At 43.8% G+C, this 1,140,090-nt stretch overlaps 30 protein-coding genes, 1 long non-coding RNA gene and 1 other non-coding gene across 123 annotated transcripts; 17 read left to right on the plus strand and 15 right to left on the minus strand.

Moving 5' to 3' along the window:
* Window positions 1–83,008: 83,008 nt before the first annotated feature.
* Window positions 83,009–102,839, plus strand: C1QTNF4 (C1q and TNF related 4). The gene is made up of 2 exons (XM_072864384.1): window positions 83,009–83,409; window positions 101,324–102,839. Exon 2 carries the CDS (start codon window positions 101,329–101,331, stop codon window positions 102,430–102,432), a length of 1,104 nt encoding a protein of 367 aa, XP_072720485.1. The 5' UTR covers window positions 83,009–83,409; window positions 101,324–101,328; the 3' UTR covers window positions 102,433–102,839.
* Window positions 102,840–105,287: 2,448 nt separating this feature from the next.
* On the minus strand, window positions 105,288–108,319 carry FAM180B (family with sequence similarity 180 member B). Its single transcript, XM_072866081.1, has 3 exons — window positions 108,253–108,319; window positions 106,288–106,367; window positions 105,288–105,731 (listed from the first exon to the last, which is right to left on the minus strand). The coding sequence occupies exons 1-3, from the start codon at window positions 108,317–108,319 to the stop codon at window positions 105,288–105,290; spliced, it is 591 nt and encodes a 196-aa protein (XP_072722182.1).
* Window positions 108,320–114,270: 5,951 nt separating this feature from the next.
* On the minus strand, window positions 114,271–121,197 carry NDUFS3 (NADH:ubiquinone oxidoreductase core subunit S3). The gene is given in 8 exon segments (XM_072863796.1): window positions 114,271–114,521; window positions 116,761–116,880; window positions 117,170–117,295; window positions 119,196–119,345; window positions 119,616–119,713; window positions 120,703–120,768; window positions 120,911–120,965; window positions 120,967–121,197. Coding segments are annotated over 8 exon segments (1,014 nt in total). The 3' UTR covers window positions 114,271–114,353.
* KBTBD4 (kelch repeat and BTB domain containing 4) lies at window positions 121,050–129,038 on the plus strand. Of its 2 annotated transcripts, none has more exons than XM_072863771.1 (4): window positions 121,050–121,214; window positions 123,358–123,978; window positions 126,373–126,479; window positions 127,057–129,038. In XM_072863771.1, the coding sequence occupies exons 1-4, from the start codon at window positions 121,196–121,198 to the stop codon at window positions 127,915–127,917; spliced, it is 1,608 nt and encodes a 535-aa protein (XP_072719872.1). In that variant the 5' UTR covers window positions 121,050–121,195; the 3' UTR covers window positions 127,918–129,038. The 2 variants fall into 2 exon arrangements, with proteins under 2 accessions (XP_072719872.1, XP_072719873.1); XM_072863772.1 differs by having other exon boundaries at window positions 121,057–121,121.
* PTPMT1 (protein tyrosine phosphatase mitochondrial 1) lies at window positions 121,509–131,541 on the minus strand. Of its 2 annotated transcripts, XR_012042917.1 has the most exons (6): window positions 131,371–131,541; window positions 131,224–131,304; window positions 130,468–130,659; window positions 129,037–129,169; window positions 121,833–122,015; window positions 121,509–121,605 (listed from the first exon to the last, which is right to left on the minus strand). XR_012042917.1 is itself a non-coding variant. In XM_072863797.1 (5 exons), exons 1-5 carry the CDS (start codon window positions 131,539–131,541, stop codon window positions 121,990–121,992), a joined length of 603 nt encoding a protein of 200 aa, XP_072719898.1. In that variant the 3' UTR covers window positions 121,519–121,989. The 2 variants fall into 2 exon arrangements, 1 of the variants encoding a protein (XP_072719898.1); XM_072863797.1 differs by having other exon boundaries at window positions 121,519–122,015.
* Window positions 131,461–200,753, plus strand: CELF1 (CUGBP Elav-like family member 1). 19 transcript variants are annotated; one of them, XR_012042915.1, is made up of 17 exons: window positions 131,797–131,984; window positions 148,558–148,598; window positions 162,552–162,631; window positions 164,727–164,914; window positions 165,707–165,789; window positions 166,204–166,252; window positions 169,496–169,630; window positions 169,819–169,898; window positions 170,303–170,464; window positions 171,854–171,935; window positions 174,995–175,123; window positions 180,828–180,941; window positions 181,109–181,294; window positions 182,150–182,293; window positions 183,897–184,065; window positions 194,824–194,995; window positions 200,619–200,753. XR_012042915.1 is itself a non-coding variant. In XM_072863787.1 (16 exons), the coding sequence occupies exons 4-15, from the start codon at window positions 164,737–164,739 to the stop codon at window positions 184,022–184,024; spliced, it is 1,470 nt and encodes a 489-aa protein (XP_072719888.1). In that variant the 5' UTR covers window positions 131,461–131,615; window positions 143,504–143,590; window positions 148,558–148,598; window positions 164,727–164,736; the 3' UTR covers window positions 184,025–184,065; window positions 190,175–193,203. The 19 variants fall into 19 exon arrangements, 16 of the variants coding, with proteins under 16 accessions (XP_072719888.1, XP_072719878.1, XP_072719874.1 ...); XR_012042914.1 differs by having other exon boundaries at window positions 194,849–194,995; XR_012042916.1 differs by having other exon boundaries at window positions 194,877–194,995.
* Window positions 196,472–207,707, plus strand: RAPSN (receptor associated protein of the synapse). Of its 3 annotated transcripts, none has more exons than XM_072863793.1 (8): window positions 196,472–196,581; window positions 200,619–200,957; window positions 202,240–202,398; window positions 202,738–202,836; window positions 202,934–203,056; window positions 205,753–205,806; window positions 206,444–206,643; window positions 207,414–207,707. In XM_072863793.1, exons 1-8 carry the CDS (start codon window positions 196,501–196,503, stop codon window positions 207,484–207,486), a joined length of 1,128 nt encoding a protein of 375 aa, XP_072719894.1. In that variant the 5' UTR covers window positions 196,472–196,500; the 3' UTR covers window positions 207,487–207,707. The 3 variants fall into 3 exon arrangements, with proteins under 3 accessions (XP_072719894.1, XP_072719895.1, XP_072719896.1); XM_072863795.1 differs by lacking the exon at window positions 196,472–196,581 and adding an exon at window positions 197,868–198,083 and having other exon boundaries at window positions 207,414–207,622; XM_072863794.1 differs by lacking the exon at window positions 205,753–205,806.
* A 232-nt stretch (window positions 207,708–207,939) lies between these two features.
* Window positions 207,940–217,300, plus strand: PSMC3 (proteasome 26S subunit, ATPase 3). 2 transcript variants are annotated; one of them, XM_072863792.1, is made up of 12 exons: window positions 207,940–208,143; window positions 208,261–208,341; window positions 212,769–212,894; window positions 213,670–213,774; window positions 213,869–213,931; window positions 214,388–214,525; window positions 214,653–214,796; window positions 215,022–215,170; window positions 216,299–216,395; window positions 216,544–216,689; window positions 216,877–216,958; window positions 217,081–217,300. In XM_072863792.1, exons 1-12 carry the CDS (start codon window positions 208,117–208,119, stop codon window positions 217,189–217,191), a joined length of 1,269 nt encoding a protein of 422 aa, XP_072719893.1. In that variant the 5' UTR covers window positions 207,940–208,116; the 3' UTR covers window positions 217,192–217,300. The 2 variants fall into 2 exon arrangements, with proteins under 2 accessions (XP_072719893.1, XP_072719892.1); XM_072863791.1 differs by lacking the exon at window positions 208,261–208,341 and having other exon boundaries at window positions 207,976–208,143.
* Window positions 217,301–217,757: 457 nt separating this feature from the next.
* On the minus strand, window positions 217,758–230,542 carry LOC140652688 (transmembrane protein 178B-like). Its single transcript, XM_072863798.1, has 4 exons — window positions 229,893–230,542; window positions 222,624–222,737; window positions 221,226–221,363; window positions 217,758–219,427 (listed from the first exon to the last, which is right to left on the minus strand). The coding sequence occupies exons 1-4, from the start codon at window positions 230,269–230,271 to the stop codon at window positions 219,183–219,185; spliced, it is 876 nt and encodes a 291-aa protein (XP_072719899.1). The 5' UTR covers window positions 230,272–230,542; the 3' UTR covers window positions 217,758–219,182.
* Window positions 230,543–231,256: 714 nt separating this feature from the next.
* Window positions 231,257–254,689, minus strand: SLC39A13 (solute carrier family 39 member 13). 2 transcript variants are annotated; one of them, XM_072863898.1, is made up of 11 exons: window positions 254,487–254,689; window positions 248,889–248,997; window positions 247,372–247,671; window positions 246,828–246,941; window positions 245,027–245,148; window positions 243,650–243,802; window positions 238,257–238,346; window positions 237,836–237,886; window positions 237,491–237,623; window positions 237,258–237,357; window positions 231,257–235,729 (listed from the first exon to the last, which is right to left on the minus strand). In XM_072863898.1, exons 3-11 carry the CDS (start codon window positions 247,637–247,639, stop codon window positions 235,654–235,656), a joined length of 1,107 nt encoding a protein of 368 aa, XP_072719999.1. In that variant the 5' UTR covers window positions 247,640–247,671; window positions 248,889–248,997; window positions 254,487–254,689; the 3' UTR covers window positions 231,257–235,653. The 2 variants fall into 2 exon arrangements, with proteins under 2 accessions (XP_072719999.1, XP_072719998.1); XM_072863897.1 differs by lacking the exon at window positions 248,889–248,997 and having other exon boundaries at window positions 254,487–254,688.
* Window positions 254,493–309,764, plus strand: SPI1 (Spi-1 proto-oncogene). 3 transcript variants are annotated; one of them, XM_072863901.1, is made up of 8 exons: window positions 254,493–254,973; window positions 255,613–255,766; window positions 255,899–256,004; window positions 289,922–290,021; window positions 296,621–296,714; window positions 304,072–304,259; window positions 308,184–308,340; window positions 309,043–309,764. In XM_072863901.1, exons 4-8 carry the CDS (start codon window positions 289,977–289,979, stop codon window positions 309,357–309,359), a joined length of 801 nt encoding a protein of 266 aa, XP_072720002.1. In that variant the 5' UTR covers window positions 254,493–254,973; window positions 255,613–255,766; window positions 255,899–256,004; window positions 289,922–289,976; the 3' UTR covers window positions 309,360–309,764. The 3 variants fall into 3 exon arrangements, with proteins under 3 accessions (XP_072720002.1, XP_072720001.1, XP_072720000.1); XM_072863900.1 differs by having other exon boundaries at window positions 254,493–255,766; XM_072863899.1 differs by lacking the exons at window positions 254,493–254,973; window positions 255,613–255,766; window positions 255,899–256,004 and having other exon boundaries at window positions 289,735–290,021; window positions 309,043–309,763.
* Window positions 309,765–320,732: 10,968 nt separating this feature from the next.
* MYBPC3 (myosin binding protein C3) lies at window positions 320,733–385,615 on the plus strand. The gene is made up of 34 exons (XM_072864264.1): window positions 320,733–320,831; window positions 329,775–330,041; window positions 332,623–332,718; window positions 332,981–333,067; window positions 333,215–333,363; window positions 334,358–334,475; window positions 335,873–335,921; window positions 337,196–337,240; window positions 341,028–341,084; window positions 346,171–346,194; window positions 346,939–347,105; window positions 347,939–348,071; window positions 348,304–348,306; window positions 348,748–348,872; window positions 349,497–349,602; window positions 353,638–353,804; window positions 354,193–354,358; window positions 355,308–355,414; window positions 355,734–355,763; window positions 355,928–356,064; window positions 357,623–357,700; window positions 358,931–359,090; window positions 360,267–360,371; window positions 363,082–363,270; window positions 365,336–365,470; window positions 366,697–366,864; window positions 368,224–368,312; window positions 373,061–373,256; window positions 378,503–378,642; window positions 379,411–379,570; window positions 380,135–380,271; window positions 382,566–382,752; window positions 383,849–383,891; window positions 384,419–385,615. The coding sequence occupies exons 1-33, from the start codon at window positions 320,807–320,809 to the stop codon at window positions 383,857–383,859; spliced, it is 3,813 nt and encodes a 1,270-aa protein (XP_072720365.1). The 5' UTR covers window positions 320,733–320,806; the 3' UTR covers window positions 383,860–383,891; window positions 384,419–385,615.
* A 10,021-nt stretch (window positions 385,616–395,636) lies between these two features.
* MADD (MAP kinase activating death domain) lies at window positions 395,637–468,885 on the minus strand. Of its 19 annotated transcripts, none has more exons than XM_072863562.1 (37): window positions 468,866–468,885; window positions 457,796–457,988; window positions 454,426–455,040; window positions 451,423–451,726; window positions 450,953–451,084; window positions 449,580–449,693; window positions 448,798–448,878; window positions 446,964–447,020; window positions 446,034–446,212; window positions 445,208–445,443; window positions 444,682–444,838; window positions 443,582–443,688; window positions 442,502–442,695; window positions 441,566–441,897; window positions 440,780–440,919; window positions 439,424–439,525; window positions 438,521–438,559; window positions 437,414–437,473; window positions 436,852–436,954; window positions 435,621–435,807; window positions 435,296–435,446; window positions 432,623–432,829; window positions 424,455–424,552; window positions 424,024–424,107; window positions 420,875–421,033; window positions 419,061–419,169; window positions 418,445–418,507; window positions 417,955–418,075; window positions 416,684–416,789; window positions 414,097–414,207; window positions 413,064–413,171; window positions 412,816–412,980; window positions 411,451–411,523; window positions 409,441–409,547; window positions 403,970–404,039; window positions 399,026–399,072; window positions 395,637–397,275 (listed from the first exon to the last, which is right to left on the minus strand). In XM_072863562.1, the coding sequence occupies exons 2-37, from the start codon at window positions 457,855–457,857 to the stop codon at window positions 397,168–397,170; spliced, it is 5,088 nt and encodes a 1,695-aa protein (XP_072719663.1). In that variant the 5' UTR covers window positions 457,858–457,988; window positions 468,866–468,885; the 3' UTR covers window positions 395,637–397,167. The 19 variants fall into 19 exon arrangements, with proteins under 19 accessions (XP_072719663.1, XP_072719668.1, XP_072719664.1 ...); XM_072863567.1 differs by lacking the exon at window positions 468,866–468,885 and adding an exon at window positions 468,400–468,467 and having other exon boundaries at window positions 441,566–441,846; window positions 443,582–443,685; XM_072863563.1 differs by lacking the exon at window positions 468,866–468,885 and adding an exon at window positions 468,400–468,467 and having other exon boundaries at window positions 443,582–443,685.
* A 1,919-nt stretch (window positions 468,886–470,804) lies between these two features.
* NR1H3 (nuclear receptor subfamily 1 group H member 3) lies at window positions 470,805–502,006 on the minus strand. 8 transcript variants are annotated; one of them, XM_072865566.1, is made up of 10 exons: window positions 499,615–499,757; window positions 499,328–499,439; window positions 482,952–483,199; window positions 479,826–480,092; window positions 476,676–476,884; window positions 476,249–476,428; window positions 475,754–475,853; window positions 474,053–474,166; window positions 473,135–473,229; window positions 470,805–472,733 (listed from the first exon to the last, which is right to left on the minus strand). In XM_072865566.1, the coding sequence occupies exons 3-10, from the start codon at window positions 483,067–483,069 to the stop codon at window positions 472,587–472,589; spliced, it is 1,230 nt and encodes a 409-aa protein (XP_072721667.1). In that variant the 5' UTR covers window positions 483,070–483,199; window positions 499,328–499,439; window positions 499,615–499,757; the 3' UTR covers window positions 470,805–472,586. The 8 variants fall into 8 exon arrangements, 7 of the variants coding, with proteins under 7 accessions (XP_072721667.1, XP_072721664.1, XP_072721668.1 ...); XM_072865563.1 differs by lacking the exons at window positions 499,328–499,439; window positions 499,615–499,757 and adding an exon at window positions 501,686–501,993; XM_072865567.1 differs by lacking the exons at window positions 499,328–499,439; window positions 499,615–499,757 and adding an exon at window positions 501,314–501,501.
* Window positions 502,007–502,160: 154 nt separating this feature from the next.
* Window positions 502,161–511,787, plus strand: ACP2 (acid phosphatase 2, lysosomal). Of its 3 annotated transcripts, XM_072865558.1 has the most exons (11): window positions 502,166–502,381; window positions 502,476–502,571; window positions 502,651–502,737; window positions 505,218–505,370; window positions 505,728–505,826; window positions 505,990–506,079; window positions 508,378–508,510; window positions 508,586–508,674; window positions 509,293–509,399; window positions 509,612–509,787; window positions 509,870–511,787. In XM_072865558.1, exons 1-11 carry the CDS (start codon window positions 502,271–502,273, stop codon window positions 510,004–510,006), a joined length of 1,278 nt encoding a protein of 425 aa, XP_072721659.1. In that variant the 5' UTR covers window positions 502,166–502,270; the 3' UTR covers window positions 510,007–511,787. The 3 variants fall into 3 exon arrangements, with proteins under 3 accessions (XP_072721660.1, XP_072721659.1, XP_072721663.1); XM_072865559.1 differs by lacking the exon at window positions 502,476–502,571 and having other exon boundaries at window positions 502,161–502,381; XM_072865562.1 differs by lacking the exons at window positions 502,166–502,381; window positions 502,476–502,571; window positions 502,651–502,737 and adding an exon at window positions 502,870–503,104.
* A 357-nt stretch (window positions 511,788–512,144) lies between these two features.
* Window positions 512,145–541,850, minus strand: DDB2 (damage specific DNA binding protein 2). Of its 5 annotated transcripts, none has more exons than XM_072864484.1 (11): window positions 541,831–541,850; window positions 525,622–525,805; window positions 522,641–522,771; window positions 521,352–521,543; window positions 518,466–518,632; window positions 517,258–517,357; window positions 515,676–515,853; window positions 514,840–514,985; window positions 514,397–514,561; window positions 514,034–514,079; window positions 512,145–513,349 (listed from the first exon to the last, which is right to left on the minus strand). In XM_072864484.1, the coding sequence occupies exons 2-11, from the start codon at window positions 525,791–525,793 to the stop codon at window positions 513,099–513,101; spliced, it is 1,548 nt and encodes a 515-aa protein (XP_072720585.1). In that variant the 5' UTR covers window positions 525,794–525,805; window positions 541,831–541,850; the 3' UTR covers window positions 512,145–513,098. The 5 variants fall into 5 exon arrangements, with proteins under 5 accessions (XP_072720585.1, XP_072720581.1, XP_072720582.1 ...); XM_072864480.1 differs by lacking the exon at window positions 541,831–541,850 and adding an exon at window positions 531,898–532,406; XM_072864481.1 differs by lacking the exons at window positions 518,466–518,632; window positions 541,831–541,850 and adding exons at window positions 520,349–520,494; window positions 531,898–532,405.
* Window positions 531,387–557,813, plus strand: PACSIN3 (protein kinase C and casein kinase substrate in neurons 3). Of its 3 annotated transcripts, none has more exons than XM_072864485.1 (11): window positions 531,387–531,794; window positions 545,887–545,970; window positions 547,266–547,365; window positions 547,801–547,957; window positions 548,742–548,977; window positions 549,385–549,540; window positions 550,098–550,273; window positions 551,106–551,226; window positions 551,700–551,836; window positions 553,093–553,253; window positions 554,856–557,813. In XM_072864485.1, exons 3-11 carry the CDS (start codon window positions 547,312–547,314, stop codon window positions 554,969–554,971), a joined length of 1,314 nt encoding a protein of 437 aa, XP_072720586.1. In that variant the 5' UTR covers window positions 531,387–531,794; window positions 545,887–545,970; window positions 547,266–547,311; the 3' UTR covers window positions 554,972–557,813. The 3 variants fall into 3 exon arrangements, with proteins under 3 accessions (XP_072720586.1, XP_072720587.1, XP_072720588.1); XM_072864486.1 differs by lacking the exon at window positions 531,387–531,794 and adding an exon at window positions 531,999–532,136; XM_072864487.1 differs by lacking the exon at window positions 531,387–531,794 and adding an exon at window positions 535,719–535,741.
* A 7,278-nt stretch (window positions 557,814–565,091) lies between these two features.
* On the plus strand, window positions 565,092–575,173 carry ARFGAP2 (ARF GTPase activating protein 2). Of its 2 annotated transcripts, XM_072864119.1 has the most exons (17): window positions 565,092–565,383; window positions 565,656–565,774; window positions 566,724–566,796; window positions 567,315–567,446; window positions 567,540–567,620; window positions 568,460–568,562; window positions 569,217–569,273; window positions 569,844–569,888; window positions 571,009–571,061; window positions 571,501–571,637; window positions 572,171–572,302; window positions 572,791–572,919; window positions 573,000–573,128; window positions 573,513–573,639; window positions 573,762–573,852; window positions 573,971–574,089; window positions 574,511–575,173. In XM_072864119.1, exons 1-17 carry the CDS (start codon window positions 565,216–565,218, stop codon window positions 574,529–574,531), a joined length of 1,716 nt encoding a protein of 571 aa, XP_072720220.1. In that variant the 5' UTR covers window positions 565,092–565,215; the 3' UTR covers window positions 574,532–575,173. The 2 variants fall into 2 exon arrangements, with proteins under 2 accessions (XP_072720220.1, XP_072720219.1); XM_072864118.1 differs by lacking the exon at window positions 569,844–569,888 and having other exon boundaries at window positions 565,094–565,383; window positions 574,511–575,167.
* On the minus strand, window positions 575,112–663,693 carry CSTPP1 (centriolar satellite-associated tubulin polyglutamylase complex regulator 1). Of its 2 annotated transcripts, XM_072864120.1 has the most exons (11): window positions 657,766–657,897; window positions 657,591–657,673; window positions 653,271–653,373; window positions 632,673–632,803; window positions 626,500–626,589; window positions 591,580–591,664; window positions 586,000–586,085; window positions 583,281–583,476; window positions 581,480–581,589; window positions 578,134–578,197; window positions 575,112–577,608 (listed from the first exon to the last, which is right to left on the minus strand). In XM_072864120.1, exons 3-11 carry the CDS (start codon window positions 653,348–653,350, stop codon window positions 577,428–577,430), a joined length of 1,023 nt encoding a protein of 340 aa, XP_072720221.1. In that variant the 5' UTR covers window positions 653,351–653,373; window positions 657,591–657,673; window positions 657,766–657,897; the 3' UTR covers window positions 575,112–577,427. The 2 variants fall into 2 exon arrangements, with proteins under 2 accessions (XP_072720221.1, XP_072720222.1); XM_072864121.1 differs by lacking the exons at window positions 626,500–626,589; window positions 657,591–657,673; window positions 657,766–657,897 and adding an exon at window positions 663,492–663,693.
* A 164-nt stretch (window positions 663,694–663,857) lies between these two features.
* Window positions 663,858–760,504, plus strand: LRP4 (LDL receptor related protein 4). Its single transcript, XM_072864202.1, has 39 exons — window positions 663,858–663,871; window positions 674,117–674,187; window positions 717,643–717,789; window positions 728,147–728,263; window positions 730,318–730,431; window positions 730,878–730,994; window positions 733,503–733,631; window positions 733,970–734,089; window positions 734,220–734,345; window positions 736,677–736,802; window positions 737,251–737,385; window positions 737,554–737,679; window positions 738,746–738,976; window positions 739,278–739,434; window positions 739,797–740,014; window positions 740,354–740,530; window positions 741,108–741,230; window positions 741,942–742,150; window positions 742,784–742,865; window positions 743,531–743,636; window positions 744,610–744,811; window positions 745,138–745,327; window positions 745,581–745,712; window positions 746,390–746,530; window positions 747,257–747,343; window positions 747,557–747,728; window positions 747,812–747,974; window positions 748,220–748,445; window positions 749,837–750,140; window positions 750,478–750,696; window positions 751,006–751,140; window positions 751,341–751,449; window positions 751,777–751,921; window positions 752,470–752,583; window positions 752,892–753,015; window positions 753,978–754,045; window positions 754,672–754,759; window positions 755,292–755,433; window positions 757,206–760,504. The coding sequence occupies exons 1-39, from the start codon at window positions 663,858–663,860 to the stop codon at window positions 757,539–757,541; spliced, it is 5,742 nt and encodes a 1,913-aa protein (XP_072720303.1). The 3' UTR covers window positions 757,542–760,504.
* A 1,450-nt stretch (window positions 760,505–761,954) lies between these two features.
* Window positions 761,955–818,435, plus strand: CKAP5 (cytoskeleton associated protein 5). 6 transcript variants are annotated; one of them, XM_072863917.1, is made up of 46 exons: window positions 762,019–762,051; window positions 767,571–767,657; window positions 772,421–772,512; window positions 773,049–773,242; window positions 774,364–774,570; window positions 777,061–777,232; window positions 778,264–778,396; window positions 778,691–778,794; window positions 779,170–779,283; window positions 779,523–779,627; window positions 782,239–782,328; window positions 782,436–782,600; window positions 783,418–783,546; window positions 784,428–784,610; window positions 785,572–785,685; window positions 786,902–787,012; window positions 788,322–788,414; window positions 789,048–789,233; window positions 789,705–789,799; window positions 791,225–791,282; window positions 791,371–791,496; window positions 791,839–791,975; window positions 792,128–792,302; window positions 792,845–792,958; window positions 797,325–797,453; window positions 798,091–798,285; window positions 798,942–799,077; window positions 799,840–799,928; window positions 800,752–800,862; window positions 801,144–801,269; window positions 801,976–802,125; window positions 802,538–802,741; window positions 804,000–804,135; window positions 804,950–805,143; window positions 806,793–806,965; window positions 808,113–808,286; window positions 808,724–808,844; window positions 809,549–809,728; window positions 810,184–810,371; window positions 810,786–810,861; window positions 811,663–811,851; window positions 811,953–812,090; window positions 812,617–812,700; window positions 812,794–812,953; window positions 814,646–814,800; window positions 816,002–818,435. In XM_072863917.1, exons 3-46 carry the CDS (start codon window positions 772,456–772,458, stop codon window positions 816,254–816,256), a joined length of 6,225 nt encoding a protein of 2,074 aa, XP_072720018.1. In that variant the 5' UTR covers window positions 762,019–762,051; window positions 767,571–767,657; window positions 772,421–772,455; the 3' UTR covers window positions 816,257–818,435. The 6 variants fall into 6 exon arrangements, with proteins under 6 accessions (XP_072720016.1, XP_072720020.1, XP_072720021.1 ...); XM_072863916.1 differs by lacking the exon at window positions 762,019–762,051 and adding an exon at window positions 767,138–767,209; XM_072863915.1 differs by lacking the exon at window positions 767,571–767,657 and having other exon boundaries at window positions 761,955–762,051.
* LOC140653780 (small nucleolar RNA SNORD67) lies at window positions 808,894–809,004 on the plus strand. Its single transcript, XR_012043219.1, has one exon. It is a non-coding gene; the product is annotated as a small nucleolar RNA SNORD67 (small nucleolar RNA).
* Window positions 818,436–819,968: 1,533 nt separating the features above from the next.
* F2 (coagulation factor II, thrombin) lies at window positions 819,969–829,881 on the minus strand. Its single transcript, XM_072863922.1, has 14 exons — window positions 829,803–829,881; window positions 828,705–828,868; window positions 827,669–827,693; window positions 827,411–827,461; window positions 826,792–826,897; window positions 826,582–826,712; window positions 824,592–824,888; window positions 824,096–824,209; window positions 823,682–823,808; window positions 823,012–823,179; window positions 822,511–822,684; window positions 822,167–822,345; window positions 820,526–820,596; window positions 819,969–820,112 (listed from the first exon to the last, which is right to left on the minus strand). Exons 1-14 carry the CDS (start codon window positions 829,879–829,881, stop codon window positions 819,969–819,971), a joined length of 1,830 nt encoding a protein of 609 aa, XP_072720023.1.
* Window positions 829,882–834,066: 4,185 nt separating this feature from the next.
* Window positions 834,067–839,495, minus strand: ZNF408 (zinc finger protein 408). The gene is made up of 3 exons (XM_072866119.1): window positions 839,110–839,495; window positions 838,743–839,035; window positions 834,067–838,256 (listed from the first exon to the last, which is right to left on the minus strand). The coding sequence occupies exons 1-3, from the start codon at window positions 839,349–839,351 to the stop codon at window positions 836,359–836,361; spliced, it is 2,433 nt and encodes an 810-aa protein (XP_072722220.1). The 5' UTR covers window positions 839,352–839,495; the 3' UTR covers window positions 834,067–836,358.
* ARHGAP1 (Rho GTPase activating protein 1) lies at window positions 838,973–866,578 on the plus strand. Of its 2 annotated transcripts, none has more exons than XM_072866121.1 (13): window positions 838,973–839,101; window positions 844,735–844,944; window positions 845,755–845,847; window positions 856,735–856,822; window positions 857,066–857,197; window positions 857,697–857,783; window positions 858,419–858,517; window positions 859,268–859,375; window positions 860,545–860,621; window positions 861,019–861,096; window positions 861,648–861,776; window positions 861,953–862,056; window positions 862,741–866,578. In XM_072866121.1, exons 2-13 carry the CDS (start codon window positions 844,806–844,808, stop codon window positions 862,918–862,920), a joined length of 1,314 nt encoding a protein of 437 aa, XP_072722222.1. In that variant the 5' UTR covers window positions 838,973–839,101; window positions 844,735–844,805; the 3' UTR covers window positions 862,921–866,578. The 2 variants fall into 2 exon arrangements, with proteins under 2 accessions (XP_072722222.1, XP_072722221.1); XM_072866120.1 differs by lacking the exon at window positions 838,973–839,101 and adding an exon at window positions 839,372–839,510.
* A 6,168-nt stretch (window positions 866,579–872,746) lies between these two features.
* On the minus strand, window positions 872,747–894,246 carry ATG13 (autophagy related 13). 8 transcript variants are annotated; one of them, XM_072865052.1, is made up of 18 exons: window positions 893,816–894,242; window positions 888,157–888,238; window positions 887,238–887,318; window positions 886,470–886,589; window positions 885,981–886,027; window positions 885,279–885,419; window positions 884,159–884,199; window positions 883,526–883,622; window positions 883,078–883,176; window positions 882,225–882,315; window positions 879,721–879,819; window positions 878,511–878,594; window positions 877,250–877,383; window positions 875,925–876,042; window positions 875,124–875,201; window positions 874,701–874,817; window positions 874,119–874,247; window positions 872,747–872,896 (listed from the first exon to the last, which is right to left on the minus strand). In XM_072865052.1, exons 2-18 carry the CDS (start codon window positions 888,223–888,225, stop codon window positions 872,819–872,821), a joined length of 1,623 nt encoding a protein of 540 aa, XP_072721153.1. In that variant the 5' UTR covers window positions 888,226–888,238; window positions 893,816–894,242; the 3' UTR covers window positions 872,747–872,818. The 8 variants fall into 8 exon arrangements, with proteins under 8 accessions (XP_072721153.1, XP_072721152.1, XP_072721154.1 ...); XM_072865051.1 differs by having other exon boundaries at window positions 878,511–878,621; XM_072865053.1 differs by lacking the exon at window positions 875,124–875,201 and having other exon boundaries at window positions 878,511–878,621; window positions 893,816–894,246.
* Window positions 894,247–894,268: 22 nt separating this feature from the next.
* On the plus strand, window positions 894,269–897,157 carry HARBI1 (harbinger transposase derived 1). 4 transcript variants are annotated; one of them, XM_072865063.1, is made up of 3 exons: window positions 894,269–894,369; window positions 895,059–895,791; window positions 896,369–897,157. In XM_072865063.1, exons 2-3 carry the CDS (start codon window positions 895,122–895,124, stop codon window positions 896,743–896,745), a joined length of 1,047 nt encoding a protein of 348 aa, XP_072721164.1. In that variant the 5' UTR covers window positions 894,269–894,369; window positions 895,059–895,121; the 3' UTR covers window positions 896,746–897,157. The 4 variants fall into 4 exon arrangements, with proteins under 4 accessions (XP_072721164.1, XP_072721162.1, XP_072721163.1 ...); XM_072865061.1 differs by lacking the exon at window positions 894,269–894,369 and adding an exon at window positions 894,428–894,565; XM_072865062.1 differs by lacking the exon at window positions 894,269–894,369 and adding an exon at window positions 894,613–894,849.
* Window positions 896,158–900,050, minus strand: LOC140653216 (uncharacterized). Its single transcript, XR_012043055.1, has 2 exons — window positions 899,873–900,050; window positions 896,158–896,659 (listed from the first exon to the last, which is right to left on the minus strand). It is a non-coding gene; the product is annotated as an uncharacterized lncRNA (long non-coding RNA).
* A 108-nt stretch (window positions 900,051–900,158) lies between these two features.
* On the plus strand, window positions 900,159–1,036,830 carry AMBRA1 (autophagy and beclin 1 regulator 1). 9 transcript variants are annotated; one of them, XM_072865044.1, is made up of 20 exons: window positions 900,159–900,357; window positions 901,029–901,108; window positions 903,017–903,179; window positions 911,303–911,558; window positions 911,813–911,871; window positions 912,608–912,791; window positions 913,464–913,636; window positions 914,409–914,475; window positions 915,062–916,521; window positions 933,851–933,937; window positions 941,642–941,821; window positions 956,646–956,729; window positions 957,298–957,398; window positions 985,328–985,438; window positions 993,945–994,133; window positions 994,587–994,741; window positions 1,007,870–1,008,009; window positions 1,024,012–1,024,104; window positions 1,025,717–1,025,910; window positions 1,035,230–1,036,830. In XM_072865044.1, the coding sequence occupies exons 4-20, from the start codon at window positions 911,424–911,426 to the stop codon at window positions 1,035,718–1,035,720; spliced, it is 3,903 nt and encodes a 1,300-aa protein (XP_072721145.1). In that variant the 5' UTR covers window positions 900,159–900,357; window positions 901,029–901,108; window positions 903,017–903,179; window positions 911,303–911,423; the 3' UTR covers window positions 1,035,721–1,036,830. The 9 variants fall into 9 exon arrangements, with proteins under 9 accessions (XP_072721145.1, XP_072721143.1, XP_072721147.1 ...); XM_072865050.1 differs by lacking the exon at window positions 903,017–903,179 and having other exon boundaries at window positions 900,161–900,357; window positions 915,062–915,208; window positions 916,367–916,521; XM_072865042.1 differs by lacking the exon at window positions 903,017–903,179.
* An 18,098-nt stretch (window positions 1,036,831–1,054,928) lies between these two features.
* Window positions 1,054,929–1,071,470, plus strand: CHRM4 (cholinergic receptor muscarinic 4). 3 transcript variants are annotated; one of them, XM_072865117.1, is made up of 3 exons: window positions 1,054,929–1,055,059; window positions 1,068,557–1,068,598; window positions 1,069,146–1,071,470. In XM_072865117.1, exons 1-3 carry the CDS (start codon window positions 1,055,005–1,055,007, stop codon window positions 1,070,621–1,070,623), a joined length of 1,575 nt encoding a protein of 524 aa, XP_072721218.1. In that variant the 5' UTR covers window positions 1,054,929–1,055,004; the 3' UTR covers window positions 1,070,624–1,071,470. The 3 variants fall into 3 exon arrangements, with proteins under 3 accessions (XP_072721218.1, XP_072721219.1, XP_072721220.1); XM_072865119.1 differs by lacking the exon at window positions 1,054,929–1,055,059 and adding an exon at window positions 1,055,833–1,055,890; XM_072865118.1 differs by lacking the exon at window positions 1,068,557–1,068,598.
* A 1,003-nt stretch (window positions 1,071,471–1,072,473) lies between these two features.
* On the minus strand, window positions 1,072,474–1,078,540 carry MDK (midkine). 3 transcript variants are annotated; one of them, XM_072865120.1, is made up of 5 exons: window positions 1,078,399–1,078,540; window positions 1,074,165–1,074,251; window positions 1,073,912–1,074,073; window positions 1,073,644–1,073,805; window positions 1,072,474–1,073,197 (listed from the first exon to the last, which is right to left on the minus strand). In XM_072865120.1, exons 1-5 carry the CDS (start codon window positions 1,078,421–1,078,423, stop codon window positions 1,073,172–1,073,174), a joined length of 462 nt encoding a protein of 153 aa, XP_072721221.1. In that variant the 5' UTR covers window positions 1,078,424–1,078,540; the 3' UTR covers window positions 1,072,474–1,073,171. The 3 variants fall into 3 exon arrangements, with proteins under 3 accessions (XP_072721221.1, XP_072721223.1, XP_072721222.1); XM_072865122.1 differs by lacking the exon at window positions 1,078,399–1,078,540 and adding an exon at window positions 1,077,738–1,077,871 and having other exon boundaries at window positions 1,074,165–1,074,247; XM_072865121.1 differs by lacking the exon at window positions 1,078,399–1,078,540 and adding an exon at window positions 1,077,738–1,077,871.
* Window positions 1,078,541–1,081,415: 2,875 nt separating this feature from the next.
* DGKZ (diacylglycerol kinase zeta) lies at window positions 1,081,416–1,127,018 on the minus strand. 3 transcript variants are annotated; one of them, XM_072864843.1, is made up of 32 exons: window positions 1,126,690–1,127,018; window positions 1,119,099–1,119,197; window positions 1,105,109–1,105,217; window positions 1,104,313–1,104,408; window positions 1,103,425–1,103,502; window positions 1,103,025–1,103,081; window positions 1,100,738–1,100,806; window positions 1,100,216–1,100,287; window positions 1,099,778–1,099,894; window positions 1,099,614–1,099,685; window positions 1,099,227–1,099,322; window positions 1,098,863–1,098,945; window positions 1,098,129–1,098,189; window positions 1,097,613–1,097,726; window positions 1,097,070–1,097,210; window positions 1,096,493–1,096,571; window positions 1,096,140–1,096,195; window positions 1,095,005–1,095,067; window positions 1,094,702–1,094,775; window positions 1,094,478–1,094,589; window positions 1,093,999–1,094,198; window positions 1,093,607–1,093,707; window positions 1,093,391–1,093,470; window positions 1,091,866–1,091,935; window positions 1,089,917–1,089,957; window positions 1,089,130–1,089,320; window positions 1,088,533–1,088,564; window positions 1,087,720–1,087,763; window positions 1,087,229–1,087,349; window positions 1,086,656–1,086,692; window positions 1,086,264–1,086,363; window positions 1,081,416–1,083,861 (listed from the first exon to the last, which is right to left on the minus strand). In XM_072864843.1, the coding sequence occupies exons 1-32, from the start codon at window positions 1,126,881–1,126,883 to the stop codon at window positions 1,083,745–1,083,747; spliced, it is 2,976 nt and encodes a 991-aa protein (XP_072720944.1). In that variant the 5' UTR covers window positions 1,126,884–1,127,018; the 3' UTR covers window positions 1,081,416–1,083,744. The 3 variants fall into 3 exon arrangements, with proteins under 3 accessions (XP_072720944.1, XP_072720945.1, XP_072720943.1); XM_072864844.1 differs by lacking the exon at window positions 1,119,099–1,119,197; XM_072864842.1 differs by lacking the exons at window positions 1,119,099–1,119,197; window positions 1,126,690–1,127,018 and adding an exon at window positions 1,106,037–1,106,818.
* Window positions 1,127,019–1,140,090: the final 13,072 nt, after the last annotated feature.

Genomic DNA, 1,140,090 nt, shown 5'->3' on the forward strand with positions numbered 1-1,140,090 from the left:
AACTGGGGTGGGAGGGTGTTATGTTTTTTTCCCTCATAAATAAAGACTATATATTGGGGAGGAGGATGAGTTGGGAAAGAATATAGACATCTAAATTAGTCCATTTATCCTCCATTTAGAAGTCAACTTGTTATGAGTACCCAGACACTGTACCAGTCAGGAAAGCTGTATGCCTTTATCTGCAGAAATGCAACCAAAACGTAAGAATTAAAGAAAACATGTCACTAGGGTTCAAGGAAAATCAAGCCACAATCAGCAGGGAGATTACAGAAACTGCCAATGTTAAATACAACTTTTTTAACAATGCCTAAGAATATTACCAGTCATTTAATATAAAACCAAATTTCATAAATTCTAAGGAATGTTTTAAAGGGTCCATCAAATATTTATTTTCTAGCCCTCAGAATTTTTCCTGCTTTTTCCACTGGTTTGAAATCTGATCTTGCACTTGTTAAGTCTCAGTTTCAGGTAAAACAGAATTTAAAATAATTGAAAAAAACACAAGTTAGTAATGTTATAAGAAACTTTTTTAAACATTTAACTAAGACTTAGATCTATGTCCATTAAAGAATATCACCAAAACCCGTATTTTTCATTTTCCAGGAAATGCCAGCAGGTACAGCCAGTCATTGTAAGTGCAGTACAAGGTAATGGCTCCTCCTCTGTGGAAGAAAAAAAGAAATTGAATTACTGAGACGTATTGCTGTTACAAGATGTAAGATAGTGCTTCAGCATAACATACAGAAGTACCTGCAGCTGCAAGCAAGTCAACAAACTTTTCTGTCCCATTTATCAAAACACTTTCAGTTTCCAGCTTAAAGCAGGTGAAACCATAACAAATATTGCACAAGGACTGTTTATCTGTATCCAAAGCATTTGAATAAAGTGTTTATATAAATCAGTGTAAACTTACTCTTTCTTGACACTTCCACTTTTACAATGCTTCGCTTTGAATTCTGACAGGGTTTGATGTGGCATACCATTTTGTTTCTGTCCACACACTGGTTTTATAGCAACCGAAGACTTAAAGGTCAAAAGGAGCAAAGTGCAAACACTATTAAAATGAGCTGGGCAGTTCATGTAATAAAAAAATCACATTGTGGATGTTCAATAAACGTCAGAGATGCCTGTGGTTATGTGGAAAATACTGCTGCACAGTGGTATGTCTTCCACGTGAATGAAGCAGGGACAGCTCTCCTCTATCACAGCAGCAGCCTGTGCTCAGCAGAACGGAGGCGATGCCTTCATAATATTGGAAAGACAGTACTGTAAATGCAAAGACAAAAGGAGCTTCTCCATGTATATTTTTAAAAATTGAGCCACAAGTAGTACAGCCATGTAAACACAATCATTTGTCCCTGCAGATAAGTAAGTAAAATACAAATTATCCAAAAAGTGTGTTTTGGATCATCCAAAATTATGCACAGTAAAAGCTGCTTCGAGATTAACATCCAACAATGCAACTTGCATTACAAGCTGGGCTAGCAGCAGCGTGGACACTGCCACCTGAAGTCGGCCCAGCACTTCCCACTTTAAGATCCCATTTCAGTTGCTTATAGCAGAAATACTTGATTTCATAACCTGTCAGCCATTTGGACCAGCATTTCCAAAGCTCCGTCCCATTTCTTTGAAGTGCCTTAAGTTTTGGAGTAAGAGTTTCAAACTTGTCAGGATTACTCTGGTGATAAGAATGTGCCTTTAGCTTTTCCTCTAAAAATCTGCTTGTATTTAGCCAGGCTATTTGTATAAGGAGCAAGTGGAGTATACAACTTTAAAAATCAGATCTTTCACACACTCAGAACTGTCATGTAAAATAATTGAGTTTTGCAACTATGTTTTCCAAACGAATTTCCCAAAGATGCTAAAGGTATTGCATATGATCTACTATTCAGCAGAACCTAATCTGAAACTGAATTTCTGGTCTAGGTGTACATGGAGACTAAAAGAAGGAAGTCTTCTCTCGCATGTTTCAGATCATCTCCGTGCATCTCTTACTCCTGGAAAAGCTAACACATCCTTACAGACAGACAAACTCATCTCTTTTCCACTGTAAAAGACTAGGAGAGGCAGCATGTGTAGAACTGAGTAGTGATTACAAACATCTAAATATGTTAATGTGGTATTACTAAGATGTTAATTGCTACAACATTTGAAGGTTTCCTTGTTCAGATTTATTTTATAGTGACTGAATGCATGACACTCAAAAGAGTTCTGGTGTCTACCTTATTTGCAGAGTACATTAAAGCTGTATTAATTCTCTCTTCTAGACACTCTTTCTCCCTACGAAGGAGATGTGCTTGTTCATCATCAACACATTTTTGCATGAAAATTTCCTAGCTTTACTCAGCTCCTATTTCTACCACCAGAGGGAAGGGGAAAGTGGTGATTATTACTGAATGCTTAACTGTGCAACAGCATTTCTTTGGAGTAGTTTTTTGTTTGTATACACGCACAGGCAAATAAATAAAGCTACTGGATTGTCAGTGCTTTTGTACACCAGGTCACTCTTTTCCTTTAAGAAGAACTTGGCCCTTGGATTTGGGATTCTTGCTAACTTCCAGTAATTTATTCCAGATTGATTTGTCTTTGCATTGGTCTGGACATTACAATTGCTACTTGCTAATTTTCTTCCTCGCTCAGATCAAGTTCCCTACCCCAATAAATTAATGTAAATGAATTTATCATTTCTTGTAGGATTTTCAATATTGGAACTTTAACAATAACATTATCAGATAATTTCTAGGTATTCATGTCCGTTGGAGAACAAAAACTTATCGGAGAGCCCCATCTGTGTGCACACAGGGGTGTGGTGGCTCCATTAGCTTTCCAAACAATGGATTTCCTGTGAAGGTAAACTTACACTCAAGAACAGCCTGGTCTGGTTTCCAGCCTGAAATAGAAATGCGGAACTTTATCTGTGGCTTATAGGGAAAATACTATCGCTTTTTCAAATAATGACCCCAGCTGTCTTCTTTCTCAGCATTGTCTTTGCAAGTGGTTTATGCACACACTTTCAAAGGATGATCAGCCAATAAAAGATCTGCCAGAGAAAGACAGTCTGTAGCACCAGCCTGGCATGCCACATGATACTCTGCTGAGTTCTGGACATAAATACTTCTGTAAACCAAAACCAGACAAGACAAACACATTTTATTCAATTAAGCTTTCATTAAGCTTGATTATTTTATTTTGCTTTGGACTAATTTCTGTGAATTTATTATTACATCAGTAGCTACAATTGAAATAGTTCTTAAATGTCCCAAGGGCATTTCATTGTTATTGCGTCTACCAGTATTTGGCACAAATGGAAAAACAGCTAATAAGCAAGCAAAATTAATTCATCAGTACCTTTTACTTATCAGCCATTCTCAAATCACATCCCACATGTAACTTGAACGACCAGTTTTTCCTTCCATTAGCAAGTACACTAAGAAAAAGGATCTACCTCCTAGCAAGTGCCTGATACCAGATACTGTATCTTACCTGGAAATTAAAGTTATATGCAAGGCCTTCAGTTGAATTTCATTCCTGTTTCTAGCAGCATTAGCACAAAGCAAAGGCTGTGGCTAACAAACAACTATAAAGCATGTCTTTGTATCTCATAAAATAAAATAACCTCCCCGCAGTCATAAAGTATCTACCAGAAAAGAAATACAGCCTTCACTTCCCACCAACAGGAACTAGAACAAGTCCTTCTCCTGCAATTGAGTAAAACATCTACCTGCATCTCTGGAAATGGGTCTTGCTACAGTGATAGACGTACTCAGGACTTTCTTTCTTACTTATTAAACTCCATTATCCCTGGGAAAAACTCCAGCTGGTTCAAAACATACCAGGCTCTTTGCTGGGAATGAAAGGCTGTTGGGAACGAAGGGCTGTTGTGAGCACGCTACTCTGGTATGCCCGTCTGTGTTGGTTCTCTGCCAAATGCCAAGGTTGTTCAAGGTTTTGCTTCTAACATCCAGCATTCCCACTTGGTGGGAGCTCCCTTGGTGTCCCACTGTAACCAGGAAACTGTCAGCCAGTAAGGAGAAACAGCGCTTTTGTCAGTAACTCTCAGGGTCACTGCACTGTTACCAGGTTTCAGAACTGGCTATCTCATTTCTTAATTTTCTCTGGATTCTTTTGATAATCAATTACTTCTAACCTTAAAGAAGGGAAATAAGATTCAATATAGTTAGAAAAGCCAAATTACTCAGACTTCTCTAGTAATTTTGAAAAATGTTATGTTATGTAATATGAAGGATTGAAACTGACTTTTATCGCTAACCTTTCACCTTTCTTGAATTAATATTCAAGTGATGACTTCATAGCATCTCTGACAATCAGCCAAATTTTTTTTCAACATTTGTACAGTTACTGTTTTTGAAAAGTCTGATAGTTTGTAGGTGAAATATTTAACCATTGTTTGAGGTGGCTTTCTCTTCTGCCAGTTAGGCCGGATTAAGCTGACTTGCTGCAATGCCTTTTAGCAACAGGAAAAGCAGCAGAGCACTGTCCAGTTTAGGACCTGGTTACTACCAAAGGCAGTTACTGATTTGGCCATTGCTGAAAGAGGGCTAAAAGACCCACTTTTGCTTTCTAAGCAAATCTGTGTTTGACTATTGTAGTAGTGTTTTGTTTGTACTAATAATAAGCTATCATCTACTGTATGCAAGCTTTTTTCAATTCTGAAGCAAAATTTGGATAGGAAGCTGGTGCATGTGTGCGATTAAAATTCATCTTATCTAAAATGGTAGCACAAAATTTTCATTTGCACAGGGAATCTAGGGAGAAGTGCTTTATTAATTTGAGAGTTATGCCCAAAAGCATGCTGTATGTAAGTGAGGATCCCTATCTCATAAGGACTCAAAATAGGAGAGCCTCTTTTTGTGCTCTTCTCTTCCCATGTATACTGCAGGTATAGATAGACTGAACTAGAAACATATATAATCTATCTAGTCTTATATTAGCAAAGGTAAACCAACATTCTTTGCCAATTCCACCTAACTGAATTTACCTTTGCAGGGTGGCCACAGAACAGCTGATAGGTGGCAACATATTTTACACTACCCTCTATCATGGTTAGTGCAGCAAAGCAGTCTTACACAGTCTACACAGCATATATTTATATCATGTTCAGATGAGTCTTGCTATTTGTTTGAACTCTGAGTTGCCTCCAGGGAAGGGTTGAAGACAGCTTAGCTCCTCTGTCATTGGAGACACCAAGGATGAAAATTTTACATATTCTTTTACAAACATATTTTAAAACAAATCATTATTTTGTTTTGATGTTTCTATTTCCTGTTGATCCTATAGCCAAGTTCATATGTGGTAACAGAAACAGGAGTGCCATGGGAGGGAACTGGTGAAAACTGACATATGTAGATACAGCTTAACCACTGAGAAGTCAAAAGCATGTTAATGGTAACACAGATCTGAGAGCAACAGGATGTATAAAGCAGGTTTTAATCATTCCAGGGTTCCTCTGTAGCCACTCCATAAAGGACAGTAACTATCCAGGACAGCTTCAAACCTGTAATAATTATTATAAGCTTTATTTTTTTATTCTCTCTTTCACACTTGTATAACACAAAACTTTACACAGATAAAATAATGCCATTAGAGAATTAAATTATAAATTGTATTGTTATGAAGTACATATACATGTATTTCTACATAGTGCAAACATATTAACCAGTCAAAACCCGAAAAAGATTTGGAGGCATAAGCAACTAAGTATTTTCTAGAGGCAGAGTCCTAGAAGCTGACCCACAGCACCTCTTGGAAAGAAATGTGTGTGCCCATTGGACTGACAGAATATTCTGCACGTTCAGGAAGAGCAAAGCAGCTTCTGTTCCCACCTAAACAAATTATACATGGCATGTCTCATCTGCCAATGACTTCCTCTGAGTTCTGTGTGGCAGCCAGCCATACGTCACTCTCTCAACATCAATACAGCTATAAAAATATATACAAAACCTTTGACCATTTCACCTCTTGAAACGGTAGGGCTGTTGTCATGAACAGACAACTTTCTAAATACTCTTAATCAGAACATGCACATGTAAAAGAACATGTTAAATCTCTACTGTAATAGTTTAAAATGTTTCAACATGTCCACTGAAGTGAACCAAATAGCTACTGTTGCCAGAAATTATTATTGGTGGCTAGTGGAGAGAAACCATCATGCTATTTTGTTACTCTAAGTGTTGGTAGTGTCCTTCCTACAAGAAAGAGAAATATATGAGGTGCCTGAAAGATAAATACGTGAGGTGGCTTTTGCTAGTTTTGTGGGATAATAATGCAATCTGTCTTTCAGTAAGACCAACTCCTCCCTTCGGTTGTAGTGCCTATCAGCTCCACCAGCACTGTAAAACTGACCTGGATTTCCTGTCCTGATACTTTTTTCCAATCCACTCTTCTCCAACTTATTCTGTCCAGATTTTAAATTCATTTTTTGGCTACTGTTGAAATTTTGCACAAAATAAATGGTAAAATTCAACTTCATTACTCTGAACAAGTGCACAATGCTATGCTATAGAAGTGTAGCTGTGCTGGATTAACCCCTACCTCTGTCAGGGCAGCTTCACAAAACCTGACTCATTTTGTACATATTAGCCTGGCAGGATAAACTCAGTGTTAGATATACCTTACAAATGTAGATGAATACATCTACAGTAGATGAACTGGAATTAAGATGTTTCTCCTGTCAGCTCTGCTGTCGATTTGTTGTGTGAACTTTATCAGCTTTATTAGTCTGTTCACTATTACCTCTCCCACTCTCATCTGCAGAATGGCAAGATAACTATCTATCTCAAAGGGAGTGAGCCAATGTTTGCAAAAAAGCTCTGAGATCATTAGATGGTGGCTTTCAGAGGACAGCAATGGGATGTAACAAGTACTGATGCTACGGTTTCTTTTTAAATAATATTGGACACTGGATTTTTGTCAGAAGTTATTGCAAAGTTTTATTTCTCTGTTGGCATGACAAACTTGTTTTTTTATTGGTATCTTGGGGGGGTTAATTGCATTCAAGTTTTTTGTTTTAAAGTTTAAATTTTCAGTGAATGCAGGTAAGCTGCTTTTTTATCGTAAGATTTCATCACACACCCTATTCCTGGGGGCTCTTTCCAGCTGTTAACAGATCTATTGGTTCAAATTTCATTTCAGTAGATTTTTTATTCTCTGGTAATGCCAACTCTCTTCAACTCTTACTGACACCCACCCTATGTAGGCTGTGACTTTAAGTTTTATTGAATGGGTGGAATATTTACTCAGCTGTAAGATTCAGATGTTACTTATTTAATAAGCCTCATACAGTGCTCAGTAAATGGCACTTGTATATTGTTTTGGAAAATGCTCTGGGATCCTGCAGGGCAAACAGTTGAATATATTAGCTGTTACACAGATGGCATTGCATAACAGACCTCAGGTACTACTGAGTCAGTTTAGAAGTTGAAAAAGAATACAAGGCTACATTTCCCAAAATGCTGCTGTGTGCACACCAAGGGAAAACTCCCTGGCTACCAGCTGTCTTAAGAAAAATGGCAGAAATGTGGATGCAGAACAACGTAAGTATAATCCCCGTGTTCATATAAGTGTGAATGGCGCTGAGCTCCATGCAGCTGTTTTCACCTGGCACACCATGCATGATTTAAAATAAGGTCTCACAAATTAAAAGATCAGGTAGCACAGAAGGCAGTCATTGCAGGAGGCTACCCAGCTTACTTCCAGCTAATGGTATGCTATTGGCAGTACTTTTGTAAAGAATTGGTACTATTCCTTGACATCAAGAGGAAGATATGGCTCAGAATCCACACTGAGGGGTGTGAGTGACAAATAGTTTAGAAAATTTTTGCACTCTGTGCCCATGCAGAATTGAGGGAAACTGGTAGAAAATAGTATCATTTGATAAATCAGCTGGTTGTCTAAGTAACTAGTGGACAGCAGCATAGGCACCGATGTCCAAAGCTGGCACTATCAAATAGCACAGAAGTAGTGCAACTATTCTGGAAGCATGTTATCCAGCATCCAGTGCTCTGCCTGTGCTGTGACTTGCTGTAGACTCTCGGCATTCCTTGTGTCTGCTGAAAACAGTGCTGGAGGCTCTACGGTTCCCTGTAAGCTGAGACTAATAGAGCTATTTAAAAGAAACATACTTGTTCTGCCTCTGCAACACAGAAATATATTTCATATTTCTAAGGAGCACAGGAATTGTATGCTAGATACTTTATAGAAAAGCCTAAGAAGGTTCTGCAGCTAGCAGTTACCAAATAATCTGCCTTCCACAGCAAGTGTCTCATTCAATTTTGTGTAATTAAAGGTATTTAATTAGTGAAGTATGAGAGTCTATATCCCTGATCAACCTTTAATTTCATTGCTTTAACAAAATCAGCTGATTGAAACTGGACCTCTGGACCTCTGAAGGAGAGGAAAGTACGGTATGTCAGCAAATTCTTCAGGCTGCCATCTTCTGCCCGAAGTTTATTAGGCCAAAAAGAAGCTCAAATCCACTCTCATAAAGGCACAAAATTTGACTCAAGAGGCAATCAGGAATGGTAGAGTTGTTCAATATCTTAAATGTGAAATATAGTTTTGTCATGTGGCAGGTTTGAACATAAAAGTCAGCTATGTGACTTGCTTCCTGTTAAATGCTATATTGCTCGGAATTTGTAAACAAACTCTTTATTGCATGATTGCCTCAGATGACTCATCAAACTATTGCAAAAGTGCACAAGTGTAGATCAGAGTTAATATTTATATACTGAAAGCATGCAATAAGAGTGTGACCAGCTCTACAAAGCAGTGTAAGCCCAGCTACATGCTCCATGTGTTGGTTCATTAGCTGGTGCTTGGATTATTGCAACATTGACTGCAATGCTAATATTCCCTGAAGCTCTCCCTGGCAGTTTTAAGGCATGATGTAACAAGTCTTGCCTGGGTGGAATACTGCCCAGCTCTGAGGTAGTTTGCTTGGTTTGGTTTTGACTTCTGCATAAACAATTTGCATGTTGATTTTTAACACGGTAGTTAAAAAGGCAGGCTGCGCCTACACCTTTTCCTGTTTCTTCCACAGACTCCTTGTATTAAAGCATTTAGTTACCTTCACTGCTTATTTTACAATCTTTCTTTGTTTCAGTTCATAAAAGTTCACATTTACTTTGAATGCTACTGAATGTTCCTCCTAAATGTGCACAATTTAAAGGATTTTTCATTTATAGAGGTTACTCATCCACCCTAGCCATTGCTGTCATACTCGCATTGAAGTATTCACTATTGAAATATTCAGTGTTCTCATGCTATCCACGGAATAAGCTATATAAGGTACTTCTAGGGCAAATACTGTTTTCTTAATCCCAGTTCTCACCAAAGCAGTAATATTGGACCAAATTCAATTGGGAAGTAGGCCTACATTCAAAAAGGAAAAAACACAGCTCTACTTTCTTTTACAAACTACTCTTTGTCATTTAATTCTGTAGAGAGAATTTTTAACATTTAAATCATTGAATATTTTTAAGGTAGGCTACAAAGTTTGTAAAAATCTTCAAATACCTATTAAATTTACATCACTGGCAATAAACAGAAAGACAAATCCTGGATCACAGTTTCATTTGGTCTAAACAAATAGAGCTTCTTTGAAAGCAGCAAACTTACAGATTTGCACCAGTTCAGAATCCAACAGACAGGTACACACAAATTAAATGTTTCCATGTAATAGAAGTTGTGGGGTTAACTTTGAAAAGCTACTAAATAATTTATATTATCAAAGGGCAAAAGGGTCCAATTTAGCAGTAATGTTGAAAGGTGAAAGGAAAGATTTACATTTGGGGAATGATTTAAGTTAGCTAGGACTCTTCAGTCTGGAAAAGAGAAGAAGAAGGCAGCAGCCAGGTTCAAAGCAAACAAGGTGGTTCTTTATGTGACAGGTGGCAGACCTGTGCAACTTCTTGCCACAAATACATTGTAGATAATAAAGCTCATGTGAGCTCAAGGAGAGGTCTTCTAAGGGTTAGTAAACACCTCAAAACCACATCCAGCCCAAGGAGTGCCAGAGCTGAAAAGAGCTGGAGTGCAGGAATGTATTAGGGGGAAATATCATTCCTGCTTGCCTTGTTATTCTTCCCTAGGCATCTCTGTACAGCCAGTGCTGGACGTGGAGCACTGGGCTAGCTGGGCCTTTCGTCTGACCCAGTACCCCCAGTACAGGTTCTTAGGTGAAAGAAAAACATCAGTGATGCATTTCAGAGTAAGTGAAGCCTTACCTCCTCCACTCCTTGTAATATTAAGCTTAACCATCTCTCCCTGCCTGTTCTAGAGCAGCACACTACCAAATAAACCTGTTTTTCAATTTGTGGCTAAATCAGCCCTCACAATCACAGCATGGTAAAACGTGGAAATGCTAATTTTTTAATTACATTAATTACCTTCAATTGCCAACTTGAAATACCAGCAAATACCTACCCTAGTAGTCTCACACCTTTACAGTCTGGCTAACTGATTTCTGTGTAACCCCAAAGAGTTAATCATACTTTATATGATACACAAAATACATAACAGTTCAGTATTGAAAGATGTCATCACCCTGAGTTTATCTTGGTTACATTATTCATGACTGAGTTATGCAATTATGCAAATATTGGCAAAACTTACATGGTGGTGTGGTATAAAATCATCTTCAGGCACTGCCAGGAGAAAAGAGTGAGGAGGGATAAATAGTTGTTCTAGGAAAGTTTTGGGTTGGTTTGGTTTTTTTAAATGCACTGGGACTGATTTTTCTAATCGCTTCGCTTGTAAAGTGAGGTGACTCCATTATCACAAGTCCTGCTGCAGAGTGTTCTGGGGAAACCATAAACACACTAGCGGAGACTAATAGGCTTGTCCACAAGGGGTAATCAATGCACAATAAAAGAGGGGATAAATTCAAAGCATGCTAGCCAGCTTGCAATAACTATTATGGTCTATTTCCACACGCAGGAAAAAACTAATGTCACAGTATCTTATACCTGACAACTTAGGCTTTTGCAAAGTTATAAGTAAATGACAGACACTGTGAGAAACATCATGATCTCTCCTTTCCAACTGCTAACCTTATCTCTATTGCCTAAAAATCATCTTTAGTCACATAAAGTCTTTCCATCTTCACACACAGAAAAGATTGTAGTTGCCTATATGAGGTACTGGGCAGAGGTAATTTTAAGAGGAAATTCCGCATATAAAGGGGAAGCATTTTTCTTTGAAATACATATGCAACTATTAATTGTAAAGTTCAGGGGGCTGTGCTGGGTTTAACTGGAAGAATGCACATGTCTTTAAAAGTCATCGAGCTTGTCTTCCATAGACCGTTCTTCCACAAGTAGCATATTACTAACCAAGTGGTTCCTTGGTTAGTAATGTGGGGGAGAAGAATAACAAGAACATCTAGTAACAGCACCACACTGAATTTACATCACTAGGAACAGGTAGAAAGACCAGATCCATTAAGTCAGTCTTTGTGGGTGAACTTGCCTCTGCAACTCTGGGTGAGTTTTCAGGGGAGCTGCAGACTCAGGATCTGCCTTCTGCCAGTTTTATGAGGTAGACAATTTCCATTCAGCATGTGCGGTCGGACACACATGCACTCTGAATAAACAGATCTCCCACAGACTCTACGGTGTCTCTTGCAGATATCATTGAAACCAACTGATTAGCTCAAAATGGAGATTACACAAAGAGATGTTGTGATGATACTGAAGCAGATTCAGTGGTCTGCCTGGTCCCCGTACAGTCCTATGTTCCTGAACAGTCCAGACACAAGCAAGAACAAAATAAACTGTGAATTAAAATCTTTGCCCTTCTTCTGGTACAAGCTGATATGGACCATAATCTTATTTATAATTATTAAAAAATTAAAGCCATTTCAGTCATTTTACCTTCCATTCAGTGTCCATTTGCAGGTTAGCTGTCAAATAAAATCAGTTTTACAGAGCAGATTTTGTTAAATCTGTGCAAACCAGCACTATACCTTTACTATTTAAATAGGCTTGAGCCTTGTTCTTGCTCGAACTGTCAGGTAAAACAGGAGCTGACAGGGATGAAGTGCCATAAAACTGATTTTTTTATACATCCTTTTAGCAATTTGTAGTCCTAAATTACATATAGACACTTCATCTTATTATGGCCCTGTGTAGGATTATGACCCAGAGAACCCTTGTTGTGAAAGAAATACATGGCATGCAAAGAGACGAGGGCAAAACACTGTAGCTTAAATACTGTTAAGTGCCCTTGAATTCACCACATTTGGCAACATCTTTCAACAACCTGGGTTACACTGTAGTTTGTAGCAATAGTTATTAGACAGAGATTATGTTTCCTACAGTGTCTTAATGTATTATATTGTATTAATACATTAATACGCGTGAAGAAGACAAAGAAGGGCTCATTGCCAAAAAAAGATAGAGGTAGTAAGCAAGAGGAGAACATGGCCACAAAATGCTGGGTCACAAATAGGAGAGATGAAATACACACAAGGCAGAACGTACTTGAAGAGACAGAGCTGCCTGTAAGAGAAAAACCTACTGCGGGGAATAATTTAAAATCAGGCACCCAGACAGCATTAATTTGTGGAGTCCGAAGTCCTGGAAGAGAGTCAGTATATCAAGTTTTCTTGTATGTACACTAAAATAAACTATAAGCAATTTTGTATACATAATTTCTGGCTTCCTCTAGCATGCGTGTTAATTATTGCAAGTGTTTTTAATTAATCAATCACTCAGAATTTTAAATCTGGAAAACATGCTTTATGCAATAATAATGGAGTTCTACAGAAGCTTAGGCTTTCAACTACTCTAAGTTCAACATAAAAAGGTTGTGTTCCATTTTAATTTACTGTTCAGGGTTTTGCTATAATTTTGTGCAAACAGGCAATGAGGGACCACTAAAATGCAACTAGTCCTGCTGGCACAACTCTGCAATGAATTTAACACAAAGGTCTGTTCCTCTAATGCTAATTTAGTGAGACTATAAGCTGAAAGCAGAAACAGATTTTAATGAGATAATGGCAGAGCTTTACATTGCTTTTATTTTCTGCTACTGAAGATCTGGGGGAAAATACTCCACCTAAGTAGTGGTCACATTTCACTTGATTTCCTGGAGATCTTTTATTGAATAAAATCCCATATATTTAAAAAGAAATGTTAGCAAATTGGAATCAACAACAAACAGACAACTGAAGAAAAGCAAATAAATCAAATGAGGGAAGGTTTGGCATTTAATCCAGGGGCAAGGGAGGTTTTGGGGAGACCTAAGAATTTAAGGTAATAGGGCAAGTGTGCTTCTAAAGCATTCTCACTAAAATGGTCTGGAGGAAAGAATGAACATTGTGATAATTGAGGTACAAAATCAATGCTATTGAGATGATATGAAGCAATTTACACTTTTCTCCCAGTAGTTGATTCAGGCTGTCTGCAATGTCTGGTGGATTTCACTTGAGATGTTCATATTTGGAAGATTCTCATTGACAAAATAGGTAGACCTTTTTTTTTTTTTTTAAGCTACATTTAAATGTACCCATAATTGCTTTCCCTTTCTCCTGCATGTTTCATATAGTTAATGTCTCTTGTAACTGAAGTAGGCACTTTTTAACTACTTGTCTGTACAGTCCCTAGAAAAATAGTGACCTGATGAAGCTCTCTAGACTTCACTGCAATTATATAACCATTACTATTAGCCTCAATTGCAATCCACTTCCATAAGCTATTTTATCATAGACTCATAATTTCATAGTTCCCTACAAACAACACATAAGAAGCAGACTGCAACTTAACAGCAAATAACTATTTGACCAAAACACTGAAGTTTGATTGCAATTACATGAACAGTAGTACACTGCAAGGCAACCAGCTATTACAAATTTAAAGCATAAACTGCTATCTGCACAATAGGTTTTGACACATATGTTAAATAACATTTTTTGAGAAGCTTTCTTGTCCTAGCCTAGGCATGACATAAAGACTAAAATCCAGGTAACAAAAATAATATTTCAAAACTCTTCACCTATTGGTCAGAATTGAGGTTATTGCCTGCCAAGTATGATGTGCCCATTTATCTCATATTAGTGTAAGAGTCATGATCTGATCTGATAGTACACAAGTAAGCTACAATTTCATTACTCCTTTTTGCTTGATTTCTTTTTGCTCGATTTAGGTCTGAAACTGGGAGCTGTACCTACTGTCACTCAGGAGCTGTTACTGGTTGTGGAAATGAAGCTGTCTGCTGTAGTGCTATACCTGTAATACTTCACAGGCTGAAAATTACTAACAAAGTCTTCTGCAGAAATTGCTCAGGGCAAAATCAAATTCTCACTTAGTACAGTATCTTAATTTCACTCCTATGCAGGCAACTGCCTGTGTGTGGTCTCTGGGATTTATGAAATACAGTGATTGAAACCTCTGCTGGAGAGATGGCTCTGTATGCTCCTGGATTGAAAATGAGGAGCATCCCTCACAATCAGGCCTGCTAGAGAGCACTTTTCTTCTCCTCTGCCTCTCATTATCTGTCACTCAATTATAAAAGACTTCTAACCTTGATTTCTTGCATCAGTTGTATTTTTATTTAGGGATGTAAGAAATTCTCTCTGCAAGTATGTGATTTAGGATCTTCTGAAATGCTGACTTCAATTTGTTATTGGTATTTCTGAAACAATTCGGCTGAAAGTCTAGGGTGAAAGAACAATTTATCCTGCTTTTTTTTTTCATTTCTGTTCTTGTTATTTTTTACTAGAAGTATTTCCATGCCAAGTGCTAATATTCTTCTGTTCAGAAGGTCTCAACATCATTGCCCACTATTTTTTTTAAATATTAGCTACTAATGAAAGGTAATTGAGAATAAAATAAGCAAAATAAGATTTGTATGACTTGTAAGCCATGCAGCCTTTTCATTGCATGAACTCTAGTGCAGAATAACTTCACATGGCTCAGAAATAAATTTTCATCTCAACCTGTAACAAGAGAAAGATTTCTTGTATATGTGACAGAAATGTGAACATTTACATGAAAATTTATCAAGGCTGATAAAAGGGCAGCTGAATTTTCAGTGTGGCTATAAATTAATTTTATGAAGTTTCAGAAAGATACTATATTCTTCCCTTCCCTTCTAGAAAAATCGAGTCTTTTTTCTTTTTTTTTTAGTTCTGCATTAAAAGAAAATTTTCTCAATTACAGAGGACCAGATTATAAGGAGAGTGCTCAGGGACAATGGCAGTCACCAGCAGCTACAAAACTAAAGAACTGACATTCATGAGAAGAGTGCTCAGATAGAAAACAAGAGAAAAGGAAGAAACATTAAGGGAGAAGACATTGTGTAAAGGAGAAGTTGGAGTCATGAAGAGTGTTACCTTGAAGAAGACAAAGTCAAGATGCAGAAAGAATGGGTTCACAAATGGAGGTCAAACCAGAAACCTGAGTGACTAAAAATTTGTGTGAGACATTTTGATTAAGGAAGTCAACCAAGATAAAAGTAAATTTGAAATAAAAAAGAAAGATAGACCTCAAAGTTAAATAACAAAACGCTGAGCATTAGATCACATGAAAGAGTGAAAAATGAGCAGTTCTGTGAGCAACAGAATTCATGATGTCTGGTTTCTTACAAATTTGTGTCTTGTGATTTCATTTTCTGTTGTCCAGGAAAATGTAAACTCTGACCGAAGTTTTTCCTGGTGTTGAGCATTAATAATAATTAATAATTGTGCATTCACTGGAGGGAGCACATGCTGCAGCCTTTCCAGCAGTAAAGGCAAGTGCAGATCTTTCTTCTTCACCCAGTCATCAATCGTCATGAAAACTGCAGGAAGTTGGTATTTTTAAGACCTTTACTCTGTTATCACTGAGGTTTCAGCTTACCATTGGGTGCAAAAATGGGTCATTAGATTTAGATGCTCACATAAACATACACATAGCTGAATCAAGCCTTAAGAAATAAGACAAATTGGGTGGAACAAATCCCAGAAGAAGAAGAGCTGTGGTTATTGAGTGGAAAGGAGATGAATGAGGCAAGACAAAGAGAAAGCTGACTTTGTCATGGCTTCAGGACAAATGGTGAAAGAGGAGGTAAGATATATTGAGACAGCATTGAATAGAAGGAGAACTGGGAAGAAGGCAGAAGAGAGCGATGTGTTGAAAAGCAGGAGATTAAGGGATAGGATGTGAAAAGACTGTGGCTAGCAGGTTCTGAAGAAGGAAGGGGAAAAGGAAGCTGTGGCTCCCCAGTGACAGGCAATATGGAAAAAGAGGTTTGAAGGCAGGAGAGAGCTCAGTAAACTGAAGGAGGAGATGATGAGATGAGAAGATAAGTGAGCATATGCAGCAGTGGGAAATACAGTAGTGCCATCTGACTGAAGGGACAGAAGGCAGCAGGCACAGGCAGCCAAGGACAGAGATGTGGATATGGGGAAAGGATAAGCTGACATAAGGATGAACTGTGTGAAGAAAATTGAGTAATGGGCATTAGATCGCTTCTGCCTTGCAACCGTGTGCCAGGGCTTGAGGAGGAAGGCCGGAAGGGGCTGGCAGGCTTGCTCAGCTATTCTGTGTTGTGGACATTGCCAAAGGGGCAGGTGGAGCATAACTGGTAAATGCTTTGTTCATGAGAGAAATATTGAATTATGTCTGGTAATTATAAGCAAGGGAACTAAAGATAATGATGTGTCTGTGCATCAGTGTCTCTGGGAGTATCAATTAATCATCGTTCCAGTCAAAGCTGGTTGTGAACTCTCCAACAAGACATGGCTTCATCAGAGCAGGCTGGTATCAGCACTGGGATCAGCATCTTTGATGAATCATGGGGCAGGATTCCAGGGGACCGCCAGGCATCCAGATGCTGCAAGCAAGGGAGCCAGCTGGCTTGGGGGCCTAGAAACTCTGAAGCCACAGGGCAACCCAGAGGGCAGACCCATCCCAGCGATCCAGACCTGGGAAGGGAGCAGATACTGAGCAAAATTAACACGATTGTGAAAGTCACAGCTGCTGTTCAGGAGGTGGGCAGCGCTGAGCCTGATGAGCACCATACCAATTTCAGCCAGCAGCTGCCAGGGATCATACTTCATTTCAGAAATCCCATGTGTTGGTATTTGCAGACTATCTTTTCAACAGAAATTCCAGCTTACAGGAAACATCAGAAAATGGTGTCTTTCCCAGTCTGAATAAAACGTATCTGTATTTCTAAGATTTGGCCAACTTTGCTTGTCACATAAATTTGCTACTTGCAGGATCATAGGTTTCCCAGTCATGTTGAATCGTTAAAAGGTTTTTGCACTTGGCAATTTGTGCATCATCCTCCCACACATATCACTGATTTGATAATGGACATAAAATCTTTCTGTCATGACTTGAATCTTCTGAAACGAAGTTCATGTAGAGGGGAAAAGACCCTCTGCCTGACTCTGGGCCATATCAGCAAAAGTGCAGAACAGACACAACTACAAACTGAGTCAATAAGCTGCAAACATTCATCAGTGATGCTCAGTGAGTGAATATTTGTTCCTTAATTCAAGAGAAGTTTCGAAAATTTCAACCTACAACTTACGGCACTTCCATTTCACCATCTGTAAATGGGGAACCAGACTCTATACTCCGAGAGGCAATGCCAATAATTTGAATGTATACATAGGCCAGAAAATGCCTATGGATCTTTTCTGGGAAACAGCATGGAGGAGAAAAATAATCCTTTGTTTGGACACAGCTTCACTAAAAACCAAACTTTCTGAACATGCAAAAGACAACGCAAAATGAAAAAGAGTTACTTTTCTTCTAAAAAGCTTTCTTCAGCTAATTTGTCCTCCCTCTCCCTATTTATAGTATCCTGTTGCTTGACTTTCTCTGTCATGTTTGTCTGTCCTGAGGTTACTGGAATGTCCTGTCCTTGACACAATCAGAGGTTAGCCACAGTGACGTTACAGCAGCCTGCATGAGGACGATAAAAAATATATTTGCTTCTCTGTCAGCCACTGCTGAAACACAGATGTTGAAAACTGTTTAAGAACATAGGGATTGTTTCTTGTAGTGACAAGCTGGCAGGAGCACCTCTCATTGTTACTTATCAGAAAGAAGTTAGCTGCTTTTAACACAATCTCTCCTTGCTGTTGTCTTAAGTGTTCTTTCAGTGTCTTTCTGACATAGACCAAGTCTAAAATGTAATCTTATCATGTCACATGTTGTAATTTAGAAAGAAATATTTCTATTACAAGAAAAAAATGGCCCTCTATCCGTCCCTTTAGGATGTAGGCACAAAATGGAAAAGATAGAAAAAATATTCAACCCTTAACTGTGAGTACTATGTAACTGTAAGCTTATCATACTAGTACCATCTAGTGCCTACCATTATTGTCTCACATTTCAGGTATCTATAAGATATAATCATTCTTCTGGGTATAAACATTTTCCCTATATTATTTATGTGTATAGTGTTATATATAGATGACCTCTGGGACAAGGATTTTATAGCAAGTTTCTGGTCTATGACAAAACAGAAATAATGACCAAGCATACAGTCCCTTGCAGAAAGTGCCATTGGAAAGAGATCAGTTTGCTGAAATAACCACTTGTGCTTTCTTTCATGGGTCTCACAGACAATTCTAGTAATGAATCTGCAGCTCTCAATTGCATACACATGAGACAGGTGTTTAACATAGAAAAAACCAGTATTTACCAGTAGTTAGATAGCTCAGAGAAACACACAGTGCTGGATGCAGTCTTGACAATCTTGTTCAGTACGTAGCCTTGGATGGGGTAACTTCCCAAGGAAGCTTATACTGGCAGGTCAATCCAGAATGCTCTAAGAGGGATGTGATGGGTATAAGTGGACTAATGACAAAGACTTTTCAGCTGTAATTGGACAAAAGTGTTCCACCTGCCACTGACTCTGCTGTTTTTCTTCCTGTTCCCCAGCAGTGTGAATCTTGTAATCAATAAATAGATAGGACTGTACAGATCTTTCATCTGCAAGAAGCACGCACAGCTGTGCAGGAAATGGAGGTGGAACAATATAAAAACCCCAACTAAATATAGCTAGGACTATGGACATTTGGATAAACTGGGTTAAGCTCCCTGAAGAAAGTTGCAAGTAGCTATTAACAAGTCTGCAAAATTAAACAGAGAACAGATGACCACACAAGCCAGTGGCAAAAAAAGTGAGTAATTGTGTGCAACCATGACATTTAATAAACAGCACGTTAGAAGAGAATGTGATTGCTAAACAGCACGTTAGAAGAGAATGTGATTGCTAAATATAATATATTAGTGGCACACCTGCTACTGTCTATATTGCTTTTCTCCTTGTTTTCAAGATGACATTAACTGTATTATCTATTTATAGATTAAACTGTAGAAGTCCTTTACCTCCAAATAGCACACACAATTCTGCAAAAAGCACCTTGCTCACACTGGTCTGAACAAAAGAAAAGATGTATTGTGTAACGGTGGAGAGGATGGCAGTGACAGTTGGTGGTTGCTGAGGCTGAAATCTTCCACATAACCACAGACCTGTGACAGCAATGGTACAAGCTTCTCTCCAGACTTTGCCATTATTGTTCTTCTACACTGATCTGCATGAGATAATTCTGCAGGTGAAAGATATACGTGTAAACCTTGCCATCTTCTTTCCTTGGTTACCAAATGTAATCTTGATACTACTTCTAGTTTCTAGCCACTAGAAAATGCATTGCATAATCATATACCAAGATAAATATATGCCCTCAAGTAATCTAACCTGCTGGAAGAAAATAAAGCAGTTGAGAACATACTGAAATATTTTCCAGCAGGGATAGGGAGCCACTCCTAGCAGTGGGCAAAAATCACTTAGAAAAAAAGCAGTGTTTACTTTTAATCTTGCACATATCTTCTCTATCAGCACTTTCTGTGATTCTTCTGCTTAGTTGGGTCTCATATTCAGCTCCACACAAGATCCTCTAATCATTCTCTGATAGCCACCATTGTCAGAAGCCATGAACCTCTTTAAGGCTAAGTTTCTCCCTAGCAATATTATTCTCTTTCCCAGAATCATACAAGAGGCTTGGTTTGCATTTCAGCTAGCTGATGCTTCAAGAATGACTTTCTCCTTCATCAAAACAACAGTAACATTTGCCTCTTACCCCAGTGTGGGGCAGTTCAGAAATCCGTCCTCCCTTTCTCCTTCCTACCCTGTTCAGCCCTCTTGGTCTCTTTCCAATATTGCAGCAGGCTGCATTCAGAGTCCAGTAGTGCGGGGCAAGCAACTCTTGGCCTGCTGCACTCTGTGGCAGCCTTTGAAGAAAGCCTTTTTTACCCAATGCAGTGGTCAGCCGGGTTGTGCGCATTCACAAACAGAAACAACCCCCACCCCTTCAGAACCCATCTGTGGGGCTGAGGAAAGCTGTCAAGTCAGACATGTAGCACGCTCGGTCTCTCACAACAGCAGGTAGGTTGTCAAAGCGCAGGATGCCTGGGCTTTGGCCACATGCATCTGATCAGGCAAAGACACTGGCGTTTCATCTCCCTGCTACCCGTCTCCTGCAGAAATGCTGAGATGAGCTTCAAACGCAGCATTTGTACTGGTGCAAAATTCTTCTTAACCTTTGTCTCATTGACATTATGCTGTGCTAGAAAAATATTATGTTTATTTTACAGTTTAATTCTAAAGGAAGTCAGGCAAATTTTCCTGAAGAAGCACAGATACTCCTTCACTTTAAAAATCTGTAAGAACAGTAAGTTCTTACTCGTTGGAACAAGTATTTTTTCTAGAACAAAGTGCTGTCTATTTTTATTACTACTTTCAATATGATGCAAACAGAAGATACTCTGATCTAGAAAGCAGATAAAATATTTCAAAGATTACAAAGTAGCAACCTCAATTCATTATCTTTGAAATAAATACAGCTCTTTTATCTGATCATGGCACATGGCAGTAGTAACATGAAATTTTAACTAGCAGTTAAAAGTTTAGGAAACAACAAAAGTATTAAAGTAAAAACATTCTACGCTAAGTGAAATGGCTAAATTCTGAAATGAACTTATTCAAAACGAGTCTTCATCTTATTCAATTTTCCTGAGGAGTATTTACTGTAATTTGTAAGTTCACAAAAAATGTTATTTTGAAACATTTTTCTGACATGCTGTTTTAGTTACACTTTCTGGCCAATTCTATACATTTATAGACTTCTCTGGTATTTTACTTCAGAGATCCTTATGTGAAGTATCACATCCTGGATGGAAGTGGAGAAATCCCCAGTCAGCTTTCTAGTTGTATTGAAATCAGCTGTTCCAAACTTAGAGGTTACACATGTCACTAGAAGCTCAATGGCATTTCTTGCCTCTTAAAGGCAAATGATCAGTAACAGCTCTTGTCTCATGCCAAGTTCAAATCCAGGTACTGGGGAGCATCTACTACCTACAGATGCTTCTCTGAAGATGGTTAAGCTCCCAGCCTTTGGTTCTGTAGCAGCTCAGCTCTGTACCATTTAAAGTATGCCTCCATACTCCCGTTAGCACCCATCTTAGAGGTAGACGACCTGTACTGGAGGTAAACTGAGGCATGAAGTAGTTACCCTTCTGAGGTGGTGAACAATATCCTGCAATTCCAGAAGTCTAACAATATGAGTGTTCTCTTTGGAAGAAGATTTCCAAATTTGGTATCCCTTGAAGCTGGAATAGAGATGCAGTCTTCATATCTTCTCTAAAAAGTGCACACAAGCTGACCAAACAGTAAACAAGAGTCTAAAGGTCAGGACATGTGGCGGACAAGATGGGATTCAGGATACCTACTCCTGCCTACTTGTATCTATCTTCCTGCCCCTTAATACCTGGTCAATGTGGGATGTCAGGAAAGCAAACAAGCTCCAAACTTATCTGAGCTCTAGGCACTGTCTCCAGCAACTCAGGCTCCTAACACTGGCGATCTGACTGACTGTCCCTTGAGCAGGGCAGAATTTTCTTTACAAAACAACATTTAAATAGAAAAATTATCATTCATTGATCCCTGAATAGTTGCTTGTAAACATTTCAGGCTCTACAGATGCGCACCAATCCATGTCTGGACTCCTGGAGGTCTTCAAGTGGCCTCAGTGCTCCCAGATTCATAGGTACAGAAGTAGCAAGCTGTGCCAGAGCTTGGCATAGCCTGAAAAGCCTGAAGCCATGGGTCAAGATCCTAGGTTTCACCGTGGTCTCACAGGGCAGACCAGAGATACCCAGTCCTGCGGACTCCTGGTCTATCTGGAGAGCCAGATGAACAAGGATTAGGGGAGCTCAGTGGTTTTAAACCTTGTGCTGTTTTCAGGGAAGACAACCACAATCTCAGCAGCCTTAGCAGCAGCTGAGTAGAACTGACATCCTTGTCCCTTACAGAGAAGTGTATCACTGTGAAGGTTTTCAGTAGCCCTGCTTCTTCAACTGGGATATGTCTCTCTGAATTTTTCTACATTTTGAGTAACTACACTGACAAAACTAGTTTATGGTTTAAATCAGGCCTCACTCCAAGGCAAAAATATATACTGAAGTAATCCCAAGAGGTCAAGGAACTCATTTGCTGGATGACAGAGTTACCAAAGGCTGTGTGTGTGGCTGCTCTTTTATCATTTTTAAGCAGGTTCTCTTGCTTTCATAAAGATCACTGCACCTTCTATTTAATGTAATGATCTTTACAGAAACAATGGCAGAATTGCATAAGGGCACAGAGGCATTCTTGCCTTTAACCATTTTGGGAGAGTCTTGCAATAGACAAACTCACCAATCCGAAAAATAAGACTAAGCTGATGCACAGTAATATTAGCATAATAACATTCACCATTCTGTGTCCTCAAAACTCTGTTAATACACTCTAAGTAGCATTTTTGCCAGCTCATGGTGGGCTAGGGAAAACATTACCCTCACTATGAGAAGAGGAAACTAGAAAGAGAGTCACAAACAGAGCTGAAGGGACCTTTTCCACAGGAAGTCTGTGGAAAAAAATGGCTGGATGTCCTGAGGTTTTATTCTCAGCTAGTGCACTACTAGTTCGGGACTTTACAACATTTAAAATAGCATTGTATAATGTTCCACTGTGATGTCACTTAATGACATCAGTCAGGATTTGTGAGAGGCTCTGTATAAATGCAGCAGCATTAGACCACCAATTCAACCATCTCTCTCAGACCTATGAAATTTTTGTTTTGCTACGTATTCTCATTCACCAGGTAATTGTTTTCCATGCTATTTCATGTAGGAGAACATGAAGAACAAAGCCACAAATTTAAGACAGTCAATTATTCTTTATATATCTCATAATAACTGTACATCAGCTTGAGAATCTATTACACTGCTTCCATACCAACATAATTTATAATTTACTTATTTGGGTCAAGAATTAACTGACTTCCAGTTCATAACATCTCTATTACATTTACCAGTGTACGAAGATGAAAACATTACTAAGACCTAGACGGATTGACAGTTCCTGACACTTTGAGTCTTTGCTGTGGTAGGAACAGCAGTAATACAACTCCAGAGTCACCCTGTCAGTATTCCAGTTTACTGGATTTACCACAGGGTTTTGCCCTCACAAGAGTGAGAGGTTGCTTTGTTACCTGACCTTCTGCTGGGAGAGGACGTTGTCTTATGAACCAAAAGCCCATTGAAGAATGCCCTCCTTGCTTGCCCTAGCCCTGGCCCTGGTCAGGTCCCAGGCACTGCAGCACTGGTCTTGTTTTTGTTCCCTGGAAGGCGGGGAGTTGATGTAATTCGTGCTACAATCGCTTCCGCTCTTGGGTGAGGTTTTACTGCCTTGGCCTTGCTCTACAGCTTATGTTGACAGAAGCTGACTTAAACAAGGATTAAATATAGTTGTGCCTCTGTGTGACTATTCACACGTACAAGGAAGGTGATGAAAAATAAATGAAGAGTGCATTATAGTTATTTTACTTTGTAATGTATTTAAAAGCTGTCTCCCACTGCTGTTCCCATTTTCCAAATTTGACTGGAAGCTGGGACCTAATTCTCCACTGCTTTGCATTTAAGAGGGAGAAAATGCTACTGTCATGATAAGGTAGGATTCTGCAACTCCCAGTTTTTAAATATGTAAATACAAGGGCATAGCTGAGAATCAGACCAGACAGCATGATTTTTAACTGAAGTCAAATGAGCTCTGCTAATTTACCCAAACCGATTACCCAGATTCGGTCTTTACTAGAAGCTTAATGTGCTTCTTGTTTGAATTTCCCAAAGAAATTTGACAGTAACTGACTGACAAGCCCACAGCTGCATAACAAAGCAGCTTGCACTTTTCATTTGAAATCATATTTAGTTAAGAAAAGCAAATTCTTAATTCATATAAGCTATCCTAAAGAGGCATAGAGAAGCTAATACAAAGAAAATCATGGATAGCTTTTGCCACATATTGATTGAACTGTGACTTGAAGACAGAATCATGTTTAATTACCACTACAGTGATTACTGATTAATGCTAAATATTGTCATTTCAGCCTTCTGGATACTTTTGATGGTCTTTGTCAATTGTGAGTAACCAGATATTTGTTCCAAAATACTAGATACCAATGAACTCGAGTGCTTCCTGTTCATAAACACTTTTTTTCCCTGTTGGTGCTCACCAACTCTATTTAAGTAAAGCTTCACCACTGTATCATACATAACAATTCACAAAAATTATTTCATTGTCTGTATGCAAGAAAGCTCAATAATTTCTCAGGTAAACAGTAGGGCTTAATTTTAACCTCACACATACTAGTATTCCGTATTGCTTTTCTTGATCTTGTCCTATTTTGTTTCTCTAGTTGAGGGAGGGGTGCTTTCTGAGGACCTCCCAGTACCTCACTATGGGTTGCATAAAAATGCAAGATGACTACAGAATGATACAGACTTATTCCAAGAGATTAAGAACGTTAAGATAGCGTCAAAAACACTGATATCAGGAAAATCCCAGACAGCTCACCTATTTGGCAAAGAAAGACTCTGTAACTGGGGAAGAAGTCACAGAGGTTATAAGTTTGAGTGATTTCAAACAAATGTCTCCAGCCAACCACACTATATTTTAAAGACAAAAATGGGATATTAAAAAAGCAAGGCTATTCACAACTCTAGAGCATTTTAGGAAATAAGCTCTAGTGAACAAGCAAATCAAGAAGGTTTGTTATGCTGCAAGAGCTAGTATGAAACAGAATTCAAAATGTCCTGATTCTAATATAATGAAAGAGGTACTATGTGACCTCAGCAAGACAATGAAATCATTAAAAACAGAGGAGATTCTCGAACAAATGGGTATGCTGGTAAATGCTGTAAAATGTTGGAGATACAATCAGCTCCCTGGTTGTAAGAACACTTCACTCTTTGGTGACAGAAGGGTTGCTGATCATCAACTTGTCACAGAGATGCAATTTTAAAACTTAAACCAAACATAGATTTTTTTAAAATCCAGAGTCTTATATGTAAAACTCCTTCTTTAATGTAAATGAGAGAGTCTAAAATGCTGCTATTGAGGATTGTACATAATAATACTTACACGGGTGAAACAGCACCCAAACAACTTTATAAAAGAAAGAAGCTCTTTGGTTAATATAAAAGAGGATTTGTCCATATGGAACAGCACACCTAGAGTATGAAGAAGAAATTTTTAAGAGTTTAGCTATCAGTGCTAAGTGCTTCATATTTTGGAGAAATTATTTTGGGAGACATTTTCAAATAAGGATCAAAATTATCTATAAAAATCCCCTGGCTTATCCTGGAGGGGAAAAAAGCTGAAAAACTAAACAAAAATCATTGTACGGGAAAACAAGATAAAAATGACCCTTATTATCTCCATGGTTTGATTTGGTTACCAAACCATTATCATTAAAATTCAGAGATACTGAACAAAATTTTGACATAAGCACAATAAGCACGGAAATAATTCTTAAAAGGTTGTAAGTAATAGTTGAACAAAACACTCTCAGCAGACATATATTAGAGTACTCTTATCTTGGGTCCATGAAACACTTAAAAAAGCATGAACATTTGCTGAATGTAGTCAATAATAAAATGAAATATTTAAGCAGCAATTGACTGTTTATAGTGAAGAATAACTTAAGTGAACTATTAAGCCATTAATTAGAACCCTGTGTGGTAGCTCAAGCAGGTGGAATTATCTGGTAAAATCCAGAAACTTTAAAATGAACTTCTTGTCCCTCTCTGGTCAAAACCAACCAACCAAGCCAATAAGTAAAAAGAAATTTTTCAGAAAAATTCCAATGGCCAAGAATAAAAGACAATAACCTAGAACACGTAAAAGGAGAGGGGATAGGATGGAAAACCCAGTGGTAGCGTATTTCAAACAATATGTTAGGGTCATGTATATCAGATCCTCTGTGGGATGAGGCATTAAGAGGCAATTATGACTGGATCATAAAATGGCAAACTAATTCTCATTATAGAAATTACAAGACATTTCCTCCAAAATTCTGGCACCCATGAAATATTACCTGGTAAGTAAAACTGTATTTACTAATTAGTCACAGAAGAGACAAGCTATTGAGTAAAAAAATAAGATCAGATCTCAGAAGTGTATCTTAATCAGACAGAAAATAAAAATACTTTCATATCTTGATTGAAAGAAACTGTAGTAAATAGATGATTTCTTACCAGAAGGAAGGGGAAAGGCAAGGGAAGGAGAAAGGGGGAGGTTCGATAGAAATGTATACTCTTTGCTTATGTTATTTATAATATTTCCAGACAAGAAACAAACTAGGCTAGCTTCATTAGAAAGTATAATGCAAAGGCTGAATTTTCCATGATCAAGATTATGTCTAGAATATATGACTCATAGCTGTTTTTAAAAGACAAACTGCATAAAAACTATTAAGTTATTTAGTCTAGACTGTAAATGTGAAATAACAGCAAAAGACTGAGATGAGATCATCCAGATGATAAATACTTGCTCCCAAACTAACTGTCACACAGGATTCAGTACTATCTAGTTTACAGAACGTGTATTTCTCCGTTGTTATCTCACAAAATACATAATATTGCCCCAGATGTCTATATGAAATGCAAAACAGTCTGGTTTTCCTTCGTACATACAATATGGGAATACTAGATGGTAAAAATATTTTGAAACTCCATCTTGAAAGCAATAAAAAATTGCTAGAGACAGAACTTGAACAGGACTTATAGACACGTGTATTGGGATTTGGTCCATTCAGAAGATTTAAGATGGGCATGAGGAAGCTACTCTTGATTTAAGATGGGCATGAGGAAGCTACTCCTGTTGTTGCTCTTTGTAGGAAAAAAAAGCAATCTTAAAACCATGGACCCAGGCAACAGCTCCCACTATATATTGCTGGAAAAAACTATTAGTACCGTATCTAATAATGGAAGACTTGACATACTCTGTGAGAATAGTGCCAAGCAAACTCTCCAAAGTGGACAAAAGTAGTGGTATACCTTGCAAAGAAAAGACAACACAGCAGAAATACTAAGCTTATGGAGAAGCTTTGATACAGATAGTATAATCTTGTGAAACGAAAAGAAGCAAAGAACATTCCAAGGGAAAAATAGTTTAATTGGATAGACTTCCTTTCTAATCTTCTATACTGCCTCTCTTCCAAAGCATTTTCACCTCCTCCATACTAGCAAATAGTCAGCTCCACAATAAAGGTCTCAGAAAGCTAATAGAAAAGGTTAAATATTCATACCAAGTTATGGTAATATTCATATAATTTGAAAACAGAGGACAGCTGCACTCAATATACAATTATGTATTCTTAATCATGTAGAAAGTTGTCTTAATGTCTGCCACAGTGACTACAATGGAAATGTTTTATTGCAAATGGCTAAAAATATATACTTTTTATTTTGAAAACATTTTCTTTTAATTTTTCAACTAAAACATTCTTCTCTTCATTTCTCTGTTTGTTTTTCCTACTCAAGTGCTTCAGTTTACAGAGGACCAATAAACAGTTAATATGCAAAGAGATGCAAAGAAAAATGAGTTTAGTGGGGCAGATCAAAACCAACTTCCTTCCTTCAGCACCTTGGCTACTCAGATTAATTTAGGACTACATTATCACATGGGTGAAACTGTTCAGAGGCACAACATCCTTATTTATCCTGAGATTTGCAGGTATAAATTGCAGCTGTATATATGCTTTCAAAGTAGCTAGTGCAAGTCAAGTCAGTAAAAGCTCTGTAATTATTTAAGAAATTGAGATGATCTTTAAGGTCTCTTCCAACCCAAACCATTCTGTGATTCTGTGATGCTGGATGAAAATAAGGAAGCAAACACAGCCTGGCCAAAAAGCTAGACACATGCCAGGAGAAAGAAAACTCTAATTTCTGTCATTAGAAAGCACATTTGACAGAAACTTTTGCTAATTTTTGCTAAAATTCTCACTTTAGAATTAACCTTTGCCAGCTGTGGTCTTCCCTTGTTTGAGTCAAGAGAGGCAGAAGTCTGGACCTGGGTTGGAATGAGAGCAGAGATGAGTGGAAGCCCTTTGTACCATGTCCAGCTTCTCTACCTGTGAATTTGCTTCCCAGAGGCATGAAGAGGAATTAAAACAGGTGAGGCACCTCTGCTCTGCAGCTGGTCCATGCAGGCTAAATGCCGTGCCATTAGTATGGCTGCAAAATCTTGTCATCAGTAAAACCAGGAATTGGTATCCTCTGCACATTTTTTCTATACAATAATGAACTGCACTGAGAATAACACAATCCCATACAGTATTGACGTAACCTTCCAAATATCTCCTGCTTTTACAGGCTACAAATTAAGCATCGATACCAGATTTTAAATGTCGCTTTTCACACCGAAAGAAAACAAGAAGAAGAAAACAATAGTGATACAGTGTGGGACTAGGCAACAAAATATTTATCAATTTCAGACAGTTTCCATGTCTTGAAGTATTTTGTGTTTCAGTGCACTGCTGAAGGAGCACTATTAATGGTAAGGAAAAAAATGCAGTTCTGTCCAATAAACAGTTCAAAATTAAATGGGAAATAGTTTATGTTCTCTTTTCTGCAGCTTCTTTCTGTTCAGACGAGGCCAAATGACCTTGACATTAAGACTCCAAACCATATTTGTGAGATCAGGTTTCCATTCCCAGCCTGTGCTGAAGCACTGCTGTATCATCTTGAGCAAGTCACTTTCCCTCTTTGTGGCCTCAATTTCCGTCTGAACACAAGGGGTAATATGACAGTCATACCAACTTCGTACAATTTATTACATTTTAAATTGTAAAGCAGAGACTGAGTCTTGCTGCGTGTTCATGTAGACACAAAAACAATCCTATTTTTGTCTTGCTGCTATTCAAAGAATTTTGTTGTCTGTTGTGCCTCCGTATTTGTGCTTAGAGCCTGAACTGCAAGTGCCAATATACTGGGATGAAAGCTAATCTCTCAGCATTGCCAGCCTGTCTAGAACTAGGCAATACCTAGAATCATATTAAAAACCCTGTCCCTCTCTTTCCCTCTCTCCCTCTCACACGCATGCACGCTAAGCCACCTGTCTGCACCACTCTGACAGCCAAAGGAAGTTCCAGAAAAGCTTCCGAATTCTTCTGGGATTATCTGAACCATATCTTGTGAAAGCTTCATTTCACTAGTTTTATTACAAGCACAAGGATTTATGAGTGCATAAACTGCAAGTTGCCTACTGTATGGCCTATCAAAAATAAAAAAGGAATCAAAAAGGTTTATGAGATCACCATCCTGCAAGCATAGTGCATTCCCCACCTAGGCACAGAACTGATCTGCTTCAAGCAATGAGACACATCGTGGAAGCTGCATGTCTCCCATGCAAGGGATCCAAACAAGTAAAATGGCTGTGGAAAATTGCTGCAGACAGCAAACCCATGTCTTTACCTCATAAGTCATATTACATGGCATAACACTGCAAACTATGCTTTGGAAAACAACCCTGCACTAGTAACTCGAGTGTGCCAGCATCTTTCCTGCCCAGCTCTACTATTTTAATGATCAATGAAGGAATCTAGTGTCATTGTCACTCTTCCACTGTGTCATCCTCAACTCTTGGACTAAAGACCATCCATCAATATCCTTCAAGAAAGCTACCAGTAATCCTATTCTACACAAGTTCTTGACATACAGAGCTAAACCAAATTCGTACAGAGCTTAGAAATATCTAGAGTAATCTGATATAATTAATTCAGGACAGACCTCCCAGCCATTCTTCAATGCAGAGTTAAGAATAGAATACCTTTTCAAAGGACTGCTTCAAGACAACTCTTTGGCAAGAGCCTGTTTATAGGACTGCTATAGACCTAATATTAAAGATGAGGGAGAAAAAATCCCTTCTATCCAATAAATGGTCAAAAATAAAATAGAAAACAGTTTTGTTTTTTTTTTTCTGCAGTTTCTTTCTGTTCAGGAAAGGCTGAATGACCTTGACAACAAGGCTCCAGACCATATTTGTGAGATCAGGTTTCCATTCCCAGCCTCTGCTGAAGAATTGTAAGACTTAAGAAGCCTCTGCTGTTGCACAAAGATTGAATTTCATTAACATGAAACAAACAACCCAGGGTTCAGAATGCTGCAAAGTAGATCAAAAGGTTAATTCTTCCTTTGATGGAACAAGAAAGAGCTTTTAATACTTCAGCACACCCACAACGCGGACAGTAATACGGGATTGTGAGTTTGTCAGTCACAGATGACTGAAAGGTGATAGCATTAGCCACTTAGAGGAGAGCTGGGCCTGAGTCCTGCCGGGTGACAAACGTGTGATAAAGCACTTTCACTGACAAACAGCAGAATGCGTAAAACACATGAAGATTTCATTGCCAGAGCACAATATTCTCAAACAGAAATAATAGCTCTCTGAAAGAAGCTCTGTTCTGAGGAAAACAGCCCCACTGGGTTTGGGTTACTATGCTGGCGCTCCATCAATGTCTACAAGATTTCATCCCATGCAGACAAAACCTGATTACAGGCCTCCTTTTTCCTTTTACCTTTTTTGGGGTTTTGGGGGGCTGGTTTGGGGGGAGGCGATGGGATGCAAAGTTGCCAGACTTTTTTCTAAGACCTGCCTATTAGTTCTACAGGTTTCCCCATAGTGCTTTTGTCCAAGTTGCAGAAACACTTTCTGATGGTTGAAAGACCTTTAGCTCATCTCTTACTCACTTGAACACAAGCTAACATAATGGTCTCCTACTGGAATAAAGGCTGGACAGAAAATTGTTTCCTCTTTGGATAATTTTCTACAAACATACTGGGTTTTGTTTGTTTTTTTTTTTACATGGAGAACTCGGACTTTCAGAATTGCCAGACTAAGAATATCCCTGCTTTTTTTTCCTTAAAGATGAAAATATTAAAAGTTTCAGTGTTCCCAAAGTGAAATCTCAGGTTCAAAACACAAAGCTGAAGCAGAGTATTTTGCTTTGCCTCAGCACAATATCAAACCACAACTCCCTAAACTAACACATGCTTCATGCCCACAGCCTCCCCTGGAGGCAGAGCTCTCCATCAGCCTACGCCTTCTGTGAGGCATGGTGACCTCCCTTCTTGCTCTTTTCCATAGTGCAGGTACCGTCAAGTTTGAAAGACAAATCCAGGGACTGAAAATAACTTTCTCAATCCTTATTATTGCTTGAAAAAATGTTCAACTGTTTGCTTTTTTCCCTTCAACGAAACCTGTCTGCAAAAAGAAACTCATCAAATCTCTTCGGCAGAAAACCTCTTTCTCTATCAGGTGTTTCTTTTAGACTTCCTATTGGAGTCCTACATTTATTTTGTTATTTCTAGCAAAATAAATATAGTTATTTCTGTTTTATATTATATAAACCCTATTTAGATATGGGCATTAACTGCTAAGCTGTCAGAACAGCTAGGGGACAGGACAGGACAGGACAGGACAGAGGGGAATTCTGCTTTACCAATACATCAAGCTATTGGCACACAGAATATTTAGATCTTACATAGCAGTTTGGAAACCAACTTGTAAGCTTCCATTGGGGTTATTGAAAAAGTGCTTCTGTACTTGTGTGGTGTATGTGGCTGCTCCTTCTCTGTTGTACTCTAAGGATCCTTCACTTGAACATGTATGTGATACCGCATATTGGGAACTGTAGTCTTCGCAAACTGCACTTTATAAACACAGTGGATATTGCCATCTGCTTTATTTTTTAAAAGCACTAATTCTTGCAAAGTAAAATGTTAGTTCATATGCTGTCTGCCAGTCTGTGAAAAGGTAGAGAAGAGGGAAGTTCTCAGACAGTAGCTTACCACACTGCCATCTTTTTGGAGTCTTCAAATGGCTGGTACTATCACCCAAAGAGTTACTATACCTGCATTCATCTTCATGTAAGTCTGAATGATCTCCACCTGTAAACTGAGACCAAGATTTCCGTGTTCATTTAAACTGTATATCTGTCAAGACAAAACTATCTCTAGCATCTACTGTAACAAAAGTCCAAATTTTTTTGCAGCTCCCTGATAACAATGTAACAGATACGCTGTTTCTGAAAGTACTATTCTCTTCAGGATGCTATTCCTATTCATTGCTGAATCTAGGTTGTAGACGACACTAGCACAACATTTTGAGAATAAGTGCAATCCTTTATGAGGAAAGATTTATTCTATCGTCTCCTTCATCTTTACCATCACCTTTGAGGGATTTTCCCTCTCTTTTAGTATAACTTAGTCAGATACCTTCATCTCAGCTCTCAGTCCAGATCCAAAGAAAGTAAAACAACTAGGAACTATCTCACTGTGGAAATGCGGTACACTAAAGAATACACTGGCTTCTATTAGAGAGGAACAGATCTGAAGAAGAGGTTTGTGGGTTTGTTTCATTGGTAGCAGATGCCAGTTTTCATTCAACCTGATGTTTCTAAATCATATAAAACAATGAGCTATCCCCTATCAGAATCATTTTTTAAACAATCACTTTCACCCACTGGCCTCTTACAATCCCATAATAGCAAAATACCATTTAGGAAATAACCTGGCTCTAGTTGTTACATTTATAGACAAGCACAGGCAATGAGAATCTCTGCCATTTTAGCCAAACTATTGAGTCTGCAGGTGCTGTTCTGCACAAAATAGGATCTGGTTCTGAAACTAAAGGCTCTGGCTGAGTGCATAAGCTTTCACTTTGGCAGGGGAATCAAAGGCAGATAATCTCCTTTCTAGCTTTTAACCCTGGAGTGAGCAGGGGTCAGCTCCTGTTCGAAAAGCTTCAGGGCACTCTGTCCACAGATTCCTTTCAAACCATTCTTCTAACCTGGGACTGCTAGACCGCATTGTGTCCTAGCTTCCCTCACTACTACCTTCAATCTATTCCTCAAGCCAAAAGCAGCAACCTGAAATTAAGTAAGTCTATTGTGCTTATTCAAGCAATAATGGCACAGGAACCACAGCTGGCTGTGAGGCTGGTGTGGAGAGCACTTCCACGTCACTACTCTTGTTCAAAGGGATCTTGTTGGGGACTGAAAATCTGGCCCTTCATTTTCAGGTGTAATTAATTCACTTTTGAAATACAGTATTTCCCAGTGGAAAGATTTCTTACCTAGATCAACCTTCACACTGCTGGGACCAAACAAACAGGGATCAAAAGAAGAGCTTCTTACCATAAGAAGGGCTTAGCTCAAGCACAGTATCTGATCATGCCCCAAACTGTGCTGGGCATCTTACAGTACTGACCCTGTGCACCAGAGGTTTCAGCTGTACACCACACTAGGTACAGCAAAGAGGCAGGAAGCAGTGGGGAGAAAATAAGACAGGAAACAACAAGAATACAACAGCAATACATCAGACAGGATGTGGGCACGGCAGGGCTCGTTGTTCCTAATGAGGCATACCAGAACTCTGGTTGCGTCCTGTTTGTGGCAGATTCTGTTCTCGTGGAGAGGTCTGAGCACAATGAGTGGCAACAGGAAGGTATTCTTGCCATGCTGAGTATACAGCCATCCCACTGACTACTGTATAGCACAGAGATAGATCCAGGTTTAAAGTTAGCTACATTGGGTACAGCGTGCAATATTGATCTCACAGAGTGGAGGTCAGAATGGGAGCAAAACCCAGCTAAGGAGCTGAAGAAAATGAGCTTATGCTGGGGTCTGTGCCGCACTGGACTAATGGCAAAATGAGGCAGTTTAAACCTAGCTAGGATGGATCTCTGAACATGTCACTAGTTTGAGGGCAGCGTAGACGTATCCTGGTTGGGGTACACCCAACGGACAAAGAGACTTCACTTCCTCCCCTCTCTCACACACAGATGCACATGTGGTTTGAGAAATTTCCATCTTCCTTCCACAGCTCCTCCTGGGTCACTCTGCACCACTCGCTCCACAAGACAGAGCTCTAGTACAAGTATGTCTGGAAATCAAGTTTTCCTCATATGTTTGCAGAGAGGCCTCTCTGGGACTGGGGAGCCTCACAGGTTTTTTTTTTTACCTCAGCAGGTTTTATTAGGCAGGGCACAGACATATACCACTTCCAGTTCCAGGGTTAGTACAGTTGTTATGAAATGGGGATCTGCATCACACTCTGTTGAGAAGTATGTACATACCCTTAGAAGCTTCTTAAAGGGGATCTCACACAGCACATGGGGTACTGTTATCCCTGGCAGATTGTTTATTCATTCAAGTAGAGTCAGCTTTGAGAGGGGAAGCCCCTAATGCCTGGAAGCCCCTAATGCCCTTGAGTTGTCTGAGCCAGGGTAGCAAGTTATTTCTCCAACCCTAAATCTGGCCAAATGGCAATTATTCAAGTAATGTCATCATAAATCTGAGTGGACTGTGAGGAAAAAATTATTTGTGCCAATAATAACAAAACCTAGGTACCTACCATTGGTCTTTAAATCTATGTGAAGGGCTTCTACGTAAAAGTAGTAAGAGTTCCATGCAGCAGACTTCTTAAAATATGAATGTAGGTTGCTTAATGTTTGTTTCTGACTTGAAAAATGTTGACCTCAGATTGAAAACTCAGAGGCAGAATCAAAACCAAAGTGCAGTATTCACATTTTGCTGATGAAGTATTCACATCTGGACATTTCCTCCTGGCTACTGCATACCCAGTAAAAGTATTATGTAAGACTCCCAAGCAATAGGACTACAGGCCTTTTACTGATTAATCCTGCAGGGGTTTGAAGGACACTGTCAAAGAATCATAAATTTACAAGCCCTATTAATTAACATCCTGCCTATATGTCTGCCAAATAAGGGATTATTTTCTTCATTCCTTTTTCTGGGCTTTGACTCATCCCATTTTAAAATGGATGAGGAGATCCCATTTTATTGCAAAGGAGCTTTAATTAATGTTCATTTACAGCTCTGGAGAGTTAATTCCAATTCTGAGCTGCATCTACAGCATTGCAGCCATCAACTCAAAACCAGCGAAAGACATTTGAGCTGAGGGGCAGCTATGTCTCTTTCTGTTATATTCCCCTGTTTTACTCCTTGTCCTTCTTAATTTCTGATACCATCTACAGGAAAACAGGATCTGTTTAGCAGTTCATCTGCTCCTGCTGCATAATCCTCTGCAACACACAGCTGGCAGTTGCGGGGATAATTATGTGACCAGGAAGGTTCTGGCAGCGGGTAGTGCCCAGTGGCAGGAATGAATGAACTTGAAAAGAATAGTCTATTTCCATGCAGAGTCCTTCTAGAAAGACAGAGGAATGCTGAGAAATCAGCGGGAAGGAATGCCTTTTCAAGAAAACCATAGAATTTGCAGGCAGTATCCCAAATCTGTCTACCCAGCTCAGTCACAGTACTTTGACCAAGCCATTTAACATCGCCATATCTCAGGCTTCTCAGCTGCAAAGCAGGGACAAAGTCCTCCTGACAAGGGTGTTCTGTTTCCATCTCAAGACAGACCTTATAACTTGGGCACTGCTAAAGCTTTTTCAGACTCCCAGAACCAGGTTTAAGTGTTATTAAATACAGAAGACAGCTGAATTTCTTAACAGAATGTGCTTCCAACAGGGCTCAGTGTTTTCTTAAAGGGTCTTTGTATGGTAATGTGACATTTTACAGCCTACATGTAGGCAATTATCTTTGAAAGAAAAATGACCATTATTTTGGTTTGGATTTTTTTGAGAAAAGGCTTTGATTAAAACACATTTCTGGGGGAGCTGATATGCAAGGACGGAATGTGGAAACAAAGCTGATTCAAGAGCTGGAGCTGTTATTAAAGGTACTAGAATTAAGGAGCTTGAGGAGGCCTTAGCTAGAGGCATTCAGACAGCATCCGACTCTGACACCTACTGGAACCAGTGTAGTCTGTTGTGTCTATAAAGTATTTTTCAGTATGTCCTAGAAAGTCTTCCACAACTAGACTGATGCACTCCAACATAATTCTAAGTGAATGACAGAAAACAGTAATTAAAAGGCTTGTTGTTGCTGCTTAGCATCTCAAAATTGTTTGGACTACTGTGTAAACAGGACATGCAGAATTAAGCATTAATAATATCTGGTTATATTGGTTTGAGTGCAAATTTACTGATAATTCTCATTGTCCTCAGAAAGAAGCTGTTATTCCTGGCTCCTACAGCAATGAAGTCGGTAGAGTTTTTACCACAACTATAGTGGGAGCAGGAACAGGTCTTATGGACAGAGGCTTTGAAACTGCAGTCCAAAACATGCATATCATCTCCATCCACATAGCACCTTTGCAGTGTGAGCAGAAATACTTCTTTTGCTTTAATTCACAGCCAGCACCAAAAGTTACACCTGCTGTCACACATACAGCATTTCCATGCGCTGTATGCATGGTGTCATTGCCTACTCAGGATACCGGTGATCAGCTGCATTCCCAGATCATAAAGACCTTGCTAAACAAGACTTCAAGATGCTTGATAATCTCCAAGCCAGGAACATACAGCCTGTATTCACAAGCATTCCTACCAAACCCATTTGGTTTTCCACCTACATTCTTTCAGTTATAATTTGACATTCACCTACCATTCCTACATTCCACAGTTACACCAACAAAAGAATAAATTTAGGTTCCTTCAAACACTTCCTTTAACCACTCCTTCCTTCCATACTCTCTCTCCCACATAACAGTCATACATTTATGAGTTTAAAGTTGAGAGCGTTCGCCACAGGGATAAGGAGGCAGGAAGACAGGCTGGGCAGCAAACTGAAAAGGCACAAATGCAAGTGTCTTCAGGATTCAACATTTCAGTTTCTGTGCTGGATGTCAGTGCCTTTGAAGTAATGTTTTCTCCATCTGCTTCCCTTGGAGTAAAGTCCAGGAGATTTGAAAAATAACAGAGGCTTCGTTTAAAAGCACAAAAAATGACAACCAGACCCTTTCTGGGATTTAGGCTAGGACCACGTGAACTTAAATTGCAACCAGTCATTGTAAATTAGAGGTAAATTAGAGGAGACAAACCCCAAAATCAGTTTTTTAAAGGAGTTATTTTTGATTCAGAATGAAAATGCAGCCAGCTTCTGAGCAGCTTCATTCATGAGCCTTTGCTTGTAAGTAATAACTCAAGTCAACTACAGTAACTTCATAATTTCTTCTCCTTCCACCTTGTATTTCCTGGATTGTGTGTTTCTTAGCCCTGACGATAAAGCGCGAGACAGAGAACAACCAGTATCACTCCTTCTCTTTCAAGAAAGCAAGCTACTCAGCTTTATTATGGAATAGTTCGCTTCTTCCTGTGCATCTGAAGAGCAAACCAGATTAACAGAACAAGGACTCCAGTGGGGAGCAGTAGGCTGCTTACAGAATTTCCCATTACCAGAGAGTCTGTCAGAGCAGTGAGGTGTTTATTCTACTGGAAAGCAAATCGGGTCTGCTGATGCTTAAGCCCTCCAGCTGAATCACCCCAACATAAGAAATCCGTTCCCCCAACAGCTTTGGGGTTTTGGCCTGTTTTTCAAAGGAAATGAGTCATACTGTTACACATCTCTTCATACTGTTCATACTGTTACACATCTCTTCATACTGTTACACATCTCTTCCAAAAACCTATTAGCCAGTTTCAACCAAATTCATCAGAGGGCACAGATTTCTTACTAGTGTTGCAAAACTAGGCAGCCAGGTAGAGAAATGCAGGAATGCCCCTACTGGGGGATAGGCAGCAAGTAGCCTCTTTTCAGACATCAAAGGGTCTACAGGAGAGTCCTACCCCAAGACAAAAACCTCTGGGAAACCAGGTTTCATTGGTTCCACTGTTACTGGAAACACTTATTTGACCTTTTAATGTCAGGTGAGAGATAAAAAGGCTGTTAATGATCCCTGTTATTGCAAGAACCATAAAATACAGCCTTCTCCTAAACTGATCACAGTCCATTGTAAAACCATTTGTTCTTCTTGTCCCACAAGTCCATTTGAAAGGCTGTCCCAGAATGTCACTGCTCTGATTGTCAGTAGTCTGGAAATTAGAAAGAAGTTCAGTTTTTCTTGGTGAGTTTGCATTATCTGCTCCAAAGCCAGCATTGCCCTTTGGCTGGAAGACCTCTTCTTCTCTCACTTCTGCCTTCCCCAGACTCCACTGAGGGTTTCCAGAACCTCTGTCCTCTCACCCTTGGCTTACAGAGGCTAAACCAGACAACTCTGTTAATCCCCTTTGTATTATAAACTCTCTATTCCCATCATCATCTGTTCTGCTTTAATTCTTGTCTCCTGAACATGCTTGCTCAGAAGTCTACACAGTCATGCCTTGTACCTTACTTCTAGTACTTTATTTCTTCTTTCATTTGCTTGATACAAGTCCTAAGACTGCACTTACTTTTTTAATGGTTCTTTTATACTGACAGCTCACAGATATCCTACGTCTTTCTCCCCCTTTGTCATTTCCAACTCATGAACTCTGAGCATGACCAAAAATTTCTGGTTATTAATTCTACACATGATCTTAATACTTTGAAATATTAAAAAACAACCTGTTCCTCAGACTCAGATCCTTAAGATCATTTGGTTCTTTCTGTACCATATCCCAGTTTGTCATCTGACTGTATCTCCCTACTTTGGGCCACCAGTAATTTCATCAGCATAATTTTGGTTTTGTGTCAATATCATAAGGAAAACTATAAATTGGATTGGTCCCAGAACTGATCCTTTAGAAGCTCCATCACTAATCTCCCTCTAAGCTGGTTCTTCCATCGCAATACCTTTTTATCCTAATTTTAATGGATGTACAGTCCAGTTAATCAGTCTCCCCCATCTTGCAAATTTTTGCATATTCAAAGATTTGTGCCCTTTTCAGTCTTTCCATTTCATACCATGATGAATTACTCCTACATATTAACACTTACAATAGTCCCAGTCTGTATCTTAGAACTACATCAGTCACACTGGCCAGTTTTACATTAATACGATCCAGCACGATCTCCTTGCCAGCCACAGACGATAATTAACATTTTTCACCTCCACAGCTATTGATTGTGTAGTACAGGCTAAGAGGACCCTAAGGCTTGCATTCAATGGGAGTGATTGTTATTGGGGAAGAGCATTTCCATCTGAGCACTTCTTCTCCATAGCTTCATTACTGTCTTATCTAACTTCAGCCAGACCCAGCTGCTCATCTCTTCAGGGCAACCGAAAGCTATGAGATCATGATGGTTTCAGTTAATATTAGGCAGCCTAGAATTGGGTGTCATCCACAGAACACTCGGACTTCAAAGTCTCACCACCTTTCCTGATGTCCCTATACACATACTGATAGAGAAGCTGAGCTTTCAGGCTATATGTATGAAAAGAGAGAAAAATTTTATTGGTTATAAGTTTTAAGCTCAGAATCAGTATAGTCTTCCTGCTGTAGCTCTGTTCCTATGGGGTCTGAGAAAGAATGGGCAGGGAACAGAACACAGGCAATGTATCTGACTATCCAAAAATGAAAGGTGAAAGCAAACATACATAAAGGACATGGATAATAAACCAACTAAATAAAAGCAGAATTACTTTCAACATTCTTCAGTATCATTCAGTTTTAAGAGTCCTAGGAGATGCCTACTAAAGATTGTTGATTTAGCCTCCTAAACAGAGTAGTTTTGAGGTTATGATGCCTGCTACCCATAAGATCAGTTATCTTGCTGAGAAAGAGAATAAACAGGTGCCCTTCTCAAAATTTCACATGATAAGGGTAAGCCAAAAGGTTGGTCAGACTTCTTTTGATAGCATTATCTTTTAACCAAACATATACAAGCATTCCTCTCACAGTAGTTGTTCTTGGGAATTCACACAAAAAGTAAATTCATAAAGAGGATCTATCTTTAATACTTTTGGACAAAACCAGAATGCTCAGAGGTTGGGATTGCAAGGCACTTTTTTCCAACAGTCAATATTCACTGATTTCCTCCAAAAATTCTCTTAGCACCCAGCTTCTATTTCTAACCACAGAAGCTGACTACTATCTCTCTATAAAGTGGGAGCTATACATGCAGTCAAGAATTAAAGGGGGACATTCTGGTAAACTACCCTTTGTACAGGTTTTCAATGATCAATTCATTTGGGATCACAATTAAAACACTTTTTTCCCTAATAGGAAAACACATGAAAAGATGCTCCTCTACCAAACATAGTTCTCTAAACAGAGGAAAGAATTTTTTAAATTTATTGCTGTAAGCCATTTATGTTGTCCGGTCACCTACTGCCTCCAAGCTCACTGGCCGTGTCTTTTAGCCTAAGTAGCACTTATTTGTGACCACTGTTGAAGACAGGATGTTGACCTATATGGACTATTGGTCTGACCAGGTATGGCTGGTTTTATGTTCTTATATTTACATTATTAGACTCAACACTTTATATTCAGACACAGCAGGCTCCATCCCAGTGGAGCAGGAGCAACATTAATGCTGGAATGCTGTAATATACTACATCAGCAAAAAGCCTCTTTGAGATGAAAGACAGCAGACTCACAAACCAGATTTGATCATGTTGACAGAGTTACACATTGTCTGAGAAATTAACACACTTGCAACTTAAATAAAACCCTCCAACTTATGTTCTGTAGAAAGCCTGATTAATATTTTATGGTTTATTACCATTCTTTTGATAAATTATTCAAAAGCATAGCTTGGCAAAGCACACGGGAAGTCCAGAGTGTCAGGTCAATTAGTTGTTTAAGCATTATATAGAATTTCAAGTATTTGTTTCCAATTACAGAGTATAAATGTTATGATTGGGGAACAAGAGGAAGTGAGGTAGTTTAGATATATTCCTTTTTTAAAAATCCACTTAAATATTTAGGGATTAGTACCCCAAGTGTTAGACTTCTCCCTGTCACTACAGTTCTTGTAGCAATGGTAGTTCTGAGGCAAAACTCCATGCTGCTGTGTGCTAGCTGAGAAAAATTAAGACATGTAACTGAGGATTTAATTTCTGCATGCCTTTATCATGATTAGGTGAGCAAACTGACTAGCTACAGAAGCAACTACGTAACTACTCTTTTAGAGATCGTTTAACAATCTCTCCCAAAATTTGTGGGCAGCTTGTAATTTCAGAGAGTGAGAAAACAGTCATTTGCTGATGCGTTCCAGCTCCCTGCTACTGTGAGATTGTTCTCTATTGTACGTTTCCAATTGATCCCTCCAGACCACTGAAGCTTTTTAAGTCCTATATATAAGGAACAATGCTTCCTTTGAACGCTGCTTACAACACAGCAGAGCTCATCAGGAAAGACAGCCAGCCTCAGTATTACTCTTCTTAATTGAGTCTAGTGTCTCCTGTACATCTGTCCCACTGTGGAAATAGTTCTGGTCTTTTGAGCTGTATATACATATCATTCTGGTATGTAAACACCCTCAACTCACTTAGCTCTTAATTATTCCGTCAGTTTCACTGTAACCTTGGCTGCTCCAGTTTAGGGGCATGAAATGTTTCAGTATTTCATGGGCAAGAAGATCTGTAGTTATTCACAGTTTTCCTTAATGACTGTTGTGGTAGTCCCCTCATTTTTCCTCAGTCCTTGGTTACTCCTTTGACAACATATGCACAGCTACCCACACTGCACTGAAAATTTAATAAATAATCCTGAAGCAATAAAAGGGAATGAGAGGGTTAAGATCCTCAGTGTCATCCTTCAAAGCTACGGTTAGGCTCCAACCCATTCTTCTAGGTGCTATTTAATGTTCTCCTGTGCAACCCGTGCCTTTGTCATTGTCTTGTCCTGGAAGGAGGCAACTTTGCCTTTCAAGCTGGAAATCTGAAGAAGCCCTATCAGTGCACATTGGATACATCGAAATACCATGTTTTAAAATGACCACTTGCCCTCACACCATCACAATCATCCCAGCTGAGTCAAGGGACCCTCCTTTTAGACTTGCCTTTGCAGCTTGACAAAAGTCAGGGCTAAATCAATATGTATATTCCACAGCATCCTGGAAATTCCTGGGTCTCCCAGGTTTCAAAAGCAAGAACCTCTTAATTCCTGTCCCCAATGACAGCAATTCCTACAGCTTTCTGCTTCTTCTACAGAGATCAGGGATGGAAAAGCATTAGTCCTACAACGATGCTGTCTGTGATTACACAGTCACATTAATGTAACCTAAATCCGTGCCAGTGCTGAATGGGATGGTCCTGCCCACCTTCACATCACTAAACACTTACTCCCACTATGTCCCTTGTCTTGGTATAAGAGCCCATGCAGGCACACGGTGAGCTAGATCAGGTACCCAGTCTGGCAGAAAAAGGATGGACAAAGAAAAACATGGCAAGGCAAAACAAGGGAAGAGGGAAAGGAGACAGAAGAGAAGAGAGTGGAAGAGGGTGGAGAGGGAAAAGACTTTAACTAGATGGCTTTCCTGATTTAGTTTATGTGGACACACAAATGCTAGTGCCTTATCAAGGAAGACAGAGAAACACTTCCAGAAGCAGAGAAGATGGGGGGACTACCACTCTCCATGACAAGCACGGCCCTGTGCTAGCTTGAACTGACTGCATAACCACAGCTCATAAGTCACAAAAGTCCAGGCTTTCTGACCAAGTCAGCAAACCCACTACAGAGGAGCATCCTGACTTCATAGCTGAGACACCTTCCCTTTACCTTAGGGTCAGAAATGAGTAGGCAAATGAACTGACATTTCAACTAAGAAGCAGAAAATACATTTAAGACAGTGTTGATTATAGAATGAAAGAGAGGAAGGAGTACCGAAAATGAATGCTTTAAGGTACATCAGCACAAAGGCAAGCTGACAATACCATTCATTGACTAACTAAATAATTTCCAGACATATTTTGAGCAAGAGAAGCATGCAGATCTCACACCATTCTCCATTGCCATTTAACAGGGACATTATATGTTGCTCTCCAAAGCATTAGGCACAGACCACAGCTAACAACCAAATTGGCAGCGCAATGGTGTGATAAAGTAATTAATGTAAGTATTTCTAATACCTGGCATTTCTTCAGTTACTCCAAGAGACTCTCAAAGTTCTCCACACAAAGAATGAATTATGGTTCACCACAAGCTGATAAAGTACAAAACAACCGTATTGCACAGTTGGAAAACAGAGGCACAGAGCGTTACTGTCTGTAACCACATAGTAAAGTAGTAGCATCATGTGGGTTATCTATCTATATCAAAATGTAAAATCTTTAATGTCAGATTCAGCACCAGCAGTGGTCATAGTGGCAGTTACCACCGCTGGCTGTTGCAGCTTTTGGATGGACAGACTTCATGCCACCCTGAAATGGCTTGCTCCATCTGCCACCTCCCAGGCTAACATTTCAAATACTGGCACGAAAGCATTATCTATGAGGTATACAAAGTAACTTTATGATCCAATGTTTATGCTTTCCCCAAAGGCAGGCCCTGAAAAGATAGTTGGTTAGCTACAGAAATGTCACTGAAATATGGAACCTACCAGGCGATCACTGATTAGCTCAGGGAACAACACAAAAAGAAAACAAATGTTCTTATGAGAACCTGTATATTTTTCCTTTACTGCTTTCAGAACAGTACGACAAGCCATGCATCCTTTGGCAGACTGCTTTCTGCTTTGCACCATGGTGAAATAAGTACATTAGTATCTGCTCCTAAGGTATCAGCTTTTCAAATTGTGGGAACCTCTTGGTGAAAGTACTGAAGCTCAGCTCTGCTAGTCTGTTTCCACCCGCCAGCTGGAGATAAACTTATACATTAAGAGATAGTGGAAACCTCCAGGAAGAAGTCAAATTTCAATCTCTTCTGACTACCCTTGCAGAATCTGATACGCCCGATGGCTCTGATCAGGTGGGTTGTGGGTTTCCTTTTTTCCATTGCCTGGGTCTGCAGGACATTTAAGTCCTTTCAAATCATTTAATAATACTGTTTAGTACTTCGAAGGATTATCTATTCTCATTTTTGGCATGTGCAAGGGAACCAACATTCTCAATATGCCAGTTCAGCAGCTTGGCTGCTGTTAGATAACTATTCTTTACATTTTCTACCTTACTGCTTTTCAGTACATGTGACAGCTTCTTTAAGTAAAACTGTTCTTAAGCTACAGTGGAACATGAAACATCCCACTTGAATGCAGGGGGCAGCGAATCAACAGGTACGAAACCAAGCCTTTGCCTTGCTACATAATACAGCTACTGCAATGTGACTGGACTGGGCCAAGCTGCAGCGTGTTACATTGCTACAGAAACCACCCTGTGCCAAAAACGCAGCATGCACTGCTGCATAATATCCTCTGCAAACGCTGCAGAGGATCATTTTACCTACCCGAGAATTTCCTCTAACTTCCCTAAAAGAAGGACACAACTTTCATGATGGACTTTCTCACATTAACATTTTCAGTTCATTCTAATTTCTCTACCCTATACAAAAACAGATGTCAAGTTTTTGGGAGACCTGTGCACAGTTTTTCTTGACAATGACTCACTGCAGCTCCACAGGGATGCACATCTTTCCCCACAGAGTCAGAGCATACTTCACGCATAATTTAAAAGGAAGAGATCTTGAGAGTAAATAGGGACAGCAGAAGGAGACTCATATTCTAGAAAAATAATTTGTTGATTTAATCTTATGTTTTCTAATTCTGGATGCTTAGCTTTGCAACTCTCAAATTATTTTTCATGGAAAACTGACATTAAAACAAAGATTGCATACACACACATCTCCTCATGAAACTGTAGTAAAGCGTGATGGCAGGGGACAAATGTAAATTAAAGGCACCTAAACCAAGCTGTAATTTTGAAATAGTCTACCAAAATTTTTGAGGGCACTGATGCAAAGGAGCTCAGCTCCAAATTTTCACATGGTTTTCATTTCACAAAAAATAAAACCGATTATGGTTCTACAAAAGCCAAAACCACAATATCCTCTGTAACACAAAGTGTTTGGAGTATTTCTTGATGCCCTTAAAGGGAGTCTGTTATCCTGATCCCCAGTGAACTTCATGTTGCAAGACCAGACACATTTCAGGCATTTCACTGGTTCCTCAGTCTCCTTGTCTAACTTCTGGCTTTATTGTCATTTTTCTCACTACCTTTAGGAGGCTCACACAAATGAAAAAGCAATGGCTTTTTTGAGACATAAAGACAAATGACCGTATAGGTCAAACAGTAAGGATAATTATATTTCAAGTGTTACCAAACTGGAGGAGGAAAAGATTAGTGAGAGGAAGTACTTTTTAGTAATAACCTCTCGGTCAGTTTGTACATTATTTTTAGCATCAGGTGAAAGCATTCAGGTAAAGTTGTATAACCAAATTGTTCTTGCAGTTCTGTGGAAGTAATCTGGATGTATAGTGGGAGTCTACATTTGTCTTTCCAGATCACTGCAGTGATCTGGAAATCCCAGATCACTTTGCTTCCGCACAACAGAAAAAAAATTAATGAGCGGTCAGCAGTTCTTCCAGATTCATACCAGAGGTGTATGTGGGGAAATGCTGATATCATATAGATGACCTCTTGGTAGTATGCCCTGTCAGAATTGGCATCATCAGCATGTCACTGGCAAAGCACTCCACAGATTCTTGCACTCAAGTTTCTTATTCTATAAATTCCTCCTGGAGCTCTTGCCAGCATGTTCTCTGTACTACCAAAATCTTACATACACCTTTGAAACATCTGTTAAGGACTTTCCCTGACAGGTAGCCTAAGCAGTTTGTTTTTTAGCTTCAGGCTACTGCTAGTTGTCGTTGCAAGTTCAGGGACTGTGAGCAACTTACTTGCATCTGTTATTATGCCTTATCATATACATGTCACTTTAAGCATACATGATCGTTTAGAAAAAATAAATGCAATCCTTTCTCCAGAGTTACAAAGCACACATGCGAAGTTCTCATTCAGGGATAAATTAATGTATCACAAAGGAGGTGAAGGGAGTAGTGGAGCCTTCGCCTTTGGGGAAAGATGTCAATTTTAAGCAACAATTGAAAGAGAGATCACATTTTGTATATGCATATGATAATACATAAATATATAAACTATAACAATTTGTAATATATATATACATATATATATATATATCACAGATGTTGGAAGCCCTGGGGTGGGGAGGAACCCCAGCACAAAGTCCTGTGTGGGAGAGACACAAAAGGAGCAGTTGAGAAACAAGATTGGCAAAAACAGCGTGTGGACTTGTGGGCAGAAAGATGTGTGGGCAGAGTTGTTTACAGCCTTGAAGACAAGGACAAGGAATATGAATTTGATGTGGATTTTCAATAAAATATATTGAGATTTTTTACAATTACTTGGCTAGCATTTCTAGACTGTTCTACTCTCTAATATCTTATAGACTGCTTAGCTTTAGCATCTTCTGAGTCCTTTACCTTGAAAAAGTCAGGGCAAGGGACTGATACAAGGGAGGCAGTACTGCAGTGGGAAGCCAAAATGCCTGATACATACATGGAAAACTCCATCAGCAGAGATTTCCCAAGCAATATGTGTCACTCCAGGTGATCTCTGATTTGCTCAACTTATTATTTTCTAGCACAAATGTCTGGATACATTTTTTAAAATCATGCAACAGGCAGGTATCGGAAGGGTGAATGACAGCAGGTTATTCACCCTTAAGAAACACATTTGATAAAGTTCTGGAAATAATGATTCAGTTTTTTGTCAGAATGGGTAAAAGACAGGCTGCTGACATACAGAGATGAGAATAAGTCAGGCAAAGAACAATGATCACACTCCTGTTGCCACACTCACCTAATGGAAAGTAAATATTGCAAAATTATGCCCTATATCTCCAGTGCACTAAACTGCCATGTCAGCAGGGTGCCACGAGCCATCTTTTCGCTGTACATGTTGCCTCCCTGGCCACCAGGGATGAGGTTCGGAGGCACCACACCCCCAGGTGCCACTCTGATGGCAGGCAGACGGGTGGCACGGCAGTGCCCAGAGGAGGAAGCAGAACTTCCTACTGCCAAGTGGGCATGACCAGGTAAATGTGTGCTCGTGTCTTAATTCAGCTGAGCGTGCAGAGGTCTCTTCATACAAGTTAGGCAAGCAATCATATATGCCTAAAAATACAAAAAGCAGAACAGAAATACAGATCATTTTCAGTTAGACATTCCATTACCCTGGTGCCAGCTCTTCAAGTGTTATAAAAAAAGTCTTTAACACATGGATCAGGATCAAAATCTCACAGACAGATTTTGCCCTAGTTGAAAACAAAGTCAGAAAATTAATCCACGTCTCTCAGATATCACGGTAAGTCTAGGAGACCACGCTGCTTCTCTAAACTTTTCCATGCTGAGACTTGGAATGGGTTGAAAGTGTTACTCTTACAGCTTTGGGACGTGCTGACAGCTGCAGCTCATCTTTGGTGGGACCACAATGATGGGTGGAAAAGGAACCCACAAAAACGCTTTCTGCGTAAAAAGTCTCCACCAGCGTAAGCCAGTGTAACCAGTGTAAGCCTGGCCTGCTGAATCTTCACCAGCTCCCTTGACCTAGGTTGGGAGGCAGAATATGGCCAAGGTAAGGGAAGATAGTATTACAGTAATTCCCTGTTCCTGCAGGCCTGCAGGAAGCTTAGTGTGGGTGACAGCAGCCCCAAAGCAGTGCTTATTTATACCTATGGAGGTAAAGCCAACTGAAGTCTTCCTGCGCCCACACAGAGCACGCTCACCTCCATCAACAACACAGGAATAAAATAATTGAGATTGCAGGCTTCTAGACACAGCAGGAACTACAGGAGTCTAAGTTTGCCTCCCACAGAGAACCTCACCTGTCATTTGACTTAACTAACTTCAGAGGCAAGAAAGCAATTCACTCTCCATAGTGCCTCGAGGACTTTGCATTTTTTGAGATAATTCTAAAAATTGGACTAAATTGTCATATGTGTAAGACATGAATGAATGTCCATCAGCTGAGGCTCAAATGAGGTCATAATCTACTTGTTCTTGTTCTTTGGAGGCACATCTTGTGCCCAAGCAGTGCAATAGTTGAGACACACTAGTTTTTACAGCCAGCAGCACAGAAGGGACCATTTTAACTACCAGCTTGTCCAGTCACCTTTGATTTCACCTTCTGCCCCACAAATAACTAAATACGTGTCTGCAGCTGGGCTGACAGGAGACCTGAAACCCAAAGACAAATGTAGACTCACACTATACATCCAGACACAAGATGCCTTAACTGTATCAGGTCTTTTTGCTAAAACAGATAGTGAAATTACTAGCCTCTACCAATGGAAATCAATATAAAGCTCTCCCACTGTTGGATAAAAGCCAGTCTTCCCACAGCATGGACGTCTCCAGCATGTTGAACGTAGTCCAGACATAGCCCATTCACATGACCAACATTCATGTCCATGTCCTTATGTGTTTTTGCCAAGTGCGTGCACCTCTCCATAGCGTAAGGTGGGGTGCATTCCCACATCCAAGGGGTCCTCAGGAAGGAAATGTTAGGGATGAGCTTGCAAGCCAAGTAAATTGTGCTGAGAGGCTGAATCTGGATTGTAAATCATCAATTGCATGTTTTTTGCCAACACAGCGCTGAGCATGTTTTTGCTTGTCTGCGCCAATCAGCTGCACAAAGCTTGCAATCAAACCTTCAACTCGGTCTAGAAACATTTTTTGCTTTGTACTATAACACTGCCATGTTTTCCTCTCTGTGGGAAAGCAGCAGAAAACAAATGACAATTACTTTTTAATAGGAACTCATTTAGTAAGAAGCAGCTACCTCTCCTAATCTCACGTTATTTGAAACTACTCTCTTGCTGGGCCTGGTTTTATTCAGATTTGCAATAGCCTAACCAAGTCCATTTCAAAATATCTACCCACTCTTGGCCGTTCAAAGCGTTTCTTTCTTAGCACAAATTATTATAGCACACTTCTGTAGTGTCTCTCAAAATATACTCCTATTTTCCTCATAGCTGGGGAAAGGTGCCTGCCACACCAGATCAACAGAGCTCATTTAATCCTGGCCCAGCGTGCTCAGCAGCAGCCAGGAGAGGGTGACTGGTTTCAATCAGACACTGCTAGCCTGCTACAAGGGCAGCAGGAGCAGTGGCACTATTTCGGTCACATTGTCACAGGGTTAGCAATGAAAAGACATGTCCTCAGAATTTGTGAAGTGAAAATCCTAGTGCCCAGAAGTAATCTGCAAGCCACTCGGAAAGGCAGGAGGGTGGCCAGGCACATCTTGTTTCAGGCTTTCCTCAGAGAAACCTGCTCCAGGAGCATCACAAAGAGAGGAGGAACAGCAATGAAACTTCATCTGTGGCTTTAATTATGTCTGTCCCTGTCTTTGTGATTTTTACAAAGGAAAAGGATGGCTTCAGATCCGCCAGGAAGGGAAGGGGTCAGGAGGCTCAGCGATGCAGAGGGGCTGGACGGAAGGGTCCGGGAGGTGCCTTCTCCCCTCCCGCCACCCCTGTCCCTGAGGGAAGGGGTGCAGAGTGCACTGACCTGCTTTGCTGGATCTCCCCATAAACTAGACAGTGGTCTTACCATTTCCACAGGGATCTTGCCCCGCTCCAGCCCTGCCCTGCCTCCCCACTCCCCCGGACAGCGCCTGTGGAGTGGAGGAGCATTTCCACCCGAGTGGTGAGGGAAGGGAGACCGCTTCCCTCTCTCTTCTCTGGTAAAAAGGCATCGGCTCTTCTCTCCCTCTCACTGCCTCTTCATCCTTGCCTCTTCCTTCCCTCACACTGCCACACAACTGAGAAAAGAGGGGTCTTCCCAGAGCGTCAGTGCTCCCCTTCCTCCCTCCCACCCCAGGCCAGTCCTACAGCCGGCCCTGAGGAGGATGAAGCCCCGCCGCAGTGGTGGCAAGTGAGTGGGACAGGGCACACCAGGCACACCATGGGCACTGAAGCAGTTGATGGGGGAGAAGAGAGGCAAAAATGTGCTTTGGGTTGGCAGCACATCATGAGTGGCTGTGCCGAGTGAGCCGAGCAGATGTGGGGACAGCACAGCATAAGCTAAATTAATTTTTAAAGCTGGGAGGAGCACAAAAGGTCCACTATGAGGCACTGCCATAAAGAGATTGGCACAACTTGGTCTCGGATGAGTTCACGGCAGGGGCTGATGTTACATTAGTTGCTGTGCTTTTCTGTGAGTAGCACCCTGCCACCCTCATCCCTCACCAGCGTGTCCTGGATTGTGCTGTTCCAGGGAAAATGTTCCCTGTGGGGTCTCTTCTGCATCTGCCTGAGCGGGCGTGGCACCTGTGGCATGTCTCACACCTTTATGTTCCCCCGTGGGCTGGCTTCCCTGATACGGCTGCCTACGGGTTTTGCACTGAACTGATCACGGGAGTACAAAGGTGATGTTTGCAGACAAGGATCCCTGTCCTGTATTTCACCAAGGAGGCATGAGTTAAACTCCAAATAGATGTATTTCACTGTCAGGCCAAGCCACACCAGAATGTTTCAGTGTTTGTGTATGGAGACTTTTTCAGAACTTTCTGTTGCACAAAAACCACACAATAGCAATTCTTTATTACTATTTGAGATTTATTGTTGGGAGGGGTTTTAACTATGCAGGTATTTCCCATGGGTGGGGAATCCCATTTTCAGGCTCTGAGCAACACAATGGCCTTCATTTCTACAGGGAGTCTCTCCCCCAGCCAGCCCTAGCTGTGTCATGTCACCCTGGTGTCCTTCTATGCAGACTCAGGATGCTCCAAACGGCTCTTTAGCTTTGTTATACAGGGTACCTGGGTACCCTGCTCTAATTGCTGATATTATAGAGTTGAACATGTCGTGACATTTCTCCTGTAGATTTACCATTCTTTGTAAAAGAGGAGAATGAAAAGTAACCCCTGCACCACTTAATCAGTTTTCAATGCAGTTTGCATTCACTATAAATAATGTAAGGTAGGCTGTTCCCCATCCCATGGTGGCTGTCACCTTTACTTCTCTCTGGAGATGACAGGCAATGATTTACTAACACCAGTACAATTGCAATGTCAAATTCCAGCTCTTGAAATACAAGGCTTAGCTCTGTGAGATACAGCAAGACATCTAAAAGTATGTATATCACCTCTACAAAATCTGCCTGGGACCAGTCCTTTATAAAGTCAGGTATCAGGGTACTTCATTAATACAAACTACTAATGGCTGAAGTTTTAAATACAATCACTCTCCATTGGATAATGTTAACCAGTCATGAACTTCCTTTATTTTCACTGGTGACTCATCTGGTAAATCCTGAATATTCTTCTTTTGGGGGAATTCAGGAGTAATAGAAAAGACTTCTTCAGTTAAATATTCTTTAAAGTAAGAAACCGAATCAGCTGTAAAAAATTCACAAGTGACCTGTGGACAGTAGAATAGTAATTTATTAACATGGTATTTGACATTCAGAAAATTCATGTAAGTTGTAACAGTCCTCAGTATAACTGGAAGGTAAGCAACATAAAACCTACTTATTGGAACAGTTCTTGGTCAGTCAAGCAATGTTATGAAAGTGTGATAGGATGATGCGTGCATCCCACTACAAAATTCCTTAAATTTCTGTAGGAGTAACAGCCAAGGCATCAACTGATTATGTTAAACTCTTTCTTTCCTACGCTGCCTGTTCCTCCGAGCAGTAGCTGTAGGGACTTAACATTCATAATCAGCTTTTTTCAGTAATGTCCTTGGAGTGAAAAATGATCTTTGGCAAGAATGCGAAAAGGCAAACACAAACCATTGGCACTTATTGTAGCTTTTCATATAGTTATGCAGTTATATAGTAAGCATTTTGATTGCTGTTCCTACAATCTGTTCCAAGAATCTCAGGAATTTGCAAAGTAGGCTGTTGGTTTTTTTCCTACAGTCAGGAATCTGAGGAATCAATTCTTATTCCCCGTGTACCTAATAATCCTTGACGTTCTCAATTAACAACAGGAACAATAGCTGATGTTACAATATTTATGATGATCCAAGATTTTTTTCAACTCCTTCCCTAAGCTGCTTGTTTGCCTTTTAACCCATCTCCCACCAATTATTATATAAGCTGGGACCCAGGTTTGGTATCATCTAAATTTAAAAGAATGGTGGAAGTATCAGGATAATTACATTTCTACATGTCTTGTGCTAGGCAGGAGAAACCCAAGGGAGAGGCAGGAAGAACTGAACCATTATACATTCTGTTTGTCAGCAAATGGCTCAAAGCCAGCCAGTCTCTGGGCCAGACACCAAGCCTGGGGACAGCTAGGGCTATTGCTGGGGGGAAGAGGTAGTACTTAGGAGTACAAAGTATATAGATACATGAGAAATGAGACTTTATTTATTCTGTAGCTCTTGGAAAAACTGATTCTGATTCTGTGTTTTACTAAAAGGTTTGGTGTATCTGCCAGGATAAGATTCCTGTGTCTTTTTTTGCCTCTATTTTTATGTGCACATCTAATATTTGGAGGTCTCTTGCAAAGTAAAATCCATATTAATCTTGCAGATCTACACAGTAGTAAATCTGAATTTTCTATTGTCATGCTTAGTTTTCTTTCAGTTATGTTTCTCTCAGCTCTCTCATTATTCTGAGGACACCTTGACAAGGAAAGGCTGTGCTGGAACCGGCAGATCTTACTGGATGTCTGAAACTCTGCTTGAGAGTTGGTACTCCCTGTCAGTCCTCAGAACATTCCAGTTTTCCTGCCTTGCAAACTCTGATTTTATCTCAGAAATCAGCATTCAATAGTTCTGATGGCTTCATGACTTTAGAATATAATTCAAATAGCCATAAATACATTTCTCTGTCATACTCAAGGCCCCCTCTCCAGATTTTGCTATGATTTCTGCAGGTATTCATTACTATGGATCAATTCTTTGTTTATTCTCTTCAGAAGCAATTAAGTGTATCATATTGAATTGCCCTGTATCTTATCTGAATGCTCCGTCCAAGTGGAATGAAACACTACTTCTCATTTGATTACATTTTTCTTTTCCTAGATGGCTAGTTTATATGTCAGCAGTTACTTTTCTCTGTGCTACTAGGATAGTCACTCACTCTTCTTTTAGTAAAATGCCCACCTTAATAATTTCTTCCTTAAAGTGCTGAGATCGTACCAGTTTGTGCTCTAAATCTCTGCTTTCTTCTGACCATCCTTGTAAAATTTTACTTTATGCTAAATAAAATCTCTCTATGTAAGTTCCAGTGTGAAATTCTGTTAATTTTGAAATTATAAAAGGAGCATGCTTCGCTACATAAATTTCATACCCATCGATACCTCTTTCATGTAGTATTGATCTGTTTATCACCCTACTCAAGAAATCCATATTTCCTCCCTTATTTATATTCTACAGAAAAATCATGTCCCTGTAGCTTCAGCATCATATGTACAACTTTAGCTTGTCGTAAATGGAAAAGTTTCTTCAATGTGAGCAAATCTGGAATTCTTGCATGTTTCATAGGTACACTTCAAACAACCAAACTGGAACCAGTTCTTACTAATTCCTTTTCAAACTAGAAATTGTTTCTTCCACAGCAAAAGAGATAGCAGGGAATATACAATTGACTGTTCTTGAGAACACTCAGATCTGTATTTCTGGAAGATGCCTTTGCTGAAAGTATACCTGACAGGGGCAGATCCTTTGCATTTGCTGTTTGCTAGTGTGTTAAGTAAATCTTCCATTTGTCTTCCTATTGTCAACAAAGCTCCTAATACGGCATGTGATGCCTCCATTCTATGCAAGGATGTGAAGAATTAATTTATTAAACATGCTTACGAACATATAGTACATAAAATGGATCAGATAAGTGAAGCTTACCCTTCCAGTAGCCTATACGAAAGGGCAAATAAATATTCTTACCAGAAAAAAAAAAAAAGTGTTTCAGCACTTCCATCACTGCTTTACATACCATGTGAGATTGTCACTCTTGCTAAGATTAAAGACTTCCCCTGCACAGACAAATCTGTTTCAATATTACTTTTGAGAGGGGACTGTTATTTTTGTTTTCACAAGCAAAAGTTTTTGAGCACCAGGGGGTTTAGTTGCTGCTCAACTACACAGAAGCTTCTAAAGCTACTTTGGCTCCTTAGATTCCATGGGCAAAGTGACTATCATTGAGTGGAGATGATTCAAAATAGTTTCTGTGGTGCTGTCCTTGTGGTGGGAACCAACTCAGTTAGTTACAAAGGTGTCAAGGCCAGCTGCAGGACAGGCAGAGAAGAAAGTGAGAAGATGTGTTAAACTAACAAATCAGAGGAAAAGATTTCAAGAGTAATCACCCCTCTTACCTGCAGCTCTCTATTATTTTTCTTTCACAGCATGCAGAGAACAGCCAGCAGACCTAAGAGAAGAGATGCTGCTCCAGGCAGCCCCTGACATAGTTAGTTTTAGATCAAATCTACATCTGCAACACCAGCCTATGTCCCATCTTTTTCTTAAGATCAGAAATGCATTTCAACACAAACAGAGATTTCATAAGCCATTTGTAATAGCCCAAAACTCACAGGTGTTATTGCCATTTTGGTTTACTTGGCTGGATAAGCCCCCACTACACAGCCAAGTTGCTACTGAAGGTTTAGCATTTGCAAGCCAGATTGAAGATATAATTAATACCAACCTGGACTGAGGCATAGATTATTCTGAATGAGGTACAAGCTTGTGCTCAGTAGCATCCAAAGGAAGTGGAACTTCTCATGTAGACACTCAATCTCACAACTCAGACACATACAACAATGTGTCTCGTACATACACAGAGACAATTTTAAAATGTATTTCACTTTACCTTTGTTTTCTTTCCTCTGGTACAATGAAATAAACTAGCTACAGGCAGCTGGCTGCACCTTTTGGATGATAATTTAAAACTCAGTGTTCTGGTAGAACGCCAAGTCTTTGGTTCTGTAAAACCCAAAATATACAGAACAGTCTTTCGGAACTAGCTCTTACTCTGTAATTCCATGGAGAATCGAATGCGAATATAATTTTCTGCTGTGTTTGCAGCCTATTCACAGTAGCCTTGTTCTAATGCAAAAGAATATAAAAGTGAAGTCTTAAGCAGAAGTGAAACTTACTGGTCTATTTTCAGCATGCATGCCCCAAGATGAGTGAAAAACCAAACACTGCTAATGATAAGAAGTAAATAATTTTCATTCTTTCAGTAGTAGCTGGTAACTTTAACGTTTTAGCATGATTTTTATAGTGATGGCATCCTCTTAAAATAAAATAATAGCTTAATTAAGAAAGTAAATGTGTCCATAAATACATGCATAAAAAATTAAATGGCCCCATATTTCTGTGTAAGTAGCAAGTAGGGAGAAAAAAAAAAATGTACACGAAGAGGTTGGTCTGTACCATTTTGGTAAGTTGGTACAAGGTGGAGGAAGAGGAAAGGGGACAGCATCTATCGTAGTGCATGCATTTATCCAACCCATTGGGTAAAAAAATGCTAGTAAAAGAGTTTGTTGAACCAGATGTTCATATAGCTGGGGCTTTCATCTTTAGTGGAAATAAATGAACTCATCTGACATGAGAGGAATGTTTGATGAGGGTGGAAAGAATGCAGGGGCTTTTTGAGTAATCAGGGTTTAAGCTTACAGGAAACAAATGTCAACTTGCTAGAGGTCACTTCACCTCCATATGACAGGCATTCATTGCGGAGGAGTCACAGTCTAAGCTGTGGACAGTGAATGCTGTAAAGGAGTGGAAGGTTCCTTCCATTAACCAGGACCCCAAGAATAATCTAAGTGATAATGCATAGCTTTGTATCAGCAAGCAAGCAGAGGTGGTTTGCATATAACTAGGCATCTAAAGGTTTTGTGTGAGATCAGTTAGAACTTGAAATTGGAAATAAAACATAAATGAAAGTAAATCTGCACCATAAATTTATCATAACAGAACTGGAGATGAGCTCTGAAAAGGCGTTCTGACAACAGTGAGTTTGGCTACAGAAATGACCTGTCTGTTGGGGAGAAAAGAGGGCAACTTACAGGAGAAGAAATCTTGGGAAGCAAATAGATGGGGCAGTTTCAGATGTGGAGGGAAGATAACCTGACAACACCGGGAACAAAGCTTTCAAGCACTAGCTAAGTAGTCTTCCTTACACTCACAAAGAAACATAAATTTACTAGCAAAACACAGAGTTAGAAAACATTATGAGCTCATGGATCCAGACTAGCCCACAGCTGAGTCCAGAATCAGGAGTCTCTGTCCAAACTCAGGTCCAGAGATAATGCTTCTCATTCCTGTTAAACTTCTAAAAATAATTCCCAATTATTTCAATACTATCCCATTTAGAATTAAGTTGGTGCCAAAAAAAGGCTGCACCTAGAAATCCTTGGAGTTCTTTGTTTTTCAGGCATCTACAGTGTAGATACAAGACAAGAAATGTCACAGCTTGCTTCCTTGTCTCAGAGACAGGGAACTGCTCATGAGCACAGACACAAAAAGTCCCTTTACTGATCCAAAGTTCTCAGATGCACTGTGGCATTCTTTTGCCCCAATATACACATACCTCTGGTCCCTGGTGCACTTTGCTGTCTTTGTACAGCTATGACAGCAAGTTGCAGAACAGTACCGTCCTGCAAACTGTTCACACTCTGCTGCTCTCCTGTGCTTGTCCACCACAGACAGAAGTGTTTCAGGGCTTTGAAAAAGACAGAAGAGGGAATGGCATCTCCAGGATGCCCCACCAGGAAAGCCCCGGGCTTTCCCTGCCACTGAAATAGAGAATAGGATTTTTGAGCTGCTGCCTCCCTGCCATCCTCCTGCGAGGTAAGGAGGACTTCCCATTTCCTCCAAAGGGCAGAGAAGCAACTGGGAGGTTCCTGTCTCACAGTGTCAAGACAGCACCTACGACTCTTGTAAGAAGGCATACTGATGTCTTCTGGATCCTCCCTGCCACCTTGGGGTTGAGAAGGGTGTCTAATGTCTTCTGAGTTCAGAGGCGAGATAATGGCATAGGGAACATTTAAGCAAATACCTCCCAGTTCCCTACAATTATTCTGGCTGCCCCTCCAGCTGCTCCCAAGGAAGCTAGCTTGAACCTTAGCTTGGTGCATGTAGTTTCACTGAATATGCCTGCCCAGCTCTCCCCCAGGTTATTCTGTTTGGCCCTCAGGATGGCAGGGCCCCACATCCAGTCTTCTTCAGCCTTTGCACCGATCTGGAGAGATCACCTGGAAGAGCATGAAAGAATTTTGTTCTCCAAGATCTGTTAAAATTCTGGCCCCTGCCAAGAGCTGTTATAGGACTAATTGATACCAACTTTGATGATAGATTTCAATTTAGAAATTGGGCAGTGACCTGTCAGAGCACTGAGGTGTGAAAATTTAACATAAATTTATTAGTCCTTTCTCTCTTGCATTTGTCTGTAAATATGGCCTTTCCGGTCCCCTCAGAGAAAGTGGGCTGATTTGCCACAGTCTGTAATTATCACTGGAGGAAGAGCAGACAGCTTTTTGAAGCCTCGAAAAGTTAAGGGAATAATTTAAATCGCCAACAGATTCAGTTACACTCTGGCATATGAAGCTGAAAACACAAAAACTTTCTGTAATGTGCAATCATTATCCTCCTCTGATGGTGGTGTTAAATTGTGCACAATGGCAAGAAAAGCAAAGATCCCAAACCTACCGACTGCTGTGATAAGAGAGAAAATCCTGAAGTGAACAGGACTGCAGTGGGATTGTGACATTTTAATGGTAGTTTAGAAATACAAAAATGTCTAAAGTGGAGATAGTCTTCTATTCATCCTCTGTGTGAATAACAGTCCTGATGGAAGCGTAAGGTGAAATTCATCCACTAGCCTTTCAGTTTTGTAGACATAGATTTAAGAAACTATTTTAAATCAGAAATAATTTTTGTCTGAAAAGAATGTATTGAGTTTTTAGGTTTGCTTCTACAAAGATCTATCTATAAGCAGTGATACATACAAATACATTGCACATGGCCCTGCTTTCTTCTGTTTTTTTCCCCCAAGTTCACACAATCTGAGCCATACCTAATGACTCAAAAACCCCCCAAATAATGTCTTCCTAAATTTTTAAGATTTTCCAGTAGATATCGTGATGTAAGGTTAGAAATGCTGTCAGTCTGACACAAAGCTGTTATCATAGGCTGTTCAATACAAAATTGTACCTATCTGGCTAAATTAGTAAGTATTGCTTTGCAATGGAAATTGGTGGAACTATGTAGGTAGATCAAGGTGGAGAGACAGGGAGAGAGCTTGAGTATAGGTGAGAAAGGTTCAGGGTGGAGAGAGATATCACAGCTAGATTAACGAAGTCAGTTCTGTTAAAAATGTGATGTTTTGGTCAGTGCAGCCTCTAGGCTGCCTTCACGACTCATTAACAGTTTCCCCCACTTCCACTAGGCTTTAGGAAGCTAAGTGTTTTGAAAAAGTTTTTAAAAATACATCTTGTACCCAGGCAAACTGTAGTTTTGAGAAAGTAGCAGAAGAAGAAACTGTGGAGTAGAGGGTATTTCACAGAGTGTCAAAGGAAGGAAATTAAATATGCATGTAAGGGTTTTGGGGAGGATCTGTAGCGTGAAGGCCTATTTGTGGAACATTTTATTTGCCTCACACCCAGTCATACCACAAGACTGCTTGGTTTAGCTCAGGAAACAAAAGGTTTTGTAATATCTGGTTGCTTGATATAGTTGCATAAAAATAGTAAACCTGAGATAATGGTACCGAGTCTGCAATTATTAGAAGGAATCAGATGACTGGCACCAAGTCTGCAAATAGGTAACATGCATCTGGTCAGGCCAAAATGGTCTGGCTTTCATCTATGAGAAGAAGAAGTAACCCTTTGGACCACGCTTGTCCTGGCCCATGCTGAAGGGCCTACAAACAGCAGTGATACACCAGGGGCTAGAGGTCAGGACAAGACGTCTTCTTCATTTCCAGCCTTCTTCATCAAACAGTTCTCAATCCAGGCTAGCTTAATCTTGGAAAATAAGAATGAAGACAGTGGCCTCCAAGCCAAAATGGCATCATATTCACAGTATTGTATTCTGAAGACTTATCTAACGGGTTTGATAAGTGCTTGAACTTTAGTTGTTAACAGAGGAACTGCCTAGTTCGCGTTTTGAGACTTCATAGTGTCTCAGTCTCGCAGGTGCTCCCATCATATTTTTATCATCTCAATTACATGTTTACAGTTGCAACAGGTCCACTACGAGGAATTGTGAGGTTTTTGGGGAGACAGCTCCCATGTTTGAACAGACCGTGAGGGAATCTGCATATATTTGCTTGATTTTGAGGGACAAGCTTTAGAGTTTGAAAGTACTATGGCTAGAGACCTGTATGGCTTCATTAGAACGGAAGAGCTGCAGAGCTGAGAGAAATAAATTTTAACCAGTTGTCATGCTTTAACCCCAGTAAGCAACCAAGCACCACACAGCCGCTCGCTCACCCTCTCTGTCCCGGTGGGATGGGGGAGACAATCTGAAGAGCACAAGTAAGAAAACTCATGGGTTGAGATAAGAACAGTTTAATAATTTAAATATTATAATAGTAATAATAATTAATAATTAATTGTAATGAAAAGGAAAACAACAAAAAAGAGAGAGATGAACAAAACCCAGGAAAAACAAGTAATGCAACCGCTCACCACCCACTGACCAATGCCCAGCCAGTCCCCAAGCAGCAATCGCTGCCCCCCAGCCAACTCCCCCCAGTTTATATACTGAGCATGACACCATCTGGTATGGAATAGCCCTTTGGTCAGTTTGTGTCAGCTGTCCCAGCTGTGGTCCCTCCCAGCTTCTTGTGCACGTCCTTGCTGGCAGAGTATGGGAAGCTGAAAAGTCCTCAACTTAGTATAAACACTGCTTAGCAACAACTAAAACATCATGTGTTATCAGCATTATTCTCATGGTAAATCCACAACACAGCACTATACCAGCTACTAGGAAGAAAATTAACTTTATCCCAGCAGAAACCAGGACACTGGTGCCTGCCTGTACGACTTGGTGTACCAGGCAGCAGCCAGTAGCTTCCTGAGCTTACAAGTCATTCAAAATTTAATAGAAATTCAATAGTATAATAAACATGACTGTCAGTGATTACACGTCCCAGGAGAAATACCATCGCTATGTATCAGAGGCTTTTGAGGTCTGCCTTCAGTTCTACTTCACTGTATCATGTTATCAACTCTTCCTCAAATCATTCTCTCCTCTTCAGAAACTCCTACATTCTCTTGCTAAAGCTGATAATGCTCATAATACATTGAAGCTCTAATAAATTTATCATATAGGATTTAAACAAAATGCCTCTTCCCCCCCAGAAAAGGTTAGAGGAAGAGTAATCATGGCTTTAAACATTCATCTTTTGTTCCCCTTTGCCTAGATGAAATATATTACAGCCTCTTTATGCATATGAATGAGAACATGTACCTTCCTATGCCAGAGAGAATGTAAATATATTTCTGCCTTCAGCAGTTGAGCAACAAAATAACCAAAACAGTACTGGGATCCTGCTTGGAAAGCAATGCAGTCTAGGATTATTCAGTTTATTATGGAGATTTAGCAGAGTCAGCCTAAGAAGAGCACTTCCAGCAGCTTCTCAAGTGTTTTATTAACACCAGTTTGCTCTGGTACACTGTTGAAACTATGTCAGATATTAGATATAAGTGACTACACTTTCTGTAATTGGGATTATATTTGCATTTCACTGTCTCACTAGAAAAGACCCTTAAGAATTGGCTACAGTGACCTGGTGTGAGGGAGCAGCAGAAGAGGGCTGCGCTGCAAGGGAAGGTGAGCTGGGAGTCAAGGGTGACAGGAGGACAGGCAGGGCAGTGCCCTCACCCGACAAGGGTATAGTCCCACCCTACACAAGCAGGTCCGGTGACACTAAGCAGGGTCAGCCGACAATCCGGTGGTTGCCAGACAAGTCTTCAGGGATGTAACAGATCAAAGGTAACCCAGGGATTCAGGTCAGTAAATCTGCCTCAAGAAGGTACATGGCTAGGCTACATAGCTGCAACATAGCTCAGGCAAGGACCGAAGAACAGCCTGAGCCTAAGAGGATGCCTCCAGTGAGGCTCCTCACAGCTCTGTCTCACAGAGCTGCTTGCACAGCAGCCTCACCCCAGGTTACAGCTGCATGTATCAGAGCTGGCCATGGGCACAGGCAGCCAAAGCCCTTGCGGGGGGCAAAGGCTGTGTCCAGGGCCCTGACAACAGAAGCCCAGGAGGGCTGGTAGAGTGGGCTTGCTTATCTACAAAAGTGCAAGTATGTTTAATAGAAAGTATGTTTTAAAATTCTGTACTTAGAGGTGGAAATTGTTTCTTTTGAACTCCTCATTCACATTAAACCAGATTTATCAGTTAAGCTAGCATTGGCAAATTTACAGTAACAGTCAATCCCCAGGTAATCCACTTTGATGGGAACTTCTGTTTATTCACAGAAAAAAGGGGTGGTGGTAGCTCTTCTTTTTAGCCAGATGTTTATGTGAGTCACACCTGAGATAATTGGTAATCCGGACAGTGCTAGCTGGAAGTAATGGCATTACAGGACTTCCAGGTTCAGTTAAAGTAACACTAATTTTAATCCTTGCCCGGTTCCACATTTGCACAATTAACTACCTGTTCTCTGATGTCTTAAAGCAACACGGTTCAATTCCTCCAGCAACACAGGACAGATGGCAGTTTCACAGGCCACATGGGGGTTATAAGTGCTGGGCCATGCTCCTGTATGTGAGGAGGCATGGCTGCAGCCTCACTCTCTTCTCCCATGGAAACTCAGTCTTAAAGCCCCCAGCTTCTGCAAGCACAACTAATATGTTCAGCTGGCTGGGCAAACCGCACACGCTATCAAACACCCACTTGTCTCCTCTCAGGAACCAGAGATGGGCTGTGTGTATTGCATCGCCCCTGGACTGCCAGCTGGACCATGCGGAATTCAAAGAAGAAATTCTCATAATCCTTGTTTATGTTTCTTTGCTAGATCTCTTTGGATTGCAAGACATAATGAGCAACTGATTCTGAGAATAGACTGTTATATTCCTCATAGTTACAAGTTTGTTCATCACTTTTAAAAAAAAATATTAAATATTTCATTAGGAATCTGGATTGGTAGTCAGAAAGTAAAATATTTTCTTTTTTATTAAACTTGGAGGGGTTCCTTCCCAAAATTAGGGGGGGTTCATCCTTTGCAACTGAATATTTGGACCTATGCTTGCTATGATTAGTTCTGATATGTTTTTTATTTCTCTTTTTTTAATGCCTTAAGCATGTTTCTCTTCTGCTGTTTGTGGTATGACTGATGGAATCAAATGCAAATAACAGGGAAGTAAATATTTCACATCATAGAACCAGAACCTTAAGTGTAGTTTAAGTTAAGAAATTTATGAAACTTATCTAGTAAATCTCTGATCTCATAAAAAAGATCTGAAATACCAACACAATTTTGAAAGACTAATCTTTTAATAATACAAGTTACATTAAAAAGAAATAAACCTTACAACAGGAGAAATATTACGTGCATTAAGAATGTCCAAAAATGTAAAAAGGCTGCTGTAAAATTATTTTAAATTAAACATGGGAATCCAACAAAGATAAATCTGATCAACTTATTTCCTTCTACCAAAATTGCAGCGAAATTTTTTGATTGACTCCTGCCATCTACTGCATGGTGTAGGAAATGCATAGAAATGTGAAAACCATGCAAAGTGTATTTGCTGATGGTTCCACTTAACAGAAATGGTCCCTATTTTCTAACACTTCCAAAGCTTAAATACCCTGCATGACATGCTTTCCGCACCTCTGTGGATTCAGAAAACAGTTTTCCAGTGTCTCATCCATTCAGTGCATCAGAGTCACTCTGGTACCATGATGTGAGGTGCAGCTCAGTGAAACCATGTAAAGGCTGAGCTTCCTCAGTAGGAAACGGTCTGCAGTCTTTAAGGCTGCACAAGTCCTGCAGAGAACAGCAGTAATCTCAGATTATGCTTGGGGCTCAAAACTTTGCAGATTGACTGCACCTGATCTGCTTCCCACTGTGAATTAGCAGTGTAGTCTGAACAAAGCTGTCTTGAAGGCAGAACTTAGCCTTTGGTGTAGCAAGGCCGCTTAGAGCCATGTCTCTTCTTTTTGGCACTGGAGACAGAGCACGCAGGGGAAGAAGGCATCTGCTTCTTTTGTTAAGCAAGCTGATGAAGTTTAATTCCAGAGATCTTGCTCTAAGGAAGCTCTCATGTTGCATGTTATCTGTCTCAGAAATATGTCAACTATTAAGGGAAGCACCTGTAAGATCAGTTAACATTTTTTTGTTCAGGAAACCATTGCCCCAGTGAATTCTGGTTTTAGGAAAGAACGCAACATCTGTGTGCTGTTTAGACCCACACTATCAAAACAAATGGTGTTCGCCTTAGGCATCCAGGATTCATTTTAACAATTTTTGTCATCTAGTTAATGGTGATCCAGCCTAATACCCTACCCCTCAGCAGATTTTCATATTCTTGTGAGCAGCCTTTCCATAACTGTCCTTATGTGACACCCACTCACCTTCAACCAGCTTTAACTGATAGTCATTGTGAAAGGCAGAAGATAGTTTCCAAGGTTGGTAGACTGATAACCACCCAGACAAACATGCAGAAGGACACAATAGAACCTCCGTTGCCTGTATGCGAAGTGCTGATAAAAGGACATCTGTTTCCAGGGAAATACACTATAAGATTCAGGTGTCTCCTGTGTTGACGAGGTTAGTTTTGGTCTGTCAGGGCCAGTGCACTATTAGGCCTAGAGCACTATTAGGCCTTAATGGCTCTGACAGGCTTCACCTGGGGTCTCCACCCACAGCCCTGCCCCAGGGCCGGAGTCTGCATTTAATCTCGGGCCTGGGCTTTCAGTCCTGGCCTGGGCTATGCTGTAGGTGCGTGTCTTCCTAGTTTTGCCATGCCTATGCGCAGTGTTGTTCCAGGCCATGACCTGGCAGACTGACTTTCCAGCTCAGCTTTGGGCATGTCTTGTCACTGTGAGTTCACTTGGTGCTCTGGGCTCTCAGCCATCAGTCAGGGTCTGATTCTGACCCTGACTGTTTTCTCTGGCTCTGCCCTGCTTGCTTGGCTTGGGTGCTGTGGGGCTGGACCCTGGCTGGCAAGGCCTCTGCCCCATGGGCCACCTGTGTGTTTGTGCCTTGCCCCCTGTCCCGTGGTGGGCGGGCAGCCCTGACTGCTCCACTGGGCCGGGGGCCACCTTGCTGCCCTGCGCAGGCCACACGAGCCCTCGGGAGCTGCTGTGCTGCACCTGCTGCCTGTTCCTGTGAGGAAGCCCTTACAGGGAGGAGAGAAACCAGCATGCTACTCTTAAAGTTCAAAGAAAGAAATGAAGCTTGATTTCTTCAACTTGGAAGTCAGAAAATTCTCACCTAACCTTTTGTTTAATTATGTTATGCATGATGGAAATACTCTGCGATAATATCACCTATTAGCATTAACTGTTCTGCTGTAGGTGCCTCCTCTAAAAACTTGCTCTAAGTCTGTGGATGAAATTTTAAAATATTTTGGCTGACTACAACCCCTAGACAACAGATTCAGTTAGAAAGGGCTACATGCTACGTTCTGGAAACAACTACAGATGTGGTTCTCCTCAGGCAGAGATTAGACTCTGTTGAAGGCTCCGTTTTGTCCCCTGGCTCTGGCAAAATTAGACCCCTATGAGCATAGGACAAAAAAGGACTTCATGGCTCATCAAGTCTTTGCTATTGCACATAGCCTTGTCAGAAAATCCTATTAATAAACTAAAGTTCTCTCAAGACTAAGGAAGAGGGAGAGATTAGAATATCCTACCTCCCGATTTCCTCTACATTTTGAATTCTCTTTGCCATGAAATGGCATTTCAGACTAAATTTTAAGTAGTTGATTAATAGCACACTTTTGCTAGTTAAGTGAGTTTCTAAATGAGACATCCAATACTGAATCATTTCTAACATCCACACTTGCAAGGCCCTCTCCAGGTTAAAATTTGTTACATGAAATTGTAGTAATTATAAGCTCCTTTTTGTATACTGTTCTTAAAATGTCAGCATTTCAAGTATTTAATCAGACTATAAAACTTGTAAATTCTGTAACTGCTTAAAATTAATAGCCATGCAAGAATCATTATTGGAGCTTGTCTTCAGACCTATTGACTAGCTTTATATAATTGGGAACGGGTCGCTACTAGGAAAGTCAATTCAAAACCCACCACCATGATAAAAAAATGTAATATAACGCAGAAGTTAGCTACTGCTTTGATTCAAGAAAATGTAATATAACTCAGAAGTTAGCTACTGCTTTGATTTGGTGTATGAAATTCAAACAAGAAAACAGTATATATGTGTTAGTGTTGCAACAGAGTGTGTGTGTCTGTGCAGATCTGCCTGCATGAATGTATAGCTGTCCTCTAATGGTGGGAGCATTTTTGGATCAGGTCAAGTCTCATATATTTGCAACATATTTACCCAAGGAACTGGAGGACTGAAAGGAACAAAACACAAGTTGCAATGTCAAAGGTAGTTCACAGTAATTGTCCTGCAGTTCAAGAGGTAATCTGGTTGCTTTGGGATTTCTATATGTTTTTGGCTGTCAGTAAGGGCCATCCATTAAGCACAGAATATGCTTTGCATTGCTACTCACTCCTCTGCAAGAACTCTAAAATGTGAGAGGAGTGCCAAGAAAAGCCCTTGGCTTGCTATCTTTTTAGCAAAGAAGTTGTTTTATCAGTAGCAGAAATAATGGGGCCTAGTGACCTACAGAACTGTGTCCCCGGATTTTCCTCATTTCTTCCGCTCCCTCAGTACCCCCAGATAGATTGCTCCCCCAGTTTCTACTTGCTAAGCTGAACAAAGAGCAGCATGGTTCGCTGGGTTAGTAGTTTGTAATTACATTTGAGCCAACTCTCTGCTCAGGACCTCCAGGCCAACTCCCTAGCCAGCTAATACCTCTTAAATGGGTAAGGGGATGTCTCTCTCCTCATGACCATGTGATCTTTGTTGCATAAGAAAACCAGATTAAAAAAACAAGAGCAGGCACTAATTCGGAGGCCTCTATCTGAATTACTCCACCCTGGAACTTGGCCCTGTTGGATCAAATGGAGAAACCTTGCTGGTTCTCTATTTCCTCCCTTTCCAGTAACTTGCAGGGAAAGTTGCTACACAGTTTTAAATTTGGGTTGCGCTGGGAAGAATTCCAGTGAGGCAAACCCTAATTTCTGTCCTTCATAGCACTCACAATGTGTGACTTGAGAAATGTTATTACACTGACTAGCATTTGCATAAATAGGATTTCCCCCTCAAAGTCGCCACAATTGTAAAAGACAAATGAGGAGCAGCAATATATTGGCTTGATAATTCTCTTGGAAACCTTCCTTTTCTTTTACAACACACTGTGTGTCATCTGGCCACATAGTTTGACAAGAAATATTAATTGAAGGAGACAATATGTGGGAGGGTTTGCAACAATATTATGTGACTGCACAGGGTAGGAAGAAGGCACAGACTATCAAAGTTTGTGAGAATCTTAGCATTTCACTTCTAATGTACTTTGAAATATTAACATCTGACATGTTTCTCCAATTTCCTTATATGTTTCATTATGAAAAGATGGCCACGACTGGAAGTTTAACCCCAGGATCCCTTCCTGGTAGTCCTGGACAGGTCTTGCATCACGTACTGTAAGCCTGGGAGGGATTGGGGGATGTTTAATTTTGCCTGACAGCTCATAATCCTCCAGCATTAATGGATGCTTACTGTGCAGGGGAGTTGGAAAGATGAATTTAAATGCAAGATGACCTCTCCCTCACCTTTTAGGAACCTGGATCCAATGCTCATTTTAGTTTTCTGTGTTAAGGAGACATTTCTTAGACTTTATTCCTAGGAAACAGCATGTGTGTAGGCACTGGAACAATAAGCCACTGTATATCAGCTGCTCAAGAGTAACTGAACTTTCTTTGCGAGTAGATGTGAGGAAATTTGAGATAGCTTACCCCAAACTGACTTGCGTAAATATGTTTAGAGAGAGGTTTGTAAATATAAAAGATATGGAATATTTTTTCCTAACCGAAAATAAATTTAGTGATTCAGAGCTGACCTACTTGTGGGTGTATACCATAATTTTCCTTTGAAAGAGCTCATGTTTGAATATGCTTCTTGCTTACAACTTTTGAGATCTTTCGTTTTTAAACCTTTCCAGTATTTTATGAATTTTTGTAACCAGAGCTCAGTCAGTTTCCTATTCTCCATAGTTTCTCTCAGTCTACAACTGTACACCTGTATGGTGATACCAAATTCCCTCACCAAAAGAAGCACTCGTACAGAGAATCTTTCAAGGGACACTATACATATGTTTTGTGCAGCTGCTCTCTCTTCTTGTTTTATTGCACACTATTTGATTCCTACCAGGTCTTCCCTGATACTCATTTCTTGTACATGTTTGCATGTTTGTTTATTAAGGAGAAAATACATCTTCACTTTCAGAGAACTTTCTGAGTTCCTCTTTACCATCCGGAAGGAGGGAGTAGTGACAAAAGGAAATTACTGACCCATTTTGTAGATGAAACACAGTAGTTTATGATTTAACCACAGGCTCATCAAAAGTATGATGTAGCAGCAAGAATTAAATTTCTGTTACCCAAGATGAGTTTATGTAGATAACTGAGTCATATTTTAAGAGGTTAAGAGCTTTGACTCCAAAAGCTCTTTGTACCAGAAGCACTGCCTTCAGCTCTATTTTTAACTTGGGGGTTTTTTTTCTCTCAAAGCAAAAGAGATTACATATCCATTGTACATCCTTTTTGCATTTCTGTGTGTGGTGGTGGCAAGCATGAAAGTTTCCTTCTGCATCTGATGACTCAAAGTTGTTTCTTTGACTGGTCAGCCTTTGGCTTGAGATGCTCAAGAATCAAGCCAAACCGTAACTTCCTGGGTTTACACCCAGTTTTTTTTCCCTTGTCTCTAACAAGCTGGTATTTCAATTGTCACAAGAGTTCTCCCACAAATGGTTTTAATCTTCCACATGAGTACATTATTGGCCCTTCTAGATGTCCACAATCATCCTATTTCTCCTCCTAAATGAAAAATGAGAGGCATTTGTTTTTTACATTCTGATCAGCTGTGTCAGATGGAGAAAGTGAACATCTGTCTGTTTCCAAAACCTAAAATATAGTCTGGTTCTGACCATCACAGTTTCATGATTCATTGGCCAAAGGATGCCAATTAGAGGATACCACTTAGCTCATGAGCCTGTACATCTGCCAGAAGGATATCAGTCTTTTAGACATGTTTCCACTTCTGGATGGAAAAGGCCAACAGCATTGCTCTGCAAGAGTGACACTGCATCTGTTTCATTGTGCATTACCAAGCAGGCATCAACAGCAATGGTGAACTTAACTCACAAAGTTTTCCCAGCTTTTTTAGTCAGATCACCTTCTGTTGTGGCACTATACATTACCTATGCTAGTCTTCTGAAATTTCCACAAAGTAAGAGAAAAAAAAAAAAAGAGGACTAGTTATACATACCTGAAGGCAGAACACAAAGCTCTGTTCCTCAGAGCACACATGAAATGCAGCTCTGCAATGTCTGAGAAAGAAACTGTCACCAAATAAGTCCATTGGTTGAGTCCCCTTCTTTCTTTATAGTTCCTACCCTTCTCAGGTTGGGGATTGTTATCAGGGTTGGAAGCTGTTAGTTTTGGAAAATAGTGACGGACAAAGAGGTAAAGTCTCTTTTCATGTTCCCTTTCACGCTATTTTTTACTTTCTTGCTTTGTGATATATGGTGCTGTACCACTGACGAGCTAGACTTTTTTATTAGATGGAATGAGAAAAATAAACAAAGAAAGCAGCTGTAAGTAATACCTCATTTTCCAACAGAGGATTACATTTCACTGACTTGGAAATCAAGAGTCAGAAACCTAACAGCCTATGCAAGTCCTACTGTAAGTCCATTTGCATCTTTGGCAAAAGATGCCTTTGAAAACTCTTCCCTAAAGAACTTACCTCTTAAAAAGGGGAATAAAAGGGGGAGGTGGCAAAAAAGAAATAGAAGGAAGCAATGTGAGTTCTCAGAGTTACTCTTTATTAAACTTCATGTTGAAACCAAACTGAAAATTGGCAAAGCCTCCAGGAAAATTTAGCAAAGAAACAGCTTGCAGTAATCTAGCAACCAGGGTTACTATGGCAATAGCAGTACACTGTGAAATTTAGTAGATATAATTTTTGCATGATTCATTGTATATTTTTAGCTATTTTTCTTTTTGTTCTCTCATGCTAATTGCCTTTCTGAAGAAAAGGAAGGACTGAATAGTCAGGTCATGCCCTCAGGTGTCAGTTGGTGCTTAAGGGGAGCCTTTGTGTTCTAGCCTCAAATGATCAACCGTCCTAAGGAAATCTTAGGGTCTCAACTCCTACGCCATTCATCTTGTCTTGAGCCTTTAAGACCACTGTTCCCTGCTTCTTGAAATCCTTCCATCCCGTGTTCACCTTAATTTCCTTCTCTAATGCTTCTCCCTGCTAATTCACAGTCTGAACCATATGCATAATTTTTCTCCTTTCCTTCTTCTTCAGCTATTATCCAACATGATTCCTTTCCATAACACCACCTTTTTCTTTGTGACATGGTTTCAACTCAGGGACTCAAAAACCTAGCTCCCATCTCCTCCCTCCCTCTGTGCAGTCCTCTCTTTAGCTTCTCTATGGCTTGCTCATAACCTGAGCTGATCAAGACTTAAATGTTCCTTCATTGTCAGTCACACTGATTCAGTCGCTTTCCTATCCATTTAGATATACAGTCATGATTTTATGTATACACCATGATTTTTATATGGCTCTGACACGCAAGCCATCATGCGCTGTTTACCCTCATAATATCTCTAAGATCTGGCCTCCTATTCTTTGACCAAATGTCAAAACTTGTCATACGAGTCCTTCTCTTGTTCCACTACAACTAGAGTCTCTGCTCCTGGGCCACACATGCTCAGAGTCATTCAAAATGTTGATGACTTCATGATCTTCCCTGTTTGCTTCTTCAGCTGCTTATCTCCTTTGTGCTGTTCTTCCTCTGCTATGCCAGGTTCTACTTCTATTTCTCAGCTGCATGAACTTATAACTAAGTGCCCTTCTGTATAATGGTGCTTTTATCATATACCATCACTGATCAACCCCTTCACTTTACCATTGTCTCCAACTTCTGTTATTTTATTCAACAACTTGTACTGGTATCTTTGTTACATTGACCTTGATACATGATAGATGGGTCATGGAAAAAGTAAAGAATATCTCCTTTAGCTCCCTTTTTGCAATTCACCTCTGCCACCTTATATGAAACAGTAGCATCTAAGTACATTTAGGCAACTAGAAAACTACATAGAATCACCGGCAGTCACCAGAACATACTCATGCTATTATTACTTGACCTTCGTTACTCTTCACCTCTAACTGTTTGTTTGTTCAATTCACTTCTGTATTGTCACCCTGTATTGTCAATAGAGCTCTAAGTGTTTTAAGGCTGGGACTGTCTGTCTGCTATATTGCTGTATATAAACAGCTCAAAAGAAGTGAGGCTCTGTGAAGACTTCATGAAGTTTGGAAGGAAGGCATAAATGGAAGCAGTGGCAAAAATGCTGAAAAAGAGCAATTCTTTAAGTCAGTCAAGGCTGGGGAGGCTTACAAGGATCTCTGGAGGACTTAATAAAGGACTGGAACTTGGATACCCACCATTCTCAACTCCTACAGATTTTAGTCTTAGCTGCTAATATCAGCATACATAAATACAAATAAACACATAAAAAAATAAGGAAATATTCCTAGAAATTAAAAGTTAAAAACATACAGAAAAATCATTTTGTTAAAGTATAATATATTTATATAGTCAAACTTCCTGCTGCAAGATATAGAAAAAGGCTATGTATTTGCTTATGTATACTCATGAGTATTTAAAAGGACCATAGTGCTTCACCTCAAGACAGAGCTGATCAGTAGCTGGGGCTGTGGTGCAGCGTTATATAATGCAAGTTTATGACTTTGTAAGATGTCATTTTCCTTTCCAGCATTTACGCATTTGCTTTTTTCTGTGTTTAGAAAGTAAAGTATTTCAAATAAATACTCGCTTTATGGGGTTTTTTTACACTATGTAGGACATACTAGATGGAATCACAATATAAAATATAACCATACTAATTGTCTTCTGTCACAGAGGATTGTAGACTAAAGATGTCCTCATCTGTTTTGTGGTAATATCCCTGTGTTCCTGAAATTACATTTTTCTTCTCCCTGAACCCCCATGAACCATGGCAATATGGGCATAAGGAAAAGCCGAAGGAAAAGCTTCGCAGTTCTGAGTGACTCTCTGTGCATGAGGAAGAAGGAAATGCCCCATCCCTCAGAATTACCTGATTTTAGACAGGTGATTAATGCAAAACCCAAAGAATAAGTATTTCTCTCACAAGAATCAGCAATACTGGGGCTCCACTGGCTCCTCTGTAGTATCAGAAGACTCTTGTGTTGCAGCAGGCTCAGCTCGTGAAGGGTCTGCTCTAGTGTGGCAGACGGCACCGCAGGGTGGTAACTCTTGTTCAGTCCACAGCACGGCTACCCTTCTGCAAGGCACAGGGCCTTCTGCTGAGAACACAGCATTGCCCTTGCAAAAAAATATATCCAGTAATAAAATAGTAACCGATCTGTGTCTACTATAGCTGTTCATGATTCTCAACATCTGTTCAGTTTTGGAGAGATTTAGAACAATCCCTGTAGAGTTCTGCCGATGTTATCTTTTAACAGTCTTTTCCACGCACGTGAATTGCATCCTTCTTTCAATCTGCCAAATTAACGTCTGACATCGCTTACAGCCAAGACATTCAAGACTTCTATTTCCCACCACGCTTTGTATTTTTCTGACACAAACCAATTTCCTTTTTCCTCTCTAAGGTGACTTGGACTGCTGCCTTCTGACTGTGAATTGTTTTTCTGTGTCTCTTTGTAAAGATGCTCAAATTGTTCTACAGCTAAAGTAATTAACTCCCTTTTAGTAAATGTTACATTTGTCATTAAATGCCAATATTGTAATTTCAGAATGTCTCCTGTTCCTACAGTTATTGCACAGCAACTTTCTGCTACATGAAGCTAGGACTTTTTAGGCAGAAAATCCCTATTTAATCCCCATGTTTTACCAGAGAAACATCAAAGTTCCAGAAAGAAAAGCAAATGTGAGATGTTATAAAAAATAGGAGTTTGAACTGTTTGCCTATTCTGGATGGCTTGCCAAATACAATAATGCTATATATCATATTTAGTATTGCAGTTTCCAAACTGTATTCCCTGCACTATCCAGCAGATGATGCTAATGTATTACAAACTATTCTCTGTTCAATTTTAGTCAGAGGAAAGATGACCAGCTAAAAGATGCAGTTTTGTCACATTCCAGACATTTTAAAAAATTTTCAATTGCCCTCTTCAATTCTCTTTTCTAATATGGGTAATTCTGAGTCTCAGAATGTGTTGTTTTTCTGAACCAGTTTTGTTACTAAAGGTTGACCCTTTCAAATACCTACCTACCAATCTTTCATAACCCCCTGACATTCCAGTGAGTTGGACATATAAATGTCACCATTTTCAGAAGTCCCTTGCCTATATTTACCATCTATTTATTCATATTTTGTGACATACAGGATTAGGTTTTGTGCTGTCAAGCACTTATTCCTGTTTCCAGTCTGCATTAAATATGTGAAGCCAAATCCTTGCACTAAAAATATAAAAGCTAGAAGGTGAAATAAAATATACCATTCACGTATACAAAGAAAAAAGCAGAACTGAGTTTCCATGAATCTTCCAGGATCCTCAGCTTTCTAATCTCTTTCTCTAATGTAAGCATACCTTAATTATAGACTATTAAAGGAAGTTTTATAATCACTTCTACTTTGCAATGGATTCTGATTTTCTGACTCAGGGAGACTTGCTCCTAATTTCACAAGAAGCCTCCAGAGAGGCCTTTGGAATTATTTGCAGAATGAGCGTGCTACTAATCAGATATATCAGAGTCCCAGATTTTTCAGAGTGACGGTGCCTGCATGGCACTTATAGACATTGTTTATATTTTGCTGCTGAGAGGAAAGTAGGGTATAAAGAACAGGTTGCCAAGGTGGATGCAGAAAAAACTTGAGTTTTCTCTGCTTACTTCAGTCTCTGAAGTGGTGGGATGCCACCCTCTCCAGAAGGAAGGGTGGAAGGGTGCCAGCCCTCTCCAGAAGCTAGGCAGCTAGTGACTATTTCTCCTGTGCTAGCAGACTAGCACTTGTGGTCCTTCCAGCCTTTGGATCCTATTGCAGCTCTTACCTGCTTGCTGAATTGCTGCACCAGAAGGAGACGAGCCAAGAGGAACAAATCCCAACTTCTGAGGAGAAAAGAAAAAGTACAAAAGAGGAAATTGAGCTGCCTTTCTTTGTCCTTTATTTCTTTCTCTGTCTCTTTTTTTTTAACTCTGCTCCCTTGGGAAAAGTATGAGTCCCTGAGGAGATGGAGAAAGAACCTTCTTGCTTCCTGCAGCAAGCAGGTCTGATGTCTGTCCTTTCCAGACTCTGAGGCTAAGGCTAATTAGACCATTTGGCTTTTCTTATACTTTTTTCCCCCAGGAGGGCTGAGTTATATGAGAAAGTTGAAGCTTCTCGTGTCACTGTGCAGCAGGCTCAAGGACAGGCAAAATCCATTACTGATAATTGTATTGCAAGAGTTGGCAGCATAGAGGACATCTAAGAATAGGCTGCCCAACCAGCAGCTGGGACATGAAGTAGACAGGACATGCAGGATTCAAAGTGTAGGCCTTAGGGCTTATGTGCCTTAAGTTAACAGCTGGGGGAAAAGTCCCAGAACTTAGAAGTAAATCAGCATTAAACACTTCAGCAGAAGCATATTTAGTCATGTAAGTCATACAGGCTTAGTTGTGTGGTTAGTTGTTGTGTAGTCATTAAAGCAAAGAAAAACAAGAAGTCAGTGGGTGGGCAAATTGTTTGAACAGAGAACACCCAGGAGTCACCCTGTTCTGTTTCCCTGGCATCAGTCACCAACAAACACACCTTTGTCACCATGTGCAAGGAGAAGGGGAGAGAGTAAGAGAGGGAAAGAGAAAGCACAACACTTCAGCCAACAACACATGTCCTTCCTCTTGAATAGCAACCACTTGCCTGGCCAGAAGTCTGCCTCAAACCTGGTTTTGTGATGTGTGGGTCTCTTTGGATGTGAACTTCATGCAAGTGTATCAGAAGACACTATATTAATGTTAGAGATAAATCACTGAAGTACATAATAATTTGTATTGGTAAGTGTTGAACACTTACCTCTAACAATCCAAGGTACTACCACATGAAATACCTGCTTTTCTCCTCAACGTCCTGTTATATAGAGAGCTGAAGGGCATAATAGAAGTACCTGGGTTCCTCTGCTCAGCAATTGTTTCTGAAGCAAGAAAGGGAAAAAAAATTTACAGAAATCTAAAGGAAAGGGAAATGATTGAGAAAACACAGACCTTAGAGCGAGGTTGCCTTCGGCTCTGGCAGGCAAAAGAGCCATTGAACTGGACAGACACATATTGAAGAACTGAATGTGTTTTGGTTTATTTTGAACTTTGATACACCCTGGAGAGGGGCAGACTTTTTATGTAATTGACAGGAATTTTAACATAGAAGTACAGCTGGATGATGAGAAAGAAGCTGCTGGTTGCCGTAGCTTAACTTGATAGAATTCATCAAGAATGACTTTGCTTGCTGCGATGAGTAGGCACAGGAGACATTTGATTGCTACTGTGGGGGCTGTTTTTAATTCATTGGAGACATTTGGGTTGGGAGGCTGAGCTTTATGGGCCATCGTATTTAAGTAATTTGGCGCAATAGTTTGAAGTATTATAGAGGAAGCTAGGTTTAGAGTATGTTGATAATCAGGAAGAAACGTTGAAGTCAGCCTGTATAGAGCTTTGGTCGGAGTAGTATGCGTAGCTTTGCGTGTGTGCTGCATTGTATACATTGAGATGGGTATTTTTTAGTTTAGTAGAGCAGATTTGCTTTAAAATGGTTTAGCTTTAGGGTCTACAAGCATGTATTTCTGGGCTGAATGCTTGGATCTGGAGAAACCTTTATGTATAATAAAGGTACAACCAAGGAAGATAGATGGTGGGAAATGAAATTAATTTCCAAATGATTAACGGGAGTGCAGATGTCCAAGAGATGTCATCTAGAATGGCCATAATGGGAAAGACATTTCTCTCAAGGTATTAGTTATTTCTTTAAGAGAAACTGAATTTTTACTGAGAAAAAGGTTTGCAATAAACATCCAGTTCATGCAATATTAAGCACTTAGCATTCTGAAGAAATACCAGGTTCTTTGTCATTTTAAGCAGTGCACAGAAAACGTACACACACTGTAATTTCTATCACTTCTTTGTATGCAATCTCTGCATGTCTAAATTGCTTAGAAGATTATATAGCTAACAATCTGAGACTGCATGATTCACATGTGAGATTTCGGGGGGGTGGAGCATACTGCATAAGGAATAAAACATTTGAATGTGAAGGTTTGGGATCTTGAGAACTGTAAATGTTCTAAACAGCTTAATGCAAGGAAATATTATGTACAGAGTTAGAACCTACCAGATAGAAGAAATCTGATCAAGCTTCCTTTTCCTATGGCAAAGCAGATAAAAATCATCGTACTCTTTTGCAGGGGGTGGGGGGTGCAGGCAGACTTGCAAAGAAAGTAGGGCATGATGACAGTTTCTGTCCAGTTATGTAGGGTATTTAGAAGAAAACTGAATACAGTTTGTACTTCAATATTTTTGCTTCAATAAGTAACAAGAAAAGAAAGTTGTTCATAAATTATAATTAATGGAATGTGTGTTAAGTTCATCCTGTGATTTCAATTAGAGATCTGAATATCGGGAAAATATTTTGATTCAAATACTGAAGCTCTTTGTTTGCAGAAAAAGGAGCTGGCACAGATGGAAAGACAAAAGTGCCCTCTTTTGCCTCTTGAGTTAAACACATATAACTTACCACAGATAGCAGTTGTGTAGGAAATTTTTTGAAGGAAAACTATTTTTTGAGTGAAAAAACTGACTTGGAGCCATCTTCCATAGCACCAAAGTCTCAAGAATGAGAAAGAAGGTGGTTTCCAAATGTAGATGTCTTCAAGAAATATGCTGTTCATTTTTAAAAAAAAAATTAGTTGAGGACGATGCTGCCCTCTGATCGCCAATTCTTTTCAGAAACATAGATGTAGTGAATGCCTTGGACTTTGTTATGGAGATCTGGGGTTCAAACAAAGTTAGCTTTAACAGGGAAGGGAAAGAGAAGTCTGCTATTCCATAGCACTGTTTGAAATCAAAAATAGTGAAGAAATCATCACTCAAGAAATGAGACTTTATGGCTGTGTTCTGTTGAGTGGGCAGGGTAGTGTAGAGGGGTGATTTATTGCAGACACTTCTGTTGTGTCATTATTCACTCAAAATAATGTGACTTATCACACATGCAGACTGGTAACTTATTTCAACAGACACAGTTAAATGCTAAATTGAGAACTGTGGAAGTGAAAAAGGCTATCTTGAAGAGCTGGAGTGTTTATGTGTGCTGATCATTGGCCTGGGATCAGATTTAGGGAAAGGGGAGTTTTGCAGACATATAAGACAGTTGAAGAAACTACCTAAGCACATCCAGAAGGTTTATATAAGCCTGATGAAGAGACCTAACATGATATTTGCAGGAGGCTGTGTATGTGTTTGAGGATGCCAGTTGACAAACATTTCTTCTATTGGCAATGCTGCCTCAGGGTGTCCTTGCCCATGCCTAATTTCTGACAGATGCCAGGACAACAGTTTGTGGAAATGCAGAATGAACAGGACCAGGGAACTCATCCAGGTGATGAATTACATTCTTTTTTTTTCTTGGTCTATTTTCCAGACAAATCCATTTCCTAATGTGGGTTACCACATGACAGCTTAAATACTCATCCTGAAACATTTAAGAACACATTTGAGGGACAAGAAAAAATTGCAGAAGGTTAGTTACTGCTTAGACCAGCACTGCTTACCTTTGTTCAGTTATATTCGCAGAGGTTCAGAAATTCCTAGGTGTATTGTTATCAGTAAAAATAGTTTGGCAGGGTGTTTGTTTTATAATTTCAACTAATAAGAGATCTTGAATCCCAAGGATGCCTAAAGGACAGTTGCTAATAAAAATATGTCAATTTACAGAATTTTTAAAAATGTGAAGAATCAAATCTTAAACCCACATAGGTGTGAGGAACATGGCAGAGTTCTGATAATATGCAGATTGTCAAATTGAAGTATTGAAGAACTTAGTTACTGAAAAGGTTGATCGATCCTGTAAAGACTTTTCTCAGCTTCTTTGACTCTTCTGTTCTGGTTAGTCTCCTGGAGTGAGGATGAAGAGTTTAACATTCAGGTTTTCAGGAAAACAGCTCAGAGTTGAAAAGTAATTTTAGCTGTTGTGGGTAAACGCCCACATAATTCAGAATTTAGTTCAGGACACTTGTAGGAAAACCAAAGGTACCTATATATATAGGTATGCACTGAGGACAGGACAACTTCAATATGGTTTTATTGTGTGCCTGAAATATAGAATTATACTATCTTCATTTGGATATAAAAGATAGTTTTGTAAAAAGATCTATGAGCTCTTAATAATTTCAAGCAAATTTTATTACCACTAAAGAAACTCTGAACTTAGCTGTCAGTGGGTACCATTTTAGTTAAGATATGTATGCATTAAGGAAATAGTTGCCTCTCTGTTTTTATAGTTACCATCTACAAATTGTGGGGTGTTGTTTGGGCTTCTGAATGGATGCAAGTACAATGGTATTGTTAATCTTTCCTACCTGCATATGCTAACTGATGTTCATCTTTAGAAGCTGATACTGGGACAATACTATAGAATGTAACCATTTAAGACTTGGTTATGATATTCACTTGTATCCTACTGATATGTGAAAGGGCTAAATTTTCCAGAATATTTGTAAGGAAAAGGGACAAAGACTGAAAGTGAAAGGGGAAAGCCAATACCGGGAAAGGTGTTGTTTTCTTCTTTGGTAGTTGGATAAGAATTAGTTGTTAGGCAAACTGTTTCAAGGCAATTGTTGTTTGTTTGTTTGTTTGCTTGCTTGCTTGTTTCTCCTAACTGAGTTGGATAGATTTGATCATGGTGTCAGTTAATCTGTTGTTGAGTATATACAAGGCCTGTATACTTGTCTGTGGGTGTCCCAGTGGAATTCAGAGCTGTACACCTTTCTGACATTTGTTATCTTCTTCAAATAAAAGGGAAAAAACTTAGGATCCTTCAGGAGGATTTTTGACGTTCTTTTCCCATTTGGTCATAGTGAAAGGCTTGGCAGAACTTTAAATTTCATTGAATTATACCACACCTTCCTTCCTACACAGGTTATGTGAGCCCTCAACATTCCAGTCATGAGAATCAGTCATGACAACATTTCAGTGTTGTCAGTTATATCAAATTTCTTTTTATCGTCAAGAATTGTCATTTTTTTAATCCTTGTTTCTCAGGTTCTAGCATTAGGAGATAAACAAGTGAAATATTTCTTCTCTTTCAATTCTTTGACACCTTATGTGTGCCATACACTGAGTTCGAACAATATTTTTTCTACTTCCTTCTTCTGTTGTCATTTTTGTGTCTTCCTGGCTGCTTCTCCAGTGAAAAAGATCAGCACTCGTGTCTATCAAGTAAAGCAAAATTGCAGCATGCTGCCCTGTTATCACTGTGCTGTTGGCTTCATCTGCCTTTTTTGTCATGGAGTCACCAGCAGCCATTGCTCGCCTTCTTGCAAGAACTCCCATCAGATATCTCCTGCAATTTTCTGTTACATTCTGCCAGACAAGTTCCTCAGTAGGTGACTTGCTGGCAGTCTAACACCTATTTGATAAGTTCAGTGTTTTCCAGATATTTTTTCACCTTGTGTCATAAGTTGCTAGTCAGCTACATAGGTTTCTGCATTTCTGTGGTTTCCTGCTGCTGACCGTTTTCTCTGTGACCCCTGCCAATGATTCCCAATCTAGTCATTCAAGGAATATTAATTTGCTCCAGGATTTCTACCCAGGATTACAGTTCAATCACATGAAGATAATTTATGCTGCATTTCTCCTGGCTTGCACCACATGCACCCAAAATCTCTTTCAATTAGCAGAAAAGGAAAACAGCACATCCAACACTGGTCACAACTGTTGTTCCCTCCTCATTCATGCACATGGCATAGAACTACTCCTCTGCAGAAGGAATCATAGTTTCCCTCTGACCTGCCTTTCTAGATGGACCTACTCCAGATTTCAGCAAACCCAGAATATCTCCCCTCTTGGCTTTCTTCGGTTACAGCACACTCCAGATACCTGATATGATCAATGACCCCAAGGCTCAAGCTTTGAATTCTTCTAAAGGAAATGACATGCATATCTCTCTTAAGTAGACTATTCAGAATCATAGAACCCCAGACCATGAAAAGAAACAAACCAAACAAACAAAAGCTCTCCAAATCCCTTCATTTCCAAGAACAGGATTTGCAGGTGGGCTCTCAAAAAATCCTGTTAGTTATTCACCCATTATAGTCATTGATGATATATTTTCTTTGCTGTTGAGATTTCATTGTAAGTCAAGTGATGCCATCTGCTAACAGCTGATCGTTCCATTTCCGGGTTAGTAATAAATATACAAACCAGCAGCAGCCTAATACAGAATTTTGAGGCACCTCACTGTTAACTGTTACCACATCAAAAATGGACCACTTTATTTCTTTTAGCCTTATACTGTTTCACGATAAGTTGGTTTACCTAGTAGTGAGTCTTGACGTATTCTTGGAGTATTCTTTTTAATCCTTAGGCTTGTTTGAATCACTACTTACTCTCACATTTCTCATCTTTATAGTGGTACAATACAGATCAAGGATTAAAAATACAGCACATATTGATTACTAAGGGTATGATCAATAGCAATAAAACTGGTAATAAGGAATATGCATACATCAAGACCAGAAGTTCTGCACTCCAATAAGGCCACATCAAAGATGTCTTAGCAGCAGAAAGCCTGAGTTCTGATAACAGGAGGATGGGAACAAAGTTTCAGTATGTGACATGGGCCATTCCTGTTCTCTCAACAGGAAGGCAGCAGTAAAGATACCCAGAATGAGAAAAAAAAGACGATGGGCAGCAGCCTTGCTAATAATTAGGGAGGATGAAGAATGCAAAACAGAGACCATAATCATGTCATAATGACTGCTTAACTCCCAGAGGATAAAGGGCTTGTCCAAATTATAGTTTGTTGTGCCTGATCAAGAAAAACCTAAGAGACATACCAAGGACTCAATAGCTAGTGTCTCCTGTCCTTTGTGTCACACACACACGTGGTCCTGAGCAGATCACTTAGATACACCTCTTGGTGCTTGTAAGTATGAGTGAATGAGTGAAATAGGAGTGAATGAGTTCAAGAGACTGAAATCAGTTTTATTTAAAATAAATATGAGCATCCTCTTCCATGGAATCTTGAACTGAGTTTTGTAACACTGATTCTTACACTTCTAAGGCTGCCATTCATTAATGAGTTATGCCATGAGAATTTTCATGATACAAACACCAAAAAAGCATTCCAGTACACCCACAGGGCTTCAAGGGATATGTCCTTGTGGGGAAGACTTTCATCTGCAGTGAAGGCAACAGTATGAGATGGCACTAGGAGGTCTAGCACCTTTCCTTCCCTTCTCCATTTTTGGGAAGTGTATTCATTTCCCCTCACAAAACCGCTGCCTCCTTCTGCCTCCTTCCTAGGGACCCACGGATAAGGCAGCTCTGCCCTGTTTCAGCACTTCCAGGGAAAAGGAGTAAATCCACTGGCTGCTACTGGGTAGAAGCACAGTCCACTTCCCAGCCCTCTGCCTCCCCTCAGCTGGGGCAGAGAAGGCATGTAGCAGTATTGCCCCAGTGAGAAAGAAAAACTGGCAGAGGCATAGGCACAACTGGCAGAGGCAGAGCAGAGCACAGGATTAGGGTTTGTAATCATCTGGATTACACAGGACAATGCAAAATATATGCCTAGTTTATAATACTGTAGTATCTTAGTACTCAATCATTTTGACCCCAGTGGCAACATTATATTTAGAATGGCAATTCTGTCATACTGTTGATAAATTACTCATCGCTGTTATCATTGCTAGATGATTAAAAGGAATGCATTTGTCTGGGCTATGCTCAAGATGAGCATTCTCATCTCCTGGGAGTCAGTGGTCCATTCATTCCTCCAGGAGCAGTAAATGGGGTGTTGAGTAATCTGTCCTTTGAAATGTGTAAAGAAGCTGTTAAGAGAGCACAAAATATGTTTAGCCAGCAGTATCAGCTGGATGTGAGCCCATCCAGGATACTCTGTTCAGCTGACAGCTGTTACCAGAACCACATGAGGGTTAGTCTAACTCTCTCATGTCTCATTCTGCTTGTCATCGTCCCCTTTGTTTTGCTCTGTAGGAGGGAAGAAGGAGAAAGATATAACCTAGAGATGGATGCAGCCGCTGGTGGGTAGAGGGCAAGGGAGGATTTGCACGGTGGCAGGTACTTAATATGATATGCACACCACATTAGACATGCTGTTGGGGGAAAGAGTGGAAGGAAGGTCTTGTTATGCCATAAATTGCATCCTTGCACTAAAAAGGAAATTACTTTCTGGTCATTCCATCAGTCAGTCCTCTTCCTCTCTGAGGAAAACTGTTCCTTTTTCTTTTTTTTTTTTTTGGTTCTCTAACTGTCTATTGTGGGGGTCAGCCTTGTGACTGGTACATAGGTGCACCTGAGCTCTCACACCTCGTGAGGAAGGGAGGGGAGTGGAAAGGAGTTATGTGAAAAGTGATTCAGATGTGTCAGTGCACAAGTCCAGCATTTGCTGCAACAGGAGAAAGGCCTGGTGCCTGCCACAAGAGGGGTAAGTGGAGATGGAAGTTGGAAAGCAGAGCATGCCAACACAGGGCAACAAAGGCTGGACCATCCTCTAGGAGAAGCATTACTAGGTGCCCCATCTGTACGCTGAGATGAGTACACTGGCATCTAAATTTCTCCCAAAGCAGGTGAAAGTTATAGGAGAGTGAAAGACCTTTGGCATTGGAGAGCTAGAACTTTTTTTAAACATTCAGATCTTTACATCTTCTTTCTGTAAGTCAACATTAGATTTTACAGGGCTAACAATAAACATGCTTTACAAAACCCCAAATTTGCTCTTCAACATAGAACAGTAACGTGAAAAGCCTGCTATTTTGCTGTCAGCAAAAATCAATGCCGACCTTCAAAGGAACAAGTGGTAGCCTTGTTGTTGTTAGGTGATGATCTAAGGCAAGTCAAGCTTTCTAGAGAGAGATACGAGCTTTTGTTGGACCAAATAACACAGCTAGTCTATAGACAAGCTTTTGGACTCGCAAATCTCCAGAGCAGAAGGTCAGACATGAACATGGCCTTCAGTAGCCAAAAGCACGTCGTTTCCCCCAGTTACATCGTTTAGCCTAACTAACGCGATTACCTCTCCCTCATCAACCTGCCCGACACCGCCGGCGTGAGAGCGCTGCCCCGCGGGTCGCTTCGCCCGGGACTTGAGGGCGCTGCGCTCTCGCCCCGCCACCCCACGGCGGCCGGGCCGTCGCCCCCTCACCGCCCGGTCCCCCGGCCGGTGCCCCCGCTGGCGGCCTGCCCCGGGAGGGAGCAGGGCAGGGCGCTCCCCACGCCTCCCTCTGCCGCCGCAGACGCCGCCGTGGTGACTGGCTGGTGCGTAATCCCACGGCACCGGTTTCCAGCGCCCTCTTCTCCCGGGAAGGCAGCGGGGAGCCCAACCCGGCTTTCTCATACCGCCGCACCGCCCCGCCGCCCCCTCCCGTGTCGGCGCTCGCACTCCTCCCCCGCCCGCAGCGCCCGCGGGCGTCGTCGCCTGCCGGAGGCCGACCTGCTGCTGGCTGTGACAGGGGCGCCAAGCCCCTTCGCCCCGCCGCCCCCCTCCCCTTCCCCTCTCCCGCCCGCCCCCGGGCCCTCCTCCCGTCACTGATTCGGCGCCGGAGCCCCGGGTGCCCGAGCCCCCCTTCCCAGCCCCGGCCCCTGCCGCTGCCGCGGCTCCCGAGCTGTCAGTGCGCAGGCAGCGCCGCGGCCCCGCGCACAGCCCCGCGCCGCCAACGGCCGCCAACCGCCGCCAACGGCCGCCAACCGTCGCCGCGGAGCCGCCACCGCGGGGCGGCAGCAGGTACTGTGCCGGGGGAGCCGCTGCTGGCGGGGCCGGGCTGCACCTGAAGGGGAAGGGATTGGGATTGGGATCCCCCGGCCGGACAGGGGCTGTGGGAGGGGGGCCGAGGGTGGGCCTGCCCCGCGGCGGCGCCTGTAGGGAGGCCGTCGGTGCGGAGCGGTGCCCGGGCGGCGGCAGAGGGGCCGTCGGGGCTCTCACGGCGGCCGCCGTGGTTCTTGCGAAGGCGGGCGCTCGGGACACGCTGAGGTGTCCGAACCCGTGGCCTTCGGGGGCGGCGGGTAGGGCGCGGACGGCCGCCCGGGCGGGCTGCGCTCCCTCTCGGTCCCCACTGAGAGGCTGAACAATAGCAGGAAATGCCTGAGTTACCCCTCTCCCCTTTTATTTCCAGTATTAAATGGGTAGACTTTATGCGCGAAAGGGTATGAAATTTTGGCCCCGCTTAGCATGGAGCCGAGGTTGGAGAACCTCCCAGGGGCTGGCCATGGAGAAGGGCATCCTGGAAAATTCCCACAGGGGCAGTTTCTCAGGTGGGAAATAGCAGTAAGCTTGCATGGATCTCTAGTTTCCTGGGGGAACTGACTCCCAAGGGGCTTTCCTGAGACTAGCATACATGACTGATTCTGTAATGTACAATTTTCTGTCAGATAATCTAGCTTAATCTTTCTCTGTGTATGTGGCAATCCCACTGTCATCTCCTCAACCCACTCCCTAAAAGCTCCCAGGGAAGTGGGTCAGCATCTCCAGATGATGTTTCTATCAGACACTCAGTGAGTTTCTGCACTGCTGGCTGACTAGAAGGCAGCATTGTGACCCTTCAGTTTATGCACATACTGAATGAGCCGTGCTTCAATTATTCATTCTGATGCTATTGCAACCTTCTGCAGTTTCTCTTCTCCAGGGACATGATGTGTAACAAGACTTTGAAATACTTTGCCAATGAGGCTGCGATCCTATCTAGGCATATGGCAGCTGTTTGCTTCTCTAGCCATTCTTAAGGGTTAATTTATAACAGTGAAAGGTATGTCAAGGAAGAATAAGGATTCCTAGTAGGGCAGCATTACCCTCTGCATTCCTTCTGTTCCCCTCTAAAAAGCTGAGACCAAAGTACTGAATGGTTAGTGGACTAGGCTCTACAAATGAGTTTCGTATTTTCCAACTGGAAGAAAAAAAGCCTTCAAAGTACATTTGGTCTCCATAACAGAGAATCTATGGCTTCGACATGGAATTGATTTAAATCTGGTAATTTGTCAGTGTGATAGACATTCACTGTTTTGTAGATGAAGAAACTGGTGCAGAAATGAAATACATTGGAACCAGAGATTTGGCGGCAAAACTTGGAATCCCATTTGTTGTTATTTATGTTTTACTAGTGTGATCATCTGTCCATTGTGCTGTGCTCTCCAGAGAGTGGTCATTGATAAACTGAGAACCATTAATATTTTCCAAATGCAGGAGGCTGGGTGGACTCACAATGGCAGCAGCTATACTTATGGAAATACAGGATAACTATACTGTGACCTGTAGTCAAGCAGGTGTATAATAGCTTTTATATTCTCCATTTTAATGATAGACATACTTCCAAACAGCAGCAAGGCCGATTGTTGATCCCCAGTTCTTGGAATACTCACTCTTGTATCAAATCATAATGTAGATGAACACAGGCACACAGAGAAATACTGTGTGTCTAAGGTGTAAAAAGCCAAGATAATTTGAACCTTCTGTGCATAGCACCCAATAATATGAAGACCAAAAGAAAAAAAGGCCAGTGCTAGTGCAAAGTGAACATGCAGTGAGCCTCCAAGTGATCACTGTCATTCTGCCAAAATTTCCACATTCTTATGGTTGGCTATAGGCAGAGACCATTGAAATGAACTAATCTGATAGTGAAGGTAGATTTCCAAGGTGGAGAGTACCTCTGAGAATATAATATTATCAGCTAAGAAACATCTCCCTCCAAGAGGTACTCATCTCTACATTGACGCTAAGGCATGACAATAGAGAAAAAAATAGGGCTTAAAAATCCTAGAATCTTAAAAATGCTGAAGTCTAGAGCTTTGTTACCAGCATCTGAGGTCAGATGTTAGGATTTGGTGGGTTTTACTCCTGAACTCTTCCATTCACCTATCCTTTTAAATGACCGAAGTATGAAGTGTATGTTCTACTCCAAGGTGCACAGTTAAGGAAAATGATGTTCCACTTGCCTTAGAATTACAGCTTACTGACTAGTCTGTAGGGGCGAGGATCTTTGTACTGTCTTGGAAGACACGTTAAGGCTTGGCAATTTGATGGTTCATCATATGTTATTTCAAAGAATCTACCTGACTGACTCAGATTTTCACCCAGTAGAGATTAAAAGCTTCAGCTCTTACTTCTTGATTGACACCCAGAAATTTAGTATAGATCCCGTTGCCCAGCAGAGCCAAGCTGAAGTAAAGTCAGGACTTCTTATTTCCTTTCAGCTTTCCTTTACCTTTTCGCTTTGCCCCTATCCCAGGAAAGGAAATTTGCCTGATGCTCAAATGAAATAAGCCAGTAATACACAACTGCTGTGCTGCTGGCTCTCTTATCAATCCCTTGTCTCCCACCCAGTGCTTTCTTGTCCCTGTAAAGTCTCTCCCTAGTTGCATACTTCCTCCAGACAAGTTAGAGAGCAAAGGAGGATTTCCTGCTGCATCTAATCAAAGGTCTGAGGTTTCCAGCAGAGGTAACACAGCCAGAATCAGGAGATGATCACAGAGCAAGCAGTAAGTGGTTACTCCAGAGGCTAATAATTGATCACTAGGGCCCCATTGGGAAACAGTACAAATTCGTAAAGTTCTATTTCTCCCTCTTCACCCTCCAGCTGGTTAATTCAGCCCATGCATGTTTTCTGCTGTGCCAGGGCCTCAGCCGCTGTGCCAGGTCCTCAGCCACAGTGCCAGGAAAACAGTCCATGTTGGGTTAAGGAATCTGGGGAGACTATGGAAGTGGTTACTGGAATGAGAGCCAGAGCCAGATGTGAGAGTCAAGCCACTGTTGTCAGGAGGAATACCAGATCATCTTTATTCCTATGTACACAAAGGCTTACTATCTGCAAGTGCCTGCTTGTGACCACCACTGCTGGCGTTTGAGCTCTGAGGAAAGGAACCTGCAGTCCTTTGCTCAAGGGCAGATGCAAAAAAAATGTTTAGTCCATTGAAATCAACTAGCTGCCTTGGTGGACCCCTTCCAGTGTGTGCTGCTGGTGTAACTACAGTGAATGTAGTAAATGCTGAGATTTCTAATATATCCCTAAGTCTATGAAGAGAGCTGGTCACATCTTTCCCATTCATTGTTTCAGTATTCCAGCAGATTCTAACAGAACTGGCTTTTTTTCATTTTACATATTGAAAGATTTTTTTTGTGGCATAAGAGTGAGAGATTTAATTTGTTTTTTTAAAGTAAAAGTTGAGATTCTTGATCATGGTTCTACATTAATTTTAAATATTTGCTTTGGTGAGGCACAGGGCATAGCAGGTGAAGGAGGCTATAAACTGAGTAAACATGATTTTCTGAACAGGAAGATCTGTTTTAAATAATATCAGAAGATTCAGAGCTCATAATCTGTGTGCTTTTAGTCTGTGCCAGTCCTTCAGACAGGCCACAAGCTGCTTAAAACTGATATGATAGCTGTGTCGGTGTGTCCTGGATCTGCTTCTGTTCAGTGTTTTCTTAGATGACCTGGATGGTAATATAAAGAGTGGGTGTATCACATTTGCCAGGGACATAAAACTGTGAGACTCGAAATATGCTGGAGGAAAAGATTAGAATTCAAAATTATTCCAACAAATTGGAAGAACTGCTAGGAAAATAACTGGATGAAATTCCATAGGGATAAATGCAAGGTACTACAATAAGGCAGGAATAATCAACTGCATAAGCACAAGTAAGAAGCAAATGACTAGGATGCAACTCTGCAGAAAAGAATCTGAGTGTTACGATAGATCACAAGCTGAACATGAGTCAATGTCATGCTGTTGCAGATGAAGGCAAACATCTTGCTAGGATATATAAAGGACATATAGCCTGGAAGACATCTGAAGCAATCCTCCTGCTCTGTTCAGCATTGCTAAAGCCTCGGCTTGGAGGCTGTGTGAAGTTTTGGTTATTACACTTTGAGACAGGTGCAATTCAATCAGAGAGAGTCCAGAGAAGGGCAGCAGGACTCATCAGAGGTCTGAAAAATGTGACCTGCAAGATGATTTGAAAGAACTGAAATTATTTAGCCCGAAGACCAGAAAACTGGCAGAGGAATATTACAGTCTTCAGATACAAAATAGAGGAGGGAATGATCTTTTCTTTGGGCTCATGGTGAATGGAGCAGAAAGCAAGAAGTAGCAGAAAGAAAGATTATTTTAGACTACAGGAATAATTTTCAAGGACCTAGGATAATAAAAACTATTGAATATTTGGTTGGGGGAGGTTGTAAAGACTCCATCATTTTAAGAACAAGTTAGACAATTATCTCTGAAGAATTAAATTAGACTACTGATCCTATCATGGGAAAGTACCTTGGACTATTTGACATCTTAAGTTCTCTTCTAGACCATTCTATCATTTTATGAAGGCAACATGGTCATTTAATGTAAATGAAATAAAAGCTGTCTGCTGCCCTTGTTCTGATGTTTGTCTGATATCCAAGGGTAGCACAGCACCAAGAACACAGTGCCGCTCTTTCTGAAATGAGCCTGAAAGAAAAGTAGGAGCTTAATAGAAGATGGTTAAAAGAGGTCTCTGTTTTTGGAGAAGACATAGGGAATGGGACATTCTGATTTCCCTGGAGCAGATGCTTGACTGAATCTATGAATGCTGAAAACAATGATATGGAAGAAGAAAAATTAATGAGGATTAGCAGTCAGCAAAATTATCTGTACTGAAAATACAAACTCTTCTAGTATTTTACTCCTAGAATGAAAGACCATAGTCCAAAAATGCTTTTTTAGCAATAAAATGAAATAAAATAATGGAATTCAGAATAGGAATAAAATAAAGCATAGTTCTACAATTGATGTTTTTAGGCATTTATCCAGGGAGAGAAAATCTAGGTCCTGTAGTATTCATGGCTTAACATACATTGTTTAATATAAATGGAACAGACGGTCCCCTGTGCATGGCGAAAAAATGCTGGATCTCTGTGAGGAGACAGGTAGAAAGAAATAAGAGAGCAATGATCATCTTTTGGATGCTGCAGTGGAGAGCTGCACATAAGATCCTGAATAGAACACATTTTGAGTCCAACCAAAGAATTTTTTAGTCCTCTAAAGGGAGAAGGATTTTCATCTCTCCCCAGGCTTTAGACCTTTCCACTCAGACAAAAAGAAAAGCTCTTAGAGAAGTTAAAGACATACTGGGAGTAGTGGAAGTGGTTCTTATACCAACCAGGCAATAGGGAATTTTTTCTATGAAAACAGGTACTCTCTGGGACTGAAAGGCTGCAAAGCAACTGCTGGAAAGAATCTGTGTTGAATGAACAAGACAAGGAGAAAATGAAGAGTTAGGCTGTGCTTTTTAGAAGGCTGTTTTCATGGAGCTGTTGCTCAGTGAACTGTAGCATATTAGCATTATAATCTGTTGTCATTTAAACACTCTTACACTGGAATTATTCATAAATTGATGGAAATCCTCATATTTTGATTTACTCTGGGACATCTGAGCACAAACTGTGACACTATATAAGCTCTGATTGCTTTTCCCCCTGCCCCCATCTTCCATTGCTGCTTGAACACTTTGGGAAAAATAATGATTTGCTTAGAAAGCCAGTCGCTAGATGCCCCACATATTTCAAATTAAATTCACATCCCTTCCACCCAAGGACTGACCAGTGTTTCACATTAGCTTGTATTGCTTTGCCTGAGTTTATTTCATTGCTCCTTCTCCCATCCTTCCCTTTGCTTTCTTTACTTCTCATATGAGTATATGAAAACCAGCCTTTATTTGGGAGACAGAAAGGGTATCCAAAAGAAGGCTTACTGTCACCCAATGATAAACGAGGTTCAGCTTTGGAACAAGGTGGTTCTGGAAAGAGATAAAGAAAATGATAGCTAATATAAAAAATCTCCTTTTTACTAGTAGGAGGAGGCAACAAGGTGGAGGGGCTGTTCTCTAGGAAACTTGGGAGGAAATCTGAGACAGGCTGGGCAGAAAACTATGGAACATGCGGGAGGGGGTTCTGCAGACGGTAATCTGTTGGAAGCTGTTGATAATTGTCTTGAAAAGGAAAGGTGTTAGACAGAAGTAGCTAGAAGGAAAGTAGGGACTGAAAGAGTTTGAGTAGAGGGAGCACTGGCTTGAAATATGAACTGAATATGAACATTTGGTTTTAGGGTGCATGGCTGAAATTTCTTAGTCTGGTTGTGAGGAAATTGTGTAGGCTATTGCAAATGGCACTTCTGTCAGTATGAGCTGCATATTTAATGCAATGTAACAATATCCAAGCCTGCTTTAAATAAAGCATCTGCATAACAGTGTTCAGAGCAGCCATATCCTTCATGTTAATTCTTTTTTTTTTTTCTTTTATATTATGTCCAGTTAGGGTCTAAAAGTTACGTAAAATGTGCCAGTGGGTTGCTGCAGTCATTATTTCAGTATTTTAGCAAAATTCTTTTCCTATAAGCAAAAATCAGAGGCAGCAGCTTCAAGCTGTCAAAGACAGTTTTGCCTAGGAGGGAACTGGCTGGTCACGCAGATGAGCCTGGAATCTGTGAACACTTGACAGGCTCTGAGCGCTTTCTCACTGTGAATGAGGAACTGATGAGTGAACAGCAGTGTCCAGCAGCGCTTTTTGATGGTAATGCCAAAGCCTTTTACCAGCAGCTTCCCGGTGCAGATGGAGTTTTACAGAAATAGTCACACAAGCATTTCTACTGCCATTATGAGGGGACTGGCGTTTTTTAAATACTGGAAACAATATAAAGCCAGAAAGCAGATATGGGAAAACTTTGTAAAACTGTGTGTCTATTGCGGAGATTCTTCAGCAAATGCTTCTCTCTGTCCCTCCAGCCAGGGCAGTAGATTCTGTGTTGTGGGCAGCAGCACCTCTGTGTCAGATTGTCACAGAAAAATCCAAGTTCAAAAGCACAACTGTGAAAACTTGACTTGTACAGTGTTTAAGGGAGGAACTTCATACCTCCCTGTTGAAGAAGAGGACAAGCTGATTAAATCCATGGACCAATATATACTCAAAGTTTAAAAAGTGGAAGCAGAAACTGGGGTTTTCCTGAAGATATCAGCTATCAATTCACAGCCTTGGGATGTCTCATTTGCACCAACTATAGCTTTCTGATAAATAGTTGTTAGTAAAATGTCTAAAAAATTGAAAGGGCCCAGGTTCCAGCTGTCTATAGGCATTCCTCAGAGAGGTGTCATTACAAGGGATTTGGCAGGAAAGACCACTGGAAATGGGGAACTGCACATTGCTGATCTTGAAGGGTTGGTATTAACAAAAATGACAATGACTAACTTTGCTAACTTACTTTGCTACTTTTAATGGTGTATCTGTAGACATAAAAGAAAGAATGCTACTGGGCCAAGAATTTTATAAACCTGATTCATCAAAAGCAAATGATACTGAAGAGCACTATGTGTATTGCAGAATTTCATTGTTAATCAAGAACTTCTGTACCACCCAGAGTAAGTCTGGGTCTCAAGAGACTGGCCAGTAACAACAATGGGGGTAGTCACATGCAATGATTATTCTTTAAATGATTGTTTCTTGACCTGCCTACCAATTTACTGGGTATGAAAGCCACAGGATTGTCATGTCAGACAATTAGAGAACAGGACCAGAAAAAAGACTCATTAGCGTATCTGGACTTTGACTGACACCTCCCTTTCCCCAAACAGAGTTTGGCAGAGCAGAGTTTTAATTCTGGAATAATACAGCTCTCTGCTTTGGTGCTGAGCACATGATGCTGGTTTCTTCCCCATTCTCTAGCTCCAGGCCTGTGTCCTGACCCAGCAGGAAGAGGAGCAGAAAGGAAGATGCCAGAGCAGAGATGGAAGAACACAGATCTTAATGCCTTTTACCACCTTCTTCACTAAACTAGGGCTCAGTGAATTTCCAAATGGAGATGTTGCAGCATGTTGGCAGTGAAGAGCAGCACTGCAGTGCAATTCACAGTGTTCTCTGAGTATCTAAACAGTAATGAAACAGCAGGGCATGAAAATAAATGAATGTGATTTTTTGGCTGAGTGTGATGGCAGATGTTAAAAGACAGCATGCTTTCCTGCCTTACCTGTCAAGACAAGAAAAAAAGCTCCCAAGGAAAGCAGCACTCCTGTAGGCAAATGCCCTAGTACAGATAGAGTTTTTTCAGATGGATTTGCACAGCCTGCTGTCAGAAAATACCAGTCAATAGCATCTGACATTTCTCAAAGTATGTTATAGTGCAGCCTTTGATGGATAAAAAGACCAAAGCAATTATGTTTCCATTGATGAAACATAGTGTTACAAGTTGATCTATCAAGCAAAGGGAACTGAATCTCATCTGTTCTGAAAGTTTTCCATAAGTGCAGGTAATCAAGAGGGGGACCAGAGTTACGCAACTTGTGAACATCTTTGGTTGCGTTGCTAAATCAACTCTTAGCAGTCAGTGAGCTCAGACATGACTAGGAAACAAAAATGCTTTTTGTTGTTGTTGCATGTAATCCCAGCTGGCACTCAGCTATCCATTAATTCCCTAGGGAAAACTACTGGACTCCACAGGCTTATGCTAACTTGTGATTTGATGATCAGCCAGCAAGAACCAGCATATTCCCTCTAGCTTTTACCCAGGTGGGTGATGTGGCAGGTCTTAGAGCAATGACTGCAGGGCAGCATTCCGGTGAGTGGGGGAACAGGTTGGCACAGAGTTCCAGGGGAAATGAGAATTATGTGCCCACTCAAGTGAGAGAGAGAAAAAGAAGGTGTGTCTGTGCAGCTAGAGAAGAAAACAGACAAGAAAAATCTAAAACTTGTTCCTTTTTTTGATTAGGACCTTACATAGCAGTGAAATTAAAATCATATATTGGCTGATACAAAGTGCAGGAGCACAGACTCACAGAAAGGAAATTGAGGACATAAAACCATTACAGAGAGGACAATGAACAAACCTTAAAAGTACACCACAGCTTCCAATATCTCTTATAATATCTCCACAATCTCATGTACAACAGTCTTCAACAGGAAGGTATAACACAAAAGTTGTGATTCCTGTAATGTGCAGACAGTCAAAATTACTTTCCTATTTAGTGCACCTTCATGGGTGGCAGGTTCCACAGGTTCCTATTAATTCCTGGACAAATAAACTACTATTAACTGATGCTTTCATTCTTAATGAAGGGATGAGAGGAGAACATGAAAGAGTCACTGCAAGATTTTTCCCAACTGATGGTGCTGTACCTGACATCCAGGTCTGCTGGATGGCTGGGCATGTGAATGAAAGTGGCAGTATAGAACAGGAAGGAATGCCAGTACAGCCTGTGTTTAACTGGAACACTTACTCTCATCCTGATGAAATTTCCTTTAATGTCTATAAGTATTTGTTACAACTAAGGATTGAAAGAAAATTGACAAATAGGGCATCAACTCTGAGAACAGCATAGGAACCTCCTCTTCTGGTCTGCATGGTTGGAGGATTGAAATATTCATTCAGCTGCACTGAAGGAAACTGCTGCTTAGATGCATAGAGGAAAGTGTGGTTTAAAAAAATCAAACAATAACTACCTATACTGTAGATACCTACCTATACTCTAGATACCTACCTATAGTCTCTGAACTGTTGCTAGACTTTCATTTGTTAACAGAAAGAGTGGGGATTATCCCAAGAGCTAACCTTTCCTTCACTGGAAGGAAGTGGGGTAGAAAAACTGAGCCATGGTATGTAATAAAAAACCAGAAAGAATAAAGGAGTTAGAATCTGAGTTGATTCCAGAGTACTGATTCTAGCGTCATTCTGCCCACCTAGAATTTCCACTTTGTCACTCACAGGTCAGTTTACCATATTGATTATAATGCAGAGATTTTTGTTTTTTTAAAATGTCCCTAAGGATGTGAGCTACACCACCACTTCAGGAAAACCTGAGAACAAGCTTGTGTTCAGTGTGGCTGTCTAAACAGCCTTTTCATTCTTCATCAACCCTTTAAAGTCTCCATGCTTCATTAACTCTTGGGAAAAACATTCATCTTTTTCCTGCCCAAACTCTTGCTAAAAGAGAAAAATTACAAGAGTAGTCTGTGATGCTGAACCCATCTGCGTCTTCCTTAGGCTCCCAATTTTTGTCTCCAACCTGGAAATGTCTTCTGCAAACACTTCTAAACTTTCTACTTCATTCCCTCTTAAGGGAGTCTCTCATGGTCTGTATAGCCGTTATCTTCCTTTTCACATTCTTCTTTAACACGGCTGTGGTACTAACTGGATCTTGCTTGTTGAGTCCAGCTGGTCAGATGATGAAATGGAACCACCTTATTTGCTGATTCTCTCACTTTAACACCTTTAATACTGCAGGGTTTGGGGTTTTTTTTCCAGACTTTATAATACCATAGTAAAAGTAAGAAATCTTATGCTACATTTGCTTGTTATTACCTATGTCCCATATCCTATGTCTTCTAGACTGTAAGCATCTTTTAAAAGCTCTTCTACAGAGTCCAGCAATGTGCAGTTCAGCAGGCTACCAGCTTCTTTGCAGACTACCATGGTTTAAATATCTTAAGCCAGGTGAGAAGTTTAAAGTAAAATCATCCCTGTAAAATCATCCCTGTCTTGTTCATTTTTAAATAATAATTTCCCATTTGCCTTTGGAGTAGCCTGAGTTGTGCTGCTTGTGCTCAGCATTCTTCCTCATAAGCTGTCTGTCACTCCAGTAGGTCTGTTGCTGGGGCAGTCTGTCTAGCAGCGTCCCTGTGCTTCATATGGTTTTCCCTCCACAGCCAAAGCAAAAAAACCAGGACTTCTGTGAAAAAGTCCTCCTGCTACATGGCATCCAGCCCAGTCACCTGGAACAATGAAATTACCCTCTACTCCATTCTCTGAGGTCTCTGTGCCTTTCTGTCTCTTTAGAGCTAGCTTTTGCACTGGCCAGTCTGCCTTTTGGAGCCTTTCTCTCTCTCTGTCTTAACTGATAACTTTATGGTATATGCTGCCAAAGTGTCAGTTACTTCCTTGTAACTATCAAAATATCTCTTGGTATTCCAGGCCAGACTGTCTCTGTTAATCCTTTATGCCAGTGTGATCTGCCTTCTGGTGCAGCAATCTGGTTCCTCCTGGAGAGGTGGGACACTTCAACAAAGCCTTGTTCAACAGGCTCAGCATCTCTTGTGCACACCAGGAGAAAGAAATGCACACATAAACCAGGCTAAAAAAGGAAATTAGGTTTGGGGGTAGGAAAAAAGATAGTTTAACTTTGGCATTGCTGTAACTGTAACTGGATCCATGCAAAAATTCCTACTATTGAAATGGTATTTTATGTCTAAAGGTAGCAGTGTTAAATAAACACTGCACAGCAACAGACTTCTGGCTTTCTCAAGCTGTGGTTTCCAGTCTTCTCTGGCCTATGCTTTCACAGAAACTGTTCATCATTGAACTTATTCCCAGCAATGGCTAGTTTTTTTCACTACTTAACGCTGGTGTGATTTCAATGACAGCTTATCAACAGTTTGTTTAACTGCATGTGCAGAACAACTTTATAGTATTCAACACATTTTATGAACTACCATTTAAACTCAAATGTTCTAATGATCTTCTGATCAGTGCTAGAGTATGTTTCTTTGCTTTACAGTTTTTAGTCTTGTTTGCTTGAGGAGTGTGTATGTGGTGGAGAGTTGGGTTTGTGTAATTTGTTCATTTAGAAAAGGACGTAAAAAAAATTATGTTATGTTTTAAAGCATTAGTCTGTTAGAATAACTCCTTGGTCCCACCTAGGGTTTATTCAGCCATCTTCTCTACTAAAACACCACTTTGTCTGTCTAAATTAATATATTTTTAAATATACATAGTAGCCAAAACAGAAGACACAGTGTGTCACCCTGGCACTTCAAATGTGTATAACAAATTTCTTTGAATGTTGTTATAGGAAGAAAAATCTTAATGTCAGAACTATCGTGTTTCCATTTTGATCAGTGAATATACATCATCTTATATATCATCATTTTAGCTTAAATAGAGTTGTTAGGGCTTCGGTTGAAATATAGCAGGTTTAATTAATATTGTGAAGTGCAGGCTAACTTTAGAGGCTTATGCCAAAATACAGTCTCTCCATTTCCTTTTCCTGAGTATGGCTGGAGTTGAGGCACTTCAAAAGAATTTTTGTCTCCACAGATCTTTGAGTACACAGAAGCTGGTTTATTACGTTAAAGGACTCCCAGGACTCAAGGAAACATTTAAAATTAAGTACTTTCTGTATTAATGCCATACAGTTCTGTCATTCAAATTATGGCTTATAGCATCCTGAATGCTTCAGACAATGTTTTACCTCTCAGGATTGTTCCAGAGTTCAAAAAACCACATTCATCAAAAGCAGAGAAAGGCCAAAGCCATAAGTGAATCCCTAATTTTGTCACACAGTACTCTTTATACAGATTTTGCTTTTGAGGATCTGCTACAATTTATTTCTCCTTGATGTTGGAAGAAGTGATGCATTTGCATCATTATCTGATGCTCTTAATCTGTATCAGATGAGTGGAACAGACAGTATGTAGTATCTGGGAAAAAAAAATCTTGCTAACTGTAGTCCAAGAAGGCTGTTCATTATACAGGCTTTCACTGATTCAAATAATTGAAACATTTGCAGCTGTCCTTAAATATTAGAGTGAGAGCTAGGAAGAACAGGGCTTTGCTCTTGTAGCTTACAGGATTTTAAGAACTTTTACTAACAGTTAATTCAACTGCACTGCTTCACTTTTGTTTCATATGTCATTCTTAAGTGATCCTCTGGGTAAAACTCCCAGTGAAATTAAAGGACTCTTGCCTAAGGTAGGACTAGGGAGTCTAGCTTATTAATATTTTGGAATAAAAAGAAAACCCTTGTGAGTTTTACAAGAAGATCTGGCCTGCAAGGCTAAAAATGGGGTGACCTTTCTATTATTGAAAGTCCTTTTCTAAATCCATGGATATCAGTAGAAGAGTAAAGCTAATTGTCTTTCCGCTGGTGGATTGATTCTGTTCCAGGCCAGCACAAAGCTATTAAAGTTTCCTGGGTCATGCAAATGGTGAATTCTGTCTCTTTCTTTTCAAAACAGATTTGCAACTCCTGTTCTGCTATGTGAGTCACTGCCATTTTAGCCCCTTCTTTTCAGGTCATTAATTTAATGTCAGTGCCTTTGAGAACTGTTTAGCTCCATCATGTGTTTTGTGCTTCCTATTCCAAAATTAGTTTCTTGACTTCTTCCCTGTGGGCTGCTGTCCCTATTGGTACTGCCTAGTGTAAAGGCAGTAGCATACCTTGTTTATCCCTTGGGTCTGCTTAGCTTCATTGCATACTTCCGTGGTGTTACCACAATAAGGAATGGTAGGGTAGGGGACAAAGAGCCCCGATTCATATGTAGATATAATGAGAATAACACAGCTGCTATGTATGACACATGCATGGCCCGGCCCGTGCTGAAGACCCACTTTTCTCCTCTGGCTTGGGTCTTTCACCTCACTCTGTAGTTTTAAAACTTATGCCATAGCATGAACTTAAGGCTGATACCACCGTGTCCATGGCCAGCCTCACATCCCTGGTGCTATCTCTTCCCTGCTGGAAGAAAGCTATCCCAGTAAAAGACTTGGGCACCAGAAGCATTTGCTGGGGGAGCAACAGAGCATTTTGGAAGCTTTACCTTTCAGACCTACTACGCTAGATACTCAAGTCCAAGAGTTGTCGTGAGTTGCCTCTGTTTATGGCAGCTCTGTAGCTAGCTGAGTCTTCCTAATGATTGGCAAATTATTGTCAGACTGGTTTAGTGTGAGAGGCAGTTATTAGATACTTTCTAAATTATTTTAAAAAGATAAAGAACCTAAATAGTCCTGAAAGTGGTGAGTGGGAGCTGTCAAGGAAACAACTTGCTAATGGAAACACAGCATAATTAACTGCCTTATTTAAATGACTTGCCAGTAAGTTATTGGGAAGAGCTGATAAATAAGGGACTGCAGCAGCAGAGAGTCTTTGCAACTATAACTGAGTGATCCAACCTTTTTCAAAGTGACCTTATTGCAAAGAAATTAGCTTTGGGACAGAAGCAGGGATAGTGGCCATTTGAAGGAACATAAGGTCAGATTCACTACAGAGTTTATTAAACTGTTTTGTCTTTTTGTGGTTTTTTGGCCAGCAGTGACATGCTTGCAGTATATTCCCTGACTCCCGGATACGCTGAGCGAGCTATCGAGCACAGGCAGCGCTTTAGAACCAGGCTGGTTAGTGTGGCTAAAAAAGCAAATGCCAAATCCTTTCCTGTCATTTCTTGTCTCAAGAGCGTGGAGCCATGTCACAGTCATCCTGGTTCTCCATGTGGCCACACCATGGTGATCATTGGAATAACAATGGATGAGTATGAATCAGAAACATCTAATAGCCCTTATAAGTTTGCCTTTAGGGCTTGGTTTTCTAAGCTGGAAGCTGAAATGAGCCTGCCGTGCTAGATGTAGCACTCTGCATTCTGCAAAAATAATATTGCTGAACCAGAGGCTGAGCTCACAGTGTGACAGTTTGGGATTTAGGTCTTGGTGGGATGTTAGGGCCTATTAGTATTGTTTAAATGGTAGCAATGGCCAAAAGCTGTACAGACATGGGAAGAGAGAGAGTCTTTGCCCTGAGGAGCTCACAAACTAAATGGCCAAGTGAGCAAAAATAAAGACAGCATGAAAGGAGATGCATGGCAATTAGCTGTGGCTTAATAGTTCCATTGAAAATGCTTTCTTAAATTAATTTTCTGGATGAAAGATAGTCCATCAGACCTGCCGTTAGCTGGTTAGTTCAATGTAAGTGTCATGGCTAGGGTTAGTAGCAAGTTAATTTTCAACTGTGAGAAGGCAGTAGCTATGGGAATCAGTTACAGAATCAGGAATCATGATTTAGGAGGTCTCTAGTCCGACCTCCTGCTGAAAGCAGGGCCAACACCGAATGCAGACCAGGTTGCTCACAGCTTAATCCAGTCTGGTCTGGAAAACTTCCAAGGATGGAGATTTCACAATCTCTCTGGGCAAACTGTTCCATTCTTAATTGCCCTCAGTGTGAAATTATTTTGCTTATATCCGGTCTGAACCTTCGCCTTTGGATTTTATGACCATTGTCTCTTATTCTCCCACCATGCACATCAGTGAAGAACCTAGCTCTGTTGTCTCAGTAACCTTTTCATGGGTACTGGAAGGGTACTACTAGATCCCCTCAAAGCTTTCTCTTCTTCAGGCTAAACAAACCCAGTTCTCTCAGCCTCTCCTTATAGGGCAAGTGCTCCAGACCCCAACCATCTTGGCTGCCCTCTTCTGGAGTCACTCAATTGTCAACTAAAGGGGAATAATCACTGCCTGTGGTTACTGGCTACATTCTGTTGATGCACCACAGTGTGTTGTTAGTTTTCATTACCTGCAGGGCATAGCGCTAACTCGAGTATAAATTATTGTTCTCCAGGACTCCTAGATCCTTTTCAGCAGCACTGATCCCCAGCCAGTTAGTCACCACACAGGGTTAGTCCATCCCAGGTACAGGAATTTGCATTTGTCCTTGCAGAATTTCTTTTCAGTCCATCCCTCCAGCCTGCCTAGGTCTCTCTGAACAGCAGCCGTGCCTCCAAGTATATTGACAAACCCCCTGTTTTGGTGTCATCTGCAACCTTGATGAGTGAGCATTCTGTCTCCTTCTCCACGTCATTGATAAAAAATATTAAAGAGGACATCTGAAATTAAATATTCAACACTAGCTCTTGAGCCTGACAACCCAGACAGTTTTTCACCCATCTAGTAGTCCACCTATCTAGATTGTAACATCACAACTTGGATACAGGAATGCTCTGGGATGCTGTAACAAAAGCCTTGCTAAAAGGTAGGTGACATCCACTGGTCCCTTCTCACAAGAAGGCAATCAGTTTAGTTAGACATGATCTACCCTCAGTTGATCAACATATGCTAAATGTCATGTCCTTTGCCTAGAAATGTGTTCCAAGAACAGTCCATGATTTTCCCAGGGACCAAAGTGAGGGGCTAACTGGCCAACCATCCTGTAGTTCCTCAGTTTGTCTCACTTGTCCTTTCTGAAGAGGGGTGCAACATTTGCCTTTGTCCAGTCACCAAGGACCTCCTATGATCTCCGTGACCTTTCAAAGATGATAGAGAGTGGCCTCAATATGACATCAGTCAGCTCTCTCAACACCCTTCAGTGCAGCCCATGGGGTCCCATGAATGTGTTCAGGAGAAGCAGGCTAAGTTGGGAAAAACATTCTAAATTCAGGGGCATGGAGGAAAATACTGAGATGTTTGTGAGAGAAGTGATCTAATGTGAAATTAGGACATGGATGGATTTTTCTTTTCGTCTTTGCTAGTGTGTCACTTTCATGTAATTAGGTGAGAATATAATTCATTCTTGGGGTCATATCTATTAGAGCTGCATTTCAGATTTCAGTTTTACTCTCAAGTGTGAAAGAGCAGGGACTGTAGGTCAAGCTGAATTCCTGTTGGTGAGTGATTCTAGGTATCGCATCTTGACAAAACAGGATCCCATTGCCATCTCACAATCTATGTGGATTCCATCTGCTTTACTTCTATTACTAGGTCATCCCAGTTGATTCAAGTATTTACCCCTTTATCCTTTTTAATTTAGGATTTGTCTTCACCCCTCCCCCCAATGAGTAGCATGTTTTGCTCCTGTTCTGCTGGTCTGTGAATTCATTGTTTGCGGGCTGGCAAGGCACCAGTTCTGGGGTGACAGATGGGCCAGACTGCAAACCAGGCAGTTGCCTCCCAGCCTGAATGATATTTTAATAAGCACAGAGAGGTGACAGAGAGAGGCGCTTCTCACTGGAATGACTGGCAGTTTTGTTTTCAGCCTGAAAGCACTAATAGATGATTTTTGGCCTCAGTCCAAAAAAAAAATCACAGAAACCAGAGGCAGAAAATCCCATTAGCTCCTAACTTATCCCTCTTTTTTAAGGGTCAAAGAAGTTTTTTCTCTCTGGTCTATTATCCAGATAGGCAGTTGTTTCCCTGGTTTTGGTATTTCAGTTGTCTCTCAGGGATTCTATACTTTGGGAGACTTGCCTTTTATTTATCTTTTGTTTTCCTTCTTTTTCTCATTTCATTTATTTTCTCCATTGTCTTCCTTCCTTCCCTAAACAACCCCTCTTCTTCTAGTTTCTTTACACTCTTCACAGATTCATGGTGAAGTCTGTCTGAATAATGGGGTCTACCAAGGTACTTGGCTTCCAGCTTCCACATCCCATGAAAGAGATAGTGCAGTGCTAGGCAATGGCATCTGCACAGAAATCTCTAGAGCATATGTCCTCTTCTCCCTGCCCTTCAGCTGTATCTCAGTTGTATAATACAGGGTCTGTGAAGGGCTTTTTTTCATCCTTGGTCTTGTGAATAAAAGCACTACAAAAGGGAGCTCTGGCAAAGCCCCAGAAAGCTCTGAGATCCCTCTGCAGTGTGAGCAACACAGTGTTTTCCAGACAAGTTGTAGGACAGCCAGGCTTTCAAAGGAGAAGATTCTTTTTCTTCCCACGAGTACAGGGAAAAAAGGTCCAGCTCTTGCTAGGAAAATATCAAAATGGTGCTGGGATCTGAACTGAGGTATGGTCCTGTACACTGATCAGAGAATGCACTGGAAAATTCTCAATATTTGGACATAGACCTTCATGTCTATTTAGCAAGATTCAGGTCTGGGTTTCAACTGGAGTATGAGCTGGAAATTAATGAGATTCCTGATAAAATATGCTTCTTTTTCCTTTCAGATACAATGATGACACTGAAGGTTCAGATCCTGTTTGGCTTCCTTTGCTACATGATTTTTCTGCCTACAGATGGCTTCCCAGCAGACACCAGTACGGAATTTCGCTCTGCTTTCTCTGTGGCCAGAACCAGCAGCATGGAAGGGAGCTCTGAGATGGTCATTACCTTTGACAAAGTGTATGTGAACATTGGCAATGACTTTGATCCCAAGACTGGATTGTTCCGCTGTCGGATCCCTGGAGCCTACTACTTCTCCTTCACTGTTGGGAAATACCCAAAGAAAAACTTGTCTGTCATGCTGATGAGAAACAAGAATGAGGTGCAAGTGATTGTGTATGATGAACATCACCGCAAGGAACGGAAGGTAGCCAGCCAGAGTGCCATGCTGCAGCTTGACTACGGTGACACAGTTTGGCTGCGTTTACATGGAGACCCCAAATATGCTCTTTACAGCAACGTGGGCCCCTATACAACTTTCAATGGCTACCTAATCTATCCAGACACTTCTGCCTTCTTCCAGAATGCTCTTAGCTCTCAAGAGCTGGGGCCACACCATCACACTATTCAGCAGCTTCCCGGAGAGCAGAATGAAGCTTCACAGCGACACGTGTTATCTGATCAACCAAACAGAGAACAAGACCCTCGTTCTGCATTTTCTGTTGCCCGCTCACAAAGTCTCCTGGGGACAGATGACAAGCAAACCCAGCACGAGCCAATCACATTTGACACAGAGTTTGTGAACATCGGAAAAGATTTCAATTCCTCCACTGGCATCTTCTCATGCCGTATACCTGGTGCATACTATTTCTCCTTCACCATTGGCAAAATGCCCTTCAAGACTATGTCAGTGAAACTTATGAAGAACCACAATGAGGTGCAGGCCATGATCTATGATGACAACCACTCCAAGAGGCGGGAGATGCAGAGCCAGAGTATCATGCTGCCTCTGCAGTATGGGGACACTGTTTGGCTCTACAGCCATCAGCACGATGGCTATGGTGCCTACAGCAACCATGGCAAGTACATCACCTTCACAGGCTTCCTGATCTATTCAGAGGCTCAGCCAAAGTGGCTTCCAGGTGCCAGCTCACCCCAAGGGTCAAATAATTAAACGCAGATGTGAAAGGAGCATAAGAAAAGCCAAGGTGCCATGAACTTGGGTATAGCTCCTCTTCGGATATCATCCTCTACTTTGAGCATGCTATCATGTGTCCAGTGCTTTCCCTATGCTGCACGCTTGTGCCCTGTCCGCAGGGCCACTGCTGTGTCTGCCATTCATCCATAGAAAGGTCTTTACAGGTTGTATGTGTGTGTCCTGTGTTGGTGTCTGATTTAAGCATAAAGCATGAGGTAGTTTTGGGGCAGGGGTGGGGCAGTGTAGTGAGATGCTGAGGATCAGGGAACCACTGCAGTAATGTTACTGCAGATCCCCATCATGCAGAAAGCAAAGGATGTGGTGGCTTTCCTTGCATATCTGGGGAGGGAATAAATGTAATGAAAATGAATGTAATAAAAATACAAAAGATGTAAAATTTTCTCAGATTGGAATTTGTTGTTATTTGTGAGACTTGTGTGCTTGTCACTGCCTGAGGTACCAGCTCAGGAAGGAAAGGAGCATGGTGATCGTACGAGCTGCAGTATGTGTTACTGAGCCAGTCTGTCTGTGTACACTCTTTTTTATCATTCGTGTGTGTAAAGTGTTGGTACCTCTTATGATTTTATTGCAAGTTTCACAATATTTGGTGCTTTTCTTAATCTGAAGTTGCTGAAGTCAGGAAGCTGTGTTTGAGAATCTCAGCTTCCATTTAATGACAATAATACATTTAGAAACAAACAAAAAAGTAGGCTTCTGGCCCTTGTTGTAAAGGATGAGGGCTCAAATCTATGAACGGGCCATCCTCTGAAAGCTCAGAAGCAAGGTAAGTAAGAAGAATAAAAAAATATATTTTTAAATCTCTTAATATTTGGGTCAGGAGCAGGCTCATAATGTGTAAGTGTGGCGTAGTATCATGCTGTGCAAAGGCAGTGTTGACTGCAGGGGCATTAGATTCTCCAGAAATTAGCTCCTTGAATGCAAGGGTATGGCTAGCCTGCCATATGCTGTATCGGTAACCTAGTGCAAACGGGATCAAAGGTACCATTAAGTGATGTTTTCAGCATCTGTGTTCCAGTGGTTTCTTACACACTGTGTTCCGCCGAGCCGTACCGCTGCCGTAGGGAGACTGGTATGGCTGTAGAGGGCACTGGTGTGTTCCTGCAGGGCGGTCGGGGCTGACGGCAGGATTCACCCGGGCGGGTAGTAAGAAACCGGGAGGCTGGGGGCTTCATCGTAGTGCGCTTGGTGCTGTTTCAGTTGAGCTAAACTCTGGTTTGTCTCCCAAACTGCATAAACTGCAAGTGTGCATCATCCTGAGCGTGCACGAAACTTTGTGACAGCACTTGAGTTTAATTTATAGCCTGCTCAACACATAGCAATGCTCTTAAACTGATCCTAACAAAATCCTGGGCTCAAAACAGTGCATTTGCATCCGAGTCACCAAGCCAACCCCTCAACCTTTACCCAGACATTCATATAGCTCAGACCGTATATTCTCCAGCAAGACAATATTTTCATGCGCTAGTGCCATCCCAGCTCAGCCTTTTGATGTTCTCTGCTCAAACTGAATGTGTCTGCAGCCACTCCCTGCCTCTGTCACTCCATACATACCCTAGACATTAAAGATCTATCTTCTCCTGGCATAGCCCTAACCTGACCTCTAAAACCATTCTCTGTGATATCTTGCTTCCAGGCTTCTTATTCCTGCCTCACCATTTCTCCTTTCCATCTGTTGGGCAACAACAGCTTGGAAAAAAATTAACTACGTCAAAGCTAGCAGTTCCCACTTTGAATGTCACACATGCCTCCTTTGTTGAGCATGGAAAATTAAGAGTATATGGATAGAAAGGGAATTGTGGATCCCATCATGTAAGCACATGCAATGAATCTTCAAAATTAATGTACCTATAATGGCAGCGGGAAACCTAGTAGAAACAACAACAACAACAACAAAATCAAAACCCTCCCAAGTAGAGAATTACATTTGTTTAATTCCACATTGCAATGTGTAAGACAGAGAAAAGGTAAAGATCTCTTTCTATAAAATAATTGTATTTCTGATTTTGAGGATAGAACTTGTGCATTTATTATGTTTGGCTTGTAAAGTGCCATAGCTGTACAAAAAAACTTCATAGAAGAGGTAAAATCTGCTGAAGAAATAACTAGGTCATGATCCTTAGGAATTTAACTGAGATTTAAGGAAGTATATTCCAAATCGATAACTGACACAAAGCAATGTACGTGTGTAAATATGATATCCAAATACTAGAAAGCTTCATGGAATACATACATTTTCAGGTTGCTTTTAAAGAAAAATGAATACATGAGATGGGAAGTTACTATGGACACATAAAATGTGATGCCACGTGAGCAGAAAGATGAAATTAAATATGTGACCTATATCATGAAACACAACAGCATCTGCTTGGCTGATTACTGGAGAGGAGAAAAGGTACTGTATTTGGCTGAAACCACAGGGGGAATATAAGGAGGCTGAATTATCTGAAATGAAGTTAGCTAGGACACCAGTGTAACATCCTGGAAAAAAACTGCCAGGGCATCTCCCTAGTAAGCATCAGTGATCAAGATAGATAACACATCTAAACAGCACTGCCCCCTTCAGCACAGCTCACTTAAAAAACAGAAATAAAAAACAGGAAAGGGTGAAATGCATTTTTTAGTTGTGTCCTATTTCATTTAAAAATAAAAGCTTGTGCATAAATCCTTAGAGAGTTGCCAACGCAACACAGAAAGCGGGATAAAAAGGTGTGGCGTATTTGTACAAAGTCCTGAATAATGTGGAAAGCATTCAAAATAACCAAGGATCCAGCTGAAGTCAGGTGTGTCCTTTCCTACGATGGTTTCCCTTATTAAGTGTCTCTCTTGGTCCTGGCCAGGTTAGAACGATATAAATGCTTCAGGGATGCTAAATGTGAAGGCTTCTCCTTCCAGGGCCAGGAAGCCAGGAGGAGAGTGGTATTTGCAGGGCAGAGCCCCTTGCACAGATCACGAAACATTTCATCAGCCAGCTGAGAGAAAAAGCTAATCCAGAGATTTTTATCCAGACCCTGCATGGAGCGAACCTGATAGGCACAGTAAACACTGGTGAAAAGGAGACGGTCAAACTCTGTTAGAGGTAAAGGGGTGTCGGTCAGTGAATAATATCTCAGTTGCTGCTCGATCTCTGTCGGTGTTTTGGGAACTTCATCCTCTAAAATCTGCATGAACCGTCGTGCCGGGCGCAGGGAGGCCAGCTCTTCATCCTGCAGCCGGATTGTCCTGTTGGCCTGAATATCCAGCCCTCCCCAGAGCATCTGGAAGATAAGAGCAGCATGCGCACGGGAAGCCCAGCACAAACCCTCCGCCAGTTATAACTGAGCTCTAAAGCCATCTGCAACGCTGCCAAATCTCAGGCCGGACCAAGAGGCAGCCGCTCCCTGAACTCGCTGTCCACGGCCCGCCTAGTCCCACTCCATGTCCTTCTCCGCCAGCCCCACACCCCTTTTCTGACCAGCCCCACACTTCAGTTTCCCTGTGGGACCCGTCCAGCTCTTGCCTCCCACCCTGCCTCTCCCACTGCAGTCCTGCCTGCAGCAGCTCCCCGGCACAGCCGCCTTGGGTAGGGGGAGTCCCTTGTCCCACCCCAGAGCTGTGAGCTGCCACGGCAGGGGGTCAGAGCCCCCTTCAGCTGCACCCCATGATGGGAAGGAGCACAAATGCAATTAGGGGCATCGCTGAGGCGTTTTCCAGGCACTCCTGAAAACCGACAGGGATGAGAACAAGCAGAACATGTGAGTTTTTACGTGCGGGCAGGTGGGAGCGCAGGCGCTAACAGTGCCTCGGCCCACGGGCCCCCAACGCCCAGGAGACCTCTAACATGACGTCGGCGTCCTCTGGGCCGCGATGGGGTGCGTTGGCACTGGCACCATCCCTGCTGTGAGGATGTTCATCTGGAAGACATCAGGCAGAGTTTGTAGCGCAAGACCACAGCCCTTCTTGTTTATTTTTGTCATTTGGTTGTCAATAGTGTCTTCAATATTTCTGAGCTGCTGCTCATAGTTTGCCAAACATGACAGATGCTGACCACGGGATTTTGATGAGCAAAACAAGCTTTTTAAGAGAAGCAGAAGTGGTTAAGGGAGGCAAGTGTAAGTTTTGGATATGACAGCCCTTAATCCTGCCAACAGAGCTAAAACGTACGGCAGCAAAGGCACTTGCTTTGGCAGGCAGCACGAAAGCCCCTCATGCCGAGTATGGGTGGGTTTTGAACTGATGGGCTTTGGTTGCTTGGCAGTTTTTGCTGGAGAAAGTAATGCTGCCCAACGGAAGGAGGGTGCTGGGAGGCTCCTTGACCTGCTGGTGGAAACATAACCTGATGCTTATCCTGGTTTTATACTTCCCTGAGCATCTGCCGTTGGCGGAGGCAGAGTGTGAGGGTAAAAGAAACCTAGTTGGATCCATTATGGCTCTTCTCATGTCCAGCTAATTCCTTGCTGGGCCACCCGACATCATTTAAACTGGGAAAAATGGATACAAGGCCAGAGGAATGGGAGTTTATTAATATGAGAGTCACATTAATCCTAATGATTCTTCAATTTTCATTTACTAATACTTCTAGTGCTTTAACCTTCTGCATTTATTTTGCCTTTATTATTTCTTTCTTTGTGAAAAAAGGAGACACAAGTAGCCTTGGTCCAGGACTGTGAGAGGGAGGCTGCGTCCCCTCCCTTCTCTTGTTGATCAGTGTAGTCTTGTAGCCAAGACCCTCTTCTACTTACAGACTCACCTTTTAGGTCAAGAAACATGAAATGGAAAAAGCTCGTATAAGATAGTAAGCTCTCTGACACTTTTTTAAATTTATTTTTTATATAGATGAAGGCTTTTTTATATAAAAAAGAGGGAGAATTTATGTTGAGTACGCCAGAGTTAGGGTCAGCAGATACTTATAAAAAGTAGAAAAATTATTTAATACTGTATGTGTGTGTTGACTACTACCAAATCCCACTTCCAACTTTCCATTCTTTATTAAAGCTTTTCAGGGAGATGTACAAGCTGCCTGAAGAAGTGCACTACCACCCCCCAGGCTGCAGAAGTTTGTTTTTCTGCACAGCTGCAGGCTCCCTAATCCAAGCCAGCTGTGGCTTTGGAATGTGAGCGGGGATGTAGCTGCTCTTTCCTACTCCTCCATGTATGTGCCAGCCAGGCTTTTAGCTCAGGTAAAGATACTACATCATCTGAAAATTTCTTTGCTGGGCTTCTCTCTGCTAACTGATCTGCTAGGTTCACAGATCTCTCTACTGAGAGACGTCTGATTGGCTGCAAAGTCAGGGAATTTGTTGAATAGCGACCAAACTGCTGTTGTTAGTAACTGCCTTATAAATATATGCAGTGTTAGATTTTCAAGTAGAGTAAAACAAAAATTAAACAAAGCATAACAAATAATGTATTGAAATAATAATGTAAATAACCTCTGGAGATGGGAAAATGGTCCCTTACTAACCTTATCATTCAACAGGATGGGTTTTTTTCCCAAAAAGCATCTAGAAAATCCACAAACTTTATTGCAGGAGCAGACATTTTCAGCAGAGACCCAAGAAAACCCTCCCCCGAGCTACCAAAAATAGCAGCGGGTCTTCAACCTGCAAGTAGGTACAAGCGTCTCTCCCACTGAACAACCCCAGCTGGGACTCCAGCTACCGCGTTCTCTCTCGTGTCAGCACAGCTAGCTGAAGCGTTTGACCATACCTGAAGAAGCAGGCAAAGTGTTGCGCCACTGGCATTGTACGAATGTTTGCCAAGCCAAGAAGCCGCGTCGCTAACAGGTGCATTTCCTACCTGTCAGCCTCTGGGATCCAGCAAACACGCACAGGATCAGCCAGGCGTTGAACTGCACCTGGGCCATAGCAGCCCTGCCCAGTAGCAGCTGCCACCCTCTCCACGGACAGTGCCGTGTGTGAAGTGAGAGCGGTTTGCTGTGGCGTCGTCCCTTGCTGCTTCTGGTCCCAGCAGCCTCTGTTGGAACAGATCCATCTTTCTGTGTTTCTGGCTGCAGTCCTGGGAAGGGCTTGCTATTCAACTTGCTGACCCTGAAGGATATTTTCCATCATATTTTGGAAACTTGGAAGACTTTGTTGTGAAGTTTTTGGCAGAATTGTTTAAGCTTCTTTTCCAAAGACTGATTTCCCACTGCAATTTATTATAGGAAGCTATTAGTTGCAAGAAATTTCACTACACATGATTGCCTCTGAACAAGGGGCGACCTCCTGGTCCCTTCAGCCTCCGCACAGCACCTCTGTCACATCTCCGTGACACTTCTGCTCAGCTCCTTGGCTTCATTTTCAGTTTTCCTTTGTCCTGAGTTTGAAAATCTGCAAACAATCCTGAAATGTCACAAACAGATAAGGCCAGCAGTCTGTGCAGATTCATGGAAAGGCAGTAGCAGCCAAAATATACAAGCAGGCAGAAGAAATGTCACTTGTTCCACTCTGTCTCAAACCTCCCAGAGGGAGAACTCAATATACTGACCTAGCAAACAGCAAGGATCAGAGCCTGCCAGGCTTTAGCACCTCGTCGTCCTCTCCTGTGAGAAGATTTCTGGGTTACGATGAGCACGGTCTGCCTTAGATATTGTGAATTACATTGACAAAATTTCATCTGATTCCCTTCACAGCAGATATGTGTTCTCTACACATCTTTGCACTTTTATCAGTTCCCAATCCCCAGTCAAGCTGTTCTGTATTTCTACTCTGTATGGCACAGTATTGTCCTGGGTTCTCCAGAAGGTTGCCAGGATTATACAAATAAGTAATAATATGTATAAATAAGTAATAATACCATGTCCCTCAGGTTAAAGGTGTTCTTTGGTGAAAGAAGTTGCCTGGAAAAGAGAGGAGGTGGAGCTGAAACACATACCTTTCTCAGCAAGTTACAGGGTGTCAATTTGTAGTGATTACTGTCACCAGATAGTTTACTGAGGGTAGGGATGATGTTCCAGTTAGTAAGTTGTCAGTGTGCAAAGTAGCAAGTCTTCTGAAACTTCCAGGATCTGTAGTTGTACCTGGCAATATGTGGACTCACACCAGCTATGAAGAAAAGCAGCACAAAACGGAAGAGTCCCACAGATTTATCAAGGGAGGAGGGGCCCTCAGTATCTGGAGCCATTCTTACCCTCAGTTTGAATCAAAATAAGACCTTTGTTTCTGTCATAGCCTTGGCTACCTCCAAGTCAGACTATGTGTCTTTCAGTTTTCATTATTTTCTTCTGCTTATGCTTTAGTCGCATCCCTTTCTTCTGGGATGAGATATCTTTTATTAAACTGTGAATAATATGCTACTCAAGAGGCAGACTCTGATGACCCATCTGTGCAGTGAGATTGATGTGCCTTCTGTTTTGTGACAGAGTCCTTTACAATCCACAGTGTACACATGACTTTGTCTAGAAGTCACGATGCATAAAAGCCCTGCATCTCATGGGCCATGCAATAGCCTCCCTTTATCATGCAGGATGTGACACAAGGAGGAGTCCAGGATTTTGGCCAACATCTGTGAAGGCCATATATGATTTTGTCAACAGGAAAATTTCCTAAGAACAGCTTGCAGCTGAAGTGCCTAGAGAAGGATACGCGTGTTGGTGGGAGGGAGAATAGAGGAGGCTCAGAGGCTGTGCTTAGGTGACTGATAGAGTGACAGGCAGGGGACAAGCATCAGTGGTAGATGCTGCCTTGAGCTGGGGAGATTTTGTAGAATTGCCCCACTATCCTGCACAGTAAGGCAATTGCAGAGTGATAAGCATAAGCCTTAGATGTTTGTAAAGCAGCAGTAGTTACACGGTGCACAGAAACAAGCCTGAGTTTGACAGCTGCGCATAGTCCCTGCATGTGCAATTGCAATGTTAGGCAGTGCACCTGCTCCTCCCGAGGGATTTTGTCCTTGCCAGGTATTCACAGCTGAGTGTGCACAACCCTGCCCCTCCACACTCCCCCTGGTCATACCGTCTGTCGTAGGAGAAGTTTCAAAACATCACATCAAGCCAGGTTTGTGCAGGGGCACCTTGACTGGTTTCATGCTTTCCACCGTGACCTCCTGAAGCAAGAAGATGGGAAAAGGGAACAAGATATGAGGGATCAAAAACTGCAGGAGCTGGTTGGATGCTGATGCAAAATTTGCCCCAGGTGGCTGAAGCTTTGCTCATCACAGGGGAGCTGGGGCAATGGAGTGAGGAACTATTAAGGGAAGAGAGTAGTGAGGTGGCAGCCACCCTAACCTCAGCTTGCTGCAGTCACAAATGGCAGCTTCTACTGGGAAGAATTCCTCTGGTTCTTACATTACAGACTCCTGCAGGCCCTAAATCCTTGTGTCTGTTTGTTGGCTTATTTAGCACCTCCATCTACCATTACGTTGTTTGTACAGACATTTTATTTTGTTACCTTGTTTGGATCTTTGGTTTTTCAATTGTAAACATATACGTAGCAGCATTTGTACAGCTGAAGCTACCCGTCCTCTCAACACGGTAGATTTCTGCTGCTTCCTTGTCCCATTGCAGATTACGACTGTATGCTGGGACAGGCATCTTGCCATAGAGACCCACACAGGCTGTGCTTAAAGACACATGTGGTCCAGGGCAGTGGCAGAAGGCACAAGGTGTGGTTAATACAGCACCAGAAGAGCCTCTTTGGGAGTGAGGTTTCTTTGAGATGGGACTGGAGGGAGATAGGCAACATCTTCACAAAAGGGCAATTCTGCTTATAGAATTGGAGAAACCTCTTGCTTTGAACATCTTGCCCAGAACTTGGGGAGACCACAGTCCCCAGCCTGGGCCTGTCTGGCAGGTGCTCGGGGGAGGAAGATGAGGCTAAGGAAAGAGGAGAAGGAAGAAGGAGATAACTGGCTCCCAGGGAAGGTGAGGTTTGAGTCACAGGATGCGAAGAAGGAAGAAAACCTTGAGGGAAGTAGGAGTGAAGCACTGTCTGTAAGCAGACGGGGCCTCCACTGTTATACTGGTATTTTCCAGGTATGGTGCTGCTGGTCCTTATGCAAATACTTTGTCTTTTTGCTCTCAGTTTGTAAGCTGCATCCCCTGCTTGAAGGAGTAATGGGCTGTGTAACAGTGACAGGGAGGGCTCCATCCCACTGCACCTACTGCACAAAAGGACCCCCTCAGGCCTCACACAACTTGGAGAAGATGTAATGGGATGCAGTCTGATGGGTGCTATGGGGCATGCTGTCATCCAGCCTGTCCCTCAGCAGTCCCATAATCTCTGTTCTGCAGGAGTGGAAGGCCCAGCTGAAATCCCCATCTGGATTTTGACTGGAGATCAATCATAAGGGCCTATACTGACGGTGTGGCTGTGATGCAGATGGATGCCCTGACACCGTCAATAGCCACGTCCTCAGGGAGGAGAGTCTGCTTGCCCGACTGCAGGGAGAAATGTCAGAGTTCTGGAAAACACCAGCAAAACCTACTCAGCTGGGGAAGCTCAATATGGTGACTCTGAGTCATCACCTGAAGTCTATTTGTCCCTGCAGTACCAGAAAATTTCTCTTCTGAATAGTGTGACTGTAAGTCAGCTACATCTGCCTTACATCTCATCCAACGTCCTCCTACAGCTGGGAAATCCAACCCAGGCAAACAAGCCTCATGGAGGCTGGTAGTGTGGACCAGGCAGGGAGAGAGGATTTGGAAGACAGCTGTGTGCTTGCCCAAGCTGACGACAGCCTTGCCCAGCAGGAAGCAAGTGCCCACCAGCCATAAGGACCCCAACGCAAGCAGGCTCCATAGGCAAGGATGGCCCCTGGGGCTCAGGAGCAGTGGAGGAGGTAGTGTGCCAACACTGGCAGTACTTTGAGAGGCCGTGTAACCTCTTGTGCCCTGGCATAATGTGCCTGGGTGAGTAAATAGCACTCTTCACAAGCTCCCAGGCTTCTCTAATGAGAAGAGATTTGGGTCCATTAGCAACTATTCCATATACTAAAAACCTGCTGGAGCCAATGCCTGTCCCCCCACGGCTGGCTACTTTGACTCTAGTACACACATTCTTCAGCAAACCTTGCATTTTGTCTAACTTGACAGGGCATTGTGTCTTACGTTTCTTGATGTTACGTCAATCAAATTCTCCCTCTGCACAAACATTATGTCTAAATGGCAGATTTCCTTCTGCTCCTGCTACCATCAGTCTTCTGACTTACTGTACTGGGAAATACATATTTTTTATGATACACAGACCATGAGTCTTGGCACAGTGCCTCAAGCAACCTGGGATGGGGAGGGAGAATGGGGGGGGGAAATGTGCTTTATAAAGAATTTTCACAGTAACAGAAGTGGTGCCAGGAACTTTTCTGTCTTGTGCAATAGGCATCGGCATGCAAAAAGAGCCACTGCAACAGAAAACAGAACCAGCTGTGGAACACATTGTAGGAAGGACTAAAAGTACATTTCCCATTTAATCAGCTCAATTGATGGCAGATCCGAAGTGGAGCTAAGAATTGTATAAAATCCCAAACTTCTGCTGATTTGTGTTCCCTTCTCTTCCTCTTTCCCATAAACAGCTATAACTTTTAAGGTGAGTGGCAAATACTATTAATTTTAACTAGAGAACACTGTTCTGAGTCACATCCCATACACTGCCGGCCATAGCAGCCTGAAACAAATTAAAGAAAAAAAAAAGTAAGAAGCCCATGCTTACAAGGCTGGGGTGGAAACAAACACACATGAAAACCTCGTTCTTACCATACAGTTCAGCTCTTTACTCTTGCAAAGAGATCAAATTCTAGTCACAATGAGTACTTGTCCCTTTTTTTTTTTTAATTGCATTTATTACTGTCCTATCCCTTCCTCCATCCCATACTCTAATCTCCCCCAAACCCCTTTTCTAATTAGTGCTCTTACAATTTAAGCACTTAAGTAGTGATTCAGGGAATCTCTACAAACAGCTTGTAAATTATTTTATGAAATCTCTTATACAATAGTTTTCAGATCTTAATGAGGTCAGTCAGCTTTCTGATGCAGAACTGCATTATGCATTTTCTGGACTAAGGACAAGGGACATAATTAATTGATGACTGCTGTAATGTAATCCCATTCAAACAGGTGGTGGGTGGACTGAAACTGTTTTTCCAGCTTTTTTGGAAAGAGACGAGATTTTCCACAAGAGCAAAGATAGTGGTAATGCTGTTATATCATACAGCTCAAAATAATTGGAATAGTGACAAAAAGGCATAGCCTCTTGTCTGTGGGACAAAGGAAGGCAGATATTTTTGATTGCAGGAAAAAGCACAATCTGGAGAAGCTGGAGAAAGACTGCTTGATTGTGAAGAAAAAGCCAGCGTGAGGGAGTCGCACATGAGAGGTTACCTGCAACTCCTTCTTCTGCCAGGAGAACAGGCACTGACCTAATTCCCAAGGAAACAATGCAGAGATTTCCGCAATTGTTTTGGTCTGGATCCAGGTGCACCTTGTGTTGTCCTAATAACAACTGTATTAGAACCATTTACAAAAGCTTTGCCTGTTCACCATATTATTACTGTCTTCCCAACAACCATCTTGGAGCTGAGATACTGCTATCCCATTGCTTAAGCCACACAGCTGCTTCAGTACAGCCTCCTAGTGAGTGCTCAGGCTATGATTTATGCCTGCAGGGACAGCTAGCAGAAGCAGCGTATATAAGGCACCTTAGCCACAGGGAATGCCTGGACTCCATTCAATTTGCAAACCAAAAAGACAAATCCAGTGTCTTACAACTCAAAGCAGCAGATAAACATCTACCAGTTGGAATAACAGGATTGTAAATTAGCATCCCTCACCCTGTGCTTTTCATCTAGTTTGAAAACAACATTATTCATGTAACCACAACAGGCTAGAATCTCATATCAATTTTTATTATTATAAATACTATGTTACAACAGAAAGGATGGCACTGTGCATCCGCTCCATTCTGCTGCTATTTTGCTTCTTCTTTCTTGGCTCCTGCTTCTATTTTCAGGGGTTCTGGAGCTGCACGATAGGCAGGAAATGCCTCCCATGGACTGTTCAGATCAAACTTGCGAAATTCCTGAGATAGCTCCACAGGCTCCGCCACTACCCGTTTCACTTCATCATCATACCGCACCTAGAACAGTGCAAAGAACACAGGCCAGTCATTTTTATACAGTCCTCATAGCATCTCTGCTGTTAGCTGTACACAGTAATGACCCAGACCACCCTCCAGTACAGGCAATCCTACTTCTTATGCCATGGATAGGCCACAGGCCTCTGCCACAGCTTCAGTTCTCCTCATTATTAAACAAGAGCCCTCCAGATGCCACCAAGGCTTCTGGACTGTCCAGGAAAACCCTCCTCTTTGCTACCATGTACTTCAGGTGTCCTGAATAACCACCTTGAACTAGGAGTGCCCAGCCTACAGTCCATATGAAGTCCACATGGAATAACACATTTAGTTTGTCACATGACAAAGGAATTTATCCTGAGTCACTTAAATAAGGTGGCCCATCCACCTGGCATAGCTGGGAACTACTCATGAATATTCATAATACGGCAGTTTGTTTGGTTTTAGTTGTGCTTCTTAGCGTAACACTCAGAACATGGGACACAAAGACAACCAGGGTGAAGTGCAGGTGAGTACCAGACACTTCTGATTGGCTTGATTTATCCTCACTGTGCCAGTACAGATCTCCAAACCACAGCTCAGGAGATGCTGCCTGCTCCTCACTCGCAGGATTTGCTGTTATTTCTGTTTTTCTTAAAACCCTCTGTTGCCTGCAGAACCCCACTGTTTTCTCCTGAGACTCAACTCGTCTTAGAACTGCACCAAATATGACTGCTTCTGCAAGGCAGTTATTTGAAACTAGACAGATATCAAACACACTCATTTCACTTGTGGTCTGACATACAGAGGTAAGTATTTGATAAATGGCAAGAGTCAGTTCAACTGGAGTTTTATAACCTTGGCCTACAAAAAAATCAAAGCGGAGTTCCAACTGCATTAAGTTGCAACTGCATTCAGTCCTTTATTCCTCTGGGAATCTCCAGTTTTGCAGCTGAAAGTTTAATCTTCCAGAAGACATGCTAAAAGCAGATGCACTTTCTCTGCCTGACAAATTTCTTGGGTATAAAGCACATGAAATTTGCTCAATGTCTCTGGCCTCAGGCTGCCTTATTACAGATGATACTTTGTGATGACTTCAAATTTCCATGCAGGAGATCTATACAACTCCTCTGGAATACACACAAGTGAAACATCCTTAGTGCCTTTCAGACAAAGGATTGTAAAGCAGTCACACCTCTGTACCAAAACTCAGATCACAGAATCATAGAATAGTTTGGGTTGGAAGGGACCTTTAAAGGCCATCTAGTCCAACCCCCCTGCAATGAGCAGGGATGTCTGCAACTGGATCAGGTTGCTCAGAGCCCTGTCCAACCTGACCTTGAATGCTTCCAGGGATGGGGCATCTACCACCTCTCTGGGCAACCTGTTCCAGTGTCTCATCACCCTCATCGTAAAAAATGTTCTCCCTTATATCTAGTCTGAACCTACCCTCTTTTAGTTTAAAACCATTACCCCTTGTCCTATCACAACAGGGCCTGCTAAAAAGCCTCTCCCCATCTTTCTTAGAAGCCCCCTTTACGTACTGAAAGGCCACAATAAGGTCTGCCCAGAGCTTTCTCTTCTCCAGGCTGAACAACCCCAACTCTCTCAGCCTTTCCTCATAGGAGACATGTTCCATCCCTCTGATCATTTTTGTGGCCCTCCTCTGGACCCACTCCAACAGGGCCATGTCTTTCCTGTGCTGAGGGCTCCAGAGCTGGACACAGTACTCCAGGTGGGGTCTCACCAGAGTAGAGGGGCAGAATCACCTCCCTCGACCTGCTGGCCTCGCTTCTTTTGATGCAGCCCAGGATACGGTTGGCCTTCTGGGCTGCGAGCACACAGTGCTGGCTCATGTCCAGCTTTTCATCCATCAGTACCCCCAAGTCCTCAGCAGGGCTGCTCTCAATCCCTTCATCCCCCAGCCTGTACTGATACCAGGGGTTGCCCCAGCCCAGGTGCAGGACCCTGCACTTGGCCTTATTGAACCTCATGAGGGTCCACTTCTCGAGCTTGTCCAGGTCCCTCTGGATGCATCCTATCCCTCAGGTGTGTCAACACACCACTCAGCTTGGTGTCATCTGCAAACTTGCTGAGAGTGCACTCAATCCCACTCTCTACATCGTTGATGAAGATATTAAACAGTACTGCTCCCAGTACAGACCCCTGAGGGATGCCACTTGTCACCGATCTCCATCTGGACATTGATCCATTAAGAGTATTGGAGGGATTTGATAACTTTAGACATGAGCATATCTCCTACCTCCACATAACCAGAGAGTGGAAAGTCCTTCCGGAAAGGATGGCCCTCAAATCCATAGTCTGTGAGGATTCGCCTTAGATCAGGGTGGTTGGCAAAGAAAACACCATACATGTCCCAAACCTAAATGAAAGGGAGCCAAGCAAGTTGAATTAGATTAGAAAAAAAAAAACAACCCTTCATGTATTATGTCCATAAAATTTCAGTTACATGCACAGCTTTGTGCAGTACCAGCGAAACTGATGCAGGAAGTCATTCAAAAGCAAATCAAACACCCTTTTATCTCCTATTCTGAAAAGGCAGCCAGGGAAATACTTCTCTCTTTCTTCCTGAGGGCCTTGGGAATCAGTTTAATCAGGAACACACAGCCCCTCTCCCCAAAGACTCTGCTCCCAAGTACACTGGCACTCACCTCTCTTTCATACCAGTTTGCTGCCTTGTGCACAGACACTGCTGAGTCAACAGGTGTCAGCTCATCAGTATATGTCTTCACGCGGATCCGACTGTTGAACCGCAGAGACAGGAGATTGTACACAATCTAAAGCAGAATAAAAGAAGGCATCGGCCTTGTACAGCATTTATGGATCTCTTTGCAGTACAGTACTGGCTAAGCAAAGGTACACGAAGGCTATTTCAAATATTCTTTACCAGCAGAATCACATTCAGCACTTCAGAGCTGGGCACTAAAAGACACTATTACAACTGAGGTTCTAATAGCTTACCACTTTGATCCTTAGAAGTGTAACAAAACGGATGTGAGATTTAGAAAACATGACTGATGAAGAAGAGCTGAAGTAAAGAGGGATACTAAATCTTAAAAAAAAAAGAGAATACTGAAGGGATGGAGACACTTGACAATAGTCTTTCAATAGTCTGTCACAAAGAAAATGGCTATCAATTACTCTCAGCATCCAGTGGGAGAAAGCTAAGAAGAAATACACTTAATTTTCAGCAAAGAAGTTGGATACAAGGGAAAATTTCTAACTCTTCTGCTGATGAAGTACTAATAAAAAGGCTGCTTATGAGGATTACTAGAACCTTGGGCAGGGGGGAAATACTTACTACAAGCAGACTGAAATAAAAACCCAAACCTTTGTGAGAAATTGTGTAGCCTTGTTTGATACTGCCTCTTTGAATATGGCTGGAAAAGGTGAATTCATTAAGGTCTATATTTCTATTATTTCTATGAACCTACTACCCTGATTTTTAAAAGAAAAATCCTAAATTAAAAAATCTTCAACTTCTTCAGAGACTGGAGGCCTTTGAGTTAAAGAAACTCTCTCTACAACTCTCAGGATTTTTGCCTAATCATGAGTTACATTACTAAAAGTCAAAGCTGTTATTAGCAAAGCCAGAAGGAGCTACATTTGAAACAACAGACATCTGAATAGCTAATATAGATAAGGCAAACCTGCCACCCCTCGCTTTCTGGGCAGCTGTTGGTAAGTGACTTAATACCGCAAGATAAACCAAAGGGGGAAAATAAATCAGCTGCTTTTCATTATCCTTGTTATTTGCTGAGAAATAAAAATCTACCAATTCACTTCTCTTGTCCAAAAGACACTCTGCCCAGATTAGAAAAGGGAAGACAGACATCTCTTCGTCCATAAGGCTGCCTAAACTGTAGTCAGCCTCCTACAGCATGTGAGCCCTAGGGATTTTCTGCCACTGTCTTTTACAGATCTTCCTAGGTTAAACTACAATAATGTCTTTGCAACAATACTGTGAACAAAGCTTTCTAATAGTAGGTGAGAAGGCAATATGCTGAGTCTGTGGTTTCCCCAAAGATGTATCTTTCCTTTTTCTATTTGCAGCTGCAATTTTTCTGCAGCTGAAAAGCTGTATGGTGAGATTTTCAAAAGCATCTGTGGGAGTGAAATCTCCAATATCCACTGAAAGTCAGTAGAATTTCAGTGCCCCAAATCTTCTGAGAACTTTGAGAAAATCTGCCTCATCTTCTATTTGGTCCCGACGTTCAGGGAATGTTCTTAAAACAACTAAACAGCTTTTTGCTTTGTTTTTTAAAAGGTGAAAATTGTTAAGAAGATTGATGGGATTTAAAGAAAATCATGATCAATTGTATCAACAGCAGCTGACAGGCCTAAGTGGAAGAAGGAAGAGCACCAATTCACATCAGGCCAGAAAGAAGTCTCCAGACACTTTGGTAAAGCCAAAACAAAACAAAAAAAAATAAAACAAACAAAAAAAAAGGAGAGAGACTTTCAGCAGAGCACAAAAGGAAAGCCAGACTAGCAACCCATGCAGTATCAGTTCTGCTACTGCTTCCACGACCAACAGATTAAACAAAACCCAGCATTTCAGAGTGGATTTTCTTTTCACTGTCAAAAAGCAAACAATGTGGACAAAGCTGCAACAGCACCCACAGCCATCAGCATCTGTGAAACTTTCCGAGCCCTGCACCTATGAGCAGTTCTTACCTCAAAGCGGTACTGCCGAGATGGGACATCAACAGCAGTCAAGTCAGCCAAGGATTTGAACTGGGCATTAGTGTGATCTCGAAGGAAGGTCAGAACTGGAATGATGCCATCTGGATGGATCAAAAGTTCCAGCTCATTGAAACAGGTCACCTGATGAAAACAGTGGAAAAAGTATGAGTACAAACACCAACAGGACTGAACATTACACTGAATCCAGCAGGACACCTAAACAAAGATAGTATATTGCACAGCAGACACATAATGACATCAGATAAAGGGGCTTAATAATAGCAGTAACTTTGATGTAATTCTGACAATCTTTCTTCCCCAGAACAACTTCTGAAAACATCTAACAAACAAGCAGTGTGTTCACTGGGTCCTGCCCCCCCCCCCAAGAACAATTTATTGAACAGCACCTACCTGTACTTGCTGGATATACTTGGGCAGAATCTCAGCCACATACTCCCCAAAAGCACATAGCTGCTTCTGTTCTACTTCATTTTTTGGTCTGACAGTAGCTAAAGAGAAAATAAAGTCCCCAAGATTATGGCAGGGAATACAGAAAGAAGAGTAGTAACTCCCATCCCTGACTTAAAAATCCCTTTAACCAGTCTAGCTGCCTCTTAGTAGCTCTGGCAGAAGTCAGGCAGCTCCAGGTTCAGGTAACCTGCAAAGTTTATTTATGGTAAATCCAAAGCTAAACATAACATATATGTATAGTAGAATATATAGGATGCTGTAATAGAGACTAGACCACAGCAACATACATGTGTTGTGGTACACAGAACAAGATGGAACTAGAGACTTTGATAAGGAAGGAAGTTTGTGTCAGTACTAGACAGAAATGTTTTTGTGCACTGTAAATACAGCAGGAGGAACAGTCCAACAAGATGACAGAAAAGCAAATAACAAGATGAAAAAGATGGAGGCAGAGATAACAGAACAATCTGAACTTAGACACTGCTCATGACATTCAGCCTGTGTCTAGAAAGGATCTTTTTTCTAGACAAAATAATCCTGGGTTTGTTTGATGTGCCAGCATCTAAGCGACCCCCTCATAATCAAAACATCCTAGGATCTCATGTTGCTTTTTTATTGTTGTGGTTACGATTACAAATACTCCTCAAGATCCAGGGCAATGAGGGGCTATGAAGCTGTTGCCCAGGCACACCTTTGCACAGAACAAGCAGGCAGGGCCCCAAGACAGGATGCAGAGGGGAACGCAGAGCAAGCACGGTTATCAACAGAGCCGCTTTTCTGCACAAAATTCAGGTTTATGGATGACAGGCGTCAACCTTTTCTGAGGCACTCACTAAAAAGGTTCTACAGCACAGAAACTTCGTACGGGCAGTCAAATGCCCTAACGCCGAGCCGGGAGCTGACGGACACAAGCACACACCTCGGTCTCTCCGCCCGCCCGCCCCCCCCCGCCCCAAACCAACGGCCCCAACCGCAAGACTAGGCCGGGGCCTCCGCCCCGCTCCCGCCGCCGGCCCCGCTCACTTACGGCGAGTCTCCGCGGCGGAGCTCCCCGCCAGCCGGGCCTGCGCCGCCGCCGCCGGGCCTGCGCCAGCTGCAGAGAGAAACGGACACGTCTCACCGACCACCGCCCGGCCCGGCCCGGCCCGACACGACCCGACACGACCCGACCCGCCGCCTCGCCGGGACAAGCGGCGGCCGGCACCGCCGCGCCCCCTCGCCCCGGGCGCCCTCACCTCGCAGCACGGCCCGCGCCAGCCCCCGCGCCGCCGCCGCCGCCGCCAACATCCCCGCCGGGACACGGACGGGCAAGGGCACGGAGCGGAAGCGGAAGGTGCCGCCGTCGCCGCGCTTCCCCCGGGAGGCGGAAGCGCGCGCGGGGCTTCCCGGGGACGCTTCCGGGTCGGTATCCGGAAGCGGCGAGTGCCTGGCGGCGCCTGGCGCAGGGTGAGGGGCGCGGAGGAGCCGCTGGGGCACTCTGGGGCGGCGGCGGCGGCGGCGGGAGGCTCCGGGGCGGCGGCATGAAGGGAGGCGCCGCAGGTGGGTGCCGTGCTGCGGCGGAGCGGGGGTCGGGGCCGGAGCCGGAGGAGCCCCGGTGCCCTGGGGCGGGCTGTGAGCCCGGCGGGGCGGTGGGACCGAGCCCGAGCGAGGAGCAGCCCTGCCGCCAGCCCGGCCGCGGAGGCAGCGAGCGCTGTGGAGACGCATCGGGTGCGGGCGGGAGGGGCCTGGCGGACCCCCGGCCTGAAGCAGCGCTGTGGGGGCGAGGTAACTTTCTGGCGGTTTTCATCGCGTTAGCGTGGCCCTAATGGGGGCCTGTACTTTTCCGAGAATTACCTTTCCTTTCCTCCGCCCTCGGCCCCGGCGCGCGAAGTCGCCGTCAGTCGTGTAGACGGGTCCCCTGATCCCAGGCGCTGTCAGGGCACCCGCGACCCTGTCAGGAGCAAGGAAGGACGTAGGTGTGCCAGGTATTGGTTACGCCGTCAGCACCTATAGCCTGGCATACGGCAGGTCATTGCTTTGGTAACGCAAAATATGCATGGAGTGTAAGGTTTTGCTTTATGGGACACTTTACTGTCGTGCGCGCCTCTTTCTTCATAGTGGAGATGCCACGGGTGCAAAGGGGAACTTTCTGTTTACAAAGAAGGATGCGAGACTTACAGTAGTCTTCAGCTGCTGTTGGCATTTCTTTTGTGACTTGGCACCAGTTCTCTAGAAATTGTGCAGGGCACTGGGGGCAGCTGGTTCTGCTACGCCAAGAGGGCACAGTAGTTCATCCATCCATATCCTGGTGCTCTGCGTGGTCACTTCGGCACTCTCAGCTGCGGCTTCTGAGCACCTTGACTGTAAGGATCAAGAGCTGTAACTGGAGTGAGGGCCCATTTGCACGATAGGCTTGTACTTGCTAAAGCTGGAAAAATAGTACCGATGTGTGCTGTGCCAATTGCAGTTCCTGTCTCTTACAGATTAATGTATAGGTACTTTTAAGACAGACCAGAACTACTGTAAAATAACAATAAGGGTATAATTAAGACAGGCCACCATCAGGGATGGGATGGACTTGTCCAGCCAATTAGGGATGTAGGCACTACTTCCCGTAAACAGAACTTGAGCAAAGAACTTAGGAGCCCTCCTGTGTCAAGCAGAGCTATTGTAAGAAAACGCATGTTTGACAAAATAAAGAATGGAAGAGTAACTATGAATCTCTTGGAAAAAAATCCGGTCTTTGTGAAAAATTGTACAGGAAATCACGTTCAGTATTAATTGAAGAAATTTGTGTTATCAGTCACCATGGCTGATAGTTGAGGTGTAAAAGTAAGTTTAAAGTGAATGCAAGCAGGCATCTATTTGCTCCTAATGCTGTCAAGAGCCATGTTAAAGAGGAGCTCTTTTCTACAGCAGTCCTTCTCTGGTTCAGAACCTTTTTCGACCCACAAACTGCTTGGACCTCTGCAAACAATCTCTGGTACCTACTAAGAGGCATTATCGTTTAAATTGAGTTCTTGCCACTTGGGAAACAGCGGTTAACAACATCTGGCAGCTTATTTGCATGCTGAAGATATCTGGCACATTAACAAACTGAGTATGACCATCAGTTATCTCATGTGGTTCGCCTGAAGGACTGATGGTTATGTCTGGCAGACTTCTCGCACATCTTTTTGGTAAAAACAAGTTCATCTTACTTGATAGCACTGCAAAGATTTATCATGTTGGGTTTGGATGGTAATTAACTCCTCCTGATGATATGAACTGCTGTCTGTGCTCTTTGTTAGTATGATACTGTAATCCTTTTTCCATCTAGCCCAGCTATGGTGCTGCCACATTATTTTGGCTTTGCGAGTTTCCTAGTGCAGTTGCTGGACTTTCCACTTGAATAACTGTTGCTGCATTTCTTTGTGTCAGTGAAATGAGTGGTGAAAAGACATGCACATCTCCCAGTTCTGCTGGGATGTGATGCTCACTGTACTGGAAGTTTGGTATATATTATAATTTTTAATTATGCCAGCTTCTCATTTGTTGTTTGAGATTCTGAAGCTCAAGCAGAAGTTTCTGGCTGTGCTATTTATAGTCAGTCTAAAATATGCTGGTCTCTCACCAATATGTTTGATTTTTTCCCTGTACCCTGAAGTACTGCATAATCTTGTTAGTGAAGAGAGAAAGCCATATAATTATTGTGATTTTACAGATTGCTGGAGGTCTGATCTGTGCAGCACCATGGACTCATCAGAAGAGACTGGAGGCTCCTCTGCAGAAGAGAACTACTTTGTGAACTACACCTTCACCGACCGCTCCCACTCAGGCCGCGTGGCCCAGGGTATTATGAAATTATGCTTGGAGGATGAGCTCTTTGCTGATGTTACAATATCAGTGGAAGGCAAAGAATTCCAGCTGCACCGTTTGGTCCTCTCAGCTCAGAGTTGCTTTTTTCGTTCTATGTTCACTTCCAACCTAAAGGAGGCCCACAACCGGGTGATTGAGCTGCAGGACGTTAGTGAGAGTGTCTTTCAGCTCCTTGTGGACTATATTTACCATGGGACTGTAAAGCTGAGGGCAGAGGAGTTGCAGGAAACCTATGAAGTGGCAGACATGTACCAGCTGACTGCCCTTTTTGAAGAGTGCTCCCGTTTTCTGGCCCGTACGGTGCAGGTTAGGAACTGTCTGCAGGTGATGTGGTTGGCAGATCAACACAGTGACATGGAGCTCTACACAGCTGCCAAACACTGTGCAAAGTCACATTTGTCTCAACTGCAAGACACAGAGGAGTTCCTACACCTGCCTCTCCGCCTACTGACAGACATCCTTACAGGTAAGGAGTTCTTGAGACTAGCCAGGATGTGGATGTAGACTTCCAGAGAGTCTATCAGGGACTGAACAAAATAGCTGGTAATTCCCAGCAGTTCTTGAGTCAACAGGTCAGAAGTACTACAGGTTTTTTAAATGTAACTTAATAACTTTCAACAATTTGTTGTATATTTGTTTGCATTAAAAGTAAAACAAAGAAGCCTTACCAGAAATGAGGATCTTATGAAAGTCTTTTTTTTCCTTTAGTTCTTAATCATTTAACATAGTAATGCAACAACTCAACATTTGTAAGAAGGCTTAAGCACAAGCCTTATTTTTAGACTATGTTAGTGTTATTAACAATTGTATATAATTGTTAGGATTATTTAGGCTAGGCATTCAGCTGACTGAAATAGAGGCATTGTAACATCTTAGGTAATACAGTAATTACCCTTCTTGTAAAGGTAATAGCCTTCCACAGTAATGGATGCAATGACTCAGGGTTGTAAAGGATGTGACAACATATCAACAACTTCGTCCAACTGCCTCCAATCCTTAAAGATTCTCTACTGCCCTAGTAAGTACAGCCAGTACTTGAAAACCTCTTCATGATGCTGCAGTCACAACTCCATTTTTGTGCATTTATGTATCATTGCTGCAGGAAGCAAGAATGTAGAAGCAGCTCATACATTCAAATGTACTGGACTTGGGACCAGAGAGATTGCCCCTTTCTTGCTTTAAGTAAATAATTTTGTAAATGAGTAAATAACTATACTTTGTGTGTCATGTGTTTTATATACTGTTACAACAATAAAACTACCATGACTGGCTTCTTTGGAATACTGGCAAATCTGTCCATAAGACTTAAAATAGCCTTTAAAGTTGATGCTATGCATATGAGAGTCTTTACAGATATTGCACGGTATTATCCCTGTTGCATCTAAAGAAATTCATTCAAAAACCTATTGAGAGTATGTACTGATAGCTCAAAAAAACTATGATAAAATTAGACTAATTTTTATAACTATCTAGTGAAAGTTTTTAAACTAAGTTGTGACTTCATTAAAAAAAATAAATTCCTAAAATCATGAAATAAAGCTATAGAGGTCAATCACCCTTAACTTCCTAGGGATTCCATGTAGTAACCATCATTTTAGTACTATGACCTTTAGTGTTTGTGGTCATAAATTAGAATAATTGCTCAATAAAACTTTTTTTCCATGCTTCATCTATTTCCATAAATAGAATCACATTACTCAATATTTATGCCGAAACTTAGCTCATAAAATGGATTATAATCTGAAATACACTCCTGCTGCTGGCAGGGAAAATCTTTTTCTTTTGCAATTCCTCCATCTTTGTTTAGTTAATGGACAATTAAATAGAGGAAGCTGTTAGTGGCAAGGATTAAAATTAATTTCATGAAATAGTAATTTATTAAGCTTACCTTTTGTTGCACTCTAGGACCCATTTCAAAGTCAAAGTTTTTCCATTTAACCACTACATGTGACGGATAGCTTATGGAAATCCCTTTTACTAATAAACAGAGTTGAAATACTTGCTTTTGTTCCACGCTTTTCCTCCTCCCTTCCAGTATAGAGAAAAGTGTTGGAATTTGTCTGATGCCTTCAGCATGGTTGAATTCAGGGTTTGTCATGAGAGCAGACTACAAAATCAGAGCGCTTTCATAGGGAAGCTTCCCTAAATGAATACAGGCATAATTGCTGGCTTTCAAACTGGAAGTAAACACCTAAAATCTTGTAGGTCATGTACTGATGACGATGATGCTATAGTTTGTGGCATAACCAAAACTTCCAAGTATGTCTGGAAACAAATCAATCTGATGCAGTCTGTTGAGTATTTTCTACTGTCACACTGCTAAGGAAAGCTACAGTAGCTCATTGGGGATTTCCAAATGTTAAGAGGATAGCAGCAACACCAGATGTTCAGTCTTGAGGGTCAGCTGTCTGACAGTGCTCAGAGAAGGAAAATTTCTGCAGATGACTTTTGCTAGATTGGTTTCTAGGACCAGCCAGAAAGAAAGGCAGCTGCTGAGACTGTCACATAAGAGAATCTTTTTGCCTAAATGCTTAAATAAGAAAATATTTTTTGTCATCTCAAAGCATGTAAGTTCTCTTTCCTGCCGTCTTTCTCTCAGATGCAGGCTCCTTTGTTGAAACTCATCCAAAGTGCTTAAGATCTGGCAGCTCTGTCTTCTGATATTTATGCAAACCAATTTAATGCAGATGCCTGGCTGGCAGTGCTGATCATGCCTGCCAAAATCTATAAACCTCTGTATCTTTTTTTCCTCTCTGGAAAGTAGGGTTTGTGAGGGGAGGGAGTTGCAGGAAAAGGATGTTCCTGAGTACACACACCTTTGTCTAGATATCATAAATGCCTTTCTGTCCCCAAACCGCAGATGGCGTTCCATGTTCTCAGAATCCAACGGTTGCCATAGAAACCTGGATCAACTTCAACAAGGAGGAGCGAGCGGGCTTTTCAGAGACACTGCGATCAAGTCTGAAGGTATAAAAAGACCTTCTGTTCCGGGGTTAGTGTAGCACTTGCTGGTTTCACACTTCCCAAGACAGGGTATTTTGCTCACAGGTGTGACTTGAAAGTCACAAAACACAAATGCCATGGTGCTTGTGTGAGAAATACTTTCATTGTCATAAATAGCAACCCCACTGACAGCTTTTTTAATTTAACCTGAGGCTGCTTTCACTAGTGATTTGAACAGTGCCACAAATAACTTTTTCACCAGATGCTCCGTTACCAAAGAGACCATTCAGAAATCTGAATCTGGCATTCCCCTTATAAAAACTCTACTCCATCAGTGATGTAACCAGCCTTTACCTAAACCGCAGATGCTTGGGTTCCAGTGAAGTCTGTTGCTATTCTGCTATGTCAGATATGACTGGTATCTTGAAAAGGCTTTGAGGCTCCAAATCCTGAATGCTGTAGGGTGGCAGGACTTGGGAAGCAGGTCACAAACCTCAGGCCCACAGGTGGGTCCTAAAATGCTGAATAATTTGGTCTTAGGCATCACTGATGTTTGTGTAAACAGGCCTAATTCTGCTGACACACTCCTCCTTTCTCTCAGGTGATTGGAGAAAATGTTCACATCTACCTGATCGGAAAGGAGTCATCACGTACACATTCACTCGCTGTCTCTCTGCATTGTGCTGATGATGACTCCATAAGCGTGAGTGGCCAGAACAGCCTGTGTCACCAGATCACTGCAGCCTGCAAGCACGGTAGTGACCTATACGTCGTTGGTGGCTCCATTCCACGACGCATGTGGAAATGCAACAATGCGACTATAGACTGGGAATGGTGCGCCCCTCTGCCCCGTGACCGGCTCCAACACACCCTTGTCTCTGTGCCAAGCAAGGATGCAATATATTCACTGGGGGGTAAAACTCTGCAGGACACGCTCTCTAATGCTGTCATATATTACAGAGTACGAGACAATGTCTGGACAGAGACCAGCCAGTTGGAAGTGGCAGTCTCTGGAGCTGCAGGTGTAAACCTTAATGGTGTCATTTACCTGCTGGGCGGGGAGGAAAATGACTTGGACTTCTTCACCAAGCCCTCTCGGCTAATTCAGTGCTATGATACCAACACAGAGAAATGCCACGTGAAACCATACGTACTGCCTTTTGCAGGGCGCATGCATGCTGCTGTACACAAGGATGTGGTGTTCATTGTAGCTGAGGGGGATTCACTGCTGTGCTATAATCCCCTACTGGATAGCTTCACCCGGCTATGCCTGCCAGATGCCTGGAGCTCAGTACCATCCCTCTGGAAAATTGCCAGCTGCAATGGCAGCATCTATGTCTTTCGCGACCGCTATAAAAAGGGTGATGCAAATACTTTTAAACTTAACCCAGCCACCTCTGTTGTAACAGTCACAAGTGGCATCAAAGTGCTGCTCACTAACCTGCAGTTTGTCCTGGCCTAAGCAGGAAAAACAGGTCCAGCGATAGAAAGGGCAGAAACGGTGTTCTGCTGTGCAGCTCAGAGGCACCCACCACCCTCAGCACCAGTCCCAATTACTACGAGTTCACAACATCCAGTAAAGACCCCATCCTCTATACTTGCGCAGAGGAAATACAGGCTTTCTGGCCGTGGGCCTATTCTTTTTACACAGCATTATTGAAGTTGAATTGCTGCATCTTAGATTTCAGATGGACTAAATGCTATTACTTTGATCCCTTGATGATAAGTTGCTTGCGTTTGAGGCCCAAACTGCAACAAATGGCTTTCTTAGCCTGGAACCAATCCGCCAATAACAAATCCTATAGCATATGGACAATGTCCTCCTTGGCCCACACTGCTAGTTTTAACTGCCATGGAGTTAACAACACATGGAAGACCATGTGCTGCTGCCATGTCAGTCACAGAGTTAGATGTGCACCGTGTCCTCCAGGGATGTCCCCATTTAAACATTCCTGTGTCCCTATTGCTGAAGGAGGGACTGGCAGAAATATTTACAGCAGACAGATTCCAGAGCTGACCCCGAGACCTTTAGTAGGTTGTATTATTCAGCACTTCTCCTAGAGGAGTGGTAACAAACTGGGAACTTGCTTACTGCTCTGTCATCACCTAGCATAAAGAGGGAGATCATTTTTATGAGCATTGGCTTCCTTTACTGTACAGGGAATCCCCACCTGTAATCATAACGTAGCGTTGGTGAAAGATGGAATTAAGACCACTTCCTCCTACCCCTCTCTGTTGGCACTGTAACCCTTTGGGTAAGAATCTGAATAAAGTCTCTGCTGAGACAAAGTTTTCTTTTCCTTTGCTGCAAATATTATAGAACTTCCTGGGGATTGCAGTTTGGCTCAGCACTGATACTGTGTATGGGAGAGAAGAACTATGGAGCTCCAAGAGAACTAAGAGATTAGCCATAAGGAAAGAAAGCTTTAATGAAACAGCCCAACCTCCCCTTTACTGTAGTTTATGTAAAAACTTCTTTACTGATGGTCAAGAAATACAACGCTTAAACCTTCATTAGATCATTAAAATGTAAGGGTTTTTTAAAGCAGCCAAGACAGAGATTTTGATAGTTCTTACTGACACTCTGCAGTTGTCCCAGCAATCATGTTCCCGTGAAATGTCTCCAGGACCTGGACTTGCTTGTGCCGAATGAGGATGTGGGGTCGGATCTTGGCAATAGCCTCTATTGCTTCCTGAGGGCTCCAGTGATGCAGCTGAAAAGGCAGAAACCCTGCAAGTGAAAATCCATTCCATCCCTGCACCAGTTAATGGAGCCTTCCTGGAGGCTACAGGCAACATTAGAGTTGTTGGAAAACTTGCTGCTTTGCCCCTTCTGTTTATTTCATGTTCCTCTCAGAGGGGCCTGAATGTCAATGCACGTTCATTAAATGAGCCCCTCAGTTAAAGAGGGATGGTTGTTGCCTGGGACCTCCATTTTCTGTCTCACTCATGCTTCCATCATGTTGTGAATAGTTTCCTGTCCTAGTCCTACCAGACCAGAGCAAAAGTGTAGCTTGCTTTTTTTATTTTTTTTAAACTTTACTAGTACTCCCATTGCACTTCAGCACTTAGTGAGAAAATTTTCTCTTCAGCGCTAAGGGAAAGTTTTCCAGGGAGCATTTAATAACACCAACAGAAGAAGCCACAGGTGGGGTTTTGTTCTTAGTGCTGGCTTACCCAGTTGGGCCTGTAGAGGAACTCAAAAAACCAAAGTCACTTCTCTTGATCCTGAATTGTAGTTACTGAAAAGCTTAGAAAGGCTCACCATTTCAGTTAACCAAGGAGAAAATCTGAGCAACAAAAATGGATGTTTATCTGTTCAGTGAGCCTACCCTCACGAGTGACTTGTTATTCCCATCTCAATCTGTTCCTCCATAGAAAGAATTAAGAATGGCAGAATCATTCCAAACCTGTTGAGAACTTACTGTATAAATGGCCCAGAAAACTGAGCAGCTTCCTGAAGTCTGACTGATCTGCCAGAACCAGCAACAGATACTATCAGACCATGTGTTTCAAAGCTTTGTTGCAACAACAGTTTCTCTTTCCCATAAGATCAGAACATCTTTGCCAGTGCCTGTGCTAATAACTGAGCAGGCAGAGGCAGACTGCACAGATGAATGAAAAGACTACCTACAATGGCAGCTATATCACAGCTTCACCACTATCTCACTGCCAGGAAGCATTATCTTGACAGTATCATAAGCGCAGATGAACAAGGCGCGCAAAGATAAACTAGATTATCAAAGAAAGCTTAGACTGCAGTTCAGCAAACATTGTTTCACTTGTTCATTTACCTTGCATTTGCCACATTCTACAAAACAGCAACATAATTTTGGGGCCTAGCTATCTACCTCTTTTCAAATGGGTCTCTGGTCCAAACTCTGTAAAATCATGGAATAGTAATGCACCTGTACATGCTTAGGTTTCTTGAGCAAAAGCAAATTGCAAAGGTTGGCTGTGCTCTTCCAGACTGTATGAAAATAAACCCCATTTAGTATAGAAGCGTTCTTACTTGAATTAAATATGCTGCCACCATGGTGGCACTGCGGGAGCGTCCTGCCTTGCAGTGCACATAGACACTGTTACCGCATGCTCGGTGTTTCAGTATGAATTCAACACCCTTGTGGAGGTTTTCCAAGGTGGGGACTCCAGTTAGATCCACGGTGCTGAGACGCAGTTGCTCCACTCCCATTGCCTCCCATTCCTGAAATTGAGGTAGCAGATGCGATCAGTTAACTTTTTGTGGTTTTTTTCCAGAAAGAAAACCCAGAACCTGTCGAGACGGTTGGGAATTTCAGTGGGGTTGTAAGCAGACTTTGAAAGATCCATCCTTTAGATCAGATGTATGAAAACTTTCGTGCTGGCTATCAGAAAGGAGAAGTTAAAGGGAACTGGAAAGATGTGGTTCAGCTAAAGGCAAGGAGGTGAGCTGGGATCTCGTCCCGAAAAAAGGCATTCTTGTACGAGCATAGGGATGTGCGTGGAACGAGTGCTCCCCTTCCCCCTCCCCTCCTCTCCGCCGCCGTAGCTGTAACACTACTTGCATCCTCACGTTTTACTGGTTTGTCGCATAGTTTTAAAAGTCAGCTTAGGTACGAAGAAGCCACGTGTTCGCTGTCAGAGGACTTGGCAGTCGCTGCCAGGATCACGGCAGGGGGCGGCTAAAGCCTCACCTGCGCCGGGACAAGCGACAAGAGACCCTTCCCGGGGGGGCACCGGCAAGCTCCCCGGGCCGGCACCGGCAAGCTCCCCGGGCCGCCGGGCTCACCTGGGCGGAGCAGCAGAGGAAGCGGGTCTCGTAGTCCTCGTTGAGGGTGACCACGGCGCGCACGTTCTCCTCCGCCACCAGCTGCGGGCAGAGGCACCGTCAGGCACCGCCGGCCCGGCCTAGCCCGCCCCGCCGCCCCCGCCTTACCCTGCGGCTGCGTCCCCGCAGCGGCAGCGCCCCCAGCAGCACGGCGCCGTCGATGCGGTGGAACCAGGGCCGGCGGGACCCGGGCAGCCGCGCCCGCGCCGCCGTGTACAGCAGCGTCGGGTAGAACAGCAGTCGCGCCACCCCGGCGCCCAGCGCCGCCGCCACCCCCATCGCGGGCAGCGCGACGCCGCGCCGGGCCGCGCCGGGCGAGGGGCGGGGGAGCGCCGCGGACGAGCGCACTAAGCGTGAGGAGACGGGGGAGCCTGCGGCGGGCTCATGGCGGGAGCGGGGGGCGCCGGGCGGGCCCGTCGCCGCCGCGGCGGCTGGAGCGGGGCGGTGTCAGGCGGGGCGCGGAGGGGCCGGCCGGCCGGGGAGGGCGGGCGCGCGGCGTCGGCCCCTCCACCTCGGGCCCGCCGTGGTCTCTCCCGGAAGCGCCGCCATCTTGCGGAGCCGGCCTGAGGCGGCGCAGGGAGCCGAGCGGGGCGCGGGTGGATCCCCGGGGGCAGGTGAGGGCGGCGGCCGCCAGGAGGAGCTCGGGCCGGGCCGGGCCGGGCCGGGACGGCGTGGAGCGGAGCCGAGCCGAGTCCGCAGAGAGCGCGATCTGCCTCGCGCAGGTAACGGCTCTTCTTCTTCTCCCACCCGTTCCCCTGGGCTCGCGCCGTGAGGTCACTCGTGCCGGGCCAGGGCGGCAGCCTCTGCGGCGGGCGCCTCGCTCCCGCCCGCCCGAGTCTCCTCGCAGTGGCGCGGAGGGGCTGGGGCCCGCGGGGCAGCCGCCGCCCTGTGAGCGCCACCCCGGGGGCGGTGGCCGGCCCGCTGGGAGACCCCTCCGGGGCCCGGAACCGGAGGCCGCCGGTTGTCGTATCTGATTTGAGCGCTGACAGCGCCTCGGGCGCCGCCGGGCCTCGGGGCGGCGGCGGGGGGCGCTGCAGCTGCGAGCGCAGCCCGAGGTGGCGTCGCCATTGGGGGGGGGGGGGGGGGGCTGCGTCGGGCCCGGGGCGGCCCTTGGGGCGGGGGAGCGGCTCCCCCGGGCTACGTCCGCCGTCAGCCTGCCGGGCTGGGCGGCTGAAGCGCCGCGGAGCGGCCCGGGGGCTTATCCCAGGAACCTGGGGTGCGGTTACATGTCGTCGGGGGCACGGTAGGGCTGTGTCTTTGGACTAGTGAAGCGTGTACTGGTATACGAGGGGATAGAGGCAAGGCTGGTATATGAGAAGCACAAGCAGGGTGTGAGGATTTGCAGTCTCAAGTGTGAGAAGGTGTGATGGACGCTAGTGGAACGAAGTAGGAAGAGAAATACAAAAAACTAGGAGAGACTGAACATAAAATGAGTGATAAATACATGAAGAAGTAATAAAGGTTGATAACAGCATGAGATTTTTATTTATGAGTAGGAAGTTTAGAACCAGCATTATAATAAAGCATGGAACCTTCACTCCTTTAAATTCCAGAGGAATCGTGGCCCAGACGTTTTCACCTTTATGGCACAGGCATTCTCTTCTACCAGAAGTTGTTGAGGAGCATTTTTCAGATGTTGCAGCTTTCTTGTATTGCACTGGTTGACTGTAGTCATTGGGTGTGTTTTATGGGGAGCTCACTTGATTTAGAAAAATATTTGGTGGGGATTTACATCTTGAAATGTGCTTTGCTTCTGGTCTACAAGAGCTTGGACTTTATGAGTATCTTGAATTTATATATTTTTTTTTTTATTTTGTGTGTGTGTCTGTCCTTCTAGTCTTACTCTTTAAACTAGTGATCACAATAATTGCTAAATTATCTCCTGGTGTCTTTAGCTGTCTTCTTTGTTGTTTTTCTATCGATTAGTTCATCAGATTTTACTGCACTGACTTGACATTGCAGTTGAGTATATCCCTAATAAACCCATTACTTTTTTTTTCTCCCCCTCAGCTATATTCTTGGGAGCTCTGCATAATGTGAGAGAGACACTGTACTTCCTAGAGAGGTGTCTGGACCCATATCTTTAAGAGACAACTTTGCTGGAAATACTACTGCTATGGTAGATGTTTAAAAATACTACTTATGTCTTTACATTGTGATAGGAAATGTTAAGGTGGGTGCAGCTTGCATCCTGCAACTTAGTGTGTTCAGTTGCATTCCTGCTGATGAAGAGTCCCCTGGGCAGGAGCACAATTCTTATATCTGCTCAGGGACATGGGTTCAGATGTATATACCAGTAAAATCCCTACATAGGGATTTTAAAATAATATAATGTAAAGGATTTTTTTTTCTTAAACATGCTTACTGTTGTCTTCCAGCCTGTGCTGACTTTCAAAATTATTGCTGAAATTTATTCTTGGAAGGTATATGCTGTTTTGTGGGGTGGGTTCACCCTTTCTCAATGATCACTCTTGGATGGCTGTGTTTTTCCTTTCCCTGTCAAAGTTTGTGATGTTACATTAGAGAAAAATCAGTCCCAGATACTACCTCTGTAGTTATGTGCTTGCCCTTATGTATCTGTTTCTTTTTTGTATATGAAACAAAGTAATAGATGCAGGCTTAGGAAATTGTGTTTACATGTGAAAGAAAGCAGGAGCACAGCATCTGTAGAAAAGTAGACAATTGAAAAGTCACTGTCATAAAGTCATGAACACAAAAACACGAAGACTTATGTGTTAGGTAGTTTTGTTTTGAAAGTTTATGGCTTACAATAATGAGAAGAACTTACCCATCTTTAACAGTGGGAGATATGGTAAAGAACTCCGCAGTAGTACTGTGTACTTATTACTGTATCCACCTTCTCGCTAGTCCTTCAAAACTAGATGTGCTTGTAAGATTATCATTACATGGTGGGAGGAAGGTGTCTTTAACTTTTATTTCTTCTGATACGAGTAGGGATACTGAAGACACGCTGCCTGGTGCTACTTCTCTAAAGGGAAAAGTAAGGAAGGTGACTATATCATAGATATGCAATAATTGTTTATTTCATCAATAACAAATCTGTAATTTGCAAGGTCCTTTGCAGGTACCCTTTACATCAATTGAAAAATCATTAGATGAAACACAAATTATGGCGCTCTGACATGAGAAAAATTTATAATATTGTGTAATTTTTCTTTTGAAATCATTGCAAACAATATTATGCTGAATTAGTTGAAATTTCATAAAAGATAGATGTTTATGTGGTTCTTTTTAAATATTCAGATTCACATTGAGTTAAGTAAAATACTACCTATAATCTAGTCTCTAACTGAACTTAGTAAGAAACTTTGTTATGAGCAGGTTGTTCCTTAACTATTTCTTGCATCTTTTTCTGAAATGTGGTTTTTGATTATCAGTTACTATGTTTTTTTATTTCCTCTGTTTGCCTTCTGGCTCTTCAGCTGCAAATCTCTGCTCTAATTTCTTCTTTAGTGCTTTTTTTAGGCTAGGTGGGAAGTGATACAAATTCTCCTTGTTTGAGATTTCCTGATTATTAGTCTCTAACTCTGGTATCTAAGAAGAACCCACTGTTCTGGCTGTTGAAAGAGACACTGTTGTCCAGCAATATGTGCATGAGGCAGTCCAGTTTTCCGAGTCATAATGCGAGTTTTCCTACTGAAACAGCAGCAATAGTCCAACAGACTCAGATTTATATTTCTGCATTCTTATTTATCAGTCTTGCCATGAATGTCATAAATGTTTTATTTCAATCTAGGCATGTTCAGTATTGCTTCTTGTCCTTTAGTTTACCATTCCCCAAGACTATGTGCAGAGTTATTCACTACCTTGGTAACTGCCTTCAGGCAAGAAGGTATCATTTTTATCCATTGATCAGTTATTTGGCAGAGGAAAAACAATATAAATCAAAGCAGAATAAAACACTTAAGGGTTTATTAGAATGGGAGTTGTAAATTGAGAAAAGTTATCTAGGCCCTCTAATGGGTGTTTCTCTTGAAGTATCACAATACAGTGTCTTGAGTTGTGATCCTGTTACAAGATTTCTTGAGGCAAGAGCGATTATCTTCATCGGAAAAAAGTAACCAGTAGTTTTATTGCCTTTCCTCCTGTCATTAGAGATGCTTGTGTTATATGAAAAAATGCAAGGTACCACCTTTTCTGCTGTTGCTGTCTACACCTGTTTCAGAATGTCCTGCCCAGACACTTTGTGTTTGGGGCATAACAGTGAAAAGAGAGAGCTTTAGCATTCACATTTTCAAGAGGAGATTTCTCAAACGTCAACTGAACATCATCTTATTTGCACCTGGTGTGAGATTCAAGCATGTAAAGCTAAAATATACGTTAGTGTCAAAGCAGGAAATTTGGATAGAGATAGGGAGAAAAATGTAAACTGCCTTAAAGCTCCTGTGCAAATTAGTCTGCAAATGCTTTGCTGTAGGGATGAATAGCTCACAAGCCGGAACTGTGATAGACGGAGCAGGCTTATTTGTTTGATAGCAATATAGTAGGGCAAAGTCATCATCCCAGGTAAAGGAAGTCTTCTTTCTGACATCTTGAGTAGCATAAAACTTCCAGCCATCTTAGCCCTGTGCATTTTAAAAGAAAAGGCATTGTTGCTAACTGAATTCAGGATGAACAGGGAGCAACTAGATAGCTGAACAGAAGTCTTCAGTAGTTTTTAACTCTTAGCAAAGAATTTCAGTTTAGGTGATGCAGCTTTTACACACATATAGCATGGGTATATGTGTGTAAAAGCTTTATGCCAGAAGTAGAATAATCATCCATAAGCTGTCTTCTCTGTCCCATGTATGCATATTGCTGTTCTGTGTTCAGTATTCTCAGTATATCATGGTCTGGTTTTTTTGTTTTGCTTTCAGAAAAGATATGCTGGTTTACTGGCTGCTCTGTTAGAGGCAGAGTACCAGTGGCAAACTGACAAACTGCAAGTTTTGGTAAAGAGTCTGTACTGATTTAGAGTAGATCTAGAACTGATTTTATGACTTGACTTGCAGTGGTCAAGTTCCAGATAGACTAAGATTATATAAACTGGGCTTAAAATCATATCTCTCTGGGATTTTCACATTGAACTTGGAATAACTGGTTTAGATATTGCTGAAATTCATGCAAATGAGCAGGCACTTTGGGTTCTTTGTCCTTTTCAGCAGCACACCAGCACACCTCAAGGAGATCTTGAATGAGCACGTGGATAAGAGGATGAGTGTTTGTTGAGTATCCAGTGTCATGCTGTTATGATATCTGGTGGGCTTTGCAGACAAACGTTGTTGGGGTTGGTTTTTTTTATGGTTGCATATTTGTGTTCTCTCAGAACTGAATTCTATCCCAGTTCTCATAAGAACTCAGGTGAAGTTTTGTGATGTCTTACATTATTTTTACTTGAAATTAATTTGAGTTTGTCAGGACCTTGGCTTTTTTTCACCTCCATCAAAATTGTTCTTTCTGGTAGCTTTCACTTCTGTCTGCAGGCTGCTTCATACTGCACCTTTCACAAAAATAATGTAGTCCTTATCCACTAGATTTCAGTTTTTCACATGTCAAAGTAAAACTATTGTTCTTCAAACATCATTTAAAATTCAGGTTTTCACTGAATCCATGAATATTCTGTGCTATTTTTGCCTCAAACTATGCAGTTCAAAAGATATTCCAACGTATGCATGCTATCCACAGATCCTTCAGAATCTGTTGGAAAGGGTTCATTCATGTCTTTTTTTTTCACAGCAGAGGAGGTGGTTATTTATGAAGTCTGTAATTCAAAGGAACTATTTAGCAGACAATGTCCAAGTCCACATACAAAAATGATAGCATGTTCTTTAATTTACTGTATATAGAGATTTGCAGGATGGACACCAGGCATCTTAATATCTCTGCAGAATTTTACAAAATAGAGCTTTGATAAATGATTCTTCAGAAGGCAGTGAAATATAGGTCTTCCAGGAAGAGAGAATGTATTTTGAATGTCATGTCTAGCTATTGCATTTCCTGTAGGCATAACAGTGTAACAGTAATTCTTCTCTCATTTATAGTGTTAGATTCCTAAGCGGAGCACCATCTCAAAATCTTTTTGCCAACTCACCTGTGCCTCCTTGTTATTTCCCTTCCAAAAATTCCTGTTTTCCATTTAAACTTTTAAATCAAAAAACATACATCTTGATGACAGGTCAACTTAGCAAAGAATTGTATTTCTTCTGGGTTTTTTGTCTTGCCTGTCATTGTGTTATGACTGTACAGTGTCCAGCACAATTTATGAGCAAAACAGTAAGGATTCCTTGCACAGTCATAAGTGATATTAGAATTTACTGTTGAAAATTATCAATACGCAAAATCTTTGGCGGGGGGAGGGGAAGGGTTGTATATTTACTTCTCTAAAGCACAGTTTTGACTGCTTAGAAATCTGTGATCATATGCTTGGTGACTTAGGAAAAGATAAGTGAGAATATTCTGATATTTATGGAGTAAAGCCACCCATATTACATTTTGGATTGTACATTCAGTGCCAGTATTTGATCACTGTCTAAGACTGGCTGTAGGTGGTATTGTCTATATGTCACATTGTAGAAGCTGCTGTGACACTAATTCTCTGCTGCAGAATTTGCTTTAGAATTTCTTTGGGTTTTAAAGTATCTTTCACTTAATTCAAAACCAAGTTTATTAGGCATTTCATGACTGCTTTCAGGGGAGCAGGACTAGGACACATTCTTGATCCTTTTTGTAAGGAAGATAATTCAGGATATGCTTAGGCATACAGCTAATTCTGAGTAAACCAGTGTCTTCCTGAATTTGCAGGGAGCCTAAACCATTATCTCAGTCATGAGAAATTTGAAAAATATTGAGATTGTTGGTTCAAATACTAGCGCTTTTATATCTACTTGCAAGTCACGTTAACAGAACTACCTGACTAGTGCACTTCTCCTAGTTCTGAATTGGTTACTACATTCCTGGTATAGCTGAAAGTTGCAACTTCCACTTATTTGTGTGGGAGAACTTTTCTGGTAACTTCTGTAAGATAGTTATATATCACCACATAAATGTGGGATACACTAAATATAAGAAATAGGCAGCAGCATAGGGTAATAAATCTATCTTATGAAAAATTATGCTTTTGTATATAAATGAAACTGCTTTTGAGTTTGCAGTGTGTCATACCTGTGTACCAAAAAATTCAGGGACCATGCCACTTCCCCCCCCCCCCCCCCCCCCCTGAATACCTAGGGATTTGGGTTTTCAGTTACACTAATTTTACTCTCTCTCTGTGCCAGAACATGAAAAGGTGGGGGGAAAAAGGGGAGGAGGGGATGCTGCATAGGGGTGGATTTCTTCTGTTTTTAGGAAGAATGCATAGAAAAATTCAGTTTGTGTTTAAACACTGGCATTAGAGGACTGCTGGGAAAGCAGACGTGGTATGGCAGGTCACCATAGTAGTTTGTATCAGCCAATGGGAAAGGTCATGCTTACTGGTTTAGGGAAATACTTAAAAAGGGAGAAGGGTTTAAAAAGATTGCTATAGTTCAGTTTGGGGGAGGGAAGTCAAACCAAGAGCTTAGTGTGTGGATGTGTGCATCCAAAAGCAACAAGGAAGACCTGGCCAGTTCAGTAGTTCTTGAAATGTTTGTGGATGTGGGGATTCCCTGGAAGGGAGATTCTTGTCTTGTGTCTGAATTGCTGCCTGTATTCTGTTGGATGAAGAGTGTTGGACATTTCTGCATTACTAAGGTGGGCTCAAGCAAAATGAACTTGGAACTCATTTCAAAACAGTAACTCCTCCTTTAAGTTTGTACACTTCAATTTTTTTCTTCCCCTGCACCGTGTGACAGTGAATGGGGGGGGGGGTGTGTGTGTGTGTGTAAAGGAACTTGTCTTAGCAATGGTCTCTTTCAGAGGCCATGTATGGGTAAAGCAGTTCGGCTGGTTCAGCTCCCTGCTCCTCCCTCTCGGAGAGCTGAGCAGAATCTCTTCTGCTGAAACGGTTGTTCTACTTTCTGCTTTCTATATTTGTACAGCAGCAGCACGCTAGCAAACTAGGCGGTGTGGCCAGCCTTGTGTGCATTCGGCATTTGCTGAGCAGAATTGAGAGCCAGGGCTTACAGTCTCTGTCGTTTCGTCCGTCTGTCTGTCTGTCTCTGGGGAGGACTGGCATTCCAAGTGAAAGGTGATCTGTTTGTGGATGTTTTCTTTTTTTGTAAAATGCAGTTCATCCAAGTTGGGAGTCTAGGGACTGGGAGTGGAGGAGGGAAGGCAGTTGTCTTGCAGGGAGAGTATGCAGTGGGTGGCAGTGGCATCAGAAGGGTATAGTTTTAACCTCCAAAAGAGCTGCTGTCTTCTGGGATGAGGGTTTTAATGTCCCTGCCTGCTTTGGGGAGTGATTAGCGAGGGCCTTTGTCTTGCTATAAAAGGTCTGTTGTCACTGTCTGCCATGAAGATTAATGAAAACTAGATCCTGTCCTGGAAGAACTGAGTGCTGTCTTTGCTTGTTATGAGCAAGGGGGATTAATGAGGAGCTAGACTCTGGCCAGCCTAGTTTGGAATAAGGAGTTGGTGCTGAGGGATGGGGTTGTAGGAAATACCTTGTTAGGAAGAGCTGGAAACTTGTAACTAGGATTTCCCAGGGGGTGCATTTGCATAAACTTTGTATTAAGGCCCTGCACACATTGTGATGACTATTCACAATTGCTTAAGTAGTAGATCAGGTGAACAAATAGTGCAGGAAGTCTGTTAGCTGCTGACGCTGTTGTAAACTGTTGATATGATGTTCTTTGAGTAGCAGAAAGGAGCTCAAAATAGTGGCAGCAACTGGATCCACCATTAACATTGGTAATAAATTTTTTGAGAGGGAGAAAGAGGGAAATAGGTTATAGGGTACTTTTTCTGTCTTTTAGGGGATGCTGTCCACTTTCAAATTACGCTGCCTTTCGAGTGTCTATGCAAATAGGCATCAGGCCTTTTGTTTCTGGAATTTGAGCAATGAAAACATTGTTTCATTTGTGAAACAGAAGGCAGCATCTTGCTAAAATCATTCTTGAGGACCATGTTCCATAAACTTAGTCTGAATTATTTTTCTTTCCTACCACTGCAGTGTCTTCAGTGTATTTCCTCTTGAGAAAGCTATGTGTATCTTGCATTTGGAAGAAGCAAATTTTGGATGCAAATTGGGGCATCTCAGCTGCCCAGCAATGTCTGAATTGTACTGTGTCTGCAGGCAGGGAACTGTGATTGATGTGTGACATAGGGTCATCTCATTCTTGAACTGCTTGAACTCAAGCAACTTTGTTGTGTGGCTGTTTTCTGATCATTCTTTGTGTAATGAGGACACACTGCAGTAGTTGTTCCATCTTCATCTGGAAAACCTATAGAATTCATTGTGAATATGCAGCTTCTGGTCCATCAAGCTTGTTGTCTTAAGTGCCCTGCTACGTTTCCCAGTTCTCCTATCCTCCTAAAGCCCTCTGCCTTTCTTCCTACTTTTCCACTTCCTGACTCCCCAGCTGACATCTTTTCATTTATACTAGCCAGAGCAAAGTGGCAAAAATATAATCTAAACTGTTTCTGAGTTTACAATACCAATTAAAAGCATATCTTGGTGCTGTTTGATGCCAGTGATCGGGGTTGTACAATTCATCTACTTTAAAGTGTTTTCTGGTAGCATACTTAATTCTTTCTTGTAGCAGGAATATGATTAGGCCGTTTCAAAGGCCCCTTGGAAGTTTACAAAATATTGTTTGTCCATTCTGTGAAAGATGTCGTGAAAAGTGAGTAGAACACTGAAGAAATATATGTTCACCAAGTGCATTGAGCAGATGAAAGATAAAGCCAGGCTGTAGAATGGCATTAGGGGATTTAAATCTTCTATTTTGTAAGAATCTTCTTAAAGGCAATATGTAAGAAAGTGACATTGTTCAGAGCTAAGCTAAGCTGTCAGTTATGTTTCTTGGAAGGCAGATGCTTTGAGCTACATATGTAGTAAATTTGTCTTGTACCTATTGCCCACTACTGCAAAAAGTGGTGTTCTGCCTATTTCCAGGAGTTCAAGTGATTCATGTACCAAAATATAATGCTTTAGATGTATAAGGTCAGGAAATAATATTTGCCATATATACTTTGAGTTTAAGGGAGAATACCCAGTAATCCATTCTCGATTGACTGCGTTATCCTGTTTGCAGAAAAGGTTTCATTAAGGTTGGAGACAAGTCAGAAATTAACTTTTGTCTGACATCCTTTGAAGGTCCTGAAAGTCCACAGGAAAGGGTAATTTTTTATATTCTTCTTACCTTATTTCTTTTATTCTTTATGAAAAGAATGCCAGTATTGCTCTGAAAGAGGCTTATTCCATCTCTCATGTGTTTCCCCTTTCCCTTGGGCTGCCAAGAGCATCTGTGTGGTTGTGCAGTGAAATGAATCAGGGAACACATCTGGGTTAAAACTATTATTTTCCTGTTGTTGGTGTTAGGCTAGATCACACCTGGATCATTTCCTTTCTCAGGCTTGTTATACAGAGGTGGGGATGGCTGGCTGGTGAGGAAAGAGTTGTGCTCTATTCTTTTGGCAAGAGTATCAGCTTAAACAGATCTACAGTAGGAATATCTTGATCTATTCCTTTGTATTTCTGCCCCATTTCTATCTAATCTTTATGGAGAGCTTATATCCAGTCTTCTCTAGTAATATAACCCAAAAAAATGAAGTAATAATTGTTTGCATGTGTTACCTGCTTTGACGCGTCATTTGGTTCTAGACAAGGAGGTACTAAATGTTGTCATAACATATTTCTTTATGAATGCAGTGTTTGATACATGCTGTGCTTGATCCTGCTGTACAGAGAAGCCTGCTGTTTGTTTGGGAAGAAATTGGTGAACTTTCCTGATGTGAGGACAGAGAGAAGATAATGTGCCACATAGACTGTTACATGTGAGGTTTTGATTCAGGAAGTATAAGGTACCTCCAGAATCTAGATATGAGGTATAGAAACCCTGAGAATCCAGCAAGATATATAAGAGGATTTTGTGTCTATTTTGAGTCCTCATGCAGCCAAAACTGTATTTATAGCACTTGTTTTTGTCACAAAGTTTCTGGAGTTTCCTCCTGCTAGCAGTGGAAACCAGCTGATGTCATACTGTGCCTTCCAGGAAAAGTGAATGGAAAGAATTGATGGAGAAGTGTGTAAGTGAAGAACGTCTGAAAATATGTGCATAAAACTACAAGCAAGCACTCAGTCTCTCTAGTTCTTGGCAAAGTGCGTTGACGCTCTTGATCCTTCCCACCCCTTTCTTCCCCCACCCAGCTAAAGTCTAAGATTTGTGTGACGGATCCAGCCTTGTACAGCGGGGAGGGTTTCTTGGGCCTTGGGAAGAGAGAGCAGCAAGCGAAGCTGCGCTGGCACAAGTCAGTGAGCCTTAATCACCACAGGCAAGCAGCCTGGAGGGTGTGTTTCACGGTCAAAAAAGGGCCGTGAGGGTAGTTTGCGGAGTAAAAGGCTGCTGATATCAGTAGGAAAGACATTCTATTAGTCGTCTTTAGATGTTCGTAACTAAGAATGAAAGTTAGGCTTCTTCAGACAGAGAAAAGTTCATCTTAAGTGTGGCATTACATTTGTGAATGGTATTAAGACAAAAATAATGCTTCAGGGTGCTGCATGTGTTTATGCATTGATGTGTTTTCAGTAAGTATTAGGTTGTAAATTAATGCAGAATTTTTTTCTAGTTTTTCTGTATTATTTAGTGTTTTGTATGCTTCAGATACTACATAAAGATATTGAAGCGGGGGGTATATTGCAAAAAAGAAACCAAAGTATATGTAATGATGCTGCAAATGATGACAAATGAGAAACCTTCAGAGAGCTTGAGTAGAAGCTTAGGAGGAACTGCTTTGCAGTGAAATGGTTAGATTTTATTTCATTTGGGTTTTTGAACAAAAGTCAGGACATTCCTAAGTTAATGTTCCCACAGCAACGCCAGTGTTTGCCTCTGATGAAGAAAAAGAAAGTACGAAATTTTTTTTTAAAGCTTCAGCTGTACACACCCAATATTAAATCTCTTGAAGTGTTAATGAAAATTATTTGCTGTTGAAAGTGATTTGAATCAATATTCATCCCTTAAAATAGAGCATTGACTCCAGTTCTTTGCAGATGTCAATGAGTGTAATTTGAGACTTGTATCCATTTACTTCTGCAAAGGTTTTGACCGTGTGCCTATTAAAAAAAAAAAAAATTGAGCATATTTTTACTCTTTGGTTGCAGGCGTGGCAATGGCAGATTCTGCACGGTAGAGTTCATGGCAAGTATTTGTCTAATATAAGCTGAGCAAGAGACACATACAAGCTTAAGGTAAATCAGTTTTTCTTAGTTGTGCTTCTTTGAAATAAAATATAAATGTTTATACTTCAGGGTTTTGCAAATGCAGAATTTCAGGTCTACTCAGAATTTTGTATCCAGTTCAATTCTGATCTTTCAAAATTGGGACACCTCAAAATTATTTTCCCTCTGAAGCTGGCAGTAGATGCTGGAAATGGTCATGTCTACTGTGTCCTCTTTTAGTATTTAGGTGTAATAGGACAGAATAGTGGTTGCATTTGAGGATCTTTGTGGGGAGACCTGCAATACATCATCATCTCTGTTTGGATTTGAATCTGTTCTCTTTTGTGCGATCAAAAGAAAGAAGTGTGTAAGTACCTTGATACCATTATAAAAGACTTATTTTAATGCAGAGCTATGCCAACTGTGTCTGTCTAAACACTGTACAGGGATGATTTTCGCATTGAGATTTTTTTATCTTGCCTTTAATGATAGGTAAGTGAAAGTGTTAGTATTTTAATCTTGTGGCTGAGATGGATGAGGTTGTTAAAGTTCTGCTAGTGTTGTTGCTTCTAGAAGTAGGCTTAGTGGTTAAACGGAGAGTACTGTTTCTGTTCACTACACCTCAATCTTTTACCCAAAAGAAGACATAAAACTCTGGCTACGTTTGATAGGTCTTCCTGTGGTGTGTACAGTATCCGTAAAGCAAAGCATGAATGCGTGTTTTCTGAATATTTTGGATCCTCATTCAAAAAGTAAATAAAATATTGCACTGGTGTGTATTTGCAATTCTTGAGATATTTTGAGAGTCCCTTAATACCGTAATCTGGAAGGATATGGCAAGCTTTAATCTTTTGTTGGTGAGATTCTTTGGTTTTTATTACCAGACAAATGTTTTGTGGAAACTTTTTTTTGTATGAAGTTGTCTACTAGGTTTTCAGCTGAGCTGCAGCTCTAACAATATGATCATACTCTCTGACTCCTGTTGAATACATTCTGTCACTAGATCTCAAAATATCTTTTCACAAAGAAAACAAATAAGATAATACTGTACAAATGGAAACTCTTAGGACCATAAAGTGACTTGTCCAATGCTATTCAGTCTCACAGTCAGTAATAGAACTCATGTCTTCTAAGCCCCAGTCTCATGTTTTCAACAGCAGACCATAGGATTGTCTTGCATTCTCAAAGTGTGTCTCTTGACACTTTCATTATGGGTTGTAAGACTAATGATAGATCTTGGGAATGTTTAAGCTGTAATTGCTGACTGGGCATGGAACTGACATTGCAGATATGGTCTACATCCCAAATCTTAAGTATTTTATGATGTTCTAGTTATAGTAACTTGAAGCATGGCATTTAAAATGTTTTCCTCTCTCTTTGTTTGTCTTAATCTGCAGCGGTCCCAAAATGTGCACCTCTTCTATTCTTCATTCTGTGTTTCCTATTATATCTTAAAGTTGAACAAACTTACATTCTGATAGACAAACATACTGTTGTGAGTAATTCAACTGGTCTGCTTACTAACTGTACAGATTGTCTGCTAACCTGTATGTACATTAGTACTTGTGCTGGCAACACTGAGGAAAACAGTGACAGCTCTGTCTGCAAAACGAAAGTGAGCAGTCACAGTGACTAGGAGCTGTTGCCTTGCATTGAGCAAGTAGCTTCTGGTGCCGAGAGGTTTGGGTGGTGGGCATTTCTCAGATAAGAAAGTATATCTGCTTCCTTGGTAAGGTTTTGGCGCTATAGGAGTTTCTTGTCGCTATCTCTGTTTTTTTGCTGTATCATAAGTAACATTTACTAGAAAGTGACATGCTTTCTGTGGGTTGTGGCCTAAGCTGTACAGTAATTGAAACTTCATCTGATTTGTATAGGCCTCTCTATTCGTAATCTGACTTACCTAGTGCACTTGCTCCTTCAGTCTCTGGATGCATCATTATCTCCCTCCTGCACTTCCTCCAGGGAAACAGTTATTTTTATATCTACAAGTTTTTATTTTTGGCCACATTGGTGTTTAAAAGTATGTAAATCCGCAGTGAGTCCAGACTAAATGTTGATCTATGTGAGAGACTGTTGATGCCAGGATATATCTGAGGTTGTGCTACGTGGTCTATTTTATCTGTTAGCCTCTTTAATTGTCAATGGTAATCTTGACATCCCACAAACATTAATTCCTGGAAAGCGTAATGAGAAATCAGAACTAACTGATCTAGACAAGTGCTGACTGTGACAGTAATTTCATCAATCAGAATCCATTAAATGATCCGGTATTCTCTTAGAGATGGTCCTGGGTGCTGGTGAGACTGAAGTTTTGCCAATAAGTATCAAAGCAGTATCACTAGATTTATTGGGCTCATATCCATTGTCTAGTACTTAGTGGCTAGAGCCACTTGTTTTCATTACTAGCTGCAGTTCTATTTATATTATATTGCATACCAGGAGTTACAACTGTTTGTTCATCAGTGAGAGTGTATTTTGTCACTCTCAGATCTGGCAGGGCTAAGTGTTAAATCTAAGTATTAAACCTTCATTTTTCTACATGGAATTGTCAGGTGGTGTCACAGTTCCTCCCAGCTTTGTACAGAAGAAGTTGGGAGTGACATCTATACTCAGATGCAGCACTTCAGTCAGGGGCAACTTCAGGAAGAATGTTCTTTGCAAAAGCTGTGATGAGACGTCCCAATTTACACCTGTTAATTGTTTTGCTGTCCCCACTAAAAACCTACACTCATGCAACTATGAAAACAGCTCACTATCAGCATCTAATGCTGGGCTGGGGTGAATCTGCAGTTTGCACAAGAGCTTACTGCCATATCAGTTAATTACAGAAATGGCTATGATACACACCTTGCTAGCAGCATACCAGCTGTATATACCTTGATCTGGGGTATCCAAGTCCTGATTTCTTCTGAGAAGAAATACAGTTGTCAGATTCTTTGGCCTTTAGGCTAGGTTTGTCTGATGTATAAACTTGGATAAAGTATTCGGTGTATTTATGTTCTGCATGCAATTAAATGAACCATACTAAAACAATTTTGTTTTGAGAAACATTTATGATGCAAGAGCATTCTCCCAGGCTTTCTACAGGTGGTTGTCAGATTTACTGCTTGCTTTTTAAAGTTTTTATTGTCTTGGATTTTGCCTTTGATTCAGTGAGGTGTATATTTTTTTCCCAAAGGTATCCAAGAGTTATGGGTTCCTCTGGCTGTTAGCTGTACTTTGGGTTCCTTTGAAGTTTTAAAATTAATTCTCTATAGTGTTACATAGTTACATGTGTGAAGGGAAGATTTTCTTTTTAACATTAAAAAGTTGTTTACCCATTGTATTCTTAAGCATTTACAATGAGCTGTGTATTTCATTTTTTTCTGAAAGCTGATTATCACAGAGAGATAACTTAGAATTCTATCACAACTTCCATAGGGCTTAAATATCTGGCAAAGATTGGGTTTAAAAGGAAGAAAACAAAAGTTTTGTGTTACGTGATGTTTTGGAACCAGTTCTGTTAGCAGGAATCTGAGAGCATTTTTTGGCCATAAACAAATATTCTTTAATTAAACTTCAAAAAAGCAAAGGAATGCGTGTGAGGTGGAAGGAGGTGTCCTCAGATAACATGTTTGCCTGAATCACTAGTAGGGGCTTCATAATCCAGAATGTTGTTGTGAAACAGAACAAAAATAAGTATGTAAAGTGTTCCCTGACCAGTAGTCGGTTTTCAGTAATATTCTAGAAAAGATAAATTCATAATTTTGAAAATACACATTTTGGATAACTGAATTATGTTTCTCAGGATTCATTGATTGATTTTTATTGTTCTTAACTAGTATTATAAGAAAATTATTTTTTGTTGTTGTGTTTAGGATTCTGTGTTCCTTTAGAGGGTATATTATTTTATTAAATCAATTGAACAAATTAGGAAGAAATTAGAACAATTAAAAATTACTACACAATATGGATAAAAAAATTCTCAAGAGATCTCCTTCCGGAAAAGAGGGCATAAGTACATGTGATAAATATCCAAGTATATTACAAGACAAGTTAGAAGAGGATATGGATCACTTATCTACACTTCTCAAAGAATATAGAAGAAAGGTTATGAAGGGGCCCGCAAAGCAGTGAAAATGCAGGAACTCAAATAGTCTTGCATAACTCTTCTCCTTGCAGACGGATGCAGTTTTTGATTTGGTACCTATAGATAAGCAAACGGATTTGGATTTTCTGTAAAATACTGCTAGACAACCATGAGTGTAGTTCTGCAAAATAATCTAGGAGGAAGCAGAGAAGAAATTCTTTAAAACAAACAAACAACAAATTAAAAAATCCAAAGTTTGTATTTAAATATATGCTAGCTTGTGTTGTGGGTCAATTACTGAATCTGCAAAAAAGAACCCTGAATCAGAGAGTAGCGTGCCCTAGTTATGAGGTGCTAGTACAGAAAGTCTGTATGATTCCCAGTTGATGATTTGCTTAAGATGTAGAAATAACATTTTTTTTTCCCTTGTGTTGTTAGTTGTTTGTTCCCTAATTCAGAGCTTTTTCATACATTTCCATCTATGCTATCTTACATTAGAGTTCCCATCTGCAGGTTAATTGTCATCTGGTAGTGCTGCTGCTGTTAAAATAATGTAATATAGGAGTTTAGGATTGTGAGTACTGCTGTTGGTAACTCTGCTTCTGTCATGAGAGCCAAAAAGCCAGACAGGTAGGATAAGTCCACTGAATGTTATTAGGAAGCTACAAGACTTCTGTTTGCAGCCATGTTGTGTTTGCAGTCCTTTCTTTTGCACCCTTTTATTTATTCTCTGTATTTTTGAAATGTGCAGCTTCATTTTTGAGTCTAATGAGGGTTGTTACCACCTCATGATGACTTCTGTTATTAGAAATATGCTTTACTTTCACAGTCCTCAGCATTTTACAAGATGGAGTTCATATTGTAATGATTGTTATTATCTGATTTTAACTCTGGAGTACTCAATGTATGGTTTTTCCTTATCTTTTAGAGTGAAGACTGGAACGGCTAGAGGGAGGTGCGTAGCTGCAGGTATGAACCAACTACAATTTGTATCCGTCAGTTGCATATCGGAGCTTCCTTTCAATGGTTTAGAGAGAAGTTGTTTTTACTTCCAATGATGAAAGTGGCCATTTTCCACTGCAGTGAGCAGTGTTCCCTGAACCTTGAACTCTTTGCAGTTTCCTGCCTTTGTACTGCTGAAGGGGGCTGGGAGCGTTAACAACTTAGGACTGTGAGCACCAAGCCAATAGGCTTCTTCAGCTCCATCTGTAATTTAATAATTTTAGAAACATAACTAACTACAAAGTAGAAATGCATGTCTTCACAGTAATTTCTTGACCAGAACAAGTGTCAAGTACTCTGTAGTACATGAAACCCTAAAGGTGAGTATTAGCGGAATAACTCCCTATGGGCTGAGACAAATTTGATTATGTGCAGCAGAAAGGGAACATAGTCTAGTGTGAAAATGCTTGGAGCCAAATGCAAGGATCTTCTGTTGCAATTTTCTTAATACCTGAAATCCAGTAAGGGTGTAGTTTCATGAGACAGCTGAGACAATTCCCCCTTCCTCTCTTACTCAGTTTCCAATTGGGTAGTCCTGTGTCCTTTGGTTATGCTCAGTTCTTGTGATAGTTTGACTGCATGGTAGACAAAGTCAGCTTGACAACCCAATAAAAATCCCTTCTGTGATCAAGTTGTTATTTCTCTGGTTTAGCAAGTTCGAATGATTTACTGTGTGGTCAGAGGAGTACCAAAAGAATAGATCAAACTGTCTGTAACTGTGCACCTTAAGAGTTTCAGTTCACTTCTAAGGACAGTTGACCTGTAACTGCTGTGTTAAGTAACACTATCATGCTCAGAGTATGATTGTTGCTCTTCTGATGAATCACCTCTGCTGCGGCAGAAATATTTAAGGTGTGCTTCAGTCTGTAGACAACCAGGGAGAATTGAGTTTTGATATTGTCTTGAGGAAACACTTGTTTTCTACTGTGGTCAGACATTTGCTACAGTTTTCATAAATACATTGTAAAGGATTTAGTCATGTCTATGTCAGAAAGAAAATAAAATTTGTCTTTAAAGTGCAGGATATCCTGTCTCCCTATGTTACTCATCAGGGTAGAAAGAGCTAAAGTTGGATTAAGAACCACCTTCCTTTTCAAGTGATTTTTAGAGAATTGGTAATTGACCTCTCTGTTTGGAAGTACCGGTTTGAGGGCATTGGTCTCCAGGCATTGTGGGTGTTACAAAACACTCAACTTCTTTCCTAAATAACTGGTGCTTTGTACTTTGCCCTTCCTGCTCCTTTGCCGTTCCATTATGACCGTACGGAAGATGGGAAAGAGAGAATACTGGTCATTATATTTGTGGTTTTGACTGAAGAGTTTGTATCTCTTGAGACAGACTAATCTGTGATTGGACCTAGTTTTTCAAACTCATTTGGATTCTGCCAATTACAAAACACAGGTCCAGAATCAATAGATTTGGATTACTTAAATAACAAAATAGATTACTTAAATAGCGAAATAGTCATTAAGTTTATGGTTGCTGAAAAGAAGTCACAAAATGGAATACTTCCATTTGGTGCAAGACCCATGGTTTCTCATCTTAAGAGGAATATAAAGTTGAATTCATCTGCCTTAATGTGAATGTGGAAAGGTATCCAAATGAAAGAGGATTGAGTCTTTTCTTGAACATCTGATAACAGTATATAAAATTGTTTGTATGTGTCCCAGTATGAAATGTCTCTTATGAAGATTAACTCTATAAATTAACTCCACAGAGATGTATCAAAGTAAAACTGATGGCATTCTGCTTTTGGTCTGGTACAGAGAATAAAACTGAGGAGGAGTCAGCTTTGCTTTGAGATAAGGAATCAATTGGCCTTTGAAATAGCACTTGGTTTTGTTCCCCACTTTTCTGGTAGCTGCTGTCTTTAACCAGACAAGTTTTTGAATAGAGAGTTTACTGAGAGACTCAGGATTGCCTCTTGTATTCCGAAATTTATATGCCACACTTTGCCAAAGCAGGTTAAGCAGTTATTCTTCTGTCAAATATTATTGTCTTAAAAGTGCCTTATGAGCATTGACAGTTTTCAAGACTGAGGAACTCCTACCTCTGTATTGACAGTTGTCATATCCACATTCACCATGCTGATATTCCGCTGGAGGACAAAAATGCCTTTATACTGTTTAAATGCTCTGTGAATAGAGAGCACTGTAGTGTTCATATTGTTCTTACTGCCCTGCCCCTCCTTTAGGGTAATCCTGTTGTTTTCCTGAAGCTAAGCTCTAATGAAAACTCCATTGGGGCAGATCTGTAGGCATGTTGTGTGATGAAGAATAGCAACTTACCTGTTTTTACCTGAAACATGTCTGTGTTCAAATAAAATTTCTGCAGATCTGAGCCTCTTCCAAAATGGAAGTCTTTGGCATGGAGATGAAAATGGGCATTAAAAAATTGTAGATTTGTCTACTTAGAAGGAACTTCAGTTCTGCCATAAGAGAAGTTAATTCTTCCTCAATACTTCTAAAGCCATTTATAGTTTGGGAAAGTAGAAGTAAATTTTTTTGTTATAGATTGATTTGTTTGTTTGTTTAGAGGGACTGTTCTGGATCAGAGTATTCTTCATTCTTTCTGGGTTTAGCTTTTCCTGAAGTTGAAACCTACTATAGTATCTGATCTAATAGTAGTTAGACCTTATTAAAGAGGAAATTTTTGGATGGTCATGGCTGTATTTTCTTAGCTGATTAGGAAAACTGAGGCACATATATCATACTGTTTCTCTTTTGACTCTAGAAGCTTGGAAAGTTTAGGTATTTTTCAGAAACTTACTCTGACATTTTGATTATGGTCCTGCATGCGTAGCTTAAAAGCTAGTGAAGTTTTGCAGATGGCTGCTTGTACAAAATATGGAGCAGGAGTCTAAACTTTGATTAGGAGACAAGATAACGAACTAACAACTTCCTAAATTGGTCGCATTTCTTCTGTGCCAGGAGTGATGCTGGAGCTTCCCTTGTTGCATTTGTTAAGTCTTTTCTACTCCATAATGTATGTGGTAGCTTGAATTGTTTGCCTTTCCAGGGTTACTACATCCCATTCCAATCTCCTCCACTCTGCTCATGGACAATACTGGAGCTATACTGCTACCTTTGCAGCCTTGTGCCAAGAGCCAGGGGAAATCATGCCTTACCATGTTCTAAGTTGATGCACTACATAGTAATCACTGCAATAATAATTTCTATCTCCTGGAGCTGTCTGGGCTGCCTTTGAACTCTGTTCAGGTAACATGCAACAAAAAACTCTCATTGGATAAAATGAAATGAGACAGAAATAGTGACTGAATTTTTACCGTAGTATAATATTAACTGATTCTCCTTTCTATCTGGTACTATTAGTAGAAACAATTTGAGATTAAAGGACCCCTCAAAACAGCTTGCGTGGCTGTTCTGACGGCTGCAAAGGACAATGAAACTTGAGACTTGTTGCTTTGTTTAGTCCAGAAGGTCTCTTGAAACTTAACAGGGGAAGAAAAAAAAGCCTCTATCATACTTCAGAAAGATTTTTTTAACCAGGTCTGACTGCTATTCTAAGACATCTCAGAAAGGAAAGGTTTTAAAATCATTTAATAATATAAAGTTTGTTCCTTTGAGTTAGGATTACATGTTAACATTTCATAAGTAAAAAAAGTAACTCTGACCAGTTCTTTCTTTAAGGTTTTACTTCACACATGCACAAGGTATGTTGCTTGCAGTAAACCTTAATTAAAAGGCATTTTTGATTCACTGTAGTTCTCATGTAGGGTAGTACAACAATCTTCATACGTGGTATTGTCCTGGAATTGTATAGCTGGTTCTGTAGTCTCCCCTGGGTCCAATATACAACCACACATCTCTGTGTAAATGTAGTTGCTTTGCCCATTATAGTGCTTTGTGGCATGTTTGGCTTGAAGACAAGCAGGCTGTTCAGAGCTTTCCAGGACCCAGTGGATTTCCAGCTCCTTAGCAGAAGAGTAACTTCTGGCTCTGTTTTAGTGGCAGAAAACTAAGCTAAAATGCGTAGTTGATTCTTTAAAAATCTCTCTAGTAAATATTGCAGAGATGACAAAATGTTTGTTTCCAGTGCATCTTTCTGACTAAGTACAGAGCTGCAGATTCCTATAATGTAGGAAAAGACAGCAAAATACAAGCCTATTTGAAACCAGATGTCTAGGTCTCGTGTTTGTATTTACAAAGTAAAAAAGTTGGAGGAGTATTCTCCAACAGTAAAGTATTCTGTTTCATAGAATTGCTTGTAGGGTTGTTTCTTACACAGAAAGCTGAAATACCTGAAGGTAAACTTCTGGCCAATCTTAAAAAAAAAAAAAAGATCATTTTTATAAACTCAGAGACAACATTTGGGGAGAAAAAGAGGGGAAAGGTGGTGTAAGTGGATCTATACCTCTGCTTTCAGGGCATGACAGCTTGTAAGCATTAGTATTCTTATTCTCTTCTACTGAAGATTTAAGTGTTGAAGTGCAAGTGTGACTTATCATCCATACTTTCTGTGTGTCTCATGGTCTGAATTCAGTCCATAAACAAAAGAAGGGGGGGAGGAACCCTCAACCCTTTTTGCTCCCTTGCTGCCTTAAATGTTCCATTCTGTCTCCTTTTAGTAGCTTTCTGTCCTTGCACAGGGTAGAAATGCATGTCCCCACTTCTTATACTCTCATTTCCTGCCTTGTCTCCTGTTCTGTGTCATACTGCTGCCTTTATTTCCTCTTACTATTGTTGTGACCAAGCCACTTTTCCTACTTTCTCAAGAACTTTTTTCTATCTACGGGTCTTTCAGATCTCTCTTAGGTACTTAAGATTTCCATAGTTTGTCTCTTGCAAAATATAAGCATTGTTGTGTTCTAGCACTGTAATGATAAAACCTCAAAATGCTTCCCAAACTATATGTGCTGGAATGTTGGCAGATGTTTAAAAAAAAATAATAATCTCTAACTGAAATTTTCTTTTGCATACCTTCCCATAGAGCTTAAGGAGTACCTGAAATACACATTTTATATCTATTTACCAAAAACAACCCCCACAACCTACAGATAAGGATAAAAGGATTAAATCTTTTATGGTTTTTTGTTGTTGTTTTTGTTAACATTCATATGTCTTCCTAGAATGAGAGGAAGAAACTATATGCTTCTGCTTTAAAAGAAGTTGCCTTGGGATTCATACATCAATGCTTCTTCCTCATAACAATTATTAATTGCAAAATGTCTTGCAAAGAGGGATAAGCATGTGGTGATTACTCCTTGTCTATGATTTGCCAAAATTAATTATTCTAGGGAGCCTGCAATAAGGCTTGTTGTTATCTGTTCTACAAGTACAGATGCCCTGATAGGTTGTCATGCATTAATTGCTCCAAATTCATTATTTGGTCTTTTGGCAATTTGTTAATCTGCTTATTTGCTTCCTGTCTAGTATCTTTCATACAGTGGCTTCTCAGACAGGTCTTTGCTGTCTTCTTTGCATCACAGTAAGTTTTACTGTATTGTGGTTTGGGGGGGGGGGGGGGTGTTGTTTGTTTGTTTTTGTTTTGTTTTTTTAATTCATGACTACTACCAAGAAAGAGCTGATAATGCTGATTTTTTTTTGTCTCCCTCTCCATTCCCTTAGTCTGAAAAAAATAAGGAAGGATGCAAGATAAAGAAATAAAATTTAGCTGGGAAGGACAGAAATTTAATATACATTTCAGATCACTATTCTAAAAGTCACAATTGGGTACTTTAATTACAAAATTGAAGTCTAAAAGTAGCAAAAGAAAATGTCTTACACTATAAGGGAAAGACAACAATCCAGGTACCTCTCTTGTGATATTTCTATGAAGATTAATGGAAGTGTTTAATGTATCATTGGGGAACAGGTGTAAGAAGGAGATAATTAAATACCAAAGAGAAGATGGAATTTCTAGGAAAATATTTTAATTTTAAGATTTTACGTACATGGACATCTTTTTTATTTATTTCACTGTGCTAATATAGTAGACTATTATCCTAATGCTGCACAGGTACTCTTCTTGAAAACAGGGTGGTCAGGTACTGGCTGCCTTTGGAAAAATCCAGGTAAATACTAATTGAAGTTATCTGTCACTCTTGCAAAGTATGGTATTTGAAGTTCTTTGGAGTTCTTGCCTTTGTGTAAAAAAATAATTTAAAAGATACAGATTCTGTAAATAACAATTGTGATACACCTCAGAATAACACAAAAATATTTGAGTAATCTCAAACCAGAGGGTAATGAGAAATTTTATGGTCAGAGATGGGTGTTTGAGGTCATCATCAGGAGGTGGTTTCATGCCCAGTCTATTCCATTTTTTTCTCTTTTTGGTAATGCCTGTGCAAGCCTTTGTAGTATCATCACTGCAGTAGCAGACACCGCTGCAGCAGGTCAAGCACTGGGTTAGCAGCCTCATGCTGCTGTGTTAGCTGACAGCTACACACCAAAAAAGTAAAACTCAGGGTAGCATCGTGCAGCTGTTCTGCCCTAGAGAAGATCACTGTCTGCAGAGCTTTGGGTCGCTTGCATTGCAGAATTCTGATACCCAGAACCCCGTCAGTATATTCACAGCACGCTCATGTGTCCCCTCTCAGGCAAGCAGATGAAGAGGCAATGTGTCAGAGGAGCTGAGAGGAAAATTGAGGAAGTTTGGAGGCCACTGTCTTAAAGTCTGTGAACTTCATTCATCTGCTGTAAGAGGGTCTTAAGACTGATAATTTAGCTTCTGAGTTCTTGTTAGATGTCCTGTTACTAGCAGTTATTGGCAGAGCAGGACCTAGTTGCAGGTTTTTTGGCTTCTTGGATTTGAACAAATGTTGCAGCCTGTTTCCTGGTAGATAAGCTCTCATGTTGCAGAGCTACCGTTTGCCATTTGGTGTAAGTTGTCCTCAGGAGTGAGCCAGATATTGAGTATACCACAGATTGAATTTGTTCATCAGTTATATGATGGCACGTTGAAAGCAATTGCAAGGCGTTTTAAAAAGAGGGGAAGGTGTATATACTGGTTACTATCTGTGCTGTAACATATCCTGAAGTCCAGAGGTGTGTTTGGGGGGGGGGGGGGGGTGTTGTGTAGTTGGGGGCAGTGGGGTGGGGTTGGTGTTACTTACTGAACCAATTTAATATAATGCTGATAATAGCTCAACATTTTTAATTAGAATTTACCTAGCATGTGTGTAGTTCAGTTCTTGAGTAGTTTTAACAGGACAACTCTTCTTTTTTCCATAGTGCTTTTTGTTTTGTCCCAACACAAATGCATAGGCATCCTCCTGCTCCTTGGCATGTTCCAGACCTATCTTTGCCATTCACAAAGGCTAATAATCGATAGTGTTGGTTTTCACCACAAAACTGACTCAGTGGTCTCTCAGCCTCTCTGTTTTCAGTTCAGGAGAACCTAACCTGTTGTGGTTTGTCTGGTAGCCTCTGGTGGGTCTCTTCTTCCAAGTACTTGTCCAGTCTGGTTTTGCACTTGTGTAAGTTTATTGTATCTGCACTATGCTGCCAACAAGGAGTTCCAAAAATCCACTAACCTTTCCATAAAATACCATCTCCTTTTCTTCTCAGAGGAGGAATGCTGTTGTATCAGTCATTAAGATTTTGCTTCCTTAGCTGTCATTTGAAAAGTTAGTTTGGAGATACTAGCTGCTTAAGAAGCTAATAGCCACACATGACCTATTACAGTTGATATGTGCATTCACTTCATTGCTTGTTGTTTGAAATAAAAGCAAGAGGGACATCTAGACTGAGCAGACAAATAAATGTGTGGCAGTCAAAGCAGAACTGTTTGGCATCATGTTGGTATGCGGATAATACTGTAGGTACAAGTCTTCCTTACTTGTTTTTACTGCTACATTAAGGTCAAAGATGTTTCTGTCGGAGCATTAGTTGATTCCTGGACTTTACTGTTTGTACTTCCAGCAAAATGATGGCTTAAAGTCACCAGCCTGTCTAAAGACCTGGTGTTCTAGACTACTTTGCTGGTGCCCTTGGAAGTGCCTTTGCACTAATGCATGCAGCATGGGGAACAAACAGGAGGAGCTGAATGTCTCCGTGCAGTCTGTGCTCTAATCTAGAAGTATTTTGATTAATAGAAATAATAGATATCTGCTGCAGAGAGCTCAGCTGGATTTTTATTGGCCTGTTTTTAAAGGAAACAATGCACAAGCCTTATACTGTCATTCCTTCCTGAAAACTTTTGAATCCACTGTTCATATTCATATAAGTTTGTCAGAGCAGTAAATGTCTCAAGGCATTAAGTTCCTAATAATTTAGCATTAAGTGAGGGGGAGGTGAAAATAGAACATTCAACTCTTGCCCTTTGCCCATCAGTGTGCAAGTAGCTCTGAACTAGTCTGGCTATTGGGTGTGGTCTGCACAGCTAAACAGGTAGCAGTCACTGAAAGATCTTGAGACTCATTGGATTTATTGTAAGGAGGTAAGACACATCTGTAGGAACAGCCTTTTTTAGTTCTGCTTTTGGTATGTATTGGCATACTTTTGTTAAGGGTTACCTCTCTAGCATATAGGTTTATTGTATAGCAAACAGTATTATCAGTTCTCTGTGTCCTGGGAAAGCATCACTGCCTCCTGGTTTACCTCCGTGACATCTGGAAATTGAGGAGCTAAGGGAATGTGCAGAGCTGGGAACAGAGCCTTCTTTTCTACCACAGCTTGCAATCCCTTCATGCCTCTCTGAAACAGCACGTTCAAGCGATAGGTCTTTTCTGACCAGCTTAGTTCAGAATCCCTTCATACAACAGACTTACACAGGTATAGGACTTTATATAGGACTGTTTTGCCACCTCATAATTACCATCTCAGTTGCTGTAGAGAAGTAACTTTTGTGGTTTTAATCCAAACAATGTCTTCCATATCTATTTTCACATGAAGATTTTGCACTGGATGTGTTGATTTAGAAAGGTAAAAAGTTGTGACTGAGGAACTTGAGAATTGCCACACTGGACGCAGTCTAGTTTGTGGTTTCCTTCTGATAATGCCTGGTACTATATGCATTAGCCAAATAGGTCTAAAATCTTAATAGTTATTGATTAGTCTGTGTTTAAAGATGATGATACTTAGTTGTTCCGTCCTAATGTTAGCTACAAGATGGTGGTTCTTATGTGCGGTATTTTGATGCATATAGCCCATGGGTTATCTGTCTAAAAAAAAAAACCAAAACCCACAACCAAAACAACAACAACAACAAAAAAACCAAAACAAAACCAGTGGGATTTATATATATGTGCAGTGAATAGAAGTGGAAAAATATATCCCTACAAGAATCCAGTTGTGCTCAAACCCTGTCAAGCTTTGACAGGATTACAAAAGTCACCGCCACTAAATATTTACTTTACCTGTGAATTTAGTAAGAAGTGTTCCCTCTTTCAGTTTCAAATTTGCCTTTGCCAGTCTGCTGTTTTACTCATATGAACATAGGAAACTACAACCGCTTTGTGAATTGTGTGGCAGTAGATTCTGTTTCAAGTGAATGTTGCATAGCAGTAAGAAGGCAGGAAGAATAGAAGTAGAGCTTTCAAAAGAAGCATATGTACTTGAGGAAGCCCATAGACAATTTAAAAGAAAATGTACCTGTATGTGTTTCTTGTCTATCTTTTTATAAGCTCCACTGTTTAGAATTCATTAGAATAACAAATTTGTTCACTTCAGTGCAAAGTTTTATCTCCTTTTCCAGAAAAATAACCAAATTCCCTCATTTTAGAAAATAGGTTTTGTGTAATTTTGTTTGAATCGTTTGTCTTTACTATCAAATAAAAGGGTAAGTTTAGCTGCCATTTTATTTTTCCCTTTCTAAGAGTCTTAGCCAGAGAAAACATCATCCTGTAAGCCAGAGGGATAGGTGACTTGCTGCTTCATCTGCTGGCAGAGGGCTGGGAGTCCTGGGGATTCTTCAGTCAGGCAAAAGTTCAGAATCCATTTTTTTTGAGCTTTCACAGAATGAATTGGAGTAGAAGCTAGAGGTAAACAGGACTTCATTCACAAGCCAGAGAAGTAGGTCCAGAATGTATTGATTTACCTCAAATATTTTTTTTCCCAGAAATATGTTGAGGAAGAGGAAGGGAAAAAAAGCTTATTATAAGCTATTTTTAGAATGAAATTTATTTACGTGATTTGTGAAAATCCATCTAGGTCTGGAGAGTATGGAGGAGTTAAATGCTCTCAGATAAATGCGTAAGACAGAGCACCGTGAAACTTTGCTATTTCTGAGATAAAAGCAGTTGTCATCCCCTCCTATCCTTTTTCTCCACCTGGGAATGTGGAGAAAATTTCATATAAATAAAAATGTTTTTCAGTTAATTTAATCTGAATTGTAGACAGCCCAAAACTTCATGTATTTTGATGGTAAAGTCAACATTTTGAATGTGACAGATTTGTGTACTCATGATGCATAACTGTCATAGAGATTGGCAGAGGAAGAAACTGCAGTTTTTGGCAACTAGGTAGGGGGCTTTTTGTACCCAAAGAGGCATGGGGAGACAGTTTGGATTTCAATATAGGCAGAAAATGTTCTGCCCACATGCTTACATGATCAACAATGAAACAACAAAATATTGACAAGTAGTTACTGTATTTTGATGCATGTAACCTAGGGGTTATCTGTTTAAATACAAAACTGCAATTCAGCAACACTGTAGAGATCTGGATATGCATAGATAATACGAGGGGAAGTTTATTCTAGGACCTGTCTCCTTCAAAGCTTCACAGTATCTGATTTCCCTATAGCCTGCATCCTTCCCCATAGTTCGCTCTCACCATCCCAGTAGTTCCTCAGCTTCAGATTTGTATATGTTGTCTGAGGTTCAGACTGTATAAAACAAAAGATGGTATTATCTTTAGCTTTCAGAGTTAATTGCTCATTGAAATGAACAAGGCTTTTTTATAGGAAAGAAAATATGACACAGGTTTTTTGGTTTGTGGGGTTTTTTAGGTTTTGTGCTCCAGGATGTGATGTAATTCTGTAAAATTAAAAGCAAAACTTTTAGCATTTATACTCTGCAATCTCTGAGGAGCATATATAGTGATATATTCTGCAGGATAATCTGGGGCTTCAGAATTGTAAAAAGTGAGATTTAATCTGTAGTGTAGAAGTGTTTAATGTTCGTATTGTCAGATTAGCACATTTAAATGTGTAGCCACAGCCCACAGAGCTTGGAATTTCAGACATGGTTTCTATTATCCTTTGAATAGAAACAGTCAAAGAATGGATCTGGAAGCCAGCAGGAATTTGACATCTGAGCAAAAAATAAGTGTTTATCTCTCTTATTTTTCTTCCTTTCTTTGTGAGTAATGGCTAGGATGACTTTTGTGGTTTTTATAATTCTAAAGAAACACTGCTTCCTCACTTGATTCTTCTTATTTCTGTGCAGTAGCGAAATACCATCTTTTTCCACTCTTTCTGATATTTTCACAAGTGAAGTCTAAGTCTTAATTTCACTAGCTTGATGCCTTTAACTAAATAATGTTAAAACAAACCTGTTTGTACACTAGCGTTTTGTCACTGAAATTGCCATCATTACTGCAGAAGTATGGTACCCTGAGGGCACTGAGTCTTGGCTAACATACCTTCAGATATTTACTCACCATTCTAGTATTGATTCTTCCTTTCCCCCAAATTGTACATAACAGCATGTGAAATATTTTTGGCACTGTTCATTAAATGAAGTGAGCACGTAAGTATATGAGAGTAAGTATAACAAGAATTAAAAATTAGTATGTAGCAGGATAGTTGCTCAAAACTAATTTTTTAATTATCAAAGCCAGTAGACTGAATTTGACATGGAATATAACAGTATGACAATGCCTGTAACTTGTTGCAGTTTTGTCTTAGTGGAATAAGCAGATATGAATTCCATTTTGGGGAGCAGAGAGATGAGGGAAGGAGTGGGCGTAGGATCATATCATAATGACTTAGTGATTTTCTTCAGTAAAGTAGTCAATCTTGGTAACCTCTTTAAAACCTTTTCTAGAATATCTGTTGCCAGCACCATATTTCATCAAACCTACAGTGAGCATGGCTGCTGGGGTATTTTACTGGCTGCTTAAAAAAGCTAAAGATGACTGGAAGACCAGAAGGAATTAATTCTGGTCTTCATAGGTGAGACCAGAATTCACAGTGTTGGTCTACAGATTTATGTGAACAGTGGCAAGAACCCCACCGTATCTTCTGCTGTTCTAATCGTATAAATCTGAAGTGTTTCTCTCTGTGGGCTCTTTTTAGATAAATCCATAAAGTGAGCTCCAGACTCAATTTAACATTTGAATATGATGTGTTTTACACAACATGGCATTTTTCAAGTGGGAAGCCTGTAAGATGTGTCTGAAGGTAGATATGAACAGTTTACTGAAAGCTAATAAATTGACCTGTGCTCCCTACTGCCTATTTGCATGCTCTTAACAGTGGTGCTTAGCAGGTAGCTTACACATTAAAGAATAAGCTTTCTTGTGTTTACCACGTAGTAAGAGCATGTATGAAGTAGTTACTGTTGAGTATCTGATGTGTGCTAAATTCATGTCCTCTCTTATTTTGCAGTAACATACATATCTCTTTGTATTATGAAGCCTAACACCTTTTAATAACCTCATAATTAACCTCGCTGTAGGCAGAAGATCAGAAATCTTCTTTTTTCAGAGGTTGGAAATGGTTATTTATGAAAAAATAATTGACGTGCTGTAACTGTGCAAGCATAAAGAAACCTGTATATACTGGCCAGTCTAAATAACTGCAAGTACATGTTGCAGTCGTTGACAGACAAGAAAGAAGTGATTGCAGCTGCCCCAGCATGCATTCCTTGATGCTCTAAGAGTTTATTTTGTGGTTATATCCTTATAAGATATAACCTGGACTTACCTGGATTCATGTTGGACTTGAATTAATCATCCCTCCTTGAGTGCTTGGGCACACCAGCTGCCTCTGCAGCACTCACTCTCTGCAATCAAATACTTCTGCATCTCCCAATGCATCCAGTATTATCCAGATTATCTCCCCGTTAGTTTGGGTATTGGAGATTTAACAAGAGGTCTGTATTGTGTGTATAAATACACCTCACAGTTCCTTGATCAACATGTTATTCCTGTTTTAATGATGAAGCAGCTAGGGTGTTCTGATCGGTGTTTTCAAAGATTATAAAACAGTTTTCAACAAATCACTCTGTTTTTCCCTTTCTTTATCACGTATAGGCTCTGTATATCTCTGGATTTATAGATGCATGATGGGCAAAGTACTGTTTCCAGAACAATGTATGTTTTGCTCCTATAAAAGGAGTAGGTTTTGATGTTCTGTGGTACTTAAGGAATTTTTGAGTAATCAGATCTTCTTAGCTTTGATTTTTTGCCAGGTTCAGAGAAATATTTTAGTTGGCATTTTTCTCCCTAGAAGTTAAGAGAGTGTCAAAAATGGTGCACAGGTTGAAAAGAGTGAGATCAGCCATTGAAAATGTTTATGGTGAAGGAACCTCTTGACTTTACACCTTAATAGTGTGATATGGGAAGTGTCTGTCTGAACCTCAAGGCCTTGGACTACCATTTTGGGAGGCAAGGAGTTAGTTGGGGGTGGAAAGACTGGAGTTTGTATTCTTTCTGCTCTGTTACCCATTGCTATCTTCATGGATCTGACACTCTGTTTATCTGACAGTGCACTCAGTACTGCTTCGCCAGGGAAAATTGCACAAAACAAGCCCAGTACATCAGCATTTTCATTGTGTATTAAGCTGAGCCTCCCTTCACATGGTCACATCCCCTTTTTAATCTGGGATTCCATGTCCCTTTCCCAGTCCAGCCTGTTTCTGTGGTGTCTATTGCTGGTCTCCCTGAACTTCTGTTTCTGTGGTTTGAGTGTTTTTTGTGTGGCTGAGTGTTAAGACCTGCAGGACTTTTGGAAGTGGTGGTGTTTGGGGGTTAGGCAATACACTGATTTAGTGTTAGTGGTTTGTCACAGACTGAGGTGATGGCTGCGTTCAAGTTGGATTTCCTCCCAGAGATGATGGTGGACCATTGCTCCTTGAATGCTAGCCCTGTGTAAGTATTTTGTCTTCATGTCTAAGTTTGTAATCAAAGTGATAGTTGGAATTGCTGTCTCTGAAGCCTCTGCTGTCTGAACTCCCTTGGTGGGGGGAGCGGGCAGGGAGAGATAGGAGAGCCTGCAGTTTTTCTTGAAGAAATCCTAGTGGGCAATGACAATTGATGTTGGATTCTGGATAGGGGGAAAAAATTATCTGATAATTTTGGGGATGAGGGCTAAGGAGGAATAAAGCTATTTGGCAGTACTGTTTATAGTATGCTACAGGTGCTGGTATTATAAAATCAGTTATTTAAATCAATTGTTGGGAGAACAGTTTCTGTTCTTCCCTATTAATGACTCCAGACGTTTAGTTAGGAATGAAATTTTTAATTAGGAATGAAAGATTCTGTGAATACTGTTGAGGTCATGTTAAGACTTGCCCAGTTAACAGGAGCCATGCTATGCTCTTGCTACCCATGGCATAGAAGGCAGGGCTGAAAACTGGAAGAGGGTTAATGATTTCCAGTTGTTCTCAACTGGAAGGAAAAGACATTGAATGAAAAGAGGTAGTTTACCACTTTGGAAAAGATATTGTTTGCCTTGGATATTTGGAGAGGTGCTGACCCTTTCTGAGTGGAAAGGTAGAGAAGAGTAAAAAGATTTATGATGATTCCCTTCCCTTCTAGTATGAAGCTTTGTTGTTTCTGAGGTCTGTTCATACAGTTATAAAATCAAGAGCTTTCCCAGCATCAGTTTTCCATTAGGCTCTGAACAGCAGCATATTGAGGGGAAAAATTAACTAAACATTACCTGGTTTGGCAATTTTATTTTTTTTTTTTTAATTCAGGGCAAAATATGATTGCAAATAGACAGTGAGAGGACCACTGTTTACTGTAATGTGCAGTTAATGAGTCATTCAAAAACTAACTTTAAAAGAAAAACGCAGAGATGGAGAGCAGACTACTCTGGAAGAAGGCCACCTGTATTCTTCAACAAAGAGTTTGGGGGCGGGGGGAATCATTGTATAGTTACTATTCCACTCCCCATGTCCTTTCTAGATTATGCAGACATTGGTCAGCAATTTCAACCTACTAATCACTATAGCTGCAACAGGATGTCGTTACAGTCAGTCTTCCACAGAGATAGGTCCTGTGGTATACCAGGCTGTGACTACTGATAACAAGACCTCACGTTGCACTTGGCAAACAATGAGGAGTCAATACAGAAAGCAGTGTATGACTGTCAACTAGCTGGATGGAGTATAACACAGTTTCATTAATAGGCTCTAAACTCTTCGTATGGCTAGATGTAATGCCTTGAAACCTATTGAAGATTCCCATACTCAAAAATTCTGTGATGTTGTAGTCTGAAGTGACTTTTTTTCTATGTTAACACCCTACCATTACTCAAGTTGATTCAGTCTGTGACTAACTAGATTGTACATGAACAGGTTGGGATTGGACAACCTAAGCCTGTTTTTTTGCCAAATATTGTTGAAAGCTCCCTAGTTTCACAAAGAGCTATTGCCTTGAAAACCTTTAATGAAACTTCTCATCTGTTCAGTTGTACCTGTTTCTCTGTTTTAAGATGGATCTTCTCCCTGGGAAACAGTTCCAGATAGTCACATTTAAAAACAACAACAAAAAAAGTTATCTTCTCATTTTCACTGGTTACTGATAACTTCAGTAGTCTGTGGGTAGATTGAATTTAGCTTCCTTCCTGTTCTGGTTTCTTTTTCTGTAAAAATTTTACCTGCTTGAACTAGTGATATTTTTCAGTTACCTTAACAGATTTATGTCCTGAATCCCAGATGTTGACTACATTATAGGAACAAACGTTAGAGAAGTTTTAAACAGCTGTGTAGAGAGTGTTTGGTTTCCAAGTACACAGCTTGCCAATGAGTGTGAATGATGTTTCTGAATATTCTCTGGTATTCAGGACTGGGAATGTGCAAGAGTCTCTCTTTATATGTATATTTTAATCATACACATTTATATACGTATAGAAATATAACTTTTTTTTATGTCACTGTAAGCATGCTGCTTCTAGCTGCAATAGCATCTAGAATCTATGGAAAGATGTAAACCAGAAATTTCTTCTTGTTTTTCATAGCTCAAAGAAAATGAATGGCACACTGGATCACCCAGACCAACCTGATCTAGATGCTATCAAAATGTTTGTGGGTCAGGTCCCACGGAGCTGGTGTGAGAAGGATCTAAGAGAACTTTTTGAACAGTATGGTGCTGTCTATGAAATCAATGTCTTGAGGGACAGGAGCCAAAACCCTCCTCAAAGCAAAGGTGAGAACTTCTGTACTTCTCATGTGAGACTTGGGGTCTCAGCTGCTTTCACATAGTTACAGTCTTAGCTGTTTGCTTATTTCAAACGCCCCTGTGTGTTGGAGCTCTGCGTGACCAGGTGTGCATGCAAGCCCAGGCTTTATAGTCTTTAAGTGTATGTGTCTAATTATACTCGGACTATGATCCAATCATTAGCCGAGCTGAGGAAAATCAGAATTTTTTCTTTAGAGTTCAGAAGTAATGGGGACGCTTGAAGAGTACAGATTATAATTGCAAAGCAGAACATCAAATTAATATTGTGTTGCTCCGGAGCATCATTGTGATGCTATGGTATGACCAAAATGTTGCTGGAAGTGTCACAGTTTCAGATAAAATATAAAATTGAGGTCTTAGTTATTTGTGTACATCAAATCCTAAATGCTGTACCTGGATTTGCAGTTCAGTTATATGCAATATCTTATTTCCTGTGAAACTAGATAAGTTTTTGGTAGTAGCAAATAATTGTTGTTTGATAATGGAAGTAGACAACAATGATTTGGCAGATGTATCTAAATGGTTGTTTTAATAGTGTATTGGTGATGTTGGGTCAGTTCTGAATATATCCTATTTTATTACACTTAGAAATCTTTTTTAAACAGTCACAATCAGTAGTACCTACCTATTTCAATGTCTAACCTCTTCTACTTGTCATACATTTTGCATTGGAAAGATAAAAGTGGGACTTGCAATTTCCATACAGCACGTCAAGATTCATAGTGATCTTTCTTCGCTAGCATTTTGTTTCAATTGCAGGGTGCTGTTTTGTTACATTTTATACCCGTAAAGCTGCACTAGAAGCACAGAATGCTCTTCACAACATGAAGATCCTCCCAGGGGTAAGAGAAGAGCCATGCTTTCTTCACAACTCTATCTTGCTTTTCTGAGCTCTGGCACCACTGATGTACAAACATATGTTATCTTGCCCTCAAATCATGTTTTAAAAGAACTGTTCAAAAGATCATACAAATCTCATGACATTGCTAACAGACCTTAAGGGAATTTGGAGCATTTGGGAGAATAATATGGTAGTGAAGTGGGTGGGCATGGCTCCTGTAATACTCTCTGAGGAAGAATGATGGCATATCATTAGGAAAGCTTTTCTTTCTTCTAGAAATTTATGTATTGTTACATATGCACTTCTGTAGAGGCAATTTAGGCTACCACTTGTTTCTTGCACAATCCTTATGGGATGTATTTCGTATAGTATAAAGTGAATGCATCTAGGATTAAATAATCTTTTTACATTTCAGATGCACCATCCTATCCAGATGAAACCAGCTGACAGTGAAAAGAGTAATGGTAAGCTGTACTAAAGTCTGAGTTTGGCATCATTTGTGCTAATAGGGAAGCTTGAGGATTTTTCTTTTGTTGAACAGCTTCTGATGAAGTCTTCCTGAATTGGAGATGTGATTATTTTTTTTAGGGGGGGGGGGGGGGGGGGGGAGGTGTATTTTCAGTATAGTAGGTAGTTTAAGTGATGTCTCTAAAATTCCATTACTCAGTGTCTCCCACTGCTGCTGCTTGTGGTAGAACCATGTTGTCAGTTAGGGAAACATCCAGTGAGTTCTTCTTTGTACTAAGGTGGTTTAAATCTTTGTTGGGGGCGTGGACAGTGGGATTGAGTGCACCCTCAGCAAGTTTGCGGATGACACCAAGCTGAGTGCTGTGGTTGATACTCTAGAGGGAAGGGATGCCATCCAGAGGGACCTGGACAGGCTAGAGAGGTGGGCCCACGTGAACCTCATGAAGTTCAACAAGGCCAAGTGCAAGGTCTGGCACCAGGGTCAGGGCAATCCCAAACATGGATACAGGCTGGATGATGAGTGGATTGAGAGCAGCCATGTGGAGAAGGACTTGGTGGTATTGGTGGATGAAAAACTGATTGCAAGCCAGCAGTGTGTACTTGCAGCCCAGAAAGCCAGCCATATCCTGGACTGCACCAAAAGAAGGGCTAACTGGTTGAGGGAGGTGATTGTCCCACTCTGCTATGGTGAGACCCCACCTGGAGTACTGTGTTCAGCTCTGTTCTTAGGCCCCCAGCGTAAGAAAGACAGACCTGCCTGAGTAGGTCCAGAGGAGGGCCATGAAGATGATCTGGGGGCTGGAGCACCTCCCCTGTGAGGACAGGCTGAGAGACTTGAGGTTGTTTAGCCTAGAGAAGAGAAGGCTCCGGGGAGACCTTATAGCAGCCTTCTAGTGCTTAAAGGGAGCCTAGAGGAAAGATGAGAAGGGATTCTTTATCAGGGATTGTAGTGGTAGGACAAGGTATAATGGTTTTAAACTGAAAAGGGTAGATTTAGATTAGATATTAGGAAGAAATTCTTTCCTGTGAGGGTGGTGAGACACTGGAACAGGTTGCCCAGAGAAGTTGTGGATGCCCCCTCCCTGGAAGTGTTCAAGGCCAGGTTGGATGGGGCTTTGAGCAACCTGATGTAGTGGAAGGTATCCCTGCCTATGGCAGGGGCTTGGAACTAGATTATGTTTAAGGTCCTTTCCAACCTAAATTATTCTATGATTCTATGAAATCTAGAAATGCTTTTTCAAGTGTTTGACCAATTTGAAGCAAGGCCTGTTGCAGCTAGGGTGGGAATCAAAAAACTTCTTGTAGTATACAAGGGAGATTGAGAATTCACAACAGTTCAGTAGAGAAAAAACTATGAATATTTCTGCACATTGGTCATTTCAGATGGATTAAGCAGCTACCATTGGGGAAATGATCATTTATCCATGTATTTCCATGATGAGTTTACATACATACATACATACATGCTCAAATATATGTGTGTCTATATATATTGCTGCAAGATAAGCAAGGAAAGTGTTTAGCATCTTGTAGTTTCAGCCTTTCTAGGCTTGGCTGAATTCTGTTTTCTTCATTTGCCGTAGTTACTATAAGATTAGCATTGCATCATGAAGAAGATAATCCTGGTTCCAGAAAGCTTACATCTTAAGATAACTGAAAACAGAAGATGGGCTATATGGGTAACATATAGTAGGAGTAATTCCATCTGCAAATTCCTCCATGTGTATACAGAATATGTTTCTGTGTAAATATATCTAGAAAGGAGTAATTAAGTATTGTTGGGAGGAGAACACAATAGGTTCTCTAAGCTAAAATTGATCTTGCATTATACACACACACGAATATCCTGGGAAAATAATGGAAAGAGGAAAAAAAGTATTTAATGGAATTTTAGGGTGGCAGTTCTGAGGCTATTATATAATTATATGGGTTTTAGTAAAAGGTGTAGGTGAAAATATAAGTAAGAAAGCATCAGTTAAAAGTATTTTAACTTGCCATTAATAAAAGGGATTCTGGATGTCTTGAACTAAAAGAGACTGCAAAAAGGATTTGAAAGCAGCTTTCTGCTCTAAGAACTTGAAAGTGAACTGGGTACAACATTAAGATTTAGTACTCGGTTAAAGTCATGTCAGCTGGAATAGTTTGGAATTTTCCTCTTCAACACCATAGAAGACTCAGCAAATAAGTTCATTTCCTCTCACCATGACACTAAATAGGAAAATACTTTCTCTCTTGAAGCTTCAAATTGTGCTACAGCCTTCATCGGATTTGATTTTATATTGTGCTGAATGTTGTATTTCCAAAATGGTTTATATTTCCAAATAGTATGCTGCATAATTTGCTTCATCCTTTAAAAGCAAGTATTTCAGAGGTGATTAGCATCCTTAAATAAGTAAAAAGGGAGGTATAAAGTTCTGCTCTGGATTCAAATTCACCTCACTCCCTTAAGTGACCTTAAACTGACATTAGTAACCACTAACTGAAAAGTTAAGAGAAATGTCTTTCTGGACCATTTATTTTAAAATAGTCTGCACACTGAAAGGTATTCTTCAACTCTAATGTAGCGTCAGCATTTAGAGGCAAGATACAGTAACACAGTCCACGGTTCTGATTTGACGTGTGATTTTTTTATGCTTTTGGTACAGATCAGAATGGATTAATCTGAAACAGAACTAAAACTGTTCTGTTTTAGCAACTGCTGTTGCTTCCACTGTTGACACAGGAGCATGAGAAAATAGGCAGGTCTAAATTTAAAGTGATTGGCATGATAAAGAGGCTAGAAAGAAGCTTTCTGCAGCTCACTTGCTTGTTTAGATAGAGTTAGGTATGTTGGTAGTTTAAAGATAGAAGAGACAGAGGAGAGAGGATGAAAATAGTCCAATAAAATACATATAAGTCTTCTCTCACTCACCCAGAACTGAATATAGGAGATACAGGGAAGTGTTGAATCTGATATATTTTTTCCTTTTCTTACATTCTTGCAGTTCACAGGCTTGCAAGGGAGAAACAGTCAGCAAAATCTAACATAAAACATCATAAAACAGGCATCCTTCAGGTTCATTGAGGTATCTCGTATGCATCCTCTTAAATTGAAGAGATTCCATTATTGGGAATCTGGTTTTGACAAACCCCTACCCTAAATACAAGGGAAATAAATGCAGTTGATGGAGAAGACTTGACAAAATAAGATCTGGTAAGTGCATATTTGCTGGTAATACTCTTATTCTTTGATTTCTTAGCAGTAGAAGATAGGAAGTTGTTTATTGGAATGATATCCAAGAAGTGCAATGAAAATGATATCCGAGTGATGTTCTCCCCCTTTGGGCAGATTGAAGAATGCAGGATATTACGGGGCCCAGATGGCCTGAGCCGAGGTAAGCAGGAAGCTTTTCCGACAGTTCAAGGTTCTCCACTGGATGCTGTCTTTTGCAACTCAAGGTGGCATTTCAGCTCTTTCTGTGGTTCCTCCCCGCCCCCCCCCCCCCGGCATTTTCATTGCTTTATTCATCCCAGTAATTGTGGATGTAGTGAATGACTTGGTTCCTTTTTGTTCTTTCCCCAGGTTGTGCATTTGTGACTTTTACAACAAGAGCCATGGCACAAACAGCAATCAAAGCAATGCATCAAGCACAAACCATGGAGGTAAAACAAGTTAGTGGGTGTCAGGGAATGATGTAATTTGTCAGGCAGTCACTATGGAGTCTGGAGGACTAGAGAGCAGAGAGGAGGATAAGCGCAGTGTGTGTTTATTCGCAGATACTACTCCTGGACCTTTGTGTTTGTTCTGCTCCTATTTTTAGAGCTCAAGATAGAAACTTCATTTGCAGAGAAAATACCAAAACACAAAATAGAATTAAAAGCAAATGAGATTTTGAACCTTTAATGAAATGTGCTGTTTGAATATATATATATATATATATACACACACATATATGTATGTATGCATGTGGAGGGAGGAGAATGCTTCCAATTACTGGGACTTAATGCAGTATTTTTGTGACTGCTGGGGATAGCAAGTATGTAATTATTTTAATTGCTGTTTGCAGGGTTGCTCTTCTCCCATTGTGGTAAAATTTGCAGACACACAGAAGGACAAAGAGCAGAAACGAATTGCTCAGCAACTCCAGCAACAAATGCAACAGATCAGTGCTGCCTCGGTATGGGGAAACCTGGCTGGTCTCAACACACTTGGACCCCAGTACTTAGCAGTGAGTGTCTGATTTGGGTTCTTTTCATCTCTTCAGGGATTACAGTGTCTGACTGTATTGTAGGGTTTAATGTATTCATTTTTAGAAGGTCCTGATAGATAGGAGCAGGGTTCTTAATCCCTATTTTGTGGATGAGGAGGCTGAAATTACGTTATGTGCTAACAGCTAGTCAGGATACATTTAAGTGAGGATTTCAACCCCATTCACTGTAGGCATAACTACTGAAACTTTTTTTTTTCCCCTGTGTTCTGTAGAATGACATTGTGCTGGGAAGATTTTCTTAATATGTTATGTCCTCAGTGTTTTCCCATATAAATGCCCTTTTCATGTCTATCTGATGACATAGTTCTTGTATTCCTCTTCCATTTTTCCTTTTTCAGCCTTTATTTCTCTCATCCCCTTCTAGTGAAACCTAGAACAGTACTTAGTGCTGTCCAAATAGAAAAGGTGATCAGGTTGGAAACACCAAGCAGCTGACAATGCACAGTTAAAAAAAAAAAAAAAAAAGCCCTCAGAAAATAGAGAGAAACTATTTTCTTTATACTCCCTTTAGCAAAAATGACACAACAGAAGGTAGTGTGCTGTTTGTCACTGATTTTAGTTGATTTTGCTGGGTCCCTAAAGGGTGAACTCTTCATAAACTGATGTGCTCTGGCTCATGTGGGTTGCCAGAGTAGCTATGAGAACTGTATTCACGCAATATAAGGTCTGGGGAACAGAAAAGGAAAATTTCATCTCATTCTCGGTATGGTGTACTGTTGAAGTGGGGGCATTCTCTCTTTTACTACTGCTTTAGGTTTGGTAGATTGGAATTTTTTTGTAGCAACAGCTAGTTAATGGAGAAAGGAATAGGAAATCCTAAATAGCTTTTGAGATGAGGCTTGAAATTTCTCTCAGGGCTGCTGTGCTTAAGGAAAGTGGAGGGGGTTCCCTCTCACAGTGGCTCCTTGGTTTTGGTATGGCATTTGCCATTTGTCCTACGCTGGCAGTGTCAGCTGTAAAGTCTGGCTTGAGGTAGTAAATCCTTAGGGGTGGCAATCCTGCCTGACATGCTTTGAATAGGAGTTTTCTCTCGCTACTGATTCTACTGGTTTTGTCTTGGTGTATTAGCTATGAACTTCCCTCAACATTGATTATGTTGAGTGGGGAAAGCATCGTGCTGTTGCTTTGGCTGCAATGTGATGCATGGGCAACGTGGATTTTCACTATGGTAGTGCTCTGGCTGTATTGTGTAAGGGGAATTATCTTTACGCTTCGCTCCAATGTGGTGCATGGGCAATGGGAGTTCCCTTTGTGACGGCGCTCTGGCTGTGGTGTGATGCAGTTTCTCCCAGAAGCGGAGCCAGCCCTCACTCTCACTCTTGTTTTGTTTTTTGGTGTAATGTCTAGCTTTATTTGCAGCTCCTTCAGCAGACAGCAGCTGCATCATCTGGGAACCTGAACACATTGAGCAGCCTCCACCCAATGGGAGGTGAGTTTTTTCCACCAGAAGACAAGTTCAGTGCCAAAGAAAAGAGGAGGAGGGTAGAGAAAGTAGCCAAAAGGCTGTAGACACATTAACCCCATTTGAAATAAGTAGTCCTGAGTTTACCCACTCCTTTGGAATGACAGGAATCCTCTGCTACAAGTGCGGATGTTCCTTCTTAATCTTAGTTAACCATTGTCCCCAAGGTAAGTTGTGGTATGCTGGTAATCTCCCCTACCTCTGGCATTTAAAATTATCTTCCCTTATGGGTACAAAAAGATGGCTCTGTGTATTTATTTTCATCCAAACAGGTGTAAATTTGAAACATTGTGTTTTGAAGTAAGCACTAATGCATGTGTTTCAGTGATAATGGATTCTTAGGTTTCCCATTTAAATTCTTTGTTCTTAAATACATCAAAGTTCAAAATGCAGTGTTGGTAGTAATGTGAACTAGTCCTTCATTCAGGTTCTTTAATTCCTTTGTTTGAATTACGATTGATTACGCCATTGCTGTTAGGGAAATATCAGCTTAATAGGTATGAGCCAAAGTCCTTGCTGTGGACTGCTAGTCAGAACATTTACTAAGTATAGCAGTACTGGGGTTGCAAATTGATTGTCCCTTCTGTCTTCACAGGGTGGGGAATAATAAAACACATTAGTAATTCCATTCACCACATTCTCTAAATTCTTCTGCTGGCAGAAAAACTGTAGTTTTGGTTTTAATACTGAACATTTTAAGCTTTTAAAATTGCCTCCTGGAGTTGTATGCTAGTTCACAATATTACATGCCCTGTCTGTGCAGAGGCTGATCTAAAAGTGTTAAGAAAGTAAAGTGTCTTTGTGCATCTGACTTGTGTTGGTACACCCATCAGTAACAATTACAAGCTTTTGCAAAGTGTTATGTTTTCGGTTGTAAGAACTTTGATTTATACTTGAGGTTGATTCTAACCTTAGCTTCTTATGTTTACTTTTTTCATGTTAGACCTCTTCAGAGCTCGTTAGATCTAAGACTCTTGCCAAAAGCAATTTTTTTAAAAATCAGTTTCACTAATATCCTGCGTGGTGGTGATCTATAATAGATTTTGTTATGCGCATGATACTGTTTTCTCCCCCTCTTGTGTCTGTTTTAAAACTAAGTGGTAATAAAGGAGAAAAACAGTACAGCAGTTCATGTTAATTGTTACTACAATAAGGATTGGGGCAGGGGGAAGAGGCTAAGTAGCTGAGGTTGCCTATGAAGTTTCCAGGGTAATTCTGTCTTCACTATTTAAAAAAACACCTTAAAAATTGAGAACACCGATGTATAAATAGCGCATTGCATGGTGTTTTGAAAGAATTATTCCAAGTCTGTGATTCTTCAAAGAGTTTTAGTTTCAAAGTCCTGTTAATATCTCAGCTGATCTCCTTTCTTGAAATTCATAGAAAGAAAAATTAAGTAGGTAATTAGATACCAAACTCTATCAGACTTTGTAGACAAAATTTAATCTTGACCCTATTTGAAGGCAGATGGGAAAACAATGTGATGACAAGAGGACAGGTGCAGTGCGCACATGCCAAACTGCTTCAGAAAGGAAGCAAGCTGCTCTGTTCTTCACTAGCTCTAACATGTGTACTTTTAACCCTCTGTAGCACAATAAAAACAAAAATTACAACTTTTTGGTTTTAACTTCATGCTTTTATGTTACAGTGGCACCTTGAGAATCTAAATAAAGGTAGAATCCTCTTGTTTCAGGCACTAAATGTAGTTAGGGAAACAGACCCTGTCACAAAGAGAAAACAATTGGAAAAGATTAAAAAAACCAAACAAACTATGCTAAAGGCAGTAGAAGTTTTTTTAGAAAATAGTTTATACTGCATTGTCACTTGCATTCTGATGTTGTTTGTTTACATACTTAAATTACAAAACTGAGATTTTAATTTTGAGATGTGTGCTTTGTCACCAAGTACTTACTAAGCATCCAAAAGATGAGGTGTCACATCTGCCTAGGATGTTTCGATGTTGTTATATGAATGGTGATTAATTTAATTTTGGTTTTAATTTTGTAGGGAAGAATTACTAGGGATTGTCTGAATTCAGATGAAAAGAGGAGGAATTGTTAGAATAAGCAAAGGTAGAGACAAAAAGGGGAAATAAGGGAAAAGGGAAGAGAGGCAGAATTGGAAGAATGGAGCTAGCCTACCAAAGGATGCCTAAAGTACAGAATTCAGAAGATCATCGATATTAATGATAATCCCATGGCAGGAAAAGAGGGCAAACTACAGTGTCAGTACTAACCGAATGGTTTCATTCAAAAATTATGACTCAAAATTAAGGTGAGTCAGATGAGTAAATTGACCAGTAAAAGTTCATCAGCACAGGGATACCTTCCTTCTGCTGCAGTATTCCTGGCTGCTTACCCACAACATGCCTGTTGTTTCCCATTTTCCTTACTACTTTTGTTTGACCAGCTGACTGGCCTACACATACATTGGCTGATCTTGTGGTCAGGTGTTGCCACTTAACATTGTCTCACAACTGAGTGTTGCTTCTTGGCTGCCAAGGGGACCAAACAAAATGTGCTGATACTCAGCTGATAGTGGGTTAAAGGTGTGACTTTGGCCACTGTGCTGTGTAGGCCTTCTTGAAAGAATTCTGCAGTTATTGCTGTTCCCATACAAAGAGAGTGGAGGGACACAAGATGAAGAGGTTATTGGTCTGGTGTCTAGACAAGTTCTCTGGCTTGCAGATGAGCTGTCAGACCCTGGCTTAACTCTCAGTTAAAGCTGCTGTGCTTTTCTGACTGGAGAGAACACTGCTTGAAAATTTCTGTACTCTGGAGTCTACGTCTGGGATCAGGTCTACCTGGTCTTTTATGGAAACTCATCTATCTGGGCAAAGAAAAACTTCTTTTTTAATTATAACAAGGAATCACAATGTAGAAAAGATCAGTAACTAGTATTAAGCCTGTTGTTTTTAAGCTCTTTCCATTGCTCCCTTGTGATGTGCTGACGTTGCTGGATCTGTTAAGCTTGGATGATGGTGACTATTATAGGAGAAACTCTGTGCATTCTTCAATGTGTTGCAGGACTGAATGCGATGCAGTTACAGAACCTGGCTGCATTAGCAGCTGCGGCCAGTGCAGCTCAGAATACACCGAGTGGTACCGCTGCACTCACTTCCTCCAGCAGTCCCCTGAGTGTGCTCACCAGCTCAGGTAAGAGACTGCCTATGCTGTAGTGTGTTATGATATGGATTGCCTTAGGAGTCGTTTACAGATAGATGTCACCTGTTTTTTCTGTCCCTTTTTGTCACTTTCATGTTGATTCTTTAATAGATAAGCAGTTTTACTAGTAGATTCTCTGGCCTTTGTTTAGGGTAGATATCTTTGCCACCAGCAAAGGCGCTTTTACCTGCTGTGTTGCTTCCTCCAAATGGTCAGATTAATTTAGAGTAAAAAGAATTTTTGAGGTCATTATGAAACAGAAAGGTAGGTGACCTCTTTCCAGTCACGTTATTACAATCTCATCACATATTTGGTTTATGTGTGATTTTAGGCAGGTACTGTGGCAGATGTACCCTGTTCCTCTGGACATGGACATAGAAGATACCTTAAGCATGAAGTAATGCATTCTGTGCACTAGAACAGTACAGTTTATGTTCCTCTGGCATTAATGAAGACAAGGATACTATAACTACCTCATAGAAGTAGAATAAACGGACCCCTAGCACATTTATTGGAAAGCATTGTCTAGACCTGAGTGTATAAGTTGCACATAAAAATCAGTATCTTGCTCTTCTAGGTTTTTTTGTGGCTTGGTTTTGTTTCTGTTGGGGGGGGGTGTTGTTTGTTTGTTTTTACTTTAGGTTATGTACATTATCCAGAGAGGCTAGAATGTCCAAGTAGCGTTCTTTTGCTGCCTTATTGTTAAATGTGATTATTAAATGCAACAAACAAGAAAACAAAAAATAAATTAAATTGTGCTTACATCAGACATGCTCAGTTTTTACCACCAATGAGGATCAGTATCCTACTCAGAAATAACTGAAAATAGGATAGAAATAACCAAGTCCTGACATGGGGAGGAAGACGCTATATTTTCAGGGTGTCAGTTTCCCAGCATCTGCAGTGTGATATGTGGGCTTGGTTTTGGTTTTTTGGTTTTTCATAACAAGCCAAACTGCTTATCCAGTTTTGAAATCCAGCCTACAGAGCTGACATCCTTACTTGTGATTGTGAAAGACCAAAAGGGGTTGGGGGGTCTTTTAAATTTCCACAGGTAGCTTTTTGTGTTGCGTAGGAGAATCAAGGAGCTGGACTAAGAGATTATAAAGAGATTACAAGGAAAAGCTGTTTAGAAAACCTTGTTTTACACGATCAGGAGTTAAACCACGGGTGCTTTGTACAGTTTTCTACTTAGAGAAATCCCCAAGAAAGAATTGAGTTCAAAGAGTGTTCTGTTGCTGGACAAGGTTTTTTTACATAAAAACTTTGTGGTCTGCAATCCTTAGAGATTAAAATTTCAAAATTTATCTTGACTACCAGCTGTGGTATCCTATTCTATAATTTAAAAAAAACAACAAAGAGTTGAGGCTATAGAAGAGCTGCATTTATAACCCACTAATGCTTCTTCATTGTAGAGAAAGCATGAAGGTGAATATATCTGAGAATTTCTCCCATATTTCCTCATGTGGTAGCAGAGCTGGAATTGTCAGGTTACAATTTTCTGTGACTGGAGTTTAGAACTAAGATCTCCTTGTTGGCGCTCTCATCTGTGGACTGGAGCAAGTTTGTTCTCTGATTTGTTAAGGTGGAGAAAGGGCCTGGCAGGTTGTGAAGTTCAAATACCAGACGTGCTAGAAAAGGCAGAGACAGCCTTTTCTCAGAAGTGTATAGTGAAAGGACAAGGGCAATGGACACAAGTTGCAAGAGAGAAAATTCTGACTGGATATAAAAGAAAAATAAAATTAATGGTGAGAGTGATTAAGCTCAGGAACCAGGTGCCAGAGGGGCTGTGGAATTGGAAAGGACCCTGAACAGGCTGACCTAACTCAGAGGTTAGATCATCTCTGAGCAGACCATTAGACGAAATGATCCACAAAAGTCCCTTTCAACTGAAGTTATGCTACTATTGTGTGATTCTTTGGGATTGGCTTCCCCTCCGTGAATTTTGGCTGTTCCGCAGCACACTGCAGGTTCCTTTTCCCTTGATGAGAGATACATGTCAGGGCTCTGTTCCACTTTTGATCACACTGGTGGAGGGCCTGGAGCATGGGGAGCAGTCCATTTTTAAGCACCTTCTGTGCTGAATCCAAGCAACTTTCTGATCGCCAGTCATATCAATAAATGATTGTGTGTCAACAAACAAGTAATCATGATGGCTCATTTGAATTAATATCCTATACAGACATATCAGTCAGTTCACTCATCACAGGCTTGTAACATGAAGCAGTCACTATTGCTGTTTAATTTAATTTCAAGTATAATTTTAAAGAGTAGAGATTAGCTTTGTTCAAAAGAAATAAAAAGTTCTGGAGGATATGTGGTCTATATGTAGTCACTGACATCAAACTCTGAAACAGTTTCAGTGTTTTTCGTTAGAGGTATGAATATGCTTCACCTTTTAAAACTGTACTTAAGTTGGGAGGAGGGGAAGCCTCAATGTGTACACACAGCATTGTCTCATGATATTTCCTGAAATTGTACAGCTTTTTAACTCTTTGCTCTGAACTAGCTATTATCTCTTATAAAAGCAAACTTGAAATTCTCTTTTGATTAATATTTATATGTGCATTCCTACTGTATGTATTCACATAGAAGGCTGTTGGACTCCACACATTCAAAGCTTCCCTGCTGAACCATACCTAGACCTTGAAAAAGCTCAGTGTATAGCTGTTCAGTACCATGTGTTAGTAAATGCCTTCCTTGTCTGTGGCACATATGGCAACATCTACTGTGATAACCTCTTAAACCTAACTGCAGATGAGATGACTACCGGCTTGACTTCTATCCATCTGTCATCCAAATGTTCACCTGATGCTTATTTGGACATCTCTCCCAGATTGTCCTCAAATTGCATAATTGGTGGAAAAATCCAGACAATCATTATGCATAGTTACCTTTTTTATTTTCTTTCATCTGCACTGGTATCTTTTATGTTTGGGGAACTTGGAAGTCCACGCAGTGCAGAGTCTGTGGACTATGCATAGGTTACATGTCAGAATGGTTGAACTCAAGAGGTGTTAAGTATTGTGGTTGTGCTGTCTTCCTACCCATTTCAGGGGTAGGATGTTTAGATGTTTCCAAGCAGTATTGTGTATTTTGACGTAGAATAGGGTGGAGCAAAGTCTTCAACATTGCAGTAAAGCAGCTGCTCTCTAGAACTGAACAGACTGCTGCTGCATCCACCTGTAGGTAGTGCATGTTACAGAGACTGTGGCCTTAGATAAACTCATTTAAACTGCTAGCTTGTGACAGGGACATTCAGAAAATATTATAGAAGTATTTCAGGATTGGAGTGTCTTGTCTGCCATATTTGCAACTCAGACATCAGTAAGAATTGTCCGCTCCAGAGCAAACTAGAATGGTTGCAAAAGCTGATGTATGTTTCCATTTCTCCTTTCAAAGGCAACCATCAAAGGTTCAGCAAAGAGTAGATGACTTTGCTGATCTTAGTGTGCCTCCAGCAAAATAGTTTTCAGAAACATCATAGTCTTTCTGCTTTTACTGGAACAAATTCTGGTACAGTTCAGTCAGATTCATTGCCTGAATTTTAGTGCTCTTTAGCTCATTGCTTGGATGCTAGATGACTGAATCAGAACAGACCTACTGTTCCCTCAGTTTACCTACCTCCACAAGTTGGTAGTTGATGTCCTTGTCCAAGTTTCATTATCTTTCCTAGCTATTCTTTACTACATATTCACACTTTCTGAAAACCTTTTTAAGTATTTTCAGCTAGTTCTGTTAGAGTTAGCCTTTTTGACTAGATATAACTCAGTAGATAGATCTAAGAAAACATAACCTCAGTAGCAAGCAAAAAAACCCAACAACCCACCAAAAACTGCACAGAAGCAATGTTAAGAATTATGGGTAAAGAACATGTATAAAGCTATATTGGTTTTCAATCCCTATTACTGTGTACTGTTTTCCGATCTAAAATACACAAAAAAACAGAAGAACAGAAAGGATGACTAGAACTGTGGAACTCCTTCCCTGTGATACTCTAAAATTGCGGCAGCTGTATAATTTCTGAACGCTGGCTATTCAGCCAGCTGTGCTATTTTTTTTTCTACCAACTTGACGGTTATTCTGTAACTTGTTCTCTGTATTTTTCCAACATTTAATATGCTACCGATAGTAAGACGGGAATTGTCTCCTTTTCTTCAGAGTAAGCATCTTAAAGTATAGTTTGGGATGCTGTCTTTCAATTTCTGACTTAAGAGGGTTTGTCTAGAACTTTTCCTAGAGGAGGTTTGTCATTTCCTCTGTCACTACAAAAAATAAACAGTGATATGAAGTGCAGCTCCCTGGGTTCTCATGCAGCTTTTGTTAGGTACAACTACTTTTGTTAGGTACAGCTTTTGCTGGGGCTTGTTAGACAAGTTTGCTGTATTCCATTTAAATAGTTACCATATTCCACTCCAGCAGAGGGTTTGTGCCACATATATGAAGTGGTGAATATGTAGTGTGTGTGAATCTGCTTGAAAGATGCTAACAATTCTTTTCAAAGTTTTAATGGATGTACACAGCATAACTGAGAATCACAAAAACATGAAGGAAACTGAAAATGCCTGAATTTCAGTTCTTCTGTTACCCACTTGGTCAGACAGATAAATTGCTCTTGAAAGCAGACTACAAGATGCCTCTACAGCACCAGTCTTCAGTATCTTTTAATTTGTAGAAGCCATAAATATTTTCCTGTGCATCTTGTGCACTAAATTTAAACTTCTGCGTTAGTAGCAATATGCATAGCTTTTTCTTATTTACCTTCTTCAGATTTCTAAGTAGTCCACAAACCTGTTAAGAAAACCACTGCTATATAATCATAAAAATACTATTCTTTTCTTATTTTATCATGTCTGTTATCTTTGTAGATGACCTAAATTTGAACTTCTGTTTCTTTTGATATACCAGCTTGGCAAAGTTTTGCCAAGTCATTTTGATGTCTGTTTCCATAGAAGTAACTCTACCTGTTGTAGAATTTGGCCGGCCACATAAGCTGTTAGTCTGCTAGGTACTGTATCTGTAGACTTCTCTTACGAAGTAAACATGGTTGAAGATGTTAGTGACACAGTCAACAGGGGATAGACTGTATTTTGGATGTACGTTCCAAGACTTTTTTTGGCCCTAGCTGCAGTTGCTGCAGCAGGATTTTTAATGGAAAATTATTTCATGTGTCAGAATAATCTGGGGATCTGCTGTTCCTGTTCTGGCAGTATGGGAAAACCATATGTTCAGTTTGACTGAAGCTTTCTTTAATGTCCCTAGTATCTGTGTTTCAGGTCTTTTTCACCTTGTGTGATGTTTCAAGGATAGATATCGGTATGTAGCAATTCTTACTTACTTTAGTCAGCAGGAAACGGGCATTGCTGCTGGTCACCTTATGTTGAGGTACAAAGTTTAGCTAACATTCATATATTGTCTGAGTCTTAGGTGTCTTACACTTAATGAAATTATTGCTACAAAGAGGAGACATTAGGATGAAGTAGAAATTTTTCAAAGACGTAGGAAGGGATTGGAAGATAGAAGCAGTATGATCAATCAAGTTGTATGGGTTTCAGATTTTTTTTCTGACATAAAGTATACTGTGTTGCCTTGATCTGTTCCTTACTACCCTTTTCTACAGAAATAATTTAATGAAGAAGTTGAATTATCAGGACCAAAAAATACTGCTTGAACTTTAATTATCTTATTTTAATAGCAGGTTCCTCACCTAGCTCCAGTAGCAGCTCCTCTGTTAATCCAATGGCTTCTCTTGGAGCATTGCAGACGCTGGCAGGGGCTACAGCAGGCCTCAATGTTAGCTCTTTAGCAGGTAAGCTAAGTGTTGTGGTGGGTTGGGGGAATATTTGATTATCATTCCTCAGGCTGTGCTAGTTCTGTGAGGGTGTTTTTCTGCTCCCCGCCTTTATGTAATAGTGCAGAGTATTTGAAAAGTAATTGATCTGGCTCAGTCATCTTTATTTCCTCTTTCTTATACAGGAATGGCAGCCTTAAATGGAGGACTTGGCAGTGGCGGTCTCTCAAATGGGACAGGTAGCACAATGGAAGCCCTCACACAGGCTTATTCTGGAATCCAGCAATATGCTGCTGCTGCATTGCCCACGCTCTATAACCAGAGTCTCTTAACACAGCAGAGTATTGGTGCAGCGGGAAGTCAAAAAGAAGGTAGGCAGACAGTTGTAGAAACAACTTGAGAGGAGTTTGCAAAAGTGCAAGCTCAGCCTTTGCAGCTACCTTATCTGCAGAGGTTTTATTTGGCGGCATTTTTTAGAATCTTAAAGTTACTGAAGGTAAAGAAGGAAAACCTGTGAGGTCTCTCTGTTAAGGGCTGTTCAAAGTAGGTTTTATACAGGAGGTTTCTCCCTGTATAAAATCATACTCCTCCATTTTCTCGGAGGACAGGAGAGTGTGAGTCTGCAGCCTGATACATCCCACTGTCAGAGAATCAGTTGTGGTTTTGTTAATTTTGTTTTCTTGGTCCTTCACCTCTTCCCACAGATGCTTAATGCTGCTCTCTTCACTCGTCAGATTCAGAATCAATTTAACATGCAGTGTAAATAATGAAGAATGTAGGAGTAAGGTTTTAGCAGAATGTAGGATGATGCTTAGAAAAGAACCTGTCAGATTACAAGTAATGTGATTGCTTGTATTTTGTATTGCAATTTACTTGGTTTCTTTGGGACATAAGCTTTGCATAGCCTTTTTTGTTTTAGTCAGCGTCTGGGGCTCAAAGTTATTGTTCAGCTTATATTACAGCAAAGATCTGTGAACCAGTTCTGGCACAATGTGGAAATTACAAGCAAAAATAGTGAGAAAGAGCTAGAATTATTTCAATGATCAATCCCAGCAAAGGGTCATGCTGATTTATTCTGGAATCAAGTACTCTGCAGAAGTGCAAACAGCAGTTTTATTGTTTTATCTAGAAAATTTGGCTTGAATGGCTCTTTTACCTTTTTTTGTGAAGTGGGCTGATGTTATCCATGCTCTTTCTGAATTTATATTCCTACTTGTTGTTTGAAGGTCCAGAGGGAGCCAATCTGTTTATCTACCATCTCCCCCAGGAGTTTGGGGATCAGGATCTGCTGCAGATGTTCATGCCATTTGGAAATGTCGTCTCTGCCAAGGTTTTCATTGACAAGCAGACCAATCTAAGCAAGTGTTTTGGTACGTTGGTTCTAATCGTTACCTGTAGAAGGGTGGCTTTCTTCTAGTAATCTCTCTTCCAGTATATTGTTTAGTCTAGCTATTAAGTCAAGTAGTAACTCTTTCTCTATATCCCTGAAAACCAAATAAATAAATAGGAACTCTTCCAGCAATGAACTGTATTTTCCTGATTTTCATTGTGACTTTTTGCTTTTCCTGATTTCGTACTATTATGCCTCATTATACTGTTACGGCCCTAGATAATTCACTATGATTCGTGTTTGCAAACTGTAATCATGGTATAGTTCCTTCTCATCTGCCTTTCTATCTTTTCACTAATTGTTTACATTGCTGTATATACTACTTACTACATTATCATTATGAATGGTTTCTATTAATATTTTTATATATAATTATTATGGCTACCATATAGTACAGGAGCATTTGACTCTGATGTTCTGTAAATGCTCTGAAGGCAATTTTTAAAGCTTCCTCCTAATTCTTGAAAACTTTGTAATAGAAAAACCATTTCACCTGTTGCTTACTACCTAACTTTGGTTGCATCTCTTATCCTAATTTTGCTCTGCTTATTGTGTATTTAGATGGGAGGCACATCAGGGTGGGAAGTGTATCCTAAAACTAAATCAACCTGTTGCGCTACTGCTACTATCCAGATAGACTATTTTCAGTTAACTGCTAAAGTCTGTGATGCCAAAAGAGCAAAGAACATATTCTTCCTTAGCTTGTGTAGTAGGAGGCTGTGCATGTGGACTGCAAGATTCATGGTTTTATTTTCCTCACTTTGAAACCCCAGTGCAAGCAGTTGTAGCATTTTTGTAGTGCTGTAAGCTCTCGTGACTATTTTGATAGATGGAGTTTTCTTGTGATGGAATAGGAGAGGTGAGACATTTTGATAGCTTTGTGCCTACATAATATCCTGTATTTTTTAGTATTCGAGCCAAAAGATGTGGACAATCTGATGCTTTGTGAGAACACAAAAATATTCTGAGCATCAGGCTGTAACACCTGCACATGGAATGATCTCCCCAGGTAGTGATACCAGCCATAGACTCGAGTTATTTAAAATGGGTTCCTTCAAAATCCTGGAGAAGTTTATTTTGAGGATGCTCTTTCCCTGGAATGATATACAACTTTTCATCCAAGAGAGACCTAAACATAATAGTGGTGCAAGAGCAACACTGCCTTGACAGCTACTTCACTCCAAACAAATCTACTCCCATAATGCCAAGAGGGTGATCTCAGTCTTGTATCTTTAATGAGCTTTCATCTATAGATTAACATTTTCCAAGCTTGGTTTTCTCCCAGGTGTGAGTTCTTATAAAACAAACAGCAGTACTCATTTTTGTTGGAAGACTAGAAAATGTTATTTTAATTTCCTGAGCTTTGTGTATCTTTTGGCCAAAGTTCCATATGTCAGAAAGCAATGCTTTGTCTGAGAGCCCTTAGTAAGAAATTTTTATGAAAAGTCTAAAACAGTTGTGAGCTTCTGAAAATGGCATTTCATCCAAGCCTCTCTTACCTTGTGAGTACCTGCATTTCCAGTTGTGAGTAACTGTTCTGGACAGCTTTGGCATGGTGTAATTATGTATTTTCCTTTCTTCAGGTTTTGTAAGTTACGACAATCCTGTCTCTGCACAGGCTGCCATTCAGTCAATGAACGGCTTTCAGATTGGCATGAAGCGTCTGAAAGTACAGCTCAAGCGCTCTAAGAATGACAGCAAGCCATACTGAGCGCCCCTCACCTCCAGGACTGGAGTGAGAAGGATCTTCTGGTAAGTTGGAGAGGAGCGCACTTAGTGATTCGAAGCCCTAAGGCTGTGTTTTTACAGTCCTGGAAGCTGATCCATGCCTTCTGTCTGGCACATCTTCCCCTGAAGATTCGGCTACAGCCTCTGCTGAGAATCCCGCTTCGAATGGAGGACAAGTTTGTGCTTTTGTTTCCAGTGTTTTACTTTGGAGTTTAGGTGCCATATTGCTGAGGGGGTGTTTTTGTTGGGTTTTTTTTTTTTTTCCCCTTATTTGAAGTTTGCTGTGTTTGTAACCAGTGTGTGTTGAGAAGGACCAATGCCAGCTCCCTGGGGGTGGGGAGGAAGGTTAAAGGGAGCAGCAGAAACTGACACCACACTGCCTTGGGGTAGAGAGGAGAAGGGGAAGCAGAACTGACACCACACCACCATGGGGGAGAGGAGAAGGGAAAGCAGAAATAACACAGAACAGCTGATGAAAACAAAGATGGGGAAGGAGAACTGAGTCCATCCAAGTTTGGGTGAGCAAAGAACTGACTCCACGTAGCCTTTGTCATGCCCCATCCACTCTTTGAAATTTCCTTAACTGTATGCCATGGTGGGGATTTAGTAAATCATCTCTAAAGCAGGAGACAGGCTAGAAGGGTGAACACATTAACAAGCCAAAGGAAAACTGCAGTGATTTTTTTTTTTTCTGTATATAAAGTAGTGTTTATATAGCACTGTGAATCTACACAGCACTTTATAAAATTATTAGATAATGTCCCTGCCCAGAAAATTTCACTGTCCATTTACAGTTGAATATTAATGAGATGCAGTGGATTTCTCCATATTTAAGAAAACTTATCCTATGTACTTTATCTAGGTTTTGTAGAAAGGTATAGAGAGAGACAGCTTAGTCTGGATGAATACGTCTGGGGCTGGAAACAAGAAACTTTTGATCCCTGGTAACCTGCAGAATTTTTTTGACAATTTTTCTTCTTAACAGTTCATCACATTCCCCATTTCTGTGGAATAATGTCCTTTTTGCAGAGTATTGCTTTGAATTCATTCTGATAAGCATAATGTAAGTGCTGTTTGTGTCTCTATTAAAATGACTGTTAAATTGAGATACAAAGCCCAGAGTTACCCTAACACAGCTCTTGAGGCTCCTGTTTCATACATGTTCTCATACGACTTGATTTCTCAGTCTTAACTCTGTTGCAAAGATAACTTCCTGTTTTTAAAAAAAAAAAAAAAAAAAAAAAAAAACAACCAAATTGTGTAGTGATTTGGTCTCGTAATTAGATATTTCTTTATACTGCAGTTTTCCTTTAAGGTGGTGTGTACCAGTGCAAAACAGGCTAACACAGGAGCTATGAAGCCAGAGCAGAGCATTGAGCCGTTCAGTCTTATTCTGCCTTTTGGTACTAGCTGTTATCTTCTATATTGAAAGAAAGTTGAACACACCCCTTCAATGAACACACACTTTTTCTGCACACTTGTGAAATTGCTAATGCGTTGCTAAGGGCCTTTTGTTATACACTGGTTTTAGGGGGCTCAAAGGACTTTTGACACTCTGGCCTGAGTTGTTTTAAGAAATCAGAGTAGAGTCCCATTTTATAACCACCAAAATCCACCTCTGTCACAAGAGAAAGTTTACAATTTCTGTGCGTCTTCAACAGAAGTTCCATTTACCTCATACTTTCTCCTTTTCCTTGTTTTCTGTGTATTCCTGTTTTGTGATGCTGTTTCCCAGGGCATCAGCTAACACTGCAATCTGGGAGCCAGCTGCTAAGTAATGTGTGTGGGTCAGACACAGGGTTGGGACTTTCTGTTCTGCTCCAGCAGGAGGAGCACTAAACTCATCAAACCTGAGATCATGTTCAGAATCTGCACTCATGTGCGGTAGTCTGTTGGAAATGTTGGGCATTGCCAGGGACTGGGTCCCATCCCCTGGGATCTCAAACCTCAGAAGTACAAGGCCTGACCCGTAGTATCCAAGAAGAGCCCTTTCCATCTGTAAATTGAAAATCAGTTGTTTGATGCCGGTCTGCCTATATTGGTGGCAGACAGGTAAATCTATCAGTATTATTCAAATAATTTTGTGGTGGCAAAGGTTCAAAGGCCAGATTGCCAAATTTCCCAGTTATGCTGGCATGTGGTACCCTTCTGTGTTAATTATTTGAATCTCTCTAGAAACGTAAACATACACTTAAGTGAACCATGTACACTTGAATTCTGCATGATGGGAAAGATGTGTCCTGGTTTTCTGAGAAAAGAGTGTTGGAGTGTGAAGGCCTCCAGGGTGATAATGGGATGGGTTTTTTTTATAAATAATATACTTTTCAAAAAAAGGAAAAAAAAAAAAGAAAAAAAAACAAAAAACAACAAACACATAGTTGGGAGCAACTGCTCCAAGTGCAACCTGCTGTAACCAAGAATGTTGTTTCTATTTTTATAGAAGTTTTATACCGCTCCAGGGTGGAGAATATTTATTACCTAAATTATTTCACTGGAAAAAAAGGCCAGGGTTTTGTAGAATCCTGAATGTGATTGTTTTACACACATAACGATGTGCATGATTGAAACTACTGATTTTCAGTGGCCTATTTGCAGCCCAGCAACTGCTAAATGGGGAAGACGAACGCTGTGAACCAGTGGAGGAGAGCACTGTGCTCTGGGGTCTCTACAGTCACTCTTACCTTCTTTGCACCCTACCCCACTGTGCTATCTGAGACCTTTGTCCTGTTTTTCTTTTAACCTGATGCTCTGGCCTCTTTACTAGTCATTTCAGTTGCCCAAAATTAGATATTTTAGCTTCTGCATCCTATAGTGTGTCCTCAATACTGTACCTTATGGATAAAGTTTGGCATTGATGCAAATAGGTGCAACTCCTATTGACTTTAGGAGATTCACCAGTTTACACTGTGGCTTAGTTTGATCAGTGACTCCTCCCAGACATAATCACCCTAAGACAGCTAACTGGGGCTAGCTCTTGTGCCTTACTGGCATAACTATAAGTATTGCCAAAAAGAAAAAAAAAATCTATGCAGGTTAAATTTTAAAAGATGTGATCCTCAGATGGTTTGAATCAATGCAGTTCTACTCTCTTCCATAGAGCTGCATCAGTTTTCACCAGCTGAAGATGTTGCCCTTTGTGTATTTGTTTCAGATTTCCCTTTCTTGGTGTATCAATGTATATGTTGCCAAAGTTAATAAATGTATCAAGTTTGTGACTTGGACAGATTTTTTTCTGATAACAGAACTGATCCGATCAAGTCAACATTTCTGTGTCTGTTTGGTGGCTGCCACTGACTCTGGAGATTTAGGCTCTTCTTGCCTTCCAGTCTTAAGCTAGTTTTCTTCCTCACTCATTGGCAGGAAAGTCTGGGATTCTGGGGACTTGGTGCTTTTAAATTTTATTTTATTTTTAATTCTTATCATGCTCTCATTCAAGTGCAAATCAAATCAGTGTCAAATGCTTTATTTCCTGGATAGTAGGATAAGAGTTGGGTGAGTTCAAATAAACTGCAGAAGGATTGGCTCAAGTAGCCACATGGACAAACTATTCTGTATGCTCATAAACCAAAGAATCTGAATTTTCTACAACAAAAGCTAGTAGGACTTCTGACTAAATGGAATTCCATATTACATGTGCCACCAGGAAGTACTTTCATATTTTTAGAAACAGGATGGAAATGGTCTACTTCATAGATTTATTTTTCTCTTGGAAGACATTTGATTTTACTAGATATGCGGTAATAAGATGAAAGTATTATGAACAATTGAAGTCTTGATCTGATGCTACTTAGGATCAAGTACTATAGTAAATGAAATCGTAGGTTCTTCAGTCCCCTACATAAACAACAGTCCAAAATAGGATATCTACTCATAGTTTGGTTTTTTTCTTCCAGTAATACAACGCTTGCATTATTAGAAAACACCTTTGATATATAGTGATTCAATTTTAATCCTAAGCAGAATGAGGACTGAAATTTTTCAAAAGTATCTGAGACAATGATGGTGAATATCTCTTTCATATTTTAATGGTGAGGCAGTTTACTATCTGTGGGCACTACTAGCTGGAAAATAGGCACCTCAGAAAATTTCTCACTGGCAAATACATCTATAAGGAAAAAGCTTTTCATCTGAGTACTGAAGGTCATATAGCATGATAGATTCTGCCTGCATGATAGAATTAACTGAAGTGTTTCTTGTTAATGGTTGTGAGTTAGGGAAGAACAGCCAAGCAGAATCAAATTATTCCTATTTCATTTGGAAATATCTAAAAGCAACTTGGATAAAGCAAATTGCAAATGAAGGGTGCAACTATGAACATATAAAATGCTTTGAGAGCTTCTTGTTGCAAACATTTAAACATAAGGATGTTATACATCCCTGAGCATACCTACCACAAAATGAAAAACACAGAAGGCGGAATTATCACAGTTGTGAGAATAAAACAAGGACAAACTAGAATAACTTTCCCCAAGTCATTAATTTCTTATCTAGCATCTCATGGCTCTGCTTTTGTAGGCCAGTCCTTCCTTAGGGCTTTAATGAAATTTAGTCTTTCCCCTCAAAATTGCTGAGTGAAATATTTGAAAAATCTCTATCAAAAAACCCCCAAACAATTCACACAAAGAATTTCTATGGTGCATGCTTAGAAGTCACTTGATTTCATGCCTCTTGTTTCTTATGCCTCAGTTCCTGATAAATTTGCCTTTCTGGTTTAGGACTGAAACCTTACAGCTATCTGCAAACTATCTAGAGGATTTCTAGAACTATAGAAATAACTGCAAGAGTTGCATTGTACTCTGTTTGTTGGAGTTGGTTTAAACTCCATACCAAGTCCTTTCCCTGAATTGGAAAGTATGAAGAGCAAATTTATCTCAGCAGTTCCAGTAAGTTGAGTGTTGCAGGCTTAGTGGACAACGTGCTTCTCGTTGCTTTGGAACTAGAATGCAACACTTGCTATTCTCAAACATGCTATAAGTGCTATAAGATAATATGCAAGTCTCACCTTGCTCTAGTCTCTAACCAGCAGCTTTGAGATGTGCTGAAGAATAAGGCCACAAATGGGGGGGGGGGGGGCAGGGGTGGCGCATGGGGAGGGAGGAAGAAAAAAGAAAAAACTTGCTTCCTCTCTCCCCTACCTCCCACATTCTTCCCAAAATGTTCCTTCTCTCTTGTGGCTCACAAACTGAGGGGAGGAAACAAGGTATTTATATCTTAATATAAGAATTATTTTATTTATAAACTCTTCAAGAAAACTTCAGGAAACACATTTTTTTTCTACTCATCAAACTGGCAACAGTGACTGTAGAGCTTCTCAGAGCCCAGAATCCCCTCCTCATGAAGCCAGGGAGCTGGGGGCTGTTTATGTAAAAGGCCAGGAAAGGAAAATCCCTGTGCAGGTCTAATGGTATGAAAAGTGCTCAGCTAGGACAAGTCTTAACTTGCAGTCAAGTCTTAAAGAATTCTTCTCTAATGTGTGGAGTTTTTGGTTCCATTTATTTGTCTTGTATAATCTCCCTCCCCCCCCGCCCCATTCCAAATCACCCACCCCGTTTCATGGGCTCCTAGGGCATGAGAAGGGACTGTAGCTGAAGGAAAGAACATGGATTTCCTGGGCTACCACTGCCTAAGAACTTCCCATGTTAGGATGCAACAAAAGTCTCAGCCATCAAACCACCTGTGAATCCCTTGTGTCCTCTGTCTTGTCTCTCATGGTCTTAGTCTCTGTGGGCAAATGTTAGCCCTGGAGCCATATTTTTTGGAGTTGGTCTCCTGGGGAGGGAGCTTGCTCTGTTCTTCTGCTAAACAGCTAGTGGAGACACTGGGCACAGGGCAAGGTGAATGCATGCTACAATGTGTCATGAGGCTGTGGAGTGCTCCACAGACTGGGTGTTGAGAGGGAAATCCAGGCCTCTGCTTCCATTTGGTTTCTGGCAGTTTGATGTTTACTTGGTGTCCTTCATGTACTTCAACTTTTACTTGTCCATCGTTGGCATGTGCTGCCCTTCCCTGTCCACTCCCTTCCCCAGGAGATCTCATTGTACAGTGCCCATTCTTGTTCTCTCTCTCCGTGTTTGGATGTACTGCTCTGTGTAACTCAGTGGGTCTCCCTCTTTCTGGTTTGTTTTTTTTCTAGATTCCTGCCGTTTGTTCATCGTTGTGCCTAAAGCATGTCGATGTGGCGTTCAAGTACATCGTCCAAATCCTTGTCTCTTCAGCTTCTCTGATGCTTGAACTCTCACCTTTGACCTTGTGTTGACCTTTGATGCTGATGTGTATTTTTATTACGTTTGTTTCTTTCTTTGGGTTTGGTTTTTTGTTTTTGGTTTGGTGGTTTTTGTTTTGTTTTTTTTTTGTTTTTTTGTTGTTGTTTTTTGTTTTTTGGTTTTTTTTGTGCTGCCAAATTGGTTTTGCTAGAAAGACTGCTGAAGGGGAATATTTAAACTTGCATTTGAATATAAAAGAATTTCTATTTTTCTAGACCTTCGTAAGATAACCACTTGATTTTGTGAATCTGATTCTTTGTAATTGTCTTCAGAGCAGCCTTGCTAGCATACCTTGTGGAGTATTTGTATTTCTGTGAACATACAGCCAATCACTTTCTAGGCTTAGTTTTTTCTGTGTGCTTAGTTTTAAAAACACAGTTTCGAAGAAAAAGTCAATTATATGGTGTGACTCAATCTTTCAGGAGACTTCCTAGTCACATTTTGCTGATCTGGTTTCTGTGCTTGAGGAGACAGCATGTGTTTCTATGAGTTCAAACTTGTGACTTGAGTGGCATCAGCAGAAAACACTTGAACTACATTTTCTTCTGATTGTAGCTACATTTTTTGCCCTGGCATTTATTGATTTTTTTAATTATTTTTATTTTTATTTTTTCCCCTGCTTCCCTGTGTGATTATCAGTCTGCAGTGAAAATTTGATCAAAGTTGATGTTGTGTTTTGTTAAGCCCCAGCATGCTTAGTTTTTTTGTAACTACAATCTCCTCAGCAAAATGTGATGTTTTTGTTTTAATCTTTCAAACTAAGATAGTGCCCAGAAATGTTTTGCATGTTTCCTGCTGTTTTCTTCACACCTCGTATATATCACCTTCACCTCTCTGTTTTCTATAGTTTGTGCAAAAACTGAGCAATTTAATGGGTTTCAAAGGTATCCTTTAAATTGGTGTTTTTGGTATGACAAATATCTGATCAGAAGCCACCTGAGGGCATCTACCTGTGCACTTAGACTGTCTGCCTGACAGAGCACCTGGACCTTGTTCCATCTCCAGTGCTGTCTGAGGCTCCCAGGGGGCTTGGTTGTACTGTTCCTGTGATGGAAGTTTGGTGGAAGGGGACAGCTGGGGAGTAGGAAGGTAGGGGAACTTCACAGTATTTCTGTTTCTAAAGTTATCTGAAGCCAGGGTTCCTTTGAAACACTCTTTATGAGCATTTTGTATAATTCAGGGCACATTTTTGTGAAGTCCAGCCCCAGTTTAATACCATCAGTCAGACCTTGGTGTCAGGATCCTGGAAGGATCTAGGTTAGCTCTTGATATAAAGTGTTTGAAATATCCCAGATAAAGCATTTGTAAACCTGGTCCTACAACTGCTGGCTCTTTTCCCAAGTGACAAGCACAATACAACAGCCTCTGAAGCTGTTACCTGAACAGGGTACCATCCCCAGCTCTCTTCTCAAGGGCCTTAGCTGGGGAATCTCTACGGAGATTTTTTAGTTTTCGTTTAGTTTTTAATTGGGTAACGAGCTAAGCAGTTTTTCTGGCTTGCAGTATGAACTAGAACAGGTTACTGCTTTCTGGGTAGCAGGCTTCCCCCTACCCTACATACCATCTGCACAGGTAGAAACTGGGATGTAGCTTCTAGATGAAGGCACCTGAAGAGCGTGTGCTGTGATGAAGTTTCAGTCAGAAGGAGAAGCAAGCTAGTGTAGGTATCTTAACGGTAGAAAATAATGTGAAATGAAATCCCAGGAGAAGGGGTTTTGCTGAGAAAACAAATCGTGTTTGATTCGGATAATGCAAAGGTGCAAAAGGGTTTTTTTCTATCCTACTCCTGAGTTGGCTGAGGATGCTATATTCTCAATAGATATGGCTAGACTTGTGTAGACAGTCTTTAATCTGCTTATAAGACAGAACATGTTTGGATATGGTACATATATCTGGGAGTGAAGTGTGAAGCTGGATGAAAAAAGGATAGAGACTTATTTGTTTGGGAGGTAGGGTTGTGGGCTGGCTGCTGTTAGTCCCACAGTCTGAATGCACAGGGCTCTGTGTCAGTGGGGGGCACTGATACCCTGCAGTGTATTGAGTAACTGCCAATACGTTTCTGTACATGCATTTGGTTCCATAAGGAACTTTGGGGAAACCTGTGGAAAAATATCTGAAGAAAACCAAAATGCCAAACATTGGATGTTTCTTTATTTTCTTCTTTCCTTTTCTTCCTTTGGTTGTTTTAATTGTTCTGTGGTGGTTTTAATGGATTTGAGACAGTGGAGCAGCAGCTGCCTTTCTGATTTTTGGCTGCTTTTTGTGAATAATTTAAAAAGAAAATTTACATTTTGGAGACAAACCTGTGGGCTTTTTTATTGGTACAAACATTGTATTTAACACTAGGGGTTTTGTACAGTTTTTTGCCTTTTCTACTAGAAAACAATGTAAAGTGATTCACAATGTGACGAGAAAACAAATTGCCACTATGACCAAATGTAGAGTCTGTTCTGCAGTAACGGGATTTAATCAACTCGAAGTCGTGGTTCAGTCGTAGAAATGCTTTTCTTTACCTTGTTTGAGCTGTTCCTTTTTTTCTTGTTTTGATTTGCAAAACAAAATGTCTTTTTGTGTGAAATTGTGTTGTACTCTGTAGAGAATTACGGATTTTACTTTAATGGTTTAAAAAGCAGAGGAGCACGTGTTGCTTTTCTGATCTGATCGCAGAGTTTGTGTAGTGGATTTAAAAATGAAAAGATTTGTTACAAGTTTGGAACGAGCGAGTATGTGTTAAAGGAATTTTCTTCCTTTTGTGTGTGTGTTTTTTTTTTTTTCTTTTTGTCCCAAAGGGCAACTTAAAGCTGTTTTAATTGCACAGACACACCGACAACAAGTCATTTTGTATATGCCAAGTGTGGTACCTTCCTTTGTTTATTTGCTATTAAACTGTTTGAGAAGAGTCCTTGTGTGTTGTATTTGTGTCTTAAACTTGAGGTTCTTTTTGGGTCCAAGTGTGGGAAGATGAGGAGAGAGATGAGAGAACTATCTTCCAGTTTCTTAGCTGTGAGCCACAAAAATTTTCATGGCCCAATACCACTTGTTCTGGATGTGCAATATAGCCCTGGGTTTTTACCTCTATGTAGATGAGCTACTTTGAGTAGAAATGGAAGAGGTTTTTTTGGTTGTGTAGCCTCCATTTTGTATCATTTGGCAGTCAAGTCCCCTTGACATTAGATACGGAAAGCTGAGAATCTGGGATAATGCAAGTGTGTGATACATGGGGGAGTGAGGTGTAGGCATATCCAGCCTCACAGAATTGGTGCTGCGTAGCCACTTGCCTGTCCATACACTGTGCTTCATGGTGTTTGAGAGGCTAAATAACTACAGCATAACACAAGGCTTCAGCTATATAGGAACAGCACGTGTGCACGGTGGTGTGTGGGATTAGATAGGCACCAGCTCATGCTACTCCTACGAGCCCCACACCCACCACTGCCTCCTTACCCTTTCCAGGAACACGGCCAAGCTTGCTGAACCTATCCTGGTTCTGCAACATGAAGGTATCTGCAGTCCCCAGTGCCCCTGGTCCTGGAAACACTACACAGGGAAACTCCAAATGGTTTGGGATTTTAGTAGCTCAGATTTTGTGATAAGCAAAAGTTACTGGCTTTGCTTTTAGAACTAAGATAAGTTAATAATTTGAAATAAAATGAGTTGTAAAAAAATAAATATTTTGTGTAGGTAAAGTATAATTCATTTAGAAACTTGCCACAAGTTTGACATTAGTATTGCCTCTCTCAGAAGGAAAGTACCACAATGGCCATGACTTTGCCACATTTCTGAAAGCTCCTAAAATTCAGTAATGTTACTCCTTCCTTCTGTCTTGCATCTCAGAGACTGCAAGCGTTTTCAGGGCAGCTATGTTTCTCCTCTCTGTCCTTTTCCTCTGTTATCTGGCATACTCTGTTTCACCCCATTACTTCCTACATGACTGTAAATCTGAGAGCACTTGCAAGCATCAGGATTCAGTGCAGCATTCCTTTCCCTGCAGTGCACCAATTGCAAAGCAAGGCGCTGAGCCACCTGTTGCAGAGTATGCTGGGATCCCTGCAGTTAATTTGCAGCTGTTGAGAAGGGAGGCTGGAGAGATTTCAGTTCAGATACATCTGATGTGAAGGATGGAGAGAAACAATTGAATCAGGAAAAGGGTTTGTTTAGGCAGGACAGAAGATTCCTGCTTGTGCAAAAAGTTGGCTAGCCTCATCTTACGCAATCAAAGCTCTGTCAGTTGCATCTTACAGAACTGATACTAGATCCCTCTGGGTAGGTGGCTTTATTTTTTGAAGGTTTTTTTCATTAATTTAAAAGGCCACCACCAATCAGTAGACAATTAAACTACAAATAAGAGCCAGTGTATGAATCTCTGAAAATAATCAGCATTTCACATGACTTGTTGTATTTATCAACATCAATAGGAAATACACAAACCTGTAGATTAAGTCCTGATGTTGAATGTTTTAGGATAAATTTTTTTCCTCTCACATCCACCTCCACCTTTCACTACTTGTTTTGACTCCAGTCTCCAATCTTCCTGACTTTACCAGCCATGTTCTGCTGTCTTCATATGGCCAGGAGTCACCGGGGATACATTATGAAGAGCAATGGGGAGGAGGACAAGCAGCTCAGTGTGGTCACTCTGAAGAAGTGACTACGTGATTAGCTACACTGCATATAGCTCCACTGCATGACAGGTGAGACTCCCTGATTTGGTGTTTCCATGCACCTTGCAGGCTTACTTATTTGCAGTTCCTGAGAAGAAACTGTGGATCATTTACTGTAGAAGCCATACTTCGATCTTGTACGAACTAGAGCTATCTTGAGCCACAAACTGATGATCACTCTGCCATTACTTTCTCAAAGCAGCACAGGTAGTCAGTGTGTTGATGATTCTACCCATTTATCCCTCCTTATTTAGGCAGCTGCATTGGGCTCAAAGTAGTATGTTCCATATCAGAGTATGTTTCTGTTTTTTTGAAAATGACCAATTTGAGCTTGATGGTTCTAGCCCTTATTTTACTAGGATAAGTTTTTATCTAGGTGGATGAGTTGTGAATTGATTCTTAAGAGACTAAGACACTGTTTCATAGGAGAACTCAAAAGCAAGGAAGTACAGTGTGATCAACAAAATGCAGGACAGATCATTTCCCTCCTGTTAGATGGGTTCTGTCAGTCTGAAAGGCGTCCTCTTCTCACTTTGCCTATTCGTTGTGGGATATGAGAGTGAATACTGAGGGGAGCAGTGCTTTGGTGAAGTGGTCCAAAAGGATCAGGATGAGTCTGAGTTACAGGCAGGTTACTTGTGGAAGGTTAATTTTGCAAAGTAGTCTGCTCCAGCAAAGAATGATGTGACTTCTGTTCTCCCCCTTCTTCAGTCCTCGCTTGATTCTTTTATGTAGCAGACTCCAATGGTTGCTGTCCCTGGCCTCCTAACTTCTCCAAATCCAGAAATCTGATGGCCTCACCATTACCGGTACTTTCCATGGGGATCAGTCTTCTGCATCCTGTGTTCATCCCGCCACCCACCTCCAGAGAGAGAGATACAAGAATTACTGCAGGGAGGAGAGACTTTTTTTAATTCCGAATCAGACTTTTATGGAAGCCCTAAAATCTATAAAGTACCTAGATAATAATTTGAATAGTGCTGCTGAACTGATTTTTGCACATTAACCAGCTGTGCCTCAGCATTACTTTTCTTTAGCCTTCTGTAGATTTTTCCACAGTTTCTGCTTCTAAAGTTTGAGAGTACACAGAGTCTATGCTGAAACATCATCTAGCACATTACCGCTCTGAAAAACAATGCTAAATTAAATAATGCAAATATCATGGAGTATATAAGCTCCCAAAAGAGAATCAGTCTGATTGTAGCAAGACTTTTCTACCATTTAAAATGCTTTTCTTTTTTAAAATACTTTTCTGAGGAAATTTTGGATAAAGGTATGGATGGAATCTCTTAAGATCATGACTGCTACGATGTAAAGCCTCTGGGTAGACTGTGGTTCCTTATTCTTTTATGTCCTGCTTTCCTTAGGGATATTACCTCCGGAAGGCTCCCTTGGGTTTGTGTTTCCTTAGGTAGCCATGACACAAGCCAGGATGGTCCAGCTGGTGGCCTGTGAGAAGATTCTGTTGGTATTTGCCTTTGCTTGGGGAAGAGCTGCCACCAAATTCACATAGAAGCAGGGAGGCAGCTGGACACATGTCTGCTTCTGCATGTGGGTCTGTTATGAAAACGCTGAATTGCCTTTTCTCTTTGGCCTGTAAAAGGATCCCAAAACAGGTATCTGGGACTTCTGTATCTGAAAAACATTAGACTTCCCTGAGGCATCCCCCTGCCCCACCAAGTTTGGTATCTCTTCTTATGAAGGACAGAGTAAATCTATAGATAACCAAGACTGGGCCCATTAAAAGTGTAGCACATCAATGGGGGTAAGAAACTTGACTCCTAGAGGAACCAGCCTAACTTTTACTCTTTCAAAGGTGTGTAGAAGAGTTAAAGCTGTCTTCTAATTGGGCTAACAATCCTCTTATGCAATCAGAAGGTGCAGAAATCTGTTGCTTTGGGTCATTATTGTCATTCATCATAAAAGATCAGCAAGTTCTGGGTGCAGAACTTAATCAGTGCCTTTGACAACTTCTGTTGAAAATTCTCGGAGGACTGTCACACATATCCCATGGCAGTGAGCAACAGTCAGTCATGAACAAAGTTTTTCAGGATGCTTAGCTTCTTATTGTCCCTGAAATTAAGAAGTCAGTGCCATATTTGCAGCAAGTTTGTGACAGAGCTGACCTTTGTCCACAGAAACAGTCAATATGGAGGTCCTCAAAAGGGAGGCTGAATTTTGTGCCTGGGAAAGTATCAGGCACATTGTTGCAAGTATAATACTGCACAGGTGTACATGCTGGAGCCTTCTAGTTCATACCTTACTTTTTAAGGCATGTATTGTTCCTAAAGCTGCTATCCTAGCTGAGGCTGCTACCTCCCAAGCTAGCCCACCATGACCAGCGCTTGTAAAAGGGGATGGCCAGAGAGAGAAGACAGAGACAACTGAGACATCTCTGTGACTGCAGTTGATTGTCTCTCCCTGGGGTATTTATAAGCTGCATACTGGCAGGCAGGGTGGGCAGTTGGCACGCTGTGACCTTGGAGCTGAGGAGCCTGCCTAGCATTCCTGGGAGCCATGTGAGCTGGACTGGCAGGCGCAGCTGTAGCCAATGGAGAGGAGACCAGCACTGGCTGCTCAGATTGAGTTTCACTCCTGTCGCTTGAGATTTTTCCCTTTCTCTCCCTGTTGTGCTTTTCCTCTTTGTTTATGGGACTGGAGAGGCGAATGCACTGATGGAGTCCTAGCGAGCAAGACGTTTGCCTAGTGGATTTGGGATTCTACCTTCAGTGCTGAGCAACCACTTTCTTGCTGTTGCCTACCACAACTCCAGCCCCCTGACGTGGCTGGGCTTTTATGGCTCCAAGCTTTCTGAGCACACAACCCGCCCTCCTCTATTAGGGCATTTTATGTTGTGTTTTCTTCTATGCACTTCCTTTTTGCTGTCCTTAGAGGTTAGTGTATGAGGCTTTTTAATGCATGGGAGATGGGTCAGGACCAGACAAAGCAACAGATAGAGAAAGGACTCCATCTTTACCAGTCTAATCAGACCGAAAAGGCCCTGCGAGTCTGGATGAGGGTTTTGGAGAAGTCTGCGGATCCTGCTGGCAGGTTTCGGGTTTTGGGTTGCCTCATCACTGCTCATGCAGAGATGGGCAGATACAAAGATATGCTGAAGGTAAGGCAAACTGGAGATGAATGCATGCCATTGTGTCGCACCACTACGGAGAGTGGCTGGAGATGAGAATCTGAAATCGGGGGGTTTATTTTGTATATAGTAGAACATACCAGCTATTGAGTGCGTATTGTGGGCTGCTGTAATCACTGCTGCCATGACCAATAAATAGCTCCAGCCCACAAGATACACAGAATACTACTTTTCATTGGGTCTGGTCCCTCAGGATTCCCAGGTTATTGAGGTTCTCCAGTTAATCATGGGGACCTTTCTTGATTTATTCCCCACATACAGGCACACCATGTTATCAGGCTTCAGAAAAAGGTATGAAAACAGGGCCTTTGCTCCACTTAAAGCTGTTGACAGTGTGTATGTCAGTGTAAAAAGAGACCTCCAAGTGGATTCTGTAGAATACGCAGCAGTCTTGTGGAGACATGTCTGTTATCTTGTTGTTCAACTGCTGTTTGATATCTAATATAGATCTTACATTGGTTTCTATTGCAATTATTTGTTTGCAAGGGGGCTGATTAAGAGGGGAAAGAGGATGCTTTTTTGGCAGAGGGGTTGAGAGATGTTCCAGGAGGGGTCTGCCAGTTGAGGTCAGAGAGGGACTCCCAGTTGTCAGGACAGCATAGAAGAAAGAAGGATATGGGGCTTGATGGAAGAGTGGTAAAAAGAAGCTGAAGTTACATTTCAAGAGCATGAGGATAAACATGTTTGATTAAATGAACAAAAAGAAGCTGATGTGTGGATCTGAGAAGTAACAGGATGTATACAGAGAGCAGCAGGCAGTGTTTGGGAGGGTGAGTCAGGAATCTGAAAGACAAGGCAAGAGGACGTTGTAATAGTCTTAAGAAACTATCCCAGCCTGAAATAGGGTCTTGCTAAAGGGCCTTGATATTCTTGTCCTGATGTTTTTGGTTGCCTTTTACTAGACTGGTAATCATTCAGCATTTAGCACAAAACGTGAAGGGGGTGCCCACATCTCATTGAAAAGTTTTTGGTAGCTCTGTTTAGAATGGGAGGGGCACATCTTGCTAGTAAACCCATGCACATGTCAAAGCCCTATCTTAAAGCCAAATACTTAGAATGAAGAAGAAAAGAGAGGTATTAATACACTTAGAAAACATTTACCCTTGGAAAACATTTGAAGAAAAACAGTTCTGATAAATGATGTGGAATTAAGCAGAAACAACAGACTGATTAGGGAAGAGAGAAGCAAAAATGGTAAGATGTGGCTACCTGAAGGAAATACTGAATGCTTCACAGAAAATAAGAAACAGGCAAAGGAGTGGCCTCAGTATACCTGAACCTTAATTTGTTACCTGAGAAGAGAACAGAAAGTGGGATCAGAGTAGGAGAATTTTAGTTCTTCCCGGTATTAGGAAGGAAATATGGCTTCAGTCAAACTGAAGATTTTACACTGCGAGTGATCAAAGATAGAGGAAGGAGAACTTTAGCAATAAACCACTGAGAGAGGAAATGCCGGGAGAAAAGGGGTCAGAATTCAAGGCATGAAATTAACTGTGATTTAAGAAAGGTTATGATGCTCAACCTCTTTTGGAGAGAAAAATTACTTCACACCAAGGAAAGAGGCTGTGGCAATCAGGAAATAATGAAGAACTTGTACAAAGGTAAGGGAATGTGGGGAAGCATGAGCTAATACACGTTACTGGGTCCACACAGCAGCTTTCCTAATGCTAAGGAAACTGAGAACATATATATCCAAACATACGCAATTTATGGTTGGTTGTTGGTTTTGGGTTTTTTTATTATTATTTTGTGAAGAATGTAAAATGTTGTAGTAGCTTAAATTATTATGTGTTGCCACTATACAAAAAGGAAGTAATTGGTGCCCTTGGGAATTGTTATCTATAAACCTAACTGATAATCTCTAATGAAAACACATACTGAGAAAATTGCTAAAAATTTACCTTTGCTACTGGTATTAATTCAAGCCAGCAGTGTGCTTGGTTCATCACAAAACACAAAAGAGTCACTGCTCAGAAGAGTTTGCAGTCTAAAAGAAAGAGACTTCAAATCATGTAAGAGAACTGTACGCAATGAATCCTGAAGGTTATAGAACCAAATCTGTCAAGACTGCAATTTGTTAGTAAAAAAATGATGAAAGAAGTAGCTTGCTTACTTTCTTTCATTAATAGAGTAATATCTTAAGAATTCCAGAGAAAGTGGAATAAATTAAACTGAGTGAAAGAAAACTGAGCTGCATTGTGTCAAACGTTTCCTGCTTCACCTGCTTCTTTTTAGGGCCATTTACAGCTTTTTTCCACTAGTTCATCTTCCTTGCCCCAGAGACTGTATGGAGAGAGGGAGAGGTTTCTTCAGACTGCTCATAGGCCTTTTAAACCACCAGATAACTGCTCAATGTATATGATGCTTCTCAGTCTGTGCTGCTGGACTTCTCTACCCTGCTCAGAGATGAGCCACTTCTCCAGTACAGGGTGCTACTCTGTGGGTGTTTGAGCTGTATTTAAATAAACTACACACTTTTATAAACACTGTCTTTTCTACTTAAAGTTTGCAGTGGTACAGATTGACACAGCACGGGAGCTGGAAGACCCGGATTACCTTACAGAGAGCTACCTAAACCTGGCTCGCAGCAATGAGAAACTCTGTGAATTCCAGAAAACAATCTCTTACTGTAAGACGTGCCTGAACATGCAGGGTACCACTGTGAGCCTGCAGCTGAATGGCCAGGTGAGCCTCAGCATGGGCAATGCGTTCTTGGGCCTCAGCATTTTCCAGAAGGCTTTGGAGTGCTTTGAGAAAGCTTTACGCTATGCACACAACAACGATGACAAGATGCTGGAGTGTCGAGTCTGCTGCAGCCTCGGGAACTTCTATGCCCAGATAAAGGTGCGGTAACCTAAGGGACGGAAGGGTGATTGTCTCATGGATTCAGGAAAGAATTGGAAATGGTGTGAATTTCAGCTTATTTCTTTGCTATAGAAAGTGAAGTACTGAGAGAGCGTTGTAAGCTAAAATCTTTTCTTTGTAAAATCATCGAGTACTCTCCTTCACAGTAAGGATGGGAGGATTAGTGTAATGTTTATATAGCACAGCAGAAGCAGCTGTGAATATTCCTGTGTGTTGAAAAGATCAAACTTAGCTTCAAAGAAGATCACATCAGAGGAGGTACTGTCTGCACACAGGGCTGGCAGCCAGAACTCATGGATTATCTATTTCTACCACTATTGCAGGCAAATAGCTATTTATATGAGCAAAACCAGGCAGGAACTAAGGATGGGGGTGATTTGCCAGTTCTAACTTCTATTACAAACAGCAACAAATGGGTTTTCCTCACAAAGTCTTGATTTTTGTCGCTAATGGAAGACTCGCCAAATGAAGTGTTGAAAACTGTCAGTAAACTTCCCTCACAGTACCAAGAATAAAGAAAAGAACATTGTGCTGGATACTTTTAAGGTATGAAATAAGAAGGGAGAAAGGAAATTTTAAAAGTTGTGGTTTCCTTTGTGCATCTTGGAGAATTAAAAAATATGAGGACTCTTTCATTTCTGCAGTCTCACGTAACTTACTTGAGAATGGTTTTAGATATTTAGATAATAGTTTTACATACTTACTGTAAAATAAGATTTCTTTCTAAAATGCTTTTAAGGCAGCAAGATGTTTAAAAATGAAAGTATGTTATATTATTACTTATTGTGGATTTGGTGAGGCCATGATTCTTTGTTCCTGTTTCCTGCAATGATGGATAACCAGCCTCTTAGAGATCCTGACTCACCATATGGAGAACATGAGGGCTCCATGTAGATGCTGAAAGCAGAGATGATGTAAGAGCAGAGAAAGCTTTCAGCCTTTGGTTACAGAGGAGGGTAAATGGTTCTTGCAGAGTAAAGCTGATGGCACACTATATAAAATTCATTTGCTATGTCATTGCCCCAGTGTCCTGAACCCAGGGAGTAGTACGAATTCAGTATATGGCAATTCCACCTACCACAGTTTGATATCCAGTGAAAACATCTAGTGAAATACAGCATGTGGAAGAGGAGCAGCAGGAGTTGAAAGGTGTACAGAAATCTGCTAGCTGTTGCAGTGTTAGTAAACAAAAAATGGTTGCTTTTTTTTTTTTCTTTTATTTTTGCTGTAACTGCTGTCTGTCTGCTTGTCTGCCTTACAGGACTATGAGAAAGCCTTGTTCTTCCCATGTAAAGCAGCTGAGCTGGTGAATGATTATGGAAAGGGCTGGAGCTTGAAGTACCGTGCAATGAGCCAGTATCACATGGCAGTGGCCTATCGGAAGTTGGGGCGCTTGGCAGATGCTATGGACTGCTGTGAGGTATAGGGTGCAGGCAGATGCAGAGCTGTCAGAGGTCTCTGCAAGGGGATCTTGCCTACAGGACTGGGAGGACGACAGACACCGAGGCATTCACACTTGACTCTAGATGTTCCTGCTGCCTCCCAGTCTTAGAGCTGTGGTTCAGTAGCCCAGGGGGCCTCAAAAGTTTGGGTCTATGAATGGCCCTTGGTTGGGAACGTGTGAACAAGACTTTACTTGCTTTAAAAAGATTGTGCCACTTCTTTGGAGCTGACCTGTCAGTGGCTGGAGTGCACATTCCCGGCCCTGCTGTTTTGAACCAGGAACAAGCTTTTACTGACCAAAGACAATTTCTTTCAGGAGTCCATGAAGATTGCCCTGCAGCATGGTGACCGGCCTCTGCAAGCACTGTGTCTGCTGTGCTTTGCAGATATCCATCGCAGTCGCAAAGATGTGCAGGTACAGCTCTTTCCTGCCAGGAAGGACAGAGGGGATAGCAAGACAGTGTGAATAGCAGGCCATAGCAAAACATGTGTTTTCCTCCCTGCTTCTGCAGACAGCCTTTCCTCGGTATGATTCCTCCATGAGCATCATGACAGAGATTGGAAACCGTCTGGGCCTGATCCAGGTGCTGCTAGGAGTGACTAAGTGCTGGATGATCCAGAAGGAGCTGGACAAGGTCAGTTACAAACTTGTTTCTACAGAAGATGGTTAGACAAGATTAGTGCGTACAGTCTTATTCTGAACCGTACGCCCATCAAAGTGCAGTAGAGACCTGTACCCCTTGGTTCTACAAACAGGGTCTCTTGCTTGTACAGTTACACTTCTCCAAATGGTCCCTCTCAGCCAGGAATTTGTTACTAACAGTATGAACATCCATTCTGACTCAGACTGTTAACTTACAGAATTGTCTCATTAGTCAATCCTGATGACTTTAAGCACTACCCTGAGAAACCAGCACTGAGGGAAGGAAGCCTACTCCTGCCATTGTAGGCAATCAGCTTATGCTTATGCTCAGAAACAGATTCCACTGCCTACTTTTTAGCTACATGACTAAGCTCATTGTTGTGACAGTGATGATATTTAGACAGCTCTACAGCTCCACCGTGTGCTTTGCAGACAAACGTGGCATCAAATTCCTAGAGAAACTTTGAAGTTATATAAACTGTGATGTGAAACAGATAAATGAGAGCAGAAAATTATTTGGGAATAGACAAACGGTCAATACAGTACAAGGGGGCGACATTACTTATTTTGAAAATGCTTAAGCAGTGTATGTGTGTTAAAATCCGGATTGCCCTGGATGCAGCAGATTGCACTGCAGGAACATTACTGGGCTGCAGAATGAGATGCTCAAAGGTTAGCCTTGAACTAGTGCTGAACAATCTGGAACGCCTGCACAGTGTCACATCAGGATGCTGGTTTGGGTGTAGGTATGATGAAGATTCACTCTTATAACTCATAAAAGACACAAAGAATTTTAGCTCAAATGAAGCATCCCGGATATTAGGAAATCAAGCATGTGTCTGTCAGAAAAGACAAGTTCAGGGTGCTGTCAGCATCTGAGTTGTCTACAGCAGAGAATCAGTTGGGTGAGATACACCTTGCAATCTCAGTGAGTAAACACTTTGTTTGCAATGGAAGAAGAAACTGTGGACTTAAAAACTTTGCTCAGTGTAATCCTTTCCCAGCCTCATATCCCATATTCAAAAGAATGGGACAGGACACAACAGGTAGGCCTCTACATAACAGAATATTCAGAGCACTCATCAAACCCTTACCATCCACTAATCCCACCTCTAGCAATTGCCACCCTCTGATACCACAAGCAGTTCTCACCTGTGAGGGCCTGGTGAGGGCTTTGCACAGAGTCCTAATCTCACCAAAACCCACAAAAGAAGAGAATGAATAGATGAATCTTGTATTCTGTTCCAGGCATTAGAGGGAAGTCTGCCCTGGTGGGTCAAGGACCCTATGCCCATTGCCCCACGTGTGACCTCCTCAAATGTCACAGCCCTGAACGCTCATCCAAGCCTGTTCCTCAACTTGCCAGTCCCAGTTTCCATTTCTCATGCTACTCATCCCAATATCAGTTACCTAATAAAGCAGTTTGCTAACTTTCCACTTGCAGATTCCCTGTTCTTGTCCTAGCTTCATCCATGTTCCCAGTCTCCTTGGCCAGTTAGTCCGTTTCCTTTCATTTGCATGTAGTCAATGCTATTGCAGATCCTCCCAGGCTGCTGTCACAGCCTGCTTGCCCAAACTCTTGTGCAGTCTCATATTCCTGTCCAAGACAAACTGTCCCCTGGACTTCTCAGCGTCTCTTCCCCCACCCTACATGCTTCACTTTGATTCTTAGACCTGGTCATTAATTTCAGGGTTTTCTGGTACACAGTCACTCTTCCTAGGCACAGCTCTCAGTTATGTTCTACCTGCTAGCCTTCAGTTCCTGCTTCCCTCTTCTACAAGTTCCTTTTCCTAGACTGTTCCTGCCACCACAGGTCTAATGCCATCTCCTCTGCATTCCAAGTACATTCTTTCATCTCATCTGGTCCCCTTCTCCTAGAATAGCAGTAATGCCAAATTATAGGGTAGAAATTTTTTAATGTTCCTCCTGAAAACGACTGCATCACAAGGGAGACCTCTCCTTCCCCTTGGACAAATCTGAAGCAGATCTCAATAGTTCTGGAAAACAGAGACTGATGATCAGAACAGTGAGGAACACTGTGGCATCTAGGAGAAAGTAGGGACTCATTTGGTATAACAGCTGCTATGCTAAACACTTTCCTTCAAATTGAGAAAGATATATAGCAGTACACTCCTACATCACACCACGTGGAAGTAAGACAAAGTGGATATATGAACAGCAGGGAAAAAAATGGAAGAGCGTGGGTGTGTCGGTGGTGCTGATCCCTTTCCTCCGCTCTTGTACAAGTGAAATTGGAGTTGCCCAACGATTATTGAGCCTGTAGGGTAGGATGGGGAAAAGGCTTGCTTTGCTTGTGCTTCATCCCAATCCCAACAAGCATGTGTGAGTGAGTTTAAATAAGTCTGTATTCTCTCGGCTTGGAAACACCAGCCTCTGCCAACATCATATCCCTACTTTGCACTGTGTGGCTGGAACAGAAATTTAGCTCTTGGATTATCGGTGGTCCTTCAGAAACCAAGCTTTTCTTATGGATGAACTTTTGGGAAGGGAGGGAAATCTGCCAGACAGCTATCTTGCATCTCCAGAGTTGCAGTGATGCTTGTTTATACAAATTCTACTCTGTACCTCTTTACCTCTTTCTTTTAATAACTCCCATAGGGCATTCATACAAGTCTGGTTTTGATACATCAGACTGAGAACTGATGATGCGTGCTCTCCGTTCACAGGCTCTGGAAAGCATTGAAAAAGCACAGGAGCTGGCAGAGGGACTAGGGAACAAGGTAGGATCCTACAGCTCCTCTTCAGCACTGGCCGTAGTCTTCTGTCAGGCAACTTAAGAAGCCAAGCGTTGAAGTATCCAGACTTGTTATTGCTTATTAACATGTCCCTATTAACCAGTCGATGCTTGGGACTTGCTTTGTTGTGAAGTGTTTAGTTGTGGGCAGTTGCACAGATGATCATCACTGTGCAAGTCTGGAAAGTGAGGGAGAAGTCACAGTGGGATAAACAAAGTGGAATGGGAAGCAGTAAAAATGGGGTATGAAACAAGCAGAGAGCTAGAGGATTTGGGGTGTCTTCTTCAAAAATATTATTGCCCTGAGTAGCAGCTGAACTGTGTGCTGGCTGGAGGCAAAGGGAAGTGAAATACAGTGATAGCTCAGGAAAAACATCTTGATGAAAAAGCTGCAGAGTGCCTCAAACCTGGTGTCCCCTTTTGTGATACAGAGAAGTAGGGTTAATGGCAGGAAGTGCTGAGAGACCACATGTCCTTATGACTGATACAATCCCTTGGGCAGCTTTCTGTGCTGATGTTTTTCTAGCTGGCTGATGGGGCTGTAGTGGTTTCCACTCCTTCTGTTGCTGGTCTGTCTTCACTTAGTTGTTCATTTTTCTTATGTTTCTGCCCTTCATGTGCAGCTTGGCCTGCTGAAGCTCCACTGCCTGTGTGAAAGGATCTATCGCACAAAGGGTCAGCAGCAAGAATTGCGTGACCATGTAGTGAAGTTCCATGAATGCGTGGAGGAGATGGAGCTGTACTGTGGCATGTGTGGAGAGTCCATTGGGGAGAAGAACAACCAGCTCCAGGCGCTGCCTTGCTCCCACTTCTTCCACTTAAAGTAATGAGCTGAAGTACTAAAGATCTTTCTCATGACATTAGTCATAGGAAAGAGCTGTTCATGCCCGGAGTAGGACAGTCCTATGCATGCTGTTGCCCAGGTCTAAGCACAGGCTTACCTGTGCCCTGCAGGATGCTATTGCAGTGCCATGAATGTTACAGCCCAGAAGGGTGAGATTTAGCCATAATATTTAGCCATCCCACTCCTACTTCTGTCCTCTAAATGATTGCTCACCAATGTCCTCACCTTGTAGGTGCTTAGCCCAGTTCACAGATTATGTGATTCCTCTTGGGAATCGGTTCTTCACTCCTAGAGGCAGTTTGGATTTTTCCCCCGAATCCTCCCACTTTCTTGTCTAGAGGTACACTGAGGTGAAGAAGGTATTCAGTCTGTTATTGTGCTACTGCCGTGAAAGAAGTTAGCCGTACCATCACTTTATTTTTAGAAGAAACATGAGTGTAACAAAACACTTTGGTTTTAAAATCTTAATTTTCAGAACTCAGCCTCACAATGAGCAAACTACTGGGCAGCGAGAGGTGCCTGATGAGCTCTGTGGATTTGTTTGCAGCTGTACAGGACCTTACTTTTGTAGAGGAACATGCTGAAGCACCTCCACACAATGGGTGGAAAAGAGATCAAAACTCAAAGCGGGAGGGAGCTTTTTCCTATGTTATGTGGTTAATGTATAGAATAGCAGTGGGAGCGGCCCTGGGGGAACCTCCGGCCGCAGGAGGTAGAGCCCCCCCCGAAACGACCTCCTCCTTTTGCAGGTGCCTCCAGACCAACGGGACCCGGGGCTGCCCCAACTGCCGCCGCTTGTCGGTGAAGCCCGGCTACGTCTGACCGCCCGTGGGGCTCGGCCTGCGCCGCCGGGACTGCTGGGGCCGCGGGGTCCCCCGCGCCTCCCGGGGCCCTTCAGGCTGGGCCTGGGCCTGGGCCTGTGCTGGGCGGCGGGGGCGGCCTCGGTCTCCTCTCCGCGTGGCCGGCTCGGCGTGGCCCGGCCCCGCTCCCTCCCCCCTCGCTCCTCTGTACGGGGATTGCCTGTAATAAACGCTATCGCTGCCGGTGCCCTCGCCTGCCTCCGCCGCCGGGCCCCGCGCCGCGGCCCCTCACGGGTGGGGCCGTGGGGGCAGCAGCGCTCGCTCCCGCCTCCGCCGGGCTCCGCCCCTGCCCCGCACCAAGATGGCGGCGGGGCCATCACTCAGCAGATTTGGCCGGTGGCACGTGACCGGCGCGGCGGCTTCCACATCGCTACCCCCGCCGGCAGATTCGGCACATCCGTCGGGCCGCTGTCTGGGCGGCGGGGGCGGAGGGGCCGCACGGGCCGCGACGGGGCGCCGAGGAAGAAGAGGGGGCGCGGGGCCCCCGAGCCGCCTGTCCCGCCGTCTCCCGCCCTGCTCCCGCGGCGAGGAGCGCGGAATCTGCCGCCCGGAATCCGCCGCGCTGTGCGCTCGCTCCCTGGCTGCGTGAAAGATGGCGTCGGTGTGGGATGAGTCCGAGGTGAGGGGCCGGGGGGCCGCCGCCGGGCGTGGGGGTGCGGTGGCGGGGCGAGGGGCAGCGGGGTCGGGGCGAGGCGCGGGTCGGGCCGAGGGTGACGCTGCCGGTGTGCCCCCGCAGGATGGCGTCGGCGAGGAGGTGCTGAAGATGTCCACGGAGGAGATCGTGCAGCGCACGCGCCTCCTCGACAGCGAGATCAAGGTAGCGGCCAAGGGCCGCCCGCCGCGGGCGGGCCGGGGAGCGGAGCGGGGCCGGGCCGGGCCGCGCCAGGCCGGGCCGCGCCGGGCCGGGCCGCGCCGGGCCGGGCCGTCTGCCTGTGGCGGGGCCGCCCTTGGGAGCGCTGCGCTGCTGGTGCTCGGGGGGGGCGGGCTTCGCACAGTCGTGGGGGCAGAGCCGAGGCCGATGAAAAATACGGTGCAGTTGACTAGATCGGGATTTAGTAGACCGAGGAACAGTAAGCCGCGAACGTAGGGCAGAAGTAGTAAATAAAAGAGCTAGGGCCTGGGGGAGCTGAGGCCGCGGTTGTTCTGCAGAGCCCTAGTAGCTCAGATGCTTTAGCTAAAGGTACACAATCCTCCCAGCTCTCGTAGGCACAGGGGAAGGGGTGAGCCTGTTCCATGGCCTGGGTGAGGTGAGATCATCGGGTAATTCAGATTGGAAGGGACTTCAGAAGATCTCTAGTCCAACCTGCTCAGAGCAGCGTCAGCCGTAACCTAGGCTGCTCAGGACTTTATCCGGTTGGATCTCGAAAACCTCTAAGGACAGAGATTGCACCACTTCTCTGGGCATTCTGTGCCACTGCTTGGCTGTCCTCGTGAGGATAAAGGTTTGCTTTACGTACAGCCTGAACCTCTTTTGTTTCAGTCTTTGTCTGTTGTCTCATCCGCCCACTGTGTGCTGCTGTGAAGTGTCGGGTTCCGTCTTCTTGATACCTTCCCCAGTAGTTCTCTTCTCCAGCTGAACAAGCCCACTTCCTTCAACTACTTCTCACAGGGCCTGTGCTCCAGCCCCCTGGCCATCTTGGTGGCCCTATGCTGAACTAAGTCCAGTTTATCAGCGTCTTTGCTGTATGGGGAGGCCCAAAACTGCACAGGGTGCTCTAGATAGGATCTAACAAGTGTTGAGTAAAAGGGGCTGATTGCTTTTCTCCATCTACTAGCTACACTCCTGTTAGTACAGCTCAGGATGGTGTTTGCCACCCTTGCTGTTAGGGCACATTGCTGGCTCATTTTCAGTTTATTGTCTACAGAGACCCCCAGGTCCCTTTCCGCAGAGCTGCTCCCCAGCCAGCCAGTTGCCAGCCTGTGTCATTGCAAGGTGCTCTTCCTTCCCAGGTGTGGGGTTTTGCATTTGTCCTTGAATTTTGTAAGGTTTCTGTATGCCTATTCATTCCTCCAGTCTCCCAAGGTCCCTCTGAGTGGCAGCCCTGCCCTTGAGCACAGAGTCTGTGCCCCCCAATTTGTTGTCATCTGCAAACATGACGAGAGTGTCCTCCATCACCTTGTCTAGGTCATTCATAAGGATGTTAAGTAGGACAGACCTGGGTAGACCTGTCCCAAGATAGAGCTATTTCACATAAAAGAGCACTTATAACTTTAGTATAAGTTTGTCTCTACTGCCTGATGTTAGCAATATTGAGATAAATTATTTCATAAATTCTACAGAGCAACTTCATCCTACTGCTACAGGCTTCACAAGTAATTTGAACTTGTTAACATACTTTCTTATTCTTTAAAAACGGCAAAGATAAATATGTGTCTTATTTTTAAATTATAGAATACAGTAAGGAGTAAAAGCAGCCTTCTCTATTTTATAGTAAGAGCATCATAATTGAGGTGGCAGAAATGTTTATTGGCACCCTTCTTTCATGCAGTTTTCCTTGAGTGTTTCCCAGACTGTGTTTATTAAATCAAATTTCTAAATTTTTAGCATTTTTATGTAACAGATTGTATATTGGCTCCTGTAATGGTTCTGTCCTGTGAATGTGTTACAGCTCAGTATTATGCTTAGGCATCAAAAGTTTTAACAAGATAGTTTTTTAAAGAAGAGTGGATTTCCCCATTAAACAGAATCACGTAAGCCAATTCGGGTGTAACCAGTTCTCCTGAGACCATTTGGTGCTACACTCGCTTCAGTGGGGATCACAGACTGTGTGTTTTCAAACTGTGTGACTAACCAGGAGAGGGAGGAAAACGTATGTGGGTGTCAGCCAGACAGCACTGGGAAACATCTGTATTGGGTGCCTTAGCCTTGGGTATAAATATACTTAGGGTTGAATGGTGAGTACAGAACTTCTTTTCTTATACATGTTTTCTGTTACAGTTAGTAGACTCATAGAATAGTTTGGGTTGGAAGGGACCTTTAAAGGCCATCTAGTCCAACCCCCCTGCAATGAGCAGGAACGTCTGCAACTGGATCAGGTTGCTCAGAGCCCCAGCCAACCTGACCTTGAATGTTTCCAGGGATGGGGCATCTACCACCTCTCTGGGCAACCTGTTCCAGTGTTTCACCACCCTCATCGTAAAAAATCTCTCCCTTATATCTAGTCTGAACCTACCCTCTTTTAGTTTAAAACCATTACCCCTTGTCCTATCGCAACAGACCCTGCTAAATAAGCCTGTCCCCATCTTTCTTATAAGCCCCCTTTACGTACTGAAAGGCCACAATAAGGTCGGCCCAGAGCCTTCTCTTCTCCAGGCTGAACAGCCCCAACTCTCTCAGCCTCAGCCTTTCCTCATAGGAGAGGTGTTCCATCCCTTTGATCATTTTTGTGGCCCTCCTCTGGACCCACTCCAAGAGGGCCATGTCTTTCCTGTGCTGAGGGCTCCAGAGCTGGACGCAGTACTCCAAGTGGGGTCTCACCAGAGCAGAGTAGAGGGGCAGAATCACCTCCCTCGACCTGCTGGCCACGCTTCTTTTGATGCAGCCCAGGATACGGTTGGCCTTCTGGGCTGCGAGTGCACATCGATGGCTCATGTCCAGCTTTTCATCCACCAGTACCCCCAAGTCCTTCTCAGCAGGGCTGTTCTCAATCCCTTCATCCCCCAGCCTGTATTGATACCAGGGGTTGCCCCGACCCAGGTGCAGGACCCTGCCTTTGGCCTTGCTGAACCTCATGAGGTTCACACAGGCCCACTTCTCCAGCTTGTCCAGGTCCCTGTGGATGGCATCCTGTCCTTCTGGCGTGTCAACTGCACCACTCAGCTTGGTGTCATCTGCAAACTTGCTGAGGGTGCCCTCAATCCCACTCTCTATGTCATTGATGAAGATATTAAACAGTACTGGTCCCAATACGGACCCCTGAGGGACACCACTCATCACTGATCTCCATCTGGACATTGAACTGTTGACCACAGTAGCAGTAAAAGCCTCAGAAAAATTAAAATTACATAAAGACGTAGGATTTTGAGCTTTCTGTCATACTACTAATATACGTTTGATTTGTTTCTTTTTTTCCTATAGGAAGGCTTTATATCTTATTGAAGCCTAGGCTAAGGTTAATTCAAACCATAAATTACTGGTCATAAATTGAAAAAATTAGAGATTCCACAGGGATATAAAGATGACCTTGTAACTGTGAGGACACTCAGACAGTGGAACAAGTTGTTCCAGAGTAATTGTATAGTCTCCATCCTTGGAAGTTTTCAAGATTCAGGTGGGCAAAGCCCTGAGCCACCTAGTGAGAGCCCACGGCTGACCCTGCTTTGAGTAGGAGGTTGAACTAGAGACCCCCTGAGGTCCCTCTCAACCTGAGTTGTCCTATGAGCCCACGCTCCATTGTTTTCCACAGGACCTGGCTATCTTTGTGGGGAACAAGTACTGGATATTACTCCAGTGTTGAATGTTTTAAGGAGAACAAAAATTATTTTTCCCCTACAGAGACAGCTGATATGTTTGTTTCTCAGATGTAGGTCTTGATACGTCTGGTCTTGTCAAATGTAACAGCTTTATAAAAATGGCACCTCTGTTTCTCTTTGTTCCACTGGAAGCAGTGGTGGTATGTCTCTTTGCAAAGGTGCTGCTAGTCCTACTGCTCTTAGTAGACACAAGCCTCAGTTCTGCCATTCCCCGTTCATAGTTTCAGTTTACTTTGATTCTGTATGGTGATACTTTGAGTTTAGGGTTTTTCTGGCTGTTTTTCTATGCTATTGCTTGTCATCACTTCAGTGTTCCAGCACACAATTCTTCTTTAAACCCAGCAAAACATAACTTTAAAATGGGTGTGTGTACATGGATGCATATAGATATGCACGTGTGTGTGTATCTAGTTACCTGCATATCCATATATATTAAAAAGGAAGACCACACAGTTGCCTTATCTAGGTCATATCACATGACCTAGTCACATGGTGCATTGATCAGGCTAACATTATCCAGTGACACTGGGAAGAAATTACTTAGGGATATTGATTAGCTGGAGACCATAATGGACTGCATAGCCTTGATTCCTAACCAGTTTTGGCTCATTTGCTGGCTTTTCCTCTTTTGCTATTACGTTTCCCTTTATACCCACTGTTTCCTCACTTATGTTTTTATAACTGTTTTACTTTAAGAATACTGGATTAATTTTATCTTGCCTTAGTCTTCTAATATTATTCTTGTCTCTTCCTTCTGCGTCCTGATTCCAGATCATGAAGAGTGAAGTACTGAGAGTGACCCATGAGCTTCAGGCCATGAAAGATAAGATCAAAGAGAACAGTGAGAAGATCAAAGTGAACAAAACCCTGCCGTACCTTGTCTCTAACGTTATTGAGGTGAGAGCGGTGCACTCTTCTGCAGCAATGTGAGAAGTGGGAGGGAGAAGGGCAGAGGAGGTCATCAATGAGGAAGGAGAAGGGCAGAGGAGATCATCAGTAATTTGAGACATGGCATATTCTCAAACTACTGATGCTCCTGGAGCCAGGACTTTCGGGTTTTTCTGTTAGTTTTGTTTGTGACCTGGAAGTGCAGATCACTTGTCCACTTCTTGTCTGGGTCATTCCTTAGGTGTTGGCTACTGTTCATCTGTAAGTAACATAGCCATCAGAGGGTGACACAGCCTCGCTTAGCGTAGACTTGGGCATGTGAAATTTGGTACGTGCTTTCTGAAACTTGTGAGACAGTGAATGAAAAGTAGTGGCTCTGTTACTACCTCACATTCTTTCTGTAATTCAGTAATTTTGCTGATCTGCTAAAAAATGCTGACAGTTTTCTACTTTTAAAAAAGGGTGTTGGTTTGTACTAGTGTTTTAGAGCTTAATGAACTTAAGGCTTAAGGTGAGCTGCCATAATGGGAGGAGAAATCGGTGTCATTAGCTGCTACTTTGGTCTGGCCTTTATAGCGTTTTTCTATGCGCTCTTGTGTGCTGCTTCATGAGGAAAGGAAGAAATTAATTTTTATAGGAGGGCTTTAATGCTTTCAGGATTCTACTGCTGATGGATGCTGGGAAGTTTTATTTCTCCTACTGCAGGTAATTTAGAAGCGTTAATCCTGGGGTCATCCTGCTAGCCTGGTTACATTATCATGAAATCTCTCACTCTGGTTTTCAGCTGCTGGATGTTGACCCCAATGACCAGGAGGAGGATGGAGCAAACATTGACCTGGATTCCCAGAGAAAGGGCAAGTGTGCTGTGATCAAGACCTCTACACGCCAGGTAAGACCCATGTGCCCAGCTAGGTGTGAGGAGTGCTGAAAAGGACCTTATCCTAGTATGGCTGGTTTTGCTTACTTTGACTCCTTTCGTACAGACATATTTCCTGCCTGTTATTGGGTTGGTTGATGCTGAGAAGTTGAAGCCTGGAGACCTAGTGGTGAGTGATGCTGTTGTGACTCTTAGATATAATGTTGGCCAGAAAATTGTATACGTCTGGCCCTTTAGAAAGGAGACAAATCTGTCCAGATTTCACCAAGACTATTTCTGTACTAAAATTTTAATAAAAAGATATTATGGGTTCAGTCATATCTGTAGTACAGAAAAGTAGTTGGGGGCGTGTCTTTATACATACAATTAGGTGCTGAAAATTTAGATATCACCTAGTAAGCTTCCTAAACCCAATCTTTTGTATCATAAGTAAATTGGGCCCCTTCTTTTTAAAATGTGCTAGGTTAGCTGTGGCATTGTCCACTGTACCAAGCTGTGGTGCTTTGATGAGTGCCAGTGTCAAAGCTTGTCCTGCATCCTTGAGGTCTAGTGAATCATCTTTGATTGCATGTTTACTAATTGCTATCTGAAGGGCCTGTTAAAAGCAAAGGACTTGTGTTTACAGGGAGTGAACAAAGACTCTTACTTGATCCTGGAGACTCTACCTACTGAATACGATTCACGGGTGAAAGCCATGGAGGTGGATGAGAGACCCACAGAGCAGTACAGTGACATTGGGGGGCTGGATAAACAAATCCAAGAGGTGATACTTTATGTTATAGTTTCTGGTCCGACTGAGGACAACAGTCTTTGAACTTCAGCTCAAAGCAGGCAGCCTGGATCTGTGGAGTAGAATGAGTTTATGTATTAATATTTTTCTTTTGCTGTAGCTCGTGGAGGCCATTGTCCTGCCAATGAATCATAAGGAGAAATTTGAAAACTTGGGTATACAGCCGCCCAAAGGAGTCCTTATGTACGGGCCTCCAGGAACAGGGAAGACACTTTTAGCTCGAGCATGTGCTGCCCAAACCAAGGTAAAAGGAACCTTTGAAAGTGTGTGCTGCTGTAGAATAGTACCTGAAAAAGAATAAGAACACCTCCAAGGGGAGAGGTGTCATACATATAAACTAGTGGTACAGAGGCTGGGATTTTCTTGTCTGTCTGTTTGCTTGCTTGCTTGTTTTAATTAAGGGCTTCTTGTAGTACTCAAAACTGACCCTATTGAGAAATGAGGCATAAGATTCTCTTTCACTTCCCAGGCTACATTCCTGAAGCTTGCGGGTCCACAACTTGTGCAGATGTTCATTGGCGATGGAGCTAAGCTGGTACGCGATGCTTTTGCTCTAGCTAAGGAAAAGGCTCCTTCCATCATCTTTATTGACGAACTGGATGCCATTGGCACTAAAAGGTGAGGTGTAGGCCATGTGGCAAAGCTCTTGGGAGCTGCCTAGCAGCCCTCTTTGCCTGTGGATGTGAGGGAAGCCTAGCTTAAAGCATGGCCTATTCAGAAACAGTGTAAAAGCCAATCACAGATAGCAGTTGCCACAATTCTTGGGCTCATGAGCGAAGTTCATGAGTCTCAGGATCTATCTGATGGTCTCCTGCTGTATAAAACTGTCTTCTGATAACTGCATCAGGCACGTGGAGATGTTTACCCTCATTTACTGCTTGGGCCTGGACAACAATAGCCCCATTCAGCTCTAAGGACATAATAAGAATATTATTTTTATAATATTAAGGACATAATAAGAATATTATCTCAGCTGCTGCTGAGAGTTATTCTAGTCGCAGTCCTCATCAAGGTAGGACTTCCTGCAGTTTCAAGGAGGAATTTGGAAGACCTTGGCCAAGGAGTGTGAACTGCAGTCTTTCTGTCTTTTTATATGATTAAAAACATAGGGGCAGGGTAGTGTCCTGGTTTCAGCTGAGATAGAGTTAATTTTCTTTATAGTGGCTGGTATGGGGCTATGTTTTGGATTTGTGCTGAAAACAGCGTTTATCTGTATAAACAGCGTTTATACAGGGATGTTTTAGTTGTTGCTGCACTAGTCAAGGACTTTTCAGCTTCCCATGCTCTGCCAGGTGCAGGAGAAGCTGGGAGGGGACACAGCCAGGACAGTTGATCCAAACTGACCAAAGGGATATTCCACACCATATGATGTCATGCTCAGTATATAAAGCTGGGGAAGAAGAAGGAAGGGGGGACATTAGGAGTGATGGTGTTTGTCTTCCCAAGTAACCATTACACGTGAAGGAGCCCTGCTTTCCTGGAGATGGCTGAACACCTGCCTGCCCATGGGAAGTAGTGAATGAATTCCTTGTTTTGCTTTGCTTGCGTGTGTGGCTTTTGCTTTACCTATTAAACTGTCTTTATCTCAACCCTCGAGTTTTCTTACTTTTGCTCTTCTGATTCTCTCCCCCATCCCACCGGGGGGGAGTGAATGAGCGGCTGCGTGGTGCTTAGTTGCCAGCTGGGGCTAAACCACGACAGGTAGTCAGGCTCACACTGATAGTTTTACCCTTTTTTCCTCCTCAGGTTTGATAGTGAGAAGGCTGGTGATCGGGAGGTGCAGAGGACCATGCTGGAGCTGCTTAATCAACTTGATGGTTTCCAGCCCAACACACAAGTCAAGGTTGGGATCTAGCAGAGAGTGCTACTGAGGTCCAGGGCGCTCTAGCAGGGGATAGAAAACAATGTCCAGGGAAGAAGCTTGGTGGATCCTTGGGGAGGAGAGGCCTGTCCTCCAAGTGCCTCAGACTGATGACCCTACTTCTACTTAGGTGATTGCTGCAACCAACCGGGTTGATATCTTGGACCCAGCTTTGCTCCGCTCTGGACGATTAGATCGCAAAATTGAGTTCCCGATGCCTAATGAGGAGGCCAGAGCCAGAATTATGCAGATCCATTCACGCAAAATGAATGTCAGGTATGGAAAAGGCATGGCCTTCTGGGGCTATGTTTGTCACTCATCGTGGTACCTCAGGGCTGTGGAGTGGTAGGTGCTCTCTTTTGTTGAGAGCTCACTGTTGGGTTTTAAGGAAGCTCAATACCTTGGTGTTTCTATTTGGTACATGTTCTCAGACTTTTTTTCCCCCCCCTCACGCTCATATCAGCCCTGATGTGAACTATGAGGAACTGGCTCGCTGCACAGATGATTTCAATGGAGCCCAGTGCAAGGCTGTGTGTGTTGAAGCGGTAAGTATTGCTCTACAGCAGCCAGCACTGATAGGAGGGAGATGTGAAAGCTAGCATGGAGTAATTACTTTGAACTGATATGGTGCTCATATGCTCTCCCTAAATACTGTCTTGTTGGGCAGGGGATGATTGCCCTCCGCCGTGGAGCTACAGAGCTTACCCATGAGGACTACATGGAAGGAATCCTGGAGGTTCAAGCAAAGAAAAAAGCCAATCTGCAGTACTATGCCTGATCTCTGCCCAGTCAAGGTTGTGGCCTTGGCAGAGGACAGGACTAGACTGGACTGTACCACTTACTTTCTGTCTGGAAAAAATAAAGCGTTTTTTCCCTCTAAAAACAAATCCATGATGTGTTGGGGCTGTTGCCCTTGCTTGGTGGTTCTACATCTGCAAAAGGGAAGGTGAGAACTTCCTGTCCACGGTGCCCATCATGCTGCCTTTGGAGCCTCCTGCTAGAACTGGATTAAATCCCGCTCTGCTACTTCTGGATGAGGACCAACAGGTTAACCTGCAGTAAGTGTACTTTGAAATTGATGATCTGCAGCTCATACAGCATCCCCTGTTTTTACCTGTGCAGCCAGTGAACACACTGTGCAGCTTTGGTAGAGTCTTAGAAACTTTTGAACTAACACTCATTTTGCAAGGGAGAAGCGAACACAATTCACACATGAATGATGTTTTAACTTTGTCTTTTAAACTTAACTCTGGAAGCTTTAACACCGTTGCTGATATGTATGTGAGCTCTCTGGTGAATCAGTCCGGTAATTAGTCAGAAAGAATTCAAGGTTTCATCCACTGAGCAAGTCTTTCAGTACTTTTAATGCCAGTTGAGAATTACAACTTCCATTTAAAAATTACACTTTTCATAAATACACTGACTTTAGCATTAAGTATCTTACATGCCACTGTATTGTATTTTAAATACAATGTAAACATCTCCAAATGCTGGCCATCTCATCTTTACCTGTGCAGTTTTTGGACGCTTGGGAGAGGGGCGGGGATGTGAGGGAAGAAAGAATAGATGAATGAAAGAAAAATGCACCCCAGAGTACTTTGGCTGATGTTCCTGAGTTAGCCCTAGTACTTGCACTGGTTCCAAGGTCCTTACTGCTCATTTTGGAGAGGGAGCTTGTTCCAGCGGAGCGTGCATGTTCTTGACACACTGTGCTCGGGGCATTTGACATTAGAAAGGGGTGAGTGGTGAAGTGAGCAGAAGCCACGTGTTCCTGAGGAAAATACATTGCGGTTCCTTTGGACATTAATATTAGAGGGGGCTGTACATCTTCTGCTATTTTAGCAGTACGGCTGTTTGAGCTCGGGGAGAATTACTCATCTCCTTTCACACAATAGGAGTTGCACCCACAAGTTAGTTGGGGGGTGAAAGTTGATCCCGGCAGCTCAAACTATGACATACTTTCAGAAATATATCCTGTCCTCTAGGGGAATAGTTACAAGCTGCATGTTGCATACATGTCCCCATTAAAACAAGGGTATGTTTGTTAGTTAGCCAAATGAGTAACCTTACCTGTGTAAGCAGCTGAGGAAAACTTTCCCCTCCTTTCCTAAAGCCAGTAAGAGTTTTTTTTGGAGTCTTGCTGCTCAGTTACATCCGGCTCTTTTTGGAAACAGCTTTAGTAGTGAGTAAACAGCTGATACTACAGCATGGAATAGCACAGATTTCTGATTTAAATGAATTAATACTAAGAATGGGCTAATTCTTTGGCCTAAACCTCGGCTTAGATCAAGGTTCTTTTGGGAAATGATGGCCTGAGCCAACACTAGACATGCCTGTTGCAAAAGTGTTCAAGCCAACTTCACATAGCTCCTTGCCCTCATTTGGGTCTGAATTACACAGACCTGCAGCAATAGAGTTGGTGCGTAAACATCCCTTACAACTGGACAATAACAGGACCATGGAGGTACAGTTCAAAAAACAGCACAAAAAAAGACACAGCCTTGGACTTAATCCCTTGTAAACAGAAGAAAAACAAATCAAAAGAACTGTTCCCCTTAAACCATCAATGAGCAAATCGGCAATAATTCAAACCTGGAGTTACTTGCAATGTCTATGTCCATGACTAGAGGCTGTAGCAGCATCTCACCGGCTGGTATTTCCACAGCTATGGCACTGCTCTCCACACGCTGACATGCCATCTCTTCCTGGTGTTAACCCACAGCTCTGCCCAGGCTGCACTTCCAGAGTCTCTCCTCGCTGCCTCCAAGGTCACACAGCCCCATTTTCTTGTCTGGGTTTTTGTACGGACGCCCGAGAAGTGTTGAGTGATGGGGCCAATGTGCAGAGGAACCCAGCCAGCAGGGTGAGGCCCAGGCCTCCCCAGGCACAGAACATGGACCAGCCATAGCCATGACTGATGTCCTCTGGCAGCCCATAGACGTAGCGAGGATAGCGAGATAACTCAAAATTGATCCCAGCTACGCATGTGCAGAGTGAGATGATACAGCATGTACCTGCAGGAGAAAAGCAAGAGGGTTCTACACTGCCCTCAGGTTAATTATGCTCTGTATTTTTCCCTAGGTATTTTCAAAGTCATGAATTTTCAAAATTAAGAATTACCTTTTTTTTTTTTTAATAGTCCTACCAGTCACTTTTCTTACAAGGCAGGAAAAAAAAAAAGGCAAAATATGTAGGCCTACAGGATACGTCACTTCACAAATAACCAATATTGCCTTAGCTCCCTCTGTTGCTATTTCGAACTCAGTCACATGTAGTTCATCATGCTTCGATTCTCCTGAGACTTTATTTCCAATGACTATGTCATCAGGTTCCTGACAGTGCTTGGGCAGTATCTCCTATGCAAGGTAAATAAATGAAGCCCGGGGCTGCAAAGTGCAGCACTGCTTGGTTTCTACTAGGACCATCCAGACTCCTGCCAGCTGTAACCTCGGCCCATAGAAAGGGCCCAGGTTTTTGTCATCTGCTGCACATTCGCTAAGGACCTATATAGACGAGAAAACCGAAGAAACTTATAACCTAGGCACTCTAGTATGTCTAATACACACTAGTACACTAGACTCAAGGTCAAGGTGATCATTTTATTCTCTCCAGCTCTGGATCTGTGTCTACTAGTGACAGCTCTAACTGCTGACAGCATGCCCATCACGGTAAGTGCAGAAGCACTCGAAGGGGACCCAGTCTACCTGTTCCACTTTTAATACTTTACTCTTTCACTGCTATGCAATAAAGAAATGAAAATGTTCCCAAAGGAAACTGCAGTTAGGCAGCACGTAAGATGATCAAGAACAGCACAAGCCTAACTTACAGCCTTTCTAGCATCACACCGTGTCAGCAGGGTGGTTTTCTGTGCTGCTGCCCAAAAACACTCCTTGACAAGGCTCACTTAGGGCAAGGGAAGATTCACCCTCCCCTCCCCCCCCAAAAAAAGTGGCACCAAACCAGTGTCACACCTACTTGTTTAATTGATATAGATGGTGTTATATCACCAAGTTCCTTGCTTGCAGCTATTACAGATGCTGACACTGGGCCTCTAGAGTAGCAGCTCTGGCTTTTAAGTAGAGCCTCATTTTTTCATACTTGAAAATTGTTGCCTATTTATTGCTTGCAGTTTAAGAATCCCCATCCTTGCAGCATTTCAGTAGCTCACCCATTTGGTGCATTTGTTGCTACTATGCCCCTTTCAAATAAAGATGAAACACTGCCCATTTTTGAGCTGAACAATCAAAGTTCAGAAGAACCTTTGGCCATGCAGAAAGTCTGCTCCCAGCCAGAAGGAACAGATCTAACACCCCGGGCAAGCACTGAGCTCATGTCCTTACCACTGGGCCAATGTTCTCCAGGCTTGGCTGGGTTTGGACTTCATTGTTACCTAAAGATGTGAGCATCTTTGAGCAGCAGAAAGGTGCTTTACATATTGGGTTTTTTTTTTTCTTTGTTACGATTCCCTAGGGAAAACAGCTGAGCTGTCTGACAGGAGCCACAGGCTCCATACATGCAGAGCAGGCAAGAAGACTGTGCTCATTGTACACATGGTCCCTGTGGCTACACACCAGCTCTCCAGAGCAGAAGGCTCATGTGTATATACAGCAGGGTCTACACAGAAACACGCAAGTACCCATGCAAGCACATGTCCTGCCCAGTGCTGGAAGTGGTAACTCTGCACTGTGCTGATGGTTTGCTGCACTAAAGAACTGCTTTGTGTGTTGGCTGTGGGCTGACTTTACTTTTAAGAGCACCTCCCCAGCCAGCAATACTGTGGTGACTTCAGGAGCAGAAACTAAAGGCTCTCACCTCCCATTAGGAAGAGCAACCCAGCCACATACTGCATGAGCTCCTGCTGTTTGCAGCAGCCCAGCACACCAATGATCCACCCAAACAGGATGATGGAGACTGCCATGCCAATGAAGCCAGCTGTCATCCTCCGCAGATCTGAGGAAAGAGAAAGGAGAAAAGCAAGAAAGAAGACATGAACATGGCGGCACCCACACAGGACAGCCACAGGAGTCCACACAGATTTAGATTTGCTGGTTCTAAAGTTTATACTTCACCCATGGACTCCCCCTCCTGTAGCTTCTTTGAGGTAGATAGTTTGCCCATTACACTGAAACTAAGGGAATCCAGTTAACTTGACTCCCTTCTGCTGGGCACTGTACAACTGGAGAGCATTTCTGTCCTGATCAAGAGGAATACTGGCCAAATACTCCCCAACATGGGACAAAAGGGGTGCATTCTGAATTCAGCAACGATTTGTAAATGTTAGTACCGCAAGGGCTTTTTCTTTTTTTTTTTTTTGTGCTGTGTTTCTTTGGGATGGAGTTTGTTGGGTGAGTGTCTGCTGAAAATAGAAGTAAAAGAAGTGAGAGGGGATGCTGAAGAGAAGTAAAGGACTAGCCTATGGAAGGCAGATAGCGTGAACCGAAAAGAGGAACAGTGGGAGGACAGAAGCAGACAGCAGATCAATACAGTATGATGGGAACAACTCCAGTAACAAGCTCTAAAAAAAAGCTTGGGCACCAGCAATATGAACAGCACTTTGTCATCCGTAATACAAGTGCTGTTCTTGTCTCTTCCTACTTCAGTCTCTAGCTGGATTTCATCTCAGCACTGAGGCTCACATGACAGGGGCTAGGCAGAATTATGTGAGGCAACAGAACCAGAAAACAAACATAGAGAGAAGCAGGAGCAGAAAAAAATGATTAAATCATTCTCGGTGACAGGCTACAGGTCAGTCATCTGTGTGGAAGGACTTGGGCATGAGGCAGCTTGTGGGCCAGGAGCTGGTAACAGGAGGTTGCAAAGACAAACTGAGATGTTCCCTAAAAGAGCTGGTTGCCAGGGAGCTGCACAAGGTCACTGGCGTGCACACAGAAAAATGCAACAAGCTCTATACAGACTATACAGTGATGCAGCACCTTTCTTGTAAGCCAGCTAGGAATTGTCTGTCCCCAGATCCAGAATATGATTACACCTTGCAACACACTACACACATGCCTGAATTCCTGAATTCACTGCTTAAGCCCCTCCCAATCTCATGTCCCCTTCCAATTATACTCTCAGCTGCTTGCCCTTCCTCACTAACAAATATGTATTTATGCTTAGAGCCCAGTGAAGGCTAGCTGATTCAGAGCCCTCATTTGGCATTGCATTAAGTAATCCAAACAGTCTTGTATGCTGCTTTGGGTTACTTACGGAGTGCATGCCACTCATCCTGCCGGATGGTGTTCGTGATGTTGATGGGTAAGTTGCGAGGCAGAGAGCTGGAGGTGTAGTGGTACTTCACAGCAGTGCAGCGCTGAATAACTCCTGTAAAAGAGACATCAGTGTGAAACAGCATGAAACCCCTGTGCCTTGCACTTGCTGCTGCGTTGGCTGGCCCAGCAGGGCTCACGCAGGGGAAGCCCTAGTACAGTAACAGAGCAAATATAACCAAAAAAAGAGCTGTTTACTTCAAAGGCTTTGGGGAGTAAGAGGGGAGGGAGCCTTGCTACAAAGAAACAGCGGCAATGAGAGAGCAAGGTGCTGACCCAGGCAGGATCCAGGAAGGAACAGCTGAAGGTAAACAGTAATGACAGTCACCAAAACCAGCTCCAGAAGCTTCCTAGAGGAACTGGTATGATCTCTTTGGGATGGCTGAGGAGACAAGAATGTTGCCGAGTACTAGCAGGATTGCTTTGTCTCTAAGAAGACTGAGTTGAGTCACTTTAAAAATTTTGAATGAATGCTGGGAAGTGAACTTCATGGGAGAAAAGTTTGAATTCACTCCAGTAGTCATTGGCTCTGCTTTACTTTCGATGAACAATAGTACCCAAGTAGGCCTGTTTCCATTATAGCTTAAAGAAAAGCATACCCCAGATGCAAATGTGAACCTACACACACACTCTTCTTGAAAGGGATTTTTAGTTTAGAAAACAGCTGATAACAGAGAAGATACTAGGGGGTGGAGGAAGAGGAAGGTGTCTTGCCCTCCCTGTTATAAATAAAGCCAGGGCAGCGGGGAAGAATAAACGTGGATGGTCGGGTACAAGAGAATAGCCAGAAAGGTAAAAGAGCTAAACAAACAGAACCGCAAAGTTCCCCTTAAACAATGGCTGTGGGGTCATTACCGATATTTGAATGCTGGGGCAGAAGAACCATTCAGAAACAAGCCGTGGGCTAGTGAGCTAATTAAGAACAATCACTAGCAGGGAGCTGCAGACTCAGTGATCAGCTTTGCAAAAGACACTAGAAAACCCAGGAGAAGAAAAGGGCTTTGTGCTGCTCCTGCAGCAATGCAAAGCATGATTTTGTTCTCTAACAACATTCACTGGGACTGTACTGACCTGGTTCCTGCAAGGACCTGCCAAGGGGAAGCCCCCGCTTCACAAGATTAGGAGTTGCGCATAAAAGGCCCAGCCCATTCCAGGCGTTAGGCCAGGGAGGGCAAGGTGATCTCAATTTCCCCACATTAACAAAACAGTTACATTTATTACTGAAGTGGAACAAGCAGACATGTAAAGAACATGCCCCAAAAGGGGAAAACTCAAAGCTAGAGTTCCAAAAGCCTCTGAGCAGCAAAGCATTTCAAGTGGGCGCCCATCCTTGGCTGTGCTTCCCGCCACCCCCTTCCCCTGCTGCAGTTCCTTGCCACCACAGCAGTGATACACCGGTACACGGAGTTGTTGCCCCTCACCTTCAGCCATTTGCCCTCACCCTGTGGAGCAGTGCAACCTCTTTGCGGTTATTTCAGAACAAGTCTGTAGTGCTGCCTGAGCAAATGGATCAGCAAGACAACCCAGTAACAGGGGATGCCAGTTCATTTGCAAAAGCTCTGTAAACATCTGAATTAAGAACTTAGGCCATATACAGCACATGACAATATCTAATTAAATTTCACCTATAACCATTGACTGAATTCAGTTTCAATATTGATGTGATTTACATGTGTTGTTGAGAAATATGTCTACGGTACAAACTAATGATGTCAGATTTTAGATTACAATGCACTGGATTCATTAAAAGTAAGATCTATGCACTTGCACATTCTGATTATAAAAGTACTATATATGAAGCAGTATTTTATATAAGAGCAAGGATTACTACTTTTATAGCTCATTAAAGAAAAATCAAAGACCAGAGATGTACATCCCTTATGATCAAAGCTATGGACTCCTCAGCTAAAATGTCACTGAGAAAATCTTTGCTCTGTATTACTACAAGAGTTTATGTGTAGACTAAAAGTAAAACCTCTCCACCTTCTTATAAAAATCTTGTTATTTAGAAGTTTTCAAATATCAATTCATTCTGCCTCTGGTTTAAAAACTTTACTCCTAATCCTTACTTTCCCAGAACTCAAAGTGCTAATTTTATGTAGGTAGCACATAAAATTATATTAAAACAGCAAGTTTGCAAAACTAAGAGCTCAGGAGTTAGCGAATTTTAGGGTTTATGCTCAGCTCTGACCTCTAATCCATGGGCTTGGTGACAGCCTTTGATTACACCATCACAAGCCATTTTCCCAATAAGATTCCCATTTCTCTCAGAGCACAGGCTGGATGTGATCTGGTGTGAGCCACCATAGGCAAAACAAGGGAGGCCTCTCTCTGTAGCTCTGCTAGAAAAGCTGAAACAGGTAGGCAAGAGAGTCAGGGGATCAGGGGAGCAGTGAGGGTGATCTCGCAGCTGAATATCTACCCACTTTCTCCCAGAAAATTATAACATGCACCCAGGCAATCCTCAGTAGCCACATTTTGCATCTGCAGGCACTAGTTCATGCTTCCCATTTTCTGAGTGAATTTCTAAGTTTAATTCACAGAGACGCTATGCACTCAAATATAGCCAGGTACTCCACGAAGCTGCATTTAGAGTGATATAACACCTTGTTCTCTAAGCACTCAAGAAAAAAAAAAACAAAATCGGGTTTGCAGACTCAAAGTTATTGTGAAGTCAAAGGTATCTCAAAGGTACTCCAGTAAGTCCTTTGTCCTAAGCCCTTACATACCTTAAATCCCAGTCTATAAAACAGGGACAGCATCCTGCCCTCTACTTCAGAAACCCGCTAGCAAAGTGATTTCACTTTTGTTTATAACACACTCAGACAAACACCACAAGAAAGCCTGCCAAAATTAAAAACTTTCCCTTCAGGCAAGGGCTTGAATAGAATGGAGTCATGTGGTGAACAACCAGTGAGTGAGTGTTGTCTTCTTGGGCACACGAGTAAGTTGAGAATACAGGGCAGAAGGGGGCAGGTGCTCATGCCATTAGCTTACCATAAAGCACATGTACAAGAAAAAGGTTAGACAGACAGCCTGATCCTAGCATTTCTTAGGGGCATTAAAAAGAATACTAGGCAACTTGCATTGCATGTACAATTTTCTTGATTAAAAAGTAAACATAAGAAGCAATGAACTGCATCCGGCAGTGTCACATTGATACTTTCATCTTCGAGCTACATGCCTGTTGCCCTCCCACAGCCAACAATGTTTCTCAAACCTTCTCCTCAACATGGGGTTTTTTTCCCCTCACGATTGCAACTGCAGACAGGTTTCCCTCCTGTACCCTCTCACAACCCTTGGGACACTACATGTCAGTGTCCCTGGATGACTTCTTTCTCCTGACTGAACACAAAAGCTGGGAAAGATCAGCAGACGCTGGTTAGAAAGAATTTATGGACCTCCAGATACCCAGGCCTCTTGTCCCTGGGCTGCCAGACACCTGGAAACCCAGATCCAGGCCTGCTGTAACACATTCAATTTGTAATCCTGGGCTCAGCACACCCCAATTTTTTCTGTTTATTTTCTTCTCTCTCTGACTTTGAAACCTGTGGGTTTTCTTCTCTACACTGCCTATGTGCCAGCATTATGAGGAGGAAATGGAGGGGTTCTAATTTTCAGTTCTGCTACCTGCCCTAGTCCTATCTTAGAGCAGTTTGGCTCTCACACAGCTGGGAGAAGCCTTCTCCTTCTCACCATGAGCAAGGCCAGGGAGCAGCCATGGGCAGTTAACACTGAGCTACTACGTGAGGTCTGGCCCTCCCCTCCCTCATGCCTCAGGATGAAGCAGCCACTGAAGCTCCCTGGCCTATTCCTACCATTTTTGCCCAGGACTGTGGAGAGCATCACAGCTACGGGATCACTCTCTCCACATCGTCACCCAAAGGCCATTAGATCTGGTAAATCAACCTTCCTTTAAAACACCATGATAAATCTTACAGATCATATTTACTGAGATATCATACTTACCAATGGCCATGACCAAACAGACTGAGTTTATTAAATACGCCACTATAATAGATGCTCTACAGACCTCACAGTCATTCCTGTAACTCTTCCAATTTATCATCAGTTGGAAAGGATGGGAAGTACAGACACTAGGACCGAGCAGTTTTCCCTCAGGAGCCTCATTAGTGCCACAAACTGTTGTGTTCCTCTTCTTAAGCGTCCAGTGGTTCTTCTCACTGTCTTGGCTACTTTGTGGTACTAAGTCATTTCTGCCCAGTATATGTGAGACCTACCAGTCCCATCCCAGAGTCTTTTCAGAGCAAGCTTGAAAAAGCAATAAAATCCCAAGTTTATGAACAGTGACGAACCTTTTCTTTTTTAATTCCTTCAATTTACTGGTGTTAAAATGCATGTTGTTCAAATGAACCCACCAAGCTGTCCAAAGCAGCCTATTAGAACAGATCTTTCCTAATTAATCATTTTCTACTGTCACCACTTTGTAAGAAACACTTTTTTCATATTAATAGAGAAGACCACTAAACAGCATATAATAAATCCCTGCAGGACCTCACTACTTAAGAATTCTCCATGCAAAATGTTTTTTGTTGCAGCATCAGTTATCCATTGTGTAATCCACATAGCACAGGCTCTATAAGATGATGTATAGTGCTCAAGTTCTTGCACTCACAGAGTCCCTCCCTACACACACAGATCCTCTTAGTTTCCCCACCAAGTGCTTCAGTTCTTTAGCTGCTATCTTTTACTGATTGCTCCATTTTCCCCATTTGGTTTGTACGTTATTTCTTCTTTTGTCTTCTTAATTGTATTTTTAAAATGAAACTATCTATTTTTTCACAGTTCCAAAATAGTGATTTTGCATTTTAAGAAAAATCTCACACATCATTCCCCTCTTACATTTAAATATTTCCCACCTCTCAGTTTTGCTCTACATTTTTTGACTCCCGCTTCTTCCTTTTAAATACATAAAGTAAATATATTTACATATTAAAAAAATATATATTATATATAAATGTATGCATGCATATGCATCATCAGCTAAAATGCTCAAGTATGAAAGTTTCCACAGAACTTGCTTGGTATTACTAGTAGTAGATAAATACTGGATTAGAAATCCACAGAATTATCTAAATGGATACAGGCACTTACAGACTTAGTAATTTATTCAGAACTCAAGAGAGACCCAGAAAGGAAAGAAAACTTATTCCAGAGGTACTAGAAAATGACGAGTATAAACCCTAATCAAAATTACCACTGGACTGTCACAAAAAAAAAAAAACTATTTACTTCTCTGCCACTAAAAGCCTATAAAAATCTCTAGTTTCAGGAATATTAGGAACATAAGAAGGCATCACACATCACCAAAGAGCTACCTGAAAACTTACTGCAATCGAGGAGAAAGGAGGACTTTCAGAGTTGCACAGTAGTGATCTTCAGCTCACACTAGGAAAAAAAAAAACGTTTTTTTCTCTTTGGAAGCCCCAGATCTAGTATTGTGCTTGAGAGAACAGCTCAGCAACAGCCACACCTGACCATCGGCCGGAAAAGGCCGCTAAATCACAGTTGGCAGAAAAAAGATAGACACAGTGGGAACACGGAAAGGCTGCTAGTAAAGCAGATCAGGGGAAGGGATAGGAAGAAAGTCATATCTATTTAAAGATCTGACTCTACAAGAACTATTATTAATAATTTCCCTCTATAAGATAATGCATTAATCTTTACAGTAGCAACTGCAGACCTAATAGGCAAAGCATATGAGGGAAGCAAGGCCTGTAGGGAAAGCTAAGGTCTTTTATTAGAACAGCTGAAGAAAAAAAGTAGAAGGAAAATCTTTTGGATTCAGAGTCCCTCCAGTTTTACACATGAGACCCTGAGGAAGATCATTCACCACCCAGTAACGCCCTCGTGCATGCAGAGTGCAGACTCTAGCCTCTCTGACTGTTGTAGTGTTGGGAAAATACCTCAGAAACAGAAGTATTGAGGACCAAACTAGTATTATTCCTATCCCTTCCACCAACCTTTGCTAATCTCAATGGTAGCTGAAAGCATTTGCCTTGATGTGAAGCAAAAAAATAGATATTTTACATGACAGGCACAATTAATAGAAAGAAATTAATAGCCCTTTAGTGAAATGAGATCAACATGGAAATAAAAATGAAAATGCATAAAATGGATCCTAGGAGATTAAATAGAGAATGAAGCTAATCACACGGCACTGGAGTTTCTAAAAGTAAGAGTCACTGCTGTGCATTGGAAAGAACAGACAAAGATGAGCCAGTGCCACTTCACAGTGCCAGTCTATCCATCCTCTGCTGTGCAGGACTGGCATCACAGTTGGAAGCCACGCTGAAGAACTGCTCCCACTTTCTTAAGATAGCATTTCCATTTTGTGCCTCAATGGAAGCACTTCTCCCAACTCCTACTCTCCCTGTGCTAATACGTACCTGCTGGAACAGTGAGTCCTGTTATTTATCATTAACCATACATGGCGTTTCTCATCCCAAGCTTGTTTTATATGTCATTTATTTTGACTTAGTGGGTCAGCCAACAACATTATTTGTATTATCCAGTCCAGGAATTTTATTCATACTTTGTGAACTGCTTGGCCTTGTACCATGTGCCACAACAGCATAAGATCCACAGCTTTCTCTCCTGTCACCCCTGGAGCCCTGAGTGACATCTGCCACCATGAAGGCCTGGCAATCCACTGCAGCAACGAGAACTCCCCCATTCTAGAACAGGAACAACAGGTCCCTTTCCCCTTGCTGCAAACATCACAGAGCTATAGACAATACTGTACATTTCTCAGTGCTCAATAACAAGAAGGTGTCAGGGTTAGGAGAATGCCCACGAAGACCCTGCCCGAGTGTCAGGCCCTGCACTGGGCCAGAGAAGGGGCTCTCCCTGGACGCGATCCCATCCAGCATTACAGCATTTTAAGCAGACAGGGAGGTGTACGAGACCCCGGGATCGGGTCAGGGCCACGCTCGCCGCCTCCCACACGCCAGGGACACCCGGAGCCACGGAGGCCGTGTCGGGCTGCACCCGCGCCCTTCTGCCGCCCTATTCACGCCGCAGCAGCGGCAGCCGCGGCCCCGCCCGCAGACCCTGAGCCCCGGCCGGGCCGCGCCGGCAGCCGCGCTCAGCACCACGGACAGCAGCAGGACCCCGCCGCCTGCCCGCCGGGCCGGGGCCGGGGCCGGGGCCGGGGCCGGGGCCGCCCCCACCCCCCCGGGCGCCGCACCTTTCCGGATGAGCTCCTCGCTGTCTGGCTCGTATCCCGCGCGGTGGCAGCGCCTCCAGAGCCCCGAGACGGTGGAGTTGAAGCGGCGGCCGCAGTGCGAGTCCAGAGCGGCGGCGGCGGCGGCCGGGGCGGGGGCCGGGGGCCGCCCGGGCAGCAGGGCCCGCGGGGGCCGGGCGCGGAGCGGCAGGTGCGAGCTGGGCGCTGACATGGAACCGGGCGGGTCGCTGCGCTTGTGGCCGAAGCCGCGGCAGCGCTCACGGTGCCGCCGCGCGTCCGTCTCGTACCAGGAGTCGGTGCCGATAGCCACGGCCAGGAGGGCGAGGGCGGCGGCGGCCAGGAGCAGCCCGGTGCCGCTCAGCGCCTGAGCCGCGGCCGCCATCTTACCGCGCCGGGGGCGGCAGGGGCGGGCGCTTCCCCTGCAGCCCGGCTGGGGGCCTCCGCCCGCCGCCGCGCCGCCCCCGGAAGGGAAATGGGGCCAGTGCCCCCCGCTCTCCGACACCGGGCCGCGGCAGGCGCCGCCCGGGCCCCGGTTCGGCCCCGGTCCTGCACCGGTGCAGCCCCCAAGGCGATCCAGGCCCGGCCTCACGGGGGTCCCGGGGCCGCTCGCCGCCTCCCGCTGCTTCGAGGATCGGCGCCCCGCCGGCCCCCGCCACAGGGCCCGGCGAGGGGGTCCAGCCCCGGCTCTTGCTCCGCCGCACGAGGCCCCTCATGGCCCGCGCGCCGGGCAACGGCCGCGCTAACGGCCAACAACGACCCGGCCGCGCACAGCGGAGCAGCCTCGGGGGAGTCCGTCTGTCGCCCCGGGGCGGTGCGGGCGTGCCCGCGGGCCGACCGTCGGGCAGGCGGGAGCGGCAGCTACCAGGGGCTGACCGGGAGAAAGGGGCGAGGGGGGCCCCGATCGTTTTCGCGGCTTCCTCTTGCCTCGTACGCACCCCTCCAACGCCAGAGCTGCCGCTCCAACGCCGGGGCGGGCCTGGCCGGAGGGCAGAGATCAGTCCTGCTAACACTGAGGTGCCACAGGATCAAGCGGGTTTTAAAACGTGGATGAAGTACAAACACCACTCCCAGCAGCACTTGTTGGCATTTTGATCACGATTTCTCCTCAACCCTTCATTATCAGTTAATGGAAAATAAGGCCTGAAGAGCTGAAAAATGTCAATCCATTTTATGCAATGAGAAGCAGGCTAAATCCAAGCCATTAGTTAAATGCAACATTTCCAAGGGCATAAAATCCCTTTTGATCCTGCTTGTTCTATGGGACTTGTTCCTCCAGCTGCAGCACTATCAGTCCCCAAAGCCAGTTGTCAGGGCACCATCTTTTCACTTCTGGCCTCCAGATAAAATGATCTAGTGATACGGTTAAGTCTAAATTACAAATTTAATGTCCAGTTTTAAAATCCTTAGTTTTGTTTGTTAAAAGCACTTTAAATTGTCTCCCAGGAGCAAACTGTTCAACTGTAGGAGATTCAGATCCTTTTCCCCACCTTGTCACTTCTTACCCTCTCGGCCACACTGAGCACAACCTAAATGCCCTCCTCAGCACTTCTCCCAGGGACCCTGCCCAGAACAGAGTACTACTACTCTCCCCACAGCACTATGCCTGGTGGAAATGTGCAGCAACCACAGATAAAGCTTGTTTTAACCACATTTCAGCATGATCCTCTTCAGCAGTTCGCACTGGACAGATGGGATTACCATCCATGCAGCTGCACATTAGTGCCTTCAAGGCAGACAAATTGAAAGGGCTGCTGTCAAAAGAATTTTCTTACACATACCAGCTAAATTAAGTCTTCCACATCAAGAATGAAAAAAATAATTTTCAAATACAGTCACTGCTCTAGATAACATGGAAAAAAAATCCTTCAATTATAACAGCTCTTTCCTGTAAAGATCCAAATATTCACATTTCCTAAATCTGCAATCCTATTATGTCACCCTACTCTCTGCATCAGTTCTTCAGGCTATAGTTTCCAAAGACAGGGTCTCTGGCAAACCCATCACCTTAGAAAGTTCCCACGTACAAGACTCCTTCCAATTGTTCTACCCTCTGTGCTCCTGCAAGTGTGTCAGAGCCACTCTTTGTGGAGCCTGTGAACCAGGCAGCTGATTAATCCATGTTATTTTTTATTACTCTTGAGAAGGCAAAAGGCATGGGGAAGGGAGGCTCACAGCACAGCCCCACAGGCAGAGGTGACAGCACGACCAAAGAGTGCAGCATGGTGAAGCCAGGGACAGAGATTCCAAAATGTACATTTGCTGGCAAAGCCCCCAGACCATGAAAACATGCTCTTGATCACCTACCTGCCTTCACCTTCCTCCAGCTCTTGGGTTACGGTTTTCCTTCTTCTTAAGACTTCCGGTAAGAACTGCGAGCCATGTACTACCATTGGGTATTCATAGGCTGAAAATCTTTCAAATGAAGAGTGGCATAAGACATGCTCTGAACCCATGTTTTTGAAGGGTAGAGAAAATCCCCTTAGTCCTTTCTGGGCAATTCCTACATACAACATTTGACCAACACGCCTTTGTCCCACATAGTAGGTAGCCAGCATAGTGTTAATTGATATCAGATAGGCCTTGAGGTTTTTAGATTTAAAAAAAAAAAAGTCACTGATCACAACAATGTATGGTTGCAAAACTCTCTGGATACTGTTACCATGCAAGATCTCCCCTCAAAGAGGAGCAACTCACTTGGTGATGCTTTTCAGGGAACCCAGAGCAGCAGCCAAGAATTATGATCAGACCACGCCGCTCCTGGCCCACAGTGCCACGGCACCAGGAACAGGAAACTGGATTAGAACTTTTTCTGTCAATTGTGAAAGTCTGAGGAGTAGAAAGGAAGGCAAGACAGAGCCCAGACTTCTCTAGACTAACCCAGAGATAGTGCTCTGTAATTCAAATGAAATTTGAATTGAATTTGTAATTCAATGAAAAGTAGTAGCTTCAACAACAAAAAAAACCCCCACAAACCCACACGGAAAACCATTTATTTCATCTCTATTGTCTCTATGCAGAGCAGACCAATACAGATGAAGGGGGAAAATGTATAAGAGCAGCTGAAAAAATAGAGCTAGAAAATATGATTCTCTCTGCATTTCCAAAAGTGACAAATGTGGTGGAGCGATGCTCCATTTCCTCCCAAGGCTCTCCATCCTCAGCCCCAGGGCTGATGTAGTGGAAAACTAACAAGCCCCTCCCTCCTGCAAGCCCTGTGCTACCTCCTACCAGGGTATCTTCCCAAGAACCAGACTGTCCAGGCCTGTGGTAGCAGCCAAGAAAAACAACTCAGAAATTCTTTCTTCAGTGTCATCCACTTTGCATTCCTGAACGCTGAGCACAAAATCCTGTGGTTTTCAGTCTTGGCAAGGCTCAGTGCTGATGCAACAACACCAACTCATGGGCACTCACCTGGCGATGCCTCAACTTAAATGCCAGCCTCATTTTGAGAAAGACATCTTGGGAAACAGCAGGCACATCTTTCTGTGCAAACCCACTTCCTCCAGAGCTCTACTACAGGGTCCACGTAACTTCAGTCCCTGGGGAAGGGGGATGAGGGGGAGGAGGAAAAAACACCCCAAAGCTAAACTAGACAGTTAGCATACTCCCCCAGTCCCTGCAGGCTAATCAGATTAATTCTTTTTCCAGGAAAGCAGGAAGTGGATGCTACCTTCAGACTTTGTGACAATTGAATAATAGGGGGAGTAGTTGGGAAAGGAAGGCAACTTTGTGAAGAGGAATAAAAAAATTGCACTAAGCCTCCCTCGTTGTTGCAGTGAAACTAGTTACTGATGTAAGCCTGTAACTTACATCAGTAAGGAAAGGAAAGGTAAAAAAGGTAAGGTAAGGAAAGCTGAAAAAATTTTAGACAGCAGGTCCTGGGCAGAGAACTGCAAGCACGAGCTCTTCAGCGCTCTCTGAAAAGTAGGACAGGAGCTGTCATAAAAAGAGAACTGTGTCAACAGTTCAGGAATCTCTTAGGGAAGTAAACGCCTCTGCTGTGGGCAGCATACCTGCCTCGTTGCCGTGACCCAAATTGCCCTCTCAAGGGACGAGCCCTCTTGATAAGGCCCTGTGCAGACTGGAGAGCCATACTGATTTACAAAAGCTGTTTAAAGACAGAGATGAGTTGGTGCAATTCACATTGTGGCAACTGTTTGTGTCCAATGACTCTGCTAGTTCAATTAGACCTGTTTTTAAACAGATTTAAGCGAAGTGAGGATAAGCTCTGCAGACGGGATGATCTTAGTAACTGCACATCTCTGTGGCAACAAAACATCCCTTTGCAACGATGGCCTGGTCAGCCCTGTGAGCTGGGATGTGGGCAAAGCACTAGAAATGTAATTTATTTTTATTGGTCTCAAATTGCCAAAAATTTTATCCCAAGCATCACACAACAGAAAACTCCTCTTAAAGCATACTTACTGTCACCCATTCATATCCCTTTCTCTCCTTACTTAGCACACAGCTTTTCCAGACCCATTTTTAAAAATCTTTTCACCAGCAGTTTCACCCTTCCCATTTCACCCTCTCTCCAGTATTATTTGCTGCTGTGCCCCTTCCTTTAAGGGCTGTCAGTATCATTTCTTATCTATTCATCCCCAACAGACTAACTCCACTGTGAGGTAAGAAGCCCAGAAATAGGCTACCATCTATATTTTTGGTTATAGCATGCTCTTAAATAGCCTACACTGAACAGAGAAAAAGCTAACCAGGCGTTATCAGCTGCTGATCAGGCTGTAGTGTTCAACTACTGCCCAAACTGTCCAGACCTCTGCCATGACAGTCTAGGGCTGCTGTAGCATGCCAGGCAGGGCTAACATGCTACACCTCAAGAGAGCTCTGAAACGAGGTGTGGGGCAGATGGTAGGTGAGCTGGGTCTCAAGAGCAGGCTCAGAGCCATGTTCAGCTAATGGTCATGAGGAGAGGGAGCTCAGTCGCAACAACTACATGGCTTTCCTTCCAGATGTATGTGAGCTGGTAGTATGGCAACAGAAGAAATATTTACTGACCATTTTTCAGATAAACAGTCAGGCTGTGCTGGCTATTGGAGTGGTTAGGGCTGAGGCAAGTAATCTGCAAGCTGAGCCATTTAATTGTAGTGAGCTATCCTAAAGTGCCTCAAGCTTTTGGCTCGATTTCAACATAAACAAATACAAAAGAGACCAAAGAGCTGGACTGCTGAGGCTAATACTACCTTTAGGAACAAGTGATGTCCATGAAAAGCCGGAGATCAAGTTGGAAAGGGTCTTTGCCCCTCTGTCTCATAGCACCATAACTTCTCATGGGTAGGGAGTTCTGGCTAAAGCTGTTAGTTTATTGTTGCTTTGCCATCCCTGTTCTGCCTCCAGCCCTTAGAGTGGTAGGAAAAGTCCTTCCTCTTCATCAGCTACAGGAATCGCCTCTGTTGTTTTCACACAAGAGCTTGGGAGGTGCAGTTCCATCAGAATGAACCGAATGAAACATTGTCCATTCACTGTGCAGCAGTTGTTCAGTTCATTTCTGCTCACTGTATCTTTTGCTCCATAAAAAAACCCAAAAAAACAAATGGAAGCCCTGATGTGTGGATTTTAGCAGAACAGGGATAGGAGCGCCAGGGAACGAAGTTGTGCACACCCAGACCTCTTTGTCACCTGCTTCTCATACTAGCAGCCAGATCTGCACGCACACACACAGGAAGTAACATTAGTGTTCCTTATTGCTTTGTAACAGCTCAGAGTCACTGTGATGGCTCTGGGAGGCATCATGAGGTCTGCGCAGAGGTCACTCGGTTGTGAGCGAGAGTAGCACCATGACTGTAATGCCTGTACACAGGAGCAGAATTTGCTGCAGTGAGTTCCTGGGAAAGAAACAGCAAAATTAGGAGGAGCCATAGACCAATCCCAATAGGCAGCAGTGTAGAGGCTCACAAATGGTTTGTTCTTTGCCCTTCCAAATCTACCAAAAGGAGAACACAACAGCTGTATGAAGCCACTAATACAGGTGAGAAGACTCTTTCCCAGCACCCCAAGCAAAGAAGTCGTCTATAAACTGACAGGTATTTGTTCTACTCAGCTGCAAGGCCCAACTTCAGGTTTCAAAATCAATTTAAGCTGATTCAGTCGTGCAGCTACCCAGGTATATATTCCTGTCCTCTCTGTCACAAGAGAACCAGCACTTGTGCAGCGTGTTCACAGATACTTTAGGGACCTCATCCAGCTAACGACAACAGTTATGAAAAGAAAATTTTAAAAAGCTGATGAATTTTGCTATTCTTTTAGCACCATCTCATGTTTATGCTGGATTGAAGTGACTACGTACCTACCACCTCTGCACACTTTGCCAACAGCTCTACCAGCACAAGAGGTTACCAACCCAAAAGCAAGCTCCCAACTGGTCATTAACATTTCTCCACCAGAGGTTCCTGCCTCCTCAGATACAGCTGTGGAGCTGTTTTTTCAGCACTTCTTTAACTGTTTCAGTCAAAATGAACTAGGTGAGCCAAGGTTTCTTATTTAAAGTACTGAAGTTACCTGTCTCATTACAACTGAAATAGAAGGGAACATTCAGGGGCAGCTCTGCCAGCAGATATGAAAGGGCCTTTACTGTGGTACACCTGGATTTGGGCCTGCTACAGCCTTAATCAGGCTGCAAGAAACTAGAGTTTCTTGAGGGGAGAATGAGGGGACAAAACAAGGGGAGGCCAAATATACCAGAATATATATACCAGTGTAGAAGAGAGATGGCTGAGGTGGGATACAATAACAGACTATGAAATGCTGAATGATAAAGAGAAGAAAACTATTATTTTCTACTCACACAGCAACACAGCGGCATGTAATTAAAATTAATAAGCAAGAGGCTAAAAAACAAATAATAAGAAGCATCATTTAATGCAGTGCAGTCAAACTATGCAAACTTGCTGCCAAAGGGAGACTGCAGAGGCCCAAAGTAATGGATAGCGTCAAAAAGGGATGAGAGAAGTGTGTGAAGGATAGGTTCACGTGTGGTTATCAGACACACACACCTCTATGGGGCCCTGGTTCAGACGGTCCCTAAAACAGTACATGCCAGAAGCTGACAAGACAGACTGGGGAATGGGTCACCTTACTGGACACATTTCTGAGCAACCTGCTCTAGCTGGTCATGCTACATACTGCGTTAGCACAATCTTTGGGACTGACCCAGTTGAAGGTTCTCATGTTTTATAGGGTCTTTGTAGTCCCATAAACACAATAGCTAGCACAGCAGTCTATCAAGATTCCAGCCTTGCCCATGGGATTTGGAAAGCTGGCATTCATGTGCTGCCAGAACAGGCATGGGGAAGGGTTATATCCCTGCTCCCTGGCAGCAAGAATTGCTGCAGCAGAACAGGAGGGAGCACTTACCAAGGATTCTTTTCCTCCAGGAGATCAGGCACAACATTTACCAAGGCAATATACAGAAATCCTCCAGAAGTGAAAGGGAGGATCCAGGCTACCGTTTCCCCTGTGCAAATACAGAAAGCTTTTGTTATTACTGAGACAAAGCCATGGGAGAGAACAGAGAAGGGAAAGAAGATACACACATGGGGACGACAGGCCCCCCCTCCTATTCCTACAGAGGTCCCAGGGAACCTTACCTGCTCCTTTTGGTGACTGAGCACATATTGCAAAGCAGGCTCCTAGAATCCCCCCCAGAGCTGTGGAAAGCTGCATCTTGGCTGCACTCCAGCGGTCAAAGCCAGCCCGAAGTAGGATTGCAAAGTCTCCAACCTAAGAAAACCAAGAGCTGACAGTTAATGAATATGAACATTCTCAGTCACAAAGGCCATCTGTAACAAGACCGGTACTTCAAGACTGTTTCTAGTTTTCCATGTTGCCAGCTTTCAAAGGGACAAGAAAATGTTAACCAGATCCAGCCCTCCTCTTAGTAGATGAAGCACCCTTGTAATCCCTCATGATGGCAGGATACAAAGCCCTCTCACCTCATGTGGGATTTCGTGCAGGAGAATGGCCACTGTGGTTAGGAACCCAACCTGTAGCAGAGGAGAGAACGTGGTTAGGAAACAGTCACCCAGCTCTGAGAGATGAGACTTTTATCGACATGTCAAGGCCCCTTTCTCCAAGTTAAGACTTGTTACTCAGAGTTTAGAACTATTCAGCAAAAGGGTAGATGAGCTAACCCTTCCCCTAATGCCAGTACAAATGACTAACATGTCCCAGGTCTGAAGAAGCTCTGCATCAGAGGGTCAGGATAGGGTTGCTTTTTACTGCGGTCTCCATTTTCTCAGAAACTTCCAGAAAATAGAAGGGAACTCCTCACATCTTTGGGGTTTTTTGCATGTTGCATCACCCTTGAGAACAGGCCTCTCCAGTTCAGTACACAGCTGGTGGCAGAAACCTTACCTTTCGGCTAACCAGGAAGCTGGCTGCTACTGCCAGGCCATGTGTAAAGTTATCAATGGTGTTAGCCAGCAGATTGAGGTATCCACTAATCTGCAAAGAGAAGGAAGAGCCCCTGATAAAGGAAGAGACATAACAAGATAAAAGAAAGCACATGGCTTACACACAGGTTATACAGAGTCACGATCAGATGGGAAAGGTCGGGACATGGCACTTCTGGTGAAGATCTTAAACTATGTCAGTGCTCAAGTACAAATTAAATGTTATGTTCAGTTTTAGAGTAAACTAAGTTTTGGGGTAGGCAAGTATTGTCTGAGATAAGGATAATCATCTTATGCAAACGACAAAGAGCTCTAGAAACAGAAAGAGATAAAGGAAAAAGAAGAAAACCAAAATGCAAGAATATATCTGATTCTAAATCAAACCAATTTTAGGTAAGACTAATTTACACAGGTGACTGGCTTCAAATATGACCTAACCTTGTCTTCTAGTCATGTACTTCAATATCCAACTGTTAGATATCTCCTCTTCAAAAGCTGGTAAGAACAATGCAACAGAACAAACGTTGCTGAAATTGCTTTTTATAACTAAACAAATCTTCAAGCATTGTACTAAAAAAGCTTGTGCTTGTGGGTTTGCTTTCCCTTAACAAAGAATCAAAAGAGAAGATAGTGATGACAGTCACCAAAAAAACCACCTACTAGAAGGCTGGATAGCATGTATATGCATTTGCATATAAACACATTTCTTAAAATTATAAGCAGAAGCAACTTCTTTCCTCACAAGTCCATCTCCGTGTTAGACTTCCCTATCATGCTAACTATGGTCATCTCCAGACAATTCTGAGTATTTGACAAAGTGATTTATGAGGGTACCACCCCAGCTCTTTTGCTCACAGGTTTTGGGATTTTTTCCGTTAGACTTAACAAAAACTACTACGTTTGGGTCCTGAGATACTGCAGTTCACTATACAGCACTGCAGTTTAAATTATTATCAAACCAGGTGTTAGCCAATACATCAGGCTGTCTCTGGACTGCAAGAACTAAGCAGGCATACATTAACTCCAGATACAGGGCAGCATCCAGCAAGTAGAAAGACTGTCTAGAAACTGTGGGGCATTAACCTCTTACTTCACCATAGCATCAGGTGCCAAAGTTCAGCTCGAAAAACACAAGTGCTGATGGGTTTCATGAGCCCTTTTTGGTCTTCTGCTCTTCCCTGTTTCTATCAAACTCTGCTTGGGGCATCTTTTCCTCCTGCCGTCTGTATGCCACAGCTCAGGTGGGTCTTTCTGTCAAGTCTCTTTCTCCAAAGCACCACCTTTCTGCAGGGCACTTCTACTGCACAATCGCAGCATATATTTATAGGCTCTAAACTTTTTAAAGTGCATTGATGATTAATAAAGAACTGAAATAAAAAATTGAAATAAAAAATATGAAAATAAAGAATTAAGCAAAGCCTAACTACAGATCACGTTTAAGTAATAATCTAAGTAACATCTCCACAACGGATGCAGAAGTTCCCTGCATGTTTTTGTAAGAAAGGGAACACAAAGGGATGCATGCAAGCAGACCCATGAACACAGCAGTTTTATGTCTCATTCCTCATTTTCAGTCAAATATGACTGTCTAAAATTTCTCCTTTTCATGTGGGGATTTTGTGTGATTGTGTTTTCCCCACAGGCTAATAATAATTATTCACATAAGTTTTACACAAAAATGCTTTCCCATACCACTGTATAGGGAAAAAATAGACTTCATGATTAAAACATTATGACTTTTTCTTGTCAGTGGCTTGGGCAAAAGCTGTCACTGAAAGAAGCAAAGCCTTGGAGTGCTCAGAAATAAATTGGGTTGATTTGACAGTTATGAGCCTCTGACATTTACATTCTGCAAATTCCTAATAGGATGTTCTTGTTGCTCATAAAGAGCACAGCCAGATGAAGTGTGTTTATGTTCATGCTTCAGAATTAATGTCACTGTGCAATAAAACATATTTCTACAAATCAGCAAGGACCACATGTGCCACAGGGAAAAAGCAAGAATAAGCAAGGCAAAAGTACTCTACGATGTTTTTACTTGTTGAGGGAATAAAGGCTGCAATGCAGGACAGAACTGATCTATGTTGGGGTGCAAAGGAAGCCTCCCGCCTGCAGTTTTCAAGCTAGGACAAATTATTACAGCAGCAGCTAATGAGCAGAAGTTCTAATATGTATGGACAAAGGATGACTGATTACAGCTTACTAATCATTAAGCCCTGAAGGGTGACTCTGTCTGTTTGTTTAAATAGTATATTTCCCTTTTTGTTTTCTGAAAAAAGGGGGTTACTGAGTAAATAGTAGAACCAAAGTAGTCTGGCTTGCTATGGCTTTCTCTCCTTCCTCTGCAAGCACCTACTTTGCTCACGTCCAGCAACACTGTTTCCCTGCATGTCCCTTCCCCACTCTGCACTGCACGACAACCACTTCCCTAGCAGGTAGGGGCAGTGAGACTTACCTGCAGATTGCCAACCAGGTGGACCTGCCAAGCGGCATGCAACGTCTAAGTTCTGCCAGAGTTTTTCAATCAGGCATTCGTTTGCATTCCTCCTCTACTGCCATGCTGATTTTTATGGAACTTGCAGAAATTTTATTACCCTCGAGACTTCTATCCTCTCAAGTAAAATTAATTATGGGTTCAAAAGTTATTGAAAATGAAGGGCAGAACAGATGGACAGACAGATGGAACGACTGCTTATGTTGTTGCCTAAGGAAACAGGCTAACAACGCAGGAATAGCTTGATAGCTTTGGTAGTTTCCCCCCTACCAGAAAGACTATTAAAATATTCAGATTATATGCTCAGAAGGTAGAAACTTAAAACTACCCACATAAACTCATTAGTTTCTATTTCATGCATATTGACAATAGTCTATAAGACTGAACAGACGTGTTAGGTCTAGACGACCATGGAGAGCCCTTCTAGCTTTAAAATCCTTCTACATAACACAACTGAAAGAATCTCATTCAATTTCTGCACGAAGCCCATTGTTTCTTAAGCTATAGCATACCTTGTAGAAAGCATCTTAAAACACAGCTTAAAGCCCACAAGTGACAAAGAATCTACTATGTCTCTAAGGTAAGTTGGTCCACTGGCAAGTTACCCTCAGTAACAGAGGTGTCTTTGATTTCTAGTTTGCTACTGTTTGGTATAGCTTTAACTATTCAAATTTACTCATGCCTCTTACATGTGTATTTGTATACTTTAAGTCACCCCTGATCTGTCACGTCTACAGAGCTAAAGACTGAAGAAAACCACTTCTTATCACATACTGCAAACCTAAAATAATTATTTCGGCCCTTTCCTGATTTCTTTACAAATTATCAGTAATATTTTGGATATTGTGAATAACACCACTGGAAGAAGTCAGATAGCTGTTTCATTATTGCTATATAGAAAGAGGAACATTTGCTTCTTCTCTCACATATGATTTCCTACTCACCCATCCTCCTGGCTGTAGCATCACAAGGGAAGAATGTGTTCAAACAATTTCCTACTGTGATTCTCATACCTTTTTCCAAGGCATTGACTACTTGAAACTGTCCATATCTTGTAAATATGATCTGCATTCTTTCTTAATCTATTCCTTAATATTTGCATGTATCAAAATACGTTAAAAATTCATCTCTTTTGATGAAGTTACTCAGTTTAGCCAATATCACTGACTTCATGCAGTCACAATGTTCCATTTAAGTAATATAGTAGTATCTGCAAATATGAAGATATTCTGTTTTTATAAATAATCACTTAGAAAAATCATAAACCACCAGTGAACAGATTTGAGGGGGGCTGCATTAATCCAGTCCCTGTTGATAATATAGAATAACTGATTTTTAATACAGCTAAGATTAGCAAAGTTGATTTCATGCAGTACTAGTTTTATTAGAATGTGGGAGAAAGTTTGTTTTATTTACATTTGTCAGTGTCATTACCTTTATCAAACAATCTTATGACTGAACAAAAGGCAGGGAAAAGATGTCTGGTTGACAAGAACTTATCTTCCATAAGATCACATCAATTAGCATTAATTACATTATTATTTTTTACATGAGGACCAGACCCTAAGCAATTGTGTCCCCATCAGCGTTTCATTTCTACTTGAAATCAGTGGTAGTCTAACCATCCTCTAAGTCCATAGTTCCTTATATAAACCCTTCTAAAATAATGACACAACATTTCATAACCCAGTAATATTGGTTTCTTCACCACTGTCATCTCTAAAAACACTAACGTGGCACCTTGCAGTTTGTGCAGTGTCCTGTACAGATTACATGAATGTGACAGATATCAAAAATACCCAGTGACTTCAGCATATCTTTCACATTGTGTAGTAAGAGCTATAAAGTTACAGCAAAAGAGATTTAAAATAGAAAGACTGAAGAGCCTCTGACTGACCACATATCCAGGTTTGGGCTAATTTGTGCAACCACACTTTCTGTTCATAGCTACTCTCCTACAATCTTGCACATTTTTATGGGCTTTCAAACTCAAATTATAGGTCCTCCTTTGCCAAAGAAGTCGTATACTCTCTTGCTTGTAATGTTCATCCAAACAGGGCTTTCTGTAGTGCAAAGATAGTAACATAAAACTGAAAGCAAAGCCAATCTAAAGGTTAGCCACTGCCCAATGGTACAGTACTCCTTTTCCTTCCTCCACTTCCAATGTTATGAGCTTGCTGATCTCCCTTATCCCAGCACTACAGGCTGCCTGTCTACATGCCAAGCTGATTCAAGAAGTTAAGTTAGGAGAGAAATAAACCGGGGGGGGGGAAGGGGGGGGGCGCGGAAGGGCACGGAGGGGAGAGAAAAAGCAAATTCTTTGCCTGTTTAGCTCCCTGAATAGGCTCACTGTGGGGTCAGATGAGGTCCAGTGCAAAGGAAGTGATGGGAAACACAGGTTTGGAGGCAGAAGTGGACAAGAAGCCCTTTTTGGCAGTAGATAAACTGCTAATCTGAGAAACTGAACTTCTACAGTTTTACAGCTTCAACTGTCAAAACGCTTCCCAAGGTGCCTTCAAAGGAAATGCGCAGCTCACAATTTGTACAATGCAGGCACTAGAGAACAGAGAAATCATGGCACAAAAATTTAAGCAAATAAAGATACAGACTTACGCCTTCACAACAGTGACTTTGCCTCTTTTGCATAAGCTGCAGTGCAGATTTTCCCCAAGTCCTCTACTTCCTCCCTGCTGTGACTTGTACAGACACTTTGACAGAGCAAAATTAAGCACAACTCACTCAAACACTGAGTTCCTCACTCAGGCACAATTCTTTCCACAGACAACTCATCCTCCTGACTGAATTTTAAAATATGTGCCCCGAAAACATAAGATGTGAAGGTCAGTTTGTGGGTCTCTTACCTTGATTCTGTTGCCTGTTGGACAAGACTGGAGAGGGGAGCCATTACACTGAGTGGAACCTGTTCCTGCTCTTTGGGATTGGCCTGCCACCTTCAGCAGGGGGTAGCCACTTCCATTGGGAATCTTTCCCGCTGCTGCTTTGGAATCACAACCCTAAATTAGGGGAAAACAACTTGTCACTGTCTTTTTGTCAGTGATGAATGAGCATGAATCAGGGTCAGAAATCCAATCTTCACCCTTAATCCTTTTGTCCTTACAATGCAAATCAGCAGCTTTGATACCCCAGTTTAATAACAGGAACTGCCAGAAATGAGACAGATTTCAGAGAGCATTGTGACACCTGTACTGTGAGACAAGAACAAAGACTTCCCCAATTACCGAGAGAAGGAAAATAGAAAGAGAGAGGAGGAATTGGAGTCATGCCCCCTTGGCATGAGCCAGGTTCCACTGGAAAGATGAGGGACTGAGCCTACTACTCCTGCTGGCAGCTGCTGCCCAGAGAAATATAACTCCATCTGGGCAAGGGATGGGGGAAAAAGAGTCTTGCTCTCTCTGGTGCATCAGAATAACTAAGCCTAGAGAATTATTCTATAGCTGGGATTGCTCAGACTTCAGTCTCTCTGTAAATAAGATTAAGTTCCTTTCAGACTTTAAATAAAGTCTCATGTTGAGTCAAAGTACACCTAATTGCTCTTATGCAGTGCCTGACCTGCATTTTCACCTCTCAAGGCACAGCAAGCACTGAACAGTCTATAGGAGTTGCGCAGATGTCTGAGGAATTAGCTTCTGGTACCTCTGTCTACGTTGGCCCTTTGCAGCTGGGCGACTCTCCTCTGAACCATTACTTAGTATTACCTGGCCAACCATAAATTCCTTCTACCACACAAAGTTATCCAAACGCACGCCTGATCCAGGCCATACCCAAGAAGAGTGGGAAGTGAGGAACACCTTCCAAAAGAAGGCTGGTCTTTGTCCTGATGGAGGACCCAGAAGGGGAGTGAGTCACGATGGCTCAGTGGAACATGCATCAACAAGCTGTCATCCCTCAAAGCTTACTTGAGCAAGAGTCACATCTGCAGAGTGCTCCAGCTCCCAGTCCCCATAAAAGGGGAGCTCTCTTTTACACATACCACATCAAGAACAAAACCAGACCAGAGGTGAGAAATCTCAGCTAAAACCACAAAACCAAAGCCTGGAGATGAAACACCTTCTTCTAGAGCCCAGTGTCAAAGAAGTGGCAGAAAGCTCCCAAAGGGCATTGACAAGCTACTCACAGCTTCAGGATCATTTGCTGAGCCTGTCAGATAGGGCTGATGAGGTGTTTAGTACAGTGCTCCAAACATAACAGCCCTCCCTCCCCTCTGTCTGCTAACTTACCACACCAGGGCACTCCTCCTCTTCTTTCTCTAGGAAGATCTTCTCTAGCACCAGGAAGGTCAGGAAACCAGTTATCACCCAGAGACCCAGAAGCTTCTGCTGCTGAAAGCTCTGCCCTTCTCCTGAGGGACAAGAGAGAAATCTTCATATTGCTATCAAGTATGCAGTGTTTCCCACATGTGAACCCACCCCACCCTGGACAGTTTAATCAGCAATTCCAAGACAAAAAACAAGAAACAAGCAAACATATCTCACAGCAAATTAGTTTAACTTGCTCATTCTTGATCTAACGCATATCCTCATCTCAGGACACTCAGAGTGAGAGCCCCTAGCCCTTTTGCTTCAATAGTGCAATCCAGAATATTTCCTGACAACACTGGGAATTTCCCTGAGCTCCAGAGGCAAGTGAAGATTACATCAACAAAAATCCTGCAGCTGTATCTACTGAGCAGCAAGCCCTGACATGAAATCTGCCATTAGTGGAGCTACAGACTCACCTTCCCCTTTCTGCCACACCTGGGCAAGTTATTAAGCCCAAAGCTCTAAACTTTCTTTTCAATTACAGCCAAGCTTGCGAGATAATCATCCATTCAGCCTGGCTGCAGAAATGGAGATTGCATTGCAGTGGAAGAACAGAATGACTCTGTAATGGGGCTTACATGGGTCAAGGAAACCTTTAAGCTTCAGGACAGTCTGGCAGAAGCAAACAAGCTAGAGCAGGAAGACAGAGTCATTTGGGAACCACTGTAGAAAGGGGGAAAAAAAAGGACAGCAGGTTCTGCTGGCAGTGCCAGAGCTGTGATGAAGAAGAGGATCAAAGGCCCAGCAGACTTGAAATCCCAGGACATAGGTGCAAGGAAGTCTGGGAAATCCAGGGCATCCTTTTCCCTCTCTCACATTTTCAGCAGGGAAATGATTTATTGGTTTCTCAACAGGCGGGATGCTGCAGCAGTCACCTTCTATGCTATCAATTTGCTGAAGCAGAGAGATACAATCACTACAAGTTTCAACAACCCTGTCTATCTGAGGGGTGAAGGAGATACACCGATACCACAAGCTCTATCCCAACCCAAACAGCGTTTAGTTCACTGGCGAACACAGGTTTCTGTCACCTGCACTTCCTTTTTCTCCCCCTGCCCCCCCGCCCCATCTCAGTCATGACCGTATGGACAATTTTCTGTGACTTCTCCTTGAGCAAAGATTAAGAGGGCAACACATTTGGGCTCCCATAGATAGAAGTACCCAGCAGAGGGGCCCCAGTTTTTCCCAAGAAAGAGGCTCTAGGAGTAACACTGTTATAGGGGCAGATTTATAGACATGATGCATCTGATGTGGCAGAATCCTCACCTGAGATGGTGCACATGTTCATGTACCAGACCACACACACATTCATAACTTCCCATCAGGTTAAAGAAGCATTCCCTTTCCTTACAGAAAGGACAAAGGAAAAATCAACAGAGATTTACAGGAGTCCAAGGCAAGATAGGAAAAGTTGATAGACAAGAAATCCATTGCAAGTTACTAAACATAAAGAAACCGTAGCCAACTCAGGAAGCCTCCAATCTCAAAATCTTTGTAGGACTGCAGAGTACAAAGATGAAGTATTACATGTGTTTTTATTGTTGTTATATCCTTCCCTAGGCATTTGCTTTCACACATTGTTTGAAAGAGAATACCAGCCTAGACTAGTTTTTGGGCTGACCCAGCCTGGCTGGTCTTGTGTTTTCAAGATGGAACAGACTCAAAAAATGTAGCACTAGGCATTGCATGGACTGCCTCTAGGCACATAAGGCTTTCATACCTGTCGTTGCACTGCATGTGTAGGCCCAGGCTTCGGGGAGCATGTGCAGAAACACATTCCCCAGTAGTCCACCAATTGCAAAACTCAGCAACTGCTTCAAACGGTGTGATCCAGCTAAAAAAAAAAAAAAGGAAAAAAAACTGATCACAACTCAGCTGGGAGCCAAAACATCTCCAGCTGAGATTTTGCACAAAGAGACCTAAATTGGAAGCATCTGCAAAGCAAGCTTTCAAAGGGCAGAGCATGAAACAAATAGCTGGAGTGCAAAAAAAAGCCCTTGCACCACATGGCTGGGACAGCAGTGTGTGGGAGGGTCCTGGACCAAGCAGGGTGCAAAACAAACAATACTCTTTGTACAAAGTTCCAGCTTGCATTTGTCCGAGGACTCCCTATCAAATTGCCAGGTATGGGCTAAAGCACCAGAAATGGACTGTCTATTGTAAAGGATAGTATTTCTGTGACAAGGTCCTGTTCATCACTGTGCTGTTCAGCCACAACCCAGGACTTTTGGCTTCAGAAAGGCTAATGCAGGTAGCAGGCTTACCTTCTGACCGCAGAGCAGCTCCTGTCTCAAATGGGATCACCAGCAAGGGGAAGACCCCACTCAGCCCCACCATGAACGAACCGATGAGGGAACAGATCCAGGCATCCAGCCGCTCGCTGCTGAAAAGGTTTCCCCAGGACTCTGCCTCCTTCTCGCACAGAGGACCAGAACTAGCAGCAACATGACTCCTCGGGAGCTGCTGAGCTTCACAGGCCACGACCAGAAACAAGGAGAGCGTCCCATCAAGCAGAAGCTTTTGTTTTGTCATTGCTAAGTGGTCTCAGCCAGGCTGGCCAATCTCTGAAATGAGCAGGGGAGAGCAGTTCTGAGAGCATGCCTGAGACTCCCTCCCACCATCCCGGAGGGAAGGCCTCAGTCACACCATCCCCTCCCTCAGCATCTTAGCACAGGTATGGAACATCTGAAACTCTTCCTGATTTCAAAACAGCACTAAAGGACAGAGAGCCTGTTTACTGTCAGGTGTATGAAACTGCACGAGACATCTTGTGAAAGAGTCTGGCTTTCAGCATCTCCCCTCAGGTGGACTGGACAAGGACTCCAAGTACCCTTGTCCTTGCCCTTCAGTGCTTCAGAGAAAGGTATTGACCAGAGATGCTACCCAGATAAGTCTTCTCTTTGCCATGGACCAGCATCCATGTAACAAATTAGGATGCAAGACAGGCAACATAACAGGTCTGTAAAATCATGAGCGGTATAAAGACAGTGAACAGGGGTAGATTATTCACCATCTCTTCAGATGTAGTGCTAACAGCCATCACATGAAGCCAGTGAGAGTCAGCTTCAAAACAAAACAAAACAAACAAATGTGACTCTTCACCAGCAGGTAACTTGTGTGGAGGTACTTCTCCAAAAATGAGGAGGTACTTCTCCAAAAATGATGGAAAATTTTACATGTATTCAACAGAGACAGGACAAGTACTAGAAAGACAAATCTATTGATTGTTCATGGTTAGACAGCTCACATTAGACTCAGGAAATCCCCTTATCTGAAAGGAGCTGGAGGCTGGAATAGTAGTCGGAAAATATCATATATACTGGTCTGATTTTTATTCGTTCCTAGAATGATACTGGGTTAGATGGTCTCTTAGTCAAAATCAGCACAGCTGTTACTAAGAACTCTTTAGTCACAAGAAAAGTGGAGGGAAGCGGGCATGTTACAAGAGGAAAATAAAGATAATTACACTCTCATTGGCAAACAGGAAAGGAAAGCAATGATACAAAGGCTGAAGTACAAATGCTCCTTCAGTCTCCAGACGAAAAAGTGAAATGTGACAAGTAAAATTAATCTGGAAATGGGAGAAAAGAGTGGGTTAGAAAAGAACAGCTTAACAAATGTTCACAAGACAGCTGTAGATTGAGAGGGAATACCAGCATTCTCCTGAAAGCATGTAAGAAAACAGTCAAAGTAATCTCTGAAGCATTAGTGACCATCTTTGAAAATTTACAGGAATATGGGAAGGCCACAGAAGGCTGGAGAAGCATCATGCCTCACCTACCTTTATAAAAAGAAAAAAAAAGGTGGCAGAAGACTTAAGAAGTTACAGACCAGTAACTTCAATCCTCTGAAAGATTCTTGATCAAGTTAAATGATCAGTTTGTAGTTACCTATAAGATAAGAAAGTGATAAAGATAGCAAAGCATTAAGTAACAGCCAGACAGAAAGAGGCCTCAAATTATCAAGTCAAAATCCAGGGTGTTGGAACCAATCTAAGGGCTCACTACAGCTGAAAAGGGCAGTGTTGCCCCTTGTTGTTCCCCCCGCCCCCTCATGAAACATCCCCTCCCCATGCTCACGACTGACTCCATGAGTGAGCAGGGTCAGAACAAACTAGCAGGAAAAACTTTTTTTTTAAAGGCTTGGCCCTTTTCCAGTTTCAGTCCCCCAACTAAGTCACTGCAGGAGGAAGGCCCAGCTGCACTGAGCAACCAAAAAGAAAATTAAAGGACAGGGTCCCATGGCTCCCATGAAGGAGGACACTGAGCTTCAAGCACAGTGACCATGGACATCAGGAGCAGGGAGGATGCAAGAAGGAACCAATGAAGACACTGGCTTGGCTAGCTGTGGAAGAACCACTAAAACTTTTTGTGGCAAGATAACATCTGACCAAATGTAAACTCTACTGACCCATACAAAACCCAACACTTTCTTTTTTGGACAAGAAAAAAAATCCCTCAACATAGCAAGTTCGAACCTGCTCAGGATTTCACGGCATCTTATTGCAGTGTTTTGATCTGGCTGCAGGAACCCTAGACCTACCTATAGCATGCTATCAAACCAATCTCAGTAAAGATCAGTACAAAACAGTATACTAAGGAAAAAAAATAAAAATCAAATGGACATGACAAAACAGTAACTCCAATGTGCCAGGAAAAAAAATGCATATATGCATTACATTGATTCAGAAATTAATTCCAAGCCAGCAACATAAGCCTCCTGCACAGTAGGCATATGACATCCTGGGACATATTAGTAGCTACATTGTAAGTGTGACACAGAAGCAGCAATTCTGTTCCACTCCACACAAGTGAGACTTTAGCCAGCAGACCACACCCAGCCTCACATATTCTTCTTTATAAAACAGATGCAAAAATCAGACACATTCCGGTGGAAAGAAACAAAAAATAGAGTGTAGAAAGCACGACCTGGAAAAAATGACTGAAGGACCTGGGTGTGTTTGGTCTTAAAAAGGTAACACTGAAGGGAACAGAACTGTCTGCATACATTAAAAGTCACTAGAAAGGGGGAAAGTGCTCAACTCTCCTTCCACATTGTAGCATCAGCTCAAAAGGTAAACAAGATTCAGCCTGGGTATGAAGAAACAAATTTACATAGTGCCAAAGTGGTGATATACTAAAACAGGTTATCTATGATGCAGAATCTCCAGCACTGTTTGGTTTTTTCTTCTTTTGAGAAAAAGAATAAATACCTGCTGCAGATGCTATTTCATTACAAAGACCAGATGCCTTCTTGACGTCCCTCCAGCCCTACACCTGTGATTCAAGTAGGCCAGCAAGATCCTTGTTCTACCAGCAGGACTCTACCATAGGCAGCAGGTTTTCAGCTGTAAATCACTATTGGCACAACCACTTCAAAACAATGGGGAAGGGTGGGGTGGCAGCAAGAGACTTTTTCATCTCTCAGCACTCCACACACCAATTCAACTCAGGCACTGAAGTGAACAGGTGCTGGGCTGATACTCAGAGCACTACTAACAACTGCAAGCAGAGCCTCATGGGCCAGAGGTGCCATCCTCTGCCCCCCTCCACCACACAAATGTACCTGGGATACTGCCAGGCCCTCCGGCTCCCCTCACTGGGATTCAGGCTCCCCCCACAGCTATGCAGACAGACACACACAGCTATGGTAAAACGATGCCACAGAATCCCCCAAATTTCTCCTTGGAAAAAAAAAACAACCCACAAACCAAAACGCAAAAAGATAGGAAGCTCTTAAAACGTTAGCTGTCCCCTAACTGACCAGTTTCTTCTGTCCCAAGTACCCATACAGGCTGAAGCCATCAGCCACAGAGGCACCTGCACAGGGAGGTGACAGGACTCTTCAGGCAGATTACACCAGCCACAGCCTTCCCTCTGCTTACTAGCTGCTGCGTAACAACCTACAGTTAGAGAATTTCCTGATTTAAAAAAAGATGGGCACCCCTTCCAACCCCAGAGTGGGCCTGATGGATGTCCTCTTCTTTTATGACAGGATTAGACCTAGAAAGTTACTGAGAACAGCTTACTGCAAAGAGCAGAGCAAAAAATCAGGATTTATACAACCACCACATGCCTATGAAGAGGCAACAAACACACACAGAAAAACAACTGCTCTCCACAGCTCGGCAATGATGGCAAGCGGCACAAACTGGCCTCTTCTGCAACACTGTCATCACAAAGTTAACAGCTTTTGAGAAAGCCTGGAAAAGAAATCACGGCAACTGATGCAAGAGGTCAATTTCTTCCATCTTGTTCTCCACGCTCACATCTGCCCCAAAGGACACCTGAAAGGGTCTTTGAGACTAAGTGACCGAAATCTTGGAGAGAGGCAGTAGCACACAGGACAAAGGGCACACCCAGGGCTCTGAAAATAGGCTGTATACCTGGCTTCATGTCCTTCTTCCAGCAGTGAAAGGGACCAGGTTCCTCCAAAAAGGGATGGTGGTGGACAATAAACTGGCATAACGGGGTAGAAAACTGATTTGCCTAACTCACATTTGTGTCAGTCAACTTTCTGTGGCCCATGGGTGTTTCTTCTCTTGTTACTCACACAAGGGAAAAACAGTACATTTCTTTACACCTGTGCTGCCTGACCATCATTACCTTGTGGCTCAAGAACATCCCCATACCTCATGCAATAAATTCCTGATGCTTATAAAACATCTACGAGAAACTTGGTGCATCATCCAGGACACACCTGAACTGATCTTTGTGCCCAGCTAATTATTTAGAGCATACTCCCAGCATTTGCTTCTTCCTAGCATATCATAACCACTTGCTCTAAAAATGCACTTTTTATCTCTATAGCCCCATTGCTTCTCTATCTCATTAGTATACGCTCCTCATGAGACGTTAAGTTTACTTAATGTTTGTAAAGTCTCTAAACTCAAACTGGCTGCTCCGAGACAAATATTTAAGGGGAAGAAAAGGAGCAGTCAAGATGTAGTAGGAAAAAAAAGCTCAAGAGATAAAATAATACCCTGCCACTACAGTTGCAGAGGGTGGAAGAAGTCTTTACCTACCCCTAATTTTAGACAACAGCATCAGTTTCAGGAACTCAGCTAGAGAAGGTCTTGAGAAATTTCTAGAGAAAGCACCTGCAGGTTTTCAGAGAAGTCTGTGGTCACTATGAGGCAGAGACATAACCAGGTTTATACAGATGTGTTTTTCTCAAGAAGCGTATATGACCTATTTAAGAGCAAGCATGGGACAGAATAGCTAGTGCATCATTTACTCGTCAGTTTTGACAACACCACCATTTGGGATCACAGCTCCCAGCTGTGGCAGATCAGAACCTGGCCACCATTACCACTGGCAGCACCCTCCATAGCACCACGTGTCCTGTGCAGGTCTCCAAGCTGAGCATTCAGGAGACAGGTCTGCTCAGCTCCTTCTGCAACAGCCTCAGGACTGGAATAAACGTGACATCTTCCCAGCTCAGGAAGAAGAAACAAATGAGAATTTGCCATTTACACACCAAGCCAGGAGAAGAGTTCCTGCCCGCCTCCTGGGAGGCTCCTGGGGCCTCCACCACCTCACAGCGCTCACTGAGCACCTCTGTAGCAGGCAATGCCTGAGAAAACACAGACAAAACTTAAAATGCCAAGGCAAAAACCTATTGGAAAAGAGAAAATAAAATATTGACACGACGACGATTCCTCCAGCAACCCGCCTCCTCCCCTCCTAGACACTCTGCCTTTTCAGACCACACAGCTTCATCTCTGTCTCAGCACAATTGCTCATTGCCACACAATGACATTTTAGATGTTGTTGGGAGAAAAAAAAATTAAAAGAAAAGGCTTTTTTACAAGTGTTTTCCCTGGAAGCTGGTTGCCTGGTCTTACAGTTGCAAAAGAGTACCGCACAGAATGGAAAAAAGTTATTTTCCAGGGAGGAAGTATAATTTTCAGCCAAAATATTCTCCATGAGCCGCCTCCCTCCATTAGCCCTGTGGAGAGCTTTGAATTCCTCCTGGAAGCCCTGACCTCGGCAGAGGCACAAAAGGCCTCCAGTGCCCCCCCCAGCACTCCCTTCTCTCTCAACCACTGCCCATCTTTAGGGAATGCACTGCTCTGGTGGGACCCTTCCCCTTTCCCCCATCCCTCTCAGAAAAAACCACTTCCCACAGAGACCCGCATTTCTGCAAATCACGCACAGCTAAAAGCTGGAGATGCACAGGATTAAGAACAATGGGGTATCGCAGATCAGAACAGATTACAGACCCCGGGCAAACCCAAGAGCTGGCAAGGCAGGCAGTTAAAACACTGACTGAACACTACCGTAGTTTGGGAGACAGCGACTCCTTCCCCATCCTACCCAGGATGAAAGGGGAAAGTTTGCGGATCAGGCAACGGCGTTCACCCCCTCAGGGCTAGGTGGGATTTCTCTCCTCGTAGCCCACTCACCGCGGCAGCCCGAGGCCGAGGCTGGGCAGACCTCCCGCCCCCCCGAGCAGCCACCCGGTGCCGCAGCCCTCGCCCAGCCCGGGCCAGGCTCCGGCACAGCTCTTCTCTGCAGGCGATTAACACGGCGGCCCCGCTCTTGTCATTGTTTCCATCACGGCCGCGGATGGCGTCCGATGGGACAGGCAGCGCGGGTTTGCCGTTAGAGGAATGCTGACCAGTGCAAAGTGAGACATATTTGCCCGGGGGGGGGGTAATTAACCCTCTTCACGCACCTTACTGGACCCGTACATTAGTTGCCCCCCAGGGTCCATGTGTCACCGTGGCCGCGCAGCCCCCGGCCAGCCCACGAAGCCGGCTCCCGCGGGGGAGCGCCGGGACACCCCTCCGCGTCGCACGTCCCGCGGGGGAGGCAGGGAGCGGGGAAGCCCCCGGCGCCGAGACCTTCCCGCGGCATCGCCTGCCGGAGGAGCGACTTCCAAAACTTTCTCCGCCGCGTTCCGCAGGGGCAGGGCTGCCAGCCCCGCGCACGCCCGCCCGCAGCGGCAGCCACACGGCGCCGCTCCCCCGGGCAAGCTGCAGCGAAGGCGGGCTAGAGCGGGGGGACGCCGGTCCCGGGAGCCCGGGGGGAGCCGGAGCCCCGGGAGCGGGCGGCGCGGAGCCCGCGGTCTCGCCGGGCCGGGGCACGGCTCCCGGCAGCAGCGGCCCGGCCAGGCGCTGCCCCCCACGTCTTTCCCAAACTTGCCCCGCGCTCGGCCGGGCCGGGCCCCGCCGGGGCCGGACTCGGCTCCACTGCTGGCAGCGCTGCCCGCCGCCGCCCCTGCTCACCCCGTCCCGCCGCCGCCGCCCGGGGCCGAGCTGCGCGGCCGCACCCGCCCCCCGCCGGCCCCCCTCGCCACCGCAGCAGCGGAACGGGGGTGGCCTGGCGACCCCCCGCCCCCGGCCGCGCCGCTCCGGGCCGCGAGCCGCCGTTACCGTGCGCCGCCGCCGCGCCCCGGGCCGCCGCTGCCATCCAGCCGCGGCTCGGCGCGGGATCTGCCCCGCCCGGCGGCCCCTCAGCTCCGCCTCCCCCGGCCGGCCACGTCGGTCCCGGCCTCCTCGGCACCAGCGCCGCCGCCCCGGCGGGGACCCGCCGCCGCGCGAGCTTCCGGCCGCCGCCGCGGGGGGGCGGGCGCCGGGCGCGCTTCCTGCCGCCCCCCCGCCGCACGCGGCCCCGGCGGCCCCGCGGCACGGGGCGGCCCCGAGCGGGGCCGGCGGGGCGGAAGAGGTGCTCGCCGTGCCGGCCTCCGCCCCGCGCGCTTCCCCCGCCGAGGGGGAGCGGCCCGAGCGCCGCCGCCGGGAGCCTCGGTGCCTCGGCGAGCCCCCGAGGGCCACGTCCCACCGCAGCGGAAACGAAGTCCTTGCAGACGGCCCTTTGCAGTTCGCTCCCCTACAGACAGTGCCGTATCTTTACGTAGCCCCAGTACGAGCTTCTGGGCAGTGGGACAGAAACGCGCGTGCTGTGGAAGGCCCGTCTTTCTAGCATATGCTTACTGACATCTTCCTACATTTTTTTTTTAAATCTCTCTAATTGCATTATACGTTTTTTGGGCTACAGATGCGTAATGACGAGCACAGGGGAAACCTGTTTTTGAGCAGAATTTCTGGAAGTTGCTAGAGCAGAAGGAAGTATGGCAGCCTCCTCTAGGACTTGGCCTCCAAATGTTTTTAAAAGATACAACAGCTTTTAAACTTGTTCGCCTCCTCCTGACAGGTTCATTACAACCTTCATGATGACACCTATGTAAGCCCAGAGCTCCGTAAGCACTAGTGTTCTGACTATTAGTGGTGAAGAATAGCCACGGTTCTTAGAGATGTGCAGGAACTGCATGTGCTCAAGAAACTAGGTCAGAGGAGAGCAAAGATTTACTTTTACACAAGCTGAGCTAGTTTGGAGCTATAAGGTTTCCAATGCAGACACTTCCCAAAACGTACTGCTGTACCGTCTAGTTACATCTCTTACCATTTTCCCTGAGACACAAAACTTGTTTCTCACTCCAATTTTCGGAATGAATCCAGTTCCCCAAGGAGGCACTGCTGATGCTGACGCTTCTTTCTACAGTTTCGTCCGAGCCTCATTACATCATACCAATGTCATGCCCTGGAGCAGGAGTTAGGAATTAAGTCAGCCGCAGTCGCCTGCACTGGTTTAGCTGCTCTTTCTGCATTCATGTAACGGGAACACAATCCTACATGCTGCTGCACTGCAAATGCAGGTTAAGAAAGGTTACATCTTTCTCACTTGCAAGTAGAGTGTTTATATAGGATTCTGCAAGTGAATTTTTAAAGAAAAGTTATTTTGCATTTTGTTCTCAAGTTGTAAGATTTATGGTTCTTGTGTTCCACAGCCGCCTTCCTGCTGCCTGCATAACTATCATCAGCCTTCCTGAGCCTTCCTCCAGTGCTGGTGGATCACACCTGTGATCATCACAGTTACAACAGGCACCTCCTCAGGTAAACCACTGAGAATTTCGGAGTATTGCAGTCAATAGTGGCATCATGGTCTCAGAGAAATGACTGGGAGTTTGCTTTTGACTTCAGTGATGTAGGATTTCACTCCAAGACTTTAAGTTTTTATGACATCCCGCCGTAAGCCAACACGGGAAGAATTCTGGACGAAATGTGCACTCAGTAGCTTGTGTCATCAGGTGCCTAATACACCGTGCATCAGATGGAGCTTTTTCCCAGTTGGTGGCTGTATAGTGAATCTTCAGTGATAGTCTAGAGATCAGCATGGCAAAATCAGAGTCCAGCAGGCTGGGTCTAAAAGCTAGTATTTTGTCACAATAGCAACTAGATGACTGGAGCAGGGATCTGGGACCTTCTCCTGCCTCCCGCAAGCCACAGAGCCACTTCAACCTCATTTCTTGGAAAATGACATTTAGGTTTCTGTATTCTGTACTGAATTATTTCCTCAGTTGAGGAGACAAAAAACAGATCACTTTTAAAGGCAGACTAACAAAACCAGTCACCATATATCCAGTTCTCTTTGACTTGTAACTGATGTTCTTGACTCTCTGACGTCTTTACTTGGGCGTCTCCAACGCTTGCCCTTGCTTACAATCTTTGTGGTCTCTCGTGTCTTTCTTGCCAGAGTGGGGCAATGGTGGAATCAAAGCAGCTTTCCAGAAAAAAAATGCGAACGCATTATAGCTCACTGGCATCCGTGAAGACAGAGGCATGGGGTACACCTCATGCACAGCTCCCGAAGGCCGGCGTGTTGTGCATCCACAAAAGCCAAGAGATATCAGTGGAGCTTGGCACATCTTTTGGGCAAATAATTTGTTTACTGAAAAACTCAGTCACTCAAAAGTATCGGTCAATTAATGGCAAATGCTGCAAACAGATTGATTTTAAAAGCACTACTTTTGAGTTTTTAATTGTTGTTATTATTATTTTTTAAAGTCCTACTTTGATCGATGAAGTAGTGCATTATTGGCTGGGTCACCAATCTGAAAAAGCCGTTTAGAGCATTCAGGCTGAAAACAAAAGACGGAATACATGTAAAAGGACAAATGAAGATCAGTTGCTCTCACATGGCTAATTGGTTCTTGAGGTTTCTGGAGTTCGCGGCTCGCAGGTGCCGGGGAGCAGCTCGGGGCCGTGCTGGGGAAAGCGGCCATCCTGTCAGAGCTGTATTTCTGCAGAGCCCCCGCACGGAGGTGCTACCTGCCTGCAAAACGACATCGTTGGGCCCGGACCAACTTCCCCTTTCCCTGACGGGGTTTGAGCTAAAGCGGCTTTCAGTGGGGAAACAGGGAATTTCACCAGCGTCAGGGCAGGGAAGAAGCTATAACCTGGTAGATTAGACCTGATCTTTCACACAGCTACTGGACACAAGCGATTAAACCCAAGGGTAATACTACCTGAGTGGCCTTTGTGAAATACCCAAATGCCGCTGGGAGTTACACAGCACCTTACAGTGAGAGCTTGGTAATGACTTGTTTTGCCATCGCCGTTTACAGCTCAGCGCGGTACCTGGGCTTTGTGTGCCATCAGGGTTGGGGAGTGAGGCTGGCACGGCTGTACCGCTGGTCGCCTCTCCCCATGAAGATGAGGTGGTGTGCTGGCAGGACAGGAACACCCCAAGCCCAGCGATGGTGCTAAACCTTCCCCCGGTCACCCCAGCACTGTGGGAGACTTTCCTTTAGCCAGGCACAGCCTCAGTGGGATTTAGGCCCTGAGTCTCTCATGAAAGCCTGGCAAGCAACTGCTTTGGTTGAAGGAGGGGACCCTCCGGAGGACTCTGGCTCCCTGGCCACCGCACAGGGGTGTTCTTTCCTAGGAAGACATTTTGGCAGCTGAATTTCCACCATGAAACTTGCTGATAAAGGGATCAGAGCAGCTTAGTAAATTCATGCTTCCTCACACCTAATAGTGCTCTCTGCATTCTGTCCCCAGGATGTTCTTAAACATATTATTTCTTGTTGTACAGTCAGAAGCTCGTGTTTGAAAAAGGGTGGGACATGAACGGTGCCCTGAAAGTGCACTAACTGCAAAGAGAAGGTACCAGGGCCTCAGCAAAATCTCTAGAGAGGGCACATAAAAAAAAAGGGCACTGGAGGAGATGTCCAAGGTTGCTGTGGCGTCTCTTGGAGATTTTCAGAATTTTAGCTGGTCTTGACCTTGAGCAACCTGATCTAATTGTGAACCTTTGAGCAGGAGACTGGACTCCTCCAGTGACCTCCAGAGGTCCTTTCCAACCTAATGTTTTCTATGATCCTCCGATTCAGAAAAATACAGTATCAAGGGGTAACAAGTGAATCAGAGGGAGAGCCCCCTAAGTGTATGACAGGAGCTGCGAGGCCCCAGCAGTAGGCATTTCTGCCTGCTGTTTGGTGGGAGCCAAATGCAGTAATGCTACTGCCTGGAAGTCCTGCTCTGACTCATCCCAGGACACATTTCTGCAAGGCACAGCAGAAAAGGAGAAGTGACTGCTGAGCCCTGAATGGGGGGGAAGGGAGCTGGCCCCATGGAAGCTCAGAACAGGGAATTTTAGTCTTACTCATCATATTATTTTTATATTTGGTTTTTCAGATGTAAACCTCAGTGTTTCTGTCAGCATATTAACTCTGTGTGCACCACAAGTTTGTCCGCTAGCCCCAGGGACTCCTTTATGCCTGCCTCCATGCACAGATGTGCAACTTCCAGCTGGGAGCTCAGTCTGACCCACTGCACTTTACTAGTGTTTGTAAGGAATAAATGGACTGCCTGGTGAGTGCTATTTAATCTGGGCAGATTTCAGTGTCATGCTGGAGAAAGAATTAAAAAGACGGGCCTGGTCTGGGAAAGATATAGCCAGAGAGCAAGTTAGGGCAGATGAGTGAAATATGGCAGATGAGCCATAGAAGATTTACAGAAGTTAGAACTGAGATTCGTCCTGAAAAGGTGCTTTACCTAGTCTTAACAGATGTAAGCGAGAAAAGGAAGGGAAATCTATATGATAGAACAACGAATAGTGCTGGAAGGTCTAGCAGAACTAGACCTCTAGCAGAAGACCAGCAAGGGTTTGTTCTTTGCTGAGGTTTCAGACTTTAATAAGGAGGCCACAATATTACCCTGCCAAGCTGGGTATCGGTATGTGTTGTGTGTTTGATACATGGTCTTTACCTTATATCTAAATGTAGCTAATGCTGGGTTCTGACCATGAAAGAGGGTTTTCTTGCGTTCTTCAGTGCTCAATAATGAAAACTCTGATTTCTACAACCTAACACATCTTCTTCATATCTCCAGGGTACAGCCCAAACAATGGTTCCTGCCCTTCAGTTGACAGAGGACAGGCTGCAGTTCAGTATGGATGTTTCAATATCAGTGTTGCAGGCATACAAATGCTTTATAACCAACATTCACACTTTCATTTTCAGCACAGAGTGAGATCTACATCCCTCCCTAGTAAGGTCCATATTCTGAACGCTAGTGCCAAGATTCACACTCTCAGCTACTGCAAGTAGTGAGACCTGTGCTGTCACTCACCCCGGGTGATGCAGGCTCCAGACTGTGCAGTGCTACATACCCTGTAAGTGGAGTAGCCATCATTTGGCAGAGTTGTAAGATTAGTGTTTACACTCTAAGGCATGATGTGCAGAAAGGGTTAAATATCAGGCCCCTGTAATGAAGGTGTTCATGGAGTGCAAAAGGATCTCCAAAGGATCCAAAAGGATCGCAGTAATACTGTGATTCACAACAATGCCCATCTCAAGCCAGCAGAGACAGAATTAAATTCTCAAGCTTCTTAAACGCAGGAGGATCCATTAGTGGTATTCACCACTCAAATTCTAAGTCCGGGTATTACAGCCTAGTCCTACAGTTTTCTTCTAATGAGGAGGCCACAACAGTGTAGAGGTCAGTGGTTTACAGTCTCCTTCCAGACTCTTGATGAATCTATGCAGTCTCCATTTGAGTAAAATACAAAACTACTCAGTAGGTTGGTAGAAACAGTTCTGTAAGAAGACCAGGGAGAACATCTCCTGCTACATTGCAATCTGACATGCTGCATTATGGAATACATTCTCAAAGACGGAAGAAAACTATGAGATCAGGGTTTTTCCATTTCTGTTTGTCTAAGGTGACAGAAGCTGTATAAAGCTGGCACTAAAAAAAGTGCAATTGATAGCAAAGTTCATCTGAAGTACTTCAAAGTAGGTGGGGGAAACCCTTTTTTTTTCTTTTCTTTTTGGCAAAGAAGCCCAGGACTGGAGCAATAGTAGGAGTGCCACAGGCAACAGTGAAACTCAGTGGCAGACATTATTATGGAGGAGGATTCAGAACAAGAATAGCAAAGAGAATTGCCACTGAAGTTCAACTAACATTCATTGTTACCAGTAATCTGAGAAACTTGACGTTTTGGTTAAACAGAACAATTCACACGCAACATCCAAGATGAGCAATCTGATACACAGCAATGGTTTCCTGGTGCTATGATCAAAGGTGCAGGCAGAAGTAAATTTAGCAGAGACATCAAGAGGAATGATTAGAAGAAGGAAACAAGCAGCAAGAAAGGTTGTGCAGAGACCAACTCAAAGTAAATCTTAGGAGGAGAAAATTGCGATGCAGGCACAGCATCTCAAAGATGAGGTCTAGAAAACTGATCTTAGTGTAGGTGGATGTGCACAGTATCAGATACAATAGTGATAGAGAAAAGATAGCTGAGAAAAGCTGTGAGATACAGTACTGCCAAATCCTTTTTTTCCCCACAACTTTACACTAAATGTTTTGTATTTTATCTTTTGGTTTGTGTTCTTGGAAATCAAACCTCTCAGCATAGTGAGAGGTCCTGTGGAATCTCAGTTTCTCTTTCTTTCAGAAGTTTTTTATCAGGCAGCTTGAAAAATTTGAAAACATGAAACTGAAAAAATTGAAAAATCTGAACACAAAAAAAGAGAACCCCAAATTAATATTGCAAGGATCTAAAAATGTTTTAACCAACCATGACATTTGTAGGTTCATCCTGTATTTTTGAGCTTCACAGATTTTGCACTACCAGAAATGGGGTATGCTCTGAACAGTGCACAGCGTGTTTTTTCCAGCACAGGCATTTACTTACACTGAGCAAGTGCATCTGCTGGTTGGCAGAGCCAGTGGCCCCACAAAGATCACAGATCCTGAGTTTGAAAGCTTATCTACCACCCTCATTTCTTGCTATTGCCACAGACCTCTTCTCAGCAGTCTGGGGCTTTGCTCCCCTAATGCTGGGCTTGTCCTACACAGCTGCCCACCCCTGATAACACAGCTGAGGAGCCCAGAGGAAGTTGTACAAGATGCTTTTGTCAACACTCCTTCCCACACAGACCATCTCCCGTCTCCTTTGTTACTGTAAATTGACATCAGAGCTGCTGAATCATGATATGGGAGTCACAAAAATGTTATTTATGCTGTAGAAACAAGGCCCCCTCCCTCTCATTGTTTCCTGCCCATGTCAAAATGGAGTCACTGATTTTTGTCCTAGCTCCTCCTGCACTGGCACTTCTGGTGAAGCAGGCTGAGTTCTTATTCGGGCTAGGATAAAATACATGTACAAACACAACCAAGATTTGATTCTGGCCTGCTAAAAGATAGCCTTGCTGAGCAGACACTGTCTGGACAGTTCACCATGAAAAGCCATTTGGAACCAGTTTCTAAGAGATTTGCCTACAGGGTCAGAGCCCCAAGGGAATTTTTCAAATGATATACTGCACATTTGAAAAGTTGGCCTCCCACACAGAGGACTTATTTGCACTGCAAAAATATTTTGTTAGGGTGCTTAGTTACAACAGGCTTTATTCCTAAGCCTGTAGATGGAGCTGAACTATGGTTTGCCTTTTCAGCATTGTAACTGGATTCCTAACAAACCAGAGTGTTGAGGAAAGAAAATGGTGTGGTACCTGGAAAGGTATGCATGGAATAGAACGACTTGGAAAGCATTAGACAACATAGGGAGACACAAGAAGGACACAGAGAAGAGAAGAAAGAGGCAGGGGGAGCCATGGTTATAGTCAGGGAGACATTGATACCCAGAGACAAGAAGTTACAGAGAAAGGAGATATTAAAAATATACAGGGAACGAGGGTAAGTTATGTCAAAGAGGAAGTCTGAGAGGCATGGCAAAACACAAGGAAAACAAGAGATTATTATCAAGCCATCCAAAAACCTTCATAATGATGACAATTTTCTATGTATAAAGTCATAAGCATTTAAAATTTTTATGTGCAGGTAAATGCTTTTCGAAGCCATATTTTCGTAGCATAGTGAGATTTAACTTTCCTACTTTAAACTAATACATAGACTCCATATAGATTTGCTAAAGTATGCAGGGGAAACTTCCAGACTTTGACTGTCTAAACAAATGTATCAGGAAAAGATACCTATAGATCTCTTGCAGAAATTCAATTTAAAACTGTGACATCAGTTAGAAAAATCTAGGAAAATTCACAAATGAGAAGAACTAATTTCATTCACAAATGAAAAGAAAGTTGTAATTTCTTTCACTGGAATACTGTTCCACTGCTGTTCTCTTCCAAATTCTTATTTTACAACCAGCTAACAAACAGACAAAGCTGTACTCAAAAAGAAAATATGGAAAAGCAATAAAGATTTCAGTTCTTCATTTACTGACAGTCTTCCCCACTAACTATGACTCACCCTAAGATTATCAAAATACATAATAAATTCAAAATAACAAACTACTCTGGAATTATGAAATACTGTAGCCAACACAAATCATTTATTTTCAACACATTACAAAATTGTTATTGTTGCTATTATTATTTTAGCAGTAGGTGAGAACAACATTTGGATGAAATGATACACATGCAAGAAAAATCTTGTAACCTAACTTGAAATCAAATGCAACAAATGAATGACAGAACCTATAGAAGAAATTATTGGAGAGAAAAGAAGATAAATTAAAAAAATACAGCTAGTGACTTACATTAACTGTGTGACTTGGGTCATGTGAAAAATTTCTTTTTTAACAACAAATGAAATCATCTCCCTTGCTCAGTTCAACTGTCATTGTTTGTCTCATAGCACACTAAAACACAGTACAAAATTAAAAATACTTACCTAGTCATTACTAAGTGGTTAGTGAAAAACAGACCTTAAAACTCTGCATAAACTTTCCTATTGTGCTTTATGTATCTCATAGTTTCAAACATATCCATCCCAATTCTCTTGAGAAAACATACTGTTGTACCACTATTATTTGAAAGTTTATAGAACTGTACTATAATGTCATAGGCTGTTGAACTATCCTCCCTTTGAAATAATCAGCATATGTTTAGTAAAGACAACACTGCTTTTGACACCGTATTTCCATTAAATGTAAGGCAGATTCAAGACTGAGTGGGTGATTTATGCCCCATAACTGATAAAGGGTGAGTGACAGCAGTGACAGTGGGAGGAAATCCTTCCCTGTATTTTTTTTCCCAGACCTGTATGGATTTTAAGCTCTATAATACAGTTTCAGCTGAGTTTTCTTTGTGGTAGTAGCATTTACTGTTTATATTGCCTTTTTTTTTTTAATCAACAGATCTCAAAACATTTTACTCTTCTTTAGGTGAAGTATTTTACTTCAAACAAGGTACTGAACATGTACTCCCCCTCCCCCCCCACCCCATCACCGACAGGGGAAAATAAAGGCATAGAGAGTGCAAGTGGCCAGCTAATGAGTCAAAGAGCCAGAAAATTAACCCAGTATCCTAGATTACAAGCCAGACCCCAAACAGTGGATCATACTCTCCTATGTTAACATTTGCAATTCCATTTTATTTTATGAAATCTACCTTTCCACAAAAGTAATTCAGGGGTTAAAGGTAATTAAAGTTACATTTTTGCAAGTATTTGAGGATTGAAAAAGAACACCAAATGTCGTAGGATGACATCTCAAGACGGAGGTGGTCAGGAAAAGAGCACAGCAATGTGGCTTTAATACAAAGACAGGTAAAGGCAAAGGAAAATTTTTGGGGTTTGGAGTGTGATATTATTGGAAGCAGCAGATTAGTCACCTTTCATGTTGGGGAGGAGTTATTTATAGCTCTTTGTTTTCCACATGGTTTGCTGTGGGATTTTGACAGAAAACACATGGTTTTCTATGTTTGGCAAGATGGGGAGGGTGATAGACTGGACTTAAGAGCCAGACGAGACTTCAGAGCTCTTATTTTGCCAATGCAATTAGCAGTTTTCCAGCTGTGGTCCTTCAAAAATCTTCCATTGAGTATCTTTAGTAGTTTGTAATAGGATAAAATAAAAGGTTTTAATTTTGGATAGAATATTGTTGGACACTGAATGGCCATGAAATTTATCCAGTTACACATGGAACATTTACTTTGGATTTTTTCCTCAGAATTAATTTGGAATTGGTCAGATTATCAGCAGAAAATCAGGATGACCCAAATACAGACTTGTCATAAAGTCTCTAAAATTTGAACTTGTGTTTATCAACTGTTTAATACTCTCCATTCCTAAGGGACTGAGAGGATAAGCAGATGGTCTGCAAAGCAAAACTATAATATTTGAGGCTTGATGGGAGATGTGCATTTTGGCCAAGAGGCATGTACAGTCTTGCCTGCTATTTATTTCCTCTAACATTTAAGACACACATCCATCACTCAACAAATTGGCTGCAAAATAGCTGTTCCTAGTCATCATATGCCTATCCTAGGATGGGCTTTGTCATGTAATTGAACCTGCTGTACAACAACAAAGGAACAATCATTATTTGGATAATACAGAGCAAAAAAAAAAGGTCTTTCAAATACAGAGGATAGGCCTATTTCTGTTGCAGGATGGACATAAGTTCAAATTAGAAAAGGTGAGGCAGAGACTGGTATCTGAAAAGGCTTTTTCCCTGAGAGGTTATTTAAGAAGCACAAAATCTTAAAGTCACCCACATCTGTCATGAAGGAGCTGCTTTTTCAAAGTCTGCTAAAAGGGGGCTGGCCCTGCTAACAGGCGAGGAGATGGTCTCAATGCACTAATGGTTCTTTCCATCCAAATTTCCTGTGTGTGTCACAGCTGCTGGTCTGTGCAGCTGTCTCTGGGGGTTTTTTTTTGCCTACCCCATCTCATGTTTATAAACGGCTTATCATTTTATGTTGCAGATCAGGGAGATGAAGAGTGAGAAATACTATTCTGATTTCTGCAACATATTGATCACAAACCCTCAACAACCAAGTATCTGTCCTGTTTGTATATTAAATAGTAAATGCCAACACATTCTTACTCAGACAGACTTTCACCCTTGGGCTTTAGGTTTTCCTTTGTTTTCTTTTTGTTCTCCAGGCACATATGCTCAGGGATTTATCCCCTGCCAAAGGCTTTAGAAGGCCTCACTCCTTGTGAACTCCAGTAAGCACCACTCTTCCCCCTGTAGACATGATTTACAGGAAATGCATAAAAGAGTACAATCAGTTTCCCTACTTATTCGCGGGGTTCAACAAATTTCAAATCAGATGCGTGGTGATGTGACCTTTTCGTGATGGAACCTTATGGGAGCTGCCACCAACCTCCGGGTACAATGAATATATCCCCCTGGGGCATGGCGGGGGGCACTGGTTTTAGTCATGGGTGCCTTCCGGCAGACTGAAGCAGGTGCTATCACCCTCTGATTCCTTCAGCTTTCTCTCATTTCATTCATCAGTTGTTAGTCAAATTCACTTCTCATCACCTAGAGGTGAAGATAACAGCTTGAGACAGAAAGAAATTAGTGATGATGAAAAGCCCATCCCCAGCACTCCAAAGCTCACACACTATGGCAGGTAGTAGATTGGCACCGGTTTGTAAGAGCATTGCTCCATAATTGTTAGTCCTCATGCTGCCCACCCATCTTGTGTTCATGTCATCCTCCTTTTCCCTTTCCATTCTTTGGGCAGACAGACCTCAGTTGCTGAGTGTTGCTTCAGTGTAAAATAACACGTGGTGCTTGTGGTGTGGGAAGGAAGCTGGCTGTGAGAGATAAAGGTTGAGGTTAAGAGCAGACCGACTGTTATGCTCCTGGGGCTTTGCTGCTCTTTGTATAACCTTGGTGTGGCTGAGTGATACAAATCAGCACTACCTTTTCTGATAAAATCCATCTACCAGAGGCAAGCAGCAGCCATACCTCCACAACTTTTTGTAGTTTATTACAGCACTGGTGTTCCAAAAGGTCTGGATGGGTCAAAGGTTAGTTTTCTATTATATTATTGAAAGAGAGTGACCAAGTTTGGTTGGGGCTCAGAGACTTAAGAAAAAAACTGAAGAAAAAAATATATCAGAGGAGCTGCAAGAAACAAAAGCCTTCAGGGAAATTCCAAGATTGCCAAAGAAAAGAACAGTCACTGAGAATGTTTGTGCAAAACCACCATCTTCTCCTTCCTTCCCACAAGGACTAGTGCAACTCACTTTGAAAGAGAAAGAAAGAATCAAGAGAGCAAGAAGCATTTCACCCAGCTGTCCCACTCTGCAAAGCCCCACTGCTTTACTTCACCCAAACCAGCAGGCAGGCAGAAATGCAAAATCATGCCATTTGTGACCTACAGAAACAAAGCTCAATGTTTGCATGGGTGGGGGAGAGATACAGTCAAGCTTATCACCAACTGGAAAAAATGCAGAGTAGAAATGTTCTAGTTGCTTTATCTTCCCCCCCCCCCCTTCTTCATGCAAGCCTTAATTGTTTTTCTTCCCAGGAAATGTAAATCCTAAATGAAGCCCAGCTTCATTGCACATAATCATAGAGATCAACACTGATGGTTTTGAAGGCTAGAGACTGAAACTAATGGTTCTGGTTCTGGAAGATGCTGCACCAAAATCAATCTTTAACTCTTTAGTGGAAAACAATAATTAAAAATAAGACAGGACACGCTGGAAAACCAGAGAAGATCTGAGCTGATCTCCTCAAAGTGGTCCTTAACCCATCTTAAGGAAAATCTTCTACCTGATCTTCTGAAGTTTTATGCAGTAAGGAAAGTTCTTACATTCCTGAGGGCTATAGATAACCAAGTATGGATTTACCAGGCAGGTCTACGGCAGCTGCAGTCTCTCCCTTTGCAATGTCCAGAGCCGAACAAACATTGTCCTTGGACAACCTTGTCCAACCATTCTGTCATCTGATTCAGACTCAAGCTGTCTGCTCAAAGGGAAAAAGTACTGTAAGCATCTGTGTAATTGAAACCTGGGAAAAGCATAATGTTAAGTAAGGCTGAAGCTGCTAAAAAAGTTCACAAAGAAGATAAACAAAAATCTGCTCTTTCTCTGAGGTCAGCTCTATCCTGAACATAGCTCTAGCTCTGTCACATAATCGTGACATAAGGAAGTTACTCCCTCTAAGAAAATTTGGTGGCACCAGAATGGAATTGGCATCTAAAAACCCTCTGTCATTCAAAATACACAATTTGCATATTTTAGATACTGATTTTATTAAAGCAAAGCTAAAGTATTTGCTTTAAGCAATAAATAAAGCTAATGATGCTTTTTCCCTTAAGCTCTGATTACATCAAGAAAAGCTGAAACTATTTTTCTGCTCTGGTTTAGCTTCAAGAGTACTACTGATCCTATAAAATACTTTATAGATCATATGCAGCTCTGAAGAGAATTAGATTATTTATTGGTAAAATATCTAGTAGTTTAAATGTTCCAACAACTGCAGCTGAAATCAAGAGAGCTCAGGACCTATGAAAATCAAGTCTTAAGTGTGTAAGAAGAAAACAAACTGTTTCCCTTTCACACTGTAGAAACTGTAAACAGAGTTTGAATTAAACAAAATTATGCTCCAATTAATGTAATAAAAAATAAGTTTTCACCTAAGGTTGAATTGAGAAATTGATGGACTAAAATATATGTTAGTCTGAAAGTGATGAAACTGTGTTTTGAGCTTTCAACCTTCCTTTCATTTTTCTCTTTCTCCATTGCTCCAGTTCTTTTTTGGTCTGTCAGTTTTGTCAATTAATACAAACAACCAAACAACAAAATAACCAAATAAACCTGAACCATATTTTACAAAATGAGTTCTAGAGTTCTAGTGTAGCAAAATTAGGTTATGAGTGGTTAAAAGAAGCTGCTGACTGCTGAAAATACAGTATAGATACAGAACAACCAGAGTGATTACCTTGCCAATGAATATAAGAGAACAAATGAAGGGACAGAGTGAAGTGTGCAGAGTAATTTTCAAATTTAAAAAAAAAATCAAAGCAGATGGTTTTGAAGTAAGAAATGTGTGTTATAGAATGGCTACTGGAGAAATGATGCTTCCTCTCACTCTCAGTAAAGGCCTATAAAGCTACGCATTTATGGTCCTTACCCGAGGCCTTCTATAATCTTGGTAACAACAGCTGAAAGGAAAACAGAGGAGCCAGCTCAGAGACTGCCCAGGCAGAGTCACAGGCAGGAGGGATACCAGCAGCTTGGCATTTTGAAAAAGGTGTCTCTGAAAAAATAGTAATAAGTAATTGATTGAAATTATTATTGATTATTTACGTAATCAAATGTAACTAACTTAGCCTCCTGTAGGACAGATTTTGTTCTTCAAAACACTGATCATGTCCGCATTTTAAAGACTGCTTGCCATTTTCCCTTTTCCAATCTGCACCCACATGACACAGTTCAATACAAGTTATACCTTTGTTCACCGAGGGTGTTTTTTCTAGCTTTAAGGGCAATTTTGTACCTACTTGACTTGCGAAGGGTTATGTCAAATCTAATCAATCAATGCTTTCTCCATTGAGAGCATGGAAAAAGTCTTTCTGAGTACAAGAATCTCTCAGCTTCCTAAGCACTTAAAAGTCACTAGTCCTGAACACTTTCTGAGTTCATTTGCATAAAATGCACCCCTTTCCTTCTATTTCTTGCTGCACACATTAGATTATTTTCATACTGCATATTAGACCACTAATAAGGTACAAATTTCAGAGAGCATGATCTAGTATAATAAGCACACAAAGTTTAAGAGGACTGAAAACCCCTGGTTTCCCTGATCATCTTCATTGGCTCTGTGTTTTAATGCAATGAAAATTGATGATAATGTGTGATTTTTCCTCTCAGAACTTAAATTTTTATCTGCAGAAGTTAATAATACTCTCTTTGGATAGGTCATAAGGAAAAAAATCAGTCTTAATAAATCTTAAGCTAGAAACAGGTTGAGATGAATCATCAGACCTCTGGAAAACATCTGGAAGCAAATTGTGAGTTGTAGTCAAAGTTGAATAAAGTAAATGAGGAAGAACTGGTGGAATAGTTTGTTTCTGAATGTTTGGTTTCCAGGACAGATTTTCACAGTAAAAGGTATGATAAGGATCTCTTTCTTGCTCAGGACAGGATATTTTTCACATTTACATGCCCAGGAGATGGAGTCCCCGAAGTCCAATCTTAAGTACATGCACAATATTCCCAAAGGGACAGAACTCAATGCAGACCTCAAATTTAAGTGAGCTAGTAATTTTTTTTGTGTGGAGGCAGAGTGGTAAGACATATCTTGGAGTTTAAGGATATGCTAATTTGTCCACACACACACACACACAAAAATTCATTAAGCCCTCCATGGAAAAATCTGTGACAAGTGAGTGAACTGGGACATTTTACTACAAACAAACAGGATCAGCTGTATATTTTGCCTAGTCTGCCACCAAGAGAAAAGGATAACTGTATTGTAGTTTTCAGGAGAAAAGACATGAACAGCACAGCAGTATTCTGTCCAGTAAACTTAATGATTTTAATATTTTTAGAAATTTGAAAATAGCCAACAGACAGAATAACCAGCAGGAAGAGAGAGATGTTAGATCAAAATGAAGAGAATATGGACATGTTAATATTAGAACTAGTCATGTTGCTAATCTCTGTGCACACTTGAAATGAAAATGTATTTCATGGCAGGAAAAAAACCAGTTATGAGCTTTAGAAAAATTCCAAAGTGTGTGCTGTTAAGAGAGCTAACGTAATGAGGGGAGTTACAAGATAAACTGAAGTTGCCTGCTGAATGACTGTGCAAAACAGAAACAATCTGTATTGAATGAGTTACTTCAAAAGGAAGTATTATGAAGTTTTCATCTCAGATTAAGTATTTTCAAAAGTAAGCTGTGCTGAAAGTGTTATAAACTCCATTCTAAAGCAATTTGGAGAACAGAAATCTGGGTAGAAGGCTCCCCATAGTAGCAGCAGCAGGTAAAATATTCAATTTATTTTTGGTAGAACTGCATTTCCATTTGCCATTAAAGTAAGATCAATTGAACTGTGACAGAGAAAGAAGACACTTAGGAGCTAGTGCTGAGACACAAAGAGATAAAGCATTTATCCACTCTGCTGAATAAGATACTTGTCTGTAATCCAAATCCAGGCAAGATTGCTTAAAGATTCTACATACAACTTTGCTGCTTTAGTAAAACCAAGCCAACTTTCTAGGGATATTTGTCTAATGTTCTGATGACATGGTCTTCAAATCTACATTTACTCTCTGTGTAGGACTTTCAGCACTCTTGCAATATAGCTCTTAATATTCTCCATCTTCCAGTAATGCTGAAGACCAGATTTCAGGAATAGGACTGCTTTTCTCAGTTTGGTTAGAGTTGCGGGAATAATTGACTTTTACTGGCTGAATCAAAACAAAGGAAAAGGAAAAAAAAATTAAAAAGGAAAGTTAGGGAATTAATTTTCACTCTAAATAATTTTTACAATTTTCTTACAAAAATGGAAATCCCCCAAGACTTAATTATGAGTTGAATAAAACATTTGTTTCAAAGCAAAATGACATACTTTTTCAGTTCAATTTTTGTTAAATTTTGAAAAAAAGAAAAAGTTCCAGTTTTCAAAAGCTTCAGCTGTTGACAAAACAATTCAGAGAATTTAACAAGAATTTACAAATAGTTTGGTTTCCAGGACCAGATTCTCAAATCTGCATTTATTGGACAAATGAAACATCTAGCAGATAAATAATGCCTAGATCTAGTCTCAATAGCTAACATCATCTTCCATTCCTGATCCTCTCCTGTCTTCTTATTATTGCACTTCTTTTGCAGCAGCTTCCCTAATTCACAAATCCTGCTTTTTTAATTTAAAAGCCTGTACTAAAATTTTACTTGCCCATCATCCAGCATATAAACTTGCATTTTTTCCCCTTTGATTTTGCAGAACAAATGTTGAAGATTATTTTAGTACCCAAACACAACAAAAAAACCCTCAAATTTCAAATCTTTTTGCATGTTGCATCTCTCTTGTTTCCTTTGCTTGTTGTGGAACACCCTGTTCTTCTCTTTCAGCCATTCCTAGTTCTATTCCATGCCCCACAGCACCCCCAAGGAATGGTTTTTCCTACTTAGAGCAGTTAATTGTGCTCCTCCTTTTATATACAGAAGGCATCTCTGTTCTCTGAAATGTTATGGTACAGTCCTTTCTCTGCAACCATGAGTGTGAGAAATATTTTTTCTTGTTTAATATGAAAAACATCCAAATCACAAGATACACATATAAATCTCCACCCTAAAAACACCCGTTTCTTCCATGTTGCCAAGGAAATGAGTACACAGTTAATCATGATGAACAAAACACAGTCCTCTCCACCTTCTCTATTTCTATCTTTCAGTCTGTCAGCCCTCCAGACAAGAAGCTTCTTACCACATTTCTGTACAAATTTTGGGGATGAAACAAAATAATTAAGAAAAAGTCTTCACATTCTGGGTAAGAACATCCTACTATAGGGGATTTAAGCTACAATGTCTGAGAAACACAGGACGTGTCAGTGACTGAGTTAGGCTACAGGCCTGAGAAACTGAAGCCAGGAATTGCACAGGCACCCAAAAGTCAGCAGATTTCTCATCTCTTTCTCTGTGTACCCTGCAGTGTTCTGTTAACATTTTGCAATAGGTTCGGCAGCGAAGTTTTTGGGGTGGGTGTAAGAGCGCACCACTTCCTGTGGTGGCCGTTGTGCTTCCTGTTTTCTCAAGGCTGATGGAGACGAGCTGGCGGGGCTGCTGATTTTGAAACAGGGGCAGCTGCATGATTGTCTTGTGAGAGCTCAGAATGAATCACCATCCTATCCTTATAGAAAAATCCCGAATCTTTCCAGAGTTGGAACTCGTAGCTCTGGTGGCGTTGGGCTACCTGCTCATGCATTGAGAAGAGGGTGGGGAATGCCCAGAATGCCAAACAGTCAAAAATCAAGAGCCAGACCACAACAGATCATGAGATTAGTTAAAAAATCATACAGCTTTTGGAAAAGATTTTTTCTGTTCACTTAATTTCCATTCTTTGAGATACACCCCATTCTCTGCAATAAGATCAAGACATATGTTCTTTTTTAATATAAAAAACACGAAGTATCATGAGACTTTTAATAAAACCACAAGTCAGTAACAGTAGATGGACAGGAAGGTTACTGAAACACAGAACTACCTTGACACAGACTTTTGACCAATAATCTTTCAAACCATTGCAGGGTTCAAGGATACACTAAATTCAGTTTGTTGGTAAAAGAAGGGAAGTTTTTGGTAAAAGACAGGAAAGGAAAGGAAAAAAATTGAAAAAAAAAATCCTCTGATGTAGGATAAAAGATGCAGAATAAATCAATCCTGTTACAACTTTATCCAGTTATTATTATTAAAACTTCAGTATCAATATGAGACATTCTCCATACCTATTTACAAATAACGACAATGTAACCAGGATTACAGAAGATGCTTCCCTGAGCAGGACACTGTCAAAACTGAAATGAATATTTGAAGCACCTGCTTGCAAGAACAACAACAAAACAACAACAACAAAACAAAGAGAAAAAGCAGTTAAATTCATACTGTACTTTGAGCTCCAGACTCACACCGGCCTCCAGATTGTCTAGAAATTTGATGCTAACACCTGTTAGCTAACATATGCTAATAAATATGCTTGAGAAATCTTGCATAGATGAGGCAGTGTGCATTTTACCATGCACTAAGCTCACTGAATTAAATGTTAAGCTTTCCTCTATGCTTTAAGTTATCCATTACAGCACTGGATGTTTTTGGCAAACTAATATGATTTTTTTTTAACCTGTTTCAGTTCAGATCCAAGCTCCCCAGCCTGCTCCAGATAGTTGCATGATTAAAGGCTTAATTCTTTGCTGTTGTCTTCAGTGCCATGCCAGGTCTACATTTTGGAAACAAGACCTACACAAAATGAAAAGGAGACAGTGAGAAAATAAGAGCCTAGAAAATCTCTCTTAAGGCTGAAAGAAGCAGTGGTAAAAGGAAGGACTGGTAGGACCCTCCTGGGGAGAGATGTGTGGTCACTCTTGACATTTGGAGACAGCCCAGAGAGGAACAGAGACTACTATTTAAACCAAATAGCTCTGTTACTCCTTGACCGTATTGTAAGTCTCATGCCTCAAAGTGATCGCATGTTCAACCCAACTGACTGTCAAATGTTTACATTGTGCTGGATGCATTTAACACACTAGAGAATGCTTTTATATTCCATTACCTGTATGCTAACACCTCTGCTTTTAACCATCTATTTGAACCACATGCTAAATTGTCTAAAATACTCCCAAATATTTGCACATCGTTTTGCATTTCCTGGTCCTTCACACCCTCCTACTCTTGCCTGGTCCCCTATAATCTTAGACTGTGTTTTACATAAATATTCAATATGGATTAATGTCCCTTTGCTTTCTGAATTTTTGTCATGGGCTTGCCCTGAGTTTTCAGAGAGAAGTGAATACGAAAGAGCTTGAGTTCCTCTCCCCATGCTGCACTTGTTTCACTTTCTCCTCTTTTCACTCACTGATTTAATCTGAAGCTCTCTGAGCTCAAGTGTAGGATTCCTGAGTTCCCAGTTCATAAGATGAAGACATTGGCGCTGCTGGAGAATGCAAGAAAAGAGGACACACCGTTAGATATCTTCCTGACCTGGCTCAGTGCCTCTACCTTCAAGCGTCCATTTCTTTATTCACATTCAAGAGACCAGCATGGATGAGTCAAGACCTGGTGGTCAAAATAAAGGGCAAGAAGGAAATGCACAGGCAGTTTAAGTGGGGACAGGTATCCTGGGAAGAGTATAGGGACACTGCCCGGTTGTGTAGGGATAGGGTCAGGAAGTCCAAGGCGCAGCTGGACCTGAACTTGGCAAGGGATGCAAAGAATAATAAGAAGGGCTTCTACAGGTATGTCAGCCAGAAAAGGAAGGTTAAAGAAAGCATACCCCCCCCGATGAGCAAGACTGGCAAGCTGGTAACAACGGACGAGGACAAGGCTGAGGTACTCAACAACTTCTTTGCCTCAGTCTTTGCTGGCAACCTCTCTTTCCACACCTCTCAAGTGAATGGACCACACGCTGGGGACTGGGGAGCAAAGTCCCTGCCACTGTAAAAGAAGATCAGGTTCATGACCACCCATGGAAACTGAACATAGATAAATCTATGGGACCTGATGAGATGCATCCCAGAGTCCTGAGGGAATTGACTGATGTAGTTGTCAAGCCACTCTCCATGATATTTGAAAAGTCATGGCAGTCAGGTGAAGTCCCTGGTGAGTGGTGAGTGGAAAAAGGGAAACATTGCACCCATTTTTTTAAAAAGGGTAGAAAGGAAGACCCTGGGAACTACCAACCTGTCAGCCTCACCTCTGTGCCTGGGAAGATCATGGAACAGATCCTCCTAGAAGCTATGCTAAGGCACATGGAGGACAAGGAGGTGTTTCGAGACAGCCAGCATGGCTTCACCAAGGGCAAGTCCTGCCTGACCAACCTAACGGCCTTTTATGATGGAGTGACTACATCAGTAGACAAGGGAAGAGCTACGGATGTCATCTATCTGGACTTCTGTAAGGCCTTTGACACAGTCCCCCATAACATCCTTTTCTCTAAATTGGAGAGATATGGATTTGATGGGTGGACTCTTTGGTGGATGAGGAATTGGTTGGATGCTCGCATCCAGAGGGTAGTGGTCAACGGCTCAATGTCTAGATGGAGACTGGCGACAAGTGGTGTCCCTCAGGGGTCCGTACTGGGACCAGTACTGTTTAATATCTTCATCAATGACATAGAGAGTGGGATTGAGGGCACCCTCAGCAAGTTTGCAGATGACGCCAAGCTCAGCGGTGGGTTGACATGCCTGAGGGACGGGATGCCATCCAGAGGGACCTGAACAAGCTCGAGAAGTGGGCCCATGTGAACCTCATGAGGTTTAACAAAGACAAGTGCAGGGTCCTGCACCTGGGTTGGGGTAACCCCTGGTATCAATACAGGCTGGGGGATGAAGGGATTGAGAGCAGCCGTGCCGAGAAGGACTTGGGGGTACTGGTGGATGAAAAGCTGGACATGAGCCATCGATGTGCACTCGCAGCCCAGAAGGCCAACCGTATCCTGGGCTGCATCAAAAGAAGCGTGGCCAGCAGGTTGAGGGAGGTGATTCTGCCCCTCTACTCTGCTCTGGTGAGACCCCACTTGGAGTACTGCGTCCAGCTCTGGAGCCCTCAGCACAGGAAGGACATGGCCCTCTTGGAGTGGGTCCAGAGGAGGGCCACAAAAATGATCAAAGGGATGGAACACCTCTCCTATGAGGAAAGGCTGAGGCTGAGAGAGTTGAGGTTGTTCAGCCTGGAGAAGAGAAGGCTCTGGGCCGACCTTATTGTGGCCTTTCAGTACGTAAAGGGGGCTTATAAGAAAGATGGGGACAGGCTTATTTAGCAGGGTCTGTTGCGATAGGACAAGGGGTAATGGTTTTAAACTAAAAGAGGGTAGGTTCAGACTAGATATAAGGGAGAGATTTTTTACAATGAGGGTGGTGAAACACTGGAACAGGTTGCCCAGAGAGGTGGTAGATGCCCCATCCCTGGAAACATTCAAGGTCAGGTTGGACAGGACAACCTGATCTAGTTGCAGATGTCCCTGCTTATTGCAGGGGGGTTGGACTAGATGGCCTTTAAAGGTCCCTTCCAACCCAAACTATTCTATGATTCTATGATTCTTTTCTGAAAATCTCATCAAGCCTGCTTAGTGGTATCTACATAGGGTTTTGCATATAAAACACTAGAATAAGAAAGGGCACATCCCAGTTTTCCTACCATACCACTGAGCAAAACTCTTCTGAGAATCAGTCTATGGTGAATTATAAGATAACTAACTTATTTATTTTTCCTTCCTGGCTTTAAAAGCAGAATGACTGCAGTCCCCAATCACATACATCTTTGATCGTCTGGCATGCAGCTCAGTTTGCAGTAATATGGAGCTAGCATGGTTCTTGCAGAGCAATTCCTTCCTGAGCAATAAGCTCAGCTGCGTTGTTCACAAACTGGAGAAGCAGTGTAGAGAGGTGCAGACAGGTCGTGGAACTTGAGAGGAAATGCAATGCTAAAAGATGTGGAGGGTGGTAAAATGGATGTGGATGGTGGTAAAAAAAGACAAAATCTAGCGATATGTCATCTATGGATTTCTCAGTGTCCATCATTTTAGATGACATGACGAATGATACTAACTTTCCCAAAATGTCCAATAGTGTTTTCTGGAACTGAACTAACACCGAGGATCAAATCACATCACTTTGCAGTTACTGATGTACATCAGCAGCTCCAAAACTTCTGCATGAGGAAGCAGATCTTTGCAGACCTATATGATAAACCTGCCCAGTCCTTTGGAACCACATATCATGAGTGACAGAGCCCATACTGACCAGAAAGGCAGGCTGCTATCTGGAAACTTGCTACTCAGGACTGCTACAAGTCCGTGGCTAACCATCAAGTCAACTGTCAGACTGCTAGGTGGGGGTTGGGGGGGGTTGCAGTGTTGTTATGAAAGTTGTTTATCCACTGATTATCAGCAGCAGGAACGTACATGAAATAACAGCAGGCTTTTACAGAAAGAGCCTCTAAATTGCATTATGGTAACAGATGATGCACTGTGCCCATGGTTTGTGCTCCAGCAGAAGCCCGTGAATAAGTTAACTAAAACCAATCCTACTCCTCTGTTCTTAAGGCTTGATAAACACAGACTGATCAACACCAGCGGACAGCACTAGCAAAGTGTGGGATGTGGGAGTTCTAGGGAAATCATGCCTATGCAGTGTTGGGCAATCTGGATACCTTACTCTTTCCCACAGAGATAATCATCAGCAGAGTCCACCCCAGACACTGCTAGTCTGCAGTCTTGTCCTTTCATATAACATTGGTGTTTTCACTTCAGATGATCAGGTGCTACGAGCATAAATACAAGCTTGAGCTTGTAGCTATCAGTTAGATAAATCTTAAGTCTGTTAAAGAGGAAAAGTTGTGGTGACAGAATTTCCCAGAATTTAACAAATTCATATCACTGCATAAAAGAACATATTTGTGAGAAGTTTCAGGGCTGGGCTGGATGACAATTCAAAAAGAAGTAGTTAGGAATTCAGGGCCCAATTCTCATTTTCCAGGTAACCTCTTTTCTCTGCTCAGGACCAAGACCGTGTCTGTATATCAAACCTACAAGTTTTTTAATTTGGATAAAATGGTACAGAATATGGAAGAAGAACAAGAGCTTCTGTTCTTATGTAAGAGGTCCATAAAAAGACACTACTACTTTTAAAAATAAAAGTCCTTTTCTTCATCTTGTTTTTACTCTTGCTCTTCAGGTTCCTTTCCTAATCAAACTGGGAGAACAAGTAATATAGTCTCAACACTGTAATAAGAAACTAATAAAAAAATAAAAACCTTCCTAGCCTGGGTGAAACCTCTTTGACTCCCTTCTATATAGAAGCTTCTATATATGAGCAGAAGCATATGCTGAAGACAGATACAACCAAAGCCACTGCAAAATATGAAAGGAGTAGCAAAGCTCAGCAACAAACTGTTCCAAGGTATGTTTTCTGACTGCTTTATGAAAAGTTTTATATGTAATTTGAAGAAACTGGACCCAGGGGAAAAATGGCTAAAGAAATACTTTGCAGAAATTCCTTGCATTTCCAGTCTAGTCAAATACAATAAACATGCTCCCCTGAAATATATACACGAAATCTAGAGATAAGTCATCTATGGATTTATCAATATCCAGAGAAGGCGAGGCTCTGTTGTAAGAAAGAAAAAAAATTCCTCACCTGTGCAAGGCTGGTGAATGTAGATCATACTTGTGGTGCACGTCTATGTGTGAGAGGCCTTAAATTTTTTGTCCAACAATTGGTACTGAGCAGGATGTGTGCCCTTTATATATATAGCTGGAAGAAAAATAAAGTAGTACCTTGTCCTAATAGCCATATGTTCCACAACAAATCAAACATCTCATTGATAAAAGGCATATAACAAATGTGAAGGAAGAAAGTGGCTTGGGGATCCACGTGCACAAAAATAGAAGAACCAGAAACTGCAGAAGTACATAATCACTTTAAAACCACTTCAGATGTTTTGTTCATATTGATTCCAAGTGGATACCCTAATGACAAATTAGCTTAGAATTTGTCAAATTAGACAAATTTCTGACTGCTAGGAAGATGACCACTGGAGTCCTCACTACAGATTCTAGAAGAGGTCTCCCCCAAATCTAACATCTAATCTGGCAGTCAGGTCACAGAGTAATGCAATGCAAATGCAGTACATCTAAGACAGGCTGAGAAAACAGTTTTAGTCTCAGTGGAGTGTGCTAAAATGCTAAAATAAGAGGAAGGTCATGCTGGCTGACAGGATTTGTGAGAAAATTGTCCTAGGATTGAAACAAATTCTGTGGGGGAGATTTTTTTCAGTGTGCTATAAACTGTCATAAAGCATGTCTATCCTGAACAATATATTATTGTGCAGAGCTCTTCAAACTGATGCCTGGGGGAGGTATGTGACACACAGTGGCATGGCTGGACCCATGGCTGAGCTGAAGTTTCTTCTTTGTGCCTTACTAAGTAGGTATACCTGTTTGTCTGGCGGATCTTGAAGAAGCTGCTGCACGCTGCGGTTTGGATAATCCTACTGTGGCCCTCTAAACTATTTAGCATTATTCTGAGAATAATAGGCCCTCAATGTCTAAGGTGTGTGTTTAGCATCATAACACATAGCAATAAAGCTTATGGAACAATCCCTGAGAGACTGTAAACTCACTGGCATTTAGATTAGCAGCTATTTTAGTTACTCCTGTATGAGGCTTTATTGTCACAAGATTACCCTGTAAGGAGGATCTGCCAAGAGAGCTTATTTTCAGACAACAATAAATAGTTTTTGACAAAAAAGTGGTAAATAAACAGACTGTCACAGATTTGACAAAATTTGACTCATCAGATGTTTGGGTTTCCAAAATGGAGGTGGTTCTGTACAGGAAAATAAACATGAATCAGACTTAAGAATATAATGCCTTTTAAACTTACAGGGACTACAGGCTAACATATCTAGTTTCAAAAGTTAAGAATTAATTGCTTCAAAAATGTAAAGAATAAAGATTTTGAAAATTAATCTGGAATGGATTAAGACTTTATTTGAAAAAAACCCCACTGAAAATGGTTTACATTTAATTTTGTTGAAACAGCATGATAATGACTTCCTGATTTGGATTATTTTTTATATTTCACTCAAGCATCTTTCATCAGTGATGTTCCCAACACCAAGCCAGATGTAGTCCTTCAGGGTCAAGGTGAAAAATTTGTCCTTGTTTCTTTGAAAACATATCTAGACCATTTGGTGATGACTGACCGTGAAGGTGTTGAGGATCTGTTTGCTATTCTTGTCTCAGGAATCACGGTTTTATGAGTAACTACATCCAGTTTTGATCTTTCTAAGAACTGATTGGATCAGGAGAATAAACAGAAAAATATTTAGGAAACTTTCTTTCCATGATAGCAGAAAGGCAGCTGGGAGTGATCCCAGGCTTGTGCACATTGCAAAAGAACTAAGTGTATTTGTCAGATGGAAAGGGAGCTATACAGTGTCTCTCTCCAAGCCTACACATACTGGCCATAAAGAAAAACCTGGTCTCTTCTGACCTCATGCAAAATGGGAATGGAAAGAAATAGGGAATGTTCTCTGAAGGAGATTCTGAGGAAGAATACATATCCATTAGGCCATCCTTTCATTGTCAAGAGGTAACTTGTGAAAGGAAGTAATTTTAGCGTTGTCTCTCTTGAAGGTTTAATGTTAATGTTACAGAGAGGGTTGCAGATCCCACTACCAACTCATAGCTGATTGCTAAATATAAAGGGCTCCAGCACCAGAGCTGAAAACACCTTGGTATATACTGATATCTTAGGCACTACAAGCAAATGTGCTAATAGGTTTGGTGCCAAAAAGTCAATGATAAAGGGAAAAAAATCATTATTATAAAGTTTGGGTGCTTAAACAACCCTTTGCAACTACGCTCAGCTTTCTAGCTGCCGGGAAGTCATGGGGTTCATGTGTTCTGTTACCGCCTTTTGCCTCCCACTTACAGAGGAGAGTTGGCTAGTGTTGTGACCCGTTCTGCAACAACATAGGCTGACTGCAAATTAAACATGTCCCCAGTTTATCCTCAAGGATCATGCCCAATTCTTCTAGGACATACCAATGGCAGCCCTCTTCCTAGGACTAGCACTGTTACTGAAACAGATTATGACATCTTTGTATGGTTTTCATTTTGATTCTCTGTGTTCAGATTCAGAGCAATGAACATGCAGAGAGCCTCTGCCAGGTCCTTCTTTCAGAGAGCTAACTATACAGCGTAACACAGTGTAACGGTTAACCTGCAGAGCCCCTAAGGTCTTTCCCTCTGCAAAGTTTTCTTCTTCCTGAAGTCTTCTGACTAGCTCTACAAAAAGTTACTCCCATCTCAATTAAAATACACCGAATCAAAGCTGCGATCCCAAAGTGACACAAAATAAAGGAGATTCTAATCCAACTAATTTTAATCATCAGCCTTTCTCACATTATTCCTCTGCTTTCTGGGTTTAGCTTTCCAGTTACATTCTCCCTTTGATGCAGCATATCTTCCATCACCTGGCTTAGCATGTGTAATAAGATATAACCTCACAGAAGGCTTTCCTTCTGGCTAGAGAACCTCTGATCAGCTAGACTTCCTTCCCAAAGTGAAAGGAGTCAGTCTGTGCCCCAATCCCCAACTGCGTTCTTCAAGAGCACCTTCCCATAGTCCTAACACCAAGTACAAGACGATGCAGTCAATAGTGCCTTAGATGATTTCCTGCTACTGGTGGTTTGAGGATGAGAAGCAGTCTTTCGCTTTTCATAGGACAAGAAGAATAATCAAGTGAAATCCACAGCCTGAAGTGGTTGGGAACATCAGGAGAACAGCTCAGCATATCGTGCAAAGGAGGAGAAAAATGGCAAAAGCTGTTCTAGTAAACTTCTATTTACTGGCATGCTATTGAGCAATAGTTTTGGTAACATAGTGTATATTCAGACTTACATACACGCACAGATTCTCACATGTATGCACAAAAACATAAAGAAGTCCCTTAGAATTGGGATGTGATTTGCAGGTGGTGTTCAGAAAGGGATAAATATTGTGGGGCTCTCAGTTTATGAGGTTATCACTGTTCTTCACAGCACCCTCAACAGCAACTTAGAGCCAAATCTATTTAAAAACAGTAAAGGCAGAGAAGTGAAGTTGCCTTTGGTTGTGCTTTTTTTCTCTTTCCCGTTGTAGCTTCCTCTTTCTCTTCACCAGCTCAGCACTGCTGGCAGCTTTTTATAAACCACGATTCCTACTGCTGTCAGCTTGTTTGGAAACTACATGGTGAGCTCAGTCCAGCAGCTACTGCTGTGGGTTTGTGTTTAATTGCAGACCGGATTTGCTTTAAATTCTGTACCCACCACCATAATTTTCACTCCAAAACACTCAAAGAGCTCTGCATATTCAAAAATACTCAGGACAAAGCAGAATTTTGCACTAAATGCATGCATTTATCTAGCATAAACTAAAAGTGGAAATGCATTCCCATAAATAAGTAGTGAAGAACTTCTGCACAATGCATATGGGAGTGATGGCCTCTGGAAGGTTAAACCATGGCAGGGTGGTCAGTAATGATGGGTTATTCTAGTTGACAGTAATCTGCACTGAGCATGCAAAGTGATATCATGACCAGAACAATAGCTGTGAAGCCAAAAGCAATATTGAGAAGATCTTCGTTTGTAGAGGAATCTTCTACAATACCTCAGACATCTTTAACACCAGAGACAGGGTGGATGGGTGAGTAGAGTGCTGTCCAGAAAGATTATGATTACGTGAATGATTAGGAATAAAACAGTGAAAAAGCTTCATCTAGCCATAGCATCAAGGAGAGATTACTAGGAAAGTAGGCAGAAGCAACAATGGGGAGGAGCAGGAGCGGGACTGAGGAAACACTGTGGGTTGGGATAGTGAGGTAAACAGCACCAGCACTCCTGAAGTCCTTGTCTTCTGCCTGCTGCTCCAAAGGTAAACTTTGCCATTGGTTTGGTGGAGAAACTAACTTGGGATAGACACGTTATATTTCTTCTCACCACAGCAGAAATCCTACAGCCAGTTAGGGACTGGGGATGATGGCAAGATCTTGGCTGGAGGCAAACGGTACTCAGAAGAAAAGCTATACAAAGAAAATAAAATCAGAGGTTCTTCTAGGTCACAGAGTTCAAAAACTTTTTTATTTGCAGATCTCTAAAATGATTCCATGTAGGTGCAAACATACAGGCAATTTACATGGTCAGTTTAAGCCCACTGATAACAGGATTACTTTTTGTTGTTTCTCTCAGATCCCTCAGAAATACTCCATGGACTTGCAGAGGCCTGAAAACCATGAGTTGAAAAGTCACTAAATCATGACTGGAAAATATAGGTCTACACATAGTACTTGTACTAGTTAAACTGAATTTAATTTCTGTATTACTGAATTAAATGAAAACAGCAACATTGGTAATAGCATGCTGCAACTGTAAACTATGTTAAATGTAGTCACTGTTTAAAATACACAGTCCAGTACTTGAATTAAATTTCAAATAAACAGTTAAGACTTTGTATGTAGGTGAGGTCTGTGACTGAAGAGAAAAAAAACTTGAGTAAGGCCAGGGGCGTAGGAGTGGGAATAAGGTGACTGCAGAAGAGTTGAAGCTCCATTTATCAGCAGAGCGCATTTTATCAGCAGCTTTACCTATATTTGCCCATGCTGTACATAACTGCATGTAGTATTCCTGACAGAACTGTAACTATCTCAGCCCATTGTGTTATCAGTCACAATGAATCACAATGGTTACTAACAAGACCCCCATCAATAGACAAAGCCATTGGGAAAGTCTGTCCCCTTCTCATCTGGCAGGAATCCTGCAATCTGGGGACAGACTCAGCTGAGTTATAAATACTCAGCCGTGGCTCTGTTTTGGTGTCTACTCCTCTGTCTCCTACCATCTCCTACTCAGAAAAGAACCATTTCCCTTTTCTTAATGACCACTGAAATCATTTAGGGAATTTCCAGCACACGGTGTACAGATTCTGATTCACTTTAACCCCAGAAAATGTTTAACTCCTTCTGGGAATTATTGTGAATTGATCCAGTCCTACAAACTAAGATACCCAAAGTTCCTCTTTCCCTTTTTCCCTTTCAGCCATATACAAGCACTTAGCATCCAAAGCATTCTGCTCCTCTGCACCCCTTTGTCACTGCAGTGAAATCTTCTTTGTCATGAGACCTTAGGCTCTCCACACTGTTAATTGGGTCAGATTTGTGGAGATCTCTTCTCCTAAAATGGGAAGATAATTTCATTTTTCTCATTTTCTGAGATACATATATACCTCTTAGCTTATTCTTCTGTAACATTCTTTAAAATGTTTAGCTGCTACCACTAATATAACATGGTCAAAACAAAACCTCTCTGTTTTCCTTCCCTTCTACCTCCTTCTTTTAGCAAAGCTATTCTTCTTACTCTTGCTGTCAGTTGGGTGTTGTCTCTGACACTATGCCCATCTACACAAGCAGGCTTTATCAAAGATGTGCAGCTTCCTCTTGCAGGACACCTGTAAGATCAATTTTTTTCACTTTCCTTTCATTGCCTAAACTCTCACCCACCAACGGCCTGAACTATGGCCATCTCCTTCCCTCTGGCTTTCCTGGCTTCAGACTCTCTTTTCCCTTTCTCTCCTTTCTCCAGTGCAAGGAGGGGGTCAAAATACTGTTCAAATGCCCTCTTTTGTATTTCTCCACTATATTCCTCTCAATTACCACATCAAAAACTAATTTTGAAGTCCTTTTAAGACCCTTCACACAACTGGTCCTCCCTAGTCTTTGTTTGTTTAATGTATAATATAACACAATAATGTAATTGTTTAACGTTTGATGTAATACTTCTGGCACAACAAGAAGAGAAAAATACAGTTCAGTACACTCAAATACTGGACTGTAGGTACAGAAAATTGCTTGTATTAAAAAAAAGATTGCAAAATTAGAAGACCAATAACCACAGTTGTGAGAACAACAGGAGGGAGGAAATAAAGTATCAACCCATATATTGTTAGCAGAACAACTTTACAAAAAATATAGTACCAAAATACAGAGCAAAACAACTGCAACCAAACAAAAAATTATCAACTCCTTCAATGGGCCTGCAGTATTTACATGGCTGATGTAGCATTTATCAAAGCAGTAAGCAAACTGTGCTTCTAAAAAACTGAACAGCTTAAGACAGAGCTACTTATCTCTAGGCTGTTAATTTTTTCTACCAGAAGATTAGTGAAAGATGTCAGCTTTTTACCAAACCCTGCAGATTTCAAGGCACTTGAAAAAACCCACAGGCAAGAAAGCAAAAATGAAGACTAAAGAATCTAACTGCATGTGACTTTTATAGTAAAGATGGTCTAAGGTTACAAAAGAATGAAATGTAATTAATTAAAACACAATTTTTCGTATCAGTAACTACTTCTGTAAGAAAACGTTTCTATAGATAATATACTACGGAGTGTGTCATACACACCTGTCCTAGTCATACACATAAAGCTGTGACATGAGGATTGCATGCATGCTTCACCTCTTATACAGCCAAATGTCTACTGTGAGGATGTATAAAGAGCACTAGCTTCTAGTACTTCAGTTCCTCTGTTTATGCAATATTCCAGACACAAAGTCCTTGTGAAAGTGGTGCCAGAGAACAGGAAGTGCAGTTGTAAACCCACTGGCTACCTAAAGACATGTTTATTTGTGAATAGTGTTTTTTCTCTTTAGAATTCTGAGAGATTACTAAGAGATATAATCCTAATAAGATACAAGTCTGGAAAGTATTACTTACATTAGGAGAGCAAGACTTCTTCCTAGATGCAGCTGCACTCTCAAGAAAGAACTGCTGCCTAAATATCCAAATCAAACTCCATACAGCAGAGATATTTCTGACACAGCTTGGTGGAGGTCACTACGGACCCAGGGAAAGAATCCTCTCTAACAGTGGGTGTAGATCAGCAATTTAGTTCAGATCATAACTGCACTTCTAAAATTAATCTCCTGATCCCCCCCACTTACTGTACTATAATTTGCACCACATAGCAGTATTAGAGTGCATAAACTGGATTGTTTTCAGATGAAACTGAAGATGTTGCTCAGGACTCCAGCTGCAAACGGGAATTCAGACCATGGCATCAGACTAGAACCAGTCTGAAGTGACACCCCCCAAAGGAAATACAAGGTCGTTGTTGAGCCTTCAGCAACAACGATTTTTTTTCTCTCCAGATATGCTCTTATTGAGCCATATCTCAGATGCCCCTCATCCTTATAGTTTAATTATGACTATTAAAGTATCTGATAGTAGGGGGGGGGAACTTCATTTGGACTGTAGGTTCAAGGCACAACTCTATGAAGGGATGTTAGACAATACTGCTTGCATCTTACTGGTGCTGCTGACTGTATGTAGTATGCAGACTGGGTGTAGACTTCAAGAGCAGATGGTATTAGAGCACTCTTCCATGTTAATTGCTTGAAATTATACAAAAGGTTTGAGAGATTGGATGACTATAAATGAGCAGGAATGTGCAAATTGAAAATCTGTTGCCTGCAGAATGCAGAAGATCATTAAAAACTGACATCAAATCTTACAGCTATTTGAACGCACCTTAAAGCCAAAACAAGTTTTTCCAAATACAGTAAATAATAAAATGTAGCTGAGATGTAAACAGATCTTGAAGACATATAAATTGCCAAAGGGATATTTTCTTCTTTGCTGAATTCTGCTTTATGGACAGTTTAAAAGTTACTAATACAATGAGAAATTAAGTGCTTTTCATTTCTGTAAGTGATTTCATATCATAATGGTTCTTAAAAAATCCATGAGGCTTTCTGGATTAGTATTGACTCAAATTACTCCTCTTCCTCCCAAAGAAAATGGTTATCTTCATTCTGATATGGATTTAGTCTAGTCTATGCTTGAAAATCTTTGCCAATATAGTGAAGTTAGTTAAGACTGTGATATTTTAATGACATTTTAATGACATTTTCCACTGGCAAAAGTCCTTGTACAGATGCCATTACATAAAACTCAGGAACTCATGAAAGCTGGACTGTCAAAACCACTTTTCTGCCACTAGGAACTGCATCAAGTCTAGGAGGGGATGCCCACATAGTGAGGAACAGTCCTTGTTCAAATGTAGCCATGGTAATAAACCTGTTGGTATCACAAGGTAACATCAGTGAGTGATAACCTGTCACAGTGGAAAGGGGAACACATATTTCAGTGGAGTCTACATTCAGACTGTTAAGGATTCTAAGGTGAAGCTCCACATGAGAAAAAGTGGTAACAAATTCTTCTCAGCCAGTAACTTGCAGCAGCCATTTTCTGGCTCCTACTTTCTCATTATGGAAAAATGCAACAAAGATATTTCAACTCATATCTTCAACTCAGTAGTAGTATATGTAACAAAGAGTTAAATGCAGAGAATTGTGCTCTAGAGCTCCAGACCCCACAGGTTCCAGAGTCAGAGGGACCCATAGGCTCTCTTAAGAGAAGAGAGCAGACCTCCCCATGTCGTCTGAATGCATATCCAATGTTAAAGGATGGTATACAAGACCCACAAGCTATATTACCTCTAGCTAAAACAAGTTCAATGGAAAACATAGCTCTGGGAAGAATGTGGAACATACAAGGGAATCCCTTGCTGAGAGGTCTTGTCTTACTGTTACAAGAAAACTCAGTAGCAAAATCTATGTAAACACCTGTTTCTGATTAAAAGACTTCAGGATGAGTGATATTGTATGTGGTTTTAGTAGGGTGAAAAATTACCTTCCAAGCACCAAACAAGGTTTGAGGTAACGGGACCTCTCTGTGATGTGGCTGCGAGTTGAAACCCTTTCGCTTTGGTAGCTTGTGGTTAGAAATAGTTTGAAGAATAAATGGGTAGAGGTAGGGGAAGAACTGCACACAGTGAGGTGATGCTTAGAGGGAAAATTTCTCAGATTAATATGAATGTTAAATGTTTTCAGAAATAATCTTTCAGAAACTTAATCTTTCAACTCAGCAGGTTTTTCTCTAGTTCTCCAAATTCCCATCATGGAGAAGGATCCCTACCCTACTTCAAAAGCCTTTTTGAAGGTCAGATTACACTCTGTGAGTAGCAGTTCACACCATATGCCTCTGGAAATCGGTTCTCTACTATACAATTATTTGGTAACTTCATCTGTTTTCTGCATGTAAGTCATCTAATAAGGTACTGCAAGGATCTGGGCCAAAAGTATCATCTCTAGTAGGCCTTCCTTTAGGAGTGAGAAGATTCTGTGATTACAAACATAGGATAAAACACCAGCTATATGCAACAGTGAGAAAGTAATCTATCCTGCATTTTAGCAAGATTGTTACTAGTGATGTTCCTATACAAATATGATAGTGTAAAAAAGCATTTTGTTTTGCTTTTAGCATTTCCATTTATGGAGATACTCTCCTTCCTACGAAGCTTATTCAACTTCTGGACTTTCTGCTGGTCCTCAAGCTTTATAGCATATTATTTGGTTCTAATTCATCACATAGAGAATCAATTTCATTATTTATATTGATAACCTTGGTGTGCTTATTACTCATACGTTAAACATGGTTGATAATGTTGGTAATCTAGCATTCCCTGAGTGCAGTAAGGCTGGTGCAAAATATCTATCCTTATTAAGTAATTCCTGTGCTAAGAGACAGCGCAGAAATATCCTCCAGCATATGAAATATAATTGCATTCCACTTTAATAGAAGCCTCTCTGTGTAAAACACTACATTTTTAAATCTTCCAGTAGCGGCTTAAGCTATCTTTCAGTGTACAATGAATCAGACAGCATATCTTCTTTGTTCTGAATAGCCTTTTTAATAGACACACAATTTCCACAATTACTTTTATCACCTATTATCCAGTTACCCACTTTAAGATTTGTGTATGCTATTGTTCACTCCCTTCTCCTCTGTTTGCACTGAATTTTATCATCGGGACTGTACTTTGCTTCTCTCCTTTTCCCCCAGGTGGTTCTGATCACTTCCAGGCTGGTATCCAAGAGGAAACTTGAGAACCATCTCAGAGACAGAAGTGGACTTTTTAGCAGCTTGCTTATTTCTAGGTTAAAATCAAGATTTCATGGTACAAATAAAATAAGAATGAAATTCTTATGCATCAACTGATGCTAGCGAAATTCACTTTGGGGCTTCAAGAGTTAATCTCCCATCATGTTCTTGATCTTATCCCATTGCTAATATGGTTTGCTTGTTGAGTTCCTTAGGGTGGGGAATGAGAGGAACTTGTGAGTGGCCTCTGGTTTTACCAGTGTACAAGGGAGGAAGTCTGTAGTGGCTGAAATTCCCCCTCACACATAGACCCAGGTGAGTGGTAAACAGGCTACTTTCAAAAGCAGAACCTGTGGCACGTAGGCATAGATTGAAGGGGAACAACCCAGACAAAGAAACTTGACTTTTCCAAGACATTAGTAACTAACTGAAAAGCAAGAAGGCATTTTGCAGAATCTCCCCTTGCAAGTTCTCCCCTTGTAGGAAGGCCCCACCCTCTACATCCTGCCCCGTGGCCCACTCACCCCTGCCCCTGCCAGAACCTCAGTATGAAGGGCATTTGTTCAGTGCAGCCAAACGCAAATAAAACAGTGGGATAAAGAGAGGGGAGAACACCGTGAGAGAAGAGCTAAAGCAAAACCTCTACAAGACATTTCAGCACCTGACTGCTTAGATACAAGTCTACAAATCTTGTTCTCTGCTCTCTGTTAAAGGCACTCAGGATCTGAGAGAAGTCAAGTCATTGCACGGGACATGTAATACTTTCTCCTTTTCCCCACTCGCTTTCTCCTTGCAGGAGCTAGAAAAGAAAGGAAATCACAAGAAACAAATAAGAGGACTAATTATCTTTCACTGAATCATTTTGCTCTATTGCAAAGTTTATGAAGAAAGTCTCATGGGCTTAACTTCAGTGTTTTGTAGAAACCTAAGACTGTACATTTGAAAGTGTACTCTTTTTTTCCTTTCTGCTAAGTATTGCCACCTAATTCCAACACAGGATTATTATTAAAGCAAGTCTGTGCCGCTGCACTGTCCTCACAGAAGTTGTCAGGACTGTGCCTCTAGATACATCATTAAACCAGAGAGCAGCACCATCCTTATGGTTCATCTACAGTGGGAAGCACATAGTCTTCCACAGAGCACTGCACCCATATGCTTGTTTATTGGTAGCAGGCCCAGGCTCTGGGCTGCTGATTATACAGTAAGCACCTGCCCATGGCAGGTCTGGCTCAGGGCAGACTTCCTGTTACAGCGCTGCAGCTCCCTGAAATGAGATTTATGCAAACTGGCTAAAAGCTGTGATGTCACAGCGCCCTGATAGACCCAAGGGCTATCTCCCTTCTGCAGACATTTGATAAAATCAGGAACTTCACATACAACTCGGGAAGAAGTTCACCTCAGAACCTATTAGGGCAAACTATGAAAACTTGTTAGGGTCCTTTTCCTATCCTGAGATCCATCACTGCAAAGGGACTTCACGGAGTCCGAGGATCTCACTTTTTAATTTTTTTCTTTTCTTTTTTTTTTTTGTTTCATGTGATTTTTTCAAGACAGTTATTCTGGATGTTTGAAAACTGAATTAAGAAAAATTCACTCAGAAGTTGGCTGAATGTTGCAAGCTTGCAAAATGGAAGGATTTCCCCTCATTCCCCCTGTGAGTATATGGGGTTTATTCCTAATATGGATCATTGGACTCAGTAGCAAAAGGCAAAGTAAAGCAGGTTTTATTATTTGAGAATATCTCTGTTCTGGTCTGTATTTGTAATGCCAGGAAGTTGGGCTTAGATCAATATATAAAGCTAGTGACAACATTGCAATGAATGGGAAATTAACATTTCCTCCCTAAACTTGTATCTGATTTTGATCTCCATTTGTTTTCACAGATTAAATGTATGGTATTTTTGTACGATATGCATATAGCAAGTCAGTAAATTTTTTTCTTCAGTGCCGGCTTTGTGATATAAGGCCGAGTCTTTCTTCAGGTTGTAATTCTTAATAATCTGGAGTATCTGACATAGTTTATTTACTTAACTATCTACCAATCTGTGAGAGAAGAGTTGTTCAATGTTGATTTTACGTATTGCAGATTTTAGGACTCTGTGCTCTTTGCAATGATAGCCTTTTAGTGTCTAACTTCAGCTTCTCTTGAACTGAATTCTCTTGAATTCACTTGCTATGAAAAAGCAATTGGTGAATGAGGGGAAAAAAACCACAGCCCTTAATGGGCCTTTCAATGTTTTCTCTAAGATACAAATTTTTTCTGTATGCTTATGAGGCTGTATCTATCCTTTCTTTAACTCTGAAGCAGTTACACTGCTGTAATTTATTGTATGGTGAGTTTGGAAATTATTATTTATGAAGAACGTAATGTCACTAACCTGCTGTTCAGAAACAAACCTTAATGGGAAATCTCTAAGCAGAATGGGTAAAAGAGGCCCTAACTACATTTTATTAAGTTTGTAGAAGCTGAAGATATGTCAGATAAGGTGTTTTACTTGACTTTTTATGTGGTAGATGACTTACAGTAATTGCTATATGTGTTCAGAAAACAGAAAGAGACAATACAGATCCAAGAGTCCTTTTAACAAAACTTGTATCAAGTTTTCTTTATGTCTTTTCCCATCTAATGAAGGCTAAAGACATGTTTCATTATCTTTCACCCAGAAAGATGGGCCTTTGAATTCCTTTCATGTTTGGTATCCATATTGACTGAAAAAATATGTCTTCTTTTCCGGAGACCCTTTATTCTAGCAGTTCATCATCAGTGTCCCTGAAATCCCCTATTTACCCAAAGGGTGACAAGACCCTAAAAATCTTTTTTCTTTTTCTTAAATACAGTGAGTTGCCCAGTGGATCTACTGTAAATGCGTCAGGATAGAATCTGAAAAGAAACTGAGAAAATGAAAAAAGTACACAGAGATTTCTCAATATGTTACTTGTTGGGCTTTAAAAAAAGTTAGAAAGAAACCCAAACCTTGTCCTCACCTACCGCAGAAACCAGCATCTCCATTTAAAAAAAATATATAATTGTTAATTTTCTGTCCACACATTCCCTCATAGCCAAGTTTTCTGGACTCTTTTTTTCAGTGTTGAATTCCAGTGCATACATGGAATAAATGGAGTGAAAATCTGACACAGTCTGGCCCATATTCTAATTTGTGTTGCAGTCAATATTTTGGCTGAACTCTGTTCAGATGAAAGATACAACAGGCAGTGAAAATACAATTACGTCTTACAGGAGCACTTGACAGGGCAATTTAGTTTTTATTTTTGTGATTAAAATGTCCAAAATTTAATAATTTTGTGTTTTGTACTTCCAAAATTGTTTGACGTGCACTTTGAGCACTGCCAGTTAGAGCCCAGCATGGCATCGTTATAAATGTCGGTGCCTCCTGGGACTTTTTCAGAGGGGAGACATAAGCCTGTTTCTAGACAGGGGTTTCTGTGAAGCAATACTTCCCTCCTCTGCCCCTCCCCTTTCAGTTGAGGGTGGGCCAGTAACTGCCTTCCTCTTGACTATGCTAGGAAACTCTTAGCCGTCATTTGGAAAACGCTGCTCAAATGGTATAGGAGTACTGCATCTTTCTCTGAAGATTAAGGAATTTTGTATGGAAAAGTTCTGCAAACTGGGCCCATGTCTTCCAGTGCATGACAGAACCTACTTGTGCTACGGGGTGAAAAATTATTAAGTCAAACGCCTTTGCCTAAAGAGGGCTGCAGTTATATGTGAATCCCTATGTAGAAATCACAGCTTTGAATAGAAGTATATTTGTATGAGAGCAAAAATGTCCCACAGAAGCGTTCTGTTCCACATAACTGTGTTGCCAGCATGGTCCAGTGAGGCTGGCCCAATGGGTGATCATGCTAATATTTTTACTCATCTTTTCTAAAATAGTTATACTGTAATTTTTTTCCAAGGAAAAACAGTTAATCTTGGCCTTAAACTTGCCTCAGCAGCACATCATTGGAAACTGTGTGGAGTATTTCTGAATCACATGCCAGTGAATAGTTATGTCAGGATAACAAAAAAAGATCAGCATTTAGTGAGTTTACAATCACCTGGAATAATCTGACAAAGTCTTGGTGAATAACAAGAATTTTCAGATTGCTATTCAGTTGAGTCCCCTGTATCTCTCTTAACCAATGCCAACTAAGCTTTCTCCAAGTAGTTTTGTGGCTTTTCCTTTGATTTTCAGGGCAAAGAAGGAAGATGGAGGCAACTCTCCATTTATCAAACTCTGTGACAGATAAAGTATTGTTTGTTGACCTCTTGCTTGAGGTTGGAATATGGTTTTAGATAGCATACTGTACCTCATGGCATGTAGGAAAGGAGATATCAACTTCAGACCACAGCTATGAGTTGCTAACAAAGCTTTCTGTCACTCTTTTACATGAAAACAATTGATAGAACAAATGGCCATTGACATCAGTTAAATATTAAATTGTAACATAAGCCATTCTTTGCTTTTTGTCACGGGAAACAAAACAGTTCAATGTCATGGAAGTGCTATTAGTAAGAAAGAAGATGAAATGGGTGTGTGGGTGGGGAGGTTCCAGAGAAGGACGGGGCAAGTGGGTAAAGATTGGTACAAGAGGCAACAGCAAGACATGGTGAAAACTCTTCTCTCTAACTAGAGAAAAAGCTTTTAATAAAACTTAAAAAAAAAAGTAGAGATTAAAAACAGGTTCTTGGAAATAGTTTCTCTAATGAATAGAGGAAAATATCCCACCTTCCCATAGGATAATCAGAGAGAATCCATGCTGTACTGTCTCCTTTGACCATCATCTGCTTAAGTTTATGATACATAAACTTTGAAATATTTAATATACGTCTTCCCATAGTAGTTACTGTACCCTTGAAGATCAGACACCAAGATGGAAAGTGGTGCCAATTCAAGTCCTTTGTGGGGATGGATTGGTCCAGGTTGCATGAGTTAACAAGGATATACACATATATATTTTATCAAATGGATCACTGAGAAGAAAACAAATTCAAGGAAGAAAATTCCCACAATCCATAATAAAGAGATTTAAGTCCCAGACTTTCAAAACAGAGTATGCAGAAGAACAATGATCTATGTAAAAGCAGACTGGTTTTTAGATGTTGAGTATCTGCAACTTGCTCTGCAGTCAGACAGATCTGTAAATATTAAGGGAATCACTTTTTTAAGAGTCTATTTAACACACCTTCCTTTAGCTCTGGTCATTGAATACACATCTGAACTTGTAAAACTAGCTTTTGAATGGTAGAAATACTTCATTCTCAGCTCTTGGACTGTGAGACACTATTGCTTGTTACAGTATATTGGACTGAAATGGGGGAGTTTGGCAAATCTTTGGGAAGAAGAGACAACAAAGGAACTAGAACTAGAAAAAGTCAAACATTCTTTCCCATGCCTAACATATGTATTGTTTATCTACTTTTGGACTGATGCTTGGCCTTCCTGCCAAGCTATACTTCTGTAAAGATATGAGTGATAGAGCTTTTGTTGTAGCAGTGGAAATTTTATACATAGCAAATTAAGCCTAGATTGACAGAACAGTGATTTCGTTTGAAATTTGTTTACTTTTGGCTAAACATTTATCAGAGCTACAAACTTTCCTTCATTTAGATATGGAAAATTTTTATAATTTCAGTCACTTTCTAGTATTTTAGTTAAAAGGAAACAAAGATTTTTATTTCAAACTACATACATTTATATCACTTTTTTAACCTCCATTTCTCCCAACTAGTATGATGTGCATTTTCCATTTGGATGTTGATGTGTCTCCTTTCACAGAATATGAACGCTTTCATTTCAGTTATGACATTAACAATTCTGAATATGAAGGATAAAACTTCATATATTCTTCAGGTTGACATGATTTAACAGGAAGCATATATTTATGGAAAGAAAATGGGGGAGTGGAGTGAATTAATCTGCAAAGAAAATAAGAAGTAGAAATTCCATTCAGAACTTTATCCTGAAGAAAGCAAAACACAGTCTCATTACTTTTTCTTGTCAGAGATCAGAGTACACCACAGGTCTAAGGAATGGGGGCGAGTGAATGTATATAATTAGTCGTGGTTAGAGAGAACACAGAGCAAATACGTAGAGGAAAACCAGAAGCATCAGAGAGAATCCATGCTGTATTGTCTCCTTTGGCCACCCCTCTGAAATCTGGAAAATAGGTTATACTTCCCATTAAATCTCTGTGTAGATGAAGGGCAATTCTATTGGAATCATATTGATTTGGAAAGGGAGAGTGCATCTATGTCCTCTGGAGACCAGAAATAAGAGGAGTCCCTTCACTGGTATCCCTGCTGTGGATACAATTAAACGATGATTTGCTCCTTTTACTTAGTCTTTCCCTTAGATAGTCTATATTGTGGGTTATCATCTTCTCAAGATTTCCCCAAAACAATTATCCACCACCACAGGTTATATTGGGAGCTGACAGCCAGGCAATGGATTTGCTGCCGAGGCTTTGAATATTCCATGGATCTGGTACTCAGTTGTGTATTCTGGAAGTCATGACGTTTTAGGCAATCTTAACCAGTGCATTTTAATATGATATGCTAATACAGCACACAGCTGCTACTAAGGATCTACCAAGGTCCAAAGTAATTTCTAAAAGTATTTTCTTTTTTTTTTGTGTTCTAACATCTTAATCCTCTGGGAATAAGTCTCTCTTTTTCTTGATCTATTTTATTCAATGTCATCATAGAAATCACATCCTTAGAAAAGGACAATCTTTAAATCCCCAAATTCTAACAGAATTAACTGAAGGAGTTAACTAGAAGAATTAAAGAGTAGAGTTAATGAGCAATAGTAATTCTGATGTAGTTTTCACCAGAAAAAAAATATTTTCCTTTTGCCAGCTGCTTATCTACCCCCTCTATCTGGATTGTAATGGCAGCTGCTGCCTTAGGTTTCATGTTCTCAAGTAGTCTAGAGGAGAAAGAGAAAGAGAAGCTCGCCTGCATTTCTGGCGTGCTGTCACCATAGCCTAAGCTTACAAAATGCTGGTGTTCCAAAAATGAGACAGATTTATAGAGGGAGATAAGGATTTGGGATATACAGGTAAGCATATGAACATATAAACATATGAACATAAAAAATATGTCCATCATGTAAGTTATAATTTGTTTTAAATATTTGCTCTAAATTTCTTTAAAGTTAGTTATGCTGAAGTCATTAACAGAAGAAAAGTGTTTCTATTAGCACCTACTAGAAATAATTTCCTTTCAGAACAAAAAGCAAGAAGGTGTTTGAGTTCTACATTGCTGTTGACACCATAAGAATTTGTTCAGATTGGAAGAAAATATTGTAACGAACTTAATTGGACAAAAGTTTAGCAAAGCCCTGGAAAGGACTTTGCCCTGCTCTAACTCTTATTCTGGAAAAAGACAAAACCAAACGTTAAATGAAGCAACAGAATTGGGCACAACTAATAATAAACAGACCACCTTTACTGAAACAATGTAAGACATTAAACAGTATCAACATTGGAGTACGAGGCGTGGGGAGGAAGGCAAGTGGGAAAGTTACCCTATGTCACCTGTTTTAGCAAGATAGAGAGGACTTTAATTCTACAGCTAAGTATCCAATAGGTCACGACTCAATATCTGCCCCACATTTGGGCTTCTTAAGTCTTCTCTGTGCATACCTAACAGCCCTGTGCAGCTGATTTAAACCAGCAAACATTTACAGTTCATCTTGGACAAAAACTGAGAAAGAAAATGTTTTAATGTCCTCTGTCAATGTCATTACCCTCCGACAAACTGCCACCATTTAGTGAGACCTCCTAAAAACACTCAGAATAACATGCTTAGGCAAGACAAGTTTTGTGTACAGGAGGAATAACAACAACAACAACAACAACAACAACAACAATAATAAATGTCCACCACTACCAAAGAAAAGGTTTCTCTGCCGTGCTGGTGTGATGGCGTCTTGGCTTGGGCCTGATGTCCAAGACAGCTCTCACGGAAGGCTGGAGGGTGGGATATCAAGAACTTGTGTAATACCACAGGACAAGTTCTGCTACACAGACTGGGTCTAAAGAGATGGATAACTTTTTTTTTTTTTGCAAACCAGTGTTTGGTGTCAAGCATTTTATTCCTGCTGATTCGATAAGAACTTGAAGCCTCCCCCTTCTTTCCCTAGGCAATATAAAACATGTTGGCATCTCCCCTTCACTAACTATATGAGTAATTTTGAAGGGATTTGTGTAAGCTTACAGTTCTAAAAATTCCTCTTCTCTTTACAGCCCTCTGAAGATATGGTACCCTATGAGTCAGACCTCTACCGACAGCCCCATGACTATTACCAGTATCTCAACAGTGATGGAGACAGTCATGGTGGTAAGTTAAAAAATATCTCCTTGGAGCATAAAGTCTCATGGGATACCACAGGAAAGAGATTTAGGACATTCAGGAAAAGAACAAACATGTTGCTGTGATCTATAATGTATAGGCACATACTTTCAAATCAGAAACCAACAATATTTTATTCTGCTTAATGGCACTGTTCCCACCCAGTAACTGCAACATGGTTTCTCTGAAAGAGAATTTCAGAAAGCACTGAATGATGCAAGGAGCTTCCAGGACATTCAGTGTATTGCCAGGAAGGCGGGTTCTTATGATCTCTATCCTTCATTACCTTCACTGTGTTTTTACTTTCCTCTGCAGATCAAAAGCACTCTGTTTGTTTCAGAACTCTTTGAGGACATGCATTTGCAATACTGTATTTCTCTTCTTGTGTTCCCATCTGCAATTCCTGTTTGACTTAGGTCCTAGACACTCTATTTGTGCCTTAATTTTAATTATGTTTCTTTGGTATTTGGCCTTTTTCAACTCCATATATTTCTCTCTTTCTTTTGATCTCTTTTGCGTGCTGCCACACCTAGCTTTAACTTTCACTCTTCCTCCAGTACACCCAAGTACTTCCTCTCTCTAAATCTATGTAAAACTTCCTTGTAGCTGTTTGTATGTAAACCTAGCTCAAAGTAAAAATACTGTATGATTATTTATTCTTTCAATTTATGTATGTAATTTCAAAGTTTTGGTGCCTTTATATTTTCATGTCGTCTGGGCACTGGACTCTAAATCAATGCAGAGGGGAGAGTCTTGCTTTGTGAATTTTGTATCCCGTGCAATACAATGGTCCAGCACCACCACCCTGGAAATATCAGAGTCAATATTGACTCAGGAAGGAAAAGCACCGTTCTACTGTATCACTCGTGGCAGTCCCTTCAGATCCTGGAGTTTCCCTAAAAGACTCCCACTGATATAGCAACTAGACCCATCACTGCTTAATTTAAGACATCTAACAACTTCACAGCATAGCAGTGTTTTATCTGTGGCAACAGAGGCTACCTTAAGGGACAGCAAGTTACAGAATAGGATTGTTCTGAGCATCTAACTGAAAAAGATTCCTACCTAAACCTGTTCTCTACGTTTCATTCAAGAAACACCTATGATATTCTTAACGCCTGGAGACAAAGAATTAATTCAGTTTTTATGACTTATCTCATGGCATCTGTCAAGTCACATTAATCAAACCCAGCAAATTCCACATGGAAATTCAGGGTTTTTACATTATAACCTCCTGTTTACACATCCATAAAATGAGGATAACATTTATTATCTCAAAAGGCAATTGTGACAATTAAACAATAAATATTAAAGATGCCACGTAGGAAAAAGCACTGGGAAATAACTTTTCTGTCATTAAATCTAGGCTACCTCAAGCAACAGCATCCTTTTATGTTTCATAATCTTATCATCCCATCTGGTTTACTGCCCATTTTTCTGTTGGAAGGCTGTTCCTAAACTACACTGCTCAGATCATTAACATGTTTTTACTCATCATAATGAACACAACAAAAACTCAAAAGTCACCTATGCGGGTCATGGCCTAAGTAGTACGTAAACACCCACTTTGAACAGAAATTTGTCTCTTCCTAAACTTGTGTTGCACTTGTCCTAAAGACCCAAAAAAACATTGTTTAATGTTTTAACTCCTACAGTAAGTGGTTATGGAAGAGGCAGCTTAATCCCAGCCTGCACATTTCAATCAAATTTTTATTTATGAAAGAACCTGTAATGTAGTTGGTTGTGTCTAAATACCTAACATGCCCAATGCATTCCTGAATTGCTCACAGTCCAAAAGAGCAGTGAACAACCAAAGAATACAAAGGGGAGTGAAAAACACAAATTAACAGATTTTGCTTCTTTCCTATAAATATTGACAAACCCAATTTTGGCTTTCATTTTGTTAACATGACAGAAGTAGTGGGTCCTGAGAAGAGCCGTGCAGAAGACCAGGAAAGGGACGTCACAAACTACTTTTAGAAATATGTACTAAGTGTTCAGAACAATGTGGATGAAAGCACAATGATTGAAAAATGGCAGGGAAAAAGAATAAGTAAGGTGCTGCAGTGATAGCAGTGAAGTGAGAGAGGTAAGAACATGATTAGATAGGAAAAAAGAAGAAATAAGTAGGACAGAATTGTGAGAGAGGAGTTCAGCTTGGGGTACAGTGAGATCACTGGCAATACATAAAAAATAGTTTTGGAGGTCTTCTCAATACCACTATGGACCTCAAAGAAAAGCTACTAGATAAACAGATACTACAAGACAGAGTAGTACTTCTGAGTTTGCTGATAAGGGACTGCTAAAGAAATAGAAGGTCTTGCTCAAGTGTCAGACTACCTCTCTCTCACTTCTAGCAAATTAATTTTGTGAAAGGGAGATGGCAATATCTTAATCGGTAGATCTGTGCTGCATGTATTACTGTCTCTTTTCTAGAACATAATGCTGAAGGCAACCTTACTCCATGTTTATGTGAGTAGGCAGTAAAGTACACACGATAGTGTGTCACTAACTTAATACGTAGGAGGTCATTGGCAATAAGTGAACACTAAATTTAACAAGCAAAAACACACCACAAAAAAATCCATACGTTCATCACAACATGTATTGTTTGCATTTATTTTGTATACTGTAGTTTAACTATTTTGTAAATACTGTAATAAACACAGAGACACAGTCATGCAGGACAGAAGCTACTTCAAGTGATCATGTATTAGTCCATCACCCTACCCTGAGCTTGTATGCTAGTAAGTCTGTAAATGTAATACAGCATATTTTGTAACACTAGTGCAATCTTAGTAATTACAAAATTCCACTGCAGCTTTGTCTCTAAGTTATTACTAAACATTATTGGTTTAGTAAAAATAACTTTTTGTATGAAGGTGAATGCTGAACCTTGTTCGCTTTGTTGTTAGCCTCATGGAACTTACTAGATTTCGTGATTTGGGATTTTATTTTCATCCCACCTCCTGGAGTAATATAATCATTTAAGAATCTCAGCTTTGATTTTGTTAGGATTTTAGCCCACACAGAAGTGGAGGAAAGTCCAAACATGTGAACCTTAGTCTTAAATGCTATATGGAAAAAAGAAAGAACTCCAAACTTGATTAAAAAATCCCCTCTCTTCAAAGCCATTCTCATGATTTTCTGGGGCCTGACTCATAGATTTTCTAACATTTGGCATTATTAAAATCATGAAGTTTGTAAAGTGAGAGCTAATGAGATCCTACTGTCGTTATAGATAAGACTGCTGAACTGCCTAGGAGCACAACATTTCACTCAACAGAGAGCGATTCTGTAGGGAATCAAGACATTCATTTTCCAGTGTCTTTCAATATTTTTCTCATTTCCTCTATGGGTTTTTTCTTGGCTTGTTTTTTCAGATGAGCGAAACACAGTGGGAACATCTAAGCTGTGCAATGTGGCACTGTGTAAGAAACCCTCTCCTAGTTCAAAATGAGTGGGAAAATTTGTACAGCACAGAGCAGAACCACTCAGCGACACTAGCTCAGACCTCAAAAGTACAGCCATGTCAACACAGTCATCGCCTTAGACCGGGCAGTGTGCTGTGCTGACAGAGCTGTCACGTTTCCGGTTCAAGAGCTGGCTCATGAGTTTCTGCATGGTTTTGCACTGCATGATGCAGATTTAGCCTGTTACTCCACTTTATAATAAACACCTTCCTTAAGCCCATTTCATATTCTAACTGCTGGTTCTAACATTATTCAACTATTAAAACAGAAGCAAAGCAATTTACATGCATCAGAAGATGACTGAGAAAGTTCAGTTATGTTTTCTCACTTGTAGAATGGGAATCTACCTCCATGGTGAATATTAACACAATGCCTTTAGGTCCGCTATTGCTTCCCAACAGGCTAACATCCTTTCTGTCATGGGAGGGAGTTCAGAATTCATGATTGTCCTTCCTCTAACCTTTCACTACATACAAGACCAAAACAAACATGATCTCCATGTCTCTATAAGAGAATTTTTTTCACATCCTCTTTCACTTCACATGAAATTTCTCATAATGACTCCATTATGTAGCTATAGCTTGGCTTTTAATGACATTTTCCTTTACCCAAAGAATAGACACTTTCCATTTCTAGAATTTTTCTCTCCTTTCTTTTTTCTTCCTTCCACCTTTACGTTTTTGAGAAAAGAAAGAATTGCTATGCGCTATTGACATAACACTAACGAAGAACATAGAATTAAATAGCTGTTGATAACTCTAATAACTGCAGACACAGATATTTAGATTTTTTTAAATATTTTCACATGCAATAACTTAGCCAGGATGGTGAACTGCAGAGGGGCCTGTGGAGACAAAACTCAAAATTTCTCTTTTAGTATAACTAAAACAATATTGTCTTTCCTAAGCATCACTGTGAAATTATAGATAATTTTGAAAGAAATAAGGACTTTTCCTCCTGACACAACCTTAATATTTGGACATAAGTTTGTGTTGAAGTAATTTCTGACATAGATTTATTTTGTAATGTATTAGTATTATGTGGTCACCGTGAGTCCCTAAATGCTGTGCTATTAGTACTATTCTGTTATAGTATTTTTACAGCAGGACCTAATTCCATAAAAAAGGAATTCAGTAATGACCAGGCTAAATATTACATAGTGATTAACATGAATATGCATAAATAGTGTTCCACAGGTTAATTTATTTGCCAAGAAAGAGTTTAAAAGAACAGTTCTGGAGGCAGCAGGAACCTTGTCATAGGCTCCTAAAAACTAAGAGGTATCTTGAAAGCATGCACAAATACTCATGGTTATGCATGTTGGAAATGTACTGTGTTCTCTCTTGACCACATAGTTACTACTAGGAAGACATTCCACAGCTGAAGACCTGTCATCGACAGCCTCAGAGACTTTTGCCTGGGCTTTGTCATCCTCACAGTTATGCATTGATCTCATTTGCTGTAGTAGATTATGAAAGACAAGGGGTCCTTGAGAATATACATTGCCATCTGACAGAGGACTTTCTGCACAAGGAGCAGAGCCAGATCATTCTAAGGAACAAGAGTATAGATGCCTGCAATGTCTTCTCAACAATTTATTATACAGGGCTGCCCATAGTATACAGGGCCTCAATGGTTGGCTCTACTTAAAGAAATCTGCAGCAATTTAACCCGGAAAAAGCATGAGTTAGTGTGGCTCAGTCTTCCAGCTAAACAAAAAAGTTTCAGATTGAAAGTGCCCAAAGCCTCCTACCAGGACACAGCCTTAGATGACCTGTGGATTCAAACTCACACATGCTCTGCCATTTCCTGGGTTGGAGCAGGTGTGAATGTAAAAGTACCTGGGTACTTGCACCCATAAAACCTACTTTTTACCCAGAGAAAACAAAATTTTTCTCTAGCATTACGACATGAAGAAGTGCTACCATGCATGGAATTATCACTTTGGGCTATAAAATCCATACATAGCCCACAGAAAGTGCTATACAACAAAGCAAAGAAATTACAAAGTAATGCAGCAGCTCCCTGGCTGCTTTTATAAGCACCTTTCCATTCCTTTCACATGCAGTGGCATGGTTTATCCATGAATCAGAAAAATGGGAAGGACAAAAATGTAAGCACTGTTGTGGTAAATGGTCTGATAGAGCCTCCAAATAAATTGCTACAGGCCTGAGCCATAAAGGCAGCTAAAAGAGCTTACAACTTCTCAGGTACAACTATGTTTGGTATAAACATATCACTGAGTTCCTTCTAAAGGAAGCCACATTCAAAGTCAGTATCCCGGTTTTCAAATCCTCAATGAGATTAGACCTAATTGTTTGAAACATAAGTGGGGAAGGATGAGGAGATAGAAGCTGAGAGAAAGAATGAAACTAGTGTTTAAGAAAAAATATTCACAGCACATTAGTATCCAGATAATGTCATACAAAAATAACATCATATTGCAGAACGAGACAATTGCTCCTCTATCAATTCAGTACAACTACACCTGGAACAACATGTTCAGTTTTGTCCATGGCATTATTGGAAGGATGTCAGCCACTGGGAGGGAGCTTGGAGAAGTGCACAAGTATGTTTAGGGGGGTGAATATGCTGATTTATATTGAAAGACTAAGAGCTAAATACATGCAGCTGGGTTAAGTGATAATTAGGAGTAGATTGTAAGGGTACATGGTAGCAACCTGAAAACATGTGAAGGACAGAAATGATTTATAATAATATGAGGGAAGAAAACTTGGAATAGTAAGATATAAATTAGAACTGTTACACTGAATATCATAAAGAAATTTTGGCCATGCATAAAATGATGCATAAAAAGTTAAACTATGGAAGATTAGTTCCTCGCTCAGTCAGAGCAGAGCACATGATGTCGACTTTGATTTTAAAAAACAGAGTGCACACAAATATGTGCATAATTATGCATGCAGCTACTGTATGTAAGAGAGAAATAGAATTCTCAGTGCTTCACATTTCCTCTACCAGATTTTAAATTTTGAGCAGCAAATATGAAATTCTAAAAATTTTGGAGGCTTATATTGAACTAAAAAACCAGAAATCTAAAACTGAGAATTATATGGAATTTAATTTCAAAAGTAAATAAATCAGGAAAGAGGATAGTGGTTATCTGAGTACTTTTTATGTTTTTTAAAAAATCTAAATTATCAGAGAAATTTCAAACATACTAAAGAGATAAAAAAGGTAGAGAAAGAGTCTGCATCAGAATTTAGCCTCACTGTAAACAGTGTACACCAGACTACCACAACAGTTTATCCTTTTATTCTGTAGTATTGTTACTGAAAAATGTGTGACATACCAACACATGATTACAGGTAATAACTAGCAAAGTGACATGCCTTTTCTGCAGCATTCCTGAAATTTTGCTAGCAGAGGAAAATAAAGACCAAAGATAATTGCAGAATAATCTGTAAATTTTCTCCATTTCTTCATTTCCATGCCATGAGGAAGAGTGTAATGAGAATATGACAATATGTAAATCAGTATAATTTGTTGCCTCAAGAATGAAGCTGTAAGATTGTTATGGTCTCTTCTTGAGAAAGGTGCCAGCATTAATGTCTTTTGCATCTTGTGCTAGATTATCCGTCCAATAGTTATTGAAATCCATCTCTCCATCTAAGAGTATTGTCCTAATTAAAGTGGCCTAAGTATTACTTTCCAGCCACCAGCATTTATGGGATTAGGAAAAGAAACTTTACAGGGATCCACATAGATTGTCACCAGAGACAGACGGATCAACAGGGATGGTGTGGAGAGGGCAGAAAGGACAGTGACAGAAGTAGGAATCAATGAAAGACAGGTAACTGCCATATTTCTTAATCTTGTAATGACAGACAATCTGTTTTTATTTTCTTTAGATCATTACTGGGAATATCATCCACACCACATGCACAGTGAGTTTGAGACCTTTGGAGACAATCACTTCACAGAACTGCAGAGTGTACAGCCTCCCCAGCTGCAGCAGCTGTACAGACACATGGAGATTGAACAAATGCATGTCTTGGATTCTGCAATCCCAACTACACACATCGGACTCAACCACCAGGTATGGTTACCAACCCTTACTCACAATTTAGGATGATAGTTAAGGGTAAGGAAAATAATGCATCACGGAATGCATACTCTTATGTGAAAGAGATTGCTGGTATGAATTACACAAGTTCTTACTGCACAAACACTTGATATAAAACTCTTCATTCTCAGGACAAATGTGGTTTAAACATTCTTTTTATCTGGATAATGAGAAGTCATGTTCCTCAAACTGTGCCTAAAAAGACAATTGCATTTTGTGGAGGTTTTTGAAATTTCAAATTTTTATTTAATTTGGAACAAAAATCAACTGTTTTGAATTCTGCAGAGGAACTGGACCTGAGAAGCTATGCATTGTCATAGCAAGGGTACCCATGACTACTGGGAAGTATCCTGAGCCTCAAAGTAGTAGGAAAGTTTTAAATATTTCCAAGCAACCCTGACAACTTTACATGACCTGTACAAGAAATGCTAACAAAGACAAGTCATTGGTAATTTTAGCACAGTGAAACTGGCTGAGAACAACCTACTTGTGTTTTTACCTGAAAGTAAATAAGTCAGCAGCCAAAACACACTGTCTTGTCTCTGCTCAGATTGTACATGAAGCCAGTCATCTCCCTATTAAAAAAGATACTCCATTGTGCAGTAAAGATAGTCACCAAAGTGCCAGTGAATTCTCACTAAAGCTGAAATTATAAGGGGTTCCATTGCACTGCAAAGATACTAAGCAAAGTGGGTGTGGAGATTACTTTTAACTCTTGATCCTGCAAGAATATGCTCAAAGTCATCATTGGGAGCAATAAGAAAGCTGGGTGATCTTGTGCTAAGGAGTTTCCCAAGGCAGGCAAGCTACATACAATACGCTGAATACAAGACAGAGCAGGACTGGGGTCAGAGAAACAAGCGTTTGCTGATTACAGTGCTGCATATAATGGTGCCATTGCTGAAGTTTTGTGAGAGCAACTGCATGCATGGAGTTGTCATTTTGGGCTGCTTTGTTCAAAGCAAACTGAAATTGTATACAAATACTGTACTAATCAAAAACAAAGAAGGAACAAAATGGAGTGAATAAGTTGACCCTGTCAACAGGAAACTGACTGACTGCAAGCTATCAAACTTCTCATCTACTACTCAGAAAAAAATCAGGAATAGAATATAAGATGTAGATACAAACAAAGAATTAGGAACAGAAAGTTACAAATATAAAAAATGCTTCATGGAACAGCAGTCTGTGGGAAGCTTCAAGTCGTTTCAGTTGCTCGCTGCAACTGCTGATACATAATGACCGACCGTTACCTCCAACCAAAGGCAAAGAATAAAAATTAGCCCCCTTACGGATGTCTTTGAAAGCACCAGCAAAAACCAAGAGAGGATGCTTCTGCTTATCCCACTTCATTCTACTCAGTTACCATCTTTCATTTCAGGACGAAAGGCAGAGAATTAATTGTGTTGCAACTCTTGATAAAGAGCACTGTGCTCTCTCTGCCTCACCCCATAGCAAGCTGCAGAAGATGTTAGTAGGTAGAATTCACCAGTACCCTCCTCTTCCTTACCAGCTGGAGATCTTTGGCTTTTTACTTTAACCTACAGTAGCTCATGCAAGTGGCACTCAGCATGCTCTGAGGTTCAGACTCTCAGCCTCAGTCCTAGGCAACACATACTATTATTCAAGGCATTTTCAAAGAAAGAGAAGCAGGAAGCAAGCTTTAATCCTCCACTGAATTTGCCAGTTACTAACTGCACCCATGCTTGTCATGCAATATCAGAGTTACAGTTTGCAAATAAAGGAAGAACATGCAAAGATATTTCTCTAATTTTCTGTTGATATCACATTATTTTGTGAAATCAAATTTGAGGCTCAAGCTGTTCTTGGACAAGATTTCTTCAAAAAGTTTTGTTAGCCTGCCAACAGCTGGTCTCATCAAATAATAAATTAAGAAAAGAATAGTAATTCTGAAGGGAGAATGAAAGAAAAGGTTGGAAAACTGTGAAGAGCTGTAGAAAGGAAAATCACAAATGGATGCCACAGACCCCGAGACAACATCAGAATATGGAAAGTAGCTACCAGTTTCTTAAGCTTTCTCTCTCCAGAGCTGTATTAGTAACCTGGCTCTTTCAAACACACTAGCAGGTCCTCTGCGACTCTGTGTAACATAATTGTGTGACACTGTATGTATTGAGCTACGCTGAGTTTCAGGCATAAAGTAAGTGTAAGCAAAAATACAGCAGATAGGGAAGCTTACTCAACTCCCCAGGCTGGCCTCTGCAACTCCCTTTGCTTGTGAGTCTCCATTCCCCCTCCCTCCTCCACAGCCCCCTCCCACCGTCCTCCTCCAGCCCCAGAGGAGCAGTTTCCACACTCCCACTCCATTCCCCAATGCACTCCAGGTTTCCACAACCTTTGTCTCTGCAGGGGCACCAATCTCTGTCTCCCTGCCCTGTAAGACATTGTCCCACCTTCTCATTCCCCTTCCCCCATGGCAGAGTCTCTCCCTTCCTTCCTACCCCTGAGGCCGCAGCTTTCTTAACTGTAAAAAGCTAAAGGTGACTCTGTGGTAAGGGCTGAAGTTTCGCTCTTGGGGATCTGACAGGAAGCTTACACACACTATTACCCAATCCTGGCCTTCCTGCCAGATCGGCTCCAGCCAATCTGCCAACTCATTAACCGCCAGCTGCTGCACCCCAAAACCAGCCCTTTGCACACTCCTTATTGGGACATTGTAAGCTGGTGCAAAACTCATCTGAAAAGCACCACTCGGCAAAGCCCGACATGGCGTGACTCATGAAGTGAACGCCCACTCCCCGCTTCAGTGCCTAAGGTCCCCTGGGAAGGGAATCGGGCTCAAGGCATCCTTTCTTGGTGGAGGGAAGGAAGAGCAGTTCAAAAGGAGCTCACCTTCCAGGACTATCGATCTGGCCCATTTCATGAAAACCACATTCTATATGCTGCTGGGTTTGGGGGATGTTGGTTGGGTTTTTTTAACGTAGGGATTTGGTTCTTACTCCCTGCCCCTCAGACCGATCTGTTTCTCTTTCTTAAATAAGAAGTTGCAATAATTCATGGCAACTAGTCATGATCCCTAACAAACCAGACTGCAACAGAGAATTTACAGAGCTGAGGTATATTCCACACTGCTCCTGACAAGACCTCTATATAAGGGCAAGAGAATTTAGCACAAAAACTGGCTTGCTAGCTTTGCAGATGAGAAATCCCCATTAATGGGGAATTTTCAGATAGCCACTTAGGAAAAGAGAATGTGAGCCAATATGATGTATCCTTTATCTTAGTGCTAAGGCTATTCCCCTCCTCATGGGGGAAATTCAGGACAGGAAGCTGACAGACCTGTGTAACCCCGTCTCCAGAGTTGGATGCAGTCCTGTAGGGATTCAGTGCTGTCAGAAGGTACTGTGCCTGAGAAAGGAAGAGAACAACAGAGCCAAAGCCAATCAAAGCAACCATGCTAGGGCAGAACTGTTTAGCTCCTTCAAATTTAAAATAGTAGTTCCAGAAGGTCTGTGTTAGAAAAACAGTTGTTCTCAAAAGCAGTTTTACACTGGGGATAGGCAACAGGAATGAGAAACTCATTAGGAAGAATGCTAGTTTTCGGGAGGTATGGGGGAAGAGGGGCAATATCACTTACATAGGATATAACGTGGGAAAGTTTCCACTTTCACAACCTTATTCTGCCTTCCTTCTTGTAAAGATGCATCTTTGTACATGCGTAAGTGTTGACTGTTAGCTGGACGTGTTTCTTAATTGCATAGTATTTATTATAGTTGTTGACAACTAAGTCACTCAGTATTACCCTAAACAATCTCATATACCTCTTACTTTCTCCCCCCTTTTCTCTGTAACTCTGTCCATGACATTTCCTTTTCTTATCTTGATGCCCCACTCTCTATCACTACCTCCTCTCTGTACTACTCTTTTCTCCCAAAGGTGTCCTATTTGCCCCGGATGTGTCTACAGTACTCCTCTCCACCGCAGCCCAGTTCTGATGAGGAGGACATAGAGAGGCAGAGCCCCCCATTGGAGGTATCAGATGGAGAGACTGATGGTGTGGACCCTGGGCCTGGAATTATGCATGGAGAAACAGGTCAGTGAAGACAGAAGGACTTCATCAAGCTATGTGCTGAGCAGCTGCTACATTACCATGATGATAATGAATAAAACTGTACAACTGCTGTGCTAGTATTTTACCCTGCTGCCAAAGCTTCACTTCCCCTGACTCCTTGCATTCTCCTGTCCTCCAAATCTTTTATGACCATAAATGTGCCTATATCTCAAATCTCATGTCTTCATATACTCCCACTTCCTCCTTCTGCCTTGCCTATTCAGCCCTCCTGAATGGAAATGTCTTTTTCCATTTCTACTCCAATTTCCATTAACAGATGGGAAAACCAAGGCAAGAAGGTCAGGGAACTGATTTGTAAAACTATTTAGCTCTGTTCGTTCAGTACCTGAAAGTCACATTCTGTATAACCTGCCCAAATTAGCTTCAGATTCATTTCAAATTAGCAATGTTTTTCAGTTAGCTTCAAATTAGCAAATTAATTTCAAAACAAGGGTTTGGCCTTTGGAATTCCTCATTCTTGTTTTTTCTTCTTGGTGCATCAATCCACATTATGTCCTCACAGAGTAACACTGTCTATTGTTATAAATGTTGCAAACTGAAGAAGTTACGTGACTGACAAGCTAGCTAAAACAGTTATATGAATTATATACGTTCTGCTGTTTCACCAGGAACTACACGCTAATACTAATGCTCCACTGTCTTTCTTCTCTGACTCTCACACAGGCAGCAAGAAAAAGATACGTCTGTATCAGTTCCTTCTGGACCTTCTTCGCAGTGGAGACATGAAGGACAGCATCTGGTGGGTGGACAAGGAAAAAGGTACTTTCCAGTTCTCCTCCAAACACAAAGAAGCATTGGCGCATCGCTGGGGCATCCAGAAAGGCAATCGCAAGAAAATGACCTACCAGAAGATGGCACGGGCTTTGAGAAACTACGGCAAGACAGGGGAGGTCAAGAAAGTCAAGAAGAAGCTGACCTACCAGTTTAGTGGAGAGGTGATGGGAAGGGGGGTCACTGATAGGAAGCATTATCCTCACTGAGGCCATGGGACCCTAAGCAAGAAAAATATTAAGACCTCCTGGCTGGATACCAGCAGAGGAGATGGACGCATCTTTCTCTTTGCTTCCTGTGCCCCCTTCTCTGCCTTTAAACGGCCTTTACCGTCAGATGTTTCTGGTACGAATTCCCTTCTTCAGCATCTGAGAATCCTAAACGTGACAGAATTCTTTGCTTCCATCCTACAAGTTGGACAGAGTTGGGAAATTTAAACAATGTACAAATATATTATTGTCAGGAAAGATTTTTTTTTTGATTGTATGGTAACTAAAGAATACAGTTGATGAAGTTTTGCCTTCAAAGGTGGTGCTGTGTCGTTCACAGTGACACTGCATTAGCTTACAGCTTTCAAACTAGCATTAATACAGGCTCTGCCGCAGCTCTCAAAGCTAGAGAGAAGTTTGCAGATCTTGGAATGATACTCATTCTTTTAAACAGTAATAAAATGTACATATTTAATAAAATTTGATATAATGAAGTTCTGGTGTTTGCATAAATGATTACTTCACAAACAAATCTCATGTGCATTCAGTTATGCAGATACAGCTCATGTGTGGTACCTGAACAAAAAGCACACTGGGTTATAGGGCCTTATCCATCCGTCACTACTTTTTAATTTACTTAGAAACATCATCAATGCTGTCAAACTAAGTAACAAAGATAATAGCTGAGATACATTACTGTGAAAGAGACTACAGTACTGAAGTCAATTTTAAAATACATATATATATCCGTCATTATTTTTTCCTGTGCAAATGAAGCCCTGCCAGTTGAATAATTTCTATTCACTTATACCAAGAATGGCATTTATAGCTCTATCCGGTTTAGAACATAACATGTTCTTCTGTGGTTTCACTCATTTTCCTGCTCCTGTTCTTTCCTCTTGCTTGCTTACCTCCAGTGATATCTTGATTTTAGCTTATGAACCTTTCTGGGAAATAAGTTGTATTTCATCATGTCTTTGCAGAATTCTAGTACAAAAGGTTTTCAAGCTTTTAACTGTGGATTTTTGTCCCTACTGTAAAATAATTAATAGTGACTAATAACAACTGCATCGTAGAGATTACACTCAAAATGCAAAGTAAAAGATAATTCAACACCTGAGATACCATGGTAAAGTTACCAAGTACATCTAAACACAGAAAAGAAAACCAAAGTCAACCAACACTAAGAAAGTTAGCATTTTAACTTTTAACATTATTTAATGTATCTCAACTGTGTTCAAGCACTCAGAAATCAGGAAATATCATCATGACTCTTCCAAAATAGATGAGGTGAAATGAGATAGGTCTAGAATGAAGAGAAGGGGTTTGTTTAACGATATTAAAATGTAGTAGAACGTGCCAAATATGACAGTTTGGAAGTCATAACTAAGTAACATAAATAACTAACTTGAAGCTTTTCAGAGCTTGCTCCTCACTGAAACCGGAAATAGTTGAAAATGATGAGCTTCTTACAGACCTGAGTTCTCAAAATTATATCTAAATGTAGTCAGTTTTATCCACACTAACAATCTTGCTGTGGAAGTGAAAAGTCTGGTGACATCACTGGGCTACAGTGTCTCCTTGGAGACAAACAGAAAGAAGCTCCTGCTTAAAAAAAATCACAATGTAGTACTTCCCAATTCTTCTTCCCAGTTCATGAACACGATAAATACATCAATCAATGCCAGAAATCAACTGAGAGTTAAAAGCAGGCGAGGGCTTCAGAACTTTCTCTATCCAAGACAAGAATAATAAATAGAAATTATCTTTCAGTCTTATAAAAAACCTTGCAACCCAACTTTTATTTACTGTTCTTTGAGGATCATGTATAGTCAAATATTTTTTATTCAATTAGGGTTAGGATATGTCAAAGCTATAAAACAACTTACAAAGAGATTTGGTTTCAAAATTGTACTGTAAGGATTTACTTCCTACAGGGCACAATGTAATACTCACTAAATTAGACTTGCATAAACTCCATCTGCATCCATGTTGCAATTGTAGGATGGAAGCTGAAGACACTGAAGGTAGCTCTCAGAAGAGCAGAACAACACTCAACACTGACATAATTGGGGTTTCTTCAATGCTGAGCTAGAAATGCAGGTCTTTTCTCTTTGGTACTGATGATGACTCTCCACCACTGACTTGCTATTAGAAAAAGACATTTGCCCTCATCAGACTTGCAGCCTTGGTATTCAAGAAAACTAGAGGATTAATTCCTCTCTTCATAAAAATATCTTTATCACAAACACAGCTTGAAAAGCAGAACTGATCATTCTCTGACACTATAATTTGAAGGAGAAGGATCATTTCCTCTTGCAGGAAAACTATGATGATTGAAAAGAGCTAACTGGTGAGCTAGTTGTGGAGATGTTTAGGATATCACAAAAGCCTTTTCAAGCTTGTCAAAAAGCCTTCTTAGATCTCAGAGACCTAGTTTTCCATTTTCCTAGCACGTCTTGCGTAGAAAACAATTAGATGCTGGAGAAACAATACAAAACTAAAATAAATATTCAAACAGAAACAACAAGAATCTTTAAATGAGTGATTTGAGCACTGTGCATTACTATAAAATATTATTTTAGAGCAGCTACTTGTACTTGAATTGAAGAATTTGCATTTTACACTGGTTTTGGCCACAAGGAACACGGAAATGGAAATGGAAGAATCTGAGGAAAAATATTTCTGGGGATGGCATTATTTATAATAAAACATTTTAAAAAATACTATTGAATATACTTTAACAAGCATGTCTAAAATTTTCTTTATCTCCAAAGTTGAAATCTTTTTCTCTTCCTCTTGTTAATGCTTTGAAATACTGTTTCTAAAAATACTCACTCCCCATCTGTTTCTGGTTAGGTTTTTCATCTGTGGCATAAAGAGTCTGAATAATCATGTGTTGCAGCTGTGAAGGAGACCAAATGGTGATGCTTCTCCACCACAGTACCGTTTGTATCCCATCCAATCAAACTGGTCTGGATAGTAGGCTGTCTAATCAAGCTGAATTATCACCATTCAGTTGCATATGCAAGCAGAAGCTCTTTGGCTTTTTTAGAGAAAAATACCAAAATTAATGTGACAAAATCACTGGTTCAGGAAAATTACAGAGAAGCAAGCATTCAATTTTCTCTGAAAGTAGCCAAGTACCAGACAGGCAGATGTGCTGGAAAAAGGTAGGTCAGGTCATTATCTGGAGAGATGACCCATGATTAGCACAAGTTTATTGGAACATTTTGCAGCCCACTGCTGTTAGATATCATCAATCCTCTTTCAAAGCAAACATTAATACTTCAGCTGGATATTCAACTTACATATGACCTTTGCAGCCTGCTTTAAAAAAAAGACCCCACCTTTATTAGCTGCTGACTAGTCCCTAACCAATTCTTATGGAAAGATATTATTCAGAAAATTATTGCTGAGCTAAATCCAAAATACTAAACTTCCTACCATATTTTAGACTCCCTGCAGCCACACATCAGAGGTGTAGAAGGTAGAAAAATTGTACAGGCTATGCTGAGGGATAATTGCTTATAATAATTTACAGAGATAGCATATATTTTTTAATTTCACCCAGTCAAAGAGAGTTTTAGACATTTCTAGATCTGAGCTGCTACTCACCTACATCAGACAGAACTGTAGTTAAAGGTGCTATCATTTGTTTTTGCCTGACAGTCCACATTTATTGAATCCCCCAAACTTCCAGAAACTACATATATAGATATCCTAATATATTTACCGTTTTTTTGTCTCCTCCTTCACTAAATTTTATCTCCATAGCTTCATTTCAAGATCCATACACTGCCAGAGTCTTATAATCTGTATTTGTCTTCATTTTCAATTACAACAGGGTTTATGCTCTGTACTTTGCTAGGTTTTTTTTCCTCAGTAAACCTTCTGCCTCAGTTTACTTTTTATATTTGTACCCCTTAATCTCTTTTTCTTTCTTCCATTTCTTTCCAGTTTTTTTCTCCCTCATCCAAATCTCTGCACAACAAAAGTCACTTCATAATCATCAAGCTTAATTTAAACTATAGTGCCAACTTCATAACAAGCACATACATCACATGACAGTTCAATTCAGTTTATTTATTCTATTTGCTCTAATTTTGCTTATACTCTAACTGCACATTGTAAATTCATAGCAGAGACTTTATCGTTGATAACAATACAATACGTAATTTTTCTTTGACAAAGCCCAGAACAGTATCTTGTCCATGGGAATCCCACTCTTGTGTATTTGAAATGCGTGGATTACTGCTAGAAAAGACTATGATATGACCCAGAGTACAACACTCTGTGGGTACCAGTTCCAAGAATTTGGATTTATTTCTAACTTATTTTGTGTGTTAACTTGCTATCTCACCACCTTTCCTTGTTCTAAGCAATACTCAAACCAGATTTACATAATTTTGTATACCCGTATACCTAAAACACTAAAAATGTAAAGCTTGTAATAAACAAAGCTACTGTAATGAGCCCACTAGTCTCATACTACAGTCAAGTAGGCAAAGAGCTTTGCTCTGAGGCAACTGTAACATAGCTAAAACTTCACCAAGTTTCACCTTTCCTCTCTAACAAATTTGCATGTTGCAATTCAGTTGGTTCAGTTGAGTCTGTGGTATTAGGGAGGTCTGTATATAACCCAAGTCATCAGAGTCCTACTCCAAGAGCTGGGGAATGTGAAATTCTTCCAAAGAACATGAAAACAGCAGTAAGCTGCAGATATTCTTTCTCACTTTTTCACTCATCTGTGTCTGCTTTAGCCCCATTTATTTCCTCTCACAACACCTCGCATCACCACACAGGACCTCAGAGTAACTTAGGTTGGAAGGGACCTCTGGAGGTCACCTCATCCAACCCCCTACTCAAAGCAGGCCAATTAGATCAGGTTTCTCAGGGCAACTTTCTTTCCATTCTCTGTTTCTTTCCATTCTCTCCACTTGTACAGCCACATCCCCCTTCTTCATGCCTTCAGTTCCCCACAGTGTTACTTTTTACTATTGGGGAGTCAAAGCAGTACGTGAGAATGAGCAGAGCAGTCTATGGACAGGAGGAGAATGAGGATGTGGTAGAGCAGATAAGGTTTGGCAGGAGGTAGTGGAGGAGAAGGAAGGGTGGGAGGAGGTGTTGGGGAGACCAAGGTTATGCAAAGGATTGGGGAAGCGGCTTTGTGGTAGGAAGGAATGCAGTTTCTGTGCTTTAAGGGCTCCCTCTGAGCTTTTGTTTTAACTCCCCAGCAGCAGAGCAGCAGTACTCTTGGTATGAGAAGCCCTTTGACCACTGACGCCTGTGTGCAGAATGCTCCGATGCCTCTGCCTTATGCAAAGTGAAGAATGTTTGGGTGCTGAGTTGGGCATTTGCGTATACAAATCAGTTTGGGTTTCTTGTAGATTTAACTAACTAATTTTCTGAGTTTTGAGTGTTTGCTTTCAGAAACATAATTCTAGAATTCTTCTTTAGACATTCCCCCTTCCACTTTTTCCCACCCACCAACACTCTGTACTCTGTTCCTTTCTCAGCCAGTCCCAGCTGTCCACTCCCAGCTCTTCATTCAGCTTTTCTTCCATGTCTAGGCTCAGCCACCAGACGCCTCCATATTTAGTAGATCCCAGTTGCTTTATTCTCAATATCAGGTTTCAACTTTTGCCCAGCTATTTCTTCCTCTCAGACCAACTTTTCTCACATATGCCTCCAGTCAGCTTCTCTTTATGCGAATGGTTCTCAGTTCCAATATATTTGTTCAGCCATTCATCGTTTTCCCATCCCACATCCTCTTACAGTTTCAATCTTATCACCTGCTGACTCCCAGTTCTCTTCCCTCCCTCCCATTTGTACCCCAGCTCCCCATTCAATATTCTTGTCCTTTGAGGATCTATTTAAAACCCCTCCCACAACCTCTAGCCTCAATTTTCTTCTCCCCACCCATACTCTTCAGTCACATATTTTTATTTCCTTGTCCCACTCTACTTGGTGTGTTCCCTTCTCTCTCTGAAGGTCTAATTCTTTCCTCCCACAGCTCTCCCCTCCATTTTGTATGCACCCAAGGGAGGTGCTATTTGGAACACAGGACATACATGCTGTTTGTTCTTAGTTCAAGGGTGTGGATTCAGCCCAAGACCCACAGTAGCCCAGAGACAAACAGAAAAAATTCTGCTGACCCCCACACTGGACCAAACTGACACAGTCAAAACTTCTTCAGAGGATAAAATCTAGAAAGTTCTCACTGAGCATATATAGACTGCATTTTTTTTCTATAGTCTAGAATATGGAGCAACTCAGGTTGGTTATCAGGAAGCTAGTTGAAAGTGCATCCCTGAAATGAAAGCAAGTTAACTGTCAAATGTCCAGAAAGGTCCCAAATATGGGGTGTAAAGTGTAGGGATACAAAATGGTTGTGCAGAGGGAAGCTCAAATAAGCAGGATCAGTGTTACCCAGATCTCGTAAGCCCTTGTAAACTCAAGTTCTGTCAGTGAGGCCAAGTGCCTTTGCACCGTACATCCCAGAGCTCTGTGTTTCAAAAGGACAAAGGAAACAGCCTGCCTGGTTTCGTGGGTGCAACACTTCAGTGAATGACTCCTGCTGGACCCGTGCTCTGCACTGAGCCAGCTCAGCTATCCCACCATCCACACCAGTAAATCTGCAGCCCCTGGAACCGAGAGTTAATTATACTACCTAGTCCTCAGAAACTGCTGAATCATGGAGGAGGTGATATTTTCACAAAACAAAACTAAGAGGCAGAGAGACAAATAAACAGACAGAAACAAGAAATCAAATGGCATGACAGAAACTAAAAGCAAAAAAACCCCAAAGTAGCAAAGTAACAGACGGATTTTCCACCTGGATTGCTACATTTAGGCAAAGTTGTAACCATCTAAAAACATAGCCTTTAAATAGGAAGTTGGATAGTCTTATTAGAAGGAGGTGCTGCCAACTTTGTCTATAATTAATAAATCCCTGGGTTTCTCTGCATAAGTAATGCTGCAACTATCCAAAATCAGGAAGATACATCACATGGCCTGCCACTGCAGGCCACCTATTACTGTCTTTTTTGAACTTGACTTTGAACTACATGATGAAAGCCACTGTCTGAGGCACAGAACAATAATTTCAGACTTGCAAGATAATTCCTCTGATGAGGAAGGACATCCTTTTCCCTCTCATTAACTTTTTTAGCAAAGCCCCAGAGGCATTTATTACGTGTTGCTTCACTATGCTTGTACATCAGTTTCTTTTGAATATAGGACGAAACTTCACACACTTTCTAAAAAATTGTCTAGTGTTGTGGTGCACTGGTAAGTAGTTATCACAAGCCACTACAAATCTATTTTGGGCCGGTGTAGCCATTGCTATCATATATTTCATTTGCATAGCAGTTTTGTTATTAAAAGTGGCTACATAACTAATATATTGTAGAAAATGCTAGAAAAAAGTTTACTATTGCAACAATGCTGCCACCTGGTAACCAGAAGTGTAATAGCAGAGAAAACATTCATTTTGCTCTGCCTTGAACATGCAGACACTATTTTAAATAAATTTAAAATCAAATAGGATCATTTCCCTGCATCAGATTAAATCGTTCTCGTGGCTTGGTTTCATTGCGGGGAAGAAGTAACTCATACCCTCCCCAGATTAAACTTGATTCTGAATCCTGGAAAGTATCTATGGAGAATGACCAGCTAAGGGACTGACTCACCGCAGTACTTGAATTAAATATGCCTGATTTTGAGCACACAAGTAGTCAGAATTAAGTCCACATTTAAAGTTATTCATGTCCTCCAGTAGCTTGCTGAATTAAAACTGTACCACTAAATGTTTACAGAAAGAATCAAATCTACAGTGAGAAAGATACAGAAGATATAAAACGAAATCCTGAGAAAAGAGATCCAAAGAAAATAAGATGTCAGGTTTTGTCGTAGGTGGAAAATCTGTTCATTAAAAGGAAAATGCTACAACCACATTAAATAAGGAATATGTATTTAAACAGAGAAAAAAAAAAACATATAAAGATTGGGAAACACGAAATGCATTGGGAAAAGGTTCCCAGGCACTTATGAGAGTCCATAACTCTTCAAGTCTCAAATAGTTACTAAGTATCTGTGATAAATAAGCAGGAGAGAGTGCAAAACAGAATAAACTTATTTACGTGATCCCAGCAAGCATCATTGGGATGAACTCCTGCACACTGTACTCCCTACATTAATAAAGAAATGCAGGCTATATTGTCTAGCTTTCCTTTCCAATACACAGTGTGAATGCTTCTTCATCTTATATATTTTTAGCAACCTATTATCCTAGCATATTAGATTTTTCAGATTAGCATAAACTTCTTTCAAATTCCCTAGGAAATAATGGCTCATAGACAGTTACTGGGATACTACCCTCAAACAACACACCTTTAGAATTCAATCTAATGAGTGGCTGTATCTCCTTTGAATGGCAACACAGTTTAGATCATCCCATACATTTCCAGAGAAACATACTAACACAATTATTCTGCAAGCCATGTGATGGCAGGATGAATCCCTATTTGCCCTGGAGGAAGCAGGACCCTTCCATTGCCATCAAAGTGGTGGAAGTGACCTCTTACAGGCACCCCATTGTCAGACACATGCCTGACAATTTTGCAGACAAATACCTGACAATAAGAAAGCAGCAAATAAAGGGAAATGTTTCCATATGTAACATCAGGTTTAAAAGTGTTTTAATGTAGATTTACACAGCTGTATTTTTTGTCCTAAAAAATTGGAGGTGCTGTGACAGAAGTATAGAAAACAACCAACATTCGAACACTGAATGGCAATTTCTGTTCTCCCAGAGCAAGAGGATATTCAAATTAAAAGTTGGAAAATTCAGAATCAATAATAGAATTCCTGTTTTTACAGTGTGTATTTCAGTAGTGGAATCACCACTATTGGAAAGTATTGAATCCAAGGAGTTAATGTCATTTTAGAGAGAAATGAGTATTTAGGTGAATCAATAATATTGAGAGTTCCAAGAACTTAGAAGAAATATTTAAGGTGTACTTAAGCCAATATCTATTAGCACTCGAATGAGTTCTGCATTAGATATGAATTATCCCCTATTTAATTATTCCAAGGTTCTCAGTTCTTGCTTTTAAGCACCTCCTACTGGACACTCACAGAGAACAAATACAGGCTTGGAGTATATGATAAACACTACATGCCTGCATTTTAAAGAGTTTGTATATAAGTATATATTTCCTTTAAACCCATACAAATGGGTTTATTTCCACTTACACTATTTTAGTTAATGGTAATAAAGGCCTGTGGTGCTAACTGTAAAAAAACCTTCAGAACTGAACAATCTTTTGGATCCAAATCTAACATAACATGTCAGCATACTATGTATTTTATCAAATCAAGAACCTCAGAACACAGCATATAGGCTTTCAGTAAAAATAATTATTTGCTAATAGGTGAGGGAGAAAGGATGAAGTAGCAAAACTAGCTCCTCTAGGCAAAATGATTCCTGAGGAAGAACAGCATATTCTGATGGCGGTTACAAGAGGTTCATGTTTTAAATACTGCAGAAGTGACTTCTAGTCAGCTAATTTTCTTTGTAAACATTATTTCAAGGACACAGACTAGAGAGGCAACTAAGATGAGAAGAAGTGTGGCTCTGATCACAGTCCACCTCTGGATAATCTGCATAGATTTTTTTTTCTTTCTCCTTATCAGTCGGTGGTAGCTCTGCCTCCTGTGGCCTCTATTGTCCAAGGCTGCAGGGAGACAAGTCTCTTCTCAGAAGGGATCTAGATGTAGTTCCAACAGTGTGTTGGGGATCAGCTCTGGAAAGAAGAGGGAGTTAATGGCAGCTCTCTAATAGGGAGAAACATTTAAGAAAGGAATAATGATCTTCACTAGTCGAGTGACAGACTTTTCATGCTGTGGGACCCAAACCTTTTGAAAGAGTTCAAGCCAAAGCAAATAGCTGAGATTTCCTGACTCCCAGTGAAATGCCTCAGGCATAGGATAGTAGGTCAAAAACGTATCATACTAATTTGTACTCCACTAGAAACAGAGGCAATGGAAAATGTACATGGGTCACATCCTGCCCATCTTCCTCACTCATATGTAAAGAATTCCTTCAGGGGAAGGAGAGGAAGTATTTGGCCCAAAATCAGGAGAGGTAGCAGCAGTCATTCTTGCATGTTCACATTTGTCCTATCAGTCTACCCAGAGAGTCAGATGTGAAAGACAGACACAAAATACAGTGACTGATGGGCTGCGTGCACACTCGTCTATTCTGAGCTCCCTGCCAAAAGCAGAAATCCTTTAGATTGAGGTTTTTACAGGGTAGTAAAACTGGAAAAACTGAAAACCACATTTTAAAAAAAATTATTTTTTCAATACTGGTGGTAGCTAAAAAGTGCAAAATGCTTGGCCTACAGAGTTTCTCTGATAAAGCTCAAAACTCAAAATGAGGCAGACAAAAGTGACAGGAAATTGATATACCACCAAGTCAATAAAGGGATGATTGTCCACAGTTACTATTTTGGCATATGCTAAATGTATGAATAAATAAGAAGCAATGACTGGAGCATGAAATGGCAATACCAGAGTAATTCTCTAGTGAGATTTCCCCCAGATTTCTTCTATATAATTAAGCAAAATTAAAATTTCTAGAGGTATCTGATAGAACCTTGGAACTATTTTTTAAATGGCACTTAAAAGAAAAAAAAAGACTTTCTAGTTTTCAAGAAATGTATGCTGCGGATCAAGTGGGTGGATGGGGAGGGAGGACTGAAACTATTTAAGTAGTGTCATGCTTTCTAGTTGTGACTGCAAATGTCAGTAATGTACAAATGTCTCTGAAAAAGAGAGTTCTTTCCTGAAGGTTCACATTTAGTTCTACAAACACAGTCTTTGGTAGAAGAGAAAAAAAAAGAAATGAGGAAAAAGCTCTCTGAGGGGCTGTTCAGTTCTGACCCAATTATAACAATAACAACGACTGAAATAGGTAGCAAGAATGCAAGCAGACACATAGCTCGAGTAAGTACAGAACCAGCATACAGGAGATGTAACTATCAGATCTAGTTTGCTGAATGTGCTATAAACATGGCACTGTAGGAATTCTTAATGCAATACATACATGAAGCTGGAAAATGTACTGTACACATGTGCAACGTCAGATTGTGCTCTGGTTTGTACCAACAGATCAGTAGTAGCCAGTCTTGGGTGGTTTGAGCTCTCTGGCTCCTGGAACTTGGCTATATTTATCCCAGCTGATGTAGCCTGTCAAGTGTCTCCTGCTGTTGATAAGGTGCCGTACTTGACAACAGTGGGGGATCAAGGGGGAGGAGCAGGATGGGGGCTTCCACCGAGTGTTTCTTTAGAGAGTCTCAAAAGCCCTGCAGTCTCGTCCCTGTTTAGCTCAGACCCTGTTTTCTAGATACAAGTGGGTCTTCATCAGAAACAAAGTGAAGATGCCAGAGCCTGCAAAGAAAACAGGTAAGGATCATAACTGACAAAACCTAAGACCAGCTTGACAGAGAAAAATGTGAGTAGCTTTTGTACGCTCGAGAAATGAGATGCCTCAGCGGAAAAAAAATTAGGGAGCAAAAAGAGACAATATTTTATGAAGTTATAAATATAAGAGATGTTGAGTGATGTTGCAGAGAAATCAGTAACTAGTCTGGCAACCTTCAGCCACAGAATTTTCTCAAGAGACTTTGGATGAGGAAAGAATAGAGGTGAAACACATTTAATTCTCAGATTCTTTAAATTTCTCATTTCCTTTCCCGGTCACCTTTAGGACTCTGAAAAAAGCTTGTAGTCTCTCTCTTGGGCAGTTAGGCAGTATAAACCTCTCCTGGTTTTGTTTCGTTTTTTTCCTCTGATATTTTTGAGGAAGTGTAAGTGGCAAACTTTGATGGTATTTGTTGTTAGTGAAATCTCTGTGAAAATGAAAGCAAATGGCAGCTGGTTCAGAGCTTACTCTTTCTAGTTCTTCCAGCTAGTGACAGTAGAGCTCTAGGAAAAAAGAAGACATTGTACTGTAAAGAATATATGCGTATTTCTTCTCACTCACCCTCCTCCATCCTTTCCCCTTGAGCTAGAAGATAACTAACCATTTTGAGAAAGCCAAGGTCACAGAGCCCAGTGCAAGTCCTGCTCCACTAGAAAATCATCAGGAAAATATTTCTGATTTAGGAAAGTTCTAATTTAAAACTGAGATATAAGGAATCACTCAGAGGCTGCCCACATAAGAAAGAAGGGGAGGCTTGGGATAGGGTGTAAGGTGCAATGAATCTGTTTGTCTGAGAAGGAGGAAGTGACTCTGTGAAGCAGAGGTAGGGAGAGCTTAGCTTCAGGACACTTGTGTGTGGGTAGAGGAAGATGTCTTAGGAGCACTTTGTGTCCACAATTAAGTTTGGGAAAAAAGTTGTCAAAAGCTGAAGTTATGGTTGCTTGAAAAGTGTGCAGATATCCGATACACAAGGCTGGAGAAAATTGTACTAAATTTGGAGTTCTTCACTTTTACAGCTCTCGCTTCACTGTTGCCAGTGTACACCCAGAATCACTACTACCTGAACGTACAGTACAAGGTGCATGCTTTTTTAATAACGTGCAGTTTCCAGAGTTAGTCAATAATAGCTGTTGATACTTATTAATGTAGGCCTTTGTGCTTTGCAAAGGACTGAACAGGCATCAGTCTCCTGTTAGGCTGGTCAATGGGAAAATCTCCTGTGGTCACCACAACAAAAGAAGAACTTGTTAAGAACTTTCATTTTGGCTAAAATATTTGGAATCAGCCAGTGCCAGAGGCAGAGCACAAATCCAGCCTGTATCTCCCATTAAGAACTGCAAAGCACTAAAGCATGATTAACTCCAACAAGACTCTGTGTTTCCTCTCTATGATAACTCTAAAGCAACAGTGGTGTCACCAATCCTTCAATTTTATCACAACTATAACATCATCTGATGTTCTTAAAGCTGCAGTTTCTGAAATCAGATGGAAGTAGAAGAGTATATACCAGACCTTGTAATTGTAGAGAAAACCTTGAACATATAAGCTGTAAAGGTTCAGCAATCACCCCAAAAATAAGACCTTTATAATCATATTCTATTTTTAAAGTCACAGGATTTTTGAGATTTATTGAAATGTCTAATGCTTGTGATTGACAATGCTGGCAAAAAGAAATATGACAGAGCAGGCAAAATTTGACAGTGTGGCCACTTAGGCATTGTGACTTTTGATTTCTAATGGTTTAACTGCCTTTAAATTAACTTTTTCAGTCTCTGTGGATGAGAGGCAACTTCTCTGTTTGTGAAGATGCCCACCTTTGCTAGCTAAAGGTGAAGAGAAATTCTATTCCAGCTTATTTCTCCAGAGAAATCTAACAGGTGTCTAACATCAGTGGTCCTACACAATTCTTATGAATAAACCAGCCCAAACACTGTCATTATCACAGCAGAGTGAGGAAAAGGTCTTATTACCCACTCTGACCGAGACAGAACCAGTCAAATGTCCCATAACTTCTAGACGGGATCTTCTCATTCTCCCAAGAGACATTAATCCCTTTGGTTTTCTGTTTCATGTTGTTTATATAGTTCAAGCCATTTCAAGATGGGATAATGTTGAGCGTAACCTCAGGAGGGCTGAATAATTGTCTAGCAATTCATACAAAGGAAATGCTTCATGCCATAGAATGATCAGAGATACTTTACCTATACCTGCTGTTTTAACAAACTTTTTAACATGTTAAAAAAAACCCAAAAACAAAACCACCAAAAAACCCCACAAATTCTAAAACAATGAAGTAGGTTTTCCAACAGACATTTTACTTTAAACTGTCCAACTAAAATACTTCAGGATAAGGCACTGCTCTATTTACTTGCAGAATACCAAAAGAACTGTCATAGCTTTCCAGAAAATCTATACACTCCCCAAGAGCAACAGGATTTAGAAGACCTGTAGCAATTTAGTGTCAGAGCAAACAATCAAACATTGAAAAGCATCACTTCTTGCAGGGTTCTGTTGCAGAAACTTTATGTTCTTCTTCCTTTGATTTAAACATTTCATAGTTAATCTCTGTTCAAAGGCTCACTTTTTGGAAAGTTCTGATCGCTTTTTTTGTTGTGAAAATTCAGAAAGGTTAAAAAAACCCAACCATTTCCCTAACAATATTTTGTGACATTAAGAGGAAACAGCTGACTTTTTAAACACCAAATTTAGTAGATAAATGGAACTTAATGGGAAACGTGCATTATTATATCTGGAAAAGGAGAAGTCTGGTATTACTCACCTTATCTGAAAATCAGTCAATTTTTATTCACATATTTTATGATTGAGGAGTCTAGATTTTACAGTTCAGATTAGGAAATTTTATCAAGGGTTTATAAATAACTTGGCTTGTACGTACACAGGGGCTTTTGGCATTAACAATAATAATCAATGTTGCATAATGAAGAGTAGACTGTAGAATTGTAGTTTGAATATAAGCTCATCGTTTTACATTTGCAAGCACCTAGCACAGGAAAGTACTGCTCCATGATAATGAACTTCTGTGCACTACAGTAATGCAAAAATAAATAACAATAATTCAGATAGATGTATTTTCCTCTTTCATAAGTGAAGATTCAAAGCAAGCTGAACATTATTATCCCCATTTTACAGAAAGTATGATGGATGCATAGAGAGAAAGAGGTGACTCTGCTTAGTGAAACTATTCCTTGCCTGTTGCTCATGTTACAGGAATTTACAATCTCAGCTGCTGAAGTAGGCAAGGAATGATAAGATTGAGTAGTTCAATAGCTTTTGGATCACAGAATGATTTAGCTTGTAATTGCAAGAAGCCACTTAGGTCCTGACTGAGGAATGCGTAGCATCTTTATATAGTTCCTCAGCAAGGAATTTACAAGCTCTGTTACTGAAGTCTGCTTATCCACAGTTTGGCTTTTAACTCAATGGAAGAGCAAATGGTATAAAAGGAAAACTAGATGCCAAGTGTAAGTACTAAAGCAAAGATAAATTTTCAACGTGAAGCCTTAACAAATTAAGGAATTCCAAAATCTAATACTACTTCTGTAATATTAATTCAATACATTGGCCAGATTCATATTTTAATACCAAATATGCAGAATGTGCAATAACATAACTCAGCTTTGTGGGAGAAAACCTGTGACTATTTTTTCTAATTACACTCATCACAGATTTCTGCTGGAGTTTGTAGCATGTGCATTCAACCAGATACATTAGATTCTCCTAAAACATTTATACCTTTAATAGTTTTTATTTTAGAAAGGCAGAAATATCATTTGAAAGCCTTATCTAACACACATTCTCCTTAAGTACTTATCTCCCTCTCCTCCATGTACATATCACAAATAATGAATGATGAAGAGCTGAATTCAGGGCCACTACTCTGAAAAGTGGGATGAAATTTAAAAAAAAAACACAAAACAACAAGAGAATGGCTCTCCTCTATTACTCTATCTAGTTAAAATCACTCTTGTGGAATACACATTTCTTCCTCACTTTCATTTCACATACTTCACGCATACTTTGAAATTCAGTGATTTTAGGAAAAGGTTTTCACATAATGCTTGTGATTCTTAACAAGCCAAATTATTTAGAGAACGTGGCTAGGAACTGAAATTATTCCAGTTATTTAAACATTATTTTCATATACGTCTTATCTCCATTTTTTCTGACAATAATCAAATAGGAATGTCTCTTCTAGCTTCTAATAATAACTTTTATTCTTATTAGGGATACAACAGTACTTAGTAGCTACTTACCAACAATTTAGTGCTGTACAAAGACAACAGAAAAATAGTCTCTGCCTCAAAACACTTACAAAATAAAAGCCCAGTAAACAGATACAAAAGTCAACAAGAGAGCAAAGGAAGCAATAATTAGTACAATAGATAGCGAGCTGGGTAGTAGCTTAGCCATTTCCTAAGTTTTTGCATAGGAGAGTATGAAAAAGTTTTGAAGCAGAATAGTAAACTAGGTTGATGGTGGATGTTAGAAGGAGATTGCTTCAAAGCAGGTCAGAAAGTAAGGGAGAAAGCATGAAGGCGCTAGTATGAAGATTTAATAAATGGCAGCAGTAGGAAGGCAGAACATTAGTTTTATTACTTTATTTAGGTGAAAAGTGAAGGAAATTGTTTTTGGAATTTAAATGATTTCATTCTAGTTTAGTTTGACCAAAAGCAAATGTATTTTATATTTCTTCAGCCTCCTGATTGAAACAGTTATTAATAAACTAATATCAAAATGCAGTCTGATCATGGACCTCCAAATAGAGCTTTTTAATACTAATTAATAAAGCTGTAACTCACGTAACATACATAACTGTATGGCTAATGTGCATCTTCAGGTGTTACAAGACTTTTAAAGGATGGGTGCTGCATGCAAGTTCTGGTAGCAGCAGCATTAGCTGCCGAAAAGTTTTCTGCAAGACTATTGCAGACCACATGCAGCCTGCTTCCTCTTCTGCCTGGGGTAGAAGTTTGCTGGTTTACATTACTCAGAAGTTATATAAAGTTCTTTGCATTATGGAAGCTAGAAGTGATTAGAAAGCTCTGGGATATGAGAGGTGAAGTGCTGAAAAATGGGTTAGCACAAAGTGGCTCTAGCCTCATTTTCTTTCATTAGCTCCATGTCCCTCTTCTCTCCCCATGTTAACTCCCCACAGCAATTCCAATTCCATCCCCACAAAACACACACACAGAGTACCTATCGCTCCCCTTCCCTTCAATAATTCCTGTCATCATCAGCACTGGTAGCTCATGTGCGTCTCTGCCCTCTCTCCAGAATTGCTATAGTATGTTAGTACTAATGTCACCTTTCTCTCCCTTTGCGCAGGGTGGGTCAGAATCTACTGGGAAGCAGAGAGTTAACAAAGTGGGCAGCAGAGGACATGGGCTACTTGGTCATCAGGTGCCCCAGCCCAATGGCTCCCAAGTGCATGTTCGACTGGAGTCTGGATAAACACATGATAGTGCCTGAGATCTGTCAGTGCCTGACAGGCACAAGAGCTGTAAGACGTTCCACAACATCACATGAGAGGTGTCACAGTCATTGGGTTTTCCACAGCCTGATGGTGGTGGTCGTATCCAAGAGTGTTCTGAGTATGGGATGGATACATGGAATTCAGAGGGGCGTATCTGGGTAGAAGCCAAATGTTGAAGTGAGAGAGATTGCCAAAGGGGGAATGTGTTTCTGATAAAAGCAGGCAAAAGTGAGGCTCTCAGGACAGACAAAAAGTTTTGAATGGTGGTGTTTAGGAACATTCCTAATGAGTAAATAGCTGGATTATGCTGGTATAACTGCATGAGAAAAAAAAAAAATCTGCTGGTGAACTTGGATTTATGTGTTACTTAAAGTAGCAGCCACAATGAAGGAGTCTGGGAATAGCTGATTTCTCACTTCTCTTTCTTCTGTTAAACAGAACAGCACATTTTTCCCCCAGAAGGAAAAATTATGGCATTCTCTTCACATGGTTGTTCAGAAATCTCTGTTCTGCAACAAAGTAATTTCCTGTAAAATCTCCAGCCGTACATGGCTACTTTTCCTTTGCAAATATGAACAGTGAAAGATGAAAGGGAATACAGATGGATACAGAGACACACTACTTTGGACACTGTTACCACTGATTCTGAATCTCAAGTGCAGGAAAATTACTCTGAGAGTCCCCCTTACCTGTGAAAAAGTGGGTTCTCAATAACTGTTCTTGCAGGCCGTTATTCTCATGGGAGATTTTGAGCTTTTCCGATTTTATGCTTTACTGGAAGTATTCACAATAATTTTAAGTTGGAACTGAAATGAGTCTTTTGGCAGGAAAGGGAGAGAGGGAGGGAAAAAAAGACAAGGAGACTTACTTGTAAACTTCTACATATGTATTTAGATTTCTCAAAAGTCAGAAATATTATGTGGTGGTGGAGATTTCTCACTGTGCATGTAGTCCTGGCCAACAATCTGTTTTTGTTGAGTCATCTGAAGTAAATGTAAGAAACCTAATCACTTTGCAGGGTGTGCAGCAGATCACAGAGTTACTTCCAAGTATGCATGTCTTGAAACCCTGCCATTTGCAGGCTGGAACCTTTACAGGCCACACTGCTGTTAAGTAATTAATATATTTATAGATTCTTTTGTGCTTAAATAGAAGAGTGATGATGATAGCACTCAGAGACAAAAAACATGCCTCTTAGCTGGTTTATCTCTCGCATCATAGGGAGAGGAGCCAGATAGTAGATATTTCAGGAGTGGGTTCCAGAACTGACCTGGCTCCCCACTGTGCGGTAGCCTGGCCACTTTTACATTTCTTCTGAATTCTATACATCAGACCTGCTGTCTACAATAACTCTTCTGCAATTATTCACGGTATCAAAGTATATCCTGCTATGTTGTTTACTGAAGTGCAATACTACATCAAAAGATGTGCCACTGATAACAGGCATTTGAGTACTGTGCTATAGTATAGAGCCCTATGTTCTACACAGTACTATGTTCTGTTTAAGAACAATTACACCACTTACAGGCCCAAGGTTAGAAAAAAACTCAAACAAAAGCATGCAGGGACATTCCATTCCCTGAGGAAATTTCACACACTTATATCTTAACATGGAAGAAAAGCATGCAGACTACAACAGGAGCTCAGTCAAGCTGAGCTCTAGGCTCAGTGCAAACCAATTTTTTTTTTTTCATCAAATATATAAAATGCGGGGAAAAAAGAAAAAAAGAGAAAAATGTAATTTAGGGGGTTTATATAACAAAGAGCAAATACAATACATATTCAATTCTAAAAGTGTTTGTAGTTGATACTTTAATTGATGTTTAAGCACCTTTGAATCCTTTGCAAAACAATGCAAGAAATGTGAACTCTGAGTAAAGTCCAAAGTCCATCAGAGGAAATCTTTGCAGATGTAACTCCACTGAGGTCAATTAATATATACAGTCTGAGGACATGCTACAGGAATAGAGATTTTGTGCAATGAACTAGATGGGATTATTAGTAATATACCATTTATACTAACTAAAGTACCTGTTTGAACATGACTATAAACTATTTATTTTAAAATATTTCTATGCCATGTTCCCTTCATTTTTGTAAAGCAGAGTCAAAAGTTTAAAGCTAATTATAACCATTGTCGTGGTGTTTCAAAGAGTTCTTGTTGCCGCCCAAGTAGAAGAGACAATTTGCCACAGAGGTGACAGGTATAATTAAATGTGAGGGAATTACTAATATTTTATAAAAGCGTGGTTATGCAGGGGTAAGTCAATAAAAAGATGACATAATGATGCACAAAAACCATTTAGTGTATGAATCAGAATGTTAATTACTGGTATTTTTATACATGAACATAGCTCATGGCAATTAGCAAAAAAATAACAGATTTCATTAAGACCGAAACATGAGCATAAAATGAAAAACTTGACTCAAAATAAAGTTGAAGAAATCTAAATAAATAAATCAGGGTAAAGAAATTAGCAAAATAAATTACCTTACTAAAATCTAATCTCGAGAAAGATTAGGATACTCATGGACCAAAATCACGATACATTGCTTGCTTTCCAAATTCCTATGTGTTGTGCTACTTCGATTACATATGAACCAAAAGAGATGATTTGGTTTAGGCTTGTTCACCCCATATATTAATAATTTAATTAATTCTCATTATAAGCATCATAAGTGCTTCTTGACACACAGAGGAAATAGTTTGATCCACTTTGTAATTAATGAGAAAACTAGTTGTTGTAGAGTGCTACGTAGGCAAGTACTTCAACTTCTAATGCTGAACTAAACATTTGAATGCAAACAACAATAGATATTATTTTAGCTGGGATAAAATTACAAGGGCCATCATAGGAATGTGCATCCCTTTCCACTAAAGCCTTGATCAGTCAAAATAGAAGGACCAAAGATGAACCACTAATTAATTGTGGTATATTAGGACACAGGTTACTGCACAAACTGCAATTTTGTTGGAGGAACAGATCCTGATCCTGTTTAACAACTGTATTAAGCAACTGCCAGGACAGAATTAATATTTCTAAATAAAACTGCGTGGCAAATTAATGTAGAGACCTTGATATGTAAGAATACATATCATACCATCTTGTTATAAACCAAAACATTCACTTATGAAAAATCAGAGCTCATTATGGGGGAAAGAAGGAGGAAGATGGACAGTGAGATGAGTTTGCTATCCATTCCATTTTATTTCATGACAATATGGAGACGATATGACATCTCAGTCAGAGACAGAACTCGAAAAACACAAAGACAATTCCACAACTTCTCTGTGGAAAGTGTTGTAATTTATATCTTGCATGGGCAGATGGGAGAGAAAGGAGACAGCTGTTACAGCCACAACAGCTGACTACACCAGATATGCCACAATTGCAAAACACATTTTAGTGAGCCCTCTCTCTTTTTTTAGTTTCTGCATTTACCAAGAAGCCAAAGACAACAGAGGTGACAGCCGGAAGCACAGCTGTGTTTGAAGCAGAGACAGAAAAAGCTGGCATCAAGGTGAAGTGGCAGCGAGCTGGCACAGAAATTACTGAAAGTGAGAAATATGTCATCAAGGCAGAAGGAAACAAGCATTCACTGACAATCAATAATGTAGGAAAAGAAGATGATGTGACATATGCTGTAATAGCTGGAAGTTCCAAGGTCAAATTTGAACTCAAGGTCAAGGAACCAGGTACAGCGTTTCCTAAGCAATTCTAATTTCATCAGTATTTCCAGTCCCACATGCAAACTTCATGAATGAGGTCCATGGAAATTAGTCTAACTTAACACTGTAAAATTTCTCTATGGGCAATACGTCTGTTTTGCCCAGTTGTTTGAAGCTACTCATTAATGTTAAGCTGAGGAATAAATTTTCTGTGGCTAAGACACCCATTTCCAGATGTCAGAATTCCACACAGTGGAAATCACAGAGGAAACCTCAATGTACATCTTTATAATTCTCTGTCAAGCTTTTCAACTTAACTATTGAAAAGCAAAGCAAAGCTAGTCTAACCTAACCTGACCTAAACTAAGATGCCTGCATCTTAGCCCTGTTGTGGTTTTTATTTTTTTAATTATTTAAATACTTTTGTAAGAATTGTAACGATCGACAAAAATTTTACAAGTTATGCTGTAATGTTTTTAGGAGCTCATACGTTCCCAAAAACTGTTTCAAAATCACCTGCTAATAAAAATACATATTTCAAGAGGGACTTGAATACAAAGAGTAACCTATTATTTGTATGTCACCTATTGTTACTACCTCTGTATGCATTAAAAGATCAGTTAGATGGGAAATTGAAAAACTTCCCCAGGCTTTTCCTGGAAAAAACTATAAAGATCCAAATTCTCTGGAATTTTCTCATGGAAAAAGTCTGAAGATGCTGAGGATAGATGAAATAATTCGTTTTTTCAAACATTTTGACATTCCTGATCCCTTTTTTTCCCCTCCAAAATGGTCCCCATTTACCATTTCTGGTATTTTAATTTTCCCTTTTTATTTCAGTGAAAAGCCTTAAACTCAGATTGATTATATCACCTCTTCTCCTTTGCTATCACTGTTTATTCTAGCAACATGATGGTAGTGAGATCTTCTGGTCAGCTGAAAAGATACTGGTGAATATTTAACAGGAGACAAGACATCCTGTTCCAGATGAAAAGGCAGTGCATGACAGGTTATGAGGAAGGGGAAATCGTAGTATGGATTAGGACAATTTAACAGCTCTCAGAGCATATAAAAGTATGGTCCTGCTGACTACCTCATCCTGAAAGTAAACAGGTACATATTATCCTAGTTATATCTTTCTCATTGTCTTTCAGGTTAGTTGCAGGTAGAGCCTGCTACAGGTAGACAGCCTACAAATAACAGAGTTACTGAATTTGGAAGTGTAATTGCTACCTAAAAGCAATACACCTCTGACAAGCACACATTGGTGATGGAGGTATCAGCATGTCAAAGGAGAGAGAATTTTCCTGTATACATTATATATTGATGCCTCAAAATAAGCCTCTTCTAAACAGCTACACATCCAAGTTATGGGAACATCTACACTACATTAGTTAGAATAAAGTTTAGTTCTTTCCAGTAAAAATTGAGTTGAAATTTATTTGGACAAGATCCAATGGGATATCTTCTAACAATAAAAGTGGTAGGATTTGATACTTAAGTATTAAAATAATACCAATTTAAAATCACACTGCTTTCTTTTAAGATACAAATACAGTTTAAGGTAAAAGGCATAAATTTTCTGAGAGCAGAGTTGACTCATGTTCATATGTTCACAGATACTGTCTTGTTTTTCAGACCTTACTAAGATTAGATTGTGAAAGAGTAACTGGATTACCCCTTATTATTTTCACAAACAATAATAATTTCAGCTCTTCATTATCAAAAAAATGGAACCCTAACCTGCCCAGACACAGCCACCTCCCTTTGTGACAGAGGAGCCACTCAAATTAGTCATCACATGACACAACAGGGCCAGAAACCTCTGGTGGAAAAGACATTGCAAATAGCTGGGAAACTGCATGTGGGAGTTGTGTGAGAGGTAGGCAAGGCCCTTTGGAAGTGGCTCCGCTACCTATGGAAAAAAAATAAAATCCTTCTGCAGCTGATCTGTTTCAAGAAATTCTACCTCCCTCCATCTGCCCCAGTTGCTCACTCCTACTCCCTTTTCATAGATTTCTGTCTTCTCCATTGTGCCAAATGCATTTGCCTGAATTTGTCTGTGAGGTCATGGTTTAATTGAGAGGCCATAAACTTCCATGAGCCAGGGGAAGAAATGATAGCCGGATTTTTAAAATACTTTCTCCATATTGATTACTAGCAGTGTCTAGAGCTTTTCCCAAGTCACATACAGCAACAGCATTTGGAATATTACATTCCAACAGCAGAGTTAAATAAAATCTCATGAATAAGCGAACTGTTTACAAAAATAAAAATTGCATCATTTTTCATTACCTTTTCTATTTAGACCACTGAAGTTAACATCAAATAATAGTGTTATTCATCAGCTGAGAAGTTTCTACACATCAAGACTATAGAATTTAAAAACCCAGGCATCAGTTCTTTACAAACTCAGCAAAAGAAAGAGCCTCATCATCCGTCTTCAGTAGGCGCCCTCTCCTTCCAGCATGTCCTCTAAGTTCTAGAAAACCACAGCTAATTTCTCTGCATTTTCTAACGTATATTAGAAGCTGTTCTTTTGCAAAATTTATTCAGAAAGGAAGTAGAAATATGACTTTCTTTAATGTCGGCTTACATTCATTTCCAGAAAAGAGTGAGACAGTCACTCCTGCTGAAGCTGCTCCAGCCCCAGCTGCCTCAGAGTTGCCTGCTCCACCAGTAGAAAGCAGCCAAAACACAGAAGGTAATAGAGAACTAACACTGTTATCATCTGGTTCATTAACAGAAGGGAAGAAGAGGCACAGGGAGTCCTTAGAGTCAGTGAGGTAGAGATAGCAGCTGAAAGCAGAACACTAGTGATGAATGACAGAAAATAAAGAATAAGGAATCTCAGAGACAGAAGAAACATATTGAGATATTTTGAAATGACTTAACAAATTCACTATATAGGCTGTAACAGAAGCTGATGCAGAAAGTTCTAACTAGTATTCTGATGTTCATTTCAGTGGCATCCGCTGGGACTCAACCAGAAGAGCCTCTGGACCCTATTGGGCTCTTTGTGACACGACCCCAGGATGGAGAAGTTACTGTTGGTGAGTACAAAATGTGAGTCGAGTGATGTTTGTAAACTGTACCTGTTGCTTGACTGTTTAGCTCTCCATGTACAGGATGACAGCAGTGATATAAGAGAGAAATTAACCACTATCCATAATCTTATTTTAACCTACTTCCCTTACAAGGTGGAAATATCACGTTCACTGCCAAAGTGGCAGGTGAGAGCCTGCTGAAGAAACCATCAGTGAAATGGTTCAAAGGAAAGTGGATGGACCTGGGAAGCAAAGTGGGGAAACATCTCCAGCTACATGACAATTATGATCGAAATAAAAAGGTACAATTGGCAGAGTAAGGTTCTCAGTCTTCTAGATACTAATCTTTAATCTGGGGAAAATATAAGCTAATATAGGAATGTTTTGATATTAAGGTACCCAAAGCTACACACAATGCTATGCTTATGCATAGAAGTCTATGTTTTGACCATGCAGACAAGAGACAAACACTACACACAGACCCTTGCATACCTTATCTATGATGAAATAAGAAAATGTCTGGAGGATTAGGGGAGCAGTTTTACACTATCTACTGCAGTATTCCCTCCATCTTCCTCTCAACTAATAGATACTCATTATATTTAAAAGAAAACAATAAATCAGACAGATACTTAAGTATGGTCTATCTTGGTTTTAATAGATCAAGCATTCAGCTATTAGTGTTGAATTTATTGTTCTCTTGCATTGTCTAGACTACTTTAATTAGCTGAGTAAGATCCATTTTTACCACAAATGCATTCAAAGATACACAAACAGGAAAAAAAGAGAGTCCGTACCACGACTTCTCATCCTGTGTGGTATATGAAACACTACTACCCTCTCCTGGATGGAACAGAACAGACTTGCTCACATTAGCCACTCCTGTTGCTGAATTTTTAAATTTACTGTATACACTCTGGGTAGAGGCTGTATTTGTTTAATGAAAGCTCTATTCCTGTTTCCAGTGTACATGCAATTAGTGTATATGATGACTGCACACACCAGTACAACAGCATAGTTTGCTAATATAACGTTGTATCCTCTGGAAGACCTGTACTTAGTCTGGAAGACTAAATACTCTTTAGCTGTTCCTACAGAACTGGGGAGGGTATATGTAATTTTTATGTCAGTAATGAGTCACCTGCTCAGGAGGTTCTTAATTCTAAAGCAACACAGCGGCATATTTCATCCCTTGTCTATTTCTCTCCATGCCTTAATATGCTGCATTCTCTCTTTCTCTATATTTCGCCATTTCATTTTCTAACTTATGAATTGTATCATTGGTGTCTGTTCCAGGTGTACACCTTTGAAATGGAAATCATAGAAGCAAACATGACTTTTGCAGGAGGGTACAGATGTGAGGTGTCCACCAAGGACAAGTTTGATAGTTCTAATTTCAACCTGACAGTCAATGGTAAGATGAATTCCTGCCACCTTGTTTCTTCCTTGTATTTTTTTTTTCTTCCTGTATGCCCACCAACAATTCTTTCTGGTACATAGTAGCTACTAGACAAGCATAGATCTGAAGTGTAGACCTGAAGAGCTACAGGTACACTTACAGAGGCCAACAGATGAGGATTGGGATGGGTTGGCAGAGATATAGAACATTAGAAGTAATACTTGGATGTCACTCAAGTCAGAACTGTGATACTCTAAAAGAAAGCACACAGAAAGATGCAAATCAGCCCATCTTTTCTCTGGCTTTATTCTGATTTCTGCTCCATTCTCTCATGATATTTAATTCCACTACAATAAAAGAGAGGTCCATTCTTACTTTGGCAAAAGCTCAGTAATAAAAATGGATACTTGAAAAGAAAAAAAAGGGGGGAAATGGAAAGATTTAGACATGTGACACTATTATCAATTCCTTTCTTCCTGATAAATTCAAGTCATGCAGAAGCACCTTGTAATATAAAATTGCTTTAAGATTAGATGATTCATTTTACACAATACATAGTGCCACACTCACAACTGCTATACTGAAAAGCTTATCAGCAATTGAAAAGGAACTACATTTTAACATCAATTTCCCCCTAGTGTGGAAGAGTTTAGGTAAAACAGTATAAGCACGGACCACCTGAAAGAGTTGAACGTTTGGACCATTTCCTGTTTCAGTGGTTCTGTTGAAGGGACTGCAACATTAATTTGCATTCAGCAACCAGTGAGCAAAGACAAAAGTTTATTGAAGTTACTCAATCAGCAGTGTTCATTTTTGAAGCTTCACTAGTTGGCTGTAGGACTCATAAGACTTAGGAGCTGTGACTGCAAGCAGTTTTTCTCCCAGTAGTAGCAGTACACCTATTCATACCAACAGAAGCTCAGAACAGAGTAACAAAGCTCTCTCTATGCAACATCCTCGATGGAGTTTCTGTACATCTCTACATATTTCTAGGAATTTACCTTTGCTTTCAGAGGATGGATTACAATTTATTATTAGTAATAATATTCAGTTGATACCCAGTGGTTTTCTCATTAGGGTTTAAATACTCTGTGAAGCCAGTATTGAAACTAAAATTTACCAGCAGGAGAACTGACAAACAAGAGATAAGACAGTTCATCATGCTGCAGGTTGTTATGAAGCATGAGACAGAATTAAGTTATACATGAAACACTGGGTGTTGAAAGCTAATTAGTGAAGGCTACATGTTCGAAGATGATGCTTCCATCTTTCAATATGTAGTTGATCACAATTTAAAATATAAGAACTTTAGAAAAAAAATCTGCAAAGGAAAAGCTTTAGAAATAGCACTGTATTTTTGCATTATTTTAACTTGCTCTCCCATTCTTGTTCATCACTTTTTGTCACATCAGAAGCACCAGTAACTGGAGACTTGGATATTCGCGCTGCCTTCCGACGCACGTGAGTATCTACAGTAGAAACTTATGTAGATCAGATTATACTTCCATGCAGAATTCATTACTTTCCTAGACAAAACTAACTAAAAGCAAAGCTGTTGTACAAACAAGCACAAAAATAGGGATGTCTACTAAGAAAATATTTCTATTAAGAAAATATTTCTACTATTAAAATCCTATACAACTCCCAGAAATCATCTAAGAAAGAGAGTTTAGACTTTGTACTAGCATAACAATCACGCTTGTTTTCAGTGATGCAATTGATAATGTGTATAATTCTACCAAGAACTTCAGCACTTTTTTTCCAGACCTGTAAAGAGCACTCCAGACATAGACCAATAGAGAAGGAAAAGATTCTCTATAGTGCCTAGTCTTGAACTGACCTGGCTTGAGTAACTACATGTACCTTAATACAAACATTTGCTAAACAAAGGAGTGGAGTCTGATGTGAGCTCTGTAAGCAGTGTATCACTGATAACATTAATACAAGCATTTTGATTGTATTTGTTTTCATGTTCTATAATTATATTAATTGAATGAAGACAATACTGTAAGTGTCTGTGTAAAAACTCAGGTATATGTAGGACTTGGATATTAAAAACTGCAAGGTATTGCACTGGTGTTGAAAAGGCTATTCTCCCCACATCTGTAATACTGTCTGAATTGATATATGACTTAATTAAATAATGTTCCCTTCTGTTAGTAAAATTTGCAAAATTTTTTTTTTTTATTTAGACGTTAACAACATGTGTTTTTTCACTGTTGAGTATTTCTTCTCCCTTTGTGTAATTCAGTTTCTGTTTTAGTTTTTATATATTTTTGCAATGTTACTAGATCAAGAATATCCCAACAGACATCTATTTCTCTAACATAGGACACAAATCATCTGTGGCAACTCCTTGAGCTTTTCCCTATAAGTGCTATTCTTATATGAGATTTTTTTTTAGCATTCTATCACGAAGAACTAAAAAAGGCTTGCAGAATTTATCTACAGTCAAATCCATCTATAGGTAGCTGACCAGCCTCGCTGTGATGCTTACTAAATAGAGGACACTCAGTGCATAGATGCATCGTGTTATTTCACTGCGGTGAAATTAGGCTTCAAGAGTTTCTCTTCTTGCTAGGACAATTAAAAGAATTTAGAATCAGTTCAGAGTGAGTGTATCATCAGTGTGAGCAGCTTCAGCTGTTCAGATTTTCAGAATGGAGCTGTTCAGAATGGAGCCAAATTTTGAACTGAACTGTTTAAATCTGAAGGTTTTTCTTTGATACCCTCAGGAGCCTGGCAGGAGGGGGGAGACGGATGACTTCGGCCTTTCTCAGGTAGCCACTGCCTGTGTAAGCAGACAAATTCAAGTCTAACAGTGAACTGTCTCTCTCTTCTTAGGAAAAGAAAAAAAAAAAAAAAAACCCACATTACTAGCTGCAGCTTAAATTCCAAATAAATCATCGTTTATAGTATGTAGTATTTATATGAGACAAATACATACAAGTAAGTAGTAATGTGAGAAAGATGAGTATAAGTAATGAAAAGAGTAGTTTGATAGTTCAGTGAGAGGCAGATTCATCTACAGAAAAGGCATGTGTTTGGCAAGTAGCATCTTCTCACCATTGTTAGAAGAAAAAAAGTAACTTCAAATTATATGCATGTCTGCCCCCTCTGTTTTGCATGTTTTCCTCTCTACTGAGCACATCCTGACTAAAATTGCCACTGCTCACAGAAATGTACCAACACACATGTACATGAAAATCTGTTGTTTCCTGGCATGCTCTTTATCCTAGTATCATTACTAGGTACCTCGGTACCGGGGAAAATCAGTATCATTGAATGAAACCTAGTATTATTACTTTTCCTTTGGTACTGGGGAAAATTATGGAGCAATTCATCTTGAGTGTGCTCAACAGGCATTCACAGGCCAACCAGGGGATCAGGCCCAGCCAGCATGGGTTCATGAAAGACAGGTCCTGCTTGACCAACCTGATCTCCTTCTATGACCAGGTGACCCACCTAGTGGATGAGGGGAAGGCTGTGGATGTTATCTGCCTGGACTTTAGTAAAGCCTTTGACACTGTTTCCCACAGCATTCTCCTAGAGAAGCTGGCGGCTCATGGCTTAGGCAGGTGTACTCTTCACTGGGTAAAAAACTGGCTGGATGGCCGAGCCCAGAGAGTTGTGGTGAACAGAGTTAAATCCAGTTGGCGGCCGGTCACAAGCGGTGTTCCCCAGGGCTCAGTTTTGGGGCCAGTCTTGTTTAATATCTTTATCAATGATCTGCATGAGGGGATTGAGTGCACCCTCAATAAGTTTGCAGATGACACCAAATTGGGCGGGAGTGTCGATATGCTTGAGGGTAGGAAGGCTCTGCAGAGGGATCTGGACAGGCTGGATCTGTGGGCCAAGGTCAACTGCATGAGGTTTAACAAAGCCAAGTGCCGGGTCCTGCACTTGGGTCACAACAACCCCATGCAACGCTACAGGCTTGGGGAAGAGTGGCTGGAAAGCTGCCAGGTGGAAAAGGACCTGGGGCTGCTGGTTGACAGCCAGCTGAACATGAGCCAGCAGTGTGCCCAGGTGGCCAAGAAGGCCAATGGCATTCTGGCTTGTATCAAAAATAGCATGGCCAGCAGGACTAGGGAAGTGATCGTGCCCCTGTATTCAGCACTGGTGAGGCCGCACCTCGAATACTGTGTTCAGTTTGGGGCCCCTCACTACAAGAGAGACATTGAGGTGCTGGAGCGTGTCCAGAGAAGGGCAATGAAGCTGGTGAAGGGTCTGGAGAACAAGTCTTATGAGGAGCGGCTGAGGGAACTGGGATTGTTTAGTCTGGAGAAGTGGAGGCTGAGGGGAGACCTTATCACTCTACAACTACCTGAAAGGAGGTTGCAGTGAGGTGGGTGTTGGTCTCTTCTCCCAAGTAACTAGCAACAGGATGAGAGGAAATGGCCTCAAGTTGTGCCAGGGGAGGTCTAGATTGGATATTAGGAAAAATTTCTTTACTGAAAGGGTGGTCAAGCATTGGAACAGGCTGCCCAGAGAGGTGGTGGAGTCACCATCCCTGGAGGAGTTCAAAAAATGTGTAGATGTGGCACTTCAGGACATGGTTTAGTAGGCATGGAGGTGTTGGGTTGAGGGTTGGACTAGATGATCTTAGAGGTCTTTTCCAACCTTAATGATTCTATTCTTCTTCTATGATTAAATTTCCCACCCTATCCCTTTTGGTCCCAATGCCTTCTACCATAATGAAAATAGGAATTCTGAGATTAGTCTTAACTCTATGCATGTTGAAGCAATAATTAGGGTCTTATTCTTCAGAAAAGCTAAACATTAATTGCTGGGCTTTCCTGAAAATCTGCTTTAACTACCACCTGGGAAGCAATAAGGTGACTAGTTACTCTCCCAGCTGTAGATTCTGACCTCCTGAATATTTGGTCACAAGAAGCCCTTTTCAAATTTGGGATTATACTAGTGATTTTTATGTACATTTTATGCCTGCAAATATTGAAAATCTTCTGAAAGTAGGGAACAAAGTGGCCAAAAATACACTTTTCTCTTTGAGCATTATACCCAGAAAATTATCCTTTCCAGTATTATCTTGAAAGTAATCACAGAAGTAAAAAAGGTACTTTCTTAGTAAAAAGATCTCTTCTCACAACATATTCAAGATTACACTGATTCAAAATTGTTACTTATTCGCACTAACCTTGCATTGTCAAGCAGCGTAAGAAGTTTGACACTCGTTTCTCTTCCATTTTATTAATAGTACTCTTAAAATGCCCATCATTTATCTGTTGAGCCTGTTTTCTTATTTTTTAAAATATTTGTTCCTGCAATATTGAGTTTTCCTGACATCCTGGTTTACAATTCTACAGACAGACTGACCTGAAGCAACTAGCACTGTGTATTGACAGAGACAGCATTATGGGCTACCACTGCCACCAGTAAAAGAGAAAAGAATAAAACAATAATTAAATTATTGTTTTATTGTGTGTGTATAAAACAATAATTAAATATAAGGTGTTGCTGCTGGAAGAATCTGAATGCTGTGAGACGGCATCACCAGATTCTTACACTCAAGACAACAGAGATGCCAAGGGGCAGCTGAAGATTGATGATGGGAGACTGACTGAGATAAAGAAAATCCATTTTGTCTTTCTAAACCCTGTCTGAATGCAAAAAAGACCTTTTTTTTTGCTAAGTTGAATAATCAATGGTTATGAAATCCAGTGTAGCTCCCAATACTTTTATATCAAATCCCCAAAGTGATTTTTTAGGAATTAAACCCAAAGAAGTGATTTTAGTGACTTTACACTGTTTTCAGAGTAGATCTGTACTTCAAATGTTCAGAAGCACAGCTAAAACACATTTGATTCAGACCACCAAAATAACATTGTGCATTCCATCTGAGTTCACCATACGTAACAGACAGAATTACACATCAAAAAACTCCTGCTTGTTGCTTCTTGTTCTCACAAATCAATTCGTCACAACATTGCTTGCCATGATGCTTGTTGAACAACTGCATATTGAACCTCATCTCAGAATCGAAGTCAGATCACAGAATTCCTCCTTTAACTCTCCCAAGCACCAATGATGTGACACTTTTTTCAGTATAATGAATTCTGGAATCACAAAGAGCCTTAAGAAACAATTACAGCTGGGGTAATACTAGAAAAAAAATGTGATTTCAGATTGTAAGAAGTCCCACAAAACAGTTGGTTAAATACTGCCCCACACTGTAAACAATACCCACATTCCTGAAACTACAGCTTTCCAAAAGCACTAATTATTCTAAAGGAAAGTTTCTGCAACATCTTTATGATAATGAATGCATTCCAGATCAATATGACCACCAAATAATACCCTGTACAACTTTATCCATAATCAGTACAGAAAAAATACAAGTTCATTAAATATATTTCTTAAACCTACATGAAGACCAATATGGGCAAAGAGCCTATTAAGTCACCATCCATGTCAATGCACACTCTAAGTCATTCTATACCCATCTACTACTTCCCCACAAATATATATCATCTACATAATGATATAGTCTCACAAGCTATTCCCATTTCCTTCTGAAACTAATTATGGTTTTCTGTTACTATACAGTACCGAGGGACACGAAGAAGGTGGAGAGTTTAATTTTAGTGCCCTACTGAAAAAGAGGTGAGTAAAAATCCGTAACTTAGAGAAATAAAGTAACCAGCTTCTGTTGAACAACTCTGAAAACACTAAAACTAGAATAAGTAAGTGAAAGTTTCATAAATCCTTGTAGTTTTCCTAAAGCAGCTCTAACTGGAAAAGGATGACAGGTAATTACAGCAACTTCCCCAAATACTCAGCATTTGCTGCATTTCTGCTAGGTTTATACTGGAGGGGAGGAAAAAAAAAAGAAAAAAAAAAAAAGATTGATCTTTCCAAGATGGAAGAGGCTGGGACTAGGGTTATTACATGCTTCCATCAGCACTTTTCATTTAAAAATCCCAAAACACAACAACCTTACAATACCTGTCTATCATGCTGCCTTATTAAGAATTTTCTGTCCTAAGCTTTCACAATACTATACATCAGAGAGCTGGGAGGACAAGCCTTTTTATTAGGTATCTAAATGTTACTGTTGCACTATACAACTGTATATTATATATTATATAGCTGTTTAGCATATATATAAAAAGATATTCTATGTTGTACAAATATTATATAAATATTTTTTACTCTTCCAAATCTAATTCTTATTTCTTGCTTTTACTTTCACTTTTTTTGATGGAATTTCCTCTCCCATTCTCATCCTTCCTTGTCACATCTGTTTTCATAACCTGTCTACTTATGTTTTTCTCTGTTTACCACCATCTTAATCTGGACATTTTGGATTCCACTGTTGCCAACAGAGAGTAAGATTTCTACTTCATTTATTATAAATGCATGGGTCAGACTTAATATAAGAACCATTTGGTTTGAAATAATGCATGCATTTTTATCTTTCTTACATGTAGAGTATGATAAAAATTAGATAGTATGAAAGAAAATTATCAGCCACTAATTTCTGAGACAGAAATGCTTTTAAACAATTAGTAGAAATTAAGGGTGGACCATTCAATAGAAATCAATGTATTTCTCTGAATGGCCTTTGGTTTTCAGCATTACTTTCTTTTATAAGCAGTTTTAAATTGTCCTTGAATTTCCAGATTTTTCTCAATAACCTGCTGCTTTAAATTCCTATTGTCATAGAAATGAGAATCATAAAAATCATTTGCATAATATGCCTGCTGGTGCCTATCAAATGTGCTCTGAAGTTTTGTTGCATCTATCCTTAAACATGTTAAGTGAACGTATTACTGAAGTCACTTGTTCCATAACTGTACAGGCTTCTCTGTTATGAAACATTTCTTTTTATTCCAAGTAAAGTTTCCATTGCTCATTATCGTTGCATTACTCCAAGCATGCTTCTTTCTGTTCGCTGCCCCTGGCCGCTCACTCTGTCTTTCCAGCTCCTGAAGTTATTATAAACACTTGTCACTAGACTCAGGTTTTGCAAATCTAAACTTGCTCAGTTTAAGTTTTCACAATCAACTACTTGGCTGAATGTTGTTGTGAATCTGTGTTCTATCTCTGCTCAGGTATTGGTATCACGATTTACAAAAAGTGGCTTATCTTCACAAAGAGTACAGGATCATGTAGACATCTGAAGTAGCTTGGTTATGGAAGGCAATAAAGCCACAATAGCCTCATGTTTCACTCAGGTTAACTGACCCAAATTACAGTGGGGCAAACAAGGTCACATAGGTATACAAAGTCCTGTATTATACAATATTCAATGTATCCAACTAGAAGTGAATTCTGCCTTTGCAGTAACACTACAACCAGAACTCTCAAGGGCGCCAGCTAGACAAGACAGAAAGTACACCAATGAAACTTTCTATAGCTGACATTGATATCAAAGTTTCTTGTTTCATCATGAACCCCAGAGAAGTCTCAAACAAAAAGTGCATTAGAATTTTTTTGTAATTCTAAAGTAGGAAAAATATGTTTTCTGAATAATGGCAGTAATCAAAACTGTACAGGTTTGACAGCTGAAATAGAGTGGTTGTACACACATTCTAATTTCTATAGAAAATGTAAGGCAAAAAATAATTGTTGATCTCTTTTTAAAATTTTCAAATAAAAGGAGGCCAACATGAAAATATTTGCAAAATTTCATACAGTGACTCCAGCTGGAATGAAGTGCTAAGTGCTATGAGGCCCTCTCCTAGTGCCTTTCCCTTCTGCTTTCATCATTAGTTTTGAACAGTGATAGAACTCTAAAAAGTAGTAAAAATCTCCAGTATTTCCAGAAATGTTCAATTTGTGGATTTAACTAGTCATTACTTGTTAGACTAGAAATATAAGTCATTAAAAGAAGCTTATAAATTTCACTGCATTTTATCAGTGTTTTTGACCTTTCTTGACTTACAAATCTCTGTTTAGTGAATTTAAGCATACTGATAAATTCACTGCTCCTAGTTGTTTTTCACAGCCACTAGAAGTAATTTGTGGATCCTTCAGGCTTTGCACACCACAGGTTGAAGACCACTCCTATATTAACGAGAACTGATAGGCATAAAAACTCATAATGGATTGAAAGTATTCTTCATTAAAATAGAACAGAAAAAGGGACGTCATGCTGAGGAACTCTCAAGACCTATGCAGAATCAAACAGAATTGAAGATTATTCTTTTATCACTTCTGCTTTGTCCCACCTAATTTACAAGTGCTCCTCAATCCAGAGGTAATGAACATTCCCACCATAATAAAGAGAGCTTCATTTAGTACTATATCTCCTGTCGCTGTGATTTAATTAACTGGTGTTGACATACAGATGTCATGGGCCAAGGAGAGGTCATTGGGAAGAGGAAGGGAAGAGTTCAGCTGTCACAGAACTATTAAATGGGATAGTGAGCAGAGACCTTGAAGGAGGTGACAGCTGACAGGGTCCAATCAGTTGACAGTAATGGGATAGGAAGGAACCATCTCTGGGATGTACAAAACTATTTTTAACCCCTCCACATATGTTTAAAACATATCAGCTGCATATTCCATTTACAGCAGGTTCAGTAAGCTGCATCTTAATGCCCCTAAGTGCGTACTTAACCTATGAGGTGATCACTCTGAATAAGGATCCCCAACATCAGGGAGAGTAATGTAAGGGTGGGAGAAACTTCAGGAGTCCAAGCGCTCTATTACTTTTCATTCACTGCTTAGTTTCTGATGGCAGTGGAAGAGTACAGCCTACCTGTGGAAACTCTGTGTGTTTATGGGATCCAAGAGAATGTTTTAACAAATACAAAATGGTGAAAAGGAGTACTTGGATGGGGAAACCTTTGCTTAGAGGCAGAGAAAGACATTTTTTCTTTTCTTTTTCAGAACTCAATTAAACATTATACAGATAACAAACTTTAGCTTTTAGTACCATTTTACATGCCACTTACAAGCCTTTCCCTGTAATTAGAAAATATTAGTATTTCCAAGGAAGAGACTATACTCTTGCTTATGATCAAATTTCTTGTATTTCAGCTTGCATACACCAAAACAGTATTGCCAGATACAACAATGGGATGACACTGAATAACGGAAAAGCTAAAGCAAAAAATTAAGGAAGTCTTCTCAATAGTGAGATATACTAGACTGTGGGATTGCTTCCAAATTGAAAGATTTTTCTCATTATGTATTTAAAAATAACTCACACAAAATATTTTTGAAAACCCTATGAATAATCCTACCTGCAAATTTTCAGGTAAAGGGATGTATACAGATGAGCATATAAGTAGGCAGATAGACCGAGAGACCACCAATATTTATATAGTGCCTGAGGGAAAACAATAACATTTGAATGTTAAGTCTTTCTTATTTCCTATGATTTTATATGTCCTTTTGAGATACAGTTTACTCCACAGAACATTAATTGTACTAGTACAAAGAACTCAGCACATATTAGAAATATTATATATTCCTAGTTTCATGTACTTATACATCTATTCCAATTTACATGTATTTAGAAATATTTTAAAGTTGCTCATTGATATGATCAGGGCAACTAGCCCAAGAACTACTTACGTTAAAAAAAAAATCTTGGTCTATTTGGCAAATCAGTTCAATTGTCCTGCCTTCTGCTAGGCAAAACTACAAACCATTTGTAGCTGCCCCAAACAAAATGACAGAGATATAGAGATGAGGAATCCTGATTAAATTTGTGAGGAATGTTGGTGCAGTGTTATGACAAAGCAAATACCCAGTAAGCTGCACTTATCGCAAGGACTCCAAACTTCAGATACACCTATCAATTCAATGAGTGCTAGTGAGGGCTTAATACTTAGTAAGTGCTAACCCACTCCAAAGATATAAGACATTGCATGCCATATTGCAGCTCAAATACACTGAACTGAAATCCTCTTCTCTTGCTTCCTTTCTGTTCAAGAGCTACGAGGGTGCTGGAAATCCCAAGCCCGCACTGCAGTATTTTAATAAACATAGCGCTCTTGTTACAAGCAAGCCTTTTTTGGTCAATAAAAGTAGTACCAGAAATGTTTGGTTGTACCTGCTGTCTAGACTCAGTACAGTCAAGCTTTTTTCAGTAGTAATATTTCTCACAGACTAATGGGACTGTCCTTTTCCTGAAAAAAATGGAAATACATCCAATAATCCTCCACTTTTCTCTGCATTACCTGCTGCATAACTTGTCTTTTTGTTGGGGTTTACCACTGAACATGGCTTCATTATAAGGGTGTGTCCTACTACACTGGAATTTGCTTGGTCCTGGTGATATCAGAAACAACAGCCACAGGAAGTTCCTTTTCCTAAAAAAAATTTAAGAAAATGTTACTTCTTTCATCCTTTCTCTGTTTACCAAAATGCAGACTATGACAGGCAACAACTCCATGACGACAGGGCAAAGTAGAGCTATTTGTTTCCCTGTAAGGCTATCAGCCATAATCAGGAATAAGCAGAAGTGCTTACACTTATAATATATATTGCAGAGTGGAACTGTACAAAGTGTGGGAGTGAGTTTGGTTTCAACAGGGAATAGCATTTTTCTTAAGCCTATTTCAGAGCTTTTGCATGAGCTCCTTCATCTCCCTGCTACTGAAGCACAGGCATGTTCTGCTAAAGGTGAAGATTACATTCATGGCTCTTTTGTATTAACATGATGCCCTCTTTCTTGTCCATCGGGATGCTGCATGTTTTTCCAAACGGTTCTCTGCATCATTCTGGAGTACAGCAGCTTCTTGCGCTCAGTAAATCGGTAAGGTAACGCCAATTTCTTTTTTTATTTATGATCTTTTAAATAAAAAAATATGATGACAGAAAAAGAATGCCTTTCCCAAAGCCAGATAACCAATTTTTAATTTGGTTTTGTTAAACTAAACATTACTTCTTCCATAATCACTAGTTCTTTGGTTAAACTATAAGTAGTCCATTGTAAACATTGTCTTCTTTGCCACTACTCACCAGTCTATGTGTATTTATGTTTTATAGATTACTATAGCCAACAATTGTCTTTACAATAAACGATAAATATTTTAATAATCTGTGATTCATTTTAGTGAAGAGAAAAAATGTTCTGAGTAGAAAAGGACTTGCTTCTTATTAACATAAACCAACTGCTTTGTTTCTAAGGCATTCTCAGGATATCAGTTCAGTTCATTGCTTTGCCACGTGTTTTGTGTATGACCATGACAGGAAAATAAGTTTCCTTGTGTTTGCATTACCCATCATTACAGGGAAGTTAATATTTATTTGCTTTGGCTATTAGAAAGTAAAGCCTTCAGGACAGCAATTGGATTTTAATCACTGTATATATAAATATAAGTAAAACTAGTCACCAGTTTTATTTTGTTATTTTAGGTAATATTATAGTAAAAAGTTAGACTGCTAAATTTTTTATTAAGAAATGGCTTCATCAAGCCAATATGTAGCTTGCCAAGCCTATGGCTGTTTTTAAATCCTCTCAATAGTGGCATTCAGATACTCTAATCCCTTTCTGCAGAGGTGAAGCAAAATCTGAATCACAATCTGATGTTGATGTCTGGGAAATCCTGAGGAAAGCTCCTCCTTCTGAATACGAGAAAATTGCTTTTCAGTACGGTATCACAGATTTGCGTGGGATGCTGAAACGCCTCAAACGCATAAAGAAGGAAGAGAAAAAAAGTACAGGTTGGTGAGCTGTATTTATTCAAAATATATGTGTTCATATCTTCTTCTTTGGGAGTTCTTGAAATATTAACATCAGCTGGACAGGAGCCAGATACAAGAGCATGAGAAACAGGAGTTTCCTATTCCAATTGTTACATAGTCTTTACATGTGAAATGCTGATTACCAAAGATTAAAGCTATGGCCAAAGCTCTGAGCTACCTTGCTCTGAAACTCTGGATATTCTGAACCTGTTCATTTTACTGGTTTCTTCTGCTCTGCCCCTTATCTTTCCCTGAACATAAAACAACGACATCCCCCAGCCCCAAAACTGGTCAATATGTCAGGCATCAGTGATACCTTTAAAGAATTTAATTTCCATTGGGATGACACGTTTGGAATTCTGGAGCCTTTTCTAGATGTGAAGTATTAATTACCTAATTTTAACTAATTTGTTTTAAAAGTTTGAAACAGAGAAGGCAAACTGCCATTCATTAGTACTGGGAGGATCAGTATCATTTTCCCACATGGGCAGACATAGCTGTAACTCTATTTAGGATGTGTTGAAATACATACTCACATCCGATTTGGAATATTCTACTTTGCTTATTTTAGTTTATATCACATGTTTTTTATCCTATGTTAAGGAAAAACAGAAAACAGAACAGGATGAAGAACAGACAGAAATGGTAAAAATGCAAACAGGGATGCAGAAAGTGAGGGAAGTTTAAGATGATGGTAAACAACAGGAAAGGGAATAAAGGTTTACTTCCCTGAGAGAGAATGTAAAAAAAATGTTAAGTATAAAAATTATTAAGATATTCTTTTTTTTTTTTTTAATCATTCTTCATCATAGCATTCCTCAAGAAACTGGATCCAGCTTACCAAGTGGACAAAGGGCAAAAGATTAAATTAATGGTTGAAGTTGCCAATCCAGATGCTGATGTGAAATGGCTGAAGAACGGACAGGAGATCCAAGTGAGCGGCAGGTAAACTAGAAATATGGAAAATCCAAAAAGGAATGAGCTACAGCTTGGACAAAGTGGAAAAACTAGCTTTTCTTAGAAAGAATTGAATAAAATAGGGAGAAATAGGAGCTGAGAAAGAATCTACATAGTGCTTTGGCTCAGGGTCAGTTTGCTGTTCTCATGAGTTTTTCTTTTTCTTCCCTCTGCTCTATATACCTACACATGGAACTGGATGCTTACATCTACCTACTAGCAAGTAAGTCCTCAGATTATATTCTGATCTTTTTGTGTATATCCAGGGTTCAAAATTACTTTCTCATGATATGGGATATACTTCAGTGTAGCTTGTTTGTAAAACCAATTTCCAGTGATTTTGTGCTGAAGCCATGACAAAGCATTTTTAATGGTAGTCAAGTTTTTTGTATGGCTAGATGTTAGAAAAGCATCCAACACTATTCACAGGAGTTTGTATGTCTCACACTTGTATGAAGATTTCCCCGTAATTTCCTATGCTAGTTTTTCAAACACTGCTGCTGCCCGCTGCACCAGAGCAGGGATATAGTGCTTGAACCTTAACAAACCTTGCCACTGATGTCAGAAAAAAAGCAGGAACCTTTTTCTCTGCCAGGCAGGGGAAGACAATGGCTGGGTCCAAAGGAGTTACTCTCTGGTAATTACACTTAGATTCTCTTTTCAGATATATTTTTGAGGCTATTGGGAATAAGAGAATACTGACCATAAACCACTGCTCTCTGGCCGACGATGCAGCATATGAATGTGTGGTAGGGGAGGAGAAGAGCTTCACAGAATTATTTGTAAAAGGTGAGCAATGGTAGCAAAAGGAAAGAGATCTCCCCTAACATTTAGCATTGAATTACTGTCACCTTCTCTACTCTCAGATTAACTAATCTCGTAGGAAAGGAAGTTCTCAAACATATGAACAAATTCTGACATCTATTGAAGTCGATATTTTTCTTACAGTTAAATGAATGAAAATTTTCCCTATAGCTGCAACTAAGAAAGCACAGGAAAACAGCACAGTAATAATTACCATTAATTCTCATTTGTAAAGTGATTTACGTCTTCCCAACGAGAGGGCTAGAAACTTACTTTAAAAATTTGATTCTGCTCAAGATAAACATGTGCCTCAAGCTCTACAAGCAGATCAAGTAGTACAGAAAACTAATGCCCCCAGTTTAGAATTTCAGAATATATATGAAAACCGAGTAACCCTGTGTTTGTATTCTGTCTCATGAAGCAAAACCCAAAAGGTCATTTGATAATATTGATAATGTGATCCAGCATAGTAAATTTTAAGTTCCAATACAGAGAGCATCACCATGTATTTGGCCAGGGATTCTTCCTGTGGAGTTCAGAGTCATGAAATCTACCTCTGGTCTTCAGTCTTTTGGAATACTGTTTTAATAAAAGTCTCTTCATTTCCAGAACCTCCAATCCTGATCACTCACCCACTGGAGGACCAGATGGTGATGGTTGGAGAGAGAGTGGAGTTTGAGTGTGAAGTGTCTGAGGAAGGAGCTACTGTGAAATGGTAAGGGAATAGAAAAGGGGAAAAAAAATAAACAACATGAAACCATATCCCTCCATGGGACATTCTAGGACCAGTGTTTGTGGACAAGAGTTGTGGAATAAAAAGGAATAAGGCAACCTACATAATTGTTTTCAGGAAAAGATTGATCCTCCTCCTACATGTCAAACATTGAGGAGGAACTGAGAGGCCAGAATATGGTAGAAAACAAATTAAGTATAGATATTTTAGATGGTCTCTAGAATTTCTTGTTCAGTGTTTACAGAATGCTACTGACTGTACTGAGCTGTTAGCTTTAAAGTTTTCTAAACAGTTGACAGTATTGTCTAACTATTGCCCAGACTAATCAGATCTGTATTGTGATGAGTTTGCTGTACTTTATGGAATCTTCTGGTCTTCTCAACTGCAGTGAGGTTTGTTGGTTTTTTTTTAAAAGTATTTTTTTCTTAGGTAAAAAGTTAGTGTCTCTTGAGACAGAGAGGGAAGGTCATTGACTTATTTTAACATATCTGTTGTGGTGATCCTGCAAAGCCAGTCATTATGCACATGCAGCAAGCAGGATTAAGATGGCAAACATTTAGACCATAGAGTTCATTTTGTTGGGCATTCCAGCTGAGCGGAAGCTGGAAGGTTCGTGCTGCTTGGGCAAGCACAGCAGGCAGTGCTCACATACCAGGTCTTACACACACTCTTCTCACTTCATTTCTCTACCAGATGAAATTCTCTTGTGCTTGTTAACAGCTTCAGGCACGTGGTTATCAACTGTTCCCACAATGCCCATTACATTCCTGGAAAGTGCCAACCACTCATCTGCTCTCCCAAAGGAAGGAACGGAGAATTTAAATAGAGCCCAAGAGCTAGTATGCATTACACTATTAAAGCCACATGCACAGATGCACACATGCTATTGTTCAGGAACTGCTTACAGATGCCTGGTCACAAGAGATGGGGACAACCAGATCTGTCCCTCTCAGAGCACAGTGCAGCTGCCACACTTTGATCCTATGCCTTTGAACAACTCCCATACATCTTGCAGAGCTGGTATCTGTGGGATGGGCATTTGGTGTGACAAGGGCAAACCAGCAGCTGTCTCAGCCTGAAATGCAGCAAGTGGTCAGAGAAACTCTTCAAATCATAGCAACACAAAACTGAGCAGTTAGACATTTACACTGTATTTTACTGGTTTTATTATGTAAGACTCAGTCAATGCTTTTTGGCAACAAAGGGAGCATTCTGGACAATGGAGAGAAGGGTCCAGGGAAAACATGAAACACAGTATGGAGAAAGAGTTTCAGTTTTATGGGTCATTAGGGAAATGCTCAACAGTTTAAGCCAAGTAACAGGCACTAACTCAGGGCACCTGTTATAGCTCTTGCACCCTTTAAACCTGGGATATGAAACCACAAGCACATGAACAAAAGCAATTATGTGACTTGCACAAGACAGAAATAAGGCTTATAGCCTCTTAGGCATGGCCATCAGACTAGGGCTTGGAGAATTCATTATGTGTGTCTCCTCATAGTAATCAGGAAAGAATGTTCTCTTCATCACTTGGAAAGGTCTCACATTATTATTAGGCAGTACTATGGAATATTTTTTTCTAAACTTCAGATGGTCTTGGAAATCATATAATTCCTGAAGAAAAAGATGTAATAAAATACATAGTTTTGACCTGATTTTTCCATCTCTGAATGCTGGATGTATCATCTTATCAGCTGCAAATGAAAAGAAACTATTGTAACGCAGTAATAACAATAAATCTGTGTGTTCCCATTATCACATAGTACCTACATCAGTGATATCTCAGAAGACATTAACCAATTTATCCTTACATTCTAAACATGAACTAGGAAAGCATTTCCAGACACAGAAAAGTGGCATTGAGTGGCAAAGTTGAGAACAGATATTTGATCTTGCAGATGTTCAGGACTTGAATAGACTAAACCATGGCTGACCTACCTATTATTGCACTAGTTCAAGTGTGAGGCTGGACCAGATGACCTATGGTGGTCTTTAAACCAACACTTCTACCGTTCTATAAAATCCTCCACTTACACTTTAATATCAAGTGATTCTTCTACTTCATTGCTCTAGTTACCAAAGGAAGGCCTGTAATATTACCTTATATTTCACTTTTCACTGGAGCAGTGTATTATTTTAAGTCAAATGATATCTGGGAGTTCTTTTTTGAGGTTTACAGTTTTATCACTCCACTATTTGTCAGTACACCCCACCACAAACACTCTGCTCAGACACAGCATCAGCAATTTGCTGGGCACTAAAACAAACACAAGTTAAGTAGACTATTCCCTTCCCAGGGATTTAAGACACTAGTCATTGCAACTAATCTATTTTCATTATTTAGAAAAGATTTCAAGAGATCTCTTTCTTACCAATGGCTGAATAGAACATTTAGATATCTTTGATGAGCCATGTGTCAAAATACATCACCAAAAAATAAATTTAAAAGTTCTGCTTTGAAACACTAGTCACAGCACATGCGCCTGGTTTTGCCACAGCAGTGTGTTGGACTTCTGGATTACAGTCCATTCTCAGCAGTTCAGCAAAGGTTTACACAATGCATTGTAGCACTTGTTCCAGAACTAATCTGCATGAGAATATCAGCCTTAGGAGAGCATCTTGCATGTGGTCTCAGACTCTTGCCACTCAGCAAGCAGGGGAAACATTATCCTGGCATAACACTAAGCACTGTGTTTCACGTGATTTTTATAGGCAACCTGTTTCCTCCCTTACTAGTGTTGTAGTCTTGTGATCTGGAAGGGAGGCCAGTCTTCTTCTAAACCAACTATAAGTTCCAATAAGCTGTGCTCTAAAGAACAGTTAGGACAGAGTAACCTGTAGGTATTTTGAAATGCAGTTGCAGCAGGTACATCTAAGTCACAAGTTGTAGGATTCCTGTCTCTGCTTAGAGTTTTGATCTTGTTATTTACTTCAGCAGACTCCGACAGAGGGAAAAGTTTTCCTTGCATGCATCTACCTAGAGATTAGAGCTATAGTATTTTAATGAGACCCTAAGTAGCATTTCAATTTGCTATCCTGTAAGCTCATTTGTAAGCTGAATAGTCACTGGTAACAAATAACACGAGGTAGAAAGAAAATTCTTACTCTATTAAAAGCATAACAACTTTTCTATTTCTTTTTCCACGTGAGTAAGTATCAAAGAGAAAAACTTTTTTATTTACAAACTGCAGCAGTATTCAGGTAACATAATATGAATATATTCAAATAATAATGAAAAATATAAAATGCTACAAAATGAGTAAGTTGAAGAAATTCCAAGTTATTTTCTTGTAGCCTGTTTATTTTATTTAGGATTAGGAACAGGAAATCTTTAAAAAGTTTTATGTATTTTTGTGTGACCTTGACTAAACAGCATGAATCCTCTCTGCTCGTTTCCCTTCATGATGACTGGAAATTACAATAATTAAATTTCCTCCCAGGCTGGATGGTGAAGCTTAATTTGGTAATGTCTTAAATATACTGTGGCATCCTTGAATGGAAAGGGCTACAAAATCCAAAACATATCTTCATTTAAATCCATCCTAAAATTGTCTTCTTTTACTGATGCCCACAAACCATTAATTTATACCAATTATAATTCACATCAGGAAAGTTAAGACTCTATGTAATTTCCCAGCAAGTCCCATTTACCTGATGGCAGCTTTTAAGACAGTGCATTCCCTGCTGGTGAAGTGTGCCTTCATCCCTGTATCTTCTACAGCATTTAACATACTTTCATGTTTACCTATAGCACATAAATAGTAACAATCAAGTAATTCCTTGTGAGTTAACTCTCTTGAACCAGAAGTCAAATACCTGGTGAAAATTAATGGTCAAGCTAGAAGCGTTCTAGTTTTTGTTCCACAAACATTTGTGCAATGGTCTCTTTTTTGCTAACTTGAAATGCTACAAAGAGTGGACTTATCTTGTGTCTTCCAATCTCTAGTAACACTGAGCTGACTCTTACTCTTCTTTTCCAACCATAGAAAAGTGACTCAACACTATTTGGCATTGCAGGGAAAAGGATGGAATTGAGCTGACACGGGAAGAAACATTCAAATACCGATTCAAGAAAGATGGAAAAAAGCAATATCTAATTATTAATGAGTCAACCAAGGAGGATAGTGGACACTACACCGTGAAGACCAATGGTGGGGTATCAGTCGCTGAACTAATTGTACAAGGTAGGCACAGGTAATATTACAGAACCAGAGAAGCTGAAAAATGAAAACAGGCTGAAGGTAACCTTCTCCAGGATAGTGCATAGGGGTAGCATAATCCCCATGCCAGGGAAAAAGAAGACTTAATAAGGGGCATAAAGTTTGATAATAAAGGCCTCAAGGAGAACTCGGACCTGTGTGCCGGATGTAACAGATACCCCGATAATAACAGGCATTTAGCTATCAGTCCTGTTAAAGCCCTGCATGCTGTGGATTTCCCTTCATATTTCACCCTTCCACAAACAGCTTGCTCAGCCCTAGCCTTTTATACCCAGTAAATCCACACCACCTGTTTACTTACAGATCTATTCTGATTTGTTGATGTGTGTATCGATTATTCTCACAATATCAGAGAAAAAGCTGGAAGTTTATCAGAGCATTGCGGACCTGACAGTGAAGGCACGTGACCAAGCAGTCTTCAAGTGTGAAGTTTCTGATGAAAATGTGAAAGGAATCTGGTTGAAAAATGGAAAGGAGGTGGTCCCAGATGAAAGGATAAAGATCTCCCATATTGGCAGGTTAGTCTTGTTTCAGAAAGCGGGTACAAGCTTGGGTACTGCATTACAATCCACAGGAACTATTATCTCAGGGGATAAGAGTATAAAACAAGACTTTGTCCTGTCTCCAGCTAAAAGGCAAAAAGTTAAAAACCTTCTCATACGCAATCAACATATAGTCACAGACTTGCTTTGGTATGTGTGCAGTCTTTCTGTGTTGGTATGTTTTGCATGTATGGCATCAGTGGTATATCAGCAGAATTCACTCTCTGTTTTCAGTAGGATTTCATGTTTTCTTGGTATTCAAACAATCTAGAAAACATATTGTTGATAACTTTAAAATTAGCAGTTGTGTTTAGGCAGATTAAGATAGCACTTATGTATAAACCCCTTCAGAAAAATTAGTGTTTATATTAACACATACAGTTGCACAATTATGTGCTAAGTTTCTTAGCACACTAACTACTACTAGAAATGGAGACTAAGAAGATTCAGAAGATACATAAGCACTACACATTAGGTAAAGTCTTCCTTGGTACTCCCTTTCTGTATTCTGTTTTGAATTTACAATAATACAGGGATGGAGCATCAATTTTTAGCTTGTTTTTCCAGAATTTATTGTAGTCACAATCTGATCAAATGAAACCAGTTGGCAGTGTTACAACTGCCCTAGTAATGGTAAAGGACTGGACAAAAGCAGAGAAGCTGCTTCCTCTATTCAGACCAGACTATGCATCTACCTTGACAAGAAAAATCCATTTATAGACAACATGCTGACATGGATTTGCTTGAATACAGAAAGCAGAGCAGTCTACAGCCCTGGTGGTTGTTGACTTGATGTTAGGGCAAGGGGAGAAGAAATAGTAATGTCTGTTAATATCCTATAGCCTGCACGTTGTCTCTTGAGATAGCCCTGTTGCTCCTGGAGAGGTAAGGTAAGGGAGTGGAATATATTTGTTCATGTTTCCAGAATCCATAAGCTAACTATTGAGGACGTAACACCAGGTGACGAGGCTGATTATTCCTTCATCCCTCAGGGATTTGCTTACAACCTTTCTGCCAAGCTTCAGTTTTTGGGTAAGTTATCTTCGAATATGCAACGGGAATTCCAGAGGGATAAAATGACAGCATTAATCATGGTTATACCAGGAAAGAGTATGCAGAATCTCTTTCCTGATAGCTCAATATAGGCACATTGCTTTTCCCTGTTATTTTGTGTTGTCATTATCACATTGTTTTATGCTTGTTTTCCAGTTTATTGCATTCATCTGTTGATGTATATGTCTTATGAGGTTTTAATGATGAATAGTTTTAAAATTGCTTTTTGGGTGCAGATGCTACGTAAATTCTGTTTTCTGATCTATTTCTCCTACCCCTCCCCCTTTTTTCTCCCCAGAGGTCAAGATTGATTTTGTACCAAGAGAAGGTAAGACAAGCGTTCATTATTTATATGCAAATAAACATTTTTTCAATAGCAAAGGAAGCAGTGTTTTTTCATTTTTAATTTAATGCACGAATATTCACCTTTTTTTTTTCCATACAGAACACTCAAACTATATTTAAAATTTATTTTCTCTGCCCTTGCTACAGAACCTCCCAAAATCCACCTTGACTGTCTGGGCCAATCCCCTGACACTATTGTCGTGGTGGCTGGGAACAAATTGAGATTGGATGTTCCCATATCAGGAGATCCAACACCCACTGTCATCTGGCAGAAAGTAAACAAGGTAATGTGTAACCTGACACAATACCTGAGGCAAGGAAGTCACAACAAGAATTTTATTTTCTTTCTGAAATCTTACTTTGATTTACAATTCTTAGTAACAAGTATTTTCATCTTCCTTTTAATTTTATTTTTTTGAAACCTCAAGAAAAAAATTAAATAGCTACAATGCAGCTGTTTGGGATTTAGCTGTTTTTGAGAGTCATCCTGAACTGTTCTTTTTCTGAACTGTTGCCTGTTTTTCTATTCTAAAAGAAGGGACTGAGTATATATGAGTAGACATATGTACGTGCAGACAGTAGGATACCATACAGGTTTATTCTCTTCCTACCTCAGAGAAAAAGAAATAAATGATCAGTCATCCCCACCACCTTCACTTGATAGGATACACATGCTCTGGAGATGGCAGCTTCTTTTTAAAAAAAGAAATATTTCTCAAGAATTCTATAGCCTGTGAAGAAAATGTCTTCCTAGCAGACCACTGGGGTAAACTGTATTTGGTATAATGAAAATAGAGGACACTTGCTATTTGCCTTATCAAAACAATTACAAAACATCAAAGAAAGAATTTAGAAGCTAGACACAAAATGTTAAGTGAGCTTCCTTTCTGGCTATCTCAGAACATCCCCACCCCTCACCATCTGTGGCCTCTTGAGCTATAACTAGCACAAAACATAGAAATACTTTGCATAATATTCTGCAGCATCATTACACTTCCCATAGGTGTAGATATAGACAAAATAATATTGCCAGTTCTATTAATTTCCCCAGTCTCATTTCTTCATGATTCTGTCGCATTCTTTGTTCAGGTTAGCATATTTAATAACACTTAGGACTTTTTTCTGCAATGCAGAATTAGTATGGAAACAAACAAAAAAGCCATTTGTTTCTCTTTTGGGAACGAAGATAAATTGACTCTCATATACAAGTTTCTCTGATAAAATGATGATTGGGTATGAGACAACCCCTATACACTGTTATTTTTAAGACATGAGGTTTCAACATAAGAGTAAAAGAAGCCAGTCTTGATTTGAAGGATGTATAGCATATACTTACTAATGAAATCCCAAACAAACAGTAGCACAGCTTCAGAATACATTGTCTGATGTGTGTTACAGATCTGACTATATTTCTGAGTGTTAAAAGATTTACATCGACTTACTATCCTATTGTTACAGAAAGAAGTAATCCTTTTTTTTGTAGTTACACAAGATGATTAACTAGTACCACAGGACACAAATAGATTCACCACCAGTTACAATTCTACTGCAGGAATGTCATGCATCTCTGTTAAGCTGTAAATTTGGTTTTGCTGACTTATCCTTCCCTTAATTCACTGCAGTCCGATACATCTATTTCCATTTCTGCTTTTTACTTTCATATCAGTTGATTTCCTTCCCAGATCTGCTTGCTGCCTCACTTTGCTCTTCACTTTTCTCACACCTCTATAGTCAAGCCCCGTAACAAACCTATGGACTCTTCTCCTCCGTCTTGCAGAAACAGCTTTACTGGTCTGCTCAGAAAGACTTAGATGACTGTCTGTGGTTTCTTTGCTTATCTAGAAAAGTGACCTTATTCGAAGCAATGATGATTCCATGACTCCCTCAGAGAACAGCAGTGATTTAAATACTGATAGTAAGGTAAGTTCCTTATTATCTATGCAGACACACAAATATGCTTAGTGTTTTCCAGATAAAAGTTCCTATTCAGAAGGAAATAAAATTAAAGCATATAGCACATCAGGCCCAACATCCTGCCTCACAATAGTGATTACCAAACACTTTGAACGGGCACAAGAGCTCCAGTGAGTAATTTTAGAGTAAGATGCTGATCGAGGAAATCTCTTTCTAATCACCATCACATGGTGGCTGGATTACAAGGAATCAAAACAGTTATTTGAAAACTCTTTTTAATGTATTTGTGAATGTTTATCCCTTCTCCCCCTCCCAACATGTAAGCTTCAATAATAACTACAGGAAAAAAAACCTAGGACAAAATCTTACAGGACAATGGGTCAAGAGAGTGGACTATGTATGTACAAAACAGTGAAAGAGGATTCATTTTCCAACAAGTTTCCTTTTTGTCATAAATAACTTTTTTATTTTGATAGAGTAAAAAATATTTTACATTTATTATGCAACAATAAACCTTTCTCAGGGTTAGGATTCTGCTGTACTAGTCACTATTTAGGCACATATGCTTTCCAATGTTTCCTGTTCTAAGTCTAAAGATATGTGGGCACATGAAGAAGAAAGGAGTGTGTTATAAATGCACAGTAAAGTTGTGCTCATTATGCTTAGACCTCAGCTCAGAAAAGAGTAGAAAGTTACTCCATATGACATTCCTGAGTGACAGAAATCACACTAATGCCATTAACAGTTACAAGAAACATGGTAAATTTTTTAGAGGGAAATTGTTCAAATCCATGTTATCTGATGCCAAACGTACATACTGTTGATCAGGAACGTTTGCTCAACCATTTGAATTTGAATTTGCAAACCTTCTTGAATTTACACAGTACCCAACTGTTACCCATGAAACTCTTTCAGTTGATACTAGCAGTTATCCCAAGTAGGAATTTGAGGAAGTACTTAGTACCTTCTTTGAAACGTAACTGGGTATGTGTAACTAGCAATGAATCTTAACAACCTGCACGCTTTCAGAACCAATTTTCCCAAACGTTATTTATGTGAGCCACTTAGTCTGTATTTTCTGTCTTCTACATACAAATAGAACTTGAAATACTTTACAGCTTTTCAATATGTTTTATAATATTCAATGATTTGAAGATTTTCACCAGCTTACATACAGGCTCATCAGGCTGTCCCTGGCACAACTTACAATGACTTTATCTGTTTCACTGCCCACAGCTGCTGTTTGAATCTGAAGGCAGAGTTCGTGTGGAGATGCATGAAGACCACTGTGTCTTCATCATTGAAGGAGCAGAAAAGGAGGACGAGGGAGTATACAGAGTTATAGTTAAGAATCCAGTGGGAGAAGATAAGGCTGATATCACAGTCAAAGTTATTGGTAAGTGAAGGAAGGAAACAACGAGGGCATGAAAGCATCTTGAGTTCACTGAAAATCACCCTTCCCTGAAACTGAGGCAAGTTCTGACTTTAGGTTTAGAAAAACAGAAGATCATAAAGGCAGAAATAACTATCAATCACAAAATTTGGCAGAAGTATTTTTCACAGGTAGTTGCCTTCTGTGTGAAAAGGTAAGAGAACTACCCCCAGTAGAAATCCATGTATTTCCTTTCTATGTATTTCCAGTTTCAGGTGATCCATTCATGTTTGAGATACAAAAAACTTCTTGTCATTTTGTTGTGGTTTATGTTTTTAAACAAAGATTACTTTATTCTGTAAGCGGTAAGTGGTTAATGGAAGAAAGAGACATAATGTATCTGACATAAGATAAACAGATTGCCACTATGAGTCACAGAAGAGCCGGGGGGAATATGATTTTGAGTCAGTAATATTTATAATTTTTTTTCATATTTAACTTGTTTATACCCTGCCACACATACAACAAAAGGTCAGGTTGTAAGCAAACTTAGAAATGATAAAAGAAAATTATTTTCACCTACCATATTAAAATTTTGAATTCACTGCTTAGGTGAATACTAAGTCTCTTTTCATCTTTTATAAATCCTAAGTCAGAATATTTACTACAAATATCTCCAAAATAACAAAATATGTGGGACATGCAGCCATTATATTCTGTTATATAAAGCCATTTATATAATAGATTATAAAGCCATTCTATTACATAAATGCCATTCTATTATATAAAGCCATTCTATTATATAAAGCCATTCTATTATATAAAGCCATTATATTCCATTATATTCTCATTATATGAAGTTTATTCTAGAGAAAATAGGAAACCCTGGAGCAAGCCTCTTCTTACAGAACAAAATTACGTTGTTACCTTACATTTTTACAAAAGGTTGATTATGTCTGGGAAGAACAAGGGAGCTGAATAATCAATGGTATTTAAAGGAAAACCAACCTAACATAGAAACATTAAAGAGCAGTATTCACTTTAGACTAAGATAATACATTCTTGATTGTACCTGCTGTTGCTCTCTGACAAAGCTGTATCAATACTATATGGAAAAAATGTTAAAGAAAAGTATTTAATTGACTTGCATATAGAAATTGAAACAGTAACAACTCTCATTCTTTCTCACACTTTCTTCAGATGTTCCTGACCCTCCAGAAGCTCCCAAGATCAGCAACATCGGAGAAGATTACTGTACTGTGCAGTGGCAACCTCCTAAATATGATGGTGGGCAACCAGTACTTGGTAAGGAGTGCTAAAATATAAAGTCCCCAGCAGCCTTGCCTGTATTTTGCTGCTCTTTTAAAATGGCACAGAAGGATTCTCTATATTTATTAACTCTAGGAAGGCTGACCCCCAGAAACTAACTACTCTAATATATCAAACCCTCAAACTGGTCTAGATTCTGGCCCTTCAATTTTAGGGAGAGGGTGCCCCCTACCCGTGCTACTTGAATCAGATAAATTTTTCAGCAAATAAGTTGCCAAAGCACAAGAAGGTGGTACCAAAAATCGTTAAAGCTAAACATTCTCATTCAAGACTGAAATTTTAGGTCAGTATACAGGCCTTTGGACTTACCTAGGAACACCAAAACAGATCTGAGGCCACCTCAGTCGTCAACTCCAGTCATCTGCAATCTCAAGCACTCATGCAATGCATGTTTCTTTTGGAAAACTACTTCATAATTCTACTTCATATACAACCACACACCACGCGTCACAAAGCACTTATCAGTCATTTTAATTGCCTTAAAATCTGTACTGAAAACTAGAGGCCAGAGTTATCATGCGGTACAGGAAATAAGCAGAAGCGATCAAGAATATCACCACTCACATGCACTGTTACGCAAACCTTTCATGGGGTCTCATGTACTTTTTATATTACTAAAGCAGTATCTTCATCTATCGTACATTCTGTGCATTTGGGGAAATAATCTGCTTTACCAAATGTCACTAATAGTACCAGTATTGTCTTTTTACCTCCTTTTTACCTTTTTTTTTTTTTTAAATTACGAGTCTGGTATGCCACAGTGAGGAAATGTCTCAGTTCTGACAGGAAACTATGCATATCTAAAGTGGCAGAAAAACAGAAACTGAGTTTCTGAAACTTCTCTCAGTCTCACAGACCCTGGTAAAGGGAGAAAAAAGCAGGAACATGTCAAAGGAACCATAGGTTCTTTGCTTACAGCATTTAACCCTGTTTAAAAGCTACTGAAAACAAGCATGCCAGGAGTAACTTTATACATTAGAAGTGATGATGCAACCTGTCAGCTCAAAGGTGCTTCCACCACTCATTTCCCAAAACATTCTGTAGGCTCCCATGCTCTTCTTGCAATTCAGTGTAGACAGGAAAGGCTGTGGATGCATGATGTCTGTGCCTGTAACAGGCATCAAACATGTCAGCAAACATGCGTGTCGTTCTCCATGTCCCTTTAGACTCTGTAAGTGTGAATCATACTTCCCAGGTATACCAAAGGGACATCTGCAAGTTTGATAGCCACAACTTTTGTGAGCAGCAGGGACTGAATCACTGACCTACACAGCTCAATTGATAAGTCTTTACAATGTGTTTGCCTTAGACTTACTCTATTGTAGCTGACCACTGTTACAGACATATCCTCTGTAGACTATGAGTAGAAACACACACACAATATATACAAATACACGGTATGTGTAAATCACTATTCAGTGTATTTTCTGATTATTCACTCCATAGTAAAAGATGAATAGCTTTCAAAACAAAATCTGTTTAAAAGAAGTCTACATGCATCACATCCAGGCATGCTATCTGCAACACAGAGAAGCAGCAGAAATTTAATATAGCTAGATGGAAAGAAACAGTTGATAACTCCTTTGTAGTAGGCCACTGGAAAATAATTTCTATAAACATTTCCAATGTGATATACAACCATCCTCCATATTAAGCATCAAGAATCATAGATTCCATTTCCAGTTTGGGGAAATGAGAAGTTTATCTTTTAAACTGATAACGCAGCCTGACTTAATCATTCTTAAAAACAGCATGGTAATGTGGGAAGGCTGTGGATGTTGAGGGGTGAGAGGGATGTACTAAAGACCTGGATTCTGGGCATACAGACTACATCTAAGCTATACTACAGATTTGTTCTGCACTGCGTCCAGCTCTCTTGGTTCTCTGTAATCATACAGGTTCACTTTCCCTCCCAAGGGATTCAGAGCAAGAAAAATGGTGCGTGGCCAGGACTCACTCCACTATAGGGCTGAAGCAGAGCTGCGATCTGCACTGTCTGGGAAGCACTCCACAATTCCACCACTTAGCAATGGACACAGAGATCTAACATAAGTTATTTGATAAATCATTTAAAAAAAAAACCCAAAACAAAGGGAAGTGTCAAACTGTTCTTCCAACTAATTTTTTGCTTTGGGATTTATGCTGTTAGTCAAGATTAGTGAATTGCAGCAGAATATAAGAAAGAAATTAATTTTTTAACTCTATGTCTTATCTTACACATTTCAAGGCAATTTCTCCTTCACTGAAAGGGCTTTCTGTTGAACTGCTGTGCCTCATGCATTTCTCTGCTATTAGGAGTGAATGACCGCATTCTCACCAGAAAGGATCTACCATTTAAGCCAGCTCTGCTAGTATCTCTATTATGAATACATCTAAATACCATACTAGTAGTGTATAGCATGCAAAATGTGCTTAAAGCCTAATAGCAGACAGAGACAATTCTAAATAACTTCTACTCTGGAAAGTATAATTGTTCAGGTAAGAATGTCAGACAGAAGGAAAGCAATACAAAAGGAAACTGCAGGAAAATATCAAAGCTTCACACAATTCAGTTATACGCAATAATTCTGAATCACATTTGGCTCTTTTTATGCCGTTGGAAAAAGAAAAAAGGTGATTTTCTTTTTTCCTGCATGTGAGATAATAATTTGCAGTTCTTTTATATCATAAGAGCTATCGTTTCCAGGCTATATTTTAGAAAGAAAGAAGAAGAAGAGCTATCGATGGATGAGACTGAACTTTGACCTTTTAAAAGAGCTAACCTATGAAGCCAAGCGAATGATTGAAGGAGTAGTTTATGAGATGCGGATTTACGCTGTGAATTCTATTGGCATGTCCCGGCCAAGCCCTGCCTCACAACCCTTCATGCCAATTGGTGAGTTTTACCACACTCTGTATTATTTCTAGGACAAAACCAAGACAGGACAATTTTCACCTCTTGTCTTCAACTGCCCTTATACTAAAAAAGAATGTGTTAGGAAAGAGGCTCTCAACCATCTCTATATTCTGTATTTAATCAACTTGCCTTTGTAATCTTCCTCTTCTCTATCTCTTATTCCCCTTCCTGAGAACCACAAAGGTTCCAGTTTCATGAAATTGCTGATGAACTTTTAGTTGTTATAATTAGAAGTGTGAGAGTCAAGCTGGATCTGGAAAGGAAGAGAACTAATTGACAGAAATTGCCCTGTCCCTCTCAGTTTCTCCCATTCCCTTATGGGTGCAAATGTCATGGTATCCCATCCAGTACTCCCTTAATCCTGGCCTTCTCCATAGCTAAAAGGATAGCTGATTAAGAAAATATTTGAGGAATGATTTTCTATAAATAATCCTTCCCAACACAGCAGTTCAGTATTTCCTGCAGTCCCTGAGCAAGGAGCAAACTAAAGGAGTCCTCAGGACACCTGCCTGCTAAGAGCTTTAGAAAGAAGACCCACAAAAATACAAATAGCTGGAGTTTAAAATGACTAGAGTTGCTAAATCTACAAACATCAGCGAAGGGAAACAGCCTGCTGAAGGAGATAATGTAAAAACAGATGATGCAGTGAAGGGGTCAGAAGGAAAGGATGAACTGCAAGAAGGGTCTCTTAATTCTGGATTTCAAACACAAAACAGCTGGTCTGCAACAAAAGAGGGCAAACGAAAACCATCAAGCGGAGCTACTGAAAAAAAAGGTCCACAGTTTTCATGGGATAGGCAGAGTTTTACTTGATTAAGGATAAAGTTCACACTTACTGCTTCAGAGAAGAGGTTTGGGGTCTTGGTTGTGTACTGTGTGGTTGTGTATGCTCCAAACTGCCTTTGCCTCCTGTGTGCTGTTCACATTCCTTGCTTCCATTTGAATATGAAAAATTTTGACACAGCTACAGAAAGGAAAATATGGGTGATATTTTTTTAATTTTTTTTTTTTTTTACAATAACTTCAGGAACTAAGATAAATTTCAATCAGTTGTACAATTTATAAACCTGTGTTTAACTTCTTAGAAATATTTCATATATAAAGTATGTAAAATCTGTTATGTATATTCAAAAGATGTTCTGTTTATATACATATACACAGAGTATGCCAAACATACATTTCTTTAACATGATTGCTTTTATGCCATGTATACTAAATTTCATGTTCCAGCACTCTAAATGTTATTTTGAAAAAGTTATCTTTCTGTTTGCTTTTTGGAATCAATGATTTCACAGTAGCATTTGTCTGTATTTGGGATTCTCCAGTAAGGGCTTTTCTTGATTGTTTTTTAATTAGTAGATAACAATCATGCTTAAGAAGACTGAATTTAGCTAGTGGTCTTTCTGAACTATGGATTTAGAAAGAGCCATGACACTCCTGTTCTGAAAATATATAAAATAGCTATATCTAACCGAAGTGAAAATTTTTCATCCCCAAAATATTTTTTTCAGGCATGTCTCTATTATAAATGCGCAAATCAGAACTAGTGTTTCTGTAAACATGTAGTCATAACTTTTGGTCATTTTCTCCACTGTTAGAGGAAAATGAGTGAAGTCAAATTTAGCCACTGATGAATTTGGTCCTCTGACCATGTGAGTTTTATCTAATTACAATCAGGGTGTAAGTACAGCATACAAATTATATGCGTTTTTATTTCTAAACTTTTCTGCAGACTTCTGCTGACAATTTGACTCCCTTCTACAACTCTTCTTTTTTCATTGGCTTTTACTCATAAGGGAGTGTATGTGAATAGGAACTACTGTCTGAACCTCTTGTTCCCCTCCCTATTATAGGAATCTTATGCAGCACTTCTATTAAATGAAGTATTAGGTGTTACATTTTACAACTGAGCTTCAGCTAAATTTATTTTATTAAAACAGATACTAGTATGTAATTCAGCTGCTAATCACTCCTTCTATAGCCTTTGAATTCTCACAGTTATATTGCTATTTCTCAGAATTTACTTCTATGTATTTCCTTATAGCTCCTCCAAGTGAACCAACCCACTTTACAGTGGAAGATGTTTCTGACAGCACTGTTGCCTTGAAGTGGAGACCCCCTGAGCGGATTGGAGCTGGGGGATTAGATGGTTATATCGTGGAATACTGCAAAGATGGATGTAAGTAAGCACAAGTACTAGGCAGCAGCAACTGAACATTATTAAAATAGTACAATTGCAATAGCTTCACTGCAATATCCCAAGAGATTAACCATATCCAGTATCATTACATTTGAACTCCAGTCTACAACTAACATCCTTGCCAACCATCACCAGACTTACCATGACAAGACTGTAAAACCATGAAAGTCACATCAGCCATATCGTCATCTTCACAATCATAATAAATATTAATACCGAAAAGTACTACAAAAATACCAGTGCTGTTCTATAGTCAATACTATATTTTTGTAGCATTCACAAATTGCATATTCCTTAAAACCAATATAACAACATGACTGTAACAACATCAGTCCAACTTTCAAGTAACTGTTACTTTATCTCATTTAATACTTGTGGTCTGATAATAAAGAGTATAACTGCACCATATTTACAACACTCAGTTTACTGTGATGCTGCAACATAACATTTATGTCATAAAAATCAAATAACAAATTTATAATCACTTCAATCATGAAATTTTCTCTGACACTAAGCTCAATTGCCATATAACCTAAACTAGGGTTTTTACAAGGTATAATTTATCCAGAAAGAATTTCTAGTCTTTAATGAAATAGCATCATGTAATTACCAGAATCCCTATGTCATCGTCATAGAAGAGAAGTTTTATGAGTCATACTTCTGTGTCATTAGAATAACTAAGGAAGCCCTAAGAATTCTGTTCTACAATGTCAACTGAGAAGTAAATAATAGATTCCACCAGTTATGTGCTCTATTATTGTTTTCAGCGTATGTGGCTCTCACCAATCTGTTTGGACACCCACAGGAGATATATTCTTATTCCAAGAAAAAATTAAATTAAAGCTTTACTTTCTTGCTAAAAATACTTCCAAAATTCTCTCCCTGCCCCCTTGCTAATGAAAATAAATGTAGAGAAGCCCCACAGCTCTAAGCTCCATAAAACAGAATGTCAAAGGAACTACCCAAAGATGATTCCCTTACCTTTAGCTATTATGAATAAACAAAGTGTATACATTCCTTAACTCCATGTGTAAACACATTTTCTAGATCCAGAATTCTTTTTCAAGCTTAGTTTATTCCCTTTCAAGTGTGGTATTGCCTGTTAAATTCATTTCACTCTAACACAAATTTACTTTCAATTGTAGACAAGGCATCAGTTTGGAAAAATAATATATTATTACAATATGCAAATCCTGTACTTGCAGCTACAGAATGGATTCCAGCTCTTCCTGGCCTAACAGAGCGCACATCTGCACTGATTAAAGACCTGGTCACAGGGGACAAACTTCATTTCCGTATAAAGGCTATAAACTTGGCTGGTGAGAGTGGAGCAGCAATAATCAAAGAGCCCATTACTGTTCAAGAGATCCTGCGTGAGTATCTAGACTGAATAAATCTTATTCATCTGTTTCCTCTGGTCAAAATTCTAATCATGTACACATGCAGAAAAACTGGGACTGACAAGCCTGTGCTGCCTTCTGAGAATAACACCCAAACAGCTCTTTCACTTTGAGGAGGCGCCCAATATCTTTTGATTCTGAGAACTTTACTATACTGTCCAGGTCTTATATTTCTAAAGCATAGCTCTTAAAACAAAATCCTACTTCTTACTTTCAAAATATGGACATTTCACCTCTTGTAATGGCACTGCCAGAATTTGAGAGACACATTTTTTAATATTTAGCTCTCTGCTGGAAAACCTGTTGTATTACTGCAAAATGATCATGTTGGCTACGGCAAGAGATCTATTTAAATAAAAGCAGATATCTGTGCTTGATTGTCCTAGGTTATTAATTAACACCCTCTGTATCACTCAACAGCAGTAGATTATAATTCATTTGACTGGAGTCCAAAAGATATCAGGAGAGCTGCTAATAGTGGATTCCTCAACCTTGACTCACACAAAGTGTCTGCCAGAGTCTGACTGACAGTAAAATGACTGTAAATGAAACAAAGTTGTAATGCATCTCAAGACCAAATGGACATGAAGACAGATACTCAACTGTATGTTAAGAAATTCTTTCTGTAAATGACTAGGAAAAAAATAAGGAACACATGGAGAACATAGAAAGTTTTCCAGTGAGGTAGAGGAAAGCGGGGACTAGATGAAAAAACATGCACTAAGGTCCTCTTTTTGTTAGTGAAAAGTAAGCTGCTACAATGGGACCCCACTCCTTCTACCTCAAAGAAAGAACTATAACTGAGTGACTGTAGAAAGGTAAAGGAAATTGATTGCTCTACTTTCTGAGTAAGTCCATAAATATCTGCAAATGGCAATTTACATGGAGCTGCAGTATCAATATAGCAATAAATTAATCACAGTCTATAATCACTCTTTTACTCCAATACGCCCTTTGTCCCATCCCTTCTATTGAACTGATAAAGTTCTCCAAAGAAACAAAGTCCACATAGAAGGCTCACATCCACAGAAGTCACCCAAATCTGGCATTTCAGATGCAACACAGTTTCACAAATCCTGCTGTCATTGAAACCTGCTCAGTTGTAAATATATAACTGAGATTTGCCACTAAATTTGTATCCAGTAGTCAAATACATTTGAAAGGATTTAGAGAATTAACTACTCCCTAACTGTATAAACAGTGTTTGCACAATTTTCTTATGCTTAGAAGTATCCAAGCCTCTCCTCTTTGGTGTTTTGTCTTATTTGTGCTATAAGTAATATTCCAAATTATCAAAAGCTTTGTATTTAATGTACTAATGCTTAACTGCAGAGCGTCCCAAAATCTGGTTGCCACGCCATCTCAGACAGACTCTGGTGAAGAAAGTGGGCGAGACAATAAATATTGTGATCCCTTTTCAGGTATGTATCAGTTTCTATTTTGTCATGGTTATTTATCATTACGTACCTAAAGTAGTTTCCCTTATGCAAGTTCCTATTGCTTCATTCCTTAAGCAGTATTACATAAAGTATGGCTGGTGATTTAAAAGACCCTCTCAAACATTAAAGAAAGGGCGGGGGAGGAGGAATCACTCTTCTTTCAGTCACAATTTTTTTACAGTCACAGTTTCTTCCATAATCCTTCCTTTTGGGGAAGAAGAAAACGTAAGTGCTGTAAATAAGTGCAAGCCCATTCTTGCTTATTAACCATAGGATGCATCTTAAAGAGAGAAGTACACAAAAGTGTAAGAATTCAACCAACTACTCTTCCGGAGCCAAGGTACATGATGTTACCGGGCAACTTCTTTGCCAAAACTGTGTATGTTCATTTCTGAAAGGCTAACTACAAAAATTAGAGTTTGTACATAACCAGAATATCCCAATTGGCCCTATATAGAATCTGTGTGTATACAAAGAATATCCTGGGTACTACTGTACATAAGGTCAAGGTGTAAAAAACAGCATGCCAAGGATTATCAAGAGTGCATGCATGTAACTACACATGCCACTATGGCATGCACAAAATTGCTAAAATATACACACTGACTGACCTAACCAGTTACCCTGTCTTTGCATTTTCTACAGCTGTATAAGCAACTATAATGACTGCTCATAAAACACCACATGCATTTTTTCAGATGCAAGACTACTATCAATACAGTGCAAGAATTAGTGTGTGAAAGGAAAAGGTTTTCTGAGTGAAACATGGGAAAAGAAATTGGAAATTGCAGATTCTGGCTCTGACAGAGATATCCTCAGTAATAATAGATATATCATTTAATCTAGTCCTCATTTATAATTTGAAGAAACTAAAATTTCTCTGCTGTACAGGGTTGACATTTATGAAAATGTCATCACTGTTATTAGTGAAGAGTTTTGAAATTCTCATGTAAAAGATGCTGGAGATATGCAAAACTTTTTTTCAGCAAGGGAGACATATATGTTTGGGCAGTACCAGCAGGAAGGAGGGAATCTATATAAGAGCAAAATCTATGTAAAATAAAATATACATGTCTTTTGCCCTGTGGTTACTGGGTTACATGAAAAGTTGCTTTTTCGCAAAGACATATCTAATCAGTAAACAGTTGCAAACCAATACGTGGAGTAACTGCCTTGAATTGCATGCTTGCACGACTTCGACATAATCACATGCTTATTTTTTTCTTTCACGTTTCTTATCTCCAAAATTACTAAAATGGCTCCTTCCCTGAGGTCTAGCCACATGCAAAATTCAAGATTTTGCATCTGATATTTCTGAGTTATGTAAGTCTTAAAAAAATTAAATTAAACAAACAGATATTTTTCTGCTTTGATGTCTGAGCTGAAGAAAATTTGCACAAAATTAACAAGCTGTCCCATAAGCAAAGGAACTGATAAAGCTTGGCGTTTTATAGATTTGTGTCTTATGTCCCCTATATCACCATCTTCCCAGTAATAACCCACCTCTTTTTCTTAGAACAGCCGCATTGCAATATTCCCAGAGATTTGCCAGTTCTCTGCCCTACTCCCCTAGGTAGTCCCTGCTGACATGTCCTCAGTTCCCTGGGCCAGAGGAAGTACATGTAGCAATTAATCCAGAGCTTCGCTTATCCTGCCTGGTCATGCAGCTGTTGCCAAACAAAACAGATAGAAGGAAAAGGAAAAGTCTTCCCTGACTTTTCCTCAGCAGGGACACGAATTGAGGTTTCAGTATTTCACCCTGTCATCAGTTTTCACAAAACTGTATTAAGCTAATCTTAGAGATTTCTAGTGCACTGTCAAATTCAGCTGAAATGAACCAACTGATTGAAAAGTTGAGTAGCTGACTGACAGACAAATCATGTATTGGTATAAACTCTTGTCTCCTGAAAGGTAAGGCTAACAAAAAATGCTAAAATCTATCCATCAACACCAAATTTTAGCCTGAGAACAAAACCAGAGGATTTTAATTAAAGAGGTATTTTTTGAGTTAATTAAATTTGTAATAGTGTTGAATTGCAGCTATAGCTACAATTCTTAATACTGCAAAAGCTATTTAGAATACACAAAAATTAGGATCTTTCAAAAAAAGCGAAGGAAAAAGAACATTTCACTTTACATTTTGAAAACGTTTAAATCACTGACCATTTCTATTGAAGAAAAAGACTCTAAGTAGATATGATTGCAATCTTCAAATTACAAAAAGGATATAGGAGAAAATACATAAATACTGGAATTACTGTGAACCCTGAGCTAGGCAAAATATTATTTAACTAAAGTGTAAGTCAGTGTCTTCTACTATTTACAGTTTCTGTGTAACCCTACCAGTGACCTCTGTGGTCACTACTGTGTCATTTAACACTGAAATCCTACTAAATACCTTGTCAAGGTATCCTGGGCTAAATGTTATTTGCAAATCTATTCAAATCTTTAGATTAAAATGTACAGAAAAGACCAAGTACAACATTATTACTCACCCTTTTTCTGCTGAGTGCATTAAGCAGGTGGGACATTCTGCTGAAAGGAAGGGAATCAACATATTCTTGTTTCAAAATTAACTACATGGGCACATGATTGAAGGGATATTATGTGCTATTTGTGGATAAAGTTCACAGTAATACTGAGTAGTCTTCTTGCCCATCATATGTTTGTGAATATAAACATCTAAAAGCATTTAAATTCATTCTCCCCTGGCAGTAAACTCCCTGAAGTTTCTCTGGTGTGCTATTTACCCACTGTGTCACTCACTGTTCTCTCTCAGATTACCTATTACACATTGCAGAAATCCAATCCTCTGAGATATGTATTAGGAACATGCTTTCTATCTGTTTATGCTTTTCACAGTCTATAAATGTAAGAGTATATGAAAAACAACACTTTGAAAACTTGCAATCTTTCACTGGCACTCATAGCACCTCAAAAAAGGAGGTGCTGTGAGAGAACATAGCTGATCAACCACACTAGAACACCAGCAGTAGCAAAGCTTGATTTATAAGGGGAAAAAAAAACCAAACAAAAACACAAAACAAAAAAAAACCACAAAAAACCCCCCCACACCCTTTTATTTGTTCAATAATTTCTACTATACCTTCCAGCTGAAGAAGGGAAGCCATGTCTTCCTCTAATAGGTTTTTGTAAGGGTTTTATGAAATGAGACCAGTGTGAAGGTACACTAGAACTGGACAAAAAAATCTTGTATCTAATCTTTCAGATCTAGAGGCCTGAGGTGGCTATACTCCTTGGCAGAAGCCAGTAGGAAAATCAGTTACCAGATTGTGAAAATGGAAGATCCAAAATCTTTGCTCATTCAAGGTTTATTATCAGCCTTGATGTAAAATCAATTACAATATATCTGATGATTTAGATGGCAGAGAAAAGAGCATCTATTAATGAATAGCAATTTCTAGGTGTTTTAGAAGTCCTTTAAGTGTAATTTTGGATGGATCTTGGCCTGACTCTTATAAAATAAGTTTTTTTCTAATACCAAAGAAAAACAAAATGATGCTGCACAGACTTTCTGAGCAAATACCAAACAAACCTGAAACAAAGGTGCAGCAAAGCACAAAGATTTATTTTTATTCTGCCTACCTTTAGGCACCTAAACCAAGAGTCTGAGTATCCTAATCTCCTTCTGTAGCCTAAGGAAAAAAGATACAGGCTTACAGAGTATGTTCCAGACACCTAGTGAATTGAGGAGTCTTCTAGAGGTGCTTTCTCTGCTGTTTACTAGAGGCGGAGGGCAGTATGTGTCCTAATTTCAGTGCCTTAGACTTCAGTTCCAGGGCAGCCTAAGCAGATCTTACTGGTGGCTTGGATGGTCTCACTTTCCCTCCCCACCCAATTGAGCTACTCCTGGTATTCATCTAGTCCTGTGCAGCACTGTTTCACCATGTTAATCTGGCAGAAACTTAAAAAGACCCACAGAGTTATTTTCTGCTAGATTGACTATAAAGGCAGCTAATAAATATGATACGGCTCTTTTCTGTTTTCTTGGGATTCTTGGTTTGGAGCTGTACTGTGGAAGTAGTACTCAAACAACTTTTGAAGAACGAAATATTATCTACCAGTTTTCCTGGAAATGGCTGAGTGACAGTGATGAAAACCACAGATGTCTTACTGGTTCCACAACATCATTTTCCATGGGTGTAGCAACACTGACTGCTTAGGTTGACAGTCAGCAAACCAATTTTCGCAATGCAGAAAGAATTATACAGTAAGTTTCACATCCCGAGACTTCAAGATTATAACAATTTTTCAAAATATCTTAAAAATGCCTGGGGATAGAGAATCAAATGTTTTAAGAAAAGGAGGAGAAGGGGGAAAAAAGCTAATAAACTCCTCAGATATTAAAGACTTCTGTTACTTAATAATAATCAGAGCAAGCTGGATGAACTGTTGGCTTCACAGATGCCTGGGAAAGAGTACCAGAGCAGCACAAGTACATTGTTTCTGGATTTGTTCTCAATATAATTTCAGTCTCTTCTCTAAGTGTAACTAAATAGCATCCTCAGGGCATGGTGCCACTAAACCACACAGGTGGGAGCAAATATTTGTCTGCAGGAAAACAGAAATTTGAAAGTATTTAGAGAGTTTACTATCTCAACTCTGCATATTAAATTAGGGTTTCTAGACTTATAGATCACTAAAAAACAGAAAAATGAAAAATGGAAATCTATTATAGCCTAAAAAAATAATCCTTTTTTTCTCTTCAGGGTAAACCAAGACCCAAAATCATTTGGATGAAAGATGGTCAAACTCTAGACTCCAAAGATGTGGGAATTCGGAACAGCAACACGGACACAATCCTTTTCATCAGAAAGACAGAGCTTCATCACTCGGGAGTATATGAAGTCACTCTTCAGATAGAAAACATGACTGATAAAGTTGCAATAACAATGCAAATCATAGGTGAGAACCTGACAACATCAAAATTAAGCATATCATACAAAACAAAATAGTGGCCATAGTGAGGCAATCTGAAGATCTAACTACCTCAGAATCCCTTCTCTCACAATGGTTGATAGCAGATGACTAGGTCAAAGCTCAGAGCAGGGCTAGCATGTCACTTTATTTTCTTAGTATATTTTCCCAGCTTGAAATGATCTGTTTCCTAGAGACTTTCAGAGGGAGAGGCATTATCTTTGTGTCCCATAGCTCTTGAGGGATTTTTTTCTTGCATGATTTTATCCAGTCAGGTTTTTAATCCAGGTTTAGTTTCAGAATCTAAATATCCTTTTGTAAGGAATTTCAGTTTAAGTGCATGTACAACTACTTATTTGGTTTGATTTGAGTCTCTCTCCTGATAATCTCATTTGGTGTCCATACAGTTTTGTATCAGGAAAAACATGAATAATCATTTATTCACCTTTTCCATGCTACTCATGATTTTACAGCCTTCAGTCACACTCTCCTCAGTCAACTTTCTCAAGTTTTAGACTCTTTCTTTGTTTATTTTCAAAAAGATGTAATTCCATATCTTTGATCATCTTTATCGCCCTTCTTTCTACCACTTTGACAGTGATAGAAAGAATTTGACAGTTCTGGTGTTCTTGGGAATAGCCATATTGTCCTCAAGGAAGGAAATACGAATCCTGGAACAGATATACTCTTATGGGGTTTCTTCAGCAGATAAGGACAGTGAAGATAAAATCACTGCACTAATATATCTCTACTGTTCTGAGAATTAGAAATGACAACAAGACACAGTCCTGTGAACTTGAAAAATTCATGTTTAATGCCTTACTCTGTTAAGACTGTCTAGTTAGCTTGAGGCTTAGTGGAGGCTTACTCTCTATTATACAATTTCTAGTCTCTTTTCCAGTGTCATTTTAAAGGAATGCACTGACAAAGTCTCAGAAACTTCCCTTGGGATTTTGTGAGATATATTCTGAGATCTGCCTACTCAGATTTCATTAATGTTCAGCAGAGCTCTTCTATATCTCCTCATTACAGCTCTATGTAACATTCTTGACAACTGTTTTTATTTCTCTTTTCCCACACTTCCGTACTGTCATCCCAAATTTCCTCCAATGTATCAATACAATTTTAGAATATGTATTTTGGCACAAAAATACTATTTAAACATAACTCCTAATACTTTGGAATTAAAGATATAATGATGACTGTATTCTGCTTAAAGTTTTATAAGATAATGTTGGCAGAATGGATATGCAGTGGTGCCAACAGCAAACAAGGCATAACAAATTGGAGCAAATATGTCTTAATACCATCAGCTGCTTCTGCTCAAGAGGATGGCTACAGTTCTGCAACAGCAAAATAAGTAAATGGCAGCTAAAACAAAGTAATCCCAAAGGACTCAGATAAAGGGGAGTAGTGCGCCCTACACACCAAGATACTCTTCTAAAACTGGTTAGTGACTCTAGATTCTAGCACATTCTTCTTACAGCATAGTACCAAGTATCTTCCACCCATTGTTTGGTGCTGTAGAAAGGCATAAAAACACATAACGTACCATTGTCAAAGACTTATTTAATATAGAATATGAATGGCTGAAAAAAAAACCCCAACTAATCTTATCACACAGATTAATACATGTCAGAGTTGGAGGACAGGTATTAAACTTTTTACTTCTTGGGCAGCTTGCTCAACTGAAAGGGAATAAATACATTTAATTTAATTCCTGGCCAAGAAGAGAAAGGGCTTGTAACATATGCAGATACTTCTGCAACCAAGGCATCTACTCTGATTCTTGATTCTGCAACTCTTTCATCAGAACTACCTCTTTTCAATTCTGCCAACAGCACTTTTTGCTCTCCAGATTTTATATTCTCTTGGCAGGAGAGAAATATGGATGATTCAGGCACTCTTTCTATACTACTAGTAATGCTTTAGGTGTTGTAGAATGGCATGCTGAAAAGCCAACCCAGCTTTCAGAGATATAATAAATCAATCGGTGATCTTTTGAGGTGTCTGTTCATCAGCTAACTTCCCTTGGCAAATGTCTACTTGATGAAGGAGTAATGCTTGTAGCTTCAGCCGTTATCTTTTTTGGAGTAAGGCAAGAACGCAGGTAACCAAAAGCTCTGCTGCTATGATGAGTCACCTGTCAGTTCCAAACAGAAGGAAACACTTCTATTACTGCCATCACCTGCCCTTATTGCCAAAATAGTTGCTGCAGTTTACTCGATAGACCTACAAAATATGGACTTTTACTATGGGAATACAGTATATTTCAAATACTTATAGAAAGGTCTTAGATAATGAAAATATCTCCGATCTCTGAAACATACAGTTCTCTCAACTTCTTTCCCCCTCTACATGAATCGATGAATGATGCTTTCCTTTATGCCTTCTATTGACCAAAACAAACCTCGTTCTATATTTTTAAATTTTTTTAACTGGAATTATGTATTGTTCTCATTATTTATTATTTGAAAATGTAAATTATCATTTCTTTTTGAAAGATAATTCACACTTTATCTCTTCTTCCCATTCTATAAAAATCAGTAATATGCAAAAATCCTCAGATGAGCTTGTGCTGAGGGTAGCAGAATATTTCCCCAGAATATAAATCCCCACTCTAACACAGTGTCCTACGGAAGAAAATAATTTGCTACAAGTACATCACTAGGATTAACTTTTTCCGTCCTCTATTCAAATTACCAGCTAGAGATGTACTGGTTAGTACTGAGAAAGGAATATTCTACAATTCTACAAAGGAATTTTGAATAGATATTCTTGCAGATTTCATTATCCCATCAAACCACAAAGAATATATAAACCCATTTAGCAAATTTATCCATCTCTACCTTTTGTAAGATTGTCCTTTACAAAGCCTTACAAGTATTGAGGCTTTCAGTACACTCTTTTTCTTTATTCCATATATACCACCATGGGTAGATGAAATAATTTATTAAAAATTAAAAAGGGATTATTTAATACATCATTGAGTTGTTATCACATTAATCTAACAGCAGGTTAAGGCTTAGGGTTTTTTTCTGTTCTTAATAAAGTCATACTCTGAAATTGTTCGCCCCCAAAATCATATCTATATGTATGTACATAAACACATACATAAGACTGTCTTAAACATATATATACACATATTCCTGAAGTCTAACTCTTCCCATAGATTACTGAATTAACAAATGACCTGCCATCCCATTGTTTTTAGTTTTGAAGGGAGGTTCCCAGATAATTGCTTTTAGGTAACTAGGAGCAATAAGGCAAAGGGTTCAAAATCCATCTGTCCAGTGAGGCGTCCCCAAAAAGTGTTCTTTTTTCTTTCATTGCACCTAAGACTGTATTTTTCTTCCATTTATCAATCTCTTCCTATAGTATTTATACCAACTACCATCACCAAGATCTCCACAGTTTTTGACAAAGCATTGTGTAAGCATCCCTTTAAAACAAAAAACAACTGTTGTGTAGATATAACTGTAAGTAAGCACACAGGAAAAATACTTGTAAAATTAGGCAGATGCTGTGGAAGGTTATAACAGTAGGTAGACTTGAAATAATTAACAAATTGCTGAACATCACATCTGTCTACTACTAGATTATAATACACTTACTCAGGGTTTGTAGAGCTGTGCCCACTGAGACTGTTGCAGTTTTCATACCCACACAGGTATTTGTATGTAGTATCCAAATTCGTCTCTTCAAATCATAATAGACTAATTGATTTCTGTATAATGAAGATAAAATCTAGACATATTTCTAGATGTGTTTCTTTTAAGTTGTTATTCAACATAACAACAAATACATTTCCACACCTTCATAAGCAATGTTGTTCATTTGACAGCACATTACCATTCCCTACTTCAGAAACAGGGAAGAAAAAGAAAGAGGGTTTTGCCTGAAGTTGGTAGCTGTTGAAAAACACAGATGATGGCAGCTTTTTCTCTGAAACTTTAGTGTAAGAGAGGAAGGAGGAGGACAATAAGTGGAATGAGAGCAATGAATTCCATATTCCCTATTGAACTTCACGGTGTTCTAGTTGGCAGCATTCTAGTTAGCAATTTGAAGGAGGACAAAAAGGGTTAAAGCTAATTATACAGCAGTCTTTGATTCCAAAGTATGCCAGTGAAAAGACAATTAGCACGTTATGCTTTGACATAGAAAGTTGCAGTTCCCCTAATAACAGTCAAAGGCTGGTTTATTACTGGTTTGCATATCTTTCTTTAAGGAATTAAATTACACACAATCTAGAATTACATTCCTTTGTGCTGTGCTCATCTCAAACCTACATCTGTCAGATTCTTACTATTTTCTTCATTTTTCCAGCTTAGCTACAAAAAAGGGAGACAGTTTCCATTGAGCTATCTAGAATGACCTCGAACTATCCTTCACTTAATCACAAGACCATCTACCCAGGCCTAATGATCATCTCCCCAATAGGCCCTGTAACTGTGAGCAACAACCTAGCATACCAAAAAGGGGAACTACCATCTTCAAGTTAAAACAGACAGGAATATTACTGAATAAATCTAATTTAAATGTTACAGCATTTGACTAAACAACTTCAGTATAAATATGAATGATCCTTAAAAGCAGGAAAAAAGAAAATTATTATAATTTTATAATATATATTCTTCTATATATTTCCAAGTATCTTAAGATAGACATAGACTTCTGTACCTCTTTGAGAGTTTGTTCTTTTTCTACTTATTGCAGAGAAACGCCACTAGTGGGCAAGCTAACAAGCACTGAGGCAACAGGAAAAAGAGGCAGGTATACTCCCAAATGGCCAGCCTTCCTTAGCGGAGAGGAATATATACCCAGTTGCCTTTGTTGTTTATATTACTCTCAGTGCACCTAAATGACTGAGAAATTGCACTGAGGTAACAAAGCAAGTAATACAACTGCAGTAAAAGAGTTAATCACACCCATCCAAACAACACAAACTTCTTATTCCATTTTAAGGAAGAGTTTGTCTGGTTCCTATGTTACTAATTCTACTGTGTTGTCTGTTTCTCAGTAGGTTTCAGGCCTCTCAGAAGAGTATTAAGAGGGTATTTGAAAATTTCCCAACTTTCCTGTTTACAGTTTCAACTTCACATAAATGAAGTGTATTGCTGTGGAACAATTCTAGATTGCTATCAAGTTCTATTTTTTCCCTGCATGGGAGGAAACGACAAATCTCTTAGATCTTGAACCAAAAGCTAAAGTTTTTTTTCATGTCTCCTCTGCAGACAAGCCTGGTCCTCCTCAGAATATAAAGCTTGTAGATGTTTGGGGATTTAATGCAGCCCTGGAGTGGACACCTCCACAAAATGATGGCAATGCACAGATCTTGGGCTACACAGTCCAGAAAGCTGACAAAAAGACAATGGTAAGAAATTGCACTGAGTCAGTGACTTTGTATGGAGTTTAAACTACTACCTGCTCTGGGAACACAGAGACTTGAGGAAAACAGCTGAATTCATTACTCTCAGTTGTGTGTCCAAGATGTTCTATGGCATATCGGAGGCAGTTAAACCTTGAAGAATAGAATCTAAAAAGAACCAAAAGGCTAAGTATAGAACTGTATAAAATGTCCTGTAGAAAATGTAAAAAAGAGAGACCTAGCCTGTCCTGTCTCTGGTGGTGACTGGACAGATAGCTCTACTCAGAAGGTGGAATTATATTTTTTATTTGGAATTATATTTTTCATAAATGCAGGGAAAACCTGAAGGGAAGGGAGGAAGAGTTAGACTTGAATTCAGATGCTGTGCATACTAGGGTATATACTGGGAGAGGTATATATGCCAGTCAAACTGGAAAACATCTTTCTCATGGAAGTCCCCATCAAGTAGTCATGTTCTGAGGACACATCCTGTATCAGGTTCCCCAGATATGAGTAGGGCAAAAATGTAAAGAGGGGTTTTTTTTTCCTCAAAATGCAAGTATTCATACACCTATCACACCACCCAGAAAACAAAAGTAAGAAAATAGATTAGCTGATCTTCACGGGCAGCAACATAATATTCATTTCACAGGCTAGTGCTAAACACCTGTCTACCTGTCTTTTCCTTGTAGCAAGAAGGATCTCTCCATACCAAAACTAGCACCACGTCTGACCTCTCATAGCAACTTTCTAAACAGTATAGTCTTGTTACAGGAATGGTATACAGTTTTTGATCACTATCGTCGCACAAACTGTGTAGTGTCAGACCTGATTATGGGAAACGAGTATTTTTTTCGAGTCTTCAGTGAAAATTTGTGTGGATTGAGTGAAACTGCTGCAACCACCAAAAATCCTGCCTATATCCAAAAAACAGGTAACATTCTTCAAAACAAAGATCACAAAAGCTGCTAAGTACCAGAATTAAAACATTGGTAAATAGAAAATACAGTATTACTACATGCACCACTAAAGATATTTTCACTCCTTATTAACTAGCACTTATAAAGTATTTTAGCATCAAGAGCCCTTATCTAGGCAGATCTCCTGTGCTAACAAACATTTGTTCAAAAATATTTAATCACACCGTCTTCCTAAACTATATTATTTTAAGAAAATAATACAACTGGGGGGTTATATTTACATTCTGGGGTTAAAAGTTTAAGATGTCTGTGGTGAAGACTTCCCCTGAAGACATATGGCTTTCATATTTTTAACAGAAGCTGAAAACCCATGATTGCCAGTACCTTTTACTTTAACTAAAGCATTAAACATGAGATGTGTTTTAGAGTGAAGTGAATTTAAAGATTTGTTATATCATTAATGCCATAGCTTTGAAGCTTCTCTAAATGATACAGGCAAATTAAATGAAAAATAGATTGTACACAAGTCAACAGAATTGAAAACACAGTTCTTACTATTTTGTTTCTCTGAATTGCAGGCACCACTTATAAGCCACCTAGTTACAAAGAACACGACTTCTCCGAACCTCCTAAATTCACTCATCCTTTAGTAAACCGTTCTGTGATTGCAGGATACAACACCACACTCAGCTGTGCTGTAAGAGGAATCCCGAAGGTACAGATTACATCAACTGTCATTGACACTGTTGCAACAAGCCAAGAGGCTGCCTTAGAATTCACGCCAGTTCAGTGTGACTGGAGTGTAACATGACTATACTAAGAAAAAGTAAAGGTCACCCAATTATCTCCCCCACCTCACTCATAATTGATGCTTAACCAGAATGCATGGTGCAAGCGGTTGTGTGGTTGTGCACAGAACCAGTGAGACAATACAGTAAAGGAGACAGAGGAAAGGACAGTCATTGCTTATGGTAACACCATGCCATTGAAAATGACTAAGTGTACATAAAATCTGCTCACTGAAAAAGGTAAACAACAACAACAACGAGTATCTTCTCACAATGTATATTTTATTCTCCTCAGTCTTTCAAGAAAACAGCAGCTAATGTAATATACTGTTCCTTTAACCTAAATGATACATAGGAACACCAGTTTTTCTGTTATGTTAATACATCCACATAACTTTGAGAGTCTGAGTTATTTTGCAGAATTAACTAGAATAAGACCTGCTGTCATGTGTGAACTTTTTGGGCTTTTTTTTTTTAATCTCTGAATACTTTCTCAGTCTAAATATATTTGTTGAAGTCTTTTCAAAGAGTGCAAAAAGATGAACATTTTTGTTAGAGTCAGGAACAAGCAGTAAAAACTGTATCAGCTAGGAGCTAAATTTAGGATCTCAAAAAAGGGAAATAGGCCTTTTGCCTGCAGTGAAGGAATTTACCATATTATGACATAATCTTGTCATAAATTTAAATTAGTACAATCACAAAAAATGCAGTACCCTTTTCCCTTCCCCTTCTGGCTGCTTATTTCCAGCTCCTCTCCCTTCCTTATGCCTGTGCAAGGATCTGATAGCTACAGAGCAAAACATGGAAGATACCCACTTAAAATTCAAATTAACTCAAAAAAAAAAAAAAAAAGTCTTAATGCAATCATTTGCTGCAGTTCACTGGATGAAGAAGGAGCTCCAGACAAAACTCAACTATAAAAAGGAAGCATACCCATGCAAATAGCTGCAAAAGAACAAGAATATTACAGAAGAAATACCAGCAACTGCAGGCAAAATCCATCCTCCAGTAGCTGCCTCAGCTTAGACTCATCATGAAATGACAGTGTTAGTAATGATATTCCCTCTTGTTTAACTAACCTTTTTGTGCATCTGTATGCACTTCATTCAGTTTCCACAGTTTTAAGAAGATTCACCTCAGATATGATCTGTAGAGCAAGAAAAAGTTACCACTTCAAGCAGAGTCAATATTCATATCCTGGTAGCAGTGTTGAAATAAAAGACATATACCCAGAAAGATAAAGAGGCTATAGAAAAAGAAGCAAAAAATTTTGAGGCAGGAAAAAATACAGCTGATATCTTTAAAGAAAATTAAACGTGGCAACTGGGATGCACTGAACTGTATATCCCAGGCCAAAGACACAAGTGAATCAGTAGATTTGAATGCACTCTATGTAATAGTACAGTAGTTTTATTTTTTTTTAATAGGTGAAGAAACAGAAGATGTTAATTCTGAAAGTAAAACAGATGAATGCAGACCTCGGTCTTCTACTCTTTAAAGCCTATTTCTTCACTATATGTACTAATGAGCTTGAAATAAACAAAAGTAGTTTGCTTTATATCAGGTTTTTCATTTTCAAAATTTCATTTATAAAAATTAAAGGCACGTTTTCAGGTACTGGAAACAAAACACAATGGCTTGAATTTGTACAAAGCCAACCACTTAATTGCTCAGCTGAAGCCAACAGGAACTTTATTTTGAAATTCCTGAAGTTGCTAAAGATACGCTAAATGGTTTTGAAAATCCTTTCCCAGCCCAAACTTTGGCATCCCAAGTTGGCCACCCAACATTCACGGATCTTTACGACTCTTCTGCTCTAATAATCTGTGCAGTTTAAGTGTGCCTTCTGTGCCTGTGCCCCTTCTGTAAGATACGTGAAGCATTCAAATATGTTTTAATAAGCACAATTAAATAACTCCTGAAGGAATGAACCTGTAGCCTGTTTGTAGTGTTTTTTAAAAATTGCAATAAAATAGGGTACAGACCTACATTCTCTACGTGCTATTTGAGAGTTAAAGAAAAGACTGAACATTTAAATTACTAGTTTCATGACTTTGTACTGAATGAGGAGACGTTCCTTGAAAAATTATTAACGCTGCTGTTTAATACATAGCCCTCAAAATGTATAAACCTTTGATGGCTAAATTAAAGCTGTAAGATCAGCTGTAAGTCTTCCATTTTTCTCTCTTCTATTTTAAAATTCTTCTCTTTTGTTCTTCAGCCAAAGATTTTCTGGTACAAAAATAAAATGGATCTCTCTGGGGATGCCAAATACCGCATGTTCAGTAAACAGGGCGTGTTGACCCTGGAAATCCGGAAACCCACTCCATTTGATGGTGGCTGTTATACCTGTAAAGCTGTTAATGAGTGTGGTGAAGCTGAAATAGAGTGCAGACTGGACGTCAGAGGTAATCAGATTAATCTTATGGATAACACTAATACTGCAATAAAGAAAAAGTAACAGATAGCTAACAAAAAATAATTAAAAAAAAATAATTATAGTTTCCCTTTATCTAACCCTGACATCTTTGGTGGTATATACAAAGTTTGTTAATTAGACACAGCAAGATTGTGTTTCTCGTTCTAAACTGTTACGACAGAATTAAGTTACTTGCTGGGTAATACAGTTCTGAAGGTGGACAATTATTACACTTCTGACTTAATATTTCTAGAGAAGATATTTAGCACTGGAATGGAGGTCTATCTACAAACACTGCATTGTGGATAAATATCCTTTGTGTCATACTCTGTAATTGAAAGTTTTAAATTAAGTAATTAGCCGTTAGACATATGTAAAAGGTAGTTCATGCTACATCACAAACATTTTTAAAACATTGATAATTTATTTTGTTTGTCAAAAGAGCCAGGAAAAAAAAAGTCACGTTTACAACACAGTAAGAAATATTGACTAAATATTTTTGGTAAAGCTGCTACTAACCCATCTATTTATCAATACGAACCCATATAGCACCACTTTAAATGCTCATCAAAATCAGAAAAAGCTGTGAAAGCAACCTGTATAACAGCCATTGACAGAGAGCCGTCTTCAGCACAGCAAGCCTGAAGGTATTTCTAATACAGCACAGAGTTTGATATTTTACTCAGTGCTAAGTCAGGGATGTGTACACAGTACACCTTGCAGTGCTGGGCACCAATATTCTCATTTGGCAGCAAGCAATATAACTGCATTAGTACAATGATGAACTCGGGCTAAGAACTCTGAAGTGTCTAGCTAATCTATGCAGCAGCTCATAAGACACCTTTGTTCAACAGCTAGCTCAAATATTTCTGTTCAGTGCTATACTATACAGTGTAGACATGGCTCAAAGTTTAATATTATCATCTTCTGAAGCTTGCTTTAAGAACATTAAACCTCCTTGGAATCATCAGATAAAAGCAACTACTATAAAGCTTCCATATTTCACCTTCAGCACCAAGTCTCAATTTAAAATTAGCATCTTTTAATGTCTGATAATATCTTAATTTCTTTTTTAAATTCTCCAGCACCTCAGTAGAACTCTGAATCTCAATTCATCTGCAAGTCAAGGTATGAATCAAAATAATTCAGCTGGATAAAGGAGCAATGGCTGTTTGGTTAGATATAAGATTAAACAGTCATTAGATATTCATGTTAGAGACTCTATGGAATTTTTATAACTTTGGCAGGGGGGGATGTGCACTTGTTTTGATTTCTGTTTGTTTTTTCAGTAATCATAGTAAGATCACATTCCTGCAAGGTAATTTATTTGGTTTATTTTAAAGTCAGGGTTTCATGAGTCTCAACCTTTATATGCTGTGCCAGTGTAAAAAGTCTGTAAGAATAACAGAATATTTTATTGACTTTTTTTCTTAACTCACTACAAGCACTCCCTCTAGGAGACTGTTATTTATTAATACAGAGCTAACTAGTATCAATAATCTGTGTACATCACTTTAACCAAGAAAGCAGAGTTAAAATTACAATGCATCTAGAAGTGTAATGTATGTTTTAGACTTTTAAAAAATTGAATAGTTATAATAAACAATCAGGTAATGTATCTGACAATAAATCCTTCTCCCCATTCTCTGTCTTAGCCTTGGAATGGAACTTTAAAAGAAGAAAATTGAAGAAATTAAAGGATCATTTCAGTTTCATTTAGGAGTCCTGCTCATCTTAAAAGTCATTTAATATATGTGTACTAGGAGGCAGCAGTGTCTTGTAGTGTCCTGCTTACTCAGCATACTTTCAGACAATGTTTCCTCTTTGCATATATCTGTTTTAGTTACATTGCCCCTGTCTCCATGTCTCCATTGCCCCAACGAAATTCAGGGAAATCAAGATAAAACCTTTCCCCCATTACATACATATGTCTGAAAAAAACAATTGTTACAATTACGTGCAAACGCAGTCCATTCCTAATATCTGAAACAAACATAAATTCCTCACTTCTACAGTTCTCTCCATTTTCTCTTCTCAGAATTCTGACATTCTTCACAAGAAACAAGTAGCTCAGAATAATGAAACACTAACAAATTATTTGTAATAGTTAAACACCTTTCATTATACTGATCTCTGCACAATAGAAAGTGACTTTCATTCCTACTGCTTTTATTGTCAGTGCTTGAAATATCCACTTCTGTGCTCTTGAGCAGATCTTTGCAGAACCACGTCTGAAAGACACCATTTGGGAATCTCTGGCTAAAGCTACCATTCTGCTTTATATAGAAAATAGTTTCTTTGATAATTACACACTACTAGCTTTTAAAAAGACACTAGCATAGAATTCCAGTTATTAGATGTTTCTGCAACCAATCATAGACATCATACTAATCTACAGAGATAATTTTGTACACCAGACGAAACAGTGAAAGATGTAGCAAGGAAGATTATTTACACATAAATAAAAAATTTCAAAACAAAAAGCTTGTGATGAATACAATGAACTTACTGTCATAAAATATTACTGAAAGCTTTTGAAAGTCTATGAATGGTATGTATGTATTTTTGCAGATAACTTTGTCTAATCAAATGACACAATAGCATTTCTGGCTTCTTACCTACTAGTTTGAATAGTATTTGGGGTGGGGGTTTTTTGGACCTGCAGTAGTTGTTAGTAGTTTCTGGCTGGAAAGTACTTTTTCATGATAACAGTACAAGAGGAGGTGGGAAGATTAAATCAATCCAGGAAGCATTGCCTTTTGGAAGAATCAGCACAAAGGAACTGAAGTAATACTAGTCCCCTGCCTCCAACACATCAGTTACGATGGGAAAGCGTGTCTGACACAGCATGTTAGTTGTACTAAACAAGCAAATATGTCTTCATAATAAAAACACTGATGATAATGAGATGTGTATTTTGATTATTTTATTACACTATCAGAACAAAGAAGGGTACTCCTCTAAAACCAACGTCAACTTATCCAAGGTTAATATTTGTCTGTTGCACATTTTTTTATTATTCAACAAATAAATAAAAGCCAATGGAAGATATGCAAACAAATTTACATTGTTTTGTACTTTTGGTTTCTGAGCAACACTATTATTTAAAAAATAAGGCACATACCACACATAAAAGTCAGGGACATTCTATATAATAAAGAACCTATGAGCAGAATGCAGTGGACTGAGAGGATCATCCCAACATCTGTGGGACAATGTCTATTGAAAAGCAGAGACTGAATTGCAAGAGCTTAGATTACAAAGGACAGTTAAGGAGAGTTAGGTGCTATACCAAATACATTCTATTACCAGAAAGGTGTTTCATGAAGAGAGTAGACTTTCATGCTGTCAGAGGGTACAATACTGAAAGAGTACAAAAATAAATTAAGAGTCACTAAGAAAATGGCATTTTCTGCTCAATTCTTAGCTATTCAACATGAGTACAATGTTTTGGGGAAGAGCAGTGCTTTCACAAGTGAACATTTATTTCACGTCTCAGCTGTGAAAAACAGTATACTGCAAACTGATGCTTTCACTAGACGTTAGTCAATCATTTTTTCATGAAATTTCATTGTTTAAATGGTCTTCAGGTATGAAATTCTAATATATATATATACTTCCAGTGCTCACAAATTTACTTTCTACTGTTTTGAAGTCCTAACACTAATGACAATCAAAGAAATGCCTCCTCAAAAAAACTGGCCAAGGTTGTACTTCTGGAAGTATTTCATACAGGGTAGTGCCAAATAGTTAGAATCTAATTCTATAGGGCCTTCTAAGACAATGCTGTGCTTCTACAAAAAAACACAAGTTAGTTTTAACTTCCAAAACTTCCAATGACAAGGAGTGAACCAAATCCAAACCTGAATAGTTACAAAAAAGAAGTACACTCTAGTTAGGTTTCTAAAAATTATTCCTAAAAATGTGAATTCTGAAAGTTCAAAATGCAAACCACTCCTCACACACTGAAAAGAGGAAAAGGGGGAAGGTGCACCTGCAAGATCTGAACTTTCTGTGATTAGTCCTAGAAGGGTCTTTAGAAAATTGTAGGTGTTTATTGATGTTTTGCAAGCATATAGTATTGTCATTTATCTGTTCCATGGTTGATATTGATCCTGAATGTATAGTTCAGTAATTGTCCATTAATTCCATGTTGTTAATAAATAAATAAATAAATTACTTTAATCCCAATCTGATTAAAACTACATAAACTGAGCAGTTTGTCCCAAACCTAGCTGGCTAAGAACAACAAAGTATCTCACAATTTTTCCCCATCACACCTGAAAGACTACTTGATAAAAGATGGTTTTAACTATCTTTTCCTGTGTTGGATCTCCTCTGATGCAAAAATCAGATGGACTTATCTCTAAATGTCATGGCAAATATTCTTACCTTGTAGTTGTTAATTACTGTTAGAAAGAAGTGTGCAAATAGTAAAAAAAGTATTAACGTAGGCCATAAAGTTTAAAAATTCTTATCTACTAGCATTCTCTAGTATATTAAGTACCTTTCACAGCTGACAGCAACTACTATCAAAAACAACAGTCCTATTGAAGTCATTCAGGAGTTTTCCTGAGACAAAAAAACTCTGTTATTGCTCAAGTAAAAGATCCTTCCATGTGAAAAGTATATGTAACTTAGAAAAACATAACCTCTTCAGGTCTATTATTTCTATCCAGTTGGATGTGAAACTGACTTTAATTTTTGACGCTACCACAATTTCAATTTAAAACCTATCAATTCTACCTGCTTGCTGCTGGTTGAGTGTACATGCCTTTCCTTCAAAGAAATTACTACTAACTATATACCAAGAATGGAGATACTTAGACACTTTGAATGAATGTACATAAGACTTAGCTGAAGTGTAGGGATGTTGCAGAGCATTACTAAAGACATAATATCACGCAGCACAGAAATAGTCAAGCTAGCCCGGTGCTTCACTTGAGCTAAGATACCACTTACAAGAAACATCAACTAATCCAAAAACATTAAGACAACAAATAACACTTCCAGTACTCCTACTAGCTCAGTTGTCTCAGTGTGGCATCGCCTGCTAGCCAAATAAACCCTCAGCTGACACTTTAGCCCAGGATAACACACATTTCACACCACAGCAACAGTTCTTTTGTGTTTCATCCTGTATTTCAGCACTATTGTGTGAATGTAAGTAAACAATGTTTACTTGCTCCCGGCAATAGGCAGGTTCACTTAATACTCTTTATAAAAGCCACAAGATGGAATTAACTATCAAATGCAAGCAAACCTTACCAGAACTCCTCACTTCTTTTAGTTACTTGAGATTGCCTCAGTGCTCAAATCCTGACCATTATTCTATGAGCAAAAAATAACAGCAAAATGAGTTAATGGTTGACCAATACTTCATAAAATAACAATAAAAAAGTGTATGAAACCCAGGAGAAAAAAATTCAAAAGCCAAAACATAATATACATTAAGAAAACCATCTTTTTATTTGAATGTAATTCTAAAATTGAATAAACTTCTCAAAGACGAAAGATTGGCTCCTTCAAGCCTGTACTAACTATTTTCTTACTTAGTAATCTGATTTTGCAGCATTACCCAAGTCTTACTTAAAAGGCACAAAATTGAGCTTCTCTTCAGGATATTCAGAGACTGAACTTCAGAGCAGTGATAGGGGGGGGGGGATTGCCTTAAATGCCAACACCTGCATTTTGGGTAGCAGCTGTAGCAGGATTTGAGGATTTAAAATCCACCCCCCTTCAGGGCCACAGGTGGGAGCTGATTAGGATACCTCAGCACTACCAGCCAGCCAGCTGGCACAGCACTCCCACCCCGCGTGGCAGCCTCCCCGCTCCCGGGGCTGCCTGGTTTTGCCCCCGTCAAAGCCCAGGGATGCGCACGTGGAGGTGTAAGGGGGTAGTTCCCGGAGCCCGTTACCAGCGGGGCCGGGGCCGGGGCCGGGGCCGGGGCCGGGGCCGGGGCCGGACCCTGACGTGAGGACACAGCCGGCGGTACGTGATGGCGGTGCCCCGGCACAGCGCTTCTCGCCCGAGGGGGACGCGGCGGTCGCGCGCCAGCCCCGCAGCCGTTGGGGCGTTGCAAACGGCCGGCTCGCGCCGCGGCACCACCTCCCCTCAGCGACGGCAGCTCTTGGTCTGAGAGGTTATTGTCCAGGTCTGTAAAGCCTGAAGAAAATAACTTCAAATTGTGGTGTGAGCGTAGAGGATTAAGGTAAAGCGTGCTGGATTTCATCCTCTTCCTCTTCCAGTTTTAACGCAGCTGTCAAAGGCTGTGTGTGAATTAACTGATGGTCCCCCACGGAGATAATAAATTCTTCCTATTAACAAATGAGAAGTGGATCAGTTGGAGCTAAAGAAGGGAACAAGACATATGTCCACACTGAGGTCACGACAGTGACTGCATTTGGTGGAGCTTCTCAGGTTGCAGCCTATTTTATGTTTTGCTATGATAAATGCATGACTGCTAATTTAAAACTAGCAGGCATATCCCTCGTAACGGCTGCAGAATAAACACACTCATTGTTTCTTTCCTGAACATTAGATTTCTGACTGGTTAATACAAATGCATATAGTATTTAATCCCCAAGCCACTGTAAGTCCAGGTATATGCTCTATACTAAAGCTATTCTTGTAGAAAGGGTGCCAACTACTAAATACATTTTTATAATATCCTCAATGCAGGTGGATCCTTGTGTGACCATGGAAGGGTAGCCTGTGTAATAAAGAAGCTATGTTTCCATCAATGTCAGTATGTTGTTCCAGATTAGGTACTGATGCATTTTATTTAGATATTCAAGTTAGGATTAACTACACCAATCAATACTCATTGTTGTAACTGAAGGTGCACTAGCATAGTTATGCCGATACGAATATCCTAAAATGAAAAAGTCCTATTTTTCACACATTCACATGTTTGCTAATAAATCATTGTTTAGAAGATCATGCTAATGTTAGGCAGAAATCAAAGTAACACAAAGAAAACTACTTGCATTCAGTAACATGTTTAGAAAATTCTTGCTTTCCTTAGTAGCTTGTAAACTTTAAACATTGTTTAAACTTTAAACATGTCCTTGATGGATTGTTTCAGTTTAGATGATCACTTCAGTCAGTGCATGAGCTGATTTTAGCACTAGCTGATGATCTGTGCCCCTGCTTTGCTGCTTAAGTGACAATACTTAAGTGATACAGTGGGGTGAAATGCAAATTAGACAGATTGAGCTCAAATTGTCCCAACAGAATGTTTAAAATGGTATAAAGTGCCTTACCTGTCATGAGTTTATCTTCCTGTTCCCTCTACAAGAGGGAAGTTATCTTTATTGACTTTTTCAGATTTGTCTAAGCTTATTATATAAAATTATATATAAAAATTAAATTCTACTTGTTGAAAATTACAGTGAGAGGTCAAGAGGTTCCTATATATTATTGTAACAAAGCTTTTCAATGCAGGGCAAGACAGATATTTAAGATAGCTTCAGCACACCTCACCTGCAGGTTTCATTCCTTCTAAGAAAGGATTATTCTGCTAGCTATTCCAAGGGAGATCAACAATTGAGTAGAATGAATAAAAACACAAGAAAATACTACTTGATAGCATTTTTTTCTTAATTTAATCATACAATGGCCATTCAAATGAGAGCAGCAAGGGAAAAGATGTTTCTGGAAATCAGAAAAGTAATTTATGTTGCTTTTATCACAGAATTTCTTTGAAATAAAATCTTTATATGTGTTTAGGAGAGAGGTTTGCCACTAACATATCATCTTGGAGCAGGTTTAGAAATACAAGCCATTCCTGTCTCCTTACGAATGAATTTTGTAAGAACAGTCTGCTGAGGTTAAAAATAGCCCCACTGATACCTTTCAAGTGCTTCCCAACCACAGAACTCTATTTTAGGGAAACAAAAGCTGTCAGTGAGATATCCTTTACTTGTCCTTGGGCAGGGTCCACACAACACATCCTAAAACAGGTTGAACTGGTGAAAGTTTAAAAGAAACAGATACGAACAGCTTCATTTATTAGGTCCTGATATGGAAAAAATAGCCTAGCATCTGCTTTCTGTGCCAGACAGAAATGTTGACAACAAGCAGCCCTAAAACCACAGATAACTGCCATAGCTATATACACATTTCAGTCATAATTCTGTATTAGGATAGCTTTACAGAAGACATAAAAAAAAAACCACCAACTAATCCAATATATGTAAAATATCAGTGGATATGAAAATATATGGAAATTGATATAAGGTGGAAAAAATAAATGGTAAGCATGCCTCCTTTTTCTTCTTCACCATGGATAATCATCTGAACTTGATTCTATATTCATGATCGTTTATTTAACAAACATAAAGAATATCATACATAATTTTCATTTTTTTGCTTGTAAGTATAAATTGTGGGACCCAAATATATGAACCCATGATGGGGATGAAAGTAATTTAACCTTCAGTAAGGTTGCATTTGCTTGGTATCTGTCATAATACTAACAATTGCCCCAGTAATCCAGCTCTACTCCAGGAAAGTATGATCACGAAAAGACTAATTACTAATATAACTCTCAAATACAGTTTTGTTGTTTACTGCTAGTTTCCATATACCAAACCCAGAAAAAAATGGCTGAAAACCCAAGCTTTTCTTCTGCTTTGTAGGTCAGTTCATGTACATGGTGCCTTAAAAAAACCCAAGTACAGTACATTTTGATCATTTGAAAGTCCTCAAAAATTTCTACCTGGAAACAGGACTTGTTCTTCGTCACTGGTATAAGGGGGCTAACAGTACTACGTATTTACAAAGCATGATATTTCCTCTTATACTTTTTTGTTTCCTACAGCACTGAAAAACTTTAACAGTTTAGATAATTTGTTAGGTTACAAGTCTGTTTTAGACAAATTTATTTATTTTTAATATCAGATTAAATGGTTGAGCCATTTCTAACAAGGAGTGTAGGGAAGAGCTGCTGCTGCTGGGAGCTATCACAGAATAGCAGAACTAAGACTGGAAATCTTTTCTGTTCCCGCTATAGCACTCTTCAGCACTCCACCAAAAATAATTTGATTTAAATGCAAAGGGAGTAAGAGTGGAATGAGGCTGAGAGATGAAAGAAGATGACAGAGAGCTTGGTAAGAACAGGAGACAGGAAGATGATTATGACTGGAAGCTGGAAGGGGGCAGAGACTGGTTGAGCATAGGTCTGACCGTAGCTCCCCAATAGGAGACTGGAGAAGAGCATAAGTCTGAACTCTTTGGGCAAAGAGGCTGGAAGATGATGATGGTCAGAGAGGCAAGAAGAATGTATGAAAAAATGCTAAGGGAAACAGATGGAGACATCTGATAAGAAATTGAGGTGCAGAACTGAGCCTGACTGGCTGAAGAGAGTGTAGACCAAGAAACTGAGGAAATGGTAAGGAATTCAAGCAGGGAGACAGATAAAAAGGGAAGAAGGGAGCACTTTGATACCCAGACACTGTGGATAGACTGGCACTCACTGGAGTTAGCAAGAGAAACTGAAAAGGCAAAAAAGAGCGGAAGGAATGGAAATACAGAACTAGAGTTTTCGTATACTTGAAGGAAGCAACTGTTTAGAGTTTTACTGGTGTTTTTCCTGCCACCGTTTGTTCCTTTTTATGTACAGCTATTTTGGGAGAAGGGGATTTCTATTTCTATGTAGGTTCCTAAACCACTTTTATCACTATAGTAACTGTTGCAAATAGAAGCAGGACTGTTTGCCCTTGGCTGTTGTATATATGATTCTTTGTGGACTGATGCTTTAAAACAACATTAGTCAATGCTAGAACTACTATGCTGCAGAAGTTTCAAAACACTGTACACAAGTAAACAGAAAATTAACTTGTAACTTAGAATTATACTAAGAACATATAAACAGAAAATTAACTTACCATTTTACTAACCTTGGTATAAATGTTGAGCTGATTTTTATCATATCTGAGCACAGAATCTGCTTGAAAGAGGTCCTCTCTAAGTCTGGTTTGTACTCAACTGCACTCAAACCTTATCTGTCACCAACATCAAGCTTTTAAACCTTCAGACACACTGCTGGAAAGAGGGGTCACATACCCACTATTATTTAAAGCATCATCACATTTCTACTATTTTAGTGAAATAGCCACCCTGAGAACAGCTGTAGGAACTCAAAGCTGTTGCTCACACTGAACATCTTACAAGAGCATTACAGAGTAGGGCTGTACGTGAAGCCATTGCTGCTAGCAGAAGCAAAGTAATACCACTCAGCTGTTTGGAAATGTCTTGCTGTCATGAGAAGCAGATGCCTCTGGCTGAATTGCGACTTCTGGAAGAGCAAGAGGCTCTTTGGTATTGCCTTTTGTTTGGCAAGGTCCGTTGCACAAAGGTTCTGCTTCTTGGTCCTAATTCCCACTTCTTTAGGAGCTAGGAGATGTTGTCTTTCACCAAAACCTGTCTTGTCTAAGAGCAGTGCCTTGGAGTTCCTAAATACCACTGGAGCCAGAGTTGAGCAGAAGCCATTTTTCTCACAGAAGGAAGATCTCACCTCGGAGGCAACATCTTCTGACTTTCATCCATTTGGCAATCAAGGGGAACTGGGATGTAAATATTGCTCTTTGTGAGAAGCTTAGCTTCTATTTTCTGTTTAGTTCTGAATTCAGTGGTAACAGGAGCCTGTGCCTGACACAGGGGCAAGCAACTGGTTTGTTCCCATTCTAGGCAACTGCTTCCTTATTAACATTACACTCAGTAGGAACCAAAAGCCCTCCTCTGGCATAACCAGCATGATTCTAGAAGTATCTTCAATATCTTTGCAACATAAAGGTTCCTAAGAAGGCTTAGAACCATAGCCACATTTTCCCATCCACTTTGATCACTACGATAGAACTTTAGTTGGAATCAAAATTTTTCATGATTTACATTTACCAGCAGTTTAGGTTTTGAATGCCCAGATGAACGTTTTATCTTACAAACTCTGCTATCCTGGAAGTGTCGAAGTAGGAGGGTAGGGATTATCTGAAGCTAGTAATCAGGGTGTAGGAAATGTTTACACTGTTTTCTTAAAGTAATGAACTCTTTCCTTCAACAGACATCTTCAAAGTTTTTTCCAGAGATATCTTTAATAAATATCACTTAATAAGTACCATTGTTGTGACACTTACTGATGTTAAAACCTTTAACCTTTAAAATGTAGACCCACTCATACTAGAAACTGACACTGCATTCACAAACAAACAAGGGGTTTGTTGGTTTGTTTTTTTTTTTTTTTTGGAACATCACAATGAAGATCTGTGATCCAGAAGACAGATAAATTAGTAACCTTGGTTCCACTTTGAAAACTGCCAGGAAGACTAGTCACAAACCCCAGTGTTTGCAGAGAACACTTAACGGTCATTTTGAAAACCAACTTCCACAAACAAGGCATTGTAGCAGAAAAAGAAACTTGTTCAGGATAAGCAAATACCTTAAGTCTTAAGGCAAGTTCATGAATCTTTGTCACATTTGTGTAAGTGCCTTGGAAATATCACAAGTGTTAAAATAAAAAGGTTGTCATCTTTAAATACTTAAAAACTAAGACACAGGCTCCTCCTAGTGGTAAAAATGGAAGGATTATTCATTTTGTTCCAAGAATCTTCTAGCACTATTTATTATTACCAATTATTCTCAGTCTTCCATTGGGAAGGTTTAAAAGCTTCTAAGTTCTTACTGCTGCTAAGGAATTCTTACCTAAAGATCAAAATAAGTGGGACACAACAAAACACATGCAAATCACTGTAATTATTTTTTTCCTCTAAAGTTTATGTACCTATCAATGCTTAAGAGTGATGAAGTGAAGGTGGAAAGGATAGAAGACTGCATTCCAAAAGACTTATGTTCTTATACCAATTTTAAATCCAACCTCCAGATCTGCATTTGGTATCCAGAGAACAGCGCTGTGTATTTAGTAGCGGAAACACTGCACAGCATGCCTTTGTCTCAGATGAATATGCTACATCCCACAGTTAGCAGAACACCTGCCAAGTCACCATCATCAAGTACAAGGAAGATTTTGTAAATTTCAAAAATTTCTTCAATTTTGAAGCCAAGTCAGTTGCTCTCATCTGAAGAGCAGAAGCCCAGTGTCTGAGGTTGTTACTGATTCTTCCTTGCCATTGAACATCAAGTGCTGTAACTATTTAGCCACACCTGTTCTTTAAAAAAATTCAAAAGGGACAAAGGGCTATTTTTATTATCAGGCCCTTTAAAAGTCTTATTCCAGACTGAAGTTTCTCAGCAGTCTAGAGCATACAGCACTTTATGTAATTTATGATTTTAAGTCACAGAAAAATACACTTGCAAAAATACAGCTTCTACAGGAGGAAAAAAAAGGAGCTGTATATAGTAAGTGATGCAGTGCATTTAATTATTTTAAACTCTAATCTTCCCCTTATAATTTTAAGTTAACTGGTTTGAATATGTTAATAGGCCTGCTAGCACAGTGTTTACAATTTAAAAATGAATATTGTCTACTTAAGTGAGACCCAGTACTGCAGTAAACGGAACATCTATTGTTGACCAAAGTGATTTCAATCTTAACTGTTCTTGTAATATAGTAGTATCAAGAATACTACAATTGCTAAAAATTCAGATATTGCTATAAGGAAATTTATAGTCTCAGAAGACAAAAGAAAGAAAATGAATTAAATACAAAACAGGCTAATTTCAGGGTTTGCCAATTTCAGTTTTGCCTTTATATTAGGAAAGGATGAAAAATCCTTTACTTTTTGCTTCTACTTGCATGTGTGCAAAAAAAAGTCAATATTTCAGATGTCTGTTTTCCCTATTCATGTTTTTCAGACAGTTGGGTTTTTTTTAAAGACAAATTACATGGCTGTTATGATAGCAGAAAAACAAATGAAAACAAGTTTCAACAAAATGTATTTTCCATTTATAGTCGTCTTTTTTTCATTATTTCATATACGTATATGATGTATATGAAAAGCACAAGAGGATGAAAACCAGTTGCTGGTTGAATGACATTTTATTTTCACATTCAGACAGCTGTACAGTTTCTATAAATAGATGTGGTACTATAATATTTACATCGTTTTCTCACCCATTACTAGTGTGTTCCATTCAAATTGGTAGACACCCTGACCACGCCAAAACAGAGTTATTTCTGGGTGCATTTACTCAGAATTCTATGTCAAAACATACAATACATCGGTTTGCATCAGAGCATTTTTTCCAAGTATTTTACATGTAACATTATCTTCTCTAGACAGTCTCTCCTCCCAGCATCCTAAGAGCTTTTCAGACAAGTGCAGTACAGTTCAAGAACAAAAACAGGATGCAAAACACATTCATATTCGGCCTACTTAAAATAAGGAATGTGAAGGATAGTTTTAACTGTGGGAGTTTCATTATACATTAACACAGTATTTGCAAGATTCCTTGATATACAGGTACAGATTGGAAAAAAGCAATAGCTTAAAAAATCTGGAGACAGCATAATCGTTTGGGCTTCTGAACATGTTCTACAGATTGCTACAGAAATATCTTGTGTAGAGTATAGTTACAAACCCAAAAAGACATGGGTGTGCCACGTGCTTCTGCCAATAATGTTTCCAAGTTTTACATTTCCTTATTCATTTTCTAATCCCTGTGATTAACTGTTTTAGGTCGTCCTTATATGCATCTGTTAACTCTACTGCTGGGTTATCTACAAATGTTACCTAAACTCCCATTTGAAAATCCACACAATCCATGAGGTGTCAGGGTTTTTCAAAATATACTGCCTTCAAAGTTTCTCTCTCCACTTCTTTTCCCACTTGAGCAGCAGTCATCTCCATAGATGGACCAATTTAATAGCCAAACTTCAGTTGTCACATGATATTTTAAGAATATGCAGCTAAATTGTTCATCTCTACCAAAAGAGTCTGAAGAACTGTGTGTCAAGAACTCCACGTTGGTGGGTAAAAATGAACAACACAGAAGGAAAACAATAAAAACACTACATTTAAACAACATGCAGGGCCAGACTGCTTCCACTGTGCACATACCAGAGAATATGAAAGCAGAAGCCTGCAGTTGTAAAGTGATTAACCTGTAACAAGTACCACTAGAAACAAAAAAACAACCGAACTCAAGCTGTTAGTCATCTTAAGAAAAAAGGAATTCCAAAGGAATAGCCAGAGTAGGTCAGTCACCACTGGATGCTGATGCTCAAAACTGTCTGATTAACAGCTCATATAAAAACTCCATTAAGGATGAATTCAGAAGGAGCCTGAGCCGTGAAGTCTTAGGTTTTTCTATGGGGAAAGACTTCCAGGGTCATACATGAATAATCAAGTTCTCATAGAAGACAGGGAAGTGAGCTCCAGTAACTGCAGTAAAAATGGGAGTACTGCACGTCAACGTGCCAAAGGGTAGGTATTTCCCAATATCCTGATCAACTGGAAACTGGTCGAGGTGGTTTGCTTTTGTTTTCTGCCTCTTTTCCACGAATGGCAGCCACATAAGAGAAGAGACACAGCACGGAGTAGCAGATCTCATGAGCCTACAAGAATTTAGAAAAATAGATAATGAAATTAAAATGATTTCGTGTTTTACAAAATCCACTGCACATTTTGTATTCTACTGCATGTCTTCCTTCATGGAAGAACTACTCTGGCTACAGACAAAATCAGGAAAAAGTGTCCCACACTACCTTATAACTGAGATGGATAGAGAAGAAAAGTCTTATAACAACTGAAAAACATCCTTTGGGATAAAAGCATTAGTTGCTTGATGGTATGATTCTAATAATTTTTAAGAAAAGTATGCTCAGCTAGAAAGTTGGCCAGCTTGCTTTAGAAAAAACATCCTACATATTTGCTTTTGGTCTGTTGTGTGGACTTACAAGAAATTTTCTAGGAGGGATTGAAAGAGCTAACTAAAAAGACTATAACTAAACATCCAAAACTGTACCTTGACTCATGAGATGGTGGGATTCTTCCTTATTCACAACTATCTTTTTATGCTCAAATATACAAGGACTGGTAATCCTTGTAATTTTTAACTAACGCTAGTGAATCCACAGATAATACGAGCTTTTTTTTTTTTTTTTAATTACCCCCCCCCAACAACAAACATTGCATATTTCATATGAAAATACCAAGCAATTTTGTCACTACCTTAAAGCAGAGGGCTTCACATAGCACTAGCAAGATTTACAATTATTGCTTTTAACAGATTAAGTGTACTATTATTTAACAGAAAATCCTCTTTTAGCATGCGACTGGCAGCACAATTCAGTGAAGGTAAGACTTAGACTTAGTTTATATCCTAGTTCTAATACTGGCTACTCTGGTGATCTTAAAAGTTCTTGTCCTGTAAATTGACATTTATAATCTTTGTAAAGGTAATAAGCATAACAACATGTTTTGTTGTATTATAGTACAAGCTAAAACACTTAGGTAAAATATAATTAGTTTTCACTAAACTGGCTTTTCTTATTAAAAGATACAGCTATCTGCTTCTTAAATTACATATATTCTAAGCATTTTGTTTCTAAAACATTTCCACCTTCTTCAAGTAATTTTTCTCTCTCTCCACTTGAAGGACTGTGAGTTTCCATGCAATCACCAAATGTACACACTGCACTTCAGACATAAAATAACTGAAGAAATTTTAGTTCTGATGATAATCATTGGCTTCTATTTCTTCCTCATAAGTGCATATAAGCCTGATCATTGAATTATTATGTGTAAAAGTGCTAAATACCATTATCAACTGCTGGTGTTCAAAAAATATTACAAAAACTGAACACTAAACTACAGCAGTAACTCACCTATATGGCAGGAATCAATACTTACACTGTTCTCTTGCATCTCACTGCTCACTTTCATGGGGAAATGGGAATTTTTCATAAAGTCAGTTAGCAATCATTTTATGCCCAGGAACTAGTCTCCCTTTCCATCTGTTTTATGGATTAAGGATTGTGTTCTGCACTGTCTTAAACTAAACAGTTCCACTAGCTCTTATTGTGCTAAAGTTTATGCTAAACCAGCTACCTTGCATCCTTACATATCTTAACAAAAGATACCACACTTTCTGGACTACCTGTGAGTTCCTCTATTTTCACAGAAACAAAAATCATCAAGTTTTGTTGTCTTCCCTTAAGGAAAACTATCTTAAAAGAGCAGATGATGTTTCACTGCAGTATTAGCATTGCAAATCCTGCAATCTCAATGTAATTCTTTTTGCCACATGAAAATGTAAAGATATATCCTCTAAAGAACTACCAGAAGGCATCACAGTTGACTCACCATTGGCGTCTTGTACTTGTGGCTCACCACTTCTTTAGTTTCAGGAACTAAAACCGGACGGGCAAGAGACAAAACAAAAAGTTCAAAAAATGAGAGGAAAAGGGGAAAGAAATAGCACAATGTTCCCATAGGAAAGGGAAGGGATGCACACAGACAGCAGGTGCAGGTACAGGGCACCTCACTATCCCTCACTTCTAGATACTCTTCCTTCTCTTCATTTACATTACATATGTCCTTGAAGATACTGGTAATGTCATAATAAATTACTCAGGTTGGCAAAAATATTTCACTGACTCTGTTTGGAAAACCATACTAGATATTTGACGGTTCTTACGAGATTCTGGCTTTTCTCATACTACTTATTCTGGCTAGACAGCAAAATTAATGACAAAATATGCTTAATGACAAAATATGCCTAATGTCTAGGTAAAACATAAACCAACAATTCCATAGGAATTTGTCAGTATGTGATTCCCAAAGATTTTATCCTTTAGATGTTTGAATCCTTCTCTGTTCAAAAAGAGATCTCCAAAGAACTGTTGGACACTCTGTAGTAAGGTAGTGAAATGCAGAAAAACAAAAAGAGCCCAGGAAGAAAATTTTCTAAACTGGAAGACTGTTTCCCTGTTCTGTTTCAAGAGTTTCTCAAGACATTCTTTCTCCTGTCAAGGATGTGTGTGATGGTATTTACTTGACATACTCACTGAATACTTTCATTGCTTTTGAACAAGTTGCCTTAAAATAAAATACTTATTCCATTTACACGTATTCTTAAAGTACCACACTTGTTGATTTCTAGAAGACTTTATGTATAAAGACGATTAGGGCACTGATGAAAAAAAAAAATATCCAGAAAATTTCATCTTGCTCCCCTGCACTGCCTCAAACTAACAGAAAGGAAATAGGCATAATATAGCTAAAGAAAATTTGCCTTTTGTTCCCATTGTGGAATGCACAAAAAAGCAAGCCATAGCCATCCCGTTAGCGTGCACTGCATCTGAACGGTGCCTTTGACCCACAAATTTGGTCTACAAATATTGTTGTGAACAGATACCATGGGAAATCACCACAAGAGAACAAAGACCACACTAAGAACATACAAATGGCAAATTTAAAATGTTAAGATCAGTGAAATACCAAGACCGACTAAATACTTCCCTTCCAGAATTGCTGAAATTTGCCATGGAATTTCTGTGTCACAACAAAAAAAATTTAGAAGAAGAATACAGAAATTATGCAAAACCAAATACCATACCAGGTTCATAGAGAAAGGGTGAATGTTTTATTACACATAGTACTACTGACAAGAAAAGAAACGGAGGCAGATGAGTTCAATATGAATAACTAGGAAAAGTCCACAACAAAACCTATCCATGCAGCTGTCATCTTTTCAACTATGATATGACACGGCTAAACGCTGGAGAGGAAGACGGATCACACTCTAAGGGGCCAAAAGTAGGCAGTGCAGACTGGGTTTGAGAAAGTACTCTAAATATAAACCAGTGCCTAATAATTCTCGTATGTCATGGTATTGTCATTCTAGAAAAAAACTCTAGTGAAAAGTACAGAATATGATTGTAAAAAGTAATTTAATATTTTTGTTTAATTTTTCAATTCTCTCTTTTCTTGGAGTTGGCAGTTACATTAAGACTGAGAAACAGGGGAAGTGCACACCCAGGCTGCACTGCCCCAGTGATACCAGTAACTAGAGTTGGGGAGATAAGGAGGTGCACATCCAAGCTACCTTACCCGTTGGCACCAGATGTTCCAAATTAACTCCATGTCACCAGGGGATAAAGATGGGAGTGAGGCTGGCGCACAGCCAAATAGGGTAGGACTTTTACAGCTCTTTAAGTCTCACTCCCCACTGGATAACATACAACTGTTCATATACTCTTCAAAAAGCAGGAAGGGAAAGCTGTAAGGACCTTGTGCCACGAGGGAAGGAGAGAAGGGAAGCTGTAAAGTCCTGTATCATAATTGAGAATAGGAAGAGAGGGAACAGGAGAGCACCTAGGCAAGGTACTGCCTCCACACTTCACAGTAAGATGCCTTGTCTTTAAGTAAAGTACTCCTTCACAGTCCTTCCAATGGGGAAAATTCTCCTGAGAGGACTGAGTTAGGAAGAGTGAAAAGAATGGGTTTGGATTTACACTCAGAGAAGTCAAAGCACTACCATTGCAGAAGCCAAAGAAAAAAGAAGGAAGAGAAAAAAAAAAAAAAAAGACCCAGGCCTCAAATTAAGAGATTAGCAGAAGCACTTTTCTTCTAACATTAAAAGTTATTCTTGATGCTGTTGAACTAAGTGGATGAAGGGAGTAAATTATTAAGCACCATCCTGCAGCCTTTGGTCCTGTGAATGAAAATATGGCGCTAGCATAGAATGAGTTTAGGGGACATCACTTTACCTGCTGGAGAATGAAGGTTTTCATAGCAGCGGCGGTGAAGGGGCCACAAGAAAGTAAAGCACAAGTACACAGCAGTAACTCAAATTCCAGAGGGAAGAGCCTTATATTTCCTCACTTACTTAAATCTCCACTTCCATTTGTGGGCAACAATTCCTGAACTTCTGCTTGCATCCTGCTCTGAAATCACAATTCCAACTTTCATGCTGCCATCTAAACCCAGCGTTAACACAGACAGACCTTTAATTTCCTGCCGCGATATCACTAAACTTGGAGCACTCGTGCTTGGCAAAATCAAATAAACAAATCTTGTACTGAAGTATTTCCCGTCAGACTGGAGGATGTGCTTACCACTTTCTACCTTTCTAAGAGGAGACAGTACTTCAGTATACTCCTACCATAATGAATTTGATCACAACATTCACAATGTTTAACACAGCTAAATAACTTCATTCTTAAGACGTCCATGCACGTTTTTGGTGAATGCTGTTAGTTTACTCTTAACAAATTAACATGTTAATTTATCTTGAACAGGACAGATTGGCATATTCTTCTCATCTTTATAACGATTAAAAAAACAGCTCTGAGGTAGTCTCTCATCTCTGCACAAGAAGAAAGGTTAGCTCCCCTGCAACATCTTTCTTCCTTTCTTCTTTCTCTTTATTAGCTGGATGGGCAAATTGTAAATCTTGTTTGGTACATTTAAATTGGTTCTTGCCTGTGACTTCTATTTTGGGAGGAGGGTATTTTTAATTTAATTGGTTTAATTTCTCAGCTTTTGTTTGTAGTGTCCAACTCCCAGTTTATTTTTAATTACTTCTTGAAATTACCCTTTCATAAGTTCCATATCACAATTCTAACTTTTGCAATAGGCCCTTGATTACAAAATTTTCTGTTAAAAAAGCTCTTTTTCTTACAGTTATTACAGTCATTATTTAGGGGCTATATGCTGTATTACACAGTCATCAATAGAAGTTGACTGGAAATAACTAAGTCAAACACTGTCTTTCTTCTTGTGCAATATAAACAAACTATTAAAAGAAATACTTTGAGTTAAAACCTCTCAAAAATGATCCAAGATTCATTTCTGATCCAAGGAATTTCTTTTAAGTTAAAGATTTCAGAGGCTGAAATTCTTTAAGCTAATTTTATGGCTTCTGAACTCTCACCTTTGCAAAACTTATCAATAATATTTTACAGCCTTAAGTAATTTCTATAAGTAGTAAAATGAATCACGCCCGCCAGGGTGAAAACACGGTATCAAAGGAATATGCAACTATAAAGTGCAGACAACTTCTGAACATCTAAACTACTAGAAATTTTTCAGGGTTTAAATACACTGATCTGATCATTTGAACCATGAACAACATTTTCAGAAAATGGGAAAAAATTGTTCACAAATTCAAATCCCAAACTTCTGGGAGATTAATTTATGGCAAACAACAAGCAAACTGCAGTAGTCAGAAAGGCTTTATCATTTGAATACTTTATAACTTTGTATCACCAAAAGGAGGCAACACATTATTATGGACAAAGACATTAATTTCATCAATCTCGTATTAACTGCCTTTTATATTCTAAGAGAGAATCCCTCAGCCAGAACATTCTATTCACAGCACCAAAGAACAATGAGAGTCTTGGTAAAGGAAGCTGCTGATTTAGATTTTGATTAATGGCCAAAGTATGGATGCTGATCTACTATGGAAAGAATGTTGTAAATTTTATCTTGTTTTTAAATGTTTCATACATACACTTCAGACTTAGAAAAACGTCTCACAGATTGGTGGAAGAATAAACCAATATGGGTTTGGGGACTATTTCAAGAGAAGTATGTGGATCACTCTTCTGAGAGCTGCATCTGAAGTCACTCATTTTTTTCAGACACTAGTTAAGTATAGTGTGGCTGACACTAAGACTATAGTAACCCAGAATTTTCCCCAGACTAGACTGTAGGCAGATTATATGTAATAGCAACAACTGACCAAAATAGCACAAATTCTCTATTCTCCTCAACCTTTACTTTTCCACTCTTTACCAGTCATGCTCTGAAAAAAAAACCATAGGATAAATAAAGTGCAACCTGACAAAACGTGTTCTGCTTCATACAACAAAAATGAAATTCCACATAGAGCAAAAAGGAAACTTTGCAATTAACAGTAATTCTTTGTAATGAAAGCATAGTGTGTTGAGAAAGATCAACTATAAGTCCTGCTTAAAAATGTGGTTTCTCAGATGAAAAAGGAACATACCAAAGAAAATTCCTACACACATCCAAGTTTAACTGTGTTTTGTTTGCTTCAGAAGACTCAGAACATCTTTGTCTATTCACAAAAAGCACCTGTCCACAAATCTTAATATGATGAAAATTAATGTATAAATTTTTATGTTAAGTCACCCATCTCTCAGTTAGGCAACTTCTCATATGCAATCTACATTTCTCTCCCATCTTTGAAACTGCAGTGCAACTCTGAATCTGAAGACTGGAAATTTGAGTTACTGCCATGTGAGTACAGACCTAATATCAAAATAATGTAATTACCAAATTCCTCCAGGACAAAGACTCCTCGCACAGTATTGCACTTTTTAATGTGATTCAGCTCTATGAAAACCTACAAAAACAGGAGGAAAAGTAACATAAAATTAGTCAGGTTTGTTTTTTTTAAACTAAAAACCAAAATTAAACAAAAACATCATCACAGCAGATACAACCTGAAGTGTTGTAGCATACACTACCAGTTCATTTACAGTTTAATATATAAATAAAGGGTGAAATAAATATTCAAAAGACAAACTTGCCACAAGGCTAGAAATCAACAAATAACTTAAAAGTGCTAAGAAGCGAAGACAGCAGAAGATGAAGTACCTTCCGCTCCTTGCAGGAGGAGAAAGCATGGAAGAGAAACGAAGGAGTTAGTAACTCTGACATATCCAACATTGCTACCCCTTCAGGCACTCAAATGAGTTATTGCTAAAAGAATACCAACACACCTGAAATACAACAGAAGAGGGGGACGAGAAAAAAGCTGGCTCCCAAATTTGGCACAATTTATAGCCTCTGATCCATCCCAGTTAGTTTCTGCCCCTCCATGCATCCTCCTCCAGCACAGAGGGCAGGTAAGGGGCACTATACTTCCCACCCTGACACTGATCCTCCTAACCAATCCAGTAGTTGAATATTATCCAGTGAGGAACCACTAATCTTCCTCCTCCCTGAGAGCCTGCCGTTTAAGATTTTACTACAGTTTATGACATATAATCTGCATACTTACTCTTGGAACTGTCCTCTTTAACAGTCAGTACCAGTTTTCTGCTTTAAGCAGGACGAGAGAGTTTCAACCCTTCTCTATTGTTTGCTCACTTCACATATGGCTGCTGCCAGCTGAGCAGTCACTTAGAAAACAAACCTGCTTTAAACTCATGTTTTACATACATGAACCCCAAAAGACAAAACAGTTGAACTACACGACTAGGTTTTTCAGTCCAGAACCAAGATGCCAAGATTGCATGAATAAACAAGTTCTCTGAGTATAAGGAGTTTGTTCAATATCCAATCTATTTCAAGATACAAAACAGTCCCTTCTTATATGCACATCTCCAAAAGAGTCAGAGTCAGTACACGGACATAAGAATCTGTAGAAAGTGCTATAAGGAATCAATTCCATATTCCAGTTTCTAATATAGTTCCTTTTTCAAGGCAAGAGAAACACTAAAAGTAACATTGCCCTAACATTCCAAGTACGTCTACGTCCAATACCTTAAGAGACCCTTGCAAGGCTATATTACAATAGTGTGGACTGATACTTTCAATGCCTATACACTTATGACACCATGATCTCAGGACCTTTTTTTAAAAAGGTTATTAGAGAAACTTCATTGTCTTGGAAAGAAGGGAAAGGAAATATCTGTAACCCTTTTGAATCCAACACTAGCAACACCCATGTAATCATAGATTATATGCTACCCAAGAAAGGCAAAGGAAGTCAACACCAGAAATTGTTGTGGTTTTTTTTAAGAAACAGGCTTATCTGTATCAATAGAGATCAGCAAATGCACCGTACATCTGAGAGAAGTCAGGTTGATTTTCAAGTCAGAGGGGTTTTATTATTTTTTTTATTAGCAGAGAGCTAACAAACAGACCCAGGATATTTTTTTGCTCAATATAAAAAACTAAACTTCCACTTACTTAATCAGAAAATCTGAAGCTTGCTTTCTGCTTACATTCAAGCACTCAGGGAGAGGAGACTTAATCCCATCTTTTTTGTTTGCCTGTTTTTGCCCATGTTCTATATCAGTTTAGTTGGTCAAAAACATTTTATTTTCTGAGGAACAGTTACAGAGTAAACAAGTCAATAACAGAACACTTTCTTTACTGCACTTAGTTTCCTTTTTCTGTAATATTTTCTGTGAAAAGTTTTTGCTAGTAGTCTAGAGTACAAAATTCACAAAGCCCATAGAAAGGCTCAGGGGAAACACTGGCTGTTTTATCTGGTAACAGTAAAGCTGCCTAAAAGACTTGACTGCCCCAGGTGCTCATGATCCAAGTATAATGTTAAGGAGTGCTGCATTTCCACAAGAGTTATGAACAAGATGAGAATTTATCAAGTTTGTCACAATTACAGTAAGTTATCAATTTTCAGAAGACATGAGTTGATGGGCAATTTCTTGTTACATTAGAGATGCTCTCCTCTCACTCAATCAGAAAAAAAGCGTAAAGGAAATAACAGTTACTTACCCTAGGGAAACTGTGGTTCTTCAAGACAGAGCATTCAGTGTGGATCCTACTGTAGATGGGCATGTGCCTGCTGCATTTTATTAAACTTCCATCTGTGTTTGACACAGATGAATTCATAATGGGGACAGAGTTACTGAGGCCCAATATTACAACAAATTTGTAGATGTAAACTCAGAATAGTCTGCCAATGCCACAGGTACACTTGATTCCTCCCTACTCCAAAGGACTTCCTCTGACCTGCTAGGCACAGATAGATTTGAACATTTTTTCTTCTTAAACTTATTTGTGCTGCCAGGATGGTGAGACAATTTGTGAACACTAAAGACAACTATCCCATGTCAATAATAGGTTGGCCCACCATGCATCTAAGACATTTCCTGAGGAATTCACAAGGCGGTAAGAAAGTATATACATTGCAAACCAAGAGCCTTCAAAAACATTTTAATGAAAGCAAGCACCATTCTAACACTGAAGCAGTATGTTCAATCTTCTCAGGTAGGACAGAATAGACTCCATTTATCTTTTTTTTTTTTTTTTAAGTGGGAACTCCTCTTCCTGTGTTCTAAATGAATTATTTCTATGACATCCAACCAAGCAGGGCAACAGAAATACCTTCTTTTAGTAAGTTGCATTGCTGAAAAGAGTACTTGGAAAGAGGACCAAGAACAGGGCTTGTACATGGAGTAAGGAAAGGAAGATGAAGAGAAAGCTGTGCCTGATGAGGTCCTGTAGGCACTTGTTGGTCAGTATCCCCATCCAAACTCAACAGAAACAGAAAAAGCCATTTTCAACACAGACGAACGGTTGTAGGATCCTGGTTTTAATCATGCTCATATGCATATTCTGAAATCAGCTGCCTTAGGGAGCAATTCATATAATTTATATGAAAATTGGAAAGGAGAATTCATCTAGAGCAGCAGACCTTTTACTAAGAAAACAGATTGGTTGATGAGTGTTAGACTAAGAATGCAAACACCCTTTAGCTCCACAGATTATGAAATTGGGATTTTGTTCTGTATGGTGCAACTATTAGGAGTCCTTTGCATAACTGCTACAGTTGTCCATTCTACACAGATGCTCAAATGGCAGACTTTTGATATCTGTCTAGACACTTTGTTTTGAGAAGGAAAACAAGGCTATGTCTTAGGTCTGTTAAATGGTACTGAATGCCCTTGCCAGCTGGCAATGTAAATCTAACAGACCAAGAATTAAACATATTGAATAAATTAAGTATATTTTCCAGAAATGTACTTGTTTCAATATCCATCTCAAGTAATGGAAGCTGATCTGGCTACAGCCTCATTGGAAAGGTGATGAAGAGGAGGAATAATCTTTCAGGTGGGGGAGACAGCTGGTATACATTCTGGGTCTGACCTGCACAGACTGTCTTCCAGAAAAGATGTAGTAATTTTCACCACATACAGCAAATTAGAACACCATTCTCTGTAAGGAAGGATATGATAAAGCTAGTACTCTAGGAGTGCTGGTGGTATCACAGGACTCAGTATCTGTGGTACGAAATTCAACTGGTAATGGTCCTGACAGTCATATAATAACAAATCGGAACTAGGTTTCCCTAAGGTTTCTTTCAGAAGGTCATTGCAGTCTTTCAGGAAAAAAAAAAGGCTTTGAATTTAAGGACAAGGGTATGTTCTAGGATTTGGAGTTTTTCTTTTGGACAGATGCATGTGTGCTCACTATGTGCTTAACACTGAGTGTCTTTGTCTTGTGAAGATGCCTGTTACACTTAAGAAACCATGATGATGATGATGTGTGTACCTTCTTAATATATCTTTTCTCACTGCAAATGCATATATGCCTGGCTGTTCATTTATGAAATAGAGTCATCTCCATAGACTGTTCAAGAGATTAGCAGTTTGAGCTCAGCATCTTTTTTGACTTCTGGCAGAAGAAGAAAAAGGAGAAGCAAACAGAATATTCCCTATGGTGTGTCCTTACCTTAGGACAACGTAATTTCTATTACGTCCATCTATAATGATATCAAACTCTTTCTTCGAGAGCAGGGTTTAATTTTCAAAGGCTTTAGACCTGCCATTTCCAATAACTATGAAAATTCATTCTGTACTACTGATGAGTTCCTCTTGCAGTTCTTTATATTTTGGCATATCCAATAAAAAGGTAAAACCTATAACTAAGTTGTACAGGTAGACTGTTCCATCACAGAGTAGGTTTGAAATACTACAGCAGGTCAGCTGTAGTCCAGGTTCTACCCTGGTAATAGAAAGGAAGAAAACTGAAGGAGGTTCACAACTCTCCACTCCTTATACTGGCACATACGAACTCAAAGAGGCACATGGTGCTGCTGTGACCTTGGGAGAAGTATTAAAGATTCTGGGCATGTGTGTTTGAGATGCACATGCACTTCCAGTGGGATCTACACTGAGGTATCCTCAAAGAAAAACAAAGCTTGTGTGGGGAGAAAAGTCTAGTCAGGAGGAAAGGAAAAAACACTCCACAGAGGACTGACAACAGCTTTTCTTTCTCTCTCATACACACAAATTTTCTCTCCCCCCCCCCCCCCCCCCCCCGTGTAGCATAGCATGCATTTAATATCATATGCAAAACAAAAAAACACAAAGCAAAATAAAAAACAAGGATCAAAGGAAGCAACAGAAACGACATCCAGAGAAAGGAAGAAATGACAATTCTAGTTGTGTTTCCTCTATGCCCACAAGATATGCTATTCAGAAGGAAAAAAGAATCAGTAATTTTTTCTTATTTTTGTGAATTACAGTAAGAGCCACTTTCCCATTTTATTTTCATAATAAATTCTACACGATTTCTCAAATTTTAAAACAAGACAGATTAAATATGATGCTGAAGGTTGCCCTCTGTACCTGCAATATTCAGACACTGTATCTTTAAGGTTGACTGCTTATGCCATCAGGATATGTTCAGTGTGATGCATTATGGCAGTTTAGATTACTATTGATTACTTTTTCTGTCCCTTAATATACTGGCTACCATTTGTTTTGTGCTTAGACAATTCAGACCACCAGAAACAAGAAGCTGAAACCTGTATCAATGTTTTTCTTCAGTTGATTATAGTTTTCCTGATATTTAATTTCAGTGTATTTTTACATACATATATATATATTTATATATGCGTGTGTGTTTGTGTGTAAATATACATATGCTTTTTTACCCCCATCACGCTATCCCTTGTCCTTGTTGATACTCTAGGAAGAGGAAACACATATACAGGCGTGCTGCAAAAAGCTTCATGCTCACAATCTTCTCACAGATTTCCCTCATACCTGACTGTGCATAAATTTCAGATTAATTCCTTCCAGTGTGACCTGAAGAAGACCTCCTTCACCGGTTTTCATATCCTGCACAGGGAACTCACCACCCAATTCAGGGCCTGTGATATGTTAATTAAAAAAAAAAAATCAAAGAAAAACAAACAAACAAAAATATCCAAAGAGAGAAAGAGAGCAATAGAAAGAACAGAAAGCAGTCAGCCAAGTCATGATATGTGGAAGGAAAATATAAAACAATAAAAACACAATTTCCATTTGATGTGTGCAGCAAGAGGACACTACTAAGAATAGTAGGCAGCATTTCAGTAGAGTCCAGTCACTAATGACAGCCTTCTGAGAACCGCTAGACTTTTAAGTATCGTAAGAAATTTCATCCGGGTTACATGAAGGGACATTGATGTCAGCTCAGTCTGTATTTATTGGAGTTCATTTTGGAGTTTTGTTTGTTTGTTTTAAATGCCACCTTTCATTTCTGCATGGTAAGACACTGCAGTTGCCTTACACCACAGACAGCATAGTCTTAAGTACAAACACATAAGCAAGTACAAACTAGGCTTGCATTTGTGAGCTTGATGATTTTGTATGGCATTTTATGCTTTCAACAATTAAAAAGTCAACATGGTTACAACAATGACAATTTAATTGAGGACATTAATAGATGACAATGTACGCATTTTCATTTAGTTTCTTTTACATCATTCAGTTCAGCTAGAAAATGCTTTCTTATAATGATTTTTAAAAACTTTTCATTTGTGCAGAACCACTGAACTCTGGAGAATAGCTTTCAAACACATTTTTAATATATTATTGCAAAATTCTTAAAATAGCTTTCAAAGACACTTTTGCCTCCTCTACCCTCAGTGAAAGCCCAATCCTTCCTCCCTCTCCTCAAATTAAATTGGACTAATGGTAGGAGGAAGAAAATGGTGGCTCTTCCAAGCTCCAACAGCTAGCTGAGGGTTGAACACTGAGGATGCTAGATTTAAACACAAGTCATTTTCTCAGTCATGCTGATGGCAGTTATGAGTATAAAAATGCAGATCCCTTAGATTTGGCATTAAGACACACCTAAAATAGGCTTGTACTTCAAAGCATGGCTCCCAGAGTCCTAGTATCCACTTGAAAAAAAAAGAAATAGTTGCAACAAAAATCAAACTTGAAAACACGAAACCACAGCGATGTTACCCTGAACCTGCAAACAGATTCCAGCAAGGGAGAAACAACCATCTTAGGAAGGTATAAAATAAGCCACCTTCGTGTTTGTTACCCAGGTACATACAGCACCTGCTGCTCTCTGGGTACTAAGAAAAATGGAAAATTGCCTTCCCAACAACTCGGTCTCCCAAAATTGCAAATCCCCTTTTCTAGGTTTTTTGACTCAACAGGAAAAGCGTGTTTGCCAAGCAAAGTTTCACCAGTATAATTATACTATCCTGTCCCAGATGATGATGCTAAACTAAGAACATCTACACTGGAGAAGTTATACTGAGGTAAGGACATTGGGTTAACTGCACCTTTTGACTTGCACCAGTACAAGACTTTCCAATATAGAAAAGGTTTGTGCATTGAAAGTCTGCAGAAAGCTGCAGATTCATCACTGTAGATTCACTAAGACAAACAAGCATATTTATTAGCCTCCATTCGCAACACAAAGTGGATAACATAGTTCTATGTCTCAATCAGAAATATAAGGAGTAGCTAGCCAACCATGAAGAGAAAGCAAAGCCGAAGTTTCATAGTCTTTTCTTAGTTATCATTTTACTGGCAGCTAGTCCTCCTTACATGTAACTCTTCTTTATACAGGTGTTTTGTTTCTGTTTATATTTAGAGTGAGGTATATGGGGGCAAGCTAATGATAACACTAAGCCTGCTACGTACACATGGATGTACAAAGCTACCCTCAGATTTCCAAGTAAAAGGAGATTATGTTCAAAGAAGTTATTAATAAAAAAATGTTGATTTCAGATTAAACAACAAATGTTCCCAACAAGCAAAATCTTGTACCTGGTTTAATGCTTTGCTGTCTTGCTGCTGCTCGCTCCATACTGTCTTTTACACAGTAGTATAATTCCCGACACTAACATATAAAAGAAGAGTAATACAATGTTATTTTTCCAAATTACTAATGGAAAAGAACAGCAAGATTCTAAGACTCTACAAAAAGACCAAACCCGATGTGGTGCATAATGACAAAAAAAAAGCCTGTAAAAGTTCAACCACAGCTAATTACTAGATGGTATTTATATTTATTTTTTGAGGTGACAGAGAAACTATTTCATATCATTTCATAGCACAAGCTAGTGAAGAGTTCTTGGCTTGGCGCATGCTCATGAGCAATCTAACCAAGTTTACTCAGTTTCCTAGTGTAGCAAAAGGCTCAAAACAATATCACAATCTCTCCCTTTCTTTCAGCTTTTAGCAATCAATGTTACTGGTCATGCTCGTATGATCTATCTTTTTGTTATTCACAGCAATTTCCTTATGCCATATTATTCTATTCATCTTACCCCAACTCCTCTCTCTAATACCAAATACTGTTAAGCCATAATCTCAGAGCAAAATTTAAGAAAATTTTCTATCTGAAGCCCAAGATACATGCAATTAGTTTTCCAAGTAACTTCTGTAGCACACTGCTTTTGTCTTCCTTCCCTTTGTATTCCCACCTGCATTATGATGACCCAGTCTATGTAAAATTAATTTTTGCAAGCAGAAATCTAATCCCTTTATATATCTCAAAGGTTATAACCTTTCAATATATTACTTGCATTTACAAATCTTTACATTTTCTTTCCTGGTCATTGTGTAGGAGTTACTGGAGTTCTAAGAGGTACTGAAGTTTTCCCTGTAGGTTTAAGCTATTTCTTTACATTTGCAATTAATCATAAGGAGAAGAAAACAGCTTTTATGTTAGTGGACAACGTAGGCATATATGAAACAAAAATCAAACATGGGCCCACGGAGAAAAATTTTTATCTATTTTGTCAGTTTGGGTTTGCCATTAAAAATGACACAATTAACTCAATTACTAAGACATAGTTTTATTTAGCTTTTTCCCCATGAATCTACCACCATATTTTTACTACCTTTATAAGAAATACTGATGTTCTCCTCCTTCTAACCAAAAAAACCAAGTAAAAGCTACACGTGTCATTTCTTAAATTACATCCTGCTGTACTACTGTCTTCAGGTAAATAACAGACACAATGCCAGCTTCAGATGTCAGTGCTGTTAAACAGCCATTGCAGTTCAGTAACCAGTGCTGGAGAGAGAATGCTATTTTCTGATTAAATGTGGAATATGACACACCAAGGATTTGTTTGTTCTAAGCAGTTTTCCCTCAGTACTATGTGTGTTAAACAAGATGTGTACCTTCTTTGTGTAGAACTTGTTCAGTTGTGTCTCCTGACCATTCCTCCGCCAGAGGCACAGCACTTTTGTTTTGGGACAGTAAGTCATGTTGATGAGTTTCTCATACCACCAACGTTCATACACAGTTCCAATGTTGCTTCTCAGCACAATGCAATCATCACATACCTGGGAGCACAAAATATTACATAAGATTTCTACTATTATTTATTGAATGCTACTAGTTGCATTAATATTATTCTTGTCTCTACCTCCATGAAAAATATGTCTCCTGTTGTGTCTGTCCCAGCATGTACTACAAAAGTCTGTTTCTTGATGTGACGGCTGCCGCTGGGTCTCACAGGGAGTTCCCGTCCATTCTAGAGAAAAAAATATGCTATCATTAATGAACTTTGAAACCAATTTCTCCTGATCCATTGAAAAAAAGTCCATTAGGTGACACTAGAAGCATTTTCAACAAATGAAAGAGAAAAGAAATATTTTTAACACAGCTGATTGGAGGCAATTTTGGACAAAGCCTTAAGCAAGATACTCTATTTAGTTTCAACAAGTGTGACTAAGAGTTATCACAGCATCCAACAACATTCACGCTGGTACCATACTCAGTATGGCATAGTGAGGCGTCTGGGTTCCAGTAACATTGCAGTAAACTGGTCTGCTTTTTCCCCAATTAATTTTAAGATAATTTTGTGTCTTTTCTGTGCATAAAACTAAGTTCCAAATGTAAAAATGCATTGAAAAATTAGCTTTCAAAGGGCCTAACTTGCATCCACCCTGGTGATGGTTGTGATAAAAGCTGGCTAGTTTTATTAACTTAAGTGTTAGCCTATATTCTTAATGAGCATTATAGGACATAAGGTTTATTCTGCATGGCAGCTGATAGTGGGAACAGTTTTGTATAGAAACTGATTGCTACAAGTCTTATAATGACCTGGAAACTGATGGAAAACTAAACACTCGTTATAGTAAGAATAAAGGTTTCCACCCACAAAAGTGATATTAAGAAAACATTAGGGTTGCATAGAACTGTGGTGCTGAAGTGTCATGTTTATACATATTTGTAATGCAGTTCTAACTGATAACTGCATAAAATTATAATATAAACAGGGTCATACAATCACCGTCTTTATTCTATACATGTGAAGGCAGTGTTTAATAATTCAATTTAATTATTTTTAATATTTTTAAATTAGTGTTGCAGACCATTTATAGAAGAATTTTCAGATAATTTTTTTCCTCCACTGTAGCTCCCACAGGTACATCACTCATCACTGTTTTACTTACCAGATTGGCAAGTTTGTCTAGAATATCATTTATCTGCTGGCTGTGCACCAATCCAATATGTGATTTGCCCATTAGACGACGCACCTTTTTCCTAATATCATTCTTGTTCACCTAGAAAGCAGATATCGAGACAGTTACATACTCTTCTCTATTCACAGGCAGCAACTCCTCTCTCCCAAAATCAACGTATCTTGGTTTCCATTGCTAAAACAGCAAAACAACTGATGTCCAGCTCAGTCATGCTAGAGCTAGCAGTACAAGCAGAAGTTGCACGTACACCACTTTTCCCAGCTACCGGGCAAGTGATATTGTGCACAACAGATTTCCCACCTACTCTTGCACAACCGAGCAGCAATTCCACTACCCTCCACTTCCAACTACTGACATCAAAAGACTCAGTTCTCCATGTTGCCACTTATGTGATGGGTCTCATCTGCCAGGCTAGCTTCTCCACCTCTTCCCCTACAAAGACCTGGTTTAGTCAACTGTGGAGCCCAAAACACAAGAAATATTAACACAAAGGCATGATATCTTTCAGAATTCTCACTCTCTCATGATCTGTTTCCTGGTCACTAGGCCAGGGCTCTAACAAACATTTCCAGATAGTCCTCAAACAGCAGCAGGTTCCTCCTGAAGATGAACTACAGGGAAGCTCCGAATCAAAACATTTCTGCCCCAGGTGCCATTTCAAAAGGCTATTATGAATGCCAGCCATTGATACTAAAGGCTTCAAGACGGTACACTCATGCTTGAGTGCCAACTTCAAGCTAGATCGGACATTCTTTTAAATCATATTGTGATTATGACCTTAGTGCTATGGAGCATACAAAACAAACTCAACCTGCTTTCTTCCTTTGGCAATAATTCTTTGCACTTGAAAGAAAGCATTGTATTTTTCAAGAATTTTTTAGGTAAAAACTACTAGGCTCTGCTATCCCAAAACAAGAAAATAAATTAAAATACCAAGGTGTTGGGTTTGGAGGATTATGCTTCCCTTGACAGCTCAGAAGAATTCACCTCTCTAGTAACAGAAGGCCTTCCAACTTCGCAGTTTCTACTAGAAGCTGCCCTAAGATGAGATACTTTGGTACAGTCTTCAGTCTCTTAAAGCCTTAACTCTAACTGCTTGAAAAAAATCCTATATTCAGATAATATATGCCAAATTCTAGATCCACCACCTTTTATCCCAAAACTGATAATCCGGGGGGGAAAAAGTAACCACAACAATAACAAAAAAAACCCCCAACACCCCACAACCCTTCTTTTGCCCCATTCTTCACCCATCCTCACTCTTGAGCATCTCTGAAGATACACTGAAAGAAACAATATTTTTATCACAACTCTCAGATCCTTTGTATTCCCTTTTCATCTATAACCCATAGGCGCAGAGTGATATCATTTTCAAAGGCATAATATCCTTTTTGCCTCCTTATCCCGTTCCCCCAGGAAACTGTGTTCTCGGCGATCTGATTATTTTCGCCACACCAAAAAACACTCTTCCCCTCTGGGACTAACTCTATCAACATTTGTCATGAGATAGCCTTTTGAAACCAATATTATTTGCTCTCCTCTTTTGCATCCTGTGATGAAAGTAACTGCACTGGTTATTATTACTTCTACTTTAAGTACTGCAGCAATGCATTTCCTAATGGCCAAATCCCACAGTCGTCTTCTGAAATAAACTCATTCCAAATATATTCAAATCCCATCTTAAAACTTACCTTCACATTTCATTTATGTCAGGAAAAATCAATAGCTTCCTTCTCTCTCACCCCCCCCCCCCGAAAAAAAAAAGAAAAAAATACATACAGTAACTTCTTCCACTGGTTGGGTATCAGACATTCTTTATCTATGGAATGATGTCTCACCTCCTCATTTAAACAGTGAAAGTTATCAAACTATCACCTGTGTACAGCTATTCTTACTGTCAAGCTGTTGCACTGGACAGCAAAGTGCATCAAATCTTTTACAGGTAAAACCATGCACCTAAGCAGATTCCAAACATGACAAAAATTTTAGAAGATTGATTTTCCAGTGACTTTGTGGGAGGATTTGGACTACCTAAGAAATTATTCAGATATTTCTAAGATATTTCTAGTAGCCACCTACAGCACTAAGGTGCATACAGACAGCCCACTGAACGAGAAAAAAAGGGTTACTTACTAGTAATGGCAAATTTCTTGTTAAGTTACATTAAGATATGCATATTCACAATCTGCCCACGTTTGGAATTTGCAGCTGTGAGGAAATCAGATTAGAAGATGCTCTCTACTTAATTTATAACCCATACTCTTAAAAATAGGAATGTCCTCTAAAGTTACTAGTAGAAATATTAAATTTCTATTTTAAATGGCAATGTATATGCATACCCATTGCATAGTACTGCGTAAACTCAGACAATGTATCTCAAAGAATCTCCAGGTACTGAAGCAATTTTTTCATTAAGATTAGGAGATGTTTTATAACATTCTTTTATACTTCATTATTCTGAGCTCTGCGAACAGAGATGTATGGTTTCAAGACAACACCAACAAAATATACTGCTTAAATCTGAGCAGTGACCTATTAAAAAGAAAAAAAAAGTCACCTTTATCATAAGCATATAAGCAATCATATTATGCAGCAGTGTAGCCAACAAGCGGTCCTCATCATCCTCCAAACGCTTTCGATCATGTTCTCCCAGGGAAAGATACCTGCAAGAAGAGCTAGATCTGAAGCAGACTTACAGGCATTCTTCATTCACTAAAGCTAATGCACTGGCAGAGGACAGATTACTGTTTGTAAAGTGTATGGCAAATAATACCTCCAAAAACACTAAGCCAAAGGGGCATTTTCCAGTAAAACACTGATCACTAATTAAACATTGCCATTAATTATTAACTAGTTGAAGTAAACAACATCTGCTCAGTGGGAAGGTTCTCAGTGGTCCACAGGGCTTATCCATTTCCTCTTTTCTGCAGTTGCAGCTCCATGACAATTACAACTGCCAGAAGAGGAACAGATAACTCAGTACAAGAGCTACCCGCCTTAAGAGCTTAAATGTAGCTGCAAGGCAGAAGTAAACTGATGAAGGCAGCGCACAGGCACTCTCTTTTTCCAGTAAGGTGGGTAGTTTGTGGAAAAAGAAACAGTTTTCAAACTAGCACCCCACAAACTAGTTCTTATTTTGGCTACCAGATCCCATGTTACATGGTACCATGGGTGTAGGTGGTACAGCTGCAGGTGGTAGACAGAGTTAAGAATGATCAGATATTAACAGAGCTGAGGAAAAAAAAAGAAAAAAGCAAGCAGGTAATGAAGATTGAAATCTTAGAAGTAGTCTAGCTTTAAGCAACCATGCAGATATTTCTAGAGAGTGGTTCCCTCGTGGTTTTTTTTGTCTGTTTCTCTTAACTATAAACTGTAAAGTAAAAACACCTATAAGTGACTTTGCATTTTGAGAAAGCTCAAAATGCAATTTCTGAAGACATTTAATTCTTTCACTTTATGTCAACACACCGTTATCTTGCTTTATTCCAGAATATATTAATCTTGCCACAGAACTCTCTTGCTTTATTACTGATCTAGTCTATTCCATCTATTGATACTGTGATTATGCTTTTGTTACCCATTTCTCTGGAAGTATCACCTCTCCACAAGAGTTAAAAAAAAAAAAATATGTCACAACTGAAGACAGCATTTCAGTATCAGGAGATACTGGCCAGCAGGAAGACAAAAGGCTCACTTTGGAACAGTCAGGTATAGTAACAAGGTTTACAAAGTGACAAAGCATGTTCAGCAGAATTAAAATAATTTTTTTTACTGTTTCAGCCCCAGGTGAAACAATGAGGAGGAAAGAGGTCTACTAAAGAACTTTACCTGTCAATCATCTCCTGAGGTCCCTGGTCCATCCCCATTCCTTCTCTCTCTAACATCACAGCATCCAAAAAAGCATCTTCCCAGAACTGCATCTGGTCCCACAAAGTTGAACGCTCTTTGCCTATGCAATGTATACAAAAACTGAGCATTTATTTCATTTACTCCAGTCAAATACTTTGAGATTAATTCCTGTTCCTTCCCACTCCTTGAAAATACCATAACCCAACACACAATTAATCCATTAAGAAAAAAAAAAGTTACTTTTAAACAACAAGCAATATCACAACTGAAGAAAAGTGTAAAAGAGATCTCATTCTAATTCATGGCATAATCTTTTCAAACCCTTACACAAAAGTACCTCTCATGTCTATTCTTTAAGGAGTGTATCTTCTTCCAGATACTGTTAACACTGCCCAAGAGAGACAGGAATATCTCACACAAACACAGATCATGGCAAACACACAGAGAAGTGGAAAGATAAGATTATTACTCATAGAGAAGGTTTCCATTGCAGCATCCTCTAACTGGTCCCAGACAGATCCTTTATCCCTACCTGCACCATTCCAAGCAGGTATGAACGATAAATGGAAAGGATGAAAAACACAGGAAAAGAGAGCTCTTGATTAACATCAAGTCCAGATGAAATACATTTCAAAAAAGCCAATATACTCCTAATTCAAGGATACACTCAAAGGCCATTAGTATTCCGAGTTTAGTAGCCCTCTGTTCAATGACTTCAGCAGAAGGATCTTTTTTCAAGATCAGTGATACTTTTTAGCCTTCCATGCATACCTAAGTAAGTTCCTTCTCCTCTTTTTCCAACAGTTTAAAGAATTCATTTTCAAGAACATCAAGAGACTTGGACAAACTACATTTTATGCAGACTACACCACTCACACCCATCTCCTCTAACTCTTATTCAATCTCCCCAGCAAATCTTTGGCTTTACTCCGAATGGCCTGATGCGCCCCCCTATTCTACCAGTATGGACAACAATAAGCAGTTAAAAACAGTCTCTGGGAATGTAAAAATTCCAGTCTGCCCCAGACATGACTCCACTTGAACTTCAGTCTAAAAGATCCCCTCCTTGCAAAAAAAAAGTTTACCCAAAAGTCCTTCATAGAGATAGACACGTTGGTTCCCATCCTCTGGACCTCTCCCTGGAGTACTGCCTTTGCTATCCTTCACACTCTGCTTCAGGTTGTGAGACTTTGCCTGAAAAGAATACAAGAGGTGTCAGACAATTTAACTCTGTGCCCTGCAGGGCTGTTTCTTGCACTCCACTGTTGTACTTAACAGATGCAGTTTGCAAACTTCTCCCACAAATGTTCACAAAACAAATAAATTATGCTGTTCAAAGAGCAAGGTAATACACTTAAAAGTCCAGAGTCAGACAAAGGAAAAACAAAGAGAGACAGATAGAGAAATCGAAACACAGAGGAAGCAAAATGCTTCCCTGAAGGAAAACTGGTAGACAAAACAAAATTGCAAATCCCAGACTAAAGGAAAGAACAGTTAAACCTCTTCTGTCATCCCCCGTATTTCATGCTTATGCAGTAAGTTTGCCCAAATTCTGATAGTAAATCCTTCCCACTGTTTAGGAAATAGCTCAATATCACTGTCATTGTACAGATTGTGAGGAACAGAGGAAGAAATACACAGCCTTCTCAGGAGTACACAGAAAATGAATATTCACAAGCAGAATAAGATTACCTGAGCTCGCTCTCACATTCAGACTTTACAGGTTTTTCTTTCATTTACCACTCAAAGGTATGACGTTTGAGCAAATAACATATCATCTGGTCTGAAGAACTGTGTACTGGGACTATAAGCCAGCAGGAGTAATAAAGCTGGCCCATCTATTTCTCTACCACCAGGCAAACTATGGTGCGATACTTGACATTCATCAGATATCATGTACACCGATCATCTTTGTTCTACATCTGTTGCAAGGGTTCTTAAAATTCCATTTAGTTTTATTAATCAAGTAGAAAAACACAGAAAACTAAATGTTTAAAAAAAATAGTCTAACTCTTTAGTAACTGAGAAGACACCCTCTTGCAGCTAAATAAGCAGACATGGTTACATCATTTTCATGCTTTTAGAAGAAATCTGCAGTGAAGCACAATGGTTTTGTTTGTTGCTTAAAATTATAAGTAGAAGCCCTGTAAAGGCTTTTACAATCTTATCAGGATTATAAAATAATGAACACAGTGAGACCAATCTTAAAGCACTGCAAGTTGTTTTCATATTTGGCTGACAGCTTGATTTAGCCAAACCGAGCATATAATTATTTTCTTGGTAAGATGTATATTAGACATATTAGAGGCTATACCCAATAACCAAAGACTTTAAAAACCAAAATGAACAAGAAGTGCTCTCAGATCATTTGAATTTTACTGCATACAGATCTTCCAACTAGGAAAATAAATTTAAAAGTTATGACTACACTTCAAATAGGATTAAAGTAATGTTTTAAAGAAAGAGAACAGCTGCTAAACCTACAACAAGTCACACCTTTCCTGTATCAAACAGCTGCTCCTAAGAAACAAGGGAATCCGTTCCTCTTGGTTAGGTAAGGTTGAACAATGGCCATCAATGTTGTTTCGCCTCTGAACGGCAATTAAATGTCCATTTGGTTGAGAGAAATATTGAATGAGGGGGAACTAAATATTGCTAGAGCCTGTAACATGGTGTGAGATGTGAATCTACTATTCTCAAAGAACCATGTATTGCACAGGAAATGAAGAAAGGTACGTGGATCCATACAAAATTACATCTTTAATATTTTAATATTGTAAGTCATTGCTGATTAACCCGTAGAACAGAATCAGAGATCTTCTTCCACACACGCACACACATTGAAATTATTACTGTACAAGATTTAATAATAAAAAAGGGAAGTCTGCAACGCCCTTACAAAGATAGAGCTAGTAGCAGAGTTTGTCTCAATTTCACTGTCTGACACAGTGCCTCTGGATCCTGTCAAATTTCCACCATTTTCCACACTCGGGCCATCACCAGCATTGCTACTCAAGTCACTGTCTGCTCCTAATGTCTCTCCAGAACTGTTACTAACCTGTGGAGAAAAATAAAGCAGTTACCTTCAATAGACAAAGACACTGTGGAAAGAAAAGTTGTAAAATGTTTCTTCTTAAGGCACAAAATAAGAAGCAGTACAACTGAAGGCCACATTTGCCTTTTCTCCTTCAGTAACATTATCTTTTCATCAAATCCTACTCTGCAGAAAAAGATGGAGAGAGACTCAACAAGCCCTTCAGAAAAATCACAGAACTATTTATGTTGGAAGGGATCTGTTAAGATCATCTCATAGACAAGCCCCCCCCTGCTCAAGCAGGGTCAGCTAGAGTACATTGCTGAGGACCATGTCCAGTCAGGTTTTTAAAATCTCCACAGACGGAGAATCCACAGCCTCTCTTGGCAAATTGCTCCAGTGTTTGACCACCCTCAAACCAAAAAAGTGTTTTCTTGTGTTCAGATGGAATTTCCCATGCTTTAATTTTTGTGTTGACTGCCTCTTGTCCTGCCAGTGGGCACTACTGAGAAGAGCCTCCCTTGCCTTCATTCCCTCCCATCAGGTATTTATACCCATTGATAAGATCCCCCCTGAGCCTTCTCTTCTCCACGCTGAAGAGTCCCAGCTCTCTCAGTCTCTCCTCTCATGAAAGATGCTCCAGTCCCTTAATCATCTTCGTGGCCCTCAGCTGGACTCACTCCAGTAAGTCCTTATCCTTCTTGTACTGGGGAGTCCAGAACATAATACTCCAGATGCAGCCTCACCAGTGCTGAGTAGGATCACCTCCCTCGATCTGCTGAAAATGCTCTTCTTAATACAGCCCAGAATATCGTTGGCCTTTTCTGCCATGAGAGTGCATTGCTGGCTCACGGTCAGCTTGTTGTCCACTAGGATCCCAAGGTCCTTCCCAACAAAACTGTGTTCCAGCCGGTCAGCCCCCAGCATGTACTGGTGCCTGGGATTTTTCCTCCCCAGATATAGGACTTGGCATTTTCCCCTTGTTGAACTTCATAGATTCCTCTCCGCCCAGTTCTCCAGCCTGTTGAGGCCCCTCTGAACGGTGGCACAACCATCTGGGAGATCACTCCTCCCAGTTTTGTATCATCTGCGAACTTGCTCTGTACCATTATCCAGGTCATCAGTGAAGATGTTGAACAGTGTTGGCCTCAGTACTGACCCCGGGGCTACAGCACTAGTGACTTGTCTCCAGCTGGACTTCGTGCCACTGATCACAACCCTCTGGGCCCAGTCATTCAGCCAGTTTTCAGTCCACCTGACTGTCCACTTACCTAACCCATACTTTGTCAGCTTGTCTATGTTACAGGAGACAGTGTCAAAAGCTTTACAGAAGTTGAGGTAAACAACATCTGCTGCTCTCCCCTCATCCACCAAGCTAGTCATCTCATTGGAGAAGGCTATCAGGTTGGTTAAGCACGCCTACCCCTTTGTAAATCCATGGTGACTAGTCCCGTTCACCCTCTTGTCCTTCATGTGTTTGGAAACATTTTCCAGGAAGATTTTCTCCATCACCTTTCACAAGGACTGAGGTGAGGCTGGCCAGCGTGTAGCTCCCCAGATCTTCCTTCTCGAAGATAAGAGCGGCATTTGCTGTCTTCCAGTCTTCAGGAACCTCTCCTAATGACTATGACTGTTCAGAGACAACTGAGAGCAGCCTCGTAATGGCATCAGCCAGCTCCCTCAGTGCTTGTGGTTGCAACCCCTCAGGAACCATGGATTTATGTGTATCCAGCTTGTTGAAGTGCTCCTTAGCCTGGTCATCCTCCACCCAGGGTAAGTATTTCTTGTGCCAGACTTTTCCTCTGGTCTCAGGGGCCTGGGATTCCCGAAGGCCAGTTTTACTGGTAAAGACTGAGGCAAAGAATGCCCCAATGCCTCAGACTTTTCCATCTGTCACCAGTTCCCCTGCCCCATTCAGCAGCAGGCCCATGTTTTCCCTAGTCCTTTCTCTTGCTGCCTATGTACTTGTAGAATCCTTTCCTGCTTCCATTCACATTCCTTGCCAGATTCAACTCCGGGTGCATATTGGCTTTCCTAACCCTATCCCTGCAAGATGAGACAGCAAATGCATACTCCTCCTGGGTCACCTGCCCCTGCTTCCACCTCTTGTATACTTCCTTCTTATGTCTGAGTTCAGTTATGAGCTCTTTGCTCATCCATGCAGTCCTCCTGCTGCCTTTGCTTGGTTTCCTACTTGTCGGGATGGACCTTTCTTGAGCTTGGAGGAGGACATGCTTGAATATCAACCAGCTCTTCTAGACCCCTCTTCTGTCTGGGGCAGCATCCCACAGAATACAATTTCTGGGTCCATTAAAGAAAGACAATCAGAGTATTATTTTTGTTACAGGCTGGGAAAAGATAATGGAAAGCCAGATATTCACAGGTATGCAGCAGTTTAGAGAGAAGAAAAACCAACAACAAAAACAAAAAGGAAAGTTCCTTGGGTTTTGTTCCTGGAATATGCCATATCAGATAACATGTGGCAGGGAGAAGGCTCATTCTTTTTTTACTGAATGCATTCCTGCTACCTTTTCCCTCTAGGCCCTATAGTTGATTAGAAAGCAAGCAGACATATTTTGATATGACTCAAGTGCTTTAAGGTAATACATCAGAAAGTTTGTTGTTGTTTTTAATGCATCAAACGATCTGCCTTTTTTGCTCTCAGGTTACATTTTTAAACTTCTATTCTTTATAGGTGGTTTATACACAACTAAGGCATATTTATAAAATCATTGCAATCCACCAGTTCCATAAATACACCAATATGTAGGAATATGTTAAAGCAATGAGCACCATACATGAAGGATGCAGTCTGCTAATAAAGCACTATGTATGTTCTATCAGACACACATGCTTGCCACCCACTCAGAGGCTCTGGAGAGAGAGCTCATAGACATACATTATGCATGCATGATGATATGCAGCCATACCACACAAAATGTGGGCACGAAATGCCCTCTCCCACTTTAGCAAGCAGTGAATCACATCAAGATTTCACTTTGGGCATATCCTACCACTGTGCTAACTTCAGAATCCTGGCTTGTACTTCGGACCATAACTGCTGGTCCTCCGCTGGGAATAGAGTCGAAATCACTCTTCTGCAATCAAAACATATAAAGGATAGGAAGAAAAGTCACATTAGTTTTTCTCATAAGGAGAGAACATCACTTCCCATTCCTCTGGGGTCTTGAATCACACACCTTACGCTTCCTTGGTTTATTTACCCAGCCAAATAGAAACTACTGCCTGCATGTCAAAAAGATCATGAGGTCACACAATTGAGGAGTTCGCAAAGATCAGTCCTCTACAGGAAGGGGGGGAAGAAATTTTACTGAATGAGCCTTTCAAGAATGCTCAAACCCTAGAAGCCTTCCCACAATTAAGTAGTGAATAGAACAATCCTCTCTCTTACTACATAAATAAAGCAAGCATAGGAGCCACTGACCTGAGAACCTGAGGCCAAACTGAGGCCACTGTCTGCACTGATTTGGGATTTTTTCTCATCCGTTTCTCCCAAATCAAAGTGTTTCACACCTTCTGGCCCTGAACAAAAGAAAGAGTAAATCATTACTGTACCAAGAAAAAACAGTACAGCAGAAAGCAGATGACAGACTGAAAGCAGGAACAGTACCAAGAAAACAAATTTGCTTTCTCGTTCCTTCGGATTTTTTTTTATTCCTTGGTACTGTAAACAAGGCCAGCAGGACACATCTGCCATTCTTTGTTAGTTTGAATTTCAAATACTCCAAAGGCATAGTCCAGGAGTGACTATCACTAAACAGTACCCTCGTTAGCCATTCAAGAGAGAAAAGAGGACAGACAAAGGTCAAGTAGCTTCCAGTTACAATAACACATGCAGAGCAGTTGCCATTCAACTCTAGGAAGCCACTTCCTTTATTCTTGGTAAAATAAAGGATACCTATTTACTTAAAGTGAGAATCCTTTTTTGAACAGCTAATTTGCTCAAAGTCTTGGACTGAGTTTGTTAGGTTGCCTGCAGCAACTATCTAGGCAAAAATCAGGCAACACATGACAAGAACATAAACGGTGACAATTGGTGTTATGCCAGTAAGAATTTCAAGAAGCTTGTATGATGCTGTACTTCACAACATTCCCCAAATACATTAACAAATGGCTCTCCAGAGTTGGCAATCACATAGGTCAGTAGTGAGAGAGGGAATCAGCAAGCCTAAGTCATGCAATCATTAACCCGCCGATCCGAAAACAAAAAAGGGGAAAAAAACGATAAAGAACTTTATGTTCAATTTCCCATGCAGTTCTAGAATCATGTCATCTATTGTCTTCTGATGGGATGGCAGAAGGAAAAGAGAATGATGGAGAGGTAGAGCCTGAAAGAAATTTGGATAAGCACTGAACGAGGTAAATAACGAGGCAAGAAAAGAATGTGTTATAGTCTACACACAGAATGTCACTACTCTCAGAAAGGGGAAGAGACTGAATGCAACACTTCTGCCATAGCCATATCTGCCAACTATTCAGTAACAGGAAGACATGATCAGCAGCTGGAATATTTGTATTATATACCCATGACTATATCCAGTATCTCTAACCACACAATGCCACTCTCTCTTATAACCACTGATCACAACAACCTGGGAATTATGAACATGTTTGCATTACATGTAATATTAGAGAGGGTAAGACAGCGAAAAGGAAAGAAAAAGGGAAGGGAGGAGAGAGAGAGAGAAGGATAATATACAAAGATTTGTGGGAGTGAGTTTGAGATGGTATGTAAACTCATGAATAGCAAAGCCATATGCGGGCTGTGCAGACCATACTAGCTTATTACTCAACCATCAATTCTCCATGTGAAATGTTTTACAGAAAGTGTTCTTCATTTCCTATAGTATTCTGCCTCTAAATCCACATGCCTTAGTTACTGTAAATCAAATCAAAGACTCTAACAAAGTATAAACAAAATGTTAAAAAAAAGAAAAATAACTAAAAATATCCTAAGAATTTGGAATCTTATTTTCCACTGAAAATATACACTGCTCACTGCTAGAGGTGTATCTCCACTCATTCAAATGGCCACCATTTCTAGTTCTGAATAACTATGCAGCAAAAAGTTTTATATCTCATTACTACAGCAAGAATACTAAACTTCAGCTGTGTGTTTTAAGTAATTTAAGAGTTCCCTGTATCAACACATAATTCAGATATATTTCTGGCAATCTGACTTTTAAAGCAAGTGAAATTGACTAAGCAGTTCAGGTATTTGACAGCTATGGGCAATACCGGTAACTGAGTTTAAGGAGCACAATAACCACAATTACCTTGTTGTCACTATCAATTTACAGGCACTTACAAACCTCCTCTTCCCTTCTTTATGGGGTTGTATGTCTAATACACATAAACCACTAAAACCTCAATTTATCCCTCCCAATATAGGCACCTACCTGAAAGGCCCAGTTTGGGAAAGTAGGTGTGTGCATGCACTATGTGTCTCACACACACACTCCCACCTCAGCAGAAAGCAATTCAGATCTTAAATGTAGTAAGCTGTACTGCAGAGGTGCCCCATTCTCTCTGAACTAACTCCAGATGCTCACTTATACTTAACTGAAGTATTTAACTGAGGAGCCTAAAACTAATGTAGCAAATCCAGGCCTAGTCAGAATGTCAGAAATTTTCACCCATTCATCTTAGCTATTAATCCTCCCCAACCTTCAGTCTGTAAAAGGGGCATCAGCTCTGCAAAGTAGAAACTACACTTATGGTTAGGAAACGCCTACCACATCATGGTTATTATAAGCTAGCTATTGTCCTTATGTCATATGTCCCTATTTACAACAGTGATAACCAAAAGAGAAAAACCTTGCATGCCTGCAGATAAATATATATTCAATTTTTTATTAATTATCATATTTCAACAGATGTTAAGATTTGTGTAGATTTAGACTACTATTTAGACTCTGCAAACAGCCTCAGACTATTTCACTCCTCCTTTAATATGGGATGTAAAAAACAAAATCAGGTTGATTCCTTATTATGAGGCTATTCTCTAACAGCCATCACTAAGTACCATTCTTCACATACACCTTCTCTCTCCCCCTCAGAAGTATTTCTTGTTGCAGACTGACTGTGGTCATAAACTGTTCATGGTTGATGCCAGGTAACAAAATTTGCCATCCCACGGCTTGAAAGAACAGAGAATTCTTCATTCCAGTAACATTCAATCAATCAATCAATCTATTCATGTCAAAGACTTGTTAAGCAAAACTGGTCTTTAACTTTTAAGAAAGGAGATGAGATATCTTAAAATCCTTCCATATACATCTGATATGGTGAGGATGCAGAATATCTGCTTCCTCTTCTTTGAAGAAGGCAACATTCAGGGGAGGAAAAAAGGAAAGAAAAAAAAAAAAAAAGAAGAGACATTTTAACACAATTTCCCCAAGGCAAACTGATCTGTCTGGTCTCCTCTATAATGCAGGCTTTCTTGATAGAGCTTTGTTCTTGTGGGCATAAAAACTATGTGCCATAGATGCAAGCTCACCCTGCACCTGGGGAGTTGGCAGTTATGGGGAGGCTGGAGGAGTCAGTTTCTATGTTTTTTTTATTTCCTTACTCGTTTTTTCCAAAGTTTTTTGCTTTTTCATTTCCTGGTGCTTGTTCCACAATTCTACCCAAGATGCATTGAAAGCAGGAGAGAAAGAGAAAGAGTCAGCGGCTGGTCAGACAGGTGAAAATGGGGAAAAAAAAATTTGAAACAAAAACCCACCCCTTCATCTCAAAAAAAAAAAAAAACCAAACCACCAAACAAGCAAACAAAAAAAGCAGAAATTTACGACAACTACTGAGTGAAGGGTTAATTAACACCATTTTACAAGAAATCAATGTTAGGAATCGAGCACTGCATCATCTCTCATTTACAGAATTCAAATGTTAGAGATGACTTCATACAGTGAACCCAATAAGGAAAAACAGCTATTATGAACACATATAATGCAATTAATCACCTTTCCTGAGAAAGGCCTTTAAGATTGTCAGATATTTATTCCTCCAAAACATAGGCATCACAGAAGCTCTGATTAACAGAAACATTTTAATGTCTCTAGTTTATATCATTGAAAGGAAAAGGCACAAAACCAGCAGCAGCAATTCCAAGAAAATTTAAACTGTAGGTTAACACAATTTTTAACCAATATTATACCTTAAAAATTATCGCAAAGTTTTCAAGTACAACAAGTTATTTTTGACCTGACAGCATTCTCAATAAATGCTTGTCTCTGCCTATCAACCAGTCCTACATGCAAAAAGCTGAACTTCTCTGCATCCATTTGTTCCTATCAGGGTACAAAGAATGAAAAACAGGGAAGAAGAAGAAAAATGAGCAAGATAGCAGTCATGCTTAATGCCAACTTCCAAAATTCAAATTAGGTCACAGCACTCCAAGTCAAGGAATTCCATAAGAGGACACAATGCAGAGAAAAGGAAAAAAGTCTGAAGTCTGCCTGCACTCTTTTCATTTGAAGCTTAGCTCCGAGACGAAATAGTGATGAGGCACTTGCACTTTTCTATCACTCACATTCCTCAACCCTCTGAAATGCAGTCATCTTTTCTGCTCAGAAACATCACATCATTCCAGGTGCTGGCCTGCTGGCCAAAGGAAACATTACAAGCTGACATGCTGAACTGACTCTGAATGCTGGGCACTGTCCTCTCTCACTAGCACAGTTAAAGCTGGCAATGCTACAGAGGAAGATACTCTTATAAAAGTGGCAAAGGGAAGGAAAAAAGTACAATGTTCTTCTACTGCTCTTCAAGGAAACTTGCTGAGCAACTAAAAGGCCACTTGAAGTGTGTCAGAAACCCATCCCACCCTGCAAATGGCAGAAATTACGGCAAGGCAGGCTCTAAAGAAGTTCTGTTTAGCAAAATGCCTAGTGGAAAAAAAAATAAAATAAAAAAAGGATGGCATTACGATTGTGGAGGAAGGCTCCAAAGTATTATCATTAAACATATCAGGAGCAAGGCAAATGTAGCAAGGGAGAAAAAGCTAGAAAGACAGCTGCTAGCCAACTGATTTCTATATCTGCTTCATGATTGATGGATGTTCCTTCAACTTTCGTAAGTACACAGATGGATAGGATAAAATTGCTTAGGGATCCAAACAGCATCCTAGAGGCTTATCTAGCTGAGCACACACTGACACAAATAACTATCTCTTTAAGATGTACTGAATTTGTTTGTTAAAGGGCTTTGAAAACATCTGGCCTCTTAAGTGCTCAGTCTATATGGCTTTACTTTAAAAACCACCAGGCTGAAAGCTACAATACCTGCCGTTAAATTACTTTTAGCTGACTTGCTGTTAATTCAGGGTAGAGTGTATCCTAGCACATTAAAAAACCTAGATTTTACTCTCAACTACTTTGTCAAAGAAGAAAAGGAAAACCTCAAATAAACTCAAGGAGCATAAAATACTATGCCTATGACTTTGTTACATGAGCCTGAACTAAACAGGACAGCAGGTCCAGAAAGGATCTGATGCAGACAAAGTAGGTAGCACAATCTTTATTTTGACAGTTTTTTGAAACTAGAAAAGTGATCTGCCAGCATTAAACTACTATTTAAAAAGTAGTAATGGAAACTTCAGTAAGTACTGAAATTTTCATTAACAGTTACTGGAAGTATGCAATAAAACCAAAATAACCACTAACGTAATGGGGAAAACTACTAACTATCAACTTTAAAGCCACCAGTGTCCTAACAAAAAGGCTAACGCTACAGGTGATGACCATGGACCCCAGAAGACAAGAACCCCAGAAGTAAGCAAATAATCTTTTAGGAAACAAAGTATCAGAAGCATCATCTTCACAATGAATTTCCTAGCTAAGCAATTCGGTATTAAAGCACAGCAAAGATCAATCCTCAACTGATAAAAATCCATCACTCTTCACCTCAGAAATAAGAATTTTGAATACCAACAACCTTCCCTGTTACAAGGGAGCATCCTACATACCTCAGAGGTAGACAAGAAACCATAAACTTTCTGAAAAGTTAACAAGAAAAGGGGGTCAAGCAGGAACACATCCACCCTGAACTTTGGAAAACTCTGTGAACCTCCTGGCTGTTGTTCATTTAGTACAAGAAAACTGCACACATTCAGCTACCATACCTCTAGATCTGAGAGATGCAGTTTAATTGCCACACTAACATACACCTTATGTATGGCAATTGCAAACAGTGCCATACATGATTTTACTCCATCATGCTGATGACTTACTTTTCATTCCAGTATTTTCTCTTTTAACTAGGTCAAAAGGTTAGCAGCCCAATTTGTATTTTGTCCATACAATACCAATAGATTCACTGAGAGTTTTATTTACATATCTGTAACCTGAGGCTGTAAGCACCTTCCAAACTTCATAGAATCAAGGAACTGCTGAGGTTCAAAGGGACCTCTGGAGATCATCTAGTCAAATCCCTCTGCTCAAAGCAGGGTCAACTAGAGCAGGCAGCTGCAGGACCATGTCCAGTTCACTGTCTCCACAGATGGAGAATCCACAACCCTTCCAGGCAACCTGTTCCACTGTTGAATCATCTTCACATAACAACATTTTTTCTCATGTTTAAATGGAATTACTTATAAGTACTTTCTTATTTCAGCAACATGTAAATGTTTACCAAATGCTTCTTCCCTAAATAAGTTGGTTTGAATGAGAAAGTCTGCATTTCACTACAGAAGGAATTTCAGCCTAGCCATGACTAACTCTGGTCCTGTATATCCAAAGTATTGTCTTATACTGAAGCTTCCATAACAGAACATAAAGGAAGTACAATAGCCAAGCAGCTTTCAATTATTGTCCTCCAACACAAGAGAATTTCCCTTTACTTCTAGACCTCAAGAGTCAGATGAACATGGACACTACATTGTTTTTACAACAATTTCTTAAAGACTGACTTGCATACTTGTTCATGGTTCTCAGTGACAGACAAAACCAGTTAGAAAAAAAGGCCTCAGAAAAAAACATTAAAGTCTTTCGAACTTTGATCAGTTTTGGTGAAACCATATCCTTCCTGTAACTTAGTTCCATAGAAGACAAGTGGAAATCATTAGAGCAGCAGAACCACCAATAAGAATTTACCTGTTGCCTGTCCTTGAACATTGTGAATTGTTTAAGGCTAATATTCTGGCAGCAGTAGTTAACATATTAAGTAGCACTTCTTTTGAAAAGCATTTCTTATGATGCTTCACAAACATGGACTGTCTGATCTCTATGATTTTCATTTCTATGAGGCTTTAATTTCATCTGAGGGAAAGAAGCAGTCTCAGCAATCCTTCTTCATTCTTTAAAAGAACGCTGGCCTAGCGTCTTTTATTCTTAGTTGTGTCTGAAGCATACTTTCCTTTTTCTCTTTTCTACAGAAAAGAAATTAAGTACCCAGAGTGAACCAAACCACTAAACTGAAATCCTGGAAATCTGAATCTCTTTTAGCTCCCTGATAGATTTTCAAATAGACTGCAAGACTAGCTTCTGAGCAACTGCCTCCATAGATTACCTCTTGAAACAAGAAAGCAAATCAAGTCAGAGGGGTTCAGTATCAGTTCAGAAGGACTCGACACCACTCAGCCTGCAGCTATTATGTGGGTATAAGAATGAACGCCTGCACTCCTGCCACATAACTGCCCAATACACACATTCCCTTGTCTTATGCCACATATTGCAGGTACAGCCTCACAGTAGCACGCTGCTTTCAGAAGATTAATCTTTCATACAACAATTCCATTAAAAAGTTATTTTAAACAGCCTATAAGAAGCAATGGGTAAAATTTAACATGACGTTTTTGGAGTTGACAAAGAATTTCTCTCATACAGTGATAGTACTTTTCTCTCATTTACAATCCACAGCAGGTTAGATCCAACAAAAATATTTTTTTTTCTTTTTTCTTTCCCCACCACCTCCAAAAAAATCTGTAAAGCCCTTTTTAGGTAAAACAGTTTAAAGCCTACCTCTAACTTTTTCCCTGACATAGGGAAAAGCTATAACAGCTAAGAAATCAGACTGAGAAAATTTCCAGTGACCAGCCTAGCAGATGCTGTTTAGAAGGACATGCATTCTATTTGCTGTTGCCTAGAAGGAAGATCCATCAGTCCTGCTCACTGAAACCGTAACACTACAACTAAAATATTTTTGGCGGTTTTTATTATCAACAATCAGCAGATCCTGGTTCCCACTTCTATCAGGATGCAATCTAGATAATCCACAGGTAGTCAGCAATGATTAGAAAACTTTTGTTTCATGTAGTCCCTTCTACAGTTGCCCTTTCCAAAGTCCTGCTGGCCCTGTTTCCCTTTTGCCATTTCCTGCTGCTTGAAAACATCAATCACAGAGCAAAAAATAAAGTTGTCTAAAGTGTAATGAAATTCAGAAACAATTAAGATTAGAAAGCTTCTGGGAGAAAACTGCTCTGGATAGTTTATCCAAGAGTAGAGTGAAAACACATATGATTGTTCCTTGTGATCCAAAGTGTAAATGAAGCATGTTACAGCAGCAATGTAGTGTGTCAAAATGGAGAGAATGCAAATAGAACCTAATGCCAAAATAGAAGTCCCTCCTGCACTTCACATGCACCTCAATACACACCAATGGAAGCAATAAAATTTTCTTCCTTTAGACTCCTTGTGTCAAACTCCCTTGGCCCTTTGCCTGCAGGGCTCGGTGCCTTTGGCATGAGCTGAGGTACCGGCAGCTGCATTGCAGGTTTTGGCTCCACTCTTGGGGATGATGCAGGATCCTTGCCAACTGGAGTGATAGATCCATCTGTTGGACTTCGTTTTCTCTTTTCTGGTTCTTTAAAGAAAAAAAACAAAAGGGGGGGGGGGAGTGGAACATAAGGAAAAAGGAAATGAGAGCAGGAAAAGGAAGATGAGACAGGTGGTCTCACCTAAATCATTAAGCCTGGCACTAAAACAGCTCAGTCCTACATTTGTTCCCATAGGTCACCATGGCTTGCAGATAGTCTTGACACACTGGTGGAAAAAGTAGAGGAGAAAGCCAGAGTGCTGGTTTTGGGATACTCAAATTATCTCCTTCCTGTATATTTGAAACTTAGGAATCTTCTTTGACACAGTAACTGTAGTATTTCCTCTGATGAGTTGTGCAAAATTAAACAACTCTGCCTAAACTACTAAGAATATTACTTCTAGAATATAAGTAAGCTCCTCCTGCAGTGAAAAGATGACAAATACAATCATCTTTGATGGGTAACACTAAATGAAACTTCAGTTAGGAAAAAAAACCCGAAAGACTATCAGCTATAGCTCTTCCACCATTCTCTGAGACTTCCTATAATCATATGTCCCCACAGGCAGTTTGGATTACTTCTCTGTATCAAATTCTACAGTTTGAATTACAGCAAAACTTTCAGAATAGAATAATTTAAATTAGGTTTTCCCATAAAGAACCTTCTGCAGTTCTGCACAAACTGTTCCAATAGCTGATGAGGCTAACAGTCAAAATTTCATATCCTAATATCTAAATTTGTCGTACCACTGGACCTTGTGATACCTTTGTCCAGTAGATTAAAGATTCTGCTATCAGCAACAGCTTTCCATTTAGATAATAACTGAAAACAATCAACACCTAACATTCAACAAACTGAACACCACCATCTTTCAGAGCAAAAGTGTTTTCCCAATTCCTTGTAGGTCTTTTCAGAAACCTCCTCAATTTTTCAAGATGTGATGATTAGAACTGGAAGCACTACCTCAGCTGTGGGTCTTGTTAGTGACATATCCAGAGACAATACAATAGCTGCATCCCAAATCTATATATCCCCAGGTTTACACAGTGCCCCCCCTCCAGTTTTTACAGACACAGTAAACAGTGGGAAGTTCACACACAGCTGCCATTTTCAGAGACACTGCTTCCTAGGACATAGTTCCCAATCCTGCTATTATTGCCAACTGTCCTTGTTCCTAAACACAAGTCCTTAGTTTGGCCATATTAAAATAAATCAATCACAACCATGCTTTATTAAGATTCAGCTTCCTCTAGACAAATAACCTATATCCATCATGTCCTGTTCAAATAGTATGTATCATATGCAAACTGAACAATTTTAGGATTACTAGGTCACTACTATATGTTAAATAACATTAAGATAAGCACTAATCTCTATAAAACATTTCTAGAAATATCTAGATCAACTCATTGAAAACAGGTAAAACATACTAAACAGCTGAAATTTGACTATAAATCAAGATGCCATGCAATAATGAGAGAAGTCCTTCAAAGATGTATCAAGGCTTTAAAGGTTTATATCAAATTTTGTCTATTGTGACCACAATTAATTTACTGGGTAAACTCTACTTACCATCAAATTATGGTATCTACTATTACATTAGCAAGACTTCACTCTAAAACCATTGAGTTTTACATCAGCCACTCTATAATTTTGCTTAGGATCAGTGTCAGACTAAAAGGCTTATAATTACCAAGATCAGCCTATTCCCCACATTCAGGACTGTTACACTAGCACAGCCTTGCTTACCTTCCTCAGCATTCTAACAATGATTGGATTCTAACACCACCACAGGGCATCTAAGCCAACTCATAAAATCCCTTATGCAAGCCACCCAGAACACAAACTATAAAGTGTTTAGTAGATGTTATTCCTCTGCTACAATGAAGTAAATAGCTTTTCATCATTTGAGATTACAGCTGAGTCAGATATTAAGCAGAGAGGTAGCTTTTTGTAATCTTTTGCTCTTTTTCCTTATGCATGCATTTTCTTATTTTGCATTAAGAATCAGATTTTAAGAAAAAGTTGAAAAATAAAGAGCTATTTTCAGACTTTCCTCTCCAAGAGTACTTAGTGATACAAGAATCATTGTGTAATGCAAGGTGGTTGGTGAGATATAAGTCTTGTATAGTTCCACATTAGAAATATCTCCCTCCCTATTCAGGTTGTTTGCAATAACTTCCCAAGACTGTGGTTGGGACAGTGTTAGCTGAAGGCTCCCATTCTCAGAATTTCCACTTCATCTGTAAAAGTCCCAGGTTCTGTATCTTGCTGCATAGTTTCAATTTTCAATCGAATATCAGTATGGCCATTATTTTTGCTTTGGTCCAGTTACATGTGTGCAAGAGAATGGTTTCAAGCTTTGTAAGGTTTAAGTAACAATGATACAGTTCTCACCTATTTTGAAAGTGTTGTAAAACCCCTGAAATATCAGAAGCCACAAAACAGCTACCTTCACAATAAGGATCTTGTTTGGTTCAAAAATACTATATTCTCATAAACACTTTTCTTACCTTTGTTGTAATAGTGAGTATGTGCTATCTCTAGCAGGCCAAAAACACTGGCCATGCCTCCCAGGCCAGCATTTGCATAGGACTGCTCCAGGCTCAACACGGTGCACTTCAGCAAGTCCAGCATGCCTTTATAAACTTTGCGGCTGATCTCCTGCAATGAAAATCCCGTTAGGGTCGCTATTTCAAAAGTGAGAAAGTACTTCAAGAACATAAATTCCAAAACTGCTATAACATCGGCTTTTAGGGGGCAATTTAACAAAAACTTTCTATGAATTGAGCCTCAGCAGACACTAGGTATGAGGACCCTGCTGAGTTCAGCACTGACCACATCCTGTATGACATCCTGCCGAGCATCTTCTTCTGACTGGATCGCGCGATTCAGCTTGCTTAGCACAAAGACACGGAGCTGCTCACTCTCCAGCAGACGTCGGACTCTCTTCATGTTCAGCCAGCCAACACCTTGCCCATCAAGAACATTGTGTACCACCTCCTTCAGGAACTGCTGGTTCTCACTGATGGATTTAAGAGGAAGCAGGCAAAAGTTAGCCCTCTGCTTACCTTGGCTTGCATGGGAAGAGAGATATGGCCAGGACACACACAGAAATGCATTTCCTATCAAAGCTAAGTTTACAAGAAAAGAAGCTCAAATCTAGCTATGCCTGCTGCTAACATAACTGCACACAGCCCAAGTTCTGTTCTGTAGGTGTAGTATCAAATATTTTATTTTGTCTGTTATTTCCTATAATAAGCCATAATCAGATTTTCCTCTAGTCCCTCTAGCTACCACTCTACTTCTCACTTTCACAGCACTCCTCAGAATCCATAGGAATCCTCTATGGCACAACCTTCTCCCACAGCCGCCTTGTCTGACCTGTAGGCTTTCCTTGAAAGACAAAGTGCAGCACTACTAATAGCACTACTGCAGCAGCCTTGGCACATGTACCACTTCAGCATGTTTTGCCACAAGGGAGGGAACGGTAAGGAGGAGGGAACTCCTGTGCAACCTGCTGCATTCCCCAGTCTGAACTGCAGTTATTGTTCTTGTCTCCCAACCCCAGTAGCTCAACGTAAATTTCACTGTAGCCATGACTGCTACATAAGAAAGGGAGGAGAAAGCACAGGCCCGGGTCAGGTAATGTTTCCTTGCACCTTTCTGAGTCCCTTCCCAAGGCTGAGAAAAGTGTTTCACATGAATTCATGGAATCAAACTGCTTCATATGACTCAGCTGATGGCGCATTGAAACTCTGCTGGCTAGACGACTTTGTTCAGAACAGACTCAATTACAAAGAATAAATACTGAGCTAAAGTAGGGACCTAGAATTTTTTGGATCTCAGACAGAAAGAGGATACATTTCGGAGTACAGAAAAACACTTATGTGCGCTATTAACTCTAAGACCACCGATACCGAATCTTCTCAGACAATAATACATGCAAGCTTAGGGCCATAGAAAAGTACTATTTAGTTTTCAACAGCTAGACTTCTGAGGAAACACTGGCCAAGTATGAGACCACTCTAACACCACTTTATACTCAAAAAGAAATGAAAAATATTACCTGGAATTGCTAGTTCGTCCCTGAGGCGATGGAGATTCTCTCTTCACTGTTGGGCTGTGCTTAATGACTGAAGACTTTTGATCCACAAGGGCTCGTCTGTTTCCTAAACAGGAAAGGAAACACGATGACAGGAAGGGGTGGGAGGAAAACAGTCTGATCCCAGAACAGTAACAAGCAACACTAAGGTTGGCTAACACACCTATTCAGATTACAGGTAACAGACTTCAAACAAAATGGAAACTCCAAAAAAGCAGCAGCGTATATCATATTCTAGCATCACACATCGGCAGAAAACAGTAATGGGAGTAATGCAGAGAGAAAAAGAGAAGATGGTAATGGGAGCAGGAGGTGAAAGGCAGGAAAAGTTTGGCTGCTCTGCATGCAGTTCCACAACAAGAACCACCTTCAAATTAGTCACTATATGTAAAAGCATAATGCATTGGGGGTGACTAGTATAGATTATGTGGTACTGGTTACCCAGTGAGAAAGGTAGCCCAAAGTCAGGCATAGGGAATGCTGGAAATTGTTACATCATGCACAGCTCATGCTGTAGGGAACCCACCTTCATTGCTTACTGGGCCAGCTTCAGTAATAATCTCCATTATAGTATTTAACCCAAATACTGGGACACAAAATATACAATTAGTAGAGTACTACAATATCTACACTCCCCACCATCAGCATCAGACGAATCCAACTACCAGCTTCTTCCCAGCCCTCCCTCAAAACAAAACCCAAATGATGCTAGAGCAGGAAGGATGCTTGAAAGCCCAAGACAACAAGGGCCAGCGTAATTAATCTTAAGAGATAGGCGTAATTATCTTAAGAGATAGTGCTTGACTTGAAATTTGTCATCATGGAACCAATGTATTGCATCTTCAAGGACATTACTGCACATACTGTATTTCAAGGGCACTATCAAAAACATCTGCATCACTGAGGAAAAAATATCAATGGATGTGCATGAAATAAAAATTAAAAAGAAAGATGGAAAGTGGTCAAACAGCAGCAATGAGATGGAGTCCCAGCATCATTTCCCATTACAGTTAGAAACACAGGGTACCACACACACTTGGTAAGAACAAGTTAATGCAGCAATTTTATACCTGTACAACAGAGACAAAAACATTTAAAAAACAATGAAGTGCCCAGTGGGAATCCCAGTGAGCCAGCATGCACATGTAAATGAACACAAACACACACACACTTGCACATGCATAAAACAGACTAAGCTACTCCACGGAAATCCCATCCTCATATCCGCATAGTAACACTAAGGGCCCTCCAGGATTACAATAGTCCAGAAAAGAACACCAAAGTGCAGAAGATGAGGCGCAAAGCATGAACGTGGAATGGCAAACCCCATCACTGTTTTCTTCCAATGCATGGAATCAGTCATTAAGTTTACCCACAGAAATAACCCTGACATGAAGCATGTTTCTTATCCAGTACAATTGGACATGAAAACATAACCAACTGGTAAAAGGTTGTCAAAAACAGCTGTGCAGAGTCTCTGCTAGTGTTTTCACCATACCAGTCCTGTTCCTCCTCATTTTACACATAGGGAATGATTACTTGTCTCAAAAACAAAGTCCAAAGCAGAAACACAAAAACCAGCTTTTGGCCTTTGTTTCTACAAGGTCAAAGGTCAGCAAAACATCATACCAACCTTCATCCACATCCCTTCCCACTTCCAGATTAAAGTAATCTTTACCGATGAAAATGATGAGGAGGAAAAAATAAATGGAAAAATCAACATATTAAAACAAAAGCAGTAAGTTCTAATCAGATAGAATAACTCAAAAGGTAAAATAAAACCTTTCCCCAGTTTAGCAACTGAAAAGGTCTCAACACTAAAACACCAGCACATGCTCAGGCACCCTTCTGTTATTACATCTGGTACAAGGCTGACCAGGCTGTCTAACTCCCCATGGTAAGAGGGTCATTTCTCTAGTGCCCATTCAGACATGTTATCTAATGATACTGCAGACAAACAGGAGATGTTCCAATGACAAGATTGTGCACATAAGCTAGGGATCGATCTTCATTCTGAATGAGCTTAAGTATGGTTATAATTTGATTTTGGTCAGAAATTTTCTATTTCATGAACTGAAAATACTGTAAACACTTTTGAAACCCACATAAACTGCAGTCTCCATGGGAAGTTGGCATTATCCCCACTTACAAATGCAGCATCATTGCTCTAACAAGTTGCCTAAGGCTAATCATGAAGATAGTGGCAGTACGAAAGTAGGACCTACCTCTCGGTTCCCATTCTTTACACTAAGTACTTAAAAATAAAACAAAACAAAACACAAAACAAAACCAACATTCACAGTGTATCCGTTGACACAGGCTAGACTAGCCAGTCTCCCATCCCAACATAGCCCAATTGTTGGGAAGAAGTCTGACTGAGAAAAGTATCAGGACAGTAAATTGTCTTGATATAAGACAGGTACTACCAAAACTACCAAAATGCGTCACCCACAGGATTCCTGTTAGGGGTAAAACCTCAGACTGCAAAGTCACAAGAACTATAAAGGCTGCAGAAGACAAAGGGAAAAACAGTTACCTTTCAGGCTGGGAAAGGGAGTAGTCTTGTCTCTCCCAACTTTGGTTGGTAGGGCTAAGTTGGACAGACTGAAACTTGTGCTGTGGTTTCTGTACAGGCTGCCTATGACAGAAGAAGAAAACAATTAAATGCCTAATGCTCACTGCACACACCCAAACTTCCTAAACTTCCTGTAATTCAACTTCTTATTCCAGATTCTTAATGATGAAGTTCTTCTTTATTACCCAAAAGTCTCACAAGCATAAGATCATCTCATTTACATTGCAACCACATCTGTAATCAGATTATTCTAAATTGTACAAAAACGTAATTCTTAGCTTTCACGTTACAATCATTGCTGTTGTATCTTTGAGTCTTAAATGTAACAGCAATATCTACCTGTCTTCCTGCACTTAAACAGGTAACCTCATGTCAGCTGTGTCTTCTAGTTTAATCCTCTTTTTAGGAGCAAATGAATGGTAGGGGCCACATGAGAAAACAGGATGACGGAAGATCTCCAAAATATGTAATTCTGAAGTGAGGATTGTGCACTGTGCCTTGTGAAACACTATAAATCTGCCACAGAAGCATGCTTTAAAATAGAAGCTTTCCATTTATTAGATGAACACAAAAGTTTTTCCTAGTACAGACAGATCTTAAGAACACAATAATGCATCGTCATCTGGTTAAGCCTGTAGACAGCCTGAAAGCATCTCATGTAGATCAACAAGCCGATTAACACTTCAAGATGTTCATTTAAAATGTCAGCATACTATTTCAATTTGCTTTGATTCTTTTTTTTTCAGCCTTATTTTAGTAACAGTCGTTTTACCAGAAACATCCAATATACTTTCCCCACTGCTGCAAACTCCTTGCACTGCTCCCCACTATAGTGCAAGACTCAACTGGACATATCTTCTTTCACTCATTAAAAAACTCTAGATTAGTTTTCCACACCTGTGGACTTTATTATTAAAATATAATTTAAAGTAGGTGAGCACAGTCAAGAAATTCAATTTCGCACATGAACACACAACATGGCAACATGGAAGGCACACTTCTGGTAACATTTTTGTATAAAATTCATGGAATTGCACAATTTTTTGTTTAAATGAAAGAGTTTCTGATCTGTACCCTAAAGTGCCATATAACTCAAGGGCCTAACCACATAACCAAAGTCCTTCTTACTGAAAAATACATAAAGCAGTAGTTATCAGCAGTATAAGTTAAATAGGTCCTGTGGCTCCCAATGTGACTTCTGGAGAGCTGGTAACAATTTGCCAACCAAGTCATTCTCTTGACTAGCCATGCCTCTATTCCATCTCTCTGTAAACTCTAATATAATAAAACCAGCTTAATGAATGCATTAGTACATACTTGCAAAAGACATGATGCCCCCAAAACCTTCACTGCTGTTGTTGGAGACAGTAGAGTTTGGGGAGCTGGCCCTGGAATCTGAATCTGCATCAGAATCATTTGCCAGTTTTAAACTGTTTGGACGGAGTAACTTCTGAGACCTTTAAAGAAATTAAGTACAACTGTTATTAGCTTCCCCCTTTCCCACCCCAAATCAACACATTGTATGATTGCGGGAGATTGATGCTGGTCTCATTCCTCATCAGTTTTCACCACACTACCCTTACCTTGTGGGAAAGAAAAAAAAAAAAAAAAAGAGAGAGAATTGAAGCATCTTTGCATTCAGGCTTTTATTACCTTTCAGGGCATGCTGAAAACTTCTCTGCAAAAGGGCATGGGTGGAGAAAGGGTTCTGCTTTGAGAGCAATAACAAGAAAACCCAGTGTCATCAATCACTATAGTATCTTTCCCCCAAAAGACAAAGCTTCACAAAAAAAAAAAAAAATCAGTCAAAGGTTTCCAGAAATCAGTAGGTGATATACTAGAATGTTTCTAGGAAGAACTGATAATTCTGTTAGCTCCTACCAGTTACATAAAAGCAAGGAACCGAGGGAACTGAGCAAGTGCCCTTACTCAAACCAGAAGGGTTTACAGAATTTCAATATTAGATGGAAGTGATCAACAATACATTTCAGGTGCAAAATTTGAACAAATTCGACATTGGAACAAATGAATGTTAAACTACATGAAGCAGATGGAAACCCCAACAGTGCTGTACAGAAGGGCAGGAAGACAAGGAGGACTTGCCTGCTTCCATTGAGATTCTGGTTAAATCTTGGGGTGTAGCTCTCTTCCTGCTCATCATCTTCATCCTCTGTGGGAAAACCATACTGTGGTTCAAAGTACGGATTGTCATACTCTCGCTTCCTCACCACCCCTTCTGAGGAGCTCATGCTGCCAGCTGCGCTGTCACTCTCACGACGATCCATACTTATCTTGGGAAAGCTTGGTTGCAGTGGCAAGGAAGGGAGATGATTTGAAAATCCAGCAACCAACTTCTCTTCCATTTCTGCTGAATCTGCTGACTCCTGTGGACCAGTCAAATCATTGATCTGTTCGCTAATTTGCGTTACATACAACTGAAGGGCAGGACAAGAACAATTATTTCAAACTGGGAAGTCTGCAGTGTCCTTGCTGTTCGTTACTGGGCCCCGACCCCATCCCCACTATCCCTGGCTCTAATCTAGGATTTTATATATGCTGCAGTATTTGTGCATTGTTCTAGGGACTTACTCCCCTGTAAAACAGATCATACTGGTAAGTGTTAGCCCAGGATAACAGCTGTTACCCTGTTTTGTGGTTATGCAAGCAACTCCTATTCTTCCTAAATGACCACAGATTCATGATTTTCCCCACCCCACTCCCTGTTCCTCTAACACATCAGGCCTTCCCAGACTCTGTAAAAGCATTTCCTGCAGTCACAACCTGGACCACTGCTCTCTGTTAATGCCACATTTTTCAATGCATGGGAGCTTTTATGTACAGGAGTGCTCTGTCCCAGCATAAGAGGGTACCAATAAACTCCACCTTGCTCAGAAAGTTCAGAAAGAGCATGCAATTTAATCTGTGCATGGTTTCACAGTCCTATTAGCTTTTGCCCTTCTCAGAAAGAACCACGTGCATTCTCCCATTCTTTATATCCTAATACGCTGATCTTGGGGCTGAACTCATCTCAGTACACACATGATTCACTCCATGGATGACAGTGCTGGGGCTGCTACTGGCTGTAGTACTGGAACTTGAACGAGGCTGGTTGTTCTCTTGGGAGTTTTCACTGTCCATGGCCTGTTCATCCAGATCCCCTGAATATTCTTGAAAATCATCAAATTCCACTTCACTAGCATCACCAAGGGCTGCGTGAGTCAGGGGGTCAACATCTGAAAACACATCATTTTGCATTAAAGAACACTGCCTTCCTCAGCCTTTTGCCCATCTAACTAAAGATCCATAGCAAATGAGGAATGCTCAGTAGAATAAACTTGCATAAAAATTTAGGTTGTAAATGGCTTTTGGAGGTCATCTATTCCAACTCTCTGCTCAAAGCAGGGATAACTTCAAAGTTAAAGCAGGTTGCTCAGGGCCTTGTCCCATTGAGTTTTGAAAGTCTCCAAGGCTTGACATTCTACTGTGGTCCTGGGAACCTGTTTAACTACACTAACCATGAAGATCTTGGACACATAAGTGTCCAAGCAGAATTTCTTTTGTTGCAACTTATTATTATTATCTTTTGTCCCTGGGACATTGGAAATGTGTTGGTGTTCCTAGATTTAGTTTATTGAAGAAAGTGAGTCTCCCACTCTCACAAGAGAAGCTACTGCTGCAGCCTCCATATAAGCTACAGAGAATGCATTTTCCTGTCCCTACTAGGATAGAGTGACTCATTAAAGCCAGCACTGAGAACCAATATGCGGGGGCAGGAGAAAGCTCGTACTCTGCAGCCCATATTGCACAGTATCTACTAGCAGCAGCGGGTTTCCAGACCTAGTGAGGCAGTTTTGTTCAGCAGCACCTATTTCTGTTCTTCCTCCTCCCAGTGTCCTTTGGAGGGCATTGTTTATAAGCAGGAGAAATGTCTTTTTTCAGCCTACCCCTGGATATTGAAGAAGGAGTATAAAAGACACTTTCACCTCAGAACAAGACTACAATGGAACAATACTTTGCTCTGATTCAGGGGCTTAAGGGAGGCATTTTTCCCCACAGTGCAGATGAATGGGAAGAGGAACCTATGTGGACCTTGCGAAAGTACAGCTCAAAGTTACTCACTTGGGGTATCGCCATTAATGTCACATTTCATCATCTCACTGACAAAGTCACCGAGGGAGGAGTAGGAGGAACTTGAGTCGTCATAGTCGACACTGTCACTGCCACTGCCACAACAGGTGAGAAAGAGAGATGAGTGGCAGCAAAACAGCAACAGCAGGGCCTGATGTTTCAAAGATGTGAATCAGCACTGTTTTCATGGGCCTCTTAAAAATCTCATTATATTACAGTCTCCACAAACAAATTTCTGGCAAGAGTCAGAAGCCAGCTTCATGAAAGGTCAGAGCAAATGAAATAACTTTGAGGTATGTCAAGAGACACACAGGAAGACATTTAAAGGCTCTCAGCAAAGTTAAAGAGGTCAAGCATAAGTGAGCAGGGAGTAGTGTATTAATTCTCTGTGTGTACATGTGTGTAGGATGACTTCAAGGAAACTGGAAATCACAAGTAAAAGCATTCCCTTTTTATACTAATGATAAATCCCACTCTGTCAGGACCACTGGTGCTGTGTAGAACATAAAAGATGTGCAAGTCCAAGCCTGAAAGATCTCACAGGCTAGCAGAGAATGAAGGATAGTAAAACTAGATGCAAAGCTCTGGGAAATATGGCCAAAACTACTACAACAAAAAAGTTTACTCTCATTTTACTGAACACACAAGGAGGTCTCAGGCAGTGGGTAGTACTAACAAGCTTTGCATAACTATGTGCACTGAGTAGAGATTTGAAAGGGTTGTAGGATGGGTGGGAGTACTTGTAGTACTGCAACAGAAATGACCAGAGAAAGAACAGCCTGGAAGAAAAAAGCATTAGGGTGGGAAGAAATACCAAATGTCAAGTGGCATACAGGTAGCAAAAGAAAACAGGAAAATACAAATGGAGAATAACATTAAAAGAAGGCTGGAGAAGACACTAGCAAAGGGTTAAGAGGTTGCTGTGGTGACAGAGCAGTGAGACAATTTACTTCAGTGTCAGTATTCTGCCCAGACAGAAGAAATGAAACAGCAACCTGGCAGGCTAGAGGAAAAGGCTGCAAATGAGAAGTAGGAGAGGCCCAGCAATCTGAAGTAACTATCACGTGACTAGGGTTATGCTCCCCACTAACCTGTCATCAGTGGGATCAGAGTCTGTTTCTTTCTCTACTGGGACATTCAGTGCTTCAGCCAGCTGTGAATTACTGTCATAGACACGATAGTGGATGGGCTGCAGCTGGTGAGCATACCACTTCGGTTTGTCACCAATCAGCGCTGGGTCAAACATGTCTGCACAACAAAATAAGGAGAGAGATAACTGAACTCATTTATTGGTGTCAAAGCTTTGTTCACAGTGAGGCTACCCCCTACTAAGTCTTGCACAAAGGAAGGGACAGTCTCTACTCTAAGAAGCCTACACGACTTCTCTGTAACCAAATAAGGCAAGAGATAAAATTAATTGGAGGAGTGGCTAATAGCAGGGCTAACTTGGTAGGAACACATGAGGACATACATAAAAATAGAAAAATGTTCCTTGAACTGGATTTCCCTCCCCAACAGGAATAATATGGTGTAAAACTAAGTCCTTCCCTAGAACCTCTCTGCTTTTTAAGTTCCTGCATTACATCCAAGTGCAGGAAAGGCAAGACCAAAACTTACTGTTATGAATTCTTTGGAAAGCATAGTTAGTAGGGTTGAGTGACCACTCTCCAAAGTATTCTACTGCCTGTGTCCTGGAAAGCTTATCTGCAAAAGGTGTTTGCTTCGGCCTAGAGGCAAGAAAAGAATTTGCCTGGAAGGCCACCACTGGTCGTGGGAAGAGACGAAGAGTGCGAGTATGCATCTGGAAACCTTGCAAAACATTTGGCGAGTTGAAGAATCTCACCATAGCAACCCTAAAAAGAAACAGAGGACAATATATCAGATAAAAACACAGAACACAACAGAAAAGACGACAGAGAGGCTTTAAAAGGTATGCAGTAGGCAATGTTTCAAACCTTTGAAGAATGGTAACCCAGTACAAAAAACTAAGTCTCCTTAGAAAACAGTTGTCTTTAAAAAAAGGGAAAAAAACCCAAACCAAACAACAAACCACTTTTACTTCACCACCTCAACACCAAGACCCACCCAATGAGGGAAATCGTTCTCATATCCGCTAGCTGAGGTGACAACTAAGTCTCCAGCTTTTTTTGTAGTTCAAGGCTGTGATTTAAGCTGAGGATACAATATCAGACTGACAAGTTCAGGTAAAGTGGGTGATCTATAGGAAAATGCAAGAAACAAAACACCCTCTCAAGATACATTGTTATGTTCATGCAGTTAATAGGTCTGAGACAGAACACTGTAATTCCTGCTCTTTTTTTCCCATGACGTAAAGTAGAACCTGGAAGATGCTGCTTCCACCACAAGACCCATAGAAGTGTCTGTGCTGCCTTCAAGTGCAAACTTTATGATGACTCAACACCACCTTCCTGTTCAGCCTCACCTGGTAGCCACATCCACAGAGTCCACATCATTTCCATAGATCAGGGGGTTGAATTCTGTGGAGGGAGTAGACTGCAAATCATTCTGCGGTCTTCCCAGCAGCAGCGGCACCTCCTGCCCCTCGTGGAACTTCTCTAGATTAAGAATGGGCTGAGTATTCAGACTCATGCTGGCCAGTGCCTAACGAAGGACAACATTATGCACACATTCAGCAAGAAAAGTCATGCAAGGAACAAGAGAGAGATCAGAGCTACCCTGCCCTCTAGGCAATAGCAACAATTGTGCAGCTCCATTAGTTTGTCTTAAACCATCTCCTGTGCTGAGTCAACAAATATCTCCAGGCCCTCCTTTATGTGGATTGTCAAAATGATCTCCTCAATGCCAAAACAGTCCTGGAGCCAGCCAAGGGGTAACACAGAATTCCACTTTGCTAGATCATTCATGACATGAAAACACATAGTCCAAACTGGACCACTAGCAGTATGGCACAACTTACTGTAGAGTTATTCCCATGCGTAATTTGAATACTTATTGGGACCTAGAGGCCTTGACATTTGCCTTGCAACTTGGCCATTCAACCAGTGAGTTTGATATCCCAGGACAATGTGGAGACACCTTAACAAAGGCATCTGCCTGTATCCCTGCAAGCCTCCACTTCCCATCTGAATGAAGTCTTCATCTCTCCATAAGGCTACCATTCTCTTCAACCCTCATAACATCTTCAAGGATGTGCACTGGAGCAGTACAAGAGATAAATCAGTCCTGGACACCCAGACCTATCCTAAATCTTCCTCATTTCTCCCACGTACCCACTGAGTCTTCATCTTTTTATTTCAAAAATAAATAAATATATAAAACAAAACAAAAACCAAAAACTCCAAAGGAAAAGGGTAAAATGGAAAATTGAGGGGAAAAGAATAAAATAAAGAACCTTGTTGTCAGGAGTGAGGAGCTGTTTCTGAGTGATTGCAGTCATGCTAACCAGACACTGGAGGCAAGATGGAAGATCATATGATAACACCAGCAGCCCATCAGAGCCAAGACGAACACATGACCACAGAGAAACAGATGGAAGGAAAAAAAAAATCTATTACTACCAAATATCACAAATGAGAGGAAATAAAAGGGACCATAAAATAGGCATCTCTTGGGAGAGAGGTCTAACTGCCCCACCCCCAAACATTCACATTTGGCCACTTTGGCAAGTGGAAAGGCTGCTGTCTTTATTGATGCAGCTAAGAATTTTCTACTGCAGTTTAAAAGCAGATATCCTGGGTTTTATTCATTGACACTAAGACCCAAAGGCACACAAAACTGTTAACCTCAGTGATGTGGGTGACAATTTAGTCTTCTCTACTTTGTATGGCAACCAGTAGCGCTCCTTCTCCTTTGCCAACGGTCAACTCTTAATGATAGTGCCTATAGGAATACATAGGGATGTAACCCGAATTTGGATGAACACTGAGAATCTTAAATATGTCTTCAAGGAAATTGCAATTTGTTCTTCTGATATCCAACTCTGCCCTAGTAAGAGAGTTTTGCTGAATAGTGCCTGAAATTGCAAGGGGGTGAGGCAGAAGTGGGGGGAAGGTGGATCTAACAAAACTCCAAGCAACACATCGCTTCCATCTGTGCTGACAGCAGGTACTGGGGTATCGTGGACGTTACACACTTTGCTCTCCTGGTCTACGAGGAGAGAGAAAGAGCAGAACTCATCACATTAATAACACACTTTACCTTTAGATACTACATGCAGCGTGCATAAGGAAAACAGAAATAAAGAGATAAAACCTGCTTGACATGATCAGCCAGGATGACCCAAGCTGATTAATGGCTTAGCAGGACCTGAGAGGAGAGACTGAGACCTCACACACATCTGTGAATGGAGGGGAAACAAAGATGATCATAGCTTGATGGATCAAGTCAGAGTTTAAAGCCCACATGGCAAATGTAAAGGAGGAATCTGGAACTTTCTGCACCAACCGGAAACAAGTTAGCCCCAAACAACAGTAAAAAACAGAAACCATCTGTTGTGTCCAGGAGCATTTAAAATTATCCCTCACCTCGCTAAGAAATTAACTGCAGTTATAAGCCTCAGTGACCACTCACTTTTCCAAATTAACTCTCTCCATTAAGACAGAAAAGCAGCAACTGGATACCTACCACTTAACATCTGTATCAACTGATATTGCTTTTCAAGCTCAAAATGCTGCTGTATTCTAACATAGGGGATGTTCTAACTGGCCAACTATATGAAAGAGGCATCTTAAACAGGTTGACAGAAAATTCCTAGTCCTGTGCTTCCCCTACAAATGACAGAGGTGGAAGCAGCAGACAGCAAAAGATGAAACGGGTAACAAAAATTACAATGAAGTCCTCTGGAGAAAGTACAGAGAGATCTGAAACAAGATTAAAGTCTCAGATTTAGCTTAGTCAGGACAAGACAAAGTTAGAAAGTCATACAGCTCAGGGAGCTCAAAAGAAGACGTTGATTAATCAGCCACCCTATTGATTAGCCCACCTCCACATTCAGAGAAGTAGACCTCTCCATGAATGACCAAGGGGCACTTTCTTGAACAAGAGTATTCTAGTAGTCTGATACGTTTTCACATCCATCTGATGTGGCAGGATACACACCTGCTTTTAACACATTTTGCTTTACATTTGCTGACTTGCATTCTTGTCCAGTATAACAGAAGAGCTGTGCAAGACTACATCTGCTAAGTCCTACTGAATCCAAGTCCTTTCCCCAAAGTGCTTATTACCTGTTTCAGATGCTTCTTCAGCTCTGAAGCTTCTGGTTCTGGCAGTGCCGGCAAAGATTCTGCATTTGTGGGAATGATCACCTGGAATTAAGCACAGCAACAGACTAAAAATTCCCCAGCTGTAGTCACTTCCAAAACAGAATGTCCTGAATCTCTACCACTCCAGAGATCGAGGAATAAAAGCCATAAAGTAAAATAACTAATAAAAAACCCCCACAACACAATGCACATGCACAGACACCTGCATCAATACTTTGATTTTCACTTCTTTATGGTTGTTATTGTTTACAACATCACGAACAATGGAGGAGTTACTTTATAATTTACCACAAAAAAGAGAAGTTTTAATGAGCCCACACTCATCCTTCAGAATTTCCATCAAGTAGAAGATGTCATGCACATCTCCCTTGAAATAGCCTTGCTCATGCCCCAGTAGAAAATGGGATACATAGTCCCATTTGAATCATGACAACCAATGCTGCTGGAAGGCTCTTATCAGACTGGGTTTCTTAGGTAGGGCTACAAGAGACAGGGTCACAATTACTCAAGAAGACAGCTTTATCATTTGTTTGAGGATTTATCGTCTAATGATATAGCCAGATGGATTAACTGAAAAGGAATGCCTTATGAGCAAAAGAAATGGGGACCTTGAGACACAACAAGGAACAGAATCCTAAAGTTTAAGACAGGAATGGCAAAGGCAGACTGAGGACAGGCATTCTTAAATTCTCAGTGGGTACACTGATGAAAGTGCACAGTTCCCTGGAAATAAAGCCACTTACCCTATTGGTATCAAGGTCAATAAGCCATACATCATCAGGCATTTTAAAATCCAGTTTGTAAAGGAAGAAACTTGCTGGAACACCAATGATATAAGGTGTAGGGGCTAGAAGCAACTGAGAGGAAAAGAGACTTTAATAAGGACAAGATCTGCATTTGATATCACCATGTTCTTCCCACATATTTATTAACTACAGTATGTTTACAGCAAAGGAGACAACACACAAGGCATTGATAAATAAGGAACTAATTCCATACCATAGAAACATTAAAAAAAAAAAAAAGAAGAACAAGAAGAATAAAGAGTCCTGCTCAGACACCTTCAATTTTCATCTAGAAGAAAATACATTTCCGCCTCCCATGCCCCCCCGTCTCCCGGATGTAATTTATGTGGCTGCATGGCTCTTTGGGAAAGACTTAGCTAATCTAACAGCTTGCCACATCTATCATGGAGCAAGAAAAAAGATGTTCAGAGTAACAGTCTAACTAGAGAAGCAGCAAGTCACAGATGAATACACCCTCAGCTCAAACTGAGTCTGTGCCATTGTAAATATGGCTTTACCATTGCAAGGGCTTTACCGTTGCCCTTGTAATGGTAATTTGGTTTCAAAACAACATCTCTAGGAAGCAGAAGAAATAGACACATTTTTTCAAATGTACATGGAAAACCTAAGGGGAAACTCGTGTTGTTTCTGATAAGGGAATCAGCAGAGGGAAAAGGTTTAAACCAGTAAGGCATGTAGCAGCTTGAGACCAGTGGCTTGGGAGGCTAGTTTATTCTTTAAATCTAGAACAGCTTGTCACCTCCAAGGGGCAAGAACAAACCTGCAGCATCAGCTGCAGGATAGCACTGAAGTAGTAAGATGGCCTGAATTCTATCTTTCCAAGCAAAATGAGCTCCTGCAGAGATACAACTATTGGTAAAACCCAGGCTCCCAGCTGAACTCAACACTTCATATTTCTGAGGAGAATAAATTGCAGTCAATAATTTCTAAACTCTGAATCAAGAGCCCTCAGGTGTCCTTAAATATTACTCTGGACCCTCCCCCACAAACCTTAATACTCAGTTGGCGGGGGTAAATACTCATCACAGTGTTGTGGATGTACGGCCTTTCAGTCCATTGCTTGTGAACTACTGTGAACTGCTGCTTTGAATCATACTATTCACTAAGCATGCTTTGAAGATATCTTAAATAAGTGGTGTTACCTACAATTTAAATAGTTAGTGGTGCTCAAAGAATGTTCTTTGCAAAGCAGACTTTGCTACAATCCCTGAGAAAACAGCAGGGAAGGAAACAAGCACTACTCCTATATAAAAGTTTCATACATCACAGAAACATCCATTGCAAAAGACTAATAAAGGAAAAATATGTACCTGTTCTGCAGAGGCCATGCAGGTGGGAAGCAGAGGGATCACTGGAAACATGTACTCTAATGGGTAGATCATAGCCACAAAGGCCATCACAGACATTGAAAGCGCATTATAGTCTCGGGACTGCAATACAACCTGCAACCAAAGAAACTCACATTAGCACTGCAGCAACCATTCACTTCTAATACTCCCCCCAGGGGTATACACAGATCACAGCCTGCAGGCCTCTGATTTGATGGCTGTGAACTAGATGACCCTCCACTAATCTGTCTGAAAACAAGCGTCAGGTGCTTTTGTGAGTGAGAGCAAAACTTTTCAAAACAGGACCTCAGAAGGAGCTATTCCTTCCCCTTGCAGACATATTGATTCCAGGCAGTGCAGGAGACAGCTGTTCTACACATCCAGCCTACCCTGGTTTTGAAGAGGGCAGAGCTTCCTACATACCTATCAAAGATCAACTCTTCCCTTCTTACCTTGTGCTCCAGAAGGATGCAGGTCAGCACCTGCAGGCAGGCATCCACTCCCAACAACTCCAAAGGCAGATGTAATGGAAAATCCACCAAGGTGAAGCGGGATGGATCAGGAAGAGCAAAGGTCAAAGCCGGCTGCAACTCATGTGGCAAGACTTCCACATCCACCCGCTTCTGACCGGCAACTGGCATCGGTGAACGGAGCAGACGGTATATCCAGGCCTCAATCTCCCGCAAGTCGTGTAGCAACGCACTAGACTTTTCTTCCACCAGGAGGGAGCCTGTGAAAATCCGCCACATTGTATCCCTGTACAGGGAGAACAACAAGGTTAATACTCCAAGAGCTGCACTTGACAGCCATCCTGCAAGGCTCTTCCAGGGAAAGGGTAGGTCCACCAAAAATTAAAAGATGCAGCTAACAAACATTTGGTCACACAAAGGAATGGAAGGTAGGGATTTAAGCTTACTGAAACAACCACTGTGGGGAAGTATAAATCTTTCTGTGGCAGGAATCAACACAGGTATGTCACTTCCACCTGAGAGTTCATTCAGGGGTTCAGTTAGGTCCAGATCTCTGAAGATCTCTCATCACCCTGGTGCTTGAAATTCAGCATGCACATAGGATACTCTCATATCTCATCCAGAATTGTGGCAGGCTGATTGACTGTAGGATTCTCCTTCCAGCAGTCCTGCAAACCTTTGCAAGAATAGGAACTAAACCTGAGATAATAAAAATACGCCACACCAAGATCTCCCAGATGTTTTGGAATGATAAAATACTCTTTTTCATCCTATCCTAAATTGCATTGTATCATTCTTAAGACCTGTATCATTCTTAAGACCATGGTAGAAGTGGATGCATTTCAGCTGAGAATACAGATTTCTGAAAGCTGTCTAGAAAGCATTGAGGTACTTAGCAAAATAAGCACCAATTTTTCCATGCCCTGGGCTAGCAACCTGCTCACAGATGGGCTGGCCAAAACGCATGCACAGCATTGCTCAGGGCCTTCAGAGCTTCAAAACTTGAAACTAGGTCTGACAAGGGAAGCAAAGTGGCTTGTCCACTTCAGCCCTTAATGTTGTAGCACAGTGAAGGCTGCAAACCTGCTGTAGCCATTCTGCAAAAAACTTCAGCCTGATAAATATCTTAATTTACTGTAATAGAGCCCTTAGAATGGTATGGGTTCAAATTAGAGGTTCTTCCTTACAGTTCACAACTTAAAAAAAGAAAAACAAAGAAAAAGAAAAAAGACGATGACACTGGAGGCTTCGGAAAGGAAGAAAAATTAGAGAAATTTGGAGGGGTCAAAAGAAGGGCAATTTGAGATTATGCTGAATAAGTGATACACCTCTCAAGAACTGTGATGCTTCTCATCCTCCGCTCTTCCTTCAGCCGCTTGTAATGCACAGGACATTAGGTTGTTAACAGGCACACTCAACCTTTTGCAAGCTGTAAGGATTCAGTTTCACCTTTATTCCGCCACCACTTCAAAACTATTCTACTTTTCCAGGTCATGGCTTGCAAACCACATGGTAATTCAAACCAGCTGCTTTACTCTTCCCAGAGATGCATGCTCAGCATTCGTTCTCTTGCCCTCCTCATCTGTCACTCAGTTCTTATCTTTAAGAGTTATGTCCAACAAGCAAATTTTTCAAATACCACATGCCATTCAAACACTAGAATACTTCAGTACCCCCTTTCAAAAATGAGATGAGCTCACAGAGTTGAGGAAAATCATGAAATTTAGCTTTTTTCTGCCTCAGTAATTATCAGACTAAACCAAGTGACAAAATAAGCTCCCTTAATACATACTTCCATTGGGGGGGGGGGGGGGGGGGGGGAATTTTGTACTGACAGAATAATTTTCTCCCCAACAGTCAGTGGATTCAGGTGATAAATTTGCTAATTCAGGAGTCAGTCATAAGCCCAGGACACTCTTAGAACTATTCCAGGGCAGTAATCCAAGAAGTAGGCTACTGCTCTGTGAACAGGACAGATTTCCCCTTTCATGCAAAATGTAAAGAGCTTATAAAGATTAAAATGATAGATGTCCTGTCATTTTCTGCTTTTAACTAGTTTAATGTGGAGTGTACCAAGCTACTTAACTCACATTACGTGCTATCTCACAGACCCATCCCTCTTACTATTGAGATAATCCCCTCCTTCTCCAGAGATTCATTTTATATTTTCTCTTTTCAGTTATCATATTGGAAAGGAAAATATCATCCTGGAATGTGGGTATCAGGCACAACAGCACACATATACATCCATGACTGACATACATAAAGACATTGTTCCTTCTGTACCCTACAGTGCAACAGCTTTTGTTACATACCCAACATTATAATAGCAGCTATGTAAGATTACTACATTACATTAAAAATACACCAAGTTCCTGTTAATTTGCTGTTACCAACCCCCATTCCTATATGCTTCCTAGACAACTCCTTTGTTTTCTACCTCTCCTCCCTCTCCACTTCAAATATCATACTTTGATCTCTTTCAGCTGTTCCTGCTTCTCTAGTCTTTTCTCTCTCACACTGAAGTTCAGATTGTTTCATAAGCTCGTTAAGCACACTTTCATCATTTCCCTCTTGCCCCAAGTGGAAATTCTCTGTTATTTCTTGGCTGTTTCTAATTTGCCAGAGAATCAGTCCTGACATACACTGCCATGGAGCTTATATGCCAAAGCAACAATAATAGCATCGGTGCTCAGCTTCAGAAAAGATCGGGCTCAGTCAGTTGTTAGCAGGATAGTGCCTCCTTAGGTGTATCAAAAATGAAAATCATATCAGGTTACAGCATCAGACAGAGAAGTTTTAAAGAAGTCATCACAAAAATTTCCTTTTCCTACTGTGATCCTGGGTTAAAACAGCAAAAAGGTCAACCATCAGTGTTTGGCTGCTTCTGCAACCACACCTGTAGCCACAATTTGCCACGCAGACAATTGCAGCCCTGGACACAAACAGTGGGAGGAAAAGGTTCTTTCTTCCCCCTCAACATACCTCTGCACCCCACGAGGAATCCCCAACTTCTTGCCCAACAATCTCTCACTACAGCAGTCCACAAGTCTCTTGAGGGTGTACAGACACTCACGAAAGGTGGAAAAGAAGGGATAATGACTAAGGATGCACAGAGAAGTCAGAGTGCTGTTCCGAGAGCGATGGCTGCCTTTGGCCAGACGCGTACTGCGTGGTGATCGATTCACATCTGGGGTAGACTCTGTACTTGGAGCCTGCAGTGAAGAACCACTCTCTGAACTCTCAGTGCCCACTTCCTCTTGGGGTGCAGATGCATCCCCAGATTTGGGGATTTTCTGTCCCTCCCGAGCTCGATGCCCGCCTGTGCCTTCTCCCTTCTCTTTGGGTACTCGCTTCTGGAAGGAGCGGTAGAAGTTGACACAGATTCCATAGCGAATGACACCTGTATCCTTGTCTGTAAGCGTGAAGACAAAGGAAGTGTCGTCACGGAAGCTCATGCGTTTTTGCCGCACGCTCAGGCATCCTTCTGGCTGGCAGAAGAATACAACATCAGGCGGTAGAGGAAAGTCCACATGGTCTTCTAGAGGGTAACGTCGCAGCAGTTCAGGAGTCTGAGCAACACTATCACTACTTGGCTGCCTACAAAAAAAGCAAACAAAAAAACCATACATAGTTGACTAATGCCAATACAAATCTTTGTTATCTCCCTACTAACATGTCAGGAGCCTGTGGGCTCAGCTTCATCTTTGTTTCTTCTCTCCCCTGCTATCCAGGGAAACTGCAGCTTCTCAAGTCACTAGCCACAATACTCAATCACTAGCACAAAGCCACAACTGCAGAAAGGTTAAATAAAAAAAGTCTATACCACCATTATCACGGCCCAGTAAGGAACCTGTTCAAATTTGACCAAGAAAAGTACTTTCAGGAGTATATTGTTCCCAGGAGAACATCGTATTGTCATGTTTCCCTGACTTTGATTTCCAAAATGAATTTAACTGCAGAGGTCTCTGGGCAACACTTGGGTAGGAAACACACTGTTCCTCTCCAAATATACAGTCAGGTGAAAACCCCCTGGATTTCAGCCATTTATGAATAGGATGCAAAATTAAATGAGAAAACCCAGTATCAATTCCTAACTGGGAAAACCAAGAATTTACTAGGAAAGAACTCAGACAAATGGCAGAATGATATGGACCTCATCCTGTAAAATTTTCACTAAGAAGTTCTAGCAACCATAGATATATATATTTCTGTGTTTGATTTTCAAGATGGACTTGAAGTGTAAGTTACTATAAAAGCTGGGTAGTAATATGCAGACCTAATTAACACTGTGGCTCACCAACCTTTGTACCACAAATCACTAATGGAACACAAAGACAGAAAGGCAATGCTGTTTATTCCTAATTTTCCACCAGAAGAACAGATTCTTTCAAGGTATTAACTATTTTCCTATCACTACATTTCCATGAAAGTTACTGAATAACTGCCAGAGAAATACTATGAGATCCACATAGTGAAGGAAGAAAAATATGTCCCTAGAACAACCTCTCTTTGGTTTGTCCCCTTTGCTATAAAGTCTGATCTCTCACCATTTTCTAAAGTAATTAGCATTTAGTATCATGTTTACTAAATGGGATGTAGGATACCTGGCTCCACCATTGCTCTCCTATGGGATCTCATACAAGACATTTTCTCACATCAATACTTTAGATTTGCCCATTTCAAAATACAAATGACACTTGCTTTTGTCTTATCTGAGAGGTGAGAAAACCCAAACAAGTAGTAATAGAATGTTTGTAATTCACAAAACAGAATCACTGGTGTAAATAGCTCTGCTGACTAATCCTCCCAAACTAATACTTTATTAAAGAAAAAAGTAAAAATGCTTTAGTAATAAAGCACAAATTGTTAACAAAATTTATACTGCCTGCACAGTTAAGTACTGAAATACTGTATGAAAAGGCAAAGAAACCCTAAAAAGCTTTTATATATTAGTGGACACAACTAATGCATCATCTGCTGAAGAAAAAATTTCAAATAATGCTGGTACTGTTTAGAGAGTCTATTTGGCAGTAAATGGTTAAAAAAGTCATCAATAAAGTATCAGTGAATATATCATCGGTTCATGCCTTTGCAGTAATATTAGCTACAAAGACAGAGTCTTCTCAGACATTTAGAAAATTTGCGTCTAATAAAAGGGAATACTTCCAAAAGGCATTGCTATTTGTGCACGGTGGATAACAAGATGTAATGGTAAAGGCCACATGGAGCTCCTAAGGACTCTGCAGTAGAAGCTACTTCAGTCAGCTCCATCTCTTATCATAGGCATTTGTTGATGTGACCTCTGAGCACTCATAATCTAGCTACCACTGCCCAGCAAAAAGCAAGAGAACTGCAGGAGTCCAGTAGTGATGCTAGCAAATTTCGAAGTGAGAACGTCAGACACTATAAGCATCACTGGAGGAGGCAGTTAACATTTCTTCCTCCTTCTTTTCCTAGTTGGTGACACACATATGGAAAACATGGTTATTTTTCTACAGACAATAAGAAGTAATTAAACTATTAAATTATTCTGTCCATAAAATACAATGAAAAAAATAGTTATTACTTAGGATTACATCATTTCCTTCACTTAGCCTATTTAAATATTTAAAAAGCAACAGGCTGATGCACATAAACCACTGATATTTGGAAATGAAAGTACAATGGACTTTGGAATACACCTATTAAATAGACTGGCAGAAAGTTACCGCATAAACTTTGAATACAGAAAAATAACATTTACTGAGCACCTGCATATGTGACAAACAGCACACATATCAACCCCACATTTCACATACGCTTTAAGTAAATAAGCAACATTTTATCTATTGATAGTTAATAAGACTTTAAAAAAAGAAAGCATTCATGTCATTCCTATGAGGATAAATGAGTATTAGAGGGAGAAACAGCTAATTAAGGCAAGTTCCAGATTATTGTTTTTTAAACTGAGTTTACAGACAACACTTCAAAAGCTAGAAAAGTAACCCCAAACTAGTATTTTACTTGCATGTGGCTTTCAGTATTTTCATTTTGTGAATCCCTCTATCCTGATGCCAGTAGAAGCAAAGCAGTTCAGACACATAGGCTACCAGAGAGTCATATATAAATTGGCTTTTCTTAGTCACCCTTCGCAGACCCTTGAAAAGGACTTTAAAGACAGCAAGGTAAAAAACTTTGGCTGCACTAGTATCTTTCAAAAAGTGCCCTGGCCCAAGCAGATGCTCCCATTATGGTAGCATTGTGCACGCATTCCAGACAGCACTTTCTCAGCACCAAGCAAGGCTTCATCAATGGATGCTAGGCTATTTATCCCCACTCTACTGCCCAAGCAAGAGAGACTCTTTTACATTACCTGGCTCCAATGATCACAAGATAGTCAAGTAACCGAGGGCAGATTTTCTTCTTCTGCACCATTGTCCTTGACGCCCCTCCCTATGTCATCTCAGTGAATTTCTGTTCATCGATCCAGTAGTTAGTTATCCAGTCAGCTGTGATCAACTGCCTTGGGGAACAGAATCTGCTTGGAACTGTCTGGCAAGTCCAACCTATGATCAAGAAAAGAGTGTCAAAGGCACAATCAGGAATACCAAATACATATAAGCAACTTCATGACCTTAATTACATTCCCAAAAAGCCTCAGTGTTCTGTGCAGTCATGGCCATCCACAGATCTCTTTCTTCATGAGTATAAAACCACAACCACATGCCCACAAAAGCAGAGAGAACTGAAAAACACACAAAAAAGTACAAGAGTATCTCAAGAAAGACCACAGACAAACAAAGAAGCGTATCACTGGCAAAGAGCTACACAGGAAATGGTTTGAGGCAAAAGTACTATTTAGGCAAATCCCTGGGATTCCTACAGTGCTTGGGAAAGAAGCTTTAATTGGCAATTCTGTACAGTTAAACACGACTGAGGAAAAAAACGCAACCTGAACTTTAGCTGTCTGATAAACAGAATAACTAAAGAAGGGGTAATATCAAGAGAAGTCCAATTTGATATAATGCACCTCACCCTCTCAAACCTGGATGTGGCCTAGAGGAAGAACGATCTCCACAATCCCCAATGACTGCAATCTCTAACACTTTTCTGTGAAGATATAGAACTGCAGTTCTACAGTTCTATAGATTTTATAGAATTGCAGTTTGCAATAGCAAAAGTGCTTCTTGTAAATCATACTGTTTCTTTCACTTATTTTATTCAATTCCATTTATCTTGTGCATCTTCACCATTCACTCTTGATACCCATGCCTCCTACAGCTACTTTCTCTGCCCATTTTAGAACAGAAAAATCCTCTTGGCACAACTGGTATTTTACTGCAGCATTACTATTTGTCAGTAACTATGCTTAATAGACATCCAGAATTCAGTAAGCACTGTAAAATTGTTCTTTCCAATCCCATCATTCATACTTCATTGAATTCATGAAAGAGAGGAGGGAAAAAAAAGTCCTAAAAAGTAAACAAGTTCCATATTACAATGTTCCCTATCTACATTTGAAAACAATCCGACAATTGAAGTTTTCTGAAACAGAAGGTTCTCAGAAACTCTAAAATCAGAGATGCTCAAACCGTACTACAAGTTTACTGAGCATCCCAATGGAAGCATTAATAAAGTTATTTTATATTAAAAAAAAATGAACTGATTGCCTTTTGGGGCACATTCAGTGTAAGGTTTCTATTTCAGTTCATGTTTACATCCTAAGGCTATCACAGAATTCAGAGAATTATTATTACTGGACTAAAATCTTTCAGTTCTGCAGCATAAAGTTTAGATTTTATTTGTATAAAAGTATAACAGATTTACTAACAACCTGTAAATCTCAGCAAAACTAGGTAGTTTTCTTGATGTTTCTCTCATTACTTCACAAAAAAAAGTTAGTTAAAGCCACTGTAACTGTCAGCTTCTCGCAATCACATTCAAAGTCTAGCATCATATTTGCTTTTTTCCCAGCCCTTCACATTCCAGGTACAGAGTTGGGAAATTTTATTCATTAGCCCTCCAAGTACCAGTAAGAACACAAACACACAAAAAAAGTATCTATACGATTTATCAAAAATTAAAAATCATACTAGTCAGTAAGTATTAATTATGGAATAATAAACTGAAAGAAACCTTAACCCTCACACACACAAAACCCCACATTTTGTAAGACTTCGTGGCATGGTTTTAGTAGATCCTCAATTACAGTCACTCTAGGTTCCTAAGTGACAGCACTATGAATTACCTTCTCTAAGCAGCAATATGAACTATTCATGGTAGCTTTGACCTGTCTTTAGATATTTTAATAATCTTTATGGAATCTTTACCACTGAAATTTTGGTTACTATTTCTTCCAAGTCTGTTTCAAGTTATTCCAGCCATTATCTCTGGTATAGCACATACTATTTTTGCTTGTACTAAGCTTTTAAAGAAGCAGACAAGCAGTCCCTGTTTCACAGGAGCCATTTTACACTTTCTCTGCTTAACAGCTATATTAACATTAAATACTGCTATTAGTTTTATAATTAAAAATATGTAATATTCTAGAAAGCCCATAATCTCTATTATCCAGGTACTACAGTGGTTCTACTAACACAAGAAACACAGATGACAGCACAGATGAGTTGAGAACACTTTCCCTTCTCCAGAGATTGACAGAACATGGAACAATTTCTGAAGCCAGACCTGGATGGACTTGCTATACTGGTGCAGCTGCTTTGTGTGTTACCATCCACCCTGGCAAGGCAGCAGCACATGCCAATGCTGTGACTCCTAAAAAGATACTAGTGCTTTGGCACAAAAAAAAAAAAAAAAAAAAAAAGAGGCATTTTCAAAGCATTGCAAGCATGCCTAAAACAGACAATGGCATATTTATCTAGTATGGTTAGTCTATAATATAGGTGTGGTTCTGCGAAATGCCTAGGGATAGTTCCAAGCATAAGAAATCACCCAGTAGACAACAGGACTGCAGGCAGATTCTAAAAGCATCCTCCCTGGAGCACACACATCACTTGAGTCAGTAAGAGTTCCTTACAGATAAAACAGCAGATGCATCCCAACTGTTTCCATCTATCCTCAAACCTTGAGGAAAAGGACAGAATAAATCAGATTAAAGAAAATTAGAGAAGGAATTGTGAAAACAGTTTTTGGTAATACAAAAAGACACCTTTGGAAGCCCTTCTGAAGAATGATAATAATTTAAAGATTTCTTCCTTTCCTACTACAGAATGATATTATCTCTTTGCCTTCTGAAAACAGTACTGACACAGCCAAACATATTTAGCCTCCCCATCAGTTTTCCAGAGCAAAATGGAGGTAGCATGGACAGGGATGCCAACAAATAGACTGAACATGACCAGAATTAGTTCGCAAACACAGGTATCATGCCACACAGACACGAACCTTTTTGCAGCATCACAGAGTGAAGCTGGACTGATCCAGGCTCTCAGTTGCTATAGCGACAGATTTTCCCGTCCTTGTCACATGCTGGCCCTTCAGCGTTGCCTCCTGTCTCCCCCCACTTCAGCCAAATGCTTGGCTAAAGCAGCCTGCTGTACATGCAAGACCACACAGTCGCCACACATGCACATGCTGTGAAAACAGACCCACAGGTAATCTGATTCAGATCAATCTCCATAGCAACCCAATCTTTCGTCCCTAGATCTTAGCCTGTCAGGTCTATTTATAGAGCAGCTGCAGCGCTCCACCCCCTCCGCTCCACCACCAAAGCTCCCAGCACTGCCCACACTACAAACAAGCTTCACCCAAGCACTAGGACTGCCTGGAGCCAACACTGAAACATACCCCTCCTGGCACCTGCGGGCCCCCGAGCTAGATGACAGCGTAGCATCTGCAACACGTTAAATGCCTCCCAGTCAGTGAGGTTTCCCATATCCACGAATACCACAAATATCAGAAGTCATTATAGCTCACAGAGAGCTGAGTACCAACAGCAGCTGACAAAATCCGCTTATCCAGGTACACGCAGGATTCTTCCACAGACATCCACTGCAGCTGCTCCCTTAGTCTTGCTCAAAAAGGACGTGCAAAGTGTGCCAACACAAATGTGCAATCCTAACAGGAACTTGCAGGCAGCAGCAAACGCAAAGGAGTGGTCCCAGCAGTACCTGCCCCATAGAAGCACAGCTGTACCCACCAGCAGATATGTGAAAACCATGCGGCCAGGACATTCATCTACGAATTGTTTAAAAAAAAAAAAAAAAAGAGAAAAACAAAAAGAAAAATCAAGACCGAGGCCTTGAATGAGCCACAAGAGATAAGCATGTGAGAAAGTATTTGCATACCTTTCTGTTATCCATTTTATTCTACTACGCTCTTGGGGAAAACTATCAACAACAAACTAATGCAGGAGAAGCATACACTTTTACAGTACTCTACTTGCTAATAGGAAGGAAATGACAGATTTTAGCATCAGCCCCAGTTCATTTCACACACTTAAATTTAGGTTAAAGACCTTATTCTCCTCCCTTCTTTTACTGCCTGTCACCTTTCTGACCCTCCCTGCAGCTCCTCATAGTGCAGGGCACGTGGAGCACCACTCACCATCTTCTCACAGAACATAAATTCTGGCATAAAAACCCTCTGTCAACCCAGCCAGTTCTCCTGCTCTACACTGCTCGAATTTAAATTCATCTTTTATTTTCAAATAATCTCCAGAGATTTGCATGAGAGAACAGTAACACAGGAGCTTTGGCTCCCTGCCCTTCACTCTTGTCAAGTCCGTCCTTTTTTTCCCCTCCTTGTGCAATGCCACGATCACAAAATACAAGAGCCTTCTCATCTATTTCTACCACATCAGCTTTTCATCAATCCTCAAAACTCCAGTAGCAGCCACTCATACACTTTGCAAGGGCTGGGGGTGGCAGAAGGCAACCCAAAACCTATACAACGCCCCCAAACTGAATTAGCCTCAGCAGTACCTTCTTTTCCAAATCAGAACTGCTTTCGGCTCAAGTTCTGAGCTGAGAAACTTTCTCGCTGTTTTTTAGCACAGCCTAGACCCCAGCACCCATGAGATGCTTCCATTCCCAGCCCTCTGCCCAGTTCCCGTATGAGAAGTAGGCCACAGTTCCCATAACACGGGCACCAGCAGGTTTTTTTCCACAAGCCAAACACTGCAAATGTACAGCCATAAAAAATTAACAAGAAAACAACAAAGCATGTCACATTTAAATTGAGAGAGCTGCTGGATGCAGCTGCAACTACTAAATTATTCAGTGCTCTCCCTTGCCATGGTGCCTCCCCCAGCCATGGTAAGCAGCTCCGAGCCAGGAGCTCAGAGAAGAGACTTATACAAGAGGACAGCAAGTAGAAAAGACACACCGCAGGCAAACAGCGAGGAGAGCACCAACAACCAGTGGCTTCTCCTCTCACATAGGTTTCAAGCTATTCACCTACTTATTTAACAGGTGACTTCACTCATGGCACCATCACCACCAAATACAGGCATAATCAACTCTCTTTCCTGGAGATGTGCCACACAGGGACAAATGACAGGCTCACCGGGATCCGGACAATAAATTCCAGCCATTTATAAGGCAGAAAAGGGGAAACTCACAACCAGTGTGGAAACACTGAAACTTTGCTGAGGATAATGAGAACCAGAAAATAAAGAGAAGTGTTTGAAATAATCCAGTTATTTGGCTGTTGTTAGCACCACAGAACTGGTACATCTATTTTGCCTCATCTTAGAAACACTCAGCCTGTCTCCCTGCGTGTGCCACCTGCCTTCTTATTCCTTCCCTCTACACACCTTCCCCTTCTCTTCATCAACTCTGTGGAAGATCAGAAATTCCTACTCTCAAACCAATCCTACTATTAATTTTGGTGATAAATCATAGTACCAGCTGGTCAAAACTGAAAGGAAAGCAAAGATAAAAGCCCATTTTCTCTCTGCTAGAGCTCTGGGACATGGGAAGCGTGTGTTTGGCAGACTCACCCACATGTAAACATTGGAGGAAGCATGCTCAGAGCGAAGAAGGGATAGGAACCACCCCAAGCGACTGTTAGGGCCAGCGAGTGACAGAACGAGGGGTCCCGAGAGGACCTTGTAGACGTCGGCAGTCACCACGGCAAAGGAGGGAGGGAAAACACAATACCTGCTGGATATGTCTGAAGACTAAGGAGAGAAAGAAGGGAGAAACGAGGTGGCCTAGAGGAAAGAGCAAGCATGCCCAGCTTGTAGCTCCAGCAGAGCGCAGTTTAACCGCTATCAAGCGGAAACAGATACAGACACAGCAGCAGAATGGCTCAGTGCTCTTGGGTGAAGCAATTTTGGTGAATACCAGTTTCAATTCTTAATCATCTTTATCACAAAAAGCACTCCTCTCCTCCTGCTATCTGATGCAGAGGCAGAAGTCTCTACCTCCTGCCACAAGGGCCTTTCCAGAGCAAGTACAGTATACCCAAGGCAAGCACAGATCCAGGGAAGCTGTTGTCAAAGCTATGGGTAAGAAGACCAAACATTTGATCTTGACAGTGGGAAATTCAGTTAGAATATAAAGGGAAGCAGGACACAACCATGGTGCTGAACTCGCAAACATGACAAAGAAAAGGAACAGATTAAGAAAAAAAAAAGGCTGCCCTGCTCATAAGATAACACACAGTTCCTGGAGGTTATCAAATACATTCCTGTCAATCTGGGTATCTTTGTCCCCTGTGTAAAAAAACAAGCTTAATTTCCTGATTCTCACAAATACCACTTAGAACAGCTGTTTAGAAATTAGTTACAAACAAAACAAAAAGGAGAGATCTGACAAACATTACAGGATACAAAGGCAACATGACAGCCAGCTCTTTTTTGAGGGCTCCCACTGCTGTGAAATACTGAAGGCTGTGGAAGAAACAGAAAACCATGAAACTTTGTTCCTTGCTGCTACACTGATGCATTATTTCTCACAGGGACCTGGAAACACAACAGTCTCTCATTTAACTGCAATGCCTAGGAACCCAGCACGAGAACTGCCTCAGCATAGGTAATTTAGGCATATGCAAGCAGCACTTCTTACTTTTACGTCACTGCAAGGGTCCTGCTAGTAGCAGTGATTAACAGTAAACACAACCTCTGACAATTCAGTGGTTTCTGGGCACCAAAAGGCACAGCCTCCCCATTTGGGAGTTCTCTGGTATAAAGAGATTTTAGATCTGCTGGCAGTATGTGGGTCACTTCTTCAGAGCTTTGCTGGGTTTGGGGTTTCAGTTGGTTATTCTAGTTCCAAGAGACAAATCAGGAGCATGTTTCTCAATCATCAACAGTAATTTTCATGTGGTCGTGACAGGTTTAAAAGCCTACAGTGACAGAGAATCTAATCACTCTAAAATTATTTTCTAGCTCAGACAACAGAGCAAAGACCAGCTGAATTACACAGGCTCAGTTACAGAGAGTGAACAGCAGGTCGTCATAACACTTTTTCATAGCTCTTGAGGTGGAGAAGAAAAAGCATCAAACCCTTCCATCATCAAAAGAAATACCACAATTATCCCACAGGTTAACCCACTAAAAAACATTCCCTTCTAATTGATGCCTCATGCTGCTCATTTTTATTTCACTTCATGCCTCGTTAGGTCACTGACAATCCTTTTCCTTCATGAAAATTTATACCTTGAGATAGATGGAGATCATTTAAACTGGGGAAGTGATATTAATCTTGCATATCAAGCTCTTTCATTCTTGTTTCTAAATCCTTTCCCCATTGCTGCAAATCCCCAATCAGTAGCTGCATTCTGTATTTTCTTCTAGTGCACCAAATAACTACGTCAAAGCCCTTCTGCTAAGGGGCTGCCTGGAAATTTAATGCAGTATGCCTTAAATGCAGGCACAATAGGGCCAAAGGACATTTGCAGGAACTAATCTGGGTTGTAACATATGCATTGCCTGTCTCCAATTCCTTCCTAACGGAAAGTAAGTAAAACATTCAACTCTGTACTTGGTTTTAACATAAAAGTATCAATTTCCATCTTGTGGGCATGATGGCACTACCCACCTCGTTAAAAAACTACAGTATGAAATGACAGCCAAGTCACTAAATTTTACATCATTTGTTATCCACTCTCATGCACTAAATCTCTAACAGTATTTTTTCCCCAAAAAATAAAGTCATTTCTCTAACAAACATATCTGGGAAGAAGTATCAGAGAAAATCTATTAGCTCAAGTGCTGTAAATTAAAAACTGTGAAAAGATTCATTCTCTTAGAATTCAGCAGTACTTCTGACTTGCTAATTTAATACCAGAAATTTTCATAAATATTTGGTTTTTCAACTGACTTATTGCAAAAGATATTAAATAGACCAGACTGAACATCTTTCCAGAGGTATGTCTAGTACACCTTGCCTACACATAATAAATATTTGATATGGCTTGAGGTGAGAGGGGAAAAAAAAAGCTATAAATGATGAGCCTCTGTGCCCCTCACCCCAAGCCAGATAAAATCAAAGCCAACATTAATTTAATTTAGAAAGATGATATGAACAAGCACTTTAGTAAGACTTGAGATGCACTGATGCCTCTACCATTTCTACTGAACCATCAGTCCTAATCCTCTAAAAACGAAAAAGCTACTTTGGCTAGGTGGGCAAGGCTTACTGTTAAAAATCATTGAAACTTCTATTTCTCCTTCTCCAAAATCCTTCTGAAATAGACTGAACTTGGACCTCATTACATACACACCCTGTCTGCTTTCAAAAGAGTTACAGAATGGTAACAAGGTTGAAGAAGAGATTTGCCCTGTAGAATATTTACTTTAAGTTTTTCTATGAAAACTTGAAACTAGAACGCCTATTTTTTTGCCACTTGCTACACAGCCTTTGGTTCACCACTGTTTATGGCTTTGGCACATAACACATATATCATCAAAATGTATCTTGGCCATCATGGCCATGGAAAACATTCTTTCAGTGCATTTACCTTTTTGTCCATCCAGTAAAACTAGAGCTGTCCTAAAAGCGGTAATGGTATGGAAACCAATGCAGTAGGACTTTGAAGCTTACAGCTTGAAAGCTGTTAATTTGGTAAAAACACAAAAGTTCAGACTTGCAATGCAACTGCAGCACCACTAGATATGCATGTACAAGATATTTTAGTGCGGACAAGGCTGTATTATTTTTCAAACAGAAGTGTTCTAGAGACTTGCTGATGATTTTGCATTTTATTAAACACACAGTAAGATGCTTAATGAGTGTACAATTAATTCCACGGTACACTGAATTGGGTCCAAGAGCTACGTATTTTCTAACAATACAACAGTAAAGCAAAAGAACTATTTTATAGCTGGAATGATCAATCAGTTCAGTATTACATAACATGCTATGAGGGAATGGCCAGATCAGATCCTGCGAAAACTGCATTTTAGCTATGTTAGATGTCTCAGGTGCTCTCTCTGATGTTTCAGGATTGCAGATTTTCATCAGTGCTGAAAACAGCAAGTACTTCTTGTGCCCATCCAAAACAGTTCCCAAGGCTCAAGCAGTATAAAGTCCAAAAATGGAGACACTTTCCAAATAACCTATATTTGGATGACTTTGGTTTGGTTATGTGACCCTCAGGACACCACAATACATCTTCCCTCCCCTTGCTTCTGTCTACCAGTAACATCCTTTTTGCAGATAAGCAATGCTGCAAAGAGCACAGCAAGGACACTTGAGAGCATACCAACAGAAATGCTGATCCAGAGTTGCACTGAATGTAGAGAAAATGGCTGGCTTGCCTAGGGAAAGCACAACGTATTGCCAGATTCACAGTTCTACCCCATCACTGTGGGGCTGAAAATTTATAATGTATGTTATTCTACGTATGTCAGAAAACAGTGTGGTATATGGATGAGTTCAGGGAAAAAAGGGAGAGAAGAAAGCCAGGCAACAAATCAGTTTCCTCCAAGGCTTATAATTTCTCGAAGCACTTCTTTATCATGACTCCACACAAACAGTAACGCAGACCAAGCTTTCTTCCCTTCCTCCGCCTGAAAATAAAAGTGAGCAACACAGCAAGGTGGTAACACCCTTTTCTAAGGGGAAAATGCTCTTGATTTATAGGTTACTTCGCAAGAAATCGCCTAGCATAAAGTGGATTTCCTATTCTATTGTCTTGGGGAGTAACAGGATCTGCTGTTTGCAAACCAAGAAGTAAAAGCACCTTTCCAGTCACATTAGTGCAGCAATCCCTTCCCAAAGCTGCACGCCTAACCTCTTCAAAGGGGATCAGCCCGTCCTGCGTCTCCCTTTACCTGCCCTAACTGTCCTGCCCGCCTCCTCCCGGCAGGGAGCGAGGAAAAGCCGCTGGGAGGCCCGGGCCCGGCCCTGCCCGCCGGGCGCCCCGCTGTGCGGGAGGGCGGCGGGCCCCGCGCCCTGGCACCCACCGCCGGCCGAGCCCCCTCCCCTCGCCGGCCACGCCGCCATTTCCAGGGCCGGCCAGCCCCGGCGCGCTGCGGTCCCCTGCTCCGCTGGAAACCCGCAGGCGACCCCCCGGGGGCTGCTGCCCGTTCCCGCCCGGGGACTGCTCCGCTACCGGCCGGCCGCCGGCAGACTGCCTGGAGCGGCCGCGGCGCACAGCGGGCTATCGAGGCGGGCGGCCCCACGCACCCCCGGAGCCAGACCCCCGGGAGGATGGAGCAGCGCTCGGCCGGCCCCGCTCCCCGGAGCGGCGGGCCACCACCTCTGCCCCCTCCTGCAGTGACCTCGTGGAAGGGCTCGCCGTACCCGAGCATCACCGCAGCGCCCAGCCGGGCGGCTGCGGCAAAGCCAGAGGTGGGCGGGGCGGGGGGACCCTACCGCCAGCTGTCCGGGCGCGGATCACCTCAGGCAGCGCCGGCCGCCCCGGCTCCGCGCTCCCCTGCCCGATCCACGCGTAGCGGCGCTGGGGCAGGCTCCCCGCTTTGGGCATGTGCATGCACGCACAGGCGCCCCGCCGCCTGCGTGCCGGCCCGCACGGGCGCCCGCCCGGCCAGGCTGCTCCGCTCACCTGCCCCGCCGCCGCCGCCGCCCCCCGCCGCTCTGCGCCGCCCGGCCAGTTCCGCATCGAGCGCCAGGAGCGGAACGCGCCACCGCCTCCCGCAGGGAGGGAGGGAGAGAGGGAGGAGCGGAGCGAACCACTCGCACCCACGGCGGGGGGAGCCACCTCACCAGCCTCCCGCAGGGGGGCGCTGCAGCTGGCTTGGGCCCCGCTCCCCCGCCGGAGAGGCGCGCTCTGGGGGCGCGCGGGGAGGGAGGGAGGGAGGGAGGGGGAGAGGGGGAAGCGGCTCGTGCCCCGCCGGCCGGCCCCGCCCCGCCGCCCCAACGGGCGCCCCGGGCGCCCCAGTCGCCCCGCCGCCATCACACTCGGCTGTCACCCGGGGCCGTGAGGGGCAGCCGGCAGGCGAAGGCAAGGTGGCAGGAGGGGGTAAAGCTGGGCGGACACAGGTCTCCAGACCAGGCTGCACGAAGATAACCTGGAGCGTTTCGGCCACATGAAGCGTGGAATTACCGCTTTCAGACCTCGTCCTGGCAAGCAGAAGGCCAAGCCTCACAGCAAAGCCCGGCTCCAGGCAAGCAAGGCCAGCGAGAGCCACATGGATAAGGAAACGCTGCCTTACAACAAGGAGATACAGTGCTGTGTACTGTCACCCTGCATGTATAGAGCTACTTGGCGATTTGCTACTGGCTTCATAAAATTACAAGAGAATTGGGTTACTAAAAGCTTGACATACATACAGCTTTTTTAATTCCTTCTAAGCTCCTATAAAGCAGTACACTGCACAACCAAATCCATTTACCAACAAAACCAAAATTACTAAAATGAACCCAAAATGCCACCAGAACTACTGCAAGTATCCCAATAGTTAAAAAAAAAAGACATACAATAAGGTGCAAAATGGTGAAATACTTGATTTGATATTCCACATTTGTAGTTTGCCCATCATGGGGGAATTGGGATTTCAGAAATACACTCATCCCTTCTTCCCCTATTGATCTGAATAGATTGTGAGCAAACACAGCTGTTGCATAAGGGTAGAGCCAACAGGGAACACCTCCCGAGATTATCGTTCAAGCACTCCACAATTTCTCCAGTGGCCAAGTTAACAAAATTAATTTGAAACAGATAGGGTACAGAGACTTAGAGCGGCAGGACTGAGGCTCAAGCCTATGTAGCATTTTGCAAATATAAAAGTACAAAGGGCCACTAATCTCAAGGAAGGTTCTTCCCCACACCTGCTTACTTGAGCTCACTGGGCTAAGCTGGGAAGCTGCTATAAAACAAAAAACTAATTCTGTACTGATTTGCACTTTAAAAAAAATGATGTGAATATGTAAACAAGCTTATATTTGATTACATGATAATGAAAAGGGATGGAGAAGCAAGAGCCAAGAGAAATCACCATTTTCACCGCTGCTATCAACAGCAACATTATGGGTTGTACCTTGAAAATACCTCAAATTTAGATGCAGTTTTTCTCTTCAAATTAATAAAAATGAGATTCAGCTCAAAATGAACAAAATGAAGCTAAAAATTGAAGCTGCAGCTTCATTGCCACTGCCTCTTCTGACTGTTGACACCCTCATTGTTTAGCAAATCCTTGGAGTAGGGCCCAGCCACCCTGTAATCCACCCAGGGCTGGCTTGAGGTCTCGAGCTCTGCTCATTACTCCCCACCTCATACCCTGCTGCAGTTTCTTATAAGCCTATTCCTATTCCCTCTTCCTCTGGTTTAGTAGTTTCCAATTTAAATTTTATACTCTGAAGTAATGCAGAGGCTTCAGCAGAACAGCCTGTGGTGTGGAGCCTTGCTGAATTTACAATTGCTTTCCTTTCCCGTTGTGGCAGGGGATCTTCAAGTGCTTCGGAAGCAGCTAATGCTGGACAGCTCTCCGCTTCAACCGTTCTACTGTTCCCATCGAGGTACTGCATACGGACAGCTATTCCTGTTGCTTCTCCTATGCTGATCATTTCTGATGTGTTCATACCAGGTATCAGCTAGGATCCTGCTGAAATCCACTTGACAGCCAGGGGCACACTGGACTTTTATTACAATTTTGGTGAGCCATGATATGCAGAAAATGGAGTAGATCACATGGAATAAAAGGGTTAAATTCTGAATGTAGCTGTACCAATCAAGGTGAGGTATGTATGGATAACTTATGGTCTTCATGACATGCACTTAATCCACTTCACCTATTTGCCAGCTCTGGCACACAGCAATGTGCCTAGCAAGCTAAAAATCTCATAGTAGAGACCCAGAGAAACTGCCTGGGGTTGCACTGCTTTTTCTTTTTCACCACTTCTTGCTTCTCCCCAACCTATATACTCACTTTCATATCAGCTTTGAGCTTGGTATATTAAGAACTTATTCCACCCCCCTCCAGTCTAATGACAGCACAGAGAATGTCAAAATCCTGTATTAGGCTTTATTCTTTTATATAAACATTAACATTTCTCAAACAGATTAGTTAAAAATACAGATTTAAACAAGAATTTTTGCAATTGCAATGAGTTATAAAAAACAACAGATTATTTTACAGATTGTTACAAGTGCTTTACAAAGGTGCAGAGTGAAGGCCAGTGGCAGGGGACCAACCTCAAGTGCAAAATGGACACGATACCCTCACCACGGGCATAGCGCTCAGATACACAGCCAAAAAAAAAAAACCCAAAAAAACAAACAAACAAACAAAATGAGCCATGTGAACCTAGGCTCTTGGGATGCTCACCGGGCAAGCAAACATAGACCCCTATGACAGAGAAGACTCATGAGACCAAGCTACCAGGATACTTAAGGTTACATCTCTGAGATCAGCCATAAGATGTTGTTTCTTGGAAAATAAGGAACATGTTTTACAACAGCTTCTCTTCTGTCAGACAAAATATTGCTGTAAATCCTAGAATACTTATGGATGTGGATACTTAAGAACTTGGGGCATAAATCCAGTATGGATCTCTCAGTGCCCAAAGTGAAGAAAGGATACAAGACCCAAGTGTCCTTCTAAAGCAGTTGGCACTCCTCATACAGGAAGGACCTCCATATCCCACGACCATCACTAAAACCTTGAGCGAGTACCTTGGAAAGACTTTGGCAAAAGGAAGAAGACGCAAGTGGATCTGGTTACATCCAATATTCCTGCAGCCCATGATCTGAGAGTTGTGCAGCCCATAGCTTACGCAATGCCCACATATTTCACTAAATGCAGTGTGTCCTCTCTCCTTGGCTGATACATCTTCACACCCACCTTGGAACACATACCACATGCTCCAAATTCTTGGAAGTTTTTGAGATCCTTCCACCACACCTACCTTGCCTAGGTACCAGTCCTTCCCACCTATCTTCCTTCTATTCCACCCCTAAAGATAAAATCTATGCCCTGATTTGTTTTGAACTAAAGTTTTCCAGCTGTTAGCAAATCAAAGGTAAAGTGAACTGTCTGAGAACCACCATAAGATAAAACTGATGTATTACATTAAAAAAATCCACTACTTTATGACTGACATCTTTCTGATGTACAAGTGTTCCCTACCCAGAGGGCCTCCCTGTTAGACAAAGGGCACTACACATTAGAGGAATCCTTTTTCCAAAGGAGGGCCAGAATTAAAGGGCAGCTCTAGAGATGAAGTCTCATAATAAAAAAACAACAGCTACTTCTCTTGGAATCGTTGTAAAGGGCAGCACGTACAAGAGATTTTATTTATAGGAAACCCAGTGAAACCCCTAGAACATCCACATTGACTTCCCTGAGCTCCTCAGATCCAGGTACACTGGGGACCCTGCAGAAGCCTTTTGAGCTGGGTTACTCTCAATAGAGAGGGTTTGGCAAGTTCATTTTCATAATCAACAAGAGAGGAGAGCATCAATGGGCAAGCCCTCAGGACATGCTTAGAGAAGAGAAAGACTCTGAAGAAAGAGGTGTATGTGTGTGGGGGGGAAGGTCTTCATTTCTACCATTTTCAGATGTTTCACGTTATTCCTTTGGGGTATGGACACTACAGTGAAACCAACCCCCCATCTGATCTACCCCAGCTGCCTCCTGCATAGTCTCATGACAACATTGAAACCTCAGGCTCATCACTCCCTGCACTGCCTAGCCCAGAGTTCAGTGCTTTGGAGAGGGGAGGCTGGCTTCTTGTTAGCAAAGGCTGGGAGATGGCATTATGTCGGCACGTCAGTGCCCTGGGAGCATGCAGTCACTCATGCACATCCCAGATTTCTGAAAGCAGGGGAGGGAGTTTCTTGTCCTGCAGCCGAAGGGCAAACACCTGTTCAGAGTGGACACTACTTAGTGTCCGAAGACTGACCAGCTTCATTAACATCCGTGGAAACATCAGGCGGTCCTGCAGAGTCAGACAAAATAGACAGCTGTTAGTAAATTCACACTAAAACTTTGTTAAAAAAAAATTACCGTACCAGATGATGCATTGTAACCACAATCCTGACTTCCTCTAAACCCAGCATTCTCCAGGAGGCAGCAGTGTGAAGGAACACAAATACTACACCATGTCCCAAAACTCCAGACTTTCCATGCTGGCTAAAATATGGAACATGATACAGGACAGCAGGCTGTGACAGCTCACAAATCCTGCATTTACAGCTGCTACCAAACAGCCACAGAAGGGAAGAGCATGGCAGTACAGGCAGCAAGAGACCTGTTACAGACAGTACTGCAGGAACTGTGCCTGTATAAACACAAAATCAGTCTGCATCATCGTTGGAGATGTTCTGGTCAGGCACTTACATTTGGTCTGTTGATGCAAATATAAGAATGAAGGGCTTCCACATAGGTGTGCTGCAGCCTCTCCACCAGGGACTGGTCCTGCACATTCGGTCGGTCTGACAAAAAGCAGGTTAGAAGTAAGCAGATTGCCACAGGCAGCTTCACTGGACTTGACATCCCTGCCCAACCCCAGTCCCTCAGTATGGTCTCTCCCCAAAACCTCATCTAGCATTCACCCAGGACAGCTGGGAGAGTCATCCATGACTGCAGCAGCTATGTCAGTCTTCTGTAACTGTTCTTTCTCAGTGATGTCTACTGCCCATGGAGAGTCCAATCTGACTCCTGTAGAGGTGGAGTCACTGTCTAAGTGTATTTGGTCTCACATTCCGTCCCAGTGAAGATGAGAAGCTACCCATTCAGGAGGGAATGCAGCAGCTGAGCCAGTTATAAAACAGGAACAAAGAAACAAAAAAATTCATCTTTCAGGTCACAAGACAGAAAACAGAAGTAGAGTAGAGGTGGCTTCTTTGCAAAGCCCTGTCTTGGCCCAGAGTGGTGCCGGTCTCACATCCAGAGTGACTTGACCACTTGACATCCTTACTTGACCACTAGATGTCACTCATGCCGTGTGACCCACCATGTCACACCAGAGACTTGCCAAGTACATTACGGGGACAGTACAACAGCAGTTTCTAAATGAGGAAGATAAATATTGGCTGATTTTTCTATATACTTTTCCAGCAGTGGAGAATCTGATTTCCTCTGGAGGTTGCACTAGAAAATTCAGAATATAATGAATACCCTAAGCAGAAGTAGTAACACACTCCCTTTATCACTAGACCCTATACACCCTCTATTCATCTTGTGACCTTCCTTAACTCTACCTTCTTTGCCCTCTGACTCACTGATGCAGCTCTTCAGATCTCCCTGGCTTTTTACCTGCAGAGAAAATGTTGATGGCGATTAAAAGTGCGTATTCAGCATCGTTGAGCTGTAGCTCATTCATTCCCTTTGAGAACTCAAAGATGGGGTTAATGAACTCAAACTGCAGACCTGCAACAAACAAAAGAGAACAGGGTGAGGCAATGACAATTGTCTCCTCTCTCTCTCCCTCCCTCTCACAGAATAAGCTGCCAGAAACACACCACAGTATGCCAGGGAGTGGGGAGGACAGGCAGGCAGGGAAAAACCCTTACATTATGTTCCAAGTGTGGCTGAAACCTCCCTTTACGTCCCACCACTACTGGTGAGCACCAACAACAGTGGCTGAGGAGTCGGGCTCTAACTGTAAAATGACACTATTTCTGGGGTTTCTTAGAGCCTTAAATGTCCCACAGCACATTACCAGGCAACAGCTAAAGGAACACGACATCAACTATTAGATAAGTCCATCAAAAAGCCAGAAGCCCGCAAGTACAACATCTACACTTTCCACTCTCACACCATCACCTCCTTCAAACCCAGCAGCCCTCTTGCTTTCAAAGAAAGCTTTAATCCCATGCTCCAGATCCATCTGAAGTCAGTCTGAGCTGAAAATATATAGTTCTAAGAAGTCTGAACTATGCCATTTCCTTCAGCTCAAAAAGCTGGGAGAGCTGAGGCAGAGCCTGACTTAGGCTTCCAATCACGTCCTTTAATAAATGCAGTTAGGCAGAAATGCATTGATATTTATTGTCATAACATAGAGAGGCCACCGTCAAATCAGGTCTCTTTGTGCTATGTGCTAAACAATCATGCTGAAAACTTTAGGTCTTTCCCCCAAAACAGCATTCAAGTTTCTAATTTCCTGCGGTACAACTGCATCAGAGAAGGATGAACAAGATGGAGAGAATCTTTCTGGCTGCCTGCTTTTTGCCTTCCTAATAATCTGAAGAAAAGGCTACCAGGAAGAGCGTCAAAGATGAAAGTTGTATATAAAAGCCATCTCAAGTATAAATGGCTAAATAGCTACACAAGCAATCAACAAAAAAAACCCCAAACAAACAAATCACATGAAGGACAGCCAAAGTCTTGTTTTCAGAAATGCTGAAGATGCACACTTCCTGTTACTTCATCTGAAGTTACGGACACTCATTGCTCCTGGAAAAACAGACTTCAGAAATCACATCACCAGACCATCGTATACTGAGCTGATGGTGTTTCTAAAGCACTCTGCGGGGATCTTCAGTGCACAGTATAGACTTCATATCAACCGAAATGTAATCACACTAACGTCATCACTCAAAGCATGCATCCAGATTAGCAAGTGATATACTTGCAAAGGAGAGAAGACTAGGGTTTGATTTGCTGTGATCTGATATGGCTCTAAGACCACATGTCCACGTCAGATCTCTACCAGCAAGGAAGTTCACACCAGCTGCTAGCCCTAGGTGCATTCTTACAAGCAAGATTTTCATGCTGTAAGAGTCCAAATTTTCCAAAGCAAGTTCACACCTACAAAAAGACATGAACTGAGCTAGTATCACATGTTAAAAGAAAAAAAAAAAGTTTGTGGGGCTATTGATCTGGTCCTGTTCTAAACCTCTCACCTGACTTCAGCTTTAAGGCCCCACATACTATTTCCAGCAGTCCACATTAAAAAGGAAAAGATGAAAGAACACAAGACGCAGGGAAGGAAGAAACACCTGTCTAATGCACCACCTGCTTTGGCGAAGTCATCCCGATTATAGCTCAGGTCCTTAAGAAAGGTGATGCTCTCAATCTCTGGATTGTAGCGCCGAGATGTCTCCAACAACATCACCTGAAACCAGAAATAGATATACTTGATTTGAAAACAGGAAAGAATGTTACAACATCAATAATGTGCTGACTGTTAGAGCATCTCTGAAAAAAACCAAAACCAAACAAACAAAAACCCTCCAAGCAGTTTCTCTCAGAGTGCTTAAAAATTCCAAGGTAAATTCTGCTGCATCCTTTGCAGTTTCTGCTTCTGGGAAGGGGGAAATACGTGCTTACCACTACCAACACTCTTGCCTCATTCTCCTCCATGGTCCTTTGCCAGTATAGCCTGGCACTGCAGTAATGGTCCCTCAGCCTGCCCATCCCAAAAAAAGGGCAGGGAACCAGTTCTCCAGGTGGGTACTCCCAATTCTTTCATCTCTGCTACTATGTATTGTGGTGGAGCCAAACTCTCACCTCTATAGTAGATGTCTTCAATAAAGCGATCTGATCTTCCCTGGTGAGCTCCAGGAAGCCAGGTAGTTGCTTGGCAAAGTCCACAATCTCTTGCACAGAGATAATTGCAAGTTCTGTAAAGTGAGCAAAACGCTGCTGCCTTGCTTCACGGTTATTAGGGTCAGGAACTTGGGGCCACGGCTGTGGGAATGGGAAGAGACAGCATATATATGTGAAAGATGGAGCCAGGGCAGAAAGATGAGAAGATGAAGTGAACAGAGAAAGAAAGTGAGACACATTGGAACATCATCCTTTGCTATTCTTTACAGAACTTTAGCCCACAGGTGCAATGTCTAAAGTATCTCTGTTCTCTCAAATAATTTACCCACTACCCCGACTCCCCAGACTTCACTTTTTCTTATTTTGGGTACACTGGTAGAGTTTTTACCGTCACTTTGAGCCTGTCTGTGAATGAGCGCTGGTTGCACTGCTGCTGAGCGGCCACAAGCTTTTTTATCATGCTCAACTGTTCAGGCGTCAGTTTGTGGGAAGGGCTTGGTGGATTCGGAGGATTTGGACGCACCACGACTGTCCGAGCCTGATCGTCTTCCTGCTTCTTCAATTTCTTCAGTCGGATCTGTTCTTCAGACAGAACATCTAAAGCAGGAATAGCCAGAGATCAGTCGTGACATCGGAGCACACTGGAAACCACACTAAACACAGGGTAACATGCTGTGGATGGAGAGGCAGAGATCACAGCTGCCTGCATCTGGTATATCTGAGTGTACACACACAGACAGCAGACAGTGATACTTATAATTTGTTTCTCTTTTCCCCACTTTAAGTTGTTCCATTGCCTTTCTTTTAATCATACTGTCATGCAAAGTGTTCACAAAGGACAGAAGCTCCCTTCACGATGCCCTGCAGATCTCAGAAAGACCACAGCAACTTTCCCCATTAAGCAATTCCCCAAAATGTCATGTTATAACAGATTCCAACAGGTGCTCTCTTCACATGTCATGGTGTGTCCATTGTATTTTATATTATCCTGTTGTTGTGTCTTTTTCCGATATTGCTAAATTAACAGCTTGTGTCATTTCATCTTACTCTTGAGAGGTCAGAGTCAGTACTGGATGGAGTTTGAGAGTTAAAGGACAATTTTCTACATAGCCCACCTGCAGCAGACTGTAGGGTAGAAACATACTGCAAGATGAATAATGAAAGAATAGCTTTGCATAAAACATACTGAGGACCGCAAGTCCTTCAGGAGTAGGGCAAGAAGTCTTCTTCAGTCGTGAAGTCAAGGAATACGCCATTTAGATGTAACATTGTAAGGAATAAAACAACTCAGAGGCATGTGTTGTGAAAAATCTTATTGGACCAACTGCTCATGAGCTAATTTAAATACAAAAACCTGTTAATGGCCTGTAACTAAGTTATCTGAAGAATTCACTGATTTGAATGTAGAGGAGGTTTGTTGTTTCTTTAAGTCAAAGCTGCAAAAACTATGAGCAAGCTGCATCCAAAAAAAGGGAAACTACCAGACATACCTGGATTCAAGGATTATCTTCAAGGGAATCATCCTGCAAGTTAGTGATGAATGAACAAAAAGCAGAAAAGGGACTGACTGGGGGGGGTGGGGGGGGGAAGGTATCTTCAGGAACAAAGACACAAAAAAAAAAAGGCTTGACTTTGCAAACAAGATTTTAAAAGTGCTGGAAGATTATTTGGCCATTTTTTATGCCCAGGTAACAAGGAAACAAGGAAACATGGCTGCTAACACAGGAAGGCAGGCCCCAAAACTGAACAAGTATGTACTTGCATTTCTCAAAAGAATCACGTTAAACATGAAGACAAGAAATGGAGAACTACTGTGAGAGCGCATTCTGAAATGGACAGTCCATGGGATTGGAGGGAAAGACAAAGAACGTCACACATTCAAGCTAAGAGTAACCTTTATCCGCGACTTCCAACAGGGAGGATGTGCACACAGGTACACACACGCACAAAAATTACAATTCTAACAGCAAAAGACATTCAATACAATCACCAAATTAAGGGGGATCTGTAAGATTAGAGAATGCTAGTCACAGTGTTAGTTTAAGAAGGGAAGTAATTGATCCAAGTGATTACAGTCCCTCATCTTGGGACTCAGATGCACAAAGAATTTATACCCGAGTAACAAGTTACCGGATATTACTGAATCTTGAAAACTGCCTATGTGCAAGCTTCTACACAATGCTAAATTCAAAGCAATCCAAGGTACTTGGTTTGCCATGAAGGAACTATTTAACCTCATGGTTCACACTGGCTTAAGAACAATAAACTGGCCATGAATAACTTCAGTCTAGGAATTAGAAGAATGTTTCCAACAATGAGTAGAGGGAAGTTCTGGAATGACTTTCCAAGTGAAACAGCTGGAGGAAAAAGCCCTCAGTTTCTGTCAATATTAACAAGGCAAATTTGCAGCGGGGATTACAGTGTCAACAAGAATTGCCAAGCACTTGATAATAACAACCCAAAGATTCCTTTTGGCCTAATTTTCCTGAGCTGTCTTCAACATAAGACAATGAGTAAACGCAGAAACACACTGAGGCTCTCTAGTATCTACCTGCAACAGAAGAGTAGCAAGGTGGACAGGTAGTATTTGAAGAGCTATGTAGCAAGGCATCTGTTTTGTAGCTCTCAGGAACAGGGGGAAATGGGGCAAAGACAGTGTACGTAATGCTGACACAAACCAGTGCGACAAATACTGATTATATGTGTTAGGCGTGCCGTGTTTCATGTTGAAAAAACTGAACAGCATGTTTCCTTGCTGCAGCTCAGTGGGACTTTTTGCAGAAGTATTTTTATAAGATGTTTCCGAAATATCCTCTGTTCCTCACTGTTCTGGGTGCTGGATGTCAGAAAAGGAGATTTCACACAGATGTAACATCAACCAAGCATCAATTCGGTCAGTCTCAGCCAGCAAAGGGATGAAACCCGGATGCCTTGGCTAAGGAGGGCTGTTCCCGATATGTGAGCAGGAACATTGTTGAATATTCAGAAACAGCAGCATTATGGCTCGTGTGAGAAAAATAGCAGAGTTCACTAAAGGGAGCAACAAGATGGGGTCTGCACAAACACAGCTGCAGTACTGTACTGCTGCCCTTGACCTCTGTCATAACCTCACAGTACAAAGCAAAGGAAAGTGCCTGTTGCTCGAGGAGCATGGTGACCAACCTTGCAGTCCTGATTGCAAGACAGACAAAAGCCCAAGTTTACTGATACAGTTGACAGCATACTGAAGAATGTGTAAATCTTAGTTGCAAGTCTTTCCTCTGATGTCATATTCCACGAGTTCTTACAAGGAATATAGCAGGGCTGGGGCTCTCAGCACACCAGTGTTGATCCACTAACAGCCTCCCCTCTCCACATGATCCCCGCTAAGCTCAGTGACTTCCCACACACATTCCAGCATGTAGCCTGCATGGCTCACATGCCACCCCCAAGTACTCACACTGCCCCCTTCCTTACACCCATCGGCCCCCAGCCCGCCCCCACACACCTCCTGTCCCAATGCCACGGTGCTTCTGCCAGCACCATTTCCTGCACTCACACTGCTCCCGCATGCCCGCCTCCTGGCACTTGCGCAGCCGGCACTCCTGACACTTGCGACGCATGTACATGTCCATCTCGCACTTGCCGCCATTCTTGCAGACGTACTGTGCACCCTTGATGACACTGCGGCGGAAGAAGCCCTTGCAGCCTTCACAGCTCAGCACGTTGTAGTGGAAGCCAGAGGCCTTGTCCCCACACACACTGCACACTTCATTTCCCAGCATCTTAGGGGCTGGGCCCTTCTTCCGCTTCAGGGGGGGATTTTCTACCGAAATGAACAGTACCGAGGAACAAGAAAAAAAGAAAAGAAAACCCACACACATGAGGGAAGCATGGTGTTTGCAGCTGCCTGCCCCAATCCCTACAATAACCGATATCCTCACTCAAACCACTATCTCCCAAACACATGTATGAAAAGATCAAGTCTTCATTTCACAGACTCCCCTTCTGGGCAAGCATATCTTCTGCAACAAACCAACTATTGACATAATCCAAACAGTTTCACCTCAACTGTATAAGCAGATATAGCTTCACGCTTGTTCCCCTCCAAAATAGGGTGAAAGAGCTAAAACACGCTCAGGCCAGATGTTCTTCTGCACTTTCCATCAGCAGGAGTGGCAGTTAACCTACCAATGTGAGAAAGAGCTGCAAAAAAGTTGAGCTGAAGTCCAAGGCTGTGCAGAAAGTAATTTTCTTCAGAAGTCACCTCCAGTTCTTACTTTTATTCTCTGCCATACTCATTCACAAGGACAAGGAAAAATGGTTCAGCAGTCAAACAGTGACAGAAAACCAGTGCTGAAACTGCAACCCTACAAAAAGCATATTGAGCAGGCAATCCCTGTAACTGGAACACTTGGGGAAACTGTCAAGACAGAAGACAGCAGGTTTGTGGAATTTGGGGCAATAAGCAGGCAAGCAGCACACTGCACAAACTGTGTGAACCTTTGGAACCCTGAAGCCATCATTTCTTCTTCAAGAAGAGTGCTCCCCACTCCTAAAACTGAAGCACTCTCATACTGACAGTTCATTTATTAAACCTTGTTATTCCATCTGAAACATGGGGCCTTCACTACTGCCTCACATTTCAGATGGTCTTGTGCAGCAGCTCCCAGTTCTTCCTATGTCATTCTGACAGATCTTAATCTTATCACTGGCTGCGCGTTCTGAAAACATCTTTGGTCTACTCCAACATGTCTCACCTCAAGCATTCCAGCCAAATGCTTGCCGATGTTATTTGTGTATTCCCTCTCTATTAGCCATCTCTCTCTTCATTCCATTTAATTCTAGCCATGTTGACATCTGACATGTCCTTCTGCACAGCTCATAGTGCAAGTATTTTTCTGTATATAGGATATTATAGATTATTCTACGGCAGCTGTTCATAAAGATTACAAACAGCATGTCTTGATAAGTCTCCAGATTATGTTTAGATGTGCCTGGAAAGCCTTTACACTGGAGTTAATTCATAGGGATTGGTTTGCAGGATAAGGCTGCTGCATTTCCTGATCAGCGTCAGGGTTACAATGGCACGTCTCATTTTCATACATATGGTTCTAATACTTCTATCTTTACTCTCAGTTACGCTTACTATTCTGCTCGAGTTCCTGAAATGGTAAACAGTTTTAGGTCAGTCTCAGAAATTATTATTAGTGTTCCTCACTACATATTGGTTTTCACAGTCTTAAGTATCTTGGTGTTGATTTTCAATCCCATTGACTTTACAGAGGTCTGGAGGTCACTCATTCTGGCCTGCACTTCTCATTGCAGATTGGACAGAAAGAAAATGTCATCAGAAAGGTTAAGTCTCTGATATTCCCCTCTCTTTTCTACTATATTTCTCTTCACACAATCTATTACCAAGAGGAAATTATGCAATGCCTACAGTTATTTCAAATTACTTAGTCTGACATTGCATGTATATTAACTGGTATAACAACTTTGCGGAAGCCTCAAATGACGTTCGTATGTTTCTGAGAGACAGCAGAGTAATCCAGTGACTTCCACAAGGTGGATCTGTCCATCTTGTGGATTTCTTAGCTGTCTTTAAGACATTACATAAGCATCTGATTACCATTCCTATGACTGTTTTATTGAGACAGATAGGCTTATTCTTTGATCTATGCAAATTATTTTGTATCTCTGAACACTAACCATTTTAGTTATATAGCTTATTATTGTCATTTTCTGTAGTCAACGATAACACAGAAATAATTTGAGATGTATCAAGCATGAATGCCATCTCTGCACCTTTAGCTCTCATTAAGGTCCTCCTTCTTTGGTAGATTCCCTATTTAATTATTTTTTTTTCCCACATTTTGTGACTTTTTCTTGCATTTTTGTAAGGCATTTATCAATTGTTTTCTTTTTCTGTCCTCAAATCTGTTTTAAGGACTTTTATTGGGTAATATCTCTTCATGTTTTAACTACTCTCTTTGTTTCTATTCTACTGATGAGTCCTTGTTCAATGTTCAAATCACCTCTTCTTTTTATATCAGGGATTGCCCATTGCCTCACTGTTCAACAAATACATTTATTTGTCATATTTTCATTAAGTTGCTGATATTATGCTGGACACCTCACTTGTGCTTTCTTTTTCTTCCTGTTACCCATCCAGAGATGTTATACTAGGTCTTCTTACAAGTTTGAAAGTGTAGGATTGTGTGTGTCAGCAGCAATTATAACTGCAAAATCTCAATTCTATTTCCTGATACTCTTTTAACCTCAGTTAACCTCAGAAATGTGTAGAGGAAACATCTACTGTCTTTCCATTATATGAATCTGGAAGAACCTATTATTTATTTGCATCACTAACCCTTGTTGGATTCTCACCTGTAGTAAAGCTTTATTGTTCAGCAGTTTGTGATAAGGCTAACAAAAAGAAATTAATTTTACTGCCATGGACCTAGCCTCTAGAAGGTCAAATAAGCAAAATATTCAACACATTTATCACATGGATAAACCCAGTCATCTTCAGCTATCAATAACTGATTCTATTCTTAGACATTCTGAGTGCCTCAAGCACAGCAGCACTCACCCTAAAATTTTGCCAAGTATCAATTCTGCTTGCAGCTGAAAGAACAGAGAGCCTTTAGCTTGCATGGATTTAGTAAGAATTTTTCCATACCTGCATGCTCAGGGGGGTTCTCTGAGCCAGGGAAGAGCGAAAGCCCTTCCTCCTCCATCTCAAATACACTTGCCACCCTCTTCCCATGATCCTGTGTGCTGAGTTGAGTGGGACCCATGGAGGCCACACAGGAAGGGCTCACTATAATCTCATCGCTGCAGCATTGTTACTGCCGAGCAAGGGGCTGCAGGCGTCTTTCTTCAAGGTCTTTAGTTCCTCTCTGCTACTGAAAGTCAGAAAGGAAATACCTGTGGAAAAAAAAAAAACAGATGCAAAAGAGGCAAGAGTTCAACTACGGAGGCTATTAACTCCCCAAATCTATTACAAGCTGCATCACAAACAAGCTTCAAGATTTTGTTTCCTTCTTTATTAAAAGGGACAGTTAACTTTGTTTTATCAATGTTTATGCTCTTGAAACACAATATTTTAACAAACTGTGGTAAAAGGTACAAGATTAGCACACCCAGGCGCAAAACTGTCTTTTTATCGCCAAAATATTTATCAAAGCAGGACAAGTCTTCATTACTGCTAACACCACCAGGGGACTTCAGCCCTGACCTCTCCAAGTGTGTAAGAGGGAAATTCCAGACTCTACAACCAGTGGCCTTTGTTAAAGCTTCCAGTAACAAATAGCTCATTGCTGCCAGCTGCCCTGGATTTTGTGGCATGTACTGCAGAGCACATAGAAAACTGTAAAAGACAATTTTGATACAATTATTTAGCAAAGACTACAAAACACCAAATTTCCCTATTAATATCAGTAGCCAAAGACTGTGCCAAAGATCAGCAATGTATCAAAGATGAAGATGACCAAATCCTCCCTTCACCTACAGCAAGAAATTGAAAGCCAGCACCATACCTATGGGAAATGACCATTACACCACCCTCAGGAAATAGATTCACCACCAACCTTCTGAGGATACCCTTTTCTGGAACCTGGAAACCACACTGAAAAGCATCTTTATTATACAGCACTAACTCCACTACAGAACCTGAACCTGGAAAGCAAATCCAATCACTTTTTCCAAAAAGCACCACCTGCACAGAAAAAGGCCTTACTGGTTTGACTGCACAGACTTAGTGAAACTGATGCAAACTGCTATGTGAACACCCCTAATCTGATTGAACATGCATTTGATCAGTTGATCTTAACTCAGTGATTTACCAATGCAAGCTAAAGGGATTAACTGATTTAAAAAGCAACTACGTTAAAGGCCTGTACCAGTTTAACTTGAGTGATTGAGTTCAGGACTGGAAGCCTGCCACTCTCTGAAAGACAGGAGGTGACAGAAAGCTGTGCAGCAGCCCAGATACAAAAGCATCAGGTAAGCAGGAGAATGCCTCACACACTGCAGTGCTGACTGGGAAGAGGCAGAGGACTACAGTACCAAGTCCCTTCTTCCCTCCTGCATATTTGGACCAGACCGTGCAACTTTTCTTAGAATGCCAAAGGCAAAGATGAAAGCAATACTTCCACAAACCACCCCCCCTCAGTACTCTGAAACAGTCATCAAGTATAAAAGCATTCATACTGTCAAGCCTGCTGAGCTCCTGCCATCTGCCATTACACTGTGGCAGATAATAGAGGCAGGTGTTAAAAACCACAAGGCATATTAATTCACATGACCTTCGCAAACACAGCCTCACATTGTATAAGGAATTCGGAGCTCCCTCCCCTTTGGTGCATGCAGTCTGTTTCTCCAGCGATTCAGTGGCTATGTAGGATAAAAGCAGTGACAGCAAATATGAAACTCAAAGCCATAGAAAGGAAGAAGTCCTATTGTGGGAGACTACAAGCTAACTGATGTGATTTGCAACCAATTAAGAGACACTCACGGTCCTCAAAGGAACAATATGGCTATCTCAATCAACTTTTTTTTAAAAAGTCTCCACAGTAAATCCTGCAGCAACTGAAAACCTTGTGGAGAGGCACAGAGCATCAGACAGAGATAGGAACTTCACTGAAACAAACCCAAACCCGACCTGTATTCCTAGTCCCACGTAAACTCCTCACTGATGCTGATATCAGATGTCTCTGGACATGTTTGGGCATGAAATAAGAAAGCTACATGTACTGCCTCAGTGCATATCCACATTCCTTTAAACCACGCAAAAGACTCACTCGAACATTAATTATTGTGCAGAATAAATCACCAGCAGCAGTACCGCAGTAATTTTTCAAAGGAAGAGTTTGATCCCCCGGCTGAGGGACTGAGTGACAGTGCTCAGGCCCCACTGCCTTCAGTTCAGTAATCCAGTCTTGCTGCATCCCAGCCACAACTGCTATGTATTCCAGAAAGCGAAAGAGGAGGGTACAGCCTGATGGGGTTTCAAAACTGTGTCACCCGCACAACCATGACTGACATTGCAAGAATGAAACTTGCTGTCAGCAGGACATCTGGAGCCGAAAGGGGAATTTCTAGGAGACTGCAGACTTCCTGGCAATGTCTGAGAAGTGTGCAGCTACCAACAGGGAAGGGAGTATAAATCCATGTGCACACCCAGGACACAGTGAGGGGTAAGGCCTATCAGCCACTATCTTCATGCTGCAAAACCAACCCACACGCTCCTACCTCGTGCACCAGCCTCCAGCCTTCCCAAAACAGAACGGGCCCCAGATAGGAGAGGCCCCTTGTCTTCTCTGCTCTAGTTTTGTTTTGTAGCTCTAGCTAGTTTTGTAGATGCAGTAACAGTTGCAGGCTGTGGAAAAATGACCTAACTACAAACAGCAACACTCTGGTGCCAGGTAAAGAAACCTAAACTAGCATTTTCCCCACAGGCACACAAGTGAGAGGCTGTATGACTAGGCCAAGGAGTTAGTTTTCACAGAAATACACAAGGATTGTTTTCAAATGACTGAAAATCTTGTCCAGTTTTGTACTAATAATCATGTTATCAGAGGTTCACATCTTCCGATTCGCACGACCACTTCAACTAAAAATGTAGAAGGGTGGTGCAAGCCGTAACTGCAAGAGGGAACACTGTCTTCTTGACATAATCTGCTGTGCTGCCTCCCACTGTCTGTCTCAACTCTGTCAGTTTTAGAAACCAGGACTGGCCAAGTAACAAAAGATGAAGCAATCACTTCTCTCTAACGCAGTGTCTAGAACAGAGGAATCTGATGAGCAGACATACTCCAGTGAGGAAGCACATATAGATGAAAGGCTAAGGGAAACAATTTTCTGCCAGCCTTTGCCACCCATGTCTCAAATAAGACACCAAACACTTCTGAAATGTGTCAGGTTCGCCCTACTCCATTTCTTCCCTCGCCCTTTCTTTTCTGAGACAATGGAAAAACTCAGATACCCATGGTCTCAAGATCAGTGCTCTTGCAACACAAACTACCGTTAACAGAGACTAGAGGTGGCAGCCCTGGCTCTTGCACCTCATGCTAAGTGCCAGAAACGTTCGTTACTTCCTCCAGCAACAGTCTCATCTCATCCCGTTCCCTCAGCTGAGTCCTCTTCCAAGCCCAGCTGAAGCACTTATGCACTCTCCTGGAAGTCTTTGTTCTGACACAGACACAAAGCTACAGAATATGCCTAATTTCTGTCCCACATTCATTGAGGACAAGTAAAGGAGATAGCATTGGGCAGCACAGCACAAAGAAACCAAATGAGCCAGATGCAGTTAGTGTGACACTTCTGCTAAACAGGTCTGTCCTCTCCCTGGTATTCCTTGTTTGGTGCTTTCTGAGAGAAGTTTAAGGATCAGGAACGAGACCAGATGCAAGCACATCTCTGAAGAAACTGTACTGTGGCATGCAGAAATAATCACAGGAATAGCACAACAAGCCCTCTACCTCCAAATACTGCATGTTCAGAGGAAACGGTAGCTTTTTAGGACGTTTGCACCGATCTCTGGGATCTTTCAAAACAGGATTTACTGGTCAGAGTCCTGGTCCTGTAAATTACAAAATCCTACAGCCTTCTGCCAAGGGAAAAAATATATGGTTATGTTTCAGTTCTGTAATGAATCACAAGTGTGTACTCTGCAGCACGTCAGAACCAGCAGAAGAGACCTTAAATTTGTACACAAATGTTAACATGACTGTGCTCATACGTCACACAGCTGTGTGTCAAGAGGACCATGCCTTTGTGCATGGGCCTAACAGGCTGTTGGTGAACAAACACATCTGACAGGAAGGGCTGTCCTTCAGAGGTACCTAAAGCAGGGATATAATTTGGCATTTTGGTTTCTAAATGTGTTCTGACATGCAATACAAGTGCCAGCACCCAATCTGAATCTATCTCTGAAAGCTGGGCTCACAACATTGCATGAACAGTTTCATGCTCTCTGCTGAAATCTAAATGCACAACTCACATCAGTGGTGATGCTACCTCGGGTATCAAAAGCTGGCTACAGATCCAAATGGCCAAGAAAAAAACTTGTTGGACAGAGATTTCACAGGACCCTACAGCACCAGCACAGAACTATGTCCCTTGGGAGACACCACTGTTCCAATCCTTTCATAAGGAGTAACCAGTATTTTGTGACCTAATGCTCTTCCTATACTGTCTCTCGTGTAGCAGCCAGAGTATTTTCACAAACCTTCCCAAGGAACTTAGTACTACCTTGTAGCCGTCTCAGAGAAACAAAGGTTATTCCCAGCTCATGTTGGCTCATTCCTCTTCCTTCTCTCTGCATCATCACATTTCTCAAGAAATGATGGAGCAGCTAGTAGGTCTGTAAGCGAGGCAAAAGTATACATATAACAGGTTTGAATTAGGAAAAAGCTGAAAGAGACACTTCTACCTTTCAGGGCAGAAAGAGAATCCTATGCAAATCTGTAACTTTGAGAATGAAGTAATATTACATGTGAAAACTGTTAAAAGTCATGAGGCAAAATAATCAACTTCAGATTGTCAATGGGAGGGACAAACCATGAAAATGCAAGGTGTGCAAAGCAGTGCAACAGGATAGCATAAAGAATTATTTTTAACAGTATGTTTACAAAGAATGGAAAGAATGGTTCTGTAACTCTCAGGGAATGGAGACTAGCTCTGTGCCGCCATTGTAAATCCCTCTCTACAGAGAACTGCAGGGACACAGTTTGAAATCGCATTATCCATTTTGATTTCTCAGAAGCATAAAGACAACTACAAACTGGAAGGAGTTTGCAAGCCACCATCAGTCCCAAGCTGACAGAAAAGAGCTACAACCTCCTGATAGCTTTCATTTGCTGTCAAGCTAAGCTTCGGCTGACCATGAGCAGCTGCCTAAGCATGCAGCACTGGCCTGTAAGCCTTGCAAGTTGTTGCCACCTCTGCCAGCTATGCAAAAGAGTCCTACCAGTCACTCCTGGCTGCACAGCCTGCTCCTCAGGGATGGGCAGCTGCATTCTGGTCTCTTGCCCACAAGTTAAGGGTCTTAGTCCCACCTCTGCCTCTCTAGCTCTAAGTTTTAGAGCCCCCCCGCTTACTTTGGCTTTTACTCCTGCTGCTGACCAACTCTTTTATTACCCATGACTTTGCTGACTTCTGGCACGGCCTTTGCCCACGCATTTGTCTCTTCCTTTGAACTGGTGCATCCCTGAGCTTGATTGGGTTCTCACTGCAGCACCCAGCTCTCATTGTGAAGAATTCCTTTGGCTTTAGTCTGGTCTCAACACACAGCATGCCATCTCCTATCCAGGTCAGGTATGGATGCCATGGCAGAGTTCAGAGAATAACAGCAAAAGTGACTAACAACTGAACAGATTAAACTAAACAAATGTGTGTCACTTGGTTGAAAGAGTACTGGGAAGAGAAGCAGAAGGGTGTAACGATGGTGTACAGCAGGATGAAAGGCATTATTCTGAAAGATGGTATGCCTAAAAGGAATAGAAGGAAACCAAGGAAGGAAAAGTCAGGCTATTACAGAAAAAACACCCTAAAGGCGAGTTCTGCGAGACTGGAGGGCAGTAGCCATAATTTTCCTTCCAAAACTAGACCTTATATGACAACTGAAATGCAGAGAGGTCTGCAGACATTTCTGAATCTGAACCTAATATGACTTAGATGCTCTTGACCCACAGAATATGCTATTATACACAAACAATGGCAGCAACAGAAGTTCCAAGCTGGTTCCACCCTACCTCAGGTAAGAAGGAATATAGGATGGAAACAAAAAAGAAGTCTCTCTCCACTGAACAAATTGGTTAGCAAAGTGAATTAGTATCATAAGGCACAACTGTACTACCAAACAGAATGCAGTAATTCAGGGCAGAATCAGCCCAAACTACTTTTGCTTTGCTCCACATAAAAAAAAAAAACAAAACAACCAAACTCACTCCTTGCCTATGAACTTCAGAGCACAGGATTTGTTTCTTTCCTACACATCCTGCAGATCCCTCTGTTTTGGGAACAGGGCTTCCCAAATTGTACATCAGGTGAAGACAGCATGCGCTGACTCCAGTCCCACTCAAGAACCTACAAGCTCTGCAAAGGAACGCCTCACCCCAAAAGCGACTGTTTTGGAAGAAGTCAGCTCTCCTGTTCACATGCCTCATCCAGCAGATGCTCCCTCCCCTCTCACCTGCCTCTCATTATTCCTTGCCTGTCAAAGACTGAGGTTTTGGGTTTGCCCTTGTCTTCACCTCTTGGTTTCTGCCTGATCAAAGAGTGCCATGTCAACACAAGAAGCAAGAGGAAAAGAGAGTACACATGTGACTCCTTTCAGGGTGGGTAAGATCCTGAAATGGGCTGTGCCTTTCTGTTTCTTCCCTCCCTCTCTCCCAGCTGCCAGATGCCCTTGGTCCTGCAACTAAAAGGAGGAGAAAGGAGATGAGGTTACTGGAGTTCATTCACACTGCACACAGGGCTGCTCTCGCCACTCTTCCTGTTTGCAGGGAAGTATCAGTCCCTCTGACAAAGGGAGAGGGAAAGAGGCAGAGAGGGAGAGAGAGAGGAGATGATGGTAAGAGAGGATAGACTTTTCCCTGGTTAATGAACTGGAAATTAGTAACAAGTGATATCAGGAGCAATGTGGCTACCTTGCTGCCATGAAATTCCTTTAACGGCCATTGACACAAGTTCCCTTGAACTCTGGAAAATGGCACAAGCCAGGTCTGGGTAACAAAGCTCCAGTCCCTTCTACCCTTTCTAGGCTTTCTACTGTCACCTCAGCTTTCAAGCTTCTGGCTAACCTAGAGTATAACCACCTCAGGAATGACAAAAACTAGGGCATGCACTGGGTTACAGCAACGAAGATGTTACAGTAGCAGCATCCCCCCACCTTCCCCTCCCCTCCAAGCTGTCTTGTAAAATGACAAGTCATCCTTTCTCAGCTCTGTCTGGCCAGGTGAGCTGTGAAGCCAGTGTCCCAACGTGGGGAGCAGACAGAGCACAGCCACTCTGGAGTGACACGAACTTCTGCAGCACTGCAGAGATGAACACGAGCAGAACTTGCCGTTTGTGGCTGAACTGCAGTAATCCCCCGTGTCTGGCTGCGAATCCAGCTCATTGACAGCTCGACACTGCTATCAGCACCAACCTTCAGATAGCAGGAAGCACAACTGAGGCTTTGACACGGGCTTTAACAGGAAAAATACCATCTGTGCTCCTCCCAGGAGGATGAAACACACAAAGCAGAGCAGCTGCCCCCTCCTGCTAGCAGAGTAGCAAAGGGCAGCTCTCTGACACTCCTTGGGAAGAAGGGGAAGGGAGGGGATCCAGCCTGGAGCCTTGTCTACAGAAAACGTTTGTCAGCATCAGCTATAATAGCAAACTCTCCCTATGGAAACTCACTTTAAAACAGCAGCAGCATTCTTCTGCCAGTACCACTCACAATTTCCCCAACCAAATTAAGCTATCCTACCAGTAAGTCTTTTTTTCCCTTGCACATCTAAATGTATCTATGCAAAGGTGGGTTTGGTTTGTGTGTTTGTTTTTCTTCCTAAGGCCCCTGTATTAGCTAATGGTGTCATTCTTTTGCAATTCTAACCACACCACCAGACACACACACACACAAAAAAACCCCAAAGAATAAAATCAAACGTGAAAAGTGTTCAAGCAACCTAGAAAACTTCCTACTACAAAATAATCTGCTAACTAGCAGACCCTGCTTTGGAAAATTAAAGCTGAGATGTTTGCAGCTCATTATTCCTGCTGCTGACCAGCTCTTACACATCCTATGTGCAGTGACAGCTCATCACGTCCTACCTGAAGGCTGAAAATGAGATCTGACCCCACCACCTTAGTTTCCTTATAAATGCTACTGCATGGTAGCATGGAAAACATGCCCACAGATTCTGTTTCTTTCTGGATTCCTTCTCCAGCTTTACTCAGCCATCAATACCTTGTTCTACAGAGTTATACATAGCTATCCAAAACACAACAGCCAGCCATTTTTTGAAGCAACAGTTTTAAGACCCAGAGCTTCCTTAGTCTTCCCAGAAAACAGGCTTTAAGAGACAGGAAATACACAGTGTCATTCAGATCAGAGGTAACAGCAATAACCGGCTAGGTTCAAAAAGCTGTTTTTTTAAAATGGGGCTTAGGAGGGGGAAGAGTTAGACAAGCCTCTCTCTTCAATCATTGTGGACTTCCACCGGGTCACCACATTACAGAACAAAAGAAAACTCTACCTTGGATCCTACATTCCTCCTTTACAACCCTCAGTCCCACAGATGTTACAGCTGTGCTTCAGGGAACACAAATCTGACTCATGGCAGATTTGAGATGTCATCCCAATGCCATCTCAAAACTGAAGAGAGAGATCAGAACTTAAAAAAATAATTAAAAAAAAGCAAGAATGAATACCCAAAATAACATCCTGATAGCGGAGATTCCAGGGAAGAGTTAAACCTAGTCCGTGAGCAATAAAACAACCAATTAGACTATGTCTAGAAAAATAGTACTGCAGGCCTTTTTTCTGCATGTAGAAAATGATAATGATAAATAATCACACAACATACTGTTTACCTGATTATTTCCTTAAAAATAATTTCATCTCCACAAGACTATGCAGTCAGGGAATAACATTTCATGACCCATGCCTATTCTAGCCAAGTGTTTTTATCAGCTAGCATCATGAAAGGGAAATCTGCTCAGCTCCCAGGTTGTCTCAGCCTATCTCTTCAACATCAGTATCACAAACTGCTGTTGACTCCTTTGAGAAGGAGCATGGCCCGATCCACTGTCAGCACTGAACTATGACTAAAACAGATAAAAGCAGTAAGAAGCAGCTGCAATATTCTACCAGGAAGACAAGATGACAAAGGACACATAAAGCTGTAGGATATATCACAGCAAAGCCAGAAAGATAACTTAAAAGCCCTCAACACCTAGCTCTTGTCCAGACCACCTTCTCTTTCAAACTGGTCCTCTCCATCCTCTAGCAGATATGAAATAAAAGAACATGAAGAGTAGAGGCAAAAGAGGCAAGAACAGAATAAAGGGGAGGGCTGTTTACAATTTTTCTGATTTCCTCCTTTCCTCCCACCCCAAGAGTACTTTCATCAGCATGCTGCGTATCACCATAACTGAAAAAAGATTGTTTCTGGGAAACAGCTTTTTTATAAGGTATCTATATAGCACTTAGTATCCAAGCACCAGCCCACCTAAAAGCATCAATCAAAATAAATATTGCCCCTCACAGGCAAAACAGAAATACAGTACTGGTTTGCAAAACAGGCAGGAAACTCATTAAGATTCCCTTAAGGGCAGTAGGGGAAAAGTACTGATTCCCATTCACAGAAATATCAATCCTAGATGTAGCACAGAGGTCAGGAAGAAATGACAGTACTATAGAAATACCCATATAAAGAACACATTGGAGGGATACTGGAACAGAGTTTTAAATTGCTTCAAAGTAAGCTTGACTCCTAATCTATTCCTCACTCATCCATTACCGGGGATATATTTTGGCAGGTTTTGCTAACACTGCTCTTAGAAGAACAGGAGAAGAGAGGCAGGGGTTCCCACCCTGCAGCAGATGCATGTATTCAAACTGAGATCGGCCAGAAGACTGCAGTAGAGCAAGAAGAGAGATCAGAAAAGCTGCCAAGAAACACAGTGAAGACTGGCATAGGGGTGCAGGTCAGAATAAAGGACTATTAAGAGCTCTGTTGCAAAGTAAACTTGCCCTGCTTTTGACTTTACTATTCTGGAGCCCTGGCCTTTATGGTCTATTTCTGCTTTGGTGGTCATTGCAACTAAACACTTACAAGGTACAATAACAGCAAAATAAGGAGGAAGGATTTTTTTGTTTTTTATAAACCCACAGGGTGGAAGCTAGGAGGGAAGAGTTAAAGGTCTGAAAAAGAGAGAAAGAGGATCTGTGTGACAGGAAGGGAGCATGTGAGAGGGCGTGTGACAGGCTGTGTAGCAGAATGTGTGTGTAGATCTCATTCCCTCCAAGGCTCTTGGCCAAATGCGGAGCTGAACTTTCTGCAGACTTTGTCCTGCCAAGTCATGTTCCCTTCTCACACTGCCTGACATCACCACAAATACTCAGCTGGAAAACAGTCCAGAGCCGGACAGAGTCCACCACTCAAACAGCAGCCAGTGAAATGGCTGCACTCACGGCACACCCACTAGATGGGAAACCAGAGCCACTGACTCTCCTTGCAGGTTATCTCCAAGCGCCCAGGAGGCCTCACCCTCATCCATCCAGAAAGAGCCCTAACAAGGCACAAAGATATCGGAGGTGCTAATGCACAAATGCTTTTCTACTGCCCAAATAATGTAGCCCAGAACAGATTGGAATTCTGCACAAAGACTCTAATAGAAAAAAGCAAAAGAAGGTAACCATCAGATTGTCAGGATTTGTCACAAACAATGTGCTGCAAGGAGTCCACTCTGCTCCCAACTCCAGTGCAACCCTGCCACGAGGAGTTGGAAACCATCACACGACCCATGGACAAACCAGGAGCCAGTGGTTCTGCATGACTGACACTCCAGCAGGGTCTGCATGAAGCAAGCAAGCAAACATTGTACTGTCAGAGAGCTCGTATCACCTGACTTCTCAGAAATAATCGAGAACCCAAGATCAGTGCTGGAAAATGCAGGCATGTGTACAAGTGTGTGGGAGCGGGCAATGGGGCTAAGCCAACAGGTGGCTAGATTTCTTATTTTGATCCTTGTATCAAGGGAGAAGGGTGGGGATGGCCCACTGATTCTGGGACACTGCTAAAGGCAACACCCAGAGCAAGTATCAGGAAGTAGCAGGTGGAGATGATACTGAAACAAGAAAGGACAGTGTCTGCAGTCTCTTCTTGTTTTTTCTTCAGTCTTCACCCCCAGCCTGCTGCTTAAAAGCAACATGATAAAAAATGCCCCCAAAGTACAGGTGATAGGGAGAAAATTCATGTTTTCTTCAGGCAAAGGTTTCTGCTTTCTCCACTCCTGTGCTATTTCTAGGAAAACAAACAGCAACTTTGGAGCTTTCTGGAGACCAAGGGAAAATTTTTCTTCAGTCTCATATAGCCCAGAAAGTTAAGTTCCCTCTTCTCAGACATGTCTAGATAACAGAAGCTACATTATATGATCTATGCTTATCAGTATTTTACATTTTAAAACACTCCTCACAACAGAAGTTCACTCTTCCTTTGCTAAGGAAGGGAGTCTGAAACCTTCCTTAATGGTCTAGCAGTGCAACCTTGCCTGTCCACATGCTATATGGACCTTAAATCATACCCCTAGGGCTTCCTGCCCAGACCCGCAGATAACTGAGAATCCGTCCCCCTCACCAGTTGTGAACACAGAAGCCATCTTTTGAACTTCTTCCTGGCCCTTTCACAGAAAGCAGATGGTTATTCCTCTCCTACAGACAATGGGCAAGGGTGGGAAGCAGTCATTCAGAAGACCAGAATCACAAAGTTGGTATTTGAAGGCAAGGTGACAGCTTCTCCTTCTGCTCTCAGAGCTCACAGCTGGGTGAGCTGCCCTGCCTCGGCAGTACTCATGCAAGCCAAAGCACACTGGTGAGGAGGGCTGGCCACAGGACTCTGTGTGTGCATGTGTGCATGCATGTCAAGGCAAGCATCACCAGAGCAATTCTCAGAGGCTGTTACAGTGCAACTTCATGTGCCCACAAACATTTGCACATGGGTTCGTGGTGGTAGGTGCACAAGAAGCCACTACACGTGCATATCTGACAGCCTGTGTCAAATCTTCCAGGAAAATTCACTGGCATGGCATGTGGAATCCTTTGGGGGCTGGCACATTTCTGCATGTATGACCCTAGCAACTGAGATACACTATGGAACTGTTGCAGAAGCCTACCTCTTTGCCCTCATTTCATAAGAACCCTAGATAGACTATTTAAATTCCAAACATTTTCCTTTAAATGGATTTTACACACATTTTTCAAGATTACACTCACTAAATTTATTCTCTAAGTTAATGACAATTTATGATAAAGCCTAAAACAGTAATTTAGACAAACAAATGCACACGCTATCCAAGCAGCACATGGTTGCTGGAGAATGTTTAAAAGAGCATAATTCCTAAACTCTAGAAAGTCACTAAGTCCACAGAACCAGAATCCACTGAAGTGCCAAACAAATCTTTCTTAAAAAGAGCAGAAAGATTAGTTTCTTCAATTCACTTATTAAATTAGTTCTGTTCACTCAAAGTTGAGGGAGGCAGCATAAAATGGGGGGGAGCTGTTTCTCTTTTCCAGTCTCTGAATAAAAACAAGACATGGGAGGATGAGTTATGCTCATTCTAAGATCTGGAAGGACACGATGACCAAAAACAACCAGTTCATTTTGCTAAGTACAGATAACACTACCCTGTTAAAATAAGTCAGTTTTAATAGCACACACTCCAGCAAGTATATTTTCTCCTATGTATCCAGTGCATGATTATAGCCTAATTATAAAAAATTTGCATATTTAATTTGACCTTTTTATTCAAATGCCGTTTTGAACAAGTCATGAGGAAAGAAATCATTCACCTAGTAAACACAAATGACAATTTTCTAAAGTAAACATTTGCTGTCATATATAATAGCATAAATGGGTGTATGTAGATACACTGTATCATCCTGTTTAGCAAGAAGTAGTAATAGATTAGCCTAACCAATTACAATAAACCTTCCTTTTCAGAAAGTATTAAATGCAAAACAAAGCTTAAACAAACTAAATTTAAATCACCAAATCTAATCATTATTTAAATCAGCAAGTAGAAAGCCTTGATTTAAACCCATTAACCTTGTTTGTTTCAGAGTTCTGCTAGGACCAGCAGGCCAAGACCGCCCCTCTCCCGGGAGGGAGAGATGATACAACTTCCATGCCCAGTTCATTTCAATAAATTTTACAAGTATATTTGCCATTATTTTTTTTTTAAACCTTAAAACAAACTAGAAAGCCTTACATGACAGGAGACACCCACTCTCTTGTCCGTCATCTGCTTTAGCAATCAGTCTGATACTCACCTAACATCTTTTATTTACATCCCAGGGAGGTTTCTATGCATACACAATACAACCTGACTCTGAAGCATGGCTTTTAAATTGCTTCAGTCCTCACATCCCATGAGATAGCTCTCCTACTTAATCCTGCGACACTAGTGTTGGTCTGTTCAAAACAAGAATTAGATTTCTCATTCTCTAACATTGTTCTCTTCATTTCTTCACCAACTTCCCACTAAATAAACATTTGTCTTTTCCCCTCCTTTAAACATACTGGATGGTCTGTAGTGCTCTGCTCTCCTCTGTACACTACCCTAATTAGCCTTTGCCCTCCCCAAATAAGATACTTAAAAGCTTGACAGTGTATACTTCAAAGCAATTTATACTCAATTTCAGTATAATTTCATATCACCTTAATATTTTCTTTTTGATACTCAATAAAGTAAGTAATTTTGCTTTACAGGAAATCTGGTTTTGAGATCTCCAGATGTAAAAGTGCAAGCTACACTTTTACAGGAGGCTCCAGGGGTGTCTCCTTTTTAGTGAGGACACAAGAAAGGAATTTGTCTATGCTCCAAAAATGGAAAAAAAGGTATTCTGTCCTTAGCAGGAAGTCACAGAACAAAAACCACACAGGAGTGCTAAAGTAACCCATCATAACATTTCTAATACAAAATTTTTAAGACCTGCCAGAACATGGACAGCCTCATCTAATTTAACAACATTATACACATCTCTCAAACCCAAACTGACTACAATACAGCTTCTAGCTGCAGTAACCACAATGAAAATGCTAACTTGTATATTAGCAGCCCTATGATCTAATGACCAAGTTCAACCTGTTTGCAGCCTAAATGCAGACCTGTACCTGTCAGCAGGAAGCATTCCCCTGAATTCCCTCCTAAGATGAAGTTCCTTCCCACCGAGACAGTTTCCACAGCCAAGAGAATGCAATTCTGCCTTCCTAAATTATTAGGCTGTGAGGAAAACAAGGTAACATATCCTACTGCAGACCAGCAGAACAATTTCCCCAATGAAACAAAGTATCTTTGTATAGAATCATAGAATGGTTTGGCTTGGAATAGACCTTAAAGATCATCTAGTTCCAACCCCCCTCCCATAGGCAGGGACACCTATGACAGGTTTCACTTCAGTTCCAAAACATTGATTTTTCTCCAAGATTGTCAAGTCTGTGAATCTTATGACTTGAGGGGGGAGTGACAAACAATCTGATAAGCTTTCCTATTCAACATGCAAAGACCCACACATCTGCGACAATGAGACTTTCACAGCAGCTGCTTCCAGAGCAGAAAGCAAGATCATCTTTCAATGCATTCAAGACAAAGCACATTATATTCTATACTCTTCCTTGGGCAGATGGGAACACAGCTTCTGAAAAACAGCAACAGTTAAAGACCTTAAATTCAAAACTTAAAATTTTGAAAACTGTCAATCTTGATAGCCATACAATCACAGACCAGATCTAATTACAGGAGACATGACTTTTGAGGTCTGAGACCATCACCACTGGATCAAACATTTAACACCACCACAAAATTCATCCTTCTGTTTACCACAGAACAAGTGCGCCGAGTTGCGAGGACTAATCCTAGAGAAAGCGTCTTTTTTGGAAAAAAAAGTCATAGCAATCAAATGCACATTAACACACTGGCAATACGACTCTTCCTGCAGGTGTGAGATCAGGATAAGGCAGCAAACTCACACTCTGTACTTGTACAGCTGCATGCTTGTTCTTCTGCACACCCTCTGCCTGCCTCCGCGCTGCACAGCCAGCTGGTAAAGGAAACATGCTGACAAGGCGCAGAGGGCTGCAGCAGCAGTAACTGGAAACAACCGACAACGGTAACCCAAGGCACACAGCCAGAACACACTAATTCTGCAATAAAGTTTCCCTGTTTCTTATCTTTTCAGATTAGGCAATTTATATACATAGTCCCTGCTATGGTACTTCTCCTTGCATCCCTTCACAATACAAGTAGCTGCAGGTTTCCTCCAGCAGCTACAGAACTCCTGAGCAGCTCCACAATGACCCATGTTCTGCCCTACCTGAGGCTGGTTTAGGTTTATTCCCCCCACCCTTTTTTTTTTTTTTTTTTGGGGGGGGGGGGCAGCTGTTAATTATTTTCACCCCTGCTTTTCTCCTGCAAAAGCTGGCCTTCCCGTATGAAGAAGGATGCATGGGCATATGCATGTATGAGAAAGAAGTATCACTGAACTCAGTGCTAGATTTCAAAAGGGGGTTACACCAGGAAGCCACACAGTCAGTCTGCCCTCACAAGTCCTGCAGCAGCAGTAATCTTCTAGCAGACATGCCACAGGTGTGATAGCAGAGAAGCGCGGCAAGGCCAAATTCCATCTGGTATCTGGTCCTGGCACAATGCGTACTGCGTCCAATGCCCTCTTTCCACAGCCCAAAGGAAAGAAGGGCTGAGCTCAGCAACACTTGGCTGAAATTTTCAAACCGCATTTGCTTCCCTAACTAGAAGATAAGACTTTTTTTCTGTTTCTACCTCAGCAGGGGGGTTATATCTTGATTAACACTCACTCCACAACCAAGCCCACCACTCACTAAAGGAAGTAAAAACCAGCTTTTCCTTTTTCTTCTGTCTGTCCTCAGGTATAGCCTTCTTCCTGACACCTGGGGAACAGCAGATACTCCACGTACCTTGGAACGAGCAGCAGAGCTGAGAGGACTCTTCCCTACAGACAAACATAACCTGCAGCCATAGCCAGAAACTGGCTGACATGCAGTGATCCAAACGGTTAGTCAGAAACGTGACTGAGTGTCGGACACTCCCTCAAAAAAGCCTTGCAGTGACAGGCCCGGCTGTGCCTTTAGGAAAAAGAAAAGGGGGGAGGAAATTTCAGGAGATAAAAGTATTTCTCTTTCACCGGTCATCCAAGGTGTGCTTCTGGCCCGTAACGAAATGCCTGTCTTGACAGATCTGTGGACCTTAGCACAACGAGCTGCAGTGAAATGGCACAATTAGCAGTCATCACCAATATAAGCAAGTTACCTTTTAACAGCACCGTGCAAACTGACAGCTGTGCAGACAAGTTTGTGTCCTAGAAAGCTCACGATCTGGGTTGGCAGGATGCAACAGATGAACGAGACAGAGAAATGCAGAGCTGAGTAGAGGAGACAAGGGAAGAGGAAAGCTACCAAGTTACCACAAAGCAAGTAAACATCTCCATGCTGCACCTGACAGCATCTTCAGAGACAGCAAACAGAGATCCGGGCTCCTTAGATGCACGATAACAGCCACGAGTAACCGATATCCCCCCCCTTAAGGCCTGCACTAACTTGCTAGGTCCATCCACCTGCTGCTGCTGCCCGTTCTCCGACCTCTTTAGCAGGGGGACCCTCTCCAACGGCGCGACTGCGAAACCACTGCCAGCCCGAGGCGGCAGGCCCCGCCGCCGCCTGCAACACAAACCACACACGACCGCCAGCAGCACTCGGCTCCTTACTCACGCCGAGAAAGGGGAGCCCGGCCGGCGGGTCTCGCGGAGCCGCCACGAGAAACGCGCCGCTGGGGGCCGCCGGCCCGGCCCGCACCCCCGCCAGGCCCCGGGCGGCTCGGCGGGACGGGCCGCCGCCGCCGCCCCCCTTCCTTCCAGCACCTTCCAGCGCCGCCCGGCCCGGCCCGGCCCGGCCCGGCCGGCAGCACCACGCGGGCGGGCGGGCGGCGCTGGACCGCCGGCACCGGGTGCCAGGAAGCGCTGCCGCGGCTCGGGCCGGCGCAGGCCCAGAAAGCCGCGGGGCGGGAGAGCGCGTCCGCGCCCCTGTCCCCCGCCGTGACTCACGGACACGCGGAGCGGCCGAGCCGGCCCCGCGGGCGGCGAGGAGGAGGAGGAGGAGTAGGAGGCGGCGCCCGCCCCACCGCCCCCGCAGCCAGAGCGGAGGAGAAAAGTTACCGGCGCGGCCCGCGGCTCCTCGGCGACTGCTGCCGCCGCCTCCGCCGCCCCCCGTGGCACAGGTGCCCGAGCCGCCGGCGGGAGGGGCGGCCCGGCCCGGCCCGGCGCTGTTCCCGGCGGGGCGCCGCGGCGGAGCTGCGGTGATGTCACGCGCCGCGCGGCCGCGGGTCACGTGCAGGCATCGCCCGCCCCGCCCCCCCGCCGGCCGGCGCGGCCGGCCCCGCCCCCCGCCCCGCCAGTCCGGTGGGAGGCGGAGGCCGCCGTCCGCCCTCGCAGTCAGCGCGCAGTCACACCCCGCCCGCCCGGGACAGGTCGCTGAAACGGCGGCCACGGACGGACTCAGACCCTTGTCCCACGCTCCTCCGCGCCCGCCGGCGCTCACAGCCGCGCCCGCCGGCAGAGCCGCCGCCGGCCCTCCGCCCTCGCCTGGGCTCGGAGGGGAGGAGCAAAACCGGCAGCAGAACAACAAAAAGCAGGTGCCGCAGACCGGCGCACGGCCCCGGCCGGGCACGGCCTCTTCCTCCCAGCCCCCACCAAGAGCCCCCGCGGCACGGCACCAGCAAAAAGTCACGCGACTTCGTGCTTTTCTCGAGATGCGAAAGCGCATCAGTTTAAATTCCGCAAGCGTTGAAGCACGAGCAACCTAAACTCGTTATTCCATCCAGCTGAACTTTGCGTGTGACACCAAGCCTGCGCTGACATAACCCCTCTGCTTCACTAACCCTTCAGCGCTCCAAGGCATTACGCACGTAACCTCCTCGTGCTGCGAACCACATAAAGTTTTAAGCAAACGAACACGTACGAGCGAGCTGATTTTTGAGCCACCGGGCTTCAGGTCTCCCAAGACTTCTTTGCAAACACGAGAGCCACGTTTCCTTCTTTTCTCAAAAGAGCGAAAGCCGAGAGGCCCATGCAGTCACCTGTCTCTGCGCACTAGCAGGTGGAGACGAGCGCTAAATACCACAAAATTCGTTTAACGTCCTGTGACCTCTCCCCTCTCTCTAGATGGCACCTGCCCGATCCGGGGCCGAGGCTTCGGCAGATGCATGCCCGGCAGCAGAAGCCGGCTTCCCCCGCGCACTCACGTAATTCCACCGAGGTTCGTGACGAACGACCAAACCCGGGCAAAACCCGCCAGCGGCAGCCTCTCGCCAGCAGCGTCAGGAGCAGCGGCAGGTCCCTGTTCCCACGCAGGCATCCTTAGGCTGACGCGGCGGACGAGGCGATTAACGACCCGCCAAGCCAGGGCAGCCGGGCTGTGCGCGCCCGCTCGCTGTGCCTCCTCCCGTCCGTTCCGGCTTCACCCACGAGATCGCAGACGACGCCCGGACGCTGCCAAAATTCTGCCGTTTAAGAGACGCGGCCGGCTGCCTGCGCGGCTGCCACACAGACTTAAGGCCGTGACACAACCAAACCCCCACACCCCCGCCCGTCCCTACCCGCCGCCGAGCACCTACGCGGTCGAAGCCCACGGGGACGCCTCCGCAGAGCTGCCGAGCGCAGGCCAGCCAGCGGAGGACACCGCCGTTACACCGGCGGGCCCGACCCGGCCGTACGCGGCTCCCCAACGGGCCCAGGCGCTCCCGCGGCAGGCCGGCGGGCTGAGCGGGCCTCCCCGCCGCCAGGCTCCGCCTCCGCCCGTCAGGAGGCGGGCGCAGCCCCGGGGGCCCGCCTAAGGCCCGGCCCCCTCCCCACGCCGGCTCGGCCTCGCCCGGCCCCGCGGAGCGCAGCGGGGCCGCCCCACGCCGCCCGGCGCTTCCGAGGCGCGTCCGTCCCCGCGGGGGGGGTGGGGGTGGGGGGAAGGAGCCGCATCCCGTGAAGCCCCCGGGGCCGCCCCGCCCCGGCCGCGCAGGCGCACTGCGCGCGGGGCCTGTGAGGCGGGCACGCCGGCCCGGGGGGCGGGGCGTCCCCAGCCCCCGTCGGGAGTGCTGGCTGCCCGGGCCCGGCCGCGGCGCTTCCGGTGTGCGCAGGAAAACTGTGTCCGTGCGGGCCCGCGGCCTGCGGCGGTTCTGTTCCGCGCTGCGGCGGTGGGGGGAAGCGCCATGGCGGCCGGTGCGGCGGGGTGCGGCTGGGGAGGCGCCGTCCTGCTCCTCCTGGCGCTGTGCCTGCAGCCGCCGCCCGCTCGGCCCCGCAGCCTCCGCTTCGTAACGCTGGTGAGGGGGAAGGGGAGCGGCGGGAGGGGGCCGGGCCGGGCCGGGCCGCCCGGTGACCCGGGGCCGGGCCGGTGTGACGCGGTGCCGCCCGCAGGTGTACCGGCACGGAGACCGCTCGCCCATCAAGGCCTACCCGCGGGACCCCTTCCAGGAGAGCGCCTGGCCCCAGGGCTTCGGGCAGCTCACGGAGGTGCGTGCGCGGCCGCGGCGGGCGGCGGGCGGGGGCCGGCCAGGGCCGGCGCCGTCGGTAACGCCCGGTGCCGTTGCAGGTGGGGATGCGGCAGCAGTGGGAGCTGGGCCAGGCCCTGCGGCGGCGCTACCGCGGCTTCCTCAGCGACACGTACCGGCGGCAGGAGGTCAGTGCCACCGCCCGGCAGCGCGGCTCGGCGGGGGGGGGAACGGCGCGCTCTGCTGGGGTCCGGGCCGCCCCGCCGGGCGGCAGCTGAGGGCGGGGGCTGCGGGAAGCGCCGCGCTCGCCGCGGGTGGCTTCTTTCGGAGGGGGAACGCCGGCGCCGGCTCCCAAAGCATTTTTGCTTGTGGGCCGTTTCCACCGCACGCTGCCGAGCGGGAGAAGAGGGTCCGAGCGCAGGCTTCGGTCTGAGCCCGGCCGCGGGGGCTGAGGCAGTCCAGCGGAGGCCGCGCCGCGCCAGCGCCGCCGTGAGACTCTTCACGCCGCCTGCTCTGAAGTGGAGGGAACAACACGGGGATGCCGTGGTGTAGCTGGTACGTGTTTCTCGCTCGAGATTGTGAAGGGTGTTTTGGTCACATCGGCTGACAAGAATGCAGCCCGTGTTTGCCCCGCCCTCCCCGGCGCACTTCAGGTACGATCCCATGGGAGTCTGTACGTGTAAGCAGTAGTCACTAACCAGAAGTGACCCTCTCATTTGTTTCCACCTGTAAAGTATCGACGGCTTCAGTCCCCCAAAGCTATTAATTTTCCTCTCTCCCTCCAGGATGTTGCCACACTTTATAATAGTTCTTAAGAAGTTTCTTTTATAAAAGGTTACGGACCCCTTGTGGAACCATGTGCTAAGCACAGGGGAAAATCTGAAAGATCAAAAAAAGTAAGGAAATAGAAAATCCCCCCAAATACGCCTGGCTGGTTGATCAAAGAGGTGTGAGTCAACTGGAACATGAGCAAGCGTCACGACGAGAGGCATGCTGTCATGTGGTTCGGATGGACAGCGGGCAGTCAGGACCCCCTTGTCCCACTGCTGGCTCTGCATCGGTTCAGTTATTTTATCTGCGCTCACTTTGGGTGATTGACCAGATGGGGCAAACTGAGAATCACCGTACAATTTGCTGTCTTTGTTTCCCCCCTTTTTGGGCTCCCCAGTAAATACCCAGCTTGCCATAGTTCAGATTACATCCCTTCTTTGACATTTGCTTCATCAACAAAACTTCCAGCATCAGCTCAAACACAGATCCTTTAACCTTCCTCAGTAGTTCCTTTCCAAACATACTTCACTCTCATAAAGCTTTTGCCAGCTGAAACTGTTTTTCTTCTCTTGCTTGACAAGGAAAAACAAACCAAGGCATATGCAAACAAAAGCTGTTCAGCTAACCAAGCCTGAACCCCTCCTCAAGTTGAGCAACCTCCCTCTTATAAGAAGTGTTGCCTCTGGGTGACACCATATGACTGTCTGTCACCTGACTCAGCGACAAGCTGGAGCCCTGGCAAAAGGTGCTGAAGAAAACATGTATGCTCAGGGCTTAATTGTTTTTTATGACACTTTTAGAATTGGATCCTTATCTTTTAAAATATTTCCTTTCTATTTCTTCAGAGCTTTCTGAGGATGAAAGCAGTCCTGTCTAATGAGTAGAGGGTCAGTTGTTTTCAAGCCACAGTTAAGAGGTAAAAGTGGGTAGAAATTGTCAGAGAAAAGACAACCTTTTTTTTCTCATGACTGTGAAGTTTTGAGATACAGTTCATGTGGGAGATGCTATACAGAGTGAGCATAGGTATTTTTTCTTATGTTTCTCTCTCCTCATTTAACATTTTAAAAAAAATCCCAATCTTGACATTGTATTTCATCTTTCTGGCTTTTTATTCTTGTTGTTTCAGATTCAATATGCTGTTTCCTAGCACATTCTTTCATTATTTCCTATATGTTCCTCTTGTTTTATCACTGGTTTCTCTCCAGTGTCCCCTAAGTGTTTTCAGTACACAGATACCAGAATACCAAAGTTTTGCTGTTTTGACCTTCTGAACTGTTCTGTATTTTTCTTGTTTCTCTTTTTTCTGGCTCGGATCTCTCTCTCTGAGCTCTGGAATGATAAGTCTTGGCCCATTAATCCCAAGAGCCCACAATGATCAGATAAAATCCCAGCTCCCCCTTTTCTTCCTCTCCTGTTAGTCAGATCACTCTTGTCGTTGTTTCTCAGACAGAAAAACTGGGGCTTGGAGAAGCCATTTTTTTTTCACAAGCACAGCAGGTCATTCCTAGAACTGAGAACTGAATGCAGGAGTTTGCCCCAGTCCTGCTCTGTAAATATCATGCATTTCCTATCTGTGCCTATCATTATCTGCATCTCTGTCTTGCTCTTCTCTGACTCTTCCCCATATTCAGACTCCTTTCTGTCTGTAATCTCCACACAGTGCATCTGGCTATCCCACTTATCCAGAACAGACTGCTCCAGTATTATACACCAAATCGTCTTTGTGTCCGTCCTTCCCGTTTTGTCCTGGTTGACATCCGCAGGCTCAATCACTTCAACTCCTGTTATCCTGTTGCCAGGGCACTTGGCAGTGTTCCTCAGTGAGTGCATCGTCCTGGGTCCGAGCATCACCGCTTACAGTAGCATTACTAATGGTGCACTGTCCCTGTCCCGGCAGATCTTCATCCGCAGCACAGACTGGGATCGGACGCTGATGAGTGCAGAGGCCAATCTGGCAGGCCTGTATCCCCCAGAGAGACAACAGATGTTCAACCCTAACATCTCCTGGCAGCCTATCCCTGTGCACACAGTGCCTGAGTCTGAGGAAAGGGTAAGTTAGTCTCAAGGATGTGTACTGACTACTCAAGTAGTGTGTTGTGCTGACTTCTCCAAAAGTTTTTGCTTCAGTCTCTATTCAGATTGTCTTGAACTTCTCCTGGGACCTACCTTGCAAAGGTTCTTCTGTTCTCAGAACAAGATGAGAATTCAGGGGCTGTGTTCACTCAACATGTTAGCTGCAACACCTCAGCAGACCACACACAATCTGGAGTATGTTAGAAGGCAGTACTTAAGGCTCCTTTTAGATGCATCCCGCTAGTTAGGGTTTCATTACAGTTGCGCGTGTTGACTGCAAATTCTGTGCTCCAGTGTTCTCAGTGACCTAGCTGCTCTTGTTGTCTCTGCCCAGCTACTGAAGTTTCCTTTGACCCCCTGTCCACGGTATGAACAGCTACAGAATGAAACACGGCACTCAGCAGAATACATAAATAAGACCAAAGAGAATTGGGTAAGTGATTGTTTGCATGAGATAAGGTGGTCTTAGGCTTGTAGTTAAAGTATTATCACCGCTATATCATCAGAGCTCTGAGAAAAGGGTAGGAATACCTGTGCATGTAATACAGTATAAGATTAGAAAATTGAAGGCCTTTCTCTTTTTCTCTTACCTACAGCAATTCCTGCAGATGGTGGCAAATGAGACTGGGATCCGGGATGTCTCTCTTGAGTGTGTTTGGAGTGTGTATGACACACTGTTCTGTGAAGTAAGTTTGGCCATCGTCTTACAGCCACGGGAATTTGGTCTTTAGAGCTCACTGGATTTGGTAGAAAATTATTTTGCAAAATCCCATAAAACAACTTTTCACCATTCCCACCCTACAGTTAGAAGTAATGTTCTAATTTCAGAATAATAACAGTTCCTACTCACTAGAGGCATGTGCCAAGAATTACCTACTTTTGCACCCTATAACCTCCCACTTTGTAGCTTTGATAAATATTGTGCTAGAGCCAGAAAAAGTCCCACCTGCATAATAAATATCTCTTTTGAAAGTCACTAGAAAATGACTGCAATCTGAAATCTTTAGATCTCTGTGGACGAGTCTTGAGTTAAGTAAGGTAGAAATGAGATCTCTGGAAACTGAAGGAGTGTTAACTTTATGGTTTAAGTTGGGAGCTTAAATTAGGACTATTCCTGGTTCTACCTCTCTATTACTTTAGATCAATCACTTTTCTTTCTGTGCTTCTGTTACTGCCATCTCTAAAAGAAAATAATGCTCTTCTAGGGTAAGTGGGGTGCACCCACATCTGTTTTTTGACCTGTTATAAGGTCCTTTGCCAGAGAAAGACTCTAGAGACAGATCTTACCCTTTTACTGTCTGGGGTGGGGCACCAAACTATATTTATCTGGAGTTTTGTTGAAACCACATCTCACGAAGGCTTAAACAAAATAAAAAATAGGGTTAGCTGTGCTGTGATAATGCTAAAGTGAAGGTCACGTATCCAGGAGACTTACAGTTGTTGCCCACAAGTGTATTTGTGTATAACTATAGAGCATGATGAAGTAAATTGTAGAGATCTTTCATGTCAAACTAGCTAATTGTGGAAGAAGCAGTAAACCCAAGCGTTTTGACACTGTGTCATGCTAATTCTATGGAGGTGCAAGGCTACTTAGGTCACTGGAAGTGGTATACAGTGGTATGTACTATTTTGGGGATGTACAAGATAAATCTGCATGGAATTGCACTTTGCTATGTAAAGTAGCAGCTTGAGTTGCTGCAAGCTGAGAACATTCCAGTCCAGAGCTGCATTGCACTATGTAAATTTGCCCTTTGTATCACAAACCCGATCTCCTATCTTGTAACAATCACAGTGAAGTAAATTCTGTCGGTAACAAAAAATCCTTTGGTCAGAGAGATCAAGAATTTCAAATCTTCCTCATTTTCAAGACTCACTTAATGAGCTTGCGAATTGGGCCCGGAAGGCCAGCTGACAACCACTATAATCCTCAAGAACCTGGAGAATAGCTCATTGTCCCAAAATGAAGCCAGAATGTTTTGAGGGAGTTTTACCCTCAAAACTATACGCTGAGGCTGATCAGTCTATTCAGCTGCTTTGGGCTTCCTCCTTTTTTCTCACTCTTAGTAACAGTGCCCTGAAGAGAAGGATCGTTTTTCTCACCTGAGCCAGTAGATTCATTCTACCATCTGGATGGAGAAAATACAAAAGTCCAAGAAATAGCTGAACTTACCAGCCATTCTCTTTGTAAATTAATGAAAAACTATCTAAATATCTAAGTTGCTGATGGGAATTTCTCCAAACCACTCAGACAGAATGGGCCCTTAAGGATATTCAGCCTCATCTTCTGGCAGTTTAATGGGATGTGGCATAGAAAATTGCTCCGAGTAATGCCGGGGAACCGCAACTGCTGTTTGTCTGCCAGTATAACTAATCCTTTCTTGTAATGGGTTGGCTGCAAAGCAAATTCTTCTCTTGGTTCCCAGTTCTGTGTATTCTGGGTTTGAGCACTGGGCTTTGTCAGTGGTGCATCCCAGTATTACGTCTGCAGAGTGCTTGCTAACTTTCTCCCAATATCCTTCAGTGGCCCTCAGAGCCTCTGCGGAAATTGTGCTGCAGGTACACCAGAAACCTTGATAAGCATTTGTGCTCTCTCACTTATCTTTTTGTTTGTTTGTTTGTTTTTGGACTGCATGCCATCTGCAGGGCAGAATCAGCCACACATAAAGTAAATGCCCTGAGATTATTTTATCGGTGTTACAACATAACCCTGCACTCTAGTTGTGCTTTCACAGAAATGTTGCTCCTAGATTTTAATCTTTATGCTTCTCATTATTAGTTTCTGAAACAACATTAAAACCCACGTATATTATTTGTATGCAGCACAGCAGTGTGAGGACAGAAGCATACATAGAAAAGGGGCATATTTAAAATAATATAGGAGATCAATAGCAGCATGGGCAGGACTCCAGACACCCTGACTCCCATTCTCTGATTAATCTGCGATCTGTGCTACCTGCAGATGAGTATTCTGTTTCTATTTCTAGCAAGAGCACAAAATGGATTTGCCTGTATGGGTGACACCAGATGTCATGACTCAATTGAAGCAACTAAAAGACTTTGGTTTTGAATTTCTGTTTGGGATCCACAATCGGGTAGAAAAAGCTCGTCTGCAAGGCGGTGAGTGCACCGGGGAGGGAGCTTCATGCTGCTCTGTCTAGTGTTTGCCTCTTACCAGCTGTTCCCTTTCCTCAGGGGTCCTGCTGGATCACATAAGGAAAAACCTAACCAAAGCAGCAAATGTTTCTGCTCACCAGAACCTGAAACTACTTGCCTATTCAGCGGTAAGTCAGAGCTTGGAGGCTTGCTTTTATCCATCTCCTCCTCCTCACAGGGGATTGGGGCCTGGTGATAGTTTTAACCCTTTCTGGCTTCTCTACAGCCCATACAGTGATCAGGACATGCATCTTTGCCTCTGGCTGGGTGGGATGTGCAGGATCTGGCATCATTTGTCTGGGGCCCCTGGGGAAAAGTCTCAACCTGCGCTTTGTTCCTGTTAGCTCAGGCTTGTGGATGAGACTGGTAGACTTTGGGGAGCCACTGCTGTATTTATTTGGTAGATGGGTTGATTCTACTTAGATGTGATGTTTCAGCAGTGTAGATATAGGGTCATCCCTGCTTTCCAGCAGCCTACTGACTGGAAAGCCAAGCATCTCTCCCAGATTGCTCCCTAGAGATTAATTCTTAAAGAACAATGCAGGATATATATGGCTGTGTTTCACTTCCTCTGCTTCTCTGGCACCGTCACAGATCGCCATTCTAGCAGTACAGTTCCTCTCCTTTCTTCTAGATGGAAGTTAACAAAGGTGATGTCCCCTCAGCACTGCCCTGCCCGGTATGGTCTGAGCTGCTCTGCCACATCCATAAGGGTGACTGACTTGGCTTTTTTCCCTCTTTCTCAGCATGACACCACACTTGTGGCACTGCAGATGGCTCTAGATGTCTACAACAAGATTCAAGCACCATACGCCTCATGTCATTTATTTGAGCTGTACCAAGAGGATGATGGGTGAGGGCTGCAGTAAAGATGTCTGCTGTGATTTCACCTCAAGGGTTAGATACGTAGGCTAGGCTCCACCTAGCAGTCTTGGTCCTAGTGGCAGACTCTCAGGAGGAAAACTACCACCAGAATAAAGGAAAGGGTGTGCACACTGAGTTTTTGGGAAGGGATGACTTTAGCTGGAGGAAAAAAAAAACCATCTAGCTGTGTTTCATTTTCAGTAACTTCTCTGTGGAGATGTTTTTCCGGAACGAGAGTGGGAAGGAACCTTTCCCACTGACAATCCCTGGCTGTCAGCATAAATGCCCACTGCAAAGATTCTTGGAACTCACAGATCCTGTTGTTCCCCAGGACTGGGAACAAGAATGCCAGATAGCAAGCAGCATGCATGACACAGGTGAGCCCAGGCTGGACCAGAGCATGGCAGAAGGGAAAACCTTGGACAATACCATGTTAACCACTTGTTTTCTCCCTTGCAGAACTGTTTGTGGGTCTGGCTGTGTGTGGATCCATTCTCCTTCTCCTTATAATCCTCCTCTTGACTGTACTCTTTCGCATACAGTCTCAGCCCCCTGGCTACCGGCATGTTTCCAATGACGGAGAAGAGCAGGCCTGACAGTTGCTTCAACTCCTTCCCAGGCAGTAGGAGGGAGCAGCGTTGCCCCTAAGGATAATTGCGCGCTCTCAGTTACTGAGCATTCTTCTGCTTTGGCCATTGCTTCCCAGAATGAAGCTGGACTTGATTTTTGGATGCTTTCTAAAGGTGACATCCCAGAGAGAGGACTGAGCTACTCTAATGGAAATGACACCTTAATTCTGAAGCCAGTATACTGTGTGGTGCCCCCGGTCCTCATACAGCTTACCTAGTCTGGGATTCCCAACATGGCCAGTTGGAGCTGGTCAAGAGTTTTCCTCCTTTCAGTGATTGTAAATGTTACCACTCACCATGACTGTGGCAGAGGGGCTTGGGCCTCCAGCAGCTGTGACATCCAGTGCAGTCAGGAGTTGCATCTCTCTTTAGGGTCAACCTGCTCTGAGTGCTTTTCTCTCAAGCCATTAGGCTGATGATAGTCAGAAGGCTGGGCTTGGAGCAGAGGACGCAGCTCACCAACAATGCACCGAGACTCATCTACTGTCCTTGCAGAGGGAACTGCTGCAGATGATGGCAGTGAAAAGTGTTTCTTGAGGTTGCTGCTAAGTAGTTGCTGCTGGCAACTGGTCTTTTTTTCCCTTCTCACATTGTGATTCAAGAGAGAACTGGCCTGGAATCAGGACAAGATTGAAAACCCAGCAGTAGTTTCTAGGATTCAGCTCAGAGTAGGTTACATATGGTCCGAAGAAGCTCCAAGAGCTTCATCAGAGAGATTAATTCCCGTGACCATAGCAAACCTGCACCCAATTTCTTGTGCAATGTTGGCTCTAGAAAGGAGAGTCCCCATAGGTGAGAAACTTGGGCCCTGTCTAAAGATTGAGCCTTTGAATTTGACTTCCCCACCTCTGAACTTCAAGTACCTATTACAGGGACTATCCAGTACTGCAGGCAGTCCAGATTTCAGCTACGAGCCCAAGGAATATGCTTTACTAGCAGAATGTTTTTATGCTGTAATTACAGAGATGTAGCGGAGCTCTTTACCTAAGACTAGATGCCAAGTTCTGTAGTTTTTCTTCCTATCTTCCCTACTGGATGGACAACAAACAAAAAACCTCCATTAAGGATCAGACTTTGCAGGTGACTCTGGATCCCTTCGTTTGCCACGCTTTGGCATTTTGTCCAATGTGTGATTCTTTCTCCAGACTGGCCTCTCTGCATATACTGCAGCTGCTGCAGGGAACTTCATGCCAAGGGCTCACCACCTGCCTTGGAGCTTTTGGCAGAAATTGAGACTGCAGCAGGCACCAGAAGCACAGGCTCTTCACATGGTGATGCTGCACATTCACTTCCCACTTTTACTTCCCTTTCTGGTGCAGTTCCCTTCCCCTCTTGGCGGCAGAAGCCAGTTCTTAGGTTACAGACGTTTCCTTTTCTTCCCCTATGGAGTACCGTGGGGACTTTTCCCTACACCATAATCGGCATCTGCCAGCCTGGGAACTCTACATCAGCAGAAGCAGCTTGCTGTTCTCAGCAGCTTCCTCACCTTTTTGTCCTCTGAAGATACAATCTAGGTCTCCTGCACAGCAAGACAGTCATAAAGAAAAAGCTACTGCCTGTGAGAACAGGCACAAGAAAGAGGTAATAGTGCATTTAAGAGGACCAGACCTGTTATTTTTAAAGGCAGCAAATTTTGCACACACAGAGGAAAGGTTTCTATGATGATTTAGACATTTTGACTGTGAATGACTTTCTGTAATTGTTCCAGTACATTTCCTTTTCATTATTAAAATCAAATTCACACTGAACTATATTCTCTTCGTCTCTAAGAGTTCATCAGTGAGCTCAGTGTTGGAAAACAGGCAGAACTTACTGCAGTATACCCCCTCCCAAAGTAAATCCCTGATTTACAGTCCCACTTACAGCAGAGTGAGAATGGAGATAAACTATTTTTGACTGCAGTGATCATGCACAGATACAGCTTATAATGCAACCCATCCAGCTTGGAAGGTTCATCATAGACACAGTACTATGGTATTTCCACTACTGTTCTACGTCTCTTAGCCCTCCTGCAGAAAGGTCAGTAACTTCTCCCCCCATACAAAAGCAGTTCAGCAGAATGATCAAAGCAGTCACTCTCTATATCGAAGAAGAATTTCAGTTTAGTACAAAACTTTATTAATATCAATACTGCGAAACTATAAAAGTGAACATAGAGAATCTGAGTGGGCCTGGAGCCTGTCCCATCCATCAGCCTCTGGGACAGCAGCAAGGCACCAGGCAGCCTTGTAAACAAACTAGAAAAAGCAAAACTTTTCAGTTTAACAGCAGTCTTGAGATTTGGCTCTGAGCAGAGGTGTTTGGAAGAAATTCCTCATTTCTGCTTTACAACACTTTTATCTAACATTCTGAAGCACGTAGGCATGGGTGAAAAAAATTACCTAATCAGTGGCAAGAAAAAGCCTAGAGCTCTGAAAATAGAAACTACACAATCAGTAGGTTCCCAGCTCCATACTGCCCTTGCATCCCATGAGGCAGGTAAAGGGCTCTGGCATCATCATGTTCTTTGTGGTCTAGTTAAATAGCTGCAAGCACAGAATAGGCTAAGCCTGAGGTCTTGATAGACGCACATTTTCCAAGAAGCTTGCATATGGGACAGGTTGGTGTTCCCTAGGCTACCCAAGCTACCCATCGCCTCACCCCTGTGAACATTCTACCTTTTCAGGACGTTAACTTTGTTAGCAAAGGGTTTCTCAGCTCAGTTTGACTACAACAGGCTGAGGGACCTTGTCATGAGCTGCTCCACAGCTGACTACAGGAGATGGTAACCGCTGACAAGCGATGACAAGCAGATGTGGCAGGCTAGAAACAGTAACTTCAGCAGGATATGAGAACATCTTTGAAGTTTTCCTAGTGCCTTGGAAAATGGGTGGTAACTCCACTTGGAGGAGGAACTAAGTACTGACAACTTTCTGGAAGGGGAAGCAAAGGGAACTGGGGAAGCAAGATCAGATCCAGGGAGGATGGACAAAGTAGAAGTCTAATGCCCTGCATGGCTTATACTGCCCATTGCCAACACTGAATTTGTACCGTGATCCAGAAAGGATCAAAATACTAAATCAGTTCTCTAGATCCTTCCCTTTTCGCTTCCTTCCCTGTGATTTAGAATCTTTGGGTTTTGTTCTTATCTCCTCCAGCTCCCAAGACAGTAAGTTAGCTTTGAGTTTGCTTGTCCCAGGGTTTGCCTGCCTCTGCCCTCCACGTCTGGACAAACTCCAGCTTCCAATCCCCTGTTCTGTCATGGCTTTCAAAAGATGTTCTTGCTTCTTGGCCACCATCTCCTCCCGGCTCCAGATCAGAATATTAAAGCCTGAGAGGAAAAATTAAACACTGTGCATCAGAAACTCTACATCAAATATACTACCTCAGGCTACATCACTTAAATGCCAGAAATTCAAAATGCTTTGTTCTAAGATATTTCCAAGGTACAGAGGATGCGAAGATCTTTATTGCAGACACTATCTCCACACAGCCATAGAAATTTGATCTAATTAAGAAACATCATCAAGTAATTCCTAATCTCATCTGTCACAGGTCTAAATCTATAGCTACCTCCCTTAATCCCATACAGCCTGCGAAAAACTGAATAATCTTGGCTCTGCAGCCTGGGAAATTAGATAAATTAAGCAAAGGGAGAGGGTACAGCCCAGCGGGAGAAGGATTTCCCCCCGCCCCATGGTTTTCTGCGGCGGTTGCATGGCCGGCAGATGGCAGCAGCTCCCTGCTGCTGGGAGGATTCTCACTCCTCCCGACTTCACGCTCTCAGGAATGTTCCACGGGAGATGACTAGCAACCTGTTTTCTAACTGCAAAGGTGGAATACTGGAAAGAAGGCGTCGATCTCTTTTACAGATGTAGGAAATTATAGAGGACTACTAGCAACTGGGATTTGGGAAACCCTCACTCACAACTTGCTTTAGTCTGGAGAAACAAGTCTGTCCTTTTCTGGGACTGGAACCCACCTGTGCTTAGTGCCCCAGGTTCTCTTTACTTACCCATGCCAGAAGCCAGCGTGTCTCCCATAGGGTTAAATTTATTGAGCTGAAAATGGAAACACAATCAGAGGCTGTAAGAGCATCACTGTTCATATAATGGAGTCATAAGAGCACCACGGCTTATAGAACAGCAACGAACCATCTGGAAAACCCAATGTTCCCTAAAGCGTGTCACAGAAAACCCACAGATGACCATGGACCAGCCCTACTCGAGTCAGCAGCTTTAGTCGGCAGCCATACCCCCACGAGAGTGTGAGTCTGTCACAAGTAAAGAGGATACTCCTATTGTTCCAGTCCCTAACCCATATCTCTTGGCTGCAGTTCAATACACAGCAGTCCTTTTAGCTGCAGTGCTCAACTCACCGAGATGATACCAGAAGCATTTGGATCATGGAGTTGACAAACCATTTGCCCGGTGTTTCCATCAAATACATCAACAGTTCGCAGCTCATTCACCGTGTACCCTGGGAACTTAGGGTCTGGGTAGCGACCTGCTACAATGAGGTCATAGCGAGGATGCCATGTTGCCTAGTCATAGAGCAGAGTGATGGGGAGTTAAAAGAAAGGGACAGAGCTCATACTGACAAGCACCAGAGAACCAGCAGTGTAAGCAATGGTTTGTACATCCCACCCACAGCCTGAGGAACATGGGTATCCTCAGAACAGTGCTCTGCTGAGAGTTGCAGCAGTGTGAGCATCCACCCACCAATGTAGTATCCTGACAAGAAATCAGACCATTTCTGATGTACAGCCGGCTCCTAACACCAAGTGTGATACTCCTCTCAGACTGCACTGGCTTAACTCACCTTAATAGGTGTGAGGTGCTGAAACTGCCGATGTGGATGTGGGATCACATGCTGTGGTTTGGTCCAGTCTGAAGATGAGTAAACCCTGATTTCACTGCGCTGGTCTGTGCTCAGGAGCTTGGCGCCGTCTGTTGGGCTGAAGTAAGCTAGGAGAGGGGGACAGTAAGGCAAACAAAAGATCACAATGCTGTGATTGACAAGAAACATAAAAGTCACATTTCTGTGATTGGAAACCCATTGCTATTTCTTTAATAGGGATGTGAATATGGCCATGTGTCCCAACAGATAAGACTTTACCTGTCTCAAACAAACCCAAAGCTCATACAACCAGTAAGCTGAAACCTACAGCGCTGCGTTACATAGGAAGAATCATTATTCTCATTTTAGAATCACAGAAAGAGACACTGCAAAGAAAGGAACTTGCTCGTTCAAATGGAAAGCTAGTGGAAAAGCTGGAGACAGACACCTGTAGTTTGGACTTCCATGACCTGGTAAAACTGCACCCAAGAAACAGAGGTTTGAGTCCCATGCTCTGCTTTTGTCAAAGGAACTGCCCCAGTAAATTCAGTTTTCTAATCTCAGCCACTGCTGATGCTTCCACACTCACCTCTCAAGGCACAGTGCCACAGTTTGTATGGCAAGTCTAAGACTGTGCTGCAGCTGCCCTATCCACCTCCCTGCCTCTGGCCACACATTCCCAACACCTTCCTTGCTTTAACACTAGCTACTGTGCAACTTCAAATCTGAGCAAACGCTAACATTGCCACAACAATAAAAGCTGAGCTGAGTGGACTCTCTGCAGATGTCCATGCAATGAAATCCTTATCTCAGCTCACCTGCATTGACAGGTTTGTCATGAGGAAGCAGATGAAGAAAATTCATTTTGTTTTTCATGTTTCTAAGGTCCCAGATTTTGACTGTCTGATCCACAGACGCTGTGGCCATCAACCACTCGCATCGGGAGTTAAACTCCACATGAGTCACTTTCTTCCTGTGCAATTTCAGCTTCCAAATCTGTAGCAGAGGAAACAGAAAATCACACAGAAAAAATAATCAAAGTCTGAAGTAAAGAAATGGAATAATAATCTACTAGTGCAGAATAAAGAGGTCACACATTTACACAGTAACAAAACTTCTAAAAGACACCAAGACTTCATCCACTGGAAACAAGAAAGAAGAAGAATGACCTTGGGAACTAACTATTTAATTCTAGAAGAACTATGATCCACCAATTTATTATAGCTATGAGAAAGGAAAATGCAGTCCCTAGTTCATGGAGGGAAGTATTAGTGCCACTGTACAAAGCAAGATCACATCTGGAATACTTTATGCAGGGCCAGTCTTCCACCTGCAGAAAGATTAAACCAAACTGGAACAGGTACAGAAAATGCACTGCCGAGATAATAATAAGGAAAGGCCTGCTTTGTGGGAGAAGACCTAAAGAGCTTGCTTTGTTTATCTTAGTAAAAAAGGTGAGAGGAAATATAATTGGCTTCTAGAAATACATCAGCAAAGAAACATGAGGGTAGGAGAAATATTTAAATTAACAAGAACAAATGGTTATAAACTGGCCATGAATAAATTTATATCCGAAGCCAGAAGATTATTCCTAATCAAAAGGGTGAAGCTGGCCCATCCTCCCTACAACAACGGGTATCTCCCAAGTGCAGAAAAGACTGTCAAGTTATTTCAGGATAAAAAAGGAAAGGAGCAACTAACCTTGAACAAGCACATATCATTTTGAGCACTCCTGACTCTCCCCACTAATTTACACAGCTGCCTCCGGCCACAGCTCATTGGGTGGCAAACTCTTATATATGTTACCCTTACAGGCAGGAGAAATGGTAATTCCGGTGTGACAGTACAGCAGGCACCTGAAAGCAGGGCCCACTCCAACTATTCTCTAATATGTTTCTGTACTACTTCAGACTCGAAGGCGCAGTCTGCCTCTGCCTGCCCTCTCATGTCTAATGGCAATAGTGCAATTTCTACCCCAACATTTGCTGAATTACTGTTGTGTACCTACTCCAAGGCCATGGAAGGGTATATACATGAAAGCAGTATCTCCTAAATGACTCCCATCAGTGCACTAAGTTTCTGGAATTGTGAAGGTCGTTGGCAAAGGGTGCTCACATCTTCACGTTACCCTATAATTACTCTGGCCAGCAGCAAATACTCTTAAGGAAGGGGTAGCACACGACACAGTCCCTGTTTGGGAATTGTTACCATTTTGCTCAACAACGTGAAAATGCCTAATGAACGGCAGAAGTGGAGGACTTCTCACCACCTAGACAATGGGTGGACTCATCTCCTGAGCTGCAAGGTACTTGCTCCTCTTTTCAGGGTCCCTGGAGTGTAGGAAAGCACATGAGCCATGAAGATTCCCATAGAGGAGACGCTGCACGGAGCCATACAAACCTCTTCACCAGAAGTGCTGAGCAGGACCACGTTGCCCACATTATCACCTGTCACCACTGCACGGCAGCTTGCAGAAACATCAACACTGCAGTACCAGCAACTAGAGGGAAAGACACAAAATCAGTGCTGCCTCCCACAGGCAAGTGAAGGCAGTGGAGCTCTGGTTCACATCTCATCCCTGACAAGGGAGACTGCAACAGATTGTAACTGCAATCTCCTGCCTGATGGTGTGGGCCTGAGTATTAGGAAGGGGGACGGCTTATCAGCAATGCTTCCTGTTGTTGACTGAATATGAAATAACTACCTAGTCATTTGTGAAGTGCTCATTAGATGGAGTGTGACACATTGAGACAGTGGAACGTAATAGAGGCTGAAAAGCCACTTGGTGCCTGCACACAGACACACCTTGGGAAAGATCAGAACATCCTTATGACATCGACAAATGTACAGAAACAGCTTTAAAATTATGTTTTCCACAAGACACTGAAGCAGCAGGAAAGAAAAGACAAAAGCTTTGGACTGGAAAGTTGCACATCAAACTCTCTCAACTTCATGCTCCAGGAAACAAAACTGCATAGAGACTTATCTGATAAAGACATACGTCTTAACCTCAGCTCTGCTGGGAGGGGAAGGGCAGCAAGAATAAAGCTGGGGTCCTTTGGGAACTTGTTGTGAAAGCTTCACTTGCAAAGATAAATTATTCTAGAATTCAAGGTCATGGGAATTAGCATGGTGAGCCTGAAGCCTCCAGAAGGGCAGCAGGGTAAACTCAATAACCTGAAACTCAGATTGTACAGGAATGTTATGTGGCTTCCTATGCTACCTGAGCTGCTACAGACAAAACACACAAGAACACTGATGACAATGAAGAGGAAGAAGTTATCCTGCTCTTCTCACCTCACACTTTATGAAGTGAAAAGCTGCCAGTATCTGCAACACAGGAGATGGCATCACCAGAAAGCAACACTAGAAGATGCAGGCAGCATGCTAAGCTACTGTAAAAGCTTAAGTGCCCTGTGGCTGCCTAGCTTGTCACCCACTCTGCAGTGCTAGGGTCGTGAGCAGGAGCCTGTCTCCAAGCTCCCTCACAGGACCAATTCGTACCAAGAGTCTCCTAACACTGGCAAAGATGAAGGTGTTAGCACAAGAAGCAGTGCAGCGTTAATCCCAAGGAACAGAGAATCAACCTTGTGCTGCTCCCTTCTCACCAAACATTATGGTACTCATGGCCACAGTCCGGGGCACGGGAGATCACCTGCACCGCTCTGCCCTCAAGGTCCTGCAGACTTAGGGTGCCATCCCCTGATGCCACATATAGCTTCACTGCCTCATAAGGACTGAACTTGATGTCTCCGAGAGAATCTCCTGGCCCTTTCTGGAATACACACAAAGCCAAGAGGCATCAAGGTTAGAGTGGAAGACAAAAATCTTCATACAACGCTCATCTCCTGGAACACACTGCTGGTTTCCCTAGGTACAATGCACTGCTTTCTGACAGGGCACGTACATAAGAACTCTTTTTTTCCAATCTGTTTCCAATCTGAGCACATACATTCTGAGCCTATAAATTCAATCCGACCACTTTGGGCTGCAAGCCTCATTAGCAGCATTGCTTCTTCTGCTATGGGGGCTGGACTCATCTGCAGTGAACCACCTGGCTCAGACCAGGCTTAGAAGATCACAAGCAAAACCAGCACCATTCCATGCAGAAACCACATAAAATCTCATGACAGCCCTGCACAAAGCTTTTCTTACAGACACTTCATTCACTAGTTCCCTACAGGCTGCTTCCAGTGCTGTATCTGGTCTTTCTCAAGGTACCAGCAGGCAGGATGAGAGTGGTGCAAAGAGAAATTCTACTGCCAACCCCATGGCACAGGAATCTTATGTTCTGTGTTACGTTATATTGTTGTTATGTTATGTTGGTTTCCCCCAGTCTGTCTACTGAGGAAATATGGAAACCCTACACAAAGACAGAAAAGAAGGATGCCAGCTGGGAGTCCACAAACTCTTCGATACTCAAGCGCACTCCATCTGCTGCTCACAGAGCAACTACTTAATAAAGTCGCACTGTAAATACCAGATTTCAAGAAGCCAATGAAGATTAAAAAAGGCCTGCCCATAGAGCTTGCCTGTCCTTACAGCAGTAGAAGGAGGATGGCATGCCCTTTCAAATCCAGGCATCATTGCTGTGACAGGCATCCCACTGAGATACGAGATCCTCATTTCCCAGTCTATCCCTCCTTGCTTACCTGGCCAGCCATCCCAGCACTACTTGGGTTCACCTTCTGCCCTATTACAAGGTTTCAGCTGGTTGGAAACCAACCATTAAAGTTGCCACCCAGAAAGAATCAGGTGGGGAAAAGTCAAGAGGAGGCTAACCCAAATTCCCTCACTTACCTTTAAGCACTGAACTGAAGTAACTAATTGAAGAGCTCAGGCTTCCTCATGAGTCCACAGAAAAAGCAACAGTCTGAGAGGGTGATTCTAAGCACAGGCAGACAGAGTAGCCTCTAGCAATTCATGTCCTCTTTCCACTCATTATTGAAGGAGCCCAGACTCCTAATTTTGGTATTTTAGATAAGCACCAAAAGTTAGGCTGGATGAATTGAGGTGATCCTTACGACACACACCACTTGAAGTCAGTGGCATTTGTGAAGGAGCACTGGCACTATAAATCGTCCTGTAAAAACCATCTGACAACAAGCAGCACTGCTAACAAGTGAAGAGGTTAGAAGTTCCCCAGGGCACAGAGCTATGGGAGGTTTAAGAACAGACAGCTGAGGAAATCCACTGGCACCCCCACGCTCTCCCATGTACAACAGGAAGTAAGCAGCATCAAAGAGTCCCTCCCCTTCGTGAAGAAAAGCTCTCTCCTACCCACCACCCCATTTCAGGGAAAAATTAAAAGGGAGAGTGAGCCTCCTTGGAAGAGAGAGGATCCCTGGAATTTAGAGGATAAAGGACATGTATGTGGAGAAGAGGAAGCCCAGCTCCCACATATTAGAGACAAACATATCTCTCTCTCTCTCCCTCTCTAGCGCGCCTGCCAGCAGGACAAAGAGGCCCAAAGCATTGCTGTATTTCTTACTCCCAGTCCTCGGTGCTGGTGAAGACCCGGACAGTATTGCCATTAAAATCCTGCAGAGTGGTAGTGCCGGCAACTGACGAAGTGTACAGCTGACTAGGGTTAAAAGGGTTAAACTTCATTCCTGTGATGGCCCCTCCAGCTCCCATCTACAAGGAAGGGGATGAACAAAAGAAAAATCCACTGAGTGATGGGGAAGGAGAAAAGTGTGTTCTGTAAGTCTGCATCCACTGCTATGTCCTTAACAGCAACAGTGAAACACACCACAGCCCTTCAAGGAGGCAAAGACAACCATATCTTCCCACATGATGGCTGTCTAGACAGCTGCCCTCCTGGAGGACAAAACTGCAACTCCTTCAGTCCCCAGGCAATGTATTCCCTGGCTGGCTGGTACCACACTATTTACAAAAAGAGAAAGATGATCCTGGAATTTCTGGAGGATAGACCTCCTCCCAGTGTATACCTATGTTAATTTAGAAAGAGGATAAAAGTTACAGAGTCTTTGAGCCCCTGTCGGAATGGGAATGGCTGAATACAGCAACGAGGGGGCATGCCAGCTATATAAATCATTCATTCTACCTTAATTTCTCACTTCAGATAAAGGGACTTGGTTCTCCCCACTCAAAGATGTTCCTCATCTGACACAGAATAAAAGGCGAGCAGAGAAAGATCAAGACCTAAACCAGATAAATCCTCTCTGCCTACTTGTTTCTGGCATCCCTTTAAGATAACTGTTTCGCCAGTTGCTGAATCATTTTTCCACTGAGCACACACCAAGTACTGCTTCATTATTAACTTAATCAACACGCCTCAGTTCTCCCCAGCGCTAGAACAGCCTGGGACTTAGGAACAGACATGCTGTTGCATCTCAGTCCTGCCCCATAGCTGGCTACTCTGCAACCCGCGACCCTTATGTGCTTCTCCCAACAGAACTCAGCTTTAATCTGCAGTATTTGGTAGTAGTCCAATTTTCCCTCCCACCCATTCCACACATCCAGAGGCTTACCCCTTTTATGAAGCAGGTTTTAGTAAGTACTTCATAGTCCCAAAGGATGATGTCTCCACCTTTGGAACCAACAGCTACAGTACTGGGGTGTGTTGGATGCCATTCCAGGCATGTCACTCTCCTGTCAAAGGGACTTGCTGTTCGAAAGAGGCGGTATGAGGCGAGAGAACGCAGAAAGGGCAGCTGCAGACACTGTTAAAAAAGATAGAGAATTACAACTTTTGTAGGGATCCACGAGATTCTCTGAATGAGGAGTGCTAACAATTTCTAATTGCCATCAGTGTTAGTACTTTCACACAAAATTCTAAGCCTCTCTGTAGAATGAACATGCTGTCCCCAAGGGAAACAGCCTGTGACCATACAAATCCACATCAGCCACAGCACTCAGAAAGCAACAGAGAAATGAGAGATGCCATGCTTTAAATGATGTACAGGAAGTTAAGCCTCATGGGCTGAGCTAAAAAGGCAGGATAATTAACATTAACGAGGAAGGAGAACATGCCTCCATACCAGTAAAAGGCACTTATGATTATCTATGTCTTCACTGAGCATCCCAAAATGTTACACATCACACATCATCCAGAGATGCAATATTATGCTCCTCCATCCAAATTGCCTGCAGCTTAACTATACAGCATAAGAGTAAACAGAACACTCAAAACAGTGAATGAGAAACCGTGACATGATTGTATTGTTATTCAGCTGAGGAATAGGTACTGCTTGGATGAGCTTGGCGATTTCTTTGTCATGTGGATACTTAAATAGATAAATCAGATGGAAGACAAAGCTGGCCCAGGTGCTTCCCACCTATGGATGTTACAGAAAAAGTTAATTTTCAAATTAAAGGAAGACTATGGCTCTGAAAACAGTAAAACATTATGGACTTGAGGGAATATATCTGTGAAGAGTAAAAATCAACACTAAACCTGGCCTGATTAGCAAAGTAGAGTGGATACAAAAATAGTATGACAAAACAGTCAGATTAGTGTGCAAAAGTAGCACTGTGCAATAACTCAAATGGTAGAGTGGGTAAGTTTAAATATGATTCAAGGAAGCACAGAATTAACAGAAGGATAAAATGTAGAGTGACGGCCAGGCCATGGAAGGGAAAGCGATCACAGCTCTTGCATTTTACAGGATTAAGAAACATAAGGGTGCACCAGACTTTGAGTCACAAACTGTGTATGTGAGGAACTTTAAGCTCCTTTAAAGTTTCCCTGCGTGTGTTCATGATGTTTTTATGTAGGCAGCTGAGATACCCAACAGGTCATGAAGGAGAAACTCCTCACCTGCCTGAGCTGCGCCCGAATGGAGCCTCCCAGCATATTCTGGTAGACATAATGAACAATGCTGCACTGCCGCTCCAGCTGATGGAAAAGGACTCTATTATTTCTCACCACGGACCCACCTCCACTCCAACCTGCCAGAGAGGAAAAGAGTAGAAGTTACTGAGACCCAACACCTGTCATGCTCATTCAATAAAAAACACAGGAAGACGTCTGCATTTGCTGCTAAATATATGAAAAGCTTCAGCCACAAGAGAAAAGTCTCTGAATGATTCTGTAAGGTGCAGCAGCCTCTGCAATTATGGAGTCCAGTGCTTCCCATAGCCTGCCAGAGCTTTGTGTATGCTTCCTCTTGTTAAACCTTCCTTCTCCTTGCCGAAGATTTATCAAAAAGACTACAGGAGAGGACTAAAGCAAAACCACAGGTGGTGCATCTCTTGGACAGTATACAACTTGAATGGTTCGTACCCAAAATACAACGAAGCTATCCAAAGCCCCAACAACTTGGAAATACACCATGGGAGGCGGTAAGCCCCTGGGTACAGCAAGGGAAGGTCAGACGTGTGACCAGCAGAAACATTAACACCTGAAAATTCCCCAAGCATAGCAACATGAGTTCCCACACAGTTCCTGAAATGCCTGCTTGTGAATCAGAATTTTCGATCTGCTTGTGCTGTAGTCCGTACAGTCCGCCTACAGCACCGCGAGTTTTGTTTTTGATAATAGACTTGCTGACGCCTCATCGCCCAAAAACCTTTCTGTTTGGAGTGATTTTTGCTGAGAGTACAGCACGCTTCTACATTTTGTTCATGTTCCAAGTTTTTATCTTCAGGGACCTTTACGCAAAAACCAGATCTGTTCAGTCCCATGTCTGTGATCTAATCATCCCCACGGCAATGGTCTGTAACACTCCAGGGGATCAAAACGTCAAATGGGAAAGAAGCATTTCTTAAGAAACAAAAATGCTATTTTCATTTAAGGATAATTATAAAAAATCAGAAGACCGAAAACATGGGGATCATTCTGTATGATTAGAACCTAAACAAAATCTTTCTTTAATGCAACGCTGGAGCCAAGAAACGCACGGCTGTGAAACTAAACTTCTTTGTTCTCATGCCAACATAGTGCCAACACTTGTCACACCTGTTGAAATAGGTTAAAAAGTATTTATATTCTAATTCTTTTTTTTCACAGAAGAATTAGCATCCACAGTTCCTCCTTCAGAAGTCATGGAAATGGAGGTATTTTTTCAAAAATCTGTTTTATTACGAAGGATAATTTATTAAGAAACAAACTTCAGGCCTTTTTAGAATCTGCTGGAAGAAACCCTTTAAACAGGTGTTTCAGTTGCAAGAAACTGAACCTGTCCTATATGGCTCAGGAGAAAAAATTATTTTTTCCAAAACATATAAAAATCAAAACTGGAACACAGAATGGAAAATCTCAAATACAAAGGTCTTCATCTTTTTAGAAAAGGGTTAAGGGAAAAATATGATCGGCTTTATTTTTCCAAAGTAAAGTACCAGCTAAATCCAATTCCCTCTGAATCTTACAGGAACTGCAGATGCTCACCAAATCTGAAAATCAGGCCATGAAGTTAGAATTAAAATCATGTTGCTAAATTAACTACAGAAGATGCTTTAACTATCTATAATTATACACAGAACTCCTTTCAAATAGAGTATTTTGCCTCCACGTCCGCTGTTCATGCTGCCAACTGCTTCAAGTTTGGAGTTATACACCAGACAATGGAAATGTACAAAATCATAGAACTCCTGTAGCTCTAACGGTTGAAAAACAGTAATTTCTGGATCCTTAAAGCTGAAATTGTACAGAAAGTGTGAAATATTTCCACACAAGGCAGTAACTCTAGGGATCTCCTAAACAAACAATGGAATTAAAGGTTTTATCTGAGAAAAGGAGGCTGAGGGGAGACCTTATCACTCTCTACAACTACCTGAAAGGAGGTTGTAGCGAGGTGGGGGTCGGTCTCTTCTCCCAGGTAGCAAGTGATAGGACGAGAGGAAACGGCCTCAAGTTGCGCCAGGGGAGGTTTAGATTGGATATTCGGAAAAATGTCTTCACCAAAAGGGTTATCAAGCATTGGAACAGGCTGCCCAGGGAAGTGGTGGAGTCACCATCCCTGGAGGTATTTAAAAGACGTGTAGATGTGGCGCTTAGGGACATGGTGTAGTGGTGGACTTCGTAGTGCTAGGTTAACAGTTGGACTCGATAATCTTAAGGGTCTTTTCCAACTTAAATGATTCTATGATTCTATGAAAATAGTCCTTCCTGTAGCTGAAGCCTACACAACTTTCTTGATAATGCAAAGCATTAACCTTTCCAGTATCTTAGAACTTAATCACCTCTCCTCATTATATCGAAGATCTTTTCTTTAAGAGATTTTTTTAAAGTTACATACTGAAGGAGAAAAATGCACATGAGAAGTGATTAGTGGAAATTATGTCTAGTCTAATCTGAACATAGAGGTAGAAAGTATTCCTGCTTACTGTAGCAAAAGTTAGAATATGCAAAGAATTGGGTGGAAATGACAGTTTGGACTGCATGGTGTAGGATACCAATGACTATGAAACTGCATTACGAATTGCATGGGAGAAAAAACAACATATTACCAAGACTGGTCTGTCCTACAATAAAGCAGACGTCTGGTAACTCAGGAATTCCACAAAACTTAACCACCCTCAAATGAGTTGTGACAGCATCTTCAGTGAGCAGGCTTCTACCAAGGGGTACGGAGTCTCAAAAATGAAACACACATGCATGTGCACACACACACTGACTAGACACATAATTGGAGGATGTACTACCCCAATACATGTCTGTGTATCACTTCAATATATAATCCCATCTGAACACTCATGTCTGAACACGCTTCTTGGCATTCTCCCTCTTCAACTAGTCGATGCCTGTCATTTAGGGTAAATGTGGTTGGGAGAAACAGTAAGGATCTGAGGAAATGTTACCGATTTTCTCTGGGGGTTTGGATGTTTTTCTCACAAACAACTTCTTTGCTTGTGGCTCATTCCCTAGTTCCTCGTAGTCCGGTTTCCTCTTCCCAGCTGATTTTGCCTCTTCTGGCCAATGCTCATGTGCCCTCTCATGCTTCTTGTCCTTTGGCTGGTTCACTGGAGCCATTCTGTCTGACCACTAAAAGTAAACAAATCATGGAAGGTAAGACTGTCATACACTTTTAACTAGAAGACAGAGAGGAAAACTGGAATGAAATATATCCCAGTGGTCTGAAAGTAGTGATTATACCTGTCCCCTCTTTCATCAGCATGACACTAGCTTTTTGTTGTGCTCTGCTGGAGAGGGGAACAGGTTCAATAAACTCTTCTTTGTTCACGTATGAAAATTAACGTATCCTAAAGCATTAGAATATGTTTTGACAGATGTGCTTCTACCGACCTTTCAAGCTTAAAACCCACAGATCTGCATAAAGTACATCTGTGAAACCACATAATACCCTAACTGTTTCTCTAGTAGCTCACACTGAGCTCTTTAGATTCAGCTAAGAAAAAGGTCAGAGCTTTTATGACGATGGCCAGGGCCGACTGGTCTCCCACCAAATATGCTCAGAAGATACTTCCTATTTAACGGCCACTTTTCCTCACAACCACCACCTGGTATTTGGATTGGGCTCCTACGCTGGCTGCCAACCACACTTGAACGGCTCTTCTGACCACTGGTGGGACGCAGCGACTCGTGTCTCGCGTTACGACGACCAAAACGCCACCCAGCCCCCGAGGAAAGGCGCGGGCCTCCCACAGCCTCCCTCGTAGCTGGCGGACGACGCATCACACGCCGTTTGCAGAAGCAGATTCCCCCCAGGAGATCCTCCGCAGAGCCTGAGCCCGTGCTAGCGCTAAACTTATTTATAATCCGTGAATGGTTGTCACGGATATCTGCCCGTGTTAAATATAGCTCGGCAGGCACGGCGCAAGCTTCCCCAAATAGCGCCCACCCCGCGCCTCCGGGCCTCACCCGGCCCCGCGGGGCCGCCCCTCAGCGCCGCGGCCCGCCGGGCCCCCAGTCCCGGCCTCGGCCCGGCTCCCCCACGGCCTGGGCGGGAAGGGCCGCCCCGCTCTCACCTGCGCTGCGGCGGCCTACGCTCCCCCGGCGCGGCCGAGGACGGCGGGCGGCAGCCGGCCCCTCCCCCGCGGTTTCATAACCGGGGCGGGAAGGGGGGGTAGCGGCTCCCGGCGCAGCCCCGCGGGAAGGCTCGCCGCCCGCCCGGCCGCCCCTGGGGAGCGGCGCCGAGCCCGCGGGCCCCGCCGGCGCAGGCCGTAGGCGCCGGCCGTGGCGGCCCCCGGCGGACCCGCACGGCGCGCCCGGCCCCCGCCGACCTTTCGCCACCGAGGGGCAGCGGCCTCGGCAGGGGGAGGCCGGGGAGGGCCGGGGGTTCCTGCCCCAGCCGCTGCCTCCCCCCGCCGTCCTTACCCCCCGCCGGCCTCCCCGCCGGCCCAGCCGCGGCGGCGATCAGCATGAGCAGCACCCCCGGCTCCGCTGGTGCGGGAGGTGGCTGTGAGGCTCACGCAGCGCTGCGCCCGTGGCCTGCGACATGCAGTCGAAGTCTCTGGGTGTCCTTTGGCAGCTTGTTGTTGGCTTTTTGGCACAGGACTTACAATCTTACATACTTTATTAGTTTCCAGGACACCAAATTGGCATATTAAAGCTGCATGATGAGGGCCCAAAATAGATCAACCAAACCGCAACCAAAAAGAAAAAGATAGTATTTCAAAACACAACTTCCACAAGAAGATGCACCTGGTGTTGGAACTCAACGGAAAAAAAAATGCACTTTAAAGGCTGATAAAAAAGTCACCACAAGATCAGCTCAGAGACTAACAGATCTTATATGACAAAGTAGACAAGAATGGGGAAGGAAGCGCCCCACCAACACAGCTGGAGGTACCACCACGTCCCCCTTCATCTGCAAAGGAGGCTGCTGTCTGCCCGCCGTGCTGTGTGGGGAACCTTCTCTCCAGAGCAGCAATGTCTCATGCTTCAGGCCTACCAGTAACTATGCTGAGTAATTAAGGTCCAGTCATCCACACAGCTGGCTATGAACACAGGTCTTAAAATAACTGTACATAACCACTCCTTGAATTGTGGGGCTTTAGGGTTTGGTTTTGGGGGTTGGGGTTTGGTTTTTTTGCACTATAGCTATTGTTACATATGCATTTTCTCACATATTAGGAAATGCATAGAAAAACTACTAAGAAAAGCAACAAAGACCCAGACTCTATGCTTTTCTCCTGAACTGTAACAACAGTGTATTAGTTGCTGCCATCCTAAGAATGAATCAGAACAACATACACAAAAAATCATAACCACTGTCAGACAACACAATCTGATTTTGAACATATACGTCAACCCAATTAGCAAATCTTAAAGTCTTATCAAGCACTTCTGTAATACGCAACATTCTTCTTAGAACTGTACCCATTAGCAAAAAATAGCAAGAGGAATAATTGAACATAGCACTTCCCTTCTTCCCTCCGAAGCCTCAAAGGCTTGATTTCCAGGAAGGGAAACTACTACAGAAAATGATCCTTCTTATCTTGACAGTGATCAACAGTTTCAGCTATAGGTCTGCAGAAGTCATCATCATTGGAGACAGAATCTATGGAGTTCATCAGGAATCACCAACAAAACACCAATTAAATTATATAAATCTTAATATATTTTGGTTTTCATATGCTTTAAAAGGGGTACATTTCAAAATTTGTAACTGAAAAAAGGGGCCCAGACACCAACCTTCTTAAAGTAGACTGAAAGACTTGTATTGATTTCAATGTTCTATGTATTAATCCCAAAGACAACTCTGTTATCTAAGTTATCTCCAGCAAAGATGTGCCCTTCCTGTCCCCGTTCCATTTGTCTCCCAGCAGTAGCGTCCCCGTGCAGAGCGCACACACAGTAACCTACGCGTTTCCCTCTTGGAGCTATCATGGTTAGCATTTTTTAGAATGGAATGGAATAGAACGGAATAGAACAGAACAGAATAGAACAGAATAGACTATTTCAGTTGGAAGGGACCTACAACAGTCATCTAGTCCAACTGCCTGACCACTTCAGGGCTGACCAAAAGTTACAGCATGTTATTAAGGGCATTGTCCAAATGCCTCTTAAACACTGACAGGCTTGGGGCATCGACCACCTTTCTAGGAAGCCTGTTCCAGTGTTTGACCACCCTCTTGATAAAGAAATGCTTCCTAATGTCCAGTCTGAACCTCCCCTGGTGCAGCTTTGAACCATTCCCACGTGTCCTATCACTGGATACCAGGGAGAAGAGATCAGCACCTCCCTCTCCACTTCTCCTCAGGAAGCTGTAGAGAGCAATGAGGTCGCCCCTCAGCCTCCTTTTCTCCAAACCAGATAAGCCCAAAGTCCTTAGCCGCTCCTCATAGGAGATGCCTTCCAGCCCTGTCACCAGCTTTGTTGCCCTCCTCTGGATGCATTCAAGGACCTTCACATCCTTCTTAAATTGTGGGGCCCGGAACTGCACACAATACTCAGGGTGAGGCCGCACCAATGCTAAATACAGCACTAAATAGTAATTTTATCAATTACTAACACCAGGTTTGCTTTCTGTCTAGAGAATCACCAGATATTTTTGTAATTATTATTCACTAAGGACAAGAATAGCAGATAGTACACAAATCACGCACAGAAGAAATGCCACTGGCCTGGGGTGCCACAGCTTACTGTCTGTACACTGAGCTGTCTGTACAGTACAATGAGCAAGCCAGAGAAAGAGTAATTTGAAAAAATACTCGTATATGTATTTACAGTCTCACACTTTTTGAACTATAGTATGCAGCAAAGTCAGAGAAGTGTAATTATGTGTGGGCAGGATATTAGGCTTATTTTTATGATGCCTTTTGTCTGACGTACAATTATGTTGAAGCTCTGCCTTAGTTATGGGATGTGGTTCTCTACTGCAGAATAAAGCTGTCTTGTCACCAGGTCTGGTAAAGCTTATTGTGACTAAGACCATCAGCTTCACGGTATTTGTAATACCATTAGGTATTCTGCCTCCTTGTCGCCAAGATCTTTTTCCAAAGCATGAATATTTTTGGCTACTTTAGTCTGACTACTGATGTAAAGAGTACCATTACAGCAACTAGAGTTTGGCGTGCATATGAAAACAAGCCTATATGCCACTAAAAAGTAAGAAAAAATACATAATCCTAAAGAGATAAAAGAGAAAGAGTAAATATCATGCTATCTGACCTCCTTCTGTCCCATGACCATTACTAAGCTACCCTGTACCAGGAAAATGAACACAAATATCACTATTGTAATGACCTCATTTACCTGAGTACCCCATCTTCCCTAAGCCATTCCAGCCTCGGAGGAAAGGATTGCAGCAGCCATGCTATGTAGTACCCTTGCCTTGCAATCAGTACTGGGGGCAGCCAGGTCCCAAATGGAAAGCATCTATCTTAGATGCTCAGCGTGTGGGATATCGATATCAAAATCAGCATGAAAACATAACACAGGGCAAATGCTGGATATAGAATATTAATGTATGACAGATGTTTGCCTTTTCTGTACTTTATTAATGTACATAAACTAGCTAATGGAACTAAAATCTCAGAATTTAATTGAATTAGAGAGTATCTATGCCAAAGAGTTGGGTTTGGTTTTGTTTTAGTAAAATACAAAGTTGATGCTTATACTTTCAACTATGATTAACTCTGAGGATAAGACAAGCATCTTGCATCACTTTTTGAAAGGATGCTCACGGTCATACCACACCCAGTGACCTGTCACGGGTGCCCACCTTCCAGGGACCCCAAGCAGGTAAAAGTGAACAGATTGGCCCCAAAACAAATTAAGTGGAATGGTTTCTAACGTCTGCTTTCCAACACAGCAATTCATTGTATCTGAAGGGCCTCAGTATGGTTATTTTTCTGGCTCCTATGAAACCTGGGGCAGTTGTAAAGAGAGAGAAAACATCCCAGTCCTGCTCCAGAGAAGTGGGAACACAGATTTACGGTATGATCTTTCCTCTCTTCCTCCTGCAAGGTTCTCAGTCTTTCCTTTGTCTACTGACTGAATAAACATCACTGCAAACCCACAGCTGGTCCTTGGAGTTGTGTCCCAAGCCACTTGGAAGCAGTCAAGAGGAGACGGGCCAGTGAGGCCTCCCAGACCTCCTCCTGCAAGCCCTGCCCCAGCGTCATGGGGAATCGCACCCGGGGCCTGGCATTAGAAATGGAAACTCTGGCAGGCAAACTCCCTGGCATTTAGAAAAAGCTGGTTTCAACCGAGAGACTCTGAGGGCTTAAAGATCAGGTCCAGATTATTCAGATAAAGGTTTTCAGAGGAAAGGGAGAGTGGCCGAACAGAGTCAGCGGGATCAGGCTGAAAGGATGCCAAGCTGAGCCAAAGCTGCTGTCCAGCTCCAGGGAGAGTGACCTATGCCACACTCAAAAGCAAGGGCACAGCTCTCCGCTTGGGTGGGAGCAGGGCTTGGGGAACCTTCTGGGCCTCCTGCTCCAGCACAACAGGCTGGCTCCGGGCCCTGTGGGTCAGCTGGTCGGTACAGCACACAAAATAATTAACTAAAATCTAACTAAAGCCCCAAATCCAATGGGCAACCCAGAGAAGAGCCAAACTCCTCGGGGTTGGGCCAAGCGTAACCCAGGCGGGCGGGCAGGCAGGCAGCTCCTCACAGGGCCGCCTCCCTCCCCCTCCCGGCAACCGCCATGACGGGGGGCGACCCGGCCGGGCAGGCCTCCCCCAGGGAAAGGGCAGCCCCCAGCCCCCTCCCCGCTGTGTAGAAGCAGCGCCCCGCGCCTCAGGGTCGACCCCGGGCCCTGCCCGTGGAGGGGGAACCGCAGCGGGAGCCGGCGCTGCCCCCCCGGCCCCACCTGCCTGGGCAGAGCCCGCTCGGCGGCGGCGGCCGCCCGTTAATTGGATCAAGAGCCCGGCGGAGGGGGGCGGGAGCCTCGCCAGAGCTGCCCCACCACCAGCGGAGCGCCCGAGCCGGGCCCGCCCCGCCTCCAGCAGCTCCCGGCGGGGCGGGAGCCCCCGTGTCCCGCGGCTGAAATAGGGGGAGGGCCCGGCCTTCTCTCAGCCCAGGTGGTTGCTGCCCGCCGGTCCGAGCCGCACCGCCTGCGAGGTAAGCAGTGGGGTCGCCTCTGCTGGGGCTGCGGGCTCCGCTCCCCCGGGCCGGGCGCGCTCCCCTCCCCTCCCCCCCCTCGCTGCCGGGACGCATTTCGGACCTGTTCCCCGTGGGGTGCCGGGGGTCCCGGCGGCACAGCCCGGTCCGGTCCCGCCGCCGCCTCCCCGCGGCGGGCAGCACGGCTCGGGAAGCGCTGGCGGCTGCGAGGGAAAAGTTTCTTCATGGAAAGGGGGCGGATGGGGGAGGCGGTGCCCGGCCGGGCGCTGCTTGTGGGCAGAAGGAGATCGGGAGGCGGCTCGGCGCGGTTCGGCTCGGTGCGGAGCGGAGACGAGACCCCCGGTAGGCGCCGCGGAGCCGGGAGGGGCGGCGGGTTCGCGGTCCCCGGCAGGTTGCTCGGAGGAGGCTGGGGAAAGCTCCCGGGAGAGCTCCGGTCCCTCCACGTCCCTTGCGGCCCGGCCGCCAGGCTGACCTTCACCGAGTGCCCCGCCGCCGGCCTCCCCGGAGCCGGCCTGCTGCCGCCGCCCCGTCGCTGGGGTCTGCGGAGGCTCCCCCTCCCTCCGGAGGCAGCGCCTCCGCTCCGCTCCGCGGCGGGGACAGGGGCCCCTTTGTGCCGGATCCGTGTTGAGCCGCTTCCCACTCTGAAACCGGAGCCGCGGGCGCTGGCAGCGCTGTGGCGGAGGGGGGTGAAGCGGCTTCCCAGGACCCCCGGGGGAAAGGGGCCTCGCTGGGGCCCAGGCTCGGGGGGCTGCACCCCCTTGTCTCAGCGGGGTCCGTGTTGTCGGTCTATGAGCCGGGCTCCTGACGGCCGGAGTGAGGAGTACAGCAAACGGGACAGTCCTGGCCTCGCTCGTCCTCTTCTTCCCTTCGGGCCGCCGACAGCAGTCTTGGTGTCAGGGAGGGGAGAGCAGGGCGTGGGGCAGGCCAAGGGGTGCTGCCTGCAGCAGTGTCGCCTGGCCCCTGGCAGGCTGCTGGGGTTACTGTGTCCTCTCTGGCCCAGGGCAGGAAAAAGCTGATAAACGTGGAGGGTATTAGTGGGCCTGAACATCCAGTGCTTGCAAACATAGTCTATGATTTGTCACTGTGTGCGGGAGGAGGGATCCACGATCTCTGCAAAGCTATCGATAAGTGAACCTAGCATGGCCCAAATGCGTTAACCAGTTTCACCACTTTCTGTGCCAACTATGCGTTCTTTGCTTGTTTCAGTTCTTCAGGCTTGCAGAAGGCTCAGAGCTTTGTGGTGAGAGGGAGGTTAGCTGACCACCTCTGGACACTTGCTCCTGGCCCTAGGAAGTAGTCTGGCCTTTTTGTTCACTCTGTAACCCTCCTTACCCAACTGGTGCTCCCTACCTCCTGAAATGGGAGACGAGCCTCTCTCCCCTTCAAATCCGCTGCCAGTCTAATTCGCACAAAGGAATTTCTGATACGGTGGTAATTGATTGCAGTACAGAACCCTTGCAGAGCCTCCCACTCCACCCTGGAATTCAAATGTCACCAAGAAGTCACTAAGCCTTACGACGACTCAAGTCATTCTCGGTGCGTAATGGGAGCAGAATGCACAACTGTAGCGTGTGGGCTAAAATGACAGGGTCCAGATACTCCTCGCTCCAGGTGCAAGCTGGTCTCTGGGTGGAGTCAAAGTGGAGCTTCTCCCCTTGCGTTGCATAACTGGGCACATTCTTTCGGCCAAGGATTCACCTCTCTGTGAAGCGCACAATGTGCTCTGTGTGAGACAGTCTGTTCTGCTTTGACAGTGTTTTGTGTTATTAATGGTATTTCACTAGAAGTTCCCTAAAATATTTACTAGATTGTCCTTTGAGTTGCAGCTTGGAACAGAATGAATGTGCGAGCTGGATCAGCTGCTTGCTACCTTCCCTACTCTGTGCCTGCTGTATTGTATTGCTTTATTGGCTTTTCTCTTTTTTTCTTCTGACCTATCAGTTTGAGCTTCTCTGGCTTGCCTGCACTTGTTCAGGTGAAGACTGTCTTCTTCTCAGGCTGTAAAAAGCAGTAACTTCAGTGTGTCAGCTATGTATAGGCCTGAGAGCAACTGCCCACCTGGAACTCCACTATTAAACGTCAGTGTGTGAATAAGGATTGTGTGTGACTGGACTGTGCCAAAATGCCCCAAGTCCTTGGCAGACTGTGTGCGTAACCAAGCCATAAAAGCCTGAAAATCTTATGGACCCAAATTCATTTCTTCAAAAGACAATGCCTGGTGCTTTTAGTCATTTTAAGTTATTGTGGATTATACAAGAGCTAGCCTGAATCTTCTGGGCCTTCCCTGGATGAACATGAGTTTCCAAAAAAATATAAATGTGTGTGTGTGTGTATATATACACATATACATATATATATTTTTTTTAATTCAACAATACAGTCAGGTCTATTTGTAATGTGACTGCTTTTCTTAGGAGATGTAAAACTCTGAGAACACATTTGTCACCACACCAGGGGCAACATGAGCTTCTGTTAGGAGCTCATATGATATCACTGAGCATGGCAAATACTGTATATTCTGGCCATCTTGAGGGCTGGAGATTATTTAGTTATTTGTACTATCTGGTCTGTGTCATGGCTGGTATCCAGGGACTGAACTGGGGACCTCAAAAGCTAAAAGTATCTGCCTGTAGCCTCAGTGGAAAAAGCTATGCTCTTGATCAGAGAGCATTAATAAACTGCCTCTATTTTTGCCATCAGCTGATCAGTGATGTGTGAATTTGGTCTGCTCTTGAGAGTTCATGAGGAAATGCCTAAACAATAGGAGAGCTGTTTAAGCCCTTTGAGGGACTCTTTTTATCTTTTTAAAACAGACTTTCTGATCAGGCAAGCTATTTTATCACTAGTTACTCAGCATGATGGGTGTAGAGGGTACTGAATGATGAGGAACTGTCAGATAGATTAAAAAAAAAAAAAAAAGCCTTAATATCTTAGTCTAAGGCCTTAGTGGGTGGGACAGAAAACAGTGACTACTGTATCTGGAAGTTTTCATGAAGAATTTCGGATTTTGCTCTCTGAAGAATAACAAAAGAACTTTGCATCCTTGGAGCAGTTAAGAAGCTGTTCAAGAGGTGGCTTTTTGCTGCTACCTTGCGGCATGGTGACCACTGTAATTTAACAGCCAAATGCACTCTGTCTGGGCATAAGTTTTTCCAGCAGCACAAAGTGTGATGTCAATGCAAAGAGCCTGGTGCATGCTCAGCTGCATCATCCAGCTTTGTTCCAGTGACTGGTTACAATAGTTTCATGTTCCTTCATGCTGAAATGTGGGCTGAAGCTGGGCACTACTATAAGGCAATATGTGTGACTGGCATCCTAATCATATTTCAGCCTTCGGTGGTTTTCCCTCGCTGTGAATGGCACGATGGGAAAGAGCCTTTCAGACTTGTGATAGTCAGAATTTGTGTGTTAAATCTAGTGGTTGTCACTGGGCATTGTAGTTTGTTGAAGAGGCATGTAAGACATCTCCATGGTACCGGGAGCCTGGATCCAGTGGCATTAGGCTTGTGTAGGACTTTACGCTCTCTCAGTAGGTGACTATGGTAGGACTCTGTCTATTGTGACCTGCCAGTAAGTTTTTCCAGGCTAAAGGAGTTAAATTGCTGTAGGCAACCCACCTAACAGTGTTAGTATGTCTTCAGCCTCCTCAGTCCTGCTCGTGCTATAAGCTTGCCCAAGCTGTGTCTTTTCTGTTTGCAGGAAAATACAGTACTTGCCTCCTGGGAGGTTGGGGACATGGTCAGTATTTTCAGTTGCCCATAGGTGATTGTCTGTTGGCAATAACTTCCTCCTCTCCCTCAGTAGCCCTGCTGCCGAGCCAAACCTCACCTGCTCCTGTGCGTGCTGAGTTCTGAGGTAGGCTTGCTGCCTGTCTCTGACAAGGGCAAGAAGCTTTCATGGAGGATTGGGAGAAGATGCAGCATATTTCACTTCTCGAATAATTCTAGGTATTTATTTTTGCTTCTTGGTGTTTTCAGCAAGCTCTTCATTGTACTAGGACTGCTGACCTGTGGAAACCTGTGTGAAAGCCTGCTGTTGACTCCAACAGGCTTCTACCCCAACGCAAGCAAAAAACTAGGCTTTTGAGCTGTGGGATAGGAGCTGCTTCAGGAAGCCATTAGGGGGGCAATAAAACCCACTGGATTGCTCTGTTTGCGCTTTCTCTTTTTTTAAAAAGCCTCCCAGTGTTCTTTCCTCACATGTCAGGTTGAGTCCTGAGGATCAGAAACTGAGATCATTGCTTTGGGCAATGGGCTGGGAAAGCAAATGACATTCCAGTGACGCTGAACAGTTAAAATCTATTCTGTAATGTGTGTCCTTTGGGCTGACTGTTCCATTTGCTTGTGTTCTCCTGGAGTCTTGTGGATAACACCTGGGATATGAAGTAATTTATATTAATAGTTCTGTTCTTCAGCTTGAGATCCAAAAGTTTATTTGAAGAGGCACTACTGATACCAAAGAGCAGATTCTGTGCAGATAGTATGAAAGTAGATAAAAGTTGCTGCATGACATACAGGATAATGAACTTCAAGAAGAATGTGTGAAATATGAATATCCATGGTGCGGGCCAGTTCCTAATGGCTGCCCTACTTCAACCTTGTTATCTGTGTGTATCTCTGGGAAATAGGTCAGAAAGGCATATGAGTATCTTTAGGAATGGAGTACCTACAAAGTGATTGCATCTGCCAAACTCTTCTTGAACCAGGAGATGCTATGAGGGGAATCTAAGTTACTGAATGTTCTCTCCAGTCCACAGAGCAAACAATGCTTTCTTTTTACATGCCTGGTCCCATAAAAGACTGTGTGCAATGACTCTGTGTAAAAGCTGGTCTATAGGCCTGCCGGTTCCTATAGTACTGAAGTCTGCCTTACAGTTGCAGATGTTTTTTATGTTGTTTAGATTTTCCTGTGAGGAAGCAATTGAGTAAACCTAGCTCTGGTGACAAAAGGTGAACAAAGAGCCTTGTCATCAAAGTGGAGGAACTGACCACAATGTGGAACAGAAGCAATGGGTGTAATGCTTTATCTCGTTCTTCTCCTTTACCGTAAGAGGTGTCCTAGTATTCAGTCTTATCTTATTCAGCTCTCACTTCAAAAAGTTGGTTGTACTCCCTTCTACAGCCTTTTTGGGACTTAGAACTGTGCAGGGAACTGGGTGAACTTCAGAAACGCTTTGATGATGATCTTCTTTCAGGTTCTTGTCTGCATTATATGAATATTTGGAAGGAAAGTATTCACATAATAAACAGTTTTAGTAAATCAGTTTTACCAGGTAAAACCAGAAACCTGTTTGATGCAACCAGAGAAAAAGAAATGCAGTACTTTTGAATTCATTGGCCATATGATTGCCACACACTTGGTCTGAATGACAAAATACTTACCAACTCTTATCTCCCATTCCCCCTTCCTCAAAAGACAACTAATGGAAAAGACAACTATCGGTAAAGCGAAGCCTGAAGTTGCAGAACTGCGGCTGAGTTAAAAAACCACTGTGACTTCCAAATGGGAGGAAGGGGCAAAGAAGGCTGACTGTAGACATCTGACTACTAGGCAGTCTAGTGAAGCAAGAAACCACCAGAAGCTCAGTGTTAGAATGGAGCTAACTGGCTTGTGGCTCCTCTAAAGGTTGGTTGATTGCATTGATTGCAGTCTGCTTCCTTAAGACTTCTTAATGCATTCAAGTAAACTTGATCCATGCTCTGGGGGTTTGCAAGGTGATTCAATCACAGGAGAATGTTCCATCGACAGAGACTTAAAGGAGTTTGCTTCCTACCACCACCACAGGAAACACCCCCCCCATCCCCACCCCCCATTATCGAGGTGAGGGGATCAAGTGTACCCTCAGTAAGTTTGCAGATGACACCAAGTTGTGCGGGAGTGTTGATCTGCTCGAGGGTAGGAAGGCTCTACAGAGGGACCTGGACAGGCTGGATCGATGGGCCGAGGTCAATTGTATGAGGTTCAACAAGGCCAAGTGCAAGGTCCTGCCCTTGGGCCACAGCAACCCCATGCAATGCTACAGGCTTGGGGAAGAGTGGCTGGAAAGCTGCCTGGTGGAAAAGGACCTGGGGGTGTTGGTTGACAGCCAGCTGAACATGAGCCAGCAGTGTGCCCAGGTGGCCAAGAAAGCCAATGGCATCCTGGCTTGTATCAAAAATAGCGTGGCCAGCAGGACTAGGGAAGTGATTGTGCCCCTGTACTCGGCACTGGTGAGGCCGCACCTCGAATACTGTGTTCAGTTTTGGGCCCCTCACTACAAGAGAGACATTGAGGTGCTGGAGCGTGTCCAGAGAAGGGCAACGAAGCTGGTGAAGGGTCTGGAGCAGAAGTCTGATGAGGAGCGGCTGAGGGAACTGGGGTTGTTTAGCCTGGAGAAGCAGAGGCTGAGGGGAGACCTTATCACTCTTTACAACTACCTGAAAGGAGGTTGTAGCGAGGTGGGGGTCAGTCTCTTCTCCCAGGTAACAAGTGATAGGACAAGAGGAAATGGCCTTAAGTTGCACCAGGGGAGGTTTAGACTGGATATTAGGAAATTTTACTTCACTGAAAGGGTTATCAAGCATTGGAACAGGCTGCCCAGGGAAGTGGTTGAGTTGCCTTCCCTGGAAGTATTTAAAAGACGTTTGGATGAGGTGCTTAGGAACATGGTGTAGTGGTGGTCTTGGTAGTGTTAGTTTTACGGTTGGACTTGATGATCTTAAAGGTCTTTTCCAACCTTTACAATTCTGTGATTATTCCTCTCTTCTTTGCTCAGGGTTGGATGAGGCTGGGGTGTTTTGTTCTGTTTGGATCACTGTTGTTCACATAAAGATCTGAACAAAACAAACTTCTTTACTCAAAGCCTGGCTGGAAGTAGGTGGGCTGGCTCAGCCTCCTGTTGTGATGAGTTACCTTTCCTAAATAGGCAACTGTGTCACAGGATGGACTATTGATCTTGTCTTGCCAGTCCCTGAGTGCAGAAAAAAATGTGACCAGGTGAAATGTAGATTAAATCCTGGAAAAAACTGTCCGCATTTAGTGCAGACTGAGATTGCTGAGGAGGGGTATAATGGCTTTGGCTGGAGCTTTAAACACCTGTTAATCAATGATCTAGAAAGAAATAGCTTCCAGTTGTTTGGGGTCCCTTCTGATTAAAAGGGAAGGGCTGATTGCATGTATTTGCTGGCAAGCTTGGTGTTTATTTGCAGAGACTGATGCAGCAGGGTAGGAAGTACTCAGCATGGAAGCAAGCAAGTGAAGAGGCTCAGGGAGTGGAACAGTAGATATTACAGGTTCTCAACACGTGCATGGGTTAAAACCTTGCCCTGAGAGAGGGGTAAGCCAGGGAGTGTGAGAACTGGGAAGTGGGCATGCTGACTAATGTGTGGAACAGGAGCTACACTATTCACAGGGCTAAGAAAGTAAGCTAGCGTAGTGCTGTTCCTGGTAGCTTGGATGAGTGTCTCTAAGCTATCCTCTGCTCCTATTTGTCACTGCTTGCTAAATACATAGACAAGGCGTACATGTTAAGGTTATCAACTGTCTTGAACATACCAAATGAATATGGCCCGTTGCCTTGTTAGATTATGGTACCCCATGGTCCAGCACCAATTTCCTCCCTCCTTTAACACTGTGGATATTTGAGATTATAATAAAATTTTTAATAGGAAGAACAACTGGGGAAGAACTAACACAGACCTTGATAGCCCAATACATTCCTTCATTAACATTTTCTCATATTGTTGTGTTAACCAGGAGAGATCTGTGTTCCTCAAGATCTCCTGCATCATATTGGAAAAGAAAGCAAAATTTTTCCTTTTCTTGGTGAAACAATTTCTGCCTGGTAGAGCTATGTCAGTCAGGAATCCTAACCCTTAGATCAGCAGCAATGTGTTAGTAGAAGCCTGTCCTGTAGCCTTGGCCTCTGAGAACCTGATGGGGAATAGCTAATAAATGTGGAAAGTATTTAATTCTGAATGAACACTTTGAAAACTTGGGGTAACACATAGGGGGATGTCTGTCTTCAGTACGTTAGCTTGGTCTGAATGTAGAGAAGACCAATATGAAGAAGCTGTGGTCTGAAATAAGAGAGTAATAAAGCAGCACGTAGACTCAGGAGGTCAGCCCCTTAAGTGGAACAGGATCTTGTCTGTATTTTAGTACTTTGGCATAATCATGGAGAATTTTGCTAGTGGACAGCCACATGATCTCTAGAAAATCATTGTCTGGGAGATGGGCTTCTGTTACAGGCTTGCGTGTAGCTGAAGTGACCTTTATGTGTAGTTACTGTTCTGCCTGATGTCTCTCTGACCTCTCCCTGGCTGGAGAGATCAGCTGAAATCTTGCTCGAAACTGCATTAGACAGCCCTGGCAGGCTTCAGCCCTTAGGGAGCAGCTGGGAAACACTGGCTTTTAGTCCCTTTCCCAGTCAGGTGACTCTACCAAGGGTGTGACCACAGCAATAAGATCAGTATCTCTAAGGGAAGTTCTGGAGGATCGTCATGTTACTTGGCATCCTTTCTAGCTGTAGAGAAGAACTGGCCCCTCTTCAGAAAGGTGAGTACACCTGTAAATATCAGGCCTCCTATATAATGGCAGTGGAGAGCATGTTACTGGGCATCATTACAGTCACTGGTTCAGAGCTATTGGATGTGCACCTCTAGAGATGGTGAGGCTGGAAAGGACACCCTGTCCCATGCCCCATTTCATTCTCTCCACCAGGGACCTTCCTAGCACTGCTGTACCAGCAGCAATCCAGTTCATTACACTGCTGGAGTCATGTGGAGCCTCCTGGTTCCAGCTCTCTAGTTCCATTCTGACAACAAGTTAACAGAAAAAAAAATAAAGGGTTTTAACATCTGTTGTTCTGTAAGGGGAGGGGGCTGTCATACTGTTGTGTATTTGGATTGTTCAGGTTGAAATGTTTATCTGCAACCTATACCAGAACTGCCCTGGAGTGAAAACAATACCTTAACCACTGCCTGCTGTACAGGAAAAGTGGCTTTTTGGGAATCAAAAAATTGGTCACAGAAATCTCACATTGCTGCCTTGTGGTGTTAGTTGTTGTTTTGAGGTGGAAATCAATTAGTGGCAGCCCATTCCTGATTAAAACTCTTGCTTAGCTTGACTTTAGCACCTATACAGAAATTGGTCCATAATAAAAATGTGCTTTCACCAAAGCCCCAGTTACTATTACTAGATAAATATAACTTAACTTGTTCCTACATGTGTCTGCATCCAGCACTTTCTGTTGCATTTGGGAAAGGGGAGAGGAGTTGGGTAGAAGGCCTTGTCTGGCACAGTGTACGAGCTCTGTTTCTGTGGATGAATTCCTGCAGGGCTGCATGCACCAGCCCTTTGAGCATGTGTAGCGTTCAGAGGCTTATTCTTGGCAAACTTAGGAAAACAATTGCTCACAAGGACTCCCAGGAGGCAGTCGAGCAGTGCACAGAAGTGATGCCTTGGGCATTTGGAGGCTGGAAGTATTGGAGTGTGGCATAGAGGGAAGAGGATCTCTGTGGCTTACCTGCCTTAGGGAAAGGTTTCTGAAGTGGAGAAGAGTGATTATTACTATTGGGTCTAGAAGTTTTATTTGTGGGTCAGGACCCTGTTGTACTCATGTTGTGTAAACATGAAACAAAATGACATACCTTGTAGTGTGTTGCCAGATTCACACATTTTCAAAGGGAAGGTTTTAGTCTGACGCCTTGAGCTGAGGGCAGGGATCTGAGGTCTGAGATGTGTGACTGACTGGAGCAGAGGTGAGATTAACAACATGGTTAAAGGTGGAAACAGCTCTGCCATGACAAGCCCTCTGGCATTTCCCTGAGTGGAGCTCAGTATCAGTGAGGCAGTCATGAGCCATTCTACCTTTCTGCAGCTAAAGACCAAGAGCCATTTTTTGATAACTTAATAGGGATTTGATAGCAGGGGTGGCCTAATAATTATGTTGCTCATAAGTGAGAGCAGGTATTTGGGGGAAGGAGGGGAGTACCTTTTTTAACATTACTAGCAGAAAGGGTTGTAGCTCTGTATTTGCATGGTTCAGCTTGTCTACCTGATGTTGCTTGTTGTAGTGGTGTCTGTGATGCCCTTGTCCGTAATCCTGCGGAGGTGTGAAGTGAATAGAGATGTAGTCACTCTCTCCCTCCTTCTTCAGAGAGCTGGTCTTGCAGGAGCTGCAGTGAGGTCTCAAGTAGCTCTTAATGGTGATAGCTGAAAGAGGAAGGCGGGAAGGTAGGGATAAACATTCCTTTGCCCTGCAAATATGATTTGCTAGATAGCCTCCTCTTAGCAGAGGTGGCACTGGCATCAGAAGGAGTCTTGTATGTGGTGCTGACCCACATATAACTCTAGTTGACCCAATATAACTCCAGCTATATTGCTTATACTGTACAGGCTCTGCCAGCTCTCCTGAGTCATGTGGTGGCTCTTGCCATATCAGGCTGTCCACAAGGTAGCCTTGTCATCTCTACTTTGCTGTAAAACAACCTCTAGGTTTTGGCATGTATAACTTGTATATTTGTTTTTCCTGGCAAACTCAGGTTTCCCCTGAGTTTGGTAGCATCAGGTCTAAAGCTCTTGGTGCCTCACAACGCATGCGGTGTTTTGGGAATAACTAGGCATGAGGGGGTGGAGTGGCAATTTATTTGCTCTTCTAGGGTTCAGGGTGACAGCAGCAGCTGTTCTTCAGTCCCTCTGTGCAATACTAAGTACCTTCCCTATGTCTGCATGCAGATCCAATTTGATCTGCTGACTGACATGGGCTCATGGAGTATGTAAAGTCCAGAAAAAGCCTGGCAGAAAAGGGTCCTCCTTGTTCTTTGACCTTTTTGCTTCTACCAGGCTAGATTTTTCTGGACTTCTATGAAGTCTGTACAACTGCTATGGAAATATGTACTTGACTGGCTGCTACTCAGGTCATGGAGATTAGCCTGTAGAAATATTATACTACTTTATTGTATTCTCCCACCTAGCTACTGTGCCAATGACTACAGTATAGCCTTAAGCTGTGGAATACCTTGCCACATGATATTGTGGATGCTGAAAACTCATGTGGGTTCAAAAGCAGACTGGAGAAATTAATGGAGGAGAAATCCATGATGGAGTGTGACTAAGTTCATAGGTGCCACATCCAGCTCAGGAAGTTCTGGTCAACAAATGCTTAGAGGCTTGGAGAGCATGTAGGGAGGCATCTCTCTACCTGGACTTCTCTAAGGCCTTTGACATGGTCCCCCACAACATCCTTCTCTCTAAATTGGAGAGATATGGATTTGATGGGTGGACGGTGGATAATGAACTGGCTGAATGGTCACATCCAGAGGGTAGTGGTCAATGGCTCAATGTCTAGATGGAGACTGGCGACAAGTGGTGTCCCTCAGGGGTCCATACTGCGACCAGTACTGTTTAATATCTTAATCAATGATGTAGAGAGTGGGATTGAGTGCACCCTCAGCAAGTTTGCAGATGACACCAAGCTGAGTGGTGTGGTTGCCATGCCTGAAGGACAGGATGTAATCCAGAGGGACCTGGACAAGCTGGAGAAGTGGGCCTGTGTGAACCTCATGAGGTTCAGCAAGGCCAAAGGCAGGGTCCTGCACCTGGGTGAGGGCAACCCCTGGTATCAATACAGGCTGGGGGATGAAGGGATTGAGAGCAGCCCTGCCGAGAAGGACTTGGGGGTACTGGTGGATGAAAAGCTGGACATGAGCCAGCACTGTGCGCTCACAGCCCAGAAGGCCAACCGTATCCTGGGCTGCATCAAAAGAAGCGAGGCCAGCAGGTCGAGGGAGGTGATTCTGCCCCTCTACTCTGCTCTGGTGAGACCCCACCTGGAGTACTACGTCCAGCTCTGGAGCCCTCAGCACAGGAAAGACATGGCCCTCTTGGAGTGGGTCCAGAGGACGGCCACAAAAATGATCAGAGGGTGGAACACCTCTCCTGAGAGGAAAGGCTGAGAGAGTTGGGGTTGTTCAGCCTGGAGAAGAGAAGGCTCCAGGAAGACCTTATTGTGGCCTTTCAGTACTTAAAGGGGGCTTCTAAGAAAGATGGGGACAGGCTTTTTAGCAGGACCTGTTGCTATTACTAAAAGAGGGTAGATTTAGACTAGATACAAGGAAGAAATTTTTTATGATGAGGGTGGTGAAACACTGGAACAGGTTGCCCAGAGAGGTGGTAGATGCCCCATCCCTGGAAACATTCAAGGTCAGGTTGGACGGGGCTCTGAGTAACCTGATGTAGTTGCAGATGTCCCTGCTTATTGTAGGGGGGGTTGGACTAGATTACGTGTAAAGGTCCCTTCCAATCCAAATGATTCTGTGATCATCTATGCTTGCTCTGCTCTCAAAGTGAGGGAAGTTATCTGCTTTTGGCTGCTCTCTACAGAGGCTATGAGAACACTTAGTCTGATTCAGCACACCTACTATTATGTTTCAGAGCCTGTTGATCTTGGTGATGGTAAATCCAGTTATTTGGGTTTGTAACTCCTGAGAAAACAAGTAGGTATGGCTTAAATTCTAATGTGGAATCTGCATAAAGAATGGATTTGAGGTGTTGGTTTTTTGGTTGACTGTCACTCAAATGAACAAGCACGCTCTGACACACAACAGCTTTCCACATTTACCCCCAAATTCTAGCACTGTGTAGTCAGTCTGACTTGGAAACCAGAGATGGAAGGCATGTTTGTGATTCATTGCTTCCTGATAAAGTGGGGATGGGGGTGTGGGATGGAAAAAGTGATACAACCTTTATGTGTCATGTCTAATTGATCTGTGTCTTCATCAGGAGAAAGAAAGGAAGGGTCTGGGGCAGATTTAAGTATACTTTTTACATAATTATTCATGAAGTTTTTTTTAATCTTAGCAATTTCATGAATGTGTAGTCTGGCTTTACTGGGGACTACTGGAAGTCTTAAAGTTTGATGAGCTATAACTTTTTAACCAGTGACCTGGATCATGCAAAAGTGTCCCAACTGTTCCCCCCCACCCCTTCTTCACCAAAAGTCCCTAGTCTGTTTGCAGTAACCCAGTCTGCTTTTCTTTCCTTCCTCCTCTTTTCCTACCTTCTTTTACTCCTTCTCCAAAATTGTCTTAATGTCTGGCTAAAAATCACACTTCTTCCCAGGTTTTGCAGTTTCTGTTCTCAGCTGTATTAACTCTCAGTTGCCCTAACCTTCCAGCCTCAGCTGAGTGGATACTGATGAATGAGCAGAACATTTTTTTTTGCTTGTCTGTTTTTTAAATAAATAGACTTTTGACATTGAAGTAAATCTTCAGGGAAGTGAATGTGAGGTAAACAAAAATTCCTGTTTCTGCCCTCACTTCCCTTAGCCTCTGCAGGCCTTTTACTTCCCTTTCCTCTGTGGAAAGCTGATGACAGTTACCTATAACATAATGCAAAATAAAGCATTTCTGAGAATGTGATGGGGACAGCTTACAGAACTAAGGGTCAAAAAAGCTCTGCTTGTAGAGAGCCACATCCTACCAGGGAAGTGCTAGGTGCTCTGCTACTAAAAGAAGTCCAGGCCTCTAAACCAGAATATGCGTTCTTGTAAGTTTTTTGTTTTTTACATGTAGAGTTATCAAGTCCTTTGTCTTGTATATAAATACTTTTCATTTTTAGTAAAAAGGAACTGGAGAAAGTGTATGTGTGCATCCTTCCCTTCTCCCAAAGCCACCTATGTGTAAAAGTGCGGGCAGCAGTGCAAGGAGGCAGTGGGGTTTGCTAAACCAGACACTGTACAGCGAGGGGGGACCAGGCCCCACGTACAGTGCCTGGGGAGCATGCTTATTTTAGGCCTTTCTGGCCACGAGCTGTTCCCTTTGCTCAGCTGTTGTGATGCTACCTTTCCAGCACAGTGCTGTCATGCCACCCCAATGTTTCTATTTTAACTCTCTCTGGGGCTAGATCTTGTGACACAAGGATTTGGCATCTCTCCTACGTGCTGGAATGTGGCATCTCAGGAGGCACAGTGGCTACAGCTGCTATATCAGAAGGTGCCCCTCCTAGTAGCTGGCAGAAGGGGGACACCCCTAGGATTGCGATGCATCAGAACACGCAGCATCCCTGCAAAGGAGCAGCAGTGTCTAACTGTGCCTATCTCTGTCTCCTCTAGTCTTTTTCACAGAGTTTGAAGAGCTTGGGACATACTTGCCAGCTGCCCGCTCTTCCCCTGTGGCATCTCACGTTCATCTTTCAGGTATGTAGTTACTGGGGACAAGAGTAGAGTTGCATGCCCTGGAGGCACATAAGATAGCTTTGCAGCCTGCTGACAAATGGTGGGGAGGGAGGACAAGGACAGCTGGCGGCATGGGTGGAGGTATTCTTCAGGTTTCAAGGTTCATGCACTTGAGTGTCATGTCCCATTTAACACCTTGCTTCTGTGACTGGAATTCAGCACTTTCAGCCTTCTGGAGAAACCCAGAGGAACAGCATTTATGTACTCCTGACACTCTCCATGGGATGAGACTGGGCAAACAGAGCCAAACTGTTTCCAGAAGAAATGTAGGAAATTCCCACAGTCTGTGTTAGGGTACTTCACGGTGTGGCTCATGCCACTGAGAAGGATTTGCAGGATGTGGGAGATGTAGACTCTTGACCTGATCTTCATCTCTGCTGTGTGCTCTGTGGGCTGGCAGAATGAGCAGATACCTCTCTGGGGTGTGAGGGAAGCTTTTTATAACTAGGAATGTGCAAGAGGAGAAGTGGCAGCAAAGGACATCTATGCTGCATTAACCCAGGCTTGCCTAGAATGGTGTGGGTTTGCGTGTGAGTGACTGGGCTTGGGCCTTTTTCTGTTACTCCCTCTCTCATTCCTGCACAAGAGCAACCCCGAACCTCTCCCCAGTGAATTCATAGTGTCACACCATGCCAGGAACAAACTGGCAGCGCAGACTAGCACAGGGGAATGGGCAAAAGTTCTGAGACAACAGAGGATGAGATGCACCTTTTACCTTCTAGCCTAGATTTTGAGCCTAATGCAGTGAGAGTTGAGTGTAATGGAAACACCAGCTCTAAAGGGATGTTTCTAGGGAAGCAGCGCTGCTGGGTAACCGGCATGTGTGCTGCAGTGCCATTTGGCTGGGTATGCCCCAGTGTGTTTCTGTAGTTCTGCTCAAGCCCAGCTCATCTGGTGGGCAGCTTATAGGGTTCCTCCCCATTCAAGACATGCCTGCCTGCTGACTGCTTAGCCTTGTTTTCTCCAGTCAGTTGCTGTAATCCTGAGTCATACTGGGAAGCTGGAGTCATCTCCATTGACAGAAGACTTATTTAAAGTCTTTCAAGGCAGATTTCAAATAGCCTTAGCTACCTCAGTTTATGTAGCTTTTGCTACCCTCTTGAGGGCCTTGGTTAAGAAAGGAATCTCTGCAGAGATGTCTGGTGCTGCTGGATGGAGGGTGTTGGATTCACTAGCATCTCCAGTATCTGTACAGCTAAGGTTTGGCAAGATTGTCTTCCAGTGCCATGTTAGAAATCACTTTTGTCTCTTCTCAGCTTAACTGAATCTGCAAAAATTCTCTGCTGCAAGAAAACGGGGGTGATGTCATCAGAAGATGATGCTGGTGTGGAGGCTCCTGGGGGCAGTTTCTGGGAGGTAAGGAAGGATAATTGGAGTGTGTGGGAGGTAGGAATGTCTTCATACCTCCCACCTGTGGAATTAGGGGGTTGAGTTTCAGGTTCCTGGGTGACATGTTGCTCTTGAGGGGTGGAAGGGAGGAACTGTAGGGAGGTTCAGTAACATGTTGTGTTACTGCAGGGAGGAGGTGACCTCTTCCTCCACAGATGCTGTGGAATGAGAGTTCCTTGTTCAGCTGATACTGATCTGAGCTGTGAGAGAGGCAAGCAAAGCATCTTGGCTTCTTCCCTTCATTGTGCTTGCCTGAGAGTGCCACAGGAGGGTCTGAGCCCAGCTGCTGGCTTCAGAAGGGCCTGTGCTCCCTCCACATGCAATGATTGACCTGCTGCTGTTTGTTCTGAAGGAACTTGAAAGTCAGTACAGTATAAATTATGACATTGTGTGAAATTTCAGGCTGGAAACTACAGGCGGACAGTGAAGCGTGTCGATGATGGGTACCGGCTCTGCAATGACTTAATCTCCTGCTTCCAGGAGCGAGCCAAGATAGAGAAGAACTATGCCCAGCAGCTAACAGAGTGGTCCCGTAAGTGGAGGACCAATGTGGAGAAAGGTAAAGTTGGCAGGTTGGACTGGGAACAGGATGCAGTCATTGCACTCTTTTCCTTAAGTGCTCTTACTGAGGTGACGCTGTTTCCATGTGGGACAGGCTTCCTTTCTCCAGGAAGGGGGTGACTTTCTTGGGTGTCTTTTTTTTGTGTGTGTGTGGGTTTTTTTGTAGCCAGTCCTCTGATTCACTTGGAGAGGTATTCTCTGAATTGTCAGGTGTTTGGTTAAAAAAAATATCTATTTGTTTAGTTTGGCAAGTCCTTGGGCAGTCCAAGTCTTAAATCAAGCTGCAGATCTCCCCTTTTAAGTACGACTTGGCTGTCTCTCCTCCTCCTCCAGTCAGAGAATAATTACTAATGCCTTGATTTAGTGGCAGTGGGCTCAAACTGATAGCATCTCAAAGTAATGGGAAACAGTGGGACAGATGCCCCAAAGGACCTACTGGTCTGGAAGCAGAAGCTTAGCCTCAGTCACGAACTAGTGTTGCTATTTGTCCTGAAGCTCAGGCCAGATCTGTGAAGAGAATTTTCTACAGAAACCTTCTCCTAGCAGGCACCATCTAGGACAGCTAAGGCTGCCCAAAAGAAATGCCTGTCTTTGCCAGCTGTAACAGCCAGTCTAGATGCTGCCTGTTGAGACTGTGTGGAAACCAGTCAATGCTGACTTGTGTGACGGGGGAGAGTTAAGGAAGTGACTCTATACTGATAGATGTGTGTAGGAGGAAAAGAACCTGCATTCCCTTTCGTGGGCAGGAGGTGTAAGAACCTCTCTGGTGCTTGTTCCTGCAGGTCCACAGTATGGTACTCTGGAGAAGGCCTGGCATGCCTTCCTGACAGCTGCAGACAAACTGAGTGAAATTCACTTAGATGTCCGGAACCACCTGGCTGGCGAAGACTCAGATAAGATCAAGGCCTGGCAGAAGGAAGCCTACCACAAGCAGATGATTGGAGGCTTCAAGGAGACAAAGGAGGCAGAGGATGGGTTCCGCAAGGCCCAGAAACCCTGGGTGAAGAAGATGAAAGATGTGAGCAAAGTGTGAATGGGGAAGGAGGGATAAGGGCAGTTGAGTTGGCTGCCTGATTGTGAGAGCTGTTGGGCAAACTGCATTTAGCCAGAGTAGCAGAGAATGCCAGAGGGAGGGATGTCTTGATGGTCTCTTGTTCTTGGTAGTTTTGTAGCTTCCTTCCCATGTGGGAAGACTTTGGTAACAGGCTCTGTATTCCTGCATGGCAGGTGAGCACTGAAAAAGAGATAATTTGGAGGTACCTCTTCCCTTTGGAGCATGGTTTACTAAATGCCAAATTGGCATTCCTATTAGGTTGTCCTGAAACCATTGCTGCTGACTGTAACAAATGTTAACATGCCCTCTCTTGAATAATGGAGGATCAATGTGGTCAGGATCATGGCTTTCTCTGCATCCTCCTCTTGCAGCTGGAGACTTCTAAGAAAAACTATCATGCAGCCCGGAAGGAGGAGAAAACAGCCCATACAAGGGAGAACCATGCCAAGGCAGACTCATCTGTCTCACAGGAACAGCTGCGCAAGTTGCAGGACCGTGTAGAGAAGTGTACTCAGGAGGCTGAGAAGGTGAGCATGTGTTGTATAGAAGTGGGTCACAAGGATACTCCTCTCAAGGAAAAAGCACTGGTTGTAATGTCACTTAGTGAAATGGCTCCTGCTGAAGCCTGTAAGGAGGTGTGAGATCCCATTGTGTGAGGTTTTAACAAGTTAGACTGAGACTTCAGTAACTAAGACTAAGGTCTCTCCATCTTTGGTGTTGGGCAAGATCAATTTATAAGTACATTTCAAAAAAAAAAAAAGAGTAGGGGATTTGGTGCAGGGAGTGGGAGCTGCAGAGCTGAAGACTTGGCTAGCAAAAGTGGCTGGTTTGCCTGCCCACAAGAGTGAAAGTGCGGAAGGTCCTCTATGGAAGAGGGTGGCAAGGAAGAAAAAGGAACTTGCAAGAATATTAGGAGAGCAATGGACTGGGATACCAGCTATGGGGTTTCTTCTTTCTGTGGTATACTTGTTCAGCAATGCAGGGGAAAAAAAACTCGTCAGTCCTAAGCCAGAGTAGGGAGAGTGTCACTGGTTTGACATCAAGGCAACACATCTCACCATTGCTGTCCCCTGGGTTGATACAGTGCAAGGATCAATATGAGAAGATGCTGGAAGAGCTGAACCGCTACAATCCCCGCTACATGGAGGACATGGAGCAAGTGTTTGAGGGCTGTCAGGAAGCAGAGCTCAAGCGATTGTGCTTCTTTAAGGAAATGTTCCTGAATCTGCACCAGCATCTCAACCTCTCTACCAGTGAAAGGTACCAGCCCTGACACAGGAGGGAAGTCTGCCAGCCTGGGGTGCCCTGGGCTCTGGTGAGGGGTGCCAGTTCTGGTATCTGAAAGGGAGCTGCCTGCTTGCATCAGGCAGGTCTCGCTCCTTCCCCTTCCAAGTGTGTCTGAGACCTGGCATTTGGTCCCTTTAGACCAATGAGTGCTGGTGTCTCTGATCTTGGATAGTGCCAGGCTCCCCAGAGAGGATTCTTTCTGCCTCCAAACCCTTCTTCTTCCACTACTGTCCAGTACTGCCCTGTGGGTGTGTTTCTATTCTATGAAATGCCTCAATGTTGCTATATGTAATCCCAGTCTGAGGAATGCAGCTCTGTTGCCTTCTAGTATCTACAGCTGTTACACCCATTCTGCCCTGAGTAAAGAGACCTTTTGTGAGATAACGATAACCGTAAGCCCACAAGTTGCCCTTAAGCAGGGGTTACACAGGGGAAATAGGTGCAGCCAAAAATCTTCTGTGCTCCTGTACTTTAAGGTGGAGGCAACAAATCTGAGCCACCTTCCTGTCTGTGTGCAAGAATGTGCCAGGCTTTTTCAATGCTCATTTGATGAGCTGTGCTGAGAGCTGGCAGATGTTAGCCACTGCCATGCCAAACAAGCCTGTCCCATTTGCCAGGCTGACCCTTCTGTAAGGGCGGCTCTGTTTTCCTAGGACTGAACAGGTGCTGCTTTAGCATCCTTAACCCTGTGGGACTTCAGATGCTATGTAACTGCGCATGAGGTTATGCTCTTCCTTCCTACTTGGCTTTTGGGAAACTGGTGAGGGACTTGATTACTGATGGTTCTGTCTGTTCCCGATCATAGCTTTCATGTGTTGTATCGAGATCTCTACCAAGTCATCATGGCTGCAGACAACCAGGAGGACCTGAAGTGGTGGCGCAACACTCATGGACCAGGCATGGCGATGAATTGGCCTCAGTTTGAGGTGATTTAGCATTCTAGAGTGTATTATTGCTATTTCCAAACATTTAGCTGCTTTACTGAAATTGGTGGATTGCTAGTCTTGTGTTGGAAAGACCATGTCTTTGCTCAGCAGGCTCAGCATGTTAGGCTCTTCTAAAACTTTTGTTGTGCTGCAAGCTCTTTGGTACCCAAAGGGACACGTGCAACCCTGCCAAACTGCAAATACTCCAGCCATCCAGCTGCAAGGTCCAAGAACAGGAGTTGGTGCTCAGGGCCTTGGGACAAGTTCCTGTTATAATTTTCTCATGGGCCCTCTTGTTGCACCTTGGGATTCAACAGGAGCGAGCCTGCTATGCCAGCAAGTCCACTTAGCTGACCAGCCCAGCCACAACTGAAGTATGACCTGGTGTTCTGTCCTTCTATATTGGTCAGAAAAGATGCACAGAGCTTTTGTATCTGAGTGGCTTGATGGTATTATTGCTTTTCCCTGAACAGGAATGGTCCCTCGAAACACAGCGGCCAATCACCAAGAAGGAGAAGAGTGGCAAGATGGCTGAGGATGTCACGCTGACCAGCATTTTGCCTGCACGGGATGGTGTTGTTTCACAGACCCCTCTGCAGACAAGGCGAAGGTAAGGGTTGAAGTCTGGGATACATCGGGTTAGGAAAACTACAGTCCTGCCTAGGGTCATGAACAAGTGGGATTGATAGGAGTGATCTCTTCCTTAACTTCCTGTCTCTTGCCCATGGCTTTGCCTGTGCCACTCTGGAAAAGTCAGGGTAGAAAAGGGGGTTTAGGGTAGCTGGTTTGTTTGTTTTGTGTGTGGGGTGGTTTTTTTGGGTTGGTTGGTTTGTTTGTTTTTTGTCTAGTATGTACTGCCTTACAAAGTGCCTTCCTTTTAAAGATCCTTCTAGTGACGAGATCTGGCCCAGTCAGACTAATGCTGTGTGAGATTCTGGCATGTATCTCCCCCATTCTTCTTCCCAGACTGGGTGAGGAGAGTTGGGAAGTGGCAGTTTTGTCAGTTAGCAGTACTGTTTCCTAAATGCAGGCATCAGAAACTCCCCCTCCCCCCCCCCCACCCCCCCGGCATGGTGCTGAGTACTACCTGACAAGTCTGTGTATAGCTGCTTCCTTTGGCCTCTCCCTATTCTCCAGCTTGCTTCCTGGCAAAGACACTCATGTCCTACAGTTCTAGTAGCCATCCTGCTTTAAAAGGTGAACTCTGGCCTAAGTGATGTCTCAAGGCCACTACTGCATTTCACAGTCTATTGGATTCAGGGGCCCTATTTGCCAATCTACAGGTTTTCCTTTCAAGAGGAGCAGAACAGCCTCTTCTATGACAGCCTGAGGGCACCTGCCCATGTGAAGTTAGTATGGAACATAGCCTCTTCACGGGTTTTTGGGTTCCAGGTGCCTGTCCTCTGCTGCTCTTCCCCTCTGCTCTTGTTCCTGACTTGGAAAATGGCATTCCAGACATGTTTCTTTGGGATGGGAGACATGGCTTTTCCTGTCTGTCTTATTCCTGGCTGGAATAACTCTGGACACAGCTGGGCTCTCCAGTTAGGACCAGCCTTCCTTGTGTGAGAGTGTCTCCTAGAGTAGGATGAGGTCATGAAGAGTGTGCACATATGTGGAAATCCTCTGAGAATGAGTTACCCTCCTGGCCTTCAGGGTTCTAATGCTCAGATGCTTTCAACCAAATCTAGTATCTCCTGAGATCTCTCCTCTGTGTTCACCCTCACCTGGCTGTTGGGCCTCTTGCACCTTGTTTTATAGCATAGCAGTCTTGGGGGGAGTCACGGTGGTGTATGATTCAGGAGGAGGTGGGTGAGAGATGAGTTTACTAACAGCCATCTTGTCCCCTCTCTCCTTCCACATACAAAGCGGAGGGAAGGAAGACATTTCAGAGTGGTCAGATGAGGACACTCCCAAGAAGTGCCTGGATGCCAATGGGCACGAGGAGGACATAAAGGTACCAGGTGTACGGGTACGAGCGCTGTATGATTACACAGGACAGGAGGCTGATGAGCTGAGCTTTAAAGCAGGTACAGAAGCACTAATATCTTACTAACCTTTTTGCTGTCCTCACTTGGGCTGACTGAATGATTGAAACACTCTAAGAACTGGATGTTCCCTTGAAAACTGATACTTATTCTTCTTCCCCTGGCCTGGCCCATTGCCAGCTTCTCTGAGGTAGATGATACACTGGGCACTCCAGCTTGTTCTAGACTAAGAGACAGTGAGGCCACAAAAAGAGACTGCCTTGGTCATGGTGTAGGGAGAGCAGACCCTAAGTGGTAAAACAGATCCTTCTTGCCTCCTCTTAGGGCATTTATTCTGCATTGTATCTTGAGACTTTATTAAATGCTTCTCCCTTGTGCCATTGATATAAAAATTATATAGGTGGTCTGGATTGTCCTTTGAAGTAACCAGAAGATAGATGTTTTGGGAGAAAGCTCAGCTGACTGACATGCACTGCTGAAGGCAGAGTTCAACTGGCAAAAAACAGCTATGCAAACTGTTGCTCAAAATGGGTATTTTGAGAGTGGAGATCCTGGCTCGCAGCAGAGAATTGAGTGAGAGAGAATGCTGGAGCAAACAGACCCTTCCCCTTTTCTTTCAGTTAAATTTAGTTTGCATGTGCCATCTTCTCCAACTCCAAGAGGACATCTGGATCTTGAGAGTGTCTCTAATCCTGCTTGTTTTGAGTCTTACATGGTATCTCTGTGCTATACCTCTCCAAAATACACCCATTTTAAAAAGACACTGAAGTCCTTCAGTAGCAGGGGCTTGTGCCTGAGGCCAGTACCAATGCTGCAGTGTTACCGTACTAGTAAACTTCCTAACACTAACTTGTTGCTTTAAAATATCTTACCATATGGGTGCTCTAGAACTTGACTCTTTGTTCTTTCTCTCCACCCAGCAGATGTAATGAGGCATGACTGGTTAGCTTCAGTCATCCCCTTTTTGAATCTGCTCTGAGCAGCATGCACCAGTAGGGCTTAAGCTTAACAGCAGATGACTTTCTTTCTGAGCCTCTGTCAGTGTGGGATGTGCCTATTGATGCAGTCAGACCTCCCTCTCTGGCAGAAGTATGACCTTCTACTGGTGGAGAAAGGGATCTTTCTGCCCTTTCCCAAAGTAGATGTGGGAAGGTTAAAAGCCTCTCCTGGTCATAGTCTCAGAAATGAGTTGATTCCATGCCTTGCTGGCCAAACCAGACACTCCATCATGGAATAGTCATTTTGGGTCCTAACAGCCAGAGCTTAGCAGCCTCTTACATTTCCTTCCCACGTGCTACAGAGGGGCCACTAAGAAAGAAATCTCTGAGACTCTTCTGATATCTCTGGCTTGTAAGCACGTTCCTCTGGGGGGAGGAAAGCAGGCAGAAATATAGGGCACAAAAATATTTCTGATATTGAACAGCAGAAGTGAAGGTCTGTCTGTAAGTTCCTTAGCCTAGGGGGTGGTACTGCACATAGATACTGAAGAGGTCAGTAACTGGCTTTCATTAAACTGTGCAGTATGATACAGAGTGTGATAAGGGGAGAAAAGTGTGGTGCTTTTTTATCAGCTCTTCTGAGGTGGGGAAAAATGCCATGCTACCTTTCCCAAGGCTGCTTCCTAATGACTGGTTTTGCTTTTAGGTGAAGAATTGATGAAGATTAGTGAGGAAGATGAGCAGGGCTGGTGCAAGGGCCGACTTCTCACTGGCCAAGTTGGACTCTATCCTGCTAACTATGTTGAGAAGGTTGGATCATGATTGCTACTGCCCTGCTAGTGTCTCACAGCCATACCAGCATCTCCTGCAGAGGTCACTGGGTCACTGCTGGCCCCAATCCACCTTTGCAGTATATCCAGCAACTTCTGGACTTTGAGGGCATGTATTCCATGTAACTAATGCTTTATTTTAAACGCCTAGACCTGTAGGGATTTTCTAATAAATAAACAAGGATGAGTAAAGACTTCTCTGACTGTGAGCACTGTAGGAGCAAAGGAGTGCAGAAGGGAACAGATCCTCTTGACTTGCACTCAGTGAAGGGAGATAAGTGACACATGCAACTCTTCAAAACGGAAAGGAGACTTCTTTGGCTTCAACACACATTTATCCATAGGGTGGTGGGGTCTGCCCTGCCCCCAGGCTTCCTGTTCAAGGAACTTTGGATGTACAGGGCAATAGGGAACTTCTAGTATTGCTTCCCCTTTTTGGGATCATCAAGCTGACTGGCAGAAATCTATTTATTCTCCCCCATCTTTTGGAAGTCTTCAGTATCCTTGACCTGCAGGCTTGTTGGCTCCCCTGGTAAGGCAGCTAGTATAACTCATACAGCTTCAACAAGCAGGATGTCCCCTCCCACTGCCCTCAGATTTATTAGGATAACACCAGGAATTAATGATAGTATAGCTTGGGGATAGGAGAAAGAGGCTTCTATCTCGCATGATGTGGCTGTTCAGGCTAACAAGTTGTGAACAGAACTGTATGGCAACAGGTTGGATTTGACTCAATGTTCCCTGAGCTAGAATGGGCCTTGACACATGTTGAAGGCTGGTATTAACAACGAGACAGCCACATTCGAGTGCTGTTCTGCTTAGGACCCCTAAATGCACTATATGTGTTAGGGTTTCTAATGCTTATAGCCAAAACAATCTAGACCTCTCTTCATGAACACTCAGTGCCCAGCAGAGATGTTCTTTTTCCTTCTCCTACATATTCTTGACTTATGCATGCTAGAAGTGCATTCTCTGCTTTGTCAAAGACCCTTACACTGTGATGAAGGGTAGCAGGGTGTGGAAGTTACCTGCTGGCTGTCACAACATTAGCTATACAGAGATAACTCTCCTTTTCGTCCTGAAATGCTGCAGGTGTACTTATGCCCTGCCATTCAGCAGGGAGCACCTATCAAACCTCTTTATCTGGCCTTTCTGCCCTTGAGAGCCTCTGTCTCAGCAGCCTCAAAGTGGGGTCCTGATCCTAGTGCTCTGTGTATTCAAACATAAGGACAGATAGACATGTTCTGTATAGGATAAGCCCAAGACCTTCAGGGAACAAAAAAAGGAAAAGCTACCATTTTTGGAAAAACAAAAAACCCCAAACAATAGTTTTTAAATTGTTTACTTACTACATCTGCTTGAAATTGTTGTTGAGATGCATTGTGAGTTTGTAGCAGCCTTCTGTAGTGAAATTCTTATTCTGCGTTAGCACATGTGAGGAACTTGCTTAAGTCAGACTCACAAAAATGCATCAGTTGTTGAAAGCTCTTGCTCAAAGTATCCCTAGCACTGTACTTCATGAATGGGGGAAGGGGGTGCAAACCAAAAGAACAAGGCTAAAGCATTTTGTTGTGAATCAGTAATGTCATTTCTCAAGAAAAGAGAAAGTATTCCCAAAAGGCAATTAAAGATCTAAGCAAGAGACATTAAAAACACTTATATTTAGCTATGAATTTACCTATTATTCTAGGTCCAAGATTTGAAGAAACCTCTAAGTTTATGCCATGCAATTAGAGGTGTTGGTGTATAAGTACTTGGATTTATTTAAAGATCTAGTCTCTGCTTTCAGTACTATGTCCCAGGCAAAGTATCATCAGTGTTGTACAGTAATTGCAAGTGTCCCACTTGCTGACCTATAACCGAATGATTTGTTGCTGCTTTGTCCTAACACACATGAATGTGAAGAGAGAACGTGAAGCAAGCCTGCCAGGCTTGTGAGATAAGAGACAAAAACAGTCAGGGATAAAGTGACCTGAGATGTGCTATAATGAATACTGAAATTTACCTTGTTAGCCTGGGTGTTTTCAAATACTAATGCTAGCCTTTCATGTAAGGTCAAAAAATTCTAGAAAGGAGTTATGAAGGATAATGTGGAGGCTTGACTTCAATTCCTCTTCTGAGTTCTAGTCAGGCTATAATTAGGGATGGAGTTAGGTGTGGTCAGAATCTGCTATGAGGACAGAAACGTCCAGTGGACAGGACCTGTGATTACAGTACAAACAACCTGAAATTCCACAGGACAAAGTCTGAAGAGATGTGTTTGTCCTAGGAAAACATGGCCACCTGATCATAATGGGCTGCTTGAAGGTTTCCAGAAATAGTGACATACTGCAACTGATGTGAGCAAGTCCCCTAAAGGAATGTTTGCACATCAGAAATTCCTGCCAAGAGCTGAAGTAATGGACAGGAGACAACACATTGAGAATGAAGAATTGCTTGGCTGGACTGTACCTCATAAATTTTGGCATAGCACTTAGTCCTGGCTACCCAAACCCAAATGGATTAGTAAAAGAGAGCCTGTGTAGTAAAGAACCAGCTGGAGGGGAAAAAAAAAAACAAACAAACACATCTAATGATCTTGCATTAAACTAATAGCTCTGCCTGGAGACTTAGTTTTCCATACAGGCAAATGAGGTTTTGTTAACCACAAAGGCTCTAGTTGAAACTTGTCATCCATGCCATGCCAAAACTTTTGTATGTGACCAGAAAGATGCACACGTGAACTAATTGCTGTGCCTGAATTCCAGAAGGCCAGCAAAGCCTATTCTTCCCCCATGGCTTCTGTAAAAACGTACAGATGCGTCCCTGTGCCTGATGGGCAACGCAGTAAAAATATTACCTAGTCATATTTTATTTTTTTAATAAAGCCACTCCTTGTGGAATGCTTGTATGTCTGTGGTTGGCAGATAATTAATTTGGTACTGATATCTTCCTGGAAAAGAATTTCTAAAGTATCACGCAAAGCTTAGATTTCCTGTTGATCATGAATTTTCTAGGAAGAGGAAGTCAAAGATTCTCTATGATGGATCACACCCATTTCCCCAAAGCAGCAGCTGAGCTTGCTCAGCCCATTAATGATGTTTCTGCCCTGTAGGCAAAATCTGGGTCTCAGAGCCCATAGGACAGCTGTGCTCTGTGATGGCAGCTGAGAGTTGCGGTTAGCATATAACTCTCCGTGGCACTCCCACAGCCCTGCATGGAGCTTGGGGCCATTGGTACTTCAGTTTACTTTCCATTCCACTTCCCCATCCTCTGTGTCCTTGTTGTAGCTGGTTTGCTTGTCACGAAGTGCTGAGGCATATGCAAGTATGTGGCAATCCTGCATGGAGACCCCCTCAGAGCTGTTACAAACTGTCCTGCACTCCCTTTGCTCCTGTCCTGTTTGCAGATCCAGCCCAAGGCTGCAGGCATGTGGAGCTCAGCTCTACTATTTCAAGCAGGTTCTCCCTGACTGAAGTGCAGGCTGTGCATAAACTGGGGCTGCCTCAATTGCACTTCTAGAGCTGCTAGCGCTACGCTTATGGGCAACAGGCTGCAAAATTCCCCTCTGCTTGTGAAGAAAGCTGGTGCTGGAGTTAGTTAAAATGGGCTTGAACACTCCATTCAGATCAGTAGGTGATTGCTTCTAGGGTAACTGCACAGAGACTGGCTGCAGACTAGTCATGGGGCTGAACCTGAGACAAAGCTAGTGCCACAAACTCCATCTTGACCCATGGAAATGTGGTTGGAAAATACCCACTACAGGCTGGCAGGAAAGGTTGTGCAAAACAAGCAAGAATAGTAAGGCTGCATGATATGAGGCAGAGTGTCTTCAGAGGGACCTTGCACAAAAATAAAGGAGAAACAGAAAAAGAGTTGCAACCAAGTGTTGCACCACTGCCCAGGTCCAGGCTTCGAGATGGAAAATTCAGGAGCTGCAAGGGAGTGAGACTGTTTACCAAGCTACCTAGGTTCTTAGACGATCAAAGAGGATGAATATGAGAAGATGTTTCTGGAGAAGATTAACAAATCTTTGCTGAAAGGGGGGGGTGGGAGGGAGGGGGCAACGGAGTAGGAAGAAACTGGAAGAAATTGGCTGGTTTCCTGTTGGAACATCTTGACTAAGCAGCATGGCTCCAGTGAACTTTTCCAAACCAAATTTCAGGCCAAATCACCTCAGCTGCTTTCAGCACATCCATTTTACTGGCCGTGTCCTCCTATTTTTTGTCATCCAGTAACCCTGCTTGCAGAGGTTCCTGGTTTGTCAGTGTCTCAGCTGAAGGCAATTACGGCTGCAGCTTGAGACTTCCTTTCTCCACAAGGAGCGTAGTGGTGGTCAGCACCTCTTCCCCCTTAGTGTGGGGGCTCATAATCTCTCCTCTTCAGTCCCACTGCTTTCACTGGGTCCAGCTATTTACAGATCCTGTGGTCCCTTCCTCCTTGCGTTTCCTTTCTATCCTACCAGCTGGAAGTCTTCTTCCAGGTCCTGCACTCTCCCCCTTTGACTTCACTACCTCTTTCCTTCCTGAGTCTATTGTTCCTGCTTTCAGCAGGAGGCTGACACCAAAACAGTCACTGCCCCCAGCTGTGACCACACTAGCCCTTTCTCTCAAATTCTCCTCAGGGCTTCCCCACAGGTGCCACACAGTTCCTAAGGAATGCTGCATCCACAATCCTATGGATGTTTGTCCCACCGGTGGTGCTGCATCCTCTCTACACATTGTGGCCACTTGTGGAGATGAAGCACTGCTACCTACTCCCTCTCCACCCAGATTCCTCATAACAATCTGTTTGACAGCAGTGCTTGCACTCTGTGGTAATCGTATGTTTTCAAAAGAGCTTCATAGTACGCCAATAGCTTCCTTGCCTTGCCTTTTCCTTAGCTCAGCCTACCCTGCTTTCAAGGGTCACTATCTTCATGCTCCCTATGCTTGTTGCAGGGGCTGCAGGCAACTAGTCCCCATACTAGAGGGGTTCAGTTTAGAAAACTCTAGAAAGTGGGGTGATCTGCTGCAAAAAGAGATCACACGCCTGCTGGAAAATTTGGAAGGGTTATGTCTGACAGGAGGACAACCCTGCCAGCTCTGACCTCAAGCAAGTTAGTGCCTGTGCTGTGGACTGCCCTTGAAGAAGAGTGAGGTAGCTCAGGGCCTTCTCACTGCCCAGTTCTCTCCACCTTGCTTCCATATGGGGTGATAAGCATGACTTGAAGCTATACATCACTTGAGTGATTGTCACCTGCCTGCTCCTGGCAGGGACATCTGTAACATCTCCAAACTGACCATTACAGCAAGGTCTAAAACTTGTCCTCAGATGCAGGAAAGCCCAGGGCACATCTGCCAGCTCACCCCTGCTTTGGGGTATCCCCAAAGCCTCCCAAGTCCTGAGCACCTGCCAGGCCAGTCAGAGGTGATATTATCAAACATTTGAAAATAAACATTTGATTATAATATTGGAAGCGGAGTTACAAAGAAAAGCCTGAAGACATACATGTATGTATAAACACACTCACTTAACAACTACTCAGGAGCGATCGGGAGCAGCATGCTTGTTCCCTGGCCCCACACTCCATTTACCCTTTCCATCAAACCCCAGCAATTTTGCCTGGCAGCCCAGCAACATCAGCTGGCACAACTGAAAGGGACAGTGCTCTCTTCTCCCTTTCAAACCTTCCTAGCCCTTCCCTTACTTGCTTCAGCAATCTCATGAGCAGGAGATCAGCTCAGCAATGCAATGACAATCAGCATTTGAGCAGGGCTAGGTACACAACACAGCCCATGGCCGCCACTTGCCAGAGCGGGTGCAAGGGACAGCACGTGCAGCAGGACCGGCCTTTTGGCTGCAACACAACCCCAAATTGGATCAAGCCAGCCATGACTGTGCTCCTCAGTATCTTTCGAGTTACCCATCTGTTGTGTTCCTTAATTTGTGTGTTCCTTCTACTTTCGCTGGCTTTTCTCCAAACCACAACATTTGTAAGACTGCAATAAAATTGTGTAAGTTGTAAACCTGAACAAAATATTCACTCTACACATAGTGTATTAGCTCCTTATCTTAGATCTTGCTGGAAGCATTGCATGGAGTCAGTGTGTGACGTGGCTGCCTGCCTCGGTGCTATACTTTTTCCTAGGGAGGCAGCTACTAATTACACTCAATCTGGCATGGTGGCAGGCTGGTCACCCACGGCCCTCAGCCAGCTGCTTCCCTTTCATCAATCCTAGTGAATATACGGCCTTACAGGAACACAGGGCAGCTTGCTGACCTGACAGAAACCTAACCCAACCCAAGGAAAAGTTTTTCCCTGAAAAGACCAGAAATTTGGAGCATCTTCTTACTCTGGGAAGGGACATACCTGCTGAGAACCTATCCCTTGCTCTAGTGAGAGGGAGAATGCTTTCTATCTGATTCTCTTTTCCTCCACTCCATCTGTAGCTATGCTTGCTCTTTTCACTACTGAAAACAGCCAGGCTGCCCTGAAATACTGAGCAGAGCTCTCTCCCAGGGTTACTGACTATCCCTAGCAGAAATCATGCGGACTAGTTAGTGTCTGTAAACTGCTTGGTAAGAAAGAAAGGGGAAAAAAAAAAAAAAAAAAGACTTGTGTTAGGAATTGTTCCTCTCCCCAAGGCATCATTGTAGATTCCTGGTACCCCACCATTCATGCTGTGATCCATGGGAAACTATATCTCCCAGTTATTTTTGGGTAGTTGACTGAATTTGCTGGCCCCCTTCCCTAATCGTCTCATTCAGCAAAAGCACGAGAGGCCAATGGGTCTGAGTAGGAGAGCAGGACCCAGCCACCTCCCGCCCTCTCCAGCACAGTCCTTTCACCCATGTTCTTTGCTGGCTGGTGAGAAGAGTGCAAGGTCCCTCTTCCCCTCTGCCACCCTGCTTCTGGACAGACTCCCAGAGAAGCACTTTCTCTTCTCTTTGGTTCACACCTGCAAGCGCAGGGCAGGTTTTATGCCCATCACAGCACTTCACTCCTGAGCCTCTCCAGCTCTCTTTCACAGTTACCTCATGCCCTGAGACAACAAGACTTCTGCACTGAAAATGGGTCCCCAATGGTACGGCAGACTCCAGGAACAGGCCTGGTCACCTTCCTTTGCTCTCTTGGATGATGCTGGGGACTATCTTTTACTGACAGAGGTGGGTCACAGCAAGGCAATATGATTAGGAGGCTACATCGGGCTCAGGGTCTGCTGCACAGCAGTCAGGAGGAAAGAGGCAGATGTCAGATGTGATGCAGATGGACAGGGAAGCTGAGGGCCAAAGAGCAGGCTGCCAGCTTGGAGCTCAGAAATTCAGCACCAAAGCACATGAGGTGCAAAAGAAACAGATGCAGGAAATAGCAAGAACTGCGCAGTGACAGCACGCGCTCGCAGAGAACAGTCAGCAGCAGGAGGTCTTTCCTGTACTGACAAAGGCGACAAAAAGAAGCTGACTATTTCTCAGACCAGCAGCATGCTCTTCCTGCTGCTTTTATGTAAAACTGATGGACTGGATCAGCAGCCTTGCCAGGACTTAGAGCAACCAGCATGGACTGGAAGGCCTGCAAGGGACCCAGCTGAGGCAGAGAAGCTTGAGTAACCCTGCTGTAGCAAGCCTTCCTAAGACAACAATGCAGTGAACAAAAACTGCGCCCTCCACGGAGGAGAGCAGCCTGCACTGTATCTCCCCATGTATCCTACCACAGACAGGCAGATACAAAGCGTGACACTGACCTATGAGCTGCTGAGGCTGCCTTGGCTCCTCCTGGGCACATGCTGTTTCTCTCTCACAAGCCCCAACTGGGGTAACACCAGCATGAACAGACTCTGTCCCTCCTGACCCTTGCACAACATCTCCATCACACAGTCAAACACAAACCTAGTGAGAACAAAGCCAGCAGAGGAGGGAAGCAGCACCACACAACAGATGGTGACAAGGTAGGAGCAAGCAACTCAGGTTGAGGCTGCTTGAGCCAACATGAACACCACCACTCCCAATACACACTCATCGCCTAAACTTGCTCCTCTACCCAACAAAATACAGCTTGCACAGCCTCCACCCTGCCACTATACACTCCCTCTCCTGTCCTTCTGTCTAGCTTCAGCTGTCAGGGCCCTGAGTGCACTAACAGGCCTTAATTGCCCTGAGCAGCCTCACGTGGGGCCTCTACCCACACACCTGCCCATAGGTGTGGGGGTGGGTGTGTTTTAATTTAAGCTCAGCCCAGAGCTACTAGTCCCTGTCTGAGCTAAGTTGGAGGACTAGCAGTCTCTGGCTGTGTGTTGTTGATCCTGGCCTGTAGGCTGGCTTACCAGCCTGACCTCAGATTTGCCTTGTCACCACAGTCATGTCCTGGCAAACACAGGGCCTGATCCTGACCTGTAGATTGACTTTTCAGCTTGACTGTAGGCTACCTCAACACCATGAGCTTACCTGGCTATCTCAATTCTTGGTCAAACCTGGGCCTGCCTGGCTCTCCTTGCTCAGGTACTGTGGGGATGGACCATGGCTGATGAGGGCCCAGGCCTACTGGCCTTGGGAACCACCCCCCTCACAGCTCTCCTTCTCTTAGGATGCAGCCAGCCCTTGCTTCACCCTGACATCTCTCTCCTGGTATGACTGCCAGGACAGCTGCACCGTGAGTGGGATCAGGGAACTCAACTGGTTTAAAAATAGCTGTGAGGAAAAAGCTATCAGTTACTTTTACCTGAATTGATTCTCCAACACTGTTGGTGTAATCCCAGAAATGGGCATATAGGCACAATTAAGCTAGCAGCATAAGAGCGACAGACACCAGGGGCTACTTAAGACAAGACTGCTGCCAAGAATGAGCCCTGGCAGGCTGAATCAGGCGTCACTACCCAGTACAGAAACTCATCTTGGAGTAGCTCAAATGAGATGTGTCAGCCAGAAGACTCATCTTACTGTAGGGCAACGTGGCTCCCATATCAGGTCTCACTCTGATCATGTAGTTAAGAGCTTTGCTGATTCCCACAATGCAAGACTGCATACCCCTGCTAAACCTGCAGGGTTTTTTCTGCAGGGTTTTTTTGCCCAACAGCTCAGTTGTTCCTGATTGCATCTGTATGTCCCAAGACTTTATGGAGCTTGCTAAGATCACAGGACCTAGGTTCCCATTGCAATGAATTCTAAAGGCTACCTTACGTATCTGTGGAAGATGTGGAAATGAGTGAAAGGAAAGCCTTTAAATTTAAACTGAAAGTTGTGTTGTCCAGATATTAGTACATTTAACTTTCTTTTAGTGACATGCTGGTGCTACAGAACAATCTCCTTTTGGAGGTAAGGAAATCCCAATCTATTTGATGTCAGTAATACCATGCTACTGATTAGCTTTTGTTGTTGTTGCCCTTCTGAACCACTCATTGCTCTGCAGTCACTTTTTTTTTTTGGCTAAAGAATGAAATGGTCTATGTGTCATTGACTTTTAGTTCAAAGCACAACCATATCTTTTCCTATTTTTCTTGCATTATAACTGAATGACTTTCTAGTCCATTCCCTCCTGCTTCCAAGCAGGTAATACAGCATTTTAAGGCCCTGACACCATCTTTGGTCAGAACTAACAACTTCCCTACCTTGATTAGTGCACAGGATTAGGCAGTGCTGCTTGCTGCTCTTGAGAAGTCTCCAGCTGACTAATTTCCAAGTCTGTTCACTTGTGCTAGTATACCAGACCCGGCGTCCTGAGGTCCAGCTGCTGCACCAGGTGATGCCTATAAGCACTCATCTGAGCTTTTTCTCAGGTAGCAGCTGACCCAAGGCAAGCGTTGTCTCCCCGCTGTTCTACCAAGCCTCTCTGTCCGGGCCCGCGGTGGCCCCCCGAGAGGCAGGGCGCAGTCAGTAACACCCCCGAGAGCGCCGTTGCCTCCTGCCGCATGCCTGCGTCGTGAGGGGGCTGAGGGAGCAGCGTGAACAGCCAGAGCTGACGGGGGTCTCGGCCGTGGGAACGTCCGCGTTCATGTTTAGACTCAGAAAGCGGCGGGGCCGGCAGGCCGGAGCAGTGGACGGGATGATGGCGGGGGTAGCGCAGGGTGCCGAGGAGGGGCCCTGACCCGAAACGCCCACCCTGGGCGCCGGGGCCGCCCCTGAGCCCAGGGAAGGTGGGGACTCTCGGCCCCCTTCCCGGCGTGCAGCCCCGCCGCGTGTGGCGGCTGGAGTGGTTAATGGCGAAGAGGCCCCGCGCCCCCGCTGTCATGGCGACGGGGCAGGTAGGGGCTGAGCCCCGCGGCGACCCGTCCGCGGGCCGGTATGGGCTCAGGCGGCACCCGTACTGCGGCCCGACCTCTGCGCCGATTGGGCCCGGCCGGCACCCGTCGCCGTAGTGGTGTCTGGGAAGGAGAGATCATGGCGGCGGAGCCGAGCAAGACGGAGATCCAGACTCTCTTCAAGCGGCTCCGGGCAGCGCCGGCGAACAAGGTAGCGGGGCGATGCCGGGCGGCCTCCCGTCCTTCCGAGCCGGGCTGCTTCCCTGCGGCCGCGGCCTGGGCTCGGGCCAGCCCCCGGTGGGCCCCGGGCCGCGCTGCGGCGGCGGGGCGGCCGGGTAGGGGGCTCCTGGGGCGCGGGGAGGGCCCGGGGAGAGCGGTCGGGCCGCGGGAGACGGAGCTGCCGGGTTGCGGCAGGGGGTGGAGGAGCGGCAGAGCCGCCGCAGGCGCCGCCTCAGCCCGACCGTCCCTCTGCCTTCGCTTTAGTCGTGCTTCGACTGCGGCGCCAAGAACCCGAGCTGGGCCAGCATCACCTACGGGGTTTTCCTGTGCATCGACTGCTCCGGCGTCCACAGATCCCTGGGCGTGCACCTCAGCTTCATCAGGTGCGTGGGGCCCTGGAGCGTGCGTTGCGGGGAGTGGGGAGCTCCGGCCCGTGGGTTACCGCCGGGCAGGCCTGGAGCAGCTGTGCCTCGTTGGTGTGGGAACACGCAGGGACTCGGAGGGAAGCGTTATCACGGAGTGATGACCTCGGGTTTGATGTGGCTTGCTCGCTGGAGGTTTTAGGCCACTCAGGCCTTCCAAGATGGAGTTTCCAAAGCACCTCAGTGGAACATCGACACGTTACTTTTGCTAACGTTGCAGAAACGCTGTCTGGACTCCAAATGGTAGAAGCTGAGAGGAGAGTGTGATATGTGAATCTTGCCAGTAAAGCAGCAATATGGAAGTCTGTCTTGTAATGCTGAGCAAGGCAAAAAGAGGAATATTATTTAATCTTTTCTGTATCAAGCTAGTGGGGAAGGTGGTGTTGGATTTTCAGCCTGTTGTTCTTATTTTCAGTACTTGTAAAAGTTAGCATTTTAAGTAACAGAACTGTGACCTTTACTTATTCAGAGATAAATTGAGTAACTGGTATGAGATGTACTCTGTCAGCTAGCTTTACTTGGTTGTTTTCTCAGTTGCTTTGTCATGTGTTCTGGCCTAATCTGTGGGACGGGCTGAATATGAGTGTCTCACGTTGTGGTGAGATCACATGTAGAAAGGAAGTTGTTGGCTATGCTTTTCTAGCTCAAGTGCTGCGCTCTTAACAAGCGATACAAGTGAGAGGTCCTCTAAATTTGGACGCTTATTTGGTGTGAAGCTGAAACTGTGGTTTTTTCCTCACTTTAAAAGTTCAAATTATTTTTTTATGGGAGCAAAGAAGTCCAAGACGTTCTTTCCCCCTTTGCCTTGTACACTCTGGGATAGTAGTGGGATATCTGCTCTAGCTCAGAGCTTGCTTTTGCATTTGGTATGCCTGCACATTATTAATAGAAATAATTGGTTCTCGCACAGGTCCACAGAGTTGGATTCTAACTGGAACTGGTTCCAGCTGAGGTGTATGCAAGTGGGCAGCAATGCCAACGCGGTGAGGAGCCTGTGTAGGCATTTTGCTTGCTTTCCTTCTTGCTAATCCATATCCTCTGTTTCTTGTCCCCTTCCTTCATGTGGCTTTCTCAGTACCGACCTCATCTGAAATGTGTAATGAGGGGAGGAGTTTGTCAGGTGTGCTTGGAAGTCAGACTGTGACCTTTGAATGCATTGTTTTCTGATGTGCAGATCTGTAATTTCCTTACATCTCATTTAAATGAAAGGCATAGTCCCCTTAAATGAAAAGAGTTACTAACACTGACCAGTTTGAAAGCTTATGCTCAGCATTGTGACTCAGAAGCATCCTCCTGTGGAGGACAGGGATGGTTTTCTTAGGCCTTTGGGGCCTGGAGTGAGACTTCTTGGAGAAAGCTGATCAATGAATGGTTGGTTCATGCTGTGTCCTCAGTATATCATCCCCTGTCTCTGGGAAGCTTCCTTTTTCTGTTGAGTTTGTCTAATGCTTGCTTGAGTATGATCTAGCAGTCAGGAGACTGAATATTCTTCTCTTTTCAGACTGCTTTCTTCCGCCAGCACGGCTGTACTACCACAGATGCCAATGCTAAGTATAATAGTCGAGCTGCCCAGATGTACAGGGAGAAGATTCGGCAGCTGGCAAGTGCTGCCATGGCCAAGTATGGCACTGATGTAAGTCTGAGCAGCTCTGTACTGTTAGGTGTGTAGTGCTGGATGCTGAGTCATGTAGGATACCTTCTTTTTTTTCCCCTCTCCTCTCTTCAGCTGCTTATAGATGGACTGAGTGGAGCCCCTGGGCATTCCCCTGACAAGACTGATGCTGATTTCTTCATGGAGCACACACAGGTGAGAAGAACTGTCTAAACCAGACAGCCTTAACAGCTCTCAAATAGCCAGCTCTTCAGCCAGGAGCAGTCCCACTTAGTTTGGAAGGACTCTAAACTGTATGCTTGTTCAGTAGTAACATGGAAGAACTAAGATTCCGTCATCAGCCTGGGACATAGTCACAGATCTAAACAGTCCCTCATGGGGCCTGTAATATCCATGTCCTTTGTTTTTGAGACCATCTTTATCTTCAAGGAATACTCAGAGCTGCCAGCTACTCCCTGGAAAACACTTTGTGTACTGCGTTAATGCATAGTCTCTCTGTATACTTAAAGCAAGAACTGGCTATTACTTTGAACTTCTGATTTAGTCAGCTTTTCAGTGCATAGACCCTGGTAAAGTGGATTTGGGCACCTGTTTGCACAATGCTAGGCAGGCTTTCTCAAGTGAATACAGTAATGTGAGAATTGGCTGTATGCCAATAAAGACAGTGGAAGCCGAGATTTTTATTTTTTTTTCCAGGGAAACTCATTCACACTTTCTCGCAGATTTAAGCTCATCTCCTTAACCTGGAAAGTCCTCGGAGTAGCCAACTCTAATATTATTGTCGAGTGATACTGTCATTCCTCCTGGCCTTCCATTCAGCTTAGCTTCTGGTTTTTTTCTTTAATTTTTGTCCCTGCTAAGGGAACCTGGACTTGTCCATATGTTATCTTATCTTCAATGAAGGCATAGTCTGGAGTTTAGAATATGTTTCCTTTGGCCTAAAACTGAATACAGGTCACTAAACCTGAAGTAAGTTCAGGATTGTTCAGTTCATTCATCTTCTGCAAATCACTGGAACGAGCATCTCCTTGCAGTCTTCCAGTACCTGGGATGTAGCAGATGCCAGCCAGAATCCTGCACAGTCTTCCCCGGAGGTGGAAAAAGCAGCAAAGTCATCAGAAGGCAGTGAAGTTTCGAGTGAGTTCCCTGATGAATAATTGTTCCAAGAACCTGACTTCATTTCCAGGAGAATACACTTCTGTACCACAGCTGGAAGGGCTGAGCTTTTCCTTTGGTTCAGGCTTGAAGGAGTGGAAGCTTTGTGCACTCTATGATGTTTAGTTAAATTAGTGGAGACTTCTAGAAACAGTGCTCTATTTGGGATCAGTTCTCCTGAAATGCACACAAAACTGTTTTGGGGATTAGCTGCCCCATTTCCCTGCTTCCAGCCATAAGTATTTGTCTAAACACTCTTCTCTATCCCTTGAATTTGGTGGGTCTGGAAATGACATATGAATATAGAGGAAAAAAAAATGCTTCTAGGGTGAATGACAAGGAAACCAAGAATCTCAGGGCATAGCTGTAATTTGAAACAGCTTTGTGTATTCTCCTGCAGAGTGTTTGCTTTCTTTTAATGCGTTAGGAACACTGCAGAGGGAATAACTTGTTCTGTGGAGATGTAAAGTTGTTGTGCTTGGGAAATTGCACGTTTCAAACTGTAACTTAGCTTGTTTGGCGGGGGGGGGAAGGGCAGAGGATGTAGAAGAGGTATAGTGGAACTGTGAGCACACTGAAAAGAAGGGGGTTGAGAATCAATCTGCGAAATGTTCTCTTCTGGTTTTGTGCGCACAGATTCCAGCCAAGGCCCATCTATTGACTTGTTGAGCACATCTCCTAAAGCTCCTCTAGGTAAGTAAGACTCTTCACTCTCTCTCAGATCAGTCTTGCTCTTAGACCTGCTGTCAGTAGTAAGCTCAGTGGAGCTGGAACTGATGAGCCAATTTTCAGAACGTGTAAAGGAGCTTATCTTCCTGTGGAGCCAGTACTGAGGACCTCCCTGAAACCCAGAACCAAGCCACAGTTTACTGGAGGTTTCTTCCTCCTTTGGATGATTGAGTTCAAAGATGTTGCCTTCCCAAAAGCTTGTTTTCATTTTTTTGAGCTTTGGACAAAACTTGGTGTTTGCATATCTAGAAGTTGGCTGATCAAGGCCACATGGCTGCAGTGTTTGTTTTTCAGTTTGTTGTTTTGTTGGGTCCCCCCCCGTCCCCCCCCGAACCTTTGGAGGCAAAGGAATTTTTAGCTTCCACAGTAATAGGGATTTGTGTCTGATTCTCCCCTGGCTGCACACACTGCATCTAGCTGGACCTTCTTTGCTTATTGAGAGTGTGCTCCTAGCCCACAGTGGGTTCGTCCTGCGTGGAAAGCCTGTGTCCTCAAGTATCTGTTCATTCCCCGTGTTTTATGTCTCTTCCTCAGACATGTCCATGTATCTGTCAACACAAGGGCCTGCTCCTGCCAGAGGTAACTGGCTAACAGCTGGCCTGCGCTGGCTGCTTGTGACAACTCTGCTTGCCCCTTCTGTGATTCTGCCTTCAACTCTAACTTTAGCTTACTGTGCTTGGAGGGAGAGAATGAGCCAAAGCTTACATGTGCCGTATTGGGATCTAAACTAATCTAAACCAGCTATTACTTCTCTGGAAAGGGATCTTATTGTCATTTCTGTTAAATGTTTCCTGACAGTAATAAAAAAAACCCCCAAACAACCCCAAATCAAATGATAGGAACAGCGAGCTGAAAACAGTTTTGGATAGTGTGAATGTTTTGAACACCTCTATTTCAAAAACTTACAGTAAGACTAGAAAAGATACAGGAAAGGCTGTCAAGAATGATCTAAAGTATGGGTTGACAAAAGTCACATGGGTATAGAACGTAAAGGGACACTTCTGTGGAAGAAAAGCCCAACAAAGGCGATAAAAGGTTTTGGAGCTACATGTTGGAAGCTGGGAAAATGTCCTGTGCAGTCCCTCTCCGTTTGCTTTGTTCTTACACTTTTCCCCAGGCATCTGCTGCTTGGCTGGACCTTGGCTGGTTTTACAAGTGTGGCATGCTTCATGCCCTCGGAGTGACAGGTTCCTGGTGCTGGGGAACCTGTTGCTTTTACAGCTTGGCACTCGAGGTCCGTTTTGTCATTGGTCTGTTCATGTAAACATGACTTTAGGGTTTTTTGCTTCTTTGTCCCTGAGGCATTGGTGCGGCACTGACCTTCATATGGCTCTGAAGCTGCATTTTCTTGGATTTATGTATGGAATAAATCTAGCCTTTGTCTAGCTACCCTGATCCCTACTGGGTAGGGTCACCAACTGCATGGCACCTGGAGGAGCTATTCAAAGGCCTTAATTCACTTACAAGTTTCTCCAGCAACAGACATGCTTCTCTAGGCCACCAGCCTGCAATTGTGGAGCTTCCAAGTGCATCTTTCTTGGCTGGGTGAAGTCACCCAGGCTTCTGATGTGAAGCTGCATGGTGTGCCCTGGACGCTATAGCAGCTGGACTGTGGTGGATGTTTGTGTGGGTTGCTGACTAATTTTGGCTTCTTAAATTAATTCACTTCTGCTTATTTGCTGCTTCCCTCCTCTTGCAGAACTTAAATCCTCCCTCATTGGGAAGAAGAAGCCAGGAGCTGCCAAGAAAGGGGTATGTCTGAGCTCTTGTTTTATGGAGAAGGAGGTAGAGCATGTCTCCTATTACTGCCATCCTTTCTCTGGCCCTTGGTTTCTGCCCTTAACGAAGCTGCGTACTGAGAGATTCGTTTGGGGAAGGGAGAGCTTTGATTATATCACTGCTTACTTTGAAAGATAGCTTGTATATTAATGGACAAAAACAATTAGGTTTTGGGTCGTTACTTGTTGTGGCCTGAAGTATATGTGGCTGATCTCTTAGCACTGGCCACTGGTGGGTTAACTCTGGGGTGTTCTTCCATACTCTGTTTCAAGCTCTATTGGATCTGCAGGTTGTGACTACACATGGAGACCGAAGGCCTGATCAGTGCAGCAAGGAGTAGGATTCTGGTTTTCTTCTATGATGAACAATCTAGGGTGAAGAAATCGCATTTATTTTGTTTTTGTTTTTCAAGTTGGGTGCAAAAAAAGGTCTTGGAGCCCAGAAAGTGAGCAGCCAGAGCTTCAGTGAGATTGAGCGGCAAGCCCAGGTGGCAGAGCAGCTGAGGGAGCAGCAGGCAGTAGAGTCCAGGAAACAAGCTGAGGAATCCATGTGAGTGCCCTGTTTGGGCTGAATACCTTGCATACATAAGGCAGAAGTAATACAAGGTTAATGCTGTTCACCCTAGGACCACCTAATGTGAGTACAGAATATGCTGCACGATAGGATGAGCAGTAGCTATAAGCCAATATGGTCCTTACAGCAGAGCACAAGTTATACTGCCATATTTTATTCAAATTAGCATCCCTGGAAGAGTTTAAGGAGCAGATATGGGAGTATTTTGTGTTTCTGTTGACCTTTGGACAGGACTGAAAAAGGCAAAGGCTGAGCTGGGTGGGGTGTTCTGTTGGGGGTGGGGGTGGCAATGCTTACAGTATGGAAATCATGGTTAGCCAAAAAAGAGTTGAATCCCAATGGAGGTGAGATGGGAAGACAAGCAGTAGCTTCTATGCAAGGATTTTTGGCAGAGCTGTTGTGGAAATGGGTGTTTTGATGGGTTGTCAGGGTTACTCTCTCCTTTGCCCCTCCACGTGGGCTGGGTGGGAGGGTAACGAGCTGGTACCCACCATAGCTCTTTCCTTTAGAGTCACCTCAATGCGACTGGCTTATCAGGAACTGCAGCTCGATCGGAAGAAGGAAGAGAAGAAACTTCAGAACCTTGAAGGGAAGAAGCGTGAACAAGCAGAGAGGCTGGGCATGGGCTTGGTGTCCAGAAGGTACTTGTCTGTGGATGGCACAGGACAGATAGGTGCCTTGGAAGCACCCTGCTCTGGAAAAGTTTCCTGAAGGCAGTAGCTTGATGTTCTTGTAACAGATAAGGAGCTGATTTAAAGCACTTATATGCTGGACTACGTCTAAAAATTCTTCAGGCCCCAGAAGGAATGGGCACTCTGTTCAGAGGTTCTAGTTCTCATCTGAGCTTTTCCAAAGATGTGTGTGGCCTGTCAGTGTCTAGCCCTAGAGCCCTGCTGCGTGACAGATTTCCCCCTGCAGAATACTTCCCTTAAGAAGGTAGCTCAAGACTTCTGAGGGAGTCAGGATAAGCTAGATAAGCGGTAAAAGGAGCTGGCATTCCACAACTCTCCCTTGAGACTTGTGGCACCTGCCCTGCCTGTGAAGGCCAGATTCAGTTTTGAGGCAGACTGGTTGTAGGGGCTGGATGCTGTCAGACCCATTGGCCCTGACTGCCTGTTTGTTGTGCTAGTTCTGTTTCACACTCGGTGATGTCTGAGATGCAAGTAATTGAGCAGGAGACACCACTGGCTGCAAAATCTTCCCGCTCCCAGTTGGACTTGTTTGAAGATGCTGGAGGCTTCGCATCTGGACCTCCCAAGTAAGACTTGGCTTCAGCGTAGTCTTTGGCTTATTCCTGAATTTAATGTCTGGCCTAAATTACCTATTTTTGGTACCTAGGTACAAATATAATCCCTTCTCATTCGAAGATGCATTTGGCTCACGATGGGAAACGGACTCTTCGTGGGGTATGGACAAAGAGGAAGAACCTGAGGTGACTGTTTCCAGTATTCGGCCGGTTTCAGAGAGGTAAAGTGCCTGCTGCTGCTCTTGTACCTTCCTTGTGTGTGGGACAAAGGGATAGGTCTAGGACCTGTGGGGAGAGATGCTGCTGTGTTATGACAGGAGCCTTGTGCTGCAGAAGATAACTTGCATGGACAAGCCCAAGGAAAAGGGCCTTTAGTGAAAAGAGGCTTGGGCGTTTCCTTGCCTATTGTGTCCCTAAGTTTGATCCAACCTTTATGGTAATCAAGTGCTGGCTGTCCTGAGGTGGGGAGAGGAGAACCCTGATGGTAGCTAGCACTTGAGGATTTGTTGCTATCCTTTGATCAGATGGTGTCTGAGAGAGAAGTCTGGGTTTTTTTACTGTGTTGGTGAGCTTAAGCTGAGAGGTCTACTCTCTTGTTTCCTCAGACCCACCAGTAGGCGGGAGACAGAGAACAGGACATCAGTTGTGGAATCCAATGAAGCTCGGCAGAAGTTTGCAGGGGCTAAAGCCATCTCTTCAGATATGTTCTTCGGGCGGGAGGCAGACACTGAGGTAGATGCATTCTGCAGTGCTTAAGCTGGTACAGCTCTGGCTTAATCTCTTCCTGTTTGCTCAGGTCCTACTTTGTTCCCTTCCTGTATAACCTTTTTGGTTTGTTTTGTTTTCTGCTGCAGTATGAAGCCAGATCCCGACTGCAGCAGCTCTCGGGCAGCAGTGCCATCAGCTCTGCAGACCTGTTTGGAGAGGCTGAGAATGTGCACTCAGGTTTGTTAGCACTCAGCGGGTTGAGGAAGGGGGCAGCTTTGGAGTACCTAGACTGGAGGGGGTCAGGGTGCTTTCTGCAGCTGGGGGACTCCAGGCTAACTCCTGCTGGTTCTCGTAGGTGGCGTGTCAATTGGAAATGTTCTGCCTGCAGCTGACATTGCACAGTTCAAGCAAGGAGTGAAATCAGTTGCTGGCAAGATGGCTGTCCTAGCCAATGGGGTGATGAACTCCCTCCAGGTGAGGTTACACTTTCAGGCAGGCTATCATCATGCTCAGGGACTTTCAGCATACCCTGGCTTCTGCTGGAATTATCATTGTCTTCTCAAATCATGTGGAAAGTCCCAGTTGGAGACCTGTCTCTTGTAGCTGATGACTATACTACAATAGGCGAGGAATTCCAGGTGGCCAGTGAACTCTACTTAGCCAACCTTACTCTTCTGCTGGACAGGACACCTTGTTATGTCAAATATGCCTTTTCCCACAAATCTCAGGCAGAACTTAAAAAGTTAAGGCCATTTTACTTTCTGCCTTTGCATGGTGTCCTGTCTAGGTAACCTCACACAGCATTCCAATCCCAAACGCCACAAGACCTTGTTTTCTGTCTCTGGAGTTTGCATGAAGTGTTGTAGCGTGGTGTCTTGCTGTGTTTCTTCCCCAGGATCGTTACGGCTCATATTGATGACCCAGGGACTGCAACTCACAGGGAAGCCAGCAAGAGGCACTGATGCCACCTTTGCCTGGAGTAAACTCTGCAGGATTGTCTTAGTTTGTCTGGGGTGGGTGGGGAGGGGAGAAGGTAAGCAGAGGGGGTCAGGACATGGCTGTGCCCAGGATGCTTTCCAAATATCTCTGGATTCCACTCTATTAAAATTCAATGTGCCCTCATACCCACTGCTATCTACTAGCCAGTGGAGACAGGCCTTCTTACAGAGTTAACTTTGCTGCTGTAAAAGATGACAGGAACTCCTGGGCTGCCCTCATCAGTGCTCCTGTCCTTCTTGGCCCATACCTTAGCTCACCAAGTGACGGAGGAAAGGGCAATGCTATTTTTCTGAACATCATGTTACCTGGTTCCCATGGACATGACTTTTTTTTTTTGTTCTGCTCAGTGCTCCCCATCCCTGGTGCTGTGGGGTCCTCTGTATTTGCAGGGTCTGACTTTTACCATGGGATAATCCTTTTTACTGTCTTGTAAACCAGCATATATTGATGCAAGAGAAAAAAAATCAAACAAAGCAAAGATTATTTTTTTAGCTTCTATAATTTACATCATCAGCAAAAAAGGCGCAGGTAAAGAAGTACTGTAAAGATATTTACTGGATCCCTGGTTATTTTGTTGCCCAGCTTTAGACCGAGGTCAAAGTTGTTCTGAACCTCTGACTTCACCATGAGGTGAACTTCTAAAGTGCAGCAGTGAGTGAGGACTGTTATTTTAGTCCTGTTCAACTCTGATTTTAACAAGAGCATGTTTTTCTCTTTCTTGGACTACGGTGTTGAGGACTGGGTAGTAAGAAAACAGGAGGGAAAAGGGCTAGTAACTAACTATTAGAAAAATGAGAGGCTGGGGCTGTTTGTTCTGAAGTTTCTGTCAGCAGCCCTCTCTGGGGGGCTGTTAACAGGCTTGCAGGGGCTTCACCTTTCCTGTCCAGCTTGAGGGGCTGTGGTACCTGCAGGGGTGGGGGCGGGAGAGGAAGGGTTAGTCTGTCGCTGCGGTGGGGCAGGAGGGGGGGGTAACGGCCGGGCCTTCCTGTGGCTTTGTCCCCGGTCCCCCGGCGCGCTTGCACCGTAACAGAACCCGCGGTGGAGGCGGGGCTCTCACGGGCGACAGCGCTCCCGCCCACCGTGGGAGGCGGGAACGCAGGGCGAGCGCGCTTGCGCCGTGGGTTCGGGCGCGGCGGGAGGCCAGCTGCGCTTGCGCGGCCGCAAGCAGTGCCCAGGCGGGAGGGGTGAGCCGGCGGGGAGGGGCTGCCCCCGCGTGGGTGCCGTCGCCTTCCCCGGCCGAGGCGGGGCCTGGCGGGGCCTCCCGAAAGGCGGCCGGGACCCGCGGGTACCGCCGCGGCCCTGCGCTGCCCTGTCTGCCCGGTACCGCTCCCCCTGGGCCTTACCCCCGGCGGCGCCCTGAGGAGGGGCTGGGGCAGCCTAGAAGACCGCAGACGCAGCAGGGCCTTACGCAGCATGCTTTATTGCTGGGCTGTCACAGTCACTCACTGATGGTTGGGAGAGAAAGCGCAGTTAGCGAGCACGATAATAAATAAAATAACTTACAATAAATAAATAACCCCTCCCACTGCCTCCACACGTGGGGCTGTGGTACAGACTCAGCAGTAGTTACAGGATTAGTCTTAAAATAGCTCCAGCATGTGTTTAATCCACTCAGTTTAGGGCCCCTATAAGCTTTGGGTTACCAGTTCTTAGAAGCCCACTCCACAGTGTTTTATGAACAGGAGGAGCAAGGAGGCTCCCAAAGAACTGAGAGAAACTAAAGTTCCCCAGGAAATAATTAGTCTATGCAGGCTGAGGCACAGGAGCTGGGCTAGACAAAGCGTTCAGGGCTGTGGAGGCCCAACTGCTGAGTTAGTTACAATCAACATTACTTCTTTTTGTAGCGCTAAGGGCTACACCATGATGCTACAACAATGCCAATATTTACAAAAAAAGACCCGGGACTCATTTGATAACTGCTTCCTTCTCCCCTAGCGCTTCTGCCCACCTAACCCCAGCAGATGTATGTTTGCAAGCCACATCACCTGTGGCCAAGGAATTTAAAGGCTTTTTCTCTCTCTCTCTCTCTCTCCCCCCTCCAAACCCTCTGAAGCTTGCTGTTCCAAATGACCTTAACACTGTTGGAGACAGTGGGAGGCCTCACAGAAGGGAACTCGATACAGCAGAGGAGGCAGACAGCACCATGCAGTACTTACTGCAGTCTACCTTATTTGCTGTATTTGCTTTGGCAAATCTTGGACACATGGAGGAGGAAGCAGAGACAGGTGGCATGGCAATACCTAAGCCCTTCTTTTCTAGGAACTTCAGGAATTTCTCTACCATTGATCGTATGCAGGTGCAGCTTTACTGGGAATAATTATAATGGAGCACGAGTACAGAGCTGCTGCTGGTGATGATTGAACCACTCTATTGTCTAGGCCAAGTCTGAACACAGTTACACAACAAAACACTGGCAAGTGGCCTGCACTAGCACTCCCGCTGCTTCAGCACCTGCTGAACTGTGAGGGAGAACCCCGGTGAGAGAATACCCAGCTATTTCCAACTGGAGGCAGAGCTAGCAGCTGCTGGTTTGTCTTGCCTGCCAGCAGAGGGTAGCATAACTCTGCAGCTGGAAATAGCTTCTGTAGTGGACTATTCCTGCACAAATTTGTAGCTAGGAAAAAGGCAGATTTCTTCCTGGGAAAAGACAGGTGGACCTGGCAATGGGGACTGGCACAGCTGCACACACATTGGTGATGTGGACAGAACCCACCATCAGAGCAGATGGTCTGGAAGGAGGTGCTTCCAGAACCCACTTCTCCAGTGGGTTCTGGAGAAACCCAAGATGGGAACAGTGCCCACCCTCACAACTTTCAGTTTTCAGAGGAGTCTGTCTCTTCATTGGAGCCTTCACTCTCAGCATCCATTTTTTGCCGATGGTGTAGAGGTTTCCAGGGAGGGTTAATCCTAGGTGAGTTACGGACAGGCAAATTAGCTGTGTCCCCACTGGAGCTGGTGGGACCGGAGATGGAAAGCCCTGAAACCTGAGCTACCCTGAAAGAGAAAAGACAAATGCTAGGCAGCCTACCTTGTCATCTCCAACCTTTACCATAGCAGTTTTGGAGTGAACCTGGCAGGAGGCCTTATTCAGAACTAGCACAGGGCTGGAAAGATGTTCATGACACAGAGGGGGAAACACCTTCCACTAGTACCTACCAGACTCACTGTGTGAATCTTCCTGTTTAAACAGATCTTTCTTCTGGGCTGAGCCTGTGTCCTCCAACACCCCTAGTTTTCACCATCCAAACAAAATTTCCCTATTCATTAGAGACTGCTGCTTCCTCTAGATCCCTTCTTAAGGCATGCTTTCCCCCTCTGTTTCTGAAGCCTTTTCTAAGGATTTTGTTAGCTGCACCAAGGCACCCCAAAGAAAGAGGCCCTCTGCTCAGGCTGCTCTGTTAGCTTCTCTATTGTTTTATAGTAGAGCAAAGGAATAGGGACAGTACTTTACTAAAGTCTTCCTTAGCATGCTACCTTTAATCTGTTGCTTTACCTCCTACTTTAGGCAACTCCACTTACAATTTCTCAAGTTCCTGATCCATGGCAGGGTCCAGAAACAAGTCTCCTTTATCTGGCAAAGCCCCTGGAAAAAAAAAACAAACAAAGGAAGCATCAGAGCAGAGTTAGGCTATTCATTCTTAAAGAAAAGCGCTCAAGCCATAGCAGCATTGAAAATCTGTCCTGCAAGACAGAGAAGACTCTTTCTTATACCTATTAGAGAAACGCACACTGAATGTTGAAGATTGGGCAGATAAAGAATGATGATCCATATTCTGTGTCCTTCACACAGGCTGTAGCTGAGCTCAGACTAAATGCAGGCACTCTCAGGAGTCTCACGTCTCCGAGAACTTGAAGAGCCCTAAGGACTGGCAGTTTCCATTCACTATACAAAACTACTGAGTACTGGACCGTCAGAGACATGACAGCCTGTCAACTTCGGGCCTCTGCTAATTGCCTTATATAGTCACCAGTCCCAGATCCTATCAGAGCAATAGATATGTTGTTGTCTATGCCACAGCCTGAAACATGCGCTATACCACCCAGGGAGATACACACTTCTGTGCCACCTGCCTTTCTTGTGGGGCACTGAGCTTGGGGATCAAAACACACCACAGATATAAGACTATTGGTTTCCTTGCAATTCAGGAAAGTCATGCCTGACTCTGGTGCACATGAAGTCTATAGGAGTAAGTGTGGATGCACTGTGCTCTAGCATTGCTTGCTGTCTGGGCGAGAGCATGAAAGGCTGGGCCAGTAATCGGGTACCCTCTCTCAGCGTAAGGTCAGCATGCTCCTTTTCATGTTTGAAACCCTATTCAGGATGAAGGACATGGTGTAGTTCAGGACTGAAAGAGCTGGTTGGTCATCCTTGCCGTTCTCTGAAAGGACACTGGCACCTCAGGAAGAGCCCTGAAAGAAATATGGAGCTCTTAGGAAACCCCTCCTTCCCAATTCAGTAACAAACTCCACCTTGTACAGGGATCATGGGAGGGTGTGATCAGCCAGCACAGAGATGACAGGAATTACCTACCACAACCTGGATAGTGCCACTGCACACCAGGAAAAGTACACTTAGTAATCTGTACCAACAGTCCAGTGAGGAATGCTCTTGTTTTTCAGGAGACCTGGGTGCTACACTCAGTACCTTTGGGAAGGGGCTTTGTATTGCCCTGTGGGGACACAAATCCGGTTTCTGGCCCTAGCACCTTGGTCTTGAAGGAGGGGCTGGAAAGCCACCTGCCTCACACAGGCAAGCTGGCAGCAGTCATCAAAAACGTAGCAATGAGTGCCCAAAAACTACAACCAGATTAGACCAGAACCAACTCCCCCACTTCTTCCAGTTCTGGTCTTCCCCTCCTGCAAATGAACAGGAAAGCCTGGCACCACAACACAGAGTGTCAGGAGGTCCAGTGAAGTGCCCCAGCCTGCTCCTTTTCATGGGCTCAATTAAAAGAATAAGCAGCTAAAGCTTAACTTGTTTCTGCATTTGCAGAATGCACAGTGAGGACTCTAGGGCACAAGAATTACTTGGGAGAGTCAGTAAATAACACTCAAAGGATTCATGAATCAACATTGACACTGGAGTTAGGCTGCAGATTCCAGTCTGCCTGACAAACTAATCAGTGCTGCCCCAGCCTGAACGAGCCGCTCTAATCCCTACCCCTGTTCCTCAAGGGGGGGTACTGGCTTTGTGAGACCAGAGAGAAGGCAGGCATCCTGACCGAAAGCTCCTTTCTGCCCTTGCTGAAGGGCTTTGGGGAGCTTGCGATGCCCTACAGGCCAAAGACTATTGAAATCACCCTTCAGGAGAGATTAAAAGACACCAGAAAAGAATCCTCCTTTCCTTGCCAAGATGCTAGCACCTGTCAGACTTGTGGCTGGTGCCCCTCCTCTGTGAGAGGCCTCAGCAGGAGGCTGGCAGAGGGCCAGGGGACAGGCCCACATTAATGGACACGAAAACCCACACACTTTGTAGATGGCACAATGGAAGCTGTGGGCAGGATTTTTTTTTCTGCTCATCTGTTTTCTTTGCACTCAACTAGAAGTGCATTTTGTAGGGCAAAGGAAAAAAAGATTTTGCTTGGTGCAATCCAGACATCACCTTCCCCAGTGAATACACTGCTTCCTAAGCCTGTTTGCAGAGGGGATTGCAGGGCTGTATTAATGCACCTTTGATATATAATCTCCATGTTGCTGTGTAAGCAGCCCTGCCCCAGAGGAGCATTAGCAGCTTAAATGGTTTGCTGTAACAAGGGGCTCAGCCAGGGAGGGGAGGGACACTTTTACTCTACTATGACACACACCTGTGCAAAAGAACAAGCCCTCAGGCAAGGTACACCTTTTCACTGAGGTTTGTCTTTGTAATACAGGGACTGGCAGATACTCAAGCCTAGAAGTAGAGGGAGAGGATACCTGCCCAAAGACAGAGAAGGCCTACCCTTACCAGCCAGATGATTTGCTGAGTGGAGATGAGTGAAGATGAGTGTTTGGTCTCCACACATTTAAACATACCTCCTGGATACAGCCTTGTCAAACACAAAAAGCCATTTCTGTTCCCCTTTGCAAGAGGAGGAAGAGCACAAACAAAGCATATTATAGAATTGTGAGTCTGAATTATGTATGGATTATGTACCGTCCTTTGCCAATGCAACATTTTGTTTCCTTGCTCTGGAACAATACTGACCAGCACAACATGGAAATGAGCAGTGAGATGCTGCTTGGTAATCCCTCTGGTTCCCACAGCAGTCTGGTACAGAATTTTGTAGCAGTTCGTGTTTTATGATACCACCAGATTTTCAGCAGGCTATAGATTAATATACTGGTGAGATCACACTGCCTTGAAGGAAGATGGGGAAGAGCTGGGAAAGACTAGGCTTTGAGTCTTTGAGCCAAGGTGGCAGCAGAGGTTTTCCCATTAGGTGTGCCTCCCTTTCTTGCAGATGAGAGCAGTCACTTAAAATCTGTGGGAGAATGAAGGGCTAAAACATAGGATGGGACTTCAATTCAGTACTGTTGACAGCAGTCAGCCACCTTACTCGGCTCCTGACCACCTCTGCCCAACCTTTATAGCCTTAAATGTTAAAGCAACAGTTCTGCTAAAATGATCAGCTATTCAAGAGGTAAAACATTGCTATCTTAGAGCAGCATTTCATATCTAATTTTATTCTTGAAGAAGCTCCACAGTTTCAAGCAGAAAGTAAGGCACAGTGTTGTGTTTTTAAAATTTAATCCATCAACAAAAAGATTAAAAACTCCCTCACTGTCTTCCTGACAGTGTGAAATCTGGGGCATAATTACAGAGGAAATTCCACAGAAATGCAGAATGACTGAAAATCTAGAGCTGTACCACTCACAGGAGTCTTACCTAGGGCTCTATTGATCCCCTGATCCTTTGCAAGTGCCATAAGGAATCCATAGAAGGTCAGTCTCTGTGCACTACTCAACATTTCCTTCACAAGAGCAGAAGGTGGACAGCTAGGAAGAGAGAAACAAAGGGGTCATCTTGTCTTTTAAATTACCATCTTTTTTTTTCTAAGACCCAGCTCAAACTGGAGAATTAAACCCTTTTACCTGTTCTAACACTGTCAAGTTGCCTGACTTAGTTTAAAACAAATAGCCGTCAGCTTGCTTATTTAGCATTGCATCTGCTCCTCATTTGCTAAGCAAGATGTTTGAGCTGGGATACATCCCTAGGAGCAGTCTTACCTGTCTCCATTGCAAGGACAGGGAGAAAAGCCTAGATTCACACAGAGGCATACACATCCCAACTGTTAGCATATTCTTTCAAAAATCAGCTGGGAAATCCTTTCTTTTAGAAGATAATAAACTTTCATGAGGGTTGTTATGTTGTTATCACCCTTTTATCAGTGATAGTCATCCAAGGGGCAATCGCCCTGACTTCTAAGCAATATCATCATAGTGATTCTTGCTCTTGCCTAATACTCCTTAAAAGGATTTAATGCAAAATAAAACTGCCTCATAAAGAGGAAGTGTTGAACAGTCCGTGGTGTAGTGGCACCCCTGGGAGATGTGGGCGTGGGCTGGTGATCCACCCAGGGAAAGGTGGTTACCAAAGCCTGGCTCAGTGTTGAGCTACTGGATGAAAGGCTGTGAATGCCTCCACTCACAGTGTTGTGCAGAGCCTGACCTACCAGATGGGCGCACAGTATCCTTCCCATCTGAACCTCTCAGGACATACAGGGAATGTAGAGCTTTTGTTATTTAAAAGAACAAAACAGCCTGGCATCTCCATTCTTAGCTATCTATAGTACTGGACAGCAGTTCAGCAGTAATTTTGTGGATCACAAATTTGGATTCAGGCACTTAAAGCAGGAATCAGGTGGAACTTGTGTCCTGAGTCTTTTTGTGGATCTAGCCCATGACCTTCTAGCAGGACACGTGCTCGCTACCTGCAAGAAACTATGAAGAAAGTGTCTGTGAAAGCTATACAATAAGGTTTGGTATTGCTCCATCCCCTGCTGAACTAAGGCTAGTCTTGTGCCTGGGATCTGTAACTGGACACCAGCTCCATCACAGGCTTGGGTACAGACTAGCAGTGTGATCTTGTCTAGGTACTAAGGCTTCAAACTCCATCCACCCCAGTGTGCCTTTCCTATGCTTCAACACCCAAGAACATGACTGCACTTGTTTATCTCCTCTGGTTAACTCATGATGGTAGATGGACCTCTCCTTGACGAAAGTATCAATGCAGAAGTGAGAAGGAAAGCAGAGACCCAAATCTATCCATTACTTCAAGAGTCAGTTCAAACCCCATGTTTCTTAGGTCCATGAAATTGTTTCTCTCCTTTGGTTAAAGTGGTTCAGCTATGATCTCTCCCTTCATACTTCTCCAGTGAGATCTGTTTGGGAGTTACAGCTAATCAAGTTGCAACTCCCTGCAGTTTCATATGGAACTGCAACAGGAGCAAAGGGAGCAAGTTAGTCAGGGCTCCAGGCTGTATCCCAGCTTGTCTCTGTGCTGCTCCAAAGTAAATATAACACGGGATCTAGAGGAAGGGCCAGTGCAGGTCAGGGCTATAGCTGGCAGAAAGCCTCTCCCCAGGCTCCTCATACTGAAGAAGTCCTGTATTTCTTCACAGCTCCAACCTTACAAAGGGTCTCCAGAGACACAGAGTTCAAATCTGTGTTTTGGACTCCATTCGTACCTGTATTTTGATCTGTCACACAAGGACTCTAAGCACTGGTAGAAGAGAGATGCCTCTACCCCATCGAGTGGGCTGCAGTCATTTGGGAGTTGGCGCTGCCGATGTTGCCCAGAGGATGATGTTGGCACAATCACAGTATTTGGATTCTTACCAGCCAGTAGATCTTGATAAATGCCAGCCACACTTTCCAGGAACTCTGAAAAAACAGAAAGCAACTTAAAACTCAGGGCTATAACCAGCAAAGCATCCTCCTGACCTACCAGACCTGGGATTAAATTGTCATTCCCTGCTCTGTATTGTACATAGCACCAACAGGAAGTAAGCACAACATTATGGCATCCTGCATATTCAGATCAGATACTATGCAAGCAGAAACAGCCATTTCCATATACGTTGCTGGCTTCTTCCTGCCAGGATGATTACGAAAGGCCACTCACTCTGTTGAACGAGATTATTCTCAAGGGAACAGAGGCTAGCTAGCACATGGATAAAACAGCAGAGCGTGAAAGCTCTGTCAAACACAAAACTAATTTGCAAAGTCTAAAAAGTTTTCCTTCTCCATCTCTTGCCACTGACTAAGAACTCATCCAAGTTGGGAAGAAACTATACGGAACTGCAACAGGAGCAAAGGGAGCAAGTTAGTCAGGGCTCCAGGCTGTATCCCAGCTTGTCTCTGTGCTGCTCCAAAGTAAATATAACACGGGATCTAGAGGAAGGGCCAGTGCAGGTCAGGGCTAGAGCTGGCAGAAAGCCTCTCCCCAGGCTCCTCATACTACCCACTGTTTACTGCAAGAGTCTAATTTTAAACAAGTTTGTTTATGGATGTGGGCAGCAGTTTACAAATCTAGATTCCATTTGGAGTGGTTTGCATGTGTGTGGGTTGGTGGGAGAGCGTATGACAGTCTGTGTGTGCATTGTGCCTGAGTGAACAGGACAGGGATGGGATGTTTGAGTGTGTGTACACAAGGGTGGGCTTGTGAGGACTCCAGTGGCATTTAAGTCCCGAGTGAACGGAAGTGTGATGCTGTGCGTGAGGTGGGTGGAGAGGAAAGGCAGGATGTCAGTGGGCCCTGGGTCTGTGCTGAGGTTCTGTAGCTCAGTGGAAATATTTGTTGCATCAGTGAAAAACTTTCCAAACACATTTTCTGTCCCCAGCTAAAGGCATTACAAGCCTGGTTCTACCCAACCCAAAATCACCATTTTGAACGTTTTTCTTTGATGAATTGTCATGGATAGTGTTGTGATATGCACAGGGGAGTTACAGGGGAAGTATATACAGAGAACTACTGAGAAAAAGAGATTTTTGTATTAGGGATAGCAGCTGACTGCTAGAAAGATGGGAACTGACAGGCTGGATCAGATCAGCAGGCCACCCAAGTCTACTCTCTGACCACAGACTATGCTCCACCACAGCTTCTAGCCAGTGTCTCCCAGTATCCAAACCGGGCCCTTTTTGCCTGGTCGAGACCAATTGTGAGCTACGTCCATCAGAGGGAGCTATTTAAGCGTGAGTGGACAAAAATCCATGTGCTTATGTTGCCTTTAGAAAGTGCTCTGTGCTGGGAGATGAGTAAGTGGCACCCCAGCAGTCCCCAGTGCTTGGGAGCATATCTAACTTAGATAAAGGAAATGCTTCCCTCTTTTTGCCCACTTAAGCACTTCCCTGAATGAGATTTCCTTTCCTCAACCACATTTTAGGGGAGCTAGGACAAACAGGCCAATGTATTTTAAAGCAGTCTCCCTGTACAGAACAAGCACTTGAATGCTCATCCAAGTTTCTCCCCCTTGCCTCCTGAACTTTAGTTTAAAAATACCTGGGGATTTTTACAGATGTATATGTGTGGGTGAGCATATGTAAATATACACGCACAAACTAATATTATTTGATTTGTACTTTTCCTGTCAAGAATTTTAGAAGTATCCCATCTAGTTAAAACTCAAACTGGGGGAGAGGGGTAGAATATGATAAATGACCAAGAATATGAAGAAGGTAGATGGGGATTAACTGTTCACTTTGCCTTCCAACTAGGGTCTCTCAAATCAAACAAGAGAGGTGGTTCTTCATGGGACAGGTGGCAGACCTGTGCAACTCCTTGCTGTGCAACTCCTTGCGAAAAGGTGTTGTGGAGGTTACAAGTTTATGTGATTTCAAGGGGAGGCTGGAGAAATTCTTGGGACAGGAGTCCACTGGGGGTTCCTAAATCCATGGAAACTATACGCAGTTCAGAAACTCTTTGAGCTGAAACCAGCTCGTAGTTGGGCAACTATTAGCAGGAAGAATTGTATCCATTTGTCCAGTTCCTTTTCCTTTCAAGGCACCAGCTGGTGGGCTTTTCTTATCCTGTCTCCAGCAAGGACCAATACTTTAGAGGCAGAAATGCTGTATTAAGGAAAGGAAAAAAAAAGTTCCTAGTAAAAGTTAATTGTTAGGTGCTAACATACTCTAGATAAAGCTAGAAATTTATGTCTCAAGGCTAAGACAAATACATGCATAAGCCATGACAGTTGCAGGCATCTTGTCATTCACAAAAATTTGGAACTTCTTCGTGAAGCCTCCTAATCTCTTGGCATCAGTGATGCCTTTTGTCAGTAGATTCCATTATCTATATATTTTCTGTGAAAAACCATATCCTTACAAGTTTCAAAAAAGTGCAGGGATTGGGAAGCTGTAAAGTTGTAATGCTATACTAGTGGGTGAAGTCAGCTTCCCAGCATTTACCTGAGTAGTAGAACTGGATCTGGAAAGCAAAGAGGAAATCAGAAAAAGACATCAGGCAATCCATAGCATCATCCATCAGCACAATCCTAGGATAAGATGAGAAAAACAGTTTAGCATCTACAAAAGAACTGAAGTCTGTAACCAAGAACCCCAGATCTAGAGAAAGTGCACCTAGGGAGCTATGTGCAACTGAGGATTGCTAGTGGCTTGGCCCAGTATAAGAGGTTAGGAGAGAGCAACAGGAACACTCACTGCTCACATGGATGTGGGCACTCTAATATAAAATGAAGGCAGCTTAAGAACCTGCAGCGAGGAGAAGATCCTGAATGTCAATGCTATCACACACTTCAGCTACAGTGTGAACAGAGCAGCGTGACATGGATGTCAAGCATTCAAAGCCTGGTGGACACAATGGAACAAACACTGGCATAAAAACTGCAAGGCTAGTTCACATGGCTGTATAAAGAGTAACTGTGCTACAGACAAGACAGTTACATGAGTATTAAACTGGTGTAAGCAGAATGAGACTTACGCTATTGCTCTCTATACCAGAGTTCAAACTGGGATATTTTCAGATTCATAAGGATAACAGCAGTTATTAATTCCCATTCTATACCAAAACAAACTCCACTTGACTACGGAGGAAATAACATTGCACCAACAATCAGCTTTCTAATTACAAACTGTGAACATCCTATCCTCCCTTCCCGATAAATGAATCGATCTTTTCATATCTATCAGGTCTATCATTTGACTATCAGGTCAAATTTCATGGAAACTGAAGACTTCTTGGGACAGGGACAATGTCTTCTTTCTCTCTGCTAAGGCCCAGGTCCATGTAGGGAGCTACATGCATCCCTATTTTGAAGCATACTTCATGAATATGGAAAGTATCAGCCACAGGCCATAAAGATGACGTATAAGTGATAGCAAAGTCCAACTCCTCCTTTCAGGAAAAAACTCTGGATTTCAGAAGTAAGTTAGGGCAAAAACGTTCATAAAAATGAAAACAAAAACAATGCTCTGGTCACTGCCACTATATAAGGATGAAAAGGTCAGTCTCTGAAGTGGAGAAAAATCAAACTTGAGCTAATCAATGACAGCTCAGACTGGAAAACAGAAGGCAACACCCCACTTTGGTGGGGAAAAACAGAGTATTCGGACGATGCTAAAGAAAGGTTGTTGGTACTTCTTTTCAACTGTGTGCAGGTCTGCTGACCCTGTACAGTCAGTATCTGGCATATCATGTCATATGAGAAGGATTACCAGTTCATTATAGCCAAGGTATGTGTCACCTAGTAGGACCCTTTTGAACACAGGACCAAATGCCATCCATAGACCAACTCATGCAGCATCAATGGTCTAAACACATTGCTGGGGAAACACTGTTCTGTCTCATGTAAAAGACTCCAGGGAGCTGTGTGGGAGGCTAACCTAGAAGAGTTATAGGATCTTGCAAGACTTCCCTGCCACTCAGACCAGTTCTGTTCACTGTGGTAAAATCAAACATGCAGAGCAGCTTGAATTAATTATCTCAAAGAAGAAAGACTGGGGCTAAGAGGGTCCCCAGGAGAAAAGCCAGTATTTAAAACAAAACCTTTTGAAGATGTCAAAATGCTTCTGATTTATTTATTATGTTCCAGAAGCCGCCTCCTCCTTCTCTCTAAAGAAGCAGTAGCTTCAGTTCTTAATTCTCACTAATAAGCATGTTACTGAGATTGTCAGTGGCCACATCAAGGAAAAGGCTTTGAAGCTGGCAGGCAGAGCATCTTCATCTCTCAGGCAATGCTGCTTAGCCACTGGCTTTTCCAACCACTATTTAAGCACTGGAAATGCGATGGGCCACATCGTTGATGAGCTGCACTCCCTCCTTTGAAATGATGGTCTGTCTCCCAGATACCCTCAAAGCACAAGCTCCAAAGCTTTTGTCAGTGCACTTCTCCATCTGGGAGATGCAGGAGGACAGCGGAGAGTTTTTTTAATGTATTCATTATGCAGAGAGGCAATATTACATCACCTTCATGACAATCAACTCATTTCACTTGTTAAATCTAAGGCTATCGTCAATGGCTGTGCTCTGCAGCGCCAGGTCCCAGTCTCCTTCTTAGAGGACAGAGCATGAGGAAGCAGAGGTCTGAGAATTTGCTGGACATTTCTTGCTGTTAAAGACAGCAAGAAGCCTCTAAGGAAGACTGTACAGCACATATGTGACGGAGGAACGTCTAAATAGAAGCAGGTGCACTCTAGTGCTGGGTTACTGACTCCACTTGGCCCAGGAGTCTGCACTCCGGAAATGTTGAGAAGTCTTTAAATCCAATACAATCATTTATGAGGAGATTGACTGCAGCTGGCTATTTCCCCACATAGCCAGCTGACTGCTCAGTCAGGGAAGCTGGGAGAGCATCATATGCAACATATCTGCACCTCTTCCTTGAAATATCTAGCGAGGAGAGAATCCTAGCCATAGACTGTAACCCAGACAGCAGGACCAAAATCGAGGATGAAATCTGAAAGTCTGAACTGCAACTCAAAAGAGTTCATCACGTAGCTGATATTTCAAGGGATTCTTTATTCATTCTTTCTGGTCCAAATTAGACTTTAAGCCCTCAGGGGCACAGATTTATTTACAAAGTTAGTAGTCAGCACTCAATGAATAATGAAAATCAAGGAGAAACTTTGGAAAGGACTGAAGAAAGATGCCTACACTTGAGAGACTCTGGTGTAGTGGTCTTTCAGGGTTCAGGTGGGTTTGGCTGGCAGGAAAGCCTTGCTATTGTGCCAGTAGGGAAACTTTATGATCTACTGATTGTGGTTAAAATCTCAGAAACCCAGACTAGACAGGATGTCCCCAGGACAAACTCTAGACCAGGCAAGTTGAAAGGACTTTTACTGTTCTCTGCTACCATTAAAGGCTAACTGACACAATCTGTCTTGAGGCCAGGCTGGCTCAAATGAGTCTTCAGGGACTTGGTTTGTTTACTGATACATGGAGGCAAAAATAAGCGGAACATATAAAAAGGGCAAGATCTGCACTCTCAGGCAATCTTGTAACAACAGGGGTACAGACTTGCAAGCCCCACTTCCATTAGCACTGGTCAGTGCAACATGGGCTCCCATAAAAAAAAGCATAGGAGCTGTGAACTACTCAGCTCCCGCTACTCAAATGTGGGCAGCAAGTTTCTTATGTTTCTGTTGCAAGAGAAAAGTCACTGCTCAGGTACTGATCTTGAAATCATGGCATCAAACCAGAAAAATCCCTTCATTTTCTGTCCTTCTGCAATTTCAAGATTCAGAAACCCAAAAGGTGTCTCTGAAGATCAAAGGTATCTCTGTAGATTAGAATCTTCAATCTGCTAATGGCTATAGCCCTTTGAAGAAAAAAACATCCAAGAAATCTCACAGACACAGATAGCCTGGTTCTTTTTTGGGTATGACTTCTGCATTTGTGTGGCACCAGGAACAGAAAAATGGAGCGCTCTGGTGTAATGCTAATAAACCTATATTGTTGTAGCCTCTGTTCTTCTGCTCTGACATTTTCTGATCTCACTCCCAGTGTTTGTTATCAGTGCATAGCAACGGCTCCTGGACGAGTGAAGTGCACCGTGCTGTGAGATCATCTCAGTCATGCAGCACTGAGACTACAACTACGACTGCTCTCTTCCCAAAAGTGCCAATAATTACACAGGTCCTGGCTGTATCAGTGAATGCTGTGGCTACTCCTGCCGCTACTTTATTTAATTCCTTTCCTAAGCAAATTAGCAACAAAGCCGTTGGGGATGTGCAGACTGAAGGATGAACAATGCCAGTAGGTTTGCATGTGACATTCATGCTTTGCAAGGACTCAATCAATTGGTGCCGGAAGTCAGCCTCCAGAGTTCACCTTTTTAACTGGCAGAGACCAAGGAAGACAATGGGAAGTATAGACCAGAAAAGGGACAACAGAATGAACAACAGTTGGAAGGAAAGAGAAAGATGGTTTAGAAATATGACAAGTTTCATTAGAATTGTTCAACTAGATCAGCTCGTAACAGAATAATAGCAGTGTGTAAGTAAATCTCTAGCCAGCCAAAAGTAGGAGTGAGGTCATCCCCACCTGAGCCTGGGTGCCTCTGACAGAGATCTCATTTCTCTCCAACACCTGCTCCCAAAGCCTGCTTGTCTGTCTCTACGGCACATGCACAACAGTGCAGCAGGCCCCTGAATGGGGCCTCTAGTTTACAGCAGCCCTGTGGATTAAATTCCTTGACACAAACATCATAACATGTGTAGATATGCTGAAGTCTCCTTCCATGCACCATCACAAATTCCTGCTCAGCTCAGCTGGAGCCCTATGAAATACACACCAGCGCATGGGACTGGTGCTTTTGTACCTCCATGAAAGGATGCAGCAGATCTACCCCTGCTACAGGTTTAGCATTCTTTCTTAGGCTGGCATTGGAGGACAAGCAACTGTACTCTGTGGAGCCCCAAAGGCCCGCTGATGAGCTACAGGGAAAAGTGGTGCTCAACTTTTAGTTTTAATTGAACCAACACAGCTTTAACTGCAGTTCAGTTCAGATAGCAGCACATAGGAGCCAGGGGAGAATCCAGAGAATCAGCCAAGTGGAAGTACTAGCAGATGGATAACACTTCTCTTTTTCACTCTCCTTTCTTAGTACAATTTTCATGGGACTGTGATGCTGAAGAAAGATGACAGAATGACAAATAGAAAATGAGGACCTTTTCATTATTTAGGCCATGAACAACTTAAGCAGCAGCTAATATCCCAATCGTGTGCCTGGATCCTGTTTCCAAATGTCATATCTAGGTCCATGAAAAAAGTTACATTTCCATGCTCCCTCTGCCGAGATGGCTAGGAATGAGAGCATTTATTCAGTAACCTTGCTGTGATTATATATGTGTGTGTGTGTGTGTGTGCGCGCGCGCGCGCACTCCTACTGAGATCTGAACTGACCCCCCACCCCAACACATGCATATAACTTATTACATTTTCACTATCAGATAGTTAATAATCAACTGCCTGGGCTGGACTGGAACCAGCAAGTACTATCAGTAAAAAACTCCATATCACATTATCAGTGCCCTGAGCCATCTATCTGCTTTAGGCCTTGTCTAGATTAAAATAAAATTTCAAACAGATTAGCTACCATGTTCTTAGCTAATGTACTTTAAAACACTGGCAATCCTTCAGAGGTTAGTACCTTTTAAACATGATCAACCATAGAAAGCTGGGGCAGGGGGGAACACATTTTAAAAATGGTAAACATTATTTAAAATAAGAGTTTAAAATCATGTCAGTTAAAAACACATTGGCTAACATTCTTTTATATGCAACTCATCTTCTGAACTTAGAGCCAGCAGCAGCATTTTGCATTGATATTTCAGTCCCTGTATACCTTAAATATACACTCTTTCTCATTACTAGAAAAACACCCTGTTCTTAACCTCCAAACATGGTATCTCTTTTCCCCAAAATCTTAAAAGCTGAAGGTCCCTGTCCATACCTTTACCCACAGATCTAGTTCCTAAGTCCATGTATGTAGGACTGATCTTGCCTTAAAAGAGAGGATGAGGACTCACCTTGCTGCTTTCTGAGTGAGTTCCATTGGGAAGTCAGGGCAGAGCAGCTGCAGCAGGCAGTGGTATTCCTGTGCTGTCAGCAAATCTGCAGGAAGAGAGAGGTGAGAACATCGTAATTCTTCTACATGCTGTTCCCTCCCCTTGCTTCCTCTCTAGAAAAACCCTCATATTCCATTCTACTCTCAATTCGAGTAGACTGAGTACTAATGACAACATAACTGCTGCTCCCTAGACCCTCAGAACTGGGCTCTTCAGATGGAGTTTCCAGCAAAGACAACCAGAAAGAAGCTTGATAAAGGGGAAATCCTATTGAAGAGACTCCTGCAGAGAAACTGGTAACAGGTAGTGATTCAGTGTGAAAAAGAGGTAACCAAAACAGGGCAGTTTCAAGTGAGAACACAGTTTGGTTTGACTTGAATATAACCATGTGGAAAAAGGAATCATTTCAAAGTTGCTTAAATTTGCTGAAATTCACTGGCATGGTGACGTTCACCACAGTACGCCTGAAAACCATCCACAGAACATCTGGCAGCAGTAACAAAGGCAAACAAGGTTTTTGGGTTGTGTATGGAAGGCTACAGAGTATAAGCCACAGACGTTATTACTTTGGCATTCGGTAAGGCAGCTGGAAGGTTTCTTTTGGAATAATGTGTACAAATCTGGTCACTGTATTATAGGAAGCACAGAACGAAGATCCAAAAAACACAGGAAAACCAATCAAATTATTCATGTTTTAGAGAGCAGCTTTGTGAAAGACTGGTGAAGAAAGGCCTCTGTGGTTCAGCAGAAGGAGTCTAAGAGAGAGGTGACTCTTAGGGAAGCTTATAGGATCTCAAGGGAATGGAAACATACTTATGTCAAAAAGCCCTACATGATTGCATGTTCATAGTCCAAAAGGCTGTGGACTGGAGTTAAGGAGAAGACTAGCTGAACAGCAGCAATTTTGCAGTACTTCTATATACAGAAGAATGCAAAGTATGGAAGAAAGAGCCAGGGGTGGAAGTAGAGCCAAGCAGTAGTCAGGGAGGGGATCCAAAGGGCACAGGCATTAGGACTGAGGTACAGAGCATGAATTCTTTTGCCACAGACACATCTTAGCCTTTCTTATGCTCCCATCCAAATAATCAACTGTGTCCCAGATGATAGCCACAACTTCTCCATATCTCCACAACTCCTCAAAGCCTGGCAGTTCGCCAAAAGTGAGAGAAAGGGAAAATGCTACACCTTTGTCAGATGTTTCAAGAGGCAGGTATGCAGTGTCAAAGGGACATTTCACTGCAACATCCAACCCAGCCAAATTAATACTTTCAATGCTGACTAAAGAAATACTGCAGGAGGATCGTCACCAAAATCAAGTTACAGAGTTTTCCTTTACCTACATTATTAGCCAGGGAAGTGGAGGAAAGAGAGGAGAGTGCTCCTATTTTTCTCTTCAGTTCAGGAAACCCTATAGCTGAAAAACACTGTTGTCAGACTCTTTGACATCCATTATAGACACTGTCTAGAGTACTACACTTTGCACTGCTCTTGGGAGGACTTTCTATCTCATGAAGTGCCTTAGGTTTAGGGTCATGCTATGAAAAGGTTATTTTGCATGCTGAGTAGAAAGATTTTGCTCTGTCTGGAAAAGCCAGCTCTGCAGTCAGAAATCTGCGATAACACAAGGAAGTCCCAGCCTGTGCAGAACTACAATATCATTGCAGGGATTTGTGCAACCTATTCTACTGTAAGTATAAATACATCAGAATTTCTATTCTTCCAAAACTTGAATGCTGAGCTGAGTTAAATTTCTGTGACTGCACTGAAATTACAGATGTCTGGGAGAATATGGAGGGCACTAACTTTTTTGTATTGTCATTTCTTACTAAAACACAAATCACAGGCTGCTCTCTATTGCAGATACTACTTGATCTTTCAGTCAGCATATATCTGAGTTTGGGTTAATCATGGTATCCAGTGGAATGGTGGGGTTTTCTCCTGCAATGTTAGTTAATCAGTTCCTTGAATGTCATCAAGGCAAGTATCACCAACTTTTATGTATAACTGCAAAAGGGTATTATTGAAAAAGTCCCAGTTATCATGAGCAGGAAGATGCATATTTTTAACTGAATTTTCAGCTCACTATTTCTCTTTCATAACACAACATAGAGGAAAGAAAATTTTCTTCTCTGTTATTTTGTTAGATCAACAGTCATTTACAGCAATAGATATATTGGTCTGAAGTTCTTAAGAAAACTATCTAATCATGTAAGGTACATGCAAGTTTCATAAAATCACCTTCAACAGGCTCAGCATAGGAAGCAGGTTACAGGAAAACAGAGAAGCTGGGAATAAAAAGGCTCTTTTGAAAGAGACACATTCTCAGAGTACGGGCCTCTTACAACTACTCTTCAAGGCTTTCTAAATCTAGCTTTGAATAATGCTGGGCATTAGACTTCCAATCTTTGTCTAAAAAGTCTACATGTTGGTCTGAAGGAGTCACGCCATTTGGAAGCTTTATGCAATACTCAATTTGCAGGTTTTGGTTGCTTAAGTTCAAATTCCTATTTATGCATCCTTATACCTCTTGCTCTCCATTATTTTTTCCCTTTCATTTGTCAACAGATTATAATAACCCTTTCTTCATACTGTATCTTATTCAATCTGTTTAACTGATAACCATATTTATTTAGAGTTAAATCTGTTTATCTTACCCTCTACATCCCTCCCTACCTAGCCCAGTCATATCTGTTGCTCTGCTTTGATCCCCTTTAGATTTTCAGTGTGGTGTCCAGCAGTGTACAAAGTGTCCCTCATGCATTCAGAACAGACACGCTCTAGGAGGATAATCTGCCCGCTTTCATCAGCAAAGCCCCTTTTCATTAATTCTGAGTCTTAGCCTCCTCTTTTCTGCCCCTGAAGGTGAAGGAGTTTAAGGGTTTTTTGAAGGATGAGGTTTCCTGAGAAAGTTGGATGTTGTTCACAGTCCCTGTCAGGTTGCTAGACAAAAGCAGCTTGAGAGGGTAACCGGGCCCTAAGCAAGCACTAGTTTTGAGGCATAAATAGAGATCTCTCACTTGCTGGAAATAACATACTTTTAGAACTTATAATAATTTACGCTGTCTTTTTCTCCTCCCTCTTCATACCAAGTCACAGCATCATCCTTACTCCTCCATCACAAAACAACAAAACAAGGTAGAGCAAAAGCAGAAGTCTGCTCAAAAAGACTTTGGGAAAAAGTGGCAGAGATCCTCTCCAGCCAGCACATCAGAGGGTGAAGTTCATTGTCAATAAAAGTGGAATTAATTACAGTTTCAGTCGTTGAGCAAATGGTCTATTTAGATGGGGACTGCACACAAAGCTGAAGTGGTGCAGAGAAGTTCCTTCTCTGAAGAAAGAGGCCCTTTTCTTCTTATGTCTGGAGAAACGGCACCAAATTAGTCACTGAAGTATACAGGCAGACTCTTTTAGGCCATAACACAGCTCAGCCTGTAGACACCCCAGGCGCCTGACCAATAAATCATATAAATTTCTCAGACTACAGATGGGTACCTATTACATAGGAAGGGGGATCACCACAGACCTTAGGAGGTGTCTACAGTTTGCTGTGATAACTGTTTTCCTACAGCAAGGTCAGTGAAGACCACGCATAAAATTACATTTGCCCATGCACCATATTGTCTGCCAAGAGCTGCTTGGAATAAACAAGGGCAGTTTTGGTGCATGACCACATTGCTCCTTCCTGTCTCCAGGCCACAGCTGAGTAAATAGTGTTCAACGCTGTATGATGAAGAAAGAAAGAAAAGAAGGAAGGTACCAGTCAGAATGAGTGAAAAGTGGAATCCACAACTGCTACTTTGGTTGCTACCACAAATTACTGTATCTCAAGTTCCAGTAACAAATGAAGCAAATCACGGAGTTTAAATCTGACCCCACAGCATAGGGCAGTGAGCTATACACACTCTACCATGCTCTCGCAGTGGAACAAACTTGGTCATACTATGTGCTTAAGGATGGAGAGAGACTGATTGCAATTTGCATGTTAACCATGTTCATTTACAGCTGAACATAACACTTTGCTCTTCTACTGCAAAGCAGCTAATAACAAATTGCAAAGTGATTTTAAAACAGCAGTACACCAAGAAGGAGATGGGAGGCTTAATAGAATAAGTACAGAAAAGTAAAGTAGTATGGCTAGAGTTGCACAGGAAGTACTTTAACTGTTCAGTCATAATTTTTGCTGCACTGGTCTTCAAACTCCTGCCCAGCCTGTACTGCTGCTGCTACTGTGCCACTAGCAAAATCCTGACTCTTCCCTACAGATCTCACTGTCTGCAAGTAGTTTATTGTCTTTTAGTGCCTGAGGCAGACTCTTCCTCATGTTTCAGAGGCATAGTGGAGAAGGAAGTTTGTCCATGTGGTACAGTCTTAGAAAACAAACACCACTTTCTGGATAAAAATGGCCTACCTTTGAGAAACATGAAGGCAGCTGCTTCGTATTTCCCTGGCTTTTAAAACAGATATTGTTTTTACCAGCTTCGTTTCTGGTTTGTATGTGGCTGACAGATGGCACCTGACGCGAAATGATGCAAACTCTAGGAATGCTAAATGATGCGTTTATGCTGCTGTCAGTGTTGCGAGTGAAGTTTAGACACACCTGAGCTATCTTTTAACTAGGTATCTTTCATACCAACAGCAGCCTAGCCACAGAAGCCTGGAGCTCAGTGAAGGCTGTAAAATCTACCCAGGAAACCAATAAATATTTAGGACTTATCCTGAATTGCAGTCATTGCTGCTGTATCTAGGCTGCTTTCGGCACAAGAAGTCGCTATCTACAATGCTGTCACAACACTGGGACAGCTATAAATATGCCCAAAGCAGCAGGAGAATATTTACTGCAGTTGGTGTATGAAATCTACCCCCAAAAGTCACATTAGTAACTTCCAGAAACACAAGGATTGCCTTGATGAATATACATTAAAGTTCCTTATTCCCATCATCTTTTATGTACAACCACTATCCAATCAGGCGTGAGCCCTGGGCAATGTAGCCTTCTCCTTTGGATTATGGTAGGACACACAATTTCCACAGGCTGCTTTTCTACCACAGTCATGAAGTCATACAAGAGTCATAAAGCCATAGAGCTGTAAATCAGTCTCCTGGAAATATAACAGACAACAGCCTAATAAATAATAATTATTTTTTTTTAAGTGGTGGGAGAGTCTTTCCTGGCCTTTAGTTTTTTGATTTTTCTGGTATAAGTATCACATCCTTAGGATTCTCTCTATATCTGTGCAAGCTTGCAACCTTGTAGAAAAGAACAAAAACAAACAAAAGCCCCTAAAAATAAAAGTCTAGGTGTTCTTGTGCTGTCTATAGGGGTTGCAATTTTACAAGAAACTGAATATAAACATGAGTATTGATAATACTGCAACTTCACGCCTCACATCCAGCTAATAGGCTATGCTCTGCACATGCCTTATTCAGAAGATACCTATAGCTCAATTTCCTCATCTCTCCATATATCTAGTGCTAATAACAAACAGAAAATTAAGAATTCTAGGAAAATTAATCCATGTGTAGGACCTAAACAGCGATATACAGCTGTGTAAAAACCCCATTTCTTCCTCGTAAAACTTTCTATTCTAAAAAGAGAAAAAAAATAATCTTCCTTTTCAATTAATAATTTATAAAATTTTGCACTGAGAGATTTTTATGACCTATCATGATTAAGATCTGTTCCCGTTACTTGAGAGAATGATCGTTTAAATAAGAATTTGAAACAAGATAAAAACTCAAGGGCTGTTTCTTTGACTAATTCGCTTTTTCTACTGACAAGAAGAGATATAAAATAAACAGAAACCAGATCCAGAATGTGCATTTGTCTAATTTTAAAAATTGATTTTCCTTATTTTTCAAATAAGCAAAAAGTGAAACAACAGGTCACATAATTATCCCCATAATTTGAGATGGAAGGTTAAATTTATATAAACTAAACAATAAAAAGTAAGCACTCACACACTTTCCCCTTAAGTTGCATAAGCATGTTCATGTAAGTTGTGTACAGCAGGGTTCATTCTGCTCTTGAAGCGTACAGATAGCTCCCACAATCATTAGAAAATAGTCCTAAGAGCGTAGGAAAATCTGAAGAAAACTGAGACAGACCCACTTGTTACTTTAAAGCAACAGGAAACTGCACTAGAAGCCAAAGATTTCTGCCAGGTTAGCTCAAAACTAACTTTGTTTTTTAAAGGAAGGTTTCTAGTGAATAGTTTAAAGAGGGTAATGGTCAAATCTGTTTCATGGACCAACATAAGAATCTGTGCTTTACATAGAGTCTTGGACATAAGTAGCTTTAAAAGTACCAATGTCTGTCTCAATCTCATTAGATAGTAACAAAAAAAAAAAATTTTCTTAGTTTCAATAACTGGATGCATTACCTCTGCCTTTCCGACAGTGAAGTTCAACAAGCAGCTAAGCCAATCTAAAACCCTACTCCTGCTGAAAGGGGCAGGTCTCACTCCACTCTCTCTTCTTTCCTTTCCCACCTCTTGCTGCTGGCCACGTGGTTCTGAACCACCCCTCTTACCAGCTCTGGCACTCAGCAGGCCCCTTGCTGAGAAAATTCAACTTTTTTCCTGGGCTAGTGAATTAAACGGACTCTCAGAAATATCTGATGAAAGCTCATGCAAAGCAAGCTGTGGAAGAGCATGGCCAGGTGCAGGGAAGAGAGAAGGAGGTGGAGAGGGAGAGCAGAACCTCCCCTCCTCAGCAGAGATAAACTGTTAGATAGGCTCAGGTAATTCCCTGCTTAAGATGTTTTAATTCTTAAAGTCCAGGATGTATGCAAGGCATTGTCATAGGACTAATGATCCTCCTAATTAAAAGTAGGTTCAGCTTTACTGGCTGTATTTTCACCATACCCGCCAAGACGATTTGTGAACACTCTGTTATCAGACACACTCTTAAGACAGAACTTTTGGCACCCTTACTATCCAAGCAGGCAGATGAGTTCAGTTTATTCACAAACCCCATCTGCTCTTTCCACTGATACCATTTAGGTCCTTCCAGAAGGGATCCCAGGGCATCCTCAGGAAAGGACCCCAGAAGACTTTGTGTCTGACATGACAGCAGAAGCAGAGAGGGTAAGTGAAGAATGCTCAGAGTTGCTAGAGTTTGGCTCTGTGGTGGGGTTCTTCCAGGAGGGTACCTGCAGCACTGGGTGCACCCTGCATTGCCTCTCCTGACCTATGAGAATACTAGCAAAATCCTGCCAGATGTAAGGGTGCTGCTGCAGGCAAGTAGTCTTCACAAACAACATGTTTTGCACTCTACAAAAGGAGGATGGCTGCAAACAGCAGACTTAGATAGGTGACTCCTGTTGATAACAGGTAGAAAAGACCCAGCTTATGATGTGAAAAAGCAAAGAGTGACAGAGATTTAGTGAGATTTGCCTGGAACAACCTGTGTCAGACTCAGGACAAATATAGTGGAGACTTAAGCAGACTGACCTAAAAAGATTTGTCTGGGGAGTGCTGCAAGAGAGAACAGTTAGAAGGGATTAGCACTGTGGTTGAGCAGAAAGCTAGTTTTGAGGCTCTCAGGTAAGAAGGAAAAAGATTTAGCTGCAGCTGATGTGGAGAATGAACTCATTCATTCTGGAGGGAATCTGGACAGTTCATATGAACAGTAAATTCACTGAAAAGCGGGCTTATTATGGGCAAAGCTCCAGTAGCACCATATTTTGAGTGAGCTAAACGTTTTTTAAAGAGTAAAATCCTCTAGATGGTGTGATTGGTTTTTCTGCCCTTTGATCTTGAGCCCTTCTATCAATAAACCACTTGCCAAATTAACAAAAACAAAAAATTAATGTATACAGAACTGCTCCAATTCTATCTCCAATATCCAGAATCTTGCTGTTTATACAACTTTAGTCATCCTCTAGTCCCCTTCAAATTCCCCATAATTATCCTTCAGTATCAAACATTTCATGTGGCAGCATTACTTCAGCTTTGAGTGACTGTTACTCAGGGCAGGATGAGCTGTGCCAAAGGTACAGTCCAAGGCTATCATCTGGCATGCTTATGTGGCTAGCATGGCACATCCACAAACTGAAAAATTTAAACTTTCATTAGAAAAATAAAAAAAGTTCTCAGCTCTCATGGTTGTAAAGAAAACATTCCAATAGTGGAAGAGTTTAACTGATGCAGTGTGGTATTCCTGAATCCACAGACAGCCTGAAACATGACTCAAGTTTGAATTTTCCACCTACTTTGGGAACCTTAACACTATACTAATGCAACTCTAAAGATGATGTTAACCTTTAATTTCTTGTTTTAACTATAGAATGGGACTTTGAATGAAGTTGGAGCTTAAAGAATTCAGAGTTCCTGAAGTGCAAGAACAGCAAACAATAAGAAAGGAGAAGCAGCCACAACTTCTGTCATTATTTCCAGAAAAAGAAGATAGAAGATGACAAACAAAAGAGCCTGGTTTAAATTTTCCATTACATTATTGACTACAGCAATCAAATAGTGGCTTAAACTTTATTTACTACACGGACACCCAATTTTCTCCATGCAGCTTTCTTTAACGTTTGCAAAGATAATTCTGTGCATATTCTGAAGCACATATAATCCTAAAGATATGCTCAGCTCATTGAGTATGATCCAAAAGGACATTTAGCCTTCTCCAAAGGACATAGGCCTGAAGCAAACAAAGAGGCTAGTTTTGTGGATTACAGTATGAAAATGTATGACTTCCCCTCATGTTGCAGAGGCATTAAAAAGCCAAGTAAGAAATGTTAAGAATGTCCTAACATCTGAAGTTAAGCATGATTATAAATACACTGTATATTCTTGGGTAACTGTAAGCCTGTGGAACAGCACAGATCACCCCTGGTAATCCTTGGTCTGTAGGTACCTACAAGGGAAATGACATCAGATAGTAAGAGGCACTTTACCAAATATAGTCATAGCAAAACCAAACCAAAAGAACACAACACAAGACTGGCTCTTAAGACAGATAAACTAGAAAACTAGAAATATGGTACAATTTCAGAGTGAGAGTAATTTATAGCTGAAATGCTGTGACATTTGTCATTCTTTGTATGTGTCAACTATGAAACAATTTTTTCCTTTCACTGTAACATCACTAAAGATGTAACTAGCAGATCTTCCAAGCAATAGGTGAGCTAATAGATTTAGACTGCTTCTATCTTGTTCAACAGTTGATTTTTCCGCACTTCGAGGAGTTTTCAGTCACTCATTGAGAAAATAATCAATCCAATGCCAGAGCTAATTGGTCATGTAAACAATAAGGAGCAAACATTCCTGTTGGAGTTCTGGCCATCTGGGGGGCAGACTGCTCAACCACTTGAAACGGGACCCACAGCAATCTTAACAGTGAAGTACAGGAATGCCGGCAACACTTCACTGGAGGGGACCATCAACATTTCCCCAAGCTCTCAAACAGCAGCAGTAATCTTTAAACAAGATGTGGATCAGCCTCTATTCAAGAAAACAAGTTGTCATTAAGCTTAAGATCTTCAAAACAACTAAAGAATTCATAGCTACGCATCACGAGATGGGCAGAGTAAATGGGCAGGTGGTATGCAGCTGCATCTCATGCAATACAGGACCTTACACACAACCCTTCCTCCCTCAGATATGTATTAGGTCTAGCGACAATAATGGGACTATGGCCAGGGAGAGACACACAGTCTTCAATTACTGCTTGGTATTTCCTTTCTGCTTTGGGAGCCCCAAGAAATAGAGTTAGCTGGCAGACAGCTTGTCTGTGTCATGCACATAGGGTTGGGGAGCAGAAGAAAGCTATGACATTATCCGAGAAAGAAGAGGAGGTAGAGGTTAAGGAGGACATACAATGAACTATGGAAATGCTGTAGATTGCTGTAGCAATCTCAGATCAAAGATCTCCTTGACTTCCAGTTTCTTTCTAGCCCGACCATTCCAGGAAACACCAATTAAATGTTCCGGTGAACCAGTTGCAGTAGAATCAGGTATTTTCAAATACCTTGAATCTCCCAAGTGTTTCAGACTTCAGTGTGGCATGTAAAAGCATGAAGTGCAATGGTCAACAATTTTCTCAAAACAATGAATGAAATGGAAATGTTTTGGACTTTTTTCTTTTAACAACTGGTTTGGAAGAGGCTTTCAAAGAATAGTACAGTTGCTACAAACACCACATGGAAGAGAGACAAAACATTTCAGCATAATTTAGATCACGATGAAGGATAGCCTTTTGTGTCTCCCCCTGTCCCTGCTCCACATCAACTCGTAAATAACCCACTGCAAAGTTTTGAACAGTTAACTGCACCTTCACCAACAGCTGTCATCACAGCAGGCACTCTGATACTGCTTCTCTGAAACGTGTCCATCATGAGCCCAAACATGAAAGAGACAAGTTCAGGCTTGTGAAGAATGGAGAATCCCACATGCCACCAAGAGTGACACCAGTATGCAATTACACAAAGCAGTCAACTCACTGTGGTTGAAACTCAAGAAAGCTGGTTGTGATCCACAAAGCACTGAATGGTCTAGCACATCTTTCTCTGTGCACTTATGTTCACCTGGAGCAATTTGACTACCTGACTTAAACATGAATCTTCCCAGAACTGAAAGCCATTCATAGTACTGGCCATTCTTTGACTTTACTGCAGACTATATTTATATATAGGTTTATATACAGGCTACGCACTATAATCCTTATAATGCTGAGGAAAACAGTCTGAAAGGAAAGGACATTGTTTTTAGGAGCCTCTGAGTCAACAGTTAAAGCCTCTATTCATAAAAATAAGTACTGCAGTATCTGGACCTATGCTTGGGCAGTGTTGTTCAGTCATGTAAAATGCCCCCAAACACACCGATACTGAGTCTCTTTTATGAGTGTAAAAACTTAAGAAGAAAACAAACCTCAAACCAAACAAATCAATAAGAGAACTGGCTGGAGGAAGATAATCTGGTTAATGACAAGACTGAAGAAGTCATCATTAGTTATTTAGAAGGAAATGCAGTGGAGCATGTAAGCTCCACAGAGAATGTTTAGAGCACATTACAATATCAATGAGCTAGATTAATGATTATAAATGACCACCACTACAGAACTGGTCTGAATGCAGAACAGAATGAATGCACCAAGAGAAACCTGAAACAACAAGGCATCCAACTACCCCTTTTAAGGGTACGCTTTTGGCTAAGGTTCTGTAACGTCTCTGGATTTTAACTCTTACAATACTCTAGTGAGCTGTGTGTCCTAAAAAATAGTAACAATTTTTAAAAAGATTGAGAAGAAGAGTGAGAAGGAAGTAAGTTAGTTTTCTCTGTATTTCACATGGAGAAATACATGTTTAATAGGAATTTAACACAGATATTAATTTCTAAAAAATGAAACTAAGCCTTTTTTTTTTTTAGTTCTTTAAGCTTCAGCCCAGCAAGTTCTAAACTCTTCGGATGTCCATTAATCCTGAAAGTTTCTCATGGACATCATGCATCTTTGTCAAAGTTCATCGTAAATGCCACCTATTTTACAGCTACATACACTTCCATGGACCATCTACCATGAACCACAAGTTAAGAATATTTTGCTGGAGGAAAGTTCAGGCAAATGCCCTAAATCCTCCAGCATTATGCCCTAACACTGATGGTATGCATATATTATGGTAATCAGGGAAGTATAAGAAACTAGACAAAAGAGCAACTCTTGTTGCAGAAAGAAAAAGGACACTTTCTTGTTGCTGCACAGGGCTTTCTAGAGGGGAAAAAAAAGGCCATCTACTGGAGGACAAATGTAGAGATGAATCCATACTGTAATCCTGGCTTGTAGGAACTGAAAACAGATGGAGTTCAGTTGTTTAATCTTTTTCAGCCTCATAATGAGGTCAGGCTCTTCAGGATCTTTGTAAGTGTCTTTATGGCAGGAGCAATAAAGAGGAATATCACTTAGCTGATTAGTGGTGGGATGATAGCTTAGCATAGTGAGCAAATTATTTTGACCAGGTATGATATGCAAGTGATTTCTCCTAAAGGAAGCATGACCAGTATTCTGTGGAAACTTCTGAATAGATTGCTGCTGTGCTGTAGGCTACTGAGAAGACAATGCAAAGAAGAAACAAAACACAACCTCTAAAAGATGTAGGACTGTCCTTACTTGGAAGAAAAGATAGCAGGAGTCCTAAAAGCCCAAACACAGTTACTGCTGACTAACCCATTTAATGACAACAGTGAGATGGGTGATCCATAGCGAGTAACACTGTATTAACCTCTACTAGCAGCTGGGGCCTCAGCTACGTTGTTCTAACACAACTGTACTCTTTGTGGTTTCGCTTACATTTTTTCCTCTCCTATGCAACAATATCCTGACTGTTCAGCAGAAAAAACCATCATGGAAATACAAGTATGATAAACCCTCAGAGTGGGAGTGAAGATGAAAGCTACTCTTTAAGCATCTCCAGCCATTGAAGACTTACAAAACACATGTTCCTTTTATTTGCTGCAACATTTGCCCTTCTTTTCCTATTCAATGCTGAGACTTATGGAGCAAGTCTGAAAATCAGATGGTGCAAATCATACAGCAATATAGCTTTAAGAAGTACTTAAATATAATGTATTTCAGCATATGTTCTTGACTCAAAGGAAATCTGATGGATCTTTCAAAGCAGAGCTTAAAAGCTGAGGTCCTATTTGCTCCATGCAATTATACATGTTTTTTAATGCTGCCCTGTTGGGAAAAAAAATTGCTTCCTGGTGTTTCTGGCAAAAGAATGTATCTAAACTCACTCACATCAGATGTAGCTGCATTTTAGTAGTACTCTATGTGAAGTGGATGGTAAAAAAAGGGATGCTATATAAATGTATTAATTCATACTCCTCTCACTTTCACGCCAGATTTAAAGGTAACATCCATCCTTCCAGTTGTCTTTCACATGAGTTATCTCCTGTCTGGATCTGTTTCAGGCTGTGCTGTTCCAAGTTCCCACCTACATGCAGTACTAAGGGCTCTGAAACTAGTAGTGCTAGCTCTTAAGAGATTCAAGACTAAATAAAATTATTAACATATAGGGGATCCCAAAGGAAAGCAGAAAATATCCCACCTCCAAAAAAGCTCCAAGATGTTCAGCAGACAAATACAAACTACAAGAAACAGCTCCTCAGCTATTAGAGAAATATAGAAGTGACTCTCTGGACTTGAGAACCTGGGTCCACGTGCCAAAACAAGACTTTACTCACCAACTCCTGGAATCAGAAACTCTGACAGGAAGAATAGGGGCCTTGAGGATCCATGCTGGTGGGCAGAAAACAATGCTGAAGTTCAAGGTTTCTAAATTATCTCCACTAAATGGGATATGTGTGGAAAGTCACTTTACATGACATGTTTATCAAGGGAAAAAACAAATCTTCTCACTATTTACTTTTGCTCTTTCCTTTTAGGAGGATGTTTTCTGGGGTTTGGTAAAGAACAAACAGATGAGTACTGCAAAGGGACATAGACTGAGAGCCTTTATGTGTACATCTCATTTTCACTTGCAGCTTTGTATACACAGCTGTGACCAGAACAGACTTTTGCTGAATGAAGGACATGCAGTTCTGCACCACTGCCACAGCACAAGGAAGATCATCATTACTTGATTTGCAGTTAAGGTTTGAAATAATAAATCAGTGAATTATTTCGGAATTTAATGAGCTTTTCTTCTGATTTCCTTTTCTTTTTGAACTGCTGTCTGTATCACTCAAGTCTTTCTGTGAATACAGTGTAGATTTGAAAGCTTTTCAGTGCTAGACAGATTAGGTTCTAATTTCAATGTCTGAGTAAAAATGTTAACTATTCTAGATGTTACAAGGAAGCAATGAAAATACTTTCTATTCTTCCTATAAGGAAACAAAAAGAAAACTATACAACTACTACAAGTCTCTGGTATAGCAGGAATATGTGGAGATGCAGGAGGGGAGTTTGTGGCTGCAATAATGTGCCTTCAGATGCTAAATAGGAATAGGGTCAGAAAAGTTTTGACTAGATAAAATTTATGCTTTGTAAAACAAGTATAATTTATTATTCATCTTCCCAGTATTTTAATTTTTGTAAGTGTGAATATGGCTGGTCAGCAACATAAAAAAGATTAGTATGTAGTGATAATGACATCTCAGCAAATGGCCATAGCCGACTCAGAAATGTCCAAAAGCTGTAAGGAAAAAAAAATACGTGAATGAAGGGGTAAAATTAAAGCAGGTGAAATAGTATCTAGGATTATTAAGCAGAAAGATAAAAAATATTTATTATTTTCTCAAAAAAGTGACAATGTTCAGCTGAGTCACAGGTTTGTCACAGATCAAACAGCACTAGCTGCACATAGGAAGTCTGGGATTCAGTCACAATTCCTCCCCTGCCTGGGAATACAGGAGAAGAATACAGTGGTCTAATTATTCATGTTTGAGGCACTTTAACAGGTTAAAAGTTGATACGTAACACTATAAATAGAGACCTCTAATCCTTTTATGAACTTGGCTATCATGGCCTGCAAGCATTAATGGAAATAGAAAACATGGCATGAATGAACAATCTAGAGAATTGAATAGTTATAAAAAGACCAAAGATGATACTATCCCTGAAAATCAGGGACAGCAGTTACAAGACACTAGTACATTTGCATGTTTCAGGTAGAAAAGATATCACCACTTTCCTATGCAGAGATTGAAAACAAACAAACGAAAAAAACCCCTAAAAACCAAAGCACCGGCACTCTCATTTTCCCAAAAGTGGTTAAGATCCCTTGGAGAAAGAGGATCAGGGAAAACCCAGTGATCTGTGATACAGAGGCAAACTAACATAGAGAAGTGAAATATGGAAGTGGCTAGAGGAACTCTGCATGATCCTCAGGTGGAAGATGACAGTATACCTCACAAACAAGCCTACATATAAGGTTTTCTTTAAAGAATTTTCTCTAGGGAGACTTGGAGAACCTAGCACTGGTACCTCAGAGAGAATGGAAGTACAGGAGCTAAGTTTCAGTCAGACCAACAAGAGGGTTCTAATTCAGGCAAAGGGACTGCAAAATCAGGAACCCGGCATGCAGTGAGAAAAATCATCATTATTCCATCCTGCATCAGGTCTGAGACTGAAGAAGAATAATACGTGCTATTACACGAGGAAAGTTCAGCCAGTCTGGTAACTGTGACACTGCTTACTTCCTCCCACTGTGCACCTGGCGATGCTGGTGTGTGGCACACAACAGAGGTCTTCCCATTTCTTAAGATGATGAATTGCAGTGCTGAATGTGCAATATTGCCTTTCTTGCTCTGAACATTAGCTAGAGCTGAAGTAGAACCTATAAGGCAAAGCACTTCTTTCCTCTTATTTACATAAGACAGGCACAATCTCATCCTCTTCTCTTAAAATTACATCCCCCAGACTTTTCACTTTCAAAGCTGAAGGCCTTGGGTCAAGAGAGACTCTTCTGTCAGAGAATGCCAAGGGAATTAGAGTACCTAATGTAATCAGAGACCCAGAGATATGCTATTGCCCACTCAGTACAGAACACCCACAGGACAGAGTCTTGCATTTAGTCAGACACCCAACACTAGCTAGATCCTTCAGTTATGGGTCTGGTCTCAAAATAATGTTGAATATTTTCCTCATTAATTTGGCTGGGTAGGTTATTGCTGAAAGCCTAATTGTGCATTATTGCTAACTGAACGGATGAACAGAATCCCCAATGAAGAGATCTGAGAGCACTGAGAAGCAGACAGTCACTAGTGTTCTAAACAAAGCCTCTCTTTATTAAGCTGGCTAATATTTAAATTTTTAAAATATAAGGACATATGTGTTGCTATTTCTAGGTTTTCCTCCTCTGTTCCAAGACAGATCATCCTGTGAAATTGGAGCCCAACATCAGCTGTACAGAAGGAAGGTCTTTAAGTGATAGTACATGATACCGCATTTAACAGCGTTCCTGTGCCAGTCTGCATAATGAGTGGGGGATGAAAAGCAATCGTTTTTCTTCATGTACAGCTCAGTGAGGACAGTTCCAAGCCTGCCACACAAAACTTCTTTAATAATGGAATCCAGTGCCTTTGATTTGAGGAACACGCAAAAGAATAAACAACCTATTAATCTAAATTTTCTCGTTTGCCTGAAAGTACAAAGCGGCAATGAACAAACCTCTTGGCTACATTAAGTGTACTGAAATGCAAAACTGCTTCTTTTCTCACCCTACAGTTACTCAGGAAAAAGGAGGGGGGAGAAGAGGGAAGGGAGAGAACAGGCAAGGGAAGCAGAAATGGTTTTAATATAAATTGCTCAGTCAAAACATAGGGCACAATGAATTCTGAAGAAGGCTTTCAAGTATTGCCACACGAAGGCACTTTAATACAAGTGGATATGCTCAGAAGATGAGTGCAAGAGATAGCATTACTTAGTAAAGAGCAAGAATCCTCAGGCTAACCAGCTCTCAATTGAGCTGATACTGTCAAGATGAAGGAACCGCAGGTAGTAGCTTGATTAATGTTTTCAGTGGTTTTGTTTGTTTTGGGAAGCTTCAATACAAAATGCAGGTGAACACCTTGATTAATGTTAGTCTCCTGACTGTCTGCAGTGGTGTGCTTTGCTCTGTTATTCTAATGTACTTGCAAGTCAGCAGAGGTGCTTTCATTATCCATCCACAAATTTTAACATCTGAAACAGAATTATTCTAGAAGCACTGTCAGTCTGACTCAGACCGAGTCTGCTAAACAGTTTTGGCAAATGTTCTTGATTCCCCTACAGTCTTTTTCACAGCTTGAGAAGGGGAGAGAGATATTAAAGTTGCTTGTCAAAGCAGCTTCACTACATCTATGGTTTGGGTAAAACATGAATAGTTTCAGTCAAACTCTTCTCTGTATGTATAGCAAATTATAATGTACAACAGAAAGTTAGGGGGAAAAAAAGCCACCTCATTGGCTGTAACATAAGTGGGCTTTTGGAAAAAGTGGAAAAAATACTCTGACGACTTTGGGATGAGCAGAAGAACCATAAACTGAGAAAAGGATAGGACCTATACCATAGTAGAATTAATATCTGTGGGTTAAGCATCCATAATACTTTTTGTATTGAAAGTTCAGGAAGAGGCTCAAAATACCTGCAACCAGGGTATTTTCAGTAAAATGTTATTTGAGCCAGTATACTAGTCATCTTTCTGCTCTGGCTCCCACTCTTCAGCATGCAGTTAAAGTCAGACAAGACAAATTTAGCAAGCTGTTGATAGCTTACGCTACAGTTGTAAACAAGAGATCTGAAGTTATATATAAACTGTTTTCTGAAGAAGAGAAGTTTTATGGTGCTAAGAGCAAGTTTGGCTTGCTAGGCCCTTTATACCACCACCAAGCAAAGCTATAATACAAACATAGATTTTATACTGGGTCACCTACTGAAAAGGGCAGTCCTACTCTCCTCCCTACCCTTCATTCCCACCTTCTCCATTATGCCAGCACAGCTGCCTGTAGAGCCCCATTGTGCACAGGACAAGAAACTGATTAAACTGAAAAGTAACTTCTTTTTTCCAGGTTATTTTTTGTTTGGATCAGCTCTGTGCTGTCTTCACTACACAGCCAACTGCACCCCAACAAAGAAAGGGAAGAAAATCAGGAGCAGAGAGAAGGCCTAGGACTACTCTTTTCCTCACCAGTGCCAACCTAAAAATGGTTATCTAGCCACAGGCACAGTTGTCTTCCTTTGGAAGAAGCAGTTTCCTTGCAAGCCACTTTGAAGAACAGCTGGCCACAGGACTCCCAGTAAAATTCTTCTTTCTCCAGTGTCTGAAAGCAATGCACCACCTTCCTCAGAATGCAAGCCACAAAATGTCCCTACCTCCACAGCAAACAGGACAGAGTGACAGGCAATATTTTACAAATGATAGTACATGTGACTAGAAAAGACAAATGAAATCCGTAATATTGCTGAGTTTAAAAAAAAAAATGTCAACACTAGTGAAAAAGCAGGAAATTAATCTCTTGGAGAGTAAGTTTAACTATCTCCTGCATCATGCAATTCTAAATCATTAAGGAAATAGCTTATGGTTATTAAAGCTAGAGAATTAAAGGGATAAATCATTCTGAATTTATCTACTGAAGAATCTCTTACAAGAGTAAAATCTTGAAGTAAAGTTAGTGAACAAGTGCCAGGTGCCTCAATTATATCCTCCTGTAGCCACCATCTGAAGAAATTTAGGGTCATCTTAATTAAGGACAAATGAATCTTTAACCAGTCACTTCAGTACTCAGCAATGGTGTATGAGCCTCTGTTTTGTAGCATTCAGAGGCTGTATTTTAAACGGTTTTATTAAACAAGAGAGGAGCATCCCTTGCTCTGGGCAAAAAAGTCATTAGATGCAGATAGTTCCACCCTGTCTCTCTTATGAGTTTGTATTTGACTTGGAAAGGTGCGTCTCCTTCAAAAGTGCCATGTCTGCCTTAAGGTTTTCCAACCAAGTCAATTTTCTTTCCTAGTAATGGGAGTACCTATCCTTTTGAAGTTGGTTTTTTGTTGGGTTTTTTTTTTTTTTTTAAGAGTTACTCATGATTATCAGGTGGTTGAAAGTGTAATAATTAATTTTAAAATTACCAGATTAGACTTCTCTGCAGAGAGCAGGTTATTAATAGCTGAAGAGTTCAAAATTCTGCAAAGCCACCCACACTTGGACTGACATGCCAACATAAGGCATATTTTGCCTTTGCTGTGAGATTCAATCGCTATTTAGAAGATTTACTATCCAACTTTATGAACAGCAAACAACAAACCACTCTAAGTTGAGTAAACTGAAAGACCTGCTTTTGGATCTTCACAGTTTAAAAATCTATTTTTCCACTCAATAGAATAAAATAAGGATGAGGAAGGATCAAATAACCCTTTTAGAGCATAGCCTAAGCACTGAAATTTTCATCTTATGTTACAATTTCCTGTTTCAAACTGAAATTTTCCCTGTTTACGCCTTCAGATGTTTTGGAAGTCATGCAAAGAATATAACAAGGCTTTGTCCAAGCTGTTACCTAATTTCTTGCACAGCTTATAAAATGAACAAAGAAGAACCACCTGCTATGGAATTTGTTCAGTACATGGAATAGGAAGGCAGTTAGTATTAATCAATTATTTCAGCAGTGTAAGATCTTGTTTATCTCAAAAAAACACAAGGAAAAGACATTTTAAAACATGACAGTAACACAGCATTATATTTGTATGGCTAAGCATTGTAAATGTCAGAAAATGCTAAAATTAGGAACGTGCAGAAAACTTTATCTACCTCAAGTCTGTATAAGTTATATCATAATTTCCTCCATTATGCAAATACTATTCTTAAGCATTATACTATTATAGCATTTTTCCTAGTTTCTTCATAACATCTATCATTCTTGCATACTTCATACAAATTTCATTGTCACAGTGGTGCCAAACATCTTTATTGACAGATTTTTGTATTATACTTTATTTGGATGGAATGTCACATATTTTCCTTTCCAAAAGGCGTACAGCCTACCCAAGATGAAATTCAGATAATAGGGGAGGATTAAGTTCTCTGCCAAACACTGACAATATTTTAACTACCTTTCTGATATATTTCAACTGGAAGATTCAAGTAAAATTCATCTGGTATTAGCATAGCTATCTTTCACAGACTCCTAAGCAGTATAAAAATAAATAATACAACATAAAAAAAGATTCTGCTGACAGCAGTGAATAATAGTGAGAAGCTAGGAATTTGCAGAAAACTGGAAAGAGAAACAAAATGAAACAGGTAAAAAAAATCAGGGGACAAAAAGACAAAGATAATGATAAGTGTATCAGGAGAAAACTGTAGTAATGATAGTCGTCTTGACATTTTGCTCCATGGGGGGAAAAATAAAGTAGTGTTCAGAAAAAGTGTGTGCTGTATTTAATATAATATGTATCATCCTTCTTTTTCTGCATAATCCAAAACATTTTCTATTTCAGTGATAATTTGGGAAGATGTCAGTAGTGGAGTGGTACTTAACATATTAAAAAATTAAAAGCAGATGTTCATAATTTCTATCAGAATTTTGAAAAGGGTTGGCTCACAAGCTCTCAGCACTGCTGAGAATTGATTTTCAAAGTCTGAAACACCTGGGAAATTTTATAGGACTAGAAAAAAAGCTGAAGTTGCTTAGCCCTTAAAAATTATAAGATCAGGGGCTTACTCTGACTGAAGTGGCTACCCAACAAGAGCACGCAGTATACCAATGAGTGCAAGGATGGGGTTGAAATAAGGCCTAAAGTGCTGCCATCGGTTGAGATAACCTACCATGGCCAGCTTGATAGTACTCACAAACAAAATATTCAAACAGGAAATATTGGACTTCATTGGTTAATTACTAATAGCTATCAACCATGAAAAAAATTTTCTTGATTAATTAAGTAATCTTTTCAAATGGAAACACAAGTCTAGATGTAAAAAAGCATCAAATAACAGTTAGGCTTTGAGAGATACTATACTTCATACTGAACAGTGCTGTGATTAAAAAATTTGAATTATTCAAAACAACCACCAAACATGTTAACAGGATAACTGTTATGTCTCAAAATGAGGATGAAGAATCACTGCTTAGAAGGTGTATTTCTCCTGGGATCCCCAGAATTCCCCCTTAGTTCCACATTCTGAAGCAATTTTTCAATTAATGGCCTAGAAAAGAACAAGAATTAATGATAACATTTGTGAGCCATACAGAAACTGAGGAAACACTAAAAATTTAAAAGGAATGAGTAGTAACATAGAAAAACCTCATTGACATAGTTGGCTCACACCTAGCTTAGAGTATCCTCATATATGAAACACTACATCTACAAACAAAGAATGCAGAGCGCTCCACCTGGGTAAACTGTTTCTATGAAGACAAGTAGAGAGGAAGGTGACCACAAATGCTCAGAATAATGTAATCAGGAGAATAATACGGTCCTCAGATGAAAAAAGACAGCAATGTCAAGTAGAGAGGCTGAGTTACCAGCATTTGACCAATCTGAAATACTCACACCTCAGGAACAATGGTGAGAATTGAACAGGAGTCAGAAGTGCTGCAAGAATGATCACATGCTTATAAAACATGCCTCACAGAGAGAAACTCAGTGTGATAATTTACTTGGCTTATCAAAAAGGATAAGAAATGGACTTCAACATATGATTCAAATACTTAAAATAACATAATTTTCATAAACTTTTAAAAAAATATTTTTTTAAGGTGAAGATAATCACATTGTTAAAGACTGCCACAAGTTGAGATTGCAGTAGCATGTTCAGAATTCTGATTTTACTATCCCTTAATGATACTTTTCAGTTCAAAATCAAGCCTTAGTAAGTTCTGACCTCTGACAAAACAAAAGCTATCAAATAAACAACCTTCCTCCTCTGTCAGGACAGTTTCTTTCTCACTTGGGCCATCTATCATCACAAGCAGACTTCACAAGCAACTGTTTTCTCAGCAGCAGCGTGGAACATGCACAAGGGCCACCCTACTGCATGCGTGCAGAACTACTACACATTGGTCAGGCTTCCTGCCTGTGTGCTAAAGCATGTGTGAGCACACCAGGAAGGTGTCCGAGAGCAGACTATTTCTAGCAGCCCTCCTTCCCATGAAAGCTAAGTACTTCATGGAGACCGGGCTGCAGGCCAGCCTAATTGCTCTGGCAGCACCGACAGCTGACTGCTTCCTCCTGCTATTTTTCCCAGGGGCCCTTCGGCCCCTTCAGGCTCACATGACTTAATCAAACCTGAATGCCCTTCTGGAAGATATGCAAATTATTTTTCAGTTGGACAAAAGTGTTTTGGCTCAATAGTGGTGTTACTAAGTGAAGTTTAATGATGTGCTATACAGGTCAGACTACATGGCCTAATGGTACTTTCTGGCTATAAACTCGACAAGTGTATTACTCTCTAAAGGAGGTTTTAAAACAAAGTATTAGTATATTCATTATATTACCTGATTAGACTGGGCCAAGTATAAATACAAAATGATATGACCTGTATTTTAGGGCCAGGTTTGTCAACACTGGGATTTTTGCACCTAGAAACTGCTAGGCAGTTTGAGTTCAGCCATGGTTGCAGAGTACCACACTCTGCGTCCCACCTCTTGTGTGACCTCGTACTGGTCCATTTCAATGTGCTATGCCAGCAGAAAACTAACTCAAGCAGCAGAAGTACTGAATAGTTTTCTGCCAGTTTAGCATGCCGAGACAGATCAGCACGAGATTGGACAAGTGCTGGAGCTGCCATAAGAAGGATGCAAGAAGGCAGTATCTCACTAGCCAGCAATTAGATCAGGTTATGCTGACATGGTACTGCAGCTTTAATTAAGGCATTAGTAAAGTCTCAGATGCATTCAATTCAGAGAAGACAACAGCTTCAGTTTCCGATTTATCGTAGGCATATGACCAGAATAGGTCCCTTTTTCCTGTCTAGCTCTTACCACAAGAAACTGTATCACTAGGATATCCTTCTCTTAAATACTGAGCTGAAGCTTTTTCCACTGCAAAGTAGGATAAGCCAACTATGAATGTTTCATAGCCACGTGAAGCATGACAGTCTGTTTTTAAAGCCATTTTAAAACTGATTGTGAAGAAAGACAAATTATGTTGCTTTCAACGTAATGAAAGTACAATCTCTTAAAAAAACAGGTTTCAACTTGCAGTATTCCATCTTGCCCTGGGCAACCCATTCACACTGCATAGTGGAACATACAGTCTTGTATATTGCCTTTATATTAAAGATACAATGTGGGATCGTAAAATGCATTACAGGCAACAGCACTTAACTGAATATTGGACAACTCTACAGGACACACATACTTTCCTGGTTCTCTTTCACCTGTTAAGACCAACTAAAAAAAACCAAGGACACTAGAGGTAATGCTAAGATAAAGATAGTATCAGTTGTTCTAGTTACAATAAGGCTTCTGAGATAAAGTGGCAAGCATTTAACCAAGTGCAGGGATCAGTTCTTTCTAAACAATAATGGTATCTCTACCTTATCCAGCCAGCTACATGTCCTTGTATACATTACTAGAATTAATACTACACAGAACTCTACATAATTTGTTGTTTATTTACAACCACTCTTCTCACATGCTAATGAGTGACACCAGCTCTTCAGAGGGAGAATTTGCTTTTCTTGCCAATGCACCCTTGGCAGACTCTGCCCTTGAAACAGAAGACTTCAGGGAGGGACTGAAGCCAACGAGAGGGAATGCAAGGGAGGATAGTATGATATGAGAAGAATGCCTGCAATTTTACAGGGAGAAGACCCAGCTGCCAGTTATTCAGATGTTTGAACTCACACACAGATACTAAGCTGTTCCATCAACAAAAGGTACAAACTTAGATACTCAACTGCCAGAAAATGCCAGGGAACAGGTGCTCCTCTGTGCTCTAACCTGCTTATGTACTTATGATTGAAGATGGCTGCATTAAGAAATAATGCAATATACCATGCTTCCGCCCACCCCCTAAAACAAGTAAAACATCTCTACTACAACATCTTAATCTCCGTGCTAGACAAAGCCTACACAGATAATGTTACCGGGCAGCTTCTTCAAACTCACCTGTGACTCAGATAAAATATTCTGGGACAGGGACTTTGCTTTTCAACAAGCAAAAACTTAAAATCCTTCAGAATTTTGAAACTCCTTCAAAAAGGTGAAGTCATTTGCCTCCCTTTGGTTGTCTTCCAGGATCCTATCAATCCATAATGGTGCTTTTGGCCCTTTCCAAATCACTTGACACTACTTGGAAGCAAGGGGACTGCATGCTGTAGTTTTATCAGAATACATCTATTCAGTGCATCCAAAGCTTGCAATAAAGGGCGTACACAATTGAGTTAAAAAGCAATTGAACTATCATGATGTTTTAGTGATCCCTAGACTTCTTTTGGCACTGAAACATGGAAGGCACATGCTAAAACTATAAAAGAAGAGAACCAAAGGATTTCTTGTAGAAGTATCATCCAGACCAGTCTAAGACTGCAGAACACAGTATCCCTTCAGGATCTCACCTGTATGCTAGCATGACTGGAAAAAAAATAATATAATTACACATGCAGAAATGGGAGAACAAACTCTGCAACAAATTTCAAAGATATTAACTCTAGTGGAATCTGAGGTAGTTCAGTTAAAGCCCAAACTGAATTCTGCAAAAAGTCACCCAATTGATTTCCAACTCATCCCATTCATCCATTTGAGTCTGATCCACTGTCAAGATTTCAGAAAAGCACGTGTATGCACTGTTCATCTTCTGGCGGTTTTAGGAGGCAGGGGAAAAAAAAAAAAAAGAAAAAAAAAGCTTGTTCATAATGATAGCCCACCCAAAATCCAGCTCAGTTTGTGAAGCACCACACAAGGGTTTTTCCCCTTCCCTAATTTATTAATTTTAATTTCAGCATTATAAATTAGTCAATAACATTTACTGCCACTTATGCCCAAAATTCCTCACTTTCTGCTACACTCATCGTTATAATGAACAAACTAATTATATTTTAGACATCCATCAAAAGCTACTTAACCTCGTCTGGCAGGCAGAGGGGAGCTGTAAACCAGAATTAGTTTTAATTTATAACTGTCATGGCAAGGAGAGGTAGAGTATGTTGGTTAAAATAACTGAATAAAATTTTTTAAAGTTATCCAATTAGAATCATGTTTGTATTTTGCCGCCTAGCTTTTATATTAAGGTACACAGGCATCAGGAGTAGAGACAGGTATAAAATTTCATACAAATAGATTTTTTTGTTTAAAAAAATTTAGCTAAGAATTGCAAATGATCATGTTTATAGTTTCAACAAGAATGAGCTGAAACAAACATAGCATTCAGTAGAACAAAAGTGTGAATATTTCATCAGATAGGTTTCAATTTGTACACTGAAGGTGGAATACCAGTATCTATTTCTTTGGCAGCAAACTTGACAATTTCTCACCTCCACCTTGTCTGTCACAGTTCACTGCTCTTTCAGTTTGCCAAACCAATTGTTTCAGTAGCTGTGTTATAAATCTGATTACGAAAGTGATCCGAGTTAAAAATAAGCTTTAAAAAAAATTCAGTACAGAAGTAGTGAAATAGTAGAAGAACACTGTCCTGAGTATATCTGGACAATCCCTCAGTTCGCAAAGGGAAAACAAATACTTGTGCAGAAAAATCAGCAGCCTACATGCGACTCTAGTTGCATTCAAGTCCCAAGTTCTGCATTGCACTTCCAATTACAGCAGATGGGAGCCAGTCTCAGAGGCTAAATCTAAGGTATTTTCTGTGAGATGTTTTCACTTAATTATTTCTCAGTGTTGTTGCTTTTGGTTATTTGGTTTTGTTTCTCCTCAAAATCATCACAGAAGGCAACTAGAATGCTAATTTTTCTTTAGGGCTCAAGGATAATATTATCTGTTATATCTGCATTTACCTTGAAACCATTTCAAGTTCAAAGTTATCTGAACAAGGTTCCTGAAGAGTAGAAAAGTCACTCCTGGATACCTCAGTAACTTAAAACCTCAGTATTTTGAAGAAAAATCTCTTGATACTTTGTTTAAATCAACTCTTCTGCAGAGATACAATCTATTTCATCCTGGATTTATTTATTTTTTCTTGTATTTCCTCAAAAAACTACCATAGTCTGAAAACAAGATTTTAGAATAACTTCTGGCTATAACTTGAACAATGATGTTCCACACAGACTAGGTTGTAAGGAATATGTTTGATGACACAGTTAACTCCCTGATGATTCAGGCTCCTCTACAGTCAATTACTACTACATTCCGGTTTCAAATTGATCATTGTTGTGTAACTTGAGGAGTTATGTAAATTCCTTTTGCTATGTTGCCTGCAAATGGCCTTACAAGTCAAATAAATCATTTTCTAAGAAGAGTTAAGTTAGTAGCAAGCAAATATCCAGTGTTTTGAGGCTGCTTAAAATATTAGATTAAATTAACACTTACCTAAGCCTCTTCTCAAAATACCTTAGAGCCATTCCTTAGAAGTGATTGAATACGGAGGTCTGTGCCCTGCAGAGTAGTCATGAGTGAGTAAAAAGTAAAATTCTTCTCTACCTATATCCATGTTGCATAAAAAATGCTCAAAAAAGAAAAGACAATTAAGAGGATTTATTTGCTTGTACAATGTCACTTTCATAATCTGAGTTTTTACATTTTTAATATGTTCAATTTGTACCAATCAGAAACAGAATCATACAAATATCCACAAATTAAGTATCAGATGTATTTGGCCAACACCTAATTTTGTATTAAACGTTTAGCAAACGCTCAAATACAAAGAGAGCAAGAAAAGTGTCAAAGCAAGGCAATAAATTTTAACTGTCTGGCTAAAATCAAAGGTCCACCTCACCCTCTACTGAAACTATGTGAAGTCTGAAAGAGATCAAGATGATTGTGTACATTGCGTGTGACAATATTCTGCAACCAAACCACAACAAACAGAGCTGCCACTTTCATATTTCCTCATAACCAAACCTCTCTGCAGGTTTGGTTAGTTTTCACATGAATAGATATAGCTTTTGAAATCCAGTTCTAACTAGCATAAAGTCTTTCCTTCCTTCCTCCAGAACTGATTTTAATATCATCCAAAGAACTGTTAAAAGGCAGAAAAATTCCCACAGAAAAAACTTCTGGGTCTGAACTGGGGAAGGGGCAGGGGGGAGCGGAGGGCAAGGAAGAAGAGAAGGAAGACTGATATTAAAGGATTTTTTATATTAAAGTTTTTAAATTTCAAATGCTTATACTGTTTTACTCACTCTTTTTTGTGTATTTAAAGAAGAGTTAGATTATTTTAACGGAAAGAAGCTGCAAGGAAGTTTACATGCACCTGTCTAAAATTATCTGCTTACCACTAACAAAAAAGTGAGAGTTCATTAAGGCCTTGATTCCATCAAATTTGATATATACAGATATCTAAGTAGTCTCAGTTTTACCTACCCAGCCAAAGCCTGTATGTCCAAAGACTACTTAATTTAATCCAACAGGTGGAACTCCAGGTTATAAATAGAAAAATGAAGGTACATTGAGATTAAGTGATTTGCCCAAGACACAGATTAACAGGATTAGGATTCAGGAGTTGCCAGTTTGAATTTCTTTGCTTGTCCCACATTTGCTCCAGCAGACTAAGTACAACAAGGAGAGCAGAGAAGGGAGGAAAATGCTTCCATCTTCCACTTCACATCAACAAAAAAATGCCAAAACCCTATTCAGTATCAGCTATTTGCCTACAGATTCACTTTACATACACCTAAAGCATGCCTATTATCAGAAATAATGTTTTGAGTACAAAAGAACTAATCTAATTTATTTTAAATCAGCATAAGACCTTATAAAACAAAGCTCCAGACTCTGTGTGTGCATGCGAAGGTGTGTAGAAGGATGTTGCAGATACATTCTTCTAACAGAGAAAGCCAAAAGAAATAATGAACAAAGTTTTCAGTAGCTGTATTACTTCTTAAAAAACCTGCTCCCCTTAGTAACCATGTTTAATTGCTACATCTGCTAAAGCTGGCAGTATTTACTTTCTGAGAAACAGATAAATAACATTTCACTAGATTTTTTTCCTTTAATATTAGTTCTGCAAGATATCTTAGCTAGGATTCAAAGAAAATACTTCAAGAGATTAAAATTTGATTTCAGTGACTATTGATTTGTTTCTTAACTCCTCTAGTCTAATAAGATTTAATATAGTATTCACTTTCCTTTGCTTTGCTTAGGGGATACATTAGATACAAAAGTTGTGGAAGGTTTATAAGGGAAGAAAGCATCATGGAATCAGAAACTTTCCCAAAAGGTTTATTCATGAGCATTACAGAATAGTGAGTGCCAAACTAAAATGAAATAACACAGCATCATTAGAAAGACAGATTTTGCTAAGAGTTTAACATATTAATCTGGAAAACAGCACATGTTTGAAATGCAGAGTGGAAGGGTAATTTTTATGCTGCCTAATTTCAGGCACCAAACTTAGGTCCTCAATGAAAAGGCTGCTCTACCTAAACTCCTAATATAATCAATAGAGAGAAAGATTACCAGATACTGATTCATGGCCAGGATCCCATCTAAACTGTTCAAAACTGCCCTATGGATCAGGCACTCTCTATTGACTATCAAAGAAGCATACGAAAACTAGATTTCTAGTTTGGGCATCAAACTTGTATACTCATAGGACAAGGCATGATGGACACAAGCTGCAACAAGGCACAAGCTCCAGCAGGTATTCTTTAGCTTTGGCTTTACCTACACCAGTGCACGTACTCAACTTTCCCGTGCAGCAGCCTCTTTAGAGCAAATGCCAAAATCCCACTTTGCTGGGTTTGAGATCCAAAGCTCAGCTTTTAAGCCTGTATTTCCAGACAAATAGCAAGGCATAACATATCCAGATCAGGTTCTAGGCTTTTGTGTTTCACTGCTTAAATAGAACTTAGAAGATGGCCCTTCACAGAACAGATGTGTTTAGGAAATCTTTCACTAGACATTATGTGCAACTCACCTAGCAGACTGGACCTAGGGGGAAAGAACAGTATGCTGTTTTATAAGGTGGTCCCTTGAAGAACAACATGCTTGAACAAGACCCTACTAGTTAGTACTTTGAAGCTATGGAAAAACAACAAAAGACTGTAATGTCTATATAAAAGGGGAACATTCTGAATTTAAAATGAGGGAAGATGAATAAAGAAGATACTCCAGCATATAAAGTAGTTTCTATTTTGAGCTCCTTCAAAAGGGAAAATCTCTTGCCAATTTTACTTTAGAAGCTAGCAACTTCTATACACGAAGACTGGCTTTCTAAGTGGTACAGTTACCAGCTAAATACCAGAATGCTTATGAGCCAAGGTACTTTCAGAGACGGTATACATACTAACGCACACACATGAAATTACCTTCCCCTTCCGAAGAGGGAAGGATTGTTGTGAAAGTGATACTGAGCATGCAGTTCTACAATAGAGGTGATGAACTTGATGACATATGTTAACTAATCTGACTTCTATCTTGCTCTAAAGACTTTGTCTAGAAAAGTACGTAGTGAAGGGGGTTATAACGTCAAACCTGAAAACAACTAAAAATACATCCTACATCATCCCATGTAAGTCATGCACAGTGATCTACTATTCCGAGTAAGGCAATGATTACTCTCAAAATTTTTAAAAAGAAAAAGACGACAGATTCTTACAAACAATTAATCTAAACGATATTGCTTTATACTAACATATGTGTGTTTTCCCACTTATCTCATGGTAAAAGCCTGTATCTGTAAGAAAAATATAATTTTAACATATAAAATTGAATTCATAATATCAAAAGGCCAGACATCTTGATTTTACCTCTGACTATGTGAACTTCAGCCAGTCACTTCATTAGCCTGTCTCACTTTCTGGAACTGGAAAGTGAAAACAGTATTGTCAAGATTTTTGGGAAGCTTCATTCCTTAACATCTGTAAAATACCTGGAGATCCTCAGACAGCAGGTACAGAAAACTGTCATCATTAATCATCATTCTGAAATTAAGACATCACATTTGAGGTTCTGTCCATCACAGAAGAAAGCCATGAAACACTTCTCCGCGCCTTAAGGACAATTACACTCACTCAAGTCATTTCAAGGGTTGATAAAAGAAGTTTCCAATCAGAGCAGACAGAAATATTAAAATTCTTTCAGGAAGAAGCTGCAATATTAACTGTTTGGTATCCTAATTATGTTGACTAGTATCTGCTTTGCATTGTAACTTTGCATAGCACAGCAATCCCTCTGCCACTGCTGGCAGCAATGAAGAAATTATCTATTAGTAGCATGGAGAGTGGGGATGAGAAAGAGGAAATAAAGAAAAAGCTTTGTTTCTGACATAAGACAGTGATGCAGAGACAGCTTCACACCAAAAGCACTGACAGCTTGACTTCCTTTCAGGTAATGTATACGTTATTCCGGGAATTATATAAGGGAAATTTGACTGGAAGGTAGATGAGAACTTTGAATATGCAATAACTTAACTCCAGCAGAAAGAGTAGGGAGAAAAGTAGTAATAGATAACCAGATACCAGGGCTAGAAGGAAACAAATATTTGAGAAACAAATCAAAACAAACAGATAAACTCAAGGAGTATAGTATAATGGCACAAAATAATAAAAAAAATGGCAGGTAAAGAGCTGACTAGAGAGGATTGGGTAAATAAAGTTCAGAATGAAAGTTTGTCCTACATCACATAGGAACAAAAGTGGAAGGGTTCAAATTCCATTCAGGACAATATTGCCTTTCCTCACATCTCTCCTCCCTCTATGAAAATGAACACTAGTAACACTTTGGAACCTGACATAGTTGCACTTTCCAACAGAAAAAAAAAAAAATTTCTTTTCAAATGTTCAGTTTTCTTTAGGTTTATTATGTACCCTGTGTACTCTCCAGCTCCCCTTGATACTATTGCTTCTTCTATTAAGCAACACCAGGTTACTCCATTACAAATAATACACAAGTTCTAACTGGGGAATCTATACCAGTTTATTATATCAGCTGATGTAGATTTTTGACTGCTTCTGGTACTAGACCTTAATGCAGGAAAACCTCAGAGAAGACAAGATTTGACAAGTATCTCTGTGAGCACTAGAACTAGCAAAGCTTTTGTCCTACAGATTTGTGAGTTTTGGCTAACTGACACTGAAGTCTAGGAAGGTGAGAACTTCTATGGAAGCTTTTCCTGTACCTGAAGCATTTCTAAGGGCTTTGTCTTTATACCTGAAAAACCATTTCATGAAGTTTTCAGGAATTTATCTACCTGGCAAAAAGCAGGACCACAGCCCTGGATTTCAGGAGAGCAGACTTCGATGTCTTCAGAGATCTGCTTGGAAGGATCCCATGGGATATGGCTCCACAGAGAAAAATGAGTTGAGAAGAGCTCATTGATATTCAAGTATCTCCTCCTCCAAGCTCAAGAAGGGTCCATTGTGCCAATGGAGGTGATGAGATTCATGCTTAGTAAGAGCATGGAATGCAAATCACTCTCAGATCAGCTTATGAAGGAAGGTATCAGGCTGTACATTATCAGAATCACGTCCCTGCGACAAATTCAAAATGCATCAAGCTTAAATTATAAATATTACTGACTACATTTCATAACTTATTTGCAGATTACAGGTTTTCCATAGCACTACCTTATCCCCATTTCACAAAGTAGCAGTAGCATATCAAAGTACTAATCATGCATGCAGATCGCTTCTACTGATACTCATCTAGGATTCTTGAAAGGTGCATAACAGAGCATAAACCAACAATCCTTTTAATCATATACAACACCTTTATTCATGACCATACTGATTTAAACCAGACTTACAGACATTTATTAAGGTAAGGTGACTTTAAAGTGATGTAAGAACTTCTACACCTAAGCACAGCTGTACTGTTTAGCTAAACTCATTCAACATCGCACCTTTAGTCAAATATGGACATACTGAATGGCACCAAGCCCTCAAAACGAAGTGCAGAGTAGGGACTTCCTGAGAGATTATGAGTTTGTAGGCACCAATTATCTTGCCTAACAAGAAAAGGTTTGCTAGAAAAGTTTGGTAATGTAGTTACAGCAACAGAAATTCAGCTCATATCAGTCTTTCTAACACCATAGGGAAAAATCAGTTCCTGAAAGAAATAAATGGCACTCCCATGCTTATTTTACCAGAATCACTGAATTTAAAGTTTTTGTGAGTATAAATAATAAATGGAGTGGAAGAACAGGGGGTGAAAGATTGTAGTTGTCCAAATTCACAATCAACAAACAGGCAAAAAACTTCTAGATATAGGTTAGGCCTGCTTGACCCTATAGGAAACACAGACTTTACAGGCAGGACCACACTATATAAATCAATCGGGTTAACTTAGGAAAGCTAGGAAGTGAATTTGCAGTGATGTAAACTACGAATAACAAGATGTCATGGTTTAACCCCAGTCAGCAACTAAGCACCACACAGCTGCTTGCTCATCCTCCGCCCCCCCCAGTGGGATGGGGGAGAGAATCAGGAAAAAAAAAGTAAAACCTGTGGGTTGAGATAAAGACAGTTTAATAGGACAGCAGAGGAACGGAAAATAATAATTAATAATAATAATGACAAAAGAATGTACAAAACAAGTGATGCACAACGCAATTGCTCACCACATGCTGACCAATGCCCAGCCCATCCCCGAGCAACAATCACTGCTCCCCAGCCAGCTCCCCCCAGTTTATATACTGAGCATGACGTCATATGGTATGGAATAGCCCTTTGGCCAGTTTGGGTCAGCTGTCCTGGCTGTGCCCCCTCCCAGCTTCTTGTGCACCTGGCAGAGCATGGGAAGCTGAAAAGTCCTTGATTAGTATAAGCACTACTTAACAACAACTAAAACATCAGTGTGTTATCAACATTATTCTCATACTAAATCCAAAACATAGCATTATACCAGCTACTAGGAAGAAAACCAACTCTATCCCATCTGAAACCAGGACACAAGACCACCAGAGAGAAAAACTATAAGAAGCAGCTGGGACGATAAAGACAAAAAAACCACTGGTTCAGAGATTTTCTGTGCAGCTGGACAACAGTACTTAAAAAAGATATATAAAAGGTAGATATCTTTTCACTTATCATGACATCTCCTAGCACGTAGACTACTTTGAAGAATTAATTTCCTGTGTGTAAAGGATGGTCCTTACTCTTCTGTTCACACTGAACTGGAATACACACTCTCTCTTCATAGCGCTCTTCCTCAGATTGCCTCTACACTGCTCAGAGTAGCTCAACACAGAGATGCCGGAGTTTATTCTGCAGCAATGAGCTACACGGACGCACCATAACACTCCCCATATGTCAGCTGACTTGCTGAAATAGATCAACTAGTCTCAGGCTTCTGTCAAAGAAATATAGCTCTGCAGCTTCCAGGCCCCAAGCTAGTATCTTGAGATAGTGCTGAATTGTACCATATGGAAATACCAACCCTAAGCTTAGATTGTCTATATAAACATTGCATTACACAGCACAGACATGCACTTGAAGCCAACCGCATGGGAGAAATATGTTTTATGGTTCACTGAGAAGGGATGAAGATAATTCTTTCCTCGGTTCAGGCACTTTCACATCTCAGGGCAGGTTAAGAGCCAACAGTGGGTTGAAAGCAGATGTGGGCTTCACAGAGGCTCTTATTTTCTTACAACCTCTTTGCAGAAAGTCACAGTATAAGGAATCAAGAGAAAACAAGATTTTCATCTCCTTTCTCTACCTCCTTCTCTCCCTTTCAGCATCTCTGCTGCTGAAGAGTACACCAGAAACATCATAAAACATACTAGTTAATGAAGCTAATGCTTCATAGACCTTCTACTGGATGGTCGCCTATGCATATGTAGGGTGCAGATCACCTCTCAAGACTTGTCACAAGTGACAGAAAAGATCGACCAAGTTCATTTAATATAAGAAACATGGAGCATTCAGAATGCCAGCCCAGATCACACAACTTAGAACTAATTTTATTTCGGGGAACTTCCCCACAATTTGGAATACTAACTCTTCAGGCCCATATTGGAACGTAAAAAACTCTTAATTGAAAAAATCCATTTCAGTTGGTTTGAATAAGAATGCTGCCATAGGGATGGGAAACTTGCCAAAAGACTGCAAAGCAAATAGTAATAATAATTAACAGTTGAATTTTGGATAATTGCTTAGCAGAATGAAACAATGATCACTCTACATAAGCTCATTTAAATGTTTCACTCAACTGGGACAAAAAGTAAAGAACATATTAATTTAATTTGCCAGTGACACAACCAGTGAAGAACTGTCAAAAGACACAAAGTAGCCAGAAAATATTAGAAAACAAACAGAAAAGCTTATTGGTTTTCCAAAAAAGTACATTTAGAGAGATATACATCCAGAATGTGAAGTTGAAAAAAACATTTGTAAATTAAGATGAGCTGGTGCATGTTCAGAGTTATAGTTGAAAAGGAAATGTAATACTGGGGGGAGGGGGAAACCCAAAACCAGATTAGATAAGGAGGACTTCCAGTGTACTACATTTAATTTCACAAACTGCATTGACAGAATGGTATGAACTGAATTCAGGGAGAGGCTAGCTGAAGACTCCATCACTGACCCATGTGCTACTACTTCTACAAATGATTACTGTAATGCATTTTAGATCTATGTAATGCAGATGTTTTAACTTACAATGCTTGTAGATATATCTCACCATCTCTAAAATGTAAACCTCCACTCATTTTTCCTCAGCTTCAGAAATCCTTTGTCCTGATATTCCAGAGTCATTAGTGGTTCCAGGCAGAGCTACATTGATAAGTCATAAATAGCAACAGCTATAACTGTAGGGCAAAGGAACTGCGAAGTGAATAAAGGCTGGAAATCAATCATTTCAGTGAAGGCTATTTCACTGCAGAATGAGCTTCCAGAGAACACTGTATTAAAATCCCCAGCTTAATTACCTTTAGGACATACTATAAGACCCTACTGATTCATAAAACTTTCCTACAATAACATGGTATAAAGATCTGATTTGGTTTTAATAACAAAAGGGAAAGGGCAGAAGACTGACATTTGCTCCAATCATCACTGTATTGCTCTACGCATCTCACTAAACAGAGATTGGCTAAGCTAAAATGGAGATAGTGTAACAGCTTGCAAGGGAGGGAGTAAAAAACGAGGGAGGAATTTAATATAAGGAGTTACATGTGGAAGCATTAGAATGACACTAGTGAAGGAAGGGGCTTTGGAATCTCAAGAAAGTAATCTTGTCAGCAAAATGCATTAAAATAGCCTTTCAAAAAAGAGCTAGGAAAACTGGTCCTTCTAGCTCTTCTCAATCTCCAGGTTATATGAATCATACCGATAGGGCATTTCTTTAAGTTTTGTAAGGAATCTAGCCTTCCTGGCAAAGTCAAGAAGAACTGGTCAGAGAGACATACCACTCTTCTCATTCCATGACAGCGATTGTGTGCTTGGTTGTGGTAAGCCTTCCTTCCACAAGCTCCAAAGGTAGTTAGGCTTCCAATTTCCTAATTCAAGTGTGCAGAAGCAAAGAGGCACCCATTATACCACATGATGAATGTGAAAGAAACAAGGTAAGTTTATAAGAAGATTTTATTTCAATATGAGCAGTAACAGTACTTTTTGTCTGAAGGGGAGGTAAGAGTCTGCAGAAAGGATCCTCAACCAATATAGTCCAACATACTTTCTGCAGCAGTTTTATGCTTCAGTGGTGTGTGCATCTAAATAAAGTAACAAACACCCCTTAGTGGAAGGAAAAGATCCTGTATCTGGTGTTGAACCATTCCAGGGCTATATCTAAGGTATCAAACAGCAGCTATTTCTGCTGGAAGCAATTTTAAATTGAGGGGAGAAAAAAAAAGAAAGAAAAAAGAGAAAAGCTGTTGAAAAGCACTAAAGCAAGCTGGGGCTCTAGAAAAAAGTGCCAATGGTCCTGACTGAGCTTTCTGTTCACTTCTCAATACATCAGGCCTGGAACAAGTTCCTCACTGCAAAATTTCTCTAATTGGCTGGAAAGCATTTAAGGAAAAATCTTTTTAATTAAAAACAGAGAACCAACAAGACATGAAAGCCATGGGGGCTGGGAGAGGCATATGTTGACCTTATGAAGCTTCACAGCAGAACTCTGCAGGGGCTGTTTAAACTGAGAAAGCACAGTTTTAATTAAAGAGTCCTGAGGAACAGGGAATTCAAAAGAGCAGGTCAGCTAGATTCCAAGAGGTCAATTTAAGCATAAGCAGAGGGAAAACAAGACTTCTGGTCATTTTGCCTTCCTCTGGGAGAAATCTGTTGCTAACCAAGCATTTTGCTCTGTGCTTCTCAACACACAAGCTAGCTGTCCTCTAACCACCTCTATGGGTGTTGTGTATCATTGGCAAGTGTTTAAGGGAGGGAAGAAATTTTGTGAAGTCCACCCCAGTTTCTTGACACTGAATCACATTCTAAAATAAACCCAATTTTTTTTTTTCCCAATGCATGGAATCCCAGATATGCTTATGCATACTTGAAAATAGAACTCTGTATCTTGCTAAGCTTCTAAAAACAGTGGGAAATCCTGTAAAAAAAAGACAGATCCAGCATATCGCCAAACAGAAATCCTCTTTAAAAAAAAACAAAACCAAAAAACTTTCTTTACTTTTTGAAGTGTATTATGTTACTATCACATTTAGTGAAACTAGTCATTTTTCCTTGCTATTTGGAGACAAAGGAAAAATAAATCTAGTCTCCAAACAAAAGGAGTTATAAAGGGCAATGTAACTAGAACCCATCAAGTAGCAGGGCTAACATAGAAAAATGCAGCATAAAAGCTGCTGCATTTCTCCATGAAGAACTACTTTCCAGTAATTCAAAAGGATAAGGAATTAAGTAGAAAAGTAATATCTACGGTAATTTCCCAAGAGAAACAGTAACGTTAGTGCACTTCAATTAGCGTATACATGGTTCTGCACATACACGGATTATTACATTTAAGTATTGCTTCTGTTCAGATAGATTTCTCTCTTATTGGCCCTTTGAGAACTCATGGCTAGATGCATCTGCTTGGGTGAACAAGGTGCATATTCCAAGTCAAGGCATGGTTATTTCAAGACTGACAGACAAAGCAGTAAATTTCCCTGCATCAAGGAGGAGCAACTAGCAGCCAGATTAAGCAACCAGTTCACTCACTCGTGACATATTGTCTATTTTTCTAAAATCCCAATTAAACACTCAAAAGTGGAAAGGGGGGTTGTTTGGGGATTTTTCAGTTTGTATAAGCTTGGAAATCACATCATCTTACATCTTTAATTTTATTCTCCCTTGCTTCCTCCAGCCAGGGTGCAAGCTTTGATGCAAGTTCTCATTTTTTATATGTTGACCTATATCCTCACAGAGCTGGCTTTTATGCAGTTTATCAAGGATACCCTCCACAGACGGACAAAACTAAGAAAAAGCCACCACTCACTTATAAAACAGAAGCTCAAATCTGGAATGAAACTTAAAGTAAATGAGAGGGGAAAACAGCAGTAAACACTTTTATGGCAAAGGAATAAATAAAAACAAGATCATCCTGGGAGACATGGAAGTTAGTGAATGTAACACTTTTGACAGAGGAAGACAAAAGATGCCTTCATAGTTCTTTGCAGACATAAATCAATGACAGTACTGAAGCATGGAGTAATCCCTGCCCAGAAACAAACCCAGGAGAGAAAACTGGGACAGAGCAGAATCTTGCTGTAGAAGGCAAGGGCATATTTCCACCTTTTTCTGCACAGAGAAATTCTATTGAAATAAAATGGACATTCAATGAATAACTCTCCATACAACTGACATAGGGCACCAAATGCAGCAAGATACTAGTTCAGCTCTCAAAATCAATATACCAATGTTAATCCAAGCTATACTGCTTCTAATTTCAAAACCAGCAGATTGTTTGTCCCATGCTCTGTTGCACAGTATATGATAACCATAAACAGAATTTCTTACCAGGACTCTATAACTTACCTACCTCCTTGTGGTGGGTTGACCCTGGCTGGATGCCAGGTGCCCACCAAAGCTGCTCTATCACTCCCCCCTTCTCAGCTGAACAGGGGAGAGAAAATATAATGAAAGGCTCATGTGTTGAGATAAGGACAGAGAGATCACCCAGCAATTACCATCACAGGCAAAAGAGACTTGACTCAGGGAAATTAATTTAATTTGTTGCTAATCAAATCAGAGTAGGATAATGAGAAATAAACCCAAATCTTAAAACACCTTCCCCCCACCCCTCCCTTCTTCCCAGGCTCAACCTCACTCCTGATTTCTCTACCTCCTCCCCCCAAGCAGTGCAGGGGGATGGGGAATGGGGGTTGTGGTCAGTTCATCACAGGTTGTCTCTGCCACTCCTTCCACCTCACTCTCTTCCCCTGCTCCAGCGTGGTGTCCCACCCATGGGAGACAGTCCTCCATGAACTTCTCCAACGTGAGTCCTTCCCACGGGCTGCAGTTCTTCACGAGCTGCTCCAGTGTGGGTCCTTTCCATGGGGTGCAGTCCTTCAGGAACAGACTGTTCCAGCGTGGGTCCCCCATGTGGTCACAAGTCCTGCCAGCAAACCTGCTCCAATGTGGGCTCCTCTCTCCACGGGTCCACAGGTCCTGCCAGGAGCCTGCTCCAGCATGGGCTTCCCCCAGGGTCACAGCCTCCTTCAGGCATTCATCTGCTTTGGCGTGGGGCCCTTCATGGGCTGCAGGTGGATATCTGCTCCACTGTGGACCTCCACAGGCTGTAGGGGAGCAGCCTGCTGCAGCATGGTCTTCACCGTGGGCTGCAGGGGAATCTCTGCTCTGGCGCCTGGAGCACCTCCTCCCCCTCCTTCTTCACTGACCTTGGTGTCTGCAGAGTTGTTCCTTTCACGTATTCTCACTCCTCTCTTCTGCTACAGTTGCACAGGTTTTTTTTTTTCCTTTCTTAAATATGTTATCATAGAGGCACTACCACCATCGCTGATTGGCTCAGCCTTGGCCAGCGGCGGGTCCACTTTGGAACCAGCTGGCATTGGCTCTGTCGGGCATAGGGGAAGCTGCTAGCAGCTTCTCACAGGAACCACCCCTGTAACCCCCCCCACTACCAAAACCTTGCCACGCAAACCCAGTAAACTCCTGCGCATAATACGATGTTTAAATTGTCAAAACTGTATCATCATAAAATGAGATGCTGTAGCAACAAACTATCTGTAGATAGAGTCATGATTCTATGCAAGCTTGTATAACTTTTTATTTTGATATGTACATATGGTCTTGTGTTCTAGTGCAGTGATTGTAAAGAAACAACTTAAAACTAATTTCTGGAATAATCCAATTAGAAGATGTACCACCAGCCACACTTCTAAAGAAAGCTCTAAGTTGGAAGTCTTACTTGCTTTGGGCATCACTTAGTCTGACTTTTTCTATTGTTAGGAGACTCATTCTGTAGTTCACCAATGATCTCACTTCTAGTTGCTGCTATTTGTTGTATAACATCATTCCTTCCCGCATTCATCTAAAAGCAATGTATTCCAAGGAAAGAAATCCAGGTCTAGTCCATGCCTGAGTGTGGTAATGACCATATTTCACCCACCACATTGCACAGGTTCAGCTTCTTCTTAGTAAATGAGTTTAATTCTTAAGAGACCATGAATGTTCAGAGTTCCCCTATGCACAAGTATAGCAAAAAAAATCCCACAGCAAATAAAACTGAAATGAATAAAATCAAGGTTCTAGCCTGTAACTACTGCTAGAGAATCAGAGAAATTGGACTTAGTGGATGAAAATATTGACAGCAAGCTCTCTAAAGTGATGCATTTCTGTCTCTAGTTAATGTAAAATGAAAATGAATATAAATGTATAAATATACAGGTAAACATGCCATATTTGCTCAGACTAAAAAGTGCAGCCACTGGACTTTAAAGTCAGAAAAATACATGTTGAACTCTTTTAACGCCACAACCAGAGCATAGTAACATCCAGCTGAGCTTTTGTTCCTGTGCTCCCCCTTCTCCTTCAAAGTACCTTGGTGATTACATTTTCTTCCACAACCTTTTCCATATTCACATAAAACTGCTAAAAGTAAAAGAGAAGGGAGACATTATGCAGCTAAAACTTTTTGGTTCTTTCCAACAAAACCAGGTGCCCATCGTCTGGCTGAGTCAGATGCTAGATGGATGAAGCTTGATGAAAACTTGCATTAAAAGTACAGCAGTGGGTACTTTCCATCAGATAGCTTCTTCTCAATTTGTCAACAAGGTTCACCACTGGCAGCTGCAGTTCTGGTGGATGACTTCTTCACTATCATCTCTAACACTCCTACAGAAATATGTTCTAGAAGTCTACACTTTATCTTTCCTGACTATGACCTGACCTCAGATCAGATATGTCCTCACTGCCTACTGGTTAGGTTAGTACCATACAATTTACCCGAAATCTTAAAAATATTATCCCTGAACTAATATAAATGAATTAGAACGTAACAAAGTACCTGTCACCGAGAAGAAGGTGTTACAGACAGCATAGTCAGTCACTTCAGTAGCTAATTACAGATTTTGTCATGTTTAACTACAATTGTCTAATTTCTAAGGAACTGAAATGGCATATGTCAAAAAAGTCAAGTTGTTATTCATAGTCTTGCAAACTCTGTTCATCATGAGCAGAATTGTTGCAAGCTTAGCCAGAAGGTGAGGTTTTAGCTATATTTAAGAAAATGGTTCTAGTCTTCCCTGCAACAAGAAATGAGGCTGAATGGCCTGAAACAAATGAGGCTTATAGTAAAAAAGCCCACCAAAATTCATATTTGTACAGCAACACTCAGTGTATTTGCTTAAAACACTAAATTAAAAACTAAAACAAAACATAACTTTAGTTGCATGTAGTTACATGAGTTTATTTTGAACTCTGGCCAGTTCTGTAATACCTAATACACTAAGTGCAGTATAAGAATAGCTAGACAAGACAGTACAGTGCTGAATAGTTATTTTGGCATTGGAGCATTTTCCTTGTGGGTAGGGTTGGGGAAGAGGTCACACAGTTGCCAGTGGTCCTCCTTCCACAGCCATCAAGATCCTGCAACATCATCTAGGAGGTATGCCAAGACTAACTGAGGCACAGCTCAGGTGGCAGCCTTCACCACCCTACAGCCCAACACCACTATATACTCTACCTCCTGCAGGACTCCTAGTCAAAGCACTCAGTACCCCAACTGCCTAATAAGCTCAGCACCTACTTCCCTCATGCTCCCCATACCCTATATTCTAACGATCTCCGAGTCTGCTACCCTGCTCCCATCCACCAATCCCCAGCACATTTTTTTTTTCTATCCATCCCCATGCACAGGCCCACAAATGTCCTCCCTCTGATCTATTGTTGCTTGACATGCTGTTCTGTAATGGAAGTAGCACTGGCAACAAGGTGCTCCTACACTACTTTATGCTGCGAGCATTTTTTAATTATTCCACAGGCAATTGTGATGGTGTCTCCCTATTGACAATTTTAGAACATCAGAACACAGTGTGAAGTGTCAGTTATTTGTACTGCATTAATAGCCTAGCTAATTATTTTAATGTCAAAGTAACAGGACAGCAGCAGATGCTGGAATACTTGCCTCCATTTTTCCCCACTGTTCGGAAACACCTCCAGAACGTCCGAAGAAAAGACACCCTGTTATGAGGGGTAGCTTGAACAAAGCTGAACTCACGGAACAAGATGTGTGTTCCTTGACGCACGCTGTTAAAACTGTGGAGGTAAAGTGAAAACAAGAGAACGTTAGAAAGCTGAACCGATGTGAATGTTCTGGGGCCAGCTGGAACAGTAGCAAGAAAATCACTGGCAGTTACATTTTGTGAAACCAAATCTCCAAAGCTTATACCCATCTGTTCTCTAGAGAGAAGACTATTTACAAAAACCACACATTGGAATTTAATTATAGGAATTAGAGGTTTGTGAAAGTAAAATTCATTCTAAAGAATCCCAGCAAGGGGTGTCCAAGAGCCACTTATTTGAAACCAATCCATTGGAAAATGGCTGCCCGAGAGTAACTGTTGTTTATCTGACCAGAAGATGCCCTTTCTTTTAGTACCATTTGAACTTCACTGCTATTCTCATCACAGTTTTCTGTGAAGCCACAAAACAAACAAAATCCTCTTTAACAGAAGCCTCAAGATTTCATTTCTAGGTTGCTGAAACTCACTGTATTGGATGTATAAAATCTACTTCAGTTGTCATGAAAAGCAGATTGACACTTCACTAAATGACATTTTGCACTATTGCATTTTGAAAAGAGGAGCTGGTCATTATGATTGATAGTCAATTTGATATTCACATTCTTGTATTTTAGTACAAATTTCTCATATTTGAGTTGTAAGCACTTTAGGCTAACTTATTATAGTAAACATTTGTCTTAAAAAGGTTTCTCTGAAGTCTAAGAAGCTCTCCTTTGGGCATGGTAAAGCGCAACATGCAAGAACAATAGAAATGCAAATACAAACATTATATACCAAAAGGTATAATGACAGGGTTGCCTCTAAGATAGATTTTGTGCATTTCGCTCTGCATCGTGCAAGTGGGACAAAGCTTTCAAATACTCCAGAGAGATCATTAAAAACAGTCACTTGGGACAGCAGCTTAACTCTCCTGCGTAGGAGAGAATTAATGAAGAGATACAAGTTTACTTTCATCACAGCAGAACCTCTCCATAGGTAGCATCTCCACAACAGACAAAATCCAGTGGTCAGTGTGAACCCTCTCAGTTTGCAATTTTAAATCATCTCTTTAAATGTAAATAGTTTAAATCATTTATCCTTCATAGTATAGAAAAGGGTTGCACATTTGAAAGAGAATTATACCAGACAGAGTTGAGCAAAATTAAAAAGTCATGTAACAACTGGGGGGGGGTGTGGAGAGAAGCCAGTTCCATTTTTCAGAAAAGAATCACAATTTCTGTTTTTTAATGTCCTGGTTCTCAAAGACATGCGAGTACATGGAATATTTTGTCATGTGTTGAAAGCTAGGTGCAGAACACTGTTTCTAGCCCTCCTACCCAGAAAGAAATGCAACTCAAATAAAATAAGTACAATCACCTTATGATTAAGAAACACTCATGACTCTAGAGTCCTCAAATTAGGAATACTCTTTCTGTAAATATAATGGACAAATATATTATTTTGTATTTATGAAACCTTATTCATGCACCAGTGCTGTACAAACCAGAGGAAAGCACAGCCATTGTCCCAAGAGATTAAAGTAAATAAATAAATCATGTGCCTGATCAAAATATGCCAAAAGTACAGGAAAGGGCTCCCATGACTATCGTTGTAAGTAAAGAGTATTCATTACAAAGTGCTGTAGCTCACTGCCTTAGAGTGAATGAGTTCAGAGTAAGGTAAAGTAACTTGCATAAGGTCCCACAAGATGTCTGTGACAAAGCTGGAAATGGGATTTCAGATCTTCTTATCGCAAACCACAGCCTGTAAGACTTTTAAAACTTCCTATTTGCGTTGCTTTGCTGATGATTTGACAAGCTGATGGAGAAAAGAAGGATACAAATGAAAAAGAAGAAACTTGGTGTGATAGGAGAAGGCAGCTTTCAGAAAGATGACACACGTAAGGGAGACGTTTACGAAGAGAAAGAGATGAAGGCACAGTGATACCACTAAATGCACCAAATTATGTTGCTCAGAACAACTACAGCACATGCAATGTCTGGAAGCAGATCCTGGCACAACTGTAATGGAAAGGTCCAGACATGAAGCTAACATACTATTAATTCACAGCAGACAGCCCTACTATATTACTCCTTAGTTCTAATAAGTGAAAACTCAAGTCACTTGCTTTTTCAGCATGGGATGGCTCTAAACCTAGCAGGCAGAAGGGTATGATATCATTTGTTGTGGCTTACTCAGTTAAAAGAGTGGGTGGATATGTTGGAACACCAGCACACCTGGATGTGCTGACAGCCAAGTGCCGCCAGCTAGCTGAGTAAAAGAGCTACAATATTTCTTTCATTCCTCATTTCTTGCAATAAGATTTTGTTTAACTATACAATGGAAGGATTTTTCCCCAAAAGCTCAAGTCTGCAAGCATGGGAGTCAGAATTTTATCCCAGTTAAGATGCTGCATTTCAGACACTCTGCTTTATAAATACCTTTTCATAAGTTGTAAAAGTTCAGCTCAAAGGAGCCAGCCCATGATGGCGCTACCCAGCAAGCAGCCCAATGACAAATCAACAGATCTATTCTCAGGCAGGGTCAAGATCATTACAAGAGACACAAACACTATACATTTTGAACAAACTATATATTTTGAAATTCCTTTATCATGGGTAGGTGGGCAGTACAAAAATAACTTGGCCACCTTTTCCTTAAAAATTGCCCGGAGATGAAGTTACCGTTAATGTGGCAAGCAGTAACGGCTTGCAGTTAAACCCTTCTGGAAGAAAAAGAAATGGCGACGACCCAAAGCTGTTGCAGGTATTCCAACAGCATGTAGGGAGTATCACCAACACCTTACCTATGATTTTTATACACATGCAAACAGATGTATTTTCCAGTTTCTTTGAATGCAAAAATAAAACAAGCTGCAGACTCAGAGGAATGGCTTAAGTAAGCAAGATATCAACAACAAAGCAACAAACTTAGCTCAAACATTCTCAGCAAGTTTAACAGCTGCTGAGATTCTTCCCTTAGGATTGCTCAGTCTTCCCTCTATCTACCCTCCTCTCACTGAACAACTCATACCCTTAGCAAAGTCAGGTTAGTGGTATCAGCTCATTTGCAGGAGAAAGACTTACAAACAAACTAGAGTATCTCAACAAGGTATTAGTTTGTCCTCAATCATTTAGAAATGGGTTTGTGAACTAGAAGCAGGGAAAATAATTTTTCTCTTCTCTGGTTAACTTCTCCTTTCCCTGTTTTAGGCATTTAGTGCAGCCACCTGCAAGAGATTCCTTCAAGAATAAAGCTTTCAACAACCCTGCAAGTCTCTAGGCCCCCTATTGCAGACCTAATGGTTGCCCCGGCCCTCTACATTACCAGTAAATAGAGCAGGCAAATTAGAACATTAACAAAAATTACTAGTGACGTGATTTTATTTGTCTTGCTGAAACCAAGACTAGAAATTGAACTGAATGTTCATTAGTTAACACCAGTTCACTGCAGACACTCATATTTCACACAATAATTGTTACGCAACTGGGTACTCTGTTAACAAAATGGCTTTTTCCCATTCAGTTGTGAGAATAGTCTGGAGAAAGATGAGAGAAAAATAAAGTAAGGTTCTCGCTCAAGGGGAAGATCTAAAGAAACTTTTACAGCAGGGACTTCAAGATGCTTACTTTTTCACTCCTTTCCTTTACCATGCCCCAGAACAGCCAAACCACAGAACAGTCTCTTCCAATGCCACTGCTGAGAAAGCTGCATCTTGCAGCACACCCAGTCTACGCTTGTGGGATGGCATGTGCACGTGAGAGGAAGAAAAAAAGTTTTGGGAGCAGACTGTGATAAAACAGCCCGAGCTCTCAGAAATGGCTATTCTGGGAACTCTAGCACTCAGGTGCTGCTTCTCTGAACAGAGCTGCTTTCAGTAAGGCTTTGTCTTTTGTGTAATTACATTTCGGCAACTTGCCAGAGTTCAGAAACTTTCAGGCACTCTTTTCAAACCTTTGGACTTCTAAATAGATTGCAAAAGTCCCAGGATGCTATGGTAACATCCCAACTGAAACCCACTACAGTAGTTAGCCTCTGCCTGCTGAACTCAGGCAAAGCCAAATATGCACAATGCGGAGAGAGCCCCAAGTCCTCGAGAAGGACAGAAGAACTTGCCAGGACCCTGCTGTCCCCCTAGCAGGTGCTACCTTTGGTTACCATGCAAAGAGCTGAATGAGTTCACAGGACTCCTCTACTAAATGGAAAACAAGGAACAAGGACCGTTATTCCTTAACTTACAGCATTACTGCTTGCATTTTCCATCGAGAGCATGATGAAGGAATGTGCTGGTTTTGGCTGGGATAGAGTTAATTTTCTTCATAGCAGCTAGTATAAGGCTATGTTTTGGATTTGTGCTGGAAACAGTGTTGATAACACAGGGATGTTTTAGTTACTGCTGAGCAGCGCTTACACAGAGTCAAGGCCTTTTCTGCTTCTCACCCCACCCCACCAGCGAGGAGGCTGGGGGTGCACAAGAAGTTGGGAGGGGACACAGCCGGGACAGCTGACCCCAACTGACCAAAGGGATATCCCATACCATATGATGTCATGCTCAGCATATAAAGCTGGGGGAAGAAGAAGGAAGGTGGGGATGTCCAGAGTGATGCCGTTTGTCTCCCCAAGTAACCGTTATGCGTGACGGAGCCCTGCTTTCCTGGAGATGGCTGAACACCTGCCTGCTGATGGGAAGTAGTGAATGAATTCCTTGTTTTGCTTTGCTTGTGTGCGCGGCTTTTGCTTCACCTGTTAAACTGTCTTTATCTCAACCCATGAGTTTTCTGACTTTTACTCTTCTGATTCTCTCTCCCATCCCACTGGGGGGAGAGTGAGCGAGCGGCTGTGTGGTGCTTAGTTGCTGGCTGTGGTTAAACCACAACAGTCTTCTTTGGCACCCAGTGTGGGGCTCAAAGGGTTCGAGATAACAACAGGTTTGAATGGAATGTGCTAGATCGAATTTATAGCTGTTATTGCTGTTTAGCTATTAATCGGCAGGCTTCTGTGCTTGCCATTGGGCTCGCTTGCCTTGCTGTGTATTAGAGTCCAGTGCTCATTAGTGGCTGCTTTTTGCTTTCGCTGCTTGCTGTGCTGCTCTACTGCTTATCATCTTACCCTGCTGTGACTGGGAACATTTTGGTAACGGCAATGGTGATGCGCCTGGGCTGGCAGATGGCCAGGGCATCGCTGCCATTTCTATGCTGCTGTACTGGACAGACTGGAACTCCAGTATGAACTCAAGTCAAAGGGACTGTGACCTGTGGATGAGTCCATGTGGGAGCAGGGCACCCCAAAGCATCTTTAGCTGTGGATAAGCCCCTGCCAGAGCAGGTACATCTCAAAGCGTCTGTTGACGTGGTTATGCCTGTGCCGCAGCAGGTATACCTCTGAAGGGACTGTGGCCCAAGAATAAGTCCATGCTGGAGAAGGTACACCTCAAAGCAACTGTGGCTATGAATAAGTCTGTGCTGCAGCAGGTATACCCCTGGAGAGACTGTGGCTCATAGATAAGCCTCCACTTGGAGCAGGTACAACCCTAAGGGACTGCAGTCTGTGGATAAGACCAAGCCAGAGCAGGGGCAAGGGGAGGAGTTCATTCCAGTGTTAAACCCTATGGTCTAGTCCAAAGGGGCCAGGGGTGGAGATTGTAATGGAAATACCTTTAAGTTGTTGTAATCCATGATTTGAGTTGCATGTTATGGGAATTATTATAGCAGGAATCCCTTGTTGCTAGCCAGGCTAGGAGCAAGTGGAGGAGTTCATTGCAACATTAAACCCTGTAACCTGGCCCAAAGGGACCAGGGTGGAGATTGTAATGGAAATACCTTTAAATTGTTGTAACCCATGATTAGAGTTGCATGTTATAGGAATTACTACAGTAGGAACCACCTGAACCAGTGGAGGACAAGCCTTACAAGAAGCAGTGCAAGTGCAGCAGTGACCTAACCTGAGCTGGCTTTGGTGCCCAATAACTCCAAGCAACACACCATCTCTCCTGTCCTGAGGGACCACAATAACAGATGGAGCCCAAAGTCATGGACTAAATAAACTCAATAGACATTTTGTGGACATTTTATGATCATTTTACAGGGGTGGTCCATAGACTAAGGAATGACATTTGTGTATTATATCAAAGGATAGGAAGGGGAATGGTGGTTAACAAGTTTGTATTGGATAGTGTAGTACCTGGGCATGACATAAATTGTATGGAATAAAGGGTGGAGAATGTGCTGGTTTTGTCTGGGATAGAGTTAATTTTCTTCATAATAGCTAGTATGAGGCTATGTTTTAGATTTGTGCTGGAAACAGTGTTGATAACACAGGGATGTTTTAGTTACTGCTGAGCAGCGCTTACACAGAGTCAAGGCCTTTTCTGCTTCTCACCCCACCCCACCAGCAAGGAGGCTGGGGGTGCACAAGAAGCTGGGAGGGGACACAGCTGGGACAGCTGACCCCAACTGACCAAAGGGATATTCCATACCATATGACATCATGCTCAGCATATAAAGCTGGGGAAGAAGAAGGAAGCGGGGGACGTCCGGAGTGATGGCATTTTGTTTCCCCAGGTAACCATTACGCAAGATGGAGGCCTGCTTTCCCGGAGATGGCTAAACACCTGCCTGCTGATAGGAAGTAGTGAATGAATTCCTTGTTTTACTTTGCTTGCGTGCATGGGTTTTGCTTTACCTATTAAACGGTCTTCATCTCAACCCATGAGTTTTCTGACTTTTACTCTTCTGATTCTCTCCCCCCATCCCACCGGGGGGGGAGTGAGTGAGCGGCTGTGTGGGGCTTAGTTGCTGGCTGTGGTTAAACCACAACAAGGAAGAAAAAATCACTTTGAAGGCTTATGCTGCTTCTCCAGCATGAACAATTTCCCCACACACACACTACTTTTCTTCCCAGTTACACAGGTGTCTAAGTCATTAAAACAGAATTGAAAGTCTTAAGTGAAAATAAGGTAGTCTCAAATGCAAAGTTGCCATGGGGGGCTATGTCTAGACTGACTGAAACATCTGTAGAAAGAAGCAGTGCAGAGGACCTGATGTCAACATTATGGGTATCTCAGGGTTTGTTTTTGCTTGAAACACACTCTGGACTAGCTCTAGTCTGGTCCCATGGGCTGAATGCTCATTTGCAGTTGGAACACATCTTCCAGTTTAGTTTCATATGAAAGGAAGCCAGGTCTTGAGCTCCAAGACTGCTTCATGGTGTGAACCAAAGCACCGTAAGTAGGGATAATCAGGAGTATTAGGATTAGAGACTATGGTACAATGGGTAACAAAGAACTAGCTCTAGCAATAGAAAAATACTGAAATTCAAAAGGCTTTAAAACCCAGGCAATTTCTGTTGTTAAATAACTCCTCCACACACAAAGCATCCCCAAGCGACCAATCACAGTTACCCCAAGGCTACAGTCTGAAATAGCAAAGTGAGGTTTACCTTGCCTGGAACGAGCCCTGAGAGGGAACACTTAAATCTGTAGGCACCATTGGGAAAAAAATCCCAGTTTCACTGCTGTGATGAATAAATTACTGTCATGTGAGTGTAGTTTAATTTAAGATCATTTTAGTCTTTACCTATTGGTTTAAGTGTACTACACTACTTGCAATATTCAGACCAATCATTGGACTGTTTCTTTACCTATCCCTCTTGGAAGGTAGCGTAGGAGCATTAGCATTTCTCAATTCAAAGCTGTTGTATCAAGTGCTTTCTAAAATTCCACAGATATTAACATTTGGGACAATGAAGTCAGCCTCCAGGAAATCACCATCTTCCTCTAATGAAATTAGCAGTGCTTTTTAGGCACTTCCTCTGAAATGTGTTAGCAGTGTTAAGATGAAACAGATGCTGAAAGTTATTCCTGATGACTGGCTTTAAGGAAAAATCCTTTTTTAACAACCAGGCAGATAGGAAATCATTAACACTCTTAACATTTTGGCAAGACTGGGTGATGTAACACTGCAAACACAGAGACTGGATTTTTTTGGGATCCTTTCTGTCTCACTCACTCAAGTTTATTTCAGCTGAAGGGTGTGGAAAGAGTGACACAAATTTTAATGATTTGTTTTCAGGCTTCTTAGTATAAGCTCAGGAATCTCTGTATTCATGGCAGAGTTAATACAGGTGGTACAGATATTATCCCAAGTACTGTTGAAAGGAAATGAACCACAGCACCTGTGACATAGCTCAGAGTAGGCAGCGAACAAGCTTTCTTATGTTGCTTTGTAGCAAATCAAACCCTCTGAGACCAGTCTACAGATTCTGGAGAAGGAAAGGATTAAAGGAGTTGCTATGCTTGCTCTTTATTACCCAGAATCCCTTTATCTTTTTTAGAGTCCCCCTCCCTTGATTTTTCCTATGCTAGGTCAGTAATTTAACACCTTGAAGCTTTCAAATCAAAAGCTAAAGTGACCTTACTGTGTTGAATTATTAGTCTAGGATTTTAAAAAAAAAAAAAGCAAACGGGTGTGGGGGGGTGTCTCTAAAAACAGAGGCCTTTTGATCAGAGCAGCATCCTGCAGTTTGCTGTAACTCAAGCTGGCCATTCTTATATAGTAGGAATTAAGGACTCCCCCTGCCAGGCAGGGCCCTATTAAAACACAATAGCTGTTTGAAAAGGGTAAGCTAGCTGATATAGATATAATAGGCCACATATTGAGCCCCCTTTCTACTCTGAAATAAAGCCTCTTCTTAGAGTTATGAGCTGGGAAACCTAGTATTCAGGAAGATGGGAAAGAGTGTACAATGGAAGATGGTAAATAGCTCTGCAGAAGCCCTCCAAGGTGCTTAAGGGAAAAGTAAAGAAGCCTTCAGAGATAAGCAGCAATCACCCAGGACTAACTCTTTCAGTCTGATCAGGTGCTATTTCAGACCACATAGTGTTTCAGTGAGTCTGGAAAGGTCTTGCTGGTATAAACAGAGATTTAGTTTTTACAGTAGAAAACACAGCAAGTTGTGCACCACAGAGACAGATGCATGAATACCATTATAACTAGTTTTATGGAGATCACTGCAAGTTGCTGCCCAGCTTCCCTCAAAAACCCTCGTCGTTTTCTCCCAAACCTAAAAAACCACCCAAACAACACATAATAAAATAAAAAAAATCCAGAATTATAACTACACAAAGAAAGCTGCTAACTCTCCAGCTAATGTATTTAGTATTTGTTCAAACAGGTCCAACTAAACATTTTGGGGCAAGCAGAAGTCCTTATTGAACTGCTCTATAACCTTCTACATGCTGAGGGTATGGCAGATTCAAGTCCACAATAAATTTGATTATCATACAGCCATGATCTCTGTTCTTTGGCTTCCTTTATTAACCAACAGATGTATTTTTGCCCTCCCTGCCACGCTGTGGAATTCATTCACTAGCTGCCAGATGCTACAGAAACCATGCAGTGAACCTGTGGCAAGGGTGCAAAGACAGCACAAAGAAGAGAAACACTATTAAAAATACAAGCAATACCAGGTAGTGTTCAGATTTCCTCTAGTCTAACAACTCTGGAAGTAGCTATGGAATTTACATTGGCTGGAGATGGATTTTGATACTAAAATGCCAATGTCCACTGAAGGAAGAGTAGGAATTTGAAAATTATTGAATAACTGCACCCATCTTGTACTGCTGAGATGAAAGCATAATGCCGAGCAAAGGCAAACTGACTTCTCAGAAAGTTGAGGCCAAAGTATAGGCACAAGTAAGAGCCTGCTTGCTCCATTTGCACATAGTCTCCTGTATTTCCTATTGTAAGATAGTTCCATGCTTTATAAATTAGACTTTTCATTATTTTAAAAGGTAGCAGCACAATCACGTTACAACTGTGATGATCCAGGAACTACTGAAATATAACTTAATGACTGTTCCAAAGAGATTCAATACTGGTGCCATGCATGCAGCTCCCATATTTGCTCTTTTCAGTCTTGGTTAGACTAGAGAATTTCAGAAGAAGAAAAAAATTTACAGCTAATACTCTCTCACCTATTCAGTTGCCTTGGCAAGAACTATAGCACAAAGACTGAGCAGCTTCCAGTATTTCCATCATGGCAACAAATGAACCTTGCCAAAATTCCTTAATATAGAGGAAGCTTCATCATTTGACATTAATGCTAACTCAGCATTTAGAGATTACTTAGCTAAACCACTTTGTGCTCACTACAACTGCTTGGCTACAGTGTTGACCAGCTACAGTTTGTCTAATTTATTTGAAGATATGCAACAGGATTAATTTTGCAGGACATGAGGCTAATGCTAATGTGTTCTGGAATCTGTATGGTTTCAACACTACACAGCATAGACAGTTTCAGGTTCTCTGCAGACATACAGATTTCTAGAAACTAGACTTTTTTTTCTTGGGATTTTTGGGGTTTTTTTGTTGGGTGGGGTTTTTTTGGGTTTTTTTTTTTGTTTTTTTGGTTTTTTTTTAAGAAAAGGAAGATAAACCAAGTTTTTAAAATGCATTTTTCAGGCAAGCTGCAAGACTTTCAGTGGTTTGCTATTCATGGGGATGCAGAGGCAGTTAAGGGATTTTATCCCGTAAAGGATAAGGAATCCTATTATGGGATCTTATCATATCCCATTGCTGCAGGCATTTGCTGATTTTTACAGCTTGGCATATCCAATTTAGGAGAAATTTTACATTTGTTGGCCTTGTCCACATTGGAACACACGTATTCTTAGCAAGGCAATTAGAAATGCTCCTCAAGATTTTCTGTGACACCACAACATTTTACAGCCTAAGAATGAATACAAAACTCCTTCTAACACCACAAACAAAAAAAACCCCAACCTCAATTCTGATCCATCTTTTCTTAAAGATCTTCCTGGGAAAAATAGTGTTCCTCAAACTTACACTACTTTATTCCAATTTAATACAAAGTTCTATAAGCTTAGATAGATGGAAGCCAAGAACTCCTCTGAAATTGATCTCCTATATGCATATAGTAGTCTAGACTCATGCCAAAATGCTTCATTAAAACCAGAACTAAACCATATGAGTTAGTAATACAGAGAAAGGTATAGTAATTGATGAAGCTACCATGTATTCAACAGCGGTTCTCTTACAGCTTGAGACATCAAAAACTTTATTGGAGGAAACAGTATGTTCCAAAAAAAATTCCTAACAGAAAAGGATAAAACTATGCCTTGTAATTCTTAAAAATAAATTAAAAAAAAAAGGGAAAAAATACCAATGGGTACCAAACTTTCTACGTTATTGTGTTTTTCCAAAGCTGCTATTCTCTAGTGAATTTCTACTGAACTCCAGGTGCCAATTTCACATTACTAAAACAGTTTTCTTCAAAACATTTACAGAAGCTGCAGAAAATCCAAACCTTACAGCATGTGACCAAGCATGAAAAGAGATTATTGCTTTATATACACATTGCAGATTGTATGCAAAAGACTGTAAATAGTCCCACTACATCTGTTGTGGATATGTCACTATTTATCCTTCTCATTTTTTCCTATATATTCCACCACAGTGACTCAGCAAGCACAGCTGAGCTGTTTTCCAGAATGATGGAGAAAGATGCTTGTCAAACAGTGATCTCAGCACTGAATATCAATTTGGCAACATGGTGAGTTCTACTACAGACCTTTCCTCAGTGGAAGAAGGACAACATAAGACTGCCACAGTTCACCAATTCTGACTTGAGGGCTCTTTCACTTCTGCAAGAATACAAACTAAAACAGAGCAGAGATTTGTGATCAGAAATGCACAAAGAGAGACAAGGAAGTAACTACCCAATACCACAGATATTAAAAACATGTAGACTGATGGAGAAAATAAAATTAAACAAAAGACCCTGTGGCATCCCAAGAAGGATATGATGAGCACTATGAAATACCGAACTGATGAAATGAGTTATGGCAAAATAACCACAAAGAGCACACATACAGAAGGCTCCTTAAAGTTTTGCTTAGGAACAGCAATGACTTGCATATCTATTTTGTTGTACTGCCAAATGCAGACAGTGGGATGGACTGGGGAGTAGGAAAACTGTATCACAAATGCACATAACCACGAAAAATTACTTCTCTATTACTTTCTAATCGAGATCAGAGAGATCAATTTTCAGCAAACCCTAGGACTTTGTCCTTTTCTCTCTCTCCCTAAATTATCCATACTTGTTTCAAGAATAAATTTACAGATTTGAAGTGTCACAAAAATCTGATTTTAACTCCCAGCTGGGATCATGTATACATCTCCAAATTTGTACTAGTAACATTAACAACTATGATGAAAAGCGATTAAAAAATTGTAAGCATAAACAGAATTATGCTAGAGTTATGAACTAAAACTAGACAGAGGATAGTACATTCAAGTCTCGCCCAGAGAAACAGCACAAACACAGTTAACTCAGATGTATATAGTTCTAACGCTTCTACCATTTGCCAGGTTTCTGGACTGTGGCTTTTGGAAAATTTCAAGCATCTCTTTTTCAGTTTTATTAGCTATCAACACTGCCTATATGCAATTTGCTTTAACCATCATTAAAGGAAGCTAAACTTCATGGCAAATGTGTTGCATTTCAACATTCAAGGCTGTAAGAAGGGATACAAATACACCCAACTACTTAAGGTCTCCATAGGGTAGTCAGTCCACTTCTGCTGCAACTATTCTGACAAAGACCACAAATAAATATGTAATTTCCATGATGTAAAAGAATAGGAAAGAAGTGGGCAAAGACTGCATTGCTACACCACTGAATACATACTAGAAGCATCATAATTTGACTACATTGCATATAAGAGTTGTGATTGCCTCTCTTCAAATAGCAAGAGCACAGTGCAGCTCAAGTCAGTGTATCAGTAAGTGAAGGGTTATCTATGGACAACTACCCTGTGCTGACAAGGTGCTGATATCAAGTGCTAACATTCATATGCTATGGCGAGTTCTCTAGATTTTTCTGTCACCAAAACAGTATTATAAGTTTCCTGAGTAGAGTATATTATCACACACAGCATGAATGGTAAATGTTGTCTTTCATGTTCAATTCTATGTTGCTCCTTTAGCTACAAGCCTTCCAAGTTTGTCCTGCTTACTGAAAAGCTTCTTTACCTTTTTTCTCCGCCCTGTTTTTCTTTGTGAGGGTTTGGATTCATCCAAGTAGCCACTCACCTGTAAGATTCTTGAGTATGTGGGAAGAAAACACTACATTTTCTAATACATTGGCAACACGTACAAACTACAGTGGGAATCAGTGTGTTATTCCCATTAATATATGCATTTTTTCCAGCTGTTTACTCAACAGCAGTCATCCCAATCAGCATATTTGTCAGGCTAGGACTTGTTGCAATGTTTGTTACAAAGAAACAACTCTGGGAAAATCAGGAATTCATAGATCCTGCCTGTCAGATGAAGATACCAACGCTGTTTCTGCTGTCAAACAATTCTATAATGAAAACATCATGCTTCAGGTGGCAGACCTACAGGTTCTGGACAAAATTCACATAATTTTAGTCACAAATAAACTGAGTTATCCACACCCCCCAAACCTTCCATACCTCTCATACAAAATGCATACCCCATGCAGAGTAGACAAGGGGGTATCGAAATCCCATTTCTAATATGGGTTGGAGAAATTTAGATTACAAGGAAGAGACTTTGCCATTCTGACAACTCTTCTCTATAGAGGTAAGACTGGAAGGCAATAAATGGACTTTAACAGAAAGGCTTTGTGTCCATTAGCAACACTCTAAGTGGAGAAATATGCAACTATTATAGGTTCCCCAGAAAGATTTATCAACAAATTCAGTCCTGCAAATCCATTTACTCTGTGGAGAGAGAGACTGAAAATGTCTCTCTCATAGCAACTTATTCACATTAGCTGCAAAATCTACTCCTCAGAGCTCCTGGCACAAGTGCTGTGCATGAGTGCATATATTCATTCTCTTTCCACTGATAACTGAAGAGCAAAGGAGAGGCAGACAGCACTCTTATACAGTGCCCTAGGGATCAAGGAATCCCAAGTAAGAGCCTGTCAGGAACCATCAAGCACATTATGCCAGCTGAGATTTTCAGCCCAAAGGGCTGCTTCACAGCTAGGCCACTGACAGCAGCAGCTTCATACCGATTGCATGTGTCCTGGTTTCAGCTGAGATAGAGTTAATTTTCTTCCTAGTAGCTAATACAGTGCTGTGTTTTGAATTTAGTATGAGAATAATGTTGATAACACACTGATGTTTTAGTTGTTGCTAAGTAATGTTTATAATAGTCAAGGACTTTTCAGCTTCCCATGGTCTGTCAGGTGCACAAGAAGTTGGGAGGGGGCACAGCTGGGACAGCTGGCCCCTACTGACCAAAGGGATATTCCATACCATATGATGTCATGCTCAGTATATAAAGCTGTGAGAAGAAGAAGGAAGGGGGGGACATTTGGAGTGATGGCATTTGTCTTCCCAAGTAACTGTTACGTGTGATGGAGCCCTGCTTTCCTGGAGATGGCTGAACACCTGCCTGCCCATGGGAAGTAGTGAATTAATTCCTTGCTTTGCTTGCGTGCGCGGCTTTTGCTTTACCTATTAAAGTGACTTTATCTCAACCCATTAGTTTTCTGACTTTTACTCTTCCAGTTCTCTCCCCCATCCCACTGGGGGGGGGGGAGTGAGCAAGAGGCTGCGTGGGGCTTAGTTGCTGGCTGGGGTTAAACCACAACAGCATGGCTCAATGCAGTCTCGCATTGAGTGTGATAATTTTGTCTTTTTCTCTCCAGAGCAGAAGACATGTAGGAATCCTGAGAGTATTTGAGGAACACATAAAATATTATTTTTGCAATTGCTCATAAGATTATATCAGAGAGAATATAAACATTTTATGTAAGAATCTGAAAGTATTGTTACCTCCCAGAGGCTACTGATTTGCTCAAAACACACAGAACTAACACTAAAAAAAATACCCAACAACCAATGTCCCTCCCCCAAACAGTCTTACTGAGAAATTCTAATGTATGGCTCCATATTTCAGAAAAAGAATCTGGCACGACCTGTCAAAGCCCTAAGGACCTTCTCACTACTATTTTTGCTGTTTATACTACAATTCTACAAATCACAGAGATGACGTTCTACAATGCTAGATGCTGTAAAGTACATGCAGTACAATATCACTTCTGTCTTGAAGAGCTTATACTATCCTTGCGAACAAGACAGAACAAGTTACTGTGAAAAGGGGAAAGATGCAGAGCAGATGACAGCAAGATGATGACGATAAGGCCTACATACACAGAGATGCAAAAAAAAAAATTGATGGCTCTAAGCTAGCTCTAAGAATCTCTCCTCTTTATAAGCAGATAATTCAGCTTATTTCCAGTTGCCAATTAAAGTTGTCTTCAGTGAGTGACTTATTTCTCATGGGCATCCCATCTGTCCCGTTCCTGGCCCTTCCCCCCTGCCCCCCCCCCCCCCCCCAAGGATACTGAGACTATTTTAAAGAGGAGAACATTATTTACTCTACAGATTTATTTAGGTAATGTTGTATAGCAGCACAGGACTGAACAAGCCAAAAGTTTTTCTGATACTAAAGCCTGTGTCATTGCTATTGCCAGAGAAAGCCAAGAGAACTGTATCATATTTGTCCCTAAGGAATGAGTTGAACAAATTGTTCCAGCCAATCCAGACAGCAGGAGAAACTGAGGTGCTTTCCTTCCTAGAAGCTGATGCTTCTTACCATGATAACATCTTCCTATCCAACGATCTCAAACTATATAGCATTGGCAGTCCTGTTACTCTGACTAAAGCAAATGTTCCTCTGTGTAAAACAGGGCTCTACACAGCACAAACCTATTATTTCGAATTGCCAGGCACACAACAGATCTAAAAGCAGTATCTGACCCCCAACTCCTCCAAACACACACATAACAGAGACCTTCTCAGATAAATATTACCAAACTGTCACACAAGATCCAGCAGGGGCATTTCAAGTTAGAGCCAGCAGAAACATCCTTTACAGAAAAAGGGGATCTCAGACATCAGTTTGCAGAACCCAATGGAAGTAGTGATGCATCTGCAAGCTAAAAGCAAGATGTCTTTCTCAACCATGCTCCAGCTGGCAGGTGGTCAGGGAGACATTTCACCAGAAACAAAAGAAAACAAGAAGTGTCTTGGGAGAAGAGCATAGACAAAAAAATGCCTTTTCCTGTGTCTCCAGTTCACTTGTGTTTGGTTTGTCAAACAAATTGTAAAAGTGATAGGAAGAAGAGTTTCCTGTCCAAGGTAAGTTATCACTGGTTAATATTTCTGAGCTTTCCAGAGAGTCTTGAACAGAGTAGCACATCTACTTGCAAGCTGCAAGAGCAAGTTTCAAGCAAAGGGTTAGCCCAGAAGAAAAGCAAAAATTACTAGTAGGAAGTCTCTTGGTCAAAATTTTTTTTTGCTTCTTCCAGCTGAAGTGAAAAAAAGCCACACAGGCTCCGTTTAAGATCCCAGAAAATATAAAGTGGGATGCTATGCACATTTCCTCTGCGTGATCAAATGCATTAGCATGGGGGCCCTGTTTTTCTTCAGTACAGGAAAGATCAAGAAAACAGGATGATAAATAATGTATAGGAGGAACATGTCCCTTTAAGATATGTTGGCACAGAAGTTAGGCTGGAAGAAGTAAGGCAGCATTAGTGTGTAATTACACAGAGGGCTTTCAAGAGTCTGCATTTCATGGAGATTCAAAAGCAGAGCAGAGATTTCTTCATTTGTAATGAACAAATACCAGTAGCATTTCAGCATATCTATAAAATCAAGACTAGCCCTAAGAGAGGCATAATTTTACTCATTTAGCTAAAATGATGTGGATTAATTGGCAGAAGGGTGATTGATCCCTATTCCTGTAAGAGTCAGGAGTGAGTCAGATCAGGGGAGCCTCAAGGAACTCTCAAGATTGAAAGCAGATGTCCACATGATTGGGACAAATGAACAATGGAATAAAGTGGGAGAAAAAATATCCTTGAAGACTAAAAATATTCTGGAAGGAGAACTGTAGAGATGAAGGTCAGCCCTCTGCAATCAGCAATCCCAGTGCTAGGCTGTGGATAGCAGTGAAATACACAACCAATTTCATTTCCTAGAAACACTCATTGCCTGCAAAACACTTACTGCTTGATCCATACAGAGCTACATGACCACATAGTTTTCAGCTCTGAAATTTCACTTAGGTAAGCTAAACCCCAACAAAATTTTCTTAATTACCCATAAAAATAGTTGTTGTAACTGGCACAAAGATTTGAAGTGACTTATGGTGAGGTGAGGCATTGCAATGCATGATGGAAAGGCCATGATTGCTCTTCAATGGTGCATCCAGCAAGAGAGGTCCATGGAACACCATTCTGTTGAGAAGTGTGCCCTCTGAGAAGAGTTTGGAGAATATCTAACACCCATCCTTGACACACTAACTTCATTATTTCTGAAAAATTACAAAGTCGTTATTTTATCCCATACATGTTAAAAAAAAAAAAAAAGACACTTGCTTGGGCCTACCTGCTAGCTTTCTAAACCCTAGGCTTGGTCTCTAGTTTTAAGTGAGCATAAATAGGGAAAGCACAATGTGAAAACCTGGACACCCTAATACCATGTCCCTTCACCTCAAATCATTGCAGCATATTTCAAAATATGCACATGCCTATCCTCTCACTTAGAATAACCTGGAACAAGGAAAACACTGGGAGAGTGCACACAAACCTTCTGGAATCTCACAAGTTATCTCTGAGTTCGAAGATACTGAGACTAGAGATAAAAATCAAGATCGAGCTTATTTGCTTGGCAGAGCAATACAAAGCCAGTGTAGCCTTCAAAGCACAGCCTGAACAAATGTTGATAGTTGCATGGATGAACAGAAATCTATTGGGCAGTGGGGGCTCACCACCAAGCCCTGAGAGCCAGAACGTATGACACTTTGGTAACAGGAAACTTTGTATTCTGAGTCTACCTACACCCATATTGCCAATCATTTATTCTCCACTTTCTTTAAAGAATCCCACATATCAAATCTTAAGAGTTTCACAGCTCTCAAAATTACTAAGCCTGTTTGTGCTTTGGTACAGGGACACAGTTTGATCTGCTAAACTCCAGACATACTATGAAAGAAAAAAAGAAAAAACAAAAGGGGAAAAAAAAAAAAAGGGGAATTACTAGTTCTATATTAGTCACAGAAAAAACAAACATGCAGCCTTTCCTTATCTTTCAAGAAACGAGAAGCTCCACAGAGCACTCAGTGTGAACAAAAAGCCATTGTAGAAATTCACATCTTACTTTGAAAATAGATTGGAAAATCATGATCTCCAGCACCTAACTCAATCAGAGGGTTGTGCTCTATGGTGACAGTTTTGTTTTTTATAATGATCTTGAATTACTATTTATTCTTTCAAAGGTAGAAGAGGAATACAAGTGAAAAGCAGGTGGTTATCATGTCATGATGAAGAAATACTATAGAGAAGCAATATGAGCAGTTTCAAAAAGTGTGGCAGACCTCTTTGTGCATCATTTAATTGTTTTAAGTATATATGATCAGAAGTTTAGAAAAGGCCCTGAGGTGTCAGCTTGAAAGCAGGTGCAAATCAAATAGGATCTGGAGAAATGCCTGAATGATGATTTCAGCTGGGTATTTCAGAGCCACCTTGCCTTCAAACCTGGTAAAGAAATCCTGTTGGTGGGTGGAGGTCATTGTAGTCATGCTCTTTATCTTTCTTAAGCTCTTGTTTACTGACTATTTGTTCAGCTGACTAACCTCAGCATTACTTTCTGGGGAAACTCACCTATATCAGATAGAGTATCATGATTCCCAATCACATCAAGTGCACAGGTTGTACCCTCATTTGTCCCCAAAACCTACTCTCTGTGATTAATTCTCCACAACCCTCATTTAACAGTGACCACTGCAACTTGCTCAGAACATGGAAGTATACTGTTCATTGGTTTGTATAGTAAGAGTTTCATTCCTGATACTATGCATTATTTTAACTTTGGTAGTCTACAAAGAGGAAATGCATTTTGAGAGTTTAAGCTACTTTATAAACAACAACAAAAAAATCAATCTCCTTATAAAATCCACGTAGTACCACATATTATTTGCTTCTAAAATAGATTTCTGAGGTCTTTTAAAGTCAGTATTCATTCTAGTTACACTAAGCTACAGAGAAAGGTTAACACTAAAACTAAACAGCCTTGATAAGCTGCTTGATTTTTCTAGCAAAATCACCTTTATACTGTTTAGCATGGGTCTTCCAGATTTTGCAACATGGATGATTCACTCCAAGTGAAAGTTGGAAGTACTTTTTTGAGAGCAAAAAAGATAAGGTACTACCAAGAAAAGATATTTTCTTGTTACAATGCCATCTACCTAAAAGATCTGTTATATAAACAGATGTAGTAAGATGGCCTGTATCTTACTTCCTCCACCAAGATGGTCAAAACCACACTAGTCTTGAACAGCTTGTTACCCTATCTCAAAAAAAAAAAAAAAAAAAGAGCTTTCAGAATTTCCCCTCAGACTTGCTGCAGTATTTATCTTAGTTACTCATTTACCAGTGAGAATCTTAGTTGTTTAAAAGTTGAAAATGTGCATGGGGCAAGCAAATATAATGCAAGTTGTCCAATCAGTCAAACTAGCAAGTTATATGTCATTTGGAGATTAGATGGACACTGATGTGCAGAAAAAACCAAAGCCAAAAAAAACCCACAAAAAACCCTGAAACTGTGGTCAACTGAGAAAGCAAGCTACTGCTATGCTTTGAGATCTTCTTCCACTGCTGTAGTACAGAGATTGTTGTGAAATACTCTGCACATTGATTTGCCTCAGAAAAAGATAACAGGAATGGAAGCAAGCAAGGAAAGATTTTCAAACGGGCATCAAAAGACAGAAACATATAACCACTGCAAGCACACACATTACCAAAAGATCTTTAACAAGCTGCCTGGAAGAATTTTAGACATTGTGCAAGACACCATCAAGCTGGCAAAACATACAGCAATCAGCTGAGTCAACATCAACAACACTGAAGACCAGCACACACTTGGTCCCCCAAAAAAGTCTTTCCAAATTAGCAGGAAGATATTATCTGTGCTAATTATTATGTTCATTATTTAAGGACTTATGCAGGTTGTAAGGGAGGAAGAGGCATTCTATTAAAGCATTCAACAGGACAACAATCACACAAGGAGACAAAACAGTTCAAATTCATACTCAGAAAAAGGAAGAATGAGAGCTGCTGAAACCAGAAGCAGTCTCTGTTTTGACACTAACAGCCCTGATTAAGGCAAGCAGAATTTGGTTTTCTATATGCTTTTAAAAGCTCTGTTCCCCAAAGTGACTGCTTCACATGAACGTTTGTAATAGGAGAGATACTGAACTGTACAAAACCCATGCACGTTTCCGAAACATGCTCAGGCAGCCCTTGGCTAACCCAGTGAAATCAAGCATTCACAACATAATCAGCATGTGTCCAGCTCCATTCTCCATGTACCCTGCCTGTTTCTAAAAGCTCCCCTCAGGCTGGCCCTATTGGCAGCATCCTGATGTACTTACTATTCAGTGAAGAACCTGGCAATGCCATACTGACTAATATCTTCTCTGTTCTCCAGCAGCTGGCTCACTGCATCCTCCATGTACGTGAGGACATGTCTTTGAGCTGCAAATAAAAGACAGTAAGAGACAGAAATTAGAATACAAGGGGCCTGCAAAGCCCAGAGCCAGACTAGCCTAGTTGTGTGCTTTACACACCAAGCCAACAAGCACTTGCTCCCTCAGAGAGTAGAAGTTTCATTCTCCCAGATATGGATAGTAAAATTCTTGACCTAAATCCTTCTTTCTTTCCTGGCTACACAGAGTTAGTCATTAACAGTGCTGACCCTTTTTTAAAACCCTCTGAGATTCTGGAAGTGAAGGAAGAGGAGAAGGAGTTGTGAAACTGCCTCACTGGAAAATGCTTACTCAAGAGGAGTTCCTGATCTCTGTTCTGAGTCACAGCCGCTTTTCATATACAGATGGTCAATGCTGTATCTACAAGGCTGTTCCAGAGCTTTAGGTGTTCCCTGCCCTTCCCTCCTTACCAAAGCCAAGTAGCTCTAAGGTTGTTCTGTAAAGTTTTTTTCCTAAAGGTGCAAATAAAAGTACATCTGTTTCCATACAAGCATCAGTGAATGTTCTTGGAGTGGCAGGTGGGGAACAGGTCTCAATGCCAAGAGAGATTTATATTGCTCAACAGTCAGTCTCAAATAACTGCCTAAACCAAAAATAAGGAAATTTCAGAAGTGGTGGATCTGCCAGTACCCAACCACAGAATGCCACTCACTTATAAGACTTCTGAGTAAAGATAGTTGGGTACAACAGAAACCATTTTGCTGCTTCTACAGGGGGCAGACTCTGTACAAATCAAGCATCTGCCAGGGAGGAAGCAGCACAGATTTGCCACTGAGCCCCTTTGATGTTTTTGGCTAGAAACCAAGTTGGAGCAACAAAGAGCTGAGTCTGGGGTGATGCGCCAGCTACCAAGCAGTAGATTTTCCAAATCTACAAGTTCAACAATCAGAAGACAAGTCACAACGAACCCAGGAAAATCGTTCCTAACCTGGAAAGCACACAAACCCTGTTCCCAAAGCACACACCTCCATCCTAAACACGTATGCTGCTGCACCTTTGCAAGTAGTGTCGTGTCCTAAAAAGAGCAGGAGAAAACCCTTAGGGCATATAGGAAAGGCAAAGGCTGTTCTTGCTCCTTGCCAATCTGCCCCGCACTTGGCAGCATCATCCCCTCACCAGCAACTGGCCAGCCTCAGACCCACATCAATATTCTTCAAACCATTTTAATTTGTGCTTAATATCCTGGTAAGCATCAAGCCTGTGCCACTTGATACACAGCATGGAAGTCCCTTTCATCTTGGTGTGGGGCAGGTGGACTTCAAGAGAGGCCCGGAAATTATTATTCCCAGTGGATACAGTGATTAAAAGTATGTATGAACATTGATTGCTATCAGGGGATTTCTCTGCCTAGAACACTTTTCAGGACAATGGTAAAATTGGTTAAGCACACCCTGGAAAATACCTTGCAGCTGATAGCAAAATGGTGAGCCAAAGGTTCAAAGATATTATCTGGCACTAAAAGATACAGGGCGTAGCTTTATTTAATTATTTTAATGCAAAGGAATAAATTTAATTTATGTGAGTGATTAAAGAAAAATAACTCTGCGCACCTGTGTCCCCTGAGGGAGGAATGAGTCCGTGCAGCTCAGTCAAAAGCTCAAGATAACAGCAGCCAGGTTAACTTTCTTTCAGCCCATCCTTCCTCCCTCTTCATTATGCAGCCCATCTTGCACTCAGAACCGTCTTCCCAGGCCCCTCTTGAGCTGTCAGTGGTACCAGATTAAGCCAGGAAACGGTACTAGCAGACAGGCTGCCACTCATCTCAGCCTGCAGTAAACTTCTGCTCAACTGCAAAACCATTTTCAAAACTTTGTGGGGAAGTATACACTCCTCCTTTTGTAGGATAGCCCCTATCAACGAAATATATTTTTTTTATTTTGCTTCTCTAGGGTCATTAACCTCTCCCCGAAAAGCCTACGGGAAGAGACAAGCATGGTCCCACAGTGCTACACAGCACAATGGGGCTGACCTCTATAACAAATACCTTTGAGTCTGCTCCTGGAGAATAAACTAACTTTCAACACAGAATTTCAGACGTTTCTGTCACACTTTAAAATGTACACGAATATATATGGGTCAGTGTTGAATACAGTCGCTGGTAAAAGGATATTTCTGTTAAGCTTTTTGTTGCATGGTCTAAGGATCCTGGCAAAAAAACTGTCTCTCTATTGCCCAGAAAATAGGTAGAGGCATGAGGGAGGGAAGAAATTGGTGAGCGGAGAAGCTGAAAGAAAATAATAGCACTTGCAATCTCCTTGAGAAGTCTCTCTGGCTCTTCGTCTGCTGCGCTGTTTTCCAGGTAGCACAGTTCATGCCAAACCAAATTCCAGCTCTGGTTTCCTGTTCGCTGGCTGCCCAGTTCCATGGAATGGTACAAGTAGTACGTTTTATAACCCAACCAACTCTACCCTTCACAGAAAAGTCACAGAATAAAATTTAATTTGCAGGCAGGTTCTAGCAGGCCAGAGAGGCAAAATAAAGTGGCAGGAATCTGGTTATAGCAAAATAGTTCCATAATTTATACAAATGGTAGTTTCCATAACAAACACTGGAATCATACTGGAATGTTAACTATTTATGCAAGCAGAGTTAAAAATCCATTGGGTCCTGTGCAAAATAAATGGGATGATTCATACGTTTTTAACAGTTTCAATCTCTCTGAAAATTCAGGGAGATAATCATAGAATACCAGGTTGGAAAGGACCTCAAGGATCATCTGGTCCAACCTTAAATGGTGTATTGGTATACATGTTGCTCATATTTTTGAGGTTCACCTTGCACTAATAAGGCAGCAAGTCCAATTCAGAATGTAAAGCTCAAATGCTCATGCAACTGTGCTATTACAGCTTGCTGTCTCTACTGATTTTCTTCCTGATAGAATTCCAGTATACTGCAGCTTCCATGCAGCAGGTATTACAACAGGTCATCATCCTCAGCATTTATTTGTTTATGGTTTATTGCAACAAAGGCTCTCCTCCCTACTCGTAAAAAACCTTCCAAGTTAATGGTTCATGCAACCCATATTTGCTAAACTCTTCCCTGAAGTCCCATGCAGCTACCCGAAATGATAAGTAACTGTGCCTGCCACAGTCATTTGGTAGGCGCTACTCTTCGCTGTCAGGCAAGCTTTGCTACCAGGCAGCTTTCACAGAAAGATCTGACAGTGTAAGTTCACAGAGGAGTCTTCTGGCAGCCCATGACCTGATGTTCAGTAGATACCTTCACACAGAGTATCTTAATTCTTATCACTAAACCACTAACAATGATGTTACACTTAGAGCCTCTGTCCAATCAGTAGCAACATATACAGCACAGCTCTTTCAAAGTTGGCTACTGCAGCACTTAGGAGAATGGCCTCTGATGGTACTACTACCACATGCACATGCTCACACCCCACCATCACTCACATGCCCATGGTTCAAAGCGAATTTTGGAATCAATGCACTTTTGGCTCAGAACCAAATTCAGGGCTAAATGGTGGCTGTTCAATTAAAGCACTGCCAGACCAGGTCATATAAATCTGTAAGTATTTATATGTAAAAGGCAAAGTGAGGATTGCATCCACAGCCAATCCACAATCTCTACAGACTTCACTACAACAGATTAGACAATCACAACTAATTCCATTTAGCCATAACTGCACCAAATAATTTTGCATGTGTACTTAAAATAGTAAAAATAGTCCTTTTATAAGCCACTGAATTACTTTTTTCAATCTTCTTATGAGAACAAACAATCCACTAATTCATATGTTTGATTACAAATATTGTAAGAACAAGCATTGATACTTGAAAAAACCTGAAGGAAAAGGAAAATTTAATGCAAATAATACCACTGCATGAAACAGAATATATGCACTGAAATTCTCAAAGCCAGAAATTCAGGAAGAGGAAAGAAATACATGACACCTTTAAGTCATGATATTGCATATATGTAATATTTTTATTATCAACAGTGCTCAGGAACAGAGAGGATTAAGACCTTGGAAGTGCCACAGTACTGTCTGCATCAGGTACGTGATACCTACTTCAGCACATATTGGCAACGCAATCATGTTAACCATACTATTTTTGCATATTACTTTCCCAGTTTTACAACTTGGATGCATCTCCCTAACATGAGATTGATTAAGAAGCTTCTCTTTCAACAAGTTTGCCTTTTCTAAAGGCAGAGAAAACCTGAAGATCAGTATATCAGCTCACTTACCAAGAAGTGATGCTGCATGTCATACTTGAAAAGAATAGCAAACGTGGGATGGCCAGAAGATGCAATAAAAATAGCAGCAGATACTGCAAAAGAAAAAGAAAGTGCACCAAACAAAGTGAAGAAAGAGTATGACTGGAATAAATTGGTATTGGACAGTAAAACACGTATCACATACCTTGTTTAAAGAAGCAGCAGAATAGAGCCCTACAGCAGGGGTAAGTCTTTATTTATCAAATTATCATCAAATCAGCTTGCTACATTATTGCTCAACTCTTCAGGAAAGATGACTTCTTCTGGAACATGACCTGTCTCCCAAAACAATTTTTACTGTATGCACGTAAGAGAGCTTTTTTTTTTTTATGGCTGGTTCATTCCTGGCATAACTGAATATGTTGAAAAATCAGGAGTGGGAATTCCTGGATAATAAGACAAGCTTTTGTTAATTATTTGCCTCCTCCTCAACCGAAGTGCCGAAAATACACACTATTTAATGCAATTAACATTATGATTCATTTCAGTTATCAGAAGTGCAAGGGCATAACAAGCTTTAATGTACTTGGAATATTTCTGGCATTTTTTAATCTCTAAGAGTGTATAAAGTAACAGCTAAATACCCTTTCAGTATTTATTCTAAATTGGAGCTTAACTAAGGCACTGCTGTATTACGCACATTGGAAAGACACATCTATAGTAACATAAAACCAATTTCATGCAAATATTACCAAAATAATAATGATGCAGAGGAAACTAATAAGGATACAAACTGCAAGAACAAAATCATGTCAACTCTGGAAGTTTTTCCAGCATTAATGGTCTTTCAGGATGCTCTTTTTAATCTTTTCAGATATCGCTAAGGAATGGCCTGCGCAAGAGAAGTATGTAAACAAAACAATCAACCTAAAAGCTAAATCACTGTACAGCTGTAGTTCCTTCCAGCTTTGCACAGTTTCACAGTGTAATTTTGTATTAACAGAACATGTAATGAAGTACAAGCAGACCTTGTCATACCAGAGATAACACTATGATGTGAGACATGCACTGTTACTCAGGAACACATGCTAAGTGGCCACACAGCACAACTATATCGTATTTCATACGTTCACAGTTTCAAAACCACTTTCAACAAAAAATTTAAGAAATGTTTCAGTTTATAATTTAATCTTGACCATAACTGAAAATTTGTTTCAATTAATCAGCATATTAATCACAATCCATAACATTGTACTCTTTCAGTTTGCACTCCTGAGGCCGCACACAGACTGGCTTAATTGTCCAAGTCCCTCCAGCAGACCACATCCAGCAGGATGTCCTAGAGCTGCTAGAAATCACGACCTCTCCAATGCAAAATTGTTGACCTATCTTTTTTTTAGGAAAAAAAATCTGAATTTATGCAGTGTATTATTAACATTGTGGAAATAATTGTCATTCTAGCTTGTTATAAGGGCATTAAGTAGCCTAATGGTTCCCTACCTATTCATACGCAAACGCAGAAGGACTGTGTACTCTCCAGTTCTGGAAATCTATCTAGATCAGGATCAGATTTCACCTGTTACCTTTCAAGTTAAGGTGGAAGTCCTGTAGCGCAACAGCAGGTTTGGGGATGAAACCTCCCCTCTCTCTTTTGGAGAAACTACTAGACCGAGTCTAAGATGATTCAAACATATCTAACATTTCTACAAGCAAACTCTTACACATCAGTGGGGAAGTCATTCATCTTCCACATTATAGTTCTCCTATCTGTACAACAGAGAAAGAAATGAAATTAAAAAAAAAAAAAGGCATTATCTTCTCTTTTTAGACCATAAACTCTTTCAGCCAGAGTGCCTCACAGAAGCTCATAAAGCATCTAGACTAAGAGGAGATTCAGTAACAGCTGAGATGTCTGGATAACAGCGTAACCTATACATTGATTATGCTGTTAAAGAAAATGATTGCATTTGGACTTTCCAACTCAATATTTCCTAAGACTGTTCAGAAGAAGAGTAAACCTTAGGTATCTGCAAAGTCTCTACACAATGGAAGTTCTCTGCTGGGAGCGACTCAGTTTTGTAAAAGCACCAATATGAACGTTCTTTCTAATCACGAAGCCCAAGACTACTTATGAGAGAGATGAGGAAACACAACCGTGTTTCTGGCAGTTAATAGCTCCATGCTTTACTGATAAGGCATTTCCCTAACAGAGTATTTATGTTCTTACATGTCTTACATTGGCAAAGGAAGACAAGAAAGCATATCCTGGAGTTGGGGAGGGGAGGAGAATCCAGAGAAAAATAAAAGTTCAGAAATTTGCAATAATCTACTGCTTTTTCTCCATAACAGGAAAGGGAGGGGAGGGAATACAATTTGAAGCTTCAGAGGACAGCTGCATGAGCAGAACAATACACTAAGTGCTCTATTGCCTGCTATAAATAATTGAGCAATCACCAGTTATTAAACCACAATGAGGAAGGCATGGAAAAGTGTCTCAAATAGGCCTCATTTTGCCTACTGTAGTTCCAGTCTCATCCATCAAATGAGAAACACATTTTCATCACTATCCCAAACAATAAGTGTTGTTTATTCAGTGAAAATGCTGTTTAAAATGTCCTGCTTGTTACAACATCTTCACTGTATCCCTTCTGCCAACTCTATAGACCTCATCTCCTTTCCTATTCACTGAGTATCAGTCATCTCTGTTCTTCTACCTACTATCTCACAATCATTGTGACATGAGACATGTTGCCCTGATTTTTATTTTCCAGGAACTCTGCTGTACCAAAGCTTTGTAATTATTTTTCATCTTAAGTGAATGCTTAATTCTCTCCCTGTTCACTTAGAATCATAGAATCATTAAGGTTGGAAAAGACCTCTAAGATCATCTAGTCCAACCCTCAACCCAACACCTCCATGCCTACTAAACCATGTCCTGAAGTGCCACATCTACACATTTTTTGAACTCCTCCAGGGATGGTGACTCCACCACCTCTCTGGGCAGCCTGTTCCAATGCTTGACCACCCTTTCAGTAAAGAAATTTTTCCTAATATCCAATCTACACCTCCCCTGGCACAACTTGAGGCCATTTCCTCTCGTCCTATCGCTAGTTGCTTGGGAGAAGAGACTGACACCCACCTCACTGCAACCTCCTTTCAGGTAGCTGTAGAGAGCGATAAGGTCTCCCCTCAGCCTCCAATCCTCCAGACTAAACAATCCTAGTTCCCTCAGCTGCTCCTCATAAGACTTGTTCTCCAGAACTTCTATTTTAACTCACAACTGCTTTTATTTCCCTCTTAGCATCCAGATTGGATGTGGAAGAGTCATCTCAAATAGGAAAAAAAGAAAACAGTAACGCAGCAAGTAGCATGTAATGTTATTTTGGCCACTCATTTTATTTGTTGGCCTGTTTTTGATACTGAAAAAGGAAAAAGGGAAGAAGAGGTTAGGTGAAGCTTGCCCATTCCAGGTCAGGAAAGACCGTGCCACCCGATCTGGGAGACTCACAGAATACCTTATGTGGCAGCCTGGGGCAACAAAACTTCAGAATGAAATTACAGAAAGTGAAACTTATCACAATTGCTTACAACCCCACATCAGACAACTATATTAACAAGACTTTGAGGCACACAATAGAACAAATCCAAAGAATGGTGATTTCAGAATGCCAGGTCAATGTAGAAAACATAAAAGTATCTTATGAAAACATGTAGGGAGGTGTGTTTATTTGGGGGGGGGGAGGGGGAGAGATTGGGTTTTGGGGGTTTTGTTTCTTTAGTTTTTTTTTTTAACCACTTACCTACTGCTAATACACAATTCATTCAGTAGGATCTGTGAGCAGTTTGGTAAGTTACGAAGTCTCATGAAGACAAAAACATTGTTATTGATAACATTTACAGCTAATAATAATACTATCATGTACCAGACACTTTCTCCCCTCTAACAGACAGCAGCTATTGCAACCTAAACAGGGGGATATACTAAGTGATGAACAGTACAGGCTCTTATACAAGTTATTGCTCAACCTGACACGCTCACACGTGTGTCTTTTTCTGACCCCAGTGTCAGAACAATTTAGACAGTTTTACAAAATGAAAAGGGAATGTAGATCAGCATGTGGAACAGAGATAAAAGGAGGCTCACTTTAAGTAGGTTAATAAAGCTGCTTGCACATCTCTTAGAAGTCTCATTTCTCAACTTCAGATGTGAAACAGAAAATGGGTTTATTCTTACACTTTAAGAATTTTTAGTCTGCTTCCTAGATTGTTTTGAGTGATTCAATCCTTACTGACAAGTTTCACACAAGTAAAAGTTAAGTGCTTATTTCATTAAAAACAATTAAATGAACCTAAAACCAAGTTGGCTCATTAAAAAAAAAAAAAGAAATTTTGCAAGTTTCAGCCTAGAGCAACTCTGGAAAAATTATGAGTCTCTCTATTAACGCGTAGGTTGAAAATGCTGATGTAGTGTGATAGAGTAGCACAAAACCAAAGGGTGTATCTACATGGCACACTGCAATACTGTTCTCAAATACCTGAACTAGCTCCAGAATTTAAATCGGCAATAAGAACTTCAGCAAAGTGAGTCTCCTGAGAATCACCCTGAACAAAGCACTAAACAAATTCTTATTTCTGCCTTGAGATTCCTTAAGACGGAATAGCATTGCAGTTACGTAGGTATGCAGAGTGTACCCAACCAGCAGCCTAGCAGCAATAGCACAAAGAGCTTCTCCTCTAAGATGGATTAGATCACTCCTTTGCTTAAATACTTCATCTCTCTTCAGTGCTACGATATGCTTTGAAAGAACAGTCGGATCCCTCCTCATTGACACTATTGCTAGGCTAAACAAACTAAGCTCTTTTAGTCTCCTCCCTGCAAGACAGGGTTTCCATTTACTGGAAGCCAGCAGTGTTTCTCCAGTCTTGTTCCATTTTGACTTACCAGAGACCACAGTAAATTATGTATACCTTTATAATAGTTATTACCAAACAGCCTCTTGGGCCTAGAAAGTAATGGCTGAAGAGTTTCACTTCAAAAATACTGTCTTGAACACATTCCAAATGCTTACTACTTGTAATTCATCTCCTCTTCAGCAATTAAATGAAGTCATATTGACTTTATTCCACCCTAATTATTTTTATTTGACACATTAACACCAAATCACTTTGCTCCTTACTTTCTTGGAACATCAAGCAGTAACACAAACTGTTAGAGCCAGCTTAAAAGAATGCAGTCTGCAAGGGAGCAGCTGCTTTATAAGTTAAAAGATTTCCATTTTATGTGGGAAACATTACCAACATTACCTTAATTCAGAAGAAAAGCTGACATTCAAACCATCTCCCAACATAAGAACAGCACCCCTTCCAATGCTGGGAAATGAGCATTAAATAAGGTTGCTCACATAGATCTGTGAGCAAAACAGGTTGGTAATGGGCTAAATGAGGTTACAGTCTGCCATTGAGCAGCTGGACGTTGCTTGCCTCTACTCACACAGTGCCAATGAGACGGGGAGGAGACGGCAACTCACCTTCCTCAGGCCGGCGCTGCCTTCAGGGAAACCACATCTAAGGGCACCGGAGGGGAGCTCCCTGCGCCCAAGAGGGCCTCGCAGCCCTCCCGCCTCAGGTGAGCACCCGGAGCAGCAGCGCCCTACAACACCGACCTGTAACCCCCCGGTGCTGCCCCCTCCCGAGCCGAGAAGGCGGACACGGAGTCGCTCCGACCCGCCTCGGCCCGGCCCAGCCGGGGGGCACACCGCGGGCCTGAGGCCGCTCGCCGCTGCCCCCGGGAAGGCCGGGCCGGGCCGCACCGCAGCCACTCCCGGCCCCGCCGAGCCCTCCCCATGCCGGGCCGCAGCACACCCAGGGGAACGGGCCCTCGGGGCGCTGCCCCTCCGCGCCGCTGCCCCTCCGCGCCGCCCCGCTCCTCACCCAGGTACTCGGGCCCCGGCAGCGAGAGCCGCTCGGGGCTCAGCATCCTCCCGCCGCCGCCGCTCCCTCCCGGCTTCCGTCCGTTTCCAAGGCGCCGACGCTCCCAGCGCTCAGGGCCTGGCGCTGCTCGGCCGCTCGCCCCGGCTGGGAACACGCCCCCACGCCGCCAGGTTCCGCACCCAAAACAGCCCAGGCGTGCACTCCTGCCCGGCCTCAGCCCCCGCCCCGCCCCGCCACCCCCGAACGGGGCCACGGCGGCCTCGCCCCGCCAGTCCGGCCGCCTGCCATGAGTGACCTCGCGGGAAGGGTCTCTGTGGAAGCGTGGTGACATGGCAGCCTGGCCTTGACGAATGGGCCGTGGGCAACATGGCGGCCCGGCTGTGAGGAGGGCGCGGCGGGCGACGGCCTGGGCAGCATTTGCCACGCCGAGGGACGCCTCAGAGGGAGAAGAGCTAGTGAAGCTGAAGAGCCAAAATGGCCCGAGGAGATGCATGTGTAAAGTCGTTCTGGTTAGATTTAGGTTGGAAATCAGAAGGTGCCTAATGCCAGGGGCTGTTGGGACTACAGCTGTGGGGGAAAGACCCTAATTTGAAGGTGAATGGTAATAAGTTTATGAAGGGCACTGCATAGCACCCTTGTCCCAGGGAGGAGGGACTGAATAGGATGACCAAGGAGGTCTTTTACAGCTATGTCCTTCTGTCCATACCACTCCTCTGCCTTTTTTTTGCCACCCTGGTGCTCTGGAGAGGGAGACACGAGGAGCATCAGGAATCGTCCTTTGTTCATATGAAAGTAGAAACTAGCAGAAAAGTCCTAAGCCACAGGGCTCCTTCTGTTCTTGTCTGGGAGCTTGTCTGGGAATGGTCCTTGTCGTAGGGATGTAGGAGAGGCAGAGCTCTTCACATGGCTGGAAGCAGCCCTGCTGGGCTCATCTTCTCCAGAAGCTGATGGGGCTAAAATTCCCAAATTACTTTGCAGTTTCTTGCATCACCATTAGAAAAATCCCAGCCCACTGGAGGAAAGAGCTGAGTGTGACTGTTGGCAACTCAACTTTAATCTATATTCAAAGGACAGCCACAGATAAAAAGGGCAAACAGGATGTTATAACTTACCTCTTCATATCCCCCCCAAAATTGCCTGGACCACTCCACTGTCTTTGGCTTGTTCCGTCTTTAAAAAGATATGGCTTAGATACAAATATGGCAAAGATGGGCAGAGAGAATAATTTAGGAAGCAGACAATGAGATACTCCAATGTCAAGAATGATTAGAAAAATGTAAGATTGTCTTAAAGAGGATACGCATAACATATAAAATGTTATCTAAAATTATTTGTGCTACAATGAAGCTCGTTAAAAACTTGTATTTGTTCAGTTTTGCAGTTTCTGCGTTTGGTTATAGGCTATAAATTTAAAAACACAATTTTTTTATAATAGATACAATTAGATTGTAGAATACATTGACACAAGATATTTTTGGGGCCGGGAATTCAGCAGAATTTAGAAAGGAAGTAGATATTTTCATGCAGAATGAGAAAACACAGGATTATGTTGTTACACACAAAAGCATGGGGGGAAAAAAGAGCACAACATCTATAGGAATATGAACTATCCTACTTTACAGTGAAGCAAATTATCTAATGGGGTTTTGGAAAACATTTTTCCTAACATGATGTCTATTCCATAACTGCTCACTTTAGGGTTTCTGGCACTTTTCAGTGAGGTATCTGGTTGTAGGCCACTGTTGGAGAAGAGAAACAGAATTTGATAGACACCCTGTGATCATTAGGTTTAAGAGCATAGTTCCTGCACTTTTAAAACTAGCGTCAAGATCTCTATTTTCACAAGCAATCCTTTATCATCAGCCAGGTAGGTTCACTGGTGTTCAAAAGCCAAATATAAAAGCCTTCCTGTCCCATAGTGCTGGTCAGCTGAGCTAGTAGGAGCCTTACACAGGTTGTGCACTGTTTCTTTTTTGTTGTTTAAACCATTTCTGTAAACCACAATTTATCCTTGATCAATATCTGGGGTACTCATTTACAAGAGGCCTTTAAAGACCAGTTCTAAATACTACATTCTAATATTTCTATTTTTCTTGTTTTTTCTTTCTTGATTTTTCTTGATTTTTCTTGATTTTTCTTTATTTTTCTTTATTTTTCTTTATTTTTCTTTATTTTTCTATCTTTATTTATCTTTATTTATCTTTATTTTTCTTTTTCTTGATTTTTTTTCTTGTTACTGTTTGGTCTCTATGGGTTGGACTTCGTTATTTCCTTTAAACCAGCTAAGGGAATCCTTTTGGACACTGAGCCCATTTGTGGTTGTAATAACGATAAGTTTCAGTAGTAGTGGCGCCTGACTGTTAACAACTCAAAGAAAACTATATAAAAACAAGATGTCATTTCTGGAGCCATTTATAGACTTCCCTGTTTACTATTATTTCTCTCTGGGCTTGCCAGAGCCAGGATTAGGTGATATAACAGATCAGCAGCAAGACTCACCTGTTCTCTCACACTCATGACCTGAAAAGGGAGAAATGCTGCCAGCCTGGCCATAGGTATTAAGTTTCTTTTCCCATATTTATTTTAGAACCCTAGACTGGTGCATTTCAATAAATTGAGAAGGCTTTTCTGCACCACTGGAAAACATCTGCAAGTTTAATAGCTGCCCCAAGAGGGGCAAATCTAACAGGGGCTTAATGTTCTTTTGGACCCAGCTGGAAGAATGACAGTGAAAAAACATATTTTTCTCTGTCACAACCCCTTGGTAGATTATCAGAGATACAGGTCTCATTTTAGGGCAAGCCTATGGAGTACACTTTTAGGGTCACCATCTACCCTGGGAATTATGGTGGTGCTTACATCTCTTAAGTAAAATTGCTGAGTTTTGTCTACCAGGGACATTTGGGAATCCAAATCAATCTTTCAAGAAGGATCAGTTGAACTACATTAATACATTTTGTGCACACTGTCTTTCAGAGTTAAAGTGACCTTGATTTGATTTAGCTTAATTCACTTCAAAGAGTGGTTTAAGTAGTCTTTCAGAAATCATACCTTTAGGTAAATTGGGGTAATTTACTTATATAAGAGTCCATGTGACCACAAGTTTGAAAGTAGTCAGTGGTATAATTTAAATTATGTCATGAAAGAAAATTTCTTTATTATATTATGATGCATGGACTGAAAAACTCCTTTCTGTCTCAGTTTTATATGTGTTTCTCAGCAATTTAGCTTAAATCAGATTTCTGTTTTCCTCCATTCCCACATACTTTGCCCCCACTATGTTAATTGCTTAGCTTACTCTTTGCTGGTTTTATGTTCACCTTCCTAAATGATACTATCAATGTTGAGCTGAAATACAGTCCTTTTATTAGTCAAGTTCTCCTGAGAAACAGCTCCTCTTTCAGAGAGAGTATTATATAGAATAATAAACAGGACTAGATATCAAGGAACAAATTCCAGAGGAAATGCCTTGTTTTAAACAGACTGAGTCATTTTGTCTGGCTTCTATTACTTTTTTTTGGAATGAAATATTTTATTTGCTTAGAATTTTAAAAATTGCTACAGTAGTTACAATAAAGCCTAGACGTATTGGAGGAAACGTAACTTTTCTATTTTTTTTTTCTTCAGGCGACAGTTGGAAATGCTATTGCTTTAAGCATTACAACTACAACGTACAAAGAACTAGGCTGTGGGTAGTCTTCAGTCCTGTTCCATCTGACTTCTATGAAATTAACGTAAGCCAGTTTCACAGAAACACTAGGAAACTGTCTCTAGCCTTTCTTTTTCATCCTTTGCGTGTCCAAAGCCTTGTCCTATTTTAAAACAGTTAGCTAAGAGCCTGTCTTGTGCAGGACTTAGCTTTTTGGGGTTTGGTGGTGCTTTGTGTTTTTTGAGGTTTCCCACACATTTGCCAGCTGAGCTTTACCTAGTACATAATAATTAATAAAATTGCAGGTGTGATAACAAAATGTGTTTATCTTAAGACACAAAAGAAACAAATCGTACTGAGATGAGAAAAACATAGAGTTAAACAACTGTCAATCTTTATTGATAATCTATTATTTTGGGCACCATAGCAGAGACAAGTTTTGAGGAGAGATCTGAAGAAATGGAGAATAAGAGCTTCACATGCCATTATTTATGTAAATTATTGGAAATCTTGTAAGTGAAATTAGGATTCTATTATGCAAGACATTTTAAAAATCAACAGCACTGAAGCTGGATGATTCATTTATGAGTCAGTTGGAAACCCATAAAAACCTCCCATTAACTTTCTGATTTAATAATTATTTTTATGAATTATGACCAAACTCTCTAAACACATGCACTAAAAATAAGATTATCTTAAATAAAAAGGTCAGCCAAAATCACAATGAAATTATGTGATGAAATCCATATTTTCATATTGTTGATTCCTCAGGAAACATTTACAGAGAAAGACCCAGTATTTCTAGTGCTTATCCTAATCTGAGCCTTCTCAAGCTGAATGAATTGTTTTTGTGGTTCACATGCAGCACAGTGGTTTCACACAACAAGTAAACCAATCATTTTTCTGTAATAATGCAGTATTAATACTAGTTTACCTCTTCAGGTAAAACCTAAACAAACAGATAGGACTTATATTGTTCCTTAAGATCAATGAACTTTAGAGAAATGAGATTCACAAAGTTTCTCACTTCTAACACCTGCCACAAGATGAAGTCTGGAAATAACTGTATGTTTTCCAGCTAGTGATAGGACATGATGACAGCAGTAGCTCTCTTAAGTAGCCAGCATTTGTACCATTAAAGGGCTTAAATTTGACACCTGTAATTGTACCTGCAAGTCTTAAGTCAAGAATATACTTAATTGGTAAGATGTCATACGCATGCAGGAAACTGTGCTGTGAACATTATGCCATCATAATTTATTTTTTATTCACTAGTTTAGCTGCATTTTAAGCTGGATTGCTGAGATTTTATTTTTCCCCTTGAACTAGTAGACAGAAAGTAAGTCAGTAGACATCTGATCTAATTTTGAGGTCTGTCTATATCGATGAACTTTATGTTCACCTGAGGATTTAGGTTTAATCAAGCTCCCAGATCCTTGTATTTTAAATATAAGTTGTTAGGAAAAAACACTCGAAACATTGTTCTACTCCTCAGTCATAGGAGTACTTTTAAATTCTGGGTGATCTGCTTATGAGAAGAGGGAATATTACTATGACAGGTTCTGTGACTTATGGAGGCCACATCTTCATTTTAAAATCAAGGATAGCTGTAAGTTGTATGGTAGATTCCTGGCATTTATTCAATGCACTGTCCAAATTCTGGTCAGTTTTGAGCTTGTGTTACCAAGCAAAGTTGGCTTTTTTGTAACAGCAAACTATTGAAAGACTTTCCTTCAGGTTTTGTTCCCATTATCTCGTCAGGAAGGAAAGGACAACATCTTTAAAAGTGCTTAAGTACCAAGTGAGTGACCCTTCTCTGCTGGAATGCTGCCCCACTAATGATGCAGAGAAGAAAAACAGCCATTTCTGGCAGAGATTGTAGGATCTCTCATGCCAAACAAAAAAGTCTAAAATGCCTGGTAAAAATAAATATCACTATGAAATTCTGGCATGGGAAACATATCTGACAGCCAAGGCTTAGCTCATCCTGGGGGGTAACCCAAGAAGGCCTGCAATTTTCATTCTTCATTCCTACTCATCGAATCTTCCTTGCAAACTTAAGCTGCCAGACTGTGTTGTCTATTAGACCAGGTGTCTGTGAGAAAATTTTAATAAGTAAATGGCTCTGTGTGTGTGCAAGAGAGGAGGCAAATCTATGTGGGAGTGAGCTATTGCTTCTTGGGCTGAAGTGAAGTAGTAACTCTGATGGCTATACTGGCCAGCTCTTATGGGAAAGGTGGATAACTTTCTGTGTGCAGTACAGAGATTTAGCACATTCAAAATACTCTGAAAGTATTTTGCCTTATAACATCTACAGGGAAAAGCAAATGATGGAAGCAAGGGAAAAAAAATGAAAGAGGAGATCACAGATTCATTAAAATCATGGGATTCTTGCAAAACAATCCTTAGTTCTGCTTGTTAGGTACACAAAAGAGAGCCTGAGTATTTATTAGGGCTGTTTTGAGAGAGCATGGCAGAACGCTGCAGCTATGCAAGAGCTGAAGTCAGTATTTTTTTTTGAGTGAAAGCACACATTGGTATCCCAGTCATTCACTCTGTAATATAAGAAGACAAAGTGGTGAATGTTCTTTCCTTTCCACTACATAATACTCAAGGTGTTTTCAAGAGTAACATCTTTGTGGAGTCACTAGAAGAGAAGGTAGAGACCAGAAGATGATATAATGGTTGGAGTACTTAAGAAGAGGAGTAGTGGGTGGGAGATGGAAAGGGTAGTATGCAAATCACTTACTGAGAGAGAAGATAAGCCATGGGAGACTGAAACAGCAAATGACGGTCATAGCAATTAATTCTAGACAGAATAGAGGGAACATGGAACATTTTCCAGAATATAGTAGCAAATGAAGACATTAATTAAGTTTTACCTAAGGAATGTATTTAAATTTCTCTTTTGATTTGTTAACTTTATTGGGCTAGTTTCTAAAACACAGCAAAATAGATTGACCATTCTGCATTTGAAACTGATAATAACATGCTAGATAGTAAGAAAATGTACTTAAGGTTCCAACTCTTTGTGTGTTAAACTTTACAAGGTGTTAGTGAAAGAAAAGTTGTTCCTTGAACACTTAAAGTTTAGATGTGGATCAGAGTTTCTCTCAAACTCTGTGGCTAGAGTCCATTTCTGATATTTACTAAGCATACTCAGTGTGCTCTAAGTTATGTGAAACAGAAACCTGAAGTCTCTGTGACAAATTTTTCACTGTGCATTAAAAGCATGGTTTTGTGCTTGCTGAAGTCACTGATAAAGTTTCCATCAACTCTGCTGACCTAGAATGAAGCATAAATGGAAATGCAATACACAAAACCACATGACCTTGAACTCCCAGAATGCTAATATTATGTTAAGTATCCTTAAGTATCCTAAAATCCTAAAATTGCAATGACATGGACACAAGTATGGCTAGGAGGGAGGTTGGACGTGTGTGCATATGCGTGGGTGGCTGATCTCAGACTCATGTGGAGGGTGTGTACAACTCTGGATCTTGCTCCCACCTGTGCCTTTATTCAGGTCTCACTTAGAGCTGGTAAGAAGCAATTAATTTGTTCCCTCATGCACATTTATCAAGAGCTAATATGAGAGAGGGAGAGGTGTTAAAGAGGCGTCTCTGATTCAGCCACCTGATAGGAAAGCAGATGGTTGACATGCCGTATCTCTTATCAGAAAGACTCAAGGGTTATATCTTGTGCATGCTGGCAGTACTTGCCTAACCCATCATGCCAGTAAAGTATTAGAACTGAATCATCTTCAAGAAAGAAAGCACTCTTTATCTATCTGTCTACATTTTTACATGTCACTCATCTCCATAGTGGCAGGGCTTCTGCAAACAAGAAAGGTTTGTGAACTGAGAGAGAGAGATATGCCTTTCACATCTATTCCCATGACTACTTGTTTCTCTTACAGGCCCAATTCATGTGTCCTAGTTTTTTGAGAAAGGAAAACTCAGCCCATCAGAGATATTCTGGATAGCGAGATGTAAGGTCACCTTTCTTTCTGATTGTGTGATTAATTTCTACCACAAACTTTTTATCTGAATACAGGGACTATTGATGACAAACTACATTAATAGCTTGAAGTCAAAGAAAGACACAGGTCTTCAGTTCTTTGGAAAATGCTTCTCTGTGCAGTCAAAAATTAATGTAGGAGCCACAACTTGCTACTTATCTGCTTGAATGTGTTTGGAGAATAAAGGTGGTTAGGCTTCTGTCTTCAAACTGAATTCTTCTACTGCTAGCTTTAAAAGAACATTTTCCTTTTATGCTCTTCCTCTTTTCTCTTCTTTTTTTCTGTGCCAGAGTCAAGGTATTAAACTGTGCTGTTCCTAAGGCTAGGCCACAGGCTACCTTTGCAATGCAGACATTGTGCAAGGCCTGGGTGATTGCCATTTCACTGCAGGGAGGAGTCTCATCAGGAATAGAAGAGGGAGTATTTGCATTATTTTTACATAGAGGATGTAAGGGAACCGGCAAAAGAAGGAGAAGAACCAGCTTGCAAGACACAGAGGAAGAGCTACCATCTCAAATAAAACATGAAGAAAGGTTTGGTTTGGGGGTTTTTTTCCCTAGTTTGAGAGTCAATTTACTTAGGTGGTTTTTTTTTCCCAGAGTGGAAGGTTGAACAGCCTGGCAGGCTGGTTTCAGTCCCACCTTCCAGACACACACAAAAAAAGGGGTGTGTGTGTCAGATGAATCTGCACTTTGGTCATTAAATTACAAAGGGCCTTTTGGAAGATTCTTCATATCTCAGCTTCTGAATGTAGCCGTTCAGTAGTTCTGCTGTTCTGCACTGTGAAGTAGAATTAATGGTGGTCTATGAGATGATCACAAAGTTTCCCAACATAAATGTGCAATTGGAATGCTTAGAAGGCAGCAGATAAATGAAAGGTGAAGAAAATGAAGTAACACATAAGCTCTGACTTGTTAACCTGAATTTTATTTTGTGGTAAATTAAAACAATTTTGGTAACACTGCAGAATATGGCACATGGATTACTGTTTTCTTAAGAGTAAATGGGCAGTAACTTGAGAAACACTGTAAAGGAGAGTACTGACACGACTTGAATGTTTATGACATCTATGAGCATATCTGGGTACACAGTAGTAGTGCCACTGCTTAGAAAACTTCAGGGAAGGCAACAAGGGAAAAAGTGGTAGCATAAAATATAAATCAATGCTAAAATTTAATTTAATGTATTGAACATAGAGACCATCATTTACAAACTAGGTCACCAGCTGTGAAAGCTGTAGGTCCCTCAGCTCTTTGGAAAATTAAACTATTTCTTTACATGTCCAACAGTGAATTTGGAGGCACAACTCTATAACTACATCTTCCTATGTATGGGTAAAATGTTGACTTTTAACTTACCCGGTATTCCAAGCTACAGCCTCTTCGGTTCACTGGTGATACTGAAGAGGGAACTGATGTGGGTAACGTAGCAGTGGAATAATGATAGAAATTAAAAGGGTCATTGGAAAATCCCATAGGCTGATAGTGCGGAACTTGTGATTTTATCTTGAACCTAGAGCTCTGTTGGGAACAACTTGCTATTTTCCTGGCTTTTCTGTTTAGTTAGTGGAGCTCACTAGTAATACAGAATTTGATCAACCAGAGTGCAGAGTTTGTAATGATCTTTCCAGTTAGAATTTTCTGAATTATATCCATTGTGGAACTTAGGTTTGGAAGGGGTCCCAAAAGATCACCTAGTCCAGCCACTGCATCAAGACTAAATATATCAAGGCTAGTACCAGCATTCTTATCAAAATCTGTTCTTAAAAAATTCCAGTGGAAGAGATTCCATGGTCCCCCTAGACAGTCTGCTCCAGTGTTAAAAAATCCTTAGTTGAAATGCTGATCAGCAAAATCTTTTAAGCATTTCTTGTCACAAATCAAGTTGTCTCTTTCATGTCTTTTTACTGGAGCCATAGAGAAAAGCTGATCAACATCTCTCTAATGAGCTTGCATGTATCGGAAAGCTGCATCTTACTTGAAGCTTTTATTTTCTTGACTAGGCAAATCTAATTCCTTCAGCTTTTTCTCAAATGATTTGTTTTCTAAACTTCTTGTTCTTGTTGTTATTTTCTTGTTTCTCTTCAGCTGTGTTTATATTTCTAAGGTGTTCAGCCAGGACCAGACACAGTTGCCACTTGGGGCTTCAGTACTATGCAAAGTTAAGAAATCAAACAAATTGTCTTGTATATGACACACTTGTTAACACATTCCAGAATTAAATGCATGTTTTGGCAGTGGCACTGCACTGTTGATTTATATTGTTCCTTATCTGTACAACCCTAAGATCTGTTTTTGCTGTATTTATGTCTAGTCAGGAATTGACATTGTTTATTGATGTCTGTTTCCTAAGAATAATATTTTATATTTCTCATTACTGTTTTTTTCCTTGTTGGTTTTTGGAGAACCTGTCCAATTTGTCAATAGCATTTGTGGTGTCTGATCTCATCCTTCCTAGTGTTTGCATCCCCTGCCATTGTTTTTAGGTTATCAGGTTTTTTAGCACAGATTTTACAAGCATAAATATTGCATCATCTAAGTTGTCAGTGAACATACTAAACAAAACAGAGCTTAGGACAGACCCTGAAAGGTGTCTTTCTGAGGTGCCTTTTCATTTTGATGAATAACCACTAATGACCACTATGGTTTTCTTCTATCAGATGCCTGCACACCTTCCACTAGCTGTATTTAAAATGTCATTCTATGAAAGTGTCCTGTCAGACAGTGCCAAAGCCATACAAGATGTATCGTGTCCATTGCCTTCTGTTTACCCAGTGAGCTTAACATTACTTAAAAAAAGGGAACCTGATTTAGCACAAATGCATTTTGCCCATTTTCCATGTGCTTTTTTCATTCTATTAAATTAATTCATTCTATCTCAAATGTTTAAAACATGATTGCTCCAAACCTTTCTGAACATAGCAATTAAGCTATCTGATCTGTCATTCTCTTCTAGGAAACTTGAGGTGTGGAGAAGCATCTTCCCAAGGAAGGGTCCATTTGAATGCATTACAAATAATTTGACAGGTAAGACCAAAACTGCCCATCCCATTTTTAATTATTTTTTTCCTTTTTTTTAACCTTTTCTTAAGGTCTTTGCAGTTTTAAAATGGTTAAAGTGTATTTTCCCTACTAATCCTACCTTGTTCTGGTTCCTTTCTTTCTTCTTTTTCCTTGGTTCTGTTTGTCCTGATACAGGGTTGCTATTTAAAATCACTCTGAAAATGGTGCTAACTTTTAGTATTATTTCATAGTAGTTATTTTCTGTCATTGGTTTGGTTTATTTCTCTAATGTGTCTGTTTGGAGCGGAGGGGGGAGAATTATGTCCTGAAATGGTTACGATGATAATAATCTTCTCCCTGCTCCCTTAATAATGCCTGGTGTGTTTTTTTACTAAGCATGTTGTCATATAAATTAATTGTTAATTATATTTTAATTACTTCTTTCTCATCTTTCTTACAATAATTGTGTTATATATCACTTTTCAGTGATCTATAAATTACTACAGGTTACTTAATAATGTTCCTCCCTCAAAGCTATGGGTAAAAGCAAGTACCTACCTTCTGCATGGGTTGAAGTGCATTCTGATATTTACATAGTCTTTTTAAAAGTTATTTGGTCTGAAAGGGGCAAGTCCTAAGCATATGGTTCAATTTTACCAGCATTATTTAGCAACCCTTCTAGTTTTCTTTCAACAAAAATATCCATTTTACACTGCATAAATCTACTTTACAATTATTCCCCAAAGATCCCACATGGAATTGGGCCTATATTCATAGTATTGTATCAACAGGTAGGTAACTGGGAGGTTTATAATATAAATTTCCATCTGCTCAACTGCAACCTATTTAGGAAATTGTTGTGAAAGACAATACTATGTGCTCCTCTAACATTTCACCAGGGGATTTCAAAATGATTTATAAGACAGAGATATAATTATAGGGAAGTTGAGCTTGGAGAGGAAAGTGATTTGCCAGAATGCAGCGCAAGATGCAGAGGACTAGTAAACATACTTAAACAAATACAAGTGGGTAAAAACATTTGTTCCCTGGGGAGCAAAGGACTGAAGAGCTAACGAGTGAATTTATTTGTGTTTAAGAGAATATTTTTCAAGAGGCTTTTGTTTCAAACACAGGAAAATACTGAACTGCTGGAAGACTGTTCCATGACCTAACTATATAATTATCAGGAAGTTCTGGGCCCTGTGTCTGTGCTTTATCACATTCAGTACTTCGGCATCTAAACTTCTTACAAGCTTCTGTGAGCCTGAAGTCAGCAGGGCTCCTCTGATTTATACTACCTGAGGATCTAGCCTCAGTAGAGAATATAAACTTAAATGAATTTTGGTTATGTTGCCCTGTATTTTAGGGGGATGCAGTAAGGATTTTGCATGCTAGCCAGTCAGCCAACCCCCAGTCAGAGTGATGTTAACATTTTCTCTCCCTTAACTTCAACCCACTGTTCCCAACTCTTTCACTTCAGTCATCTTAAACTCTGGTATCTTGGAATTTATTCCTTTACAATAATTGCATATTCTTTCCATGCCTCATTCTGTCACTACTTCCAAGTCAATGTTAGCATAGAAAGGTTTTTAGTCTCTCCACCTCAATCAACCCCTCTTGGCTACCTGTATTTGTTGTTACTCTTCTGCAACTTTGTACACTTTGCCTATCAAATGTGTAGAATTCAATGCCATAGTCTACATGCTATTGCACTCATGCTATAGTGGATCTATTCCTGTCTTGAAGCAGTGATTCTGCATATAAAGCAAAAAGTCTGCATTTTTTAAAACTGGGGGGCCATATATTGTAAAGTTATGCATGGTTTGCTGCTTACTGTGTCTTATGGTGTTCCTGCTCTTGGGAGTTCTCCTCCTCAGTGAAGCTCTGTGTTGGATTATTTTTTTCTTTCAAATTGAGCTCAATTTGTCAAGAGTCAGTCCCTGCTTTAATTTTATGTTGACATTTTTAATAATATCCCTTGTCTTCACTATTTTACATGTAATTGATAAGAGTGGCAGAATTGTCTCAATCATATGCCGTGCTGTTTACTTGCTCTTGTGATTCTTTAAAGGAGAGGATTAATTGCAGCTTCCTCTGGATTAATCTATGTGAAGGCTTTAAGTAAGACAATTCCTATCACTGGCCCTTTAGTGTCAATTTGACAAAATTCCCATCTTCCCCTGTGGTCCAGGGTTTGGACTTATCTGAATCTGCTTTCCATTCAAGTTAATACATTGAAATCAGCTGAGATTAATTATTTAACAAGTTTCTTGCATTGCCCACCCTATGTATTAAAATGTCAAATCATGCTACAGAGGATCATAAAACTGGCTTTAACGATGATGTCCAGTGAAAGCCTGCCTGCTTTTAAATGCAGCACAGAGATCAGAAGGCACATGAAACAACTGTCCAAGTGTTAATTTCTACTCTTACAGGCAACGACCCTAGCTGTTTTTTTAGGGTATCTGAGATTCATACATAATCAGCTGTCTCCGGGCACTGCGGCTATAAGGAAAACACCAAATATCAGAACACTTGTCAGGAATGGAGGGAAAAAATCAGACGTTTCTCTTAGATAGCAACACGTATGCTAGGCAGAGGACTCATGAATGAGGCGCTTAGAGGGTTTCAGCTTCTGAAGGGTGTTCGGCAAACGGGGATAGGAGATGGAGAAGGGGCTCTGCCATTTGCCATGAGTACAGACAGCCGGCACAAGCCGCGAAGCGGTGGCAACGCACGGGGGAACCGCTCAGCCAGCGGAGGATGTCGGGCAGCCCTGCGGCGAGCAGCCGAGAGCCCGGAGCGATGCTCCTCGGCGGTGCTGGGGGAGCTGGGACAGTGAGAGCCGACGCTGACAGCCCCGAGCACCGGGGCCGCTTTAGGAAGGGCTTCTCCGCCCGCAGAGAGGGAGCCGCGCCCGCGGCAAGGGCGCAGAGGGGCCGGGGGCGCGGGGCGAGCCCGGGGGTCTCGCAGCGGTGCCGGGCGGCGGCCCCAGGGGGTGGTGAAGAGGCGGGGTGGGGTGGGGTGGGGTGGGGTGGGGGGCGTCTCGTTGCGGAGCCGCAGCCCCTGGACCGCCTCTGCCGCGCCGAAAGTTTGCGAAGTGCCTCGGCGCTGGGGGGAGCGGGGCGGGGGCTGCCGCGGCGGGGCTCCTCCTCCGGGGCCGGGCCTGGGCCGGGGCCGGGCGGGAGCGGGGAGCGAGCCCCCAGCCCCGGAGCTGCCGCGGCTGCGGAGGGAGCGAGCGGCGGTCGGGCCGGGGTGCTGCGCACGGGAGGAGCCCGGGACGGCGCTGCGGGCGGCCCAGGCGCGGGGCCGGGGCGCTGCCACCATGAGGCGGCGCGGCGGGGGCTGCCTCTTGCCCGCGCCTCCGCAGCTCCTGCTGCTGCTGCTGGGAGCGCTGCTCCGTGCCAGAGGTAAGCGGCTGCCGCGGCGCCCTCTGCCCCACGGCGGCGCGGGGGGCCCGGCCGCCGTCCCGGGCTCGGCGGCGGGGAGCCTTGCCCGGGCGGGGAGCCCTGCCCTGCCGCGCCGCTCACCTGCCCACGCCCGTCGGGCAGGGAGCCCTGCCCTGCGCCGCCGCAGGACAAAAGGTCCGTGCCCCGTCCCGCGCCCGGACGCGGGGCTCTCGTCTTCCCCGTGCCCCGGCGCGGCGGGCCGGAGACGGTGGAGTCCCCCGTCAGGCCGGGGCGCGGGTCCTGGGGCGGCGCTGCCCTGGCCGGGCGGCAGCGGAGGGTCCCCGCCGCCCACGCGGCCGCTGCCCCCCGCGGAAGTTTGGCGGCGGCGGGCGCGGGCTTTGTTCCCGCGGTGCGAGCGGCGCGTCGGGCCGGGGCGTGCGCGCAGGTTGCCTCGGAGGCTGCCGTGCCCGGCGTGTCGGGACAGCCGCCGCTCCGGAGCAGGAATGCAGCCGCGCACCCGCCGCGACGGGCCCCTTAAAGGTACAGCCCGGCTCCACGGCGGCGCCCCGGGCCACCTGCCTCGCCTCGGCGGGGAGCGGGAGTCCTCCCGCAGCGCCCTGGCAGAGTGGGGCCAGCGCAGGACTGGTACCAAAAATAGTGGCGAGGGGACGAGGGGAGGGGTTCGCTGCGGTCTTAGCGAGCAGGGAAGCAGTGCCATGAAGTCTCGCCGGTGAAAACTTATCTTTGTGGTTGCTCTATCAACTGTAAAGCAATAGCTGTTTCTTCCTCTTGTGCTGTAGTGCTTTATTTTACAAGTGCGCCCGGTGGAGGAGAACACACCTAAACGCTTCGTGGAATTGTTTATAAAGAGTTGGAAGGCTTTTGGGGGAGGGGTGCGGAGAGGAACTATGTACCTCGTTTCTCTCCCTTCACTCCTTTGGCAGCTGCTGTATAACTTCACCCATCCGTTTTCTCCTATGCTACTCTGAAATTACAGGAAGCGTTTGTAGTAGTGCTGCTGACCTCCATCATTCTACAAGTATTGCCTCTGGGGCACAATCACATGGGGTTTGGGTTTCAAGTAATATTATTTATCTTCCAACAAGAAATCTAATGGCAGGCAGCTTTGAAGAAGGTGCTAAACCAGCTTGGAAAGGCTGAGTAGAGAGCTGCAGTTCTGTGTATCAGAAAGACTGCATTTTAGAAACCAGAAGTACTCTTAAGTTCCAAGTGCCACAGAGATACTTAGCTGCAGTCTAGGAGTGAGAAGGATCTAAAGCACAGATCTCGGTGTAGGTGCAGATCTGGATGTGTTTTATTTTGGCTGTTACCCAGGTGCTCCTAGTTAATGTGTCTGGGTTGTTAACAGCCATGTGGGGGATGTCTGATTGTAAAGTGCAGGTTTGCTCGTAGGTGGTTGTGCCTTGATGTCTCCAGGACGCTCTTTATGGCAGTTTGCCTCTCTTTCAAGTAGCTCTCCCATCAGTGCACTTTCCTGTATCCTCTTGTCAAATGAATGTGAGTTTATGATTAGATGTGCTAACTGCTTCCAGAAGTGAGTATCCTCTTTCCTTCATGGGAAGATATGCTTTGCAATGAGAACACAATTCCTGAGCATTTTTTTTCCTATTTGAAGCAAGGAAAAACATGAGGAGGTGTCAGGATGGAGGCAGCAGAGAAGATGCCAAAGTTTGTGATGAGTTGGTGTTCCTCCCCTTGGCTAGAAATTTTTCACCATTGTCCCTTAGAAGTACCTGCGGGAACAGTATACAGCTTAACTGTCATAAAGCATCCACAGCCACAGAACTCGCGACGCCAGACAGGTAAATTGTTAGAAGCACTTGATCATTTACCCCTGTAGCTCAGTACAGCGCAGGTAAAGCAAACAAGTCTGCAAGATTGACCTTTGACCCTCTTTTGGTGGATAGTGGCAGTTAACTGGAGAAGTCTGTGCCAAAAAAAAAAAAGGGAGGTCTGCAAATATCTTGAGCTTTTGGAAAAGGGCGTTGCAGGTAAAAATGCGTATATAGAGAGAATTTAAAGCTAATGGCACGCACTGCTGGTGCGTGGTGATGAAGAAGGGTCTGATGTTATGACGGTCTGTGTTAGCAGGAATATAGAATGTCACAGAACCTGTCTGGGTGATGTGCTTGCCGTTCTGGCTCCTGGAGCTCTGCCAGAAAAATACATGGCTAATATCAGAGCTTCACTCCCCAAACATCTTGACTACATTTTAGCATCACAAACCTGAATGCGATACCTCTATAGAAACACAGTTTGCAGTAGGAATTGCAATCTCCTCTATGTGTGCTTGGCATTGCTATTAGTTCTACAGCTCTCAGCCAAGTGCAAAATGCCCGTTTTCCTGTTGTCAACTTGGAGCTGATAACGTTCTGCTTCCTGGGTGTGCTGAGGGTACTTGGGTTTACTGTTGATCAGGTTGGATGATATTCACAGATCTTATGATCACCCTGAATTATCTTGACTGGTTTTTTTTTGTCAAAGTGGTGAAGGCAGTGAGTAACATCCCTACTCTTCTAAAATGAAGAGTAAGATGCTGCAGGAGGCTGACAAGTGGTGGTGGTGGTTTTTTTCGTTTTGCTTTATTTTGTTTGGTTTTGTTGTTTTTTTTTTTTAAACAATTCTCTGTCTGCTAAAACATGGTAGCATTAGTGGAAAAGCATAAAGCATAAATCTTCCAGTATGAAGTTAACATTATAATTTCATTTATTTAGTGTAGATAAGCAATTTTCTTTTATATTCTCTTTCCAAAAGCTTTCAGTTGTATGCTTCAGCACTGCTTTCTGCAATAGAGAATCCCTTCTTGCATCCTAGGAGTGTGGGTGTATGCAGCAACCAAATTAATAGGTGCTTAGTTATTTCCAGAGTGTCTTGTGAACCTTGAAGAGAGATATTCTGTTCATGGGGGCCACAAAATGGGATTTCAGAAAACTTGGAGCTGTTTCTCTACATTGTGTTCCTTGAAGTTACAGAAGAAAACGTGGTTGGATATAAACATTATCCAGTTGTTTGTAGTTCAAACCAGAAGGCAGTACTTGCTGTATGTTAACTAGAAAAAGAAATTGAAGTGATTTGTATTTTGTTTTTACTCCTAAAAACTTGCAGTTCTCCAGACTGGTGAAATTAACACTAACAAATAATTAAAACACTCATTCTATGAGAAAGATCTGCAGTCTGATAGTCCTCTTGAATCTTCCTGCACTCTTGTGAAATAGGCAAATATTATCCTTGTTTTGTAAATGTGGGAAGTGAAGTAGAAATTGTCTTGCCCAAGGCCAACTCCATTTGCCCTAGAATGCAACTTACCATTGAACACAATAGAATATGTGCTTCATAACATTTAAAAAGCTGATAAAGAGATGTTATCTTGAAAACCAGTCAAGGTTTTAAAAATAGGCTGAAAAAGTAAGTGCATGTCATACACCTTCATTGAATTCCTCTGCTGCTTGTGACTTGTGGCTATTTATCTTTTAAATAATACTTCTATTTCTCTTGCTGATGATCAAAAGATTCATAAAACTGCAGAAATTTTACTGTCTCTCCGTTGGAAAGGGGTGATTGGTAAGTAAAGTGTGGTTAAAAGATACGTATAAGAAAAATGGACACTTGTTTCTCTAGTCCTCTGTTATTTCCACATTAGCTATTTGTGATGTTATCTCAAAGGGGTTTACATAGTATGGTGATATATACGCACACTTAAACTGACCATCTTTTAAGATGTCTGACTTTACCTGATACAACATCCAGAGCTGGAGTTTTGGCATGCAGCAAACCCACTCCATTAATTGGCATACTGTATTTAGTGGCTGGCTGTGTTTCATACAAATCATGGCAGAGAACGCTAATTGTAATTGTCGTCCATGAATCTAATATGCTTGATGGTTATGCTCTCGCTTTTTGTGTCTGTAGTGCCTGTGGTTCTTTGCCATGGCTGTTATGTTAGGCATTACTCTTTTATGGGATTTTGTTTTCTATTTTGTGTGAAGACTGGGCACTGTAATGCTTCTTGAATCTCTCCTTTCTATATCGTCTTCCCTGTAGATTTCCATTTCCCTGTAATGAAGATAGTAACTATATGGATCCAGGGGCTTATGATTCTGTAGGTTTGTGGTTTATTCATGCTGTATATCTGGTCGCTCTGGGACTGTCACCTTGGGAGTATTTGGCTGCCATCCTGTTGTGGGTGAGTTTGTGTTCAGGTTTTTCAGCTTTCCAGGCATTTTTTTGCCTCTGTTATGCAGAACTGCCTGTTAAATGCTGAAGTATTCCAGCCTGTGTTTTAGTCTGAGAGACTCCTGAGCTGCAGTCAGTGTTTCTGTGAGGAGCAGAACTCCTCCTTGGCTGTTGTGAGCCTAGATGAAAAGAGACTCACAATGCAAGGGCATGAAAATAAGTTTTCGTAAAGACTTTATTAACATCAAATGGAGCTGACGTTTGTGGACTTTTGCCTTGCTAAATTGTAGATGACTGAAACTCCTCATATCAAGGAATTATGTTTGTTATTTAATATAGAAGAAAAAGAAAAAAAGGGATTGAACAGTTGGGAGCTTGATTCTGATGGTATGAGATACATGCCTATAGAAGGATGCTTAATGTTAGTGCAACTTAGGGTTGTGAAGTTATAACAGAAGCTTCTGTTTTTCATGAGGTTGTTCTTAGGTTATTAGATTTTTCTGTATTTAGCCACCAGTCAGCAAGTCACAAACCATTAAGATTAATGGACAGTATTGTATATGCATATTAAATGTTTGTACTGTAAATTGCAGTTTTGTCAAAAAATGTATGACAGAAGACAGTGTAGACTCTTGTTTCTCAAGCTGTTGTATGTTAATAGCAACTTTCTGATGTTGCAATACTCAGAACTAAGAAGCATTGGCTATTTCCCCTGAATGGGTTAGGATGAGAATAAAATTCACCTCCCTGTACTATAGTGATTAGGTTGTTTAAAGAAATGTTGGCCCAGCAAAACTTCCAGCAGAGAATGTGTTTGCCTGAAAACAGACCCCATATTCTGTAGTGTTGAGGTGAAGTTTCACTCCTGGAGTTAAATTTACCAGCAGTGAGATGTTATTGTGACTCCAGGCAGGGGAGACTCCTCTCCTGGCTACCAGCATGGTGACTTCCTCCGTATGCCCTAGCAGGGCATAGTCTTCGGTATCTCTTTGTTACTGCCTGACAGCCCCTCCCGGCTGCTGGAGCTTTCTGTTTCTATTGCATAGCAGCAGTTCTTTAATCAGAAATCTTGTTAGTATTCAAGGATAATTGATCCGACTCTCTGGTAGGGGGTGGGGACCCAGCCTTGCATCCTTCTCCTACTTGCCACCCCCAGTTTGACCCCTGTTGTCTCTTTGTTTTCTCCTGTTAAGTTTGTGCCAGTGATGTGTGTGTGTGCTGTTTTTCCAAGCAGCCTGAAGTTGGCTGTAACCAAGAGCAGCAGTTAAATAGAGCCCGATTTCCCCGCTTCCTGGCGTTTAGTTGTTCAGCTCCATTTTCTGGTCTTCTGTGTTTTTGATTTGCAGAGAAGGAATTTACTTGGTGCCCCCGGGCATCTCTTAAACCCATTAGAACAAACTCCATTATTTCACTGTACTTAGAAATCCTCCTCCTTTAGTCCCAGCGTCCATCAAAATAACGTATCCTCTGTAAGACCCTCTGTAAAATGTTTAATAGGATCTTTTCAAACTCAAGGAGAGTTCCAGTTGGGAAGGGGGAGGGGAGAAGGCTAATGGAATATCTGACTGTGACTTGCAGTAAGCCTGAACTTGGCCTGTGTCAGCTCTCCCTTCACCTCCAGGCTGAGGGAGTGCTGAACAGAGCGGATCCAACACTGGGATCAAAGCTGGAAACAAAAGGCTTTGGGAGAAAAATTTCTGGCCAAGAGGGAGCCTCACAAAGGTGGTGCATAATTTATCATTCGAGGTTTATTTCTGCTGTGCTCCTTCTGGAGAGGGAAGGAAAAAAGAAGTGACTCTCCTGCTGTTTCGAAGGGGATGAGTGATGGCTTAGGAGACTTGAGGCAGGAAGGGGCTAGAGATACCATGGAAAAACTTTTTCAGTGCAGTCTGTACCCAGCTCCTCTCGTCAGATGTTATTTCAGTTGCAGGGGGAACCCTATTCTTGCCTTTTGAAGTTTCAAAGAGTGAGTACTTTTAACTTCTCTGGTCATTCCCAAGTCTCAGTGTATGGAGTGGTGCTGCTTTTGGCAAAATAAAGTTCTTGAAACTTCTGAGGTATTTTTCTTACCTTAGGGATCGGTCTAAGTGCTGTGGCTCTGTGTAACACGGATGAAGAGGCTACATTTGCCCTAAAGGGTTTATAGTCTAAATTAGACATCTGACATCTGATAAGGAGCAGGGATGTGATAATTCTAGTGGGATAGATAAGGTCCAATATTAAAATAGCATAGCTTTCTAATTGAATTTCCTTTAGCTTTGGTTTAATGGGAAAAGCTTCTGAAAGTTTTTCATTCCAATCACTTCTTAGAACAAGGATAGAGAGGGGTTTTTGGGTAGGAATTGGCATCAAAGACTCCTGAAAGCTGGTAAGTGGGGAAATACGGAGGAGGAAGCAGATGCAAGAGTAGTGTAAACCATGAGAAGAAGGGAAGAGAATACAGGAGTACAGATATTAACAGAAGCAAAGATAGGCATTTTGGAAAGAGAGCTAAGGACTTGAGCTGGCAGAGGAGCAGAAGAGCTGTGTAGGGAGATCCAAGTGGAGTAATTATATGGGATCTGATGGCAGAAAGAGTTGTTAATTAGGTAGTATAAAAGATGGAAGTTTTGAAAGTGAAGATGAGCACTGAGCAGAATTTAACTGCTGAGGCAGGGAAAGACTTATTTTAGTAATGCTTTAAAGGAGGATGTGACAACTTGTTAGGGACCGTCAACAGTAGAGGCCCTGATCTACTGGGGTGATTTTATGAAATATCAGGAGCTTAGCAATGGGGGCAGAGGTGGAAAGGGAGCATTGGCATAATGCTGAGATGGTGAGTCCATGAGATAGAGGTGGCGATGGAGCTATCTGCAGCAGTGGAATGTGAGACCTATCGGGCTTGGGAGCATGTACAGCCAGAAGGACTTTTGAGTGTGATGTCTGGAAAGATATTTTGGAGGACAGTCCTGTCTGGAAAAGTGTATGAAGTAGGAGGGCAGAGTTGAAGAGAGAAGCTAGGAGGTTGGAGATGATTGCCTGGAAAAAGGCATAAAGTGAGAACAGGGGATTACTCTGGGTTTGGAAAGGAGTCTGGGTACAGAAGCAACAAGACTGGTAGCAGGAAATAAAACCTTTCCTGGAAGAGGAGGATACTTCTCTTCCTCTTCTCTATTAAGAATTGCTACATGAAGGAGGGAGTCACTAGTGAGAACTGTTAAAACATAAGCATGTGATGTTCTCAGCCTCCTTCTCTGAAAGGCTCATAAGAAGCATTGTGTGACTATGCAAGAAGGTTAGAGGGAAATACGCACTCTGCTCCTTTAGCCTGAATCTCCAGTTCTGTCACTTCATTTGACTTGGTGACACCTGGTAGTGTCTCGGAGAGGTTCTTGCCTAAGGTGCAGCCATTCACTGTAGCAGAACTGTGCCTCCTGGGATCTAGGATTAGAATAAAATAAAGACACATCTTCATTTTTTTCTATGTGCTCCCACCCAATTTTAGTTCTGAATTTCCATAACTGCTGAATAGTCAAATCCATATTTGCAACTCTGAGGTCAGGGGAAAAAAATTTGAAGTCTCAGGATTGTAATTTCCTGCTTCTGTTCCGAGCTCCTGAGGATGAACCAAGAGGTGGGATAATTCTCTGAATTAACATTGCATTTGTTAAGAGGAAGCCAGCTTTACTGTTGTCCTTTCTTTGTGATTCGGAGTTTGCAGCTTCTTCAGGCTTGACATATTAAGGAAATGAGGTTTTTGAGGCCTCAGAGATTGTGTTCTTCTCACTGTGATTTTTGAAGCCTGTTACTCTTGAAAAGCCTGAGTTGAGTTTCTTACGGCTGGAGTACATGCCTCTAATTTGTGCTGCCTCTTTAAAAGTGCCTTGATCAGCATAGTACCTATTAGCATGAGGAAAAACGTAATGGGCCTTGCTGTGAGAGAAAACTGGAGAGTTTGCGGCATGGGAAAGGGAAATAGATTGGAGGCTGCTATTCTGGAGGCTTTAATAGCCAAGAAGCAGGAGAGGATAGTCATTGGCAAATAGGAATGCTAGTGGACTATCTGCATTTTTGTCATGGATCTCAAATAGAAGTACTCGGTGTCTAAATCTTAGAAAGCATGATGTGGGAGTAGGTGGGAGACTGGTTGGATCTCCTGACAAGGGCACTAGTCATTGCCCTGCAAACAGACTTAAGTTTAATACAAGGAAAGAGCAGGTTGAATTGAGAGCTATATCCATGCAGAGTCAAAGTGGTAAAGGGATTTTTCTTGGGCATTGACTTGGAAGCAGGGGAGGACTGAATTGGGCTGGTTGGTGAGGTTATGGCCCTTTGCTATCTTTGCTAGGCCTTAGGGAAGGCTGCCCCTGGGTCTGACTTCTTTTCTGTACCAGTGAATGGCAGCTGCAGGAGGGTGTTGACTCATGAACAGCTGCTTCCTGAGCGGTTAAGATGTCTCCACCGCAAGGGTGGTAACCTCATGTGTTGTTCCAGTTCAGACTGTCACTGGTCATGAATCAACACTGTCTGTAGGCCTTTGTTCACTGCATTTTTGAGTGTAAGGAAGAATTCAGACCTGCAGTCAGCATTACCTTAAACAACAGAACGCCTTTAGGCCTTTTGGGTGTTTGTCGTTTGGTTTAGCTTGTTTTTTTTTTTTTCCAGGGCCAGGGTTCTTTTATCTGTGGAGCAGGTGGATCCCCTGCCTGCGTGTCAGCTCCCTTGGAAGGGCAGATTTGTCATCTTTGCATCTTTGGCAGTTACGTTGTGTAATTTCTATGCTACCAGTACTCAAGCAGGGAAGAACAACCTTGTTGATCCCTGCCTTCTGCAACCTTCCACTACAAACTTCTTTGGCTTGAAGTGGCTTATCCAATCACAAGAGAAGCCTCTTGTTTCTCTGAGGTTTCTCTTGTTTGTGACCTGCCTCCTGTGAACTGGAAGATGAGGAGCTGTAATCTTCTGTTGCTCTTTGTGCAAATTCCAGACTAGAACAAAATAAGCTAATTCCTTAGGTTAAGTTTTCCAGTCAATTGTCCCTAGAAAATGTTTTTTTCATACTTTCTTTCTTGCTTGTTATGGTTAAGTTCTTCACTCACAAGTCTTCAGAAGTCTGAGAGCAAACATTTAAGCTGGAAAGGAAAGTCTAAAAAAAAAAAAAAAAGGGATGATTCCTGTGGATACTCTGTAGTAACTTTTTGTTGGTTGGTTGTGCTGGGGAAGCAAACTCTTGATGATGGTAATGCCTATGCTGGAGGAAGAAGAGAAGCTCAGGTGGTTACTTTCTGAGAAATGACCCATGAGCAATTTTTGTGCTGCAGATGCTTTAGAACAGACTGGCAGGGAAGAGGGGGTGGCAGGCACTTGCCTACTTTAAATGCTTGGCAAAACCCCCTGTTAATCAGGTGTGTGAGGCCAAATCTAACACAGTTACAGTATAGAACTAATGGAAGATACAGGGCAAATTAAACCTATGTACAATCCATCAATTGTAGGATAAAAATAAACAGTACTCAGACAGAAGCCTTCAAGCAAGGAAGGGAGTGAGGCAGAGATGACATCTTTGGTATGTACACCTTGACTTACCCGCTCAGGCGAAACAGCCTCTGAGCTCAGGCTTCCGATTAAGTGACTGGGACAGCTGCCAAAACACCTACGTTTGCTAGCTAATATATTGCAGTGCATTGGTCCTGCAGGTTAATCTGGGAAAGGCATGGAGTGATGTCTGGGTTTGTTTTGGGCTTTTTCTTGAACGATGTCGTAACAACATGCTCTGCATCCTGTATGTCAGGGTCTTAAAATAAGTGTGGTGGCAATGGTAAAACTGCCTATTAAAGTGTTGTAAGGAAAGAGGGCCATCAGAGTTATGCCCCAGAAGACCAGATGTGCCTAGGGAGCCAGCTTTTCTGACCTTGCGGGCTGCATACCAAAGTCTTTAAGGTATGTGCTGTATGGCTCTGTGCCCTTTAGAGACAAGTGGAAGAGGAGTGGCTCACGGGAGGGAAATGACGGTAACTCCATAAGGAGAGAATTATTCTGTTGCAGGATGGGGCTGGGCTGAGGTGGGCATGCAGCAAGGTCCCTCTACAGCCCTGCACTAACCAGCCTCAGGAGCCCTTGCATGCCTAAGGCTCTATGCCAGTGTGGCCATGCTGGCTATGTAGTGGCCCTAGCAAGAAAGACACATTTCAGTTACTCAAACCATGAGAACTGAATACAATGCTGAGATTTTCCTGCTATACGATTTGATGGCAAATTAAACATTTGACTCCCACAAGAATGAGCTCCAGAGCTCTCTATGTTCTTACATTGTAACCAAAGGGAAATTAGCTTTTTTTATTTTCAGATGTGCAAAGGCATGATAGAACTAAATTTATGAAATCTATGTAGTGATGGCTACAGAGTAGAACTGGAAGGATTTCCATTGCTGATCTTTGCATAAAAAGACTTGCTTTCGGTGCTATTGCAGCCAAAGCAGCAAAATCTGTCTCCACCTAAAAGTACTAGAGAACCATAGACTGAAACCAAATGAAAACGCTGTCCATTCCTACAAAAACATTGTTTCTGCGATTTGGCACTCCTTTTGAGGGTAATGAATCAAATAACTTAATCCAAAATCCATCTGCTTGAGAAACTAGTCTGAATCTAAACCAGAACACAAGTTTCTGTAACAAAAAAAAGAAGTCCAAACCTACTAGCCAACTAGACTGCCACAAGTTGTTGTGCAAAGTTATTATGCTGGCAGATAGTGCCAAATGAAATGTGAAAATCAAGTCAGACTCTTACCAAATACTGAACTGGCATGTGCAACCTTGAGTTGGATACAGGGAGAACGCCATAAATCAAACAGTAAATGTCTGGGAAAGAGAAATAAAAGGAGAGACTGAGAAGGAAATCTAATCCTGTGAGTAAAATATGAAAGATTAGAGAGAGCAAGAAAACACTTATCTTACTAGAAATAAAACATTATTCCTTGGAATATTTTCATTTCCATCATTGGACTCCATGCCCTGTAGCCTTCTCTGTTGAAACCTCTGTGGAGGCAGGCGCTTCGTATGTTGAATCCACTTCTGGGAGAAACTCAAGTGTGCTGTCTCTTACATGTGGGTAACACTTGCAGAGCTTGTTTTGCCAATAAAAGTGTCTTTGAGTTGACTGTGGTGGGATGTGGTGCAAGTTCTGATGCAACATGAGGCTCTTTGTAAGTGCAGATTTCGATGAGAACTCATCTCTAAAATCTCTAGTAATTTTGTTTTCTTATTGCTGTTGTGAATTGGCTCCTTCCTTTCTGTGGTCCGTTGTTGTATGGTTGATGTTTGAAAATGAAATGTCTTCCATCTGGTTAAGAAATTTGATTTGTCCTTGGAGGCCTTTGCTAGTAGGAAATAAACAATGTTCCAACTGTCCCTAATTATCACCCACTTGCCTTCCTGCAGATCCATGTCTCTTGCAAGGGCACTAGAAGAAATGACTTACGGATCATCAGTTGCATTTTTCCTGTCCTCTATTCCTTCATCTCTATCAACTTAGTCCTCTCCTCCTGTTTAAACTTTGTAAATGAAACATACTACTTAGAATGATTAAACAATGGGCTGGACAGTGGAGATGGCTTGCCTGGAACATGGTCAGTGGCTTGTTTCAGGTGACATTAGGAATGTAATGGCAAATGACTTATAAGGGCATATTACTGATTTGGAGTAGGATTTAGTATAATCTTGCTTTATGGGAAACATTGTCTTCAAAATACAGTTTTAGGGTAATATAAAGCCCATGTTTTGGAATATCAGAATGAGAGGAATTTTTGTTCCTGCTGCCTTTTGCTTTCAGTAATCTTGATTTCTCTGAGAGAAATTTTTTGTTGGGGGTGCTAGGATGTTGTCACTGCTGAGGATTGTTCTCTGCCCGCAATATATGCAGCTTGGCCTGTAGCTGCAGGGCTTCCTTGACCCACAGGGTGTGGTTTCATTTTACGCTTAATCTAGTGTAACTGTGGGTTGCCCCACAAGAGTGGTCTCGCCCCCTTTTCCCTTTGATAGGTCTGTGCGTATGTCTGCTGGATGTCTGCTGGATGAATCAGTTCAGCTTGTTGATATGTCACAGAACTGAGCTGCAAAATGGTGAAACCAGTGACGCCATGGGTTGGGTGGTATTGGCAAGCTGAAGAGAATTGCTCTTCAGTGAGCTGATCAGTATAGACCTGATGGAAGGATGGAGGGAGGCAAGACCAACTGTTTTTTTGGCACTGGCTTGCTGCTGCTTCGCTTTGCCTTAACAGTAATTTGGAAAGACTTTCCCCAGAAACAAGGGAAGGTGAGAATTCAAGCCCAGGATTCAGTTTCTATGGCTCATGTAAGCATCTCTTACTGTATTAAAGGCCTCTTTATTGTATTCTACTTCTATGACAGTCTTAGTGATGCATTAGTGACAAAAATGTGGTGAAAGATCAACCTATAGATGTTGCAACTGGTGCAGTACATTAATTGGTGTTGCCTTTTGTGGTGGTAACTTCTATTCATTAAGACTGGAAACAAACACCTACTATCTTGTTTTAGTTCGGCTAACACAGACTTACGTTCCAAGTTGTTGCCAGAGAAATGGTTGATCTAAATATCTAGCTTTATCCCCTTTCTAGCGCTTTGACTCTTCTTCTTTAATCTTGCCTTTTAAATGACTGACGTCTGGCAAAGAGTTGTTTTTTGACCCTTATTTGCAGAATCTGGATCCGAGTTTTGCTTGCTCTCTCCACCCCTCTCCACTGATGCAGTGGTGTGTTGTGGTTTGACAAGCCTGGCCTGGGCATGCACACAAAAGGAGGCATGATCCCACCCTCCTCCAGCGTTGATGTAGAAATGGCAGCGCTGATGTGAAGTGTCTGGTTAGTCAAAGGAAGACAGAGCTAGCTGTTTGGAAACATAAGCTGCCTAAACGGCCATTCCTGTTCTCCCTGAATGAATACGTGGCAGGCTGAAGGGGAAGATCTACATGGGCTGAGTCTCACACATGAATTGTCAATTGGATCATGTAAAGATTCACTCTGATGGAAATCAGAGCTTCACAGTGTTACATGCAGTGTGTGCATACAATAAGGACAGTCCCTACTCTGAAGAGTTCTACATGTAATTTCTACATGTAATAAATTGACAGATGTATTAAATAACAAGAGAAAAAACCACAATGAAATACTGATTAACATAGTAAATGGAGGCTCCACTTAAATGCTTAAATGCTTTGCCTTTTAGTCTGTATGTTGATACTCCTTGTCCTGTCCTCTCAATCCCCAAAATATCTTTCTGTTGAAGCTGCTTTTCTCTAACCTCCTCCCCCCACCCCACAACATGCTGCATGCAACATTATCACAATTAAATAGATGCATTTGTTGTGTCTGGGGTCTGATACTGGGAGAATGAAAATTCTTCTCAGATGTAATGGCCTTCTAAGACGATCTAGTTGCTGTTTTTGTCCTAGATAGTACATGTTCCTGTTATCTGCCAGCGTGTTCAATAAATGGTTAGAGTTAGTCTAATGTGGGGTATCATATCTGAACCCAGCTCACAAAGATCTCTTCTGCCTCCATGATTCTTCCACCCTTTCCCCTATCATGACTGTAGCAGCTCTTAGGATGGATTGCAAACGGATATTTAACCATGTAACCACAAAGGTCAAGAAATTTGAGAACAGAAGCATAACTTGGACTTGGTTAGGAATCCAAGTGTTAAACCCTGGATTCCTGACTTGGGATAGTTTAGCTGTGGCCAACTTTAAATAATAATTATTGAATGTTCCTTTTTGCTGCTTTGTAGCAGCAAGCTAAATTGCTGGGTAGAATTCTGTAAATACGTAATTGGCTTCAGTGGCCGTATTTACCCAATACCTTAAGTGTTTTTCCCCATAACCTTTGGAGATCATCTGTACAGAACTTAACTTGGGAGCGTCCTCTTTGCAAGCAGTGATGTAAAGGTTCCTTATGATTGTTGGGCCAGGTGTGTTAATGGCTAAGTCTTTTCTATTTTCTCTAAGGATAGTTGACAACTTGATTTTGGAGTCTACAGCATTTTTTCTTGCAAGGATAAAGAACTGAACCATGGTGACTGGTTACTTAAGAGCTGTTTTTTTCTGCATACTGAAGTCAGTGGCTTTTTCCCAGATTAGAATGTTACATTTTTAAACATTTACTGTACTCAAGTGTAGAATGATCTAATTCACCGTGTTTATTCCTTTTCATAAGAATTTTCAGCACAGTAGCATGCGTGTCTTACTTCTAAATGTACAAACACTTGGTAAACAGACTGTAAGAAGAAAATAACTCTTGAGCCACTGTAGTAAATATGTCTGTAAAGCCTTAAACAGGAAATGACCCCAACTACTTCTGTCAGTTTGGCTCTGAGGCCATGGTTCTGCAAGCAGTGAAGCAAAGGGAGGAATCAGTCTGGGCTGGGTGAGGAGGAGTTGGAAGATCCTTCAAATTTGCATCTTTTAGCTGCTCATAGCCTACTGGACCACTTTCCCTGATCTGTTTTTTACTAGGCTGCACAAGCTGTGCCGGCTCATGGGGGTCATGGGACTGGGAGCAGGGGAAGGAGGGCTGGGAGCTCTTTAAGCTAGCACTACTGATGAGTATGAAACCACAGTCTTGAAGTTTCTTTCCCATTTTGAGCAAGTATCAGTGTGTTTCTGGAGGACCTGAGAGCTGTGTTATCACTTAAGCATAGTGAAATCAAGGCTGCTTCCTGTCCTTTGCTTATTGTGCACAGAAGAGGGTTTGTTTTGGGAGGATATCTGGCAAAGAAATCAAGAAACTAGGTTATAGCATGAAGGGCAGAAGATTATATCTTCCCCATGGAAAACAGTTATGCTCTTCTGAGGACTTGATACCTAAATCATCTTGTACGTATTTCAGTTTGCCAAGTGTTTGTGCAGTTATAAGGAGGGACGTGGGAACGATTTCCAGAATGCTGTTGCTATTCGTAATTCCACATTGTTTGATAGTGTACAATAAAAAATGGAGGGAGGGGAATGAACCTCTAAGCACACTTCGCAGAATCTGGAATTAATGGACCACATTCAACCTTGGAATAAAGGACCAGGAAATGGGAAAGCTAACTGAGCTCAACCTCTGAGGTTGACATGTATGCTATCATGACCGTAATGGTGTGTAGCTTAGTGGCGTACTGTGACTTCAGTAGATCTGATCTTGACTCATCAAGGCTTGTTGGCTGAAGGTCCAAATGTACCAGATGTTCTTACTTAGAGAATGATCTATAGGAATAAATGTTATGTTCTTACAGTGTCTGGGAATGGCAGTTAATGGTACCAGAAATATTTAGCAAATTTAGTCAAGATACAAACTGCACACTAAGGCCTTTTTCCCCACCACAGAAATCTATTTTTTTTCTGACTGAAAAAAGTAATTTTACTGCACAACCGTTAAAATGGATTGCTACATAACTCTTCCACTTAGGAGTGGAAAGAGAGGAAAAAAGTCCATGTCCAACTGAAAAAAAACCTCCCAGGAACTTCTCAAGGTAGATTGTCATTACTGGAGATAAAATTCTGCTACGAATAGAAGTAACTAGATGAGTAGCTCTGTGTTCTACCGCATCTTTACTGCTATCCAGTCATTTTAGGTAGCATTTGTACCACTGATGGGCCGGGGTCATTCTTTGATCAGAGGAATTACTCTGTACTTGGCTGAATAACATCACTTCTTGCAATGCCCACGAATTGCCTCAAAAGCTCGATTCAGCTTGTCTGTTGCACTCTACTCCCCAAAGTGCAGCGGAATAACAGAAGGAAATGGCTCTTGTCATCACAGTAAATGCATCTGTAAGACTGAACAGAAGACGCCACACTGTCTTGTCATGGTTTTTGGCCCTGAGGTTGTGGTTCTAGGAAAAGGCAGTATGTCTACATGTAGGGTGAACTTTTCCTCTGTAGGCAGAAGAGTTTAAAAGGCTTTAAAAAAAGTGTCAAAAATTCTTCTTCCAGGGTTGAATGACGTCTCTGCTGAAATGATTAGTGGGCTTTGTGAGGAATCTGTGTCTTTTATTTAGAAATGCACTTCAGATCCTGGAACTTGGTCCAGGAAGTAGTATCAGGAGCAGTTCTTAATAATATTGTTAATACATGCCCTTCTCATGAGAAAAATCTTCAGGCATCTTTAGCCTGCTTTTGCATGGAAGCAATGGTTATTTCAATATGTGTGCATATCTTCTCACCCAAAAAACTGGTCCCAGAGAATAAAAGTTTCATGAAAATAGGCAGCACAATAAAGGGAAGGCACCACAGAAACGACTTGGCTGTGGGTGAAGATTCCTTGTGAGTTTGCATTTTGTTAGACATGAAAGACTCCCCTCCCTCCCTCCATTTGGCAACAGATGCAGCAAAATTGACTATAGAGATGAATCCATCTGAAACTGGCTTTGTTAGTTCTGCTTCTTATGTAGCTATTGAGACTAATCAGGTGTGCAAGTTAGAGTCTTGCTGGACATAACCCTATTTCCAGGTTCCCAAGTAGTGGCAGTGGTCCGAGAGGTTAGTTCATCAAGCTCAGGAGATACTTAGTCCTCTCTTGTTAGGAGGCAGAAGTCTTCAATGGGCTTAATTGGGTTGCACTTTAGGACTGCTCAAAAGCTTTGGCTGGTTTAGGATGTGGCTGCTTGGCTGTAGAGTGATATTTCTGGTGAGAAGCATGTTAAACTTGTGTTCTGAGCTAACTGGCTGTTGGCTGGTTCTCAAAGACAGAGGTTTGGGGTGGGGTTTGGGGGGGTTTTTTCATTTTTTGTTGTTGTTGTTTAAACTTGTGAAATTTTTGGACTGGATTTCATCTGTTAAGGTTCTGATATTGTGCTCATCCCCAGCTTAAGGGTCCATGGAGGCTGTGCTGTCTTGTATAGCAAGAAATTTTAAATAGGATATCTGAAATAATTACTGCTTCCAATCATCCACCTTGTGCCTCTGAATGGCTGAATAAGAGGTAAAATATTGCTGAATGTCACAGTTTACAGCCTGGCAACTTCCATTTATTTTAGCGTGCTAGATTAAAAACTGGTGGTTTAGGAGCTGCGCATAACTGTCCTGAGGTAATATCTTGCCGGGTATGATCATCTGGATTGCTGGGTCTAGTCTGATTGAACTGGAAGGAGGCTACAGGCATGATGCTCTTTTCCCTCTGGAGACTCGAATCTCTCGGTCTTCAGGGCGTGTTACAAGGCCTGTGTGCCTCAGCCTTGGCAGCCTGGCCAGGGTAGAAGCTAGCTGAGGGGTTTTGTTGAGGGCAGGGAAAGGAAGGAAAGGTGTCCTATGTGCTCCCAAAGCTCCTCAGTGTCTTGGAGCACGAGAGAGACATTTTATAATGCAAGTTGAACCAGTTCTGATGGTATTTCCTAGTTAGTTACATCAGAAAGGCCAAGGATCTTTACTTCTTTTATTGATATTTTTTTCTTTCCTTTTTTTTCTGCCCCCCCCCCCCCCCCCCCCCCCTCCCCTTGTCTTGCTTTCAGTTCACCCATCTGCATCTGGTCTTGCCCAGGCAGCTGCTGCTCTATTTGTATGTTCCCTGGGGGAGCTCTGGTGCTCCTTTAAGATCTCCTGTTGCTTTGGGAATTCACCTTTTAGACATGGTGCTTCATTAGCCTCTCTCATTTCTTTAGTACTGTGAGAAAAGATTTCCCCTCCCAAAAAGCAGAAGAACGAGTTTCCAGCATCATCTGCTTGAGAGAAGAGCATCTCTATGTAAATAGAGCAGGTTTAAAAGCCTCCCGCTATTGGCAAAGGAGCGGCTGGGGAGTTTTTGAAGGAATATTGTTCGACCGAGTTGGCACTGGGAGGCCCTGTGGAAGCAAGGGCTGAAGAATTGCCCCCTGCTCTTTCTCACCCGGGAAAGGCTTGCACACCGGCAAGCGGCCGCGCTGCCCCTGTGCACCATTGCCCTCCTCCCCTGCCTCGGTCTCAGCACAGTCGCTCCTTTTTGTTGCTGCTCATTAGAGAAAAAGAGCCATTCGGGATTTTTTGACCCATCGGGTTCTGCGTTTCCTCGTGTTTGCCGCCCCTCTCCCCTGCCGGGCGTTGTGGGAGAGTCATCCCCTCTGCAGGCGATGGTGGGAACGGCCCCAGGCTCACTTATCACCAGTGACAAATCAATGGCAGCCTTCAGAAAGCTGGCCCCCAGGATCCCTGCTCAGCCCAGCTCTGGAGCAGTGGGAGGCTTCCCTGGCGGATAAAGGACTCCTTGCAGCTCTGACTTGTTGCCTTAAATCTAACTGAGGAAACCTTTTCATTCTCTTCAACAGCGGACCCCTCCCCTCTCGATTTGTCTTGGGGAAGGTGGCGGCTGGTGGAAGGGGGGCACTTGGGGAGGCGGGGGAGATGGGAGTGGGGGAGCATTGGGGTTTGTAACGGTTTTTCTGTTTCCCTTTCACAATGGTCTGGCTAGTGCATGCAGAGCTGGGCTCACAAAGCCTCCCCGAAGCGCCTGGGGTCCCGCAGGGCTCCTCACAGTGCGAGTTTGCTGTGTGTATTCCTACCAACAATACAGCTGGGCCCAGCAACAGGCTCCAGCTTTGGGCAAATATTTCTACAGCTTCTCCTTAATCTCTTTTGAGGGGAGGAGGGTGAGTTGGGTTTGGGAGGTGGGAGGGGGGAAAAATTTGTATATGTGAGGGAGGGGAAAATAGAGATGGGTGGGGAGGGATTTATCTCTAGCTTCTGCAGTCCAGGATTCAGCATCCATGCTATAGCTAGAGTGGGTTTGGGGGACATCAGTGTTGGATCTGAGGGAGGAGGGAGATTTAGGCAGACAACACATAATGGTTTGGGCTCAGCCAATCTCCTTTTTTTGTTTTAGTAGGAGACATTAGCTGACAAGCCCTTTCTGGGTGGTTTTATCCAAAGCATTGGTGTAGGCTGAAAGCACGGCCTTTTCTTGTTCTGAGTATGTCTAGCTTATTTCTGCTTAACTGTTCTGTATGTTTTTATGCTTTACTTCATGTTCCCTCTACTACCTGTGAATTATCTCTCAATTTCAAGTTTATTTCATCTGGGTCCCAGCTCCAGATGTGGAACAAATCAGAGAAGTGATGTCTCTAAAGCAAACTATTGCAACTTGACTGTCTGATAGGTTTTGGCCTTAGGAGTTCCTTGAAAGCATTACTGTAGTCCTGGGATAGTCAGGTAAGCTCATATCTATGTGCTGGTTCTGTCCCCCATTTCTAAAGCTGGAGTGGAGATATATAAACAGCATGAAACTGCTTGATTGTGTCAAGAAGAGATCATATGAGCCCACTTCTCCTTAGCATTATGGGGAAAAAGTAACCAGACCCCCTCCTTTAAACATTCCTTTCCATCCCTGCAGGGCTGGCAGCAAGCTTGGCATGCTCACAGTTTGTGGCTAAATTCTTATATTGGCTAGGTGGTGTTGCATGCATTACTTGCTGTGTATTAAAGATGCAAATATCATCTTAGACCTGATGCTCTTGTTACAGTAAGTGTGATGCCAGAAGCATCATCCTTGTCACAAATGTATCATGTCAGAAATTAAATTTGGACAGGAGATGCTTACCTGTGTCAGTATTTTCCCAGAGCAGTGAGTGCTCTTGCTCTAAGGTCTGAGGCTTTAAGCTGTGTGTAACTAGGGGCTGCACATATGGAGACTGGACTTCCCGAGCTCTCTGTCCAAGGCCTGGCTTATCTTCCATTTCCAGTCAGTTAAATCCCAGCAAAATTTCCAAATTGAATCCAGTCTCCAAGCGATCGGCAGAATTTAGTAAAGAAAGGCTTACTCTGTGTCAGCATGTGGGAGAATGTGCAGGGAAGGCAAGACTATTGTGCTATGGTAAAGCTCGCACTAAAGGTCTTAGCATGGATATAGCCAATCCTTTTAAATAAGGGACATCCTTGCTCTCATTTGGAGATGAAGGTAGAATAAGAGTCCATCTTTGTAGGAATAAATTACTAATATGCCAAATACAGACCTGAGTCAAAAGAATGTACAAAACTATGGAGATTTTTAAGCATCCTTAATCTCACTGGCATCTGGTGACTGCCCCTTCCTTCTATATTATTCATGATACAATATTTGTAGAAGCATTCTATCCTTAGATACAACTACACAGTGAGGCAAAGTTTGTAGGGAGAGAGAACAACTTTAGCTAGACCATCCAATTTGGCTGGAAAAACAGATGAGGTTTTGGGAGCAGTTTCTCCTGAGAAATAAAATAGAAGCCTAGGTCTCTAAATTAAGTGCAAGTTGAGAACAGTTGCTTTGAGTTCAGCTTGACTGTTTTAGTGAATTAGAAATTCAAGAGAAGGTTCCTGATACCTCTGGAGCAGAAGGGGATGATGTATGGGAAAGGGGTGGTGACATAGGGGCCAAGCCTACCCCAGTCCCTGCCTGGTTTTCTCTTTCTTTTCAGTTGGTTAAAGTCTGACCAAATTCTACCTTCCCAGACTGAAACTTGAGGGAGAGAGAGTAGAGTTTCTGCTGAAACTTCAGTTAGAAATGATTCAGTGAGCTTGGAGAATAAAGAGAAAATGCTTCCCCCCTGCCATGTATAAAATTTTGCCATAGTACAGAAAAGCTTGAGAATGTTTGTTAAGCCTCCCATGCTCCAGAAATACAAAAAAGCAGAAGGGACTTAAAGATTCTTTGATTTCTCTGAAATTCACCCATGCATGGTGGAGTTGTAAATATTTGAAAATTGGTACTTGTATGAGCTGAGTAGGAGTTAAAAAACCTGACAGCAAAAGCCTCTTTGACTCTCTCTGTGAAGGACATTGACTATCCAGTGGCAGGCTTGAATTGAACAGGAGCTCTGCTCCAATTATTCCCCCAAGCGAAGGGCTGCAGAGGAACTGTAGTCTAGATAATGCCTTCTGAGAGGCTGCCCTCTGGGCTGAGTGCACCTTTGCTGGCCTACAGGCGGTGAGGAGGAGGAGGAGAAGGCAGCTACAGTAGGCTATTTCTGTGTGATACATTGCAGTATTGAAGATTGTGTTGCAATGCAAGAAATAACATGGAGTCCCCTATGGAGCTGAGTCTGTCATCCCACAAGGCTGTAAAGTGAGTGCGCAAAAACAGTGCAGTTGTGTGATGCCAAGTACTGAATAACACAACCTGTCTGCCTGTTCAGATTCTGTCAGGTAATTTTGAATGGTTAACTTTTTGCTACCTCTTTTCCATCTGGATCACTTAGCTGCTCTTTTGTAATCAGCTTGCACCTGCCTTAAACTTCTGTGTGTGTGCTTAGTGGGAATAGAGAAAGGTGATTGTGTTAGCACCTGATTTGGACCAGATTTGAATTTCTGGGCATTTTGGGGGTGGGGGGGAGAACAAACAGAAGGATTTAGGAGGAAAGAGTAGCAGAGGAGAATTGGATTATGGAAGTAGGGAAGCTTGTTCAGAGACAGAAAAGGGATGAGGGAAAGTGGGCAGGTGGAAGGAGGGCTCTGGGTAGTAAGTGTGAGATGGGAGACACTGCCTTGTGCTCTCTTTTCCTACATCTAGCCTGTCCCTCTTGCTCCCAAGTTCCACTTCTCTGTATTGGCTCACCCACAAAGCAACTTGTGTCTTTCAAGTTCTTTTCTGTTGCTTGTCCTTTTTCTTAGAAAAAAGGGACTTGCAAGTTCGAGAGGCCTGAGGCTGACCTGTTTGGCACAGTGTTTTACTTTTATACCACCTGCATTGCTCCCCTTTCCTTCTGTTCCATTTTACAAGCATCCAACACTTCTGCAAACCATTCCTTGGCTCTTCAGGTTGGACACCTAGGTTTCTGGCTTAGAACTCTGGCTGTCTGAAATCTATAAAATGGAGCTGATGAAACCATTCACAGCAGTAAGATGTAAAGACAAATGAATCTGTGTTTATGGACTGCTTGACTGTTATAGTGATGAATACCATATAATAATTTTACATTTGGTTCAGGACTTTGTGCTGCAAGTAATGTGGGGATTGTGTGGTATTATAAAGTGCAAAAGGGGCCTGTTAAAGGCTGTGCAGGTGAATTTAATCCTGGGACTTCATTAAAGCTTTTTTAAACTTGCTTATAATAGATTTTAAATGTCCTGTGTAATCAATAGCAGCTGGATTTATTTTCTTCTGAAGCACGCTGTATAAGATACTGTCTTTGCCAGACTGTTGCTCAGTTGTGCATACCAGGAAGCAATCCTTTCAAATTCATACCTGTAAAAGTAAATTTTCTAAAATCTTCCAGGTTCTGTAACACTAGACCTGGTCCTTGTTTCCCTTCAATGGAGAGGAATCTGGCATTGGGGAGCCACGGTGTGTCTCCTAGCATGCTGTTTATGGCTGCCTCTGTGGTTAACCTCATGGGCCGTTCAATGGTGTCTAATTTTTTTACATTGACACATCTCCCACTCTATTGGGGAATGTGTGTGTGTGTGTATGTATATATACACTATAATATAATGTTTTTCTTGGAGTTGTCCCATAGCATCTCCCTCCTATTTCTGCTCCTTCAGGAAGAGGAGATGCAAGTCTCTCCTAACACTGCGCTTGCAGCCTCTTGCAGCCTCTTTTGACCCATTCCCTGGTGAATGAGAGTGTCGGGTAAAGGCCACAGGTCTGCACACGAAAAACACAGGGAACAGGAGTTGAGATCCATGTTAATTTCCCCCCGGAAACTGCCTCTCTGTAATTACAGTTCCAACATCCTCCAGAAGAAAAGGGCCCTGTCCCCCCTGCAGTCCCCCTGGCAAATTCGATGCTCCTTCCAGCAGGGAAACCAGGCGTGGAGCGGAGCAGGTCAGCTGGGGCCTGAGAACGCTCCCCTTCTGTGTCTTCATTGCAGGAGGGGGGTGGGGGCTGTTCCTCTCCCCAACCCCCTTCTTGCCCCTTCCCCCAAATCTCCCAAGTAAATACAATTTTATTTTATTATATTGCTGCCGATCTGCTGTTGTTTTTCATACAAAAAAGGTGGAAGGGGCAAGAAGGAACGAAAGCGTCTGGCGACAGGAAGAGATGAATTGCCAAAGAATGACACTGGCAGGGACTATTGTTCATTTTAACGCTGGAGCAGGAGCAGAGAGAAACGTTCACACGCCATTCTTGGGCATCCTGCTGGGCAGGCTAGGAAAGGGGCATTCCAGCTGGTCATGAGATTTGGCCGGACAGATTGGATTGGGCTGAATAGAGTGCTTGCCGGTTTTTATTATTATTTTTTTTTCTTATAAAGAAACCACTGATTAATTGCAATGGAACCCGATTAAAGGGAGAGTCTGAAACTCACATAGACATTACAGACATAAAGCTGTCAGCCTACTAGCATGTGATAACTGGGCCTTAACCCTTTAGAAGGCTCATGGGGGAGGGGGATGCTCACCGGAGTAGTATTGCCCAGTCTGTGTTTACGTGTTTGCGTGAGAGAGGACTTCTGCCATTTGGGGAAGGAGTTGTGTGCGCAGCAGAGGACCTGTAAACAGACTGTATGTCATGAAAGACAAGGGCCTGAAGAATTAAAATAAGATTTAGGGATATTTTGTTTGTGGAAAGGTGGTATGGGGATTTGCTCAAACGTTGCTGGCTACATTTTAATAGTTTTGCAGATTTTAGCAGTCCTTCTGTGCAGTCCTCTCTCCTTCTGTGCAATCCTGAATATGACAATAGAAAAGAATCTGTGAAGAGATCTGTAAAGTTCCACAGACTCCTTGGGAATTGTTACAAATGAACTTGGTAGAAATATGAATACCCCTGTGGTGGATATAACATAAAAAACTAGGTAAGTATTTCAGAGAATGCTGTAATCTGTGTAAGAACAAAACTGTAGTTCAGCTGAACTTGGGGACTGATGTGGAGATTGAAAGCAGACGGACAACTTGGACATAACATCTCAGCAGTGATAGGATGGAATTTCAGGATGCTTAGAAACCCCTGTCTATGAGTGAAAACTCTTGTTTTTATTATATATTGGTTTCATTTCAAATGTGGGGGGGGGGGGGAAGTCCATGTTGTGATACTTCTGTTTTTCTTTAACCCATTTTTTTCCTCAGCTGATTTAGTGTCTGGACATGGTTGAATGCCCTCTGCTCATTCTCTTGCTTCTTTAATATCATGTTTGTAGTTTGCTGCTTCTGTTGAGAAGAACAGATGATTTATTCAAATAGACTCTTCAAGCTTTGAAAGGGGTCTCTGTGTTGCAGTGTGAGGAGATTGGGGGGGCAAACACTCTTGCCCCCCAGCAATGTTCAGCTTCAAGTGTGACACAGTAAAGGATGGCATGTAAGATCTCTAATGAGTATGCTCTCTAGTCATTTTATCCTATTCTGTAGCACCCTGCGCACATGTGTGCCCGCTGGCTCGGAAATGTTTCTGTAGAGAGGTGGAAAGAGCGGAGATACAGTTGGAGCAAACAAAGGTCCTTTGTGGGCCCTGGGAAGATGGCAGAGGGATTGCTTTTTGCTGTCTAAAGTTCCTTGTTCCTTCCAGTTCATCTCTCCAAGTGAGAAGGAATTGTGGAGGCAGTAGGAGCTTTCCGAGATGGAAGTTGCCGATCTTCCTTTTTCTTGTCCTGTATCTCTGGTCACTTCCATCAGAAGCTACCAATGCAGGTTGTGCCCTAACTGGAAGCAACTGTCAGATGGGGGAATCTTCATGCTTAGCTTGTTCCTATTGGGAAAAGGAGAGGAAAAAAGAGTCAAAATGGGCATATCTTTATACTCTCTCTGCATAGACATTTGTATTAGATCGAGTGTTTGAGTATTCAAGGGAGGAAGCGCATTGTGCTGTCTAAGTTCCTACAATTCATCAGTAAAAGGGAGAACAGCATGAACAGACAGGGTCTTGCACTATTTTCACTACATCCTCCTCGTGAAAAGAGAGCCTGCTGCAAGAGCTGCTCCTGCAGGCAGCTGTGTACCACTCTCTCCGAGAACATGGGATTTGTCAAGATCCCAGACAGGGAGACTGGAAATATCCGTCTGTTCTTAGCTGACCAAGGATGAGAGTCAAGTTTCATGGTAACTCAGCACTGACATAGCCAAGGAGTCAGGAATAACAGAGTTTCCTCAGATTTTTATTCTGTATTTTGAACGTGGAGAGAGGAAGGTAGATGAGAACCACTGTAGTTGCAAAAAAACCTGTGAGCAAATGGGACCTAAAAAGTCTACTGTTCACGCAGCTAAGTGGGGGGGTTCGATGGGAGAGTCACTTCTGCACAAAAATCTTCTTACTTGTTGCTCACTTTCCATGTCTTGCTTCTTGTTTCTGTTTCTTCTGTTTGTTTGTGGCTTCCCCTCCTTCCTCCCTGCCACCTACTAGTCCTGCTGTAGTCCTTTCCTGCAGCTCTGTTAACGTTTAACAAATTTCCCTCCAGTTCCTATGTTTCTTTTGGCTGTAGCTCAAGGCAAACTCCCCAGATCCAAAACTAATTTAGGGCTCTGAGCAACAGTAGCATTTAAATGTTGGCTTTGTGCCATCAGGCGGGCAGCCTCTTCACTGAGAAGAAATCTAATTCCAGTGTTTATTAGATCAACAGTGGCCTCAGGGCTGGACTTCCTTTAATGTTGGCCTTTTAATAATTGTAAGGCTAATACAGGAACTTGGGACCCCCAGGAGGGTCTCAGGAGCCTGGCTCTGACCTTTTTTTTGGGAAGCAGGACTTGGATCTGACTTAATTTGGGCTAGGGAGCATAGGGGAGCAGACTGGTGAAGTGGAGCAGGAGGTGTTATTTTGACTTCCCAAGCAGCGTGTGTAAATCCTTCCACGTTTGTGCAATGGTGACTTTTATTTCCTGCAAGTTTATTTTAATGAGCTCTCTGGGGTAAGGAGCTTGGTAGGGCAGGGCAAATTGTGCCCTGGTTGAGAAGTGGAGTGGGACCAGGTAGGATCTGCGTTAATTTCTCAGTTTGGCCACAAGCTCTTTGGAAAGTCACTTAGGGCTCAGGTTTCCCAGTATGAAGAGTGCCTGCGGTGGGAGGTATGAGTACTTCATAATACCGAGAGTCAGGTCTAAATCTCTTTGGCCAGATGTGTAATGATAGTAAAATGTCTAATTTTCCACTGATTTTAAATGACTTAGGCACCCAAATACTCACAGATCTGTGCTGCTGGACTTCCATTTTCTGCTTCTGAATACTTCCCAGCTTTTAAGAGGTGTTGTAATTGTTCATTAGTAGAAAAAGGCACTTTGACACTGTGGTAGTGGAGGCCACACACATACCTGCAAAGATGTAGTTCCATAATTAGGCCATTTTGCTTTTTGTGCATCTTCTTCCCTCTGCCTCAGTGCTATTGCTATTATTTCACTGAATGTGAAGGTGAAACCCAATGTGAACAGTATGAAGTTGGCTGTAAGGGATCCTCTGGTGCTTTTCACTGTTGCAGTTAATTTTTCTGGGGTATGAGTATGAATGAACTGTGGAGCTTGCGGGTTTGTAGAGGCAGCACCTGAGACTTCCAGTTGAAGCAGAGGAAGAGTTTTGTGACCAGTTTCTAAGTATTGCAAAGGAGTCTGAAGTCCAGCTGCTGTGGAAGGTGTAGGTCGGTGCTTCGTGAGCTGCCTAGAAAGCAAACGAATGTGGGTGGGCTGAATAGGGGCTGATGTACAGCATAGCTGCCCTGCAGTAACCCCAACACTGACATTCTTGTTTTTCCTGTTGGCAATTCTATTGGAAAGAACTTAACCCGTCTGAGCTCATAAAACATATTTGTGTTAAGCTTGTGTTTTTGAGTGCACGTGTGTGTCTGTGTGTGTATATATGTGTGTGTATGTATATATATATTAAAAAATTGTTACTGGTAAAGGTTTCTTTTTTACTTTTAAGTTAATGCAGTTCTCTGGTAGGCAGCACAGTTGCTGTGATGTCTCTGTGGTTGTGTGGTACCTCTCTCTTTGCCAGGCCCAACCCTGTTCTTCCAGCTCAGTCTGGCCAGTTAATAATTGCCCCTTTGCTGCTCATCCTCCGAGGGCAACATAATATCATGTGTGGGGTTATTTTTTTAGAAAACTACATACAGAACTACTCTCTTTGTCCCAAGATAGCTCCGTTTATCTTGTGGTTTGTGCTTTTGAAGTCCTCCTGCCTGTGGGATTGCAAAAACAAGCTTCTGCCTCCTTGTTGCCACAAAACCATACTGTGTATCCTATCCATTCCCTGGGGAACTCCTCTGCTAAGCAGAGCTGTTGTGGTTGGCTTCCCAGTCTCTTCTGTGGCAGAGAGCTGGAAAGCTACAAAGCTCAGATGCTCCACCGCTAACATGATGGCCTCTTTATAGAAGACCAAAATAAACTCCTTAAAATGAGCCTGTAAGAGAACAGTCTCTGTCTTGTCCATGAACTTGGCCTTTTCTGCATTGTGCCATAATGATGGGAAGAATCTGACTGCAGCCCACAAAAGCCAAAATGGGCTTTTTTGGAGGCAGAACTTGTCTCCTTGCACTATGTATCTGGACAACTGCAGTCCAGCTAGAACATTAGGTTCCCTGAAAAGGAGGACTTTACAATACTTGCGTTTTTATCTTCTGAAAAGAAGTGTATGACTATCCATGTTGATGTGTTCTGGGACTGATCAAGACAGAGGAACTTGGCTTTTGTCCTGAATAGGTTGAAGAATGTTCTGGGTTCTAGTTTTGGAGAAAAGCTGGGCTATGTTCTGAAGGGCAGAATGTCCTTACAGCTAGTCCAGTGCCTGGAACATCTGAAAGATGAAAGAAGCTGGCTGATAATTTCCTGTGGGACAAACTTTCTTAGCATATTTTAGAGAGCCAATGCAGGGTGAAACCTTGAAGGCCAGGTTAAAAAATGGTTTCCGAATGTGTTGTGAGCAAGGTTATGGATGCTTTGTGAATCCAGAGAGCACTGGAGAAGCAGTGATGCAGTAATTAACAAGGATCATAAGTGGTGTGGGAGAGGAAGCTAAAAGCTCAAGAAGCTTCTGAATCTAAAGAGAAGGGAGCCAATTTCTTGGAGAATCTGTGGTAAGGGGGTGGTTGGATAGGATCCTTTGTGTTCTGAATTTTCCTAAGTACATTTACCAGGCTTTAATCCTTGCAACCCAGATCAAAAACTACCACTTTTAGTTTTTCTTGGTTCCCTAAAGCCTCTGAGTGTTACTTTTCAAGCAAAAATTGAAGTCATCCTTCCTCCTCTTAGCTGTCCTCTTTTGACCACTCCATTTTCCTTTCCCCTCACCCTGAGACAGCTTAGCTTCTTGTGAAGCTGCAATTAAACAGGTGCTGTTTACAGACAGTAGATTAAAATAAATTGGCATTAATTTCAGTTTTCCTTAATGCTGTGTCCTGTAACTGGTTCTTCAGTAGCATCTGCAAGAGTTGGAGGCCATTACTGTTCAAGAGTATATGCAGACAGGAAGATATATAGCTATCCTATATGAAACTGAAAACTGCGTGGTTTTTTCTTTGCTTGTTTTCTAGCTCGAGTTGGATTAAGTTAGTCCATGCACAGTGAGATGACAGCTATGTCTTTCTCAGCTGTTAAGCAAGGGATTCAGTGAAATCCCAAAGACGCTCGCAGCTTGGAAGAGAACATGACAAGAATGGAAGCAGAAACAGAATAAATGTTGGAAACGTACTGAAAGTTTCTTTGCCTTAAAAGTTAGTACTTGGGTTACTTAAACTAAGGGAAGCAACGTAGAAGAGGGAAGAATGCATGGATGCAAATTAAACCTTTGTTTTCTCATATTGCTGTTATAGAGTGACAGATGCCAAGCTGTTTCTCATTAGGTCTTTTAGGCTGCTTGCATTCATCTCCATTCAGTGAAGGGGGAGGATTGGAAAGCTTCAGAATTTCCAAAATAGCTCTGAAGTTCTGATTCTTCCAGGTCGTTTCCCAGAAGTGACAGAGCATATCCTTGCTGTGACTGTAGTAAACCTTGGGTGCTCCTGTAGCTGAGGTAATGTAAGGCTCACTGTAGGATAATTGCTTCAAGTATTTACTCTGCTGCTTTTGCTGACTTTTGCAGGTGGATTGCAGCTCTGTGCTTTTGTGATTTACTGCCACCAAACCCCAAGTTAGCTAATTTAAAGCTAACTTGAGTAGATACACGGTACACTTGAGGGACAGCAGCGATTGAAGCAAACCTTTTATGAAACGCTGTCTGTAGTAGCAAGAGCAGGGGTCTGTTCCTAGGGACTTTGTGAGAACCTCTTTTGCCCAAATTCTTCCTTCTGAAGACTGTAAGTGGCAGCATTTGATTAAAGTGGTGCTTTGCCTTTAGGGGAGTAGGTGCGCTTTGGTTGTCCAAAACTTTAAAAACATGGATATGGATCTCATAGCTGCCCCAAATTTATACATCAACTGCTGTCACAGAAATATCCTCTAAGATACATATGAATCAAAGCTGCTTAAGTTTTTCCTTTTCAACTATTCTTTGTATTCTCCAACAAATGCTAGTAGTGCTCTTATGTCTCTGTGCCTCTTTCCCATTGTTTCCTCATTTTAATTTATTTGCAGAAGAGGAGGGTGAGAGAAATCCATCTGCCTATGAAGTAAGGGAAAAGTTAAAGGAAAGCTTATGGAACTTAAAATACCAATGTTCTGTAACTGGGAAAACAAACTCCAGTGTTTCACTAGTCCTGATCAATGCCTGTAGCTTATCTCCATGAACTTTGATATAGTAGAAGGATTTCTGCCTGTTCAATGAGCTTCATTCTCAAGAGCTGTCATGCTAGTGAAACTCTTTGGTGACTAGAGTAGGTGAAATATGTCAGAAGTACCTTTTTCCTATGGATTATCTCTTTAAAACAGCAGGTTGCTTTTCTAGTTGGCACTTAGCAATTGTCTGGTATTGTGAAGGTCTCCTGGTAACGTTTCTGCTGTTGTGCCATTATTTTCTAAATTTTAGTGTCTCCTGTACTGTATGATTCATGATAAATGAGCAGTAAATTGTTCACAACCCTTATGGGACAGGAAAGGATAGAGGTTGTTAGTGTGTGGTTTTTAAAAAAAAAAAATACTCAGTGAAAGAAATGGAAAGTTATGTGTCTCATGTTGCTGAGGTGACTAATTCTTGCAAAGCACGATGTAGGCTTAAGGTAGTATTTTAAAGTGTTTGTCTAGCATGTGTGTATTCTGAAAGGGTTTGAGTCACGTAGTTCTGCCTGCCAGGCCCTGGTGGTTCAGTTAAACATTGCCGCACTGTTCTAGAGTGGATTATGATATTTCTGAATGATGTTATGCAGCAGCAACCTTTTATTATTCTGTCCATTTCTGAGTGGTATTTCATTTCTGTTTAATGTGCTTGAGTGGAACGGTCCTGCATGACAAGTAATTTAGTGCTGTGGGTGAGCACTTTATATCTGTTACTTGGATTCTTTGTTGTAGTTCTCTATTGACATGCAGTTGCACAGGAGCTTGCAACTACATAAGGAAATGCCACTCCAGGCTAAAATCAGCAAAGCATGTTTCTTGATGGCATCCTTCAGGTATCACTCTGCACTTCATAATACAATATGGATGAAATGCTCTCTACTCGAGGGAGAAAATCTACAGATAATGAAATGCCAAGGCTGAAGGGATGCTTTTAACAGTAATGGGAGGAATATTTCACAACGTGGGAAGCATAATGCTCTTGCTCCTTGGAATCCAAGTTTGTATGTAGGAAAAATGAATTAGTCCACAGAGAAAATGTAAATACATGGGTTAAAAGGATTTAGGAGGCTGAATCTTTTCCAGTAAGGGCCTTGGAGGTGAGAAGCAGAATGTCAGAGATGGTATACTGCAGCTTATAACTTTCTGTGGTCTTTGTTTTACCAAGAATCTGTGAAGGTGAAAACAGATGCTTCCTCTAACTAATGTTTTTTAACACACTTGTAGAGAGAATGGGAGAACCATCGTCTTGAATTGTGATCTTTTGAAAGGCTCAAAGCCCTTTCTAAAAGATGTCTATTTCTATCAACATTGGACATGACACCTGAAGCAGACTGATACAAGGCTGATACAGTCCTTGGTTTCTTGGATGGCAGCAGTGATTGGCAGGCATGTGGAGCTACAAAACAAAATATGCATTTTTGACTCGTCTGCCAGCTGCAAATGTTTGAGGGAACCTTGTTCCCTAATCTAGTTAGGGAAAGTGGGACATTGGCCATTTAATGGCAAGTAAATATGCAAAAAGTGTCACAGTATGGTCACATTTCAGCAAAAAGATCTGGAAACTAGAGCTGAGATGTTTTACCAGGTTCTTACAGAGTAGTTCTGGTGTTACCAGGAAAGAGCTGCACAGGAATCTGAAGAGAGGGCCGGGGAGAGAAGTTAATCAGATATGACTTTTTCCTGTCTGGCCTTGCCTGATAGAATTCCTCAGTCGCTTGGAAATAGTTGTCATCTACCTGATACTTCTTGCCTGCCTTTGGATGGGGACTTTGGGCTGAGATTTTGATGTGTTTAACATGCTTTGGTGGTTGAAAGGTTCCTGTTTATATACTGGGACTTCATGGGTTGTTCACCATGAGCTATTTCCATAGGCAACTGAGGGTTACTCAGGAAACGGGATAATAAAACTCCTATTTAGAAAAAAAAATGCACAGAATTGATAGGTGTTGCCTTTTGTCTGATTTCAAGAACTAAATAGTCAGCAGGGGGGAAAAAAAATGCCATGGTGGTTCAGGCTTCAAACAGAATCTGTTTGAAGTCTTGAGGGAGCAGTGTGCCATAACACACCTTTGATAGACATTTTGTTGCTGTGTTTAAAATATGTTGTTTAGTTTCCCTATATCAGCCTCAGTGTGGAACTCAATCTAATACCCCAGTTCTGCACAGGGAGAAAGTTTCTTCCTCCGTGATGTGACACTTATGCATATTTAGCCTAAAGTAGTTTTTTGGCTGCCATATTGTGTCATAACATAAACCAATGGCTAGCTTGTGTTTTATTGTTGCTCCTTGATTTCTCCAGGCATTGCTGCATCCCAGATTTTTCTTTTCATTTGAGTATCTGTTTCAAATTATTTTCCACCAGATGCACTAGCTTTTAAAAAAATTTTTTTTTAAAAGATTGAATCTTAATTTCCTGCCCATAATTCTAATCTTCTAAGGTTCCTTCTATATTATTTCTTTTTCCTCTGTGGTGTTTGTAGAAGAATATTTCCTATTTTGGTATAATTTGCAGGCTCCTTTAACATGATATTTATTCTCTCTTCCAGATCATTAATGAAGTTATTTAATGGGACTGGTTCTAATGCTGATCCCTATGATACCTACTAGCCGTCTCTACGCCCTGCAGCTTGACTTGCTGTGATTTCTCATTATCTTTTGTTTATGGTCCTTCAGCTGATTTTTTTGATCTGTGTGTGCTGGTAGCCCAGCCACTTTGAATTAGTTTTTGACTAGGATTTCATGGCAATAATACTGTACTTCAGCTGCACCTTCTGTTCAAAGACTCTGGATATATAGGAACACACTTTAAACATTAACCCTAATACACTGTGCTGACTTAATAGCAGTATCCCCACTTCTAGAGAGGGAGAAGTAATTTTGTCAAACACTGTAGAAGATATGGATAGAGTTAGGACGAGTATCTAGAGACCTTGGTTATAGTCACGTTTATTGCAAGGTGTTTGTTTATGACTTGAAGGATTTGGGAGAAGGAACTGTAACAATTGCTTCCTGATCCTTGAGCCTTTTATGTTCAAATCAACTCCTTCTTCAGTATTTCTTTTTCAATAGTTGTTTCTATAAACACTTTCCTACTCCCTGGGTGCAGGGTGAGGTTTTCAGTGGTGTTGGTAGTTTTTAATTCTGTGGGATCACAATTGGGCCTCAGAGACTCAAAGATGTTTTTAAAGGCCTCATGTCTCTTGACCCACACGATGTTTCTGAAAATATGGCTTCTGTTCCAGTCTCACTCTACCTCATGCATATACCCGTTGCACCAAACACTAACTCAGTTTGCAATTTTGTTGCACCCCTTATTTTCTTTAGGTCCTAATTAGCAGATGCCTTGTGGAATTTCTCTTCCTTATGCTTCCTATTCCTTGTGGTCATATCAAGTGTAACATTTTTTAGGTCTAACCTGCATAGTTGTGCACTTCAATATGAGAACTGAAGGGTGGTTATGCTTGATAGTGTGCCTTTTGTTCAGCCACATGTTTAATTGAGAACCAGCTGGTTCAGGACTGGTGTACCCTTTCTTTTGCAAATTGAGAGGGGAACCTCTAAGCCTGGGAAACGTTCATCCTCACTTGCAGACTGCCAAAGTAGGCACAATACCCAGTTACCAAAAAGCTGTAACATCTTCGACCTCTCTTCTCTGGTTGCTGTGATTTTGTTGGTTTGGTTTTTTGTGGGTGGTGGGGTTTTTTTTTGTGTTTTTGTTTTGTTTTGTTTTAAACCTTACCACTATCAGATTCTTCCTCAAACAAAATTGAAACAGTTCTGTTTAAAACTTTTTGAAAACTTTTGGGTTGCTCTTCGTAGTGAGGTTAATTTTACTCTAGGCAGGCATCAAATACTTGGAGACCATGTGGGTACCCAGTCAAACTGCTTCGGATACTTCCATAATGGGAGTAAAAAAAATAGAAAACTGTTGGCTTTTATCAGTGCATGGTGCCCCTTCTGACATCAGGCTGTTGTGCTGTAATGTTGCCTCTGCTGTGTCTGCCAGCAGAGCTCTGAGTTTAAACAATGATCAGCAAATCCCTCTTCTAAAGCTGGATTAACTGTACTTTCCTTCAGTGGAAACTACTATTTGGGTAAGAGAGAGGAATCAAAAATTTTCTTTTTCCCTCAAGATAGGCAGCAAAGAAAGCTGAGCTGCTTTGCTATAGAAACACTCAGGGAAGTGCTGGATGAAGAAGAAAAATGTATCAACTGAACTATGTTCAAGGCCATCTGAAATGTCCAAGGTCTGCCCTCATCAAGGTGTGTATGTGATGGGAATGCAAAAGTGAGCCTGGCCTGGAAGTGGAGAAAGAGGGAAAATGGTATCTGGCACAGGCCTTCTAACAACAGGTGTGCAAGGCATTAAAGAGGCTATTAAAGGCTATGCTACAGAATTCACTGATTTTGACCCCGAATAAACAATCAGATGCTCATGGGTTGTTAAAATACAGAAGTAAGAAATGAAGTGCATCTGTTGAAGCCAGGGCAAAATATTCTGATGCTTAGTCCAAATTTGTTCAAAAATGCTTCTGGTGATACCCTTCCACACTTTATTTGGGGGAAAAACATCACAGCCTTATGCCCGTCACTATTAGGACTTTCTTTCTTTCATTTTTCCCTTTAATCCCATTATTCACATTCCAGTTCTTCTACACAGTCCTGTATTTTTTCCTCTTTGTCACTGTAACTGTCCAATATTTACTGTATTTTCATACCTGTTCAGTATCCACTTATATCTTCTATCCTCTGCCAGGGATTTTTATATGGTAGGATTAAAATTATAAAAGCTGGTACCATCATCTTTTGGGTTGTGTCTTTTGTAGTAATGAGGTTGCAGAAGGATCTCTGCCTTCCATTGCAGGTCTTCTGTAGGCCATGAAATATGGAGTTAGGTGCCTGTCCATGGAGGGGAAGGAACCCATATCCATGTGTTACTCAGTCCTGGATCAAAAGAGTGATTGTTCTTTCCAGAGGCTTCTGATTCTGAACTGAACAGTCTGCAACTATAAATCATGCCAAATATTTTCGTAGTTCTGGGTTTTCTGAACCTGTTGGTGCTATTTTCCTTTCAGTATAGAAGAACTAAATGGATACTTAGCCATGGTTAGCTACGCTACCCCATGTTACAGGTACATGCAGAATTGCAGGATGGCGCAAGCAGACTGATGGCTGTGAATGTAATACTACTACTTTAAAAAATAACAGAATTTCTCTGTTAGGATGAAGGGGAAAAGATGCAACTAACAGAGTGGCGTGGAGTGGAAGAGTCTCTTATGTAGTCAGTTCTTGGTACCTGGAAAGAAAGCAAATGTGGAAAGGCAGCATGGTATTGACCATAGATGCCAGATCTTTGGCAGTTGTTCACGTAGTATTCTTGGTCAACATCCATTTGAGGAAACTTCATCCATATTATGGGACTGTGAGAAAATCCTGCTATTGCTAGAATGCTGCCAGGGCCTGATGGAGCTGATGGACCCTGAAGAACAGGAATACATTCATCTCAACATAAGAAAGAAATTTTTTACAGTAAGAACAATCATTCACTGGAACTACCTCCCCAGGGACATGGTAGAGTCCTCGTTGCTGTAGGTTTTCAAGACACGACTGGACAGGGTGCTAGATAATCTTGTCTAAGCTCCCTTTCCCACAAAAGGTTGGACTAGGTGATCTTTAGAGGTCCCTTCCAGCCTGGGCTGTCGCATGATTCTGTGTTGAAGCAACAGCCTGTAGAAGGTTGAATTGCAACCACTACAAAATAGTGGTAAAAGCTGCCATCTGTCATTATTTTTAATGAAAATAGAATTAGCGTCTCTCCTTTTGGAAAAAAGCATACCATCAGGACTTAAAAGAAACAGTGTTTTCACTCTCCCTTCAAAATCTGCTGTCCCTAACAAAACAAAGGCTACAGAGTTCAGTTTGGTAATTATTCTGTCTACTTAAGCTTCCTTTGTAATGTCAATGTTTCTGTGAATCTGTGGCAAATACAAGGCTGTTATGTAATAGCTCTGAGGGTTGCAAGTGACCTCATCAGCAAAATGAAGCTTTGTATATTAGGTTTTTCTTTATGGGCTATATTATTTGGCTTCTTGAAGAGTTGCCAAGGCGGGGGGGGGGGGAGGGAAGCAGAGTAACAACTTATTGTTTAAGCAACCCCACCCACCCCCCCAAAAAAAAAGATGTGCAGAAATAACAGGATGATTATTGACTTTTGCTTTTCAGCCAGAAATGACATAACTGTTTTGCCAACTTTAGACATAAAATTACAAAGATCCTAACTATCTTTTTAAGGGGGGGGAGAACCCACCCTCCCTCAGGAGACATTTCATTTGTCAGATAAACATGAAGATGGGGAGGGTATTTGGAAGGAATCTGAAGAAACTGAGCATACCATGCTAAATTTAAGGTGATGGCAGATGTTAAGTATGAGGCCTGTGTTTAGACTGACTTCCTGTTTTTGAAGTCTGGAGGCTGTTTGTATAATACTTTGCTATGAAAACTGTTTGGTTACTGGATCCTGCTGCTATCACGTCTGAAGGGAACCAAACTACGGGCAGTGAAGATGATTTTTTTTGGTTGCTTGTACCCATGGGCAAGTGAGAGAGTAGGAAACTTGTGTGGTAGTCACATGAGGTATCAAGAGAGGCCAGGAAAGTTGAGTGATGTCAGCTGAGCACCTGGCAATGCCTGTGTTTAGCTTTTGTGTATTGTTTTGTATATATTGCACTGTTAAAATATGTCGGGTTTTTGCCTCCTGCATAAGTGAAATGATTTTTTAACATAGAGGGTTGGTAAAATGTCCAAGCCTACAGCGTGATAAAAAGTTTTAGGAAAAATATTTGTCATGGCTAAGCCCAGAGGTACTTCTCGCTGTTTCTGCTCCAGAAGAATGTGCAGAAGTGTAAGTAGATATGTCTGCTTTGATTGTTGGTCCAGTTACCTGAACAAGTGCTGACTTCCGTCCTGTTCCTGGACCCCTGACTAACTGGGATTGAAACGTGACACTGGAGGTTTATGTTCCACCCTAATGCATGCTTGGTTAGTCTTCTGTCTCACGCTTCCTATGTTTAATGAGGGCGTGACATTAAAGAGTAAGGCTTCCATTGAGGCTTCTCGCACCAAATGCACTACTTCCACTTATCTGCGAGGGCATTGGAGAAAACATGCCTCTCATCTTTATCCTTCCTGGCCCTCTACTGTAACAGTTACAAGGTAGGGTCACTGGAGCTCTGAGCACGGGGAAATAATCATGGGGCACCAAGGGTGAAATACTATCCACATTGAAATAATTGAGAAAATTCCTGTTGACTGCAGGGGGTCCCAGGTTTCAGTCAACCTGTTCATTTTACTGGATAAAGACTAGTCATCCAGGATTGGTTCTTCTGGTACTGTTTATAGGTTGGAATTAGTGTGCTCTCTGAACAATAATGTGCTTTACTTGTCCAAGTGTAAGACTAGGGTAAATCATGGTTTATAAAATGCATCATTATAATGAATATAAGGTTAGTTACCCTAAAGGTCACAAATCACAAAGCATTAGACTCAAAAAGGTCATAATTTGGACTAGTTAAGCAAAGTATGCTTACATAATAGTACTACAGATATAGGCTAGTGCATGTGAGAGAGTGTTGGTATCTGGGTCATAACGTCTCCTTCAGCTTCCAACAGTTTCTATAGCATGGTAAAAACACAAACCAGAGATGACTGAACGTAACAACTTTAATGAAGTGGGAAGAACAGATTTAATACATGTGTATATATATAACCTGATATTAGTAGCAAGTTTTGAAGATAACTGTGTGTTCGACAATACAGCAGATTAAGTTGCAGTTTGCAGATTGGGACAGCTGCACTAATTCTTTCTCTGCTGTTGCAGAGCTGTACCTTCATGCTGCTATTCAGGAGCTAAAATAACTCACTTTTACTTTTTTCCCCCCAACTCTATCATTTGTGCTTATCCAGAAATTAATTATTAAATGTATTCCCCTAGTTTAAGAATTGGTTGCCTTGATGTTTGATCCTTTCCTGTTGGTAAAGCTACCCTAAGACATGGTGGAGCCTGGGCAAGATAGAGGCAGTCACTAGTACTTTCGTATTTGTCTTTTTCTAGGGGTAATGAGAATGATTATCGTCTTGGTGTACTCCAACAGGAAGGGGTATTGGAGCTTAAAGTAGCTGAGATAAGTGCTTTGGGGTACTGATGAGGATAATGGTAGAAAAATTGCTTTGGAAAAGGTGATTTAAACAGCAGCTACCTTGGATACAATATACAGCTAGTTCTGCCTTTCTAAATAGTGGTAGGCAACAGCAGAAGGTGGTTTGTCCTGAATTTCCTGTGCTGCCAGTTTGAAGGAACCTGTTTGATTTTTGGGAAGGTTAGTGGTTCTTCTGAATTTCCTTGTGCTTATTTCTAATAGTTGGATATGTTGCATAGATGATGCATTGCTTTTCCTTAGGGATGTCTGTGCTGCTTTTTTTGCCTTCTGACTACATCACCCACTTGCTGTCTTTTTGAGTCAGCCTTTGTCCTGGCCATACCTGGTGAGTCCTTTGAGGATCTGACCACTCTGCCCTCTTTGATTTGCCTTTCCTTCTTTCTGTTCCTTGTTCACCTTATGTTCTTCCTGCCTCTGTCCCTTGTTACACAAGATACTGGCTGCTATCTCTAGCATATACAGTAATACCTTGAGATGTATGTTTTCTACTAAACCTTTTAAAGGTAACTTGTAGCAGAGATGGAGGAAGGAATAAAAGGTTGTCACACACCATGGCAGTCTGTGAACTGAGGTCCCGCAACCAATTTGGTTGGCCCGATTCAGCAGCTTGTGCATGTGCTTGGAAAATGGTTTGTAGCAAGGCCTTGCAACCTGCAGTGTAGCAGCTGGGAGCAGACAGTAGAGGCTGGCAGAAACTTCCTCAGCCAGTTTTGTTGCAGAAGAAACTTATGGAATTCTTCCTCAAGGAAGAAGTGCATCTCCTCTAAACTTAAATCTTAGCTTAACTTGCACAAGTGGATGTCTTCACTGGAGGGAATTCTGCTGTTGAGAGAGTTGCAGAATACTTACGCAAAATTTTGCAGATACTGCTTTTCTCAATTAGAATGGAAAAGAAGGAAATAATGAGACTTTTTTTCTTTTTCTTTTTTCTTTTTTTTTTGCTTATGTTGGTACAGCTCATGGTTCATCACAAGATACAGTAGATGTAACAAATGAGATCAAAAAGTTTGCAAATAGTTCAGGATGTATATAACTACTGCTTGGGCCAGGTATCCCTTTGTACTTCTTATGATCTGTTGTTTAATCTGAGAGTTTTAGGTTTGTTTGAATTGCAGAAAGAAGGAACCATGCAAAAAGAATCCAGTCACAGACTAGCCTGAGGGGATTGTTGATTGATAGAATAATCATTTGTTTAACAGTGATATTGATTATATAGATTGTCTAGATAACGTCAGACAGAAGTTCAGGCATGACCTTTTCCTTTGCAAGAGGTGGGCTATAGTCTGTTCTCTCTCAAGGCAGAGATTTATTAAGAGAATGTGTGGGATAATATCATAAATACTTGCATTTGCACAAGGGTGAGAGTCAAGAGTTGTACAGAGTATTGTTCTGTAGCTGGGAGAGGGCAGAAAAGGGTTGGGAGCTCCTTAAGCTAACTTTAAAGCTGGAAAAAAGTGTTCTTATCAGATTATATATTGACATTTGGACTGCATTTTCTTTTGGTCAGTTTGTGGAGTTGAAAATCCTCTTCTCTTGCTTTCATAAATTTAAGTTATGCACAGGATAATGTCACAGTTTAATCTCTACAGATAAATAAGAAAGGATGGTTTTTTCTTTTTCTTTCACTGGAGTCTGAAATGTCTAAAGCAGTGACATGTGAAAGGTTTGCATCTAGAAAGTTCAGGGTCTGGAGAAGACCCCAGATAACTCTTTGAAGTAGAATCGTTGCTGTCCCTTCTGTTGTGGTGTCAAAACTGAGTGGAGCAGCAGCAGCACTGTGCTCTAGGAGAAGACTGAGTTTGTAAAATAAAAAGGGTATTCTGATACCTGGGATTCCTTGAATTTGGTTGCGACTAGTGCCGAGTTATTTTTCAGCTAACTGATTCCCAAGTCTCTCTTTGGCAGGTTGCTGTTTGCTGTTGACTTCAAATAGTCCCATTCCAGGAAACTGTGCATAGTACTTGATCTCCTATATCAACAATGCGAGGGGCGTGAATGTTCTCCTTTGCAGTAGAGTATGTGTTCATACTTATAGTGTGTACATGGAGAAAAATTGTGATGTCACTTTGTATTTAATGCATTTACCCTAAAATAGACACACCTCTTCAAAATATCTTTTTCCTTTGTTTGTTCCTTTACAGGTGTTGTAAGTAGCACCGAGTGCTCCTGTGGACGTAATCATTTTACATGTGCTGTCAGTGCTTTTGGTGAATGCACATGCATCCCTGCTCAGTGGCAATGCGATGGAGACAATGACTGTGGGGACCACAGTGATGAAGACGGCTGCAGTAAGAATACCATTCTTGACTTGCGTTTGTGAAAACTGAATGTCTTAACTTTTTCTCTGCAGGTGCTTCTCTGTTTTACAGGCACATCCTAGTTTTGTATGACAAATGTTTAAGACTGTAGATGACACACTTTTGACTGACTTCAGTACTCAGAGTCTAACAGAGCCAGTGTCCACTGACATAAAGCACAGTGAAAGCCCAGCTCTGCCTTTTGCAGCTGGTTTTAGATGGCTGTTGGACATGAATGTTTTAGAGGGAGAAGAAGGACAGAGAGAAGTACCTCTTTTTTCCCACCCTTGCAGAAGTGCTATCTGTGAACTGAATTATATGGTTTTGCTATAAATATTAATGGAAAATAAATAAGCAGTGTGAAGAAGTGTATTGAGGGTGTCTGCCTCTTAAGTAACATTCTAGTTTCTGTCCTGGCTGCCCTATGAAGGGAGGGAAAGGTAGGCACTGTAATCACCATCCATTGGTCTAGGGATCTGCTGAGATAAGGTATGTTGCAGCTACTGTGTATCTGCATAGTGTCAGCATCTGCGTAGCTGACCCCAGCTAGGTGAGGACTGATAAGAAGTGTCACTCTTAGTGGGTTTAGCACGATATAAATGAATAAAGAAAACCTCTTTCCCTGGAGCCACAAGTAAGTTGCTTTCTTACCTCATCTCTTTGGATTCCACAGACTGTGGTAGAATTAAAGGGTGGAAAAAAAGGCCCAATTTCATGGAACTCCTTTCCTGAAAGTTTCCCTGGAGCCGAAGATTTAAGGCACCTGTCAATGAACATGATTGAGGAATTTGTCTTCCTCTGTTGGATGTTTCTCTAGCCTTCCCTGGTTTCCACTGTTGAGTGCTGTAAGGAAAGGAGCTTTCCTCATCTTTGAAATACTGTTTTGGAGGATCTCTTTTTCCTTAAGTGTGGGACATCTCAACTCAGCTTTGTGAAAATTTGTTTCCTTCTCACTTCCCGTTTCTTACAATTTTGCAAATAGTGAACAACATGGAAGACCTTGGGTGAAAAATGGGGTTTTGAAAAATAGGTTACCTGCAAACTGAGGTGATCAGTGTTTGGTTTAAAGGTGATTAGTGAAAAGGTTGTTGAGCAAGGAAGTGACCTTAACTGGAGAAATCAAAGAAAGTGGAAGGAAAACCTGCATTTTTACAGGCAGTGAAGAAAAGTGCAAATTTGAGAACTTACCATGCTCAGGAAGGAGATGAGGATCTGGGAACTGAAGAAATAGTATTAAAATCTCAAAAGAGCAGGAGAGAGGAGGCTGTACTCAACTGCACAGGCTGAAAAAGGAGAAGTTGAGCAGGAATAAGGGGCTTGGGGAGGTGAGGCATATCCAATAACTAAACTGGTTTTGCTGGCTTCTTAGTGAGCACAGAGGAAGATTGGGGGGGGGAGGTTGGGGGGTTGGGTTTTGGGGGTTTTTTTGGTGTGTTGTTTTGGTTTTTGGGGGCCATGGTGTTTGTAAGGGGAAGTCATGCTTCACAAATCTATTGGAATGCCATGAAAGAGTCAGTAACCATCTAGACAAGAGAGACTTGTTGATAAGGTCTACTTTGTACTTCAACAAAATGCAGCACCAAAGGTTTTTAAGCTAAGCAGGCATGGTAGGATTGGGGGGCAGGAGAGATAAGACCTTCCATGGGAACTAGCAGGAGATGGTTCAAAGCTAACTTGAGTTGCTTGTTCATACAGCATGTACTTAAGCTGTGGATCTCCTTGCCACAGAACATCGATTCTGAAATTTCAAACATTCTCAGAAAGCGATCTGACAAGTTTATGGATGTAAAATCCATTGAGGGCTGTTAAAGATGAATATGCTACCTCTTGTTCGGAAAGTCTTTGTATCACAAATAGAGGCAGATTTTGTCTTCTGAGGAAGAATGTTTACTTGCACGCGATGTTCTTACACTCTTCTCTTGGCATCTGCTGTTGCATCGTGTCTCTCTCAGTGGCCTGGGTGAGAGGAACCTTTTGGTCTTGTACAGTAAAGCTGTGGTTATGGTGTGTCCCTAATAAGGAAATCTGGCCCATATGGATTTGAATGGAAGCTGTGCAAACTAGGGAGTAGTAGTGAACTATGATCAGTCTGCTGATACTCTCAGGCACTGGAGGTTGGGAAGTATATGAAGTAGAGGCAGACAATCAAGTGAGGCAGAGAATGTAGGAACTGGGTTTGACTTCTGCCGCCTTTAATTTACAGTTTCTAAGAAGGCAAAGGGAGGAATAAGACTGAAGCAAAGGGAGCTGTCTAGAAAGCAGCACGTGTAAGATGGGAATGTTTAAACATCTCAATCAGAATACGACTTGTGCTGTAGGTCTCTGCAGTTTAGTGAGAGAGGTAAGCTAGCATGTACAGAGGACAGTAGATTTGACAAGATGTAAGGGGAGATAAAGAGCTGCATTTTTACAGAGTAGAAAAGTTAAGCTAAGGACTCTATAGAAATGTTAAGAGCATGGCTTCAGCACACACATGTGAGGTTGCAGTGGAGGCGCCATAGGAACACTTACTCCATTAAGCCTGCTGAATCTTGCTCTGAGTAGTTGCCCATTATGAGTCCAGGTATGTGATGATGATATTGTTAGCTTGTAAGAACTAGATTGACTCTACAGTGTAGGTTCCTGGTAGTTGTCTGTGCTATTTCCTATCTTGCTTAGTTATTGTGGCACTGAAATTTTTTGCTAGAGCAGATAGCTTGCTAAATCCCTCTCTTTTGTTTGGCATACAGGAGCCTTGTGAAGGTGTACTCATTTGTGGGGTTAACTTTCCACTTGATCTGTTTGCTGACTGTGTCAAGCATAAAGAAGGCAGCAGGAGTACAAGAGCAGGGTTGGGGTGTGGGCCCCTTGGAACAGCAACTTGACCTTTAAATCAATTTAAGCTTCTCACAAATCAGCACTGATGCTTGCACGTAGTACATGAGAATGGTCAATTCACAGATTTTCTTTCCTTCCCTGGCCATCTGTCTGTGACATGCATACAGTGTTCTGGTTGGAGTGAAATTTTGGACAACTTCTCTGTTTTGAACTTGATTTATTTTTTTATTTATTGACTTACACCAGGTCTGAAATTGGTGAATTTCTTTTTAATACAAATACTGAGCTGTAGGTTTGGGTTGTCCTGAGAAGTCATCCTACAAGCCCCAGATATATTAAAGGCCTAGTTAAAAATTAGTTACATTCCTCAAAAACCAGGGGACTAGTCTTCATGCTGGGGTAAGCCCTGTGGTTTGTTCTGACTCATGAACTTAAGTCTGTGCAACCACTTATGTACTCTTCTGAGATGCTAAAGCTGTCGGGATTCTTTTTCAGCAATGTATGGAAGTACAGCTCTGAGTTTTAAAGACAGGAATTATAATATCATCAAGTAGATGTCTGATCAGAAGAGTGAACAGAAGTGATTGCAAGGAATCCCACATTTCCACTGGTCTGCTGCAAGCTAGTTTTACAGAGTTACAGGATTTTCTTTTTTCTCCTGTGAATGTCCTAACTTTCCAGAAAAATAAAGCTGCAACCATGCTTGTTTTAAGGTTTACTTTTCCTTCAGTGTATCAGCTCATATATATACTGTAAGCCGATACAACAACAAGAATGAGTTCCTGAGAGCGTTTGGTCTGCTTCCTTTGGAAAGGGAGAGGAGAATGGGAAGACATTGGACTGCTGGACTCCTAATGAAGCAAGAGAGTGAAACATGGGGTGGGGGAAAAGGTGAAAATTACTTTAGTGAGTCAAGATTCAATCTGGCATCTGTGTCTATATAGCACTGCATATGCTTGAGAAGTTGATTGGAGTTTACTAAATTCTATATTAATGCAATTTTCTAGCCTTGAACTGGTACTCTATCATTTCAGTTAAAGAATGACTTTAGAAGATAGCTTGAAACAAACTGGGTGTGTCAAAAAAAAAAAAAAGGGCAAGATACTTGGCAGCAAGTGAGAGGAGTTGCAGCTATTAAGAACAAGAGCAGAGACACAGGGAATGTTTCTTCCTTTTGAGAGAGATTTTCGGTTTTGAGAAATTCTTAAAATGTGGTGTGCGTGTTTTTTTTTTTTAAAGTTCTGTTACAAACTATAAAGCAAATTCCCACTTTTGAGTCAGTTGCACTAAGTTTTTCCTCAACTATTACCCTTTCTGCACACCCCAAGACATTTTCCACTTTTATTGGTGTCCTTGGAATGTCTGCCTCTCATAGGTATTTTAGTGTCATTTTTGGGAAAGCCCTGCCTCTGCTTACCTGGCTATGACAAGAACTGTTTTTCTTGCAAATCTGAAGCCCTGCTGTGATGGGAGCCAATTATTCTGTGCCATGTTTGCTTCCTGCTCTGGATCATGTTTACAAGCCAGAGTGCTGTAGTAATAATAGTAATAAGCAACCTCCCAGCTGTCATGCCAGCTTCATAGACTTTCTCTGGTGTCAGCTCTCTGGCTTGCTGACAGTGTCTGGCTTGGAAGCCCTTGCTACACATGCACAGAGTAGCTCAGCTGCCTTCCTGCCTTGTGCCAAAAGAGCCTACTTTGGACTGTCCCTAACGAAAGCCGCATGCAAGCGGAGGAATGGTTTTCATTCTGCCCTCCTGCAATGTGCTTTGAAGTCCAGTGTGGTGTGAATGAGTCTTACTTCCTGTGGCAAGGGTGAAAGGACAACTGAGTAAACTTGGCCTGAGGATTGATAAATAGTTCCGTTTCTCCTAAGATACACCAAATCCCCTCATAACCATCCCCCAGTAGAGCCTTCTTACTCTGAATTTTGGATCTGTATCATACCTAATCAGCTTGTAAACATGCAGCTCCTTGGGACACAGACTTGCTTGCTTAGCTCCATGCACTATTGTACAATACTTTTTCATTTAAAGGGACTGAAGAAGAATTTACTCCTTTTACCTCAAAGCTTACTGAAAGTGGTCTGTTGTTCCCATCTCACTGGGAAATTTAGGCAGTTCCTGTGGAGCTACACCTCATTCAAGCCCAGGAGAAGGTCTCTTCCTTGCTAGGAACAGAGCTATCAGTATAGCCTGCTTATCAGTCCCACAACAAAATTTTTTCAGGTGATGTGAGGATAAAAATCTCAGAGGTTTTTTACTAAAATTAATGGAAACTTTAAAAGAATCTTCTTCCCTCTGCCCTTCACTTAATCGCCAGTCTTGAGCTCAGATGCAAGAGCTCAGGTGAAGCTTCACTTATAATCTTCAAGTTTTACTGATTAGGAACTCCTGACAAGAGTTTAAGTTTCTCTTGAAATGACACCAGTTCCATATCTGCAACCATACTTTGTCTTTTTATTGGGCTTGGAGTATGTATGTTTCCCCAGCTGGCAACTAAGCCCCACACAGCCGCTCGCTCACTCTCCACCAGTGGGATGGGGGAGAGAATCAAAAGAGTGAAAGTCAGAAAAAACTCATGGGTTGAGATTAAGACAGTTTAACAGGTAAAGCAAAAGCCGTGCACGCAAGCAAAGTAAAACAAGGAATTCATTCACTACTTCCCATCAGCAGGCAGGTGTTCAGCCATCTCCAGGAAAGCAGGGCTCCATCTTGCATAATGGTTACCTGGGGAGACAAAATGCCATCACTCTGGACATCCCCCGCTTCCTTCTTCTTCCCCAGCTTTATATGCTGAGCGTGACATCATATGGTATGGAATATCCCTTTGGTCAGCTGGGGTCAGTTGTCCCAGCTGTGTCCCCTCCCAGCTTCTTGTGCACCCCCAGCCTCCTCGCTGGTGGGATGGGATGAGAAGCAGAAAAGGCCTTGACTCTGTGTAAGCGCTGCTCAGCAGTAACTAAAACATCCCTGTGTTATCAACACTGTTTCCAGCACAAATCCAAAACATAGCCTCATACTAGCTGCTATGAAGAAAATTAACTCTATCCCAGTGAAAATCAGCACACCTTTAAAAGGCATCAGAATTAATGTAGTGCCCCCTCGGGCAGAGCGCTTGCAATCAAAGTGCTGTGAAAGATTGGATGCTGATACTCTTTTTAAATTTTTTTTCTCTCTTTTTTTTCTTTTGACTAGCAACATCCTTAAATACAGTTCAGCAGTGCGACTGGAAACATTTTATGTTATTCTGGAACTAGATTTTTCCAAAATGTAGTTAGTAAAATGCAGTGCCTCCTATTTCTTCTTGAGAGTGGACTAATGTCCTTTATTCTTGTTTCTGGACTTACTGCCCACTGTGCTACAGATCTCAGCAAACAGATGTTTGTGTGTATGCGTGTGCTCATACACATGCATGAGTGTGGACATAGCTGGGGGTCAGGCTGCAGTTGTCTCTAATGTAGGTAGCATGAATTTTTTTGAGTTTGTATTTATTTTTTAAATTGACTTCTCATTCTTTATGTGACTGAGAGTTTGTCTAATTAAACAAGCAGTATTGTTCAAATCACTGCACCTCAGAGCTCTGAACACCAGTCACTCGCTGTCCTTGAGTACAAAGCAACCTGCTCACCACAGGCAGCAGGGATAAAGTGTTCAAAGGACAGTGGGACGTGATTCAGTCTGCGTTTCACCTTATAAACTTCCCTTTTCTCCCGCCCTCCCCTTCTGCTCAGCCATAAAAGAGTGCGCTGTGTAATAGGAGTTGGGAGAGGGGGAGGAATAGCAGGCTTACGATAGACCTAGCTTTGCTGAAACCTTGGATGATGTCCAGTGTGACCATGCAGAGGGATGAGCTCAGGGAAATGATTGGAAGTTCAAAGGCCTTTTTGTGTTGCTCGCTGTCAGCTGACAGATGTGCTCTCTTGGACTGTTGCTGCCCAGTCTAGCTCTTCCCACCGGCTCCCCTTCCTTGGGCTTGTTCCCCATCCTGCCTCTCTGCTCTGCCTGGGGAGGTGGGTTAGTCCCTGTCTGTCTGGGCATTTATCTGTCTTCAACTCCATCTTAGGACTTACCTTTGCTTATCTCTTTTAGGAAAATACTGTTTCTTTGCACAGATATGGAGACATCAAGCTGGAATTGAGCAGGGAAGGGTGGATGAGGCTTAACTGTGTTTACTGTTGCATTACCTAATCCTGCTATGAGTAGTGGTGAAAGCATGTTAGTGCAATCTGCGATTACTTTCTCATCAGTGGAAGCAGTGCCTATGAAGGACCTGCAGCTTTCTTAGGAATTAATAAATATCCTTCATTTTACAGGTTGAGGAAGTAGGTCTAAAGAGACAGAACTGTCCCACAGTCATGCGAGCATCAGTATCAAGCTGGGAAGAGAATATAGGGGTTCTGTTTCCAATTTTCTAGATGCTAACCCAGCTTGTCCAGGGAGGTCTTGCTCCATCTCTGGCAGTGAAAGGAGTTCCTACTGCATCATTTGTATTGCCATGTACTCTTCTCCTGACCATGGAAGTGTGGCTTTTAAAATGAGTTATACAAGTTAAAGCAATACACTTACCAAATTGTGTAGCTGCTCCATGATGTCAGGACAAAATATAGTGGAGGTTGTTTGAATGTCCTAAATGTGACCTCTTAACTTTTGAATTTCCTCTTAACTTCAGATTTCTAAACACTTTGGATATATTTACAATAGTACTAAACATTAACTCTGGGCTAGTGATATGCCCTCAGCTTTAACTCCATAGGAATAAAACTCATCAAAATATGAAGTAATAAATGACCAACAGAAGGGCTGAATAATAACAACTGTAGAGCAAAGGCCTGTATGTACAGTGGAAGTGAAGCCTGATGTGTTTGGAATGAATAGAAGGAAACACAGGAATGTTTCTGTGTAGGCAGTTTGCTTTTTAATGGGGAGAAGGGATCGTGGATTGGGAGGGCAGAGCTGGGAAGGGGGGGGTTAGGAAGAGACTGCCCCCGTGTGAAAGCTTCTCCCAGAATCTCGTGCATTTTCCTTTGAAGCATCTGTTTCTGACCATTATTAGATTCAGGTTACGAGTTTACGTGGATCCCTGCCCTGATCCCATTGGCAGTTCCTCTGTTCTATGAGACATCAGCCTTCATTCATTAGGTTTTTTTGTCTTAAGTGGGTTTGCGTTTTTTCTTCCTCCTTTAAAGGAGAGCTCCTGTAGAAGGGGATTTATCTCTTCCCTGGTTTTGTCTGGGCTGGCACACACTTGCTGTCTGCTGGGGTGGGAATTAGGTCCTCCTTTGTATGTGGCAGTTTGTGTTTTGCCCTCTCCCCCTGCTCCCCCTCCCCTGTGCTTGAAGCTCAATTTTTATATTTAGGGGGACTATGAAATTGGCTGAAGCGCTCCCTGTAGGGGTGGAATTTCATTTTGTGTTGTTACCTCCTGAAGGGATGCAGCAGTTCAGTGGGATAATGGTATCGGCTCTGAACCAGCGCTAATGGCCTAACCCTCTGGGAGCCTGAAGAATTCTCCCCTGGAGAGTCAGCATGCAAATTCCCTTCCAGGTGGCTCCTGTGCAGTCCTTTGGTGATTAGTCACGCTGGGACTGGGGAGAGCAGACAGAAAAGCATATGCTGGGGGGATGGTCTTAGTCCTGAAACTGCAGCTGAGGCCGGGGAAGGTTTGCTCAGCATGCAATGTATGGAAGTTGTGCTTGGGGGAGAGAGGACTGATCTGTGGGGCTGACCCTCTGAATCCAAAAATGTGTCTTGGTTTTGTTTGGAAGCGGAGTTTGAGAACTGGAGTGTTTTCCCCTTCTGCCTGCCCTGGGGAAGAAGGGGAAGCTCCCTCTCCATTTTGATGCAGCAGCGCAGGGGTGCTCAGAGAAAGCGCAATGTAAGGAAACAGGTCAGCCATTGGAAGACCAGGGTGCTGTCAGACCTGTGGGGTGAAAATACAGATTTGTATGCTTCCCTCTCCTTCATACCTCTCTGGGGTCTAGAATTAGCTGGATCTGACCTGGACATGTATCTGCATGGGGCATCCTGGACACGATGGGAAGAACCTTTTCCCAAGGGCTAGTGTCAGATTCTGTATTTTGTCACCTAGTGCAGGGTTCAGTGTTGAGAGCAGTGACGTCCTCTCAGATACAGAGATGCCTATGCCTGCCGTACTGCAGGAACGGCTGAGAAGATGATCCGAATTTGTGGTCAGGAAAAGAGATGTTAAAGCAAGTCCGAATTTAACTGCACTAGTGTGGTTTAAAATTAGGGTGGGAGGCTTTTAGGACAGGCCCTTGGTGAGAAATGTTGGAGGACTTGCTACAGAGAGCAGTGAATGATTCTGTATGGTGTAATCCATGCTGCCTTCACAAGACATTGGCAGGAGTTGTGGGCTAAGGGAGGGTTGAGGAAGCTGGAAAAGCTGAAAATGTGACTATTTGTTCTCCTTATTAAATCCTCCTCCTTGTGTGTGTGGCTGCTGTCTTCACCTTCTTTTACCCACCTCCCTCCCCTCGCACTCCCACTTCCAGGGTAGCGTTGGCAGGGGAAGAAGTAGCAGCATAGCAGAAGAGGGCTGGTCCGACTGGTGACAGATGGGAGATGCTGTCGGCAAGCTGGGCTGGGATGAAAGGGTTTCAGGCACTAGCCTCTCCAGCCCTCGCCCCTTTGCATCGCTGAGCAAACCTTGTTCTTTGGAGAACACACCTGTCAGGAACAGTCTTGTGCAGCCCCTTCCCTACCACAGCTGGCAGCAGTTAAAAGCATGAGCCTCCTGGGGTTGAGTGTTCCTCTCATCTGTGGGGGGAAGGACAGGGCTGATGCTCCCCCTTGAATTACAGCTTTGTGGCTCCAGGCCTCTTCAAACACTGTGGATTTGTGGTTCCACTCCATTGCCAGCAGACTCCTGTGTAGGCAAGCATCATCCCATGTCTGCCCCCTTCCTCCGTCCCTTCTGGAGACCTCTAGCAGGGTTTGGACTCTATTGCCCACACCTGAGGTACAGCGAATTATCCCCAGCAGTGGATTCCTGCCTCTAAGCTTATCCTTGCAGGTTTGTTAGACAAAAATGCTGGCAGAGTCCCCATGCTGGAACACACACTGTAGCATGTACCTTGCAAAATCCTGTTCCCAAAAATATTGTTTCTGATAGTTCTCATTCCAAAGAACTCACTGTGTAATAGAAACAGGATGGACTGCACTGGGAAGCATGCAGGAAAGATGCTGATAATGTAATTTTGCTTGTTATAAAACAAGTACAGTTATGGGAGGACAGCAGGCTCAGGGATGAAAGAAAAAAAAGGAACTCTGGGGGGGAATTGTGGCGGCTACTTCATTGTGGAAAGGTCAGTGCTTCTCTGGGGAGGAGAGACTACCAAGCTACAGACCTACCCTGGCCTCCCATCTGAGGGACAGCTCCTTCTCATGACTTGAAATTTTATGTCTTTTGTTTCTAAGAGGTGTAGCCCTCTTCCCTCAGGAGGGAAGGAACTTTGTTTTCAGGAAGGATGCTGGCTGCAGCTTCATGAGGTGTTTCTTTGCTGTTGCAGTGCTGCCCACTTGCTCCCCTTTGGACTTCCACTGTGACAACGGGAAGTGTATCCGCCGGTCATGGGTCTGCGATGGAGACAACGACTGTGAGGATGATTCTGATGAACAGGACTGCCGTAAGTCACCTCTCTGAGGGGAGAGGATGGGTGAAGTGCCTGCCTGCCATGGCTGGGGAAAGTTCATCCTGTTTATTACAGGAATGTAAGAGCTGATCCACTGAATCAGACCTTTGGCTTGTAATAAGCTATATCCTGCCACTGACAGAGGTGTGTACCTGATGTCCGTAAGCCCTGCTGCTTGGCACCTGGCTTGCTGTTCAGCTGCGTGTCCTGGGGGAGGGGATGCTTCTCCATCCAGCTGGAGAACCATTTATGCCCTGCAGCCTTGCTAGTTAATGTCCCATGAAGCACTTCCCTGAGCTGAGCTCTTCGAGTCTTCCCCTGTTCGTGGAAATACCTAACCCCTGCCAAATCCTACTGAACTGCCTGTCTGGCTGACTTCCTGTGGCCTCAGGTTCCACTGTCTGACTTTTCTGCTGTGCCGGGCTGTCCCCAGCATCCTCTCCCTTCAAACAGAGCTCCCTGAGGAGAGGGAGGTACTGTAGGGATGCTGCCCACACAGAGACCAGTTACCCTGAAAGCTGACTGTCTGCTGCCGTGTGAGGTGCCATCTTCAAAAGAGCTGCCATGGCAGGCTGCTAGCTGTAAGCACTGCCATTGTGCTCCTACAGATTATTAAAATGGAGGGAATTTTGCCCGAGTCTTTGGAGTTCAGTCCCCTCCTTTCCCCTTTGTGTTGAGGACAAGGGTTACTTGTGGTTGGCTTCCATTAGCAAAAGGTGTTCAGGGGTACAACTTTCCTTCTCCACAACAAATCATCAGGTCTGTACTTGGCAGCACGTACCAGAGAACCAGCATGTTATGTAGCACCGGAGCTTCAACTTCTCTGAAACTGCACTGGTTACTAGGGCTGGCATCAGGCTGCAGTTAGGAGCAGAACTGTTTTGCTGTCTGGTTGAGATGGTTGCCGCTGCTTAATAAGCATCACTCTACAGCCCTTGAATTCCACAAAAGTTGTGTGCGTGGTGCTCCAGAGTGGCTCTGATGGAGGAACCATGTCTCAAGAAATGCAAAAATAAAGCTCTTGGCTGTACAGTATTCTGTGTCCAATACTTGCATGGAAATGAATTCACTTTTTGATCAGTATGCCCCTGATCTTTGCCTGGCCTTTTGGGCAACGGGCTGGGAAGCAAAGTTCAGGGGTTTGACATCCTATGTGATGTTCTGGATCGCAGGATTAAGCTCAGTTTTCCAGTCTATTCAAAGATTTTCATGAAAGAAAAGGTATATAGGTCTGGGTCTGTTTGGTCTTCTGTTTTTCAGAAAAAGTGGGAATGCCCTCATATCTAAGACAACAGTGGAGAAGGGTGTGATCAAAAGACTTGGAGACTAATGAAAGGAGGAAGGCAAGGTTCTGTGAATAAGAGACTCCTAGGAGGTTGTTCAGACTAGCACATAAGCATAGGAGGGTTTCTGTTGGATTGAGGTCGTCAGGTGCTAATTTTGCAGTCCATTTCCTTTCCTCACTGGTCTGCAGACAAGCTTCCTTAGAAGATTGTTAAAGAGGGTGGAATGAGGCTGAAAATACTGAGGCGCTCAGAAGAGGAAGTTTAAATTTTCTCTCTTCCTTTTCAATGAACATTTCCTTTCCTTTGAAGATAGCTTTGGCATTGTTGTGAAAAGAAGGTAGAGATATAATTCTACCAGCAATTATTTGTTAGATAATGATAGGGCCTATTAATTCCTTTAAAAAGAGGCCTGGATTGCCTTTTTTCTGTGCAGGGATCTCTTGAGCCCGGCTTGGGGCTGTGCTAGAATACCAGCACAGGGTGGGTGGCTCCATCTCTCTGTTCCAGGTACTTCCTCCAACCCATGTTCTCAAGTTTTAGAGCCTGCTGTACTGTTCACTTGAGGATGGAGTGGAAGAGAGACACTGAAGAAATCTCACAGTAGCCCTCCTGGTATTGTTAGGAGAAGAGAAATTAGCTCTCCAACACCGCGGTGTCCTTGGAGGACAATGTTGCTTTATTTGTAACACATCACAGATTTGGTGTTCTGCAAGGTAAATCTTCTTGCCTTGCCTTCACCTTATCTCCATTGTGTCCCTGCAGCTCCACGGGAGTGTGAGGAAGATGAGTTCTCATGTCAGAATGGGTATTGCATCCGCAGCCTGTGGCACTGTGATGGTGACAATGACTGTGGCGACAACAGTGATGAGCAGTGTGGTGAGTAATGTGGCCCTACAAATACTGCCCTGCCAGTTCTTTAGAAGAGGTTGAACAGACTCCAACCTGTGCAGTTCTAGGATCCCCTGAGCATGGCGACGGTTCGCAACTGGCTTGTCTGGACTGGGCTTGTGGGATATTCCATTCCCAGGGCTGGCTGCTTGGGATCTCAGGCTGTGTGGCTTACCTGCCAGGCAAAAATCACTTGAGACCTGTTATTCCTTGACACGCCATTGTGAAGTCCTGTGGATTCCTTTTGAATCCAGCACTCTGTGTCAGTTAAATGAACAATGATGGTTTTGCTCAGGCACTGCATGACAGGAGTATGTATGGTTTAATGAGCAGTCTTGTTTGTGGGTGCTGTAGGAGCTTCAGCAGCATGGTGCGGTTGTTTCCCAGGTACTCTGAGAAAAGCCAAGACTTTGTTTACGTGACTGTCTCTGCAGATATGAGAAAGTGCTCGGAGAAGGAGTTTCGTTGCAGTGACGGCAGCTGCATAGCTGAGCACTGGTTCTGTGATGGTGACACAGACTGCAAGGATGGCTCGGATGAAGAGAATTGCCGTAAGTGCTCTCCTTGCTTCATAACCACAGGAAATAGCCCTTTGGACCTGCTCCTTTCTTGGGGTTTGGCACGTTTTCTGCAGCAGAGATCAAAACCAAGTTAGTCCTGCCTGTACTGGCAGCTAGGCTGCCTTCTGTTGCCTGTCCCAGAGGGCACAAGAGAATGGTGTATCTCTTGTGTTACCTCACAGGCATACTTCGTCTGTGCCTGGCTGCTTCTCTGTGCCTTCCCATGGCTGTGTGACCTTGAGTCAGAGCAGGAGGCTTATGCTTTACTAAATACAGCTCTGTATAAAACTGTAGGAGTTGGAGGGCAGGAGGGAAGGGAAGAAAACTATTCCCTTCTTTTTCCTCTTGTCGGATTCCTGCCTGAAATTTCGGGGGGGGCTCTGCTCACTGACAGCATCCTCAGGGACTGCATGTCCCCAGCTGACACACTGCAGGGGCTGCCTGGCTGACCAGCCTCTCTTCACTTGGATGCTTTATGCAGGACGTTGTCCGAAAAGGGCCGATAGGACAAGTTAGCTGGAAGCTGATGTGACTGATGGGGAAGGGGGGGCTGTGAGAGCCCACACCAGTTGTTTTCTCCTCCACCTTCACAGGTTTGTAGGAAGTGGGACAGGAGTCTATTATGTCCCTTCCTAACCTCCACTGCCTCTCTCCTGTGTCTGTGAGCACTGTTGGTGTCTGTGGAAGTTGCAGCAGTCCCTTCCCCCACCCTGCTCTCAAAGGCATTTTGCAGAATTTGTTCTAGATAGCAGGAAACTTCAAAAGGCTCTGGGAGGGGGATCAGGGCCGCCAGCTCCTGAAGGGCAGGGGGAGTGGATGCATGGGGGAGTTGTCTTTTATCTCTCCAGATAATGAGAGTTGGCAGGGAGCCAGGGGCTGCAAAAATTTCTAAGCCAGGAAAGGGCTCTAAGAGGAAGCCAGCCTCTCTCCCTCTCCTTTCCCTCTCTCCCTTTCTCGCTCCCTTGCGTGTTGCTTCCCTGCAGGCCATGAATAGGCCCTCGGGAAGGGAGAGGAGGTGTTTCAACCTTGCCTCCTATGGGAGGGGAGAGGCACCCAGAACTGGTCCCCCTGCTTCTCTGAGCTGGAATGCTTCTCCAGTCCTGGCTGGCAGTTGTCTCTATAAGGCATTTTAAGTAACTCGCTAAGAAGCTGAGTTTGGCTACCTCTTATCTTGCTCCATGTGGTTGTCATCTTTTCCTTATCTCCAATCCTGCTTGTCATTCATCTAGGGGAAGGTGGGACTATACTGTTCTTTTTTGTGTGTTTTTTCTTTTGTGTGTGTGTGTGTATTTCTTTTGGTGGTGTGTGTGTTATAATTGAATCATACTACATGAGAATTTAAGTCACTTACTTCATTTTCTCCTCAAGGAGACCTAAATGTTCCTTTCAGGCTCCTTTGATGACGCACACGTTAACATACGTTTTAGTATCCAGCCACTGGATGCTCACTGCTCTTACTGCATGCCTGCAGGCTGTGCCCACTACTTCAGGTTGGAGAGGCAGGTGTAGTTCACTTCCCAGACTGTCGGTCTTTCTTTTCCATTTTGTTTAATGGATTTATTTTCAGAGCTCCTCAGTTGGAAGATTCATATGCCTGAAACATGCAGTTCATTCTCTGGACAGTACGAGAAGAGGTGTCAGATTCTGTTGTGTGGGACTCAAAATGTTTTTCATCCCTTCCCACATAGTGTACTGTTGAACAGAGAACAGTGGATAAATCCTTGACTGTAAGTTTGTTGGGCTTTGCCCAGGGTCATCTGTCTGGCAGTGCTCCTTACTGATAAGGCAAGGTTTGTTTTGGTGACAGCTTGAGAGGAAAGGGAGGGAGAAAATCTTCAAAAGTCAGGTGCAGACCTGGGCGCTTTGCTGCTTGCTTGCTTCCTTTGATCTTCAAGTGCTTATTTTTATTAAAATTTTAAAGGAATCATTCCATACTTTAACCTTGCATTCTGACATGCCTCAATCCTTAATACAGAGCTACCCCAAAGGGTAGCTGTATTTCTCCATCTGTTTTTGTATCTACCTTTTTCAGGTTTAATAAACAATTTAAACACTTTCTGGAGGGCACCAGGACATAATATCTCAAGCATAAGATGGAAGGTGATACTTATGGATCCTTTTTGTTGCTTTTGCATCAGCCCTTCCTTCTTCATAGCTGTTTCCTTCTCTAGAACTTAATGGCTCTTGAAAAGTTAGTGTTTATAGACTATCATCCTATGTAACGTTTTGTTTTGTTTTGTTTTATTTTGTTTTGTTTTTAGTGGATTGTCTGCACAGGTGTCTTTATATATAGGTTTAACCTGCCCCTCAGTGAAGCACAAACAGCATTCAAGTTCCTCTCAGTAATACCAGTCATGTAGAGATATGCAGCAATGGCTAGTAATTTCCAACACCTTTCCATTGAATACTTGCTAGTCCGTTATTAGACTGAGAAGGTTGCATCTTCACTGGATTGTGCCCTGTCACCTGAGGCATTTTTTTCTTTGATTCCCTTGTTAGCATCAGATGTTCCAGCTGCCACCTGCAGCTTGGAGGAGTTCCAGTGTGCATATGGACGCTGCATCTTGGACATCTACCACTGTGATGGTGACGATGACTGTGGGGACTGGTCTGATGAATCTGACTGCTGTAAGTTAGTGCAGGTTGATATACTGGTCCAAGCATCTGAGTTGCAAACCTAAATGGATTTTGCATTGGCTGGAGGGGGGTTGCAGTGTAGACAGCAATCCAGTTGTTCACACATAAGCTGGGTCTTTCATTATTTTTTTTTTAACTCGGGAAAGTGAGAATAGTGATGGCAACTGTGTAGTCAGTATGCTTCTGCTTACAGGAATTAAAGCAGTTTCCAGGAGGAGTCTATTCAGGACCAAGTTCCACAATAGTGGAGTGTAAGGGTGGTGCTGAGGGGCTCTGGGGATGTTACATTGGTCTGAGTTTGCTCTTCATATTCTTTATCATCTCTGCAGCATCTCACCAGCCTTGTCGCTCTGGAGAGTTCATGTGCAACAGTGGCTTGTGCATTAATGCTGGCTGGAGGTGTGATGGAGACTTTGACTGTGATGACCAGTCAGATGAGAGGAACTGCAGTGAGTGCTGGGAACTGGTGGAAGTGTTACGTTTCTGTGGATGCAAAAGAGTGTTTGGGACTGTCAGCTTTGGAATTGGGTCTCTTCTAATCCTTCTCGCTCATCTAATGTTCTTTTTTTGGTCCCTCAGCTACATCTATGTGCACAGCTGACCAGTTCCGCTGTAAATCAGGGCGCTGTGTCCGTCTGTCCTGGCGTTGTGATGGGGAAGATGACTGCTCTGACAACAGTGATGAGGAGAACTGTGAGAACACAGGTTTGGCCTGCTGCCTTACTGCTTATAGCTAATGTTTCCATCCTGGAGGTAATAGGTAGTGAAGTCTCTTTTGGATTGCTTCACTGAGTTCAGCCTAGAGTTTCCTTCCTTCCCAAAGAATGGGATCTATAGGCTATTTTACACTCTTGCAAATAGGTGCAGGTCTGTATGCTTGAAGTAACGTAAGTGATTATGTTTTCTGGTCAAATACCAGATTCCTGTGTCTTCCTATCCTGTCCCTCCACTATGAATTACCACAGAGCTCTGAGATTATTCCGTTCAGACTTAGAAACGTTAAGAGCATGCAAAGTTGCTACCTTTGTCAAATGGACTATGTCTAACTCATGCCTTCTAGATAGTTCTGGATAGCTTTCCTGTTGCCTTGTGAAATTGCCAAGCAATTCTAGCAGGCAGTGGAATCAAAAAGGGCATTTTGTGGAAGTGAAGGATAAAGCCTTTGTTTTAGAGGTTAAGGGTGTCAGCTTCCCCCTTAGATATTTGCTCAGGATTCTCTCTTTCTCTTTCTAGTAATCATTTCACATATAGCCATTCTTTTATATAATAGTGGTTATGGAGAAGAGGAGTGTTTCAACAGACCCTAGTGTTATGGTAGGATTCAAGGAATGTCTAGAATCTTCTATTTTCCTTAAATCCTTCAGGATGTTTGTAGGCCTTGTTGTGGAATAGTGTGTACTGGTCCATGAATGCATCCCAGTGAGTGGAGCCCAGCTGTGCATACTCACCCTCCTCAATCAGTGTATTTTAAACAGTGGGTTTAGGGGTGACAGAAGGGATTTGTGAAACTGTACCCCTTGTTTGGGCCTGTTGAGGAGGGGAGAGTAGGTGTTCTACAAGGACAGCTGAGCTCAGAGGAGCTGGAGGGGCACACTTTGTAGCCATTTGAGAACAGCTGCTCTAGACTGGCCAGCTGTCATGAGCACCAGTGTGCAGGAGATGGTGGTGATCCTGGAAAAAGCAATTGTACTTAAAGACAAGCCGGTAACCCTGTTTTCTCATCCTGATAACAAAGGTATTTAGAGGTACTAAAAGAACAGTTGCCACCCAGAAGCCAAGTCAAACTTACAGAGCCACTGAAATTCAACCTCTCCACCTCAAGGTGGTTCAGTACAGCTATTGTTACTGTAAAGTTAGTTGTGTGGTTCTGCTTTAGGTCTATGGTGATAGTCAGCAGGTAAAAATTAACTCAGGGCTTCCAAGCAGAATGTGTACTGGCTCATCTAAGCAAAATAGTGTGCTGTCTCAAATGTCTGTAGCAAGAGTTAAAATCCTATGTCACCTCTTGGATTTAGAGCAGAATTATATTTTTATTGGCCACAGAGAGAAGATTCCTAGAATACTAGGAGATCAGCTGATGTAAGGCTCCTTATGTTCGATATGACAAATGCAGTCCAAGTTTCAGAATCCTTCATATAAAGCATTCCTGTGCTCTGAAAAGTGAATCTGCATGTGATTTGGTTTTATGTTCACAGTTGGTGTGTCTGTTAGTTCTTATTTGTACTTGTTGTTAATCTCACAACTACCCTTTTCCATGCTGCTTACAGGCAGTCTGCCAATCTAATTGTTTCTTTGCTGATAACTGTATTGTCCTGTTGTCTTCCTAGGATTATCAGAGGGTGATGATTTGGAAACGACTAACCAAGTCAGCTTAAGCGGTACAAGAAATAAGAGGCAACAGGACAGTGTAGTTATTGCGGAAGAAACAATCAGATTGGCAAAGCCCCTACAAACAGTATTACTTTACTTAGAAGAATTCTGTAGAGTCTCCCTGCCAACAGCAGAAGTCGAAGCGTGTAGCTCGTGTGAAATCCTGTTGCCTGAGCTCAGATTTCAAGGATGCATGTAAATCTCATTCCAAGTCCATCACAGCGCAGTTAGGGCTGGAGAAGACACTCATTCCTAGGCAGGTTTAAGATCCATAGCCATGCTGGGATGACATATCAGATGATTAAAGTGAGGAACTGACTCCTCTCTTGCACATGCTGAGTAGGGTTGTGGAATCTGGAACCAAAGGGAACTAAGCCAGGACCTTCCAGTCATTCTGAGAGAAACTAAATAGCTGAACTTCCCAGTAAAGCAACATTGGACTCAGTCTGGAGGAGAGTTTGCAGGCCTCCAAATCAGCATAAAGATGTGTGGAGCAGTAAAGAGTGCAAGATGAGCTGAATTAGAGGAAAGAGGAAGTCATGGATTTGCACTCATATGTAAAGTTTGTAACAAATCTTAGAAAATGTTCTATATCCTTTTCTTCACCATGACTGTTGTTCTGTCAGTAAGCTGTGGTGCGCTTACTTTCCCCTTCTTCTATCGCAGGGACCCCTCAATGTGCCCCAGACCAGTTCCTGTGTGGGAACGGGCGTTGTATTGGCCAGAGGAAGCTGTGCAATGGAGCAAATGATTGTGAAGATGGCAGTGATGAGAGTCCGCATCAAAACTGCCGTAAGTTCTTCAAGTTCAGTCTTAAACATAAATGGAGGCACTGTGATGTGTGGGAGTCTGTCTGGTGTTGCTGAAGGATGTGTGTAAGGAAGAAAGCCTGGGTTGTGATAATGGGAGAGAGTTGAAGACTGTGGAAAATGACCTTGGTGGTTTTGCCAGTTACATACTGCAGACAAGGAATAATGAGGAGAAGATTATGATCTCAAGTATCAAAGTTTGTCTGCAGAGATACTGAATCCTAAAAGCATCTTATTCTGAGCTTCGTTGTCCCCTTTGGTTGTGGCCTGCAGGGGAGAGTTCTGACTGCGAAGAGGCAGCTTCCAGCACAGCCTGTGTCCTCACCCTCTTGCTCAGCCTGTTCTGAAAGGTGACTGCTGCCTAGCAGCTGAGGACACAAGCAGCTGCCTTGTGGTTTCAGCTCAGTTATCTTCACATGTCCCTTTTGCAGGTCCACGAACAGAGGAGGAGAACTGCAATGTCAACAATGGTGGCTGTGCTCAGAAGTGCCAGATGGTACGAGGGATGGTGCAGTGCACCTGCCATACAGGTTACAGGCTCCTGGAAGATGGCCGATCATGCCAAGGTGGGTTTTTGGAGCAGTAGCCTCCTCCCTGCTGCTTTGATGTGCTTGAAGTTGATGGCTATGATAGGTTGCAAATCAGAGCATGAAAGCAGAAGAAAGCTACTGGAGAGATTGCCTGGCTTGTTGATAATCTAATGGTAACTTTCTCTGTTTGTCTGTAACATGCAGATGTGAATGAATGTGCTGAGGAAGGTTACTGCAGCCAAGGCTGTACCAACAGTGAAGGAGGCTTCCAGTGCTGGTGTGAACAAGGCTACGAGCTGCGACCTGACAAGCGTAGCTGCAAAGCTCTAGGTAAAGAGGCGTTCAAACTTATTTTGGTGTGTGCGTGTTGGTCCAGTTCTCATAATTTTGTCTCTAATGCTTCGTTGGCAGCATTATGCTGTTCACTAAGCCAATGTGAGGAAAAGGAAGTACCTGGATTTGTATTAGATATGCCCAGGTTGTTGGTGAATGCCTGTGAAAATTTTGTGTGATTTTGACCATGGAGAGATACTTCACTGTTTCCTTTCCCTGCCAGCAGGACAGCCCTTGCCTTCTTTTCCTAGTCCCTTGTCATTCCTGGTGATCCAGACCCTGGGACAAAAACAGCCTCCTGCCTCTTCCTCTGTTCAGGAAGTGTCTTAACCTTTCCAGTCAGTGATGATGTATCACACCTCCTTGTGGTTTGACCCTTGATGCTGGTCACCAGTCCTGAATGCTGTGAGTGGCTGCTGTATGGACATGTCCTGGTTTTTAAGGACATCTACACACTTGTTTAACTTTATTCCTTAGCTCCTACATTAGAGGAGCTGAGGAATTAGAAATTCCATTTAAAGAATTAAGATTTTCTTAGGAATTCCCCTAATGAAATCCATAATGGATGTTGATATTGGTGGGGTTTTTGTTGTTTTGTTTGTTTGTTTGTTTGTTTTTATTTTTTCTTTTATTTTTCTCTGCAGTGGAAGTACCTGCTGAGTTTATATCTGGCTGAGGCAGATTTTAACTGTGTCTTGTCTGTGGTAGAAGATGTGGTAGAGCATGTGTGTTTGTATGGCTAGGAGACGGATATAGGAAAAGGAAACTATAGTCTGGCTGCCTAGTGGTATGATTTCAGAGGCTGAGGTGAAGTGGGCTTAGGTGAGATCTGGAATGATCACTTCTTGCTGAGTGAATGTTTGTCAAAAGGTTTAAAACTGCTCATCTTTGAGTTAGGAGTGTGTATTGAGGATGTGAAAACAGTTCTCTGAAGTGTTTTGCACCTGGGAGTTGATTTCTTGCTGCCAGTACTGCAAAACTATGTTGTGGGACTTGGTGCAGAGGGAATGGTAGGCAGGACCCTGTCAAAGTACTCTAATGCTGTCTTCCTGTATATTCTCAGGGCCAGAGCCAGTGCTGCTCTTTGCCAATCGAATTGATATCCGACAAGTGTTGCCTCATCGCTCAGAGTATACGCTGCTCTTGAACAACCTGGAAAATGCCATTGCCCTTGACTTCCACCACAGCAAGGAGCTGGTATTTTGGTCTGATGTCACTCTCGATCGCATCATGAGGGCCAATCTGAATGGTAGCAATGTGGAAGAGGTGGTTTCCACAGGGCTGGAGAGCCCAGGTGCGTCACCACAAAAAAGGCAAAAGCCTGGGGACTGACCATGGTGTGAGAACAGGGGTGGGTGAGTGGAGAAAAGTGGGTACCCAGCATTCAAAATGGAGTGCATCTCCCTGAGCAAGGGAATGGGTTGGATGGAATGGGTGTGAGATCAGTGTCCCCATGGAGTTAATCTTGGGTGACAGGGGAAGAGACAGGAGGACTGAATTGGGCCTCTTCTGAGGCAGACAGGGAAAGGGAACTATTTTTCTGAGCAGATCCTGCTCCTGGTTTCATTCTGTGCTTAATTCTCCCCTGGAGATAGGTGGACTTGCTATTGACTGGATCCATGACAAATTGTACTGGACGGACTCTGGGACATCTCGAATTGAAGTAGCAAACTTGGATGGCACTCACAGGAAAGTGCTTTTGTGGCAGAACCTGGAGAAGCCCCGAGCAATTGCCCTACATCCTATGGAGGGGTGAGTGAAAACGTAGGACCCCAGTGAGCCCTCCATGCAAGTGCTTCCAGGTGAACATTGAAAACCCCATCCTTGGTCACAAAGGCTGCCTGTGGGCTCAAGCCTTCGTTTGGTACTGCCAGTTTGGGGAACCTGGCAATGCTGGGGGCCTTCAGAGACTTAATCCTATTCTGGGCCCTTCAGGCTTCACCAGCCTGAAAGTGCTGGGTGTTACCTTGTTGGCGGTCACTTCTCCCATGACTGTGACCCAATCTCATACTCAAGGTCACAGGACTGATAACTGTTTTGCCCTGATAGGGACTGAGCTGGGTGCAGTATGTGGGACATGAGTTTTCTAGCCTGTCTCTCCCTGCCTCCTCCAGCACTATCTACTGGACCGACTGGGGCAACACTCCTCGCATTGAGTATTCCAACATGGATGGCTCTAATCGGCGCATCATTGCGGATACGCACCTCTTCTGGCCCAATGGACTGACCATTGACTATGCAGGACATCGAATGTACTGGGTGGATGCCAAACATCATGTCATTGAGAGGGCTGACCTCGATGGGCGGAATAGGAAGGCTGTTATTAGCCAAGGTAAGTAACAGGGCTATGTACGGGGCGTGATCTTCGCAGTAAAGAAGTCAGAGTAGCACAGTGCTACTCTGAGTTTCAGGGCCACTGGCTCCTGCTTCTATGCTTGTCTCCTGTTCTTTCACTGTGGGATGAATTCTGCCACTGCTGAGGGATGGGGTTTGCTACCCGGTCTTCAATGGACAGGAGAGAGGAATTGTCTGTTATATTAGTGGAAGGTGGATTTGAGCAGGTTGACTGTGGTAAGGCCTAAGGGGCAATGGAAAGAGCTTTTTCTTGTCTCCCTGCTAGCCTGAGTCCTGTTGGACCTGATTATATCCATGTATTGGATGTCTATTACAGGCCTCCCCCACCCATTTGCTATCACCGTGTTTGAGGACAGTTTGTACTGGACAGACTGGCACACCAAGAGCATCAACAGTGCCAACAAATTCACAGGCAAGAACCAGGAGATCATCCGCAACAAACTCCACTTCCCTATGGACATCCACACACTGCATCCTCAGCGCCAGCCAGCAGGTAACTGCGGAGAGGGTAGAGACCCATTTGAGCCACTAGAAGACCTGCTGCCACCCACCACCCTGTAAAGAAGGGACATGGCAAGCCTGAACTCAGCATATCGACACATCCACTGCCTCCACCTCTGTCCAGAGCTGCCGCAGAACTTGCTCCATCTGGCAGTTCAGTTGAGGTCTCCCAGCCCCAGTAACCTGGTGTTAGGTGTTACCACAGCTCCCCCTGCTGATACGTGGGAGTGGAGGCTTTTCAGTAAGAAATACTTGTGGCTTGTTTATGCAAGAGCTGTTTTGGGAAAAAAAATCGTAAGTGGGTACTAGCAATGACTGACACCTCTCTTATTCCTCTTCAATTGCCATAATCTGCTCTAGAAGTGGATTGAGTTAAACGCTTTATTTTAAAATTGAGCCCTACAAATGGAGTTAGTGCTTTAGTTTATACATTTCCTTATTCTCAATTAACTTCTGGGTAGACAAGTTATCTTATCCATGTGGGTCTTGACGCCTTGACTGGTGTTTTTCCTCTTTTCTTTACTCTTTGCTTTATGCGTGGTTGTTTTTGTCTTTGGCTACTTGAGCAGGGAGAAACCGTTGTGGGGCCAACAATGGGGGCTGTACTCACCTCTGCCTGCCAAGCAGCAAGGATTACACCTGTGCCTGCCCCACGGGCTTCCGCAAGACCAGCAGCCATGCCTGTGCCCAGAGTAAGTGAGGTGGGACCACAGCCTGCATGCTCAGATGTTCAGCGGGTGGCAGAGGGTTGGCAATGGGAGTAAGCAGCAGCAGTTGCTTCCAAGGACGTGCAGCTGGACGGACTGAGTTAGTAGTATTAAGGGCCCCACCAGAGGATGCTTCACCTTTTTGATGCATTCCCCTGCTCTGCATTCCCATTGCCCTCACTAGGCTTGATGGGTGGGGATACAGAGAAGGTCCATCCTCAGGTCCTTATTTCAGGGCTGCTATTGGTGCCATGCTACCTGTCACAGCTGATTGTTTCCCTAAAGTTCCCATAGGAGCTGTGTCAGTGATGAACAAAAAATTCAGTCCTCTTGATTACCACGCTTTCTCTTGGTTTGCAACCATGTGGAAGAATTAGGCCAACTGCCTCCTAGATTCTCGAGAGGTGGCATAGCTATTTGATTTGGAGGGGCGTCTATGCCATTCTTTGAAGAATATGGTTGACTTTGTTCCCTCAGCATAGGTTACCCCCAGGAGACAGCTCCCTACTACTCTGTTGCCCCTGCCCACCCACCCCCTTTGGTGATATTTTGCTACCAATAAAATCCTGGGCTGTATCCTGCCAGTGAGAGATGGTGTAAGTGGTTAAGGTTCGATATGGCAGGGAATTGTCTGTGTCTATCACTGTGTTGTTGACCTTAGAGAAATTAAAAGAAGACCTTTCGACCTTTGATCAGGTCTTGACAAGTTCCTGCTTTTTGCCCGAAGGATGGACATCCGTCGGATCAGCTTTGACACAGATGACCTGTCAGATGATGTCATTCCCCTTGCTGATGTTCGCAGCGCTGTGGCTCTAGACTGGGACTCAAAGGATGACTATGTCTACTGGACAGACGTCAGCACCGACTCAATCAGCCGAGCAAAATGGGATGGATCGAGCCAGGAGGTACAGTGTTAACTACGTGTGGAGGTTATCTAGCCAGGAGACTCCTTGAGCATCAGATTTGAAGCTGCTGGGATCCACTGGCCTTGTAACAAGCTGCAGTTCATGCTGGATTTGTTGTTCATTATTTTGCCTAGTTCTGGCTCAGAAGAGCCCTGAGATCACTGAACACTCCATACACAAGTTTGGTGTACGTTTCTGCTTGTATGGAAAACCTTGAACTGGGACATGAAGCATGTTGATTTGTAAGCTGTGGCCAATTCCTTTGTTGTAGCCCTAAAATCTGAAAGGAAGAAGTATTAAATCCTCTGTTATGTCCCTCATTTGGAACAAGAGCCATGCTCCTTGGGAATGCTGTTTGCCCATGACCTTAGGCTAATGTTGCCATAAATGAGGGAAACAGATTTCAAAGTTTGGAGTTACAGATTGAACAGACGTGAAAAATAGATGTTTCTCCAAATGTAAGACTTATTTGAACTTCTAAGTCCTTAATGCTGTCTCTCGTATGGCATTGCTCTGCTTGGGCTTTTGCCTTTTGAAAGTTAATGTTGTTTGTGAATGGGTAGTGCACTGGGCAAGTGCTTTCTCCCTAAGGTCTAATCTCACTAAGGTCTTTTTCTTTTTGTTTTTATTTAGGTTGTGGTGGACACCAGCCTGGAAAGTCCAGCTGGACTGGCAATTGACTGGGTCACCAACAAGCTATACTGGACTGATGCAGGTACTGGGATCCTCTGCTTTACCTAGGCTTCTGTCTTCCTTATTAGTCATGAAAACTGAAAAACAGCTGGGTAGTTCTATCTGTCTCATTCCAAATTTGTCTGCTTCTGTCTAGCAAAAAAAATGGAGTTCCATCTCGTGTGCTTTTAACAAAGTGGGAGTTGAGGTGGAATCCTTAGTTTAATCCTCTTTGCAGTATCCCCAGTACTAATTCTGTAGAAAGATTTATAGTAGAAGTCAAGCATCACTGTTGTCTTGCTGCAGAGCTTGTGATTGTGCGTGTTTACATATCTTCCAACAGTGTATCTTGGGGTGCAGCAGGTAGTATTTGGAGGATGTTCCCTGCTGAAAAGTCATAGTTCAGAGAGATGTTAGGAAGGTGATTCTTTTCTAGCTGTTCTCTCATGCCTACGGAGATACCTTGGTGCCTTAGGAAAGAGCTGATTTGCATTCATACGGGACTTAGCACCAGTGACAGCCACAGAGGTGACTTCAGAGATCTAATGGAAGGTGATACTTTGAGCCACGCTTCTTACCTATCTTCCAGCTGTGAACAGAGATGGACGGAGAAGAAGAATGCATTGTTGTATGGATGTGTTTTGCCTTAGCTCTTGTGATTCCAGAGGTCTTTGATGTCTTTCTCATTCTCTCTCTTGACTTTTGTAGGAACAGATCGGATAGAGGTCTCCAACACAGATGGGACCATGAGAACTGTTCTAATCTGGGAGAACCTAGACAGACCTAGAGATATCGTGGTGGACCCTGTTGGAGGGTGAGAAATTCTTTCTTCTGGGATGACGTGGCAATTCTTGCACGTTTAAAGATGTTCCGGTTCTTTGGTTTTGTGCAGTAGTCTTTCTCTCTGGTTGCCCTTGTTCTACATCCTGCCAAACACTGAAATTAGAGACCTGATTTTGGATGCTAGTGGAACAAGATAAGCAGGGATAATTGCCTGTTGTGCTCTAGAGCTTGCAGGAGCTGGCTGGTGTATTCATTTGTTTATCCTGGGGACATAATAACTAAAGATGTGGTACAAAAAGTGTTGAGAATGAGGCCATCTAGATCCTTTCTGTTTCTTTATTTTACATCTATGTTGAATTTATATTCAAGCTCTCTGTTTATCAACCAGCGTTCAGTCAGAAGGATCTCCTCAGGTAAATTACTGCTTATCTCAAGCAAGCTGTAACGTTAGTGGCCTCTTGGCTTCAAAGCACTGTGTCAGAGTATTGAGGGATGTGCCATGGAAAGCAAACTTGAGTAGAGTAACAGAAATAAATGGTTTCAATAACAGATTTTGCTTCTGAATCATAAGACCTTGTGGAGCTGGCCATAGGGTGGATAGGAAGAAGCTTGCCAGCCATTGCTTTAGAAGCATTGAAGGTCTTGAATAAAGGTGTGCTATTCTTTCCTTTAGTGGATTACTGGAAGACCAATGCAGCAAGAGTATAAAGGGCCAGTGGTGGAGACTGCTAAATAATTGGTTAATTTTTAGACCTTGAACTATTATGTTGAACTTTTTCCTCCATGTTGTAATTAGGCCAGCACATGGGCAGTAGAAGTTATGTAAATTTGAGTATGATCTTAGGTACAAGAACCCAAGGCTAGACATGAGTACAATATTAGTCTAATGCTGTTTCCTGCTGGGGCCTGAAGGCACCAAGCTCTCTTGCTTGTCTGTAACACTGCCTGGCCATAGTGGCAGTGAAGGAGTGTGGGCAATCACTTCTGTCTGCGCTTGTGTTCAGGTTCATGTACTGGACTGACTGGGGAGCCAGCCCAAAAATTGAGCGTGCTGGTATGGATGCCTCAAACCGCTTGGTGATAATTTCCTCCAACCTGACATGGCCTAATGGCTTGGCAATTGACTATGAGTCACAGCGCTTGTACTGGGCAGACGCAGGCATGAAGACCATCGAGTATGCCAGTCTGGATGGAAGCAACAGGAAGGTAAGGAAGCCATCTTTGAGGAGGGAGTCTGGGAGTCTGAGGTGTAAGTCCTAGAGCACAGAGTGCTGATGGCCCCTGCCTCTCTTTCCAGTTGAAAGTGAAATCTCCAAATCAAGACATGCTGAACTGCTTTCACTGGGAGAGAAGAGCTCCCTTTCAGTTGCAAATTGTGTGTGAGGGAACCTCCTTTTGAGGGCTAACTTGCCCCATCACTCTCCTTTTGCTGTGACTGTACGTTATGATGTTGAGAGGGGGCAAAGGAAGCCTCTTCCCCTTAGTGACTTCTTAGTAATGTTTTTTGGGGGGGCTGGGGGTAATCTGACCAGGTGCTGATTGGGAGCAATCTGCCTCACCCCTTTGGACTTACTCTTTATGGCGAGAGAATCTACTGGACAGACTGGCAGGCCAAAAGCATCCAGAGCGCAGATAGAAGGACTGGGCAGGCTCGGGAAACGCTGCAGGACAATCTGGAGAATCTTATGGATATTCATGTTTTCCACCGGCACAGGCCACCAGGTACAGAGCTCGCCCCAAGCCACACTGAGCTGAGAGCTTGCTCAAGCTCTGGTATGTGGCACAGCTCTCCTGCAAGGAGCTGACCTATCTTGTCAGCCCTCGATGCCTTAAGTCTCTGGGTGGAATATGAGAGCATGAGAATAACTTTTGGCTTGGTATTTAAGGGCATTCTAGAATGCATTTCTATAGCTGTTGCACCCCTTTTTTGTGCCTGTGCTACTGGCTTATGGATTTCTCATCCTCTTTCCTATAGTACATACAGCGTGTGAAGTTAGCAATGGAGGCTGCAGTCACCTGTGCCTTTTGGCACCTCTTCCGAAAGGTTACAGCTGTACCTGCCCTACTGGGATCAACCTGCAATCTGATGGAAAGACCTGCTCCCCTGGTGAGTCCTCTCTGTAGGACCCTCATTGCAGTTTAGTATCACAGCTACATTTTGCTCCTGCCTTATTAGATAATAAAATTCACTTTTATGTGCTTATCTCCTTTGTCCCTTGAAAAACCCATTTGATACCTGTACCTTCAATTTGAGTGGGAATTACTATGAAGAAACTTACCGATAAGTGGATTGATGCAGAAGAAATTTTTCTTGAAATTATGTTGGGCAACTAAACCAGATGTCACATTTTTCCCCATACTTTTGCCCTAATCTTGAGATGGATTCTTTTTTAACTACAAGGTGCTATATTCTTTAATAGGTCTGTACACGGTCCTCCCAGGGACCCTCTTTTTGGGGATTGTGGAAGGTACTTGGCTTCAGGCCACGGTACATCCACTTTTTCTCCTTAGCAGGAAGAAACTGACTCCTAATTCCCATTTCCTACACATCTTAGCAGAAGTAACTCTTCTATGAGTGCACTCCTTTTCAACTTGGATGTAAAGAAGCATTCAGTAACACTCAGTAAAGCTTTTGTACCCAGACTCCCCATAAGCCAAGATCTGCCTGAGAACTTCCCCTTTTCCACTGAAGTGGATGTCACCTCCAGAATGTTCAATAAATGATGCCTTCAGTTGACTGAACTTGTTTCTCGCTTATATCTGTCCATTTTCAACTCTCTGCAGGAATGACTAGCTTTCTGATCTTTGCCAGAAGGACTGACATCCGGATGGTCTCTCTGGATATTCCCTACTTTGCAGATGTTGTCGTCTCAGTCAATGTCACCATGAAGAACACCATTGCAATTGGAGTGGATCCTCGTGAAGGTCTGAACTTCTTAGTGTATCCGACTGTCTGTTTGAAAGGCAACAAGTGACTTCATATCTAAATGTCTGAGTAAAGACCCAGGCACAGATCTTGCTGTAGGTTGTGAATTTGGGTAGGTTTTTTTTTCTAGTACATGCTGCAAATATTCCTTTCCAATCAGGAAAGGAATGTCCTTATAGGAAAACAGAGAACCCCAACTATGTGGAAAAAGCTGCCTGCTATATTGACTGAGATTCCTGTGCATTTTGGATTTAAGAAAGCTTTCCTCCTGCTGAAGCCTTTTACAGCAGTAGAGCTGAGACTCTGGCTGTTTCTGTATGCTAAACATCTGATGCTATGCTGGATGTAAACCCATTGTTGTACAGTAAGGTAGATGATATGATTGCTGTCCTCTGGGACATTTTGAGAAATCAGATGTGGGACTCTCTACTACTAGCTGATAATGAGTTATGTGTTCTCTGGCCTTGTATAAAGGTCAGAGTGACAGTGCGCCTACATATTTTGGGGAGGATTGAAACAAGGTAATTTGTACTGTTTTATCACTCTAGCTTAATAGTCTTATGCTGATGTCATTCCTGTGCAGTCAGATCTGTTTTGAATGGTTTAGCTAGTAGTCAGAGACCTGGATCTGTTTTTTAAGGATTTTGCTGTTTGGTTGTTGGGGCTTGTTTTGGGTTGTTTTTGTTGTGGGCTTTTTTTAAGTTTCTCTTTCTTCTTCCACCCAGGAAAGGTTTACTGGTCAGACAGCACACTGCGGAAAATCAGCCGGGCTGCCCTTGATGGCTCACAATTTGAGGACATCATCACTACAGGTAAGAGAGATTTTGGCCTGGGAGCCTCTCGCCTCCATGCAGTATGAAAAGAGAGATTCTCTGATACCCTGGTAGAATAATCTTTAAATTTTCAGTGGAAAGGCAAGCAAAGCCTAAAGCAACTGCCTGATGAGGTGCACAAGGGGAATACCAGAAGTTCCTGACTAAGCTGGGAGGATGAGCAGTGACCGATACACCTTTCTGTTTTCTCAGGTCTGTTGACTACAGATGGGCTGGCTGTGGATGCTATCGGCAGGAAGATATATTGGACAGATACAGGAACAAACCGGATTGAAGTGGGGAACCTTGATGGCTCCATGAGGAAAGTCTTGGTTTGGCAGAACCTGGACAGCCCTCGGGCAATAGCTTTATACCATGAGATGGGGTTAGTGTTGTCAAGAGGCTATCTAGGGGTTAGAACAGGACTTCTGACCTCTGTTTCCCTAATACTTGCTGGCTCTTCCCCAGGTATATGTACTGGACGGACTGGGGTGAGAATGCCAAGCTGGAACGCTCTGGGATGGATGGCTCTGGACGTGCGGTGTTGATCAGCAACAACCTGGGCTGGCCTAATGGACTGGCAGTGGATAAGGCTGGGTCCCAGCTGCTCTGGGCTGATGCACACACTGAGGTCCGATTCTGTTCTTCAGCATTGTTTGTCATTGGGTCTTTGCTAGCATGGAGGCTGTTCTGAAGCTCTCGAGCAAGCTATCAAAAGAGCAAGGGGAGTGTAAGCTTTTCTGGGAGTATGGGCTATGGGGAGGGTGGACTTGAATAACGTCACTTGCTTAGGCTCTGTTTCCCACTTGATATAGTAATTGCTAGCAAGAGGATCAGTGTTTTGAGTGTGGGGCTGATGTTTACTTCTTTCTTCAGCGTATTGAGGCTGCAGATCTCAATGGTGCTAACCGCCGCACCCTGCTGTCTCCAGTGCAACATCCCTATGGCCTCACTTTGCTGGACTCTTATATCTACTGGACTGACTGGCAAACTCGCAGCATTCACAGGGCTGACAAGGACACTGGTGCCAATGTCATCTTGGTGAGGGCAAACCTGCCTGGCCTCATGGACATTCAAGCTGTTGATAGGGCACGGCCCCTGGGTGAGTTGCTAGGCTGCTCCCAAATCAGTGGGTGTCTGTGGTGACTAGGGGAGCCCTTCAAAGCTGTCATTGAAAAGAGTCCTTCGGTGTAAAGCATGAGTGATAGAGTAACTTCTCAAAAATCAGCTTTTCTTCCCTCTTGTTTAACTATTTTTGCACTTCTCCCTGTTTGCCCAGCTCCATAGGTCTGGTGTTTGTTTATTGCTGCATGCCTTTTGACCCCCTTCATCACATTTCCTTCACTGGATTACACTGACAACCTCATTCTCACACACACCAGAGCCACTTTCTTAGGAGGACTGAATGAGTCATGCCCTATTAGGCTTCGCCAGAGGCTGCTGGCATTGGACAGTTTCCCTTTTTTAGCTCCAAGAGGCACTAATTCTTCTTCAGCTAGTTGCTGAAACCTTATTTCAAGTTCTAGTCATTTTTTTCCCAACCATTGCAGACTTCATCTTCCTGTCTGCTACTTTGCTCTACAAAATCTCTGCTTCTTTAGTTGCTTTTAATATATCATGCTCTCCAAGTATTCCGTGCCAGAGTCAGATTCCTTATGTTACTCTTCAGCGCCTATACGACGCCATCTTGCCTCCTTGCTCTTCAGTGGGAACTGTTGCTTTGTGCTGTGGCTTCGTTTTGATGGAATTTCCCCAATACGTACTTCTACAGAAAACTCTGTGCTGTTTCTCCTGTGGCTACTAACAGCAGAACATCACTCTTGGCAGTATAACTTTACAATATAACTTAAAGCTAACCAAAACTCTAGCCGTCATATCCCCGTTGTCTTCTTCCCCCTCCCTGCACCTGTCTTCTGGGCTTATCCCCACCTAATAAATGTATGCTGGTTTTTTTTCAACTTTAAAAAAAAAAAGAGGTGACCCTAATATGTCAGGCACTTTCAACAGGCTTCTCTGATGCCTTTGTTTACTTGCCACTGTGTGCAGCTAAGTTGAAACAGAAGCTTCTTTGTCAGCCTGGTCTCTGGTGCATTGTCACACTGCTTCCCCACGGGGTTGGATCTTTCTGTCAGCATTACCATTTGCGGCAATAATAAAGCTAAACTGCAGTTGTGTGAATCTATCAGTATTTGTCTGTTCCTTTTTCCATGGGAAAACTATGATTAGCAAGGAATGCAGGTCAAGATTTTGCTCCTAATGCTCCGCCTTCTGTGCCTCTTTGTTCTCCTTGCCCTAACCATGTCCATACCCACCACGAATCTTGGAGGGGAGGGTGGCAGTCTCTGTATGAAGGGCTGTAGATTCCCAGCAAGGCTGGGATGGTAAGGATGAACTCAGCTGCTAGCAAGTTGTGCATGTATATAGCCTTTAAAATAAAGCTTTGGTCTGTGGGACCACACTGATCCTTAAACTCTACTTTCCCTATTTCTGAAGGCTTCAATAAATGTAGAGTTCGTAATGGTGGCTGCTCCCACCTTTGCTTGCCTCACCCCACTGGCTTCTCCTGTGCCTGCCCCACTGGCATCCAGCTGAAGAGAGATGAGCAGACGTGTGACGCTTCTCCAGAGACCTACCTACTTTTCTCTAGCCGTGCTTCCATCCGTCGTATCTCGCTGGACACCAGTGACCACACAGATGTGCACATACCTGTCCCTGAGCTGAACAATGTCATTTCTCTGGACTATGATAGTGTGGATGGCAAGATTTACTACACAGATGTATTTCTTGATGTCATCAGGTGGGTGCTAGTCGTCTGCTTGGCCAGTGCCCAGGTCACCCAGCTGCTTGTGCTGGTTGTGCCACAGTGAGCTGTGGAGTGTGCCAATAAGTTGGGGAGACTGAGATGCTGGCAATACACCACTATTTGCACCTTGTCTTTGGTACACAGCATCATGTGTATCACTGAACTAAATGCTGAAGGTGTGTTTAACCTGCTGGAGACTATGGGGAAAAACGTTTTAGGGAGGTGGCAGTATGAAGTGGCCCTGTGGTTGATGGGGAACACACATGGAGATGTGAAGGCTTTCCGGGAGCTACCTGTTCCTCACTGCCATTTGTCATTGATTTCCATCCAGGCGGTCTGATCTGAATGGCAGCAACATGGAAACTGTTATTGGTCAGGGTCTGAAGACTACAGATGGCCTGGCAGTGGACTGGGTTGCCAGGAACCTCTACTGGACAGACACAGGACGCAATACCATAGAAGTAGCTAGACTGGATGGAAGCTCCAGAAAAGTGCTGATTAATAACAGCCTGGATGAGCCGCGAGCCATTGCTGTCTTTCCCAAGAAAGGGTAGGTATGGGGTATTGGTGGGGCAGGGAGAAGGGCTGTGCAGAGGCAGATTGGAAGAGGAGGTTGTGGGAAGAAGAAGAGATGTGCCATGTGAATCTGCAGGTACCAGCAAGGGGCTGACTCTGAGTGACAGGTGTAATCACGCCGACAGTGAATTTGAAGGTTGGGCAGATAGCTGGGAGAAGCAAGCTACAAACCACGAGATCTTTTTTGAACCTGAAGAATCTGGCAGTTTAATTCATAACTAAAACTTTCATTAGGCTAAATGAAATGCTCTTTTCTTCTTACACATGCCTTTTATCTCTTCAGGTACCTCTTCTGGACAGATTGGGGTCACATTGCTAAAATTGAACGGGCAAACTTGGATGGCTCTGAACGTAAAATCCTGATTAACACTGACCTAGGATGGCCCAATGGATTGACTTTGGATTATGACACCAGGAGGTCAGTGAAAGATTTTCTTATACTTGCATAGAGTTAAGGGATGTAATGAATTTTTTTAGCCTTCTTAGCTTGGTTTATTGGAGTAGCATTGTGGGTCTGGGTTTGTTTTTTTTTTGTCTGATCCATCTTGGCTAGCGAATGACTAGAAAGTAAAGAAGGATTGTATAGATGGAAGCTCACCTCTTTCCCTGTTCCCCCAGGATTTACTGGGTGGATGCGCATCTTGATCGCATAGAGAGTTGTGATCTCAATGGGAAGCTACGGCAAGTGTTGGTCAGCCAGGTGTCACATCCCTTTGCTCTGACACAGGTAAGAAGATTTTCCTGCTGCCAGTGTTCTCCCTGGTGTGTTGATGAGTTTGGACAGTAGATCTTGGGGACAGGGAAGTGTTATAGTCTGGGGAAACCCAGATGGCTGAGGGGATAGCACTTAACTCTTCTGTGGAGCTAACAAAGGAAGTTCTTCTGAACTCCTGTGGGGTGTAGACAGTCATCATCTTTATGATAAGAGGGGAAGGGGTTGAAAAGGCCTTTGTTTGGGGCCTTCTGCTGCTGGAATGTGTTTTTTATGGATATCCTGTGTCTACGTGGCTAAACATGCTAATGACTGTATCTTTTCTTTGCTGTCTCCGAGCAGCAGGATAGGTGGATATACTGGACTGACTGGCAAACCAAATCCATCCAGAGAGTGGACAAATACTCTGGGCGGAACAAAGAGACAGTCCTAGCCAATGTTGAGGGACTGATGGATATCATTGTGGTGTCTCCTCAGAGACAGACAGGTAAATAGGAGGACCTTGATTCAGGCAAATGCTAATTGTAGACAAAAAGAACTCTGGAACCACTGTGCTACTGTAGATGTCAAGGGAGCTTGGCATCCTTTCTTATACTCAAACTGTCAATACATCTTCCCTGGGCACGTTCCTTGTCTGTCTGTGACATTTCAGTCAAGTACATCTTAACAGCATTCTTTTACAGCTTTGATTAGCAAACGTCACTTTCTGTGTTGTTCATCTGACATTGTGTTGTGATGAGAGAATGTGAAGACAACAGAAGAATGTGAGCTTTTTGGTTTTTAATCTGTGCAGCTGTGTTGACTGGGCTCCTGTCTAATGACTTCCAGTGCCTTCCTTTCAGGACTGCCCTGATCCTACCAGTGTCTGGCTATTGTCATCACTTTCTTAGCAGTCAGATGAAGGGCATGTGCCAGAGCATAGTAACTTGCTGGATTTCTAGGAAGTATCTCTCACTGAGCAGGAAAAAAGGTTGTTGCTCTGAACTCCTACCTGGTCATCTGCAACATATTTAGAAAATTGCTTGTTCTTTCCAGGTACTAATGCTTGCGGAGTGAACAACGGAGGCTGCACTCACCTCTGCTTTGCCAGGGCTTCTGACTTTGTCTGCGCATGTCCAGACGAACCAGATGGGCGGCCCTGTTCTACTAGTGAGTTTACTAAGTGTCACTTGGGTAGTAGCTTCCATAAGTGAGCCACTGCCACTACTTACGCAGTGACAGTGGCAACCAGAGCATCTGAAGCTCTCCAGTGTATAAAAAAAATTATGCAGAGTCGTATGCTGGAAGTAAGGCAGTTGTGATCAATAGAGCCTTCTTCTGTCCTTTCTGCTGACAGACTGGGTTTGACAAGGGAAAGCTGCTCATATAGGCCATTTCAGAAACTCTCTATAGCTTACCAGACTTGTTCATCTGTCCCATAAAGTTGGGGTCCTGCTTATTTTTCTCTGTTTTTCTAGTTCCTGGTGTGGTGCCTCCTGGTCCTGAACCTACCAGTGTAAGTGAGAGAAGTCAGACACCACCTGGCAGAGTAGGTACCTCAACAACCAAACCTCTCACATCTCTGGAAGCAGTGGAAGGAAAGTAAGTGCTCTTGTTCTCTTGGAATTGGGGTCTGAAAGTCATAGCTTGTGCAAGGTGCAACATGTGAGCCCCCTCTGGTTGTCGTCATCCAAATGTACGTCTCCCTCGCCAAAAGAGGCTATTCTAGCTCCAGACTTCATGTTCATAATGGAGAAAACCATTTTGACAAAGAATGCAGAACACCGTTGAGCTGGCAAGAAAGAGGTGCAGAGATCTTTCTGTCTGTTCTGTTGAAATGTGTGTCGAGGCTGACTGTGCTGAAGTTAACACTTCCTCCTGAGACCGTGTCATTCATTTGATTGATTTTGGAGCTCCTGATTTTGAGAACTTTATTTCTGAGAGGAGGAGAGGAGAGTCTGTTGCTTTAATTCACTGAGACATCTCAGACCTGACCCAGACATCTGAGGAAGTAGTTCTGCCCTGGCCACAAAAGGATAGCTTTTTTGGGGCAAAACAGAACCTTTGCAGCTCTAACATTTAAGTTACAATGGAGGTAGTTAAGAGACCTTTTCCTTCTAGTTCCCTACAGCCTGCTATCTTACTGCCCAGCAAAAAAGTATGTTCTATAATATATGACTGGGTTATTTACAAGGCAAATCTTTCACACTGTTGAGTGCGATATATTGGACAGACTCTAGGATGTTCTGATTTTTGCTTCAGCGCTGATGCTGAAATTTGTGTTCTGATAGATAGATATATGCATGCACCTATGTACCTGAGAGGTGAATCTAGAATGACTCGGATATAAAGATATTGCAGACCTATAATTGATATATACACGCACACACCCCTATATATGTATACGGTCCTCTCTCCTCTGGATACAGAAGGATACTGAAGAAGAGAAAGGAAGGCTCCTGTTGTTGAACTGGAAGTGGAAGGGATATCAGTTATCCTGTCTTTTGATACGTTTGATGCTGTTGGTACTACTTTCAGTAACTAACTGTCCTTCTGTCATTCAGCTGCTCTGACAAAGATGCTAGGCGAGGCTTGTGTACCCATGCCAATGAGGCAGTGTTGGCAACCATAGGTGAGTTCCTTTTCTTTAACTCTTTTCCACCAGGGTTGTTCCTCCAGATGTGCCCAGGGCATTCCAGTCCATAGTGTTTGAAACTCAAATTTCTGAAACTCAGACTCAAATTACTCAAATGCCCTCTGAGCAGAGCAAAGTGTGTCTAAGGATGAACATCAGTCATACACATTCATTAGCCTATATGGGGACTTTTCTAAATGACACTTTGGTTTGAAGAATAGTTCTGTTTTCTTTCATCCCATACCTCACCCATTGGGCTCCTCCCATTAATGATACTCTTCGTCACCATCCCTTTGTGTTTAGTTGAGGATGGTTGACTAGGGTAATTGTTTCCCACTGCAGGAGTAACCTGTCAGCAAGAGGTCTAACTCATCCTTACCCAACCCCATTACAAAGGTCTTGACACTCCTTGGTTTGCTGGGGCCTGTGTGGGAGGAAGGGTTATCATGTTTGGTTTCATATGAAGCAAAACAAAACCCTCTGCTAAACCTTGGTGTGCTGACATTTTACTTTGCATACTTGTGTATGGTTTATAACTTCTGTATTAGGCATTACACCAAGGTCAGTATTACCCAGTGGAAGTTAAAGAGAGTGCATAAATTACCCTTGCTGTTCACTTTCAGGAGAAGGACTGCATGTCAGCTACATTATTGGAGGTCTTCTCAGCATCTTGTTTATTTTGCTGCTTATTGCTGCTTTAATTATATATAGGTAAGTGATCTTTTTCCCCCTCCCCTGGCCAATAGTAAAATCTAGGGTTGTAAGAGAAGAAAGCTCCTGAAAGCACCTCATCTTTCTTTATTGTTATTTACAATCCCTTTGTTCTCCATTGGAAGCAGTGCTTGATGATTTTATTTGCAGGGTTTGAGTCCTGTGCCTTTGAAGTGTTGGGCATGCAGCTTTATTATTTGAAGCCTTATTGGCTAAATTTTCTGCAGAGAGCTTCTGAGTTATGGACAGGGGCGTGAGATAATTCATATCTCAGTACATGTGTGAGCACATGTGCTTTCTGCCAGATAGTTTCACCAGTTACCACCAGTATAACTTTTGTGGTTACATGGCAGTGCCTTGCTGTAGTGGTACCTAGTGAATGGACTGGTAGCTGAAGAGCCAGGTGAAGCCAGCATTCTCTCTCTTTGAGGGACAGTGAAGATTGCTGGAGCTTTCCCCTCACTGAGCATTCAGGAACTTTGGATCCTGGCATTAGGGCCCTATGTCTTTTCTGACAGCTCTCTCCTTCTAGGCATAATAAGTCCAAGTTCACGGACCCTGGCTTGGGCAACCTAACTTACAGTAATCCCTCGTATCGGACATCTACCCAGGAGGTGAAGATTGAAGCGATTCCCAAACCGACCATGTACAACCAGTTATGCTATAAGAAAGAGGTAAGAGCTGCTACTAGGGATATGGGAGCCCAGCTCAAGCTGCTGTTGAGTATTACAGGCCTTAGTATGTGAAAATGTTGCAACTTGTCAGCATTTACTTCTAGGACATAGGGCAGCTTCAGTGAATTGCTCAGAATCCTATGGAGATTAACCAGCAGCACTTCTTCCCCAGTGAGCTGTAGTGAATTAGACCTGTCTCCGGCTCTCTGCTTCTTCCCCATTCCCACAGTGTGTTGTATTTAATTTGCATTGGGTGCTGGCCCTCGAAGTACAGGAGTCAAAGGGAATTGTCTTTCCTGGACACAATCCTGGTTAGTAATCGTTGCACCAAGGTTGCTTTGGGGAACCAGAGGAACCAGGCAGCCCGAAGAGGTTTGGTAACAAGAACATGTCTCCTGGCTGTGCACTGCCTGGAAGGGGTGGGATAGGGAGAGAACTGGAGCCCTTATTCAATGGAGCATTTTAAAGGCCCTGCAGAGGTCTTTGCTGTGTGCCACAGGATGCTCCATGATATGATATCTTGCAGCACTTAGTTTCTCCTCTTTTTTCTCCTCAGAAGCTTTCTTATCACTCAGATAGCTTCTCATCTTCCCTCTTCTGATTTCCGTCCACATCCTCACGTCAGGTATCACTACTCTATGTGTTTGATCCTGCCTCCCTTACTCAAGCTCTGTTGTGTGGCTCAAACACTGTCCCGTACTAATTGCTCTTTCTTTTTTTTCCCCTGCTTTTATGTCCTTAAACTACCTCTACTGTCTGTCAAGAAAGTATAGGTAATTTTCTGTGGCAGATCCTTTGGTCTTGGCTTTGGCTACTCATACTCAGTGTGTGAGCTTTGAAAAAGATAATTTCTGTAGGACTATTTATGATAATCTGTTAGATCACTTAGTTCCTCTAGCAGGGATCGCAGCAAGACTTACGCAGAGGAGAGTTTTCCCTGGCTTTGTTTTTCAGAGCTACTATCCAATAGATTTCCCAAAATTTCCTGCCATTTTAGCCTTATCTACTAAGGATAAACTAGGTTTATTTATCTGGGAATATAAATACTTTCCAATTTTCTCTTAATTCTGGTGCTCCTAGATATACCTAAATGTATATTTCCCTGCACCCTCCACTTTCTCCTCAGGGATAAATCAGATGTTCTAATGCTCCTTATTTGTCAGTGAGCCAAGTTATACAGATTTCACTACTTTAATCTCAGTGTGGTCCCTTTAGCCTCTGATCATTTCCGTTGTCTCCCTATAATCTCCTTCCCCTGTATCACTGTGAGACTTGGACTCAACAGTGGTATTCCAGCTGTGCTTTCCTGAGAGGCAAATCTAGAACGACTCAGATATAAAGATATCGCAGACCTAGAATTGATTCCCTGCCTACTTTTGTCATGAAGTCTTCTGGCTGTTCCTGCTTCCCTTTTTTTTTTTTCTTCCTTTTTAGGTTCAGTGTTGTTCTTACTCCCTGCTGTCAGGGAATATATATAGTTGAATTAGAAGAGCCAGCTCATCCTCATCCCCTTCCGTGATTTGAAGGCTCCTGGAGTTCGGAATGAGAGCTTTTGCAGGGAGGATTCATCTGGGGGTGGTGAAGAACTGAAGGGAAACTTAGAATGGGTTCTGCCATTGTGACAGTCAAAGCTAGTGGCTGTTTAGAGCCCAGCCTAAATGGAGGTCCAGCCTTTTGTCTGCTTCACTGTCTACATTCCAGCTCTGCTTTGCTCTTTGACATCTTTTTCCATAGCTGTATTGGATTTTTTCATTCATCTGTTTGCTCCCTAGACTGGTCCTGACCACAGCTACACCAAGGAGAAGATCAGGATTGTGGAGGGGATATGCCTTTTATCCGGTGATGATTCCGAGTGGGATGACCTTAAGCAGATTCGGAGTTCCCGAGGAGGGATCCTCCGGGACCATGTCTGCATGAAGACAGATACGGTCTCTATCCAGGCTAGTTCTGGTTCACTGGATGACACCGAAACTGAGCAGCTGCTACAAGAAGAACAGTCTGAATGCAGCAGTGTTAACACAGCAGCAGCCACTCCTGAACGGCGTGGCTCACTCCCAGACACAGGCTGGAAACACCAACGCAAGCCCTCCACGGAGAGCGAGGTCTAAAGTACATGCAACTTTGGAAATGCTCGTACCCTCCCTAGCCTCTGCTCTGCACAAAAAAAGACAGGACTCTGCCTGCTAGGCAAGGAAGGGCACAGAGACCAGCCTGTCTTGCGAGGGGCCCAGAGACTGTGACTGCCTTTCAACAAGGAGCTGGGGCAGCTGTGCTGTTGTGGTTGGAGAGGGAGGATGGGTGGGTTGGAACCCAGAGACCCTTTTGGCTCATTTTCACTGTCTGTGGTTTATTTATATGTTCCCTTTTCCTGGAAGCTGCCACGTTAACTTTTGCAGTGACTCCTCTGGCCTGAATCTGGTTCAGATTCTGTGTTCTCTGGCAACCTGCAAGTCCTGTGCCATCCAGCTCACGGTCAATGCCCATGAAGAGAGCAGAGCTGCCTCATTGCTAAGCTCCTGGTGACAGAAGTTCCCCTAGTCACTCCAGCACTACCAGCACTCTTTGAGGCTTTGTGTTGAGGAGTCTCTGACTTGAGAGAGGTCTTGGAATAGATGAGGTATACTTTGGGGCTCAAGGGGACAGTGACACAGCATCAGCTCACCTTTTAAGGGCATAAAGAGGGTAACCACAGTTGCCGTGACTCAGTTCATGAGAGCATCACTTCTTACTTTCCCATCTGCTAGTAAAAACTTTAAGGAATGCTCAGATCAGAGCACTGTGTCTGTTGCTGACAGTGGACACCGCTCCTGTTCTCCTCTTTCCTGTTAAAACATGTTTCTACTCTGGAAAAACAAGAGTCAGCATATGGCCCTTTCAGAACTGCTCCCTGTGGGTACTGGAGTCAGAGTGCTGAACTTGAGGAAAGAAGAGATTGGTATTGTTCTTAGCTCTACAGAGCTAATAGGAGGAAGTGGATCTCAGCAAGACCTAAATTCTACTCTTGTCTTTGCATAACTGATATATAAAATAAGAAAAATAAAATTTGCTAAGTCCCCACCAGTCCCAATTCTGCAATGTCCCCAATTCTCTTGGCCTTTAGGACCTTTGATTACCGTAATGAGGGAAAAGAGAGAATTCCTAGGTTGAGTCTTTCCCAGGGGAATGCTCAGTGCTGACAGTTAGGAACTGCTTTATTACTAGGCTGAGCCCATTTGACCTAGAATAGGAGACAATAATCAGGGAGCTGTAAGGGCCATTTTATATAGTTGTTTATCAGATAGAATTGCACTTTAAGCTCTTCTGTTACCACTAAGTAGCTCTCCTTGCAAAGTCGTTTTTCCCATCAGCTGCATGAGCTTCAGTTGTTCTCTGGCCTCCAAGGCCTCTACCCTCTAGGGGGTGTAATCCTACCCTTGCCCAGCAGCATCTGGAGCTGGGGCTTGCATACTTCCCAGGACTATTGCCACCTTTTCATATTCTCTTGACTTCTCTTGTCATCTGTTTGTTCAGAGGGAGAAAAGACAGAGAAAATATCTCTTGATGCTTCTTCAAAAATGAGATTTATATTAACCCCTCAAGTCATATGGATACTATCATGGTAAAATATTGAGTGTTAAGCCAGATACTTGGAAGCAGAACTTTCCAGTGAAGAATATCTCACGGCAAACTGTAACCTCTTTATCTCCTGGGAAGAGGTCAAGTACATTCCCACCCATGGTGTAAAGAGAGCAAAGCATACACTAGGGGTATGGCTTAGGTGTTGGGAGGGTGCACCTCCCGTGCAATATTTTTCCAGCTGGTAAAAAAAAGGAAAATCCATCCTACTCTGCTGTAACCTCATTTGTATACTAACAGTCCTGCTACCCCTGAAAAACATGACAGTTGCCAGGGGGTTGGCTGTACTTTTTACAGCAGAAGTAGCTTTGCAGAAGAGGGAAGGCTGCAGCTTTGACCTGGCTAGGTGGCTTGAAACTGTCCATAACTGCACCATTGGGCTGACTGGTGTATATTCCTGTGGAAAATGAACTGGAGCTAAGACTTGGAAATTTCCCTGTGTTAATGTGGGACTCTTCCCTGCTCCCAGAGGGATTTTTTTTTTAAATTAGATTTTTATTTAATTATTTATTTGATTGACTCCAGCCTGGGAAGCATTGTTTTTGTTGGGCAGAGGCACTTTTGGATTGAGGCGTGGACTCGACTGGGAACTGAGAAAGGAGTGCATATCACTGACATGGACCTTGCCTGTCTAAGCTGCCTCATGCAGGGACAACACCAGAGGGCTCAAGCATAGGCAGAAGAATCGATTTGAACAGAAACCACGTGTAGGGGCAGGGGCATCAGAGCTGGGAGTGAGTGGGTGGGTGGATGGGGGAGGAAGGCTCTGACTTCTAGGAGAGCAGGGTTTCTTTGGGTTTTGAGGTTGGGGTTTTTTTGCCCCAATAGCTTATGTGAGTGTGCACCAAAATCCGGAGGTGGGACAGGGGTGAAGGGAAACATCTGCCCAGACCTGTCACTTGAGGTTCAGTCAGCCTGTCAAAATAATCGCTGTCCGAGTCGCAAGTGCAGAATGGAAAGGAAAACCCAGTCAGTCTTTTCAACAACTCATGGTGCTTGTGATCTCCACCTTGATAAATATTCTCTGCTGCTTCTTCAGAGGGACCCTGCACACTCCAGCCTGACAACCATTCATAACTGCTCTTTGCTCCCTTCCACAAATGATTATGGTGAAAAGGAGCAACAAAACGTCCCATAGCCTCTCCTCTACCAGTGAGGTGGGCAGAAATTAGTTTCTTCTTCCTAGAGACAGCCCCAGTGAGATGCTGCCTAGGGGGTGCATCGTGGTTCCCCATTCTGGGGAAGAGAAGACCCTCATTGCACTTAGGATGTTAAGAATGTAGAAAGGCCACTGGAGGATGATCTCTTGAGCACTGATTTACTATGTAAAAAGCAAACCTCTCTCCTTTCTGTCCCGAGCTAACGTCAGTGATTTCCGTGTGTTCCTGTGTAATGGTTTTAACGTTACTCACTGGAGACATTGGACTTTCTGGAGTTATTTAACCATTGTGTTCAGTATTTTAGGGGTTGATGATAATTTAATATAAATTTAGCTTTTCTTAACCACTCTGCCTGGCTTTTGGTTGTGAATCATGCATGTTATTTGGATTCTCCTTCAAAAGAGGAGCTCCCAGACCTGTTTGCACAGAACCTCAACTTTGCTTCATTTGAGAGGAGCAAGAAGGTAGGAATGGATCTGGGTTCTTTTGATAATCTGATTGTAACACACACTTCTTCTGCCACTATGGCTTTGAATCAAGGGCCACATATCCATGCTCGCGTACTTTCGCAAATTCCTGTGCACACATAATACCTCTCACCCTGACCCCACCTTGCTGCTTTTCCTTTTTGTTACCATTTTAACGTGGCAACAGCAGAAGAGGCTGTTCCTCTTTTGGGAAAGTATTAGGACTGTAGTGGTCTCAAGCCTCTGCCCAGTGGAAAATAAGGCTCTGAAGAAGAGCTGCTTTTCTATCTGTAAGGTGTTTTGTTCAAGATTCTGTTGCCTTTTTTTTATACAAGGAGTTTAAATAGTGCAAAAGGCTGAATAATTAATGAAACATTCAGTAATAACTGACACTGCAGTACTGGTGCTAATCTTGTACCCCATTCTGTCCCTTTATGATGAAAGAAGTACTAGGAACATTTGAAATATTTTAGCTTTATTCCTGCTCATTTCACAGTTGAAGCACAGTGCAGAAGTGATGTCACTGAGGTAATGCAAAAATGTAATCACCTCCCTTTTAAAAAAATTGATGATGCTTACACAGTGTGGTGGGGAGAGATGGCACTGTAAGATTAATTGCAGTTGTGTTGATGGCACTCTCCTGTTCCTCTCCACCCCTAAGAGTTTCTCCATTGCTTGCTTCAGCAGAAGTGAAGAAACAAGGGAGAGAAAACACTCTGTACTCTAACAACACGCAGTTACTGCTTGCAAAGTCACTAATCATATCAAAGAAGAGAAAGGCCCTTCCCCTCTAATGGGATATTCCCGAAAGCTGAACGCAGCCAGCTCAGAGCTGCTTTAGCCCTTTGCGAAAGGCGACGGGTTCAGCGGCCGGGCACAGCTGCCTCAGGGTGCCACCAGCACCTCCCGCCAGCGGTGCCGGCGCCAGGCGCTGCTCTGGGCACGGCGGACCCTGCAGCCGCCCCACACCCTCACCGGGACCACGGCGGCCGCCACGGGGCCCGAGTCTCCCCGCAGTACCAGCGGGCGGGCGGGCGCAGCGGCCTTCTTCCCCGGCACGTCCCGGTGGTGCGCCAGGCCGCAGGGGCCGAGACGGTGCTGCCAGGGGCCGCCCCGCCGCGGTGCGCTCTCCCCGCGGCCCGACCGGACCTGAGGCGCCGATAGGGACCGGCGGTGGCTGCCTCAGGAGAGCGCGGAGCACGCGTCGCTGCTGCCGGATTCAAACGGACCAATAAAGTGCGCGGGTGCGGGCGTGGGTGGGGCCGGCGCCGGCCAATGGGCACTGAGGACACTGGGAGGTGCGGGCGGTGTTAGGGATTTCAAACCCTACCGAGGAGCGGCCGGACACTCGCCGCGCCCGACCCGCCGGGGCACAGGTGAGAGTCGCCGTCGCCGTCGCCCCTTCCCCGGTGGGGGCCTGGCCGCTTCTCCCGCCCGCCAGGGCTCCTCGGGCCCGTAGGAGGGCGGGGTAGGCCTCTGCCGCTGGGCCTGTGCCTCCCCCGTCTCACTTGGGGACTGGGTGGAGGCACGGTCCTGAGCGGCGCTGACATCCCTCCACGGGAACGGCCTGGGCCCGTGGGCTTTGCCTAGAGCCGCTCCTGTGGCTGCGGGGGAGTGGGGGCCGTGACCGCTTACGGTGGGAGGCCGCGGCCTGTACCACGCTGTGCTGTAGAGGCTTAAGGGATGCCGCTCGCCTAGGCCGCCAGCGGAGCAGGGACTGTCGGGGCCCATAGGGAGCCGCGGCCCGGGCTGTTCCGCTGCGGACGCCTCCTTCGTGTCATCACTGTGGGCCCAGACGCGGTTGGCAGCTGCTGGGGCCTTGCCTGGGAGGCGGCCGGCAGGGTGGGCCTGGGGGCCGGTGAGGGAGCAGGGCTCGGCACTTTCCTAACGCTCCTCAAGAGAAATACGGACCACACGTCTGTTCCCTGAGCGTGTGTTTCAGGAGGCTGCATGCAGGATTGGTTTCCCCTCTAAAATGACCTGAGGAAAATGTTCCCCGAGGTGATTCTAATCTTAAAGTGAAAAGCATGGGCTCATCTCAATTTCTGCAGCTCTGCTGTTGGATGCAGGTGTTAGTCTTGGATCTCCTGGGTCCCTCACCAGGGGTGCTTCCTGTTGAATCTTCTCTAGTGTACGTGAAGAGGGTCTGGACAGGAATGTAGGTCCCATGTTCCCCCCCCCCCCTTTCTATTTCATTTGATTCTGAGTCAGAGTCTTGTGATTTATTATTTTGTGTTTAGTGTTGCATCTTCCAGTACTTCTGCTAAACTGCAGTGCTGTTAAAGTTGCCTTCTGCGGATGAGAAGGGGATGAGTAGTTGTTGGGATGTTGGGCTACCAGCTGTGGGAGACCTTCCTTATTACTTGTGTATTGGAGAAAGCATTGCTATAGACTTTCAATGAACATGTCTATTACTTTGAAACTGTAAAGATGCATATTTCTAAATGCTGAGAGTCTCAAATATTGAAGTATTCTAAAAGGCTACTCACAAAAATCTATTATTAAAACTTTGCAATAGGGTCAAGTCAGGAAGAAGAATGACTGGGTGCAAGTTGCCCTTATCGTTTTGACTCTTTGGTGTCCAATATCAGATCAGTTGATTGTGCAAAAATTAGAATTTGGTTTGACCTCCTTTCCTCAGGCCTGGTCTTTCTTTAAACTTTGCTGGTTTGGTAGCTTTTCCCCATTTAAAACTTACAGATGTATCTTCTTTTTTCTTCTTTCTCCCCCCCCCCCCCTTCAAGAGTTGCAATAGGGTTAAACTTTTTAAGCAACATTGAGAGAGTGATATATCAAAGCAGAATCAACAAAAAATAGCCTTCAAGTGCAATGAACTGGTTCTAAACAAATAATTGTGGATGTATTGAAGGTAATTCTCAAGAATACAAAGTTGGGAACATTAACTAGGGGACCTGCTATGGAAAAAAAATTTGTGACACCTGCACAAAAATAAATGAAACTTGGATTTCAGAAGCATGGGAAATTGGAGTTAGTCAGACTGCTTTAAATCTGTGCTGATGTGAGACTTCTCATTTGATATTCTAATATAAAAAAGTGCATGGTAATGGACCATGATTCCTGTACCCATATGACTTGTATTTGGTGGGACTTAACTTCCATGCTGGCTCTCGTCCTTTCCCTGATATGTGCCAGTTATGTAATCTGGGCCTGTGCTTCTGAAAAGCTGGTCTGCCACGGTGGAGCTGATGCTCTCGTACCGATGTCTGTTAAAGGAGTAAGGTCTTGTTCATATTTAATAGTCAGCTCAGAAAACCTGACTTCCAGTGTAGTGTTAAAAGTTGCTTCTCTCTTGTGCATCACTGTGTGTGTTAGGTGATAAATTTACAGCTGAAATTCACTTGGCATGTTGTAAGCTGTTTCAGATAATCCTTTTTTCTTTTTTTCTTGCTACCCTGATTAATTGTGTCATCTGCAAACTATAACACCTCTGTTCGCCCCCTTTTATAGATGACTTATGAACATCTTGAACAGTACATACAGTTAGAAGCTGCTCTGAATGTTTTGTGGGGTAGAGATATTGAAGATTGAGACACAGTTATCTCATTTGGAAGATTTTGTTGTGTAGGACGTATGACTTAAAGGACCCTTGAGAGATGTAAATACTTGTAAATGTTCTAATTGGGGTTTTCAAAATCATGGTCAGTGATCATCTCGTTCCCTCTTTTCCCCGTCCTATCTCTCCTCTGTCCCATGGTACCAGCAGATGTTCTTTTCTGTTTTTTAAAAGAAATGTATAAACTTGTATTGCTGATTTGTTTGTAAACTATTTAATGTAAATGGTTTGTGAAGTCTCTGCCAGAGTAGGATGGCATTAAAGCCGTTTGCATCTGTAACAGAATGGTTGGTTTCAAGACAACATAGTCTAAGACTAATACGGTGTTACTGCTCTTGCTAGTGCTTTGTTGTAGATTGTTCCACTGGTTCATCTTATAGGGGTGGAGTTCTGAAGCATGACAGGGGAAAAGCCTTGTACCCTTGTGTTTAAATTAAACATTGCCTTGCACTGGGTGGTGTTGCTGTGGCTTGTTTGAATAAAGAGTCTCTTGACCTGAGCAGTTGCATGTTGTTTGGGGTTGTCTCTATGACAGCTCGGTTGCTGCGAATGTCAAACATTGAAAAGCAGAAGCTGTTGTGCACGTTCATGCCTCCCCTGTTGCAGGGGGGAGGTTGAGATAGTAGAAAAAGTAACTTGGACTTCAGTGGGGAGCACACTTGGTACTCAGTGGGGAGCATGGCTGGTGCTGCAGTGCCTAGAAGAGGCTTCTTCAGCTAGCTAAAAAGATGTCTGAAGAAACACAGCCTTGCATGATGAGGTTTGATGCTCTTCTCAGGAGGAAGCTATTGGCACCCAGTTTCCACCATACCAGCTTCTTCAATCGCTATTGTCACAGTAGAAAAGGCATCTCAAAATGCCAAACGATGGGCTAGAGAGATGGCTGATGAATCAGCTCCACCGGAGCACTGTCATTACACATCTCACAGCAGAACATGAAATGCAATGATGGTATGGTGCCAGGCTCTTCATTCATACCTCCTTTGGAACATACTGCGTTTCTCGTTCTTCATGGCAGGCCTTGTTGCTCCTGTTGGGTTTCAGAACTGCACCCTTCTTCAATGAGGGATTGCTGGATGATGGTGGCCTGGGATAATGTCTGCCCCGTGCTCGAATATGACCGTGGCTACCTCTGCTGCAAGAGTAATTGCTCTGACGGGTATGGGTGCTCAGGGGTATGACTCATGAGAACAGCAGGCCTGGCGGGCCAAGCTGGTCACCGACCGCCGCGGTCCGGTGGCCCCTGCCCAGCCGCAGGACAGGCACCACAGCCGCCGGGAGGGCCGGGGAGCGCCCGCTGCCGCCTGCGCACCGGCGGCGCGGGGGGACGCCTGTCCGGCCCCGCGGGGAGGGCTCCTCCGCGGGGGCCGGGCTGCGGGGGAGGGAAGCGGGGTGCGATGGGCCCGGGGCTGCCGTGAGGGGAGCGTGGCGGTGCCGGGAGCCCGGCGCTGCCCTGCCCTGCCCGCCTTTGTCTGGCCCCGGCGCGGGCCGGCTCCCCGCCCAGGTGCGGCCGCGGCGCCCCGAGCCCCGCCCGCCGGCGGGGAGGGGCTTGGCCCGGCCCGGCCCGGCCCGCCCCGCGGCTCTCCGCCCGCTGTCGCCGCGGAGCCGGCCCGGAGCTGTCAGGGTGAGTGTCCGGCGAGGCCCGGCGGAGCCGCGCGGGCGGTGCGCGGTGGCGGTGGCGGTGGCGGCGGCGCTGGCGGGGCCCGGCCCGGCCCTCGGGCGGGGGCGGCTGGCAGAAACAATGCCGGGCGGGCGGCCTGCTCCGCCGCTGCCGGCCCGCCACTGCCCCGGCCGCGGCCTGCTGCCAGATACCCGCAGCCGGTGCCGCCGCGGAACGGGAAAGCTCTCTGGGCTGCGGCGTGCGGGGGAGGTGGGGCCCGCGGCGGCGGGGGGGGGAGGAGGAGGACGACAACGACGACATCTGGGGCTGCGGGCGGGGAGCCGGCGGCGGGCAGAGCGGGCAGAAGTAGAGGGGTGCTCTTCTGGAAGGTGCTGGGGATGGCGGGGGCGGGGAGGGAGGGCCGTGCTGCCGTGTTGGAGGGTGCTTCCCTTGGAGAAGGAGGGAGCTAGTGGTCGGTCCAGGGGTGTGATGTCTCCGCGGGAGCTTTCCTTCGTCAGCAGTTCAGGCCGTCCTTTTAAAGAACATCAGGAGCCTTTTCGTGCCTGAGCTTTGTAAACACCTTGAAGGATGGGGGAGTTTGCAGCTAATAAGCATGGCCCCACTAATGTCTTTCATTCCAGCCTGCCACCCTTAGAATTATGTCAGTGCACACAAACTTGCCTGTGGGTTGCCCTTTTCCCACTTGCCCCCTCTCTGCTCTGTAAGACTGGCTTCACTCCAGGCTTGCCCATGCAGTAAGAAATAGCTTTTGCTCTGAGCTGTAGCAGAAGGTCAGTTTATTTTGCGTTGTCTCTCACTTTTAGGTGCATGGAAAAGAATGGCCTCAGTTACTTTTAGAGACCATGTATTAAAACATATTTTTCCAGAGAAATTAAGTATCTGTCTCCCTTACCAAAAACTTGCCATTTGTGCTGTTAAGATGTTACTGAGCTGAGTTAGGACATATGAGTTAGAGCAGGCAAGAGAGAATTTAATGCTGTTTACTCTTGAATGCCATTTCCTTGCTCTGAAGCGGTAGCTTCTCTCAGCTGCCATCTACTCCACAACCTGCGAAACAATTCCTTTTTAGCATGCATTTCTCCTATTTCTTTTTCATTACTCTGAGATCTAGCTTTTATCAAGAGTCTGTGTATCTCGTAACTTCTAATTCATCTTTTAATTGAAAATGCCAGCCTTTAAAATCCTAGGAAGTTTTTATTGCCTAAGCAGCAAATAATCTTCTGTGGGTTTTTTTAACCTCTTGTTCTTTTGTCTGTCATCAAAAGATATGTGGACTGAAGCTGGAAAGCATGTTTACAGTCTGACTGAAAGTTCTTCCGACTCTTTGCTGCTTTTGCAGGTATCTAGTTCAGGATTTTTAGCTGGACTTCAATTTTCCTTTTGATTATGTGGAATTTACTAGAGCAATAGCATTGTTTCACTGACTGATTAGGCTATAGTCCTTAGATTTGTGTGATCTTCAAAATACTTAGGGTGTCCAGGTGTTGTTTAAAATAAAAATTTAACTATGTTATGATTACTTGAATTTTTCAACCTTTTTTCTGAGCTACTTTATGTTGTATCTAATGAGAAGGTTTAGTTGGCAAATACTGAAAACATGCTGGGCTAAACTTCTAAGAAAGTGAAACTTCATCTTTTCAGAGCCAAAGAGCAAATATGACCCAAACTGCCGTTAAACAAATAAAATTTCTTTCTGCTAGGAAAACTGTGGGCTGCATTGACAGAGAACTGTCTACAGAGAAGTATAGTTTCATGTGAAATGTGACATACAGCTATATGCTCTCCAGGTATGTGCCTTACTATATAGGAATGTTTCAGACAGATTTTTTCCTTTAAAAAGGCCTGTCTTGCTTTCTCAGAATGTACTTGTTTTAGTAAAGTTTTTGAGAAGCTTTCAAAATATCAAAATGCTTGATGCTGTTCTTGTGCAACGGTGATGTTCAATAGATGGAAGTGAGTAGGGAGTAGTGGACAATCAGTATCAATAAACATCTGGTTTTGTTTAGCATAAAACGGCTTCCTAGTTTGCCACTGCACATTTTCTGTAGGAAATAGTCTGAAAGCTGAAACTTTACAATAAAATATAGTGATAGGTGATAAATGTATACTTCAAAATAAAACACATTTCAGGATGTTTACAATGAAAGGATTTTCTTTAGCAGAACCCCGTACTATGGACCTGTAAGGTTGATGCTATTCAGCCCTCAAAAATTGAAGCAGAGAAAGCATTTATTTAGAAGCTGAGTAGGAGCTGTTCAGGGCAGTGCATGGTTAATCCAAACTTTCATGTATTGACACTTTCCCATAATCTCTTAATGCGTTGATAAATTTGTTTCCTAAACTTATTTATATTCAGTGGGGAATTCTCACTTTTACATTTGAAATTCTCACATTTGTGCTGCTTTGTAAATATTTTCTGCTCTTGCTGCTTTTGCGTGGTCTCCCTTTGAAAGTCGCCCTATTCTTTCCTTGGTCTTCATTTTCTCACTGCTCTATAATATAAGAACTTGTCCTGCCAAGAACTGTCAGGGAGGATTTGTTATTCATCTCCATTGCAGATTCCTCGGTTGACTTGCTTTTGGAAATGTTGTATTGACCATGTTAATAACAAACCTCTCTCATAAAATGTATTTTGGTGGTTCAGTCACTTTGGAGGTCTTGTTTTCTGGATTCTACCTAAATGAATATTGTTACTGAAAGACTTAAGTCTGCTTGTTCTGAGTTGTGGTAAAAAGAACGCTATGTAGGTCAAACGCTTTATTGCTGCAAATTCACTAGTAATAATATAATTTAGCTGCGTTGTTGTATAATGAGGCTACTTGCTATTTGGATGTTGAAAAGTAATGGCTGGAGGTTTACATGTCTTTGCAAAGAAGCTTTTTTTTTAAAAAAAAAAAGTCTTTTTGTCAGATGTGGAATATGCTATGAACATACAGAACCCAGTGACTTAATTGAAGGGAGAAACAACAGTCTTTTATTCTGGTAAATGCAAGATGTAGACAGTACAAGATCTTGGCACTAGGGCAGACCAGTGATGAAGCTAGAAAGATGGGATGTTTAAGAAGGAGCTCTCCCTCTGTGACCGCGGAATACTTTCTGATAAACTGTCTGTTCTAAAGGGATTTGCAAGTTATTGGGGGGGAGAAGTATAATTTTATTACTATTTTTAGGTGCCAGATTCAGCACAGAAGGCAACTTAACCCATTTTATAATTGAAGTAACCATTGTAGATGTTAACAACTAAAAATAGTAGGGGAACTGACTTAACCAGACTGAAAAAAATGGGTGAGAAAATACACACTGTTTCATGGTCATCTGTCTCCCCTCCCTGTGTCTGTTCCATCACGTGTGTTTCCCCCCCCCCACTTGAGTACATCATGATGTTGGGAAGCGAAATCCTAGATCCTTTTCTTCTAGATTCTATAATGCATCACTAGAGTGTACAAGCAAGAGGTCGCACTTTGTAGCAATGAACTGTTGTATATGTGAAAGGGTGAAAATACTTGTAAATCAGTATCAGCCTTGCAATGGACAAGCCTTTTAATTAAGAGTTGCTCCTGACTTTAGGGCTTGAACTGATTTTAGGATTGTAGTAAGGTAGTCGCTGTCCTACGATAAGATTTTCCTTGGTGGAACAGATTTCTGGAGAGAGATAAATGTTTCTTTTTAGTGTTGAAGTAGGAAGTTCTGCTTACATGCTGCTCACAATTTTCTAAAAGAACGGGGTGTAGATGGGGTTTTGTCTTAGTACAGGTGCCAAAACTCTTTATTCTGGTGTTTCTGCTGCTGGCAGGTGTGTTAGTTGTGCTTTATTTCTTTTTCTGTTTTCTTTGTGAATAACTATTGTCCTTGTATTGGTTCCTTATGCTTTCCTCAACAAAATTATATAGACAGTTAATGGCTTGAATTACCTCCAGGTTTCTCAGCAAGATTCAGAACTACCCAATTTCCTATTAAGTTCACTCTGCTTATTCCTGGCAAAGACATGTGTGAGTTTGGGAAGAGACCACTGTATCTATCTATGTCATCTGCATCCACACTGGGGAAGCACTCCATTATTTCTATACTGGTACATTAAGGTGAAGGTATTCCTAATGCAAACACAGCTTAAACTGGCAAAGATGTGTCTTTCCTGATGGCGCTTCACTGCAGAACTAACTTGAATGACAGAAGGAAGGCTGCTGCTCTAACTGCGTTCACACTAGGGCATTCCTGCATCCTTCGCTAGGTGAGCTGTTTGAAAAGTTTTTAATGTGAATGCAGTCTCATTTTTGCTTTTGGAGGGAAATCATCACAATTATAGAGCTAGATATAGTTTTACCTCCCCTACCTCCATGTTTGCCACGAGTGTCTTGCTTTTGTGTGTGGGGTGGCTTGTTTGTTTGTTTGGGGGGGTGTTTGGTTTTGTTTTTAAATAGGTAAAATGCATTGAATTTGCATCAGGAGGTTGTTGACTTGTATTTAATTTTGAAACCCCCTCTTTCAGTAGGCTGAAGGAGGGGATAGGAGAACAAATGAGAGGTTTGGACAGAGAAAAAGAAAGTAAAGTTTCAGAAGAGTTTAAACAGGTGAAAGCAGGATCTGTTGTAAAAGGCTGGTGGGGCTTCGGTGCAAAAAGATGAAGAAACTCACTTGCCCTGTTGACCTATGATTGTTTGGTTTTGGTATGGCATTTCAAGGCTTGAGTTTTATTTTCATTGTAACTGTTAAGTCAGAATACCTTTTTCTTGTCAGTTCCTGACATCGAGGAAAGGTGTGACCAGTATTTAACCCAGAGCTTTTTTTTAAAAAAAAAAAAGTTGTACATTTAAAAAGATAGTGTACCAGAATTAACATTTCAGTAGAATGGGCTTTAGGTAGCCTCACTTCTGTGTACTTCGTTTCTTACATAATAAACAGAGTGATTCCTTCATTCTCAGTGGTTTATAGTGCTAGGGGTTAATTAAGTCTTCATCTTTGGCCCTCTCAACAATATTTTTTTTCCCCTTTTTTTGCTTAAAAAGCAAACTTCTCAGTACCACCATGCAACTGTGCTGATGTAAAGAAAAAATTCCACATCACTGTTTGTGAAATGAGATAGTAATGCCTGGATACACTTGTTTGTATGTGTAGTCAACTTCTGTCCTGACATTGACTTTTCTTTTATTGCCATTGGGCAAATTACTAGGTTTATGCAATTATAGTGAGAACAGTATTAGAATCCATAGGAATTTATAAATATTTAAGGTAAGCTTAGTGTAGTTTGGTGTGGGTGTGTGTGTTGGTGGCTGGTGGGAGTTTTGGGGCTTTTTGGTTTTGTTTTGGTTGTTTGTTTTGTTTTTTTTAATTATTGGGGGATTGTGCTATCGAGTTAGCTGTATGTTAGTGTTGTGTGGCTGACAGAAGACTTTGGAGAACTTGGTTATATTAACTTAACACCAGTGAAATTATGCTCCTAATTCTAGGCATTAATTTTCTGCAGAGAACCTCTGTGCGTTAGGTGAAATACCTTGTAGGTTAAAGTATGCAGCTTTGCTGACATAGGCTGAATTTGCATTAAGAATATTTTGCTAGGATTGTCTATTTATATGCCTTTAGTGATAAACTGTTGTATATGCCGGCCAGTTTTTAGAATTTTGGTCATATTTCTCTATGCATTCAAACTGGTGTGCTGGAATGTGTAACTCCTTCTCTGGTTTGATTTTGTTTGTTTGTATAAATAATGTTGGGAGCCCTCAGTACTGCTGCTGCTATTTTCATTTTGCTGATCTCCCTGCATCAGGCATGCTCTCTTGTTATTCTCTGAGCAGTCAGGTTAGTTGTACATTATGTCTGAGAAGGCTATTGAGCCTGAGGTCTCATCTCTCGTACCCTGATGGTCAGTATTCCTCCCTTTATTAAAAGGGAAGGGAGGAAGGAGGAAAACACTTAGGAACTTGAATGAGTAAGGATTTGAGACCTATGGGTGGTAAGAAATTGATCCCTTGTTGACAGTTGCTGACACTGGCTACATTAGAATTAGGGCATAAAGTGGCCAGCTTGCAAAAATGGGGTTTGTTCCTCTCACAGTACTGTTCATTTCAATTGTGCTGTTTGTAAAGTTTGTTAAAATGGCTGTCCTTACACTAGCACCCGATTATTTTTTGACACTGATTCATGGCACCTGTTGCTGAAAGCATGTGTCAGTAAGAGTCAGTTTTCTAGTGTTGATGGGTACTCATTTCGTTTTAGTGCCTTAATCATAGTACATTCTTCCTCAAGCTTAGATGAGGTTATATCCTGCATGCCTTCTTGGCTTACTAAAACTTTTCACAGGTTGAGACTTCTAGTGTCTGAAATATTACAAATTGCACTGCTCTCTAATCTTTAATGGCTTCTGGTAGCTTTCCAGGGCTAACAAAATAGTGGTCTACTCTTAGTAGTGCATATCTAAATATAATTACAAGGTTGGGTTGCACATTAGCAATAAAATTTGCTACAGAATTGTCTTCGTTTTGTTTTAAGTAGAAGTATGTTGTGGGTAGCACCTGACATATTTTTCTGTGCTCTAACTTTGTCCCTATCTTCACAGGAATTACTGTAATTATAGAGAGAACCTGAATTACAATGGGGGACGACAGCGAGTGGATGAAACTGCCCATTGACCAGAAATGTGAACACAAGGTGGGAAACCTTGTCTTTGTGTTTGGCGTGCTGTATATCTCTGCTGTGGTGATTCTGTGGTGGTACTCTATCTAAGTACACCATAGTTAGGTAATCTCAACAGCTGCACAGGGTGCATATAACAGATCTGAAACTGCATCAGCTCTATCTGACCTAGAGGCTGAATATCACTTATTAAGTAGAATTTAGTAGCATCATAATCTGTATGGCATAAGCTTGTGCGCTGAAAGATCAGTGCAGTCATTCATGTGGAGAAGTTATTCATCTGTAGCTGAAACTGTTGTTGGGCTCCCACTATCAGTGGTTGTTGGAGCTTATGAGAGCAGTGGGGAAGACTGGCATCTCTATCCAGATCATTCTGGGCAGGAGAAGAACAAGTATTTTGTCCTGTTGCATGTTATTCATATAGTCATTGAAGAGAAATCTTGCAGATGCCAGCTTACTGAGCACACTTTCAACTATGATTGAAGAACTTTGAGACTGGTGAGTTAAGATTGTACTAGCATAACATTTAAACATCTGATTTCTGCTTCCAGCTGTGGAAAGCCAGATTAAATGGTTATGAAGAAGCCCTTAAGCTCTTCCAGAAGATAGATGATGAAAAGAGTCCCGAATGGTCCAAGTATCTTGGATTGATAAAGAAATTTGTGACAGACTCCAATGCAGTGGCTCAGTTGAAAGGACTGGAAGCAGCGCTTGCTTATGTTGAAAATGCTCACGTAGCTGGGAAGTAAGTAGCGCTTTCTTGCTATTAGTAGGGTGTTATGACAGTTTAATGTGCTTCTCTGAGAAAGGCTGCAGATAAATTGTGCAGTACCCACTAACAATTCTGATCTTTACTGTTGAGAGCACAACTTGCTTTCTGATCTAGAGAATTTGCTGAATTGTAGGCTTTCCTTGTAGGTGGCCTCCCTGTGCATATTAACTTGTCAGAAATTGCTTACAATGTTCAAAGAAACTATGAAAGGCAGTAGTAAAGATTTCTGAAATGGTAGAGAAAGTGAATCAGTAATTTGGTGGTATAGGTGCTGTGAACTGGAATCCCTGTTCTCTTTTGACTAAAACAGCCTATACGTACAGGGAGCCTTTTTTCAGAGATATTTATGTAATTCATCCATGAAATAAAATGTAGTTATGTTTATGCAGTGTTGCATCCAACTTAACCAATGTGAATCTTCATACCTGCCAATTTCTTCACAGCATGTTTTTTAGTAGTTCACTGTTGTCTAGCTCATGAAATAGCCTGTACTCCTGAGGGTGAAATAAAAACACCTAGTGGGCCAGATCAGTGCTTTGGTCCACTGACTTTGTGACCTGATGAAATGAATAAAAGTCTTATTTAAAAAACAAATAAACAAACCCAAAGCTTTGTTTAGAAACCTAGCAACCTTCCAAACCCCTTGATTTAAAAGTGGTGTGATTTAGTTGATTGGAAGCTTTGAAATAGATGTGAAATTCTGTGCTGGGATTATGCGCCAATGGTATATGTTAACTGCAATGTATGCAATTCCAGGAAATGGCATTTATTTGTGGACCTTAACTAATGTATATTAATGAATACACTTTTTGAGAAAATGTCTACTATTCACTGTCTGGTGTAGTGCAGTATTAGGAACATGTTAACTAGCACTTGGTCTGCTGGAGTTCTTTTGATTAAACTGGAGGTTGAAGTCCCCTCTTACAAAAGCTTATTACCTTCAAAGTTAACTTGGAATTTAATCCCTATTATATAAGGACTTGCTGAGTTTTAATCCATGTTCTGGGTGTTGTGTGTGCTTTTGTCTGTGGATAATGGTGTAGAACACCTAATTCACGTAAATGTTCCAAAAGTAACACTCTCTCATCTTTCAGGACAACAGGAGAAGTAGCGTCTGGAGTTGTAAATAAAGTGTTCAATCAGCCAAAAGCCAGAGCAAAAGAGCTGGGTCTAGATATATGTCTAATGTATATAGAAATTGAGAAAGGGGAGGCAGTACAAGAAGAATTACTAAAAGGTCTGGACAACAAAAACCCGAAAATCATAGTAGCATGTATAGAGACACTGAGGAAAGCACTAAGGTAAGCTTTTAGTTTTTAGTTTGTGGTTTGTTTTTTTTTCTTTTTCCCTCACCCCAGCAGTATGTAGAGTCTAATTTGTTGCTTAAATCTTTAGCAGGCCCTTGTTATTGTTGAATAGGATGTATCTTTACTGAACTGATATTTTCTAACAACAACAGTTTGAGAGCATCATGGGATGTGTTAGATGTGAGGGATGTCTTTGTACAAGCCTCATCTGGATCACTTTCGTTCATGGCAACTGTTTACCAAACTTCCATTTTTACGATGAACCTCTGAAAGAAGGGCAGGATTAGTCTGTCTTGTTCCAGACTGTGGAGCTTCTCTTCCAAATAGCTGAAATAAACTCACTGATGGGAAAATTAAAATGTAGTCTTTTTTAAAAAAAAAATTCACTGTTTTCCTCATTGATGAGAGCATCTTTAATTGGGTACACGGTGTGTGGTTTTTTTGGAAGAAAAGGAAAAAAAAAAAGCTCATTGCACAATAAGCTTCCATTGTCCATATTAAATTTCTTTATTAAAAAGAAAAGCTGATAATGCTCCCTAAAAATTTAATCCAGTTTAATTATGATGGGGTAGTTGGTTTCAAGATTAGATTTGGAACATATTTTTTTGTTCCACTTCAAGTATGTTTTGCTGCTTTTGACTTGAGTGAAAAATATTGGGGTTTTATCAAATTCTTATACTTGGTGTACGTATAATTCACTGTCCATGAGATTTTTTTTTTTAAAGGAAACATAATTTTGGTATTAATGGACAGAACACTTTTTTCTGAGTAAAGTAGTGCATGTGAAAACTGTATGATATAGATGAAGAGTGTCTTATGCTAGGTATTTTTTAGAGAACTTGCTGAGGCATATATATAGATGGTCCTTGTTAAACTAATTGTTTCAGGCTTCTGTAATAGAAGTCAAAATAAAGCATTGGGCTTAGCACATTACCTATGCTTCTATTAAGTGAAACTACTGTCCCACATTTAAGAATATATTTTAGCTCTTTTAAATTGCCTTATCTAATCAAATGTCCTTTTAACAGTACAGTGTAATTAGAAACCTGCATAACCTTCCTCAATATCTTTCAACTAACCACGCCTATAAATTGTATCACATCTGCCTATTTTTTTTTTATACGTAGTATTCTATTAACTTTGAGGTGGCAAGACCAAATTCTTTCATGGAGCCCTGTTGATTTAACCTTCATCTTTGTTTCCGAGCTGTGTTGCTACATAAATTTGTCTTGTGCTTTGACAGGGTTTCCGCATTGATAACAAAATTTGTCTGTGTTGTACCTAGGTGGGTAGCTTGGGTGCATAACTAGTTTAGCTTCTGGTGTTTTTATCTTGTGCTAAGGTTTCTGTTCTTTCCTGTGTTGTTGTATGAATTAGATAATATTATATGAATTAGATAAGAATAAGAGAATTTGTATAGGTACTTTTCCTAATATGCTCTTTTTTTGAGTCACGGTAGGAAAACAAAAATCTTGGGCAACTCATTTGTTCATATTCTACATTTAAATTGTGTTCTTTCTAAGACTGGAGCCTCTTTTGTAGGTTTTAATACTTAGTATTTCTCAAAGTGGGCTTGGCAATAAAATGTTTAGCACTAGAATTTTTAGAAAGCAAGATGTAAGTTTTAGTTCTTGAGCAGATGTTTTGACTAGCTTCTTCATGTGGTACTTGATTGGAGGGAAGCAGAAGAAAAAGTGTGATTGGAAAGGTTAATTCCGAATTTGCAAGGAAAAGAAATGCTTCTGAATCAAAAAAAATTATGGCTTCTCAGGTGATTTAGATATGATGCGTTAAGAACTCTGGCAGTTAACTTTACTATGAGTATGAAAATTCTCATGTTCTCATTCAGCAGTGATTGAAAAAAGAAGTTTAGTGTATTAAGTTAAACAACATGTAGAATCTGCTGACAGGGAAGAGTGATTGGCTGGGAAAACTTGTTTGTGTCATTTCAGCAGCACATATTTCAACACGTGTGTTTTCTGTGACGATGACCCAGGCTCATTATAATTACCTGGTCCAACAAGTGGAAAACTGACTAATACTTTTACTGCCGTTTGCGTCCAAGGATAGACAAAGGAGATTCTATTCTGATTTAAAAAAAAAAAAAAAATAGGTCATACAAATTTTGGTTTAAGGACACTTTTCTTTTTCTCTTTTCTCCCCCACACCCCCTGGCAAGGGAACAGATTTAAACAGCAGATTGGATTAAGTGTTTTGAAGTAACTTCAGAGGCCAGATTTTGTAATTCCAAGCTGGGTGTGCAGGGTAATTATGATAGGGCAAATATTCTTTACATTTTACAGTAGCTTAGTAGCTTCACAATATAATAGCTATAATAATGATTTGAGTAAATGACAAAAACCCTAAATGTGCACTGGAAGCATTTCATAGATAGTTTAAAAAAATATATATCAATTATTATTTGTGGATCACTCTGTGGTTCCTACCTGGACACTGATGCTATTCCATGCTTTTAACTTTCAGTGAATTTGGTTCAAAAATAATCTCACTGAAGCCAATCATTAAAGTATTGCCAAAACTTTTTGAGTCTCGGGAAAAGGCTGTTCGAGATGAAGCCAAGCTCCTTGCTGTAGAGATCTACCGTTGGATAAGGGATGCTCTGAGACCTCCATTGCAGAACATAAATTCTGTTCAGGTAGGCAGAAAGTAATTCTGTATCCAGACATTTGAGAAAACACTTCAATGCTCACCCTCCCTGATCCTGTGGTGTTGGGCATTCTTAAAGTCAAAGCTAGAATTTTTCAATTAACAGCAATGTTATTTTTTTAGCTTCCTGTGACTTTACCTAAAAAGTTATTCCCTCTTTGTTATTTGTAAAGAAATTGTGACAATGTTTTGTTGCTTTGAATATATGTGAAGTTGCGGGGGAAAGCATCATGTTGAAACTGAGGAGGGGATTTGAGAAGTAGAACAGTATTTCTTGGAGACCTAACCCAAGGGCAAATGGTTACCCTTATGAAAAACCCCTGCACTGAAAGTCTTCAAGTCGACCATTTTCCTTCTCCGTTTTCTTTTTCCCTGAAGATTTTTCCGCTGCACAGCCCTTCAGACTTTTTCTGGTGGTGCTCAGGATGTGACTGTTCCACTTCAGGAAGTGGCTTTACATTATGATAGATAACTGTGCTATTGGAGATGGAACATCCTTTTACAACTTTATCAATTATTTATGCATCCTTCCCTCCTACCCACTTGAGTTAATTGTGTTCAGGTGGAAAGCAGTAACCTGTTGGAAAAAGGCATGGTTTAAAAAAACAACCACAAAAAACCAAACTGTCTCATCAAATGTAGCTCAACGTGTTTGTCTCATCTTAGTTTTCGTGTGTAATAATAGCATGGCTGTTATTTCCTTCACGCTCAGCCATTTTTATTTTCAAGTTTCTACAGAGGGGACACCATTCTGACTGTTCTGCAGTTTGTTCTTATGTAAATGCTTTGCATTGATATTTTTGTCGATGATGTTCTGTTTTGTGGATATATTTGGTCAAAAGCTTCTGAACAGTGAATGTGAAGGGAAAGTCACTTCTTTGGTCGCAGAAAAAAAAACTTGAAAGGTAGTGCTGTCTTGGCTTTGAAATGGGAAAACTCCATTGCTTTCCGTAAAGCATTGCTTGTCTTGGGGTATGTACGAAATGTCTCTGATATGATGATTCTTTTCCCTTTTGGCAGCTAAAAGAACTAGAAGAAGAGTGGGTCAAAGTGTCATCAGCTGCTCCTAAGCAGACCAGGTTTCTGCGTTCCCAACAGGAGCTGAAAGCAAAATTTGAGCAGCAGCAGGCAGTTGGAGGAGATGCAGATGGAGGTAAATTATTTAATCTCTGAACTCCATTGGAAAGTATATCACTGCTATATTATTAGTGAAGGAATGCATTAAATTGTAAAGATGCTTTTGGTCAAACTGGTGCAAAACATGTGGGATGCAGTACACAACAAGAAAATGTGCTGGGGCAAAAACTTTTATATGAAAGAGCATCTGTCCTTTGGAATAGCAAAATCACAACTGCTGATAGTATTTTTTTAAACAATGAGCCTTAGGTGGTGCGGTAATCAATTTCATTTGTCACTCTGCTTATATTTTTCTCTCTTCTGGTTGCAGGAGGTGATGATGAAGAAGAGGCAGTACCACAAGTAGATGCATATGAGTTGCTTGAAGCTGTAGAAATTCTTTCCAAGCTTCCCAAAGACTTCTATGAGAAAATAGTAAGCATAAACTTAAATACTACCAGTTAATTCTATGACATGTGGAACTAATGAGTCTTAAGACTTACTGGCATTCTACAATGTATGCTTTACTGCTACATGGATAATAACAGAATAGTGTAAGTAAAATATAGACTATCATAAATAAGTCTCAAAACTTGATTTACCAGGAAGAAAGCTGTAATTTTAAGGAGCTGGGATATGTCCTGGGAAAGGACTGTATTTCATATTTCATTGCAATTATTGATGTTGAACTGTAGGGAGACTCTGGCTTTCTCAGGATAGAACTAAGTTTTAAGATCTATGGTTTGTGGCAAATATGCTTCTCTAGAATGGTTTGCATTTATAAATGAATGTAAATTATTTACTCTGCAGGAAGCAAAAAAGTGGCAAGAAAGGAAAGAAGCTCTAGAAGCTGTTGAACTGCTCGTGAAAAATCCCAAATTGGAATCAGGAGACTATGCAGACTTGGTGAAAGTTCTCAAAAAGGTAATAAATGAAACCCAGAGTGTACCTATGGTTTAACATTTTTTTGTAATTTATTTGTATCATACTTTAAAAGTTATAGTTGAGAATAATACTCATGAGTAGAAAATTATTAGCTGGAACAGTGGTGGAAATAACCCAATCTGTAGCTCACTGACTATTCTAAAAAATTCTTCCAAGTCTCTGAAACTTGGATATTCAGTCTTTAACATAGGATTTTTTTGTTTGTTTTTTCTCTTCAGGTTGTTGGAAAGGATACAAATGTTATGTTAGTTGCTTTGGCTGCCAAATGCCTTGCTGGGCTAGCTGCTGGCCTCCGAAAGAAATTTGGACAGTATGCAGGGCATGTAAGTAAGAGTATATACTTTTTTTTTTTCTGGTTTTATTGGTGCTGGACATCTCACACTCCCCCCCGCCTCAGTCCCCGTCCCCCGACCCCGTGTCAAACCTTGGTATTTATCAAAGGTATTCTTTGTACAATTGTCTGCCAAGATCTCTTGCAGCTTAAGATTAAAAGGACCTTGTTTATTCACATTCAGCAACATTAAGCTTACTATTGCAATAAATCTTCTGTACTAAGACAACTCTGAATTACTCTGCCATGAAATGAACTTTATTTACATTACCTCATCCTGGAGATACACCTACAGAAATGCATTTGTAGGCCACAGTGGAAAAAATAGCTTCTGAACCTGAATTCTACTTAGCAGCTCCATGATGTATGTTTTAGGTGGCTGGGTGTTTTTTGAATGTTGGGGGAGGGTTGCTGGTGGGATTTTTGTTGTTGTCTGGGTTTTGTGAGTGGTTTTGTCTGCTTTAAATAGCCAAACTACTTTTTGGTACCAAAATCTTCTGGTGATCTAGTTTAATGCTCTTCTCTGTTCTGCTTTGCTAGTCTTCTCTTACCAACAGCTAATATCAGGGAATACGGGGAAGCTTGAACCAGTCTCTGGAAAGAAAGGGAGCTTTTAATTAGTTGCAGTTATCTCACTTGTTTCTCAAGCCTCTGTTGCTGTGTTCTTTAAGCTGCTCAATCAAGTTTTTCTTGTGATAAGCAAGAGTGATGGGGGTAGAACTTTAGAGACAGAGAGAACTCATGTGTCTGGCTGCCGGTAGTGTTATATTTTGTGATGAATTGGGAAGTAACTTAATCTCACTGCTTCAGAAACATTCAAGTCTACCGAACTCTGAACAACAGTTTGGACAAAGTCTGTTTCATTATGAAAGCTCTCTGTAGTTGTAAGAAGCACTCTTACATCTGTTTACACTTGATTTGTGTGTTAAAGGTTAACCCTCATAGCTACAGAGTTAGTATTGGAAAAGCTGAGCTTCTAAAATAAGGGTATAGCTCCATGGTTGCCAAGCAAATGGTTGAGAAGATGACTTTTTCAGTATGGTAATGACAGCTATGAATTGTGTAATCTCAGCACTCATTGTACCAGTTCACTTGATTTGTTTGCTGGATTTATTTACTAGCAAGGAAGATTTAGACTTCTGAGAGCAGGCATTTGAAGTGTTATAAAACAGAACTGTTGCTAGAATTGTGGGATTGTTATAAACTCTATTAGTTAAATATAAGACTGTAATGTTACAGTCTATGTTAAAACAAGAATGATGGAATCAAGCATAGAACCATGCTACTCACTGTAATTGAGTGCATGTGGCCCAATTTCACCTCTGTTGACTGCCTTTGGAGCCCTGCACTGACATTTCTTCCTTCCCTCCCTCTCTCACATAGGATATGGCTTCTAACTTCCATGTCAAAAAATATTCATTCTAGCTGTCAGCATTTTCTAAAACAGAGACTTAATGATTTTAAATATCTCCTGCCTATTACTTTATTCTCTGTAGAGTTTCGGGGTGTCTAACACCTGCAGTAGCACGTATGAGGGTCTCTATGGTGCTGTTCTGCATTAAAGTTTTTTTAGTGCTAAAGTCTTTGTGAACAGGGGATCTGCAAGTTGCGGCCCAGCAAAGGATACCAGCTGAGCCTAGGTCACTATGTCGCAAGGAGTTGAGATCTCATAGTCAGCTTCTGAGTAGAAAGCATTATCTGTGGAAAATCTATTTTGTATTATGCAAGAGCTTATAACTTCTGTAAGGCATCAGACTGCTTCCAAACTATGAACTGCGTTATGTTTATGAAAATCTTGAAAATAGCCTGCTTTCCACAGTTAAAAGCTCTGCATGTTTCTGGCTTACTAACAGAAGATCTTACTGTTACAGAGACTGTACTTAAATGGAGCTGCTTGTATTACTGGCACATGAGAATGTTTGCTGATTTTTTTTATTTATTTATTTTTCCCCTTATATTTTTTTATTTATTTTATTTTTCAGCAGTGACTGCCTGAGCAGCTAGATTGGGTATAAATTGCTGTGAAATTCCAGTACGGCATAGTTTGTCAGGTGTGCTTTTTCAAGGTGCTAGATCTGAAAAATATTGCTCCAGGAAGGATTCAGGTTGCTTTAGCACCATGGTCTTGTCAGCTGTGGGCTGATATGAGGGCTTCTTAAAGAGCCATGCTGAGTGCTGTCAGGAAGCTGGGAAAGAGGGGACAGTTTGTATACCTTCCTGGATTCTTATAGTACCACAGCACAGCACTCTGTGCTGTGAAATTGTTTAATTTCCATTCTATTGCTCTGTGTTCCAGACCAGTAGAGCCAGAGTATTCATCTGCAATTATGTGAACTTGTATATCTGCCTTTTGTTTAGCTTTGCTATGAAATTGCTCAAAAATCTGTATTTGTTAATAGATTGACTGGCATGAATTTAATATTGGAGATCAGCTAGAATAAACTAGTTCGTACTGCTGTTGTGTACCCCTGGAGGGGGCAGCAGTGATGTTTGCATTGTTTGCTTCTCTGCAAAATACCAGGGAGCAGACTATCAGGCTTTCTAGTTATATTAGTGAAGAGTGGATTGACTTTTTTGTTTGTTTCTTTTTCTCTTTTCCACAGGTTGTTCCAACAATCCTGGAGAAATTTAAAGAGAAGAAGCCTCAGGTAGTGCAGGCACTGCAGGAGGCTATTGATGCAATCTTTCTTACAGTAAGTAAGAGTGACAATTTTCCCATTGTGTGAGAATTAGTGTCTAACTTTGACTTGCTTTTCTCTTACCTTACTGAAACTAATGACTTCTTTATCCAACACTGTAGACCACGTTGCAGAACATAAGTGAAGATGTGTTGGCAGTGATGGACAACAAAAACCCAACAATTAAGCAACAAACATCCCTTTTCATTGCAAGAAGCTTCCGTCACTGCACACCTTCTACTTTGCCAAAAAGCCTGTTAAAACCTTTTTGTGCTGCGCTTCTCAAGGTAAAGCAGGAGGAGCTGGTGCTTCTCTGACATTGACCCAAGCACTGTTGTTGTGAAGCATTGGATTGTTTTGGGAGAAAGACCCTTCTGGTAGTGCAAGGACTAAAGAGTTCTTGTGTGCTATGTAGCCATCAGAGTCAGTTTTGACTGATGTCAAACTTGAAAATGACTGTCAGTCATGGGAACAGTTTAGTCTCCTTTTTCTTAGCTTCTCTGAAACTGAAGATTCACCAAGTTTATAATAGATGAAGACAGTGATTTGCAACTATTAAACTTTTGGGCAATGTGCCACTTGCTTCTTGCTGACATCTCTAGCAAGCTTTTGTTGGAATGCTACATATCATTTACCATGGATAAAAGAACCATCGATTCATACGCTGCAGTTACACTAGAGCATTTATCAGTGTAAACAATAATGTTGTATACTTTTTTCTCACTGCAAAATAGTCCTTTCCTTGTTATGGGAAGTGTCCTTGCCTTTAAAAATGGAGATTTGAACAGGGTTGCAGAACTTCGAACTCCTTGTGAACTTTCATGGTGTTGCAGTATCTGTTACAGCATGAACATTTACCCTCTTCTTGTTGTGTTAAAGATCCAAAGATGGGAAACTGGCTATATCTGAGAAAGAGTAGACTTGATTAGGACATAGGAAAACAGAAGTGAAAAACAACCTTTTTCTTTCTGCAGTGGAATGTTAAGGATTATTCTGTAGTAGACGTAGATTTTAAAGGGAAGGGGATTTATACAGAGGATGGATTTAAGAATCTGTTTAGATATGAGCTGCAAGTCATATGATAGAAGCTGTCTTTCTGTGCAGCATATCAATGATTCTGCTCCTGAAGTAAGAGATGCTGGATTTGAAGCATTAGGCACTGCCTTAAAAGTGGCTGGAGAGAAAGCTGTGAATCCTTTTCTAGCAGATGTAGACAAACTAAAGCTTGATCGGGTGAGTTTTGTTTTTTTTTAAACAACATTTATGATAATAAAGGTCCATTTATCCATTTAAGATGCATCTTAGGCTAGAGAGGACTAAAGAGGATGCTTTAGCTAATGACTTTCAGCACAAGTTTTTGAAAATTTATTTTTCACTTAAGTTACTGATGTTGCAGGGAATCTGAAAATCTCTTTATTTCTTGCTAGATTATCAGGCATCTCTTCTTTGACTTCCGCTACCTAAAATGCATTATTATGTTAACATTGCACCTTTTCATTCTTATGTAAATTATCTGTTTGGCTTCAAGGCTGTATTATCTATGAGGTGGGTTGTGAGATTTGTTTTGTTTGTTTGGGGTTGGTTTTGGTTGTATGTATGTGGGGTTTTGTTTGTTTTTGAACACTTTCTCTGTTGTCTGAAACAAAGTTTAGGGTTTCAGGTCATAACCATATGGTCTGATTCTATATTACTAGACAGGATTTGGTATTAAAGACGTAGTTTCCAACAATAAAGTTTTCATGCTTTTGCATAAGCTGACAGATTTGACTGAATGATGATTTTATTTAAGGTACTAAGAATTAGTCTTTAGAGCATCTATAAGTATCAGGGAGGTGTCAATGTTTTCTATGTGTATAAATACACTTCATTTTGAACTAGGAAAACTATTCTAGCAATACAGCGATGGCTGATGCCATTGACTGGTTAACGTTACTACTGTAAGGAACACAGGATAACAAAATTTGGTGAAGTAAATAACTTAACCTCTTCACGTTTTTTCCAGAGTAGTCAAGTTTGAGCCACTGCTGTTGAAGGGACACTGTACATCCAATTGTGGTAGCTAAATAGCTTTTTTCCTCCCCCCCCCCCACCTTTTTTTTTTAACTGCTTGTCAGATTAAAGAGTGTGCTGAGAAGGTAGAACTAGTTTATGGTAAAAAGACAGGAGGAGCTGCTGAGAAAAAAGAAGGCAAGCCTATTACTGGAAAGACCCCTGCTCTTTCAGGGACTGGTGGAGATAAAGAAACAAAAGATGCAGCAACCAAACCAGGACCACTGAAAAAAGCACCTGCTGTGAAGGTAAGAGAGATTGCCAAGAGATTGTCTGACAATCACAGTTGTCTGTGATTGCATAGAATAGTTACTTATTGAAGATCAAAGGTAGCCTGTTGAACATCTCCTTCCACTGAGGAATTGTTGTCCTTCTGTAGGAGTAGGTGAGCCCAACAACAAAAAGAATCTGGGACTTTCTGAGAATGTACTTTGAAATCTGTTTTTAATGATACAAACTGTCTTGTCACTTACGTCTTAATACCAGATTTTGATATTGAATTAGTGGTAGACCACTGGAGGCATTCAGAGGAGCCTCAGATGTTGTAACATTAATGAGCTCTGTGGTGATATAGTAATATTTGGCTGAAGTCAAGTCTCTTTTTATAACTAGCAAGGTTACTACTTAAGTGTTGAGTATTCTCTTTGGTGGTGTTTTTAGTTTGTTACCATAAATAATTTGAACCATTAGCCTGTATTATTTTAAAACGATTATTTGGATTTTAAAAATTGACCTAAGTAGCACTATAGATGGTCTTTGTAATACCCTACTTATTCCTCTAGGTGGGAAACCTAGAAGTGAATGGTAGAATGGATCATATTTTTAAAAATCTATTGATACTCTGGTAGCCTGGAAAAGAGACACCAGTCGCAAGTTTAATACCTAATCAGTATCCATAGGAGAATATATGGATTAATTCATTATTTCCTGAACCTTCACAAATACATATGTTATTTCCCTTTTTATCTTTCATTGTCTTGTGTGTCCCTGTTACTACACATGTTTTATAAAACCTGGTAGTCTGAAAGCAACATGAATTAAATAAGCTCTGGCAGAAAACTATTTCTTTGCCTGCAGCTGTTACGGTACTAGAGAGATAGGTATTTTTTGACATTAGAATGTAGAAGTGTGGAAAAACAGCAGTTCTTTTAGTATCTGATGAACTGGAGACCTATTTGATCTTGGTTAACTTGTCCATTTCCTTTCTAGTCTGGGGGCCCACCCAAGAAAGGCAAACCAGCTGCAGCTGCAGGTATGGGAGGTGCTGGGGCTAAAGGCAAGAAGGGTCCTGAGACCAAAGAAATATTTGAATCGGAGCTGTCGGTGAGTATTCTGCTATTCTCTGAAGTACAAAGTCCTCTGTATGAGTAGCTTTGGTTAATCAGTTCTTCAGCTACTACAGAATTTTTCACTGAAGTCAGGGGTTTTTTTCTTAGGACAAGGGAAAGCAATACATTTAAATAAATGGAATTCATAACTGGTAAAATGGGCACTCAATATATTCTGGTAAACACACCTGTTCTTCAGGCTGTTGTTGGTAACAGGCCATATAAGACAGTAAAAAATAAATCATGCTAATATAGTAGGGTATATCATGTTGTCCCTGAACTAGGAACAGATGAAAAAAGGAACAATATGACTACTTTATATGTAATCTAGGATGCATAATTTGCTGAAGGTATCTGGTATTAAAAGCCTGAGAATACAGTATTCTGAAGTTTACATTGAAATCTGAAGTAGAATACAGTAGTAATTTAACTAATGCAAGTTTATTCCATGCTGTTCATATTAAGTTATAATTCAAGAAGATGATTGAATTCTGCATGTTAATTGAGCATCTACCTACCTTCTTGGTAGGGAACCAGGTAAACTAAGCTATCTGTAGGTCAAAGAGTAACAAAAATCTATTAAAGCTTTGCTAGATGTATCTGCAAGTTTTTTGTTCTGTCAGTTATCTTTAGAGTGTTGCTTAGAATGAATACTTTCCATTATGTATCCAGTTTATATTGCTAGTTATACAGTGGAAAATGAGTATACACTTCCTGAAGGGGATACAGACACCGGTGAAACAAGGGAAGTTTTTATCACTTTTCATATACTAAATAACATTAATTCTTCATTTTGCTAAAATGGATGCAGAAGATGCATCTTCTCCCATCTACCCTCATCAACCACTGATTCATTGCTGTGAATGTTTATTCAGACTTTATACAAAATTATGTTGCAAATTTTAGGTTACCTCTGCTTGATTCTATAAGTAGATAGTGGTTACTCAGCATTATTTTTGACTGTCTGCATAACTTATCATACTTTTCATGGATTACTTTTCTGTTGCAGTACAATTTAGCAGCTTCCTAAATTCATAAGGCGCCTAAACTATAATCCATACAAAATCTTTCAACCTACAACAGAAAACTTTTCATATTTTGTAAATGCACCACAGTGCAAGGGTCATTCCAGTATGTTACCTGTCCTTAAGGCTGCTGCCCCCTCTGAAGGGATACAGTGGGGTGTTAACCTTGTTCTGATCTGTCTGCAGATAGAAGTATGTGAAGAGAAAGCTGCTGCTGTCCTTCCAGCTTCTTGTATCCAGCAGTTGGACAGTGGTAACTGGAAAGAGAGGCTTGCCTGCATGGAGGAGTTTCAGAAGGTAAGTTTGTACCAGTTGAAAAGAAGAGGCAGGTGTAGGGGAAGAGAAAGAAAGCAATAATTTCTTCAGCTTTTTAGGCCTGGTAACTCTTCTGAAAGACATACCAGTAGTAGTGATATGTCAGCACTTCAGATGGATTAAACAATACTTGCAAAAGACAAGTGGCTTATACGGTTTAAATTGGCTCTTATTCCTTAACAATAGTGGAGTAAGGCTTTTAGTTTAATGTACATAGTTATGCTTTTGTCAAAATACTTGTATGTGGATTGAGGATGCATAGAGGTCTCTCTAAAAACTAAGTAATTCTAAAGCTTAGTCTCAAAGATAACTAGGTTTAAACAAAAAGTTTTGCAATGACTAGGCAAAACCAGTTGCAAGTAAGTCCCTGCTGATTGCATGTTAGACAGCAATTGATTATAATACTAAAATTTAAATTGGCAAATAGTTGATGGTTGAAGCCTTATACAATACTAGCAGTCTTCACAGCCAATGGCGAGTGCTTTGTGTAGTCACAAACAAAAAAGCATCATGTGTCACTCAGATGTGAAGCCTGGCTTTCTTCCCATGGTACCTATCATAAGACCTTTGAGAGTTCACATTCAAAAAGGCATCAACTGTAGATGTACACATAGTTCATACCATTACACCATTACAGTTGCGACTGAGTTCTAATATTTTAGTGGAAAAGGTGACTAACTTAAATTATGAAACGGTGACTGGCTGCACTGAAATGCTGTTGCAGAAGCCAGCTTTACTCAAAAGTAAAGATGTTACAGTTTCAGTGGAATTAATAAGCCTAACAACAAGTAAAAACAGTAATTTAGATTACATGCAGGTTTAATCTCTGCTGCGTAGTCAGAATTCCAATGTGAAAGGTGCACAGTATACTTAATTTAAAAAAAAAAAAAGGGCAGCTTGAGGTTTTGGTGGTTCTTTGTTTTGTGTTTTGGTTGTGGTGGTTTTTTTGTTGGTGTTTTGTTTTGGGTGGGTGTGGGTTTTTTGGTTTTTTTTCTTTTTTTAGTTAAAATGTTAAATTCTTGGGGCTGGAATGGCCAATGCTGGTTGTAAGGACACTTGTTAAAGAACTTACAAAGTGTAGCAATGTGAATGCTGTAGTTTAAATGGTGGCTCAGTACCTGTAAAATGGGTCTTGTAGTAAGGCTCTTCAGGTAAATTCTTATGCTGAGAATTTCTGCAACTTAGTTCAGTATTAAGAAAATATTTACAGGACAGTTGAGGTAACTTCTGTTTGTGTTTTGGATTGTGTATCACTTGTGGCTCACTGGCTAATTTGATGTTTATCCTTTAGGCTGTTGAGCTTATGGAGAGAAGTGAAATGCCTTGCCAAGCTCTAGTAAGAATGCTGGCCAAGAAACCTGGTTGGAAGGAAACAAATTTTCAGGTAATACATTATCCTTCAGTAACTAACAGTCCATTTTTGTTACTTAATGTAAACTGTATTTCCAACTAAAAGGCTGTAGGTGCCTATATGTCATTGATGACAGTCTAGCACCATTACCACAGTTGTATCTGTAGTCAATGAGAATATAAATTCTGAAATTAGATTTTATTGCTGCTGGCGGTTGAGTCTTAGAGATGATATTTGAAGATATCTAGATGTATATGTATGTGTATACATGTGTGTGGATATGTGTATGTATAAGTTCTAAAAGGAGATAACAGCTGCCCAGTATTATTGATTGTGTTGTGTATGTATACATATAGGTACAAAAATATGTATTTGTGTGTATACACACAATTTGTGTGTGTAATAACACAAAACCATATATATACAAGTGTGTGTGTATATAAAATGTATTTGTGTACACAAACATGTTTGTGTGAACACACTTATATATTCATATGTATATATACATTTGTGTGTGTACACACAAATACTTATTTTATGTATACATTTGTGTTTACCCACAAATACATATATTTATTTTTTATATCTATAAATATATAGAATAAAAAATTTGGTCTAAAATACATGAAGACATGAGTAACATCCTTGCTGTTATGGATATTCCAGGTAATGCAGATGAAACTTCATATAGTTGCATTGATTGCACAGAAAGGAAACTTCTCCAAAACTTCAGCACAGGTTGTGCTGGATGGTCTTGTAGACAAGGTTGGTGATGTGAAATGTGGGAGTAACGCAAAAGAAGCCATGACAGCAATAGCAGAGGCATGTCAGTTGCCATGGACTGCTGAGCAGGTGAGTGAGCAGCAAAGGTATTCTTCCGGTAAATAAAATCAGAAATATTATGTGGGGTGTTCTTTCAGTCTGAAGAGTAAATCCTAAATCTTTGATTTTTCTCTGTTGCCTGAAAGTGATTTGTTTGCTTTCAAGATATTTTCTAAGGCAGAAGTTAAATGCAAGTTTGTCCAAAAGAGGAAATAACAAGTAGTAAATCAGTATTTTGCTGAAATACTGCCAAAGCAGGTACACGTCCATAATGAAGGTATCTCTGGATGCCTTTAAGTACTTCAGGAACTTCTGTTTCACTTCAGTTGCAATTGTATTCTGCTACAGTGACCCAACAATTTTTTTCCTTGTGTGTTACTCCAGCTGTTTCTGTTCACTTGCAATGCCCTGTGTTTTTTGCAGGTGTCTTCACTCCTTTATTACAGTGCTTTGTCACCTGGTTTGCACTGAAAGTTTACATGTAACTCTCTTCTGTTCCAGGTTGTGGCTATGGCTTTCTCTCAAAAGAATCCTAAAAACCAGTCAGAAACTTTGAACTGGCTTTCAAATGCAATTAAAGAGTTTGGCTTTTCTGGGTATGTCTTTTAAGTAAATTGCTAAGAGAAACTTGAATGAAAAAGTTTCTAATCTAGGAATAAGAATCTGTTGTTCTCTGTCAAATTGGTCTGAAAAGAGTGGCTTCAAGTGCATCTGAACTCTTGTTCCTTAAACTCTGATGCTAGCTCTGTCAGGTGCTCTTGTAGCTCTAAGTGTGTAAATGGAAGCATCTGACATAACTAATAGGATAGGATACTGTTACACTACTAGATGCTTTATTCATCACTCGGCCTTCTCTGAAGAGCATTTTTCTTAAGCTTTATATACTATAGGAGCGGGCTGGGCAAGGAGCTGTGGTATTGCATGTCTGTTGTTCCCGGTCCACTTGGATACACCTGCACCCAGGTGGATCACTATATTTTACAGTTTAAAAAAACAAAACGTGACAGCCTACAGAAGAGTACATACATACCAGCATGCTTATTCCTCTCCTTGGGAGAGATTTTGAGGCTGATAAAAGGATGACGCTTTAGCCAACAAAATAGCCATTATTGCATCTGGTGCTGTGAGGGTAAGAAATGGATTCTCCATCAGAACCAGGGATAGTGTTCCTTAATTTTTAATCACCAGTCTCTTAACTGAATGTGGTCAAACATATGTAATACAGTTTACTCCTGAGACAAAATTTCTAAGCAGTGAAGACCTCAAATCTTAATTTATTTGACTACTTGGGCAGTTACTATGCCTGTCCAAGTTGTTTCGCAGCTATTAAATGGGTAGTAACATTGATTAAGTCTGGAAAATAAACTCCCTTCTTCAGTAAATTCCCCAAAAAGTATGTCTTTCCAGGAGGATAACCTATGTGTAGGTATGATACTAGAACAGCAGTGTTTGAGGCTGCACAAAGGAAGCTTCTGTGATTGCCTGTTTTCTCTTCTATTGAATTCAGTGATGGTACAGAAGATTCAGTAATCTAAACCTTCCTTTCTTTCTCTTGTAAATTTCTTTTTGAAATCTGTGCCTCTTTCTGGAAGATCCTGAGACAGACTAACAAAAAAAAAACCAAACAACCTTGCCTTTATTATGTAGCCATGTTTCAGGTGCTTAAAATGATTCTAGACTCATCCCTCAGGATTTCAGTCCTAGCAATCATGTGGATGATGTAGTTTAAGAAACTGTCCAGCTGTAATAATAGCAGTCTTTGATATAAATTATGTTATGTTTACTGTATTGATTTTCATAGCAGGATATTCCCCAAACTGATCTCTCTCAGTAGTTATTTAAATATCTACCATCTACACTGTACCTGTGATATTATACGTGCAAATATCTTCTGCTTGTAAGTTAGTTGTATGAATCTGTTCTCAGCACATCTTTTTCCTTTAGCATATTGTGATGATTTTGTTTCTTGTTGGTGCTTCCTGTGTTGTGTTTTGCTTATGGGAGATATCTTTCTCCCACAGACTGAATGTCAAAGCTTTCATCAGTAATGTGAAGACAGCTCTTGCTGCGACTAACCCAGTGAGTAAATTTAGAATTTTAATCCTGAATTATTATTATTATCAATCCTTAATTTGAAGACTGAGTGCTTTTATTCTGTTTCTGGCAGGCTGTAAGGACTTCTGCCATTACCTTGCTGGGAGTCATGTATCTTTATGTGGGACCTCCTTTGCGAATGTTTTTTGAGGATGAGAAGCCAGCCCTTCTATCCCAGATAGATGCAGAATTTGAAAAGGTATGAAGTGTAGCTCTCTTACTACCAAGTATCATTAAAACTACTTGGAAACTTCAGTAGCTGGAATCTGTAGTAATATTGTGGTCTAACCTGTGTTTTTGTAAGTGAACCAGATTTTTTTGACAGCTCACCAAAGCAGCTGCAAACTCATTATGTCTAGCTATGTCAATAGTCACTTTTTTCATCATCAACTTCAGAGGTTTCTGGTTTTGTTTGAATAGCATAATGTTCTGGAAGTCTATCACCCTGAGACAGCACATTCATATCATGAAAGTGTTTTTATTTTTAATGTCAAATGAAGAACTGTAAAATAGCTGTTTCTGATTTTTGTGTTGCTTGCAGATGCAAGGGCAGACGGCACCACCCCCAACTCGTGGCATTTCCAGGCACAGTGGGGGAGGTGGAGACGATGGTGAGGAAGAGGAACAGGAGGATGTTGGGAATGATGTTGTGGATCTCTTGCCACGAACAGATATTGGGTAGGTTTAGCTTCTACAACCTGAAGACATACTTCCACTGCAACTCAAAACTTTGTGTTTATAAACACTTTCTAAGCAGAAATTTGTGGTGTTAAAGTACTCAAAGACACATAACTAAGAAAACAGGCTTTTTGCCTTTTTTTCTCTTACAGTGATAAGATCACAGCTGAACTAGTGTCTAAGATTGGGGACAAAAACTGGAAGATCAGAAAGGAAGGTCTAGATGAAGTGACAAGCATAATAAATGATGCTAAATTCATACAGCCAAACATAGGAGAACTTCCAGCTGCTTTGAAGAGTCGTCTCAATGACTCCAATAAAATCTTGGTATGTTATTCAAAATCCTGTTTCAGCTGTTTCTCACTTAGAACTTAAGACAAACTATTTATGATTTCTGAACCTTGCTTATTACTTAGTCTGTTACAATGTCATGAAATTGACAGTTGAAAAACAGTGAACCGTGTATTTCTAGATTATATATTTGCCTATTTTTATAAATATTTGCCTTTGTCTTTGCTTTGTATTTAAAAAAAGCCTTTAAAAAAGGAAAAGTACCTCTACTCTGACTGTAATGTAAGCAAATCTAATAAAAACAAACAAACAAAAAATGAAGTTTGAATAATTGCTCTGCTTGTGACAGAAGTGAAGTGTCCCTTGTTTGAAAATATTTTTAGTTGAACTTTAATGTACTCAGAAGTAATTTTTATCTGTCTGTGTGATTAATTTGAAGTCTGGAATAGATATCATTGAGCAGGCATTCTAAAGTAAAAGCCTAGCTGTACAGCAGTGTTACTTTCCCCATATGACTTGGAGTTTTGCACACATGGTTGTAACAGTATTTTATTTAAAGCCTTTTTGTTTATGTGCAGGTGCAACAAACACTGAGCATTCTTCAGCAGCTAGCAACAGCAATGGGCCCCAATATCAAACAGCATGTGAAAAATTTGGGCATTCCTGTCATTACAGTCCTAGGAGACAGTAAGGTAGGACACTCATCAAGATCTCTTTCCTTTTTGCCAGTCTATCTGAGCTATGCCTGAGAATAACTAACTATTGCTGTTTGGACTTGCTTTTGAGAGGTGGATGGTAGTCAAAACTTCTTTGGAAGCTTACAAATTTTTTTGAAAGCTTCTTGCCTAAATGACAACTTATTCAGGCACATGTTCATATTTGGATAATGTATATTCTGCCTGAGATGTATTCTCCTGCTTGTAGATAAACCCAGTCAGTGTCATAACTCAGCTTTTAAATGAAATGTGGTGACTGTATGTATACTTCTAATGCTGAAAATACACTACGTTAGATGCTAATCAGGTTTGCTTGGTAAAGTTGCTTGTAGAACTCTTGTTCTTTTAGTGTATCAGTGGCTTCCAGTGTACATTGTTGTCTTTGTGTCACTGTGTAGGAGACCTTTGAACTGTAGGTAGAAACAGGACACTCACAACTGACACTGAAGCTTGTGTAATGTCAATGTTGAGCTTGTCAAGATGCTACGTCAAAATCAAAGCTAGGACCATAGGAAAGAGATATTTGAAGCAATATGGGAAGGAAGCTTGGGAAGATGCCAATGTCTTGTGCCAGAAGTCACAGACAATTATCAGAGGTGGCATGCTTCAGGTGTTTCTACTCTGAATGTGAGTAGGAAAAGGAGCAGAAACTGGATCTGCCTGTCCTAAGCAATAGAAGGACTAAGACTGGTCCTAGGGCTAGATAAAAACTCTTAGTTCAAATTGTTTTCTCATTAAGAGTCTTAAAGAACTCAGATTTTTACATGATTAAGTTGGATTCTTCTTTTATTCACCATTTATGTTGAGGAAACAGCAAGCTCCTTTCAGTTCCAAGTACGTGGTTTAAGGATAAGACCAACTGTGATTAACTTGTACTGTTACTAAAACGCATAATACCAGTGTTAATTGTAAGTGCTATAATGCTGACAGAGGATTGTATACTCGTTCAAACATTGTTACAGTGGTAACTTTTTTGATGTACTGCAAGATCTACCCAGTTTATCCAATTGCTAGAGTCTTTGAAGATGAGGATCCTTTTTAGGGCCCTACTTTGAAATGTTGATAGTGGACCCACTGAATAGTTGAGGAAAATCAACAGCTGGTAGCATGAGTGAAGACAAATTATGTTCGGGTGGTGGGAACTAAGGCCTTGTCAGAGGCTGAGCATCTGTTTACCTGCAGCACATGATTTGTTTCTTTTCCTCAATGAGATTAAAGATAGGACAAGTTATTTGCAAGGATGCTCACTTCTTGTTTAGATGCATGCCTGGATGTTACCTTTTGCATTTAAAATTGATTCATACTAAAGCTAAACGAGTCTGTTACATTATCATCTTGCCTCAGAAATTCAGCCTACAGGAGAGTGTCATATGTATGGGGTCATGTCTATACTGACAACATTTCGAAGAACCATGGTTGTTAAGTATTCCGTCTGACTTCTTGTAATTTCACATAGCTGCCTCAAAAAAGGGTGCTGTTCTAAATTTTGCTTGGAAAAAATACACTAAAGATGGAAATTGGTAGGAGTTAGAGGGCTCCCCTGTTCCTGACATGACTTTTTTGCTCATGTGTGTCCTAAATAAGAGTGCCCTAATAACAGGCTCCATAACCCACTTGCCTTGATTTATGAATGTGCTAAGTCTATTTTAAGCATTACATAAATCACTAACCTTATTCTTTAGCTTGTTTGAGAGTTAAGAGAATCCCAAAATTCTCATCAATGAATGGTAGCAGGTGCAAAGTGCTTTTAAAGATACCCTTTGTCTTTCTTTATTAAACTTATTTTTAAAAATGATGGTAGGCAAGTATAGTGTCTGATTTGGTGATTTCTGCAGCTGATGCCAGGTGTTCACCAAAGCTGCTCTATCCCTCACCTCCTCAGCTGGACAGGGGAGAGAAAATATAACGAAAGGCTCGTGGATTGAGATAAGGACAGGGAGAGATCATTCACCAATTACTGCCATGGGCAAAACAGACTTGACTTGGGGAAATTAGTTTAATTTATTGCCAATCAAATCAGAGTAATGAGAAATAAAAACTAAATTTTAAAACACCTTCCCCCCATTCCTCCCTTTTTCCTGGGCTTAACTTTACTCCTGATTTTTCTCTACCTCCTTCACCCCCAGCAGTGCAGGGGGATGGGGCATGGGGGTTGTGGTCAGTTCATCACCCATAGTCTCTGCCGCTTCTTCCTCCTCAGGGGAGGACTCCTCACATTCTTTCCCTTCTCCAGTGTCAGGTCCCTCCTATGGGAGACAGTCCTCTGTGAAATTCTCCAATGTGAGTCCTTCCCACGGGCTACAGTTCTTCACAAACTGCTTCAGCCTGGGTTCCTTCCATGGGGTGCAGTCCTTCAGGAAAAAGACTGTTCCAGCATGGGCTTCCCACAGGGTCACAGCCTCCTTTGGGCACATCCACCTGCTCTGGCATGGGTTCCTCCATGGGCTGCAGGTGGATATCTGCTCCACTGTTAACTTCCATGGGCTGCAGGGGCACAGCCTGCCTCACCATGGTCTTCACCACAGGCTGCAGGGGGATCTGCTCCGGCACCTGCTCACCCCCCTTCTTCAGTGACCTTGTTGTCTGCAGAGTTGTTCCTCTCGCATATTCTCACTCCTCTCTTCAGCTGCAGTTGTGCAGTTTGGGGGGTTTTTTTCCCCTTCTTAAATATAGAAATCAGAATCATTAAGGTTGGAAAAGACCTCTAAGATCATCTAGTCCAACCCTCAACCCAACACCTCCATGCCTACTAAACCATGTCCTGAAGTGCCACATCTACACATTTTTTGAACTCCTCCAGGGATGGTGACTCCACCACCTCTCTGGGCAGCCTGTTCCAATGCTTGACCACCCTTTCAGTAAAGAAATTTTTCCTAATATCCAATCTAGACCTCCCCTGGCACAACTTGAGGCCATTTCCTCTCATCCTATTACTAGTTACTTGGGAGAGGAGACTGACAGCCACCTCGCTACAACCTCCTTTCAGGTAGTTGCAGAGAGCGATAAGGTCTCCCCTCAGCCTCCACTTCTCCAGGCTAAACAACCCCAGTTCCCTCAGCTGCTCCTCATAAGACTTGTTCTCCAGACCCTTCACCAGCTTCGTTGCCCTTCTCTGGACACGCTCCAGCACCTCAATGTCTCTCTTGTAGTGAGGGACCCAAAACTGAACACAGTATTTGAGGTGCGGCCTCACCAGCGCTGAGTACAGGAGCAGGATCACTTCCCTACTCCTGCTGGCCACCCTATTTCTGGATAGGGTGGCTTTTGGCTTTCTTGGATGCTGTTGGCTTTCTTGGCCACCTGGGCACACTGCTGGCTCATGTTCAGCTGGCTGTCAACCAACACCCCCAGGTCCTTTTCTGCCTGGCAGCTTTCCAGCCACTCTTCCCCAAGCCTGTAGCGTTGCATGGGGTGGTTGTGACCCAAGTGCAGGACCCGGCACTTGGCTTTGTTAAACCTCATGCAATTGACCTCGGCCCATCGATCCAGCCTGTCCAGATCCCTCTGCAGAGCCTTCCTACCGTTGAGCAGATCAACACTCCTGCCCAATTTGGTGTCATCTGCAAACTTAGCGAGGGTGCACTCAATCCCCTCATGCAGATCATTGATAAAGATATTAAACAAGACTGGCCCCAAAACTGAGCCCTGGGGAACACCGCTTGTGACTGGCTGCCTACTGGATTTAACTCCGTTCACTACAACTCTCTGGGCTTGGCCATCCAGCCAGTTTTTTACCCAGTGAAGAGTACACCCGTGTAAGCCGTGAGCCGCTAGCTTCTCTAGGAGAATGCTGTGGGAGACAATGTCAAAGGCTTTACGAAAGTCCAGGTAGGCAACATCTACAGCCTTTCCCTCATCCACTAGGTGGGTCACCTGGTTGTAGAAGGAGATCAGGTTGGTCAAGCAGGACCTGCCTTTCATGAACCCATGCTGGCTGGGCCTGATCCTCTGGTTGGCCTGCACATGCCTGTTGTGCAGATATGTTATCACAGAGATGCTACCATTGTTGCTGATGGGCTCGGCCTTGGCCAGCGGCAGGTCCATCTTGGAGTTGGCTGGCATTGGCTCTCTTGGGTGTAGAGGAAGCTTCTAGCAGCTTCTCACAGAAGCCACCCCTGTAGCCCCCCTGCTACCAAAGCCTTGCCATGCAAACCCAATACATACTATCACTAAAATGAAATTCTCCTGAATCTTAGACTTCTTAAGCAGTAAATAAAAATAGAGATTTCAAAGCCTGTGATGTAGAAACTTTTTCCCTTCATGGGAAGGATGAAATCTGTTGCCTCTTCTGTTGTAATTTTCTTACCCCTCTTTAGGATTATTAATCTTGTTCTTGCTACAGAATAACGTTCGTGCTGCTGCACTAGCAACTGTGAATGCCTGGGCGGAACAAACTGGCATGAAAGAGTGGTTGGAAGGGGAAGACCTGTCTGAGGAGCTCAAAAAAGAAAATCCTTTCCTAAGACAAGAGGTAGGCTTCTGTTAAGTAAATTTCTCCTTATGTATGTCTTATCAAAATAACCTTACTTGCTATGGACTATGTTTTAATCTATGTAGACTGAAATGACACAATGCTACCATTACATGAGTAAACAAGTAGCTGTGTATTCTTACTGATGTAAAATTGTTAAACCTCAAGGGTAATAACGAGCTTTCTTCCTGCATGATAGCTGGCATGCAGATTTCAGTACCTCTGAAATGAAACTTTTGTCTGTTTTGATCAGCATTTTAACAGCTAGCGTGTTTTCCCACAAATTAATCACACGGTAATTAAGACCAGAACTGAAGAGGAGGCATTAATATGTTTGAGGCTGATAAAGTGCAGCTGAAATCCTGATGCGAAGAAACAGCCTGTGCAGTCTCAAGAGACCAGGCTCCAAGTTTTAAGATAGCTGCATATTAACATACTGTACTTAATTTTAAAAATTTTTTTAGTTGCTGCCATGAAAGTTGATGTTGGTTAAGAATATTTGTCTGAACAAAGGGTGGGGTGGGTTTTTTTCTTACTTACATAGAGGTATGTGAAGGACTACTATACAGGCTCTTGTGGCCTGACAGAGCACTGTGAGTGCTTCTCCATAAACTTTTATTTTAAAACTTCTTTTCAGCTTCTTGGTTGGTTGGCTGAGAAGTTGCCTACCCTCCGTTCTGTTCCTTCTGACCTACTCTTGTGTGTGCCTCACCTGTACTCCTGCCTTGAAGATCGAAATGGGGATGTGCGTAAAAAGGCGCAGGATGCCTTGCCATTCTTTATGATGCATCTTGGCTTTGAGAAGATGGCAAAAGCCACTGGCAAGCTGAAGGTATTTCTGTCGCTAAGATTAGATCGTGTGACCTTGAATGAGTGCATATTAACAAGTCACATTCACAATCCCATGATATGCTGTCTTGAGTCATGTAAGCTTGTCTGCATTTGAGTATTTTCAGGAGGGCTGAAAGTAGTATCAGGAGGCTGTGAGTTAGAGCTTTCTGTACTTCAGAAAGACTACTGCTACCACAGGTTTATCACTTCAGGAGCTTGATATTTATTCACTCTGCTTTTCTTCTGAAGAAATCTACCTGCAGATAACTTCCATACCAGCTCCTGTCCAACTGTATGCCTTTGAACACATGCTTTAAGATGGCTTCTAGCAATTTGGTGTACCTTATGGACCCTTGAGTGCTGAATCACTGTTAGGGCACTCCATTAACGTCATAGGACTGCTCACCTAGAACAGGTTGCTGGTTCACATGTTTCCCATAGGTCTTGCAGAAGAAACTTAATGGAAAAGTGTTTTATCTCAGAACAGAAATGTCTGAAAACATTGATGTTTTAAGATAAGCATCCTGGAAGATGCTAAACAGAGAACAGCTTTTTCAAACTATTGTCATTTTCCTTGTCTGTGGCATGTGTTAGTAATCAGTATCACTACTCTTTCCAAATTTATCACTTATTTTTTTTCCCCCTTCTGTTCTCTAGCCAACTTCCAAAGACCAGGTACTGGCCATGCTTGAGAAAGCCAAAGCCAACATGCCAGCCAAACCAGCTCCTCCTGTTAAAGCATCTTCCAGAGTGGTAGGGGGAGCAGCTCCAGCCAAATTCCAACCTGCATCAGGTAACCTCTTTTACATTCTGGGAAATGACTGAGAAAAGGGTGGCTTTTGAAGCTTTTTGGCATGCCAGAGGAAGAAACATACTTAGCAGGAGGAGAGGAATTCAGCATAATTAGGGTTACAAATAGCTGTGTAGTCTAGTGAGTTCTGTCTGTGGTTCTGGTCTTACTCGCAGTTGAGTCAACTTCCAATGTAGGAGGGTTTTTCCTTTCTACACAACCATCTGTCAGCTGCTCTTTGAAAATATCTGCTTGGTATTTAAGCTAAAACCCATGGACTGGAGTGGGGCAGGGGGTTAGTAATACTAATCTGATTTTAACATAACTTTTAAAAAACGTTTTCACATTCATTTTTATCTGGACTATTTCCTCAGTATAGTTCATTGTGGGCCTACCAGAATGCTTGTGCTGACGCAAAAGAGAGGGTAATGGGATTAGGGGACAGGTGATTTGAAGAAGCAGTCCTGCCTTATCTCTCTGCTGGGGCTAGCTTGCCTGCTCAAGCTGGGTGCAACTACACCTCTAGACATTAGCCCACACAATATATGTGTGTGTGCTTTTTTAAATTGTTTTTATAATGACAAATTTGCTAACTTATTATGATCTTAATTTAAGGAACTTATTTTATGTGTCTAAAATCCTCAGACCTCTGTGTGATAAGCATATTGTATCCATGAACAGTTTTTCTTCTGTCCCAAGAATGGAAAACTGTGCTGACCTAAAATGGGCTTGTTGGTAGCTTGAAATGGTCTATTGTTTCTCCAGCACTTGCTGAAGATTCAGGATCCAATAACACGGAATCCAAGCCTGATCCCAAAAAAGCCAAAGCAGGAGGAGCCTCTTCTAAAGCTAAGGTATGCTCATTTCATTTTGTATAAAATCAGTTCTATGAAGTTAATAGCTGTAGTTCGTTAATGTATTATAGGTAGAAGAGTGTAGCCCTTGCTAGGGTCTGCTTTTGCTGAGAGTCTTTATGCTTGTCTGAGTTCTGAAATGACAAGTGTTCCCACATCACTTACTTAATCGCTACTTTTGTCATTACCTATTTAATTCTTAAGGTCTGTGCTGTCAAAAATGCAGTCTTGTGAGCAGCTCAGTCTGTGTTCTAAATCTGCTTGGCCTCCTTGATTTCATGCTGTTGAGAATTCATTCTTACCATTGCAGCTCTAATGTTATACTTTGAACAGTAATTTTTGAACCCATGTATCAAAAGAGATTAATCTCTCCTTTACAGTATGAAGGGTAAAATGTTCTCAATCACAAGTGTAAAAAGGGAACGAAGATGCTTACATGCATAATAATAATCTCAACTGATTACATTTGAATTTGTGGTCAGGTTTTTCTGGTTTGTGTTACAGTAATTTTTTGCTATTAACTTTAAAGTTTGTCCTATGTGTATAACTAAAATGAAACCCAAATTCTTCTACAGTCCCATTGCCTCCATTGTCTAAAGTAGTGCTGTAACGAGAACATTTGATGTAGGTCCAGATTCATGGCAGGAATGAATGGAACAAACCTTGAAGGATGTTGTAGATTTGCCTAAGTTGATGTATTCTTCTGTCAAAACTCTGGTGCTAGAATTGCCTTTGCTGTGAACGCATTAAAAGATTTGGAATGATAACTCTTAAGAGTAAATAGTTTTCTAACAACAAAGCCTTTTCTGTGGCTTATTTACAGCAGTCAGATGTTAATAGCAGTATGTCCAAGGGCAATACCAGCATGTCCAAAGCTAATACAAGCCTCAGCAAAGGCAGTACCAGTCTGACAAAGAGCAAATCTATCAAACAGGTACCACACTTGGGTTTTAGGGATGTGTGTGGGTGACTAGCGCACTGGTTGAGAGTGATGTGTCATATTTCACAGGGTACTACTGCTCACACTGTCATGGGTAGTGCTTCCACAGCAGCAGAGCACATACTTTTAAAATTCTAATCAATGTTATTCTTTCAGCTTCTCTCTGGCTCTTGTACACATAGGCAGCATGAGGTTGGCTGGTATCTAATGCTTGCAATTGCTGGGACGGAGGCATATATGTGTTATGTTGCCTGTTAACATCTTGCTTTTTTCAGGGTGTACAGGGGAAGAAAGTGCTAAGCAAGCCTAATTTGAAGGAAGATGATGATAAATCGGGTCCTATTTTTATCATAGTCCCAAATGGGAAAGAACAGAGGATGAAAGATGAGAAAGGTCTGAAGGTGAGAAAAATCTGAATGTATTCACAAGTTTTGAAGGAGTGTCATTTTAACGCATTCTTTTGGGTTTTAATTTAGAAGTAAACATACTATGGCATGAAAGTGCTAGTCTCTGTCCGTCCCTTGGACTGATTAGCTAGTGCTTCAGTTGACTTTCACTTGCCAATATCTGGTTTACTGTGGTGTTTCTCTTCTGATTTCCAAATTTTATCCATTTATACGCTCTCATAAAAGCCAAAGGCCTTTTTACACCTTCCAAGAGATGGTCTTCAGTTGTGAAGTATCATGAAGTTTTTACCTGAAAACAGTTGACTAATTTCAGAGTTCTAGGATACATGATAAATGCTTTAATATACTTATTTTGAACAGCCCTGCTTATCAAGCTTGTATTTTGTAGGCAAATTCTATTACTTAAAACATGCATGTTATTTGTAACTTGTGAGTAAAACAGCCTATCAATAGCTTAAAAACAACCACTTTAAGTGATAATAATTAAGATAATGGCCTAAACATAACCACTCCACATAGAGAAAACTTTTCGTGTAAGCCAAGGTGAACAAACACCACTGAATTTTTCCCATTACTTGTTGATAAAGAGAAGACTTTGAAAACAGATTCTAAAGCAGAATTAAAAGGGGTGCAATTTGGAGATTCTTTCAGGAAGAAAAGGTATTGCTTGCTTTGAGTTCCAAATGCTGCCTTTTTACAGGTATTAAAGTGGAATTTCACTACTCCCCGTGATGAATATATTGAGCAGCTAAAAACTCAGATGTCCAGTTGTGTGGCCAAATGGCTACAGGATGAGATGTTTCATGCAGACTTTCAGCACCACAACAAAGCACTGGCTGTTATGATTGAGGTGAGTTTGGATCTGTGGTGGTAGATGACATTGTATAGAATTATTCTCTGCTAGAAAAGATTCTGCTTGAGTTTAAATCAAATAGGAATTCTCTGAGGAGCCAGGAGTCATTGTTCTGTGAAGCTGAAACCTTAACATATATAGAAATAATTTTCAGGGGAATTAAGAAGTTGGTATTAATATTGTTTCTTGGGAGAAGGGAAGATTTCCTCACTGGAGATTTCTCTTAGAATTTCAGAAAGCTGTGTAAGTTAAGAGTGAGTACTTATGATTCTAGGAAGTCACCAATAAATGTAGACCGTCTTATCAGGCATAGCTTTTCCTTATTCTCTGTTCTTTCCTTGAACAGTGTGTTTCATTTTGCACAACCTCTTCTTTTTTTTTTTTTTTTTTTCTTTTTTCTCCCTTCAAGCACTTGGAGAGTGAAAAGGATGGAGTCATCAGCTGCCTGGATCTGATCTTAAAATGGCTTACCCTGCGGTTCTTTGATACCAACACAAGTGTTTTGATGAAAGCACTTGAATACCTTAAATTGCTTTTCAATTTGCTAAGTCAAGAAGAGTATCACCTTACTGAAAATGAAGCATCCTCTTTCATCCCATATCTTATCCTAAAGGTATGGTTCATTGTACTGAAACTAACCTTATTTTTCACGAGGAATATAGCAGGATACCATCAAACACTGTAATATGTTAATTCCAAATATATTGTGAATGGCATTAAATCTGGTTGGTGGCTGGTCACAAGTGGTGTTCCCCAGGGCTTAGTAATGGGGCCAGTCTTGTTTAATATCTTTATCAATAATCTGGATGAGGGGATCGAGTGCACCCTCAGTAAGTTTGCAGATGACACCAAACTGGGCGGGAATGTCTATCTGCTCGAGGGTAGGAAGGCTCTGCAGAGGGATCTGGACAGGCTGGATCGATGGGCCGAGGTCAATTGTTATGAGGTTCAACAAGGCCAAGTTGCGGGGTCCTGTGTGTGGGTTGTAACAACCCCACACAACACTACAGGCTTGGGGAAGAGTGGCTGGAAAGCTGCCTGGCAGAAAAGGACCTGGGGGTGCTGGTTGACAGCCAGCTGAACATGAGCCAGCAGTGTGCCCAGGTGGCAAAGGTGGCCAATAGCATCCTGGCTTGTATCAGAAATAGTGTGGCCAGTAAGATAGCTGCCCCTGTACTTGGCGCTGGTGAGGCCGCACCTCAAATACTGTGTTCAGTTTTGGGTCCCTCACTACAAGAGAGACATTGAGGTGCTGGAGCGTGTCCAGAGAAGGGCAACGAAGCTGGTGAAGGGTCTGGAGAACAAGTCTTATGAGGAGTGGTGAGGGAACTGGTGTTGTTTAGCCTGGAGAAGCGGAGGCTGAGGGGAGACCTTATCACTCTCTGCAACTACCTGAAAGGAGGTTGTAGCGAGGTGGCTGTCAGTCTCCTCTCCCAAGTAACTAGTAATAGGATGAGAGGAAATGGCCTCAAGTTGTGCCGGGGAGGTTTAGATTGGATATTAGGAAAAATTTCTTTACTGAAAGGGTGGTCAAGCATTGGAACAGGCTGCCCAGGAAAGTGGTTGAGTCACTATCCCTGGAGAGGTATTTGAAAGACGTTTGGATGAGGTGCTTAGGGACATGGTTTAGTGGTGGACTTGGCGGTGCTAGGTTTACGGTTGGACTTGATGATCTTAAAGGTCTTTTCCAACTTAAATAATTCTATGATTCTATGTTGTATATTTGCCTTTAAAAGCCATTTACCAAAAAGGATTTTTGCATTGAGAATAATTCTGGCTTTCCTAACATTATTTAGACTAATTGACAGTATCATGAGACTGTTTAAAATATTCTGTATTTCTTCCCCACTTTTTTTTTACTTTTCCACTAGGTAGGAGAGCCGAAAGATGTCATCCGCAAGGATGTACGTGCCATTCTGAACAGGATGTGTCTCATCTATCCAGCCAGCAAGATGTTCACTTTCATCATGGAGGGGACTAAATCCAAAAACTCAAAACAGCGTGCAGGTGGGAAATGGCATGATTAACTGGGCAATTGCAAAGTACTTGAAATTTCTTTGTTTTGCATCTTGAAAAAGCCAGCATAATAATGTTTGGTGGAATGTGAGATTTGCCTATGTATAGCATTTTATGCAAATGCTTGTGTTTAAAGGATTGGATTTTAAAGTAGTATCATCTTGCTTTTTATTTTTGGTGTCTTTGTACCTTCCAAAGACGAGCAATCTGTTAAATTGCTGTCAGCATTAAGATTATGAGTCTCCCTTGAGTAGGCTTGTTGTTTTAGTGAAACAGTACTGGGGAGAACAGTGACAATACTATTGTCCAAGTGACTAAGGGAATCAGTTAATCTGATCAAGACTTTGGAAAGAAATGTCTCTAAACTGTATATCTGTCTCAACTTTATTATAGAAACTGTTTGTGGTATGGTGTTCGTAGTTCAAACAACTCCCTAGTCACCTTGAAAATATCTTGTCCTGATATAACCGGAAAGTTAAACTATATACATAATATAGCATTGCAAGCTTACAACTGTCTAAACTGCCTAGATGTGGTTAACTGTAACATTGCTCATATATGGTAATGGGAAATATTTGAAGGGTATAGGGACGACTGACAACTTTTAGATGCTATCTGTGTGAAGTAGTCTGAACCTTTAGTTTACTATTCATCCCATAAATCACCTGGAGTATATCTGTCATCAGCATTGTGGTTGACACTTCTCTATGGTGAATGTTCAAGTTGTGCAAGCAACAAAAACTGGGAGGGCTCTCTTCCCAGCAGCTTTAAACTTGAATGTACACGTGTCACTTTCTTCCTTTAGAATGCCTGGAAGAGCTTGGATGTCTGGTTGAATCATATGGCATGAATGTATGCCAGCCAACTCCAGGGAAAGCCTTAAAAGAAATGGCAACTCATATTGGCGATAGGGACAACACTGTGCGCAATGCTGCACTCAACACCATTGTGACTGTCTATAACGTTCATGGCGACCAGGTGTTCAAGCTGATTGGAAATGTGAGTGTAACTGGAAATGAGATTTATTTTTTAAAAAATTTTTTTTTTCCCAAATCCTTACACTTTTGTAGGGGTTAATACTGTTTTGCTTGTGATTGGTCATGCTACATCTTGCTGTTGGTGTCGAGCATTTTGTAATGTTGAAAATAACTTGCTGCACCATAGATCCTCTAAAAGTGAGTTGGTTAATTGCTGATTGTGGGATATATAACCTGGGTGTTCATGAATGAAAAAGTAAATTGGAAGAAATGAGCATCACTGACTTTCATGGGAATTAAGTTGTTTATAAAGAGTAACTTCCTATATAGTCAACTGTATAGGTAACACTTGTGATTTAGAATGATATTTGGATAACTTATTTGGCCAACAAAGGCTAGTTGTTGGGGTTCCATCAAGTACTCTCAACGTTTTGGTTTTTTTTATGCCCATCTCCACCAACGGCTTTGCACTGTGGTGCCTACAATTACTGTGCATAACAGATTAAGTATACTGAATTCTAACCTGAATCAAGAGCTGTTAGACCATTTTTTCCTGTTCTGTTCTCTGAATTTGTGGTCTTGGTAATGTTTCTAGCAGCACTTAAACTGATTGGAATATGATAGATATGTTAATGCCTGTACAAATTTTTTGTGTTGTGTTATATGCTGTAGTGCATACAAGGTGTTGGATGGATATTTTATGGAGTATGATGAGCCCAGGGAAGCAAGGCTGCCTTTTTTCTTTTTTGTTTTCCCACTTTCCTAAAATGTTGAAATTTAATGTGACTTATTTTATCTGCTAACAGTCTCCATGAGAATTAAGGTTGCATTTTCATTAACATTTTAGATTCCCATCTTATTTTAATTATTGTTCAGAGTGCAGTCTGCCTCCTCCTCAGTGTTGCATAGTCCATATGCTTTTGGATTTTCAAGGTTAAGAAAAGAACTGTAGCACCTGAACCATTCAGCCCCTTCTAACCATGGCTTTCTGAGCTTCGGTATGGTCCATCTAGTCCTAAAATGTATGGCTTTTCAGGAAGGTTTCCAAATCATAGGGATGCTGGAGAGTACTTCCCACAAAATTGTCATGGCTACTTACGTTCAAATGTAGCTATTGGTAACCTTCAGGCCTGTAGGTAAGCAGATAAATATGATTCTTTTCACTGCATGAGTTGGAGCATTCAGTTGGCTTACCTTGTGTTCAGTTTGAATTACGAATACATTGAACAGGCCAACTGTTAGAAGGACTCCGGCTTCTGTGGTGGGGTCCATAGTGTTAAAGCATTGTCTGGGCTCCTAATAGGGGATATAGGAAGGTGGGTGGGGATTTCTTGTTTGGTTGTTTTTTTGCAGCAACGCAAGCAACAACTAGAAATGCATGATAGTACCATAGTTTGAATTCAAGATTACTTGTTCCTTGGAAATTGTGGGCTATTAATAGCTGTATTCAGTATTACAGCTTGTCAGTATGGGTTAATTAGCTCCTGGAGTAGTATCTGACAGTCCAGAGTGGCCCTATTATAGATTGCTGCTAGATGGTAGTATTGACAGTTTCTACCCTTGATATTCGATAACTTCAGTCTGCAGTAATAAGTGGTATACCTCCTATAGGTGACCAAGATTTCTAAAATCCATACAACTCAATTTGAGTGAAAGCGTTGTGTGTTACAGCTTTCTGAGAAAGACATGAGCATGCTGGAGGAAAGAATAAAACGGTCAGCCAAGAGACCGTCTGCTGCACCAGTGAGACAGGCAGAGGAGAAACCTCAGCGTACTCAAAACATCAGTGCTAATGCTAGCATGCTGCGGAGGGGACCAGCTGAAGACATGTCCTCCAAACTCAAGTATGTGATGATACATTATGGTCTGTAGCTAGTGTATGTGCTAATATCATGTCTGGCAATGTTATTTTAGTTCTTGTATCATCATCTTTGCATGTTGTGAAAATTGGCCAAATAATATAAAACAAAATGTCTGAAACTTTTTTTTGTCTTGTCTGTCTTGAAATCTTTCTAAATGGTCTTGTGCCTTTTTTCACTGCTTCTCCATGGACAGAATTATGTATCGCACTTATAGGATGTAAGTACTGCCCACTAACTCCTTGGTAGCAAGGCTCCTGTATCTTTCAATTTCTATCCTAGTCATCCCTTCCTTGAGGGTGACAGGCTTACCATGGCCAGTTCTAGGTTATTTACAGGTCTCTGACTTAAAGAAAAGGAAGAAACCAAAAATTTGAGTTTCTGCCAAGGTGACTACAGATCAAACTGCAGGCAGATGTGGCACTTCTACGTTAAGCAGCTGTTAGAAATATTGGGAGCACTTCCTATGTGTTACATTAACCTTGGTGTTGACTGAACCCTGTTCTTAACTTGTTAGGGCAGATGGTACAGCACAGAAATGGATGAGCATGTGTGAGCCTGGGGCAACAGTACCAGAAACAAAAAGCTCAGAAACTGTATTCCTCGCCACCTGCTTATTATCTTGGAATAAAAGTCCCTGTTGAGAACTATGTATTAGAACATTTCCTTGAAAGATCTAATATGCAGCACAAGATATGTGGGACACTGGGAGTCCTAGGTTCAGATGAGCTTGCAAGGTTGCTATGTACATATGCATCCTATCCATAATTTAAAAAAAAAAAAAAAGGCCACTCTAACTTTAACTCTATATTCCATTAATGCTACTTTAAACTGTGCAAGATATCAAAATGAACTAGTGACTACCTATCACAGATGCAGGGGGTCTCATGGTGGGTTATAAGAGAAACTAGGAAGGCAAGTAACTAGCAGCTGCTTTTCTGGCCTATAAAAGCTTGTTTTACTAATGGCTAGGGGAAAGGCAAAGAGGGTTATTAGGGGGCTTGAATAAAATCAGAACTTAAAAATCTGTGCTATTCTATGATGAGAGCTTTAGGGCTACCAGTGGATGCTAGTGCTAGTACTCTTGCCTCTTGTGTATGTATAATAAACACCTCTCTCCTGATTTCTATAGCCAAAATCGCAACATGGGCAGTCACTCTGAGACAACGCATACAGTTCCACGGGAATTTCAGCTGGATCTTGATGAAATTGAAAATGACAACGGTACTGTCAGATGTGAGATGCCAGCACTTGTACAGCACAAACTAGATGACATCTTTGAGCCAGTCTTGATTCCTGAGCCCAAGTGAGTCTAGTTTTAACTCCTAAGTGAAACCAGTAGGGCTACTTAAAAACTATTTTGAGAAGCTGAATTGACCATGCTAGTTTCTACATTCAGACTTGTTTACACAAGAAGGTAGTGTCAGCTAATTTGGAGAGATGTCAAAGTGATGGTCTGTTGTACTGTTCTGGAATCTGGAGAGCAGTTATTTCTAATGAATAACCTGAGTTCTGCTTATGTGTTTTTATAGTAAAAGGATCTTGTTTGTAAATGCATCGTCAGTGTCTTTACATGTAGTGCAATAGACGTGTTAAAAGGAATGATTACTTCCTTGAGTTTCCTCTATGAAGAATGAAATCCTTTTCCCTTGTCTCTAAACCATAATTGAAATATAGCAGTTCAGTGTAAATTACAGCTATCTCTCCAAAGAGTAATGAATCCTGTTTTCTTCAACTCTTTAGAATCCGTGCTGTGTCTCCACACTTTGATGACATGCACAGTAACACAGCTTCTACTATCAACTTTGTCATTTCCCAAGTAGCCAGTGGTGATATAAATACAAGCATCCAAGCTCTGGCACAGGTAAGTGAATTAAGGTAGTAACTAATCACACTGTACTAAACTACTTGTCTGCGAGGGTGATGAGTTGCACTACGGTGGAGCAATCATGTCGGGTGACATGGACTCTGCTCAGAATCTCCCTGATGACAAAATTAAGTGCACAGGGGCCATCTGACTCGCTTTAGCAATACAAATTCAACTTGGATGATGTAGAATAGACTCTTAACACAGAAGCACTAAGGGGAAAAAAAAAAAAAGCGTGTATCTTTGTTTTTGTCAAGTATCCGTGCTATAAGTTTGAAAAAGCCGGTTAAGCCAGTGAGACTTAACTTTTAAATGTAAACTGTTTTACAGATCCTAAGCAAAAGAATTTTCTTGCCTCATAGCTTTTATGTGTTTCTAGGGTGGCTTTAACTACTTAGAAGTACTTTATCCAGAAGACTTCATAAAGCTGTTAATTCCAGAATCCATAATGCAGCATTTCATGTTTTCATTTGTGTACAGGATAGGATTGCAGTTCTCTGAAAGATCAATAATTGGTTGTATTGGGATTAGCAATAGAAGTCTGTGGCTACTGATTTCAGATGAAGGCTTAGAATACAAGTGTCTTGGCAAATGGATTGGTCAGGGCAAGACCTTTCCTATAGAAAAGTTTTTACATTATAGTTGTTTTGCACTGTTTGCATTGTTGACTTTACTTGGGTGTTTTGTTTTTTAAATCTTAGATTGATGAGGTTCTCAGACAGGAAGACAAAGCAGAAGCTATGTCTGGCCACATTGACCAATTCCTAATAGCTACATTTATGCAGCTTCGGCTAATCTACAATACGCACATGGCAGATGAGAAGCTAGACAAAGATGAGATAGTCAAACTTTACAGCTGTATTATTGGGAGCATGATCTCGGTAAGGCTTTGACCTAAAAGCAAATAATTTCTGTGCAGAAGTTGCAGGAGAATGGAATGTCTGTCCTGTACCTAGGTTAGCTTACTATTGAGTCTTATTTATGAAGGTTTGTTGCTAATTGTCTCCTCACCAATTCACCTTTTGAGAGGGAGTGGGGAATGAGAAACTGGGGAAGGGAAGAAGGGCTGTTTTGTTGCTTCTACAGAATACAGCCACTCTAACACTTTTATTAAGCTCTGTTTTAGTATTCCTTACCTTTTGAATGCTTAGTTGGTGGCCTAAGTATTTTCAGAAGTCACTCAGTAGAAATTACTTTCTTCCTAGTTGCATTTTTATTGTTTAATGTTGGGGGGGGACAGGGGGGTTCCAAATGGTTTGACAGTGTAGTCTAGAGAAATCCCTATATTAAAGCATTGTGTGTGGGGAAAACTTCTAATATCGGCTTCAATTTGTAGCTATTTCAGATAGAGAGTCTGGCTCGAGAGGCCTCCACTGGTGTGCTGAAGGACCTAATGCATGGTCTTATTACATTAATGCTGGATTCTCGGGTTGAGGACCTTGAGGAGGGTGAGCAGGTCATCCGATCAGTCAACCTCTTAGTAGTGAAAGTTCTGGAAAAGTCTGACCAGACCAACATCTTGAGGTATATAATGAAAATTGCACAATTACTGCTTCTCTTCACCTGTTCTTGTGTGTTTCTTGAATGGCTGAGTTTGTTAGTCATTCTGTAAGCAAAGTATGATGTCTGTAGAATCATTCAGCTGGCTAATAAAGAATTATCACTGATCACCAGTGGTGATCAGAATCTGACTGCACAATCTGCACAGCTGGAGGCAGGCTAAATGAACCAGCTTAGTATGATTCTATATGCTTTGTAGTTCAGCAGACTGCCTCTTAAACTCTTGTAACATACTAGAAAGAAAGAAAGAGCTGTTACACAACATGATGTAAACTGCTGGACTAACCCCAGTCTCTGGTGTGGTATTCTGTGGGGAGTTGGCATCTTTTTGTGTGTAGCACTTCTCCTGTGTAACTATTATAAATTTATTCCTTCTAGTGCTCTGCTTGTTTTGCTCCAAGACAGTCTGCTAGCAACAGCCAGCTCTCCTAAGTTTTCAGAACTTGTCATGAAGGTGAGCCTGTAGTAGAGGTTTTGAATTTACTTGGCTTATCTGAATCAACTTAGCTGAAAGAACAGATATGTTTTTTAAAAAAAAAAAAAAAAATATTGGTGACCATAACTTGAAATATTTCTTGTAACTCTTATCTTATAATTAGATGTTACATATGGTGACTTCATGTATGCCAGGAGGGAGCTTAACACCTGCTAATAGTTTACAGAAGCCTGTGTATACTAATACAAACTCCATACAGAGGTGTGCAGTCACCTGCTGGGCTTATTTGCTTTGGCACAGCACTGTACTATGGATTCAAAGAGTCCCAGGCTGGAGCTGGTTTGTATTTTGTCATCTCTAAGGACAGGCAGAGTGAACATGCAAATGTCTGCATTTAAAGCATGGGTGTGACTTTTTTTATAATACAACACCCTTTTATAACTGGAATGATTTAAAGACAGCTTAGGCATTCTTAATGAGGTTAAACCTAAGGAACTTGCGCCGTGTGGGGGTGTACATAGCATATATGCATTATCTGCTGAAATTTCTTCACACAAAGCATTCAGTCTCCTGTTATTGGTAGAGAAGTCAGCACTACTTTTATGCATCAGCTCTAAAGAAGGATCTGGATACAGTACAGCTAGTTACAAAGAGAAACTATGTACCAGTGCAAATATAGTTTGAGCAGACAGACACAGTGCATGTCTGTATGTGGTAGCAGAGTGAAATGGCTCAATGATAGTTTTGTATAATCTCTCCTTATATAATTAAATGCTTCTTCCTTGAGTTGTCTTGTTTTAAGTCAGCCTCTCATTCCAGTGTCTGTGGAGAATGGTGCGTCTTCTTCCGGAAACCATTAATAGCATCAATCTGGATCGGATTCTACTGGATATCCACATTTTCATGAAGGTCTTTCCAAAAGAGAAGCTGAAGCAATGTAAGAGTGAGTTTCCTATAAGGACACTGAAGACTCTGCTTCACACCCTGTGCAAGCTGAAAGGGCCCAAGGTCAGAGCAGTCACTAGTCATGCACTTTTAAATTGGATGTTCATACAATCTCTAAAGCTTTTCCTTCTTTTTTTTTTAATTCCCTTTTTTTCTCCTTTTAGATCTTAGATCATTTAACAATGATAGACAACAAAAATGAGTCTGAGCTGGAGGCTCACCTGTGTAGAGTAATGAAACACTCCATGGACCAGACTGGAAGCAAAGCTGATAAGGATACAGAAAAAGGGGCTTCTCGCATAGTAAGTAATGTAAATGTGTTGGCAGGGAGAGGAAATGTAAGGGAATTTATTTAAGAAACAAGCTTAACTTTGTGATTGTGGAATATGAAGTAATTACCTTTCCAACTTGCAACTAGTGTTGGAAATACTCTTCTAATTTCACTTTTGTTAATGGCTGTCTTGAGAACTTGCAGTGTGTTTGTGTTATTACCTGAATATTCTGTGCATATTCCAGGATGAAGTGCTCTCCAGGACATTCAGGTGTGGAGCACAGGTTTTATGCTGCCTGATACTGCATTCGATCTACTAAAAGTTAACCATACCCAAAACAGGTTTTAAACACTGGCTTCTCAGAAGGAGTCCTACAGCTTGATGTCCTTACTCTCATTCTGTGTAAACAGTGGCTATGTAAAACCCTAATTGCTTCAAGGTTTTCTTCATCTTGGAAGCTCTGTATCCAGCTAGCAGGTCTGAGGGCACTGTGGGTTCATCTAACTTCATTTTTATTCACTTTATTTTAGAAGTCTCCTTTTATTTATTTATTTAGGAGGAAAAGGCTTCGAAGGCCAAAGTTAATGATATTTTGGCAGAAATATTTAAGAAGATTGGCTCCAAGGAGAACACTAAGGAGGTAAGTGCTACCTTCCTGCAAGGAAGAAGGCATGATACATTAGGATGGTGTACGCAGCAGTTGTAGTAACGCACAGGAACTCTTCCCTCCCAGGGTCTGGCAGAGCTGTATGAATACAAAAAGAAATATTCTGATGCAGACATTGAGCCCTTCCTGAAAAATTCCTCTCAGTTCTTCCAGAGCTATGTGGAAAGAGGCCTCCGGCTGATAGAAACAGAACGGGAGGGGAAAGGACGCATTGCTGCTTCTACAGGTACATGTTATAGCACAACTGATTGATTTATGAGAAGCAGAGATATAAGGAGAGCAGTTACATGTCCCCTGGTAGAAACTAATATTTGCAGATGTTTATGGATTTCCAAAGTGAATTACGTATTTTCTTGGCATTTGTATCGCTTCATGAGGCACCGTTTGCAGGGACTATGCATCCTTTCTTTTGTAAACAAAGATGTTATAACCATCGTCACGCTAAATGTAGAAAACATCTGAAAGGCTTGGTAAACAAGTAGTTCTAATTTGTATCCTGTAGTGTGGGTTGAACATTAGCCTATGTTTCATGTGTCTGGTATAAAGAATTGTTTCTGCAAAATATACAGCTGGTTTATAACAGCAGCAGCTGTCAGGTTCTCCTTTTACCTTTCAGTTACTAAAATGGTACAGGAGGTTTTTTGATAGAGTATTGTTTACTGTGGAATCAAAAAGTTTATTTAAAATAAACTTGAACTGTTTCTATAGCAGTCTTTGTGATGACCCCTTTCCAGTAAATCAGGTTTTTAACTGGATAAATTACTGTAAAACACTTAGTTTGTTAGTGAATATTTTCATTGTAGATAAGCACAAATGAGTATTTAATGCAATATGATGGAGGGAATATGACAAATTATTAGCTGACAGTAAAAACTGATGCACAGTCTGGCAAAACTACCTTTAACTTCCATTTCTTTCATATTTCACAGTGTCCTGTGAGACTTTAGCCCTTTTTCCTACTACTGTTCCTTTTCCTATCCCTGTATTGTAAATTACTTTAGGAAGACAATGTAAGTTTCTTTCAGAACCTCCTAAATGTGTCTGACTAGATAGGGCAGAAAATTCTACCTTTCATCCTAAAAGTCTGTACAACCAAGAAATGTTAGTTAAACAGTGAAAGATTTCAAAACAGAATTGATGTGCTCCAATTTTGTCTTTTTTCCCCTCCCTAACTATAATACTTTGATATAATAAAGGATATTGTTCCATCTTGCAACTGTGCTTTATTTAGACTAAAGTATAAATGCTTAACCTTAATTCTCCTTTTATCTATTTTGAATACCCTTGCAGTAAACTAGTGAAAACAAATCCCTGTCCACACTAAGTCTTAGAACTTGCCATTCGTTTCAGAACTGAAAGGTTTTTTCATAATGTAAAATCCTTTCCTAGTCTTTTGGTAGGGAAGCTTTAAAAACCTTGCTACATGCCTTCCAGAAATCACTATTTCAGATTGAAGTGGAAGAAGCAGCAGCTTTAGGTTACCTGAACAAGAGGTAAAGAGGGTTTAGAATCAGTGGTGAGGTCTGCCCAGAAGTACTACTAAACTTAGAAGATGACAGAAGACTCCAAATATTTCCCATCCTTCCAATTGCTGAGTTCTGTGTTGGACGTCATAGTTACTGCCGATCCATGTCAGCATCTTCATCTCCCCCCACTGTCTTCTTCAGCCTCAGCAATACTTCTGGAGCTGCTCTGCTGCCACTTAAATGTCTCAATTTCTTTTCTTGGTTTTCAGTTGTCACTCTTGCAAGGAAATAAAAGGGCTGATATGCCTATACTAGCAAATGCAAATAGGTTGGTAGTTTATAGGTTGGTTGATTCTTCATACATTGCATCTTATTTCAAGGAACTGACCAAGAGGCTTACACTTTTTTGATGTTTTTAATCTTTTTTTTTTTCCCCTCCCCTCGTCTTCCAGGAATTTCTCCTCAGATGGAAGGAACGTGTGTTCCTGCTTCTACCCACACTGTATCTTCATCTATAGGAAACACAAATGGGGAAGAAGTGGGGCCTTCAGTTTACTTGGAAAGATTAAAAATTCTCAGGCAGCGTTGTGGCCTTGACAACGCAAAGGTATTGTACTTGGCAACACTTGTAAATCCCCAGGGGAGGCACTTCACTTGCACTTTTTTTTTAAGAATTCAAATGATTGGGTTTTCTGTGCCAAAAGCAGATTCCAATCAGAATTTCTGATCTTTCATTATACTGCATGTCACCATGCCTAGTATAAATGGCTTTAAACTCGTTACTTGGCCAAGAAGGCTTATGTTTTGGTCCACTCTGCAGCGCTGGTGTACATGCAGGTTGTTTCTACAGCCCTGTAGTTTGGTATCTTCCCTTGCCACGCAGTTGAGTCTCAGAAAGGTTCAAATAACTACTATTCTCTAAAGGTTAACATATATTGACCTCTGCTTGAGTTGAATGATGTGGAAATTCTAGATCTTTCTGCTCAGAAACAACCATAAGAGCTGAATGAAGACTTTGAATGAAGCTTTATATGTTTTGGGTGTATGGATACTGAGGCACAGAAATACTGAATGAGCTTAGTATTGTAAACCTGTGGGCCAAAATTTCTAACAGTTCGGTGATCTATGTGTTAGGAATCTAGTGCCGATTACTGAAGTTTGCACTCAGCCACATGAGAAGAGATGTGCACTCTAGGAATGGTCACCCAGGCACATCACCGTTTTAACCTTTAACACAAACTTGCATATCAGCTCACAGCTCTGAGGAGGGGAAATGTTTCCTAGATGATAGTAACGAGGTAATTAACGCAGATGGAAGTATCAATTGATAAAAGAATGGTGAATTGACACTGTAAGTCTTTGACAGGGTGGATCTTGCCAATCAGTCCAAGTTTCCTCTTCTCATTCCTCCAGAAAACTCATTGGCTGTTGATGCTACACATAGACATGGACTTTCCTCCTGTGGTATTAGAATTCAGGCTGTTCAAGACTGCAGCAGGCCATCTCAGTAAAACACTGTTCTGCTGTGAATTTTTGGTCTTTAAAGACTGTAGTTCCTTTGTGTCCCTACTGACATGAAGCTAAACATGAACTACTTAAATGATAGGAATTGAGTATTGTAGTTAGCTTGGCATGGTTCTGACTTTGATGGCAACTGACTTTATCACTCCAGATCACCTGTGCTGTATTGCTCTTTCTCTTTCGTCTGCTTTTAGTGTTTCCTGTGAAGGTGAAAAGGCATTGATTATGGTTTGTACTTATGGCTTTTGCCACTATCTGTCTTAACACTTCACTTTCCTCCCCCATAGCAGGAAGACAGACCACCTCTGATGTCTCTGCTCTCTAAGCCAGCAGTCCCTACAGTTGCATCCTCTACAGATATGCTTCACAGTAAGCTCTCCCAGCTCCGTGAGTCACGGGAGCAGTACCAACATCTGGACCTGGACTCCAATCAGACTCATTCCTCTGGCATTGGAACTACCCTGGCTTCACCCTCTTCTGCAGCAGCTAATATTGATGACTTGAAAAAAAGATTGGAGAGAATAAAAAGCAGTCGCAAATAGAGATGCAAGAGAGACAGCATCACTGTTGCTTGGGCTGTCTTCAGCTTTAGTTTACTAAACTAGAAGTCTTCATAGTTAAATGGCCTCATTTAGGCCTAATGTATACAAACTGGTTTATGTATAATACAGTGGATTTTGGGGGGTTGAGTCATTGTGGCACAAGTATTTGTACATACTCTGCTTCTCAGTGAGCATCTCTGACAATAGAAGGCTGTCTGTGTATTAGTTTTAGTGTACAGACCTGTAAACAACCATCCTCTTGCTCAGACTAGTTTCTCATAACTTTTTTTTATTTGTAAAATTGTCTTTAAGATCTTTTCCTAGTTCTTAACTCTTAGAAGATCTTTAGTGATTTCACTTTTAATTTCATGAATTCTTCTCCATGTAATCCTTGAACTGTTGATTCTGTATGGACACATGGCATGAAGTAACTAATTTAAGTGTCTTTTGTAAATAAAGTTTGCATTAACTATTCCAGCCTCTGTAGGAACAGCAGTGACTGCTGGTTAGAGAAGTCACTCTCTATTCTGGAATGTTAGTGACTGGGCATCTAGAAACTGAACTAAGCTATTCTTGACATGAACCTTGGGGTTTGGATATATTATAAGGAAGATGAGTGAATATATACTATCTGTGGGTGCAATCCTGACACTTTGCACTCTTACTTCTGTGAGCAGTAGTGCATTTTTTATATAGTTGCTTTCTTGTTTTGGAATATGTTTCTGTAACTTAAGAGTAAGTTGAGAATATTTAGTTTGCTGAAATGCTTATTTTAAATTATCTAGTCCGTGATGCCTTTACCCAGATTAAGCATAGTCCCATCTGTGTACAAACACTTTCTTTGAGGGAGCCTGCTGCTGTTGATATGGAATAGATTAGCAGTGATGTACAGTCAGTGGACTCATTTATCTTGAACTCATTTGGTTAAGCAGTCTTTCTCATGCAGTTTTCAAGTGCAGGTAGACTTCACAAGCACATTCTTTTTGCTCTTAAACATCTGACATCAGCAAACTCTACTATTTTGTATAACTAAGACACCTGGTAGTGCTAGTCTGTGAAAGCTGTAGCCACTGCTTTTTTTTTTTGTAAGAGTGTCTTCTGATTAGCCTTTTTCAGAAGCAACAAGTATGAAGATTAAGACACATGCTGTGTAGCCTTTCTAGCCCTTTCATCTCTAGGGAGGTGATGTGTTTTCACCTTACTACTGCACTTCCACATGAGAGCTGGTTGTGAAGCATAAATTGCACGTGTTCCATAGCTAGAACAGAGTTACTGAAGAGTTGGACGGGCAGGCTTAAAATAGCACACTTCTCTAGATTTTAATCTCTTCCATGTAACTGCTCCTTTTGTTGTTTGCTCTGTGGACCAGCAGTCTCTGCATTAGGGCCGTTACTGAAACTCCTGCCTGATTACAGTAAAAATGTGGCTTTAAATTAGTACCTGTACAACAGATCTATGCCAGAGCTTCTGCAAATGGCTGAATTCTTCCTTTTACAGGACCCCTAGGCTGGGGTTGCAGTTGACATAATACTGCTTGATGCTTATGGTGAGTTTGTACACTGTGATAGCAGGTGACTTGCGAATGTTCTCCATCCTGTGTTAATTGACATGATACCATTCATTGCTCTACCACCTCGATTTAGTAGTCGTAGTCTCCCCCTAACTTGAAGTGGGCATGCACTTTCTTGTGGAATAGAGATGTATGACAAGTGGAGGTTTGGCCCTTATTGGTAAGTGCTGAGGTTTTGCGCACTTAAACTGGGACTGTTTGGTGAATAGTTTGTTGGCACTAGAGTTACTGCCACTACCTCTCAATTACTAGCTGCTTTTTGAAACTTACTGACATTTAAATTAATCCATATGTTCCTTTACCATGTCCAGCAGATGTTCTGAAGAGCTATTTGTTAATTAGCTCAGGATGTTAAAACAGCAATGCCTGCAAACCTGCATACGACTATTTTAAATTTGAAGCTGAATTGGAAGTGAAGTACAGGAATAATTGAGTGGCAGAAGATGTAGTTGCTTACTATGAATGAGTTTTTGCCCTGTGTCTCTGTAGTGTTTGGTTGGACTCAATATCCTGGGAGTTCTAAACTAAAACTTGTGCATATAAATTAATAAAGCCTAATCTTTAGCCCAGACAATATTTAAATAACATTAAACTGAATTTTAAAAATGATTCCTCTGTATTGTTTGTAACAAGTCAGTATTAACAGTGACTTACTCCAGAAACTGTATGGACCTGGTTCCCCTCTTAGATGTGCAATTTCTCACAGATTATTAGATAGCAGTGAAAGGGTGAGGCTAAAAATTTAAACATTAGAAGGGCTAAACATTTTCAGTGTCTAATGCCTGTGGTTATCAATGATTTTAAACAGTTGTGGAACTTGAGCTCTTGAGGTTTCTTTCTTCAGATGTCTTTGAGAGGTTGTTTTTATGCTTGCTTTGGGCAATCAAATTGGGCTGTCTTCAAGTTGGTTCCCAAATGAGCCATCTTCAAGGAGGTAGCCAGACAGTAATTGATTAATGACTTCATTTATATCCAACTAATTTCAGATAGTTATCTCTACTGTCACTTTTTCAACACAGTCACTCTGCTTCTTAATCCTCTGTATGAAGCACAACAAAATTTCACTGTTGCCTGTTTCTGTGACTTGATGGCACTGTGAATGAGGAGTTTAGGAATATGGTGTCATAGGGAGCGAGGACAGTTTCCAAATCTCATGACTAAGAGAAAATCGGGCTGAACAAATTGGCTAGTCAAGAATATGTGTTTACTGCTGGTTCCTTGGTGGTCCATAAATTGCTGCTAAAGAGGAGTTCATGAAAGAATTGAAGCTTCTTTTAGGAGTGATCCCTAAACAGGCTTTTTAAGACAACCAAACAGGCATAGTGCAGGATGCTTCTATTGGAGGCCTTTTGACAATGACTGCATGAATTGCTTCCTTCTACATCTCACTATGCAGGTGGAAAATACACTTTGAGGACCCAGCACCACCTGCCATGTAGAAGGTTACTGCCATACAGTAATAAAAGTGCTACTTAATGTATTCAAGCCTGTATTCCTCTGTAGGATGAATTGTATATAGCTGGCATCTGTAACTTCTTAAGATGCTAACCTTGCAAACAGTGGTGCTGGTATTTGCTGTCTGCTATTGTAGCTGAGAATGATGTCTGTCTTATCAAAACAGGTTATAGTTGCTTTACTTTTGACATTGGTATTGATGTTTTGTGTAATGCCACAGTTACTGTAGGGTGATTATCTCCAGTATGTTCTTGGCTCAATTTCTAGAACAGAAAATGAGTTGACTTGAACAGAGGAAATGGACAGTGCCCGAGGACACAATTGTGCTTACTGTGACTGGCTTAAGGCCATCATCTGAGGTCTAAAATATGTTGATGATTATAGCTGATAAAAGGGAGGAGAATTTGTGAAGCACAACAAGTAATTAGCAGTACAAGTAATTAGCAGTGCAACTAGTGCCATTCTGTTGGTACTCCTGGCTACCCTGATGGCTTAGATTCAAGTGCAACTAAACTCAGCATGAACAAAAGGAAGAAGATGGGTTTGAGAACTTTTATTTTCAAGGGAGAACAGTTTCCTTTGTTGAGTTGCAAGGATATAACTTTTACTTCAGGATCTTCTATGCTTAATTTTTTAAGAAGTGGAGCATTGTAGCAAAACTGAGAGCAAGCAAGGTTAATGCCTCCTCTATCGCCCATGTTTTTCGATGGCTTTTCGCATCCACTTTTTCAGGCGGAATACGTGGGTATAAAATCCATATTTGCCGTCTCGGTCACAGCCTTCTCCCCATGAAACTATTCCCACTTGATACCAACGGTTGTCGTCTGGGTTCTAAAGCAAAGAAAAATGGGATTGGCACAAGAAGCAAGAGACTTCCGGATCTAAGCCTTGTATATGCCCCAGCCTGTTTAGTGATGGATACTGCTTTGGAATTCAGACTGGCATCTACTAGATAACATAGCTGGTTGGAGTAATTTTGTCTCTAATCTTAAACCTCTAAGTGAGTATTTGCCATCACTCATGCATTCTGCAGCTAATCTCTGTATGTGCTGAGAACTCAGTACAGAAATGGGGCTGGATGACTGCAGGATTCATCTCAGTTGCTCAGCCTGGGCATGAGATGGGTTTGCTTCAGCCACTCAACAGTCTCCATCTCTGCTGTTGTTTTTTTACACTATTATGAAAGTTCAGCATAGTACAAACCTAGCTCCATATATTTTATGTGCTTAACTTGTTGAACGTACCTTCATTACAAAAGGTCCCCCACTGTCCCCTTCACAGGCATCTCCTCTCTTTGAGTCTTCAGGACTGTAACCTACAGGCAAGAAGAAAGTTGGACACTTGACTGTAGGGGGAGTGGTTGGTGTTGCCCATGTTTTCCTTGAAGTATTGCTGCATAAATTTTCTGAGAGCCATGAGATTGCTTACTGCTTCTGCCAACTATTTGACTTAAATTTAGAAAACTGCTTTGTTTTTTATATTATATGTAAAACAGCTAACTCTGCTTCTGTCTTTGCAACATTCTTGAATCCACCACATTCTTCCACCCTCTGTGCTCTCATTCCTGTTTTCTTCCATCAGAATTGCTGTTAGTGTCAGCTGCCACTGTGTTCACAGCTGTAGCTTGAGCTACTGAGCCTTTCTCTTGTCTTAGAAACTTCTGTGTGTGCAATATTCCAGGTACCCTGTCCTTTCATTCTGTTTACTATAGAGACACATTGCTGTCCTCATTTTCACCTTCCTGTCATTCTGCAGGCTCTGCTCTTTCTCTCCCCCAACTGACTGTCTTTCTACAGTCTCACTATGAAGAGGAAGGGGATTTCACTTTAATTACTGATGAAGTAGATAGTATCTGCATTTTCCTATCACCTGTGTCTCCTCTTTTCTGCTGTATGTCTGCATCTCAGCTATTTTTTCAAGACTGTCTAGAAAAAGAAACCATAAGAACACCATATTGTCAGTATACTCATGAAATTGGCTTCCATTCTAACTCAAGCAATTGTACACATTATTAGATGCAAGCAGCACAAACTCAGTCAAAAATCATTGGAGACTTGCTTGTAGGAACTGATAAAGTCTGCACAAATGAAGAATACAGCAGAAAGTATTAAACTGGTACATAAATCCAGAGTTTCTTTCATCTTGAATTCTGTGTTTGCTTCTCTCTCAAAAACAGTATAGTGCCAGAAGACATTTAGGAAGGTACAACAATGATTATTAGAAGTACACAATGCCTTCTATATTGGGAAAGATTAAATAAGTGCTTCTCAGCTTGGAAGAGCAATGACAGAGCTGTAAAGCATATGACATGGAGAAGAAATATTTTTTCTTAAGTTATGAGTACAGATGTGTACCTCTTCAAATTTATTAGACAGGAAATTTAACAGAATATGAGGAATTACATTTTTCACACATGCCTAACAGTCTGTGGAACCTGTTGCTGCATAAGTTGTGGCCATAAGTATGAATAGGCTCCAAAAGGTTGAGACAAGCTAGTAGAGAAGAAGGGGTGGTTTGGCTACTGAGTAGGATAACTGGTGTGCAGCCTTTAATTTAGGAAGTCACTGAACTGTTCCATGTACTGGTGAAAAGATAATTTTATATGTGCTCAGGTCTCATACAGCTGTTGCTGGTATCTAGCAGCGTGGTGCCATTAGGCTAGTTAGCCTGATGTAGCATGGTGTTACAAACTTTATTCATAGCTTTAAGTTCTCCAGCCTTCATATTTTCTGAGAGCTGAAAAACTTCTTATCGTAGGAAAGTTATTCTTTATGGAGGGCATTTGTAAATTTATCAGAAAGTAACCTTGCTGTGTGAGCCCCACCAGGAGCTCAGAGCCCTTGACTTCTGTGGCAAGTTGGCCTTGTGGCTCCAGTGCTGCTTACCTGCACAGAACATGTTGTCAGTGACTTTAACTTTGGTGGATGCCTTGCAGACATCTTGGTCTACAATTGGCACATTGAGCTGTTGCAGAACTGTGGGGAGGTTGCTTGGGCTAGTGGCCCATGTTTCTTTCAAGTTTCCCCAACCAGTTACCCGGCCTTTGTAACCTGCCAGCATCAGCCTGTGGAAGGAAGCATGAGTATAATCAAATGTATTGTAACAGCTTTCTCCTGCTTGGCTCTCTTGCTGCAAATAGCCTAAATAAGGCATCTTTTCTGTCTTTTCTGAAGGCCCAAAGGTGGCTTTTGTAGCCTGTATTTTTAGGACTGTGGGACAGTCTCCTCACCTCTGCACGACCTCTTTGGTAGGCAGGCAGACAGGATGGATGTAGTCACTGAAGATGATGGGTCTCTTCAAGTGCATGAGTGCAATGTCTCTGTCCATGTTCTCTTTCCAGTTGTACTTGGGATGGATGATGATTTTATCCAACAGAGCAATCTTCTCTTTATTCTTTTCATATCTGAATAGTCATGAAGGAAAGAACTCACTGTACACTAGCAACTGAGAGTCTTCTGGGGTTCATGATACTCTCAGGTGCTTTGTACCCTCTGAGACAATACTGTCTTCGCACTGGAGTGCCCCGTTAGACTTTCCATGCTTCTGCCCTCCCTTTCACTTTAACCTTTAGGATCAGCAAGAGCAGCAAATGACAGCTCCATCAGATCCCATTATTGAGAGGCATGTGACATTGGCTATGTATGTTTCCCTGGATACTGAATGATAGCCCAACCTCACTGTATCTCATTACTCCAAGAGGAACGCTATTTCACTTCATCCAGGCTCTTACTTTGCCCTTATGTGCTTGCCAATCCGCACTAAGATGTCATTTGTAGTTAAGTTCTTGTCCCAGGGTGGATAATAAAGACAATGAGCAGCAGTCAAGACCCAGCTGTCACTGATGAGGCTGGCACCACACAGCAGTTCTTGAGGACTCTTTTTGTAGAGCATCACCTGCCTGAGAGACAAGGAGGGAGAAAGACTTAGCAGGACTAAAGGCGTGGCTGGCTGAATGTGTCTTGGTGTCATGCAGAAAGAGCAGCATTTGCAGTGAGCAGGGAAGACTGTTGCACTATACTGACAAAGACAACCGCATAGGTGGCTCTCTAGCAAAAGTCTTCCCTGGGCATGTATGTTCTATGTAGTAGGCCATTTACCCTATTTCCTTCACCTGGAGAGGTTTCTCATCCTGTCTGCTCCAGTAAAGCTGGAAAGAGGGAGAACAAAGATGAAATGCACCAGCACTCTTGCTTTCCCAGATGGTTGTGTTCTTGGCTCAAAAGGAGAGTTTCTTTCCAGCTATTTTAGTAGTGCCCTGTCAGTCACTTCAAGGAGCTTTGATTAGAAGCCATAATGCCCGCATGCTGCCTGAGATGGGAGAGCCTTTCTACTTCCCCCTGCTTGAACTGAAGAGAAGGAAGACAATTGCCCGTGAAGGACTATGCAAAGGTAACGCTTACCAGGGGGAACTGCCAACTTCTGCATCGTCCCCATGCACAACTCTGCCTCCTATGTAGGACTCCAGCAGCTCCTTCTCACTTTTGTCCGTTACCTTTTTCTTCTCAAATAAAGGACGAGTGCCACAGTCTGAAAAAACAGGCAATCTGGCTTTGTTACTCTACCTGATTTACAGTGGAGAAATGTTGTCTGCAGTCGGCATGCTAAGCTGGAAGAGCCTAGGAATGAAGTGCTTACTAGCTTCGTGATTGTAACTGGAGATGGACTTTTGAGGCTCCTTCAAGGAATTTAAATAACTCCCCCTGCTTTTGACAGCATTTGGCAAGCTGGTGTTTCTGAGGAACAGTGAGTGTCCTGTGGGAAGAAGCTGCAGCCTTTCTACGAATTGTGATGCTGTATCTAGAGTTTTTGCTCACCTGCTTCACCTGAACCAAAAGTTTTGTCATCAAAGAAGGTTTTGAAGTCTTGAGAAAGGGTAGTACGTCCTGATATTCCCTCCGACTGTTCATTGTCATCCTCTAGCGAGCTGTCTGAGGGAGACAGAAAGACAAACATGGTAAAAGGCCTAGCTGCAGTTTCCATAATTATCAGCAATGTAGGTGTTCCTTTCCACACACAGTGTGTCTGATGAAAGAATGTTGTTTTAAAACCACTGCTCTTTTTAATGCTGCTTGTCCACCATTGTGAGTTTCCAGGACAAAGAGAACACCTGAGAGATGTAACAGCTCTGTACATGTACGGTGGGTTAGTACATGTGATATTTGGACAAACAGGACTTCCACATACATGGTGCGCATACTTCCTTGTCTATGCCTCCCAGGCCAAGCACTTCACCCTAGTCACACGTACTGCTTTTGTTTGCCCCTGTGTGCCTCACAAGTGTGCCTACCCAAACCAATGCAGGCTTCTCACCACAGTAGTGCAGATCACAATATTCAAAGTTGGGTTGTTCATCTGTGACACACCAGACACCCTCATCGTCTCCATCGGGATTCCGACAGTAATTCTCCAGCAGCTTCACCTCTGGGTCAATGTGTTTTCCGTGGAGCACCTGTTTGGCTTTCTCAGAGTTCCACGGCAGGCACTTAGCTCCAGACACAGTGACCGAGAGGGTCCCGGTATAAAGCATGCCTTTCTGTTGTTCACAGGGCTCTACTGGGGCTGGTGGTGTGACCCGTGGAGTAAATTCAACTGTCGTCCTTTCTTGACCTGGAAAGACAGAGCTGTGATTTAAGCCATAGCTTTGCACTCAGCAGTACTGTTAGCAAATAGCAGCAGAGCCCCTTTACTAAAGGCCAGAGTTCCATGGGGCATCCCATTATGTTTGGGGGTTCCAACCATGCTCCCATGCATGTGGTGGCCCGCTACAATATTGCAGTGTCAGAGGTGGTTCTTTCAACAGGAGGTAAGGTGAAGCTGGCACTACTCATCACACTTCTCTTTGCTACTAAGATGCGAGGAAAAATATTCTGTTCTTTTCTGGGGTATCTTTGAGAACCAGCTCAAGGGATGGGTAGGTGCCTCAGGCATCATAATGCTGCTGTGTTAGAGCCTCCAATGCCTTTTTCTCAAATGCGTAACTAGACCATATTTGGGGGAGCCTTTTACCATGATATGCTACTAAAATAGCAAATTTAACTTTTGCTAATGTTTCTGTATCTAATGATAAGAGAAAAATCTTCCTGGCAGACTTTCCATGCTTTTTCTTGCAAGTGTCCTAATGGCTGCGAGCTCTAAGCAGCATTTCCTGAGTGAGTGGGCACCAGATAATCTGTTCTGCGGCAGTTGCTTGGCTTCAAGCTGCCTTCTCCTTGTGCACTGGGGGAATCCCCATGTGAAGAGAGACCCTCTGTTTGACTGCTCACCCTGGGGCACGACAGCCACTGAAGCAAGTAGCATTCACCTTAATCGGTGAGGCTGCTTCTGTGTGAGATTGACTCATGTCAACATGATTGCAAAGGAACTGTGCACAAAACCAAAGCTTTTCTAGTCCTGCCATATCCATGCACATGTAAGTGTAACAGTAAGCTACTGTAGGTCAGAAACTAACTAGTGAACAGAGATAGCACAGATGCCTGATCACCCCAAAGCAGAGTAGTATCTCCTTCCAGTTTGCCATATTGCAGACCAGGGCAATGGTAATGATTTTTAAAACTTCAGAACACCCCTTGGTTGAAATGGTTGCTGACCTCTCTGACTTTCACTTATAAGAGTTGTTGCCTCTAGTCTCTGCTTTTGGAAGAGAAAGTTCTGCTGTGAGAAGGTTCTCTGCTTTCTACCAGTTCTTCTGAGACAGAGGCTGAGCCTCAGGGGAGGCAGCTCTGTATTGTGGAGAAGAAGTGGGAAGGTCTAAGTGTAGGGGGATGGTTCTCCATCCTGTCCAGTGCAATGATGAGAGCAGGGCGTCTTCTCTTTTCTTGAGATTGTGGGTATTAAACTGCAGCCCTCCATATGAGTGAACGTTAAGGCAGGCAGTCAAGCACAAGCTGTAGTGGTTTTGTCCTAAAGGTGGGAATTCAGACCAAAAAACCCAGTATGACTCATTGCTGTCACAAATTAGAGGCAGCTGAGCCAGAATTTTGGGGTGCTCCTGGCTGGCAAAACTGTAGTAGATTCCAGGGGACTGCTGACACTGGATTTAATTTCTATCTAGATTAGTGTAGTCTAGAGAAAACAGCACATTAGAGGAATTCAGCCAAGGTAGATGTATGAGCAGCTCAATGACTTTTCCTCCTCAGCTCCTTTACCTTTTAAGATGCAGCTCCTCTACTCTGACTGACCTCTGGTCATGTAGGAACCCTCCCTCCTAACCCTCTCCCCTTCCTTGATGCATTTAGTATCCGTCTCAGTGCAGTGTTCCCTGCCAGTGAAGGCCTTGCTGGAGTGTAGGGCTGAGGCATACCACACACTGGGATGGGACACTCCTCCCGTTCCACCGTTGGGTCTCGGGTGTAGCACCATGGGCCTTCTGAGTTGTTGTCTGGGTTCCTGCAGTAGTTCTCAATGAGGTTTGGATAAATGGTGGCATTAAATCTATGAGAAAAAGCTGGTTAGGCTAGGAAAGAAGGACACCCTAGAGAACCCTTTAGGGGTGTGCGGGAGATGAACTTACTTAGGTATATGTGGATATTTGCTTGTCCACACTTGACATTCAATCCCTGATTTGGTGTGGCTAATTGTCCCCTGATAGTTCTGGCCCAGACCAAGAGAGCAGCTACCTGTCAAAATCCCAACATGGTGTAAGCCAGGGCCAGGGGAAATGGATGTTGCATTTTTCAAGGTCAGAGGTACCATCCCACAAATCCCTTTAACTTTTGCTGCATGTATGAGCTGCACAAGAACAAGCATTCTCTTCACGGGTGGGAAGAGCAGACAGCTTAAGCTCTCTCTGCCTCATCAGAGGGAGCTCGCCCTGAGGCTCTGTGCTTTGCTTTGGCTGTAGGCGCAGGTCAGAGCCCTCTGAGAGGCTGGGCTTGGGGACGCCGGACTGCGTCACAAGGAGAAGGATATCTACCCCATGCTGTTTCAATGGGGGAGTTAGGCTGTTTGTGAAATGGTAGTGGGGAAATAAAGAGGAAGAAAGGAATTTCAAACTCCCCTCCTGCTATTTTTCCTTCTAATCAGGTGGCTTCACCAACTTTAGATTCTTTTTTTTACTTACAAACTCTGCAGGAAGAAAGTTCCTGGCACTCACTGTATCTGGGAGATTGAGGTCAACCTGAATTTCTTACCTTCTAGACAAGCATCCAGAGCTGTCCTGGACTTTCTCAGGTCCTGACATACTAGCAAAATAAGAAGAAAGAAACATATTGTATGAAACAAATCCAAATAAGCATCATAGTTTGAACCAGTTCATCATCTAGGGACAAAACACAAGTGCTTTGTCCTGGAAAGTGAACTCTTGTAAGAGGGTAGGGAGCCATCTCTCCAGGATGGGACAGTGCATCCTAAGGGATAGCAGAGCACCTGCAGGACTTGAAGCAACTTACCTTGGTATTTTGACCAAAATGCCTCCTGTTTAAAAAAAAATAAAAAAATAAAAATCAAAAATTATGTATTTAAGGGCAGGGACACAGAACATCAGACCTTGCTTAGCTGCTGCAATTCAAACCAGTAGGAGAATGCCCCATCACAACAAATGGAACAGACTAACCTAGCTCTGTTGATATCAATTACTATGGAGTCTAACAAAGCAAAAAATCTGATATAAAACCACATTCCCACTCATCAGACTCAGGAATGAAGAGAGTACTCTTGTTTCTAAAAAGTCCGAAGATGCTTACAACCTTCATCAACCTGCAGAGGAAGTGTGCTACAGTGCTGAATTCCAAGGAGCTGAACCTAGAACTTCTAAGGCCACAGATCACACATAGGTATTGCTCAGCGATTTGGATCTACATCTCTGCTGTGCAGCCTGGGGGTGATGGCTTCAGAAATACTCCATAGAGGTTGTATCTTGCTGGCTTAGACTCCTAACTGTTCATCTCTTTACTGTTGTATTCTTGGGTGTGGAATTCAGCATGGATACTGGCCTTGAGGACAGGAGCAAATCCCAAAAGGATGCAGAACAAATTTAGCAGAGTGAGTGAGTCTGGAAGCTAGAAAAAGGGACGGGCTGTGTCAAAGCTTCAGCTCAAAGGAGCTTGAGGCACCTGCACTCAGTGTTTGGTTGCTAAGCCAGCTCTTCTGTGAGGGTCTGGGGCTGCAGCAGTTTGAATGCGTGCGGCACCATGCTGAACTAGTGGAAGATGCAATTCAGGATTAGTGGTTGAGGGAAGACTCTCTCCTTTTCACTTCATGCTTAAAATAGAGAGGGAGGGCAAAGAACCTGAGCTTTGAGCTGCATTCCCTGGAGTGGCTCCAGGAGGGAAGCTCCCTAAGGAAGCTCTCCTTGGGGCACGCGTGCATCAGCCTCATCTTTGTATCACAGAAATGAGTCTTACGATCCCAGCCCCTCGCTGTGTGCACAATCTGCTAGTCTCTCACTACAGGTTTCTTGGGACCACCCATGTCCCCCATACGTACCGTCTGAACAGTGGATTCAAGGGCTTCAAAAGCCTCCTCATAACTGCACGTCTCCTCCAGGCACTCTCGCTCCAGGTTTCCCTTAAGCATCTCTTCGAGAAATCCCTTGTTGGCACGTCGTGGGCGCTTGAGCAGTGACAGTGCCTGCCCCTTTTCCAGGAAAACTGCAGGGTCAGAACACTGCCAGTCAAAGGAGGGGCCCTTTGTCTCCCCTTGCAGTTTCCAAAGATCACACACAGCTGACATGATGATCCCACAGCCCAACCTCCCCCAGTGCAGAGAGGAGAAGCCCTGTCAGGTCCCAACCTGATGATCAGAGCAGGCTCTCTGTAACTCATCCGTCAGGGCTGGCATCACTTAGGCAACGGCAGTGACAGGAATCCTCTGCTATCCTCGGCAAAGCTGCTCTGCACATTTGCAGTTAGGTAGAGGTTTGTTTGCTTGGAGCCTGCTACTGCTTCCTGCCACCCACTGTATTTCTGTCTTGCCAACCTCAGACCACTGCGATCGGCACAGCTTGGTTCCATCTTCATGTTCAGAGACCCTGATTTGAGACCTGTAGACAGGTCTTCCCCCACACAGCAGGGGGTCAGACAGGACCTAACTTCATATTAAGAAAAGATAGGTGAAGTAGAGGCTCTGATAAGAGAAAACGAGCAGTGAGCAGGAAGGCTGCATACTGCGTAGGACCTAAAGTTTAGATAAGGGACAGCTGGGGAGGCAATGGAGAATTGCAGCCACTCAGGCCAACCGAGGAACTCTAGCCCAAAAAGGCCCACAGTTGTGCTACAGAAGGTCCTGGGCTGAGCCACATTCCCCTTCCCCACCATCCCCCAGGTGACCCACAAAATCCACTGAGCTGTTGTCACCAGCCATCCCTGCCAGCTGCTAGATGCTGCTGCATCCTCCTGTGCAGGAAAGCCCTATGTTCACTCCACTCTTGGCAGCCTTTCAGTCCCAACTTCAAGCTTTTAGAAGCTCCTCCTGCCTTACCGGGAAAACCTGCCACCGGCTTTACTCCTGGAAAGAAAGAACCCCATCTTTCTTCCTTCTGTCACCCACTGGTACTGCCCTTCTCCCCGTGCCATTGAGTCTTACCTCCGGCATGGCTCAGTGTGAGGTGCAGAAGGCTGGAAAAGAGCAGGCCCCTCAGTACGCTGGTTTTGTTGTGCGCCATGCTGTACAGCCCTGGCTGCAGGGGAAATGCAAAGGGAGCACAATAAGTGGAGTCACAGCCCCACTGGGTTAATATTGAACCAGAATGAAGAAACAGGACTCCAGAGGTCGTGGTGTGTCAGGGACAGTGGGACTGAGGCTCCTCTTATCCCTCCTCTCTTGGCATCTCTCCCTCCCTTCAGGGCATCTTCATTTTCTTACTTAATTGGTGGAAGCCAAGCAAAATGTCTCTGGATCCCCATAGGACTAAAATTAGCATCCCAGTTCGTAACAGGGAAGATGCCATGAGGAGTGAGAGCACAAGCTTGTCCCAGGGCACAGGGAGAGCTCAGGCTGGCATAGAGAGGTCTCTGCCAGCTCACAGCCACCCCAGCCAGAGCAGCTCACACCTTTTCCCTCAGTGCCACTCTGCTCCCCTGCAGTTCTTGGCACCATCACAGCCTCCCCACCATGCTGGCTCAGGTCCCTGCCGCTGACTCTTCTTGGAGGCTGTACGCCAGTAGTGTTCCAGGCAGCAAGACTTTGAGAGCTCCTTAGCCATTCCCAGACCTTCCCTTTTTAGCCGCAAGCCCCTCCCCGGCTTTTTTCCCCTAGAGTCCAGTTGTCTGTTCTCCCTGCGGTTATCAGCAAGCTCAGCCCCAGCTATTTTGGCACCAGAACACACAGTTTAAGTCCCCTCCTTCTCCCTCGCCCATGCCAAGGAGCAGAAGGGGTGCCTGCGACAGCCCATGTGGAAGTTCAATTTTCCTCCCAGTTAGGCCAGCAATGCCATTGGCAGTGCATACTTCCCACTGTGTTACAATTCCCAGCGGAGTGGAGGAGGATGAAGCAGCATGAAGTCCGGGCTCCCCCTTTTATTCCCACCCCAGTGGAACATACAAAAGTACATCCAAAAGGAAAGAGAAGCTCTGACGAGCAAGGAGCTAGCACGGCCAAAACCAGCCAGGAAAACAAGAGCTTCCAGGAACAGGGAGGCAGGAATAGTTTGGATGTCATGACATCAGCTAGTAAGTCAAAAACTGGGCTACCAGATCTAGGAAAGCTCTAATGATTCCTACAGCAAGCAGAAAACTGGCACGTGAGAAACCAGCAGAAAGCAGGGCAGGGTGGGGGTAGTCTCAGGACCTGCCACATGGCACGAAAGTGCTTTTGGCCAGCAGGGAGCATGTTTTGTGCTGTGCCTCTGTGCAGCAAATACATCTGTAATGTTTATCTCCATAGAAGGAGTGCAAATATTAGCATTAGGGTGGCTGAGGAATGACTCTGTGGCCACTGGTACAAAGAGCAGTTGCAGAAGCTCCCTCCCTCATCTAAGAGTATCCCCTGTTCTCACCCACACACCCCCCTGGGTTTTGGAGAGACACCTTTAGGCATGGCTGGGATGACCTGGGTGGAGGAGTGTGTGCGTGCAGGATTAGGCACAACCCTAGAAACACCCCGTGCTACTCAGCAGGGGGAAGCAGCGTTTAGGAGGAGCGCGCAGGCAGGGACAGGAAGGAGGCGTCAGGGCGCAAACAGGGTTTGGAAGAGCGGTGAAATCAGAGCCGCTGCCGTCCCACACAGCAGCCACCACCACCGCTCCTCGAAGTTGGAGGAGGTGCAAACAGCCCCACATTTGTGTAAGCCCAGCTGACGGGGAGAAGAGGATAGCAGCAAGGACAGTTTCTTTACTCTCTCTATGATAATTTGGTTTTGGTCTCACATTGCAGGTGGGACAAGTGACCCACCTTGGGCTGCTTTCACCAGGCGTAATTGAGCAAGCCCATATGGATGTAATGCAGGGAAGAAATACCACTGCAGGAAGACTGCCACCTACCCCGCAGTTGTAGTGATGAGAGACAGATGCTGCTGTGTTTTATGGAGGTACAATGCACCTGTGCACGTGTTCATTAGGGATCCCAATAAGAAAAGCACCCAGACTCTGTAAAGTATTGATTAAAAGACCATTTGTTGGGGATAACATTAGAAGGCAAAGTGGGATAGCATTAGATAATCTTACAGCCCTTCAGATGCTGGGAACACCAAGTAGTACAGCATCAGCCCATGCCATGCTGCACAGATAGTGTCTGTGCTGAAGTTCACCAGTGTCATGGTCTTCAGGGTTTTTATAGGATTTTCTCAGAAGTAAACAATCTGTCATTTCTGCTGTCAATCAAAAGGATGTTCACATAAGAATATGCTGCTTCACTCTAAGATAAAGGCAAGGACACAGTGGTGGTTGTCATCACCAGGTGCCAAGTGGAAGCAACCTGCAGGCTCCCCAGTTAGGTTTAGCCGGCTAAGTTTCTCCTGCGGCCAAGTGGTATGTGCAGCACTGGCCTGCACCTTCTCATCTCAACTTGTTATGTGCATCACTGGGGTATTTCACTTCGTAAGAGCTTCCAATATTCTCAGTCACTTTTTTTTCATTCCTGCATCTCTCTGTCTCTCTTCTTTACAATAACCAGGCAGCCTTTACACTGCAGCTTAAGTCAACATTGTTATATTTATGCACAGATTTTACCATCTTCTTGTCTTTCCTTTAAAGGAAAGGTGTTAGCATCTTTCATGGTATTGTGCATTATATAGGGTTAACTTTAAGCAACACTAGAGTACAGCAGTTAAGCTTGGTTATCAGGCAGGTATGAATATCCTCTGATACTTACCTATGCCATCTTCCTTTAACATTACTTCTGTTCTGGTTCCTACATTCACTCTGTTGCTTAAGCACTTGTTTTAAAAAACCTTACTGGAACCAACCATTCTGTTACTACGTCTGGCTGTTTCTTTTCCAGCTGCTGTTCCCCTTTCCCTCTGTGAAACAGGACAAACCCATCTACCAGGGCCATTAAGTTAACTGCAACCGTTGAAACCTTTTATCTCATGATTACTCAAGGTTACATCCATCGCTTAAGTTTCAACTATTTCTTTACATTGGTTTTGCTTTATAATTGGAGATTTTCACTACATCCTGAGACATTTTCCAGCCCTTTCTGGTCTCTTACAACAATGTTAGTAATTAAAGATGCTGGCTCTTCACATTATAGTTTTCTTGTTCTGTAATGTGCTTCTAGGGCTCCTCTCTGTTTCTCCCATTCTTGTGGTTAGCCTCTGCAGCAGGACAGCAACGTGCATCAGCTGTCACCTCTCCAGGGGCTTTGACTTCCATCCCTCGAACATTTAACTCTTCCATCTGTTCACCATTCCTGTAAGCAACGTTTTATCATTTCATTTTCTTTCTGCCTTCACCCATGCCATGAGTGATGGATGCTATTTTCTTTCTTAGGGTAAGAGAGTTAAGATTCATACCTTTACCCTCCCAGAGTTATGGCTTTCAACACAGCTGGGAGTTTTGATCTCTTTCCCTCTATGAGCTGACTCTTCTTTTTAAGTGAAGAAAGCCTCTGGCAATTGTTTATTTCCTATGTAACTATTTTTCCAACTTCCAGGGAGCAGAGTATAGAGGGTTTGGCCTTGGCCTATTTTCTTGGGCCTTTGTCTGCTCTATGACTGATACAGTTTGCTGGTTCAATAGTTGGGGCATTTCTGAATATTTTCCTGAAGTGAGTTATACAGTTTGATCACCAATTGTAACACTTTGGGTACAATCACAAAGGTTGAATCCCCCATCCCCTCACATAGGGGTTCCCCTGAGGACGGGGGAGCTGCCGAGCGGGGAGGACTTCAGGACCCAGAGAATCGTCCCCTTCCCTCGGAGCCTGCTGCCACCTTTTCATTCAAACACCTTGGTCAGGTTTAAGCCAGTTTACAAGTTGGCTGAGGGTTGAACCCTGGCCATGGTCTGAGGTTTAAGCATAACACTTAAGTTTACGTGCATGCCTGATACCTGGTGGAGCCCCACCAGACCTGGAGACCTTGCTGCCTGAAGGGTCACAGGTGCACAAGATCTCCAGCCAGCCAGGTGATCCACATGTCTGCTGCCCCGAAGCATAATGATTATTGGCATTATAATGCAGCATACTGTGTGACTGTTCCCCATGCCAGCATACAGGACCAGGCAGGCACCCATCCTTTTCCTCGCTATCCTTCTTCCAGTAAGGCATTTCTCACCAGGATCCTGCCAACTACACCAAATGTAATGCACTGGTGCAAGTGTTTATTATGGATCCCAGTAAGAAAGATGCTCAGAGCCTATAATGTATTAATTAAAATACCATTTATTGGACATAACACAAGAAAGGGTATAGCATTAGATGATCTTACACCCCTTCAGATGCTGCAAACACCAAGTTGTACAGCACTGAACAGATACCTAGTCAGGCCATGGCATAGTGCACAGATCCCATCCATGGTGAGGTTCACCAGCATCACGGTCTTCAGGGCTTTTATAGGATTTTCTTAGGAGTAAACAACTTTATTCATCATTTTGCTGTCATGCAAAAGGTTGTTCACATAAGAACATGCTGCTTCTAAGATAAAGACAAAGACACGGTGGTGGCATCATCACCAGGTGCCCAGTGGGAGCCACCTATGGGCTCCTCAGTCAGGATTAGCTGGCTAAGTTTATCCTGCAGCCAAGTGATATCTGCAGCACAGCACAGACCTGCCCCTACTTACTCGGATCAACTGTTAGGTGAATAATGTTTCTGTGAGGACCCCCTAATTCATAATTGCTCCTACTTTTTCTCTCTTATTATCTCAGAATAAAGAAGGTAGTTACAGGTCAGCAGATTAAGCAATAGGGGCCTGGATTCTCCCCTTCCCTTCCCCCAGTTGCTCCCCCTTCTCTCCCGGTTGTGCTGTGACAGAGGGCACATGCTTCAAACACAGCGCACGAGCCCAGCTCCAGCGAGAACACTTTGCAGCTGTGTCAATATTTGAAAACTGCAAGAGTTAGGACAGGCACCAAAGGGAGAGCAGTAGGAAGCACTGTGGCTTCAAATACAAGGCCCCCTCATATGCCTCTGCTCCCACTGGTCTGCCCCCAAGCACTCAGGGCGAAGACTGAGCTCATCTGCCCCCTGACTTCAAAGAAAATAGCTGAAAATAAGGACACCCAAAGGTTTATCAGCTGAATTCACCTTCCATCCTCACTTCACATCTGACTCTAGCACCTTGTCTGCAAACTGGTCGTAAAAGTTTATGGGAAAAGTTGAATGTACAAAGAGCAGCTTTTCAGATTGTCACATTACTGAGTTCACAGCACCCCAAAAGGCAACTGTGCTACTGATGATTCCCTGGTGACATCATACCCTCCTCTTGTGCAGTGGGCATAAAGAGCTTGAGAATTTAGGACCCTAAACAAAACTTTTTTGGGGAAATGCAGATGTTAGAGAGGGGCAAGATGGAGACCAAGAACAGCTAAAACGGAGGATGCAGCAAACGAAAGCAGTGTTTGTATAACATGTGAAAAGGGAGTGCAGGGTGGGCAAGTCTGAAAGACCTGTTAGGGCTGGTATTGCTGGTCTCTTCCTATAGGGCCACGTTCACGTGGCATTGGGAACTGTGCACTTCCTGAAACGGGACCAATTTCCTTCAGCGTGCCTCAGTTGGCAAAGGAGCACTAAAGATGGAGCAGTGGGTGTAGCTGTGGTGGTGCTGTCTTTTAGCTTTTTGCTGCAAGAGCAGGAAAGAAGAGAGGAAGCAAGAATGTGAGAAAAAGAACACGGGAAACAGATTAACAAACCCAACTTGAACGTGGAGGGGAAAGGCAAAATCTTCTGAGCATGCTGAGATGAACTGTTGGACCCTTACCTGGAGAGGTGAAGAACCTCTCAGCTGGGGACAGTGAAAATTGCACTGTACAATGCTATTTGCATAGTGAGACACAAAACTATCCTTTCATGTCCTCAGACAGACCATCCAGTCACCTTAAGGGCAGGAAGCCGACAGCAAGCAAAACAGGTGACAGCGGAGAAGGAAGACTCAGCCCTAGCTCCAAGGCAGGACTTTGCTTCTGCTAATTGTGAAAAATGCTCTTCAAAAAACCGACGACAGAGTCACCTTGTAAACACTTGGGAAGCTGCTTCCCAGCAATGTCTGGCATCGGCATCACCTTCAAATAATCAGAACTGCTGCTGAGCTCCAAGAGTAAAAGCCCAGGAAAGTGCCTGAATACAACAATTAATTAGAGAAAGAAAAACTTGAAAGGAAGGCATTGTTCAAAGCCGCTGCTTTGAGACTTCTCCTGCCTTCCCCACGGCGCACTGTCACCCACTGACAGCGTAACAGAGGCAGAGCAAAAGCACTGCTCATTAACGCTGTGGGTGTCTTCTCTAGGAAGCTATTCCCATCAACAGCCAATGCCTTCCCTGCACCAGGCCTGGCATGTGGCATGTGTAGGCTCATAGCTCCAAGGGGCAGCTACCAAAAAGACCCAGGTCTACACAGGCAGTTACCTCCAAGGCTGATAATTCTGCCTGGGGCTGAGCCACAGGGCCTTGTTGCCACAGAGAGACAAGAGAGCTAGGTTTTTTGTTGTTTTTTTACCCCATTTTAATAAGTACAGAAGAAGATTAGCCAGGGCAGGCTAGGACAGTCAGGTCCCAGCCTCGACCTCCACCACTTCTGCCACTGCTCCGAAGCCCATCCCCTCCTGAATGATGACCACATCACTTCGTGAGCCCTCGTCCTGCACTATAATGCATTTGTCCTCATGCTCGGAGATGGTAATTTCAATGATGTCCTTTGCTGGTGGCAAATGCCCAGCAGGCCTCCCGTGTGCCCCGGGGTGTGGGGGGCTGCCTCGAGACTGGTAAGTAGCAATGCAGTGACCGCTGGCTGTGATCAGCAGCTCAGCCTCATTTGCTGGTCCTGGCACCTCCACCATGAGCAAGGTGGGCTCTGCTGCAACCTCCTCCTGGTAGCCCTTCCTCTGAGGGCTTTTCCTTGCTGCCTGGTGTAGGTCCACAGCAAGCGAGGCCACCGCAGTGAGTTCCTCAGGGTCCTTTTCCGCCTTGTGGGTGAGCACATGGCGCGCAAGGCTCTGGGGAAGGCTGTAGCCCATGCCACAGAGCTCACATCTGTAGGGCTTGTCAGCCAGGTGGGATTTCTGGTGGCGCCGCAGCTTCGTGGCCAGAGTGTAGGACTTGCCGCACTGCTCACAGCGGAAAGGGCGCTCGCCTGTGTGCAAGCGCTCGTGGGCACGCAGTGTGTGGGGATCCCGCAGTGCCTTGCCGCATACGGTGCACAGGTGGGCCTCACCCGTGTGGGAGATGAGATGGCGCCGCAGCTCTGGCAGCTTGGGGAAGGCGTCGCCGCAGAAGCGGCACTTGTAGGGCTTCTCGCCCGTGTGCAGCCGGAGGTGCTCGCGCAGGTTGCTCTGCTGTCGGAAGTCCTTGCCACAGTAGGGACAGGCGTAAGGGCGCTCCCCCGTGTGCAGGCGCATGTGATTGCGTAAGGAGCCGGAGTTGGCCAGGTGGCGTCCACATATGGCACACTGGCATCCCTTGGGACCAGTGGCCAGGTGGATCTTCCTGTGAATGCGGAGAGAGGGCCGGCGTGCAAAGGCCTTGCCACACTGCTCACAGGAGAAGGGGCGCTGGCCGGTGTGCAGGACCTGGTGCTCCTGCAAGTCTCGCTTGGTGCGGTAAGCCTTGTCGCACTGGGTACACTGGAAAGGACGGACACCTCGGTGGGCCAACACATGGGCCTTGAAGCTCTCCTCTGAACTATAGCTCTTGCCACACTCCGTGCACAGGAAGGGCTTGTGGCCAGCATGGACAAAGCGGTGCTTCTTGAGGTGGCAGAGCTGCAGGAAGGCTTTACCACACTCCCCGCAGCGGTACCTGCGCTTGATCATCTCCTTCTGGGACAGAGCTTTTGGTGGGGGGCCTGGGGTGCCAGAATGACCCTCCACCAGCTCTGTATACTCCTTCTGCCCCTCAGGCCCCTCCAGTGGGCCCTTTTCCCCATGTTCTGGGGATGCCAGTCGGAAGTCTTTGGAAGCTTTGCTCTCTTTCTCACAAGTCTCCACACTCTCTACTTCAGAAGGACTGAGCTGCTGGGATTCCTGCCCAGCTGTCCTGCCACTACAGCCCTGCAGGCACTTCTGGAACTGGCTGGCCAGAGCATGCACCTTGCATGGCTTGCCAACCAAGTGAGCACCGAGTTGAACCCTGCTTGAGGGCGACAACAGATCCAGATCTCCTGGACATGCGTGTTTATGCCCCATCTCCAGTTTTTCTGCTGCAGATCCGGGATCCACACCCTCATCCAGTTCTTCCTTGCACCTGCCATTGGCCTTAATGGTTGAGATGGCCTTGAGGTGCTGATTCTCAGTCCTCAGCACCTTGGCTTGCCATGGCTCACGTTCGGAAGTTGTGCTTTCCTCTTCTTGCAGCCTGTGGAAATGTTTGGCGGCCAGCCTGCTCACCTCAGTAGGGACGTCAAGGACTGTGGTGTCATCAGCTACCACCTCGGAGACACCAGGATCCCCTGCACAAACACAAAAGCATGGCGGGTGAATTAACGCTGGCTGTTGTTACGTGACACGATTGCAGCTGGATCAGAGGAACATGAACCTCGGAGACAGGTACTCTGCTATCCAGTAATCCCGGGGCTCTGGCATGAAAACCATTACTTTTATGACTTTTTCTTTTAAACTGGGGAAGATGGGGGGAATCTCAGTTCTCTCACCACAGACAGTACCCGTGCAGGGTTTCTAGCGTTTCACGGGCAGCATTTCTAGGAGATAACACCACGACTGGCGTAAAACAGGGCGGCATGCTCCCTTCTCGGCTGGTGGCTCTTAGCAGCGACGCGAGGTCAGGACAGCAATCCCGGAGGGGCTGCAGGGCGAACACGCCAGCGCACAGATGCCGGGGACGGCTGAAGGCGCCGGGTCGCCAGCACCCGAGACCCGGGAAGGCCAGGCCGCTCGTTTCACCCAGGCTGGGACGCGCGTCCCGGCACGCCACCTACCTGCCAGGGGCTCCGCCGCCGTCCCGCCGGGAGAGGCCCCGTCCCCCTGCACCGCCACCGCCGCCTCCGCGGTGGCCGCCGGCCGCCCCCTCGGCCCGGCCTCCCGCGGCGCCGCTATCCCCTCGCCTCCGTCCGGCCGCCGCTCCTCCGCCGCGGCCCCGCGGGCCTCCTCGGGCCAGTAGAGCAGCTCCGCGCCCGCCGCGATGGGCCGCCGCGCCCGCAGCTGCAGCCGGCCGCCCGCCCAGCCCAGCGCCACGTTGGCCTCCGCCTCCTTCGGGCTCCGCTGCACCAGGCTGCAAGGCACGGCCACAGCGTCGGCCGCGGGCACGGCCGGCCGGCCGCCCGCCCCGCCGCCCCCGGTACTCACCTCCTCCACCCCGGCCCCGCCGCCTCCTCCCGGGCCCCGCCGGGCGGCCCCAGGAGCGCCCCGGCCGGCAGGGCCCGGCCCACGCACCACACGCCCGTGCCCCGCGCCCGGGACAGCGACGGCCCCAGCGCCAGCCCGGGCGGCAGGCTCCGCAGCGCTGGGCAGGCGGCGCCGGGCGGCTCCTCGGGACCCGGCCCGCCGCCGCCGCCCGCGGGGGACACGCCGGGGCTGGGGAGCTCCATGCCGGCGGAACGGTGCGAGGGGGCGGCGAGCGCGCCCGGACGGCGCCCGGACGGCGGGCGGGGCGGGGCGGCGTTCCCCCGGCGACGGGCCGCGCTTCCGGCGGGCGGCGGATGCCGGCGGGGGGTTGACAGGCGGGGCCGGCCGGGCGGCGGCGGCAGGTACCGGCGGCGGGCACCGGCGGCGGGTGGGGCGTGGTGCGGTGCCGTGCCGTGCCCGGGGAGCGCAGCCGGGCTCTTCGCGCAGCGGCGGCAGCGGGGCCCGGGGCGGGCCGTGGGGGGGTACGGCAGCCTGTCCCGGCGCTGCCGGGGCGGGGAAGGGGCCCGGCGGCGGGGCCGAGGCTGAGCGGGCGGGCCGGGGCTGGGCCCGGAGCCGCGACCCCCCTGCCTGGGTGTTGCCGAGCCCGGGGGGCGCCGGGCTTGCCCCGTGCGGGGAGGCGGTTATTCCTGCGGGAAGCGCCGAGCCCGGGTCCTCGCTGTCCGCCCCGCGGGAGGCTGCGGGGCGCGGCGGGAAGAGCCCGTCCGGGAAGGCGCCGCGGGCACCGGCAGGCGTTGCGGTCCCGGCACCCGGGCGGGGAGAAGAAGGGCTCGGAGGCCGCGGAGTTTTAGTCCCTTCTTTGGTGTTGGCGGTGTAACTGGCCGCTGGGGCTGGGGCACGGCGCCGGGCCGGGCCGGGTCGGGCTCTAGCCCTTGCTGCCGGCTTGTCCCGTCCCCAGCGGCGGGCACTGGCCGGTGGCTGCAGAAGACGGGGTAGGAGCGCTGCGGTAGGGGTGGGGGGGAACTTGCCTTCCCTGTTGGTGCCTAACAGCAGGGGCTGTTAAATGTCCCCCCGTTACGCAGTTGGCGTGTACTGTGGGAACTTGGGGTTTTCTTTTAACAGTGTAAATACCAAATCTTTGAGTCTCTTATTTGAATCTTGAAGTTGGCTCTCTCTGGGTTGTCGCAGGAGCTTGCTCACTCTAAAGGGAACGGGAGAGAGAGGATCAGGCGCACGGTGGGCAGGAGGAGGAGGAGAGGTGCAGCCCCCGTAGGGCTGCGTGTGCCCCCGTTTCCTCACACGCTCCGTGTGTGACGGGTGGATCCTGCACGGCACCGGTAGCAGCCTCTGTACTTTGTGCGAGAGCTCCGAGAGCGGAAGCCTGCAGACAGAAAACCACTACGAGCAGGTTGATTGCTAGCTGGGATGGATTTCCAGCGGGCACAGACACGGCCTTCAGCAAAGGGCTTGAGGTGACTGGGGAAGGAAGGCTGCTCATTTAAAAAGCTGTTACAATAATGAGGGGCCAAAGAGTTTCCCCAAGCAATAGTGTGTTTGTCCTGAGTTAGTTGGTCGTGGTGCGCCAGACAAAGATGGTCTGGCTCTTGACCCTTCGATTCTTCCTGGGTAGTACCGGGGTAGTGATGTTCTCGGTGGTATCATCAGTCTTGGTGTGAGGGAAGACTTGAGCTGGGCCTTCTCAGTGAGTCTCAGTCCTGGGGCTCATTCACGCGAGTGAGGACTTTGAAGGTCTGCTGCTGAGTAACGGCTTCCTTTTTTTGCAATGTGCTTGATACTAAGACTATAGCAAAGTGCAGGGACTTGATTGATGTGTACAGAAAAACAGACGCATGTGTGAACGAAACGAAACTGGGAGGAGGTGCAGATAGCAGCAGAGTCAGAAAAATAATACCGTCACCCCAGAACTGGGATTCCTTTGGGTCTGAGCATTGCTTGTTAATCGGGCAGGGAAGGAGAGGCCACTTGGCTTTTGTAATTCTTTATTGTGTGTACGTACAGGTCCAGGGCGTGGTAATACATGCATAGACATATTTTGATGTGTAGATTTACTTATGAATTAATAGTACATCTGGAAGAAAAACAGGAAAAGGAAACTGCCGAGTAGGTGCAGCTTAGAAATAAATGATGGAAAAGTAGTGAAACTGGAATCGCAGAAAAAAATAGTCTGCGTGAACAGCAGCTAGCAAGACTTCATAGATAGATGTGAGCTCTCTTCCCTGGGTAAATTCTGGTGGGATCTTGTATAAAGAGTCTCCAGCTCATAATTTGTGTGAAAATTGTATTTTAAAGGGCTGAGGTTTCTCTCCTTCAGCAGAACACGTTGTTCTACAGCACATATCTCTGTTATCAAGAAAGTAAATTTTTATTGGACAGCAAGCGTTCAGGTGAACCAGTGTAGGTGCAGAAAATGTACTTAAATGCTTGGAAGAGTGGAAACAGTTGGCTCTTTAGAGCCTCGCAGTAAGTAAATACTTCTGATGTCAAGTGTGATTCTTTAGTCAAACATTTAGAAACTAGGCTTTTTACTTTTTAAATCTAGGTACGTCATTTTTCTTACCTTATGATTGGCTGTACAGGGTATACCACTTGCATCTTGTCATGACATTTATCTAAAACAAGTGGGGTTCTTAAATTGTGTTATGTCTGGTGAGATGCTGTTTTCTGACAACCATTTCACACTTATACTGATATAGGATGTGCTTTCTGTTCAATGACAGGTCCTGCTTATGGGTAATTTTTGAATACACAGCGAAAAATCTCATGCAGCTGCACTGTCAGGAAGTAAAATGGATACCCTTACACTAAGATCCCCAAGTAGTTTCTTACATCCTAACTCCAGGTCTGTCCTCCTCAGAGCCTGCTAGTTCCCAGGCATTTAGAGGATTATATTTCTCTAAACTGTTCTAGGATTACCTGATGTGAGACCCCGTGCTTTTGTCTTTTGTACTGTTGGGAAAGGGCTGGGGAAATTCTGCAAAAGCCTTCTAGAGCTCTGTGGGAGCTACAGTCTGGTTCACAAGAAGGACCTGAAATCTAAGAGGTCTTCTGCTCTGGATCTCCTTCCATTAACATTTCTGCCATGGAGCACTAACCTAGAGCCAAGAAATGGAGCTGCCTGCCTGGCTCTGAAGAGCATGTGGAGGTATCTGGGGAGTCTGGTCTGCCTTTCCAAGGGGTAAGGAAGGTTTTGGCAAGAGCACTACCCACTGGGCTCTTTTTCCAGTGTGGAACTGTAAGGATTCTACTAACGACTTCCTTCTTCCACGTGGTGCCACCCTAGGATTAATTTTATGCCTAGGGAGAAATCCCCCAGTGCTGTCTAATAACCAGCTCTTCTGCCTGTGATCAAGCACTGCAAGTTGACTGTGAAGCCAAGTCGTGATCTGTGTAGGGACAAGTGAAGACACTTGGTGGCTTGCTGGCCCTATGGCAGTACCATCACTGCTCTGTGGGATGATTTGGATTTGGTCCCTAAGAGCTCTGGGACCTCACTTTGGGGACACTCTTGCTACTGGGCATCCCCAAGACTATCACATAAAAGGCATCTCAGTGGATGGTAGCAGTTGAACGTAGGTCCTCTGTCCCCACCAGGGCCAGAAAGTCCCTGGGAGCTGGGAATGCTGAGGGGCTGCCCTGGGGGGCTGTGGATGCTTCCTCAGAGTGGGGTGCTGGGTTGTGGGGCTGCTGTGCTGCAGTGGGGAATGCTTTAAGCGCACTGACTCATAGGAGTGGTGCCTGGTGTTGCCATAGAAATCAGATCAGCTGAAAGGGGTGGGGAGTCCTTGTCCCTTGGCTCTGCTGCTGCGTGGTTCCAGCATGAGCTCACAGTGCAAGGGAACCTGATTTCTTGCTCCTTGTCCCTTCGAGATCAGAGGAGGTCAGACAGCTCTCACCGGAGGGCAGGGAATAATTTTGCTTGGGTCTCTGCTTGGCTGCAGTGGTCAGACCCTTTGTGTTTGCTGTGCTGTCTTGGTGATCCGCTGCTCATATATGTCTTGCTCTTTCATAGTTTGGGAAACTTACTTCATTTGCTTAGCAATAGCTCCCAGCCCTTTGGGAGCCCCAGAGTGGTGAAAGCTGGTTGTAAACTGGTGAGTAGCAGGTAAGGGAGGACAGGAAGTAATAAGCGTGGAGTGATCCAGAGGGAGGGGACAAACACTGAATATCCTATTTCCTGTACTTTCAAAATGCATTCCTAAGCTTGGTCATGAGTGTTGTCCCAAACGTGGACGTGATGCCTTCCAATGCTCAGTCTCTCACAGTTTTCGTCCTCTGTGCTCACATCTGAGTAACTGTTTCATCATCTTCTCTGGATAAATATACACATTCAAGCTCTAAGGGTGGAAGGTGCAAAACATCGTTGCCCCCCTCTGTTCTGCTAAAGGAAATAACTTTACTGTGAATATAATCTTTCCACGCAAAGGTGGTGTGCCTCCTCAGATCATCTTTGAACCCTTTGCTCTCCTTGTAGTGCAAAGCAAGCACATGCCTGTCTGAGAAACAGCGTTACAGAGAGTCTTGCTGATGCAAGGTGTCATTGTGTTTTGCTACAGTTCCTCTTGGCTTGCTGCCTGTTATCTGTGTCGTCTGTGTGAGCAATCCAGATCTACGTACTTGTCCTTTCCAGTGTTTCCTTGCTTATTTCCAGGACATTGGCATTAGAGGATGACACCTGTTTCCTAGGGGGTCATCCCTAAGAACTGGTACCCTTAGGAGGTGCTGTATGCTGTGCTAGCTCAGTCCTAGGTTTGACATATCTTCTACTCCAGGTAAGAGTGAGAAATATTTGCAAGCAACAGCAAACACACTGAGCTGTCTGTTTCTTGGACCCTCTTAATTCCTTGGTCTCCTGAGCATTACGGCTTGCTTGGTGAAAAATACTCATTCTAGCAATACGGCTTTAAGTTAGAGATGATTCCTTGCTGCTTGCTGTCAGGTAGGAGAAAGGATTTGCTGGGTGATGCTGAAAGGAGGTGAAGGTTGTATGTGTATTGTTCTCCCTGTCTTATTAGCTCAGCCTATGAAATCCTGTTTTACGAAGCTGTTCACGTCTGTGTTCAGATCCCAGCACACTGAAGCACCCACTTCAGTGTTGTTGAGAGCTCTGGCCCTCCCTCCCTTATGGGGAGAAGGAGGGGTGATTCCTGGGAAAGCTTCCAGCACTGGGCCAACTGTGGAAACAGCTGGGCTTTGTGCCAGCCTTTCGGAGGGAGGGGGAGCTCAGAGCTGGTACAGTGAGTGTATCAGGCAGGGGCTGGTGTAGCCTGTCGCCTTCCTCGGTGTCTTGCTGCTGCTCCTGTTTCAGGGGAGAAACTACTCTGGACAGAGCTGTGGTCAAGCAGGGACTCGCTGAGGGGGTTGGTGCAGGCTCCTGATGGCCTTTTGATAGCAGTTGGCACGAAAGAATCCGACATATGTCTGACATATGTTGGTGCTCCTGGCTTTGAGGAGGAGGAAGAGTTCCTGCCTGTGTTAAGGGGGAGGGGAAGTATGGTCTCTGGATAAGTAAAGATAAGGAAGGATTTGAGGAAAATCAGTGAGAAGAGGAAAAACCTCTATGGGGAGGTAAACTTGTGATCTCTGTGTCTCACCTAGCAATCTCTGCAGTCCTCATTCTAGACGCTGCAAAATAAAGGACTCTGCAGTCCTCATTCTAGACGCTGCGGTATTTGGGGACCATGGCTACAGACCCACTCTCGGAGCTTCAGGATGACCTGAACTTGGATGATACCAACCAGTCCCTCAGCCAGCTCAAACTGGCCTCCATAGATGATAAGAGCTGGCCAGCAGATGAAGCCCCTGCTTTTCCCAAGTCAGGTAAGTATCCTGCTTGTTTGGGGTCTGGGTTTTGGCCAAAAAGGAATTGTTTGTCCTGCAGCATTGTGGTCATATCTACATATACAGGGAGCCCTAGCTCCATTTAGGCACATTAGGCTCCATTTATAGGCACATTAATCTTGCACCACACCTGAGTGAATTAGCCCTGCCATTGAACAGCACTAAAAAGCTTAGAGCCAGCTGATGTAAATATACTCTTCTCAGTCCTGGGGCTGGCTGCACTTTGGTGCTGACAGTACAGACAGGCTGTAAGTCCTTGAATGTCCTATATTATGGTCTCTTGCAGGATAGTTTGGCCTTCCTGAGTGGGGGGGTCTTGAACTTTCATGTGGGAGGTGGGGCTGGAGATGTGAGTTGTTGCTCTGAAATCCTGTGCTATGGACTGCTGCCCAAAGAGGTCAGGGAAATTAGCTCAAGGGCATATAGGACGGCCATCCATCAAGGGACCATGTTAAGATCCTCCTGCTCTAAAAAGCCATGATAGTGCCCTTGGCACTTGGGTTTTGGTCTTTGTGAATTTTTGTGACACATCTGAACAGTCGTTTTTGATAGGGTGTACATTCTGAGACACATATATGGGCCTCATAGGATTGACAGGTCTCTTCTGAAGTCATTGCTGCTCTTGCCCACTCAGAATTTCAAAGGTGGGTTCTGAGGTGGACAGATGCATACATTAGTCCCTCCCATGTTGAAGAGCCATTTTTTCTCATCCCTTTATCTCCATTGCACCCCTTGCCAGGGTGCTCCAGATCCCTTCTTCTAATTGCTTGTTCCTTGTGTTTTGCGCAGAGGACTCCAAAGGCTCCCCTGAGCCCATCACTCACCTGCGGTGGGATGATCCCTACTATGATATCGCCAGGCACCACATTGTGGAAGTAGCAGGTAGTGGTCTTTCTGTTTTCCCCTTCGATGTCTTTGCAGCTGGGCTGAGGAAGGGTGTTTCTAATGGGGTTGTGGGGGCGTTTGCTATATGCCAGGCCCAAGTGGCAATGGCAGCTGGCATCATAAAGAGAAGGAGCACCAAACTTCTTGAATGTTTGCAATATGTGTAATTTTCTGTTGACCTCGGTTAAACTTGCATTCCTTCTTGGCTCTTTACTGTCTTGATTATATTATTAGCAGGACTTGGTTGCTTTTGCTGCATTGTTTTCGATGTGGCCCTTGACTCTATCCTGAGCACAAGATGTGTTTTTTGCATGATAATGCCACAGAAATTACCTAGTTACGCAGTACAGCTGCAAGGTCCTCAGCTGACTGAGTAATCCACAGCAGGTCTGGCAGCTCTCTTATATCTGAATAGCCAGAGCTTGCCATCCTGTCCAGAAACAGCATTTACAGAAATCTGAATTAGGGGAATAGGCCCATGGCCCACTGCAAGGAAAGACCTGATCACTCAGGGTGGTTGGATTTGGATTTTCTCTGTGTGGCTGTCATATCCATATTATTTTAATTGCAGTAACCCTCAGCAATTTACTGATGGGACCTCCATAAGAAAGAGTTTTGGGGGTAGTTTTTAGGAGGGAAGGGTAATCCCCGTTTGTCTTGCGTTCCTTGTTTAAAAAAAAAAGGCGCCTCTTCAGCCTGTTGTGACTTGATTCACACTTCCTGCTCGATTATCTGTAGCCACCTCCTACCCCTCCTATTGCTATTTCTCTGTGCCTTGGTCGCTGCCTCACATGTGAATTTGCAGCGAAGCAAGACACAAGCTGGAGTCCTCCTGATTCAGGGTTGTTCTGCAGCAGGGTTTGACCACAGAGGGGAGATTCTCAGGCACTTACCTTGGTAAGAATTGTCCTGACATCATTCTTTTCTGGGTTGTCTTATAGAATGAGCTTTCTTTCTCCTAACCTCTCATGTTACATCTTTTGGGGAGCAAAATGATAATGGCAAACTCAAAACTTTGTTGTCCTTTGTCTCATGTGTGCTTCTGGCTGCTCAGGTTGACAGGCCAGGTGTTTAGCATTTGGGCCATTATGTCTTGTAGATTTGCCACAAGTGCTTTCATTTGCAAATGTATTACTAACCTTCTTTTCCATGGGGCTGGAGTTTCAGGACTGGGGTTTATAGAGGTCTGCACTCTGGTCTCCCTTCTGCTGAAACTGGGAAGGGACAGATGTGTGGACTCCACCGTTTCAGTGATAATAGCTAGAATATTTGGAATGCAAATGTGTCCCGGTTTCAGCTGAGATAGAGTTAATTTTCTTTATAGTGGCTGGTATGGGGCTATGTTTTGGATTTGTGCTGAAAACAGCGTTGATAATACAGAGATGTTTCAGTTGTTGCTGCACTAGTCAAGGACTTTTCAGCTTCCCATGCTCTGCCAGGTGCAGAAGAAGCTGGGAGGGGACACAGCCAGGAGAGTTGATCCAAACTGACCAAAGGGCTATTCCATACCACATGATGTCATGCTCAGTATATAAAGCTGGGGAAGAAGAAGGAAGGGGGGACATTCGGAGTGATGGCGTTTGTCTTCCCAAGTAACCATTACGCGTGATGGAGCCCTGCTTTCCTGGGGATGGCTGAACACCTGCCTGCCCATGGGAAGTAGTGAATGAATTCCTTGTTTTGCTTTGCTTGCGTGTGTGGCTTTTGCTTTACCTATTAAAATGTCTTTATCTCAACCCTCGAGTTTTCTTACTTTTGCTCTTCTGATTCTCTCCCCCATCCCACTGGGGGGAGAGTGAGTGAGCGGCTGTGTGGTGCTTAGTTGCTGGCTGGGGCTAAACCACGACAGAATGGCAGAGGTAACTGGTGTTTCTGGATTCTGGGAGCTGTTGATACTGTTGTTCGCTTCAGACAAAGTGCTTAGCAGAGAGTTTAGATCCGAGACATTGATAAGACTGGAATGTCAGCCCAAACCAAGGATATACTTTGTGTGCTGCCTCCTGACGTAAGCACCAGTCTTTCTGCGGGATTTCTGTTCCGGGGAGGTAACTTTTTTTTCCCAAGCTCTCTGAATAGAGTATCACTCCAGTGGAGGTGTGTCTCAGTGGCTGCTGGAATGCAGCCATTTGACACGTTGTCTAGGACAGCAAATGAAGAATTATCTAACTTCCTGAGAGGATTTCAGGGTGGTATGATGGCTGACTGGGCAGTGTGCCTGCATTCTGAAGGAGATCTCTCCCCCGTCGTGGTTTAAATTTGTGTTTCTAGTGAGGTCTTTGCCCCTGTTGTGTCTCTGTAAGTGCAGAAGCAGCTCATAGAAGCTTCTGCTGGCTGCTCCTGGCCAATTTTCACTGGTAGCTGGTTTATCTGAAAGCCTGTGATCGTCCCACACACAGAACGTAGTGTAATGCCTTTCTTGGCATTGGAAGGGCTAGTAGCACAGCTCCAGATAGTGGATTTGCTGCCCCATAGTTTTGAGACTCGCTGGTGTCTCATCTCCTGGAAGCAGGATTTATGAAGTTGATCAAAGGGGCCTGAGTTGTAATCTGGGCTCTGGGGTGAAGCTGTTCGTTCAGTTTTCTTGGTCAATAATTAATAATATTAACTGTTAGGAGAATCAGGCAGGGTAGTGTTCTCTGGCCTGTTGTTGGAGGCAAACAATCTGGGAAAATCTGGAAAAATTCTATTAGAAGTAGCCTGGAGAATCAAAATCTCACTGGAGGATTAATATGAAACTGTTTGGATCTGGCTCTACTGACAAGTTGTGCTTGTCAGCACCTTCAGGTGCAATGAACGCTCGCCACGCTGAGCCTGAAACGAAATAGCTCCACCCCGGTTCTCTTGTAAATATTAGCAAGTGGCAGCAAATCAAGGGTAGTTTTATCCATTCTGCTGACTAGTGAGCTTTCTCTTCCATGTCCTTTCCTGTTCTGCGCTTCAGTGCAGAAAGCATATGGCTAACTCTGTTCCTGCCTTTCCTGAAATATATTCTGGGATGGTGATGCTATTTTGAGACAGAAGCAGAAGGCTGGTTCCCATCCTTGGGCTGAACTCCATGATCCCAGGGTTATCCTGTGTGGACAGAAAAGTAATTGCTTCTTGTGGGATGGGTGCGTGGTGTTAATAACTTACGAAAAGCCCAGTTTTGGGCTTTTTTAGTTTTGGGAAACCTTTTGGTTTTGGGATTCAATGCTTTTCTGAAGAAAAGAGATTATACTCTGCCTATCCTTTTGGACCTGCCTTAAGGTATGTGTTTCTGGAGTGTTTTATGCAGGCTCTGGAGAGGTCTCTGTGTGGTTGTGCTCTTCTTGACTCTGAGTTCCTCTTTTTGTGAGCATTATAGCAGAGAAATTTGTCTTTACACGTGGCTAGAAGTTGGAGCAGAGGTGGCTCAATCTCACTACACAAACCACTTCTGCAAAGTGTGGGTTTTTTCCTTGCTCACGTCGCATAGCATTTGCAGGAAACGCAGGCTTCTGGCTGAAGGCTGTTGAGGAACTATCCCAAATTTCTGTTACATTTAAGAGTTTCTGCATCCTCCTGCTAATTCTTATATGGCAAAGGTGCTGCTTCCATCTCCTTTGGGGTTGAGGCAGACTTGGGTGACATAATCTTGGCCTTGAATTTCAGCAGAGGCTGAATTGCAAGAATATGGCAGATAGTTAATAACAGTCTGAAGGAGGTCTCTGGAGGTGTCAGTGCCTACTGGAAACCTGGGGCTGTGTGGGAAGAGCAGGGCTCTTGACAGCCCTCTGGCAATGTGTTCCTTCCTCATTCTTCTGCCCAGTCCGAAATCCTGGTCTTACCTTTGTGGTCAGTATGCAAGCCTATAGCTATGAGGTGCATCAGCATTCCCATTTTACACAATAACTGGCTTTCTTCCTTTTGGAATAAGAAAACTAGGGCTTAACATATGATTGGTGTATGAATTTTCCGCTGCTGTGCAGGCTAGAAGTTGGTGTAGCCATTGTCAGGAGAATGGCCATCGCTATTTACTTCAGCTATATAGTCCCTGCCCAGCGACTTCAAAGCTTTACTGAAGCGCAGAGCATGTTTCTGTTAGGTTTTGTGGGAAATCTGCTGCCTCACGCCATTAATTGGCAGTCTGCAGGGCTGTCCTCGCAGAGAAGGCGTGATGCTAGTGTGCGTAAGACCTGTGATTGAAGTGGGAAAGCAAGGTGGAGAGCTGGGGGTGTACCTTCTTGTGTGTAACTAGATTGAAATTTTTCAATGGTGTTTTCGATGTTGTTTTCAGTGGTGAATCTGGTGCCAAACCTACCTGAAAAGCATTGTGGCTGGCTGTTGGCTGCAGGTGCCAAGGTTGTAACTAGTGCTGATGATTTGCTGTTGCTGTTGGTGATTGACATGGGGAGGTAAAATCAATCATGGAGCACCAGTAGCTGTTGTTTCACTAAGCAGGCAAAGGTAGAAGTTGTAGACAAAACTTGTGTTTCAAGTATGTTGCAGTGTGTATTTGGTGGCTAAAGGCCTCTCATAACAAGGGTCCTTTTCCCTTCCAGTACGGTATATTATTATTGGCTCCATTAATACAAGGTTCCTCCATTTCTGCTGCTTTTGGATGTAGTTTCTGGCTTCGACCTCTTTTTTTTTTTTTTTTTTAAAGATTATTTGTATGATATGGAATGATAAGGTGCTTCTGTAGAATTGGGCCCATCCAAAGCAAGCCCAGCTTGTGCACCATGTTTTGACATGGGACATCAAGGGAATGAAGAGTTTCTAAGGGATTCTGAGTTTCTAAGGGATTCTAAGTTTCTAAGGGAGACCAAGGGAATGGAGAGTTTCTTTCTACAGCCCTGCTCTGCTCAGGCTCCTGTCTGGATAGGCCCATGTGGGTCTGTTGAGTATATAGCTCTAAGAGTGATGGAAAGGGGCTGGACATGGCAATAAATGCCTTCATAGACCCCTCCCTGCCCAGAGAAACCTTTTTCTTTTTTCTAATTGGCAGTTTATTTTTTTAATTCAGAATCTACTAAACTTCTTTTTTTTTTTTAAAGCTATGGGTGTATTGAAGATCTAAATTGTCCCCATCTTCAGCTTATTAGTGGAATTTAGCTTCTTGCAAAACAATCTGTTGGATGTGTTATTAATACGGTATGATCCCATTCGCTATACGCTTCTGAAGTTGTTCAAAAGACCTTGACATTCAGAATTAATTGTGTTTAACCCTTTTAAAAGTGGCAGTACGGCAGTTGCTGTTTTGGTGGTAGGGGAAGTGTGACAGTAATGGCCAGAAATTTGACTGTGATTATACAGAATTAGTTGCAAATTCAAGAACGATACTTGGGAATCATGGGTTGCTGTTACTGCCTCTAATTGTTAGATAAGGTTGCTTTGGAGAGGAGCATGGGGGAAAGATGAAATAGAAGGAGCTTGACTGCTGCAAGACAGCAGCTAAATGCATCCTAGCTGCAATCTGGCTAGACTCTGAGACTTTATACTCAATATTACTTTCTGGGAAAGGGTGCAAAGCTTGGCTTGCTATAACTTTGTTTCTGTTCCTCCAGACCAGGGTGCACTTGATGGGGCCCAACCAGGTAGGTAGATTTTTTGTGGCACTAACATTTGGTACTGTAGATCATGGTATTCCTTTAGCATGACCGTGGCCTGTAGCTGGACTGTCTCAGGGGAGCCCAAACTTTGCTCAGCCTTAGGCTGCACTGGCAAGTTTTCAGGAGTCCAAAGGCTGCACAGAACTGTCATCTGAGGGCTGCACCTCTGCCTCAGGCACAGCAGAATCATCTGAGCCAAATTTGGTGCGTGGGCTTTACTTTTGGCACTTTGGGGCTCTAGGGTCTCAGTGTAAATCCTGTTCCTCTTCTGTCATGGTGGTGGCCTGCTTGGACCAGTTCAGTTTGAACTCAGATTTACCTCATTGTCATGTGCTTTGGGAGTTCATCCTAGAATTGCTTCCTGTTCCTTCATGTGATCTGCTGCTGCGCACGTGCGAAGCAGCTGGCACTTAAACTGGACTCTCCAGCTGAAAGCAACTGTTATCTATTTCTTCTCCATTTGGCTGCAGAGATGTTGTGTTTTAGTAGCTTGTTCCTCATTCTAGCCTGAAGCTGTGCTAGACCGTTCCGTGCTTGCTGAGCATTTGTTAATACTCTGGACTTGAGTCCCAAGCCTTAAGAATTTGGCTGCCAGTGCTTTCACACTTCTCAATGTAGAAGAAAACTTTTGGTGTGAAATTCTTTCTGCTGTTTCTGAACAGCAGGCCAAGACCTTCGCACAGTCCATGGAAATGCTGATCCTCACTGCCTCGTTATGTGGGCTCTTCTCCCCCATTTGCCATGCTCTCAGGCATCCTCCCATTTTGCATTCTTTAATCTGACCTTCTAGTATATTTTGTATCAGTTAGAGCTGTAGTCACTTGGTAAGGCTTTATAATTCTGGTGGTGTTTGGATATTGGGAATATGTAGGTGGAAGATGTCATGTATTAAAATACTTCTACTTTGAGCTCCTTACCTTCTTTTCCTGAGGGGCTAAATCCACTTTGGATTTCAACAGGCAACTAAAATCTACTGTACTTAAACACTGCCCAGGTGTGTCATAAGCTTGGCAGGAACCTGAAATTACATTAGAGAAGTTTTTTACTGACAGTGGCTCTGATAAACATCCTAAGTTTTGTGAAACTTGTGTAGTAATGTTCCAGAATTACGTAGCAGTGTCCTCTCCTTGACCCTGAACTCTGTTAACTTTGCTGTTTTACCAATAACAGTAGCTTTTGGTGGCAAGTTTTATCTGTCTGCATTATCTCAGTATCAAAGTACCAGGATATTCCCATTTGAATCTTTCATCGAGGTGGGCCCTCAGCAGAGGGTACCTGATGAAGGTAGGAATGAGCAGGGTCCCTGGACTGCAGTTACGCTGCCAGTGAGTAGTGCGACAGCCTCCAGTCATGGCATAAAGGCTAACGGATATATTTCAGGAGAAATACCTAGAAATACATAGCAAGATTTGCAAGTCAAGCATGTATTTTCCATGTTGGCTGTACAGATTAATTTAATAGAGAGCCCTGTCTCAGGACAGTACTGCTACCTTGATATGAATTTCTGCTCCGATATGTTTGTATTGCTGCAGGTTTCAATCTGAAACATTAGCCTCAGTATTTAAATTTCAGCCCTTTTAGAAGTATGGTCCTGCACTGATGTCTTGGAACCACAGCAATGATGTTCCTTGCCCCTTGTCTCAGAAGTACACTGGAAACACTGCTCTTTGGGTGAGAGGAAAAACTGAGTTCGGGCCTTAAAAGCACCATAACAATGTCCAGGAGAATTAGCATGTCCATCAGTGCTACAAGTTAATATCTCTTTAGATGAGCAGCTGTCTTGACTGGAGAGGCTTTGCATATTGGTTAGTGTCTTGCTCTTTGTTGTTAAAAAAAATACATATCTGAACTACGTCCTATAGGGAGGTAGTTTAATTCCAGTGTAGATTGAAAATATTTTTAATATGAACTTACTCACAAAGGTATGCACATTGTTGGGGTGCTCTGTGAGTACTAATGGTATATAATTGCTTCTTTGTTGGTTTGTTGTTAACTATTGAGCATTCTACATCTGCGAGAGGTAGGAGACAGCATGAGAAGCTGAGTGATTACTTCATGGTCTATAGTTGTGTTCAATGGAAACTTTAGCTATTTGCAATTGCAAACAAGGGGTGAAAACCTAGATACGTAAGAGTAATATTGCAAACAGGAAAGCAAATGGTACTAGGGATAGAGCATCTGGGAAAGATCAAATGTGATAAAAATCTGTTTGGTTGGAGGCAGAGAGGCCACCTGCAGGCAGTTTCCTCCGACAGCCAAGAATGCATGGAATAGGCTTTAGGTTCTTGTTTGTAAATTGGAACAACTGATTGTTCAGCTTTGCTGAATTTTGTCATGTCTGGAGGAACCAGACTGATCTGATATATGTCAGGTGGAAACAAGATTGGCAGTTGGTTGTTTTGAAAGTGTCTGTGGTGACAGGCTGAGCTCCATGTGATGAAACTGGAGTGAAACCCAGAACTCAGTAATGGGCTTGCTGGTTCCTGTGTAGGTCTCATGCATAAATTCATTCTGGTTTGGAAGGCAAAATGGGCCACTCCTCTTTCAGTCATCCAGGGAACTATAGATTATCTTTTGGTGTACTTGGCCCTGGAAATTATCCAGGGGAATCGTGCCATCTCCCCTTTGGCAGAATCATGGATTGTCTGTTTTTTCTTTACCAGCGATCCCAGACCTTTCCACCAAGGGTATATAAGGAACAAGATTCTAGACTTTGCATAGGCCCTGCTATGGGCTTTCATGTCATTCCAGAGGAAGGCGTTTAAGCTATGTGGTTCCTGACTTGTGACTTGTCAGGTCTGGAAGTCAGTGCCTGGGAGCCTGAGCTGAGTGTGTGGCCACCCACAACATCGCATGAACATGGTGTTGTACTGCAGCTCTTCACAACCAAGGCCTGCCTTGATCAAGCTTGCAATCTGCTTCTGGCCCTCAGGCCATCCACTCCGGTGTGAAATGCAGCCTCTTGGTTAACTGAAGATAGCACTGAAGATAGCACCTATTCTGACTTTAGCACAGAGCTATGATCTGCAAAGATCTGTAGTCTTTCTGACCATTATCTTTCATCACTACAAAGCTCAACAGATTCTCAGATGCTACCGTCTTCTTGCTGTTCTGTGCAGGCAGGGCCCTTTGTCTTCCAGATGGAGACGTATGAGTAGCTCAACCACTAGGAAGAGTCACAATATGCCATATTCCCTGCCCAGGACTTTGTACCCTGCACCTTTGTTTTAGAGACAGCATATGTGCATTAGACCCAGACCTAAAGCTCATAGCAAGCTACCAAGAAACTCTGGGCTAGGCAGAGAGTGGGCTACCGTGGGATGTGCAATGTGATATTAGTCTTGTGGCCTGGCTGTGACTGTATCTGGTTGTTCCAGATGAGCCTTGCATCACTCTCTCCTAGTCCTGCATTCTGGGTCATGCGTCCTCCCTAACTGCCCCTTACCTCCGCATGTGTATGTCAGTGTGATGGCCTACGCCACCCCTTTCCCGGTCTGTACCTAGTGCTGCCTCAGTGTCCCTAGCTTTTGTAGAGGTTCTGGCTTGTGTGCATCAGTAAATTCTGTCTCTTGTGTTGTCTCGTGAGTGACTTGAAAATGGGACTTGCAAGGGAAAAATATAAGTAGCAAGAGTATCTGTTCTTCTGGCCAGGATGGGGGTAAAAGAGGCTTAGTGGCATCTTAATGTCATGGCTGGTGTATGAGAGTTCTCTGGCTGCCATTTGCAGCACCAAGCGGTCATCTGTTACTAACAGGCAATGTTCCCCAGAAACGTCAGGTTTGCTGTTCTGGGGTTCAGTTTGAGATCTCAGTTCCTGCACAGCAAGTATAACCAAGCAGTAGTTGAGGGCCAGAGCCCATGCAAAGGTGAGAAAATGGCTGCATGCTCTGAATATTGTAAATCAGTGTGGGGAAAAGGATATATTTCAAGAGGAAAGATGTATTGCAGTGCTGTCCTGCATAAGTAGTGATCCTTGCTGCTTTTCTGTGCAGTGGTGTGTATGAGATGGTTGTGCTGTAGGAGAGGAAGGAAGGTGGTTTTGAGTATAACCTCAGTAGCCCCTTCCACTGCTCCATGCTCCTTCTGCTTGACAAGAAAACATAGCTCTCAGAGCAGGGTAAGTAGCAAGAAAGATGGGAAGACTTTAACTCTTCACACTAAAGGAACCATTTCATTTCAACTGGTGCTAAACAGCAAGTCATCCTTATGGAAATGGATTGGGTGTTGTGTCTGGGAGAGAACCAGACTTTCCTTTGAACTCCGTACATCCAAAAGATTTGTGACCTGGTTCTTACTTATCTAAATCTCTCAATTCCCCTAGCATGTCTGCTAAGCTTGTCCATGCCCATCTGCTCAGGCTTTGTTCATGGGGCTGAGATCTCTGCTGGCAGAAGTCCACTGACATATGAGGACTTGCTTTGGGGAAAACTTGGCTTGTTGTCTCTGAAGCCTCAAGTGGTGGCTGGGAGTGTCCTCCCTGAGATGAGGGTGCTTTATGGGTTATTTGGCTCCAGTGTGATGGGGACTGTTGTCTGCTGGGTTTTTACATGGAATGCTTTGTTGTGCCGCACTTTGCAGCTCCCTTCCAGCTCAGGGTGGAAAAATATCTCTGTGGATGGAAAATCTAGGAAGCAGTGAACAGCTTATTCTACAGTCCCCCTGGAGAATCCAGCAGCCATACTTGGTCCATCTGTAGAAGAGGCTTATGATGATGCTTGCTTCTCATCTCTGGCATGTGGCTGGGACTGCCCTGTTTCTAGGAATTTCTTGGCTTCCAGAGTATGAAATGGCTTTGTTCTGTGTGCAGGACTAAGCTTCAGGTGAAGCAAGAAACAAATGCAGCAGGCCACAAGCAGTTAGTCTGGGACCGTGCGCAGGATGGAAGGAGTGGTTATTCTGCCTGTGAGGGGCAGTTTTCCCTGTGCCTCCCTGGGCACACGTGCATCAGGAGCAGTGCCCAGGGGCAAGTGTTGCAGGATTAATGCTCTGAGCACTCTGCTCTGTACTCGAGGCCTCCATCCCTATGTGCCCCGAGGCATCCTGGCTTCCAATCCTTCCTCTTCTTTCAGGGCTGGAGCATGGACTCTGTTCTCCATTCGCATTGTTGACTTGCCAGGCCCTTGGTGTTCAGGTTTCTGCTTCCATACTAGGCCTGTGGTAACTCTGCTGAAAATCGGGTTTAGCTTTGCTGGCAGCTGTGACAATCCAGACTTCTGCCTTGTTATGGTGGTTTCCCATTCTCTGTTTACCCCTTGCTGCCAAGACCACAATGTAGTCCTTAAACTCCCTGTAATCTCTGGCATTTCATCTGCAGGTGATGACAAATATGGAAGGAAAGTCATTTTGTTCAGTGCCTGTCGGATGCCCCCAAGTCATCAACTTGATCACGTGAAACTGCTGGGGTGAGTAGTGTCTTAGGAGGCTGCTGTTAACTTCTTAAGCCTGACATAATTCCCAGGTGTTGGATTCCTGGGGCCAGATCTATCTGCAGTAGCTTCTTTAGCTGGACATGTCCTCCCAAAGTGCTTACCTCCATTGCTGGGGATGCAAATCCTCTGTTATGGCACACAGAAATGAGTCCCAAAGGGAGGAAGAGACTCTCTGTTGCAGAATGTGAAGTAAGTTCAGCAGTTGTCTCTTCTCAGGTATCTGAAATTCACACTGGACCAGTATGTGGAGAGTGATTACACACTGGTGTACCTGCACCATGGCCTGACCAGTGAGAACAAGCCATCCCTGAGCTGGCTGCGGGATGCCTACAGGGAATTTGATCGCAAGTGAGTAAGGCTGCAGCAAGCAAGGATATAACGTGCTTTTCTGTAGCCTAACATAGAAGATCTTCCCCAGGCCCCCAGTGTAGTTTGGTGATCATAATTTACTATCACTTATTTCTGCTGCTTATGGAGGTGCGTTGTTGTTTAATGCAGGCTGAATCATGGGATAAACAGCTCCTTCTGTAGTTACATCCTTTAGACCAACAGGCAAGCAGCAAAACCAGGACCCAGTGTAAGTGTGTCAGCTCCATGGTATAATTGTTGCTTCCTGGTGAGGCTGCTCACTGCTTCTTGGTGAATCTTGGAATATAGAAGAGCATGCCCTTAGGCTGCTGAGTGGCCTGACACAGCTACAAAGCATGGGAGAGCAGAGGCCATGGGTGCTGGGGAGTGGTGAGGCTCAGTGCAAAGGGAATGGAGCACCCAGGGTGCCTTAATCTTGTGGAAAGGTTGATTCCTCTGCTTAAAGTACAGCTCATCCTTACTTAGCTTCTCTTGGCAGGTACAAGAAGAACATCAAAGCCTTGTATATTGTGCACCCAACCATGTTCATCAAGACCCTGCTGATTCTCTTCAAGCCTCTGATCAGGTAGGAAGCACTATAGGAGGCTCACCCACATCCTCACACTGCAGGGGAATAATGGCGCATTCTTAGTGGGGCACAAGATGAGTCCAGGCTGCCGAGCCTACCCTGGAGTCTCTTACCCTATGCTATCTCCTCCTGTTTCTGAGCTCAGAAATATTCAGACACAAGAAGTACTGCTTTGGGAACCTACAGAGTCTGCAGCTCTGTGCTGCTCCCTTTCTATCCAGCCAAGTAGAAGTAAAGTGTTGCAGGCTCTGCTAATAATGAAAAAGGAAGTGAGAGCATCAGTCCAAATTAAATATAATTCATTGTGTTGATGCTGAAATCCTAACTCTGTAAAATAATTGAAAACAAAACTTTCTCCAGCCTACTGCTAAACTTAGGAAGGAGAAATCCAGTGTTTTAGGGAGCCTGCTGCTGCTAGGGCTTCTAATGTGACTTGGAAAGTCTTGGCATCTCCTGGTAAAATATATGGAGTTGGAGAGCTATGTGGGCAACATCTCTGCTGCTCAACCACACCTGCCCCTTTGCCCCATTGATGTCTCTTGCAGACCCCTGCTCTCCTTGCCTGTAAGAAGTCCATTCTGATACTGGATTTCCTGATTCCTCACATACCTACTTTTCTCTTGTTTTTTCAGCTTTAAGTTTGGACGAAAGATTTTTTATGTGAACTTCCTTAGTGAGCTGGAGGAGTATGTGAAGCTGGAACAGTTGGGGATCCCAAGCCAAGTGCTGAAGTGAGAATGCTGCCTGTCTCCCATTTGCTTAGCGCTCTGTGAGAGGGGACTTTTCTGGAGGAATGGCAAGGGGAGGAAGAGATTGTTCCACTCAAGCAGTGATTTTGGAGGGAGTGGTGACAAATTGCCTTAAAGACTATTGTTTCTCTCCATGCTCTTTCCTGTGTGTCCTTGGCCCCAGTGCCCAGTTGTGTCCTTGAGTTAAAAATCCCCCTCCAGTGGAGCACCAATCCTGCCTCTCCCACTCACGCCTCAGGGGCTTTCTGCAAGCTGCTGACCTTAACACTGACCTGGAGCTTGTGGCGCGCATTGGCTGCATCTGGGCACCTGCTTTGCTCACTCTGCACAGTTCAGCTTGTCTTTGGGGCTTCCCAAAGTTGCCACAGTCTCGGTCCTACCAGATTGATTCCTAGTCCCTCACACACACATCCAACTGTCTCATCACAAGCAATGCTGTCCTGGCCTCCTGCCCATGCTGTCTGTCATCCTCAGCTACTCCAGCTCCTGATTCCAGTAGATATTCCTTTCTCCCTGCTTTTTTCTGGCAACCAGATGTTTGTTCTTGTTGCCCCTGTGCTCCAGAGCTGCCTGTCCTGTTTTTGCATAGGTGGAATCAACCATGCTAGGCTGGAGCTGTTACCAGTGGGTGTGTGCAGTGGGTCATGTACAGTGCTGGGTTCGTGCTCTTTCTTGCTTTTTCAGCCTTTATGGAAGGGGAGTGGCTTTTTACTAGTCTGTGTTTTGCCACAGATACGATGAATATCTGAGATCCCTGCAGAAACCTTCACAAGTGCCCCAGAAGCCAACACCCCCGCGCCCACCGCTGCCAAACCAGCAGTTTGGAGTCTCGCTCCAGCAGTGAGTATCTCTGGATTGTGTTGCTTTTGCCCTGACTTGCTTGGTATGAGGTCACTGTATTTATAACTGAACAGCAGCAAAAGTGGCTGTAAAATTTCTTGCATTTCAGACTTCCTACAAAGCTTTAATCATTCTTCTGAGGAACTCTGCGCTCATGTCCAGATCCTGACTGACTCAGTTCAGCTCCACCCTCTTGATTCCCCGTCTGGATTGTCTCTAAATTAGGATGAGATTGTTTCTGCAGCTAATGGTCACTAAGGGAGGAGCAAAATAAGGGCCATGGGGATGGCTTTATGCCACTGGAAACTTCCTTTAAGCAAAGGAAGTCCATAGAGGGCTGATCGGGGGTGTCTCAGGTTTTTCCATATCATAAATTCTATTTTAAAAGCACTTCTATTCACCCTTGTACTGATTCCCACCCCCCATTCCTGCACAGTGACACTGGCAAGACTAGTGATACTGGCTAAGTGTTAAAGATATTTTTAACTTTGAGTGTGATTTTGCCTCCCCGGGGAATGAGGAGGAGCCAGTACTGTGTGGCCAGACAGATCCTCTGAAGCAATCTGGGAACACATTCCGCAGCTTCAACACAATATTTCCAAATGTAACCCCTGTGATGCTGTGTGCCTGAGCTTGTTAGTAGCCTGAGGGGGATGAACAGCTCCATGCTGTCAAGTGGTATAGACAATCGAATGTGAGGGTGGCAGCGAATGCCTTGGCATCACTAGGTCTTCCCTGACAGCCATTGGGTTGAGATATCTTCCATTACAGGAGTGGGGTGGGTAAACATATCCCATATATATTTCTCTCATGTGTCAGCTTCTTTCTGCCCTTGCTCCTATGGAGAAGGAAAAAGGAAGCTTAACCCTTTTCACCTGGTTCATAACTAGCAGCCTTCCCTTCTGGGAATCCCTTTGCCGTGGCATCTGCAGGCTATGATTTTTACAGAAGATAAATATTCCTGTGGTGTAGGAATGAGCTCATACTTGCTCCAGTGAATGATGTAGCACGATGGGTGAAGAGGAGAGAAGGCTGGAATAATGGCTGAACCAGGGACTGGGATAGCAAGATCCTATGTGGTAGAGCTTGTGTGGGCAACTTCAAGACTCAGGGGCTGCATGCAGGTTAGGGAAGACCAGTCATTTGTAACCTTTTTGTCTCTTTCCCAGTCTCAGGGAGAAGAGCCCTGATCAATCTCCTGTTCCTCTGGTGGTCAGAGACACTATTGCTCATTTGCAGGAGCATGGTAAGTGTTGGGGGAAACTGCAGCCCCTCTTAATTCCATGTCAGTGGCCTCTCCTCCACCCAAGTTCCCATCCAGAGTGTGGTAAGATAAAGAACAGCAGTAGTCTAGGATAAGGTGTAAAGGCCTGAACTAGGTGAGTTAGCCTCCAAGAGAGATTGGGCAGGGCTTAGGAGACCTCTTTCTTCCAGTTGTCCCTACTCCCACTTGTGTAAGAGTAGCAAAATGCTCCTTGCATCCTTTGCCTGGTAGTGGAAGCAGAAAGAATTGCTGTACTCTAAAAAAGGGACTTGTTGACATCTGTCTGAATGCCCCACAGCATGGATTTATGATTAAGACCAGCATTTTTAGAGACTTTCACATGGCTGATCTTTCTTCTCCATCTGCTCTCACTTCACAGCTCTTGCTACAGAGGGGATTTTCCGGAGATCAGCAAATACACAGGTTGTCAGGGAGGTCCAGCAAAAATACAACATGGGTAAGTGCCCAAACTCAGCAGAGCCCCTCTCACTCCTTAACTACTACTGTCCAACTGGAACTGTGTTGGCACTAATCTGTCATGGCTCCTCTCTTTCTCTGATAGGCCTCTAGGTGAGGCCCCATCACGGTATGACCAGAGTTGCAAGGGAGAAGCATCTGATACTTCTGCTGTGTGGAAAGCATATTCCTTCCCACTCATGTTCCCCTTGCTGCCCTTTTCCTTCCTGAAAATTTCCCTGTTTCTTGGGGTGGGATATACCATTTTAGTCTGGTTATACTGGAGGGACTGAAGATGACCAGGAAGAAACTTGGTCATCTGTTCCATTTAATGACTTCTAAAGGTGTAGTGCTGGATTCAGCAGTGCTTTGCATATGCTTTTGGGACACGCTTTTCCACCCTGCTAGAAGATGTGGTGCTTCAATACCCTCTCTGTGTTCTTTAAAATACTGCTTCCCTAGTTCTAGGCTCTGACCACCATGTCCCATTCTTTGTCTGGTGAAGATCCTGCTCTGGCCAGTGAGCAATGAGTCTCTGCTCTACTTTCTCAGGTGTGCCTGTAGATTTCCAGCAGTATGAAGATATCCACCTCCCTGCTGTGATTCTCAAGACCTTCTTGAGGGAGCTACCTGAGCCCCTCCTCACTTTTGGCCTCTACAGCCATGTCATCAGCTTCCAGAGTGAGTTATAACAAGAGTGTGCTACTCCCTGAATATTGTACGGGCCAAGGGCAAAGATATCTTCGGGGGGGCAGTCCTGCATGGGATACCCTGTGACTGCAAGCAGGGCTTTCATCAGCGTGGGTGCTGAGGATTCCTCATGGACCTGCTTGTCCTGTCTCTCTTGATTTTTTTAGGTGTGGAGGAGGTGAATCGTGTGGATGTTGTTCGCAAAGCACTCCAGACTCTGCCAGAAGAAAACTACCAAGTGCTCCGTTTACTGACAGCCTTTCTGGTGCAGGTGAGCTGCTCCAAAGGTGGGCAGTCGTATCCTAGTTCAGCTGTCAGTGCCTTGCATCAGCTTTTTGACTGCCTGCTCCCTCTTTTCCTTTGAGAGGAAATGAGTCTCAAGCTAGGAAATTGCCTTTCTTTACCTTATTTTCTTGTTATACAGAGATCAAGAATGATCATGATGCCTAAGCAGTTGCTTCTCATAATGCTGAGAGGTGCAGGCAGGCATTAAGCCCGTGTGGTCTGTACCAGGGAGGCTGAAAGCTCCCCAGGGTGGAGGTACAACTGCAAAATATCTGAGTAGAAGATTAGACTAGAAAAGGAGTCTCAGATCTGCCCTACAGAACTTTCTGCTGCCAGGGAAGCCACTGCAAGGCTATTCTAGCAAGAGGGAAGATCACTTTGTTTTGAGTGGGGATCTGGACTGTAAAGATATTGGCTGACAGTGCTCTTGGTCCTATTGTGATACGGCCTGATGGTTAAGCCATAGTGGCAAATGGCAAGATATTGCTCCTTACCTCCTGAATGCTGGATGTCATGTGTGTTTCCCCCAGCTGTCTTCTGGAATTGGGCCTTCAGCTTCTCTCCTCCCATTTGCCCTTGGGAGTCTGTCAGCTCTGGCTTTGGGAAGGGTAGAGGGCAGCTGCTGTGTTCTTCTGTAGGATTCACAATAGTCTCTTTCCTTCCCACATAGGTCTCTGCTCACAGTGACAGAAACAAGATGACAAACACCAACCTGGCAGTTGTGTTTGGCCCAAATCTGCTGTGGGCCAAAGATGTAGCCATCACCCTAAAAGCCATCAACCCCATCAATACCTTTACCAAGTTCCTGCTGGACCACCAGAAGGAGCTCTTTGAGGCTGTGGAGGCCTGAATCCAGGCCAGCCCACACCAGCACACTGTGCCCACCTTCCCACCTTCTTTCCCACCTTGTCTTGGAGCTGTGACCAAGCTGTCTCCAGTGCAAAGGGACCATTGATCCTCCGGGTGATGAGCAGAGCGAGGGCTGTGGAGATGGTGGAGAAAGTGTGTAAGTGAGCAGGAGACCTGCTGCTCCGGATGGGGAGGGGAGCTGGTCTCCCAGCTGCTGAGAGTGGAGTCCTTACCCACCTGCCAGTCTGTGCAGCTCCTCCAGGGCTCATCACCATTCTGCTGCCCTATCAGATGACCTGCCTTCCTTTCCTCCTTCCCTCACATGCAGTTTTTCTGCCCTTGTGGTCCCTTCCTCAGCAAAGATCTTTTTTGTTTAAGCTCCCATAGCCCCAGCTCACCCCCCTTGCCTCAGCTGGGCTGTCTGGGCTAGGGCAGGCTTGCTGGGTTTTGTGGCAGAGATGTTCTGCTGCGAGTGCCATCTCTCAGCATTGGACGTGCATCTTGCCTTTCCTCAGAGGCACCTAAAGCAGGGAGGGGAGCCAGGCAGCCCTTGTGCTTCAGGTAGCAGCATGTCCTGCACTTGCAAACACCACTCTAGACCCCATGCTTTTGGCAGGCAAGTGAAGGACAGGCTCAAGGCACATAGGCCGTCAGACTCCAATACAAGGAAGCTGAATTTAGCCCAAACCCCTCTGGGGTCATCCACTCCAGATACTACTGTTCAGTGTTTGCTGGGGTGTAGTGGGTGGGGTGCCTCCCAGCTCAGGTGTGTTTGTCCCTCCAGCAGCGTTTCCAGCCCTGCTGGGAAGGTTCATGCCAGGCCTGGCTGGGGCCCTTTGACAGCTGGTGAGTCTGAATGGCAGGGAGCAAATGCCCTGGTGGCACTGAACTGCTGAACACTATGAGGATCACTGCCTTTCCCTGTGGCAGCAGCACAAGGCCTCTTCTCCTCTGTCAGGCACGTGTATCTGTGCTGACTGGCACAGACTGCCTTGGCTAGTTGTCTTTTTGAGCAGAACTTTCCCTAGCACAGTGTAACAGAGAGCGTGATGGCCTTGAGGGAAGGTCTAGCGACTGGGGCTAACCCTCACCCTGGAGTGCACCAGGCCTGGCTTACGAATTTCTACCCAGGTGCTGAGCACTCATGTGCCAAAGCTGTGAGGGAACAGCTATTCTGTTCCAAGGATCTTTGCCCCATCTCCTCCTCGGCTCATACCTTCCTTCCATCCTAGCACGGAAGCCTGGTCAGATGCATCCTGTATGCCCTGGGCACGGCTGGAGAGATCAGGTTGTCTGCAAGGCAGGCTCAGAGCAGGGTGGGCCTGGCTCCTTCCCCAACTAGCTGCAATACTGTTAGGGCATCACTGTTGGTTTTGGGTTGCAGCATTCCCGTTACCTGAGCTAAAAGAGATCCCTCTCCTCAGCCTGGGCCCGGCAGGGTGTTAGTAGGGAGCTTCTAGCCTTACTTCACTGGTGTGTTATATCTTTGTATCTTGTGCCCTGCGTGCCTGGGCCAGTCCTCCCTGCTGCATCTGGCCACAGGGACAAATCTTTTGGACCAAGCAGAACTAATTTTTAAAAAGCTACTGGATGCTAAATAGAATTTGCTTTTTCATAATATTTTAGCCTGCCTTTAAACACTGACCGAAGGTCAGTGCCTTAGTTGTAATCAAAATAAGTGACATCTGCTGCAGGAATTATGGAAATGGCTCTTTTTGCTAAGCTCTGGAATGGGGATGGGTGCGAACATAGGCAGCTCTGCGGGGCAGCGAAGGTCCAGCCAGCTGGCTCGGAGGAGGCACACCAACACGTGGGTGGGAACAGTGAGCAAGAAACTGCGCATTACTAAGGCTGGAGCAAGAGATGTTCTAGGAGAGGGCTGGGTCTGATCCCTTCTAGATACTGGGGGACTTTGCCCTGTGGAGGCTACAAGGCTGCTTAGTCTCCCCCTTCCAAAAGTAGGAGTCTTCCCTGTTTGGCCAGGATATGAATTGCTTCAGCCTGAACAATTCACAGCAGTAACCAAATAAATGCTTTGGAGGTAGAGATACTCAGCTCCTAATTCACCTGTGATCTCTGCTAGAGTAAGTTAGCAGGGCTGATGTTCTGTGTGGCAGAGTAATCTCCTGGGATGGACAGTGTGGAGAGAGGTGTACTTGCCCCAGTGTTTAAGAGGCAACGCTTTATGGACAGCCTGGGAGGAGTGTGGAGGCTGAGGGAGCCCAGTGCAGCCCCTCTTTCCTGCAGGCACCCCACTCTGTGTAGGCTTCAGTATGGGGGGAGACTTGGTGCTCTGACTGTAGCTGCAGCTGACGCCGGCCTTGCTTATATCTCCCTAGAGGAAAGGCAAACTCAGCTAACTTCTTCTGGGACAAACAAGCCCAAGGTCAGCAGTTTGGAACAGGAAGTGCCTGTGTGCCAGGGCGTGAGGCCTTGGCCCTACGCGCAGCCCTGGCTCCCTGGGGAGGGTGGCACGTTCCAGCCCTGCGGAGCAGTAAGGACCGTTCCCTGCCCAGTAGCGAGAGGAGCAGTGCTGGGGTAGCTTAGCTCCTCTCCAGGGAGAGAGCAGGGATTGCTGCAAGTGTCCGTGTTCTGGCTGGAGTTTGTTTGGTGGGTGCTTTTTTTTTTTTTAAAGTGAATTTTTGAAATGATGTTTCCTTTTTTAGCAAAATGGAGACTGGTGCATCCCCTGCAGGCAGGGATAAAAGCCTGCTCCAGTTCAGTGCCTGCAGGGAGTAGATTTGGAGGGTGTTCAGGAAGCTGCTACTGCTTATGGTGGGAAAGTGCTTGCAAATCCTGAAAGGGACCCAGTGTAAATATCCCCTTCCCTCTGCTGCTCCTCATGCTGGAGCTGCCAGGGGCCCTGGAGCAGGCACAGTAACCGGGGTTGCTTTTGCTTCTGCAGTCTGCTCTCCTGAATGCCTTGTATTGAAATATCCCTCTTGTGACTTGAGCAAGCAACTGGCCTGGGCCTGCCTGCAGCCTGCGCTGGGTGGGTGGCCACCAGAGCCTGCATCTGCCAAGCCCAGGGGGTTAAATTCCCTCCTCACCTGGTCAGCCTCCTCACACAGGCAGGGTGCTGGCTGGGCTGGGTTTCTCTGCCACGTATTCGTGGGGGACAGTATCTGATTAGGGTGCTGGTCTTTGTCGGTTTCCTCCTTGCTGTAGGGCTGCCCAAGGGTCTGTTCCCTGGCTTGTCTTTCAGGTTAGCTATTAGCCATTTCTCCCTGTGGGGGTACTTGTTCCACTTCAACCCTCTGCCTTTTAGCACCTAGACCATTCCCCTCTGCTAAGCCTCCTGCTGTCTTAATGGCCTCTCTGCTCCCTGGCCCAAGCTATGTACTGACACCAGACCTTGTGGGTGGTGCAGGGGGGCTGGGGCCATCTGGATGCCTTGTGGCAATGTTTACTAATTTGAGAGAGAGCTGAGGGCCAGTTTGGTCCCTGTTTCCTCTTTTATGCACGGGGGCTCCTGTGCAAAATTTCTGGCTTTGCTTTTGTTGCTGGTGTTCCCTGATGCCTTTTCTGTTGATGTTCATCAGGTGCAGGGCTGGGGTTTTCATGGTTCACATTGTTTATTTCCTTCTAATCTGCACCAATCTTATATTTCACAGTTTGCACTTTTTGTATTTCAATAAAAATAAAAATGTAATCCCAGATCCAGGTGTGTCTGTCAAGTGGCAGCAGCTGTGGCACATCTACAAGAAACAGAAGTAAGGCTGGCTACGCTGCCAACCACAATGACGCAGAGAGGGAAGAAAGTGAGTATGAAGTGCCTCCTATGTGAGTAACTCCGTGAAGAAATACTAGTTTGCAGGAGCCTCAGGCTGGAAGCAGAATTCAAACAAAATGAAGTACTGCAACTTTGGCTCTTTTCTGAACAGGGCTGTGCTTCCATGTTACCGTCTCCCTGTCATCATGAGCAATCTGCCTAGGATTGCCCTTTCCCAGAGGCAGACCCAGACAGCACCAGGTTGTGGTATCACCAGGTGCGAGTGGGAGCCACCTGCAGGCTCCCCAGTTAGGATTAGCTGGCTAAGTTTATCCTGGGGCCAGGTGATATGTGCAGCAGAGGCCTGCACCATCTCATCTCAACTTACATGGATCACTAACTCCTCGATGTACAATAGTCTTCTGGTTAGGACTACTACACTCCACCCCTTGATCCACATACAGTTAACTACCTTTTCCTAAAGACACTGTAATTTGCTGGTTACATCAGTAAGCTTTTTGGCTAGTAGAAAGGCTCTTATATGCAAAGTGATTACTACAATTAATAATACAAGTGTAGCAACAAGTGAACCCAATAGTGCGTGTGAGAACAGGAGTAGAACGGAGAGCACTGGAGCTAAAAGCGTCACCATCGGGCAGTAGCCTGAGCCCTGGCTACTGGCCTTGTCATCTGGATGATGTGTTAATGCTGATGTTAACACTTGCATTTCTAAAACTGTGTGCTGCTTTTCAGTTTTTATTACTGGTAAGCCATCCAGTTAAGGGCTTACCAGTGTTGCCAGTTCTCCTTCTGCATGTTGACATTATTCAGCATGACTCGTGACAACCTGTCAGCCATATACCAGAAGGCAGAGGTATTTTTGGCATCTTTGGTATATTTGACAGGTAATACTTTGCATATGGTCCTTGTAGTCTGATTTATTAATTTGTTTACCTGCCATAACTTACTGGACAGTACTGCAGTTCTAGAGTTGAGTTTACTACTTATTATTTCTCTGGGGCTTTTTCATGTGGATGGTGCTTTTGGCTATAGTCTATGATTTTCCACCCCTTGGACTGTGTTGGCCCCCTGTAATGGGGCCAGTGTGGTTCATATGCTGATTATACAGCAATATCTCAAACCTCCTGTCAGTGCAGCAGTTGGTCCCATCTCTGGGCTTGGTCACAGTGACCTGCTGCTGCTGAGGCTGTGCTGTGCCAACATCTGCTCTGGCCTCAGAGGAGCTCGGGGCAGGTGAATCTGTCCCTGACAGGGTGCTGTAGTTGGCAGGACATATGCGATGTGCAACCACGTGGACAGTACTTACCACAGCGTAAACACCATTGCAACTGGATGTGTTTTCATGTGTAGCTGCCCTGTGTCCTTAAGGACATTATTCTGAGAACATTTTTATTTTTATAAATACATACAATAGGCTCACAATTGGATGGTATTTGAGCGTGACCTTGGTGACTAATCATCCCTCTATGATGGTTTACTTTTTCACTTACTGATGGTTTTTCCAATCCCCTGTCTTACTGGTGACATGGTGAAGAGGGTGGATCCTGAAGGCCCTGTAGCAGATAGTTTATGTGAGTTTGCCAGCAATTAATCTCTCCCCATATTGTGCAGTGTCTTTTGTAAGTGCATGAAATGATACACACACATACACACATGTAATTTAGATCAGTATCTATAAGGTTGCAATGGGATACTCAGTTTACTGTGTTACCTTCTGAAGATAAGATTAAGAAAATATTGCTTTTAATAGTTATCCTTGTACCCCAAGCTGGAATATTTCCCTTCATAGAAGCTTCCAATATATGCAGTCATTTCCCCCCCCCCCATTTCATTCACTGTCTCTTCTTTATAATAATCAGACACCCTTTACACTGCAGCTTAAATCAGCAGTTGTTATATTTACACATAGATTTTTACCATCTTGTCTTTCCTTTAAAGAGAAGGCGTTAGCACTTTACATGGCATGGTGTGTTATATAGGGTCCAATTTAAGCAATATTAGAATACAGCTGTTAAGCTTGGTTATCAGACAGGCACGAACTACATGCTGCAAGCAGCATGCTCCTTCACCAGCACTTCTTGCTGCTGGGATACCCACACTAGTTCTTTCCACATCTTATTAGTCGTCTCTTCTAACTCTTCTATCAGATCAAAACATTCCCACGCTCCTTTTAGGCATGTAGTAGCAACCAAGTACAATGCAAATTCTGTGGGTGGTGGTTTTTTGGTTTTTTTTTGTTTTTTTTTTTTCCCTTTTCCTGCCCCTTTCTTTTGGAGACAAGTTAATATTTCAGCTGGGGTGGGACATCCAGATAATTTGGTTTCCCAACTCACAGGGGAGGTCACCAGGGCCAAACACTGGGTGTTTGGACCAGCCAGGCACCTATTCTGTCTCTTCCTCACTCTCCTTTTTCCATGTCGTGGTTTAACCCCAGCTGGCAACTAAGCCCCACACAGCTGCTCGCTAGCTCCCCCCCGGGTGGGATGGGGGAAAGAATCAGAAGAGCAAAAGACAGTTTAATAGGGAAAGCAAACACCACACACACACGTGAAGCTAAACAAGGAATTCATTCACTGCTTCCCCTGGGCAGGCAGGTGTTCAGCCATCTCCAGGAAAGCAGGGCTCCATCACACTTGGGAAGACAAATGCCATCACTCCAAGTGTCCCCCGCTTCCTTCTTCCCCAGCTTTATATGCTGACCATGACATCATATGGTATGGGATATTCCTTTGGCCAGTTTGGGTCGGCTGTCCCAGCTGTGTCCCCTCCCAGCTTCTCAGTGGCAGGGCATGAGAAGCTGAAAAGTCTTTGACTGGTATAAGCACTACTTAGCAACAACTAAAACATCAGTGTGTTATCAACATTTTTCTGATACTAAATCCAAAACACAGCACTATACCAGCTAACTAACTCTAACTCTATCCCAGCCAAAACCAGGACATTCCAGTGGTCTCACCAGGATCCTGCTCACTACTCCAACTATAACGCACCAATGCATTTTACCCTCTTTGTTGGAGGCAGCAACCTGCTCCATCCTGCACTCACTGACAGGCAGCTCGCTGACCATCCCGTTTCCTGGAGGAGAAAGAGTGAGAGGTTGGGACTGTCCCAGACCTGTCAGTACAGATGGAGAAAAGCACAAACAGCAAGTTGCTTACATAAAAGTTTTATTGGAAATTCTCTGAATACTTGAAGTACATTGGACACTATTTCCAAAACAATACAATTTAGGAGCCTTCCCCTTCACCCAAAGTATCTGTAAATCACCAGCTACATACATACTGTCCTTAATATAGAATTGAGCAGACAGCTGCTAAAATAAACAGCCTTCATAACAATCTGTGGCAGGCCACAGCAGCAGCTAGATCTTTCCTGAAGCAGAGCATTTGTGCAGTGGTCAGGGAACGCAGAGCCTAGATGTAGCAACTATGTGTTGAAACCGAGGAATGTCCAGAAAGGAGGCATGTAACTCAGCCCTAGAAAAATCTCTTTATTGCTATGGCCATCCAGCTCAACACTAGCAGCTTATATAGGCAAATTTCCAGCCTTTTCAAGTAGAAAAAAACATGCCACACTGACATTCTGCCTTATGAGATGTGGGAGCTGTAGCCATGTTAGGAACTGCATCAACAAATGAGCACAAGTATTTGGCTCAGGGGACCTTCTGGACAGGATTAGCAAGGATGGCATGCTTTCTGCCAACTCCATAGCTTGTCAGTGTGAGAAGATGACAGCAGTAGCACTGGCTAGATGAAGTTCAACCTAGTCTAATCTTCTCCATGAATACAGTGTGAACCAGCACTTTACCCCATCTCTGCTCCTTTGCAGCCCAGCTTGTATCACTTTCCTAAGCACAGCCTGTACATTAAGAGAAAGGTGACAGCAACCACCTGTCTATGAGCTACTGCCTACAAGGTGGCAGAGACCAACTTCCTGAGCAGAGGTGAGAGCCAGCCGATCCATTAATTCCTTGTGTTCCTGCACCCTTCTGCGACCCTTTCCACCTGTAAAACAAGGTTGCTCTGGCTGTGGGGATCAAGTATTTGTTAAAGCCCATGTAACTTAAGCCCTCTTGTAAGCTGTGTATCTCAGAAGCTTTCTTAAATGTTTGTGCGTCTTATTTTGCAAGGACTAAGCAATTTCTGTGTGAGGTTGCTGAAAAGTTGAATTGGTTGAGTAAGCTACAAAGGTTCTGGTGGGAAGCTTTCCTTCAATAAAGCTCTTACCTAGAGTTTGAGAGCTCACATGGCCTCCCACCAAACACATCACTCAACAAAAAAGCTGGTAAAGTTCAAAGCATTGTATTGCTCTGACCTTACACTAAGTTATATTCTGAACTTGGTTCCTTGCTCTAGCAGTGGCACAGAAATAGTGTTCTAGAGAGGAGGTGGGGTTCACCCGTCAGCTGCTAGCTATCTCTTTCAATTAAGAATGCAGCTAAGTTGAAGAAGCTGCCACACTGCACTAACTAGAAGGCTGGTTACTCAGCCACTCCAAGGAAATTAAGATGGTTCCTCAGTACTGAGGCAACACAACCCCCCTTCTGGAGAAAGGGGCAGGGGGAAGTGTTTCAGGACAGTAAGGGGTCTTGCAGTTGCTCACTCTAGTTACACATGGGAGGAGGAGAGAGAACCACACAAAGACCTACCTTATCTAAGTTTCTGTTTAGTGTCACTGTTTCTCCTCCTGTCCTTAACATCAGGCAAAAGACATGCAACAGCCAAATCAACCATAGAGCACTGCCAGCCAGTCACACTGTTGATAGCCAGATCATTACAAAAATAGTTTCAGCTAATCAAAAGCCAGCTGATTAAAAAGTACCATAAGCTCCCCAAAAATGTGCTTCTTTAAAGAAGCTGCCTTCTGAATGGCTGAAGAACACTGCAAATTCATCCATGCCTATCAGAATACAGCTTTTTACCAAGTCCCTGCCACTCCACTACACCAATGTGTGCGTTTCATTCTATCAATGGGCCATGACTGGATGTAATGGACACACAGTCCCCAAAACAGAGTATTATATTAGAATAATCAAGTCTGTCTTAGAAAATAAATATCTTAGATATTTTCCTGCAAAGAGAGACCAGTCTCACTGGCCAGGGTTCCATGGCACACTTGCTGTCTGCAGTGATCCAGGGCAGAATGACCCGCACTACTACATGAAAACAGAACATCTTTTAAATATAGGTTTCTTTAAAAGCAATAAATATTTCTTGATTCTTAAGATCATCTATTAATCATAAAGCAGGAAGGTTTGCAAGGGTTAGAGGAAAGAATCTTGGACTAAGACTCCTAGTTACATAACCCTAAAGAAATAGGATTCCTAGTATTTACAGTTACATTTCAGAAGCAGGGACTATGAATTCAGCATCATCACAGCTGCTACGTGCAGGCTTGCCAACAGTCAACACTGGTAAACTCAGTATGGCCGAGTGTCAGTACACTCAGGAAGGAAATGTGGAAAGCACTTCTGTAGTTTCATTCTTGCTTATCAGCCAGCGTAACAGAAGGCCTCACACAAAATGACTATGTAGAGACCCAGTTCCTTAGAAGCAGGAAAACAAAGGTAACTTGTATTACACAGGTCCCAAAGCTGATACCTCTCCCTGGGCTCCAGGCACTCACACTGAAGTCAGGATGAAATGCCCCGTTCTGCAGAATGCATGTCCTGGACTTAAAACTGTTGAATCTGCTGAACTCACAGACCCTGGAAATGAGCCAAAGCTTTTTATGCTGTAACAGGATCAGAGACTGTAGGAAAAAGTCTGTTAGCAAGAAGCTATACCTAGGGAACTTGCACCATAGGACCTTTGGAGGAAGCATATGGCAATTTTCACAAAGCCCCTCCACACAGAACAGAGACTGAGGAGAAAATAAGTTTCATATGTTGGAGTTTGACTTCCTGTCTCCCTACTGAAGTCTTAAATTCAAAACTGACTGTGAGCAGGAAAAGTGGTCCAGAACTATGTGGTGGTGTAGTTGAGGAAAATCAGCAGATGAGCTGTATCTGCTGTTGAAGAGAGCAATCAAAGAAAGCTCACTTGGTGGAAGGAACTAGTCAGAGTGAGACAAAAGGCAGAGCAGGGGCAATAGAGATATTTGTTGACGTCATTCTCCAGGATGCCTTGAGGAGGAGGAACTGCTGCAGCAAAACTGGAAAACAGCTTCACTGCAAGGTTTCTACAAAGGCATCAAACTCTTTGACATTTTTCTCGTGGACTGCCAGCTTCTCTGGTAACGAGTCCTGGAAGGGTAAAGAAAAGTGCAGATCAGGTCTCATTCACAGCAGATAAAAGGAGCTTTAAACACACAGTTTAAGGCAAAAATTCTGTTTCCAAGTCATGCAACCCCTCTCCGCTGCTCTGGGCTCCCCTTCCCACGTGCACAAAACCAGGAGTTCTCTGGCAGCATCCAGCAAGTGACCCTGAGAAGGGCACTCTGCCCAGAGTGTGTTTGGTCTGCAGGAAGAGTAGGTGCACTGGGGCCTCGCCTTGTGCAATTCCTGCCACCAGCTGCAGCACAATAACCTGCTCATGTCACTGCCTTCATCAGGTCACTTGCAGCTCTTAGCCTTTGGTATTCATTTTTCCCCACAGTATGTTACAGTGTCTGCGAGCCGAATACAGCACTCACCCAGACATGACTTTCACCAGCCACACCAGGATTTTACCTCTGCTCAGGCTGCAAGGTCAGGCCTAATCTGCCACCAAGTTTGACATGTCAGAGGTAGGATTAGTTTTGGGGGTTTCAATGATAGCCATAGCAAGCATGCAGCAGCAGCTTTCAGCTTGAAGATAAGCACACCAGTTTCAGAGGCTCAGGTGTGCCACAAACAAATTTGCATTTGTCTGGAACGTATTAGTGCGGGACCCTCTTTGGGCAGGGTCTCTCTTCTGAGAAGTACAGGAAAGATCTGGACCAGCTGGAGCGGGTCCGGAGGAGGGCCACAAAACTGATCAGAGGGATGGAGCACCTCTCCTATGAGAAAAGGCTGAGAGAGTTGGGGTTGTTCAGCCTGGAGAAGAGAAGGCTCTGGGCCGACCTTATTGCGGCCTTTCAGTACTTAAAGGGGGCTTCTAAGAAAGATGGGGACAGGCTTTTTAGCAGGACCTGTTGCAATAGGACAAGGGGTAATGGTTTTAAACTAAAAGAGGGTAGGTTCAGACTAGATATAAGGGATAAATTTTTTACGATGAGGGTGGCGAAACACTGGAACAGGTTGCCCAGAGAGGTGGTAGATGCCCCATCCCTGGAAACATTCAAGGTCAGGTTGGCTGAGGCTCTGAGCAACCTGGTCTAGTTGAAGATGTCCCTGCTCATTGCAGGGGGGTTGGACTAGATGGCCTTTAAAGGTCCCTTCCAACCCAAACTATTCTATGAAGATATGACTTTCTTCAAACTAGGAATAGGGAGAGCATTATAAAGTACGTCTGATTCCCACAAACAGAAATTTCAGGGTTCCATACCAAATCCTCTGCCATGGACTGTGCTCCAATGTCAATGGAGAGGCTGCTGAGTTGAGGGGGGTTCTGAAACTCACGGTAAAACGTCCCCAGGTCCATTGGAAGAATGTCATCTTTTGAAAATGCTGGTTTCTAGAATCAAAGATACTGCTGTTAATTCCCATTCAGAGACATTGGCTTCCCTTTTGCCAAAATCTCAGGTAAAGTCATTACCTGCTATCAGTAAACATCTTGGCATTACAACTGTTGCTGCAATAATGCAGATTAAATAACTGAAGAACAGCCAAGATATGCTTGCATGAGCACTTGGAAGAGAGCATTTCCTTGGAATCTGGTTCCTTTAGGCATTAGAGAGAGGACGCCAAGCCCAGGTGTTGGTAGCAAACTGAAAGAGTATTTAATTTGTAGCTGTTGGTTCCAAGTATCAGTCTCTTTGCAGTTTGGGGACTGTCAAGCTCTAGTTTGGAACTGTGAATCGTGGGTCTTTTCCACCCTCATTGAAAACTACTCTTACATCATTTGCCATTGTACCAGCACCTGAAGCCCATCTATGTGTTATGTGAGAGCACTGATGAGGGCACTTACAAAGTCAATCATAACAAAGTCATCATGGGTGTTCCCTGTGCTGCTGCCACTGGAGCCCTCCGAGTGTAAGCTGCCTTGTAGAGGAGATTCAGTTTCTGGGGAGTCAGGAGGATTGACCTGCCCAAGAAATCAAAGATGGTGAGTACTGATCTTATGATCACGACTGCCTGTGTATTTTGACTGTGTGGGGGCAGTTAGGAGGTTGGACAATAAACACATGCTACAGCAGGGGCAGCAAACACATACTGTTATTTGCATGTCTAGAGAGCCCAAGACTCAACATGGGAGATTTCTTGAAACCAAGCAAATCTGAATAACTAGTTCTTTGCTCAAAAAACAAAGTGTATTCAAGGTAGGGAATAGCATGGATGTTGCATAAGGGATGCTGAGAACGCACATATTATACCTCTGGAAGAGGCTTACCATGGGGTCGTTATCTTCCAGCTCAACATTCTTGGGAGCAAACATGGCAAAAGGAATGTCTAAGTTGGCCATGGTCACCTGAGGAGATTCAGCAAACAGAATTTCACTAAGATGCTCGGCTTACCCAGCACAGAAAAGGATACTGAAAGTCTTTGTCAGGCCTGCTAAAAATTGCCCAAGATCACATCAGCAGTTAGGTAGGGGGCTGACAACCTCATTTAAAAGGCATGAAATAGAGAGATTGTACTCAGCTGACCTAATGCAGACACATACCCTGAGGTGGGATTGCTTATATACATCTTGTATAATACAGGCAAGGATTAATGAACTGCTACAAATTCAAACAACTCTCCTTCATCCATCTGAAAGGCCTAGAAGACCAGCCCTAGGAACTGGGCAGATCTCTAAACTGCCCTAGCTGAGCTTAAATGCTTGCTTACTAGTGATGAACTGGTCTACTGCATGTCCCTTCAAGGAACGGAGACTTGTTACCAGCTTCCCCAGTTTATGAACTTGTGGTAGTGGCAGATCATTGTGAGACCCAAGTGGAGTATCAAGTCTTCCATACCCAAATAGAGTGTTGGCAAAGTGGAGCAAATTCAATGGCTGTCACATCCCAAAGGGATTTTATGAAAAACAAGCCTATGACAAGACCTTGTAGGGAAATGCAGCAGGCAGGAATATGCACTCTCAGTCTCTGGGGTTGCCCTGGCATTGGGGTGCTTTTTGCTCCTCTGTGTAGGAACAGATGGGAGAAGCAGGGTATTATGGTGCCCTCTGAGAAGATCTACTGCTAGTTACCTGGTTAATGGGTTTGTTGACAAAAGCTCCCACCTTCCGGATAAAGATCGTCTCCAAAAGGTCATGTGGTGACCCACACTTCCCTTCGCTGCTGTTTGATACTGTTTCTGTGTCCTCGCTGGGGGAGGAAAATAAACTAGTGACTCGTGGCACAAACAATATAGACAAATCACATACTTTACAAGACTCCTTCATTTTTCTGGGTTTACTCCTAGAATTGGAAGAAGGACAACAGAAATCTCTGTCCTTGTACCACACCTTCCTCCTCAGTCATGAGCACAAAAGGGGAGCGGGACACTTGTGGAATCAGATTTTTGTTCAAAGGTGGACAAAAACTATTTAGTTGAATGAAAAGCTGCTGCCAACTGAAATAGGCTTTTCTTTTTGGAGATGGACTTTTAACTTCAGAATGTGCATGTTCACAGCAATTCCTGTTCATCACTATTATTTTTTTGGTAATACAGTAGTCACAGATGCATCAGGAGGTGAGGGCAAGAACCAGAATTGTATCTGTCACTCAGGTTACAAAGGCAGCAGTCTAATACATCACAACAGCCACTGCCAGTGTGATTAATTCACTGCATGGCTATTACTTATATCTATGATCTGTTTTTTTTCCTACCACAGGTATTCAGAACTTTAAAACAAACAAAAAAATGGTTAAGTCTTCTGGCAAGAGGACTACTTAGATAGCATACTGAGGAAAGTGCTAGTGTAACTATGACTTTTGGTTTCCTCATGGCAAAAGTCTCTGCTTAAGATATTTGACTCAGAATTATGTGACCCCAAGAGAGACTTCACAAGAAATAAAGATGGTGAACAAAAAAAAAAAAAAGGATTTAATTAGCTGAGAAGGTGGTGATTTAGGACAGTTTGAGGTTGCATTGTTTCCTTTTAAGTAACTTTGTGCCTAAAGTTTCTAATAAAACAGTGAACAGATTTGTGGTAACTACAACTGGTTTTGGTAACAATTCACATTAAGCCTCTGGAGAATTTAAGACTCACTTGTGAACTTACTTCATCTTGTTGTTTTACAATCAGCAAAAACAGTAGAGAGATTTTTAAAAAGATAAAATCGATAACAAAGTTAAAGTTGACATAACAGAAGTTGCAAGGATGTTACAGTGACTAGCAGGTGTAAGTAGATGGGCGAGATCATTGTTTGGAGAAAGGCTGAAAAAGCCCCAATCAGAGAAAGCTGCTAGTTCTTTTTGGGGATGGAAAGACAGTAGTTATGCTACAAACAATGGATAAAACAAGAAGTTTTATCTTAAAGGATTATAAATGGGCTAGCACAAGTGGTGGATCATCTAAAACCAACCTACCTACTAGAAGGAGTAGCTGCTGAGTAGTGGACTCCATCCAGTGGGGTGCACATCCTCTCTTGGTCAGCTTGAGTGCCATGTGCTGGCTGGCTAGGAATCGGGGGAACTCCCCCCTCTTTGCTTGGACCAATCAACTGAGATGGAGAAGAATGGTCAAGTTAGAGACCTCGAAGTCAGGTCAACACCACAGTGCAATACAGAGCAGGTTCCATCATATTGGGACTAAGTTGTGGGGGTTTTGGCATATAACTGGGCTCTAGCCCCCATAAGGCTAGAGATGTGTCACGTAGAAGGTGATCACCACAAACTGTTTTTTTTATTACCTTCCTACTCCACTCCTCTCCACTTCAGGCCTGTTTTACACTGCAGAGCTCCCTGGCCATAGGTCCTCTGCTTCAAGGCCAGGGGGGGAGGTGGGGTGGGAAATCATATCCTCTTGCTATGATCTCATCGGTCTCTACAGCTTCCTGAGGAGGGGAAGTGGAGAGGGAGGTGCTGATCTCTTCTCCCTGGTATCCAGTGATAGGACACGTGGGAATGGTTCAAAGCTGCACCAGGGGAGGTTCAGACTGGACATTAGGAAGTATTTCTTTACTGAGAGGGTGGTCAAACACTGGAACAGGCTTCCTAGAGAGGTGGTCGATGCCCCAAGCCTGTCAGTGTTTAAGAGGCATTTGGACAATGCCCTTAATAACATGCTGTAACTTTTGGTCAGCCCTGAAATGGTCAGGCAGTTGGACTAGATGATCATTGTAGGTCCCTTCCAACTGAAATAGTCTATTCTATTCTACCATCACTGTGTCAGCAAAACTCTGGTGGAGCAGCAACATCACAGGCAGAAAAAGGCTTCTGTCAACTTTGCTTATTCGTCTGATGAGCAGATGCAAACATGCCAATATGGACTGTCAGTGTATCCTATGTCTAGGCTACAGTGCTGTGCTTGTACAAGAGAGCTACAGGGGCAGCACCTCTGGAAGACAGCCGAAGTTTGGAATCAGTGACATGCTGGTGGAGGCAAACAGGTCCGGTGCCTGCTCTCTTGGCATATTTTTTCCACATGACCCCTACCCCAGTAAAGTCAGGGATGCTGAGGCGCCAATTCCCAGCTCCTGTGCAAGTTGTGCTTTCTCTATATTTACCTTACATTCATTTCATTCCTGACAGGATACCAATGCATGCACTAGTTTCAAGGCCTCCCAGATGTACAAGTGACACAAACGGTTGCAATACCAGCCACATTTGTTCTATCCCCTACAAGTACCTGGTGAGGGTGTGCAGCATTCAAGCCACCAGCAAAAAGTACAGGATACCCCATGTCAGCTGATCCAACTCCCAGGGCAGCAGGCTGATAGGAAAGACGAGAGCTGGAAAGCTAAGAAAGAAGAGAAAAAACAAGAAGGGCAAAGGGAGAGGAGAGAGGAAGGGGAAGGGGAATGCCCCACAGTCTGAATAATCATCAGTCACTGAAGAAGGAACAGGAAAAGTCAGAGGCACAGCATTTCAGGCTGGCAGAAGGATGCTAGATTTTCATTGTAATCGATAATGAAGGTTATTACTCTAAAAAGTTCTTATTGCAGGGGACTAAGTCTGGGCCTTGACAAGAAAACAAGACTGGTTTCCTACACACATAGGAGGAGGCTGTGCAAGGTATGACTGACATCCAGTCATGGGGAAGCTCTGCTCTACAGGCCTGTTTTGCATACTGGAAGAAGCATGAATGCCATCATCAATTACTAAAGAGCTAATATTAAATATTTTTTCCCCAAAGCAACTGCATTATCAACTGTTTGAACCCATTCCTATTGCACATTAAAGTAGCTGATCTTCAAGGCCTGTTCAAATAGCTTCAGCCAAAGAATACAGAGTCCTAAATGTGCTAGGTAAAGAGAATTCGGAAGCCAACCCTTGTGAGATTGCTTTAGGAATGAAGTACTGGAAACAGCGAAACCCAGGAGAAGTTCCTTACACACCCCAGGCAGAAATCTAGCTGGTTGGATTAAATAAAACCTTCCTGTTTTAGCTTCCTTGACCTCAAGAGGAACACTTCTTTCAGAGCTCTGTGTGTGATACTCCAGCAGCGCCAACGCTGACATCATTTACAGGGGTCTGAATGATGAACAACACTTTCATTCACATGAGGCTAGTTAAGCTGGCTGGAGTGCTAATGAATGTGCAGGTTCTAGGGATGCTGGCTGTTAAGAGCACTGTGCCTTACTACTTGTGTCTTTCACTAACTATCCTTGCAACTGCTGTTGTTTATTTAGGGGTGCTTGTCCTGTCTTTGGGAGACCGTCATCTGCAAAGGCATTTAAGCAGCCAGTCTCAACAATGTGCCTGGCCCATCTTGGGTTCACCAGCCTTTCCCATTCACAACAAACATTCCACACTGTCAAATTTGTACTTTCCTGTATTTGTTCTGTCATGCCAGAACTATATCTGGCCATGTACAGCATATTCTATTGACAACTCACTTGATGTGAAAAGGCCAGTCCCATCACTGGGACCTTCAAGGTGTCCGTCACCACAGGAGGAGGGGTCTGAAAATGTGCCTTTGTGACAGTAAAAACACACTGTGCACAGACAAAGACACACAGAGGAAACAAGGAAAAGAGAGAGAATGAGAGAGGGGGAGAGAGAAAGAGAGAGAAGGACTTCAGAGAAGAACTATAAAGAGTTGGATGAACTGAATGCTAGTGAAGATGTTTTGGCTGCAGCAGCCACACCTACACATAGAGCAGAAGTCTCAGTATTGCCAGAAGCACATTAATTTTGTAAAGAATTGACTGTTTTCCAATCTCAGTGAACCACTCAACACAGGTAATATTTTAGACTCCAGTGAAAACTGACAGAAAGTAACTGCCAGAGACTCTGTTCCACAGCTAATTAGAATTGGTACCAGCCAATTAGCAAGGAGAAGGCCGAGCAGATGCCAGAAAAAGGCAAGAGTAATTTTTTTTTGGAATGTACATGTATTTCAATATTCTCCATCCATACATACTCCTAATCTTCCAGCATTCTGAGGCACCATATCTTGGCAGGTCTGTGCTGCACCCTTAGAATAAAGGGGACCCAGACTAAGGTGCAATTCAAACACACTGATGTGAAGAGAGAACTTTGTCAACAGGAGTGACGCTCCAGAAGTAAACACTCTCTCATAGAGGATACTACTGCAAAAAGGGCAATCCATACTTGGTTCAGTCCCATACCTTCTCCTAGTCATTCTCCTACCACCAGTTTTCAGTTTTAGGAAAGCTTCATTTCTGGGTATTACCTGAATTTTGGGCTACTCCACAACACACACAGACATGCTATGCAAGCTCACAGGAAGGAGGTAACACCTATTCCCTTGTATCATGCAGGTTAGGCCTCATTTCTATTGGGAAGGCAGGCAGAGATTTGGACAACTTGCATACAGACCCACACAGTTCCCAGTATTTTCCTACACATGAAGTTGTATATAGAAAGCCAGAGAAATAAATTAACTATTTTTTTTCCCTTATAATTTACTTAGGAGACCACTCTGCCAAGACAGCCTTACAATTCTAACTGTGGTAACAAAGGCTGGCAGTTGCTTTAATAAATAAGCACACAGCATATGGCAACTATGAGCCACAGGAAAAGCAAGAATGTAGGCTCATACTTAACGTGAATCCTCAAGGTTCATCCGGTTTCATAAAGCTTTTCCCCTCAGTGACAGCAAAGCTTCATGTTCCCTGAGGAAATGTCAACTTCAGTGTATTTACATACACTATTACTGTTAAGTAACACTGGAATGAGCAAGCCAGTGGAAACTTCCTTACGAAACCTTTTGCATTTAACCCATTTTGTGAAAAGGCAGGACACAACTTGGCCACAAACTCATCTCCCGAGCTGTGTATTGTTGAGTAAGAAAAGCTTTATTCCATCAGACTTACCGTTGAGTGCTGGCTGATTAGTTCAGCATTGCCTGATGCCCTGTAATCCAAAATCCACTTGGCACAAAAATGATTCCTAAGAAAAGCTCATTTCTAGCTCATTCATATAGTAGAATACATTCTGCTAAACCAGTCATACTAATTCTGCTGAAGCAGTGGAAAGACCCACAGCAAATTCTTTCAGTTTGGAACAGCATTCCAATTATACTTCATTCTATGTTTCACATCAACAGCAGAAGAGATTTAGAGTCTTTATACTGTCTTTAAAGATCAGTAGAGCCATCTGCTTGGCTGGACAACAAGGCAGGACATTCCTGAATATTTAAAGCTATAGGACAACTGCAACTCTGGCCAAGTCTTCAAAACACAGAATTGTGGAGTCATATATCTATGGACAGTAAAAGAAGGAGGAATTGGAGTTTCTGTTTTTTGATATTCAGAAGGAAACCATTATCTATTTATTTTAAAATTGAAACTTAAATGAAGTTTGCATGGGTAGGTGGGATTACAGAGTATTAAGTCCCTAGTTCAATACTATGACCCAGTTTGTTTGCTGATATTTATTTCTGCTGCCCCAACTAGTTTTAGATGGTCCGACAAATACGGCTTTTGTCTTTTTCCTGCTGTTCCATTCTGCAATGCAGAAAATATGACTGTGCTATAAGCATTTTCCTGATATTTCTGTGTTTCTTTCTCAGTGTCAGTCTGTTACCTCTACTTATGCAGCCTGGCATCAATCTCTTGAATTCCTCTTCTTGCAGTATCTGTATGTGAACGTATAAGTACACTGCTATCCTCCTCAAGCACATCTCAGCCCAGCTACAGGAGTAGGTTCTTTTAATCTTTCTCAGTAATTCAGTCTTTCTAGTCCCCTACCATTTTGTTTAAATTATTATCTAACTAGGTTTTACTCAGAGTGTAACAATATAAATAACCCACACATTAAATTTTAATTAGCAGCAGGAGGTTGTCTGTTTGCACAGAGGTTTATGTAGGAGCATGCACACTACCCTAACAGTGACTGTTCTATCTCAGAGAAAAAAGAGCCTGGTTTCTCTTACCTGAGATGGAGGAGAGGTGGAAAAAGATGTGGTACACACTTCTTGAGAATCTTCTACGGAGGGATATACTGCACCATTGTCCTCACCAGCTCTAAAGCAGCAAGAAAAGAAAAGCTTTTTAACTTGAAATATTACTTAAAACAAACAAATAGTAAAACACACTGGGACAAACACTGCAGGGAGGTTGAGAGTATTTGGGTGGAGTTGAAAGGAGAATTATGAAGGGCTCTCATCTACTTGGCAGAACTGAGGAAAACAAGGTATGACAACTTTAATTTTCCCCAGGTGCTCCTCTTCTACCCTCAAATAGAAACACTTCCCTCTGTTTTTTTAACTAAAGCTTTTGTTATACCAGCTAATGCTACTGGCTTTGGTGCTGACGGAACGATGGTCAAACAATACCACTGGTCCCAATCTGAGTGCCCTCACATGCATTTTAGAGAAGACAAACCTCTCATCGACAAAGAGAAATTAAACTCTGATCATCTACAAAGAGAAATTAAACTCTGATCTTTCCCCAATGGAAATATCTGGAGATGCAGGACACGTAGTTCTACAGCAGGATTAATGGTTATACTTTCAAATTCTCAACGGCAGCCAAGGTTAAACATGCTTTGTGTCCAAGTACTTCTGTAAGGAATTTGCGAAAATACTGGGGCTTGCTGCACTCAGTCTTCTAGATGTGAGGAGAAAAATGTCACCCTTCCTTATATGCTCAACCATGTCAATATGATTGACACTAATCCTCCAGTCTCCCTTCCCATGCAGTCAGAAAATAGTGGAAAAGGCTCTGTATTTGGGCATAATTGATGCCTTCACCATGGCCCATGACTTCAACTCAGTATTTCCTCACCTGTAATTGCAGGGATGCATGGGTGAAGAGCTGGGATAGGGACGGTCCACAAAGTGATCAATGATAATCCCCATGATAGGAGGGGTCCTCTCAAACTGCCTGCAAGGCAACAAGCAATGGTGTTATTGGCTTTTTCTCTCTACTCTCATCCCAGTTCATGGTGCCCTCACAGAAAATCCTTGTGTCTGTTAATGGGACCAGAGCATCTTTACAATTCAGCCCTGCAACTCTAAGCATGCATTGACAATTTGGAGTTCTAGAGTCTGGCTCAGGGCTACCCAAATACTCCCCTTGCTGCAAGACTTAAGCATGAGAGACAGTATTCTCCATGAAGGAGAATCTCAGCAGGAAAGGATAAGCAGAAGGGAAAGATGTAGCGGCTCATAATATGAGGGGTTTAATAGTACATTATTGTAAAACAGTTTCTGGCATGATCACATTTTCTCACCTGGTTGACATAAAAGCGAGGTTGATTCTGTAGGCACAAGACAAAGTGATGGTGCCCACTGGGGTACCCACTGTCCCAACACGGACTGTCTGGAAACCTATAAGGTTAAGCAATGATTATCAGTTTCACTGATTATTTATGTTCCATACCTTTCTATTCTGAGCTTACATTATCTTATTTCCATAGTGTTTCCATTATCCCTTGCAATCTGAACTCCAAAGACACATACAGAATCCATAACCAGACAGCAGCCCTAGGTTGCCTTGCTGGTAGGCTTCATCTACAAGACTTCTGACGTTATTTCCTAACTTCGTCTAAAATATTGCTCTGAAGTGCTTCTTGTTCCTGAGAGGATCATGATCTCCTTTACCAGTCCTGCCCCTTATTAACATACTTCCATATTCTTATTTCAGTTCCGGATCACTAGAGTCAAAATGGCAATCACCCTAGATTTTGTCGAAGTACCACCATTGTACCTGTCATGTTATGACACAACCCTTCACTGGCAGATCCAGATAAAAAGCATATGTAAACCTCAGACTTAATTTTCCCTATGTCACTTAGGAATAGTAATAAATGGCTAGCCAGTATGGAAAACAGTTCTGCTCTAGCTTGTGTGTTGCCTAATCATACCTTCTCCCAAGCCACTCAGTTGCACTTCACCAAAATATATCCTGCAGGAAAAGGAAAAAGGAAAGGTATTAGGTCTATTGGGGACATAATGCTATACATAGCCTTATTCCTTATTTAACTTTATGAGCTGAAAGGCTGGAACTACTTTTCCTGTTTTTTGTTTTTTTCTGAAGAGAAGAAGTGGCTAGAATACCCATTTCAAAAAACCTTCCAGCTACTTCAGAGGAAGACATGTCACGTAAAAAGAAAAAGGAAGAGAAAATGGTAGTCTAATCAGAAATTTCTCTTTAAGTTTTTTAAGCCTCTGTGGCAAGTCTACAGTTCAGAGCAAAAATGTGAAGTGATACAAGCTTCACAGACAGGTCTGAGTCTAAAAGCTGATACTCATCACACAACATAAAAGATTAACTGTTCTGTAAAGAGACCTGCTCTTAAGTATATGCCAAACCAGCAATGGAGGCAAAAATGAAGAAATGGCTGGGATTTCTTTTTAAGTTCTCAGCTGTGCAAATGATAACAAACCTGAGATTTAGAATCATCTAAATTAGCTATGCAAACATGTCAAAGACTTTTTCTCAAAGCCAAAAACGAAGACTGGAAGGTGATAACATGAACCAGCAGCCAGTCAGATCTCACAGGCCAGAGTTGAACTCAGTATTTGGATGAGTAAATGGCAAGAACTACAAGAAGTGGAGCTGAGGATGCATCTTTAAAATGGAATAGCAGGACAGAGTCTGAATCTATACTGCAAAAGTATGCATTGCAGTTATGTGCAATGTAGACAGGCATTTATCAAATACAGGCCAGACACTGAACAACTGGATACTAATAAGCAATTCAACCAGTGCTTGCACATAGAATTTTTGTACTCTGCTCAACATGGTAGGTAAACAACACTACTTCACAGCCTACGCTTAGTTTTTCTTTCAGTGGCTCAGATGGAGGCTATAAGGTGATATATAGCCCAAAGTTCTCTTCTGCCACTGATCAGTAGTGGTTAAATCCAAATAATTTGAATTTATTATCACTCATCCCTTTTTACCACATTTGCAGCTGCACTGTGCAAGTTAGAGTCTCTGCTGTTTGTATTTCAAATGAGGAATTTCATATTCTGCTTTACCTGTACAATATTACATATTCATGGCCTTGTTTCCTTGAGAGTCTGTAGGCTGGAGTTACCCTGGTTATAGCAAGCAAAGACTTCAGCAGTAGAGACAGCCTGTTGTATACGGTGTATGAAACTTTGATTTCTTTGTCACACCTATAGAACACAAAGGAAAAAATTAGTCTTTTGTTCCGAACTGAGTTGTTCGGTTTTGTTTGGTTGGGTTTTTTAAAATTTTTAAAAATCAAAATGAGTCTGGGACAATTGTTTAATGTCAGCTTTATTGCCAAAATGATAAAAATAAAGCCCCAGTGTAGCTACCTCTTATTGACCAACCAGCTAAGAGTCCTACTTCAATCTAGTCACCTGTTGTAGAAGTAATTGCTGAAAAATGCCATGCAGCCTTCTACTAGACAGAAACATCTTTTCAGTATCAAAAACATTTGTCATTACTGAGTATATGAATTCTTGTATCTGAGGAAGCATACTAGTTGTAATGGAAGAATGAAGAAGGAATAAAATTACTAGTTTATTTTATTGACACCAATATTAAACAGTTTGACTGCTGCACCAGACAAAGAGGGGACTTCCCCCTGAAGTGTCCCAGGCCACACAGCCAATCTGTGCTCATTCATCACCATGGACTGAGCATGCTTCCCCATTTCATCAGCTAAAACAAACAAACACACACAAAGAAAGTGTGAAGAATGCACTTACTTTTCATTCATTTCTAGACACCAAATTTCCAGCTCCATGGAGTCCCCCTGGATCAGAGAAAGGATGGCAAATAAAGGCTCATTTCAGAACACAAACCTTTTCATATTTCATTAATGATGAGCAACAGCCACACCTCTCAATGAAGATATTTCTCCTGGCTCCCACTTTCTTGTAATGCAACAACAGAAAAAGATGCACTGGAAGTGTCACTGCACAATTAGATCACCTGAGGGAATACCTTCCTCAGAATGGCTAAGCTCTTCACGGTCTAAGAAACTAAATTTTGTTGCTCTTTCATCCGTGTGTTTGGCCTCAGATATTTGCAGTGAATTGCTTCTGTTAAACAATACATTTCTTTTCATTAGCGTACTACCTAACTTCATAAACAAAGATATTTTCACATTGTCTTGGACTAAAGGGCAGGAGCTCTGGTAGGTGACTTAAGATTCAAGTAAAAAAAAAAGGCATCTATTTTGACTCAGTTCTCACCTCTGAGGTTTTGAGAGAAATCTCCACGCACATAGACCGTCCAACAGCAGGTAGTTGTCCTGCCAGGGCTTTCTTTGCTTCATGAGTAACCTCTGGTATATCTTTGATTGCCAAATTGAACTGCAGAATGAAAGAGATTATTCAATTTTTTTATTTCTTTGAAAAACTAATGGTACACTGCAGACAGACTCATAGACCCATATATAACATACTAGATCAGTGTCCACTGAAATATTTATGAAACAGAAAATTCCCAGATGGGCTCAGGCTTTTCATATTTGTAAACATTTGCTTGGCTGCCAATTCAAATGTTTTTCTTGATCCTGCCATAAAAATCACATTCCTTTTCCCTTGCTTGAGTCCTATCTTCACCCACAGAGTATGTTGAGTCTTCAATTTTAATAAAGCCCATTACTACAAAGTCCTGAATTGCAGAGTTCCAGACTTCAGACAGAAAAAAAACTCATCACCCCACCCCCAGCAGATCTTGGAAATGCACCTTAGCTGGCAGGAGTTGCTGAGAGGTGTCATTTATCTCTCCTCTAATCAGCCCTTAAGAGCTCAGAGTGACATGTTGCATGTGAACAACAACAACAAAAAAAACCCCACACCACCAATGAACATAACTGAATATAGTAGTTATTCTATGAATAGTTACTATAGTCTGCACAAGACTATAACAACTACACCGTGTTCTCAACACACATGCGTGCGCACACACACACACACCCCCCAGTTATGGAGTTGCTTTAAAAAACATTACTTTACCCAGTCAGAGCCTGTTGGGGAGGATGATGACAGAGTACAGATTTTCTCTCCAAGTCGGGCCTGGACAATTACTTGTACCGTCTGGAATAGAAAGGAAAAGATACAGACTCACGTTTTCAGCTCAGCAGAGCCCTCAGTTCAGAACCTGACCTAGACAAATTCCAAGTAAAAAAAATGAAAGGGCTGACCAGGATGTAGAGAAGTAGAGTTTGGTACACTAATCTTCAGGTCTAATGAATTTAAATTATTACATATAACAGGTAAATGTATTTCAAACAGAAAATAATTTTAAGTTGACCTTTCTGTACAATAACATGAAGTGACTAAGTCAATTTTGCAATCAGGAGTTGCACAGTTTATAATAATACTGAAACAAAATTTACAACTATATCCTGAACCTGGACACATAAACGAAAGTCAAGTGAATCTGAACATTTATAACATAGCCATTGTCAGAGTATCTACTTGCATATAAGTACCAAGTGAGGCCAAATTCTATAATTACGTATCAACATAATTCAAGAGAACATTCTAGTATTATTGCTTTTGGATGCAATATAAAAATTTAGATAGGCTGAAAAGAAAGAGTGGAGTCCAACAGAAGATACTACTTAACAGCTGGATGGTTAGATGTGTTGGTAGGAGCCCAAAGCTGAGAGAGGTGTGAAGCGCCTGCAACTGATTCTACAGCAGGACACTTCTGGGGGAAGGAAGAGTATCTGAAGGTAGAAAAAAGGGGAAAAGATGTTTTTCTAGTTATTCTTAGGAATCTCCTAAATTTGACATCAGCTTTTCTTGCTTTGGGCTTTAGCAAAACCCAAGAAAACCCCAAACCCCAACCTTGTTACTCTAGCCACAGCAAGTTTGGCTTTTCTTAAACAAGAAAGAAGAGGCATTTGCCCACAGTAGAAAAAGTTACCTTTAAAGCAAAAAATTTGATGAACTTGTCCAGGTCCTTCCTGTCCTGGGAACTGAGATCAGTGTCCATTGCATATGGCAACCTGAAATATAGCACAGGCATGGAAATGAAGTCTTCCTTCAGCTTTCGGTTTGGATTTCAAAATATTTTGCCATTAGAGGCTATCTCAAAAGAAATTATAAACACCAAAGGCCTCTGCCTGTCAAAATCCTAACATGCCAAGAACTTTGCGGGGTGGGTGTGAGGTATAAACGTGCATGAATAGTTTATCTGGTAAGTGAAAAAGATACTAGAAAAGAAACAAAGGGGGCTCACAATTGAAACTAGGTACAAGTTCTCCAATTTTGCTAGCTTAATTAAAAAACAAAACAAAACCAAACCAAAAAAGCCCAGAACACCCCAACACCACACTGTCTTGATTCTATACCAAGCTATCCATCAGACATGGCAGCCTACTTCAGAAATAATATAGCTTCAGTTATCAGCACTGGTCAAAACCAAGCCAAATTGTTTTCTTGAGTCTGAAATTCAAAAAACAGTATTCCAGTGGTATTTCAGCAGATACTGAAATCTACATAATAAACCATTGCTGGAACGGGCTACACTCCTTCTTTACTTCCAACAAATAGTACTTGTAGTAAACCTGTACATCTACAAATTTACCCACAACCAACTGAAAAGATAAATTTTTGCCAAGGGATAAACCAAAATTCTCTGTTCACTGCTCTTGAAAGCTCTGACAACAAATACTTAGCTCCCACATTCATACTGCCTTGTTTTTCAAAATACAATTGTTTCTAGCAATACAATGAACTCGCACAGTGCCTGAAGCGAGGCAGGCCAAGGCACTAATCAGATTTCTGCCACCATCATGTCACATGGCCTGGGATAAATCACAATTTTTCTGTCTCTCAGTTTCTTCACGTATAAGTTAACAATCATAGAGAGACCACGGGGAGGAATGCCTTAATTAGCAGCATTAATTGTACTTTTTGCTCATAAGCCTTCAAAGTATTAATTCACTCTCAACTCCTGTTGCTATTTTTGTTTTGAGACAGCTAATCAGCCTGAAGCAGCTTGTCAAAAATCACGTATTTACGGAACGCGCTGCTCATCACAGAAATGCTGGCGGTCTAAGGTAGTGAGCACGAGCAGCTGCCGTGCACAAGGTTACGCTACTCAGTGTTCAATCTTTAAGCAAAGACTGAACTTGCAGGAAGGTACGCTATTTATACAAATTAAAGCTTAGCAGGACAAAGGGGCTAATAGCCCTGTTCACACAGAAAATATAATATAATCTTTAATGACTATGCACATCCAGAACTTCTATTTTAAATATCTCACTTAATAGCAGTAAATGCCTATTTTCAGTAATGCTTTAGGAGCATCATCGAAGAAGAGCTGCTAGATAAAGAGTACTGCAATTTATAGAGCATTTTATAGAAAGAGTGCTACTTTCAGAATGACTCGATAAAAAGAAAGCTGGACATCTAATATGGTTGAAAGTTCCTAGGCTACATTCATACCGCATCTCCTAGCACTGTACTGTTCTCATTACAAATTATAATTTAATTTGAGAACTAACAAGCGATTCAACATTAGATGCATTATCAAATTATCCTTTGGATATTTTAACCTCCTCATCAAAAGTATTATACTTTCTTTCCCTGCCTTTACCTCCACTAGACAGAGATCACAGATCTTTTCTACTGCGGGGGGAATGCAAAAGGAAGTCAGCACTTAAAGGACTAGATGTTTAATTGATGCAGCACTCTAACTTAAAGAAAATAAGCTTTTAGTACAGATATTTCCCACTACAAAAAAACACGCAAGAATGACCTGTTATTATTCTTTTGACTTAACTAAGTAAAGCAGTGTAAGGGTTGAGGGATCCAGAGATCTACAACAAAACCTGGACGATGTGGGCAATAAAACACTGCATTAAAAATACATCTTTTTCTCAGTGAAGAGAATGCTGACATTTAAATACCAAGAGAAATCAAATTAGTTTTTAATGTGAAAAGAAGTGAGAGGGCATTTCTATGCGACCCCTGGAGAAAGGTGCAAGGAAGTATATATCCTGATGTTGTAGGAAAGCTGTCAAACAAAGCACCTACATTTGCCTTATGGGGCTGGAAAATAATTCTGGTATCAACTATTGCAAGACATTCAGGAACTAATGGAAGGTGTTAGGCTCACTGGTCTGTTAGGAAAGGAAGGAAAGCAGATCATCAGCATAGTTCTCTGTGCAGTATAGGAATTAGTTCTAATGACTATAAACCCAAATTTCTCTAGAGAGGAGAGAGACAGCCACCAGAGCCATGTCTTAGATTCAGGGTTCAAAGAATGAGAGCTTCACGGTTCCGCCCTGCTGCAGCAGAATTGGGATTCTTCCTGCAAGATCTCAAACCATCTGTAACAGTCATGAAACATTTGGAGATCCATACTCTTACCTCTCAAGCTCCAAATGCCAGCAACAGTTAACTCACCAGAGCCTACAGTAGAGCAGAAAGTATCAGGCAAGGTTTCCTGTCAGGAATCTGTAATTTCAGGGTGAAACTGAGACCCTGGAACTCAGCTCCTGACATGTCTAAGGGCTGTCATCTGACAACCACCATCTCATTTTTGCAGGAGGGCCTCTACTGATTACCTGAGATCTGCTAAGGCTTAGGACAGTGTTTACCTTTAGAATCACTCTTGGTAAGAGTCAAGATGGGCCTAGAATTACAGCAAGCATTTTATTTACAAAAATGCCTCAGTAGCCTCTGGTCAGCTGCCACCAGCTGACCTGAACAGGAAGGAAATTCTTTAAACTTAGTTCCACCAAACTGATTCAACTTCTCAGGTCCTGTAGGCTGCAATGCCAGCACAGCTCCTTGTTAAGTGCCCATATCCGGACATATGCTTAGCTTAAGGAAGACGCTGTCCAATTTTACACTGAATAACAACTAGAAGGAAATAATCTTTGGTCTGGGTTAGAAAACCACACATGACTGATTCCCCCTCAAACAAGTAATCCCTTAAGTAAACTGACACTGCTTTAGCCTTACACATAGGCAGTTCACAGGTAAAAACAAGCATCTTGGCCACACAGCTTTTTGCTTTGTTGCCCTCTTCCTGCAACATCCATTTTCATACTACTGCCTTTATTTATATGCCTTTGTCTCCACTTTAAACAGAAAGGTCAGAGACAGATGTTCAAAGGAGAACTGCCACATGTGGCTCTTTTGACTAAAGCCTTATTCTTTCACAAGGTTATGCGGCAGAGAACACTAGGCTTATCCAACAGCTTAACATCTAAGCATTGTGCCTTATACACTCTACTGGTATTTATACTCTCCTTCTCCAAGGAGAAGGACACATCAGCGTAAGCTGATGGCACCGTATTTGCATGATGCAATGAACTGCAAGAGCCCTCCCCTTCATGCCTTGGTACAGCCCAGAGAAACTACAGCTACCAGCATGCCACGCTCCAGCCCAACAGCTGCAGCCCCACTGCCTGCAAATACCTGTAACCCGCGCACACAACAGGTGCACAGCAACACCTGTGAATACTTGCATTACAGTAAGTGTTTCATACGTGGGAATTTAGCGTGTATGTCTGTTTGACACTCACGTACATAAATAGGAAAGGAGCAGAAGCACCTGACACATACCAGGCATTATTATTGCTGCTGGGGAAAGTATATATAGGCTGCTTCCATCACCTCCCTCCTCTGAGATTTCACTCTGAGCCATGGCTGCTACAACTTAAAGTCATCGTGCTTTCCTTTCAAACAGATATTTACCAATGCAAAATAATTACTCATGGTTCCCATCCCAGAGTGAAATTAAAAAGACCAGAGAGAAGAAACAAAAAGAGCTGTCACTGCAAGGAGAGGGCTGTGGACAGCTCTAATCCCAGCTGTATGTTCCTGGTTACCTGACTGTGCCCCCAGACCGGGCTCCTTGTCCCTACCGCTCTTTCAGAACTTCTCTGTTCATACCGGAGCCAAATCCAATCTCTGAGAACGTCCTATATGAAGCTCCAGAAAAGCCTCGTTGAATCACGCAGGTAAACAAGAAGCACATGGAAGTTTTTGAGGCTTTTAATATAGTGCCTTTGATAAATAGGCTTGACTGCCAAGAAAGCTTTCCTAGAACATCCCCTTCAACACCAAGAAGCTTCACTGCAAGCAGGTATTTTGAGCACATTAATAAGCAACTATAAAAAGATCTCCATAAAGACAGCGCTCTGTTTCAAGGCTGGGCCTACAAGTCAAACTCCAGTATCCTACAATTACTTAAAATTAATCTCCATTTTGCCTTCTTAGTAGGTTAGTCAGAAACCTGGGGAAAGGGAGGGAACAGTTCTAAATTTTAAGGTGTGCCACTCTCATTCTTTAAAGTTTATGGATTTTTTAAAGAAAAGACTAGAGTAGATTCTAGCAGAAAAACTGTTTCATGTAATATAAATATTCTGATTAAATCAAAGGCTCTGTAGTTCACTATATGGTTAAGTTTTGACTGATAAAGACACAATTTTTCCTGCTGATGAGGAAATAGATTTACTTCATAACCAATAAATGACTTCCCAGCTTAGGAAATATCTTACTGAAGCCAGCACTGCCAGCTCCCCTGGCTTAAAAACAAAATTAAGTAATTCTTATTGACCGGCAGTTACATTCCATACTTCCCTAAGGTCTAAAAATGGTGTCATTTCAAAGGTCCATCCTCTCATTTTGTTTGTCAAGCCAAAGTATACAGACTAAACCACAATCTGCTTCTACATACCCTGTACTACAACCACCAATATAATCACCAGGTCTCAAATTTTGTGTTAACACATGTTCAGAAAAGTTGAGATTATACAATACTGTTTAAGCAAAATAAGGTGATCCTGTATCCTTCTGGAGATCTAAATACAGCCTGGCTCATGTGAATGACTTATTTCTTGCCACAAGAAGGACGGTTCCACCAGGTCAGGCCACTCCTGCAATAATCTGGAGATGTTCTAAACTTCATTTGCATAGCCAACTAATTTTCAGCTAAGGCAGTAATTTACCATGTTTTTCCCCCTTACAATGTGCCTAGTCACACCACTTTTGAGATTTGTAAGTAGAGAGTTTGTAGGCTTAGTCCAAAGTGTGCCTTTTCTACCTGTTCACTGACATGGAAGGTGTCTCTGCTCCCACCCAATCGATGGGAATGACGCTGGCCGTGCCCTAAAAGCCACAGCTCTAACAGGAAAGACAGATGCGATGATTTGTAACCCCCTGATCTTTCCCAAGAGACAGCAAACTCACATGTTACAGGAAAACTATACAATGGACCCTGGCGTCTGAAGTTCCACTATTTTTAACAGGCTCTGAAGCATTTTGATTTTAAAAGACACCACTTGGAGGGATTTCAGCGGGCCACATCCTTCCCAGTCTCCATGACAGTCGCCAGCCGTTAGGAAAACAAAGCCCAGCCGCCGCGCCTGACGCGCGGCTGTGGGGCACCACCACGCCTGCAGCAAACCCTGACTTTAGCGAGCAGCGAAGCGAAACTAAAACGGAGACACGAAGCCGCAGGTTTAAGACCCACGTCCCGATCCCCTCCCCTCGAAGAGCTGCCCACACCCCTGCGCGGCCCTCCCCGGCCCCGGGACCCCCCCGGCCCGGCCCGGCCCCGGTACCTGCGCGGGGGCGGCAGTGCTGGCGGCGCGGCGGCTCATCCCGCGCGGAGGCCCGGCTGCCCGAGGGGGCCCCGCCGCCCCGCTCCACTGCCGTGCCCCGGCGTCTCCTCAGCGCCCCGCCCGGGCACGGGGGGGTCCCCGCGGCCCCGGGCCCGCTCCCGGCGCCTCCAAGCCCCAGGGGTCCCGCGGCCGCCCTGGGGCTCCGGCCAGCGCCCCTCCTCCGCCTCCTCCTTGGTCCCGGTCCCGGGCCCCGGCGCCCGGGCCGGCGGGGGTCTCGCAGCCGGCCGGCTCCGCTGCGGCTCGCCGCGGAGTGTCAGCGCCTGTGGGGGTGCGGGGCCGGTGGCGGGGGTTGGGCTGCTGCTACTCTCAGAGCCGCGGCCTGCGCCGCACCGCCGCCATCGCCGCCGCTGTTTGTTTTCATCCGCTGCGGGCGGGGGAGGGAGGTGCCTGGGAGTCCGCGGCGGCACTTTCCACACGGAGCCGCCGCCGCTGCTCCCCGCCCACCCGCACCGCCCCGGGCCGGCGGGCCGGCAGGGGAGGGAGCCGCGGCCGAGGTAAAGAGGGGCAGCCCCCGCCTCCGCTCCTGCCGGGAGCCCCTTGCTGTGGCGAATCTGCCGCGGTGAACGTGGAGGCCTCGGCGGCGTGGCGGTATCGGCGCCGCCAGCCACGGGGGCCGGGCCGGCGGGGCAGCGCGGCGGCGGCCGCGGGCTCCTCCGGGGCGGGGGGCCGCCTGGAAGGGGCCGCAGGCCGGTAAGGGCCAGGTCGGCGCCGGGCGGGGGCGGGGAGCCGGGCGCTGCCGGCGGGGCCGCTCCGCTGCCCCTCGGCGCGCAGGGCCGCCCGGCAAGGGCAGGGCCTGCCAAGCCTGTTCCACCCGCCCGGCGGCAGCGGGGCGGGACACGCACACGGGGCTACCGGCGCTTCGTGTCTCTGCCATTCCGGGTGTGAACGCGGCCGGGTCGGCGGTGACTGGGGACGGTTCCCAAGCCCGGGAAGCGGGCTGCTGTGGTGCACCAGCCCCCTCCCCGTCACGGGAAGTAAGTTCCTGTCGGCATCAGGCCCCCTCCCGCCAGGCAGGGCTGGAGAGTTGTCAGCCCCGCTGTGAGCCCCCTGCTTCGACCCCCGTGCTTTTAAAAGCCGGTACAAAGAAGTAAAAGGATTTGTTGCATAACCTGAATGGTAACGGAGCCTGAAAGGCTGACCGGTAAAAACCATCCTGAGTCTCCTTCCCGTTTGGTTTATGCAGGTGAAGGCTCTGGGGAAAGCTCTGTAACAGAGGAGCCCCAGAGGACCCCCCTGGCTGTTAGCCATGGCCATACCTATTGCAGTTCTTGACTGCGACCTCTTGCTTTATGGCCGTGGACACAGGACTTTGGATCGCTTCAAGCTGGAGGATGTCACGGATGAGTATCTAGTATCCACGTATGGCTTTCCCCGACAGTTCATTTACTACCTGGTGGATCTCCTGGGAGCCAGTCTCTCTCGCCCTACGCAGCGGTCCAGGGCCATCAGTCCAGAGACGCAGATACTTGCTGCACTGGGTTTCTATACCTCCGGCTCCTTCCAGACTCGCATGGGGGATGCTATTGGCATTAGTCAAGCCTCCATGAGCCGCTGCGTTGCCAATGTAACCGAGGCATTGGTGGAAAGAGCTGCACAGTTTATTCACTTTCCTGAGGATGAAGCTACCGTTCAGAGCCTGAAGGATGACTTTTATGGGCTGGCAGGCATGCCAGGAGTGCTGGGGGTGGTTGACTGCACCCATGTGGCAATCAAAGCGCCAAATGCTGAGGACCTGTCCTATGTGAACCGAAAGGGTCTCCATTCTCTGAACTGCCTGATGGTGTGTGATGCCAGAGGAGTCCTCCTGAGTGCTGAAACGCACTGGCCAGGCAGCCTGCCCGACTGCACGGTGTTACAGCAGGCAGCCCTTACAAGCCAATTTGAAACTGAGCTACATAAAGATGGCTGGCTACTTGGTAAGTCAATTTTTCATCGTTGTTTTCTGTGGAAAGTCTATGGTATGTTGGCTCCTCTTTGAGTCTAGAGCCTCTGGGCACAAGTGATAACATTTACTGCTGATTGCTTTCCTGCAAATTCCTTGAGGTTTGCGATTCAGTTTGGATGATCCTTCTCTTAGAAGTCTAGAACAGTAACTTCCAATCTGAGTTTTATACACTCTGATTATTGTATGTATGAATTTACAGTCATTCTGTTAAGACCTTGTTTTCAGTATCCCACACCTTTCTAAGGTGAATTATGCAATTTTTAATTCTGTGTAGGGTCCTAGTCCACTTGTCTTTCACTGTATTATGTAGTAAATGAATTCTCTTAAAACTCTCCCGTGTTCTTCCAGGATTTCCCTGTGTAAAACAGAATGTCTTTATTTTGTTGTTTGTCACATTTGTAAACCTGAGTTACGTGTTTTCTCATGCCTTCTGTTTTAGCCACAGAAATAAGTTATTCTGTATCTGCAGTACCAGAAAACCGAGGGTGAAGAGCTGCAATCTGATTAACTGTGGGTATGTAACCTGTCCTCCTTTTCACTGCTAACAGGTGACAGCTCCTTCTTTCTCCGAACATGGTTGATGACCCCTCTGCATATCCCCGAGACACCTGCAGAATATCGTTACAACATGGCACACTCTGCCACTCACAATGTCATTGAGCGGACGTTCAGAACCATTCGGTCGCGTTTCCGCTGCCTGGATGGCTCCAAAGGCACCCTGCAGTATTCTCCAGAGAAATCCAGCCACATCATTCTGGCCTGCTGTGTGCTACATAACATCTCCCTGGAACACGGGCTGGACGTGTGGTCTTCACCAGCTACAGGACACATGGAACAACCTGAAGAAGAGTATGAGCAAATGGAATCAATGGACTCGGAAGCCTGTCGTATTCGTCAGGAGCTTTTACTTACTCATTTTAGCTAATGTTGTGACAGAGAGAAGGCTTCTAATGGTTCATCTGAGAAGATATACATAGGAAATATGCCCCTTCCTCTTCTTTAAGTTTGTAAGGACTAAGCAGACGTGAGACGAGGAGAAATTTTATTAATTTCATTTCAGGCAGTATTCTGAACTTCTCTCGATCTCTCCAGAGATGCAATTTAATTGCTAAATTTTTACTGTTGTGATGCTTGTAGACTCCCCTTTCATCTGATTTAGAGAACAAGGACTAATGTGAGATCAGTGGAGAAACTTGGGAAATTGTCTTTGATAATTATGAAAAATCTGTAAGCCTCACACTGTTTTACAAAGCAACAATTCTATGCCACTTTGTAACCCAAAACATTTAGGATTGATTTTTAAACAGTATTTCACACAAATTAAACTTCCATGTGGACTCATGTCTACCCTGAATTCACGAGCAGCAAAGCAAACATTTATCTTTTCGTTTGCAGGTATAAATTCTTGCTAAATACCATTTCCCAGTTTTGCATGTCTTGCAGAACCCAGTGATTCCTCTGAAAGCTGACAGCTGTGTTCTGGGAGGAGTCTGGCTTTTTTCTGGGTACACACTAGTGCTTGCACATACCTAGAAGGTCAAGAAGGGTTGCACGTTTCTTCTTTCCCAGACTGGAGAAGATGTTAAGCTATGGTTGACTCTGTCAGTTACTTAACAGATATTGGGAAATGGGCAAGTGAATGTAAGTCTAGTTCTCACTAGGTATGTCTGCCACAACAGAAAATGTCAATGACTACTCATCTTGTTGGCCGCTGTAAAAGAAATGCCAAGGACTGTCTGGGTCACAAAAATTGAACTGATTGCGAAAGTTCTCTGTTTAGGTGAGAGCTGAGGTACAGAAAGGCTGCTCTACCACTGCTGGCAATTTACCTATTCAGTGGAAAAAAGATGACTAATGCACGCGGTTGTTGCTGGCACAGGACTGGAAAGTTTTCTGGCAATGTTCTCGTTCCAAAAGATGCAAGTGTTTACAAGGATCTCTTGACAGCAATCTGAGAAAATTTTGTTTCTTAGATTTTATTATTTACTAGGCACTAAATGAAACAAAAGTGGTAGGGAATGCAGAATGCTGCAAAAATGAAGCTACTTAAAGTGGCAGTGCAACCATCTGGCACAGCAGGTCTGTCTGCTTTTTTAGAGGAAATGAGCCTGGATCACGCCCCATGTTTGAAGAATAAAAAAGTACGGGACACGTTCCTAAGTGTAGGATGGAGATGCAGGATTAGATATAGTTCTGTCAGGTTTGCAATGGCAGTAAGCATTTACTGTCTTACAGAAAAGCAAGCATGCTTTATGATGTATAAGCAGCACGTTTTTATAAGCCTTGATGAGAACTGTAACATAGTATGTACAACAATCTGAGATCTAATTCTGTTTTCTTTACACATCTTCCCATGAAGTATCACAAAAGAACTACTATTTCTCACTGTGGCAAAAACCCTGCTCCTCTTACCTAGGAAGAAGCAGACAAGCATTATTTTCTGAAAAAAAAAAAAAAAAAAAAGGCATTTTTAAGGTAAGAGTTGCTGCTGTTGGAGCTTGATGGCTCATAATCATATCTGATGGACTATGCTAAAAATACTGATCTTTAGACCTAAACACCAGCAGACACTGAATGAGCTGCGTGGGCGATGCTAAGGTCAAGTAAGACTGGGACATGTGTAGGTACAAACGCTGTCACGTAATAACGAGCTGGAGCTTCTCAACGTACCCTATGAATAGCTCTTCTCAGCATGTGTCGAGACTAGAGCAAACTCAAAGTGGAGGCTTCTCCCGGAATGCATTTGCTGCTGGGTTTTGTCTTCCTTCAGCCACTGTCACCTTTGATAAAGTTTAATTTCAAAACTGATCTTGCTGCTTATTGGTTTGGGCAGAACCTGCATCAGGCCGCACCAGAGGAGACCAATCCACTCAACAAAACTACTGTTCTTCCTTGAGTTGGATGTCGGTACCCTTCAGTTCGCTTAGGAAATGGAACTTTCTCATCTAGAGATGAGTTTGCCCCACGTACTGCTAAGCAACTTCCTTCAAAAAGATTCATCTAGACTTGTCTCTTCTCCCTTGGGTTTAGACAATATTTAAATCTGACAGCTTGAGATTCATGTTTCTTCTTTGCTTTCCCCCTCCTCTGTACTCTCACCTCATCTCGCCAGCTGCATTCTGGAGTACTTACAAATTTGTGCATTTGTCAGAGCTTTGAAAAGTCAAGTCTACCCTGACCGTATGATGTCTGATAAATCTCATGTGTCAGAGGATGACAGTAGCTGACTGTCCAAGGTACTGCAGTTTTCACTACTTGACTAAATTCCTTGTAAAATCCCATCACCAGCCCTTTTCAGCGTTCCTTTAAAATACCTCCTTGAGGATTGTCTAGCTATGCTGCAGCCTGCCTTTGCTCCCTCCAATCCTGTGTATTACAGCGAACCTCAAGCCCTAAACTTCACCTGTCTGAGCCTTTTGACTTTTTTTTTTCTTTCCCGTTGCTGGCTTACTGGTGCAAAGTGCCCTGGCTTGCTTAGATTTTCCTTCCAACAACCAAGTCCCTCCTGAGGCTGTCACTTCTTCAATACAGATGAGGCAGGAAGATACAGCAACTTCTACTATTGCCTCCCTAGGGCTTCTCATTGCAGGGTGCCCCTCTTTCAAAGGGGCTACGTACACGTTTTGTGTCTTCACCATCCATGATGTTGGAGATCAATATATAACAATAAATATTAACACTCTGCTCTTTCAGGAAAAAAATCTTTCTGGTTACATCTCGTCTGATACCCCTATCTGTTTCTCTCTAAGCGTGTTTCACTCTGATACCATCTATCTTTTCTTGCCTGTTTTTAACTACATTTTTTCCACCCTGTATCAGTCTTGGGAGGGGGGAGGGCGGGAGATACACGAGACGTGGAGAGTGTGCTGTAGGGTGAGATTTAAGAAAAATAGCCTACACGAAAGGCGGAGCGGGGCGCTGCCTGCCCGAGAGGCCTCCCCATGTCGGGGTAACAGCGAACACCCGCGGTGCGAGGCCCAGCCGCAGCCCGGCACAGCCCCGACGGGCTCCGCGGGGGCAGGCCGGGGCCCGCCCGGCACCGTAATTTTTACCTTGACCGGGTGCCTGGCACAGCGCGGCTCCCGGCCCCGCTGGCTGCTCGCCCCGGCCTCCACCCGCAGCCGTCCTGTCCGGCGGGGAGCCCCGGGCACCCGCAGCCCCGGGGAGGCGGCCAGGCCAGGCCGGCCCGGCAGCAGCACCCGCCGCTCACCGCCCTCCGGGCTCGACTCCTCTCACCTGCCCTCCGTCGCCCCCGGGTGGCCGCGCGCAGCGCCGCGCCGCGCCGCGGTGGAAGAGCTCTTCGCTCGGCTGGCGCGGCCTGGCGGCGTTCTAGCTTCGGCTGCTCGGGCCTTGGTACCGCTCTCGGCGCCGCTCTTCGGGTCCGGCTCGGTGCTCGGCTGGCTCGCCTGGCCGGAGCTCGGAGCGGCGGCGGCGACGACCGAGCACTGGGGGCCGCTCCTTCCGGGCCCGGCCCCGGCCCTGGCCCTGGCCCGGCACCGCTCCGCCCGCCCGGCCGGCCCCGGCCTTTCCGCACCAGGTAGGCTCCGGGCCTACGCGCTCGGCCCGGCTCCAGGCCAGGGCCGCGCCGCCGCCGCTCCCCGGGCGGGCGGGCGCGGCCGTCCCCGCGGCGGCGCCCCGGAAGGTGGCGGGCACCTGCCCGCGCGGGGCCGCCGGGCCGCGGCGAGCGGAGCGGGGCCGGGGAGGGGGCCGGGGCTCGCTGCTGGGGCCTTTGTTTGGGAGCTCCAGGACCGCGGCCTGCGGCGGGGGGAGCGGGGAGGCTGCCGCGGCGACGGCGGGCCCCGGTTCCCGCGGGCCGCGCTGCCCCGGGCCGGCCGCAGCCGGCGGAGGGCGAAACCCGGGGCGCTTGCCTCCCGCTGGCCGGCCGGCGGGGTCGGGGTCGGGGCCGGGGCCGGGAGGGAGGGGAGGCCTCCGAGGAAAGCGGCTCCCGAGTGCCGGGGAGCTGCCCCTGCCCTGCGGCCGCCCGCCCGCGCAGCGCCTGCCCCGCCTGAGCGCTCCTAAAAGCCGGAATTTTAAATCCGAGCTTGGGTGCCTTGAGCTCTCCTCTCCATTGCCCCCTCCCCTCCTGCTGCTCCCAGGGAACAGGCCGGGACTTCCACGCACCCGCGGTCTGGGTAAGGTCAGGCTGCGTTTTGGGGCTGCTGTTTTGAAATAATAAATATTTTTGTTGTTGTTTTTTTCCGGCTTTAGCCAAATAAAACGTGAAGTAAGTGTTGTCTTCTCTATCGCTCCTTCTGTTTTTCATCGTGTGTTGCAGAACACTTGCTTGTGTAAGTAGAGTTTTGCATAAAATGCATTAATGTGTGCCTCTAGTACGATGACACTCTATTACCTCTTTTTTTGTGAGGGAGCATACCCAGTTAATTCACTAGCTATAGAAAGGGTTTTGTTTTCACCTGCAATATTCCTCCAGACAACACCTAAGTTTCTGTAGTGTTCACTGAGTTTTTTGAGATTATTTCTGATCGTGTCAGTACTGTCTTTTCCACTGGCTGTGGAAAGCAATTTTTGCAACACAGCTTGTGCACTAAACCAGCATTTCATGTTCAAGAGATGCATAATTTTTCCCAATACATATGCAATACATTTTACGCATAATTTTTCCCAATACACGCTTTTACACTATTGTTCTGTTGGAAGAGACTAACTCAAGAATAGCTGTTATCTAGGTGCAAGCTAGTCTTCAGGAAGATCAGCTGTATGAATGTAGAGTCCCTATAAATATGTTCAGGAAGAGTGCTCGGTGCTGCTCCATTTTCTCCTCCATGTGAAATGTTCTTAGATCTTTTATATAAAAACCCAGTGTGTTTATCTATATTTGTCCTTGTTTACTGCTCCACCCAGCTTGGTGTCCTCTGCAGATGTCATCTGGCTTCTTTGCCTTTGCCACTCCCATCCTCTTTCAAATTGCTAATGGGAATGTTAAAATGGGACCTAAGAATGGTAATGGTAATGTACGCTTACTGCCAATCCATTACCGGACTGTTTAATTTTGGGTTTGGGTCAGTTTTCAGAACGTGGTATGGGGTTAGGTCCAGGCAGATTTGAATGGCTTCTGGGTGATCTAGGCAACAGTACCTGAAATTCTCTACTAAATTTAAAATCCCTGTTTGTTTTCTGCAAGGCTGCTGTAATGCAATTTCTAACATTCATAACTCTTCAGTATAGCTTGCTTACTGGTTCTGTGGTCCACAATTGGTGTTGCTGTAGATAAATATTTTTTTTTAAATTGGTCCATTTGTGTTTTGACGGTAACAAATAAGTGTCTTGTACTCATCTGTTGATTTGTGGCAGCATGGATGTTAATGAGTGCAGCAGTCCCTTAGCTTTTGTATTTTTTCTAATACTCGGAATGAAGAATATATTTGGATCCAAATATCTGGACTTGCCTTTTCAGATTTAGTTGCTGGGGAGTTTAAGCAGAATGTTTACTTTGCTGACAGCTTCTTCTTAGTTTTCTTTCTTTTGCCCTTTTCTGAGTCATAACTGACCCTCTGGATTCTTGGTTGTTTCCTACTTTTCCGTTTTCTCTGCAGGACTTTTAACTTTTACGCAGCTGTAACAACCAGTTATAAAGAAGACAAGCAACAATACTGTCTGCCAGTATCCCTTTGCCATAAGTTAGGGATTTGAATACTTACTCCTTTTTTTCTGTCATAATTTTGTATGAAACCTTTGGAACGTAACTTTAGTGTCTTTTATGCTGTGGTTAGCAAACTAACTGAATTCAAGGCTCTTACAAAGTTATTGTTGATGTTAATATTTATTAGTACTATTAATACAAATAAGGTACTTTTAAGAGCATTAAGGTACTTTTTTTTTCCCCTCCTATTGAGTTTGTATTATTGGAGACCTGATAAAGGGCATGGTGCATGTTAATAGTTACCTTGTGTGTTTTGTGTTAGTAGCCCTGCACTAACCTAGCAAGGAGGGTGATAGAGACAAAATATTAATGAGGTGAGGACAAAAGAATTGTGGTTTTCCAAAGTGAATAATGAGGTGATGTGCAATGGAAGAGGATTAATATTAGAAATATTTTAATGGAAAGTTAATGAAAGACCCATTGATTGGGTTGCTTAAAACAAGAGGAAAACTACTTGTCTGCCTCTTTTTATTTAACATTGGTTGTTAAGAAGTCTGACTAGGATTGTTGTCTAGTAACTGTTTGTTGTCTCCAGTTTTTGTAAACTGCTTGTTGAAGGCACGCAGGATGATGAGGTGCCAGGCGTGAGTGTGGAGAGAGTCGTCTTAATCTGTGTGCTCGCACAGCTCCGCTTCGAATGTTCTCAGGGAGGTCTTTTGGGCTGTCCTGGCAGAGTGATTCCTGCTGCCCTCTTCCTGGTATGTAGGACTAATTCTCCACCTTGAGCCATGTAGAATTGCTGAGAGGAGTCTCTGACCCGTGTTTCGGACACTTTCCCCCCTCCCTTTATATTTCTCCCACAGTGTCAGTCCAAGGCCAAGAAAGGAAAGGGTGTCAAGAACTGGCTGTGTTTCTTTGTTCAGAGTCTAAATCTTCTTTGTCTCCCACCTCTTCTTTAGTTCTGATACATCTGTGCGTGAAGACTTCAGCTTCTGTGTAGATCGTTTTTGCTTTTTGGCTTGTTACCTTATTTGATTATTTACATGTGAGCAGGAAGTTATATGAACTGTGTTTTTTAAAATATGTTCTCACTTCCAGTTGCTTTTTCTTTATTACTTGGATAAGGTGCACATGCCTTAAGTGCGGCCTTGAGCACATAAAATACTTTGTCTTCATCTTGTGGATACCCAATGCTGCTTCTGCTACTCTGTAATGTTGGTGCTCCCAAATTTCTCTTGAGTGTTGATGTCACTAGGGGGCACTTGGCTGTGGCTCCTGAGCTTGAGGAACCTTGATGTGACTTTTAATGTAAATACTGAGATTTTGAATTGAAAATTCCTTTACTTTCCTATCTAAATGAGAACAATTCTCTTAAGGAGTTAACCTGAAGTCTATGTCGCTCTATTTTTCTCTATATATATTGCTCTAGTTCTCTCTTTTCTCTCTGTCCTTCATTTCCTGCTGTGTACAGTACTTAGCAAAAGATGCCATGGTCTGAGTATGCAGTGGGGGAAACCAACTCTTAATCTCCTGGATCTCCATTCTGCTGTTTTACTTATCTTACAGCTTTGTGAAATTATATTTATTCTCTTCCTATCTTCTGGATTGGAACTAATATCTCTCTTCTCAAGAATTCATTAAGTTTATGTGGAAATGGTAGTAATAGTCATGAAAGTGCTCCATATTCTCATTGATAAATGAAACTGTCAGACTCCAGACACAGCTGATCACTTTTATTTTTATTACTTCCCTTGTTATATTTACCATTCATTTTCTGACCTTTAGGAGTTGATATCTGCGAGTTTCTCTTCCACTTCCTCACAACTCTGCTGTAAATAACTAGCAATTTAATGTACTCCTTTTGACTGAAAAGTTCTCTTAAGAGTATTACAGCTCATTTAATCCAGACCGGGAAGACAAATTAAGATTCTAATGGCAATCAGCTCCTTGTTGCAGTCATATAGGATCTTGAAATGACAATGTACTATTGACATCTTTGTAATGTAATTGAATTTCCTGAGCTGTTTATAGTTTCAGTTTAAAACATGGCATTAAATTTTTTAATCATGAAGCACTAACACAAGTTATTTTTCTTTAGGAATCTTGTTCTGATTTATGTGGAAACGCTTAGAGCTGTGGATACAATTTAGAGCAGTGTATTAGTGCACCTGTAGAAGATGTACTTTGAAATTACTTTCCAAATCTCTCTAGCCTTGATCAAAAGGGAAAACTTCAGCTTACAGAATAATACTTTGGGGAATATCTTAAAAACTTTGAAAACTAAAACCAGGGCCATATAATGGAAGTGCCTTCATGGTATTAGTTTTGGACTCTGTTGCATAGTTGTATCATAAACTTACTTTCTCTCCTCCTAAGGCTTTTTTTTAGTTTGGTGTTGGGTTTTTTTTCATATTTAGGGGCACTTCGTTGAAGACTGGCTTTGTGCTCTAGTGTCAGGAATCTGCATGATTCTAGTGTCTTAAATTAAACTGCTTTTGGTTTTTTAGAAGCATAATCAAGGACACAGAAGTAGAAACAGAGCGAAAGAATGGATTCTGGTTCTGCTTTTTCCATTGTTTTGATTAATCATGCTTAAGATAATTGTTTGTTATACCTCTGTGGACTGTTTTTGTTTGTGGGTTAGCCTTGTTTAAAGATTCCAGTGCAATGTAACTTTATTTCCAATTTACCTTTATTTCCAATTTTCTGTTCATTTAGATATTGCTGCAAGATAACTTGAAGTTGTCTCTATGCAAAACGTTTCCTGGGTGGTTTTTTTGTTTTTAACCCAAGAAGAGCTAGAACCTCAGAGAACAGTCATAAAGCTCATATGGAAGTACCACAAATGGAGTTAAAGGAAGACAAATCATATTGTTTGAGGAAAATTTAAATATATAGCTGATCAGGTACATTGTGAGAAATTCATGTGGCCCTGTTGCTTAATACTGAACATAGTCCCGTTCCTCCAACATTTGTCTTAAGTTTTGATCCGTGGAACTATTCTGGATATGAGTCACGTCACCCTTTTTTAACCGATTTTTGTTGTTGTTACAGCATTGTTCAAATTCCAGTGCTACATAGTTCGATTACTTACCAAACTAGGACTCTTGGAGTTGTTTTGTTTGTTTAGCTGAGTTGATGCAGTGCAAAGAGGGCAAATCAGCTTTTTTGTTTTGGTTTTGCACAAACTTTTTTTTTGTTTTGCTCAGCCTTTCAGGAGGAGACATGAAGAGGGTCAGGACACTTGGTATGAGTTGAATCAATATTTTTAATAAAACTGCTAGTAGAATTCAGGTCTTCTGTCTGGGATAGCATTTCTGGGGCTTCTTACGTGGTATTGTTTCATGCAATTTAGGAAGATGTTGGCATCATAATCTCTGTATTGCAGAGGGGGGTTGACGACTTGGAGTGTAAACAAGGAAGGGAACTAGAAGGTCCCTGGAGCTGTGTGATTGCTCACATATATTCCAAATGATGTTTTAGGCATCTGGTTCATTCTTGGAGATGATCTGTCTGTGGGTCTCAGAACCAGGTTTTATTGCTTTCTCAATGAAGCTCCTGTAAAAGAAGGAGGGGCTGTGTAGTCTGTAGTCATTGGCAAGATGATCTCCGACTGTCTCAGCAGGCACAATGTTTTCTTCTTTGGTCTTTTGAGCTTCTGAAAGACATAGGGGTCTTGATAAAGCAGTTTGCCTCAAAATTAAACTGTGTAAAATACAAGGGAAACTGATTTGTGGCAGAAAATACTTTGAGGAAATAGCATATCTTGTGAGTACAGCCTACATGAGGATCACTGGGAGTGAAGATAAAGCATTTGGGCTGTACCACTGCATACACTGTTTTCATGCCTGTCTGATGATCTTCTGATTGTTCTTGGAGAACCCACCCACGTGTACAATAGTGGGAATGCTAAATTATTACTAATATTTATTAAATTACTGAAATTTACTAAATACAATAAAAATACTCTTGAACTCTTTAATATCTTGCTGATATTCAAAGCCTGAGATGCTGCAGTTTAATTTGGAATAAATGAAATGGCATGCTTTATTGTTAACGCTAGACACTTTGCTTAAGAACAGACATTTTGAAAACAGAAGTTACTGGCTTACAAGATAAGTAGGCCCATGGCCAGAGCTGGGATAGTTCAGACTACTAATAAGCTGCTTCTCTTCTTTTCTAGAGACAAGTTTGCTTGTGTTTTTGCAGGCCAGTGACATACCTCATTGTTCACAATAGTTTTGGTTTTGTTTTGTTTTGTTGTGGTTTGGTTTTTTTTTCCCCATCTGTGTTCTTTTAATACAAATTATACTGCTTACACTGACCCATAACCTATGTGGATCATATCAATTTCACAGTCAATGTATTTTGGAGGTCTTAAAACTTGACAAAGGGACGTAGAGACAGAAACTACCAGCACATGCTTTTCTCCTCTCTGGTCTTTTCTAGGGAAGCTTATACGTGCATTATCTCTGTGGATCCCAGATTGCAAAGCCAGAGACAGCTTTTATATTTCACTTAATGTTGCCTCTTTCTTCATTAGTCACTTGAGACCTCTTTGGGCAGCAAAATTGTCGGAAATTATGTGGACATTTGTATCTTTTGGATAGAACTCCCATTATAAATAACGTTTACTGATTGCAGCTTTTTTTTCTTTTCTTTTTAAACACCAGTAGAGCTGTTCACACTGTTTCTGTATGCGCGCGTCAGGAAAGGCTTTTAGTGTTGGGCTCAGCACGCAACCAAGAAGTCCTTTGGAGGGGTAATAGATTTGTAGTCTGAGAGCTGAAGGCCACATGAAACAACTTTTTTTATCCCCCAATGGAGAATTGAATAGCATGAGGTAGTACTCTGATATTTTTTGTATCAAAGCCAGCTGTGCTCCCAGAACAGTGGTACCGGAATCTAAACGAAATTAATAACGCAAAAGATGTTGGGGTGGCAGGGGCCACGTTAAGAGATAGGACCATCATCTCTGTAAAGTGCTAAAGCTTCTAACTGAAACGGTAAACCACTGCATAATGCATAAAATATCTTGACATCTTTTCTACATGGCGATTTGAATGGCCTTCTTTTTATTCCTCTTCTCTCGCTACCTTTTTGTCAGTGTTTTCATGGGGTCCTGTATCACTATGAAGTATTACCAATTTGATGCTTCGCTTTGGTTTTCTAGAGGTTCAGCATCTGTAAAAGTGACAATTACAAGTGAGCTTGTATTGCTCTTGAGGCTGGGAATTCTTAAGGCTTCTTCAAGGACAGCTGGTGCAGAGCAAGTGAAAGGCTTGGGGTTGGGCTGTGTAATGCTCTTTCCAAAACTGTAAACAGCCCAGCATACTGTCCTGAAATGCCCTGAAGGGAGAAAACTGTTAAGGAAACAAAGCTGCCAATTATAGAAAAATTTCTGACTCTCCACTTTCAGAATTTCTGTGGTGCCCTGGACCACATCCAGGGCATCAGCTAATCTTCCAGTTGTTGGACTCCTCTTTTGGTCATTCTGATTAAAAAAACAAACAAACAAAAAAAACCCCCAACAACAAGAAGAAAATGGAAAAATACCGATCCCTGAGCAGTTCCTTGTTTTGGTGGTCAGCTGTTTATCAATTGTGATAACATGGGTATTTGTAATAGAAGCTGTTACTAAATCAGTCTACCACGTGCCTGGACAGGTTTGATCCAGTGAGCTGCAGGTTTTCTTTATGCTGAGGCCCAAGAAGTATTTTCAAACCCACTGCGTTTCATTTAAACTTTGTTAGTCAGGTGGCTACTGAGTAGCTATAAATATGGTTGGTACTTCCATGGTTTATCTGCTAATGGTATTTAATAATATGCTGTCATTATTCAGCTTCTTGTATTTGAGAAAAATGTTTGGAGTTGGTGGGTATCTTTACTAGATTAGAGAAGGAACAAGTTCCTTTAAAAAAACTCCCAACCAAAAAAAACCACCCAACCAAAACTGAACATATGATCCAATAGTAAGGTTAAAGGCTTCCTGCTAAAGTGAGTGAAGGTAATGCTCAGGTCTACACTGCATATGTTTCTCCATTTGAAGGCTCTAATTTTCTTTGCCAGTCTGAAGTGTTGCTGAATGTGTCACCAGCTAGTGGAGAGCAGTTACTGTATTCAGGCTAATTCAGATAAAGGAGTAAACTTTCCCCTTGTGATGCATGGATAAAGCTTCGCCCCCAAAGGGATCCGGGGTAACACTGGAGTGCCACCCCCATTCAAGAAGGATGCATTCAGTGTTTTCTGAAGAGATCCCAGCTTTTAAAAATGTTGAGCAGGTTAGCAGGGTACTGTGAAGGCATTCGAGCCCTGAGTTTCTTTTGTTTTCTTTTCAAATGGGATAAAGAGGTGAGTCAGAAGAAGCTGAAAAAACAAGGGACAGTCCCCGAGGGAAAAACATCAAGTTCAGACACGCTCAGGAGGCTCACATATGAAGTGTTTGTTATAGCCGAATTAGTTCAAGAAATTAGTACACATCTGCAAAGATTTAGATAAACTGTCTTAGGGTAGGTACTTGATTTTGTATAGTGAAGATGACTTGGTCTTTCAATAAGGTGAATACAAGAGGTTCACTAACTGCAGTTGTAGGTGTTACCTGTTTGTTTATTTTACAATATGTAAACTTGCCTGTGGCATAAATAAACATAAAGGTGTTTGTTAAACCTCTTGATTTCCTTGTTGCTATTGTACTTCAGGGATCATTAGTCCTTCTGATAGGACTGAAATGTTCCCAAGTTGTCAGAGCTTGTTCTTTCTCATGAGTAATTGGGTTATCCTGCTTGTAAGTTATCAGGATCTCTTAAGTTTAGGTTGTTTATCCTTTACAGCTATCGAAAGGCTATTCCAAAGCTTAATGTTTGAGATCTCTTCAAACTTCCAGCTTACTCCAGCTGCAAGTCTGGTCTTCCATTTGTGTCTGGTTTATATGTTTATTCTTGGGTTGATGTAGTCCTTACTCCTTGAATGCAACCATATAGAACATTCAGCTACTGTTTTCTTAATTTTACTAGACAAAACTAGACTTACAGTTTCCTCCTGTAAAATAGGCTTTTTATTGCCTGTATCGTTGTGAGCTGTCCTTCCCCTCCACGTTGCTTACCACCTGAATCCAGTCATTTCTGAACATGGGTGACTGGTGCTGTTTGCAGAATCCAGATGAGAATTTATTAGCATTTAGTGAAAAAAGATTTTTGGTTTAGTGATTCCTTGTATTATACTGTACTTTTGGCTGTATGTACTCCGGTTATCCTTCTAGCTTTTTGGGGTCTGGGCTTTTTTAATCTGTACAGTTGCTTTTAAGAATCCACTTGCATCATGACATCTTTAGTTCTTGTGTTGCTTTCCAGTAAGGCTTTTATTTTGTAAAATAATTCCTACCTAATGTTTGGCTGACTTTCACAGATTCTTGAAAGAAGGCTTATTTTACACTGCAGAGTTCAGCTTCTCTAAAATTGATTATCCTCATGCTGTTCACATTAAGCATCAGGGAATTTCCAGCTAGCTTGAATTTCTTTGTGATGAATTTCTTTTCTAGGAAGATGGATGCCTTTACTTGTTCATCACTTCAGTACCCTTTATTGTACTTTTACAAATGAAAACTGGTCTGCTTTATTAGAACTCATTTTCCTGGCTTATCTCTTTAGATAGCTCCTCCCTATAAGCAGCAGCTGTCTTAAATCATCTGTTCAGGAGATTTTTTTTTTTTAGGGACAGTGGCAGGAGAGAAGGGTTTGCTAATGACCGTTCTGAGTTCTGTCATGTAACAATTAATCTCTTCTTGTGTACATGAACCTTTTTTCCCTGTATGTGTGTTTTTTGCTTTTTTAAGTTGCCACTTCCTTCTCTATTGAATATTGGTGGTTTTGTTCAGTGTAACATGAACTGAGGAGGATTTATCTTTAGATCTTTATGTTCTAAAGAGATGACAGAGTAGTATGCGTGCTCTGCTGGGATCAAAAGGTAATAGCATTGCAGCAGTGTTTCTTGGTTTATGTATTCTAAGAAATTTAATGTTTCTGGAGAGCTTTTGGTGGCAATCTCCGATGTATGAGACCATTCAAAAGCTGTGTAACTTGGTTGCTATTAGGGTTGCTATATTTAGTTCTTTCAAATAATTATTTTTTTTTTCTAGAAAACGAGTATTAATGCTTTCCGTAGCAGCTCAAAGCATACTAAAAGCATTAATCTTTGCCACTGTGCATTACTTGGGTGAACTGTTGTTCTAAGAGCAATGTGGATGGAAAGATGATGTGCAGACAGGCAAAATGAATCATCTTGATGGAGTTGGCCAAGATGTCACTGCAATGTAAGGTTTTGGTCCGATACACGGTGGTTTTCATACATTGTAAGCTATTGTGATGGAGTTGGAAGTAATTTGGACTTGAGGTCTACCGATCGTCTGACCTTTGCAGTGATAATAATTACTATTACTGATATTTGAATAATTACCCCAAGACTCCTCTGTCATATTGTCAATTTTTTAACACTCTTCCTCTAGCTATCCGTCACCCTTCCCAGATAGGACCTAAATCTTCAAGGTGTAAAGACTGTCTCTTCATAAATCTTTTTTTCTTTATTATATACAGCAAGAGACGGAGGGAAGGGAAAGAGTTTCAAGGCCAATTTTTTATTCTCTTTGGGTGTGGTATGCCTAGGGCATGTGTACAAGGAAAGGGCTGGATGCTTTCAAAAACCTTTCAGAGTAATCTTTGGCTGCAGAAATGTCACAATTGGGCCTCGAAAATGGAAGAAGGTAGCAAAGGCTGCAGGAGAGGATAGATTTTTCTCTTAAATCTAGTCTTTTGGGATTTAAAGCTCTTAATTCATATAGGTGATCAAGGTAAAAGCTGCCTTCCTTATCATTCTCTTCTCTTTCTAGGTTTCCATGAAGATAAACAATTGAAATGTGGATAGCCTATTTGTAGCTTGGTGGTGGTTGTCATCTGGAACCTGCTGGTGTCTCCTCCCAGTAGTTGGTGTAACGTTGGCTGCTGAGAGCCATGAAGGTTGTACCGGAGAAGAATGCTGTCCGCATCCTGTGGGGTAGGGAACGGGGTACCCAAGCCCTGGGTGCTCAGCGGCTCCTGCAGGAGTTGGTGGAGGATAAAACTCGATGGATGAAATGGGAGGGCAAGGTAAGGTTGTGGGATAGAGGTGCATAGCTTGATCTTGGAGTAGGGGAAGGGAGGCAGGGATTTGAAATACATTGTCTTGTGATTGTACATTTGATGTGTTACACTTGATATGCTGTCTGGCTCTGTTCAGTTCCTGCAGTGATGTGATACTAGATATGTTCCTGCAGCGGGTTCCCCTTGTTGTCTGTGTGGCTTACAGTTAAAGTATGATCATATGACACTTGCAACACTTCCTGCTTTGTTGGCTTTTTCAGAAAGTTGAGTTACCAGACAGTCCACGCTCCACCTTCTTGCTGGCGTTTAGTCCAGACAGGTAATTAACTCCTAGTTCGTTCCCTGTTTCAGCAGTCTCCTTACACTCACAAAAGTGATGGAGGCTTGTGCCCGTTGACTTGTCCAGTCCTGAATAGCTGAGTGAAACTTCTGGTTCCTGACATGCATGGATGGAACGTGCGCACCTTCCTAATCTCACAGCTTCGAGCATAGTTGGTGTTTAATTTCTGAGGTACCCAAGCGATGCATAGCTCTAAAGAAAAAGGATCTGTGCAGCCACCGTGAGATTTCATAAGAAACTTGAGGGAGTAAAGGGTGTTTTAGCACAACACACCAAGTGATGTGGCACACCCACTGGGATATCTAGGACTAAAGAACAGAGCAGAATGATGCGTGTGTTGGAAGCAGAAATGGAGGTGGGATCTCTCTTAGTGTCACTTGATTTGACAGTGGTTGAGATGGTGTGGAGAATTGGGAATATTTATTTGCCCCAAACTGTCACTCAGGAGTTCCTTCTGAGCTGCATGTTCACTCTGACTTTCAAGGTCAAGTTTGTGCTTGCAGATTGGATGAACTCATGTTTGCATGGATCCTGAAATCTGGCTACAGGAAGCTTTGTGGCCATTGGTGAAATGGTAGCCTCTTACCCTTTGAGCTCTGTGTGGGAGAGCTGCTGGGTTAGGTGTGAACAGACCCTGTTGAGATGAAGCTAACCATGGTCTGGTTTTGCTGTACTCTTCTCCTGCTAATGTTTGTCCTACCTTCTGCATTCCCAGGACCCTAATGGCTTCTACACATGTCAACCACAACATCTACATCACAGAGGTGAAAACGGGCAAGTGTGTTCATTCCTTGGTTGGACATCGCCGCACTCCCTGGTGTGTCACCTTCCATCCCACCATCCCAGGCCTCATTGCTTCAGGATGCCTAGATGGGGAGGTTAGAATTTGGGATTTACACGTAAGTCTTTCCTGAAACATATGTGCCTTTGGTATTTGGTGGGTGGTGACTTTTTTTGTCCGAGTTTGTTTCCCAAATGTTGCTTGGTAAGAGAGCTGTTTGAAAGCTTTGCCGGGACCTGTCTCTAAAAGCATAGAACAGATCATAGCCATCCTCTTCTGTCTAGAGGGGAGGTGACATTCTTCATTCAATCCTGACAGGTAGGTCATGCTCCTTACCTGTGCCTGTTTATTTGATTAGAGTCATACAGATAATGCTGGAGAACTTCGTGCAAGGTGCCTGTTTAGCTTACGTGAAAGACGTGCCAGTTTTCATTCCACTGAGCGTATCTGAACTCTTAATTAGAGAAGCTGCTGCTCTGCCAGTTTTATCTAGACTGGTGATTGGCACAGAGACAAAACACGTATACTTACCTGGTCGCTTTTGAAATGCAGCATTTTTACAGGCTGCTTGAGACACGCTTACCTACAAAAATACATCTATGGTCATTGTTGCAAATAGTGTTATGTTTTAGACATGACACATGACCTTGTATAAGAGCAGCTGTTGTCGCTAAGAAAGCATGTCGCTTCCATGCTCTAGTCAGAGTCTTGGAGAGATGGCACATACATGGAAGCCTAATGATCTCAAACTTTGTGATAAACTGCTTGTGATTCTTGACTCCTCACTCAGGGTGGAAGTGAGAGCTGGTTCACAGATAGCAACAATGCCATTGCGTCGCTTGCTTTTCATCCTACGGCTCAGCTCTTGCTGATTGCAACAGCCAATGAGATACATTTCTGGGACTGGAGTCGTCGGGAGCCTTTTGCAGTGGTGAAAACAGCCAGCGAAATGGAACGGGTCAGGTGAGTTCTTGCTTCTGGGGGAGGAGAACACTTGTATATGAAAAATGGTCAGATTTGGGGAATGTGGTGGGTTCCTCTGGGATGCTGCACCCTCTGCATTGCTTGCAGCTCCTTGACCCTCTACCAGCCCCTTGAGCTGGTAGAAAAACAGTTCTGTGCACAGGAGAAAAAGCAATCGGAAATAATAGATCAGCTTGGTTGTTCATATTTGTAATCTGACGTGTGCCCAATAAATGCTCAGGATCTACTTCAGATTCATTTGTAAGCTTAGTAATGAAACTTGTCAGCCGTAAGGATGAGGGAACCCAGAAGTTGCTGGAAGACAGTGCTGAGCTATTACTTTGGTGCAGTTATAGAGGAAACTGTGTTGCTGGAAAGTTGATGCCTTCTTTTGAGCAATTTAAAATAAGACAATGTTGTAACATTTGAGGGAAGTTAATCTCTCCCTTTGTACCAAATTCCAATTTGTATTATATATGTACATATTAAAATTTCCTGGCTATTTCAACTGATACAGCAGTACGTGCTTCCAGCTTTTAACTTCTATATAGTGTTGCTGTGCACTATAATATAGCTGCAGTCTTCAGCTAGATAAGTATGTTTTCTTAACGCTTAAACTTTTTGATGTCCTTCAGAAGAAGATGATGGTAATGTAGCAATGTTCTCATTGCAAATATTTCACATGGGATTTTCTTCCCTGCTGTGTCCAGCTTCCTGTGTCAATGTGGAATGTGAACTGATGATTGATACTCTGGCTCTGCTTTTGTTTTAGGCTGGTACGGTTTGATCCCTTGGGACATTACTTGCTCACAGCAATTGTTAACCCTTCTAACCAGCAGGTAAGAGGAATGTCAGTACCTGTATTGACTGACTAATTACAAGATGCTCTACATACATTAACCCTAGTCTGTTCCTAAGCAGCCTTGTGCTTTTCTGAAAACCTGAAGTCCTTCTCAGCCAAGTTCTGTCTCGCCTTAATTAGTCACATGAATGTTCTTGTGTTATGTGCAGGGCTATTAAAGAGCTCTCCAAAGTGTGTTTGCTTTGCTCTCACTGTCTCATTGGTGGTGGGACAGATGTCCCAATGGCCTTGCTCTTTCAGTTCTGTTGGGACATTCTGCTGGATTTGAATCTACATGAGGTATTAACAATGCTCCCATGGCCGCTGACCCTCAGATACTGATGCTTCTGTTAGTATGAACAGTGTATTGTCAAAGCTCACTGGGCTGTAGGAAGAGGTTGTCTGGATTCATAAAATGAACTTTGAAATAAAGAGTCAGCTGGTTTCCTGCAAGTCAAGGCCTCTAGGAAGGGACTTATTGCATCCTTTCATCTGTCTGGGATGGTAGCTGGCTTTCTGCTGTTTATCTGGAGGTACAGGATTTTGCTGTGAGGTGACTGAACTTTGATTGCTTCCTTCTGCAGAGCGATGAGGAAGTAGAAATCTCCGTGGACAGCACAGAGTTGCCGCATTATCGCCAGCGTGCTATCCTTCCTTCCCAGCCTGTGAGGCGCACACCCCTCCTGCACAACTTCCTGCATATGTTGTCCTCCCGCTCCTCTGGCATACAGGTGGGAGAGCAAAACAGTGTTCAAGACTCTGCTACCCCATCCCCTCCACCACCGCCACCACCACCACCTCCGCCTCCAGCCAGTGAGAACACAAGGGCATCTGTCTATAACAGGCTCCGGGAGCGTGTCAGCTATCCCACAGCAGAGTGCTGCCAGCACCTGGGGATGTTGTGCCTTTGCAGCCGATGCTCTAGTGCAAGACTTCCTTCTTCTCTCTTCCCACACCAGGAAAACGCACCTTCCACGTCTTCTGGGGCCACTGGCACTTCCTTCTCCTCTGTGCAGACAGAGCCTTACCAACCCCCAGAGCAGGCATCCATAGCGCAGGAAGAGCAGGGGATACTTAACAGGCCCTCTGCTTTCAGCACAGTTCAGAGCAGCACTGCTGGCAACACCCTGCGCAACCTTAGCCTGGGCCCCACGCGGCGGTCCCTCAGCGGGCCCTTGGCAGGCCACCAGTCCCGGTACCAACAGTCTGCGAGAGAGATGGCTTCAGGCTTAGGCGGGTCTGACTGGTCCAGGACAGTTTTGAACATGAGCTCTCGGTCAGAGCTGGAAGCCATGCCTCCCCCTAGGACCAGTGCCTCCTCCGTGAGCTTGCTGTCGGTGCTGAGGCAGCAGGAGGGAGGTTCCCAGGCATCGGTCTATACCTCTGCAACAGAAGGGAGGGGCTTTCTGGCCCCGGGGGCTGAGGCGGACAGTGGTAGTAGCGCTGGCCCAAGCAATCCGGCCAGCATCCGTAATGAGCTCCAGTGTGATTTGAGGCGATTCTTCCTGGAATATGACCGGCTTCAGGAGTTAGATCAGGGGATTGGTGGGGAGCCCAGCCAGTCGCAACAGGCTCAAGAAATGCTCAACAACAACATTGAGCCTGATCGGCCTGGTCCCTCCCATCAGCAGACTCCACACAGCAGTGAAAACAATTCCAATTTGTCCCGGGGTCACCTGAACCGCTGTCGCGCTTGTCATAACCTGCTGACCTTTAACAATGACACGCTGCGCTGGGAAAGAAGCACGCCTAGCTACACACCAGGGCAGGTCCAAAGCACGTTTGAGGGTGTGCCTCCAAATACCAGCCAGGTGCAGCCTGCAGAGAGAACCGAGGGCAGAGCTCCTGCCTCTAGCAGGCTGCAGCTGGGCAGCTCTTCCACCCCGCAGGAGGAGAGGACCGTGGGAGTGGTCTTTAACCAGGAGACGGGGCACTGGGAAAGAGTTTACAGCCAGTCGGCTTCAAGCAGACCTGGGAATGTATCACAGGAGGCCTTAAACCAGGAAATGCCTGAGGAAAGCTCAGAGGAGGATTCACTCAGGAGGTAAGATGTATGCTTGGCCTTCCTCCTCTATTTTGTCTTAAACCTTTCCCATCTAGTCTGAGTTTTTCAGTATTTTCAGAGTTAAAAACCTTTTCTCATGTGGTCATGTGCTATTTACGTAGATGAAAATAGAGACGTTGCATTGATGTCTTTTATAGCTGCCATTGTCACGCTGCAGGTAGGTCCTGGGGGTGTCTGTAAGGACAAACACCAGACCTCTCAACGGGAAAGGAGAATGGTAGTACAGACAGGCAAAAGTACGGGCTCTGACAGCAAGTCTCTGAGGTGAACTATGCTCCTGGTGTTTCCCAGACACTGCAGAAGGGTGGGAACACAGGATGTGCTACGCTGTCCTTTGTGCCCCATACCATGCATGTGCTGCACACAGAGAATCTGCCCAGGGTAGGCATGCAAAATTGGGCGCGAGTAGTGAGAATTGCTTTCTTGAGTGCTGTGTCTTGTTGAGATTGGAAGGGTTGACAAACATGTCCTTGGTCTTGCCATATAGGGCAAAAAAAGTCAAAGCTCCACATCAGTGGCTTGGGCATATATGTTAGTTGTGAGTGTTCAGTCAAACCCATGTGGTTTGCTTGCCTTTGATAAAGAGGTGAGTTTTGAAACTGGCTCCCATTGACCCAAGTCTAGGGTGGACTGGTTGGGGGCATGCTGATCACTGAAAATTTTAGGTTCTGCTGTATTCTTTTTTAAGAAGGTGATTCTTTTTTGGAAGGACATTTTTTTTATACTTCAGATGTGTTTGTTACCGGAAACAGAATGAGCCAAATGAAACTTGCACCAGGAAGGACCTATGCTTTGTGTGGAAGTGTCTCCACTGGCTTGTATGCATTGTACTTCAGCTGCATTGGTACTTTGGATAGGGTTTCCCTACTGGGTTTCAGTTTGACATCCTCTCCGTCAAGTGGTTGGTGCGCTTGTCAGAGGAAAGGTCCAGTCCTGCTGTTTCTCACAAATGGATGCTGTAGGAAAGCAGAGTTTCCGGGTTGGATGCAGATGTACCTGACTAAGGAGGCTTTGTACATAGGAGTGCCTGAGGAAAGGGGATTCTTTCCTTCTTCCTGCAGATAAGCTGATTATACTTAGTCTGGTACAGTGGCTGCCTTTCTTGTTGCTGTAGTTGCATAGCAAATAAGTGGTGATGGTCATGAAATTACTCATCTGCTTCTAAATCTTTGCGCCAGGTTTTTTTTTATAGCCTGCCATAATGAGAGTCTCAAGCTGATTACATTGTAACTACTTCTTTCTTGGTCCTGGATTTACCTGTGGTTAATTTAAATCAGATATCCTCTAGTCCGCTATTAAAGGGCAGAGGGGTGAGAAGCAGCTGATAAATTTAGCTTTAAAATGGCACTTGAGTAAGTCTTGCATTATCTTTCTTTTGAAATAGCTGTAAATGCTCATAGCGTCTCCACTGTGTTGCTTGTTCTCTGGGCCAAGTCACTGTAGTGTCAGAAATAACGGGGGCAAATAACCTTTTTCTTGATCAGGCGATTGGCACATATTTGGACAGTGAGGTGTGGTGGGATCTGTAGATGTGATCTTTTCTGTGGGAGTTGTATAATTTAAAAAGGCCCTGAGGCATATAACTCAGTCCACCCAGCATGCAGGAGATGGATGGGTTGCTGCCTAACAGCTGGAGTCCTGTGCCTAAATCTTGGGGTCACTTTGCCTGTTGCCCTTGGTGGTTGCTGCTGCCTCCTCAGTGGCTGTAGCATCTGTGCAGGGTTAGTTGCCTACCTGGTTGCCTGTGCAAACAGGTGGTTTTTGCTGAGACATTAATTTGGAGTGTGTAGTTCAATGCGTGAGCTTAATTCCAGAGGAATTCCTGTAAGATGAAACCTTTAGTGAAACCCTTTTGGCAGAGGTTGCTGAGGTCATAGGGACTCTTGTTTTCCCAGTCTCCTGCTTCTGTTATCAGGCCTTTCTCAAGAACAGGCATGGCAGGGTCTTCTGCTTCCCTTCTAATTGAAGTTAAGGTAACTGTAAGAGTAGTGAGGTAAGGAAGCTGAGAGGAGTGAGCAGTCTGATATTAAATGGTCATGGCAATTTCCTTGAAGTAAAATTTCATTTCCTTTTCTGTTAACCATGTTGGGTGGACTTGTGGGGAGCTTTATGAAATCTTTCCCCTTAAAAGGAAACCTGCATGTGGGATAGCTATATCCTGCAGGTGTAATCTTTTCCCCTTCTCAAACTAGCCGTTATATTTTTCCTAATAGAGCAATAATAAGTCAGCAAGCACTGTCTTATGTGATTTTTGCATAGAATGAACATCCTCAGGTCCAGCCTTCTAGTCTCCCAGACCTAGGGTGTGCTTGCACAATTGGAAGTGCTGGAACCACTCCTGCACAGGAGTCCAAAATATCTATTAACCTTTGCAGCTGCAGAAACATGCAAAGATAGTGACTAAGGTTCATAAGGTGTAAGCTGTGTAATGCTGAAAGTGCTGGGGAAGTAGAGGGGGGAAGGTAAGCCTTCAAGCCTGAGGGTGCAAGTGATAACTGCATACACACTTTCAATCGATGTAATTTTGTGCCTATGGACCTCAGGTTAGTTGTTAGCATTGGGGGACATGCATGGATTTGCTTGTAACCTGTTTTATATTCTGTTCTTCTTTGTTTCTCCATTAGATGTCCTCATTGGGCAATTGAGCTCTGTATTCAAAGGCCAACTGAAAAACTTAAGCTAAAAATTGCATCTGGAAACTGTGTGTATGTTCTCATTCCCTGTCCATGGGCAGGATCCATTCCTTGACCTGGCTCGCCTGGCCGAGAAGTAGCTTGCTGGGATGATATTGCCATAAAGGGTCAATTAAGTTAATAGGTAGTTTAATGAATGCTGTTCCTCTCTGAATTCTGTTGATGCAACTATGCCAGCTGGGTAGGGAGAGAATTCTGCTCTTTCTGATGGTGCTGGGCTAATTATCTTGGGCTAATCATGAAGGGATTAATAAGCATGTAATGAAGCTATTCCTGACTAACAGCTCTGGCACCTTTATTAGGAGGAACATGTCACTGAGAGGCTCGGCAATACAGCAGTCCTGTCACATTCAGCTTGGCCTGAAAGCAGCACTGAAAGGGCGTTGAGCTGTGTGCTTCTTGAAGCTGTGTCAGTGAGGTATGAAATTGAGGAAGGTTTATGGTCTACCTTAAGCAGAAGTTGGTGAGACTGAGCTTCAGCTTTTCTGGGGTTCTCCAGGCTGATCACATTAATTCAAATGTAGGCTTTTTTCCCCTGTGGATCTATCTTTGCCTCACTTCTAACATCAAAGTGAAAAGAGCCTCAGAAATCCCTGAAGGTGTCATGTGAAATGTGCTGCATAAAATTGGTGAGAGAAACTATTGGCAAGATCTGGATGAAGGAAAGATAATTGAGCAACAGATAATAGCTAGTTTAATTTTTCTATAACTTCCTGTTAATTAAAAAATGGGTTGAGGAAGCATTGTGTTAATACTGTAATCTTAGTGAGGGAAAAGATCCTGTAAGTACTTTAAGCCATTGTTGCTGTGTGGGCCAATTCAGGTTGATAATGAAAAATTGAACAGGGAATGAAAGAGGATTCTTCTAGTCAGGTGCTTGTTTGAGAGGAGCGAGCTAGTGCCACCTTCTTAAGAAAATGATATATAAAATCCTGGCAGTGGTCTCCACTGAAGTATAATTTCAGCTCATCAATTAATGACAGGTAGAGTGCAATGCCATCTAATAAAACTGATCCAGATCTTCAAATGCCACTTCTTTGGCTATTTTAATATTGACACAAGTGATATCTACAGAACTAGCGTGTTACTTCACAAAAAAGAAAATTGTCTGGTTTTAAATCTAGTGGTGTTTCTTGGTTCTGGCATGGCACCTCAGGCCACAGTCTTTCCAGAATGGATGCAAGGAGCAAGAAGTGCCATGTGTGTCCCTGTTGACATATTTCAAACCTTATTCTGTGAAACAACCCCTAGAAGGGGGGAAAAGAAATACACAAAGGGAAACTTGTCCTCTACACATTCACGATTTAGCTGCTTGTAATATACTAAGGGGGCAATTCTGATGTTGTTTGTCTATTTTGACTAGAGATTTGAATGAATTACTGCAAATGAAAGATGAGCCCTGTCCTATTGCCAGGCAGGTTTGCATGAAACCTGTGTTTCATGAGGAAATGCTTATTATCTGTATTCTTCCATTAAGAAGCTTTGTCTGGCAATTATGTTAAACTTCTCTAACCACTCCATTGCACTCATTACAGAGGTCAAATTCTGTAGGCTGTGGTATGAGTAACTTCTGTGCCTGTGTCTTATGAACGCATAGTGTTTTTGCCTTGCCTCACCTATTTAGTTTGGCAGACAAGACAGACCATTAAAGTTATCTGAAAATCTTAGGACTCTTTTGAACTGTCCTGGGTGATGGTTTTGCCATGCACACAGGTAGGAAGGAGTGTATGTGAGGTGGGGGAGTTTATACAAGTGTCCCCAGACAATACAAACTCCTTTATTTGAGAGTGTATAAAAGTGCAGAGTCCACAGTGCTGTGCAAATAATTGACCTGCTGAAGTTGCACAGCTGACCAAAGGCATTGCTTTTTGATGTGTTTTAGTCTGTTGGATGCAGTGTGCGCAAGTGACAGGTGCAGACCAGCTTCCCTGGAACCATGTAACAGGGTCCAGGGTGAAATTTCTGTCTTTCATTTTGCCAGCTCTTGTCTGAGGATTGAGGTCCCTCCTACCTGCATTCTTGCTACACAATGTGAACCCAGTCTTCTTTCCTGAGCTAAGAGTGTGTGGTACTTAGCAATCTACGATTTCTATCTAGGTGAGATGAGAAAGCTATAGGATTATGAATGTGATCCAGTCATTGGTGCTATACATTGCAAATGAGTTTGGCTGTGTTCCCTTTCCCTTAAAAGGTATAAATGCTCTACCTGTGGTTTCACCTGTTAGCCAAATGCAGACCTCTGTGCCCTGCTCGTCAGGCATGTAAAGGCCTGAAGTAACACCAGGTGGAGCAGGGTGGAAGCGGTGGTACCGTTCTCACCTGCCTGGGCAGTACAGTGACTCCAGCTCATACCATGTCTTTATTCAGTCTCGATGGCCTTTCTGGCAACACGTAGCTCTCCATACATAAAACAGGTATGAAAAGAAACGCCTAGTCTGTTCCCCTTTGAATTTCTCAGAATTTATTTTATTTCCGTATTGCTTTGCTGCCACAAGGGGGTAATGTTGCTTCTGCTCCTTGCTTTCCCTGTCTCCTTGCGGAAGCAGAAAGTTTCTGAGTTCTTGTATAAAGAAAACAAAGTAGCTTGATGACCCCCTCAGTCCTAAATTGCAGCTTATCTCCGTAGTTACCATACATTTGCAAGTTTTTCAATGTTTAGGGAAAGGCACGGATGGGGATCCTGAGAGGAAATGGCTCTGATACAGAATGCAAGCAAGGGAGCAGCTTATCCTCTTGTCTTTTGTAAGGGTTTGAAAGGGACAGATGTGGATCTCGAGGTGAAGCAGGTATTTTGTGTTTCTGACATGCAAATGCCCATGAGTTAGAGCTGTAAAAGACCAACTTTGCAGAATTCATCTGACTTCTTGCTCATTGCCTACCAAGCCTGGAGAAGACCTTTCTTTGCAGTCTGCCTTGTCAAAGGTTTTGTTTGCATTTAAATGGTTACTCATCCATCCTCAGAAGACCTCCATAATACGGGGTTTATTTTCTGGAGGAATGCTTGGCAGATGTGGACTGGAATCTGGGTGGTCACCTTTTCCACGGGGCTGTGTTTATTTTCTTGTTCAAGTATGCTGTGAGCTATTACCTAAATTTTTGTGCTTTTCCATAAGGCAGCCATTAAGATGTTTGGGTTTTTTTTTTCTGATGCAAATAGGCATAGCTTACTCATGGCCGTGAGGGAATGCCTCTTTCGATGCTAAATTGTAGATATGGTGTTGACTTGTGGTGAAGCTGGGACCAGTCTGTGGTTAAAGTAGATGGGCAGGGTAGAAGCACTCCCATTCCTGCCCAGTGATGGTGAGTGCTGTATGTAAAATGGAAAAGAGTATGGTCACTTTTACAGCTTGTTCTTGAGTTCCTGCTGGAGCCTGAGCTTCTGATATGCTGCTCTGGTTTTTTATTTAAATGACCAGCCTGTTCAGATCTCTGCATATATTGGGTTCTGGTAGCTTTCTCACTGTGTAAAGCACTGAATGAAAAGGTGCATGTCACTCATATCCTAGGCTTGAAAACAAAACAACCAGAACATTTCCTTGCCCACTGCTGTGGGTACAGAGTTGCCTGCTAGGAGATAGTTCTGTGACTGAAGTTTACCATCAAAATAAGAGAAGAGGGTAGTGCTACTCCATTGCCTTTTTTGGGGGAACTAAAGCAGGAGGGAATTGCCTTACCTAAAGCTACAAAATGCATCTTGTGGTGAAGACTAGGTGTGTGTTCTGTCTTGTTTTGTTCCTTATTTCACAAAACCCATGTTGTTACTATGTTTTTCCTAATTGCTTACAGCAGTTGTGGCTTGCTTATTCACGTATTTACTGTCTATTGCAGCAGTGATGTTTGAGTTCACTGAAAAAGGGGGACTTGAGCAGGAGGAGGGCCCACCTCTGAGCTGTGAAGAGAGGCAGCAGTACGATGCTGCAGCAGTACGATGTTGGCTGCTCAGACTGGACATCAGTGGGCATGTGGCCTGTGCCAAATCCAAATGGACCTACCCAATATCATTTCTCCCCACCCCTTATGTTCAGGCCTATTACTTGTGGAAACCTTGCTAGCCTGGTGTCCTGGCATTTGTAGTTTGGGCTCAGCATTTTGTTTAAACTTACAGTGTGTAGACCTTACCTGTGCTGTGGAAAGAAGGATTTGCTGGCAACCTTGTAGCCTCCATGTGTAATGTGATAGTTTTGAAAAAGTTTATGCTGTGCTGTTTTATGCTATGCTGTTTTTATGCTGTGCTGGTAAGAAATAATTCCAAAGATGCTTGTTACAATTCTTGAAAATGATGGTGATAGAGATAAGTTATATCTCAGTAGTTAGTGAGGAACAGTGGGGTAAATAGAAGTTATGAAGGGGTTTGCAAGCTGAGACAAGAGGTTCAGGTTTGTGGTTGGGAAGAGGAGCTTGAGGGGAGAAGGCCAAAACTGTGGGGTGGGGGAATGATTTCTGGAAATGCTAGCCTGGACACACAGGAATGAATAAAGACCTAATTTGTCAATGCCAAACATAAAGTGAAGTGGTAATCTGAAGGTGACATGAACATTTAGACATGATAATTAGCTGTGGTGATGGGTGAGATGTGCAGGTAGCAGACAAACTTGGCAAGTATTGTTTGTTTGGCCTTTTCTAAAAATGGAAAATACAAATTAGTTTTATCATGAGAATGTAACCACAGTCTGAACTGTAGGAGAGGCTGCCATGATATCTAAATGGCCAGTTGATGCCTACGTGAGCTCTGAGGTTATTGCTGCCACCCTTTGAGCTTTGTGGTTTTTTCCAGACTGAGCCTACTGTCTCTGTGGGAGCAGGAAAGACTTTGTTTTACTGACCTGGTAGAAGTTTGAGCTCGTGAATGTGCTGGTAGTTGTTATGTAGAAGAGCAAGGGAAAGAGGTGCCTGTTTTCTTGCACAAGGGTTCCTCCCCCTGTCTTTGCTGGTTTCCTGATTTAAGAATAATGTAAGGTTGCTGGAGCCCTTTTACTTCATTACTGAGAGTTGGTGGGGGAAAAAATGATGCCTTGTGCTTTCCCTCTTGTAGTGACTAATAGAGGTCACTCCCTGCTGCCGAGCTTTCCTGGCTACTTTGGAAAGCTGAGCATGTGCAGTCTTCACCAAACTTGCAGAAAGGCTTAAGCCTTCTTTTCTTTTTCTTGGCCTGAATTTAAATATACAGCAACGACTGTAGCACACAAAAAGAGATTATTTTCCCCATGTTACTCTTGCAGTGGCTTAGATTGCAAATTAAGCAGCTATAGAAATAACTCTGCTTTCTCAAATACCTTCATGGTGTTTCCCCAGTCAAACCACTCCCCTTCTCCCACCTCCTTTTTTGGTAGTCCAGGTGTAGCAATGAGGAGTTCACCTATAAAAGAAATAAATAAACCTCATTTCTCTGCAGTCTTCAGGAAACGGAGACCTGTTTCCCTACAGGTGTCCGTCTGTGGGATTGTTCTGGGTATTTGCTTTGTGTTTGCCTTCTCCAGCGTGGCAGCAAGGAAACTTGTTGAAATTGGATTCCAGTGATGTTTTTTAACGAGGATGGAAGAGGTACATGCTTCCAAACTGGCTTACTTTTTTGCTTCTACAGGAGTAATGAGATCTAGCGTTGGGTGGGTTGTTTTGGTTTTTGGGGTGGGTTTTTCTTTTTTTCTTTTGAGGAAGGCCTGTATGAGATGACCATACAACAAAGATATTAAATAAAAACAGATTGCTTAGAAGTTGAAAGACAGCTGACTTCAAACAGATAGCTATTTGAGGATACCATAAAACATCAGTTCTCAGCTTTCCTACAGACAGGGAAGAAGTGTGAATAGCTTCCCTCTCTTGAAAGCCGTCCTTTGGTAGGTTGTCTGTCTCCTGTACTGTCTGCACACGGCTTCCCTGCGGCCTCCTGATCCAACTGCTGCAGGGTGGGCAGCGTGTCCAGACGAGCTCACTTGACCTGGAACAGTTGCTCCTGTTCCTGTTTTTTACTTATGTGCATTGAGTTCGTGTACTTGCATTCTGTCTAGGGGATGATGCTCAACTTACGATTAGTGGTGGTCTTTGACATGCTTAAACTATCTAGCTGTGATTCCTAGAGTTTGTTGTCTGTCTTCAGATAAGTAATATTAAAACAGTCTCTAAGTTTTGCTTTGGTTTTGTTTTCCTTTTGCCAAGAAATAAGTTATGGGCAGGCCCTTAGACCTTCTATTTCAGACCTGCTTGCTCAACTAAAAGCTCTGTGTAGCTTTCTTGAGTGTGGGGAGGAGGTGGAGATGTTGGCAGTAGAGTGTGCCTCTCTCTTATGCTAATACAAGCCCTTAATCATTAGATGTGCAGTCACTTATGTATATTGCATGCATGCACTCATTCTTCACACTCTTTATAAATGCACACAGCATGGTGTGCCTGGGGACAAAGAGCCCTCATCCAATTATTCGCTCTTATTACAGAATCTGGGCTGGAGAACTTGCAGTAGCGCAGCATGCATCTACTCCCTGGGCCTGGAGCAAGAGGAGAGAGAGGGACCTGTGATCTGACTCAGTAATACAACTGTAACCAAAATAGTGATGACTCTAGATTTCTCCAGTTGAGCCGTTCTGGTCTGTTGAATAGCTAACATGCATTTTAAACATTTTCCACATACATATTTAACTGATTGCGCCAAATGGCTGTTTGTGTGATGATGTAACTGACCCCCTCCCTTGCTCTTCTTGAGAAAGCACCTGCTGAAACTGAAGGCTGTGAATAAACAGGGTTCATTATCTGCCAGGAAACTGACTCATTTTTCTGCTTGAAATGCATTGATATCAAATCCTTCCCCTGTCTTCATGAAGTGGGAGGGCTGGGATAAGTAGCTGAACTGCCGTGCTGGTCATCTGTTGACCTGACTCTCTTCATTACTCCAGCCTGAACAAGAGCCTTTTAAAGGAAGTGATTGATGTGTGGTGGGACCTCTGTTTTCATAGCCTTAGAAGCCTATAGAGATAATGGTATGGCTTCTGCCCCCTCAGGAAAGACACCTCCTCTTCAATTCCCTATGGAGAAGCAGGAGCCCTATGTAATTATCCCAGAAGCTGACGCAGATCTGCGTGCGTGGGTAAGCAGAGATTTCTGCTGTCCATGCAATCTGTGGTGCTGGGAACTCCCAGAACAAGGAGAATTTGCAGCAGACATTATACGTATGAAGGTAGGTAGAAGAGCCCTCAAAAGTAAAGCTGTCTGCAGGCTGAGGGAGTTCACTGTGTTGGCTATGTTCTGGCCATGCTTTCAAGCCTTGTTATCATAACCATGATGACTAGGAACTGATTCCCTCTAGCTGATTCTGATATAATTGCAAGTTATTAAGGGTCTAGGTGGAGGAATGCTATGTCTGTCTTCAGCTTGGTTGAGGTGCCTGACCCATTCTGAGCACTGATACAGAACTGCCACTGTACAGCAAAATAGCACATTCAGCAGCTTGAGCTGATTTAAATTTCTTCTCCCCTCCCTGCCCCTCAAGTTTTGTCCCTGCAAAATGAAAGTGCAAGATCTTTCAACATTCATTTCATGTTGGAGTTATTGCCAAACTAATCAATGCTGCTCTTGACCCTTTTAATGTCTATCATGGATGTGTGGTTCCTCTTGCCTGTTGAAGTAACACATTAATCATTCCCCGGGTGCTGTATGATGAGGACCTCTGCATTATGCTTGCTCATCTTTTGTTCTGATGCATGGCCTTTGTCAGCAGGTGAAGTAATAGATTAACAGTGCGACCTTAGGTCCACTTAAAAAATCTGTCATCTTCTTCAGAGCCACTGACTTTCCCTGTGATGAGGTCCAAAGGTGCTTTGTAGTGCCTGCGGCATCAGGTGGTAAATGAAAGCTGAAGTTCCTAGTCCAAGAGCAGAAGTGCAGTAATAGCACCATTCATCATGTGGTATTACTTTCTAGTTAAACTGAAGCAGGTAAACTCTAAAGGGTTAACCATGTTCTTCTTGAAACTCTGCTCCCTGCCTTGTGATTAGGAGAACTCAAATCCCAATGGTTGTTTCTGCTGTTCAAACTCTTACCTACAGTTCTTTGTTTCATGTAATTGTGCTCCTTTTCTCTGCACTTTTTCCCAAATGTACTCCTTCCCATCCTGGCTGAAGACCTGACGTGCTGTCTGTTTCCTGACTGAGAAATCCTCGCAGCTTGTTTTCTACAGGATTCTTGCCCAGAATCAGTGAAGGGGGAAAAATGTTTTTTTGTGATAACTTCTGTCCTATATCAAACCTGCTTCTCTGACAACTCCACACCTCCAGCTGGGAAGGATGTCTTCTCTGTCCCTGGTTGCCCTTCAGAGTTAGCACAAGTTCTTTCTCACAAACAGGGCAAATTGTTCTACAAAGGCCATGTTTGGAACATATCTGTGATCATGTATGGCATCTTTGCTGTCACTGCTTTCCCTAAAGAAAGGAAATTTTCTTGCAAAGGGCATTCATTATGTGGAAGAACTTTTAAAAAAAAAAAAAAGGTGATGAAAAGAATGCCTAACAGGGCTTGGATACTCATAAGAAAGGCACCACCAACTCTCGTTCCTCACTGAGCATGAGTTGTATGGCAGAGATGTGAACAAGGGGATGGAGGAGCTAACTGAGAGAACTACAAAAGTGAATGTTGAGGTTTTTAATCAGTAGTGAAATTCTCAGGGTATTTCTCTCTTGTAGACGGTTACAACTGTTTTAAGAAAAGTTTGACCGTTTTGTTTGACTGTTTCTTCTCTTCTAATCATCTGCTTCTGACCTGTCTTAATTCAAATCTTGATGCCAAGCTAAATATGTCTACCCATAACCATGTGAAAGCTGAAACAGTCTAGAAATGTTAGCTTAGAGGTATCAGAGTAGATTATGTTAAGGACTTAATTTTAGAAATCCATCTTTTCAGGCAATCTTTAGAACTGCATACTGATTGCTTTTTTTTAAGCGTGAATATGAAACTGGTGGTAGCAATAGTGTTTTTCTGTTTGACAAGAACTACAAAACTTGTATGGAAAATGAAGCTATGGAACAAAATGCTTGATGGTTTCTCCTTAAGTGATTTCAATTTTCTCTTTGAAAGTAGGCAACACAATACAGAGATGTCTGAAATTAATTTTTCCCTATTCTTCTGAGAAAAGGAAAGGGGAAAAAAAAACCCAAGCCAGTGGATTGGGTTGGTTGAGATTTTTGTTTAGAATAGTTTTCTAGTGTTCTATTGAGGCTATAATTGATCTCCAAGAATTAATTGGGCTTGTTAACAGTTAATAATTGAGCTTAGGATTTGAGGGAGGGTAGCAGTGCTATTGGGAAGCTGGAGAACATTCAGCTGTCTTCATTCTTCAGCTTTCTTGTTATCTTTAGGTTAAACATTGCCCAGCCGTAAAAGGAAGATGACTGAAGGGAATCTAGTTTTAAAGTGTTGCTATTCTTTACATTCCTATGAGGAGCCACAGGAGCACATCTGTAGGGATGAGCACTCAGGACTGCTGGCTGTAATTCGAAGGGCTGAAAAAGGGATGTAATATGAAGTAGTGTGGTAATTTCACCTCCACAGGGGCAGTAGGGGATATAAAAAGCCTTTCCAGGGAAGATATAAAACCAGAGGAGGAAACTCACAGAAGCTGCCAGAGTTGTCAATATACTTCTGCTTCAAAGGATAACGATGAATTACTCTGTCTTAGGCCCTCTTCATAGCTGAAGGCTGGGACTGTGGGAGAGGCAGGACCGCTTGCTTCATTTTCCCGGTTTGCTCTGGTTGTCGGTGTGCAGCAGGAGCTTAGGATGGCAGCTGACTGAACACCCTTTTGATTTTAAGGAAACTAAGCCTCAGTGCTGTTTGTTAGTGCCTCCCTTTTGGATGGGGAGGGAAGCCCTTCCCTCCGTGTCGTGTGGAGTAGCGGTACCCAGTAATGTGCGTGCTGTGGCAGGAAGTCTAAGATATGGTGTAGGAATTGCATATCTTTAGAAACTGCTACTGAGAAGTTAAATTTGCTGCATTTAAGTATCTTCTCAAAGCCTGCCGAGATGACTCACTCTGTCCCAAGAGGCTTTTGGTGGTGATCCTCGCCCCCGTGGGGAGAGTGTGGGTATAGTCCAATGGCTGATGCGCTGTGCGGAGGTTGCTTCATGACTTTTTTTTCCCTTGAGCTGCAGCTTCTGGCATTCAGCTGCTTCATTCCTGAGAAGTTTCCCTTTTCTGCTTGTAGTGTCTTGTGTGTATGTGCTCTCTTTCTCTCTCCCTGGTCTAAAGTTGTCCTGTAACTTGGACCTTGCTTCCTTTCCCCCCTCGCTAGCGATTGCTGCTGTTTGCAGACCCGAGGTAACAGAGTGAGTGTAGTGTGGCGGTTCCATAGCTACTGATGTCTGACAGAAAAGGAGTTTGCTGAGATCTCAATGCTGCTGAACAGAGGCAATTTATATCTTCTTGTAGTAGTTTTAATAAAAAAAATAAACCAACAAAAAGCTACAATCCCCCTCCTCCTATTTTAGCAAGCTGGGCCAGAAGCATTTCTCAGGGTGAGCAGGGTTAATCTTCATCATTGCAGCATTGACTGACAACCTGGAGGATGATAATGTGTGATTTGATTTTTTTTTTTTTCCTGGTGAGCGGGGGAGGAGAGTGGAAATTGCAGTTTCTCTGCTAATTGTACTTTAGATGTCATTTGTGACAATTTCATATTGTCTAGACAGAGATAGTGGAGCAATTGCTTCCACAGAGCCTAGTGTTAGCCTGTTATATATCTGGGTAGCAAAAATGGGGGGTGTGGGAGAGGAAGAGGGTGCTGTAAGCTCCAGAAAGGATTCAGGAGTCAAGCATGATCTACTGGAATGTTTCAAAAGGAGGTGCAAGCAATATGCATTTCTTTTCTCTCTGCATGCTTCTCTGTCGAAAACTTAGATGTTTAGTGGCTAGCAGTTCCCTGTAACAGAGCTGCTTCTATTAATCTATGGATTGCGTTTATCCTCCTTAACAGAATTGCTCCCAACCTCAGCATTTACTGTGGTAGGATATGGGGCTACCTTACACTTTGGACTTACTGAAAACAAATAGTTTGTGTCTCTTCTGGGACTTTGGGTGGCAAAAGCTATGAATGTGGTACCTAAGACTTGATAGAGTGCAGCATGACTTACTTTAAAAACATTTATCTGTGCCTTCCTGGGGGGACAGTAGGTTACACTACCAGTGTCACAGATGGGATGCTTTATTGATGATTATAGCAGTGTATCTATTATTGAACCCATTTGTCAGTACCAAATGCATTCGGATCTGTAACTTGGGCCTCAAGGGCTCAGTCTAGAATGAGTTAGTTAAATAATAGATTTTATTTGTGTTTAGTACTCTGGTTTCAGTATAGATATTTTTATTCTCTGGAGCATTAAGCACAGAGATGGTCCATCTGGATCTCATGAGATTGCATATTGCCTTGTTTTGTTTTTTTTTGCCTACTATATGTATTTATATCCACCTGTTCATTGCTCTGTTATCTGAGAGGGCACAGTTGTAGGACAATTAAGAACTACCAATTGGGCTTAAAATCAGCTATAGCTTTTAGCAGTTACTGTTAACTGAGTTATCTTTGTCCACCTGATCTGAATGTGGCCCTAGTACATGGCTTGTGTGCCTCAGTGTGAGATAGTGCCGGAGCTGAGTTTGGTCTTGATAGGCTTGGAAGGCTCTGCTGGAAAGGCTGTCTTAGCTGAGACTGTTCATCTCAGACAATGCAGCCTCAGAGAGGGTCCTGGGGAGCGTGTTTAACAGAGCATGTTTGTCATCCCACTCCCCACAACCCCATAACGACTGATCTTCCTAGGGAGCCCTTCTGGTGAAGGAGGTGCTCCTAAAGCAGCAGCAGCTCCTGTTGCATCATGGAGTGGAGTTGCAGGCTGTTCAGGTAAAATCACAGGGCCATGAGGCCTGTAGGAAGTCTCTACCTGGATACCTGGCCATCCTGTGGCTCAGACAACTGTTGGTTTGTGCTTTACTAAAGTAACACACACCAGTTCTCATCTGAGGTGCCAGGTACCTGGTAGAGCAAGGCTCTCCAAGTATTTATTTCAAGGAGCAGATGAGGTGTAGAGGTGAGAACTGTAGATTCCCGGAAGCGCTGTTCCCAAGCCAAGCAGAGGGACTCCTGGTAGACCCGTACCGAGTTACTGCAATGTGTGCCCTGCTCCTGCTTCCACACCTTTCTGGTGCCCTCTGGTTGGTATATGTTTTGATTTCCTTCAGTGCAGCTGCTGACTGCTTTCTGAAGGTGATGCTTCTAGGTCAATGCTCTTCTCAGGCAATTGCCAGCCTTTCCAAAGGTGAGAAGAGAAGAATACCTGGAGACTCCTTTCTAACAGAGCCTGCTGAGCCATGCAACAGGTACTGGTCATCTTCCCTTGTGGCTCTGATGTTGCTGTGTCATTTAGTGGATGGGCCCTGAAAGGCTGGGAAAGAGAGGGGCATGTGTAGTGTATAGGCGCCAAGACTTTTGACAGGGATGATGAATTTGCTGATTGTTTGTGTGTGCACATTATCAGGACACTGTAGGCATTGCAGGGAAATGGCATCAAATAAGCCACTTGCGTTGTGTGTAAGGTTGCTCACACCTGTAAGGAGGCAGCTGCTGTTTCTAGGATTGTGGCCTTGACAGGCTTTGCATGCTGTGGGACCTTTTTCTCCCCGATTAAGTCCAGTGATTAGGCAGGACAGTCCAGTAGGGTGGCAGCCTTGACACATCCAGGCTGCTTGCAAACTGCTGTTTTTGGAGTGCTCTGCATAAGCAGCTCTGAAGAGCAGACTTCTAAAAAGCATGTTGGTGTTGCAGTGGCAGTAACCCAGTCTCTGAACTCTGAGCCAGTGGTTTAGAAAGGGGCCAGCTGACTGAATAGGTAGAATATCCATTCTGCTAATTTTAATCTGTCTTTCCCCCAAAAGGAATAAAAGCAGAATATGATGCAGGTTATAGGTATACCTCATAGATACAGGACTTCAGGTATACCTCATAAAGCTGTTGCACCGTTTGTTCTGGATTAGCTGCTTTTGCATATATTAACTTATATATTTGGAGCAGGAGAGAGGGTTTGGTAAGGCAGGATTGAAGTACGATAACTTTCTGGGGAGCCAAGGGATTCCTAATGTCTAGCAGTGTTGAAGGTTAGAGCTTTTGACTCAATAACCTGGGGAATTAATTCTTCTCAAAGTTTAACAGATTTAATAACTGTTCTTGAATAAGACAAATGGTTGCCAAGCAACTTCGTGCCAGAGAGGACAGGATTTCTTGCCTTCTGGAGAGTCCCAGTGCTTTGCAGCAAGTACTGAGTCTCTTGAGCTGACACATGCCTTTCCAAGTAACGGGAGCAATCTCTTGCTGTTTTCTGTATTCTAGATTTATAATGTAAAATTGAAGTAATTTTTTTTTTTAATTGCTGGAAGGCAGTGAACAGTTGTCTTGACATCCTGATGGGGGGGCTGCTGCTGGAAAAAACATATCTCATTTGCATTTCTACTGTCTTTATGTGGCTAGAAATGGGAAGTTGGGCTTGGATTATATCTGGTCCTTCTTCCTGCTTCCTGCGTTGATGCTTGCTATCCTGCATTGCAAATGCTAACTGCAAATTAGAAGTGTGGGGCTAAGACTGCTGGGTTCAAATCTTTCTCGCCAATTGTGGGGGGGGTGAATAGAAGAGATGTGGTGTTGGACCTCTTTGACTTTCAAACTACAACAGTTTTCATTTAAGTTACAGATACTGGAAAACAAAATTTATTAGGAGTTCTGAGGCAAAAAGACTTGAAAGGGAACTCAACAGCCTTATAAAATTTGGCAGTTGATTTTTCTGCTCTCTACGCTTGCCCCAAATCATCTCTCTTGTTAATCTAATGGATGCAACAGGCTTGAATGGGTCAGTCTTGAAACAATGCCATCCTCTGCTTTATGACAAGAAGCTAGATAGAGGTGCATGTGGAAGCCAAGGTGGAGGACATGTTCCTGCTATATACTTTTGATTTTGCTGCCTTCATGACTCAGAGTCACTTCTCGCATATTCAAGCTGTCTGGCTGCATTTGCATACATTTACTTCTTGAGTGAATATTTGGTATCTCTCCCTGTGGCTGATTAAGATACAGAGGAAACGAACGTTTTTTTTGTAGCTGAAAACCTCTCTTTCTGAGCCTTGAGGCTTAGATTGAATCTCTTACTGTGAATAAACACCAGCAGTGCCCTTAGAATCCACATGCCAAGCCGTGTTCTTTGTCCCATGCCCCTTGGCCCGTTCCCTATGTAGTCACCTTTGAGTAGGTAAGAATTTGACAGATGGCCAATGCAGTGTTAGTGTTTATGGACCTGACAAATTGGGATGGTTTGTCTCCAAAGGAGAAGTAGCATCTGCATCTTTCTCTTGAAACTTGGAAGCAGGTTTGGGACCACTCTTCTTTCTTACTCAAGGTATTCTTTCTCCTGTGCAGTGAGAGTATTACACTTTGAATAGCTATGTGGTGAAAACACTTATGCCATCAGTGAGTAGTTCAGTATGTTGAAGAATTATCTGCACTGATAATAGAAATAGTCTTAAGAGGTTTCAGAAAGTAGGGCATAAACAGGGGGGATGTTCCTGAATGGTCTTTGACGTCGTCATTTGTTTTTCCTTTCTAGGAGGTTGCTGGAGTCTTCCCTCATTTCATTATCTCGCTACGATGGAGCAGGGTCCCGGGAACATCCAATCTACCCAGATCCAGCCAGGTAAGAGCTAAATGCAGTCTAAAGGCATTTAAGTTTCATAGACAAAAGCATAACTTCGGTGTAATTCACTGAATCCTTTGGGAATGGTTCTAATATTGGGCCCATCTCCTCCTTAATGACTTGCCATGGGGGCAGGGTGCAAACCCAATGAGAAGATGCTATAAGTCTGGGAGAGAATGAGGAAAAAATGAAGAAATTGCTGTTGAAGTAAGCACATAAGGATTCCTGAAATCATCTGGGATGGAGAACGCTAGATAGCCAGCAGATCCAACAGTAAATGAGATGATATCAATAAATTCAAAATCTGTTTTGAAGAAAAAATGAAGAAAAAACAAATAGTCTATTCAGGAGTAAGGAAGAATGTAGTAAAGGCAGTTAGGAGCTGGTGTGAGCAGACAACATGCTTGGAAGAATAGAATGTCTCCATAGATGTATCTGTATGGGAGAGCATAACCAGGATGTTAAGTATACTTAACTGAGAACAAAACACTGACAGTTGTTTCTGAAAAGTCATGAATCATTGACATTAGACGTAGAAACACCTGTAGTGCTGCTTAATCTCCAGAAGAGGTGGGAGTGTTTCAGAGGACTAGAAAAAGCAAACATGGCAGAGTTCTCAAAAATGGAAAGGAGTGATCTTTGCAGTTTCCACTTAGTGTATTAAGAAAGCAACAGATGGGATAATGTGACCCATAGACTCTGTCAGAAGAAATGATAGAATCGTGAACAGCAAGCAGCTTTGGAAGCTTTCAAAGAAGAAATCATGACAAATAAGCTTTCTTTAGATGGGTTTAACAAAGCTATGAATGAGGAAAATTCAGTAAGTGTAAAATGTATCTGATATAGCCTCTTAGGGAACCTCTGGCATAGCTGCATGAACTGAAGGCTACTAGGATTTATCATGAAGGAGAGTACAGGAATACCAGTGTATGAAAATTAAATATCTACATTGCTGAAGGAGGTTTGTTTTGTTTTGTTGTTTGTTTGTTTGTTTTGTGTGTGTGAGTGGTTTTTAAATCTTGCTGCTCTTTACATCATTAACAACAAAATCTGCATTTTTGTACAGATGATGCTCTAAGTACAAGTTCTGAAATAAAAGGCTATGTTGCAAACTGGCCACATGGTATAATTATACGGTTAAATAGCTCCTTGCTAACTGTCTCTGTAGATAAAGCCTTGTAGAGGTGAAATCTTATATTAGGCTTTTTTCCCATTTATTGCGAAGGAAGTTCCTTTGTAAAGATAATTCAAAGGCTCAGGAATGATGTAAATGAAACTGTTTGTAGTGAGGTGAAAGTAAGGTGGAGTGTGCTACCTGTATGTAAGGTCATTGGGAAACCAACGTAGGTGACTGCAGAAGGTCTTGGCAACTGCATGTTAGAACGATGCTGATAAATGTAAAAGCTTTCTAAATGGCAGTTAATTAAATGACAGGTAAAGGGATTGATTTACCTGGAAAGATGAAAATGATATTTTACAAATGTTAATTAAAAGCTATTAGTATATTCAGGTCAATTTATGAATGCCAAGAGCTGCTAAATGGCTGGAAGTGCACCATTCCTTATTTCTGGAATGCGTAATCCAAAGCAGGCAGATTTATTGAGCAGAGATTGTAAGAATTAATTCTGGCTCTCTGGGAGCTGCCTTTTAAAAAAGAAAAGGAGGAGGGCCTGCCTAGGTTACTGAATTCTTTTTTTTCCTTCTGTCAGATCTCTGTTATGATGAAGCTCAATAAAATGTATGAAAAGGGATCACTGCTTGAGACATTTCCTAGCATAAGGAGCATTGTCAAAAATATTTTTCTACTTGAAGCCATTTTGGAACTGATATGATGTTCTTCATGTGACAGTTCAAGTGTTTTTAGGTTGTGGTAGAAGCTATAGTAGCTTAAGTTTATAAGGAGCTTTGGAAGAAAAGTCTAGTGTTGAAACTTCTTCTAAGAGGGTTAATTTGTTCCAGTGTCACTGTCCTTTTCGGAGTATAAGATTCATAGATGCACAATCAGCACGAGCTGGAAGTTTGAGTGGGGTAAGATCAGAGTCTTCCTCCATAAACCTTACTGGTGTGCTAGGCTAGTAGGATCTTTTTAACTGTCCCTTTAACTTGTTAGAAATTGGGGCTGTGATTAAAAGGAGTGTTATTGCATTTGAGGGTTTTTTGTAACATCCTAAGTTTGTAACAAAGTTACGACTTTCAGATGTTCTCGAATAACAAGGTGGAAAAGTGAAACAAAGGTGAAATAAACATACATCTAGGTATGTCTGTGTGTGTATGTATGTTTAAATATATATTAAAAATCATAGAAACATAGAATGGTTTGGGTTGAAAGGGACCTTAAAGATCATCTAGTTCCAACCCCCTTGCCATGGGCAGGGGCACCTTCCGCTAGACCAGGTTGCCGAAAGCCCCATCCAACCTGGCCTTGAACACTTCCAGGGACAGGGCATCCACAACTTCTCTGGGCAACCTGTTCCAGTGCCTCACCACCCTCATAGTGAAGAATTTCTTCCTCATAGCTAATCTAAATCAACCCTCTTTCAGTTTAAAGCCATTACTCCTTGTCCTATCACTACATGCCCTTGTAAGAAGTCCCTCTCCAGCTTTCTTGTAGGCCCCTTCAGGTACTGGAAGGCTGCAATAATGTCTCCCCGGAGCCTTCTCTTCTCCAGGCTGAACGACCCCAACTCACTCAGCCTGTCTTCATAGGAGAGGTGCTCCATCCCTCTGATCATCATGGCCCTCCTCTGGACTTTCTCTGACAGGTCCATGTCCTTCTTATGTTGGGGACCCCAGAGCTGAACGCAGTACTCCAGGTGGGGTCTCATGAGAGCGGAGTAGAAGGGGAGAATCGCCTCCCTCCACCTGCTGGTCACGCTTCTTTGATGCAGCCCAGGAGATGGTTGGCTTTCTGGGCTGCAAGTGCACGTTGCTGGGTCACGTTGAGCTTCTCATCAACCAACACCCCCAAGTCCTCCTCCTCAGGGCTGCTCTCAACCCATTCTCTGCCCAGCCTGTATTTGTGCTTGGGATTGCCCCAATCCGTGTGCAGGACCTGGCACTTGGCCTTGTTGAACTTCATGAGGTTTGCACGGGCCCACCTCTCAAGCCTGTCCAGGTCCCTCTGGATGGCATCCCTTCCCTCCAATGTGTCGACTGCACCACTTAGCTTGGTGTTGTCGGGAAGCCTGCTGAGGGTGCACTCAATCCCACAGTCCATGCTGCCGACAAAGATGTTAAACAGGGCCAGTCCCAATACCAGCCCGTGAGCAAAATATATATACCTCCTTAAGACCAAGCTGTCTTCAATGATGTCTTGTGTTTTTTTGTTTTTTTTTTTTAAACTTCATGATCTGAAGAATGTATTTTTAAGAGCATTTGTATGTGTTAGTTTTGTTTCTGCATCTACTGTCTGTAATAGTGCTATATTTGAATAATCTAGGTCAGGAGTGAGGCAGGGAGAACATTTTTTGAAGCTCCCTCAGATTTAGAATGAATATTCTGATGTAGACTGCAGCAGTCTTTCTCAGTGGCCTTGCTGAACTTCTCTAAGGTCAGCTTGGCTGTTCTGTCATTCTCCACAGTTTCCATATGTACTGAGCTCAGAAAACAATCTGCAGAGGACTCAAACAAAGCTGTTATCAAAGAACACCTATATTAATTTTTTAAAAAAAATAGAAATACTCAAAAAGATGCTTGCAAACTGCAGATATAAAGCATCACAGGATGTTTGGTAGATACATCTCTAGAAAAAAAAAAAAATCTAAGCTGCTAGAAGGTTACAGGAAAGAGACCCTCAGGCCAAATGTTGCCTGTGAGTTGAAAGCTAAAGTGGAATGGAAGCAACCAAAAGTTAGTGTCTGCTACCAGCGTTGCCTTCAGCTCAAGGATTGGTGGTATGTATGCCACTGTAGATATCACCAAGGAAATTAGTGACACCAATCAGGTAACCCCTTTAAAATGTGTCTGCTGGCTGAGAGACATTTAGAGGTGTGAGCTGCAATAATGTCAGTGAACATCCTGGCTATCAGCATCAAGGCAAGGTTGATGAGTGGTGTCAGTACTTCTGAAATATTAGGAAGCTTGGGGGTCTGCACTGCAGTATAGTGCTCTTGTCTTGGGGAACTGGGTCAAGACATTCTCCAGTTGATGTTCTTGTGATTTTTTTTTTTTTTAAATTTGCTTCCTTAGAAGATACTAAAATGGGGGAGGGTGAAGAGAAGCAGCCTTTGTGTAAAAAATTTTCATGTTGTCCATAAATATGATCAGCTGGATTGGATAGCTGGCTGTAGCTGGGGACACTGTGCTATGTAGTAGCTCGCTCTTTAGTACTCATGATGCCATTTAGAGCAAGATACCTGAACTTTAGTAATGCTAGCAAAACATTTCCTTCCCTCAGTTCCACTTCTTGCTGGCCAGCCAGCAGCCCTGGGTGCCTAGAGAATGCACTGCCTCTCGATGACATGGTTATTGGATGAGGGAGAAGCTGTTTGGTTCTGTGTTTTGCACTGCAGCATTTCTCCCACTCAGTGCCTTGTTCTGCGGCGGTCATGTGTGCCAGCATAGCCTCTCCTCCTCTGAACCATCTGCTCCAGTAAATGGGGTCCAGTCACCTCAGAGACTGTGTTAATTTAATTCCTGTGGTGTTGTGAAATACAGCCTACTGTCCTGTGGACGCAAACTTGGTTTAAGAATTACCGGATAACCTCTATCTGTGTTTTGCCACTCCTTTGTTAGAAGCACAGGTGAGAAATAAACGGACTAGGCAGCCTGCTCTGACTGGCATGTGTTGAGCTGGCTGGTAGACTAACTTTAGTCAGGGGCTGGTTTACAGTTGCGTTCAATAACTGAATGAAGAGATATATTTAATGTTAACCAGCGTTTCTTATGCTGCTTTGCAGCCTTCTCCTCCCTCCAGGACAGCTAAGTCTCTTATGGTGGCTCTCAACTCTGGTTCTGATTTGTGTCATAACTGTATTCCGAAGACAGATACAGCCTGACAAATAGAATTTTTTTTTTTGCCCTGTGTGCACTCATCTGCAAAGATTAATTCCTTAGCCTATTGCTTTGAATATGTTTCTCCCCTGCCCTTTTGTATTTTATCCCTCTCACCTTTCTCTCTGTGTATCAGGCATAAGCTTCTTGTCTTCTCTTCGGAAATCTTTTTCACAGTCTATCCAGTCTACATACCATGTGCTGTCAAGAAGCTGAATCTGGCATCACGTCATCCATTATGGCCGGTCTTTATTGCCTACTCTTTCTTATTCTTCTAACAGGCATCGTTGTGTTTTTTCTTGTGATGTGCTGCATAATTTGAGAAGACTAAATGTCTGCAAAACTCATTCTTCATATCCTTCTGTAAAACTCTGCCTTGGTGTGATATTAGCAAAGAAAAAAGTTTCAGTGATTACACTGCTGGACTGCTGAGACCAGTGTTCATATTTTCCAGTGTTGCCTTGTTTCCATGTTCCTTTCTTTCTCTATGTGCACATATTATGCTGTAGACTTATTTTTAGGCATACACAGAGGCTTTGGCTTATGGGAAAGGCCAAAGAAGAGAACAGCTCCTCATTTATGAGTGCACTGCTGTAATGCCTTGCTTTTTTATACTTGGCCTATTAAGTCTTCAGGGGAGTAGAGAGAAGTGCTGTGTTTGTACAGCGAAGCCTTCTATGTTATATAAGCATGAACAGCTTTAGCTCATCAAACAGTGCATAAAAGATCCGGGAGGAATCCAAAACAAAGTGTGTGGTTCCCGTTACCCTTTTGCTCCTTATTGATTAAGTTTTTAGACTCCTGAGCCTGTAGTCTGTCTGCTAAACTTGCCTCTTTACCAAGATGGCGGCCTAGTAGGGTACAGGGAGCTTACCTTGGGGAAGACGCTCTCTCTTTGTGTCTACGTGACTTCTAATTCCTTCTTTCTTGCCACCTTCCCTTTTGCTTATATGCCCTGAATGTATGGTGGAATGGGTCCTTGATGGGCATCTGTAGCCAAAACAACATTAATATAATCTATCCCTTGAAGAATTAGTACATTTCTTTCTCTAGGGAGCAGTCCCTAGAAATACTATTAAATGAAGTTTTCCATTGAAAGATGACTTTAGGGATAGTAGCAGAGCACTTTAGCAGACCTGATCTGATCGTTTGCTGCTCGTGCTGTTGTGAGTGTGAAACTTATCCATATATAAGCAAAATCTTATTCCCACTACATTCCCATAGAATCAGCACAGCTCTGAAGGGAGAAAAAATGAAAAGTCTTCTAACAATCATATTATCAGAGATTATTATGGAGTTGCATTTTTGTCGCTGGTTGTAGTGTAACACAGTGAAACTGTGTGGTATTGGTCACTATAAACATATCCTTAAGAGTCTTCATGGCTGACTGTGAGGTCCACTGTAAAATGAATTTAGCTTGAAACTCTGTTCTGAAGATAGGTAGCATTCTTATAAGGCAGACAGACCACCTCTCTTTGTGATTGCAGATAAGTATATTTTCATCTCTAGACTATCCCCTGGAATTCACTGTTCATTTGAGTTTTTTTGTTTTATTTTTCTTTGTTTAAAGCTGTTCACACTTTCATTTGTAGATTAAAAGTTAGGGCTGCTCTCTCCATTATCAGTCTCTTGCCCATGGTGCCTTTGCAGGAAATGAGATTGTATTTTCATGACCCTGGGAAGTATGTGTCTGGTAACTTGAATTGAATAAAAAAGAACAAAATCAAACACATGTATGGAAGTGGGGGGGAGGAGCTAGAAGTTAAAGGAATAGACATCTTAATGTCTAATTAACTGGGGGGGATTGTTGTCATCTCCTCTCCTTCCCCCAAATTGGAGTTCAAGTCTAATCCAAATAAGGCTAAATAAATGATTATTCAAGCATCTGAGGTGTCCGGACTTTAATCCTGAGTGTGTCACAGAAAGCATGTGCTAGGAGCTGTGGATATACGCAGGGTAGAAAAAGAGTGTGTGTTTTTTACCTGTCTAGCATCAAGGAAGGGGGGTAATACTGGCACATGATAGCTGATGCAAACAAAGGCCAAGTTATGCATGAGAGTGAATTAAGAGTTAATTGCAGAGGAAGGTTTTCCTTTCAGGTGGGATGCAAGGCTTTTAACATCCTCTTAAGATACATCTAGTGGATCTGATGAAATTGCCACTATATGAAATCCCTACCATTTGGATTACAAAGTAGTTAAACAGAGCTGTTGAACCTTTGGTTTTCTCCTGCTTGATACTTTATGGTGCTCCTATTAAGTACCCTCAAAACAGCAGCACCTTCCTTCAGTGTTTATTTGAACACTGCTGCTGCTTGGCATTGCAAACAGACTTCACATTGGGAGTAGGCTTGGTTCTTATCAGGGATGCTTGTTGGGGTTAGTTGTGTGAACTGGTAATAAATGAAACAATGGGCTCCAAAGAATCCTGAGAAGCAAACTTCTCTGCTGTGGATGAGTTTTTTGTCTATAGGTACTGTGTAGTGCTTCTGTTTGCACAACAAGGGAATCACGTGGGAGTGTAGCGTATAAAGGGAAAATTACTTCTACTTGCTTTCTTTATTTACTCTGTCTTACTCATGGATAAAATGCAAACAGCCAATTTTGTGACACGCTCTTACTGTCCTGGCACTTGAAGCTCAAAAAGAAAAATAGGACTGGCTGTCATTCTATACTTGTGTAACGAGCATCTGTATATCTCTCTCTTGCTCAGGTTGTCTCCTGCTGCATATTATGCTCAGAGGATGATCCAGTATCTTTCCCGGAGGGACAGTATTCGACAACGCTCTATGCGATATCAACAAAACCGTCTCCGCTCTTCCTCCTCTTCTTCCACTTCAGAGAACTCAAGCCCATCTGTAGAGGGAAACGATCTGGAATTTGAAGATTTTGAGTAAGTGTGCATGCTGCCTGGCCCTCTTGCTTGAGGCAGTTGTGAGCACAAGACTGCTTTGTGGCTTCCTACTGTTTACCAATCAAAGACATCTCAGGCTTCCTGTAGGAACAGGTTAAGTCAAGTCATTCAATCAATAATTAGAGCAGTGATTGCTACAAATGGGTCTTGTCATGGCTGTTATGAAAACTAAGGATGCTTCAGGCTGCCTTCAGCACATCAGGCTATCTCAACCAGATTTAAAAGACTGGTTAAATAAAGAAAAGGAGAATATTTTTCTCCTATGGAACAGATGGGGAGCCAAGAGTTTATTCTAGCCTTCAAATCTTAAGGCAGAACAGGAACTGCTAAGAGGCTTTGCAGGACTTAGTTCTTTGGTCTAGGGCTGTAGGAGACAGCCAAACATGATCTCTTACTTTTACTTGCTCTATCTGTACAACTTTGTCAAATTAGCTGAAGTTCCTGGGATAGTTTTTTGGAAGACTGATTGTGAATCTGTGTTAAGTTAAGGCTTAGTTTCCTATAAGGAGAGCAAATGGCTTCTTATGTCAAAGTGAGGAATGACTCTGCATCCAAACCTTAGAAGAGCACTCCTGTAAGCCACTGTATTTCCTTCTGAGTGGTTCTCCTGACAGACTTTTAAAGTCTGCTCTCCAGTATCTGCTTTTGGACTTCTAGTGATACCCAGTGTAATCCCACAAAAAAATTTATTGCAAACCCTTTCCAATAAATGGAAGTATAGTAATGAATTGTTTAGATGTCATGGAGACCAAAAGCTCAGGAATTTAGATTAAAATCTATTTTAGCAGAAAAGAGAATATGACCTTTCTAGTCTGTCTTCAGTAATTTCCTTTTAAATAAGAGATTTTCCCTGAGTACTTTAAGTATTTAACTGATTTTTTTTTTTTCCCCCTCTGTGTATATCATGATTAACACATTGGATGATTCTGAGCAGAGTCATAGAAGTAGTCTACAGTGGTAGTGTAGTAGGGAGGTGTGTTTGATGGGAGCTGTGAACTCCTCAAAAATCTGGGCTTTTATGTTGCTGCTGCCAGCAGAGGATGCTGTCAACTTTGCTACTATCATAATTTTCATGTTCACTTGCTGCAGTGGTACATGTTAAAGCTCCATGTCCTTTGTGTCAGGGTGAAGTCCCTTTATGAAGGACACTGGTAACACTAACTATTCCCTGAAAAGCAAGATATTAATCCCTTTCTGATGTTTTAAGTGGTAGTAGACTTTTTTTTTCCTTAGAAAGTTGTCCTGTGAAGCTGTCATTTCATGCTCCAGCAATTAAATATTCAGAAGTACAGTGTGAGTGAATGTCTCCCCCTGTCATTGTGGCCGTGTTTGTGTAAGATGTAAATGAGGGGAGATAACGCATGATAGTCACTGCCTAGCTTTTCTCAAGCGGCTTTGTGGTCTGGAAGAGCAGAAATATGGTGGCTGCTGGGCCCATTTTGTGAGGTGGGTGCATTGCAAACATAGACCTTAATATTTCCATTATTCCATTTCATTTGTCTGGGGTGGCTTGCTCTGCTGGGAAAAGAAAAGATGGTAACTTCTTCATTCACAGAGCCAGGCAAATGCTTGCAGAGAATTGTGTTCCCCTGCAGATATTCACACAGTAAGAGCACCCAGTCAGGGAAGCAATTCAATCAGCCATGCTAAGGTTGTCTTTCATTTCATACTGAGCAAAAAGAAGTGTTTATTCCTTACTGTGCAGTGGCTGAATTTATTTGTTTGAATATTTCATATTGAATTTTGGTCTGTGCATTCCAGACATGCTGTCTTTTTCCTTCTCTGCTTCATTATTTCTCCTGGCTGATTAGAGGGAGCTGCTGTGCAGGGGTCCTTAGAGCTGGAACTTGTCTCATTACTCATTTGATTTCTTCTGCTGACACTTCACAATGAAATCTCTTATTCAGAGTTCTTGCTTCTCCTTTTGGCTCCTGTATCCCTCCTTCTTTGCTTGCTCACCTGAGCAGAGTCATGTATTTCTTAATGTATTTCTTTCTTGCCCTGATCTAGATGCTCTGGCTTCCCTGCTTCTCCAGATCTGATGTAGGACAGGGAGTTGCTACTGTGTCTAGCTGTCTGCAGCTCATGCTCTTCTCCTGGAATCCAGTGAATGTTTTTTAATGTAAAAGCCATAGCAAATTGCCTTGATGCTTTATCTTTCTAAACTGGTTACTGTAATTGGTAAATATTCTCTCTTCTTTCATTTTCCTAGAGATCAGGAGAAAGAAGGGGCATTAAACACCAGTTGGTTTTGCTATACATAAAGCTCTGGGCAAGGAGTAAGCCCTGTGCTTGTGCAGGGTGCCTGGGAGACAAGCCTTTCTCGGCTCTCATATTTTGTGGGGTTCTGGGTTTTTTTCTCCTCTAAGATTCATTATTGTATCTTTTCAGCTTTGCTTACCTAATGACCTAGTAAGGGGCATGAAAAACTTGGCTGCTGCACTGTTTTTGTGCTCTAAATTTAAGCTAAAGCCTCTCCTCCTGTGTGTCAGTCTAATGGTGTCATTTTCTCCGTGTGGTTTCTCCAGAATCTCATTTGAATTCCTTCATAAACACACTTAGTTTGTGATAGCAATAGCAGTAGTGTTGGTCTAAGAATGTGAATTAGAGTGTTTTTTGTAGATATTAGTAATATCTTTCTATTACACTAGCTTTTATGGACAGGGGAGGATGAGGGAGACACAGCTATAACTGTGTTATTTGGTCTAATAAGATGTTATCTCTTTACATGCACTGCCTGTGTTTAACCTGTCACTGTTGTCATCTTACTGCTTATTGAATACAACTGACAAATGTAAACTTAGTCATGTCTGCATGAAAGCATTTAATACAGTTTATAATATATATACAGATTGTAATATTAGGTTATTAACAGATAAATTGATATGAGTGGGTTTTAAGGTTAGCTTTAGCAGAATCCTAAGCTAAAATAAAAAGGCTTCTTGTATTCTGGGATAAGAATCTCTGAATGGAGAATGACATCACTTTAGTCTTCCAGCATAACCAGTAAAAATAGATTCTTTATAGAAAAGTCATAGATGTTGAACTTTCTAATTTCAAGGTCTTTTTTGAGTGTCTTATGTTTGGATCACATAGTAAATTTAGATTTTTAAAGCTAAACTATCTTTTCTTTTGAATTCTTCAACAAGTTTGACTGGGTCTCTTCTAGAGATTTCCTTTAGCCTAGAACAGCTCTGATGCTGGAGACTGTGGCTGATGCTTCTAGGACTCCTTGGATAGTGCAAGCTAATTTTTTTCATGTGCAATTCTAAAACTATCACCATAATCAGAATGCGAAGGCGTTTCTGCAGATGAATTCTGGCCATCTATGTCCATTCTTGTCTGCAGTAAGCGTTGGAACAAATACACAAATACAGGTTTGTTTTATCTGTCAGACTGAAAAGCGGATATATAGGACGGTGCACCACCTCGCTGTCTGAAAGCCTTGCTCAAATCCTTCACTACAGTTCTATAAAGGCTTTCAAGCCAAGGCTAAAGGTGTGACTGTGGCAGACTCCTCTGTCTGCTTTTGATAGTGGGCTGCCTGGTAGAATATAGATATGAAGGAGCTTAGAGATTACACTCCTTTAATGTCTGCAGCTTTTCCCCTTTCTATCCTCTCCTTTTTCCTTCCTCCTGGGAGGATCTGTGCTGGGGGGATCCATTCAGTTGTGCCATTGTCACAGACTAGGAAGGTCTTTATTGTGGCTCTACAACAAGAAGGGCTTTACCTCACAGGCCTGAAATCTTCTTTTGGTGCTTTATCTTTTTAATGTCTTTTGAGACACCACTGAGCACCCAGACAGAGAATATGAGCATTGTCAGTGCTGTTTGACTGAGACCATAATGGGCATTCTAGTTTTGTGGAAGCAGGCTCTTGCTTTGCAGAAATGGTGAATCACTTTATTTGTCAACTTAAAATCCTTTTGTTTAAGGCATGTTCTGGACCAAGACTTGTGGTTTCTCAGATGGACATCTTGCAGGGATCTCTTTATAAGTGCAGAAGATACATGAGTATCTGCCATGCCTGTCTTCTGCCATTTTTGGTTGCTTTATTGCCATTTTGGTTGCTATATTTACTATCCACCCAAGGGTACTGAAGGAACTGGCAGGTGTGCTCACCAAGCCCCTTTCCATCATTTACCAGCAGTCCTGGCTAACTGGGGAGGTCCCAGTTGACTGGAGATTAGCAAATGTGACACCCATCTACAAGAAGGGCCAGAAGGAGGAGCCGGGGAACTACAGGCCTCTCAGCCTGACCTCGGTACCGGGGAAGCTGATGGAGCAGATCATCCTGAGTGCCATCACACGGCATATAGAGGATAACCAAGGGATCAAGCCCAGCCAGCATGGGTTCAGGAAAGGCAGGTCCTGCTTGACCAACCTGATCTCCTTCTACGACAAGGTGACCTGCCTAGTGGATGAGGGAAATGCTGTGGATGTTGTCTATCTAGACTTCAGTAAAGCCTTTGACACAGTTTCCCACAGCATTCTCCTGGAGAAAGTGGCTGCTCATGGCTTGGACGGGTGTGCTCTTCGCTGAGTTAAGAACTGGCTGGATGGCCGGGCCCAAAGAGTGGTGGTGAATGGAGTTTACTCCAGTTGGCAGCCGGTCACAAGCGGTGTTCCCCAGGGCTCTGTGTTGGGGCCAGTTCTGTTTAATATCTGTATCAATGATCTGGACGAAGGGATCGAGTGCACCCTCCGTAAGTTTGCAGATGACACCAAGTTGTGTGGGAGTGTTGATCTGATTGAGGGTAGGAAGGCTCTGCAGAGGGACCTGGACAGCTGGATCGATGGGCCGAGGTCAATTGTATGAGGTTCAACAAGGCTAAGTGCAAGGTCCTGCCCTTGGGCCACAACAACCCCATGCAACGCTACAGGCTTGGGGAAGAGTGGCTGGAAAGCTGCCTGGTGGAAAAGGACCTGGGGGTGTTGGTTGACAGCCGCCTGAATATGAGCCAGCAGTGTGCCCAGGTGGCCAAGAAAGCCAATGGCATCCTGGCTTGTATCAAAAATAGCATGGCCGGCAGGACTAGGGAAGTGATTGTGCCCCTGTACTCGGCACTGGTGAGGCCGCACCTCGAATACTGTGTTCAGTTTTGGGCCCCTCACTACAAGAGAGACATTGAGGTGCTGGAGCGTGTCCAGAGAAGGGCAATGAAGCTGGTGAAGGGTCTGGAGCAGAAGTCTGATGAGGAGCGGCTGAGGGAACTGGGGTTGTTTAGCCTGGAGAAGCGGAGGCTGAGGGGAGACCTTATCGGTCCCTACAACTACCTGAAAGGAGGTTGTAGCGAGGTGGGGGTCGGTCTCTTCTCCCAGGTAACAAGTGATAGGACAAGAGGAAATGGCCTCAAGTTGCGCCAGGAGAGGTTTAGACTGGATATTAGGAAATTTTACTTCACTGAAAGGGTTATCAAGCATTGGAACAGGCTGCCCAGGGAAGTGGTTGAGTTGCCTTCCCTGGAAGTATTTAAAAGACATTTGGATGAGGTGCTTATGGACATGGTATAGTGGTGGTCTTGGTAGTGTTAGGTTAACGGTTGGACTTGATGATCTTAAAGGTCTTTTTCAACCTATACGATTCTGTGATTCTGTGATTGACACTGTCACGGCAAGAACTGCCAAATGTAAGTTTCTCCAATAGCCTCTTGCCTTAAAAGGTTCTAAGATCTCAACCTGCCAGCTGACTGCCACTGCATTAATGCTGTAAGTATCACTTCCAGTTTCTTGAATATGATTTTCATTTATTTCGGAGAATAGTATGGTAGATTCTTTTTGGCCTCTTCCATAGGTGAAGTGTTTGGTTTGGGAGTCTGTTTTGTGACATAGTCGGTGCTCCACTTCAAGCTGGCATTTTGGTTTAACTTTTTTATGTATTAAGGACAAAAGTGCATGGCTGATTAGACATTCATGTGAGATATCCAGGCAATCACCCTTCTTTTGGAATGTCTTCATTTAAAACATATTTTCTTGTTAGCTTCTTTAAGAACCTTGACTTGTGCATTGGTACCTGAAAATATTAATTAGGAACTGTTTGGAAGCAATTGTGTCTGAACTAACATTATTATGAGAGAGAGAAGGGGAGACAATGGCTGTGGCAGTGTGGTTACTCAGTGGTGTGCACTTGGGTAGCAGGTTTGGTTTTGAATTCTGTTCTCCCTATTACTTCTCAAGTGGAATGGTGGAAGTGGGTTTCAGGGAGGGAGTTGTGTGGCATGGTGAGAATAAGCATGTGGTTTGCTTAATGACTGAGACAGATTTTGGAAAGTTTGAGTGAGGGGAGAGAGAGGTTGGAGAATACCGCTTACTGAAATAACTTCTTCCCTATCCGTGTGAAGGAATTCCATGCTCATGTTTAAATCCAGTCTCTACCTGGACTCTATATCATTGTCTCTATACCATTGTTTGCTAGAGACACAGCAATGGGAGCACTAATCTGCTGAAATGCATTCAATTCACAATGCACCTGCTGTTTTCTCTTAACATGCCAACTACTAAGAGCACACGGGTAGAACTTGGACTCTTTGTACAGCCAGTCTTGGTCTTTATTGCTCTCCTTCGCAGCTGTTCACTGTGTATTCGTGTATTTCAGAGTGGTTTTTGCTTCCTGTGACAACCTTCAACTTCTGCAAAAGAAACTCCTTCAAACAGGAGACAGGTTTTCTTAGCAGCAGAAAGGAGAGACTGGAATGGCTAAAGTTTTTTGTGCGACTTGAAATAAGTATAGAGCTTTTTGATCTACAGCTCCAGAACAGTGAGACAAGTTCTGTCATTGTGGAGAGAGAGGCGTAGGGAATCCCAGAGGTAAGGAAAGAGGTTTACTCGGTAGGGTGACTATAGCTTAAGCTGACACCTCAGGATGGATGGGATGCCAAGTGATAAGTTCTGATAGCGTGTAGTGAAGGTAGGTAAGAGAGATGACTTGATCAATGGTAGCCTTTTGGTGTAGTGGTAGAAGGGTACCGTATCTGACCTGCCAGGTTTCTAAAAGCATTTAGGCTGGTTTCTGGGGTTTTTGGGTTGGTTGGTTGTTTTTTCACTTTTTTCCTTATCATCCTGATGCTTACATCTGAGGTTAACAGAAGACATGGTAGGAGATGTGAAAATCTATATGGGCTCTTCATGTCACTTAAATGCCAATGGAAATGGATTTTTAGAATCCATGACACACCAGTATCCTGCAGAAAAAGCAGTGATTTCCTTCTGGAAGTCTTAGATGGGACAGTTTGTTATCTCTCTTAGTTGAGCAGCTACAAATAATATTCTTGTTAGTAATTTGTTATTTGAGTTCAGATAAATATATTAAAAGCAGGATTGCTATTTGTTGTATGTACCTGCCTTTGTTGTTTTCTTCCCAGAGCCCTTTTATCTGTGGTTTTGATGCTGTTTCCTCTGCCTCTCTTTCTTGGCTCACATGGCTCTGCCTCATTGTTTTTGATGAAGACGGACCTTCTCAAAACTGGCTTTCAAGGCAGACCTGAATTTTGTGGAACTTGGTGGTCACTTTGTGTTGGTTTTTTCCTCTCTGTTATAGGTTTCTGGAGCAGTTAGCACTGGGATGTTGCTTCCAGATACATAGAAATTTATGTTAATTATATTCATCATCTTAAACACAGTTGCAGGCTAAGAATGCTATCAAGTCCTGGGTGAATGGGAATGATACTGAATCTACTCTTTGAACTTCATTTTTCAAGGATTAGTGAGAGTCTTAGCTTGGCTTGTGATCTACTCATAGTAGCCTGCAGCTTCATTTTCCCTATTCTTTTTATCTTTATCTTTTGTGACAGTCTTTTATATTCCCCTTATCTTGGTCTTAATGTCTAATAATACTGCCTGGATGCAGTGACAGGCAATGACTATTTCCTTGCAGCAGTACTGCAGGATATTGCTAACCTCTCCAGCATAATGTTGTTTTACCATTAAGTCACATTCCAACAAGGTAAGTGTCTCCATAGCAGGGTGGTAAAAGAATGAGTGCCTTTTGAAAGATGACAGTTGCCAGAAAAGCCCACATCATACTCCATACTGTTGGTTGCCTGGGCTTGTAGAAACAGTTTTGATGTCAAGATGGTACCCTTCATCCATCTGAGTGTTTCTGCTACTTATGAGCTGTGTTCATTTTTTTCCTTTTGCTTTTATTTTGTGTCTGTGAAACTCAAGTCAAACTAGGTCACCTAGTAGGTTATGTCTAGTGTTAATGAGAGTGATTAGGAAGCAAGCTGTTATTAGTTTGTTGCTGGCCACGCAGAACAGGCAGTACTTCAAGCGTGTAGGTCTAACAGATTAGGGTTGTTGTGCAGTTATGTTTTAATTTCTGTTTCCCTTGGAAGTGTAGTAGCATAATAGAACAATATATTTAAAAAAAAATTTTGAAAAAGACAAAAAGTTGGTTCTTACTTTTGACACTTTATTCCAGTATTGAAGTCTGATGGGGCAGCTGTTTGTATGTTTGTGCTGTGAACTGTGTCCAACAAGCACCAGTTGTGAAGTTTCCAAGTGATTTGAATTAGCCATAGTGATGTTTTCCCTAGTCATGCTTATGTTTGGATGAATGTTGAAAATGGCTAACTAAGGGGTCTCAGAGGAAGGGTGATTGTAGTGCTGGATGCACTGTTTTTTATAAAACACTGAATACAGTGGTTTCCTTAATACTCATATACCAGGTCAAGACTGGGGAGTAGGGTTTCTCTACCTTCAACTGGCCTCTGATGTTTCTGTTTTCTAATGACTCACTGTAGCTATGGAGTGTATCAGTCTTATTCTAAAAGGTGTCATCAGTTTGTGAGCCCACCACACAGGTGATTAAAATAGAGACAACTGGATACTGTGCCTAGATAAGAGTGAGTGCTTCATTCTGGTTCCAAATCAGTCTTTCCCTGAAGCAATTAATCCTTGGCATTTAACAGGCAAGTGCTGCTGTTTCTCTTGACCAGGTGATAAATCCTCTCTTACGTGATGCTTCTCTGAAACACTTGATCTTCTGAAGTGCCATTTTTAATCTTGTAAATATATTTTCCCCTGAACAGCCCTCTGAGAGGTAATCAAGGCTGGGGGGTTTGTTTCCCTCCGGTCAGGAGAGCCATTAGTAACTCAGCAGTCTGCTGTTTTATATGAAGTTTTAGCTGATAAATAGATACATGTTCTCCCTGGTGTTCCCTTGAAAAAGCTGCTAGTGAAAGACTGGCATTTTAGCCTTCAGTTGAACATAGGAAGATGGAAATGCACCATGTCTTGGGTGACTTACCCAACTTCTTTATCAATTACCGTATTAAGTAGCTATGTTAAAAGTCTATTCTTCAATTTTGTTTGGCTTCCAGTGTTATACTTGGGAGTTTGCTCCATGGTCCTAATACGTTTAGTGCCAGGAAAGGCTTTTCACGTAGCAGATGCTTCTTTTTGCTTAAATTTTCTTGTTTCTTGTTGTCTCCTTCTGTTCTGCCTTAGGTACTTCTCCTTCAGTAACGGTCATATCCTTCAAAGATGGGTACATAGATTTATACCTTTCATTTTTACCAGATCATGTGTATTCTTTTAAATCGGTGTTTTCGTCGGTTTAATGTCTGTGGATGTCAATACTTGTACCCTTTTTGATAGGGCAAGTGCTCCTGACTTGCTTATTTGTATCTACTTGTGGAAAAAAGTCTCTGCTCAGAGATAAGTCAATTGTTTTGAATCTTTTCTCTTAAACATAATCCTGGTTTTAGGTGAGATATCCTTGTCCTCAGAGCCATAAGTAGGGTGGTCCCCTTTTCCTGGGTTGAGTTTACAACTTCTCCAAGACTTAAGGACTGTAAGTAAAGTAGCATATACTGGATGGAACCTGTATTTTTTGATTAAGAGACTAGTCCTACTGATCCAGGAGATGTTATTCCAGCTACTGTGTGTCTCTGCAGAGTTACAACCAACTTGCAGTGTGGCTTTTCCTTTTGTCTTCTAGGATACCTGTATCTCACTGAAATATTCAGAATGTCAAGGTTTTATTTATTTCATGTTTACCTCTCTGAAAGGCTTATTTTCTAGAAACACTCCCAGTTTTCCCTAACTGCATTTGTAGGAGATGCTCAGGATCTTGTAGGATCAGACAGAGGAAGAACTAAAGTTTCAACGTCTTCTGGTATTTGCTCCTCATCTCCGTTTTAAGGCTAGTAGTTAACTTTCTGTCATAGTGTTCCCAACACTGTATGTCCCTTACTTATCAGGATGGTGCTGGAAACTGATCAACATGTTCTTAGAATCACCAGCAAATGTAATGTTCCACTCACCACCTTTTTTCCTACTTCTGTAACCTTTGTGAAACATAGTACACACTTTATCTTGTAGTCCTATGCAGCTCTTGTGAGTACACCCTTCCCAGGATATATGTCATCTGTTTCCATCTAAATCAGCAGTGAATCCTGTGAAGTGAATTGCAAGATTTCAGGATCTGTTTCTTCTTTAGTATGGCCAGTTTAATATGACATCCTCCAGGTACCCTCTTTAGAGGTAGACTTGACCAACCTCTAAAGCCAAGTAAGTCTGCATTTTCTGGTAACCTCCTGATATGATCTTTTTGCTACTCCTGTCGTCCTTGCTTTGTGCTACTCCTGCCTTCTGTCCTATCTCCTCTGAAGTAACTTACTGCATTCTTAAAAAAATGATTGCAAGTAAGTGGAGATACTTAATGTTTGAAGTACCAAGAAAATGTTATTGGGTTTTTTGTGTTACATCAAGATGGTGCAACTGAATTCAGTGACAACCCTTACAGATATTAGTAGATGCCACTTAACCAATTATTTAGCATTTCTATTGTATGTAAGTTGTCTAACCTCTGCAATCAAAATTGATTTAGCAGTTGAAATTGGACCATATGAAACATGATAAAATGCTGAAAATATGAAACAATTGCCTTGGTCTGATATAATTTGATTCTTATGAACTTGCATGGCTTACTGGTGCTGGATCTGATAATTAAATGGCTTTTCAAAATGGTCATTGTTGACCTGATTCTACTGGCAGTATAGTCAGTGGGAGTTTTAATTTTGACTACAATGGGAACAGTTAGACGAACAGATTGCATTAGAAATCCCATGCTGTGTGTTTAATTTCACTTCTTGATACAACAATCTCTAAATATTAAAGAGAATTCTTGCCAAGATAGAAAAGGAGAACATAGCTTTTTTCCTTTCTGACAGTCTTGACTGTCTTCTGTATCCACTCAGTTATTAATGCAGTAGCCAAGTTACTAGATGAGAAAGAATGCCTTTTTCTCCAAACTTTAGGATGCAAAGTTTTGCATCTCCATATCTGCTTTCAGAGCTGGCTTTTCCACTCAGTTATATTTACATTGGTCAACTTTTCTCTCAACAAGCAAACAAAGCAATAGCAGAAAAATCCAAGGAGATTTGACTGTTTTATCCAATTTAGGATAAACTTTCATCCTCCTTATGCCCTATTAAAGGTCCATAAATCTGAATATTTGGGAATTGCTTTCTTTTCCTACTCCATTCTGTGTTAGCGTTAATGCTGTTTTTCCCCTACCAACTCTTATTCTCCATATCTCTATTTTGGTTTGTCCCACACTGGTATCTGAACAAATTATGAATAACCTGAATTTTGAGCCAGCCAAAGTTGTTTTGACCATTTGTTGGTTCTTGCAATTTTCCTCCTGAGACGAATTAGTCTGTTAATAATTATAGTATTGAGTATCCCTTGTCACCTTACATCCTGATTACTTCTGATTCTTTCCCTGCATCTTGCTCAATGGATTGCTTAGTTCCTTCATTATTATTTTTTCACTGCAGAAGTTTCCCTATGCTGTTTGTATTTGCTGGTGCACTTAAAACAAAGGGCATTGCAGGACACCTTTTTAGCCGTGTTACAGCACTTGCTGTGGCACATTTTTGTTTCATTTACTTTTGCAAGGTTATTGAGTTGTTTTACAGAAGAGGCTTTTTTTTAATGTAGACACACGCACTCTGAGGGATCCGCTTTTGCAGGTTATGTTAATTAAACTAACCACTGCAAATCATTAGCTAATGAGTCTGTAGGTAGTTGACACTACATAGAAAGTAGAGCATTAGATCTTCACCAGTACTTGAGAGAACTTTGGAAACTTCATTTCTTACCAGAGTGCTTCACACTGGCACTGCAGTCGTACTAACATCTGCTCTCCTCTCTCTGTCAGCAGGCTGTATGTGGTACAGAAATAACACAAAGTGCCACCCATCTTCCCTGATCTGTAGGGGTTTTTTTATTTTCCTTTTTAGAAGGTGCAGAAATAATCTTCAGCTGGCACCAGGGTAATATCAGCTGTTCTAGCTTTTCAGCACTAGACACTTAAAAACACTCTTGCATGGACTTGAGCATGGGATTTTAGGTATAAATGACTTGTTTAGTAATATTCTTCTTTAGCACAGGGGACTGTATCTTACACTTCCATTACAGTAAATAGGAATTCTAGCATTCTCAAAGGATAGTCACTGTTTCTCATTCCCAAATCTGCTGTTTCAGTTATAGGGCAGTGGCAGTTGGGGGGTGGTGTTTTTTAATATTTATTTTTTTTTTTTAGGGGATGTTAAAAATAGATTGCTGCCTCTTGAATCAGTAGAGGCTGTGTCTGTCAGGGTGAAAAATGAAGAAAAGTCTAGTCTATTTTTTCCCTTTTAGGCTTTTTGTATTGGGGGAGGGTTGTATGCACAGTGAATGGGACAGTACAGGATGGAGTTCTCGCATCAGAAAGTCTCATTAATTGGAAAATTTGTGTCCTAAAATGTTTTTGTGGATGCTAAGAGCATTGGCAAGTGGCATTTTAAAAAACTTGAACAATTAGTTGCTTTAGGTCTCTTGATTTGGACTGTAGGAGACTTTGCACCTTTATTTTCTTTTGTTTGCTGGATCTAATACCTCATTCCTTTTGACACCTGCTGCAGAGATTCTTTTCAACTGAGGAGTTCTGCAGGGTGTAGTCCTGCTGCTGTTCCTCTTGCGGATATTTGTCCCTTTCAAAAGCACCTTCTAATTCTAGTAAATGTCCAAAGCAAATGCAAACCCTGAAAACCATTTTGCTGCTTTTCTCCCAGGGCTGTGTATCAGTGTTGTTTCAAAAACTGCTACACGGACTTTTAAAAAGCGTATTTCTTGTCTGACTTTCACTAGCTCTTACTGTGTGTGGCAAGATCTGGAACATGACACTTCTTTTTCACTCTGGCCTTTTCTCTTTAGCAGGAAAAGTTGATATGTCAGCACTCGAGTTTCCAGGATTCCTTCTGTTATTGATCCACATCTTAATAGGCTGGAGGCCTCTGATAAAAGAACAGCAGCAGCTTTTATGTTGCTGATTTCAGGAACCCTGCTGGTTACACAGAAACCTCAGGGTGAGGTGCGGCTTTGGCCGTGAACTGCAAATGCTGCGTCTGCAGTGGGAGGAGAAATGGAAGCTTTGAGCTTGGATTTAGATTTGGTTTTGGTGAAATAGCTTGAAATGCTAACAAGCTTTGCAGAACAACCTCTGCTCTTGTGTTCCTGGTTCCTCAAGTGTGTGGGAAACAGCCACGTAATGGACTTTCTTCTCAGCCCACGTTTCTTGCTCACTGACTTTAAAAAAGCAAAACAAAAAAAATTATAAAATGCACAGCTTGCTGGAGTGGGTTAGGAATGTGCTGCTAGTGTGTTGCATAAGGAATATTTAGTTTCCTAGTGATTCCAAGGCTCTGCAAGTAATATTCTCCCCACAACTGCCTGGGAAGGAGACAAGTAGGGCTGCAATTACAGATGGGGATCTGGAATCCAGGGAGAACAGGCTTGCTACTTGTGCAAGGTCATGCAGAGAGTAAATTTCTGAATGGAGAATAAAGCACTGCGGAGGTCTGTTTCAGAACTCCAGAATCACTGATGGAGTCTCATTATTTTCCTTGCAGTTTTAGTGCTATATAATTACAGGTTCTCTTGTGGCCTATGAATGCAATATCAGGAATTTTGTTTGCTGGGGACTCTGGAGGTCCTCCAGTTTGGCCTCCTGCTTGTTTTAGGGTTGTTATTGCCAAAATCAGACTGGGTCAGCCATGGCTTTGTCTAGCTTCTGTCTTGAGACTTCCAACGATGGTTACTCTCTGTGTAACCTGTTCAGTGTTGCACTGCCCTCCTAGGGAAGAAGACTTTCTTGTGTCTGCTGTAGGACAGTAGGTGCTAGACCCTTTCCCCTCATTCCCCAAGGCCCAGGCATTTATTGTGAAACAGAGTGAGAAGTTTTTGAGGAGGTACAGTTTTGTCTGATACCACCTAACATTTCTGACTTCACTGGGAAAGCTTGTGAAAGGTGAGAGTATCTTGAACTGTGATGGCACTTAAACTGGGCCTTGAGGGAAGGAGTGCAAAAGAATAGTCTGCAGATTATGCTCTTTTGCCTGTATTTCTGGGAATGAAAAAGTTAAACTTAACAGAACTCTTTGACTAACAGAAAGTTCTCATCAGGACTGTGGTGTGCTTGCTTTTGCTCTCCCAGTCCAAATTCTGAAGTTTCTCGTTCATTTGCTCAGGTGCTGACATTGATTCATTGACTCTCTGTGGTTTTGTTGATACTTTTGAGACATTGTCAAACAATGAAGAAAGTGGGCATTAGGCTACCCATATGTAAAACTGTCAGGAGTCTTTGGTACAGCAAGTTGTATGAATTTGGAACATTAGAACCATGTGACTTATGCAAGAGAACCATTAAATCTCAGTGGCATACTCAGGATGACTAGGTGACATTGTTGGGTTTTTCTTTTCTTGGAGAATACTTTATTACATAGTATTTTTAATGTACATTTTTTTTCTTTTGCTGAAGGGACAACGGAGACCGATCCAGGCACCGAGCTCCCCGGAATGCCCGCATGTCTGCACCGTCGCTGGGGCGCTTTGTCCCGAGGTAAGGCTTGTACATGTAAGAATAAAAGGATATGGAAATCCTGGAGGTATCAGTTGCAGTACAGCTCTCTGGTGCTTTCAGATGGAAAGAGCTTCCTTTTCTTGCATAGGGCTGCTGTATTCTTGGTTTGCAATTTCTGGGGCTCCTGAAATGGCATATTAGTATGATCAGCTCATCCTGTGTCGTTTGAAGGACAGCATGGTCTTAGCGCTTCTTACCTGCAGGTTGGGGCTATGGTGTGAAGGCAGAATAGGAGGAGAAAAGAATCTGATCAGAGAGTCTCAGCACAACGCGCTGGTTTGAAATTAGGAAGCTATTGTGGGAGGTAAAGGATTTGCTTAATGATGATCTTCACAGCCACATTGATCAGAGGACGATCTAATCTGTAACTTGCCTTTTGTTTGAAGCAGTGAAGTGGTTGGCTAAGCAGAGGAGTCCAGCCTTCCCTCCACTGTAGTAGTCTGCTGGAATGTAGTCATGTTTCCTCAGAGTAATTGCAGTTGTTGTCCAGGACTGTAGTATACTGGGATGTCTTTCTCCATGTAAGCTTACTCTCTTTGTTTTGCAGACGCTTCTTGCTGCCAGAGTACTTGCCTTATGCTGGGATTTTCCATGAACGGGGACAGCCTGGCTTGGCCACCCATTCCTCTGTCAACAGGGTTTTGGCAGGTAATGAGCTTTCCTTGTTTACAGTAGTCATGTATATTAGTGGTATTTTTCTCGTGAATCTGAACAGAGGAGGATTGATGAGGAAAAGTCTAATTCCAACTTTGAGCTTCTATTTAAGTTGCCTGAAACAAGAGAAAGGAGTGTTGGAGTGATGTGGTGAGCTGTCATTCAAGTGCTTGGGTATTGCAGATTCCACAGTTCAAGTACGTGTATGGGAGTCTCTGCATGAACTGGGGAGGGGTGCTGTTAACAGTTCTCCCTTTGTTTAACTTCCTCCCCTATTCCTAGATGTCTCTTAACAGTGTGACAGACTAATGATCAGCTTGCTGCAGGTCCTTCTAATTGAATTATAGGGTGCCTTGTTCATGTTCCGGCTGGCAAGACGCACACAAGGCGATGCGGGATTCAATTAGGATCTTTAAAAGTGCATATTAAAAAACTCAGCTGCCACCACATACAGCACACAGGCATTTGGGAGCCTTAAAGGGCAGGCGGAGGTGGGGGGAAGAGAGGAGTATGGCACTCTGGCAGTTCATGAATGAGATGGTTATAGATGACACATCTTGAGGGTGGGTCTTTTTTGGCTGGGTCTGAGTTGCTCTGTAATTAACCCCAGTGCAGGGGAGTCATTTTGGAGCTATCTTGGAGCTTGGGGGAAAACGAGGGGTGATGTATGGACAGGTAGGTTGGGATGTGGTTCTCTTCCTTCCTGTAGGTAGTCACAGGACCACGACTGAAAGGAGCGCTGAAAGGTTTCTCAAGAGGCTGCATGACCCTTTTCCTTATCCTAAGGCACAATCAACTATGCCTAAACCATTTTGGACAGGATTTGTCTAACCTGTTCTTAAGAGTCTTCATTGGAGTTTTCCTGACCATTTTGGGGTGGAACTGTTGTTGGTTTTGCATTGCTGATTTGGTATGGCAGTGGTCTTGTCTTTGATAACAGATTCCTGGCATCTCCTGGACTTTTGTCTCCCTGGACATTTTGGTTTGAGTGCGTGGTTCATAGACCTTGCTGTTGCAGTAATAGTAAGAGCTCAGCCAAAGGCTAGCCTCCAAAGCACCTCTGCTTTTTTTTTCCTTAGGAAAGAGTGGAGCTAGCCTGTAGCTTTAGCTGACGCACATACTTTCCCGTGCTTGCTGCCTGCGTGGGCTTTGGCTGTTGGCACGTGGAAACGGCACACTGGCAGATAATTACTTGCTGCCAGGCAACACTGCAGAACTCTTGTGTGGCCCTGCTTTGCTGGAGACACCTGCCTTCAACCCTTCTCCAGCCCTCCTCACAGTTTGCCTGTTCCTTAGTGGCTGGGAAACAGCCTGGCTTTTTTTCCTTGCACGTTTTAGGGAATTTGAGCCCTAAAATACACGTGCTTGTTGTTTGTTGTGTGTCCGCCAAGATTAACAAAAGAAGGCAGAAGTTGTAATCGTAGGACTTTCAACAAACAAGATCAGTCTTTTCTGTGCTGAGCCTACTTAAGGCAAGGTTTGCTGGCTCCTGCAGTCTTGTGGAACCTCACACTGGAATGGCTGGGACTCCACAGTAAAGGCTTTTATTGACTTAAGTATAAAATTAATTCTCCTAATGCAGCAGCTGCCTGTTGATATGTTGTTTTAAAATTCTGTTTATTTTAGTCTGTATCTATGCTTTCAGCTTTCAAAATGATTTTTTCATTTGTGCTCAAAAACATGTTAATGTGTTGCAGAAACCAGGAGAGTTGAAGTTGTAAATATTAGGTGGAGGCATGAAAGATGAGAACTAGAAAATGAAGTTGCAGTTGTGGAATAGTGGGAGAATTTCTTGTGTTCATTACGTTAGTCAGCAGCACTGTCATTTTCAATATTATATTTCAGAGCCATTGAAAATTGCAGTGCTGACAGTTATGCTTTCCTTTTTAGTTAGCCTGTCCCAAAGCTTGCGGTAGTTCTTTCTTCACTATCATAGTGAAAAACTACTCAAGCTCAAAAGTACTTTAACCCTGGCCTGGTAGTTATGGGTGAGGCTGCCAGCCTTGGTTGAGGGAAAAATCAATTATCTATCTTCCTATTGACACAGGCTAATCTAAGCTTGAGTGCCTTAAATTGCTTCATCCTACTAGGTATCTAGACTCTCATTCCTGAATTATATTTAAATGCATAAGTGCCAAATGTATTTCTTATGTAACCTCTACAGCATTTGAGGAAAGATGCCAACCCCCCCCATATTCCTAACCTGACAACTTTCTAAAAACTGACAATAGAATTCTGTGGTCAAATATGAGTGAGAGCTGTTGTTTGGGAAAATACACCCAATTACACTTCTCTTCCTGTCCCCTGCCCCACTTCCTGCTATATGTGGAGAGGAAATAAAAGGAGCAGACAGAGATCTTATGGGTGTGTGAATTACTTTGGTGTGCTGACTAAATTTCTTAATGTCAAAGCTCTTGCTGTCAAGTTCTGTCCACGTTTACTTTCAGCTGTCTGCTTTATATGAACAGCTTTCAGTTGTTTAAATATCGTTCTTATGCAACTGTTATAGACGGTAGCTCCATGATAGCGAAGACTGCCTTGTGAATAAATTCTTAGAGCAGTCTGGTTTAATGAACCACTAAAAATTACAGGTTATCTAAGCAGATGGGCTAGTCCAGTAGGTTTGGCAGAATGACTCTGACATGCCAGGCAGGGCTTAGGTCAGGACTGGAGTCCTTTGTACTAGTCAGGGACTGGTGGCCATCCCTGCTCCAGGGCACTTCCAGGCGAAGTATAGGAAAGGCAGCAGCAGATGGGTGGAGTAGGTGGGAGTTCAGGGGGAGAGCGAAGCGATACTAGTCAACATGACAGACAGAGATATCTCCATGCCAGCAGCCTAATTTGCATGTAGCACTGGAACAACAACGGGTCCCAGTAGCACCTTCCTGCCTGACTCCTTATCTACTGGTGCAGTTTAGATCTATCGGCTGATACAATATGCTGCATCACTATGCTTTCTGGCACCAAGTAAAACACCATGTGAAAATATATTACATCAACATTGTTACCTTTAGCGTTCAAACTTGTAATCACACCAAAAAGTGTTGGTAGTTTGACAAGTTATATTTTCCTGTAAAGTCTATGTTGATTGGCAGTAATTACACTGTCCTCCTTTAATCCTTTATTAACTGAGTCTTATATCAGCTTTTTCATTATTTTGTCTGGAATCAATGTCAGGCTGACAAGACTGACATGTCTCATCCTATTTCAACCTTTTAAAATACTGGTATAACACTAGCATATTTTTCAGTCTTTGACATTCCCCTTTTATTTCAAGACTTGTCAAAAAACCTGCGAGTTCATTTGGCAGCTCTTCTAAGGCTCTTGGTAGTGTGGGCTGTAAGCTACCCTCTGGACTGTCCTCTCCTTGGCGAACTGCCATAAGTGATGGGGTTGTGGTTTCCAAGGAAATGTCCATACAGTGAAAGCTAGTTGAAGTGGTTGTTTGCTAAAGTGATGGTGAAAGTGGTAAATACATTTTGGCTTCTCACTCGATACGACTGTCCAATTGCATGTGGCAATACAAGTGGAATACTGCATCTTGGGGCCATTTCAGTCTTCTAGTGTCTTGGCTTCTCTGCCATTTGCAGGCCAACAGAGTGGTGGGGGTTTGTTTTGGTTTGGTTCTGTGCTTCCCAGGAGATACCAAAGAGCTGTTTTGTGGGATGAGGTTACACCTTTTGTAATGGGAGTTATTACTGCTGCAAAGTTCAGCAGTGTTAACATGCTTGGCTCTGGATCCAAGGAACACACAGCTCAGTATTGTGTTTACCACCTCCTACTGCTTTTTTTGGGGGTTTTTTTAGGTGAATATTTCTGCCCACTGTTTTATTTGGGTTTTTTTTGTTTGGTTGGTTTGGTTTTGGTTTTTTTGGTTTTTGTTTTTTTTTTAAATAAATTTCTCTTTGTCTTAAGTCACATTGTGAGCAGGACACTCGCACCACACCCTCACACCCAGGCCCTCACCCACATTTGAGGGCCAAGTAGTGGATAATTTTTGGCATCTGGTAGTAGACAGATGTACATTTTAATATCTTTTTAAAAATCAGTAAATACATTTTAAAAAAATCCACTGCATTGCCACTAAAGTGCTTATGACCTCTTGTTCGCCTATGTGAACTTTTCCTTTAGGCTTTATAGTAATTGACTACTTTGGGATGGACAGAGAGATGCTAATGGTATAGTGGAACAAAGAAGGCTTTAGTTTCAGTTCAGTGGAAGCTCGGAGAAAGAAGAAAATCAGTTTGCCAAGGAACTTTGCAGAAGGCTTTAAAAATTGACACAGATGCCAGTTTGTTGGTGTTCCTGTTACTCAGCAGGAAACCTGCAGATGAAAGTTTACTGGTTTATGATAGTTATGTAGCTTTGTGAAATGCTTCTGTCTCACCTCACTTCATTTTAATAGGCACCTATTCAGTTATGTGCATCTCAACAAACAAAATATTTTTTCCTTGCATGAACACAGATCATGTTTTTCTGTTCTGGCTTTGCCACCAGACTTCATCTGTTTAAATGGAATCCAACACAGTTGCTCTGAGTCGTCCACCTCATGGGGAGATCCAGACTCAGTATGGCTTAAGGGCTGAGTTCTGAGTTCAACACTCTGCATTTACAGTTTTTGAGTGATTTCATTGCTATTTCAGGGTAATAGGTTCAGACCAGAGACTGAACACTTACATGTATTCAGAGAATGAGCTTGATATTACAGATTTTTCCATAGTGCACGCCTGTTCAGAGTATGACCTGCTACCAGAGTAATAATGGTGCAGCTTTGGATATCTCCGTTGGGGTTGCCAAAGCAAGCTGTTTGGGGCCTTGTTACACTGCGGTAGGGCTGAGGCTATAGGTGAAGCTAAGACTCAATTGGTAGCCGGCTGTTAGTTGGGATCTAGGACTTCAAAGACTAATGTTCAGCTGCTGTTTTCCCAAAATCACATAAGCTATCCCATTCTTCAAAGCTTCTCTCCCTGGGAGAATTCTAGGTCACGTGTCTTCAAGTGAATTTCTATACTTCAGCCAGAAACTTCTAACGCACAATCGTTAGAGCATTTGAAGTTTCATCAGGATGAAAATTAGCTAAGATGGTGGATAAATGTTGTCTTTCCTCTGTGACAGGAAGATTTAGCACTTCATAGTTCTCCTAATAAGAATTAGGGTGATGACCTCTCACCAGTCAGATTTTTGAACTAGACCCACTAGCTAAGGTGCCTCATGGTGTCTGTTCCCAATCTGTTGATCACTCTAGCTGTGTTAAGGGCTAATGTCCAAATACAAGTGAATGGCTCTAATCTAAGGCCAGTTAAAATGGATGTTGGTGAGCCTGTGATACAGACAATTGGTAGAGTATTGGTTGCTGCTGCAACTAGAATTAGCCCAGTAACCTTTCACTTCTGCTCTGATGATGAAAGTGATCATGATAAGAGGCTGCTCTGGTTGCCTTGGAAACCATATTGCAGGCAGTTCCTCTGGCATCACAGGTGTGATTGCCTCCCATGGCTCAAGACTCCTTGACCTAATCCTGTTCTGTCACATACAGCGTTGGTGAGCTGTGAATTCTGTTCTGAGATGCCCTCATCCTTCAAATGTGCTTGCAGTGATGCACAACTGTACAGAGTAGGACTGAGATGACTTGAGAGTGCCAGAAGGCCAGCAAGAGTTGATGGAAAAACTCATCCCACTTGTCTCTGATATACCCTTGTTTTTCCCACTGTTAGCAGGAGTGTACTTCACGTCCTCTGGCGAGGCTTTCTCTGTAGTTGCCCGAGACTGTTGGTCTGAGGCCATACCTTCAGCTGTCAGTCATTTGCTTTTTGCTGTTAGCTTACTTCTGCCTTTTCCTCTAAGGCAACTACATGAATTTGGATTAGTGTCCTGATCTAATCCTCCTTTTCACAGTAGGCAGATCTGTAGGGTAATACAATCAATGAACACAGCTGTGTGGCTTTCTATGCAGTGTGTTTCTGTTATAAGTCTGTTGGGTACTGCTTAGTATGAAAAGACGTAAACCCGTGAGTAACCTCATTCTCTGTGGTCTTTCTGTGATATACCTCAGTGGACACTAAATTACATAAGAGGCTTAAAATATGCCTCAAGTTCTTCTGTGACTGGAGAGCTATAGATATCAGTCACCTTCATCACAAACTTGGGAACTGTTTATAATTTCTGTGAAAGTGCAGCCGTTCGTGCAGAAATGTGAGGAAGAAAAGAGGCTGTAGTGCTGAACTGCAAATGCAGGAATGATTACAGCAGGGAGTGGAAAGTGTGCCTTCATGGAACTGGTGAGAGGTATCCTCGGAGTTGTTGATTTCCTCAACGTGGTACTTAAGCTTCTGAAGACAGCAGGATTTTGGAAGTGTAGAGAAGCCTTTAATTGTGTGACATCCTCTTATTTAAATGTTAATTTATAAACTTGCTCCATGTGTTCTAATAACACACTTTGCTTTCATGAAGCTTAGCTGCTGGACCTCCGCTCTCATCTGCCTTTGCCTCTCTCCAACTGCTGCTCTGCAAGAGCAGCTTTCAGCTATGAAAGTTTTTAACATTGCTGCTCGATCATAGTGGAGTATCTTGCAAATAAAATCTCCTGGTAGTTTGGTGTCATTGATGGATTGGATGAAGGCAGAATAAAGTCATATAGTGTGAGTTAACTTTATCTTAGTATTAGATCTGTTGTTGACTTCTACTTCATAGATTCTGTAGCTGTGGCTACAGAGTTATACCACATCATGACTGTGGTCAGAAGGTGAACAAACATTCTTCAAATGAAATCCCTCTCCCAGAAGGTAGAAATCAGTTTGTTAATGCTTAAAAAAAACAAACCTAGAAACCAACTGGTAATATGTAACTTCTTGTGGCTACACAGGGGTTGCATAGCTGATCCACAGATGCTACATTCTCCCCATAGTACGTCAATCATTTTTCACTGTATTGCAAGACACCAGTGAGTTTGTTTTTTCCGGCTCTGTGATTTAATTGGCAGTCCAGCTGCCACTTGTCTTGTGCTGTAATCTGTGTCATCCTGTAGCATTGTACCTTAGCACAATGAAGGCTGAAAGGTAGTTGATGTTATTAGCATTTGAATGACCTATAGGCCATCTCTTCTGAAATAGTAGGCTTGTGCAAATACCGCACAAAAGTTCCCAAGCTGATGGCATTGGTTTTGATGCAGATAAATGCTGCTCAGAACTAAAGGGGGTTTACTTCTCCTGTCTAGCTAGACATTTCCTCAAAGTGGATGGTAGATAGTGTTGAGAGAAAGCCATTAACAGATGCATTTATGTGATGGAAAAGGTTATGTGTGTTGTTTCCAGTTAGCCTTTCCCTCCCATCCAAAACATCAAATTCTACAGTGAGAATCTGTGTGGTTACTCACCCTCATTTTGATGACCACTCCTGCTGTACAGTGTCGCATACAAAAAGCATAGACAGCTAGAAAGCGTCAGGGTACTTTGTGTGCTGGAATGGAAGAATGTTAATCTGGCTGTCTGCTTATGATGCTCTGCTCACTCCATGCCTCTGTTCACTTGCTGCTTCTATTTAGCAGCAAAGGTGCTCTGTGGGCACAAACGCTTCTCTGTTGTCAGCTGTGAAGAGGTCCAGTTTGAATTCTTTGGTTGGGACATTAAGAGTGCAAAGCACTAGAGATTGAAGGGTAGAGGAAATGAACTTGCATCAGAGCCCTTGTAAGATGCTATCCCCTATTTGATTCCAGAGACTAGGGTACTCTCAAGGCTTGAGTGACTCCAAAACCAGTTGAATTTCTAAAATAAATTTGTAATAACATTTTGTATATTAATGCCTTTATATGGAAAGAGCTGCCTCTTCATACCTGAGAGCTGGAGGTGGTCCAAAAGTCTCTTAAATATTGCACAATAAAGGTGAACTGAAGAGTCAAAATAGTGCTGTTAGCACTTTAAAGCCTGCTCTTGCTCAGTCCTTTTTGTCCTTGTCTTTCCTTCATGCTTTTGCAGCTCAAGCCATAGTTCATCTCAGTCTGCTAAGTCTGGGAATGTGTTAATTGAGAGGGATGTGAGTCAACTGAAAATAAGAATCCACAGCTATATGCACTATGGGGGGTATTTACACTGTAATTTTGGGGGCATCTGACTTGGGAGGCTAAGCTTCCTGTATAGTTCGCAGAGAAAAGGAAGCTGCTGCTCTGATTCATCAGCTGAAGTGAGCTGAACTTAGCTGCTCTGAGTCTTCTGTGGAGCTGCCAGTCTATTTATCACTGATTGTATAGGGAGCTTTGGAAGAGTACCTTTCTGCTGTGGATACCTTAGATGCCTAAAATTAGGCAGGTTGCATCCTGCCCTGACAGCTGACTGCAGAAAAGATGATTTCTAGAAGAGGAGCCTGAGCAGAAGGGATGAAATGAAAGCAGCAAAGGTGGTATAAGAAACTAGGAAAGCAGGAACTCTGAGAGGAGGAAAAGCAACAGCTGTTTGGTTTTTATGGAGGGTGTTCTTTCATGTGTGCTTTGCTTCCAGAAGTAAACACTGCTTGGCAGAGTGGCAATGCCAAGGTAGCATATAGCTTTACTGTTGATCAGTGCTGCTTACCTGCTTGCTTTATTTTCTGCATTTATCCACTGAAAAGGTGGAGTTGCTCTCCACCTCCCCTCCCTCCCAGTACACAAACCCTACCACTGTCTGCAGCAGGTAATCAAGTTTACTTAGGAGGGGCTGTACCCTTTCTCTGTTTCTGTAGCTTTCTGTTCTGTTTTTTTTTTGAGATTTTTGGTTTGTTTGTTTTAAAACTCATTCTGGACTGCAAGTATTATTGGATATTTTGAGGCCAGTCAGCCAGTGCATGCTTAACTTGCTGCTTAAGATAAATGAGCCTTGTGTGATAGGGATTTTTTCTTGTTTCCGCCTGTGCAATTTGAAGCTGGTACTGCCACCATCACTTGGTGTGCAGCACTGTTGCAAATTTAATTCTGCTAGCCAAGAGTATGGAACTTGGTTTTACAGTGTGAATGAGTGTGCCTGCTGCAGGAGCCCTTTCTCAGACCATGTCAGTCTCTCATACTCAATAAAGACTCATGTGACTTCTTCCTATGTTATGCTCCTCAACATTTATGCTTCCTATGTAGCACAGTGCTGTGACCTGTTTATTAATTTCTTCCCCTTCCTACTTCATGCCCCTTCTTGCTGTGTGTTGTGCATTGATGTGACAGACTGCGGACCTGTCAACAACCTGTATTTAATGGAGTAGGCAAAAAGCTCTGGTACTCAATCAGAAGCTGTGCTAGATGTGATACAAGGACACTCATTGTAGGTACGCTCCTTGTTGCTACTTGGTGCTGTGTCTTTTCCACGTTTCATACTCAAAACATGGCTACAGGACTCAGCAGGTAGGGTTTTGGTATTATGACAAACAAAACTTAGTATCCTGATTTCCTATATGTAGGAAGGTAATGCCGCAGTTTTGTTGATGCAGCAGAGCTTTTTGCAACTGTTTTGCAGCTCCTGGATGCATTTAAAATATTGTTTGTTGTGCTTCACAAGCTAACATGTTAGGTAAGTGAATGCATGAGTACTGTAATCAAGTTTTATTAGTAAGTGAATTAGCCTTATGTCTTGTAACTGAATGTTTTCTAGATCTTTCATCATGCCTTGCTCTTTTGGTTTCATGCCTCAAAATGGGTAAAAGGGGCCCACTTCGAGCATATGCGAATAAATAAAGAAGTATCTACAGGACAGCATTGTGGGGAAAGCTCTTCAGGAAGGCAGACTTTGACCTGTTCAGGGATCTCCTTGGGGCCAATACATACTGTTTAACATCTTCATTCATCACCTGGATGATGGGTCAGAGTGCACCTTCAGCAAAACTGGGAGGAGTACATGATGAACCAGAAAGTTGTGCTGCTATTCAGAGGGACCTTCGTAGGCTGGGAATGGGCCAACAAATCTCATGAAGTTCAATGAAGAGAAATGCCAAGTCCTGCACCTGGGGAGGAATGACCCCATACACCAGGATGGGCTGTGGACCTACTGGCTGGAAGGCAACTTTGCAGAAAAGGACCTGGGGGTCCTGGTGGGCAACAAGTTGAACAAGAGACAGCAAATGTGCTCTTGCAGGAAAGGCAGCCAACAGTATACTGGGTTGAATTAGGAAGAGCATTGCCAGCAGATTGAGGGAGGTGATCCTTCTCTTCAGCCCTGGTAAGGCCACATTTGGAGTGCTGCATCCAGTTTTGGGCCCCCAGTGCAAGAAAGGCATGGACGTAACTGGAGTGAGTGCAGTGAAGGGCCACAAAGATGAGTAAGGGATTGGAGACTCCGACTTGAGGGGAGAGACTGAGAGAGCTGGGACTGTTCAGCCTGGAGAAGAGAGGGCTGGGTGGTGAATCTTGTCAATGTGTATAAATAACTGAGAGAATGAAGACAAGAGAGCCAGGCTCTTCTCAGTGCTGCCCAGTGAAAGGACAAAAGGCAATGGACACAAATTGAAATTCCATTTGAACTTAAGAAAACTTTTTTTTTTCTTCATTGTGAGAGTGGTCAAATGCTGGAATAGGTTGCCCAGGGAGGTTGTGGAGTCTCCATCTTTGGAGATATCGAAGTTTGACTGGAGATGGTCCCTGGTAGCCTGCTGTAATTCACCCTGCTCTGAGCAGGGGCGTGAACTAGAGCATCTCCAGAGGTCCCTTCCACCCTTGATCTTCAGTGATTCTCTGAATCATGTGAGTGCACAGGAGCAGTGACATGATGCTTGGGTTCAGCATAGGTGAGAATGGAGTTTGTTTTAGCTGAAGCTGTGTTCAACTCTGTATTTCAGCAGTAGGTACAGCTGCTTCTGGTTGCATATATTGGCATTGTCTGCTAAGCCTATTGTAAAACCTTGTGATGGCTGTTACTGCAGAGGACTTCTGGCCCTTTCAAGGTTTGTCCGAGAGAGCAGATGTTACTGAAGAATGCTTTGTTACTAGCTTTCCATGAGGATACTTATTTTGTGCCAAGAGTCTCTCATTTTCAGTTCCTTTTGGTAAGCTGAACTGAAAGCTCAAAACCCTTCAGTCACCCACCTATGTAGTGTAAATGTCCATAGAAAGAGTTGGTGTGGATTAGAGGCTATATGTTATGAGCATAATTTACAGCTTTATTTGCAAGTGAGATTAGAATGAGCACAACTTTTCTGGTCAGAATGAGTGCAGACCACTTTGTTTTACAGGATATGCTTGATGAGGTCTGATGTGTCAGGGGATTTTTGGCTAGCATCTGGAAATGTGTCTGCACTGAGATTAGCAGTAGTTGGAAAGATCTGCGTTTACTCAAGTGTGCCAGACACTGTCTGTGACCGACTGCATTTCAGGAGTTGTGGAGATGTTTGTGGTACGCTGTCCTTGGTTATGCTCCCCATGAGAGAAGTTTGTTAGAGAAATGTGTATGACTTTGTTCTCCACGTGAGAACATCCTCTTAAAGGGTTAAGAGGTCCCAAATACAGAGCCTTGAAGTGCTGATTACACTTTTACCCTTCTGTTTCCCAGAAGAGGTGACAGTGCAATTGCAGGGTTATTGTTACCAACCCTGGTACATAGGCTTCCATATGCATTTGTGGAAGACGGTTCAAATGGGAACAGAGTGGTACTCAAAGCCTTGAATTAGGCTGAAACAATAGGGAAGATTTTGGACAGTTAAAGGAAGCAGTTTTATGGAACGACTCTGGGCCAGAGGCAAGATGTACTTCAAACAAGCCAGCAGTTAAGTACTCTTAAGAGCCTAGAGTTCAGTGTTACCAGTCTATTGCTGTTGGCCTTTCAAAGAACCAGGTGTTTGGGGTCTGGGGTCAATCCACTTCCATCTGTAGGTAGTAAAATATGCAGCGTGACAGTGGCAATCTCAATCTGTTTATTTGGAGGACAGATCTTCCCTGCCATCACTTCATTCCCAGAGATGATCCAAGCAATGGTACGTTGTGCATAAGTGAATATTATTACAGCCCAGAGTGAGATTAGATACCTTGGGACAAGCAATGTGTATCACGTTTGCAGTTTGTGAAGGTTTGTTTTGGGCAAAGTAGTGACTCTGAAAATGTCTTTGGGGAATTGCATGTGAACCAAGGGAACGTGAATTCCTGTCATGGTGACATAGCTCTAAGACTTTATATAGGCAGGCAATATCAGGGAGTATGAAACTGCTGTTATCTTTTTATATGGTCTTAACAACACCATTCCAGATGGTGTGCAAATCCGTGTGCGACTCTTGTGTCTGCACTTCAGAAAGGCTCAAAGTAGCTGAAGGAAGAATCAGCTGAGGAAAACTTCGGCTATAGAATGACATAAGCTTAATGTACTTAGCTATTCAAAGAAGTGTAGGTAGTAGTTGTTACTTGATTGGTCTAGATATATCTATGTGAGGGAAAGAGTTCTTATAGAGCACCCTTTAATTCAGTAGGCAAAAGGCATAGAAAGATGCAGAAGCTGATGTCAGACCAATTTAGACTGGAAACAAATGGCAGATGTTTGAGTGGTGGTGGTAAGGTTTCTTTATTTCTTGAAGTCCTGCTGCATAAAGTTCACCACTTACCTTATGGTAGCTAATTGCTGAAACAGGTGGGTTTTTTTCTAATACCTGGAGTGTTTAAACTAGCAAAATTGTTGCCTAGGCTCGAGGGGAAGTTTGAGCATAGTACTGGTCCCACAGTTCCTGGTACATGTACAGGAGTCTTGATGGGATGTCTTCAGTGCAGGAGAGGTCCCACTAGCCATTTGCATAATGTCACAAGCTGTAGTCTGTTCCAGTGCTTCATGATGGAAGCGAGCACTGAATCTAAGACAGCTTGTATATTGTATTTGCTGATGCAGACTGTCCCAATAAGCCTTTCTTTGTATTGGTGGCTGGGAAGCTAAAGCTGGCTTTGAGATTCAGAAGGGCATTGGAGAAGAGATGATGATGTTCTTGAAAGTGAAGGGTACAGGCTGATTCCTTTTGTGTGCATTGTTAAAGCGATGAATTTCTAGATATCATTATATCAGAAGGGGTAAGGCTTTGCAGAACTGCTCATCTTTTTGTGGGCGGTGAGGGTCCCTTGGGGACCTGTCTCTTTGTGGGTGGTAAAGCTTACTTAGCCATAAAAGTATTTTCCCACAGTTTGCTGCCTCCTTTTTAAACGGGGGGGAAAAAAATATTACCCACGCTCCAGAGCACAGAGGGGAGGCAGGGATCCATGCAATCTGCTGTGCAGAGGGGTAGGAATTCTCAGTGGCCTGCCGCATTTGGCTGTCATCTTTGAAGAGAATAGTCATGATTTTTTGCTTACGTGTTTTACATGGGGGGGGGGGGGGGGGAACCAACCACTGCAAAGCCAAACCCTGAGCCAGATTCACTACGCTCAATATAGAATATCTTCATAGACATTTTTATAACCACCCTGCCATAAAGATGGAGGAAGCTCTTGCTATGGCAACATAGTTGTATGTTGTATAATGGGTCTGATAAGGATGCTGTGTACTGATCTCCAGCTCCCTTTCCCAGGTAGATAGGATTGTACCATTTGATCCTTCTGCGTGATACTCTGGAGGGGTTTTTTTATAATTGAGCATTAACGTATCAATCTGTTATCACTTAATGTGTACAAATCAAAGGTTGTTGCTAGCTATTAGATTCTGCAGTGATAGTTTTCCCTCCACATAGTATCACTACCTCAGCTTGCTCTGTTGGTTTTATGCTTCTGGCCTGCTGGCTTTCCTTGATTATGGGGGAAGATGTGTGGGGGAAGGTATTGTAAGGTTAGTCACAACTTGCCTGCCTCTCTGGAGTTACTTTTGACTTGTGGGTTTGTTCATCCCAGATGGGTTTACCTTACCTGTGTGGCTTACCTTAACATGAGCCACACTGAGAAATCACCTGCTCTGTGTGGATGCTGGAGGAGTTTTAGAACATGCCCTTGGCAAGAGCAGAGCCTAGGGAAATAAATTTAGGCTGTGGCCTTTTCCCAGAACGTAAAAGCTGCACTTGTTGGTGGTTTTGGAGTGTTAAACATCTGGAAGGTGGTAAGTGTCCTGCATGAGAAATTCTTAAAGAAAACCAAGCAGAGGATTGAAACAGTATTTGTGCAATAGCAAACACAGGCCCTAGTCAGGATGAGAGCACTATATAAACTCATACCAGCTTTTTAACTCGTTGCCTCAGAACTCAGTCAGAAGTAAATGTAGACAGCAGGAGATTTTGTACACTAACAAATATAAACAGGAACCAATGGTGGAGGTGTACTTCATATATGTGTCCCCCTCCCCACCCTCTGTTTTTTTAAAATTAATATACCACCACCTCTGGAGTGGGGCAGAAGAGGGAATGGTCTCCAGTGTCTGCAGGAGCTCAAAGAGTTGGTTTTGAACTAAGCAGGAGCTGCAAGTCTGTGCTACTAAAGGAAGCTGTATTTTGCTTTCTTGAGCAGTAGGTTGACACACTCTCCTCCTGAGCTCAGTGTGGGCTGTAATCCAGCAGCCCTGGCATGCAGGAGTTGTCATGTTTCTGAGCATTCACAGTCAGCGGGAGCTGTGGCCAGCCTCTACGAATGTAATTGCTCTGGGCTCTCAAGTCCTGCTGAGTTCCCTGGTAACCTGGCTTCTGAGTCCAGTTCTTGCTGATCTGGGAACGAGGTTCACATCTTTCACTTGCTTCAAGCGCTGCCTGAAGCTGTGTATAATTTCAGCTGTATCAAGCTGCTTCAACCCACCTGTTTTTGCAGCAATGGGTGGGAAGGAGTACATAGATGTGGCTTATGACCCATTAGATAACTTTAGAGCTGGCAGCAAGCACAGAGATCAGTGTGGAAGAAGTTGTGGTGATGTTCATAATTGCTCATTTGTCTCCTTCAGCATCTTTTGGGGTGGTGAGAGTGGTAGCAGTGCAAGTCATTCACAGAAGACAAGGGAGGAGTAATCCAAAAATGTTACCACCTTTGCTAAGTAAGAGATAATGATGATTACTAGTCCTGAGCTTTGACCAGGAAGGGGGTCACTAGAAGTAGAGCAGCTTCAGTAGTATTTGTGAGATGGAAGGTAGGCTGGAGAGGATCCAAACTGGACTTGTCAGAAAAAGAAAAGTGACTGCAAGGAGTTCACCTGGTGCAGTTTGAGAGCTAGAGATGAGAAGAACACAGGGGTAAATGCATTTCCCCTTCTCACCCTAGGCATCCAAACTGTGATCCAGAGTCTCTGAGGAATTTAGAGATGCAAGAAGTTAATGCATGTTTGTATTGTGAGAGGAAAGAGAAGAGCATACAAATGTGTACTGTCAAATGGCAAGGGATGGAAATTGGCACAAAATAGGGAGATGGGGATAAAATCATAGAGGCAGGTGGAGTGCTTAGAAGGGTTGGGAAGATGCTTCTGTATGTAATGGGATGAATAGCAGGAGTGGAAGAGAAGGTTGAAAGGATGGAGGAAGTAATGTCACTTTGTAATTTTCTTATAAGCAACTGAGATTCTGCACAGAGAGAAATGGAGGCTGGAGGAGGGGAGGGTTTGAGGAATGAGTCAAAGGTGGTGACGAGGCAGCTGGGATTGCAGGCGTGGGTTTCAGTTAAGCTGGAGAAACACTTTGTCTTCTCTCAAACAATTGTTCGTATTAGCATTCATGGTGTGGGCATGCATGCACCCATCCATGTGATGTCTGCTGGCGTGCACACAAATTGTTTGAGGATCACACAAATTGTTTAAGATTCTGTCTTTTGGTTCATGACAGACCAACCCAGTCAGATCTCTTTGTCTTCCTTGAGGTGCCATAGTAGAAGTAGATGAGAAAAGTTGTGTAGTGGAGAGAGTTGCTCTGGTGACAGTTTTCATTAGAGTTGTCTCGCAATAGATGGTGGAATGGGAACTGGTATCGGGATGGGTCAGGCTCAAAATCTGGCGGGGAGCATGACTGGGGGAAGGAGGCAAACACCCAACACACGCATGCACACACACACACACACACACCCTCCTATACCCCTGATATGAGGACACTGAAAAGCATGAAGGAAATCCAAAACTACTTTGACAGAGTGGAAGGGAAAGAAGACACAGGAGAAAGAGAGCTGAGGGCAGACAAATAACAAACAGTGCTTATAGACTGGAAATCATAGCAAGATGAAATGAGAGAGAAGGGCTGATGGTAAACGCTGGAAGACATTAAGTTGTGGTGGGGAGGGAGTCGGTAACAGAAAGTTTAGAGAAAGAGCTTAGGCCACGTGGAATGAACAGATTTGCAAAGATTTTGAAAGGTGAGGTGAGAAAGCGTGTTGCTAAGGACTTGATTGGGTTCTCTGTGGAAGGCACGGAAGGGGTGCGAGTAGAGTGTGTTTCTATCTTTTCCTGGCCCAGCTTGGCCGCTGAGGTTCCACAGAAGACCCCTCGATTGCTAGGTACATGCACGTCTGTTGACACAGGAAACGGTGAAAGCTGAAGGTAAAGCCCTGTTGTAACTTCTCTGCTTGCAAAGAAACTGACTGTAACTGGATGTCGGTCTCCCCAGTCCTGTGATTTCAGTGAGCTACTGCCTAACTTCTGCTGTCCTCTTGTGAGGCTTGTATAAAATTGTCCTTTGGGACTGTAATTTTACACTGAGTCCTAGGACTGAGAGGCTAACCTGGAGTGCTCAGCATCTTCTAGACTGTACCTCTGCTGATTCATTGATCTGGTAGGAGCTGGACCTCTGGCTCTGCTGCTGTGAGGATGAGATCTTGGAGCCTCTCACCACAGTTTCTTTTTAGTTTGTGACCCCTACCTCCAGTAAAGTATGGCCTGCTCCAAATCTCAATAATGTATAATCTAAAATCTTATCGCAAACCAGTAAATTGTGATTGCCCTATTTTCATCACCTGAATTTCCCTCCACTCTTGCTTATAAAAGCTGTGTGGAGTAGCTGTGGTGGTTGTATTGTATAGCAGCTTCCTGGACAGGTCTGCTTAGTATCCTCTGGAAGTATTATGAGCTAATTCAAGCTGGATTAAGGTCAGGTCTGCCCTAAAAAGAAATAAAACCCATCTGAAGTATCCATCCGTTGTGCAGTGCAGGGCCTGCATGCTGAGTAGCTAGGATGTACTTCTGCTGCCTTGAGCTTAGGTCTTAGTTTTTCTGTGTGTGGTTTTGAGTTTGACTTTTAATATTTCTTAAAATAATGGGATAAAGTGTTAGTCTCTTTTCATCTTGTAGTTGCTTTTGTAATTGCAGTGGATTGGACCTGTCTGGGCTGAACTCAGCTGTGGCACTGGTTTACAGAAGTTACTGCAAGGTTATGAGCTTGGCTGAACTCCTTGATGGAGTCCTGCTGCCCTCTGGGAGCTCTGACACTGCTTCATCGTTCTGAATGTTGCACTGTTACTTTCATGTTCTTACACAGTGGTCCACCAGGGTGTGGACCAGCATGCTTCGTCAGTCCTGCTCCACATACTCTGGGATCTGGGTCACCCCTTGAGCCTGAATCTCTTCATTGCCTCTATGCAGAGATCCCTGCGGATTCACTGAGGTCCTGGAACCTACTTTATGCATTAAAGCTAGTGGTGGTAAGGAATAAGTCTTGTTTCCGTTGCTGTCACCTAGATCATGCCAAACCGCCCTCAAAACTTCCTCCATCAGAAGGTATTCAAAACATTGCAAGAGCCAAGTACTTTATTTGCTGCAGGTTTCTTTTACTTTGTTCTTTTCCAGTTGGAACAATGTGGTCTCCCCACTGTGTTCTTACAGCCTGGCCTTCCTCCTTTCCATCTCACCATGCTTTAAATTTAAACTGCCTTCCAATTAGTTAAACTATTGTTAGATTTTGTGTTTTCCCAACTTGCTCGTTTTCTGCTTTTTTTGGTTGTCTCCCTGTTCACCACTTTACCCAGAAAACAGCGAGCCTGGCTGCTTACTTCCCCGTTCCTGTCCTGCCTTCTCTTTTGCTCATCAGATTGGGGATACCTCATAAATTGTTCCCTTTAGCGATGTCTTTCCAGCTTTGTAATCCCTATGCAAGGTTAGTGCCTGTTTTCTTTGTAGACACAGTGGCTGTGCAGGACCCACCAGTATGAGAAGATGCTCTTATGGGTAAAACGCACCCTTAAAATGTATTTCATAAATGCTACCTGTCAGCAGTTCATTTGCCCTAAGACACTCTGTTAGTTTATTATACGGAGTTTATTTAAGTTGTCAGGACCTGCATTCTTACTAATGGAGGTACATTTTTCTCCGAGAGCATGTGACATCATCTTAACCTCCCTAGACGAGTACAGATTCGGAACAGACAAGTATTTCCTCAACGGACCTATCCTGCTCACGGGATATTGTGACTGTGAAATGTAACCAACCATTGAGCGTGTTTAGCTTAGCACTCTGTATTGTGGTTGTAGCTCAGCCCATGTTGCTAAGCTGACACAGCATTTTCATTGCAAGTTTGGATGCACAGGGCTTGTGCTGTAATATAGCAGTCCTGAGATGTGTTTAAGGATAGTAAGAATTTTTGCAAGTCTTCCATTCATTGGCAAGTACAAGGCTTTGAATGTGTTTCTGTGCTTGGAGCTTTTATTAATACGGCATACTGCTATTTCCACAATGAAAAGTGGCTCCAGTGTGGAAGCTTGGTGTTTTACTGATACACAGTTAAATCTCGGGAATTCAAACCCTTCTAGGGAACATACTGCTTCTTGGATTAGTGAAAGTTTGTATTATTGCAATGTGGTGGTTGATAAGGCATGCATGTGCTCTGCGAAGATACTGCTGAGTTTTTTTTCCACTGCAGATGAGTGTTTTGGCATAAGACACGCACATTTAAAGTTGTGCTAAGCACACTTTCTTGCAGTAAGAGCTGCAGAGGCGGTAGCAGGCATTTGGCTTGCTGATTTGTTTGGATTAATAGGATTTCATGTAGTTAAGATGCACACTCACAATGAAAAAGGCTCTTCTGTGTAAAAGCAGTTTCACTCATTTTTGCATCTGTTCTGCATCTATCTGTTGGCACAGCTATATTGGTTAGATGGGAGTGCTGTTATGACACTATTTGAGCCTCTGCTCAGGAGAGGAGTTATTCGGTGTGAACGGAAACTGTGGCCACACTAATTTATGAGCTATGGAGTTGATAATAAAGCATAACCTGTGTGGAATATGGCCTAAAGTTGGCAAGTGTCTTGGCAAACAGTCCCTACAAGAAAATCTCAAGAAATTGCAGGAGCTCTGAATTATCTAAAACTATATACAGCAGTTTTGGCAAGGCTGGATTAGTCTGATACTGTGTTATGTCTACGTTAGACGAGTGAACTGCAGTAGACCTAGTAGACAGTGTGGGTGGTGAGATAGCTGCGGAGGACACAAACATTAGCCTTGGGTGGTAAGGGCATTTTGGTTAGGCAATGACAGCAAACCTGTGAAGGAGTTTTTTGTTGCTGTAGTGGAAATATTCCTCTGAATCCAGACAAACTCTGCTAGACCAGAAAGTTAACTTCTTTAATGATTAGTGGAGGCAAAAGTGTCTTAATACCATAACGATTCAGTTTCTCAGTGCCTGTGTTGTTGGCTGAGGCACTGCTAATGGAAAGGCCGGCTGTGGACGTGCCAGTGGGACCTTGCAAACTTTTTCTTTGGTAAGAGAGCTGGCGCTGGGATGCAGACAGGCAAATGACCCTTAAAAGTCAGATGTTTAGCTTTTTTGCTTTGACATACAGCAGCAATACTTGAGTACTCTGCCCAGCCTGAGTCACGTTGCACAATGAGCTCAGATGGGCTCTTGTGCTGGGAGGGCCATTTCAGCAGGAGAGGGGAAGTCTGGGAAGACAAGTGCCTGTTCCCTGTATAGCTACTTGGGGAAGTTTGTCCTTCTGTTCTTCAGAAATGTCGTGAAGTGAGATGGGAGCTCTGGAGACTCGAGACCTTAGAGTCTGCTGCCTGCTTACAGCTCCTTGGTGGAAGGCTGCCCCCTTTGTCTAGTCTCTGCAAGACTCTCCATCCGAGGCAATTAGGATTAGCAGGCACATTTCATGCTCTGAAAAGTCAGAAAGGGAAAGAAGAAGGAGTTTTACAAAAGAAAATGCCTGCCAGGCACAGATTTCACTCTGTTTTTGTGCAGAGAATAAACACAGACGTGAAGGTTAAAAAGCAGACTTCCAACAGCATTTAATGAAGAGCTTGGAAATGATGCAAGGGACTTAGTGACGGGAGAGAGCGGAGGCATTGCAAAGGGCAGAGTTGGCAGAGGGAGGAGCCCGAGCCACACACAGCACAAATTAGCTATTGAGACCTCCCTAGTTCACCTTCACAGGGATTTTGTGGAACTTAAACTCTGGCAGGAGAGATGTGGCATTTTGATTTGGAGAGTCACCTACTGTTTCTGGAAGCTTAGAAGGGAGGAGGGCTGTGAACGTGCCCTTGTGTGTGGATTCAAACAGAGGTGAAAGAAGAGAGTACATGTTTCTTTAGACACTACGAAGTTCAGCTCTCTTCTGCCTTTCTATCTAGCGTATCCTGGCCTCAGTTGCTTTTTCCTCCAGTTTAATTCGGAAAAAACACTTTTCTCTTGCAGTCAGTTGCTTGGGAGCTGATCTCAAATATATTATCTTACTGATTTTTTAGTAGATTGATACAGATATCCAGATGGAGAAATGACTATAACCCAGGTTATTGTTTCTCCTCACACTGGCAAGGTAAAGTTGTCTTTACCTCCTCAGTATTTTCCAACAAGTAAGTTTCTGACTCCCATGCCAGGGCAGTAGCTGATGGCTCTTATAGCTGATTCTGTAAGTATCAGAGAATTTTATGGTGTATGGAGTAACAGAAATTAGGAAGAAAGCATAAACCCCTTTCTCCAACCCTTTACTCATTGTTTTTTGTTAGGGCTTCGTTATGCATGCAGACAAAATCATCTAAAAGGCTGGAAATATGCAGAAAAGGTCGAAACAAAACATTAGTTAAATAAAATGCAGATTGGAATGTATTTTTAGGGCTTGAATATTTTCCCTAAAAGGCTATACTGTAGGAAACATGTTTTACTGCTTGAATCATATGGTAGTATGAGGCATGCTTTTAACACATGCTGCTGTCACATGGAAATAAAGAAATGGTCTCAAAACAAGCAACAGTGTCTGCAGAAACTTCCTTTAACAGCTCCAGCAGTTAGCTGATTGGAAGACTCCAGCCCTGACTCCCCTTCCCAGCAAGGGGCCCAAATGAGAAAAAAGAAAGCTTGTTTGCCCACCCACTTCTCAAACAACTTGTGAGCTGTTTCAGCTAATGGTAACAGATGTTTCTTTCTGTTTCCATAACCTTTTCCTGTCAAGCTCTTTTAATGATACAGCATCTCTATTTGCAGGAAGATTTCTCTTGACTGTCTAGCCTGATAATGTTTATTTCCACCTGTGTGCTTCATGGAGCACCTCCATCTCTTTACGTACCGTTCCAGTACTGTACCCAGTATCAGAATTCCAGGAGCCTCACGGCGGTCCCTAAACAAATGGGATAAAGAAGAAAATCGCACTTACCGGCTTCGAGTTGTACAAATGTAAGAGTACCGCCACTGAGACTTGCAGCTCTGCTTCTTTTGCAAGCAGGATTTGAGGCTTCAGTTCTGTGGTGAATTGACTTACTACCCTGTAAGAATGAACTTTTAAACTATGCAAATGAATTATCCTCTGAAGCATAAGCTAAATAATTATGAATCAGCAACAAGATACAACTATTACTTTGTGTTCAGTTGCCAAAGGCAGGCTCTCACTTGTCTCATTCATCCCTTCTCCTTTCCAGCAGTTGTTGAGCAGTTACATTGCTCTCCACTCATCACTAAGGTGAGGCGTGCGTAAGACACTGATATGCCCACAGTTCAGATGGTATCTTTCTTTACTTTTTTTTTGATGGCATGAGAGGTTATGAATCTTACAGATGAAAAATAGCGTGCAAAAATTGTTTTAAATCCTGTCAGACTTTCACTGTGGCAAGGCTGTACTTGAGGTGAAGATTGGTAGTGATTTAGGAGGTAGAAAGAAGGAATTTCTTCCAATTTATTTGGAAGGTTGGTTTTTTTTCTGTCCAGCAGTGCATATCTTATATTGGGTGCTTGCAGAAAGTTCTTGGCAAGTTGGAGACTTAGAACATGATCTGTCACTAACAGTAGCTGAAAGGGTTGAGGTAGCTACAGCAAGGAAATGAAACTGCTTGTTCCTTATTGGTCACCTTGAGTAGGACGAGGACTTCCTAAACAGTGACATTTGCTTGCTCCAATGTGTATATGCAAAGGCTATGATAAGATACCTTATTTGTCACTGAGGAGATACAGGGTTTTCCTCATCTGAGAGGTTCTATGTGAATATTGCTGGCTCAGCTCTTGCTGGTTCTGGAAACTCACCATGCTGTTTCATATCTGATTTTCCAAATTCCATATGTAGCAGGGTGACATGAGCAGGAGCATCTCTATGGGGTGAACAGCAACAGAGAAGCGGGAATTCTCTTTCTTAAGGAGAAAAATTATCCGCTTGCTTGGTGAAGTGCGAACGATTCAGACAAGAGGGGAATGCATTTGAAAAGGACCATAACCTTTTCTAATTTCCCTGAGGGAAAACTGGACCCTACTATCAAAGACAAATGCTTCCCAGATGCATTTCTTGTATTAATTGTTATATGATCAGCCAAAGGAAGATCTCTAACGTCAGGAAGGTAAGATGTCAAGGAGCCATCATGACTGTACTGGGGATGGAGGCTTTGGGCAGAGCATCTGTTCATTTATTGTTTGTGTTTCTTGCAAATAAACTGATTTCCTTTTGAAGTCTGAAACTTGTGGCTGGAAAATTCCCTTTACTATATGATGCTTGCGTTGTTCACAATGTGAGTGAAGCCCTTGGGCACTTGACTGAGCTCCTATTAGGACGGTCATCTTCACTACCTGCAGCTGAGGCCTGCTCAAATTTCCATAGCTGATAGGACTGTGGAACTTGGCATGCTAAGCATTGCTACTTTTAAAAGGAAATTTTGCAATAAGGATGAGCATGAATGGGAAACTGCATTTCTTCTTATTTTGTACATCTGGGGTAAAGGAAAAATAATAGCCTTTTGAAGGGTTCAGCCTTCTGAAGGGTTCAGCCTTCAGAGAGCATAGAGCTCTTTGGGGCTTTCTCAGTTAACATCGAATCTAAGATCCCTTCAGTGCTTAGTATATGCTGAACTACCCTTAGTAACATTTTGTGCATCCATTCATGAAAATTGTTTTGCCCACTTCTTCCTATTTACAGCTTGCTGGTACATTTGAAAACAAGCAAAATGAATCCGTGAAAATACCGGGTTGCTATGCATATTGTTTCTACAGCATTAGCACGGTTTTAGATAGTTAGCTCAGCCACTTCAAAGGCAGTGTCTTTGTGGTAGCCTGGAATAGAGATTTGCTGGGACTTGTCAAATTCATATTCAGGATTTACTATATTTACTGTGATCAAAGGTAGTCCCCAAAACCAGGCTGCCCCATAAAATACTTCAGGGTTAGAGATCTGACTACTGATCTCTGAAGCCTAGTGGAGATGGCTGAATTTCAGCTGAATTCAAATTGCTTCAGAACTGGTTGAGAGAATCTGGTGTATTCTTGCAGCAAAGAGCTTTATCCTTGGTTTGTCAAATAGATTTGTCCTGTGTTTTGGGCTTCCTGGAGCCTGAATTATAGTAAATCTAGAAGTAGTAAATGTAAAACTCATCAGCTGTGATAGAACCTTCCTGCAAGTGCAGGATAACCTCAGTATCATTGAGCCCGTTTGTAACTGTAGCTATAAAGAGGTAATTACTTTTCAAAGGTACTCATGCTTAAAGATGCAAGTACTAATCTATGGGGAATTTTATACCAGGGCCTAATTGCTGTCTCAAATTGAGTCACAAATTAGCTCAGGGACTTCTCCAGCTTCCTCAAGCTTATCTGTAAGCATCTTAATAAATTTTTCTTTTACTATGAGGGGACCTTCCAGACACTAAAAACTTAAGAGTAGAGGATCTAGGCTAGAAAAAAAATTGAGCTCTGGTTTCTGTTAAATACATGGGAAAGAAATTCCCCTAATATGTAGATGTTCCATGTTCTTGAAACTTCTACCCCAAAGCCTGTGTAGCTCTAGAGTATTAGCTCTTCCTTTGAGAGTCTGATAGTAGTAGTCTGGAATTATCCTGCTCTTCACTGAAGGAGTGCTGGAGTGCCATAGAAAGTGGTTTTGCACTGCTTTTTTCCCTTTCAGTCTAAACTCAGACATTGGCTTGCATGGCTTGATTCATAAATGAGCAATAGCTGACTGGCAAAGGTTCATTTCTCCACGTGCCAAGATGAGTTGGACCCTCTGAGGGGATTGAGACTGACGGATAAATATCTGTCACGTGTAGGTGGCCTATAAGAAAAGATCTGAGGATTTTTTTAAAAGTCTTTGTTAAGACTCCCCCCCCACACACACACTCTTTAAACTCTCTTGTCATGTGCTGAGTGGGGGTGGATGGAGATCGGGGCGGTGGGGGGAGGAGGAGGGGCTGCTGAAAGCATTTATCTTCATTTCTGCCATCACCCAGTGTTTATTACGCAGTGATAGACAGACGCAGGAAAGCTGCCAATCAAACCTACGTTCACTGCATTTCAATTGGCCTTCACTTTGGATTTCAGCATTTTGAAGTCTACAACATCTCTGCAGTAAAAGGTCATTCTATTTGTGGGGATGACAAGCCTGAGACCCTCGGGTACCCGCTGCAGTCACTTGTGATCCCATCAAACGGTGGAAGACCCAGGAATCAGGACAGACTGTCAAGTGCTTGGTGAGAACTGCTGCTTGTAAGAGCTGATCTGCTGCTAGCCACATTTAAGAAGCTGAAGTGTGTTGTTTGCCTCCAGGTTACACTAGAACTTAAGAGGCAACAGCACCTTCTTCTGCTGTCACCCAGGCTGAAACCCTGGCTGGGCAAAACCAGCTGAGAATGAGTTCTCACACTGCACGGTGAACAAAAGCTCTGTAGTGAGGATTTTAACTTTCTTAAGTTTTCCACCCATGGTCTCAAATCTTCCCTATCAACCAACAGAAAAAGTGAACAACAAAGGTTAGGATAGCATAGTTGTGCACTGAGGGGTATTTTCCTCCCTAAATTCAATGTCTGAAATGTTTGCATGCTTTTAATCTTCTTTGCTGTAGGGCAGTATGTGCATGCATGTGGGAGGCTTCTGGCAGGACTTGTGATACAAATGTTATTCTGCTTTGTTATATGTAGCTAGATATAATTTAATAATTACACTTCTCAATTACATAATTAGTATAAGTAGAGGCAATTACTTAATAAAAACATGTAGATCATGGATTTGCCATTAGTATTAGGCACACTGGTTTGAAGCCTTTGAGAAATGGACCAAATCCTTCTGAACATGCACCTTTCACTCTATGAACCTTGTTCCCTGGGTCCTGATCTTTTTGATAAAGGTATCTGTTACCTGAAGCACTAGCATTAGTTGATAGCTTTTGCTGGCTCTGAAATTTGTGCAGGGCTGTCCTGTAGATGGGGAGGTACTGCTTTTTTCCGTTTTTAGCTTTTCTGTGTAGGATGTGACTGCCTTTGGAGGTGAAGGGGATGCAAGGTTTAAATGAACTGTAACTAACCTGAAGGTTCCAGGGAAAGAGATGAGAAGATCAGAATCTTTACAGAAAAAAAAATTCAAAAACATTTGCCAACAGCTTTATTTATGGTACTTGTAGCAGTAGGTGCAACAGTTGTATGAGCCAGATGAACTTGCTGTTTGTGGAGCAGTTAGTGGTGTTGCTAGGCTTCTGTGATGCAGAGGGAACGCACGATTACTCTCCTAGGGTATGTTATTCTCCAGTTTATATATTACTTGGTACGCCAACAAAGGTTGTTCTCATTGCAAAACAGGTGATGACTTTGTAATGTTCATCTGTAATTAGGTCAATATTCTGAAATTATGTGCCTTGAGTAGTACTTCTGTTTGCAGAGTGTTTCCTTGTCTGACTCAGTCCTGTAAGGCAGTTGCTACCTAGTTGGTGATGTTAGTTACTGTTTCCCTGCAGCAAGTCCCACTGCTTGAAATTTGTATAGAAACTAGTTTTTTGCTCTCCACCTGGTGGCTGGAGGCAAGACAGCAGAAGAGCTGCCCTTGTGTACCAAACCCAGGCTTGCAAAGAAGAGACTTTTAAAGATGAAGCAACAACATAAAATTTAATTGTCCTTCTTCCACTTCTGGTTGCAAAATATAATTTCATTAATGCATTGAATCTGCTTTCTCCAGTGCATATCTTTTGTTCAGAGGAGCCCTTTGTTTTGGGGGATATGGAGAACAAGGCCTTGGGCATATGCAAGAGCAATGGAAATGTTCTTAATTCTGCTCTCCAAATGATACGTGCGCGTCTGACAAAGGCAGATACAGAGGCTGAACAGATGCACAGTGGAGGTTTGTCGATTGCTGGAGGCCTGGCACAGCTGAGTACACAGTGTAAAGCTGGCTGCTCAGAAGTCTTGCTCTTGGTGTATTTCTGGGCTTTCTTCAGAACCAAAAATCAGGACTCGAGACAGCTCATCGATGAAAAGAGGACTATCAGCAGCCTTCTTGGCACAGGTCTAGAATTTGCTTCCCTACTTTGCCCTGCCCCTCCTTGTTCTTTACTTTGCAGAGAAAACATAAACCCTGTTAGAGTGTGTGTGTGTGTTTTCAAGCCTTTTTTTTTTTTTTTTTTAAACAAGCCTGAGTGTTCTGCTGGGATTTGATAAGAAAAGTAAAAATCCAGCCACCCTAGTCTCCTCATATTCCTCCACACCACTTTCATTTATAGCAGCTAGTAAGCTTTCAGCTCTCTGCACAGGCAGCTGGCCTGCTGTGTACTGGATACAGAGTTGTCAAAGTGATGTCTCTTCCACTATTGCTGCTGTGGCAGCAAAGTCCTGAGCCAGCTCTTCTGGGAGAGTGAAGCCACTGACTTTTATGTATGCTTCCCACTGGAGAAAGTGTGGAGATGCTGAAATCCAAACTGCATAGACTCTGGAAGCTGTGCTTTTCCTCATTTGTCCTTGGGGATGATCTTGTTTTGCTCTCCCTTATCAAATTCTATTACCTTGAGTTTCTCTGGATTGCCAGCATGTGTGTGTAGTACAAGGGCTGCATGTATATGAAGGCCATTGAGACTGCAAATAGCGTGAGATTTGTGACTCTAGTACTATTATGGGGGAACTGTTTCTTCTCTCCACTTGTCTCCCTAGGGACGGCATTTAATGCCTCTGAGCTTTCTCACATGTATGCTGACTTGAGTTACCAAGTCAAAGGTAACTGACTTGAGTTACCTTTCTGCCTGGAAAATTATGTTCTTTGTGCTAGTTTCTGAAGTATTCTGCTTAGCCTTCTGCTTTGGGCTGTTGCCCAAATCCTTGGGTGGCTAGCAAGGGTCATGTTGTTTGCCTGGAGTCAAGGCAGCCCCTGCCTGGCTGTAGCACCAGCTTGTAGGTCCTCCTTGCTAATATTTTGTTACAGTCATTATTGTGTGGCAAATATTGTAGGCAACCTGTATCTTCTGAGCGGAGTTTACAGTAGTAGGGAGGGATTATGTCCACAAATGTGTGTGATTTGCCAGGGCAACACTTTTCCTTAGTATGTATTCTGGTCTGCCTTCATAGCTGTACTAGAAAATTTTGGGTCTGTGAAAATACAGCTTCAGTAGTACCAATAAGTAGAATGCATTCGCACCAAATGAATTGATTAGGATTTCTGCCTTGTGAGTCTGGGCAAGTCTTATCTCTCATCAACTTTCTTTTCTTTCAGAAATGTGTTGCAGGAAGGTGCTTTCCTATTAATTTCCTGTGTTCTGTGGCTTATTTAGGAGGTGTTGCCATTTCTGTAAATAAGGTTTCGTTAAGAATCTAGAGCTTTTTTGTATAGGATTTTGAAAGGCTTTTTATGGTTTTGTCTCCCCAGCTCTTTTCTGGATAATCTTCTGGAGGTTAAATTGCTAATTATTTCCCCCTTTTCTGTAGGTGCTGTGATTGGGGATGGACAGTCAGCTGTGGCCAGCAACATTGCCAACACCACCTACCGGCTCCAGTGGTGGGACTTCACTAAATTTGATCTGCCTGAAATCAGCAATGGTAAGCTGGAAAGGACACCAGTACTTTATTTTAAGTCTATACCAACCAGAGCTACCATAAGCTCAAGGATCTTCCAAAGGTAGCTGTATGTTGCAGGCCTTGGATTACTTGATTGTCTCATTGCATTGGAAACTGTAAAATGGTTAGCCTTTTGAGAAAGTTGACTAAAAGCATGCAGAGCTGTTCCTGCTCTGTCTAGCTTGTGTATTCTTGCTATCAGCAAATCCATGCATAAATGGGGCTTTTTTTGTGAGCATTCTTATAGGAATATACAGTCCTTTTAGAAGAATTCTGTATCCAATCTCCTCATTCTTTTACCAACAAGTTTCTAGAGAGATATTGTCTTCATACCTTTACATTAGAACCTGCTAATAAATTGGGTCTGAATTCTGCAAGTTATTGACATTAGTGTAGGTCAAAGTGCTGCAACACATTTTGGGAATCGGGGCCCTGGTCTGTTGCTTACCACAATGTTGCAAGCCAGGGGAAGTAGATGTATCTTCTAGCCATTTGCAAAAGCAGTGATTTGTCCTATATCTCAGGTAAAAGCTGCTTCTGGGTCAAGAATATGAGCAATATTGCTGATATTTATTTATTTATTTATTTATTCTCTCCTTCCCTTTGTGAAAATTGGACCATAGTTTTATGTATGTTCTGTGGCATAAGCTAGCTCTTGCACTGGAAGAGACTTTCTTAGGCACAAGAATATTTGATGCTTGGGGTCTGCTGATCAAGGAATTACTTTTTCGGGGCTAAAACTACCTTGACTAGAATGGCTATTTTTAACCCAGAATGGTATCCTGATATAGCTTGCTGTACAGCTGCAGAAATATTTGTGTCAGCCTGGGATGAAGATAGGAGGTAGATATTCATTAATGTTTCTTTGTACAGTGATTTTTTAGCTTAGGCCATCTCTGTGCACGTGTGAAATTCATTGCTTGACTTCTCAGCAAAAACAGATTGGGTTCTGCTTTAAGGGATTGACTTCTTTCTAGGGAGAACAGGGATTCTGTTTTCAGAAAGACTTCTGCTTTCACAGGTAGCCACTGAAATGAATTAAGAAAAAGTTTCTCCCAGTCCCAGCCTTGTCTGTTCTGCAATTCCAGAAATTATATCTCTGACAAGAATTCTCTAGGGGGTACTGTCCTGTTGCTTAAGGAACCCACAAAAGGAGCACATATAGTGACACCATAGCAGCAGAGATATGGGGAACTGAAATCATAGAATCACAGAATAGTTTGGGTTGGAAGGGACCTGTACAGATCATCTAGTCCACCCCCCCTGCCATGGGCAGGGACGTCTTTCAATAGATCAGGTTGCTCAAAGCTCTGTCCAGTCTGACCTTGAACACTTCCAGTGATGAGGCAACCACAGATTCTCTGGGCAACCTGTACAGGGCCATTTACTTCCCAGTCCGTGGGAAATCAGAGGAGCTGGGGGAAAGCCACCAGTAGCCCATCCCATTACAAAAAGCTTTCTTACTGTGTCGTTCCTGGAGATGAAGTATCTGGTGTTTCTGTCTCATCTCCTTCCTTCACATTGTATAGAATATTGTGGTGTGATGTTTATAGCCTGGTGAGAGATAAAAGCCCAGCTTCTAGACAGTAGTCTTCGACATTGTAAAGGGGGAAGATGCTTTATATTTTGTCCTGGAGAACCATTCTGTCTCTTGAGAAGGAGCACGCAGTGTCATCTTGAAAGTAGAACACTGTGGTGAACTCGTGTGCCAGTGCTTTGACATGTCTTGTTAAGTGCCAAACTTTGTAGTACTAGTATAAGGCTGTAGGCTGAGGATCAGTGCTCAAGGCGATGTTTTGTCACGCGGTGGCAATACCTTCCGTGGTCCAGCCAGACTCTGGAACAGAATAAAGATGAAATCAGGGGGGGAATCATCTTGCTGCTGACTTAAATTCTCTGGGACTTCTCTGCAAGCTTGTAAAGTATTTGAAGAGTGCTACAGCTGCTAATAGCTTTTTTTTTTTTTTTTGGCCTCATCTGGCTGCTGAGGAGAAGGCTGCTGATTTTAAAAAAAAAAAAAAGCCTAAGATGTTTGTTTATAATTTATGGAATCCCATAGAAAATAAAAACCATCTGCTTCTCAAGACATCAATATTTCAATTTTCTCCCTCTCCCCTACCAGGACACTTCCATTCTGAAATAGCTTCCAATTAGCTGGAAATTGGGCTATGGTTTCTGTTGTCATTGTGCCCTTCTTGCAGGCAGGGTTCCTGCTACAAGCCCATCCCCAGCCCTTCTGACTCCCCACTTTGTGCTTTGTAGTACTTGGCTTGTCCATCTTTATTTATTACCATTTGGAAATGTTCAGTTTTACTCTGCTTCTTCCTTTTTACATGCTGAGCCCAACTCTAGCATTTCTAGGTTGTTAGCCATATCTCCTTCTGCCAAGGTCTAGTGGGGATGTATGAAGATGTAGCAGCTGTGCTCATCCTACAACAGGTACTTGCCAAGCTTGACTAGGCACAGAACAAAGGCAAGCTGCAAGTTTGCCAAGGTGCACAAATTTGTAGAGATATTGTGAAGCTAAATGTGTAACAGTGGAGTGGTGGGTTGGAGGATTTTTTTTTTGTCTCTTCATGATCTTGGAAATAAACTATTTTCCCAGTAAAGCATGTGACCTCAATAGCTCCTTTTTTTTCCATCATTTCCCATAAATCAGAGGTGGTCATGTGAGAGAGTCTGCTTACACAGAGGGGGCTATTGCGCTTCCTGGGACTAACTTGAGCCACAAGTGGTTTGGGAGTTCAGGCAGTTGAAATGATGCAGCTGAAGTTTGGGACTGCCTGCCAGCTCCGCTCTCCATCAAAGAAATGACTCCGTGGCCAACCTCCATCTCCAAGCAGCTCTTCTTCCTGTTACAGTTAAACAAAGAAAAGATAGTTTGGAAATAGGATGTTTTCCACTGAAGCGGATGCATCTGAGCAAGTGACAGCAGTGTGGTTAGCACAGTCCTGTGATCTCAGCGGCTGGGCCCCAGCACCCTTCGGAGCCCTGGACTCAGGCGTCAGCTCCACAGCAGCAACCTCGCTAACGCTCAGTCCGGCAAGTGCTGAAAGAGGACTCCAATGGTCTTGGGGAAATGGCTTTGCAGGGACTTGTGGGATTTTACTCTCTGCCCTGTCTTTCTCTACTAATTGCAAAATGGAAAAAGATGGCTTCAGATTTCTTCTCTCCTTTTGTCAGTTTTGTCTTTAATAACTCTGAAATTAACATGACCCAGTCTTAAATTGTAATTGTCAGTCATATCAGCTTTGGAGTGGGGAGTTTATTTGGCAGCAGAGACAATGCTATCTCTGGCATTTATTTAATATTCTTCTAGTAAGTGTTGCAGATCCTTAAAATTTCCGGCAGCTAACAGGTGAGTATTGAGTCGGTGAACAGTGTAGAATATAGGCTTTCCACAGCTAAAATATTTGAAGGTATTGTCTCTTGTTTATATCTTTTGAATATAGTTTCTCTCATGCTACTCACTGCTCATTATTTCATTTTCTAGCCATTGTGGTTGAACTGGTCTAGTTCTTCCACATTTAGTCACGTATCAGGAATTTGTCCTGTTCTAAAACTGGCTGGGACTTGAGGAAGGTGATGTGATCAATATTTACTGATCCACAGTGGGATGCAGAAGAACTTAAAATAAGAAAAGGCAAAACAAAGCATGCTAAACAGGAGCAGCTGTTAAGAAAGTGTCATCCTTAAGAGTGGCTAGGAATGGATGGCGCACACAGCACTATTTTCCTTTGGCAAACAGTGCTATTGCTGCTGGCGTTCCAGGCCTTCCCCAGCTTCAAGCGTAATTATGCTGTAGGTGTAAGCACTCCAAGTTGGCACAACAGCTTGATTAATTTGTTTTCTGATGTTTCTTTTGATCTGTTCTGTCAGCTCGGTGGCTGCATTAACAACAAAAGAAAACAAGAGATGAAAGGGCAGCCTTGTTGTAAATGGTTTTCCAAAAATAGCAAATTTTTTCCCTAAAATCTTCTGTATTGGCTTCATTTTCATAGATCAGGCCTCAGGCTCAAAGAAATCAAATAGCCTGTGGCTTTGTGAAATGCATGGGTATCTTCATCCTCCCAGTGTCTTGGGAATCTCTTAGATGCTGTTCCGTAAAATGAAACCTTGCTGAGATGTCCACCTCTCACATTTAGACTTTTTCTGCTGGCACAGTAGGCTCCCTTGGTTCTAGGTGTAAGTGCTACCTGAGTCCTTCATCCTTTGTAAATGAGGGAAGAGCAAAGAACCATAATGCCAGTGTGAATCAGATCTTGAAAGACTGAAATAAAGGGCACTCTTTCTTGTTCAGTGCAACTTGCATCTGTGATGTTTTATGTTCCAGGCACACATCAAGGGGGAAAGATAGTTCACTTCTGGCAGGGGAGCTCACAATCTGTTTTGCTAAGAGGCATTCACCATACACAACAAACTTTTAAAAGAACAAGACACGCAGTTGTGTTGGCCATCGTTGTGGACTGCTCACCAAAAACCTCTGTGCTGTGCTGAAGTAGGCGGGTGGGAAAAAAAAAAGGGAAAAACTGTGTACATAGAAAATGAGTGAACATGTGCTAAATGACAAATAGACTCTTGGTGACTGGTGATCCAAACCCAACATTGTTTTAAAAAGATATATAGTAAATGCTAGATGAGGAAGAGGATTAGAGACTTGGAAAGGAAAAAAAATAGCCATGGAACTGCGAGGATATGTACAAGACATGACAATGTCCCTAAATCTGTAAATGGTACAGAAGAAATACAAGCATTTCTTACCTTACAGAAATAAAGATGTGGGATTCTTTTCTTATGAATGTCCAAGGTTTCATTAGATTAAAAAACCCCAAACTTTAAAAGCTGAGACATGGATTCTATAGACTATGATTTTCAATAGTTACAGGAACAAGGAAGAAACATCGTATGTGCCCAGAGAAATCAGTATGTGTCCCCTCTAAAACTTCTTGCACCTCTTTGAAAAGCACCAGGAATTCATGAGTACAGAACGGTTCCTGGGCTAAATGACACCCATACCTTTGGTCTGATGAAGCAACTATACAATCTCGCTACTTCCAATATTGAGCATCAAATGACAGTAGTTACCATTGTAGAGAAACCGTGGCTACCTCATGGAAACTGCGTCCTGAGTCCAGAGATGCAGGAGAAAAACTTAGACATCTAGCAGAAAAGGAATGCGAGAGAACAGTTCTTAGACCCCAAAGAAAGGGGCTGGACTATATTTTCTCTTCTAATAATCAAAGTTTTTTGCAGAAGTGGTGGTGGGGCGTGTTTCATAGGTGTATATCTCTGGCAAATGCTCTCCCTGTGTAATGTGTAGTTTTGCTCTGTTGCTGGCCTTCTTGCTTGGCTCTCTTTTAAGTAGTTAACTCAGGTTTGGCTGGGAGAGTCCCAGTATTCACCTGTCCAATAAGTTCCCATTCCTCACCCCCCCCCCCCTTTTTTTTTTTCCCTCCAATTTTTTAGATCACTGCTGATTAGATTACAACTACAAATGAATTGGTGAGAAAGGACCCCCTTAGCCACTGAGTCTAGCACTTTGCAGTCTTAGGCAAGCACATCCCATAGTTCCTCTTATTCTGTCTTAAAATTGGTTAAGTTCTTTGCCCCTTTTACTTCTGTTGAAAGACTATTCTAGAATCTTGCTATTCTGGTAGAAATCTTCTAATTTCCAAACTTAATGGCTGTGCTGGTTTTACCCACTCACCCGCCAGCATTATTTGTGAAGAGAACTGATGTTTTTCTGGCACTTACTTTCTGCTATTTTTTGTAAATACAACCCCATTTTCTTGCAATCTTTTTCTTTAAACATAAAATACATGTTTCATTTTCCCCAGTCATCTTCCTAGCTCTTTGCTGGACTTGTTACCATTTAGGGTTTAATCTTTCTTGAACATGGCCGACAAAAATTGTGCCCAGTATTCTGCATGTGGTCTCAGCACAAGGTTGTATATTAGCACTGATATTTCAGTTTTAAGTGTGCTCCCTAGTGCAGTTTAGGATTGCCATCTCTTTCACTGTTATGCTGGGTGGATGGCTCAGTCTTTGCTATGGTCACCAAAGTTGATTCTCTCTTATTTCCAACTGAGAAGCTCCTAGGTAAAGCAGAAATTTATAAATGTTAACACGCTCTAGAATTCTTTCATTTCACTTCTGTTATGTCTCTGTGTACTTCAGTTCACTGTGTGGTCTGGTCGTGCTCTGTTAATGAAATTACCTAACTTTATCAACAGAATTCATCAACCAGCTCCACCGTGTGCCTAGCTCATTGATAAAGCTAATAAATAGGACTGGTTTTGAAATGAGTCACTGAAGAATTCTGCAGGAATCCTCCCAATTTAACGGGGATTACAATAGTGCAACCTGTTGTCATGTATCCTTTAGCTAGTTCACAGCGTATACTGCAGTTCTTGTGTTGATGCCCATTTTCTCTTGTGATTACATGAGTACTTGAGTATTCTGTTTGTCTTTCTGTTCAGCTAGCTTCAGACTAAGCACTTGGGAATTTTGTCATCTTTGGACTGTCTGTTCTTTGAAGGGCCATGTGTAACTTAGATTCTGTTATTACAGCACTGACAGTGACTACCATTATTTACCTTTTTTCTGTTCAGCACCTTTCTGTTTATACTAGGCTGAAAATTACTGTTTTTAGCAGCTTCGAGACTGAAAAAAATGGTTGAATAAATTTAGAGTACAGGTGTAGGTGGTTTGGTACAGAATGTAATTACATAGTCCACTTTTTATCCTCGTCTTTTTCATTGGAGTTTCTTAAATGGAACAGTAGAAGTTGATATTCAGCCATGTAGGAAAGCAGTTCCTGGAAAAATGTCTTTGAGACCAGAAGAACTGAGGATGAGGTTCAGCGAGCACTTTAAATCCGCAGTGCTGGAAGAAGGAGCAGTCCTGTCTGCTTCCCTGTGATGACTTCTTTTTCTGCTGCTGCAAGTGTCTATGTGGCCACGTGGCATACCAGGCTGGGAAACTGTTCTGGCTAAAAAGTGACCTAGACAACAGTCAGTAATTTCTCAGCCATATCAGTTCCCTGATGTAGCTTTCTTTCCAACACTGTAGAAGTGTTGGAAACAAAGGGCAGGGATTGTTTCTCCTGGCAGCAGCATTGGTTTGTTAAAGCATTGAGTTACAGCCTTGGTTTGATTTGGAAGCTCAAACTTTCAGAAGTATGCACAAAGCATTCTTGGCACTGTTCTTTTGTTAAACGAATGAGGAATCTAGCCCAAGAAGCGCCTTCATAAACTCATCTGCAATTTTAGCTGAAAAAATCAAAGCTGCTTCTAGGCTGGGCATAGTCTGAAGGTTTAAAAGAGAATTCCTGGACTGTAGAAGTTGACATAGTGCTCCACATGATGCTATAGCTTCAAGCATGTGAGATGGGGTGTTCAGTCTTCTAGCATGCAAAGCTTCTATACTGCAAATGTGGGCTTTATTTCTATTTTTTTATCTTTCTATCCCCTTGAGTTTGAAAATACCAGAATCTGAAATTCCCCCATCCCCAAAATACTGTATGCAGTTCCAGCTTCAAACCTCCTGGAAAAATTGCAGCAGTTTTAGTGAAACACTGGAGCACATTTAGGTTAGACTGAGGGAATAGACATAACTCCAGCCTTGTCTTATCAAGCCACCATTGAACTGTTGGTGATGACGATGCTAAAGGCCTTGGAACCTCATTGTACTAGGAATGGCACAAGTGCATGGTAGGATTCAGTAGCCCAAAGAGCTTATGGGCTGTGTATGCAAGGCACAGAGGGGAATAGATTTGTACAAGGTCATCCAGCAACTCACCAGCAGAGATTAAAGTAAAACTTGTATCTTCTGAATTGCTGTTCACTACCCTGTCTGCTAAACAGTTACTTCACGGATTGCCTGAGTGTCTCAAATACTGGAGTAATTAAATGGAGGACTGGCTGGAGAAGTCTCTGCCCTTTCTCACTTGCTTTATCCAAGATTGGTGTAAAAATCAGCTGTCAGAAATGAATGTCTGTATCTGCAGAGAGGAACTTTTCTCTCATCTCCTGTTTACTGGAGATAAGGGGAGCTGGAACTAGGGGCTCCGCAAGAGAAGGGGAAATGAATTAAGGTGTACTGTTTCCAATGATACCACTGCTGGATTTTGTCAGAGAGTCACGATTTAGGACTTGTTTAAACTGTGCTGTCCTTTACAAAGGATGGTGTTATGCTCAACAAAGGAGGGGTTTGATAAAGTGCAATTACCACTATTTCTTGGCTGAAGACTCCAGGAGGTGAGTAGATTTCATTCCCTGGGCTCATTGCAGTGTCTTATCTCCGTTTTGGAGCAAGTTTTACATTAATCAGGGTATTAACATATCATAAACTTCTGGAGGAAGCTAAATGTCTTGAGTGTCTTTTGCATGTACTGTCTTGTCTCCAATGTTAGGTTTAAATCTTGCTTTATGCTCTGTTGAACCCGAGTGCTTTAATCATTGTTCCTTCCTTTCTTCCTTCTTTGCAGCCTCTGTGAACGTGCTTGTTCAAAACTGCAAGATTTACAATGATGCTAGCTGCGATATCTCTGCCGATGGGCAGCTGCTGGCAGCCTTCATTCCCAGCAGTCAAAGAGGCTTCCCTGATGAGGGAATACTGGCTGTGTATTCTCTGGCACCCCACAACTTGGGCGAGATGCTTTACACAAAGCGATTTGGTAAGCATGCAGCAAGAAGTCAGGGTGGGTGGGAGTGTGAGAAGTTACCTCAGAACTCAGCCTTCAGTGAGAAATGCAATAGTCTGAACGTCGGTGATTGTAGTAACGGGAAATATTTTATTGACCTTCCAAGCAGCCACAAATATAGTACTGCTGGGGAGAAGCTTTTGGTACAGTCTGGACATGTAAAGTGCTGGTATGGGGGAGCTTCTAAGGGATAGTTTTTTATTCCTCAAAGAACTTCATTGTCTTAGTGGGAGGACACGTGCTGCAAGGAAACGTCTTGCAAAATTTGTTCTTGTGCAGGTCTCCTTATTCTTCTCTACACCTTACAAGGATGAACTTAGTATGCTGTACATTATGGGAATGCTGGAAGGGAATGAAGAAGCTGTGAGGATAAGGCATGGGAGGGATGTCAACCTGTGAGAGAAATAACTCCTTTTCTCTTTATAGGCCCTAATGCCATTTCTGTGAGCCTGTCTCCAATGGGCAGATACGTAATGGTGGGACTGGCTTCCCGACGTATCCTGTTGCACCCCTCCACAGAACACATGGTTGCTCAAGTGTTCAGGCTGCAACAGCCTCACGGTGGAGAAACCTCTATGAGGGTAAGTATATGCATATGCTGTTTCTGTGTGTTTTCATCAGTGATTTTGTGTCATTTTGGCTCTAGCATAGTAGGTGGCTACTGTGTTATGATAGCAAAGAAGTAGCATGCTCCAGGCCTACTTGCATAATAAATATGTGAAAGAATTTATTACAGAGGTATGCAAACATGGCAGGAGAACATAAGTATAACAGAATTGTGAAACTTTACTCTGGTTTCAACTATGATGACAAACAAATACATTCCATGTCATGTGTGGTATCCTAAGTCTAGATATCACTCATACTACCTAGTAGGTCTTTTGTACTTCTTAGGGTAATATGCATATTGCTGGTGGTACTACAGTTGGCTTTGCTGAGGGGTTTTTTCAGCTGAGGTTTCAGGATCATTTCCTAATATTCCTAAAGGCAGCTAAGCTCTAGGAGAGCAGCTACCAGCGGTTTCAGGAAGGGTAGGAGCCAAGCTTCACATCATACTTGCAGACTGAAAGTGAGGCTTACCATATTTTTGCCAAACAGGCTTTTGTTGGCTATTTATTAATGATCTTTCTACATATATGTAGGCCTCTGATTATTATTACTTTTGGCAGAGCTTTCCCAGTGTACAAGGGTTGCACTGAGCCATTCATCTAGTGGCCCAGCACTGGGGAGAGACTTGTCTCTAGGACAAATTGCTTGATTCACCTTCAGACTCTATAGTTGCTCCCCAGACTGCTCATGATTCAGAGAGGGTCATCTCAGTTGCATCATTACGTGAGCTGCTTTATCAGCTGATATAAAACTCTTTTTAATCGTCAACTGCTCCATGTTATAATGCAAGGGAAAATCAATGATGAGGATATCCTTTGGTGCACCAATCGGCACTTTTTCAGCCCTGGTTCTGAGCTACCATTCTGGTACGAGCCTCTTAAAGTAAGAGGCAGAAATTAAAAAGTATTTATAAGAAAAGCACAATTTGGTTAGCAGGTGTGGTTGGTGAAAGCTGTGTGGATATGGTAAGATCACTAATTACATGGATTCAGTATCCTGTTAGATCCTTTTATAAGTCTAGTTTGCCCTGGTACTGTTTCTTTTCTCAGTTATTTTAAGATCCTAGTGAAATACATAGCTTTTACTGCCAGGTACAGGAGTATCCCTTCCCACAGTCTTTTTACCATATCATAATAAGTTAAGATCAAGAAGTCCTATTAGCTAAAATCATGTCTCTTCCCATAAAGAGCTATAGTAGGATTCTTTCCTCTCAGCCATTCTTTACATTTGCTCTAAACTCCAGTTGCTATGGCTTCTATCTAGCCCTTCCTTTTGGAGACTTTTTTTGTAGCCAGCTAAATCAGTAAGCTTCTGTCTAAATCTTCCATTTATATTTCTTCATCTCCATTTCAAACATATCTTCTTTCCCTATGGTGTGTTATGCTCTTCAAATGCTTGTACCCTTGCTCTTAGTCACCATTTAGTGAAGTAATGCTTTGTACTCCCTTAATCTTTTCTTGTAATTCAATCTTCCAGCTTTTGTTTTCTTTCTCTTCTGAATTCTCTCCAAAATACCCTTCTTTTTTTTTCCCTCATTCTGGGATACGTTTAAATGTACGTAATGTGATAAGCATAGTCTTACCAGAAGCCCACAGAGGGTATTTTTTTTTCTGCTTGTTTTGGACTACAGGGCTTTACTTATGCCGTCGAAAACTGTTGTTTTTTTCTTTTTTTGCTGTTATGGTGCATTGAAAATTTTGCACAATTTTTCCCACTCATGCTTTTCAGACTTTGTCGTGGCTCCACATCACTGCACTCCTGTCTTTCTCATCTGCTGTAGTTCTGGATTATTTTTCTCCAGATGGATTGCATGTATTCTAAAGGTTGCTTTTTTCATCTTTCTTGCACATGTATTTTTAGCTTCCAGAAACCTTTCCCCCACGTTTTCAAATCTGTCCAGTCTAGCGGGATTTGCTAACTAATTTAACTGCTATCCCCTTTCCCACATCATGTTTAAAGATGTTAAAAATGTCTCATTTCTGACTGCTTTGGACTTTCAGCTTTCTGCCTGTGTGACAGGGTCACAACTAGACTAGTTTGAATTAATTTGGTTAAAGAGCCTTCCTGTGGGATGATGTTGAGTATTGTTTCAATGTTCTGGTGTGTCATTGGTCATCTTTGTGCAGTCTGTAGGACCAAGCTTGGAAAACATAAAACTGTTAATCTTGTAAATATTATTCCTTCATCTAGTTGTAAAAATTCGTAGATCAACTACAGGTATTTCTTCTGCCTTGAATTTTGCAGTAAGACTGCTCCATAAGTTTGTAATACTTTTCAGGACATGCAAAATAAAAAAAGAGCTTTAAGTAGGAAACTTTATAATATTCTTAGCACGCTGTCTTTACAGTGGTTGCTGTATTCATATTCAGTTGAGTAAAAACCTGTTTGCAGCTTGGCCAGCATGCAGTAGGAAAAGGTTTAGGAAAACTGATGAAACTGTATTCTTCAATCTCTAATTTAATGTGCACAGTAGAGAGAATCAGAAAGCATCCTTGTTGCCTCTGTGCCAACAGCTTGTAGTACAAAGCAATTGTTACTCAACTTCTAAATTAAAAATAAGTCATAGCCATGTTCTGAAGCAATGCTTTGTGGATATTTTAATTTTACATTACTTACAAAACTCCCAAGAGAGAAATTCAAGAGATGCTATATCAAATTCTATGAAAATTCTTGTAAGTTGTCTCACGATTGTTCCTTCCTTCCCTGATGCCTTTTGATTTGCAATTGATGAACCGGGAGAGCAGGGCTTGGCAATGTGGTCTGTAAGTCACTGCAAAAGCATGGCAACCTGCTGAGGAGTGAAATACAGTGATTACTTCTGCTTCCAATTAAAATGGAAAGACCCTTCCTCCACATCCTTGACTAGCAGTCAGTGGAATGCAAGTTTCTATTCCTCAGAGAGGTTCCTCCATCTTGCTGTTGAAATAGAGGTTTTGAAAATGCAATTAATTAGTTTTGTTACATGAAACTCTAATACATTTAACTGCATCTAGAAATCCACTGGCTGCTGGTGTAATTGTCAGAGTTGGAGAGAAATGTTCTTTCTGAGAACTACAGCACTTCTGGATTGTACTAAGGAGCATCTTGGTTATACAAGTGTGCATCGTGTATATATATCTCGCTCGTAATATTTCAGAGAGATTGGGTAGAGTTCTATGGGTCAGGGCTGACATGATTTGACAGTTACGTACTGTGCTCAGAAATTGAGTAAAAGTAGTGAATTGTCTTCAGATATGGTAGAGTCATGAGCTAGAGGTTCATGCTCTTTCTATTCACTCCCTTAAGACTGATCTGCTTAGCATTTCAAATGGAAACCTGGCTTTGCTACAGAACAAGTTTGTTTTTCAGACTTAAAAAACTCTCTAGTAGTGTTGACTTTTAACAAGAGTGGTATGCATAAGCTTTATTTTTTGTTGTTTGTGATTTGGTGGTTTGTTGTTGTTGTGTTGTGGGGGTTTTTGGGGGGGTTTTGGGTTGGTTTTTCTTTTTTTTTTTTTTTTTCAAACCTAGCTAACATCTCTGGAATTTATCCGTAGCTGGAGAGTACAGGGAAGGAATTGCTTTTAGCAGATCTCTAGCTTGGAGTGGTACAGGTAGCAGTGGTACTGGGAACTGTCTGGAAATATTTGAGTTTCACAGATGGGAAGTTTGGAGAAAAGACTCCAAATATGGAGTAAGAATAGGTTTTGCCACCTATTTCGAAAGCATAGGTGGAGCTGGTCTCCAAATAAAGAGGATGTTTTCAAGCTGCTTGGGTCTAGGGCGATTTCTGAATTACGTATGATTCCAAGAGTACACGGAGGTTAAAGAACTTAGAGAACATGAAATTAGAAACTTAGTTGGAGCTGAAGTTCCTTAGAAACATAGAAAAGTAAGGATCATATTGCCCTGGATCTGTTAGCAGTGGATATTAGTGAGAAAGACGGCCAGAAGGTACTTTTATTTCTGGTATTCACAAATTTTGATGCCCTTACAATGTTTAATGTTTTTCATTTTACCTAGAGGAATCTAACTCTAAATATCAGAAAAACATGATTACTGTAATCCAAATTAAAATAAAACTTGGAAAGGGGCTTTTAAGCTGAGGATACAAAAAGTGAGTTAGGTAATAGAAAAATTTGATTGACATGAAGCTGAAGAGCAAATCATGCAATTTGTGGGGATAAGGTGACTTAACCAAGCCCCATCTCAAATACTGCATTGTGCTTTGAATCTAGAAGGAAATTCAGGCTGTGGAGATCTGGAATTATCTTTTGACAAGACTACTGGTATTTGGGAAACATCCTGCTGAAGTGGTCAGTCAGTAGCCTGGATGGAACAGAACACGTGTACACTTCCATTGTAAACAGATGGAGAATTCCAAATACTGCAGGAAGAAGGGCCTGAAGCAGAGAGGCAGACAGAGATTTAGCACAGAGCCAAGTTTTTTTTCAGTGTATTAACTCTTAGTGAGGACAACGCACAGAATATGTGAGAAGATGCACAATTTTGTTGAGTGCTGTTGTCTTCTGAGCTTCATGCAAGTGTCAGTAGAACGTATGCAGTGTGGTCTGCAAAGGTCACTGCCAGGCCTCATTGACTCACTGGATGAGCAGATTTGCACTAAACTGGCCATGGGCTGAAGGGAGGTTTGCAATTTCATGAAGATTTTTTTTTCGGTATTTCTTCCTACCATCTTTCTTGAATTAAATTTAAGCCAACTCTTTCCTCCAGTATTTATTCCTTCCAGACGTGTAGGCAGCTGGATGACAGCCTCTTTTCACCTAGATGAGGGTGCATGTAGCGCTCTCATCAACATATTGTTGACACTTGATCTTGTATGCCATTCTGTTGAGGCTCAGCAGACGGAGAGCGAGGTGGAATGGCAGCTGTGCGCAAATCCTTTGCTGTTGTCATTAGATCTTTAACATATTGTAGGTTTTGCTGTTACAGTCTCAGCATGACATTTAATGGGGAATTCACAGGTACTGCTTTTGGTTTGCAGTCTGAGTTAAGGGCAAAGATGAAGAAGCTCGTCATTCCTTTTGCCATAGAAGCGACCATATTTTTATTAGACTGTTTCAGCATTGTGAGCTGTCGGTGATTTTTGCAAGAGATAGCAATAGCTGGGGGCACAGTCCTGTTTGCACAGTTCAGTTCACTTGTGCATCTGCACTGAATATAAACGTATCTATCTTCTGTCACGCTAACACCCCCTTTGGCATTCCTGTTTCCCTCCTTTCATCTGTTCCAACCACACGCACACACAATTGAAAGGACAGTTGTTTTGTTTAACAATTTCTTGCTTACTCAGCCCTAGGTTTCAGATCCGGGCTTGGACTAGTCCCCTAAAGGGCTTTTTGGAGGTATTACCCTGGTTTTGCAGCCTTTGGGAGACGGGTAGTAAATTAATGAGCCACTTCACCGCTGCAAGTGTGTTATTTTCCTGAGTGAGAGCTTTGTTACTTGAGATGATCCGTTTCTTCATAAGACCTAGTTCTTGTTGATGTTTTGAAGTTTCCCACTAGTTATCTTAAAGCTCTTTCTCATTTAGCAGTTGCATGGCAGGCTTGTGAGATAAAGTACCAGCTAATAATGCCAAGAGGTAGCCTAAAGAAAGAAAGGGTTAGGTGTGCTGTAATGAGATTTCTCCTGATTGGAAAGATCAGCAGTAAATTATGTGATCAAGTATGGTCAGGAAGAACCAACAATGTTTTACCTTTGCATAAAATTTCTCAGTTCATCTGACAGAAACTTCTGGTGCTGTCCTGTTTTAGGAATTAAACCAAGTATCCTCAGTTAAGGTTTCAGTTGTTGCTGAAAATTAAGGGTTAGTTCTCATTTAATTCACTTTAATTCAGAAAACAAAGCTAGGATTTTCTGCACTGACAACAAGCGGGCAGAAAGAGGTTTGTTGTATTGGTAAAGACTGAAGAAGAATTTCATATATGATCCTATTGCATCTGGGGAAGATAAATGGAGTTGAAAGAAATTTTATTTGTGCAGAGCATTAAATGATAAGATCCATTTGAGGATAAGACTGACAAATCCAAAAAGATAAGTGCATTATTTTTTGCTTCTTCCATTTTAACAGAGAAGATCTAATGGAAGGACGTGTATGTTGTTGGCAGGAATCAGCTGTAGGGGAGGGGTTGAGAGTAGCATAGACCAACCTGCCTAATAAGAAGAGACTCGGAGCAAAAAGGCAATTTTTTTCCCCGTCTGATCATGGGAAATGCATGCCTTTTTCTTTGCATCTGCGTATAGATATGGAAAAAAGACTCCTTCCAAACAAAGGGGAGACTTGCCTTGTTTCAAAATACTGATGCACATTGTCTTATGAATAAAAGTATTGAGACATTGGTGAATTATCACAAGGAGTGTTTGTTTTGCTTTGCATTCTAGGCCTCTGCTTTAGACAAACTAGACTTGAATTCTGCTGCAGAGGGCTCTGGGGTTTGGGGCAGTGCAAGGCATAAGCCCAAATATCAGCAGCTTTTGTGAAATTCATAAATAGAAGGCAGAGTAAAGAATGTAATCTAAGCAAAAAAGGGTTAGTGTTATTTATTAAGGCGATCAGGTTAGGGTGTCTTATTATGCTTCTGGACTTCAAAACGCCACAGACTTGTTTAAACTAATTGGCAGCATTATAGAAGTCAGTGATGCAGGTGGCTTCCTGACAGCTAAGCAAGGGACATATAGTGCTTTCAGTAGAGTGGTAGATGCTTCATAGCAGCTTATCTGATATCCTGGTGTCAGAGATGAACTAGTAAACACATTGACATTAAAAAAAAAATACAAGGTGAGATCTTTCAGTGGCAACACCCTATTGGGATGAGTAAGGCAAAAAAAAGATAATGAATTTGTTCAGGGGCTGTTCAGTCTCAGTAAGGTGCTTACAATCAAAAAAGATGAAGTGAAACTTCTGAAACTTCAAGTTCTTGTTCAAGGTCAGATTGCGGAGCAGAAGTTGAAGGGCAGTTGAATGCAAAATGTGTGCAGCCCTAGTTGGACTGCTGTTGTTCTTGCTCTGCTTATGCCTTCATCCTGTTGCTGCACTTCATCTGCTGCTGCTCTGCAAATACAAGTGCACTTTGTCGTTTTCTGCATTTTTTTGAATGCTCTTTGGGTAGCTTCATACTGAATGTAGCCTTTGCTTTGAGGTGTGCTTTCAGTGATCTTAGTATTGTGGATTGGCTGAGCTTTTAGGGCTGGATCTGTATTATATAGTTCATGTAGCTTAGTTTGTTAAAGTGTATTACAAAATGAGGTACCTGCACTGGCCAGAAGCTCTAGTATAGCTGCAATTATATTGGCAAAGCTGTGCAGCCTCCACAATTACTTTGGTGGTATAACCTGTATCCATATGAAGAGCACTTTGTTTACCACCATAAACTTTAGATCTGTGGTGGCACAAGACATAAATGTTGGCTGCCAGTACAGCTATACCCATCCAGCAGAGATCAACACTCCTTTCTGAAGCACTTTTCTCTGCACCCAGGTCAGGGTGGTCTTGAAGCTGTGGATTTTACCAGTCCTCCCAGTAAGAGGTTTCTGTTGAGTTTAGCACATTAGATGTTTCTCTTCCTGTGTGTTTTCCCAGTCAGCCAGCCTCTAGTGACAGCATTGATTCAGGTGAAATTAATAATTAAATTTTAGGCTGGTGCCTGATAAACCCACCTGGTCTGCTCCAGCCTTTCCTCTCCCTTTACCTGTCAGGATGGAGCTTCATGGATGACAAGATTTCTCCATGTAAACAAGAGAGCAGCTGCACCCCCTCCCCACGCAGTCTTTATCAAGGCTGATCTAACAGCCCAGTTTACTGCTTGGGCTAAGCAGAGGTAATGGCTTGAAATTTATTGGCATCTTGAAAGACGATGTCTCTATTGAATTTAAAAAGATAAAAAGCAAGAGTTCCTGCTGAGTTTCCCTCCCTGCTTCTGCCAACTTTCTCTTCTCCTCCAGCTTCAAAACATGTTTGTTCTTTCTTGAGTGCCAGAGAGAAGAAAGGTCCCACTCTGCCAAACAAGTAGTGTTCAGCACTCCTCTGCCTTCCATTGCTCTCCTTAGAGGTGGGAAGGCCTTGAGCAAAGAGACGGCTGTGCAGATGACATGGTGCCTCCACTTTGGCCAGGCAGTGCTGCTTGGACCAGGCGAGCAGTGCGGCACCATTGCCAACTGGCAGCAGTAGCACAGGCTTGGGGCAGCCTGCTGCTACTCTGATGACTGACAGGATCTTGGTGATTGCCCTGCCCAGCTTTTTAATGGTGGCACACCCCAGAAATGGAGGGGAAGGGTGGAATTTGAAGAGTGTTATTAAATAGCAGCAGCTTCCCTGGGACAGAGTGGAAGGGGAAGAGGGAAACACTAGGTCAGTAACTAGGGCTTTGCAGAGCAGAGGCTTTAAGCAAAAAGTTTTCTTACCCCTCCAGGGCAGGTACAAATTAACTGTCTAGCTCTGTGCTTGTGTGTTGTGCCCTGGGCCCCTTCTTCCCACGTAAGTACAGCAGCTTGACAGCGAGGAAGAGATCATCGAGAAAGATTCCTTGAGGCTGTTGATTGTCATGCAGCCTCTCCTGGCTCTCTGCCATAAGTAAATATTTAGTTTAATACCTAAGCAGTGGCTGTGACAGGTGCTACAATACTGATGTGCCAGCACTGACAAGTTGGAGAGGGAGCAGCAGCAGTGGACTTGAAGTGGCCTTTGCATTCCATGCAGCTTGTTTGCTGAACACTTTGAGGGCCTATTTTTTCTTTTCCTCATGTCTTACAGCCCTGCTTTCTCTGAGCCATCTTCTCCCCTGCTGAATTCAACATTGAAGAAGTGGCTGTGAAGTGATGAAATGAGCTTTAGGGAGTTCAGTAGATGACGTATGTGCCCACTCCTGCTCAGGGAGGATGGAAAAGGCACACCAAAGAGATAAGTAGTTTCTTTTAGTGCGGTCTTTGAAAATAGAGAAGTGCAGACAGAAATTACTCAACCAGATCTTTCCCCACACTTCATGGTTACAGGAATGTATAATGGAAGCAACCAGCTGTTTCTTTAGTGAGTATTGCTTTCCCTTTGTATGAGAGTTGCCTTTTGTGTGGAAGCTTAGCTACCTAGACAATTTTGGTGTTTCTAGAGGAAGACTTTTTATCTTGCTGACATCCCCTGAACTAAGAGGAGAGATGGAGTCCCTGAAATCACAGAGTACTTCTGGAATCTCCTGTGAAGTGTGGGGAGATCACCAGAGACAGGGTTTTCTACAAACATAAGCACAGGTCAAACAACTGTTCTGTGTAATCCAGGCTGGGTTGTGTGGCCCTAAAGGAAAGGGGTAGGACCTTTCTTGCCTACTGAAATGACATCTATATGTTTATGTTGTTACCAAGAAGAGAACTGCTTGCTATACTTATGTTGCCTGTTTGGGCTCAAGCTTCCATAGGGATGTTCTGAAGCTCCCACTCCTCAGACTTCACAGTGTTTATAGTTAGAGAAACATACCATTCAAAACTCTGTTTCAGAACAACATCTGGAAACGAATGCAACTGCCAACTTCATAACATGCTGAATCACCACATCTAATGGTACGGCTATGTGTTATTGAATTATAGTAGTGTAGTGATGCTAAGAGCAAGTTTGACGTTGGTTATGGTGAAGAGCCTGGAATGGAAGCCTTCTGTGACTGCTAGCAGTGATTATGGGCTGATAAAGTGTGATGCAATACGATATCTGTCCTAAACGAAAATGCCACCCTATTAAAAATAAACTCTCTGAAGGCTGTGGTAGAGTGTGGTGTGCACCTTAAAGATTAGTGGACTTTTACAACAGTGGTTCTAAACTGATTCCTGAAACCTTGGCCATCAACATGGCTGTTACACATGGCCTGCAACTCGTCTGTGGACCAGCCCTAATGAAAGGGAACTGGTGAATTATCAACTTTATGCATTTGTATTGCTAGTTTTAAGAGTGTTTGAGGGTTGGCAGCAATCTCTTGACCTAGAAGCTGGAGAATCATGTTAGTGTAGGATTCCTGTAATAACTTGAATATTATTCCTAGAAGTTCAGAACTACAAAGCATGGACAATCCCACTAGCAAAGAGGTGTGGTCACTCTGTGGTGTGTTTTCAGGCTGGCTAATTTGATTGAAATATCTCAGTAACTTTTATAAAAAGTTAGCAATGGAAACAAAAAGACAAAAAAAAAAATCCTAAAGGAATTAGCTGTGATCTGTGGAGAATAATGCTTCCTGGCAGGCTTCTGACCTTCTTTGAAGAGAGGGACCTGCCGATGTTGAAGGAACTTCAATTTTTTTTCTACTCTGGGGGTAGAGTAGGGGGTCTTGCTAATGGATGCAATTGCAACAGCCAGTCTGTATGACTGCATCAGATTGATTAGCTGGGTTTTGGTTACTGCTGTGAGTGGTGATTATGCCAGTACAGCTGCTTTCTCTTTTTATGTACTAATTACCACATGCACGGATGTCATCACCCTTAACACTGCGTGGAGTTGTCCCATTAGCGTGGGAGTGGGAAGCAGCAGGGGAGGGGAGCTCTTTGGCATGACAAGCTGTTTAGAAGTGAATGGAGTGGAGTGATGAAGCAACTATTCTTACACAGAATTTTTAAGCCATCTTATCTTTGAGATTCTGCCCTCAGCCAACATTTTTGCAGGTTGTCAGAGCCAGACCCATGTCCTTGGCAGCACTTTCCATGGGTTGCTATTTACTGCAAAGCACCTGGATGCTGAGCTGTAGCTAGCAAGTCTCCCCCCTTGGCATGGCTGGTTGCGGAGCCTGTGGGACACCGGCTGTACAAACTGACCTGCCTGTGGAGGAGATCTTGCGGCTAGCCCAGGAAGGCAGCTTCTCTAGCTGTGATACCTTGCAAAGCCATTCTCAGGAGAAAAGAAACCGTTTGTTTCCGACTTGCCAAAGAAGGATATGATGGAAAACCCTTGCAGTTCTTGAGAGATTTGGAATGCTTATTTTATGAATTTATGCTCGAGCTCTGGCGGACCCCTCCCTTTCCCCTCCCTCCTCCTCCTCAAAATCCAGTCTCCCCATCTCAGAGTGCACCATAATCTCCATGGTAACAGGTGCTATCACTGTACATCTGATTATTCCCCCCCCCCTTCTTTTTCTCCCCCTGTGCCCCCCCCCTCCCCCAGCAAGCAAGGCGCAGAGGGAACAGGGCAGACATGACAGAGATGGGTAAGAGCTAGATAAACCCCTAAGGGCCTGTTTCTTCCATCCAAACACCAAGCTTCTCTTGAATACACTAACTGCTGAGTCATAGCCAGGGTGAAGAGTGACCAGTTTCTGTCATACAGAGAAATCCTTAAGGATGTTTTCTCCTCTAATGTGGCCTCCTCAGAGGAGAGGTTAAATGAGTTACTGATGACGGGAAATAATGTAGCTATATTGTTTTGCTCTCACTTGCTTTGTTTGCGCTACGGTGGTCAAGATGAAGGTTCTGGGTACTAGCTATTGGAGGGCATACAGTTAAGTGGTCTCTGCCTCAGACTTCTGAAGTTAAATTGTCAAGCAGACAACATGTGGGGTGGGCAGTAGAGCTATGGAGAAGAACAGGTACGTAAGCTGTCGTCCTGATCCCCAGTTTGTTATGCTAGCTGATGAGTCCCACCCTAATGAATTCTAATTACTTCAGGCTACCTCAGCAGTGCAGTAGTGGTTGATCTGCATTCCTATCTACCTTTATCCTGTTGTTCCAGCACATCCTCATTCCCTTCCCTGCTTCCTGGTACAGCACCATCTCCTCTTCTGAGGAGTCTGGAAGAAAGGTTCTGTGTTGGATGGATGGTTGCCCACCAGAAAATCTAATGAAAACATATCTTTCACCTGGGAATTATCCCATTGAAAATCTAGATTTGAAGTCTGTGTTGCGTGCAGTGATTACAGGTGTAAATCCTAGATAAATTTCTGCAGAAATTCTGTTAATGATTTGGACTTGTAAACGCGGTCTTCAGTCCTACCCTTCTGAAGCCACGTTGGAATGTGCTCTGATGGCCCAGTTCACTGAAGCAGCTTGTCCCTGTCTATTCCTGGTACTCAAACCAGCTCATTACCCCTCTTTCCACTTCCCATGCCTTTGTTTTTATGATCTACATGTGTCATATTTTCTGGCTAAATGGAGTGTTGTCAGTATACCCAGTTCTGATTGCTGGATGGCAGGGTGCAGGAAAGCATTGTGCTGTACAAAAGACATTAGCTTCTTGGAGCAGAAGGAGAGTATCTGCATAGGTATAATCTGTTCCACTTCATTGTTCTTGCTTTTCAAGCTCATATGCTTCAGAAACCAAGCTAGTGCAGACCAGAAAGCAGAGCTTGCTATTGGTCCTTCGTGTGCACAGGGTTTTCATTCGCCTGCATTAATGCAGCATTTGGGAAGCACTGGCTTGCAGCCATGCTAACTACCTGCAGTCTTAGCAGCTCTTCAGCTTCTTACCTTACTGCAGGTAAAATGGATGGTGTTGGAAGGGGACCTGAACTGAGGGATTTGTTACTTGCGTACTTGTGTTATTCTCATAATCTCTGGATTTTGATGTTTCTTTGTGCACTGTTGGTGTGAGGGTTGGTCAAACTCTGAAGCATTTTCAGGGGGCTGTTTAAATGTTTAGAAAAGGAAAGAATTGTATAATTTTTCAATAAAGTTTGGTTTGCTTAATAGAAACAATAAACTTTTGATGCTGAAAGCCCATGTACTTGCCAGTTTCCTGGTCCAGCCTAGTGAGTTAAGATGAGAGATGAAGGCCAGAAGAGTCCCAGTTGTCCTGCTTTCTAATGATTATACCACTTGTCCCCATCACTTTGTTTAATTAGTTTGAATAGAAGGACTGTGCAGCGCACTGAGTGACGTGCAGATTCTCCTGGGGTCAGAATTTCTTCTGCTCCACAGCCGTGTGCCAGTCAGTCTATTAAACACTTAGGGGCACATGTATGTGCGTTTCTAGCAGCTGCTTACTCTCGCTGCTGGATTAGTGTTTTCTTGCAACATCCTGTAAAGTCACATCTCCTTGGCCAGCTAGGCTGCTGTAGGGAGATTGAACATTTGTTTGAGCCTCCTTGGCTCTCCTGCCTTGTATTGTCCTGTCAAGTAACCTCCTGTTATTGTTTCAGAGAGTTTTCAACGTTCTGTACCCAATGCCTGCCGATCAGAGAAGACACGTCAGCATAAACTCTGCTCGCTGGCTGCCTGAGCCAGGCCTGGGATTGGCATATGGCACCAACAAAGGGGACCTGGTGATTTGCCGACCGGAGTAAGTGATTGCTTTACGTGGCGTTATAACTGCTTTGGTCATTTCTGTTCTTAGGGCAGTGGGGATAAGACGGCTTTTCACTGCCTGGGGCATTGTGCTTGAGGGACCCAAAAAAACCAAATCCTAATACTCCTTTTGGACTGCCACAGTGTTTACCCGAGTCTCTTACAATCAGTGTTTGTTTTGCTGATTATAAACTTCTGAGGCTGTTTGAAGTGCATCTCATTAGCTCATTTTATTTCCCATGTCTTTCTAGGCTTTCTGGATCCTTTGTTTCCTGTATATCTAGTGCAGTGTCTTTCAGTCTCTCTGGATTTACGGATTTCTAAAACTTTCCAATGAGAACAGCAAATTTGAGCTGTTAGTGATATGCTTGCTTTCCTCAGCTTTCACGGACCCCTTGGAGTCCACCAACCAGGTTGAAAGCTGCTGACCTAGAGTTATTAAATACTTGTTACAGTATTCAAGCGTGAGATTCTATGAACTGACAAGATTTTTGTCACGATTATGAGCAAGCCAGTGAATTGTTTTGGTCCTCACTTGAAAGCCCAATGATGATGTGTAGACTTTAGCTCTCTCTTCTTTATACAGTGCCATGAAGGGTGTAACTGTCCCTTTGTAAACTTGCAATTAAACACAAGCTAATTTAGATGTGGTGTGACACAGATGATGACTGAGCGTCTGAGCAGTGAAACATGTATTGCTTTCATTGTTCTTGGAGAGTCTCTGCCCCATACTTTGTTGAGACCCTTTTCTCCATTGTGTTGTGCAAGTGCTTCTTTTGGAGCTTTTATGCTGCAGGAACACTTCAGGGATTTCTCTGCTTCAGTTATTTCCTGGTACTAAACTACCTTGGTATTCTTTTGGGTTATGCTTCACATGTTGAAGTTCCTTGTAACTTAAAAGCTGGCAGCCTAGAAACTTGCAGCACTGCTGGTGATCTTACCACATGCATTGTGGACTCCATCTGTTGTGCATGAGATCAGGCATGTGGTGCTTGAGGAGAGTTATATGGTCAGTGTAGAACCACTATCTTAAATCAGAATATATACAGTTGTAATAGTGACTAATTCAGTACAGCCTTCTGGTGAAATCTGTGGTTGGAATTCAGATTGGACCAATTTCAGTAGTACAAAATGCCAGCGCTCTTCAAACAGCCCTCTTGTTCTCTTGAACATAATCTTTCATCAAGGCCTTATTTATACATGAAGTTCTACAAGATATTATTATGGAATAAGCTATAATCACTCTCTTCCAGGATAAGTGGCTTTCTTCAAGAATAGTTGCTGTACTTTCTAAGCAGAAGAATTATTCAGGAATAATGGCTCTCTTCTTCTCAAACTCTAGAGAGTTATTCTAAGTTATTTTCAGTATAGAGAAATGATGAGATCTAGTCTACTGATTATGGCTTATGAGATGAACTTGGACAAGAACCCAGGGAAATGAAGTCTCCCTGAGGGTGGATGCTTTGATTGAATGCTGCAGAGTCAAGCTTAGTCTGGCTGTCCTGGCTTGCCACACCCCACATTAGGTATCCATTCTGGTGCTTGCAGTAGCCCCAAGCTAAGTTGCATGTCTCTTCTTGGCACCTCACTAATTAAAGACACAACATGAACACTTTCATGGTATGTTATGGAAGCACTGTCAGTCCTTCTGCAGTATCTCAGTGAAGCCTTCTTAGCTAACCATGTTGCTAGGGCACTCTTCTATCTCCTTACTTCTATCCCAGCAACCATCTGCACAATTCCAACAAAAATAAACTTTTTGTATACGAACATGAAACAAGGTGGCTGTAGAGGAGCAAATTTATTGGTGGTTTGACAGAAATGCTTCAACAGGTTTCCTCCTGGTGGACTGGAGTTACTGATGCTTCTGGTGATTATTGCAGACCTCACTTGGACTGGTGGGTTCTTTTTGGAGCAGGACAGCCAATATGTTCTATTCTCAACTGCACCATTTTATAGACCAACAACAGCCAGAGTGACTTAAATACCTCTGCATGAAGGTGTAGATATTCACCAACCTGAATAATTTGCACTGAGGCTCTAACATCAGAACACACTAATGAGTGAGGCCCTATCAGAGCAGAAGTGGCTTGTGGCTGTGATGTCTGCCCCAGATCTACTTGGAAGATCCGCAGAGGAAGGAAAAAACCCAACATGTAGATGCCATCTCAATAGTTCTTGGCTTAATAGACTGGGTTTGAGGTTGACAAATCTATTGGCTTTAACTTGAGAAGTGAGGGAGAAAGCTAAAAAATATTTGTGTCGTTTCCATGAACAGTAATACAGAGGAAGAGAAATATTAAATAAAGGATTCGGCAATTGATAGAGTGCTATATGCGCGATAGCCTAGCAAACAGCAGGGATCAAGAAAACACTGTACTGCTGAAGACACCCCCACTGTTCTAATTTGGCAAAGAAAACTCGTCAGTAGCAAACAACTGAGATAGTTACAATTCCCTGGGTCTTTATTCCCATGTACAATGGAGGCATTTGAAACCAAGTACTAAAGGGATCACATAAACAGGTTGGAATAGAAGCTGTGCCTCAAACACAGGATTTGAAAAGCATGTACTTAGGGAAAATTAGATGAGTAGACTGGAAGTACAAGCTGACCAAAAAAAAAGGCATAACTTGAAGCTCCATGGGCTCATAATGAGAGGAGTAGTCCTTCCAGCGTTCTAAAGAATCAGTAATTAAAATCAAATGTTTTGGGCTATTCTGCTACGTTGGGGTAGCACTGATGGCAGTTTTTCTTGCAGATGGAAATGGGGAAGGTCAGGTTATGTTGGCAATCCATAATGTGAACTTGGTACACAGATTTATGGCATATGTTTTGAAGGAAAGGAAAATTAAAAACACGGAAAGCAGGATCAAATGCAATGTGATTTGACTAAGGCAGAGTATAGCAGGTTGGATACCTGTCCTTGAGAATTTTATGTATTTATCTTTAATTAAAGGGTCAACTAAGGACTTGCTCCAGGTCTAATACCTCTGCGTTTTAGTAAGGCAGTACCCATGTTGGAACTACAATAAATCTAGTTAATTTGTAAAGAATTGGGATTAGAACAAGATCTGGTAAAGAGCAGGTGAAGGCCTGGCTAAAGGAAAGAATACAACATGATTGAGAGCTGGACTCTGTTACAAAAGAGGTCATTGACAGACTTCTTTAAGAACCTGTTCTGGGGCTGGTTATTAATACTATTTACACTAATGCCTTGTAAGGGTGCGCTGATAAATTTGCAGAGGATGTGACATTAGCCTTGTCATTGTAGAGAAAGAGATAGTATTGCAGAAGAACTGGATTGCCTGGAAGTGACTGGAGCTATAGAAATGAGATAGAATTTAGTAGTACAAAGTGCACTTAGTGTCTAATAACACTGAGCTCGGTGGTTAAAATGACAGAGGAGGAGAAAGACTCGAGGTTTTAGTTGATTGTAGGTGATTGAGCCATCAATACATGAGGCTGTAAAACCAACGAATTTAGTTCTAGGATGAGACACAAGGTGCTTAATAGCAGAGATAGCAAAATGTTACTATCACTGCAGAAGAAACTAGATACATAAGCTGGAACAGTTTAAAATTCACATATTCATATTCAGAACTGCCTTTGAACTGGTACAGTAGTTGAGGAGAGCTGCTAGTGGGGTCAGTGGAGCATTTTTACCTAAGAAAACCTGCATCTTGGGGTCTTTAGCAGGGCTAAAAAGGAGGGCTAAGGAGGGGTTTATATAGCATTCCATAAATCTCCAGGAAAGGAGAACTATTTAAATTTATATATTTTTTTTTTTTATTAGAGAGCAAAGAGGCATAAATTGACTATGACTAGGTTGTGGCTGCAAACTAGAGAAAGGTGGCTAACCAGCTGATTTCTGCAATAGCCTGTACATTGGTTGGGGGGATGCAAAAGGCTTAGCTGTTTGGAGATGCAGCTTGGCTGGCTTGCAGAGACAGGTGTATGACTTGAATACTTGTGACTGGGGGTAGGACTGGACTGCTGAGCCGTGAGGCACTTTTTCAGTATTTTGAACCCAAGGTCCATGTCTAAACAGGTGTTGACAAGTTGGCTCTCAGAGCCGTTGTCCTGTAGGGAGTTGAGGTGGTGACAGCAGTGTTCATCCACACTTGGAAATGCACCTAATGGGCCTGAAAGAAGCCTTTAAGAGACTGTAATTCATGAGCCAGTACAGTAGCTATAGGACAGAATAAATGTTTTTATTAGCCAAAGGTATAACCCCTAGCAGGGTTGCATTCTGATGAGTAAAGGAAAGAAAGGACATTGTGTACCCACTTCCTTAGATTTCAGGGTGACACCCAGCTCACTAAACTGTGCTATTGAAAAGCATCTATTTATTTGCTCTGCTTTTTATGTGATTAAATTGGAAGAAACTTTAAATGTAATGTCAGGAAAGTTCCTCCTTTCCCAAACACTCAAAGGCTGACCAACTTACATTGTTTACTAATATGTTAGTTTGAACATGCAGTGTTAGATACAGACTTGTATTGAAAACCCAGAGATCCCAATTGTCAGTGAATAAACACTATTCTGAGTAAGGATAACAAATAGCAAAGGTGGTAGAGCTGGTGTTCAGCAGTGTTTGCTTGTCCTTCATATGTTCTTTTCTTTTGCTTGTTTAGCTGCTGTTTTCACTTACTTGCAAATAAACAAGCTATCCATCTTAGAGCAGGTCTCTCTGACCTGTTTAAAACTTTGTCTACTTTTCCTGCTGAATTACTGTCCTTTTGAGGAACTGTCTGTGTGAAAGAACCCAGGGGGCTGGGTTCCTGTGGGACAGGAACCCAGCTTTTGGAAACAACTTTCTCTGCAAGTGACCAATGGGACAAGCAATTTACTTTTCATGAGTCTGATCTTTCATTTTTGTTTGAAAAAATCATCAGCCACCATGTAAGAGAAGTCACTGGGAGAAGGTTCATGGAAGTGACCACTGGGGAGAGAGCACAAAGTGCAGAAAGCTGATATGAAGAAAGGCATCTGCAAGTCCTGAAGATTCATAGAGTAATGAATGGAATTGAGTAGATCATAGGCAGTGTAAGTGTTTTCGGGGAATGCTTCATGCTTGTCTTGTTTTTTAACCAATTGAAGTGATGATAGGCTGGAGCAAGGGTACTCAGGTCTGTGGTTCACAGGCGAGTCCTGCTGATAAGAGAGTTTTGGCCCTAGGATGTGGATTGGAAATAGGTTGCAGTCTGTATGAGGTTGTGACAGCCTGTTCTGTTTTTGAGGGTCCTGTAGTTCACTGTTGTCATGGTTCAGTGTACAGATGGTTGCCAACTGATAGACTTGCATATATATTAGATCACGAGTCTGCTATCTGCTTGCACGTGGCTTCACATTACCACGTGGCAGTCTGTACTTTTTGCATGTCAGATGAGTTTGTGTACAGTCCAAAAGTGTGGTATTGAAAGGCTCTGAGGCTGCCACGTTTTAAAGGGTTGGCACCATTGAGCTAAATCACGACACTAAATTCATGACACTGATGTTCATTGGGAGAGCCGTGCCACATGAAAACAGGAATCCCTTTAGGCACACCATTTGAGGAAGTGTACTCCACTTGGCAAATGAGGGGAACTACCATGTACTACTCGCTGTGGCCTGGAGGTCTGTCGCAGGAGGTGGTACAGAGCAGTGTGAATTCCCCCCACCCCTCTGCTATTCTGCACACTGCCTTTTCTGTGTGGCTGCTAGTGCTTTTTTAGCCTCCCCAAGGCTGCTTCTCCCCCACCACATGCTGCCTCACATCCTTTGTAACTGACCACTGCTAATGCTCACTAAAGTTTTGTATGTCTTTCTTGGCTCTGCATAGTTCAAGCTTTGGTTCAGTTCCTGAATATTTGGGTTTTTTAGCATGGAATGAAATCCACGGTGTCTTGTACGGTAGAAACACCTCTACTGAATTAAAAAGGAATTTGTTTTTTAGTGCTCATAACCTTTCCTATCCTGTCGCATCCTAACAAGAGCTTTCCCATTCAGAAACAGCCCTGGTGGGGCTTCTCAAACACTGATTGTCTTGTAGAACACGAACAGGTGAGACCAAAAGTGAGGAGGTGCAGACTGCGTGTTGCTTATTGCCCTTTGCTGGCTTCTCTTGTGGAAGACTGCCATGGGATAAAGGCAGGGGGTCCAAGTATCAGCTCTTCCTCATTGCATCTTGAGTACCACCACCACCCCCCCCCCAGCCCATGCTCAGGAGCAGGTTCCCGAAGGGCTCAGTGCTCACATGCTTTTGAAAATACTAATCCAAAAACCTCAGTGTTCTGAGAAAACTGTTTGAAAACCAAGCACTCAAAGCACCTTGTCTAGGGCTAGCTATGTAATGCAGGCATCCACAAGAGAGGGAGGATTTCTTCAGCAGACAGAGAGCCTCTGATAATGGAGTTAAAATATCCCCTGAAGATGTATCTGGTTCAGAGGCAGCACCCCTTGGAATTCTCTCATTGGGAAGCAGGTGTGGAGAGTCTCAAATTGATTTGGTGCTATGCAGTGTGCATATTTTAATTCTTTGTGATGAGATCTGCCTCTAACGTGAAATTATTCTGGGAAAATTCTCTTCATGATAAATTCCTATGCTTTGCAGAGGATCATTGCAGTTGTCTGTCCATGCCAGTCCAGGTTTTTTTCCTCTGAGAATTGCATATCCTCTCATCTAGTAATGGGGACAATGTGTCTGCATCTAGTTATCAGCACTGGTAAAGAGATGGTGATCTATCCAGCTGCCTGGCGCATCATGTCTCTCTGCTGGCTGGCTCCATTTGTCAGGCTCTTCAGCCTCTAGCAATGATGCCCCCCAACAGCATGAGCCCTGGTGCATTGTTTGCCTTTTAAGAGTCGCTTCTGGAGGATGGAGTAAGCAAAGAGACAGAAGGAAGAGCTGTCTTCCTTCGTGTGTAACAAAGGGATGTTAGCAACCCTGCTCAGGGAACGTTTTCACAACTGTTAACTGAGGCAGCTACAGATACTGGTTATGTCTGAGTCCTCCCTGGAAATGGCCTTTTGAAAGGCAGCATCTGCACAGTGGCCTTTGACCATGTCTGAGTAAGCGAATGCATGTCCTGGACACTTGCTGCCTGTTAACCACAATATACACTGAATTTTCTAAATAAGGGTAAAAGATGATTTTGATTGATAAAAGGGCTGAAAGGAGGGGGAAATGGCCAATTTTGCACTAAAGATGTGTCCTGAAAGCTTATATTTAGATTTTGTTATTCATGCATTTAAGAAAAAAACTGAAATGAATTATTTCCAAATTGTGCAGGGAAGCCTAGGTATCCTGAGTGCCAAGAAGCTCAGTCATTGCAGAAGCAAGAGAAGTAGGGTGGTAATATGGAGGCTTGGAATGGTATCTCCATTCTGATATTGTTTTTTATTCCATTTCTATTTCTGTTTCTGTATGTGAATTTGATATCCAGGATGAATGATGGCATTAGGTGGAAGATGCCCTCATAAAATTCCACTTAATATGTCTATGAATCCTAGAGATACATTTCGAGAGCTGCTTTAAGTCTTCAGTTATTAGCAAGTTCATTTCCCTCACCCAATTCTTCAAGATATGCTGAAGCACTGACTAGTTAGTGACATTTATTTTTCACCATGAGAAAGGGAACTTGGTACAGAGCTCAGTGTTAAAGAAACTTAACATGCTACTTACCAGTTTGTGTACTGTCACTGGGCTTCTGCAGGTCCTTACTGGTTCTCAGGTTGGGTAGCAATCTTTTGAAGAGTGTGGCCACGTACTCTAAGAACAGTTACCAAATGCTTCACTTAAATCTATTCAGATCACACCTGCTGCCTTTTCTTCCTTTACTTTTTTATAATTCTATCTACAAAAGCAATTAAATTTCATGCAAGCAATTATTTGACTTACTGCCTACTTCATGTGGCTCACTCTTTCATTGTTTTCATATATCTTCTTTTTTCTCTTTGTTATATTACTGTCTTTAAGGATAAAAGTTACACTTAGGAGAGAGTAATTGTCAGTTTAAGTATGGCTTTCTTTTTGAAGAGTGCTGCTAAGTTGACTTTTTTGGCCTTTTGTCACTTCCTCAGTTTTTTATAATGTATTAAAAATCAGGTGTGAATGGCTCAAAAAAGTTAACTTCTTAATATCCCCCCCCCCCCCCCCCCCCAAGAGTGCAACTAGCTGCTATGTCTGGCTTCTTTTCTTACTCTGTAATTGCATAAGTACCCTTGGATATTTTTTAAGTGGAGACTTCAGTGAGAAAATTCAGTATCTCGTCCACTTTGAGTCATCATTGATTTTTGTCCTTAGCCTCACTGATGAATAGACTTTTTTTCATTCTAGTACCATTTTCCTCATGTTTAGTTTTAGAATATCTTTTCCCTCTTTGGCAGCACCAGTCTATCCTGGCTTCTTACAATATTTCTTTTCTCTGCAGGTCTGTACTTCCTTGTTCGGTTGTTTACTCCCTTGGTTTTCCAATAAGATCATCTTCAATTTTCCGGTCTTTGATCCAGTTTATTTCTGGAGTTTTATTCGTTGTCCCTTATGCCTGTGTTTTCTAGCAGGACTGTAGTGAATTCAGCTAGCAAATAAAACAGCCAACTTTTTCTTCATTTTCTTTCCTTTTTTTAAATCCTCAAGCTATCTGGGTCTGTAAATGGTCTCAACTCAATGTCTGCAAACTGTGAATAATTGGAGTAATAATTGTGGATTTCGGATTTTTTGTCAATTCCCCCCCCCCTTCTTTTTTTTTTTTTTTTTTTTTTTTTTTTGGAGGACTTTTCCCCTGTGTGTGAAACAGAACACTTTTAAGTTGGCTAATTTCAAAGCTGTTGAAGATTAAAAATATAAAACTTGGCTTGCCCTGTGGATCTCATTGAGATTAGACCAAGCCAAGATCTTGGTTCTGGAGCTTGGCAGCTTTGTGTGTGCACATCGCAATGTTCTATTAAAAAAAAGCATTTGCTATGCTTGCTAATTTTAAACATTTATTTTGAAGTTGATTTCTCCCATTCTAAATGCATTTTCCTGGTTTAGTTTGTTGGCATAAGTTCTACAAAACAAGCCTACTTCGAAGTTGCCTTTGAATCAATGTAAACGTTAGTTTCTGCTAAAATGCTAGTGAAAGTTCAAAGATGACTAAAGAGTGACTTTGGCTCTCAAGCCTTGTAGCAGTTTAAGATGTTTAAGGCCTTAGAAGGCTTAAGCAATTTGCGCTCCCCCAAAGACTCCTAACATCCTAAATTGTCTAAGCCACTGGAAGAGCTGATAGATCATAAACAGCTTAAGATATTCTGAGGGTTCAAAGCTTATTTGGAGTATAGTCTGCCTGTAATCATGTTAAGCAATTAACAAGCCTTTAGGTTTTTAGAGGACTTTAAGCAAGTTATCCATCTTTAGAGCTTGGTTTAAGGTGATACCTAGCTAAATTGTCCTTATTTAAGGAACTTAAAGCTCTGCATTCTGGAATCTGTTATTTACCTTCCAGAGGATCCCTATGTGCTACTTGGTGTGGTTGGAGCCAGATAAGAGAAGGATACCGTGGAATACTGGCACGATTTTGAGTCAGAAGAAAATCAGTGAAAGTTCAGGAAATTCTTATTTGGTCTGTTTCTGCTTTGTTTATTCCAGGCTATTTGGCCTGGGTGGTATGTTCTTATTCACATAAACAAGCATTATTATTTTTTTTAATAGTGCTGAAACTATTCTATAGTGCACTGTATGATACACAAAAATCTTACCAGTCTTACCAGGAGCAAATCTTAATGCTGGGTCTTCCTTGCACGAGTGTTTTGTCCGTCTGCTTGCAGTAGTGCATTAATTCAAATATTTTGCATTTAATGATGGCCTCAGTATGCCCCCTCCAAATTGGGATATATTTCTTCTAAATGTCAAAGTAGCTGATGTCTAGTTACAATATCAGTAGCGCAGGAGTCACGTTCGGGGCTAAGAAGGTTCCCCTTGTTCTCCCAGGTGCAAGTTACAACTTCCTGTGTCATGCTGAGAGTGGTGTAAAAAAGCTCTGGGAAAAGCTGCTTTAAAAAACCGTTGTGGCATTTCGGTAGGAGAATTGATATTGGCATGACAGCTGTCTGTGAGGGACTTCTTTTGTCCTTATTCCCAACACAGGTTTTGCTGTGTAGCTTCACGTCCCTTAAGGGCAGCGCTCTCAACCTCAATATTTATACTTGGGTACCAAGATAATCAAACATCCAGACTTTCATACAAAACTCTCTCTCCTTCTGTTCTGTCATTGTCTTGGTGCTTGATTTCTATTTATCGCTCCTGTTGAATGTGTTGGAAGACTGATTCTTAATTTAAGACTTTCTCCCTTGGCATGTAAGACAAATTCCTCTTATGCTTTCTGTTGGTGTGTCCTCCATTTCAACTCATTTTATGAGCCTGCTCATCTGCTACATGCATGCTGTAGGTAGGTTGCAAATGCTGACTCCTGGAAGTCACTTGGGTTTTAGCTGTAGTGACCCTGTGGATCAGAAGAAACCATTCTGTTTGGGTTCTTCCTACTGTGTTAGTCTCTCTTCTCTCTCTCACTCTCTTTGAGATATCTAACAGCTTAGCTGATTGATGACTCTCTTCCTTAGCTGAGATATCACATTTTTTGCCCAGGGAAGATGACTGTTAGAGGTGTGCCTTCTATATAAATCTTATCCACTGGCCGCAAGAGCATGGATTGTATCCAGCTTTAGTTGCCCAGTGGTGGGCAGAACAAACTCATGCATATTCACGCTGTCAAGACAGAAAAGTGTTATTAGCTACTGGTGCCTCCAAATATATAAGGCTGACCTCATTTAAATGGTATGAGTTTGAATAGAGCCTCTTCAGAAATCCCAGTATTTAACCTAGCTGGCAGGACTGCACGATCAAATAAATGGGGCCAGTCATCTTGCATAGTGTTTTGAGTTGAGTTGGCATCCTCCCTGAAGCAGGCACATGGCTACCAGCTGCACCAAGCTGCTTGCTGTCCTGCTTCTGCAGCACCTTTGGCAATTCAAGTAGGTGTCAGGATGTGTTTCTGCATGGTTGCTGGTTTCCAGGCAGGTGAAGCTTGCAGGATTCTGGAAAATTAGCAGGCTGTATCAGTATAGGGAGTAAAAATGCACTTGCTGCTAGTTGTGGAGAAGAGGTGATCTTTCCATTGTTCCTCTGAATGTGATGAATAGGATAATTTCATACGTCACTTAAATGTCTGTGTGGCTGTTAATTGTAAACTGCAGATCTTGTGTTCTGTACGACTTACCTTGTTAGGAATTCCTGTGCTTGGTCTCATGCTCTTCCCTTGGCTAGTCATACATGGGCTGTACTCCAAGGGTGTGCTCTGAAATAGGCCGGTGCCAGTGAAGCTGCCACCTCTTTCTTGGTCAAAGGGCATTACTGCCCAGCAGAGAGCTAGTCCAGGAATCCCGTTTGCTGGTTCCATACAGTTTGCACTGCAGCCAATTTTCACTTGGATTTGTCTCTGCACGTGGTTCATTGCCTGCACAGAAAGCTAAATATTTATGAAGTAGGGTGTTAGAAATGATTGTTTTCCTATCCAGGCAGCTGCTGGGAGTGCCAAATTTTGCCTTGTACTGACAATACCATTGCCTAGCTAATCATGGGAGCCAGGGATGGGCTTGCTGTGCTGATCATCACATGCCGGCAGAAGAGATAATGAGCTGCTGACAAGGATGCATCTGGAATCTGGCCGAGCGTTGTGTTGCGTGAGATACTATGTGCTGCTTCTTCCTTCCCAAACCAGGACAATGGATTCCTGTTCCTTAGCATAGTGTCACCTTGCTCTCTGTAGCTCACTCTATATTTCCTTGATACAGGTTGAATAGTTTAAGAATGACAAGTTTACACGACGGGAAGAAAGCGCATCTTGGGGAATTCAAATCCTTTGTAAACTAACCTGGTTTTGTATGCTTGCTCTTCATGATCTTGAATGGATAGTATATTTGAGAAATCAGCTTTAAAGAGTAATTTCTTTTGTGGAGAAAGCAAACCTTGGCAGCATGAAAATCAGATGCTCACCTAGCTGCATGCTGCATGGTGTCACTTTGCAGCTAGTCTTCCCCACATTGGGCTTGCCGCAATCTTCATTCTAGTCATGGGGTTGTGCTGATATTTTTAGATGGGATTGCAGGCAGCAATGGCTTAATCAAAACTTAATTCAGTGCTGTAGCAGACAAGTAGTGTGCTACTGTTGGGCCTTTCCATGTAGCAGGATTTGAAGAAGGAGAGCAGTGCATTTGCCCATTGCTGCTACGTTCTTCAGTGTTGAGCATGGTTTAAGTGAAAAGACAGTAAGTGCTATTTATGCCTTCCTGGACATGCATACCCTACTTGCAAATTATGGTTTTTTGTCTTGCCATCTTGCTCCTGGGCTGTATTGTTATGGTAGAGTTGGGGAACTTTTGTCCTAATCCCTCCTCCTATTCAACTCTCCATTTTGGATATGCCAGCTGGGGGGTTACCCAGTAGTCTAAGTCATTTTGTGCTGACCTATGCTTTGTCAATTTACTTTTCAAATACTGGTTAAGCTAATGCAGTAAATCGTATTTCAGCTTTCTTGCCACATATGAATAATTTTGTCATTAATTCCTAGAGCTTGGTCCTAGTTTCTTCAGGGGGACGTATCTGAGCTATGCAGGTAATACCTCCATGCAGAGCGAGAGGCTGTGCTGCCTAAGTTGTTGGCTCTTGGTATTTAACAGGCTCCACTCTGAATCCTTATTTGACTTTCAGCAAAGCATGCAAGTCTGTGCCCTTCATCCTCTCCAAGCTAGTTAATAATGTGAGCTGGACACAGGCGTGAAGGAAAAGTCCATCTCGGAACAGATCCCTGCTGGGAAAGCCAGGCTGTGAGCAGCTCTGCATTTAACAAAGCTAATGGAAATTTCCAGGGAGGGCTTAGAGAGCTTAGTGACAGCCATAAAAAGGAAGAAAATAAGAACTTGACTAAGTGGACTTCACTGTCCATGACTGACGCAGTGTGGAGAATTGCAATTTTTCACTCTGAAGCCCTGGGCAACAAATGTCCTCCTTACTGCATCCACATCCAAGTGGCAACATGCTCCATGCTACACAGAGCTTCTACCTTATGCCTTGGAAAATGTAAAGTGCTTCCAGCATTTCCATGTCTAGAGTTTGATGGAGCAAAAGTTAAATGCTTACATTACCTGAAAAATATTCATTTCTCCAGTGTAAGCTCTGCTTCTGTGAAATGAATAGTCAGGCCTTGATTTGCAAATCTCCTGGGAAACGTACTGTGAAAGGCTTGCTAATTTACAAAATTCAAGCAATATTTTGCAATGGGAGTTAAAAAACCTTTAGGCTTTCTGAAAAGGGAGATTGCACTGTTTTAAATAGGTGTGGTTAAACCAGTGCAAATCTTTAAGCTTAATTGAAAATATGATTTAAACCAAGGTAATTGCAGTTGTCACACACATCTTGTTGTGTACTTAAGTTGGTTTAAGGTGCGATTATGTGATCATGTTTCTAATGAAGGCATGGTCTTAAAGCTGGCACTTAACCCATACAATAGCAGCATTTCTTTGATGAAATCTCTGCTTATTAAGAAGGGAAGTGATGATCTTCGTATAAATGATAGTGCCCAACCAGTTCCCTCTGTTAAGTTCAGATATTTGCTTTCCTCACTGTACCTTGATGCAGTCTGAAACACCTCTTCTGTGTCCTCAATCAATCATCCAGAGGCTGGAAGACCTAATGGGGAGCAAGTTGGATATTGGTCTTAGGGCTGTGGAGAGGCAGATGTGGGTTCCAGGTCAGAGAGGTGCAGATGCATGCAAAAGAGAGCAAAGATCATGCTGAGGGCTTTATCGCTTGAAATCTTTTGCAAGAGGTGGAGTTGGGAGAGGGTAGGTTGGTTAGCTGGTCAAGGGAATAGTCTGCTGGAAGGTAGCAGTGAGGATGCTCGCTGCAGCAGTAGGGAGTGCCAGCTGTATTCTGAGCCACTTTTTTGGCCCTGCAGAGAGACTGGAACACCAGTCATGTAGGTGGCTGTGGGGACCGTGCCTGTACTTTGGAAAGCATGAAGAAGTGTGGAAGGAGGGGGAGAAGAGCATGGGTCAGTTTAGCTCTGTTGTGTAATAGCTGCAGATACCAAGCAAACTAGACTTTTTATGGAAACTTCGACTATCAGGTCAGAAAGTCTCGGGAGTCAGAAAGCCCAGGGAGTGTGCTACTTTGCAGACAGCAAAGTGTGACAGCTAAGGCTCAGTATATTGGGCAGGGGATGGAGCAGCCAGAGGGACTGGCACGGTTTTAGTGACAGGTTACCATCTGTCAGTAAACTCTGAAGCCTTTGTAAATCAGCATCTCCCTGGCAGCTGCTTTCATGGGGTATAATGTAGCGCAGGGCTAGCTCAGCACAGAAAAAGAAAAAAAAGCAATGACTGATTACTTCCTGTAGACTCCATGTGTAGTTTTGTTGACCTAATTTTCTCCAGCTTTCGCCCTTGGTCCCAACCTGGGGTGCTGTCACCCCAGTAGCCTAGCCCCAGGCCTCTAGCACACACAGTTCTCCCATTGCAGCATGTCTGACCTGCAGCGTCCTCTAAGCTGGGGTTCTTGCCAGTTCTGCTGAGGCATCTCATTACAGGGACAACAGCTTTTATATGTACGTAAAACACCATGTTTGTTCCCAGCCGTAACCAGCTACCAACTACTTGCCCTGAATCATTCCTTCAGATTATGGGACTACACTTAGTTCATGCTCTGAGGCTGCCTGCGGTGTGATGCAATTCCAGCTCTTCAGATGCAATTCCCTTCTGTCTGCACAGGACCTTTGGTTTGTTGGTTTTTGTGTTGGTTTTTTTTTTTTACTCACCTTGTGGTGACCACTGCACAGCACTGTTAACGCTCCACCTAGAACCATCAGGTGTCTGCAATCCCCCAGCCATGTGGTGGTACACAGCACTGTTTCAAAACGCTCAGACCAGCTCACAGGGAGCTGGTGTGTCAGCATGGCATGGCAAAACACTACAGAAAGTCTCTTCCATGGTAATGCAGCCCGTAGTGCTTCTGCAGGTGGGACACAGCAGTAGGTGGGAGACCTCCGTACTGCCTTGGACTGCACAGTGTGTGCCTGTCCTCTGACATTTCTGTATGGCACAGAGTAAGCTGGGTTTGCTCTTATTTTCCAGTCTAAGAGCTGCTGGGTCTTAGAAATAGTGGGAGATGCACTTACAGCATTATGGTTATGGTGATTTAGTTTCTGTGATTGCCTGTAATCTTCAGCAATGATGTGATGATTAGCTATACATTGTTAACCTTGCCTGTTCCTGTGAAGTGATTAGCCAACCCTGGCTTCGTGTATCTTTTTGAGAAATGCACTGTGAAAGGTTGCCAGAGCATTGGCTGTTCTGTTAAACTTAGTAGCATTAGCTGTAAAATTCAAGTTTTGGACATTTTGGACATACACATAGTTGATCCAGTACAAACTCTTTTGTGGAAACTTATTAAAATATCCTCTATGTCTGCCCTTGTTCCACAGTGACTCTCAGTGAGAGGGCTGTGTAAAGATTTATTTATGGGTAGAATGAGAACCATTTGCGAAGAAACTAAATGTCAAATAAGAGCAGTGTTTTACTTAGCATTACCTAGTGCAGGAAATGCTGGCAGGCACCACAGAGAGAATTGGCCTTCCCATTCCAATTCTTTGTTTAGTCACTTGGAGTTAGGGTAACCTGATTTTATACACACAGTTGTATATCTTCATTTCCTGAAAATCTCTCTGCTCCTGTTGCTGTGCCTCAGTGCTAACATTGAATTGAAATGCATGGAATATTCCAGAGCAATCTGGGTAACGCAGCACTCCATGTTTGCAAGGCTGTTTATGGTGATGAGCTCTTTTAACAAAAATGTGAACTGAGCTAGATCTGCAGTTTCTGTAGGGCAGGAATCAACGCTGTCCTTCATGTTGTGGGGACATAATGTGTACTGGCTGGAATAGTGTCCTGTCATGCTAATATTTTTTCCTACTTTGGTGTTTCAAGGGCCTTAAACTCTGGAGTTGAGTACCACTGGGACCAGCTGAATGAGAACGTCTTCGCTGTGCATTCCAGCAGCAGGAGCACTGAGCGGCCTGGGTGAGTCTCCTGGATGTGGGTTAGAGAGACTTGACCCTTTCTGCTGCTTTTGTTAACATCTGACAGCACCATTTCTTCTTTGTTCCCTTATCACTGGCTGCTTTAAATATGCAATTTTTTCCCCCCTTTGACATTGCCTAGTTGGGTCACCTGGCCTGATTCCAGCAAGTGACATTCAGTGCCCAAAAGTGCTGCCAGTGATAGTGAAGTACATGTGTCATCCATGGCCTCAGTAACATCCATGAGCAAGCTGCAGGAGGAACACATGGGGCTTGATGCAACAAAAACACCATGCAAAGTAAATGGCCTTTGGAGGATAACTGAAGAGTGGGGGGTTTCACAGAGATGAGTGTAAATCCATTGGGCGGTCCCTTTAGTTTCTGGTCATGGGACAGTTGTTTCTCAGCAATAAACTCTAAAAATAAAGCTAAATCCCTTGACAGCCCTGTTGGCTGCTTCATCCAATCTGTCTGGTGATGCACACATTAGTTACTGTAAACATGAGGGTGATGCTGCCGTCCCTTGCTTCTTGCTCCAGTGATGAGTACTTCTCTCTAAGCCAGCTGTTCTCAGCAAGAAAGTGACAGTCTTGTTTCTGAATTGCGAGCTCCAGGATCCCAAGGAAGTTATGAGCTGGAGTACAGGGCAACGTCTGTGCTGTTGTACAGCCTTGGTCTGATTGTGTGTGAAAAATAAGGAGTAGAGATTCTTTACTCTGCCATGTGAGTGGATGTTGCCACTACTCACATTTTTGGACACCACATAATCAGTCTTGCATGATGGGCTTAGGAGCAGCTTGAAGGCAAAAGTACTGCTCGAGAATGATCTCAAAGAGAGAGCAAGAAAAGTGTTGCAGGTTTCAAAACCTTATGAAAAAAGGTTGTGAATGAGGCAGTCTTTCCTAGAATCTCTTTACCATTCCCAGCACTTACAGCCAGAGGTCAGTTTTGGAAAGAACATCCAAGCATTGTCAAGATTCAGCTCTTGTAGCGTCATACACTTCAACTATTCAATTCTGAGAAGCTAATGAGCCTTGAGGTGGTTCCTGTTGTTTGCTTTTGAGAACAGAGAATTTCTCTTGTCTGACTGGAACGGGCAGAAATGCTTGCTGGAGTGCATTCATGTGTGATGCTGACAAACTAGGAGGTCCAGAGGAGGGAAGGGATACAGGCTGCGTCCTTGGGAGTTAAAACTGCTCTGCTGACGTGCAGAGGGAGGTCGTGTGTGTGTTTATGGTCCTACGCTGCATGTTGTGTTGCCTGCTCGACTCAGTGACCCCAAGACAGAGTTGTTCTGCAGGCTTAGTGATGCTGCAGGGATATCTATCTATGCCAGTCAGCCACGCTGCTTCTGTGGAAGGGTGAGTGGACTGTAAGACTCTGTTGCCTTAAAACTCAGGAGACCAGCCAGCTGAGGCTGGAGAGGGGTGTTTGTGTGTGTGTAAATAAGTGCAGGTCACAATTTCCTCGAGCCCCATCTGCATAGTGGCTAGCAGGTGCCTAGAGTTGGTGGTTGGAGTGGAGGCAAGAAGAGGCTCAGGTGGATGCTTCAATCTTGCTGGGGCACGTTGCCTCCAATGCTCCTGGTCTTATTTGTTTTTCTCTCTTTTCAGAACCAGCAGAGCCACATGGAGGACAGACAGGGACATGGGCCTGATGAATGCCATAGGCCTGCAACCCCGAAATCCCCCCACCTCTGTGACTTCGCAGGGCACCCAGACCTTGGCGCCTCAGCTGCAGAATGCCGAGACTCAGACAGAGAGGGAGGTACAGGAGCAGGAATCCGCCTCTGCAGGGACTGGGGAAGGTAGGAGCTTAAGCAATGATTTATCTGACAGAGCTTACCTGGTGAATGAGGAGTTTCCACATAGGTTCCACATCCTATCAATGCATTTGAACACTCCTGTTATCTCTTCAGCAAAGATTTCTCCAGCCTAATTTGTCTGTAGCCAGGCCAAGATGATCAGGAGAGTGAATCTCTGTCCATATGAATAGAGAAGTTGTCTTTTTCACATTCTTTTAGAGGGCAAAATGAACTCTTCTCCAGATCATTGTGACTTTGTATAATCAACTGTACTGGCATCAATCCTCACAAATCTCCTGAACTCTAACCATCAGTAAGGCTGCAAACTGTTAAGAATTATCCTTTCTACCTCTGTGTTAGCATTTAGCTTGGTCCTTCAACCTCTGCATCCAAAACCTGTGCAGGCTTCACAAGTTCAGCATCTGGATACAAAATAAAAAACTGTAAATCACTTCTCATAAAGCAAGTATGAGTATTCTGTTTAGTCTGATTGATGAAGGCTGTGAGGAGTGTCCAGCTCAGCTATTCAAAAATGTCTCTGGTGTTTTCCAGTCCAGGAAAACTTACCAACATGTAAAGAGCTGGAAGCAACTGATGTGCAATTCCTATATGATGATAAAGTCACTGATCTTTTGAAGGCATGATGATTTTGTCCAGGCTTCTTATCTCTATGCTGTAGCATTGTGCTTGAATCCAACTCTGAAAGCTTGGCTAGGAAGGAGTTGGGCAGTATATACATAGAAAAGACAGAGAAAATCAAGGAGACAGTTTTGAAGTTGTTGGTTCACAACGAACCCACTTGGCTTTGGGAAGCAGCCCATTACATGCATGTTTGTGCCTGTATGCTTGCTTGCACTCTGTCACTCTAAAAGATGCTTTTTGGCATGTGACTCTTCCACAGTTTCTGCTGTGCAGCATCCAGCATGTGTGATGGGGCTTTGTGTTTCTCTGATCTCGGGTCTTCTGTTCAAAGTGGCAAATTCCTGACCTGTGGGGTTTCCCATCTGTTTATCTCACCAGAGCTGAGATTAACCTCTCTGGAAAGTTAGTGCAGTTGAGGGCATGTGAATAAGGCTGGAACATAGGATGTCTGGACAAATGCTGAACTGTGGGAACTGGTTCTTCCACTGGATGTGGTATTTAGACTGAGAACAGGGTATAGTGTGGGACCTTCTTGCATCAAGGCCATGATGGCTTACGCTGCAGGCTTAGGGGTCTTTCTCTGCTCTGTTAAGCCAGTGGAGTTCTCCAGTGCTGCTTCTCTCTGCTGCTGTTCTGCAATCGTCTGAAGGTTTCATTATCTCGTTCTTTCCAATCAACCTTTCAATTTTCAGATCTAGATCATGGTTTTTAACTAGACCATTAATGAGATGGGGAAGGGTTGTCCTTTACCAGTGCCTTGGGCAAGGTATCTCTACAAAGAAGCAAAGCATGTAGCATTTGGAAGAAAAGGAGTGTAGATAACAAGCCTAGGACAGAGACTTCTCTTTTTGTCTCCCTTTCTTGCTTGGAAGAAGATTGGCAGGTTCTACATCTGGTGTGATTTCTGGCTCAGATGCTGACTTTATTACATGTCCCCTTGCAAGTGGCCTCACCTGCAAAATGGGCTGTCACACTCCTGTCTCTTATATAAGGATCTTTAGAACAAAGGAGTTCTTCCAGTAAGGACACATGCGCTGGAGATGAGCCAAGCGGTCTCACCCTGTAGTTGAGCAGTTCTTACGCCAGTTGCATCTTCAGTGGAAATTCCTGTGCAAAGGCTCAAGAGCAGCTCAAAACAGGGACCTGTCAAGACATTAACTATCAGGAGCATGTAGGATCCAAAACACCAACTGTAAGCCATGACAGAGGAATAGTACAAGAACCGATCACAAAGCAGAAGGACAAATTTTTATCTGCTGTTGCAAACACCTCAGTTAGCGAGGGACTTGTGGCATCAGTGGTCTGGTTCTTCCAAGAGTCTTTGTGCTTCACATTACACTTGAGCCCCATTGTGCTGCTTGTGACATTCAGGTTACTGTTTTTCCAGCATCATAAATTCTTGTGATGCTTGTCCAGTGCGTTCAGGCAGGCTAGATTAGATGCTGTGCTGGTTTTCTGATGGTTAATTTGCCCACTGTATCTACCATAACTCCTTGCCTGTTGAAAGGGAAACAGTGTTTCCTAACAGCAGGATCTAGATGTCAGGGACACAAAGGGGGAAAAAAAGGAAAAAATGTGCTAGCACAAACTTGGTGTGTGACCTAGGGCAAATTACTAATCATTTACCAAATGGGAATAAATCTTCCCATAGTACAATACACTAGAGGCTGTGAAGATTAATTAATGTTTTGTATGGGGCTTTGAAGATGTAAATCACTACGTAAAGGCTTAGCAGTATTATCAGCAGCAGAATGGATAAATCAGATGTGATTCTGAGTAATGTAAAGGAAAGTGTTTTAGTTATCACCTTGTCATGAGGGGGAAAAAAACCCAAAACAAAACAAAAACCCCTTGAATGTTTAAAAAAAATAAAGAAAGAAAAAGAAAGGCTAGTGCTACCCCCAAGAATGGGTTTCTGTTCTATGTCCTGTCAGCCCTGCTGTTGTGAGGAATTCTGGCTCCGGGCATTTCTTGCAGATATGTGCTTACTGTACAAAAAAAGGAAAAAAGTATGCAGAATTGCATCAGAAATCTAATTAAGCTCTGTGCGGGTATAAATAGTTTCCTTTTCTCATGCAAAGCTCTGCGGGGACTTTGCTGTTCTGATTATCTTTCTACCTCCTTTGGAGGAATGAGTATATGATGACTATTAGAAGTGAATCCCTCTAATGTCTGTATCTTTTTGTTTTGCAGCAGTTGATAGCTGCCTTGTGAACTCTGCTCCCAAGCCACACATAAAGCAAAGGAAGCTAGAGTTGAGAGAAAACTAGGAGAGGTACCAAGAAATGCCTAAAACAGTGTTTCAGCTGTCTCCTACTTTCAAGCTGACAGACATAGTGATGGAGTTGTAACTTTGAGGCACTCTTAATTAGAAACAATCTGTTGGGAGTTATACTATGCTTTCCCTTGCAAATGGACAGGCATGATGGGGGAGTGTCGTGGATGGAGTGAGAGCACACTTCACTCGCAAGAGAGAAGTAAAAATATAGTTTATTGATACAGAATAGGGAGTTAACAAAGTTCAATGCGACAGTGTTTTAACAAGATTCGATGGCAAGGTACACTTGATTATTTACTGCATAGAGGACAGGGTCAGACAAAACTGTCAGGGAGACCCTCCCGTTGAGTCATGAGGTTCAGAAAAGATCCCCTTGCTTTCTAAACTCCTCCTCAGAGAGGAGTCTAGGTGCGGCTAGATCCAGTCCTAGTCCCAGACTTGGTCAATGGTTTATGTCTAAAGGATTATACGTGTGCAATCAATCCTTTATCTCACTTAGCTAAGATTTCAAAGTTTAGCATGCTATTAGTCACTTACCGAGGATCTGTTGCAGCAAGGAATCTCTCAACCTCGAGGAGTAACCTTGAGAGGCGTCCCTGCTCAAGGGGAGATCCTGGCGTGCAGCCCGCTGCCGTGCAGGAGAGCTCAAAGGGCTCTTGGGCTGCTCGCTATTTATGGGGGATAAGATGATTGACCCATAGTCATATTTGCATGCCGACCACAGATTTTAGTTTCTTCAGTGGGCGCATTGCACAATAGCCCTAGGCTATTGTGTTGTTATCTGTCTCCTGAATCCACTTTGAGCCGATGCAGCCATCGTGACCAGATGCATCCATTACAATCACCACTGGTGGTTATCTCCTGAGCAGGGTTACAGGAGATAAAGGTCGGGGGTGGGGGAAGCACACCGTCACAGGGAGGGATCTGTATTCAACTGTCAAATTAAATCTCACTTAAAAACCAACAAAAATTCCTAATGAGATTTAATGGCCCAAAGCTTTAACCTTTAGAAATTGTAATTCCCAGTCCAGACTGGGTCAGGCTCTGGCTGCCACTTGTTCGGGCTGCTGGATCTGTGGAGTAGGGTGCAAGTGGGAGTAACTGTCAGGGACTGCAACTGTGCAAAAGGTGCTGCAGGCTGAGGGAAAGGGACTTTTGCAGAGCTGCAGGACACTTGTTTGATTGTGCACTCATGCTGTCCCCTGGCTATTGACAGTATATCAATACATCTTTCAGGTATTCCAGTGGTTTAAAAAGAAAAAAATAACCCACACTCAAAACTTGATGGAAATAACTGAAAGGCAATTGTCACCTCAGTTTCTATTATCTGCCTTGTCTTTGGGGCTTAAAATTCAGATGGCTAGCTCAATGCTCATTGTGTGCAAGTAGGCACATGTTATGAACTACTGAAATTGTAGCTGTCGGAAGACTTACTGTCAGTGGATTGCTACTTTGTCTGTCTTTGGGGGAGCAACATACTGACTACTATCATGCCATATACAGCTTTTAACCTATTTGGTTGAAGTGTTTCTCACCAGCCAGTACAACTTTCCATCATGTCCAACTGCTTTCAGCAGTTGCAGCAGATACTTTTGAGAGGGAAAAAGGTTGTAAAATGAAGGCTTGGGTTTGTGGGATTCAGTCTGTTCCAACTGTTAGTACTGAAAAGACAGCACATGCAAGTGAAACTTTCCTGGTGTAAGCAAAGCATCCTGAGGATGCCTAAGGAGCACTTATAAGCAGAGTCAGTGTGCCTGCATGTGATGTAACTTATTTAATCTGAGACATTAAGAATGTGTGTCTGGGGGCTGCATGGGCAGGAATACCCTATCCCCAGCCGAGCCTCATGAATGCTGAAAAGAACCATGTTGTTTTACGTTAGCTGAACATGTTCTTGCAATGCTGTTGTCAAATGTGATGTGACTTTTGTGCGATTAGTGTAGAAATGGGAACCAGGACACCAGGGATCAGCTTCCAGATCTGCCTCTCGTTCTCCAAGTAGAAACGTGGGTAGATCCCTTAGCCTTTCATCTGCCCATCCATCTGTAAAGTGTACGTCATATGTCCTATAGAACTGCAAATTTCAGTTTCTCTTTAAAGCCCTCTGAAAAGCACTTCCTAAAAAATAGAATCAGGTTCTAGAAGCATGTACTACGCAAGCCTTTACAGTGTGAGCTACTCCAAGTACCTGGCTCTCTTGGGATTAAATTATGGGGGCTACTTTTAAACTCTCATTACAAAAATAAGCTTCACTCATACAAATCACCAAGGTGAGATATTGCTAAGAAATTTGTTACAAGTCAAAGCAGTTGTGTCTTTTCTGAGTTCTGTGGAGTTGTTTGGATTATCTTCCTCAGAAAGGAAGCGTGAACATGCTTCTGAGCTTGGTTGGGGAGAAAAGTAACTGGTAGTATTTCTTCTGGCACTAAGGGAGATGTGATTATTCATAGCTGGGTATGCTGTGCTGTGACCCTCCCTTTCCTGTTCTTATGCAAGGAGTGAATTCATTTAAAAATGCTGATATTTTTGTCTTTGAGCATCTGAATTAGTGGGTCAGCTCACACCTCAGAGCTATTATTCTATGTTCTCTGAAGACTTGGATATCTCTGCAGTGCTTACTCTTAGTTGTAATTTTGAAGCTTTGTTTGCAAGCATGGCTACTAACTATTGCTGGTTTTAGAAAGAGGAAAGCTGAAAATAGGAAAAAATTCAAGAGCGATGTCAGTATATCACACAGCCACAGAGGAGCCTGATCTCATCCTTGCTTCTGTGGGCTTTGCTCTTTATCAGGTGTGTGCCGTCCATGCCCAGAGATAAACAAGTTGTGCTTTGCATAAGTACTTCCGACACCACCTCATTTAAAAGTGGAAATGCTCCTGCCTTATGCCCAGCTTCATTGAAAGTTTGCTAGATGTCTTGCCTTTGTAGTCTTCTGTGTCAAACTCTTATCTTGCTGGAGTAGCATGGCAGAGGACTTCTAAAGACAGATGCATTAGAGAGTATTTTGTTAAATACTGGAGCCAGTCAGCTAGATTGACAGAAATCCCCTGGTCTTTGGGATAATTACTTTCAAGAGTAATGTTTTGTGTCTGTGTTTGGGATAGATGGGGTTTTGGACCTCCGGAAAGGTCACTTTGGTTAGAGTAGAAAAGGTTTGTAGGAGCACAGCACTGCAGACACAACACTAATACTTACTTGTATTGCGGAAGGGAACCATAGGTGATGCTTTTCTGTCCTGTCAGGCACAGAACTTGTGTCCCTGTCCAGAAAAAGATGGAGACTGTCTCTAAAGATTGCTTCCTGCTCTGTGATGGATTCTGATACAGGGACAGCCTGGATGGAGGATGAATTGGCAGGTGCTATGCTTACACTGGTACTTCACACACTGTAGCTGGAGCTGGTTAGCTCAGTTTTCTAGATTTTGTCTGTAGTGCTTAGTGAGGTTTTTCTATTTTTCTGACTCTAGAAGGTAGGCTTAGAAGAATGAGAGCTTAAGATAAAGGATTTTACAGAGCCTGGGAGATCAGAATGTAGTTTTGAGCATAAAATGAGAGAAGAGGAATTGCTTTCTCCGTATGGAGAATTAGATGTGCTGTCACTTGGCCTACTCCTACACAAGCTCAGGTTCATGCTCTGGATATGCCTAAACTCTTTGGAGTCTGAAAACTGTGTCACAAGTATGGAGTTTCTCTCTGTCCTGGTTTTTTGTTCAGCTGGTGGTGCAGGGAATGGGTTTTGGCCACTGCAGCAAGTTGAAACTTCTAGCAATCTGAGGTGTGGGGTTTATGGCATTGCTGTTGTTTTGCATAAGTGCCTGTGTGCACACTCTGAACCTCCACCAAATGGAAGTTAGCTTATTTCACTCGCACTGAGTACTAATGTAGTCTGCATTGGCAGCCTGGTGAAAGAACGTGTGTGGGAGTCACCAGGCAGTAGAAATGGGCTGTATGTGAATCTGTGCTGTAGCTCAGCTCAAGGCAAATCGCGCAGGAAGCTTTGCTCTGAACCAGTCAGCCAAAGTCATTGTCGAAAACTGAGGGGGGGAAGGGGAGGACAACCCCCAAAGCAGAGGTGCTTGTTGGCTGCTTGAATGGTGAGGCTCACTTCTGGCCCTTGATGGGCTGTCTTTCTGGAAATTCCAACACTGCTGTGCTCATGAAGGCTCATGACTTGCTGATTTCTGCTGTGGCATCAGCCCTTGCCTGTTTTCTGAGCAAGCAGCTGCCTCAACTGGAACTTCAGCCATGGCACATGGTAATTAAGGGGCAGGGAAGAGCAGGGGGTGCTGTGGTATGCACCGCCTGCATGGACTCCTCTGGTGAAGCACTTGTTTGTAATGCTGAGGAGCATTGGCTGGGGATCCTTGCTGATTCGCTGCTCGAATGCTCCGGTATTGGTCTAGTTTATAGTAAGTGATCTGTCAAGAGCACAGTACCTGCTGTTTCAGGACTTGTGTAGATAGGGCTGGCTGGCCTGTCTCTAAGCCAGGTTGCACATCTTGACTTCCTCAAGCTTCCTCTCTGGCCTGGCCAGATGGTTGGTAACGAAGTGCTTATGACTGTGCCCTCAGAAGGAAGCGATGACTGAATCCAAAACCATGCTTTTCAAACCTTCCACTTCTGCTCATGATTAATGCTTCAATATCCCCTGGCATGTGTGTTTTTCACACTGAAGCTTCCAGTCTAATAGCTGCTTCTGTCTGTTCTCAGTCTTTGTGCTGGTCAGCCAGGTTCCTAGTTCACACATCAACCATGTCCTAGTTCATGCATCAACCACACCCTGAACAGGATTTCTCTGCTAGAATTGTGGGTAAGGCTCTGCCCAGGGGGTATTCTTGCTCACTTCTCTAGGCTCTGCTCCAGGTTCTCATGTGGTTACTGGTGTCTCTGTCGTCTCACTGATGCTCTAACCAAGGAGCTATGTAATTGTTGTATGTATAGTGACTATAGCAGGCTTACTACATTCCTAGCAGAAAGGGACTTATTCTACTTGTGAGAATTAAATTTGCCCTTAATGTCCATAGTATTTCTACAGCAGGGCAGTATGTCAGCAGACTTGCTTGAAGATTAAATTAGCCGTACCCTGTGGTGGAGGAAGCTGGTGGTGTTTGATGCAAGTACCACTGAGCCCATGAGGAAAGGGAATAAGCTGTCACTGACTGACTGCACAACATGTTAACAGCTTCAACTATCTTGCTTTTTTATAAATAACCTCTACAGTGACATGGTGTAGACTGTGCTGAATAGCCCAGCTCCCATGTTGGATACATGATCTCCACCCCACAGCCCCAAGCGGTTTTGTCTTCCTAGTCAGTGTGGCATTTTGATTTTTATTGTGTTTTAACTCCTGCCTACATCTAGACTTGTTGACATTTGTGTTCATTTCCTTGGTGCCAGGAGAGCTCATGGCTTTCTCCTCTCCTCTAATCAGCACTGCGATGGCTTCATGGAGCTGAGAGTGAGATTTATCTCTTTAATAAGAATCGTCAGGATCCCACTGTGGAATGATTCTAGCAGTTTATGATTACAGATTGTTTTCCCCAGACACTCTGGGTAGGGTTTGTAGCAAAAGGAGGATGCTGGGAAACAGAACTGGGCTGGACTTCCCTGCCATGGGGGTTTAATCTCCTACATGGACTATTTTCTGTGAGATTTTGTTCTTCAAAAGTAATCTTCAGCAACCAAGGCATCTGACGATGGTTCCCTCAGAGCTCAATGCAGCCTGACTATGAAGGGAAGGCTCAGAGAGGGAGTAGACAAAGACTCTAGATCTTAAGAGATGTTTTTTGCATTCCTCAAAAGATAGCAGTCAAGGGGAGCAGGAGCCTACGCACTTGATCTTTCCTTGATCATAGGTGATGTGGAAGCACAGACTCTGTTCTGTAGCTGCTATCTGCTCTTGACCAGCTGCCTATGTCCTCCCTGATACTGGGGAGATTGCCATCATGTCATCTGCCTGGGGCATTCTCAAACAAGTGAAGTTGCAAAAGCCACAGGACTCATGGTGAAATGTTTAGTTTATTGCAGTGCAAACTGAGGTTTTTCTTCCTGCCCCTGTAGGATTGGCTGGACTGTCTCTGCAGCTGTGAGAAAACGCACTGCCTCCTTGACTCCTCTTTTTTCCCCACCTTTATGGCTAGATAAGATCTGCTTCTCCAAGGCTTGGACATGCAAGTCTGTGAGGCATACCTGTGGGAGTGGCCAAGATTTTCTTGACAGAGTTCAGTGCCTTTGTTTGGCACTTCACCGAAAGTTACAGAAATGAAATGTTGGGCTCGCTCTGGAACAAAACCTGTCTTCTGTCCCAGCACATGCACGCTGCATGATGCATCTACCCAGCATGCTTTCTCTTTGTCTTGTAGTTTGCCTTGTGCACCAAAGTTGCTTCTGCTTTCTTTTGCAGGTGAAGGTCCAGAATATGGGGCGAGTGGGGAGGATGCCCTGAGCAGGATCCAAAGGCTGATGGCAGAAGGTGGCATGACTGCTGTGGTCCAACGGGAGCAGAGCACCACCATGGCGTCCATGGGCGGCTTTGGCAACAACATCATTGTGAGCCACCGGATCCACCGCAGCTCTCAGACTGGTGCAGAGTCCACCGGAGTTGAGGGCACATCAGCACAGCAGTCCACCTCACAGCAGCTGGCAGCTGAGCTGGAGGGACGGATCCTTTCAGAGTCTATGCAGCTGTCAGAGCATGGCCTGAGCCCGCGGACAGCCCCTAGTGGGAGTGAAGGACAAAGTGCTGGTGAGCTGGACCTGCCAGAGCAGGCCCAGTCCTCCATGGACACTGAGGGACCAATTGAATACAGTGACCTAACTAATAATAACCATCTTCCTGACAGTACCAACTTCTATAGTAATGACGGCACCAGTGGGGAATCACGGAACAGGTAGAGATTGAGTTGTGTGTTGGTGCTACCCTTGTACTGCTCAGCAGAGACCTGTACCTCACAGCTGGCCAGGAGCTGGAAGAGTAGGGACGTGTGGCTCTGACAGGATGCTGGTGGTTCAGAGGGCTTCTCTATCCTGGGTGAGTGGGAAGGGATAAGGACCGCAAGGTAAGCCATGGGGAAGAAAGCATACTTAACTTCCAACATTCCCACTGCTAAGAGTTAACAGGAGTATGAACCATACTGGCTGCACATCATGCAGATTTTGAAGCCCCATGGGATCCCCTGAGCTCAGCCCTAACCCTGCAATTTGGTCAGTGTCATCCTTTGTAAAGCTGCTTTCCTTTCCTCTTTCCTGCCCTTTTATGCCCAGGGGCTGATCAGTAGAGTGAAGAAAGGGAAGGGGGCCTGCAGCATCCTTCTGGAGACTGGCAGTCCTACTGGGCAAACCTGGGCGTGATGCTCCAGCTCCGTTGCTGGAGTGGAGGAGTCTTCCAGGCCACAGTCCCACTCCGTGGCACAGCACTGCTCCCCCCTCAGAGTGTGGTGTTCTGAGACCCTGCCTGCCTGCGCTGTGGTCTTTTCTGGGAAGAACTGGGCTTTGCCAAAACCTGCATGGCTCAGGATCTGCTCACAGGAGGGAACTTTCCTTTTTTAGAGAGTTAGTTTAGTACTTGGCAGGAACCTAAGCAGAGCTGCTGTATAGATGGGTAGAGGGACAGGGGCTACTGCTCTCTAGTCGGGATGCAGTTCACGCAAGGATGTTCTAAGCTGTGCCAATATTAACATGAATGAGCCATCCCAGTGGTTTCATGGTGCCAGGACTGAGCTGTACCTCCTTGGCAGGGGGCAGGAAATGTCTTTCAGCTCCAGGCCAGGGTGTGAGGTATGGGTCTGTGATGTAAGGTGTTGCATGTGAAATCTTGACCTTGTACATGTAGTTTCTAGTGGAGAAATCAAGGCTCTGATATTTTGTTTTTAGTCTCAAATGTGATTTTCCTTTTCGTTTGTAACTCTCCATCCCTAGCAGGCTTGTGGAGGAAGGACGGGGAGAGCGTGAGTGCTAACGAGGGAAACACCAAAGATCAATGTCATTAAAATATGACAAACCCTTGCTTGACTTACTGTCTTAATTTGTGTGATGGTTGTCTCTGTGTTCGGCCTTGGGACAGGTACATCTAGCTCAGAAGCTCAAGGTAGCTTACAAATTACAGGTGATGACCACCCCCTTCCCAGGAGGAAAGCAGGCTCAGCCTTTGAGTTGGAAGCCCAAAACTGGGAAACAGGGAGGAACATTTGGGAGTCTTGATTGCAAATCGCCTTTTAACCAGTCTGGAGATGAGCAGGCACTTCTGAGGTTCCCATCATTCAAGTACTACAGTAGGGAGAAAGAGAAGCGTTTCTCCTATCCCGCTTAAAAAGGTACACAGAGGTGCAGCACTGTCTGTCTTAGGCAGGTAGAGTGTGGTCTGTCTTGCTGACCTCTCAAAGCAGAAAAGGGGTGCAGTATCTGGCTGTTCTGGATGAAGGAATGCACGCCCCAGTGTTACCACTCTGCTGTGAGGGATGCTTCCCCTGCTGTCTGAGCACCTGCCAGCAGCTGCTGCACTCCTGCCCGGCTCCTCTAGACTCTGCGCTGCAAAGACATTACAATAAATAAGGCTGTCATTAGGCAGCACTCAAGCTCCCAGTCAGAAGAGTCTGTTAGAGAACATTAAGCAAATCTTCTCTTAAATCACAGCCTGGAAATGAACCTTAAATCAAATCAGCTGCTGCCAGGCCTCATTGTGGAGTGTTAATGAGGCTCTAAAACCTGCCCTGAGCCAACCACATCCCTGATCTGACAGGAGAGCAGCCTGAAAAACGGGATTCCCTTGTGTGGTGAGGAAGGTTTCATGCATCCCTGTATTGCCTCAGTGCGGGGTGGCCTGAGGATGTGCTGGCACTTGGGAGCCAGAGGAGCTATGTCTCAGCTGAAGACTTGGGCAGACAGGGTGGTGCAGGTCTAGGCAGAGCTGTTTACTGCTCTGCTTGAAAACAAAGAAAAACAGAGCCTGGAAAAAAACCTACTTCTGCTTCAGCTCAGCCTGGCATCTCCTCTTCCCTCTCCCTGCACAATTCCTGGAAGAGTCTTGAGGCCCGTTCTTGGTAGATGTGTTGCAGAATACTTACAGATGTCCATTTCCATAGCCAGAGCCAAACTACCTACGGAAAAATTTCCATCGCAGTTGGAGAAAGGTCTTCTGGGATGCCTTGCTCTAGTGTTGGCAGGTTCTCAGAGACCTGGCATGCACCATTGCTGGGCACTCTGGCCTGGCTGCTGTGCAGAGGCCTGAAGCCTTCTCTGCTGAGGACTTCCCCTCAGTCCAGACCTGCCCCCATCAGAGATGATGGCAGAGCGAGCAATGAGCTCCAGTGGGAGCAGGAGCAAACCACAGCTGCTGTCTTTGACATCGACTCAGGACATCTCTGAAGCTCCAAAGCAGCTTTTCATTCGTGGCTTGTAGGGGAAACTCTTCCAGATGAGGTAAGGATGGAGGCCTGATCAGAGCAGGCAGCTTCGATGTTTCTGCTAACCCACTTTGTAGCTCTGGGCCAAAGGCTGGTAACAGCTGCAGCCTGACTCCTGTGTTCATACAGGCTTCGAGCAGGAACAGTGGGCAGGGTGGGTGTGGGTGGGCTTAATCTTCAGATGCTGCCTTGGACATGCTTTGTAGATGACTTGCTGTGGCCACACAACTAAGCAGGTGCTCTCAGTGGTGGTGGGCTTGTACGTAGAGAGCGCAACGCTTTTTTTTGAGTTTCAGACCTAGAATCTGCCAAGCTCAGACCAGAATTTGCCAAGCTGAGACCTGACGGAGGGAGGTGGGACAGCAGGGAAAACTGAGCATGCTTATGCCATGGGCTCACTTTCCCCTCCCAGTGCAATTTATTTCTTATGCCTTCCATGCTTCTTGTGGAACAAAACTCACTCTGTGCCTTGGACTACTCTGTTTTGGCCCAGCAGTCTTCCTTGGTTGGTTTGGGCAGGGCTGAGCTGAGCTGTACCCTCAAGCAACACGCCGAACCCACACGATGACCTGAGGCATGGAGCCCTGCGCAGAACAGGAGGCCTGCGTCCAGGATGAGCGCAGCAACGGCATGGGGCTCCTGCCCTAAACCTCACAGCTTACCTGCTCACTGCAGTGTGATAACGCAGTGCTGAGGCAAACGCCCTGCCAGGAGCAATGTGGAAATTCAACAAGAGCTGCGTGAGGAAACCAAACCAGAGCTGTGCATGCTTGCTGGCCCAATTTAGAAGGCAAAATGAGAACTTTGCTGCTTAGGAGCAGGAAATAATCTTAAAAACCAGAAGCTCTTCTCAGCCTTAGCCTGTCAGGAGCCTTTAAATGTGCTAACAAAATCCTGGGGGAAGGAGAAATAAGGTGCAGAGAATGTTATTTAGCTTTCAAAAGGCTTTTGATAAAATCCCTCACAAGGGGCTATTAAAGAAACTTAGTCACCTCAAGGGTGAGGGGTAGAGTCCTTCTGGAGATGGAAGCTGTTTGAGGTGAGAATTGGAGTCAAAAGTAACAGCCAATTCTTGGTGTGGAAAGAGGTTAATGGCAGGTTGGTCAGGTTTGGTAGGAGCCAGTGTTCTCTAAAAGCCCTAATGAGCTGGAAGAGGAGGGGAACAGCTGAAGATACAAGATTATTTAGGTTAGCTAGGAAGAGAGAAGGTGACAGAAGCCTGGGGCAGCGGGAGGTTGGAGCTGCTGTGCTGGAAGCGGGGTTTTGTATGAATCCATCACAGCACTAACCTGCACGGGCACCACTGCATGGGCACCGGCACGAGCCAGTGAATGCTCCCTGGGCCTGGGACCAAACCAGCTGGTGAGCACTGCCTGGAGGGGAGACCTGGGATCCCACAGGGGGTTGCTGAAGCCCTGGCAGGTGGTACAGCAAAGTAGTGAGACCCGCTTGTCCCTATAAGGCCTGTGTTTTCTGCCCTCTCTCCTTTGGTGGCCCGTTGCTCCATCTCCAGCACCTCCATTTGACTCCCCCTGGAAGTCCCACACCATACCCACATGTGGCCCGCATGGAGTGTCTGTGGGGTGACCCTATAGTGGGGTGGTGCTGGGACCCCAGCTCTACATGATGGCCAGGAGCTGTGCTGGGCAGGAAGGAGAGGGCAGGGACCAGGTCACAGCTGTGTGCACGGGGACTCTCTCTCCCCCGGCATTACTGGTGCTGAAGCGAGCCCCATAGCCAGCCCCTCTCCCTGCCGCTTGGGCTGCTGGCCGGGGAGCAGCTGCCCTCTGCTCCGTCCCAATCTGTCAGAGAAGCTGTTCTCCAACAGGAAAAGGCAATTAATTAAAGCGTGCAGCATGTGAGCCATCCACTTCTAATTGGGATCTCAGTGTGCAGGACATAAATGTCATGCCGCTGCCACCCCTGCGTGGAGGGGGCCCTTGGCACATGAGGGGGCTGGGAGGGGGACAGCAGCCTTTCATTTCCAGCTGCCACCCTCTGCCAGCCAATTAATGTCGGCGCCCCTTTCTCCTCGCTCCTGGGAGCAGAGGCCTCTCTCCTCCCTGCCCTGCTGCCGCTGCATGGCTCCCGCCGTGGTAATAGGCTGGAGGCTCGTACAGCCCGCTTGGTGCACTCCAGTGAGCACAGGGATTTGTTTCCCCACAGCGTCTCGAACAGAAGCGCCTCTCATCTGTTCTTGGTTAGCTCCCTCGGCTCCTGTTTGTTTTGCCTTTCAAGTGGTTGTTGCTGGCACGCAGCACTGGTAGGAGCTGGCGGGCATCAAGCTGTCCTCCTTGGGACGCCAGCACTGGGCATCAGCTCCCTCCCGGCCAGGAGCCAGCATCCCAGAGTGGGCACCGGGAGGCTTCCCCTCTGCCCCCTATCTGAAAATCAGCATGGTGTTGCTTGGCCTCCAAGCATCCACCCTCCATGCCAGGGTCTTGCCTGCCGATTTGGGCCAGGCTCCTCCAGCTGGTGCCACATGGGAGGGACTGGCGGGTCCAAGCGCTGCATGGACAGGGCTCAAATGACTCAGTGGGACAGGCAAGGTGCGAGCGATGGGAGATGTGAGCCTGGCAGGGAGCAAATGCCACCGCTGGAAGAGGCAGTCAGACACCAAGGTCTCCAGGAGGACCCGTTGCTGAAACTGGACCAACACATGTGGAGAGCTGCACATGGGCTCTGCCACCCCACTGAGCCTTCGCTTCAGCTGTGGCTGGCAGGACGGTGAGCTCCAGGCTGGCACGTGGTTTTTGGCAGTCGCTGAGGTTTCTCTTTCTGTCCTTGCGTCCAGCCCTGCTCCAGCTTGGCTGGTGGAGTTGGACTCTGGACTCCCTGCTCTTTCCAAGCTCAGGAAACACCTGAGGCTCCCTGGCCCTCCACCTTTACCCTCTCAGCTCCTAACTCCATCTTTACAGAGGCTGGGGTAAATAGCAGACACTGTGTAAGCTGTGCAAAAACATGAGATGTCATAGTAATTTAGGCTTGGTTCTTTCTATTTCTTAGGCTCAGCTACGTGTCCAGGCCAATATTCCCACCCACGTGGGTGCTATGGGTACACCACTGCTACAGCTTTCCCCAAACCCTTTCTCTGTGCCACGCGAATGGCAGACCAGCAGAGCTCCAGGTTGGGTGCCTGTCCCTTTGAGCATTGCTTGGCACACGCAGCAAATGCTGTCCTCATGTCTGCACTGCTCTTTGCGGCTGCTGGGGAGAGGAAAGTCTTGAACACCTGGGAGAAAAGAGGAGACCAGGACAGGTTATGGGGGGGCTCTGTAGCTGCTCTGTTGTGAGTAAATCAGAGGAAGGGAGAGGAGGGGAAAGGGAGCAACAGAGGTTCAGCTGACAGTTCCTAATGTGCAATGGGCCCAGCACAAGTGTGGCCGTGGGGCTTGTGCTCTCCAGTGCTCACTGCTGTGTGTTAAATGAGCTCCACCATCCCTTACCAACACACATGAAGTTCTGTACCAAGCTCTTGCCTTACATGGGTGCATTCTCCTTTTTCTTTGAGGCCAGATCAGGTTGCCCCAAGTTGGAGATCTGCTGCAAGATGGCATGCTGCTGTCCTGCCTCTGCCCTGCCAGAAATGGCCCTGCCCGGAGCATGGGAGAGCAGAGCTGGGGGCCAGGTCTGGCCCCTTCCCATGCATCCGTGCAACCGTGTGTGGTGGTGGGCTTGGGGGCTGCTCTGGGCCAGCAGTGCTGGAGTGATTTCCAGGCAGAGAGGAGGGTGCCCGGGCAGGGGCTCTCGCTGTGCTCCCCTAAGGGCAGCCCTGTGCTGCTGGGGCACTCTCATGAACCTGTGTCTGTGAACCGAGGTACAGGTGCCCAAGGGCAAGGGTGCTCTCCTGGGCTCTTGGAAAGGCTGGTGCTTGGCAAACACAGGCATATGGCCTCCACTGACGGCTTTTGTATATGAACCTGGGTTAATTTGGTGCAGAGATGTAAATATTTTTATCCTCGATAATTTTGTAGCATGCGATTGCTGCCTCAGAGCAGGGAAAGCATGTGAAACCGTGGCCCTTCCTGGAGTTTAATGCTGGACCCCTGATACCATCGTAGCTATTGAAGCCCGTCCCTCAATCCCCAGTTCAATAATACAGTAATATCCTGATAGGATCAGGGGCTGGCTCTGATGGCAGATGGGCTCCAGTCCCTCCTCTGGCGCAGCGTGGGGCACTGCCACCCTATCGCAGGGAAACTTTAATTCGCAGATTATTTGTTTTCACAGCAGGCTTTGGAGGGGGAGACGAGCGAGTTCCCGTTATCAAGGTGGTGGTTGCTGGCTGCTGACCAGGCACTGCTGAAAGCCAGAGCCCTTTGCTGGGCTCTGTCACACTTTGCTGGCTGGTACCCAAACCCAGCTTCTCTTCTTCCCCTGGGTCCTTGTCAAACCTCCCCAAGGCGCTGCGGCCATGGCTCTGCCCTATCCCTGGAGGTCATTACCCCTGGATCTGCTTGCTCCTGCCGGGCAGGGCCGTACCTCCACTGCGGTGGGCACCCACCCGTGGGGTCCCCTGGCTGTCCTCCGTGGCTGGGCAGGCGCTGCAAACGCCATCCCACTGCTGCAACCCCTGCTTCGGTTGCAGGCAGAATTGGAAAAGGCTGAAAGGGGCTAATGAAGACTGACTGGCAGCAACAGGGGAGGCTGATATTAAAGTGTTTAAGTGCTATGGCAGTACAGAGAGCTGCACTTATCTGTCTGCCCACTGAAAAGTTCCCAAGGAAGCCCTGCTAGCAGCACCCTGCTAATCACCTACATCAAAGCAAATGCTAATTAAAACAATTATTTAGGGAGGGATTGAGGCTGGTCCTGATGCATTGGTGAGGGGGGTCAAGCACAGACACAAAACAGCAGCTTTTGGGCTGTGGCACCTGGTGTGGCCAGCAATGGCGAGTGGCACTGGGAAGGACAAGGTGGTTTTGTAACATGCAGGGAGTGCCTGGGCCATGGGGCGCAGCCTGTGAGGAGGAGGAGGAGGGGCAGGAGAGCTGAGCATGCAGAGGTGGCAGTAACCTCTTTTCCCGCTCCGCTCTCACCCAGCACAAGGTGCTGCCCTGCGGCACGCAGCCTTTCACACCCTGCTCCATCTCCCATGGCTGCTCACAGGGTGGGAGCGAGGATCCCACACCAGGGACCCTTTATTTCAAAGTCACGCGAGCTCCCCTGCGGTGGCACCGTCTCTGTCGCAGCAGGCAAGTGCCACCCTTGGGGCAGGGGGGCTTAGGCTGCTCCCCCCAGAGCTGTAGCCCTGGGCTGAGTGGTTGGCAGCACTCGGGGTGCAGTGACCCAGGAGAAGCCCCAGAGATGGCTTTGCTCTGGAGGCGCTGAGGATGGCTAAACCCAGCATTGTTTTTTTGATGAGACCTCAGATTTGGTTGACAAAGGTAGCTGTGTCGGCATAATATGCTTAGGCTCCTGTAAGGTATTTGACATAATACTTCCTGACAGCCTGATCGGAAATTAGCCCTATACAGCACTCTGTGGGTTTAATGCAGCTAAGTGCAAGGCCGTACGTTTGGGGAGACAGAATGTAGGTCGCAGCAGTGAGACAGGGCTGCGTGCCGCAGGCGGCCAGGCAAAGGTCAGGATGGCTGAGGTCCCAGGGGGACAAGTGGCACTGGTGGGTCCCATCCTGCAATGGGGCTGAGCTCGTTGCCTAGAAGTTACTTTGGAAATCAAACTTGGGGAATAGCTTGGCTAAAACCCCACCAGGACTCCGAGGTGCCACAAAAGAGCCGGCTCGGGGACACCAGCAGCCAGTAAACCACCAGCGAGTGAAAATCCCATCCAGGTCCCGCATGCTGCTCCCTGCCTCAGTGCTGTCTCAGCTTGCACTTGCTCCCCACAGTCCCTCACTGTGGGCTCAGCAGGATGGGACATCTCCTCTTCCCTGGGTTTCTCCAGGCTCCTGTCCCCTGCTCCCTTCCCTGCCCTTTGGCTCTTACCCCCCCCAGAGTGTTATTTTAGCAATCTGCTCCTGCTCCCCGCTCCTCCCCCCCCCCCCAGAGTGTTATTTATCTTATGCTCATCAGCAAGCATGGGCTTTCCTTCCTAGGAGTGCTGCCTCCCACGCAGTTAATGGGACTGATGGGAGCAGGACAGTCTGGAGATGGTGCTCGCCAGGGCTCAGATCCACCCACAGGGACACCCCAGGGTGGTGCAGATTCACGGGCTCTGAGGGCGAGAGCGGAGCCAGGCTGCGAGTGCCCGCGTCCTGCCCACACCGCGGTGGGGGGACACATTGGCCATCTGAAGTGTTGCCCTCAGGCAGACCTGCTCTGCGTGGACCCACCCTGATGCTGCCTGCCCCAGTCCCACTGCCTGCACAAATACTAGCTTAAGGGACGGCAAAAGACCCTGAAAGCACCGAGATTCCTCCCACCTTGAGCAGCCCCTGCTCCATCTTCTTCAAGGTTGTTTAAGACCGTCCAGATGGCCTAATGGACCTCATCAAAGTACAATCTGTATCACAGCGCGCAGCTATTTGAAGTATCCCAGCTCAAGGCTGGCAGTGGCTGCATCCAGCAGCCACTTCGCTGGGCCAGTGGCACGTCTGCCTCATTCATTGAGAAGGTGATGGATGGAGGGACTGTGCCCTGGAGCCTGGCACAAGGAGGCTGGCCCAGCACCTGGGGGTTGAGGAGGGACCCGGGGGGTTTTTGCATGGAGGCCGTGGGCTAGTGCTGGTTGTGTCCCCCCGAGGGGTTGGCAGCTACTGCTGTAGAGCTGGATGCAGATGCAACAGGTCCTGTTCTTTAGGAAACAGCTGGCAAAGCCCTTTGAGCCCCTGCAGGAGCATGGGATCTGTCTTGCTGGCTTCCCTGTCCCTGGCTTGCAATCTTGCAGGTTTGACACCGGCCCTTTGCAGTCCCAAGGGGCTGCTCCTCCCTGCCAGTGCCATTAGCTCTTTGGTGGGATTTTGTTAAGTGCTGCTTTGCTTTGCTCTGTGCTCTCTGGACAAGCTCTGTGTGCTGCAAGGGTCCTCCTGCACCACTGCCCACAAGGGTGATGTGCTCCTGCCCCGCGGCCGAGGTGGGAGAGGTCTTGTGCCCTGTGCTGGGGCTGCTGCCAGGTTTTCAGGCAGGGTCTCAGGCCCTGAACAGGTGGAGTAAGCAAATGTTCATAAAATAGTTTTACCCTTCAAACAAACAAGACCATAGCTGCTTACTTTCCTCTTTTGAAATACTATCACTGAGATGATGTATTTTTTAATTTCAGTGATAAAACCTATTTAGGGTCAGGTACTCAACTGGGTATGAATTAATTCAGCTCATTTCAGAGCGCAGTGTCCCTCCATAGAAAATCTTCCCTCAAAATGTGTTGCTCTCACTCAGGTAGCTCTGAAAATCTATGAAAATAGATTTTCCCTGCTTTACGGTAGCAAGAGGGGAACCTAATTGTTTTTCCACTGTATTATGGGAGTGCCTGCCATCCCACTCCACAGCAGCACCTGGGGGATGCTGGCATGCTGTGGGAGCCGGGGGGAGAGCAGCACGGGTACAAGCGACTGTGGGGGCAGATGCACGAAGGGAGACTGGAGGAGTTGGATAAGGGTGGCTCGGCCAAGTACCTGCACAGCACAGCAGCTGGCAAAGGTACAACCAGAGCATGGGGAGAGGAGTGCTGTGGGCTGGGGTCTAAAGACCCCTTCCTCCTGCGGTGACCTCGGCCAGATCCCACCCGAGCAATGGCGGCTGTTAACACCCTGTCTCCAGCAAGGCAGCTGGAAGCACTTGCTCTCTGGAGGTGTTGGCAGCTCCTCTCCTCGTGCTCCAGGTTGCAAGGCCAAGTGCCTGCTCCCCCCTTGGAAGGGTCTCATGGCCCCTGGCTGGGCCCCGACTCTGCCCAGCTGCCCAGCCGTGTCCCTCACTGCAGCTCTATCCTCCACCCTAATCACCCAGGGGCTGGAAATCGAGTCCCATCACAGGCTCATTTTCATTAATAAAAACACCAGGCTGGGCTGGGATTTTTTATTTTGCTGATGTGATTACCCGTCTCCCACGCGTGGCTCCCCCAGTCCCTGCCCGGTGGGGAGGGCGATGCTTCATGTGGGTTAATGGGCTCCCACAGGCGCCTTTGCTCTATGTCATGCCCCCAAAATCCCAAACCTCTATCATCCCTGCCCTGGGTGGCTCCTCAGCCAGACCCTGCTCCAGCTGCTGGGAAGGGAAGCTGCAGTGCTGCTCTGGGGCATCCCCCCTGCCACTAGCAAGGGTCTCAGCTCCGGGTCCCTGGGGAGAAACACTTTGCCCCTTGTCCGGCCGGGGCTCGCCAGCCGAATCACCTGCTGGGGGCTGGCGTGGGGCCAGTGTCAGGGCAGAGCAGGAGCTGACCTGGTTGGGGGGGGAGGAGGAGGAGGAGGAGGAGGGCTGTGTGTGCATGTGTGTGTGCACACGTGTGTGTGTGTGTGTGTGTGTGCGTGCAAGGGAGCGCCTGTGGAGGGGAGAGGGGCTGCAGCGTGGAAGGATGGATGGATGGACAGATGGACAGACGGAGCTGGGCTGGCGTCCTCCTGCCCTCCTCCTCCTGTACTCTCTGCCCTGAGAAGCCTTATTTAAATAAATGATGCAATTACTGGGAATTAAGGGGAGGTGAGGGATCGATGCCAAAACAGAGCCTGCTCATTTCCAATTTCCCCAGATCCTCCAGGTTTTTCTGTGCACCCTCTCCCCCTCTCTCAAGGCTTCTCTTCCTCCCAGTGACATCGTTAGAGGGATGGAGACCCACTTGGTTGGAGGCTGGTTCCCTCCTCCCTCAGTGTCTTCTTCCCTGACCGCGCTGGTTCTTTCCGTGACTTTTTGACTTTTAAGTCCCCCTGTGGGGGCTCGTGCCCTCGTGTCTCCACCTTCCCCAGGGTCCCCAGCTCTGGGGTGAGTGGTCCCAGAGCTGCAGGGCTGCACCTTGCAGGTGGCCCCGGCCCTGCTGCCCTCCCGCTCTGCAGCAGCCCCCTGCTCGCCTCCCAATTCCCCAGCAGACACAGTAGTGAGATTATCGTAATGATGCCCGACAAGGCAGTATCAGGAATTACACTGATAAATCTAAACAGACAGCTTATAAAAAAAAAACAAACAACCCAACCACAACTGAACCCAGGCCTGTAATTTAATACAGGGTTATTAGCCTGGCCGGCAGAGAACAGAGCTCTTGAATCCTGCAGCCTTGAGTCTCCTCTGTCTCTGTCTCTGTCTTGAGAAATGGCCTCTTGCCATAATAAAAGACTTCAGCCAGGTTTTTGTCTTGGTTTGGGGAGGTGGAGTCTCCTTGGCGAGTGCTGGGGCTGGGTGGGGGGTACAGACCTGGGGGTGAATGGGAGACCCCGACGGCAGCAGGCTGCCTTCATCCCCGCAGTGTGCGGCAGCTCGGTACCCATTGCCAGCCCGCACTGGACCCTGACATGGGGTCTTCATCCCTCTTCAGTGGGAAGAGTCTGGGGAGCTGGGGTGAGGACAGGGGCAGCAATGCGTGCGGGAGGTGTGAATGCTGGGGGACTGCCCGCCGTCACACTTGCCGCCCGCTGGATGAAGGCAAGTGACTGGTGCAAGGGAGGTGCAAGGCAGGGGCATCATCTTTCTTGGGAAAGAAAGGATCTGCTTCGTTCTGGCTGTGTTAAATCCCTTATTGGCACAGCAATTGCTGACTGGTTTTTTTTACCTGCTGTGGTTTTTGCACATTCACTGTGTTCCTCTTGGTTTCCTTCCCTGTGAAGGAGACTGTAGGTAGCATTAGCATTAATGGGGGCTCTATGCGAGGTAAATATGCATGTGGGGAGCACAAATCCTGCCCAAACGGGGGGGCTGAGCTGGGCTGCCTGAGGTGAGACGCACGCACATAGAGCTCTTTGTCCCCCTGCAGCGCTGGTGATTACCTCAAACCGAGGGAAATGTACCTTTTTAATAGAGATGTTTAAAAGAGTGGGGGCATCAAAGCAAATATTTATTAGGCTGCGTGTGTATTAGAAGGCAGGCTCCGCCAAGCTGCTCGGTGAATTAAATCTGATGGCAGAGTGACTGAGCTGCAGGCAGGGCTGCCGGCTCTCTGCCCTGGGGGAGGAGAACCCTGGGGGGCTGCAGGGAAGCCCCCAGAGGGGCTTGGGTTTGCCTCTGTGCCCCCGGCACAGGGAGGGTGGCAAGCCACGAGGCGGCTGTGCTGGGTGGTTCAGTGTCTGCATGGGGCTGGGGCTTGTCTCCTCCCTTGGGATGAGTTCCTCCTCCAGCGAGTGGCTGCCTGTATCAAGGGTGGGTTTGGCTCCATGGAGTTGGTCAGGTTCAGAGGCTCTATCACCCTGTAGCCCAGGGGCTAGTGGACCTGTGTCTCCTGCAACCATCCTCTCCTACAGCTCTGCAACAATCACTGGCACCTTCTGCAGAACCCACCAGCCTATAGAAATGGTAGAGAAGACCGACCTCTGGAGCTGGAAGGCGTCAACATGGCAGGTACCCCGAAAGCCTTTGGAGGGGAGGCAGCAGCAGCCAGACTCTCATGCTGCCCAGTGGGCTGCCGGGGACCCCGCACCATGGCGGGGAGGAAGGCTGAGCACTCTCACTGCCAGCAAGGGAATTGCTGTGCGCATAAGCACGCAGGTTAGTGAATTCAGGGGTTAGTGAATTCATGAATTAATGAAGTAGCGAATTAGAAAATTAACAAGTTAGACTAATCTGTTAAAGGGGCTTGAGACACTCTTTGACTTTTCCCTGATGGTCAGACAGCAAGCCGTGTGGGACGATGCCTAGGAGAGGGGCCCGGGGAGCACGGCGGCCAGCTGCCAGCAGCAGGCAACCGCAGGCAGGCACGATGTTTTGCCACACGCCAGCCAGCTCCACGGGCCAGACCTAGCCCATGGGCACAATGGTCACAGAGGAGACGTGCCGTCTTCTGTGGCAGCGTGGGAAATGGCAGGGGAACAGCGCAAGCCTACATTTCCACTTTCTTTTTTTTTTCCTTTCCTTTTTTTTTTGGATAATAGATATAAAAGAAGTGATTCAGAAGCACTTTCCCCCTTCCATTACCCAGAAAGCAAATAGGAGTTGCAAGAATGGGGACTGCAACAAAAAAATTATATTGAAATATTCGAAGTCGTGCTTATATGGCAAATGTGACAAAATTGAGCGCGACCTTAAAATAGCAGCAGCAGCAATCTTTTAAAACACAAAAAGCAGATGATTATTGACTGAAGAGATTGCAGCGCACCAGGCTGGGTGGCAGGCTGTTGTGTTTAACTCTCTCCAGAGGTGCATGCTCCCTGTGCCTCCCCGAAAGCTGCAGTGGGCACGGGCTGCAGCTGCCCTCCCATTTTTTATAAGCTCGAGCAATCAGCAATGCCCAACAACCAACTTTCCGAGGGCTAACATCAGGTGAGATGAAGTCTAATGTTTCGCCTGCCATGCCCCCTCACATGAGTTAAGGCACCGATATTTGCGGTCAAGCCGAGAACACGGGTGTCTGGTGATCCCCTGGCATTTCAAGGATGCTCACGGGCCGGTGTGAATTGCACTGGTGCGCACTAGCCAGGCGTGGGAGGATGACTTTCTACATTACTCACAAAAATCTTCTTCATGCTCACCCAGCTTCCCTGCATGGGCCAGAGCAGCCATACCCCGCTTTTCTGGCTGTGCCCTGCCGGGGACCCCAGGGCGAGTGGGGGCTGCTGGTGCCACCGTCACCCCGGCCGCTGGGGCTGCACCTGCTGCGTGGCTAAACATAGTCACCCACTCCCTGGGGCTGTGGCTCTGGCATCCTTCACTGGTGCTAAAAACGACATTTTCCAAATAATGAAAGAATCTTTCATTATCCTGTCTCTCCAAGCAGCCCGGGAGGCTGGGAAACAGCTGAGCACTAAGTGATGTGTCTAATGCGGCTTCAGCGTCGGTATTTTTGTTCCTCTGTCTCTGGTCCAAGCATGCCATGAAGCATGAGAAGATGTGGCTGTGGATGACTCCTGGGGGCCTGGCTGAGGTAGCGGAGCACGGCTGGGTGCCTTTGGTGACCTTCTTTCTCAGGAAGGCTGCAGCAGCCCTGCTCCTCCTCGGGCCCTGCAAGTCCTCCTACCCTGCTCCCCTGCAGCAGCACTTGCTCCCTGCAGCATGGTTTTGTCCCAGCATGTTTTGGGTCCTGGCTCACCCCTCATCCATGAGTGACTGCCTTCCCACAGAGCTCACGTCCGGGACACTCACGGGGCCATATGTGCCTGCTGCTGCCCTGGGGACAGCTGGAGTGTGGGGGAAAGGCTTTTTCCCTGGAGATGGTGCTTGATGGGGAAGAAGAGCACTTGTGCTCACACCATCCTGCGTCTCCTCAACTGAGAGAGTAGCCATGGGAGGCAACTCTGGGAAGCAACCATGGCCTGGGAGTGATATTTATTTCAGACCCTTTAAACTGTCCTAAGCCCCTTTACGGATGTGCCATCCCACGCCCTCAGGCAAACTATTAGGAGAGAGGCAGGTGACCACAAGGTGCTGTCCCCTCTCCCATCTCCCACAGGGATGACGCTGGCCTGGGGGAACAATCCATGTCCCCCGTGGGCTGTGTGTCACCCACCAGCACACACAGGGCAAGAGCCCACCCACGGGTGGCATCACCCTGTTGTCTGCAGCCCTGGGCACGGGCAGGGAGACTGAGTTACTGCCCTGGTGTTTAGACAGCCGCCTCCTGCCAGCCAACACGAGCTCCATGCCAGCGAGCAAAGGGGCTGTGTGCCTGAGGGCTTCTCCTCTGCCCCAGCAATCCCTCCAGGGTGCATGGGGTGTCTCCTTGCTTGGCCGAGAGCAGGCAAAGCAGCTGCTCCTGCTCCCTGTGTCGACGCTTTAATGCTCTCACCCACTGCTGAGCAAAGCCTTCATGCCCGTCTCCCTTGGCGGAGTGATGCTCGGGAGGGCTGAGCCTTTCTCAGTGTCACTGGCTGTTTTTTTCTCTCTCTGCCTCTCCCCTTCTGAGTTGGGTTTATTTTGTTGTTGGGCTGATAGACGGATTAGCATTTATCACCAGGCTGACTACTGGAGGGTTATTAAAAGTGATTTGCAATGTAAATACTTTCATCATCAACCACATTTTCTTTAGACTAGGGTTGACTTTTATGAATATTAAAGCCATGTGGATGGGTTCAGCGGGTTTGTGGGAGTACGTCTGTCGGAGGGAGGGGGACTGGCTGCTGCGCTGTGCTGGGAGAGGCAATCTGGATCCGCCTGAGGGCAAACGGAGCTGGTGCCGGAGGGAGGGAAGCAGAGCATGAAAGGGGGTGTGTGAGGCAGAAAGAAAACCTGAGTGCCTTGGAGAGGGACAGAAAGAAAGGAGAGGGAGCATGCGAGCATATGCATGAGGGCATCTCTCTATGAGCGGGATGGGGGGACAAGCTGGGGCCAGGGCGTTTTCTCTGGAGACCAGCGGGGACTGCCAGGCTGGGGAAGGGCATGCAGAGGGAGGGAGAAGCCTGGCCAGAGCTGGCGGTGAGCGGGTTTGTCCCCAGCAGCAGCCGGTGCTGGAGGCATGTGTCTGAACCGGCATGTGCACCATGTGCTGCAGGGATGGGCGATAACTGCTTCTTCACCTGCAGGGTCCCTGCCATGAGCATGGGGCTGCAGGACCAGGGGCAAATCCCCCAAATCCCCCAGCAGCCACAGGCTGGCATTAAGTTGTGTACCAGGAGCTGGTGCTGGCTGCTGCTGAGGCTGCTACCTGCTCTACGCTGCATGTGTTAGTACGTTTACTGGGAATCTCTCAGGGATAACAGTTGGATGTTCCTGGGCCTGTGGGGGAAGCCAGAGTAAATGACCTGTAACTGCCTTCCCTGCTCTTCAAACGTGCCCATCTCCTGGGCACCTGCTCAGTGCATAGCCACTCCTCTGCCTCAGGATGGCTATGGATGGGAGCTGTAACAAGCCAAGATGGAGCATCAAGGTGGCCACTTGCCACCAGCCCCTGCATCTCCCACCTCAGGGGCAGAGGGGAGAGGAGTGGCTTTGCCTGTTTCTAGGTGTTTGTGTTGTTTTCACGTGAGGGCAATTTTTGAGATGGAGGAGCTTGATGGAGCATTGCCAACTGATAATAGAAGAGCAGCAATTGCTGATAGACATCAGGCACAGCAAAGCTCATGGACATGGCTAAAAAGAAAAAAAAAATACAAAGAAGCCATCCAAAAATAGAGGATGGAAGTACAGTCATGAAAAAAAGGGAGATGTGCAGTTACATGAAAAATGGCCAGCTCCAGGAGTATCCCAGATCCCTGCAAGGTGACGTGTGCTGGCTTTTACTCCCCAGGTACCTGCCAGACCAAGCTGTTTCAGTCAAGTAGGACGGCAGAAGACTCAGACTGTCACCCATCCTAATCCCAAAAGAGAATAAGGAAGGCCCTTCCTTTGCTTGGGCCACTGAACATGAAGGCAGGTTAGCCTCTGGCTTCTGACGTGGGGCAACCACAAGTCCCTCCTGTCCCAGCCCACAGCCTGGCACAACGTATCTGGCCAGGGGAAGGGTTGGAGCTGGGGTCAGATTCTGACGTGGAGTTACTGTTTTTCATGACCAGTGCCTAGATGGCCTAAGAAGGAAGGTGATGTCACTTCGGTGACAGCAAGAGGGGCTGGTGAAACTTGCTGGCAGCCCATGAGCACGGAATGTGTGAATATGTCAAGGCGAGAGAAGCAAGTGCTGTCTTTAATTGGAATATGTATGGGGAGCCTGGGCTTTCAGAAACTCTACTTCTTCTGACTAATGAGAGTGCATAAGCTAGGCTAAGAGTTAGAAGTTGAAAAGTTTTGTATTCAGTTTGGTTACACATTTTTATCTCCGTGACTGATCAGCTTTGGAAGAAGACTTCTCGCTGTTCATTACAGTCTTTTGTCTATCCATGGGGAGTTGTAGTTTGAAACAAGAGGCCAATCAAATAACCCAACTCCAGTGCAATCAAATTGTCTTTGAAGCAGGTATTTCCTCAGTCTGATGAGTTCACCCAGAGCGTGGCAAAGGTTTTTTCATATTAATTTTTTTTTGGGGGGGAGAAGGAGAAGGATAGGGTGATATTTCTTTGAGGTCAGGGCTTTGGGGTGAGGCAAGAGACTCCAATTAACCGGCTGGAGTCTTTGACAGGTTTTGGTCGGTGACTGCAAAAATGGTGCAGGCAGATGTTAAGCTGGCAAAAGTCAGCAAAGCCTTGCTGCACTCAGTGCAACCGTGTGGCTCCGCACCAGCTGAGGCTGGGAAAACTTTGCCTTCTTGCTTCTCAAAGAAGGCAGGAAAGAATATGAATACCAGTTGACTGAACACTCACTAAAGAAATGCCAGGATCTGGCCTAGGGTGATCAAAATAAAGACGGTGTATCTGCCTCACTGCTGTGGCAGGGGCCTCTCGGTGTGCAAAGGCAGCAGCTGAGCTGCGGATGCAAGTGCCGAAAGGCTTTAACCTTTTCAGGGTGCAGAGTGAAGCACTTGGAGCTGGAGATGTGTCATCAGAGAAAATTGTCTGAATTATCTTACAATGTTCTGTCTGCTGGGATTCAGAAATGTGTCTTCATCTTCAGGGAGAAGATACTAGATTGCAGGATGTGGGAAAGAGAGAGGTCAAATCTGTGAACTTGGGCACATCTGGCTAACGTTTTAGACGAGACATTGACATCAAACACCGGCCTTTAGTTAAGTACTACCACCCAGAGCAAGAGATGTAAGAGAGGAGGGTGAGGAGGTGAAGGAGTGGATGGTGGGAACTTGTCTGAGACTGTAATCACTCAAAGGAGGGAGAAAGTGGGGCGTTTATTTGTTTATGCGTGTGTATGTATGTATGTGTGAGAGCCGAGCAGATGGGGAAATGATACCCATGTGTGTCTGTGAGACAGTACAAGTGAGAGGCAGAGGGTGGGTGAGAGAGTTGGGCTAGGTGTAAGCAGAGAGAAGGGGAAAGGTGTAGAGGGAAGGGAAGACAGATTTTTTTTTTTTTCCGTTTGCTTCTTCTTGCTTTACACTTTCTCATAACTACGAGGAAAGGAGAAAGCAGAACCTGCGGGGCAGTCAACTGACTGTGAAACTGCCTGTCGACCTTTCTGTTCCTGGGGGAAAACCCCAGTACTGAGTATGAGCGGCAGCCCGGCAGAGAGTCCGTCATGCGTTTCAAGTTTGCAGATGTGCGCGCCAGGACCGCACTTCAGCGGTCTTTTGGGGGCCGGGGAGCGCGTCGAGGGCTCCCTTTGCCCGCGCTGTGCCGGACCCCCGCCGCCCCTCCCGCCGCCCCGCTCTCTCCCGCCTTGAGGCCCCGGTGCTCCCGGCGCTGCCGGCTGCAGCGAGCGGAGCGGGGTTACCCCCGCCGGTCTCCGGGCGAGGCTGGCGGGTGCGGGGGGCAGCAGGGGCTCCCGGCCGCGCCCGCCCGCCGCGCTCCGGCCGCGCCCGGGCGGGACCCGGCGGCGGGGAGCGGGCGGGGAGCGCTGTCCGCGGTGCTGCAGGGAGCGCTCCCGCCGGCCCCCAGCCCCCCGCGCACCACCTGGCCGGCGGGGGCGGGGAGCCACATCTGGGATGGGGGAACAGCGGCGTGGGGATTGGCCGCGGCTCCCTGACGTCGCGGTGCCCCCCCGCCCCGGTGCGTCTTTGCGGCACATCTGGGGGCGGCACATCTGGGAGCGGGGGAGGGAGGGGGCGGGGGAGGGGGGAGGACCGGGCCGGGCCGGCAGCGCCGGGCCCTCCCCTCCCCCCGCCCCTCCCCGCCCCTCCGCCGCGCACGGCGCCGCCGGGAGCCGGGAGCCGGCCGGGGCCATGCGTGCCGGAGCCCCCGACGGCGCGGCGGCGTGCTCGGCGCTGCACCATGGCCGCTGAGAACCGCTCGGCGGCGGGCGGCGGCGGGCCCTGGGGGCTGCCCGGTGAGTCGCTGCTCGGGGGCTCCGGGTGCACGGGGCGGGGGGCAGGGCATCCCCGCGGGCCCCCCCGGAGAGTCCCTGCGGGGGGAGGCAGCATGGCTTGAAGGCGCATGGGGGGACGGGGGGGCACGGACGCGCAGCCCCGGGGGATGGAGCACCCGGTCGCCCCAGGAATGGGTGGTGTCTCTCTGCCAACTTTCCCGCACTCCTGCGTCCCTCCGGGAACCGCGGGGGTGCCCCGCGGGTCGGGACCCCGCGTTGGTTCATCGCCCCTGGGTGTGTGGAGTCGTGCAGGGCTGCAGCCCTGCCAGGGCAGCCCCCTTCCCTGCTCCCGTCCAAACCAACACCGCTCCCCGGGATCCGTGGTCCAAGGCACCTCGGGACCCTCTGATCGCCTAGGAACTGGCCCTGTCCGCACCCTGCCACGGGCGTATGAGCAGCCTGTGCCTCCGGGGGCAGGCACCCCCACAGCGGGGACCCCAGGGCGGGGGTTATTTCACAGAAGAATTTCATTTGCTCCCCTGGTACCTCCTCTTGAAAGGAGATTTGTTTTCCGGGCAGGAAACTACCCGCATGCTTTCTTTGCTTCCCTCTATATTCCAACAAGAGCAGCAGGGACAAGATCCCATATCTTTTGGATACTTTGTCCCCACGCTGGACAAAACCCCCCTGGCCCTTGTGGCAGCCTCGCAGGACGTGACTAGGCAGAAGTCCCACCACCTCCCCGCAGAGCCCTTTGCCAGGTTGGACATCGCAAGGGGGACAGATCTTGCCGCCTCTCTCCCAAGGTGTGGATCTCATCTGCCCTTCAGCCCTGCTGCGCCCTCCCCGCTGGTAAGGGCAGAGCTGCCCTGTGCTCTCTGATGGCCCATCATGGGCAGCCCCACCCTTCTTTTCTCCCAAAATAATGACATTGGCTACAAATCAGGGAACAGTTCTTGTCATTTTTTTAAGGAAAGCAATGCTGGCTTCTTTTCTGTCCTGCTTTCAACCCCTTTGACTGTGCTGTGGCCGTGTTTTCTAGCTGGTCTTTGCAAAGCCCAAGGCTAGAGAGATACTTCCCAACCTGAGGAGCAGCTAGCGTTCCTCTGTGCTCTGCTGGCAGCTGGCAAAGCTGGTGGGCTCTGCTTGGGCGTTTGGAGGCTCCCTGCTTTGTCGCGGGTGCCTTGAGTGACCTCCGAGGGTGGCTCGGCTTCTCCTGCCACTACTTGCAGGATGAGCAGAGGGGCTGGGAGGGCTGGTACTCACCCAGGGGGGTGGCTCGTTGATGCTGGCACTGTCTATCAAAATACTCAGATGCCAGGGTCCTAGAGCCCAGGCTTTCGGTGAAACATCACCAGTGACAACGCTCACATTGAAATCACAGGTGACAGCAAGATGCTTTTCACTGTCACTACTGCTGGGCATCACCTCCTGCTTCCTAATGCCTTGACTTCTGTGATCTGAGCACCTGCTGCTGCTCTCCAGCCTGGACTAGGCCCCCATGAGGCATCCCAACAAAGAGCAGGGCATCTGAGGGGGCGATTTCACCTGTACAGAGTTCCTAAGAAATAGCCACCCATCCCCGTTCACCCTTCAGCCAGGCTGGTGGCCAGCGGGCAAAGCCCCTGGGTGGGGAAGGCGGAGATGGGAGCAGGTATCTGGGAGAGGGTGGTGTCCCTGTGGGCGGCAGCCCGCAGTTCCTGCAGAAGCCAAGCCAATGCTCCCTTGCTCAGAGCCGGCAGCAAGTCCCCAGGTCTGCCGGACAGAGCAGCAGCGGCCCCAGGAGTGACCGGGTGAGTGGGCAGTGGGAAGCTGGCAGGAGAAGGAGGAGGGCTACCGGTAAAAGCAGTTTGTTTATTCACACAAGGGGCATACCCATCTCGGCGGGTCAGTCTGTTTTCTTTCACAGAAGAGAAATGAACTGAAATGATTAATTAATGCTGTGATCCAATTACTCTGAGTTTGCAGAAGGAGCATGGTTTTTCTCTTTAAACTGTCCCCACGAGGATCCTATTGATATCAGGTTTTGTCATGGTTGGGGTTTTGTTGTTTTTGGTTTTGTTTTTGTTTTTTTAAATTAAAATGACAAACATTTCCCCATGAAAAAAAAACCAAAACCACAGAATAAAAATAGTGAGACCAGGATAAGTGGCTGGTGCAGAGCAGTCCCTAGCACACCTTCGCTGCGGAGCCCTTCTCTGCCTGCCCTGCTGAGCCCTGGCCAGCAGCACCCACAGAGGTGAAGAGGGCTGGTGAGCGCCCAGCTGAGGTGGCAGATGCAGCTCTGCAAAGACAGCAGGGAGAGCAATAGTGAGAGGAGAGGGAAATGGAGGCTGTTTGCAAGGGGCTGCTGCTTTCTGCACAAACGCAGCTCCTCTTTCTGCATGCACATACACGCAGCAAGAGTTTCATGTGCGCAAGCTGACCCCTTCTCCTTGGCATAGCATGCCAAATCAGGGCTTTGACGGGCATCTTCTGGAGAAGCAGGTGTTGTCCTTGAGCCAGTCTCTGCTCAGTCTGACATGGGGCTATGCCCTTGTTGCTCTCCAATAATCCAAGAGAGGAGGTTTGCTTTGCATTTCAGCATCCATTCTGGGCTGGCTTTAAAACTCCATATTTAAAGGACATGTGTTTCAGGAAGGTGCGAGGGTGTGGGACCTGGCGCAGCCAAGAAGTGGAAGTTTGGACCAGATCATTCCCATCTACTTCCCCTCCTCTCTTCATCACTCTCCCAGCACCCCCCGCTGACTGCTCCTTGGCCCACCTTAGCACCAGCGCCCACCACGACTATGCCAGGACGTGGGGTGGGGTGGCTCAGCACGCGGGCCATGTTGAAGCCTCTTCAAGCTGGCATTTGCAGCCATGCCAAAGCCATCCCTCTTCTGAGGGATTTGGGCAACCAGTTGGAAAACAGCCACCAGTTTCTAGGAAGACTCACGTGCTTTTCTGCCCAGGGCCCCGGCAGGCCAGGGCAGTGAGGGTCTTAATGGGTGGCTGTCATCTAACTCACAGCCAAGTGGAGGAGTGTGCCAGCCCTGACTGTCCCCTCGGGAGAGCACTGCCCACCACGACATCCCTTTAACCCTAGGCACGGGAAAGGCTCACTGCATCCAGACCCTTGAAAGTACTGAGGTCGGCCCTTCTGCTATATTCAGACAAATTAATTTGCTGAAGCGTCAAGGGGGAGTTACGCATTTCCTGGCCAAATGAATCTGGGGCGAGTGTTCCCTCAGCAGGCTTGCCTGCTACATCAGTATTTTGCTGGTGCAGGAGCATAGGGCAGAGTGTCTCACCTACAGGTCCCTGCCTTGATGTTTAGCAGCAGTGTTTTAGCAGCAGACACGCAACCAGCCCTCGTCCCCCCTGGCAGACACCCGGGTGTCCCCACCCTGTGTGCATGTTGGCATCCATCCCACCTTCCCTGCGGATGGATGCACCGGTCCTGCTGGGCTTTGACTCTGGGCCAGGATGCTGTCATTTGACCTGGCTTCAGACCTTGAATCCCCTGCAACAGCAAGCATGGCAAGCGAGGCTCTGCTGGAGATGTTCCCCATCCCGACCCCTTGCATGCCAGGCACAGCTGCTCACACCGTCGCCCTGGGGCTGCTCCCAGGACCCTCCAGAGATGCCTTCAGCCTGGAGGCTGCACTGCATGGAGGAGGAAGTCAAACAAAGACTCAGTTTGTACCTTGTAAGATGTAAGTTTGCTGAGAAAATTAACTTCACTAAGCCTGTCCAAGCTTCCAAATGCAGCGGCTGCAGGCAGAGCCTTGTGCCTCTGACAATCTCTGAAACCGTTGCTGGAGGTCCTGCAAATCAGAGCCGTGGGAGTGACACTGACCCTCCTGTCTTACTGTGACCCTGTCCCCATCACCCCTAGCATCCCGTGCCCCACTGAGCGCACGAGGCAGCGGCAAAGATGCCCAAATGCCCCATCCCCTCCCTGTCCCCCCCTGCCCCAGCATTAGGCAGGCTGAGACGTGCTGGTGCAGAGGACCCACACCACCCCAGGCGCTGTTTCCATGACTCAGAGAGGGCTGGAGAGGGACACAGGGAACCACAGGGCTGTTTGCTTGTCTTCAAGAGCCTCGCAGAGGAGTTTCATCCTAGGTCAGCTGGCACAGGAAGAGCAGCAGCTGGGAAGTTTGTCCTTTAAAGGCAGGACTCAATGTAAACCATGGAGCTCTTCGGATGCAGCGGACTCGGACAGAGCTATCAATGTGGTACCGAGCTATTGAGGCTAGCTGTGCTCCTCTAGCCAAGAGTCAGGCAGAGAAGCAGCCCCTCTGCTACCACAACTGCTGTTAAATCTAATGTATTTTATGGCACCTTGCAGCTTGCAAGCAGCTGTCATAGCAGCAGCATGCCTTGCCACTGCTGAAACTGGACAGGAGGCAGCGGGCGACGGCACCCAGTGCCTCAGCTGGAGATGTCTGGAGGACAGGGCTGAAGTGTCATCCGCAGGTTTAAGGCTCGCAGCAGAGTTGGTTTGTGTTGGCCAGTTAACGCGTTAATGTCTTTAGGCTCTTTAAGCAGAATTAGATTGATTCTTCTGTGGGAAACTCAAAGCTCCAGTTGTGCAACACCGAGGTCTGAAAACATCACTCTGCAAACATGATGTCCCGGGTCCTGGCGTCCACTCCAGGTCACGGGGCGGCTCTCCAGAGGCACGCATGGCGCCTTGCCTCAGTGATCCCTCGCTCACAAACCCTCCCGATGTTGATGTTAGCTGGGCCCCCCCACAGGCAGTGCGGCAGGCTGGCTCTGCTGTGGAAGGACAGGCGTCCTTGTGGGATCTTTGCATGACTGAGATGGGAAGGAGCGTATCCTGCATCTTGCTGTCTCTAGTGCCTTCGGGGTAGTTTGGATCCCGGCTCCACTGGCATTTACATCATATGCAGTCCCAGTTAAAGCCAAAAAAAGTGTGCGTGTGTGCAGAGAGGAGTGGCAAGCAGTGAAACACTACTGTCATCAGCCTTTGCCTGACAACGGGCGTGAGTTGTCTGGGCCTGGGTCTGCCTTTCTGCAGCACTTAGCATCTAGCACAGTTGCAGAGCTCGGGTCACCCACCACGGCCCATAAGTCACACCCGACTGATGAAACTTTCTGCCACCATGTGCAGCCGCAGGCAATGAGGTGGTTAGAGCCCCTGCCCAGTGCTGCAGGGTGCTGCCTGTGGCGTTAGTGTAGGGCCATGACAGGCTGGGGACCACCATCATGCAGTGAGAGGCGACTCCTAGGCAGAGCTGGGCTGCCCGAGTGGGAGAGCTGCAGCCCACAAAGGTTTCCAGCCCCAGCACGGCTCCTGCTCTGCCAAGTGGGAGCCTCCAGGGAAAGCAACAGGGAGACATTTGCAGGTAGTGTCTCTGCATGAGGTCTCTGGCTCTTGTAAGAGTTTCTTAGGGCTCTTTTGTGGGGGAGATGTGTAATCCCACCCTGGCAGCCTGAAGCTATTCCCACCTCCTTGTTCTCCATCCCTCCCCTCCTCTGTTGTCGCCACGGATGGGAGTTTCCTACCTGCTCTCTTCCCCTGGCCCCCACGCTTCCCGTGCTGTCTGCCCATGCCCTGGGCTCCCCTGCCCGCCTTCTGCTCTCGCTCCTGTCCTTCACTCTGTCCCCTTGCTCAGGTGTCACCTCCAACACCAAACCCTCTGGCAGGTCTCGTGGTCAAGTATAGAGGTCTAACGTTTTCAGTTTCCTTTTCCATTAGCACCCCAAAGATTCCCCTCTGCTGTCTGTCCCCAGGACTAGGGCTCTCCTCTGTTACATCCACATCCACCCAGCAGGGCCCTTGCTCTTGCCCGATTTTCTGCCCTTGGCTCAGGGCATCAGCTCTCTTTTCTCTTACTCATTGCTTAGCTGGCTTATTTGTCCTTTCAAAGCCCCGCAGAGCCTCACCCTGCTCCATGGGGCAAGGCACTCTTGCCCACTCTTTAAAATCTCAGATGAGCACCTTGGTGCTTTCCCTCTGCAGCCCTCGGCTCTGGGATGAGTTGCTTACAGAGAAATACGGCCCCCCCACCCTCCTAACAGCTCTGCTCTGCCTGGGGCAAACACTGCATTCCTGATGCACAGAGCCCACCAGCGTCTGTCCATCCCCCTGCCTGCCCTGGGCTCCTCCACCTGTAGCCACCCAGTGCTCCTGGAGCCTTTTCCCTCTGTGCGGAGCTCAGGAGAAAGGCATCTGATCAAAATCCTTTAGCACAATTGGGAAGGGAAGGGCTGCCCAGGGCTGCCAAGTCCTCCCCAGTAGAAGGTGGAGAAGGAGAGAGGGTCTTTCCTGGCTGGTGTGACTCAAGGGCACAAGAGCCCTCCACAAGAGCCCAGCACCCAGCAGGCGATCGCACCTCCCTCCTGGAGAGCCCCTTACCTCCCTGATGAGATGCAATCTCATGGAAGCAGCTGCTGCTCCCAGCTCACACTTGGTGCTTTGCCTGAGCTGTGTCCCCACCCCATGGCCCATGGGGACCCTGGGGAGCAAGGGGGGGCGGACGCAGGGTGCTGCGGCTTTCCGCATGGGGGTCAGCTCCCCCCTTGTCCAGTGCCAGCCCTGGCTCCTGGGGAGGGCTGGGGCAGGCTGGCACCCTGGGTGGGTGGCCAGCATGGGCAACTGTGTGGGGCAGCGGCAGGGCAACAGGCTCCCCCCTTGCCATCCCCAGGCAAGGCCTGTCCTTGTCCCTGGGGCAGGGAGAGCTGCTCTTCTAAGCAACCAGGTCTGGGTCTTGCAACTCCCTGCCCTCTTCCCCCTGGTCCCTCCTCCAGCGCCGTCTTTCCTGCAGGCATCCGATCCTGGCCACTAACCTCTCCCTGGGGAGAGCCAGCTAATTCAGGCAGCCACTTGTTGCTGTAATCTGCCATCACCCTCCTTCCCCTCTCTGCTGGCTGAGCCCAAAGCCCTTCCCAGCAGTGGGACCTGCAGCTACAGCAGGGTTATTTCTGTTGTGCTGCCTTGAAACAGCTGGGTCTTATTAAAGCTTCAGCCCAGGGATATAAAAGAACGTGAGCATCTCTCTGAGGCAGAGAGCATTAATGCAGTAGATGGGAGGGGAGAAGTGTGGCTCTAGCCCAGGCTCAGCTGCAAGCCAAGCACCTTCCGTGCTCGCTGGCATGGGCTGAGCTCTGCTGCCAGCACAGAGTTGCAGCCCTGGGGAGGCCAAGGCAGAGGGCATAGGAGGGAGGGGATGGTGGCCCCCCAGGCCCCACTGTGGGGTGCCCCCGTGGTGAGCCTTCTCCCCCTGTGATGTTACCCACCGGAGCTGCTGCAGGCATGGGAGCTGCTGGGGAGCTGCCAGTGCCCGGGAGCCACGGCTGGGCACAGCAGGGTAAGGCTGGGGCTGGCTTGCATGGTGTTTGCTGGGTGCACTTGCTATTAGCTTTCCACTGGTAGGTTATTTATTGGGCCTAATACTTGGGTGACAGATGGTTAATTAATTGTCAGAGTGACCAGTGTGCTGGAAGGTTATTTATAGGAGAGACTTTTAACCACTTAAACCTACTTTCTTGCCAATTTGCTTCTTGCCTGGTTAATGCTGGGGGTAGATGGTGTGGGGCCCCTACAAGCTGTGTGTGATAGAGGGCACGTTAGGAATACAGGCAAGCACTGGGGGGGCAGCTCGGACAGGGGTGCAGCCATGCCAGCTGTAGGATGCTGATGAGTGTGCTGGGCTGGGTGCCACTTAGGTGGGTGGCTCGCAAGCGATGGCTCTGACCTGCAAGCACCTCTCACAGCTGGATGCATGCCACCTTGGATGGGGTGCCTCAGTTTTGCTTTGAAACCTGGCAACAACCACCTTGTTACAAGCAGCAGCGAAGGCAGGGAGGCTCCTGGCTTGCTCGGAGCGGGTGGTCAGGTTAGGTGACTGCAACGCTCCCTTCTGGCCCTGGGAACAGAAAATTTTCAAAACCTGATGCACAGACACGTGCTGAGCGCAGGAGGGGTTCTCCAGCCCCCTTGCCTCCCCCCAAAAGCTGGCAGCTCCTGCGCTGCTGAGCTCACTGCTTCTCTGGTGGCTCCAGGAAAAGCCGTCAGAGACTCCCAGCTTGTGGGGACGGAGGAATTTGCTTTGCCTCATCAGAACCAGTTGAACAGCAGAGGAAGAAAGAGGATTACATTATTCAGTGGAAAAATAAAATGCCCAGATCTACCCCATCCATTACTGGCAAGGAGCAATTCCTCTGGCGCGATGGCTCAGATCTCCTCTGGAGCAGGGTAAGGGCTTCAGGGGCCCATCGACCCTCGCCGTGCCGGAGGGGTGCTAGCACAGCCGCCAGCTGGAGCTGGAAGGGCAGAGGGAGCCCTGCCATCTTAACGCAGCAAATCCCGCTGGCCCCTCGTCTCCTTTTTGTTTTCCTGGTTGGTTTATTGCCTTCATCGCTGCCAATGCAGAGGCACAGGAGCAGCCAGACACCAGCCCAGCAGAGCCCTCCCCAGTGGGGCAAACCCAGGCTAATCCCCCTGCCAGGCACAGGGCCCCCCTTTATCCTCTCCCTGTATATTGTATTTCTAAGGTGCCTGATCCTGGTATCTAGGAGCTCTATGTTCACACTCTTTGAGGGCTGTGAATCTGTCAACCAGAACAATCCCTCACTAGCTGTAAACTGGTGCCATGACTCAGGAACTAATTAATGGCTATTAGATAACACAATTAGCACCATAAACTGTCACCCCTCAGTGGAGTGTTGTCCCATCCCTTTGTGTCACAGATGTGCACGAGCCATAAACACAAGTATCCCTTTAGCATCTTCTATCCCTCCCCTCTTTTTCCTCCCTCCCTCCCCTCCCAAGGCCAGTTGTGGCTGCGCTAAACTGCCCAGCCCCACATCACATCAGCGGTCTGACATGAGGGAACTAATCCCATTGAGATTTTCGCCCTCTCAGTGCTTTTAGGAAGGCCAGGACAAGCAGGGGGCCAGCAGCAGGGCTAGGAAGGCTGGCCTGGCTCTCTTCCAACGGCAACACGGGAGCTCATGTGCCCTGGCCCCAGCTTTCTGCACCCAGCCGGAGCAGGGGGTGATATGTGCCTTCCCCTGGGATGTCCCTGCGGTGGAGGGGCCAGCTTCCCTTCCTCCTGGAGTCAGGCAGCGCCCGGAGCCCAGCACGGTGTACCCAGCCAGGAGCTGGTAGCCACGGCCACTGCTGGGTGGCCGTCCCAGCTGGGGCAGGAGTCCCCTGGGCTTGGGGTCTGTTCAGCTTTGCTGTTCCTCCAAAGGGCGGATTGCACCCATGCAGAGCAAAAGCCCATGTCTTCTGGGAGCAGCTCACACTCGGAAGCCTCTGGGAAAGTAATGGTTTCTCTAGTTCCTCTTCTTTCCCTACAAATGTCTTCTTCCCCTGACTGGCGTGTGAGCGTGGGGCTTGGTTTCTGGTGGCAATGCTTGCTGAGTGTGCTGGGTACACGCACAGCCCTGCTCATTCCCAGAGACCTCACTTCAAGCTGCACGTCGGCCAGCCATGACTCTGCCCACACCTGCCCCGGTCCTGAGGATGGGGCTGGGACAGAGGCAGTGACAGAGCAGGGAGGGGGGCAGCAGCGTGAGGGACAAGGGCCATGGGGGGCACAGGGAGGCTGTGCAGTACAGGGAGCAGAGGCAGGGGACACTGGGACAGCAGGGCTGCTTGCTCCAGGAGCTCATCCCACAGCTCGAGGTGCCACCATCACATGGGCATGCGTAAATACCAGCCTCTCGTGCTGCCTTCACCGCACCGGTGGGTAGGGCAGCTGGCTCCTGCTATGCAGGGGGCAACGGGGAGGGCAGGAGTGAGCAAGACCCTCTGTCCCAGATGGGTTCAGTGCTTGGTTGCTAACCGCACCTGATGGAGTGCCTGCCTCTATCTGGTGCAGACTTCTTGGGTACGGGATGACCATCAGCCATCCATGACAGGGCTTTCTCCTTTCCTACCTGGCGATGAGCTGCAAGGCACTTTGCAGGGGCTGACAGGCTGGGAAGCCTTGCCGGAATGGCACATGAGATGTGCGGCAAGGAAATAGCAGGAGTTTTCTGCTGCGCCCTTGGATGTCACCCTGCGACCGAGGAGGGGTGGGCAGGACTGGCTTTGCTCTCTTGCTCTGGAGCTGTCTCCTCACCCAGCAGTGGTGGCACCCACGATCTCAGCCAGCGATGGGGACCCTGCTGTGCCAAGCGCTGCCCAAAATAGGTGGACCCCACCCAAATTACAGCCTTCTCTGCTTGGATCTGCGGCTGCCTGTGCCTCGTGTCTTCATCCATAACATGAAAGATGTTGGGTGGGAAGGGAAAGGCATTTCCCTGCTTTGAGGACATGCTTGCTGACTGCTGCAGGGGCCACAGAAACCCTTAGACCAAAAGATGCTATCGGTGAGGAGCTGGAGGCTCCTAATGGCTTCGATGGAGAGGAGAAAAACAGCCATAAATCACTGCCAGAAGTCCTAGGGAGGGAGGAGGCCGGTGATGGCGTTTGCTGTAGCTGGCTGGCAAGAGCAGGTCTGGGAGAGCACCCGCCGAGTGCCACAGACAAGGGACGGCATGTGCAGGGAGAAAAGCCAGCTGGTGTCGCAGGTATGGACCTCAGCCCTAGGAGCCCTTCTGAAGTGGCCTCTGGGCTTTGCCAAGGCTGCGTCTCCTCCCTGGCTGCAGTGCCGGCATGGAGGCGGGGGGCAGAGGTGGATGGAAACAGGGAGGGCTATGTGGGATGGGGGGTGTGAGGGGAGGGAGAGGAGAAAGGTGGTCTTGGAGGTGCAGGAGGTGAGAGATGGGCACTGGGAGGCATGGGGGAGGCATTTAGCGGGGCATGGAGAGGCCCCTTGGTGTCTGGGGGCTTCACAGCATCGGCGGCAGTGATGCAGCTGGTGTGAGAGTGGAGATGGAGTCGCACCGGTGAGTCTGTCGCAGCACCGCAGCTCTCCTGTGTGCTCCCTCCGTCCTCGGGCACATCCTGGGGGTGCCGGCAGAGCCGGGGCTGCCTGAGGGTGCCCTCCATCCCCGTGGGCGGCGGGGGAAACCAGCCTCAACGGGCTGGAGCTGCTGCCGCTGCTGAAGGGGAGTCCCCCAGGACAGAGCAAGGCAAGTTTATCCCAAGGGGGCCTGGCAAAGCAGCCCGAAGGCAAATGGCAGGATCTATTCCCAGTGCCCGTGCGGGCACGATGCATGGCTTGGTCAGCTGCTCCGAGGCCTGGCAAATTCATAGCATCCTTGGCCTGCTCCCAGCTCTGGACTGAGCTGCCTGCCCTGCTCAGGGAGGCAAAGGCAGCACCGGGCTGTCCCGGCGAGCTCAGAGAAGGTGTCTACGGCAGAAGAGAGAGACAGTGGGATGGAGAGAAGAGAAGATGGGGAAAGAAAAGATGCCTGACAGACCGGGGCATGGCAGAAAATAGTCAGGGTGTTTGAGGCAAGGATGAGTGGTGTACGTATCTTCTGGCTTGTACATGTTGTATGTCTGTGTTGTACGTATCTTCACACCCTTAACCATTTTCAGTCTCCCTCCTACCCTCAAATGGGAGACTGCTTTATTTTTGCCCTTCAGGGAAGGCTCATTTTCGAAACACCCGTTTAAGTCCTTTACCCTGCAGGTGCCTCTGTCTCAGCACACCAGTTTCCAGCATGACCTCTGGGTGGCATCCAAAGACACGCCAGTGGGGCTGCGCCGGTCTTTTCCTCCTTCATTTCTCGTGACCTGTACAAACGGTTTTATGGACTGGGACGAGCTGGACTTTTCTTACTTTGGGCAACTGAGAACACAAGCCTCTGTCAAGGCTGATAATTAATTACATGCCCTTAGAAGAGGATGCCAGTTCACAAACTAAAGTGAAAAACTGAAACCCTCATTTAGCAGAGACGAAGGAAAGGTTTCTTTTCAAGATTTTTCAAATTCTTCCTGGAAGAGCTGGGGTAGATGTCTGGTTGATTGCTAGCTTGTCTGATTGGTTTGATTAGCTGTTACAAGAATGACAGCTAAATCTCCCCGTCTCATCAAAGTGAAGAATTTAAAACTCATTTCAATTGTACTGAAACCAACGCCCAAACTGCCACGATTATATATCTCTAAGTAATTTTATACACCTATCACCTCTTCTTGCATCCCTGGCTGGGTGCCCAGGAGGGATGGCAGCAGAAACCGCTTTTCTTCTCCCTTGATGCATCCCTTGCACTTAGAGCTCAGTGCAAACTGGGCAGTGCTGCCGGGCTTCCTCGCCCCGTCAGTATTTAGCATTTAGTATCTACCGAAGGGCGTTGCTTTCTTTTCAAAGCACTTTGTCTTCGTGAGCCACATGTAACAGGCTCAGAGGATAATAGTACAGAGGTATTTCTCTGGCCCTCACCCACTTCTTTCCCCTGCGCATGTAAGACAACCCCAGCCGCTATCGCAGCAGTAGCCTTGCTAATGCAGAAGCTGCCCTAATGGCTACGTTGGTACCTCAGCTTTAGCGTTTCAGCAGCCATGCTTCCATTTTCTCACACCCACATCTCTTTAAAAAGCGGTTATATTAAAACCTTGGCTGTTTGCTGATGGTAGAAATCTCCTACCCTCACCACAAACGAAAGGCAAGGGCATTTTCTTTTAAAAGACTAAAATATTAATTGATACCAAAGCCTGCCAAACCCTGTTTTGGAAAGGAGCACGTTAATGGTGTGTTTATACATTTAGCAACATCAGCTTCAGGAGTCCCAGGCGTTTGGAGCCAGCGCCGTTACCCAAGGCAGCTTGCAGAGACACGCCGTGCCGAGCACTCCTGCTGCGCGCGCCGGCGTGCACACCCATCTGCTGTGCTGGCCCCCACTGGGCTACCGGCAGCAGTGCCCATGGGGCTGGATGGGCAGCCCGGCAGGACCCCCAGCAGGGCGCAGGATGGAGCTGCTGGAGAGGATGCCCTTGGTGGGCTGGTGGGGTGGGGATGCCCCCAGCACCTAGGGTGATGGCCCAGCAGGTTTTGGGGGCCTGGGTGGTGTGGGAGAGGCAGGTTGGATGGGAAGCTCCTCTGTCCAGCCCACCTCACCCAGCGCCTTTGCTTCTCCTTCCCCTTCCAGGAAACTCCCCTTCATCCCAACACATCAGTTTTGGTCTGTTGATTTTTAATTTTTTTATTTTAAGGTCCATTCTCCTCTTACCTCAGGGGTTAACCATGGGCGTCTCGGTTTGGATGAAGGCAGTCTTTCTGTCCATAATTCTTGCTTTCATAAATAATTCCATGTAGCAGGCTGAGATGGCTGGGTTCACCCCGTATGTCTCCATGGCTGGTGTGGCTGCAGCTGCAGTGGGAATGGGGGAAGGGGCTGGCATTTCCTGGCATCGCTGGCTGATGGCACATGTGTGTCCCCTTCCCTCTCCTGTGCCTGTCAGGGCTGGGCTGTGAACCAGGCCAAGCCAAATTACCTGGTTTAAGCCTTGTTTGGGCTTTCAGCATCTGCCTCCGAGCAGTGTCACTCCTTTGTCAAGGCCACCTCTGTTGGAAAGGTTGGTGTCCCCCAGTAAGACACTGTGGGCCTTGCACAAACTCCTTGAGGCTGAACCTGTAGTCTAACTTGCTGTTTTCCCTGTCACAGATTTCATCTTCCAGAAGGAGCTGTTTGCTGCCAGAGACACAGGTGAGCTGAGCAGACCATGGCACAGGCTTTGTGGGGTAGCCCCCTCTTGGGGAGGCCAGCGGCACATGCCTGGGGCATACCGTAAACCTGCTCTCATCCCTGGGGCAGGGCACCGGCTCCGTGCCATTCTGTCCTTGCAGCGAGTGCTGTGCATCACTGCTCGGCTCCGCAGCCCCCTTCCTCCTGCACCCCCTCAGCCTCTCTGCATGCCTCCCCGGTGCGCACCAGGGCTGTGCTCCTGCTGGGAGGTAGTTCCTGGCCCTGCAGAGCAGGGGCCATCGCACCCTGGCCAAAGGGCTGTCCCCAGCCCTCTCCCTGCAGCCCTGTGTGTCTCCTCCATTGCTAAATGGGGACATAAAACGTGCCTTCAAAGAGCTCCTGGGGGAAGGTGGCAATGGCAGAGAGAAACCCAGTAACACCGGGAGATTTTTGAGCACTGGCCAAGAGCAGTGCTGGCCTGGGAAACTGAGGCGGCAGCAAATGCTGCCAGCGTAGCATGGGCCAGCAGGTATGATATTCTCCCTTTCTGTCCCCGCTCCCCTTGCAGACCCCATGCACAACCTCTCTGCTCAGCCCTGGCAGGCGAAGATGGCCAACCTGACCTATGACAACTTCACCCTGGGCAACCGCTCTGAGGTGGCCATCCAGCCTCCCACCAACTACAAGACAGTGGAGCTGGTTTTCATTGCCACGGTCACCGGCTCGCTCAGCCTCGTCACTGTGGTGGGGAACATCCTGGTGATGCTGTCCATCAAGGTGAACCGCCAGCTCCAGACTGTCAACAATTATTTCCTCTTCAGCCTGGCCTGCGCAGACCTCATCATCGGGGTCTTCTCCATGAACCTTTACACAGTCTACATCATCAAAGGCTACTGGCCACTGGGAGCCGTGGTGTGCGACCTGTGGCTGGCCCTGGACTATGTGGTGAGCAATGCCTCTGTCATGAACTTACTCATCATCAGCTTTGACCGGTACTTCTGTGTCACCAAGCCCCTGACGTACCCAGCCAGGAGGACCACCAAGATGGCAGGGCTAATGATAGCGGCTGCGTGGATATTGTCCTTCATTCTCTGGGCCCCTGCCATCTTGTTCTGGCAGTTCATTGTGGGCAAGAGGACAGTCCCTGAGAGGGAATGCTACATCCAGTTCCTCTCCAACCCGGCGGTGACCTTCGGCACGGCCATTGCTGCTTTCTACCTGCCCGTGGTCATCATGACGGTGCTGTACATCCACATCTCCCTGGCCAGCAGGAGCAGGGTGAGGAGGCACAAGCCTGAAAGCAGGAAAGAGAGGAAAGGCAAGTCCCTCAGCTTCTTCAAGGGCCCCCTGATCAAACAGAACAACAACAACTCCCCCAAGAGGGCTGTGGAGGTGAAGGAGGAGGTGAGGAATGGGAAAGTGGATGACCAGCCCTCAGCACAGACAGAGGCCACTGGCCATCAGGAGGAGAAGGAGACTTCCAATGAGTCCAGCACGGTCAGCATGACCCAGACCACAAAAGACAAGCCCACGGCAGAAATTGTGCCAGTGGGGCAAGGACAGAGCCCATCCCACCCCCGGGTGAACCCGTCTTCCAAGTGGTCCAAGATTAAAATTGTCACCAAGCAGACTGGGAGCGAATGTGTCACCGCCATAGAGATCGTCCCAGCTAAGGCAGGAGCCTCCGAGCACAACTCCCTGGCCAACAGCCGCCCGGCCAACGTTGCCAGGAAGTTTGCCAGCATCGCCAGGAGCCAAGTACGGAAGAAGCGCCAGATGGCAGCCCGAGAGAAGAAAGTCACCCGGACCATATTTGCTATCCTGCTAGCCTTCATACTCACATGGACTCCGTACAACGTGATGGTCCTCATTAACACCTTCTGTGAGACCTGCGTACCCGAAACAGTGTGGTCCATTGGCTACTGGCTCTGCTACGTCAACAGCACCATCAACCCAGCCTGCTACGCGCTCTGCAATGCCACTTTCAAGAAAACCTTCAAGCACCTTCTCATGTGCCAGTACAGGAACATTGGCACAGCCAGATAAACTGGCACTCAGGGACCACTTCAGCAACGTTACAGAAGCCCTTCCCTTTGCCTCCTTTGCTGGGGGGGTCCTCTGCTCCCCACTCACAACAGTGCAGACTGTGCAGTGATTGCAGATGATGCCCTTCATCCAATGCTGACAAAGGTCCAAGGCACCTCTGAGCTGCAGCTCCTTCCAGTCACCCTGGGCCTGGAGACTAGCTTGGGGAGCCAGTGGGAAAGCTGGAGGCAAGAGGAGGAGATGTGGTCACCAGGAGCCCTCCCCTGCCCTTGAGAGGTTGGCCAAATGGCATCAGTGTTTGTCCTAAGACTGGATGCCTCTTCTCCCCCTGGCTGACCATCTCCAGGGCATCAGAGCTTGTCTGCACGCAGACAGCCTAATGCTGGATGCTTTCAGTAGGCTTTTAAACCATTTATTACCCAAGAAATGAAAATAAACCGGGACCAAACATTTGACAGCCATTTTGGACGAGGCTGCCTTGGGCATGCTCATGGTACCTGCTGGCCCATCCAGGCCCCCTCCCAAGGCAGTCAAGATTGCACCCTGTAAGATGTGGCAAGCTCCTGCCTTTCCCTTGAGAGACACCATCGTACATCCTCACCCAGGGACCGGGGGGGCAGAATTTTTCCCTGGGCTTTGGCTCTGCTCTCCCCTTCTTGCCCTTTCTGCCCTCAGCCAGCAATTGGCTGGACAGACAGACAGACAAACCAAGCATCTCACTCGTGAGGAGCATGAAACCCAGTCGCCTCCTACAACGATGGAAACTAAAACTGCAAAGAAAAGCAGCAGTATGGTGGAGGACTTCTCTCCATGGCCCTGGGGAAACGTGGCCCCTGAGAAGTGGCCAGCAGCGACAGTGAAAATAACTGTCCTTGGGAGGGATGGGGGGAGCTGGGGGTCTCAGAGGGGGTCAGGAAGAGGGTCTGCAACGTGGACGAGGTGCCCTGTGTCTCATCTGGGCCATGAGTAGGTCTCCACTCTCCCCAGGGTGGGTGTGTGAGGCCTGATGCATGGCTCTGTGGGCGGGAGAGGACGACGGTGTCCCCCTGGTGCAGGGGGATGCCCCAGGGAAGCTGAAGGAGCTGGCTGCTGAGCTTTGTAAATGGACGTAACCCTGTCGTTGGTGTTGTGGCGGAGCCCTCAGCATGCGGGCTTCAGCCAGCATCTCCAGCCCCCCTCCGAGCCCACCTGTGTGCGCAGCCCAGACCACCCCGGGGCTGCTCAGCTTCTCCCAAAGCCAGGTCTCTGCAAGCCTTGGTGGGCACAGCCAAGAGACGGGACGGGGCCACGCTGGCGCCAGCAAACTCCACGTCCGTATGTCCTTCCCATCCCCATGCCAGGGCGATGCTGTGCAACCTGGAGAAAGGTTGCCCCGGCTCAGCTGGGAGCCCTCCACCACCACTGCCTTCAGGATAATTCACATAGCGGTGCCCAAAATGCCTGGCAGGCCTTTGGGGTTTTTTAAGCTGTTACAACCACGGCCCAACCCACCCCGAGACAAATAAAGACCTCGGACCAGAAACCAACGGCTGTGGTGTGAGGAGTGAATGAGTCGTCACCAGATCGCTCCTGCCCAGCTTCCCAGTGTCACCCACCAGTGACATTTCCTGCAGCACGCAGGTGGCAGCCCCATCCCTCCTCCTGAGAGCGAGGGGGCAGCCCAAAGCGTTGCCAAGAAGAGGCCGTGAGGTCTGACCCACGCGCCTTCTCCAGGACCGTGTGTGCGGTGGCACCCAGGCCACTGCCGCCAGCCACACGGTGACTTCACTGCTGGTCCCGGTGGGGTCGGCAAAGCTGGGGTGTTCAGCAGCACATCCTAGGGACAACAGCTGGGTTCCAATATTTTTTTTTAAAAGATTTTTATTGGAAAAGAAAACAAACCCCATTTTCCAAAAGAAGTGAGAGCTCCCACCCAGCACCGGTGTTGGCGTGTCGAAGGCAGAGGGGCTGCAGCCCCGGCATGGACATGCAGTTAGAAGTGATGGAGGAGAGGGGACGCGGTGGTTCCTGGGGGCGGTGTCTTTGTTTTCCCTGGCTGCTGCAGGGAAGTTGTGCCCTGGCCGAAGGGATGCTGGAAGGAGCCCCTCGAGCCGAGAGCAGGCCTCACGTGAGTGAGGGGCATGAGTGATGGGGTTACTCGGGCATTCAACACCCAGCCCTTCCCTCCGGCACTGGTACCCAGCGGTGGAGCGAGGAGGCTCCCGGGCTTGCCAAAGGATGCACTAAAGGCAACTCATTTGTGCCGGAGGATGGAAAAATGTGTGTTCCCATCCCAGCTCTCCAGGCGCATCCCAGTGAACCCTGACACCAGCTGAGAGGAGGCAAGAGGGACACACCGGCAGCGGTGGCGGGGCAGCCCCTCCTGCGGGGCAGGTGGGTTTGCTCTCTACAACACTAGCAATTAAAACAAGGCATCTCAGTGAAAGAGGAGGTCATGGAAAGGAGGAAGGAGAGGAGGAGGAAGACTGGAGTGTGGGCCGGCTGCAGCTGGGCGTCCAGCCCCGTGGGCACCGTGTCGAGGGGCCAAGGAGGATGCTGGTTTCCCGCTCTAGTCCTTCCCCTTGCCCTTCTTTCCTGCATCCAAGAAGCGCACGAGACAAGAGTTAGTGCATCTGCTGGCAGCTCACCGATCCCCCAGGTGCTGCTGTGGCAGACAGGCAGCCAGCACGGCCGGCTCAGCACAGCACAGGGGCCGCATCCCTGCAGGCAGCCACCCCCCACCATGCAAAGCCATGTTTTGCACCAGCCTCACTGAGGAGAGGGGAGAATCCCCATCCCACTGAAGTTGGCAGTGACTTGGCGGGGGGAACCAGGGTTTTTCCTAGCAGTACCTGCATCCCACCCAGCCAGCAGCTGGACTTTGGGGCTGTCACATGTGCTGACACAGAGGGAAGAGCATCCTATGTGATCCCCCACACTACCAGCAAAGCCCAACCCCAACGGGCCCAAGCTACCCTTGGAGAGCCCCTGCCCAGGGTCCCCGCAGGACCCTTCAAGGGACAGGAGTGGTGGGGACTGACCTTTGGACTTTGACTTGATCTTGGAAGAGCAGGGCTTGGTCACATAGACGATGTCCTCGCACTGGGCATTGTACAGGGCTTTCTTCAGGATGCCAGAGCGAGTCTTCACGCCCGTCTGAGCGCTACACCCCCCCCAGCTCTCAAATTTGTACTTGCAGTCGGCTGGAAGAGGGGAGAGGTGTCAGAGCCAGCCAGGACCTGGTGTGGGCACCAGCCCTGGCCACCCAGCCCATGGTGGTCCCCAGCCACCCCGCCACCATGCACCCACCTCCAAACTTCTTCTTCCAGTTGCAGGGGATCTTGCACTTGAGCTTCTTACTCTCGTCTTTGCAAGTCCCCTCACGGTAGCCCAGGCCACAGTCCTTGCTGTTGGGGACACAGGGTCCCCAGCGCCAGTCCTCACACTCGGAGCCGTCCTTCTTTGCCTTCTCTGCAAGGGAAGGGGGAGCAGGTGCTCACTGTAGGGGCACAGGAGCACACCCCGGGCTGCCACTGGCCCCCTGCCCCAGGCTGCCCCTCACCTTTCTTGTTCTTGCCAGCCTCGGCGGTGGCAGCCAGCAGGATCAGTGCCAGGAGGAGGAGGAGGAGGCCCCGGACCTGCATCCTGCCTGGGGAGGAGGGAGAGGGTGAGGCAGGCGAGGGGTCACAGGGCATAATGCAGCAGCAAGGAGGGGGCACGGTGGGCTGTGGGCAGCCTGCCTGGGACTGAGACAGCAGCTGCCTCCATTGCACACGTGCACCTCTGTGTGTGCATGTGTGGTGTACACCCCCATACCCTGCTCATTGCCACCCATTAGACTGTGTGTATTAATTGCAACAGGAGGGCTAACTGTGCGTCTCAGCAACCGCCTCCGACCAGGGAGCTGTTGGGCTGGGGTCTTGTTCCCATGCCTGCAGCCCCCGCATTGCCCTGTGTGTGGCTGAAATGTTCTCTTCGGGGACCACCGCACCCTACACAGCAGTCCGCGCCTGTGTGCTGGCAGGGGGGGTCCTGCTCTCCAGTGCCAGTCCCCAGCCCCTACCCCCTGTATTTCTCCATGGCTCCTTTATCCATCACCCAGCAGGCTGCTGCCCCATGCCGAAGGGCCCCGGGGCCGGGGGAGTGCAGCTGCCATGGTACCTTTCTCCGGCTCCAGAGGAATCCGGGGGGAAAGAAAAAAGCCCAGCAAAAACAAACCTGCTGCCATGAGGGGTCTGAGAGCTAAACCAGTGGATTAAACAGCAAAATAAAAAAAATAAAAGTCCCCACAGCATGGGAGCTCATTGGAGAGATGGAGCGGGAGAGCTGCGCCCACTGCTGGCACTGCGGCCACCAGCACAGCACCCGTGCATGCGTGTGCGTGCACCTGGGAGCAGGTCAGGGACGAGGGTGCATGCACACAAGGGTGCAGCTCCTGGGGTGGCCTTGGGCCAGGCAACAGCTCCCCTCCGGCTGCCACCATGAGCCTCCGTGGGACACTGCTGCCAACACTGGGGTCCCAGCTCCCACTCCCAGCAGGAGTGCAGCCGTGCAGAGCTAGCGTCTCAAGTCTGGTGGCCCCTTCCCCGCTCTCCCAATGCCCTGCTCTTTAGGATGACACCCATATCTGCATGGCAGCAGCCAGCCAGCAAATACATTGCGCCTGCCCTGGCTCCATGATGGGCTTGGCAGGACGGGGATGGAGAGGTCAGGACGCACCACGTGCCCCAGGGGAACGCAGTGCAAGGAAGAGCCCGGGGTCAGCGTTTGCTCCCTGCCCCCAGGCTCCCCGGGCAGTGTGCCAGAGAGAGCAGCTCCCCGCATTATGCAGGCTCCAGCAAACTCACCTTTCATGCGTCCGCCACTACGAAGCTGCTGGCTTCACTCTGCATTGAACTGTCACAGGGAATTACACAGCCTGGCTGGCTGAAGCCACAGCCGAGGGGGTGAGAGCTGCCTGCCCCCTCGCCCAGCCCGGCTGGGAGCCATCCTGCCGAGTACGGCATGGCTCAGTCCCATTCCCACCCAGCTGCCTTCAAAGGAGCAAGAGCTCAGCCCGGAGGGCCCAGTTACAGAGAACAAGGCTGGGGCTAAGCTGAGTTCCTGGCACCCCTGCACCACTTTCTGTCAGGGGAACACCTCCGACAACTGCACTATTCACAGCATCCCCCTGATTTCAGGTGCTCTGTAAACTTCTTCCATCCTTTGCCATGGGGCATTTCCCTCTGCTCCTGAACCACCTCCCAGCCTGGCACCTTTCAGCTCAGGTCCTGAGGATGTGGCCTTTGAGCGCCCAGGAGCGACAGCCCTGGCTGCTGTGCTCACCCCTGCGCTTGGACACCCTCCACTCCCCACGGCATGGGTACCATGGGGTCCTGCCCATGTGTACATAGGGATGGGGAAGGGGAGGGGGGGCTCCGAGGGGCAGCCCAGCTACAGCCCCAGGGACTCCTTGATCTGCTCCCAGGCTCTGCCCGGCACCTCTCGCTCCCCCCAGGCAAAGTTCTGCAGGGACCCTCGGCCATGGCTCATCCTAGAGCCATTCATAAGGGAAAGGGAGTGCAGTTTTTCCAACTGGTTTTCCAAACAGTCTGATCCCTTCTTTGCCAGTCAAACAAGAGCTGTTCCCGCTCAGGCTGCCAGCGCCTTCAGGCATGTTCACACAGCCCAGCTCCTCCCGCATCCCTGCAGGGCCCTGGCTCCTCTCCTGCTCAGATCCCGGCTGGCTCTCACACTGCCTTGGTCTCTCCCAGGAACGGGCTGCACGAGCGGAGCAGCCTGGAGCCTGGCCACACCATGGCAGTCCCCGTTTCCCCTTCCCCTCCCTGCTCTAGCTGCCCTGGGTTTGAATAATCTAGGATCAGTGCTATAAAAAAAAATTGCCAGATGATGCTGAAGCAGAGCCCAAATACCCACCACGGCAACGGAAGAGCGCCTGAACCCCTCTCTGGACACGGCTCAGGGCCAGGCAGTGCCATCAGCAAGTACTTCTCCTAGCATGGGCCACGCCATCCTCCCCAGCTCCTGTCCCCTCACTGCCACCCCGACGCTCTCCTGGGAGCAGGGCAGCTGCCGGGCTGTCAGCCCCTTGCAGCCCCTCTTTCAGCAGCGGGACCTCTCGGCTCGGCTCAAATTGCAGCTGGCTCTGGTAGAGGTGGGCACAGGACTGCTGCCCTCCCTCTGCGGGCTGAGCTGCTCCCCAGTCTCCGGGCAGGGAGCCCAGCGCTTGGGGAACCCATGGCTTGGGCTACCTGGCACCCCACCAGCAGGAATTTCCCTCTGCCAGGAGAGGGGAGACTGAGCTTTTCCCTGTGAGCCAAGGTGTTAGCATGACCAGGAGGCTCTGCTGGAGATACTGGAGGGGAGCAGAGCTGCGGGGGCTGTGGGGCTTTCCAGCAGATGGCCTCACCTTCCCCTCGAAGCGAGGAAAAGCGGCTACAGGGGGAAGGGGGTTGCTCTGCGTTCTGCCTATGCACTGTGGAGCAGAGAGGGGAGCGGGCAGCGCCCTTCCACGCTTCTACCCTCTGCTCCTCCCCGGGGCAGATGCTCTGCCGTGACTCCAGCACAGCCCCTTCCCCTCCGGCCGGTCTCCTCCCTCGACCCCCGGAGAGGCTGGCGGTGGCCGAGCCCCGCTCCGGGGCAGCTCCCCGGGCTCCGGCCGGAGCATCTCCCGCCACCTGAGCGCGCCTCCCCGACCCGGTCTGGGGTGCCCCCAAGGGGGGAGGGGGGGGCTAAGATCCCGGGCCCCTGCCTCCACCCCTGCCTGCTGCCTGCTCTCCAGGAGCCCTGCCGCCCTCCAAAACCCCTTCCTTCTGCACCTCCAGCCCACCAGGCACTTTGGCTCCTCGCAGGCGAGCCCGCAGCCGGGGGGCTGCCGCCCCCGGGACCCCTGCCCCAGTCGCCCTTCCTGCAGCTCCTCCCCAGCCCGGGCCATGTCCCCCACCCCGGCAAAGCCCCCTCCCCCGCCGGGGAGCCCTCAGCCTGGATTACTGCCGCCTCCCCGGGGAGGCGAGGAGGAGGAGGTCGCCGCTCGCCGTGCCGGAGGCGCCCATCCCCGTGGCGTCGGGCGGGCAGCGTCGCCGTCTGCGGGGGCTTGGGGGGGGTCCGACCCCGAGTACTGGGGGGCCCCACTCACCTGCGGAGCGGTGCGCGGAGCGGTGCGCGGAGCGGTGCGGAGCTGCTGCCTTTGTGTGGCGGCCGCGTGCGGAGCCCCCGCGCAGCGCACAGCGGCCCCTGACGTCGGGCTCGGCTGGCAGCAAAAAGGTGGTTTTTTAGCCCAAAACTTTTCGCAAGCTCCTCCTCTGCCCCCCCGGGCAGGCACAAAGGCAGGCCGGCCGGCCGGCGGAGGGACGGCCCCGGGGGCAGGCTGGCCCCCCCGGGCGGCGGGGAGGGGGGAGCGCCGGGCCGGCGGCGGGCCCTGCTCAGCCGGTGAGTTCGCTGGGCTCCCCGGCACGGGGAGCGGGGCCGAGGGGTCAGGCCCCAGCGGGGCACGTCCCCGTGCGTCCCCTGCCCTGGGCAGCGTGTGTCACCTTCCTCCGGGCTCTGCAGCGTGGTACCGACGAAGCCGTGAGGGTTCAGCTGACCGCACGCCCCAGCATCGCAGAGTGGCTGCAGGGGTGCAAGCTGAACGGCCGGGCAGGGGCAGGGCTCCCCTGGGGCCCGCTGCTCTGAGACCCACTGGAAGATGGCCTCTGGGGCACCCTGGGGCTAGATGGAGTGAAGGGAACCACCCCGTGCTCCACCAGCTCCATGGATGCCTCCTTCCCCATCAAGGCCACTGGCATTGATGGACTGACCTTTCATGGTCTCTGCCCTTCTCATCCTTCTCTGCTAGCTCTGCGCCTCGTGGGAGGGTATGGGGAGGGGGTACCTGAAGCAGCACGTCACTTTCGTGCTGACCCAGGCCTCTCCCCAGCCCCGTCCCTCGAGACCTGCCTGTCCCCGGCTCAGACAGGCTGCAGCCCTTCTTCTTCGACCAAGCAGCGATATGAGATCAAACTGCTGGTTGGGGATGAAAGGACCTAGCAGATGTGACTGCTCCCTTCCCCCCCATCCACCCCCTCTTCTCAGGAGGTGAGGAGAGGCAGGAACCAAACCAACTCTCTTCTGGAGTTACCAGCCAGAAAGGCGAGTGTCATGCCAAAAGAATGGGGCTGTGGTGGGGAACAGAGCCATTTTTCCACCCCTTACCCTGGAAGAAGGCTGCTGAGAGCAGGGCCGCCACAGGTAGGGCTGGGACGGGGGGGGGGTGGGGGGGGGGCTGGTTTTTATGAGCTGCTTCACAACCAGGAATGCTTTCCAAGAGATTCACACATTTAACTCACACTCTGCCAGCAGTTTCCTGAACATCTGCAGAGGTTTTGAGGAGGGCTGGCAATTGTGGGAACGTGTCATCTCCCCTGCCCACTGCACACAGCAACAGGCACTGCTCTGGGTGGTGAGGGGTCTGGACATGCCGGGCTGTACCTTTGAGCACAGGGTGCAGAAATGGGTCCTGACAGCTGGACAGGTAGCAAAGCCAATAGTCCCCCCCAGCCCCCCATCGCTGGGCCTTTAAACCAAAGCTGAAGAAAACTGCGGAGAGAAACTTCACAGTCAAAAAGAAGGGGAAGGGCCTAGGTGTGCTGCTTTTGGCTGGGGTTCAGCGGCATCAGGTTTGCAAGTCTGAGTTATGGGTCTGTGATGAGCAAACCAGGGCCTGGTACAGCTGTGAAAGAGCTGGGTATGGGGCAAGGGCTGCTGCTTTTCTTCAGCCATCTCTAGCCAGGAGCCAGAGACCCTACTGGGGTCCCCAGGGCAGAGCAGGCCAAGGTATGGTGAAGCCCTGCGCAAATTTTCACTCCTTCCTCTGTTTCCAGCCGTTCCCGTTCCCCTCCTTTTGCTTCCTCGGACTGGGGACCAGGAGACAGGTGCTGGCTGCATGGGAGAGCAGAGATACCTTGGTGCACATCACTCTCAGCAGTGGTTGTGCTTGGTCCCTTCGGGCCCCCTCTGAGGGATGCAGGGCGGGGAACAGCTCCTGCCCCAGCTCAAACAAGCAGCAGAAGGCTGTGTTTGCAGAAAGGGGCCTCATACCGAGGGAAGGAGAGAAAAGAGGGAGCGTGACCAACCCAGGTGCATTTCCCTGCGATTGCTTAATGAGCTTTTTACCTCTAAAAATGTCACAAGATAATTCATGGCATGTCAACTCTGCCTTTTCCATCTCCAGTTGAAGCCTGGTCCTTGGAGCACTGTTACTGCACGGTGTGGCAGTGCCAGTGCGGGGACACAGCTGTGCACGGGGGGGGGACACACATTGTCCTTGTTTAGACTTGCAGAGGCGGGTGTGTGGCAGGTAATCATTAACACGGCCAACTGCTGTCACCCCAGCTCTGCTTAGCTGGGGCTGGGTTTGTACGGCCTTCCCCAGCCAGCATTTGTGCCCCCCGTGCATACACCCCCAGGTGTGTTTCCATCCCATGAGAGGCCAGAGAGACCTCTGGACTTCCAACATCCGGCTGCAAGGGAGAAATGGGGGATGCTGAGGTCCTTTGGAGAGAAGGGCAGGGCTCTCCCCCAAAGGAGAGCTGCTTTCCTAACACCCCTCATCACAGCGATTGCATTTGGGAACGCTTCTCTCCCCCACCATAAATTTGACACCAGGGCGGCTGGAAAACTCTCATTGCCATGGTTACTGATGGTCCTCGCAGCCAAGACATGGGCCAAGCGCCAACGCACCGGGGTCTGGGCACTGAAGCGGAGCGGGCCCCCTCCTCCCGGTCACACGTCTGCCTGGTCCCTGGGCAGCAGCCCAGGGAGGCCAGGACAATTTGGTGTGCCTTGCACCCGCTACAGACGCCCCCTGTTAGCAATGGGCAGGAGCTGAAAGGCTGAAGGCGATGAAAGGGAGGCGCGGGGGGTGGAAGGGACGACGCAGCCAGGGAAGGAGGCTGCTTCTCTGGGTGGAGAGGGGGCGGCAGGAGCGACAGGCAGGCTGCCAAGCTGCCCTCAGGAATCCGAGTTTAAGGTATGAGTCTAGCTCCCCATCACCCACCAGCACGGCCTCGGCCAGAGCAATTACCTCCCTTTTGCAGAGGAAATTCTGCAGGAGAGATGGCCGTGGCTACAGTCATCCTTACGAGCCCGTGGCTGGAAGCAGAAGCATCGCTAATCCCCCGCTTTTGTAATCAGAGAGCAGTCCTCCCACCGGAGATAATCCCAGCCCTTGATGCTGGCAGCCCCAGCCCTCAGCACTGCAGGCAGAACCCCAACGCTCCCCTCTGGAGCGGGGAATGAACGGGAAGAGCCCTCGAGCAGGCTCATCCCCCCGCAGAGCAGTGACTGGGGACAGCTCACCACAAAGAAAGGCTGACAGAAACGTTTTGAAATCTGGAGGCTGGATGTCGCTGTAGTACCCACCGATAGCTGCGGGGCTGCAAAGGGCAGGGCAGGCCTGCTGCCAGGGCTGCTGCCTCCTGCCCCAGGGAGGAACTGGAGCAGGGCAGGAACAGCAGGCTGCCAGCTCCTGACTCACACTTCCAAGCCCTTCTGGATCACTTGGGATGGCGGTGCGCTTTCTCCCTGTTCCACATTACACTGAACATTGACGTATGCCACAGAGTGGAGGAGAAGGTCCCTCAGGACAAAGTCACTGTATCCAGCAACTGTCCCAGAGGGATGCTGTGCAGGGAAGTGGGCAAAGACCTGGCCCAGCAGGGAACTCCCCAGAGTACCCCCAGTTAGGATGGGGGCAGAAGCCTCAGGGTACAACCTCGAGGGGTGTCACTTGTGCAGCACCGGCCACATTCTCATGGATGCAGCTGGAGACAGGAACTAAAACATCCATCTCTTTATTTCAATGGCAAGAAATAACAACATCCAAATGGTCCAAGTTGAAAAGCGATGGGAACGCAGGCTCACGCCAGGCCCTTGGCCTGCTGGAGCTGCCACCCTCACAGAGTTACAAAAATACAGTCCTACAACAGCATCTAGGAAACACAGACCCAGGTATTGCACAGAATCCCTGCCCTCCACGGGCAGGGTGACCAACACCCCCTCCGCCTTCGCCAAAATACAAGCCAGGCTTGGAATTGCACAGCAACTCAGCTCACGCGTGCACGGAGGGGCCAGGCAGGGAGGGGGACAGTGTGTCTCTCAACTACCTGTACAAAAACTATAAGGAAAGATACAAAACTGGGGAGAAAGGGGGAAGCTGGGGCTGTAAACACCTGCGGGCCAGGCTGGGGGGCAGCAGTTTGCACCTTTGAGAAGATGACAGGGCCTTGTCTGTCGGTGGCCAGTGAGCAGTGCTGATGGGAACTCCGGGCACTGCTGGAGCATCCATCCTGAATGTTATTAAATGCCAATACTACCGCTGGCCCCTGGCACTCTGCACTTCCCTGGGCCTCTGCTCCCCATCACGGCATCCCCCATCCTCCAAGGGAACTCTGCCCCCTGGCCAAAAAGCCTGAAGGGTATTCTGGTTCTCTGCGGTATCCTCATATCCTTTTCTTGGTATTGGTATTAGGAGAGATTCGAACGGTGCCACCCAGCACTACAGCACCCAGCAGGCGCAGCTGGGTGTGAGTGCAGGTGAGACCACACAGACCCCACGCAGCAGCAGCATCCTCTCCTGGGACCCAAGCTGCGAGCAGCAACCCGCTTCGCAATCACTGCCCACCCAAAGGTGCCAAGCAGGTCTGCAAGGCCCAGAGCCATCAGCTCTCCTCCGCTGCTGGCACCTCCTGGTCCCAGAGACTGTCAAAGCTGCAAAAGCCTTGCTGAAGGGCTGGCTTGATGCCTCTGCGGATGCTCAGCACCCAGAGCATCGGGCAGGGGAGATGGGTCGTGGTGCCTCGTGCCCCATGGCAGGTGGTAGGTGAAATGCCATCCCATTGCAGGCGTGAGTCTGGGCTGAGAGCTCTGATGCTTCCTATGCATCCCAATCCCTCTTTCTGCTAAAACTGGAGAGGGTGAGCTGGTGGCCTGCCCAGGGAGCTTGTGTCTGGGCTGGGCAAGCTCCCACGTTTTCCCTGCAAAGCCCTGCGCCAGTTTGGGGGATGGCAGGAGTCAGACTCAGAGGATGCATGTTGACAGGTTGAGGGGCATGGGGGTAATCCCTGAGAGCAGCACTGACCCCAGCACTGCCCCTCCAGCCCAGTGCAATGTCTAGCATCCGGGGGGGGGGAGCTGAAGCAGGGAGGGCAGCCGGATCCAAATCAGCATTTGGGAAATACAACGGGCTCCGCTGCAGCCACTGCCCAGGCCAAGTGCAGCTCTCCACCATGGCTACGTGCTGCAGCAGGCTCACGAAGAGATGCCCAGCAGACACTGGGTGTGCAGGCTGCTCCACCCAGCCCTGCAGAGGGAAGGACAGTGGGAAGGCTTGGTAGCCTTCCTCCATGCCATTCCTGCCCTGGGCCAGACTGCCGACTGGCTGAGCACTAAAGGCAACCCAGAGGGCAGCGGCTGCCTTGCTTCTGGCTGTGCCAGCCCCAGATGCTCTGAGGAAAGGCTGGGTGTACCAGAGACTTCCCTCCTGCTGCAGAAGGCCCCGGTAGGGCAATGCAGAGACCCAGGGCAGCCCCAAGCCTACAGGAGGGAGGAGGAGGCAGGGGTAGCAAGTCATGGTGCTTCCCTTGGGGCAAAGTCTGAGGCTCACAGCCTCTGCTGTCTGCCCACACAGCTTGTGCCTCCTGCAGCTGTGCCAGACAGGAAAGGAGGAACAGGACACGAACCTAGCCAAGCATCTAAAGGAAGAGCACTGCCGGCAGGCAGACGGGGCGAGCAACGACATCCCACAAGGATCATAGGTAGGAGCCTGCGGAGGAGGCACTGGCATCACTCCCATGCACAAGGGTGACCCAGGGCTTCAGCCTGGCCTGCCCCAACAGGGCTGCAGGATGGAGCCCATCCAGGGCAGGGAACGTGGTGGATGAGGAGCGAAGGGGGGACACACAAAGAGCCAGGCTTCAAGTCCCAAATACCCACTGTCCTCATAAACAGAGTCCCAGCCCAGCCTGGGGCAGAGCTCTGCTGGCTTCATCTCCTCTGGGGACCAGGTTGACATCTAGGGAGGGCTGGGCCAGACTCACAGCTCTGCCAGTTGCCATCGTCCTCTTCTCGTCCTGCCCGAGCTGGCTTGGGCTAAGGCACACCGAGCACTACACAGCTGTCTCCTGGTCCTCCCGCTGGATCATCTGGTAGTGCTGTCGGTTCTCGAGGTAGGCAGCTAAGTCGGGGTCGTTGGCTTTCTCAGCCCGGTGCTTGGGGGTGTCTCCCTGCACAGGGGAGGCAAAAGACGTCAGAGCCCTGAGCACTGCCTAAATGCTGCCTCGGCACCCAAAGGTGCCCCTGTTCCCCCACTGAAAAGGTGGCTGCAGCTGGGTCCAGCAGAGCCTGCAGCCAAGCCCCAAGGCGGACAGCCAAATGCCCAGGTGCTCGCCACGGAGCAAAAGCATGCTCCTGAGGAGCCCAACTTTGCTGCGGGGCTGGAAGCCGTCCCCTGAAGGGCCATTGGCCCCAGGTGCGGACCAGGACAGAGACCATCCCTGACTGTCACCAGCCCCCCCGAAAGGAGACAAAGGTTGGTCCCCATGACCTGCTCTTCCCTGGCGCTGGGGAGGCAGGCGGGAGAGGGTGAGGAATGAGGGGTATGTCTGGGGAATGCCCAGGAATACCAACCCCCCTTCCCTCTCGCAGCCTGGCTAGCGCTCCCGGAGGAGGATCACATTTCACCAGCTTATTGCAGCCATCTGGACTGTGTCCACTAATGAACTCCCGCACTCCATAAAAAGCAAATCTGTTAACAGCTCCCAGCTCCGTGTCCTCTCCCCCTTCCCTCCCCCTGCTCCTCGCTCCTCCTTGCCAAGCACCCGGGCTCTGCCATGCTGCTGAGAAAGGCCACGGAAACCTGGCGCTCTGCCGCTGCCATTGAAAACCAGCCCCGGAAGGGATGCCCGGCCTGTCCCCTGGTGCGCAGTGGGGCACAGGCGGCTGCAGCGGGGTCTGGGGCCTCCAGGGCGACCCACAGCCGTATTTCTCCAGCAGGAACAATGGTCAGACATGCAGAGCCTCCGCCGGGCCTGGATGCGGCTGTGGACAAAAGCCCACCTGTGTATGGCTGCGGAGAGATGCACCGAGAAACCCCCTATTTTGCATATGCACCCCAAGACCCAGGCACACCCCAGGGTCCTGCACACATCCCCCCTGCAAACACACAAGCAGCGGTAAGGAGACCACTCCATGCTTCAGGGCCAGCTCTCCTCGGGGGCCTCCTCTCCGCAGCCCCTGAACGCAAGCGCTCATTTAACAAAGCGGGGGAAAGACCAGAGGAGGAATTGAGTTTCTTTCCCGTCCCCCTGCAGAAGCCCCACTGCAACGCTGCCTGCCCGCAGCCTGAAACCGGAGCTGCCAGGGCCCCTCTGCCCAGCTGGGCTGAGGCACACCAACCGATAAGGCTCGGCCTCCCTCACCGCTGCAGGGTGCAGGATCAGCCCGCTCTGAACCCGTGCCACAGGTCTGACGCTGGGGCTTCTAACAAGGTGGGTTCATGCCTGTGCAGGCAGGCTGTGACCCGGGGCCCACGCGAGGTCAGCGCAGCAGCGCAGAGGGGTCCCCAGACAGCTACAAACCCAGACACGTGTTTGCACAGGCATGTGCAAGCCCCGTTCCCCAGGGCAGCAGTCATGCCTGAGCGGGGCTCCCTTTTGTGCTGGCAGGTTGGGGGCTGCTCCCCTCCTTCAGGCAGATAAGGGGGCTGGGGGCAGAGAGGGGCTGTGCCCCCAGAGCTGCTCTCTCCCCTTGCCTCTGCCAGCTGAGTCTCCAGCCAGGCCAGCCCTGCCCTGGGCGCTGTGCAAGGCCCAAGCCTTGGCCAGGACCACGGAGGAGCGATGGGGAGCCAGAGCTTGTCTGTACAGCATCTCCCTGGCAGCTGGCAATGGGGCTGCGCATTGTCTGAGGTGGCCCCCGAGCTCCACCGGCCCCAGCAAGTTTGCACCCCCTGGCTGGGCTCCTACCCTGTGTCCCAGACCCACAGATTGCACCTTCTCGCCTTGTTACTACATCTCCTCTGCTACAGCCCATCACTACAAGCCTCCACCAGACAGATGTGACCATGTCCCCTCTGCCACCTGCCAGCCCCGGGAACCTCCTGTACCAAAACACAGCCTCAAGCCCCCTTCCTGTGACTCCTCTGTTGGGGCTGGCACAACTCCCCAGCACCAAGGCACGTCTCAATTAACTTGGCATGTGAGGGAAAGGGCCGCCACTGCCTGCTCCCGCTCCCCACGGGCCGGCTTCACCCGCCAAGAGGAGCTCCCAGTGCCCCCATCATGGCTGTCTGTGGGGGAGAGCGGGGGGAGCCCTGCAGCTGGGAGGGAGCTCGCAGGGAGAATGTCCTTGCTCTGACCCCAGACGGTGGGAAGGGGGAGACAGGGATGAGACATTCCAGCCCCTCGCTTCTAATTTAATAAAACAACAGGGAGAGAAGTGTGGGGAGGAGAGGGATTTAACCCCTCTGCAGCTGGGCTCCGCTGGGCAAGCACGGGTGCTTCATGTCAGCTCCTCTCTGGCTGGCAAAGACCCCAGCCAAAGCACCCTTGCTCTGCTCTCCTGCTGGCCCTGCTCCTGCTGGCCCCCTGGTCCCCCCAGAAAGCCCCACTGCCAGCCCTCCTGCCATCACCTGCAGGTCCGTCTTCATGAGCGAAGCCCCGGCCTCCACAATGTAGTGGCAGATAGTGCGCTGGCGTAAGGCTGCAGCCTGGTGCAAGCTGGTTTCGCCGCTGGGGAGGAGAAAGCGGGAAATGTGAGATGTCCCCCCCAAACGGGGACAAGCAGCACGTGCGGGTGGCAGCGAGGGACAGCAATTTGACTGCAGCAGGAGCTCGTGGTGGGTTGCGTGCTTGTCCAGGCAGCCCTGGCAGAGGAGGGGGTGCTGCTTGGGGACGGTTGGTCCAGAGTGGACTGGGAACCATGGCTGGTAATTAGAGTGAGGGCAGCTGATAAGTGCCCAGACAACCGGTCACCTCGCAGAGGGTCTGGCCAATAGGTAATGCAAGTCAGTCAGCAACTTACTTCTCCTCCTCCGTGGCATCGAGGATTTCTGAAGGGGCTGTGGAGAGAAAGACAGTGCAGGGCGAGTGAGACCCGGCTGCGGGGCAGAGACGGACCCACCTACTCCCCAGTCGCACTCTGCATCTTTCCATAGGGGCTGCTATTTCTTTCCACACTGCCTGCAAAGGTCCTGGCTCCAAAGCACTCAGGCCAGCAACGGCATCTGAGCCCAGCTGAGATCAGGGAAGAAGAGTTGTGGTGGACTCATTACAGCGAAATATCTAAATAAAAATAAAGCAGCCTCTATTTCAGTGGGCGCTGCCAAAAACAACAGGTCAGCTGCCCTGAAGGCAGAAGCAGGACACTGAGAATTGTTTCCCAGAGACATGCTGGTCCCTGCCAGGATGCGGCAATGGCCGTGAGGGCACTCCAGTACTGGCAGACGTGCCAGGGAAAGCCCATACGCCAGAAGGAGGATGTAGCAAAACCAGAGGGAAGGGATGTAAGCCCAGGAGCGCACCCTCCAAGCAGAGGGTCGGGCTTTTTCAGCTGCCAGGCTCCGTTGCTAAGGGTGGCACTCTGGCCGCAGCTCACCGTTCTCGATGATGTATTTGACGATGTCCTTGCTCCCTGATTTGACAGCATGGTGGAGGACGGTCTGGCCCGAGGAGTCTCGCACCATCAGGTCTCTTCCAGCCTGGTGCAGCTCTTGGAACTACAAGATTGCCAGATTGCTTGGGATGAGTTGCCTTTTCCAGCTCCAAGCCCCAAGCCCCGGCATCATGTCCCCGGGGTGCTCGGCAGGTTGTATGGATATTTGGAACCTGGTGGGGAGCTTTGGCCAGCTCAGCCACCTCCCTCCATGTCCCCCAGATGAGGAACAGGGCTTCTTGCCAGGAGTCTGCCTGGTTTCCAACCACCACTCCTGGAGGAAGGCCCTCGACAGGAGCTGCTCCAGGGCAACCGAGCAGTGTGGCTGGCAGGGCTTCCCACAGCCCGAGGGGGACACCAGCCGAGCAGGCTGCAGGGCAAGCACCCAGAGCCAGCTCTGGCTGCACATCGCAGCAGGCAGCAGGAACACCTACCTTGCTGAAGTTGCCGCTCTTGGCAGCTTCTATCAGAAGGTCGTCTGCAAAGAAGAGAGATGGGTCGGGGTCAGAAAAGCCAAGCTGTAATGCCGTATATCTAACCAGGGAGACAAGGGTTGGGCACCGGAGGCTCAGCAGTCAGCTGGAGCTCCTCCAGATGCTAACCCCTAGGTCAGACTGGTTTTACACGGCTCTCCCACCTTCAGGCATGTAAGGGACAAGCCAGGGGAAGGAGGAAGACCCCACGTAGCTGGGGCGCAGCCAGACCTCAGGCCCAGGGAGGTGCACATGCAGGGGGAGCAGTCTCTGCGCATGGGCAGGATGACTTGTGATGGAAGCGGGGACCAGAACTCCTGGGCGTCAGCCAGCAGTCAAGATGCTTCTCACTCATGACTCACTCACACTTCCAGGCACTGGGCTCCGCTCAAGCTCCAGGAACCTCTTTCCATTTGCTCAGCTTGGCGAGGCCCCTGACCTTGTGCTCCCACCTCCGCCTGGCAGGGACAGTCCCCCAACCCAGCCCACAGCACTTGGCTCCGCAGGTGGGGGATTAACCCCTCCGCCATGCCATTTCCCGCATGGCGGAATCTGGAAGGCACACCTGGCCAGGCCACTCCACAAATCACTGTCAGGTCTCTCCTGCCCACCTCTGAGGTCACCTGCCTGCAGGGCTCTGCACTCCCACCTAGCACACAGACAGCAGGGTTCCTGCCTGCACGCCAGGGAAAGGATAGGCCAAAAAAAATTTGGTGGGGACCCAAAACAGCACAACCTGAGAGAGGGTGCGACAGGGGGTGGGACAGGACTCACCTTTGTGCGGGAGGCAGCGCTCAGGCTCAGCGCTGGAAGGGAAGAAGAAAAGGCGTAACTAACCCTGCCAGTCCCGGCAGCAGATTGCCCAAAAGAGCACACGGCGGGTGGAGGGATAGCTGTGGAGAAGCCTGCCCGTGGCACTCCTCCAGCAGGCAGGAGCAGAGGCAGGCCAAGGGACTTTGCTGCTCTTTAGTCATGCTATCTGCTTCTTCCCCAGTCTGGGTTCTTCACCATCCCCACTCCCATTTCTACTGCTGCTCTCAGCTCTGTCGCTCACCTGTACCCAAGGCCAGCTTGACTTGGGCCAATAGACACCCATGCCTTTTGCCCCATGGGCCAGGCGCTGGAGCTTGACCTCACGGCTGAGCCACCTGGTGATGCCCCACCACCTCCAGCAGCACTGTCTGGGGAGCAGGGAGGATGGGACAGCATGTCATCACTTGGTCTAACTCAGCACCAAATTCCTGCTTGCTTTCTGGGAGCCCCCCTGTAATCTGGCCCAGGGATCAATGCAGTGAAGCCAACCCTGGCTCTCCCATTGCTGCCCATCCTTCCTGAGGTCCAGCACCCCATTCTCTCCCACCCCAGACTCACCTGGGGGCAGGAGAGGAGGGTGGAGAGGAGGAAGAGGAGGGGAATGCAAAATGGTGCCCAGTGGGTGCGGCAGACGAGTCGACAAGGTCAGGCATGGCAGGAGAGGTGCCCACGGTCTGGGTGATCACCAGCTCTGGGTCCAGCACATAGAGCTCGTCCTGAGATATCTCTGTCACATAATTGAGGTGCTCCTGAAAGACACAAATCATCCTCCTCATAAGCAAGACCTATACATCTCCCATCCCCTCACATGCCAATGCCTTGTAGCCTGCCCACTTGCTCAGCAGAGTGATGGTGGCTCAATGAGTCCTGGGACCTGTGCCTGGGAAGCCTCCACATCTCCTTGTCCTTTTCAGGCTTCCCATCTCCTCCCAACCTAGCAGCTGACCCGTACACCTCAACTCCATGTCCCCCTCTCCAGATCATTAGGGAAAGTATTTAATGCTGGGTAAGACGACCCCAACTGGTGGGTGCCTGGCCAGCCTTGCTACATTGCTATTCCTTATCTGGTCCGCTGTAGGGTCCTGCAGGCAGCTTCCTACCCAAGTCTCTGTGCTCCCACCTATGCTTCCTCCCTTTCCATGGGAACCTGGGGTTGCTGGGGCTGGTCCTGGGCCAGGCCCGTCACACCAGCCCTTGGGGGATGCCACAGGGCAGGGCAGTGGTGTGAGACCTGCGTGTCCCCAAGGCTGAGCCTGCCTGTTGGTCCATGTGAACGCAGGACACTCAAGTACCTTCCCAGCAGATGCTGGGTTGGGACAACAGTGGAGGACGAGGCCACACTCACCTGTGCGCGGTCTATCCTGTAGAACCGATCAGCCGTGGTTGCTGTAAGACAGGGACAGAGCGAGACAGAGTGATTCTTGGTGTGGGGTGAGGGAGACGGCCACTTTCTGCCACTGAGAGGTAGTGAACTATCCAGCCACTTCATGGCGTCCATGGAGGGCACAGCAAAGCAAAGAGTACACCCTGACAAGGAGCAGCCCCCTTTCCTTTGGGACCCTGCTGTTCTCTTTACCCGAGAGGCAGCCCCTTGGGCCTACAGACCACCATGCCCCTGTGCAACATGCCTTTGCTTGCTATCTCCTCCTTGATGACTCCTGGCAGGGAGCCACAGGGAAGGCAAGAACATGCCTAGCTGACACCGTGGCCTTTCTAGGGGCTTTTGGGTGCTTCAGCATTAGCCTGAGCAGACAAAGCTCAGCGCTATGCAGTGCACATCTCAGCATTCCCTTGCACCAGGTGAGGAACTACTCCAATTTAACAGAGTGCACCTCGTTGCAGAGTACTGACAAATGGGGCCACTAAGTGGGGCTGGGAGAAGAGGGAGCTCAGCCTCCTGCTGACTTGACTGAGTAAGGTCCCATGGACCACCACGAGGCCATGTCAGAGCTTGTGACTGCTAGGTACAATGGAGCACGCCACCACCAGCTGTAGATCCAAGCCCATCTCCTAGGATCGCAGGAGAGAGCTTCAAACCAGCCTCCTGCCTGATGCTGGCAGCAGCCTGAGTGCATCCCTCTGCTCATCCCTCTTCCTTAGAGGAGAGATCCCCCATAGCAGGAGAAGAGCTCCTTCAACACCAATGGAGCAAGTGGCTGTGCTGGAGCCAGACCCATGCAGCCACCACCCCTGGGAAGCAGGGAGAGGCTGGGGACTTACAGCATCACCAGGGGACAGCAGGACAAGCAAGAGCACAGCGCCAGGACAATTGGGTCCCCACACAGGTTGGCACTTCCCCTGTGTTCCACCAGGCTGCTGGTGCCTGCCCAGGCAAGGTTGCTGCGGTGGGACCCTTAGGGACCTGGAGAATTCTCTCCACAAACAGAGTGGAGATGGGCTGCAGCAGATGGGAGGAGTGAAAGAGCCCTGTTTATCCTGTTCTGGCTGGAGATTTACAGCCAGGGAGCTGCTGCTGAAGGCCTGTAATTCAGCTGCTTGAATGAGCCTGTGCTGTCTTGAATGAGGCTCTGGCCTCTTTCCTGACACATTTTCCTGAGCCCAGAACCTGCTAATGGGAGACTGGCAGGAAGAGGGAGAGCGGTCCTGGTACAGATGTCCTGGTAGTGACACCTGGGAGCAGCAGCGCCAGCAGTCCCGCATGGAGGGCTGGAACCCCAAAGGGAGAAGCTGCATCCTCTCTGCCTAGCACGAGGCTTCCCAGGCCCACTTTGCAACCCGTGGCTGTGCTCTGCTGTGCTCTATGCACCGCTACTGGGAAGTCAGGGAGATGAAGTGCCACCAGCAGTCATTTCTCTTGGCCAGCTTCCAGGTACAGAGGGAGAACTCTGGACCCTCTTGGTCAGTGAAAGCACAGAGAGGAGAAAGCTACTTTCAGGCAGGGGAGAAGCAGCAGCTGGAGCCCAGCAGGGAGCCTGCTCCCATATCCGCGGGATGCTCATGGTGAGCCTCGCTCCCAGCGTGCTGGAGCAGGGGGGCCCCCTGCCTGCATGACACAGGAGAGCAACCCCACCAGTCCCGCAGTGACAGGACACACGCCACCAAGCTGCCTTCAGCTCTGGGGACAGGAGACCAGCAGACACCCATTGCTCCACTCGTGGTCAGCAGCCAGAGACACAGCCTGGGGCAAAAAACTGCTGCACTCGGCTGCAAAGACCCCGACATCCATGAGTCCCAAGTCCCACATGGCTCTCAGTGGCTTGTCACTAAGGGTCTGTCCCCTCACTGCCCCAAATTCAGACACACTCAGCGCTCCCAGGGGAAGATGATACTCACAGTCCAGGAAGCACCACTTGGGCGACAGCTTCTGGGATGACAGTGTCTTCGGTTTGGCTCCATCTCCCTCCTGCATAAAAAGAGAGGATAAAGTCACGTCTCTTGGCCTCCTCATGTCTCCCCAGAGTGTCCCTCCTGCTTTGGGAGGTCCCTGCAGACATGGAGGACCACAGGCGCTTGGATGGAAAGGGGAACTGGAACACAGGCATAGCACACAGCGATGTGGAGCAGCATGGGACAGGCTGGAGCTGACACACACCAGCTCACTGGAGAGAGAGGTGCCACAAGACGAGCCCACGAGACCGGCATGGTGCACATGACAGCTGGGCCCAGGGGACAGAGTGAGGCCATACACACCTGAAAGAGCAGATGCTCTAAAGCAGAGGGCTGTGGAGGGAAATCCTGCAGAAAGGCAAGGTGTGCCGTTACAGCCTTTGTCTGGGCAGCCCCCCAGCCCCTCTCTCATCCCATTGGTGTTGCTTAACATGCTGCCATATCTGGCTTTACACACTGCCTGGCCAAGGTCCCCGGTCCCTGCCCTGCTTTGAGGCCAGAGCACAGTGGTTGCCCGAGAGAAGAGGCAAACCATGAGCTGACCGAGGAACACCAGCCTCAATGCACAGCATTAGAGGTTGCAGAGGCATCAGTCTACCAGGTTGATGCCGTAGGAAAGCGTTACCCTCTGAGCCTGGGAGCTGCTAGCCATGTGCCTGTCTGTGTGTCCTCACCAGTGCCTGGGCACAAGGAGGGCAAGGGACAGGCATGCAGAGCAAGGAGCAGATGCCAGTGTGCCAGCCCGGGCAAGGAACTGCAACCCAGCCCTGCAGGACACTACGCACATGCTGGATGGGATTCCCTCAGGCACAAGAGCCAGCTAACTGGGGACTGAGCAAGGTCCCTTCAGTCTTCTGAGAGAAAATCAGACTGAGCTGTGCAGCACCAGGAGGCACGCTGTGGGCTCAGAAGGCATTGCTCACCAGGAGCAAGGGTTACGCAGCCCGTGTCCAGGTCATGGACATGCACTAGCCCATGGGCAAGAGCACAAAAGTTAGTACTTGCAAATGAAGAGAGTTGGAGGGGGGAGCGACCCTAATCCAGGCACCCTGGGAGGGGCAGAGCTGTGCCAGGAAATACAGAGCCTGGCAGAGGGCTGAAGGAACACAGCACAGCAAACAAAGGGACAGAGGAAAAGCCTCCCAAAACACCCAGGGGGTGATAGGCCCCCATAGGATGTATGCTGGCTTTTTCCACTGCCCCATAATTTTTCTGGGCTACCGACACTCTGGACCTGGAGAACAAGGTCAGAAGAGCAATGCCGAGAAAGAAGCTGCCAGAGAGCAGGGAGCAACAAATCTTCCAGCTTGCGATCCCGCCTCCGCCATGGGGCGAAGGCAAGCCATGACCTGCTACCAGAAGCAGGAGCATGTGTGTTGGTGCGTGCAGGTCAAGGAGGCTTAGAAATCCCTTCCCTGAGCCCCTCCGTCCTCAGCATCCAGCTGTGACCACTTCCCATGTGAAGCCTCACCTCCTGCAGCCTCTCAATTTGGGTCCGGCACAACTCCAGGTCGCTGTCTCCTGGAACCACAATGATCCCCAGTGGCACAGCTGCATGACAGGGCACAGACACAACTCAGGGAGCAGCCTGTGCCCCATCCCCAACACCTCACACAGCCGAGCTGAGGGCACTGCTGGACTTGGGGACTGCGGTTCCCAGCCCCTGGTTACTCAGCTGGTCACTCACAGGCTTCCTTGAGCTTTTCCTTGTCATAGTGCAGTGCCTCGTAGTCGCGCATGCTGATTCGGCTCACCCGGATCCGCAGCCGCTCGGGCACCGGCTGCTGGCTGCATGAAGGGGGGAAGGAAAAGGGAACGGATCAGAAAGTGACAGCCCACTTTCTTCTTATCCCATTCACCCCTCCGAAACAGGCAAGAGCACAGACTGGGGTGGGGAGCTTGGCACCAGCAGCTTCTCCAGCATCAGGGTCTGGCCATACTTCTGTGACCTGAGCCCTTCCCAGGCCCTTCTTGAGAGATGATCAAAATGCCTCTGGGAGCGATGGATCAGTCCCATCCCTTCCCCCTCTGTCCCTTCTGCTTTGGAGAGGAGATGGCAGATTGATTTGAGGAACCTACTCATTGAGCAGAGGCATGGAGTTGCGCCGCTTGGTCTTCTGCACCATGTTGGCTTGGTTGCGCAGGGAGATGTGGATGCAGGAAGCCGCCAGCTTGCAGGGCTCTCCATCTACCTGCATGGGGATGGCCTTGGACGTGGTGAGAACCACCTGCCGGCACTGGCACAGCCGCTCCCCGTGGCCACCGACTTGCAAGGCAGCCTGTGAAAGGGTCCAGAGTGAGAGCAGAGCACAGACTGAGGGGTGGATGGGGGGAGCACCCATTGTCAGCCAGATGCCACAAGTAAACCAAGTTCTGGAAGGGATCCACAGAGACCAGGACATGACAGCACCTTGCCTAAATCTCAGAGAGCAGACACTGTCACACAGGCCAGCACTACAGCTCCTCAGAAGGGAAGCTGGGGGGCTGGCCAATGCCTGGTCAATGGGACCAGTCACTCCCCTCATTGCTAGCTACAATTGGCAACAGCACTGACTCACCAGGGATGTCATAGTGAAGCCAATAACTTCAATGCAGCCATCATCATGACGCTGCGGCTCGAAGTCGTGGTGCTCCCCGGGGTTGCCCCAGGGCATGGTGCCTGCGCAGTACCTGTGAAGGGATGGCAAGCGATGCATGGACACGTCCCCCCAAACCTGGGCAGGGATCTGTGGCATGGGGGTGAGGAACCCAGCAGAAGAGGTCAGGTCCTGGGGCTGCTCACCTGGGGATGTTCAGGAAGACCAGGCACTGGGGCTTCAGGTCCTGGATCTTGGAGGTCAGGTCTATCCCATCGCACTGAAGACAACATAGGGGCGTTCAGGCTGCTGCTTGGCCTACCCTACCTGGGAGGAAATGACCTCCCCCTCTGCTCCCCATGGTGACTGTCCTCCAAGCCAGGGGAAGCCAATGTCCTCAGGAACACATCTTCTCCCCAGTCCTGAGATACCCAGTGTGCCAAAGGGCCGCTCCTCACCCCTCAGCAGCTCAAGCCCCTCCCTGACCCAGAGCACCCCTGCATACTCACAACCAACTTGACGTGCTTCGCTAAGTCTTTGGAGCTCCCCGTGAGGAAGTCGGAGAAAGCCGTCTGCCAAGGCAAGAGACAGCATTAGCGCCCACAAGTGCACTTTCAGTGCAGCCAGGAAGCCTGCCACCAACCTTCAGACCTCAGCTGCGGAGAGCAGCAAATCCCTTCCTTGTCCATTGCCAGAAGCCCTCTCTTCTCCCCTCCCAAAACAACCTGATCCATTCCTCTGGCCATTTTGCCTACCAAAAACCTCAGAGCACCTTTAGTAACACCCCCCAGTATTCCCTTGCCAGCCCAGCCCCAGCTTTAGGGAAGAGCTGGCAAGGTGGGTCTCCTCTTGTGAGAGATTCGAGTCACAAGACACAAATTCAGTCTCAAGCTGCTATGAAGTACCATAAAACAGAGCTGATATTACTTTTTTCATCTAGAGTTACCAGGAGAGACAGTATGGCCTCTGTTACACAGATCCTAGGGTCCCCTTTGGGTTTAACTGTACAAAGAGGAGGGGAGACACAAACAGGAGAGATGTGAGATGGTACAGAGCAGCACTTGGCCTTTAGTACTGCTCAAATACTGGTCATCCAGCCACATGGGTAGGGAGGTATATTGAGGATGGGGGCATGGATGGACAAAGACAACACTGAGACACAAAACTCTGGAGGTGAGATACAGGAGGGTGGCATAATTAGCCAGGGAGATGTAACTGGCCCAAGGTATAAAATAAAAGACCGAAGTAGTGTGGGGACTTTATGCAAAGGCTTCCCATTCCTCTGCAGGGGGGACAGCCTGCCTCCCCACAGCTCCGGGGAGGTCCTGCCCGGGTGACGGTCTGTGAGCCAGAGAACAAGAACAATAGTGGCAGGAGATCAAGACAGCAACTGTACCGCAGGCCAGAGAGCAAGCTGTACCGCCAGCAGCGCTAGCAGCCAAAGAGGAGCTGTGACTCCCAGGGCTGCAGACTTTCTCCAGCACCTCTCCAGCTTCGGGGAGGGCTCAGCTTGGGTGCACGTGAAGGCCTGTTTAACTCGGATGAGTGAGTTGAGGGTGCGGACATGAGCCGGGGCCATGCCTATGCTCCAGCTGACGCTAAGCCTGCTATGAAGGCATGCCCAGATATGCTCCACGCACTCACCCCAGCGTAGAACATTTTATTCCGAAAGCGGCTGTTGAACTTCTCTGGGTTGGCCTCTAGGGAAAGGAGAAAAAAGTCCAGGTCATTGGCCTGCACATGGAAATACTTCACTTGCCAGCTCTCCCCAGACACGGCCCTCCAGCCAGCCTTGGCCAGGAGGCAGCCCCCAGCTCTCTTCCTGCGCAGGCACCCCCCTTCCCCCTCTGCAGCCTGCACTTGCTCCTCAGGTTTCACCTCCAGCCCTGTCCCTGGGGCAATCCTCTTGTTCACTTTCCTGAGGAGTGTTTTATGGGCCCACCACTGGGGCACCCCATCATCACAGACCCTGCCCCAGCCCTGCCACCCCCCCGTACCTCGGGATTCGTGGAACTCCAGTGTCACGCGCGCATCAAAGCCAAGGCTGAAATAGTTATTAAAGACATCCAAGGGGAGCTGAAATGGAAAGGAGGAACGAAGATGAGGCTGCCAGCGTGTGGCCACAGCAAAGACGAGGTCACAGAGCCATGCACCGTGCTCATGAGGCTGAGGGAGCGGAGGCTTGCCTTCCCCCCAGGAAAATACAGAGGTCACCAGCCTGAGATGATGGATCCCAGCTCCTAGGGGCAAGGGACATGGCCCAAGGGGACACATTCTGCTCTCCAAGATACCTGCAATCACTCATGTTTCTGCTAAAGAAACGGTCTCAGAGGGGACTGAGCTTATACCTATTGCAAGCTATGGTTAAAAGCCTCTGGTGAACATTTAGTTCTGATCTCTACATGCCTCGCCATGAGTGCTACGGGTCAGAGCCATGAGGAGAGGAGTGGAACTGGAGCAGGGAAATGCCAGCCCAACACCATAGCCCCAGGCGCTAGGGCTGCCTGAGCCAGTGAGAGAAGGAGAATGCAGACCCCCAGCACAGGGAACAAACATGGAGAGGAGGTGTCCCACCTTGTCAGCGGCTGCCTCATCCTTTTCCTCAGGGTTTGCGTCAAGGTTTGGCTCCACGTGGAGGTTCCAGCGATCAAGCTGCACAATGTTCCCATCTTCCACGTGCGACAGGATCTTGGAGAGGGGCTCATCTGTGTAACCCTGGTGAAGAGCAGGACTTGGTGAGTCTCCTACCTGCCTCCCACAGAGATGTCGTCTTCTTTGGGAAGACATCCCAGAGCAAAGGATGCAGAAAAGATCAATTCTACTTGAATGTTCAACGAAGTGGGACTTCAAATTTAAAAACAATAAAACTTCCTTCTAAAAATCTCCCAGTTTGAAATAATGATTGCTTTTGTTAATGTCCTAATATATTATAACCTAGTTCAGAATAATTCAAATGTCAGAAGAACAGTAACATCCAAACTGCACTTATTTGTTCATCTGTAATTAGGGAAAGTCAAAACAGCCAGCCAGTGCAAATCCCCACCCGTGTGTCTGGAACTGGAGTTGAAGCGCTCAGCCCCCTTCTGTCAGCAGTGAGCTCTTCTGCCTGTCACTTACCCCACCCCAGTTCAGCGTCCTGGCCAAGTCGTTCCCTGTCCCCAAAGGTAGGATGGCCACAGGAGGAGGTGGGTTGAGGCGCAACTGGTCCAGAATGGAGAGTATCCAGCCAACCTGCTCGAGCAAGAGAGCGCAAAGAAACAGTTGGTTATTTCAGGGACTGGCAGCACTAGCGATGGCAGAGGACCAGAGATGGGGTCCCCTTAGCCACCACTGAAGCTATTCAGAGTCTTTAATGCTCCAAACAGTTGCTGTGGGAGATACCAGTAACCCCAGTGAGGACACTGGTCCCCCAAAACAGCAACAAATCCAGACAATGCCACAAGACATGCCACAGACTAGCACTCCCTGGAGCAGTGCACAAGGGGATCCACAGTATCCAGTGCCACCAACTGGACCACGGGCACAGTGCACACATTTTGCCCCGTTCTGGATTACAGCGAGGAGGGCTGCTGCTGGCACTGGAAAGGCCTGGGGTGAAGGGTACTGCAGGCACAAACGGGCCAGAGGACTCACCGTGCCATCTCCCCCGCATGCCAGGATCCGGAGGTTGTGGACCTTGCGGTACAGCTCCAGCCTGCAGGGAACGGAGAGGGTAAGGAGGGGAGGGAAGAGGCACTGAAGGTGTTACGCAGCGGCTGCAGGAGTCTCTGCCCTCGCAGAGCCCATAGCATTCACAAAGCCATGTGCATGTCTCCCCATCACCACAGCAGTTGACAGCAGCAGGCAAAGCCACAGTAACTTTGGCTTCACCAGCTCTTGCAGAGGAAGAGCGGGGCATCCACAGTCCACGTACATGTAGATAAGCCAAAATGCAGCAAGCAGACAAGACCCACGCGACATTAAGAGAACATAATGAACTAGATTTGGGAATGTCACCCTAAAACTGCTTCCCACACAAAGAGACTGCTTAAGGCTAGGTCTCTTTGCCACTAGCTTAAGATTACACCAGCCCTCCAGAAACACTGCAAGGCCTCCAGAAACACTGCAAGGCCTCCAGAAACACTGCAAGGCCTCCAGAAACACTGCAAGGCCTCCAGAAACACTGCAAGGCCTCCAGAAACACTGCAAGGCCAGGACTGGCCGCAAGGTATCCTAGAGAGGCCTCTCAAAGCATGAACTCGTTGGAGGTGCCTTGCATAATGGAGGTATGGAGCATCAGGTCTCCACTAGCTGCAGAAAGAGCTCTAGGGAGGAATCTCTGGGGCAAGGATGGGGGAGAAGAGGGTGCTGCCCCCATCAGTACTCACGCCTCCTTGGGTCCACCCTGGCTGAGGTCGAAAACTTGCCGTGGGTTGAGATACCACATGAAGGATTGGATGATCTTGGCTCCCTGTGACGACAAGAAAGACTTCAGCACGGAACAGGGAGTTCCCAGTGGACAGAGGGAAGAAGGCACGTGGTCTCGAGGACAGGCCGAGACAATGGCGTTCTGGGGGGACTCAGGCAAAGCCTGGCCTAGGTGGGAATTGCTGGGCAGCAAACTGGCATTGCAGAGGTTGCCTTGCCTCTTCTGCAGCTGGGACATTACCAAAACTATGCTGAGTCCTCAGCAGCCAAAAGCAACACCCCCATAGAGATGTCTTTGCAGGGACACGTAGGACAAGGCCATACCTGATTCCCACCGCTCTTGGGGTTCACAAACACCAGCAAGGGCTTCATGAGAGGAGCTGGCATGGGCTTGATGACAAAGGGTTTCCACCTCCCTTCCTGCAAGAGACACCGCAGGTCCTTCAACAAACCTGGGGAAATGCAAACTCCCACCTCCAGCTGAGCCCTAACATCACACATGGTCAGGAGTGGGAGGAAGAGAACATCCCAGCCACCCCGTAAGCCTTATAGCTGGGATTTGCCCTGCCAGCAGGCACCCTCCCTCCACCTCACCCTCCTTAACCTCAGCGCAGACCCCACAAAGCGCCCTTGTTTCCCAGTCCCGCTCTTCACTGGCCAGTCCCTCCGCCGTTCCAAGACAAGGTCATTCCCTGTTCCCGCATGTCTTACCTCAGCCCCCTTTTTGCTGGATTTCCGCTTGAACGATGTCCTCTTCTTCTTCTTACTAGATTTCAGTGGATTCTAGAGAGAAAAGAAACAAACCCCAAAACTCAGTGAGGAGCTGCTGGGCAAGCAGGAGTTCTGAAAGAGCCACAAGAGCTGAGGTGAGTTACCTGGGGCCGTCGGACCCGCAGAATCCAGGTGGGAGGAACGACGACAGCAGCGTGAGCCCCCAGCGAGCAGGGCTCTTCGATGTGTTGCAGCATGAAACATGACACTTTGCTGTGATACTGGGGAAGGAGAAGAGGAGAGACAGAGAGAAAACTTAGCTGCTCAGTTTGCTGGGGACAACCACCTTCTCCTCCTCCCAGCTCCCCTATGCCAGTGCAGAGAGAGCTGGAGGAAACCATGCAGGAATTTTGTAATGGGAAGGCAATGAGGATAAAGTTTCTTATAGGAACTTCCAGCTATCATAGTAAATCGCAGCCTCTCCCAGTAAGAGGAGCTGTAAGGGTAGACTGCAGAGAAGCAGCTTGGGGGGTCCTAGCAGAAAGCAGAGGTCATTAGATGCAGAGCAGGCTGGTAAGATGTTCAATGGGGGCTTTGCTCACCGCTTGCTTGCACCAGGAACAGCTGATGGCTACAATCTCTTTACTGTGGAAGGCAAACTTCTGCTGGAAACCCTGTAAAGGGAAGGATAAGAGGCTTAGGGAATTCCCTTGCAGCTTTCTACCATCCAACAGGACTTTCCCACCACCAAGAGAGACATTAACAAAGAGAGTTGTCTCCAGAGCAGCTGGAGCTCTCTAGATCGCTGTCAGATAGTCCAACCACCACTACAGCACCAGGGAGGCCACTGCACTCTGCAGGGGTGTCCCTATTGCCCAAGGAAAGCATGTCAGGAAGACAGTCCCCTCCAGGATTGACTGGGCCCAGGGGGAGAACAGCTCTGTGTGGGAAGCACTTATGTAGTGCTTCACTGTGCAAAACAGGGCATGCATCTTGGTGTTGCTGTAGGCTGCTGCCACCGAACAGGAATGGTGGGATGTCCCTGGTCCCCAGCCCTGTTCTTGTCTCTGGTTTGATCTTAGCTTTCCTTCAGGCTGAGAAAAAAAAATGAGATGCCCTCTTACCTTGCCACACTGCCGGCATTTCCCTTCCTGCCGCCTCCGGTGTACCCAGTGATGCCGGACAACTATGGGCTAAAGGGAAAAGAAAAAAGAGAAAGAAAAAAAAAAAAGAGGAGTGAAAGGCCCAGCATGTGAGGGAACGCAGGAACAGGCAGGAGGAACAGACCCAGGCCAGCCAGGATCTCTGCTCTTGCAGCAAACCCACTACTCACATGCACCAGCTCCAACCCTCTGGGAGAAGGCAAAGCCAAAGAATCAGGGGGCAAGAGGCCAAATTAAGGTGCTCAGAAAAGAGGGAATTAAAACCAGAAAAACTAGGAAGGAAGCGAGGGAAACTGAAGACTGAGAATCACACAAAGCAAACCCAATGGAGAGTAGGGAAGCAGTAGTGTGGAGCATTACTTTGGTCATAAATCACATCTCTATCTCCTAACATCTCTGACCAGATGCCCCCAACGCCAGGTGAAAAATATGCCAGTGGAAGGAGTGAAAATCCCCAGGGAGACAGAGTTTGCACCCACAGCAAGAAGATGGCAGTGCTCGCAGCTAAGCAGCGAACTGCCTAGTTCCACGTTCCTTGAGGAGAGGAGCAGCCCCAAAGCCCTCCACACCCACTTCACCCTGCTGTTTGCCCCAGGGGAAGTCCTGCCAACCTGCCTCAGCCCCTGCCCGCAGGGAGGGGAGCAAGGCTGCTCACAGGCACCTTCTCTCTGTCTGCAGGCTCACGGTGGGTGAGGGCTGGGACTTGCAGGAGCAATTGTGGAGGCAGAGAAACGTGACAGTGGGATCTCTGAGCATTGCGGAGGGACAGAACCTTTGCACTGAAGTACCACATTTCCTATATCCCTCCTTCCTCTTCTAGCCCTGGATTGGAAATGGCACTGCGGGAAGGGCAGCAAAGAGGGAAGAGGGAGTGCAAGCTCACAGCCCGTGAGGTAGGGCCCAACACCCTGCGCTTGACAGCTTTTGGAATCATGATGATGATAGAGGCAGAACCTGGCAGGAGATCTGGGTCAGCTCCAGTGTCGTCTGCTCTGAGTGCAGCACACAAGAGGGGATGAAGAGTCCTGCTGACTTTAGTGGATGTTAATCCAGTGGCAGCAGAAGGGCAACTATGCCCTGAGCTCAGCTCTGGGTCCCACCAGACACATGTAGGGAAAGGGCTGACCCTGAAGGGGATCCCTGGCAGCACAAAGCCCAGAAGAGCACCTTTCTAGGGAAACAGGAGAGAAGAGCCCTTGGAGGAACTGAGGAGTGTCAGAAAGACAGGATGGAGAAGCAGGGTTTGTGAGTAAAAGGAAGAAAACCAGGAAAGGGCAGGGAGAGAAAATTTGTAGATGTTTGAGAGGAGGAAAATAGACAGAAGAGTGAGTGGAGGCAGAGAGTTGTCAGCAGAGCTCAAAAAGTAAGTGAAGGACAAATAAGGGAGCTGGGCCAAGAGTGACATGGCAAGGAGGCATGGCAGGAGAAGCAAAGGAAGAAAGGAAGGTTTAAAGTGATGTTGAAAGCTTCACCTTACCAGGTGACACTGGCATTTCTGAGCAGGCAGCCCTGTGTTTGAGTACCTTTCCCCTACTGCGTCTGCTGTGCCAGCACAAACACGGTGTGGGGGCAGCAGCCGTGTTACCAAAATGGCCCATGACTGAGCCATCCACACCCACCCCAGAGCACTGCATGGGCTACCCGGGCTCCACGGGCTGGAGGGTGAAGCATGAAGGCTGACAAGTGCTTCCACCAGTGCAGCTCAGCAGGCAGGTCCCAGGCCACTGCTTATGCCCAGGACATTAAAACATGGGCTAAAGGGGTCTGACAGCACCACTGTGGGCATCTTCCACTGTTACATGGAGTACCTGTGGCACCCAGGTCAGGGCTGAGCAATAAAGCAAGAAGCGAGCCTGTACTGCTCCCTTCCAAATTGTGTGAGACTTGGGGAACTGCTGTTTGCCACAGCCTTCTCTACTTGCTTGGGGACCAGCACAAGGGGGGAAGAAACTCTCCCAGGAAACACTGTTTGCAGGTTCCCCCCATGCAGGTGCAGGAGCTTTAGAACATGCAAACCAGCAGATGCTCTGCATTTGCTGCCTGTGAGCTCCTCACTCCTCACACCCAGTCTACGCTGCTGCCTTGCAAAGAAACATCCCTTTTACTGCACCATCCCCTTGGAGCCAGGAGGCAGCACAATGCCTCCACTCTGATGGGCAACAGGCTGGCACCATCTGATGCTTTTGCCACCAAACTGGGAAGGCGAGGAGGGGTCAGACATGGGCAGTGTGCCAGGCACATCTCTTACCTCCCGTACGTTCCGGGATCCTGACTCCCTGAAGGAAGGTTTGCAGCGGAAATTTATCTGTAGATTGAACACACATGAGACGAATCAGTAAAACCATCATACCCAAAGGAAACCTACTGGAGTTTATTTTACTACAGCAGGCCCAGAGCCTCTGGAGATATTCAATGCTTGCCATGAAACCCCTCACATATCTCTGTTACTGAACAAAATGGGGCCTGGGGTCCCAATCATGTCACTAGATGCTCCTTTTGGTATTGTCTCCTCAGAAGACCCCTCTTTGCAATGACACATTGCAGTTCCCCAGTCTTCTTGTGTTTCACTACCCAAGAGGAAGGGCTGCCCAGGAAAAGGCTATTACAGCTTTGCGAGCCACAGAGAGGGCCTAACAGGCTCTACTCACTTTCTCCAGCTGTTCAATGCAGGGTATATGCACTACGATCTTGCAGGCTGCACACTTACGCCTGGAGAGAGGTTTTTGCTGGAGGATGAGAAAAGAGGAGGAAGAACATGCATGTGAATAGCAGTGTTCAGAGGCTGGCAAGCTCAGCCTCCCATTACACCTCCTTCATATATTTCAGGATGCAGAACAAGTCCTATAGGAAAGTTATATACACCTAGACTCTTTGCAAGTAAAGGGATCTAAGCATGTGCCTAGAGCAGATGCTCTTGAGCCTGTCACAGAGTAGGGCGGTGCTCTCCTGCTGCTTAATCAGTCCTTGGCCTCTTCTGACAGTGCCTGAGAGTACCGTGGAAGCTGGTCTGGGAGGCACTTGCAGGGCTCCCATGGAAAGCCCTGTGGGCCAGCACAGGATAGCATCAGTGCTCCATGTCCATACCACAAGCAGGAATGAGTCTGCAAGCCGGGAGGGAGAACTGCAGCAACCCTGTAAGATCAGTGCGGCCTGCAGGGTCAGGAGGCAGCAGGCCTGGGTCTCCAGCACTCATTTTTCTCCTCTACTGAAAGGTCTTTCCAGGGAAGCTGGATTCAGATTCTCCCTCTAAGGGTGTGAGATCCCAACAGCCTCTCCCTGGAATATCATCATATCACCTCCAAGTGAGCAGCAACCCTGCGTCAGGTTCCTATTGCAAACTCAGCACCAGCAGAAACTGGGGACACAGCCCTCCAGCATGCAGAGGTAGGAGGGACACACTCCCCCCCGGCAGCCCCCCAGGCCCCCGCGCTTGCCCTGGCAGCAGCAGCAGGGTCTTCACGGTGTCCCTGCCAGGTGGCAGCACAGCCTGCATCTGTGGCCCTTGCTGGAGAGGTGGGTGACCCCCAGTGACTCACCAGCAGCTTCGCCATACAGTTCTGTTCCCCAACGTAGCAGAAGTCCCCAGAGACATTGGTCTCAAACCAGATGTGTTCCCCATAGACCGCAGTCTCCTGAAAGGCACAAGACAATGTGTTTCTCTGAAACACATGGGCCATATGGGCATCCAAGCCCCTCAAATGCTTTATGTGAGGGACAAGATACTGGGACAAGGCTGGGGGGTTGGAGATAGGTGTAGGCTGGGAGACAAGATGCACAGAACAATGAGGGCCAACATCTGGACAGAGGAAACATCATAAAGCTGCCATCATGGCCCACCTGTTGGAAATGAGAGGGCCCCAGGAAACCAGCTCCAAGACCCACAGCCCAGTTGCAGTGTCCTGCACGTGGGGGCTGCTTCCATCACCCCTTGAGAGGAGACATTGGGGCAAATTCAACACAGGGGACTCTCCTGAAACAGCTTCTGTTCTATGACCTGAGGACCTGCCAGGCTTTGCCTGCGAAGGAGCAGGGGCTTGCTCTTGCTGCTTGGCCCCAGCCACCAGAAGACCTCGGCTGCCAGGAGCAGAAGAGCTGGCAGTGGAGTAGCTATGCCATCCTCCCAGGAACCACCTGTGCCTGCACAGCCTCTCCTCACAGCATCGAGGGGTGCTGCCAGCAGCACAGATGCTGGCACCAGCTGGTGGCAACGGTGGAGGCCATAAATGTGTCAAAGCTCAAGTCACCTGGGAAGCCTCAGCCTGGGAAGAGCCTGCTGCTTCTTGGCCAGGAGCCCATCCCATGCAATGCCCAGCAAAATGCGCTACAACTTACACTCCAGTCCACAGTGCTGCGTATCTGCCTGTCCGAGTCGCTCCTCACGGTTAGCGCAGGGTTTGGCTGGGCTACCATGTGCTGGAGGCTGGACTTGGCAATAGCTTTCCTGGAAGACATGGGATGGCTGGCTATTAGATCAGGGGAGGAGGAATGCAAGGCACAGCCTGATTCTGGGGTGGGTTGTGAGGCTGAAGCAGAAAAGCACCCTCAGGACCAAGCATCTGGAAATGAGGTGAATCCCCAGCACTGCTGGCCGAGGAGTACTTACTCCTGCGAGGCAGCCCTGCGGAACAAAGAGGTGCTGGCAAATTGCTGACAGCTCAGCTAAAGACACCCTGCACCCAGCAAAAGGCATGGCCTAGGCCTGCTGGGTCAAAGCCCTTGGGGATGACAGGTCCATTGCAAAACAGCCTGGGACGCTCCACCAAGCTGCGGTGGTGGGGCTGCCTTTGCAGGGACAACCCAGAGCCCTTGCCCCACAGAGGTTCCCTGCAGCTCTCCCATATCAAGGCACCTCAGAGCCTGGGGCATTTTCTGGGACCAGCACAACCGGCTGGAAAAAAGAGCAGCTGTTTGGGGCTGGCAAGCTTCTCCCAGATGTGCCAGGGTGGAGGAAAGGAGCGGCAGAGCCGGCCAGCTGGAGAAAGTGTGCATCTCCAGCCCACAGCCAGGCCTGCCTCCTCCCTCTGGCCCCAGGCTGGCAGAAGGGGATGCCTGCAAGCTCCAGGGGCTGCGCCGAGAGCACCAGAGGCAGCACCGGCCTGAGCGGGAGATGCTCAGGGGACGTGAGCAGCACTGCAAGACACTGATGGCAGCCAGGGCCAATGGTGCCACGCCCCTTCCCTCCTTCCCCGCCAAGCCTAGGTCTGCACCCAGCCTCCCCTCCCCAGGGCATCACCCGCTCACATGCCGCCGCCATACATACAGCAGCCGGGGGCTCCAGCCGTCCGGGGCGGCGTGGCAGGCGGGCTCTGGTCCCAAGCACTCGGGGAGGGCGGCAGAAGGGTGCCCGGCTCTGGCCACCCCCACGCAGTGCTGGGCCAGCAGCCGCAGGTGGCCAGAGGCGAGCAGCCCAGGCCCGAGGGCATCGCTGGAGCGGCGGCGCTGGCTGAGGCGGCGGTAGCGGCCCGGCAAGCCGTGGGCAGCCCGGCCGTACATGAACTCGGTGGGCAGGTGGTGGGAGGAGGTGCGCCACAGGCAGCGGGGGCCCCGCGACAGCAGCCTGGCCTGGAGCGGCCGCAGCCGGGGCAGCATGGCCAGCCACCTCTCCTCAGCCCACCGCTCGCGCCGGCCCCGCTCAGCTCCCGCCACCACACCGCCGCCGCCATCCTCCAGAGACTCGGATCCGGAGCTGTCAGCCCTGTCCCGCTCCTCTCCGGTGGGGACAAGGCTGGTCAGGAGGATGGAGGGACCCACCAGCTGGGCGTCGGTGGCTCGTGTCCGGCCCCCGCGCTTCGTCTGCACGGCGAACCTGGGGCTGAGGCAGGGCGGCGTGGTGCTGGAGCGGCGGCGGGGGCCGGCGCGCCGAGGCAGGCTCAGGCAGGAGAGGGCCGGCAGCGGGGTGCCCGAGCCGCGGCGGCGCTGGGCCAGTGAGGTGGAGGGCAGCCCCACCTGGGAGCGTCGCCTAGCCTTGCCCGTGGGCACAGCCACCGCGCTGGCACGCCGCGGGCCCTTCCTCCCAAAGTGCCGCCTAAAAAAGGTTTCCATCGCGCCCGGACAGCGGCTGTTAACACAGAGACCAGGAATTAAATAGGCTCCCCTGTGAGTCCCTGGGCCGGGCTGCGGGGTCAGGGCAGGGGGGTGGGGGGACAGCAGGGGCCAGAGGGCAGGATCGGGGAGGGGGGGCCATGGCGATGCCACCCGGGGTGCGCAGCAGGGCTGGGACCCGCTCACTGGGTAGATGCACTGCTGGGGCTCCCGCTCCCCACAGCTCCTCCTCTCCTTGGGTTTCACAGCTCAGCTCAGGGTGCTGCAACAGCAGGCCAGGTGTCACTGCCTGGGACCCTCTGCGCCCCGCGCTCACCGCTGTGGGATCAGCACAGCCCCTGCATCCCAAAGTGCTGATCAGCCCTGGTGACTACCCCCACCACTCTCCTTTCTTCCCTTGGCACTGGCCTGCCTGGTTTCCCTGCGGGAACCACACTGCCTAAGCACCAGCCCCGCCAAATTTGCAGCAAATCAAAACTAAACCCTTGCAGATCCTAAAGAAATGAAACAACCAGGCAAGTAAAAGCAGGACAGGCAGATTTGGTAGAAGCTGGCTGGGAGAGCTGCAGTAGAGCAGAGAAGGGCTACGGAAATCATCCCGTCTGTCCTGCTCAAACTTCCCTCTCCTGGTGGAAAGAGCTTTACGGGGGCTCTCGAGCTTTCCCTGCCCAGCCCTCAAAGCTTGACAGGCTGCCTGGATGTTGCAGCAATCCGTGGAAAGCCCCATGCCACAGGTGGAAGGTGCCACAGTGGTTTCAGTGCTGGTGGCTCGGCATGCAAAGGCTGGAGTGGAGGAGGCTCAATCTGGTGAGCTCCAGAGCTCCCCTCCTCCAGAGCTAGTGCTCCGCTTCCCAACCTCCAACTGCCACCTCTCTTCAGCCACTAAATAGAGAGGATTTAATCAAGGGCAACTCAAAAAAACCCACCCGGACCCACAGTTTGGTGGAAGCAAACTTCTGGCTTTTCAATTGCTCCCAAGGCAGGGGACTCTGGATCATGGCAGCCTGTAGGCACACACAAGCCACCACCATCACTCAGCAATCTCCATGCTGTACAAGGCAGCACCTCTACCCATCACAAGGGTATGGGCACACCACTCACCGCTCCACTAAGGCTGGCACCTGCTGCACTCACTTCTACCTTCCTCCCTTCTCATGCTCTTTTATGTACTCGCTTGCAGGTCAGCAATATCAGAGGACCTTCAGGAGAATACCTTGGCCCAAACCTCCACTGCCCTGAGGTCCATGCGAACAGGCAAATTTGTCAGAAGCTTCCCTTTTTGTTTGGCATATGCATGTACGATGGGACATACGTGTTACTTTCTGGACTGCAAACTGAAGCTTTTGCTTTGTGCTTGTACCACAAGCAACCCATTGGGACTCATCTATTTCTTTTAGATGAGTACAAAGCTGAGTTTATATTTTTAGAGAAGGCCAGGCTTGGTTTGGTCTCCTCCAGCCTGGTAGGCAAGGAAGCCAGCTCTTTAGTTTCTACAGTCTCATTGCCATGCCTGTACCCAGTAACGTAGCATAAGGAGGGAAGGAAGGACAGCAATGCCCTCCAGAGAGCAGCATGAGGGCAGCTAAAGCCTGGTTGAACTGAAAGCAAAGACTAAGTGCCACCTCCTCAGAGGGATTTCTCAAGTCTCACCACAGCAAGCAAGGCAGGTATTTGGTCACCAGCAGGTTAACTATCACACCACCGAGGCCTGTGCAGCTTTGCAGAGGGCAAAAGCACGTTTTGCTGATCACCCTGCTTCCAGCCTGTCCCTGACACTGCAGTGCTCTGTTCCTGTTCCTTCTCCCCATCATCTGCAGGATGATGCACAGTAAATTGCATCATTACCAACAGGTGTTAAGAATTGTCTGAACAAATAAAACATGTTAAAAACCCCAAGACAGAACACTGCCTGGGTGTGGCATGCTACAGCAGACCCTTTTTGGCCAGCTTTAGCTGCTGGGGGAGACGTACTGTCCAACTACATCCCAAATGAGCTGAATGGATGCTCCCTCCTGCCCCAAATATTCCACTAGCATGAAGCTGCTGTACTCCTTGCTGAGCTGCTGCTGTGGGCAGGAAGATCTCTCAACACAGCTTCCTTCCTTTTTGCACCACAGTCTTGTGAAGAAATCTGCTAGAACAACCTTGGCTTGACATTTATGTTTGGGTACTAGCTGATTACGGTCCTTTTTATCTTCAGGGCTGTCTGCAAGTGGCACATGGACTCACGCTCTGGCCACCAGTGGGGAAGGTTATTACCAGGCAACCATCTGACAGCCCACAACAGCAGCACGTGGCAGCTCAGATATGATGGTGAAGATAACCCCATCTCTCACAACTTCCAATCTGAGCTCCAAATGGTGTATCGCAGGTGTTGAGAGCTGCTGCTGGTGGAGCAAACAGACTGACTGTTGGGGGTGCCCAGGGTTGATGTGCACCACCAGAGGTGCATGCAGAGTAGCCAGGGAACACCACACTGGGCGGAAAGGAGCCCGAGAGGAGCTAAGCCCTGGAAGCCCCTGGCCTAACACCAGCACATCTCTGGGATCTCCACTGTTTCTTGCCATGACAAGACGAAGAAGAGCTGGCACCTGTGGCTGCTCTGCAGACGGCATTGCTCAGCTCAGTTAGGTAAGGAGGCTGGATGGAGGAAGCCTGGCATTTGCATGGTGGGAGGGAAAGGAAGTACCGCTGCACGCACTAGGATATCAACTCTACTTACAAGCAGCATTGCACTATCATTTCAATCTCCTTCTGTGAATGAGGAAGGAGCCAGCAGCTCTGGTCTGCTCATGATCTGCAGTCAGAGGTCTTGGGAGGTTTTTTTTTTCCTAACCAGACTCCTCAGAACTCCTCAGTCTCCTATGCTCCCTGCCTGGCATTGGTGGGCAGAGATGCTGCTGAAGCAGGAACATGTCCCGGAGCATAGGCAGGCAGCAGTGCTGCCCTTGAGAGCTGGGGGAGGAGAGGGCTGCTGCAGGAAGCTCCCTGGGCACTCAGAGTCTAAGGACAGAGCTAACCTTGGTGGCAGGATCTAAATGCCCTTGGAAAGTCAAGCAGGGATTGAAGAGGAAAAACTTGCATCTTGTAACTTCAGTGGGCACAGAGCTTCTGGATCGGCTGATATGGAGACCCTGCTCTCTAGACAGCCAGCAGCCATCCCTCCGTCCCTCCAGAGCTGGGGTTTTGGTGGCAGCTCCAAAACCAGACAGGCTGACTCCTAGGGCTAAACACGCAGTGTCCCTCAACGCACAGGCTCTGCCCACATCAGAGAGCTTCTTGATATTCAGCTCTGTTATTCTGCTTTCCTCCACTAGCCTCAAGCCAACTCCCATGTACCGCACTGAACAGGCCCTCTGTGCCCTTAGACATGTAGAGGGATGCTGTGCCGCACACTTGTTCAGCCTTTCCTCCACGTTACTATTCCCTCTGTCCCTCCAGTAGCCTCGTCTCTTCTTCCCAGTGCCCAGAAGCAAGAGAGATCCCAGGCTACCTTCATACAGTGCCAAACCTGGCACCCCTCTCCTGGCACCAAGAGTGGCAAGAGGACCTTACTGCAGGACACCACCAGCAGCACAACACACAAGCCTTAAGCCCTAGAGAAGTCTGGACTTGAAAAACACCATCAGCTCCTCCCGACCTTTCAGCAAACCTCCAGTGAGTTAACTGGAAAGCATTTTTTCCAACCACGGGGCTACAGCAAGGGAAATGAGTCCGAGAGTTTCGCCCTGCTCCATGACGAGCGCCTGTCCTGACGGCAGCTGGCTGTGTCCTGGCTTGCTGCAGGTGCTGGGGAGCTGCTGTGGCACTGGAGCAGGCAGCATGAAAGCAGGAGCCCGTTTCAGCTTACAAGCTGTCTTCCCCTGGCAAGGACGCTTGACTCGCACAGCTCAACCGCAGGCAAAGTGTAAGTGTTATTAATAGCCACCCCTGCGTGACACCAAGATCTCCTGGGCTTCTGCCTCTGTGTCTCCTCCCTGCCAGGACACCAGAGGGACTGAGGGACAAGAGCCCAGGAGCCCATCCAGGGAGCTGCTACTCATCCCCACCCCACTGACATACCACCGCTTGCCTTCAGCCTCGGTTTCCATCACAAGCTCGCACCCCCGCCCCCCTTTCAGTGCTCTGATACTCAGTCTTCGCACGTACACTGCCGTCCCCTCACCACCCCTGCTGAAATCCCATCCCCACTCTCCTGTCCTGCTCCCAGGCATCAGTCACCAACCTCTCCTCTCCCTCAGGCTCCACGGCCAGTACTCTCCGAGGTGACACGAAGGGCAACCAGCACGGATGAGGTCTGCTGAGGAAGGTGCTCCCGTGCCAGATGGGGAAGGGAGCACACTGGTCAAGGTGTGGTGCAGCCCTCGGGCCTTTGGTTGCAGTGAGGTGAGCAGTGATCAGCAAGCTCCCAAACTCTGTGCAGTTTGCTTCCACCCATAATTTCCATTCCAGCTGTAATCTCTCCTACATCACGCAAATAAATCAGAGTCAGGAGCTCCCCATGCTGGGGACACACCACACCCTCCAGCATGAGCAAGGAGATGCAGCTCCCTCCCAGCACAGGAGTAAGGAGGCTCTGTCCAAACCACGAGCCTTTCAAAGCATCACAAGGGGTGAGCTACGGGCCATGCTCACCTTCTATTTTAGGATTCATTCATTTGATCTACTGCAACAAGTGCCACCACCTACACGGGCCATAGCACCTCGTTCCCAGGCTCCTGAGCTGCAAGAGCATGGCATTCCCAGGGTAAAACACGGCCAAGGACATCCTCAGTTGTACAGTCACCCTCATATACCATGGAGGAGGAGATTACTGCCACAACCTTAAGGCTGCTCCTCCAGGTTGCAGAAGGCAGTTTCTGGCTCTTGCAGGACACTCAGAGGGGAACAGTGAGCCCTGGAGTTGATCCAGAGGACGTCAGACCTCCCTCCTAGTGAGAAAGCAAGGCAAGGGCTTAGAAACCAGCTGGTGGTCACATGCATGCAGCCACAGAGGACCTCCTCCCAGCCCTGAGGTCTCTGCACATGCAGCCACAGCACCCCTCTCTGCAGGGAGCTGCACAGAGCCCCCTGCCAGGGCTACTGGGCATGGACAGCAAGAGCAAGGCACCCCTGGCAACATCTAAGGGCTTTGCTAACTTGCTCAGAAGCCTGTCAGTGCTACTGGGCACTTTGGTTGACCAACCTGGAGCCCCACGACTGCACTGCCTCACAAGGGATGGGCAGCAACATCAGTTTGGCCTCTTTGTACCCATCTTGCACGTGGCCGAGCAACAGCACAACTTGCAGCCTCCTGCTCCCACACATACACACCTCTGCTCCACGTGCCAGTGCTGTCAGTGCCATGCCATAGCACCTCTGCCAGTGCTATGGACCCGATGCAAATACCCTGACACACCCCAGACACAAAAGGGTAACAGGATACCTGCACAGGATGGCCAGAAGCAAAACTCGCCCACTAGCTTTATTTCAGGGGACAGGAATTTCACGGCACACCCCAACTGGCAGTGATGGCTCGGCATCACCAGTTCAGCATCACTTCTGACTGTGGGTGCCCAAGGCGGATCACCACGCAGTCCACACCAGGGATGAGACACAGCCACTACCTTTAACGCCACACCACTTCCTGGTTATTCACACTCCATCGGGAGCTGGGGATGCCACACGGAGGAGATGCAGCCTGTAAGCCGCCTTCTTTGAACAAGGAAGGCAGGGCAATGGATGCAGGGACAGGGACCAGCAGCTCCTTGCAGGGGGTTGTAGGCAAGGCAAAGAAACAAAACACCACGGCTCTGCAGCTTGTCATGGGAAGCTTCTCTAAGGGGCAAAGCCAGGTGGAAGGAACTGCCCAGGTCCATGCAGCGACCTGAGTGTGGTCCCCACTGCCTGGCTGAGTCTTGATCAAGGCAAGGCAAAAGGGATCAACCATCCCACCCTCCTGCCTGGCCCTTCACAAGAAAATGCTGTCCAGTTCAGCTTGCTGGGAAGAGCAGGGGCAGTGAGCAGAAGGGCCGAGACTTTTTTACAGTTCCTAGCATAACCCCACATCCTTCTGGTGGCAGCTCCATCCCGCCTCTCCCCAAGCTTTGCACGATGCCCTGGTGCCACCTCTCCTTCACCGCCTTCTCAGGGCAAACCTGAGATGTGCTTTAAGGCACACCTTCCAGACTAGGTCAGACCCTCCGCTTACGCTTCATAAAGTCAAGAGTTTGCCAGCCCTAAGGCTCAGAGTAATGTTCCCATTACAACAATGTGATTTCCTTCCCAAAATCCATGGAAGACAGTGTTTTGTCTTAATTTAAACCAAAGCCGTCTCCTTGGAGGCTCCTGGGCTGACTCTGGGCATTCATATCCCTTGACAACTTTCCACCATCATAACATTATGAAGTTTATTTGCCACTACAGTAAATAATCTGCCTCCTGGTTATCAAGAAACCTGACAGTCCTGATTTAAACAATCTGTTGCTGCATTTGGCTGGGGAGCCAAACAGCAAGACTGATGGCCTCAGCAGTGAATTAAGCCGGGATGAAATGCAGAAGGTGAGCCACCACCATCAGCGTGCCATGGCCGAGGCAGAGCAGGGGTCGGGGAAGAGGCCGGCCATGCAGTTTCTATTTTGGTCGCCTCAGCAGGGCTGGTGATGCAGGCTGGGAAGGACTTTGAAAGTTTCTTCTCTCTCTCTGAGCTCCCTTTGCAGAGCGACATACACGAAGCAAAGCAGTGGGGGGCTTGGCAGGGCACCCCAGTGGTTTGGGTGCCCAGCCCGTGGTTTCTTTAGCAGATTCCCACCGTCCTCCCCAGGGCTGGTCCCCTCCTTTGGTACGCATGGCTCCGTGCCTCCCATACAGGAGGGACGTGAGGGACATGCTATTTAAAGGGAGGCCAGTCCCACAGCCCAGCTGTCCGATCCAAACTCCCTGAGCAGCCCCAGAGTTTTCTCCCAGCACTTGGGGATGACATCCCGGGCAGGGCAACATGCATCATCTGCCCAGGGCAGCAGCCCTAGGGAGGAGGCAGTGAACCCAGCGTAAAGATAAAGCTGCAGCGTAGCAGAGGCAGATCACAGGCAGTTATTCCCAGGGCTGGGAAGTCTTTGGACCTCCCAGAGGCATGCAAAGACCTTTGCACCTCCCAAAGCAAAGCCAAGAGAGCCTCAGGTGCTCAGCTACGGGCACTGATAACAGAGAGATGGAAGCCGCATGCCTCCCTCCAGCCTACGGCAGGGATCTGGAAGGGCATCCCTCCACTCCCGCCAGGAGCGCGGTGCCTCACTGCCACCAGGGGAGATGCCAGGAGCCCACAAGTCTGTCCTGCTTCCCTAAACTATCCCAGGGCAAAACAGCTGGGGTCCAAGCGGTCCCAGTGAGGCGCAGGCTGGCTCCCCACGCCGCTGTCCTATGCCACATGCAGATTTCCTGCTGCCAGCCCCATGCCACACAGCAGACTGGGCTGCTGGAAACCCACTTCTGGCAGGGAAACCCCTGCCCTCCTTCCAAAGGGGAAACAACAGCCAGGTGCCACCGAATGCCAGGGTAGCTGCATTTTGCGGAGCCCCTGCCTCAGCCCCAAGGGCTGTTCACAGCCCCATGGGCTTGCTCCAGCCTCCGGCAGCAAACACTGCTCAGCAGGAGCAGGGTTGAGGGTCTTGGGGATGACTCTGGGGTCTGCTCCCCCCTACCTTTCCCCAGCAGGATGGGACCCGGTACCTGCTCAGACCATACTCACGAACTAAGGGCTGGCTCCCCCGGCCCCCTCCCATCCCCCACCCGGCACAAACAAAAGCAGCAAAACATGGGGGACAAGGAGGAAGAGGAGGAGGAGGAGGAGAGAAGGGGTGAGTGTGGGGAAAAGCCCCCGTGACCTGATCTGGAGCGGCGCGGGGTCCCTGCAGGTGCCGAGCGGGTGGCGGTGGCTGCGCAGCAGCGGCAGGCCAGCCCTCCCCGACCAAGTCCTAGTTTGGAGAGCAAGCACTCGGCTTTTCCCTCCGCCTCCTCCCCACGCTGCAAACCCTGACAGCACTCGTTAAAATAACCAACTGCACTTCCTCTCCGAGCAGCCCCGAAGCTAGCTCGCCCCCGGCCGGAGGCACATGCACCAGAGGGGGCCCAGAAAGACAGGGGTCCCCCCCCGGGCACCCAGCCACCCCCAGCACCCAACTAAAACTAGGGAGTGCCACTGCTTCCCTCAGAGCAGCAAGAGAAGGATAAGGGGAGGAACCCACTGACGAGGCGATTCTCTCCCACCTCCTTGGGACCTTGATAAAGATAAAGGGGCTTGCATGGCTGATCAGAGCCGAGCCACCTGCCACGGAGAGCCTGTGCTCATGCACAGGAGGTAACCTGCTCCCAAGTTAAGGCCAGTGTTTGGTCCAGGTGGGCTCCTCAGACATCTCGGGAGCTTTTTACCTCCCCTTGTTGCTGCAAACCCCCCGTGGGACCTCTCGCAGCCAGGCTGGGGGCTTCCCCATCACGCTTCACCACTACCCCGGGCCCCCCAGCTGCCTCCAGGGAGTTGCTCCCAGTCAAATGCAACCCAGCTCCCTTTCGGGGCCATGAAACCCCTCTCCGCTTTGGCCTTTGCAGAGAGGGGGGTCACGCCGAAGGCCAGCTCGCTCCACGATGCCCACAAGGGGTGAGTCACTGGCTATTGTTATTTCGGTCATTTACGCAGTGATGGGAGCCGATAGCCACACACGTGGCTGTAGTGAGTCAGCACGAGTGGCCGCAGCTGGGACCTCATCCTTTCACACCCTGCCTCCTCCTGCCTGCCCCTTCCCCTTGCCCTACATGTCACGGCTAAAATTAGACGGGAAGCTCTTTTCCTCTATGTGTAGGAACGTGTGTGCGTTTGGACTGTGCCCAGTGTCCTCGGGGCCTGAAGGAAGACTACAGTAAAATGATTGTAACAAAATGTCAGGGGAGGCTGCTGGCAGCGCAGAGAAGGCAAAGGCAGCCAGCTGCCTTCCCCCATAGGTATCTTGAAAGCAGTTCACAGGAAACCATTAACCAGAGGGGAGCCAGGCCTGAAGGCTGAGCTATCGCCACCGCTGCTGCCTCTGTCATGGCAGAAGGAGCGAGTGGCCTTTGCAAAGCGGCGGGAGCCGGAGGTGGGCAAGGACATGTGAGCAAATCTCTCCACCACCAAAGCTGCTGCGGGGATTGCGTTCGGCCCTTTTCTCACAGCACCAGTGGGGAAGGGGGGCTGGAGATGCCCAGGGCAGGGAGGAGGAGATGTTCACCCCTGCTCAGCTCGCTCTCCCCTCAAACCCAGCAGCTGCTGAAGGATGGAGGGCTCTGCCCCTTTCCCTACACAGGGTACGTGTCCTTCGGACTTCCCTTCCCAGTGCCAGGAAAGGGCCAGCTGCCACGAGCAGCTGAGTACGTCCCAGCGTCCCTGCAGACCCGGGACAGCAGCGGTACCAGCTGTGACCACAGGAGAAGGGCTGAGGAGGAAAGGCTGCGGAAGGGCCCCCAGAACAGTCCCCAGTCCATCACTGTTAAGACCCACTTAGTAGGACTGGCAGGATGTTTTCCTGGTGTATTTAACAGAGAGGAAATTAAAATGGAGCTATAACTAGCTGCCCATCCAGAGCAAAAAAGCCCGGTAAGAGACGTGTGAGGTTCCTCCCCAGCCCCTCCTCCAGCCAAGGGAGCTTCTCTCCAGCTGCCCCATGCCCACCCTGCTCTCCCCATCCCCTGTGGTCTAGGCACAGCAGAGACCCGCGCTGCCGCCGCCTGCTGCTCCTCACCCCTGCCACAGTCCCACCTCCCTCCTGGGCTGGCAGGACCCAGACTTGCAAACGGAAACAGCCCGGAGGGATACCCAGGGCAGATTCTAGATGGCCCCTAAATCCCTTCCAAGTCAAGCAGACCAGCAAGAGACCAGGTCACTGGTTCTCCAAGTCCCTTTCCCTGGAGGCAGCGGGAGCAGGAAGCCCGAGAGCCCTCTCCTCAAGCCAGCCAGGCAAACCTTCCTGCTGCCGTTCTCCTCCTTCCCCCTGTGACTTACTAAGCCCTCACCCTGCAAACATGCACACAGGCGAATGGGCGGTGAGGGAGACCTTCAGCTCCCCGTGCTGCTGTCACAGGTTTCAGTCTGCTGTGTTCAAACAGAAACCACTGCTCCGAGCCGAGAGGCTCCCAGCCCCACGCAGCCCTAAGCACGGCTTTCCAAGCGAGGAGACCGTGGTCCCACGCACCTGAAACCACACCGCAAGTGGCAGCCCCCACAGGTGTCTGCAAGGGGGGGACTGCTCAGCAACTCCGAGAAACCTGGTCCCCAGTGATCTACCCCTCCGCAAAGCCTGAGGCTAAGACAGGAAAGACACCTCCTATTTCTGTGTCCCAAGCCTTCATCGTGACCCCATGACTAAGCAAAGTACATGCCGACTTGCCACCCAAAAGGCATTTGTTGGTTTAACTGTGACCCTGCTACTGATATCAAGTCTAATCTTTGGTTTCACTTTTTCACCTCGTGGCAGCGAGCTACCAAGTCTTTTTCTCCCCCACCTCATGTCAAAATTGAAGTAACTCATTTTAGCAATGTTAAATCTATCACTTCTTGGTTTTGCTAAATGTCAGCTTGTCCCTCTGCTACAAATGGGAGGGCAGGAGGAGAAGTTGATTTTTTTTCTCCTCCACTCTTTTTGTTCTAAATGCCCTCAGCATATCTGCTCTTACGTGCTTCCTTTTCTTCTCTCATCCTAACATCCCCACGTCTGCCAGCCTCCGCAGCCTCACCGACAGGCTCTTTTCTCCCACCATCCTTTGGAGAGGAGATCCCAGGGGAAGAGGCGCTGCCGGTGCAGAGAGCAGACCACTCTCCCCCTTCCTGGCGCGGGCTAACACTTCACCACAGACCGGTAGCGCAGGGCTGCCTCACTCTGCTCTCCGAGTTTCTCTGCTCCCACTCCCACAGGGTGACCCCGGAGACCGTGAAAGCCGGGGGAGCAACCCAGGCCCCAGGCGCAGAGGTTGGGCGGGTGCCGTTGCACGGCTCCAAGTGCTACCAGGACACACAAGCCTGTGCAGCGGTGAGCTGGCTAACAGCTGCCTCGGCTGGAGGTTTGCCTCTGAGCATCAGCCAGCCTGCAGCAGGGGCTGACGAGTTTAAGCCAGCAAGCTCACTGGCCACTTCATCCACGGCAGCACAAAAAAAGCTCCACGCAGGTGCTTTGCAAAGCCCTCCCTTGCAGAAGCGAGGAAAGCAAAACCAGGAGCGAGGAGACAAGGCCATCAACCCTGCAGAGGGGACATGCCACAACACCCAGCTGAAGCAAGCCCCAGGGAAAGGGCCAGAGCTGCCCTGAAGAGCTCCGAAGAGCGACCGTGCCCTCTGGTGTTCAACCCACGGCACTTTGGGCCTCTCCAAAGCCCATCCACCTCCCCTCTGCAGAGCACTAACCAGCCACGTTGCCTCTCGCCCCTAACACCTCCAACCGTGGGACTCCCAAACAGCACTGGGACATGAGACTTTTGTGTCTACAAGATCAAGCAACCTGGAGACCGAGTGGGAAACTCAGAAAGGACCAGGACACCGTGCAGATGGGGCGATGCCCAGAGAAACTGTCTAGCAGAAGCCAGGAAGCAGCAGTCCTCGGTGGGGATCTTCCACCACGGCGCTTCTGCGCGGCACTCACACAAACGCAGCCAAATCCTGACCAGGCTGATGTGCTGCTCCACAAAGAACATGGCGCAGAGAGCCTGGGAACGGGGCCTGGGACTCGTCCCTACTTCCACATCTCCTCAGAAGCACTCATTGAGCCCCCAACACCATGGCTAGCCTAGGTATTGGCTCCCATACAGCAACTATGTCCCAGCAATCGTGACCGGCTCCCAGGCCCTGGTTTCCCACCATGTCTGGCATCCCTACTGAACTTCAGGCTGCTTCAGCCATTTGGCTAAACCACCCTCTCAGCGTTGTCATCTTAGGTCTTCAAAGCACTCAGCATGCACAGGGTCTCGGTGCTATGGCCCTCATGCCCAGAATGGGTAGGACACAGAGGAGGAAGACCTCAACTGACCTTCACCTCAAACACCAGCAAAACAGGGGCTGCCATGTTAGCTGAGGAAAGTCCAGCAGCGCGCTGCCCTCTAGAACAAGGTTAGTGACACAGGCAGCAGGCAGGCAGCCTGGCCTTCGGCGGCCTTGGTTAGTGCAGACACAAGAGGGTGACGTGGGGCGAGACATGGGTGGGAGGGAGGAGAGCTCTTGAGCAGAAATGTTGCGGCAGCTGCTGGGACTGCACAGCCTGTGCAAGCCAATAAAAATACCACGTACTTATACACCGCTGGCCGGTGCTTTATCCTCCTGGATCCCCATCGGCCGGGCTGGCTGCCCTGGAGACAAGGGAAGACACCTTTGTGGGGCAGGTGGAGTCTAGGGACACAAAGAGAGTGGTCAGCAAGCCCTCCCCGTAAACATGCCTGGCCGCCCGGCACACAACACTGTCCTCCCCCTCCACGGCTTTGCTGCCCCGGTGCCATCCCTCCACCCCGCATGCTATCCCCACGGCCTCGGCGTTTGCAGACCCCAGGAGCTCCAATGGTACCCGTGCCACCGCCCCTGCTGTCAGCCATGGAGGTCAATGCAGGCAACGTGCCCGCGGAACCGGGGTCAGCAAGGCTGTTTCTCCCTTCGGAGCCATCAGCAAACATCAAGCACCACATTCTGGCTTCTGGGATACTAACCCAGCCCAGTCCAGAGTCACGTCCAGCCTGACCCAGCTGGCTGCCAGAGCCTAAGGGTGCCCAGGCCCTGCACCTCCATGGCGTGCACAGCTCAGGGACCTGGGCCAGGTTGGCACAGAGAGGGAGCCCTGCTTCCCTCCCTCCTCCCCTGTGCCAGCCCAGCTCCTGGCAGCCTTCACCTAAACCGCTGGGTCCATGCATGGATTTGAATTTCAAATAAATCATGAAGGCACTCGCCAAGCCTTGCACGGAGAAGCATTGTTAGGGCAGGGCAGGGCAGGGCAGGGCAGCTCGCCTGCTCCCATCCCTCTGGCCCCTGCGCACGGGCACCGAGCCCTGGGTGCCCCAACCCACTGCCAGCCAGGTGCCAGGGAGCAAAGCTCTTGGTGACCCAGCACAGAGGGGGAGCACCTTTCTTGGGACCCCTCCGACACCCACCCCCACCACATCTGCTTCCTCTGTCATTCAAATGACAAGAAAACTTGTGGGTGGGTAATGCCGCTGTTCCAGCCCAGGCAGGGGGTCCTTGCCCGCAGCCTCTGCCAGAGCATCTCCTGGCCCCAGGCCAACCCACAGACCAGCCGGGAGCCGGGCTGGGGAAGAGGTTGCCTCTGACTGTACACCCTGGCAGCTCTCACGGGACAGGAGCCCTGCTGCCTCTTAATCCCGCCATCTGCCAGCCTCCAATGGGTGCAAAATCCCTGCAGAAAACATCCCCCCCCATTTCAGCGGCGGCAGCTGCTGGGCGCCTGCCGCCGGAGTGCCCCGCACCATGTCCCCTTGCGTGGTGACCTCAGGCTTGGGCGGTAAGAGGCTTAGCACTGGATCTGAGCGGCTCCCGGCCAGGGCCAGGGCGGCAAGGCAGGACGAGATACAGATAATCTGATTGAGAGGGAACTTTCACACAGAGGGGCCGGCACGTGGCCAGCTGCACGGCTCCCCGCTCCCTCTCCGGGGTGGCTATGGGCCGTACCCAGAGGCCAGGAGCTGGGGAAGAGGCTCTGAGCTGTCTTAGATACTTCTGCCCCATGACTCTCCATCCTCATCCCACTGGCGAGCCCTGCCCCGGAGAGGAGGTGGGGGAGCCAGGGGGGAGCAGGCAGGAAGGGGTCCCCCCGCTCTACAGCTCCAGATCTGCACCTGGGCTGCCAACGGTAAGCAAGGGACAGGCTGTTCCGGCACCCACGTTTCCTGTGGGAGCCGTGCTGTGCCAAAACGAGGGGAAAACCCTCTGCAACGAGCCTCTTCGTTAGCTCCCCTGACTTCCTGGGACAGCCAGCCAGCAGGGCCACGTGACTTTCTGCAAAGCCACAGCGTGTCTCGTAGCCAAGACTGCTCCCACCCTGCAGAGAGCCGAGCTGCAGCTGGCGAGCAGGGGAAGGGAGATGGGGTGAGAGGAGCCAGCCAAGGGACGAACACCGAGCTTTTCCCTGCCGGGCCCGGGCGGGATTTTCATGCCTCTCTGGCTGGGAGCCCCCCCATGAGGCTGGGAGCAGGCTGCGGTGCGGCTAGAGTCCGCCACAAGCCAGCATCCCGTGGTAATGCCGGGGGAGCAGCAGCTCGGCCATGCCCACCGCAGCAGCCTGCGAGGCGCACGGAAGGCATCTCCCACTGACTTGGGGCATGTGGAGGACGGGGCAGCAGCCGAAGGCAGGACTGCCTCTGGCCTAGCTCTGTCTGCCCCCAGAGGGGGGCTTCCCACACCAGTGCCACGTACCTACCGCCCTGCACCCGCATATTGGGCAGCATCCCCCAAACCCCCAGAGACAGGTCCCCAGCTCCCACCAGTCCCTGCTGGCTGGGCTGGGCTCCTCTGAGACAGGGGATGCTTAGTTCATTTCCCCAGGCCCTGAACCACGGGGGCCATGAGATGGGCAAAGCTCTGGCAGGCTGTTCCCACGTGCGGGAGCAATGGCTGCAGGTAGAAACTGGAATTGGCAGCCTAACCCAGACAGCACAACCTGCCCGGCAGGCAGGGCTGAGGCAGCAGGCCCATTAATTCCTACTGTCTGGGATGGCAGGGGCTGAGAAGAGGTCCTCTCGGTTAGTCCCTGGCGCGACGAGGAAGAGTTTCCCCTGGGGGCAGAGCTCACAGTTAACTACAAACTTAACACCCCCAGGTGTCAACCCCTAAGCTACAGGCAGGAGTAGAACAGTGCTGGGTCTAACACATGTGCCCAGCATGCACTGGAGGACTCCATCCCCCCGGGCACTGGCCTGGCCAGCGCAGTCTCATCGCTTGGCTTGCCAGAGCTTCACCCTCCTCCTGACGTCCTGATGGTGAGAAGAAAGCCTCCCAGCTCCCAAACAGAGACTGCAGCTGCTGCCAGGCCTGCAAGTTGCAAGAGAAACACGGGGTATTACTTTTGTAATACTGGAGAGCTGGCCTGGGGAAAGCTCCTGGACTCAGGATCACAAAGACAGAGGCACTTATTCCCTTAGAGACTGGTGCCAGCTCAAGAACCAGCAGGACAGGTTTCCCCTATTTCCATGCCTTGTCCATGTTCCCGAGTAGGTCCTGCACCAGAGTCCCTACCTCTAAAAGTCTCCGGCAGAAGTAATTCACCTCCTGCCAGTCCCTGTCTCTTCCGAAAAGGATGGTTTATGGGCCCAAGGGTCAAGGAACCTAAGCCTCAGCCTGCAGCCCGAGCTCTGCTCCCGAGCTCAGCATCTCAAAGTCAGCACCCGTTTACGGGAGCCAGCAAGCAAGCAAATGCGTGGCTGAAAGCTAACTCAGGAGCTTCAGCTCACAGAGTCACCTGGGAAAAAGAAACCAGAGCTCCACTGAGAGCTGGAAGTTATATTTAGAGGCTTTGCCAAGTCTCTGGGGACACTGTGTGCTCCCCAGGCACGACACCATGATGAGAAAAGGAAATCCTACACTGCATCCCCCACTGCCTGCCAGAGCTCAGGTTGCCTTCCACAAGAGCATCCCCCCAATCCCAGAGGGCTGGTCTCACCCTATAAGCAAGACTGCTCTTAGTCCCCAAGAAGACCCATGCAATCAAACAGCCCCCAAACTCTCCCCCCTTGCAAGATCTGTAACTCTCCCTCTCCCCTCTCAACACTGTCTCCTTGCAAAGACCCATGCCCGCTCCCAGTGTCCCCCTACCCCTCTGCTGCCCTTCTCTCTTCCCATCATTTTCGTTCAAAGGAGGGAAGAGGTCCCTTGTCCTCCCTCCTCTCAGCCCTTTGAGGAGATTACAGGGTTTCCTGGAAGGGATGCTCCAAATCCTAAGAAGATTAGAGGTCCTGCCACCTTCTCCAGTGTGGGCGCACGGCGCTGCAGCAGCCTCTGCTCTCATCTCGGGAGGGCAGCAGAGTCGAGAGATGAGGCAGGTGGCAGGCAGGGACCATGCTAGGGAGGGCCCCGGCCCCCGGGAGCAGCCAGACCCTCACACTCTGATCCTTCCCTGCCTCATCCCAACAGCCCCACCAGGGGGGCTGCATTGGCTGCCAACAGGCAGGGCTGCTCAGCATGCCCAGTGCTTTTTTTTTTTTTTGCCTGGCAAGATCAAAAGTCCCTCGAGCCACCCCATGGGAGGTCAGGCCCAGAGCAGACTGCAGAGCAAACATGGCAGCGAGAACAGCTCTCCTGGCACACCCCACCTGCCCTGCAAACAAGTCCAGGTGTCACTGTAGGGGACAGCTGGGGACTCCCACGGGTGTTGCTGGCCCAGGCCCAGCTAATACCACCCATCACCTGTGAGCTGGATGGGGAGCAGAGGGTGGAAGGTTTCAGAGCTAGAGGCATGCAAAAGCTGCATGCATGGAGGAGGAGGAGGATTGCTCAACAGCTAGTTGGCAGCAAGGTGCATTGTGAAAAAGCTTGTCCCGAGGTAAGCGCTGCTCTCAGCCTGCCAACATGCAGATCACAAACTTCAGGCTCCTCACCACCATCTGCCAGGGTGCCTGGGGCTTACCCCACCACACAGCCCCTCTACCGCACACGTGCTAGGGGAAAGCAAACCCAAAGCCCTGCGCCCTGGCTGGACCCGCTCACCAGCCAAGGGCCAGCAGGTTCGAGGGGATGCAGTGGGACCCCCACACACAACGGGGATGAGAAAGGCTGGGCAACCGTCCCACCGGCACATCTCCCCTAGCTTTCACATGGGCGTGAGCATCAAGCTGCAAGAAAGACGGTGACAAGTAACGTCCCAGAAAGATGTAGGCGGGTGCTCAGCTCAGATTCTTGAGTGCCGTTTACCCACATGCTGTGCCACCCACAGACCTTCCCCGGGGCAACGGCAGGCGCCCCCGGGCTCGCGTGCAGGCTCCAGCGCTGGGCCTGCCAAAGGACCACAGCCGAAAACTTGGTCCCATGCTCTCTGCAGGGCAACCGCCCAGCGGCTGCCCTGATGGCGGCTACGCTCCCTGCTTACGCTGCCACAGCAGACCTGGCCATCACACGTACCTCCTCTGAAGGGCGATGTGTTAAAGACCCTAAAGGGGTCTTCCAAAGGGAAGACCCATTCCAGCACCCCACCTCTCCAGCACAGGGGAGAGCAAGAAAGGGGCTTTGTCCCCAGCACTCGCACTCCCTTCCCAGGTCCCCCTTGGAAAGGGTAAACCATGCTTGTTCACTCACAGCACAAGAAACGGGGCACCTAGGAAGGAAATTTAATCCTAACCACCTATTATCTGATCAGCCCCAATCTCTTTATCAGCCCAGTTAAAAGAATTACCCATCCATGGCCCGGATGCACGTATTGTGCACTTGTCTCTGTCAGCTCTGGAGCCAATTACTCCACCCTCCTGTAAGGCAATTACAAGGTACAGAAATAAGCCCGCTTGTAAAACACAGGGGACTAAGGTACTGCTGGAGGCCAGAGCTTGGGGGCTCGCCCCTCTTTTTCTTTAAATCCCCTCGGGGCTCACCTGCCCTGGGGAAAAGGCGGGCTCTCTTGCCATTTTGTGGACCTGTCCCTCACCTGGCCGTGGCCGTGCCTCCCGGCATCACTGTGGGCAAGGCCCAGCAGCGCACGCTTACCACAGGAGACCTCTCTCCTTGAAGCTGCGGCTCTCCAGAGACTCATCGCTGCTGGTGGGCAAGCTCCTGCTCATTGCCTAAGTTTCCTCCAGACCTGCTACCCAACCACACACTCTCTGGCTAAAGCCCAGAATCGAAGGGGGTGCAAATTTCCTCACCAGCTGCTGTTGGAAAGCATTTGGGGGGCAGGGGCTGGTTGTACTTCTCGCCAAAAGAAGGTGCAGCGAAGCCTTCCCTCACAATTCCCTCAGAGGAGCTGGAACTTCATGTCACCCTCGGCTCCAATGCTCAGGTGGGCACAAATTCAGCAGCGTGCAGCCAATTATCCTGCATGGCTTCCCGCCGAGCCCACCTCCCACGGGAGGTGTGTGGGAGGAGCTGTGTGTGGGAGCTCCTTCCTTCTGCGAGGCCTGTGGAAATCTCTCCTCACTCCCCTACAGCTCCAGGTGCTGCAATCATCACCCTGAGCCAGAGAAAACCGGGTCCACTGTCAGCAGAGAAGCATCCACGCACCAAACAACCCGACGGGCATTTTCAGCCGTCCCAGGGGACGTGCTGGCCCCCTCCAGTTGGCGTCTCCTGCCCGTCCCACTTTGCCTCTCCCCCACGTGTCCACGCTGCAGAAGGTTGTTCACACGTGGAGAACCTTCCCTTGGTGCAGGCTCTGATATACTTTGCAGGAACAGCAGCCCAAACCCCTGGGAGCCAGACAGAGATGCCATGCAGTATTGGGGACAGGCCAGAGACTGCCAGGAGCTCCAGGCAGCCACTGCCACCACCAGCTCTGAAAACAGAGTAGAGGAGAGCACCGCTCCATGGTGGGGTGGCCTTGCAAGACATCCACTCCCAGCTCCAGCTTGGCTGTGGAGGTTGAAATTGGGACCCTTCCCCTCCACCCAGCACCCGCGGCACCACCCGGGAGCACTGCATCGTGCTTCAGGCCCCCCAGTATGCCAAAAATGCTGACGAGCTGTAGCAAGTTCAGCAGAGGGCCACCAAGAGGAGCGGGGGCAAGAACTATCAGATACAAGGAGAGGCTGAGATAAAGGGGGTGGTTTGGCCTGCAGAAAAAAGGTTAAGGGGGAATATGATTACCGTCTCCAGCTACCTGATGGGAAGGTACATATAAGATAGAGCCAGACGCTGCCCAGGGGTGCACTGCGGCCACCTCAGAGACAACGGGCACAGGTCGCAACAAGGGAAACTCCGAATAGATATCAGGGAAAAAAAAATCCCCAGGAGCTGAAGCACAGGACCAGGTGCCCAGGGAGGCTGTGCAGCCTCCACCCTGGTGACACTCAAAGCTCAATATGAGCAGCCTGATCAAATTCGGCCCCGCTTTGAGGCGGCAGGGTGGACCAGGTGGCCTCCAGAGGCCCCTTCAGACCTCAGTTATTCCATGTTTCTACACACCTCCGGATGGCAGGTGCACACCTCGGCTTACGCAGGCCAAGAAGCCCCCAAATCCCGCGAGGCCAACAGCAAGGCTGCGGGAGGCGCGAGGAGCCCGTCTGGCTCTAGGGAGGAAACGAGCCAAGCTGGGAGCCCAGCAGCTGGAAGCTGGGAGCCCAGCAGGCAGCCCAGGACCGGCACAGCCATGCCCCTGGCTCCGCAGGAGTGCCGGTCTCGCAGCCGAAGCACGGGACGGGCGTGCGGGGATGGAGACAGGCGGTTCTGAGCGGGTGGAAACAAATCCCCCAGAGATGAGGCTCTGACTTCTCCGGGGAGGTGAGCGGGCCAGCGAGGGCGATGCTTCCCAACTTCCCATTGCTTGTGTCAAGAGCTCAAAAACGGAAAACGCAAACTCACCGCCCCCACAAGCCCCCCATCCCCGCACCACGTCCCGCACCCCTCCGCGGTTGCTCCCAGCCGGTTGCCGACTTTATAACCGGGGTCAGCCCCCTCGGCGGGGCCCGGTGTGGCGGGTTCGGGATGCGGCGGCTGCTGACAGCTGCCCGGCGGCGGGGAGGCTCCCCTCGGCGGAGGCGAGGCAGCGGCTCCGCAGCCTCCGTTCAGGATGGTCCCTCCAGCCGCCCGTGGCCAGCCCTTGCCTCGGGGCACTGGCCTCCCCCGGCCCCCGCCCGTCCCCAGCCGCCAGGTGCCGGGGCGGCGGGGGAGGCGCTGCCCGGAGCCCGCCCGGCCGGAGGCACCCTCCGTCCCGCTGCCGCCCGCCCGCCCGCCCGCCGCTCACCTGCGCCCGAAGAGCTTGAGGCCGGTGAAGCGCTTGTTGCTGTGCCGGCGGCCCAGCGGAGGCGGCGGCGGCGGTCCCCGCTCGGGCTCGGCGCCGCCCGACGCCCCGGAGGAGGAGGCGGCGGTGGCGGCGGAGGAGGAGGAGGAGGAGGCGGAGGGCGAGCCGCCGGGCGGCGGGGGCCGCGCCGCCTCCATGGCCGGGCTCGGGGCTCGGCGCCGCCGCTACCGCCGCCCCGCGCCAGGGGAGGGGACTGGGGGCGGACGGGGGGCGGCGCGGCCGGCCGGGCCTCCCGCCCCGCCGGGGCCGGCAGCCGGGCAGGAAGTGCGGCCGCGCACCGGCGGCCCCGAGGCCGCGCCGAGCCGCCAGCGCCCCCTGCCGCCGCCCGGGCCGCGCGGAGAGCGGGGCCGGGGGCGCCCCGCGGCGGCAGCGGGCCCGGCCCCGGCGCCCGGCGCTGCCGGCTCAGGAAGTCGAGTGTCAGCCCCGCCGCCGCCCCGCGCTCGGGAAGAGGCTCGGCGGCAGAAGCGGAGCCTCCCCCCGCCTCCTCCTCCGCCTCCCATTGTTCACGGCCGGACGGGGGGGACGGAGCCAACAGCCCCGCCGCCGCCACCGCCCTCTCCGGGGACCGGGAGCCACCGCCGGCCTTGCTGCCAGGGCGGACGCCGCAGCTCCCTGCCCGCGTTTTACCCAGCGCGGCGAGCCGCCTGCCCCGCTTCTCCCTGTCTCCCAGGGGCACCCCCGGCTGGGCGGCCGGCAGGCTCGGGGGCAGGGGCTGGCCTACTCCGCCTGGCTGGCAGCGCTGAGGCTGCCTCCAGCAAGGAAGCGCTCTCCCCGCCTGGCAGGAGCGATGGGCAGCCCTCTTTTGCATGGAAAATGAGCTGGCTGTGATGGCTGCTGTTCCCCGCTCCCCTCAGGGTGCCAAGCCAGGCTGAAAGCCAGGGCTGCAGGGGCTGCCCGGGCAGGGTCCCAGCTGCCAGCCCGGCACGGCCGCTCGTGCTGACCCGTAACCCCCTCAGGGCAGGTCCCGCCGCTGGCCACCTCAAGCACCGACCGTTCCCAGGAGGGCTGGTGGGGATGGGTCACACCTTCCAGCTCCCACCAGCTGCAGGAGGAACCCGACAGCCCCGGCAAAGCCCCGCTGACCCCGTGCACCTGCAGGCTCAGCGTCAAGAGGATGGCCCTCTGACATCCCCACTGCGGAGGTTATGCTACGCAAGCCCGGCGCTGGCGCTGGGAGAAGAGGAGGGGATTGCCAGCGAGGCACCGGGAAAGCATGGGAAGCCTTTCCCCCACCCCCCGAAGCATGGGCTGTCAGCGCCAGCCACAGCACCTTGGCCCCCCAAGAGCAAGAGGAAGGTGGCAGAGCCCAGCTCGGTGGGTACCTCGTATCTACGTCCCCCGGAGGGCCCTGGGGAACGTCCCAGGAGCGGTGCCGCCACATCTGCCGCAGCACGAGCTGATGCGCTCAGCCGGCCCGGGGTTCACTCTCGCTCTTCCTCCCCCGGCGGCCGCTTTCCGGAGTCATCCTGAGGGCAGGTCCCTGGCAGTGCTCCGCCGCCCGGGGCCCCAGCTTTGTTTGCACCCTCCACCTGGTTCCTCTCTCTGCACTTCCTGGAAGTGTGAGGGCGGCTGTCATCGCAGCCGGCTGCGCTGCACTCTTCCCCTGGCAGCCCACGGCGCGGGGCCACCTCCTCTGCCGGGCCCTCTCTGGAGGAGCCTCATGCGCACCCTCAGCAAGCGGGAGCACACCGTGGCGTGCCAGGCTGCGTGCCGAGGAGCCTCACCTCCCTTGCTGGGAGGCTCTTCGAAAGCCTCCAGGCTCGAGACAGCCCCCTCTCCCAAAGCTGCCCCAGCACCACCATGCAAACGGTGACATGGCAGCAGGGTTGCCCTCCTGCAGCCCACCCTGTGCCATGTGCATCCTCACCCCGCATGCTACTGCAGCACTCACAACCCCCCAGCTGTATGCGTCTCCCCTGTGCGGTGGGCCTCCAAACACCCTCCAGCCACGAGCGCCTGCTCACCCTGTGCCAGGGTTTGTCGAAAAACCACCTGGGTAAGACAGATACGGGGACTGTGGGAAGCGCAAGCATCTGGGAGGCTCCGGGCCAGTCTCCAACGAGCGGAGAGGCAGACTGACATTCGTCAACCGTTGCCTGGTGTGGGTCTGCAGGGCACAGCATGAGCCTGCAGGCTCAGCCTGTCTCCAGCTCCAAAATCCCCAGGTCTTCACAACCAGACAGTGCTCAGTCTGCTCTGGCTCCAGCAGACCTTCAGATCAGCAAGGGGGTCTGTGGATGGCTTCTGTGTGGCCAGAGAAAAGCAAGCGAGCAGAGCTAGCCCCTGCAGCCGCAAGGGTGGCATTTGTAAAGTGGCACACAGTCTTGCTTTAGACTCCATCATCAAAACTAAAACAAAAACCACCAAAAAAACACGCATCGGCAGACCTTGATCTCACCAGGCGAGCTCTGAAACCAAACACAACCCGCTGCACTAATTACCGTGCAGAGGGAGGAAAAGGCAGGTCCTGGATGCCTAACTCCAACTCAGAGATCGGGGAGGGGAGAGGTTTTGTTATCACCGAAAGGGTTCGTAACCCCTGCCGCTTTGCATGTCGCGATGGGTTGGTCGCTTTTGCTCCGTGCCTGCAGACGTTTCCCTTTCGCATTTTGTGCTGCCCTGCGGTGCTGACATCCAGTCCTCTTACCCGGGAGCACCGGGGCTCCGTGAGGCTGTCGAAGTAACACGCCTTGCCCCAGCACCTTCACCCTCCTCCCTGTGCTGTGTCCCTGTGTCCTTTCACAGTCCTGGCTCTCGGGCTTGGTGCAAAACCACGGGGGATCCCATAGAAAGCCCAGTTCTGGCTGTTCTTGGTCAAGAGACCAGAGGGGACAACCCTGCTGGCACTGGCTTCTCTGCAGGCAGCACCAGAGAGGGATGGGGGTCACTGTGCTGGGTGGTTTTGTGATCCAGCATGCCCCCGCCTCTCTGTGCTAGTGTGTGCAGTCCCCTGGTAAGGAAAGGGTTAAGCTGCCTGCTTAGCCCAAACCTGGCAGGATCCCTGCCTGTGGGATTCATTGTGAGCTGGGATCAGATAAGGGAGGGGATGGCCAAGGGAGGGGATGGCCACTAAGGCAATTTCGGTTCAGGGATCCCAGCTCTCCCCACTCAGGAGTGTGCTGGTGCAGCTTCGCATTGCCCCTAACGAAACCTCCCTGCTGGCCTGCTCTCAGGGAGTCCCACCCCACGCTCCCCCCGCACACCCCCACCGCACACAAAGCTGCGGCTGTGGCTGTGGGGACAACCAGGGAGGGCTAACCATGTCTTCTGCTGCCTCAGGGAGCAGGCCTGGCCCACCTGATGTGGAAAAACATCAGCAGGAGGGAGGACAGGAGCATCCCCTCTGGCAGCAGCATGGTCTTGGATCGGCTTAAACCAGGGAGTGTGTCTGGTTTAAGATGGGGGCTTGGGGCTGCGTTACGCTGCCCTGCCCTGGCACTGCTGCAGGCATGTCCCTGCACCAGCCAGGCTCCCACTTTCTCCAAAACTGCCTCTTGGCATGTTTCCATCCCTTGTTACACCCAGCCCAATCCCCAGTTTACCACTGCCATGCAACTAGGAGCATCCAGGATGAGAGCCATGGGGTGAATACACACCAGCGCTGCTCATCGAGCACTGCATGATGCTGATTCCAAACCCATCCCACCCCTGCGTCTGTCAGAGCCTGTGCCTGACAGTGGGGCCAGCCACCAGCAGTGGGACTGCCACGGTGCCTGGGAGCTCTCACAAGAGAGCCAGAGCTTGTCCCTGGCTCCGGAGGGGGTCAGGGCAAGGGATGGTGAGACACCTGCTTGTCACCCCCTGAGCAAGGTCTGTGAGGAGCCACCCGCTCTTAGGACTTTCCAGCGCTGTGAGCTTCCCTCCGGCCGTGCCAGGGGGTGCCAGCCATCTCCTTTCCCCAGCTGCACAGAGGGATGCAGAGACAGATGTCTCTGTCAGAGTGGAGCGGGCTTGGCTTGCTGGGAATGAATGGGAATTTGATTATGCTGCTCTGCACAGCTGGGCTAACACGATTAAAAGGCTAGCAAGCAGGACCCAGAGGAAGGAGGCTCCTCTCTCCCTGCAGCTGGAGGCCCTCCTTTCCTTCCTCCCCAGCCCCTGCTCTGCCCAGCTGGGACAGAGGGGCTGTACACCCTCTGCCATGGGACTTCACAAAAACCCAGAGCCCAGCCAGATCTGAAGGTAGAAGGAAGAGAAGACGGCAGAGAGCCGCAACCAGCTCTCCCTGGCACCTCAGGGCTCCCACTTCCCTCTCCCCAGCAGGCCCTACCAGCTCTCCCCTCTGCCCTGCCTTCGCCTGTGCCTGTGACCAAGCTCCCTTGCTATTTACATTACAAAGCAGCCCCCTCCGCTCTGCTCTCTGGGTTATATTTAGCTCCTCGGCACAGAACAGCCTGTGAGATGCATTAGCTGCGTCCTATCTGCCAGACGGGGACCACGCCGAGCAGCCAAGGTACCCTGCATCTCACTAGCAGGGACGGGAGCTGTCAAGGGGATGCCCCGCTTTGCTCCACAGGGGCTAACGCCAGGTGGGGGGGCACAGAGGGCCACAGGGACCCCTCTTTCCGATGCCACAAGATGCCTGTGAGGAGCCCTATGGTGCTGGGCTGTGCCGGGCACTGCCTCTGGAGGTGGCTGAGAGCAGAAAGGAACTGGTCTGACACCCAGCATGTCCCTTGCCCCATAAACATAGTCTGCACGGAGCCCATGCAGCGAGCTTTTGTGCACTTGAGGTTTCCTTTCCGGGTAAACACCCCTGCGGCCTGGGTGGCTGGGAGCGGTGGCAGTGACAAAGGCCACCGCTGCAAGCGTCACCCCAAAAGCAACTGAGAAAGTGTCAAAGATGAGAGAGCCCAGAACTGCACAGGTCCCCAGCCCTGACAGAGAGGCTTCAGGGTGTTCAGCACCTCTCCCAGGCCTCCCTGGCTCCAGGTCACAGGGTTTTTCCTAGATCAAAGTTCCCCCAGCCTCTAATTCACCTTATTGCCACTGGAGCTGCCCCACTCGGGGAGCTAGAGATGCTCCTGCCCCACCGCAAAACCTTGGTGGAGACACTCGAAGATAGCAGGAGCTGACCGGACTCCCCTTGACTGAAGCAACTCTCCAGGGAGCGAGGCACAAAGCCATGGTGCTTGCTCAGGGTTTGCTGCAGTGACAGAGAGCACGGGGTCCTTCTGGCATTGCAGAAGCACCTCCCTACTGGGAAAATTGTCCCAGAATGTGCATATCTGGTGCACAAGCCAGCATCATTAATAAGCTTGGCATGAAACTGCTACTCAAAGCCCTGAACATAACCTGAGTGCTGAGCTCTTTTCCACCCGCCCAAGGTGCCTCCATACACCGCAGCAGCTATTTATGGAAGGAACTTTATTTCTACGGGCTTAATATAATTTCTGCTTATTTCAAAACCTTTATATAGCAGCTCATGCCACCTGCCCCTTGTGATGACTAATGGGTCCCAGCAGGAACAGGCAGGTTGGCAGCAGGAGGACTGGGGCCTCCAACCTTCACTTGACATTGAGGACACCTGCGATGCCCACAGCCCATGGAGGAGGTCCTCCAAACTCCATACTGGGGTTCGGTAAGTGCCTCCAGAGCCAGGCAGCATGGTGAGGGAATTTCTGTCAGCCCCTCCAGGGCTTCTCATGCTGCAGGAGGGGCACCTGATGAAAGGTTAGCCCAGCTCTGGGCAACGGCTCCATCTCCGCCTGACCTGCCCCAGGGAGCAGCCAGACAGCACAGGCAGATTTCCACCCCCAGACAATTCCTCTCCCATTTCCCCTTCCCTTTGCTCGGCTGCCTGAAATGGAGGGTGGACGAAGCAGCTCATCCCAAACAGCACCTCCTCCCTTGCCACTGGCCCGCAGGTAGCTGCGGCATCCCCTCCGACCCCAGCAGAATCCTCTCTTCTGCAAAGCCGGCGTTGGATGGAGCAAAGCCTCTTGCAAAGAGACCCCTTGTGAGGGCTGAGGAAGACAGAGGCGCTTTGCGGAAGGGCGGCACGGGCTGGAGCGTGTCAGCGGAGCCGCCTGCCTGGGGTGGCCGGGGTAGGACGAACAGGATGTAAACAATCCCCAGCAACCCTAGACAATTCTGGAGCAAATTCAGGCTGATCAAATTAGGTTGCAGTATGGTCCCTTCCTCCCCTGGGGAGACTGGATAATTGCAGCTGGCTAATCCGTTCACAGAACGCACTGTGCACATCTGGAGGAAGACAGCTAAGAGCAGAAAATCCTGCTCTGCCCCCTCCGCTCGGCATGGTAATTCCTCATCCTCATCAGGGCAGAGACCTTCCCAGCTCTGCCCGGTGCCTCAGTGAGCAGCCCCAGGTACCGAACGAGGGCCAGGAGGGTGGTGCGTTGCCCCAGCTCACGGCGAGGCTCAGGGACGCAGGGCTGTCTCGGGGAGGGGTCTGCCACCCCGGCTCCTGCTCGCCACCCACTGCAGGAATAACAAGTGCTCGAGATGAGTCAGCTCCGGGGCCCCTCCTGCTCTGCAGGCACTAATACGGTTTCCCATTAGTTCCCATTACTGCAGTATTAGAGAGCAATTCGCTCACAGTTTGCACTGCAGCCCTTGCAAGGGAGAAGGGTTGCTGTACACGTGGCAGCGCAGCTGGGGGTGACCGATAGCTCCTGCCCAAAATCTGTCCCCCAGCAGAGCTCTGCGCCCCAGAGTCCCCAAGTCCCGGGCTGGCAGCAGGAGAGCCCGTCCTGCCTCTGCCCGCCATGGCAGCAGGCATGGCACCAAGATCCTCTGTGCTGGTTTTCCACCTGCTTGTAAACTACCTGGCACTTGCTGAGCATGGCGTGACGTAGTGACACTGAGCCCAGGAGGACACAGAGATGTCCCTGGGCCAAGCCAGCTCAGGAGAAGGGCAAGGAGGTGGCTCCTGCCTTCTACCCTCCGCTCGGTCCCAGACCCTCACAGCAGCACAAGGTCAGTCCTGCTCACTTTTACTCCAGGCAGGTGCAGGGTCGAAGGATTTCTCCTCACGTACACCTGAGAGCCGTTCTGCAAAGTTTGGGGGTACTAAATGGTAGAAGGGCTTAAACAGTGAAAGAAAGGGGAGGGTGAGACACCAGACCTTATTTGCTGTGAGAGAAAGAATAGAGCTGAGCTCCTGGAGGTGCTGACCCAAGCAGGATTTCAGACAGTATGTGTGGAGTTGGGAATAGGAGCTCACCTGAGCACCACCAGGCAATGGCTCCTATAAAACCACTCTTTGCCTCCACCAGTTTTGCTTGGTTATAGCAGGGGTAGGTGAGTCCTAAGAAGAGCAGTCCCGGCAGAATAGTCACACCAAGAGCCAGGACAGATACTCCTCTTGCTGCAAGGTGCCCACAAAGGGGATATTTCCAGCCTAAGCCCCAACCTCAGCCCCTTCATCTTTGCATCACTTCTCAGTCTCCCCAGGTGGGATCAAGGTTTCTGGACCTGGGAGTCAAGCAAGGGGACATTTGCCTTAGGGCAGAGGAGGAACAGGAGAATCGATGTTATCAGAACTCCCTTGTGTCCAATGCGCTGAACAGCGATAAGCTGGCGCTGCAGAGAAAGAGGGAAACGTCCAGCCCACGGCCCCCGTGCCAGAGTTCGTGGGAGGCTGTTGGGCACGGACTGCCTAGAGAGTGGCCTGGGGGGCATCACAGCCCTGGGACGGGAAAGGGCAGTTGGGTAGAAGGAAAAATAAGGGGGCCCGCGAGGGTGACAAGGGGACTGCCACTGGGGAGGGGGCTGTTGCATGGCGGGGGAGGGAAGGGGCTAACCTGTCCCCTTGTCCCTGTGCTCGGAAGGTTTCTGGTGGGAAGGCACCAGTGGCCGCTGGGAAGAGCCTGACTCACGGGAGGCAGATGCCCCCAGGACACGGCACTCCTCTGCCCCAGCCCAGCCCCAGTGCTCCGGGACCCAGGAGCTCCTACCTGTAGGAGACCTGCTTTCTGATGGCCAAGTGCAGGAACTGCTCCTCCACCTCCGCCACCACCACCGCCCCTCTCATCTCCTCCCAAGCTGGATCCACGCCGTGGAGGCCCGAGCGTTGTGCTCGCCCGGTGCTCTCTGCCTCTGCCGCTCCCAGGAGGCTTGCCGTGGCCTCCCTGGCCGCCTTGCCGTCGCCCCTGGCTGGGGTGAAGTCTCTCCAGCTCGTGGGACCTTCAGCCATGCTGGGGTGAGGTGCCTCTCCAGGCGGGGAGTCCTGCTCTGTCCCCACAGACCTCTCGGGCAGCTCGGTCCAGCCCTGCAGTGTCCCACGTTGCTGCTCCACTTCGCCTCCCCAGCGATCTCAGTGAGGCTTAACTACCTGGAGGAGCATGAGCATGGAGAAAAAGCAGTGTCCAACTTTTTGCAGTGGTATTTAGCAGCCTCTTGATAGCGGTTTGGGTAGCTCAGGCGCTGCAGCTCAGCCTCCTTCTGTCTCCGCTGCCCTGCCACGGCAAAGCGGAGGAACAGCTGACGGAAACCCAGAGACGTTGGTGCTGCTCCTCGGAGGAGCTGGCACTGTGAGGGCAGTGGGGAGGGAGTGGGAAACACGACACTCCCCGGAGAAAGGGTCTTAGGAGAGAGCACATCCAGGGATGGCGATGCTCCCAGCAGGCAAAGGAGAGCCCCCGGTGCCTTCTGTGAGGTTCCCCTGGGGCCAGGCACGTCCCTTGGCGTCTCCAGCAGCAGCAGCTGAGTGGGAGAGGCAGGCAGAGGTAGGCAGCGAGGAAGGTGCCTGTGCACCGATCCTGCAGCAGCCCTCAAAAAGACAAAGCAGAAAGAGAGCGTGAGTGTGTGCGTGGGGAGGGGGGCTGCGGAGAGCTGCGCCGAACGTGGCAGCCTGGTGTCACCTTAGAGACACTCAGAAAGTGGCACTTAACCCTTCAGAGGCCGGAGAGGCAGAGGAGGGTGGCAACTCAGCTGCCCCTTGCTGCTCGCAGCCCAGCTGGCATCTGCCTGCCTGCAAGGGCTGCTCAGGGAGCTGGGTCTCAGCTGCTCATCTCAACCAGACGCGCAGTCACGTAAAGTCAGACAGCCTGGAAAACTGTGTGACAGCAGCCCCAACAGAGCAAAGTACCTGCTGCTCTGGCTGACCGTCCAACACGGATGAGATCTGTTCGGGGATGGGGTCCCCAGCTTTGGGCAGTGGTACCCAAGGAGAGGTATGGCTGTAGTGTGGCTTCCCTCCTCCCAGCAGGCTCACTCAGCTCCTTGCCACTTGGGAGACCACGTTATCCCTGCTTTTTACTAATTCAAGGCATTTTTTTCTCCGATCCTGGCATCCAGAGGTAGAAAGGCTCTTCTGTCTTCTGCCCACATCCATCAGGAGAGTTGCATCATCTGTCTGTCCTGGGCTGGGACTGGACTTTGTGGCCCCAGTCCCAGCTCTGGCCTGCCTCAGCCTTGCCCATGCTGGTGCTGCAGATGCCAGATGGGGTGAGAGATCCCCACAAAGCTCCCATGTGTATCTGGATGCTTGTTTTGGGTTTGTTCTGCTACAGATTCACACGCTGAGGCTTTACCTGCCGGGCACTGGGAAATTTGAGGTTCAGGTCTGTAAGAGCCACCCACTGCATCAGTTGCCCATGGCAAGGTCCTACAGTCATGTATTACATCAAGAACACGTTGCCGTCACCCCTAATCCCAGTGTCTTCTCATGAAGGGCTGGCATGATGGGAGCTGGAACGTGTCCTCATCCTGCTCTGACTGTTTTATCACCTTGGGAGTCATCAGGAGCAGCTCATCCCTCTTGCCAGCATTCCCCATCACCTCCATGCGACCCTGTGGCAGCTCTGCTGCAGGGTGCTGTGGCAGGGCACATTCCCGTGCCACTCCTGACCCCAACCTGGGAAGCAGCAGCGGCTGGAGAAGGGCTGTGCCTTTCCCTGTGAACCACAGCCCACCGGCACCTCCAGTTCAAGTTACCGAACCTTCGTCTGGCCCTAAATGTCACGATGACATCTCCCCGCCCTGTCCTGCGCCTGCCAGGGGATTTGTGCTTCCCAGGGGCACGGCAGCCCCCGAGCCCACTCCTCCACACAGTCGTGACTTGCAGGGAGCCCCGCACCCTCCTTGCTGCGTGACTCAGCCCCTCCAGCCCCCACAGGGGTTTTGTTCCCCTTGAAAGCCGGAGTGCTGCTGGGCGAGCCCTCCCCAACAGGCAGACCTGGCCCCGGGGAAGCCGCTTCATCCTCACTTGCTGGGACTGAGACCTGCCCGGGAGCTTGCCAGTGCTCCCCACACCGATGCACGGCCCTGCTCCACGTCCTCCTGCCACCCACGGGCACCATGGAGGTTGGGAGCAGGCTGTGGGAAGGGAGAAGCAGCAGGTACCTGGCTGGTGCAGAGGGACCTGTGGCACCTTGCTGCTTCTCACCACTCACTGGGCGATGCCTCTCTGCCTGCCCCGGGGCTCACCCTGGCCTGGGGGTGCCCCCCCGTTGGCCACGTGCTATGAGAGCCACCTTTGCTCGCACTGGCCAGCTGGGCTCCCAGGGCAGGGCAGAGCGGGGCTGCCCAGAGGAGATACGGGGAATGGCAGGATGCAGGTCCACTCGCGCTCCCAGGAGATTTTGGCAAACGTCTGTCTTGTCCCTGATGGTTAAAGGAGTCAGTGGCCGCCATGCTGAGAAAGGGGATGGCCAGGCTGGAGTGGATGTGAGTTGGAGGCTGGGGGAGCACGGGGTGCAGGAAGGAGGAAAGAGCCACCTGGGGGGGTTTCTCACTGATGGCTGCATAGGTGCCATAGGAAAGGAGCTTCAGGGAGGGAAGCAGAGGCCCTAATTGCAGGAAACCTCCGAGAGCCAGGCAGAGCAGAGCCCCGGGGTCTCAGTGCCTCTGGTCAAGGCAGAGAGAGGGGCAGGACAGTGGGTGCCTCCTGCCTTCCCACAGGGGCTGATCCTGCGCTACAGAAAGCCTCTCTGGGGGGAGGAGCAGCCAGCATAGGATTTTGCCCCTTTCTACCCGTGTGCCAAACTGTACAGCTGTCACACAGGCAGTGCATCCAGATACCGTGTGTCTGCGGAAGAGGAGACATCATGGGGTACGCCTGCATGAGGGCAGGTAAAGGATTGCTCAGGCTTCTGCATCTCTCCCTGCCCACCTGTCTCTGCAGGATGTGTCATGTGTCTGTCACTAATGGGGTCACCCTTCCCTTGGAGGATGCCATCAGAGCTCCCTGAGGACCTGGGAAGAGCAGGCAGACGCTGGCTGGGGACAGCACGGCTGGGTAGTGGGGTTGGGTCAGTCCTGTCCTCCTGACAGCCAAGGCACCCTTCAGCTGAGCCCGGTCACCTGCTTACCTGGGGCACAGGCAGGAGAGGGCCTCTCCTGTGCCCTGGGTAGGGATTTCCTTCTGCGTGGGCACGCAGGATGGCGCAAGGGCAGCTCGGTGTTGCCATACAGACCCTGTCCTCCCTTTTGCAGTCACGGGCAGGGCACGGGCTTTCTGGGAAGCAGCATTTCTAGTGAGTAAAGCTCTGGGAGGGTACAGTCTCCTTTCCTGGGCACAAGAAGAGGAATCTCCATGCTGTTCACCCATAGGCCCCGTTTCAGCCACCAGGTTAGAAAATCAACATGGATTTGTTGAGGCTGAGGCGGGCTGGGTCAGGGTCCGGTCAGGTGCCATCGCTATTAACAAGCCCTCAGCACCTGGGGGGTGTCAGGAGGTGTGACTGCCCCATTTGTCCCCAGAAGGTGTCCAAAAGCCTGGGCCCCTTGTCAGGCAGCAGGACTGAAGCCTGCCGATCCTGTGATGGATCCGTGTGAGAACTGCTAACACAGTCCCAAATGGTGACAGCAAGAGGGACCATGCCAGCCTCGGAGACCGGGGATGCTCTCCTGAGAGCCCGAATAGCACATGTCCTTCTGTAACAAACCCAATGTACCTGCCAGGCTGCTGCCACGCACCGCCAGCGGCCCGCTTGGCAGCGGCGAGCTGCAAAAGCCAATTCTTTTCTCTTTTTTTTTCAAGTTGGCCTGGTAACAGAGAACAGTTGGGAATAATTTGTCTCTGAAAAACGAAGCCTGTGTTCTGTTAGCGTTCTTTTGTTCAGGGCTTGTACGTATCGACAGTGCAGAGGCTTGTTAGAAATGTGACCCTAAATGGGCAAAAGCCCGGCTTGGCATGGCAGAGCTTGGCTGGGGGCATTTGGAGCAGATCCAGTGAAACTGAGTGAGGCTGAAGGTGACTTGTAAAGAAGGTGCCCTCTTACTTTGCTAATTCTCTCATTCTGCTCTAATTAGTCACTGTAGCCAAACTGGTAGGTGTGATTGGCTGGCTGCGTTTCGGGACGCATAGCGGGGTCAAAAGATCCTGTGCCTGTTTTGAGCAGCTCAGAGTTATTCGGTAGACTGCAGGTTTAGGAGGATTTGTCAAGATGAAGGGAAATTTGCTCCTGACGGACGGGGTTCTGGTTGCTCCAGCCGCATCAGTGTTAAAGGAGCCAAAGCCTGAGAAACTGTCCTTTTAAGAGCTCCCCTCTTGCACCCGTTTCCCTTGACATTTTGCATGAAGGGCACAGGCCAGAATCGCCCTGGAAGGCAATGCCCGAAGAGCTGGGTGATGTTGCACGGGGGCAAGCAAGGCAGGAGCCCTTTCCCTGGATGAAATCTGGTGGGAGCGGGGAGAAGACTGGTCGCACGGTGGGGGAAGGTGCATCACACTGACGCAGGGGTAGGAGGCTGCTTTTGGACAAGGTGCCGCAGGGAAAATGTCAGACTTAAAACTAGTTCTGGCCCAGGACACAAACTGCAGAGCAACGTCAGGCATTTCCTTGCATCCGTGGGTGTGCATAGGGGAAGGGAGCTCTGCAGGGGTCTGTAAAACCCACATCAGACTAACCTGCCATGGATCCCACATTAAACCCCCTCTTGGCAGTACAGTCCCAGCCAAGAAAAGAGAGCTCCTCTCTCTCCCAGCCACTGTTCAATGGCCAGTCCTGTCACAACAGGGTGGCAAGAGCTCAGTGCTTTACTCCTCTCCACAAAGAAATCGTAATCTGCAGAAAGAGATTTTTGCAAGAACTGAGCCTCATATCCTCCTCCTGTGGCAAAGACAGAGCCCTGCTGTACCAGCCCAGCCAGAGGCAGGAGACAGAGTCACCTTTTAGTATCTCTGAGAGGGGCTCCTGCTTGGGCTGCCTTCCAGCCGTGGAGGGCCTCATTGCAAGAAGGAGTTGTTTTGATGGCCAAATTCTAACGAACCCACTTGGAGCTTTCTAGAAAATGAAGATTCGTCTTCTAGTCCCCCTGATGCCTTGTATTTCACACAAAATCAGGACAAAACCTATCAGTTTTCGCAGATGTAAATGGACTATCAGGGGTACAGGCTGACAGACAGCCAGGTCCCAAGTCGTTACTGATCTGAGT

The sequence above is a fragment of the Ciconia boyciana genome, chromosome 6 (assembly GCF_034638445.1).
Source record: "Ciconia boyciana chromosome 6, ASM3463844v1, whole genome shotgun sequence".
Lineage (NCBI taxonomy): Eukaryota > Metazoa > Chordata > Aves > Ciconiiformes > Ciconiidae > Ciconia > Ciconia boyciana.

What these genes read in the sequence shown, in the direction of transcription:
- C1QTNF4 (XM_072864384.1), top strand. Translation starts at nt 101,329, where the DNA reads ATGATGACACTGAAGGTTCAGATCCTGTTTGGCTTCCTTTGCTACATG.
- FAM180B (XM_072866081.1), bottom strand. Translation starts at nt 108,319, where the DNA reads ATGGCCCAGGTGCAGTTCAACGCCTGGCTGATCCTGTGCGTGTTTGCT. An exon ending in TGGATCCCAGAGGCTGACAG is followed by an intron (nt 106,368 to 108,252) that starts GTAGGAAATGCA and finishes GATGTCTTCCAG; the next exon opens with ATGAACATCCTCACAGCAGG. An exon ending in ACGCCGACGTCATGTTAGAG is followed by an intron (nt 105,732 to 106,287) that starts GTCTCCTGGGCG and finishes CTTATCTTCCAG; the next exon opens with ATGCTCTGGGGAGGGCTGGA.
- KBTBD4 (XM_072863771.1), top strand. An exon ending in ACTGACAGACATCCTTACAG is followed by an intron (nt 123,979 to 126,372) that starts GTAAGGAGTTCT and finishes CCCAAACCGCAG; the next exon opens with ATGGCGTTCCATGTTCTCAG. An exon ending in CACTGCGATCAAGTCTGAAG is followed by an intron (nt 126,480 to 127,056) that starts GTATAAAAAGAC and finishes CCTTTCTCTCAG; the next exon opens with GTGATTGGAGAAAATGTTCA.
- PTPMT1 (XM_072863797.1), bottom strand. Translation starts at nt 131,541, where the DNA reads ATGGGGGTGGCGGCGGCGCTGGGCGCCGGGGTGGCGCGACTGCTGTTC. An exon ending in TCCTCTGCTGCTCCGCCCAG is followed by an intron (nt 130,660 to 131,223) that starts GTGAGCCCGGCG and finishes CCTCAATTTCAG; the next exon opens with GAATGGGAGGCAATGGGAGT. An exon ending in TGGCAGCATATTTAATTCAA is followed by an intron (nt 129,170 to 130,467) that starts GTAAGAACGCTT and finishes CTGCCTTTTCAG; the next exon opens with CTGCATCACTGGAGCCCTCA.
- CELF1 (XM_072863777.1), top strand. Translation starts at nt 162,561, where the DNA reads ATGGCTGCGTTCAAGTTGGATTTCCTCCCAGAGATGATGGTGGACCAT. An exon ending in TCCTTGAATGCTAGCCCTGT is followed by an intron (nt 162,632 to 164,726) that starts GTAAGTATTTTG and finishes TGTTTTTCATAG; the next exon opens with CTCAAAGAAAATGAATGGCA. An exon ending in CAATGTTAGCTCTTTAGCAG is followed by an intron (nt 180,942 to 181,108) that starts GTAAGCTAAGTG and finishes TTTCTTATACAG; the next exon opens with GAATGGCAGCCTTAAATGGA.
- RAPSN (XM_072863795.1), top strand. Translation starts at nt 197,868, where the DNA reads ATGAGGCTTTTTAATGCATGGGAGATGGGTCAGGACCAGACAAAGCAA. An exon ending in ATGCTATGGACTGCTGTGAG is followed by an intron (nt 202,399 to 202,737) that starts GTATAGGGTGCA and finishes AATTTCTTTCAG; the next exon opens with GAGTCCATGAAGATTGCCCT. An exon ending in CAGAGGGACTAGGGAACAAG is followed by an intron (nt 205,807 to 206,443) that starts GTAGGATCCTAC and finishes CTTCATGTGCAG; the next exon opens with CTTGGCCTGCTGAAGCTCCA.
- PSMC3 (XM_072863792.1), top strand. Translation starts at nt 208,117, where the DNA reads ATGGCGTCGGTGTGGGATGAGTCCGAG. An exon ending in CATGTGCTGCCCAAACCAAG is followed by an intron (nt 214,797 to 215,021) that starts GTAAAAGGAACC and finishes TTCACTTCCCAG; the next exon opens with GCTACATTCCTGAAGCTTGC. An exon ending in AGCCCAACACACAAGTCAAG is followed by an intron (nt 216,396 to 216,543) that starts GTTGGGATCTAG and finishes ACTTCTACTTAG; the next exon opens with GTGATTGCTGCAACCAACCG.
- LOC140652688 (XM_072863798.1), bottom strand. Translation starts at nt 230,271, where the DNA reads ATGGCGGCCGCGGCTCAGGCGCTGAGCGGCACCGGGCTGCTCCTGGCC. An exon ending in CGAGGAGCTCATCCGGAAAG is followed by an intron (nt 222,738 to 229,892) that starts GTGCGGCGCCCG and finishes TCTCTTTTACAG; the next exon opens with GAGTTATTCAGCGCTGCACT. An exon ending in GGATGAGTGGCATGCACTCC is followed by an intron (nt 221,364 to 222,623) that starts GTAAGTAACCCA and finishes CTCTTTCCTCAG; the next exon opens with ATCTGCGGAGGATGACAGCT.
- SLC39A13 (XM_072863898.1), bottom strand. Translation starts at nt 247,639, where the DNA reads ATGACAAAACAAAAGCTTCTGCTTGATGGGACGCTCTCCTTGTTTCTG. An exon ending in AGCTGCTCTGCGGTCAGAAG is followed by an intron (nt 246,942 to 247,371) that starts GTAAGCCTGCTA and finishes TTTTTTTTTTAG; the next exon opens with CTGGATCACACCGTTTGAAG. An exon ending in AGGAGGAGTGCCCTGGTGTG is followed by an intron (nt 243,803 to 245,026) that starts GTAAGTTAGCAG and finishes CCCCTAATTTAG; the next exon opens with GGTTGTGATTCCAAAGCAGC.
- SPI1 (XM_072863900.1), top strand. Translation starts at nt 289,977, where the DNA reads ATGTTGCAAGCTTGCAAAATGGAAGGATTTCCCCTCATTCCCCCT. An exon ending in TGATGGAGACAGTCATGGTG is followed by an intron (nt 296,715 to 304,071) that starts GTAAGTTAAAAA and finishes TATTTTCTTTAG; the next exon opens with ATCATTACTGGGAATATCAT. An exon ending in ACATCGGACTCAACCACCAG is followed by an intron (nt 304,260 to 308,183) that starts GTATGGTTACCA and finishes TTTCTCCCAAAG; the next exon opens with GTGTCCTATTTGCCCCGGAT.
- MYBPC3 (XM_072864264.1), top strand. Translation starts at nt 320,807, where the DNA reads ATGCCAGAGCCTGCAAAGAAAACAG. An exon ending in TTTCAACCTGACAGTCAATG is followed by an intron (nt 334,476 to 335,872) that starts GTAAGATGAATT and finishes TTGTCACATCAG; the next exon opens with AAGCACCAGTAACTGGAGAC. An exon ending in TCTGGCAGAAAGTAAACAAG is followed by an intron (nt 356,065 to 357,622) that starts GTAATGTGTAAC and finishes TTGCTTATCTAG; the next exon opens with AAAAGTGACCTTATTCGAAG.
- MADD (XM_072863562.1), bottom strand. Translation starts at nt 457,857, where the DNA reads ATGGTGCAGAAGAAGAAAATCTGCCCTCGGTTACTTGACTATCTTGTG. An exon ending in AATGGAAACCTTCTCTATGA is followed by an intron (nt 418,076 to 418,444) that starts GTAATAATCTTA and finishes TACATTGCATAG; the next exon opens with GCAAAGAGCGTTCAACTTTG. An exon ending in CTTATATGCTTATGATAAAG is followed by an intron (nt 414,208 to 416,683) that starts GTGACTTTTTTT and finishes TCTGCTTTCTAG; the next exon opens with GTGAACAAGAATGATATTAG.
- NR1H3 (XM_072865563.1), bottom strand. Translation starts at nt 483,069, where the DNA reads ATGGGTCCCACTCAACTCAGCACACAGGATCATGGGAAGAGGGTGGCA. An exon ending in CAGACAGGCTCAAAGTGACG is followed by an intron (nt 476,429 to 476,675) that starts GTAAAAACTCTA and finishes CCATTCCCACAG; the next exon opens with CCGTGGCCCCAAGTTCCTGA. An exon ending in GGATGACTTCGCCAAAGCAG is followed by an intron (nt 474,167 to 475,753) that starts GTGGTGCATTAG and finishes TGTTTGTTGCAG; the next exon opens with GTCTGCAGTTTGAGTTCATT.
- ACP2 (XM_072865558.1), top strand. Translation starts at nt 502,271, where the DNA reads ATGGCGGCCGGTGCGGCGGGGTGCGGCTGGGGAGGCGCCGTCCTGCTC. An exon ending in GCTTCGGGCAGCTCACGGAG is followed by an intron (nt 502,572 to 502,650) that starts GTGCGTGCGCGG and finishes GTGCCGTTGCAG; the next exon opens with GTGGGGATGCGGCAGCAGTG. An exon ending in TGCCTGAGTCTGAGGAAAGG is followed by an intron (nt 505,371 to 505,727) that starts GTAAGTTAGTCT and finishes GTCTCTGCCCAG; the next exon opens with CTACTGAAGTTTCCTTTGAC.
- DDB2 (XM_072864480.1), bottom strand. Translation starts at nt 532,020, where the DNA reads ATGAAGAAACTTTTCCCTCGCAGCCGCCAGCGCTTCCCGAGCCGTGCT. An exon ending in CATGAGTACCATAATGTTTG is followed by an intron (nt 517,358 to 518,465) that starts GTGAGAAGGGAG and finishes CTTTCCCTCTAG; the next exon opens with TTGCTGGTACTGCAGTGTTG. An exon ending in AGCACCTCACACCTATTAAG is followed by an intron (nt 514,562 to 514,839) that starts GTGAGTTAAGCC and finishes CTCTATGACTAG; the next exon opens with GCAACATGGCATCCTCGCTA.
- PACSIN3 (XM_072864485.1), top strand. Translation starts at nt 547,312, where the DNA reads ATGTCATCAGAAGATGATGCTGGTGTGGAGGCTCCTGGGGGCAGTTTC. An exon ending in CTGGGGGCAGTTTCTGGGAG is followed by an intron (nt 547,366 to 547,800) that starts GTAAGGAAGGAT and finishes GTGAAATTTCAG; the next exon opens with GCTGGAAACTACAGGCGGAC. An exon ending in TGAGCTGAGCTTTAAAGCAG is followed by an intron (nt 553,254 to 554,855) that starts GTACAGAAGCAC and finishes TTTTGCTTTTAG; the next exon opens with GTGAAGAATTGATGAAGATT.
- ARFGAP2 (XM_072864119.1), top strand. Translation starts at nt 565,216, where the DNA reads ATGGGCTCAGGCGGCACCCGTACTGCGGCCCGACCTCTGCGCCGATTG. An exon ending in GTGCACCTCAGCTTCATCAG is followed by an intron (nt 565,775 to 566,723) that starts GTGCGTGGGGCC and finishes GTTCTCGCACAG; the next exon opens with GTCCACAGAGTTGGATTCTA. An exon ending in TGGCCAAGTATGGCACTGAT is followed by an intron (nt 567,447 to 567,539) that starts GTAAGTCTGAGC and finishes TCCTCTCTTCAG; the next exon opens with CTGCTTATAGATGGACTGAG.
- CSTPP1 (XM_072864120.1), bottom strand. Translation starts at nt 653,350, where the DNA reads ATGGAGGATGCAGTGAGCCAGCTGCTGGAGAACAGAGAAGATATTAGT. An exon ending in CTCACTCAGAAAGCAGCAAG is followed by an intron (nt 586,086 to 591,579) that starts GTGAGTCCTCAT and finishes ATCTTATCCTAG; the next exon opens with GATTGTGCTGATGGATGATG. An exon ending in TGTGACAGATCAAAATACAG is followed by an intron (nt 581,590 to 583,280) that starts GTACGAATGGAG and finishes CTCTCTTCCTAG; the next exon opens with CTGTCCACCTTCTGCTCTTG.
- LRP4 (XM_072864202.1), top strand. An exon ending in GGGATGGATCGAGCCAGGAG is followed by an intron (nt 742,151 to 742,783) that starts GTACAGTGTTAA and finishes GTTTTTATTTAG; the next exon opens with GTTGTGGTGGACACCAGCCT. An exon ending in TGAGGACATCATCACTACAG is followed by an intron (nt 747,344 to 747,556) that starts GTAAGAGAGATT and finishes CTGTTTTCTCAG; the next exon opens with GTCTGTTGACTACAGATGGG.
- CKAP5 (XM_072863915.1), top strand. Translation starts at nt 772,456, where the DNA reads ATGGGGGACGACAGCGAGTGGATGAAACTGCCCATTGACCAGAAATGT. An exon ending in TGGTGAAAGTTCTCAAAAAG is followed by an intron (nt 779,284 to 779,522) that starts GTAATAAATGAA and finishes TTTTCTCTTCAG; the next exon opens with GTTGTTGGAAAGGATACAAA. An exon ending in TTTGTGCTGCGCTTCTCAAG is followed by an intron (nt 782,601 to 783,417) that starts GTAAAGCAGGAG and finishes CTTTCTGTGCAG; the next exon opens with CATATCAATGATTCTGCTCC.
- F2 (XM_072863922.1), bottom strand. Translation starts at nt 829,881, where the DNA reads ATGGCGCACAACAAAACCAGCGTACTGAGGGGCCTGCTCTTTTCCAGC. An exon ending in TTGTGATCTGCACTACTGTG is followed by an intron (nt 824,210 to 824,591) that starts GTGAGAAGCCTG and finishes TGTCTCCCTCAG; the next exon opens with ACAGCTCGCTAGAGGATGAC. An exon ending in GGCAAGCACATAAGGGCAAA is followed by an intron (nt 822,685 to 823,011) that starts GTAAGAGCCTGG and finishes ATGACTATTCAG; the next exon opens with ATATGAAAAGAATAAAGAGA.
- ZNF408 (XM_072866119.1), bottom strand. Translation starts at nt 839,351, where the DNA reads ATGGAGCTCCCCAGCCCCGGCGTGTCCCCCGCGGGCGGCGGCGGCGGG. An exon ending in GCGGGGCCGGGGTGGAGGAG is followed by an intron (nt 839,036 to 839,109) that starts GTGAGTACCGGG and finishes CGTGCCTTGCAG; the next exon opens with CCTGGTGCAGCGGAGCCCGA. An exon ending in GGCGGCGGAGCCCCTGGCAG is followed by an intron (nt 838,257 to 838,742) that starts GTAGGTGGCGTG and finishes GTGTTTGTGCAG; the next exon opens with GGGATCCTGGTGTCTCCGAG.
- ARHGAP1 (XM_072866121.1), top strand. Translation starts at nt 844,806, where the DNA reads ATGGCTACAGACCCACTCTCGGAGCTTCAGGATGACCTGAACTTGGAT. An exon ending in CCCTGCTTTTCCCAAGTCAG is followed by an intron (nt 844,945 to 845,754) that starts GTAAGTATCCTG and finishes TGTTTTGCGCAG; the next exon opens with AGGACTCCAAAGGCTCCCCT. An exon ending in GATCACGTGAAACTGCTGGG is followed by an intron (nt 856,823 to 857,065) that starts GTGAGTAGTGTC and finishes GTCTCTTCTCAG; the next exon opens with GTATCTGAAATTCACACTGG.
- ATG13 (XM_072865051.1), bottom strand. Translation starts at nt 888,225, where the DNA reads ATGGACACTGATCTCAGTTCCCAGGACAGGAAGGACCTGGACAAGTTC. An exon ending in GAATATGTAATATTGTACAG is followed by an intron (nt 884,200 to 885,278) that starts GTAAAGCAGAAT and finishes CTTTTCCTGCAG; the next exon opens with GATATATTTTGGTGAAGTGC. An exon ending in GACTGGCCTTTTCACATCAA is followed by an intron (nt 878,622 to 879,720) that starts GTGAGTTGTCAA and finishes CTTCTTTCTTAG; the next exon opens with CTTTCCAGCTCTCGTCTTTC.
- HARBI1 (XM_072865063.1), top strand. Translation starts at nt 895,122, where the DNA reads ATGGCCATACCTATTGCAGTTCTTGACTGCGACCTCTTGCTTTATGGC. An exon ending in TAAAGATGGCTGGCTACTTG is followed by an intron (nt 895,792 to 896,368) that starts GTAAGTCAATTT and finishes CACTGCTAACAG; the next exon opens with GTGACAGCTCCTTCTTTCTC.
- AMBRA1 (XM_072865044.1), top strand. Translation starts at nt 911,424, where the DNA reads ATGAAGGTTGTACCGGAGAAGAATGCTGTCCGCATCCTGTGGGGTAGG. An exon ending in GCTTTACACAAAGCGATTTG is followed by an intron (nt 994,134 to 994,586) that starts GTAAGCATGCAG and finishes TTCTCTTTATAG; the next exon opens with GCCCTAATGCCATTTCTGTG. An exon ending in CTCTGCAGGGACTGGGGAAG is followed by an intron (nt 1,025,911 to 1,035,229) that starts GTAGGAGCTTAA and finishes TTTCTTTTGCAG; the next exon opens with GTGAAGGTCCAGAATATGGG.
- CHRM4 (XM_072865117.1), top strand. Translation starts at nt 1,055,005, where the DNA reads ATGGCCGCTGAGAACCGCTCGGCGGCGGGCGGCGGCGGGCCCTGGGGG. An exon ending in CGGGCCCTGGGGGCTGCCCG is followed by an intron (nt 1,055,060 to 1,068,556) that starts GTGAGTCGCTGC and finishes TCCCTGTCACAG; the next exon opens with ATTTCATCTTCCAGAAGGAG. An exon ending in GTTTGCTGCCAGAGACACAG is followed by an intron (nt 1,068,599 to 1,069,145) that starts GTGAGCTGAGCA and finishes CTCCCCTTGCAG; the next exon opens with ACCCCATGCACAACCTCTCT.
- MDK (XM_072865120.1), bottom strand. Translation starts at nt 1,078,423, where the DNA reads ATGAGAAGGGCAGAGACCATGAAAG. An exon ending in AAGGGCAGAGACCATGAAAG is followed by an intron (nt 1,074,252 to 1,078,398) that starts GTCAGTCCATCA and finishes CCTCCTCCCCAG; the next exon opens with GCAGGATGCAGGTCCGGGGC. An exon ending in GATCAAGTCAAAGTCCAAAG is followed by an intron (nt 1,073,198 to 1,073,643) that starts GTCAGTCCCCAC and finishes TCTTGGATGCAG; the next exon opens with GAAAGAAGGGCAAGGGGAAG.
- DGKZ (XM_072864842.1), bottom strand. Translation starts at nt 1,106,818, where the DNA reads ATGGAAACCTTTTTTAGGCGGCACTTTGGGAGGAAGGGCCCGCGGCGT. An exon ending in AAATTGAGAGGCTGCAGGAG is followed by an intron (nt 1,091,936 to 1,093,390) that starts GTGAGGCTTCAC and finishes CTTTTTATGCAG; the next exon opens with GAGGGAGATGGAGCCAAACC. An exon ending in GCGCTGCCTCCCGCACAAAG is followed by an intron (nt 1,087,764 to 1,088,532) that starts GTGAGTCCTGTC and finishes TCTTCTTTGCAG; the next exon opens with ACGACCTTCTGATAGAAGCT.